Source organism: Rhynchophorus ferrugineus, unplaced genomic scaffold (genome assembly GCF_030347505.1).
Source record: "Rhynchophorus ferrugineus isolate W39M unplaced genomic scaffold, kcgeb_rfMv2 rfM8, whole genome shotgun sequence".
Classification (NCBI taxonomy): domain Eukaryota; kingdom Metazoa; phylum Arthropoda; class Insecta; order Coleoptera; family Curculionidae; genus Rhynchophorus; species Rhynchophorus ferrugineus.
The window spans coordinates 32,885,310-34,038,742 of NW_027472587.1; the positions used below are offsets into that span (position 1 = coordinate 32,885,310).

The following is a 1,153,433-nucleotide window of genomic DNA, read 5'->3' on the forward strand; positions in this document are numbered from 1 at the left end:
TGTTTTTCATCTTGAATATAAATCAGCAATAAGTATTTTTACATCTGCATTGGTTATTAATTATCAACTATTATATACTACCAATAGGGTTCTTACATCCAAACTCCCAAAAACTGCTATCCAAACACTCAAAATATCTTCACTTCGAGTTATTAAGGGTTGCTTATTATAAAATACTAATTTAAAAATATTCAGTTTTAAATACTTGGTCTTCAAATAAGTTAAGAGTAAGAAAAAAAAAACATGTATTACTGCAGATATTTATTTCACATTAATTTAAAAATATATCAAAATACAAATAAAAATGCTTTTAATTGCCACCTCTGAGTCTTAGCACTAAATGCAATGTGGACTCCTTTTGAATATTGTAATCAGATAGGGTACGACCATCTTCCAATTGTTTACCAGCAAAGATCAATCGCTGTTGATCTGGAGGAATACCTTCTTTATCTCGAATTTTAGCTTTTACATTTTCAATCGTGTCTGATGGTTCAACTTCAAGGGTGATCGTTTTACCAGTTAAAGTTTTGACAAAAATCTGCATGCCTCCTCTCAATCTCAATACCAGGTGAAGTGTAGATTCCTTCTGGATATTGTAATCAGAAAGAGTACGTCCATCTTCTAGTTGTTTACCAGCAAAGATCAATCGCTGTTGGTCTGGGGCAATGCCTTCTTTATCTTGAATCTTGGCTTTCGCATTTTCAATAGTGTCAGAGGCTTCAACCTCCAGAGTAATGGTTTTGCCAGTTAAAGTCTTGACAATAATTTGCATGCCTCCCCTCAATCTCAACACTAAGTGAAGAGTTGATTCCTTTTGGATGTTGTAATCAGACAATGTACGTCCATCTTCTAGTTGTTTACCAGCAAAGATCAATCGCTGCTGGTCTGGTGGAATGCCTTCTTTATCTTGAATCTTGGCTTTAACATTTTCGATTGTGTCAGATGCCTCAGCCTCCAGGGTGATGGTTTTGCCAGTCAAAGTCTTCACGAAAATCTGCATGCTGCAATAAAAAAATATACTAATGAAAAATATAAATTGAACATAAGAAAGTAAACAACATGTAGTATAGGATTGGTTTGCTATCCACATACACTTTAGAATAATCTACATTAGGTCTAGTTATGTGTCTATTGTGTATTATGTGTCTACATTATGTCTAGCATTTGCCAGTTGTATGGTTTGCTTTTACTTGCTTGTCAATTTCTTATACATGGTTGTAAAATTAATATAAATGTAATCAAATTTTATAAATTTCAGAAACAAATAAATTTAAAAGTGAATAAAAATTATATTAAACTCTACATGTAAGAATATCAAGAAAATTATCAGAATAGCCAGCTAATTTTCGAAGATCACAGGTATGTTAAATTTGTACATATCAATATTATTTTTATAGTTCGTAGTGCTTGTACAAGAAAAAAATCCATACATGCAAGGAACAACAGATTGGTGGTGTAAAAAGGTGTAAAACAAAAGCAAAGCAAATACTATATGAATATACATAACTGAATATATATCGATGCTATTACTATGATATTGCAATATACCATATTTGACGTCTACTTTGTTTTGTTTTTTTCGTTTTCATTAATGTTCTCAATGTTTCAGTTAAAACAATCTAATTATATTATTTTAAGGTATTTAGTGGTAGTAAAAAGAAAGGCATATTAGTAAATCTGAGGAACATATACAAACTCGATTTTATTATGAGTGCTTTTTCAACTTTTAATTCGACTAGGTATTTTAAAATATTGATACATTTAATCGCATTGCAATGAATTATGTATTAAAGAGAATTAATATCGTTAAATTTATAACTTCCTATTAAAAAGTTAATACATAACCAAACTAAATTATAATACTGCGAAATAAGTATACTGATATATGATATATCAGTAATCTGGTAAAAATAACATTGCCAACACTAATGAACATAACAATTCACGAACTATTCTATAACAAAGACCTAATACGTATTGAGACATTTAAAACAAACATTGAAAACATTTTCAGTAATACGTAATACATAAAACACATTAACAAATAATAAATTGAAACATAATGATGCTAACCTTAGATTTCCTGAATAATCTTTATCTAAATAACGTTAAAGGAACACACAAATATTATAATTTTTGTTGGAAAGAAATTTAAAAATTGCTAAGAAACCCTTAAACAAAGCAAAATCTGCATTGTCATGAATACAAAGAAAATTGTTTCAAAGTTATACTTACTTATAGCTTTCTTATAAACACGGATAACTATAATTTCCTATCACAACTACGTTTACACAATAGAGCACGATATACAACAAAGCCCACTTTTCGCTTATTGCTTTAAACTGTTCAGCAACTTCTAGATTCAGACCTTATAAGGCCTTTTTTGAGGTTTAAACGTCAATACCCCCTCCAACTAAAATACATTTCCAAATATTAATTGTAGGGATGTGCAGAATTAACGAGAGAAGGGTATATCGATATTTCTAGCCTATATATCGATATTTTTGTAAGTCGATAATTTCGATATTTCAAAAATGTTAAAGATATTTCTTAAACTTTATAAAAACCATTTTGAAACTTCTAATAAACCTTTTAAATTGGTACTAAATTTTATATGTTAATGCATTTTAGTACTTATTATTAAAATCTTATTAATAGTCAGTTTTTCTTTGTTAAGAAATACAGTATACAAATATTTTTATTTTTTCTTAAAAGTCTGGCTATATCTCCTGTAAAATATCGCAATCTTTTTCTCCGATATATCGATATTTTTTTAATAATATTGAAATATTTCAAATATCGTTAGAACGTTCTATCGATATTTTCCATGGCGGCTGACAGCCAAGTTTCTTGTTATTGGATCGCTAGATAATACATTCTATGAGCATAAAATTATCGATATTTGAAAGTACATATACAAAATATATTAATTATTGGAAATCATGAACAACAATTAATTTTTATTTTCCAATACAATTCTTTTAGTCAATATCGATGTTTATTCACTTTAACCCTACTTTTTCTGAGAACATTCTTTTGTGTAAAAAGGGTGGGAGGTAAAGAATTGTCAAAAAAGTTCGATACTCTATATTATAACTGTCAATATATATTTGAAAAAGTATTGGAAAATATCGAAATTTTTTATTTGGATATTACTCATATGTCAAAACTCTTTATTTATTTTATTATTATTTATTAGAAAATATTTTTTTAATGATTTTAATATAAAATTAGCATTGTTACTGTATATCTATTTCTTTTGATACTTTATAGTGGGCTACATGACGATAATAAAGAATAACAAAAATATCGATTCAAAATAGTATACAATAAACAGATTATTAAAAATAAATTTATTTTAAAATGCATGTATCATTTTTCCTAACCTGGTGAAGTATAGCCCATGGAACTATTATTTCAATCACAAGACACCAGATATTTTATATTGGCCTTTTATAATTTATAATAAGTATATTATTTGGTTACTGAAAAGAAAACAATTATTGGGGACTCATATACACAGTAAACAAAACAATTGAGGCTTAACCCTAAAATATTAACAACAGTGTTATTTACCTCAATATTAAGTTAAATACACTTTAGACATTATTAAAGTTACTTAAAATACTAAACAGCTACATTAGAATGATATTATTATTATGAAAATACTATACTTATTTGGATTTTTTCGAGATGTATAAATACATTAGGGGCCCAGACACCATTGATGCACGATATAGTATCTAATTAGAACATAGGACTTAAAAATAATGTATAAATAAACCTATACCCATAAAAACCGTCCAGTAGTTTTAATTCAGAACTGTTAAATATCTTGTTGACAACTTGTTTACATTGTTGTTACGTGAGTATAAAAGAAGTGTGCATTTGCGAGAGACGATTTTAGATGCACCTAGTTTAATTCTTTCTGTTTTACCCTAAGACGCGTGAAAGCGACTTTTCATCAACAACATCAGATCAGTGTTGCTAGTCATCGAGCCGTACCTCTCATCCTACAACATTTTTGTATGGTTTTTTGTAACGAACATTTTTGTACAACTTGAATGATGTAAATAGTCACAATCAAGTTTTACATATAGACCGATTTTCTTACATGTTCTGGCACATCAGACTTCTTTCTGTCTCTTTTTAACTAGAGTAATGCTAATTAGTAAAATCAGAAAGAAAAATGCCTTGAGTTTAAAAAGGATTTTGCGTTTTTATAAACTGAATATATCAATATGTTCGATGGTCTTAATGACGTGCATTGGCTGTTTGATTGGAAGAACTAAAAGTGTAATGTGGTGAAAGCATAATGGCATGGTGAAGCATTAATAGGTGTTGAAACACGAGAGAGTAACATGTTACAATGATACAATGCAAGTGTTCAATAAATTCTTTATATAGTATATACAATAAAACAGCCCAGTGCGACATCAAAAATAATTACGTCACAACGTTGCCGTATCAAATTAGACTTATAACATCTAATTATCACTAACATTTTGGAGAATCTTGTAGACATTTGGCATCAGGGTCGAGCAGTGCCAACACAAATCTAATTTTATAGATTGATTCGGTTATATGTTCGACCCATCAGACAGCATTTTGTCTCTTTTTAATTAGGTTAAAATGATGATAATGACTATTTTTGACACCTGTGACTGAACACTGTAACTGTCCTCAGAAACAATAAAATCATGATATTCTTTACTAGTACTGCTGTTCCTGTTACTCTTATGCGTTATTTCATGTTTTTTTTTAATATACCTTTAGGGCATGAATTAAAAGTTTGGAATTATTTGCCTCTCACGTATTGTGATGCCTCTGACAACCAAAGCATTTTGTAAAGTAAAATCCTATCAAATATTCTTTTTAATCTCTCTTTTAGTTGCAAACATAAATATAACAGTAAAATTCCTTAAATTAGAAACCTGCAGACAATCTAACCTGATTAGGACAGACGTTAAAGTAAGCAGAAGTTTGCTATAGTAACACTTGTTGCCCTGAATCTAATCTAAAACTGCAGCAATTATGTTCTAGTTTCTAGTAAGTTTCTAGGAAAGTAGGATCTATTGCCCTTTTCTAACATCCGATTCCTTAATATTTATGGAAAGAGAAAAATGCCTAAATGTGGCTTTCTTACATGAAGACGTGAGCTAGTAAATAAAATTCTCATGATATTCAAATGCAGCCACATTAACGTTCGAGAAGAACCAGTGTTTATGTTTATCCAAGTTAATTTCTATGTATTAAATAAATCGTAAATATAACTTTTATGTGAGTTAAAAGATTATACTCGTATACTGCCGTAGACTAATATAAAGGTACATATTTAGACATGTAAATATTCAAACAACCAAGAAACCATTGACATTTAACAAGCACACCAGCGTCAGGTACTTGAAATATGTATAACAAATTATATTTTCAAGATGTAATTAAAATACAAAACATGTATTTGTATTTTAATTACAATTTCTAAATACAAGTAATTCAAATACTACCCAACCCTGGCGTTTTATTGCTTATTACCCCAATTAAGAATTTCCAGCTTTATAAGTAGGTATATAAATTGATAAGAAAACCAAACATCAAAAATACCTGACTAGCTATACAATATGCTATTGACAATACCGCAGTTTCTCTAAAACGAAATAAATACATAAAATACTACTAATACGAATAAAAATATAAAATATCCCAATATAATACAGTCGCAACAAAAGCCATTAATATGATTTGCTGTTGGTTGATTGGCCGTATCGGATTACTAAAAAATCAACACATCAATACTAGAAAGGTTACACGTTGAATTAAATAGTTTTTTCTCTCTTGCGCAATTTAATGATTATAAAAGTGACTTTTAAATAAGCTAAGAAAGTATGTTCATAAACAGTCTTAAATTGATCTTAACTACATTCTCAGAAAGTTCTAATTAGGGAAGAAAACAATAAAATTTAACAATGAACAAATAACCTTATAGGAAAACAACCAGTATTACTAAAATACAAAATATGTACTTAAATTGATCCAATAAATGGATCCTAGAAGTTCCTCAAAAGTGAATAATTTCATTTAATAGTATAGGACAGGAATACAGATATAAAATTCTTAATGGTTCAAAAATGTTAAAGATATTTCTTAAACTTTATAAAAAACCTTTTGAAATTTCTAATAAACCTTTTAAATTGGTACTAAATTTTATATGTTAGTGCATTTTAGTACTTATTATTAAAATTGTATTAATAGTCAGTTTTTCTTTGTTAAGAAAATGTCGATATTTCTCTGGGGGGGTATACAAATATTTTTATATTTTCTTAAATGTATGGCTATATCTCCTGTAAGATATCGCAATTTTTTCTCCGATATATCGATACAGAATATTGAATATATATATCGAATAGAGCTAAAAACAACTAATAACTTAATATCTTTTAATTCTATTTCCTGTTTTTCATCTTGAATATAAATCAGCTATAAGTATTTTTACATCTGCATTGGTTATTAATTATCAACTATTATATACTACCAATAGGGTTCTTACATCCAAACTCCCAAAAACTGCTATCCAAACACTCAAAATATCTTCACTTCGAGTTATTAAGGGTTGCTTATTATAAAATACTAATTTAAAAATATTCAGTTTTAAATACATGGTCTTCAAATAAGTTAAGAGTAAGAAAAAAAAAATGTATTACTGCAGATATTTATTTCACATTAATTTAAAAATATATCAAAATACAAATAAAAATGCTTTTAATTGCCACCTCTGAGTCTTAGCACTAAATGCAATGTGGACTCCTTTTGAATATTGTAATCAGATAGGGTACGACCATCTTCCAATTGTTTACCAGCAAAGATCAATCGCTGTTGATCTGGAGGAATACCTTCTTTATCTCGAATTTTAGCTTTTACATTTTCAATCGTGTCTGATGGTTCAACTTCAAGGGTGATCGTTTTACCAGTTAAAGTTTTGACAAAAATCTGCATGCCTCCTCTCAATCTCAATACCAGGTGAAGTGTAGATTCCTTCTGGATATTGTAATCAGAAAGAGTACGTCCATCTTCTAGTTGTTTACCAGCAAAGATCAATCGCTGTTGGTCTGGGGCAATGCCTTCTTTATCTTGAATCTTGGCTTTCGCATTTTCAATAGTGTCAGAGGCTTCAACCTCCAGAGTAATGGTTTTGCCAGTTAAAGTCTTGACAATAATTTGCATGCCTCCCCTCAATCTCAACACTAAGTGAAGAGTTGATTCCTTCTGGATGTTGTAATCAGACAATGTACGTCCATCTTCTAGTTGTTTACCAGCAAAGATCAATCGCTGTTGGTCTGGGGCAATGCCTTCTTTATCTTGAATCTTGGCTTTCGCATTTTCAATAGTGTCAGAGGCTTCAACCTCCAGAGTAATGGTTTTGCCAGTTAAAGTCTTGACAATAATTTGCATGCCTCCCCTCAATCTCAACACTAAGTGAAGAGTTGATTCCTTTTGGATGTTGTAATCAGACACTGTACGTCCATCTTCTAGTTGTTTACCAGCAAAGATCAATCGCTGCTGGTCTGGTGGAATGCCTTCTTTATCTTGAATCTTGGCTTTAACATTTTCGATTGTGTCAGATGCCTCAGCCTCCAGGGTGATGGTTTTGCCAGTCAAAGTCTTCACGAAAATCTGCATGCTGCAATAAAAAAATATACTAATGAAAAATATAAATTGAACATAAGAAAGTAAACAACATGTAGTATAGGATTGGTTTGCTATCCACATACACTTTAGAATAATCTACATTAGGTCTAGTTATGTGTCTATTGTGTATTATGTGTCTACATTATGTCTAGCATTTGCCAGTTGTATGGTTTGCTTTTACTTGCTTGTCAATTTCTTATACATGGTTGTAAAATTAATATAAATGTAATCAAATTTTATAAATTTCAGAAACAAATAAACTTAAAAGTGAATAAAAATTATATTAAACTCTACATGTAAGAATATCAAGAAAATTATCAGAATAGCCAGCTAATTTTCGAAGATCACAGGTATGTTAAATTTGTACATATCAATATTATTTTTATAGTTCCTAGTGCTTGTACAAGAAAAAAATCCATACATGCAAGGAACAACAGATTGGTGGTGTAAAAAGGTGTAAAACAAAAGCAAAGCAAATACTATATGAATATACATAACTGAATATATATCGATGCTATTACTATGATATTGCAGTATACCATATTTGACGTCTACTTTGTTTTGTTTTTTTCGTTTTCATTAATGTTCTCAATGTTTCAGTTAAAACAATCTAATTATATTATTTTAAGGTATTTAGTGGTAGTAAAAAGAAAGGCATATTAGTAAATCTGAGGAACATATACAAACTCGATTTTATTATGAGTGCTTTTTCAACTTTTAATTCGAGTAGGTATATTAAAATATTGATACATTTAATCGCATTGCAATGAATTATGTATGAAAGAGAATTAATATCGTTAAATTTATAACTTCCTATTAAAAAGTTAATACATAACCAAACTAAATTATAATACTGCGAAATAAGTACACTGATATATGATATATCAGTAATCTGGTAAAAATAACATTGCCAACACTAATGAACATAACAATTCACGAACTATTCTATAACAAAGACCTAATACGTATTGAAACATTTAAAACAAACATTGAAAACATTTTCAGTAATACGTAATACATAAAACACATTAACAAATAATAAATTGAAACATAATGATGCTAACCTTAGATTTCCTGAATAATCTTTATCTAAATAACGTTAAAGGAACACACAAATATTATAATTTTTGTTGGAAAGAAATTTAAAAATTGCTAAGAAACCCTTAAACAAAGCAAAATCTGCATTGTCATGAATACAAAGAAAATTGTTTCAAAGTTATACTTACTTATAGCTTTCTTATAAACACGGATAACTATAACTTCCTATCACAACTACGTTTACACAATAGAGCACGATATACAACAAAGCCCACTTTTCGCTTATTGCTTTAAACTGTTCAGCAACTTCTAGATTCAGACCTTATAACGCCTTTTTTGAGGTTTAAACGTCAATACCCCCTCCAACTAAAATACATTTCCAAATATTAATTGTAGGGATGTGCAGAATTAACGAGAGAAGGGTATATCGATATTTCTAGCCTATATATCGATATTTTTGTAAGTCGATAATTTCGATATTTCAAAAATGTTAAAGATATTTCTTAAACTTTATAAAAACCATTTTGAAACTTCTAATAAACCTTTTAAATTGGTACTAAATTTTATATGTTAATGCATTTTAGTACTTATTATTAAAATCTTATTAATAGTCAGTTTTTCTTTGTTAAGAAATACAGTATACAAATATTTTTATTTTTTCTTAAAAGTCTGGCTATATCTCCTGTAAAATATCGCAATCTTTTTCTCCGATATATCGATATTTTTTTAATAATATTGAAATATTTCAAATATCGTTAGAACGTTCTATCGATATTTTCCATGGCGGCTGACAGCCAAGTTTCTTGTTATTGGATCGCTAGATAATACATTCTATGAGCATAAAATTATCGATATTTGAAAGTACATATACAAAATATATTAATTATTGGAAATCATGAACAACAATTAATTTTTATTTTCCAATACAATTCTTTTAGTCAATATCGATGTTTATTCACTTTAACCCTACTTTTTCTGAGAACATTCTTTTGTGTAAAAAGGGTGGGAGGTAAAGAATTGTCAAAAAAGTTCGATACTCTATATTATAACTGTCAATATATATTTGAAAAAGTATTGGAAAATATCGAAATTTTTTATTTGGATATTACTCATATGTCAAAACTCTTTATTTATTTTATTATTATTTATTAGAAAATATTTTTTTAATGATTTTAATATAAAATTAGCATTGTTACTGTATATCTATTTCTTTTGATACTTTATAGTGGGCTACATGACGATAATAAAGAATAACAAAAATATCGATTCAAAATAGTATACAATAAACAGATTATTAAAAATAAATTTATTTTAAAATGCATGTATCATTTTTCCTAACCTGGTGAAGTATAGCCCATGGAACTATTATTTCATTCACAAGACACCAGATATTTTATATTGGCCTTTTATAATTTATAATAAGTATATTATTTGGTTACTGAAAAAAAAACAATTATTGGGGACTCATATACACAGTAAACAAAACAATTGAGGCTTAACCCTAAAATATTAACAACAGTGTTATTTACCTCAATATTAAGTTAAATACACTTTAGACATTATTAAAATTACTTAAAATACTAAACAGCTACATTAGAATGATATTATTATTATGAAAATACTATACTTATTTGGATTTTTTCGAGATGTATAAATACATTAGGGGCCCAGACACCATTGATGCACGATAGAGTATCTAATTAGAACATAGGACTTAAAAATAATGTATAAATAAACCTATACCCATAAAAACCGTCCAGTAGTTTTAATTCAGAACTGTTAAATATCTTGTTGACAACTTGTTTACATTGTTGTTACGTGAGTATAAAAGAAGTGTGCATTTGCGAGAGACGATTTTAAATGCACCTAGTTTAATTCTTTCTGTTTTACGGTAAGACGCGTGAAAGCGACTTTTCATCAACAACATCAGATCAGTGTTGCTAGCCATCGAGCCGTACCTCTCATCCTACTACATTTTTGTATGGTTTTTTGTAACAAACATTTTTGTACAACTTGAATGATGTAAATATACAATTCGTAACTGTTTAAAATAAAATATTGATCCTCGTGAGTTGATTTCAATGACTATGATATTTAAAACTTGTATACAATTATGAATAAAATTCATATCTTATTATTTAGATGTGTTTGATTGTTAGTAGTAGACTTGATCCTGAAAATATGCACTAGAAAATCATTCCTAACAAAATTTATAATACAACGTTGCCGCACCAAATTTAAGTTTTAGCTTCTATTGACTCTATCAACAAAATTTAAATAAAATAACGAAATAAAAATAACGTTACAAAATATAATTTATTTTTACTTTATAGTACATCTAATGCATATTTATTGAATAGTCACAATAGCTCGTAGATTAGAGTTGTTCTATTATGTGCCCATTGACATATGACAACGGTGTCGACCAGTATCAACACAAATCGGGTTTTATATATAGACCGATTTTCTTACATGTTCTGGGACATCAGACTTCTTTCTGTATCTTTTTAACTAGAGTAATGCTAATTAGTAAAATCAGAAAAAAAAATGCCTTGAGTTTAAAAAGGATTTTGCGTTTTTATAAACTGAATATATCAATATGTTCGATGGTCTTAATGACGTGCATTGGCTGTTTGATTGGAAGAACTAAAAGTGTAATGTGGCGAAAGCATAATGGCATGGTGAAGCATTAATAGGTGTTGAAACACGAGAGAGTAACATGTTACAATGATACAATGCAAGTGTTCAATAAATTCTTTATATAGCATATACAATAAAACAGCCCAGTGCGCCATCAAAAATTATTACGTCACAACGTTGCCGTATCAAATTGGACTTATAACATCTAATTATCACCAACATTTTGGAGAATCTTGTAGACATTTGGCATCAGGGTCGAGCAGTGCCAACACAAATCTAATTTTATAGATTGATTCGGTTATATGTTCGACCCATCGGACAGCATTTTGTCTCTTTTTAATTAGGTTAAAATGATGATAATGACTATTTTTGACACCTGTGACTGAACACTGTAACTGTCCTCAGAAACAATAAAATCATGATATTCTTTACTAGTACTGCTGTTCCTGTTACTCTTATGCGTTATTTCATGTTTTTTTTTAATATACCTTTAGGGCATGAATTAAAAGTTTGGAATTATTTGCCTGTCACGTATTGTGATGCCTCTGACAACCAAAGCATTTTGTAAAGTAAAATCCTATCAAATATTCTTTTTAATCTCTCTTTGCTTTGCAAACATAAATATAACAGTAAAATTCCTTAAATTAGAAACCTGCAGACAATCTAACCTGATTAGGACAGACGTTAAAGTAAGCAGAAGTTTGCTATAGTAACACTTGTTGCCCTGAATCTAATCTAAAACTGCAGCAATTATGTTCTAGTTTCTAGTAAGTTTCTAGGAAAGTAGGATCTATTGCCCTTTTCTAACATCCGATTCCTTAATATTTATGGAAAGAGAAAATTGCCTAAATGTGGCTTTCTTACATGAAGACGTGAGCTAGTAAATAAAATTCTCATGATATTCAAATGCAGCCACATTAACGTTCGAGAAGAACCAGTGTTTATGTTTATCCAAGTTAATTTCTATGTATTAAATAAATCGTAAATATAACTTTTATGTGAGTTAAAAGATTATACTCGTATACTGCCGTAGACTAATATAAAGGTACATATTTAGACATGTAAATATTCAAACAACCAAGAATCCATTGACATTTAACAAGCACACCAGCGTCAGGTACTTGAAATATGTATAACAAATTATATTTTCAAGATGTAATTAAAATACAAAACATGTATTTGTATTTTAATTACAATTTCTAAATACAAGTAATTCAAATACTACCCAACCCTGGCGTTTTATTGCTTATTACCCCAATTAAGACTTTACAGCTTTATAAGTAGGTATATAAATTGATAAGAAAACCAAACATCAAAAATACCTGACTAGCTATACAATATGCTATTGACAATACCGCAGTTTCTCTAAAACGAAATAAATACATAAAATACTACTAATACGAATAAATATATAAAATATCCCAATATAATACAGTCGCAACAAAAGCCATTAATATGATTTGCTGTTGGTTGATTGGCCGTATCGGATTACTAAAAAATCAACACATCAATACTAGAAAGGTTACACGTTGAATTAAATAGTTTTTTCTCTCTTGCGCAATTTAATGGTTATAAAAGTGACTTTTAAATAAGCTAAGAAAGTATGTTCATAAACAGTCTTAAATTGATCTTAACTACATTCTCAGAAAGTTCTAATTAGGGAAGAAAACAATAAAATTTAACAATGAACAAATAACCTTATAGGAAAACAACCAGTATTACTAAAATACAAAATATGTACTTAAATTGATCCAATAAATGGATCCTAGAAGTTCCTCAAAAGTGAATAATTTCATTTAATAGTATAGGACAGGAATACAGATATAAAATTCTTAATGGTTCAAAAATGTTAAAGATATTTCTTAAACTTTATAAAAAACCTTTTGAAATTTCTAATAAACCTTTTAAATTGGTACTAAATTTTATATGTTAGTGCATTTTAGTACTTATTATTAAAATTGTATTAATAGTCAGTTTTTCTTTGTTAAGAAAATGTCGATATTTCTCTGGGCTGGTATACAAATATTTTTATATTTTCTTAAATGTATGGCTATATCTCCTGTAAAATATCGCAATTTTTTCTCCGATATATCGATATAGAATATCGAATATATATATCGAATAGAGCTAAAAACAACTAATAACTTAATATCTTTTAATTCTATTTCCTGTTTTTCATCTTGAATATAAATCAGCAATAAGTATTTTTACATCTGCATTGGTTATTAATTATCAACTATTATATACTACCAATAGGGTTCTTACATCCAAACTCCCAAAAACTGCTATCCAAACACTCAAAATATCTTCACTTCGAGTTATTAAGGGTTGCTTATTATAAAATACTAATTTAAAAATATTCAGTTTTAAATACTTGGTCTTCAAATAAGTTAAGAGTAAGAAAAAAAAAACATGTATTACTGCAGATATTTATTTCACATTAATTTAAAAATATATCAAAATACAAATAAAAATGCTTTTAATTGCCACCTCTGAGTCTTAGCACTAAATGCAATGTGGACTCCTTTTGAATATTGTAATCAGATAGGGTACGACCATCTTCCAATTGTTTACCAGCAAAGATCAATCGCTGTTGATCTGGAGGAATACCTTCTTTATCTCGAATTTTAGCTTTTACATTTTCAATCGTGTCTGATGGTTCAACTTCAAGGGTGATCGTTTTACCAGTTAAAGTTTTGACAAAAATCTGCATGCCTCCTCTCAATCTCAATACCAGGTGAAGTGTAGATTCCTTCTGGATATTGTAATCAGAAAGAGTACGTCCATCTTCTAGTTGTTTACCAGCAAAGATCAATCGCTGTTGGTCTGGGGCAATGCCTTCTTTATCTTGAATCTTGGCTTTCGCATTTTCAATAGTGTCAGAGGCTTCAACCTCCAGAGTAATGGTTTTGCCAGTTAAAGTCTTGACAATAATTTGCATGCCTCCCCTCAATCTCAACACTAAGTGAAGAGTTGATTCCTTTTGGATGTTGTAATCAGACAATGTACGTCCATCTTCTAGTTGTTTACCAGCAAAGATCAATCGCTGCTGGTCTGGTGGAATGCCTTCTTTATCTTGAATCTTGGCTTTAACATTTTCGATTGTGTCAGATGCCTCAGCCTCCAGGGTGATGGTTTTGCCAGTCAAAGTCTTCACGAAAATCTGCATGCTGCAATAAAAAAATATACTAATGAAAAATATAAATTGAACATAAGAAAGTAAACAACATGTAGTATAGGATTGGTTTGCTATCCACATACACTTTAGAATAATCTACATTAGGTCTAGTTATGTGTCTATTGTGTATTATGTGTCTACATTATGTCTAGCATTTGCCAGTTGTATGGTTTGCTTTTACTTGCTTGTCAATTTCTTATACATGGTTGTAAAATTAATATAAATGTAATCAAATTTTATAAATTTCAGAAACAAATAAATTTAAAAGTGAATAAAAATTATATTAAACTCTACATGTAAGAATATCAAGAAAATTATCAGAATAGCCAGCTAATTTTCGAAGATCACAGGTATGTTAAATTTGTACATATCAATATTATTTTTATAGTTCGTAGTGCTTGTACAAGAAAAAAATCCATACATGCAAGGAACAACAGATTGGTGGTGTAAAAAGGTGTAAAACAAAAGCAAAGCAAATACTATATGAATATACATAACTGAATATATATCGATGCTATTACTATGATATTGCAATATACCATATTTGACGTCTACTTTGTTTTGTTTTTTTCGTTTTCATTAATGTTCTCAATGTTTCAGTTAAAACAATCTAATTATATTATTTTAAGGTATTTAGTGGTAGTAAAAAGAAAGGCATATTAGTAAATCTGAGGAACATATACAAACTCGATTTTATTATGAGTGCTTTTTCAACTTTTAATTCGACTAGGTATATTAAAATATTGATACATTTAATCGCATTGCAATGAATTATGTATTAAAGAGAATTAATATCGTTAAATTTATAACTTCCTATTAAAAAGTTAATACATAACCAAACTAAATTATAATACTGCGAAATAAGTATACAGATATATGATATATCAGTAATCTGGTAAAAATAATATTGCCGACACTAATGAACATAACAATTCACGAACTATTCTATAACAAAGACCTAATAGGTATTGAAACATTTAAAACAAACATTGAAAACATTTTCGGTAATACGTAATACATAAAACGCATTAACAAATAATAAATTGAAACATAATGATGCTAACCTTAGATTTCCTGAATAATCTTTATCTAAATAACGTTAAAGGAACACACAAATATTATAATTTTTGTTGGAAAGAAATTTAAAAATTGCTAAGAAACCCTTAAACAAAGCAAAATCTGCATTGTCATGAATACAAAGTTTCAAAGTTATACTTACTTATAGCTTTCTTATAAACACGGATAACTATAACTTCCTATCACAACTACGTTTACACAATAGAGCACGATATACAACAAAGCCCACTTTTCGCTTATTGCTTTAAACTGTTCAGCAACTTCTAGATTCAGACCTTATAACGCCTTTTTTGAGGTTTAAACGTCAATACCCCCTCCAACTAAAATACATTTCCAAATATTAATTGTAGGGATGTGCAGAATTAACGAGAGAAGGGTATATCGATATTTCTAGCCTATATATCGATATTTTTGTAAGTCGATAATTTCGATATTTCAAAAATGTTAAAGATATTTCTTAAACTTTATAAAAACCATTTTGAAACTTCTAATAAACCTTTTAAATTGGTACTAAATTTTATATGTTAATGCATTTTAGTACTTATTATTAAAATCTTATTAATAGTCAGTTTTTCTTTGTTAAGAAATACAGTATACAAATATTTTTATTTTTTCTTAAAAGTCTGGCTATATCTCCTGTAAAATATCGCAATCTTTTTCTCCGATATATCGATATTTTTTTAATAATATTGAAATATTTCAAATATCGTTAGAACGTTCTATCGATATTTTCCATGGCGGCTGACAGCCAAGTTTCTTGTTATTGGATCGCTAGATAATACATTCTATGAGCATAAAATTATCGATATTTGAAAGTACATATACAAAATATATTAATTATTGGAAATCATGAACAACAATTAATTTTTATTTTCCAATACAATTCTTTTAGTCAATATCGATGTTTATTCACTTTAACCCTACTTTTTCTGAGAACATTCTTTTGTGTAAAAAGGGTGGGAGGTAAAGAATTGTCAAAAAAGTTCGATACTCTATATTATAACTGTCAATATATCTTTGAAAAAGTATTGGAAAATATCGAAATTTTTTATTTGGATATTACTCATATGTCAAAACTGTTTATTTATTTTATTATTATTTATTAGAAAATATTTTTTTAATGATTTTAATATAAAATAAGCATTGTTACTGTATATCTATTTCTTTTGATACTTTATAATGGGCTACATGACGATAATAAAGAATAACAAAAATATCGATTCAAAATTGTATACAATAAACAGATTATTAAAAATAAATTTATTTTAAAATGCATGTATCATTTTTCCTAACCTGGTGAAGTATAGCCCATGGAACTATTATTTCAATCACAAGACACCAGATATTTTATATTGGCCTTTTATAATTTATAATAAGTATATTATTTGGTTACTGAAAAGAAAACAATTATTGGGGACTCATATACACAGTAAACAAAACAATTGAGGCTTAACCCTAAAATATTAACAACAGTGTTATTTACCTCAATATTAAGTTAAATACACTTTAGACATTATTAAAGTTACTTAAAATACTAAACAGCTACATTAGAATGATATTATTATTATGAAAATACTATACTTATTTGGATTTTTTCGAGATGTATAAATACATTAGGGGCCCAGACACCATTGATGCACGATATAGTATCTAATTAGAACATAGGACTTAAAAATAATGTATAAATAAACCTATACCCATAAAAACCGTCCAGTAGTTTTAATTCAGAACTGTTAAATATCTTGTTGACAACTTGTTTACATTGTTGTTACGTGAGTATAAAAGAAGTGTGCATTTGCGAGAGACGATTTTAGATGCACCTAGTTTAATTCTTTCTGTTTTACCCTAAGACGCGTGAAAGCGACTTTTCATCAACAACATCAGATCAGTGTTGCTAGTCATCGAGCCGTACCTCTCATCCTACAACATTTTTGTATGGTTTTTTGTAACGAACATTTTTGTACAACTTGAATGATGTAAATAGTCACAATCAAGTTTTACATATAGACCGATTTTCTTACATGTTCTGGCACATCAGACTTCTTTCTGTCTCTTTTTAACTAGAGTAATGCTAATTAGTAAAATCAGAAAGAAAAATGCCTTGAGTTTAAAAAGGATTTTGCGTTTTTATAAACTGAATATATCAATATGTTCGATGGTCTTAATGACGTGCATTGGCTGTTTGATTGGAAGAACTAAAAGTGTAATGTGCTGAAAGCATAATGGCATGGTGAAGCATTAATAGGTGTTGAAACACGAGAGAGTAACATGTTACAATGATACAATGCAAGTGTTCAATAAATTCTTTATATAGTATATACAATAAAACAGCCCAGTGCGACATCAAAAATAATTACGTCACAACGTTGCCGTATCAAATTAGACTTATAACATCTAATTATCACTAACATTTTGGAGAATCTTGTAGACATTTGGCATCAGGGTCGAGCAGTGCCAACACAAATCTAATTTTATAGATTGATTCGGTTATATGTTCGACCCATCAGACAGCATTTTGTCTCTTTTTAATTAGGTTAAAATGATGATAATGACTATTTTTGACACCTGTGACTGAACACTGTAACTGTCCTCAGAAACAATAAAATCATGATATTCTTTACTAGTACTGCTGTTCCTGTTACTCTTATGCGTTATTTCATGTTTTTTTTTAATATACCTTTAGGGCATGAATTAAAAGTTTGGAATTATTTGCCTCTCACGTATTGTGATGCCTCTGACAACCAAAGCATTTTGTAAAGTAAAATCCTATCAAATATTCTTTTTAATCTCTCTTTTAGTTGCAAACATAAATATAACAGTAAAATTCCTTAAATTAGAAACCTGCAGACAATCTAACCTGATTAGGACAGACGTTAAAGTAAGCAGAAGTTTGCTATAGTAACACTTGTTGCCCTGAATCTAATCTAAAACTGCAGCAATTATGTTCTAGTTTCTAGTAAGTTTCTAGGAAAGTAGGATCTATTGCCCTTTTCTAACATCCGATTCCTTAATATTTATGGAAAGAGAAAAATGCCTAAATGTGGCTTTCTTACATGAAGACGTGAGCTAGTAAATAAAATTCTCATGATATTCAAATGCAGCCACATTAACGTTCGAGAAGAACCAGTGTTTATGTTTATCCAAGTTAATTTCTATGTATTAAATAAATCGTAAATATAACTTTTATGTGAGTTAAAAGATTATACTCGTATACTGCCGTAGACTAATATAAAGGTACATATTTAGACATGTAAATATTCAAACAACCAAGAAACCATTGACATTTAACAAGCACACCAGCGTCAGGTACTTGAAATATGTATAACAAATTATATTTTCAAGATGTAATTAAAATACAAAACATGTATTTGTATTTTAATTACAATTTCTAAATACAAGTAATTCAAATACTACCCAACCCTGGCGTTTTATTGCTTATTACCCCAATTAAGAATTTCCAGCTTTATAAGTAGGTATATAAATTGATAAGAAAACCAAACATCAAAAATACCTGACTAGCTATACAATATGCTATTGACAATACCGCAGTTTCTCTAAAACGAAATAAATACATAAAATACTACTAATACGAATAAAAATATAAAATATCCCAATATAATACAGTCGCAACAAAAGCCATTAATATGATTTGCTGTTGGTTGATTGGCCGTATCGGATTACTAAAAAATCAACACATCAATACTAGAAACGTTACACGTTGAATTAAATAGTTTTTTCTCTCTTGCGCAATTTAATGATTATAAAAGTGACTTTTAAATAAGCTAAGAAAGTATGTTCATAAACAGTCTTAAATTGATCTTAACTACATTCTCAGAAAGTTCTAATTAGGGAAGAAAACAATAAAATTTAACAATGAACAAATAACCTTATAGGAAAACAACCAGTATTACTAAAATACAAAATATGTACTTAAATTGATCCAATAAATGGATCCTAGAAGTTCCTCAAAAGTGAATAATTTCATTTAATAGTATAGGACAGGAATACAGATATAAAATTCTTAATGGTTCAAAAATGTTAAAGATATTTCTTAAACTTTATAAAAAACCTTTTGAAATTTCTAATAAACCTTTTAAATTGGTACTAAATTTTATATGTTAGTGCATTTTAGTACTTATTATTAAAATTGTATTAATAGTCAGTTTTTCTTTGTTAAGAAAATGTCGATATTTCTCTGGGGGGGTATACAAATATTTTTATATTTTCTTAAATGTATGGCTATATCTCCTGTAAGATATCGCAATTTTTTCTCCGATATATCGATACAGAATATTGAATATATATATCGAATAGAGCTAAAAACAACTAATAACTTAATATCTTTTAATTCTATTTCCTGTTTTTCATCTTGAATATAAATCAGCTATAAGTATTTTTACATCTGCATTGGTTATTAATTATCAACTATTATATACTACCAATAGGGTTCTTACATCCAAACTCCCAAAAACTGCTATCCAAACACTCAAAATATCTTCACTTCGAGTTATTAAGGGTTGCTTATTATAAAATACTAATTTAAAAATATTCAGTTTTAAATACATGGTCTTCAAATAAGTTAAGAGTAAGAAAAAAAAAATGTATTACTGCAGATATTTATTTCACATTAATTTAAAAATATATCAAAATACAAATAAAAATGCTTTTAATTGCCACCTCTGAGTCTTAGCACTAAATGCAATGTGGACTCCTTTTGAATATTGTAATCAGATAGGGTACGACCATCTTCCAATTGTTTACCAGCAAAGATCAATCGCTGTTGATCTGGAGGAATACCTTCTTTATCTCGAATTTTAGCTTTTACATTTTCAATCGTGTCTGATGGTTCAACTTCAAGGGTGATCGTTTTACCAGTTAAAGTTTTGACAAAAATCTGCATGCCTCCTCTCAATCTCAATACCAGGTGAAGTGTAGATTCCTTCTGGATATTGTAATCAGAAAGAGTACGTCCATCTTCTAGTTGTTTACCAGCAAAGATCAATCGCTGTTGGTCTGGGGCAATGCCTTCTTTATCTTGAATCTTGGCTTTCGCATTTTCAATAGTGTCAGAGGCTTCAACCTCCAGAGTAATGGTTTTGCCAGTTAAAGTCTTGACAATAATTTGCATGCCTCCCCTCAATCTCAACACTAAGTGAAGAGTTGATTCCTTCTGGATGTTGTAATCAGACAATGTACGTCCATCTTCTAGTTGTTTACCAGCAAAGATCAATCGCTGTTGGTCTGGGGCAATGCTTTCTTTATCTTGAATCTTGGCTTTCGCATTTTCAATAGTGTCAGAGGCTTCAACCTCCAGAGTAATGGTTTTGCCAGTTAAAGTCTTGACAATAATTTGCATGCCTCCCCTCAATCTCAACACTAAGTGAAGAGTTGATTCCTTTTGGATGTTGTAATCAGACACTGTACGTCCATCTTCTAGTTGTTTACCAGCAGAGATCAATCGCTGCTGGTCTGGTGGAATGCCTTCTTTATCTTGAATCTTGGCTTTAACATTTTCGATTGTGTCAGATGCCTCAGCCTCCAGGGTGATGGTTTTGCCAGTCAAAGTCTTCACGAAAATCTGCATGCTGCAATAAAAAAATATACTAATGAAAAATATAAATTGAACATAAGAAAGTAAACAACATGTAGTATAGGATTGGTTTGCTATCCACATACACTTTAGAATAATCTACATTAGGTCTAGTTATGTGTCTATTGTGTATTATGTGTCTACATTATGTCTAGCATTTGCCTGTTGTATGGTTTGCTTTTACTTGCTTGTCAATTTCTTATACATGGTTGTAAAATTAATATAAATGTAATCAAATTTTATAAATTTCAGAAACAAATAAACTTAAAAGTGAATAAAAATTATATTAAACTCTACATGTAAGAATATCAAGAAAATTATCAGAATAGCCAGCTAATTTTCGAAGATCACAGGTATGTTAAATTTGTACATATCAATATTATTTTTATAGTTCCTAGTTCTTGTACAAGAAAAAAATCCATACATGCAAGGAACAACAGATTGGTGGTGTAAAAAGGTGTAAAACAAAAGCAAAGCAAATACTATATGAATATACATAACTGAATATATATCGATGCTATTACTATGATATTGCAGTATACCATATTTGACGTCTACTTTGTTTTGTTTTTTTCGTTTTCATTAATGTTCTCAATGTTTCAGTTAAAACAATCTAATTATATTATTTTAAGGTATTTAGTGGTAGTAAAAAGAAAGGCATATTAGTAAATCTGAGGAACATATACAAACTCGATTTTATTATGAGTGCTTTTTCAACTTTTAATTCGAGTAGGTATATTAAAATATTGATACATTTAATCGCATTGCAATGAATTATGTATGAAAGAGAATTAATATCGTTAAATTTATAACTTCCTATTAAAAAGTTAATACATAACCAAACTAAATTATAATACTGCGAAATAAGTACACTGATATATGATATATCAGTAATCTGGTAAAAATAACATTGCCAACACTAATGAACATAACAATTCACGAACTATTCTATAACAAAGACCTAATACGTATTGAAACATTTAAAACAAACATTGAAAACATTTTCAGTAATACGTAATACATAAAACACATTAACAAATAATAAATTGAAACATAATGATGCTAACCTTAGATTTCCTGAATAATCTTTATCTAAATAACGTTAAAGGAACACACAAATATTATAATTTTTGTTGGAAAGAAATTTAAAAATTGCTAAGAAACCCTTAAACAAAGCAAAATCTGCATTGTCATGAATACAAAGAAAATTGTTTCAAAGTTATACTTACTTATAGCTTTCTTATAAACACGGATAACTATAACTTCCTATCACAACTACGTTTACACAATAGAGCACGATATACAACAAAGCCCACTTTTCGCTTATTGCTTTAAACTGTTCAGCAACTTCTAGATTCAGACCTTATAACGCCTTTTTTGAGGTTTAAACGTCAATACCCCCTCCAACTAAAATACATTTCCAAATATTAATTGTAGGGATGTGCAGAATTAACGAGAGAAGGGTATATCGATATTTCTAGCCTATATATCGATATTTTTGTAAGTCGATATTTTCGATATTTCAAAAATGTTAAAGATATTTCTTAAACTTTATAAAAACCATTTTGAAACTTCTAATAAACCTTTTAAATTGGTACTAAATTTTATATGTTAGTGCATTTTAGTACTTATTATTAAAATCTTATTAATAGTCAGTTTTTCTTTGTTAAGAAATACAGTATACAAATATTTTTATTTTTTCTTAAAAGTCTGGCTATATCTCCTGTAAAATATCGCAATCTTTTTCTCCGATATATCGATATTTTTTTAATAATATTGAAATATTTCAAATATCGTTAGAACGTTCTATCGATATTTTCCATGGCGGCTGACAGCCATAGTTTCTTGTTATTGGATCGCTAGATAATATATTCTATGAGCATAAAATTATCGATATTTGAAAGTACATATACAAAATATATTAATTATTGGAAATCATGAACAACAATTAATTTTTATTTTCCAATACAATTCTTTTAGTCAATATCGATGTTTATTCACTTTAACCCTACTTTTTCTGAGAACATTCTTTTGTGTAAAAAGGGTGGGAGGTAAAGAATTGTCAAAAAAGTTCGATACTCTATATTATAACTGTCAATATATCTTTGAAAAAGTATTGGAAAATATCGAAATTTTTTATTTGGATATTACTCATATGTCAAAACTGTTTATTTATTTTATTATTATTTATTAGAAAATATTTTTTTAATGATTTTAATATAAAATAAGCATTGTTACTGTATATCTATTTCTTTTGATACTTTATAATGGGCTACATGACGATAATAAAGAATAACAAAAATATCGATTCAAAATTGTATACAATAAACAGATTATTAAAAATAAATTTATTTTAAAATGCATGTATCATTTTTCCTAACCTGGTGAAGTATAGCCCATGGAACTATTATTTCAATCACAAGACACCAGATATTTTATATTGGCCTTTTATAATTTATAATAAGTATATTATTTGGTTACTGAAAAAAAAACAATTATTGGGGACTCATATACACAGTAAATAAAACAATTGAGGCTTAACCCTAAAATATTAACAACAGTGTTATTTACCTCAATATTAAGTTAAATACACTTTAGACATTATTAAAGTTACTTAAAATACTAAACAGCTACATTAGAATGATATTATTATTATGAAAATACTATACTTATTTGGATTTTTTCGAGATGTATAAATACATTAGGGGCCCAGACACCATTGATGCACGATAGAGTATCTAATTAGAACATAGGACTTAAAAATAATGTATAAATAAACCTATACCCATAAAAACCGTCCAGTAGTTTTAATTCAGAACTGTTAAATATCTTGTTGACAACTTGTTTACATTGTTGTTACGTGAGTATAAAAGAAGTGTGCATTTGCGAGAGACGATTTTAGATGCACCTAGTTTAATTCTTTCTGTTTTACCCTAAGACGCGTGAAAGCGACTTTTCATCAACAACATCAGATCAGTGTTGCTAGTCATCGAGCCGTACCTCTCATCCTACTACATTTTTGTATGGTTTTTTGTAACAAACATTTTTGTACAACTTGAATGATGTAAATATACAATTCGTAACTGTTTAAAATAAAATATTGATCCTCGTGAGTTGATTTCAATGACTATGATATTTAAAACTTGTATACAATTATGAATAAAATTCATATCTTATTATTTAGATGTGTTTGATTGTTAGTAGTAGCCTTGATCCTGAAAATATGCACTAGAAAATCATTCCTAACAAAATTTATAATACAACGTTGCCGCACCAAATTTAAGTTTTAGCTTCTATTGACTCTATCAACAAAATTTAAATAAAATAACGAAATAAAAATAACGTTACAAAATATAATTTATTTTTACTTTATAGTACATCTAATGCATATTTATTGAATAGTCACAATAGCTCGTAGATTAGAGTTGTTCTATTATATGCCCATTGACATATGACAACGGTGTCGACCAGTATCAACACAAATCGAGTTTTATATATAGACCGATTTTCTTACATGTTCTGGCACATCAGACTTCTTTCTGTATCTTTTTAACTAGAGTAATGCTAATTAGTAAAATCAGAAAAAAAAATGCCTTGAGTTTAAAAAGGATTTTGCGTTTTTATATACTGAATATATCAATATGTTCGATGGTCTTAATGACTTGCATTGGCTGTTTGATTGGAAGAACTAAAAGTGTAATGTGGCGAAAGCATAATGGCATGGTGAAGCATTAATAGGTGTTGAAACACGAGAGAGTAACATGTTACAATGATACAATGCAAGTGTTCAATAAATTCTTTATATAGTATATACAATAAAACAGCCCAGTGCGCCATCAAAAATTATTACGTCACAACGTTGCCGTATCAAATTGGACTTATAACATCTAATTATCACCAACATTTTGGAGAATCTTGTAGATATTTGGCATCAGGGTCGAGCAGTGCCAACACAAATCTAATTTTATAGATTGATTCGGTTATATGTTCGACCCATCAGACAGCATTTTGTCTCTTTTTAATTAGGTTAAAATGATGATAATGACTATTTTTGACACCTGTGACTGAACACTGTAACTGTCCTCAGAAACAATAAAATCATGATATTCTTTACTAGTACTGCTGTTCCTGTTACTCTTATGCGTTATTTCATGTTTTTTTTTTTAATATACCTTTAGGGCATGAATTAAAAGTTTGGAATTATTTGCCTGTCACGTATTGTGATGCCTCTGACAACCAAAGCATTTTGTAAAGTAAAATCCTATCAAATATTCTTTTTAATCTCTCTTTTAGTTGCAAACATAAATATAACAGTAAAATTCCTTAAATTAGAAACCTGCAGACAATCTAACCTGATTGGGACAGACGTTAAAGTAAGCAGAAGTTTGCTATAGTAACACTTGTTGCCCTGAATCTAATCTAAAACTGCAGCAATTATGTTCTAGTTTCTAGTAAGTTTCTAGGAAAGTAGGATCTATTGCCCTTTTCTAACATCCGATTCCTTAATATTTATGGAAAGAGAAAAATGCCTAAATGTGGCTTTCTTACATGAAGACGTGAGCTAGTAAATAAAATTCTCATGATATTCAAATGCAGCCACATTAACGTTCGAGAAGAACCAGTGTTTATGTTTATCCAAGTTAATTTCTATGTATTAAATAAATCGTAAATATAACTTTTATGTGAGTTAAAAGATTATACTCGTATACTGCCGTAGACTAATATAAAGGTACATATTTAGACATGTAAATATTCAAACAACCAAGAAACCATTGACATTTAACAAGCACACCAGCGTCAGGTACTTGAAATATGTATAACAAATTATATTTTCAAGATGTAATTAAAATACAAAACATGTATTTGTATTTTAATTACAATTTCTAAATACAAGTAATTCAAATACTACCCAACCCTGGCGTTTTATTGCTTATTACCCCAATTAAGAATTTCCAGCTTTATAAGTAGGTATATAAATTGATAAGAAAACCAAACATCAAAAATACCTGACTAGCTATACAATATGCTATTGACAATACCGCAGTTTCTCTAAAACGAAATAAATACATAAAATACTACTAATACGAATAAAAATATAAAATATCCCAATATAATACAGTCGCAACAAAAGCCATTAATATGATTTGCTGTTGGTTGATTGGCCGTATCGGATTACTAAAAAATCAACACATCAATACTAGAAAGGTTACACGTTGAATTAAATAGTTTTTTCTCTCTTGCGCAATTTAATGGTTATAAAAGTGACTTTTAAATAAGCTAAGAAAGTATGTTCATAAACAGTCTTAAATTGATCTTAACTACATTCTCAGAAAGTTCTAATTAGGGAAGAAAACAATAAAATTTAACAATGAACAAATAACCTTATAGGAAAACAACCAGTATTACTAAAATACAAAATATGTACTTAAATTGATCCAATAAATGGATCCTAGAAGTTCCTCAAAAGTGAATAATTTCATTTAATAGTATAGGACAGGAATACAGATATAAAATTCTTAATGGTTCAAAAATGTTAAAGATATTTCTTAAACTTTATAAAAAACCTTTTGAAATTTCTAATAAACCTTTTAAATTGGTACTAAATTTTATATGTTAGTGCATTTTAGTACTCATTATTAAAATTGTATTAATAGTCAGTTTTTCTTTGTTAAGAAAATGTCGATATTTCTCTGGGCTGGTATACAAATATTTTTATATTTTCTTAAATGTATGGCTATATCTCCTGTAAAATATCGCAATTTTTTCTCCGATATATCGATATAGAATATCGAATATATATATCGAATAGAGCTAAAAACAACTAATAACTTAATATCTTTTAATTCTATTTCCTGTTTTTCATCTTGAATATAAATCAGCTATAAGTATTTTTACATCTGCATTGGTTATTAATTATCAACTATTATATACTACCAATAGGGTTCTTACATCCAAACTCCCAAAAACTGCTATCCAAACACTCAAAATATCTTCACTTCGAGTTATTAAGGGTTGCTTATTATAAAATACTAATTTAAAAATATTCAGTTTTAAATACATGGTCTTCAAATAAGTTAAGAGTAAGAAAAAAAACATGTATTACTGCAGATATTTATTTCACATTAATTTAAAAATATATCAAAATACAAATAAAAATGCTTTTAATTGCCACCTCTGAGTCTTAGCACTAAATGCAATGTGGACTCCTTTTGAATATTGTAATCAGATAGGGTACGACCATCTTCCAATTGTTTACCAGCAAAGATCAATCGCTGTTGATCTGGAGGAATACCTTCTTTATCTCGAATTTTAGCTTTTACATTTTCAATCGTGTCTGATGGTTCAACTTCAAGGGTGATCGTTTTACCAGTTAAAGTTTTGACAAAAATCTGCATGCCTCCTCTCAATCTCAATACCAGGTGAAGTGTAGATTCCTTCTGGATATTGTAATCAGAAAGAGTACGTCCATCTTCTAGTTGTTTACCAGCAAAGATCAATCGCTGTTGGTCTGGGGCAATGCCTTCTTTATCTTGAATCTTGGCTTTCGCAATTTCAATAGTGTCAGAGGCTTCAACCTCCAGAGTAATGGTTTTGCCAGTTAAAGTCTTGACAATAATTTGCATGCCTCCCCTCAATCTCAACACTAAGTGAAGAGTTGATTCCTTTTGGATGTTGTAATCAGACAATGTACGTCCATCTTCTAGTTGTTTACCAGCAAAGATCAATCGCTGCTGGTCTGGTGGAATGCCTTCTTTATCTTGAATCTTGGCTTTAACATTTTCGATTGTGTCAGATGCCTCAGCCTCCAGGGTGATGGTTTTGCCAGTCAAAGTCTTCACGAAAATCTGCATGCTGCAATAAAAAAATATACTAATGAAAAATATAAATTGAACATAAGAAAGTAAACAACATGTAGTATAGGATTGGTTTGCTATCCACATACACTTTAGAATAATCTACATTAGGTCTAGTTATGTGTCTATTGTGTATTATGTGTCTACATTATGTCTAGCATTTGCCAGTTGTATGGTTTGCTTTTACTTGCTTGTCAATTTCTTATACATGGTTGTAAAATTAATATAAATGTAATCAAATTTTATAAATTTCAGAAACAAATAAATTTAAAAGTGAATAAAAATTATATTAAACTCTACATGTAAGAATATCAAGAAAATTATCAGAATAGCCAGCTAATTTTCGAAGGTCACAGGTATGTTAAATTTGTACATATCAATATTATTTTTATAGTTCCTAGTGCTTGTACAAGAAAAAAATCCATACATGCAAGGAACAACAGATTGGTGGTGTAAAAAGGTGTAAAACAAAAGCAAAGCAAATACTATATGAATATACATAACTGAATATATATCGATGCTATTACTATGATATTGCAATATACCATATTTGACGTCTACTTTGTTTTGTTTTTTTCGTTTTCATTAATGTTCTCAATGTTTCAGTTAAAACAATCTAATTATATTATTTTAAGGTATTTAGTGGTAGTAAAAAGAAAGGCATATTAGTAAATCTGAGGAACATATACAAACTCGATTTTATTATGAGTGCTTTTTCAACTTTTTATTCGACTAGGTATATTAAAATATTGATACATTTAATCGCATTGCAATGAATTATGTATTAAAGAGAATTAATATCGTTAAATTTATAACTTCCTATTAAAAAGTTAATACATAACCAAACTAAATTATAATACTGCGAAATAAGTATACTGATATATGATATATCAGTAATCTGGTAAAAATAACATTGCCAACACTAATGAACATAACAATTCACGAACTATTCTATAACAAAGACCTAATACGTATTGAGACATTTAAAACAAACATTGAAAATATTTTCAGTAATACGTAATACATAAAACACATTAACAAATAATAAATTGAAACATAATGATGCTAACCTTAGATTTCCTGAATAATCTTTATCTAAATAACGTTAAAGGAACACACAAATATTATAATTTTTGTTGGAAAGAAATTTAAAAATTGCTAAGAAACCCTTAAACAAAGCAAAATCTGCATTGTCATGAATACAAAGAAAATTGTTTCAAAGTTATACTTACTTATAGCTTTCTTATAAACACGGATAACTATAACTTCCTATCACAACTACGTTTACACAATAGAGCACGATATACAACAAAGCCCACTTTTCGCTTATTGCTTTAAACTGTTCAGCAACTTCTAGATTCAGACCTTATAAGGCCTTTTTTGAGGTTTAAACGTCAATACCCCCTCCAACTAAAATACATTTCCAAATATTAATTGTAGGGATGTGCAGAATTAACGAGAGAAGGGTATATCGATATTTCTAGCCTATATATCGATATTTTTGTAAGTCGATTTTTTCGATATTTCAAAAATGTTAAAGATATTTCTTAAACTTTATAAAAACCATTTTGAAACTTCTAATAAACCTTTTAAATTGGTACTAAATTTTATATGTTAGTGCATTTTAGTACTTATTATTAAAATCTTATTAATAGTCAGTTTTTCTTTGTTAAGAAATACAGTATACAAATATTTTTATTTTTTCTTAAAAGTCTGGCTATATCTCCTGTAAAATATCGCAATCTTTTTCTCCGATATATCGATATTTTTTTAATAATATTGAAATATTTCAAATATCGTTAGAACGTTCTATCGATATTTTCCATGGCGGCTGACAGCCATAGTTTCTTGTTATTGGATCGCTAGATAATATATTCTATGAGCATAAAATTATCGATATTTGAAAGTACATATACAAAATATATTAATTATTGGAAATCATGAACAACAATTAATTTTTATTTTCCAATACAATTCTTTTAGTCAATATCGATGTTTATTCACTTTAACCCTACTTTTTCTGAGAACATTCTTTTGTGTAAAAAGGGTGGGAGGTAAAGAATTGTCAAAAAAGTTCGATACTCTATATTATAACTGTCAATATATATTTGAAAAAGTATTGGAAAATATCGAAATTTTTTATTTGGATATTACTCATATGTCAAAACTGTTTATTTATTTTATTATTATTTTTTAGAAAATATTTTTTTAATGATTTTAATATAAAATTAGCATTGTTACTGTATATCTATTTCTTTTGATACTTTATAGTGGGCTACATGACGATAATAAAGAATAACAAAAATATCGATTCAAAATAGTATACAATAAACAGATTATTAAAAATAAATTTATTTTAAAATGCATGTATCATTTTTCCTAACCTGGTGAAGTATAGCCCATGGAACTATTATTTCATTCACAAGACACCAGATATTTTATATTGGCCTTTTATAATTTATAATAAGTATATTATTTGGTTACTGAAAAAAAACAATTATTGGGGACTCATATACACAGTAAACAAAACAATTGAGGCTTAACCCTAAAATATTAACAACAGTGTTATTTACCTCAATATTAAGTTAAATACACTTTAGACATTATTAAAATTACTTAAAATACTAAACAGCTACATTAGAATGATATTATTATTATGAAAATACTATACTTATTTGGATTTTTTCGAGATGTATAAATACATTAGGGGCCCAGACACCATTGATGCACGATAGAGTATCTAATTAGAACATAGGACTTAAAAATAATGTATAAATAAACCTATACCCATAAAAACCGTCCAGTAGTTTTAATTCAGAACTGTTAAATATCTTGTTGACAACTTGTTTACATTGTTGTTACGTGAGTATAAAAGATGTTTGCATTTGCGAGAGACGATTTTAGATGCACCTAGTTTAATTCTTTCTGTTTTACGGTAAGACGCGTGAAAGCGACTTTTCATCAACAACATCAGATCAGTGTTGCTAGTCATCGAGCCGTACCTCTCATCCTACTACATTTTTGTATGGTTTTTTGTAACAAACATTTTTGTACAACTTGAATGATGTAAATATACAATTCGTAACTGTTTAAAATAAAATATTGATCCTCGTGAGTTGATTTCAATGACTATGATATTTAAAACTTGTATACAATTATGAATAAAATTCATATCTTATTATTTAGATGTGTTTGATTGTTAGTAGTAGCCTTGATCCTGAAAATATGCACTAGAAAATCATTCCTAACAAAATTTATAATACAACGTTGCCGCACCAAATTTAAGTTTTAGCTTCTATTGACTCTATCAACAAAATTTAAATAAAATAACGAAATAAAAATAACGTTACAAAATATAATTTATTTTTACTTTATAGTACATCTAATGCATATTTATTGAATAGTCACAATAGCTCGTAGATTAGAGTTGTTCTATTATATGCCCATTGACATATGACAACGGTGTCGACCAGTATCAACACAAATCGAGTTTTATATATAGACCGATTTTCTTACATGTTCTGGCACATCAGACTTCTTTCTGTATCTTTTTAACTAGAGTAATGCTAGTTAGTAAAATCAGAAAAAAAAATGCCTTGAGTTTAAAAAGGATTTTGCGTTTTTATAAACTGAATATATCAATATGTTCGATGGTCTTAATGACGTGCATTGGCTGTTTGATTGGAAGAACTAAAAGTGTAATGTGGCGAAAGCATAATGGCATGGTGAAGCATTAATAGGTGTTGAAACACGAGAGAGTAACATGTTACAATGATACAATGCAAGTGTTCAATAAATTCTTTATATAGTATATACAATAAAACAGCCCAGTGCGCCATCAAAAATTATTACGTCACAACGTTGCCGTATCAAATTGGACTTATAACATCTAATTATCACCAACATTTTGGAGAATCTTGTAGACATTTGGCATCAGGGTCGAGCAGTGCCAACACAAATCTAATTTTATAGATTGATTCGGTTATATGTTCGACCCATCGGACAGCATTTTGTCTCTTTTTAATTAGGTTAAAATGATGATAATGACTATTTTTGACACCTGTGACTGAACATGTAACTGTCCTCAGAAACAATAAAATCATGATATTCTTTACTAGTACTGCTGTTCCTGTTACTCTTATGCGTTATTTCATGTTTTTTTTTTAATATACCTTTAGGGCATGAATTAAAAGTTTGGAATTATTTGCCTGTCACGTATTGTGATGCCTCTGACAACCAAAGCATTTTGTAAAGTAAAATCCTATCAAATATTCTTTTTAATCTCTCTTTGCTTTGCAAACATAAATATAACAGTAAAATTCCTTAAATTAGAAACCTGCAGACAATCTAACCTGATTAGGACAGACGTTAAAGTAAGCAGAAGTTTGCTATAGTAACACTTGTTGCCCTGAATCTAATCTAAAACTGCAGCAATTATGTTCTAGTTTCTAGTAAGTTTCTAGGAAAGTAGGATCTATTGCCCTTTTCTAACATCCGATTCCTTAATATTTATGGAAAGAGAAAATTGCCTAAATGTGGCTTTCTTACATGAAGACGTGAGCTAGTAAATAAAATTCTCATGATATTCAAATGCAGCCACATTAACGTTCGAGAAGAACCAGTGTTTATGTTTATCCAAGTTAATTTCTGTGTATTAAATAAATCGTAAATATAACTTTTATGTGAGTTAAAAGATTATACTCGTATACTGCCGTAGACTAATATAAAGGTACATATTTAGACATGTAAATATTCAAACAACCAAGAAACCATTGACATTTAACAAGCACACCAGCGTCAGGTACTTGAAATATGTATAACAAATTATATTTTCAAGATGTAATTAAAATACAAAACATGTATTTGTATTTTAATTACAATTTCTAAATACAAGTAATTCAAATACTACCCAACCCTGGCGTTTTATTGCTTATTACCCCAATTAAGAATTTCCAGCTTTATAAGTAGGTATATAAATTGATAAGAAAACCAAACATCAAAAATACCTGACTAGCTATACAATATGCTATTGACAATACCGCAGTTTCTCTAAAACGAAATAAATACATAAAATACTACTAATACGAATAAAAATATAAAATATCCCAATATAATACAGTCGCAACAAAAGCCATTAATATGATTTGCTGTTGGTTGATTGGCCGTATCGGATTACTAAAAAATCAACACATCAATACTAGAAAGGTTACACGTTGAATTAAATAGTTTTTTCTCTCTTGCGCAATTTAATGGTTATAAAAGTGACTTTTAAATAAGCTAAGAAAGTATGTTCATAAGCAGTCTTAAATTGATCTTAACTACATCCTCAGAAAGTTCTAATTAGGGAAGAAAACAATAAAATTTAACAATGAACAAATAACCTTATAGGAAAACAACCAGTATTACTAAAATACAAAATATGTACTTAAATTGATCCAATAAATGGATCCTAGAAGTTCCTCAAAAGTGAATAATTTCATTTAATAGTATAGGACAGGAATACAGATATAAAATTCTTAATGGTTCAAAAATGTTAAAGATATTTCTTAAACTTTATAAAAAACCTTTTGAAATTTCTAATAAACCTTTTAAATTGGTACTAAATTTTATATGTTAGTGCATTTTAGTACTTATTATTAAAATTGTATTAATAGTCAGTTTTTCTTTGTTAAGAAAATGTCGATATTTCTCTGGGCTGGTATACAAATATTTTTATATTATCTTAAATGTATGGCTATATCTCCTGTAAAATATCGCAATTTTTTCTCCGATATATCGATACAGAATATCGAATATATATATCGAATAGAGCTAAAAACAACTAATAACTTAATATCTTTTAATTCTATTTCCTGTTTTTCATCTTGAATATAAATCAGCTATAAGTATTTTTACATCTGCATTGGTTATTAATTATCAACTATTATATTCTACCAATAGGGTTCTTACATCCAAACTCCCAAAAACTGCTATCCAAACACTCAAAATATCTTCACTTCGAGTTATTAAGGGTTGCTTATTATAAAATACTAATTTAAAAATATTCAGTTTTAAATACATGGTCTTCAAATAAGTTAAGAGTAAGAAAAAAAAAACATGTATTACTGCAGATATTTATTTCACATTAATTTAAAAATATATCAAAATACAAATAAAAATGCTTTTAATTGCCACCTCTGAGTCTTAGCACTAAATGCAATGTGGACTCCTTTTGAATATTGTAATCAGATAGGGTACGACCATCTTCCAATTGTTTACCAGCAAAGATCAATCGCTGTTGATCTGGAGGAATACCTTCTTTATCTCGAATTTTAGCTTTTACATTTTCAATCGTGTCTGATGGTTCAACTTCAAGGGTGATCGTTTTACCAGTTAAAGTTTTGACAAAAATCTGCATGCCTCCTCTCAATCTCAATACCAGGTGAAGTGTAGATTCCTTCTGGATATTGTAATCAGAAAGAGTACGTCCATCTTCTAGTTGTTTACCAGCAAAGATCAATCGCTGTTGGTCTGGGGCAATGCCTTCTTTATCTTGAATCTTGGCTTTCGCATTTTCAATAGTGTCAGAGGCTTCAACCTCCAGAGTAATGGTTTTGCCAGTTAAAGTCTTGACAATAATTTGCATGCCTCCCCTCAATCTCAACACTAAGTGAAGAGTTGATTCCTTTTGGATGTTGTAATCAGACAATGTACGTCCATCTTCTAGTTGTTTACCAGCAAAGATCAATCGCTGTTGGTCTGGGGCAATGCCTTCTTTATCTTGAATCTTGGCTTTCGCATTTTCAATAGTGTCAGAGGCTTCAACCTCCAGAGTAATGGTTTTGCCAGTTAAAGTCTTGACAATAATTTGCATGCCTCCCCTCAATCTCAACACTAAGTGAAGAGTTGATTCCTTTTGGATGTTGTAATCAGACAATGTACGTCCATCTTCTAGTTGTTTACCAGCAAAGATCAATCGCTGCTGGTCTGGTGGAATGCCTTCTTTATCTTGAATCTTGGCTTTAACATTTTCGATTGTGTCAGATGCCTCAGCCTCCAGGGTGATGGTTTTGCCAGTCAAAGTCTTCACGAAAATCTGCATGCTGCAATAAAAAAATATACTAATGAAAAATATAAATTGAACATAAGAAAGTAAACAACATGTAGTATAGGATTGGTTTGCTATCCACATACACTTTAGAATAATCTACATTAGGTCTAGTTATGTGTCTATTGTGTATTATGTGTCTACATTATGTCTAGCATTTGCCAGTTGTATGGTTTGCTTTTACTTGCTTGTCAATTTCTTATACATGGTTGTAAAATTAATATAAATGTAATCAAATTTTATAAATTTCAGAAACAAATAAATTTAAAAGTGAATAAAAATTATATTAAACTCTACATGTAAGAATATCAAGAAAATTATCAGAATAGCCAGCTAATTTTCGAAGATCACAGGTATGTTAAATTTGTACATATCAATATTATTTTTATAGTTCCTAGTGCTTGTACAAGAAAAAAATCCATACATGCAAGGAACAAAAGATTGGTGGTGTAAAAAGGTGTAAAACAAAAGCAAAGCAAATACTATATGAATATACATAACTGAATATATATCGATGCTATTACTATGATATTGCAATATACCATATTTGACGTCTACTTTGTTTTGTTTTTTTCGTTTTCATTAATGTTCTCAATGTTTCAGTTAAAACAATCTAATTATATTATTTTAAGGTATTTAGTGGTAGTAAAAAGAAAGGCATATTAGTAAATCTGAGGAACATATACAAACTCGATTTTATTATGAGTGCTTTTTCAACTTTTAATTCGACTAGGTATATTAAAATATTGATACATTTAATCGCATTGCAATGAATTATGTATTAAAGAGAATTAATATCGTTAAATTTATAACTTCCTATTAAAAAGTTAATACATAACCAAACTAAATTATAATACTGCGAAATAAGTATACTGATATATGATATATCAGTAATCTGGTAAAAATAACATTGCCAACACTAATGAACATAACAATTCACGAACTATTCTATAACAAAGACCTAATACGTATTGAGACATTTAAAACAAACATTGAAAACATTTTCAGTAATACGTAATACATAAAACACATTAACAAATAATAAATTGAAACATAATGATGCTAACCTTAGATTTCCTGAATAATCTTTATCTAAATAACGTTAAAGGAACACACAAATATTATAATTTTTGTTGGAAAGAAATTTAAAAATTGCTAAGAAACCCTTAAACAAAGCAAAATCTGCATTGTCATGAATACAAAGAAAATTGTTTCAAAGTTATACTTACTTATAGCTTTCTTATAAACACGGATAACTATCCAACTACGTTTACACAATAGAGCACGATATACAACAAAGCCCACTTTTCGCTTATTGCTTTAAACTGTTCAGCAACTTCTAGATTCAGACCTTATAAGGCCTTTTTTGAGGTTTAAACGTCAATACCCCCTCCAACTAAAATACATTTCCAAATATTAATTGTAGGGATGTGCAGAATTAACGAGAGAAGGGTATATCGATATTTCTAGCCTATATATCGATATTTTTGTAAGTCGATATTTTTGATATTTCAAAAATGTTAAAGATATTTCTTAAACTTTATAAAAACCATTTTGAAACTTCTAATAAACCTTTTAAATTGGTACTAAATTTTATATGTTAGTGCATTTTAGTACTTATTATTAAAATCTTATTAATAGTCAGTTTTTCTTTGTTAAGAAATACAGTATACAAATATTTTTATTTTTTCTTAAAAGTCTGGCTATATCTCCTGTAAAATATCGCAATCTTTTTCTCCGATATATCGATATTTTTTTAATAATATTGAAATATTTCAAATATCGTTAGAACGTTCTATCGATATTTTCCATGGCGGCTGACAGCCATAGTTTCTTTTTATTGGATCGCTAGATAATATATTCTATGAGCATAAAATTATCGATATTTGAAAGTACATATACAAAATATATTAATTATTGGAAATCATGAACAACAATTAATTTTTATTTTCCAATACAATTCTTTTAGTCAATATCGATGTTTATTCACTTTAACCCTACTTTTTCTGAGAACATTCTTTTGTGTAAAAAGGGTGGGAGGTAAAGAATTGTCAAAAAAGTTCGATACTCTATATTATAACTGTCAATATATATTTGAAAAAGTATTGGAAAATATCGAAATTTTTTATTTGGATATTACTCATATGTCAAAACTGTTTATTTATTTTATTATTATTTTTTAGAAAATATTTTTTTAATGATTTTAATATAAAATTAGCATTGTTACTGTATATCTATTTCTTTTGATACTTTATAGTGGGCTACATGACGATAATAAAGAATAACAAAAATATCGATTCAAAATAGTATACAATAAACAGATTATTAAAAATAAATTTATTTTAAAATGCATGTATCATTTTTCCTAACCTGGTGAAGTATAGCCCATGGAACTATTATTTCATTCACAAGACACCAGATATTTTATATTGGCCTTTTATAATTTATAATAAGTATATTATTTGGTTACTGAAAAAAAACAATTATTGGGGACTCATATACACAGTAAACAAAACAATTGAGGCTTAACCCTAAAATATTAACAACAGTGTTATTTACCTCAATATTAAGTTAAATACACTTTAGACATTATTAAAATTACTTAAAATACTAAACAGCTACATTAGAATGATATTATTATTATGAAAATACTATACTTATTTGGATTTTTTCGAGATGTATAAATACATTAGGGGCCCAGACACCATTGATGCACGATAGAGTATCTAATTAGAACATAGGACTTAAAAATAATGTATAAATAAACCTATACCCATAAAAACCGTCCAGTAGTTTTAATTCAGAACTGTTAAATATCTTGTTGACAACTTGTTTACATTGTTGTTACGTGAGTATAAAAGATGTTTGCATTTGCGAGAGACGATTTTAGATGCACCTAGTTTAATTCTTTCTGTTTTACGGTAAGACGCGTGAAAGCGACTTTTCATCAACAACATCAGATCAGTGTTGCTAGTCATCGAGCCGTACCTCTCATCCTACTACATTTTTGTATGGTTTTTTGTAACAAACATTTTTGTACAACTTGAATGATGTAAATATACAATTCGTAACTGTTTAAAATAAAATATTGATCCTCGTGAGTTGATTTCAATGACTATGATATTTAAAACTTGTATACAATTATGAATAAAATTCATATCTTATTATTTAGATGTGTTTGATTGTTAGTAGTAGCCTTGATCCTGAAAATATGCACTAGAAAATCATTCCTAACAAAATTTATAATACAACGTTGCCGCACCAAATTTAAGTTTTAGCTTCTATTGACTCTATCAACAAAATTTAAATAAAATAACGAAATAAAAATAACGTTACAAAATATAATTTATTTTTACTTTATAGTACATCTAATGCATATTTATTGAATAGTCACAATAGCTCGTAGATTAGAGTTGTTCTATTATATGCCCATTGACATATGACAACGGTGTCGACCAGTATCAACACAAATCGAGTTTTATATATAGACCGATTTTCTTACATGTTCTGGCACATCAGACTTCTTTCTGTATCTTTTTAACTAGAGTAATGCTAGTTAGTAAAATCAGAAAAAAAAATGCCTTGAGTTTAAAAAGGATTTTGCGTTTTTATAAACTGAATATATCAATATGTTCGATGGTCTTAATGACGTGCATTGGCTGTTTGATTGGAAGAACTAAAAGTGTAATGTGGCGAAAGCATAATGGCATGGTGAAGCATTAATAGGTGTTGAAACACGAGAGAGTAACATGTTACAATGATACAATGCAAGTGTTCAATAAATTCTTTATATAGTATATACAATAAAACAGCCCAGTGCGCCATCAAAAATTATTACGTCACAACGTTGCCGTATCAAATTGGACTTATAACATCTAATTATCACCAACATTTTGGAGAATCTTGTAGACATTTGGCATCAGGGTCGAGCAGTGCCAACACAAATCTAATTTTATAGATTGATTCGGTTATATGTTCGACCCATCGGACAGCATTTTGTCTCTTTTTAATTAGGTTAAAATGATGATAATGACTATTTTTGACACCTGTGACTGAACATGTAACTGTCCTCAGAAACAATAAAATCATGATATTCTTTACTAGTACTGCTGTTCCTGTTACTCTTATGCGTTATTTCATGTTTTTTTTTTAATATACCTTTAGGGCATGAATTAAAAGTTTGGAATTATTTGCCTGTCACGTATTGTGATGCCTCTGACAACCAAAGCATTTTGTAAAGTAAAATCCTATCAAATATTCTTTTTAATCTCTCTTTGCTTTGCAAACATAAATATAACAGTAAAATTCCTTAAATTAGAAACCTGCAGACAATCTAACCTGATTAGGACAGACGTTAAAGTAAGCAGAAGTTTGCTATAGTAACACTTGTTGCCCTGAATCTAATCTAAAACTGCAGCAATTATGTTCTAGTTTCTAGTAAGTTTCTAGGAAAGTAGGATCTATTGCCCTTTTCTAACATCCGATTCCTTAATATTTATGGAAAGAGAAAATTGCCTAAATGTGGCTTTCTTACATGAAGACGTGAGCTAGTAAATAAAATTCTCATGATATTCAAATGCAGCCACATTAACGTTCGAGAAGAACCAGTGTTTATGTTTATCCAAGTTAATTTCTGTGTATTAAATAAATCGTAAATATAACTTTTATGTGAGTTAAAAGATTATACTCGTATACTGCCGTAGACTAATATAAAGGTACATATTTAGACATGTAAATATTCAAACAACCAAGAAACCATTGACATTTAACAAGCACACCAGCGTCAGGTACTTGAAATATGTATAACAAATTATATTTTCAAGATGTAATTAAAATACAAAACATGTATTTGTATTTTAATTACAATTTCTAAATACAAGTAATTCAAATACTACCCAACCCTGGCGTTTTATTGCTTATTACCCCAATTAAGAATTTCCAGCTTTATAAGTAGGTATATAAATTGATAAGAAAACCAAACATCAAAAATACCTGACTAGCTATACAATATGCTATTGACAATACCGCAGTTTCTCTAAAACGAAATAAATACATAAAATACTACTAATACGAATAAAAATATAAAATATCCCAATATAATACAGTCGCAACAAAAGCCATTAATATGATTTGCTGTTGGTTGATTGGCCGTATCGGATTACTAAAAAATCAACACATCAATACTAGAAAGGTTACACGTTGAATTAAATAGTTTTTTCTCTCTTGCGCAATTTAATGGTTATAAAAGTGACTTTTAAATAAGCTAAGAAAGTATGTTCATAAACAGTCTTAAATTGATCTTAACTACATCCTCAGAAAGTTCTAATTAGGGAAGAAAACAATAAAATTTAACAATGAACAAATAACCTTATAGGAAAACAACCAGTATTACTAAAATACAAAATATGTACTTAAATTGATCCAATAAATGGATCCTAGAAGTTCCTCAAAAGTGAATAATTTCATTTAATAGTATAGGACAGGAATACAGATATAAAATTCTTAATGGTTCAAAAATGTTAAAGATATTTCTTAAACTTTATAAAAAACCTTTTGAAATTTCTAATAAACCTTTTAAATTGGTACTAAATTTTATATGTTAGTGCATTTTAGTACTTATTATTAAAATCTTATTAATAGTCAGTTTTTCTTTGTTAAGAAATACAGTATACAAATATTTTTATTTTTTCTTAAAAGTCTGGCTATATCTCCTGTAAAATATCGCAATCTTTTTCTCCGATATATCGATATTTTTTTAATAATATTGAAATATTTCAAATATCGTTAGAACGTTCTATCGATATTTTCCATGGCGGCTGACAGCCATAGTTTCTTTTTATTGGATCGCTAGATAATATATTCTATGAGCATAAAATTATCGATATTTGAAAGTACATATACAAAATATATTAATTATTGGAAATCATGAACAACAATTAATTTTTATTTTCCAATACAATTCTTTTAGTCAATATCGATGTTTATTCACTTTAACCCTACTTTTTCTGAGAACATTCTTTTGTGTAAAAAGGGTGGGAGGTAAAGAATTGTCAAAAAAGTTCGATACTCTATATTATAACTGTCAATATATATTTGAAAAAGTATTGGAAAATATCGAAATTTTTTATTTGGATATTACTCATATGTCAAAACTGTTTATTTATTTTATTATTATTTTTTAGAAAATATTTTTTTAATGATTTTAATATAAAATTAGCATTGTTACTGTATATCTATTTCTTTTGATACTTTATAGTGGGCTACATGACGATAATAAAGAATAACAAAAATATCGATTCAAAATAGTATACAATAAACAGATTATTAAAAATAAATTTATTTTAAAATGCATGTATCATTTTTCCTAACCTGGTGAAGTATAGCCCATGGAACTATTATTTCATTCACAAGACACCAGATATTTTATATTGGCCTTTTATAATTTATAATAAGTATATTATTTGGTTACTGAAAAAAAACAATTATTGGGGACTCATATACACAGTAAACAAAACAATTGAGGCTTAACCCTAAAATATTAACAACAGTGTTATTTACCTCAATATTAAGTTAAATACACTTTAGACATTATTAAAATTACTTAAAATACTAAACAGCTACATTAGAATGATATTATTATTATGAAAATACTATACTTATTTGGATTTTTTCGAGATGTATAAATACATTAGGGGCCCAGACACCATTGATGCACGATAGAGTATCTAATTAGAACATAGGACTTAAAAATAATGTATAAATAAACCTATACCCATAAAAACCGTCCAGTAGTTTTAATTCAGAACTGTTAAATATCTTGTTGACAACTTGTTTACATTGTTGTTACGTGAGTATAAAAGATGTTTGCATTTGCGAGAGACGATTTTAGATGCACCTAGTTTAATTCTTTCTGTTTTACGGTAAGACGCGTGAAAGCGACTTTTCATCAACAACATCAGATCAGTGTTGCTAGTCATCGAGCCGTACCTCTCATCCTACTACATTTTTGTATGGTTTTTTGTAACAAACATTTTTGTACAACTTGAATGATGTAAATATACAATTCGTAACTGTTTAAAATAAAATATTGATCCTCGTGAGTTGATTTCAATGACTATGATATTTAAAACTTGTATACAATTATGAATAAAATTCATATCTTATTATTTAGATGTGTTTGATTGTTAGTAGTAGCCTTGATCCTGAAAATATGCACTAGAAAATCATTCCTAACAAAATTTATAATACAACGTTGCCGCACCAAATTTAAGTTTTAGCTTCTATTGACTCTATCAACAAAATTTAAATAAAATAACGAAATAAAAATAACGTTACAAAATATAATTTATTTTTACTTTATAGTACATCTAATGCATATTTATTGAATAGTCACAATAGCTCGTAGATTAGAGTTGTTCTATTATATGCCCATTGACATATGACAACGGTGTCGACCAGTATCAACACAAATCGAGTTTTATATATAGACCGATTTTCTTACATGTTCTGGCACATCAGACTTCTTTCTGTATCTTTTTAACTAGAGTAATGCTAGTTAGTAAAATCAGAAAAAAAAATGCCTTGAGTTTAAAAAGGATTTTGCGTTTTTATAAACTGAATATATCAATATGTTCGATGGTCTTAATGACGTGCATTGGCTGTTTGATTGGAAGAACTAAAAGTGTAATGTGGCGAAAGCATAATGGCATGGTGAAGCATTAATAGGTGTTGAAACACGAGAGAGTAACATGTTACAATGATACAATGCAAGTGTTCAATAAATTCTTTATATAGTATATACAATAAAACAGCCCAGTGCGCCATCAAAAATTATTACGTCACAACGTTGCCGTATCAAATTGGACTTATAACATCTAATTATCACCAACATTTTGGAGAATCTTGTAGACATTTGGCATCAGGGTCGAGCAGTGCCAACACAAATCTAATTTTATAGATTGATTCGGTTATATGTTCGACCCATCGGACAGCATTTTGTCTCTTTTTAATTAGGTTAAAATGATGATAATGACTATTTTTGACACCTGTGACTGAACATGTAACTGTCCTCAGAAACAATAAAATCATGATATTCTTTACTAGTACTGCTGTTCCTGTTACTCTTATGCGTTATTTCATGTTTTTTTTTTAATATACCTTTAGGGCATGAATTAAAAGTTTGGAATTATTTGCCTGTCACGTATTGTGATGCCTCTGACAACCAAAGCATTTTGTAAAGTAAAATCCTATCAAATATTCTTTTTAATCTCTCTTTGCTTTGCAAACATAAATATAACAGTAAAATTCCTTAAATTAGAAACCTGCAGACAATCTAACCTGATTAGGACAGACGTTAAAGTAAGCAGAAGTTTGCTATAGTAACACTTGTTGCCCTGAATCTAATCTAAAACTGCAGCAATTATGTTCTAGTTTCTAGTAAGTTTCTAGGAAAGTAGGATCTATTGCCCTTTTCTAACATCCGATTCCTTAATATTTATGGAAAGAGAAAATTGCCTAAATGTGGCTTTCTTACATGAAGACGTGAGCTAGTAAATAAAATTCTCATGATATTCAAATGCAGCCACATTAACGTTCGAGAAGAACCAGTGTTTATGTTTATCCAAGTTAATTTCTGTGTATTAAATAAATCGTAAATATAACTTTTATGTGAGTTAAAAGATTATACTCGTATACTGCCGTAGACTAATATAAAGGTACATATTTAGACATGTAAATATTCAAACAACCAAGAAACCATTGACATTTAACAAGCACACCAGCGTCAGGTACTTGAAATATGTATAACAAATTATATTTTCAAGATGTAATTAAAATACAAAACATGTATTTGTATTTTAATTACAATTTCTAAATACAAGTAATTCAAATACTACCCAACCCTGGCGTTTTATTGCTTATTACCCCAATTAAGAATTTCCAGCTTTATAAGTAGGTATATAAATTGATAAGAAAACCAAACATCAAAAATACCTGACTAGCTATACAATATGCTATTGACAATACCGCAGTTTCTCTAAAACGAAATAAATACATAAAATACTACTAATACGAATAAAAATATAAAATATCCCAATATAATACAGTCGCAACAAAAGCCATTAATATGATTTGCTGTTGGTTGATTGGCCGTATCGGATTACTAAAAAATCAACACATCAATACTAGAAAGGTTACACGTTGAATTAAATAGTTTTTTCTCTCTTGCGCAATTTAATGGTTATAAAAGTGACTTTTAAATAAGCTAAGAAAGTATGTTCATAAACAGTCTTAAATTGATCTTAACTACATCCTCAGAAAGTTCTAATTAGGGAAGAAAACAATAAAATTTAACAATGAACAAATAACCTTATAGGAAAACAACCAGTATTACTAAAATACAAAATATGTACTTAAATTGATCCAATAAATGGATCCTAGAAGTTCCTCAAAAGTGAATAATTTCATTTAATAGTATAGGACAGGAATACAGATATAAAATTCTTAATGGTTCAAAAATGTTAAAGATATTTCTTAAACTTTATAAAAAACCTTTTGAAATTTCTAATAAACCTTTTAAATTGGTACTAAATTTTATATGTTAGTGCATTTTAGTACTTATTATTAAAATTGTATTAATAGTCAGTTTTTCTTTGTTAAGAAAATGTCGATATTTCTCTGGGCTGGTATACAAATATTTTTATATTTTCTTAAATGTATGGCTATATCTCCTGTAAAATATCGCAATTTTTTCTCCGATATATCGATACAGAATATCGAATATATATATCGAATAGAGCTAAAAACAACTAATAACTTAATATCTTTTAATTCTATTTCCTGTTTTTCATCTTGAATATAAATCAGCTATAAGTATTTTTACATCTGCATTGTTTATTAATTATCAACTATTATATTCTACCAATAGGGTTCTTACATCCAAACTCCCAAAAACTGCTATCCAAACACTCAAAATATCTTCACTTCGAGTTATTAAGGGTTGCTTATTATAAAATACTAATTTAAAAATATTCAGTTTTAAATACATGGTCTTCAAATAAGTTAAGAGTAAGAAAAAAAAAACATGTATTAATGCAGATATTTATTTCACATTAATTTAAAAATATATCAAAATACAAATAAAAATGCTTTTAATTGCCACCTCTGAGTCTTAGCACTAAATGCAATGTGGACTCCTTTTGAATATTGTAATCAGATAGGGTACGACCATCTTCCAATTGTTTACCAGCAAAGATCAATCGCTGTTGATCTGGAGGAATACCTTCTTTATCTCGAATTTTAGATTTTACATTTTCAATCGGGTCTGATGGTTCAACTTCAAGGGTGATCGTTTTACCAGTTAAAGTTTTGACAAAAATCTGCATGCCTCCTCTCAATCTCAATACCAGGTGAAGTGTAGATTCCTTCTGGATATTGTAATCAGAAAGAGTACGTCCATCTTCTAGTTGTTTACCAGCAAAGATCAATCGCTGTTGGTCTGGGGCAATGCCTTCTTTATCTTGAATCTTGGCTTTCGCATTTTCAATAGTGTCAGAGGCTTCAACCTCCAGAGTAATGGTTTTGCCAGTTAAAGTCTTGACAATAATTTGCATGCCTCCCCTCAATCTCAACACTAAGTGAAGAGTTGATTCCTTTTGGATGTTGTAATCAGACAATGTACGTCCATCTTCTAGTTGTTTACCAGCAAAGATCAATCGCTGTTGGTCTGGGGCAATGCCTTCTTTATCTTGAATCTTGGCTTTCGCATTTTCAATAGTGTCAGAGGCTTCAACCTCCAGAGTAATGGTTTTGCCAGTTAAAGTCTTGACAATAATTTGCATGCCTCCCCTCAATCTCAACACTAAGTGAAGAGTTGATTCCTTTTGGATGTTGTAATCAGACAATGTACGTCCATCTTCTAGTTGTTTACCAGCAAAGATCAATCGCTGCTGGTCTGGTGGAATGCCTTCTTTATCTTGAATCTTGGCTTTAACATTTTCGATTGTGTCAGATGCCTCAGCCTCCAGGGTGATGGTTTTGCCAGTCAAAGTCTTCACGAAAATCTGCATGCTGCAATAAAAAAATATACTAATGAAAAATATAAATTGAACATAAGAAAGTAAACAACATGTAGTATAGGATTGGTTTGCTATCCACATACACTTTAGAATAATCTACATTAGGTCTAGTTATGTGTCTATTGTGTATTATGTGTCTACATTATGTCTAGCATTTGCCAGTTGTATGGTTTGCTTTTACTTGCTTGTCAATTTCTTATACATGGTTGTAAAATTAATATAAATGTAATCAAATTTTATAAATTTCAGAAACAAATAAATTTAAAAGTGAATAAAAATTATATTAAACTCTACATGTAAGAATATCAAGAAAATTATCAGCTAATTTTCGAAGATCACAGGTATGTTAAATTTGTACATATCAATATTATTTTTATAGTTCCTAGTGCTTGTACAAGAAAAAAATCCATACATGCAAGGAACAAAAGATTGGTGGTGTAAAAAGGTGTAAAACAAAAGCAAAGCAAATACTATATGAATATACATAACTGAATATATATCGATGCTATTACTATGATATTGCAATATACCATATTTGACGTCTACTTTGTTTTGTTTTTTTCGTTTTCATTAATGTTCTCAATGTTTCAGTTAAAACAATCTAATTATATTATTTTAAGGTATTTAGTGGTAGTAAAAAGAAAGGCATATTAGTAAATCTGAGGAACATATACAAACTCGATTTTATTATGAGTGCTTTTTCAACTTTTAATTCGACTAGGTATATTAAAATATTGATACATTTAATCGCATTGCAATGAATTATGTATTAAAGAGAATTAATATCGTTAAATTTATAACTTCCTATTAAAAAGTTAATACATAACCAAACTAAATTATAATACTGCGAAATAAGTATACTGATATATGATATATCAGTAATCTGGTAAAAATAACATTGCCAACACTAATGAACATAACAATTCACGAACTATTCTATAACAAAGACCTAATACGTATTGAGACATTTAAAACAAACATTGAAAACATTTTCAGTAATACGTAATACATAAAACACATTAACAAATAATAAATTGAAACATAATGATGCTAACCTTAGATTTCCTGAATAATCTTTAACTAAATAACGTTAAAGGAACACACAAATATTATAATTTTTGTTGGAAAGAAATTTAAAAATTGCTAAGAAACCCTTAAACAAAGCAAAATCTGCATTGTCATGAATACAAAGAAAATTGTTTCAAAGTTATACTTACTTATAGCTTTCTTATAAACACGGATAACTATCCAACTACGTTTACACAATAGAGCACGATATACAACAAAGCCCACTTTTCGCTTATTGCTTTAAACTGTTCAGCAACTTCTAGATTCAGACCTTATAAGGCCTTTTTTGAGGTTTAAACGTCAATACCCCCTCCAACTAAAATACATTTCCAAATATTAATTGTATAGATGTGCAGAATTAACGAGAGAAGGGTATATCGATATTTCTAGCCTATATATCGATATTTTTGTAAGTCGATATTTTTGATATTTCAAAAATGTTAAAGATATTTCTTAAACTTTATAAAAACCATTTTGAAACTTCTAATAAACCTTTTAAATTGGTACTAAATTTTATATGTTAGTGCATTTTAGTACTTATTATTAAAATCTTATTAATAGTCAGTTTTTCTTTGTTAAGAAATACAGTATACAAATATTTTTATTTTTTCTTAAAAGTCTGGCTATATCTCCTGTAAAATATCGCAATCTTTTTCTCCGATATATCGATATTTTTTTAATAATATTGAAATATTTCAAATATCGTTAGAACGTTCTATCGATATTTTCCATGGCGGCTGACAGCCATAGTTTCTTGTTATTGGATCGCTAGATAATATATTCTATGAGCATAAAATTATCGATATTTGAAAGTACATATACAAAATATATTAATTATTGGAAATCATGAACAACAATTAATTTTTATTTTCCAATACAATTCTTTTAGTCAATATCGATGTTTATTCACTTTAACCCTACTTTTTCTGAGAACATTCTTTTGTGTAAAAAGGGTGGGAGGTAAAGAATTGTCAAAAAAGTTCGATACTCTATATTATAACTGTCAATATATATTTGAAAAAGTATTGGAAAATATCGAAATTTTTTATTTGGATATTACTCATATGTCAAAACTGTTTATTTATTTTATTATTATTTATTAGAAAATATTTTTTTAATGATTTTAATATAAAATTAGCATTGTTACTGTATATCTATTTCTTTTGATACTTTATAATGGGCTACATGACGATAATAAAGAATAACAAAAATATCGATTCAAAATTGTATACAATAAACAGATTATTAAAAATAAATTTATTTTAAAATGCATGTATCATTTTTCCTAACCTGGTGAAGTATAGCCCATGGAACTATTATTTCATTCACAAGACACCAGATATTTTATATTGGCCTTTTATAATTTATAATAAGTATATTATTTGGTTACTGAAAAAAAACAATTATTGGGGACTCATATACACAGTAAACAAAACAATTGAGGCTTAACCCTAAAATATTAACAACAGTGTTATTTACCTCAATATTAAGTTAAATACACTTTAGACATTATTAAAGTTACTTAAAATACTAAACAGCTACATTAGAATGATATTATTATTATGAAAATACTATACTTATTTGGATTTTTTCGAGATGTATAAATACATTAGGGGCCCAGACACCATTGATGCACGATATAGTATCTAATTAGAACATAGGACTTAAAAATAATGTATAAATAAACCTATACCCATAAAAACCGTCCAGTAGTTTTAATTCAGAACTGTTAAATATCTTGTTGACAACTTGTTTACATTGTTGTTACGTGAGTATAAAAGATGTTTGCATTTGCGAGAGACGATTTTAGATGCACCTAGTTTAATTCTTTCTGTTTTACCCTAAGACGCGTGAAAGCGACTTTTCATCAACAACATCAGATCAGTGTTGCTAGTCATCGAGCCGTACCTCTCATCCTACTACATTTTTGTATGGTTTTTTGTAACAAACATTTTTGTACAACTTGAATGATGTAAATATACAATTCGTAACTGTTTAAAATAAAATATTGATCCTCGTGAGTTGATTTCAATGACTATGATATTTAAAACTTGTATACAATTATGAATAAAATTCATATCTTATTATTTAGATGTGTTTGATTGTTAGTAGTAGCCTTGATCCTGAAAATATGCACTAGAAAATCATTCCTAACAAAATTTATAATACAACGTTGCCGCACCAAATTTAAGTTTTAGCTTCTATTGACTCTATCAACAAAATTTAAATAAAATAACGAAATAAAAATAACGTTACAAAATATAATTTATTTTTACTTTATAGTACATCTAATGCATATTTATTGAATAGTCACAATAGCTCGTAGATTAGAGTTGTTCTATTATATGCCCATTGACATATGACAACGGTGTCGACCAGTATCAACACAAATCGAGTTTTATATATAGACCGATTTTCTTACATGTTCTGGCACATCAGACTTCTTTCTGTATCTTTTTAACTAGAGTAATGCTAATTAGTAAAATCAGAAAAAAAAATACCTTGAGTTTAAAAAGGATTTTGCGTTTTTATAAACTGAATATATCAATATGTTCGATGGTCTTAATGACGTGCATTGGCTGTTTGATTGGAAGAACTAAAAGTGTAATGTGGCGAAAGCATAATGGCATGGTGAAGCATTAATAGGTGTTGAAACACGAGAGAGTAACATGTTACAATGATACAATGCAAGTGTTCAATAAATTCTTTATATAGTATATACAATAAAACAGCCCAGTGCGCCATCAAAAATTATTACGTCACAACGTTGCCGTATCAAATTGGACTTATAACATCTAATTATCACCAACATTTTGGAGAATCTTGTAGACATTTGGCATCAGGGTCGAGCAGTGCCAACACAAATCTAATTTTATAGATTGATTCGGTTATATGTTCGACCCATCGGACAGCATTTTGTCTCTTTTTAATTAGGTTAAAATGATGATAATGACTATTTTTGACACCTGTGACTGAACACTGTAACTGTCCTCAGAAACAATAAAATCATGATATTCTTTACTAGTACTGCTGTTCCTGTTACTCTTATGCGTTATTTCATGTTTTTTTTTTTAATATACCTTTAGGGCATGAATTAAAAGTTTGGAATTATTTGCCTGTCACGTATTGTGATGCCTCTGACAACCAAAGCATTTTGTAATTTAAAAATCCTATCAAATATTCTTTTTAATCTCTCTTTGCTTTGCAAACATAAATATAACAGTAAAATTCCTTAAATTAGAAACCTGCAGACAATCTAACCTGATTAGGACAGACGTTAAAGTAAGCAGAAGTTTGCTATAGTAACACTTGTTGCCCTGAATCTAATCTAAAACTGCAGCAATTATGTTCTAGTTTCTAGTAAGTTTCTAGGAAAGTAGGATCTATTGCCCTTTTCTAACATCCGATTCCTTAATATTTATGGAAAGAGAAAAATGCCTAAATGTGGCTTTCTTACATGAAGACGTGAGCTAGTAAATAAAATTCTCATGATATTCAAATGCAGCCACATTAACGTTCGAGAAGAACCAGTGTTTATGTTTATCCAAGTTAATTTCTATGTATTAAATAAATCGTAAATATAACTTTTATGTGAGTTAAAAGATTATACTCGTATACTGCCGTAGACTAATATAAAGGTACATATTTAGACATGTAAATATTCAAACAACCAAGAAACCATTGACATTTAACAAGCACACCAGCGTCAGGTACTTGAAATATGTATAACAAATTATATTTTCAAGATGTAATTAAAATACAAAACATGTATTTGTATTTTAATTACAATTTCTAAATACTAAAAGTAATTCAAATACTACCCAACCCTGGCGTTTTATTGCTTATTACCCCAATTAAGACTTTACAGCTTTATAAGTAGGTATATAAATTGATAAGAAAACCAAACATCAAAAACACCTGACTAGCTATACAATATGCTATTGACAATATCGCAGTTTCTCTAAAACGAAATAAATACATAAAATACTACTAATACGAATAAAAATATAAAATATCCCAATATAATACAGTCGCAACAAAAGCCATTAACATGATTTGCTGTTGGTTGATTGGCCGTATCGGATTACTAAAAAATCAACACATCAATACTAGAAAGGTTACACGTTGAATTAAATAGTTTTTTCTCTCTTGCGCAATTTAATGGTTATAAAAGTGACTTTTAAATAAGCTAAGAAAGTATGTTCATAAACAGTCTTAAATTGATCTTAACTACATTCTCAGAAAGTTCTAATTAGGGAAGAAAACAATAAAATTTAACAATGAACAAATAACCTTATAGGAAAACAACCAGTATTACTAAAATACAAAATATGTACTTAAATTGATCCAATAAATGGATCCTAGAAGTTCCTCAAAAGTGAATAATTTCATTTAATAGTATAGGACAGGAATACAGATATAAAATTCTTAATGGTTCAAAAATGTTAAAGATATTTCTTAAACTTTATAAAAAACCTTTTGAAATTTCTAATAAACCTTTTAAATTGGTACTAAATTTTATATGTTAGTGCATTTTAGTACTCATTATTAAAATTGTATTAATAGTCAGTTTTTCTTTGTTAAGAAAATGTCGATATTTCTCTGGGCTGGTATACAAATATTTTTATATTTTCTTAAATGTATGGCTATATCTCCTGTAAAATATCGCAATTTTTTCTCCGATATATCGATATAGAATATCGAATATATATATCGAATAGAGCTAAAAACAACTAATAACTTAAAATCTTTTAATTCTATTTCCTGTTTTTCATCTTGAATATAAATCAGCTATAAGTATTTTTACATCTGCATTGGTTATTAATTATCAACTATTATATACTACCAATAGGGTTCTTACATCCAAACTCCCAAAAACTGCTATCCAAACACTCAAAATATCTTCACTTCGAGTTATTAAGGGTTGCTTATTATAAAATACTAATTTAAAAATATTCAGTTTTAAATACATGGTCTTCAAATAAGTTAAGAGTAAGAAAAAAAAACATGTATTACTGCAGATATTTATTTCACATTAATTTAAAAATATATCAAAATACAAATAAAAATGCTTTTAATTGCCACCTCTGAGTCTTAGCACTAAATGCAATGTGGACTCCTTTTGAATATTGTAATCAGATAGGGTACGACCATCTTCCAATTGTTTACGAGCAAAGATCAATCGCTGTTGATCTGGAGGAATACCTTCTTTATCTCGAATTTTAGCTTTTACATTTTCAATCGTGTCTGATGGTTCAACTTCAAGGGTGATCGTTTTACCAGTTAAAGTTTTGACAAAAATCTGCATGCCTCCTCTCAATCTCAATACCAGGTGAAGTGTAGATTCCTTCTGGATATTGTAATCAGAAAGAGTACGTCCATCTTCTAGTTGTTTACCAGCAAAGATCAATCGCTGTTGGTCTGGGGCAATGCCTTCTTTATCTTGAATCTTGGCTTTCGCATTTTCAATAGTGTCAGAGGCTTCAACCTCCAGAGTAATGGTTTTGCCAGTTAAAGTCTTGACAATAATTTGCATGCCTCCCCTCAATCTCAACACTAAGTGAAGAGTTGATTCCTTTTGGATGTTGTAATCAGACAATGTACGTCCATCTTCTAGTTGTTTACCAGCAAAGATCAATCGCTGTTGGTCTGGGGCAATGCCTTCTTTATCTTGAATCTTGGCTTTCGCATTTTCAATAGTGTCAGAGGCTTCAACCTCCAGAGTAATGGTTTTGTCAGTTAAAGTCTTGACAATAATTTGCATGCCTCCCCTCAATCTCAACACTAAGTGAAGAGTTGATTCCTTTTGGATGTTGTAATCAGACAATGTACGTCCATCTTCTAGTTGTTTACCAGCAAAGATCAATCGCTGCTGGTCTGGTGGAATGCCTTCTTTATCTTGAATCTTGGCTTTAACATTTTCGATTGTGGCAGATGCCTCAGCCTCCAGGGTGATGGTTTTGCCAGTCAAAGTCTTCACGAAAATCTGCATGCTGCAATAAAAAAATATACTAATGAAAAATATAAATTGAACATAAGAAAGTAAACAACATGTAGTATAGGATTGCTTTGCTATCCACATACACTTTAGAATAATCTACATTAGGTCTAGTTATGTGTCTATTGTGTATTATGTGTCTACATTATGTCTAGCATTTGCCAGTTGTATGGTTTGCTTTTACTTGCTTGTCAATTTCTTATACATGGTTGTAAAATTAATATAAATGTAATCAAATTTTATAAATTTCAGAAACAAATAAATTTAAAAGTGAATAAAAATTATATTAAACTCTACATGTAAGAATATCAAGAAAATTATCAGAATAGCCAGCTAATTTTCGAAGATCACAGGTATGTTAAATTTGTACATATCAATATTATTTTTATAGTTCCTAGTGCTTGTACAAGAAAAAAATCCATACATGCAAGGAACAACAGATTGGTGGTGTAAAAAGGTGTAAAACAAAAGCAAAGCAAATACTATATGAATATACATAACTGAATATATATCGATGCTATTACTATGATATTGCAATATACCATATTTGACGTCTACTTTGTTTTGTTTTTTTCGTTTTCATTAATGTTCTCAATGTTTCAGTTAAAACAATCTAATTATATTATTTTAAGGTATTTAGTGGTAGTAAAAAGAAAGGCATATTAGTAAATCTGAGGAACATATACAAACTCGATTTTATTATGAGTACTTTTTCAACTTTTAATTCGACTAGGTATATTAAAATATTGATACATTTAATCGCATTGCAATGAATTATGTATTAAAGAGAATTAATATCGTTAAATTTATAACTTCCTATTAAAAAGTTAATACATAACCAAACTAAATTATAATACTGCGAAATAAGTATACTGATATATGATATATCAGTAATCTGGTAAAAATAACATTGCCAACACTAATGAACATAACAATTCACGAACTATTCTATAACAAAGACCTAATACGTATTGAAACATTTAAAACAAACATTGAAAACATTTTCAGTAATACGTAATACATAAAACACATTAACAAATAATAAATTGAAACATAATGATGCTAACCTTAGATATCCTGAATAATCTTTATCTAAATAACGTTAAAGGAACACACAAATATTATAATTTTTGTTGGAAAGAAATTTAAAAATTGCTAAGAAACCCTTAAACAAAGCAAAATCTGCATTGTCATGAATACAAAGAAAATTGTTTCAAAGTTATACTTACTTATAGCTTTCTTATAAACACGGATAACTATAACTTCCTATCACAACTACGTTTACACAATAGAGCACGATATACAACAAAGCCCACTTTTTGCTTATTGCTTTAAACTGTTCAGCAACTTCTAGATTCAGACCTTATAAGGCCTTTTTTGAGGTCTGAACGTCAATACCCCCTCCAACTAAAATACATTTCGAAATATTAATTGTAGGGATGTGGAAAATAAACGGGAGAGAAGATTATATCGATATTTCTAGCCTATATATCGATATTTTTGTAAGTCGATATTTTCGATATTTCAAAAATGTTAAAGATATTTCTTAAACTTTGTAAAAACCATTTTGAAACTTCTAATAAACCTTTTAAAATGGTACTAAATTTTATATGTTAGTGCATTTTAGTACTTATTATTAAAATCTTATTAATAGTCAGTTTTTCTTTGTTAAGAAAATGTCGATATTTCTCTAGGCTGGTACACAAATATTTTCATTTTTTCTTAAAAGTCTGGCTATATCTCCTGTAAAATATCGCAATCTTTTTCTCCGATATATCGATATTTTTTAATAATATTGAAATATTTCAAATATCGTTAGAACTTTCTATCGATATTTTCCATGGCGGCTGACAGCCAAGTTTCTTGTTATTGGATCGCTAGATAATACATTCTATGAGCATAAAATTATCGATATTTGAAAGTACATATACAAAATATATTAATTATTGGAAATCATGAACAACAATTAATTTTTATTTTCCAATACAATTCTTTTAGTCAATATCGATGTTTATTCACTTTAACCCTACTTTTTCTGAGAACATTCTTTTGTGTAAAAAGGGTGGGAGGTAAAGAATTGTCAAAAAATTTCGATACTCTATATTATAACTGTCAATATATATTTGAAAAAGTATTGGAAAATATCGAAATTTTTTATTTGGATATTACTCATATGTCAAAACTGTTTATTTATTTTATTATTATTTATTAGAAAATATTTTTTTAATGATTTTAATATAAAATTAGCATTGTTACTGTATATCTATTTCTTTTGATACTTTATAATGGGCTACATGACGATAATAAAGAATAACAAAAATATCGATTCAAAATAGTATACAATAAACAGATTATTAAAAATAAATTTATTTTAAAACGCATGTATCATTTTTCCTAACCTGGTGAAGTATGGCCCATGGAACTATTATTTCATTCACAAGACACCAGATATTTTATATTGGCCTTTTATAATTTATAATAAGTATATTATTTGGTTACTGAAAAAAAAACAATTATTGGGGACTCATATACACAGTAAACAAAACAATTGAGGCTTAACCCTAAAATATTAACAACAGTGTTATTTACCTCAATATTAAGTTAAATACACTTTAGACATTATTAAAGTTACTTAAAATACTAAACAGCTACATTAGAATGATATTATTATTATGAAAATACTATACTTATTTGGATTTTTTCGAGATGTATAAATACATTAGGGGCCCAGACACCATTGATGCACGATATAGTATCTAATTAGAACATAGGACTTAAAAATAATGTATAAATAAACCTATACCCATAAAAACCGTCCAGTAGTTTTAATTCAGAACTGTTAAATATCTTGTTGACAACTTGTTTACATTGTTGTTACGTGAGTATAAAAGATGTTTGCATTTGCGAGAGACGATTTTAGATGCACCTAGTTTAATTCTTTCTGTTTTACCCTAAGACGCGTGAAAGCGACTTTTCATCAACAACATCAGATCAGTGTTGCTAGTCATCGAGCCGTACCTCTCATCCTACAACATTTTTGTATGGTTTTTTGTAACGAACATTTTTGTACAACTTGAATGATGTAAATATACAATTCGTAACTGTTTAAAATAAAATATTGATCCTCGTGACTTGATTTCAATGACTATGATATCTAAAACTTGTATACAATTATGAATAAAATTCATATCTTATTATTTAGATGTGTTTGATTGTTAGTAGTAGCCTTGATCCTGAAAATATGCACTAGAAAATCATTCCTAACAAAATTTATAATACAACGTTGCCGCACCAAATTTAAGTTTTAGCTTCTATTGACTCTATCAACAAAATTTAAATAAAATAACGAAATAAAAATAACGTTACAAAATATAATTTATTTTTACTTTATAGTACATCTAATGCATATTTATTGAATAGTCACAATAGCTCGTAGATTAGAGTTGTTCTATTATATGCCCATTGACATATGACAACGGTGTCGACCAGTATCAACACAAATCGAGTTTTATATATAGACCGATTTTCTTACATGTTCTGGCACATCAGACTTCTTTCTGTCTCTTTTTAACTAGAGTAATGCTAATTAGTAAAATCAGAAAGAAAAATGCCTTGAGTTTAAAAAGGATTTTGCGCTTTTATAAACTGAATATATCAATATGTTCGATGGTCTTAATGACGTGCATTGGCTGTTTGATTGGAAGAACTAAAAGTGTAATGTGGTGAAAGCATAATGGCATGGTGAAGCATTAATAGGTGTTGAAACACGAGAGAGTAACATGTTACAATGATACAATGCAAGTGTTCAATAAATTCTTTATATAGTATATACAATAAAACAGCCCAGTGCGCCATCAAAAATTATTACGTCACAACGTTGCCGTATCAAATTGGACTTATAACATCTAATTATCACTAACATTTTGGAGAATCTTGTAGACATTTGGCATCAGGGTCGAGCAGTGCCAACACAAATCTAATTTTATAGATTGATTCGGTTATATGTTCGACCCATCGGACAGCATTTTGTCTCTTTTTAATTAGGTTAAAATGATGATAATGACTATTTTTGACACCTGTGACTGAACACTGTAACTGTCCTCAGAAACAATAAAATCATGATATTCTTTACTAGTACTGCTGTTCCTGTTACTCTTATGCGTTATTTGATGTTTTTTTTAAATATACCTTTAGGGCATGAATTAAAAGCTTGGAATTATTTGCCTGTCACGTATTGTGATGCCTCTGACAACCAAAGCATGTAAGTTGTAAAGTAAAATCCTATCAAATATTCTTTTTAATCTCTCTTTTAGTTGCAAACATAAATATAACAGTAAAATTCCTTAAATTAGAAACCTGCAGACAATCTAACCTGATTAGGACAGACGTTAAAGTAAGCAGAAGTTTGCTATAGTAACACTTGTTGCCCTGAATCTAATCTAAAACTGCAGCAATTATGTTCTAGTTTCTAGTAAGTTTCTAGGAAAGTAGGATCTATTGCCCTTTTCTAACATCCGATTCCTTAATATTTATGGAAAGAGAAAAATGCCTAAATGTGGCTTTCTTACATGAAGACGTGAGCTAGTAAATAATATTCTCATGATATTCAAATGCAGCCACATTAACGTTCGAGAAGAACCAGTGTTTATGTTTATCCAAGTTAATTTCTATGTATTAAATAAATCGTATATATAACTTTTATGTGAGTTAAAAGATTATACTCGTATACTGCCGTAGACTAATATAAAGGTACATACATTTTACATGTAAATATTCAAACAACCAAGAAACCATTGACATTTAACAAGCACACCAGCGTCAGGTACTTGAAATATGTATAACAAATTATATTTTCAAGATGTAATTAAAATACAAAACATGTATTTGTATTTCAATTACAATTTCTAAATACAAGTAATTCAAATACTACCCAACCCTGGCGTTTTATTGCTTATTACCCCAATTAAGAATTTCCAGCTTTATAAGTAGGTATATAAATTGATAAGAAAACCAAACATCAAAAATACCTGACTAGCTATACAATATGCTATTGACAATACCGCAGTTTCTCTAAAACGAAATAAATACATAAAATACTACTAATACGAATAAAAATATAAAATATCCCAATATAATACAGTCGCAACAAAAGCCATTAATATGATTTGCTGTTGGTTGATTGGCCGTATCGGATTACTAAAAAATCAACACATCAATACTAGAAAGGTTACACGTTGAATTAAATAGTTTTTTCTCTCTTGCGCAATTTAATGGTTATAAAAGTGACTTTTAAATAAGCTAAGAAAGTATGTTCATAAACAGTCTTAAATTGATCTTAACTACATCCTCAGAAAGTTCTAATTAGGGAAGAAAACAATAAAATTTAACAATGAACAAATAACCTTATAGGAAAACAACCAGTATTACTAAAATACAAAATATGTACTTAAATTGATCCAATAAATGGATCCTAGAAGTTCCTCAAAAGTGAATAATTTCATTTAATAGTATAGGACAGGAATACAGATATAAAATTCTTAATGGTTCAAAAATGTTAAAGATATTTCTTAAACTTTATAAAAAACCTTTTGAAATTTCTAATAAACCTTTTAAATTGGTACTAAATTTTATATGTTAGTGCATTATAGTACTTATTATTAAAATTGTATTAATAGTCAGTTTTTCTTTGTTAAGAAAATGTCGATATTTCTCTGGGCTGGTATACAAATATTTTTATATTTTCTTAAATGTATGGCTATATCTCTTGTAAAATATCGCAATTTTTTCTCCGATATATCGATACAGAATATCGAATATATATATCGAATAGAGCTAAAAACAACTAATAACTTAAAATCTTTTAATTCTATTTCCTGTTTTTCATCTTGAATATAAATCAGCTATAAGTATTTTTACATCTGCATTGGTTATTAATTATCAACTATTATATACTACCAATAGGGTTCTTACATCCAAACTCCCAAAAACTGCTATCCAAACACTCAAAATATCTTCACTTCGAGTTATTAAGAGTTGCTTATTATAAAATACTAATTTAAAAATATTCAGTTTTAAATACATGGTCTTCAAATAAGTTAAGAGTAAGAAAAAAAAACATGTATTACTGCAGATATTTATTTCACATTAATTTAAAAATATATCAAAATACAAATAAAAATGCTTTTAATTGCCACCTCTGAGTCTTAGCACTAAATGCAATGTGGACTCCTTTTGAATATTGTAATCAGATAGGGTACGACCATCTTCCAATTGTTTACCAGCAAAGATCAATCGCTGTTGATCTGGAGGAATACCTTCTTTATCTCGAATTTTAGCTTTTACATTTTCAATCGTGTCTGATGGTTCAACTTCAAGGGTGATCGTTTTACCAGTTAAAGTTTTGACAAAAATCTGCATGCCTCCTCTCAATCTCAATACCAGGTGAAGTGTAGATTCTTTCTGGATATTGTAATCAAAAAGAGTACGTCCATCTTCTAGTTGTTTACCAGCAAAGATCAATCGCTGTTGGTCTGGGGCAATGCCTTCTTTATCTTGAATCTTGGCTTTCGCATTTTCAATAGTGTCAGAGGCTTCAACCTCCAGAGTAATGGTTTTGCCAGTTAAAGTCTTGACAATAATTTGCATGCCTCCCCTCAATCTCAACACTAAGTGAAGAGTTGATTCCTTTTGGATGTTGTAATCAGACAATGTACGTCCATCTTCTAGTTGTTTACCAGCAAAGATCAATCGCTGCTGGTCTGGTGGAATGCCTTCTTTATCTTGAATCTTGGCTTTAACATTTTCGATTGTGTCAGATGCCTCAGCCTCCAGGGTGATGGTTTTGCCAGTCAAAGTCTTCACGAAAATCTGCATGCTGCAATAAAAAAATATACTAATGAAAAATATAAATTGAACATAAGAAAGTAAACAACATGTAGTATAGGATTGGTTTGCTATCCACATACACTTTAGAATAATCTACATTAGGTCTAGTTATGTGTCTATTGTGTATTATGTGTCTACATTATGTCTAGCATTTGCCAGTTGTATGGTTTGCTTTTACTTGCTTGTCAATTTCTTATACATGGTTGTAAAATTAATATAAATGTAATCAAATTTTATAAATTTCAGAAACAAATAAATTTAAAAGTGAATAAAAATTATATTAAACTCTACATGTAAGAATATCAAGAAAATTATCAGAATAGCCAGCTAATTTTCGAAGATCACAGGTATGTTAAATTTGTACATATCAATATTATTTTTATAGTTCCTAGTGCTTGTACAAGAAAAAAATCCATACATGCAAGGAACAACAGATTGGTGGTGTAAAAAGGTGTAAAACAAAAGCAAAGCAAATACTATATGAATATACATAACTGAATATATATCGATGCTATTACTATGATATTGCAATATACCATATTTGACGTCTACTTTGTTTTGTTTTTTTCGTTTTCATTAATGTTCTCAATGTTTCAGTTAAAACAATCTAATTATATTATTTTAAGGTATTTAGTGGTAGTAAAAAGAAAGGCATATTAGTAAATCTGAGGAACATATACAAACTCGATTTTATTATGAGTGCTTTTTCAACTTTTAATTCGACTAGGTATATTAAAATATTGATACATTTAATCGCATTGCAATGAATTATGTATTAAAGAGAATTAATATCGTTAAATTTATAACTTCCTATTAAAAAGTTAATACATAACCAAACTAAATTATAATACTGCGAAATAAGTATACTGATATATGATATATCAGTAATCTGGTAAAAATAACATTGCCAACACTAATGAACATAACAATTCACGAACTATTCTATAACAAAGACCTAATACGTATTGAAACATTTAAAACAAACATTGAAAACATTTTCAGTAATACGTAATACATAAAACGCATTAACAAATAATAAATTGAAACATAATGATGCTAACCTTAGATTTCCTGAATAATCTTTATCTAAATAACGTTAAAGGAACACACAAATATTATAATTTTTGTTGGAAAGAAATTTAAAAATTGCTAAGAAACCCTTAAACAAAGCAAAATCTGCATTGTCATGAATACAAAGAAAATTGTTTCAAAGTTATACTTACTTATAGCTTTCTTATAAACACGGATAACTATAACTTCCTATCACAACTACGTTTACACAATAGAGCACGATATACAACAAAGCCCACTTTTTGCTTATTGCTTTAAACTGTTCAGCAACTTCTAGATTCAGACCTTATAAGGCCTTTTTTGAGGTCTGAACGTCAATACCCCCTCCAACTAAAATACATTTCGAAATATTAATTGTAGGGATGTGGAAAATTAACGAGGGAAGGTTATATCGATATTTCTAGCCTATATATCGATATTTTTGTAAGTCGATATTTTCGATATTTCAAAAATGTTAAAGATATTTCTTAAACTTTATAAAAACCATTTTGAAACTTCTAATAAACCTTTTAAAATGGTACTAAATTTTATATGTTAGTGCATTTTAGTACTTATTATTAAAATCTTATTAATATTCAGTTTTTCTTTGTTAAGAAAATGTCGATATTTCTCTAGGCTGGTACACAAATATTTTTATTTTTTCTTAAAAGTCTGGCTATATCTCCTGTAAAATATCGCAATCTTTTTCTCCGATATATCGATATTTTTTTAATAATATTGAAATATTTCAAATATCGTTAGAACGTTCTATCGATATTTTCCATGGCGGCTGACAGCCAAGTTTCTTGTTATTGGATCGCTAGATAATACATTCTATGAGCATAAAATTATCGATATTTGAAAGTACATATACAAAATATATTAATTATTGGAAATCATGAACAACAATTAATTTTTATTTTCCAATACAATTCTTTTAGTTAATATCGATTTTTATTCACTTTAACCCTACTTTTTCTGAGAACATTCTTTTGTGTAAAAAGGGTGGGAGGTAAAGAATTGTCAAAAAAGTTCGATACTCTATATTATAACTGTCAATATATATTTGAAAAAGTATTGGAAAATATCGAAATTTTTTATTTGGATATTACTCATATGTCAAAACTGTTTATTTATTTTATTATTATTTATTAGAAAATATTTTTTTAATGATTTTAATATAAAATTAGCATTGTTACTGTATATCTATTTCTTTTGATACTTTATAATGGGCTACATGACGATAATAAAGAATAACAAAAATATCGATTCAAAATTGTATACAATAAACAGATTATTAAAAATAAATTTATTTTAAAATGCATGTATCATTTTTCCTAACCTGGTGAAGTATAGCCCATGGAACTATTATTTCAATCACAAGACACCAGATATTTTATATTGGCCTTTTATAATTTATAATAAGTATATTATTTGGTTACTGAAAAGAAAACAATTATTGGGGACTCATATACACAGTAAACAAAACAATTGAGGCTTAACCCTAAAATATTAACAACAGTGTTATTTACCTCAATATTAAGTTAAATACACTTTAGACATTATTAAAGTTACTTAAAATACTAAACAGCTACATTAGAATGATATTATTATTATGAAAATACTATACTTATTTGGATTTTTTCGAGATGTATAAATACATTAGGGGCCCAGACACCATTGATGCACGATATAGTATCTAATTAGAACATAGGACTTAAAAATAATGTATAAATAAACCTATACCCATAAAAACCGTCCAGTAGTTTTAATTCAGAACTGTTAAATATCTTGTTGACAACTTGTTTACATTGTTGTTACGTGAGTATAAAAGATGTTTGCATTTGCGAGAGACGATTTTAGATGCACCTAGTTTAATTCTTTCTGTTTTACCCTAAGACGCGTGAAAGCGACTTTTCATCAACAACATCAGATCAGTGTTGCTAGTCATCGAGCCGTACCTCTCACCCTACAACATTTTTGTATGGTTTTTTGTAACGAACATTTTTGTACAACTTGAATGATGTAAATATACAATTCGTAACTGTTTAAAATAAAATATTGATCCTCGTGAGTTGATTTCAATGACTATGATATCTAAAACTTGTATACAATTATGAATAAAATTCATATCTTATTATTTAGATGTGTTTGATTGTTAGTAGTAGCCTTGATCCTGAAAATATGCACTAGAAAATCATTCCTAACAAAATGCATATTTATTGAATAGTCACAGTAGCTCGTAGATTAGAGTAGTTCTATTATGTGCCCATTGACATATGACAACGGTGTCGACCAGTATCAACACAAATCGAGTTTTATATATAGACCGATTTTCTTACATGTTCTGGCACATCAGACTTCTTTCTGTCTCTTTTTAACTAGAGTAATGCTAATTAGTAAAATCAGAAAGAAAAATGCCTTGAGTTTAAAAAGGATTTTGCGTTTTTATAAACTGAATATATCAATATGTTCGATGGTCTTAATGACGTGCATTGGCTGTTTGATTGGAAGAACTAAAAGTGTAATGTGGTGAAAGCATAATGGCATGGTGAAGCATTAATAGGTGTTGAAACACGAGAGAGTAACATGTTACAATGATACAATGCAAGTGTTCAATAAATTCTTTATATAGTATATACAATAAAACAGCCCAGTGCGCCATCAAAAATTATTACGTCACAACGTTGCCGTATCAAATTGGACTTATAACATCTAATTATCACCAACATTTTGGAGAATCTTGTAGACATTTGGCATCAGGGTCGAGCAGTGCCAACACAAATCTAATTTTATAGATTGATTCGGTTATATGTTCGACCCATCGGACAGCATTTTGTCTCTTTTTAATTAGGTTAAAATGATGATAATGACTATTTTTGACACCTGTGACTGAACACTGTAACTGTCCTCAGAAACAATAAAATCATGATATTCTTTACTAGTACTGCTGTTCCTGTTACTCTTATGCGTTATTTCATGTTTTTTTTTTAATATACCTTTAGGGCATGAATTAAAAGTTTGGAATTATTTGCCTGTCACGTATTGTGATGCCTCTGACAACCAAAGCATTTTGTAAAGTAAAATCCTATCAAATATTCTTTTTAATCTCTCTTTTAGTTGCAAACATAAATATAACAGTAAAATTCCTTAAATTAGAAACCTGCAGACAATCTAACCTGATTGGGACAGACGTTAAAGTAAGCAGAAGTTTGCTATAGTAACACTTGTTGCCCTGAATCTAATCTAAAACTGCAGCAATTATGTTCTAGTTTCTAGTAAGTTTCTAGGAAAGTAGGATCTATTGCCCTTTTCTAACATCCGATTCCTTAATATTTATGGAAAGAGAAAAATGCCTAAATGTGGCTTTCTTACATGAAGACGTGAGCTAGTAAATAAAATTCTCATGATATTCAAATGCAGCCACATTAACGTTCGAGAAGAACCAGTGTTTATGTTTATCCAAGTTAATTTCTATGTATTAAATAAATCGTAAATATAACTTTTATGTGAGTTAAAAGATTATACTCGTATACTGCCGTAGACTAATATAAAGGTACATATTTAGACATGTAAATATTCAAACAACCAAGAAACCATTGACATTTAACAAGCACACCAGCGTCAGGTACTTGAAATATGTATAACAAATTATATTTTCAAGATGTAATTAAAATACAAAACATGTATTTGTATTTTAATTACAATTTCTAAATACAAGTAATTCAAATACTACCCAACCCTGGCGTTTTATTGCTTATTACCCCAATTAAGACTTTACAGCTTTATAAGTAGGTATATAAATTGATAAGAAAACCAAACATCAAAAATACCTGACTAGCTATACAATATGCTATTGACAATACCGCAGTTTCTCTAAAACGAAATAAATACATAAAATACTACTAATACGAATAAAAATATAAAATATCCCAATATAATACAGTCGCAACAAAAGCCATTAATATGATTTGCTGTTGGTTGATTGGCCGTATCGGATTACTAAAAAATCAACACATCAATACTAGAAAGGTTACACGTTGAATTAAATAGTTTTTTCTCTCTTGCGCAATTTAATGGTTATAAAAGTGACTTTTAAATAAGCTAAGAAAGTATGTTCATAAACAGTCTTAAATTGATCTTAACTACATTCTCAGAAAGTTCTAATTAGGGAAGAAAACAATAAAATTTAACAGTGAACAAATAACCTTATAGGAAAACAACCAGTATTACTAAAATACAAAATATGTACTTAAATTGATCCAATAAATGGATCCTAGAAGTTCCTCAAAAGTGAATAATTTCATTTAATAGTATAGGACAGGAATACAGATATAAAATTCTTAATGGTTCAAAAATGTTAAAGATATTTCTTAAACTTTATAAAAAACCTTTTGAAATTTCTAATAAACCTTTTAAATTGGTACTAAATTTTATATGTTAGTGCATTTTAGTACTTATTATTAAAATTGTATTAATAGTCAGTTTTTCTTTGTTAAGAAAATGTCGATATTTCTCTGGGCTGGTATACAAATATTTTTATATTTTCTTAAATGTATGGCTATATCTCCTGTAAAATATCGCAATTTTTTCTCCGATATATCGATATAGAATATCGAATATATATATCGAATAGAGCTAAAAACAACTAATAACTTAATATCTTTTAATTCTATTTCCTGTTTTTCATCTTGAATATAAATCAGCTATAAGTATTTTTACATCTGCATTGGTTATTAATTATCAACTATTATATACTACCAATAGGGTTCTTACATCCAAACTCCCAAAAACTGCTATCCAAACACTCAAAATATCTTCACTTCGAGTTATTAAGGGTTGCTTATTATAAAATACTAATTTAAAAATATTCAGTTTTAAATACATGGTCTTCAAATAAGTTAAGAGTAAGAAAAAAAAACATGTATTACTGCAGATATTTATTTCACATTAATTTAAAAATATATCAAAATACAAATAAAAATGCTTTTAATTGCCACCTCTGAGTCTTAGCACTAAATGCAATGTGGACTCCTTTTGAATATTGTAATCAGATAGGGTACGACCATCTTCCAATTGTTTACCAGCAAAGATCAATCGCTGTTGATCTGGAGGAATACCTTCTTTATCTCGAATTTTAGCTTTTACATTTTCAATCGTGTCTGATGGTTCAACTTCAAGGGTGATCGTTTTACCAGTTAAAGTTTTGATAAAAATCTGCATGCCTCCTCTCAATCTCAATACCAGGTGAAGTGTAGATTCCTTCTGGATATTGTAATCAGAAAGAGTACGTCCATCTTCTAGTTGTTTACCAGCAAAGATCAATCGCTGTTGGTCTGGGGCAATGCCTTCTTTATCTTGAATCTTGGCTTTCGCATTTTCAATAGTGTCAGAGGCTTCAACCTCCAGAGTAATGGTTTTGCCAGTTAAAGTCTTGACAATAATTTGCATGCCTCCCCTCAATCTCAACACTAAGTGAAGAGTTGATTCCTTTTGGATGTTGTAATCAGACAATGTACGTCCATCTTCTAGTTGTTTACCAGCAAAGATCAATCGCTGCTGGTCTGGTGGAATGCCTTCTTTATCTTGAATCTTGGCTTTAACATTTTCGATTGTGTCAGATGCCTCAGCCTCCAGGGTGATGGTTTTGCCAGTCAAAGTCTTCACGAAAATCTGCATGCTGCAATAAAAAAATATACTAATGAAAAATATAAATTGAACATAAGAAAGTAAACAACATGTAGTATAGGATTGGTTTGCTATCCACATACACTTTAGAATAATCTACATTAGGTCTAGTTATGTGTCTATTGTGTATTATGTGTCTACATTATGTCTAGCATTTGCCAGTTGTATGGTTTGCTTTTACTTGCTTGTCAATTTCTTATACATGGTTGTAAAATTAATATAAATGTAATCAAATTTTATAAATTTCAGAAACAAATAAATTTAAAAGTGAATAAAAATTATATTAAACTCTACATGTAAGAATATCAAGAAAATTATCAGAATAGCCAGCTAATTTTCGAAGATCACAGGTATGTTAAATTTGTACATATCAATATTATTTTTATAGTTCCTAGTGCTTGTACAAGAAAAAAATCCATACATGCAAGGAACAACAGATTGGTGGTGTAAAAAGGTGTAAAACAAAAGCAAAGCAAATACTATATGAATATACATAACTGAATATATATCGATGCTATTACTATGATATTGCAATATACCATATTTGACGTCTACTTTGTTTTGTTTTTTTCGTTTTCATTAATGTTCTCAATGTTTCAGTTAAAACAATCTAATTATATTATTTTAAGGTATTTAGTGGTAGTAAAAAGAAAGGCATATTAGTAAATCTGAGGAACATATACAAACTCGATTTTATTATGAGTGCTTTTTCAACTTTTAATTCGACTAGGTATATTAAAATATTGATACATTTAATCGCATTGCAATGAATTATGTATTAAAGAGAATTAATATCGTTAAATTTATAACTTCCTATTAAAAAGTTAATACATAACCAAACTAAATTATAATACTGCGAAATAAGTATACTGATATATGATATATCAGTAATCTGGTAAAAATAACATTGCCAACACTAATGAACATAACAATTCACGAACTATTCTATAACAAAGACCTAATACGTATTGAAACATTTAAAACAAACATTGAAAATATTTTCAGTAATACGTAATACATAAAACACATTAACAAATAATAAATTGAAACATAATGATGCTAACCTTAGATTTCCTGAATAATCTTTATCTAAATAACGTTAAAGGAACACACAAATATTATAATTTTTGTTGGAAAGAAATTTAAAAATTGCTAAGAAACCCTTAAACAAAGCAAAATCTGCATTGTCATGAATACAAAGAAAATTGTTTCAAAGTTATACTTACTTATAGCTTTCTTATAAACACGGATAACTATAACTTCCTATCACAACTACGTTTACACAATAGAGCACGATATAAAACAAAGCCCACTTTTTGCTTATTGCTTTAAACTGTTCAGCAACTTCTAGATTCAGACCTTATAAGGCCTTTTTTGAGGTCTGAACGTCATTACCCCCTCCAACTAAAATACATTTCGAAATATTAATTGTAGGGATGTGGAAAATAAACGGGAGAGAAGATTATATCGATATTTCTAGCCTATATATCGATATTTTCGATATTTCAAAAATGTTAAAGATATTTCTTAAACTTTATAAAAACCATTTTGAAACTTCTAATAAACCTTTTAAAATGGTACTAAATTTTATATGTTAGTGCATTTTAGTACTTATTATTAAAATCTTATTAATAGTCAGTTTTTCTTTGTTAAGAAAATGTCGATATTTCTCTAGGCTGGTACACAAATATTTTTATTTTTTCTTAAAAGTCTGGCTATATCTCCTGTAAAATATCGCAATCTTTTTCTCCGATATATCGATATTTTTTAATAATATTGAAATATTTCAAATATCGTTAGAACGTTCTATCGATATTTTCCATGGCGGCTGACAGCCAAGTTTCTTGTTATTGGATCGCTAGATAATACATTCTATGAGCATAAAATTATCGATATTTGAAAGTACATATACAAAATATATTTATTATTGGAAATCATGAACAACAATTAATTTTTATTTTCCAATACAATTCTTTTAGTCAATATCGATGTTTATTCACTTTAACCCTACTTTTTCTGAGAACATTCTTTTGTGTAAAAAGGGTGGGAGGTAAAGAATTGTCAAAAAAGTTCGATACTCTATATTATAACTGTCAATATATATTTGAAAAAGTATTGGAAAATATCGAAATTTTTTATTTGGATATTACTCATATGTCAAAACTGTTTATTTATTTTATTATTATTTATTAGAAAATATTTTTTTAATGATTTTAATATAAAATTAGCATTGTTACTGTATATCTATTTCTTTTGATACTTTATAATGGGCTACATGACGATAATAAAGAATAACAAAAATATCGATTCAAAATTGTATACAATAAACAGATTATTAAAAATAAATTTATTTTAAAATGCATGTATCATTTTTCCTAACCTGGTGAAGTATAGCCCATGGAACTATTATTTCAATCACAAGACACCAGATATTTTATATTGGCCTTTTATAATTTATAATAAGTATATTATTTGGTTACTGAAAAGAAAACAATTATTGGGGACTCATATACACAGTAAACAAAACAATTGAGGCTTAACCCTAAAATATTAACAACAGTGTTATTTACCTCAATATTAAGTTAAATACACTTTAGACATTATTAAAGTTACTTAAAATACTAAACAGCTACATTAGAATGATATTATTATTATGAAAATACTATACTTATTTGGATTTTTTCGAGATGTATAAATACATTAGGGGCCCAGACACCATTGATGCACGATATAGTATCTAATTAGAACATAGGACTTAAAAATAATGTATAAATAAACCTATACCCATAAAAACCGTCCAGTAGTTTTAATTCAGAACTGTTAAATATCTTGTTGACAACTTGTTTACATTGTTGTTACGTGAGTATAAAAGAAGTGTGCATTTGCGAGAGACGATTTTAGATGCACCTAGTTTAATTCTTTCTGTTTTACCCTAAGACGCGTGAAAGCGACTTTTCATCAACAACATCAGATCAGTGTTGCTAGTCATCGAGCCGTACCTCTCATCCTACAACATTTTTGTATGGTTTTTTGTAACGAACATTTTTGTACAACTTGAATGATGTAAATATACAATTCGTAACTGTTTAAAATAAAATATTGATCCTCGTGAGTTGATTTCAATGACTATGATATTTAAAACTTGTATACAATTATGAATAAAATTCATATCTTATTATTTAGATGTGTTTGATTGTTAGTAGTAGCCTTGATCCTGAAAATATGCACTAGAAAATCATTCCTAACAAAATTTATAATGCAACGTTGCCGCACCAAATGCATATTTATTGAATAGTCACAATAGCTCGTAGATTAGAGTAGTTCTATTATGTGCCCATTGACATATGACAACGGTGTCGACCAGTATCAACACAAATCGAGTTTTATATATAGACCGATTTTCTTACATGTTCTGGCACATCAGACTTCTTTCTGTCTCTTTTTAACTAGAGTAATGCTAATTAGTAAAATCAGAAAGAAAAATGCCTTAAGTTTAAAAAGGATTTTGCGTTTTTATAAACTGAATATATCAATATGTTCGATGGTCTTAATGACGTGCATTGGCTGTTTGATTGGAAGAACTAAAAGTGTAATGTTGCGAAAGCATAATGGCATGGTGAAGCATTAATAGGTGTTGAAACACGAGAGAGTAACATGTTACAATGATACAATGCAAGTGTTCAATAAATTCTTTATATAGTATATACAATAAAACAGCCTAGTGCGCCATCAAAAATTATTACGTCACAACGTTGCCGTGTCAAATTGGACTTATAACATCTAATTATCACTAACATTTTGGAGAATCTTGTAGACATTTGGCATCAGGGTCGAGCAGTGATACACAAATCTAATTTTATAGATTGATTCGGTTAATGTTCGACCCATCGGACAGCATTTTGTCTCTTTTTAATTAAGTTAAAATGATGATAATGACTATTTTTGACACCTGTGACTGAACACTGTAACTGTCCTCAGAAACAATAAAATCATGATATTCTTTACTAGTACTGCTGTTCCCGTTACTCTTATGCGTTATTTCATGTTTTTTTTTTAATATAACTTTAGGGCATAAATTAAAATTTGGAATTATTTGCCTGTCACGTATTGTGATGCCTCTGACAACCAAAGCATTTTGTAAAGTAAAATCCTATCAAATATTCTTTTTAATCTCTCTTTGCTTTGCAAACATAAATATAACAGTAAAATTCCTTAAATTAGAAACCTGCAGACAATCTAACCTGATTAGGACAGACGTTAAAGTAAGCAGAAGTTTGCTATAGTAACACTTGTTGCCCTGAATCTAATCTAAAACTGCAGCAATTATGTTCTAGTTTCTAGTAAGTTTCTAGGAAAGTAGGATCTATTGCCCTTTTCTAACATCCGATTCCTTAATATTTATGGAAAGAGAAAATTGCCTAAATGTGGCTTTCTTACATGAAGACGTGAGCTAGTAAATAAAATTCTCATGATATTCAAATGCAGCCACATTAACGTTCGAGAAGAACCAGTGTTTATGTTTATCCAAGTTAATTTCTATGTATTAAATAAATCGTAAATATAACTTTTATGTGAGTTAAAAGATTATACTCGTATACTGCCGTAGACTAATATAAAGGTACATATTTAGACATGTAAATATTCAAACAACCAAGAAACCATTGACATTTAACAAGCACACCAGCGTCAGGTACTTGAAATATGTATAACAAATTATATTTTCAAGATGTAATTAAAATACAAAACATGTATTTGTATTTTAATTACAATTTCTAAATACAAGTAATTCAAATACTACCCAACCCTGGCGTTTTATTGCTTATTACCCCAATTAAGACTTTACAGCTTTATAAGTAGGTATATAAATTGATAAGAAAACCAAACATCAAAAATAATTGACTAGCTATACAATATGCTATTGACAATACCGCAGTTTCTCTAAAACGAAATAAATACATAAAATACTAATAATACGAATAAAAATATAAAATATCCCAATATAATACAGTCGCAACAAAAGCCATTAATATGATTTGCTGTTGGTTGATTGGCCGTATCGGATTACTAAAAAATCAACACATCAATACTAGAAAGGTTACACGTTGAATTAAATAGTTTTTTCTCTCTTGCGCAATTTAATGGTTATAAAAGTGACTTTTAAATAAGCTAAGAAAGTATGTTCATAAACAGTCTTAAATTGATCTTAACTACATTCTCAGAAAGTTCTAATTAGGGAAGAAAACATTAAAATTTAACAATGAACAAATAACCTTATAGGAAAACAACCAGTATTACTAAAATACAAAATATGTACTTAAATTGATCCAATAAATGGATCCTAGAAGTTCCTCAAAAGTGAATAATTTCATTTAATAGTATAGGACAGGAATACAGATATAAAATTCTTAATGGTTCAAAAATGTTAAAGATATTTCTTAAACTTTATAAAAAACCTTTTGAAATTTCTAATAAACCTTTTAAATTGGTACTAAATTTTATATGTTAGTGCATTTTAGTACTTATTATTAAAATTGTATTAATAGTCAGTTTTTCTTTGTTAAGAAAATGTCGATATTTCTCTGGGCTGGTATACAAATATTTTTATATTTTCTTAAATGTATGGCTATATCTCCTGTAAAATATCGCAATTTTTTCTCCGATATATCGATATAGAATATAGAATATATATATCGAATAGAGCTAAAAACAACTAATAACTTAATATCTTTTAATTCTATTTCCTGTTTTTCATCTTGAATATAAATCAGCTATAAGTATTTTTACATCTGCATTGGTTATTAATTATCAACTATTATATACTACCAATAGGGTTCTTACATCCAAACTCCCAAAAACTGCTATCCAAACACTCAAAATATCTTCACTTCGAGTTATTAAGGGTTGCTTATTATAAAATACTAATTTAAAAATATTCAGTTTTAAATACATGGTCTTCAAATAAGTTAAGAGTAAGAAAAAAAAAACATGTATTACTGCAGATATTTATTTCACATTAATTTAAAAATATATCAAAATACAAATAAAAATGCTTTTAATTGCCACCTCTGAGTCTTAGCACTAAATGCAATGTGGACTCCTTTTGAATATTGTAATCAGATAGGGTACGACCATCTTCCAATTGTTTACCAGCAAAGATCAATCGCTGTTGATCTGGAGGAATACCTTCTTTATCTCGAATTTTAGCTTTTACATTTTCAATCGTGTCTGATGGTTCAACTTCAAGGGTGATCGTTTTACCAGTTAAAGTTTTGACAAAAATCTGCATGCCTCCTCTCAATCTCAATACCAGGTGAAGTGTAGATTCCTTCTGGATATTGTAATCAGAAAGAGTACGTCCATCTTCTAGTTGTTTACCAGCAAAGATCAATCGCTGTTGGTCTGGGGCAATGCCTTCTTTATCTTGAATCTTGGCTTTCGCATTTTCAATAGTGTCAGAGGCTTCAACCTCCAGAGTAATGGTTTTGCCAGTTAAAGTCTTGACAATAATTTGCATGCCTCCCCTCAATCTCAACACTAAGTGAAGAGTTGATTCCTTCTGGATGTTGTAATCAGACAATGTACGTCCATCTTCTAGTTGTTTACCAGCAAAGATCAATCGCTGTTGGTCTGGGGCAATGCCTTCTTTATCTTGAATCTTGGCTTTCGCATTTTCAATAGTGTCAGAGGCTTCAACCTCCAGAGTAATGGTTTTGCCAGTTAAAGTCTTGACAATAATTTGCATGCCTCCCCTCAATCTCAACACTAAGTGAAGAGTTGATTCCTTTTGGATGTTGTAATCAGACAATGTACGTCCATCTTCTAGTTGTTTACCAGCAAAGATCAATCGCTGCTGGTCTGGTGGAATGCCTTCTTTATCTTGAATCTTGGCTTTAACATTTTCGATTGTGTCAGATGCCTCAGCCTCCAGGGTGATGGTTTTGCCAGTCAAAGTCTTCACGAAAATCTGCATGCTGCAATAAAAAAATATACTAATGAAAAATATAAATTGAACATAAGAAAGTAAACAACATGTAGTATAGGATTGGTTTGCTATCCACATACACTTTAGAATAATCTACATTAGGTCTAGTTATGTGTCTATTGTGTATTATGTGTCTACATTATGTCTAGCATTTGCCAGTTGTATGGTTTGCTTTTACTTGCTTGTCAATTTCTTATACATGGTTGTAAAATTAATATAAATGTAATCAAATTTTATAAATATCAGAAACAAATAAATTTAAAAGTGAATAAAAATTATATTAAACTCTACATGTAAGAATATCAAGAAAATTATCAGAATAGCCAGCTAATTTTCGAAGATCACAGGTATGTTAAATTTGTACATATCAATATTATTTTTATAGTTCCTAGTTCTTGTACAAGAAAAAAATCCATACATGCAAGGAACAACAGATTGGTGGTGTAAAAAGGTGTAAAACAAAAGCAAAGCAAATACTATATGAATATACATAACCGAATATATATCGATGCTATTACTATGATATTGCAATATACCATATTTGACGTCTACTTTGTTTTGTTTTTTTCGTTTTCATTAATGTTCTCAATGTTTCAGTTAAAACAATCTAATTATATTATTTTAAGGTATTTAGTGGTAGTAAAAAGAAAGGCATATTAGTAAATCTGAGGAACATATACAAACTCGATTTTATTATGAGTGCTTTTTCAACTTTTAATTCGACTAGGTATTTTAAAATATTGATACATTTAATCGCATTGCAATGAATTATGTATTAAAGAGAATTAATATCGTTAAATTTATAACTTCCTATTAAAAAGTTAATACATAACCAAACTAAATTATAATACTGCGAAATAAGTATACTGATATATGATATATCAGTAATCTGGTAAAAATAACATTGCCAACACTAATGAACATAACAATTCACGAACTATTCTATAACAAATACGTAATACGTAATACATAAAACACATTAACAAATAATAAATTGAAACATAATGATGCTAACCTTAGATTTCCTGAATAATATTTATCTAAATAACGTTAAAGGAACACACAAATATTATAATTTTTGTTGGAAAGAAATTTAAAAATTGCTAAGAAACCCTTAAACAAAGCAAAATCTGCATTGTCATGAATACAAAGAAAATTGTTTCAAAGTTATACTTACTTATAGCTTTCTTATAAACACGGATAACTATAACTTCCTATCACAACTACGTTTACACAATAGAGCACGATATACAACAAAGCCCACTTTTCGCTTATTGCTTTAAACTGTTCAGCAACTTCTAGATTCAGACCTTATAAGGCCTTTTTTGAGGTTTAAACGTCAATACCCCCTCCAACTAAAATACATTTCCAAATATTAATTGTAGGGATGTGCAGAATTAACGAGAGAAGGTTATATCGATATTTCTAGCCTATATATCGATATTTTTGTAAGTCGATAATTTCGATATTTCAAAAATGTTAAAGATATTTCTTAAACTTTATAAAAACCATTTTGAAACTTCTAATAAACCTTTTAAAATGGTACTAAATTTTATATGTTAGTGCATTTTAGTACTTATTATTAAAATCTTATTAATATTCAGTTTTTCTTTGTTAAGAAAATGTCGATATTTCTCTAGGCTGGTACACAAATATTTTTATTTTTTCTTAAAAGTCTGGCTATATCTCCTGTAAAATATCGCAATCTTTTTCTCCGATATATCGATATTTTTTTAATAATATTGAAATATTTCAAATATCGTTAGAACGTTCTATCGATATTTTCCATGGCGGCTGACAGCCAAGTTTCTTGTTATTGGATCGCTAGATAATACATTCTATGAGCATAAAATTATCGATATTTGAAAGTACATATACAAAATATATTAATTATTGGAAATCATGAACAACAATTAATTTTTATTTTCCAATACAATTCTTTTAGTTAATATCGATTTTTATTCACTTTAACCCTACTTTTTCTGAGAACATTCTTTTGTGTAAAAAGGGTGGGAGGTAAAGAATTGTCAAAAAAGTTCGATACTCTATATTATAACTGTCAATATATATTTGAAAAAGTATTGGAAAATATCGAAATTTTTTATTTGGATATTACTCATATGTCAAAACTGTTTATTTATTTTATTATTATTTATTAGAAAATATTTTTTTAATGATTTTAATATAAAATTAGCATTGTTACTGTATATCTATTTCTTTTGATACTTTATAATGGGCTACATGACGATAATAAAGAATAACAAAAATATCGATTCAAAATAGTATACAATAAACAGATTATTAAAAATAAATTTATTTTAAAACGCATGTATCATTTTTCCTAACCTGGTGAAGTATGGCCCATGGAACTATTATTTCATTCACAAGACACCAGATACTTTATATTGGCCTTTTATAATTTATAATAAGTATATTATTTGGTTACTGAAAAAAAAACAATTATTGGGGACTCATATACACAGTAAACAAAACAATTGAGGCTTAACCCTAAAATATTAACAAAAGTGTTATTTACCTCAATATTAAGTTAAATACACTTTAGACATTATTAAAGTTACTTAAAATACTAAACAGCTACATTAGAATGATATTATTATTATGAAAATACTATACTTATTTGGATTTTTTCGAGATGTATAAATACATTAGGGGCCCAGACACCATTGATGCACGATATAGTATCTAATTAGAACATAGGACTTAATAATAATGTATAAATAAACCTATACCCATAAAAACCGTCCAGTAGTTTTAATTCAGAACTGTTAAATATCTTGTTGACAACTTGTTTACATTGTTGTTACGTGAGTATAAAAGAAGTGTGCATTTGCGAGAGACGATTTTAGATGCACCTAGTTTAATTCTTTCTGTTTTACGGTAAGACGCGTGAAAGCGACTTTTCATCAACAACATCAGATCAGTGTTGCTAGTCATCGAGCCGTACCTCTCACCCTACAACATTTTTGTATGGTTTTTTGTAACGAACATTTTTGTACAACTTGAATGATGTAAATATACAATTCGTAACTGTTTAAAATAAAATATTGATCCTCGTGAGTTGATTTCAATGACTATGATATCTAAGACTTGTATACAATTATGAATAAAATTCATATCTTATTATTTAGATGTGTTTGATTGTTAGTAGTAGCCTTGATCCTGAAAATATGCACTAGAAAATCATTCATAACAAAATTTATAATGCAACGTTGCCGCACCAAATTTAAGTTTTAGCTTCTATTGACTCTATCAACAAAATTTAAATAAAATAACGAAATAAAAATAACGTTACAAAATATAATTTATTTTTACTTTATAGTACATCTAATGCATATTTATTGAGTAGTCATAATAGATCGTAGATTAGTGTTGTTCTATTATATGCCCATTGACATATGACAACGGTGTCGACCAGTATCAACACAAATCGAGTTTTACATATAGACCGATTTTCTTACATGTTCTGGCACATCAGACTTCTTTCTGTCTCTTTTTAACTAGAGTAATGCTAATTAGTAAAATCAGAAAGAAAAATGCCTTGAGTTTAAAAAGGATTTTGCGCTTTTTTAAACTGAATATATCAATATGTTCTATGGTCTTAATGACGTGCATTGGCTGTTTGATTGGAAGAACTAAAAGTGTAATGTGGTGAAAGCATAACGAGAGAGTAACATGTTACAAAGATACAATGCAAGTGTTCAATAAATTCTTTATATAGCATATACAATAAAACAGCCCAGTGCGCCATCAAAAATTATTACGTCACAACGTTGCCGTATCAAATTGGACTTATAACATCTAATTATCACCAACATTTTGGAGAACCTTGTAGACATTTGGCATCAGGGTCGAGCAGTGCCAACACAAATCTAATTTTATAGATTTCATGTTTTTTTTTAATATACCTTTAGGGCATGAATTAAAAGTTTGGAATTATTTGCCTGTCACGTATTGTGATGCCTCTGACAACCAAAGCATTTTGTAAAGTAAAATCCTATCAAATATTCTTTTTAATCTCTCTTTTAGTTGCAAACATAAATATAACAGTAAAATTCCTTAAATTAGAAACCTGCAGACAATCTAACCTGATTAGGACAGACGTTAAAGTAAGCAGAAGTTTGCTATAGTAACACTTGTTGCCCTGAATCTAATCTAAAACTGCAGCAATTATGTTCTAGTTTCTAGTAAGTTTCTAGGAAAGTAGGATCTATTGCCCTTTTCTAACATCCGATTCCTTAATATTTATGGAAAGAGAAAAATGCCTAAATGTGGCTTTCTTACATGAAGACGTGAGCTAGTAAATAAAATTCTCATGATATTCAAATGCAGCCACATTAACGTTCGAGAAGAACCAGTGTTTATGTTTATCCAAGTTAATTTCTATGTATTAAATAAATCGTAAATATAACTTTTATGTGAGTTAAAAGATTATACTCGTATACTGCCGTAGACTAATATAAAGGTACATATTTAGACATGTAAATATTCAAACAACCAAGAAACCATTGACATTTAACAAGCACACCAGCGTCAGGTACTTGAAATATGTATAACAAATTATATTTTCAAGATGTAATTAAAATACAAAACATGTATTTGTATTTTAATTACAATTTCTAAATACTAAAAGTAATTCAAATACTACCCAACCCTGGCGTTTTATTGCTTATTACCCCAATTAAGACTTTACAGCTTTATAAGTAGGTATATAAATTGATAAGAAAACCAAACATCAAAAAAACCTGACTAGCTATACAATATGCTATTGACAATATCGCAGTTTCTCTAAAACGAAATAAATACATAAAATACTACTAATACGAATAAAAATATAAAATATCCCAATATAATACAGTCGCAACAAAAGCCATTAATATGATTTGCTGTTGGTTGATTGGCCGTATCGGATTACTAAAAAATCAACACATCAATACTAGAAAGGTTACACGTTGAATTAAATAGTTTTTTCTCTCTTGCGCAATTTAATGGTTATAAAAGTGACTTTTAAATAAGCTAAGAAAGTATGTTCATAAACAGTCTTAAATTGATCTTAACTACATTCTCAGAAAGTTCTAATTAGGGAAGAAAACAATAAAATTTAACAATGAACAAATAACCTTATAGGAAAACAACCAGTATTACTAAAATACAAAATATGTACTTAAATTGATCCAATAAATGGATCCTAGAAGTTCCTCAAAAGTGAATAATTTCATTTAATAGTATAGGACAGGAATACAGATATAAAATTCTTAATGGTTCAAAAATGTTAAAGATATTTCTTAAACTTTATAAAAAACCTTTTGAAATTTCTAATAAACCTTTTAAATTGGTACTAAATTTTATATGTTAGTGCATTTTAGTACTCATTATTAAAATTGTATTAATAGTCAGTTTTTTTTGTTAAGAAAATGTCGATATTTCTCTGGGCTGGTATACAAATATTTTTATATTTTCTTAAATGTATGGCTATATCTCCTGTAAAATATCGCAATTTTTTCTCCGATATATCGATATAGAATATCGAATATATATATCGAATAGAGCTAAAAACAACTAATAACTTAAAATCTTTTAATTCTATTTCCTGTTTTTCATCTTGAATATAAATCAGCTATAAGTATTTTTACATCTGCATTGGTTATTAATTATCAACTATTATATACTACCAATAGGGTTCTTACATCCAAACTCCCAAAAACTGCTATCCAAACACTCAAAATATCTTCACTTCGAGTTATTAAGGGTTGCTTATTATAAAATACTAATTTAAAAATATTCAGTTTTAAATACATGGTCTTCAAATAAGTTAAGAGTAAGAAAAAAAAACATGTATTACTGCAGATATTTATTTCACATTAATTTAAAAATATATCAAAATACAAATAAAAATGCTTTTAATTGCCACCTCTGAGTCTTAGCACTAAATGCAATGTGGACTCCTTTTGAATATTGTAATCAGATAGGGTACGACCATCTTCCAATTGTTTACCAGCAAAGATCAATCGCTGTTGATCTGGAGGAATACCTTCTTTATCTCGAATTTTAGCTTTTACATTTTCAATCGTGTCTGATGGTTCAACTTCAAGGGTGATCGTTTTACCAGTTAAAGTTTTGACAAAAATCTGCATGCCTCCTCTCAATCTCAATACCAGGTGAAGTGTAGATTCCTTCTGGATATTGTAATCAGAAAGAGTACGTCCATCTTCTAGTTGTTTACCAGCAAAGATCAATCGCTGTTGGTCTGGGGCAATGCCTTCTTTATCTTGAATCTTGGCTTTCGCATTTTCAATAGTGTCAGAGGCTTCAACCTCCAGAGTAATGGTTTTGCCAGTTAAAGTCTTGACAATAATTTGCATGCCTCCCCTCAATCTCAACACTAAGTGAAGAGTTGATTCCTTTTGGATGTTGTAATCAGACAATGTACGTCCATCTTCTAGTTGTTTACCAGCAAAGATCAATCGCTGTTGGTCTGGGGCAATGCCTTCTTTATCTTGAATCTTGGCTTTCGCATTTTCAATAGTGTCAGAGGCTTCAACCTCCAGAGTAATGGTTTTGCCAGTTAAAGTCTTGACAATAATTTGCATGCCTCCCCTCAATCTCAACACTAAGTGAAGAGTTGATTCCTTTTGGATGTTGTAATCAGACAATGTACGTCCATCTTCTAGTTGTTTACCAGCAAAGATCAATCGCTGCTGGTCTGGTGGAATGCCTTCTTTATCTTGAATCTTGGCTTTAACATTTTCGATTGTGTCAGATGCCTCAGCCTCCAGGGTGATGGTTTTGCCAGTCAAAGTCTTCACGAAAATCTGCATGCTGCAATAAAAAAATATACTAATGAAAAATATAAATTGAACATAAGAAAGTAAACAACATGTAGTATAGGATTGCTTTGCTATCCACATACACTTTAGAATAATCTACATTAGGTCTAGTTATGTGTCTATTGTGTATTATGTGTCTACATTATGTCTAGCATTTGCCAGTTGTATGGTTTGCTTTTACTTGCTTGTCAATTTCTTATACATGGTTGTAAAATTAATATAAATGTAATCAAATTTTATAAATTTCAGAAACAAATAAATTTAAAAGTGAATAAAAATTATATTAAACTCTACATGTAAGAATATCAAGAAAATTATCAGAATAGCCAGCTAATTTTCGAAGATCACAGGTATGTTAAATTTGTACATATCAATATTATTTTTATTGTTCCTAGTGCTTGTACAAGAAAAAAATCCATACATGCAAGGAACAACAGATTGGTGGTGTAAAAAGGTGTAAAACAAAAGCAAAGCAAATACTATATGAATATACATAACTGAATATATATCGATGCTATTACTATGATATTGCAGTATACCATATTTGACGTCTACTTTGTTTTGTTTTTTTCGTTTTCATTAATGTTCTCAATGTTTCAGTTAAAACAATCTAATTATATTATTTTAAGGTATTTAGTGGTAGTAAAAAGAAAGGCATATTAGTAAATCTGAGGAACATATACAAACTCGATTTTATTATGAGTGCTTTTTCAACTTTTAATTCGACTAGGTATATTAAAATATTGATACATTTAATCGCATTGCAATGAATTATGTATTAAAGAGAATTAATATCGTTAAATTTATAACTTCCTATTAAAAAGTTAATACATAACCAAACTAAATTATAATACTGCGAAATAAGTATACTGATATATGATATATCAGTAATCTGGTAAAAATAACATTGCCAACACTAATGAACATAACAATTCACGAACTATTCTATAACAAAGACCTAATACGTATTGAAACATTTAAAACAAACATTGAAAACATTTTCAGTAATACGTAATACATAAAACACATTAACAAATAATAAATTGAAACATAATGATGCTAACCTTAGATTTCCTGAATAATATTTATCTAAATAACGTTAAAGGAACACACAAATATTATAATTTTTGTTGGAAAGAAATTTAAAAATTGCTAAGAAACCCTTAAACAAAGCAAAATCTGCATTGTCATGAATACAAAGAAAATTGTTTCAAAGTTATACTTACTTATAGCTTTCTTATAAACACGGATAACTATAACTTCCTATCACAACTACGTTTACACAATAGAGCACGATATACAACAAAGCCCACTTTTTGCTTATTGCTTTAAACTGTTCAGCAACTTCTAGATTCAGACCTTATAAGGCCTTTTTTGAGGTCTGAACGTCAATACCCCCTCCAACTAAAATACATTTCGAAATATTAATTGTAGGGATGTGGAAAATAAACGGGAGAGAAGATTATAAGTCGATATTTTCGATATTTCAAAAATGTTAAAGATATTTCTTAAACTTTATAAAAACCATTTTGAAACTTCTAATAAACCTTTTAAAATGGTACTAAATTTTATATGTTAGTGCATTTTAGTACTTATTATTAAAATCTTATTAATAGTCAGTTTTTCTTTGTTAAGAAAATGTCGATATTTCTCTAGGCTGGTACACAAATATTTTTATTTTTTCTTAAAAGTCTGGCTATATCTCCTGTAAAATATCGCAATCTTTTTCTCCGATATATCGATATTTTTTAATAATATTGAAATATTTCAAATATCGTTAGAACGTTCTATCGATATTTTCCATGGCGGCTGACAGCCAAGTTTCTTGTTATTGGATCGCTAGATAATACATTCTATGAGCATAAAATTATCGATATTTGAAAGTACATATACAAAATATATTAATTATTGGAAATCATGAACAACAATTAATTTTTATTTTCCAATACAATTCTTTTAGTCAATATCGATGTTTATTCACTTTAACCCTACTTTTTCTGAGAACATTCTTTTGTGTAAAAAGGGTGGGAGGTAAAGAATTGTCAAAAAATTTCGATACTCTATATTATAACTGTCAATATATATTTGAAAAAGTATTGGAAAATATCGAAATTTTTTATTTGGATATTACTCATATGTCAAAACTGTTTATTTATTTTATTATTATTTATTAGAAAATATTTTTTTAATGATTTTAATATAAAATTAGCATTGTTACTGTATATCTATTTCTTTTGATACTTTATAATGGGCTACATGACGATAATAAAGAATAACAAAAATATCGATTCAAAATTGTATACAATAAACAGATTATTAAAAATAAATTTATTTTAAAATGCATGTATCATTTTTCCTAACCTGGTGAAGTATAGCCCATGGAACTATTATTTCAATCACAAGACACCAGATATTTTATATTGGCCTTTTATAATTTATAATAAGTATATTATTTGGTTACTGAAAAGAAAACAATTATTGGGGACTCATATACACAGTAAACAAAACAATTGAGGCTTAACCCTAAAATATTAACAACAGTGTTATTTACCTCAATATTAAGTTAAATACACTTTAGACATTATTAAAGTTACTTAAAATACTAAACAGCTACATTAGAATGATATTATTATTATGAAAATACTATACTTATTTGGATTTTTTCGAGATGTATAAATACATTAGGGGCCCAGACACCATTGATGCACGATATAGTATCTAATTAGAACATAGGACTTAAAAATAATGTATAAATAAACCTATACCCATAAAAACCGTCCAGTAGTTTTAATTCAGAACTGTTAAATATCTTGTTGACAACTTGTTTACATTGTTGTTACGTGAGTATAAAAGAAGTGTGCATTTGCGAGAGACGATTTTAGATGCACCTAGTTTAATTCTTTCTGTTTTACCCTAAGACGCGTGAAAGCGACTTTTCATCAACAACATCAGATCAGTGTTGCTAGTCATCGAGCCGTACCTCTCATCCTACAACATTTTTGTATGGTTTTTTGTAACGAACATTTTTGTACAACTTGAATGATGTAAATATACAATTCGTAACTGTTTAAAATAAAATATTGATCCTCGTGACTTGATTTCAATGACTATGATATCTAAAACTTGTATACAATTATGAATAAAATTCATATCTTATTATTTAGATGTGTTTGATTGTTAGTAGTAGCCTTGATCCTGAAAATATGCACTAGAAAATCATTCCTAACAAAATTTATAATGCAACGTTGCCGCACCAAATGCATATTTATTGAATAGTCACAATAGCTCGTAGATTAGAGTAGTTCTATTATGTGCCCATTGACATATGACAACGGTGTCGACCAGTATCAACACAAATCGAGTTTTATATATAGACCGATTTTCTTACATGTTCTGGCACATCAGACTTCTTTCTGTCTCTTTTTAACTAGAGTAATGCTAATTAGTAAAATCAGAAATAAAAATGCCTTGAGTTTAAAAAGGATTTTGCGCTTTTATAAACTGAATATATCAATATGTTCGATGGTCTTAATGACGTGCATTGGCTGTTTGATTGGAAGAACTAAAAGTGTAATGTGGTGAAAGCATAATGGCATGGTGAAGCATTAATAGGTGTTGAAACACGAGAGAGTAACATGTTACAATGATACAATGCAAGTGTTCAATAAATTCTTTATATAGTATATACAATAAAACAGCCCAGTGCGCCATCAAAAATTATTACGTCACAACGTTGCCGTATCAAATTGGACTTATAACATCTAATTATCACTAACATTTTGGAGAATCTTGTAGACATTTGGCATCAGGGTCGAGCAGTGCCAACACAAATCTAATTTTATAGATTGATTCGGTTATATGTTCGACCCATCGGACAGCATTTTGTCTCTTTTTAATTAGGTTAAAATGATGATAATGACTATTTTTGACACCTGTGACTGAACACTGTAACTGTCCTCAGAAACAATAAAATCATGATATTCTTTACTAGTACTGCTGTTCCTGTTACTCTTATGCGTTATTTCATGTTTTTTTTAAATATACCTTTAGGGCATGAATTAAAAGCTTGGAATTATTTGCCTGTCACGTATTGTGATGCCTCTGACAACCAAAGCATGTAAGTTGTAAAGTAAAATCCTATCAAATATTCTTTTTAATCTCTCTTTTAGTTGCAAACATAAATATAACAGTAAAATTCCTTAAATTAGAAACCTGCAGACAATCTAACCTGATTGGGACAGACGTTAAAGTAAGCAGAAGTTTGCTATAGTAACACTTGTTGCCCTGAATCTAATCTAAAACTGCAGCAATTATGTTCTAGTTTCTAGTAAGTTTCTAGGAAAGTAGGATCTATTGCCCTTTTCTAACATCCGATTCCTTAATATTTATGGAAAGAGAAAAATGCCTAAATGTGGCTTTCTTACATGAAGACGTGAGCTAGTAAATAATATTCTCATGATATTCAAATGCAGCCACATTAACGTTCGAGAAGAACCAGTGTTTATGTTTATCCAAGTTAATTTCTATGTATTAAATAAATCGTATATATAACTTTTATGTGAGTTAAAAGATTATACTCGTATACTGCCGTAGACTAATATAAAGGTACATACATTTTACATGTAAATATTCAAACAACCAAGAAACCATTGACATTTAACAAGCACACCAGCGTCAGGTACTTGAAATATGTATAACAAATTATATTTTCAAGATGTAATTAAAATACAAAACATGTATTTGTATTTCAATTACAATTTCTAAATACAAGTAATTCAAATACTACCCAACCCTGGCGTTTTATTGCTTATTACCCCAATTAAGAATTTCCAGCTTTATAAGTAGGTATATAAATTGATAAGAAAACCAAACATCAAAAATACCTGACTAGCTATACAATATGCCATTGACAATACCGCAGTTTCTCTAAAACGAAATAAATACATAAAATACTACTAATACGAATAAAAATATAAAATATCCCAATATAATACAGTCGCAACAAAAGCCATTAATATGATTTGCTGTTGGTTGATTGGCCGTATCGGATTACTAAAAAATCAACACATTAATACTAGAAAGGTTACACGTTGAATTAAATAGTTTTTTCTCTCTTGCGCAATTTAATGGTTATAAAAGTGACTTTTAAATAAGCTAAGAAAGTATGTTCATAAACAGTCTTAAATTGATCTTAACTACATCCTCAGAAAGTTCTAATTAGGGAAGAAAACAATAAAATTTAACAATGAACAAATAACCTTATAGGAAAACAACCAGTATTACTAAAATACAAAATATGTACTTAAATTGATCCAATAAATGGATCCTAGAAGTTCCTCAAAAGTGAATAATTTCATTTAATAGTATAGGACAGGAATACAGATATAAAATTCTTAATGGTTCAAAAATGTTAAAGATATTTCTTAAACTTTATAAAAAACCTTTTGAAATTTCTAATAAACCTTTTAAATTGGTACTAAATTTTATATGTTAGTGCATTTTAGTACTTATTATTAAAATTGTATTAATAGTCAGTTTTTCTTTGTTAAGAAAATGTCGATATTTCTCTGGGCTGGTATACAAATATTTTTATATTTTCTTAAATGTATGGCTATATCTCCTGTAAAATATCGCAATTTTTTCTCCGATATATCGATACAGAATATCGAATATATATATCGAATAGAGCTAAAAACAACTAATAACTTAAAATCTTTTAATTCTATTTCCTGTTTTTCATCTTGAATATAAATCAGCTATAAGTATTTTTACATCTGCATTGGTTATTAATTATCAACTATTATATACTACCAATAGGGTTCTTACATCCAAACTCCCAAAAACTGCTATCCAAACACTCAAAATATCTTCACTTCGAGTTATTAAGGGTTGCTTATTATAAAATACTAATTTAAAAATATTCAGTTTTAAATACATGGTCTTCAAATAAGTTAAGAGTAAGAAAAAAAAACATGTATTACTGCAGATATTTATTTCACATTAATTTAAAAATATATCAAAATACAAATAAAAATGCTTTTAATTGCCACCTCTGAGTCTTAGCACTAAATGCAATGTGGACTCCTTTTGAATATTGTAATCAGATAGGGTACGACCATCTTCCAATTGTTTACCAGCAAAGATCAATCGCTGTTGATCTGGAGGAATACCTTCTTTATCTCGAATTTTAGCTTTTACATTTTCAATCGTGTCTGATGGTTCAACTTCAAGGGTGATCGTTTTACCAGTTAAAGTTTTGACAAAAATCTGCATGCCTCCTCTCAATCTCAATACCAGGTGAAGTGTAGATTCTTTCTGGATATTGTAATCAAAAAGAGTACGTCCATCTTCTAGTTGTTTACCAGCAAAGATCAATCGCTGTTGGTCTGGGGCAATGCCTTCTTTATCTTGAATCTTGGCTTTCGCATTTTCAATAGTGTCAGAGGCTTCAACCTCCAGAGTAATGGTTTTGCCAGTTAAAGTCTTGACAATAATTTGCATGCCTCCCCTCAATCTCAACACTAAGTGAAGAGTTGATTCCTTTTGGATGTTGTAATCAGACAATGTACGTCCATCTTCTAGTTGTTTACCAGCAAAGATCAATCGCTGCTGGTCTGGTGGAATGCCTTCTTTATCTTGAATCTTGGCTTTAACATTTTCGATTGTGTCAGATGCCTCAGCCTCCAGGGTGATGGTTTTGCCAGTCAAAGTCTTCACGAAAATCTGCATGCTGCAATAAAAAAATATACTAATGAAAAATATAAATTGAACATAAGAAAGTAAACAACATGTAGTATAGGATTGGTTTGCTATCCACATACACTTTAGAATAATCTACATTAGGTCTAGTTATGTGTCTATTGTGTATTATGTGTCTACATTATGTCTAGCATTTGCCAGTTGTATGGTTTGCTTTTACTTGCTTGTCAATTTCTTATACATGGTTGTAAAATTAATATAAATGTAATCAAATTTTATAAATTTCAGAAACAAATAAATTTAAAAGTGAATAAAAATTATATTAAACTCTACATGTAAGAATATCAAGAAAATTATCAGAATAGCCAGCTAATTTTCGAAGATCACAGGTATGTTAAATTTGTACATATCAATATTATTTTTATAGTTCCTAGTGCTTGTACAAGAAAAAAATCCATACATGCAAGGAACAACAGATTGGTGGTGTAAAAAGGTGTAAAACAAAAGCAAAGCAAATACTATATGAATATACATAACTGAATATATATCGATGCTATTACTATGATATTGCAATATACCATATTTGACGTCTACTTTGTTTTGTTTTTTTCGTTTTCATTAATGTTCTCAATGTTTCAGTTAAAACAATCTAATTATATTATTTTAACGTATTTAGTGGTAGTAAAAAGAAAGGCATATTAGTAAATCTGAGGAACATATACAAACTCGATTTTATTATGAGTGCTTTTTCAACTTTTAATTCGACTAGGTATATTAAAATATTGATACATTTAATCGCATTGCAATGAATTATGTATTAAAGAGAATTAATATCGTTAAATTTATAACTTCCTATTAAAAAGTTAATACATAACCAAACTAAATTATAATACTGCGAAATAAGTATACTGATATATGATATATCAGTAATCTGGTAAAAATAACATTGCCAACACTAATGAACATAACAATTCACGAACTATTCTATAACAAAGACCTAATACGTATTGAAATATTTAAAACAAACATTGAAAACATTTTCAGTAATACGTAATACATAAAACGCATTAACAAATAATAAATTGAAACATAATGATGCTAACCTTAGATTTCCTGAATAATCTTTATCTAAATAACGTTAAAGGAACACACAAATATTATAATTTTTGTTGGAAAGAAATTTAAAAATTGCTAAGAAACCCTTAAACAAAGCAAAATCTGCATTGTCATGAATACAAAGAAAATTGTTTCAAAGTTATACTTACTTATAGCTTTCTTATAAACACGGATAACTATAACTTCCTATCACAACTACGTTTACACAATAGAGCACGATATACAACAAAGCCCACTTTTTGCTTATTGCTTTAAACTGTTCAGCAACTTCTAGATTCAGACCTTATAAGGCCTTTTTTGAGGTCTGAACGTCAATACCCCCTCCAACTAAAATACATTTCGAAATATTAATTGTAGGGATGTGGAAAATTAACGAGGGAAGGTTATATCGATATTTCTAGCCTATATATCGATATTTTTGTAAGTCGATATTTTCGATATTTCAAAAATGTTAAAGATATTTCTTAAACTTTATAAAAACCATTTTGAAACTTCTAATAAACCTTTTAAAATGGTACTAAATTTTATATGTTAGTGCATTTTAGTACTTATTATTAAAATCTTATTAATATTCAGTTTTTCTTTGTTAAGAAAATGTCGATATTTCTCTAGGCTGGTACACAAATATTTTTATTTTTTCTTAAAAGTCTGGCTATATCTCCTGTAAAATATCGCAATCTTTTTCTCCGATATATCGATATTTTTTTAATAATATTGAAATATTTCAAATATCGTTAGAACGTTCTATCGATATTTTCCATGGCGGCTGACAGCCAAGTTTCTTGTTATTGGATCGCTAGATAATACATTCTATGAGCATAAAATTATCGATATTTGAAAGTACATATACAAAATATATTAATTATTGGAAATCATGAACAACAATTAATTTTTATTTTCCAATACAATTCTTTTAGTTAATATCGATTTTTATTCACTTTAACCCTACTTTTTCTGAGAACATTCTTTTGTGTAAAAAGGGTGGGAGGTAAAGAATTGTCAAAAAAGTTCGATACTCTATATTATAACTGTCAATATATATTTGAAAAAGTATTGGAAAATATCGAAATTTTTTATTTGGATATTACTCATATGTCAAAACTGTTTATTTATTTTATTATTATTTATTAGAAAATATTTTTTTAATGATTTTAATATAAAATTAGCATTGTTACTGTATATCTATTTCTTTTGATACTTTATAATGGGCTACATGACGATAATAAAGAATAACAAAAATATCGATTCAAAATAGTATACAATAAACAGATTATTAAAAATAAATTTATTTTAAAACGCATGTATCATTTTTCCTAACCTGGTGAAGTATGGCCCATGGAACTATTATTTCATTCACAAGACACCAGATATTTTATATTGGCCTTTTATAATTTATAATAAGTATATTATTTGGTTACTGAAAAAAAAACAATTATTGGGGACTCATATACACAGTAAACAAAACAATTGAGGCTTAACCCTAAAATATTAACAAAAGTGTTATTTACCTCAATATTAAGTTAAATACACTTTAGACATTATTAAAGTTACTTAAAATACTGAACAGCTACATTAGAATGATATTATTATTATGAAAATACTATACTTATTTGGATTTTTTCGAGATGTATAAATACATTAGGGGCCCAGACACCATTGATGCACGATATAGTATCTAATTAGAACATAGGACTTAAAAATAATGTATAAATAAACCTATACCCATAAAAACCGTCCAGTAGTTTTAATTCAGAACTGTTAAATATCTTGTTGACAACTTGTTTACATTGTTGTTACGTGAGTATAAAAGAAGTGTGCATTTGCGAGAGACGATTTTAGATGCACCTAGTTTAATTCTTTCTGTTTTACCCTAAGACGCGTGAAAGCGACTTTTCATCAACAACATCAGATCAGTGTTGCTAGTCATCGAGCCGTACCTCTCACCCTACAACATTTTTGTATGGTTTTTTGTAACGAACATTTTTGTACAACTTGAATGATGTAAATATACAATTCGTAACTGTTTAAAATAAAATATTGATCCTCGTGAGTTGATTTCAATGACTATGATATCTAAAACTTGTATACAATTATGAATAAAATTCATATCTTATTATTTAGATGTGTTTGATTGTTAGTAGTAGCCTTGATCCTGAAAATATGCACTAGAAAATCATTCCTAACAAAATGCATATTTATTGAATAGTCACAGTAGCTCGTAGATTAGAGTAGTTCTATTATGTGCCCATTGACATATGACAACGGTGTCGACCAGTATCAACACAAATCGAGTTTTATATATAGACCGATTTTCTTACATGTTCTGGCACATCAGACTTCTTTCTGTCTCTTTTTAACTAGAGTAATGCTAATTAGTAAAATCAGAAAGAAAAATGCCTTGAGTTTAAAAAGGATTTTGCGTTTTTATAAACTGAATATATCAATATGTTCGATGGTCTTAATGACGTGCATTGGCTGTTTGATTGGAAGAACTAAAAGTGTAATGTGGTGAAAGCATAATGGCATGGTGAAGCATTAATAGGTGTTGAAACACGAGAGAGTAACATGTTACAATGATACAATGCAAGTGTTCAATAAATTCTTTATATAGTATATACAATAAAACAGCCCAGTGCGCCATCAAAAATTATTACGTCACAACGTTGCCGTATCAAATTGGACTTATAACATCTAATTATCACCAACATTTTGGAGAATCTTGTAGACATTTGGCATCAGGGTCGAGCAGTGCCAACACAAATCTAATTTTATAGATTGATTCGGTTATATGTTCGACCCATCGGACAGCATTTTGTCTCTTTTTAATTAGGTTAAATTGATGATAATGACTATTTTTGACACCTGTGACTGAACACTGTAACTGTCCTCAGAAACAATAAAATCATGATATTCTTTACTAGTACTGCTGTTCCTGTTACTCTTATGCGTTATTTCATGTTTTTTTTTTAATATACCTTTAGGGCATGAATTAAAAGTTTGGAATTATTTGCCTGTCACGTATTGTGATGCCTCTGACAACCAAAGCATTTTGTAAAGTAAAATCCTATCAAATATTCTTTTTAATCTCTCTTTTAGTTGCAAACATAAATATAACAGTAAAATTCCTTAAATTAGAAACCTGCAGACAATCTAACCTGATTGGGACAGACGTTAAAGTAAGCAGAAGTTTGCTATAGTAACACTTGTTGCCCTGAATCTAATCTAAAACTGCAGCAATTATGTTCTAGTTTCTAGTAAGTTTCTAGGAAAGTAGGATCTATTGCCCTTTTCTAACATCCGATTCCTTAATATTTATGGAAAGAGAAAAATGCCTAAATGTGGCTTTCTTACATGAAGACGTGAGCTAGTAAATAAAATTCTCATGATATTCAAATGCAGCCACATTAACGTTCGAGAAGAACCAGTGTTTATGTTTATCCAAGTTAATTTCTATGTATTAAATAAATCGTAAATATAACTTTTATGTGAGTTAAAAGATTATACTCGTATACTGCCGTAGACTAATATAAAGGTACATATTTAGACATGTAAATATTCAAACAACCAAGAAACCATTGACATTTAACAAGCACACCAGCGTCAGGTACTTGAAATATGTATAACAAATTATATTTTCAAGATGTAATTAAAATACAAAACATGTATTTGTATTTTAATTACAATTTCTAAATACAAGTAATTCAAATACTACCCAACCCTGGCGTTTTATTGCTTATTACCCCAATTAAGACTTTACAGCTTTATAAGTAGGTATATAAATTGATAAGAAAACCAAACATCAAAAATACCTGACTAGCTATACAATATGCTATTGACAATACCGCAGTTTCTCTAAAACGAAATAAATACATAAAATACTACTAATACGAATAAAAATATAAAATATCCCAATATAATACAGTCGCAACAAAAGCCATTAATATGATTTGCTGTTGGTTGATTGGCCGTATCGGATTACTAAAAAATCAACACATCAATACTAGAAAGGTTACACGTTGAATTAAATAGTTTTTTCTCTCTTGCGCAATTTAATGGTTATAAAAGTGACTTTTAAATAAGCTAAGAAAGTATGTTCATAAACAGTCTTAAATTGATCTTAACTACATTCTCAGAAAGTTCTAATTAGGGAAGAAAACAATAAAATTTAACAGTGAACAAATAACCTTATAGGAAAACAACCAGTATTACTAAAATACAAAATATGTACTTAAATTGATCCAATAAATGGATCCTAGAAGTTCCTCAAAAGTGAATAATTTCATTTAATAGTATAGGACAGGAATACAGATATAAAATTCTTAATGGTTCAAAAATGTTAAAGATATTTCTTAAACTTTATAAAAAACCTTTTGAAATTTCTAATAAACCTTTTAAATTGGTACTAAATTTTATATGTTAGTGCATTTTAGTACTTATTATTAAAATTGTATTAATAGTCAGTTTTTCTTTGTTAAGAAAATGTCGATATTTCTCTGGGCTGGTATACAAATATTTTTATATTTTCTTAAATGTATGGCTATATCTCCTGTAAAATATCGCAATTTTTTCTCCGATATATCGATATAGAATATCGAATATATATATCGGATAGAGCTAAAAACAACTAATAACTTAATATCTTTTAATTCTATTTCCTGTTTTTCATCTTGAATATAAATCAGCTATAAGTATTTTTACATCTGCATTGGTTATTAATTATCAACTATTATATACTACCAATAGGGTTCTTACATCCAAACTCCCAAAAACTGCTATCCAAACACTCAAAATATCTTCACTTCGAGTTATTAAGGGTTGCTTATTATAAAATACTAATTTAAAAATATTCAGTTTTAAATACATGGTCTTCAAATAAGTTAAGAGTAAGAAAAAAAAACATGTATTACTGCAGATATTTATTTCACATTAATTTAAAAATATATCAAAATACAAATAAAAATGCTTTTAATTGCCACCTCTGAGTCTTAGCACTAAATGCAATGTGGACTCCTTTTGAATATTGTAATCAGATAGGGTACGACCATCTTCCAATTGTTTACCAGCAAAGATCAATCGCTGTTGATCTGGAGGAATACCTTCTTTATCTCGAATTTTAACTTTTACATTTTCAATCGTGTCTGATGGTTCAACTTCAAGGGTGATCGTTTTACCAGTTAAAGTTTTGACAAAAATCTGCATGCCTCCTCTCAATCTCAATACCAGGTGAAGTGTAGATTCCTTCTGGATATTGTAATCAGAAAGAGTACGTCCATCTTCTAGTTGTTTACCAGCAAAGATCAATCGCTGTTGGTCTGGGGCAATGCCTTCTTTATCTTGAATCTTGGCTTTCGCATTTTCAATAGTGTCAGAGGCTTCAACCTCCAGAGTAATGGTTTTGCCAGTTAAAGTCTTGACAATAATTTGCATGCCTCCCCTCAATCTCAACACTAAGTGAAGAGTTGATTCCTTTTGGATGTTGTAATCAGACAATGTACGTCCATCTTCTAGTTGTTTACCAGCAAAGATCAATCGCTGCTGGTCTGGTGGAATGCCTTCTTTATCTTGAATCTTGGCTTTAACATTTTCGATTGTGTCAGATGCCTCAGCCTCCAGGGTGATGGTTTTGCCAGTCAAAGTCTTCACGAAAATCTGCATGCTGCAATAAAAAAATATACTAATGAAAAATATAAATTGAACATAAGAAAGTAAACAACATGTAGTATAGGATTGGTTTGCTATCCACATACACTTTAGAATAATCTACATTAGGTCTAGTTATGTGTCTATTGTGTATTATGTGTCTACATTATGTCTAGCATTTGCCAGTTGTATGGTTTGCTTTTACTTGCTTGTCAATTTCTTATACATGGTTGTAAAATTAATATAAATGTAATCAAATTTTATAAATTTCAGAAACAAATAAATTTAAAAGTGAATAAAAATTATATTAAACTCTACATGTAAGAATATCAAGAAAATTATCAGAATAGCCAGCTAATTTTCGAAGATCACAGGTATGTTAAATTTGTACATATCAATATTATTTTTATAGTTCCTAGTGCTTGTACAAGAAAAAAATCCATACATGCAAGGAACAACAGATTGGTGGTGTAAAAAGGTGTAAAACAAAAGCAAAGCAAATACTATATGAATATACATAACTGAATATATATCGATGCTATTACTATGATATTGCAATATACCATATTTGACGTCTACTTTGTTTTGTTTTTTTCGTTTTCATTAATGTTCTCAATGTTTCAGTTAAAACAATCTAATTATATTATTTTAAGGTATTTAGTGGTAGTAAAAAGAAAGGCATATTAGTAAATCTGAGGAACATATACAAACTCGATTTTATTATGAGTGCTTTTTCAACTTTTAATTCGACTAGGTATATTAAAATATTGATACATTTAATCGCATTGCAATGAATTATGTATTAAAGAGAATTAATATCGTTAAATTTATAACTTCCTATTAAAAAGTTAATACATAACCAAACTAAATTATAATACTGCGAAATAAGTATACTGATATATGATATATCAGTAATCTGGTAAAAATAACATTGCCAACACTAATGAACATAACAATTCACGAACTATTCTATAACAAAGACCTAATACGTATTGAAACATTTAAAACAAACATTGAAAACATTTTCAGTAATACGTAATACATAAAACACATTAACAAATAATAAATTGAAACATAATGATGCTAACCTTAGATTTCCTGAATAATCTTTATCTAAATAACGTTAAAGGAACACACAAATATTATAATTTTTGTTGGAAAGAAATTTAAAAATTGCTAAGAAACCCTTAAACAAAGCAAAATCTGCATTGTCATGAATACAAAGAAAATTGTTTCAAAGTTATACTTACTTATAGCTTTCTTATAAACACGGATAACTATAACTTCCTATCACAACTACGTTTACACAATAGAGCACGATATAAAACAAAGCCCACTTTTTGCTTATTGCTTTAAACTGTTCAGCAACTTCTAGATTCAGACCTTATAAGGCCTTTTTTGAGGTCTGAACGTCATTACCCCCTCCAACTAAAATACATTTCGAAATATTAATTGTAGGGATGTGGAAAATAAACGGGAGAGAAGATTATATCGATATTTCTAGCCTATATATCGATATTTTCGATATTTCAAAAATGTTAAAGATATTTCTTAAACTTTATAAAAACCATTTTGAAACTTCTAATAAACCTTTTAAAATGGTACTAAATTTTATATGTTAGTGCATTTTAGTACTTATTATTAAAATCTTATTAATAGTCAGTTTTTCTTTGTTAAGAAAATGTCGATATTTCTCTAGGCTGGTACACAAATATTTTTATTTTTTCTTAAAAGTCTGGCTATATCTCCTGTAAAATATCGCAATCTTTTTCTCCGATATATCGATATTTTTTAATAATATTGAAATATTTCAAATATCGTTAGAACGTTCTATCGATATTTTCCATGGCGGCTGACAGCCAAGTTTCTTGTTATTGGATCGCTAGATAATACATTCTATGAGCATAAAATTATCGATATTTGAAAGTACATATACAAAATATATTAATTATTGGAAATCATGAACAACAATTAATTTTTATTTTCCAATACAATTCTTTTAGTCAATATCGATGTTTATTCACTTTAACCCTACTTTTTCTGAGAACATTCTTTTGTGTAAAAAGGGTGGGAGGTAAAGAATTGTCAAAAAAGTTCGATACTCTATATTATAACTGTCAATATATATTTGAAAAAGTATTGGAAAATATCGAAATTTTTTATTTGGATATTACTCATATGTCAAAACTCTTTATTTATTTTATTATTATTTATTAGAAAATATTTTTTTAATGATTTTAATATAAAATTAGCATTGTTACTGTATATCTATTTCTTTTGATACTTTATAATGGGCTACATGACGATAATAAAGAATAACAAAAATATCGATTCAAAATTGTATACAATAAACAGATTATTAAAAATAAATTTATTTTAAAATGCATGTATCATTTTTCCTAACCTGGTGAAGTATAGCCCATGGAACTATTATTTCAATCACAAGACACCAGATATTTTATATTGGCCTTTTATAATTTATAATAAGTATATTATTTGGTTACTGAAAAGAAAACAATTATTGGGGACTCATATACACAGTAAACAAAACAATTGAGGCTTAACCCTAAAATATTAACAACAGTGTTATTTACCTCAATATTAAGTTAAATACACTTTAGACATTATTAAAGTTACTTAAAATACTAAAAGGCTACATTAGAATGATATTATTATTATGAAAATACTATACTTATTTGGATTTTTTCGAGATGTATAAATACATTAGGGGCCCAGACACCATTGATGCACGATATAGTATCTAATTAGAACATAGGACTTAAAAATAATGTATAAATAAACCTCTACCCATAAAAACCGTCCAGTAGTTTTAATTCAGAACTGTTAAATATCTTGTTGACAACTTGTTTACATTGTTGTTACGTGAGTATAAAAGAAGTGTGCATTTGCGAGAGACGATTTTAGATGCACCTAGTTTAATTCTTTCTGTTTTACCCTAAGACGCGTGAAAGCGACTTTTCATCAACAACATCAGATCAGTGTTGCTAGTCATCGAGCCGTACCTCTCATCCTACAACATTTTTGTATGGTTTTTTGTAACGAACATTTTTGTACAACTTGAATGATGTAAATATACAATTCTTAACTGTTTAAAATAAAATATTGATCCTCGTGAGTTGATTTCAATGACTATGATATTTAAAACTTGTATACAATTATGAATAAAATTCATATCTTATTATTTAGATGTGTTTGATTGTTAGTAGTAGCCTTGATCCTGAAAATATGCACTAGAAAATCATTCCTAACAAAATTTATAATGCAACGTTGCCGCACCAAATGCATATTTATTGAATAGTCACAATAGCTCGTAGATTAGAGTAGTTCTATTATGTGTCCATTGACATATGACAACGGTGTCGACCAGTATCAACACAAATCGAGTTTTATATATAGACCGATTTTCTTACATATTCTGGCACATCAGACTTCTTTCTGTCTCTTTTTAACTAGAGTAATGCTAATTAGTAAAATCAGAAAGAAAAATGCCTTAAGTTTAAAAAGGATTTTGCGTTTTTATAAACTGAATATATCAATATGTTCGATGGTCTTAATGACGTGCATTGGCTGTTTGATTGGAAGAACTAAAAGTGTAATGTGGCGAAAGCATAATGGCATGGTGAAGCATTAATAGGTGTTGAAACACGAGAGAGTAACATGTTACAATGATACAATGCAAGTGTTCAATAAATTCTTTATATAGTATATACAATAAAACAGCCTAGTGCGCCATCAAAAATTATTACGTCACAACGTTGCCGTATCAAATTGGACTTATAACATCTAATTATCACTAACATTTTGGAGAATCTTGTAGACATTTGGCATCAGGGTCGAGCAGTGATACACAAATCTAATTTTATAGATTGATTCGGTTAATGTTCGACCCATCGGACAGCATTTTGTCTCTTTTTAATTAAGTTAAAATGATGATAATGACTATTTTTGACACCTGTGACTGAACACTGTAACTGTCCTCAGAAACAATAAAATCATGATATTCTTTACTAGTACTGCTGTTCCCGTTACTCTTATGCGTTATTTCATGTTTTTTTTTTAATATACCTTTAGGGCATGAATTAAAAGTTTGGAATTATTTGCCTGTCACGTATTGTGATGCCTCTGACAACCAAAGCATTTTGTAAAGTAAAATCCTATCAAATATTCTTTTTAATCTCTCTTTGCTTTGCAAACATAAATATAACAGTAAAATTCCTTAAATTAGAAACCTGCAGACAATCTAACCTGATTAGGACAGACGTTAAAGTAAGCAGAAGTTTGCTATAGTAACACTTGTTGCCCTGAATCTAATCTAAAACTGCAGCAATTATGTTCTAGTTTCTAGTAAGTTTCTAGGAAAGTAGGATCTATTGCCCTTTTCTAACATCCGATTCCTTAATATTTATGGAAAGAGAAAATTGCCTAAATGTGGCTTTCTTACATGAAGACGTGAGCTAGTAAATAAAATTCTCATGATATTCAAATGCAGCCACATTAACGTTCGAGAAGAACCAGTGTTTATGTTTATCCAAGTTAATTTCTATGTATTAAATAAATCGTAAATATAACTTTTATGTGAGTTAAAAATTATACTCGTATACTGCCGTAGACTAATATAAAGGTACATATTTAGACATGTAAATATTCAAACAACCAAGAAACCATTGACATTTAACAAGCACACCAGCGTCAGGTACTTGAAATATGTATAACAAATTATATTTTCAAGATGTAATTAAAATACAAAACATGTATTTGTATTTTAATTACAATTTCTAAATACAAGTAATTCAAATACTACCCAACCCTGGCGTTTTATTGCTTATTACCCCAATTAAGACTTTACAGCTTTATAAGTAGGTATATAAATTGATAAGAAAACCAAACATCAAAAATAATTGACTAGCTATACAATATGCTATTGACAATACCGCAGTTTCTCTAAAACGAAATAAATACATAAAATACTAATAATACGAATAAAAATATAAAATATCCCAATATAATACAGTCGCAACAAAAGCCATTAATATGATTTGCTGTTGGTTGATTGGCCGTATCGGATTACTAAAAAATCAACACATCAATACTAGAAAGGTTACACGTTGAATTAAATAGTTTTTTCTCTCTTGCGCAATTTAATGGTTATAAAAGTGACTTTTAAATAAGCTAAGAAAGTATGTTCATAAACAGTCTTAAATTGATCTTAACTACATTCTCAGAAAGTTCTAATTAGGGAAGAAAACATTAAAATTTAACAATGAACAAATAACCTTATAGGAAAACAACCAGTATTACTAAAATACAAAATATGTACTTAAATTGATCCAATAAATGGATCCTAGAAGTTCCTCAAAAGTGAATAATTTCATTTAATAGTATAGGACAGGAATACAGATATAAAATTCTTAATGGTTCAAAAATGTTAAAGATATTTCTTAAACTTTATAAAAAACCTTTTGAAATTTCTAATAAACCTTTTAAATTGGTACTAAATTTTATATGTTAGTGCATTTTAGTACTTATTATTAAAATTGTATTAATAGTCAGTTTTTCTTTGTTAAGAAAATGTCGATATTTCTCTGGGCTGGTATACAAATATTTTTATATTTTCTTAAATGTATGGCTATATCTCCTGTAAAATATCGCAATTTTTTCTCCGATATATCGATATAGAATATAGAATATATATATCGAATAGAGCTAAACAACTAATAACTTAATATCTTTTAATTCTATTTCCTGTTTTTCATCTTGAATATAAATCAGCTATAAGTATTTTTACATCTGCATTAGTTATTAATTATCAACTGTTATATACTACCAATAGGGTTCTTACAACCAAACTCCCAAAAACTGCTATCCAAACACTCAAAATATCTTCACTTCGAGTTATTAAGGGTTGCTTATTATAAAATACTAATTTAAAAATATTCAGTTTTAAATACACGGTCTTCAAATAAGTTAAGAGTAAGAAAAATAAACATGTATTACTGCAGATATTTATTTCACATTAATTTAAAAATATATCAAAATACAAATAAAAATGCTTTTAATTGCCACCTCTGAGTCTTAGCACTAAATGCAATGTGGACTCCTTTTGAATATTGTAATCAGACAGGGTACGACCATCTTCCAATTGTTTACCAGCAAAGATCAATCGCTGTTGATCTGGAGGAATACCTTCTTTATCTCGAATTTTAGCTTTTACATTTTCAATCGTGTCTGATGGTTCAACTTCAAGGGTGATCGTTTTACCAGTTAAAGTTTTGACAAAAATCTGCATGCCTCCTCTCAATCTCAATACCAGGTGAAGCGTAGATTCCTTCTGGATATTGTAATCAGAAAGAGTACGTCCATCTTCTAGTTGTTTACCAGCAAAGATCAATCGCTGTTGGTCTGGGGCAATGCCTTCTTTATCTTGAATCTTGGCTTTCGCATTTTCAATAGTGTCAGAGGCTTCAACCTCCAGAGTAATGGTTTTGCCAGTTAAAGTCTGGACAATAATTTGCATGCCTCCCCTCAATCTCAACACTAAGTGAAGAGTTGATTCCTTCTGGATGTTGTAATCAGACAATGTACGTCCATCTTCTAGTTGTTTACCAGCAAAGATCAATCGCTGTTGATCTGGAGGAATACCTTCTTTATCTCGAATTTTAGCTTTTACATTTTCAATCGTGTCTGATGGTTCAACTTCAAGGGTGATCGTTTTACCAGTTAAAGTTTTGACAAAAATCTGCATGCCTCCTCTCAATCTCAATACCAGGTGAAGTGTAGATTCCTTCTGGATATTGTAATCAGAAAGAGTACGTCCATCTTCTAGTTGTTTACCAGCAAAGATCAATCGCTGTTGGTCTGGGGCAATGCCTTCTTTATCTTGAATCTTGGCTTTCGCATTTTCAATAGTGTCAGAGGCTTCAACCTCCAGAGTAATGGTTTTGCCAGTTAAAGTCTTGACAATAATTTGCATGCCTCCCCTCAATCTCAACACTAAGTGAAGAGTTGATTCCTTTTGGATGTTGTAATCAGACAATGTACGTCCATCTTCTAGTTGTTTACCAGCAAAGATCAATCGCTGCTGGTCTGGTGGAATGCCTTCTTTATCTTGAATCTTGGCTTTAACATTTTCGATTGTGTCAGATGCCTCAGCCTCCAGGGTGATGGTTTTGCCAGTCAAAGTCTTCACGAAAATCTGCATGCTGCAATAAAAAAATATACTAATGAAAAATATAAATTGAACATAAGAAAGTAAACAACATGTAGTATAGGATTGGTTTGCTATCCACATACACTTTAGAATAATCTACATTAGGTCTAGTTATGTGTCTATTGTGTATTATGTGTCTACATTATGTCTAGCATTTGCCAGTTGTATGGTTTGCTTTTACTTGCTTGTCAATTTCTTATACATGGTTGTAAAATTAATATAAATGTAATCAAATTTTATAAATTTCAGAAACAAATAAATTTAAAAGTGAATAAAAATTATATTAAACTCTACATGTAAGAATATCAAGAAAATTATCAGAATAGCCAGCTAATTTTCGAAGATCACAGGTATGTTAAATTTGTACATATCAATATTATTTTTATAGTTCCTAGTGCTTGTACAAGAAAAAAATCCATACATGCAAGGAACAACAGATTGGTGGTGTAAAAAGGTGTAAAACAAAAGCAAAGCAAATACTATATGAATATACATAACTGAATATATATCGATGCTATTACTATGATATTGCAATATACCATATTTGACGTCTACTTTGTTTTGTTTTTTTCGTTTTCATTAATGTTCTCAATGTTTCAGTTAAAACAATCTAATTATATTATTTTAAGGTATTTAGTGGTAGTAAAAAGAAAGGCATATTAGTAAATCTGAGGAACATATACAAACTCGATTTTATTATGAGTGCTTTTTCAACTTTTAATTCGACTAGGTATATTAAAATATTGATACATTTAATCGCATTGCAATGAATTATGTATTAAAGAGAATTAATATCGTTAAATTTATAACTTCCTATTAAAAAGTTAATACATAACCAAACTAAATTATAATACTGCGAAATAAGTATACAGATATATGATATATCAGTAATCTGGTAAAAATAATATTGCCAACACTAATGAACATAACAATTCACGAACTATTCTATAACAAAGACCTAATACGTATTGAAACATGTAAAACAAACATTGAAAACATTTTCAGTAATACGTAATACATAAAACGCATTAACAAATAATAAATTGAAACATAATGATGCTAACCTTAGATTTCCTGAATAATCTTTATCTAAATAACGTTAAAGGAACACACAAATATTATAATTTTTGTTGGAAAGAAATTTAAAAATTGCTAAGAAACCCTTAAACAAAGCAAAATCTGCATTGTCATGAATACAAAGAAAATTGTTTCAAAGTTATACTTACTTATAGCTTTCTTATAAACACGGATAACTATAACTTCCTATCACAACTACGTTTACACAATAGAGCACGATATACAACAAAGCCCACTTTTTGCTTATTGCTTTAAACTGTTCAGCAACTTCTAGATTCAGACCTTATAAGGCCTTTTTTGAGGTCTGAACGTCAATACCCCCTCCAACTAAAATACATTTCGAAATATTAATTGTAGGGATGTGGAGAATTAACGAGAGAAGGTTATATCGATATTTCTAGCCTATATATCGATATTTTTGTAAGTCGATATTTTCGATATTTCAAAAATGTTAAAGATATTTCTTAAACTTTATAAAAACCATTTTGAAACTTCTAATAAACCTTTTAAAATGGTACTAAATTTTATATGTTAGTGCATTTTAGTACTTATTATTAAAATCTTATTAATAGTCAGTTTTTCTTTGTTAAGAAATACAGTATACAAATATTTTTATTTTTTCTTAAAAGTCTGGCTATATCTCCTGTAAAATATCGCAATCTTTTTCTCCGATATATCGATATTTTTTTAATAATATTGAAATATTTCAAATATCGTTAGAACGTTCTATCGATATATTCCATGGCGGCTGACAGCCATAGTTTCTTGTTATTGGATCGCTAGATAATACATTCTATGAGCATAAAATTATCGATATTTGAAAGTACATATACAAAATATATTAATTATTGGAAATCATGAACAACAATTAATTTTTATTTTCCAATACAATTCTTTTAGTCAATATCGATGTTTATTCACTTTAACCCTACTTTTTCTGAGAACATTCTTTTGTGTAAAAAGGGTGGGAGGTAAAGAATTGTCAAAAAAGTTCGATACTCTATATTATAACTGTCAATATATATTTGAAAAAGTATTGGAAAATATCGAAATTTTTTATTTGGATATTACTCATATGTCAAAACTGTTTATTTATTTTATTATTATTTATTAGAAAATATTTTTTTAATGATTTTAATATAAAATTAGAATTGTTACTGTATATCTATTTCTTTTGATACTTTATAGTGGGCTACATGACGATAATAAAGAATAACAAAAATATCGATTCAAAATAGTATACAATAAAAAGATTATTAAAAATAAATTTATTTTAAAATGCATGTATCATTTTTCCTAACCTGGTGAAGTATAGCCCATGGAACTATTATTTCAATCACAAGACACCAGATATTTTATATTGGCCTTTTATAATTTATAATAAGTATATTATTTGGTTACTGAAAAGAAAACAATTATTGAGGACTCATATACACAGTAAACAAAACAATTGAGGCTTAACCCTAAAATATTAACAACAGTGTTATTTACCTCAATATTAAGTTAAATACACTTTAGACATTATTAAAGTTACTTAAAATACTAAACAGCTACATTAGAATGATATTATTATTATGAAAATACTATACTTATTTGGATTTTTTCGAGATGTATAAATACATTAGGGGCCCAGACACCATTGATGCACGATATAGTATCTAATTAGAACATAGGACTTAAAAATAATGTATAAATAAACCTATACCCATAAAAACCGTCCAGTAGTTTTAATTCAGAACTGTTAAATATCTTGTTGACAACTTGTTTACATTGTTGTTACGTGAGTATAAAAGAAGTGTGCATTTGCGAGAGACGATTTTAGATGCACCTAGTTTAATTCTTTCTGTTTTACCCTAAGACGCGTGAAAGCGACTTTTCATCAACAACATCAGATCAGTGTTGCTAGTCATCGAGCCGTACCTCTCATCCTACAACATTTTTGTATGGTTTTTTGTAACGAACATTTTTGTACAACTTGAATGATGTAAATATACAATTCGTAACTGTTTAAAATAAAATATTGATCCTCGTGACTTGATTTCAATGACTATGATATCTAAAACTTGTATACAATTATGAATAAAATTCATATCTTATTATTTAGATGTGTTTGATTGTTAGTAGTAGCCTTGATCCTGAAAATATGCACTAGAAAATCATTCCTAACAAAATTTATAATGCAACGTTGCCGCACCAAATGCATATTTATTGAATAGTCACAATAGCTCGTAGATTAGAGTAGTTCTATTATGTGCCCATTGACATATGACAACGGTGTCGACCAGTATCAACACAAATCGAGTTTTATATATAGACCGATTTTCTTACATGTTCTGGCACATCAGACTTCTTTCTGTCTCTTTTTAACTAGAGTAATGCTAATTAGTAAAATCAGAAAGAAAAATGCCTTGAGTTTAAAAAGGATTTTGCGCTTTTATAAACTGAATATATCAATATGTTCGATGGTCTTAATGACGTGCATTGGCTGTTTGATTGGAAGAACTAAAAGTGTAATGTGGTGAAAGCATAATGGCATGGTGAAGCATTAATAGGTGTTGAAACACGAGAGAGTAACATGTTACAATGATACAATGCAAGTGTTCAATAAATTCTTTATAAAGTATATACAATAAAACAGCCCAGTGCGCCATCAAAAATTATTACGTCACAACGTTGCCGTATCAAATTGGACTTATAACATCTAATTATCACTAACATTTTGGAGAATCTTGTAGACATTTGGCATCAGGGTCGAGCAGTGCCAACACAAATCTAATTTTATAGATTGATTCGGTTATATGTTCGACCCATCGGACAGCATTTTGTCTCTTTTTAATTAGGTTAAAATGATGATAATGACTATTTTTGACACCTGTGACTGAACACTGTAACTGTCCTCAGAAACAATAAAATCATGATATTCTTTACAAGTACTGCTGTTCCTGTTACTCTTATGCGTTATTTCATGTTTTTTTTTAATATACCTTTAGGGCATGAATTAAAAGTTTGGAATTATTTGCCTGTCACGTATTGTGATGCCTCTGACAACCAAAGCATGTAAGTTGTAAAGTAATATCCTATCAAATATTCTTTTTAATCTCTCTTTTAGTTGCAAACATAAATATAACAGTAAAATTCCTTAAATTAGAAACCTGCAGACAATCTAACCTGATTAGGACAGACGTTAAAGTAAGCAGAAGTTTGCTATAGTAACACTTGTTGCCCTGAATCTAATCTAAAACTGCAGCAATTATGTTCTAGTTTCTAGTAAGTTTCTAGGAAAGTAGGATCTATTGCCCTTTTCTAACATCCGATTCCTTAATATTTATGGAAAGAGAAAAATGCCTAAATGTGGCTTTCTTACATGAAGACGTGAGCTAGTAAATAAAATTCTCATGATATTCAAATGCAGCCACATTAACGTTCGAGAAGAACCAGTGTTTATGTTTATCCAAGTTAATTTCTATGTATTAAATAAATCGTAAATATAACTTTTATGTGAGTTAAAAGATTATACTCGTATACTGCCGTAGACTAATATAAAGGTACATATTTAGACATGTAAATATTCATTCAACCAAGAAACCATTGACATTTAACAAGCACACCAGCGTCAGGTACTTGAAATATGTATAACAAATTATATTTTCAAGATGTAATTAAAATACAAAACATGTATTTGTATTTTAATTACAATTTCTAAATACAAGTAATTCAAATACTACCCAACCCTGGCGTTTTATTGCTTATTACCCCAATTAAGACTTTACAGCTTTATAAGTAGGTATATAAATTGATAAGAAAACCAAACATCAAAAATACCTGACTAGCTATACAATATGCTATTGACAATACCGCAGTTTCTCTAAAACGAAATAAATACATAAAATACTAATAATACGAATAAAAATATAAAATATCCCAATATAATACAGTCGCAACAAAAGCCATTAATATGATTTGCTGTTGGTTGATTGGCCGTATCGGATTACTAAAAAATCAACACATCAATACTAGAAAGGTTACACGTTGAATTAAATAGTTTTTTCTCTCTTGCGCAATTTAATGGTTATAAAAGTGACTTTTAAATAAGCTAAGAAAGTATGTTCATAAACAGTCTTAAATTGATCTTAACTACATTCTCAGAAAGTTCTAATTAGGGAAGAAAACAATAAAATTTAACAATGAACAAATAACCTTATAGGAAAACAACCAGTATTACTAAAATACAAAATATGTACTTAAATTGATCCAATAAATGGATCCTAGAAGTTCCTCAAAAGTGAATAATTTCATTTAATAGTATAGGACAGGAATACAGATATAAAATTCTTAATGGTTCAAAAATGTTAAAGATATTTCTTAAACTTTATAAAAAACCTTTTGAAATTTCTAATAAACCTTTTAAATTGGTACTAAATTTTATATGTTAGTGCATTTTAGTACTTATTATTAAAATTGTATTAATAGTCAGTTTTTCTTTGTTAAGAAAATGTCGATAATTCTCTGGGCTGGTATACAAATATTTTTATATTTTCTTAAATGTATGGCTATATCTCCTGTAAAATATCGCAATTTTTTCTCCGATATATCGATACAGAATATTGAATATATATATCGAATAGAGCTAAAAACAACTAATAACTTAATATCTTTTAATTCTATTTCCTGTTTTTCATCTTGAATATAAATCAGCTATAAGTATTTTTACATCTGCATTGGTTATTAATTATCAACTATTATATACTACCAATAGGGTTCTTACATCCAAACTCCCAAAAACTGCTATCCAAACACTCAAAATATCTTCACTTCGAGTTATTAAGGGTTGCTTATTATAAAATACTAATTTAAAAATATTCAGTTTTAAATACATGGTCTTCAAATAAGTTAAGAGTAAGTTACTGCAGATATTTATTTCACATTAATTTAAAAATATATCAAAATACAAATAAAAATGCTTTTAATTGCCACCTCTGAGTCTTAGCACTAAATGCAATGTGGACTCCTTTTGAATATTGTAATCAGATAGGGTACGACCATCTTCCAATTGTTTACCAGCAAAGATCAATCGCTGTTGATCTGGAGGAATACCTTCTTTATCTCGAATTTTAGCTTTTACATTTTCAATCGTGTCTGATGGTTCAACTTCAAGGGTGATCGTTTTACCAGTTAAAGTTTTGACAAAAATCTGCATGCCTCCTCTCAATCTCAATACCAGGTGAAGTGTAGATTCCTTCTGGATATTGTAATCAGAAAGAGTACGTCCATCTTCTAGTTGTTTACCAGCAAAGATCAATCGCTGTTGGTCTGGGGCAATGCCTTCTTTATCTTGAATCTTGGCTTTCGCATTTTCAATAGTGTCAGAGGCTTCAACCTCCAGAGTAATGGTTTTGCCAGTTAAAGTCTTGACAATAATTTGCATGCCTCCCCTCAATCTCAACACCAAGTGAAGAGTTGATTCCTTCTGGATGTTGTAATCAGACAATGTACGTCCATCTTCTAGTTGTTTACCAGCAAAGATCAATCGCTGTTGGTCTGGGGCAATGCCTTCTTTATCTTGAATCTTGGCTTTCGCATTTTCAATAGTGTCAGAGGCTTCAACCTCCAGAGTAATGGTTTTGCCAGTTAAAGTCTTGACAATAATTTGCATGCCTCCCCTCTATCTCAACACTAAGTGAAGAGTTGATTCCTTTTGGATGTTGTAATCAGACAATGTACGTCCATCTTCTAGTTGTTTACCAGCAAAGATCAATCGCTGCTGGTCTGGTGGAATGCCTTCTTTATCTTGAATCTTGGCTTTAACATTTTCGATTGTGTCAGATGCCTCAGCCTCCAGGGTGATGGTTTTGCCAGTCAAAGTCTTCACGAAAATCTGCATGCTGCAATAAAAAAATATACTAATGAAAAATATAAATTGAACATAAGAAAGTAAACAACATGTAGTATAGGATTGGTTTGCTATCCACATACACTTTAGAATAATCTACATTAGGTCTAGTTATGTGTCTATTGTGTATTATGTGTCTACATTATGTCTAGCATTTGCCAGTTGTATGGTTTGCTTTTACTTGCTTGTCAATTTCTTATACATGGTTGTAAAATTAATATAAATGTAATCAAATTTTATAAATTTCAGAAACAAATAAACTTAAAAGTGAATAAAAATTATATTAAACTCTACATGTAAGAATATCAAGAAAATTATCAGAATAGCCAGCTAATTTTCGAAGATCACAGGTATGTTAAATTTGTACATATCAATATTATTTTTATAGTTCCTAGTGCTTGTACAAGAAAAAAATCCATACATGCAAGGAACAACAGATTGGTGGTGTAAAAAGGTGTAAAACAAAAGCAAAGCAAATACTATATGAATATACATAACTGAATATATATCGATGCTATTACTATGATATTGCAGTATACCATATTTGACGTCTACTTTGTTTTGTTTTTTTCGTTTTCATTAATGTTCTCAATGTTTCAGTTAAAACAATCTAATTATATTATTTTAAGGTACTTAGTGGTAGTAAAAAGAAAGGCATATTAGTAAATCTGAGGAACATATACAAACTCGATTTTATTATGAGTGCTTTTTCAACTTTTAATTCGAGTAGGTATATTAAAATATTGATACATTTAATCGCATTGCAATGAATTATGTATGAAAGAGAATTAATATCGTTAAATTTATAACTTCCTATTAAAAAGTTAATACATAACCAAACTAAATTATAATACTGCGAAATAAGTACACTGATATATGATATATCAGTAATCTGGTAAAAATAACATTGCCAACACTAATGAACATAACAATTCACGAACTATCCTATAACAAAGACCTAATACGTATTGAAACATTTAAAACAAACATTGAAAACATTTTCAGTAATACGTAATACATAAAACACATTAACAAATAATAAATTGAAACATAATGATGCTAACCTTAGATTTCCTGAATAATCTTTATCTAAATAACGTTAAAGGAACACACAAATATTATAATTTTTGTTGGAAAGAAATTTAAAAATTGCTAAGAAACCCTTAAACAAAGCAAAATCTGCATTGTCATGAATACAAAGAAAATTGTTTCAAAGTTATACTTACTTATAGCTTTCTTATAAACACGGATAACTATAACTTCCTATCACAACTACGTTTACACAATAGAGCACGATATACAACAAAGCCCACTTTTCGCTTATTGCTTTAAACTGTTCAGCAACTTCTAGATTCAGACCTTATAACGCCTTTTTTGAGGTTTAAACGTCAATACCCCCTCCAACTAAAATACATTTCCAAATATTAATTGTAGGGATGTGCAGAATTAACGAGAGAAGGGTATATCGATATTTCTAGCCTATATATCGATATTTTTGTAAGTCGATATTTTCGATATTTCAAAAATGTTAAAGATATTTCTTAAACTTTATAAAAACCATTTTGAAACTTCTAATAAACCTTTTAAATTGGTACTAAATTTTATATGTTAGTGCATTTTAGTACTTATTATTAAAATCTTATTAATAGTCAGTTTTTCTTTGTTAAGAAATACAGTATACAAATAATTTTATTTTTTCTTAAAAGTCTGGCTATATCTCCTGTAAAATATCGCAATCTTTTTCTCCGATATATCGATATTTTTTTAATAATATTGAAATATTTCAAATATCGTTAGAACGTTCTATCGATATTTTCCATGGCGGCTGACAGCCATAGTTTCTTGTTATTGGATCGCTAGATAATATATTCTATGAGCATAAAATTATCGATATTTGAAAGTACATATACAAAATATATTAATTATTGGAAATCATGAACAACAATTAATTTTTATTTTCCAATACAATTCTTTTAGTCAATATCGATGTTTATTCACTTTAACCCTACTTTTTCTGAGAACATTCTTTTGTGTAAAAAGGGTGGGAGGTAAAGAATTGTCAAAAAAGTTCGATACTCTATATTATAACTGTCAATATATATTTGAAAAAGTATTGGAAAATATCGAAATTTTTTATTTGGATATTACTCATATGTCAAAACTGTTTATTTATTTTATTATTATTTATTAGAAAATATTTTTTTATTGATTTTAATATAAAATTAGCATTGTTACTGTATATCTATTTCTTTTGATACTTTATAGTGGGCTACATGACGATAATAAAGAATAACAAAAATATCGATTCAAAATAGTATACAATAAACAGATTATTAAAAATAAATTTATTTTAAAATGCATGTATCATTTTTCCTAACCTGGTGAAGTATAGCCCATGGAACTATTATTTCATTCACAAGACACCAGATATTTTATATTGGCCTTTTATAATTTATAATAAGTATATTATTTGGTTACTGAAAAAAAAACAATTATTGGGGACTCATATACACAGTAAACAAAACAATTGAGGCTTAACCCTAAAATATTAACAACAGTGTTATTTACCTCAATATTAAGTTAAATACACTTTAGACATTATTAAAGTTACTTAAAATACTAAACAGCTACATTAGAATGATATTATTATTATGAAAATACTAGAGACGATTTTAGATGCACCTAGTTTAATTCTTTCTGTTTTACGGTAAGACGCGTGAAAGCGACTTTTCATCAACAACATCAGATCAGTGTTGCTAGTCATCGAGCCGTACCTCTCATCCTACTACATTTTTGTATGGTTTTTTGTAACAAACATTTTTGTACAACTTGAATGATGTAAATATACAATTCGTAACTGTTTAAAATAAAATATTGATCCTCTTGAGTTGATTTCAATGACTATGATATTTAAAACTTGTATACAATTATGAATAAAATTCATATCTTATTATTTAGATGTGTTTGATTGTTAGTAGTAGCCTTGATCCTGAAAATATGCACTAGAAAATCATTCCTAACAAAATTTATAATACAACGTTGCCGCACCAAATTTAAGTTTTAGCTTCTATTGACTCTATCAACAAAATTTAAATAAAATAACGAAATAAAAATAACGTTACAAAATATAATTTATTTTTACTTTATAGTACATCTAATGCATATTTATTGAATAGTCACAATAGCTCGTAGATTAGAGTTGTTCTATTATATGCCCATTGACATATGACAACGGTGTCGACCAGTATCAACACAAATCGAGTTTTATATATAGACCGATTTTCTTACATGTTCTGGCACATCAGACTTCTTTCTGTATCTTTTTAACTAGAGTAATGCTAATTAGTAAAATCAGAAAAAAAAATGCCTTGAGTTTAAAAAGGATTTTGCGTTTTTATATACTGAATATATCAATATGTTCGATGGTCTTAATGACGTGCATTGGCTGTTTGATTGGAAGAACTAAAAGTGTAATGTGGCGAAAGCATAATGGCATGGTGAAGCATTAATAGGTGTTGAAACACGAGAGAGTAACATGTTACAATGATACAATGCAAGTGTTCAATAAATTCTTTATATAGTATATACAATAAAACAGCCCAGTGCGCCATCAAAAATTATTACGTCACAACGTTGCCGTATCAAATTGGACTTATAACATCTAATTATCACCAACATTTTGGAGAATCTTGTAGACATTTGGCATCAGGGTCGAGCAGTGCCAACACAAATCTAATTTTATAGATTGATTCGGTTATATGTTCGACCCATCGGACAGCATTTTGTCTCTTTTTAATTAGGTTAAAATGATGATAATGACTATTTTTGACACCTGTGACTGAACACTGTAACTGTCCTCAGAAACAATAAAATCATGATATTCTTTACTAGTACTGCTGTTCCCGTTACTCTTATGCGTTATTTCATGTTTTTTTTTTTAATATACCTTTAGGGCATGAATTAAAAGTTTGGAATTATTTGCCTGTCACGTATTGTGATGCCTCTGACAACCAAAGCATTTTGTAAAGTAAAATCCTATCAAATATTCTTTTTAATCTCTCTTTTAGTTGCAAACATAAATATAACAGTAAAATTCCTTAAATTAGAAACCTGCAGACAATCTAACCTGATTGGGACAGACGTTAAAGTAAGCAGAAGTTTGCTATAGTAACACTTGTTGCCCTGAATCTAATCTAAAACATGTATTTGTATTTTAATTACAATTTCTAAATACAAGTAATTCAAATACTACCCAACCCTGGCGTTTTATTGCTTATTACCCCAATTAAGAATTTCCAGCTTTATAAGTAGGTATATAAATTGATAAGAAAACCAAACATCAAAAATACCTGACTAGCTCTACAATATGCTATTGACAATACCGCAGTTTCTCTAAAACGAAATAAATACATAAAATACTACTAATACGAATAAAAATATAAAATATCCCAATATAATACAGTCGCAACAAAAGCCATTAATATGATTTGCTGTTGGTTGATTGGCCGTATCGGATTACTAAAAAATCAACACATCAATACTAGAAAGGTTACACGTTGAATTAAATAGTTTTTTCTCTCTTGCGCAATTTAATGATTATAAAAGTGACTTTTAAATAAGCTAAGAAAGTATGTTCATAAACAGTCTTAAATTGATCTTAACTACATTCTCAGAAAGTTCTAATTAGGGAAGAAAACAATAAAATTTAACAATGAACAAATAACCTTATAGGAAAACAACCAGTATTACTAAAATACAAAATATGTACTTAAATTGATCCAATAAATGGATCCTAGAAGTTCCTCAAAAGTGAATAATTTCATTTAATAGTATAGGACAGGAATACAGATATAAAATTCTTAATGGTTCAAAAATGTTAAAGATATTTCTTAAACTTTATAAAAAACCTTTTGAAATTTCTAATAAACCTTTTAAATTGGTATTAAATTTTATATGTTAGTGCATTTTAGTACTTATTATTAAAATTGTATTAATAGTCAGTTTTTCTTTGTTAAGAAAATGTCGATAATTCTCTGGGCTGGTATACAAATATTTTTATATTTTCTTAAATGTATGGCTATATCTCCTGTAAAATATCGCAATTTTTTCTCCGATATATCGATACAGAATATTGAATATATATATCGAATAGAGCTAAAAACAACTAATAACTTAATATCTTTTAATTCTATTTCCTGTTTTTCATCTTGAATATAAATCAGCTATAAGTATTTTTACATCTGCATTGGTTATTAATTATCAACTATTATATACTACCAATAGGGTTCTTACATCCAAACTCCCAAAAACTGCTATCCAAACACTCAAAATATCTTCACTTCGAGTTATTAAGGGTTGCTTATTATAAAATACTAATTTAAAAATATTCAGTTTTAAATACATGGTCTTCAAATAAGTTAAGAGTAAGAAAAAAAAAATGTATTACTGCAGATATTTATTTCACATTAATTTAAAAATATATCAAAATACAAATAAAAATGCTTTTAATTGCCACCTCTGAGTCTTAGCACTAAATGCAATGTGGACTCCTTTTGAATATTGTAATCAGATAGGGTACGACCATCTTCCAATTGTTTACCAGCAAAGATCAATCGCTGTTGATCTGGAGGAATACCTTCTTTATCTCGAATTTTAGCTTTTACATTTTCAATCGTGTCTGATGGTTCAACTTCAAGGGTGATCGTTTTACCAGTTAAAGTTTTGACAAAAATCTGCATGCCTCCTCTCAATCTCAATACCAGGTGAAGTGTAGATTCCTTCTGGATATTGTAATCAGAAAGAGTACGTCCATCTTCTAGTTGTTTACCAGCAAAGATCAATCGCTGCTGGTCTGGGGCAATGCCTTCTTTATCTTGAATCTTGGCTTTCGCATTTTCAATAGTGTCAGAGGCTTCAACCTCCAGAGTAATGGTTTTGCCAGTTAAAGTCTTGACAATAATTTGCATGCCTCCCCTCAATCTCAACACTAAGTGAAGAGTTGATTCCTTTTGGATGTTGTAATCAGACAATGTACGTCCATCTTCTAGTTGTTTACCAGCAAAGATCAATCGCTGCTGGTCTGGTGGAATGCCTTCTTTATCTTGAATCTTGGCTTTAACATTTTCGATTATGTCAGATGCCTCAGCCTCCAGGGTGATGGTTTTGCCAGTCAAAGTCTTCACGAAAATCTGCATGCTGCAATAAAAAAATATACTAATGAAAAATATAAATTGAACATAAGAAAGTAAACAACATGTAGTATAGGATTGGTTTGCTATCCACATACACTTTAGAATAATCTACATTAGGTCTAGTTATGTGTCTATTGTGTATTATGTGTCTACATTATGTCTAGCATTTGCCAGTTGTATGGTTTGCTTTTACTTGCTTGTCAATTTCTTATACATGGTTGTAAAATTAATATAAATGTAATCAAATTTTATAAATTTCAGAAACAAATAAACTTAAAAGTGAATAAAAATTATATTAAACTCTACATGTAAGAATATCAAGAAAATTATCAGAATAGCCAGCTAATTTTCGAAGATCACAGGTATGTTAAATTTGTACATATCAATATTATTTTTATAGTTCCTAGTGCTTGTACAAGAAAAAAATCCATACATGCAAGGAACAACAGATTGGTGGTGTAAAAAGGTGTAAAACAAAAGCAAAGCAAATACTATATGAATATACATAACTGAATATATATCGATGCTATTACTATGATATTGCAGTATACCATATTTGACGTCTACTTTGTTTTGTTTTTTTCGTTTTCATTAATGTTCTCAATGTTTCAGTTAAAACAATCTAATTATATTATTTTAAGGTATTTAGTGGTAGTAAAAAGAAAGGCATATTAGTAAATCTGAGGAACATATACAAACTCGATTTAATTATGAGTGCTTTTTCAACTTTTAATTCGAGTAGGTATATTAAAATATTGATACATTTAATCGCATTGCAATGAATTATGTATGAAAGAGAATTAATATCGTTAAATTTATAACTTCCTATTAAAAAGTTAATACATAACCAAACTAAATTATAATACTGCGAAATAAGTACACTGATATATGATATATCAGTAATCTGGTAAAAATAACATTGCCAACACTAATGAACATAACAATTCACGAACTATTCTATAACAAAGACCTAATACGTATTGAAACATTTAAAACAAACATTGAAAACATTTTCAGTAATACGTAATACATAAAACACATTAACAAATAATAAATTGAAACATATTGATGCTAACCTTAGATTTCCTGAAGAATCTTTATCTAAATAACGTTAAAGGAACACACAAATATTATAATTTTTGTTGGAAAGAAATTTAAAAATTGCTAAGAAACCCTTAAACAAAGCAAAATCTGCATTGTCATGAATACAAAGAAAATTGTTTCAAAGTTATACTTACTTATAGCTTTCTTATAAACACGGATAACTATAACTTCCTATCACAACTACGTTTACACAATAGAGCACGATATACAACAAAGCCCACTTTTCGCTTATTGCTTTAAACTGTTCAGCAACTTCTAGATTCAGACCTTATAACGCCTTTTTTGAGGTTTAAACGTCAATACCCCCTCCAACTAAAATACATTTCCAAATATTAATTGTAGGGATGTGCAGAATTAACGAGAGAAGGGTATATCGATATTTCTAGCCTATATATCGATATTTTTGTAAGTCGATATTTTCGATATTTCAAAAATGTTAAAGATATTTCTTAAACTTTATAAAAACCATTTTGAAACTTCTAATAAACCTTTTAAATTGGTACTAAATTTTATATGTTAGTGCATTTTAGTACTTATTATTAAAATCTTATTAATAGTCAGTTTTTCTTTGTTAAGAAATACAGTATACAAATAATTTTATTTTTTCTTAAAAGTCTGGCTATATCTCCTGTAAAATATCGCAATCTTTTTCTCCGATATATCGATATTTTTTTAATAATATTGAAATATTTCAAATATCGTTAGAACGTTCTATCGATATTTTCCATGGCGGCTGACAGCCATAGTTTCTTGTTATTGGATCGCTAGATAATATATTCTATGAGCATAAAATTATCGATATTTGAAAGTACATATACAAAATATATTAATTATTGGAAATCATGAACAACAATTAATTTTTATTTTCCAATACAATTCTTTTAGTCAATATCGATGTTTATTCACTTTAACCCTACTTTTTCTGAGAACATTCTTTTGTGTAAAAAGGGTGGGAGGTAAAGAATTGTCAAAAAAGTTCGATACTCTATATTATAACTGTCAATATATATTTGAAAAAGTATTGGAAAATATCGAAATTTTTTATTTGGATATTACTCATATGTCAAAACTGTTTATTTATTTTATTATTATTTATTAGAAAATATTTTTTTATTGATTTTAATATAAAATTAGCATTGTTACTGTATATCTATTTCTTTTGATACTTTATAGTGGGCTACATGACGATAATAAAGAATAACAAAAATATCGATTCAAAATAGTATACAATAAACAGATTATTAAAAATAAATTTATTTTAAAATGCATATATCATTTTTCCTAACCTGGTGAAGTATAGCCCATGGAACTATTATTTCATTCACAAGACACCAGATATTTTATATTGGCCTTTTATAATTTATAATAAGTATATTATTTGGTTACTGAAAAAAAAACAATTATTGGGGACTCATATACACAGTAAACAAAACAATTGAGGCTTAACCCTAAAATATTAACAACAGTGTTATTTACCTCAATATTAAGTTAAATACACTTTAGACATTATTAAAGTTACTTAAAATACTAAACAGCTACATTAGAATGATATTATTATTATGAAAATACTAGAGACGATTTTAGATGCACCTAGTTTAATTCTTTCTGTTTTACGGTAAGACGCGTGAAAGCGACTTTTCATCAACAACATCAGATCAGTGTTGCTAGTCATCGAGCCGTACCTCTCATCCTACTACATTTTTGTATGGTTTTTTGTAACAAACATTTTTGTACAACTTGAATGATGTAAATATACAATTCGTAACTGTTTAAAATAAAATATTGATCCTCGTGAGTTGATTTCAATGACTATGATATTTAAAACTTGTATACAATTATGAATAAAATTCATATCTTATTATTTAGATGTGTTTGATTGTTAGTAGTAGCCTTGATCCTGAAAATATGCACTAGAAAATCATTCCTAACAAAATTTATAATACAACGTTGCCGCACCAAATTTAAGTTTTAGCTTCTATTGACTCTATCAACAAAATTTAAATAAAATAACGAAATAAAAATAACGTTACAAAATATAATTTATTTTTACTTTATAGTACATCTAATGCATATTTATTGAATAGTCACAATAGCTCGTAGATTAGAGTTGTTCTATTATATGCCCATTGACATATGACAACGGTGTCGACCAGTATCAACACAAATCGAGTTTTATATATAGACCGATTTTCTTACATGTTCTGGCACATCAGACTTCTTTCTGTATCTTTTTAACTAGAGTAATGCTAATTAGTAAAATCAGAAAAAAAAATGCCTTGAGTTTAAAAAGGATTTTGCGTTTTTATATACTGAATATATCAATATGTTCGATGGTCTTAATGACGTGCATTGGCTGTTTGATTGGAAGAACTAAAAGTGTAATGTGGCGAAAGCATAATGGCATGGTGAAGCATTAATAGGTGTTGAAACACGAGAGAGTAACATGTTACAATGATACAATGCAAGTGTTCAATAAATTCTTTATATAGTATATACAATAAAACAGCCCAGTGCGCCATCAAAAATTATTACGTCACAACGTTGCCGTATCAAATTGGACTTATAACATCTAATTATCACCAACATTTTGGAGAATCTTGTAGACATTTGGCATCAGGGTCGAGCAGTGCCAACACAAATCTAATTTTATAGATTGATTCGGTTATATGTTCGACCCATCGGACAGCATTTTGTCTCTTTTTAATTAGGTTAAAATGATGATAATGACTATTTTTGACACCTGTGACTGAACACTGTAACTGTCCTCAGAAACAATAAAATCATGATATTCTTTACTAGTACTGCTGTTCCTGTTACTCTTATGCGTTATTTCATGTTTTTTTTTTTTAATATACCTTTAGGGCATGAATTAAAAGTTTGGAATTATTTGCCTGTCACGTATTGTGATGCCTCTGACAACCAAAGCATTTTGTAAAGTAAAATCCTATCAAATATTCTTTTTAATCTCTCTTTTAGTTGCAAACATAAATATAACAGTAAAATTCCTTAAATTAGAAACCTGCAGACAATCTAACCTGATTGGGACAGACGTTAAAGTAAGCAGAAGTTTGCTATAGTAACACTTGTTGCCCTGAATCTAATCTAAAACTGCAGCAATTATGTTCTAGTTTCTAGTAAGTTTCTAGGAAAGTAGGATCTATTGCCCTTTTCTAACATCCGATTCCTTAATATTTATGGAAAGAGAAAAATGCCTAAATGTGGCTTTCTTACATGAAGACGTGAGCTAGTAAATAAAATTCTCATGATATTCAAATGCAGCCACATTAACGTTCGAGAAGAACCAGTGTTTATGTTTATCCAAGTTAATTTCTATGTATTAAATAAATCGTAAATATAACTTTTATGTGAGTTAAAAGATTATACTCGTATACTGCCGTAGACTAATATAAAGGTACATATTTAGACATGTAAATATTCATTCAACCAAGAAACCATTGACATTTAACAAGCACACCAGCGTCAGGTACTTGAAATATGTATAACAAATTATATTTTCAAGATGTAATTAAAATACAAAACATGTATTTGTATTTCAATTACAATTTCTAAATACAAGTAATTCAAATACTACCCAACCCTGGCGTTTTATTGCTTATTACCCCAATTAAGACTTTACAGCTTTATAAGTAGGTATATAAATTGATAAGAAAACCAAACATCAAAAATACCTGACTAGCTATACAATATGCTATTGACAATACCGCAGTTTCTCTAAAACGAAATAAATACATAAAATACTAATAATACGAATAAAAATATAAAATATCCCAATATAATACAGTCGCAACAAAAGCCATTAATATGATTTGCTGTTGGTTGATTGGCCGTATCGGATTACTAAAAAATCAACACATCAATACTAGAAAGGTTACACGTTGAATTAAATAGTTTTTTCTCTCTTGCGCAATTTAATGGTTATAAAAGTGACTTTTAAATAAGCTAAGAAAGTATGTTCATAAACAGTCTTAAATTGATCTTAACTACATTCTCAGAAAGTTCTAATTAGGGAAGAAAACAATAAAATTTAACAATGAACAAATAACCTTTTAGGAAAACAACCAGTATTACTAAAATACAAAATATGTACTTAAATTGATCCAATAAATGGATCCTAGAAGTTCCTCAAAAGTGAATAATTTCATTTAATAGTATAGGACAGGAATACAGATATAAAATTCTTAATGGTTCAAAAATGTTAAAGATATTTCTTAAACTTTATAAAAAACCTTTTGAAATTTCTAATAAACCTTTTAAATTGGTACTAAATTTTATATGTTAGTGCATTTTAGTACTCATTATTAAAATTGTATTAATAGTCAGTTTTTCTTTGTTAAGAAAATGTCGATATTTCTCTGGGCTGGTATACAAATATTTTTATATTTTCTTAAATGTATGGCTATATCTCCTGTAAAATATCGCAATTTTTTCTCCGATATATCGATATAGAATATCGAATATATATATCGAATAGAGCTAAAAACAACTAATAACTTAATATCTTTTAATTCTATTTCCTGTTTTTCATCTTGAATATAAATCAGCTATAAGTATTTTTACATCTGCATTGGTTATTAATTATCAACTATTATATACTACCAATAGGGTTCTTACATCCAAACTCCCAAAAACTGCTATCCAAACACTCAAAATATCTTCACTTCGAGTTATTAAGGGTTGCTTATTATAAAATACTAATTTAAAAATATTCAGTTTTAAATACATGGTCTTCAAATAAGTTAAGAGTAAGAAAAAAAACATGTATTACTGCAGATATTTATTTCACATTAATTTAAAAATATATCAAAATACAAATAAAAATGCTTTTAATTGCCACCTCTGAGTCTTAGCACTAAATGCAATGTGGACTCCTTTTGAATATTGTAATCAGATAGGGTACGACCATCTTCCAATTGTTTACCAGCAAAGATCAATCGCTGTTGATCTGGAGGAATACCTTCTTTATCTCGAATTTTAGCTTTTACATTTTCAATCGTGTCTGATGGTTCAACTTCAAGGGTGATCGTTTTACCAGTTAAAGTTTTGACAAAAATCTGCATGCCTCCTCTCAATCTCAATACCAGGTGAAGTGTAGATTCCTTCTGGATATTGTAATCAGAAAGAGTACGTCCATCTTCTAGTTGTTTACCAGCAAAGATCAATCGCTGTTGGTCTGGGGCAATGCCTTCTTTATCTTGAATCTTGGCTTTCGCATTTTCAATAGTGTCAGAGGCTTCAACCTCCAGAATAATGGTTTTGCCAGTTAAAGTCTTGACAATAATTTGCATGCCTCCCCTCAATCTCAACACTAAGTGAAGAGTTGATTCCTTTTGGATGTTGTAACCAGACAATGTACGTCCATCTTCTAGTTGTTTACCAGCAAAGATCAATCGCTGCTGGTCTGGTGGAATGCCTTCTTTATCTTGAATCTTGGCTTTAACATTTTCGATTGTGTCAGATGCCTCAGCCTCCAGGGTGATGGTTTTGCCAGTCAAAGTCTTCACGAAAATCTGCATGCTGCAATAAAAAAATATACTAATGAAAAATATAAATTGAACATAAGAAAGTAAACAACATGTAGTATAGGATTGGTTTGCTATCCACATACACTTTAGAATAATCTACATTAGGTCTAGTTATGTGTCTATTGTGTATTATGTGTCTACATTATGTCTAGCATTTGCCAGTTGTATGGTTTGCTTTCACTTGCTTGTCAATTTCTTATACATGGTTGTAAAATTAATATAAATGTAATCAAATTTTATAAATTTCAGAAACAAATAAATTTAAAAGTGAATAAAAATTATATTAAACTCTACATGTAAGAATATCAAGAAAATTATCAGAATAGCCAGCTAATTTTCGAAGATCACAGGTATGTTAAATTTGTACATATCAATATTATTTTTATAGTTCCTAGTGCTTGTACAAGAAAAAAATCCATACATGCAAGGAACAACAGATTGGAGGTGTAAAAAGGTGTAAAACAAAAGCAAAGCAAATACTATATGAATATACATAACTGAATATATATCGATGCTATTACTATGATATTGCAATATACCATATTTGACGTCTACTTTGTTTTGTTTTTTTCGTTTTCATTAATGTTCTCAATGTTTCAGTTAAAACAATCTAATTATATTATTTTAAGGTATTTAGTGGTAGTAAAAAGAAAGGCATATTAGTAAATCTGAGGAACATATACAAACTCGATTTTATTATGAGTGCTTTTTCAACTTTTAATTCGACTAGGTATATTAAAATATTGATACATTTAATCGCATTGCAATGAATTATGTATTAAAGAGAATTAATATCGTTAAATTTATAACTTCCTATTAAAAAGTTAATACATAACCAAACTAAATTATAATACTGCGAAATAAGTATACTGATATATGATATATCAGTAATCTGGTAAAAATAACATTGCCAACACTAATGAACATAACAATTCACGAACTATTCTATAACAAAGACCTAATACGTATTGAGACATTTAAAACAAACATTGAAAACATTTTCAGTAATACGTAATACATAAAACACATTAACAAATAATAAATTGAAACATAATGATGCTAACCTTAGATTTCCTGAATAATCTTTATCTAAATAACGTTAAAGGAACACACAAATATTATAATTTTTGTTGGAAAGAAATTTAAAAATTGCTAAGAAACCCTTAAACAAAGCAAAATCTGCATTGTCATGAATACAAAGAAAATTGTTTCAAAGTTATACTTACTTATAGCTTTCTTATAAACACGGATAACTATAACTTCCTATCACAACTACGTTTACACAATAGAGCACGATATACAACAAAGCCCACTTTTCGCTTATTGCTTTAAACTGTTCAGCAACTTCTAGATTCAGACCTTATAAGGCCTTTTTTGAGGTTTAAACGTCAATACCCCCTCCAACTAAAATACATTTCCAAATATTAATTGTAGGGATGTGCAGAATTAACGAGAGAAGGGTATATCGATATTTCTAGCCTATATATCGATATTTTTGTAAGTCGATATTTTCGATATTTCAAAAATGTTAAAGATATTTCTTAAACTTTATAAAAACCATTTTGAAACTTCTAATAAACCTTTTAAATTGGTACTAAATTTTATATGTTAGTGCATTTTAGTACTTATTATTAAAATCTTATTAATAGTCAGTTTTTCTTTGTTAAGAAATACAGTATACAAATATTTTTATTTTTTCTTAAAAGTCTGGCTATATCTCCTGTAAAATATCGCAATCTTTTTCTCCGATATATCGATATTTTTTAATAATATTGAAATATTTCAAATATCGTTAGAACGTTCTATCGATATTTTCCATGGCGGCTGACAGCCAAGTTTCTTGTTATTGGATCGCTAGATAATACATTCTATGAGCATAAAATTATCGATATTTGAAAGTACATATACAAAATATATTAATTATTGGAAATCATGAACAACAATTAATTTTTATTTTCCAATACAATTCTTTTAGTCAATATCGATGTTTATTCACTTTAACCCTACTTTTTCTGAGAACATTCTTTTGTGTAAAAAGGGTGGGAGGTAAAGAATTGTCAAAAAAGTTCGATACTCTATATTATAACTGTCAATATATATTTGAAAAAGTATTGGAAAATATCGAAATTTTTTATTTGGATATTACTCATATGTCAAAACTGTTTATTTATTTTATTATTATTTATTAGAAAATATTTTTTTAATGATTTTAATATAAAATTAGCATTGTTACTGTATATCTATTTCTTTTGATACTTTATAATGGGCTACATGACGATAATAAAGAATAACAAAAATATCGATTCAAAATTGTATACAATAAACAGATTATTAAAAATAAATTTATTTTAAAATGCATGTATCATTTTTCCTAACCTGGTGAAGTATAGCCCATGGAACTATTATTTCAATCACAAGACACCAGATATTTTATATTGGCCTTTTATAATTTATAATAAGTATATTATTTGGTTACTGAAAAGAAAACAATTATTGGGGACTCATATACACAGTAAACAAAACAATTGAGGCTTAACCCTAAAATATTAACAACAGTGTTATTTACCTCAATATTAAGTTAAATACACTTTAGACATTATTAAAGTTACTTAAAATACTAAACAGCTACATTAGAATGATATTATTATTATGAAAATACTAGAGACGATTTTAGATGCACCTAGTTTAATTCTTTCTGTTTTACGGTAAGACGCGTGAAAGCGACTTTTCATCAACAACATCAGATCAGTGTTGCTAGTCATCGAGCCGTACCTCTCATCCTACTACATTTTTGTATGGTTTTTTGTAACAAACATTTTTGTACAACTTGAATGATGTAAATATACAATTCGTAACTGTTTAAAATAAAATATTGATCCTCGTGAGTTGATTTCAATGACTATGATATTTAAAACTTGTATACAATTATGAATAAAATTCATATCTTATTATTTAGATGTGTTTGATTGTTAGTAGTAGCCTTGATCCTGAAAATATGCACTAGAAAATCATTCCTAACAAAATTTATAATGCAACGTTGCCGCACCAAATGCATATTTATTGAATAGTCACAATAGCTCGTAGATTAGAGTAGTTCTATTATGTGCCCATTGACATATGACAACGGTGTCGACCAGTATCAACACAAATCGAGTTTTATATATAGACCGATTTTCTTACATGTTCTGGCACATCAGACTTCTTTCTGTCTCTTTTTAACTAGAGTAATGCTAATTAGTAAAATCAGAAAGAAAAATGCCTTGAGTTTAAAAAGGATTTTGCGCTTTTATAAACTGAATATATCAATATGTTCGATGGTCTTAATGACGTGCATTGGCTGTTTGATTGGAAGAACTAAAAGTGTAATGTGGTGAAAGCATAATGGCATGGTGAAGCATTAATAGGTGTTGAAACACGAGAGAGTAACATGTTACAATGATACAATGCAAGTGTTCAATAAATTCTTTATATAGTATATACAATAAAACAGCCCAGTGCGCCATCAAAAATTATTACGTCACAACGTTGCCGTATCAAATTGGACTTATAACATCTAATTATCACTAACATTTTGGAGAATCTTGTAGACATTTGGCATCAGGGTCGAGCAGTGCCAACACAAATCTAATTTTATAGATTGATTCGGTTATATGTTCGACCCATCGGACAGCATTTTGTCTCTTTTTAATTAGGTTAAAATGATGATAATGACTATTTTTGACACCTGTGACTGAACACTGTAACTGTCCTCAGAAACAATAAAATCATGATATTCTTTACAAGTACTGCTGTTCCTGTTACTCTTATGCGTTATTTCATGTTTTTTTTTAATATACCTTTAGGGCATGAATTAAAAGTTTGGAATTATTTGCCTGTCACGTATTGTGATGCCTCTGACAACCAAAGCATGTAAGTTGTAAAGTAAAATCCTATCAAATATTCTTTTTAATCTCTCTTTTAGTTGCAAACATAAATATAACAGTAAAATTCCTTAAATTAGAAACCTGCAGACAATCTAACCTGATTGGGACAGACGTTAAAATAAGCAGAAGTTTGCTATAGTAACACTTGTTGCCCTGAATCTAATCTAAAACTGCAGCAATTATGTTCTAGTTTCTAGTAAGTTTCTAGGAAAGTAGGATCTATTGCCCTTTTCTAACATCCGATTCCTTAATATTTATGGAAAGAGAAAAATGCCTAAATGTGGCTTTCTTACATGAAGACGTGAGCTAGTAAATAAAATTCTCATGATATTCAAATGCAGCCACATTAACGTTCGAGAAGAACCAGTGTTTATGTTTATCCAAGTTAATTTCTGTGTATTAAATAAATCGTAAATATAACTTTTATGTGAGTTAAAAGATTATACTCGTATACTGCCGTAGACTAATATAAAGGTACATATTTAGACATGTAAATATTCAAACAACCAAGAAACCATTGACATTTAACAAGCACACCAGCGTCAGGTACTTGAAATATGTATAACAAATTATATTTTCAAGATGTAATTAAAATACAAAACATGTATTTGTATTTTAATTACAATTTCTAAATACAAGTAATTCAAATACTACCCAACCCTGGCGTTTTATTGCTTATTACCCCAATTAAGAATTTCCAGCTTTATAAGTAGGTATATAAATTGATAAGAAAACCAAACATCAAAAATACCTGACTAGCTATACAATATGCTATTGACAATACCGCAGTTTCTCTAAAACGAAATAAATACATAAAATACTACTAATACGAATAAAAATATAAAATATCCCAATATAATACAGTCGCAACAAAAGCCATTAATATGATTTGCTGTTGGTTGATTGGCCGTATCGGATTACTAAAAAATCAACACATCAATACTAGAAAGGTTACACGTTGAATTAAATAGTTTTTTCTCTCTTGCGCAATTTAATGGTTATAAAAGTGACTTTTAAATAAGCTAAGAAAGTATGTTCATAAACAGTCTTAAATTGATCTTAACTACATCCTCAGAAAGTTCTAATTAGGGAAGAAAACAATAAAATTTAACAATGAACAAATAACCTTATAGGAAAACAACCAGTATTACTAAAATACAAAATATGTACTTAAATTGATCCAATAAATGGATCCTAGAAGTTCCTCAAAAGTGAATAATTTCATTTAATAGTATAGGACAGGAATACAGATATAAAATTCTTAATGGTTCAAAAATGTTAAAGATATTTCTTAAACTTTATAAAAAACCTTTTGAAATTTCTAATAAACCTTTTAAATTGGTACTAAATTTTATATGTTAGTGCATTTTAGTACTTATTATTAAAATTGTATTAATAGTCAGTTTTTCTTTGTTAAGAAAATGTCGATATTTCTCTGGGCTGGTATACAAATATTTTTATATTTTCTTAAATGTATGGCTATATCTCCTGTAAAATATCGCAATTTTTTCTCCGATATATCGATACAGAATATCGAATATATATATCGAATAGAGCTAAAAACAACTAATAACTTAATATCTTTTAATTCTATTTCCTGTTTTTCATCTTGAATATAAATCAGCTATAAGTATTTTTACATCTGCATTGGTTATTAATTATCAACTATTATATACTACCAATAGGGTTCTTACATCCAAACTCCCAAAAACTGCTATCCAAACACTCAAAATATCTTCACTTCGAGTTATTAAGGGTTGCTTATTATAAAATACTAATTTAAAAATATTCAGTTTTAAATACATGGTCTTCAAATAAGTTAAGAGTAAGAAAAAAAAACATGTATTACTGCAGATATTTATTTCACATTAATTTAAAAATATATCAAAATACAAATAAAAATGCTTTTAATTGCCACCTCTGAGTCTTAGCACTAAATGCAATGTGGACTCCTTTTGAATATTGTAATCAGATAGGGTACGACCATCTTCCAATTGTTTACCAGCAAAGATCAATCGCTGTTGATCTGGAGGAATACCTTCTTTATCTCGAATTTTAGCTTTTACATTTTCAATCGTGTCTGATGGTTCAACTTCAAGGGTGATCGTTTTACCAGTTAAAGTTTTGACAAAAATCTGCATGCCTCCTCTCAATCTCAATACCAGGTGAAGTGTAGATTCTTTCTGGATATTGTAATCAAAAAGAGTACGTCCATCTTCTAGTTGTTTACCAGCAAAGATCAATCGCTGTTGGTCTGGGGCAATGCCTTCTTTATCTTGAATCTTGGCTTTCGCATTTTCAATAGTGTCAGAGGCTTCAACCTCCAGAGTAATGGTTTTGCCAGTTAAAGTCTTGACAATAATTTGCATGCCTCCCCTCAATCTCAACACTAAGTGAAGAGTTGATTCCTTTTGGATGTTGTAATCAGACAATGTACGTCCATCTTCTAGTTGTTTACCAGCAAAGATCAATCGCTGCTGGTCTGGTGGAATGCCTTCTTTATCTTGAATCTTGGCTTTAACATTTTCGATTGTGTCAGATGCCTCAGCCTCCAGGGTGATGGTTTTGCCAGTCAAAGTCTTCACGAAAATCTGCATGCTGCAATAAAAAAATATACTAATGAAAAATATAAATTGAACATAAGAAAGTAAACAACTTGTAGTATAGGATTGGTTTGCTATCCACATACACTTTAGAATAATCTACATTAGGTCTAGTTATGTGTCTATTGTGTATTATGTGTCTACATTATGTCTAGCATTTGCCAGTTGTATGGTTTGCTTTTACTTGCTTGTCAATTTCTTATACATGGTTGTAAAATTAATATAAATGTAATCAAATTTTATAAATTTCAGAAACAAATAAATTTAAAAGTGAATAAAAATTATATTAAACTCTACATGTAAGAATATCAAGAAAATTATCAGAATAGCCAGCTAATTTTCGAAGATCACAGGTATGTTAAATTTGTACATATCAATATTATTTTTATAGTTCCTAGTGCTTGTACAAGAAAAAAATCCATACATGCAAGGAACAACAGATTGGTGGTGTAAAAAGGTGTAAAACAAAAGCAAAGCAAATACTATATGAATATACATAACTGAATATATATCGATGCTATTACTATGATATTGCAATATACCATATTTGACGTCTACTTTGTTTTGTTTTTTTCGTTTTCATTAATGTTCTCAATGTTTCAGTTAAAACAATCTAATTATATTATTTTAAGGTATTTAGTGGTAGTAAAAAGAAAGGCATATTAGTAAATCTGAGGAACATATACAAACTCGATTTTATTATGAGTGCTTTTTCAACTTTTAATTCGACTAGGTATATTAAAATATTGATACATTTAATCGCATTGCAATGAATTATGTATTAAAGAGAATTAATATCGTTAAATTTATAACTTCCTATTAAAAAGTTAATACATAACCAAACTAAATTATAATACTGCGAAATAAGTATACTGATATATGATATATCAGTAATCTGGTAAAAATAACATTGCCAACACTAATGAACATAACAATTCACGAACTATTCTATAACAAAGACCTAATACGTATTGAGACATTTAAAACAAACATTGAAAACATTTTCAGTAATACGTAATACATAAAACACATTAACAAATAATAAATTGAAACATAATGATGCTAACCTTAGATTTCCTGAATAATCTTTATCTAAATAACGTTAAAGGAACACACAAATATTATAATTTTTGTTGGAAAGAAATATAAAATTGCTAAGAAACCCTTAAACAAAGCAAAATCTGCATTGTCATGAATACAAAGAAAATTGTTTCAAAGTTATACTTACTTATAGCTTTCTTATAAACACGGATAACTATAACTTCCTATCACAACTACGTTTACACAATAGAGCACGATATACAACAAAGCCCACTTTTCGCTTATTGCTTTAAACTGTTCAGCAACTTCTAGATTCAGACCTTATAAGGCCTTTTTTGAGGTTTAAACGTCAATACCCCCTCCAACTAAAATACATTTCCAAATATTAATTGTAGGGATGTGCAGAATTAACGAGAGAAGGGTATATCGATATTTCTAGCCTATATATCGATATTTTTGTAAGTCGATATTTTCGATATTTCAAAAATGTTAAAGATATTTCTTAAACTTTATAAAAACCATTTTGAAACTTCTAATAAACCTTTTAAATTGGTACTAAATTTTATATGTTAGTGCATTTTAGTACTTATTATTAAAATCTTATTAATAGTCAGTTTTTCTTTGTTAAGAAAATGTCGATATTTCTCTAGGCTGGTACACAAATATTTTTATTTTTTCTTAAAAGTCTGGCTATATCTCCTGTAAAATATCGCAATCTTTTTCTCCGATATATCGATATTTTTTTAATAATATTGAAATATTTCAAATATCGTTAGAACGTTCTATCGATATTTTCCATGGCGGCTGACAGCCATAGTTTCTTGTTATTGGATCGCTAGATAATATATTCTATGAGCATAAAATTATCGATATTTGAAAGTACATATACAAAATATATTAATTATTGGAAATCATGAACAACAATTAATTTTTATTTTCCAATACAATTCTTTTAGTCAATATCGATGTTTATTCACTTTAACCCTACTTTTTCTGAGAACATTCTTTTGTGTAAAAAGGGTGGGAGGTAAAGAATTGTCAAAAAAGTTCGATACTCTATATTATAACTGTCAATATATATTTGAAAAAGTATTGGAAAATATCGAAATTTTTTATTTGGATATTACTCATATGTCAAAACTGTTTATTTATTTTATTATTATTTATTAGAAAATATTTTTTTAATGATTTTAATATAAAATTAGCATTGTTACTGTATATCTATTTCTTTTGATACTTTATAGTGGGCTACATGACGATAATAAAGAATAACAAAAATATCGATTCAAAATAGTATACAATAAACAGATTATTAAAAATAAATTTATTTTAAAATACATGTATCATTTTTCCTAACCTGGTGAAGTATAGCCCATGGAACTATTATTTCATTCACAAGACACCAGATATTTTATATTGGCCTTTTATAATTTATAATAAGTATATTATTTGGTTACTGAAAAAAAACAATTATTGGGGACTCATATACACAGTAAACAAAACAATTGAGGCTTAACCCTAAAATATTAACAACAGTGTTATTTACCTCAATATTAAGTTAAATACACTTTAGACATTATTAAAATTACTTAAAATACTAAACAGCTACATTAGAATGATATTATTATTATGAAAATACTATACTTATTTGGATTTTTTCGAGATGTATAAATACATTAGGGGCCCAGACACCATTGATGCACGATAGAGTATCTAATTAGAACATAGGACTTAAAAATAATGTATAAATAAACCTATACCCATAAAAACCGTCCAGTAGTTTTAATTCAGAACTGTTAAATATCTTGTTGACAACTTGTTTACATTGTTGTTACGTGAGTATAAAAGATGTTTGCATTTGCGAGAGACGATTTTAGATGCACCTAGTTTAATTCTTTCTGTTTTACGGTAAGACGCGTGAAAGCGACTTTTCATCAACAACATCAGATCAGTGTTGCTAGTCATCGAGCCGTACCTCTCATCCTACAACATTTTTGTATGGTTTTTTGTAACGAACATTTTTGTACAACTTGAATGATGTAAATATACAATTCGTAACTGTTTAAAATAAAATATTGATCCTCGTGACTTGATTTCAATGACTATGATATCTAAAACTTGTATACAATTATGAATAAAATTCATATCTTATTATTTAGATGTGTTTGATTGTTAGTAGTAGCCTTGATCCTGAAAATATGCACTAGAAAATCATTCCTAACAAAATTTATAATGCAACGTTGCCGCACCAAATGCATATTTATTGAATAGTCACAATAGCTCGTAGATTAGAGTAGTTCTATTATGTGCCCATTGACATATGACAACGGTGTCGACCAGTATCAACACAAATCGAGTTTTATATATAGACCGATTTTCTTACATGTTCTGGCACATCAGACTTCTTTCTGTATCTTTTTAACTAGAGTAATGCTAATTAGTAAAATCAGAAAAAAAAATACCTTGAGTTTAAAAAGGATTTTGCGTTTTTATAAACTGAATATATCAATATGTTCGATGGTCTTAATGACGTGCATTGGCTGTTTGATTGGAAGAACTAAAAGTGTAATGTGGCGAAAGCATAATGGCATGGTGAAGCATTAATAGGTGTTGAAACACGAGAGAGTAACATGTTACAATGATACAATGCAAGTGTTCAATAAATTCTTTATATAGTATATACAATAAAACAGCCCAGTGCGCCATCAAAAATTATTACGTCACAACGTTGCCGTATCAAATTGGACTTATAACATCTAATTATCACCAACATTTTGGAGAATCTTGTAGACATTTGGCATCAGGGTCGAGCAGTGCCAACACAAATCTAATTTTATAGATTGATTCGGTTATATGTTCGACCCATCGGACAGCATTTTGTCTCTTTTTAATTAGGTTAAAATGATGATAATGACTATTTTTGACACCTGTGACTGAACACTGTAACTGTCCTCAGAAACAATAAAATCATGATATTCTTTACTAGTACTGCTGTTCCTGTTACTCTTATGCGTTATTTCATGTTTTTTTTTTAATATACCTTTAGGGCATGAATTAAAAGTTTGGAATTATTTGCCTGTCACGTATTGTGATGCCTCTGACAACCAAAGCATTTTGTAAAGTAAAATCCTATCAAATATTCTTTTTAATCTCTCTTTGCTTTGCAAACATAAATATAACAGTAAAATTCCTTAAATTAGAAACCTGCAGACAATCTAACCTGATTAGGACAGACGTTAAAGTAAGCAGAAGTTTGCTATAGTAACACTTGTTGCCCTGAATCTAATCTAAAACTGCAGCAATTATGTTCTAGTTTCTAGTAAGTTTCTAGGAAAGTAGGATCTATTGCCCTTTTCTAACATCCGATTCCTTAATATTTATGGAAAGAGAAAATTGCCTAAATGTGGCTTTCTTACATGAAGACGTGAGCTAGTAAATAAAATTCTCATGATATTCAAATGCAGCCACATTAACGTTCGAGAAGAACCAGTGTTTATGTTTATCCAAGTTAATTTCTATGTATTAAATAAATCGTAAATATAACTTTTATGTGAGTTAAAAGATTATACTCGTATACTGCCGTAGACTAATATAAAGGTACATATTTAGACATGTAAATATTCAAACAACCAAGAAACCATTGACATTTAACAAGCACACCAGCGTCAGGTACTTGAAATATGTATAACAAATTATATTTTCAAGATGTAATTAAAATACAAAACATGTATTTGTATTTTAATTACAATTTCTAAATACTAAAAGTAATTCAAATACTACCCAACCCTGGCGTTTTATTGCTTATTACCCCAATTAAGACTTTACAGCTTTATAAGTAGGTATATAAATTGATAAGAAAACCAAACATCAAAAAAACCTGACTAGCTATACAATATGCTATTGACAATATCGCAGTTTCTCTAAAACGAAATAAATACATAAAATACTACTAATACGAATAAAAATATAAAATATCCCAATATAATACAGTCGCAACAAAAGCCATTAATATGATTTGCTGTTGGTTGATTGGCCGTATCGGATTACTAAAAAATCAACACATCAATACTAGAAAGGTTACACGTTGAATTAAATAGTTTTTTCTCTCTTGCGCAATTTAATGGTTATAAAAGTGACTTTTAAATAAGCTAAGAAAGTATGTTCATAAACAGTCTTAAATTGATCTTAACTACATTCTCAGAAAGTTCTAATTAGGGAAGAAAACAATAAAATTTAACAATGAACAAATAACCTTATAGGAAAACAACCAGTATTACTAAAATACAAAATATGTACTTAAATTGATCCAATAAATGGATCCTAGAAGTTCCTCAAAAGTGAATAATTTCATTTAATAGTATAGGACAGGAATACAGATATAAAATTCTTAATGGTTCAAAAATGTTAAAGATATTTCTTAAACTTTATAAAAAACCTTTTGAAATTTCTAATAAACCTTTTAAATTGGTACTAAATTTTATATGTTAGTGCATTTTAGTACTCATTATTAAAATTGTATTAATAGTCAGTTTTTCTTTGTTAAGAAAATGTCGATATTTCTCTGGGCTGGTATACAAATATTTTTATATTTTCTTAAATGTATGGCTATATCTCCTGTAAAATATCGCAATTTTTTCTCCGATATATCGATATAGAATATCGAATATATATATCGAATAGAGCTAAAAACAACTAATAACTTAATATCTTTTAATTCTATTTCCTGTTTTTCATCTTGAATATAAATCAGCTATAAGTATTTTTACATCTGCATTGGTTATTAATTATCAACTATTATATACTACCAATAGGGTTCTTACATCCAAACTCCCAAAAACTGCTATCCAAACACTCAAAATATCTTCACTTCGAGTTATTAAGGGTTGCTTATTATAAAATACTAATTTAAAAATATTCAGTTTTAAATACATGGTCTTCAAATAAGTTAAGAGTAAGAAAAAAAAACATGTATTACTGCAGATATTTATTTCACATTAATTTAAAAATATATCAAAATACAAATAAAAATGCTTTTAATTGCCACCTCTGAGTCTTAGCACTAAATGCAATGTGGACTCCTTTTGAATATTGTAATCAGATAGGGTACGACCATCTTCCAATTGTTTACCAGCAAAGATCAATCGCTGTTGATCTGGAGGAATACCTTCTTTATCTCGAATTTTAGCTTTTACATTTTCAATCGTGTCTGATGGTTCAACTTCAAGGGTGATCGTTTTACCAGTTAAAGTTTTGACAAAAATCTGCATGCCTCCTCTCAATCTCAATACCAGGTGAAGTGTAGATTCCTTCTGGATATTGTAATCAGAAAGAGTACGTCCATCTTCTAGTTGTTTACCAGCAAAGATCAATCGCTGTTGGTCTGGGGCAATGCCTTCTTTATCTTGAATCTTGGCTTTCGCATTTTCAATAGTGTCAGAGGCTTCAACCTCCAGAGTAATGGTTTTGCCAGTTAAAGTCTTGACAATAATTTGCATGCCTCCCCTCAATCTCAACACTAAGTGAAGAGTTGATTCCTTTTGGATGTTGTAATCAGACAATGTACGTCCATCTTCTAGTTGTTTACCAGCAAAGATCAATCGCTGCTGGTCTGGTGGAATGCCTTCTTTATCTTGAATCTTGGCTTTAACATTTTCGATTGTGTCAGATGCCTCAGCCTCCAGGGTGATGGTTTTGCCAGTCAAAGTCTTCACGAAAATCTGCATGCTGCAATAAAAAAATATACTAATGAAAAATATAAATTGAACATAAGAAAGTAAACAACTTGTAGTATAGGATTGGTTTGCTATCCACATACACTTTAGAATAATCTACATTAGGTCTAGTTATGTGTCTATTGTGTATTATGTGTCTACATTATGTCTAGCATTTGCCAGTTGTATGGTTTGCTTTTACTTGCTTGTCAATTTCTTATACATGGTTGTAAAATTAATATAAATGTAATCAAATTTTATAAATTTCAGAAACAAATAAATTTAAAAGTGAATAAAAATTATATTAAACTCTACATGTAAGAATATCAAGAAAATTATCAGAATAGCCAGCTAATTTTCGAAGATCACAGGTATGTTAAATTTGTACATATCAATATTATTTTTATAGTTCCTAGTGCTTGTACAAGAAAAAAATCCATACATGCAAGGAACAACAGATTGGTGGTGTAAAAAGGTGTAAAACAAAAGCAAAGCAAATACTATATGAATATACATAACTGAATATATATCGATGCTATTACTATGATATTGCAATATACCATATTTGACGTCTACTTTGTTTTGTTTTTTTCGTTTTCATTAATGTTCTCAATGTTTCAGTTAAAACAATCTAATTATATTATTTTAAGGTATTTAGTGGTAGTAAAAAGAAAGGCATATTAGTAAATCTGAGGAACATATACAAACTCGATTTTATTATGAGTGCTTTTTCAACTTTTAATTCGACTAGGTATATTAAAATATTGATACATTTAATCGCATTGCAATGAATTATGTATTAAAGAGAATTAATATCGTTAAATTTATAACTTCCTATTAAAAAGTTAATACATAACCAAACTAAATTATAATACTGCGAAATAAGTATACTGATATATGATATATCAGTAATCTGGTAAAAATAACATTGCCAACACTAATGAACATAACAATTCACGAACTATTCTATAACAAAGACCTAATACGTATTGAAACATTTAAAACAAACATTGAAAACATTTTCAGTAATACGTAATACATAAAACACATTAACAAATAATAAATTGAAACATAATGATGCTAACCTTAGATTTCCTGAATAATCTTTATCTAAATAACGTTAAAGGAACACACAAATATTATAATTTTTGTTGGAAAGAAATTTAAAAATTGCTAAGAAACCCTTAAACAAAGCAAAATCTGCATTGTCATGAATACAAAGAAAATTGTTTCAAAGTTATACTTACTTATAGCTTTCTTATAAACACGGATAACTATAACTTCCTATCACAACTACGTTTACACAATAGAGCACGATATACAACAAAGCCCACTTTTTGCTTATTGCTTTAAACTGTTCAGCAACTTCTAGATTCAGACCTTATAAGGCCTTTTTTGAGGTCTGAACGTCAATACCCCCTCCAACTAAAATACATTTCGAAATATTAATTGTAGGGATGTGGAAAATAAACGGGAGAGAAGATTATAAGTCGATATTTTCGATATTTCAAAAATGTTAAAGATATTTCTTAAACTTTATAAAAACCATTTTGAAACTTCTAATAAACCTTTTAAAATGGTACTAAATTTTATATGTTAGTGCATTTTAGTACTTATTATTAAAATCTTATTAATAGTCAGTTTTTCTTTGTTAAGAAAATGTCGATATTTCTCTAGGCTGGTACACAAATATTTTTATTTTTTCTTAAAAGTCTGGCTATATCTCCTGTAAAATATCGCAATCTTTTTCTCCGATATATCGATATTTTTTAATAATATTGAAATATTTCAAATATCGTTAGAACGTTCTATCGATATTTTCCATGGCGGCTGACAGCCAAGTTTCTTGTTATTGGATCGCTAGATAATACATTCTATGAGCATAAAATTATCGATATTTGAAAGTACATATACAAAATATATTAATTATTGGAAATCATGAACAACAATTAATTTTTATTTTCCAATACAATTCTTTTAGTCAATATCGATGTTTATTCACTTTAACCCTACTTTTTCTGAGAACATTCTTTTGTGTAAAAAGGGTGGGAGGTAAAGAATTGTCAAAAAATTTCGATACTCTATATTATAACTGTCAATATATATTTGAAAAAGTATTGGAAAATATCGAAATTTTTTATTTGGATATTACTCATATGTCAAAACTGTTTATTTATTTTATTATTATTTATTAGAAAATATTTTTTTAATGATTTTAATATAAAATTAGCATTGTTACTGTATATCTATTTCTTTTGATACTTTATAATGGGCTACATGACGATAATAAAGAATAACAAAAATATCGATTCAAAATTGTATACAATAAACAAATTATTAAAAATAAATTTATTTTAAAATGCATGTATCATTTTTCCTAACCTGGTGAAGTATAGCCCATGGAACTATTATTTCAATCACAAGACACCAGATATTTTATATTGGCCTTTTATAATTTATAATAAGTATATTATTTGGTTACTGAAAAGAAAACAATTATTGGGGACTCATATACACAGTAAAGAAAACAATTGAGGCTTAACCCTAAAATATTAACAACAGTGTTATTTACCTCAATATTAAGTTAAATACACTTTAGACATTATTAAAGTTACTTAAAATACTAAACAGCTACATTAGAATGATATTATTATTATGAAAATACTATACTTATTTGGATTTTTTCGAGATGTATAAATACATTAGGGGCCCAGACACCATTGATGCACGATATAGTATCTAATTAGAACATAGGACTTAAAAATAATGTATAAATAAACCTATACCCATAAAAACCGTCCAGTAGTTTTAATTCAGAACTGTTAAATATCTTGTTGACAACTTGTTTACATTGTTGTTACGTGAGTATAAAAGAAGTGTGCATTTGCGAGAGACGATTTTAGATGCACCTAGTTTAATTCTTTCTGTTTTACCCTAAGACGCGTGAAAGCGACTTTTCATCAACAACATCAGATCAGTGTTGCTAGTCATCGAGCCGTACCTCTCATCCTACAACATTTTTGTATGGTTTTTTGTAACGAACATTTTTGTACAACTTGAATGATGTAAATATACAATTCGTAACTGTTTAAAATAAAATATTGATCCTCGTGACTTGATTTCAATGACTATGATATCTAAAACTTGTATACAATTATGAATAAAATTCATATCTTATTATTTAGATGTGTTTGATTGTTAGTAGTAGCCTTGATCCTGAAAATATCCACTAGAAAATCATTCCTAACAAAATTTATAATGCAACGTTGCCGCACCAAATGCATATTTATTGAATAGTCACAATAGCTCGTAGATTAGAGTAGTTCTATTATGTGCCCATTGACATATGACAACGGTGTCGACCAGTATCAACACAAATCGAGTTTTATATATAGACCGATTTTCTTACATGTTCTGGCACATCAGACTTCTTTCTGTATCTTTTTAACTAGAGTAATGCTAATTAGTAAAATCAGAAAGAAAAATGCCTTGAGTTTAAAAAGGATTTTGCGCTTTTATAAACTGAATATATCAATATGTTCGATGGTCTTAATGACGTGCATTGGCTGTTTGATTGGAAGAACTAAAAGTGTAATGTGGTGAAAGCATAATGGCATGGTGAAGCATTAATAGGTGTTGAAACACGAGAGAGTAACATGTTACAATGATACAATGCAAGTGTTCAATAAATTCTTTATATAGTATATACAATAAAACAGCCCAGTGCGCCATCAAAAATTATTACGTCACAACGTTGCCGTATCAAATTGGACTTATAACATCTAATTATCACCAACATTTTGGAGAATCTTGTAGACATTTGGCATCAGGGTCGAGCAGTGCCAACACAAATCTAATTTTATAGATTGATTCGGTTATATGTTCGACCCATCGGACAGCATTTTGTCTCTTTTTAATTAGGTTAAAATGATGATAATGACTATTTTTGACACCTGTGACTGAACACTGTAACTGTCCTCAGAAACAATAAAATCATGATATTCTTTACTAGTACTGCTGTTCCTGTTACTCTTATGCGTTATTTCATGTTTTTTTTAAATATACCTTTAGGGCATGAATTAAAAGCTTGGAATTATTTGCCTGTCACGTATTGTGATGCCTCTGACAACCAAAGCATGTAAGTTGTAAAGTAAAATCCTATCAAATATTCTTTTTAATCTCTCTTTTAGTTGCAAACATAAATATAACAGTAAAATTCCTTAAATTAGAAACCTGCAGACAATCTAACCTGATTAGGACAGACGTTAAAGTAAGCAGAAGTTTGCTATAGTAACACTTGTTGCCCTGAATCTAATCTAAAACTGCAGCAATTATGTTCTAGTTTCTAGTAAGTTTCTAGGAAAGTAGGATCTATTGCCCTTTTCTAACATCCGATTCCTTAATATTTATGGAAAGAGAAAATTGCCTAAATGTGGCTTTCTTACATGAAGACGTGAGCTAGTAAATAAAATTCTCATGATATTCAAATGCAGCCACATTAACGTTCGAGAAGAACCAGTGTTTATGTTTATCCAAGTTAATTTCTATGTATTAAATAAATCGTAAATATAACTTTTATGTGAGTTAAAAGATTATACTCGTATACTGCCGTAGACTAATATAAAGGTACATATTTAGACATGTAAATATTCAAACAACCAAGAAACCATTGACATTTAACAAGCACACCAGCGTCAGGTACTTGAAATATGTATAACAAATTATATTTTCAAGATGTAATTAAAATACAAAACATGTATTTGTATTTTAATTACAATTTCTAAATACTAAAAGTAATTCAAATACTACCCAACCCTGGCGTTTTATTGCTTATTACCCCAATTAAGACTTTACAGCTTTATAAGTAGGTATATAAATTGATAAGAAAACCAAACATCAAAAAAACCTGACTAGCTATACAATATGCTATTGACAATATCGCAGTTTCTCTAAAACGAAATAAATACATAAAATACTACTAATACGAATAAAAATATAAAATATCCCAATATAATACAGTCGCAACAAAAGCCATTAATATGATTTGCTGTTGGTTGATTGGCCGTATCGGATTACTAAAAAATCAACACATCAATACTAGAAAGGTTACACGTTGAATTAAATAGTTTTTTCTCTCTTGCGCAATTTAATGGTTATAAAAGTGACTTTTAAATAAGCTAAGAAAGTATGTTCATAAACAGTCTTAAATTGATCTTAACTACATTCTCAGAAAGTTCTAATTAGGGAAGAAAACAATAAAATTTAACAATGAACAAATAACCTTATAGGAAAACAACCAGTATTACTAAAATACAAAATATGTACTTAAATTGATCCAATAAATGGATCCTAGAAGTTCCTCAAAAGTGAATAATTTCATTTAATAGTATAGGACAGGAATACAGATATAAAATTCTTAATGGTTCAAAAATGTTAAAGATATTTCTTAAACTTTATAAAAAACCTTTTGAAATTTCTAATAAACCTTTTAAATTGGTACTAAATTTTATATGTTAGTGCATTTTAGTACTCATTATTAAAATTGTATTAATAGTCAGTTTTTCTTTGTTAAGAAAATGTCGATATTTCTCTGGGCTGGTATACAAATATTTTTATATTTTCTTAAATGTATGGCTATATCTCCTGTAAAATATCGCAATTTTTTCTCCGATATATCGATATAGAATATCGAATATATATATCGAATAGAGCTAAAAACAACTAATAACTTAAAATCTTTTAATTCTATTTCCTGTTTTTCATCTTGAATATAAATCAGCTATAAGTATTTTTACATCTGCATTGGTTATTAATTATCAACTATTATATACTACCAATAGGGTTCTTACATCCAAACTCCCAAAAACTGCTATCCAAACACTCAAAATATCTTCACTTCGAGTTATTAAGGGTTGCTTATTATAAAATACTAATTTAAAAATATTCAGTTTTAAATACATGGTCTTCAAATAAGTTAAGAGTAAGAAAAAAAAAACATGTATTACTGCAGATATTTATTTCACATTAATTTAAAAATATATCAAAATACAAATAAAAATGCTTTTAATTGCCACCTCTGAGTCTTAGCACTAAATGCAATGTGGACTCCTTTTGAATATTGTAATCAGATAGGGTACGACCATCTTCCAATTGTTTACCAGCAAAGATCAATCGCTGTTGATCTGGAGGAATACCTTCTTTATCTCGAATTTTAGCTTTTACATTTTCAATCGTGTCTGATGGTTCAACTTCAAGGGTGATCGTTTTACCAGTTAAAGTTTTGACAAAAATCTGCATGCCTCCTCTCAATCTCAATACCAGGTGAAGTGTAGATTCCTTCTGGATATTGTAATCAGAAAGAGTACGTCCATCTTCTAGTTGTTTACCAGCAAAGATCAATCGCTGTTGGTCTGGGGCAATGCCTTCTTTATCTTGAATCTTGGCTTTCGCATTTTCAATAGTGTCAGAGGCTTCAACCTCCAGAGTAATGGTTTTGCCAGTTAAAGTCTTGACAATAATTTGCATGCCTCCCCTCAATCTCAACACTAAGTGAAGAGTTGATTACTTTTGGATGTTGTAATCAGACAATGTACGTCCATCTTCTAGTTGTTTACCAGCAAAGATCAATCGCTGCTGGTCTGGTGGAATGCCTTCTTTATCTTGAATCTTGGCTTTAACATTTTCGATTGTGTCAGATGCCTCAGCCTCCAGGGTGATGGTTTTGCCAGTCAAAGTCTTCACGAAAATCTGCATGCTGCAATAAAAAAATATACTAATGAAAAATATAAATTGAACATAAGAAAGTAAACAACATGTAGTATAGGATTGCTTTGCTATCCACATACACTTTAGAATAATCTACATTAGGTCTAGTTATGTGTCTATTGTGTATTATGTGTCTACATTATGTCTAGCATTTGCCAGTTGTATGGTTTGCTTTTACTTGCTTGTCAATTTCTTATACATGGTTGTAAAATTAATATAAATGTAATCAAATTTTATAAATTTCAGAAACAAATAAATTTAAAAGTGAATAAAAATTATATTAAACTCTACATGTAAGAATATCAAGAAAATTATCAGAATAGCCAGCTAATTTTCGAAGATCACAGGTATGTTAAATTTGTACATATCAATATTATTTTTATAGTTCCTAGTGCTTGTACAAGAAAAAAATCCATACATGCAAGGAACAACAGATTGGTGGTGTAAATAGGTGTAAAATAAAAGCAAAGCAAATACTATATGAATATACATAACTGAATATATATCGATGCTATTACTATGATATTGCAATATACCATATTTGACGTCTACTTTGTTTTGTTTTTTTCGTTTTCATTAATGTTCTCAATGTTTCAGTTAAAACAATCTAATTATATTATTTTAAGGTATTTAGTGGTAGTAAAAAGAAAGGCATATTAGTAAATCTGAGGAACATATACAAACTCGATTTTATTATGAGTGCTTTTTCAACTTTTAATTCGACTAGGTATATTAAAATATTGATACATTTAATCGCATTGCAATGAATTATGTATTAAAGAGAATTAATATCGTTAAATTTATAACTTCCTATTAAAAAGTTAATACATAACCAAACTAAATTATAATACTGCGAAATAAGTATACTGATATATGATATATCAGTAATCTGGTAAAAATAACATTGCCAACACTAATGAACATAACAATTCACGAACTATTCTATAACAAAGACCTAATACGTATTGAAACATTTAAAACAAACATTGAAAACATTTTCAGTAATACGTAATACATAAAACACATTAACAAATAATAAATTGAAACATAATGATGCTAACCTTAGATTTCCTGAATAATCTTTATCTAAATAACGTTAAAGGAACACACAAATATTATAATTTTTGTTGGAAAGAAATTTAAAAATTGCTAAGAAACCCTTAAACAAAGCAAAATCTGCATTGTCATGAATACAAAGAAAATTGTTTCAAAGTTATACTTACTTATAGCTTTCTTATAAACACGGATAACTATAACTTCCTATCACAACTACGTTTACACAATAGAGCACGATATACAACAAAGCCCACTTTTTGCTTATTGCTTTAAACTGTTCAGCAACTTCTAGATTCAGACCTTATAAGGCCTTTTTTGAGGTCTGAACGTCAATACCCCCTCCAACTAAAATACATTTCGAAATATTAATTGTAGGGATGTGGAAAATAAACGGGAGAGAAGATTATAAGTCGATATTTTCGATATTTCAAAAATGTTAAAGATATTTCTTAAACTTTATAAAAACCATTTTGAAACTTCTAATAAACCTTTTAAAATGGTACTAAATTTTATATGTTAGTGCATTTTAGTACTTATTATTAAAATCTTATTAATAGTCAGTTTTTCTTTGTTAAGAAAATGTCGATATTTCTCTAGGCTGGTACACAAATATTTTTATTTTTTCTTAAAAGTCTGGCTATATCTCCTGTAAAATATCGCAATCTTTTTCTCCGATATATCGATATTTTTTAATAATATTGAAATATTTCAAATATCGTTAGAATGTTCTATCGATATTTTCCATGGCGGCTGACAGCCAAGTTTCTTGTTATTGGATCGCTAGATAATACATTCTATGAGCATAAAATTATCGATATTTGAAAGTACATATACAAAATATATTAATTATTGGAAATCATGAACAACAATTAATTTTTATTTTCCAATACAATTCTTTTAGTCAATATCGATGTTTATTCACTTTAACCCTACTTTTTCTGAGAACATTCTTTTGTGTAAAAAGGGTGGGAGGTAAAGAATTGTCAAAAAATTTCGATACTCTATGTTATAACTGTCAATATATATTTGAAAAAGTATTGGAAAATATCGAAATTTTTTATTTGGATATTACTCATATGTCAAAACTGTTTATTTATTTTATTATTATTTATTAGAAAATATTTTTTTAATGATTTTAATATAAAATTAGCATTGTTACTGTATATCTATTTCTTTTGATACTTTATAATGGGCTACATGACGATAATAAAGAATAACAAAAATATCGATTCAAAATTGTATACAATAAACAGATTATTAAAAATAAATTTATTTTAAAATGCATGTATCATTTTTCCTAACCTGGTGAAGTATAGCCCATGGAACTATTATTTCAATCACAAGACACCAGATATTTTATATTGGCCTTTTATAATTTATAATAAGTATATTATTTGGTTACTGAAAAGAAAACAATTATTGGGGACTCATATACACAGTAAACAAAACAATTGAGGCTTAACCCCAAAATATTAACAACAGTGTTATTTACCTCAATATTAAGTTAAATACACTTTAGACATTATTAAAGTTACTTAAAATACTAAACAGCTACATTAGAATGATATTATTATTATGAAAATACTATACTTATTTGGATTTTTTCGAGATGTATAAATACATTAGGGGCCCAGACACCATTGATGCACGATATAGTATCTAATTAGAACATAGGACTTAAAAATAATGTATAAATAAACCTATACCCATAAAAACCGTCCAGTAGTTTTAATTCAGAACTGTTAAATATCTTGTTGACAACTTGTTTACATTGTTGTTACGTGAGTATAAAAGAAGTGTGCATTTGCGAGAGACGATTTTAGATGCACCTAGTTTAATTCTTTCTGTTTTACCCTAAGACGCGTGAAAGCGACTTTTCATCAACAACATCAGATCAGTGTTGCTAGTCATCGAGCCGTACCTCTCATCCTACAACATTTTTGTATGGTTTTTTGTAACGAACATTTTTGTACAACTTGAATGATGTAAATATACAATTCGTAACTGTTTAAAATAAAATATTGATCCTCGTGACTTGATTTCAATGACTATGATATCTAAAACTTGTATACAATTATGAATAAAATTCATATCTTATTATTTAGATGTGTTTGATTGTTAGTAGTAGCCTTGATCCTGAAAATATGCACTAGAAAATCATTCCTAACAAAATTTATAATGCAACGTTGCCGCACCAAATGCATATTTATTGAATAGTCACAATAGCTCGTAGATTAGAGTAGTTCTATTATGTGCCCATTGACATATGACAACGGTGTCGACCAGTATCAACACAAATCGAGTTTTATATATAGACCGATTTTCTTACATGTTCTGGCACATCAGACTTCTTTCTGTCTCTTTTTAACTAGAGTAATGCTAATTAGTAAAATCAGAAAGAAAAATGCCTTGAGTTTAAAAAGGATTTTGCGCTTTTATAAACTGAATATATCAATATGTTCGATGGTCTTAATGACGTGCATTGGCTGTTTGATTGGAAGAACTAAAAGTGTAATGTGGTGAAAGCATAATGGCATGGTGAAGCATTAATAGGTGTTGAAACACGAGAGAGTAACATGTTACAATGATACAATGCAAGTGTTCAATAAATTCTTTATATAGTATATACAATAAAACAGCCCAGTGCGCCATCAAAAATTATTACGTCACAACGTTGCCGTATCAAATTGGACTTATAACATCTAATTATCACTAACATTTTGGAGAATCTTGTAGACATTTGGCATCAGGGTCGAGCAGTGCCAACACAAATCTAATTTTATAGATTGATTCGGTTATATGTTCGACCCATCGGACAGCATTTTGTCTCTTTTTAATTAGGTTAAAATGATGATAATGACTATTTTTGACACCTGTGACTGAACACTGTAACTGTCCTCAGAAACAATAAAATCATGATATTCTTTACTAGTACTGCTGTTCCTGTTACTCTTATGCGTTATTTCATGTTTTTTTTTAATATACCTTTAGGGCATGAATTAAAAGCTTGGAATTATTTACCTGTCACGTATTGTGATGCCTCTGACAACCAAAGCATGTAAGTTGTAAAGTAAAATCCTATCAAATATTCTTTTTAATCTCTCTTTTAGTTGCAAACATAAATATAACAGTAAAATTCCTTAAATTAGAAACCTGCAGACCATCTAACCTGATTAGGACAGACGTTAAAGTAAACAGAAGTTTGCTATAGTAACACTTGTTGCCCTGAATCTAATCTAAAACTGCAGCAATTATGTTCTAGTTTCTAGTAAGTTTCTAGGAAAGTAGGATCTATTGCCCTTTTCTAACATCCGATTCCTTAATATTTATGGAAAGAGAAAAATGCCTAAATGTGGCTTTCTTACATGAAGACGTGAGCTAGTAAATAAAATTCTCATGATATTCAAATGCAGCCACATTAACGTTCGAGAAGAACCAGTGTTTATGTTTATCCAAGTTAATTTCTATGTATTAAATAAATCGTATATATAACTTTTATGTGAGTTAAAAGATTATACTCGTATACTGCCGTAGACTAATATAAAGGTACATACATTTTACATGTAAATATTCAAACAACCAAGAAACCATTGACATTTAACAAGCACACCAGCGTCAGGTACTTGAAATATGTATAACAAATTATATTTTCAAGATGTAATTAAAATACAAAACATGTATTTGTATTTCAATTACAATTTCTAAATACAAGTAATTCAAATACTACCCAACCCTGGCGTTTTATTGCTTATTACCCCAATTAAGACTTTACAGCTTTATAAGTAGATATATAAATTGATAAGAAAACCAAACATCAAAAATACCTGACTAGCTATACAATATGCTATTGACAATACCGCAGTTTCTCTAAAACGAAATAAATACATAAAATACTACTAATACGAATAAAAATATAAAATATCCCAATATAATACAGTCGCAACAAAAGCCATTAATATGATTTGCTGTTGGTTGATTGGCCGTATCGGATTACTAAAAAATCAACACATCAATACTAGAAAGGTTACACGTTGAATTAAATAGTTTTTTCTCTCTTGCGCAATTTAATGGTTATAAAAGTGACTTTTAAATAAGCTAAGAAAGTATGTTCATAAACAGTCTTAAATTGATCTTAACTACATCCTCAGAAAGTTCTAATTAGGGAAGAAAACAATAAAATTTAACAATGAACAAATAACCTTATAGGAAAACAACCAGTATTACTAAAATACAAAATATGTACTTAAATTGATCCAATAAATGGATCCTAGAAGTTCCTCAAAAGTGAATAATTTCATTTAATAGTATAGGACAGGAATACAGATATAAAATTCTTAATGGTTCAAAAATGTTAAAGATATTTCTTAAACTTTATAAAAAACCTTTTGAAATTTCTAATAAACCTTTTAAATTGGTACTAAATTTTATATGTTAGTGCATTTTAGTACTTATTATTAAAATTGTATTAATAGTCAGTTTTTCTTTGTTAAGAAAATGTCGATATTTCTCTGGGCTGGTATACAAATATTTTTATATTTTCTTAAATGTATGGCTATATCTCCTGTAAAATATCGCAATTTTTTCTCCGATATATCGATACAGAATATCGAATATATATATCGAATAGAGCTAAAAACAACTAATAACTTAATATCTTTTAATTCTATTTCCTGTTTTTCATCTTGAATATAAATCAGCTATAAGTATTTTTACATCTGCATTGGTTATTAATTATCAACTATTATATACTACCAATAGGGTTCTTACATCCAAACTCCCAAAAACTGCTATCCAAACACTCAAAATATCTTCACTTCGAGTTATTAAGGGTTGCTTATTATAAAATACTAATTTAAAAATATTCAGTTTTAAATACATGGTCTTCAAATAAGTTAAGAGTAAGAAAAAAAAACATGTATTACTGCAGATATTTATTTCACATTAATTTAAAAATATATCAAAATACAAATAAAAATGCTTTTAATTGCCACCTCTGAGTCTTAGCACTAAATGCAATGTGGACTCCTTTTGAATATTGTAATCAGATAGGGTACGACCATCTTCCAATTGTTTACCAGCAAAGATCAATCGCTGTTGATCTGGAGGAATACCTTCTTTATCTCGAATTTTAGCTTTTACATTTTCAATCGTGTCTGATGGTTCAACTTCAAGGGTGATCGTTTTACCAGTTAAAGTTTTGACAAAAATCTGCATGCCTCCTCTCAATCTCAATACCAGGTGAAGTGTAGATTCTTTCTGGATATTGTAATCAAAAAGAGTACGTCCATCTTCTAGTTGTTTACCAGCAAAGATCAATCGCTGTTGGTCTGGGGCAATGCCTTCTTTATCTTGAATCTTGGCTTTCGCATTTTCAATAGTGTCAGAGGCTTCAACCTCCAGAGTAATGGTTTTGCCAGTTAAAGTCTTGACAATAATTTGCATGCCTCCCCTCAATCTCAACACTAAGTGAAGAGTTGATTCCTTCTGGATGTTGTAATCAGACAATGTACGTCCATCTTCTAGTTGTTTACCAGCAAAGATCAATCGCTGTTGGTCTGGGGCAATGCCTTCTTTATCTTGAATCTTGGCTTTCGCATTTTCAATAGTGTCAGAGGCTTCAACCTCCAGAGTAATGGTTTTGCCAGTTAAAGTCTTGACAATAATTTGCATGCCTCCCCTCAATCTCAACACTAAGTGAAGAGTTGATTCCTTTTGGATGTTGTAATCAGACAATGTACGTCCATCTTCTAGTTGTTTACCAGCAAAGATCAATCGCTGCTGGTCTGGTGGAATGCCTTCTTTATCTTGAATCTTGGCTTTAACATTTTCGATTGTGTCAGATGCCTCAGCCTCCAGGGTGATGGTTTTGCCAGTCAAAGTCTTCACGAAAATCTGCATGCTGCAATAAAAATATATACTAATGAAAAATATAAATTGAACATAAGAAAGTAAACAACATGTAGTATAGGATTGGTTTGCTATCCACATACACTTTAGAATAATCTACATTAGGTCTAGTTATGTGTCTATTGTGTATTATGTGTCTACACTATGTCTAGCATTTGCCAGTTGTATGGTTTGCTTTTACTTGCTTGTCAATTTCTTATACATGGTTGTAAAATTAATATAAATGTAATCAAATTTTATAAATTTCAGAAACAAATAAATTTAAAAGTGAATAAAAATTATATTAAACTCTACATGTAAGAATATCAAGAAAATTATCAGAATAGCCAGCTAATTTTCGAAGATCACAGGTATGTTAAATTTGTACATATCAATATTATTTTTATAGTTCCTAGTGCTTGTACAAGAAAAAAATCCATACATGCAAGGAACAACAGATTGGTGGTGTAAAAAGGTGTAAAACAAAAGCAAAGCAAATACTATATGAATATACATAACTGAATATATATCGATGCTATTACTATGATATTGCAATATACCATATTTGACGTCTACTTTGTTTTGTTTTTTTCGTTTTCATTAATGTTCTCAATGTTTCAGTTAAAACAATCTAATTATATTATTTTAAGGTATTTAGTGGTAGTAAAAAGAAAGGCATATTAGTAAATCTGAGGAACATATACAAACTCGATTTTATTATGAGTGCTTTTTCAACTTTTAATTCGACTAGGTATATTAAAATATTGATACATTTAATCGCATTGCAATGAATTATGTATTAAAGAGAATTAATATCGTTAAATTTATAACTTCCTATTAAAAAGTTAATACATAACCAAACTAAATTATAATACTGCGAAATAAGTATACTGATATATGATATATCAGTAATCTGGTAAAAATAACATTGCCAACACTAATGAACATAACAATTCACGAACTATTCTATAACAAAGACCTAATACGTATTGAGACATTTAAAACAAACATTGAAATCATTTTCAGTAATACGTAATACATAAAACACATTAACAAATAATAAATTGAAACATAATGATGCTAACCTTAGATTTCCTGAATAATCTTTATCTAAATAACGTTAAAGGAACACACAAATATTATAATTTTTGTTGGAAAGAAATTTAAAAATTGCTAAGAAACCCTTAAACAAAGCAAAATCTGCATTGTCATGAATACAAAGAAAATTGTTTCAAAGTTATACTTACTTATAGCTTTCTTATAAACACGGATAACTATAACTTCCTATCACAACTACGTTTACACAATAGAGCACGATATACAACAAAGCCCACTTTTCGCTTATTGCTTTAAACTGTTCAGCAACTTCTAGATTCAGACCTTATAAGGCCTTTTTTGAGGTTTAAACGTCAATACCCCCTCCAACTAAAATACATTTCCAAATATTAATTGTAGGGATGTGCAGAATTAACGAGAGAAGGGTATATCGATATTTCTAGCCTATATATCGATATTTTTGTAAGTCGATATTTTCGATATTTCAAAAATGTTAAAGATATTTCTTAAACTTTATAAAAACCATTTTGAAACTTCTAATAAACCTTTTAAATTGGTACTAAATTTTATATGTTAGTGCATTTTAGTACTTATTATTAAAATCTTATTAATAGTCAGTTTTTCTTTGTTAAGAAATACAGTATACAAATAATTTTATTTTTTCTTAAAAGTCTGGCTATATCTCCTGTAAAATATCGCAATCTTTTTCTCCGATATATCGATATTTTTTTAATAATATTGAAATATTTCAAATATCGTTAGAACGTTCTATCGATATTTTCCATGGCGGCTGACAGCCATAGTTTCTTGTTATTGGATCGCTAGATAATATATTCTATGAGCATAAAATTATCGATATTTGAAAGTACATATACAAAATATATTAATTATTGGAAATCATGAACAACAATTAATTTTTATTTTCCAATACAATTCTTTTAGTCAATATCGATGTTTATTCACTTTAACCCTACTTTTTCTGAGAACATTCTTTTGTGTAAAAAGGGTGGGAGGTAAAGAATTGTCAAAAAAGTTCGATACTCTATATTATAACTGTCAATATATATTTGAAAAAGTATTGGAAAATATCGAAATTTTTTATTTGGATATTACTCATATGTCAAAACTGTTTATTTATTTTATTATTATTTATTAGAAAATATTTTTTTATTGATTTTAATATAAAATTAGCATTGTTACTGTATATCTATTTCTTTTGATACTTTATAGTGGGCTACATGACGATAATAAAGAATAACAAAAATATCGATTCAAAATAGTATACAATAAACAGATTATTAAAAATAAATTTATTTTAAAATGCATGTATCATTTTTCCTAACCTGGTGAAGTATAGCCCATGGAACTATTATTTCATTCACAAGACACCAGATATTTTATATTGGCCTTTTATAATTTATAATAAGTATATTATTTGGTTACTGAAAAAAAAACAATTATTGGGGACTCATATACACAGTAAACAAAACAATTGAGGCTTAACCCTAAAATATTAACAACAGTGTTATTTACCTCAATATTAAGTTAAATACACTTTAGACATTATTAAAGTTACTTAAAATACTAAACAGCTACATTAGAATGATATTATTATTATGAAAATACTAGAGACGATTTTAGATGCACCTAGTTTAATTCTTTCTGTTTTACGGTAAGACGCGTGAAAGCGACTTTTCATCAACAACATCAGATCAGTGTTGCTAGTCATCGAGCCGTACCTCTCATCCTACTACATTTTTGTATGGTTTTTTGTAACAAACATTTTTGTACAACTTGAATGATGTAAATATACAATTCGTAACTGTTTAAAATAAAATATTGATCCTCGTGAGTTGATTTCAATGACTATGATATTTAAAACTTGTATACAATTATGAATAAAATTCATATCTTATTATTTAGATGTGTTTGATTGTTAGTAGTAGCCTTGATCCTGAAAATATGCACTAGAAAATCATTCCTAACAAAATTTATAATACAACGTTGCCGCACCAAATTTAAGTTTTAGCTTCTATTGACTCTATCAACAAAATTTAAATAAAATAACGAAATAAAAATAACGTTACAAAATATAATTTATTTTTACTTTATAGTACATCTAATGCATATTTATTGAATAGTCACAATAGCTCGTAGATTAGAGTTGTTCTATTATATGCCCATTGACATATGACAACGGTGTCGACCAGTATCAACACAAATCGAGTTTTATATATAGACCGATTTTCTTACATGTTCTGGCACATCAGACTTCTTTCTGTATCTTTTTAACTAGAGTAATGCTAATTAGTAAAATCAGAAAAAAAATGCCTTGAGTTTAAAAAGGATTTTGCGTTTTTATATACTGAATATATCAATATGTTCGATGGTCTTAATGACGTGCATTGGCTGTTTGATTGGAAGAACTAAAAGTGTAATGTGGCGAAAGCATAATGGCATGGTGAAGCATTAATAGGTGTTGAAACACGAGAGAGTAACATGTTACAATGATACAATGCAAGTGTTCAATAAATTCTTTATATAGTATATACAATAAAACAGCCCAGTGCGCCATCAAAAATTATTACGTCACAACGTTGCCGTATCAAATTGGACTTATAACATCTAATTATCACCAACATTTTGGAGAATCTTGTAGACATTTGGCATCAGGGTCGAGCAGTGCCAACACAAATCTAATTTTATAGATTGATTCGGTTATATGTTCGACCCATCGGACAGCATTTTGTCTCTTTTTAATTAGGTTAAAATGATGATAATGACTATTTTTGACACCTGTGACTGAACACTGTAACTGTCCTCAGAAACAATAAAATCATGATATTCTTTACTAGTACTGCTGTTCCTGTTACTCTTATGCGTTATTTCATGTTTTTTTTTTTTTTAATATACCTTTAGGGCATGAATTAAAAGTTTGGAATTATTTGCCTGTCACGTATTGTGATGCCTCTGACAACCAAAGCATTTTGTAAAGTAAAATCCTATCAAATATTCTTTTTAATCTCTCTTTTAGTTGCAAACATAAATATAACAGTAAAATTCCTTAAATTAGAAACCTGCAGACAATCTAACCTGATTGGGACAGACGTTAAAGTAAGCAGAAGTTTGCTATAGTAACACTTGTTGCCCTGAATCTAATCTAAAACTGCAGCAATTATGTTCTAGTTTCTAGTAAGTTTCTAGGAAAGTAGGATCTATTGCCCTTTTCTAACATCCGATTCCTTAATATTTATGGAAAGAGAAAAATGCCTAAATGTGGCTTTCTTACATGAAGACGTGAGCTAGTAAATAAAATTCTCATGATATTCAAATGCAGCCACATTAACGTTCGAGAAGAACCAGTGTTTATGTTTATCCAAGTTAATTTCTATGTATTAAATAAATCGTAAATATAACTTTTATGTGAGTTAAAAGATTATACTCGTATACTGCCGTAGACTAATATAAAGGTACATATTTAGACATGTAAATATTCAAACAACCAAGAAACCATTGACATTTAACAAGCACACCAGCGTCAGGTACTTGAAATATGTATAACAAATTATATTTTCAAGATGTAATTAAAATACAAAACATGTATTTGTATTTCAATTACAATTTCTAAATACAAGTAATTCAAATACTACCCAACCCTGGCGTTTTATTGCTTATTACCCCAATTAAGACTTTACAGCTTTATAAGTAGGTATATAAATTGATAAGAAAACCAAACATCAAAAATACCTGACTAGCTATACAATATGCTATTGACAATACCGCAGTTTCTCTAAAACGAAATAAATACATAAAATACTAATAATACGAATAAAAATATAAAATATCCCAATATAATACAGTCGCAACAAAAGCCATTAATATGATTTGCTGTTGGTTGATTGGCCGTATCGGATTACTAAAAAATCAACACATCAATACTAGAAAGGTTACACGTTGAATTAAATAGTTTTTTCTCTCTTGCGCAATTTAATGGTTATAAAAGTGACTTTTAAATAAGCTAAGAAAGTATGTTCATAAACAGTCTTAAATTGATCTTAACTACATTCTCAGAAAGTTCTAATTAGGGAAGAAAACAATAAAATTTAACAATGAACAAATAACCTTATAGGAAAACAACCAGTATTACTAAAATACAAAATATGTACTTAAATTGATCCAATAAATGGATCCTAGAAGTTCCTCAAAAGTGAATAATTTCATTTAATAGTATAGGACAGGAATACAGATATAAAATTCTTAATGGTTCAAAAATGTTAAAGATATTTCTTAAACTTTATAAAAAACCTTTTGAAATTTCTAATAAACCTTTTAAATTGGTACTAAATTTTATATGTTAGTGCATTTTAGTACTTATTATTAAAATCTTATTAATAGTCAGTTTTTCTTTGTTAAGAAAATGTCGATATTTCTCTGGGCTGGTATACAAATATTTTTATATTTTCTTAAATGTATGGCTATATCTCCTGTAAAATATCGCAATTTTTTCTCCGATATATCGATACAGAATATCGAATATATATATCGAATAGAGCTAAAAACAACTAATAACTTAATATCTTTTAATTCTATTTCCTGTTTTTCATCTTGAATATAAATCAGCTATAAGTATTTTTACATCTGCATTGGTTATTAATTATCAACTATTATATACTACCAATAGGGTTCTTACATCCAAACTCCCAAAAACTGCTATCCAAACACTCAAAATATCTTCACTTCGAGTTATTAAGGGTTGCTTATTATAAAATACTAATTTAAAAATATTCAGTTTTAAATACATGGTCTTCAAATAAGTTAAGAGTAAGAAAAAAAAACATGTATTACTGCAGATATTTATTTCACATTAATTTAAAAATATATCAAAATACAAATAAAAATGCTTTTAATTGCCACCTCTGAGTCTTAGCACTAAATGCAATGTGGACTCCTTTTGAATATTGTAATCAGATAGGGTACGACCATCTTCCAATTGTTTACCAGCAAAGATCAATCGCTGTTGATCTGGAGGAATACCTTCTTTATCTCGAATTTTAGCTTTTACATTTTCAATCGTGTCTGATGGTTCAACTTCAAGGGTGATCGTTTTACCAGTTAAAGTTTTGACAAAAATCTGCATGCCTCCTCTCAATCTCAATACCAGGTGAAGTGTAGATTCCTTCTGGATATTGTAATCAGAAAGAGTACGTCCATCTTCTAGTTGTTTACCAGCAAAGATCAATCGCTGTTGGTCTGGGGCAATGCCTTCTTTATCTTGAATCTTGGCTTTCGCATTTTCAATAGTGTCAGAGGCTTCAACCTCCAGAATAATGGTTTTGCCAGTTAAAGTCTTGACAATAATTTGCATGCCTCCCCTCAATCTCAACACTAAGTGAAGAGTTGATTCCTTTTGGATGTTGTAATCAGACAATGTACGTCCATCTTCTAGTTGTTTACCAGCAAAGATCAATCGCTGCTGGTCTGGTGGAATGCCTTCTTTATCTTGAATCTTGGCTTTAACATTTTCGATTGTGTCAGATGCCTCAGCCTCCAGGGTGATGGTTTTGCCAGTCAAAGTCTTCACGAAAATCTGCATGCTGCAATAAAAAAATATACTAATGAAAAATATAAATTGAACATAAGAAAGTAAACAACATGTAGTATAGGATTGGTTTGCTATCCACATACACTTTAGAATAATCTACATTAGGTCTAGTTATGTGTCTATTGTGTATTATGTGTCTACATTATGTCTAGCATTTGCCAGTTGTATGGTTTGCTTTCACTTGCTTGTCAATTTCTTATACATGGTTGTAAAATTAATATAAATGTAATCAAATTTTATAAATTTCAGAAACAAATAAATTTAAAAGTGAATAAAAATTATATTAAACTCTACATGTAAGAATATCAAGAAAATTATCAGAATAGCCAGCTAATTTTCGAAGATCACAGGTATGTTAAATTTGTACATATCAATATTATTTTTATAGTTCCTAGTGCTTGTACAAGAAAAAAATCCATACATGCAAGGAACAACAGATTGGAGGTGTAAAAAGGTGTAAAACAAAAGCAAAGCAAATACTATATGAATATACATAACTGAATATATATCGATGCTATTACTATGATATTGCAATATACCATATTTGACGTCTACTTTGTTTTGTTTTTTTCGTTTTCATTAATGTTCTCAATGTTTCAGTTAAAACAATCTAATTATATTATTTTAAGGTATTTAGTGGTAGTAAAAAGAAAGGCATATTAGTAAATCTGAGGAACATATACAAACTCGATTTTATTATGAGTGCTTTTTCAACTTTTAATTCGACTAGGTATATTAAAATATTGATACATTTAATCGCATTGCAATGAATTATGTATTAAAGAGAATTAATATCGTTAAATTTATAACTTCCTATTAAAAAGTTAATACATAACCAAACTAAATTATAATACTGCGAAATAAGTATACTGATATATGATATATCAGTAATCTGGTAAAAATAACATTGCCAACACTAATGAACATAACAATTCACGAACTATTCTATAACAAAGACCTAATACGTATTGAGACATTTAAAACAAACATTGAAAACATTTTCAGTAATACGTAATACATAAAACACATTAACAAATAATAAATTGAAACATAATGATGCTAACCTTAGATTTCCTGAATAATCTTTATCTAAATAACGTTAAAGGAACACACAAATATTATAATTTTTGTTGGAAAGAAATTTAAAAATTGCTAAGAAACCCTTAAACAAAGCAAAATCTGCATTGTCATGAATACAAAGAAAATTGTTTCAAAGTTATACTTACTTATAGCTTTCTTATAAACACGGATAACTATAACTTCCTATCACAACTACGTTTACACAATAGAGCACGATATACAACAAAGCCCACTTTTCGCTTATTGCTTTAAACTGTTCAGCAACTTCTAAATTCAGACCTTATAAGGCCTTTTTTGAGGTTTAAACGTCAATACCCCCTCCAACTAAAATACATTTCCAAATATTAATTGTAGGGATGTGCAGAATTAACGAGAGAAGGGTATATCGATATTTCTAGCCTATATATCGATATTTTTGTAAGTCGATATTTTCGATATTTCAAAAATGTTAAAGATATTTCTTAAACTTTATAAAAACCATTTTGAAACTTCTAATAAACCTTTTAAATTGGTACTAAATTTTATATGTTAGTGCATTTTAGTACTTATTATTAAAATCTTATTAATAGTCAGTTTTTCTTTGTTAAGAAATACAGTATACAAATAATTTTATTTTTTCTTAAAAGTCTGGCTATATCTCCTGTAAAATATCGCAATCTTTTTCTCCGATATATCGATATTTTTTTAATAATATTGAAATATTTCAAATATCGTTAGAACGTTCTATCGATATTTTCCATGGCGGCTGACAGCCATAGTTTCTTGTTATTGGATCGCTAGATAATATATTCTATGAGCATAAAATTATCGATATTTGAAAGTACATATACAAAATATATTAATTATTGGAAATCATGAACAACAATTAATTTTTATTTTCCAATACAATTCTTTTAGTCAATATCGATGTTTATTCACTTTAACCCTACTTTTTCTGAGAACATTCTTTTGTGTAAAAAGGGTGGGAGGTAAAGAATTGTCAAAAAATTTCGATACTCTATATTATAACTGTCAATATATATTTGAAAAAGTATTGGAAAATATCGAAATTTTTTATTTGGATATTACTCATATGTCAAAACTGTTTATTTATTTTATTATTATTTATTAGAAAATATTTTTTTAATGATTTTAATATAAAATTAGCATTGTTACTGTATATCTATTTCTTTTGATACTTTATAGTGGGCTACATGACGATAATAAAGAATAACAAAAATATCGATTCAAAATAGTATACAATAAACAGATTATTAAAAATAAATTTATTTTAAAATACATGTATCATTTTTCCTAACCTGGTGAAGTATAGCCCATGGAACTATTATTTCATTCACAAGACACCAGATATTTTATATTGGCCTTTTATAATTTATAATAAGTATATTATTTGGTTACTGAAAAAAAAACAATTATTGGGGACTCATATACACAGTAAACAAAACAATTGAGGCTTAACCCTAAAATATTAACAACAGTGTTATTTACCTCAATATTAAGTTAAATACACTTTAGACATTATTAAAATTACTTAAAATACTAAACAGCTACATTAGAATGATATTATTATTATGAAAATACTATACTTATTTGGATTTTTTCGAGATGTATAAATACATTAGGGGCCCAGACACCATTGATGCACGATAGAGTATCTAATTAGAACATAGGACTTAAAAATAATGTATAAATAAACCTATACCCATAAAAACCGTCCAGTAGTTTTAATTCAGAACTGTTAAATATCTTGTTGACAACTTGTTTACATTGTTGTTACGTGAGTATAAAAGATGTTTGCATTTGCGAGAGACGATTTTAGATGCACCTAGTTTAATTCTTTCTGTTTTACGGTAAGACGCGTGAAAGCGACTTTTCATCAACAACATCAGATCAGTGTTGCTAGTCATCGAGCCGTACCTCTCATCCTACTACATTTTTGTATGGTTTTTTGTAACAAACATTTTTGTACAACTTGAATGATGTAAATATACAATTCGTAACTGTTTAAAATAAAATATTGATCCTCGTGAGTTGATTTCAATGACTATGATATTTAAAACTTGTATACAATTATGAATAAAATTCATATCTTATTATTTAGATGTGTTTGATTGTTAGTAGTAGCCTTGATCCTGAAAATATGCACTAGAAAATCATTCCTAACAAAATTTATAATACAACGTTGCCGCACCAAATTTAAGTTTTAGCTTCTATTGACTCTATCAACAAAATTTAAATAAAATAACGAAATAAAAATAACGTTACAAAATATAATTTATTTTTACTTTATAGTACATCTAATGCATATTTATTGAATAGTCACAATAGCTCGTAGATTAGAGTTGTTCTATTATATGCCCATTGACATATGACAACGGTGTCGACCAGTATCAACACAAATCGAGTTTTATATATAGACCGATTTTCTTACATGTTCTGGCACATCAGACTTCTTTCTGTATCTTTTTAACTAGAGTAATGCTAATTAGTAAAATCAGAAAAAAAATGCCTTGAGTTTAAAAAGGATTTTGCGTTTTTATAAACTGAATATATCAATATGTTCGATGGTCTTAATGACGTGCATTGGCTGTTTGATTGGAAGAACTAAAAGTGTAATGTGGCGAAAGCATAATGGCATGGTGAAGCATTAATAGGTGTTGAAACACGAGAGAGTAACATGTTACAATGATACAATGCAAGTGTTCAATAAATTCTTTATATAGTATATACAATAAAACAGCCCAGTGCGCCATCAAAAATTATTACGTCACAACGTTGCCGTATCAAATTGGACTTATAACATCTAATTATCACCAACATTTTGGAGAATCTTGTAGACATTTGGCATCAGGGTCGAGCAGTGCCAACACAAATCTAATTTTATAGATTGATTCGGTTATATGTTCGACCCATCGGACAGCATTTTGTCTCTTTTTAATTAGGTTAAAATGATGATAATGACTATTTTTGACACCTGTGACTGAACACTGTAACTGTCCTCAGAAACAATAAAATCATGATATTCTTTACTAGTACTGCTGTTCCTGTTACTCTTATGCGTTATTTCATGTTTTTTTTTTAATATACCTTTAGGGCATGAATTAAAAGTTTGGAATTATTTGCCTGTCACGTATTGTGATGCCTCTGACAACCAAAGCATTTTGTAAAGTAAAATCCTATCAAATATTCTTTTTAATCTCTCTTTGCTTTGCAAACATAAATATAACAGTAAAATTCCTTAAATTAGAAACCTGCAGACAATCTAACCTGATTAGGACAGACGTTAAAGTAAGCAGAAGTTTGCTATAGTAACACTTGTTGCCCTGAATCTAATCTAAAACTGCAGCAATTATGTTCTAGTTTCTAGTAAGTTTCTAGGAAAGTAGGATCTATTGCCCTTTTCTAACATCCGATTCCTTAATATTTATGGAAAGAGAAAATTGCCTAAATGTGGCTTTCTTACATGAAGACGTGAGCTAGTAAATAAAATTCTCATGATATTCAAATGCAGCCACATTAACGTTCGAGAAGAACCAGTGTTTATGTTTATCCAAGTTAATTTCTATGTATTAAATAAATCGTAAATATAACTTTTATGTGAGTTAAAAGATTATACTCGTATACTGCCGTAGACTAATATAAAGGTACATATTTAGACATGTAAATATTCAAACAACCAAGAAACCATTGACATTTAACAAGCACACCAGCGTCAGGTACTTGAAATATGTATAACAAATTATATTTTCAAGATGTAATTAAAATACAAAACATGTATTTGTATTTTAATTACAATTTCTAAATACTAAAAGTAATTCAAATACTACCCAACCCTGGCGTTTTATTGCTTATTACCCCAATTAAGACTTTACAGCTTTATAAGTAGGTATATAAATTGATAAGAAAACCAAACATCAAAAAAACCTGACTAGCTATACAATATGCTATTGACAATATCGCAGTTTCTCTAAAACGAAATAAATACATAAAATACTACTAATACGAATAAAAATATAAAATATCCCAATATAATACAGTCGCAACAAAAGCCATTAATATGATTTGCTGTTGGTTGATTGGCCGTATCGGATTACTAAAAAATCAACACATCAATACTAGAAAGGTTACACGTTGAATTAAATAGTTTTTTCTCTCTTGCGCAATTTAATGGTTATAAAAGTGACTTTTAAATAAGCTAAGAAAGTATGTTCATAAACAGTCTTAAATTGATCTTAACTACATTCTCAGAAAGTTCTAATTAGGGAAGAAAACAATAAAATTTAACAATGAACAAATAACCTTATAGGAAAACAACCAGTATTACTAAAATACAAAATATGTACTTAAATTGATCCAATAAATGGATCCTAGAAGTTCCTCAAAAGTGAATAATTTCATTTAATAGTATAGGACAGGAATACAGATATAAAATTTTTAATGGTTCAAAAATGTTAAAGATATTTCTTAAACTTTATAAAAAACCTTTTGAAATTTCTAATAAACCTTTTAAATTGGTACTAAATTTTATATGTTAGTGCATTTTAGTACTCATTATTAAAATTGTATTAATAGTCAGTTTTTCTTTGTTAAGAAAATGTCGATATTTCTCTGGGCTGGTATACAAATATTTTTATATTTTCTTAAATGTATGGCTATATCTCCTGTAAAATATCGCAATTTTTTCTCCGATATATCGATATAGAATATCGAATATATATATCGAATAGAGCTAAAAACAACTAATAACTTAATATCTTTTAATTCTATTTCCTGTTTTTCATCTTGAATATAAATCAGCTATAAGTATTTTTACATCTGCATTGGTTATTAATTATCAACTATTATATACTACCAATAGGGTTCTTACATCCAAACTCCCAAAAACTGCTATCCAAACACTCAAAATATCTTCACTTCGAGTTATTAAGGGTTGCTTATTATAAAATACTAATTTAAAAATATTCAGTTTTAAATACATGGTCTTCAAATAAGTTAAGAGTAAGAAAAAAAAACATGTATTACTGCAGATATTTATTTCACATTAATTTAAAAATATATCAAAATACAAATAAAAATGCTTTTAATTGCCACCTCTGAGTCTTAGCACTAAATGCAATGTGGACTCCTTTTGAATATTGTAATCAGATAGGGTACGACCATCTTCCAATTGTTTACCAGCAAAGATCAATCGCTGTTGATCTGGAGGAATACCTTCTTTATCTCGAATTTTAGCTTTTACATTTTCAATCGTGTCTGATGGTTCAACTTCAAGGGTGATCGTTTTACCAGTTAAAGTTTTGACAAAAATCTGCATGCCTCCTCTCAATCTCAATACCAGGTGAAGTGTAGATTCCTTCTGGATATTGTAATCAGAAAGAGTACGTCCATCTTCTAGTTGTTTACCAGCAAAGATCAATCGCTGTTGGTCTGGGGCAATGCCTTCTTTATCTTGAATCTTGGCTTTCGCATTTTCAATAGTGTCAGAGGCTTCAACCTCCAGAGTAATGGTTTTGCCAGTTAAAGTCTTGACAATAATTTGCATGCCTCCCCTCAATCTCAACACTAAGTGAAGAGTTGATTCCTTTTGGATGTTGTAATCAGACAATGTACGTCCATCTTCTAGTTGTTTACCAGCAAAGATCAATCGCTGCTGGTCTGGTGGAATGCCTTCTTTATCTTGAATCTTGGCTTTAACATTTTCGATTGTGTCAGATGCCTCAGCCTCCAGGGTGATGGTTTTGCCAGTCAAAGTCTTCACGAAAATCTGCATGCTGCAATAAAAAAATATACTAATGAAAAATATAAATTGAACATAAGAAAGTAAACAACATGTAGTATAGGATTGCTTTGCTATCCACATACACTTTAGAATAATCTACATTAGGTCTAGTTATGTGTCTATTGTGTATTATGTGTCTACATTATGTCTAGCATTTGCCAGTTGTATGGTTTGCTTTTACTTGCTTGTCAATTTCTTATACATGGTTGTAAAATTAATATAAATGTAATCAAATTTTATAAATTTCAGAAACAAATAAATTTAAAAGTGAATAAAAATTATATTAAACTCTACATGTAAGAATATCAAGAAAATTATCAGAATAGCCAGCTAATTTTCGAAGATCACAGGTATGTTAAATTTGTACATATCAATATTATTTTTATAGTTCCTAGTGCTTGTACAAGAAAAAAATCCATACATGCAAGGAACAACAGATTGGTGGTGTAAAAAGGTGTAAAACAAAAGCAAAGCAAATACTATATGAATATACATAACTGAATATATATCGATGCTATTACTATGATATTGCAATATACCAAATTTGACGTCTACTTTGTTTTGTTTTTTTCGTTTTCATTAATGTTCTCAATGTTTCAGTTAAAACAATCTAATTATATTATTTTAAGGTATTTAGTGGTAGTAAAAAGAAAGGCATATTAGTAAATCTGAGGAACATATACAAACTCGATTTTATTATGAGTGCTTTTTCAACTTTTAATTCGACTAGGTATATTAAAATATTGATACATTTAATCGCATTGCAATGAATTATGTATTAAAGAGAATTAATATCGTTAAATTTATAACTTCCTATTAAAAAGTTAATACATAACCAAACTAAATTATAATACTGCGAAATAAGTATACTGATATATGATATATCAGTAATCTGGTAAAAATAACATTGCCAACACTAATGAACATAACAATTCACGAACTATTCTATAACAAAGACCTAATACGTATTGAAACATTTAAAACAAACATTGAAAACATTTTCAGTAATACGTAATACATAAAACACATTAACAAATAATAAATTGAAACATAATGATGCTAACCTTAGATTTCCTGAATAATCTTTATCTAAATAACGTTAAAGGAACACACAAATATTATAATTTTTGTTGGAAAGAAATTTAAAAATTGCTAAGAAACCCTTAAACAAAGCAAAATCTGCATTGTCATGTATACAAAGAAAATTGTTTCAAAGTTATACTTACTTATAGCTTTCTTATAAACACGGATAACTATAACTTCCTATCACAACTACGTTTACACAATAGAGCACGATATACAACAAAGCCCACTTTTTGCTTATTGCTTTAAACTGTTCAGCAACTTCTAGATTCAGACCTTATAAGGCCTTTTTTGAGGTCTGAACGTCAATACCCCCTCCAACTAAAATACATTTCGAAATATTAATTGTAGGGATGTGGAAAATAAACGGGAGAGAAGATTATAAGTCGATATTTTCGATATTTCAAAAATGTTAAAGATATTTCTTAAACTTTATAAAAACCATTTTGAAACTTCTAATAAACCTTTTAAAATGGTACTAAATTTTATATGTTAGTGCATTTTAGTACTTATTATTAAAATCTTATTAATAGTCAGTTTTTCTTTGTTAAGAAAATGTCGATATTTCTCTAGGCTGGTACACAAATATTTTTATTTTTTCTTAAAAGTCTGGCTATATCTCCTGTAAAATATCGCAATCTTTTTCTCCGATATATCGATATTTTTTAATAATATTGAAATATTTCAAATATCGTTAGAACGTTCTATCGATATTTTCCATGGCGGCTGACAGCCAAGTTTCTTGTTATTGGATCGCTAGATAATACATTCTATGAGCATAAAATTATCGATATTTGAAAGTACATATACAAAATATATTAATTGTTGGAAATCATGAACAACAATTAATTTTTATTTTCCAATACAATTCTTTTAGTCAATATCGATGTTTATTCACTTTAACCCTACTTTTTCTGAGAACATTCTTTTGTGTAAAAAGGGTGGGAGGTAAAGAATTGTCAAAAAATTTCGATACTCTATATTATAACTGTCAATATATATTTGAAAAAGTATTGGAAAATATCGAAATTTTTTATTTGGATATTACTCATATGTCAAAACTGTTTATTTATTTTATTATTATTTATTAGAAAATATTTTTTTAATGATTTTAATATAAAATTAGCATTGTTACTGTATATCTATTTCTTTTGATACTTTATAATGGGCTACATGACGATAATAAAGAATAACAAAAATATCGATTCAAAATTGTATACAATAAACAAATTATTAAAAATAAATTTATTTTAAAATGCATGTATCATTTTTCCTAACCTGGTGAAGTATAGCCCATGGAACTATTATTTCAATCACAAGACACCAGATATTTTATATTGGCCTTTTATAATTTATAATAAGTATATTATTTGGTTACTGAAAAGAAAACAATTATTGGGGACTCATATACACAGTAAACAAAACAATTGAGGCTTAACCCTAAAATATTAACAACAGTGTTATTTACCTCAATATTAAGTTAAATACACTTTAGACATTATTAAAGTTACTTAAAATACTAAACAGCTACATTAGAATGATATTATTATTATGAAAATACTATACTTATTTGGATTTTTTCGAGATGTATAAATACATTAGGGGCCCAGACACCATTGATGCACGATATAGTATCTAATTAGAACATAGGACTTAAAAATAATGTATAAATAAACCTATACCCATAAAAACCGTCCAGTAGTTTTAATTCAGAACTGTTAAATATCTTGTTGACAACTTGTTTACATTGTTGTTACGTGAGTATAAAAGAAGTGTGCATTTGCGAGAGACGATTTTAGATGCACCTAGTTTAATTCTTTCTGTTTTACCCTAAGACGCGTGAAAGCGACTTTTCATCAACAACATCAGATCAGTGTTGCTAGTCATCGAGCCGTACCTCTCATCCTACAACATTTTTGTATGGTTTTTTGTAACGAACATTTTTGTACAACTTGAATGATGTAAATATACAATTCGTAACTGTTTAAAATAAAATATTGATCCTCGTGACTTGATTTCAATGACTATGATATCTAAAACTTGTATACAATTATGAATAAAATTCATATCTTATTATTTAGATGTGTTTGATTGTTAGTAGTAGCCTTGATCCTGAAAATATCCACTAGAAAATCATTCCTAACAAAATTTATAATGCAACGTTGCCGCACCAAATGCATATTTATTGAATAGTCACAATAGCTCGTAGATTAGAGTAGTTCTATTATGTGCCCATTGACATATGACAACGGTGTCGACCAGTATCAACACAAATCGAGTTTTATATATAGACCGATTTTCTTACATGTTCTGGCACATCAGACTTCTTTCTGTATCTTTTTAACTAGAGTAATGCTAATTAGTAAAATCAGAAAGAAAAATGCCTTGAGTTTAAAAAGGATTTTGCGCTTTTATAAACTGAATATATCAATATGTTCGATGGTCTTAATGACGTGCATTGGCTGTTTGATTGGAAGAACTAAAAGTGTAATGTGGTGAAAGCATAATGGCATGGTGAAGCATTAATAGGTGTTGAAACACGAGAGAGTAACATGTTACAATGATACAATGCAAGTGTTCAATAAATTCTTTATATAGTATATACAATAAAACAGCCCAGTGCGCCATCAAAAATTATTACGTCACAACGTTGCCGTATCAAATTGGACTTATAACATCTAATTATCACTAACATTTTGGAGAATCTTGTAGACATTTGGCATCAGGGTCGAGCAGTGCCAACACAAATCTAATTTTATAGATTGATTCGGTTATATGTTCGACCCATCGGACAGCATTTTGTCTCTTTTTAATTAGGTTAAAATGATGATAATGACTATTTTTGACACCTGTGACTGAACACTGTAACTGTCCTCAGAAACAATAAAATCATGATATTCTTTACTAGTACTGCTGTTCCTGTTACTCTTATGCGTTATTTCATGTTTTTTTTAAATATACCTTTAGGGCATGAATTAAAAGCTTGGAATTATTTGCCTGTCACGTATTGTGATGCCTCTGACAACCAAAGCATGTAAGTTGTAAAGTAAAATCCTATCAAATATTCTTTTTAATCTCTCTTTTAGTTGCAAACATAAATATAACAGTAAAATTCCTTAAATTAGAAACCTGTAGACAATCTAACCTGATTAGGACAGACGTTAAAGTAAGCAGAAGTTTGCTATAGTAACACTTGTTGCCCTGAATCTAATCTAAAACTGCAGCAATTATGTTCTAGTTTCTAGTAAGTTTCTAGGAAAGTAGGATCTATTGCCCTTTTCTAACATCCGATTCCTTAATATTTATGGAAAGAGAAAAATGACTAAATGTGGCTTTCTTACATGAAGACGTGAGCTAGTAAATAAAATTCTCATGATATTCAAATGCAGCCACATTAACGTTCGAGAAGAACCAGTGTTTATGTTTATCCAAGTTAATTTCTATGTATTAAATAAATCGTATATATAACTTTTATGTGAGTTAAAAGATTATACTCGTATACTGCCGTAGACTAATATAAAGGTACATACATTTTACATGTAAATATTCAAACAACCAAGAAACCATTGACATTTAACAAGCACACCAGCGTCAGGTACTTGAAATATGTATAACAAATTATATTTTCAAGATGTAATTAAAATACAAAACATGTATTTGTATTTCAATTACAATTTCTAAATACAAGTAATTCAAATACTACCCAACCCTGGCGTTTTATTGCTTATTACCCCAATTAAGAATTTCCAGCTTTATAAGTAGGTATATAAATTGATAAGAAAACCAAACATCAAAAATACCTGACTAGCTATACAATATGCTATTGACAATACCGCAGTTTCTCTAAAACGAAATAAATACATAAAATACTACTAATACGAATAAAAATATAAAATATCCCAATATAATACAGTCGCAACAAAAGCCATTAATATGATTTGCTGTTGGTTGATTGGCCGTATCGGATTACTAAAAAATCAACACATCAATACTAGAAAGGTTACACGTTGAATTAAATAGTTTTTTCTCTCTTGCGCAATTTAATGGTTATAAAAGTGACTTTTAAATAAGCTAAGAAAGTATGTTCATAAACAGTCTTAAATTGATCTTAACTACATCCTCAGAAAGTTCTAATTAGGGAAGAAAACAATAAAATTTAACAATGAACAAATAACCTTATAGGAAAACAACCAGTATTACTAAAATACAAAATATGTACTTAAATTGATCCAATAAATGGATCCTAGAAGTTCCTCAAAAGTGAATAATTTCATTTAATAGTATAGGACAAGAATACAGATATAAAATTCTTAATGGTTCAAAAATGTTAAAGATATTTCTTAAACTTTATAAAAAACCTTTCGAAATTTCTAATAAACCTTTTAAATTGGTACTAAATTTTATATGTTAGTGCATTTTAGTACTTATTATTAAAATTGTATTAATAGTCAGTTTTTCTTTGTTAAGAAAATGTCGATATTTCTCTGGGCTGGTATACAAATATTTTTATATTTTCTTAAATGTATGGCTATATCTCCTGTAAAATATCGCAATTTTTTCTCCGATATATCGATACAGAATATCGAATATATATATCGAATAGAGCTAAAAACAACTAATAACTTAATATCTTTTAATTCTATTTCCTGTTTTTCATCTTGAATATAAATCAGCTATAAGTATTTTTACATCTGCATTGGTTATTAATTATCAACTATTATATACTACCAATAGGGTTCTTACATCCAAACTCCCAAAAACTGCTATCCAAACACTCAAAATATCTTCACTTCGAGTTATTAAGGGTTGCTTATTATAAAATACTAATTTAAAAATATTCAGTTTTAAATACATGGTCTTCAAATAAGTTAAGAGTAAGAAAAAAAAACATGTATTACTGCAGATATTTATTTCACATTAATTTAAAAATATATCAAAATACAAATAAAAATGCTTTTAATTGCCACCTCTGAGTCTTAGCACTAAATGCAATGTGGACTCCTTTTGAATATTGTAATCAGATAGGGTACGACCATCTTCCAATTGTTTACCAGCAAAGATCAATCGCTGTTGATCTGGAGGAATACCTTCTTTATCTCGAATTTTAGCTTTTACATTTTCAATCGTGTCTGATGGTTCAACTTCAAGGGTGATCGTTTTACCAGTTAAAGTTTTGACAAAAATCTGCATGCCTCCTCTCAATCTCAATACCAGGTGAAGTGTAGATTCTTTCTGGATATTGTAATCAAAAAGAGTACGTCCATCTTCTAGTTGTTTACCAGCAAAGATCAATCGCTGTTGGTCTGGGGCAATGCCTTCTTTATCTTGAATCTTGGCTTTCGCATTTTCAATAGTGTCAGAGGCTTCAACCTCCAGAGTAATGGTTTTGCCAGTTAAAGTCTTGACAATAATTTGCATGCCTCCCCTCAATCTCAACACTAAGTGAAGAGTTGATTCCTTCTGGATGTTGTAATCAGACAATGTACGTCCATCTTCTAGTTGTTTACCAGCAAAGATCAATCGCTGTTGGTCTGGGGCAATGCCTTCTTTATCTTGAATCTTGGCTTTCGCATTTTCAATAGTGTCAGAGGCTTCAACCTCCAGAGTAATGGTTTTGCCAGTTAAAGTCTTGACAATAATTTGCATGCCTCCCCTCAATCTCAACACTAAGTGAAGAGTTGATTCCTTTTGGATGTTGTAATCAGACAATGTACGTCCATCTTCTAGTTGTTTACCAGCAAAGATCAATCGCTGCTGGTCTGGTGGAATGCCTTCTTTATCTTGAATCTTGGCTTTAACATTTTCGATTGTGTCAGATGCCTCAGCCTCCAGGGTGATGGTTTTGCCAGTCAAAGTCTTCACGAAAATCTGCATGCTGCAATAAAAAAATATACTAATGAAAAATATAAATTGAACATAAGAAAGTAAACAACATGTAGTATAGGATTGGTTTGCTATCCACATACACTTTAGAATAATCTACATTAGGTCTAGTTATGTGTCTATTGTGTATTATGTGTCTACACTATGTCTAGCATTTGCCAGTTGTATGGTTTGCTTTTACTTGCTTGTCAATTTCTTATACATGGTTGTAAAATTAATATAAATGTAATCAAATTTTATAAATTTCAGAAACAAATAAATTTAAAAGTGAATAAAAATTATATTAAACTCTACATGTAAGAATATCAAGAAAATTATCAGAATAGCCAGCTAATTTTCGAAGATCACAGGTATGTTAAATTTGTACATATCAATATTATTTTTATAGTTCCTAGTGCTTGTACAAGAAAAAAATCCATACATGCAAGGAACAACAGATTGGTGGTGTAAAAAGGTGTAAAACAAAAGCAAAGCAAATACTATATGAATATACATAACTGAATATATATCGATGCTATTACTATGATATTGCAATATACCATATTTGACGTCTACTTTGTTTTGTTTTTTTCGTTTTCATTAATGTTCTCAATGTTTCAGTTAAAACAATCTAATTATATTATTTTAAGGTATTTAGTGGTAGTAAAAAGAAAGGCATATTAGTAAATCTGAGGAACATATACAAACTCGATTTTATTATGAGTGCTTTTTCAACTTTTAATTCGACTAGGTATATTAAAATATTGATACATTTAATCGCATTGCAATGAATTATGTATTAAAGAGAATTAATATCGTTAAATTTATAACTTCCTATTAAAAAGTTAATACATAACCAAACTAAATTATAATACTGCGAAATAAGTATACTGATATATGATATATCAGTAATCTGGTAAAAATAACAGTGCCAATACTAATGAACATAACAATTCACGAACTATTCTATAACAAAGACCTAATACGTATTGAGACATTTAAAACAAACATTGAAAACATTTTCAGTAATACGTAATACATAAAACACATTAACAAATAATAAATTGAAACATAATGATGCTAACCTTAGATTTCCTGAATAATCTTTATCTAAATAACGTTAAAGGAACACACAAATATTATAATTTTTGTTGGAAAGAAATTTAAAAATTGCTAAGAAACCCTTAAACAAAGCAAAATCTGCATTGTCATGAATACAAAGAAAATTGTTTCAAAGTTATACTTACTTATAGCTTTCTTATAAACACGGATAACTATAACTTCCTATCACAACTACGTTTACACAATAGAGCACGATATACAACAAAGCCCACTTTTCGCTTATTGCTTTAAACTGTTCAGCAACTTCTAGATTCAGACCTTATAAGGCCTTTTTTGAGGTTTAAACGTCAATACCCCCTCCAACTAAAATACATTTCCAAATATTAATTGTAGGGATGTGCAGAATTAACGAGAGAAGGGTATATCGATATTTCTAGCCTATATATCGATATTTTTGTAAGTCGATATTTTCGATATTTCAAAAATGTTAAAGATATTTCTTAAACTTTATAAAAACCATTTTGAAACTTCTAATAAACCTTTTAAATTGGTACTAAATTTTATATGTTAGTGCATTTTAGTACTTATTATTAAAATCTTATTAATAGTCAGTTTTTCTTTGTTAAGAAAATGTCGATATTTCTCTAGGCTGGTACACAAATATTTTTATTTTTTCTTAAAAGTCTGGCTATATCTCCTGTAAAATATCGCAATCTTTTTCTCCGATATATCGATATTTTTTTAATAATATTGAAATATTTCAAATATCGTTAGAACGTTCTATCGATATTTTCCATGGCGGCTGACAGCCATAGTTTCTTGTTATTGGATCGCTAGATAATATATTCTATGAGCATAAAATTATCGATATTTGAAAGTACATATACAAAATATATTAATTATTGGAAATCATGAACAACAATTAATTTTTATTTTCCAATACAATTCTTTTAGTCAATATCGATGTTTATTCACTTTAACCCTACTTTTTCTGAGAACATTCTTTTGTGTAAAAAGGGTGGGAGGTAAAGAATTGTCAAAAAAGTTCGATACTCTATATTATAACTGTCAATATATATTTGAAAAAGTATTGGAAAATATCGAAATTTTTTATTTGGATATTACTCATATGTCAAAACTGTTTATTTATTTTATTATTATTTATTAGAAAATATTTTTTTAATGATTTTAATATAAAATTAGCACTGTTACTGTATATCTATTTCTTTTGATACTTTATAGTGGGCTACATGACGATAATAAAGAATAACAAAAATATCGATTCAAAATAGTATACAATAAACAGATTATTAAAAATAAATTTATTTTAAAATACATGTATCATTTTTCCTAACCTGGTGAAGTATAGCCCATGGAACTATTATTTCATTCACAAGACACCAGATATTTTATATTGGCCTTTTATAATTTATAATAAGTATATTATTTGGTTACTGAAAAAAAACAATTATTGGGGACTCATATACACAGTAAACAAAACAATTGAGGCTTAACCCTAAAATATTAACAACAGTGTTATTTACCTCAATATTAAGTTAAATACACTTTAGACATTATTAAAATTACTTAAAATACTAAACAGCTACATTAGAATGATATTATTATTATGAAAATACTATACTTATTTGGATTTTTTCGAGATGTATAAATACATTAGGGGCCCAGACACCATTGATGCACGATAGAGTATCTAATTAGAACATAGGACTTAAAAATAATGTATAAATAAACCTATACCCATAAAAACCGTCCAGTAGTTTTAATTCAGAACTGTTAAATATCTTGTTGACAACTTGTTTACATTGTTGTTACGTGAGTATAAAAGATGTTTGCATTTGCGAGAGACGATTTTAGATGCACCTAGTTTAATTCTTTCTGTTTTACGGTAAGACGCGTGAAAGCGACTTTTCATCAACAACATCAGATCAGTGTTGCTAGTCATCGAGCCGTACCTCTCATCCTACTACATTTTTATATGGTTTTTTGTAACAAACATTTTTGTACAACTTGAATGATGTAAATATACAATTCGTAACTGTTTAAAATAAAATATTGATCCTCGTGAGTTGATTTCAATGACTATGATATTTAAAACTTGTATACAATTATGAATAAAATTCATATCTTATTATTTAGATGTGTTTGATTGTTAGTAGTAGCCTTGATCCTGAAAATATGCACTAGAAAATCATTCCTAACAAAATTTATAATACAACGTTGCCGCACCAAATTTAAGTTTTAGCTTCTATTGACTCTATCAACAAAATTTAAATAAAATAACGAATTAAAAATAACGTTACAAAATATAATTTATTTTTACTTTATAGTACATCTAATGCATATTTATTGAATAGTCACAATAGCTCGTAGATTAGAGTTGTTCTATTATATGCCCATTGACATATGACAACGGTGTCGACCAGTATCAACACAAATCGAGTTTTATATATAGACCGATTTTCTTACATGTTCTGGCACATCAGACTTCTTTCTGTATCTTTTTAACTAGAGTAATGCTAATTAGTAAAATCAGAAAAAAAAATACCTTGAGTTTAAAAAGGATTTTGCGTTTTTATAAACTGAATATATCAATATGTTCGATGGTCTTAATGACGTGCATTGGCTGTTTGATTGGAAGAACTAAAAGTGTAATGTGGCGAAAGCATAATGGCATGGTGAAGCATTAATAGGTGTTGAAACACGAGAGAGTAACATGTTACAATGATACAATGCAAGTGTTCAATAAATTCTTTATATAGTATATACAATAAAACAGCCCAGTGCGCCATCAAAAATTATTACGTCACAACGTTGCCGTATCAAATTGGACTTATAACATCTAATTATCACCAACATTTTGGAGAATCTTGTAGACATTTGGCATCAGGGTCGAGCAGTGCCAACACAAATCTAATTTTATAGATTGATTCGGTTATATTTTCGACCCATCGGACAGCATTTTGTCTCTTTTTAATTAGGTTAAAATGATGATAATGACTATTTTTGACACCTGTGACTGAACACTGTAACTGTCCTCAGAAACAATAAAATCATGATATTCTTTACTAGTACTGCTGTTCCTGTTACTCTTATGCGTTATTTCATGTTTTTTTTTAATATACCTTTAGGGCATGAATTAAAAGTTTGGAATTATTTGCCTGTCACGTATTGTGATGCCTCTGACAACCAAAGCATTTTGTAAAGTAAAATCCTATCAAATATTCTTTTTAATCTCTCTTTGCTTTGCAAACATAAATATAACAGTAAAATTCCTTAAATTAGAAACCTGCAGACAATCTAACCTGATTAGGACAGACGTTAAAGTAAGCAGAAGTTTGCTATAGTAACACTTGTTGCCCTGAATCTAATCTAAAACTGCAGCAATTATGTTCTAGTTTCTAGTAAGTTTCTAGGAAAGTAGGATCTATTGCCCTTTTCTAACATCCGATTCCTTAATATTTATGGAAAGAGAAAATTGCCTAAATGTGGCTTTCTTACATGAAGACGTGAGCTAGTAAATAAAATTCTCATGATATTCAAATGCAGCCACATTAACGTTCGAGAAGAACCAGTGTTTATGTTTATCCAAGTTAATTTCTATGTATTAAATAAATCGTAAATATAACTTTTATGTGAGTTAAAAGATTATACTCGTATACTGCCGTAGACTAATATAAAGGTACATATTTAGACATGTAAATATTCAAACAACCAAGAAACCATTGACATTTAACAAGCACACCAGCGTCAGGTACTTGAAATATGTATAACAAATTATATTTTCAAGATGTAATTAAAATACAAAACATGTATTTGTATTTTAATTACAATTTCTAAATACTAAAAGTAATTCAAATACTACCCAACCCTGGCGTTTTATTGCTTATTACCCCAATTAAGACTTTACAGCTTTATAAGTAGGTATATAAATTGATAAGAAAACCAAACATCAAAAAAACCTGACTAGCTATACAATATGCTATTGACAATATCGCAGTTTCTCTAAAACGAAATAAATACATAAAATACTACTAATACGAATAAAAATATAAAATATCCCAATATAATACAGTCGCAACAAAAGCCATTAATATGATTTGCTGTTGGTTGATTGGCCGTATCGGATTACTAAAAAATCAACACATCAATACTAGAAAGGTTACACGTTGAATTAAATAGTTTTTTCTCTCTTGCGCAATTTAATGGTTATAAAAGTGACTTTTAAATAAGCTAAGAAAGTATGTTCATAAACAGTCTTAAATTGATCTTAACTACATTCTCAGAAAGTTCTAATTAGGGAAGAAAACAATAAAATTTAACAATGAACAAATAACCTTATAGGAAAACAACCAGTATTACTAAAATACAAAATATGTACTTAAATTGACCCAATAAATGGATCCTAGAAGTTCCTCAAAAGTGAATAATTTCATTTAATAGTATAGGACAGGAATACAGATATAAAATTCTTAATGGTTCAAAAATGTTAAAGATATTTCTTAAACTTTATAAAAAACCTTTTGAAATTTCTAATAAACCTTTTAAATTGGTACTAAATTTTATATGTTAGTGCATTTTAGTACTCATTATTAAAATTGTATTAATAGTCAGTTTTTCTTTGTTAAGAAAATGTCGATATTTCTCTGGGCTGGTATACAAATATTTTTATATTTTCTTAAATGTATGGCTATATCTCCTGTAAAATATCGCAATTTTTTCTCCGATATATCGATATAGAATATCGAATATATATATCGAATAGAGCTAAAAACAACTAATAACTTAAAATCTTTTAATTCTATTTCCTGTTTTTCATCTTGAATATAAATCAGCTATAAGTATTTTTACATCTGCATTGGTTATTAATTATCAACTATTATATACTACCAATAGGGTTCTTACATCCAAACTCCCAAAAACTGCTATCCAAACACTCAAAATATCTTCACTTCGAGTTATTAAGGGTTGCTTATTATAAAATACTAATTTAAAAATATTCAGTTTTAAATACATGGTCTTCAAATAAGTTAAGAGTAAGAAAAAAAAAACATGTATTACTGCAGATATTTATTTCACATTAATTTAAAAATATATCAAAATACAAATAAAAATGCTTTTAATTGCCACCTCTGAGTCTTAGCACTAAATGCAATGTGGACTCCTTTTGAATATTGTAATCAGATAGGGTACGACCATCTTCCAATTGTTTACCAGCAAAGATCAATCGCTGTTGATCTGGAGGAATACCTTCTTTATCTCGAATTTTAGCTTTTACATTTTCAATCGTGTCTGATGGTTCAACTTCAAGGGTGATCGTTTTACCAGTTAAAGTTTTGACAAAAATCTGCATGCCTCCTCTCAATCTCAATACCAGGTGAAGTGTAGATTCTTTCTGGATATTGTAATCAAAAAGAGTACGTCCATCTTCTAGTTGTTTACCAGCAAAGATCAATCGCTGTTGGTCTGGGGCAATGCCTTCTTTATCTTGAATCTTGGCTTTCGCATTTTCAATAGTGTCAGAGGCTTCAACCTCCAGAGTAATGGTTTTGCCAGTTAAAGTCTTGACAATAATTTGCATGCCTCCCCTCAATCTCAACACTAAGTGAAGAGTTGATTCCTTCTGGATGTTGTAATCAGACAATGTACGTCCATCTTCTAGTTGTTTACCAGCAAAGATCAATCGCTGTTGGTCTGGGGCAATGCCTTCTTTATCTTGAATCTTGGCTTTCGCATTTTCAATAGTGTCAGAGGCTTCAACCTCCAGAGTAATGGTTTTGCCAGTTAAAGTCTTGACAATAATTTGCATGCCTCCCCTCAATCTCAACACTAAGTGAAGAGTTGATTCCTTTTGGATGTTGTAATCAGACAATGTACGTCCATCTTCTAGTTGTTTACCAGCAAAGATCAATCGCTGCTGGTCTGGTGGAATGCCTTCTTTATCTTGAATCTTGGCTTTAACATTTTCGATTGTGTCAGATGCCTCAGCCTCCAGGGTGATGGTTTTGCCAGTCAAAGTCTTCACGAAAATCTGCATGCTGCAATAAAAATATATACTAATGAAAAATATAAATTGAACATAAGAAAGTAAACAACATGTAGTATAGGATTGGTTTGCTATCCACATACACTTTAGAATAATCTACATTAGGTCTAGTTATGTGTCTATTGTGTATTATGTGTCTACACTATGTCTAGCATTTGCCAGTTGTATGGTTTGCTTTTACTTGCTTGTCAATTTCTTATACATGGTTGTAAAATTAATATAAATGTAATCAAATTTTATAAATTTCAGAAACAAATAAATTTAAAAGTGAATAAAAATTATATTAAACTCTACATGTAAGAATATCAAGAAAATTATCAGAATAGCCAGCTAATTTTCGAAGATCACAGGTATGTTAAATTTGTACATATCAATATTATTTTTATAGTTCCTAGTGCTTGTACAAGAAAAAAATCCATACATGCAAGGAACAACAGATTGGTGGTGTAAAAAGGTGTAAAACAAAAGCAAAGCAAATACTATATGAATATACATAACTGAATATATATCGATGCTATTACTATGATATTGCAATATACCATATTTGACGTCTACTTTGTTTTGTTTTTTTCGTTTTCATTAATGTTCTCAATGTTTCAGTTAAAACAATCTAATTATATTATTTTAAGGTATTTAGTGGTAGTAAAAAGAAAGGCATATTAGTAAATCTGAGGAACATATACAAACTCGATTTTATTATGAGTGCTTTTTCAACTTTTAATTCGACTAGGTATATTAAAATATTGATACATTTAATCGCATTGCAATGAATTATGTATTAAAGAGAATTAATATCGTTAAATTTATAACTTCCTATTAAAATGTTAATACATAACCAAACTAAATTATAATACTGCGAAATAAGTATACTGATATATGATATATCAGTAATCTGGTAAAAATAACATTGCCAACACTAATGAACATAACAATTCACGAACTATTCTATAACAAAGACCTAATACGTATTGAGACATTTAAAACAAACATTGAAAACATTTTCAGTAATACGTAATACATAAAACACATTAACAAATAATAAATTGAAACATAATGATGCTAACCTTAGATTTTCTGAATAATCTTTATCTAAATAACGTTAAAGGAACACACAAATATTATAATTTTTGTTGGAAAGAAATTTAAAAATTGCTAAGAAACCCTTAAACAAAGCAAAATCTGCATTGTCATGAATACAAAGAAAATTGTTTCAAAGTTATACTTACTTATAGCTTTCTTATAAACACGGATAACTATAACTTCCTATCACAACTACGTTTACACAATAGAGCACGATATACAACAAAGCCCACTTTTCGCTTATTGCTTTAAACTGTTCAGCAACTTCTAGATTCAGACCTTATAAGGCCTTTTTTGAGGTTTAAACGTCAATACCCCCTCCAACTAAAATACATTTCCAAATATTAATTGTAGGGATGTGCAGAATTAACGAGAGAAGGGTATATCGATATTTCTAGCCTATATATCGATATTTTTGTAAGTCGATATTTTCGATATTTCAAAAATGTTAAAGATATTTCTTAAACTTTATAAAAACCATTTTGAAACTTCTAATAAACCTTTTAAATTGGTACTAAATTTTATATGTTAGTGCATTTTAGTACTTATTATTAAAATCTTATTAATAGTCAGTTTTTCTTTGTTAAGAAAATGTCGATATTTCTCTAGGCTGGTACACAAATATTTTTATTTTTTCTTAAAAGTCTGGCTATATCTCCTGTAAAATATCGCAATCTTTTTCTCCGATATATCGATATTTTTTTAATAATATTGAAATATTTCAAATATCGTTAGAACGTTCTATCGATATTTTCCATGGCGGCTGACAGCCATAGTTTCTTGTTATTGGATCGCTAGATAATATATTCTATGAGCATAAAATTATCGATATTTGAAAGTACATATACAAAATATATTAATTATTGGAAATCATGAACAACAATTAATTTTTATTTTCCAATACAATTCTTTTAGTCAATATCGATGTTTATTCACTTTAACCCTACTTTTTCTGAGAACATTCTTTTGTGTAAAAAGGGTGGGAGGTAAAGAATTGTCAAAAAAGTTCGATACTCTATATTATAACTGTCAATATATATTTGAAAAAGTATTGGAAAATATCGAAATTTTTTATTTGGATATTACTCATATGTCAAAACTGTTTATTTATTTTATTATTATTTATTAGAAAATATTTTTTTAATGATTTTAATATAAAATTAGCACTGTTACTGTATATCTATTTCTTTTGATACTTTATAGTGGGCTACATGACGATAATAAAGAATAACAAAAATATCGATTCAAAATAGTATACAATAAACAGATTATTAAAAATAAATTTATTTTAAAATACATGTATCATTTTTCCTAACCTGGTGAAGTATAGCCCATGGAACTATTATTTCATTCACAAGACACCAGATATTTTATATTGGCCTTTTATAATTTATAATAAGTATATTATTTGGTTACTGAAAAAAAAACAATTATTGGGGACTCATATACACAGTAAACAAAACAATTGAGGCTTAACCCTAAAATATTAACAACAGTGTTATTTACCTCAATATTAAGTTAAATACACTTTAGACATTATTAAAATTACTTAAAATACTAAACAGCTACATTAGAATGATATTATTATTATGAAAATACTATACTTATTTGGATTTTTTCGAGATGTATAAATACATTAGGGGCCCAGACACCATTGATGCACGATAGAGTATCTAATTAGAACATAGGACTTAAAAATAATGTATAAATAAACCTATACCCATAAAAACCGTCCAGTAGTTTTAATTCAGAACTGTTAAATATCTTGTTGACAACTTGTTTACATTGTTGTTACGTGAGTATAAAAGATGTTTGCATTTGCGAGAGACGATTTTAGATGCACCTAGTTTAATTCTTTCTGTTTTACGGTAAGACGCGTGAAAGCGACTTTTCATCAACAACATCAGATCAGTGTTGCTAGTCATCGAGCCGTACCTCTCATCCTACTACATTTTTATATGGTTTTTTGTAACAAACATTTTTGTACAACTTGAATGATGTAAATATACAATTCGTAACTGTTTAAAATAAAATATTGATCCTCGTGAGTTGATTTCAATGACTATGATATTTAAAACTTGTATACAATTATGAATAAAATTCATATCTTATTATTTAGATGTGTTTGATTGTTAGTAGTAGCCTTGATCCTGAAAATATGCACTAGAAAATCATTCCTAACAAAATTTATAATACAACGTTGCCGCACCAAATTTAAGTTTTAGCTTCTATTGACTCTATCAACAAAATTTAAATAAAATAACGAATTAAAAATAACGTTACAAAATATAATTTATTTTTACTTTATAGTACATCTAATGCATATTTATTGAATAGTCACAATAGCTCGTAGATTAGAGTTGTTCTATTATATGCCCATTGACATATGACAACGGTGTCGACCAGTATCAACACAAATCGAGTTTTATATATAGACCGATTTTCTTACATGTTCTGGCACATCAGACTTCTTTCTGTATCTTTTTAACTAGAGTAATGCTAATTAGTAAAATCAGAAAAAAAAATACCTTGAGTTTAAAAAGGATTTTGCGTTTTTATAAACTGAATATATCAATATGTTCGATGGTCTTAATGACGTGCATTGGCTGTTTGATTGGAAGAACTAAAAGTGTAATGTGGCGAAAGCATAATGGCATGGTGAAGCATTAATAGGTGTTGAAACACGAGAGAGTAACATGTTACAATGATACAATGCAAGTGTTCAATAAATTCTTTATATAGTATATACAATAAAACAGCCCAGTGCGCCATCAAAAATTATTACGTCACAACGTTGCCGTATCAAATTGGACTTATAACATCTAATTATCACCAACATTTTGGAGAATCTTGTAGACATTTGGCATCAGGGTCGAGCAGTGCCAACACAAATCTAATTTTATAGATTGATTCGGTTATATGTTCGACCCATCGGACAGCATTTTGTCTCTTTTTAATTAGGTTAAAATGATGATAATGACTATTTTTGACACCTGTGACTGAACACTGTAACTGTCCTCAGAAACAATAAAATCATGATATTCTTTACTAGTACTGCTGTTCCTGTTACTCTTATGCGTTATTTCATGTTTTTTTTTTAATATACCTTTAGGGCATGAATTAAAAGTTTGGAATTATTTGCCTGTCACGTATTGTGATGCCTCTGACAACCAAAGCATTTTGTAAAGTAAAATCCTATCAAATATTCTTTTTAATCTCTCTTTGCTTTGCAAACATAAATATAACAGTAAAATTCCTTAAATTAGAAACCTGCAGACAATCTAACCTGATTAGGACAGACGTTAAAGTAAGCAGAAGTTTGCTATAGTAACACTTGTTGCCCTGAATCTAATCTAAAACTGCAGCAATTATGTTCTAGTTTCTAGTAAGTTTCTAGGAAAGTAGGATCTATTGCCCTTTTCTAACATCCGATTCCTTAATATTTATGGAAAGAGAAAATTGCCTAAATGTGGCTTTCTTACATGAAGACGTGAGCTAGTAAATAAAATTCTCATGATATTCAAATGCAGCCACATTAACGTTCGAGAAGAACCAGTGTTTATGTTTATCCAAGTTAATTTCTATGTATTAAATAAATCGTAAATATAACTTTTATGTGAGTTAAAAGATTATACTCGTATACTGCCGTAGACTAATATAAAGGTACATATTTAGACATGTAAATATTCAAACAACCAAGAAACCATTGACATTTAACAAGCACACCAGCGTCAGGTACTTGAAATATGTATAACAAATTATATTTTCAAGATGTAATTAAAATACAAAACATGTATTTGTATTTTAATTACAATTTCTAAATACTAAAAGTAATTCAAATACTACCCAACCCTGGCGTTTTATTGCTTATTACCCCAATTAAGACTTTACAGCTTTATAAGTAGGTATATAAATTGATAAGAAAACCAAACATCAAAAAAACCTGACTAGCTATACAATATGCTATTGACAATATCGCAGTTTCTCTAAAACGAAATAAATACATAAAATACTACTAATACGAATAAAAATATAAAATATCCCAATATAATACAGTCGCAACAAAAGCCATTAATATGATTTGCTGTTGGTTGATTGGCCGTATCGGATTACTAAAAAATCAACACATCAATACTAGAAAGGTTACACGTTGAATTAAATAGTTTTTTCTCTCTTGCGCAATTTAATGGTTATAAAAGTGACTTTTAAATAAGCTAAGAAAGTATGTTCATAAACAGTCTTAAATTGATCTTAACTACATTCTCAGAAAGTTCTAATTAGGGAAGAAAACAATAAAATTTAACAATGAACAAATAACCTTATAGGAAAACAACCAGTATTACTAAAATACAAAATATGTACTTAAATGGATCCTAGAAGTTCCTCAAAAGTGAATAATTTCATTTAATAGTATAGGACAGGAATACAGATATAAAATTCTTAATGGTTCAAAAATGTTAAAGATATTTCTTAAACTTTATAAAAAACCTTTTGAAATTTCTAATAAACCTTTTAAATTGGTACTAAATTTTATATGTTAGTGCATTTTAGTACTCATTATTAAAATTGTATTAATAGTCAGTTTTTCTTTGTTAAGAAAATGTCGATATTTCTCTGGGCTGGTATACAAATATTTTTATATTTTCTTAAATGTATGGCTATATCTCCTGTAAAATATCGCAATTTTTTCTCCGATATATCGATATAGAATATCGAATATATATATATATCGAATAGAGCTAAAAACAACTAATAACTTAATATCTTTTAATTCTATTTCCTGTTTTTCATCTTGAATATAAATCAGCTATAAGTATTTTTACATCTGCATTGGTTATTAATTATCAACTATTATATACTACCAATAGGGTTCTTACATCCAAACTCCCAAAAACTGCTATCCAAACACTCAAAATATCTTCACTTCGAGTTATTAAGGGTTGCTTATTATAAAATACTAATTTAAAAATATTCAGTTTTAAATACATGGTCTTCAAATAAGTTAAGAGTAAGAAAAAAAAACATGTATTACTGCAGATATTTATTTCACATTAATTTAAAAATATATCAAAATACAAATAAAAATGCTTTTAATTGCCACCTCTGAGTCTTAGCACTAAATGCAATGTGGACTCCTTTTGAATATTGTAATCAGATAGGGTACGACCATCTTCCAATTGTTTACCAGCAAAGATCAATCGCTGTTGATCTGGAGGAATACCTTCTTTATCTCGAATTTTAGCTTTTACATTTTCAATCGTGTCTGATGGTTCAACTTCAAGGGTGATCGTTTTACCAGTTAAAGTTTTGACAAAAATCTGCATGCCTCCTCTCAATCTCAATACCAGGTGAAGTGTAGATTCCTTCTGGATATTGTAATCAGAAAGAGTACGTCCATCTTCTAGTTGTTTACCAGCAAAGATCAATCGCTGTTGGTCTGGGGCAATGCCTTCTTTATCTTGAATCTTGGCTTTCGCATTTTCAATAGTGTCAGAGGCTTCAACCTCCAGAGTAATGGTTTTGCCAGTTAAAGTCTTGACAATAATTTGCATGCCTCCCCTCAATCTCAACACTAAGTGAAGAGTTGATTCCTTTTGGATGTTGTAATCAGACAATGTACGTCCATCTTCTAGTTGTTTACCAGCAAAGATCAATCGCTGCTGGTCTGGTGGAATGCCTTCTTTATCTTGAATCTTGGCTTTAACATTTTCGATTGTGTCAGATGCCTCAGCCTCCAGGGTGATGGTTTTGCCAGTCAAAGTCTTCACGAAAATCTGCATGCTGCAATAAAAAAATATACTAATGAAAAATATAAATTGAACATAAGAAAGTAAACAACATGTAGTATAGGATTGCTTTGCTATCCACATACACTTTAGAATAATCTACATTAGGTCTAGTTATGTGTCTATTGTGTATTATGTGTCTACATTATGTCTAGCATTTGCCAGTTGTATGGTTTGCTTTTACTTGCTTGTCAATTTCTTATACATGGTTGTAAAATTAATATAAATGTAATCAAATTTTATAAATTTCAGAAACAAATAAATTTAAAAGTGAATAAAAATTATATTAAACTCTACATGTAAGAATATCAAGAAAATTATCAGAATAGCCAGCTAATTTTCGAAGATCACAGGTATGTTAAATTTGTACATATCAATATTATTTTTATAGTTCCTAGTGCTTGTACAAGAAAAAAATCCATACATGCAAGGAACAACAGATTGGTGGTGTAAAAAGGTGTAAAACAAAAGCAAAGCAAATACTATATGAATATACATAACTGAATATATATCGATGCTATTACTATGATATTGCAATATACCAAATTTGACGTCTACTTTGTTTTGTTTTTTTCGTTTTCATTAATGTTCTCAATGTTTCAGTTAAAACAATCTAATTATATTATTTTAAGGTATTTAGTGGTAGTAAAAAGAAAGGCATATTAGTAAATCTGAGGAACATATACAAACTCGATTTTATTATGAGTGCTTTTTCAACTTTTAATTCGACTAGGTATATTAAAATATTGATACATTTAATCGCATTGCAATGAATTATGTATTAAAGAGAATTAATATCGTTAAATTTATAACTTCCTATTAAAAAGTTAATACATAACCAAACTAAATTATAATACTGCGAAATAAGTATACTGATATATGATATATCAGTAATCTGGTAAAAATAACATTGCCAACACTAATGAACATAACAATTCACGAACTATTCTATAACAAAGACCTAATACGTATTGAAACATTTAAAACAAACATTGAAAACATTTTCAGTAATACGTAATACATAAAACACATTAACAAATAATAAATTGAAACATAATGATGCTAACCTTAGATTTCCTGAATAATCTTTATCTAAATAACGTTAAAGGAACACACAAATATTATAATTTTTGTTGGAAAGAAATTTAAAAATTGCTAAGAAACCCTTAAACAAAGCAAAATCTGCATTGTCATGTATACAAAGAAAATTGTTTCAAAGTTATACTTACTTATAGCTTTCTTATAAACACGGATAACTATAACTTCCTATCACAACTACGTTTACACAATAGAGCACGATATACAACAAAGCCCACTTTTTGCTTATTGCTTTAAACTGTTCAGCAACTTCTAGATTCAGACCTTATAAGGCCTTTTTTGAGGTCTGAACGTCAATACCCCCTCCAACTAAAATACATTTCGAAATATTAATTGTAGGGATGTGGAAAATAAACGGGAGAGAAGATTATAAGTCGATATTTTCGATATTTCAAAAATGTTAAAGATATTTCTTAAACTTTATAAAAACCATTTTGAAACTTCTAATAAACCTTTTAAATTGGTACTAAATTTTATATGTTAGTGCATTTTAGTACTTATTATTAAAATCTTATTAATAGTCAGTTTTTCTTTGTTAAGAAATACAGTATACAAATATTTTTATTTTTTCTTAAAAGTCTGGCTATATCTCCTGTAAAATATCGCAATCTTTTTCTCCGATATATCGATATTTTTTAATAATATTGAAATATTTCAAATATCGTTAGAACGTTCTATCGATATTTTCCATGGCGGCTGACAGCCAAGTTTCTTGTTATTGGATCGCTAGATAATACATTCTATGAGCATAAAATTATCGATATTTGAAAGTACATATACAAAATATATTAATTATTGGAAATCATGAACAACAATTAATTTTTATTTTCCAATACAATTCTTTTAGTCAATATCGATGTTTATTCACTTTAACCCTACTTTTTCTGAGAACATTCTTTTGTGTAAAAAGGGTGGGAGGTAAAGAATTGTCAAAAAAGTTCGATACTCTATATTATAACTGTCAATATATATTTGAAAAAGTATTGGAAAATATCGAAATTTTTTATTTGGATATTACTCATATGTCAAAACTGTTTATTTATTTTATTATTATTTATTAGAAAATATTTTTTTAATGATTTTAATATAAAATTAGCATTGTTACTGTATATCTATTTCTTTTGATACTTTATAATGGGCTACATGACGATAATAAAGAATAACAAAAATATCGATTCAAAATTGTATACAATAAACAAATTATTAAAAATAAATTTATTTTAAAATGCATGTATCATTTTTCCTAACCTGGTGAAGTATAGCCCATGGAACTATTATTTCAATCACAAGACACCAGATATTTTATATTGGCCTTTTATAATTTATAATAAGTATATTATTTGGTTACTGAAAAGAAAACAATTATTGGGGACTCATATACACAGTAAACAAAACAATTGAGGCTTAACCCTAAAATATTAACAACAGTGTTATTTACCTCAATATTAAGTTAAATACACTTTAGACATTATTAAAGTTACTTAAAATACTAAACAGCTACATTAGAATGATATTATTATTATGAAAATACTATACTTATTTGGATTTTTTCGAGATGTATAAATACATTAGGGGCCCAGACACCATTGATGCACGATATAGTATCTAATTAGAACATAGGACTTAAAAATAATGTATAAATAAACCTATACCCATAAAAACCGTCCAGTAGTTTTAATTCAGAACTGTTAAATATCTTGTTGACAACTTGTTTACATTGTTGTTACGTGAGTATAAAAGATGTTTGCATTTGCGAGAGACGATTTTAGATGCACCTAGTTTAATTCTTTCTGTTTTACCCTAAGACGCGTGAAAGCGACTTTTCATCAACAACATCAGATCAGTGTTGCTAGTCATCGAGCCGTACCTCTCATCCTACAACATTTTTGTATGGTTTTTTGTAACGAACATTTTTGTACAACTTGAATGATGTAAATATACAATTCGTAACTGTTTAAAATAAAATATTGATCCTCGTGACTTGATTTCAATGACTATGATATCTAAAACTTGTATACAATTATGAATAAAATTCATATCTTATTATTTAGATGTGTTTGATTGTTAGTAGTAGCCTTGATCCTGAAAATATGCACTAGAAAATCATTCCTAACAAAATTTATAATGCAACGTTGCCGCACCAAATGCATATTTATTGAATAGTCACAATAGCTCGTAGATTAGAGTAGTTCTATTATGTGCCCATTGACATATGACAACGGTGTCGACCAGTATCAACACAAATCGAGTTTTATATATAGACCGATTTTCTTACATGTTCTGGCACATCAGACTTCTTTCTGTCTCTTTTTAACTAGAGTAATGCTAATTAGTAAAATCAGAAAGAAAAATGCCTTGAGTTTAAAAAGGATTTTGCGCTTTTATAAACTGAATATATCAATATGTTCGATGGTCTTAATGACGTGCATTGGCTGTTTGATTGGAAGAACTAAAAGTGTAATGTGGCGAAAGCATAATGGCATGGTGAAGCATTAATAGGTGTTGAAACACGAGAGAGTAACATGTTACAATGATACAATGCAAGTGTTCAATAAATTCTTTATATAGTATATACAATAAAACAGCCCAGTGCGCCATCAAAAATTATTACGTCACAACGTTGCCGTATCAAATTGGACTTATAACATCTAATTATCACTAACATTTTGGAGAATCTTGTAGACATTTGGCATCAGGGTCGAGCAGTGCCAACACAAATCTAATTTTATAGATTGATTCGGTTATATGTTCGACCCATCGGACAGCATTTTGTCTCTTTTTAATTAGGTTAAAATGATGATAATGACTATTTTTGACACCTGTGACTGAACACTGTAACTGTCCTCAGAAACAATAAAATCATGATATTCTTTACTAGTACTGCTGTTCCTGTTACTCTTATGCGTTATTTCATGTTTTTTTTAAATATACCTTTAGGGCATGAATTAAAAGCTTGGAATTATTTGCCTGTCACGTATTGTGATGCCTCTGACAACCAAAGCATGTAAGTTGTAAAGTAAAATCCTATCAAATATTCTTTTTAATCTCTCTTTTAGTTGCAAACATAAATATAACAGTAAAATTCCTTAAATTAGAAACCTGCAGACAATCTAACCTGATTAGGACAGACGTTAAAGTAAGCAGAAGTTTGCTATAGTAACACTTGTTGCCCTGAATCTAATCTAAAACTGCAGCAATTATGTTCTAGTTTCTAGTAAGTTTCTAGGAAAGTAGGATCTATTGCCCTTTTCTAACATCCGATTCCTTAATATTTATGGAAAGAGAAAAATGACTAAATGTGGCTTTCTTACATGAAGACGTGAGCTAGTAAATAAAATTCTCATGATATTCAAATGCAGCCACATTAACGTTCGAGAAGAACCAGTGTTTATGTTTATCCAAGTTAATTTCTATGTATTAAATAAATCGTATATATAACTTTTATGTGAGTTAAAAGATTATACTCGTATACTGCCGTAGACTAATATAAAGGTACATACATTTTACATGTAAATATTCAAACAACCAAGAAACCATTGACATTTAACAAGCACACCAGCGTCAGGTACTTGAAATATGTATAACAAATTATATTTTCAAGATGTAATTAAAATACAAAACATGTATTTGTATTTCAATTACAATTTCTAAATACAAGTAATTCAAATACTACCCAACCCTGGCGTTTTATTGCTTATTACCCCAATTAAGAATTTCCAGCTTTATAAGTAGGTATATAAATTGATAAGAAAACCAAACATCAAAAATACCTGACTAGCTATACAATATGCTATTGACAATACCGCAGTTTCTCTAAAACGAAATAAATACATAAAATACTACTAATACGAATAAAAATATAAAATATCCCAATATAATACAGTCGCAACAAAAGCCATTAATATGATTTGCTGTTGGTTGATTGGCCGTATCGGATTACTAAAAAATCAACACATCAATACTAGAAAGGTTACACGTTGAATTAAATAGTTTTTTCTCTCTTGCGCAATTTAATGGTTATAAAAGTGACTTTTAAATAAGCTAAGAAAGTATGTTCATAAACAGTCTTAAATTGATCTTAACTACATCCTCAGAAAGTTCTAATTAGGGAAGAAAACAATAAAATTTAACAATGAACAAATAACCTTATAGGAAAACAACCAGTATTACTAAAATACAAAATATGTACTTAAATTGATCCAATAAATGGATCCTAGAAGTTCCTCAAAAGTGAATAATTTCATTTAATAGTATAGGACAAGAATACAGATATAAAATTCTTAATGGTTCAAAAATGTTAAAGATATTTCTTAAACTTTATAAAAAACCTTTCGAAATTTCTAATAAACCTTTTAAATTGGTACTAAATTTTATATGTTAGTGCATTTTAGTACTTATTATTAAAATTGTATTAATAGTCAGTTTTTCTTTGTTAAGAAAATGTCGATATTTCTCTGGGCTGGTATACAAATATTTTTATATTTTCTTAAATGTATGGCTATATCTCCTGTAAAATATCGCAATTTTTTCTCCGATATATCGATACAGAATATCGAATATATATATCGAATAGAGCTAAAAACAACTAATAACTTAATATCTTTTAATTCTATTTCCTGTTTTTCATCTTGAATATAAATCAGCTATAAGTATTTTTACATCTGCATTGGTTATTAATTATCAACTATTATATACTACCAATAGGGTTCTTACATCCAAACTCCCAAAAACTGCTATCCAAACACTCAAAATATCTTCACTTCGAGTTATTAAGGGTTGCTTATTATAAAATACTAATTTAAAAATATTCAGTTTTAAATACATGGTCTTCAAATAAGTTAAGAGTAAGAAAAAAAAACATGTATTACTGCAGATATTTATTTCACATTAATTTAAAAATATATCAAAATACAAATAAAAATGCTTTTAATTGCCACCTCTGAGTCTTAGCACTAAATGCAATGTGGACTCCTTTTGAATATTGTAATCAGATAGGGTACGACCATCTTCCAATTGTTTACCAGCAAAGATCAATCGCTGTTGATCTGGAGGAATACCTTCTTTATCTCGAATTTTAGCTTTTACATTTTCAATCGTGTCTGATGGTTCAACTTCAAGGGTGATCGTTTTACCAGTTAAAGTTTTGACAAAAATCTGCATGCCTCCTCTCAATCTCAATACCAGGTGAAGTGTAGATTCTTTCTGGATATTGTAATCAAAAAGAGTACGTCCATCTTCTAGTTGTTTACCAGCAAAGATCAATCGCTGTTGGTCTGGGGCAATGCCTTCTTTATCTTGAATCTTGGCTTTCGCATTTTCAATAGTGTCAGAGGCTTCAACCTCCAGAGTAATGGTTTTGCCAGTTAAAGTCTTGACAATAATTTGCATGCCTCCCCTCAATCTCAACACTAAGTGAAGAGTTGATTCCTTCTGGATGTTGTAATCAGACAATGTACGTCCATCTTCTAGTTGTTTACCAGCAAAGATCAATCGCTGTTGGTCTGGGGCAATGCCTTCTTTATCTTGAATCTTGGCTTTCGCATTTTCAATAGTGTCAGAGGCTTCAACCTCCAGAGTAATGGTTTTGCCAGTTAAAGTCTTGACAATAATTTGCATGCCTCCCCTCAATCTCAACACTAAGTGAAGAGTTGATTCCTTTTGGATGTTGTAATCAGACAATGTACGTCCATCTTCTAGTTGTTTACCAGCAAAGATCAATCGCTGCTGGTCTGGTGGAATGCCTTCTTTATCTTGAATCTTGGCTTTAACATTTTCGATTGTGTCAGATGCCTCAGCCTCCAGGGTGATGGTTTTGCCAGTCAAAGTCTTCACGAAAATCTGCATGCTGCAATAAAAATATATACTAATGAAAAATATAAATTGAACATAAGAAAGTAAACAACATGTAGTATAGGATTGGTTTGCTATCCACATACACTTTAGAATAATCTACATTAGGTCTAGTTATGTGTCTATTGTGTATTATGTGTCTACACTATGTCTAGCATTTGCCAGTTGTATGGTTTGCTTTTACTTGCTTGTCAATTTCTTATACATGGTTGTAAAATTAATATAAATGTAATCAAATTTTATAAATTTCAGAAACAAATAAATTTAAAAGTGAATAAAAATTATATTAAACTCTACATGTAAGAATATCAAGAAAATTATCAGAATAGCCAGCTAATTTTCGAAGATCACAGGTATGTTAAATTTGTACATATCAATATTATTTTTATAGTTCCTAGTGCTTGTACAAGAAAAAAATCCATACATGCAAGGAACAACAGATTGGTGGTGTAAAAAGGTGTAAAACAAAAGCAAAGCAAATACTATATGAATATACATAACTGAATATATATCGATGCTATTACTATGATATTGCAATATACCATATTTGACGTCTACTTTGTTTTGTTTTTTTCGTTTTCATTAATGTTCTCAATGTTTCAGTTAAAACAATCTAATTATATTATTTTAAGGTATTTAGTGGTAGTAAAAAGAAAGGCATATTAGTAAATCTGAGGAACATATACAAACTCGATTTTATTATGAGTGCTTTTTCAACTTTTAATTCGACTAGGTATATTAAAATATTGATACATTTAATCGCATTGCAATGAATTATGTATTAAAGAGAATTAATATCGTTAAATTTATAACTTCCTATTAAAATGTTAATACATAACCAAACTAAATTATAATACTGCGAAATAAGTATACTGATATATGATATATCAGTAATCTGGTAAAAATAACATTGCCAACACTAATGAACATAACAATTCACGAACTATTCTATAACAAAGACCTAATACGTATTGAGACATTTAAAACAAACATTGAAAACATTTTCAGTAATACGTAATACATAAAACACATTAACAAATAATAAATTGAAACATAATGATGCTAACCTTAGATTTCCTGAATAATCTTTATCTAAATAACGTTAAAGGAACACACAAATATTATAATTTTTGTTGGAAAGAAATTTAAAAATTGCTAAGAAACCCTTAAACAAAGCAAAATCTGCATTGTCATGAATACAAAGAAAATTGTTTCAAAGTTATACTTACTTATAGCTTTCTTATAAACACGGATAACTATAACTTCCTATCACAACTACGTTTACACAATAGAGCACGATATACAACAAAGCCCACTTTTCGCTTATTGCTTTAAACTGTTCAGCAACTTCTAGATTCAGACCTTATAAGGCCTTTTTTGAGGTTTAAACGTCAATACCCCCTCCAACTAAAATACATTTCCAAATATTAATTGTAGGGATGTGCAGAATTAACGAGAGAAGGGTATATCGATATTTCTAGCCTATATATCGATATTTTTGTAAGTCGATATTTTCGATATTTCAAAAATGTTAAAGATATTTCTTAAACTTTATAAAAACCATTTTGAAACTTCTAATAAACCTTTTAAATTGGTACTAAATTTTATATGTTAGTGCATTTTAGTACTTATTATTAAAATCTTATTAATAGTCAGTTTTTCTTTGTTAAGAAATACAGTATACAAATATTTTTATTTTTTCTTAAAAGTCTGGCTATATCTCCTGTAAAATATCGCAATCTTTTTCTCCGATATATCGATATTTTTTAATAATATTGAAATATTTCAAATATCGTTAGAACGTTCTATCGATATTTTCCATGGCGGCTGACAGCCAAGTTTCTTGTTATTGGATCGCTAGATAATACATTCTATGAGCATAAAATTATCGATATTTGAAAGTACATATACAAAATATATTAATTATTGGAAATCATGAACAACAATTAATTTTTATTTTCCAATACAATTCTTTTAGTCAATATCGATGTTTATTCACTTTAACCCTACTTTTTCTGAGAACATTCTTTTGTGTAAAAAGGGTGGGAGGTAAAGAATTGTCAAAAAAGTTCGATACTCTATATTATAACTGTCAATATATATTTGAAAAAGTATTGGAAAATATCGAAATTTTTTATTTGGATATTACTCATATGTCAAAACTGTTTATTTATTTTATTATTATTTATTAGAAAATATTTTTTTAATGATTTTAATATAAAATTAGCATTGTTACTGTATATCTATTTCTTTTGATACTTTATAATGGGCTACATGACGATAATAAAGAATAACAAAAATATCGATTCAAAATTGTATACAATAAACAGATTATTAAAAATAAATTTATTTTAAAATGCATGTATCATTTTTCCTAACCTGGTGAAGTATAGCCCATGGAACTATTATTTCAATCACAAGACACCAGATATTTTATATTGGCCTTTTATAATTTATAATAAGTATATTATTTGGTTACTGAAAAGAAAACAATTATTGGGGACTCATATACACAGTAAACAAAACAATTGAGGCTTAACCCTAAAATATTAACAACAGTGTTATTTACCTCAATATTAAGTTAAATACACTTTAGACATTATTAAAGTTACTTAAAATACTAAACAGCTACATTAGAATGATATTATTATTATGAAAATACTATACTTATTTGGATTTTTTCGAGATGTATAAATACATTAGGGGCCCAGACACCATTGATGCACGATATAGTATCTAATTAGAACATAGGACTTAAAAATAATATATAAATAAACCTATACCCATAAAAACCGTCCAGTAGTTTTAATTCAGAACTGTTAAATATCTTGTTGACAACTTGTTTACATTGTTGTTACGTGAGTATAAAAGATGTTTGCATTTGCGAGAGACGATTTTAGATGCACCTAGTTTAATTCTTTCTGTTTTACCCTAAGACGCGTGAAAGCGACTTTTCATCAACAACATCAGATCAGTGTTGCTAGTCATCGAGCCGTACCTCTCACCCTACAACATTTTTGTATGGTTTTTTGTAACGAACATTTTTGTACAACTTGAATGATGTAAATATACAATTCGTAACTGTTTAAAATAAAATATTGATCCTCGTGACTTGATTTCAATGACTATGATATCTAAAACTTGTATACAATTATGAATAAAATTCATATCTTATTATTTAGATGTGTTTGATTGTTAGTAGTAGCCTTGATCCTGAAAATATGCACTAGAAAATCATTCCTAACAAAATTTATAATGCAACGTTGCCGCACCAAATGCATATTTATTGAATAGTCACAATAGCTCGTAGATTAGAGTAGTTCTATTATGTGCCCATTGACATATGACAACGGTGTCGACCAGTATCAACACAAATCGAGTTTTATATATAGACCGATTTTCTTACATGTTCTGGCACATCAGACTTCTTTCTGTCTCTTTTTAACTAGAGTAATGCTAATTAGTAAAATCAGAAAGAAAAATGCCTTGAGTTTAAAAAGGATTTTGCGCTTTTATAAACTGAATATATCAATATGTTCGATGGTCTTAATGACGTGCATTGGCTGTTTGATTGGAAGAACTAAAAGTGTAATGTGGTGAAAGCATAATGGCATGGTGAAGCATTAATAGGTGTTGAAACACGAGAGAGTAACATGTTACAATGATACAATGCAAGTGTTCAATAAATTCTTTATATAGTATATACAATAAAACAGCCCAGTGCGCCATCAAAAATTATTACGTCACAACGTTGCCGTATCAAATTGGACTTATAACATCTAATTATCACTAACATTTTGGAGAATCTTGTAGACATTTGGCATCAGGGTCGAGCAGTGCCAACACAAATCTAATTTTATAGATTGATTCGGTTATATGTTCGACCCATCGGACAGCATTTTGTCTCTTTTTAATTAGGTTAAAATGATGATAATGACTATTTTTGACACCTGTGACTGAACACTGTAACTGTCCTCAGAAACAATAAAATCATGATATTCTTTACAAGTACTGCTGTTCCTGTTACTCTTATGCGTTATTTCATGTTTTTTTTTAATATACCTTTAGGGCATGAATTAAAAGTTTGGAATTATTTGCCTGTCACGTATTGTGATGCCTCTGACAACCAAAGCATGTAAGTTGTAAAGTAAAATCCTATCAAATATTCTTTTTAATCCCTCTTTTAGTTGCAAACATAAATATAACAGTAAAATTCCTTAAATTAGAAACCTGCAGACAATCTAACCTGATTGGGACAGACGTTAAAATAAGCAGAAGTTTGCTATAGTAACACTTGTTGCCCTGAATCTAATCTAAAACTGCAGCAATTATGTTCTAGTTTCTAGTAAGTTTCTAGGAAAGTAGGATCTATTGCCCTTTTCTAACATCCGATTCCTTAATATTTATGGAAAGAGAAAAATGCCTAAATGTGGCTTTCTTACATGAAGACGTGAGCTAGTAAATAAAATTCTCATGATATTCAAATGCAGCCACATTAACGTTCGAGAAGAACCAGTGTTTATGTTTATCCAAGTTAATTTCTGTGTATTAAATAAATCGTAAATATAACTTTTATGTGAGTTAAAAGATTATACTCGTATACTGCCGTAGACTAATATAAAGGTACATATTTAGACATGTAAATATTCAAACAACCAAGAAACCATTGACATTTAACAAGCACACCAGCGTCAGGTACTTGAAATATGTATAACAAATTATATTTTCAAGATGTAATTAAAATACAAAACATGTATTTGTATTTTAATTACAATTTCTAAATACAAGTAATTCAAATACTACCCAACCCTGGCGTTTTATTGCTTATTACCCCAATTAAGAATTTCCAGCTTTATAAGTAGGTATATAAATTGATAAGAAAACCAAACATCAAAAATACCTGACTAGCTATACAATATGCTATTGACAATACCGCAGTTTCTCTAAAACGAAATAAATACATAAAATACTACTAATACGAATAAAAATATAAAATATCCCAATATAATACAGTCGCAACAAAAGCCATTAATATGATTTGCTGTTGGTTGATTGGCCGTATCGGATTACTAAAAAATCAACACATCAATACTAGAAAGGTTACACGTTGAATTAAATAGTTTTTTCTCTCTTGCGCAATTTAATGGTTATAAAAGTGACTTTTAAATAAGCTAAGAAAGTATGTTCATAAACAGTCTTAAATTGATCTTAACTACATCCTCAGAAAGTTCTAATTAGGGAAGAAAACAATAAAATTTAACAATGAACAAATAACCTTATAGGAAAACAACCAGTATTACTAAAATACAAAATATGTACTTAAATTGATCCAATAAATGGATCCTAGAAGTTCCTCAAAAGTGAATAATTTCATTTAATAGTATAGGACAGGAATACAGATATAAAATTCTTAATGGTTCAAAAATGTTAAAGATATTTCTTAAATTTTATAAAAAACCTTTTGAAATTTCTAATAAACCTTTTAAATTGGTACTAAATTTTATATGTTAGTGCATTTTAGTACTTATTATTAAAATTGTATTAATAGTCAGTTTTTCTTTGTTAAGAAAATGTCGATATTTCTCTGGGCTGGTATACAAATATTTTTATATTTTCTTAAATGTATGGCTATATCTCCTGTAAAATATCGCAATTTTTTCTCCGATATATCGATACAGAATATCGAATATATATATCGAATAGAGCTAAAAACAACTAATAACTTAATATCTTTTAATTCTATTTCCTGTTTTTCATCTTGAATATAAATCAGCTATAAGTATTTTTACATCTGCATTGGTTATTAATTATCAACTATTATATACTACCAATAGGGTTCTTACATCCAAACTCCCAAAAACTGCTATCCAAACACTCAAAATATCTTCACTTCGAGTTATTAAGGGTTGCTTATTATAAAATACTAATTTAAAAATATTCAGTTTTAAATACATGGTCTTCAAATAAGTTAAGAGTAAGAAAAAAAAACATGTATTACTGCAGATATTTATTTCACATTAATTTAAAAATATATCAAAATACAAATAAAAATGCTTTTAATTGCCACCTCTGAGTCTTAGCACTAAATGCAATGTGGACTCCTTTTGAATATTGTAATCAGATAGGGTACGACCATCTTCCAATTGTTTACCAGCAAAGATCAATCGCTGTTGATCTGGAGGAATACCTTCTTTATCTCGAATTTTAGCTTTTACATTTTCAATCGTGTCTGATGGTTCAACTTCAAGGGTGATCGTTTTACCAGTTAAAGTTTTGACAAAAATCTGCATGCCTCCTCTCAATCTCAATACCAGGTGAAGTGTAGATTCTTTCTGGATATTGTAATCAAAAAGAGTACGTCCATCTTCTAGTTGTTTACCAGCAAAGATCAATCGCTGTTGGTCTGGGGCAATGCCTTCTTTATCTTGAATCTTGGCTTTCGCATTTTCAATAGTGTCAGAGGCTTCAACCTCCAGAGTAATGGTTTTGCCAGTTAAAGTCTTGACAATAATTTGCATGCCTCCCCTCAATCTCAACACTAAGTGAAGAGTTGATTCCTTTTGGATGTTGTAATCAGACAATGTACGTCCATCTTCTAGTTGTTTACCAGCAAAGATCAATCGCTGCTGGTCTGGTGGAATGCCTTCTTTATCTTGAATCTTGGCTTTAACATTTTCGATTGTGTCAGATGCCTCAGCCTCCAGGGTGATGGTTTTGCCAGTCAAAGTCTTCACGAAAATCTGCATGCTGCAATAAAAAAATATACTAATGAAAAATATAAATTGAACATAAGAAAGTAAACAACTTGTAGTATAGGATTGGTTTGCTATCCACATACACTTTAGAATAATCTACATTAGGTCTAGTTATGTGTCTATTGTGTATTATGTGTCTACATTATGTCTAGCATTTGCCAGTTGTATGGTTTGCTTTTACTTGCTTGTCAATTTCTTATACATGGTTGTAAAATTAATATAAATGTAATCAAATTTTATAAATTTCAGAAACAAATAAATTTAAAAGTGAATAAAAATTATATTAAACTCTACATGTAAGAATATCAAGAAAATTATCAGAATAGCCAGCTAATTTTCGAAGATCACAGGTATGTTAAATTTGTACATATCAATATTATTTTTATAGTTCCTAGTGCTTGTACAAGAAAAAAATCCATACATGCAAGGAACAACAGATTGGTGGTGTAAAAAGGTGTAAAACAAAAGCAAAGCAAATACTATATGAATATACATAACTGAATATATATCGATGCTATTACTATGATATTGTATTACTATGATATATATATACCATATTTGACGTCTACTTTGTTTTGTTTTTTTCGTTTTCATTAATGTTCTCAATGTTTCAGTTAAAACAATCTAATTATATTATTTTAAGGTATTTAGTGGTAGTAAAAAGAAAGGCATATTAGTAAATCTGAGGAACATATACAAACTCGATTTTATTATGAGTGCTTTTTCAACTTTTAATTCGACTAGGTATATTAAAATATTGATACATTTAATCGCATTGCAATGAATTATGTATTAAAGAGAATTAATATCGTTAAATTTATAACTTCCTATTAAAAAGTTAATACATAACCAAACTAAATTATAATACTGCGAAATAAGTATACTGATATATGATATATCAGTAATCTGGTAAAAATAACATTGCCAACACTAATGAACATAACAATTCACGAACTATTCTATAACAAAGACCTAATACGTATTGAGACATTTAAAACAAACATTGAAAACATTTTCAGTAATACGTAATACATAAAACACATTAACAAATAATAAATTGAAACATAATGATGCTAACCTTAGATTTCCTGAATAATCTTTATCTAAATAACGTTAAAGGAACACACAAATATTATAATTTTTGTTGGAAAGAAATTTAAAAATTGCTAAGAAACCCTTTAACAAAGCAAAATCTGCATTGTCATGAATACAAAGAAAATTGTTTCAAAGTTATACTTACTTATAGCTTTCTTATAAACACGGATAACTATAACTTCCTATCACAACTACGTTTACACAATAGAGCACGATATACAACAAAGCCCACTTTTCGCTTATTGCTTTAAACTGTTCAGCAACTTCTAGATTCAGACCTTATAAGGCCTTTTTTGAGGTTTAAACGTCAATACCCCCTCCAACTAAAATACATTTCCAAATATTAATTGTAGGGATGTGCAGAATTAACGAGAGAAGGGTATATCGATATTTCTAGCCTATATATCGATATTTTTGTAAGTCGATATTTTCGATATTTCAAAAATGTTAAAGATATTTCTTAAACTTTATAAAAACCATTTTGAAACTTCTAATAAACCTTTTAAATTGGTACTAAATTTTATATGTTAGTGCATTTTAGTACTTATTATTAAAATCTTATTAATAGTCAGTTTTTCTTTGTTAAGAAAATGTCGATATTTCTCTAGGCTGGTACACAAATATTTTTATTTTTTCTTAAAAGTCTGGCTATATCTCCTGTAAAATATCGCAATCTTTTTCTCCGATATATCGATATTTTTTTAATAATATTGAAATATTTCAAATATCGTTAGAACGTTCTATCGATATTTTCCATGGCGGCTGACAGCCATAGTTTCTTGTTATTGGATCGCTAGATAATATATTCTATGAGCATAAAATTATCGATATTTGAAAGTACATATACAAAATATATTAATTATTGGAAATCATGAACAACAATTAATTTTTATTTTCCAATACAATTCTTTTAGTCAATATCGATGTTTATTCACTTTAACCCTACTTTTTCTGAGAACATTCTTTTGTGTAAAAAGGGTGGGAGGTAAAGAATTGTCAAAAAAGTTCGATACTCTATATTATAACTGTCAATATATATTTGAAAAAGTATTGGAAAATATCGAAATTTTTTATTTGGATATTACTCATATGTCAAAACTGTTTATTTATTTTATTATTATTTATTAGAAAATATTTTTTTAATGATTTTAATATAAAATTAGCATTGTTACTGTATATCTATTTCTTTTGATACTTTATAGTGGGCTACATGACGATAATAAAGAATAACAAAAATATCGATTCAAAATAGTATACAATAAACAGATTATTAAAAATAAATTTATTTTAAAATACATGTATCATTTTTCCTAACCTGGTGAAGTATAGCCCATGGAACTATTATTTCATTCACAAGACACCAGATATTTTATATTGGCCTTTTATAATTTATAATAAGTATATTATTTGGTTACTGAAAAAAAACAATTATTGGGGACTCATATACACAGTAAACAAAACAATTGAGGCTTAACCCTAAAATATTAACAACAGTGTTATTTACCTCAATATTACGTTAAATACACTTTAGACATTATTAAAGTTACTTAAAATACTAAACAGCTACATTAGAATGATATTATTATTATGAAAATACTATACTTATTTGGATTTTTTCGAGATGTATAAATACATTAGGGGCCCAGACACCATTGATGCACGATATAGTATCTAATTAGAATATAGGACTTAAAAAATAATGTATAAATAAACCTATACCCATAAAAACCGTCCAGTAGTTTTAATTCAGAACTGTTAAATATCTTGTTGACAACTTGTTTACATTGTTGTTACGTGAGTATAAAAGATGTTTGCATTTGCGAGAGACGATTTTAGATGCACCTAGTTTAATTCTTTCTGTTTTACGGTAAGACGCGTGAAAGCGACTTTTCATCAACAACATCAGATCAGTGTTGCTAGTCATCGAGCCGTACCTCTCATCCTACTACATTTTTATATGGTTTTTTGTAACAAACATTTTTGTACAACTTGAATGATGTAAATATACAATTCGTAACTGTTTAAAATAAAATATTGATCCTCGTGAGTTGATTTCAATGACTATGATATTTAAAACTTGTATACAATTATGAATAAAATTCATATCTTATTATTTAGATGTGTTTGATTGTTAGTAGTAGCCTTGATCCTGAAAATATGCACTAGAAAATCATTCCTAACAAAATTTATAATGCAACGTTGCCGCACCAAATTTAAGTTTTAGCTTCTATTGACTCTATCAACAAAATTTAAATAAAATAACGAATTAAAAATAACGTTACAAAATATAATTTATTTTTACTTTATAGTACATCTAATGCATATTTATTGAATAGTCACAATAGCTCGTAGATTAGAGTAGTTCTATTATGTGCCCATTGACATATGACAACGGTGTCGACCAGTATCAACACAAATCGAGTTTTATATATAGACCGATTTTCTTACATGTTCTGGCACATCAGACTTCTTTCTGTATCTTTTTAACTAGAGTAATGCTAATTAGTAAAATCAGAAAGAAAAATGCCTTGAGTTTAAAAAGGATTTTGCGCTTTTATAAACTGAATATATCAATATGTTCGATGGTCTTAATGACGTGCATTGGCTGTTTGATTGGAAGAACTAAAAGTGTAATGTGGTGAAAGCATAATGGCATGGTGAAGCATTAATAGGTGTTGAAACACGAGAGAGTAACATGTTACAATGATACAATGCAAGTGTTCAATAAATTCTTTATATAGTATATACAATAAAACAGCCCAGTGCGCCATCAAAAATTATTACGTCACAACGTTGCCGTATCAAATTGGACTTATAACATCTAATTATCACCAACATTTTGGAGAATCTTGTAGACATTTGGCATCAGGGTCGAGCAGTGCCAGCACAAATCTAATTTTATAGATTGATTCGGTTATATTTTCGACCCATCGGACAGCATTTTGTCTCTTTTTAATTAGGTTAAAATGATGATAATGACTATTTTTGACACCTGTGACTGAACACTGTAACTGTCCTCAGAAACAATAAAATCATGATATTCTTTACTAGTACTGCTGTTCCTGTTACTCTTATGCGTTATTTCATGTTTTTTTTTTTTAATATACCTTTAGGGCATGAATTAAAAGTTTGGAATTATTTGCCTGTCACGTATTGTGATGCCTCTGACAACCAAAGCATTTTGTAAAGTAAAATCCTATCAAATATTCTTTTTAATCTCTCTTTGCTTTGCAAACATAAATATAACAGTAAAATTCCTTAAATTAGAAACCTGCAGACAATCTAACCTGATTAGGACAGACGTTAAAGTAAGCAGAAGTTTGCTATAGCAACACTTGTTGCCCTGAATCTAATCTAAAACTGCAGCAATTATGTTCTAGTTTCTAGTAAGTTTCTAGGAAAGTAGGATCTATTGCCCTTTTCTAACATCCGATTCCTTAATATTTATGGAAAGAGAAAATTGCCTAAATGTGGCTTTCTTACATGAAGACGTGAGCTAGTAAATAAAATTCTCATGATATTCAAATGCAGCCACATTAACGTTCGAGAAGAACCAGTGTTTAAGTTTATCCAAGTTAATTTCTATGTATTAAATAAATCGTATATATAACTTTTATGTGAGTTAAAAGATTATACTCGTATACTGCCGTAGACTAATATAAAGGTACATACATTTTACATGTAAATATTCAAACAACCAAGAAACCATTGACATTTAACAAGCACACCAGCGTCAGGTACTTGAAATATGTATAACAAATTATATATTCAAGATGTAATTAAAATACAAAACATGTATTTGTATTTCAATTACAATTTCTAAATACAAGTAATTCAAATACTACCCAACCCTGGCGTTTTATTGCTTATTACCCCAATTAAGAATTTCCAGCTTTATAAGTAGGTATATAAATTGATAAGAAAACCAAACATCAAAAATACCTGACTAGCTATACAATATGCTATTGACAATACCGCAGTTTCTCTAAAACGAAATAAATACATAAAATACTACTAATACGAATAAAAATATAAAATATCCCAATATAATACAGTCGCAACAAAAGCCATTAATATGATTTGCTGTTGGTTGATTGGCCGTATCGGATTACTAAAAAATCAACACATCAATACTAGAAAGGTTACACGTTGAATTAAATAGTTTTTTCTCTCTTGCGCAATTTAATGGTTATAAAAGTGACTTTTAAATAAGCTAAGAAAGTATGTTCATAAACAGTCTTAAATTGATCTTAACTACATCCTCAGAAAGTTCTAATTAGGGAAGAAAACAATAAAATTTAACAATGAACAAATAACCTTATAGGAAAACAACCAGTATTACTAAAATACAAAATATGTACTTAAATTGATCCAATAAATGGATCCTAGAAGTTCCTCAAAAGTGAATAATTTCATTTAATAGTATAGGACAAGAATACAGATATAAAATTCTTAATGGTTCAAAAATGTTAAAGATATTTCTTAAACTTTATAAAAAACCTTTCGAAATTTCTAATAAACCTTTTAAATTGGTACTAAATTTTATATGTTAGTGCATTTTAGTACTTATTATTAAAATTGTATTAATAGTCAGTTTTTCTTTGTTAAGAAAATGTCGATATTTCTCTGGGCTGGTATACAAATATTTTTATATTTTCTTAAATGTATGGCTATATCTCCTGTAAAATATCGCAATTTTTTCTCCGATATATCGATACAGAATATCGAATATATATATCGAATAGAGCTAAAAACAACTAATAACTTAATATCTTTTAATTCTATTTCCTGTTTTTCATCTTGAATATAAATCAGCTATAAGTATTTTTACATCTGCATTGGTTATTAATTATCAACTATTATATACTACCAATAGGGTTCTTACATCCAAACTCCCAAAAACTGCTATCCAAACACTCAAAATATCTTCACTTCGAGTTATTAAGGGTTGCTTATTATAAAATACTAATTTAAAAATATTCAGTTTTAAATACATGGTCTTCAAATAAGTTAAGAGTAAGAAAAAAAAACATGTATTACTGCAGATATTTATTTCACATTAATTTAAAAATATATCAAAATACAAATAAAAATGCTTTTAATTGCCACCTCTGAGTCTTAGCACTAAATGCAATGTGGACTCCTTTTGAATATTGTAATCAGATAGGGTACGACCATCTTCCAATTGTTTACCAGCAAAGATCAATCGCTGTTGATCTGGAGGAATACCTTCTTTATCTCGAATTTTAGCTTTTACATTTTCAATCGTGTCTGATGGTTCAACTTCAAGGGTGATCGTTTTACCAGTTAAAGTTTTGACAAAAATCTGCATGCCTCCTCTCAATCTCAATACCAGGTGAAGTGTAGATTCTTTCTGGATATTGTAATCAAAAAGAGTACGTCCATCTTCTAGTTGTTTACCAGCAAAGATCAATCGCTGTTGGTCTGGGGCAATGCCTTCTTTATCTTGAATCTTGGCTTTCGCATTTTCAATAGTGTCAGAGGCTTCAACCTCCAGAGTAATGGTTTTGCCAGTTAAAGTCTTGACAATAATTTGCATGCCTCCCCTCAATCTCAACACTAAGTGAAGAGTTGATTCCTTCTGGATGTTGTAATCAGACAATGTACGTCCATCTTCTAGTTGTTTACCAGCAAAGATCAATCGCTGTTGGTCTGGGGCAATGCCTTCTTTATCTTGAATCTTGGCTTTCGCATTTTCAATAGTGTCAGAGGCTTCAACCTCCAGAGTAATGGTTTTGCCAGTTAAAGTCTTGACAATAATTTGCATGCCTCCCCTCAATCTCAACACTAAGTGAAGAGTTGATTCCTTTTGGATGTTGTAATCAGACAATGTACGTCCATCTTCTAGTTGTTTACCAGCAAAGATCAATCGCTGCTGGTCTGGTGGAATGCCTTCTTTATCTTGAATCTTGGCTTTAACATTTTCGATTGTGTCAGATGCCTCAGCCTCCAGGGTGATGGTTTTGCCAGTCAAAGTCTTCACGAAAATCTGCATGCTGCAATAAAAAAATATACTAATGAAAAATATAAATTGACATAAGAAAGTAAACAACATGTAGTATAGGATTGGTTTGCTATCCACATACACTTTAGAATAATCTACATTAGGTCTAGTTATGTGTCTATTGTGTATTATGTGTCTACACTATGTCTAGCATTTGCCAGTTGTATGGTTTGCTTTTACTTGCTTGTCAATTTCTTATACATGGTTGTAAAATTAATATAAATGTAATCAAATTTTATAAATTTCAGAAACAAATAAATTTAAAAGTGAATAAAAATTATATTAAACTCTACATGTAAGAATATCAAGAAAATTATCAGAATAGCCAGCTAATTTTCGAAGATCACAGGTATGTTAAATTTGTACATATCAATATTATTTTTATAGTTCCTAGTGCTTGTACAAGAAAAAAATCCATACATGCAAGGAACAACAGATTGGTGGTGTAAAAAGGTGTAAAACAAAAGCAAAGCAAATACTATATGAATATACATAACTGAATATATATCGATGCTATTACTATGATATTGCAATATACCATATTTGACGTCTACTTTGTTTTGTTTTTTTCGTTTTCATTAATGTTCTCAATGTTTCAGTTAAAACAATCTAATTATATTATTTTAAGGTATTTAGTGGTAGTAAAAAGAAAGGCATATTAGTAAATCTGAGGAACATATACAAACTCGATTTTATTATGAGTGCTTTTTCAACTTTTAATTCGACTAGGTATATTAAAATATTGATACATTTAATCGCATTGCAATGAATTATGTATTAAAGAGAATTAATATCGTTAAATTTATAACTTCCTATTAAAAAGTTAATACATAACCAAACTAAATTATAATACTGCGAAATAAGTATACTGATATATGATATATCAGTAATCTGGTAAAAATAACATTGCCAACACTAATGAACATAACAATTCACGAACTATTCTATAACAAAGACCTAATACGTATTGAGACATTTAAAACAAACATTGAAAACATTTTCAGTAATACGTAATACATAAAACACATTAACAAATAATAAATTGAAACATAATGATGCTAACCTTAGATTTCCTGAATAATCTTTATCTAAATAACGTTAAAGGAACACACAAATATTATAATTTTTGTTGGAAAGAAATTTAAAAATTGCTAAGAAACCCTTAAACAAAGCAAAATCTGCATTGTCATGAATACAAAGAAAATTGTTTCAAAGTTATACTTACTTATAGCTTTCTTATAAACACGGATAACTATAACTTCCTATCACAACTACGTTTACACAATAGAGCACGATATACAACAAAGCCCACTTTTCGCTTATTGCTTTAAACTGTTCAGCAACTTCTAGATTCAGACCTTATAAGGCCTTTTTTGAGGTTTAAACGTCAATACCCCCTCCAACTAAAATACATTTCCAAATATTAATTGTAGGGATGTGCAGAATTAACGAGAGAAGGGTATATCGATATTTCTAGCCTATATATCGATATTTTTGTAAGTCGATATTTTCGATATTTCAAAAATGTTAAAGATATTTCTTAAACTTTATAAAAACCATTTTGAAACTTCTAATAAACCTTTTAAATTGGTACTAAATTTTATATGTTAGTGCATTTTAGTACTTATTATTAAAATCTTATTAATAGTCAGTTTTTCTTTGTTAAGAAAATGTCGATATTTCTCTAGGCTGGTACACAAATATTTTTATTTTTTCTTAAAAGTCTGGCTATATCTCCTGTAAAATATCGCAATCTTTTTCTCCGATATATCGATATTTTTTTAATAATATTGAAATATTTCAAATATCGTTAGAACGTTCTATCGATATTTTCCATGGCGGCTGACAGCCATAGTTTCTTGTTATTGGATCGCTAGATAATATATTCTATGAGCATAAAATTATCGATATTTGAAAGTACATATACAAAATATATTAATTATTGGAAATCATGAACAACAATTAATTTTTATTTTCCAATACAATTCTTTTAGTCAATATCGATGTTTATTCACTTTAACCCTACTTTTTCTGAGAACATTCTTTTGTGTAAAAAGGGTGGGAGGTAAAGAATTGTCAAAAAAGTTCGATACTCTATATTATAACTGTCAATATATATTTGAAAAAGTATTGGAAAATATCGAAATTTTTTATTTGGATATTACTCATATGTCAAAACTGTTTATTTATTTTATTATTATTTATTAGAAAATATTTTTTTAATGATTTTAATATAAAATTAGCATTGTTACTGTATATCTATTTCTTTTGATACTTTATAGTGGGCTACATGACGATAATAAAGAATAACAAAAATATCGATTCAAAATAGTATACAATAAACAGATTATTAAAAATAAATTTATTTTAAAATACATGTATCATTTTTCCTAACCTGGTGAAGTATAGCCCATGGAACTATTATTTCATTCACAAGACACCAGATATTTTATATTGGCCTTTTATAATTTATAATAAGTATATTATTTGGTTACTGAAAAAAAACAATTATTGGGGACTCATATACACAGTAAACAAAACAATTGAGGCTTAACCCTAAAATATTAACAACAGTGTTATTTACCTCAATATTAAGTTAAATACACTTTAGACATTATTAAAATTACTTAAAATACTAAACAGCTACATTAGAATGATATTATTATTATGAAAATACTATACTTATTTGGATTTTTTCGAGATGTATAAATACATTAGGGGCCCAGACACCATTGATGCACGATAGAGTATCTAATTAGAACATAGGACTTAAAAATAATGTATAAATAAACCTATACCCATAAAAACCGTCCAGTAGTTTTAATTCAGAACTGTTAAATATCTTGTTGACAACTTGTTTACATTGTTGTTACGTGAGTATAAAAGATGTTTGCATTTGCGAGAGACGATTTTAGATGCACCTAGTTTAATTCTTTCTGTTTTACGGTAAGACGCGTGAAAGCGACTTTTCATCAACAACATCAGATCAGTGTTGCTAGTCATCGAGCCGTACCTCTCATCCTACTACATTTTTATATGGTTTTTTGTAACAAACATTTTTGTACAACTTGAATGATGTAAATATACAATTCGTAACTGTTTAAAATAAAATATTGATCCTCGTGAGTTGATTTCAATGACTATGATATTTAAAACTTGTATACAATTATGAATAAAATTCATATCTTATTATTTAGATGTGTTTGATTGTTAGTAGTAGCCTTGATCCTGAAAATATGCACTAGAAAATCATTCCTAACAAAATTTATAATACAACGTTGCCGCACCAAATTTAAGTTTTAGCTTCTATTGACTCTATCAACAAAATTTAAATAAAATAACGAAATAAAAATAACGTTACAAAATATAATTTAATTTTACTTTATAGTACATCTAATGCATATTTATTGAATAGTCACAATAGCTCGTAGATTAGAGTTGTTCTATTATATGCCCATTGACATATGACAACGGTGTCGACCAGTATCAACACAAATCGAGTTTTATATATAGACCGATTTTCTTACATGTTCTGGCACATCAGACTTCTTTCTGTATCTTTTTAACTAGAGTAATGCTAATTAGTAAAATCAGAAAAAAAAATACCTTGAGTTTAAAAAGGATTTTGCGTTTTTATAAACTGAATATATCAATATGTTCGATGGTCTTAATGACGTGCATTGGCTGTTTGATTGGAAGAACTAAAAGTGTAATGTGGCGAAAGCATAATGGCATGGTGAAGCATTAATAGGTGTTGAAACACGAGAGAGTAACATGTTACAATGATACAATGCAAGTGTTCAATAAATTCTTTATATAGTATATACAATAAAACAGCCCAGTGCGCCATCAAAAATTATTACGTCACAACGTTGCCGTATCAAATTGGACTTATAACATCTAATTATCACCAACATTTTGGAGAATCTTGTAGACATTTGGCATCAGGGTCGAGCAGTGCCAGCACAAATCTAATTTTATAGATTGATTCGGTTATATTTTCGACCCATCGGACAGCATTTTGTCTCTTTTTAATTAGGTTAAAATGATGATAATGACTATTTTTGACACCTGTGACTGAACACTGTAACTGTCCTCAGAAACAATAAAATCATGATATTCTTTACTAGTACTGCTGTTCCTGTTACTCTTATGCGTTATTTCATGTTTTTTTTTTTTAATATACCTTTAGGGCATGAATTAAAAGTTTGGAATTATTTGCCTGTCACGTATTGTGATGCCTCTGACAACCAAAGCATTTTGTAAAGTAAAATCCTATCAAATATTCTTTTTAATCTCTCTTTGCTTTGCAAACATAAATATAACAGTAAAATTCCTTAAATTAGAAACCTGCAGACAATCTAACCTGATTAGGACAGACGTTAAAGTAAGCAGAAGTTTGCTATAGCAACACTTGTTGCCCTGAATCTAATCTAAAACTGCAGCAATTATGTTCTAGTTTCTAGTAAGTTTCTAGGAAAGTAGGATCTATTGCCCTTTTCTAACATCCGATTCCTTAATATTTATGGAAAGAGAAAATTGCCTAAATGTGGCTTTCTTACATGAAGACGTGAGCTAGTAAATAAAATTCTCATGATATTCAAATGCAGCCACATTAACGTTCGAGAAGAACCAGTGTTTATGTTTATCCAAGTTAATTTCTATGTATTAAATAAATCGTAAATATAACTTTTATGTGAGTTAAAAGATTATACTCGTATACTGCCGTAGACTAATATAAAGGTACATATTTAGACATGTAAATATTCAAACAACCAAGAAACCATTGACATTTAACAAGCACACCAGCGTCAGGTACTTGAAATATGTATAACAAATTATATTTTCAAGATGTAATTAAAATACAAAACATGTATTTGTATTTTAATTACAATTTCTAAATACTAAAAGTAATTCAAATACTACCCAACCCTGGCGTTTTATTGCTTATTACCCCAATTAAGACTTTACAGCTTTATAAGTAGGTATATAAATTGATAAGAAAACCAAACATCAAAAAAACCTGACTAGCTATACAATATGCTATTGACAATATCGCAGTTTCTCTAAAACGAAATAAATACATAAAATACTACTAATACGAATAAAAATATAAAATATCCCAATATAATACAGTCGCAACAAAAGCCATTAATATGATTTGCTGTTGGTTGATTGGCCGTATCGGATTACTAAAAAATCAACACATCAATACTAGAAAGGTTACACGTTGAATTAAATAGTTTTTTCTCTCTTGCGCAATTTAATGGTTATAAAAGTGACTTTTAAATAAGCTAAGAAAGTATGTTCATAAACAGTCTTAAATTGATCTTAACTACATTCTCAGAAAGTTCTAATTAGGGAAGAAAACAATAAAATTTAACAATGAACAAATAACCTTATAGGAAAACAACCAGTATTACTAAAATACAAAATATGTACTTAAATTGATCCAATAAATGGATCCTAGAAGTTCCTCAAAAGTGAATAATTTCATTTAATAGTATAGGACAGGAATACAGATATAAAATTCTTAATGGTTCAAAAATGTTAAAGATATTTCTTAAACTTTATAAAAAACCTTTTGAAATTTCTAATAAACCTTTTAAATTGGTACTAAATTTTATATGTTAGTGCATTTTAGTACTCATTATTAAAATTGTATTAATAGTCAGTTTTTCTTTGTTAAGAAAATGTCGATATTTCTCTGGGCTGGTATACAAATATTTTTATATTTTCTTAAATGTATGGCTATATCTCCTGTAAAATATCGCAATTTTTTCTCCGATATATCGATATAGAATATCGAATATATATATCGAATAGAGCTAAAAACAACTAATAACTTAAAATCTTTTAATTCTATTTCCTGTTTTTCATCTTGAATATAAATCAGCTATAAGTATTTTTACATCTGCATTGGTTATTAATTATCAACTATTATATACTACCAATAGGGTTCTTACATCCAAACTCCCAAAAACTGCTATCCAAACACTCAAAATATCTTCACTTCGAGTTATTAAGGGTTGCTTATTATAAAATACTAATTTAAAAATATTCAGTTTTAAATACATGGTCTTCAAATAAGTTAAGAGTAAGAAAAAAAAAACATGTATTACTGCAGATATTTATTTCACATTAATTTAAAAATATATCAAAATACAAATAAAAATGCTTTTAATTGCCACCTCTGAGTCTTAGCACTAAATGCAATGTGGACTCCTTTTGAATATTGTAATCAGATAGGGTACGACCATCTTCCAATTGTTTACCAGCAAAGATCAATCGCTGTTGATCTGGAGGAATACCTTCTTTATCTCGAATTTTAGCTTTTACATTTTCAATCGTGTCTGATGGTTCAACTTCAAGGGTGATCGTTTTACCAGTTAAAGTTTTGACAAAAATCTGCATGCCTCCTCTCAATCTCAATACCAGGTGAAGTGTAGATTCCTTCTGGATATTGTAATCAGAAAGAGTACGTCCATCTTCTAGTTGTTTACCAGCAAAGATCAATCGCTGTTGGTCTGGGGCAATGCCTTCTTTATCTTGAATCTTGGCTTTCGCATTTTCAATAGTGTCAGAGGCTTCAACCTCCAGAGTAATGGTTTTGCCAGTTAAAGTCTTGACAATAATTTGCATGCCTCCCCTCAATCTCAACACTAAGTGAAGAGTTGATTACTTTTGGATGTTGTAATCAGACAATGTACGTCCATCTTCTAGTTGTTTACCAGCAAAGATCAATCGCTGCTGGTCTGGTGGAATGCCTTCTTTATCTTGAATCTTGGCTTTAACATTTTCGATTGTGTCAGATGCCTCAGCCTCCAGGGTGATGGTTTTGCCAGTCAAAGTCTTCACGAAAATCTGCATGCTGCAATAAAAAAATATACTAATGAAAAATATAAATTGAACATAAGAAAGTAAACAACATGTAGTATAGGATTGCTTTGCTATCCACATACACTTTAGAATAATCTACATTAGGTCTAGTTATGTGTCTATTGTGTATTATGTGTCTACATTATGTCTAGCATTTGCCAGTTGTATGGTTTGCTTTTACTTGCTTGTCAATTTCTTATACATGGTTGTAAAATTAATATAAATGTAATCAAATTTTATAAATTTCAGAAACAAATAAATTTAAAAGTGAATAAAAATTATATTAAACTCTACATGTAAGAATATCAAGAAAATTATCAGAATAGCCAGCTAATTTTCGAAGATCACAGGTATGTTAAATTTGTACATATCAATATTATTTTTATAGTTCCTAGTGCTTGTACAAGAAAAAAATCCATACATGCAAGGAACAACAGATTGGTGGTGTAAATAGGTGTAAAACAAAAGCAAAGCAAATACTATATGAATATACATAACTGAATATATATCGATGCTATTACTATGATATTGCAATATACCATATTTGACGTCTACTTTGTTTTGTTTTTTTCGTTTTCATTAATGTTCTCAATGTTTCAGTTAAAACAATCTAATTATATTATTTTAAGGTATTTAGTGGTAGTAAAAAGAAAGGCATATTAGTAAATCTGAGGAACATATACAAACTCGATTTTATTATGAGTGCTTTTTCAACTTTTAATTCGACTAGGTATATTAAAATATTGATACATTTAATCGCATTGCAATGAATTATGTATTAAAGAGAATTAATATCGTTAAATTTATAACTTCCTATTAAAAAGTTAATACATAACCAAACTAAATTATAATACTGCGAAATAAGTATACTGATATATGATATATCAGTAATCTGGTAAAAATAACATATTCTATAACAAAGACCTAATACGTATTGAAACATTTAAAACAAACATTGAAAACATTTTCAGTAATACGTAATACATAAAACACATTAACAAATAATAAATTGAAACATAATGATGCTAACCTTAGATTTCCTGAATAATCTTTATCTAAATAACGTTAAAGGAACACACAAATATTATAATTTTTGTTGGAAAGAAATTTAAAAATTGCTAAGAAACCCTTAAACAAAGCAAAATCTGCATTGTCATGAATACAAAGAAAATTGTTTCAAAGTTATACTTACTTATAGCTTTCTTATAAACACGGATAACTATAACTTCCTATCACAACTACGTTTACACAATAGAGCACGATATACAACAAAGCCCACTTTTTGCTTATTGCTTTAAACTGTTCAGCAACTTCTAGATTCAGACCTTATAAGGCCTTTTTTGAGGTCTGAACGTCAATACCCCCTCCAACTAAAATACATTTCGAAATATTAATTGTAGGGATGTGGAAAATAAACGGGAGAGAAGATTATAAGTCGATATTTTCGATATTTCAAAAATGTTAAAGATATTTCTTAAACTTTATAAAAACCATTTTGAAACTTCTAATAAACCTTTTAAAATGGTACTAAATTTTATATGTTAGTGCATTTTAGTACTTATTATTAAAATCTTATTAATAGTCAGTTTTTCTTTGTTAAGAAAATGTCGATATTTCTCTAGGCTGGTACACAAATATTTTTATTTTTTCTTAAAAGTCTGGCTATATCTCCTGTAAAATATCGCAATCTTTTTCTCCGATATATCGATATTTTTTAATAATATTGAAATATTTCAAATATCGTTAGAATGTTCTATCGATATTTTCCATGGCGGCTGACAGCCAAGTTTCTTGTTATTGGATCGCTAGATAATACATTCTATGAGCATAAAATTATCGATATTTGAAAGTACATATACAAAATATATTAATTATTGGAAATCATGAACAACAATTAATTTTTATTTTCCAATACAATTCTTTTAGTCAATATCGATGTTTATTCACTTTAACCCTACTTTTTCTGAGAACATTCTTTTGTGTAAAAAGGGTGGGAGGTAAAGAATTGTCAAAAAATTTCGATACTCTATGTTATAACTGTCAATATATATTTGAAAAAGTATTGGAAAATATCGAAATTTTTTATTTGGATATTACTCATATGTCAAAACTGTTTATTTATTTTATTATTATTTATTAGAAAATATTTTTTTAATGATTTTAATATAAAATTAGCATTGTTACTGTATATCTATTTCTTTTGATACTTTATAATGGGCTACATGACGATAATAAAGAATAACAAAAATATCGATTCAAAATTGTATACAATAAACAGATTATTAAAAATAAATTTATTTTAAAATGCATGTATCATTTTTCCTAACCTGGTGAAGTATAGCCCATGGAACTATTATTTCAATCACAAGACACCAGATATTTTATATTGGCCTTTTATAATTTATAATAAGTATATTATTTGGTTACTGAAAAGAAAACAATTATTGGGGACTCATATACACAGTAAACAAAACAATTGAGGCTTAACCCCAAAATATTAACAACAGTGTTATTTACCTCAATATTAAGTTAAATACACTTTAGACATTATTAAAATTACTTAAAATACTAAACAGCTACATTAGAATGATATTATTATTATGAAAATACTATACTTATTTGGATTTTTTCGAGATGTATAAATACATTAGGGGCCCAGACACCATTGATGCACGATAGAGTATCTAATTAGAACATAGGACTTAAAAATAATGTATAAATAAACCTATACCCATAAAAACCGTCCAGTAGTTTTAATTCAGAACTGTTAAATATCTTGTTGACAACTTGTTTACATTGTTGTTACGTGAGTATAAAAGATGTTTGCATTTGCGAGAGACGATTTTAGATGCACCTAGTTTAATTCTTTCTGTTTTACGGTAAGACGCGTGAAAGCGACTTTTCATCAACAACATCAGATCAGTGTTGCTAGTCATCGAGCCGTACCTCTCATCCTACTACATTTTTATATGGTTTTTTGTAACAAACATTTTTGTACAACTTGAATGATGTAAATATACAATTCGTAACTGTTTAAAATAAAATATTGATCCTCGTGAGTTGATTTCAATGACTATGATATTTAAAACTTGTATACAATTATGAATAAAATTCATATCTTATTATTTAGATGTGTTTGATTGTTAGTAGTAGCCTTGATCCTGAAAATATGCACTAGAAAATCATTCCTAACAAAATTTATAATACAACGTTGCCGCACCAAATTTAAGTTTTAGCTTCTATTGACTCTATCAACAAAATTTAAATAAAATAACGAAATAAAAATAACGTTACAAAATATAATTTAATTTTACTTTATAGTACATCTAATGCATATTTATTGAATAGTCACAATAGCTCGTAGATTAGAGTTGTTCTATTATATGCCCATTGACATATGACAACGGTGTCGACCAGTATCAACACAAATCGAGTTTTATATATAGACCGATTTTCTTACATGTTCTGGCACATCAGACTTCTTTCTGTCTCTTTTTAACTAGAGTAATGCTAATTAGTAAAATCAGAAAGAAAAATGCCTTGAGTTTAAAAAGGATTTTGCGCTTTTATAAACTGAATATATCAATATGTTCGATGGTCTTAATGACGTGCATTGGCTGTTTGATTGGAAGAACTAAAAGTGTAATGTGGTGAAAGCATAATGGCATGGTGAAGCATTAATAGGTGTTGAAACACGAGAGAGTAACATGTTACAATGATACAATGCAAGTGTTCAATAAATTCTTTATATAGTATATACAATAAAACAGCCCAGTGCGCCATCAAAAATTATTACGTCACAACGTTGCCGTATCAAATTGGACTTATAACATCTAATTATCACTAACATTTTGGAGAATCTTGTAGACATTTGGCATCAGGGTCGAGCAGTGCCAACACAAATCTAATTTTATAGATTGATTCGGTTATATGTTCGACCCATCGGACAGCATTTTGTCTCTTTTTAATTAGGTTAAAATGATGATAATGACTATTTTTGACACCTGTGACTGAACACTGTAACTGTCCTCAGAAACAATAAAATCATGATATTCTTTACTAGTACTGCTGTTCCTGTTACTCTTATGCGTTATTTCATGTTTTTTTTTAATATACCTTTAGGGCATGAATTAAAAGCTTGGAATTATTTACCTGTCACGTATTGTGATGCCTCTGACAACCAAAGCATGTAAGTTGTAAAGTAAAATCCTATCAAATATTCTTTTTAATCTCTCTTTTAGTTGCAAACATAAATATAACAGTAAAATTCCTTAAATTAGAAACCTGCAGACCATCTAACCTGATTAGGACAGACGTTAAAGTAAACAGAAGTTTGCTATAGTAACACTTGTTGCCCTGAATCTAATCTAAAACTGCAGCAATTATGTTCTAGTTTCTAGTAAGTTTCTAGGAAAGTAGGATCTATTGCCCTTTTCTAACATCCGATTCCTTAATATTTATGGAAAGAGAAAAATGCCTAAATGTGGCTTTCTTACATGAAGACTTCAAATGCAGCCACATTAACGTTCGAGAAGAACCAGTGTTTATGTTTATCCAAGTTAATTTCTATGTATTAAATAAATCGTAAATATAACTTTTATGTGAGTTAAAAGATTATACTCGTATACTGCCGTAGACTAATATAAAGGTACATACATTTTACATGTAAATATTCAAACAACCAAGAAACCATTGACATTTAACAAGCACACCAGCGTCAGGTACTTGAAATATGTATAACAAATTATATTTTCAAGATGTAATTAAAATACAAAACATGTATTTGTATTTCAATTACAATTTCTAAATACAAGTAATTCAAATACTACCCAACCCTGGCGTTTTATTGCTTATTACCCCAATTAAGACTTTACAGCTTTATAAGTAGATATATAAATTGATAAGAAAACCAAACATCAAAAATACCTGACTAGCTATACAATATGCTATTGACAATACCGCAGTTTCTCTAAAACGAAATAAATACATAAAATACTACTAATACGAATAAAAATATAAAATATCCCAATATAATACAGTCGCAACAAAAGCCATTAATATGATTTGCTGTTGGTTGATTGGCCGTATCGGATTACTAAAAAATCAACACATCAATACTAGAAAGGTTACACGTTGAATTAAATAGTTTTTTCTCTCTTGCGCAATTTAATGGTTATAAAAGTGACTTTTAAATAAGCTAAGAAAGTATGTTCATAAACAGTCTTAAATTGATCTTAACTACATCCTCAGAAAGTTCTAATTAGGGAAGAAAACAATAAAATTTAACAATGAACAAATAACCTTATAGGAAAACAACCAGTATTACTAAAATACAAAATATGTACTTAAATTGATCCAATAAATGGATCCTAGAAGTTCCTCAAAAGTGAATAATTTCATTTAATAGTATAGGACAGGAATACAGATATAAAATTCTTAATGGTTCAAAAATGTTAAAGATATTTCTTAAACTTTATAAAAAACCTTTTGAAATTTCTAATAAACCTTTTAAATTGGTACTAAATTTTATATGTTAGTGCATTTTAGTACTTATTATTAAAATTGTATTAATAGTCAGTTTTTCTTTGTTAAGAAAATGTCGATATTTCTCTGGGCTGGTATACAAATATTTTTATATTTTCTTAAATGTATGGCTATATCTCCTGTAAAATATCGCAATTTTTTCTCCGATATATCGATACAGAATATCGAATATATATATCGAATAGAGCTAAAAACAACTAATAACTTAATATCTTTTAATTCTATTTCCTGTTTTTCATCTTGAATATAAATCAGCTATAAGTATTTTTACATCTGCATTGGTTATTAATTATCAACTATTATATACTACCAATAGGGTTCTTACATCCAAACTCCCAAAAACTGCTATCCAAACACTCAAAATATCTTCACTTCGAGTTATTAAGGGTTGCTTATTATAAAATACTAATTTAAAAATATTCAGTTTTAAATACATGGTCTTCAAATAAGTTAAGAGTAAGAAAAAAAAACATGTATTACTGCAGATATTTATTTCACATTAATTTAAAAATATATCAAAATACAAATAAAAATGCTTTTAATTGCCACCTCTGAGTCTTAGCACTAAATGCAATGTGGACTCCTTTTGAATATTGTAATCAGATAGGGTACGACCATCTTCCAATTGTTTACCAGCAAAGATCAATCGCTGTTGATCTGGAGGAATACCTTCTTTATCTCGAATTTTAGCTTTTACATTTTCAATCGTGTCTGATGGTTCAACTTCAAGGGTGATCGTTTTACCAGTTAAAGTTTTGACAAAAATCTGCATGCCTCCTCTCAATCTCAATACCAGGTGAAGTGTAGATTCTTTCTGGATATTGTAATCAAAAAGAGTACGTCCATCTTCTAGTTGTTTACCAGCAAAGATCAATCGCTGTTGGTCTGGGGCAATGCCTTCTTTATCTTGAATCTTGGCTTTCGCATTTTCAATAGTGTCAGAGGCTTCAACCTCCAGAGTAATGGTTTTGCCAGTTAAAGTCTTGACAATAATTTGCATGCCTCCCCTCAATCTCAACACTAAGTGAAGAGTTGATTCCTTCTGGATGTTGTAATCAGACAATGTACGTCCATCTTCTAGTTGTTTACCAGCAAAGATCAATCGCTGTTGGTCTGGGGCAATGCCTTCTTTATCTTGAATCTTGGCTTTCGCATTTTCAATAGTGTCAGAGGCTTCAACCTCCAGAGCAATGGTTTTGCCAGTTAAAGTCTTGACAATAATTTGCATGCCTCCCCTCAATCTCAACACTAAGTGAAGAGTTGATTCCTTTTGGATGTTGTAATCAGACAATGTACGTCCATCTTCTAGTTGTTTACCAGCAAAGATCAATCGCTGCTGGTCTGGTGGAATGCCTTCTTTATCTTGAATCTTGGCTTTAACATTTTCGATTGTGTCAGATGCCTCAGCCTCCAGGGTGATGGTTTTGCCAGTCAAAGTCTTCACGAAAATCTGCATGCTGCAATAAAAATATATACTAATGAAAAATATAAATTGAACATAAGAAAGTAAACAACATGTAGTATAGGATTGGTTTGCTATCCACATACACTTTAGAATAATCTTCATTAGGTCTAGTTATGTGTCTATTGTGTATTATGTGTCTACACTATGTCTAGCATTTGCCAGTTGTATGGTTTGCTTTTACTTGCTTGTCAATTTCTTATACATGGTTGTAAAATTAATATAAATGTAATCAAATTTTATAAATTTCAGAAACAAATAAATTTAAAAGTGAATAAAAATTATATTAAACTCTACATGTAAGAATATCAAGAAAATTATCAGAATAGCCAGCTAATTTTCGAAGATCACAGGTATGTTAAATTTGTACATATCAATATTATTTTTATAGTTCCTAGTGCTTGTACAAGAAAAAAATCCATACATGCAAGGAACAACAGATTGGTGGTGTAAAAAGGTGTAAAACAAAAGCAAAGCAAATACTATATGAATATACATAACTGAATATATATCGATGCTATTACTATGATATTGCAATATACCATATTTGACGTCTACTTTGTTTTGTTTTTTTCGTTTTCATTAATGTTCTCAATGTTTCAGTTAAAACAATCTAATTATATTATTTTAAGGTATTTAGTGGTAGTAAAAAGAAAGGCATATTAGTAAATCTGAGGAACATATACAAACTCGATTTTATTATGAGTGCTTTTTCAACTTTTAATTCGACTAGGTATATTAAAATATTGATACATTTAATCGCATTGCAATGAATTATGTATTAAAGAGAATTAATATCGTTAAATTTATAACTTCCTATTAAAAAGTTAATACATAACCAAACTAAATTATAATACTGCGAAATAAGTATACTGATATATGATATATCAGTAATCTGGTAAAAATAAGATTGCCAACACTAATGAACATAACAATTCACGAACTATTCTATAACAAAGACCTAATACGTATTGAGACATTTAAAACAAACATTGAAAACATTTTCAGTAATACGTAATACATAAAACACATTAACAAATAATAAATTGAAACATAATGATGCTAACCTTAGATTTCCTGAATAATCTTTATCTAAATAACGTTAAAGGAACACACAAATATTATAATTTTTGTTGGAAAGAAATTTAAAAATTGCTAAGAAACCCTTAAACAAAGCAAAATCTGCATTGTCATGAATACAAAGAAAATTGTTTCAAAGTTATACTTACTTATAGCTTTCTTATAAACACGGATAACTATAACTTCCTATCACAACTACGTTTACACAATAGAGCACGATATACAACAAAGCCCACTTTTCGCTTATTGCTTTAAACTGTTCAGCAACTTCTAGATTCAGACCTTATAAGGCCTTTTTTGAGGTTTAAACGTCAATACCCCCTCCAACTAAAATACATTTCCAAATATTAATTGTAGGGATGTGCAGAATTAACGAGAGAAGGGTATATCGATATTTCTAGCCTATATATCGATATTTTTGTAAGTCGATATTTTCGATATTTCAAAAATGTTAAAGATATTTCTTAAACTTTATAAAAACCATTTTGAAACTTCTAATAAACCTTTTAAATTGGTACTAAATTTTATATGTTAGTGCATTTTAGTACTTATTATTAAAATCTTATTAATAGTCAGTTTTTCTTTGTTAAGAAAATGTCGATATTTCTCTAGGCTGGTACACAAATATTTTTATTTTTTCTTAAAAGTCTGGCTATATCTCCTGTAAAATATCGCAATCTTTTTCTCCGATATATCGATATTTTTTTAATAATATTGAAATATTTCAAATATCGTTAGAACGTTCTATCGATATTTTCCATGGCGGCTGACAGCCATAGTTTCTTGTTATTGGATCGCTAGATAATATATTCTATGAGCATAAAATTATCGATATTTGAAAGTACATATACAAAATATATTAATTATTGGAAATCATGAACAACAATTAATTTTTATTTTCCAATACAATTCTTTTAGTCAATATCGATGTTTATTCACTTTAACCCTACTTTTTCTGAGAACATTCTTTTGTGTAAAAAGGGTGGGAGGTAAAGAATTGTCAAAAAAGTTCGATACTCTATATTATAACTGTCAATATATATTTGAAAAAGTATTGGAAAATATCGAAATTTTTTATTTGGATATTACTCATATGTCAAAACTGTTTATTTATTTTATTATTATTTATTAGAAAATATTTTTTTAATGATTTTAATATAAAATTAGCATTGTTACTGTATATCTATTTCTTTTGATACTTTATAGTGGGCTACATGACGATAATAAAGAATAACAAAAATATCGATTCAAAATAGTATACAATAAACAGATTATTAAAAATAAATTTATTTTAAAATACATGTATCATTTTTCCTAACCTGGTGAAGTATAGCCCATGGAACTATTATTTCATTCACAAGACACCAGATATTTTATATTGGCCTTTTATAATTTATAATAAGTATATTATTTGGTTACTGAAAAAAAACAATTATTGGGGACTCATATACACAGTAAACAAAACAATTGAGGCTTAACCCTAAAATATTAACAACAGTGTTATTTACCTCAATATTAAGTTAAATACACTTTAGACATTATTAAAATTACTTAAAATACTAAACAGCTACATTAGAATGATATTATTATTATGAAAATACTATACTTATTTGGATTTTTTCGAGATGTATAAATACATTAGGGGCCCAGACACCATTGATGCACGATAGAGTATCTAATTAGAACATAGGACTTAAAAATAATGTATAAATAAACCTATACCCATAAAAACCGTCCAGTAGTTTTAATTCAGAACTGTTAAATATCTTGTTGACAACTTGTTTACATTGTTGTTACGTGAGTATAAAAGATGTTTGCATTTGCGAGAGACGATTTTAGATGCACCTAGTTTAATTCTTTCTGTTTTACGGTAAGACGCGTGAAAGCGACTTTTCATCAACAACATCAGATCAGTGTTGCTAGTCATCGAGCCGTACCTCTCATCCTACTACATTTTTATATGGTTTTTTGTAACAAACATTTTTGTACAACTTGAATGATGTAAATATACAATTCGTAACTGTTTAAAATAAAATATTGATCCTCGTGAGTTGATTTCAATGACTATGATATTTAAAACTTGTATACAATTATGAATAAAATTCATATCTTATTATTTAGATGTGTTTGATTGTTAGTAGTAGCCTTGATCCTGAAAATATGCACTAGAAAATCATTCCTAACAAAATTTATAATACAACGTTGCCGCACCAAATTTAAGTTTTAGCTTTTATTGACTCTATCAACAAAATTTAAATAAAATAACGAAATAAAAATAACGTTACAAAATATAATTTATTTTTACTTTATAGTACATCTAATGCATATTTATTGAATAGTCACAATAGCTCGTAGATTAGAGTTGTTCTATTATATGCCCATTGACATATGACAACGGTGTCGACCAGTATCAACACAAATCGAGTTTTATATATAGACCGATTTTCTTACATGTTCTGGCACATCAGACTTCTTTCTGTATCTTTTTAACTAGAGTAATGCTAATTAGTAAAATCAGAAAAAAAAATACCTTGAGTTTAAAAAGGATTTTGCGTTTTTATAAACTGAATATATCAATATGTTCGATGGTCTTAATGACGTGCATTGGCTGTTTGATTGGAAGAACTAAAAGTGTAATGTGGCGAAAGCATAATGGCATGGTGAAGCATTAATAGGTGTTGAAACACGAGAGAGTAACATGTTACAATGATACAATGCAAGTGTTCAATAAATTCTTTATATAGTATATACAATAAAACAGCCCAGTGCGCCATCAAAAATTATTACGTCACAACGTTGCCGTATCAAATTGGACTTATAACATCTAATTATCACCAACATTTTGGAGAATCTTGTAGACATTTGGCATCAGGGTCGAGCAGTGCCAACACAAATCTAATTTTATAGATTGATTCGGTTATATGTTCGACCCATCGGACAGCATTTTGTCTCTTTTTAATTAGGTTAAAATGATGATAATGACTATTTTTGACACTTGTGACTGAACACTGTAACTGTCCTCAGAAACAATAAAATCATGATATTCTTTACTAGTACTGCTGTTCCTGTTACTCTTATGCGTTATTTCATGTTTTTTTTTAATATACCTTTAGGGCATGAATTAAAAGTTTGGAATTATTTGCCTGTCACGTATTGTGATGCCTCTGACAACCAAAGCATTTTGTAAAGTAAAATCCTATCAAATATTCTTTTTAATCTCTCTTTGCTTTGCAAACATAAATATAACAGTAAAATTCCTTAAATTAGAAACCTGCAGACAATCTAACCTGATTAGGACAGACGTTAAAGTAAGCAGAAGTTTGCTATAGTAACACTTGTTGCCCTGAATCTAATCTAAAACTGCAGCAATTATGTTCTAGTTTCTAGTAAGTTTCTAGGAAAGTAGGATCTATTGCCCTTTTCTAACATCCGATTCCTTAATATTTATGGAAAGAGAAAATTGCCTAAATGTGGCTTTCTTACATGAAGACGTGAGCTAGTAAATAAAATTCTCATGATATTCAAATGCAGCCACATTAACGTTCGAGAAGAACCAGTGTTTATGTTTATCCAAGTTAATTTCTATGTATTAAATAAATCGTAAATATAACTTTTATGTGAGTTAAAAGATTATACTCGTATACTGCCGTAGACTAATATAAAGGTACATATTTAGACATGTAAATATTCAAACAACCAAGAAACCATTGACATTTAACAAGCACACCAGCGTCAGGTACTTGAAATATGTATAACAAATTATATTTTCAAGATGTAATTAAAATACAAAACATGTATTTGTATTTTAATTACAATTTATAAATACAAGTAATTCAAATACTACCCAACCCTGGCGTTTTATTGCTTATTACCCCAATTAAGACTTTACAGCTTTATAAGTAGGTATATAAATTGATAAGAAAACCAAACATCAAAAATACCTGACTAGCTATACAATATGCTATTGACAATACCGCAGTTTCTCTAAAACGAAATAAATACATAAAATACTAATAATACGAATAAAAATATAAAATATCCCAATATAATACAGTCGCAACAAAAGCCATTAATATGATTTGCTGTTGGTTGATTGGCCGTATCGGATTACTAAAAAATCAACACATCAATACTAGAAATGTTACACGTTGAATTAAATAGTTTTTTCTCTCTTGCGCAATTTAATGGTTATAAAAGTGACTTTTAAATAAGCTAAGAAAGTATGTTCATAAACAGTCTTAAATTGATCTTAACTACATTCTCAGAAAGTTCTAATTAGGGAAGAAAACAATAAAATTTAACAATGAACAAATAACCTTATAGGAAAACAACCAGTATTACTAAAATACAAAATATGTACTTAAATTGATCCAATAAATGGATCCTAGAAGTTCCTCAAAAGTGAATAATTTCATTTAATAGTATAGGACAGGAATACAGATATAAAATTCTTAATGGTTCAAAAATGTTAAAGATATTTCTTAAACTTTATAAAAAACCTTTTGAAATTTCTAATAAACCTTTTAAATTGGTACTAAATTTTATATGTTAGTGCATTTTAGTACTTATTATTAAAATTGTATTAATAGTCAGTTTTTCTTTGTTAAGAAAATGTCGATATTTCTCTGGGCTGGTATACAAATATTTTTATATTTTCTTAAATGTATGGCTATATCTCCTGTAAAATATCGCAATTTTTTCTCCGATATATCGATATAGAATATCGAATATATATATCGAATAGAGCTAAAAACAACTAATAACTTAATATCTTTTAATTCTATTTCCTGTTTTTCATCTTGAATATAAATCAGCTATAAGTATTTTTACATCTGCATTGGTTATTAATTATCAACTATTATATACTACCAATAGGGTTCTTACATCCAAACTCCCAAAAACTGCTATCCAAACACTCAAAATATCTTCACTTCGAGTTATTAAGGGTTGCTTATTATAAAATACTAATTTAAAAATATTCAGTTTTAAATACATGGTCTTCAAATAAGTTAAGAGTAAGAAAAAAAAACATGTATTACTGCAGATATTTATTTCACATTAATTTAAAAATATATCAAAATACAAATAAAAATGCTTTTAATTGCCACCTCTGAGTCTTAGCACTAAATGCAATGTGGACTCCTTTTGAATATTGTAATCAGATAGGGTACGACCATCTTCCAATTGTTTACCAGCAAAGATCAATCGCTGTTGATCTGGAGGAATACCTTCTTTATCTCGAATTTTAGCTTTTACATTTTCAATCGTGTCTGATGGTTCAACTTCAAGGGTGATCGTTTTACCAGTTAAAGTTTTGACAAAAATCTGCATGCCTCCTCTCAATCTCAATACCAGGTGAAGTGTAGATTCCTTCTGGATATTGTAATCAGAAAGAGTACGTCCATCTTCTAGTTGTTTACCAGCAAAGATCAATCGCTGTTGGTCTGGGGCAATGCCTTCTTTATCTTGAATCTTGGCTTTCGCATTTTCAATAGTGTCAGAGGCTTCAACCTCCAGAGTAATGGTTTTGCCAGTTAAAGTCTTGACAATAATTTGCATGCCTCCCCTCAATCTCAACACTAAGTGAAGAGTTGATTCCTTTTGGATGTTGTAATCAGACAATGTACGTCCATCTTCTAGTTGTTTACCAGCAAAGATCAATCGCTGTTGGTCTGGGGCAATGCCTTCTTTATCTTGAATCTTGGCTTTCGCATTTTCAATAGTGTCAGAGGCTTCAACCTCCAGAGTAATGGTTTTGCCAGTTAAAGTCTTGACAATAATTTGCATGCCTCCCCTCAATCTCAACACTAAGTGAAGAGTTGATTCCTTTTGGATGTTGTAATCAGACAATGTACGTCCATCTTCTAGTTGTTTACCAGCAAAGATCAATCGCTGCTGGTCTGGTGGAATGCCTTCTTTATCTTGAATCTTGGCTTTAACATTTTCGATTGTGTCAGATGCCTCAGCCTCCAGGGTGATGGTTTTGCCAGTCAAAGTCTTCACGAAAATCTGCATGCTGCAATAAAAAAATATACTAATGAAAAATATAAATTGAACATAAGAAAGTAAACAACATGTAGTATAGGATTGCTTTGCTATCCACATACACTTTAGAATAATCTACATTAGGTCTAGTTATGTGTCTATTGTGTATTATGTGTCTACATTATGTCTAGCATTTGCCAGTTGTATGGTTTGCTTTTACTTGCTTGTCAATTTCTTATACATGGTTGTAAAATTAATATAAATGTAATCAAATTTTATAAATTTCAGAAACAAATAAATTGAAAAGTGAATAAAAATTATATTAAACTCTACATGTAAGAATATCAAGAAAATTATCAGAATAGCCAGCTAATTTTCGAAGATCACAGGTATGTTAAATTTGTACATATCAATATTATTTTTATAGTTCCTAGTGCTTGTACAAGAAAAAAATCCATACATGCAAGGAACAACAGATTGGTGGTGTAAAAAGGTGTAAAACAAAAGCAAAGCAAATACTATATGAATATACATAACTGAATATATATCGATGCTATTACTATGATATTGCAATATACCATATTTGACGTCTACTTTGTTTTGTTCTTTTCGTTTTCATTAATGTTCTCAATGTTTCAGTTAAAACAATCTAATTATATTATTTTAAGGTATTTAGTGGTAGTAAAAAGAAAGGCATATTAGTAAATCTGAGGAACATATACAAACTCGATTTTATTATGAGTACTTTTTCAACTTTTAATTCGACTAGGTATATTAAAATATTGATACATTTAATCGCATTGCAATGAATTATGTATTAAAGAGAATTAATATCGTTAAATTTATAACTTCCTATTAAAAAGTTAATACATAACCAAACTAAATTATAATACTGCGAAATAAGTATACTGATATATGATATATCAGTAATCTGGTAAAAATAAGATTGCCAACACTAATGAACATAACAATTCACGAACTATTCTATAACAAAGACCTAATACGTATTGAGACATTTAAAACAAACATTGAAAACATTTTCAGTAATACGTAATACATAAAACACATTAACAAATAATAAATTGAAACATAATGATGCTAACCTTAGATTTCCTGAATAATCTTTATCTAAATAACGTTAAAGGAACACACAAATATTATAATTTTTGTTGGAAAGAAATTTAAAAATTGCTAAGAAACCCTTAAACAAAGCAAAATCTGCATTGTCATGAATACAAAGAAAATTGTTTCAAAGTTATACTTACTTATAGCTTTCTTATAAACACGGATAACTATAACTTCCTATCACAACTACGTTTACACAATAGAGCACGATATACAACAAAGCCCACTTTTCGCTTATTGCTTTAAACTGTTCAGCAACTTCTAGATTCAGATCTTATAAGGCCTTTTTTGAGGTTTAAACGTCAATACCCCCTCCAACTAAAATACATTTCCAAATATTAATTGTAGGGATGTGCAGAATTAACGAGAGAAGGGTATATCGATATTTCTAGCCTATATATCGATATTTTTGTAAGTCGATATTTTCGATATTTCAAAAATGTTAAAGATATTTCTTAAACTTTATAAAAACCATTTTGAAACTTCTAATAAACCTTTTAAATTGGTACTAAATTTTATATGTTAGTGCATTTTAGTACTTATTATTAAAATCTTATTAATAGTCAGTTTTTCTTTGTTAAGAAATACAGTATACAAATATTTTTATTTTTTCTTAAAAGTCTGGCTATATCTCCTGTAAAATATCGCAATCTTTTTCTCCGATATATCGATATTTTTTTAATAATATTGAAATATTTCAAATATCGTTAGAACGTTCTATCGATATTTTCCATGGCGGCTGACAGCCATAGTTTCTTGTTATTGGATCGCTAGATAATATATTCTATGAGCATAAAATTATCGATATTTGAAAGTACATATACAAAATATATTAATTATTGGAAATCATGAACAACAATTAATTTTTATTTTCCAATACAATTCTTTTAGTCAATATCGATGTTTATTCACTTTAACCCTACTTTTTCTGAGAACATTCTTTTGTGTAAAAAGGGTGGGAGGTAAAGAATTGTCAAAAAGTTCGATACTCTATATTATAACTGTCAATATATATTTGAAAAAGTATTGGAAAATATCGAAATTTTTTATTTGGATATTACTCATATGTCAAAACTGTTTATTTATTTTATTATTATTTATTAGAAAATATTTTTTTAATGATTTTAATATAAAATTAGCATTGTTACTGTATATCTATTTCTTTTGATACTTTATAGTGGGCTACATGACGATAATAAAGAATAACAAAAATATCGATTCAAAATAGTATACAATAAACAGATTATTAAAAATAAATTTATTTTAAAATGCATGTATCATTTTTCCTAACCTGGTGAAGTATAGCCCATGGAACTATTATTTCATTCACAAGACACCAGATATTTTATATTGGCCTTTTATAATTTATAATAAGTATATTATTTGGTTACTGAAAAAAAAAACAATTATTGGGGACTCATATACACAGTAAACAAAACAATTGAGGCTTAACCCTAAAATATTAACAACAGTGTTATTTACCTCAATATTAAGTTAAATACACTTTAGACATTATTAAAATTACTTAAAATACTAAACAGCTACATTAGAATGATATTATTATTATGAAAATACTATACTTATTTGGATTTTTTCGAGATGTATAAATACATTAGGGGCCCAGACACCATTGATGCACGATAGAGTATCTAATTAGAACATAGGACTTAAAAATAATGTATAAATAAACCTATACCCATAAAAACCGTCCAGTAGTTTTAATTCAGAACTGTTAAATATCTTGTTGACAACTTGTTTACATTGTTGTTACGTGCATTTGCGAGAGACGATTTTAGATGCACCTAGTTTAATTCTTTCTGTTTTACGGTAAGACGCGTGAAAGCGACTTCTCATCAACAACATCAGATCAGTGTTGCTAGTCATCGAGCCGTACCTCTCATCCTACTACATTTTTGTATGGTTTTTTGTAACAAACATTTTTGTACAACTTGAATGATGTAAATATACAATTCGTAACTGTTTAAAATAAAATATTGATCCTCGTGAGTTGATTTAAATGACTATGATATTTAAAACTTGTATACAATTATGAATAAAATTCATATCTTATTATTTAGATGTGTTTGATTGTTAGTAGTAGCCTTGATCCTGAAAATATGCACTAGAAAATCATTCCTAACAAAATTTATAATACAACGTTGCCGCACCAAATGCATATTTATTGAATAGTCACAATAGCTCGTAGATTAGAGTAGTTCTATTATGTGCCCATTGACATATGACAACGGTGTCGACCAGTATCAACACAAATCGAGTTTTATATATAGACCGATTTTCTTACATGTTCTGGCACATCAGACTTCTTTCTGTCTCTTTTTAACTAGAGTAATGCTAATTAGTAAAATCAGAAAGAAAAATGCCTTGAGTTTAAAAAGGATTTTGCGTTTTTATAAACTGAATATATCAATATGTTCGATGGTCTTAATGACGTGCATTGGCTGTTTGATTGGAAGAACTAAAAGTGTAATGTGGTGAAAGCATAATGGCATGGTGAAGCATTAATAGGTGTTGAAACACGAGAGAGTAACATGTTACAATGATACAATGCAAGTGTTCAATAAATTCTTTATATAGTATATACAATAAAACAGCCCAGTGCGCCATCAAAAATTATTACGTCACAACGTTGCCGTATCAAATTGGACTTATAACATCTAATTATCACTAACATTTTGGAGAATCTTGTAGACATTTGGCATCAGGGTCGAGCAGTGCCAACACAAATCTAATTTTATAGATTGATTCGGTTATATGTTCGACCCATCGGACAGCATTTTGTCTCTTTTTAATTAGGTTAAAATGATGATAATGACTATTTTTGACACCTGTGACTGAACACTGTAACTGTCCTCAGAAACAATAAAATCATGATATTCTTTACTAGTACTGCTGTTCCTGTTACTCTTATGCGTTATTTCATGTTTTTTTTTAATATACCTTTAGGGCATGAATTAAAAGTTTGGAATTATTTGCCTGTCACGTATTGTGATGCCTCTGACAACCAAAGCATGTAAGTTGTAAAGTAAAATCCTATCAAATATTCTTTTTAATCTCTGTTTTAGTTGCAAACATAAATATAACAGTAAAATTCCTTAAATTAGAAACCTGCAGACAATCTAACCTGATTAGGACAGACGTTAAAGTAAGCAGAAGTTTGCTATAGTAACACTTGTTGCCCTGAATCTAATCTAAAACTGCAGCAATTATGTTCTAGTTTCTAGTAAGTTTCTAGGAAAGTAGGATCTATTGCCCTTTTCTAACATCCGATTCGTTAATATTTATGGAAAGAGAAAATTGCCTAAATGTGGCTTTCTTACATGAAGACGTGAGCTAGTAAATAAAATTCTCATGATATTCAAATGCAGCCACATTAACGTTCGAGAAGAACCAGTGTTTATGTTTATCCAAGTTAATTTCTATGTATTAAATAAATCGTAAATATAACTTTTATGTGAGTTAAAAGATTATACTCGTATACTGCCGTAGACTAATATAAAGGTACATATTTAGACATGTAAATATTCAAACAACCAAGAAACCATTGACATTTAACAAGCACACCAGCGTCAGGTACTTGAAATATGTATAACAAATTATATTTTCAAGATGTAATTAAAATACAAAACATGTATTTGTATTTTAATTACAATTTCTAAATACTAAAAGTAATTCAAATACTACCCAACCCTGGCGTTTTATTGCTTATTACCCCAATTAAGACTTTACAGCTTTATAAGTAGGTATATAAATTGATAAGAAAACCAAACATCAAAAAAACCTGACTAGCTATACAATATGCTATTGACAATATCGCAGTTTCTCTAAAACGAAATAAATACATAAAATACTACTAATACGAATAAAAATATAAAATATCCCAATATAATACAGTCGCAACAAAAGCCATTAATATGATTTGCTGTTGGTTGATTGGCCGTATCGGATTACTAAAAAATCAACACATCAATACTAGAAAGGTTACACGTTGAATTAAATAGTTTTTTCTCTCTTGCGCAATTTAATGGTTATAAAAGTGACTTTTAAATAAGCTAAGAAAGTATGTTCATAAACAGTCTTAAATTGATCTTAACTACATTCTCAGAAAGTTCTAATTAGGGAAGAAAACAATAAAATTTAACAATGAACAAATAACCTTATAGGAAAACAACCAGTATTACTAAAATACAAAATATGTACTTAAATTGATCCAATAAATGGATCCTAGAAGTTCCTCAAAAGTGAATAATTTCATTTAATAGTATAGGACAGGAATACAGATATAAAATTCTTAATGGTTCAAAAATGTTAAAGATATTTCTTAAACTTTATAAAAAACCTTTTGAAATTTCTAATAAACCTTTTAAATTGGTACTAAATTTTATATGTTAGTGCATTTTAGTACTCATTATTAAAATTGTATTAATAGTCAGTTTTTCTTTGTTAAGAAAATGTCGATATTTCTCTGGGCTGGTATACAAATATTTTTATATTTTCTTAAATGTATGGCTATATCTCCTGTAAAATATCGCAATTTTTTCTCCGATATATCGATATAGAATATCGAATATATATATCGAATAGAGCTAAAAACAACTAATAACTTAAAATCTTTTAATTCTATTTCCTGTTTTTCATCTTGAATATAAATCAGCTATAAGTATTTTTACATCTGCATTGGTTATTAATTATCAACTATTATATACTACCAATAGGGTTCTTACATCCAAACTCCCAAAAACTGCTATCCAAACACTCAAAATATCTTCACTTCGAGTTATTAAGGGTTGCTTATTATAAAATACTAATTTAAAAATATTCAGTTTTAAATACATGGTCTTCAAATAAGTTAAGAGTAAGAAAAAAAAAACATGTATTACTGCAGATATTTATTTCACATTAATTTAAAAATATATCAAAATACAAATAAAAATGCTTTTAATTGCCACCTCTGAGTCTTAGCACTAAATGCAATGTGGACTCCTTTTGAATATTGTAATCAGATAGGGTACGACCATCTTCCAATTGTTTACCAGCAAAGATCAATCGCTGTTGATCTGGAGGAATACCTTCTTTATCTCGAATTTTAGCTTTTACATTTTCAATCGTGTCTGATGGTTCAACTTCAAGGGTGATCGTTTTACCAGTTAAAGTTTTGACAAAAATCTGCATGCCTCCTCTCAATCTCAATACCAGGTGAAGTGTAGATTCCTTCTGGATATTGTAATCAGAAAGAGTACGTCCATCTTCTAGTTGTTTACCAGCAAAGATCAATCGCTGTTGGTCTGGGGCAATGCCTTCTTTATCTTGAATCTTGGCTTTCGCATTTTCAATAGTGTCAGAGGCTTCAACCTCCAGAGTAATGGTTTTGCCAGTTAAAGTCTTGACAATAATTTGCATGCCTCCCCTCAATCTCAACACTAAGTGAAGAGTTGATTACTTTTGGATGTTGTAATCAGACAATGTACGTCCATCTTCTAGTTGTTTACCAGCAAAGATCAATCGCTGCTGGTCTGGTGGAATGCCTTCTTTATCTTGAATCTTGGCTTTAACATTTTCGATTGTGTCAGATGCCTCAGCCTCCAGGGTGATGGTTTTGCCAGTCAAAGTCTTCACGAAAATCTGCATGCTGCAATAAAAAAATATACTAATGAAAAATATAAATTGAACATAAGAAAGTAAACAACATGTAGTATAGGATTGCTTTGCTATCCACATACACTTTAGAATAATCTACATTAGGTCTAGTTATGTGTCTATTGTGTATTATGTGTCTACATTATGTCTAGCATTTGCCAGTTGTATGGTTTGCTTTTACTTGCTTGTCAATTTCTTATACATGGTTGTAAAATTAATATAAATGTAATCAAATTTTATAAATTTCAGAAACAAATAAATTTAAAAGTGAATAAAAATTATATTAAACTCTACATGTAAGAATATCAAGAAAATTATCAGAATAGCCAGCTAATTTTCGAAGATCACAGGTATGTTAAATTTGTACATATCAATATTATTTTTATAGTTCCTAGTGCTTGTACAAGAAAAAAATCCATACATGCAAGGAACAACAGATTGGTGGTGTAAATAGGTGTAAAACAAAAGCAAAGCAAATACTATATGAATATACATAACTGAATATATATCGATGCTATTACTATGATATTGCAATATACCATATTTGACGTCTACTTTGTTTTGTTTTTTTCGTTTTCATTAATGTTCTCAATGTTTCAGTTAAAACAATCTAATTATATTATTTTAAGGTATTTAGTGGTAGTAAAAAGAAAGGCATATTAGTAAATCTGAGGAACATATACAAACTCGATTTTATTATGAGTGCTTTTTCAACTTTTAATTCGACTAGGTATATTAAAATATTGATACATTTAATCGCATTGCAATGAATTATGTATTAAAGAGAATTAATATCGTTAAATTTATAACTTCCTATTAAAAAGTTAATACATAACCAAACTAAATTATAATACTGCGAAATAAGTATACTGATATATGATATATCAGTAATCTGGTAAAAATAACATTGCCAACACTAATGAACATAACAATTCACGAACTATTCTATAACAAAGACCTAATACGTATTGAAACATTTAAAACAAACATTGAAAACATTTTCAGTAATACGTAATACATAAAACACATTAACAAATAATAAATTGAAACATAATGATGCTAACCTTAGATTTCCTGAATAATCTTTATCTAAATAACGTTAAAGGAACACACAAATATTATAATTTTTGTTGGAAAGAAATTTAAAAATTGCTAAGAAACCCTTAAACAAAGCAAAATCTGCATTGTCATGAATACAAAGAAAATTGTTTCAAAGTTATACTTACTTATAGCTTTCTTATAAACACGGATAACTATAACTTCCTATCACAACTACGTTTACACAATAGAGCACGATATACAACAAAGCCCACTTTTTGCTTATTGCTTTAAACTGTTCAGCAACTTCTAGATTCAGACCTTATAAGGCCTTTTTTGAGGTCTGAACGTCAATACCCCCTCCAACTAAAATACATTTCGAAATATTAATTGTAGGGATGTGGAAAATAAACGGGAGAGAAGATTATAAGTCGATATTTTCGATATTTCAAAAATGTTAAAGATATTTCTTAAACTTTATAAAAACCATTTTGAAACTTCTAATAAACCTTTTAAAATGGTACTAAATTTTATATGTTAGTGCATTTTAGTACTTATTATTAAAATCTTATTAATAGTCAGTTTTTCTTTGTTAAGAAAATGTCGATATTTCTCTAGGCTGGTACACAAATATTTTTATTTTTTCTTAAAAGTCTGGCTATATCTCCTGTAAAATATCGCAATCTTTTTCTCCGATATATCGATATTTTTTAATAATATTGAAATATTTCAAATATCGTTAGAATGTTCTATCGATATTTTCCATGGCGGCTGACAGCCAAGTTTCTTGTTATTGGATCGCTAGATAATACATTCTATGAGCATAAAATTATCGATATTTGAAAGTACATATACAAAATATATTAATTATTGGAAATCATGAACAACAATTAATTTTTATTTTCCAATACAATTCTTTTAGTCAATATCGATGTTTATTCACTTTAACCCTACTTTTTCTGAGAACATTCTTTTGTGTAAAAAGGGTGGGAGGTAAAGAATTGTCAAAAAATTTCGATACTCTATGTTATAACTGTCAATATATATTTGAAAAAGTATTGGAAAATATCGAAATTTTTTATTTGGATATTACTCATATGTCAAAACTGTTTATTTATTTTATTATTATTTATTAGAAAATATTTTTTTAATGATTTTAATATAAAATTAGCATTGTTACTGTATATCTATTTCTTTTGATACTTTATAATGGGCTACATGACGATAATAAAGAATAACAAAAATATCGATTCAAAATTGTATACAATAAACAGATTATTAAAAATAAATTTATTTTAAAATGCATGTATCATTTTTCCTAACCTGGTGAAGTATAGCCCATGGAACTATTATTTCAATCACAAGACACCAGATATTTTATATTGGCCTTTTATAATTTATAATAAGTATATTATTTGGTTACTGAAAAGAAAACAATTATTGGGGACTCATATACACAGTAAACAAAACAATTGAGGCTTAACCCCAAAATATTAACAACAGTGTTATTTACCTCAATATTAAGTTAAATACACTTTAGACATTATTAAAGTTACTTAAAATACTAAACAGCTACATTAGAATGATATTATTATTATGAAAATACTATACTTATTTGGATTTTTTCGAGATGTATAAATACATTAGGGGCCCAGACACCATTGATGCACGATATAGTATCTAATTAGAACATAGGACTTAAAAATAATGTATAAATAAACCTATACCCATAAAAACCGTCCAGTAGTTTTAATTCAGAACTGTTAAATATCTTGTTGACAACTTGTTTACATTGTTGTTACGTGAGTATAAAAGAAGTGTGCATTTGCGAGAGACGATTTTAGATGCACCTAGTTTAATTCTTTCTGTTTTACCCTAAGACGTGTGAAAGCGACTTTTCATCAACAACATCAGATCAGTGTTGCTAGTCATCGAGCCGTACCTCTCATCCTACAACATTTTTGTATGGTTCTTTGTAACGAACATTTTTGTACAACTTGAATGATGTAAATATACAATTCGTAACTGTTTAAAATAAAATATTGATCCTCGTGACTTGATTTCAATGACTATGATATCTAAAACTTGTATACAATTATGAATAAAATTCATATCTTATTATTTAGATGTGTTTGATTGTTAGTAGTAGCCTTGATCCTGAAAATATGCACTAGAAAATCATTCCTAACAAAATTTATAATGCAACGTTGCCGCACCAAATGCATATTTATTGAATAGTCACAATAGCTCGTAGATTAGAGTAGTTCTATTATGTGCCCATTGACATATGACAACGGTGTCGACCAGTATCAACACAAATCGAGTTTTATATATAGACCGATTTTCTTACATGTTCTGGCACATCAGACTTCTTTCTGTCTCTTTTTAACTAGAGTAATGCTAATTAGTAAAATCAGAAAGAAAAATGCCTTGAGTTTAAAAAGGATTTTGCGCTTTTATAAACTGAATATATCAATATGTTCGATGGTCTTAATGACGTGCATTGGCTGTTTGATTGGAAGAACTAAAAGTGTAATGTGGTGAAAGCATAATGGCATGGTGAAGCATTAATAGGTGTTGAAACACGAGAGAGTAACATGTTACAATGATACAATGCAAGTGTTCAATAAATTCTTTATATAGTATATACAATAAAACAGCCCAGTGCGCCATCAAAAATTATTACGTCACAACGTTGCCGTATCAAATTGGACTTATAACATCTAATTATCACTAACATTTTGGAGAATCTTGTAGACATTTGGCATCAGGGTCGAGCAGTGCCAACACAAATCTAATTTTATAGATTGATTCGGTTATATGTTCGACCCATCGGACAGCATTTTGTCTCTTTTTAATTAGGTTAAAATGATGATAATGACTATTTTTGACACCTGTGACTGAACACTGTAACTGTCCTCAGAAACAATAAAATCATGATATTCTTTACTAGTACTGCTGTTCCTGTTACTCTTATGCGTTATTTCATGTTTTTTTTTAATATACCTTTAGGGCATGAATTAAAAGCTTGGAATTATTTACCTGTCACGTATTGTGATGCCTCTGACAACCAAAGCATGTAAGTTGTAAAGTAAAATCCTATCAAATATTCTTTTTAATCTCTCTTTTAGTTGCAAACATAAATATAACAGTAAAATTCCTTAAATTAGAAACCTGCAGACCATCTAACCTGATTAGGACAGACGTTAAAGTAAACAGAAGTTTGCTATAGTAACACTTGTTGCCCTGAATCTAATCTAAAACTGCAGCAATTATGTTCTAGTTTCTAGTAAGTTTCTAGGAAAGTAGGATCTATTGCCCTTTTCTAACATCCGATTCCTTAATATTTATGGAAAGAGAAAAATGCCTAAATGTGGCTTTCTTACATGAAGACTTCAAATGCAGCCACATTAACGTTCGAGAAGAACCAGTGTTTATGTTTATCCAAGTTAATTTCTATGTATTAAATAAATCGTAAATATAACTTTTATGTGAGTTAAAAGATTATACTCGTATACTGCCGTAGACTAATATAAAGGTACATACATTTTACATGTAAATATTCAAACAACCAAGAAACCATTGACATTTAACAAGCACACCAGCGTCAGGTACTTGAAATATGTATAACAAATTATATTTTCAAGATGTAATTAAAATACAAAACATGTATTTGTATTTCAATTACAATTTCTAAATACAAGTAATTCAAATACTACCCAACCCTGGCGTTTTATTGCTTATTACCCCAATTAAGACTTTACAGCTTTATAAGTAGATATATAAATTGATAAGAAAACCAAACATCAAAAATACCTGACTAGCTATACAATATGCTATTGACAATACCGCAGTTTCTCTAAAACGAAATAAATACATAAAATACTACTAATACGAATAAAAATATAAAATATCCCAATATAATACAGTCGCAACAAAAGCCATTAATATGATTTGCTGTTGGTTGATTGGCCGTATCGGATTACTAAAAAATCAACACATCAATACTAGAAAGGTTACACGTTGAATTAAATAGTTTTTTCTCTCTTGCGCAATTTAATGGTTATAAAAGTGACTTTTAAATAAGCTAAGAAAGTATGTTCATAAACAGTCTTAAATTGATCTTAACTACATCCTCAGAAAGTTCTAATTAGGGAAGAAAACAATAAAATTTAACAATGAACAAATAACCTTATAGGAAAACAACCAGTATTACTAAAATACAAAATATGTACTTAAATTGATCCAATAAATGGATCCTAGAAGTTCCTCAAAAGTGAATAATTTCATTTAATAGTATAGGACAGGAATACAGATATAAAATTCTTAATGGTTCAAAAATGTTAAAGATATTTCTTAAACTTTATAAAAAACCTTTTGAAATTTCTAATAAACCTTTTAAATTGGTACTAAATTTTATATGTTAGTGCATTTTAGTACTTATTATTAAAATTGTATTAATAGTCAGTTTTTCTTTGTTAAGAAAATGTCGATATTTCTCTGGGCTGGTATACAAATATTTTTATATTTTCTTAAATGTATGGCTATATCTCCTGTAAAATATCGCAATTTTTTCTCCGATATATCGATACAGAATATCGAATATATATATCGAATAGAGCTAAAAACAACTAATAACTTAATATCTTTTAATTCTATTTCCTGTTTTTCATCTTGAATATAAATCAGCTATAAGTATTTTTACATCTGCATTGGTTATTAATTATCAACTATTATATACTACCAATAGGGTTCTTACATCCAAACTCCCAAAAACTGCTATCCAAACACTCAAAATATCTTCACTTCGAGTTATTAAGGGTTGCTTATTATAAAATACTAATTTAAAAATATTCAGTTTTAAATACATGGTCTTCAAATAAGTTAAGAGTAAGAAAAAAAAACATGTATTACTGCAGATATTTATTTCACATTAATTTAAAAATATATCAAAATACAAATAAAAATGCTTTTAATTGCCACCTCTGAGTCTTAGCACTAAATGCAATGTGGACTCCTTTTGAATATTGTAATCAGATAGGGTACGACCATCTTCCAATTGTTTACCAGCAAAGATCAATCGCTGTTGATCTGGAGGAATACCTTCTTTATCTCGAATTTTAGCTTTTACATTTTCAATCGTGTCTGATGGTTCAACTTCAAGGGTGATCGTTTTACCAGTTAAAGTTTTGACAAAAATCTGCATGCCTCCTCTCAATCTCAATACCAGGTGAAGTGTAGATTCTTTCTGGATATTGTAATCAAAAAGAGTACGTCCATCTTCTAGTTGTTTACCAGCAAAGATCAATCGCTGTTGGTCTGGGGCAATGCCTTCTTTATCTTGAATCTTGGCTTTCGCATTTTCAATAGTGTCAGAGGCTTCAACCTCCAGAGTAATGGTTTTGCCAGTTAAAGTCTTGACAATAATTTGCATGCCTCCCCTCAATCTCAACACTAAGTGAAGAGTTGATTCCTTCTGGATGTTGTAATCAGACAATGTACGTCCATCTTCTAGTTGTTTACCAGCAAAGATCAATCGCTGTTGGTCTGGGGCAATGCCTTCTTTATCTTGAATCTTGGCTTTCGCATTTTCAATAGTGTCAGAGGCTTCAACCTCCAGAGCAATGGTTTTGCCAGTTAAAGTCTTGACAATAATTTGCATGCCTCCCCTCAATCTCAACACTAAGTGAAGAGTTGATTCCTTTTGGATGTTGTAATCAGACAATGTACGTCCATCTTCTAGTTGTTTACCAGCAAAGATCAATCGCTGCTGGTCTGGTGGAATGCCTTCTTTATCTTGAATCTTGGCTTTAACATTTTCGATTGTGTCAGATGCCTCAGCCTCCAGGGTGATGGTTTTGCCAGTCAAAGTCTTCACGAAAATCTGCATGCTGCAATAAAAATATATACTAATGAAAAATATAAATTGAACATAAGAAAGTAAACAACATGTAGTATAGGATTGGTTTGCTATCCACATACACTTTAGAATAATCTTCATTAGGTCTAGTTATGTGTCTATTGTGTATTATGTGTCTACACTATGTCTAGCATTTGCCAGTTGTATGGTTTGCTTTTACTTGCTTGTCAATTTCTTATACATGGTTGTAAAATTAATATAAATGTAATCAAATTTTATAAATTTCAGAAACAAATAAATTTAAAAGTGAATAAAAATTATATTAAACTCTACATGTAAGAATATCAAGAAAATTATCAGAATAGCCAGCTAATTTTCGAAGATCACAGGTATGTTAAATTTGTACATATCAATATTATTTTTATAGTTCCTAGTGCTTGTACAAGAAAAAAATCCATACATGCAAGGAACAACAGATTGGTGGTGTAAAAAGGTGTAAAACAAAAGCAAAGCAAATACTATATGAATATACATAACTGAATATATATCGATGCTATTACTATGATATTGCAATATACCATATTTGACGTCTACTTTGTTTTGTTTTTTTCGTTTTCATTAATGTTCTCAATGTTTCAGTTAAAACAATCTAATTATATTATTTTAAGGTATTTAGTGGTAGTAAAAAGAAAAGCATATTAATAAATCTGAGGAACATATACAAACTCGATTTTATTATGAGTGCTTTTTCAACTTTTAATTCGACTAGGTATATTAAAATATTGATACATTTAATCGCATTGCAATGAATTATGTATTAAAGAGAATTAATATCGTTAAATTTATAACTTCCTATTAAAATGTTAATACATAACCAAACTAAATTATAATACTGCGAAATAAGTATACTGATATATGATATATCAGTAATCTGGTAAAAATAACATTGCCAACACTAATGAACATAACAATTCACGAACTATTCTATAACAAAGACCTAATACGTATTGAGACATTTAAAACAAACATTGAAAACATTTTCAGTAATACGTAATACATAAAACACATTAACAAATAATAAATTGAAACATAATGATGCTAACCTTAGATTTCCTGAATAATCTTTATCTAAATAACGTTAAAGGAACACACAAATATTATAATTTTTGTTGGAAAGAAATTTAAAAATTGCTAAGAAACCCTTAAACAAAGCAAAATCTGCATTGTCATGAATACAAAGAAAATTGTTTCAAAGTTATACTTACTTATAGCTTTCTTATAAACACGGATAACTATAACTTCCTATCACAACTACGTTTACACAATAGAGCACGATATACAACAAAGCCCACTTTTCGCTTATTGCTTTAAACTGTTCAGCAACTTCTAGATTCAGACCTTATAAGGCCTTTTTTGAGGTTTAAACGTCAATACCCCCTCCAACTAAAATACATTTCCAAATATTAATTGTAGGGATGTGCAGAATTAACGAGAGAAGGGTATATCGATATTTCTAGCCTATATATCGATATTTTTGTAAGTCGATATTTTCGATATTTCAAAAATGTTAAAGATATTTCTTAAACTTTATAAAAACCATTTTGAAACTTCTAATAAACCTTTTAAATTGGTACTAAATTTTATATGTTAGTGCATTTTAGTACTTATTATTAAAATCTTATTAATAGTCAGTTTTTCTTTGTTAAGAAAATGTCGATATTTCTCTAGGCTGGTACACAAATATTTTTATTTTTTCTTAAAAGTCTGGCTATATCTCCTGTAAAATATCGCAATCTTTTTCTCCGATATATCGATATTTTTTTAATAATATTGAAATATTTCAAATATCGTTAGAACGTTCTATCGATATTTTCCATGGCGGCTGACAGCCATAGTTTCTTGTTATTGGATCGCTAGATAATATATTCTATGAGCATAAAATTATCGATATTTGAAAGTACATATACAAAATATATTAATTATTGGAAATCATGAACAACAATTAATTTTTATTTTCCAATACAATTCTTTTAGTCAATATCGATGTTTATTCACTTTAACCCTACTTTTTCTGAGAACATTCTTTTGTGTAAAAAGGGTGGGAGGTAAAGAATTGTCAAAAAAGTTCGATACTCTATATTATAACTGTCAATATATATTTGAAAAAGTATTGGAAAATATCGAAATTTTTTATTTGGATATTACTCATATGTCAAAACTGTTTATTTATTTTATTATTATTTATTAGAAAATATTTTTTTAATGATTTTAATATAAAATTAGCATTGTTACTGTATATCTATTTCTTTTGATACTTTATAGTGGGCTACATGACGATAATAAAGAATAACAAAAATATCGATTCAAAATAGTATACAATAAACAGATTATTAAAAATAAATTTATTTTAAAATACATGTATCATTTTTCCTAACCTGGTGAAGTATAGCCCATGGAACTATTATTTCATTCACAAGACACCAGATATTTTATATTGGCCTTTTATAATTTATAATAAGTATATTATTTGGTTACTGAAAAAAAACAATTATTGGGGACTCATATACACAGTAAACAAAACAATTGAGGCTTAACCCTAAAATATTAACAACAGTGTTATTTACCTCAATATTAAGTTAAATACACTTTAGACATTATTAAAATTACTTAAAATACTAAACAGCTACATTAGAATGATATTATTATTATGAAAATACTATACTTATTTGGATTTTTTCGAGATGTATAAATACATTAGGGGCCCAGACACCATTGATGCACGATAGAGTATCTAATTAGAACATAGGACTTAAAAATAATGTATAAATAAACCTATACCCATAAAAACCGTCCAGTAGTTTTAATTCAGAACTGTTAAATATCTTGTTGACAACTTGTTTACATTGTTGTTACGTGAGTATAAAAGATGTTTGCATTTGCGAGAGACGATTTTAGATGCACCTAGTTTAATTCTTTCTGTTTTACGGTAAGACGCGTGAAAGCGACTTTTCATCAACAACATCAGATCAGTGTTGCTAGTCATCGAGCCGTACCTCTCATCCTACTACATTTTTATATGGTTTTTTGTAACAAACATTTTTGTACAACTTGAATGATGTAAATATACAATTCGTAACTGTTTAAAATAAAATATTGATCCTCGTGAGTTGATTTCAATGACTATGATATTTAAAACTTGTATACAATTATGAATAAAATTCATATCTTATTATTTAGATGTGTTTGATTGTTAGTAGTAGCCTTGATCCTGAAAATATGCACTAGAAAATCATTCCTAACAAAATTTATAATACAACGTTGCCGCACCAAATTTAAGTTTTAGCTTTTATTGACTCTATCAACAAAATTTAAATAAAATAACGAAATAAAAATAACGTTACAAAATATAATTTATTTTTACTTTATAGTACATCTAATGCATATTTATTGAATAGTCACAATAGCTCGTAGATTAGAGTTGTTCTATTATATGCCCATTGACATATGACAACGGTGTCGACCAGTATCAACACAAATCGAGTTTTATATATAGACCGATTTTCTTACATGTTCTGGCACATCAGACTTCTTTCTGTATCTTTTTAACTAGAGTAATGCTAATTAGTAAAATCAGAAAAAAAAATACCTTGAGTTTAAAAAGGATTTTGCGTTTTTATAAACTGAATATATCAATATGTTCGATGGTCTTAATGACGTGCATTGGCTGTTTGATTGGAAGAACTAAAAGTGTAATGTGGCGAAAGCATAATGGCATGGTGAAGCATTAATAGGTGTTGAAACACGAGAGAGTAACATGTTACAATGATACAATGCAAGTGTTCAATAAATTCTTTATATAGTATATACAATAAAACAGCCCAGTGCGCCATCAAAAATTATTACGTCACAACGTTGCCGTATCAAATTGGACTTATAACATCTAATTATCACCAACATTTTGGAGAATCTTGTAGACATTTGGCATCAGGGTCGAGCAGTGCCAACACAAATCTAATTTTATAGATTGATTCGGTTATATGTTCGACCCATCGGACAGCATTTTGTCTCTTTTTAATTAGGTTAAAATGATGATAATGACTATTTTTGACACTTGTGACTGAACACTGTAACTGTCCTCAGAAACAATAAAATCATGATATTCTTTACTAGTACTGCTGTTCCTGTTACTCTTATGCGTTATTTCATGTTTTTTTTTAATATACCTTTAGGGCATGAATTAAAAGTTTGGAATTATTTGCCTGTCACGTATTGTGATGCCTCTGACAACCAAAGCATTTTGTAAAGTAAAATCCTATCAAATATTCTTTTTAATCTCTCTTTGCTTTGCAAACATAAATATAACAGTAAAATTCCTTAAATTAGAAACCTGCAGACAATCTAACCTGATTAGGACAGACGTTAAAGTAAGCAGAAGTTTGCTATAGTAACACTTGTTGCCCTGAATCTAATCTAAAACTGCAGCAATTATGTTCTAGTTTCTAGTAAGTTTCTAGGAAAGTAGGATCTATTGCCCTTTTCTAACATCCGATTCCTTAATATTTATGGAAAGAGAAAATTGCCTAAATGTGGCTTTCTTACATGAAGACGTGAGCTAGTAAATAAAATTCTCATGATATTCAAATGCAGCCACATTAACGTTCGAGAAGAACCAGTGTTTATGTTTATCCAAGTTAATTTCTATGTATTAAATAAATCGTAAATATAACTTTTATGTGAGTTAAAAGATTATACTCGTATACTGCCGTAGACTAATATAAAGGTACATATTTAGACATGTAAATATTCAAACAACCAAGAAACCATTGACATTTAACAAGCACACCAGCGTCAGGTACTTGAAATATGTATAACAAATTATATTTTCAAGATGTAATTAAAATACAAAACATGTATTTGTATTTTAATTACAATTTATAAATACAAGTAATTCAAATACTACCCAACCCTGGCGTTTTATTGCTTATTACCCCAATTAAGACTTTACAGCTTTATAAGTAGGTATATAAATTGATAAGAAAACCAAACATCAAAAATACCTGACTAGCTATACAATATGCTATTGACAATACCGCAGTTTCTCTAAAACGAAATAAATACATAAAATACTAATAATACGAATAAAAATATAAAATATCCCAATATAATACAGTCGCAACAAAAGCCATTAATATGATTTGCTGTTGGTTGATTGGCCGTATCGGATTACTAAAAAATCAACACATCAATACTAGAAATGTTACACGTTGAATTAAATAGTTTTTTCTCTCTTGCGCAATTTAATGGTTATAAAAGTGACTTTTAAATAAGCTAAGAAAGTATGTTCATAAACAGTCTTAAATTGATCTTAACTACATTCTCAGAAAGTTCTAATTAGGGAAGAAAACAATAAAATTTAACAATGAACAAATAACCTTATAGGAAAACAACCAGTATTACTAAAATACAAAATATGTACTTAAATTGATCCAATAAATGGATCCTAGAAGTTCCTCAAAAGTGAATAATTTCATTTAATAGTATAGGACAGGAATACAGATATAAAATTCTTAATGGTTCAAAAATGTTAAAGATATTTCTTAAACTTTATAAAAAACCTTTTGAAATTTCTAATAAACCTTTTAAATTGGTACTAAATTTTATATGTTAGTGCATTTTAGTACTTATTATTAAAATTGTATTAATAGTCAGTTTTTCTTTGTTAAGAAAATGTCGATATTTCTCTGGGCTGGTATACAAATATTTTTATATTTTCTTAAATGTATGGCTATATCTCCTGTAAAATATCGCAATTTTTTCTCCGATATATCGATATAGAATATCGAATATATATATCGAATAGAGCTAAAAACAACTAATAACTTAATATCTTTTAATTCTATTTCCTGTTTTTCATCTTGAATATAAATCAGCTATAAGTATTTTTACATCTGCATTGGTTATTAATTATCAACTATTATATACTACCAATAGGGTTCTTACATCCAAACTCCCAAAAACTGCTATCCAAACACTCAAAATATCTTCACTTCGAGTTATTAAGGGTTGCTTATTATAAAATACTAATTTAAAAATATTCAGTTTTAAATACATGGTCTTCAAATAAGTTAAGAGTAAGAAAAAAAAACATGTATTACTGCAGATATTTATTTCACATTAATTTAAAAATATATCAAAATACAAATAAAAATGCTTTTAATTGCCACCTCTGAGTCTTAGCACTAAATGCAATGTGGACTCCTTTTGAATATTGTAATCAGATAGGGTACGACCATCTTCCAATTGTTTACCAGCAAAGATCAATCGCTGTTGATCTGGAGGAATACCTTCTTTATCTCGAATTTTAGCTTTTACATTTTCAATCGTGTCTGATGGTTCAACTTCAAGGGTGATCGTTTTACCAGTTAAAGTTTTGACAAAAATCTGCATGCCTCCTCTCAATCTCAATACCAGGTGAAGTGTAGATTCCTTCTGGATATTGTAATCAGAAAGAGTACGTCCATCTTCTAGTTGTTTACCAGCAAAGATCAATCGCTGTTGGTCTGGGGCAATGCCTTCTTTATCTTGAATCTTGGCTTTCGCATTTTCAATAGTGTCAGAGGCTTCAACCTCCAGAGTAATGGTTTTGCCAGTTAAAGTCTTGACAATAATTTGCATGCCTCCCCTCAATCTCAACACTAAGTGAAGAGTTGATTCCTTTTGGATGTTGTAATCAGACAATGTACGTCCATCTTCTAGTTGTTTACCAGCAAAGATCAATCGCTGTTGGTCTGGGGCAATGCCTTCTTTATCTTGAATCTTGGCTTTCGCATTTTCAATAGTGTCAGAGGCTTCAACCTCCAGAGTAATGGTTTTGCCAGTTAAAGTCTTGACAATAATTTGCATGCCTCCCCTCAATCTCAACACTAAGTGAAGAGTTGATTCCTTTTGGATGTTGTAATCAGACAATGTACGTCCATCTTCTAGTTGTTTACCAGCAAAGATCAATCGCTGCTGGTCTGGTGGAATGCCTTCTTTATCTTGAATCTTGGCTTTAACATTTTCGATTGTGTCAGATGCCTCAGCCTCCAGGGTGATGGTTTTGCCAGTCAAAGTCTTCACGAAAATCTGCATGCTGCAATAAAAAAATATACTAATGAAAAATATAAATTGAACATAAGAAAGTAAACAACATGTAGTATAGGATTGCTTTGCTATCCACATACACTTTAGAATAATCTACATTAGGTCTAGTTATGTGTCTATTGTGTATTATGTGTCTACATTATGTCTAGCATTTGCCAGTTGTATGGTTTGCTTTTACTTGCTTGTCAATTTCTTATACATGGTTGTAAAATTAATATAAATGTAATCAAATTTTATAAATTTCAGAAACAAATAAATTGAAAAGTGAATAAAAATTATATTAAACTCTACATGTAAGAATATCAAGAAAATTATCAGAATAGCCAGCTAATTTTCGAAGATCACAGGTATGTTAAATTTGTACATATCAATATTATTTTTATAGTTCCTAGTGCTTGTACAAGAAAAAAATCCATACATGCAAGGAACAACAGATTGGTGGTGTAAAAAGGTGTAAAACAAAAGCAAAGCAAATACTATATGAATATACATAACTGAATATATATCGATGCTATTACTATGATATTGCAATATACCATATTTGACGTCTACTTTGTTTTGTTCTTTTCGTTTTCATTAATGTTCTCAATGTTTCAGTTAAAACAATCTAATTATATTATTTTAAGGTATTTAGTGGTAGTAAAAAGAAAGGCATATTAGTAAATCTGAGGAACATATACAAACTCGATTTTATTATGAGTACTTTTTCAACTTTTAATTCGACTAGGTATATTAAAATATTGATACATTTAATCGCATTGCAATGAATTATGTATTAAAGAGAATTAATATCGTTAAATTTATAACTTCCTATTAAAAAGTTAATACATAACCAAACTAAATTATAATACTGCGAAATAAGTATACTGATATATGATATATCAGTAATCTGGTAAAAATAAGATTGCCAACACTAATGAACATAACAATTCACGAACTATTCTATAACAAAGACCTAATACGTATTGAGACATTTAAAACAAACATTGAAAACATTTTCAGTAATACGTAATACATAAAACACATTAACAAATAATAAATTGAAACATAATGATGCTAACCTTAGATTTCCTGAATAATCTTTATCTAAATAACGTTAAAGGAACACACAAATATTATAATTTTTGTTGGAAAGAAATTTAAAAATTGCTAAGAAACCCTTAAACAAAGCAAAATCTGCATTGTCATGAATACAAAGAAAATTGTTTCAAAGTTATACTTACTTATAGCTTTCTTATAAACACGGATAACTATAACTTCCTATCACAACTACGTTTACACAATAGAGCACGATATACAACAAAGCCCACTTTTCGCTTATTGCTTTAAACTGTTCAGCAACTTCTAGATTCAGATCTTATAAGGCCTTTTTTGAGGTTTAAACGTCAATACCCCCTCCAACTAAAATACATTTCCAAATATTAATTGTAGGGATGTGCAGAATTAACGAGAGAAGGGTATATCGATATTTCTAGCCTATATATCGATATTTTTGTAAGTCGATATTTTCGATATTTCAAAAATGTTAAAGATATTTCTTAAACTTTATAAAAACCATTTTGAAACTTCTAATAAACCTTTTAAATTGGTACTAAATTTTATATGTTAGTGCATTTTAGTACTTATTATTAAAATCTTATTAATAGTCAGTTTTTCTTTGTTAAGAAATACAGTATACAAATATTTTTATTTTTTCTTAAAAGTCTGGCTATATCTCCTGTAAAATATCGCAATCTTTTTCTCCGATATATCGATATTTTTTTAATAATATTGAAATATTTCAAATATCGTTAGAACGTTCTATCGATATTTTCCATGGCGGCTGACAGCCATAGTTTCTTGTTATTGGATCGCTAGATAATATATTCTATGAGCATAAAATTATCGATATTTGAAAGTACATATACAAAATATATTAATTATTGGAAATCATGAACAACAATTAATTTTTATTTTCCAATACAATTCTTTTAGTCAATATCGATATTTATTCACTTTAACCCTACTTTTTCTGAGAACATTCTTTTGTGTAAAAAGGGTGGGAGGTAAAGAATTGTCAAAAAGTTCGATACTCTATATTATAACTGTCAATATATATTTGAAAAAGTATTGGAAAATATCGAAATTTTTTATTTGGATATTACTCATATGTCAAAACTGTTTATTTATTTTATTATTATTTATTAGAAAATATTTTTTTAATGATTTTAATATAAAATTAGCATTGTTACTGTATATCTATTTCTTTTGATACTTTATAGTGGGCTACATGACGATAATAAAGAATAACAAAAATATCGATTCAAAATAGTATACAATAAACAGATTATTAAAAATAAATTTATTTTAAAATGCATGTATCATTTTTCCTAACCTGGTGAAGTATAGCCCATGGAACTATTATTTCATTCACAAGACACCAGATATTTTATATTGGCCTTTTATAATTTATAATAAGTATATTATTTGGTTACTGAAAAAAAAACAATTATTGGGGACTCATATACACAGTAAACAAAACAATTGAGGCTTAACCCTAAAATATTAACAACAGTGTTATTTACCTCAATATTAAGTTAAATACACTTTAGACATTATTAAAATTACTTAAAATACTAAACAGCTACATTAGAATGATATTATTATTATGAAAATACTATACTTATTTGGATTTTTTCGAGATGTATAAATACATTAGGGGCCCAGACACCATTGATGCACGATAGAGTATCTAATTAGAACATAGGACTTAAAAATAATGTATAAATAAACCTATACCCATAAAAACCGTCCAGTAGTTTTAATTCAGAACTGTTAAATATCTTGTTGACAACTTGTTTACATTGTTGTTACGTGAGTATAAAAGATGTTTGCATTTGCGAGAGACGATTTTAGATGCACCTAGTTTAATTCTTTCTGTTTTACGGTAAGACGCGTGAAAGCGACTTCTCATCAACAACATCAGATCAGTGTTGCTAGTCATCGAGCCGTACCTCTCATCCTACTACATTTTTGTATGGTTTTTTGTAACAAACATTTTTGTACAACTTGAATGATGTAAATATACAATTCGTAACTGTTTAAAATAAAATATTGATCCTCGTGAGTTGATTTAAATGACTATGATATTTAAAACTTGTATACAATTATGAATAAAATTCATATCTTATTATTTAGATGTGTTTGATTGTTAGTAGTAGCCTTGATCCTGAAAATATGCACTAGAAAATCATTCCTAACAAAATTTATAATACAACGTTGCCGCACCAAATTTAAGTTTTAGCTTCTATTGACTCTATCAACAAAATTTAAATAAAATAACGAAATAAAAATAACGTTACAAAATATAATTTATTTTTACTTTATAGTACATCTAATGCATATTTATTGAATAGTCACAATAGCTCGTAGATTAGAGTAGTTCTATTATGTGCCCATTGACATATGACAACGGTGTCGACCAGTATCAACACAAATCGAGTTTTATATATAGACCGATTTTCTTACATGTTCTGGCACATCAGACTTCTTTCTGTCTCTTTTTAACTAGAGTAATGCTAATTAGTAAAATCAGAAAGAAAAATGCCTTGAGTTTAAAAAGGATTTTGCGTTTTTATAAACTGAATATATCAATATGTTCGATGGTCTTAATGACGTGCATTGGCTGTTTGATTGGAAGAACTAAAAGTGTAATGTGGTGAAAGCATAATGGCATGGTGAAGCATTAATAGGTGTTGAAACACGAGAGAGTAACATGTTACAATGATACAATGCAAGTGTTCAATAAATTCTTTATATAGTATATACAATAAAACAGCCCAGTGCGCCATCAAAAATTATTACGTCACAACGTTGCCGTATCAAATTGGACTTATAACATCTAATTATCACTAACATTTTGGAGAATCTTGTAGACATTTGGCATCAGGGTCGAGCAGTGCCAACACAAATCTAATTTTATAGATTGATTCGGTTATATGTTCGACCCATCGGACAGCATTTTGTCTCTTTTTAATTAGGTTAAAATGATGATAATGACTATTTTTGACACCTGTGACTGAACACTGTAACTGTCCTCAGAAACAATAAAATCATGATATTCTTTACTAGTACTGCTGTTCCTGTTACTCTTATGCGTTATTTCATGTTTTTTTTTAATATACCTTTAGGGCATGAATTAAAAGTTTGGAATTATTTGCCTGTCACGTATTGTGATGCCTCTGACAACCAAAGCATGTAAGTTGTAAAGTAAAATCCTATCAAATATTCTTTTTAATCTCTGTTTTAGTTGCAAACATAAATATAACAGTAAAATTCCTTAAATTAGAAACCTGCAGACAATCTAACCTGATTAGGACAGACGTTAAAGTAAGCAGAAGTTTGCTATAGTAACACTTGTTGCCCTGAATCTAATCTAAAACTGCAGCAATTATGTTCTAGTTTCTAGTAAGTTTCTAGGAAAGTAGGATCTATTGCCCTTTTCTAACATCCGATTCCTTAATATTTATGGAAAGAGAAAATTGCCTAAATGTGGCTTTCTTACATGAAGACGTGAGCTAGTAAATAAAATTCTCATGATATTCAAATGCAGCCACATTAACGTTCGAGAAGAACCAGTGTTTATGTTTATCCAAGTTAATTTCTATGTATTAAATAAATCGTAAATATAACTTTTATGTGAGTTAAAAGATTATACTCGTATACTGCCGTAGACTAATATAAAGGTACATATTTAGACATGTAAATATTCAAACAACCAAGAAACCATTGACATTTAACAAGCACACCAGCGTCAGGTACTTGAAATATGTATAACAAATTATATTTTCAAGATGTAATTAAAATACAAAACATGTATTTGTATTTTAATTACAATTTCTAAATACAAGTAATTCAAATACTACCCAACCCTGGCGTTTTATTGCTTATTACCCCAATTAAGAATTTCCAGCTTTATAAGTAGGTATATAAATTGATAAGAAAACCAAACATCAAAAATACCTGACTTGCTATACAATATGCTATTAACAATACCACAGTTTCTCTAAAACGAAATAAATACATAAAATACTAATAATACGAATAAAAATATAAAATATCCCAATATAATACAGTCGCAACAAAAGCCATTAATATGATTTGCTGTTGGTTGATTGGCCGTATCGGATTACTAAAAAATCAACACATCAATACTAGAAAGGTTACACGTTGAATTAAATAGTTTTTTCTCTCTTGCGCAATTTAATGGTTATAAAAGTGACTTTTAAATAAGCTAAGAAAGTATGTTCATAAACAGTCTTAAATTGATCTTAACTACATTCTCAGAAAGTTCTAATTAGGGAAGAAAACAATAAAATTTAACAATGAACAAATAACCTTATAGGAAAACAACCAGTATTACTAAAATACAAAATATGTACTTAAATTGATCCAATAAATGGATCCTAGAAGTTCCTCAAAAGTGAATAATTTCATTTAATAGTATAGGACAGGAATACAGATATAAAATTCTTAATGGTTCAAAAATGTTAAAGATATTTCTTAAACTTTATAAAAAACCTTTTGAAATTTCTAATAAACCTTTTGAATTGGTACTAAATTTTATATGTTAGTGCATTTTAGTACTTATTATTAAAATTGTATTAATAGTCAGTTTTTCTTTGTTAAGAAACTGTCGATATTTCTCTGGGCTGGTATACAAATATTTTTATATTTTCTTAAATGTATGGCTATATCTCCTGTAAAATATCGCAATTTTTTCTCCGATATATCGATACAGAATATCGAATATATATATCGAATAGAGCTAAAAACAACTAATAACTTAATATCTTTTAATTCTATTTCCTGTTTTTCATCTTGAATATAAATCAGCTATAAGTATTTTTACATCTGCATTGGTTATTAATTATCAACTATTATATACTACCAATAGGGTTCTTACATCCAAACTCCCAAAAACTGCTATCCAAACACTCAAAATATCTTCACTTCGAGTTATTAAGGGTTGCTTATTATAAAATACTAATTTAAAAATATTCAGTTTTAAATACATGGTCTTCAAATAAGTTAAGAGTAAGAAAAAAAAACATGTATTACTGCAGATATTTATTTCACATTAATTTAAAAATATATCAAAATACAAATAAAAATGCTTTTAATTGCCACCTCTGAGTCTTAGCACTAAATGCAATGTGGACTCCTTTTGAATATTGTAATCAGATAGGGTACGACCATCTTCCAATTGTTTACCAGCAAAGATCAATCGCTGTTGATCTGGAGGAATACCTTCTTTATCTCGAATTTTAGCTTTTACATTTTCAATCGTGTCTGATGGTTCAACTTCAAGGGTGATCGTTTTACCAGTTAAAGTTTTGGCAAAAATCTGCATGCCTCCTCTCAATCTCAATACCAGGTGAAGTGTAGATTCCTTCTGGATATTGTAATCAGAAAGAGTACGTCCATCTTCTAGTTGTTTACCAGCAAAGATCAATCGCTGTTGGTCTGGGGCAATGCCTTCTTTATCTTGAATCTTGGCTTTCGCATTTTCAATAGTGTCAGAGGCTTCAACCTCCAGAGTAATGGTTTTGCCAGTTAAAGTCTTGACAATAATTTGCATGCCTCCCCTCAATCTCAACACTAAGTGAAGAGTTGATTCCTTCTGGATGTTGTAATCAGACAATGTACGTCCATCTTCTAGTTGTTTACCAGCAAAGATCAATCGCTGTTGGTCTGGGGCAATGCCTTCTTTATCTTGAATCTTGGCTTTCGCATTTTCAATAGTGTCAGAGGCTTCAACCTCCAGAGTAATGGTTTTGCCAGTTAAAGTCTTGACAATAATTTGCATGCCTCCCCTCAATCTCAACACTAAGTGAAGAGTTGATTCCTTTTGGATGTTGTAATCAGACAATGTACGTCCATCTTCTAGTTGTTTACCAGCAAAGATCAATCGCTGCTGGTCTGGTGGAATGCCTTCTTTATCTTGAATCTTGGCTTTAACATTTTCGATTGTGTCAGATGCCTCAGCCTCCAGGGTGATGGTTTTGCCAGTCAAAGTCTTCACGAAAATCTGCATGCTGCAATAAAAAAATATACTAATGCAAAATATAAATTGAACATAAGAAAGTAAACAACATGTAGTATAGGATTGGTTTGCTATCCACATACACTTTAGAATAATCTACATTAGGTCTAGTTATGTGTCTATTGTGTATTATGTGTCTACATTATGTCTAGCATTTGCCAGTTGTATGGTTTGCTTTTACTTGCTTGTCAATTTCTTATACATGGTTGTAAAATTAATATAAATGTAATCAAATTTTATAAATTTCAGAAACAAATAAATTTAAAAGTGAATAAAAATTATATTAAACTCTACATGTAAGAATATCAAGAAAATTATCAGAATAGCCAGCTAATTTTCGAAGATCACAGGTATGTTAAATTTGTACATATCAATATTATTTTTATAGTTCCTAGTGCTTGTACAAGAAAAAAATCCATACATGCAAGGAACAACAGATTGGTGGTGTAAAAAGGTGTAAAACAAAAGCAAAGCAAATACTATATGAATATACATAACTGAATATATATCGATGCTATTACTATGATATTGCAATATACCATATTTGACGTCTACTTTGTTTTGTTTTTTTCGTTTTCATTAATGTTCTCAATGTTTCAGTTAAAACAATCTAATTATATTATTTTAAGGTATTTAGTGGTAGTAAAAAGAAAGGCATATTAGTAAATCTGAGGAACATATACAAACTCGATTTTATTATGAGTGCTTTTTCAACTTTTAATTCGACTAGGTATATTAAAATATTGATACATTTAATGCATTGCGCATTGCAATGAATTATGTATTAAAGAGAATTAATATCGTTAAATTTGTAACTTCCTATTAAAAAGTTAATACATAACCAAACTAAATTATAATACTGCGAAATAAGTATATTGATATATGATATATCAGTAATCTGGTAAAAATAACATTGCCAACACTAATGAACATAACAATTCACGAACTATTCTATAACAAAGACCTAATACGTATTGAAACATTGAAAACATTTTCAGTAATACGTAATACATAAAACACATTAACAAATAATAAATTGAAACATAATGATGCTAACCTTAGCCTTCCTGAATAATTTTTATCTAAATAACATTAAAGGAACACACAAATATTATAATTTTTGTTGGAAAGAAATTTAAAATTTGCTAAGAAACCCTTAAACAAAGCAAAATCTGCATTGTCATGAATACAAAGAAATTTATTTCAAAGTTATACTTACTTATAGCTTTTTTATAAACACTGATAACTATAACTTCCTATCACAACTACGTTTACACAATAGAGCACGATATACAACAAAGCCCACTTTTTGCTTATTGCTTTAAACTGTTCAGCAACTTCTAGATTCAGACCTTATAAGGCCTTTTTTGAGGTCTGAAAGTCAATACCCCCTCCAAATAAAATACATTTCGAAATATTAATTGTAGGGATGTGGAAAATTAACGAGAGAAGGTTATATCGATATTTTTAGCCTATATATCGATATTTTTGTAAGTCGATATTTTCGATATTTCAAAAATGTTAAAGATATTTCTTAAACTTTATAAAAAACCTTTTGAAATTTCTAATAAACCTTTTAAATTCGTACTAAATTTTATATGTTAGTTCATTTTAGTACTTATTATTAAAATTTTATTAATAGTCAGTTTTTCTTTGTTAAGAAAATGTCGATATTTCTCTGGGCTGGTACACAAATATTTTTATTTTTTCTTAAAAGTATGGCTATATCTCCTGTAAAATATCGCAATCTTTTTCTCCGATATATCGATATTTTTTTAATAATATTGAAATATTTCAAATATCGTTAGAACGTTCTATCGATATTTTCCATGGCGGCTGATAGCCAAGTTTCTTGTTATTGGATCGCTAGATAATACATTCTATGAGCATAAAATTATCGATATTTGAAAGTACATATACAAAATATATTAATTATTGGAAATCATGAACAACAATTAATTTTTATTTTCCAATACAATTCTTTTGGTCAATATCGATGTTTATTCACTTTAACCCTACTTTTTCTGAGAACATTCTTTTGTGTAAAAAGGGTGGGAGGTAAAGAATTGTCAAAAAAGTTCGATACTCTATATTATAACTGTCAATATATATTTGAAAAAGTATTGGAAAATATCGAAATTTTTTATTTGGATATTACTTATATGTCAAAACTGTTTATTTATTTTATTATTATTTATTAGAAAATATTTTTTAATGATTTTAATATAAAATTAGCATTGTTACTGTATATCTATTTCTTTTGATACTTTGTAGTGGGCTACATGACCATAATAAAGAATAACAAAAATATCGATTCAAAATTGTATACAATAAACAGATTATTAAAAATAAATTTATTTTAAAACGCATGTATCATTTTTCCTAACCTGGTGAAGTATAGCCCATGGAACTATTATTTCATTCACAAGACACCAGATATTTTATATTGGCCTTTTATAATTTATAATAAGTATATTATTTGGTTACTGAAAAAAAAACAATTATTGGGGACTCATATACACAGTAAACAAAACAATTGAGGCTTAACCCTAAAATATTAACAAAAGTGTTATTTACCTCAATATTAAGTTAAATACACTTTAGACATTATTAAAGTTACTTAAAATACTAAACAGCTACATTAGAATGATATTATTATTATGAAAATACTATACTTATTTGGATTTTTTCGAGATGTATAAATACATTAGGGGCCCAGACACCATTGATGCACGATAGAGTATCTAATTAGAACATAGGACTTAAAAATAATGTATAAATAAACCTATACCCATAAAAACCGTCCAGTAGTTTTAATTCAGAACTGTTAAATATCTTGTTGACAACTTGTTTACATTGTTGTTACGTGAGTATAAAAGATGTTTGCATTTGCGAGAGACGATTTTAGATGCACCTAGTTTAATTCTTTCTGTTTTACGGTAAGACGCGTGAAAGCGACTTTTCATCAACAACATCAGTGCAGTGTTGCTAGTCATCGAGCCGTACCTCTCACCCTACAACATTTTTGTATGGTTTTTTGTAACGAACATTTTTGTACAACTTGAATGATGTAAATATACAATTCGTAACTGTTTAAAATAAAATATTGATCCTCGTGAGTTGATTTCAATGACTATGATATCTAAAACTTGTATACAATTATGAATAAAATTCATATCTTATTATTTAGATGTGTTTGATTGTTAGTAGTAGCCTTGATCCTAAAAATATGCACCAGAAAATCATTCCTAACAAAATTTATAATGCAACGTTGCCGCACCAAATTTAAGTTTTAGTTTCTATTGACTCTATCAACAAAATTTAAATAAAATAACGAAATAAAAATAACGTTACAAAATATAATTTATTTTTACTTTATAGTCCATCTAATGCATATTTATTGAATAGTCACAATCAAGTTTTACATATAGACCGATTTTCTTACATGTTCTGGCACATCAGACTTCTTTCTGTCTCTTTTTAACTAGAGTAATGCTAATTAGTAAAATCAGAAAGAAAAATGCCTTGAGTTTAAAAAGGATTTTGCGCTTTTTTAAACTGAATATATCAATATGTTCGATGGTCTTAATGACGTGCATTGGCTGTTTGATTGGAAGAACTAAAAGTGTAATGTGGTGAAAGCATAATGGCATGGTGAAGCATTAATAGGTGTTGAAACACGAGAGAGTAACATGTTACAATGATACAATGCAAGTGTTCAATAAATTCTTTATATAGTATATACAATAAAACAGCCCAGTGCGACATCAAAAATAATTACGTCACAACGTTGCCGTATCAAATTGGACTTATAACATCTAATTATCACTAACATTTTGGAGAATCTTGTAGACATTTGGCATCAGGGTCGAGCAGTGCCAACACAAATCTAATTTTATAGATTGATTCGGTTATATGTTCGACCCATCGGACAGCATTTTGTCTCTTTTTAATTAGGTTAAAATGATGATAATGACTATTTTTGACACTTGTGACTGAACACTGTAACTGTCCTCAGAAACAATAAAATCATGATATTCTTTACTAGTACTGCTGTTCCTGTTACTCTTATGCGTTATTTCATGTTTTTTTTTTTTTTTAATATACCTTTAGGGCATGAATTAAAAGTTTGGAATTATTTGCCTGCCACGTATTGTGATGCCTCTGACAACCAAAGCATTTTGTAAAGTAAAATCCTATCAAATATTCTTTTTAATCTCTCTTTTAGTTGCAAACATAAATATAACAGTAAAATTCCTTAAATTATAAACCTGCAGACAATCTAACCTGATTAGGACAGACGTTAAAGTAAGCAGAAGTTTGCTATAGTAACACTTGTTGCCCTGAATCTAATCTAAAACTGCAGCAATTATGTTCTAGTTTCTAGTAAGTTTCTAGGAAAGTAGGATCTATTGCCCTTTTCTAACATCCGATTCCTTAATATTTATGGAAAGAGAAAAATGCCTAAATGTGGCTTTCTTACATGAAGACGTGAGCTAGTAAATAAAATTCTCATGATATTCAAATGCAGCCACATTAACGTTCGAGAAGAACCAGTGTTTATGTTTATCCAAGTTAATTTCTATGTATTAAATAAATCGTAAATATAACTTTTATGTGAGTTAAAAGATTATACTCGTATACTGCCGTAGACTAATATAAAGGTACATATTTAGACATGTAAATATTCAAACAACCAAGAAACCATTGACATTTAACAAGCACACCAGCGTCAGGTACTTGAAATATGTATAACAAATTATATTTTCAAGATGTAATTAAAATACAAAACTTGTATTTGTATTTTAATTACAATTTCTAAATACAAGTAATTCAAATACTACCCAACCCTGGCGTTTTATTGCTTATTACCCCAATTAAGACTTTACAGCTTTATAAGTAGATATATAAATTGATAAGAAAACCAAACATCAAAAATACCTGACTAGCTATACAATATGCTATTGACAATACCGCAGTTTCTCTAAAACGAAATAAATACATAAAATACTACTAATACGAATAAAAATATAAAATATCCCAATATAATACAGTCGCAACAAAAGCCATTAATATGATTTGCTGTTGGTTGATTGGCCGTATCGGATTACTAAAAAATCAACACATCAATACTAGAAAGGTTACACGTTGAATTAAATAGTTTTTTCTCTCTTGCGCAATTTAATGGTTATAAAAGTGACTTTTAAATAAGCTAAGAAAGTATGTTCATAAACAGTCTTAAATTGATCTTAACTACATTCTCAGAAAGTTCTAATTAGGGAAGAAAACAATAAAATTTAACAATGAACAAATAACCTTATAGGAAAACAACCAGTATTACTAAAATACAAAATATGTACTTAAATTGATCCAATAAATGGATCCTAGAAGTTCCTCAAAAGTGAATAATTTCATTTAATAGTATAGGACAGGAATACAGATATAAAATTCTTAATGGTTCAAAAATGTTAAAGATAGTTCTTAAACTTTATAAAAAACCTTTTGAAATTTCTAATAAACCTTTTAAATTGGTACTAAATTTTATATGTTAGTGCATTTTGTACTTATTATTAAAATTGTATTAATAGTCAGTTTTTCTTTGTTAAGAAAATGTCGATATTTCTCTGGGCTGGTACACAAATATTTTTATTTTTTCTTAAAAGTATGGCTATATCTCCTGTAAAATATCGCAATCTTTTTCTCCGATATATCGATATTTTTTTAATAATATTGAAATATTTCAAATATCGTTAAAATGTTCTATTAATATTTTCCATGGCGGCTGACAGCCATAGTTTCTTGTTATGGGATCGCTAGATAATACTTTATATGGGCATAAAATTATCGATACTTGAAAGTACATATACAAAATATATTAATTATTGAAAATCATGAACAACAATTAATTTTTATTTTCCAATACAATTCTTTTAGTCAATATCGATGTTTATTCACTTAAACCCTACATTTTCTGAGAACATTCTTTTCTGTAGAAAGGGTGGGAGGTAAAGAATTGTTAAAAAAGTTCGATACTCTATGTTATAACGGTCGATATATATTTGAAAAAGTATTGGAAAATATCGACATTTTTTATTTGGATATTATTTATATGTCAAAATTGTTTATTTATTTTATTATTATTTATTAGAAAATATTTTTTAATGATTTTAATATAAAATTATATTGCATTGCTATTGTATATCTATTTCTATTGATACTTCATAGTGGGCTACATGACGATAATAAAGAATAACAAAAATATTGATTCAAAATAGTATACTATAAACAGATTATTAAAAATAAATTTATTTTAAAATGCATGTATCATTTTTCCAAACCTGGTGAAGTATAGCCCATGGAACTATTATTTCATTTACAACACACCAGATATTTTATATTGGCCTTTTATAATTTATAATAGGTATATTATTTGGTTACTGAAAAAAAACAATTTTTAAGGACTCCTATACACCATAAACAAAACAATTGAGGCTCAACCCTAAAATATTATATAAATAAGAGTGTTAAACAACAGTGTTATTTACCTCAATATTAAGTTAAGTACACTTTAGACATTATTAAATTTACTTAAAATACTAAATAGCTATATTAGAATTATATTATTATTAAGAAAATCCCCTTCTTATTTGGGTTTTTTAGAGATGTATAAATACATTAGGGGCCCAGACACCATTGATGCACGATATAGTATCTAATTAGAACATAAGACTTAAAAATAATATATAAATAAACCTATACTCATAAAAACCGTCCAGTACGACCACAGTATAAAAAAGACCAAAACAACTACGTCACTGGCACATTTTGAGTGTTTTAGGGCGCATTTAAAATTTCATTATTTCCGACGACAATTTTTCTTATAATAATTTTTGTTGTGGTTAAAATAAATACGTAGAATTGTCATAAAGTGGTTTTTAAAAATAGTCACCTAGGCTATAGTTATAATTCAATTATTTCATTATGTTAGTAAACTACGTTTTTCCGAATAGAAGATAAAATTAAGAATGATATTTTACTGATTACTCTATGATGAAAGAAAAATACCCACAGCCTCTCCCATTCTCTATAAAACTAGCCTGGCGACAAAAATATTTTGTATGCATGTACTACGAATTAAAATATAATAAAGGAAGGCAAAGGTCTAGTAAATTTTTTACGTTCACTTGATATTAACATATATATATATATTTAGTTATTAGTTGAATGATATGAGAAATGTTAAAAATATTTTGAGTGATTAATTTTTAACCACACTTAATTCCTATTTTATCTTAGTAAAATGTTTTTATACAAATTTCCGTGTAGAGAATGTGTTTCTAGTAGTACTTTATAATAAAAATAATAGAGTTAAAAACAACTAATAACCTGATATCTTTTAATTCTATTTCCTGTTTTTCAACTTGAATATAAATCAGCTATAAGTATTTTTACATCTGCATTGGTTATTAATTATCAACTATTATATACTACCAATAGGGTTCTTACATCCAAACTCCCAAAAACTGCTATCCAAACACTCAAAATATCTTCACTTCGAGTTATTAAGGGTTGCTTATTATAAAATACTAATTTAAAAATATTCAGTTTTAAATACATGGTCTTCAAATAAGTTAAGAGTAAGAAAAAAAAACATGTATTACTGCAGATATTTATTTCACATTAGTTTAAAAATATATCAAAGTAAAAATAAAAATGTTTTTAATTGCCACCTCTGAGCCTTAGCACTAAATGCAATGTGGACTCCTTTTGAATATTGTAATCAGATAGGGTACGACCATCTTCCAATTGTTTACCAGCAAAGATCAATCGCTGTTGATCTGGAGGAATACCTTCTTTATCTTGAATTTTAGCTTTTACATTTTCAATCGTGTCTGATGGTTCAACTTCAAGGGTGATCGTTTTACCAGTTAAAGTTTTGACAAAAATCTGCATGCCTCCTCTCAATCTCAATACCAGGTGAAGTGTAGATTCCTTCTGGATATTGTAGTCAGAAAGAGTGCGTCCGTCTTCCAATTGTTTGCCAGCGAAGATCAAACGCTGTTGGTCTGGAGGAATGCCTTCTTTGTCTTGAATCTTAGCTTTTACATTTTCAATGGTGTCTGATGGCTCAACTTCTAAGGTGATTGTTTTGCCAGTTAAAGTCTTGACAAAAATTTGCATGCCTCCTCTCAATCTCAATACCAGATGAAGTGTAGATTCCTTCTGGATATTGTAATCAGAAAGAGTACGTCCATCTTCGAGTTGTTTGCCAGCAAAGATCAATCGCTGTTGGTCTGGGGGAATGCCTTCTTTATCTTGAATCTTGGCTTTGACGTTTTCAATAGTGTCAGAGGCTTCAACCTCCAGAGTAATGGTTTTGCCAGTTAAAGTCTTGACAAAAATCTGCATGCCTCCTCTCAATCTCAACACTAAGTGAAGTGTAGATTCCTTTTGGATGTTGTAGTCTGAAAGTGTACGTCCATCTTCTAGTTGTTTACCAGCAAAGATCAATCGCTGTTGGTCTGGAGGAATGCCTTCTTTATCTTGAATCTTGGCTTTAACGTTTTCAATAGTGTCAGATGCCTCAACCTCCAGAGTAATGGTTTTGCCAGTTAAAGTCTTGACAAAAATCTGCATGCCTCCTCTCAATCTCAACACTAAGTGAAGTGTAGATTCCTTTTGGATGTTGTAATCAGAAAGAGTACGTCCATCTTCTAGTTGTTTGCCAGCAAAGATCAATCGCTGTTGGTCTGGAGGAATGCCTTCTTTATCTTGAATCTTGGCTTTAACGTTTTCAATAGTGTCAGATGCCTCAACCTCCAGAGTAATGGTTTTGCCGGTTAAAGTCTTCACAAAAATCTGCATGCCTCCTCTCAATCTCAACACTAAGTGAAGAGTAGATTCCTTTTGGATGTTGTAGTCTGAAAGTGTACGTCCATCTTCTAGTTGTTTACCAGCAAAGATCAATCGCTGTTGGTCTGGAGGAATGCCTTCTTTATCTTGAATCTTGGCTTTAACGTTTTCAATAGTGTCAGATGCCTCAACCTCCAGAGTAATGGTTTTGCCAGTTAAAGTCTTGACAAAAATCTGCATGCCTCCTCTCAATCTCAACACTAAGTGAAGAGTAGATTCCTTTTGGATGTTGTAGTCTGAAAGTGTACGTCCATCTTCTAGTTGTTTGCCAGCAAAGATCAATCGCTGTTGGTCTGGAGGAATGCCTTCTTTATCTTGAATCTTGGCTTTAACGTTTTCAATAGTGTCAGATGCCTCAACCTCCAGAGTAATGGTTTTGCCAGTTAAAGTCTTGACAAAAATCTGCATGCCTCCTCTCAATCTCAACACTAAGTGAAGTGTAGATTCCTTTTGGATGTTGTAATCAGAAAGAGTACGTCCATCTTCTAGTTGTTTGCCAGCAAAGATCAATCGCTGTTGGTCTGGTGGAATGCCTTCTTTATCTTGAATCTTGGCTTTGACGTTTTCAATGGTATCGGATGGCTCAACTTCAAGAGTGATAGTTTTACCAGTTAAAGTCTTTACAAAAATCTGCATGCCTCCTCTCAATCTCAACACTAAGTGAAGTGTAGATTCCTTTTGGATGTTGTAATCAGAAAGAGTACGTCCATCTTCTAGTTGTTTGCCAGCAAAGATCAATCGCTGTTGGTCTGGTGGAATGCCTTCTTTATCTTGAATCTTGGCTTTGACGTTTTCAATGGTATCGGATGGCTCAACTTCAAGAGTGATAGTTTTACCAGTTAAAGTCTTTACAAAAATCTGCATGCCTCCTCTCAATCTCAACACTAAGTGAAGTGTAGATTCCTTTTGGATGTTGTAATCAGAAAGAGTACGTCCATCTTCTAGTTGTTTGCCAGCAAAGATCAATCGCTGTTGGTCTGGAGGAATGCCTTCTTTATCTTGAATCTTGGCTTTTACATTTTCAATGGTGTCTGATGGCTCAACTTCTAAGGTGATTGTTTTGCCAGTTAAAGTCTTGACAAAAATTTGCATGCCTCCTCTCAATCTCAATACCAGATGAAGTGTAGATTCCTTCTGGATATTGTAATCAGAAAGAGTACGTCCATCTTCTAGTTGTTTGCCAGCAAAGATCAATCGCTGTTGGTCTGGTGGAATGCCTTCTTTATCTTGAATCTTGGCTTTGACGTTTTCAATGGTATCGGATGGCTCAACTTCAAGAGTGATAGTTTTACCAGTTAAAGTCTTTACAAAAATCTGCATGCCTCCTCTCAATCTCAACACTAAGTGAAGTGTAGATTCCTTTTGGATGTTGTAATCAGAAAGAGTACGTCCATCTTCTAGTTGTTTGCCAGCAAAGATCAATCGCTGTTGGTCTGGTGGAATGCCTTCTTTATCTTGAATCTTGGCTTTGACGTTTTCAATGGTATCGGATGGCTCAACTTCAAGAGTGATAGTTTTACCAGTTAAAGTCTTTACAAAAATCTGCATGCCTCCTCTCAATCTCAACACTAAGTGAAGTGTAGATTCCTTTTGGATGTTGTAATCAGAAAGAGTACGTCCATCTTCTAGTTGTTTGCCAGCAAAGATCAATCGCTGTTGGTCTGGAGGAATGCCTTCTTTATCTTGAATCTTAGCTTTTACATTTTCAATGGTGTCTGATGGCTCAACTTCTAAGGTGATTGTTTTGCCAGTTAAAGTCTTGACAAAAATTTGCATGCCTCCTCTCAATCTCAATACCAGATGAAGTGTAGATTCCTTCTGGATATTGTAATCAGAAAGAGTACGTCCATCTTCTAGTTGTTTGCCAGCAAAGATCAATCGCTGTTGGTCTGGTGGAATGCCTTCTTTATCTTGAATCTTGGCTTTGACGTTTTCAATGGTATCGGATGGCTCAACTTCAAGAGTGATAGTTTTACCAGTTAAAGTCTTTACAAAAATCTGCATGCCTCCTCTCAATCTCAACACTAAGTGAAGTGTAGATTCCTTTTGGATGTTGTAATCAGAAAGAGTACGTCCATCTTCTAGTTGTTTGCCAGCAAAGATCAATCGCTGTTGGTCTGGAGGAATGCCTTCTTTATCTTGAATCTTGGCTTTAACGTTTTCAATAGTGTCAGATGCCTCAACCTCCAGAGTAATGGTTTTGCCAGTTAAAGTCTTGACAAAAATCTGCATGCCTCCTCTCAATCTCAACACTAAGTGAAGTGTAGATTCCTTTTGGATGTTGTAGTCTGAAAGTGTACGTCCATCTTCTAGTTGTTTACCAGCAAAGATCAATCGCTGTTGGTCTGGAGGAATGCCTTCTTTATCTTGAATCTTGGCTTTAACGTTTTCAATAGTGTCAGATGCCTCAACCTCCAGAGTAATGGTTTTGCCAGTTAAAGTCTTGACAAAAATCTGCATGCCTCCTCTCAATCTCAACACTAAGTGAAGTGTAGATTCCTTTTGGATGTTGTAGTCTGAAAGTGTACGTCCATCTTCTAGTTGTTTACCAGCAAAGATCAATCGCTGTTGGTCTGGAGGAATGCCTTCTTTATCTTGAATCTTGGCTTTAACGTTTTCAATAGTGTCAGATGCCTCAACCTCCAGAGTAATGGTTTTGCCAGTTAAAGTCTTGACAAAAATCTGCATGCCTCCTCTCAATCTCAACACTAAGTGAAGTGTAGATTCCTTTTGGATGTTGTAATCAGAAAGAGTACGTCCATCTTCTAGTTGTTTGCCAGCAAAGATCAATCGCTGTTGGTCTGGAGGAATGCCTTCTTTATCTTGAATCTTGGCTTTAACGTTTTCAATAGTGTCAGATGCCTCAACCTCCAGAGTAATGGTTTTGCCAGTTAAAGTCTTGACAAAAATCTGCATGCCTCCTCTCAATCTCAACACTAAGTGAAGTGTAGATTCCTTTTGGATGTTGTAGTCTGAAAGTGTACGTCCATCTTCTAGTTGTTTACCAGCAAAGATCAATCGCTGTTGGTCTGGAGGAATGCCTTCTTTATCTTGAATCTTGGCTTTAACGTTTTCAATAGTGTCAGATGCCTCAACCTCCAGAGTAATGGTTTTGCCAGTTAAAGTCTTGACAAAAATCTGCATGCCTCCTCTCAATCTCAACACTAAGTGAAGTGTAGATTCCTTTTGGATGTTGTAGTCTGAAAGTGTACGTCCATCTTCTAGTTGTTTACCAGCAAAGATCAATCGCTGTTGGTCTGGAGGAATGCCTTCTTTATCTTGAATCTTGGCTTTAACGTTTTCAATAGTGTCAGATGCCTCAACCTCCAGAGTAATGGTTTTGCCAGTTAAAGTCTTGACAAAAATCTGCATGCCTCCTCTCAATCTCAACACTAAGTGAAGTGTAGATTCCTTTTGGATGTTGTAGTCTGAAAGTGTACGTCCATCTTCTAGTTGTTTACCAGCAAAGATCAATCGCTGTTGGTCTGGAGGAATGCCTTCTTTATCTTGAATCTTGGCTTTAACGTTTTCAATAGTGTCAGATGCCTCAACCTCCAGAGTAATGGTTTTGCCAGTTAAAGTCTTGACAAAAATCTGCATGCCTCCTCTCAATCTCAACACTAAGTGAAGTGTAGATTCCTTTTGGATGTTGTAATCAGAAAGAGTACGTCCATCTTCTAGTTGTTTGCCAGCAAAGATCAATCGCTGTTGGTCTGGAGGAATGCCTTCTTTATCTTGAATCTTGGCTTTAACGTTTTCAATAGTGTCAGATGCCTCAACCTCCAGAGTAATGGTTTTGCCAGTTAAAGTCTTGACAAAAATCTGCATGCCTCCTCTCAATCTCAACACTAAGTGAAGTGTAGATTCCTTTTGGATGTTGTAGTCTGAAAGTGTACGTCCATCTTCTAGTTGTTTACCAGCAAAGATCAATCGCTGTTGGTCTGGAGGAATGCCTTCTTTATCTTGAATCTTGGCTTTAACGTTTTCAATAGTGTCAGATGCCTCAACCTCCAGAGTAATGGTTTTGCCAGTTAAAGTCTTGACAAAAATCTGCATGCCTCCTCTCAATCTCAACACTAAGTGAAGTGTAGATTCCTTTTGGATGTTGTAATCAGAAAGAGTACGTCCATCTTCTAGTTGTTTGCCAGCAAAGATCAATCGCTGTTGGTCTGGAGGAATGCCTTCTTTATCTTGAATCTTGGCTTTAACGTTTTCAATAGTGTCAGATGCCTCAACCTCCAGAGTAATGGTTTTGCCAGTTAAAGTCTTGACAAAAATCTGCATGCCTCCTCTCAATCTCAACACTAAGTGAAGTGTAGATTCCTTTTGGATGTTGTAGTCTGAAAGTGTACGTCCATCTTCTAGTTGTTTACCAGCAAAGATCAATCGCTGTTGGTCTGGAGGAATGCCTTCTTTATCTTGAATCTTGGCTTTAACGTTTTCAATAGTGTCAGATGCCTCAACCTCCAGAGTAATGGTTTTGCCAGTTAAAGTCTTGACAAAAATCTGCATGCCTCCTCTCAATCTCAACACTAAGTGAAGTGTAGATTCCTTTTGGATGTTGTAATCAGAAAGAGTACGTCCATCTTCTAGTTGTTTGCCAGCAAAGATCAATCGCTGTTGGTCTGGTGGAATGCCTTCTTTATCTTGAATCTTGGCTTTGACGTTTTCAATGGTATCGGATGGCTCAACTTCAAGAGTGATAGTTTTACCAGTTAAAGTCTTTACAAAAATCTGCATGCCTCCTCTCAATCTCAACACTAAGTGAAGTGTAGATTCCTTTTGGATGTTGTAATCAGAAAGAGTACGTCCATCTTCTAGTTGTTTGCCAGCAAAGATCAATCGCTGTTGGTCTGGTGGAATGCCTTCTTTATCTTGAATCTTGGCTTTGACGTTTTCAATGGTATCGGATGGCTCAACTTCAAGAGTGATAGTTTTACCAGTTAAAGTCTTTACAAAAATCTGCATGCCTCCTCTCAATCTCAACACTAAGTGAAGTGTAGATTCCTTTTGGATGTTGTAATCAGAAAGAGTACGTCCATCTTCTAGTTGTTTGCCAGCAAAGATCAATCGCTGTTGGTCTGGAGGAATGCCTTCTTTATCTTGAATCTTGGCTTTTACATTTTCAATGGTGTCTGATGGCTCAACTTCTAAGGTGATTGTTTTGCCAGTTAAAGTCTTGACAAAAATTTGCATGCCTCCTCTCAATCTCAATACCAGATGAAGTGTAGATTCCTTCTGGATATTGTAATCAGAAAGAGTACGTCCATCTTCTAGTTGTTTGCCAGCAAAGATCAATCGCTGTTGGTCTGGTGGAATGCCTTCTTTATCTTGAATCTTGGCTTTGACGTTTTCAATGGTATCGGATGGCTCAACTTCAAGAGTGATAGTTTTACCAGTTAAAGTCTTTACAAAAATCTGCATGCCTCCTCTCAATCTCAACACTAAGTGAAGTGTAGATTCCTTTTGGATGTTGTAATCAGAAAGAGTACGTCCATCTTCTAGTTGTTTGCCAGCAAAGATCAATCGCTGTTGGTCTGGTGGAATGCCTTCTTTATCTTGAATCTTGGCTTTGACGTTTTCAATGGTATCGGATGGCTCAACTTCAAGAGTGATAGTTTTACCAGTTAAAGTCTTTACAAAAATCTGCATGCCTCCTCTCAATCTCAACACTAAGTGAAGTGTAGATTCCTTTTGGATGTTGTAATCAGAAAGAGTACGTCCATCTTCTAGTTGTTTGCCAGCAAAGATCAATCGCTGTTGGTCTGGAGGAATGCCTTCTTTATCTTGAATCTTAGCTTTTACATTTTCAATGGTGTCTGATGGCTCAACTTCTAAGGTGATTGTTTTGCCAGTTAAAGTCTTGACAAAAATTTGCATGCCTCCTCTCAATCTCAATACCAGATGAAGTGTAGATTCCTTCTGGATATTGTAATCAGAAAGAGTACGTCCATCTTCTAGTTGTTTGCCAGCAAAGATCAATCGCTGTTGGTCTGGTGGAATGCCTTCTTTATCTTGAATCTTGGCTTTGACGTTTTCAATGGTATCGGATGGCTCAACTTCAAGAGTGATAGTTTTACCAGTTAAAGTCTTTACAAAAATCTGCATGCCTCCTCTCAATCTCAACACTAAGTGAAGTGTAGATTCCTTTTGGATGTTGTAATCAGAAAGAGTACGTCCATCTTCTAGTTGTTTGCCAGCAAAGATCAATCGCTGTTGGTCTGGTGGAATGCCTTCTTTATCTTGAATCTTGGCTTTGACGTTTTCAATGGTATCGGATGGCTCAACTTCAAGAGTGATAGTTTTACCAGTTAAAGTCTTTACAAAAATCTGCATGCCTCCTCTCAATCTCAACACTAAGTGAAGTGTAGATTCCTTTTGGATGTTGTAATCAGAAAGAGTACGTCCATCTTCTAGTTGTTTGCCAGCAAAGATCAATCGCTGTTGGTCTGGAGGAATGCCTTCTTTATCTTGAATCTTGGCTTTAACGTTTTCAATAGTGTCAGATGCCTCAACCTCCAGAGTAATGGTTTTGCCAGTTAAAGTCTTGACAAAAATCTGCATGCCTCCTCTCAATCTCAACACTAAGTGAAGTGTAGATTCCTTTTGGATGTTGTAATCAGAAAGAGTACGTCCATCTTCTAGTTGTTTGCCAGCAAAGATCAATCGCTGTTGGTCTGGAGGAATGCCTTCTTTATCTTGAATCTTGGCTTTGACATTTTCAATTGTGTCAGATGCCTCAACCTCCAGGGTGATTGTTTTGCCAGTCAAAGTCTTCACGAAAATCTGCATGCTGCAATAAAAAAATATACTAATGAAAAATATAAATTGAACATAAGAAAGTAAACAACATGTAGTATAGGATTGGTTTGCTATGCACATACACGTTAGAATAATCTACATTATGTCTAGTTATGAGTCTATTGTGTATTATGTGTCTACGTTATGTCTAGCATTTGCCAGTTGTATGGTTTGCTTTTACTTGCTTGTCAATTTCTTATACATGGTTGTAAAATTAATATAAATTTAATAAAATTTTATAAATTTCAGAAACAAATAAAATTAAAAGTGAATAAAAATTATATTAAACTCTACATGTAAGGATATCAAGAAAATTGTCAGAATAGCCAGCTAATTTTCGAAGATCACAGGTATGTTAAATTTGTACATATCAATATTAATTTTATAGTTCCTAGTGGTTGTGCAAGAGAAAAATCCATACATGCAAAGAACACATTGGTGGTGTAAAAAGGTGTAAAACAAAAGCAAAGCAAATACTATATGAATAAACATAATTGAATATATATCGATGCTATTACTATGATATTGCAATATACCATATTTGACGTCTACTTTGTTTTGTTTTTTTTCGTTTTCATTAATGTTCTCAATATTTCAGTTAAAATAATCTAATTATAGTATTTTAAGGTATTTAGTGGTAGTAAAAAGAAAGGCATATTAGTAAATCTGAGGAACATATACAAACTCGATTTTATTATGAGTGCTTTTTCAACTTTTAATTCGACTAGGTATATTAAAATATTGATACATTTAATCGCATTGCAATGAATTATGTATTAAAGAGAATTAATATCGTTAAATTTGTAACTTACTATTAAAAAGTTAATACATAAAAAAACTCAATTATAATACTGCGAAATATGTATACTGATATATGATATATCAGTAATCTGGTAAAAATAACATTGCCAACACTAATGAACATAATTCACGAACTATTCTATAACAAAGACCTAATACGTATATTCTACAATCATGCCAAGCCGCCATTTTGTTTGACGATCATTGAAAACATTTTCAGTAATACGTAATACATAGCACACATTAACAAAAAATAAATTGAAACATAATGATGCTAACCTTAGCCTTCCTGAATAATCTTTATCTAAATAACGTTAGAGGAACCCACAAACATAATTTTTGTTGGAAAGAAATTTAAAAATTGCTAAGAAACCCATAAACAAAGCAAAATCTGCAATGTCATGAATACAAAGAAAATTGTTTCAAAGTTATACTTACTTATAGCTTTTTTATAAACACTGATACTATAACTTCCTCTCACAACTACGTTTAGACGATAGAGCACGATATACAACAAAGCCAACTTTTTGATTATTGCTTTGAACTGTCCAGCAACTTCTAGATCATAGAAAAAATAGAAATTTCACGGTATAGGCGACCTTGGGGAAATGTTTTGTTTAGTCCAATCAACCTTAGCGCTGCGATCGCAAATTGTGATTGGCTAGTTTTTAAATTGTTGGAACCGCCACTAAAACGGAATGTGATTGGTTCGGTCAAATTGTGCGAGGCCATCATTTTCGGGCATCCATTGTTGTTTGAAGTTTAGGTGTTTGTTAAAGTCAAGATAACTTCGTTTCACGTTGTTTATATATTCTGTTTTACATTAATTGTTATTGAGTAATATAAAAATTTATTACTATGCATCCGTGTAGTAAAAGATGCAGTGTACCTGGGTGTAAATCTACTACCGAAATCAGACATCGGTTCCCGAAGAATGATCCCGCTCTTTTCCAAAAATGGATCGATCAAGTTAATAGTAGTAAACTATCTGGATTAACCACAATGCAAATATACCACCGGCATCGTGTGTGTCACAGACATTTTAGTGAAGAATTTAGGGTAACCCTTCCTTCACGAACAGGTATTAGGGCAAATGCATATCCAACATTGTTTTTATCAGGTACATATAAAATTATCTATATATCTATTATATGTTTGTTTATTTATTGTTTGTTTACAGAAAGTCAACTTATTTATAAAGACGTTAATGGTAACAATGAGAACATTAATTTAAATAATCTTCCAAGTTGTTCGAGTGCTGTCAATGTGATATCTCCAAATAAAGAAGTCTTGCCAGAAGGTACTAATAAAAACCATTTAATTTTAGAATATCTTTAAAATATTTGTAGTTCTTATACACATCTTTAACTTTTTAGAACAACAATCGCAATGTTCAATAAAAGAAACTCCACGAAAAGGTAATACTTTTGATACATAATTTGTATAGTTAATACTAGGGCTTTTTTTTAGCACGTAAAAGCTACAGTGGCATTATAAGGAAATTTGGTTCCTCTCGTCAAACATATTTGTCAGATGAAGTTAAAGATATTTATAACAAAGTAGTAACGTCTTATAAACATGTCACAAGAAATAAGAGATTAGTTGCCTCATTCAAAAGCAGATTTGCAAATATTAGTTCAAGTTTGCGTGCAGAATTACTAAAAAACTTATTTGAACATGTTAATAAGCCAACAGTAGATTTCTTTTTTTCTCAATTGGCAAATCAACCGAAGACACCTAAATCTAGACGTTTCACAATTCAGGAAAAAGTTTTTGCTATTGCTCTTTTAAAATCAAGCGGCAAGACCTATAAATTATTGTCAAAAATATTTGCTTTTCCCTCAAAGAGTACTTGTTTAGCATTGCTTAGGCAAATCCCAATGCGAGCAGGGCTAAATGAGCAAATAGATCCTGTATTGTGATGTTTGACGAGATGAGCCTGGCTCCCAATTTGCAATATAATATTAAAGAAGACTGTATCGATGGCTTGGAGAATACAGGGAGCTATAAAAGGGCAGCCATAGCAGACTATGTAAATGTGTTTATGGTGAAAGGATTATTTAGAAAATGGAAACAACCTATCTCCTTCACATATTCAAAAGGACCAATTAAATCGACATTATTAAAACATTTGATTGTTAAAGTTATTGGAAAATGTCGGGAGATAGGTTTAAAGGTCCTTTGCACAGTTTGCGACCAAGGGTCTGCTAATCAGGCTGCCATTAATAGTTTGCTGACCCAGTCAAGAAGTTGTTCTGAATTTCAAGTAAATGGGGAAAAGATAATTCCACTTTACGATATCCCTCATTTATTTAAAGGAATTCGGAACAATTTGTTAAAAAAAAATTTATACATTAAACTTGATAACAAACTAAACATTGCAAAATGGGAGCATATTATAGATCTGTACTACATCGATAGAGATGCGCCTATGAGGATATGCCCAAGATTAACAGAACAACATGTAATTCCAGGCAAAATAAACAAGATGAAAGTCAAGATTTGTACACAAGTGTTCAGCTATACAGTGGCCTCACATTTGGTGACTTTCTCAAAGTGGAGTAAGTATGCTGAAATATATCATGTATTAATAATAATTATAATTTTGTCTTGTTTTCAGAAGATAATCTTCCGAACGATGCTGAACAAACAGGTGCTGTTATAGCCTTTTTGGATAGTTTATTCGATAGTTGCAATTCCAGCAGCAAAACAGCGCCAGAATTCAAGCCTCTCCTTGAAGCCTTATCCTTAAGCTCACCACATGAGGAATTTTGGAGTAGAGCTATTATGTGTTTAAACAGTGCCAAATTTTATTGCCCTGTTAAGAAAGTATTTGTTACTGTGCCATCAATCAAAAACTTAATTGCTACTTTAAGGGGATTTATTTCCTTAAAGAAATCAGTTTTGTCTAAATTTAAAAATAATCACATTTGTTTAAGGAATCTTAACCAAGATTCCTTAGAAAATTTTTTTGGATCTATTAGAAGTCATGGAGTTAGAAACATACATCCTTCGCCTAGTATGTTTGAGAAATCTTTTAAAGCACTTATCATCACTTCATTTTTTTCACATCATTCGCCCGGAGCAAATTGTGAAGAAGATGAACATGTTGGCGCTTTAGATAACTTACATTATTTTTTAACTGGAGATGTAGCATCACCAGAGGTTGTAGAATCACCAGTTGAGTCTATATTTTCAGTTCCAGAGAACTTTGCTCTGAGGAAAACAAGAGTGGAACGTTGCACGTTAGTCTATATTTCAGGCTATTTGATAAAACTTCTGAGAAAAAAGACAACGTGCAATATCTGTCTACATTCTACATTAAGTAGTTCCACAGATCAAAAACTCGATACTGATTTTATAGAAGCGATGCAGCCGCGTAGACCCAAATTAACAACTCCATCAAGACTGTTTTACTATACTGTTTGTAGATCTTTAAGCTATCTCTTTTATTTAATACCTAGATTTTGTCATAAAAATAGCATATCTGTTATTCTGAGAGATGTCTTAAAAAAACACATAAATTTTAAACGTTTCAACTGCCCAGTCCATAGCGATTTTGAAGACCACATTTTAAATCTTATTGTCAAATGTTCATTGTATTTTTGGGTTAAACAAGTTAATTCAATATTAACAGGGAAGGACTTAAAGTTTACCTTCAGTATAGCACAAATACAAGATAGAACTCTAATAGATCCTATAAAATTGATGGCACTAAACAAATACGAAAAAGGGAGCAGGCGTTATAGAAGAGTATTTTAATTATTTTGTCTGGAGTATGGGGCTTTTAATTTTTTTTATTTACATTTTTGTAGTTTATTTATTTTTGCTTTTTGCAATTATGTATATTTCTGTTGTTTTTTATTATTATTTATATTATTTACATTTATGTATATTTGTATAGGATTTTATTTTAATAAATTAGTTTTTTAAATTAAATTCGATTTTCATTCAAATATTATTGGCCAGCGAATGTGACGTCATAAAATAGTCACGTGAAATGGCTGACCAATCAAAGCATATTATTTTCCTTACAGGATTCTATATAATATTTTTAAACTAACCAATCAAATTCACGTTGTCAGCGCCACCAATGATTGGACTAAACAAGATTTTGCCCCACCACTTAGCATTGTAGTTGCACACCCCTGTTCTAGATTCAGACCTTATAAGACCTTTTTTGACGTTTAAACGTCAATACCCCCTCCAACTAAAATAGATTTCAAAATATTAATTGTAGGGATGTGGAAAATTATCAAGAGAAAAATTTATCAATATTTTTAGCCAATATATCGATATTTTTGTAAGTCGATATTTCCGATATTCCAAAAAAGTTAAAGATATTTCTTAAACTTTATAAAAACCTTTTTGAAATTTCTAATAAACCTTTTAAATTGGTAATAAATTTTATATGTTAGTGCATTTTAGTACATATTATTAAAATTTTATTAATAATCAGTTTTTCTTTGTTAAGAAAATGTCGATATTTCTCTGTTCTGTTACACAAATATTTTTATTTTTTCTTAAAAGTATGGCTATATCTCCTGTAAAATATCGCAATCTTTTTCTCCGATATATCAATAGTTTTTTAATAATATTGAAATATTTCAAATATCGTTAGAACGTTCTATCGATATTTTCCATGGCGGCTGACAGCCATAGTTTCTTGTTATGGGATTGCTAGATAATACATTCTATGAGCATAAAATTATCGATATTTGAAAGTACATATACAAAATATATTAATTATTGAAAATCATAAACAACAATTAATATTTATTTTCCAATACAATTCTTTTAGTCAATATCGATGTTTATCACTTAAACCCTACTTTTTCTGAGAACATTCTTTTGTGTAGAAAGGGTGTCAGGGTAAAAAAATTGACAAAAAAGTTCGATACTCTATATTATAACTGTCAATATATATTTGAAAAAGTATTATTAAAAATAAATTTATTTTAAAATGCATGTATCATTTTTCCTAACCTGGTGAAGTATAGCCCATGGAACTATTATTTCATTTACAAGACACCAGGTATTTTATATTGGCCTTTTATAATTTATAATAAGTATATTATTTGGTTACTGAAAAAAAAACAATTATTGGGGACTCATATACACAATAAACAAAACAATTGAGGCTTAACCCTAAAATATTAACAACAGTGTTATTTACCTCAATATTAAGTTAAGTACACTTTAGACATTATTAAAGTTACTTAAAGTACTAAATAGCTACATTAGAATAATATTATTATTACGAAAATACCCTACTTATTTGGATTTTTTCGAGATGTATAAATACATTAGGGGCCCAGACACCATTGATGCACGATATACTATCTAATTAGAACATAAGACTTAAAAATAATGTATAAATAAACCTATACCCATAAATACCGTCCAGTAGTTTTAGGGCGCATTTAAAATTTCATTATTTCCGACGACAATTTTTCTAGAATTTATTGTCAATTTTCGTAGAATTGTCATAAAGTGGTTTTTAAAAATAGTCACCTAGACTATAGTTATAATTCAATTATTTCATTATGTTCGTAAACTACGTTTTTCCGAATAGAAGATAAAATTAAGAATGATATTTTAATGATGACTCTATGATGAAAGAAAAATACCCACAGCCTCTCCCTTTCTCTCTAAAAATAGCCTCGCGACAAAAATATTTTGTATGCATGTACTACGAATTAAAATATAATAAAGGAAGGCAAAGGTGTAGTAAAATTTTTATATTTACTTGGGATTAACATATATATTTAGTTATTAGTTGAATGATATGAAAAATGTTTAAAACATTTTAAGTGATTAATTTTTAACCACCCTTAATTCCTATTTTACCTTAGTAAAATGTTTTTATACAAATTTCCGTGTAGAGAATGTGTTTCTAGTAGTACTTTATAATAAAAATAATAGACCTAAAAACAACTAATAACTTAATATCTTTTAATTCTATTTCCTGTTTTTTAACTTGAATATAAATCAGCTATAAGTATTTTTACATCTACATTGGTTATTAATTATCAGCTATTGTATACTACCAATAGGGTTCTTACATCCAAACACTCAATATCTTCACCTCGAGTTATTAAGGGTTGCTTATTATAAAATACTAATTTAAAAATATTCAGTTTTAAATACATGGTCTTCAAATAAGTTAAGAGTAAGAAAAAAAAAACATGTATTACTGCAGATATTTATTTCACATTAATTTAAAAATATATCAAAATACAAATAAAAATGCTTTTAATTGCCACCTCTGAGTCTTAGCACTAAATGCAATGTGGACTCCTTTTGAATATTGTAATCAGATAGGGTACGACCATCTTCCAATTGTTTACCAGCAAAGATCAATCGCTGTTGATCTGGAGGAATACCTTCTTTATCTTGAATCTTAGCTTTTACGTTTTCAATCGTATCTGATGGTTCAACTTCAAGGGTGATCGTTTTACCAGTTAAAGTTTTGACAAAAATCTGCATGCCTCCTCTCAATCTCAATACCAGGTGAAGTGTAGATTCCTTTTGGATATTGTAATCAGAAAGAGTACGTCCATCTTCCAGTTGTTTACCAGCAAAAATCAATCGCTGTTGGTCTGGGGGAATACCTTCTTTATCTTGAATTTTAGCTTTTACGTTTTCAATCGTATCTGATGGTTCAACTTCAAGGGTGATCGTTTTACCAGTTAAAGTTTTGACAAAAATCTGCATGCCTCCTCTCAATCTCAATACCAGGTGAAGTGTAGATTCCTTCTGAATATTGTAATCAGAGAGAGTGCGTCCATCTTCCAATTGTTTGCCAGCAAAGATCAAACGCTGCTGGTCTGGGGGAATGCCTTCTTTGTCTTGAATTTTGGCCTTTACATTTTCAATGGTATCAGATGGTTCAACTTCAAGGGTAATTGTTTTACCAGTTAAAGTTTTGACGAAAATTTGCATGCCTCCTCTCAATCTCAACACTAAGTGAAGAGTAGATTCCTTCTGGATGTTGTAATCTGAAAGCGTACGTCCATCCTCTAGTTGTTTACCAGCGAAGATCAATCTCTGTTGGTCTGGGGGAATACCTTCTTTATCTTGAATTTTAGCTTTTACATTTTCAATGGTGTCTGATGGTTCAACTTCAAGGGTGATTGTTTTACCAGTTAAAGTTTTGACAAAAATCTGCATGCCTCCTCTCAATCTCAATACCAGGTGAAGTGTAGATTCCTTCTGAATATTGTAATCAGAAAGAGTGCGTCCATCTTCCAATTGTTTGCCAGCAAAGATCAAACGCTGCTGGTCTGGGGGAATGCCTTCTTTGTCTTGAATTTTGGCCTTTACATTTTCAATGGTATCAGATGGTTCAACTTCAAGGGTGATCGTTTTACCAGTTAGAGTCTTGACGAAAATTTGCATGCCTCCTCTCAACCTCAAGACCAGGTGAAGGGTTGATTCCTTTTGAATATTATAATCTGACAGAGTACGTCCGTCTTCCAGCTGTTTTCCTGCGAAAATCAACCGTTGTTGATCTGGAGGAATACCTTCTTTGTCCTGGATTTTCGCTTTGACGTTTTCGATCGTATCAGAGGGCTCAACCTCTAAGGTGATGGTTTTACCAGTCAATGTTTTCACAAAAATCTGCATCCTGTAATAAAATGATAATCAGATAAGTTCATAGAAAGGCCAGTTGATAATTCAAGAACTTTAGAAAAACTACGCATTGACAATACTGAATCACGCCCAGTCGCCATCTTGTTTTAATTAATGGAAAACGTTCAACAAGATGCTTGTAACACTTATAGTAACAAAAATACAAATATAATGACTGGGGCAGTTTTTTGTTAAAATAAAAAAGAAATCAATAAATATCAGCAATAGCCCTAAATTTAATTTTGCTTATTTATACTGCTAAAGCAAACTATTTAATGAAATACAAATAATAGCCGTTAAAAAAATAATTAATATAATATTTTAGCACAATAGTACTTACTTGTAGATTAGATTGAATAAAAGCTCACAAATATAATAAATATTTTCTGTCACAACACGCCCAATACAAGTAGACTGATAGAAGGTTTTCTTGATCAAGCATTTATAAACTTCGTTATCCCCTCCACTCGATTTAATCACGTTCTAGAATGTTAAATCTCGTTGAGTTGGAAATTTATTAACAAAAAATAAGAAATTCTAGCCAAAATAACAACAGTGTTTTACTTAACATTTACAATGTATGCTAGTATAATGTAAATGCTAAAATATGGGTGCTTTAGTTATTAAAACATAACTTTTTTCTATAGGGATTTTTGTCTGAACTAAAAATACCTTGGCAGACCTGCTGTCGTATTCTAGGAAACAAAATTCTTTGTTTGCTTAGTTATTGATCAGCTGATATTTTTGTTCTAGATTATTATTGTTTGAAAATATCGAATCTATTTACAATTTAATTAATATCTTAAGTATCAGGAAATTTACCAAGTTATTGCGCAATATGATTCTCTGATGCGGAGCTATCGCTTTAATAGGCTTTAGAAAGTACGTCGATTGTAATAAATATGAAAAATAATTTTATTTATAAGAAATTTAACAGAAAATAGGCAGCACTGATAAAAATAACTCAGTGACATCATTAAGCTAATGCTTTTTTACGAATTAATATACTGCGATTCCCTTAATATAAAAGTTCTGTGAATTATTGTTGAATTCATTGATAGAATAATTTGTTTTTGTATTTTTAGTTTATTTTTTAGTCCTCGAAGGACTTTATAGTAAACAAAAAATATTTTTTTTGCGATTGATTAAATTTGAATGCCAAAATTTATTGTTTAAATTACAGGCGTATTTATGAAATAGGGGGTAATAATACTCTGATGACAGATAATAAATAAAGCTTCGTTTATTCGTTCCTTATAGGTACATTACAATAATCTTAAGGCACATAGATATGAGTGAGAAACACCAAAATAATACATTAACATATCACAATGTCATCGTTTATACTCAGTGAAAAAATAAATATATATATATGTATATCAATTATCTCTTTGTCGATATATAAATATGTATATATTGGATATAAAAATATTTTAATTTGAACAAAAAACATATAGTATAAAAGGCAAGCAAAATACATAAACATAATAACTTTGAATCGATCATCAGTTCTCAATAAACTATGTTCCCTATTCTTTATACATATATGACTCTAAATCATCTAATGTTTAACATTAAAGTGATTTTCCATTGTATGCAGACTGAAAATATGAATCTTAATTATCTAGATGAGCAATATAATTAGGGACACAATTCTGAACATTGTTTACCTCATTTACACAATTAATTACAGAAAACCTCAAAATAGTACATTTAAAATAAATTAGGACTTTTATCTGGAGCATATTTATCAGATATGTCCAAACATCATTTCATTCCCAATACCCACATTATAATTTCTTAACAAAGCCAGATGGTCAACCACTAAGTAATCAACACATTAATCAAATTTTCTCTGGCATAACAAAATGTATTCCACCCAAGACCATTAAGAGAGCCCAAATAGTTTCATTGCGTTGAAGGACGTAGCCAGAGCAACATCTTCTGGTTTTTTATTCATGAAAGCAGCAATCATTTCAACAATAGCTGGCAATGAGCATGGTTCATTCCTTTGAAAGGTACAGTAACGATGTAGGAAGGTCATAGATCTAGAAAAAAAAAAAAAGATGTATTACTTACGGTATTTAACCATAAAACTACCTTTCAGTTAAGCCTTCCTTAACATGAACAGGCAATTTAGAGGCTCTTGTATTTGGGTACATGAATGGAGCATCTGTTTCAACTAGGAGCCTCTCCAGTGGTATTAAATTGTCAACTAGAAGCTTTCTTACTCCGGTATCTGATTTATCTTTACACAGGTATCCTGAAAAATAACAATACATTCAATAAAAGTAAAGTAAATCAAAAAACTAACCTGTTAGTCCTATGTAAAAGCCCTTGTTAAGATAATCCAGAGCATTTTCAACACTTCCAGTGAAACAATGAATCACAACAGGTGGTAACTTATTCTGGTACTTGTCTAAAATTTCTACCAAATCCTTGAAGGCATCCCTTTCGTGGACAAAAAGAGGTTTATTGAGCTTTATTGCTAAGTTTATCTGAAAACAATCATGTTCATAAATGTTGGCTTACAGTCAATGTCAAAATTACATGTTTTTCAAAAACAGCCTTCTGATCCTCAGGGTCTGAAAAGTTTCTATTGTAATCTAAGCCACATTCACCAACAGCTACACACTCAGGATTTTCCACTATTCGAGAAAGTTCTTCCCAAGATTCATCATCATAAGATTTAGCATCATGTGGATGAATTCCTAATAAATCCACCAATAAATACTAATCTCACTTAACAAAAAAACAATTAATAATAATACCTGCAGTTGAATATAAAGTTCCTGGATATATTCGAGTAAGTCTCAGGGCTTCCTTACTAGCTTTCACTGATGTTCCAGTAACCATGATTTTTTGAACTCCTAAGCCAATTAATCTTCATTTGAAGTGTTACGCAATAAAATTACTTACCAGAATCTTTAGCTCTTTGTACGACGCTGTCGAGATCCCTACCATATTTTTTGTTGGTTAAATTAGCCCCAATATCGATTAATATGTAGTTTTCGTAACATTTCTCCATAGCAGCTGCTTTTAATAAATCTTGAGAAAAACTTTCTACACTTTGTCCAGCCATGTAAGGTTTTTAAAACTGAAAAATTTTGATTTTTGGGCTAAAATATTTTCAGAATGAGTAAAAGCTCCAAGATAACCTCTATTTGTCAACTGTCAAAACTTCTTAAGTTTACACATAGCGTTAAAAAATTGATCCTCTTGGTTAATGATTTAAAAGAATTTTTTAGACTATAGCTATAAAATTAGTTATTATTATCATATGAATGAGATACGGAATCGGAGATTATTTTCTATGTGGAATATTTTTAACGGCTATTGAGTTGGCGACATCGTAAAAAACTTCTTAACCTATGAAACTAATGTCAGATAAGTTGAACATTTACAAAGTTGTTCCAAAAATCTGACTCTATGTAAGTGATAAATATTTGCAATGGGATGAAGTTCGTAAATTGAAAATCATGTATTAAAGTTTCATATAATGTTATCTTGTCAAATGAACCATAGTTTAGATATGGCAAGAGCCGACACTTTGTGTAATCAGTCATTGCTGGAAGCTGGAGAAAGACCTCTGGAACGAGCTATTGGTGAACCTGGTGATGTCAAGACAAATTTTATCACCAGAGAAGGTATATATCGTTTAATGACGTTAAGTGAATATTCTAGACCAAACCGGGTAACATACCAACCACAGGGTCAAACTCCACCCCAAGTAAAAGTGTCGCTAGTAAGTTTAGGAGAGCAGGGCGAACGGATCTGCTTCAACCATGCCAAAGAGCTATTTGTTTACGTATATAAAGGTATAAAAAAAGCAGCAGATCTAAACAAACCCCTAGAGAAGAAGGTATATAAAGGAACTAATCCTACATGTCATGATTTTAATACAGCATCAATTAATGGAGAAAGTGTTAGCTTGTTAATAGGTAAGAAATGGTTGAAAAGTCTTGTGACTTTGTCGGTTTACTAGGAGCTTATATTAGGTTTTAGTACTGGACAAATACAATTAATAGACCCCTTTAAAAAGGAACTTAGCAAATTGTTTAATGAAGAAAGACTAATAGATAAAAGTAAGGTGACATGCTTAAGATGGGTTCCTGGGAGTCGATCTTTATTTTTGTCAGCACATGCTTCAGGTGAATTCTAGATTTATATCCTTTGTTGAGTATTTGGTTAACTTGATTGTATATCATTTTCAGGTCAGTTTTATGTATACAATGAGGAATTGCCTTGTGGCAATACAGCACCCCACTATCAACCATTCAAAGCTGGTGAGAATTTCACAGTTAACACCTGCAAAACTAAGTCAACGCGGAATCCTCTATTTCGGTGGTATTTAGGAAGCGGAGCTGCAATAAACGAATTGGCTTTTAGCCCGAATGGGTCTCAGTTAGCTGTAGTCACTCAAGATGGGCTTTTGCGAGTATTTCAGTATGATAGTATGGAGCTGTTAGGCGTCGCTCGTTCCTATTTCGGTGGTTTATTGTGCGTGGCGTGGTCAGGTGATGGACGGCTAATCGCAGTAGGTGGCGAAGACGATCTTGTAACAGTGTACTCGAACGAACAGAAAAGAGTGATAGCGCGCGCTCAAGGACACAGATCATGGATTGGAGCTGTTGCTTTTGACTGGTACTTAGAAGGTGAAGCGTGTTATCGTATAGGATCAGTCGGTCATGACACTCAGATATGCTTGTGGGAATTGCCTGAAGATGACTTGGTACCTCCTAGGTGAGTATAGTATAAATTCTTAGATATCTTGGTGAATTATTTGAGAATTTATTTGATTAGTGAGACAGAGCCTCTCAAAAAATCGAAAAATCAGATTAAAATCCTGGGTTTAGATTGACATTCAGCTGTGACGTTAACTATGACTTAAAACAAACAGATTTATAGTGCCATAAAGTTTTTTTTCTGTAGACGGATCTATTTTGATGAAAAAATCATATTTGCCATTTATAAATTCGACCTCCAGCTTGAGCAATTTCTACGGTTCTAGTTTAGATTTGCATGAATTTTTAATTTTTCATCAAAAACAGGCTGTTTTTACCATTGTGTCAATTTATATGGCTTCAGTTTCAATCTTTCTTCTTGGTCTCCGGGCTGTAATAAGTTGAAATAGCCTTCCTCAAGGGTGACATAGAGCATCAAATCTTAATTTTTTTCTTACAGTAGTTTTTTCGATATAATAATTTGAAAATAAATAGATTTAAGAATTAGGGTAATTAATAGAATTGGCAGTTGTAAAACTTAACTCAAAATAAAATCAAACATGCATCAATAGATACTCTTAATGTTGCTCAAATTTACTAATATACCTTTCTTCACTGAATAGGAAAGATTGTTGATATATCTATATATATCTCCATATCTAACTAACATCATCATCGATACATATGTTAATGTACTTCCTTTGCTTTTGATTTTTTTACACCAGCTGCTTTAAATGTAACTCTATATATTAATGTAACTATTATAATGTAATTCTCTTGTAACCTTATATTTTTCATCTAGCAGTATCTATATTCTCTATATGTACTTTTTATACACCAAACATATATAATATTGTCTGTATAATAATCTGTCATAATAACTACAGTGGCATGTGGGTTGACCAGATCATCAGATATTAACAGATAATCACGGATTAATATAACAGGTCAATTGAAAAGTCCCCGGCCTACCATAGTAAAACACATTTTTTTGCCAAAATTAGTTTTTTTTTTTACTCGACATAATTCCCTTCAAGGGTGATACACTGATTATAGCAACCCTCCAACTTTTCGATACCATTTTTGTAGTACGATTTGCCCTTTGCTTCAAAATAGGCATCAGATTTGGCGATCACCTCATCATTCGACGAAAATTTCTTCCCAACGAGTATTCTTTGGAGATCTGAGAACAGGAAATAGTCGCTTGGGGCCGCAGACCTGGAGAATACGGTGGATGAGAAAGCAACTCGAAGACCAATTCATGGATTTTTGTCATCGTTTTTACTGACTTGTAACACGGTGCATTGTCATGATGAAGCAGCACTTTCTTTTTCTTCAAATGCGGCCGTTTTTCGGCGATTTCGCCCTTTAAACAATCCAATAACTCTATGTAATAGTCGCTGTTGATGGTCTTTCCTTTTTCAAGGTAGACAATGAAAATTATTCCATGCGCATCTCAAAATACAGACGCCATAACCTTGCCAGCCGACTGTCGCGTTTTCCCACGCTTTGGAGCGGGTTCATCGTGTGCAGTCCACTCGGATGATTGTCGATTGGACTTCGGACTGAAATGATGGAGTCATGTTTCATCCGTTGTCACATATTAACGCAAAAACTCATCATCAACTCGTCGTTGTTTTTGATCAAAAGTGAGCTCGCGCGGCACCCACTTTGCACAGAGCTTTCTCATAGCCAAATTTCAGTCCAGTTAATATCTTTAGAGTGTCTGCTATTTCATTCAATTTCATTTTAATTGTGGATTTTTTAATATGTTTGTCGGTAACAACCTCTTTTGAGCGTCCATTTCGTTCAGCCTCTTCGGTGTTCATTTCACCATGTCTAAACTTAGCATACCAATCCTTGATGGTTGATTTTCTTGGGGCAGTATCCGGACACTCGGTATCAAGCCAAGTTTTTGCTTCAAATGTATTTTTTCCGTTCAAAAAGCAATATTTTATTAACACGCGAAATTTCTTTTTATCCATTTTTTTTTCACAATAACAAAAGTTGCTTCAGTCAAAATGCTATAATTCACAAAATAATGATCCGACAGCTGTCAAATTTATACACACATCTTTTAAGGGTTAGGGATAACTAAAAAACATATCGATTTAATTCTAGTAGCGTCATCTATGTGTTAGGCCAGGGATTTTTCAATTGACCTGTTATAAACTGAATTTGTAGTGTCCGTTTCGCTATAATTTTTTAAATTATTAATTTTTTCCTCTATTAGTAGTGACTTGAATTTTTCTGGATATCATAAAATTCACAACTATATAGCTTATTAACAAGTCGCTAAACCAGTAAAAACCATAAAAATAGCAAATAAACACAACCTAATGTACCGGCTTGGGCGATAGTCGCGGGTTCGAATCCTGCTGGTGCATGGTCGTAAATTTATGTTTGTGATTTTCCTTAGACAAGAGTGCAAAATCCAACAAGGAAAATGATCCCAGTCACTCCAGTAACCAGGCTGGGTAAGCTCGGATGTCTTCTGGGATGATCCCAACGTTGGTCACTCTCCAGTAGGTAGGCTTAATGCCAAGGACCGTGGTTAAATCCACGTTAAACTGTAGGTCCAATCCAGATAAACCCTCGTTGGTAAAAAGGAGACTTTAAAATATAAAAAAAACCTAATGTAGAGTCGTTGTTCACTTCCCAATAGTCTCTTATATCACTTATTCAAGTCGATAAAGTTTTTGTATAGGCTGGTTGATTTGCTCATTAACACAAAATTTAATTTGAAGAAAGAAATATGAATTAGAGAGAAATCGAGCAAAAGTAAATGAACTGAATCCAAATTGAAGGTTTTGATGTGAAATTAGTTTGATTTTGGCGTTAAAGGGGTTAAAGTTGTTCATTCGTTAATGCAAATTCTGATGTTATTATTCATAATTAATATTATAATAATATTATTCATAATTATATTAAAAAATTATTCATAATTGTGTTTTCCTATAAAGATGACTTGTTGGAATACAGATTACAGTGTTCAATTTTTTTTTCTAGTCAATATAGTACTTAGAAAAAAACACACAAAACATTACATTTTAGTCTGTGTACTATATTTAAACTTATCCAACGTTTATTATTTGGTAGACCTCGAGTAAAGCGACGGTCCGACCCGCTGCAGTTGGTAGGAACTCCAGCCTGCCCTCGACTGGATGAGTGCCCCATCCTCGAGCCTTTGGTCTGCAAGAAGATCGCACACGAACGACTCACTTGTCTCATATTCCGGCCCGATTGTTTCATCACAGCCTGTCAGGATGGATACGTGTATACCTGGGCAAGGCCTTCTAGACCTCCCACATAGCCTGAGAGCAACGAGGACACCGATAGCTAGTGACGTCTTACTATGATCTGGTGTTTAACTGTTCCTAAAAGGTTATCTAGTGTGCGAATTCATTTTTTCTTATTTCGGCGTGATCATGGTTTGAGTCAACTAGTAGGCAAGTCCATCGGAATATATTATCCTATAATTGACTAAGGTATGACTAACCTCAAATAGTTAACCTAGTAAAATTGTTGATGGATTGGCACGGTACCTGTTCGTGTTTTAATTCAGAACTGTTAAATATCTTGTTGACAACTTGTTTACATTGTTGTTACGTGAGTATAAAAGAAGTGTGCATTTGCGAGACACGATTTTACATGCACCTAGTTTAATTCTTTCTGTTTTACCCTAAGACGCGTGAAAGCGACTTTTCATCAACAACATCAGTGCAGTGTTGCTAGTCATCGAGCCGTACCTCTCACCCTACAACATTTTTGTATGGTTTTTTGTAATGAACATTTTTGTACAACTTGAATGATGTAAATATACAATTCGTAACTGTTTAAAATAAAATATTGATCCTCGTGAGTTAATTTCAATGTCTATGATATATAAAACTTGTATACAATTATGAATAAAATTCATATCTTATTATTTAGATGTGTTTGATTGTTAGTCGTAGCCTTGATCTTGAAAATATGCGCTAGAAAATATAATCATTCCAATAAAACAGCCAATGTCCGTCAACAAAATGTATAATGCAACGTTGCCGCACCAAATTTAAGTTTTAATATCTATTGACTATCAACAAAATTTAAATAAAATAATGAAATAAAAATAACGTTACAAAATATAATTTATTTTTACTTTATAGTACATCTAATGCATATTTATTGAATAGTCACAATAGCTTGTAGATTAGAGTTGTTCTATTATATGCCCATTGACATATGACAACGGTGTCGACCAGTATCAACACAAATCGAGTTTTATATATAGACCGATTTTCTTACATGTTCTGGCACGTCAGACTTCATTCTGTCTCCTTTTAACTAGAGTAATGCTAATTAGTAAAATGAGAAAGAAAAATGCCTTAAGTTTAAAAAAGATCTTGCGTTTTTATAAACTGAATATGGCAATATGTTCGATGGTCTTGATGAGAACTAAAAGTGTAATGTGGTGAAAGCATCTTAATAGGTGTTGAAACACGAGAGAGTAACATGTTACAATGATACAATGCAAGTGTTCAATAAATTCTTTATAATAGTATATACAATAAAACAGCCCAGCGCGCCATCAAAAATTATTACGTCACAACCTTGCCGCATCAAATTGGACTCAAATCGAATTTTATAGATTGATTCGGTTATATGTTCCGACTCATCAGACAGCATTTTGTCTCTTTTTAATTAGGTTAAAATGATGATAATGACAATTTTTGACACCTGTATTTGAACACTATCCCTGTCCTCAAAAACAGTAAAATCATGATATTCTTTACTAGTACTGCTGTTCCTGTTACTCTCATGAGTTATTTCATGTTTTTTTTAATATACCTTTAGGGCATGAATTAAAAGTTTGGAATTATTTACCTCTCACGTATTGTGATGCTTCTGACAACCAAAGCATTTTGTAAAGTAAAATCCTATCAAATATTCTTTTTAATCTCTCTTTTAGTTGCAAACATAAATATAACAGTACAATTCCTTAAATTAGAAACCTGCAAACAATCTAATCTGATTCGTACAGACATTAAAGTAAGCAAAAGTTTGCTATAGCAACACTTGTTGCCCTGAATGTAATCTAAAACTGCAGCAATTATGTTCTAGTTTCTAGGAAAGTAGGATATATTGCCCTTTTCTAACATCCGATTCCTTAATATTTATGGAAAGAGAAAAATGCCTAAATGTGGCTTTCTTAGATGGAGACGTGAGCTAGTAAATAAAATTCTCATGATATTCAAATGCAGCCACATTAACGTTCGAGAAGAACCAGTGTTTATGTTTATCCAAATTAATTTCCTAATAGTCCTTTTCTGTGATGTATTATTTATGTAAGTTAATAGATTATACTCGTATACTGCCGTAGACTAATATAAAGGTACATATTTAGACATGTAAATATTCAAACAATCAAGAAACCATTGACATTTAACAAGCACACCAGCGTCAGGTACTTGAAATATATATAACAAATTATATTTTTAAGATGTAATTAAAATACAAAACATGTATTTGTATTTTAATTACATATTTTAAATACAAATAATTCAAATACTACTCAACCCTGGCGTTTTATTGCTTATTACCCTAATTAAGATTTTCCAGCTTTATAAGTAGGTATATAAATTGATAAGTAAACTAAACATCAAAAATACCTGACTAGCTGTACAATATAGTATTGACAATATCGCAGTTTCTCTAAAACGAAATAAATACATAAAATACTACTAACACGAACAAAAATATAAAATATTGCAATATAATACAGTCGCAACAAAAGCCTTTAATTTGCTGTTGGTTGATTGGCCGTATCGTATTATTAAGAAATCAACACATCAATACTAGAGAGGTTACACGTTGAATTAGATAGTTTTTTCTCTCTTGCGCAATTTAATGGGTTATAAAAGTGACTTTTAAATAAGCTAAGAAAGTATGCTCATAAACAGTCTTAAATTGATCTTAACTATATTCTCAGAAACTTCTAATTACGGAAGAAAACAATAAAATTTAATAATCAAGAAATGACGTTATAGAAAAATAACCAGTACTATTAAAATACAAAATATGTATTAGTTTTAAAATATGTACTTAAATTGATCCAATGAATGGATCCTAGATGTTCCTCAAAAGAATTATTCATTTAATAGTATAGGACAGAAATACAAATATAAAAGTCTTAATGGTTGGTTTCTTTATAATATCTTTATTAATAAAGTCAGTTTTTCCAGAGTGTTAAAATGTACATTAAAATATTGCTAGTTTAAAATCAAAATATGTTTTATTCGTTATAAAAATCATATTATTTGAATTAAAATCATTTAAAAAACCTAATTGTACTAAATAAATATACAATTATTTTATTTCATTACATATTTCCATCCCGAACATCAAGCTAAGGATGGGAACGTTTTTGACTTTTGCATTGTACATTAACGTTCGAGACGAACCAGTGTTTATGTTTATCTAAGTTAATTTCCTAATAGTCCTTTTCTGTGATGTACTAAATAAAGCGTAAATATAACTTTTATGTAAGTTAATAGATTATACTCGTATATTGCCGTAGACTAATATAAAGGTATATATTTAGACATGTACATATTCAAACAATCATGAAACCATTGATGTTTAACAAGCACACCAGCGTCAGGTATATTTTTAAGATGTAATTAAAATACAAATCATCTGTTTGTATTTTATTTACATATTTTATATACAAGTAATTCAAATACTGAACAACCCTGGCGTTATATTGCTTATTATCCCAATTAAGAATTTCCAGCTTTATAAATAGGCATATAAATTGATAAGAAAACCAAACATCAAAAATACCTGACTAGCTGTACAATATGCTATTGACAATATCGCAGTTTCTCTAAAACGAAATAAATACATAAAATACTACTAATACGAATAAAAATATAAAATATCGCAATATAATACCGTCCCAACAAAAGCCTTTAATATGATTTTCTGTTGGTTGATTGGCCGTATCGGATTAATAAGTAATCAACACATTAATACTAGAGGGGTTACACGTTGAATTAAATAGTTTTTTCTCTCTTGCGCAATTTAATGGGTTATAAAAGTGACTTTTAAATAAGCTAAGAAAGTATGCTCATAAACAGTCTTAAATTGATCTTAACTATATTCTCAGAAACTTCTAATTACGGAAGAAAACAATAAAATTTAATAATCAAGAAATGACGTTATAGAAAAATAACCAGTACTATTAAAATACAAAATATGTATTAGTTTTAAAATATGTACTTAAATTGATCCAATGAATGGATCCTAGATGTTCCTCAAAAGAATTATTCATTTAATAGTATAGGACAGAAATACAAATATAAAAGTCTTAATGGTTGGTTTCTTTATAATATCTTTATTAATAAAGTCAGTTTTTCCAGAGTGTTAAAATGTACATTAAAATATTGCTAGTTTAAAATCAAAATATGTTTTATTCGTTATAAAAATCATATTATTTGAATTAAAATAATTTAAAAAACCTAATTGTACTAAATAAATATACAATTATTTTATTTCATTACATATTTCCATCCCGAACATCAAGCTAAGGATGGCAACGTTTTTGACTTTTGCATTTTACATTAACGTTCGAGACGAACCAGTGTTTATGTTTATCTAAGTTAATTTCCTAATAGTCCTTTTCTGTGATGTACTAAATAAAGCGTAAATATAACTTTTATGTAAGTTAATAGATTATACTCGTATACTGCCATAGACTAATATAAAGGTACATATTTAGACATGTACATATTCAAACAATCATGAAACCATTGACATTTAACAAGCACACCAGCGTCAGGTATATTTTTAAGATGTAATTAAAATACAAATCATCTGTTTGTATTTTATTTACATATTTTATATACAAGTAATTCAAATACTACCCAACCCTGGCGTTTTATTGCTTATTACCCCAATTAAGAATTTCCAGCTTTATAAGTAGGTATATAAATTGATAAGAAAACCAAACATCAAAAATACCTGACTAGCTATACAATATGCTATTGACAATACCGCAGTTTCTCTAAAACGAAATAAATACATAAAATACTACTAATACGAATAAAAATATAAAATATCACAATATAATACCGTCCCAACAAAAGCCTTTAATATGATTTTCTGTTGGTTGATTGGCCGTATCGGATTAATAAGTAATCAACACATTAATACTAGAGGGGTTACACGTTGAATTAAATAGTTTTTTCTCTCTTGCGCAATTTAATGGGTTATAAAAGTGACTTTTAAATAAGCTAAGAAAGTATGCTCATAAACAGTCTTAAATTGATCTTAACTACATTCTCAGAAAGTTCTAATTAGGGAAGAAAACAATAAAATTTAACAATGAACAAATAACCTTATAGGAAAACAACCAGTATTACTAAAATACAAAATATGTACTTCAATTGATCCAATAAATGGATCCTAGAAGTTCCTCAAAAGAATTATTCATTTAATAGTATGGGACAGGAATACAGATATAAAAGTCTTAATGGTTGGTTTCTTTATAATATCTTTATTAATAAAGACAGTTTTTCCAGAGTGTTAAAATGTACATTTATATATTGCTAGTTTACAATCAAAATATGTTTTATTCATTCTAAAAATCATATTATTTGAATTAAAATAATTTAAAAACCTAATTGTACTAAATAAATATACAATTATTTTATTTCATTACATATTTCCATCCCGAACATCAAGCTAAGGATGGGAACGTTTTTGACTTTTGCATTGTACTATGGTTGATTTGTTCTTTAAAAAAAAACTGTAATAAAATAAAGACCACATAAAACGTATATTTACACGTTACAATGTTACGCACATTCACGTTGGTGTGTATACAAATAAAGTAAAATATTGCTATTCATATTTTGAGCTCCAAAAATTGAGCACTATCTCTGTAAAAATCACGAAACAATACAAATATCATCAAATGGACGATTTGTTTATACAAAGAAAAACAGATGGTAGTGAATTATCTTATTAGTTCGTTTCTTTCGAGAGAGATTTGATAATTTTCTTTTAAAAACAAATTCAATAACTTAATGAAATAAAATATCAGGTTTCTACACTTTCCAAGGATTAATCGACTAAATATGGGGGGTAATTCAACGAAAGTGTTCAGAAATTGTAAAATTGTTACCGGTATTACAGATTACAGATATGGTGGGTTTATTAGGTCTTGAATCACCCTCGTGATGGTCCAAGATCTCGAGAACGCATATATTTGTTCTGTGGAAGTACATTACTACAGGTAAGAACAAATAGATATTATGAAGAGTCGCCTGCTGTAGCTTTGACACATAAGACACAACCAATGTCAAAATAAAAATCATATTGTATTTTTGACATTAATAGTCATTTGTTCTTAGCTGTAAGAGTGTACATCCATAGAAAAACTTTCAGCTTTTATAAAATAATGTTAGACTAGCGTTCACGGGACCTTGGTCTACAAGAAAAATTGTGCTATATCATTTTAATATCACATAATGCAGGATTGAATAAAGACTAATGACGACTTGTGTTTTTTTCTACAACAGTGAGAACAAAAAGACATTTTCAACGGCTTCGATGTATAAACTATCGAGGTAGATTCACTACCGTTCAGTAAATGTCTTCGCAATTTTCTTTTTACTAATAATTATTGTCATTGAACAAAAGTTGAGTATATAAATCACCAATAGTGAAAGAATGAAGCAGCGTTACCGTTAAATTAAATGTGGAAGACAAATTAGTAACTGTACATGAAAAGGATATGTATAAGACTAGATATATATTATATACATACATATACACATTATGTATATGTGTGTATATTTAAATATAGAGGGAGTGGGGTGGGGTTTCTTGCGGTAAGTTCTAAATTCTGCCATATCTAGCACATGGTCTCTGATTGCATGTGAAGGCTTGCATCTGATTCGGCCCTTTGGATATCTGGCGGTGTCATTGTGGGCAGCTGGCTGGAATCGATAATGATGGAAGGCCGTTTCAGTGTTGGCTGACCGCTTGAGGTCGCGCTGGATCTAGACTCGGAAGAATCCTGTCGCTCTGTCGACGAGCTGCTCGTTGAATCTGCGTGGTTAAAGGAGTTAGTGACAAATGATGTTAGTTTTTAAAGAGATGACGATCTAAAATGTCCACAGGTAATACGTCATAAAGATTTAAATGAAATCGTGACGAAATATTAGTTATGAAAGTTAGTAGACACGTAAGTTATTAGTGTTGTTCGATTATAAGTTATATAATCGAAATATATCGACTCTGGTAAAATATGTATGTTTATGATATGTGGAATCAAATGTATATGTCATACAAGTCACTTATTCTCTTTTTCTTCTCTTCGATCGTTGCGCTAACATAATCGAACTAAACGAATAATAATTCGATTATATGGATAACTGAAATATATTGATTATACCCAGCACTAATAATTATAGCATAAAATGTTAAAGAACGAAAAGCATTAGAACATATATAATATTTTTAAATTCGCATAATTAACAAACTATTTACTTTCTATAGTATTAACAAATGTTCATGAATAACTTTTTGAAAATAAAACAGTACAAAAAAAATAAATAAAGCAGAAATTAATTTTTAGCGCAGAATAAGGAAATTCAAACTATAGGGCCTATTTTTTCTTTTCCTTTTCTGTTAAAAACTAGACGAGTATTACAACAGGCATGAACAATTTAAATATCTTCAGTATCCTCATTCTTGGAGAAATAATAAACTGTACCTAGTCCTGGAGGTTCACCATCCACCGCTTGGGATCTTTTCAAGGTTTGCTGTCTAGCTGGCCATGAGTTCACTCTGAAACAATGACGCAAATATTTAAAACAAAATATAAACTTATTTTATATTATGTATCAGGTGGTTTAATAAATGTCGATCAATGTTGAAATGGAATGAAAGAAGTTGTGTGTGAGGTAGTAACGGTATTAATTTTTTATTTGAGAGACCCATGTAAGCTATTATTATTATACTATAATTCCAATTTTCAAGATATCCTGGGTTATGTTCATTTTAAGAGCATCAGTTCATTGTTTTTTTATTTAAAAAACGTGCCTCATCGCTACTTATTTTTTAACCAACATGATTTTTACGAGATATTTAAATAAACGTATCGACATTTTAAGTGAATGTACATTTTAATAAAGTTTATAAATTCGTTTATTTTACCTATACTCCCTTGTTTCCGCTACAACACTAAGTAGTGCAGGATTCTTTCCGGTAAGTGCACTGGCGCCTTCGCCCAAATCCTCGTCTTTCTCGTCGCCAGAATCTTCCAATCCTTGTTGGTATCTTCTCTGGATCAAATTCTCCATAACCATATAGTCGCACTCCTCAGCGCTTCGCAGATGCTCCTTTTCGAAATTGATCGCGATTTCCGGATTAGACATTTCTGATGGGTTGCGCTTACGGACACCTACAATAACAGTACGGAATTTTAAGACCTGTTCTCAAACAAGCGCTTATTTCAGACGTCTATTTAACAAAAACAATAATAATACAATGAGGCAGCCACAGAATGAGGTCTTCCCACACAAAACCTAGATATTAACAAAATAAAATAACTAAAAGAAGCAAAGGTGATAATATTTTCAAATAAAACTTCAGATTTCCCCAGTGTTAAAAAATTACTGTTTGGTTTATATTGGGTTAAGATAAAACTTGCAGTTTTATGTACAGGTATTATTAATTTGATTATCAATAAGATCACAATTAATATTTTAATAACTAAGTGGGCGCATTCGATTAAAAGGTGTTTTACTTACGAACTATTTGAAAATTATACATACATTGCTAAGGATTTAAGATGCTTGCTAGGTTTTTACAGTGGACTCTTCATGGACGTCAGAGTCATTTAATATAGATTGTTTTAGTTGTCCGTTAAAAAGTTTGCAATGATAAATTTAGATATTGTACCACTAGTGAAATTATATTAAAATTGTAGTAATCAAAGATATATGGACGCATTATGATATATTATGTCACATATCTCAGACAATTTTCAGGAAAGTGCTGATAACTCAATTTTTGACCATTTAATTTACAAATTTACAAATTTAATTCTTTTCATGGCAATGACCAAACATTCTGTGAACACTAATTGGAGAAAATATTATTCTGCAACCAGTAATAATTTTTTTATTTTGATGTAATATCATTTTGAATCCTTACTCTCATATTACTTAATACCAATTTTCTATCGTTCAAAAAGTTTTCCTTCAGTGAATGAACTTATGGGAAAGTTGAAGCTTTCCCTTTCTAACTCTAACTATACAACTTTTTTTGCTAAAAAATATACCTAATATTAACCAAAACCACCTCTCTTGTTAAATCTCAACAATATATTTTTTTAATTTTGATATATTTTTTAAATATTAATAATCTAGTAAAATCTGACTTTTCATTTGGTGATAACATCTATATGGAAATATGTACAAAAAAGATCTATAAGTAGCATTTTACACTAAACATCTAGGAGGCCCACTACCGCCATCTACGCACTTACTTGGCGGCGATTGTTCGGGTCTTGGAGGACTTAACAGTCCCGGACTCTTCGGCGGACTCAGTAAGCCGCAGACGCTCTCTAGCTCGTCTGTAATGCTAGCGTATTCAGTATGCATGTGCATCAATAAACCACCTCTGCTGCTGGGTGGTATAACCTTGATTTTGGGTTCGGTAAAGGTTACGCTACGATCTAACGTTGATGGTCCAACGTGACCGGATGCCGAAGCTGGAATGTCGGTTGTTTCGGGTTCCGACTGGGTCTGGGAGAACTGTCGGCGACCCAGCGTCACTTTGCTGGCGGATGACGACGTATCCTCGCCTGGATGAAGCACGATTCAAAATAGTGACATTACGCTAAGACTTTCAATTAACATTTACAACACAAATAGTTATATTACAGTGACTTGTTTATATTCGTCAAAATCTCTTCAGTAATTCAGTTTAACATATTGTTTTTAATTACAAATCGAATTGTGTGAATTTCCTTAACATGTAAAATTAAAAGTTGGGGTTACTTTTATTAATGTCGCTATAAATCAGCTAAAATCAATCAATGTAGGACATTGAATTAAGGTTGAATCTCGGGAAAAGTTCATGGTTTTTATAAAAGTAACAAGTAAAATTCAACTGTTTTTTATACTATTTACTTTTTATTTATATTATGAAATTTAGAGTAATCTGTGCCATGAAGAACTTCTATGGTTTTTGGTTGAAAAAATGAATCGAGTGATTCTCACAGGCTTTCTTAAAAACAAATTTAATTCCATTGAAATATTTCTATAAAGGTCAGAAGAAGTGGTAATCAGAAGACGCTATGTTTGGACTATACTGTGGAGATCCATCAAAACCAGTTCCAAACCAAGCTTTTGTGGTTGGTCGTTGTCATCATATAGAAAGCAACACCTTTCCCAATATTTGAGCAATTTTCTTTCAATTGTCTGACGTTATCTCTGATGTTGTCCACTTCTTCGAATTTATTTTTTGTTGTCAGCTTTATGTCAATGATTCAAAACCGCTTTGTGACCTGTATTAATATTGATACTATTGATATGCCCTTCCAGCTGGACCTTTCAAATCAACATTTCGTTACCTTTTGTACTAACAGATCTCGATGTTTATGCAGTCAAAATATCATTTTTTCAAACAGCGCTTAATAATGTTGCTAGAATTTGCGCTTCTTGAGTTATTTACAATTAATTCTAACAAAATACAACGAACTTTTCCTAGACTCAATTTAATTAAAGGAAGATAATAATTATACGTAATATGAAAAAACAGTCATATTAAAAAAAACTTATCTGAAAAATTTGAATGCTTAAAAGAAGCAAATTTAATTTAGCAGAAAAAAATTAACAATAAAATAATCAATACAATTAAACATAAAAATTAAAATCTTCTGGGTGACTGTGAATTAATCTTAAAGCATTTGAGTTCGATATCAAACGAGATAGTTTCAGGTATATTTACAAAAATAAGTGAGAGTGTCAGATCATATGATAATTGGAAGAGGAAGGGGTTACCCAATATGGTGGGCGAAGTAGCTTGATGTTTAAGTGTCTCCATGACGATTTTTATATATGCTGTGATATGTGGCAATGTAGTACGTCTTGAATGCAGTATGATTCTCGTGAGATTTTGACAGCAGGCCAAGACGTACAGCGACATTTTCAGTGGACTTAATAGAATCTTATGCAAATGGTGTTTAGTTTGCTTAGTTATTTACGCTTTAGCAGCAAAATCACATATAATAAAAAATAAAGTTGTATATCAGAACTTCGATATAAATACAGCCACAGAAGTGTCTGAAGCAATACATCATAAGCTACGTCAAATATCGAAAATCATTCAAAATTAATTCACAGGCTCACTAAATTAAACATGTGTGACACTACTAATTTCGTTGGAATAATAAACGTAAATAAAAACATTTAAAACGTTTCAAAGCTAGAAAAGAAAACAAAATTACTCTACACGGCTAATCAAAAATTTCTTAAACCCAACTTATAACATTTGTTCAGTACAATGACTAGGATCATTCACTAAGTTCACGGAAGTATTTGTTTCTTGGGATTCTAAAGGAATTGTTGAATACTTCCTCCCAAACTAGTCAAAGAATAAACTTATTGTAACTTTTTGGGCCAAAAGACCTTGATTTAGCTTCCTCAAATTTCTGAATTTTTTTGCAGAAGCTAACACTGTTGAAGTAATTAAAGTAATTGAAATTGGAGAAAATAAAGAGGTTTGACAAAATAATATGAATACCTCTCTCTTGTGGTGTTGAACCACAATTTGCTTTTAAAACTGCTGTAATTCTTTTTAGAACGACTGAATAGTTTCCAACAGAATGCCACCCCATTCTTGTATCAAAACATCCGCCAATGTTATTGGAGATAGACTCCTTACTCTGTGCTCTAAGCCTCCCTATAATGGTTCAATTATGTTGAGGTCTGAACGATTGTGCTGACCAGGAAAGAGGTTTGATCATATTTTGATGGTCGTCAAACTAAGACTGAACTTTTTTGTAGTGTTTGCAGTGTTTAGTAGCAATGTGATTGACATAGTAAGTAATTCATCATTGAGGATGTTGAGATATTCATTCTCAATAATCCTGCCAGGGATGTGAATGAGAGAATCACTTGAATCTACAATATTGCGGCTTAAATAATAATGGAACTTCTCCATATCTGACTGTAGGAAGCAGGCTGACCAGATCGTAGACTTCTTTTGAGGTTCTTCATATATCAACCTTGACGTTTGTAGAAAATAATATAAACGATCGGACCATACTACTACATGTAAACTGAGCAATACATGCAACAAGATGTACTATATTGCATGGTATTCATATTATTTTGTCTATACCTATATGTTCGTGAACTTACAAAACAACCAATAGTATTAATTGTATTCAAGCCTTATTTTATAAATCTGCAAATTTCTAACTAAATATAATTTATCAAAAAAAATTTATAACGTACAAGTTACTGAAATATAATCTTGTATTAGATTCCTATCGAAAAATACTGACTACTGATCATTCTAAGACACAGATGCAGAAGGTATTCGTGATGCTGTTGCATATAATTGCAATTGTATATATACACATGGGCACAACATTAAAGCTGGAAGTCTGGTTCGGTTTAGAGTTCGGAAACGATCGTTTAGAGTTCGGTGAGATAAGGCCAACCTAACGGATGATTATATAACTAAATGGGACATTTAACCATGCTTGACAGTCGAGTGAATAGTTGAACGCGTTCAATGACGAGTCACAGAATAAAGAAAAATTTATTTATTCTATGATGACGGGTATACATTTATTACGCGATACTTCTTCAACTATTCACTTATCGCGAACTGTTGTATGAGGGATTCACGAATTCTGAAAGGTCACACAACCTACCTACTCTCCGGAATATGTGGCAGAAAGAAAGGCTTTTTGGTGTTAGAAAGGTCCGAAATTCACATGCTAGCAGCGTTAAGAGAAAGTACGTTATAGTCGTTAGTGAATCTGGTTTCGAAAGAGTCTTATGTACAACAGATATGGGCTTACGCCTTCCTACATACGTCGTCAAAACCACGGTCTAAATTTTTTTCGTTCGTTTTATTATAACATGTTTTTGGATTTTCAACTTTTAACGGTAGGATTGTTTAATAGATTGTTTTGCTCGATACAACAAGAATAAGGTATTTAAAATTAATAAAAATTATTAAAAAATAATATATACAATGTTAAAAATGTTATTGCCAATTGCAGTTTGTAAATTAATTTTAAACTCAGACCGTATTTTACCTTTTATTTTATTCTAGTTAAAAAGAGACAAAAATCTGTCTGATTTGTTTGAACATGTAACCGAATCAGCTTATAAAATTTGCCCGGTTGTCAGATAATTGCAAAATTCTCTTAAACCGCTAGTTAAATGTAAATCGTCCACATGCGAAATGGGTAACGAATCAAGATCAGCTTAATGTTACGATACATTACTTCACAACCATCCCCGGAATTGGCGCATGCACACTCTCCTGCATAGAATAAACCATAGAAAAGAATAAACTTTTCTAATCTTCCTTTTCTAATGGCGGTGCATTCTTTTCGGGTCGATTTTTATTTATAGTGGGAATGTTAGCTGCCAAATTTATAACACATCATTTCCAACAACATGGAATAGGTATCAATATATGCCAAAATTTAATGATAACAAGAACGGAGAAGAAAATGATTCTTGTTGTGTTAGAAGCTGTCAAGTCATTAATGAGGTTTGTCTATCAAGAATAATAGCAAAAATTCTAGTAACCGATAATAATTGGACATTTATTTTAAACATAATATATTTCAGTAATGATTTAAATTAATAATATTTTATAGCTAAGATGTAGCTAGAATTTGTTAAGAGTGAAAGTCGAAGTTTTTATAAAAATAGAATAGCTGGACATATATTAATTATATTTTTTATTATTTCGTTTTATTCAATAAAAATAAAATGTGTTATTTCCAAAATTTTACCATTTTTATTTATCTCCTGAACCTATTTACCTGATTATATATATTCGACATTAAATCTTATAATCATCATAAAAAAATGTAAGTAAATAAAGCGGTATGTACGCATGCGCCAAACTTGGATTATTCTGTTTTAAAATAAAATTTAGCTCAATATGCGGATGCGCCAAATCCGGAGATAAATGTGAAGTAACGTATCCTCCTTGATGTTGGTTGTATTCGGAATCAAATATATGAAATGTATGAAGAAGGTGAGTAATTCTTTTCGACATTGTGTTGTTGATATAATCGTAATTTAATACAATTTTTTCAGAATAAACCGTTAATCTAGGGAGTATTCTCAGAAAACTCGGGGATATACAGTTCTTTGAGGAAGAACTACTTTAAATTGCCACTTGGTAAATATAAATAAAACGTTTGTGCTTTATGTAATTTTCGTTTTATTAGAAAAAGACCTGAAAAAAGATATACTGTAGATCATATGGCAGAAAAACATGGTCAGAGTATTAAACCTTCTTCCCTATCATTGCATATTTAATTCTATCAAGTTGATATGTGATGCGGCAAGGAATGATTATAGTGGACATGCTGACAGAGAGGGATATATAGTGAACTGTTTGGATTAACATTAACTTTAAAGGATTAACAACAGATGATATTACTGTGTATTAATAGCATTGGGTACATTTTTAACCAACTTCATGTTCAAGACCTGACAGGTTGAACTGTAAGCCCAAAATGTTTTTAGTGCGTTGAAAATGTCTGAATTTGTACCGAGTAAATCGCATTTGCGGGAAGGTTACGTTTTTACTTTAATTTGAAGATCAAGATGAAGAAAAAGTGGTGGTTGAAGGTCATTTAACACTGTGTGAACTTTATGGGAACCATACTCCAACGATTTCAACATGTGAATATTTGTTTGGATGTTTTGAAAGTGGTGATTTTGACATTGAATGCAAAGAGCTTTCTGGATATCCAATAAGTACAATTAAAATTTTAAGACGACGATTTGAAGGCATTATACAATGACACCATCAATGAGGATCGCTATCGACTACAGTTGATGCCTTTGATAGGAACACTGCGCGAAAAACGGCCAGAATACGAGCAGATACAACAATGTTATTCTTCAGCATGACAACGCTCACATGACAATTAAAATGGAGAGTGCTACCTCACCCTCTAGAACTTTTTCTTACAAAATATGTTCTTTCGAGATAAAATCCGTAAATTGTCTGAAAGATGGGAAGAAGTAGCGTCTAACAATGGACAATAATGAATTTCACAATAATATTTTAAATTAAAAAGTCCTTTAAAACTAATTTATAGGACTAATACTACAATATTTAAATTATGTATATTATAGTATATCAAAGCCAAAATAAGCTAAAAATCAAAGCTGATCCGGCAACACTGTAACGTCATACATTTTCATAACGTGAGTCGTTATTTTGTGCTGACTACAGAATAGTACTTAACGATAGACAGTACTTTTTACGATATTTCTTAATTTGTATCCCTGCAAAAATTCACTTTCTATTGAACAATCCTCTTACGCGATTTCACAGGTCGAAAGATCAAAGTATATGTACGCGAATGATAGAAGAACGTATAAAATAACGTCACTCGTCTGAAGCGATCCAGTCTACGTTTCGATCCTGCATGCAAGCAAATTGACTAAGTCGTATTTTACTACTCTCCATAATACCACTCCTCTGATTCAATGCTGTATAGTCGGAAAGAATAAACCAAACTAGGGTTAAGAACGTGCTCGGAGGTCTCACCTGTGCCACTCTCGGAGCCGCGCCTAGTGGTCTCGCTGTCCCTGCGTTTCTGAGCGGCCCTGCTTCTGAGTATGTCCAGGCTCAGGGCTGCCACATCGTCCGCCGAGATGTCGGCCGAGTTCCGGTCACTATTAATCGATGTCTTGGAATCAGTGCTCTTGGTCCTTTGTCTCATCAAGTTCAATTTGGATTTGCTGCCTGAAATAATAGTTATGACGTATAAAAAATGTTATTGAATATTTCAGATCAATCGGAAATCTTGGTTCTTTTTCTCATCAAGTTCAATTTGGATTTTCTGTCTGAAATTATAGTTATGATGTTTAAAAAATGTTATAGAATAGTTCAGATCAATCGAGGCTCCTGGTTTTTTGTCTCATTCAGTTTAATTTGGATTTGCTGCCTGAAATAATAGTGATGATGTATAAAAATGTTATATTATATATAGTTGATATCAATTAATCCAAATTAAAGTTAAGATAAAATACACTATATTTTTCTATGTAATACACTTTTCACTAGATCGAACGAGCATATCAAAAAGAAAACAAAATAACCCGAATTAGAATACAAAAAAAATTGGTTATTTGGAAGTACATAACAAGTTGCTGCTGTACAAGGAAACACTAAAACTTTTATGGTATTATGGAGAGGTTCTGCGAGAAGTAATATCAACATAATACAATTATTTTAGAATAAATAAATCCTGGAAAATACTGTGGATGTACACAGATACTATCAGAACAATTACTTACACCAAGACCTTCAGATTTCAAATGCCATAGAGGAAATTAAAAGGTTCGCAACAAGACATGAGAAAAGACTCCATTCCCATGTTAACACCAAAGTGCTGCAATTCTTGAATAGACAACCAAATTTCTGTAGTTTCGTGAAATATACTAAATGGTAAAAACATTGACTAACTGTACTACTAACTTTGATTTTATTAGAGACTAAGTAAAAGCCAATTGATCTTCCAAGATAAATACCTAGTTTCAAGTCATTATAGAGACAAATTGTAAGTAATGATATATTAATAAATTAAAACAAACTATTTCGAACCATTTTTGCAAATCTGAAACAAAAAATAGGAAACATTGCGATATAAATGGTCTAGGTTTTCTTTTTGATTAATTTTTTTTTTGGTATCTTGGTAATTAGAATATTTTAGATATATTAAATATATTTTGAGGGTTTGGCAGTATTTATGCATCAACTGCCACTGATTACAGTAGAACAAATTAGGATCTGGAACATTAATTACCTACCAGCTATTGAAATGTTGTCTAACTGTTCTTTCTTGTCTAAATCATCCTCCTCATCTGCGAACCGATACTCGATATGTTGTCCATTATCAAATATGTACGCATCTGGTCTGACCTCTGTTAAAGACCGAACGATCGTTTTTTTCTTTATTGTGGGTCCAGCGGATAACAGCTGACTAATAACTATGGATTCATCTTCAGACAGCACCTCTGATTTTTCGCTAGCTGTGCGTTCTCGAGAATCTTGAGCTGTGAAGATAAATATAGAGTGACGACTTGGCAATACCTTAAAAGCTTCGCTATTTACCTATGAGGGTGGCTTGCGGGGTGATGAGATTTACTGATTGCTGACGATGCACTATTTGCTTGAACAGTTCGAATTCGTTGGTGATGTCGGTCAGTTGCTCGGTGAATTTCCTGCACCTCAATTCCAAGTTCTGTAGCACGGTGGTTTGCATGTTCTCCTTGGTGTGTATATCCTCGACCTTCTGCGTCAGGTGTTCGATCCTCTCTGTGGTGACTTTTATCCGTTCTTCAGTAGATTGTTGCAGTCGATTCTCTTGTTCAGCGAAATAGCCCTCGACACAGTCTTCTTCGAAGTCGTATAACCTTAAAATAATTGTTATTATAAAAAAGTGTAGTCTATATTGTAAGATGTGACATAATTTGTACAATTTTTTTAGTAAATTCATATCATATAAAAAAACAGGACATAACTTTATGATATTTCTGCGGTGGAAAATGTTTAAAAGATACAAAAAACCCTCGAACACTATCGCAGTATCACCTATCGGATCTGGTGAATATAAACCATTTTCGAATCCACATAAACACACATACATAAAATGTCATCAAAATCGGTTAAATCATTTAGGAGCAGTTGGACCGATTCAGTGACATCACGTTCATGACAGTAGAGTACAGTAGAATATAAAAATAAAAATCAGAGATAACACCAAAGTTTTAAAAATTGGGAAACTATATTACCTTTCCATCTCATCACGATCCAGGAACAGCTTCAATCCGTTGTCGTAACTTTCTTCCTTGCCTTCCATTTTTCTCCTTATATACTTGATAAGCAGAAAAATATGCGAAAACAGAATGAAAGGTGGAGGCAGAATCGGTTTCTGTTCATACTCCATGACCACAGTGAAGCGTTGAAACATCCATACTTGGTGAGCTATAGCATTGACCTAGACAGAGACAGTCTTCAACTCTACTATGTTGTTTTATTAACACAAGAGATGCTTTAATACATTAAACATGTTTTACAGGTACTACTTCATACTGGTTCAAAAACAAGGATATTAGATACTGTAGGAGTTAACGTAATATAGTTTCAAATTTAAAATTCTAATGAATTATAATTGATCGTAAAAATTAAAGGTATTTATATAGACGAAATAATGTTAGTTTAAAATGAGTTAAGAGCAAACTGAAATTAATATACAGGGTGGACCAAATACCCTCTAAAAGGTCAATCGGTCTTAAAAGACAGACCCTACAACAAGTGTTGCATTTTAATTCCTCTAATCTGGAATGGATATCTTACATCATTATCAGGTTCATAAAATGTTACAGCTAGTAATGACACAGCCTTTTTATATTCATAAAAATATGGATTAATGCTTTAGCCACTCTAAGGTGTCATCAATATTGAGTTCAATTTGTTTTGTTCAAGTGTGTTCAATTCTATTTGTTAACCTAATTCCTCTAATCAAACTGCATCTCATCACAAAAAAAACATCTTATTACAGATTGTAAATCTCTCCAGCATCTTTGAAATTTCTCAGCTTTTGTAGTATATGAATCCGAGACGTTTAGGGTACATCTAGAACATTGACAAGATTGCTTTCAGTAGTAGATATATCAGGTAGCTTTTTGTTGTTTTTCTGTATTACTGGCTCTCTCTCGATGTTCTCTCAAATTTATTTATCCAATTTTTAATTGTTCAAATCTCTAAGTATTATATGAATCCGAGACGTTTAGGGTACATCTAGAACATTGACAAGATTGCTTTCAGTAGTAGATTTATCAGGTAGCTTTTTGTTGTTTTTCTGTATTACTGGCTCTCTCTCGATGTTCTCTCAAATTTATTTATCCAATTTTTAATTGTTCAAATCTCTAAGTATTATTATTATAGCCCATCCTGTACTTTAACACTAATGGCAATCCAATTTTAACTGACTAACTTGTAAGATATACTCACCTCGTTGAATATGTTGTTGAAAACGGCAATCAAAAGATTAATAAGAAGTATATTAGCTACCAATAGGTAAATGGACATGATAGTTGGTGATATCCATCGCCCTGTTACGCATTGGTCCTCGTACTGGTCTCCACAGGGCGGGTCGATTTTGTCCGCATATACTTCTCCGTAAAGCATAAAATAAGGTTCCATAAAGACCTAATGAGATCGATGTCAGTGGCAAAAAAATCAATATTTATGGGATAAGTTAAACTTACATCTCTGGCTATTGTCCAGTTCGGCGCCGCGTTTGGATTGAGAATGGCCTGTCGACAGACGCCGAAACTCATTAACACAATCAGTAAAAGGACGACGAAGTATATCATGTTTTTCACCATCTTGCCCATCATCGTCACCAGAGGGCCTGCAAAAACCTATCTTAGAACAGAGTTTAGTGAAAGTGCAACGTTCGTACCGAGATACTTGTTGACGCTCAGTATATTCAGGATCCTCAAGTACCAGTATATGCTGTTTATACAATAAACAACTCTTCCTTCGTGAAATGTCTCACGGTTGAACCTAAAGAACATTAAGATATAAAAAATAAAAATGGCAAGAACTAATTAAATGCTATGATGATTCTATTATGTGGCATGCTCTTTGTGTCTTTGTCTCAATTTCACCACTGGCTGAAAATTATTTAGAACATTTTTGATGATTAAGAAAGGTAACGTCCAGTAAGTAAAGAAGGACATTTAAACATTTTCAAGAAGGTTTTGAACGGAAGATAGTGGTAAGCATAGTTATTATGAGATATTATGTAATTGACGTAGATTTGTTTGGTGTTAAATTGGCGAATATATTTCTTTTTTAAATATAATTTCAAGTTTAAAGATAAAATCTGCATTATATATTAACTTAAAAAACATTCCGTCATAAAACAATCTCAATGAGTCTGTAACCTGACGTATAGGTCACGCCACAGCTAAACGTTTCTAGACATAACTAAGCAACATACGTCAAAACTTCATAACAATTTGGTGTTTAGATTAAAAGTTTCAAAGTTTAGTGAAACAATAAAGAGTGCCCTGTATTACAAGTTGATGAAAATGAAAAATTAATTAACAGTTTTTATAAATTGATAAGCATTACATTAACAATAAGAATTAATTAAAAGGCATGAAAATATTATGCAAAATTAACTACATTCTAATAAACGGAGAGGGAAAATATGTATAAATATGAAATTATATAAAATTTCTCTTATGAAAATCGTCCAAGAAGTGACTAAGCTTCGAGAAACTCCACTATAATCTCACCTAAACGTCATTCCTACCAAGAACAAGCACACTGCTCCCATGTCGCAAGGATTCCACATGTTCCAGGTCCAGACGGCCAGTTTCTGGGTCAGTCCCACTGGTTCAGAGTTGAACAACTCCCGAAGCTTTTCGCACCCGAGGGAGCAGATGAAAGCGATCGACATCCACTCCTGCCAGGAGGGCATCTCGTTCATCTTTACCAGTACCGTGTAACTGAATATCACCAAGAATGTCAAATACGCTATCTGAAAGTGAGAAAGTTACTTTAAAGACAGAGGATGAGTTTTTAGTTCCAAATAAAAAGTAAGACTTCCTGAGACAGAGAAGGAGATCGAGGAAGTCTTAAATTCTCACGTTATTACGTACTGAGTTGGACCAAAACTTCGTAATAGGTGCGGTGTAGAACTCGTAGAGTTTCTTCTTGATCCTCAGCTGTCGTTGCCTGGGCGTCTTATCCGGCACATCCGTGAAAAATATCTGGTACTTGCTGTCGTCAAACTCTGAAAATACTTTACCGTTCTCCTGGATCATCGTGTCTCTAGCAAGGAAGTTCTCGGCTAGCAACGCCTATAAAGGAAAGAACCACAACCATCAACTCGAAATTTTGTCTTGTATTCAGTTGAAATACTGACAAACATCTCGTAAAGGTGTTTGTCAGTATTTCTTTTGGCTTGTTTTAAGATGTTAACCAAAAAGCTTTTTAAAATAATCAGTTACAGGAACGATGTGCTAAAAGGCTTTAATGCAATTAGTGCAAAACTATAAAAATCAAATTGTCACGTTAAATTAAATCGTCTACAGCAAAAACAGGAAAATACATATGCAACCCCACATATATAAGTTATAAAATAGATAAGAATAATGAAATGAAGGTTAATTAAAGTTTATGCACATTACAGACACATTTAAAGCTTAATAATTTAAAAAAAATAGTAGGGATGAATATAGATACGAATTAAAGCATAGGATTTAATTTTAAAGGATTCTTCGTCGCCTTCCAAACATTTTAAAAAATTTCAATCAATTTCAAATCACGTCAAGAAGAAACGACAAGTTATTTCGTAACATGCGGTTGAGTATTATGATACAACATATTCCGAAGATTATTACTTTGTGATCCGAATATTTATTCAGCATCTGAGTGTTATAGTTTTATCAGGTTTCAAAGCTCATGAAACATTTCTATTAACGATGAAGTTAATAGTAGTCGTTTGCTATTTTTTATTTGTGATTACTAAATAGTACTATTTTCATTATTGGTCACAGTTCCATTTAAAAAGTACTTATTTTATATTAGCAAGGTTTTTAGCAAGTTATAGCACTTTAACTTCATATCGACTACATTAAGCTTTAGTGGCGTCATTAGAAATCCTTTATCATTAAATATCATACCTAATACTTGAGTAATTTGTGTAACATTAATTTAAATAATTATATATCTTTAAATATATTTAATTAAAATGATATAAAGCTATAAAATTTAAAAATAAATAAACATGATTATATAACAATATTTAAATAAAGTTAATTATAATGAATGGAAATATATTTTGATTATTAATTAAATTACTCGTCCAGTGCAAATATTTGATGCCTCAAGTTCAAATTAAAATTGGTGTAGCTTAATTATATTAAGCATAGCAAAAGCTAATGAAAATGAGTGTTCATTGAGATAAAGCTTTTGTCCCATTAATGCTACTACGATAAAATACAATACAAGACAAAGGCCATAAACAAAAGTAAGCCGGACAACATAAAAACTCTTAAAGGAGAGAACAAGCTTTGTGAAAACTTTTTCATTATATGCAGAAATCTGCTTGTTAAAAGTTGTTTAGTGTTTTTTTGTTAGTTTCTTTTATTGTCGGAGTTTAGTTTTATGACTGACAATTACTTTTCCTATATTTTTTGTAATTATTTAGTTTTGTGAACTTCTTCATAATTTGAAAAATTGATTTTATTCAAGTATTGTCCAGCTACGACTTTTGTCATCTTTTAACCAGTTCCAAGCTGAAAAAGGTTTCAAAATCTGTTTATCTTCGCAGCGTGTTACCTATGTGTCGCAGATAGTAATTGATGATCGTCAGCTCCATATTTCATGAAACTATACATTTAAAAAAGTAGACTTCTTGTAAATTGGGATTTGTTGGCACAAAAGTTGGCAAAAACGAATTACAAATTATGTTAGTTGTTGACTATTATAAATATAAATTTTTAATATAAATATAATTATATGACGCAGATGCGATTTAAAACCAATTTCCACATCTTTTGTAAATTTTTCAAAAAAACTTATTTACACATTTCATAATAAAGCCCCAAATGTGTTACACACATATTTTTATCGGAAAACTAAAAATTATAATATTGTCAATTAAAAACTAATTTTTAAGAAAAAGCAAATAAAACTCATGGCAATTAGTGTTGAATAATTCATTTATGTTATTTTGGTTAGGGTTAAAAAGCTTTACAATTATTATTAAGTTAAAAACAAATTTAATTAAAAAATATTATCTTGTTAAAAAAATCTTGTTATTAAAACCAGTTAAAACAAAGCAAGGACATTTAGAATATATTAAATCTATTTATTTATTACTGAACTAACTAATTATAAAAATAATTTTGATATATGTACATCATCTGTTAATTATTTATTTGATGGTCAAAAAAATGTTGTCGCCTTTTAAATTTCCAGAATAACTGAATCATGAGTATAATTCAAAAATGTTCATATAGGTTTTAACCAGTATGCTTGCTTTTTCATTAATAATCATCTCAAAATTATCAGAACAACTTTCAACAAGTTGAGAGATGCCTTGTGATCATTAAACATATACTGTGATCTAAAACGTTTGGAACCATTTTATGATAAATCTAATCCAGTTTTTTACTCAAACAATTTTGTTTCAAAATTATATGGTGCTTCTTTCGAAGAAACATAACAATACATGGATTCACTGTAATATTTATTAGATCACTTAATATGGTCCCAAATACCATAACAGAAACAGATGCAAGTAAAAAAGGAGAAGAAGATACGTAACAAATTATTCTCAAGCCCTCTCTACCTTAACACCTGTCGGATTTGGAGCCTTGCTTCTCAAGCTCAAGGTCCTACTTCTTTTCTAGAATCAACAATAATACGTTAAGCATATATAAAGAGTTTGAGATATGTAGGCGTTGACTTATAGTTTATCGACAACGCTCAATATGCTTAAATATCTCTAATTTGCATTTTATAAGTATATTTTTCATTGTTTTGAGACATTAAGCTATTAAACGTTGTTACTTTTAAAAGGTGAACTTTATTTGAGAGATGATACTTTTTATAAGTCAATATAGATGAAATAAGTTGCAATGGTGGTGGTGGTGGTGATGGTGCAATATAAGTGATAAAAGTGTTGGATAATTAAAAAAAAAGTTGGTTTACGTTTGGCTTCTGTCAATACAGGGTATCATAAAAGTCGTTTCAGTAACTCGAAATTAATTTTCGAGTTTCTTGTATTTTTAATTATTTATTTTGTTTAAAGAATCTTATTTCTTGGGATCAAAATATATCATAATTATATACTGACATATCTGATAGGTATATTTACAACTAGGTTTTGATTCCTTCCATTTAATTTGGCAATGAAAACATGGAAGATAATTTATGTGTTTGTTTTGATGATCAAATTTGGTCTGCATGTTACCATTATGAATATTACGATTGAATGTACATGTTTGAATACAATACTGAGGCTTAAAATTCCATGAAGAAATATCACCACTTTTAAGGAAGTTGTTTAAATCTTTTAGACTGAATCTTTGGTCCTGTTATTATTTTAATTGTTCTAATCCTAATCTTCAATTAGTAATGTTTCATTTCATCTAAAATATCTTGATATTGATCTTCCTTACTTACTTTTTCCTGCTAGCATAGCTCACTCTGTTATGTCCCAGCCACTTTATTCTTTGTTATATGTCTTATTTCATTCATGAGTTGAGCTGTGTCAAGTGTATTAATGCTTTCTCTATTTTATAATTCATTCTTATTCAGAATTCATTATAGGTTATTTTTATTGGTTCTAGTATTTCTATTTTTTTATTACTTTTAATTCTCCTTCATTTTGTTTCGTCATTAACATGCACTATAGGCTGGTCTTGTAATTATTATTTGCTGTTGTTAGGTGATTCTGTTCGTTTTTGACCTCTATCTCCTGACTATTTCAATGTTTATGCTTCTTCTTATCTTTAGTTTCCAATTTTTTGTTTTTGTATTGTGTTGGTATTTCCAACACTAATAACGTTTGTTTTCCCTTTGTTTATTCTCAGTCTAAGTTTTTGTATCTTTTGGCTGTTATAATTAGGTCATCTACACACACTAACAGTTGCCCATCTCCTTGATACTTAGATAACCTTTATTTCACGTTTTTTTTAAAAATTTTACGTTGTGATGTTACTTGCTTTTTAGGGATCAAAAGCTTATAGTTTATGGACCTTTAATACCCATAACAAGTCGTTAATCCCGTTTTCAAACTTCTATCACACCCCGTACATAGAAAATCGACAGATCACATCGAATACCAAACCGAGACCAAATATTAAAGGTGTGTGCTCTGTGATTGGTGATAAATCGAAATAGAAAACAAGTGGAAACTACACGAAACAAAAGGCGTACTTATCATGGCTTACTTTGGTCGGATAGAATTCTATATAATGATTTCGTATTGGTTTTTTACGCTACAGTCCGAAAAAAGAAAACATCAAGTTAGTCGATTAATACACCACTTCTGTACAGTGTTATCATGATTTATTTGTTATTAGTAACCATTGATTTAGTGTTAATATTATTAGACCATCTAAGTTGGAGCACAACTTCAATTTAACAAAATTAGGTCAGTTCCAATAGATGGTATTTTTTATTAAAAGGCCTAGTTGTTACTATAAAGATACGCACCTCTCCATCGGGGTTCTTATCCGAGTCTGACTTGTCATCGTCGTCGTTTTCCAACTCCATATGTTCTTCGGTGGTTTGAGGCATCAACTGGAGTTCCTCCTTGGACTTAAATTCCAGTTTCAATATATAAGGGGGGAATATTAAGCCCATGATAACCTAGTAATCAAAAATAGTTTTAAAAGAGAGTTAATGCATAAGGTGAAAAGTCTTCGACCTAATTTACATTTCGTATTTCAACTTATCGAGGACAATTACGGATTATTTTAGAAGAAAAGCGCTGGTGATTGTTATGTGAGTTTACAACCCTTTGTCCGACAAACAAATTATTATTACCTTGATATGAATACCTTGATCTCTGAATATCTTCATGAATTCATTTTCAACAAGTGAATCATTAGTGGTATGGAGAAAAGTGGTTTCACCTTTGGTTATAGCCACTTTGATTTTACATTGATTCTGATTAAATAAAACCGACTTTATTTATCAGATATCCTTTAAAATGAGATGACTCTTGTAAACTATACGGGACCTGGGACTTTTAACTGACTACAACTGAATTGGATTATCTAAATTCAAAAAACTCACTTTCCTCGTAAAAGATCAGGTCAATTGTATCAATAATAAATCATTTAATAATCTGATAACTGTCGCTTCCAGATAATTATATACAGTAATTGTTGTAACAGGTGGCGTAAAAGTCCCGCTACTATTTTGATTGTGGGCCATCTTGGTTATGAGGAGTTTTGGTTACTTTCGTTTTAACTATTGTGTTGTGTAGACGTCCCAATTTTATTATGGATAAATATACGCCACAAGATCGGTAAGAAATAGTGACAATATGTATTGAATAATCTTTCCATTATTGCCACTCAGCGAAAATTGCGTCAAAAATATCTTAATCGTCTGGTGCCTTATAAAACCACTTTTTATCATTTATATGCGAGTTTTCGACAGTTCGGTCCGACAGCAGGCCTCGTTCTAGAACACAACGGAATTCGGAGACGTGGTTCCCAGTTACACATTTCTGCAAGCAGTTTAAGGTGAATTTCGAAAACTGATTTGAAAATGTTCTCGTACAAAATTTAGTCCAAAAATTGCTACCGAGAGATCTTGGTCAACGAGTTCAGTACAGTAATGCAATCCTAAAACTGTCTGGTGAAATTGAAGATTTTTCGTCTAAAGTGATAATGAGCGATGAAGCCTATTTTCTTCTCAGTGGCCATGCCAATGTACAGAATAGTCGGTTTTGAACACAGAAGCCTCAATTAATTCATGAAACATCATTGCATCCACTAAAAACAACTGTATGGTGTGGTATTCATGCTGGAAACATCATTGGTCCCTATTTTTTTTGAAAATAACCAAGGTGTTGCAATTAGTGTTACTGCTGAACGATACCAAGACGTGATTCGAAATTTTTTGTGCCTGAAATGGAAGAGCAAGGACTAGACAACATGTGGTTGCAGCAAGATGAGGCCACAGCACACATAGCTCGTTCAACAATTCAATTATTGAATGACGTTTTTCCACGAAGTGGCGATTTAGCATGGCCAGCTAGATCGATTAAACATCTTAAAGACAATATTCGTCACTAAATTGAGGAAATTCAGCCTCAGATGTTGCAGGATGTCATGAACAATGCCTTAAAAAGCCAAAAGTTGCACAGCGAATCGCGATCACCATTTAGCCGATATAATTTTTCAATCATTACAAAAAAAAAAAATCAAACTTACTTATCTTTTGTTTGAGCAAAGTTATAGGCAATAAAAATGGTAGCTGGACTTTTGCCCCACATTGTATAAATTATCAATTGATTTTAATTAATTAAAATGATTTAATCCATTAATCTAACATTTCTAATAACGAACTGACTAGAACTAATTGCATGCATGTATGTGAATGTAACTGTAATAAGTGTCCAATATGTTACATTAATTGAGTTAATTGTTAAAATTAACTAGTTTAATTACCATATTTCAATTAAATGTATTTGTTTTAATTAAATTCCACCAATTTATACCGGAATTTTTCTGAATAATTATTTGAAATACACTTCCAACTTTATTGTAAATGTACTAGTGTGTTCAATAAGTTTGTACTTAGATGTCTTCAGGAAAGCCTGCAAAATACTTCTCTATCGTCTCGATGAAATCGATAAAATCTTATGAAAATAATTTTTGATATATGAGAAGAGACAGAAGTCAGAGGGAGCTAGGTCTGGATGTCTGTTAAAACAACTCATTTACCGATTTTGGCGATGATTGTATTGTATTATATCTTGATGTACTTTTTTCTGTGTCCAGATTATTTCACTAAATTTTCCATCACATTGGTCTAAAAGGTTACAATACTGCTCTGAGTTAATTATTTTACCAATTTGGAGGTAATCAATAGACAATATTTTTTTGCTTTCAAATAAGATCTGCCTTTAATAATTAACTAAGGTAGGATATTTGATTACGAACTCACTTTGGAGTCTAACAGTCGGGTTCACACCACTTTTTAGCCTTTTGTTTTAATTCAATACAACATATTCATGGTACTAGACTTAGGACTAACGTATATTGAAAGAATACACACAATTTTTTATATCCAAATGTTGACTTGAAATTGCATTCGGATATGTTTTTGCTGCATTGTTAGTAAATGTGGCACCCATTTTCCTCATAACTTTTATAAACCAAAAACATTTAAAATATTGCTCAAATTATCTAGTAAAATGTCTAGAGCTGCTACTAAATCTCCCATGCTCAATTGACGATCTTCTAATACTATATCTGTGTATTTTTGCTACGATTTTTGCTGTTGGTGCAGTTTGGTGGGATGTGGGGTTCATATATTCTCTTAAACAAACCAGCCTAATTAAAAACTGTTGTCTTTAAAGGACCACATTCACCATTTCAGTGTACATTTACAGAGCCTCCCTTAATTTTTTATTGTTAAGTTAATTTTCTTTTGTTATTGTTAAATATTATATTATATCAATATATTAAATGTAAGACGTACTGTCCTCTACAGGCCAAGATAAAAACTGAATTCAATTCTCATAACAATACGGTATTTTTGTTGGCCTTGCAGATATATGGTGACTGAGCCCCTTCGCGGGACGTAGTGTGTATTAATTTAGGGTAATATATTGAATAATAAAACTAATATTGCCAGGATTCGTTCAACAATGAGTGCATTGACAAATTGAAATTAATTTTTGTTCAATTTACTGAACAATCTGGTAAGAATTCAAGTTTGTTGTATAAAGAATGAAAAAGATTCCTTAAAAACAATTCAGTCCATGTTTGCTAAATTCTTATTACTTTTTATTCTAAATCGATTGATTAGTATCTTATAGTTCTATTAATAAAAAGTTACGGCAATTATTTACCTTGATGTTGGTATTTTTTCTAGTTCTCAAACCGCCCATCCACAAATCGGCTAAGATTATCTGGGAACAGGGATGCGCCAGCAGAGCTCGATGATTCGCGGCGACAGCCAAACTGAGGCAGGTCTGTCCTGACCAGTTCTGAAGCTCGCAAGTCAACAGTTGTTGCGTCTGGTCGTCGTCTTGCCGATAACAGTAATCCAAGACCTCCAGAGCTAAAAGCGGGTATGGTCTTGGGTCTAATTCGCGGTAAATAACGATAGCGGTTACCTATGTTTTCGAATTCCTTGCCGTAGGCTCGCAGCTCTTCGTATATTTCCGTTTCCATGTCGTCCTCGGCAGCTTCGTGGGCCATGGCCTTGTACAGCTTGCAGGCGACCAGCGCCTTTGCCAGGGCCTCTTCGCCGTGCTGCCACATCAACAGGGCCATCTTGTGGCGCTTCATCAATACTGCCCAAATCTACAAACAATATATATGCATCAATAACAACAGTATTAATGATTCCAACAAAAAAAAAACTAACAAGCAGTTCGTTGAAAGGATAATCAAATAAGCAGGGATTGGCGCTGGAAGGTAGAGCGCCGGCAAGTAGGCTCATAGCTCCAAATTGTCGCGCTGATGCCGCATTCGTTGTCATGTTGAGGCCTTTGTTCATTACTTTGGCATAAATAGGCCTGAATTTTCTTCTGGTATAGAATGCCCTATAAAATAAATAATACAGATAACGGTTTATAGTAATGTTAAACATAATTGATATAATCGTGTATGGAGGGTTGCATAGTATTAGAATTTTATATTAGATAATATAAGGTTGGAGAAAAATTAATTTCAGTTGTACTTTAGAGTTGCATATCTCTAATAATACTAATTCGACTATAAAAAAAGGTAACTAAAAAAAGGTTTAGAATTGATAAATCGGAAAGGCGTAAAAATAGAAAGGAAATATAAAAAGCTAAAGATGGAAAGTATATGAAAAGACACAATGAGTTGCCTAAACTCACCTGTAAGCTCCCCCCATGAGTTTGTTTATAACTAACCCAATGTCATGCAGAGTATATACGTATCCAGAAGGAATATGAGGCCGTACATCTCTTAAAATATATCTCAAAGTATTGCTAGGTCCCTGTTTGGAGTTATACAGGTTCTCCAGTCGTGGTATTGTCAAGAACTTTCTCATACTGACACCGTTCTCCAAAAGGAGTTTCACGAAATCACACCTATCGTGTTCCAGAGCCTTCATCATGGCGTCTTCCAGTGCCCCAGGTGGCCACTCCTGCCCGTATATGAAAATCTCTGAGCGAGCTATGTCCGCTCTGTTCCAAGTCAGCGCCAGACTGAGCTGTTCCGTGGGCGACAGATGTTGGGACTTGAACAGAGCGGTCAATACCGTCTGGTCCAGTTCTTGGGGTTTTTGATCGTACTTGTCCGCTATCCTGAATATAGTTATCTGGAACCGTTTGAAGTCTAGCGGGGTGTGTATTAGGGAGTGGAATAATACTTACCAAATGCTTGTTTTCGACGCACATCATTAATTCGTTAAACAAACCATCGGCAAGTTCCGCAGCCACTTCAAAGGCCCTCTGAATGGTTGCTATAATATACTCTTTCATCGTTTTCAACATGGAACATTCGTATCTAAATAAAAGTGATATCATGATGTAATAAAGTTGATGAATTTTGTTTTAGTTCTATTAAATATCTACGTGGGCTTAGAAAGTCATTTTTTTTAATTGACTGCATTTGACAATTAAACTTATAAATAAGCATTAATTTGATTCGAGTTTATTCGAAATTATTTGACATTTGTCCTATTTTGACTTATGATATTTTAAACAAAAGTTTGATATTGACATGTCAGTTTATTTGTCATTTAGGATCTTTTGGCATATTATTTTTATGTATGATAATACTTTATATAATTAAGTGATATTATTTTAGAAAGTAAGTTTTCTTACTTGCACATGAAAGCAATCAGATCAGCTGCTCGTCCAGAACCATCGCATACCACTACCGGTACCGGTGGATCGTCCGTGACGTATTCTAAAACCGCTCTTATGGTATTGGTACCCCCCTCTATCACCAAACATACGATTGGTATTGGGCTTTGTGTAACTAGAAATATTTATACGTACGAATAAAACTTTTTAATCAACCAAGTTTAATGTTACTCACAAGGATATAATCTTTGTTTGGATATGTATTTTTCTAATCTTCTACGCAAAATTATTTCCGCTCCGTATTTCCCCACAGTTCCGTTGTCTACCAGCAAAAAGTAGGCGTGTCTGTTGTTCAGTGCTGCATTTTTTGATCTGTAATTAAACAAATGTATTATATCAATTTCTTAATAAGTTGTAATTTCGTTTGATTTCGAGAGGTTTTTTTTTAATTTTAAATTTAAATGCAAAAGATATATAATGACATACCACGTTGTATTTGATATTTAGATTTGTATGTATGTATTTATATTTGTATACAAATATATTTAGTATAATCCATTTGCCTTTAAAATTGTAAAAATAGAGCAATTACAGCTACTTATATAAATGTTGTAAAATATGATAAACAGAATTTTTGTGCTTATTAATATTTATCAGCTTTTTTGACATTTTTTTATTTGATATTAATTGGGATGACAGGAAGTACATTATTTCAACTTAAAATTATATAGATGTGGAATAGATACTACATCAAACTTATTCGTAATTTTATCGACATTTAAACTATTTTGGCATTGAAATAAAGCTACTGAATTTATAATTCATTTTATTCATTCCGTTATTTAACTGAGTTGACATGACATTTTCTTTGACTTTAAAATTATTATTGGAACGTTACGTATTATTAGATATTTAAAGCCTTGCGCGGCTGGATTAACATTGTATGAATTATTTATGTTAAGCAATTATGAAAGTTGGATGGAGAAAGAAACATTTATTTACCATGGCTTTTTGATATTGGCGTTAATACGAGTAGATGACATTTTATTTGATATTTCAATTATGATAGCTTGGGAAAAAAGTAATTTCGTTTTTTTTAGGTTTCAGGTTTATGATTTTTACAAGCTTTTTTGAACTAAAAGAAGCTTTTTTATTGAAGTCTAATTTTAACACCATTAAGAGACTTTTGCGGACAAAGAAAGAAATGGTAATCGGAAGAGGTTAAGGCTGGGCTATATGGTGGATATATAAAAGTATCTCAAGTAGAGATGCCGAAAAATATCGATACAAATTTCTTGGAAAAAATATCGATATTTTTGGGACAAAATAGTAAAATATCGATAGGTTGTAAATGAAAGAATGAGTTGAAAATTAAAATATCGATATTAAAAATCTAGAGTTTTTGAAGGAGAGTATCGAACTTTTGCTTCGATATTTTTCATCTCATCCAAGTGGGAAAGTAGGGTAGGACGTAGGTACTGAAGAAATATCGATATTGGTAAAATGAGTCTCGATATTTTGTTTTGGGTTAAGCAAAGATGACCAAAACTACCCTTTGGAATCTTAATTTGGAATATCCTAAGCGCGCTAACTTTTTAATGTTCTACAGTAAACAAAATAGAATCAGATAGAATGGAAAATAAAATAGGCGTAATCGTAACCATGTTCTTACTGTGTGTTTTGGTGACCAGATTGTCGAAAGTATAAAAGCAAGGAAAGGATGGATTGATCTTGATCTAGCCTGTAACTGGCTTTCAAAATATAGTTAAATTTAAGAGAATCTCTTATGAATCAAATATAGGGTGCTTTTGATTGCGCGCTATCTTGGTTATGTGACGTTTAGCTCAGTTTAGCTTTAACCATAGAGAAACAGAGATTTAACTTTATAGGAAATTTTGTTAACAGTTAAATGTGCGCGATGACAGTGTAATGTATAGGCTCAAACGCAAACTTCCATACGAACTGATTAATAGACACATAGAGTGAGATTTAATAATCTCTAGAATAAGTTAGAATAGTCTTTAGAATAAATTAGGATAGACTTTAAAATAAGTTAGAATAGTATCCAGAATAAGATTTAGATTATAAGTGTATAGTAAGTGATTTACATGTAGGATATTTATATTATATAATGGAAATCATATAATTATACTTATTGCCCACGGGCAGATTGTTGACGTTCTAAGATATTAATAAAAAAAATGTTCTTTGGCTAATTCTGAAATAATTTTACTGTTTTTTTAAAAATTATTTGGCAACTTCTGATTCTCATTCTCGCATCATCGTGCATCGTGTTTTATCGCTGAAGCTCCTCTCTCGGGTTCTTCGTGGTGGCTGAGAAAGCTAGTTCAGGAAACCCTTTTTTGCATCCCGATTCGTTCAGACTTTCGGAGATGAAAATATTCTTCCAACTAGGAACTTCTCACGCCGATGGAACGCGTGCGTTACGGACTTTTAAGAAGAATTGCTCGAAATTCTTGCTTCTTGAAGTTTAAGGGGTCCTCTACCAGGTCTAACTTTTAACGCGCTTCGTTTGGTCCTGTTACCTGAACCCCCATTATCTGGAACACTCGACAACGAGCTGATAAGTCTCCCTTTTTGCTAGCCACGTGTTCATTTAGATTATAAGTTGTACAGTAGATCACTTACTGAAGTGACCTACTACATGTCAGGATAGTTAGATTATATAACTGAAATCATATAATAATACTTATTGCCCACGGTCAGATTGTTGACGTTCTAAGATATTAATAAAAAAATATTCTTTGACTAATTCTGTAATTATTTTACTGTTCTTATTTTTTAAATTATTTGGCAACTTCTGATTCTCATTCTCGCATCATCGTGCATCGCGTTTTATCGCTGAACCCTCGGATTCTTGGTGGTGGCTGGGAAATCTAGTTCAGGAAACCCTTTTTTGCATCCCTATTCGTTCAGACTTTCGGAGATGAAAAGATTCTTCCAACTAGGAACTCCTCACGCCGATGGAACGCGTGCGTTACGGACTCTTAACAAGAAATGCTCGAAATTCTTGCTTCTTGAAGTTTATAAGGGGTCCTCTACGAGGTCTAACTTTTAACGCGCTTCATTTAGTCCTGGTACCTGAACCCCCATTATCCGAAACACTCGACAACGAGCCGATGGGACATCCTTTTTGTTGACCCGTTAACTATACAACCGAAATAATTCTACAATTACGGTAAACTTAAATTTACACGACTGCTCTAAATATAATTAATTAAAAATACGTCCCAACACCATCTATTAAGAGAAACCGAAATTACCTTTACCCCAGTCTTATATTTTACAGGTTGTCACCAAAAATATATGAGAAGAAGAATAACTACTCGTATATGTCATTTAATTTACGTTGACGAATGAGTTTTCATTATATTTCAACCTCATTCGACTTTGGCACTTCAAAAAAGATCACTGCGTCTATATTGACGTTTGATCGGCACATCAACACTATGCCTATCTAAATTATTCGTGTTTCAACAGCAACATCATGACTCCATCAAGATATTTCGTCAAAACCGTCGGGTGTTCCTTGTTCGGCAAGACCGTGTCGTCACCAGCAGCGATGGTGAGTGGCCATCATCTTCACACTATAAAAAAACGGCTGCCGAAAACGCCAGACCTAATATACGTGCCACGGGTATTGAAGTGGATCAAGAACAAGATCAAGTTCAAATTGCTGAAACGGACATGGGATACCGAGTTCTCCGAAGGCGCCTTCATCTACGGATCCACCAGGTACACGGGAGCCTTACTTGCACACAGAGCTGGGCAAAATACACGCTTTGTTTCAATAAAATACAAATTACAAAATACTATCTCGAATGTATTTAAAATACGAAATATATTCAGGTATTAAGGTTATGTACCAGGTGTACCGGAAAGTCACTTTAAGTTCAAAAAACTTATAAAATCTTTTCAAGCTCTCTTTTAGTTGCGATACAATAAGAGTGAAATGTGAAAAGTGCCTTGAATTGAAATCCTGCAACCGATATATGTTAATCTGGTTCGTACAGATATTAAAATAGGCAGTTTTCCATGTAACAATTGTTGACGTAAATGTAACCTAAAGATGCAGCACTTAGTTCCAATACTTCAACAAATTCCTTCAAGTATTCTAACAGGTGGGGCAAAAGTCTAGCTACCAATTTGATCGCGCGCCATCTTGATTTTGTAACATTTAGCTCAGTTTCGCTTTAACCTCTATGTTGTGTAGACGTCCAAAGAAAAAGAAAGACAGAAAAAATAGAAATTTTATTATGGATAAACAAGAACGAGAAGAAATAGTGTGACAATATTTATCGAAAATAAACGCTCCATTATTCCTACTTAGTGGAAATTGCCTCAAAAACATCCTAATCGTTCAGTGCCTCAAAAAACCACAATTGCGCGGTTACATGTGAATTTTCGGTACGACAGCAGACAAGCTTCATTCTGGACGACAATGGACGTCTCGTAACGCTAAAAATGTGTCTCTGGTGCGCGATAGTGTTGCAGAGTCTTCAGAATCATCAATTCGGAGACGTGGTTCCTAGTTTCACATTTCTGCACTCAATGTAAGGCGAATTTTCAAAATTGATTTGAAAATATTCCTGTACAAAATTCAGTTAGTCCAAAAATTGCTATCGAGAGATCTTAATCAACGAGTTGAGTACAGTAATGCAATTCTAAGGATGTCTGGTGAAATTGAAGATTTTTCGTCTAAATTGCAATTGAGCGATGAAGCCCATTTTCTTCTCTTTTCTTCTCAGTGGCCACGTCAATAAACAGAACAGTCGGTTTTGAGGAACACAGAATCCTCAATTAATTCATGAAACATCATTGCATCCACTAAAAAACAACTGTATGGTGTGGTATTCATGTTGGAAACATACTGGTCCCTATTTATTTGAAAATGACCAAGGTGTCGCAAGGGCAAGCACTAGAGGACATGTGGTTTCAGCAAGATGGGCTCCACAGCACACATAGCTCGTTCAAGAATTCAATTATTGAATGACGTTTTTCCATGAAGTGGTGATTTAGCATGGCCAGCCAGATCTCCAGATTTAACCGCACCAGACTTTTTTTAGGGTTTTTTTTAATTCAAAAGTTTATGTGAATAAGCCCCAAAGAATTAAATATCTTAAAGACAATACTTGTCACGAAATTGAAGAAATTCAGCTTTAGATGTTGCAGGATGTCATGAAAAATTCCTTAAAAAGAGTCGAAAGTTGCATGGCGAATGGCAGTTACCATTTAGCCGATATAATTTTTCAATCATAACGAAAAAAAAAAGAAATGTAAAGAACAAATACATATTTTATGAAAACCAAACTTACTTATCTTTTCTTTGAGTAAAGTTATAGGAAATAAAAATGCTAGCGGGACTTTTGCCCCACGTTGTAGTTATATGGCCGAGAAGGTCTTAGTTTTATCTAAGGCCTGATAGTTCAGAAGCTTGGATCTATTACCGTTTTCTATTACTATCCGATGTGTTAATATTTCTGGAGAGGGAAAGACAGCTTTGGTTTTCTTTCTTATATGGAGACATGCGTTAGTAAATAAAAATGTGTCACTTAACTTTAGTTAAGAGTGTTATTAATCGAACTAGAACGATATTCAACGTTTTCTATTTTCTCCTAATTGAGCGAGGATGTTGACTACGAGATGATCAAGTTCTTATGATGATTTTCTACAAGTAATTTTATGTGATTTACTAAATAGGCCCTAAATATAACATTTATGTTGAAGTTAATGCAATATATCCTTAAATAGAGCATTGATATTTGATAAATGTTAAAATACTGTTGCATCGTCACAAAGATTGACATATATACCGGGCACTATTCTGCTATCTGCTTCTGCTATAGAGCCTTATTTTCTGAAGAACGCACACATTAATAAGATTGTCAAATATCCTTTGAAGTCATAACTATTTGAATAATTATAAAATACATCAGAATCAGGTATTTGAAATACAAATTACAAATTTTATGTTTAAGAAGTAATTAAAATACATGTAAGAGGGTGATTCCGGTAAATCTGGACTGTGGATGGGGTGTTGCAGTGATATTGCATCGAGCGTGAGACTCGCGGTATGAAGGCGCGCGTTATCCTGGAGAAGAATCACGTTGGAATGCTCTGCCGTTTCGAGCGATAAGTTGGTTTCACGTGTGTTTTCAGAAGGTTAGAGTAGTTTGTTGCATTGATGGTATATTGGGTGCGCAGGAAATCGACGTACAGCATGCACCGCTCGTCCCAGAACACAGAACCTTACCCCCTTCACGTTCACTCATGGTCGCAGCACGCGTGTGAAACATGTGTTCCCGATAAAAACTATGCCACACTGTTCGTAAGGGACCCAGCTATCACATACTTAAGCTACGACGTTCAAAACATACATGCGCGCCATCTACAGTGTGTATATCTATCATAATTGAACCACCCTCGTATATGTATTTGTATTTCCATTGCGTATATTATCTATAAGTAATTCAAACACTGCCCAGCCCTGTTTATAGAGTCGTTTATCCCTATGGGTTCATTTTAGGGCTGTCTGTCGTATAACTGAGATTATACACAACGATAAGCCGCAGGAGTTGGAGAATTTGCTCACGTTCTCCGCAAAAATGAAGTTGATCGACTACATGGGTCGACTGACGAAGACCCAGAAGGAAATCATATTATTAACACCGGAAGATATCAAGATCTTGGTGCCTCTGAACGTGGCTCTCGAGAAGAACGGCGATAAAAGACACTGTCGTGTGATAATGAGGATCTTGGGACTAAAATGGTAAATGTATGAAAAATAATTATTTATAAATTTATGGTTCTTTACAAATGTCGCAAAAAATTATTAGTCCTTAAAATTGTTTATTTCGATAAATTCGATCTTTTGCATAATTTATACGTATATGATACACCTCTAAATAACAGGATACGTTACTCCACAACATCTCCGGTTTTTGCGCATGCGCATATCGACTCCATTTAATTTTAAAACAGATAATAATCCGAGTTTGGCGCATGCGTATATGCAGCTTTATTTACTAATTTTTTTAACTGACTTCGAAAAAGGAGGAGGTTCTATATTCGGCTGTATATTTTTTTATCGTGATTATTATATTTAATGTCAAATATATTAAGCAGGTAAATAGGTTCAGGAGGTATATAAAAATGGTACAATTTTGGAAATAATACATTTTATTTAATGAAGTATTGAATAAAACGACATAATAAAAATATAATTAATATATGTCCAGCTGTTCTATTTTTATAAAAACATCATATTACACATCATCATTATTTTTTATAAATAAAAATACACAAATGTGATAAATAATTGATTTAATGTTGAAACTATATATAAGGAAGGAAACTAAGCATTGAATTTTTTTTAAATAACGTATTTTATTTAAAAAATTATTGAATAAAATGAAATAATAAAAATAATTTCTAACTGCCTTTCTATTTTTATAAAAACACTATATTTGAACAATTAATAAGAACTCCAAGAATCATTTAAATAAACATTACCATAAAAAAGATCAAAATCGTTAATATCAAACACAGCAAACAGTTAATATAGTTAAAACACAACAAAAAAGCCACCACTATATATGAAAGCAGTAAAATTCTTTTAAAAATCTCCAAATATTATCGCAAGTATTCTTGATCCACAAACCCCATTAATAAATTGACTACCTCGAGCTTTCGATTAACATATTGTACATTTACTAGTCTAAAACGAATGGTCGTACTTTTAAGCTGAAAGACATCTCAGTCAAGACATCACTATTGTACAAAACAATAATTTATTTACCTATACTCTTATATAATAATGCATTGTATTTTCCTTGTCATTAGATCATTAGGGTGTCGTTGATAGTTTTATATTTTGTTTATTTGATCCAGGTCTACTTTTGTTAGCAAATTTAATTATTTCATAGGCACACTGTTCTTACATCCTAGCAAAATTCTGTCTAATTTCTTCTTCTCTGAATTTCACATTCTTCGATTTACAATCAAATTTCTGATTCTGATTTACAATCAAATTTCTAAGCACATCTTAGCTATAAAATAAAATTTAAATCATTACTAAAATATATTATGTTTAAAATAAATGTCTAATTATTACCAGCTATTACAGTTTTTGCTACTATTCATGATTATCAAACCTCATTAATGACTTGACTACTTCCAACACGACAACAATTATTTTCTTCTCTATTCTTGTTATCATTAAATTTTGGCATATGTTGATACCTATTTCAGGTCGTTGAAAATGAGGTGTTATAAATTTGGCAGCTAAAATTCCCACTATAAATAAAATTGATGCTGTTAGGATTTTGTAACTTTTAAAAATTTAACCTTACATTCTGCACTTACCCTTGTTCTTCCATATTTTAAAAGTAATGTATGTTAGACCACCAAGAATAACACAACAATTTCATTATTATTACCAGAGAATTATTAATGTAACACAAAATCTAAATATTCTAGATTTTTTTCTATTTTTTTTTCAGCAATAACATTATTTTTTTTTTTTTTTTTATTACTCTTCGTGAGTCCACAATCTGCCCTATTGGCAATAAGTATTTCTTCTATTTATATTATATATACATGGCATGTAGAAAATCACTTCATTAAGCAATCTTCTGTACAAAATATTATCTTAATTAATTAGACTTATTCTAATGCTTATTCTAAACTCTACATATGTCCAGTAATCAGATCAGGTGGTGTTAAACGTTTTAGTCTACACACTTCACTATCACGTCGCATATTTAGCTGATTAGCGAGTACATTGGGATGCACTGACACTCTTTCGAAGTACTTCACACAAACACGTTGGATTACACTCGTTATAGGTTCTAGAGGAATATCGCGTTGTATCACTTTATTTGAAATATAGTACGGAGCATCAGCAATAACATTATAAACAAATATCTGATTATTTTAGTTAAAAAATATGTGAAAATTTTGTGCGAGCGTTTGGAATTTGAGCGTTTCCCTCGATTTACCCCCTCCCCCCCAAGAGATTCTGATTAGGTTCCAATGGGACCACCTCGGAAGTACACTCTTTCGAATAAAAAAAGAATTTTGAAAATCGGCCAACAATTGACGGAGAAATCGGCGAACATACATTGAGAAAATATATATACAGTCGAACATAGAACCTCCTTCTTTTTCGAAGTCGGTTAAAAACAGACAGCGACGTTTCAGAATTCCCGTTATTTTTGAACACATAATAATATTTAATTATTCTGATATCTACTCTTCATATTACAGGCATGACCATTCTAATATGCTGAGACTAGCTCTAGTGGCATTACAAACCGAATTTCTCAGAGATTATAGTCAAGGTCACTCGAATTCGGACTGGATCATCAGCGCGTTCGAGATATTGGAGTGCGGGACTTTAACTCAAACGCCTGGATGATGCTCGACACTCCTTGACCAGTAAAATGTGAAATAATATGTTGCTTCTTTATTTAATATATTTATAACAAAAAACGCCCCCGTGACAGAGGATTTCTTTTAGACCCAAACGGCTTTAACACTTACCTAGGCGAAGATATGGAATGATATGGGACCTCAGTGTTATGGCCGATGAGGTCTTGGTTGTTTTCAACTATTCCCCATGGCGCGATGCCCAGGGTATTGACCCGTCCGGTCCTCTGGGAACGCTCCAACAGTAAGGCATCCCCCACATGTTTCGTCACACCTAAAAAAAAAAAATAAAGGAATTATAATATAACTAAAGCGTGGTTTTGTTTCAGTATCATATGTTACGACACTACATAAAATAATTTAAACTGATATTATTAAATAATAAATATTGAGTTTTTTAATGTTTAAACCTTTTTTGTTTCTTTTCTTTAATATAAAATAAACTTGCAACATAATATACATCTATGGTAAGTAGCAGCTACAGAGAAATAGAGAAACATCAATAAAGAAGGAGTATAGGCATAAGAAACGGAAATAAACAGACATAAACGAAATACAGATAGTAAAAACAATGAGAAACACATGGCTATATCGTTTCACTCCGAAGTCCAATGGACAGTCATCCGAGTGGACTGCATACGATAAACTCGCTCCAAAGCGTGGGAAAACGCAACAGTCAGCTGGCAGGGTTATGGCGTCTGTATTTTGGGACGCGCATGGAATAATCTTCACTGACTACCTTGAAAAAGAATCAACATAGCGTTATTGGACCGTTTGAAGGATAAAATCGCCGCAAAAACGGCCGCATTTGAAGAAAAAGTAAATGCTTCTTCACCAACACAATGCACCGTGTCACAAGTCAGTGAAAACGATGGTAAAAATCCATGAATTGGGCCTAGAATTGCTTCCTCATCCACCATATTCCCCAGATATGGTCCCCAGCGACTATTTCCTGTTCTCAGATCTCAAAAGAATGCTCGCTGGGAAGAAATTCTCGTCGAATGAAGAGGTGATCGCCGAAACTGAGGCCTATTTTGAAGCAAAGGACAAATCGTACTACAAAAATGGTATCGAAAAGATGGAGGGTCACCCTTGAAGCGAATTATGTTGAATAAAAAAAACTAATTTTGTCAAAAATATGTATTTTACTATGGTAGGCCGGAGACATATATATGTCATTTTGATCGATGATCTTCTGCCACTTTGCGATTGTCGATCAAAAGAGGGTCTAATACGACAATCCCAAGGGCAAAAAATTTTGGGTCAGTCCAGGACCATCCGCATCGTCACCAAAGAGCAATATTCAAGGCTACAAAGGTACGCTGTCTGTATGATGGGATCTGCAATTTATAGTATTTTACCAGCTGTCAGAACCGAATGAAACTGTCACTGCACCTGTTTATTGACGTAAATTACAAATTGAATGATGTATTGTTATAAAAACGACCAACAAGAGCGACTTCTTTTCTTCCATACTGTATGGGAAACACAAACAGTCTATTCAAAGTTATTTTGTACAAATGTCATCTAAATTTGTGACGTCAAAACGTCGCAATATTGCCGCATCAACTCCGAGTTTTAGTTAAGTTTGGATTTGACACATAATAACAAACTTCTAATGTAAATAAAATAATTGAACAAAAATGAAATATAATTTATTTTAAAATTATAGTGCATCTAAAAACTACAGTTAATTATACAGTGATGATAGTTGATATGTTAGAGTTATAACCTCTTATTACTATTGCTTTCAAGAATTTGTATGGGCCTGACAACCGGGCGACTTTGACAGAATCATTTGTTTACGCGTTCGAACTAATCAGACAACACTGTGTCTCTTTTTAACTAGAATAAAATGAGAAGGAAAATACTGTCTGATTGTGAAACGAATTTACAAATTGCGACAGGCAAGACATTAAACATCTTGATGGCGTAAAACTGCCAAAGTAAAAATTATTTTCTGTATTCACATCCTGATTTTTTCCACAAAATTTGGACAACACAAGCGACGAGCAAGCAGAGCGGCTACATCAAGATACAGCGAAAATCGAAAGATAATACCAATGATTTTCAGAAGAAGGCATGATCAGTGATTACTGTTGGCTAGTAATCCAGTATAGTACGGTTAGTAATCAGTAATCCCAGGCTATATAAAAGAATCAATTCAAACTCTACTTTATTGAGTACTAGCGACCCGCCCCGGCTTCGCACGGGTGCAATGCTGATACTAAATTAAATACACTACAGAAAAAATATGAACGTTGTATATAAAAACATAGCGGCCCGCTCCGACTTTGCACGGGCATAAAATATATATGCCTATGTCACTCAATGAAAACATGATTAAAATCGATCCAGTATTTTTGGTTCATTCATTACTGCCCTTGGCCTGCACGCATTAAATTTGGAGTAAAACAATTCCTCTTCCCCTATACTTACTATGAAGATTTCCTGCTATCTTTGGAATATCTAAATTCATACAATTTTTATTACATTACACATTTTTAAACGCAAATTTTAAATTTGTAATATCTCCGAAAATATTTGTTTAATTTACATGCTGTAAGGAACCATATTGATCTATATTAATTGCACACTGTATTTAAGGTACTTAATTCGATAAGGATTAATGCCGTATTGCTTAAAATAGCTTCGTAAATAAGCCATTTTCTCACGTAAAAAGTAAACAATAAAAATGGTTAATGTGGGTTATCCCTAAAAGATAAACATATACCATCGCGGACTTTTTTGTAGACCTTTTTATGGTGTACAATACTGTAGTACATTAATTTGATCTAACTCGTAGGGTTAGGCAGCGTTTTTGCTAATTGCTAAATAAGCCTAAAAAAATAGGTTAATTTACGACATCACGTTAGAAACCTCTAAAATTAGCAATGTTGCCTTAGTATATTATGCATGTATTATACATATAAACCTTCCTCTTGAATCACTCTATCTATTGAAAAAAACCGCATCAAAATCCGTTGCGTAGTTTTAAAGATTTAAGCGCACATAGGGATATAGGGACAGAAAAGGCGACTTTGTTTTATACTATGTAGTGACTTAGAAAACTATAACGAATTTTACAAAAACGGGCCTTGTTTTAGCTTATTATCTCTTCTGCAGAGAAGATACTCAAGGTCTCAAAGCAAGAGCGGCAAACAAATTATGTCGTAAAAAAAATCCGTTGCAATAAATCTTAATAACCAATATGACTGGCGTCAATCAATAGCACCTTTTTAATAGCAAATTACGTCCAATTTTACGAGATTTCCATCTATTTTTCGTAAACACATTAAACACATAAATACGTTTCTTTTCTTCGATAGTGTATCGGAAGCATGTAGGGGCTGTCGACGGATGCTTAAACATTTCCACGGTAAAAATCACCAGCCGCCCGCGATCCGCTCGGAGTATGTTTAAAGTATTCCCGAAATGCGGATCACTAATTAGCCGCGAACGATTTAGTTTAATTTCCAGGCGCTAAAAGCTGCCAGTTTAAATTACATAAATACACTTAGAGAGGAGAGATACGGCGAATCTGACAAAGTTTACGTTAATGAATGCTAGTTCGGAGATGGTCCTGAGGAAATTGTTAATTACCGTCATTAATTGCGATCATTGTTACGCATTTATATAGTATATTCAAAGTTTTTTTAGTAATGCATCGTAGATATTTGTGACGTTAAAACATTACAATGTTACCAAATATAATTTATTTTAACATTATACTATATCTAAAATTTACAGTTAATTATACAGTCGCAATAATCTATAGGTAAGAGTCAAAACCTCTTATAACTATTGCTTTAACGAATTTTATATACGTCTGACAGCTAAACTTAATATATATATACTATACGCTAAATTATTCAAAATATTAGTCATAATTATTTCAGGTGATAAACCGACAAACATTATTTTAGCCCTTTATTTTAATAAATTTTAAGTAGCTCCGTTATATATCATATTACTTTGTTTGAAAATGCCGAAAACAATAGATATTCAGGGTCACAAATTGATTGCGACTTTAATAGGTTATTTCGAAAAGGAACGAGATAACGGAGGCCCCCTTTTGTCGGTAAATTGCGTTAGAGAGGTAATTATTGATGATATTAAATAATATAAGTCCCTACAGTTTTATTAAAATTGTTTTTAGGGGGTTGCTGCCGTGCTAAATATTACTGTGGGTACTGTGAATAACATCGCTTACGAAATGAAGAATAATACGTTAGATTTACCCAAGAAAACCCATCTACATACAAAGTGGGTGACGAAGCTTGACCATCTTAATATTGGCTCTATTCGAAACCAAATATAAGAAATGTATAAGAACAGTAAGTACACAAACTATTGTATCGATATAAACATAATTTAATAAAATTATTTTAGAGAAAATTGTCTCTCTGGAAAGTATACATAAAAGAATTAGGGACATGCAGCTTTTTGAGGGATGTAAGACATCCTTTCATACACTCTTACAGGGCATAGGGTTTAAACGGAGTAAAGATTACCCTCAGAGAGGTTTAGTGACACTTCCACACATTACCTTAAAAAGAATGCAATTAAAGGCATAAAATAATATAAGAAACTTGAATACTTCAAAATGGTTCATTGTGGCACTCTTGGCAGGAAAGTAACAAAAAAGTGTAAAGACGAAAAGAAAAGAAAAATAGAAAAAAAGTAATAAAAATTGATGGAAAAACTTATAATACAAAAACACTTTGGATATGTGGAAGGAAGCATTGTCAACCATAACACCTTCGGTTTGGATGAACTCGATAAGACATACAGAGGAAGTAATTGATATATAGTGGAATCGTGAACATGTTTTAGACAGATTAGAAATTAACAGTTTAGTTATTGAATTGGACAGTGAGTCGTAAAGTGAAAGTGACTGAAGAAAACTTTCAGGATATGTGATAATGCTGTGCAATGCTGAAAATTTCTGAGACAGGGTGATGAGAGTGGTAACAACTGAAGGTATGCATATAATTAATTGAATATAACTATAGAAAATAGTATTGTAGGGCGTGAATGACTTGTGTGCACAGATATGATTGTAACTGTTCAAAATTAAACATCGGCATTAGGTTAGAACATAAGAGTAGAGAATGGATACTGTTTTGTAGATATGGTAAAGGCAGTAGACATAATTCAGTGATTAATTTTATCAAGAATGATATACACAGGTAGTAACAGAAGAAATAAAAATACAGTGATACCAAGATGACTTGCCAAGTAAACACACTATCGAAGAAAACAACAACTAAACTTAAAAAGTAAATATGCTCTCGAATGAAAGTAAAATTGTTTTCTCAGATCTACAATTGTCAATTAGGTGGATTAGGCCTCCGGGGGGATAACACTACATAAAATAAAGAAGAAAAGAGTTAAATGTAAACAAAACAAATCTAACCTTCAAACTATTATACCTGTGTTCTTAATTCTAGTGTTCTATTATAGTGTCAAAGCCAAACTGAACTAAAACTCAGAGTTAATTCGGCAACATTGCAATATTTCGACGTCACATATCCACTATGCATTACTAAAAAAACTTTGAATAGACTATATAACGCATTGGTTCAGCTGAATTAAAAAATGAACATCTTCTTGATAAATATAGGTAGGTGTACTCGTCAAGATTTGTGCACGGATGAAAATGCACTTTCATTTTAATTAAATAATTTTATGTCAAGAATAAATAGTAGCGACTTGTTGGATCCATCCAGACACTAACAATACTAGCAATTCAAACAATTAGAGATGATAAAATATTTTTAATTAAAGACGTGAACCGACTTATAAAATAAATAAGGAACTCTCTAAAAAGTAAAAAATAATACTCGTTCTGTCTCTCTTTTTGGATATTCTGCATCGCATGTAAACGCCTGGAAATAGTTATTGATGTTGTTTCACCAAGATGCTGTCGCAAAGTAAAACAAAAGAATATCGTCATATAGCGTATCAATTTTTTTAAAATTTAACTTAAAAACGTTTTTGTCTTTAAACTTTTTTTGATCATCCAGGTCGTTCCCTGGCATTAAAATTATCACCTTTAAACAGTTGAAACTAAAACCAACAAATGGAATATGAAGGAGCAGCATTAACATATGTCTCTTAAAGCGTTCGATGAACTTCGGCAAGATATTTTTTACATCAAAGAAATAAAGTAGCGAATATCGAAAATGCAATTTTGAACGTTCCATGATTAGCGTCTGTATACATTGAACAACTGAATAATATTAAATGGAAATATGTTATTTTATGTAGAAAACTTTTTCACCAAGTAGATACGCGTTTTCACCAATTGACATCGTTGGTCAAAATTCATACAGATACCTAGCACTTAGATATCATACAAGTTATAAATGTTAAATAAAAGAGGAAATGTAATTGATGGATTGATTTAATGCAATTAAAATTGTTCGTAAATTATCAAAAACTAACGTTTTAAATCATATTGTTGTTACAATGTATTGATAACCAAAACTACGAAATAATTGTCATCATCATTATAAAAGAGAAATTTGAATGTTAAATCAATTTAATTGTTGAAGTCATTTTTTTTTCTTTATTGGATTTGGTGCGATCTTTTCCTATGATATCTGAATAAACAAGGTTGGGTATTTATTATTAAAAAATAACGGAAATGTCAAAAATGGTAAAGAAATTCTCTTGCTTTCGAACAGCCGTACTCTGACAAAAAATTGTTTGATATGCATCGAGAACAGATTTCTTCGAATTAAACAACAAAAATAATGAATGTCGCAAACGTAATAATTAAATAAGACTAAATGGGAAAAAGTTACTTTATACAAAGAAATGTTAAAGCTGTAGCGACCGCTACGACCTTCTAGACAACCACGTATTCACCTACATCAAGTTCAATGGTTGGCAAAGCTGGTGGATTGGTACTATGCGGTTCCATAGCGGTTTTGTACTTTCTTTACCTAACCTAACACCCTGTCGATCATCCCGTCGAGCACATGTATCATTTAACATCGAAATAAACAAGTTTTTATTCAATCATTGTTTTCAGTTCGCGTGTAAATTCCTTCCACAAAATAGTAGTGAGTGCTCGGACAAACAATCGCATTGACAGCCACACATTCCGCCCGAGCAGTCGAATATTCCTACAAAACCATTGAATAGTTAGGTTAGGCTGTTTACCAGACCAACCTAACCAGACGAATATTACTACAATTGGTGACCCTGACGTGGTCGAAGTTCTTGACAGAGAAACCAGCTCAACAGATGCCTCTCGAGGGGTGCTCGACACGTGCATGGAAGAATAGCACGAGAAACCCATCAACATTACATGGTCGACGTTATCCCACGAGACTAACGTGATGGACGAAGACCACAGAAGCCCATCATGCATGACATCAACGCATGAACACCCTTGTACTACGAAACGGGACAAGTAAGGCATCACATTTATAGGTACCCTCAAACAAATTGGAATGCACCAAGACGAACGACGTCCTGCTACTCCTTCGATGACAGCTGATCTCGTAAAACTCCTGACTAACGATGGATCCTCGTCTTATAAGTAGTCATTGGGAGATTGATTGCGTGATTGCGGGTGCACTGCGGGAACCTGCACCACACGGAGGTACGTTCCACGGCAGCTTCACTAGGAGGGGAGTAATGTAGCGACCGCTATAACCCTTTAGGCCACCACGTATTCACCTACATCAAGTTCAAAGGTTGGCAACGATGGTGGATTGGTATCATGCGATCATAGATAAATAGAGATTTAACTTTATAGGAAATTTTGGGGAAATGTTTCGCAACGTTCAACATCTAGATGTCTAGACATTTAACTTATTACTTGCTTCAATCGCTACGCTATAAGTTGTGACGGGATCTGATTGGTTCACTTCCTTCCTATGGTTCGTTTGATGTTTATTTATTTTGAACTACATTTTCAGTATGGCTGATATAAGGAATAGTGCGTTTAGAGATTATATTATTAGTTCATTAGTATATACAAGTTGGTAATATAAAAAGTAAAGTGAATTATCGATCTAGGAGGTGTTATGTACCCGGATGCACATATAGTAAAGAAATTCGAAAACGTTTTTGTTCGAAGAAATATTTAGCTGTCATTAAAAAATAGTTGAATGATGGACGATTGTATATAGCGTCAAAAAAGTTTATGATCGTTGCAGTATGTTTTGTTGTTGTAAGTTTATTCATAAAATAATAGCTCTCGAATGCGAATCTATTAATAGAGAATTAACCGTTCAATGCACGAGGAATTTAGGTGTAAAATTTATTGCCCAAGTAAGTGTCATCAATTTAATAACTAGAAACTAACTAGAAAAAAGTGTGATTATCCAAATAAATATATTGGCTTAAAGCTACTTAACCAAGATAGTTTATTTTGGATCCAGTTCATGGATTTAGGAATAAACATCCTAGGATAGTATGTTTTAGAAATCATTTGATGCGCTCAACATAAGTTAATTTTTTCACCTCGTTGGCCTTTAGGAAATTGTGAAGAAGAAGAACATGAGGGCTTAAATAATTTACATTCTATACTAACGGGGGATGACCCTATAACTTCAATTTCAGATGTTTCTATTGGAATAAATGAGTCAAGGCATTATCTTATGATCCAGAAAATCGTTTTATTATACTGTCAGTAGGTCTTTATATTTTAAACTCTTTTGCTATTATATCCCGCGATAAACTACTTAATTGCACACTACAGAATGATTTTCCAGATAGAATATAATAATAGATTAAATTGATGGCACCAAACAAATATAGAAAAGGGAAAAGATTGAAGAAATAATTTTTATTTGTTCCAAAGTTCTTTGTTTGTGACTTTATATGTATAATATTTATATTATATACATATATTTATTTTTATAGATTATATTTATTGTATTCGTTGAATTAATAAATTTATTTCAGAAATTAAATTGTTTTTATTTAAATTTTATTGGTCTATTAAACGCGAAGTGGGGGCTGTCACGTGCCGCACCTGCATGGCAAACTTTATCAAAGAACCAATCAAATGAACTAGCGAAATGATTTTTTATAGGTGCCTATAAAGTAGATTTAAATTGGTCAATCAAATTACTGGAGTAGCCAATAAAACGCCATCTGGATGCTGGGCAAAGCAAATCTTTTCGCCAGAGATCCCTATTGAGTTGACTCGCTATTACTCTATGCACGCGGTTCCCGGCTATAAAAGACCACCACGGCGACGTCTCGCTCTCTTTTCTCTTTTTATCTACCCATTGTAACAGTACCACTTCCATATCGCTTCCGTACTTCCTTTACTTAACCGAACACCCTGTCCATCATCCCGTCGACCTCATGTATCATTTAACATCGAAATAAACAAGTTTTTATTTAATCAATGTGAATTACTTCCGCAAAAATAATAGTGAGTGCTCGGACAAACAATCCCATCGACAACTACACATTCTGACCGACCAGACGAACATTCCTACAAAACCATCGAATAGTTAGGTTAGGCTGTTTCCAAACTTGCCGAAAAAGCGATGTTAAACGCCTTAAACGATTTCACAGACACACATCACATAATCCCGAACGAACAATTCGGTTTCCGTGCTAAACATTCATGCCTTCATCAAGCTGCCCGCGTCGCAGCAACTATCCGCCAGGCAATGATAAAAGGTCGAAAAACAGGAGCCGTGTTCTTAGATGTCTCCAAAGCTTTCGAGCAAGTATGGCACCACGGTCTAATATTTAAAGCTAAACAACTAGGTCTACCGAGTGACCCAATATCCCTGATAGATTCATACTTGGATGGTAGGTCCTTTCAAGTGAGGATATGTCTCCTCTCGTAAACAAATCTCCGCAGGAGTCCCGCAAGGCGCTCCATTAGCCTCAGCCCTATTCAACCTCTATATGGCTGATTTCCCGCTCTACAAACTTTCCTACACAGCATTTTATGCAGATGATACCGCTTTCTTCACAACCGGATACTGTCCCGAGGCAATACGCAATAGAGTCCAAGTACAACTGAATCAAGCGATAGCGTGGTAGAAATTCTGGCGGCTTCAGATTAACCCGAGCAAAACTCAGGCTATTCTGTTCCACCGCAAGAAGGAGTTTGGAGGGAAAGGAAGTCCCTATCCCTTGGCTCCAGAAGGTCTCATACCTCGGTCTCCGATTCGACCGCAGATTTCAATGGTCTGCCCAAATGCAGCACTCCATTTGCAAAGGAAATGTCGTGTACAGCCTATTATTTCCCCTACTCTGCAGAAAAAGCAAACTTCTAATCCCACAGAAAACGACTCTGTATAAAATGCTAGTCCGTCCAATCTGCCTCAATGGAGCACAGGTGTGGTACAAGTATGTCTCGGAGAGACACCTTGAACTACTCCAAGTGTTCCAATCGTGTGTTAGAGCCCCATGGTTTATGAGGAACGTCAATACACATCTCGAATCAGGTATCCCATTTGTGAAAATTTCATAAACATGCTCAGTGTGAGGTTCTCCATAGGAACCTTAGAACACGATAACACCTTAATAAAATCCTTACCCGTCCACAAACCCCGGTAGTAAACAAAATACGACAGTCCCAGTCGTAAGTCAGGGTCTCTGACGTCCGCAAAATAATCATATCCCGAACCTGAAGCGACATCAGCCGAAGACCATTTGGTTCCAGCCGGTCAATCTAGTAATCGAAAAAAAAAAGGTTAGGCTGTTTAACAGTTATATTCATACTTCGCATTTTCGCCAATAAACTTCGCTGATGAATACCAGCAACCATTTAATATACTGGACAAAAATTTAATCATCTAATTCAAACCCTATGGAACTAATAACGGTAAAAAATTTTGTAGAGTTCGACAGCCCACGCTAAAATCCGACAATAGCCTTTAAGCCTGGAGCAAGAAAGAATCCCGTCCGTCCATTATTCGATTGTGCGCGTTTCCCCGGGACACCTATCCGATTCAAAACAATTTTTTACGGTAGATTTGGCAAAAATCTCCACTGCTAAAAGATATAATCAAACAATTACGCTACCTCTCTCATAAAATTACAAACGGCTCGGATCGTGGAAAAGGGATTTTCGTTGCCCGAAAATAGACAGGGGGCAAATTGTGCGTAAAATTGTCAGATTTATTCCCAAATCGATTCTTATTTCGATCAGAAGCTTTTACAGTCCGGTTAAACGCCGGCTAGTTTCTACCTCGAGTTCTCTATATTTGACTTGATCAATATCTCAACAAGAAATAGCTCGGTTTTTGCTTCAGAGGATTTCGTTTAGATGATTTATAATTACTTTTAAGAGGATGCCATCCAACTGTTTAAGAAAGAAATGGAAAAAATAAAAATTGAACCCATTTTCATAGAAGCAACTCAGTCGGGAATGTCACTAACAAAGAGAAGAAACTAACAAGCGCTATTAGAATTAAATCCATACGTTTTTTAGTTAGCCCTAAGCCTCAAAAGATACGTGTATAAATTTGATAGCTGTCGGATCGTTAGTTTGTGAATTATAGCTTTTTGAGTGAAGCAACTTTTGTTATTGCGAAAAAAATGGATAAAAGAGTTTCGCGTGTGTGTAAAAACTTGGCTTGATGTCGAGTTGCCCCAGGAAAATCAACCATCAAGGATTGATATACTAAGTTTAGACGTGGTGAAATGAGCACCGAAGACGGTGAACGCAGTGGACGCCCAAAGGAGATTGTTACCGACGAAAACATTTAAAAAATCCACACAATGATTTGGAACGACCGTAAATTGAAACTGAATGAAATAGCGGACACTCTAAAGATATCAACTGAACGTGTACATCAAGTGGGTTCCGCGCGAGATCACTTCTGACCAAAAACAACGACAACAACAAACGAGTGTTTGAAGATGATCAAGACAAATAAACCCGAGTTTTTTCGTCGATATGTGACAATGGATGAAATATGGCTCCATCATTTCACTCCGAAGTGATGAACCCTCTCCAAAGTGTGGGAAAACGCAACAGTCGGCTGGCAAGGTTATGGCGTCTGTATTTTGGGATGCGCATGGAATAATTTTCATTGGCTACCTTGAAAAAGGAAGAACCATCAAGAGCGACTATTACATAGCGTTATTGGACCGTTTGAATGACGAAATCGCCGAAAAACGGTCGCATTTGAAGAAATAGAAAGTGCTGCTTCACCAAGACAATGCATCGTGTCAAAAATCCATGTACTGGGCTTCGAATTGCTTCCTCATCCACCGCATTCTCCAGATCTGGCCACTAGCGACTATTTCTTATTGGTGTGTGCTCAAAAGAATGCTCGACGAAACTGAGGCCTATTTTGAAGCAAAGGTAGCACAAAAATGGTATCGAAAAGTTGGGAAAGAAAATAATTTTTTCCAAAAAAATCTTTCATTTTATCACTATATTTTTAGTTGCATTATCTCAGAAAACTGTTGAAAAGTAACTGCAGTTATCTCATATAAAAATAAAATAGTATTTAATGTCTATTTGTATGGGGTATGCAATAAGACATCAAACCAACTAGTAATCCAACGTACCTAAAACAAAGTTCTACGATTAATTGCCAATGTCTATCGCTATATAACCAACGAAGAGCTGTACGATGACCTCGAAATCAAATGGATACACGAAATCAGAAGAGTGAAGCGAACCAAGCCACACGAACTTTAGTGTATAAGTATATTCTTAACATTAGCTTAAGCAGAATATTTTTATTTTAATTTGGGAAATACATACTCATGTATAATCCCGTACTCCCCTTGCTTATGCATTAATACAAGTACAACAGAACAAGTAGTGTAATAATTAATAAAAAAAATCTCGTTCTGTTTGATTATAGCTAACGATTTCAGTTATTATTTTCGCTATAATATAATCGAAAAAAAAAATGATTTCAAAATATATAAGTCTCAACACTTGATAGACATTCGGATATTAAAATTAACCATGATTTATCAGTATAAACAAAAATAAAACGAAAAATAAAAATTAGTTGATATAAAGTTTCATACATTCGATTATGTCAAACCAATCAGGGGCTAATCATTCGCATGTTTCAGATTAAATTATCAATTTACACATTAAGCATTTTCATTATTTTAATGATGCTCATTTAATACGGAGACTCAGTAGATTTTTGCTAGTTAAGTGGCAATATCTACGTAATGACATAACATTTTACATTAAAAACCCTTCTCACCTGTATTTGTTCCACCTGTAAATATCCATGCTCCAGTGGATCTCGCGGCTTTCAACAAGCCCTTGCGTAAAACTTTCTTTAGCTTTGGTGGTAGCTCGAAGTTAGCTTTACCTCCTTGTATCGAAATCAACAATTTCGGCAGTTCTAGGCCCCATTCTTTGGTGATTAGTTGCATCAAATGATCCGGTTTGGTGTCATGGGCCACACGAATGTACTGAAACGAAAACACTTCATTATAAAATTGACTTAAATTAATGAATTTAAGCAGTTTTATTAAATACATTGCGCTGCATATTATTATTAGTCGACTTCAAAAAAGGAGGAAGTTCTATGTTCGACTGTATTTCCAAAGCACGTACAATGTTTTCACATATCTAAAACATGTTATCCAAAATAATCAAATATTTGTGTAAAATGTTATTGCTGAGCTGATGCGACGGAAAACACAACACCTCAACGGTTAGGAGTGAGATGATATTTTTTAAATATTATGGGGGCGCACAGATAACTACTTTTACGAAGATATTTAGGTAAGCTGATGAAGAAAGTAGGGACCGGACCGCTATATCCTTCAGGGTTTTTAGTAAGGGTTTTCTGACCAAAGTCGTTCAGTTCGCTTTTTAAGCACTAACCATATCATATGAGAAGCCGTAGAAATATTGCAGACAACTGCCTGCATGGTGTAGTAGTTAGAGCGTTCAAATCACACGCGGAGGTTGCTGGTTCGATTCCCGACGGGGGCAACGATTTTTTGTTATTGTTCTAGTTTGTTTAGAACATTCGTCAAATCACCTAGACTAGGTAGCGGACCCCGGGGCCTGAAGCGTTCCTTATTTTCAATCACTGTTTCTTAATCCTATTTTTCCTTATAAAGACTGCACCTTTACTTGCCCACCCATTGTTATACTTAACAAAGTAACTGCGTAATTTGTTGAGTAAATATCTAACACTAAAAGGAGAAAAATAAAATATTTAAAAAAATTAAACGACTTCAAAAAATAAATAAGGAACTCACTAACTTAACTTAACTGAAATTTTTAATATAAAAAATACGTTTTCAAATAAAATATGTACATAATAATCGTTGTAATAACTAAATAAAAATGAACAAAAATCTTATTTAACCTATCTACTACACGTATTTTATATTTTACTATATACACACAATTTAGCTTAATACCTACCTAAACCTATTTATCTATTTACAATATTATTTAAACTATTACCAACTAACTTTTAGTGAGTTCGTTATTTATTTTTTAAAGTCGGTTAAATTTTTTTAATATATATCTTTTTCATAGGTCGTTTGCTAGGTCTGACAGAAATCACAAAATATCTGACCGTATTAAAGACGGACTTATAAATGGATTGAATGTTTTTGATATGTATAAGATCAAGCTTTTTAATATTTTTTATATTATTAAAGACGTAAAATACGATGAAAATAATTTGTAATTTTTATTTTCAAACTACACTAACTGTTAACTGACTATTTGAAATAATATCTTGTATTATTTGTTCAGAAAGTAAATGTTTTGCGGATTTTTAAAATTATTTATTATAGCAATCTAGAAAATTTATACTAAGTTATTTGTCTTTATTCTATTTTCGTACTGTTTAAAATTACAAAGTACTTATTCTAGTATAAATACTTTAGGCTTAACATCTATGTCATTGTTTTTAATGTACACTAGAGTGTTACTAGCAACTTCACTAAACTAAATCAAATTATTTTACTTTCTAATCCAATATCTTCTGACTAAGTCATCATTATTTCAGAGTTGGAAAATCTCAACATTGATGTACAATATTGATATAGCAACAAAAATATTTGGCAGTACCTTGTCTTGGAATTTTTGTAGATATTTCTGTTTTTTCATTCTGTACACTCCCGAGTTGAACACTATAAATCCACACTGGATTCAAGACTTGTTGTTAATTTAGGTCAAAAACTTATTATATATTAACAAGGCTGAATATTTACCCAATAACCAGTACATTTGTTCGTACTTCAGTACTGTATTTATTACACGGGACTGCTAATATTGTTAGCAATATTGTATAGCAGTATTGTTTTAGTTCTAATTAAAAATAACATAATCATGTCAATCATAAGTGTTCTTTACCTGTTATATCAATGTAAGAAGTATACGTATAACAACTTTGTAACCTGTAAAAAACGTAATATTGATGATTGTTATTAACGATATTAAATTCTTTGAATCGCGGGCTTGGCACCCATTTCAAAGTGATAACATACAGCTGGTACTAGTTAAAATAATATTGTAATATTGTAATTTGTTCATAAATAGGTTTAGGTAGGTATTAAGCTAAATTGTGTGTATATAGTAGAATATTAAATACGTGTAGTAAATAGCTTTTTTTTAAATTTTTATTTAGTTTTTTTTTGTTCTACAACGATTATTATGTACATATTTTATTTTAAAACGTTTCTTTTTGTGTTAAAAATTTAAGTTTGATTATTTTTTTGCTTTTTAGTGAGTTCCTTATCTTTACGTTTTCAAGTCGCTTTAATTTTTTTGTTAAAAATATTTTTTGATATAAAACGCCAGCAGGTGTAATAAAAGAAAATGTTATGATGGATATTTTTCTTTATGTCATCCACTCACACACTTTCACTCAAATTACACTTCATTATTCATCATTTGTTTACACAATTTCTGTTTTTTACCATAAAACTTGGCCATACGAAGAGGAATTTGTAATTTCGACGTTATAATGTACTATGCGACCTTCCTGGAAGCCCGGTTAATTGAATCGGTCATCATTTTGCGACAAGGGGTAAAATACAGCGACTTCCTCTTTGTCCGGGGATGCAGCAATTTAATTTCTGTTTAAATTCGGTCTAGGAACACGGCAATTTTTCTTTTCGGTCCTCCCATAAAGAAACGAAGACGTCAGCATCAGCGGCTCTAACTAGATTGCCGTTAGAAAATTTGCCTTCGGTCTTTATTTATCAGGTGGTTGAATGTATTCGTATTATCTTCTGATCGAGAACGTGTTGTTATTTGGACACAACTTGCGTTGTTTACAGTGACTTGAAAACTGTGGTCTCAGTGAAAAAATTAAATGATCGAAATGAATGGATTCGACGCAACGATCAAAAATAAATTATTCGCACTAACTAACATAATAAAATACTAAATGTTTAGCTAATATATTCCAAACGAATGATATAGAATCTAAAATGGATACAACTCCTGCTTATCAGCCTGATGTAGCTGTAAATCTGATTTCCCCAATGAAAGTTGCCACAGAAATTGATAACCTCAATCCTAAAAAGGCTTCTGGAATTGATGATATTTCATCTGGGTTATTGAAAGAACTGTCACTAAAGGTATTCATCATATTGACATATATATTTAATGCCTGTTTGAGACTAAAACATGTTCCGGAATGTTTTAAAGTTGCTCAAATAATTATCCTGTTATTTCGCTGCTACCTGCGACATCAAAATTATTTGAGAAACTCCTGTTAAAACGTATTAAACCATTTATAGAAATACTATAGGTTTCCAGTTTGGATTTCGAAATGACTACTCAACAATCGACCAAGTGCACGGGGTAACAGCTGTTGTTGAAAAGGCATTCGAATAAAAGAAATACCGCCCTGTAATATACCTGGAACTCTCGCACCTTTTACAAAATGAGCAAATTGCTATCGCGGTATGATATCATTTAGAAAAAACACTTTAGAATTTAGTACGAAGGGACATTCCCGCACTTTAAACCTTCCGATCGAAGTTGCCAGGATAATGACTTGGACCACTCCTGTATCTGTTCTATACTTCTGTTATTTTCGATACCATTTTTGTAGTACGATTTGTCCTTTGCTTCAAAATAGACCTCAGTTTCGGCAATCACCTCTTCATTCGATGAACATTTCTTACCAACAAGCATTCCTTTGAAATCTGAGAACTGTAATAGTCGCTGGGGGCCAGATCTGGAGAATACGACGGATGAGAAAGCAACTCGAAGCACAATTCATGGATTTTTGCCACGGTTTTCACTGACTTGTGACACCGTGCATTGTCTTGGTGAAGCAACACTTTCTTTTTCTTGAAGAATGCGGTCGTTTTTCGGCGATTTCGTACTTCAAACGGTCGAATAATGCTATGTAATAGTCGCTGTTGATGGTCCTTCCTTTTCATGGTAATCAATGAAAATTATTCCATGCGCATCCCAAAATACAGATATATAACACAGCCATAACCTTGCCAGCCGACTGTTGCGTTCTCCCACGCTTTGGAGGGGTTCATCGTGTACAGTCCACTCGGATGACTGTCGATGGACTTCGGATTGAAATGATGGAGCCATGTTTTATCCATTGTCACATTAAAAACGCGGGTTTATTACGCTTGATTATCTTCAAACACTGCTCCGAATCATCAACTCGTGGTTGTTTTTGGTCAAAAGTGAGCCCGCGACACCCACTTTGCAGAGAGCTTTCTCATACCCAAATATTCGTGAATGATATAAATATACGTGAAAATACAGTACACATTCAATTGATATCTTTAGAGTGTCTACTACTTCATTTAATTTCAATTTACGGTCATTCAAAATCATCTTGTGGATTTTTTTATGTTTTCGTCGGTAATAACCTCTTTTGGGCGTCGACTGTGTTCACCGTCTTTGGTGCTCATTTCACCTTATCTAAACTTAGCATAGATGGTTGATTTTCCTGGGACAGTGTCCGGAAACTCGGTATCAAAGCCAAGTCTTTGCTTCAACTGTATTTTTTCCCTTCAGAATATTTTATCAACACGCGAAATTAATTTTTATTGATTTTTTTCACAATAACAATAGTTGCTTCACTCAAAATGCTATAATTCACAAACTAATGATCCGACAGCTGTCAAATTTATACAGGCATCTCCTGAGGGTTGACCTGTTATATCTCTACCTAAGGCTATAAAAAAACTACAAGTAGCAGTCACCAAAATCTACAAATGGACTAGAGAAATATGGAAAATACAGCTTAATAGCTTCAAATCTTCCATAACTTCCATAACTCCTTTCGTCCCATAGACAGTTTTTTGTCATAAACACAAAAATTTCTGTTTTGTTACGGCGTTTGCTTCCGATTATAAGAGAAAAACTGCAAAAGTTAAAAAAACCTTATTTACAATAAAACTTATTGATTACAAATATTAGATGGACATAAACGATTAGTGACGACAACCTTTACACTGTCAAAGTGGCACCAAATGTGTGCTGTCTTTGACTAATAATTGAAATGTTCTGTTTAATGACGACTGTGATGACGACGACTTTTATTTTTCATAATCTAATAGAGTATTGCTTCAATTAAGTGCTCTATTTAATTTTTCAACATTAGTTAATTCCTTCCTCCATTCGTCTAACGACAGGGTCAATACGACCCGTTCTTGCATTGATTTTAATTCAAATTTTCGTTACAGCATCCAATCAGTCCATTTTCATTATCGACCCTTGTTTAATCTTGAAGGGATAAAAAATTCATCGCTCTGTAAAAGTGGCAGAATGAAGGGGGCAGTCCTGGCCTAGGGGTCGGATTTCAATAATCGTTCTCACCTTTAAAACGCCAACGTTGACGTTTTATCGATTTCCATTAGCGCTGCAGCGGCAGTGTTTCATTCGAATATATATGCCTTTTGTGGTTTTGCACATAACATTTTGCAAAATTACAGCAAAATTTATGATACTGATCTATTTATTATTCAAGTACTCGTTGAGTTTTATAATTTTTGTTCTTTTTTAAATGTTGAGGCGTTGTTTTCTTCTTTTATTACCAAAAAGAATAATAATCGCAGTGTGCCGGCTCGGTTGGCGCAGTGGTAAAGGCGATAGGACGATAGTCGGAGTTTCGAATTCTGCTGGGGCATTTGTGATTGTCCTAGGCAAGAGTGCAAAATCCGACAAGGAAAATGATCCCAGTTACGCCAGTAACCAGGCTGGGTAAAACCGGATGCCTTCTCGGATGACTTCTAAGTTGGTCACTCGCCAGTCGGTAGGCTTAATACTGAGAACCGTGGATTGTTGAACTGTAGGTCCAGTCCAGATAAACCCATAGTTGGTAAAAGGAGATTTATATATATATATATATATATATATATATATATATATATATATATATAAATTATTGCAGCGTGAAAATATATGAGTTTTGATATGTGTAAGGAGGGAAACATTTCTATTCTACTTGAAGAATAAGAATCCTCAAGAAGAAAATCTACTACGGTGCTAACTACAATGGTGCTTTGTATTTTAAATTAAACTAAAGCTGTAAATACCTGCTACCACTTCGAAGCATCTGTCTTATTAAGAAAACGACTAAAGGGTTATCCGTCCGTCCGTAAAGGATTTCTCTGAGATATTCATCCCAATTTCGCTTAGGGTACCATTTGATTTTTATCCTTTCCGACCTTGCATTCCATTTGTTTTTCCTGTCTTGTGTCCTCTATGCACTGTAAGTGTTGGTCCCCACCAAATGAGTTGTCTCCATTCTAAATACTCTGCTACTGATTCAATAGTGAGGTATTTTCTTATTTCTTTACTTCTTATACGGTCCATATTTGTTATACTCCTGACTCTTTGATCTTTCTTTGACAATACCCACGTCTTGCAACTGAATGTTTGGAGACTTCCATTTTAGGTTTGAGTGATATATCCTTTAATTAGTTTGAAAATTTATATCTTTCCGAATTCTGACATTCAAACATGTTCTTTCAGCAACTTCAGTCTGCAAAATTCTTCAAAACGTTTGTGATAATAAGGGGGTTATAAACGTTGTTTTAGCCCTTTGCTTGTTTTGATAAATTTTAAATCGTTTCTTAATTTATTATTTGTAATTACACTGGCTGAAAATGCCGAGGCTAAATAAATAGTCAGTCACAAACAGATAACGTCTCTAGTCAATAACTTCGAAAAGGAACAAGGTAATGGGGGCCCGATCTTACCAGTAAAATGCGTTAGAGAGTTAAGTATTGATACTAGTAAATATTAAGCTGCTGGGGTTTTAATGGAAATATTTTTATTCTATTGCAGCTGCACTGAATATTAGTATGACTACAATCTCTCAAAAAAAGAAAAACAATATAATTTTGGACTGACCGAAATGAAAGTGTTTTATATATACTTATATCTTGATGTTAGTTTTATTCAAGATTACATTAATGAAATATAAAAAACGGTGAGTAGTTTTTTTAATATAAACATAATTTAATATAAGTATTTTAGAGATAACTGTTAGTACGGAAAGAATCCATGGAAAACTTATGGATGTACAGTTCTTTGAGGGATATAAATTATCACGTTAAACACTGTTGGGAAACTTCTCCCTCATCCGGACTATCAGTTACTAAAATCGTATCTTACTGATCGACATTTTATTGTAAATCAAGACGATGAACATACCGAATTACATCCCGAATATATATGTTCCGCAAGGTTCTGTATACGGTCGATCTGCCCACCACAAAAATAGCTACTATGCCCACATACGTAGACGACACAGCAATCTTAGCATCTCATGAATATCCAGTCACAGCATCAATAAACCTACAAACCCACCTGGAGCAAATACAATTATGGTTGAAGACATGACGAATTAAAGCCAATGAAATAAAATCCACCCACGTAACATTTACCCTGCGTAGAAGAACATGTTCACCAGTGAATATTAATCATCGTCAACTCCCCCAAGCAGAGCATGTTAAATATCTTGGTATGCACTTAGATCGACGCCTAAACTGGAAGAAGCACATCCTTTCTAAATGAAAACAACTTGGACTTAAATTATATCAAATGTACCAAGTTATCATTAGATAACAAGGTATTGCTGTAGGAGCCTATACTCAAGCCCATTTGGTCATATGGAATCCAACTATGGGGTGCCGCTAGCAAATCTAATATATCCACCATTTAACGGTTCCAAAATAAAGTGTTGCGTGTCACTGTTGATGCTTCGTACTATATTTCAAATATAAAGTGATACAACGCGATATTCCTCTAGAACCTATAACGAGTGTAATCAACGTGTTTGTGTGAAGTACTTCGAGAGAGTATCAGTGCGTCCCAACGTACTAGCTAAGCAGCTAAATATGCGCCCTGATAGTGAAGTACGTAGACTAAAACGTTTAAGACCACCTGACCTGATTACTGGACACACATAGACTTTAGAATAAGCTTTAGAATAAGACTAATTAATTAAGATAATATTTAATACTCCAGTCACAGCATCAATAAACCTACAAACCCACCTGGAGCAAATACAATTATGGTTGAAGACATGGCGCATTAAAGCCAATGAATCAAAATCCACGCATATAACGTTTACCCTGCGTAGAAAAACATGTCCACCAGTAAATATCAATCATCGTCAACTCCCCCAAGCAGAGCATGTTAAATATCTTGGTATGCATTTAGATCGACGCCTAACCTGGAAAAAGCACATACTCTCTAAACGGAAACAACTAGGACCAAAATTATATCAAATGTATTGGCTCATTGGGCGCAAATCCAAGTTATCATTAGATAACAAGGTATTGCTGTATGAGTCTATACTGAAGCCCATTTGGATATATGGAATTCAACTATGGGGTACCGCTAGCAAATCTAATATATCCACCATTTAACGGTTCCAAAATAAGGTGTTGCGTGCCATTGTTGATGCTTCGTACTATATTTCAAATAAAGTGATACAACGCGATATTCCTCTAGAACCTATAACGAGTGTAATCCAACGTGTTTGTGTGAAGTACTTCGAGAGAGTATCAGTGCGTCCCAACGTACTAGCTAAGCTGCTAAATATGCGACGTGATAGTGAAGTGCGTAGACTAAAACGTTTAATACCACCTGATCTGATTACTGGACATATGTAGAGTTTAGAATAAGCATTAGAATAAGTTTAATTAATTAAGATAATATTTTATACAGAAGATTGCTTAATGAAGTGATTTTCTACATGCCATGTATATATAATATAAACAGAAGAAATACTTATTGCCAATAGGGCAGATTGTGGACTCACGAAGAGTAATAAAAAAGATATATTTAATACAGGAGATCGCATGTACATATAATAGAGACATAAGGAATACTTATTGCCTATAGGGCAGATTGTGGAATCACAAAGAGTAAAAAAAATATTTGTTGAATGTCAATTGTTAGATCAGATAGTATTTTAAGCCGGGGCGGGTTGTTAATATCTAATATTGAAATGTTAACTAGTACTAACAGGTACTTAACATATTATATTGTTACTATAATACAAATATTTTCATAAATAAAAATTTTAATTAAATTTAATTAAATTTAAATAAATTAAATTTATTTAATTAAATTTAATAATTGGATTAAAATATATTTTATATATTTAACGCTAAATGTTGCCGCTTGTGGTATGTTTCGTAATGATACATCAGACAATTTGGAAAGACATCACAACTGGTGGTGTCTTTCCATGTATATTCTTGTATAGTCGAACATAGATGATTGAATTTTAATTGTAAAACTGATATAATCTAGAAATATGATTATTGAATACAGAAGAACTATCTACCTGTGCCTTTGAGGGATGGGGACCTCCTTGAAACTCCAATGTTCCATAGGCGTCTGTTGGATAAGCTATCGTACATCGACTTGGGTACCATATCTCGCCCTGGGCTATCGGGTTCGAATCAGTTAGAAACTTATGTTGTTCCAAAGTCCTTCCGCAGCAACATCTGCAAAAAGAAACACAACTTTTATTCACTAACTTTTAACTGATTTATAGAGTATTAAATTAAAAAGTTGGGGGGGCCCTGAAATAATACTTCGAACATTAATTAAAATATCTAGACATCAATTTTTCGCCAGACGCAAAATCTGGGGATAAAATCGAAGTCCTTTTGAACTTTCTTCGACGAAAAATGCATATTAAATCAACTAGGTAAAAAGGCACTGCAGCAGATGGTGCTTACAATCGATCCTGCCGATATGAAGCATATAAAATTTTCATTTGAGTATAAAAATATTCATAAAAATAGTTCTTGTTCGACGAACATTCAAATATTTATAACAGATACATGAATGATTAAAAACTAGCTTCATATCACTACATAGCATAAAACAAAGTCGCCTTTTCTGTCCCTATATCCCTATGTGCGCTTAAATCATTAAAACTACGCAACGGATTTTGATGCGGTTTTTTTCAATAGATAGAGTGATTCAAGAGGAAGGTTTATATATATAATACATGCATAATATACTAAGGCAACATTGCTAATTTTAGAGGTTTCTAACGTGATGTCGTAAATTAACCTATTTTTTAGGCTTATTTAGCAATTAGCAAAAACGCTGCCTAACCCTACGAGTTAGATCAAATTAATGTACTACAGTATTGTACACCATAAAAAGGTCTACAAAAAAGTCCGCGATGGTATATGTTTATCTTTTAGGGATAACCCACATTAACCATTTTTATTGTTTACTTTTTACGTGAGAAAATGGCTTATTTACGAAGCTATTTTAAGCAATACGGCATTAATCCTTATCGAATTAAGTACCTTAAATACAGTGTGCAATTAATATAGATCAATATGGTTCCTTACAGCATGTAAATTAAACAAATATTTTCGGAGATATTACAAATTTAAAATTTTTTAAAATGTGTAATGTAATAAAAATTGTATGAATTTAGATATTCCAAAGATAGCAGGAAATCTTCATAGTAAGTATAGGGGAAGAGGAATTGTTTTACTCCAAATTTAATGCGTGCAGGCCAAGGGCAGTAATGAATGAACCAAAAATATTGGATCGATTTTAATCATGTTTTCATTGAGTGACATAGGCATATATATTTTATGCCCGTGCAAAGTCGGAGCGGGCCGCTATGTTTTTATATACAACGTTCATATTTTTTCTGTAGTGTATTTAATTTAGTATCAGCATTGCACCCGTGCGAAGCCGGGGCGGGTCGCTAGTTAACTTATATAAATCCAATAATAATATGAGAACATCTAATTAAACTGAATTAAGTTTGAATAGTATTCACTAAAACTTATAGATAAATAAAAATATTAGGCCTATAAATGTATTTTATTGAAAGTATTGTCCATCGATAGCCCTTTTTTCCATCTTTTAGGGAATTTACGGATTCTATCTCAAACGAACTTTAGGGTAAATAATATGGCTCGGTGAATGGAGGTAAAATGAAATGAAACAGTGAACTAAAGAAATTAACTAACAGATTTTCGCAATATCCACTTTACTGGCCAGATTCTAGAGTTTCTTTTTAGGATTGAAAGCCACTAGAAGTATATTGATATATATGTTCAGTCCACAATGATTCTATTAAACAATAAAATCTAGTTGTAATGTATTTAAATATTTATTTCAACCATAAAACCTTGCTTTTCGTACAAGACAATAAAACTTACAGAAGAACCTAGTAAAACTATTTACAGGCCATTTAGTAGTTTGCAGGCTCATGAATTATGTTGAAACAAATAAAAAAGTAAGCTACAAGTTGTAGATAATGTACCTTAAAAGAGTTCAGCAAATAACAAGGTGGGTAATAAAAATAAAAGGACCTAAGAATACACTGACATAGAGAAGGGAAACTTTTATTTAAGAATTTTATTCTTATTAGTTATTTTCTTTTAAGTTCCTGTTTTGACATAATACTATTAAATTATTTTCCGTAGGTTTCACTACATACTTATAGGTACAAATTAACTAAAATAATTTATGACAAGAATGACAAAAAAATCTTTTGTCTAATTACATTCCGGTTTTTCACAATCACAAGTATGCATTGTTATGATTCGACACATATGCCACTTTATTCTATTTATATTAGCATCAAAACTATGCAAGTTACGTTCCGCCAAAATAACAGCATTACAGATTTATAATTTTTGAAAATGTCGAATTGTTTTGTATCTGAAAACGCTCATTTGCGGTACATATTACTTTTCTTGATTAATCAAAAGAAAAACCTGCTGAAAGTCGATGCTGTTCAAGCTAATGATCTACTCTGAGCATTCTCCAACCATAAGAACATGTAAAATGTGGTTTAGACTAAGAATTTAAATGTGGCGTTCTCAACGTTCAAGACAAAAAACGTATCGGTAGGTCGAAAACGTTTGAAGATGCGGAATTCCAGGAGTTCATTGGATGATGACCTAATACAAATTCACCAGCAATTGGCAGAAAATTTGAATGTGTCACAATTTGTGAACAATTACAACTGATGGGAAACATTTAAAGTATGACAAGATCGGTGCAAAGTTAATTGATTGAGCGGTACTTAGAAAAATCGTCAGCGAAATGCTGCTTCAAAGGTTTGAAAAGAAACCATTTCTGTCATTTTGCTGCTAATAACATACATAAATTGCCTAGAGATGGGAAAATTGTAACTATATCTATTGTAAATAACGTATTTTCAGAATATTTACTGGTTAGTCGGACGATACTCCGAACTTGATCTAAAATCAAAGAGGTTGATTTATAAGACAATTATAAAGCCAATTTGGACGTATGGGGTGTAAATATGGGCTTGCACTACAAATTCAAATCAACTAGTCATACAACGCTGTCAAAACAAGGTTCTTCGAATGATTACCAATGCCTATCGCTACGTAACCAACGAAGAACTGCACGGTGACCTGGAAATCAAATGGATTTGCGAAGTTATCCAAGATTTCGCCTTGAAACACGAAAGAAGATTACTAAATCATACTAACGTGGGAGCAATACAACTGCAGGACAGCGCGCAGGATTTCAGGAGATTGAAGCGAACCAAACCATACATACTTATATAAAGTGTATACCTTTAGTGTAAACTATATCTATAAGTTATTATAATGTTATAATCGAGGAATACATAGTGATGTATTTTCTCGCACTCGTCTTGCTTGTGAATTAATCCAAGTACAAATGAAAAGTAGTAATCAATTAATTGTAAATTACGATTGTATTAATCGTATCTAATAAAGATCTTATAAAAAAATATTAATGTTAAATAGGCATAACTTCAAAATTATAGAGTTATTTGACAGACAGTATGTTTATGAAAAAAAGACGAAAAATATTAAGCAGTGTTATTTTCGGCGTAGCCCAGATACTTATTTATCTACATCCCTCTTATTTAAATTTTAAATGGTAATGTCGCTGGATATAAAGAAGCGTTGTTCAATATTTTAATTTTTATGCTATATAATTTCATGCTTTATTATTTTCGAAATTATCTTTTGACATAAAAGTTTCTCTTTTGTTTCGTGAGTTTGAACGTGAAATGTTTAATTTAATTAAATATTAAAATTTTCCCTCACATCAAAATGTGCAATACTGAAATAAAAAGAATCAAAGAATCAGGACTACTTAAATATTATTTACAGAAATACGTAAAGAATATGGAGATACTTTTATAGTTGTCTATAAAAAACACATGATATAGAAATATATTATAAAACTTGTATGGAAAAATTCAAATGAAATCAAACTCAACATCGATTGTACTAAAATAAAGTTATAAGAAAGAGTGATCTTTTAATTAGAAATTCACAAAGGATAACAACTAGGGGAAAAGGTGTACAGAAATCACTGAACCTAATCTGAAAACCCTCTGCTACTCAACAGAAGACGCTTTTGTAAGTCCGTTTAACTGAATTATAAAGAAAAACCAGTATTTTCATTGTATCAAATTTAAATTAATACAAATTTTGAACAAAAATGCTGGAACTGTTTCCTAGGTAGTCTTGGCTAAATAATATAATCTTTCGTGTCCAAACCCATTTTCATTTAGAATATTATGTAAACAAGCAAAACATCGGATATTGGGTCGCTACTAACCCAAAAGAGAGCCAACAAAGCCAACAAAGATTATTGCACAGTCCATCTGTTTGCCGCGTTTTACGTTTTTTTGTTGTCGGCCAGAGAGAGAGGTTTAAAGGGTTATTTTATACAAACAATGAAGCCTGCTGAAATTATGAATATTTTGATGTATACATATTTTGAATTTTAGAGAGAATTTATTCATATTAATTTGAAGCCTTAATTAATATGCCATTTCAATGACACATTTCGACATTTCTAGAATTTTTATGAAGAGTTTTGCAAAAAAACTGGAATAAATGGTAGTCGGATGGACCGAGGTTTGGATTATACGATGGACTCATCAAGTCTTCCAGTTTGCTGTGAAGGAAGATAGGGCCCTTTACATACATTCAATTTGAGTCATCTTATAAATGTTGACAGTAGAGTACATCAAACATTTAGCACTAATATTACTGGTGCTATATTGCAGCCCTTTGTGAAGCTTCTCCCGGCTTCGACCACGACCTTTTTCGCTTATTATTGTCGTATGAAATTCACTTTTCATTGTTCGTAATCATTCGCTGCAAATAAGTCAGCAACAAAATATGACGAAAAATACTTTGTGGAACCCCCATTTCCAACACGCAGTAACTTTTAATTGGGTAAACCAATGAGGCTTGTTTTATATCCTGAATGCTTTAGGAATGTTTATCTTCCAAACAGCGTTGCCAACTTAGTGGGGAACTCTCCAATTTGCAGGAAATCTCATGTTGATTGGAGGTTTATAGGGAATTGATATTGTTCTATAGGACATGGCAAGAATTTTATATTACAATGCCGTCAGATATTACCAAGCGATTTGATTTCAGTGATCCTTTATTTTCTTTTATATCCACTATAAATCCATCAGAAGCTCAAAAGCCACAAATTAAATCACTGACGCCAGTGCTGATGCGACTTTCAGTGCCTTGCTTAAAAATTTAGTGTCCTTAAACATTTGAAAACAGAGAACCGGAATAGAGTAAATGCAGGTACTGTAGTACCTTTAATGGCAATAAGAAAAATATAGAAAAAGGGATATATTATTTATAATTATATGCGTTATAATTCATAACTATTTATGATATTTTAATAATATTTAAACTTTTGTGACTATTTATTTTCAGAGTTACCCTGTTTAAAATAATTTTGAAAGAAATTTATGGAGAATCAACAAATTTGTCTCCTGAATTTGGGGAATTTGACCTAGATTATTGGGGAATTTAAAAAATTGCCATTGGCAACCCTGCCTTCAATCGCCCTATAATATGGCTCGTTGATTAAATATTATTAGGGGCTTTAGAATAAAATAGTGTTAATTATATTTTAAAGTAACAGAAAAAGACGAAATCACTTTTTCTTGAACTTTATACAACGTAGGGCAAAAGTCCCGCTACCATTGAAGCAATATCCGCTGAGTGGCAATAATGAAACGATTATTTTCAATAAATATTGTCACTATTTCAACTCGTTCTTGTAGCGTAAATTTAGACGTCTACACAACACAATGGTTAAAGCTAAACCGAGCTAAACGTCACATAACCAAGATCAAAATCAATCAAAATGGTAGCGGGACTTTTATGATGATAATACAATTACTTGTTATTCTAATTCATAAATTCGTTTTAGAATCAGACAATATTTTCCTTCTCATTTCGTTCTAGTTAAAAAGAGACGCAATGCTGTCTGATTAGTTAGAACACAATTGACACAATTGTTGATTGCAAAATTCTTGAAAGCAATAGTGATAAGATAACCTCTTATCTAACTCTAACCTATAAACTATTGTGGATGGAGTTTTTAATAACTGTAGTTTTTATATATACTATAATGTTAAAATAAATTATATTTGATTAAAATTATATACATTTAGATTTATTACTTTGTTCCAAATTAAAACTTTAGTTTAATTAGTAAATGCAAGAAATTTAATGTGATGAATGATAACAGGTCAATTGAAAAGTCCCCGGCTTGACACATAGATAGCGAAACGATTATTTTCAATAAATATTGTCACTATTTCAGCTCGTTCTTGTGGCGTATATTTATCCATAATAAAATTTAGACGTCTACACAACACAATGGTTAAAGCTAAACCGAGCTAAACGTCACATAACCAAGATCAAAATCAATCAAAATGGTAGCGGGACTTTTATGATGATAATACAATTACTTGTTATTCTAATTCATAAAATTATATTATATTAAAAGAGATATCTAAACGGTCCATATTTAATTCATTTTTTTCGCATTGATACCTGATGTTTTCGTTTCCCTTTTGCCCTCGTGCCGTTTATTTAGGGCGAAAACAGTCGGATTTTAACCAAAGGGGTCGACTAATTTTTTGAATCACTTATCCGTGAAACGGCCTCAAACGCGGGACCGAAAATGCTTTTATGAAGCCGCCGGCGTAAAAACACACGACCCGCGCGACTTTTCGACCGTCAAAAAAATACGAGAAAATATGGGAATGCTCCTCGATATGACGGTGGATTATATATAATGTAGGCGTGTGTGAAAAATTGAAAGAGCACTATTTCAAAGTACTTTTTTTCCGGCTGTATGTAATAAAATACAGATTCGGCTTAGTATAAAATATCTATTTTTCTGAAGAATGTATACTATATAGCGTTCTTTCAGTTGGGATGGGCCAATGTTGGTATCTTGTAGTAGTTTGTTTTGATATACAAATAAGGTTATATGGATTGATATATATATATATATATATATATATATATATATATATATATATATATATATATATATATATATATATATATAGTATACATATCTTTAACTAGCTGTTTATAAACATATATAACTATAATGTTAAAATGAGTGGTTACAGAATCCTAGTTTAGTTATGAAAATCATATTTACGCAATTTTTTCCTTTTTCCAGGATGACCAGCTAGAACCAAATTGTATTTTGCTGATGTCGCTTTGGGGTCGGGATAGAAAAGTTTTGGGGGCGATAGAGACCCCGGGATACGATTGGGTTTGTCGTATTTGGTTTAACTAACTGGGTTTGTGGATGGGTAGGGATTTGATCAGATTGTTCTCATGTTGTAAGGCGTCAAGGTAGAAGCTCACACTGAGCATGTTCATGAAGCTTTTCACGAATGGGATGCCAGATTTTAGATGGGTATTCGTGTTCCTCATAAACCATGGGGCACTGAATAACGCGCGGACTTTTTTGGATTGAACCCTTGGAATAGTGCAAGTTGTATCTCGGAGACGTACCTGTATTGTACTTATCATTTTGTACAGAGTCGCTTTCCAAGGAATTTCCAAGTTTGCTTTTTCTGCAGAGGAGTAGAAATAGTCGGCAGTACACGATATTGCCTTTGAAAATAGCGTGCTCAATTTGGACTGACCATTGGAACCTGCGGTTGAATTGGAGACCGAGGTATGATACCTTCTGAAGCCAGGGCATAGGGACATTTTGAATTTGGAGGCGGTATACGCGGAACTCCTTCTTGCGATGGAAGAGAATAGTCTGAGTTTTGCTCGGTTTAATCTGTAATCGCTAGAATTTATACTATGCAAACGCTTGGTTGAGGGACCTGAAGTGTGTCGCGGATGGCGTCGGGACTGTAACCGGTGGTGAAGAAAGCTGTATCTTCTGCATAAAATGCTGTATGTGATTGCTTGGGAAGTGGAAAATCAGCCATGTACACATTGCACAGGACTGGGGCTAGTGGAGCATCTTGCGGGACTCCTGCAGAGATTTGTTTCCGAGAGGATACTGCAACCCCGATCGTTACTTGAAAGGATCTATCTTCCAAGTATGAGTATTTAGACACGAGGTGAATTTATTAAAATATTTGTTTACATTGCATTATTCTACAAGCTAAAATTGTAAAAAACAGACTTACTTGGTTTATTATTTTGTACTAATTTACTTATTGTATAAACCTTTCAGATTAATTGATGGATCCAAGAAATTTAATATGATGAATTACATATTCTTGAAATATATATAAAATTTACAAGAGCTGGCAATACGGAAAAATAAAAACCTACTCATCAACAATTGTATTGTGGTCACCAGATGATAATACATTCACAAAAAAATACTGCTTGGCGTGGATTTTGGGCTAGTGGTATCTACTTTTCATATCGTCAACAGTAAATATTAGAGAACGAGCTTGGGCAGTACCCGGTTAACTTCGGTACTTTTCGCACCATTTTGCAACGTTGCCGTTTTCAGAGCGACCGAGAAAGTGATCAGGCGAATCCCGCAATAGTTGTTTTGGTGAAAAATAGTAGGGCGTCTAATATGTGCAATTCGTTTATGTAGTCTATTCAAAGTTTATTTGTATATGCGTCATCAAGATGTTTAATGTACTGCCTGCCACAATTTCTAAATTCGTTTTAGAATCAGACAATATTTTCCTTCTCATTTTGTTCTAGTTAAAAAGAGACGCAATGCTGTCTGATTAGTTCGAACACAAGTGACACAATTGTTGATTGCAAAATTCTTGAAAGCAATAGTGATAAGATAAACTCTTATCTAACTCTAACTTATAACCTATTGTGGCTGTATAAATAAGTGTAGTTTTTAGATATACTATAATGTGAAAAAAATTATATTCCAAATTAAAACTTTAGTTTAAATAGCAAATGCAAGAAATTTAATGTGATGAATGATAACATGTCAATTGAAAAGTCCCCGACCTGACACATAGATGGCGCTACTAGAATTAAATCCATATATTTTTTAGTTAGCCCCAAGCCTCAAAAGATGCGTGTATACATTTGACAACTGTCGGATCATTAGTTTGTGAATTATAGCATTTTGAGTGAAGCAACTTTTGTTATTGTTAAAAAAATGGATAAAAATAATTTTCGCGTGTTGATAAAATATTGCTTTTTGAAGAGAATAAATACAGTTGAAGCAAATACTTGGAATTGGTATGCTAAGTTTAGACGTGGTGAAATGAGCACCGAAGACGGTGAACGCAGTGGGCGCCGAAAGAGGTTGGTACCGACGAAAACATTAAAAAAATCCACAAAATGATTTTGAATGACCATAAATTGAAACTGAATGAAATAGCAGATACTCTAAATATATCGACTGAACGTGTACATCATATCATTCACGAATATTTGGGTATGAGAAAGCTCTAAAAGCTATGAGAAAAAAATGACACTGAAAAAAAAAGAAAAGAAAAAGTAGTTACCATACTAACACCAAAGAATGATAGATGTATATGTATATGTACAATAGGTGATACAGGAAATAAAAGCAGAAGTTGAAGCAAAACGACTAAAAACCAAATAAAATAAGAAAACACAAAGGGATGCATGATGACGAAGACGAAAACTGAAAAAAGAAAAAGGGTCAAAATAAGCAGAGCAATATTTCTAGAGTTTCTAACGTTAAGGACAATACAAGAAAGTGATCTGCTGCAAATAAACTAGAAAATACTCAAGATCTAAAAATCTCAAAAAATTGACACGTGTCGCTTAAAAGTCTATAAATCTAATGAAGAAAGTCACAATTGTCAGCTATCGACTTAAAATATAAGTTAAGCTACTATTTTTTTATGATAGTAGTGTATATATTGAGTAGATTGGATGTTTTAAAGCTTATCTCGAAAAATAAAACATCCTTAAAGCTGTCTTTATCTCTACAATTCCCACCAAGCCTAAATAAATGAAAGGCCATAATAATTTCGACCCAATATCATCAGAAAGTATCTTTTTGTATTCGCGGTGGTGGAGTTGCTACCCTAAATCTGGTCCTAAGTAAATTACATAACCATTTGCATCCGATTTTTAAATACATTTAACAGCTTTGATGTGTTTAAAGGTTTGTTTAGTTAGATTAAATTTTAACCTCATCGATAGTATCCAATCTGATCTAAATAAATGAAGCGCCATAGTTTCGCCTCAATAGCGTCAGAGAGTATCTTTTTGTGTATCCAGTCGTTGAATGACTACCTTAAATCTGATTCTAAGTAAATTACATTTGCGTATGACTTCTAAATATTCAATATGAGAACAGTGAAGTAGGAAATAAGTCAGCATATCATCAAAATGCTATGAAAAGCTATGAAAAAAAAATGACAATGAAAAAAAGAAAAGAAAAAGTAGTTACCGTACTAACACCAAAGAATGATAGATGTATATGTATATGTACAATAGGTGATACAGTAAATAAAAGCAGACGTTGAAGCAAAACGACCAATATACTAGACTAAAAACCAAATAAAATAAGAAAATACAAAGCGATGCATGATGACGAAGACAAAAACTGAATAAAGAAAAAGGATCAAAATATAAATAAAGGGTTATAAACTAGTCTTAAGTATTGTCAAATAAGTCGAATTTTTAAAATATTGTCAAAATATTCAAAGCATTGTTGTTATTAACATCTCGAAAGAACGATGCATCTGTTGAGACTATCCATCCACGAATGTACTCAATTTTTTGTGTTTTCACAAAACATCTCAAACAGGTCACGACTCATATATGCCGAAGCAAGTAGTAATCAGGGGGAGCAAGGTCTGGAGAATATCGCGGGTGGGCTAATACCTCTTAAACGACTTCGAAAAAGGAGGGGACTATAGGTTCGGCTGTATATATATTTTTTAATGTATGTTCGCCGATTTCTCCGTAAAATGTGAGCCAATTCTCAAAATTTTTTTATTCGAAATAGTGCACTTCCAAGGTGGTTCCACTGGAACGAAATAGGGATCTATTGGGGGAAAGGGATGGTAATCGAGAGAAGCGCTCAAATTTTAAACGAATATACAAAGTTTTCACATGTTTTTTTTATCTAAAATAATCAGATATTTGTGTATAATGTAACTCTGAGCTGATGTGATGAAAGCACTAACTGTAGCATATAAGAGCTCGTAGAAAATGATTAAAACGTTTAGCTCCCAAACGGAGGTCGCGGGTTTGATTCCCGGTGGGGACGATACATTATTTGTTATTGTTTAGGTAGAACATTTGTCAAATCACCTAGACAAGTTAGCTAGGAACCCGGGGCCTGAACCCCTCCTTATTTGCAATCATTGTTTCTTTATTCCTATTTTTCCTCATACGGGCTGCACCTTTATTTGGGCTACCCATTGTAACATTAAATAAAATAACTGTGTAATTTATTGAACAAATATCTAACACGAAAAAGAGAAAAATAAAATATTTTTAACAAAAAAATTGAACCGACTTCAAGACATAAATAAAGAACTCATCAAAAATTAAAAAATAATCAAACATAGCTTTTTAATATAAAAAAAACATTTTAAAATAAAAAATTACAATAATCATTGTAATAACTAAATAAAAATAACCAAAAATCCTATTTAACCTATCTACTACACGTATTTTATGTTCTACTATATACACACAATTTAGCTTAATACCTACCTGAACATATTCATCTATCTACAATATTATTTTACCTACTACCAACTGATTAACAAAATAAATATAAATTAATATAACCATTTTTTTTCAACCTTGTCATAGGTGAGGCGGATATGAACATATTTGTTATCGAACTTTCTTTGGACAAGAAAATGAAATAGATAGTTACTGTAATTTATTACGAATGATGTAATTTTTTAAAAATATTTTATATATTTGATTTGATTGTAAAGAAGAATGGAGTAATTAATAAAAACTAAATATTTGTATCTTATTTTCTCAATCATTCTTTATCAACTAGTTAACCACCGCACCGCACATTTTTCAATACACTTCTAAATTTTATTATCGCTAATAAGGAATATTTTATTATTAGGAATATTATTATTCGTTGAAACTTGAATGAAAATATACCCTATTTCAAAGATTCAAAATGCTTGAGCAAATATCGAGAGACTTATTAATATGTAGTCAAAATTATTTTACTATTTATCACTGAAAATGTTGTTCTTATTGTCTCAATATGTCTGTGTTATTGTCTACCTTATTACATCAATAAATAATCATAAAAAATAGAGTTCCAAAATGCTGCCATTTTAATGTACAATTTATTGTTATTTACAATCATACTACGAACAAAACGTAAAAATATATATATTATATAAAAACCTATGTAAAGATAAATTCAGCACAGTACTGTCGGTATTAAGGTTGTGGCTAGGACGTCAAAGCCGGAAAGTTGAATATCAGTCGAATGAAACTGGTAGTTCCGAAAATAGTAACTGAAAATACACGACTGAAACAGTCGATAGTAAAAAGTAGTAAAAGCAGTCTGACTGAAAATAGTAACTAAAACAATCGATAGTAGAAAATAGTCAATTACTAAACAGTCAATAGTCGTTTTCAGACGGTAGTTCCCAATGCTAATTGGAACCGCAAGTGTCCTCTAGTGTTGTCAACCTTTGAATCCAGCTTGAATGTATTTTTGGTGGACTAAAGGTTTGTAGCTGTCGCTATAATTTAATACACAGTAACACCATCTGCTGTAAATCCTAAATAAAATTTAAACTATCCTTATCGATACCATTAAATCAGATCTAGATAAATTAAGGGCCATAACTTCGCCCCAATGGCGTCAGAAAGTTCCCTTTTGTACACCCTCGCCGTCGAATGAATAATTATTAAGCTCGGTCCTGAGTAAATTATACAATCTTTCGCATCGGATATTCGGCCGCCGAACAATTAAACGAAAATAACGGTTTTCGACTTCCAGTCAAAGACAACAATCGTCTTGCCGAACGGATGGATGGATGGTGGTGGAGATTCATCGCCAGAAATTAATTTTCATATTCAAATTCGGACGCAGAGCCTCCGATTTTCTATTTTAAACGTTAATATCGCTTAAGCCGTCCGCAGAATAAACGGCAAAGTGTTTCTTTTAAGGTGCTTGGATATTTTAGAGGTTGTTTATCAAGCCGCACCGCAAAGACGAGGTATCTGACTGGATAAATAATCAATAATTCGGTACATTTTTACGTGTTGATGCATAAGCAACGATGGGATTATTTATTTTCAAAATTATGGTTGCATTTAATTTTGTTATATTGAGTTAGAAAATAATGGATTAGAGAAAATGTTATTTCGATTTTTCGCACTAATAAGTGATAGTCTATCGCAAGTTGCTGTGAACATACGACATCAATGTTTGATGTATTGCCTGTCGCAATTTGTAAATTCGTTTCAGAATCAGACAATATTTTTCTTCTCATTTTATTTTAGTTAAAAAGGGACACGATACTGTCTGATTAGTTCGAACACGTAAACTAATGAGCCTGTCAAAGGTGTAAGACTTGGTTGGTTGTCAGACGTATGCAAAATTCTTGAAACTAATAGTGATAAGATATTATAACTCTAACCTATAAATTATTGTGGCTTTATAATTAACTGTAGTTTTTAGATGTACTATAATGTTAAAATAAATTATATTTGATAATATTTTTGTTCAATTACTTTATATAGATTAAAATTTTGTTGTATGTCAAAGTCAAACCACAAATCATTGAAATATAGAATGGGAACTTATATGAGCATATCCGTAGCCATGATTTCAGTGTACTGCCACACCGCCAGAGGGCCGCCGATAAAAATATTACAGATTTCTTTCTTTCGATTATATGAATTATAAATGTCATAAAATATAATGTGAGCGTTGTTTAGTGAGGGTGTAGGAATATTCGTCTGGTCGGTAGGTCGAATTGTGTGGCTGTCGATGCGATTGTTCGTCCGAACACTCACTACTATTTTTGGAAGGAATTTGCACGAGAACTAAAATCACTCATTGAAGAAATACTTGTTTATTACGATTTAATCTGATACATGTGGTCGACGGGAGAATGGACAGGATATTAGGTTAGATAGAGGAATCACCACAGATCACCAGGAGGCAACTGTGAAGGGGATGTTCAGAAGGATTTAAATAAAATATTTTATTAAAATTGTATTTTTTAATTTACCCCTGTAATATAAATAAATTGTTTATTATTTTTTAACCAGCTAATATATATATATATATATATATATATATATATATATATATATATATATATATATATATAAATCTATACAAAGTTATTCTGTACATACACTTTCTAAATGTGAATGGACTCACAAAATATACAGACTTAGAATACGATCTCGCCTGTGTAAGACGGTGGCCAAATTATGCTCTGCCACGCCACCAGAGGTCGCGCAAAGCTGGTTTATTATTAGCTGGTTAAAAAATAATAAACAATTTATTCATATTACAGGGGTAAATTAAAAAATACAATATCAATTATATATATATATATATATATATATATATATATATATATATATATATATATATATATATATATATATATATATATATATATATATATATTATATATAAAATCACTCATTGAAGAAATACTTGTTTATTACGATTTAATCTGATACATGTGGTCGACGGGAGAATGGACAGGATATTAGGTTAGATAGAGGAATCACCACAGATCACCAGGAGGCAACTGTGAAGGGGATGTTCAGAAGGATTTAAATAAAATATTTTATTAAAATTGTATTTTTTAATTTACGCCTGTAATATAAATAAATTGTTTATTATTTTTTAACCAGCTAATAATAAACCAGCTTTGCGCGACCTCTGGTGGCATATATATATATATATATATATATATAAATCTATACAAAGTTATTCTGTACATATACTTTCTAAATGTGAATGGACTCAAAATATACAGACTTAGAATACGATCTCGCCTGTGTAAGACGGTGGCCAAATTATGCTCTGCCACGCCACCAGAGGTCGCGCAAAGCTGGTTTATTATTAGCTGGTTAAAAAATAATAAACAATTTATTCATATTACAGGGGTAAATTAAAAAATACAATATCAATTATATATATATATATATATATATATATATATATATATATATATATATATATATATATATATTATATATAAAATCACTCATTGAAGAAATACTTGTTTATTACGATTTAATCTGATACATGTGGTCGACGGGAGAATGGACAGGATATTAGGTTAGATAGAGGAATCACCACAGATCACCAGGAGGCAACTGTGAAGAGGATGTTCAGAAGGATTTAAATAAAATATTTTATTAAAATTGTACTTTTTAATTTACGCCTGTAATATAAATAAATTGTTTATTATTTTTTAACCAGCTAATAATAAACCAGCTTTGCGCGACCTCTGGTGGCATATATATATATATATATATATATATATATAAATCTATACAAAGTTATTCTGTACATATACTTTCTAAATGTGAATGGACTCAAAATATACAGACTTAGAATACGATCTCGCCTGTGTAAGACGGTGGCCAAATTATGCTCTGCCACGCCACCAGAGGTCGCGCAAAGCTGGTTTATTATTAGCTGGTTAAAAAATAATAAACAATTTATTCATATTACAGGGGTAAATTAAAAAATACAATATTAATAATATATATATATATATATATATATATATATATATCCCAATGTTTTTTTTATTTATTACCCAGGTAGTGGTATTTCTAAGACCGAATTCTCAGTCAAAAGTCAGGAAAGATTAATTGGTAAACGTGGGAAATAGGCAGGAAAGGGAATTGAAATGGCCTAAATTGAATTTATTGGGGTAGTTTGTGTAAAAGGGATTTTTTTTGGTCTGGCAAAAAAAAAGAAACACTACTAGCGTACGAGGACAAATGATCCCCATAATTCAAAACGATTTGCTCCTTGAGAGTTTGATAAAACTTTATTTATTTCGTCGTTAATGCGGTTTCATTTAATCGTATTGATTTCGTTTTGTTATCACTTTCAAATATAGTGGACACTTTCTTATAGTATATGAATGTTACCCTTCATATAACAAGTGTATAGTCATTATGATGAAACATATTTCAATTTTGTATTACTTTTTTATTTTAATGCAAATGTTATTACGTTGGCGTTGATATTTATCGGTATTAGGAATTTTTAGTTAAATTAAATGTTCCACTGCACTCGCTTCGGCGGTACATATATTAAAATTGGAACGATACAGAGAAGATTAGTTTGGCCCCTGCACAAGGATGACACGTAAAATCGTGAAGCGTTCCACATTTTTAGTACTTGAGTGCATGTCTGTCATAGGTTGATATATGTGATTGAAAAGCAGAGACTACTAACTAACCGTCAGAAAGGCTTCATTATAGGATACTCTACACTCGATAGGGTTTCAGGAGGACCTTTGTGAGGTCTTTAATACAGGACAACATGTGACTGCAGTTCTTCTACAAAAGGCCTTTGACTATCTAACTGGGAAATAGAGGCCAGAATGTTCGACTTCATTGCATCCTTCTTAACTGACAGAAGCTTTGGGGTCAGGGTAAATTGAGTAATATCAACAACATATTATCAAACCAACGGTGTACCTCAGGGCTTATGTATTAGCCCATTAATATTCATAATTGCCATGAACTCCATTAACGAAGTCATTCCCACTTATGTCAACGCTCGAATCTATGCTGATGATGTGGTTATTTACCATAAATATACAAACCATAACTAGCCAATCCCTATTACAGAATTGCCTCCATGAACTGCCTGCGTGGGCCGGGCGGACTGGCTTGAAGTTCTTAACAGAGAAGACCGTGAGTGTTCATTTTTGTAGATGGAGAACTGCTTGCGAATAGCAACACTAATGATGGAGGGTAAGAATCTGATAAATAAACCAGAACACAAATTACTTGGCTTGCTGTTTGATCGCAGGCTCAACTGGCTCTCACACATAAATTATATCAAGGATAAATATTTGGCAGACATAGGTCTACTCAAGACCCTCTCCAACATTAATTGGGGAGCACATAAAACATTGTTGAGCAATATATATCAGGCGCTGATATGAAGCAAATTAGACTATGAAAGCCAGTGCTGTATTACCGCGCCCCCTTCATACGTAAAGAAACTAGATCCCATCCAAAACGCCGCTATGAGAATCATATTGGAAGCATTCCGCACCAGCCCAGTTGAAAGCTTACAGAATGTAACAGAGATTTCATCACTCGAGTTACGGCGGGAGCTCCTGCTACTAAACTATGCAAGTTCCCTCAAATTCCGTCCAGAATTGGACCAGTTCACTACCTTTTCCCCACCGAAGACAGACTGGACCAATATAAGGAAGAGGCACTTAAGCCCTTCATTAGTCTTCCAGAGGATATGCAAACGAATAATGATTGTGATCCCAGATGCGAATAGTAGAATCACTACATGGCAGTTCTCAATAATACACACAGACTTCTCTATGAAGGCTCTACACAAGGAAACAAATAGTCCTACAATAAAAAGTTTTTTTAGACAGATAATTGTAGAGAACTATTCGAATCATCTTGTCATCTACACAGATGGTTCAAAACGAGAGAACTTTGTGGGAACTTCCATCACTGACTAGCCTTTCCACTGAGGGGCTGCTGGCTATCTATATAGCCCTATCTGCCCTGGAAGAATAACATATTAGCGAATCGATACTAATAGTATCGAATTCAATAAGTTCCCTAGAGAGCCTAAGATCGGTAAGGACAGTCCACCCTCTGGTCACATCCGTCAGAGAGATACAGACAAAGCTACAATTTAGAGGTGTAAGAATAACATACCTTTGGGTCCCCTCCCATAAGGGAATATCTGGTAATGAAAGAGCCGACCACCTGGCAAGTAGGGAAGAGGAGTTAATCAGGTTAAATGAACTGTTCAGTAAAAAAGATGCCAAAGTTTATATGAAGAGCCTAAATAGGCAGTTGACCCAATTAGAATGGGACCTTCTCATAAAAAACAATAAATTGTGGGAAATTAAGAGGATCTTCTATCAATCCATAGATTATAATAACATCAGTAGAAATAAGTCAAGCATTCTTGCACGACTACGAATTGGACACTGTAGATTGACACATGAATATTTGCTGAAGGGACAGAGCCCACCCGTATGTGATTTGTGCCAGATTTAACTTATCGTCAGACACATCCTACTGGACTGTCAAAAGAGACCGCAAACCTATTTCAACACTTGTAACAAATCATTTATTATTATGTAATTGATATATTTTATAGTGTATATATTCTATTATTTATCATTTGCTATGAAATATTGTATGCTGTTGATGTTCTCTAGCACCTAATGTTTCATAACGCATTGTAACTCACCCTAAATGGCCCAAGAGGCTGATGGATCTAAATAAATAAATAAATAAATGTTTCACTATATTACTAGCAGTTACCTTCGTCCATTTTCTGGCCGTATTTAAATTTCTCATTGGAAGAAATAATGAAATAAATGTCTTCTGTTGTGTGAAGAGTAATAAAACATATTGGATCAATTCATCTAAGACTAATACAGGTCTGCAAGAGCAGTTTTGTGACGTAATCTTTATGTTTTTGGGTGTGCTGAATCGAAAAATGACTCCCCTCTTCTCATAACACGACAACGTTCTTTACCTTTACTACAAGACAAGGAACATATTCCCCCAATGGCAGTATTAAATCACATAGCATTTTTGAGGCTGATAGATTTATAGGAGATTCTTCTAACCCAACAAGACCCAGAAGTAAGTATATAATAAGAAACTTATGTTTATTATTAGAGAATGGAGGTTTTAACTTGAAATTTATATGTTCATTTACAGATATCTCAGCCTGTCCCATCAGTTTCGTTTCAGATTGGATGAAAAACTAGTGACTTTATCCTTATTGAAATTCAGTGGCAGAGGATATAAACTGTTATCGAAGATATTCTGCTTGCATACTAGAAGAACATTAATGCAGATACTGAATAAGGTTCCTATTTGCTGCTGGAGTAGTAACCTCTAATTTTGGTCGTTATTTCAGAAACTTGACTGTATAGACCGAACTGCAGTTGTCATAGTTGATAAAATGTACCTCAATTTAGGTAGGTTGTTAATTTAGTTGATTCTAAAAAATAATAAATAACAAATTTTAGGTTTGTTTTAAATATTAGAGAGATTATGTAGTGGATATATAGTGGATTACGTGTTTTGGGTAGTGGAGATATCTCTGTGATTATATCAATGTCTTTATGGACAAAGAAAAATAATGTAATTGTAATATATCAATAAAATATATTTACTTTTTTATTTTCCCGGTAAAATTAAATGAATTTTTTTTAATTTCCCGTTAAAATTTTTTACTATACATTTTTAAATTTCCCGCTTAAAATTTTTAAAATTCCCGCTAAACATTTTAAAATTTCCCGCCGTAACTAATTGTCATACGGCGCATGCGTAAGCGCCCTCACACGGGGATTCCGAGCGTAACTTAGAACCAATTTTAACATAGGAGATGCGCTTCTAAGTTTCTTATTCTATGATAATAATATATAAAGTGTTATTATTTTAGCGGAACGTAATTTGAATAATTTTGAGGTTAATGTCAGTATAATAAAATGACATATGTATCAAATCGTAATATTAAATAATTACGGCTAGTATTAATTGTAATTAATTATCGACACACTTGGTATTTATAAAACCATTTAGATGAACATTAAGAAGTCAAAATTTATTTAAATGAAATAAACGATTTCTGAGAGAAATTCTCAGAAAAGTGTAATTTTTCCCAGGGCATAGCACTTAAATTAATAGCCCTACTATAAGTAAAAATTGCAATAATTGATTCCAGATTGCCATATTATTAAAAGTATAATTACAAAGATAAATTACCATTATAAAAACCATTACGGTCCTGTGAACTCCCTTGGCAATTTCCGGCTGCATTTCCTAATCTAGAACTTCCATCTTTCTTTTAATCTATTTTATGGGAGTTTACCTGAATTCCAGAAATCCATTTCAGGGCTGTTCTATACCCATCTATCATCAATTATCGATTTTTGTCTACGAAGTTCTAACTGACATTCGTATACATCAATGAATACAAATTTGGGTAACTTGATTATAGATAAACAGACGAAATAATTTTATATGAAGGAAATAATTACAAGTAAATGACCGAAAGAAGAATTATTATCACTCTGAATTAAAAAAGAAAACAAATGTTACAGTTATAGAGTTTATTGAAATAACGTCAACTTATGTTAGAATATTCTCGTCGAAATATATGCAAACATTCTGGAAGTTTCCATTTTAAATTGGGAATAATGCAGAATGAACAAGTTTGATGTGTCTTTTTTCCTTTAATGGCAATGAGAGATACTTAAAGTCAAATATCGCCCTATTGAAGTAAAATAACCCTCTTGATAGTTGTTTTTTGTTAAATACGGGAATAATTATTTTTCTATAAAGTCTCTTTATTCTTTTTACAAAGATACATGAGAAAATCTACTTTTACTGATGACATTTATCTCTAGATCATTGTAAAGAGATAAATAGTTAATGCCTTCAAATTTAAATTCATCAGTGTCAATAAACCTGAATACTATTAATGTGTTTATTTTACAGGAGATAGACAAAATATAATGAATATCAAGTAATAGAGTACATCTTGTTGCATGTTGGCAACACTGCTTTCGTGTAAATAACGCGACGCATATATATTGTTCAGTTTATATGCAAAGTCTTGTTTATTGTATATTTTAGTGACTTAATTTGAATGATATATAAGTATCTGTGATAATCATTGTATATAAAAAAAAACATAATCGACGAGGTGGAATAGTGTGAGAAATCCAAATTAACTGGTCAATTGAATAGTCCCGTGCCTACCATAATAAAACACATTTTTTTGGCAAAATTACTTTTTTTAATTCAACATAATTCCCTTCAAGAGTGATACACTTATTATAGCGACTCTCCAACTTATCGATACTTTTTCTTTGAGATGGTATCCAAATGGCCAATACTTTGTAAAGGTAATAAATATATTTTCCATTTTCCTGAAAATGATGTAGTTTTTGTCTGAAAAAACCGGTAATTACTTTCCGGTACACCTGGTAAATAGATAATATATATCGTTGATTAAAATATATACAAGCTACGAGTAACAATATAATGGCAAAACCACTATATTAAATATAATATTAATTATTTTCTGTAACCTTAGTTGAATCATTGAAATGAATCCTGTTATTGCAAAGAGTCTCATTAAGGTGTCCACATTTTCTCTGCGCTAATGATCGGAAGATCGAGAGGCACCCTTGTATACTGACGCGAGAATAAAAGTGCCTCTCGCTCTGACTCAGGTGTCATTTGAAATTATTCCTCGAATCCGCTTACAGTCGAGGGTTTCACAGTGAAAGAAGCGCCCGTTATAATAACATCGAAAGTTTCTAAGAGGATTTCCTTAATCTTGCCGAATAATATTTACATTTCCATTGGTTTAGTGCGCCAGATCCTATAATGGAGTAACGTGGAGTCTCCACAAGTGGTATACATTTACTGAAAAAAAAAATGGTTCCTTCTAAAGTCAGGCGTAGTAAGCAGGAATGATTGAGGACTTTTTTGTTCGTGTGTCTCACCCACTTAAGTGTTTTTTCCCTTCTACTATTATGTAGGTAGGTTTTCCGTAGAACATTCAAAACATATTTTAATAATCATTCAATTCAATGTATGTTTTTTTATATTTTTCAAAATTAATTTATTAGTTTATAATTTTTTACACTTAAAAACAGCATTTATGGAGAAAAATTGGTACAATGCATATTAGTCCCACATTTTTATATCATTTTCTGTTGCTTGTTCTCATCTTTCTGGTTATACAGCGATACCGTATGGATCGAAATAACAATGTTGGTTTGGCAGCGAATCAATCATCGATTCATTTTCACACTTTTTCAGCATTTCTGTGTTCCAGTCAAGCCATGAGGCAGCGATTTAAGCAAGTGGGAATCAAAAGGTGCTATGTATAGTGAGTACGCAGCAGTAGCATATTTTTCACCACCCTTGTAACGTATGGCAGAGCATTGTCATGCAAGAGGATAACTTTACATATGTCACTCGTTATTGCTAATTTTTTTTTGCAATAATACGTCGTTAAATTTGCACAGTTGACCTCGGTAGACATCTGCAGAAATAGTTTCAGCAGCCCGTAATAAGATATTCCTTGGTGATTCCACCATATACACAACAAGACTTATGACTGTGGACATACCGCTTTAGTGTACATGTGGATATCGCTTTCCTGGACTAACTCACGACTCTTGTGCTTCAGGTTGTCGTAGTAGATCCATTTTTCATCGCTAGTCGGAGCACACCAAAAAACTCTTTCTATTCTTGTGTGGTAAACATTTTTCTTTATAACTATTTAGTAATTTAATTATTGACAACTCTTTCTATTCTAGCTCACAGTATCATCAGCAAATGTGACCATTGTTATTGTCTGACTTTTAGGGATATTATTTGTATAAAGTAAATACAATATCAGTCCAATGACACCATCTCGTGGTAGATCAGTTTGCATTAAGCCAAACTATGCTGCATCCTCTGAACTAAAGGAAGAAGAACTAGAATCAGAAGGCGCTACGTCTACAAGAGGATGACTTTCTATCTGTTAATCGTTATTTCTAGTCGTTTTTGTAACAATATCTCTTAGACTTTGTTTAAATGGTGTCAATAAACATCTGCAGTAGCAGTTTCATTTAGTTATAACAGCCCGTAATACACTACACATGCAGAGCACAGACTGATCGTGAACATTTTGCTTTGGTGTTGATGTTGATATGGCCCTTCTGGACCAAGCCATAACTTTTTGAGGTTGGGATTATCGTAGTTGATCAACTTTTCATCACCAGTTATAATAGGTTACAGAAAGCCCTTTCTACTTTGGTGGTAAACTATTTACTACTATCTACAAGTATTTAATAACGTTGGATAGCAATTTAATACTGTTATTGACAGCTGTTTACAATTCTAATATTATGACTTTTAGCAAGTAGTATATGATATCACTGGTATTAAATAAAAATAATATCAGTCCAAGGACACTACTTTGCGGTCCAAGGTCAACTTGTATTTCAGGCTTCCTGCCCTACTCTATCAATCTACATCCGTAATATAATGTGGCTGATTAATTGACGAGTGTTTATTTCTAAATCCAAATTATTGAGCTGAGATGAGTTGCTTTTCTTCAATAATTAGTTTGAAGCATTTAAGAACACTTTTTCAATATGACTGGTGACTAGTGATATTGTTTGATTTGATGTTTTATCATTGGGTAATTTACCAATGCAATACTATAATATTAGATAATTTTTTGGTTGGAGATTTTTTGGTATCGAAATTTTTCTGAACCTTGACGACAATTTCTTTTAGAGTTATTTGATTTATAACTCTACTTCATTTCTATTTGAACGAGATATGGTTTTACATCCATCATTTGATTGGAAAATATTTGCTAAGTACTTAGCAAATAATTCCGCTTGTTTGGCTTCTTTCTTCGTTTACCCATTCTACATATTCTTTACGAACTGACTTTTAAAGAGAATAATCAGTATCTTGATCGTCTGCCAAGTTTTTTAGAAAGTCAGTAATCATTTCAATTTTCGCAATACAAATTTTCAGTTTCGTGTTGTTTACTCTTGAGTTATTATTGGTCCAGTTTATTTAGTACAATATTATAATCTGGTACTTTGTTTTGTTGTCTTGTTTTACGCTTCGTTTCTTCGAGCTTTCTAACATCTCTTGAGTAGTTTATACTTGATATTTTGTTTTTTTAGTATTGGGGAATTGTTTAATGCCGTTTTTTTTTGGTAAAATTACCACCAGCAATAGTTTCGAGCTGAACAGCGGCCTGGAAAATTTCAGTCAACTTGTGTGGTAGCAAGTTTTCTAAACGCCTTTAAATAATTCATTCATCAACGGTTCAGATGTCTGAACATTCTTTGAGCTAGAATTTCGTCCCATAAGTATTGCAATTAATTGTCATCGATCTTTTTGAATCTCAAAACTGATATTTATCACTGATATCAAAATCGTTAAAATAAAAACCGACAATTGAAAGTTCTTGAAGGTGTCTAATGAATCTCGGAATCAGATTAATTCCTCAAATCAACCAATAAATGTAATGGATATGGAAAATGCTATTTTAAACATTCCATGACATTTTCCCTAACCTTATATAACGACGATTCGACCAAAAAATGAAGTCATTAACGATTTAAACGGTTACGTTTACTATGTGTAGCGTATGATGTATTGCATCATCGTCTCTTGGCTTGGTTATTACTCTTAATTAACTCGTTCATCGGCGAGACAGTGTTGTACCAATTACAAGCGATAGAGTGCCATAAATCACGAGCCATACGACTGACAAAACAAGAATATTCCCGGTTTGATTGGTATCTATTTTAGGCGCTAAGTTGAATGGGATTTTGTGGAGAAATGTATGGAGCTGTCGAAAATATTCATGCGTTCTGATTTCGCGAAGTAAATTAAATTCATCTTGTAAAATTGATGAACAGTAGTTCTTAATTGTTTTCAATAAGAAGACGTATAGAAATTTGTCAAGGTTCAATAAAAGTAATAGTTCAATAGTGTAATATAGTATTCACAAGGTTTGATTTCAGAATTCACAAATCACTAACGTTCAAAGTGGTAAACTAATGGTAATCGAGATTAAATAAAAACTTGATTATTTCGATTTTAAATACTACATGTGTTCGACGGGAGGATGGACAGGATATTAGGTTATGTTAAGGAAGTACGGAAGCGTTGTGGAAGTGGCACTGTTACAAGGGGTAGAGAAAAGAGAAAGAGTCATTTTTTTCCTTATTCAATGATGACCAGCTAGAACCAAATGGACTTTTGCTGGGTTACGACTGGGATTGTTGTAGTTGGTTTGCTACCGAGGGTTTAATTAAGGTGTTTTCGTGTTCTAAGGCGCCTATAGAGAACATTACACTGAGCATGTTCGTGAAATTCTTCACAAACGGGATGCCTGATTTGAGGTGAGTGTTGACGTTCCTCATAAACCAAGGGGCATTGAGTAATCTGCGAACTTTTTTGGATTGGAACACTTGCAGTAGTTCAAGTTGTCTCTCAGAAACATACCTATATCACACCTGTACTCCGTAGATGCAGATTGGATGGACTAACATTTTGTAAAGAGTCACTTTCTGGGGGATTGGGTATACTTTTTCTACAGAGGAGTGGAAATAGTAGGCTGTACATGCCATTGCCTTTACAAATAGCGTGCTGTATTTGAACTGATCATTGGAATCTGTGGTTGAACTGGAGACCAAGGTATGAAACTTTCTGGAGCCAGGGGATAGGGACGCCAGGATTTGTACCACGCAACTGCCTGGTTCAGCTGGTCTTGAAGTCTGTTGCGAGTAATGCCGGGACTATAGCAGGTTATGAAAAAAGCGGTATCATTTGCATAAAATGCTGTGTGGGAATGTTTGTGAACTGAGAAATCAGCCATAGAAAGGTTGAATAGAGCTGGGGCTACTGGAGCACCTTACGGGACTCCTGCGGAAATGTTTACGAGAGGAGATTGCGTCAACGATCCTCACTTGAAGGGATCTACTGTCTAAGCATAGGAAGATTAGGTCATTCGGTAGATCAAGCTGTTGTGCTTTGAATATTAGACCTTGGTATCATACTTGATCGAAAGCCTTGGAGACATCTAAAAAGATGTTTTTTCGACCTTTTCTTAATGCCTGGTGGATTGTTGCTGCGACGAGGGCAGCTTGACGAAGGCTTGAATATTTGGCACGAAAACCGAATTGTTCGTTCGGGATTATGTGGTGTGCGTCTGTGAAGTTGTTTTAAAGCATGTAATATTGCTTTTTCGGCAAGTTTGGAGCAAGAGACGTCGTCGTGGTGGTCTTTTATAGCCGGGAACCGCGTGGTACCAATCTACCAGCGTTGTTAAAGTTTGAACTTAATGTAGGTGAATACGTGATGGCCTAAAGGGTCGTAGCGGTCGCTATATACTATATTAATTAAAATAAAACTAGCCAATAATGTAATAATTAATATATACACTCTCATCAAAAGTTTGAGAGCAACCAATTTTTAGTTGTCATCAGAAATACCGCAATATATTATTAAATAAACCTATTAATATTGAAGTTAATTATTGTTACAGTAGTGCTTATAACAACAACCAAAAAAATTGTTAGTTGCTTATCAATTGTCTCTTACTTTGAAAAAATTGAAAAAAGAGCAGTACACATCTTTTGATAACAAAGGTTACCGCACCACCAATTGTTGATTTCTTAGAATTGGTGGTTTTAGTAATTGATTTTTGTATTGAATATAATCTAATCTATTAATTATGCTTTAAATATATGTAGTTTAGAATTCAGTGTAATTTCAGTGTGCTCATAAGAGCATAAAATGCCAAAAAGGAAACATGTCTCTTGAACAGCTTAGTGTTATCCGTGTTTTGTGACAAATACGAGTATTATAAGTATCAAATTGCACTGTTGGAGGAAATTAAGATCGGAAGAGATTTGGACATCGCAAATCTATAACAAAGCAGGACGGTAAGTTTGCTGCAGTGTTATCAAAACGAAATCGACTTTTAACTGTGTTTCACGTTATCCCTGTTGGCATGAGAGGATATGTAGCAGCTAAAAAAACGAGAGTAACTAGTACTCATAGGAGAAATGGATTTAAGTGGACTAAAAAATATATAAACGGAAAAATGTGGGTGAGCTCAGTTTAAGATATCTGGATCTAATCGGCTAGTGATTTTGTACTTGGATCAAAAGTTAAATGGGCTTCCAAAACATGCCCTGTGTGGACTGTAAGGCATGGTGATGGTAGCGTAATGGTTTGGAAATGCCTCGATCATAATAAGCCAAATCAAATCTGGTCAAATGTTTAGAATATATGGAAAAATGAAAGTGAAAAAGAAGGTTATCTTAAAATAGTTAAAGAAAGTGCTATTCCTTCTGACGGAAATCTAATTGGTTGAAGGTTTGTTCTTTTTCGTCAAAATTGTACCAAAGGTTCATAAAACAAAAAAGAAACGAAATAATTAATTTTGCAAATAAATAAATGGCCATTACAATTGCTACACCTCTCCAATATCGAACTTGTTACTATCGCACAGTTGTGAAAATACTTACAAGTTGCAAGACACTGCACTTTCAATACTTAAATAATTTAATAAAAAGAATGAGTAAATTTGAGAAGAAGTAATTAAAAATAAGGGATACTATTTTGACGGGGCCGCAATTTAATGAAACATGTATTAATTTTTTTTGTATTAAATGGTTTCATTCCAAACGTACTAAAACCTTGAATTATCTGTCATGGATTATCACTAAATTACTAAATAAATTTCCATTAATTGCTACAAAATACGAAAATCGAAACAAAAATAACGTTATTTTTGTTATTATCGCATAATTTTCTTGAGTATATATTCGGTGTTTATTAAACTTGCCTTTCTTGGTATTGGCGTGGATTATTGTCACTTACAGCCACTGAGGGGTGGTTCCAAACATTCAAATTGATGAATATAATCAACTCTAGCATACTAACTAACTTAAATCAAATATTAAGATTAATAGGGGCATGAGGATTAACCCTTACGCCTCAGCCAGTTGCCAAAAGCGTTGGGCCAATTTGCCCATAAATCCGATTGTTTCCTATAAGTCGGTGGTTGCATGTTAATAAACTATTATAAGTAACAAGTATCAGGCGAGTCTGCAGGCTTAAATCCTCTACAAGTTGTTAAAATATCTATTAATTAATTATAAAAGTAGTACAGGGAATAAATAAAATAATATGAACACCATGCAATTGACACATGGGCTGAAAAGCCCCGGGCGTAGCAAAGGAAATGCGTTTGTTTTTTGTTCAAAATTGGCTTTATTCATCAACGTAATCTCCATCAAGAGCCACACAATCATTTCAGCGTCGCTCAAAAAGAACGTGCTCCTTTGATATCTCTACTCTGTTAGCTAACTCACGCAATTACATTTTTCGATTATTCAAAAAAAAATTGTGGATATTTTGATGTTTTCTGATGTTATCCCCTAATTTGGATGTCCACTGCGTTTTGCATCATCGGTGTCTCTATGACCACGTTTGAAGTCAGAAAAACAACGTTTTATTGTTATTTCTAAAGGAGCGGGATCCTTATAACACTTTTCAAGCCATTGCTTCGCTTAAACGGTATTTTTTTCATCAAGAAGCTGTGTAAAATAAAATCACGAAATTGTTTTTGATAGACTGTTTTGAAAATAACAATAGTAGTGTCACTCTTAGCACAATCTTTCTTTTTTCATCTTGTTCCATGTTGGGAACACTACCTCCGTATAAATAATGCGACTCGGATTTAACATAATATTCAGTTTACATGTCGAGTCTTGTAGCTTACACGTCAGTACTGTAAGCTTTCTTGTACGACAGATTTGTGATCTTTCAGATTTGAGATGAAAACAAATGAATTGTTTAATGCTTTACGAGCGACAATATACATGATAATGATAGCAAAACATGGTAAAACATCATGAACGAAGAGCAATAGTGACCGAAACCTAAAGTTTACTGACAGGCAAAATAAAAATACTGCGGTTAAAGTGACCTCGACACTCAATGCAACCCTATTTCGACAAGAATAGTACAGTTGGAGTTTAACAAAGCTAACTTTAATGGAATTTGGTTGCGATTTCGAAACCCCTTATAATGGAAGCCAACACCAAGCTGAGAAAGAAGTATTACAACGATAATAAAACCTCCACAATTGATGATTGTAAGAATGTGGTCCAATGAATCATCGTTTACATTTTTTCTTCAAACGACTAGGTTTAGGTATGGAGAAACACAAAAAGAAGCCTGTGATACGGACTGACTGCTTCCTACAGTAAAGCATGTAGGACATTCCGTCATGATTTGGACGTCAACATTGTGATAGTCAGTTGGTTCTCTGGTCCACTGGCCAGATTACTGTGGATGAATGTTTCGACACCCTCAATTATGAATTTGTTACTATGATTGAGCCTCCAGAATTACGACAATATGGAACCATCCATATTTCTGTAGATGTATAATGTCATTAGACGTCTTAAACGAAAAAAATTGATCTCATTAGAAACTAATATCTGGACAATAAGTGACTGGACGGAAGGTATCTTAGTTGTAATTATTTACTAATGTATTAAAACAAAAAAACATCGTTGTTTAGTACACTAGTTTTAATAAATTAAAACATTTACTTTGAGAATATTTTATCCGTATTGCCGATAAAATATATATAATTATATAAAATAAATATATTTCGGATATAATATTTAAAAAATATTATATCCGAAAAGTTAAATTGATTTTTAATTTTTAACGGAGAAAGTAATTAAAGTTTCCTAACGTCTAACGACACATTGCAGAGTTAACTCGAAAAATTAGAATAACAAAATACCGAGGTCAAGATCTTTTCGACAGCATTCATAAACTTTTGAAGTCGAGTTAGACAAACTAGAACATTAATTAAACCACACAATGCACTCACTGCTGTACAGCTCACAGTAAAACTAATGAAATAGCGTCTAAATACACTGTGTTCAATGGGAAAAAAATCAAATTTTAAAGCATTACAGTTAAAACAAAAGTAATTCTAGAAAAGTATCTATTTTATAAACCTTCGCTGGGTTTTATTTTTAAATAAAATACCCTCCGAGTGTTTTCAATCAAATCTTACACGCTCTACCAAATATTAATTTTTTTATTTAAGTAAGAATTTGATGATCATCAATCAGTGAATATATGATCTGCAGATATTACATTTATTTCCTATGTAGCAGAACAAGCAAATTACGGCTTAACATGTATTATATATAGTCTAATAATTATTGACAAATTATTACTAAAGAAATAAAAGAATTTTATGGACAAATAAAGCAAATATGAAAAAAGATAATAAATAGTGGCAACAAGTGGAAAAACAGAGGAAAAACAATTGTTAAAGAGAAAACGCGATAACGAGTACTATTTTTTTTATAATTTAGAGTCTCATTTTTATCAACTAGGGTTTATCTGGACTGGACCTACTGTTTAACGTTGGTTCTGAATCACAGTCCTCTGTATTGAGATACCGACTGCGAGTGATCAACAACTTATAACATAACACTCAACTGAGAAAACGTAACAATGAATAAAGAAGAGATGATACAAGTAATATAAAGACAATAAGACAGGATGCTAGAACTAAATACAGAGAAACAACAAAACTAGAAGGAATGAAAAATAAAGAAAACAAAAAGTTACAGAGTACACTGATAGCAAAATAAAAGATATTGTAAATAAAACAAAGGACCCAGAGAACAGTAATAGTAAAGATCTTAACACAAAACCATACAAGCATGAATTTACAAAATTAGTACAACAAAAGAACAGAAACAAGAATCAAAGGATAAGAAGTCAACGTGGACGAAGACGGTCAATATGAAAAAACAGTATGTCAATATTAAGGGAAAGTGATTAAAACACCAAATAAGAACTGAACAGAAGGATATACAGAAAACAAAACAGGGTGTTATATATTTCATGAGATATTATATTAATCATTAAATATGTAACTGATGTAAAAGGTGCCAAGTATTTGACACAATTATACTCCTGAAATAAAATTCTCAGTGGTGTCAGTCATTAAAATTAATGATCCACTTTTCATAGATTTTTTCTCAGCTTATGCTAGATTTTTCTTTTTTTGCAAAATTAAAGAATCAAAATATGACATGGAATGTTATATGGATCTGTATGGACCGTTCAAATTCGCTACAATATGGCTTCATTAATTAAGTATTATTAAAAGCAATAATCAACGCCAACATTATTTTTTTCCAAATATATGATAATACCAACAATGAATCACACAATCTGTAACAGGCTTTAATGTAACAGGTCAATTGAAAAGTCCCCCGCCTTACACATAGATGTCGCTACTAGAATTAAATCCATATGTATTTTAATTAGTCCTAACTCTCAAAAGATGCGTGTATAAATTTGACAGCCATCGGATCATTAGTTTGTGGATTACAGCATTTTCAGTGAAGCAACTTCTATTATTGTGAAAAAAATGGATAAAAAGGTATTTCGCGTGTTAATAAAATATTGCTTTTTGAAGGAAAAAAATACAGCTGAAGCAAAAACTTGGCTTGATGCCGAGTTTCCGGATACTGCCCCAGGAAAATCAACCATCAAGGATTGGTATGCTATGTTTAGACGTGGTGAAATGAGCACCGAAGACGGTGAACGCAGTGGACACCCAAAAGAGGTTGTTACCGACGAAAATATTTAAAAAATCAACAAAATGATTTTGAATGACCGTAAATTGAAACTGAATGAAATAGCAGACACTCTAAAGATATCAACTGAACGTGTACATCATATCATTCACGAATATTTGGGTAGGAGAAAACTCTGTGCAAAGTGGATGCCGCGCGAGCTCTCTTTGAACCAAAAAAAAATGACGAACTGATGATGATATGTGACAATGGATGAAATATGGCTCCATCATTTCACTGCGAAGTCCAATCGACAGTCATCTGAGTGGACTGCCTACGATGAACCCGCTCCTAAGCGTGGAAAAACGAACTGGAAACAGTCGGCTGGCAAGGTTTTGTATTTTAGGATGCGCATGGAATAATTTTCATTGACTACCTTGAAAAAGGAAGGAGCATCAACAGCGAATATTACATAGCGTTATTGGATCGCTTAAGGGACGAAATCGACGAAAAACCGCCGCATTTGAAGAAAAAGAAAGTGCTGCTTCACCAAGACAATGCACCGTGTCACAAGTCAATGAAAATGATGGCAAAAATCCATGAATTGGGCTTCGAATTGCTTCTTCACCCAAAGTATTCTCCAGATCTGGCCGCCAGCGACTATTTTCTGTTCTTAGATCTCAAAACAATGCTCGCTGGGAAGCCATTTTCGTCGAATGAAGAGGTGATCGTCGAAACTGAGGGCTATTTTGAAGCAATGGTATCGAAAAGCCGGAAGGTCGCTATAATCAGTGTATCACCCTTGAAGGGAATTATGTTGAATAAAAAAAACTAATTTTGCCAAAAAAAGTATTTTACTATGGTAAGCCGGAGACTTTTCAATTGACTTGTTATAATGAAATTCTAAACAACATCTAGTATACTAGTACAATGGATATCTAGTAAACTACAGCTATCTAATTAACTAAATTACATTGAAATAATTGTGTAACACGTATAATGTTAGCCCTACGAGTGAATGACCATTTAATTAACTCAAAAGGATTTAGTCAATCTTAGTGCGTAAGAAATAAAATAACTACAACATAGATCTTTAATGAATTAATTTTCAATGAACAAAATTATTAAATTAATAATGAATGCGATTATATTATTTACTTATTTAGAGTACCTCTTTTGGCCCGTGGATATTTTAAGACCACTAATGGGTTATATTATATATTAATTCCTTTGATAATAAAGCATGAATGGAACTAAACACGTTAATTTTATTATAAGTGAAAGTTACTGCTAAACTTCCAAAAGCAAGTTATGAAATGACAGTAAATATAATTAGAGCATACATTAGTGCCCCTTATTAAAATTTAGCTCTTAATAGAACTTGCGACATCATAAAGATTATGGATTTTGTAAGCCAGTCAAAAAGATCAGGAACTCTCTTTTATTACATTCTTACATTAGATATGCTTGATATAATCTTAATTTACAAACTAACTTGTTACTATAGTTACACTTGTATAACTATAAGAGCAAGAAGAGTGCAGGAAAAATTAAATTAGACTACTTAAACTAAGGTTAAGGGTAACTTTGTATAGTTCGGTTCGCTTCAATCTTTAGAGTTCTTTGTATTGTCCTGTAGCTGTATTGCTTCCATGTTGCTATTATTTAGTAAACTTCTTTCATATTTTAAGGCGAAATCTTGGATAAATTCGTACATTAATTTGATATAGTGGTCATCATGCAGTTCGTCCCTTCGTTCATCATGCTTACGTAGCGATAAGCATTGGTAATTAATCGAAAAACTTTGGTTTTGTAGCGTTGGATTACTAATAGGTTTGGTGTCTTGGATGCATCCTCATATTTGCACCAAATAAGTTCAAACGGGCTTTTATAAGTGTTTTAGTGTACTGAAATTATCAGAGATTTAGGTGTAACAGTGGGCAGACTTCAGTCTTTTAATATTTCAACCAAACAAATTAGGTTGCAATCCAAACAGGAATTATTCACCCAGCAAATTGTAATAGAGGTCTATTATTTATTAAAAACATGCTTTTAAAAATTTATGCGAAAAATATATGGTTAATATTCTTTTTGTAAACTAAAAAATCATCATGTGGGTGCTAGAAGATCTTTTCAATATGCTTAAAGATTGTGACTGATATTTTCAGTACGAAACGTCCAGTATTCGAAAATTTTGAGAAATCATCAACAGCAAATGCCTAAAGACATGCTTTCCTAAGATGTTTTGTATCAGTCAACAGTGGATTAATGCAATATGTAAACAATTGTCTTAGTAGTGGATCAGATTTATAGAAAAAAAAAACTGAGAACGAGAAACACGAAATTGAGAAAAATGCAAAGGATTTAACAAAACCAAAAAATATACCCAGAAGAAGACATATGACAGAACGAAGATATTCACGAAGATGAGTGATTTGGTATGCTAAATATGCATTATATGGGGAAGTGTATTCTTGCGAGGCAAATTTGTTAGTGAATGCAGTTACGCTAATTGTAGAATTCTTTCGGTTCTATTGTTAGAGGGTCTAATTTATTAAACCTTTTAACTGAAGTTTTTAATACATATAACATGGAAAATAATTATGACCTGATAAAAAACATTACGTTCGCAGTATATTGAACGTCTGGTAAATATAGACAGGCAAAAAGATACCAAGAACAGAGGTGTTCAACAAGGATGATTCCCATCGGCTAGTTGTCGAGTGTTTACGATAACGAGGGTTTAAGTACCGAGGCTAGACGAAACGTGTCGGATGTTAGACTTGGTAGAGGACTCTTTATGGCGCCTAACCATAAATATACCAAGAAGACCCGAAATCGTGGAATTTTTGGGAATTCCTTAAGAGTTCGAAACGCACATGTTTTATCAGTATGAGAAGTTCCTAGCTGGAGGAGTGTTTCCCACCCCGATATTCTCGGAGAATCAGGGTACAGAAAAAGGTTCCTTGGACCAGCCTTGTCCACCACCACCAAGAAGCCGAGGGAGGAGCTTCAGCGATAAAATACTGTGTATCCTCAACGAGAAGACAGTCTGACAGTAATTTGCATGAACACCGAAGAAAAGGGTGTTATTGAAAAATGAGAAGAATTAAGTATTCCTGAGAGAAAGTATTGAATTGTTTGAAGAAGAAAGTATTGAATTGAATGAAGAAGAAACAATTGAATGAGCATTAATTGAAGAAACATTGAAGAAATCATTGTATTAATTGAATTAGTATTGAAAGCATAGAATTCCTGTCTATATTAGCCAATCTACACCTTTCGTTACTAGTAAGTACATGCGATTAGAATCATAATTCTTTTCCCATGACGTCTTAAGTAATATCATGCATAGAGGTTCGTATTATATAGCAGAGACAATAAAACCGCTGAATCACGTCATAAATGACGTCGAATATACGCTAAATACGCTATTGACAATATGTCAATTTCACACATACTCAATCATACACAATTTCACAGTCACAAGTTTGTAAAAACGTAAAATGTGTTCGTTTTGGACTTAGAGCGGATTGTGCTTTCATTTTATCCTAGTTAAAAAGATATAGAATGCTACCTGATGCCTCAGAACATGTAACCGAATCAGTCTATAAAATTTGATTTCGATTGATATTGGTCAGCCATGTTGCCAAATGTCCGCAAGATTCTTCAAAACATTGGTAATAATAATTAGAAGTTATAAAGTGGAAAACTTTGTAAACCAAAAGTCAAATTTGATGCAGTAACATTATGACGATTAATATCATACATTTTACAGAGTATTAGTATGTATAGAGTACAGAGTATGTTGTTTATATAATATGTATTACAGAGTCTATGCAAAATAGAAGGGAACCCACATCATCAAGATGTATAATGTATTACCTTTTGCATTTTGTAAATTCGTTTCAATATCAGAAACTTACTGGATGTGGGATTTTGATTCAATGCAGGCGATTACTAAGACAGGGCGATGGGAGTGGAAATAACGAAAGTTCAATATATAATTAGTATAGGATAACTGTAGAAAATCGTATTGTAGAGCGTGAAAGACATGTGTGTAATTGTTCAGAATATACATGAGCATTGGGTTAAAATGATTGTAGAGATAATTAATATCAACTGTTTTGAAGATATGGAAAATGCATTAGGGAAGATGCAGTTTAATCAAGAAAAATATACACAGGTAGTAAGTGAAGAAACTAAGGAGAAATACGAAGAATGAAGGAAACAAGAACTAAACATAAAAATGTAGATATGTTCTCTAATGAAAGTGAAATACAATTACTTGGATATATAATTGTTAATAAGGTAGATTAGGTCTCCAGGGGATACCATTAAATGGTTTGGAAAAGAGTTTAATGGAAATATAATAGAACAAGTCGATCCTATAAACCATTGTTTCATTATTTTATTTGCATATTTATTTTATTATTATTTTACATTTTATTTACAGAATTTCGTTATATATCAAAGCCAAAATAAACTTAAAGTTAAAGTTAATGTGGCAACATTGCTACATTTTGACGGTTTAAATTTATATGACGTGAGCTCACTGTTTTATTGGATATTTTATATATGGTAACTACAACTTGTGGAAAAGTGGCACTTTTAGTTGTTTTTTTTTTTGAGATTGTCCTTAATAAAAATGGACTATTGAAAAAATATGTGAAAAAAAATGTAATATTATTACGACAAAATGAAGAATATTGCACAAGTGTTATTCAATATTTCTATTATTTATTGAACTATACATCTATAGTCTATTCAACATTTTTTTGTACATACGTCATCAAGATGTTTAATGTATTGCCTGCCGCAATTTGTAAATTCGTTTCAGAATCAGACAATATTTTATTCTAGTTAAAAAGGGACACAATGTTGTATGGACAGTTCGAACACGTAAACGAATGAGCCTGTCAAAGTCGTCCAATTGTCAGACGTATACAAGATTCTTGAAAGAATAGTGATAAAAGACTCTAACATATAAACTATTCTGGCTGTATGATTAACTGTAGTTTTTAGATGCACTATAATGTTAAAATTATATTTGATAACATTTTTGCTTAATTATTTTATTTAGTTTAGAATTGTGTTGTTCTATCAAAGCCCAACTGAACTAAAATACAGAGTTGATGCGGCAACATTGCGACGTATTGACGTCACAAATTTAGATGACGTATATACAAAATAACTTTGAATAGACTATATTTTCATATAGCTGGGACGTATACAGTTGTTTTAAGATTATTATTAGATCAATTTTTTAAGTTACTGTAAATAGCATAAATCGCCTTAAAGTTACTAAATATTCCGAAGGAGGTTATGTTGGACAACATAAAGTTTCAATAATAAAAAAGTCAGATTACATCTGATAACAGTTAGTGCTGCGAAAGCTAGAAATATAAACAGCAATCCCCGTGACCGTAAATGTAGGTAGTATTAAGCATTTGTATAAATCCTTGTGACATTAGAATATAGTTAATAAACCATTATCTACTACATTTAAACAGGATTTATCGCTAACCTCTCCGACTCCATGTTACAAACTACTCTAGGGATAATGAATATTTAATTAAGACAACAGAGCGCACCCGTCAAAAAAACGAAACAAATAGAAATATTATAGCTTGAGATATGCCCAATTTCGTTAGTTAGCATTCCCTCGATGAACTTTAATGATATTCGGAAGGTTTATTGCTAAATTAACCAACCTACATCTCCACGCTAAAGTACGCGCGAGGGTTTTATGCTTTGGAGTAGACTAACAAAGAAAGTTTCTTGATAGAACCGAGAGAAAGTTATTCGGTTAATTAAAATGCAAACGTATTTAATCGCTGGTACGGTCTGATAATCCTAAAATAGAATATAGATACAGAAATTTTGCTCAAATATTAAAATATAGTGGGTAGTATTTGATGGGTTCATAGATTTTGATAGTAATAAAGAATCCTATATATAGTCAATTCAAAACAGTAGTGACACGTGTGTAAATATGTGTCTGTTTAAAGTTGTAAATTCGTTTTACAGTCAGACAATATTATCCTTCTCATTTTCTGCTATTTAAAAAGAGATAGAATGCTGTTAGAGAAGTTCGATAATGTAACCTAAAGACGCTGCAAAATTTGTCCGTTTGTCAAACGTCTGCAAAATTCTTCAAAATATTATAATTACGGGTTATAGACCGGCAAGCGCAAGAATTATTATATCAATTTATATATTTAGATGAGACTAAAATGGTAATAAAGGCAAGATGGTAATAAATGCAGTGTAAAAACAATGAAAGTTGATGGAAAAAGGTAAACGTTGGAATAACTATCGATTAGGTTTTGTTAGTCATAAGATTTATTATTTATTATTATTCATTGCAGACATATAGTTCTTCATGCTGGAAACAGGATTGGTTTTATTCCTGATGCAGAATTAGTGTTTTCCTCTAAGTCCAAGGGTGACCGTCATGAAGATATGAACCATAACTTGTTTTTAAATTGGTTTGAAAATCAGCTCTTAAAGAATTTGGAGGAACCATCGGTTATTGTTATGGACAATGCACTATATCATAGTAAACTGGAGGAGCAGATCCCAACATGTGCATCAACAAAGGCTGCGATTAAGGAATGGCTTAAAGTGCATAATATAAGTTTTGAAGAAACCATAGTAAAGAATGAACTATTTCAAATTGTTAATCGGTAAATATAAATGAAATATTTAATTGTATTTTATGTTATTAACTATTTTAGAAATAAGCCTGAGAAAAGATATATGGTAGATCAGATTGCTGAACTTTATGGCTACAGAGTATTACGTCTTCCTCCTTATCACTGCATATTTAATCCAATTGAGTTGATATGGCGCATTGTGAAGAATTATTATAATAGACAGGTCGAGAAGGATATTTAAACCAGAACTATCTAGATTTATGGAAAGAATCATTGTCGACAATAACAGCTTCGGTTTGGATGAGCTCGATAAAACACATTGAAGAATAAATTAACAAATGGTGGAATCGTGAGCAAGTTATTGATATATTGGAAATAAGCCGCTTAGTTATTCACTTGAGTAGATTCCGAAAGTGATAGTGATTAAATAAAACTTTATAAACAAGTAGTAAAAGAACAAACTAAGGAGAAATACAGGAATATTAAAATGACTTTACAATGAAACATTGCATCGAAGGACTAAACGTAAAAGGTAAATATGTTCTCTAATGAAAGTAAAATACATTACTCAGATATACAATTGTTAAATAGGTGGATTAGGCCTTCGGGGGATACCACTACATAAAAAAGGTGCCTAAAACTCTAACTCATAAGTGATGTGGAAAAGAGTATAATGTAAATATAATAAAACAGCTCTATCCTATAAATTATGGTGGCTGTATAATTAATTGTAGTTTTAAGTTCTTTAATAATATATTCAATAGATGTACTATAATGTTAAAATAAATTATATTTAATAACATTCATGTTTTTTTATTTTATTTAGATTAGAATTTTGTTATCTGTCAACGAAAAAAATGTATTAAAGATACTCAGAGTTGATGCGGCAACATTGCGTCATAAATTTAGGTCACGTGTGTCATAACCGTTTTAAATTGACTATATATTGATTTATTGTAATATACAATAGTTTATATAATATTATAATATATAGTGTATTCAAAACAGTAGAGACGCACGTCATCAATATTTAATTTAATATTTCTTTAATTTTTAATATTTCCTTCTCATTTTACTGTTGTAAGAAAAAGATAGAATGTCGTTTGGTAAGTTCGAACATGTAACCGAATGAGACAGTAGAAGTCGTCCGTTTGTCAAACGTCTGCAAAATTCTTCAAAATGTTATAATTACGGGTTATAAACCGGCAAACGTTGTTTTAACTATTTGTTTTAAAAAAATTGAAATCGCCGCTTATTATTACATTAGTTTAAAATGCCGAAGCCGTTATACAGTCAGAGTCAAAACCTGATTGCGTCAGTAATCAGTTATTTCGAAAAGGAACGAGATAATGTGGGTCCCCTTTTGGCAGTACAATGTGTTAGAGAGGTAAACATTTTTACAGTTAAATATTAATTGCTACGGTTTTTATTGAAAATATTATTTGGCGTGTTGCAGCTGCACAAGTACGGGCACGGCCACTAAAATATATCAAAAATAAAAAAACAATATAACCTTAAGTTCACCAAAAAGAAACTGAAAGAGAATCAAACAAAACATGTATATAATAACACGACTCTACGAAAAAATTTTCGTTCTTTGTCTTAAAGTTTATTTTATGATTTTCCGATTTAGTTATGAAAAAAAAACGAAAATAAAATACCTTTTTTTGGTATAAAGTTTGCTTTTGTAATAGCTATAGTAATAATACTCATATTTGAATTTTTTATAAATACTAATTATTTTTAATAAGTTTAAAAATAGCACGCGATCATAGTGGGGTTTAAACGTTCACACAGCGCTGATAGATGATACTAGAGTGATAAACAACGATCAGGTGTTTTGTACAAATCTAGAATACCTTAAAATGTCATCGAGAAATTATAACTGATGCTGGTGCATTTTGTTATATATGTGGGTAATTTATTAAAGTTCGAGACGTAAAATACGAATTAAATACATCTCAAGTTCTCTGTGAAGCCTACGAAGCTTATTTTAACTGCCCTAAAAAGTTCATATGTTGCAAGCTCATTTAGATAAATTGAAAAACAACATGGGAGCGTATTCAGAAGAGCAAGGAGAACGTTTTCACTACGACATTATGAGCTTCGAACAACGTTATCAAGGCCAATACAATGAAAACATGATGGGAGACTATATTTGGGGTTTATTAAGAGATAGCACATAAGAGAAAAAGTAAAAGTGTGCACTTTTAAATTATTTTCTACTTTTTTGTAAGTAGTGTAAATGTTCATTTAAATGGTTTCATTTTCAGAACACCACAGATTTTGAAAAATATCGTTCAAGCGATTTCCTAAATAAAAAAGTAAACTTCTTCATGCCATATATTTTTTTTTCGCCTAATTACGGCCTAAAGAATTGGAATATAATGTTTTAAAGTCGTTTAATGTTTTAAGTCAAATGTTGTGTTGACCCGTGTAATCGCTGTAATAACTAAATAAAAATAATCAAAAACAAAAAGTTTGATTATTAACTGATTCTGAACGATTTATTTATTTGTTGTCTCTATCATTCTGTAATCATTGCCTCCTAATCAGTACCCATATATTCGTAATGAAGCACCTTAAACTGTGCAAGTCTGAAAGCTTACGTAACTCAGGAAAAATGTCATTCGATGCGATTTAATGGCTTTGGATTAAAAAAAAAGAATGCAAAAATCTTTATAATTTATATAATTTTAAATCACAAGAAAAAATGTGTATAAATTAAATCACTTTGAGATTATGCATTCCAGTAAGCATGCTTTTTCTAATTATTTAGCTACATTAACTTGGCTAGCTCTAACCGATCTCTATTAGGGGCAAACATTTAATCGATACGCTACGATATCGCAAGTGGAGATAATTATATTCATTTTCATTATCTCTGGTTTAGTACGTAACATAGTTTAAGAAATTTGCTAATTTATCCCCTTTAATTATAATGGATATGTTCTTTAGTTTCTATAATTTATTTCTTTTCAAACGACATTATATGAATAATATATAACAAATATAATTATAACAAATTATTGAATATATATTTAACTTTTTTTATCATCTCTCGTCATCTTTTTCTCGACCTGAATAGTTCATTTAAAGTAATTTTAAACAGATGCTTGATGTAATTAGTCTTTACAAAGCTATAAATAACACGAAATACTTTATAAGTTATATAAATGTTTTTGATTCCGAAGTACAAACAAACTTAACGAAACACCATTCGTTAAATTTGTACGAAATTTATTGCCCAAATTGCTAAAACCAAGTTACAAACTGAGTCAGGAAAGACGAATACAAATTTAATTAGCATTACAACAGAGTGCATTCGTTAAATATTAACTCGCTAGAGATAGAGAACTTAGTCTAGTTCCAAACGTACGTAAAAAGCGAAATTGCTCTAGGAAATCGATGATTATTTCTCTAACAATATACAGGATTTTCCAATAAGAGCGGGAACGATGTCGAAATTGAATAAAATGAGGTGTGTGTGTTATTATATATTTGCTCAAGGATCAAGATTTGAAATGTTATGTAGTGCTATATTTCTGATTTCGAGTGTACATACGAGATAGCATACAATGTAGGCAGCATAGGGGAGTGTTCTTGGTCCATTGTTATACATATTGTATAGAGCTGACCTTCCGACCTCAAGAAATACTATTGTTGCAACATATTCTGACGATACAGCGGTTTTAACATCACACGAGGATCCAATATCAGCTACAAGAAACCTCCAACTTCATCTTATCAAAGTCTAATTGTGGTTGAAAACGTGGCGTATCAAAGCAAATGAGATAAAATCTACCCACGTAACGTTCATCCTTTGTAGAAGAACTTGACTTGGTTGACGTATGACACGGAAAAATATATAGTGACAAAACGCAAACAGCTTGGACCTAGATTAAACCAAATGTATTGGTTGATAGGACGTAAATCTAAATTATCATTATATAACAAGGTTTTGCTGTATAAGTCAATACTTAGGCCCATTTGGACCTATGGTATTGAAATGTGGAGTACTATTAGCAACACAGATATTCTCCAAAGGTTCCAGAATAAAGTGTTGCGTCATATTACTTGTCCAACAAACTGATTCAGCGCGATATCCCCGTAGAACCCATAACGAGTGTGATTCAGAGTGTTAGTGCGAAGACTATTAGTGCATCCCAATGCACTCGCCAAACAGTTGAATGTGTGCGATAACAGTGTAGTGCGTAGGCTCAAACGCAAACTATCATACGGACTGATTAACAGACACATAGAATGAGATTTAATAATCTCTAGAATAAGTTTTTAGATTAAGTTAGGATAGACTTTGAAATAAGTTAGAATAGTATCTATAATAAGAATTAGACTATAATTTGTACAGCAGATCACTTACTGAAGTGATTTTCTACATGTCAGGATAGTTATATGTTATTTAATATTTGTTTGATTGCTGAGGTTCCAAGAGATTAATAAAAAAATGAAGTTTATGTGTTCAATATTTACAAATTCCTGGAATTCATTGATCTTCAATTAGTTTGTTGAGATAACAGAACTATTTGTTACTTAATAGAGAAAATCGATGCAAAAGTTCCGGTTTGTTACGTTTAAACATGGCCAAACACTGCTCAGAATCGTCAACCCGTTCTTGTTTTTGGTCAGCGGTGAGCAAACGCGGCGCCCACTTTGAACAGAGCTTAATAAAGTTAATAAGTGGGGTAAAAACAAAGAAACCAGACCAACACAATATTTATGGCAATTAATTTTAAAAAATATTTTATGAAATGCTTAGATACATGTTAGTATTATAGTAATATGTTTGTTAGTTATTAAGATCCATAACTACTACTAGACCAACTACTGTGCTAGCATATTAATAATTACTTTTCCGTATAGTGTTATAAATAGATTAAAAACGAGTACATAAACAAAGTTTATTGTCAAACAACTAAAAATGTCAATATAATTTATGAATACATAGGGATACTTTAATCAATATTTAGTATAATGAATAATGAACTATACATTAAATATTAACCGACTAGATATGGTGTATAAATGTAAAGATCGAAACACACATGAAAAAGAAATTACCACCGAATATCAATGACTACACTTTTAACAATATTATCTATATAGTGTCTTTTGTATATAGGGATTTTCAAAAAAGACGGGTCAATGTTTTGACGTCATCTTGACATTTGACGGCTTTAATCTGTAGTTAATTATTTAATCGCTGTAGTTAGATCACAAATGACATGTTATAGAATTCAGCAATATGTCCAACTAGTAAACTTTTATTATCACAAGAGTGTTTCGTTAGTATTCCAAGAAAAAATGTGAAAAAGTGTTTTTCCTGATTTTCGGCCGAAGAATGAAGGTACGTGTGGTGGTTGAGGCTGTAAGCACTTCAGCTGAGAGATGTACAGAATATAGACAGCAATTTCAAGATATATATATATATATATATATATATATATATATATATATATATATATATATATATATATATATATATATATATATATATTCAATTTTATACATGAAATTGATTTTCAACATTATATTTAATCCAGACTATTTTATCATTACATTATATTTTATATACTAAGTTTGTCTGTATTTGTCTAAATATTATATGTCGTGGACTATATTTTTTAGAATATTATTATTTTATACCTATATTTGTATTTTAATTTTCTTATTTTGTATACATGTCCATTATGCTATATATTACACTTTAATTTTAAATTTATAACGTTTATTTATATTTTATCTTATGTTATATATTGCTTGGTTATTATTTTATCTAGAGAATTTGTGTTATATTTATTTTACTGTATATTTATTGTATACCTAAAGACATGGATATTTTAAAATGGAACATGTCCTTGCTCATGACAAACAAAGACAACAAAAGTTGATAGAAAAAAGTAAAAGCTAGAATCAAATTTGATTAGGTTTTCTTAGTTTAAATAATCTTTTTTTATAATTCATTCATTCATTCGTCTGAAGATAAGTTATTGAAGAACTTGGAGAAACTATCAGTTATTGATATGTTATGTTTAATTGCGTTTACGTAATTTATTTATTTAGAAATAGGCCGATAATAAGTAAGATTTGTCTTGTATTTTTCTCTTGTATTTGCTTCAAGTACTATTTTTTTTGCTATATTAGATATGTAAAGCAGATACAGGAATAGTCCAGTTTCCCAAATATGGCCAACATTATTAATAGAAGTGTCTATCATTTATAACATAATCTCAATAACAGGAATAACAAATTTACAAGTGTTGTTTGTAGTAAAAAAAGGCAACAGCAAAATTGTGGTAGTTAATTCCATTACTTCAGAGAAACCTATACGTTTGGGAAATGTCCACAGAAAATATAGGTATTTGCAGCCCTTTGAGAGATGTAGGACATACAATGTTAGGAAATATAGGATTTAAATAGTGTAAAGAAATTCCACGATGAAGTCTCACGGAACTTCCAGATATTATTTTCAAAAGAATATAATTTTTAAAAGGATATAACAATATTAAATATTATTAAATAGTTTATTATACTATATTATTGTATACCTAAAGACACAGATATTGTAAAATGGAACATGTACCTGCTCATGGCAAACAAAGACAACAAAAGTTGTTAGAAAATAGTAAAAGCTAGAATGAAATTTGATTGGGTTTTGTTAGTTTAAATAATCTTCTTCAATAATTCATTGCAAATATATTGTTCCTTATGGTGGAAAAAGTGTACTTTTATTTCTGGAATAACTTAGTGTTTTCCTCTAAGATCAAGAGCGACTACCACAAAAAGATGAAGAGATGATGATGTTTTTGCTCTTGTTTGCAGACAAGTTATTAAAGAACTTGGAGAAACTATCAGTTATTGTTATATTATGTTTAAGTGCGTTTACGTAATTTATTTATTTAGAAATAGGCAGATAATAAGTAAGATTCGTCTCGTAGTTTTAGAGGTAGAGGTAAAAATCTGTCTTAATAACTCTGTTGCCAGCAAATGCTTCAAGTACTATTTCCTTTGCGATATCGCATGTGTAAAGCAGATACAGGAATAGTCCAGTTTCCCAAATATGACCAACATTATTAATAGAAGTGTCTATCATTTATAACATAATCTCAATAACAGGAATAACAAATTCACAAGGGTTTTTTTATAGTAAAAAACGACACCAGCAAAATTGTGCAACCATTAATATCTGAAAACTCACTCAAATATCTATCTTAGATAGTATTATATCCCACAATTAATGTTTAAAAGCCCGAAATATTATATAAACACTTAATGAGTTGGATAAATGACTTTGATATTGAAACATAAATAAAGTTAATGAAACATTCCCCGTTACATTTAAACATAATTTATTGCCAAACTTCTAAAACTACGTTACAAACCAGTCTAGGATTAATTAAAATAAATTTTATCGAGACCACGTAATGTATTTATTAAATATTAACCAAATAGAGACACGTGAATTTTGACTACTTGCAAAGAGCACATAAAAGAAAAACACACAAATTATTCGAATACAGATAGACATATATTTAATTTCGACAATGAGTATTACTTGAACAATATTGCTGGGGTATGTTGTTGAATTAACCAACAGAAACCTCAATGTTAACCTAAACGTAAAGGTTTTACGCCTTGGAGTAGACTAACAAGAAAAGTTTCTTAATAGAAATAGGAAAGAGAGAGAGAGTTATTCGGTTGATTAAAATGTACGTGTATTTAGTAGTTGGTTTAGTCTGGAAATAGAATACTGAGACCGACATTTTGCTAGAAAAATAAAGACAGTAGGTAGTTAAAGGGTTGAATATAAAATATCGAGAATATTTTCATTCATAAAGGACCCATTTTCATTAAAATAGGAATAATTAACTTATGGTAATAAGTTTTAGTTTTTGTTAAACTAATAACTTTAGACATATTTTATTATTACTATATTACTTTATAGTAATTGTTTTAGCGTCATCAGTTTATTCAGTTCGATAAAAAAAATCAAATTATTGAGCTTTGAAAATGGGAAATTGAATAATCAACTCTACTGATAATTTAGCTGGCTTGGTTGGCGCAGTGCTGAAGGCGGCATGAAGGTCCACCTACTGTTGGGGCATGGTCGTAAATTTATGTTTGTGATTGTTTAATATTTGTGATTGTCCTAGGTAAGAGTGAAAAATCTGAGAAGGAAAATGATCCCTGTCACGCCAGTATCCAGGCTGGGTAAGACCGCATATCTTCTGGGATGATTTCTAAGGTCGCCATTCGTCAATCGGTAGGCTTAATGCCAAGTACCGTGATTCGGAGCCCACGTCAAACTGTAGGTTCAGTCCCGATGAACCCTTGTAGGTAAAAAGGAGACTTTCAAATTTATAAAAGTCGGCTTGATTGTCGCAGTGGTAAAAGCGACAGGACGGCCCTCATACTGTTGCGATAGTCCCGGGTTCGAATCCTGCTGGGGCATGGTCGTAAATTTATGTTTGTGATTGTTAAATATTTGTGATTGTCCTAGGCAAGAGTGCAAAATACGAGAAAGAAAATGATACCTATCACGCCTGTATCCAGGTTGGGTAAGACCGGATGTCTTCTGGGATGATTTCTAAGTTCGCCATTCGTCAGTCGGTAGGCTTAATGCCGAAGACCATGGTTCGGAGCCCACGTTAAATTGTAAGTTCAGTCCAGACTAACCCTCGTTCGTAAAAAGGAGACTTTAAAATATATATAAAAAAATTGTTTTATTTGAATAGAATAAACACTATTTTCTGAAACTGAATCTTGTATCGATTAACTTAATAGATCAATTTCGTAAATTGATCTGTAAAATAGATAGATTCGTCTATTAACCTATGTCAAATCTAAATTAGGCCTTCAAGTAGTTTATAATAAAATGGACAAAACAAATGGTTTTTACGTTTATCATTCTTCTTGTTTTTCAAATAAATAGGTCCAGCCGTTCTCTAAATTTAAGTTTGGTAACAAATTTAGTTATTCATTTTAATTTATATAGATTTAAACTAAAAACTGTAAATATTAAGTCTGATAATGAAATATAAATGATATAAAAGAACATTATCCGTTATAATTAAAGAGGATTTACTAGCAAACTTTTCAAACCAAGTTACGAACTAGACCAGGAATAACGACAGTGAATATAATTAACACCACAGGGCACATCAATTAAATGTTTGTCCTAAATAGAACTCTGGAATGAATTTAAGCATAAAGTCATTAGAAAGTAAAAAGAGCAAAAATGACATTAGTGAAGGCAATAGGACTCTTAAAATGACATTTTACATTCAGAAATAGATTAGTAGAAGTGATTTGTCCAAGATATAATGGCATGTAACAAAATACTATAAAAGAACATCTAATATTTGTATTTTAGTAATAATTGCAAGTAAAAAGTATAGTTTAAAATAGAATGCTTTTTAATTCCTATAAATTAAATTTTCTTTATTTTTTAAAATTTATAATCAATGTCATATAATTGCGGTTGATTTAAAAATACTGATATACCCAAAAATAGATAGGTTTCAGGTATAATAATGTCTCGTTGTCATTATCGTTGTCAAGAACTGATTTGGGATGTAAATGGAGTGATTTTGTTTCAGAAAGTTGATATATATATATATATATATAAGCATCACGTTAGACAAAAAGCAAAACACATTAGAACCAAAATAAAACAACTATACTGGTTAGTCGGAAGATACTCTCAACTTGATCTAAAATCAAAGAGGTTGATCTATAATACAATTATAAAGCCAATTTGGACCTATGGGGTTGCACTAAAAATTCAAATCAGTTAGTCATACAGCGCTGTCAAAACAAGGTTCTTCGATTGATTACCAATGCCTATCGCTATGTAACCAATGAAGAACTGCACGATGACCTGGAAATCAAATGGATTTGCGAAGTTGTGCGGGATTTCACCTTGAAACACGAAAGAAGATTACTAAATCATACTAACGTGGAAGCAATACAACTGCTGGGCAGCGCGCAGGATGTCAGGAGATTGAAACGAACAAAACCATGCGAACTTGTGTGAACATTTAGTGTGTATTATTAGTGTAAACTATAGCTATAAGTTAATAATTAATAAATAATTATAATTTTATAATTGAGGAATATATTCTGATATATTAGGTAGTACATAGGAAAAGTAGTAATAAATTAATCGTAAATTAAGATTGTATATATATATATATATATATATATATATATATATATATATATATATATATATATATATATACACTGGCGAATACTGTGGTTGTGGGAGCAATTCGAAGTGCAATTCATGTAGTTTTGCGATTGTTTTGATTGACTTGTTGTCTCGATGAAACAAATCTTTTTTCTTTGCCACATGCGGTCGTTTCTTTGAAGTTTAGGCCTTCAAACGCTTCAAGAACTCTATATAATATTCACTATTGATGGTATTTCCCTTCTCAATATAGTCGATAAATATTACAACACTGAATATTACTGCACATCTCAAAATACCGAGGTGATGGCCTTCCAGCCGATTTTTGTGCTTTCGGGCGTTTTGGCCGCTAACCAGTTTCTGTTCACTCAGATGACAATCGTTTTTATTCCAGAGTGAAGTGATGGATACATGTTTCATCCACTGGCACACATCGACGTAAAAATTATGGTTTGTTACGTTTCAACATGACCAAACACCGCTCAGAAACATTAACACGTTCTTGTTTTAGGTCAACAGTGAGAAAGTGCGGCAACCACTTTGAATAGAGCTTTCTCTTCTATTTTTCTCTTCTATTTTTTTGTTATTTTCTTGTATTACCACCTCATTTGGACGTCCACTGCGTTCTACATTATTAGTGTCTCTACCACCAAGTTAGAAGTCAGAAAACCGACGTTTTATTGTTGTTTCTGACGGAGTCATCATAACACTTTTCAAGCTATTGCTTCGCTTGAACGATATTTTGCCTATCAAGAAGCAGTGTACAATTAAAACACAAAATTGTTTTTGATTCATTGTTTTGAAAATAACAAAAGTAGTGTCACCCTTAGCACAATAACTCACAAACTTATGAATAGAATATCGTGAAAACGGAAATTTTAACGGCTTTCTTTTGAAGGTTAATAGGTTAATTCTAACTGAAAATAAAAATGAATTATTAATCGTTTTTGATATCCTAAATTTGATATTGTGATACATCGAAAATGTGCAGTATGAGTTAAGAAAATGGACTACTGCCACCAAAGCTATTTAACCGAAAATGTTAATAAACAGAGAAAAAAACCAGCATGTAACCCATCCTCTAAAAGTAAATTTCGTTACATTTTGAACTATTAAAAGTATTCGACAGTTTTGTGGTCATGATATTTAATCAAAATTAACAGTATACCGCAGTTTGGAGATAATGAAATTAAAAAGTAGTACATAGTAATCGACCGACTATGAAAATTGCTGATGGAAATTTTTAATAATTTTCCTATAGAATATTATTATATATACCAAGACTCAAAATATTATAAAGTTAATTGAAGAAACGGGATGACTTGTGGAGAAAATTTTGGTCTTTTTTTATTTTTCTTACACAGTATTTTTACGGCTGAGTAATACGGTCCGATCTTGACATACCAACATAAAAATAAGCAGCCAGCATAACAGGTCAATTGGAAAGGCCCCGGCCTGACACATAGATGGCGCTACTAGAATTAAATCCATATGTTTTTTAGTTAGCCCTAACCCTCAAAAGATGCGCTAGTTTGTGAATTATAGCATATTGAGTGAAGCAACTTTTGTTATCGTGAAAAAATGGATAAAAAGGAATTTCGCGTGTTGATAAAATATTGCTTTTTGAAGGGAAAAAATACAGTTGAAGCAAAAACTTGTCTTGATGCTGACAGGAAAATCAACCATCAAGGATTGGTAGGTTAAGTTTAAATTGAAGATGGTAAACGCAGTGGACGCCCAAAAGAGATTATTACCGACAAAAATATTTAAAAAATCGACTGAATGTGAAACTGTGAAATAGCGGACACTGTAAAGATTTTAACTGAACGTGTACATCATATCATTCACGAATATTTGGGTATGAGAAAGCCCTGGGCAAAGTGCCAAAAACAACGACGAGTTGATGATTCGGAGCAGTAGAAGAAGATGATCAAGCGTAGTAAATCCGAGTTTTTGCGTCGATATGTGACAATGGATGAAACATGACTCCATTATTTTATTCCGAGGTCCAATCGATAGTCATCCGAGTGGACTACACACGATGTCCCCGGTCTACAGTCGGCTGGCAAGGTTATGGCGTCTGTATTTTGGGATGCACAAGTTATAATTTTCATTGACCACCTCGAAAAAGGAAGGACGATCAACAGCGACTATTACATAGTACTATTGGACCGTTTGAAGGACGAAATCGCCGAAAACGGTCGCATTTGAAGAAAAAGAAAGTGCTGCTTCGCCAGGACTATGTACCGTGTCAAAAATCCATGAATTGGGTTTCGAATTCCTTCCTCATCCACCGTATTCTCCAGATCTGGCCCCCAGCGACTATTTCCTGTTCTCAGATCACAAAATAATGCTCGCTGGGAAGAAATTTTGGACGAATGAAGAGGTAATCGCCAAAACTGAGGCCTATTTTAAAGCAAAGGAAAAATCTACTCTGGTATTTCTCTGGTGTTACTCTGGTATGCCGGGGAATTTTCAATTGACCTGTTATTACCGTTTATAAGGATATTAATTGTAAAGCTATTTTTTTTATTAATAATTTTATACACTGGTTGATAATATGACGGTCCTCGACCCCCTTGGAGCAAATTTGCACCCGGATTGATAAAATTACAGTCATTAGAGACATCCCCTGTTAAGAAAGCCCCGACCGGACTAGAATCTAGTCGCGTTATCGCCAACCGAAGAGGAAAACAGCAAGCAGCTGCGTATAATCGAGACTCGAACATCCCGCCGCCTCCGGGCATTTTTATCAGCGGAATGTCGACGTTCTTCGTTTAATCGTTGCGCGGAAAGATTCGTAATTTCTCCAGGTATTGAATTAGGAACCGTTTTGGTATGCCCGGAATATTAATCAGGATGGGTCTTGGTCTTATCGCTGCGGCGGCATTCGGTTTTAGAGGGCGGGGGTGAGGGGATGTCAGTGGCAAGCTGTGGCAGACATTAGGCTTACGCCTGAGTTCCGAGGTTTTAATTGAAATTAATGTAAAGAAAAACAAATTTGCTTGAATTTTTTAATATATTATTTTTACTTTCTCTGCTCTGCGGCATGGTAATCTGTTTAATAGTTGTTAAGAACAATAAGCCACTATATTGTCCATCTTCTAACAGGTCAATTAAAAAGTCCCCGGCCTACCATAGTAAAGCACATTTTTTTGCGAGAATTAGTCTTTTTTATTCAACATAATTCCCTTCAAGGGTGGTACACTCATTATAGCGACCTTCCAACTTTTCGATACCATTTTTGTAGTACGATTTGTCCTTTGCTTCAAAATAGGCATCAATTTCGTCGATCACCTCTTCATTCGACGAAAATTTCTTCCCAGCCATAGTCGCTGGGGGCCAGATCTAGAGAATACGGTGGATGAGGATGCAATTTAAAGCCCAATCCATGGATTTTTGTCACGGTGCATTGTCTTGGTGAAGCAGCACTTTCTTTTTCTCCAAATGCGGCTGCTTTCGGTGATTTCCTCCTTCAAACAGTCCAATAACGCTATGTAATAGTCGCTGTTGATCGTTCTTCCTTTTTCAAGGTAGTTAATGAAAATAATTCCATGCGCATCTTAAAATGCAGACGCCATAACCTTGCCAGCCGATTATTGCGTTTTCCCACGCTTTGGATCGGGTTCATCGTGTGCAGTCCACTCGGTCGATTGGACTTCGGAGTGAAATGATGGAGCCATGTTTCATCCTTTGTCACACATCAATGCAAAAACTCGGGTTTATTACGCTTGATCATCTTCAAACAATGCTCTGAATCATCAACTCGTCGTTGTTTTTGGGCAAAAGTGAGCTTGCGGCAAAAGTGCTTCACTTAAAATGCTATAATTCACAAACTAATTATCCGACAGCTGTCAAATTTATACACGCATCTTTTGAGGGTTAGGGCTAACTTAAAAAACATATGGATTTATTTCTAGTAGCGCCATCTATGTGTCAGACCGGTGACTTTTCAATTGACATGTTAAATTGTTTGTTACTGTCCTTCTTAAGGAGAGAGCTGTAATAAATTTGTGGGTGTACCTCATATCCTACAAGAATTTGTTACTAAGAATGGAGCTGTCGCATGTCTTGATCCTCACGTGCTGTTATCCTCCTGTTGCTCATGCTTTAAGGAATTTTGAGCGCGTCCCTCAAAAATTTGCTCTGAAGTATTTCCGATATTTCAATATTGTTTTTGCTTGCGGTATCCCATAGTTGAATGTTGAATGTCTAGGTTGGCTTGATTAAATGCAATTGGATTTGTATACCATTATTTTGATCTAATTGCTTAAATGGGAATAGCGACCTGTTAATCAATTTACATTACGGAGTCTGAAGTAGAGTTGTTTACGCTCGGTCCAGTTGTGCGACTGCCAAATTAATCTATGCATATTCTTCTTGTTGGATATTTTCATTATAAAATTGTACTGACGGGCAGGTTTCTCTTCTCAGAATCTAAGTAGCATGAGTGAATTTGGTTAATATATTATACTAACAGAAAATATAACGTTAGTCAAAATCATCAGAGCAGATAAGACTCAAAATCAAAGAATTGATTAACCGAAAGATACTCTCGACTTGATCTAAGATTGGTATCAGTCAATCATAAAGCCTATTTAGGCTAATGGGGTGCCACTATTGGGCTGCACTAAGACATCAAACTGACTAGTAATCCAACGGTGTCAAAACAAACATTAGTCGATTAATTACCAATGTTTACCGCTACATAGCTAATGTATGAACTTCATGATGATTTCGAAACTAAATGATTATACAAATTTATCGAAGACCACCCTAAAAATATGAAGTAAGACTGTTAAATCACAGCAATGTGGAAACAACAACGCTGCTGGGTAACGCGCAGAAAATTAAAAGATTGAAGCGAAGAAAATCATACCAACTTGTATAGTGTATAAATGCTAATACCGAAGATACATACAGGTGCAAGTACAACAGGACAATACTCACATACCTGTCACAGAATTAGTTAATCGGATACTCTCAACTTGGTCTAAGATTAAAAAGATTGGTTTATCAATCAATCAGAGATATCAAACTGACTAGTATTCCAGCGCTATCAAAACAAATATTAGTCGATTAATCACGAATGTTTATCGCTACGTAACTGATATAGAAACCGCACGATGACTTCGAAATTAAATGGTTGTAAAATCTAAAATCTAAAAGATGTAGTAAGTGTGCTAAATCCCAGTAATGTGGAAGCAATACAGCTATTGGACAACGCGCAGAAAATTAAAAGATTGAAGCGAACAAAATCATACGAACTTATATAGTGTATAAATCTTAATATCGATGCAAGTATAACAGGACAATACTCACAGACAATAGATTTGAAAGTTTTTCGAATTCTTGATTCGGTTCGAAGAACCAAAAATGCATATGAACTTTGTTCTCTTACTCATATTAGAGAACCTCCTTGGTAATAGTTAACAATCGCTATACTTTACTTGTTTTATTTATACAATGCATAATCAAGTGAACCAATGCTAGTTTAAACTTGAGTCTTTCTAAATCGACCATTCGAACGTAATTCTTCAACAACTTCGAAAAGGCGAGAACTTTTGTTATTTTCAAAACATGTCCGTGCATTCATCACCCAGATCTGGCTTCCGTTGACTACTATTTGCTAACATTTGCGACTATACTTGGGCTTAGTTCAATTGAAGAAGTGATTATCAAAATTGAAATCTATTATGAAGGAAATGACAAGTTTATATTTCTCAGAAAAAGAAATATAAACAATCAAAGGAATGCTGAACTGCACGTATCATTCTTGAAGGACAATATTTTGATGAATATGATGAAATGATGAAATTTGTATTTTGTCTAAAATCTGTTGATTGATAAGTTGAGCTTGGAACTTATTGAGTACGCAAAATAACACTATTCGTTTGACTATTTCATTATGTAATACTTCTCTAGGCTATACTTGTTGAATCATACTGTAATAATTAACATTTATAAGTTGTTTGTTAAAAAATGTTATCCTAACGATTTATAATGAATCGATTTTTAAACAAATAATAAGAGTAAGGAAATGTCATGGAAGGATCTGACCTTAGGTAGTAATGGGATTTCTAACAGAAGTATAGCTGAAAGTAACTAAAATTTCCATAAACCCTTTTAATTGCATATTCTTATAGGTTTGGACATCGAAGATATGCAAATAAAGGGATTGAGTGAAGAATCGAAAGACAAATCTAAATCTAACGAGTAGATTTTAAATAATCTATCAAAAACCATAGTCATTATAACTATATATCAAAATGCTAAACTAAACTTTTGCACCACGGCCTCTAAATGGTAGATACACTGATTTTGGTGAACGTATATCGACTATCGACGTTTTAGTTTTTGAAGTGATGTCAGGACTCATAGCGTAAATCTGCAACCAATGCAATTTTATATGAAACATATAAAAGAAACGTAAGTGATTAATTTTCAATATGGTTTATATTTTTGTATTATTTTTGATTATTTTATTATTATTGGAACAATAAAAAAAGAAATTTCAGTTCAGAGATAAAGTTATTATAAATAGTATAAGATCATAGAGAGTTAAAACATTTTGCAATTTTGGTACTGACAATGTGGCTACTACTACAAAGTTCATCGTCAGTTAACATTTTATTCCACAATAGGATAATTTTTTCAGTCATTTCGATGTACTTCTGAATCTGTTCTACACTGCTGATATCTCAACAACAATAAAAACAGTATTTGGAACATTTACCTACGACACGATTATCATGGGAAATGATGTATCTCTGTATAAGGCTCTAAAAAAAGTACAAGTTGCCGTCAGCAAGATCTAAAAATGGATTAGAAACTGGAAAATATAGATTCATAGCTTCAAATCTGTCCATGTTAATTTTGCGTTGCGGCGAAATGACAAAAACCTAATTATATCACTTGATGGGTGCTGGATTCTTCAAGCGTAATCATTTAAATACCTCGTAACATATCTCGATGGTAGGTTAAACTGGAAACATTATGTTGGACAAAAAACAGAGCAGATTAGAGTCAAAGTCAAGCAATTGTACTGGTTAGTCGGAAGATACTCTTAACTTGACCTAAAATTAAAGAAATTGGTTTATCAGTCAATCATAAAGCCAATTTGGACCTATGCACTTTGGAGTTGCACTAAAAATTCAAACCAACCAGTCATTCAACAATTCAACGAATCCAAAACAAAGTTCTACGAGTAATTATCAATGTCTATCGTTACGTAACCAACGAAGAGCTGCATGATGATGTCGAAATCAAATGGATATACGAAAAGATCGAAGATTTCGCATTAAAACATGAAATAAGGTTGCTAAATCACAGCAACGTGGAAGCAATACAGCAACTGGACAACACGCAAGAAATTAGAAGATTGAAGCAAACAAAATCATACGAACTTGTTTAGTTTATAAGTGTATTCTTCATTTTAGCTTAAGTGGATTAGTTTTATTTTAATTTAAGAAATACATACTGATGTATTAATCATTGTAATTTGATGCACGTACAACAGAAGAGTGGTGATAAATTAATTTGTAAATTAAGATTGAAAGAAGGTATATTGCCGTAGTTCTAAACATATGAACATAGTAGAAAACAGAATCAGTATGGTTCTTTTTTGACGAAGACGTTCCTTTTTTTTTCAAAAATACCGGTTAAATTACCATCCTGACATATTGCATCCAACAGTGATATTTTTCAGCAGTAAAATGTTTTGTTCACAAGTGATTGGTCACAAGTTTTCGCAGATACGTTAACCGAAGTGAAAAAAGTCCTCCGGAAATCGATTTCAACGCATGACAAACTGCACTGATTTTGACAGAGGATATTTCGTAAAACAATAAATTCAATTTCGATCATCCATATTTATTATTTCATTATCAAACCAGAAATATAAATATCAACCCTCGCGCAACATACGGTTTTTCCATATTAACTATCCACTCCAATGGGTCCAATTTAACCAGTTACAATCCCACGTGGCCGTTCGAAGTAATCGATGTTTTTTATGGATGGACGGGGTGGCTTTGTGTGATTTTAATTTAATTTCGTAAACAAGTTAATAACAAAACGGAGATCTCGAGTTTTGTGTTTGATAAAACTCGTCGAAACTTTAAATTGTCTTGTGTTATTATTAGGAAACGCTTCTTCGAGGTTCTCATATTTGAATACAGTGAAGGTAAATGATGGGTGATGTTTTTTTCGTATAGAAATTAGATATTGAGTTGATAATAGTTATTTCATATAATAGTAGTAATAACTGATAAGTTCTTTAAGTTGATGAATGGCCTTAGATACAAATATAAATACTACAAAATAATATGAACATTGTTTCATTAATTACATCTTACATTCGATATGCTTACGATAAGTACAATCTTAATTCACCAATTAATTAATTACTACTGTTGTTGTACTTGCATTGATATGCAATCAAGGCATGTACGGGATTAATACATCAGTATGTATTTCCCAAATTAGGATAAATCTAATCTGCTTAAGCTAAACTTAAAAATACTATATATACAAACCAGTTCGTGTCATTTGGTTTGCTTCAATCTTCTGATTTCTTGCATGTTGTCCAGTATTGCTGTATTACTTTTACGTTGCTGTGATCTAGCAACCTTGTTTCATGTTTTAGGGCGAAATCTTGGATCATCTCATGTATCCATTTGATTCCGAGATCATGGTGCAGCTTTTCGTTGGTTACGTAGCTATAAGCATTGGTAATTAATCGTAGAACTTTGTTTTGGGTGCGTTGGATTACTAGTTGGTTTGATGTTTTAGTGTAACCCCATATTTGCACCCCATAGGTCTAAATAAGCTTTAAGATTGACTGATAAACCAATCTCATTTTGATCTTAGATCAAGTTGAGAGTATCTTCCGATTAACCAGTGAAGTTGCTTGACTTTGAGTCTAATTTTCTCTGCTTTTGGTCCCACATGATGTTTCCAGTTTAATCTACCATCAAGATATATTCCGAGGTATTTAGCTGATTCTGCTTGAGGAATCGGACATCCGTCAAATGATATAATTAGGTTTTTGTCAATTCGCCACAACGCAAATGTAACATGAACAGATCTGAAGCTATTAAGTTGTATTTTCCAGTCTCTAGTCCATTTGTAGATCTTGTTGACTGCTACTTGGACTTGTTCTATAGTCTTAGACATAGATACATCTTTTGCCATTATAACTATGCCGTCAGCAAATATTCCAAGTACTGTTTCATATGTTGTTGAGATATCAGCAGTATAATTAGAGCAGATATAGGAGTGGTCACAAGACATTATCTTATGGAACTCCAGCCAAAATAGGTTTAAGTGCTGAGAATGCCCCTTCATGCGAGACTTTTCTATTGAAAAGATATGATTCCAGCGGTAGACAGTAATTCCGCGGTAGCAATTTGCTCATTTGTAGATTAATCCCAAATGTAATACTCGGTCAAAAGCTTGTGAGACATCCAGGAATATTGGGCAGTATTTCTTTACTTCGAATGCCTTTTCAACAATCGCTATTACTTGGTGCTCTTGGTCGATTGTCTAATGGTAATTCCGAAATCCAAACTGGAAATCTGGTATTTCTATAAATGGTTTAATGCGTTTTAACAGCAGTTTCTCAAATAATTTTGATATCGTAGGTAGCAGCGAAATATGCCTGTCAGATTCAACTTGTTCTGTTGGTTTGTCAGGTTTTTTTAAGCATAATTTTACGAGCAACCTTTAGACATTCCGGAACATGGTTTACTGTCAAACAGGTACTGAATATATATGACAACATAATTATTGCTTTTCGTGGCAGCTCTTTTAATAACCCAGGTGTAATATCATCAATACCAGGAGCCTTTTTAGGATTGAGGTTGTTGTCAATTTCTGTGGAAACTTCCATCGGAGAAATCAGATTTACAGCTACATCGGGCTGATAAACAGGATTTATATCTATTGTAGATTCTACATCATTCGGTTGAAATACGTTAGCAAAATGATCTGCGAATACTTTAGATTTTTTTTTTGATTTGTCTGATTATTGATTATATTAAGTATTGTTTTGTCTACAACATTTGCAGTTCTGTGCCATACTCTTCTAGCTTTTCGTCTTTCTTTTACCAATCGCCATTTCTTTGGCAGCACACCGAGTTTGTTCAATTATATTTCGTGTTTGCAGCTCAAGATCGTCTATACTTTTGAGTCTATACTTACGTGTAAACTGATTTGTTCCTATATTATAAGTGTAAACGTGTCCCAGTTAGTAAATTTATTAGTAAGATTAGGCTTCTTTGATTTTTTTCAGAATTATCGCGCCTAGTATTAACAATATTGGAGTGTGATAAGATGATGGTTCATACAAGCTCTCGATTTGTATTTTATTTGATGAGATGCCTTTCGAAATGTAAAACTCCAGTAGGTCTGGTATTTTATTACTGTCGGTGGGCTAGTAAGTGGGTTCGCGCCCTGGACGATAGTTACAATTAGTTATATATACTACTGTGAGTAATTCGTTTCCTTGCGAGGTGTTATTAATCATCAACCCCCGAATAATTTTCATTGACTACCTTAAAAAAAGAAGGGCCATCAACAGCGACTATTAGCTAGCGTTATGGGGCCATTTCAAGGACGAAATCACCGAAAACGGCAGCATTTGAAGAAAAAGAAAGTGCTGCTTCCCAAGACAATGCATCCTGTCACAAGTCAGTGAAAACGATGGCAAAAATCCATGAATTGGGCTTCGAATCATCCACCGTATTCTCCAGATCTGGCCCCCAGCGACTATTTCCTGTTATCAGACCTCAAAAGAATGCTCGCTGGGAAGAAATTTCGTCGAATAAAGAGGCGATCGCCGAAACTGAGGCCTATTTTGAAGCAAAGGACAAATCGTATTACAAAAATGGTATCGAAAAGTTGTAAGGACGCTATTATCAGTGCATCACTCTTGAATGGAATTATGTTGAATAAAAAAGCTAATTTTGGTAAAAAAATGTGTTTTAGTATGGTAGGTCGGAGACTTTTCAATTGACCTGTTAGCACCTATGTTTAGTATGAACAATTGATATAATATTATTTTATTAATAAGGTGTTGAGCTACTGTTAGTTTTTGGAACAGAAAATTATTCGCGAAAGAGATTTGTGAAATTCTTGAACAGTTTCCAACAGAATGTATCCCATTCTTGTACTAAACATTAATTATAAACTACATTCGTCTCATTCGTCTCATTTCAATGAATTATTGAACATCATTGCATTTCCAATATTAATACATTGCTCTGTAGGGACCTTGAGGCATATCGAATTTTACATCGTGGAATAACTGTCTACAAAATTTATCTGGGATGTTATTGAAGAGTACTTTTATCATTCAGTATCTGACCAACGTTGAGTTCAGACGTGCCACCATCGACTACCCAAGCCTCGTCAATAGGTAAACCTAACGCCAATCCTTCTTATCACTAGTATTTTCTACATTTTATTTTATATCGTCAATAAATAACGGTCACTAATGTAAACACCACTGTTTCATTTCGTTTTACCTGTATTCAGTGAGCCATATCATTAACCCTAAAGCTCTATTATCAAACCTAATCGGGCTTGAAATATTTGATATTTCATCATGGAACTTATCGATGCGTTAGAAAACAATCAGGTCCTCAGTAGATCGGTTATCGAAACAGCCGAATGATAAACAGAATCCTTCTCCCCGCATCAGAAACGAAAAATCCAAATTGGCAAGAGACGGCCATCTGGCTCATAATGTCTCGGAAACAGCCGTCTCACGACGGAAATCGGCAAAATTTCGAGCTTTTAAAACTTTTCTACTATATTCAGACGTCGTAAACTTTCCAGGCCGTCGCATACACAAATACATTAATTTGCCGAGATTGAATGTAAACGAATAACTCAGTTTATTTAAGAAATGGCTCTAATTTTTACAAAATAAATGATGTCTAAGAAAAATAGAAATACATTAAGAACTTCAAAACCTTTTTATTCATTAACTAATGATAAAATATACATGAAAACGTAACTTACCGCTAAGTTTGTCTATTACGTTGTTCATCGTTGGCATACCCTTATTTTGTTTTTAGAGCAAATTAAAAAAAATAGGGTCTGAAATAACTGAAAGCAGTCGATAATGTCACAAAACAGCCGAATTAGTCGATTGTCAAAAGACAAGAAACTCAAAATAGTGATTACTAACAGGTCAATTGAAGAGTTCCCGGCTTGACACATAGATTGCGCTACTAGAATTAAATCCATATGATTTTTAGTTAACCCTGACTCTTAAAAGATGCGTGTATAAATTTGACAGCTGTCGGATCACTAGTTTAGACGTGGTGATCACTTTAGACGTGGTGAAATGAGCACCGAAGACGGTGATCGCAGTGGACTCCGAAAAGAGGTTATTAGCGACGAAAACATTATAAAAATCCACAAAATGATTTTGATAAAGATATCAACTGAACGTGTATATCATATCATTCTTGAATATTTGGGTATAAGAAAGCTCTGTGCAAAGTGGGTGCCGCGCGAGCTCACTTTTGATCAAAAATAACGAGTTGATGATTCGGAGCAGTGTTTGAAGATGATCAAGTGTAATAAACCCGAGTTTTTGCGTCGATATGTGACAATGGATGAAACATGGTTCCATCATTTCACTTCGAAGTCCAATCAACAGTCATCCGAGTAGATTGCACAAGATGAATCCGCTCCAAAGTGTGGGAAAACGAAACAGTCGGCTGGCAAGGTTATGGCGTCTGTATTTTGGAATGCGCATGGAATAATTTTGAAGTCCTTCCTTGAAAAAGGAAGGTCCATCAACGGCGACTATTACATAGCGTTATTGGGCCGTACGAATTGAAGGACGAAATCGCCGAAAAATGGTCGCATTTGAAGAAAAATAAAGTGCTGCTTCACTAAGACAATGCACCGGGCACACGTCAGTGAAAACGATGGCAAAAATCGATACATCCATGAAATCCACCGTATTCTCCAAATCTGGCTTCCAGTGACTATTTCCTGTTATCAGATCTCAAAAGAATGCTCGCTGAGCCTATTTTGAAGCAAACAACAAACGTACTACAGAAATGGTATCGAAAAGTTGGAGGGTCGCTATAATCAGTGTATTACCCACGAAGGGAATTATGTTGAATAAAAAAAAAATTTTGCCAAAAAAATGTGTTTTATTTTAGTAGGCCTGGGAAATTTCAATTGATCTGTTATTTCAGTAAAATGACTGTTTCTATTGACATTCCAGATTATATATATATATATATATATATATATATATATATATATATATATATATATATATATATATATATATATATATATATATATATATACATCAGTGTACTGCTGGCTTTAATTTCAATTTAATTGGTTGAAAAAAAATTATTCGGTACATTTCATAACTAGTCTGATTATTTTTCCCATCATTGATATTCCCCATGCTAATCGATTTTTAAATATATATTAAGAATAAGGAGGTTTTCATGGGGCAAACTGACCTCAGCTGGTCGGAAAATCTCTATCGCTTATTGTTCGTTTTACCCTGGGGAAACCAGTTTAGATGCCGGCTCGCTAAAATAGATATATTACCGAAAATAGTTGGAATTTCAAGAAATCATATTAAAAACAATTTCTTAAAGGTTTTAAGGTCTTGAAGGAATTAAAATGCGAGGATGTTCGAGACCCCCTTAAGAATATACTTCATTACTCTTTAGCATACTCTTAATTCAGTTGGTCATTTATTATAATTGATTTTAAATATTTAAATATAAACTTACAAAACATATGATACATAACATGTGATAGCTAGATGCAAGAACAGCAAAAATCAATGATGTTCAGTCAATATATGATATGAAGTTCTTACTATTTCTTGATCACTGTTATCAAAAATCAATAATCACAAATCAATTATGTTCAATCAATATATGATATGAATCAAAAATCATAAAAATGGACGGATAGCTCTTTTTAACTTTTCACTACGATAATGTAAAATGTCACATTTCTTTTCTTCGCCAGTTTTTCATAAAAAAATCCAACAGATCAATCTATTGTAGAAAAGCCGTATTCCCCTGACTGAACTCTGTCAATTTTATTTCTAAGGTCTTACTATTTCTTGATCACTGTATCATCTATACAATATGACCTATACTGCTCAATTATATTTTTAATTATATTACAGTTAAAAGTAAAAAATGAACCTAGTTTTGAATAAAAAACAAATTATATAAAAATTATTTAATTCTTAAAAACTTTCCTCATCTGTAAAAAACACATAAATATTGATAAACACTGTTTCATTAAGAGTAATATCCATATTTCATGTCATTTGCACGGAACATAACTAGTGTATTAATTAAATATATAATGGCTAAATGTAGGACATATTTCTAAGCTTCAATAAATTTACTAAATTAGTATATAGTTATATATATATATATATATATATATATATATATATATATATATATATATATATATATATTTGTTAGCAGTTTCATTTTGCAGACCTAGTTGGGAGGTACAAAGAATCAGTAGTTTTTAAAATTTTAAAATTATATCTATAAATGTTTTTAAATGTGTTCACTGCAATTAAAAAACATGGTTTAATAACTGACGGTACATGATTACTAAACATATGATGAAAGAATAATAGCTTTTAATTGTTTAAATATCTTTTTTACGTAGACATATTTTTGCTAACTACAGTTTTCAAAATTTTATTACAAAAATGTCCAATAATGATTTTGACGGTTTTGATGACTCTTGTAATATTATATACTACAGTGCTTCTGAAAGGCTACAGTCCATAGTACATTCTAGATATAAACATAGTATTATTTGTTAGTAAAGGAGTACGCATATGGGGTTTGTTATTTATATGTCGAGTTTATGAATGAAAAGACAGTAATCACTACATAGTATAAAACAAAGTCGCCTTTTCTGTCCCTATATCCCTATGTGCGCTTAAATCTTTAAAACTACGCAACGGATTTTGATGCGGTTTTTTTCAATAGATAGGGTGATTCAAGAGGAAGGTTTATATGTATAATACATGCATAATATACTAAGGCAACATTGCTAATTTTAGAGGTTTCTAACGTGATGTCGTAAATTAACCTATTTTTTTAGGCTTATTTAGCAATTAGCAAAAACGCTGCCTAACCCTACGAGTTAGATCAAATTAATGTACTACAGTATTGTACACCATAAAAAGGTCTACAAAAAAGTCCACGATGGTATATGTTTATCTTTTAGGGATAACCCACATAAACCATTTTTATTGTTTACTTTTTACGTGAGAAAATGGCTTATTTACGAAGCTATTTTAAGCAATATGGCATTAATCCTTATCGAATTAAGTACCTTAAATACAGTGTGCAATTAATATAGATCAGTATGGTTCCTTACAGCATGTAAATTAAACAAATATTTTCGGAGATATTACAAATTTAAAATTTGCGTTTGCGGCGGGCGGTACCGGCCGGACACGCATGGCAAATTATTTTTTAGGTGTTTTTAATTTCATTAAAATCGTATTTTAAGTTGATTTTATTAAAATCGTAGTTTAAGTTATTCCAGTAAAAAAAAGAACTGAATAGAATAGATATCTTTTGTTTTTTATGATTGTTGATTATCATTTGTATCTAAATGGTAAGTATTTAGATGTTTTTTACTGCGGCACATAGGTACCAATAATATGGCAATTTGTTCATAGGTAGGTAATCATACATAAGTCTAGAACTGAGTCAACTTTGTTCAGAAATTATAAAGTTATGTCTGGAAGACGTCGTCGTTCGAACATAGTACACAAAGAGATGAAGAATCGTCAACAGAACGTGAAGCTCGACTCAGTCAGCTTAGGGATAGATATAGAGCTGAGAGAGAGAGAGAGAGAGAGAGAGAGAGAGAGAGAGAGAGAGAGAGAGAGAATCTTCAATAGGTTCAATCGTGAGGTTCGCGGCAGCCGGGATCGAGATAGGCATTCGGTTCAGAGAGATAGAGAATCGTCAGTAGAGCGTGAGGCTCAACTCAGTCAGCTTAGGGATAGACATAGAGCTGATAGAGAGAGAGAATCTTCAGTAGAGCGTGAGGTTCGCCGCAGACGAGATAGGGATAGACATCGAGTACAGAGAGCCAGAGAATCATCAGCACGAGTTACTAATTCATGGGTAAATAAAGAAAATTCTGCCATGAATTACGATCCTTCGATTTCTTACAAGGACGATCGTATAGTATCAATAGGTACTATGTCAGTAGTATGTGAATATTGCTTGGCATTGAAATTCAAGGACGAATCAAAAGACATGTGTTGCTTACAAGGAAAAGTAAGGTAAAAAGAAAGCTGAAACGTTGTGTATAAAGAAATCCTGTAATATATTAATTGTTGTAAAAATAAAATAAATACATAGGTGAAAATGTAAAAAGTAAATAAGTAAAAATGTGTAATGTAATAAAAATTGTATGAATTTAGATATTCCAAAGATAGCAGGAAATCTTCATAGTAAGTATAGGGGAAGAGGAATTGTTTTACTCCAAATTTAATGCGTGCAGGCCAAGGGCAGTAATGAATGAACCAAAAATACTGGATCGATTTTAATCATGTTTTCATTGAGTGACATAGGCATATATATTTTATGCCCGTGCAAAGTCGGAGCGGGCCGCTATGTTTTTATATACAACGTTCATATTTTTTCTGTAGTGTATTTAATTTAGTATCAGCATTGCACCCGTGCGAAGCCGGGGCGGGTCGCTAGTTTATTAATAAAAATGGCTTATTAATAATTTTTTTTGGTCATTGTTTTGGTGGTTGTTTCAGCCGATATGTAAGAGTTTGCATTGTCATGATGGTTCTGAATGGCAATGGCTGTTGAATTTGGCTCTTCTTGGATGAGCACATACATTTGGTGCTCAGATGCATTGATCCAAATTTCGTAACCTATGCAGATGTTATACACAGCTTTTGGTGCACCGCGATTGTATTCTAGATCACTTCTTTGTACCAATTGATACGAGCATCCTCGTGAGCGTTTGTCAAATTATGCAGAATCCAATGTGAAGAAATAAGTTAAACATTTATGCAACATCTTTTTGATGCTCGTCATATTGATATAACGCCCAAGAATAGCTCAGCCTCCGGCGACCTTGCAATATTATTTCCCAGGGAGCATCAATGTTTTCTGACACAACAACTCATCAGCACGACATTCGTCCCTAAGTTAACTACGACCATAACTAAATTCGTTACACAAACGGTCCACAGTAGCCAAAGATGAGGCTCTCGTGATACTCCACATCGGAAATCGTCGCACATATTCACGAGTTAACTTAATTTTTGGACTGAGACAAAATTTTCAGTTCATTATAAACGCGGACCAGCATTCTAAGAAAGGTTGCAGTTAAAAAGGTCAAACTTCCAATTGAATATGTCTGATGGAGCCTGCCAATATTTAATCTTACCAAAGCTCAACATATACAAACTTCATTTCACAACATTTTTAACATCTCTTTTCGATACGAATAAACTAAAAATACCCATTTATAATTAAACAAATAAATATTAAGAGAAAACAAACTCGCTAACAGTTATATTCATAACATTTAAGCTCAAAAACTTCGCAATGCAGGTACCTGTATCCAACCATAACAGAAGATAATTTAAAGTTTCGATGAGTTGTTCGCAAAAGTAATTCAAAACCTTACTCTGAACCCCGCTGATACATAAAAAACTTATTAGCAATATCCCTTAGCTTAAACAACTACGTGGCATTGTAAAAGGAATAAAAACCGACGAAGAGAACGCCAGCTAAAACCTTATTTATTAGTCTGTTCGTGGTGGATTGGATTTACAGAATGGGCAGTTAATATGAAAAATACGATATTCGTCTGAGACTTGTAATGCTTCAGATTTACCTTTATCGATAAAAAACGTAATAGAAATCTATAAATAATTATTATTCGATTGAAACTATTTACGGATCATCTCCTGGGCTGAATTTTTATAGACAATAATGATGGATTTTTGACATAAATTTTTCCTAACAGCTTTTTAATTATGTTAAAAATATCCAGTTTAATTTCAACGATGTAATCTTTACGAATAATGTTATTTTTATGTTCTAATTGAAGGGAAAATACCTTATAGGTCATTGAAGTGTCGAAATCGTCTGAAGATTATGGTATTTTCATGTTTGGCAAAAGAAGAACTTTAGGATTTTTTTAACCACCGTCCGTTTTTGCTAGTAACAGGTCAATTGAAAAGTCCCCGCCCTGACATATAGATGGCGCTACTATATTTAAATATATATCTTTTTTAGTTAGCCCTAACGCTCGTAAGATTCGTGTATAAATTTGACAGCTGTCGGATCATTAGTTTGTGAATTATAGCATTTTGAGTGAAGCAACATTTGTTATTGTAAGAAAATGGATAAAAAGGAATTTCGCGTGTTGATAAAATATAGCTTTTTGAAGGGAAAACATACAGTTGAAACAAAAACTTGGATTGATGCCTAGTTTCCGGACACTGCCCCAGGAAAATCAATCATCAAGGATTGGTATGCTATGTTTAGACGTGGTGAAATGAGCACCGAAGACGGTGAACGCAGTGTACGACCAGAAGAGGTTGTTACCGACGAAAACATTTAAAAAATCCACAAAATGATTTTAAATGACCGTAAATTGAAATGGAACAAAATAGCAGACACTCTAAAGATATCAACTGAACGTGTACATCATATCATTCACGAATATTTGGGTATGAGAAAGCTCCGTGCAAAGTCGATGCCGCGCGAGCTCACATTTGACCAAAAACAACCAGTTGATGATTCGGAGCAATGTTTGAAGATGATCAAGCGTAATAAATCCGAGTTTTTGCATCGATGCGTGACAATGGATGAAACATGGCTCCATCATTTCACTCTGAAGTCCAATCGGGTGTCATTCGAGTGGACTGCACACGATGAACCCACTCCAAGGCATGGGAAAATGCAACGGTCGGCTGGCAAGGTTATGGCGTCTGTATTTTGGGATGCGCATGGAATAATTTTCATTGACTACCTTGAAAAAGGAAGGACCACCAACAGCGACTACCACATAGCGTTATTGGACCGCTTGAAGAAAAAGAAAATTGTGCTTCACTAAGACAATGCACAGTGTCAGTCAGTGAAAACGACGACAAAAATCCATGAATTGGGCTTCGAAATGCTTCCTCATCTACCGTAATCTACAGATCTAGCCCCCAGTGACTATTTCCTGTTCTCAGATCTCAAAAGAGTGCTCGGTGAGAAGAAATTTTCGTCAAATGAAGAGGTGATCGCCGAAACTGAGGCCTATTTTGAAGCAAACGATGTTTTATTCACCTATTATTATAAACTACACCAATATGTTAAAACCAAAGTTAATGCTAGTCTATAGAAATTAATAGCGAACAAAAAAGTTTAACAAGTTTCTGAGATGCATTCCCTTTAGAATATAACGGCCTTCTACCTCCATCAAATTCGCTAATTCTGTTTATATACGTAAACTACAAACTAAAAATGACAAAATAAACTCCTTTTGTCTGCGGAGATCTAAAATAAAGATTAAGGAAAGTTGATGTAACTATCGGGCGGTTAAAGTCGTCCAAAACCAACACGCAAAGACCCTTTGGGATTTCTAAGTCCGGGGATACAGATAGATCGAGACCAATACCCCAGATATCGCTGTGTATCACGAAGAGACAGGTTCGACATTGATGTGACGATACCCAGAAATGCCGTAACCACAAGAAAAGACCGATAACAATAAAATGAATGACAATAATATGCTACTAAAAGAAAGAACCAATTAATTATGTAATTATATAATGAAAATATAATTAAGTATTTAAATTAACGATAAACAAAGTCTGTAAAACGTGACAGTATAATTTAGAGACGTAATCAAAAAATAGTAAGATTTTCCTGAATATTAATGCGGGATAGAACGTCATCTGCCATTTAGTGTCAGTTTTTACTGTTCAATTTTGTCTGTTCACAAGATTTTACAAGCAAGATTTTACCATTTTTACAGTGAACAAAAACATTGCATTTTAAATTGCAAGAACATTTTCGAGTGACTAATCGTTGAAAATATTATATTAATTATCTTAAAAAAAAACATATGACATATATGAGTGCTACAGTTCATTAAAAGTGGTCCACACGTTATGGAAAATTAGTCTCGCTTTGGTTGGTCATCAAAGTCTTCAACTGTTAAGTTAATGTGCAGTGTCAAAAATGTGAAAATTGTCATTTAAGTATTTGAAAATATTGTATTTATGGAAAAAAAAACCGTTGGATTTTATCATATCATTATAGTAATCTCTCATAGCCCATAATTGTGAACAATTTTTCGCCAAAAATTCAACAAATACCACCGAAGGTCCTCATTCCTAAACTCAAAATACTATTTCAATTTCTTCACATTGGATCCTACATAATTTGACAAACGCTTGCAAGGATGCTCGTGTCAATTGGTGCAAAGAAATGGTCTAGCAATACAATCGCGGTGCACCAAAAGCTGTGTATAACATCTGCATAGGTTACGAAATTTGGATCTATGCATGTGAGCACCAAATATATGCCATTGCCATTGCCATTCAAAGCCATCATGGCAATGCTCTCACATATCGGCTGAAACAATCACCTAATTAGCTGACCAAAAGAAATTGATGGGTTACCCTCCGCACAGCCTTGGTTGAGTATTAAATAGCTATTTTATATATATATATATATATATATATATATATATATATAATATATATAATATTATATATATAATATATATATATATATATATATTATATATATATATATATATATATATATATATATATAAATATATATATAATTAGCATTTTTAACCTGCTTCAAGAAAGGAGGAAGTTCTATGTTCGGTATATATATTTTCTTCTTATATATATTTTTTAACGTATATTCGCCGATTTCTCCGTCAGTTGTGGGCCGATTTTCAAAATTATTTTTTTATTCGAAAGGGTATGCTCTTCCGAAGTGGTCCCATTGAAACCAAGTTAGGATTTGATAGGGGAAAGGGGGGAGATCGAGGGAACACCTCAAATTTCAAAGGCATGTACAATGTTTTCACATATTTTTTATTTAAAATAATCAGATATTGGCGTATAATGTTATGCTGAATTGATATGAAGTAAAATGGGAAGTAGTTCAGTGTAAAATAAGTCAGTTTGAAGACTTCTATGTGATTTTGAAAGTTCTGTGGTCTACCAATTGATCGCCTAAGTAATACAAAAATTAAATTACAGACAAAACAAATCTAATTTTTTGCTAGGCACTGACTTCAAAGTGATCACATCATCAGTAGTAGTTAAAATAATATTGTAAAAAGATAAATAAGTTTAGGTAGGTATTAAGCTAAATTGTATGTATATAGTAGAATATAAAATACATGTAGTATATAGGTTAAACAAGTTTTTTGTTTATATTTATTTAGTTATTGCAATGATTATTATGTACATATTTTATTTGAAAACTTTTTTTGTGTTAAAAATCTAAGTTTGATTATTTTTTTACTTTTTAGTGAGTTCCTTATTTATATTTTGAAGTCGGTTTAATTTTTATGTGAAAAATATTTTATTGAAATGAATGGATTATTTGTAAGCATAAGCGTATTATTTCAGAAGGGTCATTGAAGGTTTTGAAACAAGTTTGGATACATTATAAACAATACAGTTCGTATTGTGTGGAAAACTTACTGGAAAAGGTACATTTGCAGCATTTATCTCAAACGGAAATTATAGTATATCTTACCTTCTACCCTTATCTCCATACTAACTATCTACTTTAACGGCCCAATCTACCCCAAGCGACTTATACATAAAATTTTAGTTGTCGTTTTTTGGATATTTATTTGACTTTTTTTACAATCTACCGTGGTGGTTTAGTTTAATGGATATTGCCGATTGGTTTCATGTATCAGTAAGCTAGAAGGGTGATTTTTTGACTATATTTTCCGAAGAAATTAATTTTATAGGATATACCTTGTAATAACAGACAGAATTTGCCTCGATAAAACTTATCAAAGTTTTAATTATGTTTTGTTGTCATTAAATAACGATTTCTGGATAATAAACTTTATAAGCCTAAGCAAATCGAAAATGTTATAAGGTTTATTTTTTCTTGGGCGAGTTAGTATATTGTGGGTGTTACACGAAAACTTGCTCAGTTTTGACTGTAAAATGTAAGAATTTTTAATAATATGGAAACGGTTATTTATTTTTCCAAATTTATATCACCTTTTTTAAGATTAAAGAAATTTTTACGACAATACTTAACTTATTAAGCATTAGCTAATTTTGTATTTATGTTGCTTTTGTGAATATTTACAGATGTATAACTATAATGGAGTACAGACTGAAATAATTCAACGAAAGGGTATAATATAATATAAATATATATAAGTATAATTTAATATATAAACTAATATATATGAAGGATGTATAAATAAAATTGTATATTAGACAAAAAGGTAAAATAAACGAAAACACAGAAGATAAACAAAAAGAAAGATTGGAGATAAACTAAATTAGTAAAATAAGAAACAACATGAAATACTGTAGGTTTATTTCTCCCATATAGTAAAAAAATTATCTGTGTTTAGTTGTGAATATATTCTCTAAAGAGTTGGGGGTATAATAGTTGACCCTGATTTTGCTTCGTTACCTCTGAAAAATTTTATATATTTGGTGATTTTTTAGATTTGGTTTGATCTTGTTTTCGTTCTGGTTAACGGACCAAGTTTCATCATTTGTTAATCTATGTTGATGCGAAACAAAATCGAGGCATTTTTAAAACGAATGAAGAACGGTAAAGCCGTGTTTGATTGGATTGGAAAGAAATTAATGTTTCTAACTGATGTGAAGGTTAGATCACACACAGTTTTACCGTATTTCTCTAACAGCAAACATTGAGAGAGATAAGCTGAGGAATTTTGAAGCACCAGCTTATAGCCTGGACCTTGCCCTCTGCTCTTGGTTTCTGCAAAACTATCTTGATGATGTAAAGCTAGCTTTAACAAAAGGTATGAAAATCACTGGGTACAGTTAAAAACGACCAAAATGACGCATATGTTATTGAGTGCTAGAAAGTTATATGAATAAATTCAGTGTGAAAGATATGAATTAAAAAACGAAATTACTTTTCCGCCAACACATTCCAATCAAATAAGGATAAAAATCAAAGTCTGATAAAATTAAAATTAATATAATATGCACAGAGACCTTAAAACTTTAGTTTGAAATAACATTACAAAATTATAAACGCAACGTTTTTTGTTTGCAAAACATAAATAGTAAAAATCACCGAATTTATTACCTAAAAGGTTCTGTTTTTTTTTCTGGAAAAGGTATATTTGCAGCATTTAGCTCTAACGGAGGTTATAGTATACCTTACCTTATACCCTTATCTCCATACTAACTATCTACTTTATCGGCCCAATCTACCCCAAGAGACTTATAAATAAAGTTTTAGTTGTCGTTTTTTCGATATCTATTTGACTTTTTTTTACAATCTACCGTGGTAGTTTAGTTTAATGGATATTGCCGATTGGTTTCATGCATGAATAAGGTAAAAGGGTGATTTTTTGACTATATTTCCCGAAAAAATTAATTTTATAGGATATACCCTGTAATAACAAACAGAACTTGCCTCGATAAAACTTATCGAAGTTTTAATTATGTTTTGTTGTCATTAAATAACGATTTCTGGATAATAAACTTATAAGCCTAAGCAAATCGAAAATGTTATAAGGTTAATTTTTTCTTGGGCGAGTTAGTAGAATGTGGGTGTTTCAGGATAACTTGCTCAGTTTTGACATAAAATGTAAGAATTTTTAATAATATGGAAACGGTTTTTTTTTCCAAATTTATATCACCTTTTTTAAGATCAAAAAAATTGTCACGACAAAACTTATTAAACGTTAGCATATTTTGTATTTATGTTGTTTTTGTGAATATTTACGGATGTATAAGTCTAATGGAGTACAGACTGAAATAATTCAACGAAAGGTAGAAATGGAATAAGTATAATATAATATATAGTCTAATATATATGAAGGATGTATCGATAAAATTGTATATTAGACAAAAAGGTAAAATAAATGAAAACACAGAAGACAAACAAAAAGAAAGATTGGAGATAAACTATATTAGTAAAATAAGAAACAACATGAAATATTGTAGGTTTATTTCACCCGTGTAGTAAAAAAATTATCTGTGTTTAGTTGTGAATATATTCTCTAAAGAGTTGGGGGTATAATAGTTGACTCTGAGAGGTCTAAGGATTTCAGATATGAGGAAAATACATTAGACAGTACGTTACAGATAATGCATCACTGAAGATAGTCACACGTTTATTATATTATACAGCTTCTGTATTGTGTGTTATTCTCAGTTTATCGTTATTTGACGTGATGGTTATGTTAACCGAGTTTATTTTATGTAGTTTATTACATTTTAGAAGTAGAGCTAATTAATGAGTTTATTGATTTCATTAACTTATTTTACTTATAGAGCTAAGTGTTATATTGTTATATGTCCTTGTACCATTCAAAATTTAGTTTTAAATAAATAAAAGTCATTTAGCTGTGAATATTGTTAAACCATCGACCATATATTTGGGGAAATTTCATCTAGGTGAGTATCTATTCGATAGTATCAATTCTATAATTCATTCATCATATTTTAGACAAGTCCGTGCAAAGCCACCAAAGGCGTATTGTAATTGCTGTGACCTAACATAATCTACTGGAATTTGGACAAAAGTTTACGGATTCCAGAGGCTCTGATTCTCAGTCGTAGACTATTGGAGTTTGGAGCCATGAAAACTTGAGAAATCAGGGTATACCATGAAAATTTTAGTAGAAACTCTGCTATTCAGAATATCATTAAAGGCAAACTGGAGCGAGAAGCTACAGGCGATAACCAGAAATAATTTAATTACAACTATAGGCTCTTCAGACGGGACAATGGTAAGTTCTTTGGTCGTTTTTTTTGGGAGGGAGGTATTATATTGCGCGACTGATACGGTTCTGGTTATAAAGACTGTGTATTCGGCGTGTGTTAAAACTAAATGGTGTTTAAAATGGCGACTAAAAGATGACTGACACAGTATAGTTTTTCGCCATTCAACAGTTGCTATTTCTTTCTGTAAAACAAGTAGTTCGAATATGTCAAATAGTTGAGAAAATCAATGTCTGGTATGATATTCCAGTTATCTCTTTCAAGAATATCCGTAATTAGGTACCGTACTTAATCTGCATTTTCGTTACACACGAATTAAACCTGATTTATTTTTTAGAATATTAAAATATTATATCGTTTTTTAAAATGTTTTTCATCAAGCCTAAATGTTTACCTACATAAATAAATAAAAATAACCCATTAAATTTACGTTATAGGTGTTCAAAATGTCATTTGACCGAACGTATTTTTAAATGCTCGTATTGTGATATACCCGGCAGATATTGATCCATTTTGCACGTCATAGATAAGGTTGGAGAAAAAGTAATTTCGGATTTTCTTAGCAGACGGCAGAAATTCTTACATCCTGATATTATTAAACGAAACCATGCTATGCTGTGTCAGAAAGGTATTTATAAAATATTGTAGATACAATATAACATCATTTGATTATTCATTCAAACTTGTTGCTTTGCAGTTCTGGTTTTTATGAAGTGCGTGTTTAAGTGTACACCAGTGTGAAATAATCAATCTCGCTCTAGTTGAAGAATTGTTGAAAAAGCAGATTTCTTTTTTATTAATCTCTTAGCACGTAAATAATCTGTCCATGTGCAATAAGTATTATTGTATGATTTCCATTATATAATATAACCATCCTAACATATAGATACTATTTTAACTTATTCTAAAGACTATTCTAACTTATTTTAGAGATTATTGTCTAACTAAAACTATATCTCTCTAGCCCACGCACTACATTGTCATCGCGCACATTTAACTGTTTGGCGGGTGGATTGAGATCTCTCAGAGTACTTGACATTAGCACTTTGAATCACACTCGTTATAGGTTCTAAAAGGATATCGTGTTGAATCAGTTTCTTGGACACGTAATATGGGGTATCGACGATGACTCGCAACACTTTATTCTGGAACCTCTGGAGGATATCTATGTTAGGTTTATTAGTAGTAACCCACAGTTCAATACCATAAGTATTGACCTTGTGATCTAATGATAACTTCGATTTACGCCCTATCAGCCAATATATTTGGTTTAATTTAAGCCCAAGTTGTTTATGTTTTGTCACTATATGTTTTTCCCATGTTAAACGTCAATCAAAATGCAGAAAAAGCAGATGAAATTCATAATCATATCGAGTTAGTGTGCCATATTTTTCTATATCTGGACCAACAACTAATTTGGAAAAACAGTATATTTTAAAATATAAACAACTTATGTATACGGCAAGCCCAATATACCATAGGTTTAAGAGGTCTAAATATAAAGTACAGTACTACCACCGTACAGTCCCTAATTAAATCATTCGAGAGCTTACAGAAAAATAGCCTACACACTTAACGTCAAGTGCCAATCGGTTGAAATCTGCGTGATAACAAACGAACATAGATTTATACGAAAAATACCATCTAATCGGATTAATAGACCTATAGACTACAGATATTTTTTACGTGTCATTTATATAACTTATTGCCTATTGGGCAGATCGTTGAATCAGTAAGGCTAGCAATAAAAATACACAAAATAATTATTTCGATCATAGAGAAATGTCCTATTTCAAATACTAAGTATAAATAATTTATCACTTCTCGTAAGTGATAAATCACGAAAACTATATTTTTGAAGTTATTGCTACATTATACCATCAATGCCATTAAAATGAAACATCATTGTTAATGTCAGCAATTTTTTATAGTCAATAATCAGAACGGAATAATTATTTTTGCTTGTCATCAGTAAAATATTCGTTAAACTAATGAGAATAGAGAACGTACGATTTGTTAATTTAAATTTGATTTATATCAACTATCGCGAATTAATTTCTGAAACTCAGTGAATGCAAAGCCCGAATTAGCTTCTTCCTCATTACACGCTTCATTGCGTGTTAAAATTTTGAAAGCACAGAGTTAATGTTTAATGTAGTCGAATGAAGGACAGTCAGGTGGTAAATTATCTGTCAAATATATGAAAAAAATATGGCACATGATCTGAATTAATACAATACAGGATACCATAAAATATTTATAGGAGTGGGGGAAATATTATATTCATATATCAAGTTAATGGTTTGAAATATTAGGTGTATCATTTGATGTTTATTATCTTCGTTACTCTACAATAGTTTAAATGATGTAAGTAATGTATTTGCTATTTACAGCAGACATATATCGGAAGAAAATTCTTTTTTTTACTTCAAAAGTTTTGCCAATAACATCACAAGGGATGTTGCAAAATCCTCAACATTTTGTGTTTTATTGTGTTTCCATTGTATTATTTTATTAACAACTACAGGTGACTTATAAAGTCTATGAAAAGAACACATTCTTCTTGATAATAAAAGTCTGAAAATTGGCGATGGTAAGCTCCCTGGATGCGATGTAAGCTCGCAGACGAAACAGCTCCTTCGAAGCGTTCCCAACAAATGCGAAAACCCAAGCTATAAGAATTAAGTGATATATAACAGATCACTTGAAAAGTCCCCGGCCTACCATAGTAAAACACAATTTTTGGCAATTTTTTTTTATTCAACATAGTTCCCTTCAAGGGTGATACACTGATTATAGCGACCCTCCAACTTTTCGATACCATTTTTGTAGTACAATTTGTCCTTTGTTTCAAAATAGGCCTCAGTTTTGACGATCACCTCCTCATTGCCAGTCGACTATCGCGATTTTCTACGCTTTGGAGAGGGCTCGTCGTGTGCAGTCCACTCGGACGACTGTCGATGGACTTTGGAGTGAAATGATGGAACCATGATTCATCCATTATCACAAATCTACGCAAAAACTCGGGTTTATTACGCTTGATCATCTTCAAAGACTGTTCCGAATCATCAACCTGTCTTTTTTTTGGTCAAAAGTGAGCTCGCGCGGCACCTACTTTGGACAGAGCTTTCTCATACCCAAATATTCGTGAATGATATGATGTACACGTTCAGTTGATATCTTTAGAGTGTCTGCTATTTTGTTCCATTTCAATTTACGGTCATTTAAAATCATTTTGTGGATTTTTTAAATGTTTTCGTCGGTAACAACCTCTTTTACGTCGTACACTGCGTTCACCGTCTTCGGTGCTCATTTAACCACGTCTAAACTTAGCGTATCAATCCTTGATGGTTGCTTTTCCTGGGGTTGTTTCCGGAAACTCGGCATCAAGCCAAGTTTTTGCATCAACTGTATTTTTTCCCTACAAAAGCAATATTTTATCAACGCGCGAAATTCCTTTTTATCCATTTTTTTCACAATAACAAAAGTTGCTTCACTCAAAAGGTTATAATTCACAAACTAATAATCGGACAGCTGTCAAACTCATACACACATCTTTTGAGGGTTAGCGCTAAGTAAAAAACGTATGGGTTTAATTCTAGTTGCGCTATCTATGAGTCAGGCCGGGGATTTTTCAAGACTATTTATTTATCGTCTTGCAGTATGTTTGAGATGAAAATGAACAACAGGGCTAATTCATGTTGATGTCGATCTCCATCTTCCATGTTTGCTGTTCATGCTCCATGTTTGCACAGTGCGATGATGTATGGGTTTATCTGCTGCTCTTCTTCACTCATGAAGTAGATTTTTAAGAATTTTAGATCGAGACATTGAAAACAACCAATTCCATGACATATTTGGATCTCTATCTTCAATATTGATTGTTTTATTGTTATATGTGTTTATATTCGAATGATTTTAGACAAAATTTAAAAAAATCCTAGAACCCTATCGCGATGTCTGATTGTGAATCTAAACTACCAAGGAACCCAATCAAATACATACAAAACATCACTAAAATCGGTCCAGCGCTTGTTTATTTGATAGTTTTAGATTATAGCCGTTTCATAAAACCTTGTTAAATCAAAGTTATTTAACACACATAAAAAAACTAATCGCCTTTCCTCCTAGTTTTTCCCCCGTTTCGGTAAACTCTCGACCCATTAACATTCCGTTCAGCATTTAACGACTATTTTAATGTAGCTCCTTTTTGCTACTAACCGTACATGAGCATAAAACTAAATTTTTAAAAGGGGACATCTTATTAAAGTGGAACGTAGTCTACCCCCGTCCCTTCCTGTAATGTGAAAGTTTAACGAGGGTCAAACCCAACCCTTCAAGACCGTCTTCCGTGCCCCTCACCACTACACTCGGGGCCCTCGAACAACTTAAACTTACCAAAAGGTTTTGTCGTTCGTCAGAGTGTTTCGTATTTGTTTCAACTCCTCTTGTTCTTGACGGTATTGAAAATTGTCTAAAATGTTTGAAGCGATGTTTCGATATATATATATATATATATATATATATATATATATATATATATATATATATATATATATATATATATATATATATATATATATATATATATATATATATACACGTTTCATTTCAATTGCTACCCATTTATCAGTGCTGAAGCTAAACAAAAAAGATGCCGGTTTAACACAAAGCCGTTAAGAGCGTAATAATAGAACAATTAAGCTGGAACTTTTGATTGGAACTTAGGAGAAGTTGTATGAATTTGTCCGTTGCTATTTTGCTTATCAAATGAATAATGAGAAGGTTTTATTTAGGCTGAAATGTTATCTCATTATGATAACATTTATAAATATTTAAAAAGTAAATTATGTTTATAGATAATGTGTATATATAATATTAATGTTTATATTTCTTAAATATTTTATAAAACTGTGATAAGAATATAAAAAAAAGTTTTCGTTTGTAATATTTTCGTCTATTTTTTACTGGCAATCCTCTGTAATCTGAATCGGTCTTACTTGGGATTCTGAAGAGAGTCCTAGAGACCTTCCCAAAAGATATTATCAAAGCCTGATTACTGAGGTGACCGAGACGGTAGTTTCTTATGATCTCAGTCACGAGACTGGATGTGCAAAGCTTGCTCAAAAGTATAGCAATTTAGAAATTTCAAGAACTGTATTGATTGGACTGGTATAGTTCTTTGATGATGTGCTGGCAAGCATATTTACATAGTATCTATACATTTTCAGCCTTATTGGTTGTTTACATTTTTGTCATCTGGTGAAAGTTCATATCTACAATATAATAAAGAAACGTTTCTTGATATTGTATTAAACCATCTGGTATATAATATTATAGTATATTATTACTTTGCCTTGACATTTTAAATAATTAATTAATGTAGTTGATTAAATAAAATTATTAATTAAATATTATTTTTTAAACATTTTATTTTAAATTTATTGTAGATATACATTTATACCATTTATAACGTACGAATATTAACAATTAAACTATATGGAATACAATATTATAGAATATAATTGTTAATTTACCTAGGTGGTCCCATTAAAACCAAGTTAATATTTAAAGGGGGAAGGGGGGGGGTTATCTAGGGATACCATCAAATATCAAAGGCACGTAGAAAGTTTATATATATTTTTTTTTATCAAAAATAATTTGTGTATAATGTTATTCCTGAAATGATGTGACGAAAAATCGGAAGTAGTTCGGTATAGAAGCCATTCAGTTTGCTTTTTAAACACTAACCATATCATATGAGAAACTGTAGAAATATTGAAGGCAACTGTTTTAATGGTGTAACGGTTAAAACCTTAAGCGCACATGCGGGGTCGCGGATTCGATTAACAACGAGAGCAGAAATTGTTTTTGTTCTAGTTTGGTTGGAACATTTCTCAAATCACCTATAATATGTAGCGGACCCGGGGCCTCAAGCGCTCCTTATTTTCAATCATTGTTCCTTTATTCCTATTTATTTTATATATAACTTTAGCTTTATATTATATTAGCCTTATACGAGCTGCACTTTCACTTGGGCTATCTATTGTAATAATTAATAAAATGACTGCGTAATTTATTGAGTAAAAATCTAACACTAAAAAGAGAAAAACAAAATGTTCTTAACAAAAAAATTGAACCGACTTCAAAGTATAAATAAGGAACTCACAAAAAGTAAAAATTAAATTATCAAATATAATTTATTTTAACATTATAGTACATCGAAAAACTACAGTTAATTATACAGCCACAATAGTTCATAGTTTAGAGTTATAACCTCTTATCACTATTGCTTTCAAGAATTTTGCATACGTCTGATAACCTGACGACTTTGACAGTTCACGTGTACGAAATGATCAGACAATATAGTGTCTCTTTTTAACTAGAATAAAATGAGAAGGAAAATAGTGTCTTATTCTAAAACGAATTTTCAAATTGCGACTGGCAATATATTGAACATCTTGATGACGTATGTACAAAAAAACTTTGAATAGACTATGTAAGAAATAGGTCCTTAGTATCAAAGATGATTGATGCCCAGTTTTCGGCAGGATAGGTATTTAATTATATTAAAATCCTTAGTTGTTTTAGATTTAAGGCCTTGGACATGCTCTTTCTTTCCATGAGAAATAGTAGTGCATCCTGAGCCCCAATATTTTAGCCATTGATTTTGTTGGTATGAATTTATTACCCAAAATGAGGGAATGATACCTTAGAAAGTCTTAATTCTATAGAAATGGATGACAGATTATTTTGACGCTGATATTTTAAAACCTAAAAAGGTAGGCCACTGAGTGGTGGTATCCAGACAATTCTGCATTGTACTGGATGCAGCGTTCAAACTTGGCGAAGAACAAAAAGAGTTATATATCTTCAGAAAAAAAAAGACTGGTGTGGTGTTATTAGGTTTTTTCTTTTAATATATAATATTCTTTAAGATGAGGCTGATATTTACGAAGACATAAAAGTCCCACGTCAAGTATGTTTTTGTAATTTATCAAGTAGGCATTAACGCGGCTTAACTCAAATTACAACAAAACAGTACGTACCTAACCTAAAAATGTCAATCTCCTTCGCTACGTTAATAAAAAATGAACGTTAATACCGATATAAAGCGAAAAAAAGAGAGGTTTGTTTTGTGTTGGTGGAGATATTTCTTAATCAGTTTGCTGAGGCCGCTTTTTAATAAAGGGGAATTTTTAAATCGCCCGACGTGAAAACGGAAAATTTGCCTCCAGTACAGTGCACGTGGCTGAATACTCGAGCAATTTCGGGGAGGCATGGCCGAGCTCTGGGCTGATTATATTAAGATAATATTCGGCAGGAAAAAACGAACATTATATCCCTGTTATTAAGATCTCGGTCACGTCGAAAAATCCATTCAAGTAGTTTTCTCTCGGGCTATTATATTATGCTGTTTTAATTTACTGTGTACAGAGCGGTTATCAGATTTCGCGCTTTTTATTTGCGCGGAATCCTTGGAGGGAGGCGTTTCGAGATTAATTAAATAAATATATTCGCTTTTATAAAGCTTAAAACAACAATAACACTCCAGCTTGACGTTTACTGTTCTAAACCAGACGATGGTCGGTTGCTCAAAGTACCCTTCAATTACATCCCAGAAAATCGTTGGCGTTGCTAGCACCCCGCCCGTGTTCAACATCTGAGATTATTTTCTAAGAAGTCAATTGAAAAGCCTCGGCTTACCATAGTAAAACACATTTTTGGCAATTCGTTTTTTTATTCAACATAATTCCTTTAAAGGGTAATACACTGATTATAGTGACCCTCCAACTTTTCGATAATAATTTTTGTAGTACGATTTGTCCTTTGCTTCAAAATAGGCCTCAGTTTCGTCGATCCCCTCTTCATTCGACGAACATTTTCAACAATACGAGCCGGGGCCAGATCTGGCGAATATGGTGAATGAGGAAGCAATAGGAAGACCAATTCATATATTTTTGCCATCGTTTTCACTAACTTGTGACACAGTGTATTGTCTTAGTGAAGCAGCACTTTCCTTTTCCTCAAATGCGGCATCCCAAAATCCAGACGCCATCATCTTGCCAGCCGATTGTTGCGTTTTCCCACGTTTTGGAGCGGCTTCATCGTGTGTAGTCCACTCGGATGACTATCGATTGGACTTTGAAGCGAAATGATGGAGTTTCATCCATTGTCACATATCGACGCAAAAACTCGGGTTTATCACGCTTGATCATCTTCAAACACTGCTCCGAATCATCAACTTGTCGTTGTTTATGGTTAAAAGTGAGCTCGAGCAGCACCCACTTTGCACAGAGAAGAGCTTTCTCATACCCAAATATTCGTGAATGATACGATGCACACGTTCAGTTATTATCTTTAGAGTGTCTGCTATTTCATTCAGCTTCAATTTACGGTCATTCAAAATCATTTTGCGGATTTTAATGTTTGCATTTGCATTTTAATGGAGTTTAATGTTTGCGTCAGTAACAACGTCTTTTGAGCGACCATTGCGTTCACCATCTTCGGTGCTCATTTCACCACGTCTAAACTAAGCATACCAACATTCCTGGGACAGCGTCCGGAAATTCGGCATCAAGCCAAGTGTTTACTTCAACTGTATTTTTTCTCTTCAAAAAGCAATATTTTATCAACACGCGAAATTCCTTTTTATCTATTTTTTTCACAATAACAAAAATTGCTTCACTCAAAATGCTATAATTCACAAACTAATGATCCGACAGCTGTAAAATTTATACACGCATCTTTTGAGTGTTAGGGCTAAGTCAAAAACATATGGATTTAATTCTAGTAGCGACATCTAGTGTCAGACCGGGGACTTTTCAATTGACCTGTTATATCTTCTTGGCGAAAAGGTCAAAAGGAAAAGGGGAAATCATAACGTGGACACCCACATCCAACTTTTTATATTTATATTTCAATTAAAAAGATTGAACATTCGTATTTCAACACCAATAAGGTTACTCATCATGCATAAAGTAGCCGAAACCAGTTAAAAATATTCCAAATGATCTTGATTATAAGCCTAAATAGATTGTAAAAAGAGTCCGGTTCGAAACTATTATAAATCCATCACCGGCCGGTAAGTGATCTGGTTCGCATTTACCGTAAATACGTACCAGGACCGGTAATAAAATTCGAGATACTTTAATGGACGACAAAAAATTGACTAACGCTCGAAAGATAAACGTCCCGGACGCGAATCGGGATCGTTAACGGAAAATAGTTAAATTCTAAAATCAATAAACTGGAACTTTTATGATTTAACTTTTATACAGACCGTTCCGTGAAATATATTAATACAGCATTAACGATAACACCTCGTTTCCTGTGGAGAAATAACCTAAAAAATATATTACATAAAGTAACTCAAAAAGTTTTGAAGTTCTTAAGTTATTTTACTAATATCAAGACAATAAAAATATGGTCACGACAAAGAGGTATATAACAAAACAATCAATAATATGAAACACTTTGATTTTGATAATTTAGTAAAGGCCTTTGCCAAAATGCCTCGTTTTCGTGAATGTCGTTTATTTTATTTTGTTTAAATATGAAGTGTGGTGATAGATTCTTATTATGTTCAAGAAATAAATCCTTAGTAACCAATAAAACATCATTTAGATAAACTACTCATTTTAAAAGTGATCTAATCATATAAATATACCAACTATATATACATAATACTTTTATGCTATATATTAATAATATTAAGTACCTTGCGATAAATGTTGATGCAAAAGTTCGTGGAAAGAGTATATCAAAAAGAAAATGAATTTGAATTAAAATACAAAAAATGTATTGTTTTTTGTTGAAATGTGACGATCAAACACTCTTATAAAACATATCATGATATCCGTTATATATCAGTTATCGGTTTTGGTTTCAATAACTTAAGGTGGCGACTGTAATGTTAAAGATCGGGAACGACCTGGAGGACCAAAGAAGTTCCAAGACAATGACTTATTGGAAGAAAGCTCAGTCTAAACTCTCAAATAATTTTCAAACAGCTTAGTAGTTGATCAATCAAGTATTTTCAGATGTTTATATGTAAAACGAAAGATCCAAAAGAGAGGAAAATGGCTACTATACGAATATACTGAAAATTAATGACGTATTCTTACAAAACAGATCTCTTGCATAAAAGAATTCGGACATATGTTGAAAGTTATTTTACTAATATCAAGACAATAAAAATATGGTCACGACAAAGAGGTATATAACACAACAACCAATAATATGAAACACTTTGATTTTGATAATTTATTAAAGGCCTTTGCCAAAATGCCTTGTTTTCATGAATGTCGTTTATTTTATTTTGTTTAAATATGAGGGGTGGTGATAGATTCTCATTATGTTCAAGAAATAAATCCATCAATAAAACATCAACTAGATAAACTACTCATTTTAAAAGTGATTTAATCATATAAACTTACCAACCATATATACATAATACTTTTATGCCATATATTAATAATATTAAGTACCTTGGGATAAATGTTGATGCAAAAGTTCGTGGAAAGAGTATATCAAAAAGAAAACAAATTATGAATTAAAATACAAAAATTGTATTTTTTTTTGTTGAAATGTGACGATCAAACACTCTTATAAAACATATCATGATATCCGTTACATATCAGTTATCGCTTTTGGTTTTAATAACTTGTGTAATAAGTGGCGACTGTAATGTTAATCATCGGGAACAACCTGGAGGACCAAAGAAGTTCCAAGACAATGACTTATTGGAAGAAAGCTCAGTCTAAACTCTCAAATAATTTTCAAACAGCTTAGTAGTTGATTAATCAAGTATTTTCAGATGTTTATATGTAAAACGAAAGATCCAAAAGAGAGGAAAATGGCTACTATACGAATATACTGAAAATTAATGATGTATTCTTACAAAACAGATCTCTTGCATAAAAGAATTCGGACATATGTTGAAAGTTATTTTACTAATATCAAGACAATAAAAATATGGTCACGACAAAGAGGTATATAACACAACAACCAATATTATGAAACACTTTGATTTTGATAATTTATTAAAGGCCTTTGCCAAAATGCCTTGTTTTCATGAATGTCGTTTATTTTATTTTGTTTAAATATGAGGGGTGGTGATAGATTCTCATTATGTTCAAGAAATAAATCCAGCAATAAAACATCAACTAGATAAACTACTCATTTTAAAAGTGATTTAATCACATAAACTTACCAACCATATATACATAATACTTTTATGCCATATATTAATAATATTAAGTACCTTGCGATAAATGTTGATGCAAAAGTTCGTGGAAAGAGTATATCAAAAAGAAAATGAATTTGAATTAAAATACAAAAAATGTATTGTTTTTTGTTGAAATGTGACGATCAAACACTTATAAAACATATCATGATATCCGTTGCATATCAGTTATGGCTTTTGGTTTCAATAACTTGTGTAATAAGTGGCGACTGTAATGTTAATGATCGGGAACGACCTGGAGGACCAAAGAAGTTCCAAGACAATGACTTATTGGAAGAAAGCTCAGTCTAAACTCTCAAAGAATTTTCAAACAGCTTAGTAGTTGATTAATCAAGTATTTCCCGATGTTTAGGGGAAAATGGCTACTACACGAAAATACTGAAAATGAATGATCTATTCTTACAAAACAGATCTTTTGCATAAGAGAATTCGGACATACGTTGCAAGAGTTGTGAACAATACACTGTCACGGTTCCGGGAAGTTCTGCTGTTATACAAAATGTTTTCTTAACATTATATGTGTTTTTCCTTCTTCCACACAAGCTAGAACCAAAACAATTGTTGAAGAATATAGAAGAAACATTTATAAAATACATCATGAGTCACAAGGAAGCACGCAAAGGCTTCCAAGGTTGTTTTTGATAACGGAAATGATGTCTGGAACAGTGTATATGTAGAGAAAATATATACTGAGGGGAATACTAATTAAATATGTAGACATTAAGTCCAGAATTAGTACCGCCTGGGGCTTTCCAAATACACAATGTTTTCTTAGGGTGTTATTTGTTTTTAATATATTCATATATGTTCCCAGAAACTAATCATATCCAGGTAATCTTTTGGAAAGTATAAACGTTTACATTTAATCATTCTATTTATGCTAAAGAATCTTTCGAATCTTAACAAGGACTGTTTATTATATTTCGCACAGTTTCTGGCGCAACGTTCATAATTTCTAACAGCAATGAAACCGGCATTCGGTTTTTGGTGTTTCATAAACATATTTTATGTCTACTCCTCATGAGGTCGTTCCAACAAAATGCTGTTCAAGCAACAAAGAATTTTTAGAAAATGTTTGGAAAATTTTAATATATTGGTGGTAGTTTCTCTCAGTGACGTTATCGTCTTCCTCATAACTTAATAATTCATTCTTTTATTTCCATATACCGTAACATTTAAAAGAATAACTTCATTATAGATAAATCAAGTCAAGTACTGAATATATCAGAAATCCCGTCCAATTTTAAATATTCTCTTTGAAACATTTTATTCATTATTTTTACCGTTGGGAACTATCGACTGAAAACAGTATCAATGAAAATCACACATAGGCAGGCAACCAGCCATCCAGTCAATCCTTTTGTGTTACTTTTGATTATATAATGAATAAATATAATATAGATTATATAATAATACATAGAATGAAGTATTGTTGAGAATATGGAAGAACAAAGGTAAGTTGTGACAAAAATATAACATAATAAACAGTTTTTAACAAAAAAATTGAACCGACTTCAAAAAATAAATAAGGAGCTCTCTAAAAATTACAAGATAATCAACTAACCGACCACTTTATAGTCGGTGCCGAACCCAAACAGTTATATTAGTTTAGATTTGTTTTGTTGGTAATTTAATTTTGTGTATATTCACAAAATTATATTATTCTTTTTTGTATAGTTTGTTGCTCGACACTGACTTCAAAGTCATCAGTTGGTAGTTGTTAAAATAATATTGTAAATAGACAAACAGGTTTAGGGAGGTATTAAGCTAAATTGCGTGTATATAGTGGAATATAAAAATATGTGATAGGCTATATAAGGTTTTTGTTTACTTTTATATAGTTATTACAACGATTATTATGTACATAGTTTATATTAAAATGTTTTCTTTTTATGTAGATTGGATTATTGAGTTTGATTGTTTATTAATTTTTAGTGAGCTCCTTATTTATTTTTTGAAGTCGGTTGAATTTTTTTGTTAAAAGTAATTTTTTTTTCTATTTTTAGTGTTAGATATTTATTAAATAAATTACGCAGTTATTTTATTTAATATTACAATAGCAGGCGAAGTACAGGTGCAGCCCATATGAAAAAAAAATAGGAATCAGGCTCCGAGGTCTGCTACCTAGCCTAGGTGATTTGGCAAATGTTTTAACTAAACAACAACAAAAAATTATTGTACTCGCCGGGAATCGAACCCGCAACCTCCGTTTGGGAGCTAAACGCTTTAAGTACTACACCATAGAAGCAGTTGTCTACAATACTTTTCCGAGGCCTTATATGCTACAGTTAGTGCTTAAAAAACAAACTGAATGGCTTTTGCACTGAACGACTTCCGATTTTCTGTCGCATCAACGGAGCAATAACATTATACCCAAATATCTGGTTATTTTAGATAAAAAATATGTGAATACTTTGTACGTGCCTTTGAAATTTCAGCGTTTCTATCGATTTCCCCTCCCTCCCCACAACAGATCCTGATTTAGTTCCAATAGTACCACCTCGGAAGTGCTCTTTTTCGCGCATGAATCTTTTCGAAAAATATTGCTGAACAATATATCTATATAGAATAAGTTGAAGAAAATTTTCACCCAAGCTCACAGGATTCAACAGTGATCCTGTCAACCTGCTTGAAGTAATATCAAAGGAAATAAAATCAAAGGATTCGATTATTCCAAAGAATATTAAATTTACATATAAACAAACTGTTAATATACCAATAAAAGTGAATAACCCTATCATACTATACAGCAACCAAGCTAAGTACCTTGGAATGAATCTTGCAAATGCAAAACTTCGTTGAAAAGAACATATTAAAAAGAAAAGAAAATTACTTATATTAAAATACAAAAATTGTGTTGGTTACTGTAAGTAACTTTAGTTGTTTAGTTACGGTAGTTGTAAATTGTAATTAGCGAAGGTGTAATAATCAAAATGCAATACGCATTTATAATAATTGATATGTTAGTAATTTAGTTGTGTTGTTAAACATGTTAATATTTAAATGATTTGTAAAAAAATATTATCACTGGACACTCACTAGTATCTGTAAATATACCCTATTAAAATGTGTAATGCCTTTAATGATATTTTTATAGTAGAACACTCGTTACATAATAAATTATTAAAACCTATATTCAAAATACGCCTATGTGATGTTTTTTGCCACCTGTAAATCACGTTGTTCCTTTTAAAATTAAATTGTAATTAATTACTCCCATACAGAGTTAATATTCAGCGATATATCAGCAATTACAACGACAATAAACAAAAACTCTTTGTCCCATTCAGTATGGCAATCGGCTTCAAACTTGCTTTATACACTTCCTCAATTTCAATGAACGACCTGTTTTATAACGGTATAATTTGTAAAACGCTTTATTAATACGTATAAATCTGTTTTTATGTCGTTTTGTTTTGTTAAATATATGGGTTTAATTAATTATTAATTAATTAATTAATAATTAATTCATGATATGTTGTAATTGGTAATGGCTAGTACAATAATAATAATAATAATAACAATAATAATAATAATAATACAGAATATATATAAGAAGTAATATAGAAAACTTACTTTGATTCATCTTTTGCTGTTGGTTTATATCTTGAACATTCTCTCTTGTGGAAGGTAGCCTCAATCCAACTTCGTGCTGGTGCCTGTGAAAGATGATCGATAATTTATAAGTTAATCACGACAAATCACAATTCTAAGTATTTAACAATTATATACATTATAATAATACACAACCTGACATTTGAGCAATAAACTAATAGTTTATATATTTATATACAGTTAATAATTACAAATAAAGACCCAAAAATTAAAATCAATCAGGCAATAAATGAAATCAACATAAAAAGTAGAAAATTATATATTAATTCTCAAAAAATAAAGCAAAATAGAACAAAAATTACCATATACTGAACAAAACACTTAATAAAGGGGGTAATTAGTGATATATTGAAATGTTGAAATAAAAATGACATGCAAAAATATGAAACGAAGTCGGTTTAATTTTTATGTTAAAAGTAATTTATTTTTGTGTTTTTAGTGTTAGATATTTACTTAATAAATTACGCAGTCATTTTATTTAATATTGCAATGGGTAGGCCAGGTAAAGGTACAGCCCGTATGAGAAAAAATAGGAATCAGGAAACAATGATTAATTATATATATTAATTATATATGATTGATGAGAAAATTATATAATAATTCTCAAATAATAAAGCAAAATAGAACAAAAATTACCATATACTGAACAAAACACTTAATAAAGGGGGTAATTACTGATATATTGAAATGTTGAAATAAAAATAACATGCAAAAACATGAAACAAAGTTAAAACATGCATTGTAAATTTGAGTGTGTATGTGTTAAGAGAGCATCAGAAAGTAAAGCAAATTAATAATAAAAATAATAAAACAGGAACAGACAATGTAAGTTATCAGCGAAATTCAATAAAATAAGTAAACGATGTAAGCCAAGTAATAAAAGCAAAGTAAATATAGTTAATAAATTTTGCAATTATTTTTTATTTAATTTTCAAGTACAACTTACTTTAATCCATATCATTAATGCAATTAGTAATGCTTAGTCGTTATATGTTATATAGCGTGGCCCATTCGAACCCGATGGTTCGAAAATCAGTGGTTTTGGCTGTTAAATATTTAGAAATAGGTGCTGCATTTGTATTAAAATAGGTTTGAATCGACCGTATTTTATGTACAGTTGATCCTTCTTTCCGTTGATATAAAATAGTTTGAAAGCAAATTAAAAGTTTTTGTTTCGTTTATTTATAATTAATTCAATTTATTGGAACAAACTTGGACTAGAAATCTTTCGCAGTTATTAAAATAATTCTTCAACATAGTTTAGTAGAGTTTGTGGAAAATTATCGCAGTTTAGGTAGATTAAAAGTGTTCAAAGGCCCCTAGCCAAAAAACTACTCCAATTTGGAAACACTCAAGCTTTGAAAAACACTTATAATCTGTGGATGCCTAGCACAAGAATTGTGAAGATGTAAAGTCACCAAAGATGGGCTGAAGTTTAGGAAACTACCCTAGTTCACTGGTATTTATACAAAAGCTTGTAATTTAATTATTAGTGAATCAATTATTTAATTTATTAGCTTCAGCTGACTGATTGGCGCAGTGGTTACGGCGACAGGGCGGTCCTCCTATTGTTGCGATAGTTAGGGGTTCGAATCGTGCTGGGATATGGATACTGTATGTACTGGCACTTTATGTTTACGATTATAATTGTAAATGTTTTTATAGACAATGGTGGAAAATCCGACAAGGAATAACCATCCCAGTTACCATCAGTAACAAGATCATGTCTTCTGGGATGCTATGTAAATTGGTCACTGGCCAGTCGGTAGACTTAATGCTGAGGGCAGTGGTTCGGAGCCCACGTTAAACCATAAGTCCTGTCCAGATAAACCCTCGTTGGTACAATACAGTTGAAGCAAAAATTTGCCTTGATGCCGAGTTTCCGGGCACTGCTCCACGAAAATCAACCATCAAGGATTGGTATGTGAAGTTCAGACGTGGTGAAATGAGCACCGAAGACGGTGAACGTAGTGGACACCCAAAAGAGGTTGTTAAACATTAAAAAAATCCACAAAATGATTTTGAATGGCCGTAAATGGAAATTGAATGAAATAGCAGACACTAAAGATATCCATTTTCGCAGTTCTTCAGTATTTTGAAACCATATACCAGCCAAGCTATGCTGTATCGATCTGAACAAGTGGTAGTCAGAAGTCTATATCTGGTGAGGTACTCTGGGTACGGCGATAGTTTCAGTTCGCTCAAACTCTTGCAATGAGGGACCCAGCGCTGTCATGAAAGAGGGCGACTTTGTGTCTGTTACGCGCTGTTACTAATTTTTTTACTATAATATGTGGCTTAATTTGTTCAATTGCCATCGTTAGATATTTACCGTGACAGCTGTATTCGGTTTCAGCCTTACTGATTCGACCACATGTAGAGCAATACATTATAGTCATCAATAAGTCATCGATATGGATGGATTCCCTGGATCGACTCATGATGTTTTTCACTTGGTAATGTCGTAGTATATCCAGTATTCACCAACAGTCACAATTCTTTACAGAAAACTCTCATTTTTTGCCTGCAAATCACAGAAACTATGCTGTAAAAAACAGTTCTAAATTACGTTTTCTGTTAATTCGTTTGCCATTTGACATTTTTACTCATTTCGGATCCGTCCCATCGCATATGAATGTTTGGAAATAGTAATTATTATCTATCAAATATGACCTGTTGAACGTAATTTCAGTGTTGTCTGGTTTACCGCTATTCCCACTATCAAATTCGATAATTTTGACATTTGTATTGCACGACTTGCGCTTTATCTACATTCGCTATTATTCCATTAATAGTAAATTTATTATAAATGATACTTACAAAAAATGGGTAATACAAAATTGCATTTTTACCATTAATTACTTTTTCTGTTTGACTGCTGAAGGAATACGAGGTTTAAGTAAACAGTGTTGAACCAGTTCCATTATATAACATTCGAGAAGAACGAATTTTAACTATCATTGGATACAAACACATCAGAACACGTAAAGATTCATTACCATGACATCAGGTTCTACCAACACAACCTCGCCATGTTGGCAGAAATATGACAAAAGATGATGTTTGGAGATGATTCTAGCAATTGATATTAAAATGACTACTTTTCAAATAGTCAAACCAAAACCAAGAGTTAGTATATGACGGTGCTGCATCACCATAAGTATATAAAGAGTCTGTAGGGGAATTTTGGGTACTTCATGATATTTGATTTTGAATTTGTATACATTGAATAACTCAATAATGCTGATTGAAAAACTATTATTTTATCTATAGAAATGTCAAGAATATCGATTTTAAAACATTTTTACATTTACACTTCGCATTTTTAACAACAGATATCGTTGATCAAAATACATGCAAGCACTTAACAGTGCGAAAATGTATTTTATTCTTTATGTGTAGGAATTAAAACTCTTTGACAACTTAGTCTTGTACAGGCCTCCTTCCTAATATAACGGAGTTGCCGAAATGGAAACGGCACTTGTATCATTCAAAAGGAGACATTCCTAAATCCAATTACAGCCAATTAGGACTCTGAAAGAGTATTAAAAAAAGTTTCACCCAGTGGACATCACCAATCCAATTATATCGACAAAAGGGCTTTCGGCAAAGCAAGAGCGTTAATATCTGAAAATATGGTTATCGCTCAGAAAGTTTTTTAGTTAAAGCGTTCTTTTGACTGTCATTTAATTACTCTTTTTAATTGCTCGTAAGTGAACGCATCATATTTTTTTTAATAAAAAGCCAAAGACCAATGTTCACAGGTTGCTAAATATAGTCACACTAAATATTCCAACATATTTGTTGGTCTTGAATATTGTAATAAGTAAGGTGTTGTCTCAAATATTATTGGTGAAAACTAAATAATTATTTAAATTTTAAAAGCTTTAAAATTGTAAACGTTTGTCAAATAATTAATGTCGGTTAGGACGGTTTTATTTTTCCACTAATTGTTTCTAATCTAAGCTATAAAAATATAAGCTATATATTTAACACCTTTTTTATATTCTAACAGCTACAGTAAATAATCTAAGCATTTTACAAAAGTAACGTTAACTACTGTATTATTTATTATATACATTCAACTTTGCTACGTCTGATCAAACGTGTTAACTACTGACTTAAGAAATATATAGTGATATTCTTCAATAATCAACATGTACTTGTAGATTCTCTCTTCTTGTACTGGAACTTTCTTTCAACAAGGACATCTTGAAATTATATCGTCATTATTGATTACTAGCCATAGAGGTGTAATATATGTGTAAAAGAAATATCAATATTCTTGTTTATACACAACAGACAACAAGTATGTTTCTAACTGAGTTTAATTTAGAGGTTTAATATTATATTATAATTTACGTTGAAAGAACATTGTTGAATATATGTTAAAGTAAGTATTGTGACAAGGAAATGATTACATGCAAATTGATTAAGCTTCTATACAAAGTTTTATTCCTTCTTGGGCAATATAACATATTAAGGTATTGATATTTACGAATTATCTATACGATAGGCTTCGAAAAAAATCTTTTCTTCAGTTCTGCAAGTTAAATATCACAGCAGTTCAGATTCAGCATTGACAACATTGTTATAGCCGAGCAAACACCTGACAGTTAAGCCGATTACTATTTGGAGAAGAGGGTCTGATAAGGATTAGTTCTCAACATAGTCTCTTTTTAGCTCGATGTACTGGACCCAGCAATGCCACAACTTTTTTAGCCCTTCTGAAAAATGTGTTTTTCTCGAGGTGTGCAAAGTGGGCCTCCGTGGCGGTGATGACCTCGACTTTTTCCTGATCGAAAACAAAAATAAATCGCACGGGGCTAAATCTGGAGAATACGGTGGATGGGGCAGCAGTTCGTAGCTTAACTCGACCAATTAGGTCGTGGTGAGTGCGGAGATGCGAGTCGGCTCGTCATGGTGGGAGAGCACTTCTTGAGGTAGTTGATGTAGATCAAACGTTGTGAATTCCAGAAAACGGTGGCTATCATCTTTCCGCCCGATAGGGCAGTCTTCGCAATGTCAGTTTTTGCAAAGATTTAGGCACGAGAGAAGCAATATTTTGCCTAAACGCTGCAATGATTATCAGTAAAACGTATCTGCCTGCTTCATCAATTATAACAAAGCCTTTGATTCAGTGAAACACGATATTGAAATACTGATTGAACAATTCTTGAAAATCGGGCTTAGAAGCATATATTTCAGTATTATGACAACTTTCTAAGAACTATACATAGTGTTATCAACAGGACTCTAAGCACTATGAAGTATACTTAATGAAATTGACACTGAAAACCAAAACTGGGGGTTAAAATTAAGCAAAAAGAAGATAAAAGTGAGGAAAGTACTCTAATAATAAACTAACTAGTATGTTTCAAAATATTTAAGTTGCTTCTTCATCTGTATACATATTTTGAAATAAAATTTATTATTATCTTAACACATATTATCTTAAAATGATGTTGTCTGTTGATGGCATCTTTGTGTGGTCAAGAAAGTTATCTTCTTTGACTTTGTTTAATATCGGAAAATTTAGTTTATAAATAGTTCTTTGTTCTTTATGCAATGTGGTAAATTCGTGTTTTTTTTGGGTAGTACATCGATCAGAAATCGCTCGTCTTCATGTTGCTCGCACAATTCAGAATACCGTTTTGATTTTCGGAAGGAAAATGGCCTAACTTGGGTACTTATTGGGTATTTACATGATAAACTTATGGCAATGTTGCTGCGTCATTGTTAGTATTGAGTTCAATTATTTAAAAGTAGTTATTTTGATATAAAAGGCCTGCAATACCAGACCAGGTGGAAGACAATAAATTGTAAGATTTACTAGACAAAAAACCAGCTGATATTCTCAAAGAAACAGCTTAGCAGTTGATTAATAAACTACTTTCAAGCATTTACATGCGATCTATTCCATCGCAAAGGAGGGAAAATGGTTGGCACACAACTTGACTGATTGCGGATTCATTGCAAAAAAAAATTCCAAGCATTCCAAAAAGTGATGGAGTGGCGTATTGTGATTGGTTATGAAAAGTGGATCTAGTACGACAACCCAAAATGCAAAAGGTCATAAGTTAGTCAAGGATAATCATCCATATGAATAATGAAAGCGATTGAAATAATTCATAAAATTTTGTTATCTATATGATGGGATCAACAAGTAGATTTCCAGATTCTGACACCAAATAAAATTGTTACTACAGAAGTTTACCGACGTCAGTTGAACAAATTGAGTTACGTACTACGTGCAAAATATACCAATAATAGCGAGTAACAGACGCAAGATCATCTTCTTGTATGATAGCCCTCTACCACATGTTGCAAGGGTTTTAAAAGATACCCTATTAATGTTGAAAAGGAAAGTTTTGCCGTATCCAGCGTATATTTTTTACCTATTTTTCCCAATAAATGCCATTTCGAAGTGAATATATAATAACAAGTTAATTGAAAAGTCCCCGGTCCGACACATAGATGGCGCTACTAGAATTATATCCATATGTTATTTAGTTAGACCTAACCCTCAAAAGATGCGTGTTTAAATTTGACAGCTGTCGGATCATTAGTTTGTGAATTATAGCATTTTGAGCAACTTTGGTTATTGTGAAAAAAAATGGATAAAAAGGAATTTCGCGTGTTGATAAAATATTGCTATTTGAAAGGAAAATATACAGTTGAAGCAAAAATTTCGCTTGATACCGGGTTTCCGGACACTGCGCCAGGAAAATCAACCATCAAGGATTTGTATGCCAAGTTTAGACGTGGTGAAATGAGCACCGAAGACGGTGAACGCAGTGGACGCCCAAAAGAGGTTGTTACAGAAGAAAATATTTTTAAAATCCACAAAATGATTTTGAATGACCGTAAATTGAAATTGAATGAAATAGCAGACACTCTAAAGATATTAACTGAACATGTACATCATAACATTCATGAATATTTGGGTATGAGAAAGCTCTGCGCAAAGTGGGTGCCGCGCGAGCTCACTTTTGACAAAAAACGACGACGAGTTGATGATTCAGAGCAGTGTCTGAAGATGATGAAGCGTAATAAACCCGAGTTTTTGCGTCGATATGTGACAATGGATGAAACATGGCTCCATCATTTCACTCTGAAGTGCAATAGACAATCATTCGAGCGGACTGCACACGATGAACCAGCTCCAAAACGTGGGAAAAGGCAACAGTCGGCTATCAAGGTTACGGCGTCTGTATTTTGGAATGCGCATGGAATAATTTTCATTGACTACCTTGAAAAAGGAAGGACCATCAACAGCGACTATTACATAACGTGATTGGACCGTTTGAAGGACGAAATCGCTAAAAAACGGCCGCATTTTAAGAAAAAGAAAGTGCTGCTTCACCAAGTACAAGCACCGTGTCACAAGTCAGTGAAAACAATGGCAAAAATCCATTAATTAGGCTTAGAATTGCTTCCTCATCTACCGTATTCTAAAGATCTGGCCTCCAGCGACTATTTCCTGTTCTCAGATCTCAAAAGAATGTTCGCCAAAACTGAGGCTTATTTTGAAGCAAAAGATAAAAAAGGTATCGACAAATTGTGAGGTCGCTATAATCAGTGTATCATCCTTGAAGGGAATAATAATAATAAAAAACTAATTTTGCCAAAAAAATGTGCTTTACTGTGGTAGGCCGGGGACTTTTCCATTGACCTGTTACATATTTTCTGAAAAAATCTATATATAAAATAAAATAATATACCAAATAGATATAGACAAAATAAGCCATGCGGCAAGGATGGTTTAATTTGATACACTTATAATACATTCACTGTATTTCCACCAGTTAAAAGCATACATTGTTTATATTCCAACTCGACACACCAACTACGTTAAAAGTATAATAAATTCGACATTATTATTCAAGACTAGTAGCAGAAAACGCATTTTTATATGATTTAACGCATTTTACTGTCCAATATATTTTGCCAGGTTAGAATGGTAGACTCCTCGGGTCCCCTGGGGACCCTGAACATCTATACGCCAACGCTAGCTGTAAAATAAAACTACATTATAATGTAAAATCGTCCCCCCTCTATACCCACTTCGTTCATACGCCAGGAGATTTATAGCGCTACTGGAAAAGTGTTTACAATTTTTTACGATACGTATTCTTTAGATGACACAAAAATATATTACCGTATACCATTTTTTCTTTGGAGAAATTAAATACAATGAAAAAGAAGTCGGTGTTGGGCTGTGCAAGGGTGCCGTAAAGCTCTGTTTTGAAGCAATTTTGATGTTGACATTGTGATTTTTTATTACTTTTATTAAATCGTTGTATTCTTTGTGTAATTTTCGTCTATAGAGTTACTAATATGTTTTGAGTTGCTGAAAAAAACACTGGAATCAATATCCAGTCCTCCGCCTACCATAGTAAAACACATTTTTTTGGCAAAATTAGTTTTTTTTATTCAACATAATTCCCTTCAAGGGTGATACACTTATTATAGCGACCCTGCAACTTTTCGATACCATTTTTGTAATACGATTTGTCCTTTGCTTCAAAATAGGACTCAGTTTCGGCGACAACCTCTTCATTGGACGAAAAAGTCTTCTCCGTGACCATTTTTTTGAGATTCGAGAACAGGAAATAGTCGCTGCGGGCCAGATCTGGAGAGTACTATGGAGGAGAAAGCAATTCGAAGCCCAATTCATGGATTTTTGCCATCGTTTTAACTGACTTGTGATACGGTGCATTGTCTTGGTGAAGCAGCACTTTCTGTTTCTTCAAATAAGGCCGCTTCTCGGCTATTTCGTCCTTCAAACGACTCAATAACGATAATAGTCAATGAAAATTATTCCATGTGCATGCCAAAATACAGACGCCATAACCTCTGTTGCGTTTTCCCACGATTTGGAGCGGGTTCATCGTGTGCAGTCTACTCGGATGACTGTCGATTGAACTTCGGAATGAAATGATGGAGCCGTGTTTCATCCATTGTCATATATAGATGCAAAAACTCGGGTTTATTACGCTTGATCATCTTCAAACACTGCTCCGAATCATCAACTCGTCATAGTTTTTGGTCAAAAGTGAGCTCGCACGGCATCCACTTTGCACAGAGCTTTCTCATACCCAAATATTCGTGAATGATATGATGTACACGTTCAATTGATATCTTTAGTGTGTCTGCTATTTCATTCAATTTAAATTTAGGGTCATTCAAAATCATTTTGAGGATGTTATTAATGTTTTCGTCGGTAACAGCCTCTTTTGGAAGTCCACTGCGTTCACCGCGTTCGGTGTCTATATGGTTGATTTTTCTGGGGTAGTGTCCGGAAACTCGGTAGCAAGCCAAGTTTTTGCTTCAGCTGTATTTTTCCTTTCGAAAAGCAGTATTTTATTAACACGCAAATTTCCTTTTTATCTACTTTTTCACAATAACAAAAGTTGGTTCACTCAAAATGTTATAATTCACAAACTAATGATCCGACAGATGTCAATACACGCATCTTTTGAGGGTTAGGGCATAACATTTTCTTGATTACTTACCAGTAAATACTATACATTTCGCCGTTATTTTCTTGTATGACAAGATCAACTTTGAATTCAAATTTATTCGTACAAGTGTGATAACATATTGATTCATTCTTTTTTTACCACCTTGTATATATCCATCACCTTGTTCTATAATAAGTTTGTACTCGTAATTTTCTTTTGATCACACCAACTGATCATAATACATAAAAAGCACACAAAAGTTCAAGTTACACAAAGCTTCTGAGTTAGTAGGACAACGACTAGATCACAGGGGGGTTAGTTGTAAACTCCAGCACCATCTACGACGTAAAACGGGTAGTGAAAAACTTACAGCTGTGAAATCGTTTGCAACAGGCCACAAGAATGTCGTCAACGACTTGACCAGCGAGTCGAACAAGCCATGTTGGTGCTGAAAAAACGTGTAATATTGGACAAAATCACATTGGTTAAAACGGGACAAACGAATGATGATGATGATGATGATGATGATATCTTTACATATCATGACATCATATAGTAAGACATAGCAAAACAGTACACCTCCATTGCGTTTTGATTATTATTAGTTCGATATTAATTAAAACATGTTTATTAGGTGCTAGGAAATTATAAATACAGGATAAAATTAATTAATTATTAAAAGAGTGGAAAAAAATCAATTTGATATAAGAATTAGGTATGATACTTAGTTTTAAAGGATTTAATAAACTGTTCAAATCAGAACAGAAGTAGGCCCCGAACTTTGGTTCTGGTCACTGTTTACAAACGATCAAACCATTAGGAGATATTAATCTGTAATAACCTAGGTAAGCAGTAAAAAAAATTCCGTCAGCATTTTTCTAAACAGGTCCCTCAAAAGCTTTAAAGAATTAAAACAGTTCTGCTTCATAATGGTGGTTCTTATACTTCCATTCCTACAGTTATTTTATACACCTCAAAGAAACCTACAAGAACTTCGAATTGATTCTTCGCAGATTAAAATTTGAAGATGTTTGGAAGGTGATTTCAATTTTTTAGAAAAGAAGCTGGATGAACTAAATTTATGATGATTTTTGTGTCTTTTTATGTCGATGAGATAGCGGAAACCGAGCAAATCAGTGAACCAAGACAAGTTGGCCACAGAAGGAGCATACATATGGTTAAAGGAACATCCTCCAAGGAACATTGGTACTTCCGTATAAGGTACTTTTACTACCTAAAGATGGATATTGTTTGACATATCACAATCAAATGTGAAGGAAGGTGTTTTCGTTAAACCAGACATTATAGAGGTTATAACTGACCTACAATACATGACGATCATGGCGGATCCTCAAAATGAAAGCTAGATTGATTTTAAGAAGATCATGGAGAAAATGTTACGCACTCATAAAGACCCTAACTATAAACAAGACGTCAAATAATTCTAAAAGCAGTTCAAGCTTTAGGTTGCCTAAAGAGCCTAAAAGTACATTTTCCTCATTTGCCCATCGACTACTTTTTGGAAAATTTGACAAATGTGAATGCAAAGCAAGGTAAACGATTTGTAAAATGGGCCGTATCAACATTATCAGTCTACTGTTAGACCCATCAGAGAGACCTTTCAGTCTTGTCTCACAAGCTGTTCAAAGAGGATCCCCATTGAGAAAAAGAAAAATAACTAAAGGTTTTAATGTGTGCTAGTGAACGTTATTAAGAACAAAGATAAGAAACTTTATTCGCTAACATAGTTACCCAAAATTGTCAAGAAACGTGTTATCCAATAACAAAAAGGAAGCCATTTTACGCCACAAAACCCCAACAGCTCTTAGAATGTAACAGCTCCTTTTAGCGGAGATGAACAGCTCTTTTTTTTGAAGACTTGTGTGGTATAATTTATTAAACTTACTGATTCGCAACTAAATTACTTAAATATAGAACTATAGCTTAGATATATATAGCTACAGAAAGTATCCAACTCTGATTTCCAGCATCATATAAAAGATTACTTCAAGATAATTTTTAGATTCTCCTTTCATTAGGAAACAAAAAAAGTGTGTGTTAATGAACATTATTAAGAAACTAAAGAATATCCAATAAAGGATTACTTCTTGATAATAAAATAAATAATATATGAGGAAATGAATTCGAAGTTGATAAAACATTACGAAGATTATGGTCCTTCCATTTTAAACATTAAAAAGTGAACAATGGAATTTAAACGTGCTCAAGCGTCCGTTTAAGATGACTCACGTGAAGATGATCCAAAAACTGGAAACCAACGAAAATGTGCCTGATACCGTGTTGGATAATAGGTGAATGAACGTGAATGAGGCAGCTGATGCTGTAGGGATATCGGAAGAAAGATTGCGAAACATTTTACGCAAATAATTATGGATTTTATGGAAAACTCTGCGCATGGTGGTATGGCTTTTATTGAAGGTCGATCAAATGTTTATGCACAAACGAAGTTTTATGGCAATTTCTCACGGTTGATGACATATAGATCTACTAGTACACGCTAGAAAAAAGACAAAAGACAAAGTCAAAGGAAAAAAAATCCAGTTCAAACTGTTAAAAGGGCTTTCAATCAGCTTAGCGGGTAATGAATTAACTGTTAGAGAATAGAAATATTTATATGCAATGAACAAGATTCAAATGAATTGACTGATAACATTGTTTCGAATTGTTTCAACATCTCGGTTTCAATGCATGTCAGGCAAAAAATAATCGTTTTCTGTGGTACACTGTGTGCTTGGCAATGAAAAATGAATCTACTATGACCAACTACTTCAACCACCAGTGCAGAAAGTGAGACCTAGGAGAACCATTTATATTTACACCGAAACGGTATATTCATGGTCATAAAGTTTTCCTGGGCTTATGTTCGGATCAGCAAGGTGCGGTGTATTACATGCTGCTAAAACCGAATGAAACTGTTACTGCACTTATAGGTATTTATCGTCGTTAGTTAAACAAATTGAACATATTTCTGCAAAAAATCATACTTTTGCTTGGCTATATGCTATAAGAGTTGGGAATGATATACTGTAGTTCGAATGGGAAGTTTTGCAGCATCTAGAGTACCCATCAGACAAAGCGCCTTGTGATTACCATTTGTTTAGATCCATACAGAACAGAAAAAGTGCGAATATAGCTTAATGGTTGCATTGATGCTAAGCCACCATCGCTATTCAACACGGCATCGTCATGTCACTAAAAGCGTGAGAAAAAATACAGAATATAATGGAAAATATTTGGATCAATATATATTGTACTAATCTTTCTCAATAAATGCCCTTTTAAAGTGAAATGATCGGAATACATGCAAGCTCTTAATAACAGGTCATAGACTGCATATACCAAAATGTTAATAAGCATTAATAATCTCAATCCTATTAAATATCCTTTACAATTAAGTATCACATCTAATAGATATATTAATAATTAAAAATATGATATAAAAAACAGTAAAGAACATAAGAAAGGCTTTGATTTAACAGTTTCTAGTAATTTAGATTTTTTAGACTTTTAATGACCAAATTAAATCTTAATGATAGTAAAACGTAAGTTAAAAAAAATCAAACTTAATATCAAAAGAAGGAAAAACATATTATTATCATTAGTTCAATAGTATTAGTGGAATAATATGGGAAAATTATTATGTTTTTCATCGATTATTTTATAGATTCTAACAAGATTAAAACGATTTGTTTAAAATAAATACGAGTCAATTTAAACGTCTGTATAAATCACCGGCATAGTTTACAACAGTTTCACGTAAAAACGATAAAATCTCGGAAAAACTATCGACGTTCGTATTAATTGTACGGTTAGGATAAAGCTCTATACTTAGTAGGCTAGTGGTCTGGCAGCGTTCTACCGTTCGTTTGTTTTTCGCATCGAGCAGGCGTACCTGAAAAACAAAAAAAGAAAAAGGAAATTAACAAAAAGGAAATAATAGTAATAATAATAATCAACTAAACAGTATAATTAGAAATTAATCGACGTTTTTTTAAAAATAATGTTGTAGGAGAAGTAATTTCAATTGTGATAATAGATACGATAGAATACGAATGACCAGATGGATAATTTGGCGAGCATTAGAATCGGATCTATGGACACCAAGTATCGGCCTTAGTATGATGGGTGTTACGTGTGTTCCGTCAGATGAGATACTGCCGTCAAAATATTATTCAATATTCGTCGAAATAATTATTTATACTATGTGAAAGGCTATAACATAATATATTATTTAATGGAAAGAAGAAGCGACTTGTTGAGCGGTAACACAAAATAAAAGATCACCATTCCGATAAAAATAAAAAAAGATGGCTGGATAGTCTGAGCCGTATTACATAACACCACCATCTTAAAGAAACGACCGCAGGGATATGACGTAGTCGTTATTCCGTCTGAACAGCTTATAGTTGTTGAATTGTGTTTGAGTATCGTAAAATTTTAAATGGCAGTATTTCTACCCAAATTTCCATGGCATCCCTCTATGGAACAGTTTCCCAACTTTGGTAACTCCATATTCTAAATTTTTACGACTAAGAAGTAAGCTACTGAAATCCGCCTTTGCTGACCGTTCATCCTGAACAGTAACTCCAGTAGAATATGTTAATTCACAGATTCAAGATGAAATATTTTTAACAAAAAAAAAATGACCCGACTTCAAAAAATAAATAAGGAACTGACTAAAAATTAAAAAATAACTAAACTTTTTTGATTTGTAACACAAAAAATATTTTAAAATAAAATAGGTACAGCCAAGCATAGAACCTCCTCCTTTTTTGGAGCCGGTTAAAGAGAGTTCAATGTAAATATAATAAAATAACCCCAACCTACAAACTATTGTGGCTATATAATTAATGGTAGTTTAAATCCTTCGATACTATATTCATTAGATAATATTAATGTTGTTAATGTTACAATAAATTATATTTTATAAAATTCTGGTCTCATAATTTTATTTACATTAGAAATGTCAAAGTTAAACGCGGTAACATTGCAACGTTTTGACGTCATAAATTGGAGTCCAACATTTCGGATACACTATAAGTTAATTGTTATTTCAGGTGACCTTATTATTTATTATAAAGAAGAAAGTCCTCACACGTTATTCTACTCAGTATGTCATAAAATATAACAAAACAGTAATAAATAATTCTTTACAGCAAAATGGACCAATTTCAAAATATATCTGCAATTTATTACGGTGAAAAGGATGGAGAACATCATTCAGGAGGAACAAAAAAAAACAATTACATTTTCCAGGCTTTTCGAGTTGTTTATATGGCTTCCGTATCGGTATATTCGCTTGATCTTTCGCAAGGCGCTCTGCGGCTCCAGATAGAGCTGATTTATTGAAAGGAGATTTTCACCCTTATTATCTTTGCATCTCGCCCTCATGTATTCGGGAAATACGCACTCATTTGCAGGAAACTGTCCTTATGGAGTTGTTTATTTTGGATTTGTGTCGGTCGTTGTTAGACTGAACCATTGAAGTTAACGCAATTACGATAATATGAAAGGGAAAAAGAAGAAATAAACGCCCCTTGTATAGGACTTTTGTTTTGTTCCTTGCTTATTCTATTCTATTAACCTAATTCTTCTATTATATATATATATATATATATATATATATATATATATATATATATATATATATATATATATATATATATATATATATATATAACAGATCAATTGAAAAGTCCCCGGCCTTTTTGAGATCTGAGAACAGGAAATAGTCGCTGGGGGCCAGATCTGGAGAATACGGTGGATTAGGAAGCAATTCGAAGCTCAATTCATGGATTTTTGTCAACGTTTTCACTAACTTGTGATACGGTGCATTGTCTTGGTGAAGCAGCACTTCCTTTTTCTTCAAATGCGGCCGTTTTGCGGCGATTTCGTCCTTAAAACGGTCCAATAACGCTATGTGATAGTCGCTGTTCCCAAAATACAGACGCCGTAGACCAAAATATAGACCCTGCCGACTGTTTCGTTTTCCCGAGCTTTGGAGCGGGTTGATCGTGTGCAGTCCACTCGGATGATTGGGATGATTGGACTTCGGAGTGAAATGGTGGAGACGTGTTTCATTTATTGTCACATATCGACGCAAAAGCTTGGGTTTATTACGCTTGATCATCTTCAAACACTGTTCCGAATCAACTCGTCGTTGTTTTTGGCCAACAGTGAGCTCCCGCGGCGCCCAGTTTGCACACAGCTTTCTCATACCCAAATATTCGTGAATAATATGATATGCACGTTCAGTTGATATCTTTAGACTGTCACTCAAAATCATTTTGTGGATTTTTTAAATGTTTTCGTCGGTAACAACCTCTTTTGGGAGTCTCGTTTGGGTTCTCATCACCTCTAAACTTAGCATACCAATACTTGATGGTTGATTTTCCTGGGGCAGTGATGCAAGATGATGGCAAAATGCTATAACTCACAAACTAATGATCTGACAGCTTTCAAATTTATACACGCATCTTTTGAGGGTTAGGGCTAACTAAAAAACTTATGGATTTAATTCTAGTAACGCCACCTATGTGTCAGGAGGGGAACTTTTCAATTGACCTTTTATAATTATATTACGAGTACATTTTAACAAAAGGATATCTTAAACGTCAAAAGACAAGAAGGGGCTAAAATACTTTCGAAACGACAAAAGTAATTCGCGAGTGAAAATTAAATTTATCAGGAATCAGTGAATTAAAACGGAAGTATTCATCTCCTCCGTCCCGTTGTTGCTAAAAATGATTTGAATGGAGAGGACGGCGTGCTCAGAGGGTTAAAGGAAGGCGACAATTAAAAAGGATCGTTTCGACAGACGAACGCGATGAAAGCGGGGGGGCGCTACCGGCGAGTGCTGCAACAGGCAGCAGGTGGTTACGATCGACCCAGATACGGCAGGTCCCACTGTTGCTCGATATCCCGACTGCCGCACTACTATTTTTCTATTATAGCAAGCTAATTTATCAAACAGACGCTAATGTAGTGGCTTAAAATACGCAGAACAATCGTTCATAGCAATAGAATGATGTTTATTTCTCTTTTTAGATGTTATTAATATATAGTCTGTATATATAATATATAGATGATGCTCGTGCTTTTGTAGAAAAAAAACTAACTAGGCTAATTAACTGACTAGTTCGCTTCGTTAGCCCCCTATTCGGTAGCTATCTTACTGGATTGCCGTTGGAGTCCTTTTATTTGTAGCTAATTTACTTTGCGCCTTAGTTGCTCACAGCTAGATTTTCCTGTGAGCTAATGACACTACTTAATTTATTTGCACTTCCTATCTGGACTTCTCGACCCTGATCTCACGAATTAACGCGAATTATAAGTTTTAACTCTATTTGACTATAAGTTAACTTCATTGAAAGATTGAAGAAGTGAAGGAGTATTAGAACATCTCAGTTGGAACTATTTAAGGTGGTATATATTACGCCTACTCCCAAAGTATGCTGCATTCGTTAATCGCCTTCTCTCCTAGTCGATTTTTAATTATAAAGGTTTTTCATTATCACAAATTGGCTGGTGGCCAGATAGCGGAGACAAAACATGATTAAATACTGATCGACAATATGTCGGAGACACTAACAAAGCTATAATAAAATATTGTTTAGCAAAAAATTGAACGGATTTCAAAAAATAAATAAGGAACGCACTAAAAATGAAAAAATACTCAAAATTAGATTTTTAACACAAAAAAAAATTAAAATAATACATACATAATAGTCGTTGTAATAACTAAATAAAAATAAACAAAAACCTTATTCAACCTATCTACTACAAGTATTTATATGCAACTATATACACACAATTTAGCTTAATACCTACCTAAGCCTATTTATCTATTTACAATATTATTTTAACTACTACAAACTGACTACTTTGAAGTCAGTGCCGAACCCAAACTGTAATATTAATTAATACTTTTTGTAGGTTATATATATAGGGAAAAGGGGAGTATATATATATGTATATATGTGTATTAAGATACAATGTGGATATTTTAAATAATAATGAAATTAGGGGCCAAAATAACTACAGTAATTAAAACAATTCTCAATTTCAGGTCTTTTCCTTTTGTCTCAAGAACAATGTAAGTGAAAGCGAGCAAAACAAAGAAATACCGAAAAAACTTCTTTTAACTAAGTACGATGAATTGTTTATTCTATTTTCCAACAAACAAGATAGCCTTCAATTAACAAAATACAATAAAAGAGAATAAAGCATCATAAAACTTGTTTTTGGAATTTTAATAAAATGTTATTTTGGTAATATATATTTAATCGCTAAGAAAATAACTTAGATTTTGTATAACTCCGTTAAATAAAATCATGTTTCAGAAAACTGATGTTATGTTTTTCTTTGTTTTTTTAGTATATCAGTTACATTTTAACAGCAGATTAAAAGATTAAAAAGTTTTGCGTAACTTAGTTCTGTATTTAGACATCCTTGGTGATGAAAAATTAAAGTGTTAATTAAATTACAATTGTAATACAAAGTGTCTCGGAAGAAAATTTATATTATATTTATATTTATCCTCCTCAAAATTGATAAAGCCTGGATACAAATGAATATATAGTCTATTCAAAACATTAATAACGCACGTCATCAATATGTGCCTCACCATGTAAATTCGTTTTACAGTCGGAGAATATTTTCCTTCTCATTTTGGTCTATCTAAAAAGAAATAGAATTCTGTTTGAGAAGTTAGAACATGTAACCGAATGAGCCTGTAAAAGTTGTCGGTTTGTCAAACGTCTACAAAGTTCTTCAAAATATAATTACAACCGTGTTATAAACCGGCAAATGTTGTTTGAACGCTTTATTTTAATTTCAAATCGCCGCGATTTTTATTGAAAATCTTTTTTGTACATTGCAGCTGTATACAGTATACCCTTAAATTCACTAGTCGTCTTTATGCGAAACAGGTGACGAATCAAGATCAGCTTGAGGTTAGCTGTATCAGAGATCAAATATACGAAATGTATAAAAACATTAAGATTTTCAATCGAAACATAAATACAATTATTTTTGAGAAAATGGTTAGTTCGAAAAGTATACATAAAAGCCAAAAGATATGCGCTAATTTGAGGGATGTAGAACATTCCTTTATACACTGTTGGGTAATATGGGATTTAAGTGGTGTAAAGATAACCCACGAAGGGGTCTAATGGAACTTCCAGACAAAATCAAGGACTAACTATTATATCAATTTGTATGTTTAGATGAGGCATTGATAATTCAGAATGGTGCGTTGGGTCACTCATAGCAAGATGATAATAAATATGGTGAATAGACAACAAAAGTCGATGAAAGAAGGTAAACATTGGAATAACTAAAAGTGCAAGTGGCAGTCAACAAAATCTACAAATGGACGAAAGATTGGAAAAATCAACTTAATAGCTCCAAATCTGTCCACGTTAAATTTGCAACGGATGCCCGATTCCTCAATCAGATTCAGCTAAATACCTTGGAATCCATCTTGACGGTAGATTAAATTGGAACCATCACGTTAGACAAAAAACAAAATACATTAGAACCAAAATAAAACAACTATAGTGGTTAGTCAGAAGATACTCTCAACTTGATCTAAAATTAAAGAGGTTGATCTATAATACAATTATAAAGCCAATTTGGACCTGAGGGGTGCAAATATGGGGTTGCACTAAAAATTCAAATCAACTAGACATACAACGCTGTCAAAACAAGGTTCTTTGATTGATTACCAATGCCTATCGCTATGTAAACGAAGAACTGCACGATGACCTGGAAATCAAATGGATTTGCGAAGTTATCCAAGATTTCGCCTTGAAACACGAAAGAAGATTACTAAATCATACTAAAGTGATTGAAGTGAACAAAACCATACGAACTTATATAAAGAGTATATATTTAGTGTCAATTATAGTTATAAGTTAATAATTAATAAATAATTATAATTTTATAACTGAGGAATACATATTGATGTATTTTCTCGCACTCGTCTTGCTTGTTAATTAATCCAAGTACATAGGAAAAGTAGTAATAAATTAATTGTAAATTAAGAGTGTATTAAGTGTATCTAATAAAAATGTTATAAAAATTGGAATAACTATCGATTAGGTTTTGTTAGTCATAAGAATTTAGCTATTAATAATGCATTGCAGACATGTAGTTCTTCATGCTGGAAACAGGAATTGTTTAATTCCTGGTGCAGAATTAGTGTTTTTCTATCCAAGTCCAAGGGTGACTACCATGGAGACGTGAACCATAACTTGTTTTTTGCAGTGGTTTGAAAATAATCTTTTAAAGAACTTGGAGGAACCATCAGTTACTGTTATGTTCAATGTATATAGTACACTGGTGGTGATAAAATCCCAACAAGTGCATCAACAAAGACTGCAATTAAGGAACCGCTTAGAGTACTTAGCATAAGTATTCAAGAAACCATTTTAAAGAATGAACTATTTCAAATGGTTACTACTTGTAAATATAAATGAAATATTTAATTACATTTTATGTCATTTTCATCATTAGAAATAACCTTAAGAAAAGAGACATGGTAGATCAGATTGCTTAATGATATGGCCACAGAGTACTACGTCTTCCTCCCTATCACTGCATATTTAATCCAATTGAGTTGATACGGGGTATTGCAAAGAATTAGTACAATAGACGTTCAGGTCGAGGAGGATATTCAAACCAAAACTGTCTGGATTTATGGAAAGAGGCATTGTCGACAATAACACCTTCGGTTTGGATGAGCTTGATCAGACACATTGAAGAAGAAATTAACAAATGGTAAAATCTTGAGCAAGTTTTTGATAGATTGGAAATAAACAGCTTAGTTATTATATTAGTGGTTGAATAAAACCTTATGAATGTTGGTTTATGACTTAATGCTGACAATTGCCAAGACAGAGAGGCCAAAAGAAAACAACTAAAGGTCGTTATATAATAAATATACTTAACTGTAGTAGGAAATTATATTATAGGGCCTGAAAGTTTTATGAGCATGTGTGTTACTGTTAACTTATGGTTTGGTTAAAATGTATGAGGGGAGAAATAATACTAACTGTTTTGCAGATATGGCAAATGCATTAAAGAGAATGCAGTGATTAAATGTAGTTTTATCAAGAAAGATGTATACAGGACTAAGGTTGTTGAAGATCATAACAACTATGGCAAGATTTAATAATGATTATTCCAAGTCTTGCGGTATCAATACTAGCATATTGGTTAATAATTAGATGATGACGATGACGAATTAAACATAATATCAAAGATCACGCACTCAAACCGCGTAGAAAGAGTCTCAGGCATGCCTTAGTTCCAGAGTTAAAAAGGGATCCGTCACAGATAACAGGGTGAGCACAAGGTCCTCTATGAATATGGATGAATGTATATAGGACAGATTTTTCAGATTTATAAAAACCGAAATAATCCCAATAAAGATAAGGCCAAACGGTGATTGATGAATAAATACTGTGTTATATTGCTAACAAATCTATGTAAAATCACGGAAAGAGCAGACAAAATAATTCATAAAGTTTTCTAAAATATCGCAGAGCATTACATCTTCAGTGGGGTGCCTATCATTCTTCTACGAAATATTAACTCAATAGTTTCAGACTTTCAGTGAATAATATTGTAAACAACATCCTCAAAGTTACAACTAAAATAAAAACTGAAGGAGCCGGTTTGATGGCATAGTGGCGAAGGAGAGAGGGCGGCACTCCTACTGTTGCGATAATTCGAATCCTGCTTGGGCATGGATGTAGTTTATGCTTGTGATTGAAACTGTTAAGTGTTTTTATAGGCAATAGTGTAAAACCTCACAAGTAATAACCATCCCGGTAAAGACAGTAACCAGGCTGGATAAGATCGGATGTTCTTCTTAGATGATCTTTAAACTGGTCATTGGCCAGTCAGGAAGCTTAATGCCGAGGACCGTGGTTACCGGAGCCAACGTTAAACAGTAGGTCCAATCCAGATAAACCCTCGTTGGTAAAAAAGAGGCTTTAAAATGTATATAAAAAAACTGAAGGAGCAGCATTTAACATAATTCATGTTAAAATATCTGCAGTTTCTGGCGTGACTCATATTTGCGTCCAACAAAAAGACCAAGAGAGAATTACATCAAATGTGTACACTAATTTTGGAAAATTCAACCTTCTCACATGGACAATTGTAGGAGGATTTCCCAATCGACGGGAAACGTGCAAAATATTTAAAAATATTTCAATAAATGTATTATACAACCAAACATTCTTATTTTACGAGGCATCGCAATACATGTCGGGTACATCTAGCAGATAATAAACATTATATCGATAGACGGTTTACATTTTCTTAAAATCGATTCACTAAACGTAAACTTCCTTTAGAGACACTCTATAAAATATTATATAACAAATGAAAGTTCGGTTAAATTTTTGTTTAGCTAATTGGAAACAGTCTTGTTTACTATTAAATCGAATAGTTTTCAAAAAAGATTTGCGTTTAATTGATTGAATTGGTTTGTGCTTTTTGCGATACTGTTATTTTATACCGTTCTAGTAACCATATAGGTCAGTTTTGGTGGTTCACTATGATTTTATTTAAAGAGAAACAAAATAGCGGAATGTCGAAAATTATAATTATTTATGTAAAACAAATGTTAGCGTTTATTGAATTCGTTTAATAATAAAACAGATAAGAACAATACAATATAATATTTTTTTTGTTCCTGTTTGTCATACAAACGGTTTTTGTATAATATAATCAATTTTGTATAATATATAATTATAATCAGCTGGGATATTAAATTTATTTATTACATTGTTACTCGAAGTGTTAGTGCAAAGTACTCTGTAAGATTGTTAGTGCATCCCAATGCACTCGCAAAACAGTTAAATGTGCGCGATGACAGTGAAGTGCGTAGGTTTAAACGTAAACTACCATACGAACTGATTAACAGACACATAGAGCCAGATATAATAGTCTCTAAAATAAGTTAGGAATAAGCTAGAGTAGTATCTAGAATAAGATTTAGATTATAAGTTTGTACAGCAGATCACTTACTGAAGCGATACTTCTACATGTCAATAGTTATACTGTATAACGGAAATCATATTATAATATTTATTGCCCACAGGCAGATTGTTGAAGTTCTAAGATATTAATTAAAAAAAACATTGCTACCAGCCAGTGCTGACTAGCCAACAATTTGTCTTTACGGTAACATCAGTCTAGTACGTATATATCTATGTTAGAAGTAAAAATGTAATAATGTGTATGTGTTAATATTGCTGTTTTTCTATTAAATGCGCCTCATTACACTACACACACAAGATCAACTGGTTTGATTCTTTTGAGTCTATATCCTGTTTTGATGTTATTCAAGAGTTGTATACATATTGATATGAGAATGGATAATTGCGATATTCTTCCAATTAACCAATACATATTCCTATAGTTCAACTCCAGTTCTATCCTTTTTTTTACATGTTCCTTCCAGCGAAGTTTTGTATCAAGATTCATTCCGAGATATCTAGCTTTGTTGCTGTATGGAATGATAACATTATTTATTGTTAGTGATGCTTGTGCGGTCTGATTATACGTGAATTGCATATGCACAGATTTACTTTCGTTAATTTTAATTTTGCAGGTTAAAATGAGCGTGGATTTTTTATATTCCTACTATCAACGGATTCATTTTGTGTGAGCTTTTAGCATTAGTACAAGCGAGAAAAGTTATTCGGTGTTTTTCTTCTTTTTTAAATGATATCTTTTTTATTCTCTTTAGAATTTTCCAATAAATACCTATGTCGTCTATAAAAGTCTATCTCGTGAATTGTTTTCATCAAATTTTCTACACTTAAACCTATTTCGGCTGGAGTTCCACATGGTAGTGTCTTGGGGCCATTTTTATATCTGCTCTATACTGCTGATTTCCCAACAACAAAAGAAATAATACTTGGAACATTTGCTGACGACACAGTTATAATAGCAAAATATGTATCTCTGTCTACGGTTATAGAGAATATACAAATGCGGCCAACAAGATGTACAAATGGACTAGAGACTGGAAAATACAGCTTAATAGCTCCATATCTGTCCATGTTAATTTGGCGTTGCGGCGAATTCACAAGAACTTAATTATATCACTTGACGAATGTCCGATTACTCAAGCAACATCAGCTAAAGACCTCGGAATCAAATGAACACACGAAGTATATCTACAATATTTACAATCAATACATCTAATAAACAAGACGCAGGAAGTGAGAAGATTGATAAGTGTATTTTTCAGTTTAGTTTAAACTAATCTACGTTTTATTCTAAATTGGGAAATAGACACTGAGGTATTAATCCCGTACACACCTTGCTTGTTTATTAATGTAAGTACAACAGAATAGTAGTAATAAATTAATTTATAAATTAAGATTGTACTAAGCATATCGAATGTAAGATCTATATAATAAAATATTTTCTTTGATTGTGTTCAGCCATCACTAGCTACGAAATTTTCAGTTTTTCATTTAACAGTTTAATGGTTTCTTTAAATATTCCGCCGCTAACTAGGACAGGGTTTTCCCATTGTTTTAAAAAACACGTATAAAGGGAATTCTTCATTTTAGGTGCCTTTGCATTATCAAAAGTATTCCTGTTTCTGGGACCTCCAAATGTTTTGTAAGTTCTTTGTAAAGTTTGCCTTTTCAAAAGTTTAATTTTACACATTGATGCCTTCATATTTTTGCCAACTGTGTCACTCTCGGACTCATTGCAACTTCGTCTATGATTTGCCCTTCCTAACTTAATTTGAAACACTTTCCTTATAACATGTCAATTGAAAAGTCCCCGGCCTAACACATAGATGGCGCTACTATAATTAAATCCATATGTTTTTTAGTTAGCCCTAATCCTCAGAAGATGCGTGTATACATTTGATAGCTGTCGGATCATTAGTATGTAAATTTTAGCATTTTGAGTGAAGCAACTTTTGTTGTTGTGTATAACAGACTTTTATAAATATTGCTTTTTGAAGGGAACAAATACAGTTTAAGAAAAAATTTGCCTTGATGCCGAGTTTCCGGACACTGCCCCAGGAAAATCAACCATCAAGATTGGTATGTTAAGTCTATACGTGTTGAAATGAGCACCGAAGACGGTGAACCCAGTGGACGCCCAAAAGAGGTTGTTATTGACGAAAACATTAGAAAAATCCACAAAATGATTTTGAATCGCCGTAAATTGAAACTGAATGAAATATCAGACACTCTAAAGATATCGACTGAACGAGTAAATTATATCATTCACGAATATTTGGGTATGAGAAAGCTCTGTGCAAAGTAAGTGCCACGCGAGCTCACTTTTGACCAAAAACAACGACGAGGTGATGATTCGGAGCAGTGCTTGAATATGATCAAGCAAGAGTGGACTGCACACGATGAACCCGCTCCAAAGTGTGGGAAAATGCAACAGTCGGCTGGCAAGGTTATGGCGTCTGTATTTTGGGATGCACATGGAATAATTTTCAATGACTACCTTGAAAAAGAAAGGACCATCAACAGCAACTATAACATAGTGTTATTGGACCATTTGAAGGACGGAATCGCCGAAAAACGGTCGCAGTTGAAGAAAAAGAAAGTGCTGCTTCACCAAGACAATGTACCGTGTCACAAAACGATGGCAAAAACTCATGAATTGGGTTTAGAATTGTTGCCTCATCCAGCGTATTCTCCAGATCTGGAATTAAATAAAGAATGCTCGCTGGTAAGAAATTTTCGTCGAATGAAGAGGTGATCGTCGAAACTGAGGCCTATTTTGAAGCAAAGGACAAATCGTATTACAAAGATGGTATCGAAAAATTGGAGGGTCGCTATAATCAGTGTATCATCCTTGAAGGGAATTATGTTGAATAAAAAAAACTAATTTTGCCAAAATAATTTGTTTTACTATGGTAGGCCGGGGAATTTTCAATTTACCTGTTAGAATATGGATAGTATAGGTGTTGGCAAAAACTTGTTACACCATCGAGTATAGGAATTGTTTATGTTACCGCACGCGGCATCTGAACCTCATTACATATTAACGCAATGTTTTAATTATTGAGTGTTTAGGCTATTAAGTATTTGCTGTACTATCAAAATAGAAAAAAATATGTTTCTATAAAGACTAAACCTCTTACTACGACTATAAATGAATATTCATTTAAATATTCACATGAATATAATATCTTTCCATACGAAAGCAATCACATGCTTATTAACCAATTTAGAAACGAAATACAGTTCAAATTGGCCTGTCTACACTTTTTTGCCGACTGAATTCGGTCAACAGAACGAAACACAAAGGTTTGTCTTCATCCCGGCATACTTTTACAACCCTCGATTTAAATTAGATTTATCGCAACAATTTGAGTAATGTGTACCCTCCGGAGGGAACATTTGAAGACGTTTCGGCGTAATAATGATGTTACCGAGGACGTACGGACGTAAAAGAGAACGAAATTTATTTAACGAAACGGAAGGAGCTTCTAAGGATGCCACTGCGTCGAGTATAAGCGAGAATAGTGGCGTGAATCATCTAAATATCATAGATCCATCGGTAATGGAAGTTTAATGGCACATTGTAACTGAAGATGGCGAGTTTTACTAGCTATAAACGTCGATATTAGCTCTAAACGTAATAAAACCCATAACTACTACGCATTAATAGAATTTTATGAATATTTCGGTGGCTTATTAAAGGGAAACGAAAACAAATTAGATGAAGGGACGAAGTTTCGAATAATCCGAGGTCTTCGTAGGCTCGGGACATAAAAAAAACAACAAACTTCAGCCGCTTGTCTCCTTATTTTCAGTTAGGTTAATTTAACTTTATATACTTCGGGCTAATTTCAAACGATCTACCCTTGGCAATATCGGACAGATGATAAGAAGTTACTTTTAAATAATTGTTAAGGAGACAGATAATTTTTTTTATCTTGTACAACCTGTAAAAGTTTTAGAAAAGCTATTTGTAATTCGGCAATATTGAACAACGCACAGAACACAAAAAATACATTTGCGTTTTTTAAGTAATTTCGGTTTTCCTTAATAAATGGCTATAAAGTTGCAGTGTATAGAACATTTTGATATAAAGATAGCGCCGTACGTTTATTCTGTCAAAGGTTATTGGGTTTGCATAAGGCTCGATACTAGGATGCCATATTAATCACGTGTAGTAGTATTTGAATACGCAAATACATATTTGGTATTTGCCATTCAATTATTTCTTAAACATTAAATTTGTAGTTGGTCTTTGAAACACCCGACGCTGACGTATTGTGTAGTTAGTATTTAAAATGGCTTCAAAATATATTGCGACACTACAAGTGATCATATACCTGCAATAAATGGCGCCATATTGGCGTCATGCTGTCACCCTAGTTATAAAATACGCTGGTTATCAGAAAGTCAATAGTTAATATATGAGAAGAAAATAATTCAGAATTTTGTAATCCATGCTTTAGAGACAAATTACAAAAAAATAACATGAAGTAGTACCTAGGAGTAACAAGAGTGGCAATATTAGTAAACAAAATGATGATTTTATTGTTTTTAACGAACAGGGTCAGTGATCTACCATATATATATCAAAAATGGAGTTAGAGCTAATCCTAAACGATAAAAGTATATTTGACAAAAAAAATTGAACCGACTTGAATATAAATAAGGAACTCACTCATTCAAATTAGGAAGTAATCAAACTTGTCTCAAATCTGGTGGTGCTAAACGTTTTAGTGTACGCACTTCACTATCAGGTCGCATATTTACCTGATTAGCGAGTACATCGGGATGCATTCTTTCGAAGTACTTACACAAATACATTGAATTACACTCGTTATTGGTTCTAGAGGAATATCGCGTTGTATCACTTTATTTGAAATATAGTACGGAGCATCAACAATGGCATGCAACACTTTATTTTTGAACCGTTGAATGATTGATATATTAGATTTGCTAGCGGTACCCCATAGATCGATTCCATATTACAAAATAGGCTTGAGTATAGACTCATACAGCAACATCTTGTTATCTAATGATAACTTGGATTTGCGCCCGATGAGCCAATACATTTGATGTAATTTCAGTCGAAGTTGTTTTCGTTTAGAGAGTATGGGCTTCTTCCCGGTTGGGCGTCGATCTAAGTGCATACCAAGATATTTAACTTGCTCTGCTTGGGGGAGTTGACGATGATTGATATTCACTGGTGGACATGTTCTTCTACGCAGTGTAAACGTTACATGGGTGGATTTTGTTTCATTGACTTTAATGCGTCTTCTATAATGTCCTCAACTATAATTGTATTTGATCTAGGTGGGTTTGTAGGTTATTGATGCTGTGGCTGGATCTTCATGGGATACCAAGATTGCTGTGTCGTCTGCGTATGTCGCCACAGTAGTTATTTTTGTGGTGGGCAGATCGGCCGATATAGAAGATACAGTACTGGACCCAGTACACTACCTTGCGGAACTCCTGAATATATGGGATTTAATTCGGTATGTTCATCGCCTTCATTTACAATAAAATGTCTATGATTAAGATACAATTTTAGTAACTGATAGTCCGGATGAGAGAGAAGTTTCTTTAGTTTAACCTACAAGCCCGTGTGCCATACTTTGTCAAAAGCCTGAGATATATCTAGAAAAGCAGCCGAACAATATCTTTTGGCATTTAGGTCAGTGTTTATTTTGTTTACGAGTCTGTGCACTTGTTCTATAATCCCATGCTTATTGCAAAACCCAAATGTTCCAATGTTCTGGAATAATTATGTATGTGTTTTATATTCTGCTATATACACACAATTTAGCTTAATACCTAACCTATTTATCTATTTACAATATTGTTTTAACTTCTACCAACTCACTACTTTGAAGTTGATGCTGAAACCAAACAGCTATATTAATTTAGATTTGTTTTGTTGGTAATTCAATTTTTTTGTAGGTTACAAAATTATATTATTAATACACGACTTAAACATGCTTTACCAACATATTATTAACATATTATTTAATATTTATGTGTTCATTATAACATACTATTATAAACATATTATTTCAAATACATGCGAGGTAGTATTTATATTATGTATGCAATTTATATTTTAATAAAAGCAAATAATGTATATTGCCCAGCTCTAATATACATTAACAGCGAAAAATTAAATTAACCGAGTTCCCATTTGTGAATAACTACTAGAATGAAATAAAATCAAACCATTTTGACACGAATTATTATGGAGGATGAAAAGTGAATCACGTAAGACAATAATGTGTGAAAAATATGATCCCGGAGAAACATCACAAACGGTTTCACGAGTATGTTAGTCTGATGATGTTAAATACTTGGTGGGATTAGAAAGTAATTGACGTATTTCATAGGCTGATATTAGCTTCAATTCTATTCAACGTATATCGATTTAGAGGTGGTAGTTTTACAACATCGCTCGAGCGAGATAATATTGTTTTATCTTTGCTCGTATTTCGGTCGTTTCTCGCGAGGTGCTTGGTTCAAACGCAGCATTGTACTCGTTGGTATTCTTGGTTTTAATAGGTTTTAGAAGCTCATAGTTGCAACATCATAACCCACCAAATATGATGTTAATGCATGGCCAGGTGGTCCGAAGATTATTTCGCTTTGGGTTATCATAATGAACCCACTTGTCATCACCAATAACAATACTATGCAAAAAACCATTCCACTATTGCCATTCTAGCAGCATTACACACATGACGTCTTTCAAAGTGTTTTAGTTTCAACACATGCACTCAGTATTCGATCACCTTCAGCCCCGTATTTAGTCAAATTAAAGTAAAAAATAAAAGTTCAAGCAAATGCTGATTTCTCTACGGATATTGCCTGCACAAATCTAGAAAAAGCCGAGCTCCTCGCAAACGCGTTCGAGAATCAAATGAAATGCATTCCATCTCTGAGCCCACCTCAACAGACATTATCCATCATAAAGGACACTATTCCCTCTCTAAAGAGGGAATATTTCCAGTCAGTTCATCTTCTGAAGAGTATAGTCCCTCCCAGAGACCTTCAGCTCTCCATAAAACGTCTGTCCTCTAAAAAAGCTCCTGGTCCAGATGGTATAACAATAAACTATTTAAAAAACCTCACCAGCAAGCAACTATCTGAACTTGCCAATATTATCAACTCCATCCTGAGTTTAAAGCATTTCCTAAAGTCCTGGAAACATGCGCTTGTCGCTGTTATTCCTAAAAAAATGCCAAGTCTAACCCTTTTGACAAAAGGCCTATCAGCCTGATTAGTTCACTCTCCAAACATGTCGAAAAAGCGATATTAAACGTCTTAAACGATTTCACAGACGCACATCACATAATCTGAGCTATCCACAGCAACTATCCACCAACTAATGATAAAAGGTCGAAAAACAGGAGCCATATTCTTAGATGACTCCAAAGCTTTTGACAAAGTAAGGCACCGCGGTCTAATATTTAATATTTAATTGGACGGTAGGTCCTTTCAAGTGAGGATATGTCTCCTCTCGTAAACAAATCTCCGCAGGAGTCCCGCAAGGCGCTCCATTAGCCCCAGCCCTATTCAACCTCTATATGGCTGATTTGCCGCTCTACAAACTTTCCCACACAGCATTTTATGCAGATGATACCGCTTTCTTCACAACTGGTTACTGTCTCGACGCATTACGCAATATACTCCAAGAACAACTGAACCAAGCGATAGCGTGGTACAAATTCTGGCGGCTTCAGATTAACCCGAGCAAGACTCAGGCTATTCTGTTCCACCGCAAGAAAGAGTTTCGCGTCTATCGCCTTAAAATGGATAAAGTCCCTATCCCTTGGCTCCAGAAAGTCTCATACCTCGGTCTCCAGTTCGACCGTAGATTTGAATGGTCTGCCCAAATCCAGCACGCCATTTGCAAAGGAAATGGCGTGTACAGCCTATTGTTTCCTCTACTCTGCAGAAAAAGTAAACTCCCAATCCCACAGAAAGCGACTCTGTATAAAATGCTAGTCCGTCCAATCTGCCTCAATGGAGCACAGGTGTGGTACAAGTATGTCTCAGAGACAACTTGAAATGTATGTTCACCGATGTATTGTGAGCCGATTTTCAAAATTATTTTTTTGATTCGAAGTAGTGCACTTCCGAGGTGGTCCTATTGGAACCAAATTAGGATCTGTCGTACAAAGTTTTCACATACTTTTATCTCAAACAATCAGATATTTGTGTATAATGTTATTACTGAGCTGATGTGACAGAAAATCAGAAGTCGTTCAGTGCAAAAGCCATTCAGCTTGTTTCTTAAGCACTAACTATAACATATAAGACCCCGTATAAATATTATGGACAGTTGCTTCTATGATGTAATGATTAAAGCATTTAGGTCCCAAACGGAGGTCGCGGGTTCGATTCCCGGCGGGGACAACTTTTTGTTGTTGCTTAGAACATTTGTCAAATTACCTAGGTACCCGGGGCCTGAAACTCTCCTTATTTTCGATGATTGTTTCTTTATTCCTATTTTTAATATAATTTTGTGACATATACAAAAATTAAATTACCAAAAAAACAAATCTAAATTAATATAACTGTTTGGGTTTGGCACCGACCTCAGAATGATCAGTTGGCGTAGTTAAAATAATGTTGTAAATGATAAGTAGATTTAGGTAGGTATAAAGCTAAATTGTGTGTATATTGTAGAATATAAAATATGTGTAGTAGATGGGTTAAATAAGGTTTTGATTATTTTTGTTTGGTTATTACAACGATTATTATGTGTATATTTCGTATTATTTAAGTTTGATTATTTTTTCTTATTTATTTTTTAAAGTCGGTTAAACTTATTGTTAAAAATATTTTTTAGTACATTTATTATTTGATAACAGGGATTACATATTATTTATAGTTAACTTTAAGGTATGATAATTGCAATTATAAAAGTACCTCATATGTTTAACTGATACAGCTGGTAAAATATTCGATATTTCTGGTTTTCATCGCGGGCAAATAGCGAAATGTTTCACCGAAGATATGCGAGACTGGATAGCATTTTTTATGATTGCTTATTCGAAACCGTTGAAATGCACATAACATCCGTACAAAATGGTTTTAAAAGCACCGATGAAAGTGAGATAAATACGCTGTCGTGTGCAGTACAGTTTAAATTCGAATGTGTGCTGTATCATTGCCGTAAATCTGTTAAAAATGGCATATGTCGCGTGTTTAAACCCTTTTATGTGGGCGTAATCGAGACTAACAAAGGTCAAGGTTTAACGAACAACAGTATCCGACATATTGGCGTGTTTTATATTTTATTTAATGTTCAAAGTTACGTCCCAGTTTCACCAAATTCCCGTAGTTTTGATGCCGATCCTGTTTATTGTCGCTGCGATTATAGTTAATCGATCCATACTATCAAAAAAGTCTCATTACAATTCTTGCAGTTAAATCTCTTACAAAACGGGACGTCAAATCAACCGTTAAAATTATTCTATAATATGGTTTCAATGGCAAGGCACCCTCAGAAGGAATTCAACGGGCATGATGACCAATTTTGAGGAACTACTTCATGACAATTCTACTATTTACCACAAAATTTACACTCATTACACTCGTAATCACGTTTTCACTCTGCGTAAAATCATTAGCCTTTGACTGGAGGTATAAAAGCAAAAACAATTGATCGATTTTTGTAGGAGATCAGGGGCTATATTTGTTTTTCTCTATTTTTGTGTATAATTTTAAAGATACTTGTTGTAACATCATTTTTATGACATTGAAAGTTACAATGATAATTTTAAGGAACTTTTTATGAGTTCTACATCAAGTTATCAGATGGGAAGGTTTGTTCTTTACTTTTCAGACCAGATGATTATGGATCCAAATGTGGAAGAGCATTGCTTAACCAAGACACTATTTTTAACTGTGATTTATATATTAAGTCTTTCATTAACGTCTATATTGATAATTTAATTGAAATACTTTACGAATTGATTGAAAGGCGACAACGAATAGATATAGCTTCAATATCTATAACTTTTTTTTATGAAGACCATTTTGATCTAATTATTTACTATTTTAATTGCCTTTATAACATTTTGTTTATTATATATATGATCCCCTAATTACTTTGTTGTTGTTTCAATTACCAAATAACATGGAAAATTATATTTAATATTATATAGTGGATTTAGTTTTACACATGTGCATGAAGTAAGCATATTTCTGCAAGATTGGATAGCAAATGAAACAAATGAACTTCTAACACTACTGAATGATCATATGTAATAAAAAAGAAACAAAAAACTTTAATTAATAAGCCTTCGAAATGTGTCAACCTAATAAACTGAATATTTGGTTTGTTGTAGATTAAATAGTTTGACGAATTGTTTTCCATCCAACTGTAGCGTTCTGATACATGTTTGGTTGAACAATGCGATGTTAACAAGATATTTACAGTGTAACATATTACGATAAATAGAAGTTTCAAACTTTATTAACGATATTTATGTATAGATAGTGTATTAGCACGAGTGTCTCTGAAGTCAAATAAAGTAAAAGAAACTAAGCAGACTTATAATATTATTTCCAAGAAGAAATAAAATTGGTGAAATATTAGCCTAAAAATATATTTTTTTCTGAATATTCCAAAGAGTAGTAATCTTTTTGAAAAATTAAGTACCAATTTTAAAGGTTTATTAAAAATTACATTTAATTTAATTTGAAGAAATATTGACTAAAAAATATCGATATATCGACCAAAATTATCCATATTTTTTTCAGAAAACATCGATATATCAATATTTTTTTCTGCATCTACTACTACTACTCTCACAATTCACTTAAAACCTCCGAATTTATTAATTATCTTGCCAAGTGTTATCTGAAACTATTTTGTACTTAATTTTCTTCAATATTCTACCATACTCCATGGCTAATATGCCTGGAATATTGGAAAGGTAATTATCAATGCCATACGATTTAATATTTGAAAAGAATACCTTTTAAATTATTGGTTATTAATATTAAATAAGCTATGAACATATGGGCGCAAAGATCCGTAATCTGAAAATTAGTAATAATAGTATTTATGGTTATTGTACATCTTTAGTTTTTAGGTTTTGTTTAAGTTCTATAGTATTGTCAATATTTATTATAGTATATTATTTAAAAATAACAAATAACATGCTAAAATACGACAAACCATTTGTGAGGAATTATTACATTCCATAGAAAAATTCCATTCGTTTTTCACAGATTCACAGAACATTCAAATATAAAAGTAATTCTACTTCGTTTAAAATTAAATTATAATTTGCATATTATGTATTATTATTATTATTATATTATTCAGTAATTATTTTGTTCCTTTTCTTTTTTAAAGTTAGTTCGTGAAGGAATGTACACATCTCCGTCTCGCTTATACTATCGTTGGAAAATATAACCACATATAAAATTAACTGGCCCAAGCAATTATCTTCGTCCTTTTCTCTGTCACAATTTATATAGGAAAGCATTCATACTGATCTTCGTCTGACATCACGAATTGAAAAAAACAGTCGAACCGTTATCGCTAGTTTGTTTCGACTGTTTTCAGTCGATAGTTCCCAACGCTAGTAATTACAGTTGTAATTAAAAATAAATATTTTCTAGAAACTCTATATTTTGTGTTATTATGACAAACATTCACGCCCATTATTCGAACCTTTCGTAGACTTTATTTTCAATTGACGAACAAAAATAAGGGGTTTGGATACAAGATAATTTGTAAAAATCACTGGAACTGGTCAGAATTCCTGTAATTAATATCATGATAAATTAAGTGTTTGGTTAAGAAATTTGCTATCATAACTGTTGTTTCATGTCACGTCCTGTTGAGACATGCGAATTTAAATAAGTTGTCAAGTCCGGGTAAAGACCTATTACTTATAGCGTTTTCCCCCTTTGATAATTTGATTTATCATTTTTTTGTTTTGGCGTCTTACCATAACTCGTTCATCAATATGGACAGGATATCAAAATAGTTTCGGCTATAAAATAAACTTTGCCATTGAGAAATTCGTATATCTTACTGCCGTCTATGCTGATTTGTTTGGGTGGCTGAATTATCCATGTAATATATTTTTATTATAGGTTTTGATTCCTGCTATCTCAAGTATATTGCTTATAAATTAATTTAAAGGTTTTATGAAACTGAAACTCGATTGTTAAAAAAAAAATTGTCCATAGATAGCCGCTACTCTTCCCTATCTTTCGGCCAATTTACGGATTTCATATCGAAAGCACGACGTATCTTTTAATGCTATATACGACTCTTATATCTGAATAAGTCTGCATAAGAATATAAGGAAAAGGAGCAAGGTCTGGATAATAAGGCAGATGGGGTAGCTTAAGAGTGTGCGTATCACAATATATAACCGACGAAGTACGTGTAATGAGCAGTAACTACATTAGCGGCATTGTATTAGTCAGTAAATATAGTACTTGATAGAATAAATACGTCGGGATGCCAGATACTGTTAAGAAGTACTAAAGCTTAGGGACGGTTTGAAATTTCATATGTGTGATGTCATTAACATCCCAAGCTCTACGCATATGAAATCAACACAATTGTTTTGAAATAAATTGAATTGAAGTTAACAGAAAAATTGAATTGAATAACAATTGATTACGTGAACGAATCAAACTTAACCCACCATTATTTACGGACATAAATTAACAAGTTTTTAATGCAATTACATTGCATATCACTCAAACGCATAATTTTATAATTAAAGATATCCGGTATATTACCGCAATTATTTAATATTATATAAGGCACTTTTATCGGCAAGAATCTTAGTTGAAAAGAAAAAAAGGCGGGGCAAGGCCTAGAGGGTACGACGGGTGCGATAATACGTTCCATCAAAGTACTTCCGACGCTCTCTTGACCGGATTTGTTTTATAAGACCGCGCGTTATCATGTTATAAATCACTTTACTGTGTCTTCGGGTCCATTTTGGACCTTTATCGATCAAATACAAATCATGGTTCAAATTGGTCATTTGTTGTCGGTAGCTATCACTATAAACTATTTCACCAGGTTTCAACAGTTCGTAATACACCACGCCACTCTGGTCCCACCAAACACGGGGCACTGTCTTGCAACCAAAACGATTTGGCCTTGGAGTCTTTTCAAAATATATCCACTATTCATCAACTGTCACTATTCGGTGCAGAAATGGTTTCCCATCAAGGTATACAGACGATTTTCCATTTGCCTGTCATTCAATTGATGTGGCACCTATCTTCCCATATTTTGGATATCCCCATTGCCTGTGATGGGTGGCTAATGGTTTCTTTGGTTACATTTAACGCTTCTGCTAATTGTTTTTGAGATTGGGTTAGGCATTCATCCAATAACGATTGCAGTTTCGCATGTTCAAACTTTTTGATCTACCAGAACGTTCTTTGACTTGCACATCGAAATCACCACTTTCAAATTATCGAAATCATAAGCATTTCTACCCTCAAACGATGATTTTCAGCGGTTTTTTCTTTTGATTAAATAACAAAAGTAATGCGTGTCGCAAATGCGCGCTTTCAGACAGGCTTTCAAAGAGGTATAGATCTATGGCGGTGTTATTTTTGCAAAATATATATAATGACCTGAATAAAATGACATGACGTGTCAAAACATAACATTGTATACTCAAGGCGGTGATCCCATAAAGCTAACATTCATGGAAGGGCTGCAATTTCGAAACCCTTTATAACGGAATCCAACGCTAAGCTGCGAAAGAACTGGTGCGGCGATAAAAAAAATGGACACTGGATGATTGGAAGAATGTCGCATGGTCTAATGAATTATGATAATTACATTATTGCATACTGCTACCAAATATTGCCATATTCCAAGAAGGTATTGTGCCCATATATACAGCCAAAAAGATTCAATATTGGTTTGAGAAACATCAGAATATTATGAAATATCTTCACTAGTCAGCACAATCACGAGACCCCAACATTTCAGAACAGAGCAGAGGGTGAGGAGTATTTCCATTTCCAACATCATTGATGGACATTTGGTCCGATGTTTTGGTAGAATGGGAGCACAGTCCGATGGACACTCTACAAATATAGTCTGCGAAGAACAGCAGCTGATTTCAAAGAAAATAGTGGCTCAACACATTATTTCGCTCGCCCCCTGTACATTTGCCAAAAATCCATTTTTGTTTTTCATCTTATCTATTTTTTATAAGCACGTTAATCCTGACGACTCTCTCTATGTCAAAATAAAATCGTCAGCATTGGTCCTTGGTTTCAATCTTCATTCTGTAGTCAACGAAATAGCCCGTTAAAAGAAAAGAAGTATATATATACAAATTGTCGTCATTTTATTTGGCTTTTATCGATAGAAGCTGCGCGAACCCTTTTCTATTTCCGATGACGTGAAAAATCGAAACCTTCCCCATACGCCGATATCTTTCGAAGGGTTATACGGCTCGGAATTTCGGCGCGTAATACTTATTTATGATATGTTCGTAATCTTGTCTCGGAGGGAATAACAAAGAATTTGTCGTAAAGGGGCATTAAGGATCGGTAATAATGCCGAGGTCCAAGTGTTTTAAAGACAGACGTTATATTCGTTTATACGGTGTATTACCATCGGGTGTAAATATAAATAATAAATATTTATAGCTTCCCTTGTTAAGCTACGGGGACAAGTTCATAGGTTAGAACACTGTGAGCTATGAATATCTGGAGATGGGATAGTCAAAAGTAAAATATTTTCTTGATACTTTGGTGAATGATAATATAACATCTTTTGCTGTCAATATACTTAGTACAATTTTATTTATAAATTAATTTATTACTATTGTTGTAATTACCTCAATATACCAGCAGGACGGGTGTGCAATAAATAATAAGTCAATTGAAAATTCCCCGGCCTGACACATAGATGGAGCTACTAAAATTAAATCCATATATTTTTTAGTTAGCCCTAATCCTCAAAAGATGCGTGTGTAAATTTGACAACTGTTGGATCATTAGTTTGTGAATTATAGCATTTTGAGTGAAGCAACTTTTGTTATTGTGAAAAAAATGGATTTTTCAATTGATTATTGGCAAGTCTTAAAACAAGTGTGGATACTTGTGGTGTTCAACTCTGGGGTTGTACCAGCCAAAGCAATAGAAATATCACAGAAAGGTTCCAAAACTGGGAATACTGCGAATATTGCGAATTATTGTTGATGCTCTATGGTATATTCGTAATGGCAATCTGCATAAGGACCTGAAGGCAGAAACTGTCGATAACGTTATCAATGACATCAGCACATCAATGTTGAGGTTCTCTAACTTCTAGTCATAAGATAATTCATAAGGAAGTAAAGCCATTTTGATCTAATTCAGTGAAGTTATATGCAAAACTCAGCGCACATTAAAAATAGTGACTTAGACGTTAAATCCAAAGTATCTATCGTAGAATAAGTACTTCTAATTTTAAAACCGTAGCATATTGACATTAAAACAAATAGTTTACTACTGTTGCATTACTAGGCTACTATAAAAAATAATAAAAAATATAAATATAGTATTAACAACTATCAATATAAATACATTCACAAAACAAAATGCTGACACAATTTTACTGATTTCCACAACGTTTCGAAATTCCCCGTATTCCCGTTCGATTCGCTTTTCAATAGGAGATAAAAATAAAATCTGGGTCCGAGGACTGAACGTATTCCTTTTGAGAGGGCCTTCCTCTAATTGAATGTCGGCAATTGAAAAAAAAGAGGAAGGAACCCGAGCATTATCTTTCGGCCTTCAGACGATGTATAATTCATTAAACTCCAAGCCGGGAACCATCCAACCGACACCGGCCGAGTTTCTTTTCATCCTCTATCACTCGGGATGCCGACAAGACTTTATAATTTTTCCTTGTATTATTTACGAGACCGATATCCGAAGCTCTAGCCAAGTCCGCATTTGTCCCGCACACATCAACCCCATCTGTTATCTGAAAAAGCGCGCGAGAATTGCGAATAATTAATCCGTCCTGGGCAAAAATAACCGTGAATTTTACTGGTCGGTGTATTAGCGTCGACGTTGGAACCTGCGAAACGTGGGAGACCGTTTATCCGACCCTCTCTGCTCTAAATTATTTAGGATATAAACTGAGCAGCTTCAAAATGTTTCCATAAAGAAACTACGAGAGAAAATATATAAATTATCACGGTGTAGCGCGTTAGGAAGGAAAAATATGGAGCCGATAACTTATTCTAGGGATTTAGAAGATTTCGTTAGAGTAAAATTTAATACGAACGTGTAGAGGTAATGAAAAAGAAACTCAGTTATTGATAAATTTATATCAGGCTCTCTATTATGTTTATTACCCGCGTTGTTCACACTCAGATTTTGATAAAATTCTTTCTAGAAAAATATCGTGTATGTATATGAAGATGATGATGTACCGAAGCTACATTTCCTTCCCCTCTTTTCATTCTTTTGCGATTTATTTGTCCATTTACATTATTGATATTTTCATTTTGTAATCTAAATATATCAAAATAGTTCTTTGATTAAATAACTAAGTAACGAACGAAGAACAGCACAACTAGATATATGGGGGTTGGTTATTATAAAACTACTTGTACAAAGTGCATTAGTACTAATATTAATTTAAACTTAAGTAATTCTAATTTAATTTTAATTTAGAAAATGAATACTGATATATTTATATGTTTATGCAACCCTCTCTCCTCTAAATTATTTAAGATATAAACCAGACAGCTTCAAAATGTTTCCATAAATAAACTACGAGAGAAAATATATAAATTATCACGGTGTAGAGCGTTAGATAGGAAAAATATGGAACCGATAACTTATTCTAGGGATTTAGAAGATTTCGTTAGAGAAAAATTTAATACAAACGTGTAGAGGTAATGAAAAAGAGGCTTAGTTATTGATATATTTATAACAAGCTCTCTATTATGTTTATTATTCACATAGCTCACACAGAGATTTTAATAAAACCCTAGAAATATATCATGTATGTAAATATCATGATGTACTGAAGCTATGAATACCGAAATGAATACTGACATATTTACATGTTTATGCAACCCCCTCTCCTCTAAATTATTTAAGATATAAACCAGACAGCTTCAAAATGTTTCCATAAAGAAACTACGAGAGAAAATATATAAATTATCACGGTGTAGCGCGTTAGAGAGGAAAAATATGGAGACGATAACTTCTTCTAGGGATTTAGAAGATTTCGTTAGAGTAAAATTTAATACGAACGTGTAGAGGTAATGAAAAAGAAATTCAGTTATTGATAAATTTATATCAGGCTCTCTATTATGTTTATTACCCGCGTTGTTCACACTCAGATTTTGATAAAATTTTCTCTAGAAAAATATCATGTATGTATATGAAGATGATGATGTACCGAAATTAAATTTCCTTCCCCTCTTTTCATTCTTTTGTGATTTATTTGTCCATTTACATTATTGATATTATAATCTTGTAATCTCAATATATCAAAATAAAGTTCCTTGATTAAATGACCATGTAACGAGCGAAGGACAGCACAACTAGATATATGGAGGTTGGTTATTATAAAACTACTTGTACAAAGTGTATAAGTATTAATATTCATTTTAGCTTAAGTAATTCCAATTTAATTTTAATTTAGGAAATGAATACTGATATATTTATATGTTTATGCAAGCCCCTCTTCTCTAAATTATTTAAGATATAAACCAGACAGCTTCAAAATGTTTCCATAAAGAAACTACGAGAGAAAATATATAAATCATTACGGTGTAGCGCGTTAGGAAGGAAAAATATGGAGCCGATAAGTTATTCTAGGGATTTAGAAGATTTCGTTAGAGTAAAATTTAATACAAACGTGTAGAGGTAATGAAAAAGAGGCTTAGTTATTGATACATTTATAACAACTTCTCTATTATGTTTATTATTCACATAGCTCACACAGAGATTTTAATTAAACTCTAGAAAAATATCATGTATGTAAATATCATGATGTACCGAAGTTACATCTTCCCCTCTTTTCGTTCGTTTGCGTTTTTATTTGTTCATTTACATTATTGATATTAAACTAAAGTCCCTTGATTAATTAACTATGTAACTAACGAAGAACAGCACAAATAGATACATGAAGATTGGTTATTAAATCACACCAACGCGGAAGAAATAGAGCTACTGGACAACATACAGGAAAACAAAAGATTGAGGCGAACCAAACCACACGGACTTGTACAATGTGTATAAGTACTACTATTAATTTTACCTTAACGTATTCTAATCTAATTTCAATTTGGGAAATGTATACTGATGTATTTAAATGATTATGCAACCCCTTTTCCTCTAAATTATTTAAATGATAAACTGGGCAACTTAGTTAGCATACCAGAGAGTTCGAAGGAAAAAATATAGAACCTATAACTTATTTAGTGATTTAGGAGTTAGTTAGTTACTGATAAATTTATAACAGGCTCTCTATTATGTTTATTATTTACATAACTCACACACAGATTTTAAAAAAAATCTCTTTATAAAATTATGTTTGTATATGAAGATTTCGAAGTACAGAAGCTACATTTCGCCCAAAGATTTTTCTATTATAAATAGTGCTTCTCCTTTAAGTATTTCTTATTTTAATATGACCTTGTTCGAGACTCTCCAGTCTGTTCAGGTCGAGATGTAAGTAATATAATTTAGTTCATAAACATATAATACTTTATGAGTCATCTACCTGAAGATGGAATATTCGTGCTAGTCTAAAAATCTACTATTCTGATCAATTGAAGTCATTAGAGATGCAACATTTCAAATCAAATGCTTTTTAGATAATAACATTTTTTTATAAACCAATTTATCAAATTGATATCAATACAACATATCCACAGTTTGATAACTTTTAGCTAAATATTAGTGTGGTTTTGAGACCTATCACAGACTTAAATAAATTTGACGCAAATCTGACATGTGACGTATTTGTGGACTTTTACCCTCTTTTCGTTTGTGTTTGGTTCGCTTCCTCATCGTGTAACATACAGAAACATGAGCCGTTAAATATTTTATGACAGAGCGCATCAGTTTAGTGAAGCAGCAGACAAATACCGAAATTCTTTTAAATTAAGAAATTTAACTTTGTGATGTACACACGTAGATTTCATTTAAAGTTAAGAAATCAAAATTATGACTGTTTATAATATTAGAAAACGAAACGAAAAAGTGCAAATCATCTTTATTGCAGGTTTTGTCAAAATACCAGACAAAAACCCATATTTTTAGCAAGACCAAATTAAATTAACACCATGACTAAGAAATAGTAATCTTTATACCATTTATAGTATATATAAGAAAATAAAAAATTAGAAGCTCAGTCCATCTTGCTATATTTGGAATCAATTTTTTCATGCAAAATATTATACAAAACACACAAGACTTCTAATAGACCATAATTACCAAGACACAAAAATACTATTTGCTTACAAACATTTAAATAAATACTTCTTAAATAAATAAGTTACTTTTTCGCTAGATAAATTAGAAGTGTAGATGAAATGGTTAAGAGCAATAGACAAAAACTATTGGCAGATAAAATGGTTATATATGTACTGGATTTTATTTTCCAAATGACTTGTGGACGAGTTTGCTACCATTATTAAATTAACTCTAAAATATATTACCAAACATTAGGTTAATTAAATTAATTTTCAAATAATCAAAACAGACAAATGGGCTATGATGGAGTAGCACGATCACACGTTTTTAATGTGTTTAATGGGATTCGGTAGCAGATTTCTTGAAATCAAACAACAAAATTCATGATCCAGGGTTAGTATCTGTACTAACAGGTCAACTGAAAAGATCCCGGCCAGAAATATAGATGGCGGTACTAGAATTAGATCCATGTTTTTTAGTTAGCACTAACCCTCAAAAGATTAGTGTATAAATTTAGTTGCAGCAACTTTTGTTATTGTGAAAAAAATAGATAAAAAGGAATTTCGCGTGTTGATAAAATATTGCTTTTTGAAGGGACAACATACAGTTGAAGCAAAAACTTGGCTTGATGCCGAGTTTCCGGACACTGTCCCAGGAAAATCAATCATTAAGGATTTATATGCTAAGCTTAGACGTGGTGAGATTAGCACCGAAGACGGTGAACGCAGTGGACCCCAAAAGAGGTTGTTACCGACGAAAACTTTTAAAAAATCCACAAATGATTTTGAATTACCGTAAATTGAAATTGAGTGAAATAGCAGACACTCTAAAGATATCAACTGAACGTGTATATCATATCATTCAAGAATATTTGTGTATGAGAAAGCTCTGTGCAAAGTGAGTGCCGCGCGAGCTCACAAGTTTTGTGTCGATATGTAACAATGGATGAAACATGGCTTCATCATTTCACTCCGAAGTCCAATCGACAGTCATCCGAGTGGACTGTGCACGATGAACCGGCTCCAAAGCATGGGAAAACACAACAGTCGGTTAGCAAGGTTTTGGCGTCTGTATTTTGGGATGCGCATGGAATAATTTTCATCGACTACCTTGAAAAGGGAAGGACCATCAACAGCGACTATTACATAGCGTTATTGAACCATTTGAAGGACGAAATCGGCGAAAAACGGCCGCATTTGAAGAAAAAGAAAGTGCTGCATCACCAAGACAATGCACCGTGTCACAAGTCAATGAAAACGATGGCAAAACTCCATGAATTGGGCTTCGAATTGCTTCCTTATCCACCGTATTCTCCAGATCTGGCCCCCAGCAACTACTTCCTGTTCTCAGATCTCAAAAAAATACTCGCTGGGAAGAAATTCTCGTCGAATGAAGAGGTGATTGCCGAAACTGAGGCCTATTTTGAAGCAAAGGGCAAATCGTACTACAAAAATGGTATCGGAGGGTCGCTATAATCAGTGTATCACCCTTGAAGGGAATTATGTTGAATAAAAAAAATTGCCAAAAAATGTGTTTTACTATGGTAGGCCAAGGAATTTCAATTGAGGTGTTATTTATTATATATTTAATAAACGTAATGTAATGAATATTACTAGACAAAAAACACTACTTGTATTAATGTATAAGTCTGTGAGAATAATCCTCATCTAAAATATTGTAATTAGTATTAATCGGTGTCATTTATAATAGCAGACATGGCGCAGTAATCGTGCTAATGATAGTAGTGTATACTCAATGGAAAACATGATAGGGAGGCTCGAGACAACCAAATCATCTTTCTTATAAATAATTTAAATGCTACCATAAAGACACTGTGAGACAAAATAGGCCATTTTCGTAAAACACCGAGGTAAAACATATATAGAGACTATTTCATATTTAAAATGTTAGAAATAAGTGGTTAAGGAAAAGGGACTATCGATTTAAAATTTCATGTTTTTTAAAACAAATTTATTCATATATGTTTATTACCATCTGTTTTCTGAGTTTCTGAGAATTTCTGTACATTTTTGCATCACATTATCACACTTTTTATCGGTCTGTAATCATTTGTGTAAAAACGAAATGTTCAAATTAAAATATCTCGTATCTCATATTTATCTCACTATACTTAGTGGTAGTTTTATTTGCTCTTTGGTTATAACACTCTTAATGGAAATTGACTGTTTATGAACTTTTCTTTATCACTCATCTGACTGACTGTCCTAGTCTAGTCTTCATACATTTAAATAAGTTTTATTTAATTTAACTCTGTCATACGTCAATTGTTGGTTTTGGTCAATTATACGCTCGACACCGACTACAATCGTGATCAGTTGGTGGTAGTTAAAATAATGTTGTAAACAGATAAATAGGTTTAGGTACTTATTAAGTTAAATTGTGTGTATATATGAGAATATAAAATAAACCTAGTAGAGAGATTAAATAAGGTTTTGGTTTAGTTTTAATTAGTTACTACAACGATTATTATGTAGATACTTTATTTTAAAATGTTTTTTTTTGTGTTAATAATCTAAGTTTGATTATTTTTTAATTTTTAGTGAGTTTCTTATTTGTTTTTGAATGTTTTTATTAAAAATAATTTATTTTTCTCTTTTTAGTGTTAGATTTTGAATCAATAAATTACGAAGTTATTTTATTTAATATTACAATGGGTAGGCCAAGTAAAGGTGCAGCTTGTATGAGGAAAAATAGAAATAAAGAAACAAGGAGACCTGCTACCTAGTCTAGGTGATTTGACGAATATTTGAATTAAACATCAACAAAATATTATTGTCCCCGTCGGGAATCGAACCCACGACGTCCGTTTAGGAGCTGAGTTATTACACCATAGAAGCAGTTGTATATAATATTGCTACATCATATATGTTATAGTTTGTGCTTAAAAAGCAAACTAAACGGCTTTTGCACCGAACAACTTCAGATTTTCCATCACATCAGCTCAAAAATAACATCATACATCTGATTATTATAGATAAAAATACCTGAAAATATTGTACATTCCTTTGAAAATTGAGCGTTTCCTTCGATTTAACCCCGCCCATCCCTCTACAAAACAGATCCAGATTTGGTTCCAACGGGACCACCTCGGAGGTGCAGTGTTTCGAATAAAAAAATAATTTTGAAAATCGTCCCACAATTGACGAAGATATGAATGAACATACATTAAAAAAATATATACAGCCGAACATAAAACCTCCTCCTTTCTCAAAGTCGTCGGTTAAAGAACTAGACTAAAAAGTCACATACTACAAAAACTCATAGAGTGAAAATGAGATCGCTAATTGCATCTAGAAGCTGAACATAATCTGATTATACTAGTTTATTCTACCGAAGTGAACATGTACTTATTTATGTTAAACCATAAACAAACAAACCGATTAATATGACTCAACTTGTGAAAGCTTTTAACGACGATAAGTAAGTGAATCATTCACTAATGAAATATATAATGGCGAAGTGTTGATTAGATAGTTATACAACCAAACAAAAGTCCACTTAAAATAATAAATATTTATTAGTTATAGACCAAAACATTAAACAAAAGAAGCATATTCTATCCTGACCATACCGGTTAATATTAAAACAAATATCGCGACTTCTTCCTGTAAGATTTGGAAATACTTCCTTTTGGAAAGTATTTACCCTAAATCTGTTCGAGTCTCGCAATCCATACATGGATTCATACTGCAAATATTTCGCTTGAATCTATCTCTTGATGATAACAAGACTCCATGGCTGACGACAACGTAGTAAAAGATAAGGATCTTTTATAAACAAATCTTACTAGCGTTAAGTAGTCATTTACTATATTTGAATAAATTTCGTGAAAATATGTACTGATAATAAATTAAAATGTAAATCAAATCTCAGCACTTAATATCGATCCTACGTAAACAGCAACGTCAAACCTGCACTGCGAATGAACACGAGATTTAGTAAATTAAACAAGAGATAAGTGTTGAGTCTGAATATGTGTTATGAAACATACGCAGATAGTACATGAAAGTAGTAATAATAGTGTCAACTGTATATAACTATCATCGAAAAATGTTATTTATGTATTAAACATTCTTAAGTATATTGTTAATATTACTACCCGTAAAAACACAAACAAATTTGTTTTAAAATGTTTTCAATTTATTTATTACATTGTTACGAGTCGTTGCCGACTAACTTCAATTTGTCTTTACAGTAACTGAAATCTAGGAGGACCCATCGGCCTTATCTAGTCTGATAATGTTTATATATTAATATTGCTGTTGTTATATTGAAAACTTCTCATTAAACTACACTATACAAGATCAAATGGTTTGATTCTTTTGGGTCGGTGAGCTGCTTTCGATTCCTTTATTGTAGGGTAGACATCCTTTTGTTTGATTCTAAACATTCTAGCTATAATGTAAGTTTTTAATAGTTCAGTGTGTTGTTTCGGTAACAATTTCTGTAGATTATGAACGAGGCCGTAATGTCATACCTTATCGAAGGCTTGCACTATATCTAAGAATATAGCTGAATATTCCTAATTACCTTCATAGGTTGTTATTCTATGTATCTCTCAATACTAGAATGTTTGTCAATAAACTGGTGAGTAGATCTTAGATTATCTTTTTTCTCTCTATAATCGGTTTTAATCTTTTCAACAGGAATTCTTCAAATACCTTAGATATTTAATAGCAGTGAGATAGGTCTATAAGCTATTATTTCATTTGGTAATTTTCTAGATTTTAGGAACATGATAATTTTATTTTCCATTCAAAGTAGTTTTTTCATGTGATACATATGTGATTTATTATTTCTAGCTCGAGCAAATGATAAGAAAAAGTGTTATTATACATCAATTTCTGGCATTATATAACAATTTCAATATCAAGACAAGTTTAAAACGTACACTACAATATAATGGGTACGCATATGTTTCATTGCTTGTCGCTCGTTTAGACCGTGTGAAGAAAATTTAGGAAAATCTTAATATAATTGAACAAAAAATTAATAAAATTTGATGAAAGAGTTTATAAAATCTGGTGATTCTTTTAAATTTCTTCATATATCTGAACCCAAACTCAGAAACAATGTATTTTGAACTATAAACTCGTCGTGGCTAATATAGAGGCAAGTTACATAATTATCCTAACTATGAGTGAAGAGCGAGGGAAACAGTTTCATTGGGCCATAAAAAAGAAGAAGAAACTATATTAAGGACGATGGGATATCAACACTGGTGGTTAATAATAGAAAATTGGAACAACTAAATAACAACATTTGAAAAGTAACACACCCTCCTGTCTCGAATCTGTAGTTATTAGCAAAAATACTGCGAACTGAAATTTTCTTCTTCAAGAACACATATTCTGGTGGTCTGAATCATCGGTTAAAAGCAACCGGAAGAGACAAAAAGGGAAGCTCTGAAGGTAGCTCATACAGGATTCAGATGAAATCACTTAAAAATTGTTTAAACTTTTATGATGAGAATAATAAAGAGCACTCGACATTTAAAGAAATATGATTACGTGATCGTTAGGTAGGAAAAAAAGTATTTTCCGGGAACTGTAGAAAATATTAGCGGTGATCTTAATAAGATATAATAAATTTGGTACTAGAAGAGTTATACAGAGAAGACCATAGTTTCAACTTTAAATAATAGCCGAGGTTTTTCTAGTATATATACAGTTCTCCGGCATATAGTCGGTCAGTATCTGATCATGTTTTCTGACTGAGACCTGACCTCCGGCTTATTTGGGGTTTAAACCTTTATATTTGACCATTGGCTAGGAGAGGAGGTGATTGGCAAATGTAGTATACTTTGGTGTATTCTAATGGGGTTTGACTTATTCAATCCTTCAATTAAGTTCGCTAAACTCACAATTCGCGATAATTCGAAAGGTCAGGGTCGAGAAGTCTATATAGAAAGACCCATACGAAAGATCGCCTTGGTTTACTGGTAAATAGTGCAAATAAATTAAGTAGTGTAAAGTGTTTCATTAATTCGCAAAAGAGTCCAGCTGAAATCGTCAGCTGTACGCAACCAGGAAACAAAATGAATTAGCAACAAATAAAAGGACTCCAACGGCAGTTCACTAAGAAATCTATCAAAGAGTTACTAAGTCCAGCTAGTTTTTTCTTATTAACTCTTAGCATTATATATATATATATATATATATATATATATATATATATATATATATATATATATAGCTTCAGGGAGTGCTGAGAATGTGTATAAAAACTTTTTATAGCTGTTAAAGTTGTTTTATCGAGTTTGAGACTTGGAAGTATGTTTCATTTAAGGTTTTTATAGGCTCCGAGCATTTTTTCGTGAAAGTGCTAAAGGCCGAAAAGGAACTGGGGAATACCATTATTTAGAATACAAAACACAGAAACGTCCCACACGCGAAATGTCGTTACGCTTTACGATTATACTATCTTGAAATTCGTAATTTTAATTAAACGCTGTTCATTTTTAAAGTCACCTTTCGAATTTCAATATAAAAAAAAACGCTTGATACGAACGTTTTTATATACTCTGTGATAGACCAGACTAAATGAAAAAAAAAACATTATCAGTGGAGAGGTTGTTATTAAGTTACCAAAATACGTATAACGTATAATATATAAAGCCTATAAATTAATTTTAAAGGATTTACAACAGACGGTACTATTTTGTATTAAATCGCATCGTCTACCATTGTAACCAACTTCATGTTGAAGCCTTACCGACAGGCGTCACTTTTCAGTAAGTCATTTCGTCGAAGTGTCAACAAAAAAATCGGTGCGTTGAAGATGTCTGAATTTGTACAAAGTTTTTACTTCCATTTCAAGAAAAAATACGACTGAAGGTTATCGAATGCCGTATGAAGCTTACCATGCCATCCATTTTAACATGTGAATACTGGTCTCGATGTCTTAAAAGTGGCGATTTTGATACCAAAGTTAAAGGACGTTCCGAACATTCAAAACATCTAAAGACGAGGATTTGAAGGCATTAGGGATCGCTATCGATTAAAATCATTGCGTTTGAACCGAGCACTGCGCGAAAATATTACTAGCTCACGTATACTCCTTGATCCTTGTGATTACTACCTGTTTCGACATAATTGTCGAGACCTGTCTGAAAAGATACATTGTTTTCTCGACCTGGAATCCATAAATTGACTGAAAGATGAAAAAACCTAGTGGCTAGCCATGGACAATATATTGAATAAATTGCATTGTACCGATTTTAAAACGAAATACCGTACAGAATACCGTTTGTACCGAAATAAAAAATCTTTAAAATTAATTTATAGGTCTTATATAATATATAACATATAGTCCCAAAGTTATTTTGTATATACGTCATTAAGATGTTTAATATATTGCCTGCCACAATTTGTAAATTCGTTTCAGAATCAGACAACGTTTTTCTTCTCATTTATCGTTAGTTAAAAAGAGACACAATGCTGTATGATTAGTGCGAACGCTTAAACGAATTAGCCTGTCAAAGTCTTCCAGTTGTCAGACGTATGCAAAATTCTTGAAAGCAATAGTGACATGAGGTTATAACTAACCTATAAACTGTTGTGGCTGTATAATTAACTGTAGTTTTTAGATGTACTACAATGTAAAACAAATTATATTTGATAACATTTTTGTTCAATTGTTTTATTTAGATTAGATTTCTGTTGTATATCAAAGCCCAACTGAACTAAAACTCAGAGTAAAATTACTTTGAATAGACTAATAATAATACAGTAATATAGTAATGTAGTCCTAATTTTGTACCCTGAAACACATCTCATTCCAAACTTGAAAAAATTGGTCCCAGATTGTCACCTTCAGGAAGTGCAAATTGGAAATCAAAGATTATATAGAAAAAAAATTAAAATTAACTGAACAAAATTATTTGGGTTATCTATTGGAAACATTTCTTCAAATTTAAAACGATTTTCTATTATGTTATTGGAAATGTTACCCATATTATACCTCTTGAAATGATTGACTTAATTATATACTTTTTATTTTTAAAGTCACCTTTCTAATTTCAATTAAACCTCTTGACATAATCAATATACTTAATCAAAAAAATTGTTAAAAAAAATGTACGTGTTTTTGTATCTACAATATTAAATTATCAAGTTCAGTAATATTTCTCAGAAACATTATCGTTCTACAATTTTTGTAAACTTATTATCAAATTTACTGTCCAATGAACATTGCTTATGAACATCTTGAATATCCTTAAATTAGTTACATCTTGCGATTAAATTCTTTCTTTCCTACTAGAAAATGTTTGATTTAAAAATTGATTTATTGTAGACAAATATAATCAATGCTTTAACAATTTTCAAGTGATGAAATTGTCCGAAAAATGTGAAATTCTATACGATTGAAAAAACAACGAATGATTTTCCTAGGAGTATTCTTTTGATGCCTGTAAATAGACCCTAGTCACTGGAGTTGCCTTAAACAAAAAACACTGTGTAGCAATTTACAGCAGCTACAGTAAAAACTTGTTCTAAATGTATATCACATAATTTTATGAAAACGCTCGTAGTTATTTCTTTTTGTTCTTTACTCTGTTCCATGGCAATCTATCTCAAGACAAAAATTGTTCCAGTGTCCAGCTTCTAAACTGTTCCGATCTCGCTACGTGAATCTGTTTCTGAAATAGGGGTTGTCATCCCTTCAGCCACGCGTGCTGCTGTCCTTAGTTGACTTAGCGCCAGTGCCAGCTCATTTTTATGTTATGCAAGTCTCCTCTGATATATTATGCTATGCAGACTTATTTCCTGCTTCACTATTTTCATACTAAGATGTAGATACATGTACCTGTTGCTCATGCATTGAACTAATGCTCGGTTAATACTTTGTTCTGAAATCTTTCTAATATTTCAATATTACTGTTGTTTGCTGTATTCATATCCATTTTCTTCGTATGTGTATGCCGTATGTTCAGACTGGACACTACTCGTATATACTGACGTAAGAACTACAAAAGAGTGTCTTGAAAAAAACGAGAGCATAATAAAATTAAAAAATGGGTTTACATACTACATTCAAGCGCCAAAGCGTACCGGTATCCGAAAATGTTCACACACGTCAGTATATTCCGTTTTTTCAACCGTCTATTCAAACTTATAAATCAATTTTGGTTTCCTCATAAGCGTGTTTTAAAGCTATAGCATATGTAGTATATTTATATTTTTTGGAATATCAGTATTTTGTATTTTATCTCCATACGATTTTTTGTAAATACATTTATATAAAGTTCTAGCAGGAGAGTTTTGTAGCCACCTTGAGGCATGTCGAATTTTATATATTCGAATAACGGCCTACAAAATACCCAGAAAATATTATCCCGGACGTTGGACACGTGCAGGATGCCAGCAACGACGTCCAGTAAACGGTAACAAAGATCTGGCAACCCCGAGACGTTTATCTAACTATTCTTATTATCTTATGGAAGGGTACTTTGAAATCATTAAGTCACTGACCATCGTTCAGTTCAGACGTGCCACCATCGACTGCCCAAGTATCTCGTCTTGAGGTAAACCTGCGCTGTTCTCTTGAATCTATTTTATTTTCCGTATTTATATAACAATCACTTCACAGACAGATATTTTATCGTCAAAAAAGATGACGAATACACTGACTTACCCCCAATATATTCGGATGTTCCGCAGGGCAGTGTTCTTGGCCCATTCTTATACTTATTGTATACCGCTGACCTACCGACCTCAAGAAACACTTCTGTTGCAACATATGCTGACGATACAGTGGTTTTATCATCACACGAGGATGCAATATCAGCCACAAGAAACTTCCAACTTCGTCTTAATAAAGTCGAATTTTGGTTGAAAACGTGGCGTATCAAAGCAAATGAATCAAAATAAAATGATGTGACTTGTAGAAGAATATGTCCGTCAGTAAAATTGAATAATTATGAACTTCCGCAAACAGACGACGTTAAATATCTGGGAATGCACTTCGATCGACGTTTCACATGGAAAAAACGTATAGTGGCAAAACGCAAACAACTTGAGCTCAAATTAAACCAAATGTATTGGCTAATAGGGCGTAAAACTAAATTATCATTATATAACAAGGTTTTGCTGTATAAGTCAATACTTAGGCCCATTTGGACTTATGGTATTGAACCGTGGGGTACTACTAGCAAATCTAACCTAGATACCCCCCAGAAGTTCCAGAATACAGTGTTGCGAATCATCGTTGATGCCCTATATTATGTCTCCAACAAACTAATTCAACGCGATATCCTCTCAGAAACCACAACGAGTGTGATTCGGATTGTTAGGGCGAAGAACTGTGAAAGGCGAGTGCATCCCAATGCACTCGCCAAACAGTTAAATTTGCGCGATGATAATGTAGTGAATAGTATCTAGAATAAGATTTAGATTATAAGTTGTACAGTAGATCACTTACTGAAGTGATCTCCTACATGTCAGGATCACAACGGTCACACAATGGAACTACCACCGTTTTATTTCATCTTACCTCCTTTCAACGATCTGTATAATTCCTAAACCATATATGAAGCGGTCGATTAGTAACATTATTGACTCCAAATCATCATATCAAAATAGAACTGTTTTATTTGTACATAATCATAACCATAAAAGGCTTTTAACATTAACTGCTTTTTTTGTTTATATTACATCTCCAACAAGAGGTTAAAAGCACGACAACGTGCATGTTGCGGAAAAACAGAACTGTACATATTTGCTATAAAAACGACTCATTCCCGATGCAAATATTAGAAAAATTATGGTAAAATATTCCGGTTTTTTTCTCCCCTTCCTACCTTCTCGAGATATATTGAACAGATCGAAAGATTATTCGAGTATATCGCGTTTTCTTGAAATATTTATTTTATTTTGAGTTAGATTAGTAGGGGATCGTATATAGATTGAGAATTTCGTTCGAAACGTCAGATATCGGTGAGATCGGTCTTCGATCAACAACGTTTACATATTGTTAGGTTATGTCAATGAAACTTGTTTGAGAAAAACGGAAATGTGTATCGTTATTAGTCGATAAATTTTAAAGTTTGAAAGAGTTGTGTATTACAAAGCCGCGAACGCTATTTAAAAAAGATAAAAAGTGTTAAGTTATTATCCTATAAATCAATTTTAAATGATACAACATATGTACTGTATATGGTGTTTTTTCGAAAAAAAAAACACATGATTTTCAAGAATTTTTTTTATAACATCTTTATTAGATACGCTTAGTACAATCTTAATTTACAATTAATTTATTACTATTTTTCCTATGTACCTAGATTAATTAACAAGCAAGACGAGTGCGAGAAAATACATCAATATGTATTCCTCAATTATAAAATTATAATTATTTATTAATTATTAACTTATAGCTTTAGTTTACACTAAATGTATACACTTTATATAGGTTCGTATGGTTTGGTTCGCTTCAATCTCCTGACATCCTGCGCGCTGTTCAGCACTTGTATTGCTTCCACGTTAGTATGATTTAGTAATCTCCTGGATAACTTGGCAAATCAATTTGATTTCCAGGTCATCGTGCAGTTCTTCGTTGGTTACATAGCGATAGGCATTGGTAATCAATCGAAGAACCTTGTTTTGACAGCGATCTACGACTAGTTGATCTGAATTTTTAGTGCAACCCCATATCTGCACCCCATAGGTCCAAATAGGCTTTATAATTGTATTATAGATCAACCTCTTTGATTTTAGATCAAGTTGAGAGTATATTCCGACTAACCAGTATAGTTGTTTTATTTTGGTTCTAATGTATTTTGCTTTTTGTCTAACGTGATGTTTCCAATTTAATCTACCATCAAGATGGATTCCAAGGTATTTATCTGATTCTGCTTGAGGAATCGGCCATCCATTGAGTGATATAATTAAATTTTTATTATTTCGCTTCAATACAAAATTAACGTGGACAGATTTGGAGCTATTAAGTTGAATTTTCCAATCTTCCATCCATTTGTAGATTTTGTTGACTGCTACTTGCACTTTTTCTATTGGCCTAGGAAGAGATATATCTTTTGCCATGATAATTGTGTCATCAGCAAAGGTTCCAAGTAGTGTTTCTTTTGTTGTTGGAATGTCAGCAGTGTAGAGCAGATACAGGATGGGTCCTAAGACGCTACCTTGTGGAACTCCAGCCCAAATTGTTTTAAATGTCGAAAACACCATTTCGTGCGATACTCTCGATATTTTCTTCCGAATAAATATGAAACAATTTTCTCATCTTATAGATTAATCCCAAATGCCAAACCCGATCAAAAGCTTGTGAGACATCCAGGAATATTGCAGGGCAGTATTTCTTTTCCTCAAACGCTCTTTCAATAGCCGCAGTTACTTCGCCGATCGATTGTTGAATAGTGATTTCGAAAACCAAACTGGAAATTTGGTATTGTTACCAAATGTTTATATAGGAAAATGTACTGGCTAATTGGAAGAAAATCACAATTATTAGTGCATAATAAATTTCTATTATATAAGCAAATATTGAAACCTATATGGATATACGGAGTTCAATTATGGGGATGTTCTGTAAAGAGTAATATTAATAAAATACAAATTTTTCAGAACAAAGTCCTGAGAGGTATTGTGGGTGCACCCAAATACTATAGGTCTGATTACCTACATCGAGACCTTTAGATATCCACAGTCAGTCAAGAAATCAAAAGAATTGCAAGGGGGCATGAGGAAAGACTCCATTCTCATACGAATATTGAAATATTGCAACTTTTGGATATCACTAGAACAGGACACAGACACAAAATAATCAAACCATCTGATCTAATGTGTAGTGTTGTGTAGTGAGGTGCATATATTAAAAAATTCAGCACTGACATGTATAAACATTATTTCACCAGAGACTGAGTTAGGGCCGGTGGGTCCTCCTAGTTATATACCTAGATTTAAGTTAGCATAAAGACAAATTGTAGGTTAGACGGAAATGACTAGTAACAATGTATTAATTAAATAATAATAGAAAAACCCATCCGCCATATTATCCAGACCTTGCTTCTTCTGATTATTACTGGTTCCAACATATGAATCGAGCAGCACTTCACTTCATCTGGAGATACCAAAAAATTAGTCGATTCGTGGATATCCTCAAAAAATACATCGTTCTATCGAGATGAAATCCGTAATTTGCCGGAGAAACGAGAAACGTTGCGGCTTTCGATGGTCAATACTTTGAATAAAATACATTGAACCGATTTTTAACAATAAAGCTTCAAATTTAAAAATAAATGCATTAAAATTAAATTATGAGCATGATAGATAAACAAATCAGTCTCTTTGCTTCAACAAAAGAAGGTGTCAACAGTCCTGAATCCTTGGAATGTGGAGAATAGTCTTAAGTAAAGATGGATAATATTTTGAGCGATAGTATGTTATTTGCGCCTATTGTCTCTTGCTCCATATATAAATTACGTCCATTTTTTTCTGTTTCTGCTCAATCTTGTTGCTTCGGCCGAGATTTTACCTCCTTTCAAAAGAATTTCTCTGATACATTCATCCCAAATTCGTTTAGCAATTATTATTATATAATAATATATTAACAATGTACCTACGTGTCGAACTGATTAGAGTTTAATTAAAATATAACCTGCGTGATAATCTATTTATAAATATATGTAAATATAGATATAAAAAACTAAATCGTCAGGATGGACACAAATAAAACATCAATATACACTAAAACTACAAAATATTAATTTACTCAATAAATTACGCAGTTATTTTATTAAGTATTAAAATGGGTAAGCCAAGTAAAGGTGCAGCCAGGCAAAATAGGAATAAAAAAACAATAATTGAAAATAAGGAACGCTTCGGGCTACGGCGTCCGCTACCTAGCCTAAGATATTTGAGAAATGTTCTAACCAAACTAGAACAACAACAAAAAGTTCTTGTCCCCATTGGGACTCGAACCCGCGACCTCCGCGTGAGAAGCGGTTGCCTACAATATATCTACGGCACCTCATATGATATGGTTACTGCTTAAAAAGCAAACAATGGCTTTTGCACTGAACATCTTCCGATTTTCCGTCAACACGCGTCCAGACGAGAATATCGCCTTAAAAGAATGACACTTCTATTCTCAATCAGCAATACCATCCACAGACGATCTAAACCACTTGTTCGATCTTACTAACCTGGCAACAAACAACCACAGCGGGGTTCCTGACGTCTCGGGTGATGTCCAGCCACTTTTTTAGTCCAACAACGAACGATGACTGCAAAGATACTTCCAACATTACCTCACCGCCTCTCAGAACGATCTGCTGCCAGCGACCCAACAACAAGACGATACACAGAGACCTCGCGGACTCGAATGCGAACGCACGCGGATGGCAAATAAAACATATAGCAACAGATTCTTGGATCTCTCGACCTGTTCTAATTAGAAACGGGTTTATCTAAAGTACCTTTGAAGAAACATTACGATATCTGATAAGCGTATCGATTGTAGTAGAGAAAAAATACCGATACCGAATGTTGTCATACGGTCGAGTTTGCGAATTTGTAAACAAAGGACTAAATAGAGACCAGCAGGGTGTCCTGATAATAATTTATATAATAGATTCAAATTTCTTTTTTCTATTGTTGACGAGAATTCGTAATTTTAATTATCAATATACGTTTTTAGATCAATGATAAAAAAGATAGTTTTTGATATTTTCCTCACTTCCTCTTTTATTCAGCATCTATAACTAGTACCAGGTCAATTGAAAACTCCCTGGCCTACAATAGTAAAACACATTTTTTTGGCAAATTTAGTTATTTTATTCAACATAATTCCCTTCAAGGGTGATACACTGATTATAGCGACCCTCCAACTTTTCAATACAATTTTTGTAGTACGATTTGTCCTTTGCTTCAAAATAGCCCTCAGTTTCGGCGATCACCTCTTCATTCGACGAACATTTCTTCCAGGAATAGTCCCTGGGGTTAAATCTGGAGAATACGGTGGATGAGGAAGCAATTCGAAGCCCAATTCATGGATTTTTGCTATCGTTTTCACTGATTTGTGACGTCATAACCTTGCCAGCCGATTGTTGCATATTCCCACGCTTTGGATCGGGTTCATCGTGTGTAGTCCACTCCATAAGACTGTCGATTGGACTTCGGAGTGAAATGATGGAGCCATGTTTCATCCATTGTCACATATGTCGTTATCAAGAAACTCGGGTTTGTTACGCTTGATCATCTTCAAACACTGCTCCGAATCATCAACTCGTCGTTGTTTTTGGTCAAAAGTGAGCTCGCGCGGCACCCACTTTGCACAGAGCTTTCTCATACCCAAATATTCATGAATCATATGATGTACACGTTCAGTTGATATCTTTAGAGTGTCTGTTATTTCATTCAATTTCATTTTAAGGCCATTCAAAATCATTTCGCGGATTTCTTTAATGTTTTCGACGGTAACAACCTCTTTTCACCACGTCTAAGCAACAAACGTTGCTTCATTCAAAATCCTATAATTTACAAACTGATCTGACACAAACCGACAGCGGTCAAATTTATACACGCATCTTTTAAGGGTTGGGGCTAACTAAAAATATATGGATATAATTCTAGTAGCGCCACCTATGTGTCAGACTGGGGACTTTTCAATTGACCTGTTAAAATAACTAAACGAACTTGGGAATAAGTTAATATTGAAATAGAGGACGGTCCTGGAATGGCCGATTAACCAAACTGAGTACTTCAATCTAATCAACATCTCAATAAATGTAGTGAAACATTTTTGTATAACCCTTCGTATCCGGGAGAATGGCTTTTATTGACAGCTAAAAAAAAAAAGAAATATGTTTAGAAAAGCCACCAAGTATATCCCTGAATAGGGGATAACACGCAGAATATAAGAAGATTGAAGTGGAGCAAACCTCATGAACTTGTTTAATTGTATTCTTAACTTTAGCTTAAGTAGTTTAGTTTTATTTTAATTTGGGAAATACATACTGATGAATTAATCATTGTAATTTGATGCAAGTACAACAGAACAGTGGTGATAAATTAATTTGTAAATTAAGATTGTATTAAGCATATCTAATGTAAGTGGTAATTAAATAAAGAAATATCTATGCCATTGTATACGATTGTATATTAAATGGGTTTTTAAAAAATTTTTAATGAGCTAAATTTTATTTTGTAATCACATAATATAGTACCGACACAGTAAAAAATAAAGAATTATTGTTATTCTATTCCAGTTATAAGCATTATAGTTCATGGCATAGTTATTATTTAGATCATATCTAATCGTCGTACTACGTACTACCTGAATAAAAATCGTAAATCTGCTTCCAAAGCATTGTTTTATTGTGATTTGATTTACAGCTGCTATAAAATTAATTAATTATTATAATACCATGTTAATAAATTCTCATGAGCACTAAAATTAACATTAAACGATTATAAACGAAAGAATTACAACTGATAATAGTGATGTACTTATAGAACAAAAACGATTGGCATTTTTATACCATTCAAATCTTACTTAAGTGTATCAATAATGTTAGTAAGTCAATGCCAGTATTGTTTGGTATTAGTTGTGCTACTAACATTTGTGAAAATATTTGCAGTGGCTGTTTATTGATTAAAAAATTATTACTATCTAAACAGAATACGAAAAGTAATAATTAAAGTAGAACAAGCAATATATTTCAAACTCATAATAATATAAATAATTTTTAATACACTTGCAAAACTAATGTGAGAAAAATTAATACTAATATACACTTTATAATAATAGTAATTATAGTATATCAACATCACTGTTATATAATGCTTTCTATTTTTATTAGTATTTAGAGTTAATAAAATATTAGGAAAAAGATAATTACATTATGAAACCAGTAATTATTATTGACAAAAAGAATGAGACATGAATTGGAGTAACGTCATTAAACTCAAAATCAAATAAATGGTTTTAACTGGACTAGTCAGTCGGAAGATTTTCCAATTTTACCTAAAATAAGAGACTGGAAGCAATATATCTACTGAATAACGTGCATGAAGTCAAAAGATGGAAGCAAACCTGTGTATGTGTAACATTTGTTTAAGTTGTACAGAGAAATACATGCATCTGTATATTGATGAAAGTACAACAGAACCATAGCAATAAATTAGTTTGTAAATTAAAATTTTACTAAGCATATATAATGTAAGGTGTAATAAAGTCAATAAACGCATGTTCAGTGATTGGTAAGGAAGAAAACCCCTTTCTCAGCTATAAAATGTTAGCCAGCAGAATTTTATCATGACTACATATGCGTTGTACGAGATTAAGATCATTTAAACAAAATTATTTGAATGATTTATGAGAGAGGGTTCAAGTCATCTCAATTGAATGGAATAAAAGTACTTGAATAGCCTATTTGAATATGAAAACGTCTTCTGTGCGTGAACTTCAAAAGAATGTTTATTGGGATTAAAGCGCAATATATTAATTTTGCTGTCATTTTCAATACAAAGAGACAAAACTGCGCCGAAGTAACATAAAAAAGTTATGCCATATGAAAAACTCTCGTTATATAGGCATTTTGGCATGAAAGAAAATATGTTTTACGATAATTCAGGCATTACACCGATTTTTCAAAAATACCCTTTGCATTGTATATAATTTAAAAATAAAAGTTTGTATAAAATGCGTTTAATTCTTAGAGTTATTCTTTATAGTTGCTATAATTTTCATCATTTTGCGAATTTGAAAGGAAATTACAACAAAAAACATAGAAATTGAAAAAAATGCAAATTTTCACGATTATATGAGGCAATTTTCTTTACCTCTCAGATAGTAGTAGAACCTAAAACGGGTGGTGTTTTTTTGTAGATATAGATCAAATCCATATACAGAAATCCACCCATTTGTGGACAATATATGCTGCATTGCATATATATATATATATATATATATATATATATATATATATATATATATATATATATATATATATATATATATATATACTAGCGACCCGCCCCGGTTTCGCACGGGTGCAATGCTGATACTAAATTAAATACACTGCAGAAAAAATATGAACGTTGTATATAAAAACATAGCGGCCCGCTCCGACTTTGCACGGGCATAAAATATATATGCCTATGTCACTCAATGAAAACATGATTAAAATCGATCCAGTATTTTTGGTTCATTCATTACTGCCCTTGGCCTGCACGCATTAAATTTGGAGTAAAACAATTCCTCTTCCCCTATACTTACTATGAAGATTTCCTGCTATCTTTGGAATATCTAAATTCATACAATTTTTATTACATTACACATTTTTAAACGCAAATTTTAAATTTGTAATATCTCCGAAAATATTTGTTTAATTTACATGCTGTAAGGAACCATATTGATCTATATTAATTGCACACTGTATTTAAGGTACTTAATTCGATAAGGATTAATGCCGTATTGCTTAAAATAGCTTCGTAAATAAGCCATTTTCTCACGTAAAAAGTAAACAATAAAAATCGTTAATGTGGGTTATCCCTAAAAGATAAACATATACCATCGCGGACTTTTTTGTAGACCTTTTTATGGTGTACAATACTGTAGTACATTAATTTGATCTAACTCGTAGGATTAGGCAGCGTTTTTGCTAATTGCTAAATAAGCCTAAAAAATAGGTTAATTTACGACATCACGTTAGAAACCTATAAAATTAGCAATGTTGCCTTAGTATATTATGCATGTATTATACATATAAACCTTCCTCTTGAGTCACTCTATCTATTGAAAAAAACCGCGTCAAAATCCGTTGCGTAGTTTTAAAGATTTAAGCGCACATAGGGATATAGGGACAGAAAAGGCGACTTTGTTTTATACTATATATATATATATATATATATATATATATATATATATATATATATATATATATATATAACTATATAATTAAGATGTATTAGACTACCATTCAACTCAACATATTTTTTTAATGATTTAAAGGAAATAGACAGAATACATATATATTATAGAAATATAGTATATATCAAATTATATTTCAGTTAGTTAGTTCAGTCCATATTTGAATTATTACGGAAAACAAACGAATGGTGAAATGTGTGACCACTCAAACGTCAAAAGGGGCTTGCCTCCCCCTTGATCAGACCCCTTGCTTGCAAAAGAGTGAAATCAAAATCAATCATGAATCAAAAAAACATCGACGAAAGGAAACAGTGGGAGAAACCCAAAGTTAGCACCTTATTAATAAATAATTATTTTGCGTATGTCAGGAGTTTATATTATTTTGTCCATTATTTGTATATTCGTAAGATGATGCTGATATAATTCATATATATTAGTAATAATTAACCCACAGCAAGAAGGTCACAAAAATTGAATAAATAAACACAATTATTATAAAGCAAAATTTAACTTATTTGCCGACATTTTCGTCCTTGTGAAAAGTCAACGATACACCCTTGTTCCTGAATGAATGCAAACAAATTTTAATGAGTCCACTAAATATTGATGCTATTGTCTTGCATTCTGACATAAACACCATTTAGGATTTTGCCAACTTAACGAAAAAAAACAGAGCGAAAATATACGACACATACAGTCATAGATACGGTAGACAGTTTAAACTAATTATTAAATTCTATTCTAAACAATTTTAAATCACCTCCTCCTTGTTGGTTTTATTCTTCTTGCTCCATAACTGCTTGGTATGTATATCCATGAAGCTGCCTCCCAGTTTGGAAGCGAAACCGAAACATTCTCCTTTGGACACCGTCATTTTTGCCGCGCTAAGATTGAAGTAGTCACACAGCACGTAACACATGACATGGAAGTTTTCCGACTGCACGAAAATATAGGAACTGCTAAGAATACTAGTGCGAAAATGTAAATTAAATGATAAAATTATGTCAACACACAGAGGCTATTGTCAAACAATTCAGACGGAGGTTATCTTACGATAAGCTAAAGGTGTTTGTTATACAACCGCTGATACAATATGAGTGAAAAGACGGAATAACGATTCGTTTGATTATTAGTCTCAAGTTAACAGATGTCGATACTTGGCAAAAAGAAGATTATATAAAAAAATCTTGAAATAATCGGCCAATGGTTATGTTGATGGAACTATGATAATACAAATAATAATATATCTTAGTAGCGACCCGTTCCGGCTTCGCACGGGTGCAATGCTGATACTAAATTAAATACACTACAGAAAAAATATGAACGTTGTATATAAAAACATAGCGGCCCGCTCCGACTTTGCACGGGCATAAAATATATATGCCTATGTCACTCAATGAAAACATGATTAAAATCGATCCAGTATTTTTGGTTCATTCATTACTGCCCTTGGCCTGCACGCATTAAATTTGGAGTAAAACAATTCCTCTTCCCCTATACTTACTATGAAGATTTCCTGCTATCTTTGGAATATCTAAATTCATACAATTTTTATTACATTACACATTTTTAAACGCAAATTTTAAATTTGTAATATCTCCGAAAATATTTGTTTAATTTACATGCTGTAAGAAACCATATTGATCTATATTAATTGCACACTGTATTTAAGGTACTTAATTCGATAAGGATTAATGCCGTATTGCTTAAAATAGCTTCGTAAATAAGCCATTTTCTCACGTAAAAAGTAAACAATAAAAATGGTTAATGTGGGTTATCCCTAAAAGATAAACATATACCATCGCGGACTTTTTTGTAGACCTTTTTATGGTGTACAATACTGTAGTACATTAATTTGATCTAACTCGTAGGGTTAGGCAGCGTTTTTGCTAATTGCTAAATAAGCCTAAAAAAATAGGTTAATTTACGACATCACGTTAGAAACCTCTAAAATTAGCAATGTTGCCTTAGTATATTATGCATGTATTATACATATAAACCTTCCTCTTGAACCACTCTATCTATTGAAAAAAAACCGCATCAAAATCCGTTGCGTAGTTTTAAAGATTTAAGCGCACATAGGGATATAGGGACAGAAAAGGCGACTTTGTTTTATACTATGTATTGAAGAGGTCCCAACGGTATAACCTGCCTATTAAAAATGACAGTGACTGGACAAGAAGCAATAAAAAGGTTGGCATTTTCACAAATCTCTTCAAAAACGTATTTAAGCCTTTCCAGTCTGATTTATCTAATGATAAAATTCATAAATTCACCATTAAAAATGAACCTTCCACCTGAACAATTACAGTGATAGAAGTTAAACAAACAATAATGAGAAAGATAAATTGTAAAAAAGCTCACGGAATAATTTCAGAAGAACTATCAGAGTCAGTCTCATTTAAATATTACGAATTAATTGATTTCCCAGCATACGAAAAGTAGCAAAAATAATAATGATCCTCAAACTATCTGCCTATAAGTTTAGTACCAATAATCTCGAAGTTTTTGAGTTGGAAGATAAACCTCAAGAGATTTCATAACATAACAGAAGCAAGAAATATTATTCCAGAGCATCAATTTGGGTTTCGTAGTAAGCACGGGACTATAGAAGAAGTAGATTTGTAAAATAAATATGGACTTAAATATTAAAATATATTGTTTAGCTACATTCCATTACTCCATTCCTGGACATATCTCAGGTTTTTGATAGAACATGGCTCAGAGGGTTGCAGGTTAAATTAAAGAAATTCCTCACTCATCCACATTTTCAGGTACTAAAATCTTATCTGACAGATAGACATTCCACTGTAAATCAAGACTATGAACTCACTGTTTTATATCCAATATATTCAGAAGTTCCACAAGACAGTGTACTGGATCCGATAGTTTATCCACTAGTTCAGCAATATCGCCTAAGATAGTGAAACTGTGTGTATGTGATGATACTGGATATATATAATTCCATAGCAACTTAAACATAGATAATTCCCAACACAGACATATTTGCTCATAGATCATTATATTCCAGTACCATCACATACACACAGCGTCACTATGTTTGGCGATATTCCTGATTTAGAGATGGTTGTTGAAAAACAATGTTCTGAAAAAGATTCTTCTTCCACATATAGCATATCCCAAAAGTTGGTTGATGAAGCCATTTGTAAATTGACTATCAGCAACAACCTGTTGATCAAACAAATGATTTTCATGACGTGATGTGAATAATAAAAAGGTGTGACATGACACTGCTAAACCACATACTTGTTTGATAAGCCATCACAAATTGCGGTAGATTGGTTGAGAAAACATGATGTATTCATTTTATTGTCCAAAGACATCACTCACAGTTTTCTTCAAAAAAAAAAATTCTCAATAAAAAACTGCAAAAGTTGTGAAGGCATCACGACTCCATCTGAAAACTGAACAATCAGTTTAGTTTGGTTTTGGTTAAATTAAATTTAAGAATGCGCTCTGAGAATAATTTTTCAAAATTTAAATTATTTTCTAATACGTAGCTGTTTTAATAACGAGGTATCTAAAAACGGCACTTTAAAGGGTTTTTCTCGAAACTATTTTTTTCGGACACAATCGACATCTCAAGTTATCCTGAATATATTTAATTGAGATTTGGCGTGAGCCTTCTCTATATATCCTTTTAATAAATTAAAACTAACTCACAAATCATTCACATAATTTTGTTTAGATGATCTTAATCTTGTACAACGCTTATACAGTCATGATAAAATTCTGCTGTCTAATATTTTGTAGCTGAGAAAGAAGGTGTTTTCTTCCTTACCAATCTTAATACCATCAATATACAGATGTCTGTATTTCTTAAATTAAAAAACTGTACAACATAAGCAAAAGTTATGCATATACAGGTTCGCTTCAATCTCCTGACTTCATGCACGTTATTCAATAGTTGTATTGCTTCCATTTGCTATGATTTAGTAACCTTCTTGCACGACTAATAAACTGATCCTTAGTTCTTCTTAGTTTAAGTCAAGTTGGAATATCTTCCCACTAACTAGTCCAATTAAGAGCAGTTATTTGATATTGAGCTTAATGACGTCACTCCAATTCATATCTCATACATCAAAGCATTATATAATGCTGATATAGATGTACTATAATTACCATTATTAGGAAATGTATATTAGTATTTATTACACTCATAGTAGTTTTACACATATATTAAAGTTATTTACATTATTATGAGTATGAAATATTTTGCTTGTTTAACTTTAATTATAACTTTTATCATTTCGTGTTCTTTTTAGATAGTAATAATTTATTAATCAATAAACGGTCACTGCAAATATTTTCACAAATGTAAGTAGCATAACTAATACCAAACAATACTGGCATTGACTTACTAATATTGTTGATGCACCTAAGTAAGATTTGAGTGGTATAAAAATGCCAATCGTTTTCGTTCTATAAGCACATCACTATTATCAATTGAAATTCTTTCGTTTAAAATCGTTTAATGTTAATTTTAGCGCTCATGAGAATGTCTTAACATTGTATTATAAGAATTAATTAATTTTATAGCTGCTGTAAATCAAATCACAATAAAACAATGCTTTGGAAGCAGATTTACGATTTTTATTCAGGTAGTACGTAGTACGACGATTAGATATAATGTACTGTGTCGGTACTATAATATGTGGTTACAAAATAAAATCCAGCTCATAACAAAGCTTCTAAAAACCCAGTTAGTATGCAATCGCATATCATGGCATGGATATTTCTTCAAATAATCTTACATTAGATATGCTCAGTACAATCCTAATTTACAAATTAATTTAGCACTATTGTTTTGTTGTACTTGCATTAATACACGAGTAAGGCGAGTATGTATTTCACAAATTAAAATAAAACTTAACTATTTAAGCTAAAGTTAAGAATACAATTATCGACTAAACAAGTTCATGTGGTTTGGTTCACTTGAATCTTCTGATTTCCTGCGTGTTATTCAGTAGCTGTATTGGTTCCACGTTGCTGCGATTTAGCAACATATTATTATGTTTTAATGCGAAATCTTGGATCACTTCGTGTATCCATTTGATTCCGAGGTCATCGTGCAGCTCTTCGTTGGTTACGTAGCGATAAGTATTGCTAATTAATCGTAAAATTTAAATTTTTTGAAGGCAAAGCTCAAGAAATATATAAAAAATCGATTTTTTCAAGTTTTTATGCGACATTAACCCTCTTAAGAAATGTAAAACAACAATGCCCTGTACGGATCCTCAGACGTGTAATCAGTAACACATTTGATGAGCTCAAAGGAACAGAGCGTCAAAGGAAGGAGAATCCTACAATCACAACATTTAAAAAAATTATTTAATCTATACTCTATTCAAAGTTTATTTGTATATGCGTCATCGAGATTTCTGAGGTTTAGTTCAGTTTGGCTTTGACATGCAACAAAATTATAATCTAAATAAATGAACAAAAATGTTATCAAACATAATTTATTTTAACATTATAGTACATCTAAAAACTATAGTTAATTATACAGCCACAATAGTTTATAGATTAGAGTTATAACCCCTTTCAAGAATTTACGTCTGAGAACCGGGCCACTCTGACATCATTCGTTTACGTGTTCGAACTAATCAGACAGCATTGTGTCTCTTTTTAACTAGAATAAAATGAGAAGGAAATACATTAAGCATCTTGATGGCGCATACACAAATAAACTTTGAAAGACTATAGTTATACAATCTTTTTAACTAATATAACCCGTTGAAGAATAATGGATCGTATAAAAACTCAATGAATGGAAAGAAATAAACATCTACTTTTCATTAACAAACACGAAAATAAATATCATCAATATTTATCAATCGATTTACAAAACAACGTGAGTAAGAAGCGAAATTGGCTTAAATAAAAAAAAGCGTATTAGGCTTCGAACTGTTGAACGGTTGCTGCTCGTATTTGTTGTTCGCTCAATTTAGTACACGCTGTCAAATAAAAAAAAACAACGCTCTCTCGCCAACGCTAACTAATCGAACTGAATGAAGACGCAATGTCATTGCTCCACGATTATTAATAGATGCCCAACGCAGATCGAAAGAAACAGTTCTTTCATCTCTTAATAACGCAGTCAATTATACAATTTAATTGCGGTTTTAGCGAAGTGGTGTATTGTTGTCTCGTTATATTACTATTCGATATGTATGATGACCTAAATGACATAAAATATATGAATACTAGCAGACTCGGCAGATCCAGGTCAAACGGCTTCAAGTTTTCCAAAATAAGCTCCTCAGGAGAATATTAAACGCTCCATGGTTTGTCAGAAATAATCAAATTCATAGGGAAACTGACACTCCAGAAATCAAGCACTTCATATCTCAATCATTCTACAAACAACAACTCAGCTCAAGTTCTTCTGAAAACGAGCTTGTTCGCGAGCTGGTCGACATGCTGGGAGCTTAGCACCGCGTCACCGCCAAGCTCCCCCCTTTTCCAGGCTGAAACGACCTCATCCGTTGCTACAGTCATAACTTTTGCCCTCATACAACAGTACCCAGTTGTGTGTTAACTCAGGTTCGCGAATCAATAGCCGGGCCCTCGTGCCCAATAACGGCTGCCCGATCAGCGGGTGCCATATCCCCAAATTTAATGCAGTAGCAGTAGTGATTCACAGGGGTCAACTGTGAGGCGGTTTCGGTTTAGTGTGTTGGTCCCACATAACCCGGTCCAACTTGTCACTCCAGGGCAAGACTCGGCAGACGTCCTGTTCAAACGTCATTTTTCATATCCGTAATGTGTAAACTAGTTTATCAACGGTTTTAACTGATGTTTGAACACATGTGTAGTAATATCATGGCGATGTATGTTAAATATATGCTTTATATCGATACAAAAACCAGTGTAGAAAAGAAGAAGCAGAATAAGCGGAAGGCGTTGTAGTTTGTATCGAGGCTGTTCAAAATTGTATAAAAGACCAGAGATGTAAATAAAGTTTCTCTTTTGTTCCAAAGCCATAAGTGATGCTCTCAATTCCGTCAAAATTTTAATGTCATCTCACTTTGGATTGCACGTAAATGTGACGAACAGATCTGGTCGACTATTTACACGCACAAAAGTCATTATGAAAGTAAATATATTAAAATATTACCATATGTTGGCAAAGTAATTTGTATTATTAAATATATTACTGTAAATTAACACCCATTGTATAACATAACACATGCTATATCCCATGATAGGTGAAATCAGCCAATATCTAGGAGACCGGATGAACCCATTACTGTTATCGATATTTTAAAAAATATCGCTATATCTTCACACCAACCTTATTTTTCAACGAAAATTTCACTTGAAGAGGATATCTCAGAATAAAAATTTAATATTCTCCTTCAATAATCCTATTATCGATATTTTTTTGAAAATAAAAACAATATAAAGGCCATAAAAATCGATATTGTTTAGGCAACCCTGTTTTTTTTAATATTACAAATAATACATCAATTATAATATAATATCTAATATATTGCTGGATATACAGCAAACGCCTTGTGGTGCAACTTTAAGAATTTCTTCCATGTCTTAATTATTTTTTTTATTTGTCAATCTGTTATATTGAGAGCCTTATATTTTTATCAGTAATACTTAGTGGTAAAAATGGCTCAACAACTTAACCAAACTGTTAAACTGGATGGTTTTGACATTTATCTACATAAAATAACATTTTTCCATTTAGTGAGGCCAACAAAGACGTCGGCACTTTTGGTGATGTTATTCCGCCTTATACCAACTGTGGTTTTCGGTCTGAAAAACTGAATAGCAGTTGTAAATACAATGAGAAAGATCCAAGAGAAATTGACTGGAAATTATATTTCGAAAAATTTCAACATGGCCCTTTTATTGCTTGCCACAAAAAAAAAAGTAACGGCAAAAAGTCCAGAAAAGCCATCCACATATTCTTTCAAATTAAACAATAAAATTATAAACAATTTGGACGTTTATAGATCAGCGTTTGCATTCGATAAATAACTCAATAATAAAATCTAATAACTCAAACTAGGGATGAGAGAAATATCGAAACATAGGAGAAAACAAAATATCGATAATTCATTGCAACATATATCGATATTTTTAACAAACGCTTATAATTAAGTATCAAAACAATTGGTATATTAAAAATAATGTAATGGTTTTTATAATATTGAAAAAATATCGAAAAATATCTGTTTACAAAAATATCGATATTTTTCGGCATCCCTAACTCAAACTATTGAATTTAACAGTTAGGTTATGTTGTTTAACAGTTGTTCACCTTAATACCATATGTTTTGATCAATGCATATCGCTAATCAAAATATATGCAAGTATATAATAATTTAATTAATGAATTCATCCATCATCACTACTTTAAACTAAAACATTTGATCACTAATTAGAAACATCATTACTAATTAGGAATGAAGGACCTATCAACCAGCTTCGCTGTAGAGGTAAAAACAAGACATAAATATATATTGTCAAAAAAAAATCAATGATAACAAATTCTAGAATAACAGTCCCTAAAATACACAACCTAATAGTAATTTTAGTTGCCTAAAGTTGCCTCACTACGCCACCACTTAACATTTTCGGCGATTTCGTGCGTTCTCGTCGTTTTCGAAAAAAAAAACGCTATTCTAAGTGACCTAGATACTGCTAGGAGCACATTCAAATAAACGGAAAAAATACTTTACCCTACGCATATAATTTATGTACATAATAACACTTTATACGTATGAAACATGCCACTATTGATGTTATACAACCTACAATACTTACAGACAATTCCTGAATAAATATAGACATGAAAACAAAACTCTGTCAATGTTGGCCGCGCCAAAAAAAAAACAACAAAAACATGATCCTGTCAAAGTCGCCTAACCTACAAAAACGAACGAGACGCACAAGAAGTCTTTGCATTGTCTTAAGAAAAACTTCTCATGTCGTGCCGAAATGAATGTCAACAGGAACCAAATAAAATATGATGAATGTAACGTTAGCGCAGAATCGTATAAGGTATTTATATAGCGAAGAAACAAAAAAAAACAGAATATATGAAGAATTAAGCTGGCCATGTATGTAGAAGAAGGCATAAAACAGGAGCGAGAGTAAAACAAAAGCTATCACTAAAGATCAAGTTGGCTAATAGTCGCATATCACTTACTTTCGCTCTGGGCTTCTCCAGATACTGATAGGAGTGCTGAAAAATAAGCCAGGTCAGTATCATAAAAATATATGGGGGTTTTATTTGTGTCCCCTCATTACTTATATGCTCTAGTAACTATGGTTCATACATTTTATTATAAAACAACACTCCTTACAAAAACCTTACACATAAAACGAAGCACCAGGTTCCTGAAATGTAGAAGTAACGGAAAATGAGAATATTTTATGATTTTGAAGTCAAAAAGGCTAATAGAATCAACCATCGACTAAATTGGCGAAGGTTTATCCCTGTAAGTTTACTGCTGGCTGAAATATATTCTATTTTACTAAATAATTTATATATTTTATTATGCGGTTTATGTTTTAATAAAAACAAATTATTAAGAAAGAAAAGAGAGAGAAAAGCCTATACCTACACTGTAGATCGAAATATAATACCGTTAGAAGTACAAATTAGATCTGTCTTTTTATATTACATAGTGATTTTGGTCATTTCAGAGAGCTCGGACGTTCACTTGTCATTAGCACTTAGTTTATATGATGGAGTTCATACAAAACCTCTGTTTTTCCTGTAGTCTATTTATAACAGGTCAAGTGAAAAGTCCCCAGCCTACCATAGTATAACACATTTTTTTCACAAAATTAGTTTTTTTTATTCAACATAATTCCCTTCAAGGGTGATACAATGATTATAGCGACCCTCCAACCTTTCGGTACCATTTTTGTAGTTCGATTTGTCCTTTGCTTCAAAATAGGTCTCAGTTTCAGCGATCACCTCTTCATTCGACAAAAATTTCTTCCCAGCGAGCATTCTTTTGAGACCTGAGAACAAAAAATAGTCGCTGGGGGCCAGATCTGGAGAATACGGTAGATGAACAAGCAATTCGAAGCCCAATTCATAGATTTTTGCCATCGTTTTCACTGTAGTGACACGGTGCGTTGTCTTGGTGAAGCAGCACTTTCTTTTTCTTCAAATGCGGCCGTTTTTCGGCGATTTAGTCCTTCAAACGGCCCAATAACGCTATGTAATAGTCGCTGTTGATGGTCCTTCCTTTTTCAAGGTAGTTAATGAAAATTATTCCATGCGCATCCCAAAATACAGATGCCATAACCTTGCCAGCCGACTGTTGCGTTTTCCCACGCTTTGTAGTGGGTTTATCGTGTGCGGACCACTCGGATGACTCTCTATTGGACTTCGGAGTGAAATGATGGAACCATGTTTCATCCATTGTCACATATCTCGGGTATATTACGCTTCATTATCTTCAAACACTGCTCCGAATCATCAACTCGTCGTCTTTTATGATCAAAAGTGAGCTCGCGCGGCACCCACTTTGCACAGAGCTTTCTCATACCCAAATATTCGTCAATGTATCAGGCTGGTGACTTTTCAATTGATTATATTAAATTGTCTATTAATTAAATACCATTTGTAGCAGCTTTTCTGATTTAATTGGAAGAAAGTATACCTGAAATGCATCGAATTTCTGTAGAAGTTATGGCAACGGTACTACTAATAAAAAGGTATTTACGAAATTGTTAAAAACAGTTAATTCAAAAAACTATGAGTAGGTATGAAACATTTATCTGACAAAAAGTATGCTTATCGATCAGTCTATTCCTATCAATGTTATCAAAAAAAGACTAAAAAAACCTACCGACCATCTACTGAGCTAGATAAAAATCCCTAGGGTCAAATGCTGCGTACAGACCGAACCAACGAAGGGCAACGAATGAGATTCGGCGTTGGAGACCAAACATTCGGTGGCCTTGGATGAAACACAAAATATTGAGAATTCAGAAGGGTATATTATATGGGCGTATGTGAAACGGTGTTTTAGTTTGTTCATTTGCGACTAGGTGGCTTGAAGTTTAAATTTGGCAGCAAAGCTAAATTTGACATATTCAGCTTTCAGGAGACTGTTCTAGAAGATAAGAAATCATAGAGTGCGTGTGTTTATATTTGATGGAGTTACTGGATATTTGAACTTCGGTTAAATTTTTTTCAACAAAGCTTTTGTTGAAAGCGTTTCTTTCAACAAACTTAAAAAATTTATAAACTTACGTGTTAAATATTCTTATTTTGTTAACTGTGTTTTTATGGTTCTTTTGTTAAAATGATTTGTTTAAGTCTGAAGACATCTTCATTCGACGTTCGTTGGGCGTGAATCCGTATTTCTCAATGGCGGCGGCGATTATCATTACCTACCGTCCGCACCGCATTCGTTGATTCCTTTAATTTCTTTTGGTGTTACCGACCCTCTACAGATTGCAAGCGAATGCCAATAAACTTTCGTTGGCCGTCGTCAAACCGTCCAAACAGAACTAGAAATATCCCAACAAACTCATGCGTTGGCTTTCGTTGGCTCGGTCTGTAGGCAGCCAAAGAATCATCCCAAATGGACTACACAAACTTGGAAAACTTTGGAAACTTCCGTAATAGTGAGCGGATATATGGGTGCATAGTGAAAAACAGAACCACAAGTTATCGTTCGCCTTAAAAATATTTGTAAAGGCCTAATATAATTTTTTATATAATACTACCCAGACTATCCGGCTATCTATTTTTTTTTGACTACTTAAATGGTGAACAAGTGAGACGGGTTGGTTTGTTTTTACCCTCAGTGACACTTTGTATCGCCGTTCAGCTAGTCGTTTTTTCTTTCTGTTAAATAACATAATACTTTTGTAGCGACCTTGAGGCATGTCGAATTTTACATCGTGGAATAACGGTCTACAAAATACCTAGATTCTAATCCCAGATGTTGAACACGGGCGGGGTGCCAGCAGCGCCAACTAGAACCCGACAACGAATAGCTGGCGGCAACCCCGAGACGTATATCTTGGATGTTATTGAAGGGTATTTCGGCCGTTCAGTGCTGAACCTTCGTTTGGTTTAGACGTGCCACCATCGACTGCCCAAGCCTCGTCTCCAGGTAACACCGCTGCCATCCGTTTTATCATTTGTATTTTTCACATTTTTATATAGCCAATAAATAACGGTCACATAATGTAAACACCTAAACCCTAAACTTTCAACTAAATTAATAGTTTTGTTTTCTAAACCCTTTCATATATTTCATATTATCTACCCACTATCCCACACCGCTGTATCCACCAGATATTGCTCATTCTGATTACTACCAACAGATCGAATTAATTTGTACTCCCAACGTGAGGAATGAAACAGACAAGATCTGATTAAATTCACTACTAAATAAAACAATTAATTTTTCATCAACAGGAAATAATATTCACCAGAAAATACTATACTCTTAATTGACGCAGCTTACTAGGCCAAGAAATGATGGTCCCTTGTGCTGTTATTTGGTTAATTTATCTCGAGCAGTGAAACAAAAAAGCGTCGGCATTCGTCACCGCCTACTAATTTAGTTCATTGAGAACACAATGTAATTGTTCCATGTAGTATTAACAACCAGCTACTTTTCAGAGTATATTAGAACGCGAAAATAATAAGCCCGTTATAATGAGAAATCTTTTATTAATTGGTTCGAAACAAACAACAAAACGCATAAAAAACTCGGAGAAAAACCAAAATGATCATCTATCATGATTGGATACAATAGAACAAATTTGAATTAAATTTTGAAAAACTGTACATTTGGCACAACTTAATACTTAAATACTGGATATTCTGGTAATGACAATAAGTAAAAATTCTAGCGATTGAAAAGAAAATTCAGAAAAAATATATGCTAAATTCGTTAATAAGTTCTGAAGATTCAAATGAGAAAATATTGTTGATCTCCAGTCTTGATAATTCTTGACAAGATGTTAGATCTGTCTGATCATTAATAATTCAGATAAGATAGCGTTGATACTCTAGAACTCTTGTTAATAATATCTATAATTAGAATAAAATCAAATATCTGACTAACGATAATTAGTTATCATCATCAATCCATATCACCCACTAAAAAGTTTCCACACCAAATACATTCCTCCATAAAATGTTGAAGTGTAAAAATATAATTGACATTACCAATTTGCTATTAATCGATGCTACTACAACTTTTGAATATAAACAGTTCTGGCTATCTAGTGAACGAGGAATTCTGAAAATTAAATTATTTATATTATGAATGATAATATATATCAATGGAAACAGTCGCAACTATAGTCAAATATTCAGATCGGTTAATAAAACATCTGAAATATCTCAATACAATAAAAAACAAGAAAAAACTGTCAATAAATGATTTATTTTCATCTAAATCCATCTGAATCCACACTGAACACAGCCAATTTGAAATCATAAATAGAAATTTGTGTTTTTAATCGTTGATTGTTTAAATATTTGTAAGAAAGCTCTCTAGAAGTGTCGCATGGTGTCTCCAGACACTTTTTGCAGCTTAATAATGTTCCTGACTCTTCTTGCGGTCTCTAAACTTAATGATACGCCAAACTCCACTTCGTCAAATGTACTTCAATCAATTTCAAATCACACAAACAGCTTTTTGACTTCTGTACAAATACGGAAAGCTACAGCCGTCAAATGAACAAATCGAGCGTAGAAAAAGAAAAATAAACAACATGGCCCGAAGAAATTTGAGAAGTTTGCAGACCAGAAGAATCTTGTAACTAATAGACAGATAAAAAAGAGATTGGAGATGGAATTTGACAATAGGATATGGAAAGAAGAATCACTCGCACCAAATTGGAAAATAGTACTTGTTCTGTTGCATAAAAAAGGGACATAAAAGGGACAGTAATAATTAAATTAAAGAAGAGTCACTCTGTTGTTCAAAGCCTTGTAGATATACGAAGAAATCATAGAATATCGCCTGAAATCAACAGTATCGCAGAGCGAATTCCTATTTTCTTACTTATTCGTATATTTCTCCTTACGTGTGGCTCCTTACTTTTTCCCTTGTGCACATTGTACGGTCATCATAGCTGGGGCTGGAGAAGTGAGTGCGTAATAGCAAAAGTGCATTGCTTATTTATATATATATTTGAGATTTCGACATTACCCTCGCGATGCCTATTAACTTTAGAGGTAGGATCTGCTCATCTCGCGCATCTGCTTTTCTTAATCTCATTACACGTCCGTTATTGTTAGTGTTTGGGTATAAGCTGATATCTCATGCATTACCATCCCTTCGTACCGTGTGCACATGTCAAGCTACATCTTAGCATAGTTTATGATTTCCATCAATTAACGTAATTATTAATTAAACTGTTTGTTGGGTAATTGTGATTTATTGACAATCTGAAGTATACATAAACGCCGCCAAAGGCGGTTCCTGGCGGCTCTTGGTGATATATAGCGTATCTAGCGTGTTTACTTTTGGCTTTTTTCCTTGTACACGCTGTATTTTTATCATATTCGGAGTATCACATTCATATTTATTTATTTAGTTATTTATAAGTTATATATTAGATAGTTTGGCTTTACCCTAACGAGTACTACTAACCCTAGTGGCACGATATCGTGCTCCTGTTTCCATTGATCTCATTGCACGTCCATTATTATTAGTGTTAGGATAGAAGCTGGTACCCTCTCGTGTGCACATATTATACGTCATCCTAGCAGGGCATAACAGATCAATTGAAAAGTCCCCGGCCTACTATAGTAAAACACATTTTTTGGCAAAATTACTTTTTTCTTATTCAACATAATTCCCGTCAAGGGTGATACACTGATTATAGGGACTATCCAATTTTTTGATACCATTTTTGTAGTACGATATGCCCTTTGCTTCAAAATAGGCCTCAGTTTCGGTCATCGCCTCTTCATTCGATGAAAATGTCTTCCCAGCGACAATTATTTTGAGATCTGAGAACAGGAAATAGTCGCCGGGGGCCAGGTCTGGAGAATACAATCGATAAAGAAGAAATTCGAAGCCCAATCCATGGATTTTTGCCATCGTTTTAACTGACTTGTGACATGGTGCATTGTCTTGGTGAAGCAGCACTTTCTTTTTCTTCAAATGCAGCCGTTTTTCGGCGATTTCGTCCTTCAAACGGTCCAATAACGCTATGTAATAGTCGCTGTTCCTTTTACAAGGTAGACAATGAAAATTATTCCAGGCGCATCCCAAAATACAGACCGCCATAACCTTGCCAGCTTGACTGTTGCATTTTCCCACGCTTTGGAGCTTGTTCATCATGTGCAGTCCACTCGGATGACTGTCAACTGGACTTCGGAGTGAAATGATAGAGCCATATTTCTACCATTGTCACATATCGACACAAAAACTCGGGTTTATTCCGCTTGATCATCTTAAAACACTGTTCTGAATCATCAACAAGTCGTTGTTTTTGGTCAAAAGTAAGCTCGCGCGGCACAAATTTTGCACAGAGCTCTCTCATATCCAAATATTCATGAATGATATGATGTACACGTTCAGTTGATATCTTTAGAGTATCTGCAATTTCATTCAATTTCAATTTACGGTCATTCAAAATCATTTTGTGGATATTTTTAATGTTTTCGTCAGTAACAACCTGTTTTGGGCGTCCACCTGCGTTCACCGTCTTCGTTGCTCATTTCACCATGTCTAAACTTAGCATACCAATCATTGATGGTTGATTTTCTTGGGGAAGTGTCCGCACACTCGGCATCAAGCCAAGTTTTTGCTTCAACTGTATTTTTTCCCTTCAAAAAGCAATATTTTATCAACACAACGAAATTCCTTTTTATCCATTTTTTAACAATAACAAAAGTTGCTTCACTCAAAATGCTATAATTCACAAACTAATGATCCGATAGCTGTCAAATTTATACACGCATCTTTTGAGGGTTAGGGCTAACTAAAAAACATGGATTTAATTCTAGTAGCACCATCTATGTGCCAGGCCGGGGACTTTTCAGTTGACGTGTTATCACTGTTATCAGTTATTGTTCTTGTCTGTTACCTGTTTTGATTTTCCGTCAATGTTATTGACTACTATGGACTAACATTGTCATTCTTTGTTACTGATGTTACTATTACCATCCATTATTAGTAGTTGTCGGTACATTTATTTATTCATACTATTATTAACCGGTGCTATGATCTGCCATCATAATTAATTATCTGTACTTTTAACTGCCACTATATAACTGTCAATACCGTTATATTTCAATATTACTTGATATTAGAGGTATCTGTCGTGACAAACTTCGATCCCTATTATATTTCATGTATATCTTGAATTTAATTTCTTTGAAAATTGTTTGCTAGGGTAGGTTTTCATTATGTTTTCAGACCTGCCAATTTGCAATATAACAATTTGCCTTATTTATTTTGTGCCTTTTGGATATTTTCATTTATTCTGATCTCCGTTTTTATTTATTTGAGATGTCAAATTGTTTTATTACATATCCTTTTTATTTTACGCCCTGGGTTTAAAATTAGCCCTACACAAAAACACTTTTCCCCAACCTATTAACTTATAAACAAAATAGGCGAACGAAATTTACAATGTTAATGAACCAGACAAAATTGAAACAATACAACACCACCGTCGAAATGTAAATGTACATTTAACGGCATCTTTTTACGGCCGATAATAAACAGGAAAATCCTCCAAAGAACCATCGACATTTACTGCAGCTTCGTACGGGGTCCGAAATGGCGCCGGCACCTTCACCGGAAGATTTGCGGATGCCATTATTGTTCTTAAAAGTTTCCTTGCAACGAATTTACCGGTTTTTGGAGGGCGCGATATAATCCGTAAACTTTTTCGATTTATTGCGGCCGCCGTTGTCGCGTTGGAAATTAGCTTCGTACGGATTTCTTTGCGAGAAATAGCCGCGATGAAATGATTAAACCACAAAAAAATCGAATTGTTCGCGAGCGACAACGTCGTCGCGTAATTTACGATGACTGTGCGTTAAAGAAAATGGCTGATTGTACGTTGTCAACCTTAGATAATAGCAACGACCTTACCATGGCGCCTACGAAAGTTACAACAACAATATATTACGAATATAATACTGGAAAAACTCCTTGTGCAGCGACGGCTTAAATTTATCGCTGAATAGAATCAGCTAATCCTGTCTCGCTATCTTGTAGATGGTGTAGCGGCCGCTATAACCCTTTAGGCCACCACGCATTCACCTACATCAAAGTTAGAGGTTGGCAACGCTGATGGATTGTAACCATGCGGTTCCCGGCTATAACAGGTCAATTGAAAAGCCTCCGGCCTGACACATAGATGGAGCTACTAGAATTAAATCCAAATGTTTTTTAGTTAGTCTTAACACTTAAAAGATGCGTGTATAAATTTGACAGCTGTCGGATCATTAGTTTGTGAATTATAGCATTTTGAGTGAAGCAACTTTTGTTATTGTAAAAAAAATGGATAAAAAGGAATTTCGCGTGTTGATAAAATATTGCTTTTTGAAGGGAAACTATACAGTTGAAGCAAAAACTTGGCTTGATACCGAGTTTCCGGATACTGCCCCCGGAAAATCAACCATCAGGGATTAGTATGCTAAGTTTAGATGTGGGGAAATGACCACCGAAGACGGTGAAGGCAGTGGACGCCCAAAAGAGGTTGTTACCGACGAAAACATTCAAAAAATCCACAAAATGATTTTGAATGACCGTAAATTAAAATTGAATGAAATAGGAGACACTAAAGATATCAACTGAACGTGTACATCATATCAATCACGAATATTTGGCTCTGCACAAAGTAGTTGCCGCGCGAGCTCACTTTTGACCACAAACCACGTCAAAGTGCTGCTTGACCAAGACAATGCACCGTGTCACAAGTCAGTGAAAACGACGGCAAAAATCCATGAATTAGGCTTCGAATGGCTTCCTCATCCAACGTATTCTCCAGATATGCCCCCCAGCGACTATTTCCTGCTCTGAGATTTCAAAAGAATGCCCACTGGGAAGAAATTTTCGTCGAATGAAGAGGTGATCGACTAAACTGAGACCCATTTTAAAGCAAAGGACAAATCATACTACAAAAATGCTATCGAAAAGTTGGAGGGTCGCTATAATCAGTGTATCACCCTTGAAGGGAGTTATGTTGAACAAAAAAAATTTTTTCTCAAAAAATGTGTTTTACTATGGTAGGCCGAGGACTCTTCAATTGACCTGTTATGTTGTGATAAATATTTAAAAATTCTGGAACACTATCGCAGCGCCCCTACCAGGTTCGGTTGTGAATCTAAACCATTATCAAATCCACATAAATACACGAAAAAAAATCCATCAATATCGGTCTAATAGGGTAGGAGGAGTTTAGTTTTATGAACAGGGATGAAAGAATTATTTTACCTTTACCTAATAACTAATTAGTTTATTAAACTAGCTATAACTTGTTAGGAATAAAATAATGGTTGGTCTAGGAGACCTGTTTTATAATTTAAACAAAAACTCTATCTCTCTACAAAAGCTATTAATATTTTCTGGGCTCAGACATCATATAGTAGCGGATTCAGTGTCCAGGTTGGATCATAAAGTGATTGTTGGGTCTAAAGGTGGGTTTACACCAGTTATCACTAAAATATAAATACTAAAAGAGCTTTTATAATAGAGCTTACACCAAAGATTAACTGGCGGACTAAAATATTGTCAAGTTTATTTGTTGTCAGTTTGAGCCTCTTAACATCTGGATCCGCTACTAGCATAAAATGAAGTTTTATAGAAAACACCAATAATATTGCTTACCGTTTTGTTGTGTAGCTTGGACTTCTTCATGTTGACTACGTGTAACCTCACAGGATAATATCGTTGCTACCATTGTTTCAGTAACCAACCTCTTGTTGTGGCTCTAAAAAGATTATAGAGTCAGCTCATAATTAAGTCGCACACTGTGATTTATAGATAAAATATTAGGTTAGGGACATCAAAACCACATATCCCTAGTAATATTTAGTCAGTAAAGATACGTGTGTTTGAAAGGTAACAGTTCATACATATAATATTGGAAATATAAGCGTTGGAAACTATCGACTGAAAACGACTATCGACTTTTGGGAATTGTCTACTTTTTATTATCGACTGTTTCAGTCGTGTACTTTTAGTTACAATTTTAGGTTCTATTAGATTTATTCAACTGATTTTTAACGTTCTGGCTTTGGCGTCCTAACCACGACCTTTAAAATAATGTGCCCAATTTTTGCTTACATAGATTTACATGTAGTAATATTTAAACACTGGAAGATTATTTATTAATTTAATAAGGTTAAAAAAACATTTCGACTGATAAATAGAAAAATAATTTAGACTGCATTTATGTTATGCTATCTTGGCAATATTTCGTCTTTTTGTGATCGACTTTATCGCTTTTCTACGTCTCTTGATGTTTGTTCATGACTGTTAAAATTTCTTTAATTGAAGTTCCAACGATAAACAAAATCCTTATTTTATTTAGAAATGGCGATGGTTGACTAGTTGATAAAAATTGACTGAGAAAATAGGATACAAATATTTAGTGATCATTACTCCATTCCTTCTTACGATGAAGTCAATTTTGTTTCAATTTTGGAATGAAATAGAAATAAACCAATTGTTTTTATGATATTGTGTCAGTGTTACTTTCCGAATAATAAAACACGATTTATATATTCATTATTCCGTTCCTTTTTTCACATTGCTACTTCGATATTTCCAATCCAGCCTCTTTGAAAATGGAGATTCCAAAAGGTCGTTTTTGTTATATTTTGCTTGTTTATTTATGAAAAGGGAAATTTCAGCGCAGACATATTGAAAATTTTATGGTATTTACGGTGATGAATGTGCTTAAGTGGACACATGTGTCAGAATTCGATGAAATGTTCGAATTTGAATGTTAAAGATGCAAAACGCTCCTCATTCGCATGCGATTGTCGCATCTTAAACAAATGATTTCATTTCCGACACTATCTCGATGTAGAGTTTGCATTGATGTTGAAAGACCTTAAGCTTGCAGATGCCAGACTGTAACGGTGTTCCAGTTTCGAAACCAAAACGAAGCGAAGTATTAGTAAGGAAGAGGCAGATTTCAGTTTTGATTGTAACATTTGCACATTATTAATACTATGAAACTATATTTTTGTACAATCCAGCCCAAGTGTTTATATTGAGTGTATTCAACATATCCAAATCACTCCCTTTCTTGTCAATGACTCCAGTATTCCATCTATTGCATTAAAATAGTTAAATCATAAAAAAACAGAAAATGTATTATAATGGTGCTTACAGATAACATTTGTTGTTAAATATTTTATGTCTTGAAGGATGATGAAATAGCAAATATTGATAGGCAGAAAGATTGTTCTTTGTTTGTGATGTGTATTTAATAAAACAATGCTTAGAAATACGTATTTATTTCATACACAATTTTTAAATCTTTTCATAGAAACTAGGATTATACATGTAATACATTTTCCAGGGAACTGTAGTAATGTTATGTTATATTATTGTATTGTTTGACGAAAAGAAATACTGCCCTGCAATATTCCTAGATGTTTCACAAGCTTTTGATCGGGTTTGGCATTTGGGATTATTTAGGACCCGGGGTCGGCTACCTATGTTAGTCTAGGTGATTTGACAAATGTTCTAACTAAACAACAACAAAAAATAATTGCCCCCGACGAGAATCGAACCCGCGAGCTCCATTTGGAAGCTAAACTCTTTAACCATCACACCATAGAAGCAGTTGTTAACAATATTTCTACGAGCTCTTATATGCTATAGTTAGTGGTTAAAAAGCAAACTGAATGGCTCTTGCACTGAACGACTTCCGATTTTCCGTTACATCAGCACAGCAATAACATTATACAGAAATATCTGATTGTTTTAGATAAAGAAATGTGTGAGAACTATGTATGTGCCTTTGAAATTTGAGCGTTTCCCTTGAAACCCCCCGCCCCTCACCGCAACGGATTCTGATTTGCTTCCAATGGGACCACCTCGGAAGTAAACTTTTTCTAATAAAAAAATAATTTTGAAAATTGGCCTACAATTGACGCAGAAATCGGCGAACATACATTAAAAAATATATATGTACAGCCGAACATAGAACCTCCTCCTTTTTCGAAGTCGGTTAAAAATATATGAAGAGGTTTAATATTTTTTAGGGGAACATATTCAGCTTCTAAAGCTGGCCAAAATGCGACACAGTATATATAGTCAAAAATTGCACGCTTTCCATATCTAATACATTCTTCCATAATCTGACACAGTGCGAGAATCTTATCTACATAATCGCTATTCGGTCTAAATTCTGCCTGCTCTTCTCTGTTTGTTTCTTCGCGAACTCTTTGAAGTGTTATTTGTACAATTTTCATAAACACTTTCTCGACAATTGACGGGAGACTTATTCCTTGAAAGTTGTTTTAAAATAAATGAAATATTTAAAATATAAACACGTATTTAAAGATACTATCGTATCAAACCTTCTATAATATATGAAGTTATTTTTTTTAATTATAAAGCAAGTGAAAAAAGCTTTTAATATACTTGACATAAAAATATGAATTGGATATTATTATAGCGATAATGGCGTCACTTAAGTGTTGAATAATTAACGAAACAGTAAAAAACAACCACTAATTCGAATATATACGATATACATTTAACAAAACATTATAAAAGAATCGGGAAGCTTTTTTGGATTAAAGTAAATAAAATGAAAATAATAATTATAAAAATTAGCATCTAAATATAAAAATGAATATTTCAATAATGATAATGAAAACTATCACCAGGATAATCTAAAATAATTACCGATACAATACAAAAATACAGAATTTTTTTGTTTAAATGAATATAGAAAAGGAATATCTCAGCTGTCTGAAAGTTCTTTGAGAGTTTGATTTAAGTTCTCGTCCAATAGCTCTTAGGACAATAGCACATTCTGTGATATTATTGCTATCAGTAGCATACCAGAAGTTTTTAAAGTATTACACAGGTTCGATAGTAGATTTTTTTTTAATGAAACAACCAAAGTAATGAATGTACAAAATGTAATTTTTGCCGTTGTATGGTTAGCGTGTGACTACACTCAATAATACTAAATGTAAAACTATTATTTTATATAGAAAAATCTTAAAACCATTGGATTAACAGTAACATTAGATTATTTAACATATTTTTACATTGATATTTGGAGTTTTAGTCAATAAATATCTCTAATAAAAACACCTGATATTTAATAAATTCAATATATAACAAAATTAAATACACAATGAATGAAATTAAGAACCCAACTACAACATCAATTATAAGGAAACAATAAAGAAACTCTAAAGCGTATACAGTACATTCGACAACATTTTTACCGCTTGTAAAAATTATATCTGCAACAATGGCGAACAAAGATCAAAAGCCTCCATAAAAAATCCTTTCGGAGTAATAATAAAAAAATAACAAACAGCCGTGGGGAGGATTTTTTGTTCGATGGAGTAAGAAGCCTCAACAATGGAATATAAAGACCTTTTGAATCTATCCCATCATACGATATCGAGGAATCCACCTTATTGAACTTTTCGATCCTCCAAAGAGCCTCAGTCAATAATTGTGTCCTGAATAAGTTATTTTGGAGCAATATGTCGGAAATTCGAAAAATACTTTCGGAAATGATTTGGGGTCGGTGGATTCTTTTGTTAATATCAGCTTGTTAAAAAGTGATTTCGCTTTGTAATCTTAAATTATCTTTTATATATATATATATATATATATATATATATATATATGTAGATACGCAAATTTGAATATTATATTATTATTTAATTATTACATTGTTAATAGTCGTTTTCGATTAACCTACAATTTGTCTTTATGCTAACTTAAATCTAGGTATATAACTAGGAGGACCCATTGGCCTTATCTCAGTCTCTGTTGAAATAATGTTTATACATGTCTCTGCTGTATTTTTTATTAACTGCACCTTACTACACAACACTACACAAAATCAGATGGTTTGATTCTTTTGAGTCTCGTGTCCTGCTCTGGTAGTATCCAAAAGTAGCAGTACTTCAATATTCTCATGAGAATGGAGTCTTTCCTCATACCCCTAGAGAATTCTCTTGATTTCTGGATTAACTGTGGGTATCTGAAGGTCTCGATGTAAGTAGTCAGTCCTATAGTATTTGGGTGCGCCCACAATACTTTTCAGGACTTTCTTCTAAAAATTTGTATTTTGTTTATGTTACTCTTTGCAGAACATCCCCATAATTGTACTCGGTATATCCATATAGGTTTCAGTATTTGCTTATATAATAGCAATTCATTATGTACTGATAATTGTGATTTTCTTCCAATTAGCCAGTACATTTTCCTATATTTCAATTTCAGTTCTTTTCTTTACTTCTTTATATGTTCCTTCCGGCGAAGTTTTGCATCAAGATTCATTCCGAGATATTTAGCATTGTTGCTATATGGAATGATGGTATTATTTAATGTTATTGGTGGCAGTACGGTCTGATTGTAAGTGAACTGCACATGCACATATTTACTTTCGTTAATTTTTATTTTCCAAGCTTGTGTCCAATTAATTATATTGTCACTTGCCTGTTGTAATTTTCGTGTGGCTTCTTCATTATTGTATCCGACAGCTATACTCGCAGTATCATCAGAAAATGTAGCCATCGTAATAGTCTCCTTTTGTGATATATCAGAAGTGTAGAGTAAATAAAGCATTGGCCCGAATACACTTTGTTGTGGTACACCTGCTTTAGCTTCTTTTATTGTAGAATCATTTAAATATGACTGGTTACTAAGGGAAGCCCTATATTGTTCCACATGATTTAGTGAAAGGTATTTTTGAATAGAATAGTTATAAGGGATGAAAATCAGACCACGTACGACAAAAATGCGCAAAAAGATGTTCGTCATCGAACATGGGAGAAGTCCACACTGAAGCCAAGAAAAAAGGAGAATAACATGAACAAATTCCCTTCATTAAACATGAAAAAATTAAAATTACTTTTCTCTGATTTACAATTAGTCAACACACCATACATACAGTATCTGATATTAGTCAATGAAAACAGGAATCAGTACAAATTATTGTTGTCATAACTTAAAAATGTTGTTCAGAGAGTTGGAAATAAATGGTAATCGAACGGTGTCAGATCAGAGCTTTACGCGGATATGACATCACCAAACTACTATAATTTCCCACGAGTTACGACATTTATATGAGACAGCGCCTTGTCATAATGAATTAGCTAATCAATTTCATCAGCTTCTAGCAAGATTCAATTATTCGATTCTTTAACATAATGTTCCGTTTAACAATATACAATTTAGTTCTTTATCTAATGCATATATTTATTAATCGTTTCTTTTATTAAAACATATTCATTATTTAATTCACTTAATTCACTTCGCTAATGTGAATGACTCGATAATGTAAATATTTTGGCTCTTGGTGTGAATTAGTTAATGTTAACAAGCGTCTACTGTATTAGTTTTTTTATGACTAAGAATAACAATAAGTAGTGTTTATCGAAAGTGAACAAATACATTGGTTACCGAATCTTTATTAAAAGTCCATCAATATGTTAGACAGAGGGTTGTGACGTGATAATTCGGATTGTCTTCTGAGTAACCCCCACATTTCTTTGAGACTCATAGAAGCACGTTCAAACAATAAAACTTCATTATCAAAATAAGAAGAAAATCAAAGTATAACTGTGTTCGTAACATCTGAAGGTAACCCTGCCACGTGCATTTCTTTATTTTTATATTCATATAGTGTGATCTTGTTTAGTGTATAATATCTGGTTTAGTGTTTAATATCTGGTTTATTGTTTAATATCTGCTCGCCAAAAATTAATATTTCTTCTGCATATAATTATATTCCATTTATACGGAAACAAATTATCGAAGATATTGTCTTTATCTAACAGCACCTGTACCCTAAATTGGTGACCCCGACGTGATCAAAGTGCCTAACAGGTAAATCAACTCAACATAAGCCACTCGACAGGTGCTTGACACGTGCATGGAAGGATAGCACGAGGAACGGATCTCATCAACAACACGTGGTCGACGACATCCCACGAGACTAGCCTGATGGACGAAAACCACAGAAGCCCATCATGTATACCAGCAACACATGAGCACCCTCGCATCACGAAACGGGACACGTAACACATTTACAGGTACCCTCAAACAAAACTAAACGCCTCAAGACGAACGACGTCCTGCTACAGCTCCGATGGCAGCTGATCCCGGAAAACTCCTCGCTCAGGTTGGGATCCCCATCTCATCAGCAGTCCCCGGGCGTTTGTTTGCGTGATTGCGGGTGCATTCCGGAACTTGCACCACATATAGGTACGTTCCACGGCTGTTCCACTAGGAGGGGAGTTATGTGGCGACCGCCACGACCCTTTAGGCCACCACCAATTCACCATCAACAACTACAAAGGTTGGCAACGCCGGTGGATTGGTACCATGCAGTTCCAGGGTATAAAAGACCATCAGGACGACGTCTCGCTCTCTTTTCTTATCACCGTCCCCCTGTAACAGTACCACTTCCACAGCGCTACCGTACTTCCTTCACCTTAACCTAATAACCTGTCAATTCTCCCATCAACCACATGTATCAATCATAAGTAAGAAAAAACAACTTTGATTCAACCAGTGTTTTTAGTTCTCGTGTAAATTCCTTCCAAAAATAGTAGTGAGTGTTCTGATAAATCATCGCAGCGGCAGCCACACATTTCGACCGATTGACCGACCCGACGAACATTCCTACAACTGATATAATAAATAAAAAATCTTGGTTACAATGAGGGAAATTCAAGAATAAATTAACAAGGTGAACAGGGTGAACCTTAAATACTGACAAATGCTTCACCAAAAACCAAACGAATTAATTTTCTTATCAACCTAATATGATGATGATGGGTTATTAACCCGTTCCGCATCCTTTTGCGGATTCCGTGCAGCCATTACAGCGTCCTAATCAATATTTACCCACTAACCGAGTTTTGGCCTTTTATCGGATCAATTTTGAGCAACTAAAACAAACGAAATTCCTGTCAATCGTTCGTGCAGCTTCGTTCTTTTGTACCTCGTAAATATTTATGTTAGTTTCGATGTCAACAAGTGTTTTTGTAGTTGTGCGAATAAACTAAGGATATCATTAACAATGCGCGGAAATTGCTTACGGATCTTGCATCGACTTGTTACCGATGGATAAAAATGATAAACAGTAACGAACAATGCGTCGTGTTAAATGTATTCAAACGCTGTAATTTTTAATTAACTAGTGATACGGGGGCATTTTGATAAGTCGCTGGTTCTTTGAATTTTATGCGTATTAATTTCAAATGTATCACTACTGCCCTTAACTGTCGAGATACTACTGTGATATTTTGAGTAAGTTGTCATTCAGTTTGTGTCTGACAGCCAGTGATATCACACGACTTCTCGAATTTTAACAAAAATGGGAAAAGTGATTTTCGTCTGCTCATTAAGAATTATATTTTACATAATATAATTAAGAACGTCACCAAAACCAAGGAAAAGCTTGATAAATAATTTGCACCATCAACTTCAATGGTTAAAAAGTAGTTTACTAAGTTCCATTCTTGTCAGATCAGCACAAGTAACGACGGACGTTTAGGTCATCCAAAAGAGGTCGTCCCGCCAGAAATCGTCCATAAAATCCATGAAATAATATGAGCGACCAAAGAATGAAAGTATGTTGGATAGCTGATACTGTAAGCATCTCAACTGAGTGGGTACATTAAATTTTACATGAATATGTAGATAAAGCTATGCGCGAGATGCATTCTGCAATTGCTAGCACTCAACCATAAGTGTAACCGTTTCTACTCTACAAAGGAATGCTTGGCTATGTTCAGCCGCAATATTAAATTTTTGGACCATTTCGTAACGGCTGACGAAAAATCATAACAAAATATCAGAGACTAAGGGATTAGACGATTGTAAAACGCAAATACAAGACATTATTGTATAAATCCATACTCAAACCTATCCGGTCATGTGCTATTCAACTACGGGGAACCACTAGGAAATCTAATATATCCATGATACAACCGTTCCAAAATAAAGTGTTGTCGATGCTCCGTACTATATTTCAAATGAAGTGATACAACGCGATATTCCTCTAGAACCAATAACGAGTGTAATTCAACGTGTTTGTGTGAAGTGTAGACTAAAACGTCTAACACCATCTGATCTGATTATTGGACATATATAAACTTTAGAATAAGCTTTAAAATAAAACTAATTAATTAAAACACTATTTTGTACAGGAGATCACTTAATGAAGTGACTTTTTGCATGCCATGTATATATATATATATATATATATATATATATATATATATATATATATATATATATATATATATATATATATATATATATATACTAGTGACCCGCCCCGGCTTTGCACGGGTGCAATGCTGATACTAAATTAAATACACTACAGAAAAAATATGAACGTTGTATATAAAAACATAGCGGCCCGCTCCGACTTTGCACGGGCATAAAATATATATGCCTATGTCACTCAATGAAAACATGATTAAAATCGATCCAGTATTTTTGGTTCATTCATTACTGCCCTTGGCCTGCACGCATTAAATTTGGAGTAAAACAATTCCTCTTCCCCTATACTTACTATGAAGATTTCCTGCTATCTTTGGAATATCTAAATTCATACAATTTTTATTACATTACACATTTTTAAACGCAAATTTTAAATTTGTAATATCTCCGAATATATTTGTTTAATTTACATGCTGTAAGGAACCATATTGATCTATATTAATTGCACACTGTATTTAAGGTACTTAATTCGATAAGGATTAATGCCGTATTGTTTAAAATAGCTTCGTAAATAAGCCATTTTCTTACGTAAAAAGTAAACAATAAAAATGGTTAATGTGGGTTATCCCTAAAAGATAAACATATACCATCGCAGACTTTTTTGTAGACCTTTTTATGGTGTACAATACTGTAGTACATTAATTTGATCTAACTCGTAGGGTTAGGCAGCGTTTTTGCTAATTGCTAAATAAGCCTAAAAAAATAGGTTAATTTACGACATCACGTTAGAAACCTCTAAAATTAGCAATGTTGCCTTAGTATATTATGCATGTATTATACATATAAACCTTCCTCTTGAATCACTCTATCCATTGAAAAAAACCGCATCAAAATCCGTTGCGTAGTTTTAAAGATTTAAGCGCACATAGGGACAGAAAAGGCGATATATATATATATATTTAGATATATATATATATATATACATATATATACATATATATATATATATATATATATATATATATATATATATATATATATATATATATATATATATTACAAATACTTATTTATTTAGATTGTGGAACTACTAAGAGTAATAAAAATTTATTTTATTGTTATTATCTTATATTATTTAATTAACGAAAAAGATTTCATATTTGTTAAATATAATAATTTTCGGATTACATAATGCATTTTCGTAGCTTGTAATGTGTTTTGAAAATGTTTCTTTCAAGTGTCACCTATAGGTTAGATAGAAGACTGTCGCAGACGTATTGTATCTAAACAAACTCGTAAAAAACCTGTAATCGATTGATGGAAATTGTAACTAAGGGAATATTTTGCTTCGTTGGACAAATATAAGAAAAATATAGGGTAAGTTAAATATGGGTTTGAGGAGACAGTGTTATATGAAATGAATAATTTATTATACCCAAGGAAAACCGTAATCAATTATATATTTTCTATTTTCAGCGATGAAATTTAATCGCCTTTATAGATAATAATGTTATTATCGCAATCACTAAACTTTATCTAGCTCTGGATGAAGGGTTTCTGAAAAAATAATACATTTTGAATCCACCAATTATAATACGTCAATTAGTCATGTGACTGATTCATATTGAGAGGTTCCTTAGGCTTTTTAAGGGTTAAAATGGGTCGATCAAAGTTTTTCTTAATATATAGGGTAGTGCAAACGTTAAAAAAATCCCATCTTGGTTATGTAACGTTCAGCTCAGTTCAGCTGCAACCATTGTGTTATGTAGATGTCCAAATTTTATTATGGATATGCCACAAGAACGAGCAGAAATAGTGACAATATTTATTGAAAATAATCGTTCCATTGTTGCCACACGTTGTATATTAATATTTAATTTTCCTCAAAACAGAAACAAAAAGAAAGCATTTGAGTAAGTTAAATTCAGTAAGTGATTAAGTTTGATTTCTTGTCATAAAAATACATAAATATTACTTCTTAGTATTGAACAGTGATGAACACCCTACATTTTTAAAATACTACACTGTTGCAGTTATTTATTTTAAAGTCGTACTGAATACATAAAAGCTGATTAAGACAGTCTTAATTATATGGATGGAACACATTAAAAAAAATTAAACAAAAAATAGTTAAGAAAAAACTCCCAATTCAAAAAGAAAATCTCAATTATATCTTGATATAATAATTTGCTGTTGTATATAAGAAAAATCTAAAACCTATAAAATACAGCTGTGGGGAATATTTTCATGGCGAAGTTCTAAAAAGTGCCATAGATGTACCCAAATACTATAGGAATGATTATTTACAGCCAAATCTTCAGATACCAATTGTTACTCAAGAAATGAATGAAGTTGCAACTCATGAAATATTTGAGTAAGACACATGCTCAAAATAAAAAAGCCATTTGATCTTGTAGTACACTGAACAGTACCTAACAAAAAACAGCAGTGTTAATTAATACAATATTACTATAGAGGTTAAATAAGGACTAATGGCTTCTCCTAGATATAATTATGTGGGTCTTCAAACGTATAAAATCGCATTCCGGATCTGTCCAAAAGGTACACACTAATGAACCCAATCTAACGCCGTTGTCAGATGGTGATTATTTTTACGCAGCAGCTTTTCTGTGAGTGGAAACTATTCCTCAGGGTTGGTTTGTTAGCAATATTCTGATTGGCGTGCTTGTACATATTTAATAAACAGTTACAGTCATTTCACATGAGCTTTGATAATATATAAATTGAGTCCTACATTGCCAAAGTAAAATGTGATTAATGGTGGATCAATGTCAAACCAAATAATTGAGAATATCATTTAAGATTATTTCTTTATGCAATTTAGGAGTTAATATAATTTTTCTTTTTCTCAAGACATTTTTCAGATTATGTTGCCATAGGTTATAGGCTAAAAAGTGTTTTAATAGTTAAGTCATTCATTATAAATATTAGGTTTGTTTATTGTGCATTATGGAAGTGTTAGACACATATATTTCTTGTTTTTAGAGCAAAGACTTTGGAAAAGATTTCCATCTCCAACAACAATGGAGCAATTGGAATATGCCTTGATACAAGAATTGAACAATACTCGCAAATCAATATGGAAACTATTCAGATACTTTACGAATCTATTCAGTGAAGAATTGCAGCTGTTTTCAAAGCAAATAGTGGTTCGGCACATCATTAATAAAAAAATGTTGTATATACGGCAATACCTAGTTTATATTTGTAAATTTCTGCTGAAGTCAAACGAAATCTAGTCATTTTAAAAAAGGAATGGTCATGGTGCTACCCTGGCCAAAACATTAATTAGACTCTTTAGGGTCAACAACTAATTGCGACTGAAGCGGATAACCAAAATAAGGCCAGAATTATACAATAGAAAATGCGTTTATGTGCATATATTTTATGACATTACTCATCCTTTTTCTTAAGCCTTGTTAAAAATTTCTTCCAGAAATCTCTGAATTTTTATAATAACGGACTTTACCAAAAAGTAACAATAAATCTTCTATCAAAATGATATTGGTTACCGATTAAAATTTATATGAATAAATTTTATTTAAAAAACACAAAATTACTCCTTCTCTAGCGCATTAATAGACAAACCTTGAATCATTAAAATGAACAACTGTCTTATAATTAAAAAAATATACTTTATTAGCATTCTAAAATAGGCGACAACTTTTTGAGTCATATTATAAACGTAAAAAATAAACAGTATAATTGGTGTGAAATACTAAAAGCGATAATTATCTCACCAGTATTATATAATTAGCAAAATAACCAGAAATAAATGTTGCTCGTAAAGAATACACAAAAAAATGAGGACATAGTAATAAAGTCAACGGACTGCAACAAAAAATAGTATGTCACATAATAATGTTGAAAAAAACACAACTTATATAGTCTATGTAAAGAGATATATTTCCCTTGAATATAACTGTATCATTGTTGTGTTCATCAGTGACGGGTTCTGATTTTTAGAAGTCAATTATAAAGTCTATTTAATCTTAAAGGGCTAACATTAGTACCAAAACAAAAAAAATTCTTCGAATAATTACCAATGGTTATACATAATCAACGAAAAACTGTATGATTACCGTCAAATTAAATGGATCTTCGATGTAATCCAATATTGAGACTTAAAACATGAAGCAAAACAGTTACCGACCAAAGCGCAAGATATTAGAAGATTGGGAAAACCAAACCACACGAACTAGCATAGGGTATAACCACTTAACTTTGCGTGAGTAGTCTAATTTCATTTTAATTTCAACTCGCACTCGTCTTGCTTTTGTATTGATACAAGTAGAATAGAACAATAGTAATAAATTACATTGTAAATTAAAATTGTACTAATGCGTATTGTAAGATGTAATAAAAAAATATGATTCATCAATTTTTCATTTATTTTTCGTTAAACTGGATTAACTATCGTAAAATCGGAATTTTCGCCCAAGAAATGAAACCAGTAATTTTCCGAGATCTTTTTAGGTCTTAACTTTAATCCGTTAAGACTAAAATAAATGATAATTTTGAGGGTGTAATCCGGATATCAGTACTTCCCAGATAAGTTTTCCCGGTTTCGGTCATCAAAAATGTGTGTGATTTAGAATTAATGGGGTAGGGAAAATATTTCAGGTTTCTTTTTTTATGATTTTAAATTAAATTTATTCATATCAATTTCAAACTTTGGGAGTTATATCGCTCAGAACTCGATGAATACAGGTAGGATAAAATATAAAACGGTGCTTGTTATATGCGGTGACCGTTATTTATGGACGTTAAATAAAAACATAAAAATACAACTGCAGCGACCGCTACGACCCTTTAGGCCAGCACGCAGTCACCTACGACAAGTTCAAAGGTTGGGAAAGCCGGTGGATTGGTACCATGTGGTTCTCGTCTATAAAAGACCACCACGACGACGTCTCGCTTTCTTTTCTTTTCTCTACCCCCTTGTAACAGTACCACTACCATACTGTTACCGTATTTCCTCTACCTAACCTAATATCCTGTCCATTCTCCCGTTGACCACACGTATCATTTAATATCGCAATAAACAAGTTTTTATTCAACCAGTGTTTTCAGTTCTTGTGCAAATTCCTTCCACAAATTAGTAGTGAGTGTTCCTATAAACGACCGCATCGACAGCCACACATTCCGACCGACAAGGCGAATATTCCTACACAACAGACAAAAGGGAGCGGCGCTGTGTTAACTGAAGAGGCGCTTGCACAGTCGATGGTGGCACGTTTGAAATGAACGGTGGTCAGTTACTGAATGATACAGAGTACTCTTTAGTTATATCTCAGATCAACGTCTTGGGGTTGTCAGATCTTCGTTATAATCTACTGGACGTCGCTGCTGGCACAAAATCTGGGATAATATTGTTAGGGTATATTGTAGTCTGCTATTCTAAGATATAAAATTCGATACATTGAGGCATAGGTTGTTATAAAACATTAATATATTTGTCGTTATCATCAATGATCTCTTGCCCCTTTTCTGGTAAAACCACAATTTCGTCTATATAGAAATTTCTGGGCAACTGTTTCCTTCCAAGCAGACTGTAATATGGCTTCGTTGAATAAGCATTATAGGAGATATGTAACCTTAAAGCCATCTATTTGGAAAAACATACATTATTTTCCCCCAATCCTATATTATAAATTATGATAATCAAGACTAAAATCATTCAGATTGATTGCAAAGGCTTCTAAGAGAAAGCAAAGGCTTAATCGCTATTGCAATGGGTATGCCTATTGAATGGAAAATAATTGGTAATTGAAGGATTGTCAACAGTGGCTAGAGATAGTAAAGAATATTCAAAGTCCTGCGGCAACAACAGCATTGGTTAATCAATGAACACTGTCTCCAAGCACCGACTATGGATTCGTAATAATGACGGTATCAAAAATATATCAATCTCCTTACTTAACCTAAATCATCAATTGGAAATCCTTAAAAATCTATCAAGAACAACCAGGAATCTATTAAAATTTTAATGCTAACGAACATAAAGATTTCTCAACATCAGCACTATAAGCCTGTTAAAGGTAGTTACATAAATCGTTATATAAACATGTTGGCGTTGGAGTTTATTATGTTTACGATCCTGCTTATAACAATAATCAGCAACATTACTAGTTTCTTATTAATTGTCCCTTATATATATATATATATATATATATATATATATTCTATGAGTCAAAATGAAAAAGGGACGGAGTTTCATCAGAACTCTGCAATAAATCAGAACGCTAAGTTTGTTTTAATGTTACTCGAACGGAATCAATGTTTTACTACACATCAAATTACTCAAACTCAAATTACTTTAAATGGATTACATGACAAATGGAATTTTCAACTACAACTATAAAGACGTTTATTTTATATTAGTCCGAAAGGATACGACGTAGCAAAATACCCAGTCTAACTAATCATCATCCTAGGAGAAACATATACTAGAGTGGGGTAAAACATATAAAAAAACTTTGAAGTGGAATTCAACAAAGTCAAAGGATGGCTTTCGCACTCTTTTCTTTTCTCTACCCCCTTGTGACAGTACCACTTCCACAGCGCTACCGTACTTCCTTTATCTAACCTAATATCCTGTCCATTCTCCCGTCGACCACATGTATCACTCAATATCGAAATAAACAAGTATTGATTCAACCAGTGTTTTCAGTTCTCGTGTGAATTCCTCCCAAAAAATAGTAGTGAGTGTTCGGACAAATAATCGCATCGACAGCCACACATTCCGACCGACCAGAGGAACATTCGTACACGTTTAATCGAAAAACAGCAATGTTAATACATAAACACTATTACACCAGAGACTAAGATAAAGGTAAGGTAAGGTAAAATATAGGTACTTAACTTTAAAGTTATTGCTCAGACTAGTACAATAACTTAAAGGTAAATATGTAATAAAAAGTAGTATAAATAAGAAACAAAATAGATAAGGATTAGAACATAGCAAAATATACAATAAAAATGTGAAAGAACTTATTGTACAGACTAGTAACAATGTAATAAAAAGTAGCAAAAATAACAAACAAAATAGATAAAGATTAGAACATAGCAAAGTATACAATAAAAATGTGAAAGAAATTATTGTACAGACTAGTAACAATGTAATAAAAAGTAATATAAATAACAAATAAAATAGAAAAAGATTAGAACATCGCAAAATACACAATAAAAATGTAAATTATCTAAAACATTTCAAAATAAAAATAAGTAAATGATTATGTAAAATATTTAGCATATCACACTGAACATTCACACACAAAAAACTGGAAATTATTATGAATTATTGGGAATTGGATCATAATGAAACGATAATCAAGAAAAGACTAAGATAAAAACCGTTGACTTGACAAAAATACTCTGGACAGTTTACGGAAATTGGCTGGTAATCTACTGCGACCAACCACCAAACGACTGACGTTTAAATGTTTAAATGCAAAGGGGAACGATAACAATCGACGATAGCGTGTCGATTTTAACGCAACAAAGGCGGGAAGAAAACGAAATAATCGATCTATCGATTAATGGAAACGGCAAGAAATTCAACGAGCCTACGTATTCAAGGTTCGCAGTTTAAAAAACGCGAACCATAGACATTCATTAGATTTATTTAAATTATCGTTAAAGATAATCATTTTTGGCGTTCGATAAGATTTTACGTTAGTTATTAGATTCACAATATTATTTTTATAAATCTGAAAAGTCAAAACAAATTGGACTTACATTAAACTAGATGTAATGGATGATCCGACGCAAATCGAAATTATCGATAACACGATATTGCTGTACAAGTCAATATAGGACCATTTGGAGTTATCTGATCCAACTATGAGATAACAAGTCAATTGAAAAGTCCCCAGCCTGACACATAGATGGCGCTACTAGAGTTAAATCCATATGTTTTAAGTTAGTCCTAATCCTCAACAGATGCGTGTATAAATTTGACACTTGTCGGATCATTAGTTTGTGAATTATAGCATTTTGAATGAAGCAACTTTTGTTATTCTGAAAAGAAATGGATAAAAAGGAATTTCACGTATTGATAAAACATTGCTTTTTGAAGGGAAAAAATACAGTTGAAGCAAAAACTTGGCTTGATGCCAAGTTTCCGGAGTATGTCTCAGGAAAATCAACCATTAAGGATTGGTATGCTAAGTTTTGATGTGGTGAAATGAGTACCGAAGATGGTAAACGCAGTGGACGCCCAAAAGGGGTTGTTACCGATAAAAACATTAAAAAAATCCACAAAATGATTTTGAATGACCGTAAATTGAAATTGAATGAAATAGCAGACACTCTAAAGATATCAACTGAAAGTGTACATAATATCATTCAGGAATATTTGGGTTGACCAAAAACAACGGCGAGTTGCTGATTCAGAGCAGTGTTTGAAGATGATCGAGCGTAATAAACCCGAGTTTTTGCGTAGATATGTGACAATAGATGAAACAGGGCTCCATCATTTCACTCGGCAAGTCCAATCGGCAGTCATCCGAGTGGAATGCACATGATGAACCCGCTCCAAAGCGTGGTGATGTTGTTTTACAGTTGTTTACATCGACATCCATGTCTATTTCGGAGGTATTCGCTGCATCTTCCATCGAAATGGTCGATATCGCCGTAGAAGCCTGTGAGAAATTTGTTTACCTTTCTTTCGACAGACATGTTCAATTTTCATATTTTTACCACAAATATTATTGATCAAAATATCTAATTACTTATTAATAGCTTATAGATTGATCGTTTAAACCTATACACAAGCAACAACCAATTTTAGTAAGAACTGCACATTCTGTCTTATAAAATAGGCAATTGTCGGTACAAATATTACGTAGTACAGCACAGTACAGTAATCTTCAACGTTTTAATATTTTTGCAAATTTTTAAATATTCCCAAATCGCCCAAAAAACAGTCGATAGTCGTAGAACAGTCGATAATCAAAAACTGTCTGCCTATCATTTCAGCGCCTAGTGCTCACACGTTGTTATTTAGGTGAGGCGTTAGTTAAGTGGTATTTTTTTGTTAATTTTATGTTTACATTTTTGCTGAAGTAGTTTATATAATTATTTTGATATAATAGGGAAAATTAGCAGCAGGCAATAAGCATGTACAGTGTGAATTATAGGTAAAATATTACTATTTTGTAACACTAATTTTGTATAAGCGTATCGCTAAGGAAAAAAGTTTATTTCTGTTAAATGATATGGAAACACTGAGCAATATGACGTAGTTTTGGTAAGTATGATACACGAAAAGTATACTACCGAGTAGGGTACCGCTACAAATGAAAAATATGTTTAAATTTATATAATTGCCAGTTCCCTGAAAATAATATCAAAGGTATAGTGTGTAAATATATTCACGGTCTCTGTTTTTTTATATGACAAGCTCTATCACACCTATAACAGTAAACATGTTAGCGGAATTGGTGAAGATTACTGTATGCTTTAGAGATCATAACGTTTGAAGATTTCGTCCTTCAAACGGTCCAATACCACTATGTAATACTATGTGATAATCGCTGTTGATAGTCCTTCCTTTTATTCCATGCCCATCCCAAAATACACACGCCATAACCTTGCCAGCCGACTGTTTTTCTACGCTTTGGAGCGGGTTCATCGTGTGCAATCCGCTTGGATGACTGTCGATTGGACTTCGGACTGAAATGATGGAGCCATGTTTCATCCATTGTAACATATCGATGCAAAAACTCGAGTTAATTATACTTGATCATCTTCAAACACTGCTCTGAATCAGCAACTCGCCGTTGTTTTTGGTCAACCCAAATATTCGTGAATGATATTATGTATACTTTCAGTTGATATCTTTAGAGTGTCTGTTATTTCAATCAATTTCAATTTACGGTCATTCAAAATCATTTTGTGGATTTTTTTAATGTTTTGATCGGTAACAACCCCTTTTGGGCGTCTACTGCGCTCACCGTTAACTCGTCGCTGTTTTTGGTCAAAAGTGAGCTCGCGCAGCACCCACTTTGCATAGAGCTTTCTCATACCGAAATATACGTGAATGATATGATGTACACGTTCAATTGATATCTTTAGAATGTCTGCTATTTCATTCAATTTCAATTTCCGGTTATTAAAATCATTTTGTGGATTTTTAAAATATTTTCGTCGGTAACAACCTCTTTTGGGCGTCCACTGCGTTCACCGTCTTCGGTACTCATTTCACCACATCAAAACTTAGCATACCAATCCTTGATGGTTGATTTTCCTTAGACATAGTCCGGAAACTCGGCATGAAGCCAAGTTTTTGCTTCAACTGTATTTTTTCCCTTCAAAAAGCAATATTTTATCAATACGCGAAATTTTTTTTTATCCATTTCTTTTCAGAATAACAAAATTTGCTTCATTCAAAATGCCATAATTCACAAACTAATGATCCGACAGCTGTCAAATTTATACACGCATCTTTTAAGGGTTGGGGATAACTAAAAAACATATGGATTTAATTATAGTAGCGCCACCTATGTGTCAACTCGGGGACTTTTCAATTGACCTGTTAATATGAAATGTATTATGAAAAAGTTCTCCATCCGACGGTTTATTCACCACCGTTCGACCACATAGTTCGAAAAGATCCCTATTTAAAATAAACTAGCTCAAAAATCTGCCAAAAGCCATATATTTTGATCAAGTTCGTTATTTTTTTAACAAACTTTTTTGTCGCAGCACTAAATTTAAATTATTCCCGCATCAACTCGATAGAGGGGGCAGTGATAAAAACTAATAACTTATCATCACATGAAAAATCACCCAGTGAATATTTTACATAGCGAAGCTGCACTGGACACTGTACGGAATGGAAACAAAAAATGGCTCAAACCCGAAATGATTCACGTCACCCTGGGAGGCTATAAAACGTGAAAAATGGGGCTCCACAGGTGGATATATATCCCTTTTTGTGTGTCTCTGACACCGAGAATATCTCCAGCTCGAAAAAAAAACCCGACATCGACAGGTCCGTCGCCTATCAATATAGGCGAGAAAAGGTAAACTGGAAAAAGATTCCCATCAGTTTGCGAGAAAATGGAAATTTATGTCGCGGAATATCAGCGCGTCGTGTCTACGTACTATTTCATTAATGCGCAAACAACATGGATGAAAATGTTAATGAAATAAATCAACGAGCTCGGAGAACATCAAACAAATGAATCCCGACGAACAAACCGAATTTATTTGCTCCAATTTATTAGCTCAGTACCTCGACGGTCAAAGAAAGCTACCCATAAAGCCAACAAAGCCCTTTGTAGTCTTAGAAACCTCGAACCATTCGATTAAAATCGAAAATGCAACAGTGTCTGAAAACAAAACAACAAACCCAATCTACTGGTCCAACGTGTTGATATTAAAGAGCTGGTAAATAAAAGAAACAAATCCCATGACTTACCTTTTAACATTTCCGCAACAACGTCAATAGATAACAAAATAAACTAGATTTGTAAATCGGTAAATAATCGAAAAGTTGATATTACAGAGGTTTTAACTATATTCAAAAGATAAATAAAACCGCTAAAATTCATTAAATTTTGAAAGAAAAAGTATTCGTTAACAAATGATTCACAGAATAACCCATTAATGATGTTGTTAATATCAATTTGATACAGCATTATAAAAATTAACGTATTCATTTATGTATAAATAATACGAGTCAATCGCAAACAATCTTATTAACCTCAAATTCCACATTTATAAAATTCTAAAAATCCTCTAAGCCACACAACAACTCTATAACCTAACTGACAAATATTTCAAAATTACTAATCACATCGAGTTTAACACAAAATAATATTACCTATGCATTCAACACTAGAGCGTAAAAGTTTTTACGGAAACTTATACATCGAAAAGTTACAGTCTACCGCACACACACAGAGATGTATACAAACTGAATGGGTTCGTAAGTTTTCGTGCCGGGTCCCGCGCGCTCGGCTTCTTCCGAACGTTGAGACCGTAGGATATCAGCAGCGACGGTGCCACATCAGACAATCATTACGCTAATTCCTCGTCAACTTTCATATAGCCAATTATACTAATATCTTATAAAATGTTAACACCAATTAATACTTCACGAAAGATAATATTTATTTTTGTATAAAACAAATGTGAAAAATAGTATGGCTATATATGGGAATGAAATAAATATTCATAACCAACGCGGGGAAACTTCTATCAAGATGGCAACACCGAAACTGCAATTGTTTTCCACGTGAGACTGTTTTCCGCCGGATTTTGCTTGGCCAGTTTTTTTAAGTATAAATGTTGCAATAGTGATACAAAATGGTTTTAATTTTGATTTGGTGTATTGTTTCTGGTATAAATATTGTTAAGCGTCGGTTTAAAAAAAATAATCTTGGAGATTAGATATAGTCGTGTTTTTTTCATCGAATTATTTGATTGATTAGACCAAACGGATTTATTTATTGTATTTAATATAATTGATTGGGTTGTAGACTGCTTTAAGGATCAAGTAATGAAAGCTATATATTATCATTATGGATGTTTTTTAAATTTTAAAACTTTTATATAAGTGCTTTTGAGGTAAGGATTTAAATATATATAGTAGATTGACACAATTTATAGCCATAATGGTTTAATTTATGGTAACGTCCTTTTGTCTGTTTTATTATTTTGTTAGGGAGTCAGTTTCGCTAGACATCAACAATCGTACGTTGTTATATTTGGTAAGAGTTCCAATTACTGTTGTTAACAACGGACATCTTTTAAACAGCCCTCTAAAAATACGTGAGCGACACCATCTGTGTACGAATCTATAACTAACATACAGGGACCTGTATAATACGATTACAGTACTAGTTAGTGGCTCTATCGCTAGATGTCCCATTAACCTCTAACCCTTTTACTAAGAAATAGTGGGATAATATTTCAACACGTTTAATACGAAATACTTCTTATCAACTCACATGACTAAAATCGAATTAAATCTTATATCGTCCATGTAAAAGATGACCATGTAAATATTTTGAAGTATTTATTACTCCACTGTCGATGTTAATGTTCATTAACAGAATGGCAGCGAAAGAAGCTAAAAGCGCGCTACGAGTAAAGATCGCTGATGCACTCGCTGTGCTTACCACAGAGGAAAAAAAGCGACAATCAAAAATAGTTTTTGACAAGGTAATTTGGAAGCGGTTGTGTTATAGTACGTGTGATATGTCATTTGGTCAATTTTTAGCTGTTAAACTTACCGATATTCGCATCTAGCAAGCGCATATCGATATTTCTTAGTATGGATGGTGAAATAGACACTGAACCGATGGTCCGTAAGATATTCGAACAAGAACAGGAATGTTTTATTCCCAGGTACAGCAAGGCGGGTATGCAAATGGTTAAACTAAAATCGATGGAGGATTGGGAGACGTTACCGTTAACCAAGTGGAACATCAAGCAGCCTCTTCTCAAGGACCAAAGGGAGGATGCTATTGAAACCGGTAGTTATTACATGTTTTTGCATATATACTAACTTTTTTGAATTATTAATAACTATAATTAACTCAATTTAACAATTATAATTAAACCAATTGATTGATAATTTAATTCAATTTGGTGCAATTTCTTTTAAAATTATTTAATTATTCGAATTTACAATTTTATTTATTTTTAATTTGATTTAATTTTTGAGATATTCTTTTGTATATTTAATGGAATGTTTATATTCTCGATTTTATTGCGTTGTGTTCTTATTTAGTTCAAATGCCATCCAGTGCAACTTGAACATACAATAGTAAAACAAATTATATCACCACGACATTTTCAAATCGGATTTTCGGTTGTTTAGACTTTAATTGCCATATAGTCTGTTCAATGTTATGTCGCAACGTTGCCATCATCTCTGAGTTTTAGTTCAGTTTGGCTTTGAGATACAACAACATTCTAATCTAAATAAAATAATTGAACCTACGGTAGCTTTTTCAACGTTCCAAATGATGATTAACTTGTAGTGATGATATACTCGTTCAAGAGTAATAAATTCAGTCCGGCTGCTTTATTCTTTTTATATATTTTACGTAGATAGAAAAATCTACCTAGATTTTATTCAATTTAGCCATTCAAAGATATTTTTTCTTTTAATTTTTTCTTCTAAACTAAACGACAGACTTTCATAAAATGTTGACATTTAGTTATTTAGAGGTTAATTTTTTCTAGGTTAGATTTAGGGAGGTTGGAAAGTCAAACCCGCGACTTGTTGAGTCATTTATTACGTTCTATATAATCACGTTGGCATTGACTTATGACTATGGTCCATGAAATTTTGAATTCAATTTTAATCGTATTCGATTTAATATTAATTTATTGCATTTAAATGAATATCGACTATTCATAAAATCGATGTAATTTAATTATATTTAATTTATTTGATAATTTAAACACATTTATAAGATTAATTGAACTTTATTTAGTCAACTACCTATTTTCATATAACATTATTTCCCTTTAATTCATGATATCGCATATATTTTATTGAACTTAAACTTTAATTTAACTTAATTATATTTATTTTAATCAAAATTGAAGTCTAAATGTGTTTTTTTTTTCATTTATTTATTTAGCGACTTGTAGATAGTGTTTTATTTTGTGGAATTTCACTTCACTATTTTAATATAAAAAAGTTCTGGCTTATCTTGAAGTCGAAGTCATGCCTTGAGATGAACATTAGAGGAATTAGTCGATGAAAAATTTTAAACATTTGAAGGAATATCTAAATGTTTGAGAGTTGACTTACTAGATAGTAGGCAAACATTTAACAGCATTGTGAATAATAAGCAAGGTAGAAAATACATTCATTATATTATTGTAAACTAGGTGACCTGGTCAACTTTGTGTCATTTACTCCTTGCATGCTCATTGACAGGTGGTTTGTCAGGTCTGATGACGACATTATAGTTGTCAGATGGCATCCGATCCAGTGTTAAGTTTGCAGTTTTAAACAATACTTCGGTTCACTGTTGGATTGTTAGCACAACTTGAACAATAATTTATGATTTCCATAAATTTGTCCTTCTGCTAAGTCAGTACCTAGGTCAAGTTGTCGTGTCCTTGATATTGTTAATAATAAAAGTAAAGAAGCATTTTTAGCGCACTAAATTTGTGACTAAGTAATATTGTTATTACATTTATTATAAATATTACATTATGTACATACACATTAATACATTTACAAAGTATGCTTTGTACTCGTAACGGTAAAGTCACTACATATTTCTACTTTATACTTGTATAAATGTTTACTCGACCCACAAATTCAATACGATTCGAGACTACAGTTAGAACATAGTTGTATCATATTTGACATATATGTCTTTATTTTCACTTGATTTTTACGTTATCTAATGAATATATCTATAAAAAGATATCTATAATCTATTTAAAGTTAATTTATACACACGTCATATAAACTTGTGGCGTCAAAACGTCGCAATGTTGCCGCATCAACTCTGAGTTTTAATTCAGTTTGGCTTTGACATACAACAAAATTCTAATTTAAATAAAATAACTGAAAAAAACTGTTATCAAATATAATTTATTTTAACATTGTAGTACATCTAAAAACTACAGTTAATTATACAGCCACAATAGTTGATAGGTTAGAGTTATAACCTCTTTTTTATCACTATTACCTTCAAAAATTTTACATACGTCTGACAACCGGACGACTTTGACAGACTCATTCGTTTACGCATTCGAACTAATCAAACAACATGCTGTCTCTTTTTAACTAGAATAAAATGAGAAGGAAAATATTGTCTGATTCTAAAACGAATTTACAAATTGCGGCAGGCAATACATTAAACATCTTGATGATATATACATACTTATTGAACCTGTATATACCTGACCTATTGAATGGATTATACATTTGTTTTGAATATTAATCGTGGTAAAGTATTTACACAAATGTGGTCAATAAATTATCTTTACTGTTAAACACATTATATATTCTAATGAGTATTTGATTATAGTGGCCGGTAGTTTTCGATATTTTTAGTCACAAAATATATTTCCGTACGTTCGTTCCATAAATATTTCACAAACAACAAAAATGTCAGTCTTTTGCGACAGTTAAAATGACACTATTCCAAAATTCGCCAAATCTGTCAAACTGTTCTCGAGTTTTAATGAAACCAACGTCTAGCAATTCAATTTATATACATATCAGCGGCGGTTCCTCAATAAGTGCACATGTGCACGTGCACTCTAAAATGTAGTGGCTCCTCTTGATAAGAAAACTAATTAAATTCTGACTTGTCTTTATTTTAATAATTCTTTTTATTTAAAAAACGATTTCTTAATTTTTAGTGAGTCTCTTATTTATTTTTTGAAGTCGGTTCAATTTCTCTGTTAAAAAAATATTTTTTGATAATACATTTTTTATTTCAGGTGGTTTGGATCTGATAATTTGCCCAGGTGTTGCTTTCACGAAGGAAGGATATCGTTTAGGACACGGAGGCGGGTATTATGATAGGTTCATTCGCAAATTACAACAAATACAAGCAACACCTCCGGTCACCATAGCCGTAGCGTTCAAAGAGCAAATCCTAGACGAGATTCCCGTGGAAGACACCGACACGACAATAGACCGGGTACTTTTCGACGACGATTAAATAAAACCAGCGCCATCTACTTTTTCATATTTCAATACATCTTTATTACATTACATATTGAACTACTACACCAAAAAGGACAATTTTCAAACGCAGAAACATCAGAAATAGAAAAAGTAACGTCTACAAATGATTGTCTTATAAAGTTCTGAGAAAATATATCGTTATTATTGTTATTGTTACAAATATAGATCGCTTAAACCTAGATCAGATACTTTAAAGAGTTTTACATCCGAAATGGTTAAATCTGTTAAAGCTTTATGCCTTTTTAATGATACTATATGAACAATCTATGACTTAGCTCCTTATTGTTTATTATATTATTATAGTTAGTTAAATGTTAGAGTACGTTTATTTTATATATATGTACAAGGTCTTAGTAATATATATATGTTCGGGAAATATATAAAATAAAATTAATTTTTTTAATATCTTCTATTTTTTTTAACATCTATTTATTTAGTAATCATTAATGGGTGCAATAAAAGTTTCTGGACTCTTTTTGGGGGATGTTTCTATTGATTGTGTCTCCATTCAGTTCTGATAAATGAATCTGTTTTAAAAGAATGAACCACAGGGTTCAACATTCAATTGCAATAATAATCGAAGTACATACGGATTACTAAGCTTTGCTGTAAGAAAATGACATAGTAATTTATTTATTAAAAGTGTTCAGTTGTGTTAATGAACAGTTTTTTCTAATAAAACTGCTTCTGGTCAAACAGTGCCCAGTTTAACATTATATTAAAAAATATAATTAAGTGGTTTATATCAAACTTAAAACACGATTTAGATTGTTTCTAAATATTCAAAAACATTATTATATTGATAATATGTTGTGGTATGTGGAGAAATGGCAATGAACCTGTTTGAAAAAGATCTCTCAGTTGATGCTGAAAGATAATCAGCGTTGCCAACTTGTCAGGAATTTCTCAATCTGCGGTGAATCGCATGTTGATCAGTAAATCACTGGCACTAGGGGATTGGCATTGCGCGGTGAAAATATGTCATAGTGATGTGATAGTCCGCGTTGTAATACTTCTACAAGAACTCCAAATAACATAAATAAGTTCTTTTAAGTGAAAATTTACAAAATTCTTGCTTAGATTTAGACGAAATATATATTGGATTGGAAGCTGCAGGAAATATGGATAATTTAGTGTTGTAGTGGTTCTATTGCAGATTTCTTTAGGCCATTTCAGGATTATTATATTACATTGACGTGATATATTACTAAGTTATTTTATGTTAGTGACGTTTTACTTTATTTTATATCCGAAGTAAATCTGTCACTAGTGACTGTACTGAAGTGATTTTCAATGCTTCATAAATCTGTGATATCAAAAAAATTGGTCTTCCGGTTGTCAAACGTATGCCAAATTTTTCAAAACTATATTATTACTCTGAAATAATATGTTGAACTGCTGTATTGCTATTTGCAACACTGATGATAATATATAATTGTGAAAACTGAGACGATTTGCTCGGATTTTCAAAAGAGCTAAATATTTTTCGACACCAAGGATATTCGGGACAGCAAAACTAGTAGAAAAAAGAAGTGGTGCCACCATTATATGAACAAATTGTTAATTGTTGTTTATTTGTTTATTTGCCTCCATAATATCTTGTGGTTTGCGTTTTAAATATATAAATAATATAAGGTGAAATATTTTTATATTTTTGTTGTAACTTCTATATTTTTTATTGCATAAAATGACTTAATTTTAAAAAATCCAAAAACTTTTATTACACGCTGTATACTTGTCCGGAAATTATACAGTCACTCATATGTATTATTTTAGTTTGGCTTTTGTTTCAACATAATGATTCTATTTCTATTTAAAAGTCTTAATATTTTGTGGACGAGTTTTGAGCAAAATTATTAACAACTAAAATTCTACAGTTCCTTTATATTTTATTCTCATTTTTAATGGTATATATTTTTGATTTGGTTAATCGCGAATATTACATGATTTTACTGAATAGAAAATATATATATTTATCGTTAGCTTCTATCTATCACATAGAATTAGTATTTTGCCGAAAAAGTATGTCTCCCAACAATAAAATATTTACAATTTGTCGGTTATTTATGACCCTTATTGTATTCCCTTAGGTTCGCTGCTGATCAGTCGAACCGTTGGCTGGAATTCTTTCAGGATATTTTATTTAACGCTAAATAGGACATATGCTTAGGCCATCACCTACAATTTATGTTTCTATATACAAAGAACTTTTTCGATTCTGCCATTTTATCTAATTCTTATGAATTATTTGGTTTAATTATCAACATATAATATGTTCAAAGCCAATATATATGAGAACTTATACCTCTAGTAATTCAGGAAATGTACAGAGAAAATAAAAACCGAAAGAAGATTTTTATTTTTTGATTAAATTTTCCTTAGAATCGATTTATACACATTTATTTCTAAATAAAGTTAAAGAGGCAACGATCGATTATTCGAATATGTTAAATTTCTGGAATGTATTGGAGGATATAGACTGAAAAGAGAGCTACTTCTTTAACCTGTCATTTTGTCATCTATCTTGGTTTTCAGTATTCCACCATTGTGTCTTCGTCAAATGACTAAAGTGATGACGTGTTGCTGTTAAAACGACTAAGTATTTCCTTGATTGCTGGATATTTTGTGAACACTGTAAGCGTTACAATATTACATTGACATTGTTATTACCAAAAGTTACGGAAAATTGCTCAATTCTGCGTCAATAATCCGTAATAATGTTATAAAACGAATAACAACGATTTTACTTGATGTATCATCATCAGGTTTTAATAAACATATATAAGAAGACATTCTGACTTAGTTGATTATTCTTCAACCCCTTCATTCTTTACTTTTTTCTTTTATAATGTTTCCTAGAGCTAATACCTACCGACCAGAAAACTCAACAATGTCGTGATACCATAAAAATAGTAAAAAATGGTCCAAGTCCTACTCTAAAAGTTGGAAAAGTTGAATGATAGACTATATAAAATAATATGTAAAAAGAAGACCGAAGAATTATTAGAAATTAGGAGACCAGAAAAAGCAATCGAGATCAAATCTTCTAATTGGAATGTAATGTTAATGTTAAGGAAATCCCTGAATCAAAAGTGTTCTCTTTTAGAAAAATTGTTCATAGCAGAAAAAATATTTTTCTTATACTTAATATACTATAATATTTGTAAAAGGCTGTAGATCTATACATGACAATTTAATGGAGATTTCAAAATGTTTGTTAACAAGCCTATAGTTACCGAAATATTGTACATCATATATATCTTCGAAATATAAACAAGAAGGTTCAAAGGATATATCAAAAAGTATTGCATACACCAAAGTTTGATCAGATATGTGCTGTAATGGACCGACTTAACGGTTAGGTTTACAAAACGTGGAGGTTCTCGCAGCTCTTAGATTTGCTGATGTCGTTCAGACAAATCTTCTGCAAGATCTCTTTGGCGAAATGCAGTCTCAAACTTGTCTTGGACCCCTTCATCTTGCTCTTCTCCTTGGTCATCGATTTCTTTTTCTCCAGCGTCTCCCTGAGCCGGATCTGCTTCAGTATACCGACCAGAAGCTCGTCGACGTTGTGCTGGATACCGCTGGAAGTCTCGATGAATTTGCAGTCTTTAGCGACAGCTAGACCTTTTCCTTCTGTAAAAAAATTAATATGTTAATTATATAATAATATGAGGTAAATTAACCACTTGAAATTGATAAATTGATAAATGAAAGGCGAGAAGCTAGAAGAGTATGGCAAAGAACCAGGAATGCTATAGAGTAGAGCAGAGTTGGTAACCACACAAATCAAAAGATTAAAGAATATAAACAGAGGTGCTTCGAAAAATATATAAGTTAACTAAGCCCGAAAGCAGACAAAGATTATTCGGAGAGTTATAGGAGCAATTATTAGAATACCCCCTATTAAAAATGATTGAAATGAATAGGTTTGACGCAACTATGAAAAGCTAAATTATTGACACAACATTTAGTTAACATATCCAAGCAAATCCTGTTCATATAGCTGTAAACTTGATTTCTCTAATGGAACCAGGAATTGACAACAACCTCAATCCTAAAAAGGTTCTTGGAATTGATGATATTTCATCTGGGTTATTGAAGGAGCTGCCACGAAAAGCAATAACCATGTTGACATATTTACTCAATGCCTGTTTGAGACTGAAGCGTGTTCCGGAATATGTTAAAGTTGCTCGAAAACATATGCTTATGCTAAAATCCTGAGAAACCAGCAGAGCAAGTTGGATCTTACAGGCCTATTTCGTTGTTACAGGCGATATCAAAATTATTTGAAAAACTGCTGTTAAAAATTAAACCATTGAAATAGTATTTCATTTTGGATTTCGAAATCACCAGTTGAAAATGAATTAAGTACACAGAGTAGCAGCAGTTGTTGAAAAAACATTAAAAAATATTCCTGGATGTCACAAGCTTTTGACCGGGTATGGCATTTTTAATTAATCTACAAAATTTATACCGCAGAATTACTGTCAACTGCTGGCATCATATCTTTTCGAAAGAAAATTTAGAGTATCATATGAAGGGACATTCTCAACACTTAATACTGTTTCGGCTGGTGTTCCGCAGTATAGTATATTGTGATCTGTATTTGCTCTAAACTGCTGATATCCCAACAATAAAAGAAACACTACATGGAACATTTGCCAACGATACAGATATCATGGCAAAAGATATATCTCTGCTTAATACTGCAGAAAAAGTACAAGTAGCAGTCAACAAGATCTACAAATGAACTAGAGATTGGAAAATACAGCTAAATAACTCCAAATCTGTTCATGTTAATTTTGAGTTCCGGCGACATAACAAGATGCTAATTATATCACTTGACGGATGCCCGATTCCTCAAGAAAAATCAGTTAAATACCTCGGCATACATCTCGATGGTAGGTTATATTGTAAACATCATCAAACCTCGACAAAAAGCAGAGCAGATTAAGCCTAAGGTTAAGCAACTGTACTGGTTAGTCAGACGATACCCTTAAATTGGCCTAATATCAAAGAGATTTGTTAATTAGACAATCATACAGCCAATTTGGACGTATAGGGTGCAAATCTGGAGCAACAAACATTAAACCATCTAGTAATCCAACGCAGCTAAATCAAAGTTCTACGATTAATTACCAATGCCTATCGCTACGTAACCAACGAGGAACTGCACTATGACCTGCAAATCAAATGGATATACGAAGTGGTCCAAGATTTCGGCCTAAGACATGAAATAAGGTTGTTAAATCACAGCAATACGGAAGCAATACAGCTACTGGACAACACGCGAAGATTGACAATCAGAAGATTGGCGCGAAACAAACCAAGAGAACTTCTTGAAAGTATAACTGTATTTTTAACTTTAGCTTAAGTAGTTAGTTTATATTTTAAATTGGGAAATACATACTGATGTATTAATGCAAGTACAGCAGGACAGTAGTAATAAATTAATTTGTAATTGTAGATAGGATTTTACTAAGTATATCTAATGTAAGATATAATTAATTAAAAAAAAATATATGTATGGGAGTTATATATACTATACCATTTTGACTAATTACTCTCGACCGTGCCAAATCTGCCTTATTTCCAACAACGATGACGCTTTTATCTTTAGTACAACCTTCTTGCCATAAATAGTTTAGTATTTCTTCTGCTGTTTGAAATGTAGATCTGGAAGTGATGGAGTAGACCACAATACAGGCATGAGGTTCATAAGTGCTGAGGGAATTTTCAACCTAAAATCCAACAAATGCATTTATTAAAACCAGTGTATAAATAACTATTAATTTTTCGCTGTCTTAACATACTAACAAATAACTACAACTAAATTATTTTCCAGCGAATCACTTAGTGTTCTGACATTATTAAAATCAGATTTTTTCCATTTCAGACGTCTAGATTCTTCAATATTGACGTGGTTCTGGAGTCTTCTTTGATGGCAATCGGCATATCTTCTGAGAGTGCCCGAGATCATCTCATCTAGGTCGCAATGGAGGCCACAAACACGTACATACCAAGGTTTATTTATAATCAACTTGTGCACTTTATGAACACGGAGTTTCGGCTAAGCAAGCAATACATTTTCCTGGACTTGATGTTGAGTTCGTCGCGTTTCTTTTTTAGCTCCATCTGAGCTTGGCATTCAGGTTCATGACAAGCCTTTGGCTGTGTTGGCATATGGAATTTGCATGTCGTTGATAAAGACACGTTGTGGCATTATCCCCTTATTTGAAAAATCTACGTGTGTCGATTTTGATTCATCTAACTTAGTTCGTAATTTATGAGGTTGAGCTTTCTGAAGTGTCTGCTAATATAATACTGATAAATATGAAAAAAAAACTATTATCCCGTACAGTAGCAATGATAAGTATTTTGTGGTGACCTTTGATATGAAACTTCGTCGAAAGGAGCACATCAAAAAGAAAAGAAAGTAACTTAAATTAAAATTTATAAAAATTAATTGGTTATTTGGAAGAAGACTTAAATTATCTGTACAAAATAAGTTATTGCCTATGTAACAAGATACTAAAAGCTATTTGGACCTAGAATAGGATGAAATTCAGTTATAGAGATATTCTAAGAGAAGTAATATCAACATGATGGAAGTACTGAGAAGTATTATGAAAGCACTCAAACGCTAAGGGGATATATATATATATATATATATATATATATATATATACACCGAGACCTTCAGATTCCGAAGACGAAATTAAGAGATTTGCAACAAGACATGAGGAAAGATTCCATTACCATGTAAACATTGATGTGTTGGAGCCCTTGGACAGATCTTGTATAGTTGCGTAGTGATGTTGTCTGATCATTAATCAAACAATATTTTAAGAGAAGGTAAAAATGCTAAGGGATATTTGATATTATTTTAAATAGCTGTCCTTTATACTACAATCTGTACAATAAAGACATCATCCCGTACATTATCAAGAAAGATGGCAAAAACACGCATGCTTATTTTCCTGAGTTTTCAGCTTTTCTTCTTAGTAGCTAAATGGCAATTCCTTTAATTAAACTGGTGAGGTAGTATCAGCTTCCTTGGCTCAAAATTAGGTTTGAGGCGTTTCAAAATCAATTTCTGAAAGACTTTAGCCATAACTGCCAATAATAATATATGGCGGTATAATTTCACTTCACTTAGGTTTTGTTATCATTATAACTTTAGCAGTTCTCTATGCATCTGGGACCTAGATTTAAAAAAACATAAGCTTTAAACAATATTTATATGCCTCTGAATCTTTGGAACCAAAATATTTAGAACATTGAACATATAAGGAGGATGATTCGTCATAAGTTTGTAAAAATATTTCATAGGATTCGGCTGCAGATTCCTTCAAGTTAAACAACAAAAGTAATAAATATTGAAAGTGGAATTTTGGAGTGAAATATATAAATTACATAATTCAATAACACTAATTGAAAAATTATTATGTTATGTAGAGAAATAAAAGTAGCTAATAATAAAGCAACAATAAAATGCCTGTAGGCACTCACCTATTAGTATATTTTAAAATAATGGTTTTAAGTTTAGTTATTGTAAAATTTCGTTAAATAATATGTTATAAATTATGGTTGAGCAACAATCAGTTTATTTTAGTACTAATTAGGGTTAATATTGTTCAATTTCATGCATACATTTCAAACAGTATTCAATTTTAATTTAATCGCAAGCAATTAACAAACTAAATTCTATTAATAATACAAAATAGAACATTATTAACCGTAATTTGTTAACATTACGTGTAATTAAATTTTGTAATTTACAATATAGTTGTTATTAGTAGGTGTATTTATCAAATCAACCTTTTAAATAAATTAAATTCTATTAACGATATATAGCTTTGTATGAAAATATGAATTTGAAGAATTAAGTAGTTGAGTGGAGAAAAAGTAACTTCGGGTATTCATGTTTTGTTTTATAGTGAATGTATTCACATACATTTAAAACACTGATTCATTATATAAATTTTGCGTTTTGATAAATTATCTTCTTCACAAGTTTGCAAACTCGAGTCCAAACGCTAGCGGACCAAACGCTGGATGGTCCTTCAACTTTCTGGCGACTCTCTAAAAGCCTAGCGTGGAAGGCGCAAAACGTCATACCCCCTAAAGTCAGTGGAGTCAGGAACTTTCGCAGTCACCTACCACGTAAAGGCCGAGCTCGTCGCTAAAACCTATGAGGTCCAAATGGAACGCCTCACTCCTGCTACAAATATAAATGGTGCCAAGAACGACGAAATAATTAGGAAGGCCAACTCCGTTCATTCTCAAATGCCTCCAAATTATCTTTTAGACTACCTAGTTACTCTTAAAATACTCACGCAAATGATCAACAAGATTCGAACAAGAAAGCCCCGAGTTTTGATAATATTTCGATAGCCCAACACAAAAAACTTCCCTACAAGCAGCTTACCCAACTAACTAATATTATCAACACCATTCTGAGGCCGCCACACTTCCCTTCTACATGTAGTCACCTTCTGACTACAGACCTATCAGAAAAGTTCCATTTCCAAGCTTTCTGAAAGATCAATACTTTATGCTCTTAATAATTTTACAAAGACAAACAATATCATTCCAGATGAGCAATTCAGGGTCCGCACCAAACACTCAGCCGTTCATCAGGCCCATCAGCCGGCCGCAAAAATCAACTGTACTTTTAACCAACGTGAAAGACTTGGAGCGGTCTTGGACCTAACCAAATTCTTTGACAAGGTTTGGCACGAAGGTTTAGTGGCGAAATTCATCCGATTAGGTCTACCCGATGACTTAACCGCTCTTATCAAATCATTTGTCAGGACGATCGTTCCAGGTGAAGATTAAGATATTCTCACTAGCCGGAAAACCATTGGCTTTTTTCTTTCAGATATGAGGAGGAGACCACAAGTTGAGGCAGCTTTTTACGCAGACGACACTGCTTACTTTGCTTCTTTAAGAGTAGCACCGCAAATCCAAAGCTGACTCCAAAAACAACTCGATGAGACGGTCCAGTGGTTACATTTCTGGAGAAAACCCAGGTCATCTTCTTCCACAAGAAGCGTTTTGCACCGAGCATTTCGCATCTTAAAGTCGAGAACGCCAAAATCCCATGGTCAGAAGAAGCCTGGATCAGATCTTGGGTCTTGTCGTCGATCGCAAGTTTAGGTGGAATTCCCACTTTCAAAGGTCCCTCCATAAAAGTCAAGGTATTGTCAATTTGCTGTTCCTGCTCATCAACTTATATATCGATAACGACGCCATGTCCTTGCCTGGCCCTTGTGCTTCTTAAGGGTGTTACCGGTTACAGGTACCCTCCTTACTAACAATAAGAAGTACCAGTTAGGGTCATAGGATTAGCTGATAGGGTGGGGTTTAGTGGGTAACACAGAGGCAGTCTCTACATAACCAATCCAACTCGCTTATTCCTGCGGGTCTCCCCGACCAGGTATCCGTAACAGGATCCCCCTCCCGGTTTTAGGCCAAAAAAATCAGATCTTCCATTTGCGTGTCATGATTGGTTCTGGTTTTCGTTTAGTTTACGCCGATGAAATTTTGCGCTCTTATAACGGCTGTCAGATGACAGCGTTGCATCAAATATCATTTAGAATTTATTTTTGTGCTGCGATTGTGCTTCAGAAAATATGAAAATGCGAGAATATATAAATATGAATATGAAAATATGAATGTGATAATGTCGTATGGGGGCAAAAGTTATGACTGCAGTGACGGATGACGTCGTTTTAGCCTGGAAAAGGGTGAGGTTAGCGGTGACGTGGTGCTAAGCTGGCAGCATATCGACCAGCTCGCGAATAAGCGCGTTTTCAGAAGAACTTGAGCTGAGTTGTTGTTTGTGGAATGATTGAGATATGATGTGCTTGATTTCTGAAGTGTCAGTTTCATGGATTTCATTATTTCTTATGGAGACCATGAAGCGTTTAAGATTCTCCTGAGGAGCTTATTTTGGAAAATTTCAAGCCGTTTTACCTGATTGGGTGTGACAAACTTGAAGAAGACATACTAGTAGAGGTAGAGGTAGTAGAGGAGTACTGACAGAATTAACATCTTGTAAAACAAGCTTTTGATGGAGATGTGAAGTCTGCTAGAAGGTCAGATCCAATGACTTCTAATTATACCTCTGAAGCAGCCATTCAGAGACGATTTTTTGATTTTGTATTTTTCTGTCATTCAATTAATATGGCATCCATCTTCCTATCTTTTGGATTTTCCCCAGTGCTCGTAATCGGTCGCTAGCGTTCTTTATCTCGCATATCGAAATCACCACTTTTGAATTTTCGAAACCGCGCCTCATCAGTTTTAGTAGTAAAAATCAGTAAAAGTAATGCGTGCCGCAAATGCACGTTTTCAGGTACGAAATTTGGCATTTTCAAAAAGGTTGTTACTTTCGCAAAATTTAACATGCATAGCTTTGTAGCTTGATGTCAGTAGAATAAAATGACATATGTGTCAAATAATTATATCGCATATTTAAACCTAATGACATGTGTTAGGAAAATTGAAAATAACTTTCCGGTACACCTGTCAATATAATGCATATTTTGGATATTTGGAAAACTATAACCAATTCTAAATAGTTTTTAGTTGCTTACGGTCATATTTTTGTATATTTGTTATATTAGAAGGATAAAAATAATATAAAAGCAACAATAATACATACCGACATTTCTGATGATGGATGGTCTATGAATACCATCTCCGATTCTTGTCCATCCAGCAATACTGACACCGTTCGTTCACCAAATTCATCATCTATATTCCACAAATATATATTAATCATACAACGGAATGCACATAATGTTATCCGACTTACCCAAACTGGCATCATACGTATTCATATACTCGGAAGTCATGAACTGTGACACCAGGGCGGTTTTACCCACCCCAGCGTCACCGAGCATAACCACACGATACTTGGGAATCTCAACTTCGTTCACGGAATCGATGGAGGACGAACCGACACTGTGATACCCGGATCCGCAGCAGGATCCATCGAAAGGTGAGCGTTCACCCGAAACATTCGACCTGAAAATAATATTCAGTTCATTTCGAGCGACTAAAAATAGACGGAAACTTTTAGTTTCTGTTGTTGTGTGCCCTGTGGCGATAAATAAATCGAGAGAGGGGGAGAAAAAAAAAGAGAGAAAACGTCGAAGATCGGGCCAATTTTATCAGGAGGAAACAACTCAAGACACTTCCACGCGGGAAAAGTTGCCCTGGAGAATGTCAGCTATTTACTACACGTTTGGTCGCTCGATCTCACCTACGTTCCCCCTCGTGTCACTACGATATAATAAAAAAAAGAACCCATCTATTTTCGCACTTTTTTTTCAACTTTAAACGCGATAGAAATTTGATATAGAACTTTTTTGTTTGGAATTGAATTATCGGCGGTTTTTTTTGCGTGTCGCCTAATAAATAATATATTTCATATGACAAGACAATACAAACTATTCCGAGTCGGATATTTCTCGAGGTTTAATTGTAATTCGGTTTTGCAATGTAGGTTTTTTTTGTTCTGGCCTAAAAACCAGGCGATGGAATGCATGACCCATACCTGGTCGCGGAGACTTGCCCTGGAGTGACAAGTTGGACCGGGTTATGTGGGACTGCCTCTGGGCTTACCAACACACTAAACCGAAACCGCCTCACGGTTGACCCTTGTGGATCGCTACTGCTACTGCATTAAATTTCCTCGCGCTTTCCATCCGCGGATTGGGCAGCCGTTATTGGGCACGAGGGTCCGGCGATTCTATTGATTCGCGAACCTGAGTTAACACACAACTAGATACTGTTGTATGGGGGCAAAAGTTATGAATGTAGCGACGGACGAGGCTGTTTCAGCCTGCAAAAGGGGGGGAGCTTAGCGGTGACGCGGTGTTAAGCTCCCAGCATGTCGACCAGGTTGCGAACAAGCGCCTTTTCAGAAGAACTTGAGCTGAGTTGTTGTTTGTGGAATGATTGAGATATGAAGTGCTTGATTTATAGAGTGTCAGTTTTCCTATGAATTTGATTATTTTTGACAAACCACGGAGCGTTTAATATTCTCCTGAGGAGCTTATTTTGGAAAACTTGAAGCCGTTTGTCCTGGTTGGGTGTAAGAAACTTGAAGTAGACATTAGACCCGTAGAGGAATACGGACCGAATTAACATGTTGTAAAATAAGCATTTGATGGAGATGGGAAGTCTGCTAAAAGGGCAGATCAGAGAAGATAGCAGGTTTACTATCCCCGAACCTTTCTGGATTGCTTTCTGGATTTGGGAATGCCAACCGAACCGCCGGTCGAAGTGGAGACCTAGGTACGTGACGTTATCCAGCCATGGAATTATTGCGGTGTCGATCTTAAGTTGCGAGACGCGCAGTGCGTAACGCTTCTTATGGAAAATGATGGCCTGGGTTTTCAGGGGGTTGATTTGCAACCTCCAGAATTTGAACCACTTGACCGCATGATCGAGCTGCTTCTGTAAACGTTCATGAATTGTAACTTCGAATCTGGCGGCCGTGAAGAAAGCAGTGTCGTCAGCGTAAGATGATTCGGATAGTTCTCTTCAATTATCTGTCGGAAGAACATTTTTACTGTAGAGGGACCAGTTGTTTCATTATGCAGAGCCTTTATGGAGAGTCTGTATGTATTTTTGTGAGCTGCCATGGTGGTATAGTAGTGATGCTGCTGTCAATTCTGGATGGAATTTGAGGGAGCTTGCATAATTCAGGAGCAGGAGCTCTCGCTATGAGTTGAGTAAGGAAATTTCTGCTTCGCATTGTAGGCTTTCAACTGGACTAGTGCGGAATGCTTCCGATTTGATTGTCAAAGCGACATTTTGGACGGGGTCCAGTTTCTTTACTTATGAAGGGGGTGTGGTGATATATTGCTTAGTGATGTTCGGTATAAAGTACTTATTCTACGATAAAAACTTTGGGCTTTACATCTATATTATTGTTTTTATTGTGCACTGAGTTTTACTAATAAACACTAATAAGCTATTTGTTTTTATCCCAACTTGCTACGGTTTAAATATTATAAAGTACTTATTCTACGATAGAATTGGGCTTTACATAGACAATAATAAACCATTCGTTTTCATCCTAATTTGCTACGGTTTAAAGATTATAAAGTACTTTTAGTTTTACATGTTTACAAAGCAGTGCAGTTATAACTTTGCTCAATATTTTCCCAAGATATTTCGTTTGATCTGGTAATATTTAAATTAAAATGAACAGGCAACCAATTTTCTATTCGGAAATAAATGTTTCCGTATTTCTTATGCACATAAACAAAGCAAAATATTGCTCAAAGCTTTACAGTAATTTGAATAGTTACGTGAGTTGTCTTCTTATAAATTTATAATAAGTAGTCTCCGTCGTTATTCATTTAATTGCAAGTTTTAACAATGTAATTATATTACGGTCTTTCAATATTATAAAACTCGCAACAAAGCGTTCGTAGCTTCTTTGTTTCGAATCTTGTATAACAGGTGGTTTTCGCTACAATTTATTGAGATGTATATTTTACGATTATGAATATGCAACAAAGGCGGTTATTTATTAAAAGAGTCTTCACTGTAATAGGAAATCATAATAAATGTATACTATAGGGCATATTATAAATCTGTTGCTGCTGAAATTTATTAATCTGTGAATTTAATAGCACAGGTGATGATTAACAAATTCTACTCATTTGTTTGCTGATATATCTGTGGTAGGGCTGTTTTTCTTATAAAAAAACAGACAACATGAATGTGTTGCACACTATACCTTTGATATTATTTTCAGGCCACTGGGAATTCTATAAATTTAAACATATATTTCATTTGTAGTAGTACCCTAATCGACAGTCCTTTTCGCATATCCTATATTTATTCAATATTTAACATAAATAAACTTTAGAAATCTACAAAATTAGCTTTCCTAAATTATAACATTTTACCTATAACAGGTCAATTGAAGAGTCCCTGGCCTGACACATAGATGGCGCTACTAGAATTAAATTCATATGCTTTTTACTTAGCCCTAACCTTTAAAAGATGCGTGTATAAATTTGACAGCTGTCTGATCATTAGTTTGTGAAGTATAGCATTTTGAGTGAAGCATCTTTTGTTATTCTGAAAAAATGGATGAAAAGGAATTTGGCGTATTGATAAAATATTGCTTTTTGAAGGGAAAAAATACAGTTAAAGCCCCAGGAAAATCAACCATCAAGGATTAGTATGCTACGTTCAGACGTGGTGAAATGAGCACCGAAGACGGTGAACGCAGTGGACGCCCAAAAGAGGTTGTTACCGACGAAAACATTTAAAAAATCAACAAAATGATTTTGAATGACCGTAAATTGAAATTTAATGAAATAGCAGACACTCTAAAGATAGCAACTGAACGTGTACATCATATCATTCAAGAATATTTGGGTATGAGAAAGATCTATGCAAAGTGCTCACTTTTGACCAAAAACAACGACGAGTTGATGATTCGGAGTAGGGTTTGAAGATGACCAAGCGTAATAAACCCGAGTATTTGCATCGATATGTGACAATGGTTGAAACATGGCTCCATCATTTCATAATTTATAATGGATAGAAATTGCGGTAAAATAAAAATAATATTTTTATGTATAATATAAAATCTCATAATAATGGATTGAGGAAAAAATTTTTATTTTCGTATTTTCCAATTTCTTTTCATTTTTCCTACATTTCTGATAAAATCGCAATTCTATAACTACAAAATGAAATTTAGTTTGAGTAATCTAATTCAATTTTAATCTAGGAAGTGCATATTGAGGCTTTTAGGTTGTACTCATTAATGCAAATGCTGCCAAAATAAAAATGATTAATACCCTTATCTCATACAGTAATAATGGTAATAAGTACTCCTTTTGTATCGAATATATTTTACAACAAAGCGGTCGTGTTCTATTTTATTTATTTGCTTTAACGATGCACTGTATTTGTAACGTTGTATATAACGACTTTTCAATATTATAAAGCCCATAACAAAGCGTCGGTTCTTCTTCGTTCGCAATTTCACAACAAAAAGAATTAATATGATTATGTGCTTTAACATTGGCCTAAAATAATATTTTATTACGATATAACAACTAGAAAACATAGATAAAAACTAGCAACACGTCTGCTCTAACAGTTCCATCTTATTCACCTGATTTAATTCCGTCAGACTTCTGGTTATTATTTAAATTGAAAGCTTTGCTTTGAAGTTAAAGGTTGGAAGATTAAAATCAAATCCAAGATGGTCACAAAAGCCAATCCGGGTATCCAAGAATTGTTTTTAAGTATGGAAAACTTTAACATAAATACATTTATTGGAGTAGTTTTTTTAGAATGTTTTTGCTATGGTTTGAAAATAAAGTGTTGAAGAAAGGCTGTAATTAACGATTGGCTTGCAAAACATAAATCGAAATTAAAGAATGAACTATTTCCAATTGTTTTCGGTAAATATAAATGAAATTATGTTTTATGTAATTTGCTCTTTTAGAAATGAGCTTGGAAAAATAAACACTGTAAAAAAGCTTACATGGCGGAACGTTATGGCTACAGAGTATTAGTCTATCATTGAATATTAAATCCAATAGAATTAGTACGAGGTATGGTCAAAAGTATTAATATTAATCGGCATGCAGGCCGAGAATGATATACAAACAAGAACTGTTTGAACGTCTACAATAACACCTTTTAAAAGCGAATTATTTTTTAAGATAATTTTTCAAATTCATCTATAAAAAAACGAACGAAAAGAAACACTTGTGGTTCGAAAAGTTGGAAATCCCAGAATCGACCGTTAGAAAGTTTACGTTAACGGTAAAACATCTAACATATTTTAAAGGTAATTTAATATTTTATTGGTGCGTTGACGGCAAAGAAACTAAAAGAGTGCGGTTATCACCTCTGCTCGATTGGGATCTGCTACCCTTGCAGACATCTAGCACCAAGAACAATTGCGATAATTGGCAACATGTCTAACCCCCTCCTCGAACTGCATTTGCGAAATCTGATAACTTACTATATAACATAACATGATAACATACTCAAGGTCCTTTCGAGCTCTATGAAAGTTCATTTATACAGCCACAACCGTCAAAGTAACTACGTTTTTTGATCATGCCGATTATACAGTGTTTTATGCTTCAAAACAGTGAGTTTTTCAGGAGTATTCCAGTTTTCTTTTTATTTTAAATTATATTCATTTACTTGTTTATTTACCCATTCATTTATCTATTGATTTAACTATTTATTTATCTATTCATTTATCTATTCATTTATCTACTCATTTATCTATTCAGTTATCAATTTATTCTAAATATTCTCCGCTATTAATTTATTTAATTATTATAACTCATAATCACTATAAATCAAAGGTAATAGGTTTATGGTTGCCACTGTAAATATAAATTGTAGCTATCTTATAAACCTGAGGCTAATGCCATAGTGGCTGAAGTTTCTGATGTATAGTTATGATCTATGGATAATTTGAAGCAAACATAAACGCCACCGAAAGTAGCGTGTGGCTTTTAGCTTTCTCCCTTGTACGCATTGCACACACTATCATAGCTGACGCTGGAGAAGTAAGTGCACTAGTAACAGTACTGTTTATTTGTTAATTTGTTTATTTATTTTAAAAATTCAGCTTTATCCTAGTGAGGACTATTAACCTTAGTGACAGTAGATCTCGCGCGTTATCCCTTGATCTCATTACATGTCATTATTGTTAGTGTTGGGATATAAGTTGGTTCGTCGCGTACTATTCCTTCGTATTGTGTGCATATGTCATACTTCATCGAAGCATAGTTTATCAGTGCTATCAGATATCGCTATTGCCTTTCGTCATTATTCTCCAATGACACGTTTAGGCATTGTTATCACTATCGGCATTTTAGGCATTGTTATCACTATCGGCATTGAAAACTCAACAGACCGACCGTAATTATCAGTACCATCTCCGTTATTAATCAACATGGCCAATAATTCCTTTAATAATTATACGGCTGATTTAAAGTTCTTTGTACCTTACTCTTATTCTCGAAAATTGGTTGTTCAGGTACTTTTTTTATCTATTTCAGAATTGTCACCCGACTATTTTCTCTATCGAAGTTTTCTTGTTTACTTTAGTTTAATCGATTTATTGTTGTTTTTAAGTACTTTAAATGAGGTTTGTTTTTATTGTGTATTTATATTTTTTTGTAAATAAAATAAAGAAATGTCCTTTAAAAATAATGTATATATCTTATTTACGCCAAAATAGCAAAATTCGTTCTAGAATCTTTAGTGGGAATGAATTCCATCAAACTCACAGAAGAAGAAGTTACATATCTGGATGTTAACAGTTTAGTTCTTTATTTGAATAGTGACTTAGAAAGTGACAGTGACTGAATAAAGTTTTCTGAAACTGAACTGAGAAAAAGTGGAAACAACTAAACTAAAGCTGATTGAGCTAACTGCAGAAAATATTATGATAGAATGTGAAGTGTGAATATTTTTGTGCATAGATATGTGTGTATTTGTCCAAAATATGCATGCGCATTTGGTTAGAATATATGAGGACAATACTAATTCTTGTGCAGATATGGCAAATGCATTAGAGACAATGCAATGGTTAAATCTAATTTTATCAAGAAAAATGTAAACAGGTGGTAGCAGGAGAAATACAATGATACTAAAATGACTTGACAAAGAAGGACAGAGGAACAAAGGAAACAAGAGCTAAAGAAAGTGGCGTGGAAAAACCTACCTACAAACGTCTGTGACTGTATAAGTAACTGTAATTTAAGACGTTTAATAATGTATGCATTTAATATACTATAATGTAACAATAAATAATATTTTATAACATTATATTGGTTTCTTTATTTTATTTACATTAATATTTTGTTGTCAAGTCAAAATATATCAAGAGTCAAAACTGATGCGGCAACATTGCGACGTGCTGATGTCATAAATTTTAATGACATGTATTGGCTGTTTTATTGTATGGATTAATATGGTATTTTAATTAAGAATATTCAGAAATATATCACTATATCAGTGTTGAATATAGTTGAATGTTTATTACATTCTTGTTATTTTGAACAGAACATAAAAAAATCAAAATAAAATATACCAACTGGATTCCAGACTTTATTATATTTTTCAAAACAACTGAAGGTGCTTTATGCATTATCCCAATAAAGTTAATAATGGGCTTGGAGTATCTCTTGCCCGCCGACTTTACGAGATTTTCTTTAATAAAATTTTAATTATAAGCTTTCCCGAGAAAATCCACTAAAAAACTTGCAGATAATTTAATTTCGAACAAAAAAGCTTGTTATGAAACCTTTGTCATATTTACGATTATCAAGGTGGAAACAAAAATAAACCCCTTTCAAGATGGCGACCCGATGGGGCTCGAATACAAATCAATAACGATTGTTACTCACCGACTGGTGATCGAGTTGACGCTAGTATTGGACCTGGATCGTCTGTTGATGATGGAGTCTCCGCAGTTCACCACTCCCTTGTTGGTGATGCTGAAGGTCCTCAACCTGTAAAGGTCGTCACTTAATCGGGGATTGATGGTCTTCTCTGGAAGCGAACAAACTCGGGGTCTTATATGATCTGGAACTGAACATTAATGGTTTAATTTCTATTCATCCGCAACGCAATATAAACTATATAGGAAGCAGTTGTCGCTGAAGAATGAAAAACTATAATATGGAGACTTTAGGAAAGTATTAAACATGGTAACATTGTTTATAACAATATTGTATTTAAAGTAATTGATTTTTTTATTATTTATTAAAATATCAAATATGGAAACATGCTGGATAGTCAAGCATTATTCTGAGCTATATATATGCAACAAGCTAATTAAGCCGCATTGGTGATATTCTATGTAATACGAGAGGCGTTTGATAAGTTAGTGACTTTTTGTAAGAATTTTTTTTAGTCAAAACAACGTTTAATTTCTGAACTAACTCAATTCAGTTTCAGCGGTTTTCTAACTCAATCCATTTAGACCAGCGTTTATCCATTTTTTGACCCGAAATGAGAAATTTATGGCGTGGAGTCCCCATAGCATTTATCAAGTCTGTCCTAGGTTACGATGATGATTTTTTACGCAAATTATGATACTTTGACTGCACACGAAAATCAATTTTTCCATTTTCGTTAAAATTAGTCTGCTGGCAGTTTTCCCCCAACGCAGCAGCAAAATTGTTACGCCGGATATTAAAAAGTCACTAACTTATCAATGTTCCCTCGTAGTTATTCATATATTTCAAAAATTGATTAGTTATAGGACATAGTATAACAGAAATAAAGTTATACATCGTAATTGGGTTAAAATATTTTTTATAATCAACCATCAGAAGTGGCTGGAAAGCTAATAGCATTACAGTCCAAAAACAGTTAATAAAAATTATGAATGATCATAAAACTAAACAGAAATTATTCAAGAAAATTAAAAAAACCTTAACAGAAAAAACGACAATAAAGTAGAATGTCTTAAATAAACTATATCAATAGAATTAGAGGATACTTAATACTATTTTACATACTTTGAATTCTCAGAATTAACATAAATAACCTCTTGATGGTGGTTATGAAAAAAGTAGAGATGGAGGCAAATAAATTAAAAGACAATAATTCTAAATTAAGTGGCCAAGGGCAAATAACTCACGAATAAACCTAGTTAATGCACTCTTGCTGACTGATAAAGTAACTCATCTGTCATCTATCTCATAAGCAATGGTCTTGTTACTGATATTACTGATATTGTTAGCGTCGAATTTGATCGAAAGTTTAAATTTTACATCTGTAATGCGGCGTATATTCAGAACTAAATTATATATCGGTGCAGATGTAAAATAAAGTAGTGTTCATGAACTAATGTTGTACTTGCTCTATACCAGTGATAACCTTGATGACACTTCCTTACTCCCTATAAGCAGTAGCACTGAATTAACCACAAATAAGTTAAAATGAGCTGTCAACAAAGTAGCTTTGGTTAATTGGACCAATAAATGGTGAGTCAACGCTTCGTAGTATCTCCAAAAAGGAGGACACCAACGATATTATAAGGGTACTTATAGTCACAGAGGGTATTAAAGTAATAAGACGATAACAACAGGTTTTGTACAAAGAGTGAAAGTATGAGAATTGCTACAATGACTTGACAATATTACGGATGTATAAAAAACAAAAATATTTCGCAATCAATACATTTGAAAAGCAGTGTCAATTTTTTAAATAATATATTATTATGTACGTTATATCGGGCGGATGATACAGCTCTGACTACGAATTTATGATTGACTTAATGGCCTGATCAGAGATTTTTAGGCATAGGTCTTTGATTTATATTATAATCTAACTTACATTTTTAATACAAAAAACGAACTAAACATATTTATCTATTTAAAATATTATTTTAACTACTACAAACTGGCCATTTTGAAGTCGATGTCGAACAACAAATTAGACAGATTTATTTTGTTCGTGATTTAATTTTGTGTATATGCCACCAAATTATATTATTATTTTTGTATTGTTTGAGCTCGGCTTGCAACTGATCAGTTGGTCTATTTAAATTGTTGTTCGGCACCGACATCAAACTGATTAGTTCGTAGTAGTTAAAATAATATTGTAAATAGATAATTAGGTTTGGGTAGGTATTAAGCTAAATTGTGTGTATATAGTAGAATATAAAATACGTTTAGTAGATAGATTAAATAAAGTTTCTGATTATTTTTATTTAGTTATTACAACGATTATTATTTACATATTCTTTTTTCTTTTAAAAATATAAGTTTGATTACTTTTTACTTTTTAGTGAGTTCCTTATTTATTTTTTGAAGTCGGTTCAATTTTTGCTACAAATATTTGATTTTTCTCTTCTTAATATTGGATATTTACTCAATAAATTATTACGCAGTTATTTTGTTAAGTATCACAATTGATAGTCGAAGTAAAAGTACAGCCCGAATGAGAAAAAATAAGAATAAAGAAACAATGATTGAAAATAAGGAACGTTTCAGGCTCTGGTGTCCGCTAACTAGTCTAGGTGATTTGACAAATGCTTCAGTAAAATCAGAACAAGGAAGTTACTGCCCTGTTGAGAATTGAATCATCGACTTCCGCGTGTGAGCTCAACGTTCCAACCATTACACCATATAAATACTTGCCTACAGCGTTTCTACGATGTCTTATATGATATGGTTATTATTTAAAAACAAATTGACCTATTTTTACAATGAACTACTTCCGATTTTTCGCCATATCAGTTCAGCAATAACATTATACACAAATAGCTGACTATTTTAGATAACAAATACGTGAAAACATTGTGCGTACCTTTGAAATTTAAGGTTTTTTTTCAATTGTTCATTATAATATTTAAATAGTCATAACAGTTCTTGTTATTTTGAACCTTTCTCATATCATAACTCATATAAATGTTGTATGATGTATTTTTGACATGCAAAATGAAAAAAAAGTGAGAAAACCTAGTGGTCAAAATAATGGCGTAAGTAAAATGATCATCATGGCGTGAAATATAAGATAGAACGCTTATCTACTAAATTCTAAAATAACTTTAACCTAATTGCCCTGGAGACCGAGATCAGGTTCTTATGGAGCTCTGAAGAAGTATGTAAATTAAGTAACAATTACAAGTGAATAAAAATTTGAAATTTAATTTTTAATGAAATATTCTTCTTGATTATTATTATTAAGTATTTATTTACCGCCACTTTTCATCTAATATTGTTATTTAATGTCATTTGCTGGTATCTTTTTGTTTAAGTTCTACATATTTCACACCTAAGTCATTTATTAAGAGTGCTGTTGGTTATAATGTCATATAGATTTGTGATATTATCACAACATTTGGTCAATTAATACTATAGTTCATATCTTCAGCAAAAAATTTCATTATCGATAAATGAATAATAAAATAGAAATATCTGCATAACATAATTTATCTGAAGACCATGGCAGATCAATTTTAAATCCAGTTCTAGATTTTCATGCAGTTAGTATGATATGTTATACTTATTATATGTTATTAACACAATTTCCATAGTCAATGCCCTTATAACATTTTTACGAAAGTTATAATCAGTTTCTAATCTGAAAATAAACTTTTTAAAAAATATTATAATCTTAGAGAACAACAAATTTCAAATAAAATAATAAAATTACTCTCGTTTATTATGGTTTAATCAGCCGTGCAGTAGAAACAGTAGAAATGTGTCGTCATTTGCAACCTAACATAAATAACATTTTAATTATCCTACTGCCATAACAAAAAGATAACAAAACGTTATTGCGATGTTGATTTGTTTTACAGAGATTACGAACAAAATACAAACAAAACAGAATTCCATTAGATTTCTCAAGCGGACACAGAGCCTATTAAAATAATGGATAAATATCTCTAAACTATAATTATAGTTCGTCAATAGTCGTAAATTTGTTACAACACAACTATAAAAAGTTTATTTCAATTTCATTCATATTTCAGTTAGCTGGGGTTTATTGATAGTCATATAGTATAAACATTTAGTTATATTTTAAAAACACAACGACTAGAGATAACATGTTCTGAGATTAGTTGGTGTACGTAATGTTGACCTTTATGATGAACCAAAAAAAATTACAAATATTATCGATCTTTAAATACCACAAGTTAACGATTATTCCAGATGATTTCAGACCCAAACTCAATTAATGCTTGATTGATGCTTGATACTACTATTGGTGCAGGATTTTTATCTCAGCCTCAGAGTAGGTCCACTGCAGTACTTTGGCGTATTGATGTTATATATCAACCCCATTGAATGTAATCAACACAATTCTGATATGGTTCTGATACTTGAACTTCGGATACATTCCGTCCCAATAGTAGAATTTCTGCTTATTTACAGGCCCATTAAGATGAAAATGAGCTTCGCCTGAGAACAAAAATTTACTAACCGTCGAAAAGCGCTCAATTGCCTGGTTTACGTAATCGAGCCTCTGACTCGCATTCCGGGGCTTTAACTACTGCACCAATTAAATTTTGTAGCGTGTGCAGCTTTAGACCGAATCGCGATGTAATGACGGTGTATGCATATTTAAAGCGCAGACCGATTAACGCTTTACCAGGATTAGCTAGAACCGAACACTGTTATGGGAACTAACGCCACTTGTGAGCGCACGTTCGAAGAAAAATCTTTTAGTTTCGCAGGTGAAAACTATTTAAACTCGCAAAATCTAACACCGACAACCCATTTGAAAGACTTTAAATAGATAGTAGACATATTCAGTTAGATATAGGTGGTGGAAGTTTCATCGATTTGTACAGTAGCTTCGGTTCAGTAATGTTTGACCTGATAATTTATTATTTTCAGTATCTTAGACTTTTACTGAATATTATTTCTTCAGTATGATCGTTATCGATTGCTAGTAATCTATAATTTTTGAGGAAAACTAATACATACCAGATCAAAATTATGTTGGTACATAACAGGTCAATTGAAAAGTCCCAGCCTGATAGATAGGTGGCGCTACTAGAATTAAATCCATATGTTTTTCAGTTAGCACTAACCCTCAAAAGATGCATGTATAAATTTGACAGCTGTCGGATCATTAGTTTGTGATTTATAGCATTTTGGGTGCAGGAAATTCGCGTGTTGATAAAATGTTGCTTTTTGAAGGGAAAAAATACAGTTGAAGCAAAAACTTGGCTTGATGCCGAGTTTCCAGACACTGGCCCAGGAAAATCAATCATCAAGGATTGGTATGCTAAGTTTAGACGAAAAGAAAAAGAACGAAAGAAGAAAGAAGCGTATAATTTCTGAACAGTAACAACTTGGACTTACATTAAATCAATATCATTTTTATTTTGAAATTGCTCTGTCGACAAATATAAAGCAACTGTCCAAATGTTAGATGTCAATAAATAGGTGGTTTTAAGATATATATTTTTCATTGATAATAAAAAGTAGTAATACAAATGAGCGTCTAATAGAATTTTTCAATACAATTCCTAAGGCGCCCTATTTTCTCGAATGAAGCAAATAAATGGCCACGTTATATATGATATATTTAGTTCTTCGCGATATTTTATCCCATTTTCTTATTTCCTTTATCTCTTAAAAACGAACGGAGATATCTCATAATGGATAATTTCCATCCAAACTCACCGGATGATTCATGAATTTGGTTACTTATATCGGTTTATATACTCAACTTTAAAAAGTTGTAAATGTTTTTGTTTTCTTCATCATCGCGCTCAGCTCAAACGCGGGGGTTCTTTTCTGTTTTCACGAAACAAACAATGAATCAATAAATTTGCTTTATGTAGGATTTTTCTCGTACAAACGAAATAGACAATGAAACTTAAAAAGAACGCACAGCAGAGCAGTTTTAAAATTTAGTAAAATAATTTTCTATATTCTATTGTTTCATTGTTAAGGATAAAACTTGGTTCTATTGAGGACGATTTTATGATCTCGAATTATAAAAATATAAAATTGATGACACCAGTTTTTTATATAAATTAATTTTACCAGGTTTACAGATAAAATATCTTCCACTAAATTAAAATTCTTACTTGTTCAGCCTAAAAAACCAAAGTCAGGATAATAAAGTACAAATTTTTTCAAGCACTCTGTTTATTCACCAGATTTATTCCACCTGATTTGTGACTCATCTCTAAGAATTCTCTAATTGAATCAGTTTATTCAAGTAAATTGATAGTTTTTGTGATTAAAACCCTTTCCCATATTTTAACTGACTGTAGCGGGATTCCGGGGAGATCATAATTATGTTCTCCTTTGCATTTGTTCAATTAACTGGAATCAAATTAATTGTCAAGAAATCGGAGGATGGGCAATCGTTCCGTAGTTACTCAAAGCGTTTCTTGTTCTTCAAAATTAATAACATTCATATTTAATGCCACGCTAAGACTTAATTACTTTCCTAGCACTTGGAAAGTGGTTCAAATCATTATAATTCTTAAACTTGGGACAAAATCAGAAGACGTCTCCTCTTATCGTCCTATAAACCTGTTACCTGTCATCTCTAAACTATTCGACAAACTATATATTAAGAGACTCAGAATAATCGCAGAGCAGAGAAATATTATTCCAGACCATCAATTTGGCTTCCGTGTGTTTGTTTCCTAAATACGGACCAATGGAACAAATGCATAGATTAATCAACCAAATTAAGAAAAACTTAAACGATAAAAAATATTACTCCGCTGCATTTCTCGATATTTCTCAGGCCTTCGACAAGGTGTGGCACACTGGACTGCATGTTAAATTGAAAAAACTTTTGCCGCATACGCATTTTTAACTGCTGAAATCGTACCTCACAGACAGACAGTTTATTATCACCCTGATGAATACACTGATCTACACCCAATATATTCGGGTGTTCCGCATAGTAGTGTTCTTGGCCCATTGTTATATCTATTGTATATAGCTGACCTACCGACCTGAAGAAACACCACTGTTGCAACATATGTTGATACAGCGGTTTTATCATCACACGAGGATCCAATATCAGCCACAAAAAACATCCAAGTTCATCTTAACAAAGTCGAATTGTGTTTTTGAAGACATCTACCCATATGACATTCACCCTTTGTAGAAGAACATGCCCATCAGTAAAATTAAATAATTATACACCGCAAGCAGACAATGTTAAATATCTGGGAATGCACTTCGATCGACGTCTGACATGGAAAAACATATAGTGACAAAACGCAAACATCTTGGGGTTAAACTAAACCATATGTACTTGCTGATATGGCATAAATGGTATTGAACTGTGGGGTACTACTAGAAAATCTAAAATAGATCCTCCAGAGGTTTCAGAATAAAGTGTTGCGAGTCATCGTCGATTCCCCATATTACGTGTCCAACAAAGTGATTCAGGGCGATATCCCCTTAGAACCCATAACGAGTGTGATTCGGTGTGTTAATGCGAAGTACTCTGAAAGACTATTAGTACATCCCATCTCAGCCCCACTCGCCAGCATCCCAATTCCACTGCCAAACAGTTAAATGTGCGCGATGACAGGGAAGTGCATAGGCTCAAATGCAAACTGCCATATGAACTGATTAATAGACACATAGAGTGAGATTTAATAATCCCTAGAATAAGCTAGAATAGTATCTAAAATAAGATTAAAAGTTGTAAATGGTATAGTAGATCACTTACTGAAGTGATCTACTACATGTCAGGATAGTCATATTATATTATATAATTGAAAACATATAATACTTAATTGCCCAAGAGCAGATTGTTGACGTTCTAGGAGATTAATAAAATTATTGTGATAATCTTATAGTGTTTTTTTTTATTGTTGAAATAAATTACTCCATACAAACAAAGAGCTAATGTTCGGACAGGACAACAAAATATTCGTCTATTCATTTCAGTTTCAAAAATCGAAAAACCTAGTACACCTAGGAATATAGGTAAAAAAAAATACTTCAAAATAACAGTGAGGATGAAGTAAGAAAATTACTTAAACACTGACTTATTATTTTGAATATGTTGAAGCTCGACCGAGTCCAGGTGATTTATTAAGGAAAAGGAATATATGGAAGTCAAATAGGGTCAGTTTGCCTTTTCTGCGGGATTTCTGGCAATTTTATTGACCCTCATCAATCCTCGACAGGTCTGCGTAAATCCGAATGATGGATAAACATCACGAAAATATATGCGCACGTTTTATTTTTGACGTATCCGTTTTTGTGTCATTAACAAAGCGAAGAATAATTATTATGATTGGTGATGTGTTACCGGGGAGTTCCAGAAAGTTGGAAGTTCTTCTCTGGCGGTTGCGGGGGTGTTGAAAGTTTAATGGTCCCAGTCCCTCGTTGGAAGCGTTGCTCAACACCGACGAGATCGATTCTCTGGAGCCTCTGGAGCTTTTCCGGCTAGCTAGATAGGCCAAACCACCCTTGGAACCTGTAACAGATATAGTATTTATTAAAATGATGATCAACTGGTGTTCAAAGTTCAAGTTAAGTATGTTTCTCTTCTACTATGTATAATATGTATGTCTGAATATATGAATATACGTAATGTATATAAATATTAATGTTAGGAAATATCGACTGAAATCGACTATCGCTTGTTTAGTAATTGACTACTTTTTACTATCGACTGTTTCAGTCGCTATTTTCGGTCCGAATGATCTTCTTACTTTTTACTATCGTCTGTTTCAGTCGTGTACTTTTAGTTACTATTTTTGGTTCTACTAGTTTCATTCGACTAATTTTTAACGTTCTGGCTTTTTCATCCTAGCCGCCACCTTGACAAAAATGTACCCAATTTATACTTACATAGATTTATATGTAATATATATAGTTTTATAATTTTATTGGTAGTTTGCTTGTAAATAACAATATATTGCATATTAATATAGCAGCATTTTGGAACGATATTTTCCAAGATTGTTAATGTAATAGGGTAAAAAGATTAAAATTGTGAATGATGAATTGTAAAAGTAGTGTAAGTTCTAGTAGTTATTGTGCGATCATTTTTAATTATGTCATCAATTAGTTTCTTTCTACGATTAGGTATATGTTTATTATTTAGTACTTACGGTTATTGTACATCTTTAGCTTTTAGGTCTTGTTTAAGTTCTATTGTATTATCTATATTGTTGGATATATAAATAATTGGGCGGATGCGCCTTCATGCAATGTATATATGGTTGCATAAGTCGATATTAAAGTAGTTTCCTGTAAATTATACGACGATTATATAAGACAGGATGAAGATCCCGCCATCTTGATTCATTCTGTGTTGGGGCTTTGACCGAAATATTTGTCGAAATAAATAGAGAGCGACTGAGTCGAATCCTGTGTTTTAATTGCCCAAACACCTTCACCAAATCGATTCTACAAAATCGGTTCTAACAATATTTATTATAGTATATTATTTGAAAATAGCAAGTAACATATTAAAAAAAGACAATAATTAGACGGTAGTTTTTTTTTTGACTATCGACTCTTTCGACTGTTTTGCGACTATCGACTGTATCGACTGTTTTCAGACGATAGTTCCCAACGCTAATAAATATGTATATATATATTGTGTCTATCCAGTATATGTAAACGTTTGTTTACTTCTCGTTTTATTCTATTTAAAAAGAGATAGAATGATGCTTAACAATTTCGAACATGTAACCGAATGAGCCAGCAAAAGTCGTTCGTTTGTCAAATGTCTGCAAAATTCTTCAAAATATTATAATTACCGGTTATAAACCGACAAAGGTTGTTTTATGCTTTGTTCTAATTAATTTCAAATCGTCGCGGTTTTTATTGAAAATATATTTTGCGTGTTGCAGCTCCACTTACGCATTACGGACACGGTCACTAAAATATCTCAAAAAAAAACCTTAAATTCACCATAAAGGAACTGTCTTTATGGGAAACGGGTGATGAATCAAGATTAGCTTGATATTAGCTGTATCACAAGACAAATATACGAAATATATAGAGAAGCAGTAAGTAGTTTTTTCAATCGAAAAATAGTTTAATACAATTATTTCAGAGAAAATTGTTAGTCTGGAAAGTATCCATAAAAATCTGAAAGATATGTGACTCTTTGAGTTTTGTAAAACATTCCTTCATATACTGTTGGGTAATATAGGATTTAAGTGGTGTAAAGATAACCCACGAAGGGGTTTAATGGAACTTCCAGACACTGCTTTTAAAAGATTAGAGTTTTGTTATATGTCGCAGTCAAAATATAAAGTATTAGAACTCAGAGTTGATGCGGCAACATTGAATCATTAATTCTGATGACATAAGCTCACTGCTGTTTTGAATACACTTTTGTTTCCCAATGAAAATAATTTAATTTTTTTAGAAGCTACATTATGTATAATTCGGCGACTTACGACGATACTACCACTACAATACTAATAAATAGTTAGTAATACAGTACAACTTCAGCGACTACAACTTTAAGAAAAATGCAGCTGAAGGTCATTAAATGGTATGTGAAGTTTATGGAAACTGTACTAAATAATTTAAAATAATGGGTGGCCACCTTGACGAGGACAAAAATATATTTATCGAATATTAAAGACATTTTTTTAGAAATTTTGATTAAGGTGTAAGTATAATAAATCATAACTTATTTGTTTTATTGTAGTTTTTTTAATTACACTAATCTATACATTCTTTTAACTGGTGGTGTATATACAAATAAAGCAAAACCCAGAATGAATAAATTAAAAGAAACGTACAATAGAGAAAATGGCAAAAGGCAAACAAAAAGTGTATATAGATAAAATTATATATTTGTTAATATTAATAATAATAAATACAAAAAGGATAAATAATAAATAGATATATCTTCACACTTTAAAGAACTAAGTAAGGTTTTAAGTACAATAATTGAATAATAATGGAATATTGATGAATAAAAACAATTTTTTATTTTTATATTTTAACTGTTTTACTTGCATACCGTACTCTAAAATCATTATGACAAGAATTTGAACCGAAAAGTAACTGTAATTTTAATTTATCAAGTAAATTTGTTTTTTTTCTGACTAATGGTTTTATTTTTCTCCCAAAGTCTTTTGGGGAAGTTGGACCACCGAACTTTTCAAGTAACAATATAAGTTTAAACGAACGAAAGTGTGTTTCAATTTTATTTTTTAATGGAAAAGTTTATAATAAAATAAAATGGATAAAGTAGAGTTTTTCTGGTCTAAAAAAGTGTATTAAGCGTAGAAATAAGATATCACAAAGTAAGCATCAATAAATTGTGTTAAAATTACAAGATGCAATGTTGTAAAATAAAACATCTGTCAATAACAAAATAAAATATTTTTAACCAAAAAATTATCGACTTCAAACTAATCAGTTGGTAGTAGTTAAAATAATATTATAAATAAATAAATAGATTTAGGTAGGTATTAAGCTAAATTGTGTGTATATAGTAGAATATAAAATACGTGTAGTAGTTAGATGAAATAAGTTTTCTGTTAATTTGTAATTAGTTATTACAAATATTATTATGCGCGTATTTTGTTTTAAACCTTTTTTTGTATCAAAAATCTAAGTTTGATTATTTTTTATTTTTTGATGAGTTCCTCATTTATTTTTTGAAAAATATTTAATACATTAAAAATTAAAATTATTATAATATTTAATTAAAAATATTTTATTTTTCTCTTTTTGGTGGTAGATATTTAACTAATAAATTAGGCAGTTATTTCATTAAGTTTTTCAATGGGTACAGTGAACAAACAATGATTGAAAATAACGAATGCTTCAAGCCCTGGGGTTCGCTACCTAGTCTAGGTGATTTGACAAATATTATAATCAATCTAGAGCAACCAAAAGTTATTGCCACCGTTGGAAATCCAACCAGCGACCTTCGCATGTGAACTGAACGCTCTACCCATTATACAATAGATTCAGCTACCTGTGGTATTTCTACGATTTCTCATAAGATTAGTGCTTAAAATAACAAAATGAATGGATTTTACACTGAACTACTTCTGATTTTCCGTCACATCAGTTCAGCAATAACATTATATCCAAATATCTGATTGTTTCAGATAAGAAATATGTGAAAAGTTTGTACATGCATTTGAAATTTCAGGTTTTCCTTCAATTTGCTCCCTTACTCCCATCAGATCCTGACTTGGTTCGAATGAGAAGATACTTCACTCCACGAGAAGAGCACTCTTTCGAAAAAAAAAAAGAATATTGAAAATCGGTCTATAATTGACGGAGAAATCGGCGGTCATCTATTAAAAAAATATATACAGCCGAATATAGAACCTCCTCCTTTTTTTGAAATCGCTTATTAATGTTAGTATAAAAGGTTTTCCACTTTGTACGGGTCGTTATGTTATTTTTTATTATTCGATTGGTGATGGTGATCGCACAACTGAGAAGCCCATCTGAAAGATAAAATTTTATTATCAAAATGAGAGGTCCTTAGTGAAAACATTGCGTGCTCTGTATCCATTTTATGGGTGTTGTGATGGCCTTCCGAACTTCGACTGTCCATCGTCAGGCACGTAACCATCAGTTTTATTTAAAAAGAAAATGTCTTAATTTTTAAAAAGAAATACGAGATGCATTTATTTTGATCAGCGTTATTTATTAGTGAAAATGCGAAATATCAAGATAAGCAACTAGTACACACCCTAGCCTAATTTTTAAACGGCTGGCTTCAACAATTCCCTATTATAAAAAACTATTTTCCGTTTACTATTATTGAGTTATATAATTTATTATATAATTATTTGTTGTTTGATTTGGACGCTTAAATACTAATAGTAATGCTGCTCCTCCGTATCACAATCGTTACTTAAAAATGGCCATACTGACGTCAATTACTAAAAACCAATTGGATAACCAAATAAGTTCGAAGACAACGAATTGCAAAACTTTGGACGAAATCTCCGCTTAAACAAGCTCAAAGAACTTTCAGATAGATTAAGATTTTGTTAAGCAACAGTTTTCAGGCGTTTACGGACTATGAAACGACTGAAAATATTACTTCAAATAGGTTCAACATCACGCTTTCATAACATGCTTCCGATTAGGTCTACCTGATGACCTAACAGCTCTTATCAAATCATTTCTGTCAGGACGATCGTTCCAGGTGGAAAATCATCGACGCAGGAGTTCCACAAGGCTCCCCCACTGCCACCCCCTTTATTTAATATTTTTCTTTCAGATATCCCTAGGAGACCACAAGTTGAGGCTGCTTTTTACGCAGACGACACTGCTTACTTTGCTTCTTCAAGAGTAGCACCGCACATCCGAAGCAGACTCCAAAAACAACTCGATGAGACGGTCCAGTGGTTACATTTCTGGAGGTTACAGATCAACCCACAGAAAATCCACGCCATCTTCTTCCACAAGAAGCGTTTTGCTCCGAGCATTTCGTGTCCTAAAATCGAGAACGCCGAAATCCCATGGTCAGAAGAAGCCACCTATCTCGGTGTCTTGTCTTCGATCGCAAATTTAGGTGGAATTCCCACATTCAAAAGTCCCCCCGTAAAGGTCAAGGTATTGTTAATTTGCTGTTCCCGCTTATCAACCCTGGCCAGCAGGCTTCCTCTATCTATAAAATCTCTCCTGTACAAGATGCTGGTTCGATCAGTCGTTCTATACGGCTCCAGTGTCTATCTAAAATACGTCTCACCTAGCCAGGTGGAACGTCTTCAAGTCTTCCAAAACAAAATTCTCAGGAGAATAATCAATATCCTCTGGTTCGTCAGGAACAATCAAATTCATAGAAAATCAGACGTCCCCCAAGTTCACGATTTTATATCCGAAGTTTACTCGAGATATTTCCCCACTCTTCGTCTCTCGGACAATAGATATATTACCGAGCTGGTCGATATTTTAGGCCAATAACTCATTCGGCTCTTCGTAGCCTTATTCCTGCGGGTCTTCCCGACCAGGTATCCGTAATAGGATTCCCCTACCCGGTTCCAGGCCAGAAAGAAAAAAAATTTCACAACATGCTGTCAGGCAAAACAGAGCGATTTTTGTAGCGTATTGTATCTGACAATAAGTGGATATACAATGACTATCTGAAGTGCAAAAACTGATTAGTTAGTCCAAGAGAGCCCACTACATCGATACCAAAGGAGAATATTGAAATTAATGACGAATTGTCGTAAAATAGACCAGTAATAGCGGCAGATTCAGATTTATTCAAAGGATACAATATTGAAGCTCGATTATTTCAGTTGTATCCAGCATATTCACCAAACATAGTGCAATCTGATTACCGCTTGCTCAGATCAAGCCTTGACTGACATAAAATTTAGAAATAATGAAGAAGCAGTTAGATTAATATCTATTGTGTACATTTTTGTCAATAAATGCCTTTTTAAAGTGAAAAATGGTATAAATACATGCAAGTACCTTTACCTTATCTCACTTAGCCATGTCATGTCATGCCATAATGATCTGAATGTCATATTTCTGATACCGCATCGAACTAATGTCTTACATTTTTAAACTAATTTTCGAAATCAAAGATTTAATAAAAATCAACCACTCGTTTATTGCATTACATAACTGCAATTTCTGTTAAGTACATTTTCTTCCATTTCAATCATACTAAGTGCATTTAAAAGTTTGGTAACTGTTGTACGATCAATACACAACTACTCAACTAACGCTCAGGAATGTTGGTCTAGTAAATATTCTTGTTCGCAACTTTATACAAGGTCAATATTGATGTTGTACTATACGTTCGGAAAGTTATTTATTAGTTATGATACTTATATATTACACATTTATGTTAATATAATAGATTATGGAAAAGTACATTCTTTTTTAATGAGTCTCAAAGCAAAAGAAATTCTGAAATATCTGGACGAACAACTGAACCAAATGATTTTTTGATTAAAAGTGGTTAAAATAGGCTTATAAGGTGGAAGAATCTGCTTCAACATTAGCCGAATCTCCAAAGAAGTGTGGTAGTATCGATTTATTGAGATGCCTTCAAATTAATGGCTTTGGCTGTTCTGAGAAACCCATCATGAATAAATCCTTACTATATAGGAAGTCTACCTATGAATGGGTTATAAAGCCGGCGGTCCTGTATGGAGCAGAGATATGAGGAAGTAATGCCAACGAGACAAGAATCAAGAAAGATTTTTCCAGTGCGCAGAGACCGCTCCTAATAGCCATAACGGGGGCTTATAGAACTACATCAACCGAAGCCTTGAGGATTGTAGCGGGCATTCCACTTTTACCCACTGAAGCACTGATGCAGACCACTTTGAGCAAACGATATGGTTACCGTATGGGCTCCAAAGCAATTGATCCAAAATCCGAACCGTGGCCATGGGAGACTGCCTGGACAAACATGGAATTGGCAATATCAGACACATCAATATGGGCTTGGATGGAGTAGATGTGGAAAGACCAAAGAATGGAGAGGAAACCGCATGTAGCATTAGGATAAATGGCAACCATAACGCGGGGCTGACGTAACTAGTCGCCTTGACGCTAGCGTTGAACATTGTTAACAAAAATAAATTAATTCGCAAACACATTATCAGAACTGGTAAAACAAGGTAGACAGATTGGTAAAGAAGGAAATAAGAAAGGCGATAGGAGACATGGATAAACAGAGATGGATAAGTAAGGGACAGATTAGGTGCGAAAAAAAAGCGAAACAATCGACAGATGGCAGCTAGCATGGAACAACTGAAGCGATGGCAGAACTCTCCATGACTTCTGCGAGAGGGTGCGATGCGAAAGATTAGGCTTAAGTAGAAAGGCGGTACAACCAACAACAGGATACGGAAATATGGCTGCATATATCAGCAGATTTTTATTAAGGAACAGTGAAAGTCTGTGCGAATGTGGTAATGGTGTGGAGGACACCAAGCACATAATGGTCGAATGTACCCTTGATGAAAGAACAGGAGCTAGAATCCTTTACGGTGGGGGGTGGGGACACTGAGGGACTGAAAACTGTACAGTATCCCGACAGAATTTACATAGCTGAGCCAAGTCCAAAGCATGAAAGCACGTTAGGACCACCGGGAAAAAGGCCAAAAAAAAAACAAAATCTATAGCGAAACAAACAAGATGTAGTGTATAATTCGTTCGTTAATATATTCGCTTAACATAAAACTAAAGCCGCAAAAGTAACAGCGAACTCAACACTCGCTTAACTTTCTGCAAAACAGTACCGCAGTTGCAAAACGCTTTATAACAGAGGTCAACGCTTAGCTGCGAAAGAGGTGATGAAACGACCGGGTTTTTGGTATTCAACTGGTTCCATCACTTTCTGGATTACTGCGAATAAATATAGTATATTAAAAGTTTATTTGTATATGCGTCATCAAAGTTTGTGACGTCTAAACGTTGCAATGTTGCTGCATCAACTTTGACTTTTAGTTCAATATGGCTTCGACATACAACAAAATTTTAATCTAAATAATGTAGTAATCGCTACGGCCCTTTCATCGAGCATTCACCTACAGCAAGTTCAAAGTTTGGAAATGCTGGTGGATTGGTACCATGCGGTTCCTGGCTATAAAAGACTACCATGACAACGTCTCACTCTCTTTTCTTTTCTCTACCCCTTTGTAACAGTACCACTTCCACAGCGCTACCGTACTTCCTTTACCTAACCTAGTATCCTGTCTATTCTTCCGTCGACCACATTCATCACTCAATATCAAAATAAACAAGTTGTTATTCAACCAGTGTTTTCAGTTTCCGTTCGAATTTCTCCCACAAAATTGTCGTGAGTGTTCGAACAAACAATCGCGTCGACAGCCACATATTCCGACCAACCAATAAAAATATTATCAACTAAAATTTATTTTAACATTATAATACATTTAAAAAGTACAGTTTATTATTCAACTACAATAGGTTAGGGTTAAAGGTTAAAGTTATAACCTCTTATCACTATTGCTTTCAAGAATTTTGTATAACGTGTTCGAACTAGTCAGACACCACTGTGTCTTTTTTTAACTAGAATAAAATCTGAAGATAATTAGATTAAACATCTTGAGAATTCATCTACAAATAAACTTTGAATAGACTATATCTCGACATCCTCAGTCATGAAGTTCTTACTATTACTAGCATATTGCGTTAGAACACAACCATATTCCAAGATTATAATGCGTCCATATACACAGCCCAAAAAAGTTCAATATTAGTTTGGGAAGAACAAAATATCATAGCTAGTTAGCATAATAACCGGACCTCAACATAATTAAACCTTTATGAGGAGATTTAGAACAAATAGTGAGAAACTTTAATACAAACATAGGAGAACATTCCATTTCAGACTATTCAGGCATTCTATAAAAGCCACTAGTAGCTAATACTAGTATAATATGTTAGATGTTTATATTATTTTCTTCATCCCCTGTATATTGTACCAATTTATTAACATTAAAGAACTTGGGAGGAATTTAACAAAATTCGCTTTTTTTTAACAAAGATCCAATGACAAACGAGATGAACTGTTACCGGAACCTCCATGAATGCCTATGATTAAACCTAAATAATTTATAGCCCACTAATTGCCCAATTAACTTAATCAGTAATACCGAAACACCACGAAACCTCCGTCGTAATTGAAATTTTAACAACCCTTCACTCGAATTACACGGTAATCGAATCCGGGCGAAGCCTTTTCCAAGATTCGTTCCTTCGCCTGGCGTTTCCATTAATAATATCAGCGTCTCATCGATATCATTGTTCTCGTTAAGGCGATTAGAATGCGTCCCGTGCCGATTAAAAGGCCTACAGCCGAAAGCATACGATATCGCGTTTGTATTCATTCATTGCGATATCCAGAATTAATTATAAATAGAGTTTTAGTCTCACGCGACTTTCCTCGCCGTTGGACACGTTAGGCATAAACAGAATAGCAATGAACAACTCCAAAAAATAGTTTGTAGTTGAGTTCGTCTCATCGTACTATCGATATATCACCATCGACACTATTTTTAACCGATTTCAAAAAAGAAGGAGGTTTTATGTTCGGCTGTTTCATCAAAGAGTGAACTTCCGAGGTGGTTCCACTGGAACCAAGTCAGGATATGACGGGGTAAAGGGTGGAAATCGAAATCGAAAGTCACGTACAAAGTTTTCAGATATTTTTTATCTAAAATAACCAGATATATGTGTATAATGTTATTCCTGCTTTAGTGTAAAAACCAATTAGTTTGCTTTTTAAGCATATACCTTATCTATGGTTAGATTGTTAAGCTCACAACGCGGAGGTCGCGGGTTCGATTTCCAACGGGAGCAGGAATCTTTTTTATTCTAGATTGGTTGAAACATTTGTCCAACTAACTAGACTAGACTCTCTCAATAAAATTGAATAACCATGAACTTTTGCAAGCAGACAAAGTTAAATATGTGGGAATGCATGTCGATCGACGCTTGACATGGAAAAGCATATAGTGACAAAACGCAAATAGCTTGGGGTTAAACTAAACCAAATGTACTATACTTATATTTAGGTCAATTTGGACCTATGGTATTGAACTGTGGGGTACTACTAGCAAGTCTAACATAGATATTCTCCAGAGGTTCCAGAATAAAGCGTTGCTAGTCATCGTCGATACCTCATATTACGTGTCCAATAAACTGATTCAGCGCGATATCCTCTTAGAACCCATATCAAGTGTGATTCGGAGTGTTAGTGTGAAGTACTCTGAAAGACTATTAGTGAATCCCAATGCACTCTCCAAACCGTTAGATGAGCGCTATGACAGTGTAGTACATATACTCAAACGCCAACTACCATACGAACTAATTAATAGACACATAGAGTGAGATTTAATAATCTCTAGAATAAGCTAGAATAGTTTTTAGAATAAGTTAGGATAGACTTTAAAATAAGTTAGAATAGTATCTAGAATAAGATTTAGATTTTCAGTCGTACAGCAGATAACTTACTGAAGTGATCTTCTATTTGTCAGGATTGTTATATTATATAACTGAAATCATATAATAATACTTATTGCTCACGGGCAAATTGTTGACGTTCTAAGAGATTAATAAAAAAACCAAGACCAGGTAGCGGAGCCCAGGGCCTGAAGCGTTCCTTGTTTTCAATCATTGTTTCTTTGTTCCTATTTTTCCTCATACGGGCTGCACTTTTATTTGGACTATTCATTGTAATACTTAATAAAATAACTGCGTCATTTATTGAGTAAAAACTTCAAAAACAAGTAAGGAACTCACTAAAAAGTAAAAAATAATCAAGCTTAAAATTTTAATGCAAAAAAAGAGTTAAAATAAAATATGTACATCAGTTAAACATCATATATCAGTTAAACCATTATCGTTTTTAAACTCGGAAAAACTCTTGAATTAAAAAATGAAAAGAACAAAGAAAATGATGAAAAATATCAAGTTTCCTACATTTTTTTTTAAATTTGGAAATGCATGGCATATATATTACAACTAGTTATTAGTTACCACTATATAGTAATTTATCCTTAATTCGTTTAATATTATTCTTAAAGTTCAGAGATTTCACACCTAAACTTGATTAGCATTTGAAGGATATACTCCCACTATCAGATGTACCCCACATAGTTAAAATATTCCACAATTTTCATATAAACTATGTTAATTCAAAAGGTTTTTGTGTCTTCATCCTTCGGGTAAGCCTACTATTGTCCATCAGTTCTAGTAGTTCGACTTTTTTGTGTTCACGCAATCTCTTGCAGTTGCATCCTTGTGGAAAATACGTTTCTTGTTTATTTAAAATTAGGCTTTATTCATCAACGTAATCACCATCAAGAGCCACACAATCATTTCAGCGCACTTCTTCAGAATGATTTATCTTTTGCTTCAAAATAGGTCTGTCGCAAGTTGCTGTCCACTCAGATGACGTTCGTTTTGATTCCGGAGTGAAGTGATGGATCCACGGTTTAAACAGGACCAAACACTGCTCAGAATCATAAGCATGTGTCCAAACAGTGAGCAAACAGGTACCCACTTTGATCAGAGCTTTCTCAAAGTCAAATGCTCATGCAATCCCAAAGCAACACGCTCTTTTGATATCTTTAGAATGTTATCTAATTTACGCAATTTCACTTTTTGATCATTCAAAACGATTTTGTGGATTTTTTTATGTTTTCTAGTGTTACCCCCTCATTTGGAGGTCCACTGCTTCCTGCATTATCGGTGTCTCTACGATCACGTTTGAAGTCAGCAAACCATCGTTTTATTATTGATTTTGAGAAAGCGGAGACTCTACACTTTTCAAGCCATTAATGCGTTTGAACAATACTTTGCCCATCAAGAAGCAGTGTAAAATTAAAACATGAAATTGTTTTTGATTCATTGTTTTGAATATAATAAAATTAGTGTCACTCTTAGCACAAAAACTCACAAACGTATGAGTAGAATATCATGAAATTTTAACGGCTTTATAGTGAATGTTAGTACTAATTGATAAAGCGGTGAATGCAAAAAAACTAGCGCCACCTAGCGAAAACTTGTCAACAATTAGCAAAGAATATTATTTGAGCATTATGTAGCGTTTCCACGGAGGCCATTCATCTTATAAAACAGGAATTATAGGCAGATAATTAATTTAACAGGCACATTTATATGGCAATACAATATAGTAAAGCAAAAATACAGTACAGTAAAAAGGAACACCTGTAATATATATAGAATCATTGTTAATGCTCTACCACTTTAACATGTTCGATATTAAAATATCACAAATTGCGTGGAGATATATACGAATAAATGTATACGAAAATTTTTTTGTATTCGTGAGCATTCTTGAAAAAGATTAATTACAAAAAATAAAAAATGGAAAACATGTCAAAATGCTATTCGAAACAAACAAACACAATTGATTGCTTATTCTTCTCTCATATGTACTTCAAAAAATGTGGTCTAACCGTTACACCATGGATGCATTAGTTGCCTACAATAATTCTACGGCTTCTCATATCATATAGTTAAATCTTAAAAAGCAAACAATGGCTTTTACATTGATCAATTTCGGACTTTCCGTCACATCAGCTCAGCATTAACATTATACCCAAATATCTGATTATTTTAGATAAAAAATATGTAAACTTTGTACATGCCGTTGAAATTTGAGGATTTCCCTCGATTTCCCCCCTTTCCCTCATTCGATGATACTGACTTGGTTACGATGGCATCTCGGAAATATACTATTTCGAATAAAAAAAGAATTTTAAAAATCGGTCGGTCTATAATTCGGAGAAATCGGCGAAAACATTAATTGAAATATATTTAGTCGAACATAGAACCTCCTCCTTTTTTGAATTCTCTTTTTATTTTCAGTATTCTCTTTTTAATTCCTATTTATTATTTTTAAAATCTCCATTCATTATTTTCTGTTTAGTATTCTCTATTTATTATTTTCTATTTGTCATTCGCTACTTATTTATTTATATATCTATTTACCCATTTAGCCTTGTCTATTTTATTTTCCTCTTTTTTATCATTTATTCGTATTTTTTTCATAATTCTAATATTAGTGTAAATTAAAATAATAATGATATGATAGTTGCAACTATAAAGTGTAAATTATAATCCTATTGTAAACCAGAATCTTATGCCAAAGTACTAATTATATTATTAAGTTATTAAAATGTAAATAGTAACATGTATTATTTTAAAATGTTTTTTTTTGTTAAAAATCTAAGATTTATTATTTTTTAATTTTTAGTGAGTTCCTTATTTATTTTTTGAAGTCGGTTCAATTTTTTGTTAAAATTACTTTTTACATAGCGTGTATATAGACTAACCAACTATCTCAACCGGATTAATTCCGTTCATGGTCAACTACGACGTACCTTTTCTCGATCCGGAACGGCTTAGAGCTGTAGTGGTGGTGTTGTGGGTGTCGTCGCTCATATCGGTCAAGTCGGACGTGGATTTTCTGCATCGATGGATCTTCGGCTTTTCCGTCGGGGTGGACGTGTTGGAGTCGTTGGGCGACGGGAGGTGGCGTCGTCTTCCCCTGGAAAATAAGTCTCCGTAAATCTTATTTCGCGAGGACGCGGCGGGATAGTTAGAGAGAAACTCGGTGGGAAACCGCGATCCGACGATGCGACATTAGCATTTTCCGCGAGCTTTTCACTGGAAATGCCCCCGATACGTGTGCAGTCTGTGCACCAGAGATATTCGAAATAAGCTCCGTCTAGGTCGGAAATAAACGCTAATGGGTGTGTGTGTGTTTTAGACACGTTATTCGTATAACCTGCAGAATAATAAAGATATAAATAAATATTACTCAGTCTGATTGTTTTTATGAATATTTATCATTTTACCAGGTACGGTTTTATTTTTAATTAAGGTATTCTCTGCGCGAAACGCTCACTGTATCTGTGACTTAATTTTGATGAAATTTATTTATAAATTCAGTGAAGACATTTGAATTTTACGCTTATATTCATTTATTTATTTATTACCCATAAGACTCTTGGGCTATTTAGGGTATATTTGCAATTTTACAGAATAGTACAACATTGAAATAAAATAAAAGTAGCGATCCATGACTCTATGACCATTCCATTACGGTAGAGACTCCCTCTTCAGTAGATATTCGTGAGTACAGTGGCTATTTCGAAGACGGGTATAGGTATAAAACTGTGGTTGTCTACATAGTTGGTTAGCCACATAAATGTAGAGGTTTTACCGCTGCTTTTCAGATTTTTAGTCAATTCGAAGATAAGTGATCCCAATGGACAATGGAGTTCTGCCGAAATAAGGCTTTCCATATAACTTATCGGTTCGGAAGCCGTCACTATAAGATATTTCTTTGTATATTCTGTAAAAACTTCTGAAGATGGCTAGTAATTTGGCTGTTAATATGCTCAATGAGGAACGAAGCTTGAGGTGCTTTTCCGATAAGCACTGATGTAAAAGCTGAATTCACATAACAGTTACTTTTGGATTCATCGGTGTAAATAAAAATGTTCAGGGTATCTATCAGTTTTATCAGTTATCAGAAGAAGCCTCTGCTGGGGAAGCTACTAATTGCTCTTAGGGAGGTTCCTCATGGAGAGATCAATAGTTACAGGTATGCCATTACAGACAGCATGACATTTATAGACAGGAGCCTTGGTTCTGCTCTGGAGAAATTGATATTAGTAGTAAAGTTATGGCGATGCTGCTCTATCCTAACTCATTTGTTGATTTTGATTTTGATGTCAATGACAAAGAACAACTTGGAGAATCAAAAAAGTTGGAAGACAATAAATTGCAAGATTTATTACATGTGAACTCATATCAAGTCCTTAAAGAAATTTAAAAAAAAGCTTAGCAGTTGTGAGTCAACCATTTCCACACGATTACATGCATTGTAAAAGATCTAATTGAACGGATTATGGTAGTATTTTGTTTTTAATTTTATTTTCCATATTTATTTTCTAGAGTGTTCTAGCCTAGAAATTTGAATAAAACCAGTTGTAATTTTCAAAAAACATGTCCTTTTTTTCAATATTTAAATTATTTTTGGACAAATAACTGTTTTAGTTTCAAAAACCCAAATTTGAATGCTTTTTTTTAACTATTTTTTTGTGACGGTTGAGATATGATACATTCTCCATACATTTTTATCGCATATTTTTTATCGCATATTTTTATCATTGTTTTTAAATAATAGTGAAAATCTATATATTTTTTTAAAATCCTAGACTAGAAAATTCCTTCAGTTTTAGTACAGCATGATATTTAAAATAGTACCTTTTCATTTCATCAACTGTAGAATTAAAATATCGACGGCATTTTAATGTTCCTCTTTTGAAAAGAACAATCTAAGTTTCATTGTCAAATTCAGTTTTTTTAGGAAGTCAAGAGAAGTTTGTTCATAGATTATCTTCAAATTTGTAAAATATTTAACTCATATTATTACTATAATTTTTTGAATAAAATGGATGAAAACAATTATTAACTATTTATAGATAAAGAATATTATATTATATCAAGATAATGTACCTGCTCAGAGAGATCAAAAGACCATCTTTCAAACTGAATATGGAAGGAGAGGATAATTAATACAATTCATATTTATGAGTATATAAATATCGAAACTTTATTAGATTTCTCTTTTTATTAAATATCAGTTTGCTGTAATATGAACAAGATATTTTTTCCTAAGGGATCAAAATACAAGACAGCTGACTTTCAGTTACAAGAAGTTTTATTTTTCCGGTTTAGTTAAAAAAGTCATCACGTACATCAGGTAATTCAAGCTGTATGTAAAAAATACGATACAAGCCTGGAAGTTTTAGTTGTAGAGATATCGATACACTTGGAGAAAGTATTTCGCCAATAGCTATTTTATTAATAATTTCGGAAAACAAACCCATTTTTTAAAGGTGTTTGAAAAACGACATGAAAAATAAAATAAAAAAGGTTCCAAATAATGAGAATTGTACATTTTGAAAACAATTGTACAGTTTAATAGAAAAATGCCTTCAATTTTCATAGTCATAGTCTAGGACCCCTTTTTCTGGTTGTAATAGTCAATTGGTTTGAAGAATCTAATTTTGCAGAATTTCTTTACTTTCTTACACGAAATAATATCGTTAACACTTATTTCATTTAAATAAAATAATTGTTAACTGTTTAAAAATATACTTGAACACCACCAAGAATTTACAATAAATTACGAATTTAAAAGCATAAGTTACTTTACAACAAAGAAGAACCTTACATTTTAATTTAATCATTCAAATGATGAAAATCCTTATTGTTAAGGAATCACACACGTTCGACACATCCACTCACTGTTTTATGAGAAGCGTGAAAATATATTGTTAAACAATTTGTATTCTATGAACATCATCTCTAGTAAACTGTGTCTCGAGTCATTCTTCAAAAAACTGTAAAAATTTGATAAACGCTAGTTGAAACGCGTGATCCTTGAAAAATATTTACTCGAATGGAATACGATAATAATAATAATAACAATATTTTAAAAGATATAAAGCGAAAGTCTAAATTTACTGTATGATAATAAAGTTATTTTTGGCCTCTCATACAGATTCTTTCTATTCATTAAATGGAAACCACGATACAAAAAAGAATCAACAAAAGCGAAACGATTTTGTATATGAAAATATCTTAAAATAACAAGAATATGTTATTTATTTCCATTATAATTCGCATTATTGTTATAACTGTGTCTAAAAAAAAATTTAATGAAAATCCCATTGTCGGAAAAGTTTCTCTAAATATGAAATGTTTGCTGTAAACCGAACCACGGTCCTCAGCATTAAGCCTACCGACTGGCGGGTGGCCAACTTTGAAATCATCCCAGAAGACATCCGGTCTTACCCAGTCTGATTACTGGCGTGACTGGGATCATTTCTCTTGTCGGATTTTGCACTCTTTTCTAAGGACAATCACAAATGTTAAACAATCACAAAAATGAATTTACGAACATGCCCCAGCAGGATTCCGACCCGCGACCTTCGCAATAGAAGGAGGACTGTCCTGTCGCCTTTACAACTGCGTCATTCAAGCCGGCTAACAATATTTTTATTCTTTATTAGATGACCAGTTGAATAAGTTGTATATTTTCTCAGAAAATGAAGACAAAAATTGAATTTCACAGTACTTTTTGTAAAATAAAACTGAATTAGACACTGACTATGTGTCGGGTGAGTGTTTAGCACATGATTTACAATCAACAATCACTATTTATATCAAGTCCATTCTTAGTAAACCTTTATTCGATTTCTATTAGAATAACAGTTCAATTGAAAAGTCCCCGGCCTGTCACATAGATGGCGCTACTAGAATAAAATCCATATGTTATTTAGTTAGAACTAAGCCTCAAAAGATGCGTGTATAAATTTCACAGCTGTCGTTGAGCTTTTGAACTTTTGTTGAGCACTTTTGAGTGAGCACTGAAGACGGCGAACGCAGGGGACGTCCAAAAGAGGTTGTTACCGACGAAAACATTAAAACAATCCACAAAATGATTTTGAATGATCATAAATTGAAACTGAATGAAATAGCAGATACTCTAAAGATATCAACTGAACGTGTACATCATATCATTCACGAATATTTGGGTATGCTCTGTGTAAAGTGGGTGCTGCGCGAGCTCACTTTTGACCAAAAACAACGACGAGTTGATGATTCGGAGCAGTGTTTGAAGATGGTCAAGCGTAATAAACCCGAGTTTTTGCGTCGATATTTCACTCCGAAGTCCGATCGACAGTCATCCGAGTGGACTGCACACAACGAACCCGCTCCAAAGCGTAAGAAAAGGCAACAGACGGCTGGCAAGGTTTGGGACGCACATGGAATAATTTTAGTCAATGAACCTTGAAAAAGTAAGAACCATCAACAGCGACTATTATTGGACCGTTTGAAGGACGAAATCGCCGAAAAGCGACCGCATTTGAAAAAAAAGATAGTGCTGCTTCACCAAGACAATGCACCGTGTCAAAAATCCATGAATTTCTTCCTCGTCCACTGTATTCTCTAGATCTGGCCCTCAGCGACTATTCCCTGTTCTCAGATCTCAAAAAATGCTCGCTGGGAAGATATTATCGCCGAAATTGAGGCATATTTTGAAGCAAAGGACAAATCATACTACAAAAATGGTATTGAATAGTTGGAGGGTCGCTATAATCAATTATAATTATAATCGCTATAATTATGTTGAAAAAAAAACTAATTTTGTCTAAAAAATTTGTTTTTCTATGGTAGGCCGGGTAGGTAGGACTTTTCAATTGACCTGTTAGGATTTGTTGTCGAGTCGATATACCTATCAAAAAAATACTGACTTTTTCATGAAATATCAATCTTGGTAAAGTATTAAACAGTCAGTTCGGAGAAATTATCCTCAATGTTTAAGAAAAATATGTCAATCGTGGTTTGGCCGATAGTACAACGATTTTAGTCAGAAAATAAGTATTTGAAAACTAACAAAAATGTCGATGCTTTGTGACGATGAAACTGCTGATGAAGGTGACACTGTAATGAACACTATGCATTTAAACCTTCTCTGAATTTCCACAATTAGTTCAAAACCAAAATTAGTTAAACCGGTCCAGCCGTTCTTGAGTTTTAACGAGATTAATAAACAGAGTTTCATTTATAAAGTTAGTGTCAGTAATTTAATATATACTTTTATATATTTTTTATATCGCACTCCGAGCAATATTTATGTTTACAGTAGTTCGAAAATGACTCATTTTGAAGTTGAACAAACTCATTTCTTATTAGCCCAAGTATTTTTTTATAAATTGGGAGTATCCATAGCTAGTATTACATCTTTTCATCTTTCTGAAAGCATATGAATTCCATCACAAAGAGAAAACGAGATGTACATTTAGACTATTCAAGCGTTGATTTATTTTTGAGTGTCTTCGTAAAAACTGTAGTGCCGTTCAGTTCAATCGTTCTCAATTTATAGAATATTTAACATTTAAACGAACTATACAATTTTGTTTGTTTGTAGATAGTATTACTTTCAATTGCATTATTTTTTTCAAGCTTACAGAGCATTTTATTTGTTAATGTTTTTACTGTGATGATTTTTTTGTTATGTTTTTATTATATTTGTTATTATACATGATTATCTCAATGAATAAAATGACAAAATATAGAGGCATGGACTGGAAATTAGAAAGTCCAATAGTAAACATATTCTTGTTATGCATTTGAGTCAGTAAAGGAGATACATCATATTTTATATAGTATGTTCAAAGTTATTTTGTACATACGTCATTTAAATTGGTGACATCAATACGTCGCAATGTTGCCGCATCAACTCTGAGTTTTAATTCAGTTTGGGATTGACATACAACAAAATCCTAATGCAAATAAAATAATTGAACAAAAATGTTATCAAATATAATTTATTTTAACATTATAGTACATCTAAAAACTACAGTTAATTATACAGCCACAATAGTTTATAGGTTAGAGTTACAATCTTTTATCACTATTGCTTTCAAAAATTTTGCATACGTCTGACAATCGCTCGAACTGATCAGACAACATTGTGCCTCTTTCTAACTAGAACAAAATGAGACGGAAAATATTGTCTTATTCTAAAACGAATTTACAAATTGCAGCAGGCAATCCATTAAACATCTTGATGACGTATGTACTTGGAAAAAAAACTTTGAATAAACTTTATGGATAATTTGTGCAAAATGACTGATATGTCGTTATTTTTGTAGCATTTTAAGTAATGTTGATTTGTTTGATCTAAAAAACAGAACAAAAGTGTTTCTTCTCCAGGATGCGACGGTTCAAATAGAATGAATTATTTTCCAAACGATTCGACTCTAACTCAAAAATTATTTTAGAAATCAAACAATGATAAATTTAAGATAATATTTTATGAGCTCCTACATCAAGCTTTCGGAAGGGAAGGTCTGTTCATTGCATTTTACACCACACTGTAATAGACCCAAATGTAGAAGAGCATTGCTTAACCAAGATCCAATTTCCAAATGTATTTTAAATATAATTTGAATTGTATTTATGATAGATCTTTCACTAAGGTCTATATTGACAATTGTAACCCTGTCAGTGCTACACCAAAAACGCTAAGTGTAAATATTACAAGCAAGAACTGTTTAATTATTCTAGTATTGATATATTATGTTATCTAAATGATGCCTAACGATGCCAGAAATTCATTTTAATTCGTTAATATTAAGTAAGTAGTAATTAAGTAAGTAATTCATTTTATTTTGATTTTTTCAGTAATGTTGAATGATTTACATGTATTATATTTAATTTAATAAGTTAAATAATAAAACAATATATTCCCATGTAAACTATGTTATTGCGTTAATTAGTTTTTCATATTTATTAAACCTAAAAATCATTAGATTAGATAACAATTTTTTGTGTTTGAAACTTATTTATTCAAGTATTAACTAATATTTAAATCAAATATTTTATTAAGATCCTTCTTTCAATTTTCCGCTATAAATATTTTCGCTTACTTTATCTCTTGTGATTCACAGAACTTATTTACAACTTTATATATGGGAGATCGTATTCTATGTCTCTTTATTTTATCAAAATGAATTTTTAATATATAAATAAAATAGCATATACCAAAAAATGGTTTTTAGAGCTTGTAAAATTGAGATGTATACCAAAAATATTGTATATAACAGGTGGGGCAAAGGTCCTGCTACCATTTTAATTGGGTGCCATCTCGGTTATGTGACGTTTAGCTCACCATTATGCTTTAACCATTATGTTCTGCAGACGTTCAAATTTTATTATGGATAAATATACGGTACAAGAAATAGTGACGATATCTACATATATATATATATATATATATATATATATATATATATATATATATATATATATATATATATATATATATATATATATATATATATATATATTAAAGTATCCTTTTACCAACTATGGGTTTATCTGGATTGGCCTAAAGTTTAACAGGGGCTGCGAACCACGGTCCTCAAGCCTACCGACTGGCGAGTGACCAACTTTAGAAACCACTCTAGAAGACATCCGGTCTTACCCTGCCTGATTATTGGCGTGACTGGGATCATTTTCCTTGTCGAATTTTAAGCTCTTGCTTAAAGAATATTCACAAATATTAAACAATTATGAACATAAATTTACGACCATGCAGCAGCAGTATTCGAACCCGCAGTTATCGCAACAGTAGGTGAACCGTCCCATCGTCTTTACCACTGCGCCACCAAGCCGGCTATATATTCTTTTATTTCACCTATATTTCTCAATATTAGCCCCGGTCAAAATTATCCATACTAAAATTATTACTTCTTTTACTAGACTGGAATAGTGTACAGTCAGTACAATTGCCAAGTTATTGGCTGGCTAAAGATCGAAAGATTTCAATATCTTTCTAGATCTAAAAATGTTGAATATTTCCATTGAATTTATATTCCATAATACGTAGTATGCCAAGATGGGGCCACAGCAAACATAGCTCATTCAACAATTCAATTATTGAATGACGTTTTTCCACGAAGACTAGTTTCAAGAAACGGTGATTTAGCATGGCCAGATCTACGGATTTAACAGTACCAGACTTTTTCTTATGGGTTTTTTTTAAATCAAAATTTATGTAGATAAGCCCCAAAAGATTTAAAATTTTAAAGACAATATTCGTCACGGAATTGAAGACATTCAGCCCCAGATGTTGCAGGATGTCATGAATGCTGAAATGCCTTAAAAAGAGCCGAAAGTTGCATAGCAAATCGCGGTCACCATTTAGCCGACATAATTTTTCAATCATAACGAAAAAAAAATGTAAAAACTAAATAAACTTTATATAAAAATCAAATTTGGTGATCTATTCTTTGACCACAGATCTAGGCAATCAAAAGGGTAGCGGGAGTTTTGCCGCACGTTGTTTTTAAAAGTATATATTGCTTTATAATAAAGTAATTATCACTTTTTAGATTTTTAATTTGTTCGCTTTTTTATGGATTTATTACATTTATTGTTTGTTTAAACTTCAAACCCAAAGAAATGTAGAAATGAAGAAGGAGCAAATAATAATATTATTAATGTAAAACTTATATTGTTAAAATTTAATGCTATTTACATTATTAAGTTTAACCAACAAATAAGTTGATTTTCATCAAAATATATTGAGAGATAAAATAGTGACTTCTCATACATTATATATTGTCAATCTGTAGTATGTTACGGATGACTGACTGACTGGATTATCTGGAATAATTGAGACAAGTGTTGGAATTTTTTCTCTATATTTTTGTTATATTTCTTTTATTTCACGTATATCTCTTGATATTAGCCTTTCTTGATATTATCCATATTAAACTTATTACTTCTTTTAGTGGACTGGAATAGTGGCAAAAATGTACAGTCAGTATAATTGCCAAGAAATTGGATAAAGATCGGAAGATATCAATATCTTTCTAGATTTGAATATATTGAATATTTCCGTTGAATTTATATTCTGATACTGAGAAGCTGAAGCGGGCACTAATTATTGCAAAAAAACTATAGCGTAATTCCGAAGATAATTTATTTAAAAATTAATTCTCTGTAATAAAATTAGTTATAAATGGTGTAATTAAAGCAACTTTGTTATAGTTATGTTAATAGTATGATGACTAATATTATTTACGTATAAGAAAAACACAAGTAAAATACCGAAAGCAATTCAATTTTCAGATTTTATTTGAATTATTATCCACAATATAGCCATTAAAGATCTAAGAGTTTTTCTACACGATATTCTGATTCACTAAAAGCATACTTACCATAATTTGAACCACCCGCACGACATAGAAACTCGAGATTATCAACGACTCTATTCTTACGCTTTCCGAAACTAAAATGCCGTTCCTATCGATTGATGATGTTGGGAAAACAAACCATCGGGGCTAGAGAGAGGGACTGGCCTCATTCTCGATTAAAACTATATATATGTATGGTTTAGGGGCATTTTTGGCCGAAATTCAACTTCCGTTCGCGGCCATCTCCTTTCGAAAGTCATCGGTACGAGGCGCCCGATCGTTCTTCCTCGCCGTCTTACCTTTTCTCCTTCAGCGACGAGTGTCTGGAACTCAGGCTGGTGGTGGTCGTCGAGCACAGCGATGTGGAAACGGTTTGCGAGTCGGAATCCAGAGAATGATATGTTTTGTTGTCGTTGACGCAGTTCTGCCGGGCCTGAAATAGTTCGAACGTATAGCGTTAGTTTCAGGTAACTGTATTTCGGCTCATAAATTAATTTTGAAGGATTTACAATACATGGTTTTACTCGTATCAAGTACATTTACGAGGGTGGTTCAAATATGATGGAGACAAACACTGTAAATGGCGCGCATGTATGTTTTCAAGGTCGTGACTTGACTATGTGATATATGGGTCTCTTACGAACAGTGTGGCATAGTTTTCGTCGGCAGCGCATGTTTCACGCGCGTACTACGACCATTAGTGAACGTTAAGTGCTGACCGCCGTAGCACAACGTATTGTTATTCGTCCTTTAGTGTGGGAAAAAGATGGAAATTTTTCTGCGTTTGCGAAATCAGTTCGATAGTGAGCGCCTGAGTACAGCTGCCGTGTCTGAATGTGTCAAAGCATTCAAGGATGGACGCGAAACTGTCGAGAATGAGCCGCACGCGAAGCTTCCCTGCAGACGAGACGTGGGTACACTATTACTCTTCTGAAAGCAAGATGTCATCTAAAGAGTGGAGGAAGAAGGAGGAAGGGGCGCCAGTCCAAGTGAAGACAACGTGGTCCGCGGGTAAGGATCTGTGTACGGTGTTCTGGTACCGGCGAGTCATACTGTCGTCGATTTCCTGGGCACCCAACGTACCATTAATGCTGCTATAACTACTCTAACCGTCTAAAAATGCTCGTGAAACCCGCTAATCACTCGAAACAGAGGAGAATTCCAGCACGAAATGGGATTCTTCTCCAGCACAACGCGCGCCCTTATACCGCGCGTCTAACGTTCGATAAAATATCGGAATTAGGGTGGAAGATACTGGAACACCCCCCTACAGTCTGGATTTAGCATCCTGCAACTATCATATGTTTGGACCACCGAAAAAAATTTTACAACCCAATGTTTGTAAATGTTTTAAATAGTAAATAAACGTGTCAGATTATTGGTCTCGATTGAATTTGAACAACCCTCGTATAATCAACTTCATGTTGAAGCCTAAGTCGAATTGTGGTTGAAAACGTGGCGTATCAAAGCAAATGAGACAAAATCTACCAATGTGACATTCACCCTTTGTAGAAGAACATGTCCCTCAGTAAAATTGAATAATCACGAACTTCCGCAAGCAGATAACGTTAGATATCTGGGAATGCATTTCAATCGACGTTTGACATGGAGAAAACCTATAGTGACAAAACGTAAACAGCTTGGGGTTCAACTAAACCAAATGTACTGGCTGATAGGGCGTAAATCTAAATTATCTTTATATAACAAGGTTTTGCTGTATAAGTCAATACTTAAGCCCATTTGGATCTATGGTATTGAACTATGGTACACTACTAGCAAATCTAACATAGATATTCTCCAGAGGTTTCAGAATAAAGTGTTGCGAGTTATCACCGATTCAGCGCTATATCCCCTTAGAACACATAACGAGTGTGATTCGGAGTGTTAGTACGAAGTACTCTGAAAGACTATTAGTGCATTCCAATGCATTCGCCAAACAGTTAAATGTGCGCGATGACAGTGTAGTGCATGGCTTCAAACGCAAACTAGCATACGAGCTAATTAGTAGACACATAGAGTGAGATTTAATAATCTCTAGAATAAGCTCGAATAGATTTTAGAATAAGTTAGGATAAACTTTAAAATAAGTTAGAACAGTATCTAGAATAAGATTTCGATTATAAGTTGTACAGCAGATCACAGTGAAGTGATCTTCTACATGTCAGAATGATTATATTATAAAACTGAAATCATATAATAATACTTATTGTCCATGGGCAGATTGTTGACGTTCTAGGAGTTTAGTCAGTGCGCTATATCTGAATTTGTACGAAATAAATTGAATTTGCGGGGATTTTTACTATTTCATTCTATTTATTTTAATTTAAAAAAAAGCAGCTAAAGCTCATCGAATTGACTGCTGCGTGAAGCTCCATTGATTTCAACATGTACAATACCGGTTTCAACATTTTAAGGGTGAAGATTTTAACAGTAAAGCCAAGAACGTTCCGGATAGGCAAAGAAATTCGAAGACGAATATTTGAAAACAGTACCCGATGATTATCTGTGTAAAAGGCAAGGAGAATATGCAGAATTGTTGTAAGTAACATAAGAACACGGACTCCATGCTCCAGGATACCATTCAAGGACGTTTACAGAAGTAGTTCGATCATGCAGGCAAGTCATTCAAATTCTGGGGGTTGAAAATCAATCCTTTGAAAATCCAGGTCGCCATTTTCCATAAGAGACGTCTCCCAACTCAAAATTATTCGAGACTTCCAGTCCAGAAATGTTCGGGGATGGCAATCTTCCCTGATCGGCTCTTCTAGAAGACTTCCCATCTCCATCAAATGGTTATTTTAAAAGATGTTAATCCGGTCCTTACACTTCTACGGATCTAATGTCTAATTCAAGTTTATACCCAACCAGGTGACACGGTTTCAAACGTTCCAAAATAAGCTGTTTAGCAGAATCTTAAACGCTCCATGGTTTGTCAGAAATAATCAAATTCGTAGAGAAACACTCCAGATATCAAGCACATATTTCAATCCTTCACCAAACAACAACTCAGCTCATGTACTTTTGAAAACGTGCTTGTTCGCGAGCGAGTCGACATTCTGGAAGTTTAGCATCACCCATCAATAGTTAGTTTCATTATATGTTCTTTCGCCGGGTCCTTGTGCCCTATAACGGCTACCCGGTTATTGGTAACCCCAGAGGCAATCCCACATAACCCGGTCGAGTATGCGACATGATATTAACCGCCTACAACAGTAACACAAGAAGCTATTTCCAATCACCTAAAAAACATGAGAATTATTCAAAAGCTTGCCGACTTGTCGACATTTTGTGCCATAGAAAATGAAGCCAAGAGACATTGAAAGGCGTTTGGTTTTGTGTGAAATGCCGATTCAGTGTGCTTCAAAGATTTTCAAAGTTTTTTTAATCGTATTGTTACTAGTGATGAAAAATGAATCCATTACGATAATCCAAAGCAGAAAAATAATGGAGACCACATGGTCAGGCATCAGCATAAATGGAAAAACCAACATCTGAATCCAAACTGAATGAAGAATGTCAATTCTCAGGTTTTATACTATGAGGATGGACGTTGTAAAACCGGTGGAAACATTACAATGGGATCAGCTACCCGACCCGCCATTTTTCCCAGACCTTGTTCTTTCTGATTAATACTAGTTCCGACATATAAGTAGTGACCTGTCTAAACAGCTCTTCAGTTCTTATAAAAATACCAAAAAAATTGGCCGAAAGATGGAAAAAATTAACGGCTATCGATGGACAATATTTTGAATAAAATACATTGTACCGTACCGATTTTTCACTATAAAGCTTTAAATGAAAAAATCCTTTAAAAGTAATTTATATGCCACATCTATATGTCACATACATTGATCCTGTGATAAGTACGAGGTAGATTGGTGCTTTTCAAGGGTGTTGTATCCATGGCAAAGTCATCGTGGTCGTCGTGGTCGCTTATGGGGCTCGGCGGACCAAAGTGGAAGATTGTTGGCGATTTGGGCGAAGCATTGTTGAAGGCTGAAGGGGAACGAGGTGACCGAGGTGTTCTAGGAGATCTGGGAACTGAAATTATAAGAACAGGGATTATTATTAATAATTAGCGTAAAGTAAGAAGAGTAGCTAACAATCATTCTAAATACTAATTGTTTCAAGAGCATCAATTAGTAAGAACTGAAATAAAATATAATTTAATATTTCATAATTAATATAACCAAAATCTCACAATTATATTAAATTCGAAAATGTTAAAGGCAGAGCAAATTTTGTGCTCAACGGATGTCTTTCCAATTTTTGTTCATATACATCTCTACATTCGTTGAAGTTCCATATTGCTGCGATTTAGTAACCTTAATTCATGTTCTAATGCAAAATCTCTAATAATTTCATAGATACATTTAATTTTAAGGTCAATATATAGTTATTTCTTGGCACACTTACGTTATGATAAGCTTCGGTAAATAATCGAAGAAGTTTGTTATGGCAACGTTGGATTAATAATCTGTTTAATGTTTTAATACCATATTTGTTATACTATAACCCCATATTCGCATTTCAAGATCCAAGTGGGCTTAATAATTGACTGATAAAATAGTCCTCAGACCAAGTTGGAAATCTGAAGATTTGATTTTGAGCTATATTTTCCAATATTTAGTGCATTTGTGGATCTTGTTGATTGCCACTTGTACATTCGTTATATTCATGAGTAGAGATATTCAAAAAACACATCTGAGTTCAACTTTTAAAGGGTTTTAAAAGATTTTTATGCTCATTTCATTAATGTGTATATTTAGGCCCATCACTCTTGGCGAATTAGCACCAAATAATAAAAAATTGGGTATATAGTTATGTGAATCCGATTCAAAACAGAAATCGACCAAAAAGTTGTCGTCAGTTTTTTGTTTACAATTAACTTACAATATTACAACCTTTTGTACGAAATAAATATATACAATAGTGGAAAAAAATGATTAATAGAAAAAAAAACATGAAAATTAAAATGCGAACTCTTTCTACAACCCACTTATTCGCCTGATTTATTATTTATTTTGCAAGATGTGATTCGGAAATCTACCACAACTTTAGGAAACAATCTATTAAACTCATAGGAGTAAGTGCGGAAAGTTGAGGAAAAATATTGAAAAACAATTAAATTATTAAACAAATTACAAATTATCGAACATAAACCTTTGTTGTTTTGCAATCGAATGTTAACTGTATTTAAGGAAAACAACTTGAATGAATATGATCAATAATAGGGTAAATAAATTATAAACTACCAATCAGTAACAAACAAATTTAATTACATATTGAAGTGAAATAGAGAACAGTACAGTAAAATCTAACCAAACATAACCTAAATATTTTGTACGAATCAAAAAATAACATTACCGTAAGCAACCAGAAATACAAATTGTGATGTGTCATATGTCAATTTCATTTTTAGAAACTATAACAGAATTCCATATTAAAACTCAAATAAAGAAAATAATTCGAAAACTAATTATGTCTAATATGCTAAAGGCAAGGAATTATTTAGGTAGGATTACATAAAACCTTGTGATTCGCTGATTTTAAATGAGGTTAAGTGTATGATGTCATACTTGTGTCAACTTGATTTGAAGTTATTTAAACACTTTTCTTAAATGTACAGTTAATCAAAACATTGAATTTAAATGTTCTGAATAAATCTGATTTCAAATATTATACTAAACTTATAAATATTTTTAATAAAACAAGGTAAAAATATTGAAAAAATTAGGAGTTTTTTAAAATATACATAAACTGATTAATAAAAAAAATATTAGTAAATAGACAACCAAATATACGATCTATGATGCTTAACGGGTCGTTAGTTTTTTACTAATTGAAGGTTTTTTTTTAAATTATACTAAAAGTGTAGGAAAAAATCACTAACCGGTCAGATTTTTGACAGATAGTCTAATTTTATATGAGAAAAAGCCTAAAAAAACTTACGATACTTAGAGCGAACACTTTGAACTGCTTGAAATAAATAGGACATGTTCGTTAGGGATCAGACATTCCGTTTTTAACGCGCCTTGGCCTGACTGTACACTACTAATTTCCTTAATATGGGTATCGATCTCGGTGACATTGTATTAAATTGCCACGGGCTTTTATTAATGGCAATTAGTGGACACATATCCCGGCCGTGTTCAGTGGGTTTTATATTAACTCAGCTGGCAGTTTCATAACAACGATATTAAATTCGTTTATCGGGCGAACAGGCTCTACTGAAAAGTAATAATTTCTAACCGATTTAGGACTCCCAAAGCGTTTCTAACTTTATATAGATCTAATTTTGATCGGATTCTACAGGTGTTTGATTTAGAATAGAGCGTAAGAACTCCATCTAAAACTTATTAAGAGCTCAAAGTAAACTATCTATTTTATGGGTATAAAATACTATTAATTACGTTGATAATTATATACTGAAGCTTGACAGAAGCGTTGAAATGTTGTTGAGTAGGAACGCAGAAAAAATATCGACATTTTCTGAAAAAATATCGATATTTTTGGTGTTTCTGTGGTGAATTTTGGTATTTAATTTGAAAGTCCATTAAAATATCACTACTTTTTAAAATATTCTAAATATGCATATTTCTTAAGCTAATATTTGACTAGTTTTATTTTTTCTTAAAAATATCGATACATTTTTTGTAAAATATCGACATTTTTTATATTTATAGCAAAATGTTTTTTCTCCGATGTATCGATATATCGATATTTTTTTCTGTGACCAAGATCCCTATTGGTGAGTGCCATTTGATATTTCTAGTTAAAAGTTCAACCTTTATAAGCATAAAATTATTTATGATTTAAATACAACTTGTGTTCCTTCAGTTACTTTGAGCATTTTGTCTCGGCGAAAAAGGTGGTTGGACTGAATGTATTCCTTTATTATGTATTGCATGAAATGTATAAGATGTATTCCCTCTTAACGGAGAATATCTCGATAAATAAAGTCGAATTTTGCCCAAGAGGTGTTGTTTTGTAAGTTATTAGGATTTTTTTTTTGAAAAAAAAAAATACATGATTATCAAGAAACTGCAAAAATTTATTTATTCTAAGTAATGGTCATTTGATACATCTTGCCCATCTTTCAGGCAACTTATGGATGCCATCCCAAAAACACTGATTGCCCTTTGAGCAAAACCATTTATCGAGCAGTTTTCTAACTTTTTCGAAATTGGCGAAGAGCTGCTGTGCAAGCGCGTGTCCCATTCATGCGAAATGTTGATAGTTGGACGGGACAATGTCTGGAGAGTACGGTGGGCGCGATAACATGTCCAATCCAAGTGCTTTGAATGCTTCCTTGACTTGTTTTCGGGCCTATTCTGAGTTCAACTTTTAAAGGGTTTTAAAAGATTTTTATGCTCATTTCTTTAATGTGTATATTTAGGCCCATGACTCTTGACGAATTAGCACCAAATAATAAAAAAGGGTATATAGTTATGTGAATCCGATTCAAAACAGACATCGACCAAAAAGTTATCGTCAGTTTTTTGTTTACAATTAACTTACAATATTACAACCTTTTGTACGAAATAAATATATACATTAGTGGATAAAAATGATTAATAGAAAAAAAACATGAAAATTAAAATGCGAACTCTTTCTAAAACCCACTTATTCGCCGGATTTATTATTTATTTTGCAAGATGTGTTTCGGAAATCTACTACAACTTTTGGAAACAATCTATTAAACTCATAGGAGTAAGTGCGCAAAGTTGAGGGAAAATATTGAAAAACTACAAGTGTTTGATTTAGAATATAGCGCAAAAACTCCATCTAAAACTTATTAAGAGAGCATAGTAAACTATCTATTTTATGGGAATAAAATAATTTTTAATTACCAATGAATTACGTTGATAATTATATCTTGAGGCTTGGCAGAAGCGTTGAAATGTTATTGAGTAGTAATGCAGAAAAAGTATCGATATTTTCTTTAAAAAAACATCGACATTTTTGGTGTTTTTGTGATGAATTTTGGCAGTTAATTTGAAAAGTTCATTAAAATATCACTACTTTTTAAAATATTCTAAATATATATATTTTTTAAGTTAATATTTCACTAGTTTTATTTTTTCTTAAAAATATTTATATATTTTTTGTAAAATATCGACATTTTTTATATTTATAGTAAAATGTTTTTTCTCCGATGTATCGATATATCGATATTTTTTTCTGTGACCAAGACCCCTATTGTTGAGTGCCATTTGATATTTCTAGTTAGAATTTCAATCTTTATAAGCATAAAATTATTTATTACTTAAATGCAACTTGTGTTCCTTCAGTTACTTGAACATTTTGTCCCGGTGAAAAAAGTGGTTGGACTGAATGTATACCTTTATTATGTATTGCATGAAATGTATAAGATGTATTCCCTCTTAAAGAAGAACATCTCGATAAATAAAGTCGAATTTTGCCCAAGAGGTGTTGTTTTGTAAGTTATTAGGATTTTTTTAATATATACGACATTTATAATTATAGTAAAACATTTTTTTCTCCGATGTATCGATATATCGATATTTTTTTCTGTGGCCAAGACACCTATTGTTGAGTGCCATTTGATATTTCTAGTTAGAAGTTCAATCTTTATAAGCATAAAATTATTTATTACTTAAATGCAACTTGTGTTCCTTCAGTTACTTGAACATTTTGTCCCGGTGAAAAAAGTGGTTGGACTGAATGTATTCCTTTATTATGTATTGCATGAAATGTATAAGATGTATTCCCTCTTAAAGAAGAACATCTCGATAAATAAAGTCGAATTTTGCCCAAGAGGTGTTGTTTTGTAAGTTATTAGGATTTTTTTAATATATACGACATTTATAATTATGGTAAAACATTTTTTTCTCCGATGTATCGATATATCGATATTTTTTTCTGTGGCCAAGACACCTATTGTTGAGTGCCATTTGATATTTCTAGTTAGAATTTCAATCTTTATAAGCATAAAATTATTTATTACTTAAATACAACTTGTGTTCCTTCAGTTACTTGAACATTTTGTCCCGGTGAAAAAGGTGGTTGGACTGAATGTATTCCTTTATTATGTATTGCATGAAATGTATAAGATGTATTCTCTCTTAAAGAAGAACATCTCGATAAATAAAGTCGAATTTTGCCCAAGAGGTGTTGTTTTGTAAGTTATTAGGATTTTTTTAATATATACGACATTTATAATTATAGTAAAACATTTTTTTCTCCGATGTATCGATATATCGATATTTTTTTCTGTGGCCAAGACACCTATTGTTGAGTGCCATTTGATATTTCTAGTTAGAAGTTCAATCTTTATAAGCATAAAATTATTTATTATTTTAAATACAACTTGTGTTCCTTCAGTTACTTGAACATTTTGTCCCGGTGAAAAAGGTGGTTGGACTGAATGTATTCCTTTATTATGTATTGCATGAAATGTATAAGATGTATTCCCTCTTAACGGAGAATATCTCGATAAATAAAGTCGAATTTTGCCCAAGAGGTGTTGTTTTGTAAGTTATTAGGATTTTTTTTTCGAAAAAAAACTACATGATTATCAAGAAACTGCAAAAATTTATTTATTCTAAGTAATGGTCGTTTGATACATCTTGCCCATCTTTCAGGCAACTTATGGATGCCATCCCAAAAACACTGATTGCCCTTTGAGCAAAACCATTTATCGAGCAGTTTTCTAACTTTTTCGAAATTGGCGAAGAGCTGCTGTGCAAGCGCGTCTCCCATTCATGCGAAATGTTGATAGTTGGACGGGACAATGTCTGGAGAGTACGGTGGGCGCGATAACATGTCCAATCCAAGTGCTTTGGATGCTTCCTTGACTTGTTTTCGGGCCTATTCTGAGTTCAACTTTTAAAGGGTTTTAAAAGATTTTTATGCTCATTTCTTTAATGTGTATATTTAGGCCCATCACTCTTGACGAATTAGCACCAAATAATAAAAAAAGGGTATATAGTTATGTGAATCCGATTCAAAACAGACATCGACCAAAAAGTTATCGTCAGTTTTTTGTTTACAATTAACTTACAATATTACAACCTTTTGTACGAAATAAATATATACATTAGTGGATAAAAATGATTAATAGAAAAAAAACATGAAAATTAAAATGCGAACTCTTTCTACAACCCACTTATTCGCCGGATTTATTATTTATTTTGCAAGATGTGTTTCGGAAATTTACTACAACTTTTGGAAACAATCTATTAAACTCATAGGAGTAAGTGCGCAAAGTTGAGGGAAAATATTGAAAAACTACCGGTGTTTGATTTAGAATATAGCGGAAAAACTCCATCTAAAACTTATTAAGAGCGCAGAGTAAACTATCTATTTTATGGGAATAAAATAATTTTTAATTACCAATCAATTACGTTGTAATTATATCTTGAGGCTTGGCAGAAGCGTTGAAATGTTGTTGAGTAGTAATGCAGAAAAAATATCGATATTTTCTTTAAAAAAACATCGATATTTTTGGTGTTTTTGTGATGAATTTTGGCAGTTAATTTGAAAAGTTCATTAAAAATATCACTACTTTTTAAAATATTCTAAATATATATTTTTTTTAAGCTAATATTTCATTAGTTTTATTTTTTCTTAAAAATATCGATACATTTTTTGTAAAATATCCACATTTTTTATATTTATAGCAAAATGTTTTTTCTCCGATGTATCGATATATCGATATTTTTTCTGTGACCAAGACCCCTATTGTTGAGTACCATTTGATATTTCTAGTTAGAAGTTCAATCTTCATAAGCATAAAATTATTTATTATTTAAATACAACTTGTGTTACTTCAGTTACGTGAACATTTTGTCTCGGTGAAAAAGGTGGTTGGACTGAATATTCCTTTATTATGTATTGTATGAAATGTATAAGATGTATTCCCTCTTAACGGAGAATATCTCGATAAATAAAGTCGAATTTTGCCCAAGAGGTGTTGTATTGTAAGTTATTAGGATTTTTTTTTCGAACAAAAAACTACACGATTATCAAGAAACTGCAAAAATTTATTTATTCTAAGTAATGGTCATTTGATACATCTTGCCCATCTTTCAGGCAACTTATGGATGCCATCCCAAAAACACTGATTGCCCTTTGAGCAAAACCATTTATCGAGCAGTTTTCTAACTTTTTCGAAATTGGCGAAGAGCTGCTCTACAAGCGCGTTTCCTATTCATGCGAAATGTTGATAGTCGATCGGAACAATGTTTGGAGAGTACGGTGGATGCGATAATATGTCCAATCCAAGTACTTTGAATGCTTCCTTGATTTGTTTTCGGGCCTATTCTGGACTTTTTCGATCAATACATGGTTTATATTCATCATTTGTTGTCGGTAGCGATCAATATTAATTGCTTCATCAGGTAACAGTTCGTAAAATACCACGTCACTCTGATCCCACCAAACATTCCCTTGCGGCCAAAATATTAACATACTACACATTTATCATTACAACTCTTAATAAAAATAAGTTTGTAGCTTTTATATTGTACCATTAGAGTCGGTTAGTTGGGGTATTAATGTAATCATTACAAAAAGATCGCTATTGTTTACTTCATGACACCCGAACCACGCGACAGAACTATAGCACACGTGTAATTTAGTTACCTAGCAAACAGTGAATAAATGTTGTTTTTGTATTGTGTAATATCAGTTCACTTTCAAAATCATATGTGTCATCATGAGAAGTGAAATTCGTATTATCGATAATCTAAAAAACTGAAAATTTAATATGTCAGAAATAGAAAATAAAATAAATAGATCTAGTCAAGTCACTATGACTCATTTTAAAGATCCAGAGAAATATGGAAAAAATAACAGGAGGTCAGCCGATGGCCATGAATGATAAAGATAGATAACAATTTTGCGAGCTACTTCAAATTCTATAAAACTAAATTCTGCAGCTGGCGCAAAGACAAATATAAGAACTTTTTAACGTCTCGTACATGATGCTAGGTATTTAAAAAGAAAGAACGTTTTACACAAACTACTTTTAAATGAAAAACATAAAAAAGCGCTTTCAATTTGCCGAATAACATAGCTCATGCAACAAAGTGGAGTCATGTAATATTTTCGACATAATTATTATTATCATTATTTAAGGAAAGATCAGATGATTTTAAGTCGCCGACAGTGGGATGGAGGAAGTGTTATGTGTTGATTTACTATAGACTTTGAAAAAAAGACAGAAATATAAGTTATATTAAATTTATCAAAGAACACACAGCCAAATATAAAATACAAATTGCCGGTCAGAATTATACATTTTTAGCACCCTAATGGTGCTACTGTGAAACTCGTTAAAGACTATTTTTCGAAACACAATATTCAAATTTCAATTTTAAAGTGGCCCTGATTTGAATATTATTGAAAATATAGTCAGCACGTGCTGTGTACTTAAATAGTAATACAATTTAACAATATTGAACATCTAAAAAATACTATAAAAATGAGTGGAAAGAGTTACATCAAGATTGTGTTAAAACCGGCTTGGTGGCGCAGTGGTAAAAGCGACAGGACTGTTCTCCTACTGTTGCAATAGCCGCGGGTTCGAATCCTGCTGGGGCATGGTCGTAAATTTATGTTTGTGATTGTTTAATAATGATTGTCGTAGAAAAGAGTGTAAAATCCGACAAGAAAATGATCCCAGTCACGCCGGGAACCAGGCTGGGTAAGACCGGATGTTCTCTAAAGTTGGTCACTCCATCATCAGCCAAATTATTATTATCATTGGATTGACAATTATTATTGGATTTCTGTAAGACATTATTTTTATCTGTAATCTGTTTGGATCATAAAAACTACAAAAAAATGCGAAACAGTTCTATAATCTTCGTTTTAGTAATTTTAATGTTATTAACAATATAATAGATGTTTTTAAAAATATATTTTAAAGTCTCCTTTCAGCAACTGTGGGTTTATCTGGACTGGGCCTAAAGTTTAACGTGGGCTCCTAACCACGGTCCTCAACATTAAGCCTATCGACTGGCGAGTGACTAACTTTAAAAAGCATCCCAGATGACATCCGGTCTTACCCAGCCTGGTTACTAGCGTGATTGGGATCATTTTCCTTGTCGAATTTTAAACAATCACAAACATAAGGGAGGACTGTCCCATCAGCTTTACCACAGCGCTACCAGCAGATAAAATAATAGAATTAATTTTAATATTTAGTGATGCCCTTTTGCTGCAATAAAAGCTTCTATACGCCGGGGTATGCTCTCAATACATGTTTATTCATCTTCCTGGAGTTTGGATTGGTAATGAGAGTTTTAATTAACTTCCATTTGGTGGTAATCACTCCTTTTGTAATGACCAGTTTGGTGAGTTGCCACATATTTTCTATAGGATACATGTCTAAATAATTCCCTGGCCAAGGCAAGAAAGATGTAGTTGTCATCACCGGGGGCCATTTATTGATCTGCGGTAGTAAAAGGAATTTCTACTTCTCGCCCTCTACATTTTTTTTTGGAGACATGTTCAAAACCTTACCCATCCTAAAAGTTGAAAATTTGAAGTAATCGTGTCGAACTATATAATATAATATAAATGCATTGATGAAACATAGCCAAAAGTATTATTATACACAACGTATGTCACAAAAACAATATACTAATACCTATTTAAGATAAAATAATCGTTTAAAATAACATCATCTATTCAAACAAAAGTAAATACTTACAAATTACATAAATACGAGCACTGTCTCCACTAATTTGGTTACCTAACAGAACAATTGAAAAGTGCCCGGCCTACCATAGTAAAACACATTTTTTGGCACAATTAGTTTTCTTTATTCAACATAATTCCCTTTAAGGGTGATACACTGATTATAGCGACCATCCAATTTTTCGATACCATTTTTGTTATAATTTGTCCTTTGCTTCAAAATAAGCCTCAGTTTCGGCGATCACCTTCTCATTCGACGAAAATTTCTTCCCAGCGAGCATTCTCTTCAGATCTGAGAACAGGAAATAGTCGCTGAGGGCCAAATCTGGAAAATACGGTCGATGAGGAAGCAATTCGATGCCCAATTCATGGATTTTTGCCATCAGTTTCACTGACTTGTGACTCGGTGCATTGTCTCTTGATGATGCAGATCTTTCTTTTTCTTCAAATGCAGCCGTTTTTCGACGATTTTGTCCTTCAAGTGGTCCAATAATGCTATGTAATAGTTGCTGTTGATGGTCCTTCCTTTCTCAAGGTAGTCAATGAAAATTATTCTATGCGCATCGCAAAATAGAGACGCCATAACCTTGCCAGCCGACAGTTGCGTCTTCCCACGCTTTGGAGCCGGTTCATCGTATGCAGTCCACCGGATGACTGTCGATTGGACTTCGGAGTGTAATGATGGAGCCATGTTTCATCCATTGTCACATATCGAGGCAAAAACTCGGGTTTATTACGCTTGATTATTTTCGAACACTGCTCCGAATCATCAACTCGTCGTTGTTTTTTGGTCAGTCACTTTGCACAGAAATTTCTCATACCCAAATATTCGTAAATGATGTGACGTACGCGTTAAATTGATATCTTTAAAGTGTCTGCTATTTCATTCAGTTTCAATTTACGGTCATTCATAATCATTTTTTTGGATTTTTGTAATGTTTTCGTCGGTAAAAAAACTCTTTTGGGCGTCCACTGCGTTCACCGTCTTCGGTGCTCATTTGACCACGTCTAAACTTAGCATCCCAATCATTGATGGTTGATTTTCCTGGAGCAGTGTCCGGAAACTCGGCACCAAGCCAAGTTTTTTGCTTCAACTGTATTTTTTCACTTCAAAAAGCAATATTTTATCAACACGCGAAATTCCCTTTTATCCATTTTTTCACATTAACAAAAGTTGCTTCACTCAAAATGCTATAATTCACAAACTAATGATCCGACAGCCGTCAAATTTATACATGCATCTTTTGAGGGTCAGGGCTAACAAAAAAACGTATAAATTTAATTCTAGTAGGGCCATCTATGTGTCATGCCGGGGACTTTGATCTGTTACGACAACTGTGTGTACATACAGATATCTAATAACCTAACATTAAGCTTATATATATATATATATATATATATATATATATAAGTTATAATTAATTTATAATCTTAATACATGGTTTTAAAGTAATATAGACACCACATGATATAAATCGCTAATTAATTAATGTCATAAAAAACAACATTACGGCGCTCTACGTGCAATATTTAATATCGCGATGGTGTTTGAAATCGTCCCAGCTCGATGATGAGAGAGAACGTCTCGAATTTCGATACGAAACTTTCCTAATTAAATCCGAATCCCGCCCTTCTTAAACGTTTATCGGAATGTTTATAAGGGCATTATTATCTAATGAAGATTAATTCGCCAAATATACACAAAGGCGTTTTATTACGCCCGAGGGGGGGAAAATGATTTCGTTCGAATTAAAAGTTTGAATTAGGGATGTCGAAAAAATATCGATATATGGATATATCGATATATTATTCGAAAATATCGATATTTCTTGCTCTATATATCGATATTTTTGTTGAATGTTGTTACTTAAATTTAAAGGTTCTCATTTTATTCCAATTAAAAAGAGACATAATGTTGTCTGATTAGCTCGAACGCTTAAACGAATGTGCCTCTAAAAGTCGTCCGATTGTCAGACGTATGCAAATTTCTTGAAAGCGATAGTGATACGAGGCTTTAACTCTAACCTATAAACTGTTGTGACTGTATAATTAACTGTAGTTTTTAGATGTACTATAAAATTAAAATAAATTATATTTGATAACATTTCTGTTCAATTATTTTATTTAGATTAGAATTTTGTTGTATGTCAAAGTCAAACTGAACTAAAACTCAGAGTTGATGCGGAAATATTGCGACGTTCTAACGTCAAAAATTTAGATGACGTTATACAAAATAACTTTGAATAGACTATATTTAATGTTAATATGTTAATGTATAATGTTTAATGTTAGATATGTTAAAAAATCAATATTATTTGCCGATATATAAATATTATTAATTAGTTTGTTGAGTTTGGTAGCTCATTTTAAAGGTTTATTAAAAATATCTTTAATATTAGAGATTTTAACAAATATCGATATTTTTTGCCGATATATATTGATATATCGATAGGTTTGTTAAGTATTGGTAATGCATTTTAAGATGTATTAAAAATATCTTGAATATTAGGGATGTGAACAAATATGGATGATAGGTTTGTTGAGTTTTGGTAGAGAATTTAAAAGATTTATTAAAAATAACTTTAATATTAGGGATTTTAAAAAATATTAATGTTTTTGCGAATATATCGATCTTTACGTTTTACACCTTTCAAAATGTTTAAAAACCTTCTTTCTTCTTTAATATAAGGTATATCGAAAAAATATCGATATTTCGAATAATATATTCATTTACCAGTGGATTTACGTTGTAGATACCGAGCGAGCAAGAGCGGCAAGTAATCTACAGCGTATATCCACTGGTAAATGAACATATTATCAGTCAGATACAAACAAAATCCCCAACACTGTTGATTTCGTGGCACAAAACATACTTATATCAAAAAGTCTAAATATGAATCATGTATTCTGATCTGATCATTATCTGATCACTCGCCAGTAATCTTAACAGTTAATATAAATATTAGCGGTAACTAATCCGCCTTCTCTGCACAATATTAAAACGAACTGGATATTATTTAGAGAAGAACTAGACAATTTACTACAATTTCCCCTCAAAACAAGAGACAGATAGAGAAACAGCAACAATAATTATATCAAAAAACATAACCATATTTGCAGCGTGGCAAGCAACTCTTGATAGTGCAGCATATCAAGACAAGATTGGTTCTAGTTTTCGAGTTCGCGCATGGTGGCAGCAGCATATGCGCTCTCATAACAGCTGTCAGCCCATGACGTTCCATTAAACATAATTTCGAACAAGTTTTTGTGCTGAGATTATGCTTCGGAATGTTTAAACCTGGGGACACAATGTTGCAAAGTCGACTCAAAGTATTTTTTTAGAGTTGTGGATGGTATATGAGCGGTAAATGTGAAAAAAATCATGACAAACGCACTCAAAGATGCGAATTTGTTTTAGTTTGGTTTTGATGCAATAAACACTGATAAACAATGGGTATTGAAATTGTTTCTACAATATATTTTATATTACTTTATAATATAAATCCCATTAAATACTAATTGCCTATTGGACAGAGTGGAATAATTAGAAATAATATATTAAAATATTGTCATATGGACATAAATCATAGAGAGAAAAAGCCAACACCAACACACCAGTTTAGGTTTATTAACAAGCATTCAACAATTGACCAGGTTCACAGAATAACAGATGTTATTGAAAAAGCTTATGAAAATAAAAAAGTATGCTCAGCTATATTTTTAGATGAAGTACAAGTCTTCGATAAGGTTTGTTATGAAGTTCTTGTTCATAAACTACAGAAAATGTTACCAAAACAATACACCGAACTATTAAAATCATACATTACAACCAGAATGTTTAGAGTCAAACAAGAAGAAGCTTACTCTACAATAAAAGAAGCTAAAGCTGGTGCACCACAAGGCAGTGCAATGGGGCCCATGCTTTACTACTATACACTTGTGATATACCACAAATGGAGAATATTATGATGGCTACATTTGCTGATGATACTGCGATTATAGCTGTTGGAGACAATAGCGAAGAAACGTCACGAAAATAACAGGCAAGTGACAATATAAACAAAAATAAATATGTGCATGTGCTGTTCACCTACAATCAGACCGTACAAGCAGCAATAGCATTAAATAATACTATCATTCCATATAGCAACAACGCTAAATATCTCGGAATGAATATTGATGCAAAACTTCACTGGAACGAACATATATTAAAAAAAAACAAAAGAACTCGAATTGAAATAAGGGAAAATGTACTGGCTAATTGGAAGAAAATCACAATTATCAGTACATAATAACTTGCTACTATATAAGTAAATACTGAAACCTATATGGACATATGGAGTTCAATTATGGAGATGTTCTGCAAATAGTAACATAAATAAAATACAAATTTTTCAGAACAAAGTCCTGAGAGGTATTGTGGGCGCACCCAAATTCTATAGGACTAATTACCTACATCGAAACCTTCAGTTACCCACAGGCAGTCAAGAAATCAAGAGAATTGCAAGGAGGCATGAGGAAAGACTCCATTTTCATGAGAATATTGAAGTATTGCAGATTTTGTATACTACCAGAAGAGGACACAGACTCAAAAGAATCAAACCATCTGATTTTGCGTAGTATTGTGTAGTGAGGTGCATATAATAAAAAATACAGCAGTGACATGTATAAACATTATTTCACCAGAGGCTGAAATAGGGCCGATGAGTCCTCCTATTTATATACCTAGATTTAAGTTATCATAAAGACAAATTGTAGGTAAGTCGGAAACGACTAGTAACAATGTAATAATTAAATAATAATTAAAAAAATATATCGACATATCTCTCCACGGCCGACCTGCCTAGTCGGAATAATTCGATTTCTTCGAAGATTTCGATTTCCCCGCAATCGAATAGAGGTTCGGACATCGTAACTCGGGGACCTTTCACTGGCGAACCTACAAAGACCAGCAAATTGGACATGTTAAAGTTTTCTTCGAAAAAGGTCCGACCCTTGTTCCTCCAACTCTGTTTCCCCGAGATTGGCCCGGTAATTCCTTTATAAATAGATGTTATCTTTCTGCACGGCGTTCTCCTAATGCCTCTCCACCTCCACATTTCCATTTCGACGTAATGTCTTTTAAGCTCGATATTATCTGGATTTTACTGGCATAATATAATCTGGAATGGTATACCGTTTTAAGTTTGATGTATTACGGTCTTTCGAGAGTGTGTCCGATACTACTACAGGGGTTTTCAATAAGGGTGTATAAGGAAAATCTCTTTTTATCTGAAAACCCCGGAGAATATCATTGTTTGATCATTACCCAAGTCTGCAAAAAAAAATCTAAGAGCTGTTTAGGTTTTGTGATGTAATCTTTATGTCTTTGGGTGATCTGAATCCGAAAAGGACTTTGTCATAAGATGACACTGTTCTTGAAAATTTTCTTAACTGTGTTGTGTTGAGTTGAGTGTGTTGTGTTTCTTAACAAACCATTAATGATACATTTTTATATCTATTATTTTTATTTTTATATCTTGTTTTTAATATACCTTCATTAGCGAACACTAAAACCTATTCCTTCCCCTAGTCAGTCTCTTCTGTACATTTTCTGTTTTGTGAACAAACTGAAGTCTATCTCTGAAGCGTCCAGCTAACAGTAATTGGATTATTAGACGCTTATTTTCCTTGGTATCTTCTCTAAATCTTTTTAAAGTCCTAGTGAAATCGTTCATCTTGTTTCGTTACTCACATCTCCGAAATTTTCCGAAAAGTAGTTAAGGTAGGAATGAAGAATATGTACTTGTAAACTGATTGGGCAACCTAAACTTGAAATGCTCTTAGAATTCTTTTGACAATTTGTTTATAGTTAAAATATTTGTGAGTGCCTAAACATTTTTCTGTGATGTCCTTGAAAGTTTGTATCGGTCATGAACTATGTAACCAAATGCAATGTCATGTAAATCTAAGGTAATGTCTGGTCCGACGCAAACACCTTCCTTCACCTTTGATTCTGTAAGGTCTTTGAAACTTTTTATCTGAGGCAATCTCTATCTTTATTTAAAATTAATTTACAAATTGCTTCATGAATATCACCTTTATATATGGTGAGCTTTATGTGAATGTTTCTTGGAGGACGATCATTTCCCGGTAAGCTAACATGAGAAAGGATCCACAGTAAAGATATCTTGTAGTCATTCAGTTGGAGGATACAGATGATTGGCAGTGAGTTGGTAACTATTCGAAGTTCTGTTTCAGGAAACATTCGAGAGAATTTCGGGAATCAGTAATTATAATTCTTTGAAAGATTTTATTGCAATGTCGGAGAAAGTTTTGACTATCATAGAGAGTGTATATTGTTTTCGATATTTAAAAAAAATATCGATATATCGATATATTGGAGGAAAAAATATCTATATATCGACATATCGGGGGAAAAAATAGGGATATATCGATATATCGGAGAAAAAAAATATCGATATTTTTTTAATAAGTATAAAAAAATATAGATCGGTATTTTTAACAAAAAATAAAATTAGTGAAATGCTGGCTTAAATTTTTTTTAGAATTCTTAAAAAGTTGGTATATTTTTAATACCTTAATATATATATATATATATATATATATATATATATATATATATATATATATATATATATATATATATATATAGCAGCAAACCTACTCCAGCACTGGAAAGAAAACCAGCAATTATATGGGAGTTTCGAGTGGAGTAGTTAAGGATAAGGTAACCCAGGATAGGAGGACAACCCCAAATGTAGGTCAGATCTAAGAAGAATGGTAAAGCAAGCGATCTCACAGCGAACTTCAGTAAAAGGAAATTCCTACGATAAGAGTCATAGTATAGCTTGGAAAGGATCATAGAGGAATACGCTTTAAGTAAAGTTTCTTGATCTGCACCTGGGCTCGACAATCAACACAGCATTTGCATGTATCTGGAGCAGGAAGTTTTAAGTCTTTCATCTGATGTTTCCAGGACAGTCCACTGTCGAAAATAATCCTTATACGGTTAACAGTTACGATTGTAGTGTTATCAAGAAAGATAAAATTGACGCGGGTACAGTTACATCTCCGGCAGAAGTAGATTAGAGAAGACTTTGAAGGAAAGATAAAGAATCCGGTAGAGGAGAACCAGGAAAAGAGGTGACTAAGTGCTCCTTGAAGGAGCCTTTCTCCAAGGTTTGGTAACCGAAAAATAAGTAAGTATATTGTCCGCAAAAAATCGGTAGGTGAGGCCTAAATCGAGAAATTTGGTTATTGAATCTAGGGCAATTATAAATAAAGTGGGACTTAAACCTGAACCCTGAGGGCCTCCTGTCTAGACCCGGTTGGTGGATAAGAGAGAACCTCCCAAATGGACTCGAATTTATCTGTTGCGTTAGTCCGAAGCAGCGTATATTGTTGGTGATTAAATACCTATTAACTCTCTCAAATGTATTTGGTAAATCCAATGATAGTGCTAGCAGATATTTTCTGTCCATCTCTTATATCATTCTCTGAGCCCACCATCTAGTTAAATGTGGACCAATCAGAGGGAAAGCCGCACTAAAAGTCAAATATTAACGAAAGGGTTTCCGGGTACCGAGATAGGCGGTTAAAAATTAAACGCTCAAATACCTTTCGTGAATGAACTGTGAGGGAAATTGACGGCAACAAAAGAGATGTCCGGACCCTTCTTCCATATTGGGATCAGGATAAAGTTGGATCAAGAGGGCGGAAAGGAGTCAAGTGGGCTTCAGAAAAATGATTCCTTATCAGGGAAAAGGGAATGTTGTCAGGTCCAGGAGTACAGGGACTGTGACGACGGAAGACAGGGGACTGTTCTGCGAAAGAGAATGGTAGATTGATGGGTTCCACATTAGAGTTTCTCAAAGGGTCGGATATGGGTTCGGTAAAGCCAGGGGAGGGTTGCGAGGTACTATGAATGTTATAATTTGGGATAACAGATGGATCTGATGGGATGGTGTCTTCAAAGTACAGGTCAGCGATAGAGTTAGAGGATTGACCTTAGAGTTTTCCAGCCCTGTTCAAAAATTATATTGAAAATGAACGACAATTGAGGCTTTTAGCAAATGTGGACCAGGATGACGATAGTGCTATGACGATTGTGATACAAAGCGTGTAGTGCCCGTTTCCTCTGTCTGATCACTTGAGAACAATATTCATTCCTCCAAAGGATTATGTAAAGGCTGAGACTGATGTAGTGGAATTGAGAGGGAAGCTGAATGCTTATAGCAGTAATGAATTTTATTAAGTTTAAGGAACTTGGAACCATGATATGTGATGTGAACCATGATCTGAATTGTGTTGTACTTTGTATATTATGTTACTCATAAAAATGAAACTAGATAACTGAAAAAAAAACAAAATTAACTAAAATAAAAGTCGACAAAACACCAAATAGCAACCGGATAAATATACATCTAAAACGTGTATTCGTTTAAATGCAAAGCTTTCTCTAAAAATCTAATGTTGGAACAGAATTTCTTCGGCTTCCCATTTAAACTTTTTATCAATATTCAATTGTCGATTCTGCTCAAACAGCTCGACCCTTTTTACCTCCCTCAAAAGTCCTCTCCCTAAATTTGAAGTAAAAAACGTTCAATTAAAATGCCGATTGGATTAATCATTTGGATTGATGATGTTTGACTTTCGAATGTCTGAGCTGAAAAAAAATCCTTCCAATTTAATTTAAAAGCATGAACTATTTGAGAAGATCAGAATCAATACAGATCTGAAATAAAATATTCCTTCAAAAGAAGATGATACGAATATGAAGATTTTAACGCAGTGATGTATAACGGTTTTACGTTTTCTGTTATCATATTAAATTAATTAATTATAGAACTGTATGTACGCGCTACACTAAATTCGATACATTCGATTTGTACAAAAATAAATAAAAACCCACGCAAGTTTTTTACGTTTCCATCTCATAGAATGAAGAAAATAACACAGAAAACATTTTTTTATAACATCCTTATTAGATACGCTTAGTACAATCTTAATTTACAATTAATTTATTACTACTTTTCCTATATACTTCGATTAATTAACAAGCAAGACGAGTGCGAGAAAATATATCAATATGTATTCCTCACTTATAAAATTATAATTATTTATTAACTATTAACTTATAGCTATAGTTTACACTAAATTTATAAACTTTATATAAGTTCGAATGGTTGTCTTCGCTTCAATCTCCTGACATCCTGCGCGCTGCCCAGCAGTTGTATTGCTTCCACATTACTATGATTTAGTAATCTTCTTTCGTATTTCAAGGCGAAATCTTTGCAAATCCATTTGATTTCCTGGTCATCGTGCAGTTCTCCTTTGGTTACATAGCGATAGGCGTTGGTAATCAATCAAAGAACCTTGTTTTGACAGCGTTGTATGACTAGTTGATTTGAATTTTTAGTGCAACCCCATATTTGCACCCAATAATCCAAATTGGCTTTATAATTGTATTGTGGATCAATCTCTTTGATTCTAGATCAAGTTGAGAGTATCTTCCGACTAACCAGTACAGTTGTTTTATTTTGGTTTTAATGTGTTTTGCTATTTACCTAACGTGATGTTACACAGAAAACATATGACAAAACATTGACAGGACTTTGTCAAGAATTTTCTCAGCCACAGATCTTTCCGAGTCTGTTCGGAGAAACGTTTTCTCTCCTTCACCTACCCGCTCTCGACTGGAGTTCCTCAGGGTTTAGTTCTAAGTCTTACTTTAACAGGTCACTTGAAAATTCCCCGGTCTGATACATAGATGGCCCTACTAGAATTAAATCCATGTTTTTTTACTTAGCCATAACCCTCAAAAGATGCGTGTATAAATTTGACAGCTGTCGGAACATTAGTTTGTGAATTATATCATTTTGAGTGAAGCAACTTTTGTTATTGTGAAAAAAATGGATAAAAAAGAATTTCAGAAGAACTTGAAGCAAAAACTTGCCTTGATAACGAGTTTCCTGACACTGCCCCGGGAAAATCAACCATTAAGGATTGGTATGCTAAGTTTAGACGTGGAAGATGGTGAACGTAATGGAAAACATTAATCAAATCCATAAAATGGTTTTGAATGACTTGAATGAAATAGCAGACACTCTAAAGATATCAACTGAACATGTACATCATATAATTCACGTATATTTGGATATGAGAAAGCTCTCTGTAAAGTGGGTGCCGCCAGAGCTCATTTAAACCCGGGTTTTTGCGCCGATATGTGACAATGGATGAAACATATCTCGATCATTTCACTCCGAAGTCCAACCGACAGTTATCCGACTGGACTGCACACGATGAACCCGCTCTAAAGCGTGGGAAATCGCGACAGTCGCTATAATCAGTGTATCACCCTTGGAGGGAATTATGTTGAATAAAAAAACTAATTTTACAAAAGAATGTGTTTTGCTATGAAAGGTCGGGGACTTTTCAGTTGACCTCTTATAACAATATTATAAAAAATACCGATTAATTTCTCTAATAAACAACTCTTATATCCGCTATACTGTTTTAATTAGACAAGCGTCGTAGACATCTGGTAATGCGATGACAGTTACTAAAGCCCAAAACAAATGACTTACCCTTGTTGTAATCGACCAGACATCTTTCCGTTTCGGTGGGACTGCTGAGGCTCAACTTCGGCGATCCCACTCGGACCGAGTCAAAAGATTCCTGAAAACCAGCTACACCTTCCCATAATGGGCTTCGGTGTGGAGGTGGGGTTGGAGAGGAGTAACTCGACTTCGGAAGATTGACGACGGGCTTGGTGGTTGACCTGAAACGTATTAATCAGTGCTCTGAACTCAGTTGTATAAGGAAAGTTTAATGAGATATATTATTAGGTGTTTGCGCGCATTTTGCATAGCGATATCTATTGGAGAAAATAGGATATATCAATAAAATCAAACTTAACCGTTACATTCACTGGTTGTGATATTTTTCTACATAAAATAAAAGTTTTATTTTGGTATTATAATTATGAACTCCCGCAAGAAGACAATGTTAAATATCTTGGAATACAATTTAACGGACGCTTAACATTGAAAAACATTTAGTAACATAACGGAAACGGCTTGGGATTAAACTGAACCAAATATATTGGCTGATAGGGCGTAAATCGAACTTATTCTTAGATAACAAGGTCTTGATGTATAAGTCAATTCTTGGGCCCATTTGAATCTACAACATTGATATCCTCCAGAGGTTCCAGAATAAAGTGTTGCGAGTCATCGTCGATTCCCCATATTACGTCTCCAATAAACTGACTCAGCGTGACGTCCCTTTAGAACCCATAACGAGTGTGATTCATAGTGTTAACGCATAATACACTAAAAGAATGTTGTTGAAGCTCTAAGAGATTAATAAAAGAATATTTAGTATTATTAAGTTATTCGTGATAGTTTCCATTTGTACAATACAATACTTCCTTTTGGTATAGCTACTTTAGCTTCTTTTATTGTAGAGTAGACTGTTTCTCCTTTGACTCTAAATATAACTTATCAAAGGCTTATACTATATCACTACATAGTATAAAACAAAGTCGCCTTTTCTGTCCCTATGTGCGCTTAAATCTTTAAAACTACGCAACGGATTTTGATGCGGTTTATTTCAATAGATAGAGTGATTCAAGAGGAAGGTTTATATGTATCATACATGCATAATATACTAAGGCAACATTGCCAATTTTAGAGGTTTCTAACGTGATGTCGTAAATTAACCTATTTTTTTAGGCTTATTTAGCAATTAGCAAAAACGCTGCTTAACCCTACGAGTTAGATCAAATTAATGTACTACAGTATTGTACACCATAAAAAGGTCTACAAAAAAGTCCGCGATGGTATATGTTTATCTTTTAGGGATAACCCACATTAACCATTTTTATTGTTTACTTTTTACGTGAGAAAATGGCTTATTTACGAAGCTATTTTAAGCAATACGGCATTAATCCTTATCGAATTAAGTACCCTAAATACAGTGTGCAATTAATATAGATCAATATGGTTCCTTACAGCATGTAAATTAAGCAAATATTTTCGGAGATATTACAAATTTAAAATTTGCGTTTAAAAATGTGTAATGTAATAAAAATTGTATGAATTTACATATTCCAAAGATAGCAGGAAATCTTCATAGTAAGTATAGGGGAAGAGGAATTGTTTTACTCCAAATTTAATGCGTGCAGGCCAAGGGCAGTAATGAATGAACCAAAAATACTGGATCGATTTTAATCATGTTTTCATTGAGTGACATAGGCATATATATTTTATGCCTGTGCAAAGTCGGAGCGGGCCGCTATGTTTTTATATACAACGTTCATATTTTTTCTGTAGTGTATTTAATTTAGTATCAGCATTGCACCCGTGCGAAGCCGGGACGGGTCGCTAGTCTAAGAATATAGTTGAACATACCTTTTTACCTTCATAGGCTTTTTCAACTACACCTGTTATTCTAAACCTGATCAATTGTTGAAGGTTTGTTCATAAACGTAAACTTGTGTGCCAATATTAAGTTTTTTCTCTCTATAATTTATTATTCTTCAATACGCGTTTTTTAAATACCTTAGATATGGTGACTGGTAGCAGATATATCTATAGATGTTTATTTCATTTGGTCATTTTTCAGGTTTTGGCATCATGATAATTTCTGCATTTTAACAAAAGTTTCTGCATCAAAATTTAATTGTTCGGCGGTCTTAGGGATACATTTACTTGAATTCAATTTTTCAGTACATCGATTTCATTCTTTTGTTATATATTATATATTTTCACTTAGTGTCAGATATATTGGTGTGTCATCTGAACTTAGGTCAAAGTTTTCTTCGACAATTACTACTATAAACAAACAATTGAGCATACAGTAAACAGTTTTTTCTTTCAAATATTTTTACATCGTTTTTGTACCAACATATTATTTAATGAAAGCGTAAAGTGTCGAATATAAATAAAGGCCGGCTGACTTTTCGCTTCGATATATACACGAGTCAGGCAAATACAACTGACAAAAGAATCCCTCTATAATGCAACACAAACGGTATACCCACGCTGTTACCGAAGCCATTTCACAAAAGCCTCCAAACCTGTAATACATCATTTATGCTTGCAGACCTCTATACACAGGTAATAACAACAACAGCAAATATAGCTATCTATTTTCAGATTTACCCTATGAAAACGGACATTTCGTTCACTTAAAGATGATACATTTAATAGAAATTTTGTTATATATGAGCTTGATGGAAAAATAATTACTTTTCTTTAATATACAGGTTTAAAGTAACATATTTTTAAAAATACGTATTCAATAAACTCATACTATATATCTTTCGGCCATTAGATATGAGTACAATAGGTTTTATCGATTTCTTCAACTATATCTATATTGAAGACATTTATTATCAATATATATATATATATATATATATATATATATATATATATACATATATATATATATATATATATATATATATATATATATATATATATATATATATATTATTAGGCTCCCGATCAGATACTAAACAGGGGTCTTGATATCATCTATAAAGCTATACTGATACTTTATACTGTATGGACGTCTGGCCTATAGCTATAGGGTACAACCAAACACAATAACATCGAAATGCTAGAAAGATTTCATAGTAAAATGATGAGAAATGTGTTCAATATTCCACCGTATATAAACAGTAAATATGTGTACCTAGATTTGAATCTGCGAACAGTGAAAGAAGAAACTAAGTCATCTAGCAAGAACTGTCAAGCCAAACCAGACCAGCCACATTAACCACTTAGCTGCTGAACTGCAGGGAGTGGGCAGTCTAATATACTCTCGCTCCAAGACAAATAGCATACTAGTCTAGTATCAAGATTTGCAAACAGAAAACCCTCATCTTGGCATGGCAGCAATGGCTAGAAATGAATAATTATATGCGACATGTCTGCAATGTGCTTAAAAAAGGGTTTCAAAGATACTAGTCCATAGAACATTTTAGGCATAAAGGTAGTACTATGCATGCTTTGAATGTATACTTATATGTGGTATTACATCGTATTTTGTTTATTTACTTACAAATATACAAATATACTTACAAATATAGTTATCTATTTTCAGATTTACTCTATGAAAACGGACATTTCGTTCACCTAAAGATGATACATTTAATAGAAATTTTGTTATATATGAGCTTGATGGAAATATAACTTCTATTCTTTAATATACAGGTTTAAAGTAGCATATTTTTAAATATACGTATCCAATAAACTCATACTATACATGTTTCGCCCATTAGATATGAGAGTAAAAGAATAGGTTTTATCGATTTCTTCAACTATATCTATATTGAAGACATTTATTATCAATATTCAGATCAATTTCCTACTTTGACGATAAGCTAGACAATATATATATATATATAAGCTAGACAATATATACCTGAAAAATGACCAAATGAAATAAACATCTATAGATATATCTGCTACCAGTCACCATATCTACGGTATTTAAAAAAACGCGTATTGAAGACATTTATTATCAATATTCAGATCAATTTCCTACTTTGACGATAAGCTAGACAATATATATATATATATATATATATATATATATATATATATATATATATATATATATATATATATATATATATATAAGCTAGACAATATATATATATATATATATATATATATATATATATATAAGCTAGACAATATATATATATATATATATATATATATATATATATATATATATATATATATATATATATACCTTTTACCGTCACCAACCAAGAAATGAACAGGTTGAAATTTATTCACAAAGGATGTAGATGAAAATATTAACCTGCTGGTTTCATTGAAAATAACTGAAAAGTTGAATTGTTTTTGGTCACTTTACTAATTATTAGGCTCCAGATCAGGTACTAAACAGACGCAAGTTACAGTTCGTCACCAGGTCTTGATACCATTTAAATAGCCATCTAAAAAGCTATACTGATTCTACTATATTATACTGATACTTTATACTGTATGGACATCTGGCATACAGCTATTGAGTACAACCAAACACAATAACATCGAAATGCTAGAAAGATTTCATAGTAAAATGATGAGAAATGTATTCAATATTCCACCGTATATAAACAGTAAATATGTGTACCTAGATTTGAATCTGCGAACAGTGAAAGAAGAAACTCAGTCATCCAGCAAGAACTGTCAAGCTAAACCAGACCAGCCACATTAACCACTTGGCTGCTGAACTGCAGGGAGTGGGCAGTCATATACTCTCGCTCCAAGACAAATAGCATACTAGTCTAGTATCAAGATTTGCAAACAGAAAACCCTCATCTTGGCATGGCAGCAATGGCTAGAAATGAGTAATTATATGCGACATGTCTGCAATGTGCTTAAAAAAGGGTTTCAAAGATACTAGTCCATAGAACATTTTAGGCATAAAGGTAGTACTATGCATGCTTTGAATATATACTTATATGTGGTATTACATCGTATTTTGTTTATTTACTTACAAATATAGCTATCTGTTTTCAGATTTACCCTATGAAAACGGACATTTCGTTCACTTAAAGATGATACATTTAATAGAAATTTTGTTATATATAAGCTTGATGGAAAAATAACTTCTTTTCTTTAATATACAGGTTTAAAGTTGCATATTTTTAAATATACGTATTCAATAAACTCATACTATACATGTTTCGGCCATAAGATATGAGTAAAAGAATAGGTTTTATCGATTTCTTGAACTATATCTATATTGAAGACATTTATTATCAATATTCAGATCAATTTCCTACTTCGACGATAAGCTAGACAATATATATATATATATATATATATATATATATAAGCTAGACAATATATACCTGTAAAAAAAGGGTTTCAAAGATACTAGTCCATAGAACATTTTAGGCATAAAGGTAGTACTATGCATGCTTTGAATGTATACTTATATGTGGTAGTACATGGTATTTTGTTTATTTACTTCTGACAAAAAAGTATTGAAGACACCGAAAAATATACTTGATACATATGTTCTAACATAAAATTAAAAATTTTATGGATCACGATTTCCTTTGCTATTATTAGCCGTGAACGGTAATGTAGATGTGAGATCGTAAGACCTAATATCAATAAACAATGCTCATGTAATACAAATGAACCACATACGAGACATGCCTTAATCGTTTATGAACTAATTCTGCGGTAGAGTTATTGGATATTCTAACCATTTGACTGATTATTCCATATAAAATGATAACGAGTGTTAATATTCTGGGTTGCTTATTATTAAGTAACAAGGAAAGGGTAAAGAAAATCAAATATAAAAAATATAAACGGGAAAATTTTTGTTACACTCATAAAAATTTATGACAAAATTTTCCATATTCAACGCAAAAACCCTTTTTCCAACAATTTTCCAATATACGGATCTTATAAATACAGTGAGTCTACGGAAGGTCTCCTATGATGAAAATTGTTTTTCATGGAAATATCGTGTTATTGACATTACAACAAAGGCTTCATTACATTGTCTAACGACTCAATGAAACAAATGCTTCGAGAAATGCTTAAAGCTTAATAAAAATATTAAATATGAATTCAGAAAGAATATCAAATCATTAAACTTTTAAAATAAATTAACATTAGAATTCCTACTTAGAGTCCAGTAAAACATATATCCAATAAAACAGCTTATGCACTTTATCAAAATATTTAATATCAATAACTTGGTTTGTTTTTTTTTGTAATTATTATCACTCTAAATGTTTTGAAGAATTTGTAAGCATTTGACATAGAATTTGAATAAGAAGCAGAATGCTGTCTGATGCTTTAGAATATGTAGCGGACTATCTATAAGTCTATAAAATTTGGTTTGTGTTACTACTAATATATACAATATACATAAACTAAATAATAAAGTTTACTAACTACTTTGAATCAAAAGGGGAAATATGACGACAAATTAGTAATAAGGATTTTGAAAATTTTTATTTTCATGAAAAATAATGCGAAAAAAATCTACGAAGGAAGATCCTGTTTCCTAGCTAAAAATGGACCCTAATATTTTCTGACGCTTTCGGAGTCTGTGTATTTTTAAAATTTCCAAAACTAAATTCATCTACGATAGCTTAACTTCTGCTTTTGGCTATTCTACTAAATAGTTAGTGATTAGAGAACTTACTGACCAACCTAGTTGTAATGTTCTAGTAAAGCGATACTCTTAGATGAAGTGAAAAACAATTTTAAAGAATAACTCAAAAGAAGGGAAATTAATAAACTATAACATATTGTGAATGCAGCAAAACTTAGTAATAAGCAAACTAATAAAAATGTAGGTAAATAAAAAGCTATGGTCTTTACTTAGTCTCTATACAAATAATGTTCATATATTAATTGTCATTATGCATTAAATACACTTCATTGCACTGTAAGATTAAATACTTTGATTCATTTGAGTCTCCGACGTGTTCAAGTGTTATCCAAAAAATACAACATTTACATATTAACATCAAGATGATGTTCCTCATATTCTGCACAATACGTTGTTGTGAGAAGCCGATAATGGCGGCAAATAATAGATTATGGGGAACAGAATTATGAGGTGGTTTAAAATGTTCAATTTTAGAGTCATTATTAACATCGTAATTCAACGACAAATTGTCCATATTTTTTGAAAGGGGTGTATTCCGGCTTGTCAAACGTGAAAAGGGTCAGTAAAATTGCCATGTATCTCAGATAAAATAACGGTAATGCTATTTGTAACTTTTCACATACCTTTTTTCTATAATACATCATTCTGTTTGGGCTCAGTCACAATATAGTCTCTCAGTCACATCTAGACTACATTTTATATATATACGGACATCTTTTTTATTTTATTTTTTTAATAATTCTATTAAAACTACACCTATAAACATTTTTTAAATTATTATTTTATTGGAAAAGAAGAAATTCCCATTATTTACGAAATTAGTCAACGTTAAATGACTGCCGCAAATGGATTGTGCATGTTAAACCGATATTACAGCACTGTTGCTATTTTCAATCTGAATTAACTTGGGACCTGTTTCGACGCAACAATATTTCAGTCTTTGTTATATTTCATATTTCCATCCATAGTTTTAACCCGTAACAGTATGTATCTACATTGTATCTAGAAAATATATATTTAAACTAATATCCATAAAATATAGTTTGTAAAGAGAGATGACTTACAAAATCTAAATATACTCTAGTATTGATAATATACATATTGTATGTATAACCTTAATTTAATTGGGATAATAAGCATTAGAGCCCTCGTGAAGAACTTCCACCCTTGAAGTCTCCCAGAAGAAACTGGAAGACCAAACTGCTTTTGTATACAATCCACTGAGGAATCTGGAGGAGAAGCATCAAGAAAGCGTAAAAGCTACTGAAAGATAAAATAGCAGTGGAACACCCAAATGGTGGGTGAACTCACGAATTTTCTGGCAGATATACTCTTCTTTCCATCAAGCACAATTAGCAACCCGTCAAGATCATCAGTCATATATGGAGCAAAACAGAAACAAAAAGATTCTCGTCATAAAGTTTACAAGTTAGCATTAAGACAAGTACCACTAGGAAACATATAGTGTGTGTGCGAATTTGGACGAAATCCACAATTTATAATGTCAGTTTCAGTTTTGACCGAAATAAGAAAACGCAACGGACAGTTAAAAAAAATATTGGATGGTTAATAACTTGGAAACTATAAGAGGTAATTCAATTTGACTAGTGACTTTGTAAACAGCTTCCCTCTTGAAACATTCGTAATCCTAGACATAAAAGCTTCACCTTTATGTACCATTCCATCTGTATTTTTAAGTTAGGTTATTTCATTAGAATTATGTAATTTAATTTAAATTGTTTCGTTAATAAGAAAAGAGAAATACACTTACTTTTTCAAAACAATGTGTGTTACTCTTCTATGTTTCAACACTCAAGTCGAACAATTATTCTTCACAAATCTACTTAATTGGTATAGGTACCGGCAATAAAGAAATAACCAAAATTAACCTAATTCGTCAACTTCTTAACAAGGCTAGTCATCAATATAAATTAACTAGCCCTTAGACATTTCCGCATAGCAACATTTTCCTTCTCCTTTCCTTCCTCCCATCAGATTATACCTTAAGCCAAAAACACCGATGGATTAAAGAGCTTTAGAGAATTTTCTAGTTTTCAGCCTGCCCAAACAATCCATAGTTTTACTGTTGAGCTGTTTGCAATTTGGAAATCACTTGAATGATTCTTGAAAATAAGAGCCTGGTAAACGGCAGATCTCCACAAACTCTTCTAACCTGTTGAGTACAATTGAATCATACTCATGTGATCATCCATTAGATATAAACGAATAGCTTTACATGCTTTAAGAATTTACCATGGGAAACAAATTTGCACACAATGATTTAAATGCATTACTTGAAGAAATCGTCAATGAGAATCGCTATCGACTACAAAATATGCGTCTAAGCCTAGCACTACGCGAATTGGCCTGAATACGAGTAAAGACATAATAATCTTACTTTTCAGCATGACGACGCTCGGCCAGATATGATAAAATTGGTGAAAACATACTTGGAAACATTAAAATGGGAAATACTACTCCATCCGTCGTATTCTTCAGACCTTGCTCCTTCTGATTATTGATTGTTTCGACATATAAGTCGTGACCTGTCTGAGAAACGCTTCATCTCTCATGAAGACACCAAAAAATGGGTCGATTCATATATAGCCTCAAAATATACAGAATCCTTTCGAAGCGGAAGATGCGAAAGATGTGAAAAGTAGCAGCTATCGAAGGAAAATAATTGTAATAAAATACGTAATACCGATTTTTCATAATAAAGTTTTCCAGCTTATCAGAAGGCAAAAAGGAGACATTTCAGAAGCGTATTATAACTAACGATGAAAATTAGATTTGCTACTACAATTCCAATAGCGAAAATATCTTGGGTTCTGCATCGACACCGAAAAGAAACACTCATGTGCTATGCTTATGCGATTCGATTGATTGATGTACTGAAGTATCATTTTTTTGTCAATTGTATAAAGTAAAACTAGTACATTTGACAAGACTGCATGATATAAATTTAACAAAAACCATAGTAATATTTGTGAATGTAAGACCCAATGAATAGCAAAAAAACAAATCGTCTATATGTACTAAGCGGGATTTATTCCGGCTTGTCAAATGCGAGAACGGTCAGTAAAATTGCCAGCCATCTTGGGCGAAGTAAAACTAATGTTATTTGACTTCTCATATTTCCTTTTTCCGTAAAACATCGGCCCGTCTAGCCCCAGCGACAATGTAAAGAAAATCGGACATTATATAAATCATGATATATACTCTACATAGAAAATATCAGACGATATAAATTACGCTACTTTATATGCCATCATAGGATGGTGAATTCGCTTTAACGAATTTAAAACTCAGGATAAAGTTTTTCGGATTGTCAGAAATTAAAATAAAAAATATTTCTAGAAATTTAACTTTATTAATGAATAGGTTAAATCAATAAACTATGGATTGTCCTAAGCGTGGGAAAACGCAATAGCCTGCTGGCAACGGTATGGCCTCTGTATTTTGGGATGCGCTTGGAATAATTTTTATTGACTACCTTGAAAACGGAAGGACCATCAACAGCGACTATTACATAGCGTTATTGAACCGTTTGAAGGACGAAATCGCCGAAAAACGGCCGCATTTGAAGAAAAAGAAAGTGCTCCTTCACCAAGAAAATGCACCGTGTCAATCCATGAACTGGGCTTCGAATTGCTTCCTCATCCACCGCATTCCCCAGATCTGGCCCCCAGTGACTATTTCCTGATCTCAAATCTCAAGTGTTGATCTCAATTGAAGCAAAGGACAAATCGTACTATAAAAATAGTACCGAAAAGGTGGAGGGTTGCTATAATCAGTGTATCACCCTTGAAGGGAATTATGTTAAATAAGAAACATAATTTTGGCAAAAAAATGTTTTTTTTTTTGGTATTTACTACTACTTTTATACTAGGTAGGCCGGGGACTTTTCAATTGACCTGTTATTAATTAGACTTTCTACTATCAATAACTAATACGATTGAAACAAAACGAATAAACACGGCAACTAGACTCCCATCATGATAAGACTAAACCACACACTTCACAATGATTGAGAGAGATTGGCTTGAATATTTTGATGGGCGTATAGCCTGGATCTTGCTCCACTCGACTACCATTTTATCTGGACTCCCTACAAATATAGTCTAAATCTGGCTTCAAAGATTTTAAATTATTCGGTTTAATTTTCCGCAGAAATTTTAGAAGCTCTAAAGTGACGGAATTATACCATCGATCAGAATCTTATCAAATAAACGAACAAAATAAAATGAAAATCTCAACAATAAAATTCAGCGAAACGTGCCCTTAAAACTACCGAACAATTAGATTTAGAACCAAAGAAAACTTGTCCTAGATATTTAGAAATCTGTCTCTAATAGTTCGACAGGAATTCAGTTTAAAGGAGTTAATAATTCCAGAGAAATTAAGAAAATGGTAGCGGAAAAAGGAAATACGAAAAGAACATCTTTAATTAAAAATAACTTAAAAACCGTCAACTGTATTGAAATCTTAGAGCTTAATTGCTATTGTATAAGCAAATTTTATGAAAATATTATTACAAAAAATAAAAGTAATATAAATAAAATCCATATTCTCAAGAAAGAATTCCTAAGAGATACTTTAAATGCACCCAGGTATTATAACAACAATTATTTGCACCAATACCTTCAGATAGGAAATTAATAAAATCGCAAAGGCTGTTATAAAAGAAAATTGTAGGTTAATCAGCAACGTCTAGTAACAATTAATGTTGGAAACTATCGACTGAAATTGACTATCGACTATTTAGTAATTGACTACTTTTTACTATCGACTGTTTCAGTCGCTATTTCTGGTTCGACTGATATTGCTACTTTTTACCAGTGACTGTTTCAGTAGACTGCTTTCAGTCGCTATTTTCGATCCGACTGATTTTGGTACCATTTACTATAAACTGTTTCAGTGATACGTTTAGTTAGCATTTTTGGTTCTACTTGTTTGATTCGATTGAATTTTAACGTTCTGGCTCTATCGTCCTAGCCGCGACTTTAACAAAAATGTACCCTATTTATACTTACATAGATTTATATATAATATATGTAGATGCTTTTTTCGGTAGTTTGCTTGTAAGTAACAATATATTATATATTAATATAGCAGCATTTTGGTACGATATTTTTCAAGATTGTTAATCATTTAAAAATAGCCACAAATGTTTTATTGTATTTTAATGTGTTAATTACTATTTTTAAATAATATAGTAATAATATAAATAATATAAATAATATAATACTATAATAAATATAGGCAATACAATAGAACTTAAACAAAACCTAAAAACTAAAGATGTACAACAACCATAAATACTATATAACAATTAAACATATACCTTATTATACCTTTTTTTTACCTATACATAGAAACAAAAACTAATCCATAGCATAATTACAAAATTATCTGAAAATAGTAAATACTATTTTCAGTCGCTAGTTGTTTGACTATCGACTGTTTTGACTGTTTTCTGTCAATAATTCCCGACGTTATTAGCAATGTTTTAATAAAAATGTATATATCACTCGTTAGTGTTGAAAACTTATGTGAAAATGCTTGCGTAAGGAAAACATGAAAAATCCCTTTACTTTATTCTTATTTTGAGATATCATTTTGAGGCGCAAGCCTCAAAATGATATCATTAATCCTACAAATCATAAATCTCACAAAAGTCTCCAAAAATCTATATGATGTCATTATTAGAGTCGCATAAGGATGTTTCCACTCTAATAATTCTGTTATTATAATAATTAATCCTACTTGTAAATTGTTTTACATTAAAAAAAATTATAAATGTTTTTAGTTTTTTCAGGAGTTTTTTAGTATATCTCACATATCGTACTTTTTCAACTCATATTTTAATTTAAATGCTTAATCTTAAGAACGTATTCTTTTCAATTTAGCAACAACAAGATAACATTTTATATGTACGGCTTAATTTGAGTTATTATGTGGACATTGTTTTACTCTTTGTATTCATATATATTTTTCCTTCCATTTCATATATACTACATTAATTTGTCTTAATCGAACAAGAACTAACGCAGCACTAACTAAGTCCCAGACCAAACTAATAAATCATTTCAAAGCTTATTCGTTCAATTTTATCATTATTTTCATCAACTTTTTCCATGATGCATTGGTTTAAAAATAAAAAGAGTTCTTCCACTAAAACCATTATAACTTTTAAATTAACCGCTCAATTATTATGCAATTTTGATACGTGTCAGTATTTGAAGGTAGTACTAAATTAGGACTAGGAAGATTAACAGGGGCATCCATATATTTAGAAGGCCCAAGAATCATTGAGTAATATGTGACGTGTATGAATTCTTCTTTTTGCTTCAGACTTTTTTTTCTGTGGATTATTGTACCATTTTCATTGTCATTGCCAATAACACTTTCAAAATTAAACATCTTTAAATCTTATTTTTAAACATCATTAATCATCAATAATGAAATATTAAATAGAAATAATAGGACTACAGGTATAAAATATGGAAAAAATAGCAATGACGGTAGGAATTTTTATGGATAATGTACTAATAACACCTAATTAATCAGACCGGCTACAGAAGATCTTAAAAAGATGTAGTGATTCAGTAAGAAAATACTGAATAATAATCAAAACAAAATGAAAGTGATGGTGGTAACAGAACTGGAATAATTAAATATTCAAACTGAAGATGTAAAAATAGAACAACTAAATATATTTAAGTATCCAGATATAGAAATAGACGGAATGTTGGAAACAAAGATGGAGTAGAGAAAAATGTCAGTGTTCGATCTAAGAGAACCTAGGATGAATGTATTAGGGAAGATGCAGAAGAAATGAAAAACCTCTATCAAAACAATATCAACAAGACAGCAGAGACAGCAAAAAATTAACAGAGCTAGAGGGAACAGACACTAATCACAACATATCTAGACCACTTAGTGATGGAAAAGCTGCTTGTTTTATTGTGATGGATATAAGAATAAGTTCGAAGTTTCTTAGTCTCCATAATTAACTATTACAATGATTCCCAAAACTCTGGAATAGCTCATCCGCTTAACATGTATCATTATCCAGACACTCCTCAAATTTATCAGCAAAATTTTGTTGGATTTGATAAACCAGTTATTTATAGCAACAAAAGGAAACAAAATCAGGACAGTATGAATTCATCTAGTATAAACAGTTTTGAAAAGTTATAATATTTCCTAAATAAGATTTATTTAGACTGACCAAATGAGAAAGGAGAGCCAGCTGACACTTTTAAGAAACAAAACGAACGTTATTTCAATTTTATACTTCTTTTTTTATATTCCTAATACTTTACCATATCTGGTCCCAGCTATAACGCTAAGATCAGACAAGATATAAATCACCATACGTAATCTACATGTAATATATTATAATACATAAATTACCTCCGTTACGCCATATATAATTTTATTTTAAATATCTTCTGACGTGAAACCGTTTAATTTGCGAGCTAGACGACAAAAAATGACACTTTATACATTACCTGGTAGAGCAGCTGCGATAAAACTTTCTCGCGCCATTTATCTCCATATTTCCGCCAAGCCTCAGAGCTGAATCTCTTTATTCGATAACATTATTACGCCATATCTGCAAAGAAAACAAAAAGCAACTTTAAACAGCAATCGGCCGGGCAACTACGTCGAAAAAATGGCAATATCGAGTTGGAAACTTTTGATGAGACGAAATTCGTTTACTCTCGAAGGTTTCCTATTCCCCCGCTCGAGAGGAAACTTTACGAAATGGGACGGATTGCAGAAATTCATCTACATTTCAAATTTATAACTCGTAATTTGTGACTTTTCATTGGAACAACTTTTAATTATCTAAAACAAAGTCGATAAAAATAAAACTAGCGGTTTTCAAACTATTTCCCGAGATTCTTGACGCAAAGACGTAAAATATTGGTTTAAAATGGGTAAAATTTAAGAAAAATACACGTGACAACATCGGTATAAGTTTTAACACGGTTGCCGTTGATATCGTTTTCTCATGAAATTTACATATTCATTAAAAAGGTGCATTTAACATATTTAAATATTGGTTTCGTCGCTCCTTAACAGTGACTGTAACACTGATGATCCGTAATATGTTAAAATTAACTAAAAATCAAATAAAAGTTGATGCGACAACATTGAGAAGTTGTAACATCATAAAATATAATGACATAAGTTCACAGTTATTTTGGGCCGACTATCCTTAAGGTGGGTCATCCACTGACATAGATCCACTGAATGTATTGATTATAACTAAGATACGCTGATGTCCTCAATTATAACTTTGAGCGTTTGATTGTTATTCTATAGTAATTTCATTAAAATAATGCAATTGTTTTAATTGGCATACAAAAATTGTTGTTTCATCGACTTCATCAACCATTAACAGCGACTGTACGCCATTGAAATTTATAGCTTGTAAATTTTAATTTTTCACAACTTTTAACACTTTATCTACAACAAAGACGATTAAAATAAAACTAGCGGTTTTCAAACTATTTCCCGAGATTCTTGTCGCAAAGACTTGTAAAATATTGGTTTAAAATGGGTAAAATTTAAGAAAAATACACGTGACAACATCGGTATAAGTTTTAACACGGTTGCCGTTGATATCGTTTTCTCATGAAATTTACATATTCAATAAAAAGGTGCCAATTAACATATTTAAATGTTGGTTTCATAGCTCCTTAACAGTGACTGTAACACAGATGATCCGTAATATGTTAAAATCAACTAGAAATCAAATAAAAGTTGATGCGACAACATTGAGAAGTTGTAACATCATACAATATAATGACATAAGTTCACTGTTATTTTGGGCCGACTATCCTTAAGGTGGGTGATCCACTGACATAGATCCACTGAATTTATTGATTATGACTATGATACGCTGGTGTCCTCAATTATAACTTTGAGCGTTTGATTGATAATCTATAGTAATTCCATTAAAATAATGCAATTGTTTTAATTGGCATATAAGACTGTTGTTTCATCGACTTCATCAACCATTAACAGCGACTGTACGCCATTGAAATTTATAGCTTGTAAATTTTAATTTTTCACAACTTTTAACACTTTATATAAAATAAAGTCTATTAAATAAAACTACTGGTTTTCAAAAAATTTATTGTCACAGTCAAAAAAATATTTGTTAAAATTACGTAGAGTTCAAGAAATATATACGTGACAACATCGCAACAAATATTAACATCGTTGCCGTCAAAATGATTTTTTCACGAAATTTACGTAATCGTTATTTTTTTCTTTTTAATAGAATTACACAGGCTCTTAAAAGGGTGGTATGTGCTTACGCGCAATATTTATCCCCGGGAGATTAAAACACGATCCCGTCGGGCGTAAATCGAGACGGAGATGTGGAATTATTACTTTACGGACCTGCGGGGTCCATGCAAATTCAATAAGTGCGTCTAGAAATGGGGAGAGCGCGGGACGAAAGTATACCTCCCCCGTGGACAGAGCGATTACGACTTTTCCAACTCCATTACAAGTAATTTATTTAAGTGGTGTGTATATAGACACGAAGAAAGAGAGAGAATCATAACACACAGCTCGTATTTGTAGGAACACCGAACTAATTAATTAAATTTTGTTTATTTGCTTTATCCCCTGTTGCTATTTCATCAATGTAGATACTCCGTATAGCATGGAAAATATAAAATTAAATTTATATGAACCTTCTTACCTGTCATTAGCGCTTTATAATATTTTTCTATCTGCGTACACTATACGAATAATATTTTCTCTCCGTCTCTATTTCTTACATTATTATTTACCTCTATTCGCTTTCATAGACAGCAGTGCCGAGACGGTAATATCTGCAGTAACAGGTCAATTCAAAAGTCCCCAGTGTACCATAGTAAAACACATTTCTTTGGCAATTTTTTTTATTCAACATAATTCCATTCAAGGGTGATTATAGCGACCCTCCAACCATGCCATTTTTGTAGTACGATTTGTGCTTTGCTTCAAAGTAGGCCTCAGTTTCGGCGATCACCTTTTCATTACACGAAAATTTATTACCAGCGAGCATACGGTGGATGAGGAAGCAATTCGAAGTCCAATTCATGGATTTTTGACACGGTGCATTGTCTTGGTCAAGCAGCACTTTCTTTTTCTCCAAATGCGGCCGTTTTCGACGATTTCGTCCTTCAAACGGTCCAATAACGCTATGTAATAGTCGCTGTTCATGGTCCTTCCTTTTTAAAGGTAGTCAATGAAAATTATTCCATGCGCATCTCAAAATACAGACTTCATAATCTTGCCAGCCGACTGTTGCGTTTTCCCACGCTTTGGAATGGGTTCATCGTATGCAGTCCAATTGGATGACTGCCGATTGGACTTTGGAGGGAAATGATGGAGTCATGCTTCATCCATTGTCACATAGCGACGCAAAACCTCAGGTTGATCGCTTGGGCATCTTCAAACACTGCTCCGAATCATCAACTCGTCGTTGTTTTTATGATGTAGTTATGAGCTTTCTCACACCCAAATATTCGTGAATGATATGATGTACACATTCAGTTGATATCTTTAGAGTAACTGATGATTTGTTCAATTTCAATTTACGGTCATTCAAAATCATTTTGTGGATATTTTTAATGATATCGTCGGTAACTCTTTTGGGCGTCCACTACGTTCACCGTCTTCGGTGCTCATATCACGACGTCAAAACTTAGCATACCAATCCTTGATGGTTGATTTTCCTGGGGCAGTTTCCGGAAGCCCGACATCAAGCCAGGTTTTTGCTTCGACTGTATGTATTCCCTTCAAAAAGCAATATTTTATCAACACGCGAAATTCCTTTTTATCCATTTTTTTCACAATAACAAAAGTTGCTTCACTCAAAATGTTATAATTCACAAGATAGCAATCCGACAGCTGTTAAATTTATACACGCATCTTTTGAGGGTTAGGGCTAAATATAAAAAATATGGATTTAATAATAACAGCGCCATCTATGTGTCAGGCCGGGGACTTGGCTTGTTAGGCCTCATCCTGGATAACTATTATTACTCTTATCATTATTTTTAATAATCAATAAAAAAACTCAGTGAAACTTCTTTACAATACTTTTATACCTACCTAAAATATAATAAAATGTATCTGCCCGCTGTGGAGAGAGTCGGAGGGATAAAAAAAGGGAGAACGAGCCGTAATAATTTGTTTGCCTTGTATTTTATAATCAAGTACCCGCGACATGAAAAGGGAAGAGCAGAAGAAATTCGCTAGTAAGTTAATTCCATGGGTCCGTGAGGGGAAGGTCACTGGATGATACTCGAGCAACAAAGGCAGGTCCGTTATTTTTTTTATTTTAAGCGTCAGGGAAGTTAGAAGTACACTTGAAAAAATTCGAGCTATGGCGATTTTTAATGGCCGAATTTAGAAAAAGAATTGTCTGTCCCTGAAAATCGATAAAGTTGAGGAAAGTAACTTATAATAAATATATTCGTCTTAATATTTCGCACAATAGTAATGAAATGGCTGTTCAACAATTTAGAGAAAATTACATGGATTAAAATAATTATAATTTTCATTTTCATTAATATTTTTTGACTTGAAGTTTTACTGTGAAAAATCTGTAAAATGTTTTCTATAATATTATATTATTCTATTCGGGCTTTCCATCTCGATTGGCGTGTCCTTTCATAAGAAGTGAAGTGCTATTCAGACATGTTACGACTCACATGTCAACAAAAGTAGTAACCGAAGGATGAGAAGGAAGGTCTGAAGTATATGGTGGATAAGGTAGTTTCTACATATCTTTTCACCGGTTTTGCAACATGTGGTCGACGGTTGTCATGCTAAAGAATAACATATTGTGCCTTTAATTTGTGAATTCTCATTTTATTCTAGTTAAAAAAAGACACAATGCTGTCTGATTAGTTCGAACGTGAAACCGAACTGGCCCGTCAATGTCGTACGGTTGTCAAACGTACGCAAAATTCTTCAAAATATTATAATCATGACAATGCGTCAGTGTAGTAAAAGATGTATGTAAATCGTTTCCCAAAGAATGATCTCGCTCCTTTCCAAAAATGGGTTGATCAAGTAAATAGTAGTAAGTTACCAGGATAAACCAAAATGCAAATATATCAACGTCATAGTGTCTGTCACGGACATTTTAGTGAAAAATTTAGAATTACCCTTCCTTCACGAACAGATATTAGGGTATATCCAACATTGTTTTTATCAGGTACATATAAAATTATCTATCTACTATATGTCCGTTTATATATTGTTTGTTTACTGAAAATCAAAACCTACTTATGAAGATGTTAGTAGTAATAAAATTCATTTAATATACCAAGTTGTTCGCATGCTGTCAGTGTGATGTCCCTACATAAAGAAGTCTTACAAGAAGGTAATAATTAAGATAACTGGATAATTAGTAGTTATAAATACTACTTTTAATTGTAAAATATCCCTAAAATATTTGTAATACTTTAACTTTTCAGAACAATCAATGTTAATAATTTTATATTAGAGCTATTGTATATTTAAATTTTATTGCCTTGTTAAGAAAATATTTGTTACGGTGCCATCAATTAAATATGTAATTGCTACTTTTAGGGGATTTATTACCTTAAAGAAATCTATTTTGTCTAAACTTACTAATAACTACATTTGTTTAATAAATCTTAACCAGGATTACTTAAAGAATTTTGTTGGATCTACTAAAGGTCATGGAGGTAGAAACAGCATCCTTCACCTAGTATGTTCGAGAAATCTTTAAAAGGGCATCACTTTTTTTCACATCATTCTCCCGGAGAAAATTGTGAAGAAGTAGTTCCACATATTAAATACCGTAAAATCTAAATATCTTTAAAAAAACACATAAATTTTTAGTGTTTCAACTGTCCAATCCATAATATTTTCAAGACCAAATTTTAAAAGTTATTATGAGGTGTGATTTTATTTTTGATTTAATGAAGTTAATGCAATATCAACAGGGAAGGATTTAAAGTTTACCTTAAATATATGAAGATAAGTTCTTAAGAATAATAATAAGATAAGTATTACGACTTCCTCCCTATCACTGTATATTTAATCCAATCGAGTTGATATGGGGGTAGCAAAGACTTATTATAATAGACAAGCTGATCAAGAACTATATTCCATCAAGAACTGTCATTGTCGACCATAACACATTCGGTTTGGATGAATTCGAGAAGACATATAGAGGAAGTAATTGATAAGTGGTGAAATCGCGAACATATTTGAGACAGTTTAGTGATTGAATTGGACAGTGTCTCGAAAAATGAAAGTGACTAAAGGAAACTTTCATGATATGTGATAATGCTGGAAATTCCCGAGACAGAGTGATGAGAGTGGAAACCATTAAAGGTATGCACATAATTAATAGAATATAAATCTATAAAATGAGCGCGAAAGATTTGTGTTGATTGCAGTTGTTCAGAGTTAAACATGAGCATTGGGTTAGAGTTTGTGAGGGAGAACAAATACTAACTGTTTTGTAGATATGGTAATTGCATTAAAATGAATTCAGTAATTCACTGTATCAAGAATGGTGTACACAATTAGCCAGTAGAAGAAATAAAAAATACAGTGATATCAAGCCGACTTAACAGGTAAACACACCATCAAAACACCATAAAAATACATTACTTTGATATATGATTGTTAATTAAGTGGATCAAGCCTCCCGGGGGGTACCACTACATAAAAAACACTCCTAGAAACTCTACCTCATGGGTAGTGTGGAAAATAGTTCAATGTAAATATAATCAAATATTTATATTGTACCTGTGTTCTTAATAGTAGTTTGAAGTCCGATAATATATGCATTAGATGTACTATAATGTTAAAATAAATTATATTTGATAACATTTTTGTTCAATTATTTCATTTAGATTAGAATTTTGTTGTATCTCAAAGCCAAACTGAACTAAAACTCAGAGTTGATGCGGCAACATTGCGACGTTTTGACCTCACAAATTTCGATGACGCATATACAAATAAACTTAGAATATATATTGTATAGACTATATATAGTCTGGTGCTCATATTATTTTGTTTGTCCCGTGTAAATAATAAAGAAATTCTGTACCAACTGTGTTGATACCAACGGAGATTAAAACACCAGTAATTCATTACTGATAGAACTTTTCACTTCACCCCCGTAACTACCTAAATTCAATAAAAATTCTACAAATAAAAGGAAAAGTTGATCAATATCGCAACGTTGCATACCTAAACAATTAATGCACGCTGTTGCCGGATTACGTCTAATCAAGCCTCCAATTTGTATAAAAATATCGCCTTTAAAACTTTAAATATTGCGAATGAGAAAAGCGACGGACGCTTTTAATTAAATTTTTCCGAGACCCCACACAATACCCCCCCGTTAATTAACTTGCGTAAAAATAAGCAAGCGAGCAGTAATTTTCCTAAAAACTAAAGAAATATCATTACCGAGAGCTGTCACGAGAAAAATAATACCATATCGATAATTAAAATAACATGTTTAGTAATGTAGGAAGAGATATAAAACTTGACGGCGACATGACGGTCCTCCTACTGTTGCGATAGTCGCAGGTTAGAATCCTGCTGGGGCATGCTCGTAAATTTATGTTTGTGATTGTTTAACATATATAATTGTCCTTAGGCAAGAGTACAAAATCCAACAAAGTAAATTATCCCAGTCACGCCAGTAACCAAGCTGGGTAAGGCCGGAAGCTTTTTGAGATGATTTCTAAGTTGGTCACTCACCAGTCGGTAGGCTTAATGCCGAGGACCGTCGTTCGGAGCCCACGTTGGTAAAAAGGAGACTGTAAAATATTTTAAAAAAATTAACTAATAACATTTTCGTAATTGCGTTTACAGGCAATTTTGGAGAAATGTTTCGCGACTTCCAATAATTAGATGCCACTACTTATTACTTGTTTTAATCACTATGTTAAGAGACGCGACGACCTTTAATTGATTCATTTCATTTCTATGGTAGGTTTGTTTATATTTTGACCACCATTTTATTAATGCGTTTTTGTATATATATATACATATGTGGTATCTGACTCAACATTGTTTTACCTGCTATGTATACAATTAAATACATAGGGCTTTTGCATGTATATAAACATATACGGTCCCGTAGAAGTGTAACCTATTTTCCGCCTTGTTAACTTATATTTCGCGATAACAAATATGCGATAGTAAAATATGTTCAATTGAAACAATGTCAAAATTGTGAAGGTGAATATGACTATTTCAGTATCAAATTGAATTGCCTTCAAAAGCTATGCCTATTAAAGTAGCATCAATTTTTTTAACAAGTTAATTTATTTAAAGAAATATATTTTAACTAACTAACTTCAACAATTATCTTAACAAAATAAATTAAATCCAATTTTTGTTTATAATCTGCTTGTTTTATCTAAATCTGTAGACCAAGATAAGGTAAAGTTTATAGAGACTAGGCAATATCACATGCTACACTTGGGCCATATTATGTGTACATCTTTGACGTTATCTACTTAATTTTATTCCTAGAATCTGCCATCTGAATAACCTCACAGTAAGTCCTAGACCTACGTTTTTGGATATAAATTTTAAACCTTATCACTAAATAATACGTAATAGTTTTCGAGATAAATTATTACAATTATTATGTTAAGAATATTAAATAAGTTATGATTTACTGCATTTACGACTATGTCCTAGCAGGATTCGAAGCAGCGACTATCGCAACAGTATATTTTTTAGTCGATTTTTTAAATCGATATAATAACTTTTTTAAGGAATTAAATTTAGTTTTTTAATAAAATTTTATTTATAAATTAAATATGTCGTCAGGGGTCTCATGATCACAGTGCCACTTGAGACATCTGCGTAGCAAAATTTTTTAGGAGCTAAACAAATTCCTTCACAATAAAATATTTTATTTACACGTGTATATTAATGAATATTTAATCTAAACAATCAAATTACAAGAATGGCGATCGCAGCCATCTGCATATTGAAGTAAAATTTTAAGTCCAGACATATAATGAATTTTCTCTTTAACATATTACTACTCTATGGCCAATCCTCTCGCATCACAATCAAATGTCTCTGTGTATGAACAGTTTCACTGTGTAATTTGAATACTCAGACATTTGATATAAGAAAACACTGAATATTTGTGTAAATTAGTTTGATAAATAATAAACTTAGCGTACCAATCCTTGATGGTTGATTTTCCTGGGACAGTGTCCGGAAACTCGGCATCAAGCCAAGTTTTTGCTTCAACTATATTTTTTCCCTTCAAAAGCAATATTTTATCAACACGCGAAATTTCTTTTTATCCATTTTTTTCACAATAACAAAAGTTGCTTCACTCAAAATGTTACAATTCACAAACTAATGAACCGACAGCTGTCAAATTTATACACGCATCTTTTGAGGGTTGGAGGTAACTAAAAAACATATGGATTTGTGGCGATCGCCACGACCCTTTAGGCCACCACGTTTTCATCAACAAGTACAAAGGTTGGCAACGCCGGTGGATTGGCACCATGCAGTTCCGGGGTATAAAAGACTATGAAGACGACGTCTCGCTCTCCTTTCTTTTCTCCGTCCCTTTGTAATAGTACCACTTCCACAGCGCTACCGTACTTCCACTACCTAACCTAATATCCTGTCAATTCTCCCGTTGACCACATGTATCACTCAATATCGAAATAAACAAGTGATTATTAAACCAGTGTTTTTCAGTTCTGGTGCAAATTCCTTCCAAAAATAGTAGTGAGTGTTCTGACAAATAATCGCAGCGGCAGCCACACATTTCGACCGACTAACCGACCCGACGAACATTCCTACAATTGGTGACCCCGACGTGATCAAAGTGCCTAACAGGTAAATCAACTCAACATAAGCCACTTGACAGGTGCTTGACACGTGCATGGAAGGATAGCACGAGGAACGGAACCCATCAACATCACATGGTCGACGACATCCCACGAGACTAGCCTGATGGACGAAAACCACAGAAGCCGATCATGTATACCATCAACACATGTACACCCTCGCATCACGAGACGGGACACGTAACATACTTATAGGTACCCTCAAACAAAGCTAAGCGCCCCAAGACGAACGACGTCCTGCTACAACTCCGATGGCAGCTGATCCCGTAAAACTCCTCGCTCAGGTTGGGATCCCCATCTCATCAGCAGTCCCCGGGCGTTTGTTTGCGTGATTGCGGGTGCACTCCGGAACTTGCACCACATAGAGGTACGTTCCACGGCAGTTCCACTAGGAGGGGAGTTATGTGGCGATCGCCACGACCCTTTAGGCCACCACGTTTTCATCAACAAGTACAAAGGTTGGCAACGCCGGTGGATTGGTACCATGCAGTTCCGGGGTATAAAAGACCATGAAGACGACGTCTCGCTCTCTTTTGCTTTCTCCGTCCCTTTATAATAGTACCACTTCCACAGCGCTACCGTACTTCCTCTACCTAACCTAATATCCTGTCAATTCTCCCGTCGACCACATGTATCACTCAATATCGAAATAAACAAGTGATTATTAAACCAGTGTTTTTCAGTTCTCGTGCAAATTCCTTCCAAAAATAGTAGTGAGTGTTCTGATAAATAATCGCAGCGGCAGCCACACATTTCGACCGACTAACCGACCCGACGAACATTCCTACAGATTTAATTCTAGTAGTGCCATCTATGTGTCAGGCCGGGGACTTTTTAATTGACTTGTTACACTGCTGTAGCTCGAATGTCAATATCTGTGTTACTGTTAAATGATTCAAATTTTGTTTTAGAGTAATTTTATCGTTAGATCTATTATTCCTCATACATTTCTCGATTTTCCCTGCAGCTGAATTCAGTCCAATTAAATCAGACCATATTTCATTGCCATCTAAATCAATCAAACGGCGTAACATCGATTTCGACACGTGAGAAACGAGTGCTGTTAAACCGACGACGTGTCGGATGAAGTATGAGCCCTCGAATTTATCGCAGTTCCCCATTTTTACATAGTCCGCGAGATAAATAGACGTAGCAAACGCTCTTAGCCGATATTCTATAGCGCCGATATCGACCGAGAAACAGTGTGCAAGTCGAATATCAATAAGGTACGGAACAAACGGAACCCGTATCGGGTTTTAGCGAGCCTGATTTCGAATCCGTCATAACCAGACGCCATTTATCGCAAACGCCTCGCGATCACGACTGCAGACGAACTTTGAGACGAATCGAAATGCGCTAGATGTGTAAATTTTAACAAGATATATGACCCTTTCGGTATATTTGGATAAACCCACACGAGATCCGTATTGAAAAAACCCTGATATATAGATACGATACGTTTTATATCGAGTTTTTATTCCCCATATCGACAACAAGTCATATATCTTGATATCGGGATCATTTTTCAACAGTCCCAAATACTTTATTACCTTCTACTTTTCGTAGCTGTTTTTTATATATAACTAGCGACCCGCCCCGGCTTCGCAGGGGTGCAATGCTGATACTAAATTAAATACACTACAGAAAAAATATGAACGTTGTATATAAAAACATAGCGGCCCGCTCCGACTTTGCACGGGCATAAAATATATATGCCTATGTCACTCAATGAAAACATGATTAAAATCGATCCAGTATTTTTGGTTCATTCATTACTGCCCTTGGCCTATACTTACTATGAAGATTTCCTGCTATCTTTGGAATATCTAAATTCATACAATTTTTATTACATTACACATTTTTAAACGCAAATTTTAAATTTGTAATATCTCCGAAAATATTTGTTTAATTTACATGCTGTAAGGAACCATATTGATCTATATTAATTGCACACTGTATTTAAGGTACTTAATTCGATAAGGATTAATGCCGTATTGCTTAAAATAGCTTCGTAAATAAGCCATTTTCTCACGTAAAAAGTAAACAATAAAAATGGTTAATGTGGGTTATCCCTAAAAGATAAACATATACCATCGCGGACTTTTTTGTAGACCTTTTTATGGTGTACAATACTGTAGACATTAATTTGATCTAACTCGTAGGGTTAGGCAGCGTTTTTGCTAATTGCTAAATAAGCCTAAAAAAATAGGTTAATTTACGACATCACGTTAGAAACCTCTAAAATTAGCAATGTTGCCTTAGTATATTATGCATGTATTATACATATGAACCTTCCTCTTGAATCACTCTATCTATTGAAAAAAACCGCATCAAAATCCGTTGCGTAGTTTTAAAGATTTAAGCGCACATAGGGATATAGGGACAGAAAAGGCGACTTTGTTTTATATTATGTAGTGATATTAGATCATCATAGAATTTATATCTGTTAATTATGCCAATGGGATTATATGTATCCTTTCCGGAACAGTCTACAAAAATTACGTTTGCCGGCTTGGTGGCGCAGTGATAAAGGCGACAGGATGGTCCTCCTACTGTTGCGTCGCGGGTTCAAATCCTGCTTGGACATTTTAACGTACGTAAAATTTATGTTTGCGATTGTTCTAGACAAGAGTGTAAAATTCGATAATAACAACGATACCAGTCACGCCAGTAACCAAGCGGGGTAAGACCGGATGGCTTTTGGGATGATTTCTACAGTTAATCACTCGCCAATCGGTAGGCTTAATACCGAGGACCATGGTTCGGAGACCACATTAAACAGTAGGCCCAGTCCAGATAAACCATCGTTAGTAAAAGGAGATTAAAAAAACAATATATATATATATATATATATATATATATATATATATATATATATATATATATATATACATATATATACATATAGATGATATCCCACTGTAATACTTCTATAACTTATGTAAATTATGCATAATTTTTTGTAAAGTTATAAAATAAAACTCTTATATTTTGAACAGTTTATTTATTGTTAAAAATATTTTTATTTTGTCATTAAATTATACGTTGCGGTTAAATCAATATTTTAACAGTCAGGACATAATTATGTTTTAGTTTCGTCTCGGTGGACATCGCAAATGGGATTTTCACACGTGCTGCACGATATTTTAATCTTTCTATCCCATATCTGATACAAAAGCTGCATCCTTGATTTGCAAGATGCTGAATCTCTCTAGCAGGATTTTCTTAAAACGTTACATTGCTGTTAGCAAGAAAGAAACCTATTGCAGTTGTTACAGTTCTGTGAAATTTATTGCTATTTTGTTTCCTGTTTATAACGTTGTACGTAGGAGTGTACGTTCCCATGCCAAGTTTTGTAAAAAAATCTTCGTCTACTTCGGTCATTACATTTAATTGGAAAAATTTTAGTGTATATGATATAAGCTTTGAGTGCAGCCATATGTACAATTTCCATAAAAATAATTTCCTAAATGATCATCTTATAGTAGAACGACCACATGATTATTCTATGACTCACGAAACGAAGGTACTTCACGTAACTAAATTCAGTTTTCGTCGCAAATTTCAACTTAATAATATAGAATGCTTAAAAATGGGCTTAGTTATATATTTTCTAGGATTACCTGGAAGGAAAAAATTATCGAAATAAATTTGGAACGTTATTAAAAAGAAACCGTATCTGGGGTACCTAAAATACCTAGCATTACTCACCGTCGTCGTTACCAAGCTAGCCTAATGACTGATAACCATTACAGCAAATACAAAGTAGCCGTTTGGAATTGTAATGGACTCGACAAACATACATGCCAGGGAACTTAAGATGTTCTTAGTTAAAAAATATTGATATCATGATGGTATCCGAGACACATTTCACTGATAGAAATTATTTACGGATTACGAAATACAAGTTATAATTATCCGTAAAAACATAAAACACTTTGAAAAAGATAAATGCAGCGAGGTATATTTACAAGCCACCAGCGTTACCATTGAAGAAGTGCACGGGCCATTAACAATGATTGTCCACCTAAACACAACAACAAGGCGGAACAAAACCATGGTTTCTTTAACACTCTGTGTAATAAATTCATTGCCGGAGGAGACTACAATGCAAAACATATAATGTGGGGTTCTAGATTAATAACAGCAAAAAGCAGAAAATTGGTTAAAGCAAAGAAGGCACATAAGTTACAGCATATCTTTACTAGTGAGCGAACATATTGGCCATCAGATAAAAATAAAATTATAGATGCCATAGACTTTTTATTACCAAAATTATTGACACCAAAACGTGCAAAACTGACTCGATTTTAGGTCCTAAATTGAACGATGTAGCATAACAATAAGCCCTATATTGTCAATTATATTTTAAATTACATCTCCATATTGGAGATAAATGTCACCATATAAACCATCGATATTAAACTAATGTAATAAAGGCAAATATAGAGGTATACATAAAATTAATAATAAACGAATAACATTTTAAACCATTTCAAATTATTATGGTAATAAGTTATGGTCATGGTGATTATGGCATTATGGGTAATAATGTAGCTTCATGCTTCCTTGAGCTATATTTGATGTCGTCAGTACTTATATAGGTCTATATGTACTAGGTTTAGGTGTCTGTAATTAACAGCTCAATTGAAAAATCCCCTGCCTGACACATAGATGGCGCTACTAGAATTAAATCCATATGTTTTTTTGTTAGTCTTAACCCTCAAAAGATGCTTGTATAAATTATACAGATGTCGGATCATTAGTTTGTGAATTATAGAATTTTAAGTGAAGCAACTTTTGTTATTGTGAAAAAATCGATGAAAAGGAATTTGGCGTGTTGATAAAATATTGTTATTTGAAGGGAAAAAAGACAGTTGAAACAAAAACTTGGCTTGATGCTGAGTTTCCGGACACTGCCCCAGGAGAATCAACCATCAAGCATTGGTATGCTAAGTTTAGACGTTGTGAAATGAGCACCGAAGACGATGAACGCAGTGGACGCCCAAAAGAGATTGTTACCGAGTGATTTTGAATGACCGTAAATTGAAATTAAGTGAAATAGCAGACACTCTAAAGATATCAACTGAATGTGTACATCATATCATTCACGAATATTTGGGTATGAGCAAGCTCTGTGCAAAGTTGTTGCCGCGCAAGGTCACTTTTGACCAAAACAACGACGAGTTAATAATTCGGAACAGTGTTTGGAGATGATCAATCGTAATTAACCCGAGTTTTTATGTCGATATGTGATAATGGATGAAACATGGCTCCATCATTTCTCTACGAAGTCCAATAGACAGTCATCCGAGTGGACGAGCGCACGCTTTCGAGCGAGAAAGCGTGGGAAAACGCAACAGTCGGCTGGCAAGATTATGGCGTCTGTATTTTGGGATGCGCATTGAATAATTTTCATTGACTATTTTAAAAAAGGAAAGACCATCAACAGCGATTATTACATAGTATTATTGGACCGTTTGAACAACGAAATCGCCGAAAAACGACCGCATTTGAAGAAAAAGTAGTGCTGCTTCTCCAAGACAATGTATCGTGTCACAAGTCAGTGAAAACGATGGCAAAAATCCATGAATCGGTGTTCGAATTGCTTCCTCATCCACTATATTCTCCAGATCTGGCTCCTAGTGACTATTTCCTGGTCTCAGATCTCAAGAGGATTCTCGTTGGGAAGAAATCTTCGTCGAATGAAGAGGTCATCGACGAAACTGAGGCCTATTTTGAAGCAAAGGACAAATCGTACTACAAAAATGGTATCGAAAAGTTGGAGGGTCGTTATAATCAGTGTATCACCCTTGAAGGGAATTATGTTGAATAAAAAAACACTAATTTTGCCAAAAAAATGTGTTTTACTATGGTAGGCCGGGGACTTTTCAATTGAACTGTTAATACCAACAATTATGACATGCCGGAACAGCATCACCATATCGTTCTAAAAGTGTTTTATGGACTTCAGCAGAAAAGTACGCCAATTCAAGCAACAAACGTAATGAATATCGAAATTTCAATATAAAGATTTCAATCAGTTGTGTCTGTATACACTGAATAATTCGATATTACTATAAGAAAAAGTGTCATTTGCAGAAAAAAGTTAAAAGAATCGAGTTTAACAGTTAGATCGCTTAAGAGTTATTTATATTGATACTCCGAATTTTCACCAATAGATATCACTGATCAAAATAAACTCAAGCGCATAATAAGTAATAGTGTAATGGTTACCTTTATACCTTCAACTAAGTTACAGCACCAAATATTACATGAAATTGTGTTAAAAAGGCCAGCTGAGATATTAATTTAACATTATCATTAAAGCGTAGATCATTGAATTCGCGCTGAACTTTTATTGCGGTCTCATTTTAGGCATTTAATTATACACATAAAACATGACGCCGACGAAAGAACACGAAAAGTTCAATAAATATTTTACGTGCGCTTCTTTATGGCCCTTTTGCAATATGAGAGAACTCACAAAATTCGATTTTACCCCATAAATACTACAAAAAAAGTAAATTGGAAAAATAATACGCCGTATTCCTATATTGCCCGTACACATTTTACTCCCTCAATGTTAATTAATTCCTCGATCACATCGGTTACGACGTTGCCAAGTCGATTTCGAAAATTGATTTTCATTGAAATCGAAAAATTAGCAATATATATATATATATATATATATATATATATATATATGTATATATATATATGTATATAGAGATATATATATATATATATATATATATATAGAGAGAGAGAGAGAGAGAGAGAGAGAGAGAGAGAGAGGTAAACGAATGAACCTGTCAAAGTCGTCCATTTATAAGGCGTATGCTAAGTATTAAAGTAAACAACTGTTAAAAACCAATTTAACTGAATATTCCGATGGTTTCAACATTTCTCTACCTTAAAATCAATTAATAACTGTCCATTCAGTATTATGGAGTGATCCAATAATTACAGATACTAATCATGGAACCCCTGTATACTTATTTTCAATATTCTCTAGTTTTGCTGTTTGATCTTAAATAATCCACTGCCAAAACCCAACAAATACTTTTGGGAACTTATGGTGACACTTCTCTGTGAAATCTTAATTGTCAGTTTTGGTTCCAAAGGTTTCAAAATTGTGATCTTAATGTCAGTGACAACGAACAGCCTGAAGAATAGAAAAACACAAAAACAACGAATTGCGAGATATATTCAACGAAAACCCATCCCATACTCTGAAAGAAATTTCAGTCATTTTAGCAAAAAGATGTTTGATAAACAAACTGTTTCGAGAGTTCATATTTGATGGAGAAGACCCAAGAGACAAGAGTTTTCTGCAGTATATTATGACTGGCGATGGAAAATGGATCTACTACAACAATCTCGAAAGCAAAACGTTATTGGTTAATCTAGGAGAGCCATATGGTGAAATCAAGAAGGTTTAGTGTATGATGAGCTGCTAAAATTGAACGAAACTGTAACTGGAACATTTTCTGAATATTCATTTTCTTGTTTCGTAAAAAAAATACTGCTGAACGTTTCTAGTCCTGATTTATATTATTTTTGCCTTGAATGCATGGTTCCCATACCTTTTAACAGGTCAATTAAAAAGTCCCCGGCCTACCATAGTAAAACACATTTTTTTGGCAAAATTAGTGCTTTTTATTCAACATAATTCCCTCCAAGGGTGATACACTGATTATATTAACGACCGTCCAACTTTTCGATAGCATTTTTGTAGTACGATTTGTCCGTTGCTTCAAAATAGGCCTCAGATCTGGCGATAACCTCTTCATTCGACGAAAATTTCTTCCCAGCGAGCATTCTTTTGAAATCTGAGAACAGGAGAACAGTAGTCGCTGGGGGCCAGATCTGGAGAATACGGTGAATGAGGAAGCAATTCGAAGCTCAATGCATGGATTTTTGCCATCGTTTTAACTGACTTGTGACACGGTGCATTGTCTTGGTTAAGCAGCACTTTCTTTTTCTTCAAATGCGGCCGTTTTTCGGCGATTTCGTCCTTCAAACGGTCCAATAACGCTATGTAATGGCTGTTGATGGTCCTTCCTTTTTTAAGGTAGTCAATGAAAGTTATTTCATGCGCATCCCAAAATACAGACGCCATAATCTTACCAGCCCGATGTTGCGTTTTCCCACGCTTTGGGGCGGGTTCATCGTGCGCAGTCCACTCGGATGACTGTCGATTGGACTTCGGAGTGAAATGATGGAGCCATGTTTCACCCATTGTCACATATCGAAGCAAAATCTCGGGTTTATTACGCTTGATCATGTTCAAACACTGCTCCGAATCATCAATTCGTCGTTGTTTTTGGACAAAGTTTCATTCAAAATCATTTTGTGGATTGTTTTAATGTTTTCGTCGGTAACAACCTCTTTTGGGCGTCCGCTGCGTTCACCATCTTCGGTACTCATTTCACCACGTCTAAACTTAGCATACCAATCCTTGATGGTTGGTTTTCCTAGAGCAGTGTCCGGAAACAGTGTCGGCATCCAGCCAAGCTTTCGCTTCAACTGTATTTTTTCCCTCCAAAACGCAATATTTTATCAACACACGAAATTCCTTTTTATCCACTTTTTTCACAATAACAAAATTTGCTTCACTCAAAATGCAAGCATCAAAATCAAGCATCTTTTGAGGGTTAGAGCAAACTAAAAAACATATGGATTTAATTCTGGTAGCGCCATCTATGTGTCAGGCTGGAGAATTTTAAATTGACCTGTTGAAAAAATAAATTATTGTTTATAAAACATTTTATATAAAAAAGCATAACCAAACGTTAACGTATATTCATGTCAATATATAATATTATAAAATTCATTGTTGTTTCTCTATTTTAACAGCTGTTGATGGACGAGAATAATAAGAGAGCTTTATAAATATTTGACGCAGGCCTCTCTGAAGGCCTCTTGTAATATAAGAGAACGCACAAAATTCGATTTTAGCTCATAAATTGTACGAAAAAAGCATAAAATGGAAAAACCTATTGCCCCATACTGTCTTGGATAACAATATTAAACAATATACGCTCGCCTGCCATTAGATCCATAAAGTACAAAGTTCAAGAACTAGCGTCTCCTCTATAAACCATCAAAACTCAAATAAGAAAATCGATATAGATATTTTAATATTCTGCGGAGTAAATATTAACGTACAAAAAATTCCGTATTAATAATTCCGTTAAGTTTACCAAGACTGCGAATTAATTTTGAGGAACAATAAATAATAACTTATACCCTGTTCAATAAAACGCCTGTACAAGTCATAGTGACGTGAACTATATTAGCAACTGCAGTTTGTAAAAATGCAAAATTCGTTTTAAACTCGGAATGGATTTTTTTTCAGGTATCGGCGGGCCAAGTTGGCAAATTTATGCAAAATTCTTCAAAACGTTAGTGATTAAGATTAGAGGTCATTAACTGGCAAACGTTGTAAACCAAAAGTCCAATTTGATGCGTCAACATGGCGACGTGCTGACGTCACAAATTTTGATAACGTGCATTGACTGTTTGATTGGACGGGATATATGTTATAATTCATCAGATAGTTATTTAATTATATGACACTTAGAGCTGCCATTCAGCTTACTATCATAACTTTTTTCAACTGTAAAGTTGTTGAATTACGCGACAATAAAACATTATTTACAAAGATCATTGCTATACGATAATATGCGTCGTGTATGTACCATCAATCTCTCAACTTAAGATCGACACCGCAAAAATTCCAGGGCTGGATAACGTCACGTACCACGTACCTAGGTCTCCACTTCGACTGACGGTTCGGTTGGCATTCCCAAATCCAGAAAGCAATCCATAAAGGTTCGGGGATAGCAAACTTGATACCTCCTCTGATCTGCCGTTCTAGCAGACTTCCCATCTCCTTCAAATGCTTATTTTACAAGTCCGTCCGTACTCCTCTACTGATCTAATGTCTACTTCAAGTTTGTTACACCCAACCAAATGAAACGGCTTCAAGTTTTCCAAAATAAGCTCTTCAGGAGAATCTTACACGCTCCATGGTTTGTCAGAAATAATCAAATTCACAGGGAAACTGACACTCCAAAATACTTCCACAAACAAACATTCAGATCAAATTCTTCTGAAGACGCGCTTCTTCGCGTGCTGGTGGACATGATGGGAGCTCAACACCGCCTTACCGCTAACCTCCCCTTTTCCATGCTAAAACGACCTCATCCGTCTCTACAGTCATAACGTTTGCCCCCATACAACAGTATCCAGTTGGGTGTTAACTCAGGTTTGCGAATCAATAGAATCGCCGGGTCCTAGTGCCCAATAACGGCTGTCCGGTTGCAGGGAGCCATATCCACAAATTTAATGCAATATCAGTAGTGACCCACAGAGGTCGACTGTGAGGTGGTTCCGGTTTAGTGTATTGCTAAGCCCAGAGAGAGTCCCACATAACCCGGTCCAACTTGTCACTCCAGGGCAAGTCTCCGCGACTAGGTATGCGTCATGTTTTCATTCGTCACCGCCTGGTTTTAGGCCAGAACAAAAAAAATGTACCATCAATTGAAATATATTAGTCAAATTACTTCAATGTTTTAGAATGCCCAATGAATATTCCTCCTAGATGTCAACGTATTCTCACGGACTAACCCATAACTATAACTATATCACGTTTATATAACAATAACCTCTATATCAGGTACACAAAATTAGCGTCATAAACAAACTGTAACAAACAATCGCGTTATAGAAACGAAAATTTTTAAGTTAAACATCTATATAGCACTCTGTGGTAGTAATAGATTCACTTTTCATCGCCACTAGAGTACGCCACAGAAAACTCATCTTGCCTGATAACCAATGAAATCACGTTTACGAAACTGTACGAAATGGCATTTTTGGTCAATTCTTTGATGGACTGCGGAAGCAGATTTTTTCAAATTATTTTTTTTATTAATCTCTTAGAACTTCAACAATCTGCCCATGGGCAATAAGTATTATCATATTATTTCCGTTATACAATATAACTATCCTGATATTCTAGATATTATTTTAACATATTTTAAAGTCTATCCTAACTTATTCTAAAGGCTGTTCTAACTTATTCCAGAGATTACTAAATATCACTCTATGTGTCTATTAATCAAATCGTTTGGTAGTTTGTATTTGAGCCTACGCGCTTCACTGTCATCGCGCACATTTAACTGTTTGGCGACTGCATTGGAATGCACTAATAATCTTTCAGTTTAGAATCAGTTTATTGGAGACGTAATATGGGGCATCGTCGATGACTCGCAACACGTTATTCTTGAACCTCTGGAGGATGGCTATGTTAGATTTGCTAGTTATACACCATAGTCTAAATGGGCTTAAGTATTGACTTATAAAACAAAACCTTGTTATCTAATGATAATTCATATCAGCCAATACATTTGGTTTAATTTGAGCCCAAGCTGTTGGTGACAATTTTGTCACTACATGTTTTTTTGCAATTCTACATGTCAAACGTCGATCAAAATGCATCAAATCCTCAAATTAAGTAACAAAAAAAATTAGTGTTGAAAAAGTAATTCAACAAAAAATAGCTATTTTATGTATCCTTTTAATAGTTGTTTACATCGATAACTTTATTTATATCTAACAGTAGTGTTTATTTTTCCTAAATCATCCCTTACGGTGATGAGAATAATAAGAAAGTATTTCTAAACCTCCCTAGTAGTATATATAAAGCACGAAATTCGATTTCAGCTCATAAATTGGAGGAAAAAGAAAATATAAAATGAAAAAACCATATGGTTTATATCGTCCTTGATAATTACATTAGATAATACATGTTCGCCCTCTCAGATATATAAAGAACAAAGTTCAACAACTAGCAAGGGAATTCACTCAATATACCATCGGCTTTTCGATAAGAAAAGGGCCTAAATATAACACCTGCTTTAGAACATTGACATTCAATCGATAACAATCTTGTCGGTCTGAAACACCATCTAGTATTAATAATAGGATAAAACGTCACTGTTAAATTAATTTGAAGAAAACATAAATTCGATTTTTCCCAATAAATGGCTTTAAAATGATATAACACATGCGCTGAAAAGTCCAGGGCGTAACCAAGGAAACACGTTTTTTTTTTGTTCAATATTGGATTTATTCATCAACGTAATCTCCGTCAAGAGCAACACAATCATTCCACAATAGTCGTATATTCAGTTGCTGTCCAATCAGATGACGATCGTTTTGATTCTGGAGTGAAGTTGTGGATCCATGTCTCATCTATTGTCACATATCAACGCAAAACTCAGGAAACCTCATTTTTCGATCATTCAAAATAATTTTCTTAATCTTTAATAATCTTGATGTTTTCTGGTGTTACCACCTCATATGGACGTCCACTGCGTTCTGCATCATCGGTGTCTCTACGACCACATCTGAAGTCGGCAAACTAATGTTTTATTTTTGTTCCTGATGGAGCGAAGTCCTTATAACACTTTTCAAACCATTGCTTCTTCGAGAGGTATTTTTCCCATCAAGTAGCAGTGTATAATTAAAACACAAAATTGTTTTTGATCCATTGTTCCGGCCGATCAGACGAATATTTCCACAATTGGTGACCCCGACGTGATCAAAGTGCTTAACAGGTAAACCAGCTCAACATAAGCCACTCGACAGGTGCTTGACACGTGCATCCCGTAAAACTCCTCACTCAGGTTGGGATCCCTATCTCATAAGCAGTCCTTAGGCGATTCATTGTGTAATTGCGATGCACTCCGGAACCTGCACCACATAGAGGTACGTTCCACGGCAGCTCCACTAGGAGGGGAGTGAGACCACCAGGATGACATCTTGCTCTCTTTTCTTTTCTCTACCCCCTTGTAACAGTACCACTTGCATAGCGCTACCGTACTTCCTTTACCTAACCTAATATTCTATCCATTCTCCCGTCAATCACATGTATCATTCAATAACGAAATAAACAAGTTTTTATTCAGCCAGTGTTTTCAGTTCTGGTTCAAATTCCTTCCACAAAATAGCAGTGAGTGTTCGGACAAACAATCGCATCGACAGCCATACATTACGATTGACTGTACGAACATTCTACAAATGCAATAAAACTAGCGCCATCTATGTGTTAGACCCGGGACTTTTCAGACCATGTGCTATCTTTAGCTTAATCCAACGAAGTAGTACTATAGTGCGTTTGACGGGTGACAGTTTACTGAACAATTTAGTGAAAAGGTTGTTGCGCTTGGCAAGTGGAGTTTCCGGAATATTATCTTCACCTACTTCTACTTTTACTTTCGAATCGACTCGGTTGTAAAACCCTTCGTACTACAAATTACATAGTTTGTGAGCTGTTTGGGTATGTGACCTAATATCTACTAAGCTACTAGTTACATCGACTATCTGTCTACAACTCATCAAGCTAACGATTAAATAATGTGTGGGACATTTAGAGGTGTGGCTAAAATACTAAGCGATTAATTGCTTCGATTGTTCGTCCAATCTGTAGTAAAACTTGTCGGCTTGGGGTGCAATAATAAAGGCTCTTGTAAGAAAAATATTTTACTGTGAAGACATTTGATTGGGTCATTAGTAATGCTTGGCACGTGGCACTTGAGGTTAATGACGTTTGAATTGACCAATGAAATTTAAATAAAAAACAATTTTTTTTGAAATAAATTTATTAAATAAAATTCAATTAAATATAAGTATATGTAAATATAAATATAATCGATAACAATAAATATATCTATAAGACATAAGTATTATATATATATATATATATATATATATATATATATATATATATATATATATATATATATATATATATATATATAAATGACCAAAAAACTTATAGCACACCTTATTACTTGGAATCATTTATTTATCTATATGGAAAATCATTTTGTAGTGTACAATTAAAATAAAAGGTTTTGAATTTACATTTTTTAAAGATATTTCACAAAAATATGTTATATTATCGACGTGGCAATATCACAGGATAAAATAAGAGTTTAAAAATTAAAAATTAATTAAAAGAAGAGGTTAAAAGAGCTCTACTGACAGTATAATGAAACAATATTCTGGGACATAAGATATTGGCTCGTCTATTCATATACGAACATCTGGAAGTTATAGAGTCATACCCCGATATATAATTATTTAAGGAGCCCTCATGTTCTTCCTCTTCACAATTTCCTGAATGGCAATGAGATAAAAAAAATAACCTATGTTAAACGATTCAAACGACTTGTAAAACATACTAGCCGAGGATATGTATTCCTGAATCCTTTCGCTAGTTCCAAAAAAAACTATCTTGGTTAAATATCCTTAAGCCAATATATTTATATGGATAATTAAACTTTATTTCTTTAATGAAAATAATCTCTCAAGGTATTTATTAAATTGATATCACTTTAACAAATTTGTTCTTACTTGAGCAACCAATTTTACAGCAATATTTCTCGTGTATTGAATATTGGTTGACCTACTCTTAATAGATGTGCATTCAGGAACTACTATTTATTTTATTGGAGCTGCAACTATTAATCCAAGAAGAAAAGTATATACCCGTTTGCATAGCTTCTTTCGGAAGGGGATTCATTTCTACAATTTAAAAAAATCAATATTTGATGTTTGAATATATATGAATAAACTTACCCCAACTTACAACAACAAAACATGATGTAACGATCATAAATTTCTTTGATACTGAATTCATTCGGTTTGGGATTTTTAACATTATCAACCATTGCTTAATGACATCCAAATACTTCTTCCACCGGAAACGATTCTGCATTTCTTTACTATCTGTGCATCCGGATACACAACAATTCCTAGGTCAATATTTCACTTTACTTTTTGTACTACCGACTTATATATACGAATAAACTAATAATTTAATCTCTAAACGCACTATCTCTTATGACAGCCATACTGAAAATGGCGCTCAAAATAAATAAATAACAAACGTACCATAGAGACGAAGTGAGCCAATCAGATTCCGTCGCGGCTTATAGCGTAGCGATTAAAGCAAGTAATAGTTAAAAGTAGCGACATCTATATGTTGGACGTCGCGAAACATTTCTCCAAAATTTCCTATTAAGTTAAATCTCTATTTCACTATGATATACACAAAATTAAATCACGAACAAAACAAATCTGTCTAATTCGTTGCTCGGCACCGACATCAAAGTGATTAGTTGGTAGAGGTTAAAAATATATTGTAAATAGATAAATATATATAGGTAGGTATTAAGCTAAATTGTGTGTATATAGTAGAATATAAAAAACGTAAAGTAGATAGGTTAAATAATGTTTCGTTTATTTTTATTTATTTATTACATCGATTTTTAAGTACATATATTATTTTAAATAGTTTTTTTTGCATTTTTGTATCAGATAATGTGATATTCACTCACTGAAACGGCATTTTATTAGGCCGCGAGCTTTCCAGACGTTATACGAGCGTTGATAACGTAACTAAGCAAATAATAACATAAACAAATTCCCACTATTACGAATTTAATAACGGGGACTTCAATACGGCCCAGGTACGTTTAGCGTTTAGCGAAATTAATTATATAAAGGGGGTTTTATATAAAACGGGACGGACAAAAACGGCCCTAATGGAAAACGTTATTTTAGACGCGATAAAAAATTAAAACTCGGGGTACTCGTGAGCTCGGGTGCTTTCTTGGCGGCCGCAATATTAAAAATTAATATTCCAACGTTGCTGAAAAGTTTCTCGTAATAAAGGAGACTTGAGGGAGGAGCGACGTTCATCATCCGAGAAGAAATAATCGAAATTATATGATCCCCGCGTTATATGTCGTCGGATTTGAGATGATTTTTTTTGCGCAGATCCGTTTATATTTATTATTTAGGTCAAATATAATTAATTCAATTAATTTAGTACTAGTTATCGCTCAGTGGATGAAATTCGATCGTGATTCATTTTATTTAATTTTGTTTCGTTCGGAAAGCTCTCGTACTAATTAAGTAATCAAAAATAAATTGAAATTGTGTGTTGGTATATTAAAATTTGTTCTTGTTATCTTAAAATAACTTTTGTAGACTTTAATTTAAATGCAGTCTAAAGTAAAAATTATATTTAAATAAAACAATTTACCATATTAGAGAAATAAAGATAGTGATGAAAACAAATGATGTAGCATCATCTACGTAAGTAGTGCGAGATCTTGATGTCGATATGCTAGGGTTACGTTTCTGGAAACGAATTCATAATGATGAAATAAAAAATACATATCAAATATAACAAGACAATCTATATATTAATCGGCTTAGTGAAAATTTTGCCTCCCTTTTTGAAGGAAATTGGGGCACCAGGAAGAGTGACATTTGACAGAGTTAACGGTTAAATTGATATTCCTTAAAAATCATCGTGGTCCGGAGATTCGGCTACTTTCGGAACTATTCGTATATTCGTCGGCGCAATCTACTCGCCGCAAGCCAAAATGCTAAAAGTCGCTGTAGCCAAATTTACAGCTAAGCTATTTGTTTTATGGATGTATTTTATTTTAGAAAAATACTATATTTAAGAAGACTTTCTGAGATTAACTTTCTTGAAACAAACAATAATTATAGAAGAGATACGTTTTTTTAGTATTTAGTACAATATGTAGTTTTTGCCTTTAGATTTGTCAACACTGCATGGTATTGCGAGCCAAGCGTTCCTCAATAGAAATGGCTACGTACCGTATTGCTCTGATTAAACGTTGGGTATTTATTTGTTTAACAATTAAATCTTTTGCTATGACTTTTGATAAAGTTATATTTTGACGTTCCCTTTTATTTAAAAAGAAGGCCTTTTTAAGGTCACTAAAAGAAGAAAGAATTATAAGGTGCTAATTTAAGTTTTCAAACAAAGTAATCTAAATGAAGCAAAGTTCTTCCTAATGTATACAGGAAGTTGAAAATGACTTTGCAGTAAAATATGAAAAAAGGTAATTAAATGACAGTGACATGAAGCAATAAAACTACTAGACAAGGCGTAAAAAATCAGATATCGAAGTGCGTATATAAACCCTATAATAAAACTTCTGCTAAGTGTAAATCTAATAAAAATGGGTATACAAATGCCTTCAACTTCTAACCTAATAAAATAAACATAAATACGACCCAATAATTTTAAAATAGTAATCTATAGTATTTTGAAAATATAGATATTGATAGGGGGGTATGACGGTTATATTTTGAGCTATTAAAACAACTTATGAAACAAACTTGGTAAAGCTTTAATAACGCATTAGAAAAATAAATCTAAATTATTATTGTGATATTATTAAGTAAAGTTTTTGAAAATGATGGTGAAGAAACTATTGGTAACATATATCAATATACACAAGATAGACAAGAATGTGTTACAAGTTAACATAAAACAGGTCAATTGAAAAATCCCCTGCCTGACACATAAATGGCGCTAATAGAATTAAATCAATATGTTTTTTAGTTAGCGCTAACCCCCAAAAGATGCGTGTATAAATTTGACAGCTGTCGGATCATTAGTTTGTGAATTATAGTATTTTAAGTGAAGCAAATTTTGTTATTGGGGAAAAAATGGATAAAAAGGATTTTCTCGTCTTGATAAAATATTGCTTTTTAAAGGGAAAAAATAGAGTTGAAGCAAAAACTTGGCTTAATGCCGAGTTTCTGGACACTGCCCCAGGAAAGTCAACCATCAAAGATTGGTATGCTTGAAGTTTAGACGTGGCGAAATGAGCACCGAAGACGTTGAACGTAGTGGACACCCAAAAGAGGTTGTTACTGCCGAAAATATTTAAAAAATCCACAAAATGGTTTTGAATGACCGTAAATTGAAACAAATTGAAATAGCAGACACTCTAAAGATATTAACTGAACGTCTACATCATATTATTCACGAATATTTGGGTATAGGAAAGCTCTGTGCAAAGTGGGTGCTGCGCGAGCTCACTTTTGACCAAAAACAATGACGAGTTGATGATTCGGAGCAATGTTTGAAGATGATCAAGAGTAATAAATCTGAGTTTTTGCGACGATATGTGACAATGGATGAAACATGGCTCTATCATTTCACTCCGAAGTCCAATCAACAGTCATCCGAGTGTACTGTACACGATGAACCCGCTCCAAAGCGTGGGAAAACGCAACAATCGGCTGGCAAGATTATGGCGTCTGTATTTTGGGATGTGCATGGAACAATTTTCATTGACTACCTTGAAAAGGGAAGGACCATCAACAGCGACTTTTACATAGCGTTATTGGATCGTTTGAAGGACGAAGTCGCCGAAAACGGCCACATTTGAAGAAAGAAAAAGCGCTGATTCACCAAGACAATACACGGTGTCAAAAATCCATAAATTGGACTTGGAATTGCTTCTTTATCCACCCTATACTTCAGATCTGGCCCACAGCGACTATTTCCGGTTCTTAGATCTCAAAACAATGCTCGCTAGGAAGAAATTTTCGTCAAATGAAGAGGTGATCGCCGAAACTGAGGCCTATTTTGAACCAAAAGACAAATCGTACTAAAAATGGTATCGAAAAGTTGGAGGGTCGCTATAATCAGTGTATCATCTTTTAAAGGAATTATGTTGAATAAAAAAAACTAAATTTTGCCAAAAAAAATATGTTTTAATATGGTAAACCTGAGACTTTTCAATTAACCTGTTAATCGTACTCACTAATAATTATTTTCATTCGGCGATTATTTAACCGAACTAAATTCATTCAATTGACTAAGTTCTCCTGACTATCAATCCCATTTTAGAATGTAGTGGTAAATCCTTAATGATACAAGAATCCGTGTTTATTTCCCTTAAAGAGGAACAAACAGAACTTCGAATAATCAACCCGTTGCTTTAGTCGAATACAAACAAACGTGATATACATTGCTAGCTCAGCTTTTTCACGCCCTAATTGTTATATAAAATATTATCAAACACGTCCCATTGGTGTTTTTAGAAAGTTTGTAAAACAGTTTGAATGCTTATACTTTTACGCTGGTTTAAATTCGCATTTAGTCCAATTTGTTGCAGTTCTGAACCAAAACTTTCAGGCGTATGTTCATAAAGCTGCCAGAAAGTTTACTCAAAGGTTATTGCGTTAAAACGAAAACTATACAAACAGTTTTGTTCTTATTTGTTCTCGCTTATTATTATATAAACGTCTGTAAAATTAGTCGTTCTATTTTTTAATATTATTACTCTTTTATGAATTAATGTTGACCACAACATCTTGGCAACTATTAGGTCTCTTTTTCAGTGACTTATTTGATTTTTTAAGCTTCTCGGTTTTTGTTAAAACCTTCTTTCACTGAAGTATCAGGGAATAATAATTTTAAAATATTGCTGATTAACTATAAATGCATTTATTATTTTATTTAAAAAGGGCGAAATAGTTAAATACTTAATATAGATGAGATTGAGAAATGATTGAGAAAATAACATAAAAATATTTGGGGGTCATTTTTTTATATATATTTTAAAGTCTCCTTTTACCAACTATGGCTTTTTCTGGCTGGACCTACAGTTAAACTTGGGCTCTGAACTGCGGTCCTGGACATTAACGCTACCGACTGGTGAGTGACTAACTTAGAAATCATCCCAGAGGACATCCGGTCTTACCCAGCCTGGTTACTGGCGTGCGATCATTTTCCTTGTCGGATTTTGCAATGTTGCCTAGGAGAATCACAAATATTAAACAATCACAACCATAATTTTACGACCATGCCCCAGCAGGATTCGAACCCGCGGCTATCGCAACAGTAGTTGGACCGTCCTGTCGCCTTTACCACTGTGATGCAAGCCGGCTGGGTCATTATTTTATTCCTGTTTAAGTTTTTATGGCAATAATAGGTAATATTTCGATTACGCTCTCGATTTTTGTTAAAAAATATTTCCGTTAAATAATAAATAAAGTATTTACTTAATTTAAAAAAGCTCTAGTAGTTATTGTGCGATCATTTTTAAATATGTCGCGCATTACTTTTTTTTATGATTAGGTATATATTTGATTTTTATTTAGTATTTATGGTTATTGTACATCTTTAGATTTTAGGTCTAGTGTAAGTTCTAATGTATTGTCTATATTTATTATAGTATATTATTTGAAAATAGCAATTAACATCTTAAAATACGATAAAACATTTGTAGGGTATTATTCCATTCCATGAAAACAAACCATTCCTTTTTACAGATCTACAGAACATTCAAATATAAAACTAATTCTACTTCCTTTAAAATGAAATTATTAATTGCATGTTAACACTATTCGGTAATTATTTTTTTTCTTTCTTTTTTAAAGTTAGTACGTGAAGGGATGTGTACATCTCCGACTCGCTTATACTACCGTTGGAAACTACAATTCTTATTCTTGCGGGTCTTCCCGACCAGGTATCCGTAACAGGATTCCCCTACCCGGTTCCAGGCCAAAAAAAAAATGGAAACTACAAGCACATATCAAATTAAGTAATTATAATAAAGTAATTATCTCCAAGTAATTATCTCCGTCCTTTCCTTTCCCACAATTTACACAGAAAGAGTTCGTACATCTTCATCTGACATCACGAAAAAAAAAACAGTCGAACCGTGCGTTTCACTGAAAATAGTAATTACTATTTTTAGTCGCTAGTTTTTTACTATCGACTGTTTCGACTGTTTTTGTTTTCAGTTTTCAGATAGTTCCCAACGCTAATATATATATATATATATATTAGTAGTAGTATATAGTGCTTGTATATAGGATTGACAATTTTTCATTCACAAACCTACAACAATATTATCCTGTTTTGACCTCTGCTTTGTGCTAGTAGGATTCAATTTATTTCAACTGAAATGACAGCTCCTACTATGCGTGATGGCGTTACGTACACACGGCATGGTTATTTTCCATTATCCTGAAAAGCAGAACGCTCTCCACCGTGCCATAGGTTCACAACGAGATGCTCAATAATGTCATAAGCAGAACAATAAACGGATAAAATCCAATCGGATCGAATTGGAAATCCACTCGGAAACAAATCTGCCTAATTGGTTTCGAATCGACGCCGGTGGACAGGCAGGGAAGCCGACCAGTTGCGCCGTCTCGCCGCGTTCAATCTCCTGCTGTATCCCAGTCCAGGGCCGCCGCGATCGCTTCGCGCTTCCGAAAGTCGATGAATCCGATTAGGTTCCGAACATAGAGTAATATATAGAGTGTTAACTTAATACAAATAATTTCAGAATTGTTATGCGTGGTCTCAGCAGGAAGGCGCTGAGACCGTCATTTCGCTGAATTTCATTGGTTAGTTTAAATTACCATTACAAGCACCTGTAATGAAAATATTTTATAAGGGGAACATTTCGTTGGTCGACGATCTCATACCTATCACATGACTAACCTCTGACGTCACATTCTACTGACCAATTAAATTTTAAATAAAACCAAAATATAATTTTTCAAAACCATTTATTAATATAAAATTCTGTACAAATAGACATATTATATAATATCAAAAAGCTAAAACATAAATATATATATATATATATATATATATATAAATAAAATAATTAAATGTGGATATAAAAATTGCCTGCAATCTAATTGAAAACATAACATATCTCATAGCAAATATAATCCAAATTGTCTATAGCTCTTTCCCCTTTTTTTATATTTTTAGTGCTATCAACTCAAGTAAGATGTATTAAAATTTCTATCTTATTGTTCGCTCATACTGAAAGCAAAGCAGCACAGCTGAAAGTCTGTGTCTGTTAATATTTTATCTACTTGTTCAACACAAAAATGTATAGAGGCAAGTTATTATTATTTTTACAATGTTATTGCGAAAGTAATGGAATGGATAATTAAAACTGTTAAATCGTATGATATACACCAGAATGGAAAAAACATACCAAAAAGTAATACTTTAAAGAACAGGTACAAAAAATAAAACATGATACATTTCAAAATTACTGCTGTGCTCTTATTATGGTAAAATCGACGAATTAGACAGCTTAGGCATCTATTAACAATATAATAAAACGAGCATGATAATCTCTTGTCTATAAAATCAAGCTCACCTTGTTGAAAAAGTTATCTTGGTTAAGGAGCCTGAAGCCAAAATAATAATTATAAGTATGTTGACCAATATACATTTTTTTAAAGTAAATGAACCCCTTCAAATTAATTAAGTTTTAAATTGATGGCACTTTACAAACAACTTTTTAAAGGGTAACAAAAACTTTTCATTTTACCATTGCCTCATTTGGACACATTTTGGATTTAGAGTGTGGGTAATATGTTCATAATTTCTTCTGTTATATTGCTGTAAATGTCAACGCCGGTGAATTGGTACCATGCAGTTCCAGGGTATAAAAGACCATCACGACGATATCTCGCTCTCTTCTCTTTTCTCCATCCCCCTGTAATAGTACCACTTCCACAGCGCTACCGTACTTCCTCTACCTAACCTAATATCCTGTCAATTCTCCCGTCGACCACATGTCTCACTCAATATCGAAATAAACAAGTGATAATTAAACCAGTGTTTTTCAGTTCTCGTGGAAATTCCTTCCAAAAATAGTAGTGAGTGTTCTGACAAATAATCGCAGCGGCAGCCACACATTTCGACCGACTGACTTACCCGACGAACATTCCTACAATATATATGAACACAAATGCTTTATATAAAAAATTGTATACGTACCAGGTAAAAGCAATGCAAAGTCACAGAAATCCTTAGTCTTGCTAACTTGGGGTGTTTCTTCCGAGGAAAACTACGTCCGGTTTTTATTTCCGCACAAACACTGGATACACAACACTTTTGAGAATGAAGATACATTAAAATCGAATAATAGTGATTATATTTAAGACACAAGAACGCTAATCGTATTATATATTAGATACACAAAAATGTCGTCGTAAACAAACTGAAACAAACAATGGCGTTATAGAAATGAACCAATCAAATGCCTTCGTAGGCCAATTCAAATGAATCAATTCAATGGACCACGCAAAACATTTCCTCGATTGTGCCTATTTAAGTTAAACCTCCATATTTACTCTATGGTTCCGGATCATCATCGGTTTTAAGAATCGGTCTCGTGATTTTACAAATTATGCACATTTTATCTTAATACGAAACGTTCAGTATATGTTACACCACATATAATTATAATTTAAACATACATAAACACGAAAAAATTTAATGTTTGCTAATTGCGTCTTTCGCCGATGACAGTAACTGCATAGCATATTTATAAGGAAAAAATTAAGAATGGTAAAACATGTAGATAATGCTAATTCAGTTATTCACAATTTTGACTTTCTAATTTAGAAAGCAAGTGCTTTAACTGTGTATAGATAGTGTTTTGCATAAAGAACTAAAGCTGTCCCTCTAATTGCTGGCTGGCATTAGAATTAATACCCCAAGATACTGAAGATGGATTATTGGTATATATAAGAAATCGAAATTAGAAGCACGAAAAAATCTCTACATTCGCCTAAATTTACATAAATTTAACAATAAATTGACAAATTGTATAAATTTACCTAAACATCATTTCATTAGAAAGAAACTCTCTTTACAGATATCTTGTAATTTTCTAAAGCTTTTGCTTTAATTCTTAATATAAATCATCCAAACATTAAAGGTTGTTAGAAACCATTGAGGATTATTGTCACTATATCTTAAAGTGAATATTTTTGTAAATTTCCTTTATACTTTGCAGTAATAACAGCAAAATATAAAAATATGTTCTTAAAGATGTTCAGATTAACATGTTCCTGTTATAAACTATTATTCAGTTTTCTTTTCCTATTATCACTGCAAAAAATAGGTAGTTCTATCTAATAAATCGCATAGGGATTCTAGTAAATATCTTTTATCGTATTCTTGCCAACATTTCTTGCATTAATATACCTTTGGAATCACTAGAAATTCTTCTCGCAGAAAGTCAAGTTTTCTATTCTTCTAATTCATATTGCAGAGTCCTGCGAACTCTCAATAATTGTTCATGAATCATAATTAGGTACATCTTCGTCTCGACTAGTGTTGAACTATCGACTGAAAATAGTCGCAAAGCAGTCGAACTAATCGATGGTCAAAAACGTAGCTGATTGAAAATAGTAATTACTGTTTCAGTCAAAGAAACGCTTCGACTGCTTTTTGTCCACTCGTGATAACAAGCACAAATGTACGAATTCCTTTTAGTATTAGTTTTGAGAGCTTTTGAGTTTTTATTGCCTCTAAAAGTTGACAAATCCGATTGGGTTGAAAATTAAGGGGAAAAACATAAGAAGAACGCTTATAATTTGCTGAATGACCTATTTTGTGAAAAATAATGGTATCGTGTAATATTTTTAGACATAACGAAATTTAATTTGGATGACATGTGAGAATATCAGTGTTACTATCATGATTTAATAAAGATCAGATGATTTTAACAGTTGCGTGGAAAAGATGCTGGGATATCAAAGATTTTGAAGGAAAGACAGAAATAAAATTAATTTCTTGAAAAATTAATAGTATAAGTTATATATAACTTGACAGACGAACACATGAAACTCAAATTGTAGAATTATATTTTTCAACAAGACAATAATACCGCTCATTCTGCAAAACTCGTTAAAGACCGGATATATTGCTTAACAAATATATCCGGATTTAGCACATGCGCACTATCTCGAATAGAAAACCATAGAAGAGAATAAACTATATTGTCTTCCTGGCGGTACATTCTTTTGGAGTCGATAGGCAAAGTCAATCAAGTCAAAACAACAAAACATTAATAATTTTACAGTAATAATAATTAAATTGTGTTATTTTTGGTGGTTTAACATGCATACATTTTCCTATATTTCAATTGCAGTTCTTTTCTTTTCTTCTTTATATGTTCCTTCCAGCAAAGTTTTGCATCGAGATTCATTCCAAGATATTTAGCGTTGTTGCTAAATGGAATGTTATTGGTGCTTGTACGGTCTGTTTATAGGCGAACTGCACATGTACAGATTTACTTTCATTAATTCTTATTTTCCAAGCTTGTGTCCAATTATTTATATTGTCACTTGCTTGTTGTAATTTTCGTGAGGCTTCTTCACTATTACCTCCGACAGTTATAATTGCAGTATCATCAGCAAATGTAGCCATTATAATATTTTCCGTTTGTGGTATATCACAAGTGTAGAGTAGATAAAGCATTGGACTCAGTACACTTCCTTGTGATACACCTACTTTAGCTTCTTTTATTGTAGAGTCATCTTCTTCTTGCTTGACTCTAAACATTCATGGTTATAATGTATGATTTTAATAGTTCGGTGTATTTTTTTGGTAGCATTTTCTGTAGTTTATAAACAAGGCCTTCATGCCAAACCTTATCGAAGGTTTGTGCTATGTGCTATCTAAGAATATAGCTGAGCATGCTTTTTGACTTTCGTAGGCTTTTTCAATAACATCTGTTATTCTGTGGACCTAGTCAATTGTTGAGTGTTTGTTAATAAACCCAAACTGGTGTGTTGGTATTAGGTTTTTTCTCTCTATATTACTGGCAGCAGTGATATAAGTCTATAGGATTTTATTTCGTTTGGTGACTTCCCAGGTTTTGGGATCATTATAATTTTCGCCATCTTCCAAATGTCTGGCACATGTTTTAATCTAAATGCTGTATTGATCAAGTTGGTGAGTTTTATAATTCCCTTTCTTGGTAGTTCTTGCAGTAATTCTCCTGTTATAAGTATATAAGAGACCATGAAATCAGGTTTGCTGTCATTTCTACTATATCATAGCCTTAATATTATTCCTATTCATTCTTTCGTTAACAAATATATATCTGTAACGTTTGCCAATCAGTGAATTATCCAGTTTAGCATTAAGATATTCACTTAAAATCCACTTACTCGAAGATAAAGCCACGGCAGGTCAATTTAATTTGATTTCAGACCCGGTCAGCTTTCAAATGCTCATTAATACAAGTAATATCATAAAATAAAACAAAAAAAACTGAATGAAGTTATTAGACTATTCATTCCACGCCAAATCTTAACAAGCTTCTGTTTATAAACACCAATTAACTGACTCTAGTGCCTCGATATAATTCTCGCCTGTTTTATTTTATGCCCCGACGATGACCGTGGATAATACGTGGTAAACAATGGATGTTTTTCCACCAAAAACCACTAATCGTGTTTGAATCGATGCCAGGGGTCGGTGACCGGAACGGTTCGTTTTCCAGACCGTCTGGATTATTTCTACGCTATTATTTTGCGGCTTCTTCCTGTCAATTCCACCGGCGAGGCATTTATGCGCGCGGGGTTTTGATTGTTTTCGTATTGTATAAGGTTGAAAACCCATGGTAAAGGAATCTACGTTCTTTTGATCTTGACAAGAGATATTTAAACATAATTAAAAAGTTAATTACTCTGATAATGAGGAGAGCTGTTACATGTATCACAAGTAAATTCGCCCTTTATTTAAAAATATTAACCAATAATCTCCAGGTTTCTAATAAAGAAAGTATTAGGTATAGAAATTAATCTCGAAGAAAAAATTGACAAATGGTGGAATTATGAAGAAGTTTTAGATGGAAAATAGCAATTACTATTTTCAGTCAAATGCACGGTACGACTGTTTTTTTTTCCTGTAGTAATGTCAAACGAATTCTTGTCTGTATAAAATGTGAGATAGGAAAGGACGGAGATAAATGCTTTGAGCAGTTATATATATATATATATATATATATATATATATATATTCATTCACTTGATAACTTTATAAAAGAAAAGGAAAAAAAATTAGTAATTTTTATTATCATGTAATAAATAATATGATTTTAAAGGAAGTAGGATTATTTTTACACTGAATGTTCTGTGGATGTGTAAAAAGGAATGAAATAATAACACAACAAATGTTCTATCGTGTTTTAATTGTAATATATTAATTATCCAAGGAATCATATTCGATGCACAGTGGAGAACTTCTTCCCTTAATGAGAAACTCTTGGGTCAGTGTGCAGTGGCCAATTCTGAGTCGCGAGAATAAGCTTAAATTGCGCCTGCTGACGTTAGTGGTGTTAGGGCCCTGATAATACTCTTTTTTCACCTCCCAAAGCTTGTTGTTTTCTGTTAGATCCCATCTGAGATGTCTAAAGATTCTAATAAAGTAATGCTTCATATCTCTACTCCAAAAGAGGAAATATACAGCAAGTGACTCCTCCCCCTTCTTGGCTAAGTAATCCGCTCTTTCATTTTCAATTATCCCAGAGTCAGAAGAAAGCCATATAAAGGTGATCGTTTTGCAGCTCCTTTCCATTTCGGAGGTTAATTCATGGATAAGCTCTCCTAGCGAGTGTAGAGGTAGATATGGTTGGAGGCACTTTAAGGAGCTCATTGAATCGGAGGCGATAAATAATCGTTTATCTTGTAGTGAGGTTAGAGCTCTATACATGACAAACAGTTCAGCCGTCAATACACCCGATGAAACGAGGAGCCTGAAGTGTACTTTATATATATATATATATATATATATATATATATATATATATATATATATATATATGTTCATTCACTTGATAACTTTATAAAAGAAAAGGAAGAAAAATTAGTAATTTTTATTATCATGTAATAAATAATATGATTTTAAAGGAAGTAGGATTATTTTTATACTGAATGTTCTGTGGATGTGTAAAAAGGAATGGAATAATAACACAACAAATGTTCTATCGTGTTTTAATTGTAATATATTAATTGCTATTTTTAAATAATATAGCATAATAAATATAAATAGTACAATACAACTTAAATAAAATCTAAAAACTAAAGATTTTCGATAACCATAACTACTAAATAAAATGTAAACGTATACCTAATCATTGAAAAACCATGATGAACCTAAAAATGATCGTACAATAACTACCAAAGCCTTTTTAAATAAAAGTCTTATTTATTTTTGAACGAAAATATATTTAAATTACTGTGAATATTATCATGTTCAAGTTTTCTCCTGTGAGGCTATTTCTTCGATCGTTAATTATTTGCCCACATTTTGAAAAAACTCGTTCCCAGGGGATAGATGTTGAGGATATAGAGGAATATTTTACGTGTAACTGATATAATTCAGGTAGTTTAATTTTATGGGTTTGCCAAAATCCAATGGGTTTTCTAAACGCCCAATAAATGGAATTTCCAAATACTGCTAAATCTGTAAAGTTGCTGCAGTACTTGGAGTAATTACTTCTTTCATTCTAGCCATTTTTTAATCAAAATATCTCCAGATGTCAATACAATCTTGGTCAGTAGTTTTGTCTTGAATTTCGAGTTGTGGAACTATATTTGTATTTTTTTAAGTTAGAATAGAAGATACCTCTTTTGTGATAACATTTTGTATTGCCTCAGCATTATTTGCAATACCAAATCCTGGTTTTTTATATCTAGGATCTAAAAATGTGGATTTCTCGCATATCGTATTTATTTCTAAAATTGCCAGTCTTTTATTGGTGACATTTAATAGACAATTTTGTAATTTTTTCCCCATTCACTTGTTAAAATCCTGGATTTGATGGAATATTGCAGTCCTCTTATTAACCGTATAATTGAAGACATCGTTGGGATATCTTTCTCCAAATAATTCGGTGGTCATTATTTCAATGGACTTTAAAAGTTGAACACATTCTATTAAGATAGTCCATTCGTTAACAAATAAAATCTGTGCTGCTATTTTTAATAGCCAACAAAATAAATTGTTGAATATTAAAGTAGAGTTTTCCTATCATAAAATGTATTTATTACAAATATTTAATATAGTTTATTCACCTCTTTACGGTTAATATTTTTAAAAGAAATTTAACAACTGCTACTGTAAAAAATTCTTCAAATCTTTTTCTGAAATTTCAGAAAAATTTCATTTTCAGAAAAATTTCTGAAAACTTTGGAACCTAATTTTAGTTTTCAAGATTTTGGGAAAAAAGTTTCGACAATAAAGAGGCTTGGGCAAAAATCGTGAAAATGTATTGAGAAGTATTACCTATTATACCAGTCCAAAGTATTACCTACTATGTCACTCAAAAATATCTTACTATTTATCATTTACAATTTAATTTTTTTGCCCTCGAAAACTAGCGTTCCAAAATGCTGCTATATTAATTTACAATATATAGTTATTCACAAGCAAACTACAAAAAAAAACATAAAACCACATATATTACATAGAAATCTATATAAGCATAAATTCAGCGCATTACTTTCAAGGTCGCGGCTAAGACGGAAGGCCAGAACGTTGAAAATCAGTCGAATGAACTAGTAGAACCGAAAATAGTAACTAAAAGTAAACGACTGAAACAGTCGATAGTAAATAGTAATAAAATCAGTCGGACCGAAAATAGCGACTGAAAACAGTTACTAGTAAAAACAGTCGAACCAAAAATAGCGACTGAAATAGTCGATAGTAAAAAGTAGTCAATTACTGAACAGTCGATAGTCGATTTCAGTCGATTGTTCCCAACACTAGTTATTTACTTGAATTGCGGTCCTGAAAGTGACAGTGATAGAATGGAACTTTATGAATGAGAGATTATGACTCAACGCTGACAATTACCAGGGTGATAATAGTGGAAACAACTGAATGTGAGTATATAAGTAATATAATTTCACTACAGGAAATCGTACTGTAGAGTGTCAAAGATTTATGTGCATAGAGATATGTGGAATTGTTAGAATATACATGAGCATTTGGTTAAAATGTAAAAGGAGAGAAATAATGCTAACTGTTCTTCACATATGGTAAACGCAGGGGCAATGCAGCGATTAAATCTAGTTATTGATTTTATGGAGAATTTATGAAGAAATATGTAGTAACAGAACAAACTAAGGGGAGATACAATGATATCAAAATGACTTCAAAAGGAAACCCTTCACCGAAGGAAACAAGAACTAAATGTAAAAGGTAAATATGCTAGCTAATGAAAGTAAAATACATTGCTTGGTTATATAATTGTTAACTAAGAGGATTATGTCTCCAGGGATACCACCACATAACAAAACTCTACCTCATAGGTGGTGTGAAAAAGAGTTAAATGTAAATATAATATATATAATATATAGTATAATGTATATATAAATATAACACAACTCTAACCTACATTCGTTAATATAAATATAATATAATACATAATATTATATGTATATAACAATATAATACATATGAATATATGTAATATAATACATAATATTATATGTTGAAACAAATTTTGATCATCAGAATTAAACAGTTTGCTGAAACAAGAGGTAAATTACCGATGAAAAACAAACACTTGTTAGTGTAAACAAAGAGGAATAAAGTTTATTCTCCAGACAGTAACGTACAAGCGAAGTAAGCACAAAAAATTTAAATATTTCGGCATATTTATCCATAATTTTACGCAAATGAAGCTATTTAATCGTATAAGTTACACCAAGGACGAAGGGCAAATATTTACCTTTCGTGTCGGGAACATATCCCTGAGATAGCAGACTTTAATTACATTTTTTCTCCTTCAATTGCTTCATTCAATAAAACCAAGTCGAGCATTTACCACTTTATTTTTAAACTAGTTTTGTAAAGTTTTATATCAGCTCGTTTTCAATTAATTCAAATAAAATGAACGTAAAATCGTATAAGTTCGATTGTATTTCGTAGTCAGACCGGAAATATAAATGTTTTTCTCTTCAATTAATTCATTCAACAAAATAAAGACGAACACACACCATTGAATTTGAAAACTAGTTTTGTAACCATTTTTATTGAACTTGTTTTTTGTATTTAGATTAACGGATTGAAATCGGGTTAGTTACTCCAGTTATAACACAAGATTTGACGATTTTTTTTCACCCTGAAGAGCTGGAAAAATTTAATTATTAAATAAATTGGAACACCGCCATCTTCTGTAATTGACAGCCCTCGATACGCACGCTTATAGCTTAATTATAATAATTAACGCAAATCAGTGAGATAGTATTATAATATTATAATAAGAATAGATTTATTTATTTGTATATTATAGATTAAAGTATAAAATGTCATTACAAGTATGTTGCAAGATGACAAGCAAAATATGTAAAAGCATACAGATAGATGAATATATGACTGCTACTGCATAATGGTCGCATAACCCATGACAGTGATAAGGATTCAAGTTACACAAAATTCAAACGAACATGCATGATATTACATAGATGTCAGATAGATACCAGCCTAAGGCACTGGTCCATCGTCCCTCTCAGGTTGACCAACCGTCTTTGGGAGTTATATCTTCGGCGTCCGGCTAGTACGTGTTTGATAGACAGTGAAGAACCACATTCGACGCACAGTGATGGCCTTCTTCCATTAATAAGAAACTCATGGGTCAGTTTGCAGTGACCAATTCTGAGACGCAGGAATAAACTTAATTTGCACCTGCTGAGGTTAGTGGTGCTAACGCCCAGATTGTTTCTTTTCTTTTTTCACATCCCAAAGCTTGTTGTTTTCTGTTAGATCCCATCTGAGTTGATCTGAGTAAAGTTCATAGTAGAGCGGTGATTCATATCTCTACTCGTGATCCTTCTCTCTTCTTGGCTAAGTAATCCGCTCTTTCATTTTCAATGATCCCAAAGTGCTATTTAATGAAAGCAAAATATTGCTTGGATATGTAATTGTTAATTAGGTGGATTATGTCTCAAGGGCATACCACCATATAAAAAACTCTACCTTATAGGTGGTGTGAAAAAGAGTTAAATGTAAATATAATATATATATATAATATATAGTATAATGTATATGTAAATATAACACTAAACAACATTCGCTAATATAAATATAATATAATACATAATATTATATGTATATAATAATATAATACATATGAATATATATATAATATAATACATAATATTATATTTTGAAACAATTTTTGATCATCAGAGTTAAACTATTTGCTGAAACAAGACATAAATTACTGATGAAAAACAAACACCTGTTAGTGTAAACGAAGAGGCATAAAGTTTATTCTCCAGACAGTAACGTACAATTGATGTAAGCACAAAAAATTAAAATATTTCGGCATATTTATACATAATTTTACGCAAAGGAAGCTATTTAATCGTATAAGTTACTCCAACGACGAAGCGCACATATTTACCTTTTATTTACCACTATTTCTCTTACTAATAAATGCATCACAACTTCTTCTATCATGTCTATATTTCCCAAGTATTTGATAACTCAAACCATTAATTAAAAATTATGCTGCCTTTCAGAGGAAGCCAAGCTCTTACAAAAGTTTGCTCGGTTATCTTGGTGCAAAGTTTTGCTAAACTTTCACACAATGGAAGCTTTTAGTTGAAAAATACCATTGTATCAAAAGCTCTATTCTATATGCTCTATACAAGATACATGAATATAATATATACGAATAACATTTCATTTCACAAAATCATAGATACCCAAAACTCTACGATGTATTTTTTAATCAGTTTATTTTGATCATATTTAGTCATATAAAATTAATCAAGCTTTTGAAGATTGTAATATGAGACAAACCCCCTTAAAGGTTATCAACATATAACTCTTAAATGACACTAGTTTCCCCATTTAATTCCGTTTCTATAAAAAGTAATGACATATGTATCAACAGCCTAAAGAAATAAATGTTAACATATTATTTAAAATTGTATTGGCCCTTAACCAACATGAAGTCATTAGAGACAAAGAGAACCAAACCGATGTTTGGGAATATTCACCAGTCAGTTTTTAAACTAGTTTCAAACGTTTTCTTTAAACTCGTTTTCAATAAATTCAAATAAAATTAACATAGACTAGAATAAAAATGATTGTATTTCGTAATCAGAGTGGAAATACGCCTCTTGCTTTCCGAACTTTGTTTTTTCAAGAGCCCTCCCGTCTTTTGGACGGAGATATCGAACGATATTCGACAAGCTTTAATTATCGCTGTCTCTAATTAAGACTTCTGACCGGAAGATGGCGTGCAATAAGCCATCTGAAGTATCGTCACGGGGGGATTCGGCAAAGTTTGACGGATCAAATTCGTTTCGCAGTTTCCGCAGAGCGTGATTCGGTTTCGTTGATGTCAAGGTCCTCGCAGATTAAAGGACAGGGAATAATTTGCGGTACAACAAAGGCCTTTTCCGTCCGGAAAGTTTGTCGGTGGACGGTTTTTCTTTTGACGGGCTTATCTGTTGCCTGTAATTTTGATCTGTACGGAAATTCCAACTCTGTCGTAATATGAGCGGTGCATTGCTATTAATTTGTCGTGGTTTTTTAACATAAGTTCATTAGTTTTAAGGGATTTTTTTTAAAAACCGAAAAGATTTTCCTCAATTCTATATATAATTCAAAAATATCATCTGCCGGCTTGGTTGGTGCAATGGCGACAGGATGACCCTCCTACCGTTGCGATAGTCGCCGAAATCCTGCTGAGACATGGTCCTAATTTCATGTTTGTGATTGTCCTAGAAAAGAGTGTAAAAACCGACATGGAAAATGATCCAAGTGACGCTAGTAAGCAGGCTGGGTAAGACCGGATGTCTTCTGGGATGATTTCTAAGTGGGTCAGTCACCACTTGGTAGGCTTAATGCCGAGGACCGTGGCTCGGAGCCCACGTTAAACTGTAGATCCCGTCCAGATAAACCTTCGTTGGTAAAATGTAACTCGTCAAATATATCATATACAAGATTCAAAACTTTTCGAAAACTGAACAGTTACTAATAACGAACTTGCTTGATTAAACATTATTATACTATTCTGATCTGATATCAAAACATATTTTGTGATAAATTAAAAAGTGATTAATAAATTAATTTAAAAAGAAATAAACCTAAATTAACGGGATTGCTTACTCAATAAACGAATTAATTCACCGATCCATCTTCAGAACTCGATTACTATTAATCTACTTAGTAATGAATTAACGAAATTAAAAGGGGAGAGATGTAATTTAAACATCGATATAGCACAAGACTAATAGACATCCAATAGCGTCCATATTACTATAGATCTCTGGCTATATAAAGTCAATTCATCCAATTACTTGACGAATTTATCAAAATCAATTAACGTTAGACATAAAAATAGGAATAGTATATCATGTAACTCATCAAAAAACTATTAAGGAAACAAAAGAATATTGGAAGTTGCATTTCATCGTAAAATAAGATTATTAAAAAATAACAGAGACTTAGACAATTACAAGACAATTGCCACATTTTTTTCTGTAGATCAACGAAGCCCTTCAATAAGTCATCGCCTTAAAGGTTAAAATCCCAACTTATTTTAAATTATCATTCAATACATGGTAGACCAAACCAATATAACAACAGTTTCTATGCAAAATTCAACTTTATTCATCAAAATATTCTTACTCAGGAGTGATGTATATTTTTGTAGAACAATTTGTCTTTGCTTTCAAAATACGCTTCAACTGAGTCAACCACTCAGTCGGCTTTGAGTAAAATTTCTTGAGGTCTGTCTATAGTCAGAAGTCACGGGGGGCTAGATCTAGACTATACGCTAGATATCAAGGCAAACCAAAGCGTGATTTATTGAATTTGACCATCGTATTTATCGACACGGTACACTATTTTGGAAAACACAAAATATCCCCCATATATAATTTAATTATTTAACTTTTCTTGTTTCACAATCCAGATAATATTAAATATGTACATGAATTCTAATTTATATTTTAAAAACTTCCAAATGTTGCTTGTTTTCTTTCATTTAAAACTGTTTTTTTAAACCAATGAAACAAATCCGATACATAATTTGCTTTCAGTCAAGTTCAAGTTTACTTGTTATCACAATATTATTTTCGCTCTCCGAACTGCTTGCGACGTTGTTACATCTTGCTTATTTTTGTTGCTTTAATTTATATTTCTCAATCGATAACCAGGGACAAAGCATCGAAAGCGAATCGTTCTGGGTCATTCGTTTTTCTTGGCAGTTTTAAAGATGTTACTTCCACGGACGATTTTCTTTATCTGTGTTCGTGTGGTTCTTCCAATAGTTCATCGTTTTTTATTCTACCGAAAATGACGAGAACCTTGTAGTACAAAAAGAATGCCTTTCATTTTTATAACTAGACCTTAAATATTTTAATTAACTGTAGGATGATATTAAAAATAGCCAATATTCCATAATTTATTCGTATTAATTTGATTTATTATTAATCTCTAGGGGCGGTAAATAACAGGCTTTAAGTATTATATGCTTGCAATGTATTCTACTAATAGTTTCATTTTAAAAGCTTTTATTAAGAAAAGTTGACATAATATATATTAAACGAAATATTGTCCATTGTTAAATCATCTTTTACCTAATTTTTTCGAATTTTATGCCAGTCATTTTCCTTCTTTTGGATCATTCCATCCTGGTTCCCAAAAATAACTCTTGAATATACGAGAGGTGTAAAATTCTAAAAAATATAAAAAATAACCCTATAGAGTAGCCTGCATTCTATTTAGTGCGGCTGCGGAACTCAGAATCCTCAACTAATTCGGGAAACATCATTGCATCCACTAGAAACAACTGTATGGGATGGTATTCATGCTGGAAACTTTATTGGTCCCAATTTTTTGAAAATAACCAAGGTCTTGCAGTTACTGCTCAACGGTACCAAGACATGATTCGAAATTTTCTTGTGCCTGAAATGGAAGAGCAAGGACTAGAGGACATGTTGCTTCAGCAATATGGGGCATCAGTACGCACAGCTCGTTCAGCAATTCAATTATTGAATGACGTTTTTCCAGGAAGACTAATTTACGAAAAGTAACCAAACTGATAAAACAATAATTCATTTTAATATCTAGCAGAGAGATATGCAGAAAAATAAAAACACTCAAAAGTAAAATATCAAGAAAATCATTGGAATTGAAAATATTAATAGAAAATATTTATTTCTACATTCCAACTAATTACGTAAAAATAGCGAAATTGCTTTTTTATTTCTTGGGTTGTTCTCTGTCTCCATCCATCCATCCATTGCTCTTCTAGATATTCTAGATATTAAAATTGTATAAAGAATACTTCACAAAACAATAAAATATCTCCCAGACATTTCGAAGATGGTGGAAATTATAATGATCCCAAAACCTGGGAAGTCAGCAAAGGAAATAAAAACCTATAGACCTATATCACTGCTGCCAGAAATATCTAAGGTTTTCGAAAAACTTCTGTTGAAAAGAATAAAACCGATCATAGAGAAAAAAAACCTAATACCAACACACCAGTTTGGGTTTATTAACAAGCACTCAACAATTGACCAGGTCCACAGAATAACAGATGTTATTGAAAAAACCTACGAATGTAAAAAAGTATGCTCAGCTCTATTTTTGGGTGTAGCACAAGCTTTCGATAAGGTTTGGCATGAAGGCCTTATTCATAAACTACAGAAAATGCTACCAAAACAACACACCGAACTATTAAAATCATACATTACAACCAAAATTTTTCGAGTCAAACAAGAAGAAGCTTACTCTACAATAAAATAATCTAAATCAGGTGTACCACAAAGAAGTATACTGAGACCAATGCTTTATCTACTCTACACTTATGATATACCACAAACGGAAAATATTATGATGGCTACATTTGCTGATGATACTGCAATTATAGCTGTCGGAGACAATAGTGAAGAAGCCTCACGAAAATTACAACAGGCAAGTGACAATATAAATAATTGGACACAAGCTTGGAAAATAAGAATTAATGAAAGTAAATCTGTACATGTGCATACATATAACAATAACGCTAAATATCTCGGAATGAATATCGATGCAAAACTTCGGAGGGAACATATAAAGAAGACAAGAAAATCACAGTTATCAGTAATAAATTGCTATTATATTAGCAAATATAAATCTATATGGACATACGGAGTTCAATTATGGGGATGTTCTGCAAAGAGTAACATAAATAAAATACAAATTTTTCAGAACAAAGTCCTGAGAGGTACTGTGGGTGCACCCAAATACTATAGGACTGATTACCTACATCGAGACCTTCAGATACCCACAGTCAGTCAAGATAATTCCAAGGGGGCATGAGGGAAGACTCCATTCTCACACGAATATTGAAATATTACAACTATTGGATACCCCCAGAACAGGACACAGACTCAAAAGAATAAAACCATCTGATCTTGTGTAGTGTTGTGTAGTGAGGTGCATATATTAAAAAATTCCGACATTGAGATAGGGCCGCAGTTATATACCTAGATTTAAGTTATCATAAAGACAAGTTGTAGGTTAGACCGAAACGACTTGTAACAATGTATTAATTAAATAATAGTTTAAAAAATCTTCCTTGTTACGTAAGAGGGAACTTCTTGCTATTTTTTACAGTTTACACATTGTATAGTATAGTTTCCTTAATCTCATTGTTATTACTACATAGTTCCAATGGTCTATCATTTATTATTTTCTATAGTACATAATATTATTATAAATATTTTTATTAATAAATTCGTTTAGAATTCATTAATTCCTTTTATACAATAGAAAGCATAACACTATATTTGGAAAGGAATTTTATTTCATAAAAAGGGTTAAAATTACGGTATTTAGATAAAATTAAAAATGAAAGATAAACTCTTAACGAAATTAGGGGATGGGGGATAGAAAAAATTACCGAAAAAATATTTCTCTTAATTCCTTTTGACGTTGCCACGTCGTACTGTGTTATTCTTTACTTAGTTTAATTGTGATCCTTTTAATTTAAGTAAGTACTCTGTATTTTCAAACACAATAATAACAAATAAAAACCCAGAAATTGGGGACAAACGGATGGGTCCTCCTAGATATATAACTAAAAGGTCAATTGAAAAGTCCCCGGCCTACCGTAGTAAAACACATTTTATTCGCAAAATTAGTTTATTTTATTCAACATAATTCCCTTAAGGGTGATACACTGATTATAACGGCCCTCCAACTTTTCGATACCTTTTTTTACTTTATGTAGTATGATTTGTATTTTGCTTAAAAATAGGCTTCATTTTCGGCGATCACCTCGTCATTCGACGAAAATTTCTTCCCGGCGAGCATTCTTTTGAGATCTGAGGACAGGGAATAGTCGCTGGTGGCTGGATCTGGAGAATACCGTGGATAAGGACGCAATTCGAAGCCCAATTCATGGATTTTTGCCATCGTTTTCACTGACTTGTAACACGGTGCATTGTCTTGGTGAAACAGCACTATCTTTTTCTCCAAATGCGGCCGTTTCTCGGCGATTTCGTCGTTCAAATGTTCCAATAACGCTATGTAATAGTCGCTGTTGATGGTCCTTCCTTTTTCAAGGTAGTCAATATCTTGCCAGCCGACTGTTGCGTTTTACCACGCTTTGGAACGGTTTCATCGTGTACAGTCCACTCGGATGACTGTCAATTAGACTTCGGAGTGAAATGGTGGAGCCATGTTTCATTCATTGTCACATATCGACGTAAAAACTTCAAACAGTGCTCCGAATCATCAACTCGTCGGTGTTTTTGGTCAAAAGTGAGCTCGCGCGACACCCACTTTGCACAGAGCTTTTTCATATCCAAATATTCGCGAATGATATGATGTATATGTTCAGTTGATATCTTTAGAGTGTCTGCTATTTCATTCAATTTCAATTTAAGGTCATTAAAAATCATTTTGTGAATTTTTTTAATGTTTTCGTCAGTAACAATCTCTTTTGGGCGTCCACTGCTTTCATCGCCTTCGGTGCTCATTTCACCACGTTTAAACTTAGCATACAAATCCTTGATGGTTGATTTTCCTGGGGCAGTGTCCGAAAACTCGGCATCAAGTCAGGTTTTTGCATCAACTGTATTTTTTCCCTTCAAAAAGCAATATTTTATCAACACGCGAAATATTTTGTTATCCATTTTTTTTCATAATAACAAAAGTTACTTCACTCAAAATGCTATAAATTCATAAACTAATGATCCGACAGGTGTCAAATTAATACACGCATATTTTGAGGGTTAGGACTAACTAAAAAACATATGGATTTATTTCTAGTAGTGCCATTTATGTGTCGGAGACTTTTCAATTGACTTGTTACATCTAAGTTAATGTAAAATCAAATTAGTTAGTCGACGACGACTAGTAATAGTAATTAATTTAAAAAATTGCTTGTATTCCAGCTGACTGAATAATAATAAGGGGCTATTCATTTATTACGTAAGACGGTTTAAGGGGAAGAAGGTGGATTATGCCTAATTTTTTTCTTATAAGGGGGTAGATAGTGGTCTTGGCACTAGAAATTAAAACACACCAAATATATTTTTATTTCCTTTAGATTCTTACATTATAAATGTCAAACAGGGGTAGGTCAACCTATTCTTATTTATTCTTACATAGGGTGGTAAAAAGTGTCCTACTTAATAAATAAATGGCACCTACGGAGGAAGATATGGACAGTAAGGACGTTTCTGCTGACATTAGAAAGGTAGCGGCTGATGTGCTAGCTATACAAGTTTTTAAGCAAGTTTTAGGTCTCTGATCTGCCCTTCTAGCAGGCTTCCCATCTCCATCAAATGCTTATTTTACAAGATGTTAATTCGGTCCGTACTCCTCTACGGATCTAATGTCTACTTCAAGTTTGTTACACCCAACCAGGCGAAAGGGCTTCAAGTTTTCCAAAATAAGCTCCTCAGGTGAATATTAAACGCTCCATGGTTTGTCAGAAATAATCAAATTCATAGGGAAACTGACACTCCAGAAATCAAGCACTTCATATCTCAATCATTCCACAAACAACAACTCAGCTCAAGTTCTTCTGAAAACACCCTTGTTCGCGAGCTGGTCGACATGCTGGGAGCTTAGCACCGCGTCACCACCAAGCTTCCCCCTTTTCCAGGCTGAAACGACCTCATCCGTCACTACAGTCATAACTTTTGCCCCCATACAACAGTACCCAGTTGTGTGTTAACTCAGGTTCGCGAATCAATAGAATCGCCGGGCCCTCGCGCCCAATAACGGCTGCCCGATCAGCGGGTGCCATATCCCCAAATTTAATGCAGTAGCAGTAGTAATCCACAGGAGTCAACTGTGAGGCGGTTTCGGTTTAGTGTATTGGTAAGCCCAGAGGCAGTCCCACATAACCCGGTCCAATTTGTCACTCCAGAGCAAGTCTCCGCGACCAGGTATGCGTCATGCATTCCACCGCCTGGTTTTTAGGCCAAAACAAAAAAAAACAAAAAAAAGTTTTAGGTTCGACTGAAAAAAAAATAGTAGGATGACAAAAAATAATTATCACTGTTGAAATATTTGCTCAGTTTATTATAAATATATTACATATTTTTATTAGTTAAATCACTTAATGTATAATGTGACGTACATTTAATACGTAATTACATAGCACGTTATTTTACACAAAATAACGAGATAATATATGTTTTACTTGCATTAAGAAAATTAGATTTCCTCAAATTTTCAACAACGATTAAAAAAAATTGTTAATCCCGAATTTATCAGATCTAATCCCAAGTTCTCGGGTCTGGAATACAACCGGGATCCTAGTAATAACAGTGAAAACGTAGCGATATCATATATTCGCGCCTGTTGAATGTTTTGTTACAAAACGGGCAGTATACACGTAATGCAAGAAAATAAACTGTAATTTAAAGTCCACCTCCATTGGAATGCGTGAAAACTCTCAGGAGAAGTAGGAAAATTAAACAGAAATCCATTAATCGAATGTACAGCCCGCTACTTAATGTTTTCCATTTTAAATCGGCTAAATTCGCCCCGGGTAAGAACGGTCCCTGCATATCCAACGAGGTATTTGGAGGGAGGGTACCGGAACAAATTGCCCAAACCATACTAGCAGGAGAAATATCGCACAACAACGAAAAAAATTGATTAGAACGGTTTGTGCTTAAAGCCTGGTTTATTTGTTATATGTGCTTGAAAATACGGAGTATTTAGTTAGATTAAAATGATATCAATTAGCGTTAACTAGACTGAAAACAGTCGAAACAGTTGATAGTCCAAAAACTAGCGAATTCAGTCAAGTGCACGGTTCGACTGTTTTGTTCAATTAATGGTGTCAGACGAAGTGTCGTTCAAACGGTCCAATAACGCTATGTAATAGTAACTGTTGATGGTTCTTCCTGTTTCAAGCTAGTCAATGTCTTGCCAGCCGACTGTTGTGTTTTCCCACGCTTTGGAGCGGTTTCATCGTGTACAGTCCACTCAGATGACTGTCAATTAGACTTCGGGTGGAGCCACGTTTCATCCATAGTCACATATCGATGCAAAAACTCGGGTTTCTTACGCTTCATCACTCTTTTTTTACAAAATTTACAAATTCTTTCCTGTATAAATTGTGAGAGAGGAAAGGACGGAGATAATAGCTTGGAGCAGTTAATTTTAAATGTGCTTATATTTTCCAACGATAGTATAAGCGAGACGAAGATGTACATATTCCTTCACGTACTAACTTTAAAAAAGAAAAGGAAAAAATATACTGAATACTATTAACATGTAATTAATAATTTCATTTTGAACGAAGTAAAATTACTTTTATATCTGGATGTTCTGTGGACCTGTAAAAAGGGATGTAATTTTTCTATGGAATGGAATAATACCCCACAAATATTTTATCGTATTTTAATATGTTAATAGCTATTTTTAAATAATATACTATAATAAATATAGACAATATAGAGAATAACAATAGAACCTAAAAAATAATGATGTACAATAAAGATACATACTAAATAAAAATTAAACACATGAAAAAACAATCATAGAAAAAATGATAAAAGACTCTTTAAATAAAGTAAATGCTTTATTTATGATTGAACGGAAATATTTTTTAACAAAAATCAAGAGAGTAATCGAAATATCATTCACAATTTTAATCTTTTTACACTAACAATCACACTACCCTCTTACATTAACCATCTTGAAAAATATCTTTCCAAAATGCTAATATATTAATATACAATATATTTTTATTTACAAACAAACTACCAAAAAAATTATAAAACTAAAAACTAAAACTCCTGTTGAGATTTGAAGGAGCGACCTCCGTGTGTGAGAATGATACTGTAATCGTTACACCGTATTGATATTAGTTTCCCACTTTGCTTCTACGACGTCTCATATCATAAGGTTAGTGCTTAAATAGTAAACTAAATGATTTTTACACTAAATTACTTTCCATTCTTCGTCACATCAGAAATCTCAACAAATATCTGATTATTTTAGATAGAAATTATCTGAAAACTTTGTACGTGCCTTTTAAATTTGAGCTTTTCTCTCGATTTAATTTAGTCATATTATATGGTGTTCATAATATTTCATTAATTCTCTGTATACTTGATGGAATCCAAAACCAATAAATATTAACTTTCTTTTAACAGGTGCATTAAAAGTCTCCAGCCTGACACATAGATGGCGCTAGTAGAATTAAATCCATATGTTTTTTAGTTAGCTCTGGCCCTCATGAGATGCGTGTATAAATCTGACAGCTGTTGGATCAATAGTTTGTGAATTATAGCATTTGTGAGTGAAGTAACTTTTGTAATTGTGAAAAAAAAATTATAAAAAGGAATTTCGTGTGTTGATAAATTAAGCAATATTTGAAGGAAAAAAATACAGTTGAAGAAAAAACTTGGCTTGATGCCGAGTATCCGCACACTGCCCCAGTAAAATTAACCATCAAGCTAAGGTTTGCTAAGTTTAGACATAGTGAAATGAGCACCGAAGATGGTGAACGCAGTGGACGCTCAAAAGAGGTTGTTACTGATGAAAACATTAAAAAAATCCACAAAATGATTTTGAATGACCGTAAATTGAAACTGAATGAAATAGCAGACACTCTAAAGATATCAACTGAACGTGTACATCATGTCATTCACCAATATTTGGGTATAAGAAGGCTCTGTGCGAAATGAGTGCCGCGCGAGCTCACTTATGGCCAAAACAACGATGAGTTGATGATTCGGAGCAGTATTTGAAGATGATCAAGCATAATAAAACCGAGTTTTTGCATCGATATGTGGCAATGGTTGAAACATGGTTCCATCATTTCACTCCGAAGTCCAATCGACAGTCATCCGAGTGGACTGCATACGATGAAGCAGCCCCAAAGCGTGGGAGAACGCAACAGTCGGCTGGCAAGGTTATGGCATCTGTATTTTGGGATGTGCATGGAATAATTTTCATTGGCTACCTTGAAAAAGGAAGGACCATCAACAACGACTATTACATAGCGTTATTGGACCGTTTGAAGGACGAAATCGCCGAAAAACGGCCGCATATGAAGAAAAAGAAAGTGCTGCTTCACCAAGACAATGCACCGTATCACAAGTCAGTGAAAACGATGACAAAAATCCATGAATTGGGATTCGAATTGCTTCCTCATCCACCGTATTCTCCAGCTCTGGCCCCCAGCGACTATTTCCTGTTCTCAGATCTCAAAAGAATGCTCGCTGAGAAGAAATTTTCGTCGAATGAAAATATGATTGCCGAAACTGAAGCCTATTTTGAAGCAAAGGACAAATCGTACTACAAAAATGGTATCGAAAAGTTGCAGGGTCGCTATAGTCAGTGTATCACCCTCGAATGGAATTATGTTAAATAAAAAAACTAATTTTGCCAAAAAATATGTTTTACTACAGTTGGCCGGGAACTTTTCAATTGCCCTGTTAAGAAACCTTATATTAAGTTTAGGAATAGATTAATTAAACTTATTATTATTACAATATTGTATCACTTAAATATAATAGATTTCCAATAGAAGCATTATTTTATCGATTGCTATGTAAGGAAGACCCAAAAGTTGTGAGTTCATCCTCCGAACGGTTGGAAGTTGGGGGAAGCCGTTTTCTTGGTAATCTAATATTAGTGTGTTAATTGCTGCGAAAGTTCTGGGAGGGCATCATTTCCCTACGGGTTCAGAATATCCATCTTGACCACTTTAAATAGTTAGTTTAGACGTACCGAAGCCGTAGGCAAATGGAAATCTATTCATAACATATAAAAATGAAGCCCTATTTCACCCTATAACTTAACAACTTTACATATTTAACTCATATTTTTTAAGCTCTCCAATATTGCATTACTGAAAGAAAAAAAAGGATAAAAGAAAGAAAAAATTGTACAAAAAATTATAAAATGTAAGAAAAATAAAAAACAAAAACAAATGTTTGACAAATGTCGTTTAACAGCTGCGTCGATTCGCTGGATATATAAGAAAATATTAAAATATAGAACGGGAAATTAATAGGCAAAAAAATACAGATTTCTTTACTTTCTTTTAATTTAAGATTTTATGACATCTTCGTGACAGGTTATATTTGTTTTTTTCTATTTTTATGTTCTATTTTTTATTTTAATTTCAATAGGCGAAAGCAAAGAAATGTTTTGCATTGAAGCATTTTGATTAGTTGGTTTGAATTTGCCTACAAAGGTATTTGTTGTGGTTTATTATATATATATATATATATATATATATATATATATATATATATATATATATATATTGTTTTTTGCAGAACTCACAATAGTTTAAACCTAAAATGTGTCCATTTATCCTCATTTGGGCCGATGGTAAAACTATATTTAAGGCAAATTTGATTATACTACATGAAAAGTTTTAGTGCGAAACCATTGAATATGTACAGAACCAAATTTTGTTGACCTTTAAAAAGATATTTGTGTGGGGAATCAATTAAAAATTTAATAATTTTGAAGGAGCCCCTTTACTTAAACAAATGTATATTGGTTGAGATACTTTCAATTAATATTTTGGCTACTTAACCAAGATAAGTGGGATTTTCTAGGTCTACGATCAAATAATAGAAATTAATTCTCTAACAAGTATGTCTTCCAAAAATATATTAATACGAAATAAAATAATACAATTCGTAGACCAACAAATTAAGACTGATTTTATAGACAAAATAGCAACTCGTGATTGTTTTATTATTATGTTAATAGACCTTTATGCTGTCCTTTTAGCTTCTATATTTTACTATAATAAGAGCAAAACAGTAATTTATGATATATATATATATATATATATATATATATATATATATATATATATATATATATATATATATATATATATATCATTTTAATATGTTGTTGCTGTTCTTTAAAATATTACCTTTTGGTATGTTTTCTTCATTCTGACGTATATCATACAATTTAACCATTTTAATTATCCAATCCACAATTTTCTCAGTAACATTGTAAAAATAATTATAACTTGCCTCAACACATTTTGATGTTGAAAAAGTAAATAAAATATTAACACACACAGACTTAGTCTGCTTTCAGTATGAAAGAACAAAACGATAGGAACTTATTTAAAATGATAATAATAAAGAAATAGGAAAAAGGGTATATAAATGCGCTATACACAATTTTGATTATATTGTCATGAGACATGTTGTATTCTCAATTAAGTTGCAGCCTTTTATATATTGACATTTAAATATTTTTATTTACATATTTATATTTCATTACTTTTTATTTATACATTATTTACATTATACGTGATATATATTATATATATATATCTATTATATATTATATTATATATATTATATAAATTGGTCAGTAGAATGTGACGTCAGGGTTAGTCACGTGATACGTATGAAATCCTCAACTGATGAGATGCTTTCTTAATAAATAGTAAAATATCTCCTTTATAGTTATCTGTAATGGTAATTTAAACTCACCAATGAAATGCAGCGAAAATAATTTGAGAAACCTCTGTTGAAACTATTGTATCAATCTATTTATAAAAACCCCAAATTTTCAAGTAGAATCGGCTATACATCTCGGCATCCATATCAATGGTAGGTTAAACTAGAAACATCATATTAGCCATAAAACGGAACATATCAAATTCAAAATCAAGCAACTGTACTGGTTAGATGGAAGATATTTTCAACTTTACCCAAAATCAAAGAGACTAGTTTTAGTCAATCAAAAAGTCAATTTAAACCAATGGGGTAGCACTAAATATCAAACCACCCAGTAATCCAGAATGAAGTTCTACGATTAATTTCCAATGTTTGTGGCCACGTAACAAACGAAGAACTAGCCGACGACCTGAAAATCGAATTGATTTACGAAATTACCCAAGATTTCGTCTTAAAACATGAAATAAAATTGCTAAAGACAGCAACGTGAAAGCTGTACTCCTACTGGACAACACAAGGAAATCAGAAGATTGAGGAGAACCAAACCATGCGAACTTGTATAGTCAGTAAATGTTATTCTTAACTTTAGACTAAGTAGTTTAGTTTAATTTTAATTTGGGATAAACGTACTGATATATTAATCCCGTCCTCGTCTTGCTTGTATATTAATACAAGTACAACAGAACAGTGGTAATAAATTAATTTGTAAACTAGAGTATTGTACTAAGAATATCTACTGTAAGATGTAATTATATTAGTAAGATGCAATATGATTGAATTAAATTGTACGATATTTGTCAAAAAAATGTATTTCAACACCAGAAAACAAATCTAATAATGTCGTGCATCAAAAAGCATTACAATAAACACATGTTTGTGAAATATATTTTTTAATTATTTATCGCAGTCTGAATTGAATATTCATAGCTCAGACAGAACAATGTCTGTCGGGTCAGCTAGCTGAAAATAAAACAAACGCGATGCCGAAAAGTGGCAAAAACCAAATAAACGAAATCTCGACAAAGACTTATTCGAATTTCGGCAGCGAACTGATGAAACGCCCTCGTCTGGAAGAAGATGGCAATCAAATAAAAATAATTCGTAAGATTTGGTTAATGTAAATACTTGGGATGGTTTTTCCATTTCCAGGGAAATTACGTTCCGCCCGGTTTTTTTCCTTTTCAGTGGAATATTTTATTGCTATGAACGTCGAGATGAATACAAACAATTATCAAGCAGATGTACAAGTACCGAACAGACATTTTTTATATAAAATATACATTAAATAAATCGAATTAAAAAATGTACACCTAGATCTTTAGGAGATCCTCAATGTATTCTCGCGTAAATCTCTATAAGTATTAGGGGCATGTACGTAACTTGGCCTACAATTATTATTTATTGGCAAAAATTCGAGGTATGAATAAAGGATCTAACCTTTAGTTTATTCAAAGTTTTTTTGTTACATACGTTATCAAGATGTTTAATATATTGCCGGCCGCAATTTGTAAATTCGTTTAAGAAACAGACAATGTTTTAGTTCTCATTTTATTCTAGTTAAAAAGAGACACAATGCTGTCTGATTAGTGCGAACGCTTAAACGAATGAGCCTGTCAAAGCCGTCCGGTTGTCAGACCTATGCAAAATTCTTGAATGCAATAGTGATAAGAGTTTATAACTCTAACCTATAAACTATTATGGCTGTATAGTTAACTGTAGTTTTTAGATGTACCATAATGTTAAAATAAATTATATTTGATAACATTTTTGTCCAATTATTTTATTTAGATTAGAATATAGTTGTATGTCAAAGCCAAACTGAACTAAAACTCAGAGTTGATATGGAAACATTGCGAAGTTTTGATGTCACAAATCTAGATGTCGTATGTACAAAATAACCTTGAAAAGACTATATATCAAATACTATGAGGATAAGTGATCCTATATATAATAAATATAAAATATCATTTTATCTTAAGTCACCTATCTCACATTCTTCCAAAACTTAACCTACTTGTCATAACATTCAACGTTTAAATCCAAAGTTTAATGTATAGTTTAAAAACTAACTTCATCTTAATGAAACAGCTTAAAAAAAAGGAAATAATTTCAAATTGATCGACAAGTAATAAGTTCATGTATTAAATATTATTATTAATTATAAAAAATACTGTTACTATTAAATACTGATAAGTGGCATTCGGAATCAACTCCATTGACAACTATAGTTCAACAAAATGTAATCCCAAACAACAGCTGACCTCTGTATTGAAGGATGCACACTAAAAAAGGGCTAAATTATTATTACTAAATAATTCATGGTTTTATTGGATCATCTGTGACAAAAAGAAGAAGAAAAGGCGTCCTCAAACTCACAATAAATATGCACTAGTCGTCTAAATTTATTAAAACAATATTAAAGTTCAATCGTTTGAACGGATGACTCTGGGAACTGTTTTACCACACACTGTATAGTCCAGATCTGGCCCCTAGAATCTACTGGTTTTTCTGACAATCCTCAGAAAAGTGTTCCAAGGAAAGAGATTTGGCTCAAATAAAAAACACAAATCTTGCTACAAAAAAAACTATAACAAACTTAGAACAGCGCTGAGTTGAATATATTACTTCCTTGAAGGAATGTATCTTAATGATTAAAGTTCAGTATGTCTAAAAGTTGTTGTTTTATGAGTTAGATCTGGGATTCATAATGATGCAATTCTCTTTACGTGAGTATATATTTGTACATTATATATGATTAAGAATCAACACCCTGTTCAAACAACAACAATAATATTTGTTATATTTAGATCAACCACTGCAAGAAAAACAGTTGTTATATAGCGAAAAACAAGAAAAAACAAGTTTGCAATTTAAAAACCTTAAATACCTGAAAATCTACATAAAAAATCTTAAACAGGAATACTTAAAATTTAGGTCGCAATTTAAATTCTGGCAAAAACGTTTCCGTAAAGATATACAAAAGCACCTGCGCTTACAACTTAAAAGAAAACATCTCACTTTTAACTAGTATTTTAGCTGATTAAAATATTAAAAAATATGAGAATTATTTATTTATTATATCGACAAATGACCTTAAACTTTTCATGTGATCTAAGGCACTGGGTAAATTTATTTCTAAAACTATTTCTAACCACATTCATGTACTTTTGCTTCATAATTGTTTTCAATCAACCTAACTATTTCTATGAGACGAATTTCTTTGTCTTGTAATGGTTATGTTAGTTGTTCCGAAAGGTCAACATATTTGAAATGTTACGTTAATATTTTTATAGAAAACTGTTGCGCTAGTCTCAATATTTGCCTCTTTAATGTGCAACATGTTTTTGTCCCACTGCGATGTACTTATCCTTGACTTTCGTTATTTTTACAGTCAAGGTTTAGTAAAATTAGCTTTCCTGGTGGTCTATTAACGAGGCGTCTTCTATGACAAGGATGGTAATTTAGCATTTTATTTTTCTTATTCCTATATAATGGTATAAAAACAATAATATTAAAATAAACTGATAAATATAGCATTGGACTCCTACATTCTAAAAAATCTTACCATTTACAGCAAACAGCATCATATTATAATGGGCTAGAATTAAAGTAATTTCGTTTCCTTTTCATTTGTTTTATTCGCATATGATATAATGATATCTGTACTGATTCAACCAAATGTTAAATCTTTTTTTTTTAATATATTATAAAGTTTCCTTTTGCCAACTAGGGGTTTTTCTGGACAAGACCTACAGTTTAACGTGGGTTCCGAACCACTGTTCTCGGCATTAAGCCCGACTGGCGAGTGACCAACTTAGAAATCATCCCAGAAGACATCCGGTCTTACCCAGCCTGGCTACTAGCGTGACTGGGATCATTATTGCTTGTTGGATTTTGCACTCTTGCCTAGTACAATCACAAACATATTTATTGATCTCCTAGGCTGTCAGCAATTTGCCCGTGGGCAATAAGTATTATTATGTGATTTCCGTTATATAATATAACTATCCTGACATGTAGTAGATCACTTCAGTAAGTGATCTACTGTACAACTTATTTACTTATTACTTTACTTATCTTATCTTATTACTTTATAACTTATCTAAATCTTATTCTAGATACTATTCTAACTTATTTCAAAGTCTACCCTAACTTCTAAAAACTATTCTAATTTATTCTAAGGATTATTAAATCTCACTCTTTGTGACTATTAATCAGTTCGTATGGCAGTTTGCGTTTGACCCTACGCATTTCACTATCATCGAGCATATTTAACTGTTTGGCTAGTACATTGGGATGCACTAATAGTCTTTTAGGGTGCTTCGCACTAACACTCCGAATCACACTCGTTATGGGTTCTATGGAGATATCGCGCTGAATCAGTATGTTGAACACGTAATATGAGGCATCGACGATGACTAGCAACGCTTTATTCTCCCACAGTTCAATACCATAGGTCCAAATGGGCCTAAGTATTGACTTATACAGCAAAACCTTGTTATCTAATGATAATTTAGATTTACGCCCTATGAGCCAATACATTTGGTTTAGTTTAAGCACCAGCTGTTTACGTTTTGTAACTATATGTTTTTTACATGTCATACGTCAATCGAAATACATTCCCAGATATTTAACGTAGTCTGCTTGCGGAAGTTCATAATTATTCAGTTTTACTGAGTGACATGTTCTTCTACAAAAGGTGAATGTCACATGGGTAGATGTTGTCCCATCTGCTTTGATACGCCACGTTTTCAATTACAATTCGACTTTATTTGAATACGCATAATGTTTATTATACAAGCGATTAAGCCATGCTAATATCTAGGACAGTTTTACCAACTTAGAGACAAAAAAAGCCAATCTCTTTAAGTGGGCTTTTTGAATGATTAGTTGCTTTTTGATTGATTAGTTGAATATTTATTGCTATGATTAGTTAGTTATTATGGTCCGGTACTTTTTTATGAATAAAGCATACTTTTTTTAATTGAGTAGTTAATATTCAATTTTTCATTTTTATAAAAAATACATAGAACGTTTTCTATATTTATTTGCAAAACAACTGTGTTCCAAACAGACAAGAAGCATATTTAATTTTTTACCAAATTAATTTTTAAACGGTATTCTTCCATCATATTTTTTATTATTTGTACCCCAACATTTAGAAGATTATCTTTTAAGGAAACCCACAGTTAGCCAATAAATTGGTCAGTTTTCTAAAGCATCTTCTTTTATTGAGACGATTTCTGGGCTCATTTTACGGGACTCTTGTAGTATCCGTAAATTCGGATTCATAGAAATGGAAAAACATCGTATTATCTGCTAGTTAGATTTTATACTCAATTGCTCTTAGCGTTTTTTTTTTATTGTAAAGCAGCGAACAATGTTTTATCTTGATATTGTTGAATTCGAAGACCATATTAAAGAAATTGACTATAGGTGATCACTGTAATAATGAAATATGTTAAATAAGAAGTATTAATCAATTAATGTTATTTAACTATTTAAATCGCACGTATATTTTAGAGTTAATGTCAACACACTATATATGACTTCTAGCATCCTTCATGACATAGTTTTCACTTCAGAGCAATATGACTCAAGAATTAATGAAGAAAAAGTATGTACTATAGGTATTTCTTTGAACCATGTATCGAATATTTTGATGATTTACTTTATAGACCTAAGTTCGTAAAAATCACTAGTCCATCTAATATGTAAGTATGTTCCTTTAATATACATTTCTTAATTGTCAAATATGTTATATATTATCCATAGAGTAATAGAGATGCAACTCAATAGGGGACTCTGGCGCAAAGTTTTGCTTTGCCCAACATCCAGAGGGAGCCACAATGGGCCAATCAAGTAATTTGATTGGTTAATTTAAATCTCCATTATTGGCACCTGTAAGAAAAATATTTTACTGTGAAGACATTTGATTGGGTCATTAGTAATGTTTGGCACGTGACAGCCTTGACGTCATGTTTAATTGACCAATGAAATTTAAATAAAACAGTTTTTTTCTGAAATAAATTTATTAAATTAAATTCAATTAAATATACATATAAATATAATTTATAAAAATAAATATAAATTTATAATGTAAATTTATCTACAAAATATAAATCACTACATAGTATAAAACAAAGTCGCCTTTTCTGTCCCTATATCCTTATGTGCGCTTAAATCTTTAAAACTACGCAACGGATTTTGATGCGGTTTTTTTCAATAGATAGAGTGATTCAAGAGGAAGGTTTGTATGTATAATACATGCATAATATACTAAGGCAACATTGCTAATTTTAGAGGTTTCTAACGTGATGTCGTAAATTAACCTATTTTTTTAGGCTTATTTAGCAATAAGCAAAAACGCTGCCTAACCCTACGAGTTAGATCAAATTAATGTACTACAGTATTGTACACCATAAAAAGGTCTACAAAAAAGTCCGCGATGGTATATTATATCTTTTAGGGATAACCCACATTAACAATTTTTATTATTTACTTTTTACGTGAGAAAATGGCTTATTTACGAAGCTATTTTAAGCAATACGGCATTAATCCTTATCGAATTAAGTACCTTAAATACAGTGTGCAATTAATATAGATCAATATGGTTCCCTACAGCATGTAAATTAAACAAATATTTTCGGAGATATTACAAATTTAAAATTTGCGTTTAAAAATGTGTAATGTAATAAAAATTGTATGAATTTAGATATTCCAAAGATAGCAGGAAATCTTCATAGTAAGTATAGGGGAAGAGGAATTGTTTTACTCCAAATTTAATGCGTGCAGGCCAAGGGCAGTAATGAATGAACCAAAAATACTGGATCGATTTTAATCATGTTTTCATTGAGTGACATAGGCATATATATTTTATGCCCGTGCAAAGTCGGAGCGGGCCGCTATGTTTTTATATACAACGTTCATATTTTTTCTGTAGTGTATTTAATTTAGTATCAGCATTGCACCCGTGCGAAGCCGGGGCAGGTCGCTAGTATTATATAAAAGTAAATATATCAAAAACTTTGGTGCATTGCAAATCAAAATTATCTCTCCCATCTCTCCCTCAGTACTTATCGCTGAATAAAATAAGATATAGCTCAAAGACCTACTGACAGTATATTAAAACAATTTTGTTAGAGTCTGGGGCATGAGATATTGTATAAAATCAGTCTCAATTTGTGGGTCTACTGATTTATTCATAATTGTATGTAAACAAAAATCACACTTCATATAAAAAGTTTTACTAAATAACCTGAGATATACACTACGGTACAACGTAAAACTTTGTTTGCTTTTATAGGAACATCTGGACAGAAGTTATAGAGTCAAGTAATTAACAGTAAGAAGGCCGGCTTGGTGGCGCAGTGGTAAAGGCGATGGGACAGTCCCCCTACTGTTGCGATAGCCGCGGATTCGAATCCTGCTGGGGCATGGTCGTAAATTTATGTTTGTAATTGTTTAAAATTTGTAAATGTTCTAGGCAAGAGTGTAAAATCCGACAAGGAAAATGATCCCAGTCACGCCAGTAATCAGGCTGGATAAGACCGGTTGTCTTCTGGGATGATTTCTAAAGTTGGTCACCCGCCAGTCGGTAGGCTTTAATGCTGAAGACCGTGGTTCGGAGCCCACGTTAAACTGTAGGTCCAGTCCAGATAAACCCATAGTTGGTAAAAGGAGACTTTAAAATATATTAAAAAAAACAGTAAGAATGAGCAGAAAGGGGCATATTGGCTGAATGAATAGAAACTTTACCATTACTTTCTGGAGTTTGTTCAAATGTCGATGATACTTGCTTCGAACACCCTGGTTGTGGCCCTGGAACGATAGAAATGGGCACTACAAAAATGAATGGTAACGATTATGAACAGAAATGTCACTAACTCCTTCAATTTACCTTCTATATAATTTTGATTTTGATCCACTTCCATTTGTACATGTTCTGGGCTCGTGGCATTATTTTCACCATCACTAAATTGTTCATAAGTACTTAAAGGATAGTTTAAATGTATCACAAAAATGTCTCACTTGGTAACGATAATGAATCTGTTTCATATTTAACCCAACCAGTTTAGGATTTTTAATGTTTTCTACTCATTTCTTAAAGATAGCTTTTTTAACGGAAAACGATGATGCATTTCCTCACTATCTGTGCATCCGGGCACACAACACTTCCTAGAACGAGAATGCATTTCAACTATCGACTTGTATATAGTAATAAAATAAAATAATAATTTAATGTATAAACGTTATAAAAAGCTAACCACACTGTTCTCTACATAGGGCACATTGAAAATGGCGTACAAAATAAACAAACCATAGAACGAAATGAACCAATCTGACTCCGTCGCGGCTCTTAGCGTAGTGAATAAAACAAGTAATGTATTAAAGGTAGCGACATCTACATGCTGGACGTCGCGAAACATTTCACCAAAATTTCCTATGAAATTAAATCTATATTTCTCTATAATAATATTATCTAAATGTGTTCGTTATTGTTTTAACTAATATACATGTTAAAGTAAAATATCTATTTCAAAATTAATTGATTCATACATTCTCTGCTTTGATATACAAGTACATACATGTATAGGGTCGGGCAAAAGTCCCGCTACCATTTTGATTGCCCGCTATCTTGGTTATATGACGTTTAGCTCAATTTCGCTTTAACCATTGTACTGTGTAGACGTCCAAGTTTTATTATGGATAAATATACGCCACAATGACGAGTAGAAATATTTATAGAAAATAATTGTTCCATTATTGCCACTCAGCGGATATTGCGTCAATGGTAGCGGGACTTTTACCCCATATTATCTTACTTAATTTATTACTTCATATTTATGTTCATTTAAAATATTTTAGTGAGTGTTAGTTCTTGAGATAGTTTACATATATTTCAACATGTCTTAATATGGCACTTATTATTTTAATTAATAAGAGGTTGATGGAAAAGACCCCGGCCTGACATAGTTGGCGTTACTAGAATTAAATCCATATGTTTTTTCGTTAGCCCTAACCCTCAAAAGATGCGTGTGTAAATTTGACAGCTTTCGGATCATTAGTTTGTGAATTATAGGATTTTGAGAGAAGTAACTTATTGTGAAAAAAATAGATCAACAGGAATTTCGCGTATTGATAAAATATTGCTTTTTGAAGGGAAACAAATAGAGTTGGAGCAAAAACTTGGCTTGATGCCGAGTTTTCGAACACTGCCCCAGGAAAATCAACCATCAAAGATTGGTATGCTAAGTTTAGACGTGGTAAAATGACCACCGAAGACGGTAAACATAGTGGACGCCTAAAATAAGATTTTACCGACGAAAACATTTAAAAAATTCACAAAATGGTTTTGAATAACCGTAAATTGAAATTGAATGAAATAACAGACACTAAAGATATCAACTGAAGGTGTACATCATATCATTTAGGAATATTTGGGTATTTGAAAGCTCTGTGCAAAGTGGGTGCCGCGCAAGATTACTTTTGGCCAAAAACAACGACGAGTTGATGATTCGGAGCAGTGTTTGAAGATGATCAAGCGTAGTTTGATGCGAGTTTTTGCGTCGATATGTGACAATGGATGAAATATCGGGCCATCATTTCACTCCGAAGTCCAATCGACAGACATTCGAGTGAACTGCATACGACGAACCCGCTCCAAAGCGTGGGAAAACACAACAGTCGGCTGGTAAGGCTAGGGCGTCTGTATTTTGGGATGCGCATGGAATAATTTTCATTCGCTACCTTGAAAAAAGAAAGTCCATCAACAGCAACTATTACATGGCATTTTTGGACCGTTCGAAGGACGAAATCGCTGAAAAACGGCAGTATTTGAAGAAAAAAAAAGGGCTGCTTCACCAAAATAATACACCGTGTTACAAGTAAGTGAAAACGATGGCAAAAATCCATGAATTGGGCTTCGAATTGCTTCCTCATCCACCGTATTCTCCAGCTCTGGCCCCCAGCGACTATTCCCTGTTCTCAGATAAAAAATAATGCTCGCTGGGAAGACATTTTCGACGAATGAAGAGGTGATCGCCAAAACTGAGACCTATTTTGAAGCAAAGGACAAATCGTACTACAAAAATGGTATCGAAAAGTTGGAGGGTCGCTGTAATCAGTGTATCACACTTGAAGGGAATTATGTTGAATAAAAAAAATAATTTTGCCAAAAAATGTGTTTTACTATGGTAAGACGGGGACTTTTCAATTGACCTGTTATTATATGTTAAATACCTTTTTGATAAACAAATACATTATATTGAAAACACTGTGAAAACAAGTTTTAGTACTATATCATTTTTAAATTATTCCCTTTACTTTATTATAAAAAAGACATAATTATCTTAATAAATTGTGATCGAATTTCGACTATAGGGCGATCACTAGTTATTATAAATCAATATTTTTGTAATTCTTTGTAAAGTGAACAAGCTCGTTGGATTTTTAAAAAGAAACCTCGTTAATTAACTGCACAATACCACGAAATTAGTTTCTTATCAACTCAATAGATATAATACAGATGGACTTACAAAAATCTAATTTGTCCGGTGACTAAAAAGAAGCCCTATTCGAATGTATTTAATTACTTTTCTTTTTGTTGTCGGATTATTTATTGTCAGGTATCTCATTCGACGTAATGAAAGAGTTGAAAGGAGTGAGTGGTCGGTGGAAAGGCCTCGCCGCAGCCTTAAATAATGAAGGATGATGGTGTATGGGGCCGATAATAAATGGGGGTTTGGGGAGAGGGTATCATTTAACGTAACTATTTCTGTGCGGTGGATACCTGTTCATCCTTGCGGTCGTTATATTTGTTGTTCGTGTCGTAAAAGGTCCAGTTTTATTATTTCGACATACAACTTTCTCAATTATGTCGAGTTCGTTACACAAAGGCACTGTCTCTGCGCTATAAATTCGACCGCGGAGCGCCGACGAAAGCTAATTATTAGAACTGTTGGCTCCACAACAAAGACCGTACGGTTTGGCGTCAGTATTTTTTTTATCGCGAAAATTGTTATTCTTCCTTATATTAGCTAAGGAAATAGGGTAATTCTCATAACATTAATTCATATAATAAGTGTACTGGAAAGTTATTAACGGCTTTTTCGAGAAAAAAAAATCTACATGGTTTTCAAGAAAATAGAAAACTGTTTTTATTCAAACTATTGGCCATTTGATTTTACATACCTTGCCCATCTTTCTGTTAATTAACCAGGTTTCGAGAGTTCGTTGATTTCAACATACACCACGCCATTCTGATCCCACCAAACACAGAGCATTGTCTTGCTTCGGCAGGCGATAATTTTTTTTTTCGCTTCGGATTTTCAAAACAAATCCACTTTTCATCACCCATCACTATTTTCGGTCTACCAAAATGTTCTTTTTCTTGCACATCGGAATCGCCACTTTTGAATTTTTGACATCACGTCTTTCAAATCATAACATTGCTTACCTTAGCGATATGCGTTAAGAAATGGGAACACTTTCCGGTACATCTGGCATGTAATAGGTCATTTCAAAAGTCGCCGGCCTGACACATAGATGGCGCTACTAAAATTAAATCCATATGTTTTTTTGTTAGTCCTATTTCTCAAAAGATGCGTGTATAAATTTGACAGCTGTCGGATCATTTTGTGTTCAGTGTGTGAATTATAGCATTTTGAGTGAAGCAACTTTTGTTATTGTGAAAAAAATGCATAAAAAGGAATTTCGCGTGTTGATAAAATATTGGTTTTCGAAGGGAAAAAACAGTTGAAGCAAAAACTTTGCTTTATGTCGAGTTTCCGGACACTGACCCAGGAAAATCAACCATCAAGGATTGGTTCGCTAAGTTTAGACTTGGTGAAATGAGCACCGAAGGCGGTGAACGCAATGGACGCACAAAATAGGTTGTTACCGATAAAAACATTTAAAAAATCTACAAAATGATCTTGAATGACCATAAATTGAAATTGAATGAAATAGCTGATACTCTAAAGATATCAACAGAATATGTAGATATCATATCATTCACGAATATTTGGGTATGAGAAAGCTCTGTGCAAAGTGGGTGCCACGCGAGCTCACTTTTGACCAAAAACAACGACGAGTTGATGATTCGGAGCAGTTTCTGAAGATGATCAAGCGTAATAAATCCGAGTTTTTGCCTCGATATGTGACAATGGATGAATGGCTCCATCATTTCACTTCAAAGAAAGTGCTGGTTCACCAAGACAATGCACCGTGTCACAAGTGAAACGATGGCAAAAATCCATGAATTGGGCTTTGAATTGCTTCCACATCCACCGTATTCTCCAGATCTGGCCCCCAGCGACTATTTCTTTCAGTTCTCAGATATCAAAAGAATGCTCGCTGGGAAGAAATTTTTGTCGAATGAAGAGGTGATCGCCGAAACTGGGGCCTATTTTGAAGCCAAGGACAAATGGTACTACAAAAATAGTATCGAAATTTTGGAGGGTCGCTATAAGTGTATCACCCTTGAAGGGAATTATGTTAAACAAAAAAACTAATTTTGCCAAAAAAAAATGTGTTTTACTATGGTAGGCCGTGGACTTTTCAATTGATCTGTTACAGAGTACTACAGTGGTGATTACAATAACATTCGTCTATCAACTACATCGACAAGAGACCATCTCGTAGTTCTTTTGTGAACTATTAGTTCAACTTCTGCAAAGTTGTGCTTATTTGTGTTGCTTATTTACTTGTTTGAGAGTTTGGCTTTGCTCTAGCGAGGTTTACTAACCCTAGTGGTAGGATCATGTGTGTCTGCAATCACTTGATATCATTGCACGTCTATTACTGTTCGTATTAGGATAGAAGCTGATACGTCATGTTACATCCTAGCATGGCTTGTGATTGCTATCAGTTATCGTTATTATCCGCTGTCCGTTTTGATTGTCCATCGTTATTATTGGCTACTATGGGCTAAGATTATTGTTAACCGTCATGGTTATCTGCTATTTCTATTGACTACTATTGTTATTGTCTGTTATTCATGTTATCAGTACTATTAACAGTACCATAATTTGCCTGTACATTTATTTATCAATATTATAATTTTTTAGTACTTTGGTCCGCCAGTCGAACTAATTTCTCATATTTTTAACAACCAGTGTATTAATAATATTCTCGCAGAATTGTTATTGGTATTAAAATTGATAATAAAAAGTCACCTTGCATGACTGTCGTTTTAAACCTTTGTTTTTCAACTAACGACAATAACAATAATGAACTTTTACTGTATATAATATTGAAAAAAAATTGAAGTTACAAGTAACACTTATTCCTTAAAACAGACTAGAACACATTTCAAAGATAACAGTCAACAGGACATTGTTTCCTTCCAGAAAAACAATCATTCCAACAAGCGACTTCTTTTCATTAAAATAATTCCATTGAAATTGCTTTCATGACTTTTAGAATGTTTTCGACATCCATTACGCAATATCAATTTACAAAGAAACCCCAAATTACTTTCTTACGAGCCTAATCTTGCGAGAGAGATAGTTTTCCATTAGAGAAAAAAACTGCGACAGTTACAATGCAATCTCATCAATCGATAAGCGTGCTGTAGTTTTAATATCTCTTTCATATAAAGTTTCCACCGCTCGTTATTGTTTCAGACCCATCTTGACGTCGAGCTGCACGATACATCCATTAATCCTTTGGATCCCTTTTAATGGATAATGGAAAGTTTCTTGTTCCCTTTCCCGTTCTGGGTGTCAACTATTCGGATCCTCAGTCGCTCCGCGGTGATGTTTAAACGCAAAAAGTACGCCTCCCCGATCAGATTCGTCTATCTTTATCTCGTTTTCGCCCCCGACGAACATTCCAACGTTGCCAGACATCGCCGTTTTTCCCCGCCGTTTACATAACTTAAATATGTAAACATAATAATTAAGTTGAAGACGAAATATTTAAATATAATTAGCAGTAAAGCACAAAGACTTGATGAAATTAGAAGGGGTAATGACGGAGAAAGGTGAGCGGCGGGGAGAGGGTGCTCTAAAAGAACAAAGATGAGAATGTTTAAAGGCATAATTTATTCCCTTTATTTCGCGGCAAAAGGGCGAAATATAACGTCTCCATTCGTTTGTTTCGGACCATTATGAAAATAATGGGCGATAAGCAACAACAAAATTAAACAACGAGGGTTAGCACACTTCGTGAGATCGAGTCGGTTGCCTTTTTTGCCACGTGTTGCTTAGTTAACCGTTTTTTTTTTGTTTAGACCGGCAAAATATCAGTTTGGTTTAAGATTGACCTTACAATTAATACCAAAATATACTAATCCTTTAAAATTAAGTGACAAAGTACTAATTTTTTTTTATAACATCTTTATTAGATACGCTTAGTACAATCTTAATTATTATTATTACAATTAATTTATTACTACTTTTCCTATGTGCTTGGATTAATTAACAAGCAAGACGAGTACGAGAAAATACATCAGTATGTATTCTTCAATTATAAAATTATAATTATCTATTAATTATTAACTTATAGCTATAGTTTACACTAATAATACACACTAAATGTTCACACAAGTTCGTATGGTTTTGTTCGTTTCAGTCTCCTGACATCCTGCGCGCTGTTCAGCAGTTGTATTGCTTCCACGTTAGAATTATTTAGTAATCTTCTTTCGTGTTTCAAGGCGAAATCCTGCACAACTTCGCAAATCCATTTGATTTCCAGGTCATCGTACAGTTCTTCATTGGATACATAGCGACAGGCATTGGTAATCAATCGAAGAATCTTGTTTTGACAGCGCTGTATGACTAACTGATTTGAATATTTAGTGCAACCCCATATTTGCACCATAGGTCCAAATTGGCTTTATAATTGTATTATAGATCAACCTCTTTGATTTTAGATCAAGTTGAGAGTATCTTCCGACTAACCAGTATAGTTGTTTTATTTTGGTTCTAATGTGTTTTGCTTTTTGTCTAACGTGATGCTTCCAATTTAATCTACCGTCAAGAGGGATTCCAAGGTATTTTGCTGATTCTGCTTGAGGAATCGGGCATCCATTGAGTGATATAATTAAGTTGTTATTATTTCGCCTTAATACAAAATTAACGTGGACAGATTTATAGCTATTAAGTTGAATTTTCCAATCTTTTGTCCATTTGTAGATTTTGTTGACTGCCACTTGCACTTTTTCTATTGCCCTAGGCAGAGATATATCTTTTGCCATAATAACTGTGTCATCAGCAAAGGTTCCAAGAAGTGTTTCTTTTGTTGCTGGAATGTCAGCAGTGTAGAGCAGATAGAGGAGAGGTCCTAAGACGCTACCTTGTGGAACTCCAGCCGAGATATTTTTAAATGTCGAGAACGCCTTTTCGTGCGATAAAGTACTAATAATAATAAATAATTTGAAAAAATATCGAAAAATTTCGACTGAAAAAAATATCGATATTGTTCTCGGCATCCCTATAGTAAAAATATCGAAAAGTTTTATGAAAGAACTCTCAAATTTGTATAAAGAGGAAAACTTTAACACTATTAAGATCAGGGTTACCTCAAATTTATTTTAAGAAAAGAAACAAGTGTGAAGCATTTAAATTATAATTATTTTTTATCTTTTCATAAGATGGAACAAAGTGTGATGTTACGAATTATAAAGTTAATTTTTTTCCATATTTATCTGGCGACCATTTTGCTCGATGGGTTAAAGTTGATACTGTCGGCCAATTTCATCAATTAATCTTCATGAAGCTCAAACCCATGTTCACCAAAATCTACTATAGCATGAGTTAGTCACTTGTTATCTAATGTTTATGCTACCACGGATTTATGAAGCCATGAGAATCAATTCAGCACTGATACAGTAATTCAGTTAATTGTTTTGTAAAAAAAAATTATAATTAATATAATTAATTAAGTAATTTGATATAAAAGTGTTCCTGTGTATCAATTAGATGATCAGAAATGATTACGAGTATTAACAATTAGAGAAAGTCAAAATCTCCGCATTTTCGATGAGTAAAGCCAGTCACCAATAAACATGATCCCCCTCGCAGATTGGGGAGTTACCCATAAGTTGGAAACGCTGATTAGGATAGTCCTAACTGAACAAAATCATAACATAGTTAATGTAACACGGAAAGTAACACCGTCATAGATTTGTACCACTTTGAAAAGATCAAGTTGGGTGCCTGAAAACGAGCCTGAGGAGGGGTTTCGAAAATGTAAAAATAGCGATTGCGATGTGAAAGACAAAAAACGTTCTGGTAGACCGAAAATTTTGAAGATGTGAAACTGCAATGAATTATGAGCAACAATCGATTATGAGCAATGGGGAAAATCGAAAAAATGGGAATGACAGGCAAATGGAAAACCGAAAGATCGTCTGTGAAATGCTGCATCAAACGCAAGATCGGAAGTAATTTTTGCATCGAATAGTGACGGATGATGAAAAGTTGATTTATATTTATTATACAAAAAAGCCATGGTCAAAATCACCTGACGAAGCCGGCCGATCGACTCCAAAGCCAAATCGTTCTGGTCACGAGACAAAGCTCTGTGTTTGGTGGGACCAGAGTGACTTGGAGTATTACGAACTGTTGAAAACTAGTGAAACAATTAATAGTGATCGCTGCCGACAACAAGCGATCATTTTGAACTATGTATTGATCAAAAAACGTCCAATACGGTAAAGTGATCTTACAGCAACATAACGCGCCGTCTCATAAAGAAAAAAAAACGGTCAAGGAAGCATTAAAAGCACTTGGACGGGACATATTACCCTACCCGCCGTATTCTACAGATCTTGCCCCATCCGATTATCAATTTTTCGCATCAATGGTACACGATCTTGCAGAGCAGCACTTCGCCAATTTCGACGAATCAAATAAAACAATACATATAAATCAAAAACAAAAAAATTATGTTGCTTTTTTTTTCGGAAAACCGGCAATGACTTTCCGGTACAACTGGTACTTAAGATTGGTAAATTGATTTAAGACGTGTTTACAATTACGATTTCTAATATAACAAAGAACGCACTCAGAATTTCGAAACCGAAATTACTCACTCGACAAGCCGCAGTAATCGACGTTTTAAGTCATTTTTCTTCGAGGGCCCTTTTCCAGCGGCCGTGACAAAGTTTGCGCGAGAACGGATGCGGAACAGCGGCGTTACCACGTGTTGCGTGGGTGTTTTTTTCCTTTTCCGTCTCGGCCCACAAAGCTCCTTTCCGTCCCTTAACAACATTAACAAACGCGGATTAAATCGGATTGGATTCGGGAGAAGAGCAGCTAACTACCCCCCTCTACCGCCACCCCACCGATTCCAGCGGAATTTTACGCGTATGATTATCTTTAATAAATGCTGTTCGGACGTTTCGAGCAACTGTTCCGTTTATATTTATATGGAATCGTCCGATATCGGATATTAATTACTGATTTTTAAACGACTTCGAAAAAGGAGGAGGTTCTATGTTCGGCTGTATATATTCTCTATTGAGATGTGGGAGAGATAACAAGGTTGTAAATTAAATACACTTTATTTTCTCTCTTCTTTGAGTAAATTAATACTCAAAGACGAGTTGTTTAATTAATATATATATATATATATATATATATATATATATATATATATATATATATTATTAATAATAATAATAATAATATATATAATAATATATATATATAATATATATAATATATATATATAATATATATATATATATATATATAGATGTTTGTATATTAAAACACTAACGAACTGACTTAAGTAATTTTGTACAATTTAGAAATGTATATTAAAGGAATGTATTTACTGTCAACAAAATTGCAAAAGGCACGAATGAGACATTTTTTATTGCATACTTACAATAAATGTATCACAAAGAAAATGTTTAAAAATAAATAATCTTCAACATAATATATATCGTACTGTGTTGTGTATGCTCAATTGTATTAATGATAATAAAAATGTTTCATATTCAGAGTGTAAATTGTTTTGTCTATTTTTTTTATATCATGCGTTAAATTTTAACATAGCATCATTCATCCCCTTTTAAAATAATATTATTATTGTAATGAAGAATATAAATACATTTTTATATTTTTTAATTTTGCTGTATAAGTGATTTGGGCCACTTGAATTGTATTGAACTGTGGGCTACTACTAGCAAATATAACATAGTTATATTTCAGAGGTTCCAGAATAAAGTGTTGCGAATCTCCAACGAACTGTTTAAGCGCATTATCCCCTCAGAACCCATAACGAGTGTGGTTTGAAATGTTAGTGCGAAGTACTCTGAAAGACTATTAGTGCAACCCAATGCACTCGCCAAAGAGTTAAATATGCGCTATGACAGTGAAATGCGTAAGCTCAAACGCAAACTGCCATACGAACTGATTAATAGATACATAGAGTGAGATTTAAGAATCTCTCTCTAGAATAAGTTAAAATAGTATCTAGAATAAGATTTAGATTATAAGTGTGTACAGCAGATCACTTACTGAAGCAATCTTCTACATGTCAGGATAGTTATATTGTATAACGGAAATTATATAATAATACGTATTGTCCACGGGCAGATTATTGTCTAACGTGATGCTTCCAATTTAATCTACCGTCAAGAGGGATTCCAAGGTATTTTGCTGATTCTGCTAGAGGAATCGGGCATCCATTGAGTGATATAATTAAGTTTTTATTATTTCGCCTTAATGCAAAATTAACGTGGACAGATTTGGAGCTATTAAGTTGAATTTTCCAATCTTTTGTCCATTTGTAAATTTTGTCGACTGCCACTTGCACTTTTTCTATTGCCCTAGGCAGAGATATATCTTTTGCCATAATAACTGTGTCATCAGCAAAGGTTCCAAGAAGTGTTTCTTTTGTTGTTGGAATGTCAGCAGTGTAGAGCAAATACAGGAGAGGTCCTAAGACGCTACCTTGTGGAACTCCAGCCGAGATATTTTTAAATGTCGAGAACGCCTTTTCGTGCGATAAAGTACTAATAATAATAAATAATTTGAATAAATATCGATATTTTTCTCGGCATCCCTATAGTTAAAATATCGAGAAGTTTTATGAAAGAACTCTCAAATTTGTATAAATGTAATTTGTAATAATGTAATGCACTCGCCAAAGAGTTAAATATGCGCTATGACAGTGAAATACGTAAGCTCAAACGCAAACTGCCATACGAACTGATTAATAGATACATAGAGTGAGATTTAAGAATCTCTCTCTAGAATAAGTTAAAATAGTATCTAGAATAAGATTTAGATTATAAGTTTGTACAGCAGATCACTTACTGAAGCAATCTTCTACATGTCAGGATAGTTATATTGTATAACGGAAATTATATAATAATACGTATTGCCCACGGGCAGATTATTGAAGTTATAAGAGATTAATAAAAAAAAATGTTTTAAGGTCTCCTTTTTACCAACGAGGGTATATATGGACTGAACCTACTGTTTAATGTAGGCTTCGAACCGCAGTCCTCGGCATTAAGCCTATTGGCTGGCGAGTGACCAGCTAAGACATCAACAAAAGACATCCAGTCTTATCCAGCCCAGTTACTGGCGTGACTGGGATCATTTCCTTATCGGATTTCACACTCTTGTTTAGGACAATAACAAGTATTAATATAAATCACAAACATAAATTTACGACCATGACCCAGCAGGGCTCGAACCTGCGACTACCGAAACAGTAGGTGGACCGTCCTGTCGCCTTTACCACTGCGCCTACCAAACCGGCAAACATATAAAAAAAATTATAAAATAAAAATTGTTAAGTTATATAGTACTAGCGACCCGCCCCGGCTTCGCACGGGTGCAATGCTGATACTAAATTAAATACACTACAGAAAAAATATGAACGTTGTATATAAAAACATAGCGGCCCGCTCCGACTTTGCACGGGCATAAAATATATATGCCTATGTCACTCAATGAAAACATGATTAAAATCGATCCAGTATTTTTGGTTCATTCATTACTGCCCTTGGCCTGCACGCATTAAATTTGGAGTAAAACAATTCCTCTTCCCCTATACTTACTATGAAGATTTCCTGCTATCTTTGGAATATCTAAATTCATACAATTTTTATTACATTACACATTTTTAAACGCAAATTTTAAATTTGTAATATCTCCGAAAATATTTGTTTAATTTACATGCTGTAAGGAACCATATTGATCTATATTAATTGCACACTGTATTTAAGGTACTTAATTCGATAAGGATTAATGCCGTATTGCTTAAAATAGCTTCGTAAATAAGCCATTTTCTCACGTAAAAAGTAAACAATAAAAATGGTTAATGTGGGTTATCCCTAAAAGATAAACATATACCATCGCGGACTTTTTTGCAGACCTTTTTATGGTGTACAATACTGTAGTACATTAATTTGATCTAACTCGTAGGGTTAGGCAGCGTTTTTGCTAATTGCTAAATAAGCCTAAAAAATAGGTTAATTTACGACATCACTTTAGAAACCTCTAAAATTAGCAATGTTGCCTTAGTATATTATGCATGTATGATAATTAAGATTTAAGCGCACATAGGGTTATAGAGACAGAAAAGGCGACTTTGTTTTATACTATGTAGTGATATTTCATGTATTTTCCAAGTATTTACTTCAAGTGTTAGACATACTTAAATAAAATGTATTAAAAATTTAAACTTTTATTGTATTTTACTTGTATTCTTATTTTTACTTTTCTTATTATTATTATATTTTAAATTTGCCGGTGCTTATATTGGCACTGTCCCTCCGGTGCGAAAATAATGCAAACATTTTTCACACCTGAAACATACGAGATTCCCTTCTATACTCTCTATATTTTGTGAATGTAGTTCTGTATAATATATCGGGCCCAGCAATTGAGCGCATGCACCAAGTCTGATTTCTAAATAACATATGCTCATTATCTTGATATCAATCAACTAACTGAAGCAATGAATTGTTGCGTTGAATCGTTAATACCGGATATTGATTGACGCGTGTTTCATTTGTTTGTCACGAAATTTGACGTTTTTAAATTATACGTTCTTATTTATCTATATTACGAAGCGTTCTTCCTTGGTGAATTGTTCGCTTGGCGGGTACAAATCGTGTTCTCCCTCTCCCTCGTCGCGATAAAGAAAAACACGGCCATCAACACCTTTTCTTCTGTTTTCGAATGCGATACGGCAGAAATATGTCGAGCGAAAAAGGTCAGAGCGAGAGGCGACAGAGCGAGAACCCACGCCCATTTTAAAAAAGAAATTTCGTTTTTTTAGGCGGAAAGAATGACAATTTATCATGATTTAATGCGTTTTGTATTCGCCGTACAATGAGTTTTAAATTTCAGAGATACACGTGTAGGGTTTTTTGCTCTATTTATGTGATAGTATTAAAAAATTTCTAATACGGGCACTAATTACTGCACTTATACTAATTAGTGGTGATACAAGGATTGAAATTCGACGGTAATCTATTAAGGTAATAATATAAATTAATAATGTTATGGAATACAACTTGCAAATTATTCTAAAATTCCCTATAACGATTCAATTATATTGAGATCTGGCGATTGTGTTGATCCAGGAAAATATTTTATGATATTCTGTTCAGTTCAAACCAAGATTGTACTTTTTTGGCTGTATGTGCGCATTTTCATATTAAAATAAAGCAGTGTTAGATAGATTAAACATAATAAGATCTTCATCATTGAGGATGTCGAGATATTCATCTGCAGTATATACACGTGTAGAGTTTTTTGCTCTATTTATATGCTAATATTAAAAAATGTCTAATACAGCACCAATCTAATACAGCACCAATTGTATTTATATTAACTAACACTAATTAATAGTGGTGACACAAGGATTGAAATTCGACCTTAATCTATTAAGGTAATAATGTAAATTAATAATGTTGTGGAATACAACTTGCAAATTATTCTAAAGTTCCCTATAACGATTCAATTATATTGAGATCTGGCGATTGTGTTGACCCAGGAAAATATTTTATGATATTCTGTTCAGTTCAAACCAAGATTGTACTTTTTTGGCTGTATGTGCGCATTTTCATATTTAAATAAAGCAGTGTTAGATAGATAAAACATAATAAGATCTTCATCATTGAGAATGTGGAGATATTCATCTGCCGTATATACACGTGTAGAGTTTTTTGCTCTATTTATATGCTAATATTAAAAAATGTCTAATACAGCACCAATCTAATACAGCACCAATTGTATTTATATTAACTAACACTAATTAATAGTGGTGACATAAAAATTGAAATTCGACCTTAATCTATTAAGGTAATAATGTAAATTAATAATGTTGTGGAATACAACTTACAAATTATTCTAAAGTTCCTAATAACGATTCAATTATATTGACGTCTAGCGATTGTGTTGGCCATAGAAGATATTTTATGATATTCCGTACACTACAATCCAAGACAGAACCTTTTTGGCTGTTTGTATGCACGCATTTTGATCTTTACATAAAGCAGTGTTTGACAATAATATTCTAAGTAGTCATAATAAGATCTTCATCATTGAGAATGTTGAGATATTCATCCGAAGTATATACACGTTTAGAGTGTTCTGCTCTATTTATGTGCTAGTATTAAACAATGTCTAATACAGGCACCAATTGTTGTGTTTATATTAATTAGTGATATCTGAAGGATTGAAATTCAACCATATTCTAAAAGGGTAATAATGTAAATTAATAATGTTATGGAATAAAACTTGCAAATTATTCCTGTAAGTCTCTCATTTTAATTTGCGATATTCCTCAACAAGTTTTACCTGTTTTCGTTCTTCTATCGTGTCCAAACATTCATCAGATAACCAGGACTACATTCCATATCAACACGCAGAAAATTAACAAAACAATGGAAATGGAAATACACTACTGACTCCATGCACTACAATTCCCCATAACGATTCAATTACACTTAGGTCTGGACATTGTGCTGACCAGAAAAGATGTCTTTGATATTCTGTACACCTCAAACCAAGTTTGGCAGCAATATCCTAGTCGTAGTAAGAACTTCATCATTGAGGATGTCGAGATAATCATTCATAGTAATCTAACCAATGATGTAAATGAGAGAACCAACTGTATACCACAATATTGCCGTCCAAATCATAACGGAACCTTCAACTTGCTTAATCCTAGAAAGTAAGCAGTCTGGATAGAAATATTTTTGAATAGGAAATAATTCATCAGACCATAGCATATGTTTCCAATCATCAAGTATCTAAGTTTTATAATATTTGCACAACTACTTTCACAGCTTAACTTTGGATCATCACAGACCTCACATGAATGTTATCTTTGTGGAACTTTCGCTGTCGTTTGTCTCCGTTTGTTTCCGTCGAAACAGAATTACTCAGGTCAGTGTTGAGCTTTGCTTCCACTTATGTCGTGGTAGATTTATGCTCTCTGGTTACAATCCTTTTTAATGTTCGTTAAATAACTTTTAATGCAACAAAATGTACCATATTGTATAATTTTCGTATTATGTTGTCTACCTTTTGTACTTTAACAGCACACTCAACTATCGTTTTAAATATTTCTTTTCTTATTACTCTAATATTGGTCCATACTGACAATTGATATGTTCAACATGCCCACAATTTATTTGTTCAATTTGGATTTAATGCTTCCCTGATTCCACATGTAGCTGAGGTCGCATTTTATTAAAGTGGATTTTTTGTATTTTACCCATTATTATCGCATCTGCACTGTTACACATATAAGAGAGTGAATCCACAGTCAAGTCCTAGTAATCATTGCTTCCTGGTTTTCTCGATGTAAACTAAATATCAAATTTGTCAATAAAGCAAGTGGTAATTGGTGTAAACCATTATCTTTTTTTGTCACTGACCGCTATATTCTCCTAAGCTTTCACGTTCGTTGAAATTTGCAATCATAATGTACAAATCATTTGCTAGCATAAGATCAAATACTTTCTGAAGTTTATTAAAACAGCCGATGTTAACCACACCTGAAGTGTTATCATTATTAATTGCATATTTAAATGCCTATTTTAATAAATAATTCCAAATTTATAAGACCCAAATTTACATAATATATTTGGCAATAAATATTTCATAAATACTACAGAAAAATTGAAAATATATTCTTTTAAAACTTACCAAAATATTAACAAGAAAATCGCACAAAAACTTTGATATGATGGTGATTATGAAGCCGTCTCCACCACAGTATAGCTCGGACATCCTTGTATGCCTTATAAAAGTCATTCATCATTTTAACCTTGATCCGTTAAAAAACTCCTTTAATGAATCAAACTGACGTTAAAACGGCCATTAACTTGTCTCGATTATTCGCCCAAAAGACCAAGAAGCTTTTTGCTGATAGGATAATGGCTTTACAGAATATAACAAAAGGTCGCGGTAACAAAAGAAGGTACATACATGATTTAATAAAGTGTCAAATTAGATTCAGAAAAGAATGACCAAATTTACGTTTGAAAAATATAATATTTTCTTAAACTTGAAAAGTCTCTGTCACTAAATTCAAAGTTATTTTGTACATACGTCATTTAAATGTCTGAGATCGAAACGTCGCAATATTGCTGCATCAACATTGAGTTTTAGTTCAGTTTGGTTTTGACATACAACAAAATTCTAACCTAAATAAAATAATTGAACTAAAATGCTATGAAATCAAATTTATTTTAACATTATAGTACGTCCAAAAACTACAGTTAATTATACGGCCACAGTAGTTTATAGGTTAGAGTTATAACCTCTTATCACTATTGCATTCAACAATTTTGCATACGTCTGACAACCGGACGACTATGACAGGCTCATTCGTTTACGTTTTCGAACTAATCACACAGTATTGTATCTATTTTTAACTAGAATAAAATGAGAACGAAAATATTGTCTGATTCTAAAACGAATGTACAAATAGCGGCAGGCAATTCATCAAATATCTTGATGACATATGTACAAAAAAACTTCGATCTGAACAAATGATTGTACAATGGGCAATATTGTTTAATTCTAAATTACTACCTATGGAACTAAAACTAAATATTATGTCACTAAAATCTCTTAAGTACTAGGATGTTCCGATGCTTCAAAGGGGTCTATGGTACAATGAGAAGGAGAAATCATCTCTGAGTTTAAAACGAATTTTAGATTTTTACAAGCTTATTTGACAGTACATTCGACGTCATAGATGACGTGTATTGGCTATTTTACTGAAAGAACGGATTTTAAGAAAGGATTTAATATAGTATATGCTTTTTGTTGCTGAAGATCATTGTTTTCCAGATCATTACGTTTTCTTTTGGGCAATACAACAAAAGACTAGAGTCATATTTAACAATTGCAGATCTATTACATATTACTCCAAGAGTTAAATCATACAGATTGATATATTTGATATTTATAACAAGTCAATTAAAATGTCCCCGGTCTGACACATAGATGGCGCTACTAGAATTAAATTAATATGTTTTTTAGTTAGCTCTAACTCTCAAAATATGCGTGTATAAATTTGACAGCTGTCGGATCATTAAATTGTGAATTATAGCATTCTGAGTGAAGCAACTTTTGTAATTGTGAAAAAAATGGATAAAAAGAAATTTCGCGTGTTCATAAAATATTGCTTTTTGTAGGGAAAAAATACAGTTGAAACAAAAATTTTGCTTTATCCGAGTTTTCGGACACTGCTCCAGAAAAATCAACCATCAAGGATTGGTATGCTAAGTTTAGACGTGGTGAAATGAGCACCGAAGACGATGAACGCAGTGGACGCACAAAATAGGTTGTTACCGACGAAAACATTTAAAAAATCTACTAAATGATTTTGAATGAACGTAAATTGTATAATGAATGAAAGATATCAACGGAACGTATACTGAGTGAGCTCTGTGAAAAGTGGGTGCCGCGCGAGCTCATTTTTGACCAAAAACAACTCCGAGTTGATGATTCGAAGCAGTGTTTGAAGATAATCAAGCGTAATAAACAATCGATATGTGACAATGGATGAATGGCTCCATCATTTCACTCCGAAGAAAGTGCAAAGTGAAAGACAATGCACCGTGTCACAAGTCAGCGAATACGATGGCAAAATGACAAATCCATGAATTGGGCTTCGAATTGATTCCTCATCCACCGTATTCTCCAAATCTGGCCCCCAGTCACTATTTCCTATTCTAATATCTCAGAAATCGAAAAGTTGGAGGGTCACTATAATCAGTGAATCACCCTTGAAGGGAATTATATTGAATAAATAAAAAATTGCCAAAAAATGTGTTTTCCTATGGTAGGCCGGGGACTTTTCAATTGAACTATTATATCTATACGTAACATATAAACAAACCTACATTCGTGATTCATCATTACATGATCGTCAATACAGGTTTTACACCTTTTTCTTCGCACAATAATGTCGTATTTGGTACACTTTTCATCTTTCGTAATAATTCACAACAACGATTCACAAATGAAGTTTATTTTAATATTCAGTCTTATGTAAATGGCTCGACACTATTTTATATGGTCAGTGTTTAGTTTCATAGTAACATCGATGTGTAAATTTCCTGAGAGATGGGAAAAACTATTAATTATTAACTATCAAATTGTTACTTTGCAATGAAATTTTTAATTATGTTTTATGCCTGAAAATATATTAAATGGAACAATATGGTTGCAGTATATATCGTCCTCCCCCCTATCACTGCATTTTCAATCAAATTTAATTGTTATAGGATGTCACAAAGAATGACTACAATAAACATGCAGGTTGAGAAAGATATACAAGAACCGTTTGGATATGTAGAAAGAAGGAATGTCTACAATAAGATCCTTCGATTTAGATGAACCGCATCAGACATACAGAAAAAGAACTTGACAAATGGTATGGTAAATGAAAATCTCTGGATGTGGGATTATGATTCAACTGGCAATCGCCAAGAGAGAGTAATGATAGGGGAAACAACCAAAGCTCGATATATAATTAATATAGGATAACTGTAGAAAATCGTATCGTAAAGAGTGAATTTATGTGAAAAGATATGTGTGTAATTGTTCAGAATATGCATGAGCATTTGCATATATGGCAAATGCATTATGGAGAATGCAGTGACTACGTTTAATGTTATCAAGAAAAATATACACAAATAGTAATAGAAGAAATTGAGAAGAAATGCAGTAATATTAAAATTACTCAACAAGGAAACATTGCAATGAAGGAAACGAGGACAACATATAAAAAGGTTAATAAGCTCTGTAATGAAACTAAAATGCATTACTTGTATATATAATCGTTAATTAGGTAGATTAGGCTTCCAAGATGGACAACATGTTGGAAAACTGGTGAAAACATACTTGGAAACATTAAAATGAGACACATGAGAGTTATGAGGGTACCAAAAAATGGCTCGATTCGTGAAAAGTCTCAAAAAGTACATCGTTCTTTCGAGATGGAATCCGTAAATTGCCTGGAAGATAGGAAAATGTAGCAGCTATCTATATTTATATTTAATAAAATCCGTTAAACTAATATAGCGGCCTATACAAAAAGAACCCTAAAATTATTTCACAGTTTTTCTAACAAGCATCACGTTAGACATAAAGCAAAACACATTAGAACCAAAATAAAACAACTATACTGGTTAGTCGGAAGATACTCTCTACTTGATCTAAAATCAAAGAGGTTGATCTATAATACAATTATAAAGCCAATTTGGACCTATGGGGTGCAAATATGGGGTTGCACTAAAAATTCAAATCAGTTAGTCATACAGCGCTGTCAAAACAAGGTTCTTCGATTGATTACCAATGCCTATCGCTATGTAACCAATGAAGAACTGCACGATGACCTAGAAATCAAATGGATTTGCGAAGTTATCCAAGATTTCGCCTTGAAACACGAAAGAAAATTACTAAATCATACTAACGTGGAAGCAATACAACCGCTGGACAGTGCGCAGGATGTGAGGAGATTGAAATGAACAAAACCATACGAACTTGTGTGAACATTTAGTGTGTATTATTAGTGTAAACTATAGCTATAAGTTAATAATTAATAAATAATTATAATTTTATAATTGAGGAATACATATTGATGTATTTTCTCGCACTCGTCTTGCTCGTTAATTAATCCAAGCACATAGGAAAAGTAGTAATAAATTAATTGTAATCATAATAATAATTAAGATTGCACTAAGCGTATCTAATACAGATATTGAACAGAAAAAAAAACGTAAAAATGTAAAGATGTAAAACAAATAGTAATAGAAGAAACTGAGAAGAAATGCAGTAATATCAAAATTACTCAACAAGGAAACATTCCAATGAAGGAAACAAGAACTACATATGAAAAGTTAAATAAGCTCTGTAATGAAACTAAAATGCATTACTTGTATATACAATCGTTAATTAGGTAGATTAGGCTTCCAAGACGGACAACATGTTGGAAAACTGGTGAAAACATACTTGGAAAGATTAAAATGAGACACATGAGTGTTATGAGGGTACCAAAAAATGGCTCGATTCGTGAAGAGTCTCAAAAAGAACATCGTTCTTTCGAGATGGAATCCGTAAATTGCCTGAAAGATAGGAAAATGTAGCAGCTATCTATATTTATATTTAATAAAATCCGTTAAACTAATATAGCGGCCTATACAAAAAGAACCCTAAAATTATTTCACAGTTTTTCTAACAAGCATCACGTTAGACAAAAAGCAAAACACATTAGAACCAAAATAAAACAACTATACTGGTTAGTCGGAAGATACTCTCAACTTGATCTAAAATCAAAGAGGTTGATCTATAATACAATTATAAAGCCAATTTGGACCTATGGGGTGCAAATATGGGGTTGCACTAAAAATTCAAATCAGTTAGTCATACAGCGCTGTCAAAACAAGGTTCTTCGATTGATTACCAATGCCTATCGCTATGTAACCAATGAAGAACTGCACGATGACCTGGAAATCAAATGGATTTGCGAAGTTGTGCAGGATTTCGCCTTGAAACACGAAAGAAGATTACTAAATCATACTAACGTGGAAGCAATACAACTGCTGGACAGCGCGCAGGATGTCAGGAGATTGAAACGAACAAAACCATACGAACTTGTGTGAACATTTAGTGTGTATTATTAGTGTAAACTATAGCTATAAGTTAATAATTAATAAATAATTATAATTTTATAATTGAGGAATACATACTGATGTATTTTCTCGCACTCGTCTTGCTTGTTAATTAATCCAAGCACATAGGAAAAGTAGTAATAAATTAATTGTAATAATAATAATAATTAAGATTGTACTAAGCGTACCTAATAAAGATGTTATAAAAAAAAAGTTCTTCTAACAGTTTTTTAAATGAAAAATTCAAAGCGAGAAATCGTTTAACACGAATACTAAAACATTAAAACAAATGTTAACACAGCATGGCCTGTACGAAACGAGAAATTAACCGGTTAATATCGTGAGTGTTCGTAAAAGACAACCCTTGTTTAAATTCGCCGAAAAAAAATACAAAGCATTATTAAAGATAATCCTACGCCTGAAATCATTATGAACCGAGTGGAGGGGGACTGTTCCTGAATCCGGTCCAATTTAATCCACGTTTGTTAATATTGTTAAGCGGTAGGATTTGGTAGATAGAAACTAAAAAGGAAAAAACGCCCACGCTATCCGTGGAAACGGTATTGCTCCTGCGGAATAACGTTTTACGTCAGACACTGAAATCGCAAATTTTAGACACTGTCTTTAAAATCGATCTGAGCCTACGCTGAAGAAAGAGAGAAAGTTCTATTTTAGTTTGAAAAAGTTACCTGATATAACAGGTCAATTGAAAAGTCCCCGGCTTACCATAGTAAAACACACATAAATCCCTTCAAGGGTGATACATACACTGATTATAGCGACCCTCCTTTTTTTCGGTACCATTTTTGTAGTACGATTTGTCGTTTTCGGCGATCAACTCTTTATTCGACGAAAATTTCTTCCCAGCGAAAATTTTTTTTGAAATGTGAGAACAGGAAATAGTGGCTGGGGGCCAGATCTGGAGAATACGGTGGATGAGGAAGCAATTCGAAGCCCAATTCATGGATTTTTGTCATCGTTTTCACTGACACCGCATTGTCTTGGTGAAGTAGTACTTTCTTTTTCTTCAAGTACGGCCGTTTTTCGCCGATTAAGTCCTTCAAACGGTCCAATAACGCTATGTAATAGTCGCTGTTGATGGTCCTTCTTTTTCAAGGTGGTTAATGAAAATTATTCCATGCGCATCTCAAAACACACACGCCATAATCTTGCCAGCCTACTGTTGCGTTTTCCCTCGCTTTGGAGCGGGTTCATCGTGTGCAGTACATTTGAATGACTGTCGATTGGACTTCGAAGTGAAATGATGGAACCATATTTCATTCCATTGTCATATATGGACGCAAAAACTCGGGTTTATTACGCTTGATCATCTTCAAACACTGCTCCGAATCATCAACTCGTCGTTGTTTATGGTCAAAAGTGACCGTGACCAATCCTTGATGATTGATTTCCCTGGGGCAGTGTCCGGAAACTCGACATCAAGCCAAATTTTTGCTTCAACTGTATTTTTTGCCTTCAAAAAGCAATATTTTATCAACAGGCGAAATTCCTTTTTATATATTTTTTTCACAATAACAAGAGTTGCTTCACTCAAAATGCTATAATTGACAAACTAATGAGTTGTCAAATATACACACGCATCTTTTGAGATTTAGGGCTAACTAAAAAACACATGGATTTAGTTCTCGTAGCGCCATCTATGTGTCAGGCTAGGAACTTTTCAATTGATCTGTTTATATAATATCTGTATATTAATACTTATATTTTCTCAAAAATATTATTAAAACTACATCTGTAAATATATTTAGATTGCTATTGATTTAATCAAGGTACCATAATATATACAATTTCAAACAAATGCAGCAATCATGCCCAATTTTAGCGCAGATTATCAGTTGATTGTGGTTGTATTTCACATTTCACAAACATATCAATGTATATCACCATCATACACCTTACATCAGTCATCGAAGCAATGTTTAATCTTAATATATTCCAATATATAAAATTTAAACCAAAGTCCACCAAAATCACGTCTTTTCTTCTTTATATTAGGTCGGGCCATGTATTTTGATCAGCGATATGTATTATCAATCAGTTTGTGTGGATATAAATGCATATACATACCTGAAAACAGTTTCTTTGACGGACCTTTGACAGTTTGAGAGAGTTTCCGTTCAATAAATCTTATGATTAATTAATTGTCTTCAAACTTTTTCGTTCTCCATGGCATCAAAATAAATACTTTTCAATCATTGAAACTCAAACTGGCAATTAGGATATAACACAGCAGTATCGTTATAAGTTTTTGAAAGTGTCTAATAGGCAAAATCAATGGATATCGAGAATGCAATTTTAAGCGTTCCATGATGAGCGTCTATATATTGGATATCTCAATGACACTAAATGAAAAACTTTCATTTTATGCACAGAAATGTCAAAACAGTCGAATTTAACAGTTAGTGTTAAGTTATTAAGGAGAAGAAACAATGGTGTTAATAAAATACAATTTATTTTATCCCTTCTTTGCGTAATGCACAAAGACGAGTTTGTTTATTTAAATGAAAAATGTTAATGATATACGAAATGAAGGCAGTAAAATAGAAATAATACGAAATCGATACGTAATGGTGAAAACAATTAGGAATTGAATGGAAATTAATTACTAAATCGTATCTATGATTTGGCTAATGTTGGTTACGTCATCGGACCCAACTGGTAACTATACACACTACATATAGTCTATTCAAAGTCATTTTGTACATACGTCATCAAAATTTATGACGTCAAGTCGTCAAAATCATACAACAAAATTCTAATCTAAATAAAATAATTTAACAAAAATGTTATCAAATAAAATTTAGTTCAACATTATATTACTTCTAAAAAATACAGATACAGCCCATAGAAAAAATAGAAATTTCACGGTATAGGCGACCTTGGGGAAATGTTTTGTTTAGTTCAATCAACTGTAGCGCTGCGATCGCAAATTGTGATTGGCAGTTTAAATTCCAGGTGCCGCCACTAACATGAAATGTCATTGGTCGATCAAATTGTGTGAAATCAGCATTTTCTATCGGCGTCCATTTTTATGTTTGTTGTTTGTAGGTTATGGTTTTTGTTTAGATCACGAAATTTTCGTTTTACGTTGTGCATATTTTCTGTTTTACGTTAATTATTATGGGGTAATAATATAAAAATTGGTGACAATACGTCAGTGTAGTAAAAGATGTAGTGTACCGGGGTAAAATTCTACTACGAAAATTAGACATCGTTTCCCAAAGAATGATCTCGCTCCTTTCCAAAAATGGGTTGATCAAGTAAATAGTAGTAAGTTACCTGGATAAACCACAATGCAAATATATCAACGTCATGGTGTTTGTTATGGACATATTAGTGAAAAATTTAGAATTATCCTTCCTTCACGAACAGGTATTTGGGTAAATGCATATCCATCATTGGTTTTATCAGGTATATATAAAATTATCTACCTACTACATGTCTGTTTATATATTGTTTGTTTACAAAAATTCAAAAACTTATGAAGATGTTAGTAGTAATAAAATTCAATTAATCTACCAAGTTGTGCGTATGTTGTCAGTGTGATGTCTCTACATAAAGAAGTCATACAAGAAGGTAATAATTAATATAACTGGATAATTAGTAGTAATAAATACTACTTTTAATTGTAAAATATCCCTAAAATATTTGCAATACTTTAACTTTTTAGAACAATCAGTATTCAATCATTTTATAGTAGAGGAATTATATATTTAAATTTGATTGCCTTGTTAAGAAAATATTTGTTATGGTGCCATCAATTATAAATTTAACTGCTACTTTTAGGGGATTTATTAACTTAAAGAAATCTATTTTTTTCTAAATTTACAAATTACTACATTTGTTTAACAAATCTTAACCAAGATTGCTTAAAGATTTTTGTTGGATCTATTAGAGGTCATAAAGGTAGAAACAGCATCCTTCCCCTAGTATGTTCGAGAAATTTTTAAAAGGGCTCATCATTTCAATTTTTTCACATCATTCTCCCAGAGAAAATTGTGAAGAAGATGAACATGTTAGATAACTTATATTCTTTTTAACGGGAGATCTAGTACCACTTGAGGTTGTTAAATCACCAGTTGAGTCTATATTTTCAATTCCAGAGAATTTTGCTCTGAGGAAAACAAAAGTCTAATATTGTATTTTAGTCTTATTTCAGGCTATTTAACAAAACTTCTGAAAAAGAGACAACATGCAATATTTGTCTATATTCTATATTAAGTAGTTCCACAAATTAAATACTCTAAAATCTAAATATTTTTAAAAAACACATACATTTTTAGTGTTTCGACTGTCCAATCCATAATGATTTTCAAGACAAAATTTTAAGTTATTCTGAGGTTTGATTGTATTTTTGGTTTAATGAAGTTAATGTAATATCAACAGGAAAGGATTTAAAGTTTACCTTCAATATATCAAGATAAGTTAGAACTCTAATAGATCCCATAAAATTGATGGCACTAAACATATATGGGAAGGCCTTAGAGAAGAATTATAGATATTTTAATATTGCCTAGAATAGAGTTCATAATTGTTTTTTTTTTGCTTTTTGTTTATATATATTTATATTATTTACACTTATGTATATTTGTATAGGATTTTATTTTAATAAATTAATTTTAAAATTTAAATTTGATTTTTATTTAAATACTATTGGCCAATAAATGTGACGTCACAAAATAATCAGGGGAAATGGCAGACCAATCAAAGCAAAGTATTTTCCTTACAGGTTTCTACATAACTATTTTAAACTAACCAATCAAATTCGCGTTGTCAGCGCCGCCAATGATTGGACTAAGCGAAACTTTGCCCCACTACTTACCATTGCAGTTGCATACCCCTGATACAGCCACAATAGTTTATGGGTTAGGGTTATAACCTCTTATCACTATTACTTTCACCAATTTTGCATACGTGTGACAACCGAACGACTTTGACAGGCTCATTCGTTTACCTGATCGAACTAATCAGAGAGTATTGTCTCTTTTTAACTAGAATAAAATAAGAAGGAAAATATTGTCTGATTCTGAAACGAATTTACAAATAGCGGGGGCAATATGTTAAACAACTTAATGACGTATGTAATTTGAATATTGAAAGAATTCTACTGTTCGTTACAATTCAACTATTCTGTTTCTGTTCTTTGATTATTGTTGTCTTTTTTTCTTCTTAATTATGATGCTTGTTTCTATTCTGATTGTTCTTTTTCTAATTCTGCTTTTCTGCTCTTGATTCTTTTTGCTAATTCTGTTTCTCACTCTCTGATCTGGCTAAATCCCTCTTGAAGCTCCTCCCTAGGGTTCTTGGTAGTAGCTGGTTCAAGACCAGCTTTTCTGCATCCCGATTCGTTTTATTATCGTAAATTATCGTGGAGGAAAATACTCTTCCGGCTAGACCTTCTCACGCTGATGGAATACGTGCATTACAGACTCTTAAGAAATGTTCCGGTATTCCACGATCGCGGGCCTTTTGGAATTTTATGGTTATGGCCACAATAAGGGGTTTTTAACCAGGACTTCTTACAATTGTTGTTTACCCCTGATATCTATACCTCGAAACGAACTGATGCGACATGCCTTGTGTTTTCTATGTTCTGCGGCACCTTTCTCACAATAACCTGACCTGACTATATTGCCTCAAGTCATAATTGTTTCCCATGTCACAAATACTACGAAAAACAGGTAAATGGTCCAATAAATTAGACCCCTAAACTATATAGACACAAGAAACATTATAATTGTTCTAAATTTAAAATGACACATTTTTATTAAATATAGATAAACGTAATCATATCGCAACAGTTAGGTTAGGTTATTTAACAGGTTCTTTAATCGATACTTCGCCTGTTTACAATTATATAATATATTCCCACATAAACATGTAATTATCTAATATGGCAACACTACAAATTAAAATACAGACCTTCAATTATCCAGAAAACGTCTTCTTGAGATCTTAACCAAAATTTAAACTTGTCGGTTTAAAATTTAAACAATAATTGAAAGTTTTAGAGTGTAGTAGTGTAAATGCAGCACTATTTGTAACAAACTTCTGATTAACACAAAATGTACTGACAAAACTCTCATTTTATAGGTACAAAAAGCTAGAATCAGGAAATGAAAGCGTCTTCGTAATATTCCTGCGAATAATATGATGACGCAGATACCGGAAAGCAATTTGCGAAACCATGGTCGTTTTCCTAACAACAGCTCGAATCCTAAACAAAAAAAATCCACATTACGAGAAAAAACTTTGTACAGCGTCGTGTGACCTAATTTAACGATTCCCTCTGGTGGTTGAAAATTATTTACGACAAATTTCCGACGGAGCGGTACAATCCCGTCCGCAGATAGCCGGAGCCTAGCAACATTCGATTTCGGACTACCATTATTGTTCTCGTCCACCTTGAACCAGTTTAAATTCGAAATAAATTGAAGAATGGAATATCGACCTTGTATATTTCAGCGCGAACATCGAAGTTATCTGGCTGCATCTGATAAATGTGATGGATTATTCGACGTATTAATAATGGCGCGATATCAGTGACGATAATGAAAACAGAAACATCGAAAACAAAAAAACATTGTATTTCTCCAATACTTCTTGTTGAATATTGGCATCACAGCTTCCGTATATTGTTTTTTTATTTATTAATATATTATTACCGATGGCTGCCGACTAACTTACAATTCTTCTCTACAATAAATTTTAGGGTAGATTTTATATGGCTGGGTGAATGGAGGTAAAACGAAATGAAACAGTGGTGTTTACATTCTGTGACCGTTATTTATTGAAGTAATATAAAATATAAAAATACAAATGATAAAACGGATGGCAGCGAAGTTACCTGTTGACGAGGCTTGGGTAGTGGATGGTGGCACGTTTAAACCAAACGATAGTCGAGTACTGAATGAATCGAAATACCCTTCAATCACATCCCAGATATACGTCCCGGGGTTGCTAGCTATTCGTTAATTCGTTCGCCCGTGTTCAACATCTGGGATTAGATTTCTGGGTATTTGTGTAGACCGTTATTCCACGATGTAAAATTTGACATACCTCAAGGTCGCTACAAACTTAAGAGTAGGTAGTTATCTAGGAAGACACTGTAGAGACCGTGAGGGATATCGAATTTTACATCGTGGAATAACGGTCTGCACAAATACCCAGATATATTGTCCCAGATGTGGAACACGGGCGCGGTGCCAGCAGCGCCAACTAGCACACGATAACGAATATCTGGCAACCCGAGACGTTTATCTGGGAGATTATTGAAGGGTACTTTGAATCATTGAGTCACTGACCAGAGTTCAGTTCAGACGTGCCACCATCGACTGTCCAAGCCTCGTCATCAGGTAAACCCAGCGCCTCTTCTTTTTATCACCTGTATTTTCCACATTTTTTATTATATTAATAAATAACGATCACAACATGTAAACAACGACTGTTCATTTCATCTTACCTCCATTCAATGGGCTATAATTTACCCTAAAACCCCATTGGTGTTTCTTTAGTCTTTAATTAAATTAAAAAAAAAACTAGTAGCACTTTTTAGTGTTTTTGCCATTTAGTGCCCTTTACTGCAAAACTACACAATATGACACGATTTGATTATCTTGCCTCTGCATCCTAGATCAATGTTGTCCAAGATTCTCAGCACTTCGGTGTTTACATGGAAGTAGTGTTTTTCCTCATGTCTTATTGGAAGTTGGTACAAGTAACTATTCTTGTAGTATTTGGGGGCATCCATAACACTTCTCAACACTTTACTCTGAAACATTTGCATCATGTTGATACTGCTTCTTGCAAACCATCCTCATGACTTACAGGTTTTACTATCTACTTGTATAGCAGCAACTTATTATTTACGGATAATTTTAATATTTTTCCAATTTCAATTTTAATCCAAATTTCTTTCTTTTTAATGTGCGCCTTCCAACGCAAAGTTTTGCTCCAAGATTCTTGATAATTAACACCCTTGAAAGATAATTAGTAACGTTACTGTACGATATAATAGTGTTGTTTATATTTATTGGTATCCAATAGCAAGTGTCGGAGTGTCGTCAGCAAATGTAGTTATAGTAAGATTCATACCAAGATTCTTAAAAGCTAAGTTACTATATGTATTTTTTATTATTATTGGTGCTTGTGCGGTTTCCATTTATATTGTCACTTGCCTGTTGTAATTTTCGTGAGGTTTCTTCGCTATTGTCTCTGACAGCAAGAATCGTAGTAACGTCAGCAAATATTAGCTTCATGATATATTCATGAAGGTTACTTCATATATTGGGTATATCATTGAATTACGAAGGGTTATAATATAAAAAAAACTGTATAGTAATAGATGCAACTATGCGAGGAGACTTTACCAACAGACTTCAGTCAGTGTGATGTGGACCCAACTGATAACTATACACACTACATATAGTTTATATAAACATAGTCTATATAACAAACATATAGTCTATTCAAACGTCAACAAATGTTAGCTTCATGATATATTCATGAAGGTTACTTCATATATTGGGTATATCATTGAATTACGAAGGGTTATAATATAAAAAAACTGTATAGTAATAGATGCAACTATGCGAGGAGACTTTACCAACAGACTTCAGTCAGTGTGATGTGGACCCAACTGATAACTATACACACTACATATAGTTTATATAAACATAGTCTATATAACAAACATATAGTCTATTCAAACGTCAACAAATGTTAGCTTCATGATATATTCATGAAGGTTACTTCATATATTGGGTATATCATTGAATTACGAAGGGTTACAATATAAAAAAACTGTATAGTAATAGATACAACTATGCGAGGAGACTTTACCAACAGACTTCAGTCAGTGTGATGCTACCAAATCCTTGACTGGCATGTCGAATTTTACATCGTGGAATAACGGTCTACAAAATACCCAGAAATATAATCCCAGATGTTGAACACGGGCGGGGTGCCAGCAGCGCCAACTAGAACCCGATAACGAATAGCTGGCGGCAACCCCGAGACGTTTATCTGGGCTCATTCAGTGCTCAACCATCGTTTGGTTTAGACTTGCCACCATCGACTGCCCAAGCCTCGTCTCCAGGTAACACCGCTGCCATCCGTTTTATCCTTTGTTGTTTTTTTTCACATTTTTTATATAGCCAATAAATAACGGTCACATAATGTAAAAAAGGCCACCACGAATTCACCAACAAATACAAAGGTTGGCAACGCCGGTGGATTGGTACCATGCAGTTCCAGGCTATAAAAGACCATCACGACGACGTCTCGCTCTCTTTTCTTTTCTCCATCCCCTTGTAATAGTACCACTTCCACAGCGCTACCGTACTTCCTCTACCTAACCTAATATCCTGTCAATTCTCCCGTCGACCACATGTATAATATTAAAATAAACAGTATTTCTTCAACCAGTGTTTTCAGTTCTCGTACAATGTTCATGTTTAGTTTCATCACGTTCATGTTCACTCAGAAAAACATATATAAAAACCTTAGATTAAAACAAAATCCCCAATATATTTAATAGAATTATAGCTAACGAAACAATCATCGATGAGAGCTGAGTTGACGTACGCAAGTGGAAATTAAGTGAGAAAAATCGGACGCCTTCACAGACGGTCGAATCCATCTCGATAAAGCACAAGTAGCAGAACAAACCGCCGCAGTATTGGTGGTTGTGTTTGATCGTTTTATTGCATTTGGGCATTTTATTGTGCAGTTACCCGTGAAGCACACCGCTCTCTAATATAAAACGTGGGTTATGGTCCGGATTGGATTTTATTATTTCGGCTCGAAATAAGAGAAAAAAATTACGTCAGATTTTTATTGGTATTTTTATTGAATATCGTCGATATTTTCTATCGCGATTGTTATTAAATTTTTAGATATATAGATAATAAAAGCATTACACTCAATAAGTGGCGGTTTTATCAGATGACTGAATACGCTGGAACCTAGGGCAGTAGATTTAGGGAGGCAAGTGTGAAAAAATATATTATGTAAGGAACAACACCTGATCCATCCAGATGATGGAGCCGCATAGCCGTCCCTATGCTACTCTATGAATATTTCACTGTTTTCGGGACTACGTTATAAGAATGCAGCACTTAGTTATAAGCCTAATTTATGATTTGTTTGCATGCTTTGAGTATCGCCGCCACGGGAGGAATAACTATATTCGGGCGGTAAAACAGGTTAATTGAAAAGTCCCCGGCCAACCATAGTAAAACATATTTTTATTAAAAAAAAAATTTATTCAACATAATTCCTTTCAAGGGTGTCACACTGCACATACACTTACGGCGATCACCTTTTCATTCGACGAAAATTTCTACCCAGCCAGCATTCTTTTGAGATGTAAAAACAGGAAATAGTCGCTGGGAGCCAGATCTGGAGAATACGATAGATGAGGAAGCAGTTCGAAGCTCAAATCATGGATTTTTGACAAGGACCATTGTCTTGGTGAAGCAGTACTTTCTTTTTCTTCAAATACGGCCGTTTTTCGGCGATTTCGTCCTTCAAACGGTCCAATAACGCTATGTAATAGTCGCTATTGATGATCCTTTATTTTTCAAGGTAGTCAATGAAAATTATTCCATGCGCATCCCAACATACAGACGCCATAACCTTGCCAGCCGACTGTTGCGTTTTCCCACGCTTTGGAGCCGGTTCATCTTGTGCAGTCCACTCGGATGACTGTCAATTGGACTTCGGAGTGAAATGATGGAGCCATATTTCATCCATTGTCACATATCGACGCAAAAACTCGGGTTTATTACGCTTGATCATCTTCAAACACTGCTCCGAATCATCAACTCGTCGTTGTTTTTGGTCAAAAGTGAGCTGGTGCAGCACCCACTTTGCACAGAGCTTTCTCAAACTAAAATATTCGTGAATGATGTGATGGACACGTTCAGTTCATATCTTTAGAGTGTCTGATTTTTATTCAGTTTCAATTTACGGTCATTCAAAATCATTTTGTTGACTTCTTTAATGTTTTCTTCGGTAACAACCTCTTTTGGGCGTCCACTGCGTTCACCGTCTTCGATGCTCATTTTACCATGTCTCAAATTAGCATACCAATCCTTGATGGTTGATTTTCCTGGGGCAGTGTCCGAAAACTCGGCATCAAGCTGCTTGATGCTTGATGCTTCAACTGTATTTTGTTTGCTTCAACTGAATTTTTTCCCTTCAAAAAGCAATATTTTATCAACACGCGAAATTCCTTTTTATACATTTTTTTCACAATAACAAAAGTTGCTTCACCCAAAATGTTATAAATCACAAACTAATGCTGCGAAATCTGTCAAATTTATACACGCAACTTTTGAGGGTTAGGGCTAACTAAAGAACATATTGATTTAATTATGGTAGCGCCATTTATGGGTCAATTTCAATGGACTTTTCAATTGACCTTTTACTCGCTAATCAGCTAAAAATGCGAAGTGACAGTGAAGTGTGTACAATAAAACGTCTAACACCATCCGATCTTATTATTGGACAAATATAGACTTTAGAATAAGACTAATTAATTAAAATAGTATTTTATACAGGAGATCACTTATTGAAGTGATCTCTGGGCAGATTGTGGAACTACTAAGAGTAATAAAAAACACAATTGACCCAAAAACAAAATGGTAGTCCATATTAAGTTACTTTCCTCTATTTTTTTTATTTAAATAAAAGTACAAAGCAAGCCGGTTACATCTAATTTACCATAAATATATTCCATTTAGTTAGACCGGAATTTTTTCAGCCCTGCTGTTACATCCATATCGATTGCCGGCGATAATTTGTTATCATACACGAGAATTAGTACACAATTATCCTAGTAATTCCCCTTATCCGATACTGTTCTCGTTGTGTCCCCGGAAGATCGAGTGTATCAAGCCTTGTTCGGTCCGTGTCGTTATCGTACGGCGTTCAGCCGAGTTCCAATCTCATAATTTATACCGATGAACCGTCTCAAACGGAATTTCGACGCGCCCGTATCCGTTTCCTCGAAGGTGGCGAGAAAGAAAAACAACTCAATTAAAAACGGGAAGGGGGCCCCCGAGAGTTCCCCGACTTTTTATCATTACGCCCTATTATTAATTCAAATTAAAAAGTGAATTTACTCCGGCCTAATGGAAACGTCTCTTCGTTTTTCGTCGCTCCTCGACGAGATACCTGACGACGGTGTTACGAACGTAATTTCGTTATCATAAACCTATCGGAAGTTTTTACTTACGGTTTTTTTTATATGGAATCTCGGGGGTGTCCCAAATTTCACCAGAGATTTGAATTTACTGCCATTAGTGCGGTAGTATGTCCAAAATCACAACCTTAGAAAAAATAGAAATTTCACGGTATAGGTGACCTTGGGGAAATGTTTTGTTAAGTTCAATCAACGGTAGCGCTGCGATCGCAAATTGTGATTGGCTAGTTTAAATTCCTGGTGCCGCCACTAACATGAAATGTGATTGGTCGATCAAATTGTGTGAAGTCACCATTTTCTATGGGCGTCCATTTTTAAGTTTGTTGTTTGTGTAGGTTTTGGTTTTTGTTTAGATCGAGAAATTTTCGTTTTACGTTGTGCATATTTTCTGTTTTACAATAATTACTATGGAGTAATAATATAAAAATTGATGACAATGCGTCAGTATAGTAAAAGATGTAGTGTACCGGGGTAAAAATCTACTACGGAAATTAGACATCCTTTCCCAAAGAATGATCTCGCTCCTTTCCAAAAATGGGTTGATCAAGTATATAGTAGTAAGTTACCAGGATAAACCAAAATGCAAAAATGCACGGACATTTTAGTAAAAAATTTAGAATTATCCTTCCTTCACGAACAGGTATTAGGGTAAATGCATATCCAACATTGTTTTTATCAGATACATATAAAATTATCTATCTACTACATGTCTGTTTATATATTGTTTGTTTACAGAAAATCAAAACCTACTTATGAAGATCTTAGTAGTAATAAAATTCAATAAATCTACCAAGTTGTTCGTATGCTGTCAGTGTGATGTCTCTACATAAAAAAGTCTTACAAGAAGGTAATAATTAATATAACTGGATAATTAGTAGTAATAAATACTACTTTTAATTGTAAAATATCCCTAAAATATTTGTAATACTTTAACTTTTTAGAACAATCAGCGTTCAATAATTTTATAGTAGAGCTATTGTATATTTAAATTTGATTGCCTTGTTAAGAAAATATTTGTTACGGTGCCATCAATTAAAAATTTAATTGCTACTTTTAGTGGATTTATTACCTTAAAGAAATCTATTTTGTCTAAATTTACAAATAACTACATTTGTTTAACAAATGTTAACCAGGATTGCTTAAAGAATTTTGTTGGATCTTTTAGAGGTCATGGAGGTAGAAACAGCATCCTTTACCTAGTATGTCCGAGAAATCTTTAAAAGGGCACATCAACACGCACAATTTTTTCACATCATTCTCCCGGAGAAAATTGTAAAGAAGATGAACATGTTAGATAACTTATATTCTTTTTAACGGGAGATCTAGTACCACTTGAGGTTGTTAAATCACCAGTCGAGTCTATTTTTTCAGTTCCAGAGAACATTGCTCTGAGAAAAACAAGAGTCTAATATTGTATTTTTGTCTTGTTTCAGCCTATTTAACAAAACTTCTGAAAAAGAGACAACATGCAATATTTGTCTATATTCTATATTAAGTAGTTCCACAAATTAAATACTCTAAAATCTAAATATTTTTAAAAAACACATACATTTTTAGTGTTTCGACTGTCCAATCCATAATGATTTTCAAGACAAAATTTTAAGTTATTCTGAGGTTTGATTGTATTTTTGGTTTAATGAAGTTAATGTAATATCAACAGGAAAGGATTTAAAGTTTACCTTCAATATATCAAGATAAGTTAGAACTCTAATAGATCCCATAAAATTGATGGCACTAAACAAATATGGAAAGGCGTTATAGAAGAATTATAGATATTTTAATTTTGCGTAGAATAGAGTTCATAATTTTTTTTTGCTTTTTGGATATATATTTATATTATTTACACGTATGTACATTTGTATAGGATTTTATTTTAATAAATTAATTTTAAAAATTAAATTTGATATCCTTTAAATACTATTGGCCAATAAATGTAACGTCACCAAATAAACAGGCGAAATGGCAGACCAATCAAAGCAAAGTATTTTCCTTACAGGTTTCTACATAACTATTTTAAACTAACTAATCAAATTCACGTTGTCAGCGCCGTCAATGATTGAACTAAGCAAGACTTTGCCCCACTACTTACCTTGGAGTTGCACACCCCTGATCACAACTGACAATTCAAGGTTAGTAAAAACTAGAGTTTGGAACTATCGACTGTTTAGTAATTGACTAGTTTTTACTATCGCCTTTTTCAGTCTCTATTTTTAATTCGACTGATTGAAACTGAATGAAATAGCAGACACTCTAAAGATATCTACTGAACGTGTACATCATATCATTCACGAATATTTGGGTACGAGAAAGCTTTGTGCGAAGTGGGTGCCGCACGAGCTTACTTTTAACCAAAAACAACGACGAGTTGATTATGCGGAGCAGCGTTTGAAGATGAGTCCGAGTGGACTGCACATGATGAAGCAGCTCCAAAGCGTGGGAAAACGCAACAGTCGGCTGGCAAGATTATGGCGTCTGTACTTTGAGATGCGCATGGAATAATTTTCATTGACTACCTTGAAAAAGGAAGGACCATCAACAGCGACTATTATATAGCGTTAATGGACTGTTTGATGGACGAAATCGCCGAAAAATGGACGCATTTTAAGAAAAAGAAAGCTTTGCTTCACCAAGACAAGTCAGTGTCACAAGTCAGTGGAAACGATGAGAAAAGTCCATGAAATGGGCTTCGAATTGCTTCCTCATCCCCCGTATTCACCAGATCTGGCCCCTTGCGACTATTTCCTGTTCTCAGATATCAAAAGAATGCTCGCTGGGAAGAAATTTTCGCTGAATGAAGAGGTGATCGACGAAACTGAGGCCTATTTTGAAGCAAAGAACAAATCATACTACAAAAATGGCACCGAAAAGTTGGAGGGTCGCTATAATCAATGTTTCATCCGTTAAGGGAATTATGTTGAATAAAAAAAACTAATTTTGCCAAAAAATGTGTGTTACTATGGTAGGTCGGGGACTTTTTAATTGACCTGTTACATTTCCGATCCAGTCAATTTATTATTAACATAATATCTGCTAAGTAGGATAGATACCCCGAAAACTAAGTTTGTGGCTTATACAACACACTTTCTGTATTTTCGACCTCATTTGGTCGTGCTTCAACACTTGTAGCGTCACTCTTACGTTTTGTAACTGTCTAATTCAATTACTTTGCTTGCTGAATATTATACAAATCTTTATCAATAAAACTAGTCTTTTCAAATTACTACTGTTTAAATTAGCTCGGATTTCATCCAATATAGCATCCATTGGTATTTTAGCAGCTAATTTGGCTCATATTTCCAATCGTATTTTTATCTGATTTTAATAACTCTCACCTCTCACCCTTTCATACAGTCTTATGAATTACTGATCGACTATACTGAAACTTAGAATTAGTAATAATTATAATAATTACCAAAAGAGGAACCAAGCTTAACCAACGTTAGCTTAACTTGTCCATGCACAACGAAAAAGCATAAAAATATGTGCCAGCAAAGCCATGGTAAATATCTTCATCAAGTTACATCGCCTATATCCCATCCTAAAGGTTAGTAAAACTTACTGTTTTTAGAACATCCTATATAAAGATAGTGAATTAATTTTTACTTAAAAACTTGGAAAAATATTTTCAACCTTTGTCAAACTGCGCAACGTTAATAATAAAAATCAAAGTCCTGGACATTGAAACAAAATGCAATTGATTGGAACAAGTGAAATCGGAAGAGGCTTACTGCAGGTTTTCAGGGATTATGTTGGCGTTATCATGATGCAGAATCACGTTTAGGCTTACGTAGCGACTATTTTTGTCCAATACGCATCAATTACGATAGATCAATTCCCATGATGGTTTTGTTAACTAGGGTGCTCTTTGTCAGCTGCCTCTGCATTTCGCTTCGGCTTATATTTAATTATTTGCAATTTAAGTATATTTATTTGCAGTTAAATATTCGGCGGTAACATGATACACAAATATCTGATTATTTTTAGCTAAAAAACATGCGAAAACTTTATACATGCCTTTAAATTTTGAACGTTTCCCTCGCTACAGGAATTTTCCTTAATGGTGCGTGTAAAAACAAAAAGACCTAAAGAGATAAAACTGATAATATTTATAAAGACAAATGGAAATGCTATGTGGCTATACAGAGATACGTCATTAAAAAAGATATTGATGAATGAATTTAAAAAAGAGCTAGAGACTTTCATAAAACAACAATTGGACAACGTACCACTAAAAAAAGACGAAATTTAAGATAAAAAACAGATCGATGGGAAACAAGGAAAAGGTAGAAAAAGAAATGAAAAGAATAAAAGGTAACAACAGGAGCATTCATTCATAAACAGTTGATGCGAACAATTGACAATGACAATTGATGACGACGAAGGGTAAGGATATGCAGAATGAAAAAGGTAAAACACAAGAAAAATAAGTTCAGCAGGGAGAAAAGGGGACAGGAGGGAGAACATTATAAATAACAAATTCATACTTATATAATTATTACTGACGTGGATATTATCACGAAATATGACCTCAGAAGAATAGGGATGTGACATCGACGGACAGGATCAATAGTAAAGAAATAAGAAAAGGTATCAATGTTGAATCATTGGAAGAGTACATAGAAAGGAATTGTAGGAATGTTCGTCTGGTCGGTCGGAATGTGTAGCTGTCGATGCGATTGTTTGTCCGAACACTCACTACTATTTTGTGGAAGGAATTCGCACGGGAACTGAAAATACTGATTGAATAAAAACTTGTTTATTGCGATATCAAATGATACATGTGGTCGACGGGAGAATGGACAGGATATTTGGTTAGGTGAAGGAAGTACGGTAGCGCTGTGCAAGTGATACTGTTACAAGGGGGTAGAGGGAATAAAAGAGGGCGAGACGTCGTCGTGATGGTCTTTGATAGCTGGGAACCGCATGATACCAATCCACCAGCGTTACCAACCCTTGAACTTGGTGTACAGAAACAACTTAATTAACAACTTATTGTCTCCTTGCAGAGAAAATAATACAACTAAGAGAATCTGTTAAACAAGGACGGAGAGTGTCCAAAATATATTTTAGAAGAGAGCAAAAATACCGACCGAGACAAGAAGTCTGAGAGAGATAGAAAAAATGGAAGAAATGGAATCATATGTTAGAATCAAAAGCAATATCTCAATCAAATGCAACAAGGCAAAATTCAACTTTATCAAGATGCTCTCCTTTAAGGGAACTACACACAGTCCAGCCTTCTAATTTTTTATACATTTTTGGTAGTATGATGTGTCGTTACTACCAAAATAAGCTTCAACTTCAGCAATTAGTTCTTCATTTGAGACAAACCGCTTTCCTTGGAGCACTCTTTGAAGTCTGCCAACAGTCACTGAGGCCTAGATATAGATTATACAGACTTGTGACGTGCTACATTGTTTTGAAAATGCAAGGGTGTTTTCACTAGTGCTACTATAACTTATAAACGATAGAATATACATAGAGATTTTACTTCAATAAGCAATGTATTGCGTGGGCCAACTAATGCTGGCTCTGAGACCACTTTTTTGATTGGTTCATTTGAATTGGCCTACAAAGGCATTTGATTGGCTCATTACTATAACGCCATTGTTTGTTTCTGTTATTTACACAATTATTTGATCATAATCTGTCTTCATTCTCAAAAATGTTGTATATCCAGTGTATGTACGGTAATTAAAAAAACCAAAAGTCGTTTTCCTTCTAACATACAGCCCATGTTAGCTAGATTAAGGATGTATGTGTGACTTAGCATTCCTTTTACCTGGTACGTATATAATTATTTATATAGAGAATTTGTATGTTAATAGATCCTTAAGCTATCACTTTAACTAATCGATTTTACAATAATAAGAGCTCAGTAACTTTGATATAACATATATAATACATTTTAAATATTCAATATATAAATATATTAATTATACACTTATATTTTAATATTTTATAATATTTGTATTCATATAGAATTTTATTTTGCGAAATAACGAAATGCCTTCCTGATAAAATATTTTCTTTACAGGTGCCTGTAATGGTAATTTAAACTAACAAATGAAATGCAACGAAATGACGTTCTCAGCGCCTTCTTGCTAAGTCCACGCAAAACAATTCTGAAAATATATGTATTAAGTTAACGCCCTATATATTACCTTATTAAATTTTGACACGTATAATTTGAAGGCTACTAGTGATTTCGGGATATTAAGAGGTGCGTCATCTATATGTCAGACCCGGAACTTATCGAGTGACCTATTAGTATCATAGTTTGATTCCACTACTTCGAAAAACAAAATTTATTAACAAAAAAATCTTAAAGGAAATCAGGCATCTATAATAAATTAAATATATATTATTTTTATATCAATGTCGTGAAGAATTATAATTAGTCGTTCGTTCTGTATAGATAGATAAAATAAATTATTCCCAAAGACAAATAAAGGTAATACAAGGATCAAGTATAATTAAATAGTATGAAAATAAAATACTGTCAATGTATAGTATCATTGTTTACGTACAAAATAAACATTACTCCAATTACGTTATATTAATAGATAAATATTGACATATGGATCAATTTTAATTAAATACTAATAGATAGGTAAATAAAGGTAACAGGAATAAAACAATTTATATGTGAAAAAATATGAAAATGTCATTTTATTAAATAGTTATAGACAGATAAATAAAGTTAATGTTATTAATAAAATTTAGATATGAAAAAAATAGGGAAATGTCAGATTATATATTAAAATTATTGTAATAATTAATTATATATATTAAAAATAGTAACGTTTTCTATTTTTGTCTTCATATTTTTCCTTCTACTATTCTCAGTTTATCTTCAATTTGTTTTAATATTGACATCCTCTCTGCAGAATGATTTATTATCACTATATTATTATTTTTGAGATATGTTTCTTTTTGAATGACTCTTGTTTGTATATAAGGCGATGCTTGTTATAAATGTAGTTTTTAGCTCTATTTATCTGTCTCCATCATCTAACCTCTTCCTGTCCATTTTCACTTTCATTATTGGTTCTTCAAGCATATTTTCTGTTATATAGTCTTTTTTGCTGTTATAGATTTTATCAAAAAAATACACTATAACACACTACAATACACTATAAACACTGGTCATTGGAAAAGCCCGCCCTCGAGAGATTGCCAAAATTATTTCATTCTGTCACCCTTATAATAGTAGTGGCTAGTTTCAGTGACGCTGATTATAAAAAAACACCTAATACCACCACACCAGTTTGGGTTTATTAACAAGCATTCAACAATTAACCAGGTTCACAGAATAACAGATGTTTTTGAAAAAGCCTACGAAAGTAACAAAGTATACTCAGCTATATTCTTAGGTCTAGCACAAGCCTTCGATAAGGTTTGGTATGAAGGCATTGTTCATAAACTGCAGAAAATGTTACCAAAACAATTCACCGAACTACTAAAATCAGAGCTGTCGGAGACAATAGTAAAGAAGCCACTCGAAAATTACAACAGGCAAGTGACAATATAAATAATTGGACACAAGCTTGGAAAATAAAAATTAACGAAAGTAAATCTGTGCATGTGCAGTTCACCTACAATCAGGCCGTACAAACACCAATAACATTAAATAATACTATCATTCCATATAGCAACAACGCTAAATATCTCGGAATGAATATTGATGCAAAACTTCGCTGGAAGGAACATATAAAGAAGAAAAGAAAAGAACTGGAATTAAAATATAGGAAAATGTCTGGCTAATTGGAAGAAAATCACAATTATCAGCACATAATAAATTGCTACTATATAAGCAAATACTGAAACCTATATGGACATACAGAGTTCAATTATGCGGATGTTCTGCAAAGAGTAACATAAATAAAATACAATTTTTTCAGAACAAAGTCCTGAGAAGTATTGTGGACGCACCTAAATACTACAGGACTGACTACCTACATCGAGACCTTCAGATACCCACAGGCAGTCAAGAAATCAAGAGAATTGCAAGGGGGCATGAGGAAAGACACCATTGTCATGAGAATATTGAAGTATTGCAACTTTTGGATACCATCAGAGCAGGACACATACTCAAAAGAATCAAACCATCTGATCTTGTTCAGTGTTGTGTAGTGAGGTGCATATAATAAAAAATACAGTGACATGTACAAACATTATTTCACCAAAAACTGAGATAGGGCCGATGGGTCCTCTTAGTTATATACCTAGATTTAAGTTATCATGAAGACAAATTATAGGTTAGTCGAAAACGACTAGTAACAACGTAATAATTAAATAATAAAAAAAATGTTTGTAAATTTCTAATAGTCATTTCCCAAAATACCGTTTTTATAATATCTGCGCTTTTATAGCTTTATGGTGGTATTTTGATCTCTCCGGCATATTGTCTTCGTGTAGTTCACCTACAATCAGGCCGTACAAACACCAATAACATTAAATAATACTATCATTCCATACAGCAACAACGCTAAATATCTCAGAATGAATTATTGATGCAAAACTTCGCTGGAAGGAACATTCGCCAAACTTCGCTAAAGAAGAAAAGAAAAGAACTGGAATTAAAATATAGGAAAACGTATTGGCTAATTGGAAGAAAATCACGATTATCAGCACATAATAAATTGCTACTATATAAGCAAATACTGAAACCTATATGGACATACAGAGTTCAATTATGGGGATGTTCTGCAAAGAGTAACATAAATAAAATACAATTTTTTCAGGGCAAAGTCCTGAGAAGTATTGTGGGCGCACCTAAATACTACAGGACTGCCTACCTACATCGAGACCTTCAGATACCCACAGGCAGTCAAGAAATCAAGAGAATTGCAAGGGGGCATGAGGAAAGACACCAATGTCATGAGAATATTGAAGTATTGCAACTTTTGGATACCATCAGAGCAGGATACATACTCAAAAGAATCAAACCATCTGATCTTGTTCAGTGTTGTGTAGTGAGGTGCATATAATAAAAAATACAGTGACATGTACAAACATTATTTCACCAAAAACTGAGATAGGGCCGATGGGTCCTCTTAGTTATATACCTAGATTTAAGTTATCATGAAGACAAATTATAGGTTAGTCGAAAACGACTAGTAACAACGTAATAATTAAATAATAAAAAAAATGTTTGTAAATTTCTAATAGTCATTTCCCAAAATACCGTTTTTATAATATCTGCGTTTTTATAGCTTTATGGTGGTATTTTGATCTCTCCGGCATATTGTCGGTCAGTATTTGATCATGTTTTGTGATCACTACCTATCATTTGGCTAATTCTTTGGCAGTATACTTTGGGAGTAGGCGTGACATATATGCCACCTTAAATAGTTCGAATAGAGTCTTCTCTTTTACTTTTTCACTCTTTCACTTTCAATTGGTTAAAACTCACAATTCGCGATAATTTGTGAGGTCAGAGTCGACAAGTCCAGATAGAACGACCCATATGACAGATCGTTTTGGTTCACTTAAATTATAATTAGCGCAAATAAATTAAGTAGTGCAAAGTAAAACGTTTCATTAATTCACAAGAAGGTCTACCCGAAAGCGTCAGCGGTGAGCAACCAAGGCGCAAACTAAAACAGTAATAAACTATTTTTAACAAAAAAAATTGAACCGACTTGAAACCCACTAAAAAGTAAAAAATAATCGAACATATATTTTTAACACAAAAAAAAAGTTTTAAAATAAAATATATACATAATAATCGTTATAATAACTAAATAAAAATAAACAAAAACCTTATTTAACCTCTCTACTAAACGTATTTTACATTCTACTATATACACACAATTTAGCTTAATACCTACCTAAACCTATTTATCTATTTACAATATTATTTTAACTACTACCAGCTAATCACTTTGAAGTTGGTTTCGAGCAACAAATTAGATTTGTTTTGTTCGTAATTTAATTTTGGTTATATGTTTGGTGTTTTGATGGTATATTTTTTGTTTATGTATATTTTGTTGTAAATTATATTATTATTATTTTATTGTTTTAGGCTAGGCACCGAGTTCAAAGTAATCAGTTGGTAGTAGTTAAAATAATAATATAGTAATAATAGACATATAGTAATAATAGTAAATAGACAAATAGATTTAGTGAGGTATTAAGCTAAGTAGTGTGTATATAGTAAAATAAAGATACGTGTAGTAGATAATATAAATAAGCTTTTTTGTTTATTTTTATTTAGTTATTATAACGATTATTTTGTACAGATTTTATTTTTTTTTTGTTTATTGTCAAGATTGATTATTTGGATGATTTGACAAATGTTCCAATCAAACTAGAACAAAAAAAGTTGTTGTTCTAACCATTACACTATAGAAGCAAAGCAGTTTCTACGACGTCTCATATGATATGGTGAGTGCTTAAAACGCAAACTGACTGACCTTTACACTGAACTACTTTCGATTTTTCGTCACATCAGTTCAGCAATAAAATTATACACCAATATCAGATTATTTTAGATAAAAAATATACGAAAATATTGTACGTGTTTTTGAAATGTGAGGTTTTCGCTCGATTTCCCCCTTCCCCTCATCAGACCCTAACTTGGGTTCCAACGGGGCCACCTCGGAAGTGCGCTCTTCAAATTTTGAAAATGAAAATAAAAAAATATACAGCCGAACATAGAACCTCCTGCTTTTTCGAAATCAGGTAACAAATAAAGGAGCTCCAACTGCAGTTCGCAATGCCAGCTATCGAAGAAATGGCAGACAAAAAGAGAACTAGTTAGCTTAAATATCTAGTTTTTCTGTTAATAAACATCGTTTAAATTTTTATACTCCAAAGCTTTGCTTAAATTGTGTTAACACTGCATACGGGCGTACATAGAATTCGAAATCGATTTTGTGTCGATACAATTTTTTCAAGTAGTTCTTCAAAATAAACTTGGTGCTAGACCATCGGAAGAAGCGATAATAAAGCGATTACATGTGCAAATTCATATTATTACAATTGTAATTAAATTTATAAAATCAAAGGGATTGGAATTGATCTTCTCATTCCAATTCCAGTTCCTAGCTTCGTACTTTTCGACTAAATCGTGCATTTCATCTCAATTGTATCGAAATAACTACTTTGATGGAAACTAAAATCAATACTCACACGTTTATATGTTTATATGTTGCGGCAGCATTGAAAGCACAGCGAAAATAAAGCTATCCACAAATAGTGTTGTGTTGACTTACAGTTACGAGGGCAGTTTAATAAATCAGTGAAATTTTAACGAAAGATATTCTTTCCTGCAGAAAAGGGTTTAATTTCTGACAACATAATCTCCTTTTTCATTGCTGCCTAATAATATAATAAGGTTTCTCAAAGCCCTCAGGATAGGCTCTTGTTTCAGTGATGACCTCTTCATTCGACACAAATATCTTACCACGCATCCATTTCTTCAGGTTTAGGAATAGCAAATAGCCACAGTGCGCCAAGTCTGCAGAATATTCTGGATGGGGTAGCAGTTCCTAGACTAATCTATAAATTTTTTGACATTGGCACTACATACATGTAAACCGATGTATTACCTTGATGAAACAACACTCTATCTTAGCCTAAAGCGATTGGTTTTTATTTCAAATTATTATCAAACCTGTCCAAAATCTCCGAATAATATTCACCGACGACAAACAGCATCAGCCACCTCGCGTACTTTCATTCTCCGATCTTCTTATGCTAGTACCACTACAATGGAACTCAATAAACCACCTCCATCTTAACCATTGACGTTGATATCGAACCAAACCAAACCTTTCCTTGGCTTGGGTGACGTTTCTTTTGCACAAAAATATGCGTCATTTACACACGAAAATCACTTTTTCCCATTTTTGTAAAAAATTACTGTAGTTGTCTGCTATCAATGGCTGTCAGACATAAACTAAATGACGCAACTTACTCAAAATAGCACAGTAATCTGTCAATAAATGGCATTCGAGAGCTGCAGCTATGCATTTAAAGTTACTGCGCGAGAAATTCAAATTGTCGTAAACTTATCAAACTGTCCTCGTATATATTATACACAAATATACTCCAGACTGAAAAAAGGGACTATCGTATATCCCGAAAGATTAATTTACACCTCTAGTCATTTAATTATCATAAAATAAGTAATGGGTGGGCTATGAAAGGAAGTAAATTTTACGAAACAACTAAATTCCATAAAATTAAATTACCGAATATTTGGTGGTATTTTATAGAGTTATATAATAATTTATTATAGGCATTCAGGGGTTTGTGATTCTATATATTTAATATCGCTTAAGCTTTAGAAATAAATAACAATGTTAGACAACATTAGTATCATTTAAATACCCAAAGTGATGAGTTTTTTTGTAAATGCTTCAGAGACGTCAGCACCATTTTTATTATATAAAGTTTTGTTAGTCGAATTTTCTTCCTATTTCAGACAGCATCCTTTTAGAATTGGAAAATGTCGGCTTGGTGGCGCAGTGGTAAAGGCGACAGGACGGACCACCTGGGGTTGCGATAGTCGCGGGTTCGAATCCTGCTGGGGCATGGTCGTAAATTTATGTTTGTAATTGTTTAATATTTGTCATTATCCTAGGCAAGAGTCTAAATAAGAGAATGAAAATGATCCCAATCACGCCGGTAACCAGGCTGGGCAAGACCGGATGTCTTCTGGGATGGTCTCTAAATTGGTCACTCGGTAGTCGGCAGGCTTAATGCCGAGGACCGTGATTCGTAGCCCAGGTTAAACTGTAGATCCAGTTCAGATAAACCCCTAGTTGGTAAAGGGAGACACTTATTCATTTATTTCATCAGTCAACCCATGGATGCCATGTCAAAAAGAACAGTTTGTCTTTTGGAATAGGCAAAGTGCTGCTAAAAGATGGTAATCGGATGGAGCCAGGTCTGGAAAGTGCGACGGGTTCGACAAAACTTCGAATCGAACTGATTTTTCAACACATCTTTGACCGGTTTTGCTGTATGGGACGGTGTCCATCTTATCACGTCTTTGAGGGTATTGTGGACGTTAGTGATCAGTATTAATTGTTTATCCCGGTTATAACAGTTTATAATATACGACACCAACTTGATCCCGCTAGAAACAGAGCATGTTCTTGCAACCGAAGCTGTTTGGCCGACTTCTCCATGATTCTTTTCGCTTGGATTTTTTTAAATAAATCGTTTTATCATAATCTATTACTATTCGGTGCGGAAATGACTTCATACCATTGAAGCAACATTTCGCTAACGCTTTTTCGATTTTCTAATAATCCGTTGTTCGGTTCATGTGGCAACCATCTTCCAACCTTTTGGATCTTTCGCTGCACTTGAATCGTTCACAAATTGCCCTTCGGTTCACATTCAACTTTTTTTTGTGTTCTGGCCTAAAACCAGGCGGTGGAATGCATGACGCATTCCTGGTCGTGGAGACTTGCCCTGGAGTGACAAGTTGGACCGGGTTATGTGGGACTACCCTGTGGGTCGCTACTGCTATTGCATTAATTTTGGGGATGTGGCACCCGCTAACCGAGCAGCCGTGATTGGGCAACGACCCGGAGAAAACACTGATAGTGAAACTAGCTATAGATTCGCAAACTTAAGTTAGCACACGACTGGACGCCTGTCGAATGAGGGCAAAAGTTATGACTGCAACGACGTATAATGTCTTTTCAGCCTGGAAAAGGGAGTAGGTTAGCGGTGAGACGGTGCTAAGCTCCCAACATGTCGACCAGCTATCGAACAAGCGCGTTTTCAGAACAACGTGAGCTGATTTGATGTTTGTGTAATGATTGAGATATGAAGTGCTTGATTTCTGGAGTGTCAGTTTCCCTATGAATTTGATTATTTCTGACAAATCATGGAATGTTTAAAATTATTCTGAGGAGCTTATTTTGGAAAATTTGAAGCCGTTTTCTAGATTGCTAAACTGAGAAGTCTGCTAGAAGGACAGATCAGAGAAGATAGCTGGTTTGCTATCCCCGAACCTTTCTGGATTGCTTTCTAGATTTGGGAATGACAACCGAACCGTCGGTTGAAGTGGAGCCCTAGGTACGTGACGTTATCCAGCCATGGAATTGTTGTACACATTTAACTTTCATCTTCAAAAGTTTTCGGCCTACCAAGTTCTTTGTCTTAAACGTTGAAATTGCCACATTTGGATTAACTATCCAAATAGTATTGAAAAGTACTGCAAGTGCACATTTTCAAGAAATTATAAATCTATAATGCTGTTAATTTATCAAAACGTAACTTGTGTATTTCTGAGGTGAATGTCGGTGGAATAAAATGACATAATCTGTTCGAAGTTATTTTGTATATACGTCATTTAAATTTGCATATTTATGGGTAGTTAAAACTGTTACAAAAACCGGAAAGTAATTACCGAAATCTCGTACATTATGACAAAAAACATTAACTTTAAATATTAAACATATCAGAGGCTTGAAATAAATTAATATTATTGTAATATTTCTGTAATTTAAAATGTTAAAAAACATAAATTAATACTGTCTTGTTTATTAACAATATTTAGCCTTAATTATCAAGTACACTTAAACAAATAAAGTAAACCGCAAACAAAAGATTGCCTAAAAAAAACTAAAATGTTCAGTAAATTAGTATTTTTTGTTACATATCGATATATTTCCTCAACTTTATCGATATTTTAACGCGAAAACAACGGAATAAAATCCGACTAGTTTTCCCGTTTACGATTCCGTGGCTTGTATCATTCAACAAGTTGCAAATGCTTTCTAGCCTGCGGCACACACCACCCTTACGAATGGAAATACGCGATAATGCGAAAATCGTCGCGTTCCGAAGATGGAATTAAACAATGCCTGAATTTTTATTTATTTATCGTTCGATGGACCGTACCGGAAACAGTCGAAAATCGAATCTGACAGATCCGGTCCGCGATTTCGATCGTAAAAAAGCTGATGTGATTTTTTGTACTCACCCCCATCCCTTTATCTTCTTGTCGGTCGGATTGGAATTATTAGCAGGCCACCAATGACGGATGGTTTCGGGAACGACGTCCTCGACGTGCCGTCGGTCGTCGCGACGCTGGTACACTGACGGCCACGGCTCGCGTATCCCGAAGAGAACGAGATCGGCACAGACGCGAACAGAACGGTTATCCAGACTTCCCAGGACGTAACGACCCACCTGTTCGCAGGCCGATCCTCTTTCGCCTAACCGGGTCCCATCAGCTGGGCCTCAAAACGCCACACCACATCGACCATTTCGCTGATTAGAGACGCGTGGCGACGTCCGCCTATCAACCATAAAGTAAAAATGCAAATATTTCGATTCCGTCAACATTTCTGGCAATAAAACCATAAAATACGTTAAAATAATTCAAGAAGTTACCGTCTTTTACCATTTAACAACCCTAAAATAACTGATATAATTCAAACAGATATTTATAAATTAAATCTTAGAGAAAATTTAAAAAATCCACAAATTTACACTATTAAATCATCATTGTACATAAAAATATTCGATACCATTCGATAAATGTCAATACAAAAACTCTCCTTTTCACAAAATACATTAATTTAAATCATAATTTCATTTAATGACGTAAAAATATATCTACAACAAAAGGTTTATTCTAATAATAATATTTAATCAAGGATAAGAAGAAGAACAGAGAAAACGTAAAACTAATTTGTAAAATTGTCAATGAGAACTGTCACGTCAAATTTGATTGATACCCGATAAATGTCAAATATCGCAATTACCATCGATGCAAAATAATCCTATTTCAATTCGTTCGGAAGAAAAACGACCACGACGACAGGATGACTTTCCTCGAAAAAATATGCCCTTTGACCTTATTGCTCGTCTATCTGACCGGCGATAGATGAAGGGTCCGGAATTACGGTTGAAATTAGCATAATCCCAAAAATGTGCGCGGGTCGGTTTAGAATGCCTGCTGATGAATAGTTTAGATTAGACGAGAAAAAAATGACGGGTAGGTTTCGGGGGATCGGGATTCTGCGGGCATGTCGAGGTTTAAACAGTTTTTTTTTCCGTCCCGAGCGTAGGTAAACGGCGAAAACTGATAAATCTTAATTAACCGGTATTGTTTGGTCGGGAAATTTCGTATTAAATTATCGATAGATGGTCAAAACAATAACGAACAAGAAATATAGCCTGCTATGTTTAGGATAGAGATGATAAAAAATGCCAGTACTCTGTGAGATTGCAAAATGCCTCTCGTTTGAACACTACCTCTTTAAAAGGTAATTTATAATACGGAGTCGCCCATATAACAATTTGCTTTTTTTAATAATAATCGGCATTTTCATAAAAAGCAAAAAAATATTCAGAATAATAAATTAAACCCCAAATGTAACAAAAATATAATATTATTAACACCAATTAATAATAATCACAACCAGCAAAACACTTTTAAATTTTATTAGTTGCCTATATTTACTTATATTTAAATGTTTCTGTCTACTAATAGATTTAATCTATAGTCTATCCAAAATAGTAATGAACGTCATTTCAATTTATGACGAAAAACCGTCGCAATGTTGCCGCATTTAACTTTGACATTTTACAGATTTTAGTTTATTTAACGTAATCTGATTCCGACTGACTATTTATTTGGCATTTTCAACAGAGTAAACATAGATATTAAACAGCAATTTAAAATGTATCAAAAAAAGCAACGCTCGAAAACAATGTTGGCCGGTTTATAACCTCTCATTATCACTAATTTTTTGAAGAATTTTGCCTACATTTGACAACCGAACGATTTTTGCGAGCTAATTCGGTTACATGTTCGAACGTATCAGACAGCATTGTATCTCTTTTTAACTGGAATAAAATGAGAAGGAAAATATTATCTGGTCTTAAAACGGATTTACGAACTGCAATAGGCAATCCATTATACATCTTGATGAGGTGGTTCACCGCTACTTTGGATGGACTATATATAGTCTATTCCAAGTTATTTTGTACATACATCACCTAAATTTGTGACGTCAAAACATCGCAATGTTGCCGCATCAACTCTGAATTTTAGTTTAGTTTGGCTTTGACATACAACAAAATTCTAATCTAAATAAAATAATTGAACAAATATGTTCAATCAAATATAATATATTTTAACATTATAGGTACATCTAAAAATTACAGTTAATTATACACCACAATGTTACAGTTATAATCCTCTTATCACTATTGCTTTCAAGAATTTTGCATACGTCTGACAACCGGACGACTTTGACAGGCTCATTCGTTTACGTGTTCGAACTAATCAGTCAACATTGTGCCTCGTTTTAACTAGAATAAAATGAGAGGAAAAATATTGTCTGACTTTAAAGGAATTTACAAATTGCGACAGGCAATACATTAAACATTTTGATGACGTATGTAGAAAAACCTTTGAATGGACTACACACGCTTCCAACAAAACCAAGCAAAACCATAATATTTAATTGGAGTAAAAATAAAAAGCTACGATATTAATAATTAAAAATATTTAATGAAAAAATTATTCATGTCTATAAAATCGCAAACTGATCGTACAGAAGTTCCTTTACTCGGTAATAATCGTCAGATATACAGCCCTCGAAAACAATTTTCCCTGTGTCCATCTAAAATAAAAGGCGAAAGTTGAAATTAATATTAATACCATTAAACGCTATTCAATACATACCTTACGAATAGCTATTGTTCCATTACAACACCACAAAACGCCTCCTGAGAATTCAGAGCTTACGTTGGCTTTGGCCAATACTTGTTTGAAATCTGACAACTTCAGTTCGTTAATGAAAGCCGGCTCGTGCTCACATTCTATCGCGTTAGGTTCCAGAGTTAAAATCTTTGTTTCATCGTCGTCCACTTAGATATAAAAATGTATTATAAAACCGCTAATTTTAAAGTTATGATTTAACTACCTTCCATCAGTTCATTATCTGTTGTCATTCGCCTGGCGTCCGCTTGTTTTTCCCTTAAAGCTATCTGCGCATTAACAAATGCCACTTCAGCGTCACGCGCTGCTTTCTGGAAATCTAATTGCGACACCAAGGAATCCGTCAGTCGAACCTAAAACATTTATATGGTCATCATATATGGTAACAGCGGGCGCAAAGGTGCAAATAAATTGATAAAAGTTTGTAGATTATTTCTTAAATTAAAAAAAAAAGTATGTGGTAATGTGTTTTATCATTATGGCCTAGAGTTATTTGACGTATAACACATATTAATCTGTATTTGACAGCAAAGCAAATCAATTTTAAAATATTACTTTGAAGAAGACACAACACTGCAGTTGAGATTTTTAAGATGGGATTGTTTGAACATTTTCATCGAATGGCCTTCAGTGGTAAGATGCTCAGCGTTCCAACCAGCATTTTTTCTCCTTTGATTTTTTTTAATCCTGATGATCGATATTACGATATTTTTAGCAATATTTAATATATGGATATATCGATTTAATCCGAATATCAAAATATAAAAATCAAAGTATGTTACGTTGTGTGGTTTGTTACCGTCCAATTTAGTGATATTTGAAAACATGGCTGCAACTTCAGCAAGCTCTAGGTCAAGCTTCTGTAGTTTCAAGCTCCGCCAGTGGTTGTATGTTTAATAATCTGAAGCATCGTCTAGACCAACCCATTTTCCCATAAATTATAAAATTTTCATAATTTTGTTTCATTCAAAAATAGTTTTAAATTATTTGTCGCCGGCTTGGTGGCGCAGTGGTAAAGGCGATAGGACGGTCCTCCTACTGTTGCGAGAGCCACGGGTTAGAATCCTACTTGGGCATTGTCGTAAATTTATGTTTGTGGTTGTTTGTTCTAGGCAAGAGTGTAAAATCCGACAAGGAAAATGATCCCAGTCACGCCAGTAACCAGGCTGGGTAAGACCGGATGTCTTCTGGGATGATTTTTAAAGTTGGGTCACTCGCCAGTCGGTAGGCTTGAGCTGAGGACCGTGGTTCGGAACCCACGTTAAACTTTAGGTCAAGTCTAGATGAACCAATAGTTGTTAAAAGGAGACTTTAAAATATATATATATAAAAATTATTTGTCAGAAAAATATTACTTCGATTCTTATATTCTTTACCAGGCCCACAGCAAGGGAAGACAAGCGTTTTACAAATAGATCAAATGATGACAAAAGTCCTTACTAACATAACGTTTTACTTTACTTCATTCAAACAAGGTATAGTGATTGATGATAGATATTCAAAAAATGTCTTTTATGATTTTGTCACCTCAATAGTAAAAAGATATCTAAATGTTCAATACCACTTTGCAAAACAACTATCTTTTAAGAGAATAAAGATCACCCCTTTACAGTGTCAGACATAACATATAAAAAGTGTCCTACACTTTTTAGCAACAATATCGAAAAACATTTAAAATCTGACAACTAGATTGACTGATGAATCTGATGCTTAACTCATCAATGCTTGCTATTTCTAAAGGAATCTGTATGCCAACATCCTTGGATTTAGATAAATCTGCAGCAAAAATATCCGAACGGTTTCTCAAATTCGTGGTTCTACTTTTATTCAAACACGTTTAAAGCTGAAATTTATATATACTTGTACAAACTATCAAGTTATTACCTTAAATATTTTAGCAGCTCTGATGAAAGAAAATTTTAAAACGCGCTTTGGTATACCAACGATGAATTAAATGAGATAAAATTATTCAAAAAAATAAATCAAATTAGTGAGTTCATTAAACTTTACTATTACCCACAGTTTATTCCAGATCTGGCGCTCAGTTACTGCTTGCTTCTGACAGAACTTAAACGAATACTCCACAGAAGAAGGACTTCAATAAAGTTCAGACTATTTTAAAACTAAAGATATTGTATCTCCAAAGTTGTTTTATTAGTTAGAACTGGGACTTCTTGAAGTAGTGTTACTTTATTGACAAATGCGTCAAATCATGGCTCAGTAAAACAATTATCATTTCTTATTCACTATTTTTTTCTTAATACGATACAAATCAACGTGTAAGTCCCATGAGTAACTAAGCAAAACATTAGACAAATATTTAGAAGTAGAATTGTAACATTATAACAAGACTGACATAAACAAATCAATGTAATCAGCTTCATTCCTACTAAAAAACTATATATATTCCATATTTTGAAATCGATTTGCTGTCGACAAATATGAAACAACTGACTGAATCTTATATGTCATAGTATATTTATTAGACCTACCCATAATTCATTAACCATAAAATCTAGAAGTCTAGTAACCAAACAACTTCATAAATCAGTTGCGATTATTTTGGTTTATGGTTAAGGTTACAGTTTTAAAATAAATTCTATATTTTTAGTGCAAATAATAAGTTTCCTTGAGAGTTCGTTTGTTAACATGAAAAAGTATCTTTTTATTGTGATTAAAGTTTGTGTAAAGTATTGAAGTTATTCTCAGTTATATGCCGAATTTGAAAAATGTGTTTCATTAGTCATCTAAATAAATACAAGAACATTAATTCCATTTTTACCTGATAAATGTGCGTTTCACTAGTAGCATCCACAATCTCCCCCCTTTGAGGCGTGAAGACTCTGGCACGAATATTTTCGCTGCAATGCTTTGCAATGACCTGCGTATTTTCTTCTGAACCCTGCACTACAATCACCCGCCTCGGCCTCAGTTGGGACAAGATTTTCATCATTGACTCGCCATCAGAACGTCCCTCAAAATCTATATATTGTACGTGACAGTTTACTTGAATGGTACGTTCTAAAGCTATACATTTCGATGGGGTTTCTTCAATCTCAACTGGGAAAGAAATAATATCATCTTAAACTAATATGTCTACCATTTACTGCTTTATAAAATAAAATAAATGCGTACGTATTATATAAGCGAAATACCATACAGTGACTGATTCTATCCAAAGCAAATTTTTAACCTATCAACTTTATATATAAAAAATCAGCTTATGCAAAATTGGAAATGTAATCAATGGCTTGACTTAAATTTTTACGTAGCATCTTAACAGAAGACTGTTGTTCCTATGGTAACCATCATTTTGGAAGAAATTATAATGACTATTTCAAATGAATTTTAACAAAATGTTATTTTTTATATATAATTTCATATTGTCTATTTGTGTTACAAACTTGAAATTAAATGGATGAATTAACTTTTTTTTAACAGCAAATTATTTTCTGTGCTCGATAGAGTTGCAAAGTTATTGTAATTTGTTTTTGCAAAAATAATGGTGAGTTTTCACATAGCATACTGCTTTCAATGATTTGTTTTCTTTTTAAGGCAATTTAAATATCTCAGTGTGTTTTCCCAGACAATGTATGTTCACTTAAATACTATTTACTTCCTTAATAAGTTTGAGCCACAGCAAAAAGGTTCATCCGGTTATAAATAAAATAAATCAATGACTTACTAATTTCGTCCTCCTCTTCTTCATTCTTCACCTCATGATTTTCCTTATTATCTTCTGCTTCTGGATTAATATCTGCCAGTCTATAGTCCTCTATTTTCACAATTTCACCATATTCATCACACTGAAATCAAATATTTAAAAAATATATACAGAAATAATATTATTTTCATTTAAAGTACTTTTATTTTCTCTTCATGGAATGGATACATGGGGTACTGCTTTTTCGTAACCTTGAAGAAACCCCCGCTCATTTTGCCTTCCTGCTTAATAACTATATCATGTCTTCCCTTGGATATTACTGACATTTCTATATCACTGTCTGAATCACTGTCTCCATCTCTGTAAAGATTTATTATAGGTTCAATTATTATAGCTGTCCACCAGCTGAATATCACTCACTCCTTCATGCTCTTGTCCATGCTTCTTTGATGCTGTCTTCTTTCAAAGTCCTCCAATTCGCTTCCCTCCAGTTTAACTCGTCTTTCTACTATAACATCTATTGTTCTACCCTTTTCGTTGTTGTCTATTAAATCTCTGGCTAAAGTACCTGGACAAGTTCTACAATATAAGTTTTTATACGGTTCATATAATACAAGTTTCAAATGATGTTTATGTGTAAGTACCTTGTTGTTATAATTACACTGTTATTAGGATTTGAACACCACTGTAAAAACAGTTCTCTGGAAAATCCACTTTCTAAATCAGGACTACTAGCCAAAACTACTTTAGGGCTCGCTACCTTATTCAGTTCTTGCAAACTGTGACACAAATAGAGATGTTTGAATTGGAAAGGGTTATTACGGGCACCCTCAAAACTCCTCATTAGTTTATCACTCATCCATTCTATAAAAGTGCATTAAAAGATGTATTCATACAAACATAGCTTTAGAAATATACCTATCTGAGATTTTGCAAACTCAACAACATTATAGGCAACATTACTTATCAGAGCTAAGGAGTATGTTAACAAACCAGACTCTTTATTCCTCCATAACTGATCCAACATATGTGCTAGCTCAAGAACTCTCCCAGCTGTATCAACAGCTATTAAGACATTACCATTGTTTCTTAAAGTTTGTAATATATTGGCTAAAATATATAACTGATTACTAATTTACTTTATAAAGCCATTAATTTCTAATTTACTCATAAGTTTCTCATCTCTCGCTCTTCTTCTGGCTTGTTGATAAGTTGCATTAAAAGCATCAATAATTAACAATGAAGGTCTTTGTAATTTTTCTAGTTCACATCCATTCAAATGTCTCTCTTTCTTGTGATTAAAGGAATTGGCATAAATAATATCTTCTTCTCCAGCCTTCATAATTTTCCAAATTGTACCACCAATCATATGACCAGCGGGAAGAGGTGTTATTGTTAAACCATATCCCTTTCCTAAATCATATACCTACATTATTTAGTCTATAAAATCAAATTTCAGAGTTACCTTTCAGATGAACACTTTGGTTAAACTTCAGCTGTATGATTTTTTCAAAGGTGGCATCAACATCATCCAAATTATATAGAACAAAATCCTTCATGTTATGTTGTGATTGGTATAAATCATACATAAACATCTGACCCATTTTATAAACTGGAATAGTTGAATATATGGGACAATTTAAACCTAATTTCCCTACAAGATATGGCAGAGCTCCCAAATGAACTATATCGGGATAAGATATCAACACTGCATCAATCTGATGAATATGCCTAAATCAAATAAATATATATGCCAATATTAAATAATATTATGTACGATATATATGTACGTATGATAACTTTGAAATAAAAATGTACCGTTTTATTTCTTTTATAAATTCCATGTTAAACTTTTCATCCCATCCACAGTCCAATAAAATTTTAACATCGTCAACTTGAAGCAGATATGCTGGAGGCGATTCATCCATAGCTCCCGAAAGAACTTGCAGCTTAATAATAGACGTCATAATTAAAGGAAAACTTTTACTAGTTTCAATACATTAAGACAAAAATAATGATTTATTTAACATTTTATCGCTAATCATAAATTACAAACATTAATACCAGGTTATTAATAAAACCTCTTCTTCTCTAATCAAACATCTAAAATTGACAGAATATTTTAAAATTGTAAATATTTTATTCCGTAGCACCTCATTATGGCAATAAAAAAAAAACAGAAATTGCGATGTTGCCAATATTTTTTCTAATTCATAATTGAACACGTGCCAAGTAGTTTCTTTTTCCTTTTCATTCCTGTTCTTTCAGGGGACGATCAGTATACGCTTCGTCTTCTCAAGAATCCTTCCGTCTCAAAACTTACATCCTCCACATAATTTACAGCTGTAAACCAGCCATTTATTTTTGTTTAGTTTTAACGCAGACGGCTCGCGTCAAGCTACATTGCCATTTTTTTGTTTGAATTTGAACGTGACAGATTTTTCGAAAATACATTTTTACGATATTTTTGTTAAGAAAAATCTTTTGAGTGATACTTAATGAATTATCAAGAAAGTTTCTAAAAAGTTTTTTGAATTGCCCGCCATCAAGTTTATCGATTTGCCTGATTTAGAATTGTAGCAACGCCGCAGACAAGGACAAAACATATTTCATATTCCTTTCTTTTAAAGGAGAGTCTGAAAATTCTTCGTAGTCTTGAGAAGGTGCTTTTTAAAACTCAGTAAAAACGTAAGTAAAACTCATTTTAATTATTCTTATTAATTAGTGGGTATTTTGATTGGGATTTAGTTTGTCATTTACAATAGTATGTTACAAGAATTTTTTACAGATATTTCACGTAATGGTGGATATTTATGACATGCTTTGTAAAATGTGATGCAAAATTAAACTTATGCTCTGCTTTTATAACATCGTTTGTAATTTATTCTTGAAAGAAACCTGTGAGATTTTCTCTACTTAAATTAATAGAATAGGAGTTCAATTCAAAACCATTCACTCATGTCGTTGACCTGCTTTGGTGCTTCGTATTCCGTTATTTTCGACAAATACTCATTTTTTAAGCATGTACCAATGCAATACCAATTGTATCGATATTCTAATTGATTTTTAGTTCATTTTTAATGTTTAAACATTTCTAAATGTCCTGACCTTGTGTATTGCGCTTTCATTTTGAAATTAGGACGTCTGATTCATGATTCGCCTTTGAATATTCTGTATTTACTTACCTCGCAGATGCTATGTAATTTATATATTTCCCTTTACCCTACGTTGAATTGTACCGTTACCCATGTTAATGTATACTCAAGGTTGGTACATCCATTTTGATTTTAGCCCTTGATTATTAATAGCTTGTTTTACCCAAATACTTAAACAATGAAGAGCATGCATCTTCGGTCGCTTTAGCTCACGACATTTATGAACGGCTCTGATTAGAAAGTTGAAGGAGAGTGCATAATTAATTTTTATTGTTGCAGAAATTTTTGTATGAGTCAAAAAGTAGAAAAACCAGTCCTATCCGGTCAACGCATCAAGACCAGAAAAAGAGGTAAGTGTTCTGTTATATTTATGTCTATATTACTTTATTTTATCCATTAATGTAAACAGACGTAACAAAACACTGTATTTGTAATGTCTAGTAATATTAACATTTTCTTATTGGCATTTCCTACCTGCCTTAAAAAAGGCCAGCTGACTCTTTTGTGATTCAATAGTCAGGTGTAGAATTAGCGATAATAGAGTGCAACATTCAATGGTGTTTTTAACTGTCTGAAATTGAGAAACCGTCCCTCCCTAAAATATGGAGAAAGCTAAGCCCCGTGTATCATCAGTCGGCCTTTCATTAAAAAAAAAAACAATATAGGGATATATTTTGTGCCATACGGCTGGAATTTCTTTGTTTATTCGGTCTATTTCGAGCGTAGCAAATTAACAGATATAATCCTCATAGGGGAGAAATCCACCTACGATACTCTTCATCTATCAGGGGTTATTTTAACACCCGCCATCAAGAAGGCGTCGATAGGACAATGTTGTCGGTTCGTGCACTGTTGTCGTTTGTTTATTGGACCAGAGTTACAATTTATTTATTTCCCCTTTTATAATTATTTAGGATTGTAGTAAAAATAAATTAATGTCTAAATGTATTTTCCATATGTTTTAATGCATACGGTATAAATACGTATTTCTCTTATAAAAACATAAACAATAACAAAATTATAACAAAGAAAATACTACAGGCTCTTGATTTTAAATTTTTTGTTTGTTCATTATTAACTAACATTAGTACACCTTTGTTACTTCTCAGTATTAAATAAAGTATGAGAAAATTTCATATAATCTTATAAGTTTAATAAACATTAAACTATGTTATGGATATTTCATTATAATAATCCAATGTGTAATTATTAAATCGGTTAACGGTCTATGTGTAAGATATCAGTAAATGTAAAGATTATTCAAGAATTACGCCAACTAAACCACTAAAAATTAATCAGAGCTAATCAGCGGTTAATACAAGATATAGATTGACGACGGTACAGGCTCCCCGTATCATACGGGATAAAAAACAATAGTAACCACACCTATATTTTATTATATGTTTTCATAGATACCTCGAATAAATATTGAGTTCTTAAAAAAATAAACTCGACTTTAAACAAGCTGTGATATCATCGGCGCTCGGCTGAAATATTTATCAACTTCGGACCGTTAACAAAAACAGTTAGGATTACAAGCTTTTTTGTGATGTGGGGTTGTTCCGAAACTATTTTCGCGTTCGCGTGATTTTTCACGTGTTTGTTCCAGTTTGCTTGATTAACAACCGATTGGGCTCGTGTTTATTGGTTTGTTATTGGAGCAACGTGTCACCGTTTGACATTGAATTAATTTAATATTATTTCAGGAGGATTATTTGACAAAAGCAATAGCCTTCGTGACATATAAAATGTGATTCAACTGATGACGCGGATTACACTATTTGTTGCTGTCAGTTAATTAATTGATTTTTTTATGATCTTGAATAATGTGTTTATTTTATCAACACAACGCAACATCACACAGGACTCGTTTTCAGCGTCAGCGTTTATCTCTTTTTTCCCATTTTTTAACAATTTTTCCGAAGACAATTAGGCTCAAAGATTTTTCAACTGAATTATTATCGCCCCTTAAATTAATCTTGAACTTTTCCAGATGAAAGAGAGAGGAATGATCCAATTGGGTTTCGGGATGCTATAATATCAGGACTAGACAAGTGCGCAAACGATTTTGAAGCAATATCACGCTATTTGGACGGTGCAGGAAACAAACTAGATTATCGCCGATATGGGGAGTGTCTCTTTGACATACTTATCGCCGGTGGTATTCTCGGTAAGTACTTGTTCGTCGTCTGTGCGCCTGGATGGGGTTTTTAACGAGTTGCTATCATCTGTTATAGTCCCGGGAGGTAGTCTATCGCAGGAAGGCGATGGCCCGCATAAGACGGACGCCTGTATTTTTAACGCCTCGGACGAGATCAATATGGATGAGATGAAAAACTGGGAACAGGTCTTCATTAAGCTAATGCGACGATACAAATACCTCGAGAAAATTTTTCAGGTAAGTTTGTCTAGATCAGGAGTTCCCAACATTTTCTTAGTCAAGGACCACTATATAGTTTATGAATTATGAATAGGAAGAGTATTATAGGAAGTTACATAAAAAGAAATAATTTTTTAGTATAAACTTCTCTAATTTAGTATTAATGTGATATCTGAGCTTGCATCTTCTGCATGAGTTTGGCTATTTTACGACTAATATAGTTACTCCAAACTACACGCAAATAATCACTTACTTTCAAACGATTCTTCGCCTTGTTTTTAATCACCCACAAAGTAGAAAATAAATAGACATAGATAAGTTGTTGAGAAACCCATAAAATAACACAAGGCCATTTCTCTAAGTTTAATATAAGAAATTGTTTATTTACGCCAAAACGACTCAAAGGCATCCTTGCGGTTTGCCATTTTGGAATTCACTTAGTCTTTCCTGTATTCCTTCAGTAACTTCACCAGCGTTTGTGCTAAAAGGGCTACGAATTAGTTTTTGATCAACATTAATTTCTTCAGTATATTCTGGGAAGTAACGATTGAATGATTCTAATCAACAATTCTAAATGAGTAAATGATGTTTCCTTGTATATTTGCTTTATTACCGTCATCCTTTTTGTATTCTACGAGTGATTTTAATGTCACAAACGCAGAATAATTCTTTTCTTCAATTTTATGTAACCACAACTCACAACAAAAGTGAATATATTTGCGATGTTTTCTAATTGTTTATTTCCGGAACCTTGCAGTTGCATATTCAATTTATTTAAGTGTGTGAAAAACACAAGGTGAGCCAAATTGATCTGACATTGCCGGATTAGTAAACTGTTTTAACAAACCGTTCATTTTTTTTGTCAACTACAAAAATCCCAACCTCAGCTCTTAATTCATATAATCTTCCCAACATATTCGATAGCTATCGAACTTCTGTGTGAAAGAGAAGTGCCTCATGGTCACAGTCTATTTCAGTGCACCTTTTTTTTTAAGCGTGTATTTAAGGCGTTGCTTTTAGTAACATTTACAACTTTTACGGCCATTTACAGTGTATGATTAATGCATCCAGGAAGAGTCTTTAAGCTAACTCCTAGTGATGTATGATCCAGTGCGTTGTTATTACCTTAGGGTTTTTCTGTTTTATTAACGTAACCGGAACATGATCTCAACGTTGCCGGAACACCATCAGTACAGAGGGCAACGAGTTTATCCCACATAAGATCATGTTTCACAAAATATATCAATATGATTCTATATATCTTCTTTGATTATGTTGTCGTCGTCTAAAAAGCGAACAAATACAAGTAGGTGAAATGGAGAGTTTTTAACAAGTTCCTCTATATAATTTGACTAACTTCAATTCAAGCTTTAACCGTGTTATTGGGCAGAGGGTCTCTGTTTTATTGGCCTCTCAACACAAAACTTCTTCGACGGCTTTGATCAAACACTGAAACATCGGTTTCACGAGTGTTTCTCCGACTGTGTGGGGTTTCTTAGATTGTGCTATTAATTAAGAATCCCAAACGACGCTAGACCACCGACCGCCGGTACCACTAGACCCGAGTTTCATTGTTTTAGGTTCTCTAATTTTATTTTGAAGAATTCTAGCGAACGATCAGACAAATTTAGATGCACCGTTTCTAAGGCGTTTTAATTTCACTGGTTTCTACTAAATCATCTGAAAATTTTCAAATTTTATATAATTATTGTCGTATTTCTCTCTTAAAATGAGATACAAAAAATAAAACCGAATACAAGCCAACAAATTAAAAAATTATACTATAATCGTGTAAGCTAGCTTCAATAAAAATAGTTATTGTATAGTATTTTGGCATCTGCGGACCACTGGTCTAGATGCTGATGCTATTAAGATTACAACTATTCAATTATCTCTTTAAAATTTATAACTTGCTGTTATTTGCATATAAGCTGTACGAGATTGTTTAGATTGATTGTTCAATTTTTTCAGGATGAGATAAAGAAGATTTTGATGTTTGTTAAGTATTTTAAACAGACGGAACGTAAAAAACTCGCGGCCATGCTGGCGCTGTGGATCTCAAATGGGAGCGTGCTTTTTACTGCTGTGCTCGTGCTCAATAATTCTCACCTTGTTAAGGTATTTATTTTCTCACCCTTTCCGGTGTTAAAACCGTCCCACTGACGCCGTTATCTTGCAGGATCACTTAGCACTGGACTTTCTCATTGACATTTTTAATAATTGGCGCACCGAGAGAGGCGTGAACTCTCTGTATTCCGCCATTCGCAAAGTCAACTTGGAGCAGCATTTCTCGACGTTCATACCTGACACGAAACAGTCCCAGGTGAGTTGATTTGATTTTTATTGGTATTCGACAAGATCCAGGACACCCTTTGTTATGCCAAAACTGCTTTCATAGTTTCGGCTAGGGGAGGTCTCTGGGAAATTAAATTTAACACCAGTACTGGCATTCTGTGACCTCCAGTTCGTAGAATGTTATCGTAGTTTGTTACAGTCCCCAACTACACCAACACTATTCGGTTCTACAATGTTCTTCTTTCAGGTATACTTTAGGAATGCCTTCCAGAAAAGTGGCCTGGACGAGATCCTCAAGCTCTACGAGGACCAGCACCAACAAGCTGCCAAGAAAGTACGTCGCGCACGAAATCGTGGAGGATTGTCTGTATTGAATGAGATTGTTTTGTTTTCAGGAGTTACAGTCGACTTTGGCAGACGCCTTGGCCGAAAACAAACCCCTGCGCGATATTATATCAGACATCAAAGAAATTGCCGCTAGAGACAACATCCAGGAGCACGAAACTGCCTGCATAATCTGGACGACTGTTATGGATATTCCTGAATGGTCCAAAAAAGAGGTAAGATTTTCTTTTTCTGGTGATCTTAGTAATCAAAGATTAATGTATAAATAATAAGCTAGGGAAAATGTAATTTCGCTTTTTATTTTTATTTTTTATTTTTTTCAAAGTGAATGTGTTGATATCAATTTCTAACACTAGTCGATTATGTATATGTCATTTTATTGATAACTTTTTACCACTTTTCTGGTAATACCATAATTTCGTCGCTTCTAAGATTTCTGAGTGAAAAACTTAAAGGGTCTATTTTCACAAGTATCCTTTTGAGTTAACTGTACACTACTAAGAGAGTTTTGCAGAGTCCGGTTACAGGGTCCGCTATATGGTGGGTATTCACGGTATCAAAATTTCAGCCAATCTTACTCAATTTTAACAGAGCCGCTAAAGATATCTATGGTCTAATGTTGTCGTGTTGGAAGCTTCAATCTTAATGGCTGTGGCAGTCGAATTAATGATTTCGTAAAGTTTGAGCATTTCATAGGCAACAATTCTCTTCCCCAATCACCTTCCTTAAACTCTTCTCCAGGCTTCGACCTGCATTTCGTGTTAATTATTGTCCTACCTGATCCACTTTTCACTGTCCATAATCGTTCGTTTAAAAAGTGGCTCAATTGCATTCGTCAGATAAATTATGTCGTTCTATCTCGATAGTTCGAAGAATTTCATGGAATTTCTTAACAATTGGCCGGTCAGGACGAGGTTCCCCTTTAACTTCGAAATTTTAACCATGCACCATGCAATTTTAGATCAGCCTGCGCTGCATCTTTCTCTTTTCGGCAGTATAAAGTTCTTCTGGGTTTACTAATTCCAAAGCGCAATAACTGTTGATTAAGTAAAGGAATGACGCTACCTTATCGGATATAAACGAAAGAGATGCATTTATCCTGATATTTTATATCATCAGACCAATCTTTATGAACTAAAGCCATCGTAAAAAATTACTTTTCCCCAATATACTATTCGAATACCATGTCTAATTATGCATTGAGTGCTAGTCTAAAAAATACATTTTGTTCCCAGGAACTGGTAACTGACCAAGCTGTGCGCCACCTGAAGGTGTTCACGGTCCTGTTTTCTGCGTTTACGCAGTCAGCCAAAGCCGAACTCTCATTATTGCTCAAAGTGCAGGAGTACTGTTACTCGAACATGACGTTCATGCGGGCCTTCCACAAGATCGTCATGCTGTTCTATAAGACCGACGTGATTTCCGAACAGGCCATTCTGAAATGGTACACTCAGGATTACAACGTCAAGGGCAAGATGATGTTCGTCGACCAAATGAAGCAGTTCGTCGAATGGCTGCAGAACGCGGAGGAAGAGAGCGATTCCGAGGGAGAGAGCGAATAAGTGAGTCGGGTTGCATAAATCAGGCTCGAATATAACGGGCTCTCGTTCTAAAGATGAGTTTCTTTTCCAGACCACCCAAACCATCAGTAAACCAAATAAATAACAAAACAATCTCTTTAAAATGATGAAAAAAAATAGTGCCACCGGTAATCGACCCATATGAAGCGGTAACATTTTTTCCAATGTATATAATATATCATTTTTTTTTAACTAATATATATATAACTAATACATACGTGTAAAATTCTGGTGCCTTACTGTGATGTTGTGCGTTCTGCAGGTAATAGTGACCAGGGGAAAATTGTTAAAATAAATGAAAAAATGACCCGTGTAATTTTATTGGAAAATTAACGAAACAAAAAACAAGTGCATCGGAAAAAATGATATTTGTATCAAATTGTAAACGCCAATATGTTAAGATGGAAAATTATACTGTTATATATATAATGATTTATTGTCAATTTTTTTAATATACAGAAGAAATTTTAAGTAATTTTTCTTGTTTTTCTTATTATTTTGACTTTGTACACTGAACGGAATAAAGTATTTTTACAAGCTAAAAATATATCCAGTTCTGTCTTTTCGTTATCATCTTCCTTCCTGCTTGCACGTACCGTTAGTCGTTGTAAAAAAAAACCTTCGGCAAATTCGCGGTAATCGTTGATATTAGTTGCTTATCAATGTTTGCCCTTTAATAATTTCTGGAAAATTAAATCTCTGATAATAAAACGTACTTTGCATATGCTTTAAAATTTCTGATAAAAACATTTATCAAACTACATTATTCAAAAGTAAATTCATTTCTATTTAGTCGATTTGATTTTGCATTCGAGCAATTTTTAATGAGAACCAAATACAAAATTAATAAATGGTTCGAGGAGAGACAAAACAATGCCGACAATCAATCCGTTGGGTCACAAAAAAAGATCCGGATCGAATAAAAACGGCGGCGGTTAACCCAAGAAAAACCGTTGTCTTTGTGCTTAGCCATCTTAAAGTAGAATAAATAATTCTACTGTTCATTAGGTTATGAAGATATACACTTCAATCATTACAAAATTAATGTTGGACAAGAGATGAACCTATCATACGATTTTAGTTCTGTAGAAGCATTAAAGCTGCATTGGACACCACTATATTTACCCAAAGTAGTCGTTTGGGCTGCAATATCAAGTCAAGATATTTGGCTCTTATTTTTAGCACATTGTAAAACGAAAGGGGTTTGACACAAAATCTTGCAGAGGAAATCAACATAGTTCTACTGGCAATGCTTTTCATTTAAAAATAATTGTTTTCTAGGGAAATTATTGGTAAAAATGAAAAGCTGGTATTCCTACGACACCCTTTACATCCCATATATGCAACATTGCAGATTTTGATTCAAGGTCTTCGTTAAGCCTTTCGGAAAATTTCTCGTTATTTAATTCAGCGTTTTTAAATGATTTCAAGCCAGTGATCAATTGATGATAGAGCTTCTTAAACTTGTCAAAGCCAGTGCACTATTCAAACGAATTTTAACCAATGCGCTTCTGGGGGATATATCGTATAGTTTAATCGCTCGCTGCGATATCAACAATGTTGCAGGCTCGAATCCCCTTTTGAGCATTGAGGTTGTGATTGTGTACGAGTTAAACTGTAAAATATTACATGAAATAATAATTTCAAACACACCAATTATGAGGTTGGATTCGACTGGCTTCATGAACATGAAAAATCTATACTGGATGAGATATTATTTAGAAAATGGAAAAATGTATTTATTCAAAGTATTGGTCATTTCATTCTATAGCAGCTTCTATGGCGTCGTCTTCTGGCCCATTCTGGACGTTTTACGATCATTTGTTGTGGGTAGCGGTCACCATTAACTGCTTGTTAATTAATTATTGTCTTGCGAGCAAAACGATTTAGCCTTGAAGTCGAACGGCCGGCTTCGCCAGGAGACCTGTCACTATTCGATGCAGAAATGACTTCCAACAATACCTTTGAAGTAGCATTTCACAGACCATTTTTCCATTTGCCTGTCATTCAATTGATGTTTCACCCATCTGCCAATCTTTTGGGTTTTCCTCATTGCTCGTAATCGGCTGCTAATCGTTTCATGGGCCACATTTAACGCTTCTGAAAATTATTTTGAGTGGATTGGATCTTCATCCAACAACTCTTGCAGTTTCACATCTTCAAACTTTAAGGGTCTTCTGAGCTGGGTCAGTGTAATTGGTAAGATCATAATTTCGAACGCACTTTAAGCTACAGATTCAGTTTCAGGTAACCATCTTTCCCTTTAGAGGAGATTTATAACAAACAAAATGTTTATAAAAAATAAGACAATAAAAGATCATCAAATTCATTTTATTGAAAAATAATAATTATACACCATAGACCGTATCATGTTAATCGCTAACGCAACAGATTAATCTATTTAACAAAATTACTCTAATATACAAAATAAATAGCCTTTTGATGCCTTAAAATCTACAATCTTATATCACATTGCTTTTTTTGTTTTCAAAGATGTATCAGTGGATTTTAAACCAGGTAACATCTGAATTGCACCAACAAGTTCATTTTCTTTATTCATTTTTAACAACAAGCACTAGCCGCTTTTTGTTATAATAATTAAGCACTGAAAAATTAGAAAACAAAGAATAGAACAAATAAATAAATAAACGTTATAAAAAGACGTACTACTTTAAAATAAAGAGGTAAAATTCTGAGTAAAACTGGCAAGAGTTTTTTTAGAAATACGCTAAGAACGGAACGGAAGATATCCAACAATCAGTGATGTTTCTTGGCGCTAAACTTAAAAATACTTTTTTCTATGAGGTAACTAGGGAACAGTAACAATTGTTATAGTTATTATCCAGCACCGGCTCCAAAGAGCAACGCGATATATCCAACTTTGTTGTATGTCAATTCGAAATGATTTAAGAGAAATAGTCACCCAACAAAATCAAATACATCCGCTAAGTACCTAACCGAGCTAAACATCATGATGTCCCATATTTTCCGTTCTCGAACACGCCTTTCCTAAAGAACGGAGAGAAACTGATCAAGGCCTGCTTGGTGATGGGGCCTCCATATGCCAACGGACAAGCCGGATTCGTCCTACAAGTGTCGATCAGCCTACGAAGGTAGGTCTCCAACTGACGTTTTCTCGTCTGGGCCACCGATTCCGTGTTAGCAAATAAGGTTTTTGACGGAAATGGTATTTTGGACACCTTGATGAAAACCGTTGGTTATAAACTATCTTATAGAAACGGCGATCCGCACATCTACTTACCTCGGTTTTATATCGGGCTTTCATTGCTATATGCAAGTCCCTAAATCGACTGTATCTCCGTAGAACGGACCACCTCTCATCAACGGTGCACACTCTTACCTCGTATTCATAATGCGTTTTGGTGCCAGCACCTCTTAGACAATAACTAGTAATACTGATTACAGAATCACAATCAGTCTCTGAAAATTGAAATAACAGCAAAATTAGAGTTGAGACGTACACGGTCGCTTATTTTTGAACTATTGGAACTATCCGGATCGGTGCTGCGTTTATTAAGTAAAATTAGCCAATTTTCGTAATCGTTACAGATTGCATCTTCAAACTAGAAGCTCTAGTAATAAGTCCTAATAGTAGGACTAGTTTGACTTGAAACTAGGACGAAAAACGAATAATGCATATCCAGCTACATATAGGGTAAGAGTCCTACATAATCCAGTAAGCTGAACCTATGATTCCTGCTGATATTGCATCGGCGGCTAAAGCTAGAAGTATATTCTCTTGTCGAGCCCGTTCAATAAAATAATGAACTAACGTAATCTAAAACGTGGTTCACTGTTATTTTGAATAGACTATAGTTAGAATCCCACCAAACATTACTAAGAAAACTGAAGAACTGGGGCTAATAGTGCCTAATTTTGGAGAATCATAGTCGAAATTCGGACAACTTCAATGGTTTCCGCCTGACTTTGATACGTTGCCATTTACAAGCAGTCGGAGGTAGAATCCAACGAACCACAGCGGCTATTTTGGGCCCTGGCACTGGCAAGAGGACTGTTTTGTTGTAAAGTTAAGAATTTTGTGTTACTATTCATATTTTGATTATAAACTGTCCGTAGTAACAGATAATCATCGATTGTTTGAAGAGACATAGGGAGGTCATTCAATTTTGTATTTTTTCTGCAAAGCGAAATTTCGAAACTGCGAAAGAAGAGATAACGACATTCAATAATTAAGTACTACATATCATAAAGGTATAAATCACCCAGTAACTCCATAGTCCGAAGTCACAACATTATAATTCATCTAACTAGTATCATAGGTTCGGCTTACGAAAACCAAAACATGTCTCTAATCAAAACATGGCAGTTTCTCATACCAAATGAAATTATTGAAACTGTATGCATTCACACCAACTAAAAACTTAAAGAATAATTATAGACTATAAAATAAAAGCAATCTACACATTCCTCTCCAAGTGAACCACGAGAAGAGGTAGATGCTATTTGTGTGGTCCCAAAACTGAAAATAAACAATCGCAGAAGATGCAGAGAGATTTAGACGACATTTAGAAAGAAAACTGTTGGGTACCAAGTGCCATGCATAGTACAAAGAGTAAAACTGATAATAATAATTTTTGATAATACTTTTAGATAAGCATGTCATTTTCTTTGCTTTTAATGAATCTCATAAAGAATTTTTTATTTTGTTAAGGAGAAGAGATATCTAAAATCCTGTGATATCTATTTTTTTATTTAATTTTAGTTTTTTTTTCATTATATAGCATGCCAAAGTTAGTTAATAATTAAAATTGAAAAATAATGTTTCATTACACTTTCTTTAAAAAAAGTTGATTTACATCATACATAAAACTTATTTTAACACAGTATTGATTCATTTATATGTTAATTTTATCTTTATTATAAACGATCTATTCTATAATAGATAACCATCTATTAATATTAGCTCCATATCGGCCCGCGACTAAAGTTACGTTAGTCGAAAGAACGATTCCAGTTAAGGGTTAAGCAAATACCCGTTACGGCTGATTAATCAACCGATTAGAACCCCGTTTTTTATGATTTGTTAGTTAAAAAAACGCTCTAAAGATACAATCTGTAATTATTTAGGTCTTGGTTTAATATTAGTCAACAAAAGCGGCCACAGAGAGATATTTCATAGTGAATATAATAAATTATACTGACCAGTCGCTATGGAAGGCATTGATCTGTACATCAGTTGGTTACAAAAAGGCAGTCTGTTGTTCTGCATGGAAGTTGAATATAAAACACTGGTCGAACCCGTATGCAATGGCTTCACAGGACTGGGGCTCTCCAGATCCTGAAGTGGGTGCTCCACCGTCGGAGATAGAGCCGAGGAGTGTCCGTACTGTAAGGCCATGTATTGTCGTTGGAGTTGTTGAAGGGCCTACCCAAAACAAAAATGTAAAGATAGAAAGATTTACGTCAAACAAAAAACAAGCAGACTTACAGCTATTTGATTGTCGAGACATTCTTTAGGCACTTGACTATCCAAATTCCGAACGATAAATTGTTTCTGTTGAGATATCTTCTGAGACAGGCGACGTAACGAATCTGCCTCTCTCCTTTTATTCTTCCTGTTCACCGGTGAATGATTCTCCACGGAACTGGTCGATTGGGAATCACTGATCACACCCTGAAACGGATACTCCACCGTAAACAAACATAATACCTCGGGCTCCGCAACGGTTACCTCGTTACTTGACATATCGTCGCTCAAGCTCTCCTCGTGGTTGTTTTTACCCGAATTGGGCATAATTTCTACGCCGCTATCGCTCATCAACTGATCTAAAGAGTTTGTTATCATGGTCCCGCCATTTTCCACAGAGGAACCGCAACTGTCAGCGGCGGTATGGTACGTATCGCTGCTTAAAGACGTCGGTGGGTTACTAACCACCACTGCCTCCACGGAGTTGATCCTTTTCAGGTTTAGCGTTAATCTATACAGACAATAAAATAAGGAATTAGTTAAACAAACTTTAAAATATAAAAAAACCCATATATATTAATATTTTTAAAAATGTCCATATATTTTTCTCATGGCCGACATCCTTATTGTAGTATATTTATGTAGACTTTATGTAAGAATTTAATGTAAATCAAATAATAATCAAATCGATAAAATCCTGCTAAATAATAGAATTACAATATTATATCTTAAAATACCTCAGTGACATAATCCATATACCATAGATTTTATCATAATTCAACAACACTAGAAATTTAGTAAAAAAAGTGCTTTTCGTAAAATAACGGTTTAAATTTATTAGTTAACGAAATCTATAAAAACTAGCGATGGGAACAGTTTCAGTTGATAGAAAACGACTATTGATTGTGGAGTAATTGATTACTTTGTACTATCAGCTTTTTTATATTTTCGGCCCGACTGGTTTAACTACTTTTAATGACCACTACTTAATAATGTGCCCAATACATGCTTGTATTTAATTATGTAAGTCAATTAAAGCTTTAGTGCTATACCTAACACCAAGTATTTATTAAAAATACAATTAAATCTTTCAAAAATGTCACATAATCCATATATGACATATTTTATCATAATTCAACACTAAAAATGTGGTAAAAAATAGCTTTTCATAAAATGACGTTTTCGACGGCTTTAACCCTCCATATCACAACATTATAAACCACAATAGCATCTGAATCAAAGCTATTAATGTAGGAAATCTATAAAAACTAACAAAAACATTACACATCGCTTACCCCAACTTTTTCTGTTCAATTTGTTTTCGTTCTTCGTCAGTTCTCTTAGCCAGTTGATCCTTCAAATCGTGGAGCTCCATACTCGTGGCATTCTCGTTGTGATCAAGTTCTACCTGTTCATTCACCAAGCCAATAAGTTTCTGGTCCAGAATTTCCACGCTCTTCTGACGCTCACATAACATTTGTACTCTTCTGTTAAGTTCCGCCTGCAGCTCTGCCAGCTCCTTGCGCTGAAAGATTTGCATATAAGGTACCGCTCAACAAAATGATCATACGTACGTGTTCGTTAACTAATCTTTGAATGGTATCAGGAGCCCGTATCGTATTCAAGATATCCACTATGCTATCGGATTCGGCATCGGACAGAGGCGTATTCTGTACTTTAGCCGATAATTCCTAAAAGACAGATATCGATTATTATAACGATTTAATCTAACCCGTCAACCCAAGGTGCAACAGCGAACGAGGGTTATGACAAACAAACAAAACATCCCAGAAAAAACAAAACGAAAACGGGGTGGTTATGATTTGTGCGGACCGAAACCAAAATTACAAACTAATAATAAAATACCTGGAATAAAAGTTTGGATTGGGTATCGGGAAAACTAATTTCGTTGGCATGTGTCGAGACTAATTGGCAGATATTGGTAAATTTGGACAAAAAATCACAGCGCATTTGTCGTAAGGTATCACAGTCTCCATTAATCTACATATAAAAATAAAAAGGTTTAGAAACAAAATTAAAAACGTCCATCGAAATAACTGCCGATCGAAATCGGACGACAGAGATCGCCTACGTACCTCTCCTACGAGCTTCATCCTCTCCTTTTCCAGTTCCTGCCGTTGCAACACCAATTCAGTCTCTCTTTGTTTCAGTTCCATTTCCCTTTCTCTCTGTTGTTGGTTTAACGTTCTCCAGTCTTCGTGTAGTTGTCTGGTCTAAAAACCAACCAATCTGGGTTAGTGTTGGGTTGGGGAGAAGGTAATTGCGAGTTTTGTAAAATTTTGTAATTCGTTTGTCATTTTGATCGATGAATTATAGTCACTTTTCTGATAAAATCTTCTTTTGAAGCCTATTTAATACTATTGGGAAATTTTCGCAGAAACCCGAATAAATGGTAATAAGGTTTTCTGCGGAACCCCTAGTTTGGTCTCAACCTTCATAAAGTCAAGACGTTTTTCGATCCTCGAGTTCCCAGGTAAGAATACGGCGATAAGAATAACGTTCCAAGTTTTGCCCTTATAATAATCGTAGTTGGGAAACAAGAATTAAAAATATACAAAATAGATCGAATTGCACTTAAACAAGAAAACAACGAGTTGAAAGCGACTTATTAGCAATTAAACCGAAAACTGTTGAAATTAACTAATGATCTTGCAGCTATGCGATTGAATTTGCAAAGCCAGTTACAAAACATCGAAGAGACACCCAGAAAACTATATAGAAGAGTGTTTTTCGCCGACGAGGACGAACTAGAATGAGAGGTAGACGAGCAGCCCGAATGGAGAGAAGAATAATAAGAAGTCCGAGTTGACACCTTCCCCGCTAATAAGAAAATATCAAGGAAACATTGTACACAACATCAAATAAAAAAAGAAGCAAGAAAATAAAATTTCTCTGCCTCCCCCTATCAAGGTAAGCAATATTGGTAATTTTAGTCTATTCAGAAGACAGATAAAAAGAGTAATCACTAACCGAGTATAGTTCAAAGATCCGTCAAATAATGACATTAACATTACCAACGAAATAGATTATAGAAATATTGGAGAATCATCTCATTCAGATGAAAAAAATAAAGAGATGACAAATAATATATTTAGTGAACTTGAATTCCATACATATCAAGTAAAAAGTGACAAGTTGTATGGAGTCGTTATTAGAGGATTAAAATCAATAACAAGTCCGGATATTAAAATCGAATTAAAATAGAATTATTACTCCTATAGTGAAAATGACAAATTTATATTGCGAAAAACTTTTAGTTACTTAGCTTACCTCTCCGCTGTTTATCGTAGATTCAATACAAAACGAAAACAGCAAAACCATTTATGACGTAAAATATCTAGTAGACTGTAATAAAAATCGAACCCCTGAAGAAAAAAAATGGTATTCCGCAACGCACAAACTGCCAACAGCTTAGGCATACTAAACATTTCTACACTAGGGAACCTATAATAAATGTGTGAAGTGTGCTGGTAAACATCACACGAATCAGTGCTATGAAAAAGGTCACTACCAATTATAGAAGGTGTGTAGTATACCAAAAGAACAACGATCAAGAAAGATTGATAGACCTCAAAACTCTGCAAAGATATCTGCCATTGAAAATAAAAAATCGGAAAGAAATACAACCAAAATTTAAAATGCGACAATCAATGCACAGGAACGAACCCATAGAACTAGGTACAATTATATGGACATGTTTATCGAATGAAAGTAATATAATAAGCATTGCTATAGCAAAATCCGCCGTTTAGTTGGAAGAACATAAAGAATGATCTGAAAAATAGGGCGCTATCAATATCAAAGACCAGAATGGTCGTAGCCGATCGTCAACAGTGGCCAGATTTGAAAAGGAATAATGCAAAACCCTGCGGCACTATTGCATTGGTTAAGAAGTAAAAACTCCTATTGACAGGGAAAGAGAGAATGACACACTATATTAACTCAAATTACCTGTTCAGCGTGTTCTCTTTCTACCAATCGCTTTTCCAATTCCAATTTCGCCTGGGCCTCCTCCAGATGTTTTTCCCTCTTCTCCAGACTTTCTTTGTTCTTCTCTAGTAGCTCTTGTTTCTTCTCGAGCAACTCTCGTTCCTTTTCCAGGTTGATTCTTTGCTGATCCATGTCGCATTTATCATCATCTCCTCCTCTATACATTGCAAAAATTAATTGTCATAATTGTTGATGGTTTTAGAACTTACCCGCCCAAATTCTCCATGGACACAGCCAAATCAGGGGTAGACCAACTGAGCAGGCTCAATCTGGAGAGGTTGTACTGTTTTTCACCTTTTCTTAATTCGGCAGCTTCAGCAGGATCGTTAAACCTGAAGACGTGAGCCTTCCCGAGGAATATAATACAGCCCTGAGACAATTTCGCCGGAGACTCTAGTATTTGATTGTTGAGCATAACATAGGCACCGGATTTAGGCGACAAAATGGCAACGCCGTTCAAAAATGTTATTGTGCAATGTTCAGTTTCCATGCCAGATCCCTTCAACTCAATATCCTGTCGAATATTCATGTCACCTGTGCCGATAGTAGTAGTACCTTCCTAAATCATTAAAAAATAGTTATTAATGGAATGTGTAAAAAAAGACCAAAAACATGACAAAGTACCTTCAGGTGATACAAAGTAACGCCAGTACTTAAAGGATCGTCATCGATGGCAACCAAGTGAGGTCTGTCGGAGTCTAAAACCACACCAGCACCGGATTTCCTTAAACCCAAAGCAGTTTGCTCCCTTAAAATTGCTTGAGCTTCACGCCATTTTCCAGTCCATTCTTCAGTTAGTTCCTAAGGCACAAAAAATATATTATTTTTAACGACCAAAAACAAATCCACAACATACCTTTTCTCTGGTCTCTTTCTCATGTATCTGTTGAGCCAACATGTCGGACCTTTGCTCGCAAAACATGAGTGCCTTCAATTTGCTGATCTCATTTCTCAACTCCCTTATTAGCTTAACATTAGGATCTTCGTTAACGGTCGGTTTATTAATGATGTTCTTAGCTCGGTTGGCGTAACGCAAGGTACTGAGTGTTTCCCCATAATTGCAATCTGTGAATTAAGATTGTCAGACGTAATATATAGAATACGCTATATATACAATACGCTATATATACAATAACTATAAGAATGCGGAGTGAAGTGGACATTAAAAAAAGCGGTTCTGAAACATGTTTATGTTGGGCTTAAAAGCAAGCAAGCGCTTTGTCTGTCACTGTTTTCCTCTGACCAAAGAAAAGTGACATACACAGACTAGATTCAAATGTAATCGTAAACGTAGGTTTTTGCTGCGTATACATACAATACGCCCATCGAATGTATAGTATTTCTGCTAAAATTATGTATCTTACTTAGGCAGAAAATATAAATTTAACTTAATGGTAATTTTGAAGCAATGTCACGAGATGTCGCGACACCGAAAATCTAGACGTCACTACTTTGAACCTATTGTTTTAATCATGGAAAAAAGTTTTAATCGCTATGCTATAAGACGGAAAGACAATTGATTGGTTGATTTCGTTTCTGTAGTGCTTTTGTTGTTTAATTGTTTTGGGCACCATTTTCAGTGTGTCTTACGTTGGGGAAGCTGTGCTTAGTTTTTTATACGGTTTAGTGATCAAATTATTAGTCATTAAATCGTTAGTATAATATTAGTCGGTAGTACGACATAATGTGTCCGTGATCTAGGAAGGGTTGTGTCTAAAAAATGGGTTGATAATATTGAAAATCCCAAACTGACAGAATTAAATATGAAAGAAATGTATAATCGTTATAACGTGTTTTTTTCTTGTAAATTGTGGTAAGTTTATTCATATTATTATAATCATTCAAAGATTTGTTTTTTAATTTCAAAAAAAATCCCCTTCCGAAAGCAGTTATGCAAACAAGAGATAATAATTTATTCTTAGATCAACTATTTGATAATTGCAATTCCACTAAAAGAGTAACTCCTGAATACAAACCTTTTAAGAGAGGGTTAATCAATACACGGAGAATTTTGGTCCAAAGCGATTCAATGTTTAAATAATGTGATATTTTATTGCCCAACTAAAAACAAATGTGTTAAAGTGCCTTGAATTAAAAATGTAATAACTATTTTGAGGGGCTTTATTTTTTAAGAAAAAATATTTTATATAAGTATCCAAATAAATATATTGACTTAAAGCTACTTAACCAAGATTATTTGGAATTTTTTTGAGATGTACTACTGTTCATGGATTCAAAAATATACATCGCTCGCAATATAAATAAAGCTTAAGATACACACAATTTGCAATAAAAATTGTATAGCGGTCTGAATTAGTTTAGGAGATGGATATATTACAATCTACATACCTGTTGAACTGGGCAAAGTTCTCCATGTTTCTAAGTCAATACGGTCAATTTAAGCAATAAAATATGACAATACATAAAAAATTTAGAAACACACATAACCCTTATTTATCCATAAATGACTGAAATATAAGGAGTGAAGTGTTTACAAGCGATTGATTTATATTAAATAGGATTGAAAGGCATTGTTATCTGTACAGTAAACCTGATAAGTCGCCACTTATTCCCCATAAAAAAAAATAGTTTTGAAATAAACTAAACAATTTTGTTTTTACAAAATTACACAATATCAAATTGTCACTTCTTCACAGATTAATATTAGATGTTATATAAATATTATTTTTATTGACTACAGCAGATGCTTATATTTTTATTTGTTTATTAGTGAACCTCCAGGCTATCTTATCATCACTTAACTCTCATTGTCTTACTGTGCGTGATGTAAACAAATATTTGTATGTTGTTTGATGCATAATCGCGTTGTGGAACTGCACACCACTAACTAAAGTGGACAAACAAATAAGCAAACCATTTTTATCTATTAGTTGACATTCTATCACATAGGACAAATATCAAAAAGCTTTTTAAATGTCTTTATTTTCATAATGAAAGTACAAACTAAAAATATATGTTAAATATAGATTTTTTGAATGTACAAAGTTCAACTCACCAAAGTTTTATTACAATTGTGTCAACAGTTTAGGAACGCATAGAAGACAAACCAACAGACATGCATTTTCATATATTAGATTTTCATTATTAGAATCTCAACAATTTGACACCAACAATAAAAAAAAATACACTTCCATATTCACCAAATTATGAATGAATTTCAGAATGTCGCTTCACGTACAACTCAAATATAAAATCTTACCTGCGGGACTGATAGCTGCTATCATGATTGTTTTTGAATTCCCTCCCAGACTGTCCTTCAAAAGCCAAGTTAAAACCGAATCTCTGTATGGTATGAATGAAGCCTTTTTCTGTCCATTCTGTTCTTTTTGATCACTGGAAGAGAGCTCTGCCAACGCGGATATAACCGAGCCTAGAAAAATTTGATGTCTGTCACTTAAAGTCAGCTCTACTCAACTTTATTTAATTACCTAAGGTAACCAAGGATTTATTAATATGAGCACCTTCTTTTAATCTTTGTCCTGTAGCACCAGTCGAGTCAGCGCGTTCACTTCCTGCCAGATCAACCAAGTGTATCTAAAGAAATCATAAATGCTAGTGTCTTTTCTAAAGACATTGACAATAACAACTTACTTTGGAAACGGTTTCACTGGGAACTCCATCACAATAACCAGCTTGTACAAATGTTATGGTAAAAATTGCATGGCTACGACTGCTTACATCATTCATATTTGTTGAAGCAGTTGTTCTGTGAGAATTACCCCTACAAATTGAATACATGCACTGTTTTCTGTTTATTAAATGAACTTCACTATATTTTACCTATTCATGCAATCTTCTATGTGCCCATAGTTTGTTACCCAACAAGTAGTCAGACCTTGAACATATGGGCCTTTCTTAGGATGTTCTCTCACCTTCAAGCTGCTGTTTTCCTTCAGTCTTCTATCCATTAGCAGATCTGCAACCCTTTCTTGGTAAATTTCTAAATAACTAACTTGAACACGATGGGTTGTTCCTCGCTTTGAGTTTTCTGACATTCTATCAAATAATGCTTTACATATTCTGGGAATCAACCCTTGATTATCCTTAAAATTATAAGAAATTAGTTATATAAAACACAGCTATAAGTCTGCATACTTTTGAACCCATCATGGTAAATGTTTTTCCACTACCGGTCTGCCCATAGGCAAATACACAAGCATTGTAACCTTCAAAAGCACAATCCACCACTTCAGTTCCTAAATCATTATAAACCATCTCCTGGGAGGCATAGTTTTCAGACTCGTTACTGTGTGACCAATAGGAATGATCAAAAGTAAACTCTTTATATCGAATATTTTCATCTCTAGTATTTGCCTAGAAGAGGAAAAATTTGAATACCAGAATACCTAATTATAACAATTTCAGTTAAATTAAAACTACAATGTATCTAATATAAAAATAGAACACAATATGAAACAGTGCCAAGTATTCCAAAAAACTTTTGTCTGTTGTATTTGCTGCGTAAATAATATTAAAAATACCTTGCAATTTAAAATCCCCGTCGTTTTTCCACTCATTTGTATAATTAATTGTGCGTCCATGTCCTTTTCCCTAAAAAAAAATATTTATCATTATGGTAAATCATTCATGCGTGCAATTTTTACCTTTGGTTAAAGGGTCTAACCCGAACGGCAACTTTTACTGAAGCCATTATTTAGTTAAAACTTCTACAGTTCTAATGTTTAATCCTTTAATCACATTATTATTAAATACCTATTTTTGTTTTGTTTTGGTAAAGTCGTATCAAAAATTGTAAAATGTCATTGAATGTCAACACAGAAACATGAGTCACAAAATTCTTCTTTTATCTTGTCTCCTAATGTCAGCGATAACATAACCCACAAAATGTAAAAAATCTCAATGTTTTGAACATAACCTAACTCAATTTTTGGCATTAATTGTGTATTGACAAAGATTTCTAGTTGAAACTTTTATAATTGTATGCAACTATTATCATGGCCTTATCTGCAGAACAATGCAATACTTTATTAGAGTATGTTCTCTTCTTAATATTTTTTGTCCTATGCAATAATTTTTAATTTACAGCATCATAGAAAAAAACAATGTTAGAAATCTTACTTTAGAAGCTTTAACAAATGAACTTCATAAAAAGTTCGAGTCTACCGAACACTTTAAGGGTAAATTTTATTTATTATTTATGTAGTAAATTTAACTGTTTATTTTAGTTGGTTCATGTTTAGTCATGCTGCTTCAAAATGATATGCTACCAGAAATTGATCAAAGATTAGCTGCTATAACGCTTCTGTATGAATTGTATCGGGGCGAACCACTAGGAAATACGCCATTTGCTAGTGTTTTTATTCATTTCCTGGTAAACACTATTTATTGAATTATATTGTTAATTATATGATAATAATCAAATTTATAGTATCCTCCTGAGCAACAGAGTAGTGTTGGTGCTCCAAAGTTAGTTTATCCTGGGCAGTTGCCTAAGCTTACACCACCAGAAAAGTATTTTTTGGCCCAACTATTGTCAGAGTCTTCTAAAGAAAGTGTAAGTATTTTTATTTCATCCTTTACACTAGATTGCAACCAATAAATATTTCAGCTTCTTAAAAAAACTGCATCCCAAATAATCAGCAATGATGCTCCAGTTACTATAGACATAGACTTAAGCTCCATCCAATTATCTGTTGCTGAAAAGCAGTCTGAATTGCCACAAATTGCTAAAACAGGAATTTCAGTATTGTTGCCTTTTCCTGAGAAAGCATCTCAAAATGAGTGAGCATATGTTATATTTACATATACATGTTAATGTCAGAGCTTTATTATTAAGCTTTACTTTTTATTAAGTTATTTTGCTGAATATATCGGAGAAGCTCCTGATGTTTTAGATCATCAGAAGGGCTAAATCGAAACATTGTCAAAGTATTAGCTACAGGAGAAAACGCTGCAATGAATAAGATCTATAGTCCAGAATTTGTAACTTTGGCCCCACCTCTACTCAACTGCCAAGATGAGGTTAGTAAAACTTGTTGATGTTCTAATTAATACCAGTGATAGTTCGTTAACGGTTAAGTATGGGTGGTTGCTTGTGTATTTGTATTGTATGTGTATTTTGTATCTTATTAATTTTTTTTTATTTGTACTATTTTGGGAAATGCATAGACATTTCTTCTCCATAAAAGATTTAATTATGCCACTGCATTAATTTAATTATGCCATTGCTTGCTTGTTTATCATGAATCTTGCTAATGATACTATATTTATTCATTATTAAATATGTCAAGTCTCCTCTTATTACAACTAAAGTTTGTTTGATTGTTAACAGTCTTTGCACACCCCTTTTGCTCTTGATATACAAAACCATATTAATGTATTTATTACTTACATTTTATTGGCACTTATCATTAATTTGAAATTAATGTCAGCAGAACTCACAGAAAAATCATAGAATCCATCGCAATAGCTTCAAATATTTTTTCTAAATAATGTACAAAATTCTTAAGCATGAGTATTTTTCCTCTGTCCTGAAACTTCCAAATTTCAAGCTCATCATAAAAACTGTTTTGTAGTGTCTTATACTATTTATAATATACTTTTACCTGAATATTTCTATCTATAGTTTAAACAACATTGGAATAATAAATATTGATGTAAAGGCATATAGCTTAAACTATTGACAACTCAATTTTCCTTTTTGCTTTTATTTATTGAAGGTGGCTAGATTTAAAACAAATTAGTAGTCTTATGTGCTTTTTATTTTATATAGTTTAATAGATTTGCAATTCAAGTTGTATATAAATTTTAATTATATGCACTTCTCCATGTTATCTTTAACTAGGCTAAATAATTTTGGTTTAGTATATTAATACATAGATGATTTTAGCTCATTTGGTTAAACCCAACTACGCCTAAAGAACATTTGGTGTGTTATGATACTACAATGTGTGTACCGGACATGGCTGGTTTTGAGGCCAGACAGTTAATGAACAAGGCCTACATATCAGCCCTGTCTATTCCACAACAACACCAACTACTAGACGAATTAGAAAAAGACCCGAAACTGGTATACCACGTGGGATTGACTCCATCAAAAGTGATTTTCGAAAACATTAAAACACAAACCAACAGTTTGATAAAATCTTTTCCAGCTTCCCGAGCTTGTAGAAAATAATCCACTTATAGCCATCGAAGTTCTCTTAAAGTTGATGCAATCCAAACAGATAACTGAGTATTTTAATGTGCTCGTTAATATGGAGATGTCACTACACTCCATGGAAGTTGTTAATAGGTAAAACACATGGAAAGTGCCCACGGATCACCATAATGTACGGGTTTTACAGACTTACGACGACCGTAGATCTGCCAACAGAATTTGTTCACCTCTATATCGCTAACTGTATTTCCACCTGTGAAACGATAAAAGATCGATATATGCAAAACCGACTGGTTCGTTTGGTATGCGTCTTCCTGCAGTCGCTGATACGAAACAAAATCATAAATGTTCAAGTAAGCAGCGGACCGTCACAATATAACAAATTATAAACATCATACGTCTATTTTAGGAATTGTTTATTGAGGTTCAAGCGTTTTGCATCGAGTTTAGTAGAATTCGAGAAGCCGCGGCTTTATTTCGGTTATTAAAACAGTTGGAGTCAGGAGAATTGGGACTACTAGCATCACCAAATACCGGCAGCCGAACAAAACTAGATGGTTGATTTAAAGCTATTGTGATTTCTTATTATGTATATAAAAGCATTATATTAATGTATATTTTTGTATAAAAGCCTTTTTAGTTTCATAGCCTCAATTACGGAAATAAACAAAATAAGGAAAAACAACGAATTTTTTGATATCTAATCCCATATATATACTATTTACTCTCATCACTAGTAGATAGTTAACCGGTAATACAATTAAATGTTTCCAATGTATGGCCGGCCAGAACAATTTCGATATATCGATAGTTTAAAAATATCAATATATCCGAGGAAAAAAATATCTATTTTTTTGCAATAACGAATATTTTTAAAATTAAGTGCTAATTTTATAATGTTTAAGAAATATCGATATTGTTTCAACATCCCTAATCGGGATTATTTTCCTAATTATAGAGATTACCAAAATATATCGAATATACCCAACACTAATACAATACTCTTCAAATCTAAATAAATATAGCAATACAAAATCACTATGAATTAGAGTAGTTATTATGTGTAAAATATAAAAATAATTTTACATCGTTCATAACAGAACCCAGCAACTATCTCGTTTCTTTCCTGTCACAATAAAAGAAACATTCGACTGAAATAGTAATTACTATTTTTATTCGACAATTTTTTAAAATAATTGCCTGTTTCAGTCGATAGTTCACACTAACCTTATTTTTATTTCCTGTTTACTAATTAAAAAAAAATTTTAATGTTATTTTAAGATGCCTCTTTTAAATATATTTTCGTTGGATGATGTTGATTTTAGAAATATTATTGTTTCTTTATCAAATGGAAGTCATATAATTGGAAGGGGAGAATTACTAAATGTATGTATACGTATATACTACTAGTAAACTCCCTATTTGTTGTTTAATGTTTTTAAGGTAAACGACAAAAGAGTATCGCGGAAACATGCCCAGATTGATATTACAGATGATGCGGTGACATTAACATCGGTAAGTCCTATATGGGTTTAAAGTTGAATGCTAAAATGAAGACTTTTAGACACATCAAAACCCATGTTTTATAAAAGCATCACAAAGCAGCAATCTAACCATTTTGAAACAAAATGAGCGACATGAATTGAGCAGTGGAGATCAGTTTGCCCTTTTGCCAGACAATTACTGGTTTAAGGTAAAAATTAATAACACAAATGTTCAAAATAATGAACCAGAGAATATCAACGGAAAGAGATTTTTTGAAGATAACACTGAACCAGATTTAGATGTATTTTCAAAGAAAATTAGGACAAAACCACTAAGTATTGATCAAGAGCACAAGTTTGTACCTGCAGACACGAGCACTACTCCAGTGCAATTTGATCTTGTCTCAGACTCTGAAATAATTGGGAATGTTAAGTCAGAACCTGTGGAAACTACATCAGACAATACAAGTGTCATGGAATCCATTGATGTTTTAAAAAGTGAAACAGACAATACTAATGCAAACGGATATTTGGAAACAAACAATGAACCATCATATCCATCAGAGTTAGTGGTAAAGAATGAAATAAATCAGGATATTAATCTGAAAACCGCAGATGTGAAGCTTGAAAATATAGAAGAGTCTACAGACAATGGAGAAACAGAACAGGATAGCAATATGAGTTTAAATAATAGTACTGAAGAGGCATCCACAAATGTAGCTTCAAATAGTCAGCCCAAAGTAAGAGAAAAATGTTGGTATGGTGAAAACTGTTTTAGGTACAGAATAATACTTTTGGAAGTATTTCTTTTGACAACTAAATTTTTAGGAAAAATCCGGCACACAAAGAATTATATAGTCATCCAGGAGATGATGATTACATGTTAAAAGCAGATGATAACATTCCAGATTGCCCTTACGGAGCTTCTTGCTATCGCACAAACATTACACATAGGCAACAGTTCAGACATCCAACAAAAGCAACAAGTAATAATAATATGGGTTGTCCACTTTGTGATCATTGTAATAAAAAAAATAATTAATAAAATTTATAACACTGTAAAACAGTACATAATTTATCCTATATGACAACCAGAACATTTTTCTAGATAATGGACAAACACAGAGGAAAAGAAGACCAAATCGAGAGCCAGCAAGCGATCATGTTTCTGATGATGATTATGACTATAACGATCCATTTATTAACGACAACTCCAGCGATGATTTTGAACCATCAGATGATGACTATACTGATAGTGACTGGGAAGATTCTGGAGAATTGGTTGAGGAACTTGAAGAGAGGAAACGGTTATTAAGGGAAGCAAAAAGATATACAAAACCACATTAAAGTTTTTGTTACTCATTAAAATTATGCAACTTTACAAGAATATATTAAACAGTATTTTACAAAATTGATTTTCACTCGTCAAATGTAACATTGCACTGTTTCATATCGTTTCGAAGAGTGTCTAGAATTTTTACACGTTCCTTCACATATGGCAGTCCAAATATAATAAGTGTTCTTAGTTTCTTTAAGTTAACTAAATGTAATAAACCTGTTTCAGTAATATTACCACATTTTGAAACTTGTAAAAATAGCAATGTTTCCTTCACATAATGCAGTTCCTTGAGAGCATCGTTTTCTAAATGGGAACAATTGTGTAAAATAATTTTACTAATTTTATTGCAATTTTTTAAGTGCTCAAAACCCATTGCCATTATGGAACTATTACTTGCATCTATTTCCTGAATTTGAAACTGAACTTCTTCCTTTGGCAGGTGATTGTAATCAGCTTCAAATTCGTCACTGCTCACAAATTTTACCTTACCACCATTTCTTAGGATCCATTCAGCACACGATCGATTTGGACCCACTTTTTTTCTACGATCTTCATCTAAGACATTGAATTGTTGATTGACCCAATAGAAGAGTGGCCTTTTTTGAATAGCATAATTGATATTTTTACAAGTTTGAAAGATAAATGACATTATAAATAATTTAAAAAGAATAGGTGTACATATCCTGTTATTTTCATGTAAGAGTTTCTCCCTTTGTTACCTAAACACATAAATTATACGTCCATATATAAAAAAAAAATAAAAAGTAAAACTTACACAAGCCTCCAAATAATCGATTTTCCTTTCCAATGTTGTTAATTTTTCATTTAAAACAGCAAGTTTAGAGCGACAAGACAAATCTAAAATTCCTATTAAATGACGTACTAATCAAAATATATTAATAGTCAACTTACCGAAGGAATTCAAAAAATCCGTAATTTTTTTAATACTGATTGTTATTATTTCAATGTATTCACGATTTATCCAATCCTGTTGGATTTGTTTTTGTATAGTTTCGCCCCTTGCTGACGGTGCAGCCATTTTTATTGTAGTAAATGAGTGATACAGATATATATATGACTCAAATTTAATGACAGTTGGAGTTGATTTAATTGTGTATTCTATTAAGAGTTTAAATAAATATGTCTTAGAATTGTGAAGACTGAATCTTTTACAAAAATGTTCGAATTCCACTACTAAAAATAATAATAGCTCGGTGGAAAGCCAATATTTATAAAAGAAGATCATGGGAATTATAGAGGTTAAGGACTTATCAAATCAAATAACTTTAAATTAAGAGAAATTATATTATTCTAAGATATTATAATATCATAATTCTAATATATTATAGTTATTGTTTATCTAAAAGTAATTTAAAAAAGTTTTTGTAAAGCATGTTTACTGTAAAATTTTCCGTTAAAAATTATTCATCAGGACCTGTCATGGTTAGAAGCAGAGTAAAGAAAGAATATGCTGTTTTAAATACCTAAAAATAAGAAGGTAAATCCTACAATTTTGTTTGTTTGTTTGTTGTATTGTATTGCTTAAAATAAAAAGTATAGTGTAATCATTATTAACACCATTGTTACATTATTTTGAAAACTGATAACATTTTTGTTGTTTAAGGAATAAAAGTGAAATAACTTACATTAACAGATAATGGTAAGGTAAATATACCAACCCATTCTGCTTTCAATCGTAAAGGTTTGATAGTTCTAAGCATAATTATTAAAACATATTTTCTAAGTCTTACTGGCAAGTTATACCAGTTGCTGTTATATATTGCTTCTGATACAGATCTAGACTGTAAATAACAACTATATTTATGGATACTAACTTAATAATAAACTATTGTATCTTATAAATCTGTATTTGGTGTGTTTACCTTATCAGTTATTTCTTGTCCACTGAGGCATATCATGAAGAACATAGCTATCCACCCTAAAAGCAATATAAAAAATCTTATTTTATCTTCCAACTTATCATTTAGTATAATAATTTGGTAAGTTAAGGCGGCCATTGTAAATGAAGCCATTAAAATGTAGACAATAAGCATGTGGCTGAATGTGTCGAATACTCTTGTTGCATACCTAAAAGGAAATTGTTTTCGGTATTGTCATAATGGTAAACAATGTTAATGACATACCATAGAATAGATTGGTGATATAAAACGCATTGTCTTAAACCAGCTTCTATTATTTTCTCATCTTTTTGATCTTCACATTTGTTAATAACATTTGCAAAAACATACTTAAAATTGTCTAATTGCGACATAATATGTAATATAAACCCTATAAAGTATGTAAGTTGTTAGTATTTAAAATATATCATATTTAAGTATCTTTATTTCTTAAAAAAATGATATACTTATAGCCATCTCTGTTTGTGTTATAGAAAATGAATCAACTTACCTTGAAGATGAAATGGGTATACATACCTCCAATAGTCATTGGCAAGAAGACAAAGCCCATGATACCAGTAACAATTGCAAAATTATCTACTGTATAAATAAGTAAATATACGCCAATTCTGTTTGAATTAATAGGAATCCAATGATGCGTGGGCAATCCACAAGGATCGTGTTTTTGGTAAGACTCGCTTCTTGTAGATAAGCAACTCTCCTTTGTGATTATTGGCCATAATGCATTGAAAGTTATTCCTGTCGTTCCATATAACAATAATCCTGAAAAGTAATCTCTATATTACAACATTGCCAGATTGTGCTGCTGTATTAGTGAACAATTTCTTTTTGTGAATGCAATAACCTTTAGCATATCTGGTTATTTTACTTTCCACATTTCTACTGATTGATTCATCACAGAAAGCCTTGAATACATCAAAATCTTTTATAAGTTTCTTTGTGGACTCGCGGCTCTGTATATTACAGTAGAATACATAAGCAAAACCCCAGTAATTGATGAAGTGTATGAGAGATTCACCAAAGATGCTTGCATCATCAATACCATTAAATACCTGAAATAGATATTGCTAAAAGTGCCTTCTTTCTTTCTTAGTGATTTCTCTCCTACTTTTTTTGACTGTTATTTTCGTATTTCATCTCTAAATACTTTACCTGGTGTAAAAATGGCGTTGACGTACAAAAACCACCGCAAGTTGAAATCAGATAGGAAAGGAACTGAATTATATTGTTTTGAAGTGGAGAGAGTGTATCTAGAGGCCAAAAAAATAAACATTTTAAAACTTTGATGTTGAAAGCCAATATTTCCATTTTACACTGCTGTAGTTATGTGAAACGTCGCCTTTTACATCGTATTTATCAACCTTTGAAGGAATGTTAATAATAGACTATAGCGAGATCAAAGAAGGCCGTTAAATGAAACTTTTTTAATTTCAGCTTCCTACTGTTTTAAAATTAAAGAGTATCAAAATCAATCATTTTGCAAATAGTTGTTTGTCAGTATCTTTAACATTGATTGATTGATTCGAAAATAGTACTTATTATACCCTGGATATGTTTGCTACATCTATCAGTTATTATGGAGAATGTAAAATTAAATAGTTATATTATTAAACGGTACTATCATCGTTGTAGCCATTTATAAAAGAAAATGAAAGATTATCCAGGTCATTAGGAACAGTACTTTGCCATTGCAAAAAAACAACGGAAGTATTTTCGTTATGATAGTTTTAAACAGCATTTCTGATGAACCGAATTAATTATATTTTAGTGACTAATATAATTAATTAATAAATACTAAGGGATATATTTCTTGTTATCGTTTTATTAAGCTTACTTGGATGGTTTTGCTTTATGAAAATTGTAATATTATACGTTACAAAAATGAATTAAAAGTTCATAATAATTTCAGTAAAATTAATTTACCTCTTTACCTCGTTTCTTTTTAAAAATGAAGCCCAACATAGAATTAAAAAGAAATTATCTGAAGTCTATAAAGACCTTTATATATACATAACGATTATTTTTAATGGTTGGTAATAACGATAAGAGTGACTAAGTACTAAGCTGGACTCACATACGAGTTCCTATATTCTCGTAGAATAATAAATACGCAGCATGAGTGATAAATAAAATTGTTTGTTATATATTATTTATTTTAAACGCCTTTACAATGATTTTAAACATAAAACTTAATTTAATGACCTAATTTAATATAAACTCTTATATTACTCTCTGTATTTATTGTTATTATTGTCGATTATAGCTGAAGACCTAGGTGCAAGTCCGTTGATGATGGTACCGTTGAAGAGGAACATGTCTGAAACAGCTTTATTTCAGATTGGGATATTAAATTGAAACTAGGTAAGAACCGTAAAACATAAGTGGCGAGCAATGCAGTAACTGATGAATCAGATGGACTATTATCTATATATAACTCGTATAAAGTATCGCTTTGACCTCGTTTTCATCTAGACAAGGCAAGTGTTCCATTTGGCGCAGCTCCTCTAATATGGTATTATACGTTTCGTTCTCTGAAAGGTTTTCTTCAGTTGTACTTAGAATGCGATCTATAAATTGGTTGGTTGGTGTTCAAGATATGGAGATTTTTTGATTAACGAAAGTGTTTTCGGTTTCACGCTAGTTTGATTTTCAATTTTGTGTAATTTATGAATTTACATTACTTTTCTATAAAGTTCGAAGAAAATGAATTGCAAGACTAGTAGATTAGGCGAAAACCCCGCTCAATCTGTCATATAACTTAGCAGCTGATAGATTAAGTGTTTCCAGACATTTAGGTGCAATGAGAAAGATCCAAAAGGACGAACACGAAATTCGAAAATTTTGAGGTTTTCTGTGGTATATTGTGACTAGCGATGAAAACAGATTCTAGTAAGATAAAGACTGTAAAGTCATTTGATTTTTCATGTGGAGAGGTCAGTGTGTAGTGTATTATGAGTTGCTTCTATACCGATCTCAGTTGAGCCAATTGAACGACGAATTGTTGCAAAAAAATATGAGCAACTAGTAACAGAAGGAAATTCATTCTTATGCAGGAAAACGCTCGACCACACATTGCAAAAGTTGGGAAGGATACAATTTTGTCACGTGCTCATTTATTACAACGCCTTCTAGTTACCACTTGTTCAGATCGATGCAGCTGAGTTTGACTTAATATTTTGATTAATTTGATAATATTTTGATTAATACATAGTGTACTAATTTTTTAAGAGAAAAAATATCAAGATTAGTAAGCAACTAATAGGACACAAAATTAAAATACGTCGAAAATTATCTTTGTTTAACAGAAAACCGAAAACACTTTATCAGCGCTGTGCTCCTTACCTAAATATTCGGAGGACCATTCCTGCTCCGATGAATGATGATCGCCGCTTATGATATCGCTTTTGGGCACCTCCTTAATCTTCGAAAACAAGTACCACGATCTAAATTTGGACGATCTTTTCTCGGGCAATTTTTTAGATGCTGTCATCGTCTTAACGTTGTTACATTCACGTAGATCCTCACACTGAAGTAGAACTTACAGTCATGATACATTATCTTGTAAAGTAGAACGAAATATACTTACGTCCGATGAAACACTACCCGTCACATCAACGAAAGTTTCTTGATCGGAATCCATGTTTCCTTATTTCAAGATCTAGCTATCAATTATAAATTAAACAAAGAAACCAACTTGGAAGCAAAGATAGCGGGAAATAAATGTACCATCAAAGGAATCTATATTGCCAAATATTTTTTTGGTTTATATTTTCTAATAATCTATTTATTCACTTAAGGCGGTACCCTTTGATTCCTTTTTAATTAATTTTCATTTCACCAAAAAAAAACTGTTACTATTTGTTATTATGGACTGTCACATAAAACAGTCGACTGACATCGTAGACAACCTTAAGTATATTGTTAATTCTGGTTTGTAAAAATGTTAATTTCATTTTAAATTGGGAGCACATTTTTCCTTCTCATTTTCTCCGAGTTCAAACGAGATAGGATGCTGTCTGATGCGTGGGAACATGTAACCGAATTAGTTTATAAAAATCGATTGGGATTGGTTGCCAAATGTTCACAAAATTATTCAAAACATTAGTGGTAATAATTAGATGTTCTAAATCTACAAATTTAAACCAAGAGACACATTTGAAACGGCAACGTTGCGACGTGCTGACATAAATTTTGATGTGAGTCGGTTGTTTTATTGAACGGACCATATAACATCAAACGGTCTCAATATTGCCGAATCAACTTTAAGTTTTTGTTTATTTTCAATGTTCTAGTCTAAATTATATAACGAAACAAAAATGTTATCAAATATAATTTGTTTTAACATATAGTAAATCTAATGCACATATTATCGATTAATTTAAACTATAGCTAATTATACAGCCATAATAGTTTATCGGTTAGAGTTGTTTTATTATATTTACATTAGACTCTTTTCACAACCCATGAGCTAGACTTCTAGGCGTATTTGTTTATGTAGTGATATCTCCTGGAGGCCTAATCCATCTAATTAACAATTGCATATCGAAGTAATGTATTTTACTTTCATTAGCGAGCATATTTACCTTTTTTTATATTTAATTCTTGTTTCCTTCGATGGTGTATTTCCTTGTCAACTGACTTTGTTTGTTTTTGTCACTGTGTTTTTTTGTTTCTTCTGTTACTATCTGTGTACACCATTCTTCATAAAATTAATCACTGAATTCTGTCTGATGCATTTACCATATCTACAAAACAGTTGGTATTCATCCTCTCCTCATACATTCTAATGCTGATGTATAATTCTGAACAATTACACACATCTTTATGCGCGTAAATCATTCACACTTTAGAATACAACTTCTACAAAATGTTACACCTTTAGTTGTTTCCACTCTCATCATCTTGTTTTGGAACACCCTGGAAAATTTCGGCATTTAATCATAATTCCACAATTAAAAAGTTTAATTCAAGTGAATAACTAAGTTGTTAATTTCCAATCTATCTAACATTTGTTCACAATTTTATCTTTTGTCAATTTCTTCGTCTATGTGTCTGGTCGAGTTCATCCAAATCAAACGTGTTCTTAAGCATTCCACCTCAACAATTCTTAGAAGAACAAGAACAAATGTACTTAATACAAAGAACTTAATACATTTTATTATCATCTTGCCAATGAGTGACCCAATGCCCTATTCTGAAATATCCATGTGTCATCTAAATACATAAACTGAAATAATAAATCTTCCTTGATTTTATTATATGGTTTTATTGAAAATTGTATATCTTTTAAAAGCAATGTCTGGAAGTTCCATTAGACCTCTTCGTGGGTTATCTTTACACCACTTAAATCCTACATTACGAATTTTACATGCAAGAGGGTCGCCATTCTCCCGTTTCTGTCCGAAGTAACCAATTAAAGACGCAATCTGTTCTGTCTGGCTTGGGCATTTTCAATCAAAGTAATAATAAGCAGCGATTTGAAATTTATCAAAACAAACGAGCAAGTTTGCAGTTTGTCGCAATGTTGCTGAAGCAACTCTGGTTTTACTACATTTTGGCTCTGACATAACAAAATTTTTATATAAATAAACTAATTTAACAAATATTCTATTAAATATAATTTACTTTAACATTATAGTACATCAAATGCATTTATTATCGAAGAACAATTAATTTTACAGCCGCAATAATTAGAGTTGTTTTGTTATATATCAGGCACATATAAAATTATCTATCTACTATATGTCTGTTTATATATAGTTTGTTTACAGAAAAATCAAAACCTACTTATGAAGATGTTAGTTGTAATAAAATTCAAATAATCTACCAAGTTGTTCATATGCTGTCAATGTGATGTCTCCATATAAAGAAGTCTTGCAAGGAGGTAGTAATTAAGATAACTGGATAATTAGTACTAGTAAATTTTTAATTGTAAAACATCCCTAAAATATTTGTAATACTTGAACTTTTTAAAACAATCAGTATTCAATAATTTTATAGTAGAGCTATTGTATATTTAAATATTGTCAAATTTGAATGCCTTGCTAAGAAAATATTTGTTATGGTGCCATCCATTGAAAATTTAATTTTTAATATTAGGAGGATTTATTTCCTTAAAGAAATCTATTTTGTCTAAATTTACAAATAACTACATTTGTTTAGGAAATCTTAACCAAGATCGCTTAGAGAATTTTGTTGGATTATCCTTCACCTAGTATGTTCAAGAAATCTTTAAAAGGGTTCATCATCACTTCAATTTTTTCACATCATTAGCTGGAGCAAATTGTGAAGAAGATTGAACATGTTAGATAACTTATAGTCTTTTTAATCACTAGTTGAGTCTATATTTTCAGTTCCAGAGAACTTTCAGCTCTGAGGAAAACAAAAGTCTAATATTGTATGTTAGTCTTATTTCAGGCTATTTAACAAAACTTCTGAAAAAAGAGACAACATGCAATATTTGTCTTCATTCTATATTAAGTGGTTCCACAGAATTAATACTGTAAAATCTAAATATCTTTAAAAAACACATAAATTTTTAGTGTTTCAACTGTCCAATCCATAATGATTTTCAAGACCAAATTTTAAAAGTTATTATGAGGTGTGATTGTATATTTGGTTTAATGAAGTTAATGCAATATTAACAGGGAAGGATTTAAAGTTTACCTTCAATATATCAAGAGAAGTTAGAACTCTAATAGATCCCATAAAATTGATGGCACTAAACAAATATGAGAAGGCGTTATAGAAGAATATTTTAATTTTTCCTAGAATAGAGTTCATAATTGTTTATTTGTACTTATATAGTTTGTTTTTTTGCCTTTTTTATATATTTATTTTTATATATTTTATATATATATTTATATTATTTACATTTATGTATATTTGTATAAGATTTTATTTTAATAAATTAATTTTAAAAATTAAATTTGATTTTCATTTAAATACTATTGGCCAATAAATGTGACGTCATAAAGTAATCAGGTGAAATGGCAGTCCAATAAAAGCAAAGTATTTTCGTTACAGGTTTCTACATAACTATTTTAAACTAACCAATCAAATTCACGTTGTCAGCGCCACCAATGATTGGATTATGCGAAACATTGCCCCACTACTTACCGTTGAAGTTGCACTCCCCTGATGCAGTATCAGAGTTGGTTTTGTTCGTTTTCGTTTTTGGAAATTTCGTTATTAAAGGTCAACTACTCCTGTCCGGCCAGGTAACTATATCAGCAGCTCAAGCCAGTTGTTGAAACGAGACGAAATCGAATTAATTTTGAAACAAATGATTACGAGTAATGAAAATTGGATCTCATATGAGAATAATGTAGGAAAAAATCGTGGTTGAAGTCCGGAAAAGCTTCACAAACCGTGTTTGGTGGGATTGAAAAAAAATTGTTTATCATGAACCACTCGAACTTGGCTAAACTATTAATTTGTTTTTGGTTTTATGATGCCTGCTGAGTACTATATACAGCATTTCCAACATGACGCGATTAAAAAAAAAAAGAAATATGAGTTATTAAACTCTGCAAAGAACAGCGCTGAAATAAACATTTGCGCTATATACTGTCCAAAAAGACGAAATGATACGATACAGAGATTTATTTTCAAAATTAGGCCCGTTCACGATTAATAACACCTGCAAAATGAAATAAATTACTCAATAAAAAGGGGAAAAGGGTTATTTAAGAGAAATCCTGTTATGTGGAGGCTGTCTCCAAATGTAAAAGTAATTATGGTAATTTTCAGTAATTAACAGTAATTTTGGTACTTATTTTTAAATGTTTATCAAAATATCGTTATATTTTTTTGTAAAATATTTATGAAAAAAATATATTTTGTAATTATTATGCAAATCACGCGAAATTCGTTTTTATCCTTTTTTTTTTCACAATAACAAAAGTTGCTTCACTCAAAATGCTATAATTCACAAGCTAATGATCCGAGAGTTGTCAAATTTATACACGCATCTTGTGGGTTAGGGCTAACTAAAAAAACATATGGATTTAATTCTAGTAGCCCCATCTATGTGTCAGGTCGAAGACTTTTCAATTGACCTGTTACATCGACATACATCTTGATGGTAGATTAAATGGAAACATCATGTTAGACAAAAAGCAGAGCAAAGTAAACGAAGTAATCATATTTGCCTGGTTATCAAAGGTTTGCAAAATTCTTCAAAACAGTAGTGACAATAATTAAAGGTTATAAACATTATATTTTATAACATGAATTTTGTTATTTTATTTAGAAACGAATTTTGGTATCAAGCCAAAATGAACTAAAACCCAAAGTTGCTTCGGTAACACTGCAACGTTTTAACGTCATAAATTTAGATGACGTAGGTTAACTGTTTTAATAAACGGGCTATATGTATAGTCCGTCCAATAAAGGTCAATATATGACACCTCGCACCTCATATATGACGACTAATATAATCCTAGTTGCAGTTTGTAAAAGTGTAAAATTCGTTTTAAACTCGGAGCTCGTTTTTCCTTCTTTGTATGTTGCCAAATATCATCAAAATTATTGAAAACATTAGTGATAATAATTAGTCCTTATAAATCGGCAAACGTTGTAAACTTAGTCATAGTGCATCGGTTAATTATTATTATTATTACAAGTAATCCAAATACTGTCCAGCCTTCCACATAAAATGTATAGATATGCTAAATAAGATGACATTACCGTAATATGATATGGTACTAAGAAGACAGAAGTTGTACAAACCCAACATATGATGTATAATTAATTTACATGGTTTAATTATATTGTTAACGATAATGAGTTTTTAGAAACTATATTTATACCGAGTTTAAAAGAATAATAAGGGAAATTAACGGTCTTCATTAGATTGATCATCTACATTATATTTTTCTATTAGTTTACTAAGTGGAATTTAATATAGAAATATTACAATTAGATTTTAAAGATCTTTAGTTGGTTTGTTGAGCCTATAGAAGAAGTTGTACAGACTATTTCTCAAATAAAATGTTCACTAATTGCTGCAAAATATGGCTTGAATTTATTTATAAGTTATGGTTTAAAGTTTCTGTTGGTAAGAGAATGACGAAAACTAGTACAAGAACATTTTTTATCCAAATCTATTTTAGTTAACAATGTCCCCACCAACGACCAATACGTTTTCGATATATCAGAACCGATTTTTTTATTCATCTTATATAAAACGTTTGTGGTTAAATTAATATTCTTTTTAATCCTAACTAAAATTATCGTAGACGGCCTTGTTTGTAATATTATCAACGAACATCAAACTAAAAAATTCCTTATAAATGTATTATTTAACTATTGTGTGAGTTAGCAAATAATAAAACAGCCAATGCACGCTATAGATGACGTGAAATGTGTATGGAAAATTGCAGTTTGTAAACATAAGTTCGTTTTAAACATTGAGCAGATTTTTCATTCTCATTTTATCCTACTTAATGCGTCAGAACATGTAATCGAAGGAGTCTAGAAAATTGTATTTGAATTGGTATTGATAGGCCATGTTGTCAAACGTCTGCAAAATGCTTACATTAGTAATAATAACATCAATATATACGGTTTTGGAACATAAGCAATCAAATGCTGTTTATAAGGAGGGTGGGGCGTATTGTTAATTAATTATTTCACTATTTTTGAGAATTAACGGCTATTTATTGAATTAAATAGTATGAATCAGAAATGGACAGAGGTTAAACTGAGCCTTTTAAACTGCTTGGATTGGTTCACTTTTTTTTCGCTATATCTTGGTGTGGCCTCTCCTCGTTAGTCGCTCTTGTTGCCCAAGTTTTTTGGAAAAAAATCAAGATGTGAATGGAGAGAATGTGTTTTGAGAGATGTTCGAGCTCCAATCTTTTTGATTTTGCAAAAAATTGTCGATTACGTGCTTGTAATCCAGTGATTTTCCTATGCTGCTTTATAATCAAGCGTCAAACATTTTATAAACTTTACGTCAGCCATTAATGAAATCACTCAGTTCACTTTGCCAAATTATATGCTATTCTTCTACAACGAAATCACTTGAAACACGAAAACAAATTGGCAATAGATCACTGTCCGTACGTATAACTTTCTTCGACACTGCTGATATGTCAGGATATTTATACTGTAACACTCGACTGGATACTGTCGTATGGGGGCAAAGACATTAAATCCGTAAAGGAGTATGGACCGAATTAACATCTTGTAAAATAAACATTTGATGGAGATGGGAAGTCTGCTAGAAGGGCAGAGATCAGAGAAGATAGCAGGTTTGCTATCTCCGAACCTTTCTGGATTTAGGAATGCCAATCGAACCGTCGGTCGAAGTGGACACCCAGGTACGTGACGTTAACCAGCCATGGAATTATTGCGGTATCGATCTTAAGTTGCGAGACGCGCAGTGCGTAACGCTTCTTATGGAAAACTATGGCCTGAGTGTTCAGGGGGTTAATTTGCAACTTCCAGAATTTGAACCACTTGACCGCATGATCGAGCTTCTGTAAACGTTCATGAATTGTAACTTCGAATCAGGCGGCCGCGAAGAAAGCAGTGTCGTCAACGTAAAACGCGACGTCAACGTGCTCTTTTCTCGGCAGGTCTGAAATAAAGAGGTTAAATAAGGCTGGGGCCAGCGGGGTACCTTGAGGTACGCCAATATCGATTTGTTTTCGACTGGAAAGTCTTTTTCTGATCTTGAACTGGAAAGATCTGTCCGATAGATAGGACTTGATGAGCGGTTAGGTCTTCTGGGAGTCTTAACCGCACGCATTTTGCGATCAAACCGTCGTGCCCGACTTTGTCGAAGGCTTGCAAGAATGACCTGCACTTAGAGCTACGATGGCTTTACCTGCGGGATTCGCTCTGCAACACCCTCAGTTGGGGTGGTGGCCGTTGAAGTCGCCACCTATTATTTTTGGAAATTTTCGTTCGACGAGTGATCAGTACTCGGTATAGTTGAATGCAGAAGATTTCCTATACAGGGATGTAATCACGAAGCGAAATTCTTGGATATCGATTTTAATGGAGGTTGTTTCGAAGTTGTTTGTTGATAACGAGGGTAGGAGCTCGTGTTTGACTTCTTTTTTGGCGAGAATGGCAGTTCCATCGGCTCGACCTGGGGTTCTATCCTTTCTGTAGACAAAAAAGTGTTAGAAAGTATTTATAAGGACATTTACGTGATTTTTCTATTCTCTCCATAATGTTGGCACAGAAAATGAAAAGTATACATTTTCACCAAGTGACTACTTTGCGGCTTTGTCCTGCACGCGTTACAAAACAATTTTGATGCTCATGGCTATCAGTGTTAACTACAGCAAAACCAAAGTACTGCAAATGCGCGTCTTTGTGTATAACAGGTCAGTTGAAAGTCCCTGGCCTGACACATAGATGGCGCTACTTGAATTAAATCCATATATTTTTTAGTTAGCCCTAACCCGCAAAAGATGCATATATACATTTGACAGCTGTCGGATCATTAGTTTGTGAATTATAACATTTTGAGTGAAGCAACTTTTGTTATTGTGAAAAAAATAGATAAAATGGAATTTCGCGTGTTAAAATATTGCTTTTTGAAGGGAAAAAATACAGTTGAAGCAAAAACTTGGCTTGATGCCGAGTGCCCGGACACTGCCCCAGGAAAATCAACAATCAAGGATTGGTATGCTAAGTTTAAACGTGGTGAAATGAGCACCGAAGATGATGAACGCGGTGGACGCCCAAAAGAGGTTGTTACCGACGAAAATATTTAAAAAAACCACAAAATGGTTTTGAATGACCGTAAATCGAATGAAATAGCAGACACTCTAAAGCTATCAACGATATCTACATCAGATCAATCACGAATATTTGGGTATGAGAAAGGTCTGTGCAAAGTGGGTGCCGTGTGAGCTCACTTTTGACCAAAAACAACGACGAGTTGATGATTCGGAGCAGTGTTTGAAGATGATCAAGCGTAATAAACTTGAGTTTTGGCGTCAATGTGTGCCAATGGATGAAACATGGCTCCATAATTTCACTCCGAAATCCAATCAACAGTCATCCTAGTGGACTGCACACGATGAACCGGTTCCAAAGCGTGGGAAAACGCAATAGTCGGCTGGCAAGGTTATGGCGGCTGTATTTTGTGATGCGCATGGAATAATTTTCATTGACTACCTTGAAAAAGGAAGGACCATCAACCGACCGTTTATAGGACCGTTTATAGGACTTTATATATATTGGACCGTTTATAGGACGAAATAGCCGAAAAATGACCGCATTTGAAGAAAAAGAAAATGCTGCTTCACCAAGACAATGCACCGTGTCACAAGTGAGTGAAAACGATGACAAAATTCCGTGAATTGGGCTTGGAATTGCTTCCTCATCCACCGTATTCTCCAGATCTCGCCCCCAGCGACTATTTCCTGTTCTCAGATCTCAAAAGAATGCTCGTTGGGAAGAAATTTTCGTCGAATGAAGAGGTGATTGCCGAAACTGAGGCCTATTTTGAAGCAAAGGACAAATCGTACCACAAAAATGGTATCGAAAAGTTGGAGGGTTGCTATAATAAGTGTATCACCCTTGAAGGGAATTATGTTGAATAAAAAAAAACTAATTTTGCCAAAAAATATGTTTTAGTATGGTAGACCGGGGACTTTTCAAATGACCTGTTATTTGTCATGATTTTTTACGAAACAAAAACACTTTGAATCGACTTTACAACATTCCGTTTGTATTTTCACACTTTCCAAAGCACAAAAACAAGTTCCAAATGATGTTTTAAGCAATGTCGCCAGCTGACAGCCGTTATAAAAGCGCAGGGCTGCCATCATGTACGAACTCGAAAACTAGAAACGATTTTGACACATGGCATTCTCATCATCTCGGGCCCAAAAGTTGATCCGAATTTGTAAACTTGTGTAGTTAAAAACGTTGTAAACTGAAAGTCATATCCGATGCGGCAACATTGCGACGTACTGACGCCATAAATTTTGATGATGTGCGTTGGCTGTTTTATCGTTATATACATTTCAACAGGGTGTTATATACTTTTCATTACTTTATTATATCTTATATTTTCAGTTGTTATTCTTAATAGCAATTACTATATTGATACGATCGAAGAGCAAATATTTTTACGATTTAGTCAACAATCTCTTTTATTCCTCGTATAAGATAAATCGCCAGGGGCGATTTTTTCCCCACACAAAATATATCGATACCTGTATACTTTTTTTGTACGTTACTACTTTCATTGTTAACATAACATGGCATATTCAAAGTAAGGTTTTTCGAGATTATATGACGACGATCTTAATCCCTAATGATATTTTAATATTTCAGCTGGTAAACTTCAGTCACCAATCTTATTTTATGTACGGACGTATCATCCATATTTTTTCCATATAACTTTGCTTGCTTACATCTGTGTGATGCAAGCTGGTGTAATTGTAACAATATATCTGTTACAATTGGTACCGGTAGTGATATATAAATTCATATTAAAGGCACTTTTATTGATGTCCCACCCGTTTCCTTTCTTTTAGTTTAAAATTTTTCGTAGGTCGATTGGTTCCTGGAGCTTATGGGAGAGGATTACTATTTAAATTTTGAGATGGATGACGAAGGTATATCCACATACGATCATATGTACCAAGCGCATATATATTCTAATTTAGTTGATATCTATCATTACCAGTTCGAAATGCTACGGTAAAAATAATTCGTACCATCTTAATAATGTTGGTTTAAATTTCCCGTTATTTTACAGAATTGTCAGAGAATGTACTGAAAGCCTAACACTTAAGATCGTAGGTGGACTTATTTTATTATTTGGGGTATGGTTTATGTCATTACTGGTTATATTAATGTATTTTTCAACCGTAAGTTGCTTATACGATATACATTTATTATATTCGTTTAATTGGGTAATGATATTGATTTCTAGCGTTTGTTTTTAATGAAAAATTAGAAAGATTGTTTGTCGTTAGATATTGCAACACCTAATAGAAACCTTAATATAATTTTTTTTTTGTTAATCTCTCAGAACTTCAACAATCTGCCTGTGGACAATAAGTATATGATTTCCGTTTTATAATATAACTATCCTGACATGTAGAAGATCGCTTCAGTAAGTGATCTGCTGTACAACTTATAATCTAAATCTTATTCTGGATACTATTCTAACTTATTTTAAAGTCTATCCTAACTTATTCTAAAGACTATTCCAACTTATTCTAGATGTTATTAAATCTCACTCTATGCGTCTATTAATCAGTTCGTATGGTAGTTTACGTTTGAGCCTACGCCCTACACTGTCATCGCGCACATTTAACTATTTGGCGAGTGCATTGGGATACACTAATAGCCTTTCAGAGTATTTCGTACTAAGACTTCGAGTTACATTTGTTATGGGTTCTATGGGGATATCACGCTGAATCAGTTTTTTTGGACACGTAATATGGGGCATCGACGATGACTCGCGACACTTTATTCTGGAACCTCTCGAGGATAGTTATGTTGCATTTGCTAGTGGTATCCCACAGTTCAATACCATAGGATCAAATGGGCTAATGATAATTTAGATTTACGTCCTATCAGCCAATATATTTGGTTTAGTATCAAAATGTATTCTCAGATATTTAACGTTATCGGCTTGCGGAAATTCGTGATTATTAAATTTTACTGAGGGACAAGTTTTTCTACAAAGAGTGAATGTCACGTGGGTAGATTTTGTCTCATTTGCTAAAATGAACTCACTTTGTTAAGATGAATTTCGAGGTTTCTTGTGGCTGATATCCATCGTGTGATGATAAATCCGCTGTATAGTCAGCATATGTTGCAACAGTAGTGTTTCTTGAGGTCGGTGGGTCAAATGTATGCAATAGACATAAAAATGAGCCAAGAACACTGCCCCCGGAACACCCGAATATATTGGGCGTAGGTACGTCGTGTACGTAGTATATTTGAGGTATGATTTTAGCAGTTGAAAGTGCGTATGTGCACAAATCAGGAGCTCTTTTAGAAGTTCTTTAACTATTATTTGTTTTACTTCCTTAGCAGTAAATTTCTCAAGTGACAGATCCATTTGAAACGGTGTGTTAAGAAAGTCAACTATAGTCTATTCAAACTTTTTTAGTAATGCATCATGGATATTTGTGACGTCGAAAAATTGCAATGTTGCCGTATCAACTCTGAGTTTTGACGTACAAGAAAATTCTAATCTAAATAAAATAATTGAACAAAAATGTTATCAAATATAATTTATTTTAACATTATAGTATCTCTAATACATATATTATGGAAGGACTTAAAACTACAATTAAGAGCACAAGTATAATAATTTGTAGATTAGATTTGTTTTGTTTACATTAAACTCTTTTCCACACCACTTCTGAGATAGAGTTTCTAGGCACGTTTTTTATCTAGCGTTATCCCCCTGGAGGCCTAATTCACCTAAAACAATTATATATCCGAAAAACGTATTTTACTTTCATTGGAGAGTATATTTACCTTTTTACGTTTAGTTCTTGTTTCCTTCGATGGTATGTTTACTTGTCAAGTCATCTTGGTATCACCGTATATTTTATATTTTCTGCCACTATCTGTGTACACCATTCTTCATAAAATTAATCACTGAATTCTGTCTAATGCATTTTCCATATCTACAGAATAGTTAGTACTCATTCTCTTCTCATACATCGTAACCCAATGCTCATGTTTAATTTTGAACAATTACAGTCATATCTGTGCACACAAATATTTCAGTCTTCGGTTATATTCAATTATGTGCATACTTTTAATTGTTTCCACTCTCATCACTCTGTCTCAGGAATTTTCAGCATTGTACAGTATTATCAGGTCCTGAAAGTTTCCTTCAGTGCCACAACGAACTATTTTGAAATATTCAAGCTTCATCAAGATACACAAATTCAAACAGCTTATATTCCTTGGTCTTATTTTCCTTTAAAAATTTAATTATTTTTAGAGCAACGTCTGGAAATTCAATTAAACCACTCTTATCACTCTGTCTTAGGAATTTCCAGCATTGTACAGTATTATCACGTCCTGAAAATTTCCTTCAGTGCCACAATGAACTATTTTGAAACATTTAAGTTTCATCAAGATACACAAATTCAAACAGCTTATCTTCCTTGGTCTTATTTTCCTTTAAAAATTGAATTATTTTTAAGGCAACGTCTGGAAATTCAATTAAACATCTCCGAGGGTTATATTTCCACTATTGAAACCCTATGCCATGTAAGAGTGTATGAAAGGATGTCTTACATCCCTCAAAAAGCTGCATGTTCCTAACTCTTTTATGTATACTTTCCAGACAGGCAATTTTCTCTAAAATAATTTTATTAAATTATGTTTATATCGATAAAATAGTTTGTGTACTTACTGTTCTTATACGTATATATGTATATTTGGTCTCGAATAGAGCCAATATCAAGATGATGAAGATTCGTCACCCACTTTATAGGTAGACGGATTTTATTGGGTGAATCTAACGTATTATTCTTCAATTCGTAACCGATGTTATTCACAGTACTCATACTAACATTTAGCACGGCAGCAACCACCTAAGAAACATTTTCAATAAAATTGTAGGGACTTCTATTATTTAATATCATCAATAATTACCTGTCTAACGAAATTTACCAACAAAAGGGGGCCTCCATTATCTCGTTCCTTTTCGAAATAACCTATTAAAGCCGCAATCAATTTGTGATCCTGAATATCTATTGTTTTTTGCCATTTTCGAACAAAGTGATATGATATATTACGCAGCGACTTATCGAAATAATCAAAAGGCAAAAATAATGTCTGCCGGTCTATAATCTGTTGTAATTATAACCAATATTTTAAATAATTTAGCGTACATCTGACAACCGGACGGCGACCAGTTGCGAAACGTATGCAAAAATATTGAAAGCAATTGATAAGAGGTTTTAACTCTTACCTATAAATTATTGTGGCTGTATAATTAACTGTAGTTTTTAGATGTACTATAATGTTAAAATAAATTTTCTTCTGTTGCGGATATTTCAGACGGGTACGGATTAAATTATCTTTATCATTCTTAGCCCAGGTATTGTTGTTTTGGTTTTAATGGGTGGATTATCTTGTTGAGGTTTTTTATTATTTTTTTGTTACTTTTCAGAGAGAATATTCCGTTGCATCAGTTGGCGTTAAGTTTTCTAAATAGTTTTGTATTCTTTCATTTTGTTCGTTATTTGTTAGCTTTTTCAGCTCTTTTGTTGCTATTAAATTTTCTCTTGTTTTCTTCTGTTTTGATTTGTTACCAGGTTTTTTGCCGTTTTCTCTTTTCAGCAATTTTTTGTTTAATTGTAAATGATATATGATAAACTTTTGATTTGCGCTATTAGGAGTTACGTACCATGCGGCCTCTTGTATTGTTTTTGTTATATTTTTTGTTGCTATTTCTGTATCTCTTTCTGTTTTGACATGTAAATTTAGGAATATTACACCGTCTAATTTCTCTCTAAATAATGGCCAGTTAGTTTTGGTGTTATACAAAGAATGTTTTGTCGATAATGTTTGAGTTGATTGTTATAATAACTGGTGAGTGATTAGATGATAGATCAAAGCATGATTCAGCTTTACACGTTTTGGTGTCAATACTTTTTATAACACAAAAATCTGTGGTATCAGGAATTTTATTTCTATCTGATAATATGTTGGCTCATCAGTAAATATATGCTGTAAATTATCTGCCTTCATTACTATGATTAATTCTCTGCCTTTTAGTGTTATTAATCTAGAATATAAATATTATGAAATACCTTATGATACATTAAAATATAATAACATTCTTTTTAGGGAGATATATGGCTGATTTGTATAGCTATAATATTCATATATGCTTTATCCGTTACTGTTCTATTCAACTCTTGTGAGATATGCGAAAATTTGGTGAAATATTTTTAAAATTTCTACCTATTTCTTTATTTCATATAAATTTCAGCAAACAGAATTTTACAACTCCCTGTGTAACATGACGTGGTTTTTTTGGAACCAACAGAACAAAAGAATATACCTATTTATGTTGATGAACAGCCAACAAGCAATTCATCTTTATATAAGCTTCAATGTACCGGTTAATAGAAAGTCTTTATTGCTTGTGAGTATACGAAGGTAAAACTGTTTTATCAATTATGCTGATATTCGATTTTTTTTTAGTATATACGAAATACTTACGGTTTTTTGAATTTTCTCTACCAACTGAATATTTCTGGAGGACCATTTTGAAATAAAATGTGAAAGTATATTAACAAATAGTTTTTAAAATACCAATGTTCTTAAGGTATCCTAACATAGGTACCATAACAGCTAGCTACTGGTATTACTTGTCAATAGCCGCTAGTAAATATAAAGTTATATTGCTAAAATAATTTTTAAACACAAAAAAAGTTTTAAAATTTTGCTGCAGCCTTCGCCATTTTCTCTACATCGGCTTACTTATTAAAAGAATAGTTAAATTTGCATATAAATATATTTGTAACATTGTTTATTATTTTATACTTATTATATTAAGTTCCTATATATAATTGTAGAATATCAATAATAATCATTAGATAACAATAAAACAATTTAAACTATTGTGGTCACTTTTTTATATGTATACTTTGGTTTAAGTAACAACTAGCAAAATATTGTTATATTTAAATTTTTTAAATAAATATCATTTTGAAATTGATATAAAAATATAAAAATATTTTCCTAAAACATTTAGTTAAATTTATGTAAATTTATTACATATTTTAAAAATACCGTCATCATTTTGTCCTCATCTAATTTTCCAGGAATATTTATTAGAATTTACATATAAATAAAAAATATTTTTCCAAATATCTATCATTTTATTCTACGCATACAGATATCCGATTACATACAAATTAATTTACCCATAATTTATTTTAATTTCTCATTAATTTTATATATGAGTACAAATTCAGTGAGAATTATTAGAAATTAAAATAATTCTGTCTATGGCAATATTTTAAAAGCAAGTTTAAGATACTTTTAAAATTTAGGATATATAGTATGATTATTAAAAACGATAAAAGTTAATCGAAAAATAATACTATTTATTTTTAAATGTTAGACATGCGTGTAAGTACAACTACATCAGTTAAGTTGTATAATATTGTTGTTTTATGGGTAATGTTAGTTAATATCTGCAATAATTAATAGGTTTATTAAAATATTTTAAAAATTAACCTTCACCATTTTATCTACAATATTATTTTAAAAAAATGGACTCGTTAATAGATATGTGATTTACTTATTAGTTAAAATAATAGGATTAGGAAAAATCGAAGTTAATTTTCCTCCAACCCTATATGAGGATTGATTTAGGCTATGTATACTATTGTATATAATTAGATTTTGTAATCAATAGTAATAAATCACTGTCATTATACTATGACTGCCATACAATAAACATTTAGTAATGAGTATTAAAAGGAAATTTAGATTTGTCATTATATAATTATAAATCAATTATCGTTATACAACGAAACATTCTAAATTCCACTTAAATTGTTATTGCAGCTCGATTTAAGTGCTATTTGAACTAGAAGGTATAGTAAAAGGCGATATGTACCAACGTTTTCAAATTTGTAATAGGACACATTTACCCTTTAAGTTACTTTATGTATTTCCTCTACTATTATATTTGTACACAATGGTTACAGTCATACTGATAATACTGGAAATATATGCATATATGAGCCAACATTATGAAATAAAAACTATTATCTATACCATCTTAAAATTAATAATGGTAAGCATTACTTTTATTATTTTTTACAAGGGTTTTTTTTTGTCATCATCATGACAATATGGCTATACCGTGTTGGCCGAATGATGATTGTTTGGTGGCGATAAAACACGTCATATAAAAATGTTCTTTTTTACCTGACAAGCAATGAAACCAATCAATTCTTGCGGTAGCCATTTCCCCTACTTTTGAATATACTTTTGGACTACTGCTAAGCTGTCTGAAAGTTCTTTGACAATTTGAGCTGAGTCTTCATCCAATTTGATCCTACATCCTGTTATTGAATTGAATTATGTTTTCATTTCTCCGTTTTTTTAATAATACATATTGTAGACAAAATAATAAAGGTGTATCCACGATATTTCAAATTTTTGAAAATATTGAGTTTTTTTAAGTATTTTAATACTGATGCTTTAAAACTAATATAATTTTTTTGTTATAATTTATTTAAAAGGTCTTTGATTGTAGCATTTAATCTATTAAGTATTGGGGCAATTCGGTTCTAGATAAAAAATTTTACCCCCATTAGCTGTAACAAACTTATTTACGTTGTAAAATTCGCGAAAACCTCAAAGGTTTTACTCGACCTACCATAGTCACCATACATTACATTTTCCGGTTATCGCTTGTTCCAATACATAGTCTTAAAATGAATTCACAGTTATATGTTTGTAGTAATTTAAACTTTGGTTTTAGATGATCATGTCTATAATAGTAGCTTTATTCAATTTTAAATTATTGAGGGGAGTTGTTCGAAAAATTAATCTGTATTTTTGGATGAACAGGCATCACAACAAACTGCAACAAATGTTCACTAATCGTTCGAACACAATAGAATATATTTATATTATAACAACACTTGTCAACCTAGCTTGTTATTGTTTATGGCCAATTATAGGTAGGTATAGATTTAATAGGTAAACGTACAAATAATTGAACTGATGTTTTCAGAAGATATCAAGGCCAGTACTATGTTCACAATGTACTTGTATGAGAATTATCCTACACTAACTTTATTCGTACGTCTGTTGTATATAGGAGTGTACCAATGTATTCTTGTTATATACTCACTAATAGTTCAAAATTTCTATTATTTTACTAGAAACATAGCCTATCAGGTACTTACTGTATACAAAGTATTTTTTTCAGTTTTCCTAGTAGATGACTTTAAGTAAAATGATTTCTGGTAATACTCATTCTTTGAAGCTATTATATGTGTTAATAAATACTTTCCGTTTTTTTTACAACATATTTCATTAGTCATAAGTATGCAATGTTAGGATTTGATTTTTTTGAAAATCAACGGTATAAAATGAAAGCCGATGAATCGTTTGCCTGTATTGATATGTTCCAACCATAAGAACATGTGAAATATTTGGTTTTTATAATTCAAACATGACGATTTCAACGTTTAAGACAAAGGAAGTCGTAGTAACGTTTGAAGATGCAGAATTGCAGTAGATTAAACCGAGACGCATTTTATGAATAAATTACAAACGATGGGAAAGATCCAAAAGATGCGAAAATGGGTACCATATGATTTTATTTTTTTTTTTAAATTTATCCAATCTTTTATTACATCTTTTTTTAAATTTATTACATTAGACATGCTTAATACAATCTTAATTTACAAATTAATTTATTACTACTGTTTTGTTGTATTTGCATTAATGCACAAGCAAGCAAACTACCGGAAGACCGAGAAACCGTTTTCGGACCCGAGAGTCCTATGCGGGTTTTTCTCTGCCGTGTACATAGCGGTGCAAAGTTTCACATTTTTGAAAGACCGATTGTCGTAAAAGAGAGGTCATAAGAACATACCTGTGATGGTGGTCATAAACCGAAAATTACCTCAAATTGGAAGGTGACTGTAAAAATTAATTTGAGAGAGGCCATAAACCTTTTTTCCCATAAAGGAAAATTACTATAATGTAGGGTTTGCATAACGGGGGGGTTTCCGATGGAACAATCTACCTGGGGTAATATATTTCACCGTCGCCACACTGGCAACCGGCCTGTTGGAAAATGTTATATAGGAGGTCGGATTTTGAAGTACGAAAAATTGGACGTGGGTTCTTGAATTATCGTTTTGCTCGGGATGAATCTAACCGATGAGGCAAGATATTTTTTTGGCGAGATATTTTTTTGGCGTTGCTGGTGGTGCTAGCTAGCTGGCTATTCTTTTTCCTTCTTAATTTGCCCAGGTGGATGACTGGGAAACTGAAGTTTCAGTCCGTGACTCTTTGGCGGTGATCGTTTTTCGCCTCTATAAAGTTGGCAGGATGCTCCTTTCCGCAGCTGGATCACTTGGCTGGCGTTTTTCTCGGGGCTCGACAGTTCCTGGAGGAGTGTCCGTACAGCTGACGATTTGGTGCAAAATCATTGTGCCGGCTGCCCGATGCTTCTTTGGGTTTCAACTGTTACTCTCTGGTTCAATTTAGAATATGTGGTCTCTGGGCACTATGACCTGAGTGAGTAGAATGGCGATTCCGACTTTTGCCCGCCATCTCTTTACCAGGGTTAGAATCGCTTTTCCTGGAGTGCTTCTCTAATTTGTTTGTCTGTTATGCCCTTGAGTTGCCTCTCCTGTAAGGATGTGAAGGAGTGGAAAGGATACTTCCTCTCCTCGGGCCTTGTCCTTGTATTGCCTAATTCAATTGTACTGTTTTTAAATATACGGACGATAGCCATATATTTTGTTTGTCCCGGAATACCATAGGCGAGATTTTTCCTTCCTTTTGTCGATTTGAGTTGGCCTGGTTTGATGTGATTGTAGTTTCGGCATTTTGTTGCTTTTCCAAATCCTCCTCACTACACGAGGAAACAGTAAAGTTTACCTCCATTTTCCTCTTCTGTGGTGCCTGTATGATTTGAATGGCATGAAATTGAGAAATTGTGTATGGAAGTACTTCATTTGTGCATCCAACAGTAACGATTGATGAAAATTGGGTTTATCTCGAAAATACAACAGGAAAAAATCATGGTTATCACCTGGCAAAGCCGACCAATCGGCTGCAAGGCCAAATCTCTCTCTGTTAGGACTAGGTTGGAACATAGGACTTAACTGTTGAAACCTCCACAATACGCAATACAAAGTTATGATACGGTGATTTTGCAGCATGACCAACATATAGCAAAACCAAAGTACTTGGATGGAGAGTTTTATCGCACCTGCCGTATTCTCCAGACCTAGCTCCATTCAATTACTGTAGTGTACAGTTTTAACTAGTGCCCATTAAATTAAATCATATTTAATCATTTTGTTTTAAGTTTTAGGTATTACTGAAAAATTATTTTCAAAATCTTCATAAGAAATAAAATTCACATTCAGATTCATTTTTTTTCTGTAAAATCGTAAAATGGTAATTGGTTATTGGTTAGTTATATAAAACAAGAAAATATGAAAGATGGCTGCTTAAAATGAACGTATTTGAATGTTTGAAGGTTTTAAACCGAATTCTGTAATACTTCTATTTAATTTTTTATATGAAAAAAGAGGAATTAGTTTATTAATGGTCCTATTTATAATATGTACATTTTCAGTTCAATTTGTTAAAAGAAGATGTATCTGCCAACTCTGATTTGAATTTAAATAATAATGTATACAGCACTGAATTATATAATCATCGTGGTTATCAGGAGAGGGTAGGTCAAACTTTAATAGAAATAATTAGCCGTTACAACAAATTGATATGGTGAGTTTCAAACTTCTGTCTCTTCTTCTTCTTATAATTCAATATTTAAATTTTTTTGACTATTCGCACAAGGATGCCGAAAAATATCGATACATTGATATTTTTGGCCGGTTTAGTGAATTTTAAATGTTCATTACAATTATCACTACACTCATTTAAAAAAAAATATATTTTTAGCCTAATATTTCACTCTTTCTATTTTATCTTAGAAATATCGATATATTTTTGGTAAAATATTAATATTTTTTATAAATGTTGAAAAAAATATATCAGCATTTTTTTCTCCGATATATCTTTTTTTTTTAATATCGAAAACGATATATCCTTATTTTTTAAAATATCAAAAGTAATTTTAAAATTTCACTATTTCTATTTTTTCTTAAAAAGGTCGATATAATTTTGGTAAAATATTAAATTTTTTTATAATTGTTGCAAAAAATATATCGGTATTTTTTTCTACGATTTTTTAAATATCGAAAACGATATATCGAAATATTTTTTTTTAAATTTCGGTGAAAAGAATTTTTTCTGAAAAGACTGACTGGTATAAAAAGAATTAAAAAATTCTCTAAATAAAATAGAATATTGTTTGCCATACACATGTTAGTCGAGAACAAAATAGCGTGTTCGCAATTATTATGTATATATATATATATATATATATATATATATATATATATATATATATATATATATATATATATATAAATTTCACTGAAATAATACAAAAAAAACACATCTATAACACAATTAATGAAATTGGGTTACAAATTAATGTTCCTTTATTTTAAATATTTTCCACTAAATAGATATTTGGAAGTAAATTACTGGAATCATGTAATTTGTATGAGATATATAATTAGTAATGCTGTAATAAGTCTTTAGACTGCTAATTACTAATTATTTTATTAATATTTTTAGGCTATTTCACATCACCAAGAAAAGAATGAATTTAATCGTATTTGGTCCAATATATCAATTAATGGCAATTACATATGCTTTAAATATATATGCTCAACCCGTCACAGGTGTAAGAAATAATATATAATATATATGTATGTATTCATCTAATTCATCTCCATTTTAGACGGTATCTTTAATATATAAAACAAATGGATTCCTTATATTCTATATGTGGACTTTGGGGGCATATGAATCAGGACAAATTTGTGGATCCATGGTTAAATATACGTATATACTTTGTGATATCCAGTCATAAAAATGTATTTTTCAGAGTGAGGATGTGTACGAGGCTATACTGCAGGTGTGCTGGCCCGTGTGGAGCATAGAAAACAAAAAATTATATTTGAATATTTTAGCCTTCTTTCAAAAAAAGCGATATATAAATATCGGCTTTGGAGATATTATTGACAGACATTCAGAAATAAGGGTAATTATTTTTGATAGTAGTTTATTGATATAATTTCTTTATTTTACAGTTTCTCCGACTTGTATACAGTTTTTTGAACTTATTCTACATAAATAAACAATAACTCAAACAAATAATAATTAATACTCCTCTAATCGACTATATTAATTAAGATAAATAATCAAAATCATCTTTTGTTAAGAGGGCATCTTAAATTTTTAAATTGTAAATAATTAAGAATATCAATAAATTTTACCGAAGCAATTTATTTTTGATTATAATCATCATTTAAAAGAAGCCGTAGTGGAAAGAAGAAGATAATGTTACAATAGTGAAACAACCGCCTAATTACGGAAAAGAAGAAAAGTCTGGTATAACCATAAGATGTAAATAGTAAATAATATAAGGAAAATAGTTTGATTTGAAAGAAACGAAAAACAATTAAAAGTGAAAATGCCAACAGTTATTCTCTTAGATGTTTCGTTGTCCATGACAAGACCTGTTCAATTGCTGGAAGGAATTGAAACTACAAGAAAACAACTAGCCATAACAGGAATAAATGCATTTTTAGATCACCTCAGTATTCATTCGAAGTTGGAATTTATTGCTTTGGTACGTAAAATGAGAAAATCTCACAATTAAAAAATCGTCAAGTTCTTTTTTTATATACTAGATATATTTCTTATGAACTAATAAAATAAAATTTTTTTTTTCTATACTGAATAACCTCTAGCGGTTGGCTAACCTGCTTGGTTGGTTCTAGTGACATATTGATTTTGGTTTTTACTTATTGTCAATTTGATATTCTGTCAGTTTCAAATGTCCTTTTTTGACGTCGGTTAAATACCATGCTAAACATTTGTTTAGTTACTTTTTAGTCTTCATCTGATTGATTTCGATTTGTTCTCAAAAAACGTGCTTTATACATTTGCCTACATCGTGAATAAATTGTGGAGTTCTTTTTGTCATTGATAAAAGTGTTAGGTTATGCTTTAGAACATCATGGGAGAAAAACCCGTTTCAAATAATTGCCGAACAGTTGCAATTCGTTACCGATTTGTTTATGAGAAAAATGGAGGAGGTGACTATAAAATCCAATTTTTGCCTCATGTTGTTCAAGAAATCGAAGTTGAAAGTGTGCAAGCAGAAGAAGAAGAACCAGTCCTAAAGCCTGAAGACGTTGAATATATTGACGATGTGGGATACTTACGTAGTTTAGACCCAAAAGAGTGGAAATCTCAAGATCACTATAAGGTACTTGGAATAGAGAAACTTAGGATTAATGCTACTGAAGATGTAATTAAGACAGCCTATCGTAAGAAAGTTTTAAAACATCACCCAGATAAAAGAAAAGCTTTAGGAGAAGAAATTAAACCAGATGACGATTATTTTACAAATATCACAATGGCTTATGAGATTTTAGGCAATGTACAAAAAAGAAGGTCATACGATTCTGTTGATCCAGAATTTGATAATAGTATACCCACAAATTCAGAACTAAAGAAAGATTTTTTTAAGGTATTTTCATATTATTTTAAAATCAATTCACGGTGGTCAGAAAAATCTAAAGTTCCTTTGCTTGGTGATAAAAATTCTACCAGAGAACATGTTGACAAATTCTATTCTTTTTGGTATGACTTCAAATCATGGAGAGAGTTTTCATATGAAGATGAAGAAGATAAGGAGAAATGTCAAGACAGGGATGAACGTAGATATGTAGATAAATTAAATAAAGCAGAACGTCAAAGAAAAAAAAAAGAAGAAATGTCCAGAATTAGAACACTTGTTGACTTAGCATATAATAATGATCCAAGAATAGCAAGATTTAAGCAAGAAGAAAAAGAGAAAAAATTGGCTGCTAAAAGGGCAAAACAAACAGCCGCTCAACAAAAGAAAGAAGAAGAAGAAAGAATACTCAAAGAGGTTCAGTTGGCTAAAGAAAAAGCGGATGCTGCAGAAAGAGCTCGAATTGAGACAAAGAGACAGGAGAGAGAAGCAATTAAGAAGGTCTTAAAAAAAGAGAGGAAATTATTGAGGGATACATGCAAAGCAAATAATTATTTTTCTGATGATAATACCAAAAATCTTCACCATATTTCCGCGGTAGAATACATATGTGAAAATTACAACACTGAGGAACTTGAAGCTGTGAACAAAAATATTAAAAACAACGGTAAGCAAGCTTTTCTTAAAATAGTGCATGAATATGAGGAAAAAAAAGAGAAAGAGAGGAAAGATGTACTAAAAGTGACTAAACAAAAGAATTCAGAGGATATTCAAAATGACAAAGTACTTAAAGTCGCCCCTGAATGGAATGAAGAAAATTTACAATTGTTAGTGAAAGCAGTAAATTTATTCCCAGCTGGTACAAATCAAAGATGGGAAGTTATAGCAAATTTCATTAACCAACATGGTGTTTTCCAAAAAGACTCTTCAAAGTTTTCAGCAAAATTGGTGTTGGCCAAGGCGAAGGATCTCCAAAATACCGATTTCTCCAAAAACAATCTTAAGGAGCAAGCGAACAAAAAAGCCTTTGATACATTTAAAAAAGATAAAAAAAATGTTTTAAATGTAGATGAAAAAGAGATTTCTAAGAAATTGGAAGAGGTTTCATTAAATGGGAACAAAAAGGTATCAAGCGAAGAAGTAAAAGTTCAAAAAGATAACCAAGAAGAAGTCAACGGGAAGTCGGAGAAAGCTGTGAAACCGGAACAGCCATGGACAGCTATAGAGCAACAACTTTTAGAACAAGCTTTAAAAACGTATCCCGCATCAACAGCTGAAAGATGGGATAAAATTGCACAATGTATACCAAGTAGAAGTAAAAAGGAGTGTATGAAACGTTACAAGGAACTAGTCGAGACAGTCAAAGCAAAGAAAGCTGCCCAGGCGTCTGTGTGTGTAAAGTAATTGCAGACAACCATTAATTGTCTCAGTAACTTCAATTTATTTTGTAAACAATATCTTTACAAATCATGTAAATTATTAAACTATTATTTTTGTTTTGTATAAAAAATAAATCAATTCGCTCCAATTTTTGTTTCAATTAATAAGAAAAACTTTTAAATCCTTACCTATGTTCCATATTTATTTGTAAAGTACTCCACGTAGTATATTTAAATTAAATTGTATGAGAGAAATTATTTATTTTAGTGATTATACAATTTTATTAGTGTTCTTTTGTTTATATACTTATATTGGTTTGGTTCTAATCTGTTAAAGTATAGAACGTTATAGCAAATGAAAATATACTAGGTAATTAATATTATGGTATGTTATAACTAATTTCCATATATCCAAATTATTTTTAGATGGCTTTCTCTTCGTTGTACGAGGAAAAATGCTCCTTTACACGTGATTATAACGCTATTAAGTCTGAATTAAAAAACATCGATGATTATGATAAAACTTGTATAGAAACTGCCTTGCATGGAGTGAATCATATGATATTGACCGAATGGGGAAACAATACAGCGTGTCAGGTAAATATTTTATGCAAGATGTTAATATGTGGGTATTATACTAATATGTTTTTGTATAGATAATACTTATCACCGATGGAAGTACCGGCATAGGATCGAAATCTCTCAAAGAATCGTTATCAACATTAAATCAAAGAAATGGCGGACTTCCTTTTCCCTTACCTTTCCCGTTCCCAGCAAAAATCCATGTAGTATGTATATCCGCAGCAAACGAACCTAATTTCATTAAATGTAAGTACATAAAATTGCCGTTGAACTTGAGTTAAGATTACTAATCGGTTTTTAGCAAAGTCACTGTATCAGCGTCTAATAGATTTAAGTGGATATGATGGATCGATACATGTACCGGATAATTTGCAAAGCGAATCGAACATAGTCAATTTGTTTCAAAAATTAGCCGAGGAAATGTATACTTCGTTCAAGGGTGTTTTGAAATGTGGAAATTTAGAATCCAAGATTATTTTATCGCCAACACCTGTAGTAAGTTAAATGTGTAACTGTTTGGTTGACGTTTAAATCAAGTTTTGTGAATTGCAACTGGTTCAGTTTTCTATTCAGTTATGGTATTAGAATCAAATCTTTCATGGCTATGTGTGAAATGACTGCATCCAAATCTATTTTTAATCCAGTATTCGCACAGCCTACTATGTTTTTATAATGTTCAAAGTGAATTTGACTTAATCGTGAAATTTTGGTAATGTTTTTATCAACATAGATGAAGTATTAAGATGACGTTTCCGTTGCCCAATAGATGACACTGTCACATTTTCAATAACTCAATGAACTGTATACTTAGCAGAGTTTTGTTTTAGGCTTACACAAAAGTAACCGATTTTAACACACAAACGTACAATGTTTCAAATCTGATCGACGTGTGCGGTTTTATATCCGTAGCGGATATAGGATCACCGATGGCGGTAAGTCGACATCTTATATTGCCCGCTGGCATTCTCCAGAAACCAGACGCCAGTTCGAACGAGATTGATCTCACCGATGAAAATTCAGTAGACGAGGGCAGCACACCCTCGTTCTGTGTATTGTTGCACGGTGCTTTAAAAGTCGAAAATATGGCCGCTTTAGTTAGTGTGGGCGACAACTGGTTCGGATTTGTGTATTCCTGGGCCGATTCTAAGAAGAAAAGTAATTTGATGCTGACTATATTGACTCCCGGTTCAGACGTGATACCATGGTGTGTTCCTAATATTTTCTATTCATTACATATCGGTAAAATGTCATCTCTATCATAGGTTGGGAGATTTAAATGAACTTGGTACGGCAGACATGTTTCCTGCTGATCAGTTAGGCACTTTTCCACTTAGACCGAACGAAAAAAGGAGTTACTCACAGAATGGTGTGGTGTGGATAAGACAAGCCGGGTTACAATCTGATATTCAAAAGATCTTAAGACATGCCCGAAAACTACCAGAAAAAACCCAACAGTTTTATAAGGTACATATGTTTTCGACACTCCGACAATAATTAAGTTGTCACATTCAAATGAAATGGAACTGACTGACCTATTTGATTAAAATACTTTAATCCAAGAACCCTTGAACGCAAAACTTCCATAATTTTATGGAAGTTGATTTTTTAGTGAAAATACACCATTATAGTGAAGAATAGTTAACTATTATAAAGAGTGGATCTAGGTGGCTTTGATAGTGGTTTTTGACATTTAACAAAGGTACCAAATGTCAAACCAAAAATGTATGTATAATATATTACGTGACCAACTATTGTAAACTGTTTTCTTTGAATGAATCAGGCAGTTTTGAAGATTCCTCTCGACTTTACCCCCTACCACACATAGTTGAAGGTCAATCAAGTAACATATATACAATTAAGCAAGTCAAGTAAATGAATTGTCATACGATCCTATAAACAATATCAAAAACTTACGCTTTCATTGAGTAGGATAGTTTTTGCTTTTGACATTTGGTAACTCTTATATGTCCAAGCCACTTCGATCAATATTTCTTTATAGTTAATTGTTTTTACCGAGAGTAATGTACTTATTTGTGTTTTATAAACATTTTATTATGAACATTGTTGTTATGAACAGTGTTTCTAATTGTAGGAATTGAATCGTCTCCGAAAGGCTGCCATCTCCTTAGGTTTTCAGGATTTACTCAGCGGTTTAGCTCGAATATTCGAAAGGGAATGTTTGCAATTGCCTGAAACAGCTCATCCAGACTGTTCTGTACAACTGCAACATGCAGCGGACATGTTGAGGAAGCCGCAAAACAGAGATATCAAATCCATGTTGATGCCATTGCAGACAAATTACAATTCTGCTTGAACGGTTGTGTTTATGTAACTAACCATATGGCTAATTATAAGAACATTGAAATAGTATTATGATTTACTGTTAAATATATATTAGATTTTTGTAAATGAATGTTTTACTGATTTAAAATGATATTAAATTGAAAATAAAGTGCGTTGGACAGAATCTTACGTTGAAATTCTTTTAGACATAAGGTTGATTATAGAGTATATATATATATATATATATATATATATATATATATATATATATATATATATATATATATATATATATATATATATATATATATATATACAGTTGACTCTTAAAATAAAAACTTAGATAATTCATTTTTTCGCAATTTAGATTGCGAATTGATTGTAATCAAATTTATGCTTAATAAGATGCCTCGAATAAATAAATGAACCTCATACTACATGTTAAATTAATAATAATATAATTTAATTGCCTAACTGATGAATTGAATAGTATTCACTGAATTTTAATTTAGCCGAGTTACAAGATATACTTTTCACTTCTATTGGTTTTTTTTCTATAACTTGTTATCAACCTATTTTAGTCACAATATTTATGCAATTGCTAGAAATTCCTAAGGGAAATCATACATATTGTCTACTGAGCAATGTAAATATATATTGTGGTATATAAAACTTTATACCAGTTTGTCATAAAGGTGACTAGATAGAGTAATAATAAATGTTTCAATGGATAAATGCTAAAGGTTCAGTTGAATGCTTGGTGGAGATGTATGTTTGCTAGTTTAGTTTTTTTTTAGAAGGATATCTGATATTATTTCGTTCTGTTACAGGGTGTAAAAATAAGTTTTGACAATACAATGTATTTTATTTGAAATATCCCACGGTAGCTATGATTGTACCTCAATTTTCTTGCCTTTTAAGGTGATCGAGGATCAAACCAATTTTCCACATCCCATTGAAGAATCTCCAGAGTTTCCCTCACGACATTTTGCAACATGATGCTTAAATGGGATTTTAAAGGTTTTATGCGAATGAAAGAGTATTTTTTATCTTCAGGATTCTGATTTATATTATTTCTTTATGATTAGAATACTTTACAAATAATATAATACTTTTGTTAGTATTAATAGAAAAAGGCTTGTTTCATCAGCTAATATTGAATAGGTATTTCCACTTAGTTCTCATACTTTCACAATTTGGCAGTACAAATAGGAAGTTAACCTACTTAAACTCATTTTCGTTAGCAAAAAATAACTGGAAGAAAATAAGATATATTTGATTTAAATAAAACCAAGCATTAGCTATATAAATGGTACATATATATGTAGAAAAAGACATAAACAGTATTACAGTAATTGAATAGCTATAAAATGTTTAAAAGTTCATATATAAATTATCATAAAATAATATTTAAATATAAAGCATACAGTATTTTTATGATGTTGGTATATTACTTATTAGTTTTTACACAGAATAACATATTTTTTGCTCTTTTTCGTAGGTTGGGTAAAATATAAAAACATATAATACCTCGAAATGTACTCCCACTGTAATGCAATATCAGCTGATAGGTATTGAAATAATTGTTATAATAACTATTATTTTTTATAAAATAGTTATTAAATATCTGAATACATTCAAATATGTGTCTCTGAAACGAAGTGAGCATATACAGTACAGATATAACTATGCTCAATTTAACGAGCCGACGAATTTCGTAGAATTTGATATGCAAGATATTGTCTATATCATTTTCTGAAGGTTTACAAAGTTTACTTGACAATATAAATAAGGAAAATATTAGTAAAGAACACGGAATTACGAAAGCGAACATTACCAGGAGTAAATGTAAAGCTTGTGCGTATACATTCTCAACAATGACGCATAGCATAGTTCCCTGTTTCTCCACGGTGGAGGAAAACAAAAGACTAGGCAAGCTCATCGAAGCGCAGATGGTCCAAACAAAAATCAACGGAAATATTACAGAAATGTCACTTTGTTTTTTCCGATAATCGATAGTAAGGGAACGTCCCTCAGGTCTACCTACGAGACATTCATTGCTGGATCCATCGCTGAAATTCGTTAAGGGATTTTTATTATTTTTCTTCAATTCGTACTGGTGCAAATTGCAATAAGTTATAATGTGTAAATTAAAACTAACTAACATATACAAGATTATGGCGTTGAAGAACACATTGCTGCTGTTATAAAACATACACATTTGATTCGAGAAACTCCAGGATTTGTCCAGAGACATAAACGTCTCAAAAACTCCAACAAAAAACAACAGTATGTCTATCAGTGATACCTGATGAAGAATTAAGTAAACACCTGTAACAAAAATATATCAATAATAATGGTTAAAATAAAATTAATGGATCAATTTATGTTTTTAAAGATAATTTACTACATTTTCATACATTATTACAAAAATATACGTTTTGTGTCTAAATTTCTAGTAAAATATATTAAATGTTATAATTTTAGAATATTCATAATAAATGAAATAATATATACTCTATACGTGAAATAACACTAGTGATAATATATTTTACTAGTTTGGAGTTGAAATATTTATAAATATAATACTTTTATTTGTACATACCCTTTTTATCATATCTCCATAATGTCAAATGTTCTATTAAATTCACCACACAACCGCAGAGTTGAACGGTGAGAAGAATATAAATTGACCACATCGGACCGTCGACTTGTTCCTCCAGGTGATACTTCGAACTAAAATTAAAATCCTTATATTCCAGAACCGAGGATCTTCGAGAAACTGTCCAGTTATCCATTTAATGACGAAGTAGTGACTGCGTGTTTATTTAGCTTGCTTTGTTACACGACTGAAGGGTCCTAAACATATATTCGAAATTGGTAGAAATATGATCTTTAGAATGTCATTAAAAATATATGTTTAGACACTTGAACGATTAAATTTCAGATGAAAGAGGCTGGATAAAAACAGGGGACAAAAAATCAAACGCGCGTATTTCCTACATATGTGCGATAAATATAGAGGCTCGAGACTCAACAGTCTTCTACACAACCTACTATCGTCTTGCTTAATGCCATCGGTTCTTTTACTCTTAAGTGATGTGACGTCCTTAAATTACCAGTGTGACGTACGGAATGCATTATAAATAACAGCTTCTGAAATAAACTGCAGCGCTTTATTGAGAGAAAACTTAATATATAACTGCGTTTATATATTATTAAATGCTTTTCATATGGTTCAATTATAGGTTAATTAAAAACATAATTTCAATTTAATAAATATGTAAATACATAGTATGTATATAAACAATATGTTTAGTGTTTATGTTGATATATTGAGAATTATTAAGCTTACTGGTAAATAATTTAAATTTAAAACTTATTACACCATGAGCTGATAGGATAGAATATTTTTATGAAAAAGTAAATAATAACAATTAATGATTCCAATAAAGACGAATAATATAATTTCTTTCAATAAAAATAACAGTAAAGGGTATAATTCAATATTCAATGACAATATAGTAATTAATTATACAAGAATATAATGTTGTTTATAACCTGCAACACTCAATACACACGATGACGTTAATTTAATCAATTTTTTTATGTCATTTCTAACCTAATTTTTTGTACTTGGTAGAAATTGATTTGAAAACTTAAATTTAATTCATATTTTTAATAAAATCTCGAACTGTTTTACTTGAAATTGGATTACCTCAAAGATACTTAGCCTATGTGTATATTTAAAATAGGTTCAGTTATAAATATTATTGTTCACATAGTCATATTTAATCAAAATGTGGATAAATGAGGTGGACGAAATTTTCAAAGCCTATTTGCCATACTATGTATTAGTTTTTTTGCCAATATTTATTATTGTTTCGCCCACGAGTCCGGTTACAGCATCGTATGAATTTCCAGCATATCGTATGCAACATTATGATTTGCATGGGACATCTTACGGTAAGATTTGTATCATTATGTAATTGATAACTATTAACCGAAGTATTATATTTAAGGAAGCAGAGCCGCTTCAGTGAATTTGGAAGCAAGGGCTTTATCTACATGGAGTTCATCTAGACACTGCTTAGTAACAAGACTGAAAGATTTATCTATTGATACTTTCCGGAATATTAAGGGAAAAGTTGGTGCACTTGTTATTGTGCTTCCAGCAAGTTATACAAATTTAACTAGGGATGAAAAGCAGGTATATAATTTTAACATGAAATATTAAAAATAGCTTGTTAAAATTTTGTTTTTTTAGCAAATGCTATTACTGGAAAATAAAATGCTCTTTGAAGAAGAAACCACCATTCCTGTTTATTTTGTTAAGCACTCAAAAGAAATGAATAATGTTGTCGATGACTTATCTAAAAGTGTTGATATAAATGATAAAAGAAAATCAGCAGGAGAAAATTTGTATGCTTCTGTTGCTGCTAATGGATATCAGATAACAATTTCAACAGGAACACCTAGCATCCGATCCGATAATAAGATTGCAACAATTCATGGTCATTTAGCTGGTTATAGATCAGATGGAAAAGTACCCACTATTGTTCTTGTTACACATTATGATAGCTTTGGAGTTGCTCCAGTAAGTAATATATAATCAGCTATTTACTAATATTTAATCAGTGTGGCTTAATTCCAAGGCTAATGTGTTTTGATATGTTAATAAACTTTCTACCTATCTAAACATTTTATTTTGCATTCAGATAAGAAACATCGTGATACAACTACACTTACCTTTATGCTATTTATTTTTGAGTTAAATGCATGTTATGTTATATTCTATATATTGTTCAATTAATATAGTTGGTCATTATGCATTTAAACACACTTTTTAGGATCTTTCTTATGGAGTTGACTCAAATGGTTCTGGGGTAATAATAATGTTGGAATTAATCAGGACTTTATCTACTTTATATGCAGATACAAAAACAAGGGGTAAATTTAATTTGGTGTTTTTACTTAGCGGCGGAGGAAAGTTCAATTTTCAGGGTAGCAAAAAATGGCTTGAAGATCAGTTAGATGCAACTGAGACCACATTACTGCAGGTATGATATATACAGTGCATATATATATATATATATATATATATATATATATATATATATATATATATATATATATATATATATATATATATATATGGATAATTTATAGGAAGCTTCATTTGTAACCTGTCTTGATACATTGGTAACATCTGATACAATTTTCATGCATGTTTCTAAACCCCCTAAAGAAGGTTCACCTGCTGCTGTCTTTCATAAATATCTGAAAACAGCTGCCGAACAATATGCTTCTGTATCAGTTGAAGGTGTTCATAAGAAAATTAACTTGGCAGAAGACTTGTTAGCTTGGGAACATGAAAGATATAGTATTAGAAGGTAATTTTGTTATAAATTGTTAATTCTGTGTAATAATTTTTTTGTTCAGGTTACCTGCATTTACATTATCATCCATCAAAAGTCATAAAGACCCTTGGAAGTCTACAATTTTGGATAATAGGGAAAACCTTAAGTATGAGCGCTTAATTACAAATGCTAAAGTTATTGTGGAGGCTCTTGGCAAATATATATTAAATGTTACAGAGGGTGATGCATTTAACGGAAGTTTGGTAATTTTAAAGGAATTAATGTATATATCATCTTACCTCACATATTAATTGCAGGACATAAATAAAGCAAATCTTGACAATTGGTTAAGGATATTGTCGTCACAGCCGAGATCAGCACAGCTGTTAAATACTAAAGATGCCACCCTTGTTACTCAAATTCAGAGTTATCTTTCGAAGCATTTAAGCGATGTTAAAATTACCTATGCTATTCCAGATAAAAGAGATCCAGACTATCAGTTTTATAGTATTACTAAAGGAACAATGAATATTTACAGGTATATATGGTACTTTTTACTTAATATCATATCTGTAAATGACGCAATAATATATTTTAGGGTGAAGCCAGCTGTTTTTGATCTAATACTAACCCTAGCAATAATAACATATCTAACATTAGTGTACTATACAATTCATTATGTTCCTGCATTGTATTCCGTATGCAGCAATTTAATGAAGAACAAAAAAGTGAGATCAAGTTAAGAGTTGATATTGCATATTAAACTAAATTGATAGCAATGTAAAATAGTATTTTTTACTGCAAGGTAGGTATATAAAAATCATGTGTATTGTGTCACATCGATTAAATTATAAATTCATTTAACTGCATGGAAAAGTATTGATATTTATTTTAATTATTTTGATCGAAATATATATTTGAAAGTTGATTGCTGTTCTCTGATTTAATATTAGTCACGTTATCTTAGTTGTCACAATAAATATTAAAGTATTAGTATTTGTTTTGTTAAATTAAATTCTGTGAAATAAAAATTTCCATATACATATTTGTTTTATTACGAAATATATATATATATATATATATATATATATATATATATATATATATATATAATGAAATAAAACTACTTACTGTGATAGAGAAAATAAACTATAATCATTAAAGATCTACAATTGATGTTATACTGTATTGTGGGTATTTTTGCGTTTATCCCTGTAACAACTATACTTCTCTTTTATTGCTGTTAGTTGGTCTTCAAAATTTGTACCTTTTATTTTGGGATGGTGGCATTGTAATATATCACAGATCTAAAAAATGTTATGTTAACATTCCTATTGAATAAGAATATTATATTATAAGATACTCACTTGTCGAATAAATGGCATGAACAATGGTTTATTGTATCTTTCTATAAAAATAATAAGCAGATTTGTTAATACATCCCAGTCTCGCTTTAGTAAACTGTCAATTATCGTTTTCCTAATATAATGACATGTAGTAAAATGAAAATTTTCGGATCGGCGGCTTTGCATTCTATTTAAACACTTTTTAATCTTCACAGTTTGAGGATCCATATCCTCATTAAATAATTTTGTATTAAATGCTTTCCAATTGGATTTTGTTATGTGAGGAAACGGGACTTTATTACCAGATTCTGTTGAACGTTTTAAATTCGGTTCTTCAAGAAACTGAATTTCCTCGTTATTTGTTTCTGTAACTTCTGGACTAAGTCTATTTTTGTTTTTATATCCATGATCTTTTCTTCTCCTTTTAGCTGGTGGTTTTTTGGTAGAACTAATTTTTCGATCTATTTTATACTTTTTACATTCTTGAGTTAGTAATGAATCTATTACCTTTATTTGAGACATATTTTCACTATGTTTTAAGTGTTAAGCGTTATCTTATGTTTATAAAGTGTACCAGAAAACATAACCCTAATATTATTTCACAAAATATTGAGAATATCATTATTATGCAACTTATAATACCATTTCATATAGATATGCAACTAAAATTATCTTTCATTAAAATTTTAAATACAGAATATAATTATTTAAACCTAATTTGTATGACATTTATTTGACAAATTACTTTCACTGTATATTTTTTGCCTTCTTAGTGATATAGTATATTTATATCTTTTTAAAATACACTTTATAGGCATAATTTAATACTAAAAATGACGGAGGGTAGTCAAGGGAGCGACTCCACACTAAAGAATAAGTTTAGGATGTATGCCAGCGGTATGAAACTTCAGCCAACTGTATCTGTATCCGAAAAAGAATCATTCATCATAGATGAGTGCGATAGCACACATTTGTTAAATAGAAACACCGAATCCTTCCAGTGTTTAGCACAACTATTAATTTCCAGTAGTTCTTTGATGAAAAATCGGTTGTTTTTATTTCCACCACTGGAAGATCCAGGGATTACTGCAACTTTTAATTTTGTAGGTGGGTTATTCAATTTAACATAACTCTTTTGTTAATCTAATGTATTTTAGCGCACCTCTTGTCTAAAAACAAATCAGCTTATTATTTTTAACATAATAATTTCACCTAAATAGGTAATTTGCTATAATGATGATTTCCTATCAATGTTTGTTAGGCAACAGGTTAAACAGACGTCCTAAAATCCGCTCTTAGTGTAGAACGATGTATTGTAATAATGTCTTGTTATATTTATTTTACAGAACCACCATCAGAAATTGATGATGTGGGTGTTGGAAAATATCGAGAAATGTGTCATGACATGGAAATTGTACCGATATCTAGAATAATAAAATCTTTACCAACTGATACGTTGGATTTGAAGGTAGTCTGGATACAGTTATACATTATACATAGTTAATAAAGCATACATATATAGATATAACTAAAATACCTATAATTGATAAATTTTAAAGTAAAGTAATTGAATAAATGTCTGGAAGTATGTCCCTGTATTAGGTCCTGAAACAAAATGTTAGTTATATTTTAAATTCATTCGCATTATTTTAAAGAAATATGTGTTATCTCAGAATAATTATTCTATTCATTTGTATTGATGTGGGTAAAACTGACAATACAAATTTAGGTTATTTGAAAGCTTCTAGCGTTTTTTTTAAATTCAATTGATATTCTAATAAAATGTTTTTCATTAGAGCTTTGTGTCATGTCAGATGACTCCACCTCCTAATTTTTCTAAACTTAATATAATAGTCCTAACCTACAAATGTCATGTGTCAAAATTTCATGACAATCTGGCGTTTCATTTAAAGTTACTGTAGTTTTAGGGAAACAAAAAATACACCACTTTGCCATGAGCCCAGAGTGTCGTCATTTAGATAATTCTATTAAAGAGACCGTAACATCTGAATCTCTGATGAATTTTAGTATTACGGGCTTACAGTTAAACAGATCAAGGCTTTAACCGAAGCTTTAAAACCAAATACCCATGTACAAACCTTGATACTTCAAGACAATTGGTTGGATGTAGAAATGGCCTCCCTTATAAGCGATTTGCTAGTAGAAAACACAATTTTGCAGGATTTGTCACTGCAAGAATGCCGAATAGGAGCAGAAGGTTGATGATGTGAATTTATGACGCTTTATATGACGTTTTTTATTTTACTCCATTTTTAATTAGGTGCGGAAAAATTAGGGAATGCTCTGTCAGGGACCCAGTCTATTTTATCGTTAAATTTGAGCTTCAACGATCTTGGCGATCAAGGCCTACTGGCTTTACAGAAAGGATTATGCGAGAATTCTTCATTGAAAAAGCTTAACATCAGCCACAATAATCTGACCGAAAATTCCGGTGAAATTTTGGAAAAGATTTTATTAGAGAACAAATACATAGATGATCTGGACTTGTCGTGGAATGGATTTTTCACGGTTCAATGTAATGGTTTGGCGTGATATCATCGCGGTACACAGTTTACTTTGTTTTTCAGGCAACAGGAAAATATTCACAGCCCTGACGAACAGCGACAGGATAAAAACTCTAAATCTGTCGTGGAATGGTATTAATCTTCCTCAAGCAGCGAGTCCGATTTCTCGATATGTGAAAAAAAGCGAAACGCTAGAACATCTTGATATCAGCAGCAACAGGTATATAATAGTTTTGTCAACTTTAATTTGTTGTAAGAATTATCACGGTCCTTTTATAGTTAGAAACATGTTGACAGCTAATGTACAAGATGTTTTAAAAGAAAGTTTATATAGAATCTCCAATAAAACTGCCGACGCAGGTCATGAAAGTTTATGACGTCTGCACGTCGCAATATTAACGCATCAACTTTGACTTTTGTTTGCTTCTTCAACGTTGTCGGATCATTATTAATTATTGTCATTACTTCTAATTATTATTACTAATGTTCTGAAAAATTTTACAGACATTTGGCAACATGTAAGGTTGTAAACCAAATTTCTAAGGCGATGTGGTTAAGTTGCGACGTGCTGACGTCATAAATTTTGATGACGTACATTGGCTATTTAATTAAACGAGCCATATTTGTTTAATTTACTCGGTGAACAAAGCATAATCCGACAGGCACACAAAAGGCTAGGGTGCTATTGTTAATAAGTGACCTGGCCTTCGGAATTTTATTTTTCTTTGTGAAGTGTTTTCCCGTCCAGAGAGTTCTTGATTCGGTTGAGTTTGAATTTGCGACGTTGCCATTTCTTGTAAGTTATACGTGTATTTGAAGAATATAATATAAATTGAATCTCCAACTAAATCGCAGCAACTAAAGTCGATTTTTGATGAAACTGCCAATAAGTCAACAAAACCCAGACTACTATTTTGCTAATATCGCACACACAACATTTTTTCAAATTTATTTTAATATAAGTATTGTCCATCGATAGCCGCCTGTTTTCCTTATTTTTTAAGCAGTTTACGTATTCCGTCTCGAAAGAACGGTTTATCTTTTGAGGTTATTCATGAATCGATTCATTTTGTTATCTTCATAAGACGTGAAACGCTGTTCAGACGGGTCACGACTCATATGTCGGAACAAGCAATAATCAGAAGGAGTAAGGTCTGGAGAATATGGCGGGTAGGGTAGCACTTCCTATTTTAATGTTTTTACCGGTTTTGCAATATGTGGTTGAGCGTTGTTATGCTGAGGAATAACATTGTTGTGTTATTGCTCGTTTTACGGCCTTTTTAGTATTGCCTTCGTGGTATTCAGTTCAAACGCATCAATTATAGTAGAAAACTTTTAAAACGTTGAGAATAGTTACCATAAGCTTCACACAGTATTGGATGACCTTCAACCGTTTTTTTTTTAATTCTTGTAATAAGAATAAAACTTGCCGCAAATGCGATATTTTAACGCACTGAAAAGTGTTTTGTTCTCACTTCAACGAGATGGCGCATACTGAAAAGTCTGTCATTAAGGCTTTAACATGAAGTTGGATACAAATGTACCCGATGCGATTTAATACGCAGTAAAGCCAACTGATGTTAAATAAATAAATAAAATAAATTTAAAATTAATTTATAAACCCATGGATATATCAATATTAGATTTACTATAGGACAATTATTCGTAGTTAATTCACATTCTTAATATATTTCGCATTATTACTTATATTTTTTGTCGACGTCAAGTACTAATTTGCTTTTTAAAGAAAACTTTCAAAATTAGTTCGCAGTTTTTATATATTCCAATGTTACATATTCTCTTTGGATTTTATCTGGTTAAAATATTTTTTCATTCAACACCATGTTCGACTAATAGCCGAAATAACGCAAGTGATGCTATGGTCTATCCAATAAAACAGCCAATGTACGTCGTCAGGTTGCAATGTTGCCTCATTAACTAAGAATTTTGGTTTGAAGTGTTTGCCGGGTTGTAACCTCTCATTATTATCATTTCATATATTCATTATCATTCATATATATGTCATATATGTCATTTGTGCAATGCACGTTATCATTGGCTGTTTTATTGAAAGATTGCAGATTTGTCTTCACCTTAAAATAACTTAATTCAACTGTTTCAACTTGTAGATTAGTTGGACAATCGTTGAGAATGATAAGGGGATCGATTTTGAAAAATACTTCATTAAAAAGCGTTAAAATCGGGAACAATATTTACCCACCAGAGGAGAGTCATCTTCTGCTAACAGCTTTAGCTGGCAAGACGAAAGATCCTCTGAATTATTTGGACATGGAGAATATGTACATAAATAAAGAGTCTAAAGTAGTTAAGTATTGTGTATAAATGGTATAAACGGTATTGTTTTTAGTCAACAGTTATTGGGTACTACTTTTTAAAACGTCTATGTACAATTCTTATTTTATTTTTTGAGTCATTTTCCTACTCTATTGACACACTTCGTATTCATCCACTCCACTTTGTGTGCATTTTTCTTCTTATGCTTCATACTATATTCTACACGCTTAAGTATATATTGTTTTTTTTTGTTCTGACCTAAAACCAGGCGGTTCCAGGTTTGTGGAATAATTGAGATATGAAGTGTTTGACTTCTGAAGTGTCTTTTGTCATGAGTTTCCCTATGAATTTGATTATTTCTGACAAACCATGGAGCGTTTAAGATTCTCCTGAGGAGCTTATTTTGGAAAACTTGAAGCCCTTTTGCCTGGTTGGGTGTAACAAACTTGAAGTAGACATTAGATCCGTAGAGGAGTACGGACCGAATTAACATCTTGTAAAATAAGCATTTGATGGAGATTGGAAGTCTGCTAGAAGGGCAGATCTGAGAAGATTGCAGGTTTGCTATCCCCGAACCTTTCTGGGTTTGGGAATGCCAATCGAACCGTCGGTCGAAGTGGAGACCTAGGTACGTGACGTTATCCGGCCATGGAATTATTGCGGTGTCGATCTTAAGTTGCGAGACGCGTAGTGGGTAACGCTTCTTATGGAAAATGATGGACTGGGTTTTTAGGGGGTTGATTTGCTACCTCCAGAATTTGAACCACTTGTCCGCATGATAGAGCTGCTTCTGTAAACGTTCTTGAATTGTAACCACGAACCTGGAGGCTGTGAAGAAAAGAGCGTTGTCAGCGTAAAACGCGACGTCAATATGCTCTTTTCTCGACAGATCTGAAATAAAGAGGTTAAATAAGTCTGGGGCTAGTGGGGTACCTTGACAGGAAAGTATTTTCTTGATCTTGACCTGGAAAGACCTGTGCGGTAGGTAGGGCTTGATGAGATCGGTTAGGTTTTCTGGGAGGCCTAACTGCACGAACTTTGCGATCAAACCGTTAGGTTCAGAAGGACTGCTCCAAGCTTTTTATGTTGGTCAAGAGCGTGATAGATGTGTGAGGCCTGACGGGTAGCCTGATGGACGGTCTATACTTATATCTCAACCTTTGTTTCTTGCTTTTCTTTTATTAATTTCTTGAGTTCATTGTTATATTTTTTATTCTTATGTTTAAATCTTTGCTATTAGTGATATCTTTTATTTTATTTACTGTTTTTTTGGTATTGTACTCTGCCAAAACTTTATGTTTACTTTGTTTCATATTCCTATTTATTTTCGGTTCTTGTTTTCTACGTTCTTGTTCTTATCTTCCCTTTCTTGGAAATAGTGGAAACACTATTACACAAGTAAGCGTTAAGTGCTGATAGTTTTATATTATCCGACAACAATCCATTTTAATGTTCGTCGGTCTATGTCAGTTAATTTTCATATTATTTCTTGTTCATATTATTTTGTCGATCACTTGTACGTATTTGGTTTAGTGAGATTAACGTCTTCCCTTCTTTTAGGTTTTAAATAATATAAAAAAAATTGGAAAGACAGTAAAAATTGGAGGTATACTAAGCGACTATGAGATAAAAGGTCCGAATTCTAAGAAACTAATATACGATCGTTGTAGATATATTCTGAATAAACCGAAGAAGCAAAAAGCGAAAAAAGATTTTGGGTAACTATAAAAATATAACGCGTGTCAAGTTGATTTTCATGGATTATAGCAAAATAAAATTGAAATTGACGTCAACATTTAATAGGAATTATATTATTTCCTTAGCCATTTTATCTTATCTCTACCAGACCGACCAATGGCACCCGATGAATTTCTCAAGGAGATCAAGAAGCAAAAAATCAAAAAACTGGACAAAGATCTCTTGCAAGCCGTTATGAACTTGTTTCAAACGAAAAAGAAAGAAATAGATTGTCCCGAGTTGGTTAAAGATTACATGTCCTACTTTCCCGATACAGTGTTGCCACCTCCGAAGCCGAAGAAGGGGAAGAAAGGCAAGAAAGGTCGCAAAGGAAAGAAAGAAGGTACTTTAATATATTTGCCATTCCAATTACAACAGTCTACTCATAGGGACGCTTGGCGTTCGCATTTAAATTAAATTTTGCCACGTTGCTAGTTCTTGTAAATTTAATGTATATCTCAAAAATGTAATTTATACAACTTTTTTAACAACAATCCTCCAACATTTTCAATTCATCAACAGTTCAATTTTTATTAAGAAAAATAACATCAAAAAATATTTATAAAAATATTTAATTTTAAAATAATTTTTATTCTATGAAAAAATAAAATACAGCAATAATACAGGTCAATTGAAAAGTCCCCGGCCAGACATATAGATGGCGCTACTAAAATTAAATCCATATGTTTTTGAGTTAGCCCTAATTCTCAAAAGATAAAATAGATATAAATTTGACAGCCAATTTGTGAATTATAGCATTTTGAGTGAAGCAATTTTTGTTATTGTGAAAAAAATTGATAAAAAGGAATTTCGGAATTCGCGTTGATTGATGATATGCTAGGTTTAGATGTGGTGAAATGAGCACAGAGGACGGTGAACGCGGTGAACGCCGGTCCGAAAAGAGGTCGTTACCGACAAAAACATTAAACAAATCCACAAAGTGATTTTGAATGATCGTAAATTGAAATTGAATGAAATAGCAGACACTTTAAAGATACCAGCTGAACGTGTACATCATATCATTCATGAAAATTTGGGTATGAGAAAGCTCTGTGCAAAGTGGGTGCTGCATGAGCTCACTTTTAACCAAAAACAACGACGAGTTGATGATTCGGAGCAGTGTTTGAAGATGATCAAGCGTAGTAAACCCGAGTTTTTGCGTCGATATGTGACAATGGGTGAAACATGGCTCCATTATTGCACTCTGAAGTCCAATCGACAGTTATCCGAGTGGACTGCACACGATGAGCCCGGTCCAAATCGTGCGAAAACGCAACAGTCGGCTGGCAAGATTCTGGCGTCTGTATTTTGGGATGTGCATGGAATAATTTTGATTGACTACTTTGAAAAAGGAAGGACCATCAACAGCGACTATTACATAATGTTATTGGACCATTTGAAGGACGAAATCGTCGAAAAACGGCCGCACTGGAAGAAAAAGAAAGTGCTGCTTCACCAAGACAATGCACCGTGTGACAAGTGAGTGAAAACGATGACAAAAATCCGTAAATTGGGCTTCGAATTGTTTCCTCATCCACCGTATTCTCCAGATTTGGCCCCCAGCGAGAATGCCCGCTAGGAAGAAATTTTCGTCGAATGAAGAGGTGATCGCCGAAACTGAGGCCTATTTTGAAGCAAAGGACAAATCGTACTACAAAAATGTTATCGAGAAGTTGGAGGGTCGCTATAATCAGTGTATTACCCTTGAAGAGAATTATGTTGAATAAAAAAAACTAATTTTGCAAAAAAATGTGTTTTACTATGGTAGGCCGGGGACTTTTCAATTGATCTGTTATATGATAACAAATATAATTTATTTATCTATATATAAATATTACAATAATTAACCAAAGTTACTCTTTATATAACGTGTTGGAGTAGTATTCGGAGTTTTTATCCGCGTTTGCTGCTGAAAAGGGCTTTCAATTTGATGACGTTTCGGCAGAATCCCATCTGCCATCTTCAGGCCTTGTTTTCTCTGGCGGTAAAAATGAAGGCACGCCGCTGATTGGATCTTTCGATGGCTTGTAAATGGCAACGTCGCAAAACGCGGCTGAGGCTTCCGAAGTTCGCCGTTTGCCAGCTGAGCGTCATTCGGAATGGCCACTACTTTACAATTCGTACAACAACAATGATTATTTAATAGTTTTGTCCCGGTAATCATAGATATTTTGGGGATGAATTGTTATTAAGACCCTGATATTTTATAATTCATTTATTCATTTTATGATTTTCAAGAGCAAGTAATAAAGGTTCACGATTTGGAAACAGACACGCAAGCGGAAGAGAAGAAGGATGACGCTGACCAAACAAAACCAATCAATAATGAGGCTTCACAGCCTGCTCTCACCAATGTAGCTGCTAGTAAGGCCAGTTTAAAACCAACTGAAGAAAACACTGAGGATAAAAATACATAAATGTAGATTTTTAAATAAATTGTTTGTATAACTAGACTCGTTATCATCGAAAGTGTAAATACTAGACTGTTTGAAGTGTTTTTATAATTTGAAATAAATTATATTATTCAAAATAATTTTTCCGAATCTCGGTCTAGTTAAAATTCCTTTTCTCAATGTTTCATATATAATACATGGATGGAAAAGTCTCGGGCCTGACAAAGAAAAGTCGTTGTTTTGTTCAAAATTGTGTTAATTCATCAACGTAATCGCCATCAAGAGGCACACAATCATTTCAGCGCCGGTCTAACATTTTATTACTACTTTTGAACAACAGTTTCAGCACTAACCTCCTCATTCGAGTGAAATTTCTTGCTTGATTAATCTTCCATATCAAACGCGGTTATATAACATTTTGACCGGTGAAATTTCGAAATGATCCGACAGTGTCGTACGATTTGTATAACGACTCGGGTTGTACAACTTATCGTACTACAGATTGCATAGCGTGCTACCCGTTTTCCAGCGTCGTACGATTTGTTGAATTACTCTGGTTGGCCAACACGTTGTAGTACAGATTACATAGGGTGTGGGTAGTTTAAGGTTGCTTCTTTGTTGACTCAACAAAGTCGGATCGACTACGTTTGTGCAACTTATCGTACTACAGGTTGCATAGCGTGCTATCAGTTTTCCAGCGTCGTATGATTTGTTGAATGACTCTGGTTGTACAACAGGTTGTAGTACAGATTACATAGTGTGTGGGTAGTTTAAGGTTGCTTCTATGTTGACTCAACAAAGTCGAATCGACTACGTTTGTACAACTTGTCGTACTACAGATTGCATAGCGTGCTATCAGTTTTCCAGCGTCGTACGATTTGTTGAATGACTCTGGTTGTACAACAGGTTGTAGTACAGATTACATAGTGTGTGGGTAGTTTAAGGTTGCTTCTATGTTGACTCAACAAAGTCGAATCGACTACGTTTGTACAACTTGTCGTACTACAGATAGCATAGCGTGCTATCAGTTTTCCAGCGTCGTACGATTTGTTGAATGACTCTGGTTGTACAACAGGTTGTAGTACAGATTACATAGTGTGTGGGTAGTTTAAGGTTGCTTCTATGTTGACTCAACAAAGTCGAATCGACTACGTTTGTACAACTTGTCGTACTACAGGTTGCATAGCGTGCTATCAGTTTTCCAGCGTCGTATGATTTGTTGAATAACTCTGGTTGTACAACAGGTTGTAGTACAGATTACATAGTGTGTGGGTAGTTTAAGGTTGCTTCTATGTTGACTCAACAAAGTCGAATCGACTACGTTTGTACAACTTGTCGTACTACAGGTTGCATAGCGTGCTATCAGTTTTCCAGCGTCGTATGATTTGTTGAATGACTCTGGTTGTACAACAGGTTGTAGTACAGATTACATAGTGTGTGGGTAGTTTAAGGTTGCTTCTATGTTGACTCAACAAAGTCGAATCGACTACGTTTGTACAACTTGTCGTACTACAGGTTGCATAGCGTGCTATCAGTTTTCCAGCGTCGTATGATTTGTTGAATGACTCTGGTTGTACAACAGGTTGTAGTACAGATTACATAGTGTGTGGGTAGTTTAAGGTTGCTTCTATGTTGACTCAACAAAGTCGAATCGACTACGTTTGTACAACTTGTCGTACTACAGGTTGCATAGCGTGCTATCAGTTTTCCAGCGTCGTATGATTTGTTGAATGACTCTGGTTGTACAACAGGTTGTAGTACAGATTACATAGTGTGTGGGTAGTTTAAGGTTGCTTCTATGTTGACTCAACAAAGTCGAATCGACTACGTTTGTACAACTTGTCGTACTACAGGTTGCATAGCGTGCTATCAGTTTTCCAGCGTCGTATGATTTGTTGAATGACTCTGGTTGTACAACAGGTTGTAGTACAGATTACATAGTGTGTGGGTAGTTTAAGGTTGCTTCTATGTTGACTCAACAAAGTCGAATCGACTACGTTTGTACAACTTGTCGTACTACAGGTTGCATAGCGTGCTATCAGTTTTCCAGCGTCGTATGATTTGTTGAATGACTCTGGTTGTACAACAGGTTGTAGTACAGATTACATAGTGTGTGGGTAGTTTAAGGTTGCTTCTATGTTGACTCAACAAAGTCGAATCGACTACGTTTGTACAACTTGTCGTACTACAGATAGCATAGCGTGCTATTCGTTTTCCAGCGTCGTACGATTTGTTGAATGACTCTGGTTGTACAACAGGTTGTAGTACAGATTACATAGGGTGTGGGTAGTTTAAGGTTGCTTCTTTGTTGACTCAACAAAGTCGAATCGATTACGTTTGTACAACTTATCGTACTACAGGTTGCATAGCGTGCTGTCCGTTTTCCAGCGTCGTACAATTTGTTGAATGACTCGGGTTGTACAACACGTTGTAGTACAGATTAAATAGTGTGTGGGTCGTTTAACATTGGCTGTTTGTTGCCATAACAAACGTTGTTTAACTAAAACCACTGTAACTTTTAAAATAAACGCCAGAATGTCAGGACATTTTGAAATGGGTCATTTGCAAGTTCGGATTACTAGGTTAGGTTTAGGAAGATTACGTGGTGCTTCCATCTAGTTTAGGTGGCTATTCGGTGATAAGCTATTTGTTCTGTCCTAATTTTCTACGGTTTTAAAATTACAAAGTACTTACTCTACGATAGATACTTTGGGCTTAACATCTATGTTTGTTTTTAACGCGCACTGAGTTTTATTTATAACTTCATTGAATTATGTTAAATGGAATTATCTGGAAACTGGAGAACCTGAACATTAACGTACTTATGGAGCCTCTGTTCATGTCTACCATGGATCATCAACAATCCCTCGCAGTACCTTGTTTTGTAATGTTTGTAAGATATTTTTATTAATTTGGCTGATACAACACCATAAGTCCATATTAGTTTTAAGACTTGGGGCTTAAGGCGAAAGCTTACTACTGACAAGGCTGAATATCTACCCAATAACCAATATATATTTTTGGTATTTCAAATTTTTTTAACATGTGGCTTCCACCTGAAAATGTTTGGCAGTATTTCCATATGGGACTACTTGCTTCTTTATATAAACTTTTTTGTGCTTGATTCTTTTTCTGGTGAGATCAAAATGCTTTGATTTATTTTGATTCATGATTCCAATTGTGATTCCTAAATCAGCAAAGCTAACTCACGAAACAGCTTCATAGCGGCCAATATCACTATAAGGATAAAACCAATCAATCATTTAGGAAAATTATTTTGTTCCATTATTATTAATTTGGCTTCAGGAAACAACATTTCACGATTGATTAGGTTCACAGACAAAAACAGTCAAAAAGAAGTATAAGCTTTGGTTTTTGGACAATTTAACATCTTAATGGTTATCAGATCAGATCAGATTTTCTCATCATATTCAGAGAATTTATTTACCTCATAGTATATGAATATTTCAGGATTGAACAAAGTATAAATAAAATAAACTTGATAATCATACAATTTTTATTATACAGGCATCCAAACAATAATATGCAGTAGCTTAACACATCAGTCTTACATATACATATAATTTTAAGCAATATTTAACATACTTTAGCTTAATCAATATCTATAATTTCAAAACAGAACATAGCCTTTTCTATTATGACAATTAATTCGATACTTATCCGTTTAAGAAAATATATTTGCACAGAGTTATTTGTAGATATATATCAAGTTTACACATGAGCAGTATGAAATATAAAAGCGCAAAAATATGTTTCTCCTTAAAATACTAAACTCATTGGTCACTAAAATTCTAAAAGTACAAAACTTCATTTCAGTGTAATCAAAAACACCTTGTGATATGGCTAAAAATGGCGATTTTAGCAAAAATATACCGACAATAGTAAAAATTTGAAAATTCGTTTGTTGTTCTCTTTTTTTCGCTAATCTTGGAAAAATATTTATATCAAATGCTAACTACATGTTGGTCAGAATTCGTATTTTAAGATATGTGACTCTAAATGAAAAAACCACAAAACATATCAAGGTATAGTGTGACTCAAATGAAACATGTGAAAATCCCTCCAAGAATATTTCAATAGAAATATCTAAAAGGGTTCAACTATTGTATTATCATTAAAAAAAGTGTGTTGTTATTTGTAGTGATATTCGGCAAACCGTCATCTGATCGGTTTACACTAGCAAATATAACTTTCTTATTTTGTCTATATTTTTATTAGTCAAATACACATAATACGAATTACACAATTGTTTTGTTTTTGATTATCTACACCAATTTATCAAATATTTATAAGGTTGAATTGATGATTATTCACATTATCATATTGAAGATCTGATAAAACACAAACTTATCTCCGAATACGAACTATAAATATTACAGTTATAACATAAAAAAATATTACAAACAAAAATAAAGCAATTGAGAGTTTTAAATATTTTTTGGCTTCTTTTTTTTAAATTATTAACACAGCTGATTTGGACTTACAATTTGAGATCTCCGCTACTAAACCAAATAAATCTTCAGAGTTAAAATATAAAATATTCAGTTAAATACCTAAAGACATAAAAGTATTTTTTTGCGAATGTTCTTACAATAAGATGTTTTGAAGAGGTGGAGACGTTAGAATTACTTAACTGGAACTTTCTTTTTCTTTGGCATCTGCAAGAAAATTGGCATTAATGTCGGTAGTAGTAGTAACATAGTAAGGGTAGTAATCTTGGAGAATCATAGCTGGCGTTCTCATCTCAATCATAGTCATAGTTTTCGATTAATCATAGTTTTCGAGAGGTAGAACGAACTACAGCGAGAATTTTGGGTTTGACTGGTGAGATGTCTGTTTTGTAAGGTTGATAATGTTGTTGTTTATAGTTTATTTGTTCTTGTACTATTCATATTTTAATTATAAATAGTAGGTAGTAATGCATAAATCATCGATTTGTCCATTATGTGAGCATATCTCATCAAAATCACAGATTTTGAGTGTAATTGATCAGAAATTCAATTCATTCAACACATAAGAGTGTTTTAAAAGATGAAAGGTATTGAAAACTCCAGGAAAATTTTGAATAAATTCTTGTTGTTGGGCTGGTATAAAATTGAAAGAAAACGGAAATGAATATGAAATAGAATACATTAAAATACATACAAATGATTAATATAATGACTGGATGGTAATATATTTCCATTAAAATCAGATAAAAATACGATTGCAGTCAAACTAGCTGCTAAAATTCGATGCTGATATTGGATGCTATATTGCTATTGCTATATTGGATGAAATCCGAAATAATTTAAGCAGTGACGATTTGGAAAGGCTAGATTTATTGACAATGACTTTATCGAAGAAGAAGATTTTATGTTGATCACAATGAATAAAGGACAATATGAAATCTTAAAAAGATTATAGCCATAATTGTATATATTGGTGGATATATAAATAATTAGGTGGGTGCGCCTACATCTGACGTCCTCTGACGATGTATATATGGTTGCATAGCCGATTAGTAGTTTCCTGTAAATTATAATAAACGCCACGGCGCATGCTCGTACTAATGCCATCCGGACAGGATGAAGATCCCGCCATCTTGATTCATTCTGTGTTGGGGCTTTGACCGAAATGTTTGTCGAAATAAATAGAGAGTGACTCAGTTGAATCCAGTGTTTTAATGGCCCAAACACCTTCACCAAATCGATTCTACAGAATCAGTTCTAATAATATATAAAAAATACAATAATTTTCTCCCTTTCTTTTTACAATTAAATATGTTTATAAAAGGTTCTTCATATTATATTTATTATATTATAGAATTGTACCAAAAAATTTAAGTAAAATTAAACTTGATTTTCAAGGAACATTTTAGGTTAATTTATGAATTTAAGAATGTATGTATGTTCTTTCAACTTGAGAACTAAACATAATTTATTTATATTATATTCTTCAAATATATGTATATTTTGCAAAAACTGATAACGTTGCAAATTCAAATCCTTGTGCGCATGCCGTGATTCTCCAGAATTAGACTCTTGTCTTAGTTTCCGTTAATACACATTCTATTTTTTTTCTGTCTTACCAGCTTCCTCTGCAGCAGGTTCACCAGCACCGTTAGTTGCAGCTGCGGCTGGGGCTTCAGGCTTTTTCTCCTCCTTCTCCTTCTTTTCTTCTTTCTTTTCCTCCTCCTTCTCCTTTTTCTCTTCCTTCTTCTCCTCCTTTTTCTCATCGTTGTCTTTCTTTTCTTCAGACGATTGTTTCTTCTTGTCCTTGCCCTTGGCAGGAGTAGCGGGTTTTGGCTTGGGTTCCATGCTAGGATCTAGAATGATTTTACCAACGTTCTTGCGATCGTGCATCTTTTGCATGGCCTCAGCAACCTGCAAAAATATTTATTGATTAGTAGAAATGTCTTTAGTTCAACGCTCTAACGCTTACATCTTCTAACGCCCATGTGGAATCCAAAAGGGGTTTGATCTTGCCCTCCTGGAAAAGCTGGAAGACTTTATCGACGGTCCGTTTGACATGACCAGCGCCATTTTGCAGGTACATGAAATGACGTAGGTTGAATCCAGCCAGGCTCTTATTCTCGTCGAATAATTTAAGCGGAGAAACTTTGTCTACTTGCCACCACTACAAATACAATCAAAGGTTAAGGTACTAACGTTAAGATGGTAAAGTAGGTTTATACACTATAGGTCATAGATAGTGAAACAAATACGTTTTCTTTTTTTTAACTGATGCAGCTATACTACATGTTAAAAATTCAGACTCTCAAAAATAAGAAAAGTTAACAAACCTGTGCGTTACGCTGTTTTTTTTTGTTGATATACGTATAACAAAAGCTGTTTCATTAAAATTATCGTAACGTTTAAAATAAATGACGACTTTTCATAAAATTTAGCAGGTGGCGTCATCTATATGTCAGATCTGGGACTTACAGTGATACAATCAGATGACAGCATGGGTATGAAGTCCCAAAAAAAAAGTTTTATTCTAAATAAGTAGAGTCTTAAAGTTTTTATATCAAGTATAATATTAAAGATAACTTGGTTTTGTTTTCAAAATATTAAATTTAGTTTTGGAATTTAGTCTTTCAATTGCTGACTTTTTACTCTGGCCAGAATAAATTGATTGATTGGACCGTTACTGCATCTATTTAATCGTAATTATTTATAATACAATAAAAATAATAAAGAATTAATATATAATTACTCGGAAATCTATACATAAAAGATACGTTATCCATTTAAGTTAATTATAATTAATCTGATTTTAAGCTTTTTTGGTTTCCCATTCTGGCTAAATCTTTCCTCTTGTAAATTAAATAAAATTATAATACCGGGGAATAAACCGAAATCCATTATATGTAAATTGACTTACGCATCTGGCTGCGCTGAAGAATCCCTTGGTTTCACCGGTAACAACGTTGGATGTTCCATATAGGAGATATTTTCCCATGGGCTTAAGTAAGTTATAGCCTTTATTGCATTCCTCTCCGCAGAGACAGTCCAGGACGATGTCAACTCCTTCAGGAGAAATCTGAAATACATTTTTCATTGAGTTACTTGAAGATATATTATGTTGAGAGAATACTTTTTTATGAAATAATTAGCCTTGAGTACAAATTAGGTTGGTACATTTTAAAAAGATGGCGTTGTGTGTCTTAATGACACCGGATGTCAGTAGTTTCAAAGAGGTTACACACCTGTCAATAATATTTAGATTGTATTCTAACAATTCTTACTAAACCCCATTTTTAATGTTTTAAATATGTTAAATATTATATGCTAATTTTGAGTATAATTTATTTCAGTCTATTTGAAAAAGATGGCTCTGGCTTAAATGAATGTTGCATAGTGAGAGCTGATATCAGTGGTCTCAAAAAGTTAGACATCTGTCAATAATATTTAGCTTGTATTTTAAAGTTTCATATCAAAACTCTAAACAGTTTTTTTACTGTAATGAATATGTTAAATATTAGGTGCTAATTTTAAGTGTCATTTATTTCAGTCTATTTGAAAAAGATGGCTCGGGCTTAAATGAATGTTGCATAGTGAGAGCTGATATCAGTGGTCTCAAAAAGTTAGACATCTGTCAATAATATTTAGCTTGTATTTTAAAGTTTCATATCAAAACTCTAAACAGTTTTTTTACTGTAATGAATATTTTAAATATTGTCTTAACTATGCATTACAAGGGGAGGTTTTAGTTTCTAATTTTAATTGAAATTATCGATGTTGGTAAAAATTTTGGTGTTTGGCTTTGAATAGTTTTGTCGGTCCAAGAGTGCTGGTTTTAATGTTGGAAACAAAAGAAAAACTTTGCTCTGGATAAACGAAAAAGGGACTTAGCGATTCATTGTGCAATAATAGTCAAGGCAATTAAGTGAATAATGAGCTAAACAGAGAGACTATAGATTGTATTCTGCAGGGTTATTAGACATTATTATTGAGATCAACAGCAATGTCAAAGAATAAATATTTAATGTTTGAAGGTCATGTTGAGTAATTTATGGAATCAAAAGAGTAGTATATCAAAAAAGTATAGTTGATTCGTGTGGGTTGTGTATTTGTTGAGAAAAATAGAGAAAGAAATACAAAATGCAAACAAAGACATCACATGAAAGTTAGTCTTTGCTTGGTAATCCTTGGTTTAATGCCGTAATAGTTCTAAAACATTATTTGGAGTTCAAAATAGTTATTTTTTCATATACACTGTATTCATCGAATAGTTCTGTATTCGAAGTAGAATAAATGCTTGAGAGGCAGGAAGAAATATTGCTCCGCAATGATTTTTATTAAGGGAATATTCTGATCTAGAATCTTTGAATGAAGACATTTTCGCAATTTTGAAATAAAATTCAATTTTGAAGTAGAAAAAGGACCAGTGTATTAGGGGTTGTGGATTAACCAAATTACGAATTAACCGAGTTACGCTGCCTGGGGCTTTATTTTAAACTTTAAACGCCTTTTTCTCCAAACTACTTTTGTTCGACCTGATATTTCAAGTTCTACTTAAACATTTGCTGGTAATTTAGTGGAAATCGTCTTTATATTTTTTTATTTAAAACAATTGTTAAAGACTCCGAAAAGTAAAAAAAGGGGCAATTTTATTTCAAAACGTTGCTATATTTTAGAACTATTTTCTTTCCAAATCTCACACCATAGTGACGTTTTAACTAATCAAGATTTTTTTGTATATTTTATATCAGGATTGAAAATATGCCGAGAGAACTGCATGCTACTTTATTTTTAACACTTCACTAGATATAACGGAATTTATTTTTTAAATATTCTTGGAACATTTATAGACACTTTGTAAATTCAGGGAATAGCCAGTCAGGAAATAACGTACTAAGATCGAATCTTCTTGGAACAAAGTGTAATATAAAATAATAGGATAGTGTTCGAGAAAAACAATAAGTGAAAGTTTGAAATTTCTAAAGAAATATAGCTCTGTGGAGGCAACTATAAATAAAAAAAATTGTACTAAAAAAATTTCGAATTCTACTTTTGTTATTTTTACTTATTCTATTCTGTTCATTCACTTTGTTCTGAAATAAAGGCAACTATAGCCTGAAATAAAAGTAATTTTAATATTTTTGTTACCAATCTAGGACTATCTTAAGACAAAATTAGCCTTTATCATATTAATAGTAGTATCATATTAATCAAAACAGTTGATTTACTCTTATGTTAGATATAAATTTACAGTTGAACAAATTAAATAAGAATGTAGGAGTTTAGTTGAGAGACTATTCACTATTCCGACCGAATATGTTAATTCTTTAAATATGTTGAACTTATAAGAGATCAATTGAAAAGTCCCCGGCCTACCATAGTAAAACACATGTTCTTTGGCAAAATTAGTTTTCCTTATTCAACATAATTCCCTTCAAGGCTGATACACTGATTATAGCGACCTTTAAACTTTTCAATACCATTTTTGTAGTGCGATTTGTCCTTTGCTTCAAAATAGGCCCCAGTTTCGGCGATCACCTCTTCATTCGACGAAAATTTCTTTTGAGATTTGAGAACAGAAAATAGTCGCTGGGGGCTAGATCTGGAGAATACAGTGGATGAGGAAGCAATTTGAAGCCCAATTCATAGATTTTTGTCATCGTTTTCACTGACTTGTGACACGATGGATTGTCTTGGTGAAGCAGCACTTCCTTTTTCTTCAAATGCTGCCGTTTCTCGACGATTTCGTCCCTCAAACGGTCCAATAACGCTATGTAATAGTCGTTGTTGATGGTCCTTTCCCACGCTTTGGAGTGGGTTCATCGTGTGCAGTCCACTCGGATGGCTGTCGATTGAACTTCGGAGTGAAATGATGGAGCCATGTTTTATCCATTGTCACATATCGACGCAAAAACTCGGGTTTACTACGCTTGATCATCTTCAAATACTGCTCAAAATCATCAACTAGTCGTTGTTTTTGGTCAAAAGTGAGTTTGCGCGGTAACCACTTTGTACAGAGCTTTCTCATACCCAAATATTTGTGAATGATAGTTGTGCACGTTCGGTTGATATCTTTAGAGTGTCTGATATTTCATTCATTTTCAATTTACGATAATTTAAAATCATTTTGTTGATTTTTTAAATATTTTCACGTTCACCGTCTTGGGTGCTCATTTCACCACGTCTAAACTTAGCATACCAATCCTTATGGTTGATTTTCTTGGAGCAGTGTCCGGAAACTCGGCATCAAGCCAAGTTTTTGCTTCAACTGTATTTTTTCTACTAAAACTAGTTTTAACTTTTACTATTTTTTAACTAAAAAACATATGGATTTAATTCTAATAGCGCCATCTATGTGTCAGGCCGGGGACTTTCCAATTAACCTGTTAATATGCAGATTTGTTGGAAGTAACAGAATAAACCATTTCCAATCCTTGAAAAATATGGGAATTATCTAAAAGCTTGAATATTTTGTGCGGTACAAACTGAATCCAAGAGAGTCACAAGGCGTTTGGTCACGTGTAAAATGCTACTTCAACGGCAAACTTGAAAAGGTCTTTAGCATTGTATTGTTATTGGCGATGAAAAATGGATCCATTACGATAACTGAAAGTGAAAAAATGATGGGGAACGCCTGGTCATGCATCAATATGAATGGCAAATCTAATGCTCTGTATTTGGTGGGACCAGCTTGGTATGGTATAGTACGAGCTGCTAAAACTTAATGAAACCATCAATGGTGATAAACATCGACTAGAATTGATACGTTCGAGCTGCACACATAGCAATGTTATACTTCAGCAACGACAACGCCCAACCACATATTGAAAAACCGGTAAAAAAGTACTTGGAAACATTAAAATAGGAAGTGCTACCCCGCGCGCCATATTCTTAAAACCTTGCTCCTTCTGATTAGTCGTGACCTGTCCGAACAGCACTTCACTACTTATGAAGACAACAAAGGATGGGTCAGTTCGTGGATATCCTCAAAAGATACATCGTTATTTCGAGATGGAACATGTAAATTGCCCGAAAGATGGGGAAAAGTAGCAGCTATTGATGGACAATCCTTTGAATAAAATACATTGTACTGATTTTTCACAATAAAGCTTTAAATTAAATAAATAATTTAAAAGTAATTTATAGGCTTATATAATAAAGAATATAGATTTAGATATATTATATAAATGACGGTATTTATAAATACGTTACCTTCCGGATTTCGCTAACATAATCGGAACCTTTCTCTAGCAGATGATCGACTGGGGCATTGGCTTCTTTTAAAGCTTCGTGTTTTCCTTTTGAGCAGATTCCAAAAATAGTTACGTCTTTGACAGTTTTGGCTAGTTGAACCACCGCTTGTCCCTAAAACAATTGATTGTATTTAGTATGGTTGATAGCAGTTAATCACAATAGTTAAGATAATTAGAATATTTTTTTTACCAATTAATATATAAAGAAGATATATATTAGAAAATACTTATATATTAGGAAATAATTAGGATTTATTCAAATCAAACAATCAATTCTTCCAATATTAGCGTTTGTATATATTGAATAACTTAATAATGATAAATAGAAAACTTATTCTTTGTAGAGAAGTGTCAAAACCATCGAATCAGTTAGGTTAGGTTGGCCGTTCAAGTAATTTGATTGGTCAATTTAAATCTCCATTTATTCTTCGCGTTTTTACCAATAATATCACTATTGCTACGGTAATTTTACTATATGCAAGTAGTAAAACTTTTCGCAATGTTGCCGTATTCACTTAGAATTTTGGTTCACAGCATTTGTTGGTTTGTAACCTCTAATTATTATCACTAATGTTTTGAAGAATTTTGTAGATATTTGACAATATTATCTACCATTCTGATTCTAAAACTAATTTACAAATTGCGACAGGCAATACATTAAACATCTGACGAAGATGACGTGTGTATAAAAAACTTTGAATAGACTATATACGAGATGTACCTTATCTTTATATTTTAGATTATTTATTTGCCATAAATTAGCACTTTATTTAAATAAAACCCCTATGAGATAGTTATAAGTTTTTTGTTGATCTATAATTAGAGAATGTAAAAAAAATATATTTGAGTATATGTAATTAACAGTTTTTTTATTATTATTTAATTATTACAGTCTCTGGTGAAATAATGTTTATACATGTTACTGTTGTATTTTTTATTATATGCACCTCACTACACAACACTACACGAGATAAGATGGTTTGATTCTTTGGAGTCTGTATCCTGTTCTGGTGGTATCCAAGAGCTGCAATACTTCAATATTCTCATGGAGAATGGAGTCTTTCCTCATGCCCCCCTGCAGTTCTCTTAGTTTCTTGACTGACTGTGGGCATCTGAAGGTCTCGATGTAGGTAATCAGTCCTATAGTATTTGGGTGCGTCCACAATACTTGTCAGGACTTTGTTCTAAAAAAATTATATTGTATTTATGTTATTCTTTGCAGAACATCCCCATAATTGAACTCCGTGTGTCCATATAGGTTCCAGCATTTGCTTATATAACAGCAATTTATTATGTATTGATAATTGTGATTTTCTTCCAATTAGCCAGTAAATTTTCCTATATTTCAATTCCATTTCTTTTCTTTTTTTCTTTATAAATTCCTTCCAGAGAAGTTTCGCATCAATATTCATTCCGATATATTTAGCGTTGTTAATATATGGAATGAGAGTATTATTTAATGTTATTGGTGCTTGTACGGACTGTTTATAGGTGAACTGCATATGTACAGATTAACTTTCATTAATGTAATTAATAGTGATATAAAATAAGACCCATATCTTTCAATGTCTAATTGATCGAGCTATAATTAGTAACAAGTAAAATTATATAAATTAAATCAGAACTAATTTATAGTATTTCCTCGATTTACATATGGAATTTGATTTAGAAAATATTGTAAGTAACGTCTAGAATTGATTTTAAAATAAATACGCATTTATTATTCGTTATTGTTGCAAATCAACGTCGTGTACGCACTCTATAAATCCTTAAATGATCTCTAAGTATCTGGGCACCCTAACCAGTTAACTCGCAATATTAGGGCGCTTTAGCCGTTGCGTAAAAGTTTGTAGACATGTCGGCGCCAACTATTACGTCATCTGGCATGACTAAGTGGACTTTCCTTTGTCTAAATTATTCAGTCGGGAAGGGTTTTGACGCCGGGGTGGGTTCGATAACTTGATATCGATCTACACGAGTTCCTTTGGTAGTAAATTTTATTAGTTCTCCCGGCCTTTACGGCTCATTCGTCGATAAAAAAGCAATGAGTCAAGGTTTGTCCTTTTTTCCGGGTGAAAGTTTATTTTATTCATTTGGACAATATCTTATCGCTACAGGGTCAATGCGAGTTGATATATCGGGTAGTATAAATAATCATTTTGAGGGCGAAGACAATAAAATTAAGTGGGGAATAGATGTAGTATTTTTTAAAAAATATTTTCTATATATTAAAAGTCTTCTTTTACCAACTATGGGTTTATCTGGACTGGGCCTAAAGTTTAACGTGGGCTTCGAACCACGCTCCCCAGCATTAAGCCTACCGACTGGCGAGTGACCAACTTTAGAAATCATCCCAGAAGACCTTACCAGATTCTTATACAGCCTGATTACTGGCGTGACTGAGATCATTTCCCTTGTCGGATTTTACACTCTTGCCTATGCCGACCATGCCCTAGCAGGATTCGAACACGCGGCTATCACAACAGTAGAAGGACCGTCCTATCGTCTTTACCACTGCGCCACCAAGCAGGCTAGATGTAACTGAGAATATATAAAGAATTTTTTGATAAGTTTTGTGGATTACTTTTCTAATTAATTAATTAATTGTAGATGTATTATATGTTTTTTAAATTCGATTTATTATGTTATATTTTATGTATTTTTATTGTAATTGTTGAATTAAATAATTTCTTTTTAAATATAATGTTAGTTTATATACAAAAATACAAACATTATTAAAATATTGGTACAAAAATACTATAGTGTTCTTATGATTAAATGAACTATTAATTATTAATTTTAATTCAATTTTTAATTGATTAATTTTAATGTATTATTAATTTTACTGATATAAAACATATTTTGTACCCCTTAGTGATTTAGATGTGTTATGTTTATTAGTGTCTGTTCTCTCTAGCTCCGTGTATACATTTTTTCAATTTTTTTCTGCCTTTGGTCAGTCTTATTGCTTCAGTTGAGGTTTTCCTCTCTTCTGAAGTATTTCTCCGATAGATTCAGCGTAGGTTCGCTTAAGTAGCCTTCTGATATTTCTCCTCTCGGTCCTTGCTTCGTATATTCTCTTTACCTTGCTTTCTATGTACTCTTCCATTGATTTAATATGGATATCTTCTCTTATGTCTATATTTCTCATCCTGTTCATCTTTGTTACATCTCTGAGTCTTCATACCCATGACTCGCAACTGGATGTCAGGGTTGGTCTGTAAATTGCTTTGTAGATTTCCATTTTAGATTTGCTTGGTATTTCCTTCTTATTAATGAATTTGCTATTTATAGCGAAGTACTTATTTACGGTTTTTTCCAATAATGACATTCATTTTCATCTCCTGTTTTCCATTACTTTCGATTTATATACCCTCATAATTAAAATTATTTACTTCTTCTATTTTTACATCCTCAATTTGTATATTTATTGCTCCTGCCGCTCCCATTATCATGACATTCTTTTTACTTTCATTTATTATCATTCCATATTCTTTTAGCATCATATCCCATCTGTTTAAGATTTATAGCAACATCTGCAAAAGTTTCTACTGACATTTTCCTTCTTTCTATATATTTATACTATATATATAGTGCCGTTTTGTCTATTTGACATTTCTATATTATTTAATTCATTAATATTATGAACAGAGTTGGGCTTAAAATTCAGTCTTGCCCTAGTTCTGCTTGGGTTTTGAAGGTTTTTGATTTCATATTGCCTTGGTATTTATCCTTTATATTTCTTGAATTATTCTTACAATTTTATTACCTACACTTTTACGTTCTAATATAACCCATAGTGTTTCACAATATTAACTAAATGTAATGCAGTATAGGTTTTTTATATTGATTTATTATATTTTATATATTTTTATTAATATAAGGTACTTTTTCCAAATATAATATTAATATTTGTAAAATACAAATATTACTGAAAATATTAGTAATAAAACACTATAATATCTCTATTATTAATCATTAATAATTTAACTATAAAATGTTAAATGTTATATTGTTTTAGTCACGTCAACTTCTTGGGTTTTTTAGTGACTGGACTTACAGCTTAATGTGGGCTCCGAACCACGGACCTCGGACTATCACAAATATTAAACAATCACAAACATAGATTTTACAATCATGCCCCAGAAGGATTCGAACTCCCGACTATCACAACAGAAGGTGGACCGTCCTGTCGCCTTTATCACTACGCCAGCAAGCCAGCTAATCTAACTACACGTTTGTTACTTAAATATTTTAATATAATTTTACTGATACATCATTATTGGATAACATAATAAAAATTAAGAGAGTTTTTAGTATGTGATTTATCCTACAGATTGATTTTAATTGCAGTGTACATTTTTTTCATATTAATTAATTATATTATATTTATTTTTATTCAGTTTTATTCCACCCTGAGAAGGAAATTATTGTCTGATTCTAAAACGAATTTAGAAATTGCAGCTGGCAATATATTAAGCATCTTGATGACATAATTACAAAAACACTATAGTGTTTGTATTTTTGTTTCAACGATTGGTACAAAGATAAACGTTATCTTAACAAATTTGTACATATATATATATATATATATATATATATATATATATATATATATATATTTGAAAATAAGAAAAAATTTCATTTTCAATTGCTTTGTCAACCACCGTATAGTCCAGATTTTGCACCGAGTGATTACCGGTTGTGTACAGGCATCAATACCATGCTGCAAGAAAAGAGATTTGGCACAAATTTAGTTTAGTATCAAAACTTTAATAGATACAAAAACATAAAGTAAAATCTGTTTAATTTATTAGTTAAATTCAACGTTATAATCTTATTTTTTTCACTGGGATTTATATGAGTTCTAATCTGCTGCTCAATTAAGATTCTTGGCATTAAATCTAATGACTTAGACAAGTATCAACGTTCATATAATAGCAAAAAATATCCATTGTTATTTAGCCTGGTTACTAACCTTTTGCTTGACGAATTTTACATTATTATCTATCTAAACACTAAACATACACAACGGACACTAGACAATCACAAAAATAAACTAAAAACATTCTTGCTTTTGTCTCTTGTCTCTGTAAAATTTAACAAAATAAATTAATACAAAATAATGTAAAATACATCAAATTCAACAATACAAATTAGAAACTTTCACTTTGCTATTCAATAAGTAATTTTAACAAAAAAAAAGGTTCGATATACTTGTTTAGACTTTGACACCGTCTCATAAATCTTATTGGCCGAATAGGCTCGAATAAGTCCCGCACAATCTCCATTTTCAATTATTGACACTCAATTACAATATGAACTGGGACTTAATTCATTTCGTAGTAATTAAACGTAACCCATGTAATCATATTAGCCAACTTAAATTAGTTTAGGCTAATTCAACTGCTTTAAATCGAATTTTCTCGTTGGGAGATAATTAAATAATGAATATTTTCACTGTTCTCCTTTTATTTACTAAATATTCAAGAAAGATATTTTGTAACGTGTATCTTAACATTAGCAGATTTAACTTACAAAAGTTTTTTTTGATAGAGTGTAAAGAAAATACTTTGTTTCTGTTTTATCAAACCCTCAAGAATTGAATTAAGGCCAGTAAGAGAGAGATCATCAAGTACAGACTTAATTGAAGGTATCTAAGGAAGGAATATAATGAATATTTTCACTGTTCTCCTTTTATTTACAAATATTCAAGAAAGATATTTTGTAACGTGTATCTTAACATTAGCAGATTTGACTTACGAAAGTTTTTTTTGAGAGAATGTAAAGAAAATACTTTGTTTCTGTTTTATCAAACGCTCAAGAATTGAATTAAGGCCAGTAAGAGAGAGATCATCAAGTACAGACTTAATTGAAGGTATCTAAGGAAGGAATATAATGAATATTTTCACTGTTCTCCTTTTATTTACAAATATTCAAGAAAGATATTTTGTAACGTGTATCTTAACATTAGCAGATTTGACTTACGAAAGTTTTTTTTGATAGAATGTAAAGAAAATACTTTGTTTCTGTTTTATCAAACGCTCAAGAATTGAATTAAGGCCAGTAAGAGAGAGATCATCAAGTACAGACTTAATTGAAGGTATCTAAGGAAGGAATATAATGAATATTTTCACTGTTCTCCTTTTAATTACTAAATATTCAAGAAAGATATTTTGTAACGTGTATCTTAACATTAGCAGATTTGACTTACGAAAGTTTTTTTTGATAGAGTGTAAAGAAAATACTTTGTTTCTGTTTTATCAAACGCTCAAGAATTGAATTAAGGCCAGTAAGAGAGAGATCATTAAGTACAGACTTAATTGAAGGTATCTAAGGAAGGAGATTAATGTTTAATGTTTAGTTTAACTTTCAAAAACTTCAGAAAATATTAGCAAAGTAATGGACTTTAGAGTTGAATGAAGAAGGGTTATCCAACGATAAAATAATCTAATGCAAGATACTACATTGATCAATTATAACAAAATAATATTCCACTGCATAGGTCTTCCAAGACGAACCAAATGATCCCCTGTGTATTCGGAATAACTGGACATTTGGTAACCGTGCCATTTGAGCAACGTAGAGCGGTGAATTCTGAATGGGCCTCAATTATTTGTCAACCAAAAATGCTTTGTGAAATACGAAAAAAGAAGCGGTAACAAAGGATCATTCTTCATCATGACGGTCGCATCACCTTCATCAAGCTCTGACATACTGGTTCAGATACAAAAATATATTATCATGGAGAATATTTAAAGAAAAATTATAAAGTCTTTTTACGTTTAAGCTCAAAATATAAATAGCAATCTTAGTACCTCTGCGATATTTGTTACAGAAGAGAGTAGAGCAAGAGCAAGAAAGTACCAATGTAAGAACCATCATAATTAATACATCATAAATTTTAGTCTAAGAAATATTTTAAAATACTGGAACAAAATCCTGAAATAACACGCAATGACTCCTCCGATTATATCGACGTATTCTTAAATTCTGATACATCATTATACGAAATTTTGGACGAGAGAGGGCAACAGCTTTATATTTTTAGTAGCCGACGGACAAAACAACAGGGGAGGGGATATTTCCTGTATGTAATTTATAAGATCTGAAAATCAGGAGGGATGAATCATTGACGGTTGATATACAAGCAATTTATTTCTAAATGATGATGCGTCATTTCAGAATATTCTAAATGAAGAGGGCAAAAACACGACATGTAATCAGTTCTTATGAAGTAATGATAATTACTAAATATCACACGACATGCTTGGTCAATCTTTATAACAGATTAGTAATATTAACAGAAGTTGAATTATATTACTACTATTATTATATTCCAATAAAACAGCCAATGCACGTCATAGGTAAAGTCAAATGTACTGCCAAATGCAGTTTGTAAAAATTCGTTTAAAATCCGGAGCACATTTTTCCTTCTCATTTTACTAATTAACAAGGTTATGCTGTATAAGTCAATCCTTAGACCCATTTGGACCTATACCATTGAACTGTGGGGTATTACTAGCAAATATAATATAATTATCCCCATAGGTTCCAGAACAATGTGTTGCTAGTCATCACTGATGTCCCATATTACGTCTACAACAAACTGATTCAGCGCGATATCCTCTTAGAACCCATAACGAGTGTGATTTAAAGTGTTATTGCGAAGTATTCTGAAAGACTATTAGTGCATCCCAATGCACTCGCCAAACAGTTAAATATGCGCGATGACAGGGTAGTGTGTAGGATCAAAGGCAAACTACCCTACGAACTGATTAATAGACCCATAGAGTGAGATATAATAATCTATAGAATAAGTTAGAATAATCTTTAGAATAAGTTAGGACAGACTTTAGAATAAGTTAGAGTAGTATCTAGAATAAGATTTAGATTATAGAACTTTTGTTATTGTGAAAAAAATGGGTAAAAAGGAATTTCGCCTGTTGATAAAATATTGCTTTTTGAAGGGAAAAAATACAGTTCAAGCAAAAACTTGGCTTGATGTCGAGTTTTCGAACACTGCCCCAGGAAAATGTACCATTAAAGATTGATATGTCAAGTTTAGACGTGGTGAAATGAGCACCGAAAACGGTGAACGCAGTGGACTCCCAAAATAGGTTGTTACCGACGAAAACATTTAAAAAATCCACAAAATGATTTTGAATGACTGTAAATTGAAATAGAATGAAATAGCAGACACTCTAAAGATCACAACAGAACGTGTATATCATATCATTCACGAATATTTGGGATTTGGGTATAAGAATATATATATATATATATATATATATATATATATATATATATATATAATAGCTAACTCTTCCGGTGTAGCAAAACTTGGCACTTGACGACAAAAGCAATAAAACTTTCCCTCCACCCTTCCAGCCAGATACGCGGTCTTTCACCCCCGACAGTCTGGCTGGGACGAAGGGGGGCAACAGGTAGTGCGGCGCCACGGGTGCTGCCCAATGGGCGTCGCGGGGTCGCAGCGACGACGAGGCGGGGGCAGGGAGGCGGAGGGTGAGGATTCCAGACGACGATCGATTCGGGCGAGAGTGATTTCGGCAATGGACTTGGCAATCGCATACCCGATCGTCCGAAAGTGAGAATGAAATATCTCTCTGGTACGGAAAAATGGATCGTATTGTCATTCTTATAATTAGCAGGTCGTAATTACGGAATACGCCGACTAAAATGATTTATGGATATGGCCGAGCTCTTCCCAACTTTGGTTAAAGATTCGTGGACAATTTGTATTGCGATAGGTGTCAGGAGAATATTGTGTTTTACAAATATATTTCTATCGTGCATGTATTTGTGCAAAAGTAGGTAAGTGGTAGTCAACAAAATCTACAAATGGACGAAATATTGGAAAATTCAACTTAATAGCTCCAAATCTGTTCATGTTAATTATGCATTGCGGCGAAATAATAAAAACTTAATTATATCACTCAAGGGATGCCCGATTCCTCAAGCAGAATCAGCTAAATACCTTGGAATCCATCTTGACGGTAGATTAAATTGGAAACATCACTTTAGACAAAAATGGAAACACATTAGAACCAAAATAAAACAACTATACTGGTTAGTCGGACGATACTCTCAACTTGATCTAAAATCAAAGAGGTTGATCTATAATACAATTATAAAGCCAATTTGGACCTATGGGGTGCAAATATGGGGTTTCACTAAAAATTCAAATCATCTAGTCATACAACGCTGTCAAAACAAGGTTCTTCGATTGATCACCAGTGTTTATCGCTATGCAACCAACGAATAATTGTACGATGACCTGGAAATCAAATGGATTTGCGAAGTCATCCAAGAATTCGCCTGGAAACACCAAAGAAGATTACAAAATCATACTAACGTGGAAGCAATACAACTGCTGGACAGCGCGCAGGATGTCAGGAGATCGAAGCGAACAAAACCATACGAATTTATATAAAATGTATACCTTTAGTGTAAACTATAGCTATAAGTTATTATAATTTTATAATTGAAGAATACATATTGATGTATTTTCTCGCACTCGTCTTGCTTGTGAATTAATCCAAGTACATAGGAAAAGTAGTAATAGATTAATTGTAAATTAAGATTGTAATAAGCATATCTAATAAAGATGCTATAAAAATGTATTTGTGCAAGTATCAATGCAAACAACTGCTAAATAACCTAACCTAAACTGTTAATTTCTATGGTTTAAACATTTCCTTACTCAAAGAAATATTTGCTAAGTTGAGATATCCATTATATACAAACACTGATCACGGAAGGCTTAAAATTGCATTTTCCATAGTCACTATTTACATTTTTTCCTTGATTTGAAGAAATCTGCTGTGGAAATCGCTATTGGTTTTACAATTTAAAAGTGGTGATTTTTACGTCAATAACAAAGAATGGTCTGGATGTCCAAAACACTTCGAAGATAGTGAATATCGAGACTTATTGTACGAAAACTCAACCTCAAACTCTTATAGTACTTTGAGAAAGCTTAATAGTTAATAATTCATCTGTTTCCAGACTTTTACATTCGATGGGAAAGATCCAAAATGAAGGAAAATGGCTAAAACAAGAATTTATTGGAAATGCTACTATTGGTTTTATAATTTAAAAGTAGCGGTTTTGACGTCAATAACAAAGAACGGTTTGGACGATTAAAACACTTCGAAGATAGTGAATATCGAGACTTATTGTACGAAAACTCAACCTCAAACTCTTAAAGTACTTTGAGAAAGTTTAATAGTTAATAATTCAACTGTCTCCAGACCTTTACATGCGATGGGAAAGATCCAAAAGGAAGGAAAATGGCTAAAACAAGAATTTACTGGAAATGCCTCTTCAAACCGTTTCTATATCGTAGTTTCATTGCTTACCAAATAAAAAAGAGTTCTCTATGCCGCAATGTGACAATATCAAGTGCAAAATGTCATTATTTAGTTCAGGAAAATCATGTACAGGAAAGTCTTGTTGTGTATATGGAACATAGAGAAATAGAGATTTAACTTTATAGGAAACTTTGGGTAAATTTTTCGGAAATGTCGGGCTCGCCACCGACTTCAATACGTTCATCAGTTGGCAATAGTTAAAATAATATTGTAAATAACCGTCCGTTCAGGAGTTAAACGCTTTAACCATTACACCATAGAAGCAGCTGTCTGCAATATTTCTACGAGGTCTTATTTGCTATATGTTAGTGCTTAAATAGTAAACAGAATGGCATTTGCAGTAAACAACTTCCGATATTCCGTCACATCAGCTCAGCAATAACATTATACACAAATATCTGATTATTTTAGATAAAAGAAACTATGTGGCAACTTTAGATTCTAATTTGGCTCCAATGGAATCAACTCGGTCAAAGAAACAAAAAATGAACGTTCTATTTGTAGGTTTCGATCGATTAATTGTAAACTAAACAAGCAACATAGGCAATAATAGTGCCTGAATATTTAAAATTCTTTAGCGTAATACACATTAGCCAAAAACCATTCGTTACGAGACCAATCCATCAGAAACTTTTCCAATTGCGATTCTTATTGCTTCGAAATAGGTTTAAGACCCATTCGATCAAACAAGAATTATGACGTTTGAACAGAAATCAGTTTTACTTTTCCGCTACAAGTCGAATTAAAGGAATGGCCGACGGCGTTTCTGACTTCCCGACGCTTTTGATTAATTAATACGATCGATCGAAATCCATTATCTAGATTTCGCTCGTAATATCGAGACATTATTAATAGGGAGGGTCGAGGGGGAGACTTGGTCCGCGATCATAAAGAAAAACCGTAAAATATTGTACGTGGGGGTAAAATTAGACGGAGAGTTTGTTCACCCCGCATAAATAATTCGGTATCGCACTGTCGGGGTGCTTTTTTATGACGTTTGCGTTTGCCAAAAGATTCCCCCGAGAGAAGAGCTTTTTATTTTTAAGGCGGTTAGAAAAATCTGTGACAACAAACATAACAAGTTAATTGAAAAGTCCCCGGCCTGACACATAGATGGCGCTAGTAGAATTAAATTGTGGCGACCGCCACGACCGTTTAGGCCACCAAGAATTCACCAACAAGTACAAAGGTTAGCAACGCCGGTGGATTGGCACCATGCAGTTCCAGGCTATAAAAGACCATCACGACGACGTCTCGCTCCCTTTTCTTTTCTCCATCCCCTTGTAATAGTCACCTCCACAGCGCTACCGTACTTCCTCTACCTATCCTAATATCCTTTCAATTCTCCCGTCTACCACATGTATCATTTAACATTGAAATAAATAATATTTCCTCAAATAATCGCAGCGGCAGCCACACATTTCGACCGACTGACCGACCTGACGAACATTATTACAAAATCCATATGTTTTTTAGTTAGCCCTAACTCTCAAAAGATGCGTGTATAAATTTGACAGCTGTCGGATCATTAGTTTGTGAATTATAGCATTTTGGGTGAAGCAACCTTTGTTATTCTGAAAAAAAAAATGGATAAAAAGGAATTTCACGTGTTGATAAAATATTGCTTTTTGAAGGGACAAAATACAGTTGAAGTAAAAACTTGTTTTGATGCTGAGTTTCCGGACACAGCCCCAGGAAAATCAACCATCAAGGATTGGTATGCTAAGTTTAGACGTGGTGAAATGAGCACCGAAGACGGTGAACGCAGTGGACGCCCAAAAGGGGTTGTTACCGAAGAAAACATTTAAAAAATCAACAAAATTATTGTGAATTAATGTAAATTGAAATTGAATGAAATAGCAGACACTCTAAAGATATCAACTGAACGTGTAGATCATATCATTCACGAATATTTGGGCATGAGAACTCTGTGCTCTGTACAAAGTGGGTGCCGTGCGAGTTCACTTTTGACTAAAAACAACGATGAGTTGATGATTCGGAGCAGTGTTTGAAGATGGTCAAGCGTAATAAACCCGAGTTTTTTTATCGATGTCTGACAATGGATGAACATTGCTCCATCATTTCACTCCGAAGTCCAATCAGCAGTCAAAGCCTGGGAATACGCAACAGTTGGCTGGCAAGGTTATGGAGTCTGTATTTTGGGATGCGCATGGAATAATAATCATCAACAGCGACTATTACATAACGTTATTGGACTATTTGAAGGACGAAATCGCCGAAAAGCAGCAGCATCTGAAGAAAAAGAAAGTGCTGTTTCACCAAGACAATTCACCGTGTCACAAGTCAGTAAACACGATGGCAAAAATCCATGAATTGGGCTTTGAATTGCTTCCTCATCTACCGTATTCTCTAGATTTGGTCCCCAGCAGAAGGAGAAATACAGTGACATCAAAATGGCTTTACAAGGAAGCAAGAACTAAGCGTATTAATTAAATATTATGCTCTCTAATGAAAGTAAAAAACATTACTCAGATATACAATTGTTAACTAGGTCGATTAGGCTTTGGGGGGATACCACTACATAAAAAAACTGAAACGAACTGAACTAAAACTCAGAGTTGATGCGACAACACAGATAACGTGGGTTCACTGCTGTTTTGAATAGAGTATAAGTACTTTGCAACATAACAACAGTTAACCAATTTTGCCAAAACATAACTGTAAAATATTTAGGAAACAAATAATATCCTGTTCTTTGGATGGTGAAATTCATTAGTTGTTAAAGGGATTGACTTTTTCTGATTTCACAAGAAGTAAGTTATTACTTTGAATAATACTATTATATAAATAGAGTTTTATGAGGTATTTTAATTGTAAAAATGCTTCCTTAACAAATACTCAACCTAATCAACTCTACGAATTTTAATTAGGAATAAATTTAACATTATCTATTATTATTAAACATTATGATATATAAGTATTTTGCAAGATAACAAGAGCTAAACAATTTTGCCCCAACACAGCTGCAAAATATTCAGGAAATATATAAATAATGAACTAAATGACGAAATATAATTTAGAAAAAGTCTATTTTCTCAAAAATGCCATCCCCAACATAAAGTCCATTTTGGTGGTGAATAATAATAAGTTCGTCCTTTATGCGTACAAATGTACATTCCTCCCAAGAGGTTGTTCGTGCGAAGTAGAGGAATTTGTTCACGGTCTGCCGCCTCTCCTGAAAGGATCTAAGCAATATTATACCCATATTTTCATAGGGGGCTCTTTCCTTATGATGTATGCGACGGAATATTCAAAACATCGTCAGCAGAAACAATAACAAAGAGAATATGAAAATTGCCCTTTTTGAATTTACTATTTATTTAAAAATCACTGAAAATTGTTGAAAAAACAACAACAAATTCAACAAGGTAGCAAAATAATTGACAAAAATAAATAATAATGACCAAATCGAGGAGCAATATTCAAAAAACCTAACGTCAACTGATAACCGACTTCAAAAAATAAATAAGGAACTCATTTAACCAATCTACTACACGTATTTTATATTCTACTACATACACACAATTTAGCTTAATACCTACTTAAACCTATTTATCTATTTACAATATTATTTTAACTACTACCAACTGATCACGTCGCCAGTCGTGTCGGTAAAGAGTAAGTCGGTGCCAACAATAACAAATTAAATTTGCTTCATTCGTAATTTAATTTTGTAGGAATAGGAGTAAAGCAACAATGATTGAAAATAAGGAACGCTTCAGGCCCCGGTGTCCGTTACCTATTCTAGGTTATTTGTTGAATGTTCCAACCAAACTAGTAAAAAAAGAGTTACTGCCCTCGTCGAGAATCGAACCCGCGACCTTCGTGTCTGAGCTTAACGCTGTAACCGTTATATCATAGAAACAGTTGGTTAAATTACTTCTATGACCTTTTATATGATATGGATAGTGTCAAAAGCAAACTGAATGGCTCTTACAGTGAACTACTTCTAAAAATATGTGAAAACTTTGTACGTGCGTTTGAAATTTGAGTGTTTCCTTCGATTTCCCCCTTTCCCCCCCATCAGATTCTGACTTGGATCCAATGGGACCACCTCGGAAGTGTACCCTTTCGAATAAAAAATAATTTTGAAAATCGGTGCATAATTGACGGAGAAATCGGTAAATAAGTCTGTTACCTGTGATATACAAAACGAACAAAACGTTTTCGATAAACTATATATATAGTATAGCCTCTTAATGGGCTTAAAGCAATCAGAGAAGAAAGAAATGTTATTCCAGAGCATCAGTTTGGTTTCCCTAACAAACACAGAACAATAGAGCAAGTTCACACATTGGGGTCAATCAAATAAATCAAAACTTAAACGAAAAAAATATTGCTCGACTGTATTTCTCAATATATCTCAAGCTTTCGACAAGGTGTGGCATGCTAGACTTCACATTAAGATATTTCACTGTGAAATAAAGTGACGAATACACTGAATTCTATAAACTACTTCACTTCGAAAGAGGCCAACAATTATTATAATTATTATCATCTCCCATAAGTTTTTGAGAAACTAGGGACTCAAAATAAAGACAGAAGAATACAGAATGAATAGTTCAGAGATTGATCAACCAAAATATGTTGTTTGGCTGTATTTCTCGATATATCTCAAGCTTTTGATAAGGTGTCGTAAAAGATACTTTTATTATTATCATTATATTTCAGTACATATCCACGTCTTTTATTACGAATTTTATGACATTATAACCGTTTTGACTATATATGTAATTGAGAAAATTGTATAGCAATAAATAAGTAATCGATCAATTTTGTGAAAGGTCAAAGGGAAGACATAAATTAAGTTTTACTCTTGCCGTTGAACAATGTGTGTACAGTCAACATCAATTTTCTGGATAAAATAGCGTTTTTTTATCAATTATTTACGAGACGAAAACCCATTAGTTGATGTGAAAGGAATGTGGGTGTCTTCTAAGGTTCGTTAATGATAATATGTTAAAGTTTATTGTAACTTAACGCTGTGAAAACAATGTAAAATGATGAAACTTGATAATATTGTCTTTAATTTATTTTATCTTAATTTATCACGGTATATATTAATAATACATATGTTTTTGGCAATTTTTTTTTATTCAATATAATTCCCTTCAAGGGTGATAAACTGATCATAGCGACCCTCCAACTTTTCGATACCATTTTTGTAGTACGGTTTGTCCTTTGCTTCAAAATAGGCCTCAGTTTCGTCGATCACCTCCTCATTCGACGAAAATTTCTTCCCAGCGAGCATTCTTTTGAGATCCGAGAACAGGAAATAGTCGCTGGGGGCCAGATCTGGAGAATACGGTGGATGAGGAAGCAATTCGAAGCCCAATTCATGGATTTTTGACACGGTGCATTGTCTTGGTAAAGTAGCACTTTACCAAGACAATGCACCTTTTTCTTTTTCTACAAATCCGCCTTTGTAGAACAATGGACAACGTATTTAGATATAATATTACTAATAAAGATGAAAAAGACAATGAAACAAAAAGAAAAATAAGTATATGTCCCAGACCAAGACGATACGATTGTTAACAAAGAAGTTCTGGGAGGATCTAACACACATAACAGGTCAATTGAAAAGACCCCGGCCTGACACATAGATGGCGCTACCAGAATTAAATCCATAAGTTTTATCCAAAGATGCGTGTATAAATTTGACAGCTGTCGGATCATTAGATCATGAATTATAGCATTTTGAGTGAAGTAACTTTTATTATTGTGAAAAAATTGATAAAAAGGAATTTCGCGTGTTGATAGAATATTGCTTTCTGAACGGAAAAAATACAGTTGAGGCAAAAACTAGGTTTGATGCCGAGTGACACTGCCCAGAAAAAGCAACCATCAACGATTGGTATGCTAAGTTTAGACGTGGTGAAATGAGCACCGAAGACGGCGAAAGCAGTGGACGTCCAAAAGAGATTGTTACCGACGAAAACATTAAAAAAATTCACAAAATAATTTTGAATGACCGTAAATTGAAATTGAATGAAATAGCAGACACTTTAAAGATATCAACTGAACATGTACATACTATCATTCACGAATACTTGGGTATGAGAAAGCTTTGTGCAAAGTGGGTGCCGCGCCAGCTCACTTTTGACCAAAAACGACGAGTTGGTGATTCTGAGCAGTGTTTGAAGATGATCAAGCATAATAAACCCGAGTTTTTGCGTCGATATGTGACAATGGATGAAATATAGCTCCATCATTTCCTCCGAAGTCATCCGAGTGGACTGCACACGATGAACCCGCTCCAAAGCGTGGGAAAACGCAACAGTCGGCCGGCAAGATTATGGCGTCTGTATTTTGGGATGCGCATGGAATAATGAAACATAGTTTACACGAAATAATATGAAAACAATGTTGCGAAATGTTAAAGAAAGTTACGAAATGACACCAGCGCAGAGGAAATACAACTACTGGACAAAACTTTGGAAATCAGTTGAAGAAAAAAGGAATGTTAGCAGAACTTTGCAGATGAAGAAGTTGATTTTGATATTGCACCTTTAATGACATTCAAATTAACAATTAACATTACGTTGCTCAACATCACTGAACCATTATAAATGTATAAAAACAATATTAAAAAGCGAAAGTCTGTGAATGTTATAATATATAGAACAACTATTTCGAAAATTTCGTTGTTGCACTTTATTAATACAATATAACACGATTTCGTTTAACAATACATGTTACATTCTTCTGCACACATTTTATTTTTTTAATGCTGAACAATATCCTGTAAAAATTCTGGTAGTTAATTAATTTACCATTCTAAACAGTTTAAATCCCAAGGATCATTTTCTATTGTTTCAAGTTTGATATTATCAATTATCCTCTTAGATTTGATAGTATTAATTATAATTTTATTTGGAAACTAGTGTTAATTAAGTAATTAAAAAAGTACATGTATTCATTGCAGTAATTTTTATATTTTTAAGAAATTTTATCACACAAGAAGCTTTACGAGAATTACATGAAAGTTTAGATAAAATGCTAATATAAATAAAAACCGTCCAATATAGGGTAATATCATGGAAATTTGGACGGACACAGTCATTTAGAGCAACAAAGACAAACTGGCGGACGGCGGTACAGGCGTTTTTGTTCTAGTTAAAATGAGACACAATGTTGTCTGATTAGTTTGAACACATAAACCTGAGCCTGTCAAAGTCGTCCAGTGAGACGTATGCAAAATTCTTGAAAGCAATAGTGATAAGGGATTAGAACTCTAACCTATAAACTATTGTAGCTGTATAATTAAATGTAGTTTTTAGATATACTATAATGTTAAAATAAATTATATTTGATAACATTTTTGTTCGACGATTTTATTTAGATTAGAATTCTGTTGTATGTCAAAGCCAAACTGAACTAAATTTATATATATACAAACTGAATTTATATATATATATATATATATATATATATATATATATATATATATATATATATATACATATATATATAAATTGTTTCCTTATTGATATCAAATAACGTTACATATATTAAAAGTATACTAATTAATTTGTGATACAAAAACCAATGTTTATTTAGTTATCAGGATAATTCTGCCGCAAAATATTTGTCTAAAAATAGTAACTTATTATTATACATACATTTTCATATTAGACTCGTATGATTAACTTGCGTGATACTATAGGAAAAAGCATAAAAATAATCGAAATATTATATAGAAATAATTGACTATAATTCCAGACCATTTTAGTTTGAATTAGTAATATCCTTTATTGGCTGAAAATTATTATATAGTGGTATAATGATATTGGTTCCAGTTTATCGAGATATAGATATTACTAGTTTGTAGTTACTACTATCAATCATCATATATCAAGTGATATCACACTTTTTGTAAAAACTCTAATACAGAAAATAATTCAAGATTTACTTACCACTCCTCCTCCAACAGAATGGACCAAAATTGATTTTCCTTGGCTTAAGCTTGAGATTTCGAAGAGAAGAATGTAGGCCACAGTGTAGTTCATGGTTATAGTAACAGCATCTAAATAAGAAAGACCTTTTGGCAGCTTGTAGACATATTTGGCAGGAACAGCTACTAGTTCGGCCCAGGCTCGGTATTCAGGAAGAGCAACGACTTGGTCTCCAACCTGAAATACAATTACATCTATACATATAAAGGTTCATCAAAACTTTGCAGTAATATAATGATTTCAATCAAAATAAACATTAATTAAAGTTAACTCATCTAAATGTTATTTTAAGCATAATTTTTACTAATATACGTATGACTTAATTTTTGTAGATACTAATTTTCGATATGCGAGGGTCGCTATTTATATTTCTGGCCTTGGTAGCACTAAGCACTTCGGAACATTTGTAGTTCAAGTGCGATATGCCTAGTTTACAGTAACTTTAAAAAGTCATCCCAGATAAAATATAAAATTAACTCGCCAGTACAATCGGCAGACCTCAACATAACTGAATCGTTAAAGAGACTTTTAGAGCAATGAGCAATGAGTAGATTACCATCTCTAACATCATGGAAGCAATTGGTCCATATCTTGGAACAAGAATGGGCAACATTCCGTTTGGAACTATTTCATTAGACATTTTATAAATCAATTTAGCAAATAAATGCAGGTTTAAAAGAACATTTTGGTTTGTTTTGGCTAATTCATGGAAAAAAGCTTTGATTTCATTGAGAGTATTTCTAAATAAATAAATTAAATCATCAATATTGGTTTTTTGTTTAAATTTTAGACCAGAAACGTAAATATGAACTCTCAATCGATACATTAACATAGTAATATATTATCAATAAATTGGATTTTATTCTAAAATCTGTAAAAATAAAGCTATACAACGTAATAAATTAAATAATAATAATTCCTACGTCCGAAAAAATATATAATTGTTGGTAAGCCATGGATAAGTAGGAGCTTAACAGCTTAAATATTAACACACCTTTAAAGTTTAAGCATTCTGTCTGTATCTAAGTAAATCAACGAATACACATGAATTTATAAATCCAATGTGGTATTATAGATGAACTGAATTTTCTCACGGTTATATGATAGAAATATTGTATTTAAGTAATCAATAAATAAATATCTTATATTTAACAAACGTAAGTCAGAGAATAATAAGAATTTACCGTAAGAAAAAATTGATATCAGTAAATTAATTTCTCTATTTGCAGTATAACAGAAAAACATACTGGGTTTTATATTACTTACTTACTCATACGTGAAATACTTGAGAAAGTGAGTATATTTATTGGGAATTGTTTGTCATAGAAGATTCATATTTTGATTCAAAATTGAGGTTGTTTAACACCGTGACATATTATGATTGTTACAAAACAAAACTTGATAAAACAAAATTAACTATTTACAATTTCAAGTATTCACTATTTAAACTGCTATTACATGCGTACAGATTGGCTTAAAATATTGAAATCTCATTGAAGATATTCTCCTTCGAAAGTAGTACATTCAGTACAGTGTTTCTCTATTTTTTAAAACCATTTTTATAGAATGATTTGTCTTTTCCTTTAAAATAGGTTTCAGCTTTGGTAATAACTGCTATATTTGCAGAATCGCTGATAACACTGTTTAAACTAAACGTTAAATTGTTGTGAATTTTTGACACGTGTCTTTTGATGATTATGACTGTTATAACAGGTCAATTGAAAAGTACCCGACCTAACACATAGATGGCACTACTAGGATTAAATCCATATGTTTTTAGTTAGCCCTAACCCTCATAAGATGCGTGTATAAATTTGGCAGCTGTCGGATCATTAGTTTGTGAATTATAGCATTTTGAGTGAAGCAACTTTTGTTATTGTGAAAAAAATAGATAAAAAGGAATTTCGCGTGTTGATAAAATATTGCTTTTTAAAGGGAAAAAATACAGTTGAAACAAAAACTTAGCTTGATGGCGAGTTTCCGGACACTGCTCCAGGAAAATCAATCACCAAGGATTGATTAAAAGGACAAAATGAGCACCGATGACGGTGAACGCAGTGGACGTCCAAAAGAGGTTGTTACCGACGAAAACATCAAAAATATTAATTGAACGTGTACTTTATATCATTCACGAATATTTGGGTATGAGAAACTTCTGTGCAAAGTAGGTGTCGCACGAGCTCACTTTTGACCAAAAACAACGACAAGATGATGATTCAGAGCAGTGTTTGAAGATTATCAAACGTAATAAACCCGAGTTTTTGCGTCGATATGTGACAATGGATGAAACGTAGGTCCATCATTTCACTCCGAAGTCTAATCGACAGTCATCCGAGTAGACTGCACACGATGAATCTGCTCCAAAGCGTGGCAGAACGCAACAGTCGGCTGGCAAGGTTATGGCTTCTGTATTTTGGGATGTGCATGGAATAATTTTCATTGACTACCTTGAAAAAGGAAGGACCATCAAGAGCGAAGGACGAAATCGCCGAAAAACGGACGCATTTGAAGGAAAAGAAAGTGCTGCTTCACCAAGACAATGCACCGTGTCACAAGTCAGTGAAAACGATGGCAAAAATCCATGGATTGGGCTTCGAATTGCTTCCTCATCCACCGTATTCTCCAGATCTGGTACCCAGCGACTATTTCCTGTTCTCAGACCTCAAAAGAACGCTCGCTGGGAAGAAATTTTCGTTGAATGAGTGGGTGATCGCCAAAACTGAGGCCTATTTTGAAGCAAAGGACAAATCGTACTACAAAGATGGTATCGAAAAGTTGGAGGGTCGTTATAATCAGTGTATCTCCCTTGAAGGGATTTATGTTGAATAAAAAAAACTAATTTTGACAATGTGTTTTACTATGATAGGCCGGAGACTTTTCAATTGACCTGTTACAACAGATGTACGACTCTAGAGCATTATATTAAGAAAAACCGAAATTAATTTTTCCCCAACCTTATTCAAGGAATCCTTCATTATTAACTAGCACACCCACTCACAGAAAACTTTCTTTTTTACCAAAGAAATCTAACCTTTAATTAAAAAATAATTGATTTTAATTAATAAACAAGCTACTATTTAATATAAAATATTTAATTGTTATTATTTTACGTTACTCATTAAATTCTGAATTATTCTACATCAGATAGCTTATGATTAATTGATTTTAATTAATAAATCAATTGATTGTTTTATTAAAATTAGTACCCCGGCATTATTTCAGTTGAAAAAGGTATAAATCATTGTTTAATTATAATAATTATAACATAAATTTAATAAGGTAATTTATCTTTATTACTTTGTGATATTTTGCAAAAGTGTATATTTAATAATAAATATACCAACATTTCTCTCATATTTTATACTCATAATTATAGCGGAAGTATATAGCATTAATAAAAAATAATAATTGTTTTATAGAATGTAAGTAACTGGGACTTGTGGTTACTGGTAACGATTAAATATTTTAAAGTGCGTTTCATAGAGAGGGACGATGTTGCAGTTGTATTGATCCAACAATTTAATGGTGACTCATAGGCACCGCTTGCATTAGCTGTTCTAGCGGCTTTATTTTTTTCGTTTAACATATGTGCGTTATACATTTGTTTTTGAATATTATATAGCGTTTAGAATAGTGTATTTTATTGGATACAAATATTAGTAAATCATTTTGGCCCTACCATAGTTTTGTATATTTCAAAGTCTCCTTTTTATCAAGAAGCGTTTATCTGGAAACCAATAAAACCAATAAAACTAAAGATTTAAGTCCGAAAATACAGTAAATTATAAGGAAGGACTTTATTAATTAAGTAGTAGCAGAGATGAATTAAGTAGATCCTAAAATGAATTAAAGGTGGTGAAAGAAGGTTACCATTAAAAAAACTCTGTGAAGATCACACAATAATTTTGAATGCTAATGGTTTCAATTTCAAAAACTTTATTCAGCCATATAGACGATTATGAATATATAATATCTTCATACACTTATATCGTTTTTAAGATATATCCAAAATAATAAAGAAAATATTTGAGCAAAGTAGCAACATCGCGTACTATTCATTTGTACCTAAATGTTCAAGTTTATTGAATCACACGTATAATATTGAATATTTATTTCGGCCACTACTTATCGCTAAAACTGTTTTGCTGAAAACGATGTTGTTTACCTATTATTTCATTATTCACGATCCAATTGATATCCTACTAAGAATGTACTTCCTGCTAATTAATTAATGTTCCTACTAATAAGTAAGATTATAAGAACTTAATACAACGTATAACGTAATTCACCTTCATGCCATACTATCTCAAAAAGACTACATCTACTTCCTCTCTATCTAGGGAGGAATATATCTCTATCAGAGACTCTTTTTATTTGCCTATTTTTTCGAATTTACCTCGCAGTAACTTTAGATCTATTACAGGTGCCCTCAACTGCAATCTAGAAAGAGATTATTGTGATATCGAGCAATCTGTGACATTTTATTGACATTCATTCGTTATTTGGATGTTTATTGTAACATAATGTGAAATATTTACTATCTATGCTTCACCATAAACAGTCACCACATATTTCCACTCTACTCTTTGTAAATGTTTACTTTATCGCAATTAGAATACGATTCAAACTTACTGTTAGTGCATATATGTCATTATTTTATGACATTTTGTCATTTCATTGTTCTTTACGTTACAAAACGTATTAAAGATACCTACATTGGTATGAAATATGAATTGTGGTAAAGTATTAAATCATCAGTGTCGAGAAATTATCTTCAATATTTAACGCATTATATATTCTAATTGCGGTTAGATAATAGAGTATTCGTTAAACTGTAAACCCTGTCCGTTCGGATAAAATCGGAAATAATCGCAGGACGATCGCCATTTTTGATGTTGCCTGCGAGTGGGGTAGATCCCTGAGAGCATATTTTTAATAATAAAAGCAAAAATTAACATAGCATAAGCAATTGGTTTTAAAAAAGTCCAAAAGTAAACGTCCTTTGATTTTTTGATTGATTTTATTTAAATTATTTTGAATAACTTTATTAAAATAAATATTACATTTACAGAGAAAATTTAGACTGTCAATTCTGCAAAAAACACTCCTGGATATAATCCATTATTTGAACTAACATTATGAAAACACATCTACAGTACGTCAGCCACCAGCTACAGGTGCCAATTGATGAATTGGAGCTTGTCCGTCAAGAATAATAACAAATTGCATTGACTGGTAACAATTAGAAGTATATTTTAGTCGTTATGTGTTTTAGTAATAACATCTATGTTAGGTGAAGTATCCCTTGAATGTATCGAGACACATGCGGGGTATAAATATGAGATTCGTTACAAAAATGGACAAAAGCCGAAGAAAATAAACACAAAGATCAATTGACTGCAGGTCTAACTATTGATAGGATTTTGCAAAATAATAGAGTGGTAGAGAATAATACTCTAAGAATAAATGTGCTGACAAGAGTTGATAAATCGTTTCATAAAAACACATAATATTAACGACACCCTAATTATCTAACAGCTACTAGTCTAAAGGTAGAAAAATGGAACAAAGAGTCTTTCTATTTAAAATAAAATCGGTAATGAGTTCATGTTTTGTACAGTGATGTCTTGACTAATAATTTTATTACTTTTATAGATTAGATACAACTAAAAAGATTCATATAGTCATTCTAAAAAGCAAACACACAAATACAGTTCCATTCATGTTTACAATTTGACAAATTTATTGGTGTTCATGCCAATGCCTAAATCAAAAACATATTTAAATAAAATCAGATTAAGATGTTACTTTTGTCATCATATTCAAATTCACTGTTTTGATTTTATATAGCATGCATTTACTTATATTTTATTCTATCAATTTAGTCAGTATCAACAAGTTATTTTTACAACTAAATTAGTTCATAACTGATATAAAGAAAAGGTTAACCTCAAATTGTTCATCAACATTCTTATAAAATAAAAATTATAAAAATAAAATTGTCATACTTTTTAATTAAAAATGAACTAACCAAGCAGTTAATTAAAAATGTCCTTCTTTCCTTCTTCAAACATGATTAATATTCAATCACTAATCTAACACCCACCAGTAAACACGCAATATCCAATAATGAACATAGAACAAATTATGAAACAGCAGACAACTTTTATTATCAGAAGTCTAACCTCAACCATCTACTCCTCTTGGATGCTGCTATAGAATACAGAGACTATTGTTTATAGACTTATTATACGATATTATACTACTGACTATAATATCGTAAATGCCGACCATATGGCAAAAAAATTGATCGACCATGAGTACACGATTATACTCGAAGGGCAATTACGATTATACCCGAACGCATAGGGTCTGCAGACTAACGATTGCTACATAATAGTGGCAGGTAGTTTTAATCAATATTGAGCATTTTTCAACAACATGGATCCTTTGTGATTCTAGAAACTATTGATGACAGTGACAGTGATACTACGTATGGGAAAACAAAATTGTTGTCCTCATTATGTACCTTGCAACTATTGCATATTTACTCTTTATCGTTATTTACTTTCTTTCGATTTTGTTAGCGAGAGTAATGAACATCAATTCCTCTATATATATGGATAATTAATATAAATTTCTCTAATAGTAAAATAATTTGAATTTGAACTAATCGACTATTAGAACCATAAATAATCTCGAATCCTTAATGACAATGTACTACTTACATTGTACTACGTAAACATCTGCGAATTCCTTATTAATTTTCCCATTTTAATGCTCATTTTATGATTTCATTTCGCTAGTCAGGATGCACATTTTTACCATCTGATATGAGCGATAAATTTAGAATTATTTATGGCCATTTATAAGCCCGTTCTTTGGTCGCTGCATGAGATATGGTTTTGCGATTATATGATAACGGATAACATATATAGGTAAGTTATATTGCTCTTATATCTCTTCGAATTAACTTTTTCCAAATCAATTTGTTTGATATTAGGTGTAACCCGATATCAGCATGTCCTAATATTGGATTAATTGCTTTGTTTCTGATTAAATGTGTTCTATATTGATTGGTGATTAGCAAGGGAGAAATTTGTGATAAATTAGAACCGATATCAGGTGGTACTAACAGGCCAATGGAAAAATCGCCGGCCTACCATAGTAAAACACATATTTTTGGCAAAATTAGTTTGTTTTATTCAACATAATTCCCTTCAAGGGTGATACACTGATTATAGCGACCCTACAACTTTTCGATACCATTTTTGTAGTACGATTTGCCCTTTGCTTCAAAATAGGCTTCAGTTTCGGCGATCACCTCTTCATTTGACGAAAATTTCTTCCCAGCGAGTATTCTTTTGAGACCAGAGAACAGGAAATAGTCGCTGGCGACCAGATCTGGAGAATAGGGTGGATGAGGAAGCAATTCGAAGTCCAATTCATGGATTTTCGCCATTGTTTTCATTGTCTTGGTGAAGCAGCTCTTTCTTTTCATCAAATGCTGCCGTTTTTCGGCGATCTCGTCCTCCAAACGGTTCAATAACGCTATGTAATAGTCGCTGTTGATGGTCCTTCATTTTATAAGGTAGTCAATGAAAATTATTCCATGTGCATCCCAAAATACCGACGCCATAACCTTGCCAGCAGACTTTGAGTCTTCATACGATTTGGAGCGGGTTCATCGTCGGCAGTCCATTCGAATGACTGTCAATTGGACTTCTTAATGTTTTCGTTGGTAACAACCTCTTTTGGGCGTCCAGTGCGTTCACCATCTTCGGTGCTAATTTCACTAAGTCTAAACTTAGCGTACCAATCCTTGACGGTTGATTTTCCTGAGGCAGCATCCTGAAACTCGGTATCAAGGCAAGGTTTTGCTTCAACCGTATTTTTTTCCTTCAAAAAGCAATATTTTATCAACACACGAGATTCCTTTTTATCCATTTTCTTCACAATAACAAAAGTTGCTTCACTCAAAATGCTATAATTCACAAACTAGTGATCCGACAGCTATCAAATTTATACACGCATCTTTTGGGGCTAACTAAGACGTATGGATTTAATTCTAGTAGCGTAAATGTTTTCTATACTGATTGGTAATTTGATGATAAATTAATGCCGATATCAGCTGGTACTAACTCAGAAGAACAAAGTCAAAATGAATTATTGTTTAACATACTTTAGTTTATATCAGGTGTGGCCGTAATTACTTTCCGATTTTTGAAACCAGCCATTCTGAAAGATGGGTAAAATTTATGGAATAAAATGGTCAACACTTTGAATTAGTCTATCCGAAACAGCAGTGAACTCACGTCATCAATATGTGCCTGCCGAAAGTTGTAAATTGGTTTTACACTCAGACAATATTTTCCTTTTCATTTTATTCTATTTAAAAAGAGATAGAAGGTTATTTGACAAGTTGCAAAGCAAAGTTCTTCAAGATATTATAATTACGGATTATAAACCGGCAAACGTTGTTTTAAGGCTTTGTTTTAATAAATTTCAAATAGCCGCGGTTTTTATTGAAAATATATTTTAGTGTGTTGCAGCTACACTAAATATTAATACGCGCACGGTAACTAAATTATCTCAAAAAATAAAAAATAATATAAGCTTAAATTCACCAAAAAGAAACAGTCTTTATGCGAAACGGGTGACGAATCAAGATCAGCTTGATGTTACCTGTATCAAAGATCAATATACAAAATGTGTAAAAACAGTAAGTAGTTTTTTTAATCAAAACATAATTTATTACAACTATTTCCGAGAAAATTGTTAGTCTGGAAAGTATCCATAAAGAGCTGAAAGATATGCAGGTATTTGGGGGTTGCAGAACATCCCTTTATACACTGTTGGGTAATATAGGATTTAGTGGTGTAAAGATAAACCACGAAGGGGTTTAACTTCCAGACATCGCTTTTAAAAGAATAACATTTTTAAAAACATATAATAAAATCAAGGAATTATTATTATATCTATTTGTATATTTAGATGAGACATAGATATTTCAGAATGGTACAATGGGTCACTCAAAGACAACAAAAGCAGATGGAAAAAGATAAATGTTGGAATAACTATCGATTAGGTTTTGTTAGTCATAAAATTTATTAATAATTCATTGCAGACATATAGTTCTTCATGCTGGATAATGATATTATTCTTGGAGCGGAATTCTTAATGTTTCCCTTTCCCGTAAATTCAAGGGTGACTAACACGGAGAAATGAACCATAACTTGTTTTTATAGTGGCTTGAAAATCAGCTTTTAAAGAACTTGGAGGAACCATCACTTATTGTTATAGACAATGCACCACTGGTGGAGAAGATCCCAACAAGTGCATCAACAAAGGCTGCAATTCAGGAATGGCTTAAAGTACATCAAATAAGTTTTGAAGAAACCTTGTTAAAGAATGAACTATTTCAAATTGTTACTCGGTAAATATAAATGAAATATTTAATTGCATTTTATGCAATTTACTTTGTTAGAAATAAGCCTGAGAAAAGGTACATGGTAGATCAGATTGCTAAACGTTATGGCTACATAGTATTATGTCTTCCCCCCTCTCACTGCATATTTAATCCAATTGAGTTGATATGGGCTATTGCAAAGAATTATTACAATAGACATTCAGGTCGAGAATAATATTCAAACCAGAACTGTTTGGGTTTTTCCATAAATTTTTCAAAAAGCATGAAGAGAAGAAGCATGAAGAGAAAGAAGCATTTCAAAAAATCATGACTAAGACAGGGTAATGAAAGAGGAAACAACCAAAGGCCAGTATATAATTAATGTACATTATCTGCAGGAAATTGTATTCTAGAGTTTGTATGTATTATTGTTCAAAATATACATGAACGTTAAAATGTATGAGGAGAGAAAAATAATACTAACTGTTTTGCAAATACGGCAAATGCAGTGATTAACAACTATATACATTATTGTGGCTGTACAATTAATTGCAGTTTTAAGTTCTTCGATAATATATGCATTAGATGTACCATAATGTTAAAATAAATTCTATTAGATATCATTTTTGTTCAATTATTTTATATATATTAGAATTGTATTGTATCTCAAAGTCAAACTGAACTAAAACTCACAGTTGATGCGGCAACATTTCGACATTTTGACGTCATCAATTCAGATTACGAGGATTCACTGCTCTTTTGAATAGACTATATCAATTGTATTGTATCATTGGGCACTTTGGTAATAACATTAATTATTCATTTATATTAATATTCATTTAAAATAACTATATTCTACAGTAAAATAAATTAAAATAAAAACAAGCACTAACATAATTTTAACTAAGGGTTAAAATGGTAAAATCATATCATCTCCACAACTTACTTCCATTGCATGGGAACTTTTTTATTGCAAACGCTTTACATCTGTTGTAAATAATCCAATCATAACTGGATATTTTCCAGAGATTCTCTACATTTTAGGGGACACATTTTCCATATATTTGCTTAGCTAGAGCAATGTTTTTGCAACTTCTAATTTGATATTAATAGCAAGCAAAATCGTTCGAAATAACATTTTAATTGACATATTGTCCGATATATTTGAGAATGTATAATTTTGTGCTTATATTTTATAGTGTCCTTTTTACTAACTAAGGTTTACTTGTACTCGACTACTACTTAACGTGGGTTTCAAACCATGGTCCTCGCCATTTGGCCTACCGACTGGCGAGTGACCAACTTAGAAATCACCCCAGAAGACATCCGGTCTTACCCAGCCTTGTTACTCGCGTGATTAGGATCATTCGGGTCGGGTTTGTGCACTCTTGCCCCATGAACAATCAAAAATATAAATTTACAACCATGCCCCAGGAGGATTCGAACCCGGGACTATCGCAATTGAAGGAGGATCATCCTGTCACTTTGATCATTGCGCCAACCAAACCGACACTGTGTATAAATTATTGTTATCTACGTTTTAATTAAATAAATTGTATTGAAAAAACAATTGCCTTAACAATAGTGGTTTTATGGAGAATAAATAGTTGGAGCGAACAACGGAATGATGTATTACCTAGACCGTTTTTTGTAATAGTTAACATTAATGTTTATATATCTACCAATTTATTCATAAACAAAATGGTTCAAAGCAATTTAACTAATCCTCAGCGTACCTACTTAACTCTTGGTATAAATAATTACGTCTTGAGACATAATGTGTCAACGAACTCGCTTGTTCGATAAATTATATGCAACTTAAATCGTAGCCAACTATCTTGACGTCATCCGCGTAGTGTTGTATCCTTTGACGAGCTGATTGTTTTCGAGCTTATCACTGGCAAAAATTGTGCCAACTAAATAGGATATAAATTACCGTAATAATGAATGCTAATTAGTGATTGCGAAAACCACATCAGTCTACGAAAAAAAACTACATATTTTACGGAGTATAGCGTTAGGTTGATGAATTTCGGGATTGTGTAAACAATGTTTTGTAAAACGTCCCTTTAAATATATATTTCTGTAGACTTTTCAGGTTCTAATGGGACGGATTTATTATATAGGAAGTTTTTAGTTTTGATATGAGATAAAGTTATATGGGAAGGTTCATAAACATGTTCCTGATGCACTTGGGAACTACCAGAGTGCCAAGAAAAAATAGATATAGTCTGTTCTCGTAAATTCGTTTTAGAATCAGACTATATTTTCCTTCTCATTTGTTATAGTTAAAAAGAGACACAATGCTGTCTGATTAGTTCGAACACGTAAACGAATGAGCCTCTCAAACTCGTCCGGTTGTCAGAACGATGCAAAATTATTGAAAGCAATAGTGATAAGAAGTTATAACTCTAACCTATAAACTATTGTGGCTGTATAATTAACTGTAGATTTTAGATGTACTATAATGTTAAAATAAATTATATTTGATAACATTTTTATTCAATTATTTTATTTAGATTAGAATTTTGTTGTCAAACTGAACTAAAACTCAGAGTTGATGCGGCAACATTGCGACGTTTTGACGTCACAAATTTCGATGACGCATACACAAATAAACTTTGAATAGACTATATTTATTGTTTTTGACTTTATGCCTTGGTATGAAATTTTATACAATATTTTTGGTTAAGTTTGTTTAATTATATCTATTTCAATTTATTGTTTTAACGAACTTTGTTTTATAACATCATTTTTATAGTATTTACAGTAAAAATTATATGTTGAATGTCAAAACGAAACAAAAGTGTTGTATTCCGTCGTGTGAAGGTTAAAGGTTACGCTCCTTCGTACATACAGGAAGGTTTGTTTTTTGTATTTCAGGCCGGATGATTGTAGATCAAAATGTGAAAGAGTAATGCTTAACCAAGATTTTTCTCCTCCCAATTGCAATTTAAATAGAAAGCTTTCTTGTAATTATGTAATATAAAGTAATATAATGTAATTATGCTTGATGTACATAACTGAATGGCAGTTATTCAGTCTGCATTAGGATCCTCAAAAAGAATTAAAAGTATATATATTTTTTAGATGAATTAAGCTGATGATTTTTAAGTCTGTTTGATTCTTTCTATTTCAATTTATTGTTTTAACGAAATTTGTTTTATAGCATCATTTTTATAGTATTCACAGTAGAAATTATATGTTAAATGTCAAATGAAACAAAATGTTGTATTCCGTCGTGTGAAGGTTAAAGGTTACGCTCCTTCGTACATACAGGAAGGTTTGTTCTTTGTATTTCAGGCCGGATAATTATAGATGCAAATGTGAAAGAGTAATGCTTAACCAAGATTTTTCTTCTCCCAATTGCAATTTAAATAGAAAGCTTTCTTGTAATTATGTAATATAAAGTAATATAATGTAATTATGCTCGATGTACATAACTGAATGGCAGTTATTCAGTCTGCATTAGGATCTTCAAAAAGAATTAAAAGTATATATTTTTTTTAGACGAATTAAGCTGATTATTTTTAAGTCTGTTTGATTCTTTCATTTCAATTTATTGTTTTAACGAAATTTGTTTTATAACATCATTTTTATAGTATTTACAGTAAAAATTATATGTTGAATGTCAAAACGAAACAAAAGTGTTGTATTCCGTCGTGTGAAGGTTAAAGGTTACGCTCCTTCGTACATACAGGAAGGTTTGTTTTTTGTATTTCAGGCCGGATGATTGTAGATCAAAATGTGAAAGAGTAATGCTTAACCAAGATTTTTCTCCTCCCAATTGCAATTTAAATAGAAAGCTTTCTTGTAATTATGTAATATAAAGTAATATAATGTAATTATGCTCGATGTACATAACTGAATGGCAGTTATTCAGTCTGCATTAGGATCTTCAAAAAGAATTAAAACTATATATTTTTTTTAGACGAATTAAGCTGATTATTTTTAAGTCTGTTTGATTCTTTCTATTTCAATTTATTGTTTTAACGAAATTTGTTTTATAGCATCATTTTTATAGTATTCACAGTAAAAATTATATGTTGAATGTCAAAACGAAACAAAAGTGTTGTATTACGTCGTGTGAAGGTTAAAGGTTACGCTCCTTCGTACATACAGGAAGGTTTGTTCTTTGTATCTCAGGCCGGATGATTATAGATCAAAATGTGAAAGAGTAATGCTTAACCAAGATTTTTCTTCTCCCAATTGCAATTTAAATAGAAAGCTTTTTTGTAATTATGTAATATAATGTAATATCATGTAATTATGCTCGATGTACATAACTGAATGGCAGTTATTCAGTCTGCATTAGGATCTTCAAAAAGAATTAAAAGTATATATATTTTTTAGACGAATTAAGCTGATGATTTTTAAGTCTGTTTGATTCTTTCTATTTCAATTTATTGTTTTAACGAAATTTGTTTTATAGCATCATTTTTATAGTATTCACAGTAAAAATTATATGTTGAATGTCAAAACGAAACAAAAGTGTTGTATTCCGTCGTGTGAAGGTTAAAGGTTACGCTCCTTCGTACATACAGGAAGGTTTGTTTTTTGTATCTCAGGCCGGATGATTGTAGATCAAAATGTGAAAGAGTAATGCTTAACCAAGATTTTTCTCCTCCCAATTGCAATTTAAATAGAAAGCTTTCTTGTAATTATGTAATATAAAGTAATATAATGTAATTATGCTCGATGTACATAACTGAATGGCAGTTATTCAGTCTGCATTAGGATCTTCAAAAAGAATTAAAACTATATATTTTTTTTAGACGAATTAAGCTGATTATTTTTAAGTCTGTTTGATTCTTTCTATTTCAATTTATTGTTTTAACGAAATTTGTTTTATAGCATCATTTTTATAGTATTCACAGTAGAAATTATATGTTAAATGTCAAAATGAAACAAAATGTTGTATTCCGTCGTGTGAAGGTTAAAGATTACGCTCCTTCGTACATACAGGAAGGTTTGTCCTTTGTATTTCAGGCCAGGTGATTATAGATCAAAATGTGAAAGAGTAATGCTTAACCAAGATTTTTCTTCTCCCAATTGCAATTTAAATAGAAAGCTTTCTTGTAATTATGTAATATAATGTAATATCATGTAATTATGCTCGATGTACATAACTGAATGGCAGTTATTCAGTCTGCATTAGGATCTTCAAAAAGAATTAAAAGTATATATATTTTTTAGACGAATTAAGCTGATTATTTTTAAGTCTGTTTGATTCTTTTTATTTCAATTTATTGTTTTAACGAAATTTGTTTTATAGCATCATTTTTATAGTATTCACAGTAGAAATTATATGTTAAATGTCAAAATGAAACAAAATGTTGTATTCCGTCGTGTGAAGGTTAAAGGTTACGCTCCTTCGTACATACAGGAAGGTTTGTTCTTTGTATTTCAGGCCGGGTGATTATAGATCAAAATGTGAAAAAGTAATGCTTAACCAAGATTTTTCTTCTCCCAATTGCAATTTAAATAGAAAGCTTGCTTGTAATTATGTAATATAATGTAATATTATGTAATTATGCTTGATGTACATAACTGAATGGCAGTTATTCAGTCTGCATTAGGATCTTCAAAAAGAATAAAAAGTATATACTTTTTTTAGACGAATTAAGCTGATTATTTTTCAGTCTGTTTGATTCTTTCTATTTCAATTTATTGTTTTAACGAACTTTGTTTTATAACATCATTTTTATGGTATTCACAGTAAAAATTATATGTTGAATGTCAAAATGAAACAAAAGTGTTGTATTCCGTCGTGTGAAGGTTAAAGGTTACGCTTCTTCGTACATACAGGAAGGTTTGTTCTTTGTATTTCAGGCCAGATGATTATAGATCAAAATGTGAAAGAGTAATGCTTAACCAAGATTTTTCTTCTCCCAATTGCAATTTAAATAGAAAGCTTTCTTGTAATTATGTAATATAAAGTAATATAATGTAATTATGCTCGATGTACATAACTGAATGGCAGTTATTCAGTCTGCATTAGGATCCTCAAAAAGAATTAAAAGTATATATATTTTTTAGATGAATTAAGCTGATGATTTTTAAGTCTGTTTGATTCTTTCTATTTCAATTTATTGTTTTAACGAAATTTGTTTTATAACATCATTTTTATAGTATTCACAGTAAAAATTATATCTTAAATGTCAAAATGAAACAAAATGTTGTATTCCGTCGTGTGAAGGTTAAAGGTTACGCTCCCTCGTACATACAGGAAGGTTGGTTCTTTGTATTTCAGACCGGATAATTATAGATGCAAATGTGAAAGAGTAATGCTTAATCAAAATTTTTCTAATCCCAATTTTAATTTAAATAGAAAGCTTGCTTGTAATTATGTAATATAATGTAATATTATGTAATTATGCTTGATGTACATAACTGAATGGCAGTTATTCAGTCTGCATTAGGATCTTCAAAAAGAATAAAAAGTATATACTTTTTTTTAGACGAATTAAGCTGATGCTAATGTTTCGCAACAGCTTATTTTAAAACAAGCGAATCTGCACCTCCAATATTATAGTAACCAACAAATAGAAACCAGGCATCAATCCAATCACTAGAACTTCAACCGGAACATTTTACATGTATCTTCATATTAAATATTGTTGTAGAAATCGATAATTTTCATATATGTTTAAACATCACAATTTTCAAATTGGATAGAGGTATTTTGAATGAATTTAGTATTCAAATGTTGAATAATTAACCGACTTCGAAAAAGGAATAGGTTCTATGTTCGGCTGTATATATTTTATATAAAAAATCGATCTACAATTAACGGAGAAATCTGCGAATATACATTAGAAAAATATACAGCCGAACATAGAATCTCTTTAAAATAATATTGTAAATAGATAAATAGGTTTAGGTAGGTATTAAGCTAAATTGTGTGTACATAATAGAATATAAAATACGTGTAGTAGATAGGTTAAATAACGTTTTTGTTTATTTTTATTTAGTTGTTACAACGATTATTATGTACATATTTTATTTTAAAATATTTTTTTGTGTTAAAAATCTAAGTGTGATTGATTTTTAATTTTTAGTGAGTTCCTTATTTATTTTTGAAGTCGGTTAAATTTTTTTGTTAAAGATATTTTGTAATGTATATATTATTATAAATAAAAAATGGGAATCGCCTTCTATGTGTCTTTATGTTATGGATATTAATCACATCTGGATTAATGTACAATGCAAGTGTTTGAAATTTTGTCGTTGCACATGTTATATAAAACATTTCCGGTATATGTAACTACTTCCGTAAAAGAGACGCTTGTCAGAGTTATAAGACATGTAAAATTTGTGATCTTCAATGCATAACACAGCTGATTTGTTTTTTTTTACAAATATTTTTCATACTTTTCATTTTAGAATAATCACATTGGTGCTGATAGAAGAAGAATAAGTTGAAAGTATTTTAGATTTAATTTTTTATAAATTAATTTTAAAGCATTGACGATGGTAATGTCTATTAAATCGCATCGGGTATATTTTTCAGTGTGAAAAATATTTTTCAAGGTGTTGGAAATGTCTGAATTTGTATCGAGTGAATCGCAATAAGGGAACTTACTTTTTTACCTCAGTTGGAAGAAAAGGCGGCTGAATGTCTTCGAATACTGTGTGAAGATTATGGTAACCATGCTCCATCGATTTGAACGTGCGAATACTGGATTCGACGTTTTAAAAGTGATTATTTTGACACCGAAGATAAAGAGCACTCTGGATAGCCAAACAAAAATTGAAGATTGGAATTTGAAAGTATTACTTGTAAAATGCAGGAATAATATGCAAAAATGTTGGGAGTAACACAATAAACCATTTCTAATCGGTTGAAAAACGTGGAAATGATAGCGTGGATATTTTGTGCCGTATGAATTGAACCCAAGAGACACTGAAAGACATTTGGTCAGGTTTGAAATGCGGCTTTAACGGCACAATCCGAATTTTTTAAGTTGCGTTGTTACTGGTGATGAACGTGGATCTATTACGACAATCCAAGGCCTAAAATCACTTGGTGTAGTTGGTAGTATACTATGAGCTACAAAAATCTATTGAAACCATCAGTGCGAATCACTATCGACGATAATTGATACGTCTGAGTCAGTGTTATTCTTCAAAATGACAGAGCTCGATCACATGTTGCAAAACCGAATGGTGACCGACCGGTGAAAGCATATTTAGTATTCTCCAGACACTACTCCTTGTGATTAACAATTCAAAAGTCTCCAGCCTGGCACATAGATGGAACTACTAGAATTAAATCCACCTGTTTTTAGTTAGCCTGAATCCTCAAAAGATGCGTGTATAAATTTGACAGCTGTCGGATCATTAGTTAGTGAACTATAGCATTCTGAGTGAAGCAACTTTTGTTACTGTGAAAAAAATGGATAAAAAGGAATTTCGCGTGTTGATAAAATATTGCTTTTTAAAGGGAAAAATTACAGTTGAACCAAAAACTTGGGTTGATGCCGAGTTTCCGGCCGCTGCCCAAGGAAAATCAATCATCAAGTGGAAGTTTAGACGTGGTGAAATGAGAATCGAAGACGGTGAACGCATTGGACGCGCAAAAGAGATTCTTACATTTAAAAAATCTACAAAATGATTTTGAATAACCGTAAATTGAAACTGAATGAAATAGCAGACACTCTAAAGATATCAACTGAACGTGTACATATCATTCACGAATATTTGGTTATGAGAAAGCTCTGTGCAAAGTGTGCCGCGTGAGCTCACTTTTAACCAAAAACAACGACGACAACAGCGTTCATATGTAACAATGAATGAAACATGGCTCCATCATTTCACTCAAGTTCAATCGACAGTCATTCGAGTGGACTGCACATGATGAACCCGCTCCAAAGCGTGGGTAAACGCAATAGTCGGCTGGTAATGTTATGGCGTCTGTATTTTGGAATGCGCATGGAATAATTTTCATTGACTACCTTGAAAAAAGAAGAACCATCAACAGCGACTATTACATAGCGTTATTGGACCGTTTGATGCACGAAATCGCCGAAAAACGGCCGCATTTGAGGAAAAAGAAAGTGCTGCTTCACTAAGACAATACACCGTGTGAAAAATCCATGAATTGGGCTTCGAAATGTTTTATTGTTGCTTTAGATGCCCCCCAGCGACTATTTCCTGTTTTCAGGTCTTAAAAGAATGCTCACTGGGAAGAAATTTTGTCGTTTGTTGTTTGTTGAATTTTGTCGAATGAAGAGGTGATCGACGAAAGTGAGGTTTATTTTGAAGCAAAGGACAAATCCTACTACAAAAATGGTATCGAAAAGTTGGAGGGTCTCTATAATCAGTGTATCACCCTTGAAGGGAATTATGTTGAATAAAAAAAAATTGCCAAAAAAAGTGTTTTACTATGGTATTCTTGGGACTTTTCAATTCGCTTGTTACTACTTGTTCTGTCATATGAATCGTGACCTGTCTGAAAAGCTTTTCACTTCATATAAAGATACAATAAAATAGTTTTAACAAGAAAAAATTGAAGCGACTTCAAAGAATAAATAATGAGCTCACTAAAAATTAAAAAATAATCAAACTTAGTTTTTTTAACACAAAAAAACCATTTTGGTATAAAATATGTACATAATAATTGTTGTAATAACTGTATAAAAATTAACAAAAACCTTATACACGTATTTAATATTCTATTATACACAAATTAGCTTAATACCTACCGAAACATATTTAGGACATATTTGAAAATTAAAAATCGAAATTACCGTATTTTTGAGAGAAAAATATACACAAACAAAATCTGTTAAAGCCATATATTTCACAGTGACGGCCAGGAGACCGATAGAATTTGTTCTGGAGAGCCTAATGTTAGTTTTGTGGTAACGAACAGCATATATTGGCAGTTAAAAGGGTGTTGCCGCCCTTACTGTGAAACGTTCTAGGGGTAACGAACGTTCTGCCTAGCTCGTAGCACACACGCATCTGGAAAATTGAATCTTGTCGTGTCGTCCTCCTCGGGTTACTGGTGCGACAAAGGCGAAATGTCTGGGACGTGGAATACATTATGCCTATGAAGCGGGCGCCGTTACGACTCTGGCTCTACCCTTATGGGGGGCTTGGTAAGGGGATTACACACATTTCGACTCTATGAAAGCCTTGAAGACTATTAAACGTCAACCAGTTACGGAAGACTCGGAAATACGAAATACTCCGGATACGAAAAATGTATTCTTAAAATTCCCGAAGTTTTATTTTAACGAATCTAACGCGTTCGATATATTCTTGATACGGTTTGCAGATAACCATTAACAATAGACATTTTTCTTTGTTTATATTTTTGTTATACAAAAACTGTTATACTGGTCAGTCGGAAGATACTCTTAACTTGACCTAAATCTAATGAGATTGGTTTATCTGGCAATTAAAAGCCTACTTGGACTTGTGGGTTTCAAATATGGGGTTGCACTAAAACATCAAACTAACTAGTAATCCAACGTTATCTAAATAAAGTCCTATACTAATGTTCATTGTTACGTAACTAACGAAGAATTATATAATTACCTCGAAATTAAATGGTTTACGAAATTATTCAAGATTTCGCCAGAAAAATAAGAAATAAGGTTACTTTATCACAGCAATGTGGAAGCGATACAGCTACTGGAGATAAGATTAAAGAGAACCGAACCACACGAACTTGTATAGTGTCTAAGTGTTACTTTTAACTTTTACTTAAGTAGTCTAATTTTAATTTGTGAATTACATACTGATGTATAAATCCCGTAATAGCCTTTCTTGTGTATTAAGGCAAGTACAACAAAACAGTATTACTACTCTTTTTTAATTACATTAATTACATTAATTACAAATTAGTTTGTAAATTAAGGTTGTAATAAAAAATAGGGTGCTTTGTATTAGATAGATTCTTGATGTCATTTGCGGATAACAATTACTAAACTTTTCTTTGTTTATTTAAGCTTTTAGTCTTGCTTGATATGATCTAAAGCGTTATTTTCTGTTTTAACATTGGAATTAACATAAGAAATTAAATTGTTTATATATTTCTATTCGGATTAATATAAATAATTTTTTTTCTAGATATTTCTAGTACTATCTATTCATGTTTTATTCGTACCGAAGGTAACGTCACCGCGTAATTATTTTTAAAAACAGTTTAAGTCATTATTGGTGATCCCTCAATGTGTCATAATAATAGTGTTCCTTTGACTACAACTCAAATAAAAAATATATAGTCTATCCAAAGTTGTCGTGAATATACGCCATCTCAATTTATGACGTTAAAACGGTACAATGTTGACACATCAATTCTGAGTTTTAGTTTATTTTGTCTTTGACCTATAACAAAAATCTACTCTAAATAAAATAATGAAATAAACATGTTACTAAATACAATTTATTTAAACATTATAGTTAGATTATAGTTTATAGTGGTAAGAAGTTATTTATCACTATTGTTTTCAAGAATTTTGCATACGTTTGACAACCGGACGACTTTGACAGACTCATTCGTTTACGTGTTCGAACATCTCAGATAGTACTGTGTCTCTTTTTAACTAGAATAAAATGAGAAGGAAAATATTGTCTGATTCTAAAACGAATTTACAAATTCCGACAGGCAATACATTAAAAATTTTAATGACGTATTTTGACAGCAACTTTGGATAGACTATAACTTATAGTCTATCTAGTACAACAGCCAATGGACGTCATCAAAATTTATGACGTCGGTACATCACAATGTTGTCATATTAACTTAGAATTTTGATGTTTACAATGTTTGCCGGTTTGTAAACCTCTCATTATTATCACTGTTGTTTTGAAGAATTTTTATGACATTTGACAACAGGGTCGACCAGGAGCAATACAAATAGAATTGTATAGACTGATTCAGTTTTATATTCCGGGGCATCAGACCGCATTCTGTCACTTTTAAATAAGGTAAAATGAAAAGGAAATATCCGCTCCGAGTTTCAAACGAATTTAACGTTTTTACAAACTGCATTTTGGCAGTATATTCGACGTCATCTATGACAATGTAGGAATTATACCATCGATATAATTTCAAGGTCACATCTTATGTTTCGTTGAAAATTTTGATTAAAAAATGGACAAAATAAAATGTATTAATTATAAATATTAATGATATACTATATATTTACTTGAATAATGTTTTTTATAAAAATCGATTTTAACTATAATAACATACACATTTTGTACTAATCATAATTTACTAATTTACTAATATTGTACTAATAATAAATAAAAAAATCTAAGTTTATTATTTTTTAATTTTTAGTGAGTTCCTTATTTATTTTTTGATGTCGGTTCAATTTTTTTGTTAAAAATATTTTATTTTTCTCTTTTTAGTGTTAGATATTTACTCAATAAATACGCAGTTATTTTATTGAGTATTACAACGGATAGCCCAAGTAAAAGTGCAGCTCGTATGAGGAAAATTACGAATAAATAATGATTGAAAATAAGGAACGTTTCAGGCCCCGGTGTCCGCTACCTAGTCTAGGTGATTTGACAAATTTTCCAACCAAACTGGAACAAAACAATTGCTGCCCTCATTGGCAATCGAACTCCGCGTGGGGGCTTAATGTTCTAACCGTTACACCATAGAAAAAAAAACAAACATGTGCTTACAATGTTTCTTCCACTTCTCATATGATATGGTTAGGGCTTAAAAAGCAAACTGAACGGCTTTTACACTGAACTACTTCTGATTTTTCGTCACAACAATAAGATTATACCCAAATATCTGATTATTTTAGATAAAAAATCTGTGGAAACTTTGTATGTGCCTTTGAAATTTGAGGATTTCTCTCGATTTCACCCCTTCCCCCATTAGATCCTGACTTGGTTCCAACGGGACCACCTCGGAAGTGTACTCTTTCGAATAAAAAAAGAACCTTGAAAATCGGTCTATAATTGACGGAGAAATAGGTGAAATTACATTTTAAAAAAATACAGGCGAACATAAAAGTCAGTTAAAAATATGTTTAAATAATAATTAGAATTGTAATATAAATTTGGCTTCAGTAGGTTACGTACTAAAATGGAAAAGTATGTTTTAAATATTTGAGAATTTTTCAATTTGCAATTCGACTTTCATATACTTTTACTTAAAAAATGTAACATTTTATCGGCTAATAACTCCAATTCGCTAATTTACCGCTATGATGGATATTTGGGTTACTTTTTCTTTTTATTGATACATGTTGGAATTAACGGCCAATTTGTTGGCAATTCTGTAGCTCTGCTAAAAGATATCGCCCCTATTCCTGAACGATAATTGATTAATGGCGGATGTAATAGTGGCATGGCTGTTTCGTTTTTATTGTTTTATTTGTTCATTGTTTACGGAAAGACAAACGAGCACTTTTTTATCAAAATAAAAAATATACTGGCTCGATTTATTTATTTTAAACATATAGACATGCTTAGATATTTTTAATTAGAAATTACTATTGTTCTGTTGTTATTGTATTTTTTCCCATATTAAAATTAAATTTGATTACTTAAATTAATATTAATATAACAGGTGAAAGTCTCCGGCCTGACTCATAGATGGCGCTACTAGAATTAAATCCATAGGTTTTTTCTTTAGCCCTAACCCTCAAAAGATGCGTGTATAAATTTGACAACTGTCGAATCATTAGTATGTGAATTATAGCATTTTGAGTGAAGCAACTTTTGTAATTGTGAATAAAAAAATGGATAAAAAGAAATTTCGCGTGTTGATAAAGTATTGGTTTTTGAAGGGAAAAATACATTCGAAACAAAAACTTGACTTGATGCCGAGTTTCTGGACACTGCCCCAGGAAAATCATCCATCAAGGATTGGCAAGTTGAGACGTGGTGAAATGAGGACCGAAGACGGTAAACGCAGTGGACGCCCAGGTTGTTACCGACGAAAACATTTAAAAAATCCACAAAATGATTTTGAATGACCGTAAATTGAAATAGCAGACACTCTAAAGATATCAACTGAACGTGTACATCATATCATTCACGAATATTTGGATATGAGAAAGCTCTGTGCAAAGTGGGTTCCGCGCGAGCTTACTTATGACCAAAAGCAACGAGTCGATGATTCGGAGCAGTGTTTGAAGATGATCAAGCGTAATAAACCCGAGTTTTTGCGTCGATATGTGATAATAAATGAAATATGGTTCCATCGTAGTGGGAAAACGCAACAGTCGACTGGCAAGGTTATGGCGTCTGTATTTTGGGATGCGCATGGAATAATTTTCATTGACTAGCTAGAAAAAGGAAGCATCATCAACAATGAATATTACATAGCGTTTATTGGACCATTTGAATGACGAAATCGCCACCTTTGAAGAAAAAGAAAGTGCTGCTTCACCAAGGCAATGCACCGTGTCACAAGTCAGTTGTTAAATAAAAAGTAATTTGAATAAAAAAACTAATTTTGACAAAAAATGTGTTTTACTATGGTAGGCCAGGGACTTTTCAATTGACCTGCAGAGCTTCAAAAACCACGTAATAAATATGTAAAAAGTCTTTTTCATCTGCTTGTATATAGCTGCGACTTAAATTTTAGTAGTTATATTACTAAACATTGTTTTAAATTATTCTCATCAAAACCATCTTATTGTCTTGATTTCTGTTATAATATACAATTAATATGTTATCTAAATTAATTATGAAAAATATGGAGAACATTTCGACAAAAAATTACACAACGAAAAGAATTATTTTTCTTATAATATATACATAAATGTACAATTAAAATTAATATACAATAATACTGTCGACCTATATCACTTCTTCCGGTAAATAGACTGCATTAAGTAATTTTATTCAGTCCCCTAAGTAAACACAAATCATAGCTGATTTAAATAAATTTGATATTCTAATTGTACTTAGCTTATATATAGAAAAAAGATTATTTATATACTCATAAATATCATGGTATCTTATTAATATTAATAACAACAAATTAATAATAAAGTATCAAAATTCTTTAGTTAAATAATATATAAATAACGTATAACTATTCAACTAATATACAGAAATTAATTAAGATCCATTATCAAGCTCAATTTAACAGGTTGTAATAAATACGTGCTACAATTTACAATATATATATCTGGTGTCGGATATTTCATTACGCATTTCTATAGTTTTAACCGGAAATTATCTATAATCCACTATCAGAATGATGTTAAAGAATGAACAAACTGGGAGATATATGATAATTGAAAGGAATATCGAATAATATGGAAAATATAGTCAGTTTTTAAATACAGTTCAAATAAAATATATGAAGGTTTGGTTAGTTCCGCTATATTTAACGCAAAAGAAGTTCGTATTAATAATGTGCTTATCAGAACAACATTCTCCGAATGCTACTGCTATTTTTTCTCTCAAGATAGTCTCACATGACAATGTATTGAAATTCATTTTATACGTTTTGTATATTTTTAAATAAATATATTTATTCTAGAGAATATTTTCTTTCTTTTGAACTATGGGTTTATCTGGGCTGGGCCTAAAGTTTAACGTGGGCTCCGAACCACAGTCCTCAGCATTAAATCTACCGACTGCCAAGTGACCAACATTAGATATCATCCCAGAAGACATCCGGTCTTACCCAGCCTGGTTACTGGCGTGACTAGGTTCACTTTCCTTGTCTGATTTTATACTCTAGCCTAGATCACAAATATTAAACAATAACAAACATAAATGTATGACCATGCCCCAGCAGGACTCGCGAACTATCGCAACAGTAGGAGAACCGTCCTGTCGCCTTTACAACTGCGCCAACTAACGTTGAAATAAAAATTGCTGGCATATCAATAAGAAAAAATCTTTTGACGACTACAATCAAAGTTTTGTATTTAATAAATTATAGCAGTGAACTCAAACACCTATTTTTTGCAAATTATTGATGCCAAAAATCATTTAACAAATAAAGTTTTGGTTTCTCGAATATTTAAAATTAATTATCGATAAGTATTATTTCAGGGCCAAACGTAAAAAGGCTAGTATAATTGTTAAAAAGTAAATTGTGTTTATGATTTAAAAGCCTACACGCCTTTATTTGATTATTTCCCTAGCAAGCGAGAATTGTTAATGAAGAAAGGGGAAACTACCCAAATATTCTGTTAGCTGTTCGGTCTATTTCGCATTCAGATTGTTTACCACTTTCAAAATTGCACCCCAAAAACTGTTAATTTGAAGTAAACGATAAAAAGGCTTCAGAGGAATTTAGAGATTCCTCTAGAAACTGTAACATTTAATTTGAGGTAAAAGACTGAAAATTTACACTGATTCGAACCCTCAAAGAAAGGTCTTAAGCAAAAAAAAAATGGATGTGCATCAATGAAAAATATAAATATGCTCCATCTTTATTAGCATTAAAACAATTGCGAATACAATTTGGTCATTCAATCTATGCCAATAGACTCATTTGTAACCCAAGGATTGATAGTAGTTCTAGACTTACTACAAGACAACGGCGTATAGATCATTTCTCAGTCCCATTTTTTTTTAAGGTATATCATGTTAAATTCGAGAAATACAGCAAAGGTGACAGGGTTTTTATAATTTGAAATAAATAAAGATATAGAAAACACATACATATCAAGCTGCCAACAAGGGAACAATATTTAGAATTCCTAAGTTATTAAGACTATATATTTTTTTATATTTTAAAGTCTCCTTTTTACCAACGAGGGTTTATCTGGACTGAACGTTAAACAATAGTAACGTGAACTCTGAACCACGGTCCTCGGCATTAAGCCTACCGATTGGCGAGTCACCCTCAAATAATCATCCCAGAAGACAATCCGATCTTACCCAGCCTGGCTACTGGCGTGTCTGAAATTGTTTTCCTTGTCAGATTTTGCACTCTTGTCTAGGACTATATATATATATATATATATATATATATATATATATATATATATATATATATATATATATATATATATATATATATATATATATATATATATATTATTGGATGATATTTCAATGCTAAGCACGTCCAATAGCAATCCAGATCAATGACTACAAGTGAAAACAATCTCTGCAAGCAATAAACTAACACAAATGCATAATATTACCAACTGGTAAGTCATCATATTAGCCTACAGATATCCAGAAATAAAATCACGGATTTATTCGATTTCTTCACAGTACGAGATGTGTCTGTAAATTAAAATAACTTAGAGGAGCCTTGGGATATGAATTAACCCATCCACTTCTTTCTGAGCGAGTATTATACAAAAAGTAATGTCTCAACCGAGCAAAGCCTTAACGATCAACTTTGGTCAACGACTATATTGTTATGTTTGTCAAGAAATGAATATCAGTTAGATCGTTAAGCAGAGACATTTGTTAACAAGATTAAACAAACTGAATGAGGTAATATCTTCTTAATATTACCTCTTTGGACTAAAGTAGTAATTATCCTGGAGAAAATAAAAGGTTATATTGGCAAAAAATAAACTCACAAGAATATGGTATCAAACTACATAGCCAGGAGATAAAATTAGGTTAAACTACGCAATAGGGTACTATATTCGCAACTATTTGATCTTATGTATGAGTATTTAATTAAAAAACACATTTAATGATAATACATTTATCTTCCTAGTTTAGATAACAAGGTTTTGCTGTATTAGTCAATACTTAGGCCTATTTGGACCTACGGTATTGAACTGTGGGGTACTACTAGCAAATCTTACATAGATATTCTCCAGAGGTTCCAGAATAAAGTGTTGCGAATCATCGTCGATGTCCTATGTTACGTGTCCAACAAACTGATTCAGCGCGATATCCCCATAGAACCCATAACGAGTGTGACTCGGAGTGTTAGTGCGAAGTACTCTGAAAGACTATTAGTGCATCCAATGCACTCGCCAAACAGCAAAATGTGCGCGATGACAGTGAAGTGCGTAGGCTCAAAGGGAAACTGCCATACGAACTGATTAATGGACACATAGAGTGAGATTTAATAATCTCTAGAATAAGCTAGAATAGTTTTTAGAATAAGTTAGGATAGACTTTAAAATAAGTTAGAATAGTATCTAGAATAAGATTTAGATTATAAGTTGTACAGTAGATCACTTACTGAAGTGATACGTATTGCCCACAGGCAGATTGTTAATAAATAAAATAAAAATAATTAATAAAATTTTAAAAAATCTTCCTAGTTATAAGTGATTGTAAAAATAAATTGTAGTTAGCTATCAAGGATTAGTAACAATGTATTAACACATATATTTTAAAAAATATTATTATTACCTGGAAATCTTCAACGCCTTCTCCGATTTGTTCCACATCACCGGCACACTCGAAGCCCAAAATGAATGGGCATTTTGGGGGAGAATCGATTGCACCTTGACGCACCATTAAGTCTTGGAAGTTAAGTCCGCTGTAACAAAAGTTTACGATCAAATATCCCATAAATGTCACTCCATTTATCATTAAAATTATGTATATATATATATATATATATATATATATATATATATATATATATATATATATATATATCAATAATGTTTTTCTAGAGCACTATATAAAATCAGCATGTTCCAGCTTTGACATTTGTCGTTATCTACGCTGACAGCAAATAAAAACACGACTTGTTTTAGTCAGAGAACAGTGAGGGTATTATCTCGTCAGAAGCTTTTATTCAGGAAATTTTTCCCGTGGCTGTAAATTGAAAATAAATTACTTTCTTTTCTTGAATAGAAATTGCCTTATTTTCTGTGGTCGTCACTAATTTAGTTGTCGTGTTTTACGATGATAAATATGTAAAGCACAAAGATTCTCGGTTATAGTTGGAATTCTTATTTTTTCAACTGTTATTATCGGAAAAATATGAGATGCATATTAAAAAAGTAGTCTAAGATTTAATTAAAAAAGCATTTGGTAGAATTGTATAGGGTGAACTAATATCGGACAGAAGCTAGAATCCTGAAGATGTTCCTCGAAAAATTACACAGTGTGACACAATTTTTCTGACATAAATAAGATTATGTGTTTTGAACTCCTTATTTCATTGTTAAAAACATTATCTATTGATATGGTTGTCTAGTAATAGTAGTAATAGTTGCACGTTCACTAGTAATAGTGTGAATTCTATTTGCGTGTAAAAACTGCATTACTCCACCATGACAGGCAATATTCTTCCATACCTATTACATATTCAGTGCTTTTAAAAGAAACGTATGAAAACATGAAACTAATTTTAAACGTAATAGACAATTTAGACAAATACAAAGAATACAACTAAAAACTTTGTGTTAATTTAAAAGTTGTTTTTATATTGTTCGGACTGGAAGGAGGTTTCACGAAATATTCTTGTTTTCTCTGTGGGGCAGTAAGGACACCAAAAACCACTATGAAGTTAAAGATTGGCCAAAAAGAACTGACCTTTATTGTGGTAAATCAAACGTTAACCTCTTATTCCACAAGAAAATGTGATTCTTGTACTACTATAAATAAAGTTTGGTTTAATGAAAAAATTTGTCAAGGCCGTGGATTAAAACGGTAAAGGATTTTTGTATTTGAAAACTGTTCTCTCTAAATCAAGTGAATCTAAACTAAAAAAAGGCATTTTTGTTGGTCCAGTAATAAGAAAGCTTATAAGAAACAACAAGGGGCGTGATTGTGATTGTTTAAAATTTTTGAATGTTCTAGGCAAGAGTGTAAAATCCGACAAGGAAAATGATCCCAGTCACGCCAGTAACCAGGCTAGGTAAGACCGGATGTCTTCTGGGATGATTCCTAAAGTTAGTCACTCGCCAGTCGGTAGGCTTAACGCTGAGGGCCGTGGTTCGGAGCCCACGTTAAACTTTAGGCCCAGTCCAGATAAACCCACAGTTGGTAAAAGGAGACTTTAAAATATATATAAACAAAAATAAATGCAAAATTACTAGTTTCTTATCAATTATCCCTTGAAAAAGACCATCACATGTGTTTTATGACTACAACGCTTAATTAAATGTTTAGCTAAGTTTGTTTAGGTGTTAGTGGCTTTGGTAACGTTAAACAATGTGAAAACAGGCTATTGGTTAAAAATAATATTTGAAATTACGTACGTTAGTAAAAAATTTATTTTAATCAAAAATAAGCAAGCCCAAGTAGTGTAAACAATCCTTAACCAAAACCCGTCGTTATTATTTTTGATACGGTACTAAAATTAAGAAGGATATTTACCTATAAAATTGTTTATGCCGAAAATAGCGGGAGGGTTATTTCTCCAGAAGCTTTTAGATTGTATCCAGGGATATCCCCCCGCCGTTATAAATTGAAAATAAATTACTTTCCTGAATACAAGTTGCCCTGTTTTGTTTTGTCGCTACAAATTTAGTTGTCCTGTTTATTGTAATTAACATGGGTAGAAATGTTGTTCATTATAACTGAGATACGTGTTTTAATTGTAATTTTCGTAAAAAAGTAGGAATAATATCTTTAAAAGGTACCTTGCTTTGGTTTCGTTTATAAAGTAACAACACTTCAATTTTTCGTTATAATCGACTTTATCAAAATCAGTTGTATATACATGGTGCACCCCATTGAAATTAAAATTAACGTGGACAGATTTGAAGCTATTAAGTTGAGTTTTCCAATCGTTCGTCCATTTGTAGATTTTGTTAACTGCCATAATAATTGTGTCGTCAGCAAAGGTTCCAAGTCGTGTTTCTTTTGTTGTTGGAATGTCAGCAGTGTAAAGCAGATACAGGAGAGGTTCTAAGACGAATCATTTATTTAAAATTAAATAAGACCTAAGAGATTTGGACACGAAGACTAAGACCTAAAAAGATTTGTAAAGATTACCCACCAAAAACTCAACAAATGTCAAAGAATAATGACCATAACCACCTATGACACAGCTTCTAATGGCTTTTAATGTATTTATTAGTATGATTTATTACTGTATTGGTTAGTGATCTAATTGATTTATGATTTACATATTTCATCGATCATATCTCAATCCTTTTTTGGCATAGTGCATTTTCTGTTGAATTTGACTCACTTATTATTTTTATTTGTCTATTTTTTAATATTAAAAAAAGCTATGAAGAGAAAAAAATTGTTCAATTGTATTTTTGGACATAGATCAAGGCTTAGATAAAGTCTAGAATAAATAATAAACTAAAAATAACAGATAAAATGTCTCCATAAAAAAGACAAACCAAACCTTGTTATTTTCTGTAGTTGTGTAGTGAAATGTAGTAAATAGTAAAGACACTGAAAAGTACTACTAATTTTTATTTTATGTTATTTTATTAGAGACTAAGTAAGACTAAGTAGGTACCAGTAGGAGTACCTAGACATGTTCCTAGTTTTAAGTCACTATTGTGATAAATAATAAGTTAGTTGGCAGCGCCAGGTAATAATATATTAACAAATAAATAATAAATATTTTTGTTATATTTTAAAGTTTCCTCGTTATCGCAAAGATTTATCTGGATTGCACTTTCGGAGACCATCCGGTTTTACGTAGCTTGGTTACTGGCATGACAGAGATGATCACTATTGCTTAGACACATTTACAATTACATCATAAAGTAATATCATAAAGTATATAACAAAAATATTATTATTAATTTAAACCCATATTTATACATACGTCATAAAGATGTTTAATGTATTGCCTTCCGCAATTTGTAAATTCGTCTCAGAATAAGACAATATTTTCTTTCTCATTTTATTCTAGTTAAAAAGAGACACAATGCTGTCTGATTAGTTCGAACACTTAAACGAATGAGCCTGTCAAAGTCGTCCGATTGTCAGGCGTATGCAAAATTTTTGAAAGCAATAGTGATAAATAGGTTATAACTCTAACTTATAAACTATTGTGGCTGTATAATTAACTCTAGTCTTTAGATGATCTATAATGTTAGAATAAATTATATTTGATAAAATTTTTGTTCAATTATTTTTTTTAGATTAGAATTTTGTTGTATGTCGAAGCCAAACTGAACTAAGAGTTGATACGGCAACATTGCGACGTTTTAACGTAACAAATTTAGATGACCTAGGTACAGAATAACTTTGAATAGACTATATATACATAATATTGTACAGGTCTTATGTTATAATGACACTCAAAAATTAATCCTAATAAAATATCTATCTATATCATCAATAAATTGCCCCTATATCAAGGTGGTTTCATCAACTTCAATTTATATTTACCATTAATAATCATATATACTAATACCGCTATTCAAGAGATAATTTGATAAATTACAAAACCTATTATTCAATTATCGACGATAACTTATATGAATTATTGATATTCCATTGGTTTTATGGATTTCACAGCACTGTCAAATAGAACATTGTTAATTAAATGTTAATACTTGTAATTACAGTACGTATGTGGGAGTTAAAATTTAATAAAAACAATAATATAAGCATATAAATATCAGTCCCTTTTCCCATGGGAACCACAGTTTGTCATCAGAGAAAGCTCACATGTTGTTGCAGTAAATCTATAGAGACAACAGGCTGTAAATATTGGAATATTATAAGTGTATGCTAATTGTTGTAGTGGGTGATCTAATCTGATTAGTTGAATTTATTATACAGATAATTATCTTACCGCAAAATATTTCATTTAGCAAACTTGTCTAAATCAATTTAATCTGATGTTTTTAACTTATTTCTTGACTAGTTGCAGTATTGTAGCACTATAAAAGTTAGGTAATCGCTTTTAGTAACTATTGCAAGGGATTTTTTATTGAAATTCCTCCATAAGTTCATGTGATTTGGTAATAATGTTATGCTGTCAAAAACAGTCTTCGTTTGGTACCAGATATGTTAAGAATAAGTTAATATAATATACATTTATATTATATCAAAGCATTATTTCATATTCTTACATAACTGGTTAACTACTGAAAATCGACTCAGCAACCAAAGTTCCTCTAACTGCAGGTCGGTGAATATAGTCAATGGACATCTTAAAATGGCAAAAACTACAAGTATTCGTTTCTCCTTTTGTTCCTAACATTCCCTTATATTAGTCTTCATATATTTAAAAACATATTTCCCAAATTAAAATTAAATTTCACGAATTTGAAGTTAATATTAACAATTTTATAACAGTGTTATCCAGTAGTTGTATTGGTTTCATGTTGCTATAGCCATGCTGCCACCGGCGAAATCTTGGATAACTTTCTGGATCCGTTTGATTTTGAAGTCATCTTGTAGTTCTTCGTCGATTACGAACATTGGTAATTTATTAAAGAACGTTCTTTTGCCAGCCCTGGATTATTAGCCGGTTTTACAATCTTGTGGATGCCATATTTGTACAGAATAAGTCTAAACAGGCTTTTTTAAGACTGCTCCATTACACGTTTACATTCCATGTTATAGTTGAGAATTGTTGAAATTACTATTCCCATACAAAATTCAGATGACATTTCTATGACCTTTCATTATAAATCAGAATGTCGAGCCAGACAATCATCCTTGATTTATATCATGGCTTAATATTATTATTCCACACTTCCTCATTCAATATTTGATTTTATTCGTCAAATTAGCATTATGCTATTTTAATTATCATACTTATTGATGATTGAAAAGTCATTAGTTATTGTACAGTATGGGGAAATTACATAATCAAGTTGATATTTAATAATTAATCAGGATTTTCGAACTAATTATATGTTTTTTCGAATTAACTATATCTAGTTTCTTCTATCTGAAGAATAGAAAGTTAACAGTATCTAAAGTTAGAACGGATGTGGTCGATCATCAGTAATGAATAAATTTGATGAAGAATGCTCGAAGTACTGCAGTAGGACTTGCAGTACATATCTATGGTTATGGGTTGATGGTCAAATATGAGAAAAGTAACAACTTCTTAAATTATATATGGTGATTTTAGTTAATTTTATTATGAATATCGAATGCATTTACCATTCTTCATACAATTTGTTTAGATGGCACTGATTTTTTCCTGAAATTCTCTATTATTTTTTCCTCTACCAATAATAAAACTAAGTACTAACTAAATTAGTGCTAATGAACAGACAGCACAAAAGCGTTTAATGAATTTTACTCTTCAACATATCTATTAATATGAAAATCCAAAAGTTACATTTTTAAAAATTGAAAATGTAGTATAAATATAATAATATAAATAGCCCGGCTTGGTTAGCGCAGTGGTAAAGGCGACAGGACGGTCCTCCTACTATTACTATAGTCGTGGGTTCGTATCCTGATGGAGCATGGTCGTAAATTTATGTTTGTGATTGTTTAACAATTGTGCTTGTCCTTAGGCAAGAGTGTAAAATCCGACAAGGAAAATGATCCCAGTCACGCCAGTAACCAGGCGTAAGACCGGATGTCTTTTGTGATGATTTCTAAGTTGGACACTCGCCATTCAGTAGGCTTAATGCCGAGGACCGTGGTTCCGACACCACGTTAAACTATAGGTCCAGTCCAGATAAATACCCGTTGGTAAAGGAGACTTAAAAATATATTTTAAAAACATTATAATAAAATTGAAATAAATGAATATTAATTTAAATAATGATAATGAAATATGCTATTGCTTTTGCTAAAAAAAATTGGCAAAGAAATAAAATGTAAAAAAAATGATGAAAAATGTGTCAATGTATATTCTATCTCTATATATTTGAAATATATAAAAAAATAACATAAATAAAATAACAATATAAAACGGTGACTTTTTCTCCAAAATACAAAATCAAATTACTAGTATAAAAAACTATAATTTCTTGGTAGTTAAATAGAGAACTATTAATATGGGAATATTGAACTAATTATAAAATAATTGAATTGGAGAAGATAAATGACCATTTAATTATTAGAGCGATCTATCAGGGCTCCCTAACTTGGTCTTGTAAAAGGAATGACGTTGGTAATGACTTGCCAGGGACTTGATTAAATATGTTACGCCACCTAAATTAGCGTGTGTTTTATATTACTAATGTCTGCCTAGCTACGACATAGTGACAAAGGATTGATAGATAAAATACGAAAAATGAGGAAAAAACTCTATTTCCCATATCCTTCTTTTACTTTGATATTTTCTATTAGCTAGGTTCATTAGTTTTCATATATTATTTGTATTTGGGACTGTTATCATGCTGTTTAAAATAATCATCTTAAAATATAAATTTATTTCTTTGTTTGTTTTCTAATCAATCATCAATCTATAGCTGGTATACTTCATGAAAGTGTCGATTTTTTAACCGATACTGTTTTTGGTGCATCAGAACTTTCAATAGTTATTACCAAATTTCGCCACTGTTAACTCATGATTTTGATTCATATCTTTTTGAGACTGCTTGTTATGTTTTGCATCCAAAAGCTCGATTTTGTCACAGAAATATTTGAGGTTTGTTGATACTCATTCGACCAATATTTCTAAATCATTGTAATCTGCATCTCTGGATATGTTCCTCAACTGTGCACTGATTATCGCATCTTAATCGAATAACTTCATTTTAATATAATTTCTGGGAGAATTATGCAGAACTTGGGTAAAGTATAGCTTGAAATACATCAAGCTTACAGACTGTAAGTATCGAATTCTCAGAGTTATACAAAAAAACTGGCAAGTCTTAGTAATATTTCCCCTTCTCTGTACAGACCAGCTTGCGAAGTGTGAAAGCTTTTTCAGCCTGGTCCATTAGTCAAGGGATGTGAAAAAGGTGAAACTTCTCGAGCTCCTCCACTTTCTCTAGTCGTTATATATGCCGTAAATATTTATTTTATTTACAGTATTGGATGATCAGTCAGTTGTCAAGCCTTTAGTTTTGTCTTCACTTCATGTTCCTTCTTTTTTCAATTCAATTGTTTCTCTTTTATGGCAAAGAGATGTCGAAAGCCTTAAGGTCTATATGAGTAGCTATAGCGCTTGAAGGAAAAAGCCATAAAACGTCTTCAAGCTTCGAAATTTCCTTGTAACTTTCGGTTATAACTTTTTCAATCAAGACGCCATTTCGGACACTTAGAAATAAGCAACTGAAATCACTGTAATTAGATAGACGGATACTCTTAAAGTTAAATCTTTAAAAACAGCGAGTAATTGTCTGAAAAATTCATGGAAACCCTTAACAATAATTGAACCGTGCGTCATCAATTTGCCTTTACAATGAGCCGGCTCATTAGACAACTAAGGAATGTGGAACTGTATGATTAAGCTTGGAACCATTAAGCTGAATGAACGAATAAAAAGAGCAAGAAGATAATACTCAATAAAGACGATAATTATATAATATCTTTTAAATTATGCATTGGATGACAGACATAGGACGCTACTATTTGATATTCATGTGACAGGTAAAAATTTCATGACAATCTGGACTTAATTTAATTTAATATACGAGATATAGAAACATAGAATTGGATGTTAAATAGGCGCACTCATAACCATGTTCTCATTGTACATCTGAATCACTAGAGGGCAGTAGTTATAAAAGTAAGAAAATTATTTAAAAATAAGAAATAAGAGTAAGAAAATATTCGGCATCCCTATTATAGCCTGTAAATAACTCTACATTTATTGACCGATAATTATGAAGCAGATGGTATTAAAATTAAATAATTCCGGCAACTATATTTAAGATGTTAAGTGATCCTAAAATGTTATGCAAGCTTTACGATGGTGGTGATGATACATCGACTCTGCTAATGAATATTGTCTAATTAAAGACACTTATACGTGTATTGTATATCTCAAAATTAAACATCTAAGTTATGAGAACAACTATGTTGTGTTTAAAAGGATAATATAAATAATTCAATGATTGTATTATTATATTTTATATTTATTATATATTATATAATATTACACGTAAAATAATTTGAATTTTAAACATATATTTCTTCAAAGCTATTAAATTAAGAACTTTGGCATAGTCTTTTTTATATTTTTTTCATTTTTATGTTACGAATTAAAGACCCTATTTGTTTAAACAAAATACGTTTATCGGACAAAAATACTGGTTTATTCGTTCGACAGGTGAAACAAGACAATGTGTTGTCAATCAATACCAAGGGAGAAAGTTCAGTAGGGATGCCGAAAAAACATAGATTTTTTTTGACCAATATATCGATATTTTTCGATATTTTGTCAAAAAATTAGATATATTTTTTAAATATTATAAAAATTTATTTAATTATATTTAATAACCTTCTTAAGTTGGTAGTTAATTTTAAAGATTTATTAAATATATCAATATATATTGCAAAAAATATCAATACAATTTTTTCTCCGATATATCGATGTATTTTTAAAAATATCGAAATCGATATATCGATATTTTTATCGGCGGCCGAAAGCCCTACTGTTCTGGAACCATTCCGTGGTTCTGACATCGCTCATTTATGCTGACTTAGTACATGGTTGTTGCACAGGGCCGTATCTTGGACTTAAATGCTAACATATATCCTCCTTTTCACCAAGTAGGGTTTATCTTGGCTGGACCTACTGTTTCATGGGGGCTCCGAATAATGGGCTCCGTCATTGGCGAGTGACCAACTCAGAAATCATCCCAGAAGACATCCGGTCTTACCCAGCCTGGTTACTGGCGTGACTGGGATCATTTTCCTTGTTGGTTTTTAGACTCTACCTACGACAATCACAAATGCTAAACAATCACAAACATAAATTTATGACCATGCCCCAGCCGGATTCTAACCCGCGACTATAACAACAGCACTGCTGCTGTCCTGTCGCCGTTAGCATTTCGCCAACAAAGCCGGCATTAAAAAAGTTTAAAATAAATTAAATTAAATTAAATTAAATGCAGTGTGTTTTATGACTTTTGAGTTAATTTAGTTATACTCAAATAAATTGAAAATTCTTAAAAAGTTACTTAGAATAAGACAAAATACCACATCCAGGGTCTATCGCATGAATATCTATGTTAGAACATCACTAAAGTATATTTTAATCTTCTATTGATTTATGAAGAGTCTTGTTAAGTAATAATTAAATGAAATATTAGTAAAGAGTATTTTCTGTTATAAAAATAATTGAGTCAGGAATGTATACATGGTAAATAATGGAATAATTATATCTTACATTAGATATGTTTATTACAATCTTAATTATAAATTAAAGTTTAATAGTGTCCTATTGTACCTGCATCAATATATTTGCAAGGAGCATGAGTATGGGATAATATATCAGTATGTATTCCAAAAATTAAAATTAAATCAGTAACACTATCATTAATTTGCTCTGTCAAAAGTTATTGCATTGCAGTGCGAAAAATGTCGAGATTCCTAAAAGTGATTTTAGTAATATTTTGATTCTTTTATTTTGATAATGGCAAAGAAATATATTTTGACTCATTGATATGTGATGCATCACGTTAGACAAAAAGAACACATTCGAACCAAAATAAAACAACTATACTGGTTAGTCGGCAGATACTCTCAACTTGATCTAAAATCAAAGAGGTTGATCTATAATATAATTATAAAGCCAATTTGGACCTGTGGGGTGCAAATATGGGGTTGCACTAAAAATTCAAATTAACTAGTCATATAACGCAGTCAAAACAAGGTTCTTCGATTGATTGATTACCAATGCCTATAGCAATATAACCAGTGAAGAACCGCACGATGACCTGGACATCAAATGGATTTGCGAAGTTATTCAAGATTTCGCCTTGAAACACAAAAGAAGATTACTAAATCATACTAACGTGGAAGTAACTGCTGGACAGCGCGCAGGATGTCAGGAGATTGAAGATAACAAAACCATACGAACTTATATAAAGTGTATATATAGTGTAAACTATAGCTATAAGTTAATAGTTAATAAATAATTATAATTTTATAATTGAAGAATACATACTGATGTATTTTCTCGCACTCGTCTTGCTTGTTAATTAATCCAAGTACATATGAAAAGTAGTAATAAATTAATTGTAAATTAAGATTGTACTAAGCGTATCTAATAAAGATGTTATAAAAAAAATTGACATGTGATGGTTTATATTAGTTCATTTCCGTTTCAGAAATATCAATATTAACCATTAATTCGACTCTTTGCTGTCAACAACTAATGCGACTGAAGTAGGCGTTATGTTAGTACCACTACAACTATGTCAAAGAACACTCGACAAAAATGTCACCGTATAGACCAGACTTTGCCCCTCGTCCGATTGATATTTGTACCAGTCTCTGAAAAACTTTAAGTCTTGTGAACATTACTTGTTTCGGCTATTCGCCCAGAAGAAAAGTGACAAAAAATTATGCATCAAATTCCCTCAAATTATTATGATTGACAAAAATAAGATTAATTAACAAATTATTATAAACATTTTTAAAGCATCTTGAAAATATTCAAGACAGTAATTTAGTCATGTGTCATCGTTTTCTCCTAATAATGTGCTGCAAATTGACAGCCTCGTTAAATGATTCACCATTCTCGTTATATGATTAAGTTTAGAAATATTGTTAATTAAAATTAGTTAGAATTAACTTAAGGGGTATTCTAGTAGAGAAATTTGAAAACATAGATTTTTTCTCATGTTTTCAAAAGTTTGGCTTTCGCAATAATATAGAACAAGTGCATAGATTTGTAAATAAAATAAACACTGACCTAAATGCCAAAAGATATTGTTCGACTGCTTTTCTAGACATATATCGACTATCAGTTAATAAAATCGTATCTCACTGATAGAAATTTTATTGTGAATGAAGATGATGAACATACCGAATTAAATCCTATATATTCAGGAGTTCCGCAAGGTAGTGTACTGGGTTCAGTACTGTATCTTCTGTATACGGCCGAACTGCCCACCACCAAAATAACTACTGTGGAAACATACGCAGATGACCCTAAATCTACAAACCCACCTGGAGCAAATACAATTATGGTTGAAGACATGGTGCATTAAAGCCAATGAAACAAAATCCATGCATGTAACGTTTACCCTGCGTAGAAGAACACGTCCACTAGTGAATATCAATCATCGTTAACCCCCCCAAGCAGAGCGTGTTAAATATCTTGGTATGCACTTAGATCGACGCCTAAACTCGAGGAAGCACATACTCTCTAAACGGAAACAACTTGGAGTTTAAATTATATCAAATGTATTGGCTCATCGGACGCAAATCCAAGTTATCATTAGATACTCAAGCCTATTTGGTCATATGGAATCCAACTATAAGGTGCCGCTAGCAAATCTAATATATCCATCATTCAACGGTTCCAAAATAAGGTGTTGCGTGGCATTGTTGATGCTCCGTACTATATTTCAAATAAAGTGATACAACGCGATATTCCTCTAGAACCTATAACGAGTGTAATCTAACGTGTTTGTGTGAAATACTCCGAAAGAGTATCAGTGCATCCCAACGTACTCCCTAAGCAGCTAAATATGCGACGTGATAGTGAAGTGCGTAGACTAAAACGTTTAACACCACCTGATCTGATTACTGGACATATGTAGACTTTAGAATAAGACTAATTAATTAAGATAATATTTTATACAGAAGAGTGCTTAATGAAGTGATTTTCTACATTTTTGCCAAATTACGACTGATCGAAAAGAAAGACATTTTGAAAGAAAATAGAAATGTACTATTAAATTTTGTTATAGTTTTAATACAGTATAATACAAAAATGTATAAAGAAGACTCGTGCGAAACTTAAATAAATCGGTGCAATCGAACTTAAGATATCATGACAACAATCAAGTTTCATTTTGATATGCCGCGTCCATAATTAGTTATATCTCCGAAATTAATTATATCCTTATCCAGGCATATACTTTAAAGGTAAAACCCCATAAAAAAGGAACGAAGGAAAAACTAACCAAAAGAAATTTATGAAAAACATAAGTATAGTATATATCGCTAAACGTGAATGACTAAGAGGATACATTAAATGAAACAATTAATACCGCAATTATTATCGACTGTTTGCTTTTGAATGGCTCCCTTAAATACAACGAAATAAGGTCGTATCAACAAGCCATGTTTATACGGCCGACCGTGCATTATTCTATTTTCGGCTTTCCTGTTGAGGCCCGAACAATGGCGACCTGCGAGGGGTAAATGCACTTCCGTGCGTCACGGCGCCATATCGTTCCGCGGCCAACTTCAGATCGTTTTACGAGCGCGCACATAACATCTTACATGTGTCTCCATCACCATTTTACTTGATGGTTTCGAATGTGGTGTTGGTTTTTATTGTTCACGGAACATCATCTAGAAATCGTTAAATCGTTATGCCATCCCGTAATTTCTTTAATTTTGTTGAAAGATGGTTGACAATCGATATAATTGAGTGATCATTTGTTTATATTAAAATAAATGCACGATATACGATGGTCACTATTTATATTTCGGAAATTGGCAACACTGTTGTCATGTGAGTCCCTCTGACGGTTCCATCGTAAAGGTTGACATTTTTGACGATATAAGTACTCAGAACATATTGTCGCATAGGCGCTATTGGTTTATTTTATATTTAGTTGAAAGTTCCCTCTTGGTAAAAAATGAAACTGAATCGTGAACATTTTCATGCGATGATTTTTTACGATTTTCGACGTGGATTATCACAACAAAAGTGCATCAATTAACTTAATTTGACTTTTGGCGATAAAGCTCCATCAAAAACCAACGTGTATCGCTGGTTTAGTGAATACAATCGTGGCCGCAGTTCGCTGTCCGACGAGTTTTGTGAAAGTTTTGGTCGTCCAAAATCGGCTCTTGTGCCAGAAATCATCGATGCTGTGTGCGAAATGATTAAGCAAGATCGTATTGTGAGATTGAGGCATCCCTAAGCATTAGTTCCACCGGCATATATGCGATTTTACATGAATCATATGTTGAAGATACCTCATAAATGCTTTGGAAATTGGTTTAAGCGTATGCAAAAGTGTATCGATCATCGTGGCGAGTACTAATAAATAATGATCCTCATATAACATAAAGGAGCATTGGGAACTACCGATTGAAAATAGTTAAAACAGTCGAACTAGTCGATAGTAAAACAATTAACGATCGAAAATAACAGGCGGGGTCTACTTCTATCTTCTCATCTTGCAATTCTGAACTAAGAATATTTAGTGATCATTACTCCATTCCTCTTTACAATCAAGCCAAATATATAAAATATAAAAATAATTTTACATCATCCAATATGAAACTATATTTTTTTAAAGGTAATACATTACTGCAATTATCTTTTTCCTTTTCTTTCCCAAAGTCCGAAAAGAAGTTGCCAATACCAATTTCGAATTATTTTAAATGATCTTATTTATACGGCACAGAGAATCCTTAGTGTGGCCAAAGTCCAGCTACCATTTTGATTGCCTATAACTTTGCTCAAAGAAAAGATAAGTAAGTTTAGTTTTCATAAAAGATTTATTTGGTTTTTAAATTTGTTTTTAATAATGATTGAAAAATTATATCGGCTAAATGGTGACCGCGATTCGCTATGAAACTTTCGGCTCTTTTTAAGGCATTTTTCATGACATCCTGTAACATCTGAGGCTGAATTTCTTCAACTTCGTGACAAATATTGTCTTTAAGATGTTGAATCGTTTGTAACTTATTCAGATATACTTTTGATATTAAAAAACCCCATAAGAAAAAGTCTGGTGCTGTTAAATCCGAAGATCTGGCTGGCTGTGCCAAATCGCCACATCGCGAGTTGGGTGTGGTGTGACCCCATCTTGCTGAAACCACATGTCATCTAGTCCTTGCCCTTCCATTTCAAGCACAAACAAATTTCGAATCATGTCTTGGTAATATATCCATCATTTAACGGTTCCAAAATAAGGTGTTGTGTGCCATTGTTGATGCTCCGCACTATATTTCAAATAAAGTGATACAACGCGATATTCCTCTAGAACCTATAACGAGTGTAATCTAACGTGTTTGTGTGAAATACTCCGAAAGAGTATCAGTGCATCCCAACGTACTCCCTAAGCAGCTAAATATGCGACGTGATAGTGAAGTGCGTAGACTAAAACGTTTAACACCACCTGATCTGATTACTGGACATATGTAGAGTTTAGAATAAGCATTAGAATAAGACTAATTAATTAAGATAATATTTTATACAGAAGATTGCTTAATGAAGTGATTTTCTACATGCCATGTATATATAATATAAACAGAAGAAATACTTATTGCCAATAGGGCAGATTGTGGACTCACGAAGAGTAATAAAAAAAAATGTCTTGGTACCGTTCAGTAATAACAGTAACTGCAACACCTTGGTCATTTTCAAAAAAATAGGACCAATGAATTTTCCAGCATAAATACCACATCATATAGTTGCTTTTAGTGGATACAATGATGTTTCATGAATTAATTGAGGATTCTGTGTACCCCAAAACCGACTATTCTGTTTATTGACGTTATTGTCGTCGCTAATTCGCATGTAAACGATAAATTGTGGTTTTGTGAGGCACTGGACGATTTCACAACGCAATTTTCGGTGATTGGCAATAATGGAAGAACTATTTTCAATAAATAATGTCACTATCTCTGCTCGTTCTAGTAGCGTATGTTTGTCCTTAATAAAATTTGGACGTCAACACAACACAATGGTTAAAGCAAAACTGACCTAAACGTCACATAATCAAGATGGCGCTCGATGAAAATGGTAGCGGGACTTTTACCCCACCTTTTATCATATATCAGTTTGTCAACCGTGGACTATAGGAAACTAGACTCACCAAAACTTGGTAAACTATTCCATAGATTTGGAAGATCAACAAAGGCAAACTGGCGGGCGAAGGTACAGGCGTACTCAAACATAATTTTACAATAACTATAAGCTGTCCAGAAAGGATAACGAACACCTACATCCTTGGGGTCGTTACTTTAGGTGAGAGATGTTATATAATAATATAATATTATATAATAGGGGCTTTAAAGGCAGTTTACTACGGAAGCTATCGAAGAAGTTCTCCAATATCGACAAGAGAACAAGTTTTATTAACAACAGTGCCATCTGGATATTGGGAGTACCTATTGTTGAAGATATGATTTGAGTCGATACAAGAGCCAGTGTAGAAAAGAGGAAGAAGAGTAGAGGGCGCTGAAACTTCTATCGAATCTGTATAAAATATCAGGTTTCTAAATAAAAAGTTTCTCTTTTCTTTCAAGGCCATAAGTGGTGTTATTAGTGGTGATTAACCAGGCTTAATCAATCATCATGACTGCGCTCTATATCGAAACGCGCGACGTACGAGACAAATTATAATGATGCGGCAGACAACGGTACGGTAAGAACGATCAATCTATCCGATGGCGGCGGCAAGTGCCTGCATCCGTGGAAACCATCACACAGACAGCTCCGCGCCTCGGTATGGGGTTATTGCGACATTTTCCGCCCGCTTTTTTTTTCGATTAAATTATCGTTGACCTCTGCACTCTGTTGTCGCCTTATTGCCGTCTTGAGCTCTTAATAAATCGCCTTGATCGGTCGTGACTGAACTCCCTCCCGGCCTTCGTCGTTGTCGTCGCCGTCGTCGGCGGCATGATAAAGCGAGTAGTCGGACGGGAGCTTATATACGCGGGATCCGTGGACTCGAGAGGACGCTGCCGGGAATGTCTAATGAGTTCGGTGGAATAGAATTTTTCTGTGGGGACGACCGGCTTAAGTTCAATAAAAAAAGGCGCTTCCAGTATTCTGAATTGGTTTTATTACCGTGAGAGTATGGTGTTGCTGAATGTGCTTTTTTAAGGAAGCACTTTAGTATAGAAATGTGTAAAAAGTCGTTTTTTTTTGTTCATATACTCTTAACCCTCTAAGAATATGTTTTTTTTTCAAGATTTAAATATTTCTTTGAGATATAGCTGTTGTGGTGAGGCGGTATTCAAAACCGAAACTTCCACGCATTTGACATCATATCTCAAGTTCTACTGAACCACCTTCTCTATATATTCTAATCATATATCGTATCAAAGTAATACAATTGTAGCGACTTTCAGATATTTCGAATTTTCCCTCAATTCTCAGCAGCCCACAGATCTACTCGAGGCGTTGCACATACCTGAAGTTAGCACCCACGGTGAGGTGGCAACAAGTGGTACTGACAGAGGGTACGACGTGGCAACCTCGGGTGGTGAAGCTAGGGGATGACGCGACGCCTTGAGGTTCTTTTCCGTTCCTGACTCTGAGAGTGATCAGATGTGTCTACCGTTCGTAACACGGAAAGTGGTGACCCCTTTACCTTTTTTTACGTAGCCGTTATATTTTTTGTTTAACAATTTCCAATATTTTTAATTCGATTCCTTTTCGTTTTACCTCCATTCACCGAGCCACATCATTTACCCTAAAAACACTATAACAAAATTTGGATTCTTTTATTATTAAAAAAAAGATTAAATTCTCATTTTTCGAACAGCCATAATTTAACAAAAAACATTTGTCTGCCTTTCTTTAAATGGGTATCTAGATACTATAGGACTGATTACTTACACCGAGGCCTTCAGATGCCGACTGTCACTCAGAAAATCAAGAAAATCACAAGAAGGCATGGGAAAAGACTCTATTCTCATCTTAATCTTGAGGTATTGGATAACATCAGAATAGGATACAGCCTCAAAAGAATCAAACCATTTGATTTTGCGTAAGTTAGTGAGGTGCATTTAATCGAAAAAACAGTAGTGTTAATACAAAAAAAATTAGACAAGAGACTAAGATATTATAAAGACAAATTGTAGGTTATTCGGCAACGACTAGTAAAAGTATAATAAATAATTGAAAATTTTATTCTACTGCTTTTATTAGTGAAAATATAAACAAAAAAAAATGAAAATGTGAAAAAAATTGGTGAAAAAACCGTTACTGTTAAACAACCTAATTTAACTCTTAAATTAGATGTTTTTTGACATTTATCCACTTAAAATAACTGTCTTCCACTTAATTATTACTGATTCATTCAGTATAAATAGACGCTAATCATGGAAAACACAAAATTTCATTTGCAATGTTCATTACTTTTGTTGTTTACATTACATTAACATTTTTTTATTAATTATATCTTACATTCGGTATGCTTAGTACAATCTTCATTCACTAATTAATTTATTACCACTGCTCTGTTCTACTTGCATTAATATACAAGCAAGTCGTGTACGGGATTAACACAGTATGTATTTCCCAAATTAGAATAAAACTAATCTACTTAAGCTAAAGTTAAACTTATACACTAACTAGTTCGTGTGGTTTGGTTCACTTCAATCTTCTGATTTCCTGCGTGTTGTTCAGTAGTGGTATTGCTTCTACGTTGCTATGATTTAGCAACCTTATTTCATGTTTTAGGGCGAAATCTTGGATTCTTTCGTGTATCCATTTAATTCCGAGGTCATGGTGCAGCTTCTCGTTGGTTACGTAGCGATAAGCATAGGTAATTAATCGTAGAACATTGTCTGGGTTCGTTGGATTACTAGTTGGTTTGATATTTTACTGTAACCCCACATTTGCACCCCATAGGTCCAAATAGAGTGTTTCGAACTGGCGATAACAAGTGAGATCAGCAATATGTAGTATATTACGAGCTGTTAAAACCAAATGAAACTGTTATTACTAATATCAATCGATATTAATTGAACAAATTTTACAGCATATTGGTGTAGAAAAGCGATAAAAATAACAAGCCAACAATAGCGAGTAACGTTACAAGAATTGTAGAGGAATGCATCTCCTGATTCTAACCACTTGTTAAGATCGATGCAGAATGGCTTGGCTGACATACAGCTTCGAAATTCTGGAGAATTGAGAAAAATGATTGATTGAATCGTTGAAGAAGTTGTAGAAAGTTATGGAAAATATTTTGATTAATATATACTAGCGACCCGCCCCGGCTTCGCACGGGTGCAATGCTGATACTAAATTAAATACAGAAAAAATTACTACAGAAAAAATATGAACGTTGTATATAAAAACATAGCGGCCCGCTCCGACTTTGCACGGGCATAAAATATATATGCCTATGTCACTCAATGAAAACATGATTAAAATCGATCCAGTATTTTTGGTTCATTCATTACTGCCCTTGGCCTGCACGCATTAAATTTGGAGTAAAACAATTCCTCTTCCCCTATACTTACTATGAAGATTTCCCGCTATCTTTGGAATATCTAAATTCATACAATTTTTATTACATTACACATTTTTAAACGCAAATGTTAAATTTGTAATATCTCCGAAAATATTTGTTTAATTTACATGCTGTAAGGAACCATATTGATCTATATTAATTGCACACTGTATTTAAGGTACTTAATTCGATAAGGATTAATGCTTAAAATAGTTTAAAATAGCTTTGGTATTTAAGGTACTTAATTCGATAAGGATTAATGCTTAAAATAGCTTAAAATAGCTTTGTAAATACGCCATTTTCTCACGTAAAAAGTAAACAATAAAAATGGTTAATGTGGGTTATCCCTAAAAGATAAACATATACCATCGCGGACTTTTTTGTAGACCTTTTTATGGTGTACAATACTGTAGTACATTAATTTGATCTAACTCGTAGGGTTAGGCAGCGTTTTTGCTAATTGCTAAATAAGCCTAAAAAAATAGGTTAATTTACGACATCACGTTAGAAACCTCTAAAATTAGCAATGTTGCCTTAGTATATTATGCATGTATTATACATATAAACCTTCCTCTTGAATCACTCTATCTATTGAAAAAAACCGCATCAAAATCCGTTGCGTAGTTTTAAAGATTTAAGCGCACATAGGGATATAAGGACAGAAAAGGCGACTTTGTTTTATACTATGTAGTGATTGTACACGTTTTTCTCAATAATCTCTACACATGATCACACAGTTTAGCTCTCTTAATTCTGCACCCTAGTTCAGAGTTCCAGCACTTCGGTTTTAACATATCAGTGGATTTTTTCGGCATATATTATTGGGAATCTTTTAATTTCTTATATAACAGTTAGAATGCGACTTTCCTATTCTTATTTAACACCAATTCAAAATTATGCAGATTATGCCATCGGGTAGACCTTACTGCTTTGATATACACTATAAAATTCATAAAATATTTTAAATTAAAATATTCTTTGATTTTTTATACATTTCGTGGAAGTATTTTTGATTCTTTTTACTTTTAAGATAGCCTGCAAGTTCATTTGAGCCAAATCTCGTTCCCTTATCGGTGAAAAATATGTTCATACTATTTGGATGAAATTAAGTTTCCTAGAGTAAAGTAACTGTTTATATTATGAAAATACCAGGATATTTTGAAATGTTAGCAACCTTTAAATAATATCTTAAAGAGGGCAACTCCCTGTGTGTTCCTGTGTAGTAACGATGGCAAAATCCGGCATATTCCCTAGCGCCTATTCCCTGTTTCCAACTCCCAATAAATGGCTACAGATTTGGGTCAAATGAAGAGACGATTACTGAATCAAACGCATAGTCTGAAGGACTTCAGAAAATCTATTAATTGGAAGAAATAAAAAATTAGAAAAACGCAGGATTAAATATATTGAGTTAAAAGGAGATTATAATGAGAAATAATATGCTCTTTGCCGAAACATTCATTCAAAAAGTCGCTGATCTATTAAACTGTCCTCGTAGGTCTTGTTTGAGGTTAAGAAAAATCATGACTAACTGAAAAATACCTCCAACAGAAACCAAATGTTCGATATCAAACCGTTGGATAGATTCAAAATGACATTGAACTATACATTCCATGTACAAACTGCTTTATACAGACACAATTGTTCTATGTTAAATTTTTCGCTATTCATTATAATTATGATTGACATGCCTTAACGCTGATGAAAGAAATATTAATCGTACTCGAGACATATATCGTTTATTCATAATATATATCTAAGAATTTGTACTTAGTAACGGAAGTGTTTGTGATACTTGCAATGCCTTCAAGGAATATTTATTCACAGATATCTTACGACTGGGGAATACTAAGGAGATGCCAATAATGATATTGGTTATATAAGTTATTGTTAAGTGCTTCTCATTACGTAATTATTAACCTAGGAGTAATTATAAATAGATTTTCTTATTCTTTAGCAAAGAAGAAATTTAGATTTTACTACTTATCAGGTCAATTGAAAAGCCCCTGGCCTACCATAGTAAAACACATTTTTTTGGCAAAATTAGTTTTTTTTATTCAACATAATTTCCTTCAATGGTGATACACTAATTATAGCGACCATCCAACTTTTCGATACCATTTTGGTAGTACGATTTGTCCTTTGTTTCAAAATAGACCTCAGTTTCGGTGATCACCTCTTCATTCGACGAAAATTTCTTCCCAGCGAGCATTCTGCTGAGATCTGAGAACAGGAAATAGTCGCTGGGAGTCAGATCTGGAGAATACGGTGAATGAGGAAGCAATTTGAAGCCCACTTTGCACAGAGCTTTCTCATACCCAAAAATTTCTGAATGATATGATGTACACTTTCAGTTGATTCAGTTTCAATTTACGGTCATTGAAGCAAAAACTTGACCTGATTGACATGAACACAGTGGACGCCCAAAAGAGGTTGTTACCGATGAAAACATCTAAAAAAAGAAAATCAACCATCAAGGATTGGTATGCTAAGTTTAGACGTGGTCAAATGAGCACCGAAGACGGTGAACACAATGGCAAAAGAGGTTGTTACCGATGAAAACATCTAAAAAAAGAAAATCAACCATCAAGGATTGGTATGCTAAGTTTAGACGTGGTCAAATGAGCACCGAAGACGGTGAACACAATGGACGCCCAAAAGAGGTTGTTACCGATGAAAACATTTAAAAAATTCACAAAATGATTTTGAATGACCATAAATTGAAAGTAAATCAAATAGCAGACACTCTAAAGATATCAACTGAACGTGTACATCATATCATTTAGAAATATTTGGGTATGGGAAAGCTCTGTGCAAAGTGAGTGCCGCGCGAGCTCACTTTTGACCAGAAACAACGACGAGTTGATGATTCGGAGCAGTGTTTGAATATCATCAACCGTAATAAATTCGAGTTTTTGCGTCGATATGTGACAACGGATGAAACATGGCTCCATCATTTCACTCCGAAGTCCAATCGACAGTCATCCGAGTTGACTGCACACCATGAACCTGGCAAAGCTATGGCGTCTGTATTTTGGGATGCGCATAGAATAATTTTCGTTGACTACCTTGAAAAAGGAAGCACCATCAACAGCGACTATTACATAGCGTTATTGGACCGTTTAAAAGGCGAAATCGGTGAAAAACAGCCGCATTAGAAGTAAAAGAAAGTTCTGCTTTACCAAGACAATGCACCGTGTCACAAGCCAGTGAAAACGATGTCAAAAATCCATGAATTGGCCTTCGAATTGCTTCCTCATCGACCGTATTTTCCAGATCTGGCCCCCAGCGACTATTTCCTGTTCTCAAATCTCAAGAGGTGATCGTCGAAACTGAGGCCTATTTTGAAGCAAAGGACAAATCGTACTACAAAAATGGTATTAAAAAGTTGGAGGGTCGCTATAATCAGTGTATCACCCTTGTAGGGAATTATGTAGAATGAAAAAAACTAATATTGTCAAAAAAATGCGATTTACTATGATAGGCCGGGGACTTTTCAATTGAGCTGTTAATTGTAATAACAATATAATAATCTTTTTGATGAATTGTCGGTTTTATAAATAAACTGCTACATAAAGATTAATAATCTCGGGAATAAAAGTTTCAGTAACAGCATCATCATAAGTTAACTACTGTAGAGAAACTGTTTTAAATTATCAGTTTTTAACTGAAACTTTTAATGAAGTGCTCAGGGGTAAAGTTTGTATGGAGTTCACGTTTTTCAACGCAATAATGGTCGGGTTTAAAGAAAAATTAAAAGCCCTCTCCCCACTCGAGTGGTATTTCAGGAAAGTTAGGCAGTTTTTGACGCCCTCGGAATTGATGTAATGTATTTTCTGATTTATTTTAAAGCACCCTTTTAAATGTTACAAGATTTTTTCATTCGATACATGCTTTACCGTGAAAAAACGTTACGTTAAAAAAATGTTAATGTTAAAAGTATTGGGCACTATTCTCTCTATATAGTGGAGCTGAGTTTGAACGTGATATGTTGTTTAGTTTGTATACAGCGTTATATTTATCAGTTCATTTAAATTGTTTTCTTTTACGTGGACGAAAATAATGGAAAAATAAGGTATCAAATTCTTACAGTAGGAAGAAAATAAAGTATTTAATTTATACTATTCAAGATACATATTTCCGTATATGCTAACAATTATTTGTGTTCGTTTAAGGTTTTAAAGCTTTGAAGTCTTTCAATCATAACAATTTTTTTATTTAGAAACAATTATTATTATGTACATCAATTTATTTAAGACACAGGACTTCACAAACATTTTTCAACAACCTTTCATTCAGGTAACTGTGTAGAAGGTGGCATCTGTGAAAGATCAGTTAAATTCTATGGTTTTGAAATTTCTCTTCATAAAATAACAGTTTTCTATTTAAAATTAACAGGTGGAGCAAAAGTCCCGCTACCAATTTGACGTTTAGCTCAGTTTCGTTTTAACCATTGTGTTGTGTAGATGTCCAACTTTTATTATAAACAAACACACGCCACAGGAACGGGCGGAAATAGTGACAATATTTATTGAAAATAGTCGTTCCATTATTGCCACTCAGCGGAAATTGCGTCAAAAATATCGCAATCATCCAGTGTATCACAATTTGTCGTTTACATGCGAATTTTCGACAGTACAGTACGACAGTAGACAGGTCTCGTTCTGGAAAACAACGGACATCTCGTAACGCTGAAAATGTGGCCCTGGTGCGCGATAGTGTTCCAGGTGCACATCAATTCGTAGACGTGGTTCCCACGTACACATTTCTGCACGCAGTTTAAGGCGAATTTTGAAAACTGATTTGAAAATGTTCCCGTACAATATTCAACTAGTCCAGAAATTATCACTGAGAGATCGTGATCAACGAGTTGAGTACAGTAATGCAATCCTAAGGCTGTCTGGTGAAATTGAAGATTTTTGGCCACGTCAATAAACAGAACAGTCGGTTTTGAGAAACACAGAATCCTCAATTAATTCATGAAACATAATTGTATCCACCAAAAGCGACTGTATGGTGTGGTATTCCTGCTGGAAATATCATTGGTCCCTATATATCCCTAAAAATGAGATGGAGGACCAAAAACGCTCGAAGGCAATAGATAACAAAGATCAATGGATGATCTGAAATTATCCACAATCAGGCAGTTTATCAGTTGATGGTTCAACTATTTGCAGATGTTTACGAGTAATGCCAAATATTCAAAAGCAGGGAAAATTACTACCACATGAATTTACTGAAAATATCGTTTTCAACTGTTTCAACATCACGGTTTCATTGCTTGTCAGACCGGTAGGCGAGTTTTTTTAATTCTACGACCGTATTATGACTGGCCATAAAAAGTGAATATGCTATGACAAGTCCAGGAGAACTATCCACATTGGCATCGAAGTAGAAAACGCATGGCCATAGAGTTTTGAGGTGTGTATATATCAGTCTCCAATTAGAACAGTTCTTTCGACATGTATCGCTATGCTGCTAGAATGCTTGAAAAATGTTATAAAATCATAAAAATGCTTTGATTAACATTTATTATACCTGTAATATATATTGCAAATTGAAAAAATATCAAAACACATGAACATAACTAATATATTAAGATGCTGCAGTGGCAACTAACCAGCAAATAATTTCCACACTAAAAAAACGCAGAATAAAGTAGAAACCGATACATAAAATGAAAAACTCAGGATTATATTTACTGTTAGAGTTTATTAACATAAAATAAACTATTATTTCTTCTTGCTTTTGGATGTATCTTAACTTTGTGTGCGTCTGATGAGAAAATCAAACACCAGTCAATGAAGTAAAACCAATGTCCCAAAACTAACGTGGAATACAATAAGACTCCTTTACTGGACACTAGAATTAACAAAATATTAAGAAACCATCTTATCTTATATATGTTCGATCTAGTATCATGAACATCCATGAGGCTTCTATATAAAAACAATGTAATTGGTTACCATCATAATTTTCAACATATCGTTGGGAAAAATATCTTATTTGCTGTCTAATTAACTCATTAATAACATTTGGAAACAATCATTAATCACGATTATGAAATATAATATTAGATTGTATGTCAAATATTTTATCATATATTATCGACAGTTATGATAAACATTTAAAGCTCGCTAGTTGTGAGATAGGTTAAGATCATCACCAGTATATGTAGTGTAAAGATATTTTACTTTCGTTTTACGTCCCTTTATCTTGAATTAAATAGATATAATTTAAACGTAGCGATATCGTGTAGCAGAATAATAATCTTTGTCCCATCTTTACTCTAATATCCATTCTTGGCTGTGACAATGGCATTATTATTTGCTGAAATGACAAGAGATAATGGGCGAATGAAAACTAACGTTAGGTTATCATGATTTCTCAGACGAACAGAATTATAATTCATTATAGAAGGTCTTGTATAACTGATATAATATAGGCTTAAATAAATATCAGTGACATAATATATACACAAAATATTATAAAATAACTAATACTATATACTAGCTACAGTTTATTCAAAGTTTTTTATACGTACATACGTCATCAAGGTCTGTTTAATGTATTGCCTGTCACAATTTGTAATTTTTATTTCTATTATATATTTTCCTTCTCATTTTATTTTAGCTAAAAAGAGACATTTTTGAATGAGAAACTGAGTTTAGAACGATTTTTTTAATTATCATACACACAGACATATACACAAAATAATGTTTAATGTTAAAGTTAAATAATGTTTTTGTTTATTTTTATTTAGTTATTACAACGATTGTAATGTACATACTTTGTTTTAAAATGTTTTTTTTGTGTTAAAAGTTTAAGTTTGATTATTTTTTACTTTTTAGTGAGTTCCTTATTAATTTTTTGAAGTCGGTTCAATTTTTTAGTAAAAATATTTTATGTGTAACGTATTTTTTCTAATTTACTACCATCGAAATGGGTGGTGTGGAGATAGTCCGCTGATTCATGCAATCAAGATGAGAACATCAGATCTATTAAATTAGTAATGTTTTAAAAAATTAATAAAATAATGAACATGGTCCCTATATTCAATGTCACTATGATGCTTCCATAAAAAAATCTTAAACACAACCAACAGAGAACAAATAATCTATCAAGATGCATTTATCCGTTGAATATTTTTATAACAGAACTCCACCTCTGGTCCTGGGTATTAAATTGCATTATTATCTCATTAATATCAATCCAAACTTATTACTCATCACTACAGATAATATTTCGTTTAATCGTCCGGATTGCTATATATGATTCACTTTATATCACCATAAATAAAATCTTTTAATCCATCGTTAATCTAACAAAGTATACGTAAACTCAACCTTGAAAGATGTCACGTCCTCTCACGTACTATAACGAAGAATTAAAACAATACTACACACAAAAAAGGGTCAAGTGTAAAATAGATTTTCCGTAGTGATAAAACGAAATAATTAATTAATAAAAATTCCTTGTCGTAAATATCGAAATTGATAGATTAGCTTGTTTTATGATGTCGAAGTAAAATCAATTTTGTTAGTTCAATAAACCAGAACGGTTTAATGGAGTACATAAAAACTCAAACAGTATTAAGACCGGGGACCTTGAGAAAAATATCCGTTGGAAATAAGCTACTGTAAGTTCATTTGTCGACGTATATAAGCCCCCAAAAAAACCACATAATTTTCATGATCAATATTTATTATTTAGGAAATAATATCGAATCAGTATGTTATTTATTACAAGATAATGATTTCTTGGCTTTGTAATCACCATTTCTAGTAATTATTCTATTTGGATTCGTTCAATTGTCAATGAATGTGTTTATACATTATTCCAACGACTGAAGCTGGGCAATATACATGATTTGCTTTAATTTAAATATAAATAAGAAAATATTATCCCACATTTATGCGAAATTAAAAACACCTTTAAGTTTTTAATTAAAAATAAAATATTTTGATTAAAATACAATCAGGCGTTAGGTTATGTAAATAGAACAGAATTAATCCATTACAGTTCGTGCGTTCATGAAAACTAAATTTTTAAATATACTGTCAAACTACTTCTTGTTGAGACATGGAAAAAAAATCTTTTAAAAATCTAATCCTTAAACAAAAAAGTCTCTCTGTAGATCCTGATGAGCGTTAGGCATTTGTCGTTTAGGAAGCTGATTAGCTCTAAGTCCATTTTTGGTATCTATGGTTCATCAATGTCCCTGTCCAAAAAACACAATAAAATCATTATCTTCTTTACTAGTGACAGATCAATTGAAAAGTCCCCAGGCGATGGGGTGGAGATGGAGCCGAGATGGTACTACTAGAATTAAATCCATATGTTTTTTAGTTAGCTCTAACCCTCAAAAGATGCATGTATAAATTTGACAGCTACCGGATCATTAGTTTGTGAATTATAGCGTTTTGAGTAATGCAAAGTAAAGCTTATGTTATTGTGGAAAAAATGGATATATAAGAAATTTCGCGTATTGATAAAATATTGCTTTTTGAAGGGAAAAAAATACAGTTGAAGCAAAAACTTGGCTTGGTTCCGAGTTTCCGGACACTGCCCAACGAAAATCAACCATTAAGGATTGGTATGTTAAGTTTGGACGTGGTGAAATGAGCACAGAAGACGGTGAACGCAGTGGACGCCCAAAAAAGTTGTTACCGACGAAAACATTAAAAAAATCCATGATCGTAAATTGACATTGAATGAAATATGAGACACGCTAAAGATATCAACTGGACGTGTACATCATATCATTCACGAATATTTGGATATGAGAAAGCTCTGTGCAAAGTGGGTGCCGCGGGAGTTCACTTTTGACCAAAAACAACGACGAGCTGATGATTCGGAGCAGTGTTTGAAGATAATCAAGCGTAATAAACCCGAGCTTTTGCGTCGATATGTGACAATGGATGAAACATGGCTCCATCATTTCACTCCGAAGTCCAATTGACAGTCATCCGAGTGGACTGCATACGATGAACTCGCTCCAAAACGTGGGAAAACGCGACAGTCGGTTAACAAGGTTATGGCATCTGTATTTTGGGATGCGCATGGAATAATTTTCAATGACTACCTTGAAAAAGGAAGGATCTTCAACAGCGATTATTATATAGCGTTATTGGCCCGGTTGAAGGACGAAATCGCCGAAAAGCGGCCACATTTGAAGAAAAAGAAAGTGCTGCTTCACCAAGACAATGCACCGTGTCACAAGTTAGCGAAAACGATGGCAAAAACCTGTGAATTGACCTGTTACTAATGCCTCAATCTACATATACGCCAAATATAACACTGTGTTATTTTATCTTGTGTTGAAATAAATTTTAAAAATCTTGAATGTCCATCGCTTTTCAAGGATAAATGAGAGAAGAAAGATTAACAGACGTCGTATTTTTGGCATGATAACACACTCTCATGTTGGTAATATATATATATATATATATATATATATATATATATATATATATATATATATATATATATATATATATATATATATATATATATATATATATATATATATATATATATATATATATATATATATATATATATATATATATATTATTTTCGGTTCTACTAGTTCATTCGACTTATTTTTAACGTTCTGGCTTTCCGTCCTAGCCGCGACCTTGAAAGTAATGCGCCGAATTTATGTTTATATAGATTTATATATAGTATATGTGGTTTTATGTTTTTTTTGTAGTTTGCTTGTGAATAACTATATATTGTAAATTAATATAGCAGCATTTTGAAACGCTAGTTTTCGAGGGCAAAAAAATTAAATTGTAAATGATAAATAGGAAGATACTTTTGACTTTCATAATAGGTAATAGTTTGGAATTGTATAATAGGTAATACTTTTTTGATAAACTTATTTAAACTTATTATAACTTATATTAACTAAACTTATTATAAATCTTGAAAACTCAAATTAGGTTCCAAGGGTTTCAGAAATTGCATAGATCCAAAAGATTTGAAGAGTTTTTTACAGTAGCAGTTGTTAAATTTCTATATTAATATAATATTAACGATAAAGAGGTGAATAAAGTATGATAGGAAAACTCTACTTTCATATTTTGTTGGCTATTAAGAAGAGCACCATAGTTTTTATTTGTTAACGAATGGACTATTTTAACAGAATGTGTTCAACTTTTAAAACCCATTGAAATAATGACCACCGACTTATCTGGTGAAAGATATCTCAACGATGTCTTTAATTATATGGTTAATAAGAGGACTGCAACATTCCGTCAAATCCAGGATTTTAACAAGTGAATGGGGAAAAAACGACAAAATTGTCTATTAGATATCATCAATAAAAGACTGGCAATTTTAGAAATGAATACGATATGCGGAAATCCACATTTTTAGATCCTAGATTTAAAAAAGCAGGATTTGGTATTGCAAATAATGCAGGCGATACAAAAAGTTATCACAAAAGAGGTATCTTCCATTCTAACTTCAAAAAATACAAATATAGTTCCACAATTCGAAATTCAAGACAAAACTACTGACCAAGGATGTAGTGACATCTGGAGATATTTTGATAAAAAAAATGGCTAGAATGAAAGAAATAATTACTCCAAGTACTGAAGCAACTTTACAGATTTAGCAGTATTTGGAAATTCTGTTTATTGGGCGTTTAGAAAACCCATTGGATTTTTGGCAAGCCCCTAAATTAAACTACTTGAATTATATCAGTTACACGTAAAATATTCCTCAATACCCGCAACATCTGTCCCCCGAGAAGGAGTTCTTTCACAATCTGGACAAATAATTAACGATCGAAGAAATCGCGTCAAGGGAGAAAAGTTGAACATGATAATATTCACAGTACTTTAAAAATATTTCTATTCAAAAATAAATAAAACTATTTAAAAAGGGTCTGGTAGTTATTGTACGATCATTTTTAGGTTCATCATGGATTATATTTTTCAATGATTAGGTATACGTTCACATTTTATTTAATAGTCATGGTTATTGAAAATATTTAGTTTTTAGGTTTTATTTAAGTTGTATTGTACTATTTATATTTATTATGCTATATTATTTACAAATAGCAATTAATATTTTAGGGTAAAAATGATGTGGCTCGGTGAATGGAGGTAAAACGAAATGAAACAGTGGTGTTTACATAATGTGACCGTTATTTATTGGCAAAATAAAAAATGTGAAAATACAAATAAATAAAATGGATGGCAGCGGAGTTACCTGTTGACGAGGCTTGGGCAGTCGATGGTGGCACGTCTAAACCAAACGAGGGTTGAGCACTGAATGACCGAAATACCCTTCAGTAATATCCCAGATCAACGTCTCGGGGTTGCCGCCAGCTATTCGGTGTCGGGTTCCAATTGGCACCCCGCCCGTGTTCAACATCTGGGATTATATTTCTGGGTATTTTGTAGACCGTTATTCCACAATGTAAAATTCGACATGCCTCAATTCGCTACAATATATTAAAACGCGATAAAACATTTGTGGTGTTATTATTCCATTCCTTTTTACACATCCACAGAACATTCAGTATAAAAGTAATCCTACTTCCTTTAAAATTATTTTATTTATTACGTGATAATAGAATTTTTTTTTTCCTTTTCTTTTTTAAAGTTATCACCTGAATGAATATATATACATCTCTGTCTCGCTTATACTACCATTGGAAATATAAAGACAATTAAAATTAACTCCAAACAATTATCTCCGTCCTTCCCTATCTCACATTTTATACAGACAAGAATTCGTACATCTTCGTCTGACATTACGAATGGGAAAAAAAAACAGTCGAACCGTGCATTTGACTGAAAATAGTAATTACTATTTTCAGTCGCTATTTTTTTGACTATCAACTGTTTCGACTGTTTTCAGTCGATAGTTCTTAACGCTAATAGATATATATATATATATATATATATATATATATATATATATATATATATATATATATATATATATATATATTTAAATTTGTTAGAAAAAAAAACAAAGAAAGGAATGTATAGCATATCCTGTAATATAATTCCTGCAACGCTGGAATGTCGTATTTTCTCTGTTCCCACATATCCACAAAGTAATTATATCTTCGGATCCTCTTAATTACTCTTAATTTGAAGATATCAATATCATGTAGGGCATTAACTTTATGAACTAAATATTTTATTAAATTAATAAACTTAATGGAGGTTCCTTTTAACAAATAACCGCAGTATTTATTACAAAATAGTTTTAGATATATTATACAAGGAGTACGTGTAACAAATAGCATCGTGTACATTTGTTGAGCTTTGAAAATGTTTGAATTTGTACCGAGTCGTACCGTTTGTGGGAAGTTTTACTTTTTTACTTCATTTTGTAGAAAAAGGCGGCGAATTGAATCAAATAGAATCATCGATTTCAACATGTGAATACTGGTTTCGACGTCTTAAAAGTGGCTATTTAGACACCGAAGACAAAGTGAAAAAAATCACGAGGACATCAACATCAACGGTATAGCCGAATATCCATCTAACACCCTGCATTTTTTAGGATGAGTTTAATCAGGATATATCTCCTGATGAAGCCATAATTGCTCTCGACTACGAATGATGCTTTTGAGCCAAGCGCTGTGCGAAGAATAATACCAGCAAAGACACAACAATATAACTCTTTAGCATGACAACGCTCGACCATATGTTGCAAACACGGCAAGAACATACTCGAAAATATTATAATGGGAAGTGCTATACAACCCCTCGCATTCCCCAGACCTCGTTCCTTCTGATTGACCTGTAAGAGCTTGACTTCTTACGGAGATACCAAAAAATGGGTCGATGCGTAGGTAACCTCAAAATTCAATTTAAAAAAATAAAACAACATGCTTTAAAACTAATTTATAAGCTTAATAACAGTCCACCGTATAGCCCGAACCTTGCCCCGTCCAGTTATCTTTGTTCCTGGCGCTGTACAAACTTACAGGTGTAATATTGGATTAAAAAGAATCTTGTGAAAATCACTTGGTTTAGTTCTTAGTTAGAATTATTAAATTATCAAAATTACGGCTTTATCAAAAAAAAAACTGATAAATACTCTGTAAAAATATAAAAAAAAACACGAAATTACTTTTTCCCCGACCTGTTATGACGAAACAAAAGAATCCGGTGATTCATCATAAAAAAAAGAGACAGCGATCTTTATTTAAGTCAGGCGGTGAACCCTAGGTAAATAACTCCATAATAGTACCATAAAATCAACAATAAAAAGAAACCGCGGTAGCTAAACCTTACGAAATGGCCGTAAACCAGACATTTGACACCCGTAGAGTTAAATTTATTGATAGCGGGGATCGATACGAGTACCCTTGTCACATAACATTAAGTACTTCCGCTTGTGTCAGTCAGTCAAGACAGTTATTTCGTTGTAGTGAAATTAAATAGCCCAGGAAATGTTATTAGATACATTGTTGCGTTTCTTTATGCGATTATCTGTAGCTTATCTTTTGTTTTATCCGAACATATAAGACATATCAAGTTAGGATTGATCAGTCTATTTAAATTTAACAACATAATTACAGATTAATAATTAGATTTATAACAGGATATTAAAAATAACTTTCTACGTAAGTTATTTTCGTAAAAAATGTAATTAAAAAAAAACTGACGTCTGATATAATGTAATTTTAAATACCAAAAAGGTTCCCAAGGTTTCTTGGGGTATAGGTCTTACTTATATATTAGTTTAATAATTTTGTAAAGGTTCCTAATATAATTATACACAGGTAAAAACTACAAGTTGTATATTTTCGTTCCAAAATAGAAAAAAAAAAGAAATATAGTTAAATATCGCAAGACGTTAACCAGTCAGTAGAGTTTGACCACTGATAATATTATTCTAATGTAAGGATTTACTATTTTAAGAACCTTTAATTGTGTCTAAAGTTAAATTAACGTGATATCGAGTTAAATAACACGGTTGATAATATTTGTGGTTAGGCTTCAGTTGTTCTGTTTATTCAAGAAATTTTAAGCACTTTTCAACGATCAATAAGTATATGCACAGAGTACATAAGCCCAAATGTTGTCACTGAAGTCAAGTCAAGAACAATAACTAAGCAGAGATACAGTTCAAGAATTCATAGGAGAACTTAATAGGTTAAAGCATGTCTAAGGACACATTTTGTGAAGAACTTGATGAAGTATCGTAGTGCAAGTGCAAGTTTGTAAAATTATTAATAAAATAAACTTCAAAATCACATTCTGTGCATTTTATTTACTCAGATATTACAAGGTAATTTGATATAATACCGAATACGTAAACATCCATCCAATGTATATAATTTAATCCTGTTTTGTGTTTGTAGTTACTATCAACTAGTTATATAAAATTAACATTTTGCTAGTCCTGTTAAATACATTTCCATCTGTATCTTCAAATTATCATTCATAACATTTTTCAATAGATTTAGAAATATGGGACACTTGATTTCAATAATACTATTCTCACAGTCCCTAACTAGCAATTGTACTGTTATTGGGTACTTTTTAGAGTTACTATATTTATCAATTGCACTTATTAGTATCCTTGCCAATTGTTATACTGATAGTATTGTTACTTAATATTCTTCAAAACTCTACTACATTTCATGATTCAATTCAAATTCTGTAAAATTTCTAGTATTGTTTTTTTTTAAATACGTTCGCTGCCGATCTGGGATCAAATACTTACCCTAGAAGCCCACTACGTTTTTTTTCTGATTACAACAATAAAATATTCCTAACAACGTTTTTTAACGTGTGTCCAATTTTACTATTTTTTTAAATTAATTTTTTTTTGTCGCCAGAGCGTGATCTTCAAATTGTATTGCCGATGGCTGCATAACGCGCTAGCGCGTGGCGTATTAAAATGGACGTAAGATAAGACTTAATATACCATAACAAAATTATATATAATGAGAATGAAACAACTACTAAATAAATAAGGTAAAAAAAAATATTGAACAGAAAATCGAGAAAAAAATAACTAAGTAAATGTTACTACAAACAAAATATCTATTCAAGTAAATTGAGAAGTCAATAGAAATAAATGAACGATCATAAACTAATAAAAAATTTCACTAAAACTCAAAAAATAAATAAAATCCCTATTCAGATAAATCATAAGAGGTCAGTCAAGACTAATTTTTAACAGTAACCAGGATATCCCGGACATACAGTACATACGTAAATAGCATCTTTTCTTTCTTTTTTTGTAAACAACAATTCTTCAACGCTTTCTTATTACCTATCCTGCTTTCTTCCCCTCTCGTATTTTCAAAACATGTTCGCGGATGACCGCTCTAGAATTAGATTTGGTCGGAGCCTTTAATAACTTTTTAATGACAAACAAACGAAAGTCGTAAATTGGAAGACGATTGCTTGAACATTTATTGTAAAGTTAGGACACGTTTCATATCTATTTTTCCGCTTTTAGAACGAGAGGGCCCTGACATCGACATTTTTTCCGGCCATATGTAATTCTATAATATATATGAATCAAAATCACCTATAGTCTTTAGATAATGCCGATATAACTGTATGGGCACACTGCTAATGGTGAACTAAATACAAGGTTTAGAAAGACCACCACATATATAACGCGCTGGAGCGTAATTGGCGTCCAATGAAAGCTAGCGCGTTATTGGCAGCGAACGTGTTAATATATTTTAAAGTATCCTTTTTACCAACGAGGGTGTATTTGGACTGGACCTACAGTTTAACGTGGTGTCGGAACCACGGTCCTCAGCATTAAACCTACCGATTGGCGAGTGACCAACTTAGAAATTATCCCAGAAGACATCCGGTCTTACACAGCCTGGTTACTGGCGTGACTGGGATCATGTTCCTTGTCGAATTTTACACTCTTGCCTAGGACAATCTCAAATATTAAACAACCACAAACATACATTTACAACCAAGCCCCAGCAGGATTCGAACCCGCGACTATCGCAACAGTAGGTGGGACGTCTTGTCGCCTTTACCACTGTGCCAACCAAGCCGGCTGTACAACAATTTAAAAGCAGTTTATCACATCTAGTTACAATCGTACAGAAATCAATATTGACAGAGAATGTTTATCTTTGACCCCGCTATATTTTTGCTGTTCGTAAAATGGTCACATAAACATTCATCCAGTCCGTTGTGAATTCACCATAAACACGCGCATAATGCGATGCTTGTAATTGTTTTATTATCGGTTTAAAAATAAACCTGTTTTGTAGCAAAAACCGATAACGCGAACTAGATAAATTCGTTGTGGCAGCTACCATCGCACGACACGACTCATCATTATTCATGAATACGACGGGACGTGTATTATATAGTGACAAAGCGCCGTGTTTATTATTATTGTTATTGTTACGATTTTGTTGGATATAATGAGCGCAAATATGGCGTAGCCGGTTCGCCGTTACTAAATCATCATTATCTATCAACGGATGACTAATGAACGTTGGGTTTGGAATATTAAAGTCCTGAATTTCGTTTCCGGAAATACGTGTCGCATAAATCATTGCGCTTTGTTTTATTTTCTTGTACCTTTCTATGTAAATAATACGATGGATCAAAATGCAGAATAAAAACAGGAAATTTACAATAATATTTCTTTATATCACTAAAACACAAAGACATATGCTATTTAAAGAAACGTCTTTCGAAGCACCGCGATTGAATTTCTTAAGCATTATTTGCACCAATCGACACGAGCCTTTCGCACAGCTAAGTGTTCATGTAAAATCGTATATATGCTGGTAGAACTGATGCTTAGGGATGCCTCAATCTCACAATAGGTGATATGACGATCTTGCTTAATCATTTCGCACACACCATCGATGTTTTCTGGCACAACAGCCGATTTTGGATGACCTTCACGAAACTCATCGGACTGCGAACTACGACCACGATTAAATTCACTAAATCAGCGATACACGGTGGTTTTTGATGGAGCTTCATCGCCAAAAGTCAAATTAAGTCGATTGATGCACTCTTGTTGTGAAAATCCACGTCGAAAATCGTAAAAAATCATCGCACGAAAATGTTGCGCTGAGACGAAACATTCAACTAAATATAAAACAAATAGCGCCTGTGTCAAATGTCAAACTTTACTATGGAACCGTCAGATGGACTCACATGACAACAGTGTTGCCAATTTCCGAAATATAAATAGTGACCCTCGTATTTATGGTACCTATTTTAATAGGGCTGTTATTACCACATGTGATATCTTAACATGTCCAAAGGACGGTAAAAATTCATAAGCGCCCATTTGTGAAGACGCGACGCTCAAAGTCCCCAACTTTTTAAATCTGTTACTTATTTTACTAGCGTTGGGAACTATCGACTATCGCCTGTTTCAGTCGCTATTTTTGGTTCGACTGATTTTACTACAATTTACACTATCGACTGTTTCAGTCGTGTACTTTTAGTTACTATTTTCGGGTGTAGTAGTTTCATTCGACTGATTTTTAACATTCTGGCTCTGTCGTCCTAGCCGCGACCTTGACAAAAATGTACCCGATTTATGCTTACATAGATTTATATGTAATATATATAATTTTATGATTTTTTTGGTAGTTTGCTTGTATAGCAGCATTTTGGAACATAATTTTTCAAGATTATTAATGTATAACAGGACAAAAATATGACAATTATGAATGATAAATACCAAAATACCTTTGACTGTTTTTATGGCAATAACAGGTAATTTTTTTGGGTGAATTATTCGTTTCGTTCTAACTCTAGATTTTTGTTCAGGCCTTTTGATTGTTAAAACTTCTTTCCTAAAAATCTTGAAAACTAAATTTAGAATCGAAAGGTTCCATACACATAGAACTACTTACTCTATGGTTCCAGAAACTGTATCGATTTCAAACGATTAGATATAGAATTATTAACGGTAAAGAGGTGATAAACTATATTCAAGATTTATATTATATATTTCTAATAAGTACATTTTCTGATAGGAAAACTACTTTCTTGGTTTCTTGGTTCTATGGTTTGACAATATTTTGAAAGAAAATCCGTAACTTCTGCTATTTGCAATTAGATGTTATCGATAAAATCAAATAATGCTGAGGTGATACAAGAAATTATCAGAAAAGAGTCATATTCCATTCTAACTTCAAAAAACACCAATACAGTTCTTCAACTCGACACATATACTGCTGAAGAATGTATTACATCTGAAGATATTTTGATAAAAACTAGCTAGAATGACAGAAATAATTACACCAGGTACTACAACTTTACAAATTAATCAGTATTAGGAGATGGTCAGGCCCGCTTAAATTATATTGCTTGAATTATATCAGTTACATTTAAAATATTCTGCTATATATCCCCTTGGAGAGAGTTTTTTCAAAATCTGGCCAAATTCAATAATAAAATAATAAATGAAACATTTATTTTATTTATATTATTAAAATACGATAAAATATTTGGGGGTCATTATTTCATTTTTACTCTTTTTAAATTTATATTATACTTATTTAATTTCATAATTACTCTATTTTAAAATTAGTACAAGAAGGAAATTATACATCTCCATCTCGGATATAATACGGTTGGATAAAATACAATTAAAATAAACTACTCCAAGCAATTATATCTGTCCTTTCCTCTTTCACAATTTATACAGGAAGGAATTCGTACATCTTCGTCTGATATCACGAATTAAAAAAAAAAACAGTGGAACCGTGCATTAGTCTGAAAATAGTAATTACTGTTTTGGGTTATTTTCAGTCGATAGTTCCCAACGCTAGTAAAAACACATTGGCGTGCTGGCTGATTGGCCAGAACTGCTCATGCACATTTATTCTAAACCAACTTGACAGATTTCACAGTCCCGCGCTATTGCTAACAAAAGTTGTTGTTAGGAAGACATTGTTAGGTTAATTATTTACTATTTCTTAGAGAAAATTAGCAGCAGATAGTATGAAAATAAAGCATTAATAAAATGTTATGTTTTAATTAAATTGTAGTCTAAGCTAGATAAAAGTTATGCGAGCCAGAAAAATTCCAAATACTTGAATAATAGATTTCATAATTCATTTCAAATTCAACGCACAGTTTATATAATAAATAATATAATCAATTATAACAGTATATTAGATGTCATCATGTTATATATCGATTAACTTTAATATATAGCTACCTCAATAAATACACGCTATCTTGCAAATGGAGACAGGCAGGAAATATTAATCATATATTCAATTAAATATTTTTTGAAGCACTGATATTACTGAATGCGTTTCGCTATATAAATGTAGAAACGTTTAAACTTATATGTATTGAATGAGTGAAATTAAGTCAAGATTTTCATTACCCACAATATTCGTAGTTAAAATATATTTAAGGCATAATATAACTGTAATTCTGTGTTATAATAGTTTGGGGATGAAGTAATTTCGGTTTATTCTTGTTGTTCAAAGTCGGATCAATTAATATTTTGCCACGCCAAACTTTTGACAAATTTTGAGAAGACTGGAACAAGTGGTAGTCGAACGGGACAAGATATCTAGATTATACAGTAATAATTCCTTTCCAATCCAAAGTTTACAACCATTTGTGAAGATTCGTACCTATAAGCTCTTCTCGTCGCAAAACTATTTCTTTAAAATTTCTGTTAATTTATGTGGAACCGGAGTATCGAGCTTATTTTGGATTGGATTGGTTTGGTTTGGTCACACAGCCTTCTGGAAATGGTTCAAGCCTCAAATAAATACTTAGCTATGCATCATCATAAACACCATATGAGCCTGTGCTCTGTTTTTAAAGAGCCTGTTCCCTTTTTAAAGTCTAAAAAATCGAAACATGACGAAAATCATCTTCCCGGAGCATACATTTTCATATTTTTTCCCCGACCGCATTGATATATCCATTAAACTTTTTCAAAAGCATTGCAATATTTAGGCAACAGAAATCTCCCTACCAGATGAATTATATTTTATAAACTAATCAGTCAGTATCAATATTTATTATATATCAAAGATCAAAGGCTCTAAATCAATGAACTGTACTGGTCAATCGGAAGATACTTCCAACTGGACTTAAAATAGAGATAAAAGAGAGATAAAATGATATTGGTTTATCAGCCTGTTATAAACCCTATTTAGGGTTCAAATACTACACTTCTATAATACAATAGTAATTCAAGGATGCCAAAACAAAGTTCTATAATTAATTATCAATGCTCATAGCTATGTTAACAAAGAAGATCTGCAGAATTACCTATATATATATATATATATATATATATATATATATATATATATATATATATATATATATATATATATATATATATATATATATAATATAAGATGTAAATTTTGAAAAAAATTTAATATTTTGGCGATTTGCATAATATTCTCTATGAATATAAGTATATTTTTAACTAGAGTTTTTCAATAAAGGCGGTTTAATATTATAAGACGGATCATCCATCTAATCTAGGATTTAAGGGTTCAAAAAGCATTGTTTGAGCTCATATTATTACGGTGGAGAATGATCTATATTCCGAAAAATAATTACGCAAATAAAGGATTTAGAAACAAGGAATCTTTGGAGCACTATTAAGTTAAATCATATTAAAATTTGTAAAGAAACAACTAGTGTTAAAAATTATAATTAATAAACCAAAAAGGTCTGCAAAATGTTTCCAAGAGCTGTTTATGTCTTGTAACGTAATCTTTATGTATGTTAAATCCATAACGACTTTATTTTAGTCAAAAGACGACAGGTTTCTTGACAATTTGGGAAAGTATGTGGAGTTATTATGGTAATTATTTAGAAAACAATTAAAGATATATATTTTTTATCTAATATACGTTTACTAGAATACACTAAAAACTCGTTCTTCCCACTGAGACTCCTCTTTGTATATTTGCTTGTGGGAAGAATCTAGAAAGTATCTCTGAAGCGTACAACAAAGCGTCTGAATGATATCAGTGATATGATATCTTCTTGAAGCTTACGTAATTAGTTACAGCAATGGAAGCATAGAAAAGCATGTTGTGAATCTGAATTGGTGTAAGGTTATTTTTATGAATCTATGAAAAGATTCCATTCTGCTGTATCTTAAATGAATTTCAAAAAATACTGACGTCCTCGAACATTTTCCAGATTATTTTAGTTTTTATTATTCCAAAAAAATATAAAAATCACTTGACAATACACAACCTATGTTTAGGATTATATAAAATCGCTGAAAATATAATATAATTAACATTAATGTGTCAAAAATAATATTAAAATTTATAACAAAAACACCGATTGACAAAAACCTATACCGTTGCCGTCAATCCCTTAACACTGTATAAGAACTAAGAAGCTTTCAGAACAAGGGAGAGAAGGAGAGGCAACACGAATTATAGTTATATTGTTATATGTCTTCGTAAATCTAGCGAATTACCCCTTAAATGTAGCACTAGTCTTATGTGTGTGCACTTAAACAATCTGATGCAATAAAAGGGAAAATTTTCTCTCAAAGGAAATGCCCATAAAGATTAGAATGACGAGGAAAATAGAGAAGCTTTATATAAATCGATATCATTTGAGGGTCTTTCACTAATGTCTAAAATACTTTGATTTTGGCAAATTATATGTCTTATTTAAAGTATTTTTAAAGTTGCATATTAAGGAATTTACAGTTTTAGAATATGTAGAATATAATCTTATATAACTTCCATATAATGAAATAATTGTGTAATTTAAAAAATAGCAATTAATTCTTAACATGATTGTCTATTATTTACTACCTATTATCTAAATTTACTTATTATACATAGATAAGAAATGTATTTAAAAACAGCATGGGTCATAAATTGTTTTCGCAGGAAATAACTCCCACGCTATTCTTAAATTAATTGTATTAAAGCGTTTATTATTAAATACTAACCCAGTGAAATAAATATTAAGTAATAACATAATTGCAACAGTAGAATTAGATTTTTTATTTGTATTAGAAAGAAATCTGTAAAAGTATATCAACAGATATTCGTTGATTTTTTACGCCACTAATGAATCATTGATTTATTAAACCAATGTTAAGGAAATCAAAATAAATGGAAGCAAAAATCAGAGCAGGCTATGTTAGGAACTAAAACCCTGTATGATCCACTAGCGAATGAAACAGTTTGTATAACAGACTAGAAGATATAACCAATAACCAAACCAAACCAATGTTATTATAGTTTTACTTTGATACGATAGAATAATGTATGGATAAGGCTCACACTAAATTTTTAGTAAATGTGTTCAGTAGAACTTCAGATATCATGTCAATCGTATCGAAAAAAGCACTTTCAAATTTCCATATTAGAATAAACTAAATATATATATATATATATATATATATATATATATATATACTTTTAATCAGGTTCGTCTTGCAACTTGACGCAATATCTTCATTTTCAAATCTTCCTATACGAACAAACAAAATTTTAACTTATACCGTAGTATATATTTATATATCACGTTATTTATATAATTAAATATACGTTTACAGATATTACTCAATATTTAAAAATAAAATTGTTTAACAATGAATGAAAATAATAAACCTTATTGACCGTGCTCTGTAAATATACGATATTCAATTAAAAACGAACAAATAATGAAACAGTTTCAGCATTCAAATAATCATTCCCATATTGGTTTAATGTTACTTAACCAAGGTAGTTTGAACATCTATTTCTCATGGATTCAAGAATAAGCCTCAACAAGCATATTTCAATAATCATTTAAAACAATCATGAGAATTTAATTTTTTTATCAGATTTGCCTTTAGGATGAACAAACTCGAGCGCGCTTTAGATCATTTATTTCTTTACTAACTAGAGATCTATTATTAAGAGTTGAGACATTGCAATTTAACTCTATACCTTTATGTTATACCGCAGTATATATTTCAAGTTATTTATGAGATTTCTATTTGTTACTCGATATTTAAAAATAAAGTTCTTAAAAAATCATTGCAAAAATGAGTGTATAAAAAACCTTATCGACCAAGCTCCGTAATTATATGACTTCCAGTTAAAAAACGAACAAATACTAGAATAAATCCGAATAAATAAAGGTTACTGAACACGAACAAATGAAAGTTTCTTAACCAAAATATTTATGAATTTTCATTTGGATCTGTTAAAGTTCATATACATCCTTCAACAAGTATATTTGAAGATTAAATTTAAAGCACTTAGCCTTTAGGAAATTGTGAAAAGGATGAACATGAGAGCACCTCAGATCATTTACTTCTTTACTAGGAGTTGAGAAGTTGCAATTTGATTCTATACCTTCAGTTTCAGATGCTCCAACATGAACAAATACAATTTTACGTTATGCCCTAGTATATATTTCAAGTTATTTATGTGATTTATGTTTATTACTCGATATTTAAAAATAAAATTCTTGAATTTTGATTGAAAATGAATGAAAACATTGGTATATACTAAACCTTATTGACCAAGCCCTGTAATTATATGACATCCTATTAAAAAACTAACGAATAACGGAATACTTTGAGTATCCGAATAAATATATTGGCTGAAAGTAATTTAACTAAAATAGTTATGAATTTCTTTTGGATCTATTAAAGTTCATATTCATCCTTCAACAAGTATATTTGAAGATTAAATTTTAAGCGCTTAGCCTTTAGGAAATTGTGAAGAGGATGAACATGAGAATACCTCAGATCATTTACTTCTTTACTAGGAGTTGAGAAGTTGCAATTTGATTCTATACCTTCAGTTTCAGATGCTCCAACACGAACAAATACAATTTTACGTTATGCCCTAGTATATATTTCAAGTTATTTATGTGATTTATGTTTATTACTCGATATTTAAAAATAAAATTCTTGAATTTTGATTGAAAATGAATGAAAACATTGGTATATACTAAACCTTATTGACCAAGCCCTGTAATTATATGACATCCTATTAAAAAACTAACGAATAACGGAATACTTTGAGTATCCGAATAAATATATTGGCTGAAAGTAATTTAACTAAAATAGTTATGAATTTCTTTTGGATCTATTAAAGTTCATATTCATCCTTCAACAAGTATATTTGAAGATTAAATTTTAAGCGCTTAGCCTTTAGGAAATTGTGAAGAGGATGAACATGAGAATACCTCAGATCATTTACTTCTTTACTAGGAGTTGAGAAGTTGCAATTTGATTCTATACCTTCAGTTTCAGATGCTCCAACACGAACAAATACAATTTTACGTTATGCCCTAGTATATATTTCAAGTTATTTATGTGATTTATGTTTATTACTCGATATTTAAAAATAAAATTCTTGAATTTTGATTGAAAATGAATGAAAACATTGGTATATACTAAACCTTATTGACCAAGCCCTGTAATTATATGACATCCTATTAAAAAACTAACGAATAACGGAATACTTTGAGTATCCGAATAAATATATTGGCTGAAAGTAATTTAACTAAAATAGTTATGAATTTCTTTTGGATCTATTAAAGTTCATATTCATCCTTCAACAAGTATATTTGAAGATTAAATTTAAAGCACTTAGCCTTTAGGAAATTGTGAAGAGGATGAACATGAGAATACCTCAGATCATTTACTTCTTTACTAGGAGTTGAGAAGTTGCAATTTGATTCTATACCTTCAGTTTCAGATGCTCCAACACGAACAAATACAATTTTACGTTATGCCCTAGTATATATTTCAAGTTATTTATGTGATTTATGTTTATTACTCGATATTTAAAAATAAAATTCTTGAATTTTGATTGAAAATGAATGAAAACATTGGTATATACTAAACCTTATTGACCAAGCCCTGTAATTATATGACATCCTATTAAAAAACTAACGAATAACGGAATACTTTGAGTATCCGAATAAATATATTGGCTGAAAGTAATTTAACTAAAATAGTTATGAATTTCTTTTGGATCTATTAAAGTTCATATTCATCCTTCAACAAGTATATTTGAAGATTAAATTTTAAGCGCTTAGCCTTTAGGAAATTGTGAAGAGGATGAACATGAGAGCACCTTAGATCATTTACTTCTTTACTAGGAGTTGAGAAGTTGCAATTTGATTCTATACCTTCAGTTTCAGATGCTCCAACACGAACAAATACAATTTTACGTTATGCCCTAGTATATATTTCAAGTTATTTATGTGATTTATGTTTATTACTCGATATTTAAAAATAAAATTCTTGAATTTTGATTGAAAATGAATGAAAACATTGGTATATACTAAACCTTATTGACCAAGCCCTGTAATTATATGACATCCTATTAAAAAACTAACGAATAACGGAATACTTTGAGTATCCGAATAAATATATTGGCTGAAAGTAATTTAACTAAAATAGTTATGAATTTCTTTTGGATCTATTAAAGTTCATATTCATCCTTCAACAAGTATATTTGAAGATTAAATTTAAAGCACTTAGCCTTTAGGAAATTGTGAAGAGGATGAACATGAGAATACCTCAGATCATTTACTTCTTTACTAGGAGTTGAGAAGTTGCAATTTGATTCTATACCTTCAGTTTCAGATGCTCCAACACGAACAAATACAATTTTACGTTATGCCCTAGTATATATTTCAAGTTATTTATGTGATTTATGTTTATTACTCGATATTTAAAAATAAAATTCTTGAATTTTGATTGAAAATGAATGAAAACATTGGTATATACTAAACCTTATTGACCAAGCCCTGTAATTATATGACATCCTATTAAAAAACTAACGAATAACGGAATACTTTGAGTATCCGAATAAATATATTGGCTGAAAGTAATTTAACTAAAATAGTTATGAATTTCTTTTGGATCTATTAAAGTTCATATTCATCCTTCAACAAGTATATTTGAAGATTAAATTTTAAGCGCTTAGCCTTTAGGAAATTGTGAAGAGGATGAACATGAGAGCACCTTAGATCATTTACTTCTTTACTAGGAGTTGAGAAGTTGCAATTTGATTCTATACCTTCAGTTTCAGATGCTCCAACACGAACAAATACAATTTTATGTTATGCCCTAGTATATATTTCAAGTTATTTATGTGATTTATGTTTATTACTCGATATTTAAAAATAAAATTCTTGAATTTTTATTGAAAATGAATGAAAACATTGGTATATACTAAACCTTATTGACCAAGCCGTGTAATTATATGATATCCTATAAAAAAACTAACGAATAACGGAATACTTTGAGTATCCGAATAAATATATTGGCTGAAAGTAATTTAACCAAAATAGTTATGATTTTTTTTTGGATCTATTAAAGTTCATATTCATCCTTCAATAAGTATATTTGAAGATTAAATTTAAAGCGCTTAGAGATAAGTTTTTCATTTCATTCGCCGTTAGGAAATTGTAAAGAGGATGAACATGAGAGCACCTCAGATCATTTACTTCTTTACTAGGAGTTGAGAAGTTGCAATTTGATTCTATACCTTCAGTTTCAGATGCTCCAACACGAACAAACAAAACGTATCTTATACCATAGTACATATTTCAGATTATTTATATTATTTGTATTTATTAATCGATATTTAAAAATAAAACTCTCTGAAAATTATAGCAAAAATATGCTAAACCTTATTGACCACGCCCTGTAAATATATGATATTCAATTAAAAAACGAACGAATAATGGGATGTTCCTGACGCGTTATTACAAAAAAATATATTCCGGTAGTCATTACTTGATAAATTCATGGATATTATTACAACAGCTGTTCTAGATCGATACGCCGATAAAAAAACCGACAGTTTTTAATTAAACTTGTTGACCACACCCCGTAGGGAAGTGTCGGCGAAATGAAGTGATAAGGGTTTATTCCGTTCGATCGATCGCACTTCTTGCCATATGTTCAAAAAAAACCGATCGGAAAAACAAGTTCTTTCCGACATATTCGCCGGCCAGAAAACGAGAACTCGCCCCAACGGCGTCAAGGAATATCGATGGAACTTACCATGCCTTAACCCTGATCAGGATCTCGCCTTCGTTGAGGGCCGGTTCGGGTTTCTTCAGGATCTTGACGGACTTGAGGCCCCCGAATCCGGTGAGGACGACGGCCCTCATCTCTTTCTTGGGAGCCTCGTTCTCGGCTTCCGCAACAGGTTCCGCCGATTCCCCCGTGGTGCCGTTCTCGGTGACTTCTTTCTCTTTGTTGTTATCGGCGCCGTTCTGTTGTTGCTGCTGATCGCCATTGGAGACGGCTGCCGCTGCGGCGTTCTCTTGCTGTTGTTGTTCGGACATGGTCGTTTTTCTCGGGTTCTGATAGATGTGTGTGAGTAGAGAGAGTTCGCACGTAGTAGGTTTAGCGTGGAGCTGAGAGCGTAACGAAACGGTTTCACCGGCCGGCAAACGAACAATGAAGAAGCCGGAGACGACAGACAGAGTACGAGTAACAGGTGCTCTCGGTCGCTTGGGGCGGGCGAGTCGCGATATCCGCGCTTGCGCGCTCTGAGGCAATAAGAATATGACAACCCTTCGTCTGGTAGAGTTACGAGACGTAGAGGGGGAACTGCAATGGGCGCGCGCGTAACCGAGCTCTCTCCGGGCGCCTTAACCACCAGAGGGCGCGTAAGGATGTGTAAAAGTAAGAATTGGCAGACTTCCTATTTCCGAATAATTTCATGAAAGTTTGTGGTTTTGAAACAAAAGAGAAACTGTATTCTGTATTTATTTTTCCAAGATGACCAGCTAGAATAAAATGGTATTTTGCTGTTGTCGGTTCGGGTTCAGGATAGTAAGGTTTTGCCGGCGACAGAGATCGTGGATTGCGAGTGGGATTGTCGTATTTGGTTTAACTATCGGGGTTTATGGATGGACAGGGATTTGATCAGATTGTTGTCGTGTTCTAAGGCGCCCAGGGAGAAGCTCACGCTGAGCATGTTCGTGAAGCTTTTCACCAACTAGGTGGTTATTCCAGTTCCTCATAAACCATGGGGCATTGAGAAACGCGCGTAATGCAAGTTGTCTCTCAGAGACGTACCTGTACCACACCTGTACTCTGTAGAGGCAGACTGGGCGGACCATCATTTTGTACAGAGTCTCTTTCTGGAGGATTGGAAGTGTGTTTTTTTATGCAGAGAATAGCATTAACAATTTGGAAGCGGTATGCGCGGATCTCTTTATTGTAGTGGAACAGAATAATCTGAGTATTGCTCGGGTTATTCTGCAGTCGTCAGAATTTATATCACGTAATCGCCTGGTTCAGTTGGACCTGGAGTCTGTCGCGGATGGCGTCGGGACTGTAACCGGTAGTGAAGAAAGCTGGGAAGTGGGAAATCAGCCATGTACAAGTTGAATAGGGCTGGGGCTAGTGGAGCACCTTGCGGGACTCCTGCAGATATTTTGCGAGAGAGAATTGCAAGAGACTGAAGAGACTGAATCGCCGATCTTTACTAGAAAGTATTTATCTTCCAAGTATTCCTAGTAGATCAGGGAAATTAGGTTTTGCTTTAAATATTAGACCGTTGTGCCATACTTGATTGAAAGCTTTGGATACATCTAGTTGAACTTTAAACTCTTCTAATTTTACATGGTGAGAATTTAATTTTATTGCGATTAATTTAATTGACAGTCTATACAATTATTATGTACGTCTTAACCACAAGAGGGCGTATAAAAGTAATAATTGGCATGCATCATATATTTAACAATTTGTTGTTATAAATTATTATATATTTAATTGTAAAAATATAATAAGAGTGTTGTTTTTCGAGATGTGAATTTTCGAATAAAACTAATTATTTTTCAAAGTATTCAAGCCAAGAGAAAATCTAGTTTTGACTTTATAGACAATTTTGGGAAAATCTCTCCAGAAGTATGACCACTTTGGACTTATCATTTGTTTTAATCGCATATTTACAGTCTAATTTTGGAGAATAATAGCCGATAACATGCGAGCATGTCATTAGATCATTTATGCTTTAGATAATTTACTTTACTAACGGGGGATATATTACCAGGAGTTGAGATATTTCAGCTTGACTTTACACCTTCAAATTCGGATTTTCCTATACGAACAAATAAAATTTTACGTTGTACCGTAGTATATATTTTAGATTATTTGGTAAAACTTTTGAAAAAAAATTAATTGTAACTTTTCTTTGACGAGTAGGTCGGACCTTAATAGGTCGACAAGTTCGGACTGATTTAATAGAGGCAAGACAATATCTCATGCCAATGGCGGCATAAGCGCTGCATAGCTCCCAAAAAATAATTATATAATCTCACTAAAATAATGAAGTATTGTCTATTACTTATCGAAAAACAAATTCCGCTTATCATTCGCGAATTCTTGTTGTAATAAGTAATACAAAATTGTAATGGAAGTGCGAGCCACGGAAGTGAACGTGGACCAGTGGAATAACCCATCAAGTAATTTACTCACGCTATCGCAATTATTTATCTGGGCCACACGATTGAGCTCTGCGAGCTCCTTTAAACACCACCGCGGCACTCCACAGTTCCCGAATCATTTAAGCAGAGATTTCACTGCATTTAGTCCAACGTCGTTTGGCCCGTACGTGATATCGGTTATTTGTATCGGAATTTTACATCCGTTTCTGCCCGTTAATAATAAACGTATTAATAACTAATAACCATTACCAAATATTATTATTGAAAAATCTGATGCAAGTAGAGGGAAAATTACCAAAAATTGCGTTGTATTGTTTTCTCCGTTTACTTTTTGGTGGTTTTTTGGAAGCTTGGACGGAAATAGGGTTCGCCGATCTAGAACACTTAAGTTTGAAAATAAAAAGACATGAAAGCTCTAAAATCAATTTTCATAATTGTATGGAATTTGCACTACTAGGGTCAATTAATATTATGGCTCAATTAGATTCTGCTTATTGGATATATATACAGAGACATAATGAAAACGTGTCAAAGATATGTTTTATCAAAAATTATAAAATGCATTAAATTTTGTGGAGCATTTGAATTAACTCTTCAGGGATATGATGAGAGCGATACTTCCCAGAATCCGAGAATATTTCGTGGACTTGGAAATTTTTTGGCTGAACTAGATGCAACTCTAAGTGATCAATTAAAAATGCTTCAATATTTAAAGGCATCTCCAAAGAAATACAGAACTATCTGTTACAGTGTAAGATTATCATGAACAAATAATTGAAGAAATGAATAATTCTTCATTTTTGGCGATCATGGCGGACGAAACAACTGATATTGCTGAAATCTGAAAATCTCAACTGGTAGTTATCCTCAGATATGTTAGCGGTGGTGGGCCAATTGAGCGCTTTTAGAACTTACTTAATTCCTGAAAAATGTGATACCGAAATATTTTTAAGCGTTACAGATTGGTAAATTTCCTAAGAATAAACTCACTTCCTTATGTTACTTTTATCACTCACATGATAAAGAACGATTACGAACTGAACTGTCTGTAATTTATTCAACAAATGATTCCAGAACATTAATTGGTGCACTTCTAAAATTTTTAACAGCAAGCAATCTAGGGAACATAGTGAAGGAGACTAGACAATTATTAGAAATCGTGGAACTCCCATGAGAACACCAGAGGCCGAAAGGTGTTTCTCAACACTAAAACGCTTCAAAAAGTTCCTGAGAAATTCAATGGCCGAATGCCATCTGTTGAAAAATAGTTTATCTCCAAAATAGACAATTTTAATGACAAAGTGATGGACTTTGCAGAATTTGCAGAACACCTTAAATGTTTTTATCAGGAACCGTCACTGTCTCAAATACATATATACCCAAAATACATACATACTGAAAAGTAAATAGAATTTTAACAGCGATATACTCGCAACTTAGCAATAAAGAATTTAACACTTCAGGCCCTCGGGTCCGCTACCTAGCCTAGGTGATTTGATAATTGTTTTAACTAAACTAGAACAACAAAAAGTCGATGCCCGCGCCGGGAATCGAACCCGCGCCCTCCGTGTGTGAGCTGAACGCTCTAACCCACTACATCATAGAAGCAGTGGCCTCCAATTATTTCTACGGCTTCAATTATTATATGGTAAAAAGCAAACTGAACGCCTTTTGCACTGAACGACTTCGCGTCTTCAGTCACATCAGTTCAGCAATAAAATTATACACAAATATCTGATTATTTTAGATAAAAAAATATGTGAAAACTTTGTACGTGTCTTTGAAATTTGAGGTTTACCCTCAATTTTCCCGCATTTCTCTACTATATTCTGACTTGGTTCCAATGGACTTGCACCACCTCGAAAGTGTCTCTCAAATAAAAAAAAAATTGAAAATCGGTCCATAATTAACGGAGAAATCGGTGAACATGCATTGAAAAAAAGATATACTGTCAAACATAGAACCTCCTCCTTTTTTTGAAGCCTATTAAAAAAGAAAGCAAGATTTCCTAATTTGTTCTTATATTCAGTAAATTTAAATATATTTTGAATTCTTTTTTTTTAATTTATAATTTTATTTTAAATAATAATTTTTAAAATGTTTTATACAAATGTTGAGCATTATTTAAATAAAATATTTTGGTAAAGTCCTATTTTTTAATTTCCCCCTGTAATAAATATTGGGACTGGACGCGCCCTCATGCGGTTAAGACGAACATAAACTAACTACTGCTCGATACACGAGAAATCGGCATTCTATGCCTTTTTATTTCATGGGCAGAACTGCCGGCTGATGGCTATAAAACGTATTTATTTTATGGATTATTAATCAAGACCTCAAAATCGTTAAATATATATGGGGGATTGAAAAAAAGCCCTACATTTAAAAATATTCCTAAATTATATTCCATTAATGTAATTAAATCAAAGTACAATCAACAAGACATAATATATTTTTAATATTGATCAACCAATTTCTATAATTATTAGTACTTTTTTTATTTCTGTAACAAACTATAAATAACACATAATTAAAGAATAAATAAAAACTATAACCAATTAGAATATATAATTATCCATTTATTTTCGTTTTATCAGGCGGTGGTTGAACACTTGATAACTAACAGAATATTTTAGATCCAATCAATACAAAACCGAAAACTTTTGGTAATCTTGACCGGATGTTTCTCGATCTCGGGTTGCTGATATACCCATCCATAATGTCTTAGTATCAAGGGCTAGATTCACCCTCACCCTTTCACGGTTCACAATTTTCTTTATGCCCTCGCTTTGATATCTTTATTGTTAAATATGTCGTATAAAAATTAAATTTTCCTAGTGCTCTGAACAGTAAATATGTAAGCTTGATATCGATTAATTTCATTGTGCTGTTTTGCCTAACATTATCTGTCCCAGACGTCTGATAGTATTTCTTTTTGGGCGACATGCCAAGTCTAGTTTCTTACAAAGTTTTTTGGTTTATCGGATATAATATCTGTATAAATATTAATGAATTTTACGTAATAATAATCGAACTGAAATATATTACAATACAATTATTGTATGTAAATATTAATACACATTTAATTCATTGTGGTTAGCTTGAGTGAAGTCCGCTATTCGTTATAATATGCATGATTCATGAAAAAAATGTAAGGAATGATAAAAAGTGTTATGAATAGTATAAAAAATTGTTAAAATAAAACATTCTATTACATTTCATTATATAATCATATATTACGAGGTGGCCTTTGGCGAGATCTATGTAATTAAAAAAATTGGTTAATTTGCATTTATTTTAAAGAATAAAAGTCAAACCAATTCATCTTATTATTGAATCAAGATTAATCAATTATTTTTTGAATGGTAGGAATAATTTTATTCCTATAACATAATACCAAATTAAATAAATCACATTAAACTGATGGAGTAGATTATCTTTGCAAAGTTACTCAGTTTTCTATTAATGATTGAACTTTTCTCTTTATGTCTTTCTCAAAAGTTGAATGGCTTACTACAGTGTGTTGGCAATGTTGACATTTAGTATGTTACGTAACAATAATACATATAAACATTATTAATAACACCAGAATATCTAAAAGTTTATTATATTAAATATTTTCAAATTATGATTTTTTTTTCTAGTATAATTAATTTTAATTAATACAAATTTTACACCAATAAACACATTTAAATATTAATTAAAAAATACATAAACCGGCTTTGTTGACGCAATGGTTAAGGTGACAGGGCGGTCCTCCCACTATTGCGATAGTCGCGGGTTCGAATCCTGTTGGAACATAGATGTTCGTGATTGTAATTGTCTGTAGGCAGCAATGGGAAATCCGACAATGAATAACCATCCCAGTTATGCCAGTAACCAGACTGGGTAAGGCCGGATGTCTTGTAGGATTGCCTTGTAACTTGGTCCCCCTCACCCCATTGCTATTTACAATCTTCTTTACGCAATGGTATTAATATGTTTATTGCTAAAAATCTTCAAATACCTCATCTCCTTTATAAATTTATAAACGTTTTAACAAATAGTAGTTTAGGTTTGATATCGATTGAGGTCGTTGTGCTGGTTCTCTTAATATTATCTCTTCCGGGCGTCTGTTTTGTCTATTTCTTTTGTATTTCTCTGGACGACATGCCAAATCCAGCTTCTTGCAAAGTTTTCGGCTTTATTTAATATGCTGCCTGAATAAATATTGAAGAATATTACGTAATAATAATCAATGACAAATCTCTATTCATTATATGAATGCTCGATAAATTAATTTTTTTTATGTCGAGAGAAATATATAAGCAACAAGGCAGCTTTATTTTTTAAAATTTTATTCATAACTTGTTACTCATAATGAAACGATTTAATTTTATTTAAAATATTCGCCAAATACACGCTCTTAATTGTTTTATAAGTTACTTAAAATCATAACAATCTAGTGGTTAGAAGTTAATTTTATTAAAATTAAAAGTATATTGAGTGTATTGCAAGTTGATAAATAAAACACTAACAGTTTAAATATAACCTATAAAAAAGGAAATTGTATGCAGTAAGCATTAAAAAGGAAAACAAATTCTCGAAAAGATATTTTATATACGTTGATGGGATAATGTAAGGAAGTTGTTATTTCCTAAGATGGCCTTGATTAAGAATTCTACAAATGTGAAAAAAATTAATAATCTCGATTGGTAAATTTGTTTTAAAAAAATCATAGTTAACTTGTAACTAATAATATGTATATATAATTCTTGGTATTATAAGCAATATCTTTATGATTTGCAATATATTTTGATACAATTTTTACTAAAAAAATTGAGTTCCTTAAATATTGACATAAAATATTTCATGTTTGACATTGATTAAATCCATTGTGCTCACTTTTTTTTTGTTCCGTTTCTGGACGACAGATCACTTAGAAAGTTTTTGTTTTGTACGCTGCCTAGATAAATATTTAAAATTTTTGCGTATATTGATTAGAAACAAACTTTGGAAAAAATATTTTATATATATGGGATAATGTAAGGAAGTTGTTGATATTTCCTAAGATGGCCTTGATTAAGAATTCTACAAATGCGAAAAAAATTAATAATTTCGATTGGTAAATTTGTTTTAAAGAAATCATAGTTAACTTGTAACTAATAATATGTATATATAATTCTTGGTATTATATGCAATATCTTTATGATTTGCAATATATTTTGATACAATTTTTATTAAAAAAATTGAGTTCCTTAAATATTGACATAAAATATTTCATGTTTGACATTGATTAAATCCATTGTGCTCACTTTTTTTTTTGTTCTGTTTCTGGACGACAGATCACTTAGAAAGTTTTTGTTTTGTACGCTGCCTAGATAAATATTTAAAATTTTTGCGTATATTGATTAGAAACAAACTTTGGAAAAAATATTTTACATATATGGGATAATGTAAGGAAGTTGTTGATATTTCCTAAGGTGGCCTCGATTAAGAATTCTACAGATGTCAAAAAACAATTGGAATTAAAATGGATTAATTTGTAGTTATTTTCAAAAATACAGATTATACCAACATATTCATAATTCTTGGTATTATAAGCATTTTTAAAAGTATTCATTTTAGTACAACAAAGTTTGTCTGACAATAATTCAATTGTGTTGGTTCTTCTTTTATTGTACCTTTTCTGGGTGACAGTGTCGCAATTTTTGTTTCGTACGCTATCTAGATTAATATTGAAGTATTTTTGGTAAATCTATTAGAAACATATCAGTGCTTATAGAAACATTATTATTTCCAGAAAAAAAAACTTAAGAAATAAAACAGGTTATATTTTTACACTTTATCAAGTAAAATTTCCTAATAGTTAAAATAACAATGAAACATACTAATTACACACAATTAAACGTTTTAATGTACATGAAACAGCTAATTAAAATTTTGACCAATCCCCACCTGTTAGTTGGGTTTTGGGGGCTTCATAAATAAATTATTTAAAATTATAACATGCTGCTGATTAGAAGTGATAGAGAGTGTGTGGTCCGGAAAACCAGATTCATTTTATAAGCAGCTCCCATTAAAATAATTCTTGATCATATTGCAAGTTAATAAATAGAAAGGTATCAATTTAAAATAACAAAAACAAAAAAGAGGAGAAATAAAAAGGAATTCATATACAGAAAGTACTAAAAAGGAAAACAAATTCTCAAATTAATTCTACTACAAATCTCATATCTCAATATATACAAATATACGATATCATAAGGCAGCTAGTACTCCCACGGTACGTTTGGATTGAGAGATTTATGTAATGTACACTTAATTTAAACCGTCTAATTTCGATTACTACACCACTGGAGTCAGTTGATTTGTAGCGATTTCCGAGAATATAAAATAAAGTAATAAATATTTTTAATGGAAATAAGATTATTGAAATGTTTCGACGGTACAGTCTTGTCAATAAAACAACATAATTATATAATAATTAATCTACGGTCCTTCCAATAAAACAGCCAATGCACATCACAGATCAAATCGAATATACTGCCAAACGCAATTTGTAAGAATGTAAAATTCATTTTACTCATTTTATGAACAGTATATTTCCTTCTCATTTTACCCAAAATTTACAAGAGTCAGAATGTTGTCTATCTACAAATATCTACAAATTCTTTAAAACATTACTTTAAACGCGGCAACATTGCAACGAACCGACGTCATACATTTTGATGACGTGCATTGGATGTTTTATTGAATAGACTCCATATAATGTTGACTCAATCCAAAAACACCTAAATAAGATTGGACCTTTGAATAGATTCAAACCACTTAAAAATTAACTTATACAATGTTAACATACTCCAGAGTGATGTTAACCTTGTGTAGACGTAATTTTTTACTCCGTATTTTGTCTTAGTCTGTCTTCGACTAACGACTGAATCTTTCTGTTGCATATTTTTTTGGAGGCTGGCTGACTTTCTGTATCCTCTTCAGTGAGCAACCTTTTCCCCTGTACGCCGTTGTTGTTGATAGCCCTATTGATATTCTTTAAATCCTAAAATTACAAAAACCATAATTAATGATAATTCAGACGACGATAGCGCTAAATAGTGGCTATTTCTGGAGAATCCCAACCGTATTCGGTAAACTTCGGTTCGAGTTTCTGTCCGATTATACTCCGATATTTTGGATTCAACCCTGGAGTCGGTAGGTGCTCTGTTTTGTGAGGTTAAGAATAGTTTATACTTTATTTGTTCTCGTACTGTTCATATTTTGATTATAAATGGTAGACAGTAATGGATAAATCATCGATTTGTGAATATCGTCAAAAAGCTATTACAACACTTTTAATCTGAATAAACATCCAGGTGCGTATCCGTTAAATTTTTATTTTAATTTTGTAAATTGGATTCAATTATATACCGAATTATTTATATTTTAGGCATAGTGGACCCTGCGAAAGTATAAGTATAGATAAATATGACTCGATGCCCTTCATGTGAGTATATCTCATTAGAATCAAAGCTCGTTGATTATATAGTCAATTCATAGTGTTAAAGTTGAACACGAAATACAAGTTTGGCTAGCTTGAAGATTTATAAGTTTCCTATATTGGTATAAACATTACTATTTTTAAATTTGAGAGTAATCGATAAAAAATTCATAAGAGTGTATCAAAAAGTAAGAGGTGAATGTTATTAAAATCAGATAAAAAAATAATTGTAGCTAAACTAGCTGCTAAAATTCTAATGGATGCTATATTGGATGAAACACGGGCTAATTTAAGTAGTGGCAATTTGAAAAAACTAGATTTATTGGCTCATAAAGATCTATATAATATTCAGCAAGCAAATTAACTGAGTTCAAAACATAAAAGTGGCGCTACGAGTGTTGAAGCATGGGTAAATGAGGTCAAAAATATAAAATGTGTGTTATATATCCCACAGTCTTAGTTCCTGAGTACCTACCCCACTTTAAATAAAGAACGATTAAGTTTTGTACTGTTCTTCATGCTAGAAACAAAAGGATCTCAACAAGTGGCCAGCCAAGGCTCTAATTAAGGATTCGCTTGCGAAGCCTACATACACGTTTTGAAGATAACATGTTAAAGAATAAAGTGTTTCATATTGACACTTAGTAAATATAAAGGAAATGTTTAATTGTGGTTTATATAATTTATTTTGTTAGAAATAGGTCTGAAAAAAAAAAGATACATTGTACATCAGACGGCTGAATAATATGGCCACAGAGGAGATAATTAATATTAACTGCTTTGCAGATATGGCAAATGCATTATGAAAAATTTATTAAACATAATTTTATGATGAAAAATGTACATAGTAACAAAACAGAATAAAGGAAACAAGAATTAAATACAAAAAGGTAAATATGTTCCCTAATTAAAATGAAATACATTACTTGGACGTACAATTATTAATTATGAGGATTAACTTTCCAGGGGATAAGATAGATGGTTAAAGAGAGTTCTATGTAAATATAATAAAACAACTCTAACCTATAAACTATTGTTGTCGTTTAATTAACTGCAATTTAAGTCCTTCAATAAATATGCATTAGATACAAACCAAAAATATAATATTAGATAAATTATATTATATATTGTTGTTTCATTATTTAATTTATGTTAGATAAAGCTGTTGGTATAAATCGAAGCTAAAATAAAGGAAAATGGGTAAAATGTTAACGTTCAATGTGGCAACATTGCACCGTTTTGATGTCATAAATTGGAGATGACGTAAATTTAGTACTATTTCGGATATATAACCAAAACGTAGTCTATTTAAAGTTTTTATTTTATTTAAGATGTTATTAGTTTCAGAATCAGACGATATTTTCCTTCTCATTTTATTCTAGTAAAAAAGAGACACAATGCTGTCCGATTAGTTTGAACACGTAAATGATTGAGCCTGTCGAAGTCGCCCGGTTGTCAGGTGTGTGCAAAATAATTGAAAACAATAGTGATGAGGTTATAACTCTAACGTATAAACTGTAGCGGGTGTATAATTAACTGTAGTTTTTAGATGTACTATAATGTTAAAATTAATTAAATTTGATAACATTCTTGTTCAATTATTTTATTTAGATTAGAATTTTGTTGTATGTCAAAGCCAAACTGAACTAAAACTCGTTGACGCGGCAACACTGCGACATGCCACAAAGTTAGATGACGTATGTATAAAATAACTTTGAACAGACTATATACTACAAAAAAAACCTTGATAAAAAGACACTTATTGCCCGCTGTCGTCGACAGTTAACAGTCGACCTGTTGAATCAATAATGGTAATGAATATTTCAAAAAAATTATCACTTACTTTCGATGGACTGCGGCTAAAGTAGTAGTTGTAAATAGCCTCCGAAGGACTATTTGTTATTTCCAGTGGTTTAATGAACACGTTATCGATAACCGCCTGTGATGGGGAGACCGAATTTCTTATCTTAGCCAGTAAAGGACTTAAGATGATGTTGCTCTAAAACATTCATAAGACATAAATCGTGAACAAGACATTAAAATAATTCTGCTTACCCTTGAATTACTATTTGGCTGCAACCTGACCACATATGACTGCAATACTTTAACATACACAGAGTTGTAAAAATTAATCAGATCACCCCTTTCCTCTGATATTGTCTCTCCTTTAAAAAAAGGTATTAAAAGAAGAAAAAACAACGTGTAAATTTGTTTACCATCGATCCTTCGTTCAATGAAAACATCCCTGTACACCGAACTAGAAGCTTGAGGCTGATACCTGTAGTATTTCATGATGGAGGCAAAAGTGATGTTAACATTGCACGCTTTGCAAATCACGTATATCGCGCACATTAATAATTGATCCAAATGTCTATCTTTTATTAGGTCGGTTTCCCGTATGGAGTACTCAAATATCGTCCAGATTTTTCGTTTCAATTCGAAATTGACGAAATCTAAATGCGAATACAGTTCTTCGAGTCGTAGACTGGCTAGGTAATAAAACTGAAAAATAGAGAAAACAAATTAATGGCAGCGTAACGATCTGACTTAAATGCGATATGACCGGCGTGACGTCACTATTTTAGACATTGCTGGGCAAAACTATTTTCTTTTAATAAATATTGGGAGCCTTGCGGCTTCGAACCACGGTCCTCGGTAATAAATTTACAGACTTAGGGTGTAGGCCGCTCAGACAAATATCGACATTTTCTAAATATTGTAAAAAGTAGTGATGTTTTTTAAAAAAAAATTCTGAATAAATATCGAATGATATCGACTTATCGGTGAAGAAATATTGATATATAGATATTTTTTCGACATCTCTACTTTAAACTATCCAATGAGACTATTCCCGGGCCTATTGACCAGAGTAACGTGTATTACGAACTGTTGAAATCTGGTAAAACAGTGGATAGTGATCGCTAACGACATTAAACCATACAGTGATTGAAAAACGTCCAGAATAGACCCAAAGACACGGCAAAGTGATTTTACAGTACGGTAATAGACCGTCTCATAAATCAAAACCGGTCAAGGAAGCGTTGAAAAAACTTGGATGAAACATACTACCGCACCCACCGTACTATCTCCAGACTTTGCCCCGTCCGACTATCAACTTTACGCACCAAAGGGTCACACTCTTGCAGAGATTGTTGACATTAAAGAAAGTAATGAGTTTGGTGGAATTTGAAATTGGACTCCCTATAACCGACTGAAAAACGACTAGGGGAAATAAAAATTAACTAAACTGTCTTCCATACACATTTTTAGTAGGTAAAAAATCAGAGAGACTGGCTGAGAAGTTTTGATGCATCCGTCAAATAGCCCGAACCTTGTCCCGTTCGACTGCTATTTGTTTCGGCCTCTGTAAAATTCCCTTAATGGTATGAAGCTGTGGCTGCAGCTATGGAATTGTTCTAATATTAACATGAAAACATTGTAATTACTCTATTCTCAACCCATTAAATATGTACTAATAGATATTAAAACTCAGAAACTTTTCACAGATTTTATAGACTGACTGGGTAGCAATTTCTAATTAAACTCCTATTTGTAGGACGCAACTTATCTCCTAATTTGGAAAAATATAATTAATTTCTATCAGATAACATAAATATTATCTTTATGATGGGTTGTCCGATAAGTAAGTACCATCTATTTGTCACATGTTTGTACAAATAAAAATTCTGCGTCCTTTAATTTTTGTAATTTAAAAATACTATAATAATTAATAATAAGCAAACATCGTCATCAAATGAAATATTTCTTACAGCAATTAATCATTCAAGGCGCGAACCCACTTACTGGCTCACCGACTGTAATAAGGCCATACCAGATACTGTGCCAGACCTACTGGATTTTTACATTTGGAAAAGCATCTCATCAAATGAAATAAAAATAAAGAGCTTGTGCGAATTACCATCTGATTATGCTCCAGTATTGTTAACACTGAGTGCGACAAACAAAGAATCCTAATATTACTAAGAAATTTACTAATTGGGCCACGTTTAGACTTAAAATATAGGAACAAATCAGTTTAAATGTAAGATTCAAAAGTATAGACAATCTTCAACATCAAGAGAGAAATGGGAATATGAGGTAGAATGCCTCCTTGAAATTAGGGAATCGACAAAAGAAAGACGAAAAGCCAGAAGAGTATGGCACAAAACCAAAAATACTGTAGACAAAACAATATTTAATTAAATTTTAACCAAAGAGATCAAAAGATTGAAGAATACAAAAAGTTGTTTCCAAACATATGTAAACGAATTAAGCCCAGAAACAGACAAATATTACTCGCTATGGAAAGCAACTCGGATATTTAAAAGACCAATTATTAGAGACCTATTAAAAATGATGGGTTCGACGCAACGATGTCAAAGCAGTTATTCGCAGAACATTTAGATAAGGTATTCCAAACTAATGATATAGAACCTAGGATAAATACAAATCCTGTTTATCATCCCGATGTAGCTGTAAATCCGATTTCTCCGACGAAAGTTGCCACAGAAATTGACAACAACCCCAATCCTTAAAAGGCTCCTGGAATTGATGATATTTCACCTGAGCTGCCACGAAAAGCAATCAACTTGTTGACATGCCTGTTTGAGACTGAAGCATATTACGGGATGTCTTAAAGTTGCTCGAAAAATTATAATTAAAAAACTGACAAATCGGCAAAACAAGTTGGATTTTACAGGCTTATTTCGCTCATACCTGCGGTATCAAAATTATTTGATAAACTACTGTTAAAACGTATTAAACCATTTATAAGAACACCAGATTTCGGTGATCTGATGAATATAGCCTCGGTTTCTAAGTTGAGCGTGCATTAATGTGGATAAAGGGATGATCCTGAATCAAAACAAGGGGCTATGAGAGTAGCACAAAAACCCCGCTCTTCAGTTTCGTGCTTAGAAATATTCCATGAAAAAGAAGCTTGTTAGTGTATTACCACCAAGCATGTAAAAAATAATAAACTCTATTTGTTATTGTAACCTCTCGGACTAACTGATTAAAAAATACAAGGAAAAGATGTCGGTCTTACGGTAGAAAAAAATTAATTTCCATAATTTTCCTCAAATAAAGAAGTAATAGTTGCATTTCGAAAAATCACACGGACTGTACTGAAGAGTTGTATTCCCGGCTTTATTTCTGTGAAGTTATCAAACATCCTAGCCTTTTCCATTAAGTGTCGCAATAAAAATACATTAGTTCATTCAATAAACCAGATCATGTGGTATCTTAATCTATAAGACTGTAAGGACAAACTTAAAATAATATTTGCCAGCAGTGTACTTATATCCTTTAAATTTCAGAAGGTAATTTACCTTTCTATAGATAATAGCTATGCTGCCTGTACGTTTAGGTTTGACTGTAGCAGGGGACTGGTCCGGTTGTAATCCTGGACTTCCTCCTCTATTATTACCATTCCTTTTATCGGAATCTGTAAGTTGTATTAATTTAATATTCTTGTCTTTTCCTAGTATAACTGAAATATTTTAAAATTAATTATCAACGAGTATCACAATGAATTTGCATGAACATATTTAATAATACATAGGTTCATTTACTTAGGACCATAGGTTTATAGTTATATGTTTCTATTCGAGCATTCACGCAGTAAAAAATTGGGATTGCTAACGATCCAAAAAAATAAAAATTTTCATTTGCCTCTAAGAATTTATTTGAGTTTTCAAACTTCATATTAAATCTCAAATCAAGATTCATTCAAGATAAAATTAATGTAAACAATAACGAAATTTAAAAAATTAAAATCACACAACCCCATATGGTATTAAGATATTTTAAAGTTAATTATTTCTGTCTTGGAATTATTAATAATTGGTTATCGACTGTAAAATTTCGATACGTATATACAAAAATGTTAAAATTAATGTTTGATATAAACGTCAAAATTACTTAATGGAATTTGTTAATATATATTCACTACGAAATGTGTTCATTTTTTCGCGTTTAAAATTCCCAAAGAAAATAAATATTCCCTTGATTTAATATTACACAAAAATATATAAAACAAACATACCGAACGCTTGGTTTCGTTTGAGACTCTCACAAAAATCTAAATTCTAATTACCCATCCTAATAGTGCAAATATTATGTACATATGACAAAAAAGCAAAAAAACAATTGGCTATGTTGATAGCGCCCCCTACTTAAACCGTATTTGAACGCAATCTGTCATTTAGTACATGAATTTGCTGGTTCATTTCAACTGTTTCGCGATTTTTTGCAACGGATAAAATCATTGAACAATTTGTATTAGTTTGTTCGACAAACGGAATTTCGTGTGTGATGTCCCTGAAAATGCTGCTTACAAAGTAAATTAGTGAACTTTATCAAAAACAGATAAAAGGCTATACGGTGGCTTCAAAAATGGCCGAGATAATATTTTCAAGCGAAGTAAAGAAAATGATTACTGAAAATTTTGTGGAAAAGGACATTATTTATGAAAAAAAACCTGTTAAGATTTTTGTTGATGTTTTGGCAATTGGATTATTCATTGGTATAAGTGTATTAATCAGGAAGGAGCGTATTTAGGCAAATAGTAAAAATGCTTCGTTTTCGACCCATTCCTCATACTTCTTTTGATAAAATGTATATTGTTTACTTGAGATATGTGTTCTGTATGACACATATTTGAATAACTCACCATAGTACCTCAAGAAATCACCCAGTAAACGAACCTATTGATTATTTCTAGTTACTAATTTGTTGAATTACTTACTGGCATGGGCATGCTTTGGAATATGTTGGACGGACGACTGGCCTGGAGATGGGAATAAGTTCTTACAAATCTGGGGCGAAGGTGATTGGAAAACATCATTTGCTGATGGACTTGCTGGGCACTGGATATCTAAATATTGTAACGTTAATATAGACAAAATTGTTAAATAACTTATAGACTTACTTTGTTTTTCTGTTGCATCAGTATAAAGCAGTTGTCCAGGTAATGCCACATCTTCATTTTTAGGTATAGGTTGGCCAGATCTTTCTATAGCTAACCAGATGGGGCTGTCCGATTTCCATGCCAACGACTCTATTATAGTTTCTTCTATCTAATTGAAAATCAAGGTAATTCCTACATAAAATAATTATATTTGTACTTACCCATTTTAAGTGTTTTATTAGCTCTCTAAATAAATTGTCTTTGCACCTAACAATCAGCTCGATGACCTTTACAAACTGCACTGATTCTATCTGTAGTGCATCAATAATCCAAGGAAATTTCTTTGGGAAATTATAACAATAGAGAACAATTTCAGCACAACATGCCAGTACCCCCTGGTAAAATATCTCTTTATCTACAACAGCCTAAATAGGGGGATATATAAATGATTTATGGAGAAAAAAGTTTATCTATTACTTACAGAAATATCTATTGAAATCTTCTGTTCTTTTTCAAAAATGAACTCTATGTATTTGTAGAATAAAGTGATTGCAATATTTAATTTACTCTGGGCGTCATCATTTGAGGAGTTTATTATTGTATATTCCCCTATGAACCTTTCACTGATCGTTGAAATAACACTTTCAATGGTCTCGGTTGGGTCTTTTCCACAGGACCTGAACATGCAATTATCTTAATTTATCGATTAATTGTTAATCAAAGACAAATACTTACTCAAATATTCTTTTCAGACTATCACTAGGTGCTGCTGTCCTATTATTTACAAGAGCATGCAATCTCGACATCTTTTCAGCGACCGAGGTGCTGGAAACGACATTTTCTCTAGGACCTAAATATTTCCGACAAGTAAGGGGTGTCCCTGGAGTTAGCTGCAAACATAAATGATGAAAAGGTGAAGGAGATAGGGAATTACGCAACTTACAGGGTCCGCATTGTTTCTTGGCGATTCAATAATAGATGTGTCATCTGAAATATTAAATTACAATAAATAATTGAAAATTATGTAAAACACACTAATAAAAAAATACTTACTTCCTTTCTAGTTTCAGTAGTTCAGTTCCAACCTTCGTAGGGTGAAGACGTATTTTCAATACGGTCCAAGCTATAAAAAGATACCGTTCTTTAAAAAAACCCAGTATTTTATTACGGTTATTTAATTGAGTGTTAAAAACCCATAACAGATGCGGCTATCCGTCTCTCAGTGGACCTAAAGTGTAGTGAATACGTGTTTACGTGACCAGACAAAAGGACTGCATCTCATTTTTATTAGTGTTTAAAATTATTTCATCTTATTTTACAACACTCCTTTTGAAATTCATTTATAGTATTTATAGTAAAAAACTAGTGCTAAAATAACGTAAGTGAAAAATGAAGTGCGTGAAATAAACAATGTCTTTATTTTATTTTTTTTTATCCTCTGGAAGTAAATTAAATAAAATATTAAAATATTAAAAAATGGCAAAATATAGCGATTCAACCAAATCACCTGCACACTTTGATATAAGATTAGAACAAACAGCAATAACGCAAACTCCACCATCAGAATGGACTACAGTCATTAACAAAAAACGATTGAGAAGTCCAGAAGAAGAAATCGCGAGGAAACAAACAAGAATCAGTGACTATTGGTTGCAGAAACCGATAGAGACAAAAAACAGTTTTAGCAACCTGTCGGAAGAAATTGAAGAGAACATACAACCAAGCCCTGAAAAAGTTGTTCCCAAACCACCACCAATAACAGTCTATAAGGTAGGAATAATAAAAAACATCCATGACTTATTGAAAACCATTACTACGAACTACACAATTAAAACAGTGAGCTATGAAACAATTAAAATCCAATTGTTCGAAGCGGATCACTTTAAAGTTCTTATAAAAGAATTAGATGAAAGAAACACCCAATACCATACATTCAGGCCAAAATCCGAGAGAACATTTAAATTCGTATTAAAAGGATTACATCACGGGACGGACTTTAACACCATCAAGGTAGCACTAGCTGAAAAAGGCCACGAGGTCGTAAATATTCACAATATACGACATCACACGACAAAAAAACCTCTGCCTATGTTTTATATAGACATAAAACCTAATGGAAATAATAAGGCGGTGTATGAAATCACCAAACTGGAAAATAATATTATTAAATGCGAACCACCACATATAAAAAGAATTATACCACAATGCACAAGGTGTCAAGCACACGGGCACACAAAGACTTACTGTCGCAAATCATATAGATGCGTAAAATGTGCAGGAGAACATAAGACAGGAGATTGTACTCGTAAAGTTCGCGATGAAAAAGTGAAATGTGTTAACTGTAACGGAAATCATCCAGCAAACTACAAGGGTTGCGCAGTTCACAAGCAACTACAGCAGAAACTCTATCCTGCCTTAAGGGAAAAAAGGCATCAACAAAAACAATCCACTACTACCAATCTACCACTACCTACCGGAACAAGTCAACCAGACATAACTTATGCCCAAATAGTTGAAAATGGTTCAGCACAAAAACGAGAGACAATATCTCAACCTACTGAAACTAGCAACATCTCAAGATTAGAAAATATGATGGCCAAACTAATGGATCAAATGAGTACGATGCTTGGTCTACTCACAACCGTCGTAAGCAAACTTGCCTAATGCCTGAAACCAATAGTTACAAAATCGCCGTCTGGAATGCCAATGGGCTCCAACAACACGCCAGGGAACTAAAAATGTTCGTAAATGAACAAAATATTGACATTATGATGGTTTCCGAAACACACTTTACGGACAAGAATTATCTGAAAGTTCCTAAATATAAGCTTTATCATACAAATCACCCTTATGATAAAGCACATGGAGGTACAGCCATAATAATTCGAGATGATATAAAGCATTTCGAAAAAGAAAAATTCCGCAAAGACTACCTGCAAGCCACCAGTATAACCATAGAGGAAGCCCATGGACCATTAACAATTTCTGCGATTTATTGCCCACCCAAACATAACAACAAGACAGAACAATTTCAAGAATTCTTCAGTACGCTAGGTAATAGATTTATAGCAGGAGGAGATTATAATGCAAAACATTTAATGTGGGGTTCAAGAATAATAACCTCAAAAGGTAGAGAACTGCTCAAAGCCATAAGGAAAGATAACTTACAACATATCTCTACTGGTGAACCAACATATTGGCCTTCAGACAGAAATAAAAAACCAGATACAATAGATTTCTGTATTACAAAAAATATTGATCCAAAAAAGTGTCAGGCAGAATCATGTTTCGACCTGTCTTCTGATCATTCACCAATAATAGTAACAATTTCTTCAAAAATTACCATCAAAGATAAACCCCCTTCTCTGTGCAATAATAGAACTAACTGGCCCTCATTTAGAGAAAACTTAGACCAAAATATCTCTCTAAACTTACCGTTACAAACTGAAATGGATATAGAAATAGCAGCAATAAATCTTACAAAAAATATACAGGAGGCAGCATATTCCGCGACTCCCAACAGTGAAACATTTCCAAGAAAAAATACACATATATCATGTACAATACAGAAAAAGATAGCAGAAAAAAGAAAGTTACGACGAAATTGGCAACAGCAAAGGACTGAAGAGAATAAAAGAAAATTTAATAGGGCCATAAAAGAGCTGAGAGATCTAATTCAAATTGAACAAAACCAAGGCATTCAAGAATACCTAGAAAACTTGACATCAACTGAGGCTACAGACTATTCGTTGTGGAAAGCAACAAAAAAGCTTAGGAGATCCCAGCAGCATAATCCACCTATTAAAACAAGCGAAAATAATTGGGCGAGAAGCAATAAAGAGAAGGCCGACGTTTTCTCAAAACACTTAAAAAATGTTTTTAAACCTTTCCAGTCTCAGCTACATAAAGATGACGAAAATAAAATTACTAGCTTTCTAGATTCGCCATTTCAAATGGATTTACCGCACGAGAAATTAACGGTCAAAAAAGTTAAACATACAATAATGAGAGAGATTAATATTAAAAAAGCTCCTGGTTATGACTTAATTACTGGCAAAATTTTAAAAGAATTATCAGAAAAGGCTATAAAACTATTAACATATATATTTAATGCTATGCTACGAATTAATTACTTCCCTAGTATCTGGAAAGTAGCTAAAATATTAATGATACTTAAACCAGGAAAAATACCAGAAGATGTGACCTCCTACCGACCTATAAGTTTATTACCAATAATCTCGAAAGTTTTCGAGAAATTATACATAAAAAAACTAAACTATATAATAGAAAAAAGAAAAATTATTCCAGAACATCAGTTTGGCTTTCGCAATAAGCATGGGACTATAGAACAAGTGCATAGACTTGTAAACCAAATAAACGCTGACCTAAATGCCAAAAGATATTGTTCGGCTGCTTTCCTAGACATATCTCAGGCTTTTGACAAAGTATGGCATACGGGCTTGCAGGTTAAACTAAAGAAACTTCTCCCTCATCCGGACTATCAGCTACTGAAATCGTATCTCACTGACAGACATTTTATTGTAAATCAAGGCGATGAACATACCGAATTAAATCCCATATATTCAGGAGTTCCGCAAGGTAGTGTACTGGGTCCAGTACTGTATCTTCTGTATACGGCTGATCTGCCCACCACAAAAATAACTACTGTGGCAACATATGCAGATGATACAGCAATCTTAGCATCCCATGAAGATCCAGTCACAGCATCAATAAACCTACAAACCCACCTGGAGCAAATACAATTATGGTTGAAGACATGGCGCATTAAAGCCAATGAATCAAAATCCACGCATATAACGTTTACCCTGCGTAGAAGAACATGTCCACCAGTAAATATCAATCATCGTCAACTCCCCCAAGCAGAGCATGTTAAATATCTTGGTATGCATTTAGATCGACGCCTAACCTGGAAGAAGCACATACTCTCTAAACGGAAACAACTGGGACTAAAATTATATCAAATGTATTGGCTCATTGGGCGCAAATCCAAGTTATCATTAGATAACAAGGTATTGCTGTATGAGTCTATACTCAAGCCCATTTGGACATATGGAATTCAACTATGGGGTACCGCTAGCAAATCTAATATATCCATCATTCAACGGTTCCAAAATAAGGTGTTGCGTGCCATTGTTGATGCTCCGTACTATATTTCAAATAAAGTGATACAACGCGATATTCCTCTAGAACCTATAACGAGTGTAATTCAACGTGTTTGTGTGAAGTACTTCGAAAGAGTGTCAGTGCATCCCAATGTACTCGCTAATCAGCTAAATATGCGACGTGATAGTGAAGTGCGTAGACTAAAACTTTTAACACCACCTGATCTGATTACTGGACATATGTAGAGTTTAGAATAAGCATTAGAATAAGACTAATTAATTAAGATAATATTTTATACAGAAGATTGCTTAATGAAGTGATTTTCTACATGCCATGTATATATAATATAAACAGAAGAAATACTTATTGCCAATAGGGCAGATTGTGGACTCACGAAGAGTAATAAAAAAAAAAAAAAAAAAAAAAAAAAACTTCCTTTCTCTAACAGTACCCTTTTGTGTTCAGCTAAAGAAAATAAAACAATAAATTATCTCGCACTTCATGTTTATCTATTTTTCATACCTAAAAATATTTTTTCATCAATTTCTCCATGGCTTAAAACATACGTATCGTAAACATTAGTGACATTTCTAAAGTTCTGGTCGAAATTTTCATAACTTAATATACCAAGATGATTTTTGTCAGCAATTATGGAATTATCTTCAACAAATTTGCTAATAAGTGGTCCAAATACATATACTTTCATGTGCAAAGCTTCTTTGATCATAGTATCGTTTTTACAAAAATGCTCAACTAAGCATGGTACCCTTAAATCACTGTTGGAATTGTATGGCAAATATTCTTCAGCATATGCTGTGTTTAATAATTCTTTTCTATTTGCCGCAATAACGTTTTGAAAAGCTAAATCTATACAGCAATAAAGTAGGTGATATGATTTTATCAACTCTATGCTACAAGATGGTTCTTGTGTTTTTAGCACAATGAATAAATTCCATATAAATTCAAAAATCTTATGTGGGGTACAAGGTATTGACCTAAAAGTAAGTCATCAAGTTATTTGATGTTGTAGTGTATCAGAAGTGTTTACATACCTGTTTTTACGGTTTCGGTGCTTATTAGCTTCCATATCAGTATTATTGGGTGCAGGTGATACAAATATCTCTGTAAACATTCTTGAACTAAACGTTTTAAATACGTTATAAGTAATACTAAATTTTGTTCTTAAATTAATAACTTTTTCAGTAAATTCATCCGGTAACTGTGCCATTTTTGCCCATGTTGTTATGTTGTCAAAAAATTGTGAAAAACTAAAATTAGTATTATTGAGATATATAATAGTTTATTAATTTTTCTTTTACCTTAAATTGCTATGCCTTAAAAGAGTTGTTAGGTTGAGACCCACTCCACGAACTACACTACTAGTATCAACTGTAGATGTTTCTACATTTCGGGAAGCAGCATAAATAGAACATCCAATCCAATTGAGCTTTTCACCCTTTAAAATAAAAAAAAATATGTGTTATGCAGTATAGACTACCGCTAAAATTACATCTGTATGAAAACAAGAATCAGTTCTAGTTTCACAGGAGCTTTACCAACAACAAAATCATATTTATTTGTTACAAAAGTATCAAAAACTTACCTCCAATCCAAAGTTTTTGTGGATACTTTGAAATGTCTCCCATGATGCTGTAATTATATTGCTATCTAGATTTAATTTACCACATAAATCTAGGTGGATCTTATAGAGTTTATCCTCTGTCGTGCTTGAAAGTACCATGGTTTGTAAGTTGATGTATCGCTTTTTCCTAGAGAAAGATTGAAGACTGAAAGAATTGCACTGAAACGCCCTCCTGTCTACGCCTACAAAAGGCGGGAGATTGCACCTGTTATTTTCGCCATTCTGGATGTTTTTCCGACAGAAATGGCGCGAAAATACACTATTTCAACACTATTTATAGACCTACTTCGGGATTTATTTATAAAAATTCGCGGGCTTATTTTTTTCCGATGTATTCTTTTTTCCTTTATATCCTTTCTGTCATAACATAACCTTATTTCAGAACGAAACTACAACGTAGACTAGACATCACATCTCACGCTATTCTTATTATTATGGAACAAATATAAATGCTTCCTCACTTGAAAAAACTTTATATCACACACAGATTAAAATTAATGCCACAAACCATTTTACCGCCAAAAACTTAACCTACTGCTCTGGCGAATTGACATCATCAAGGTTGCCACGTTTCGTTCCTTCGTTCTTTTACGAATAACGCTATTGTTTCCTTTCGTGTCAGGTGACACGTTATTTTATTTGTATATGTACAAATATTTATCATTTATGTTGCTCTTTACAGCTTATTATATGTAATGCCAATAAATTAAAATTAATATTAAAACTACTTTTATATATAATTCCTAAATATATAACAGATCAGACATTGGATAATTTGATCGTGTGTGTAAATATTTAGTGTTTTAGTTTTAGTGCTCCTTGGCTACTACTATAATATCTTATTATTGACATTTTAAATTTACTTACATTACGTTTTTCTTTAATACAAGCTTTTGCATTTTAAATTATTAAATACAAAGTATAATAACGCATTTACAATCAGTGATAACAGAAACTTTTCTGACAGGAAACGGAATTAGATAAATACATATATAAAGATACGTATCAAGTTCATTTAGCATAAGAATATATTTCATTAAACATTAATTTGCAATGATTCGCCTTTTATGTCTCATATTTGCGATAGTGACATTAAGTGACGGGGTGTTTTACAAATCCAATTCAACAGGTAAAAATGGATTACATTTCATAGCAACTTTTTTTCATATTTAAATATATAATAACGTATTTTTATATTTAACTTCAAATGGTTATTTTTTAGATTTAACAAAGTGCACCTCTATATCGTACTCAAGGACTGGTTCTAAATATAAGGAATTTCATCCAATATCCTTTAAAAATGACGTAAAAAATGGCTCTCTAATATTTGATTTTCATTTTGCCGTTTTAGCTTCTAGTGACGCGCATATTTTATTAACACAGACAGGTTGGTATTATTTATCCCATGTTGCATTAAAATCATAGTATACTAATTCTTGTACACTGATATTTTGTTGCAAGTTTTATTTTAAATCATGCAATATTTAAAAATATTAATTCCTACTTACTTAGTCATAAATATGGTCTACTTAGATGTATTACTCTTATAGTTTATTAACCTGATCTTCCAGATATGATTTGAAGTGTTATAACTAGACATTTTACTGCTGGCCATAATCTGTATATATCGATAATCGAGATAATCTATAAAAATCGATATCAGTCATAGCGATTTAAACAATATCTTTTAAATATTTCAGGGAGCATATATAACCCGTGCAATAAAACAACCAACGCTCGTCATCAGAATTTATGACGTCAGCGCGTCGCTATATGGCTGCATCAATTTTTGACTTTTTATTTTGACTTTGACATAACAAAAAACTAATATTTTCACTTTGCAGACATACTACCAACCTAAATCGAATTTTAGAGCCTGATTCGGTTACATGTTTCGAAGAATCAGACAGCACTCTATATCTTTTTATCTATTATATTTACATGTTACAAATTAGAACTGGCAATGTATTCGACGTCGTTTATAATAGGTATGTCGAACAATATCGGTATTAGTAGCCCAATATTTTTCGATAGTTTTTTCAAAGAAGTATTGATAGTTGTTAATGAGAATATCGAACTTTTAGTTGCCAGGTAAAATATCGATATTAAATATCTATTTATTGAAGGGAAGTATCGAAGTTTTAGGCCCCCGGACATCAAGTGAATTTTCCGTGGTTTGGTATCGATATTTTATGCTTATCGATATATCGTTATTTTTTAGTGTATATCGTAAGATTGTTTTTTTTTCTTGGGGGCTGATACACTTAACCTATGACGCGACTATGACTTGATTGTTTATTTTTCCAACAAAACATTAAATTACAGCATGTCTAACTTTGTTGTATGATAATGAGAGTTTTGACGGAAACGTCAACGAGTTTGTTGAATATTAGGGTTTTCTTTAAATTAAAATACATCAACAATTATTCAGAGTTAGTAGAGTTTATATGTTTTCTGATATATAAGGCTTAAATAGTTCAGCCTAAGCGCGAGCGTATAGCTTATGAAATTAAAATTTGTACGAAATAAAAATGAAAAATTGGGATTTTTCTGATATTGTATCTCTTTTATAACCACCAACTCGGTATCAAAATTATGTTTTGTTATATATAATGTATAATATAGACATAATGCATTGTTAAAACAGTTGGGTATATTATATTTTTGTGAATTAAATTTGCTTTAATATATTTTTTAGAACGTGTGGAAAGTGGAAAAATTCTATGCGTATGAGAGATAGATAGAAAGAGAGAGAGAGAGAGAGAGAACACAGAGAGACGAACACATCTGTCAGTTAATTGACAAATATAGTTATTATATTTTTATACAGAATCATACTTTCGTCAGATTTTAGACAGCTAAAAGAATATGTAATGGGTGCTTGCATGTATTTTGATCGGCAATATCTATTGGTCAAAATGTGAACTGTCAATATAAACAACCTAATCTATATGGCGAATCTGGCGTTTTTGACAATTTTCTACATAAAAGAACAGAATTTTTGACATTCGTTACTTCTACTGTTGTTGGATTCTGTTGTAAGAAAGACGTATTTCTCTGAAAGACGTATTAGATGGAAAGACGCATTATTGGAAATAGAACAGTAACAGTGAGTGGCAGATGCAAAATAAAAGATGCGCTGTTGCTACCCGAATGGAGATGTTTTGCCACGTTCAGCGGACTCACCAGACATTGTGCCTTCTGATTATCACTTGTTAAGTCTTGTCAAAGAAGACTATACCGTTGCGAAACGCTGAAAAACTGCTAGTAACCTCGTTCTTTTGATACGATATCGCTATATTGTCAAAATGATAACTAAAAGTTGAAAATGAAGAAACGTAATTTGTTTGTTCTTCTCAATGAAAGCCTCTTTAATGCGAAAAACTGATCAGGACACATGCGAGCACTTATCAGAAGACAAGAAGTACCAAGTGTTTTTTGTGTTACAGAAAATGTTACAAAACAAGATCCAGCATACGAAATCGTCATCGGAGCCGGAGGAAATACCTTCTCAGACATCAGAAGGATGCAAAAATCTGATGTGAAGGCATCGGTTAATATCAAGGGATTATTGTCGGCTTTAGATCCGCGGTTCTTTTGGATTCATTTTACGAAAAGTACCACACCGCGCTCGTAATTATAACGATATATTAATACTGTTTTTTTGTTCTAGTTGGTACTCAAGGTTTATTGGAAATCGGAAGAGAAGGGAACAGCACTTCTTTCATATCGTGGCTAGATCCCAAGCCGTTGTCCATAAATTTCATCAGTTTTAGTACGTGGACCGCCATAGAGGCAAAGTGGTACTTCGACTGCGACCGATCAGGCAACGAAGAAGTATTCAAAATCAACACCAGAATATAATATTTTATTTATAATGTTTTTTGTTCAAACAGGAAATTGAGAAAAGACTAACGACGTTGGAGAAACTGAGAAGAAACCTGTTATCTCAGTACGATCCGATGGTACGTCCCGTCGAGAAACCCGACGATGAAATTAAAGTGTTGGTAACATTGAAATTAGATAGTTTAAAAATGGTACGTATAGTCCATCCAATAAAACAGTCGATGTACGTCATAGGCGACGTCGAATATATTGCCAGATGCAGTTTGTAAAAATGTAAAATTAATTATTCACTCGGATCGGATTTTTCCTTCTAGTTTTACCCTAGTTAAAAAGAGGCAGAATGCCCTCCGATGCGTCGGATCATGTAACCGAATCAGCCTATATAATTCGAAATGTCTACAAAATTATTGCATTAGTGTTAACAATCAGAGGTTAGAAACCGGCAAACGTCGTAAACCAAAGTTAACGTGGCAACATTGCGAAGTGACGACGTCTTAAATTTTGACGTACATTGGCTGTTTTATTGGATAGAGTATAGTTTTGTTATCGTTTATAGTAAGTTTTCTTATATTCATTCGTTTTAGGATGAAAGGAACTTTGTTTTAAATGTTAGAGGTACCTTTAAGTTTGTAAGTATAACTTGTATTATTTTTTAATTAGACTGTGATTTATTGGGGAAAAGTAGTTTTGTTTTTTTGTTCGTGGTTTTTTGACTCAAAAAGCAAATGGCACGTCTATTAATAGGTTAATTGAAAAGTCCCCGGCCTACCATAGTAAAACACATTTTTTTGGCAAAATTAGTTTTTTTATTCAACATAATCCCCTTGAAGAGTGATACACTAGTTATAGAGACCCTTCAACTTTTCGATACCATTTTTGAAGTACGATTTGTCCTTTGCTTCAAAATAGGCCTCAGTTTAGGCGATTACCTTTTCATTCGACGAAAATTTCTTCCCAGCGAGCATTCTTTTGAGATCTGATAAAAGGAAATAATCGCTGAGAGCCAGATTTGGAGAATACGGTGGATGAGGTAGTAATTCAAAGCCCAATTCATGGATTTTTGCCTTCGTTTTCACTGACTTGTGACACTGTGCATTGTCTTGGTGCAGCGGCACTTTCTTTTTCTTTTCAACGCTATGTAATAGTCGCTGTTGATGGTCCTTCCTTTTTCCATTCGCATCCCAAAATACAGACGCTATAACTTTGACAGCCCACTGTTTTTAGTCAAAAGTGAAGTCGCGCGGCACCCACTTTGCACAGAGCTTTCTTATACCCTAATTTCGTGAATAATATGATGTACAAGTTCAGCTGATATCTTTAGAGTGTCTGCTATTTCATTCAATTTTAATTTACGGTCATTCAAAATCAATTTGTTGATTTTTTAAATATTTTCGTCGGTAACAACCTCTTTTGGGCGTTCACCGTTTTCGGTGCTCATTTCACCACGTCTAAACTTAGCATACTAATCCTTGATGGTTGATTTTCCTGGGGTAGTGTCCGGAAATTCGGAGTCAAGCCAAGTTTTTGCTTCAACTGTATTTTTTCCTTCAAAAAGCAATATTTTATCAACACGCGAAATTCATTTTTAATTCATTATTAGTTATTGGGTTTATACAATACAATATACAATTTATATTTGGACTAGTGCGGTTGGAAATTATTCGGTAAGCCTTCAGCAGATTAGCGAGTTTTGATATTTTTGATCGATCTAAGTTATTAACTTATTAACCCAAAGAGAACAACCAGCCTTTTGATCGTCTGTTAAGTTATTTAGGAAGTTCAGAGAGTACGTACCCAGTTTATTTAGCTTGTTTTTCTATTTAATTTCTTGCTACGAACACTCAAATTTGTCTTGAGTAGTTTATCCCTGGTGTTGCGTTTTTCAACGTGCCATTTTGCCATCCATAATATTTTGACACTTTTGTGGTAAAACCCATAAAATTCCGTCACTGTAGTCTGCGTGTTGAAACCAGCCTTTTCTACACCACCAAGAAAGTTTAACAGAGATTGAAAAAAGTGGTAGTTGGACAGGGCAAGGCCTGGACTATAGGGTGGATGTATCAAATCGTACGAGACAATCTATGTCAATTTTTAACCAGTCACTGACGACATGTTTAGTGTTATTGTGTTATGAATCGCTTTAGTTGTTGACAGTAGAGAGTTGAGTTAACTATTTAGCCAGGTTCGAGACAAAATTAATGGCTTGACCAGCTCATAACGAACAATTTCTTTCTACTTCTACCTAACACGTGTCATCACCTTCTTTGGTGTGAATGATGATTTTGCACCTTTTGTGAAGCGTCAACCACGAGCTTGTTCATACATACTTATCCTACGCTAATTACTTTTGGTCTCCGGTAATCATTTTTTTTTAAATAATGGCGTGTTAGCATCGATTCATAATCATCACAATCCATCGGAAATTCAAATTTCACACTGGGGCTGATCTAAACACTCATCACCATGAATACTATTAATAGAAACATGTCATTTTAAAGCCATCTATTAAAAAAAGCAAAACTACTTTTTCTCCAATGTGATTTTAAATATATTTTGGATTATTCTTTATCATATTTTGTACAATTTCTCACTTTTCAATTTCAATACACGGCGGACTTCTCAATTTTTTAAAAATATATTTTAAAGTCTCCTTTTACCAACTATGGGTTTATCTGGACTGGACTTACAGTTTAACGTGGGCCAGCCACGGTCCAAACCACGGTCCTCAGCATTAAACCTGACGACTGGCGAGTGATCAACTTTAGAAATCATCCCAAAAGACATCCGGTCTTACCCAGCCTGGTTACTGGCGTGACTGGGATCATTTTCCTTGTCGCATTTCTTTTTCCAGTCTTGCCTAGGAAAATCACAAATTTTAAACAATCACAAACATAAATTTACTTAATTTAAACATAATTACGCGACTATCGTAACAGTAGGAGGTCCGTCCTATCGCCTTTACCACTGCTCCACCAAGCCGGCAGACTCCTCAATTGTTCTTTTATAATTTTTTTATGTTGTTCCCTGAGCGTCATCGTGGAAAAGCCCATGATACAACGAAATAGGGAAACATTTTCCGACTTTCCAGTTAGACGAGTGAAAACCCATAGAAAGCGAAATGATATTAAAAGAATATAATGTTATGTTTTCGTTTTTTTTTAATATTCGATTGAGTTTACCGAATTGAAGGTGATTAACGTTGAAAAAGAAAACATTTTTTACTTGATATGCTTAGTACAAACTTAATTTACAAATTAATTTACTACTATTGTTCTGTTGTACTTGCATCGATAAACAAATATGAGTGTGAGGTGAATAAGTCAGTATGTATTTATCAAGTAAAATAAAATTAGACTACTTTTGCTAAAATTAAGAGTAACACTTATATATACTATAGAAGTTCGTGTGGTTTGGTTCGTCTCAAACTTTTGCGCCCTATATGATAATTAAAATCTGTAATATTAATTGCTGTGAATAATTATTACCAGTTATGCGTGTTTAACATTAAACCCCTTTAATATAATATACATTATAACCACTAATTTCTTTATTATTGTTGTGTTATTATTTACATTGGTGGGTAGGATATTTATTATGTTTATTTCAGCGCCGATTTTTTTTTAAATACTATCTTATAATATGAAATAAGGTTGCGAAATCACAGCAACGTGGAAGCAACACCGCTACTGGAAAACAAACCACATGAACTGTTTAGTGTATAAGTGCATTTTTAACTTTAGCTTAAGTACTTTAGTTTTATTTTAATATGGGAAATACACAAAAGGCAGACAAAATATTCGCTAAGCCGATTAATATTTAACAGGTGAATTGAAAAGTCCCCGGCCTGACACATAGATGGCGCTACTATAATTAAATCCATACGTTTTTTAGTTAGTTTTAGTTTTTTAGTTTTTTAGTTGAGGGTTACTCAAACGATGCATGTATAAATTTGACAGCTGTCGGATCATTAGTTTGTGAATTATAGCATTTTGAGTGAAGCGCGAGCTCACTTTTGACCAAAAACAACGACGAGTTGATGATTCGGAGCAGTGTTTGAAGATGATCAAGCGTAATAAACCCGAGTTTTTGCGTCGACACGTGACAATGGATGAAACATGGCTCTGTCATTTCACTCCAAAGTCCAATCGACAGTCATCTGAGTGGACTGCACACAATGAACTCGCTCCAAAGCGTTGGAAAACGCAACAGTCGGCTGGCAAAGTTATGGCATCTGTATTTTGGGATCCGTATGGAATAATTTTCATTGACTACCTTAAAAAAGGATGTACCATCAACAGCGACTATTACATAGCGTTATTGGACCGTTCGAAGGACGAAATTGCCGAAAAACAGCCACATCTGAAGAAAAAGAAAGTGCTGCTTCACCAAGGTAATTCACCGTGTCACAAGTCAATGAAAACGATGTCAAAAGTCCATGAATTGGGCTTCAAATTGCTTCCTCATCCACGGTATTCGCCAGATCTGGGTCCCAGCGATATTTCTTGTTCTCAGATCTCAACAGAATGCTCGCTGGGAAAAAATTTTCATGTATCAAGGTCCTTGGATACCAACAACAACGTTTAGATGAAATGAAGATGCTTACATTTTATTTATTACTTAATGGAAATGGGTTAAGATAATACAACTGTCGGTTGTTCTTGCTTTTATTATATTCCTCCGCACACCAGGTGCGAGAGGATATTACTAGGGGTTGGTGAGGTTACAAGTACGTTTATTTAGGCTCTCATTCTATGTATGTATATTTTATGAATAATTAGCAACCTTCGTATTTCGATTAAATCGCAGATATTTAGAGAATTTTAGAATGTATTGTCAATAAATGGGTTCCAAGTAGTTTAGCGGCATTTTAATTAAACAAGCACAAATTCTCAAATGCTAAAAATTATAGTGGCCAAGCTACAGAAGCGTACTTGATAATTCTCTATGAGGATGGTGTGTATGGAGGAAGGGTGTAGTTTGATCTAGGGTCAAGATTTTGCGTACTTGAATTTATCAAACTTATCGCCAACTTATCGTCAACTTTATGATCAGTAGCTGCGACTGATTGTTGGCACTACCCGCCCCGGCTTCGCACGGGTGCAATGCTGATACTAAATTAAATACACTACAGAAAAAATATGAACGTTGTATATAAAAACATAGCGGCCCGCTCCGACTTTGCACGGGCATAAAATATATATGCCTATGTCACTCAATGAAAACATGATTAAAATCGATCCAGTATTTTTGGTTCATTCATTACTGCCCTTGGCCTGCACGCATTAAATTTAGGGTAAAACAATTCCTCTTCCCCTATACTTACTATGAAGATTTCCTGCTATCTTTGGAATATCTAAATTCATACAATTTTTATTACATTACACATTTTTAAACGCAAATTTTAAATTTGTAATATCTCCGAAAATATTTGTTTAATTTACATGCTGTAAGGAACCATATTGATCTATATTAATTGCACACTGTATTTAAGGTACTTAATTCGATAAGGATTAATGCCGTATTGCTTAAAATAGCTTCGTAAATAAGCCATTTTCTCACGTAAAAAGTAAACAATAAAAATGGTTAATGTGGGTTATCCCTAAAAGATAAACATATACCATCGCGGACTTTTTTGCAGACCTTTTTATGGTGTACAATACTGTAGTACATTAATTTGATCTAACTCGTAGGGTTAGGCAGCGTTTTTGCTAATTGCTAAATAAGCCTAAAAAAATAGGTTAATTTACGACATCACGTTAGAAACCTCTAAAATTAGCAATGTTGCCTTAGTATATTATGCATGTATGATACATATAAACCTTCCTCTTGAATCACTCTATCTATTGAAAAAACTACCGCATCAAAATCCGTTGCGTAGTTTTAAAGATTTAAGCGCACATAGGGATATACGGACAGAAAAGGCGACTTTGTTTTATACTATGTAGTGAAGCTTCTATGTTTTTAAAGACACTTATTATTTTTAGACTTGGAATGATGCGAAACTAAAATGGTCACCTCAACAGTACGGCGATATTAAAAATTTGCATATATTTAGGAGAGAAATATGGCGTCCAGAATTGTATTGCTTAAGGTAATATACGTTTATTTCCATTTTTTTTTGTTATACTGAACATGAGCGGGTTGAAGAACCGGTTTTCATTTCAGTGCCACTGCTAATTCGGCTAGTATTTTTGACGATTCGATGATGATCGTGAATAACCGAGGAGAGGTGACGTGGAACACTCATTTTGAGGTCGACGTGTTCTGCGACGCTATGGATTTGAGGAAATGGCCTCAAGGAAACTATGAGTGTTCGATATTGTTATCTAGTGTGGAAAACTCGTTCGCTACTTTACTGAAGCTGAACGCAAAAGAAAGCTCTATGAAGGTAAGTTAGGTTTTTATTTTAAATAAATATTTAATCATAATATCGTTTCTTTCCCCATATCGGTCCACATAAATGTTATATTATGTACAACGGTATTTGATATAGTATTCGGTGAGTTCTTCTATTGGGTAAGAGTACTCATAGTCAATGTTATACTGAGCAGTTCAAAGTTGCTCCATTGGTCTAAATAATGCTTCAGTATTTAAAAGCACCTCCAAAGAAATATCGGACGATCTATTATAGTGTAGGCCTGAAGCCTGTAATTAACAACTAATTGTGGAAATTAATAATTATTCATTTTTGGCGATCATTGCGGACGAAACAACTGATGCTGCTGCAAAATCTCAATGGCTAGTTATTTTTATATAGGTTCGTGACGACTTCTTTTCGGCATCCATTGCGTTCACTCTCTTCGGTGTTCATTTCACCATGTCTAAACTTAGCATACCAATCCTTGATGGTTGATTTCCCTGGGGCAGTGTCCGGAAACGCGGCATCAAGCCAAGTTTTTGCTTCAACTGTATTTTCGCCCTTCAAGAGGCAATATTTTATCAACACGCGAAATTATTTTTTATCAATTTTTTTCACAATAACAAAAGTCGCTTTACTCATAATGCTATAATTCACAAACTAATGATCCGACAGCTGTCAAATTTATTCACGCATCTTCTAAGGGTTAGGGCTAACTAAAAAGCATACGGATTTAATTCTAATGGTGCCATCTATGTGCCACGCCGGAAACTTTTCAATTCACCTGTTACTGATATCCCAACAACAAAAGAAACAATATTTCGAATATTTGCTGACGATACAGTTATCATGGCAAAATATAGATCTCTGTAGTCAGTCAAGGTCTATAAATAGGCTAGAGACTGACAAATACAGCTTAATAGCTCCAAATCTGTCCATGTTAATTTTGTGTTGCGGTAAAATGACAAAAAAACTAATTATATCGTTTGACGGATGCCCGAATGATGGTAGGTTAAATTGGAAACATCATGTGAAGAGAAAAAGGAAAACAGATTAGACCCAAAGTGAAGCAAATGTACTGGTTGGTCGGCAGATACTCTCAACTAGATCTAAAATCAAAGAGATTGGTTTATAAGTTAACCACAAAGCTTGTGGCTTGTACCAAAACATCAAAACAACTGGTAATCCAACGCAGCCAAAACACATTTTTACGATTAACTACTAATGCTTATCGCTACGTAACCAACGCAGAGCTGCACGAGGATCTCGAAATCAAATGTATATAAAAAGTAATCCAAGATTTAGCCTTAAAACATGAAATAAGATTGCTAAATCACAGAAACATGGAAGTAATACAGCTACTGGACAACACGAAGGAAATCAGAAGAGTGAAGCGAACGAAACCATACGACCAGACAGAGTATGGTTTGGCTGGCGCACGGTTTTAAAATGCTGAAGAAGTGCAAAATTGGATCAATGATTGGACCAAAGGGTTGTAGAAAATCATGGAATATATTTCCATCAATATGTATTTTGTATTTTTATTTCACTAAATGCTTTTCTAAAGTGAAGAAATGATAAGATTACAAAAATGACTTAATACAACGTGTGGCAAAAGTCCCGTTACCATTTGACGCAATTTCTGCTGAGTGGCAATAATGGAACGATTAATTTCAATAAATATTATCACTATTTCTGCTCGTTCTTGTGGCGTATATTTATCCACAATAAAATTGGACGTCCACACAACATAACGGTTAAAGCGAAAATGTGCTAAACGTCACATAAACAAGATGGCTCGTAATCAAAATGGTAGCGGTGCTTTTGCCCCACACTATATGCTTTATAGCTCAGTAATTTATCATTAGAATTCATATATTATTATTGGAACACATATCATTCATATTCTTCTATTTCACAAAATATAATTTTGATATTTTTCTATTAATTCATATTCTCACATTTAGAGAGAGAGAAAGAAATAACGAATGTGAAGTGAAGAAAGAGAGGGACAAATAAAGAAAGTTAGAGAGGGGGATAGGTCTAGATATCACCATGATATCGCTAATTTGTATTGTCATTAATATTCCACTAAATTTTATTTTTACAGTATTATTGTTTATTTTATTTTACACTACTTTCTATTCATTTATTTTTGATGTTTATCTAACTGCGCAAAATTATTGTTTAATCAATATACTATATATTTTGCAATAATCAATGTATAGTCTGTTCAAAGTTATTTTGTACATACGTCATTTAAATTTGGGACATCAAAACGTCGCAATGTTGCCGCATCAACTCTGAATTTTAGTCCAGTTTGGCTTTGACATACAACAAAATTCTAATCTAAATAACGTAATTGAACTAAAATATAATTTATTTTAACATTATAGTAGATCTAAAAACTTCAGTTAATTATACAGCCACAATAGTTTATAGGTTAGAGTTCTAACCCCTTATATTGCTTACTATTGCTTTCAAGAATTTTGCATACGTCTGACAACTGGACGACTTTGACAGGCTCATTCGTTTATGTATTCGAACTAATCAGACAGCATTGTGTCTCTTTTTAACTAAAATAAAATGAGAAGGAACATATTGTCTGGTTCTAAAATGAATTTACTAATGGTGGCATGCAAAACATTAAATGTTTTGATTAAATACTATTTTTTTGTAACTAAATTAATTTTAATTTAAAACCAACATTTATTGTTTCAGATATTGGGATCGTCACAGTGGATTGTTACAATCATGGAAAGCATTGATAATTTTGAGTCTTCGCTGCCAATCAATTTTAATATAACGAGTTCCACAGTAATCCACAGTGATATATTCTTCTCTCCTCTTCTAGGTATATTTTGAAAATGCTCGAGTAAAATATATAATATTTTGTTTTTAGTTACCTCTTGTTTCTTGCTTCTTTCATTTTGGGTGAGTTTCAAGGGACTTGTTAAAATATCCATGGGATGCGTACAGTTGGTCATCGAGACCTTAATGGTTATAACGTTGGGGAATCTGGCGCCCATTAGATCCGATATAGTGCCTTTGATGAGTAAGTTACATCAGTTTCTTAATTTTATAACGCTATTTCTTTAATATCATATAACGTATAATTAACGATATATCCCTAATATTAGGGATAATATGTATGTAATAGACTGACCATTATAGCAGAATTAGCAAATTTTGTTGGAAAATTAATTAAGTGGTCGTAAAATTATCAATCAAATGAACCGAATTAGAAACAGAATAAAACGCAAACAGTAAATAGGCGAATTTTAAGTAGATATCTTGAATTTATTGCGTCTGTATGCGTGGCGCCATCTTTTAAGTTACTATGTGGACTATTCTACAATATTAATATTCAAATTAACTATGTCACTAAAAATATGATTATTTCATTTCTTAATACTGAAATCTTCAACGGACCTTAAAAAAAGTTAATTTTATGATCAATGTATAAAGTAATTGACAAAAAAACTGATGTTGACAGAGTTTTATAGTAGAATTTTTATTTACGGCTTTTTCTTATTATTAGAATATAGAAAGAGAAAAAATTATGACTTTGTGTCAAATTAAAATATGTAATCACTGCCGGTTCCTCCTTATTTTTATGATAATTTTTAATGATAATTTTTCGAATGAGTTACCATCACTTAATCTTGAAGTTTGGCTCATTTTTCACGCCCTGCAAAAGTAATATGTTACTAAACAATGCCAGAAACTGATTATTTTAAATTAAATGCACTTAAATGTGCTCATTGATGATATATTGGTGAAGGTTTTTAAGTTCTCAGTTGTTTAGTTAACGAAATCAAGTCATCTTGGGGCCTTACTTCTTGACCAATTGAATTTTAAGGGGGTGCAGCTTTAGGTGTTAGTGCAAATGATGTTTATCTCAGCATTAAACTAAAGAAATTTGAAGCTTTAAATGAGGCTTTGTATTTAATGTTGTTTAAATATTATTTTCTGTATTACTCTCAGTATCTCGTGTCTTCTAAACTAAAAGGCATTTAATTTTTTTCTAGTTTTGATGTACAGTTGGAGTATGGTTGCCACAGCAATATCACTAATGATATCAGTAATGGTAATAAACGTGTCCAGAGTGAAACGTTATTATCCCTTATCTCATGTAATCTCCAATATACTAACAACAAGATTCGTAAAAACAGTATTGTTTCTACCTGATGTTGTGGTAAGATATATTTTTATATTTAATCAAATAATATACAGGGTGGAAATAAAATCCTAACCTTTTTTGAGACTACATGACCATTTAATATCCTTTTTTTCTATTTGAATTTGAATTAATGAGTGGTGAGATGACTAAAATGTCTAGTCGGAAAAGTTTGGCTTATGTTAGAATATATTTAAATCTACAGTATTATTTTGTGCTAGTTGTTCAACAGCCAATACAATTAAATAGAAGTTTTCGTTATTTTAAAGGTTTCATATATCATAATTTCATATATAATAATAATTTTGGCACATCTCTGCTCAGTCTTATTGCTTAAGCTGGAGTTTTTTCAACTTTTCTGAAGTATTTCTCTGATATATCTCTGGCTTTTCTGTTCTTCGTCCATGCTGCCTTTATAGATAAAGAGAGTCTGTCTTGTGTCATCATCATATGGATTGTCTCTTTTCTATGTACTCTACCATTGTTTCAACGTACAGGCTTTTTGTTTCACTACTTCATTCATTTGACAATACCCACGTCTCACAACTGAATAAGGGTTAGAGTTGGAGTTGGTTTGTAAATTGCTGTATATTTGACATTTATAGCGAAGTACAATAATGGTTTTTTCAATTCAGGCTTTCATTTCTTCTCCAAGTTTCAATTACCTTCGGTTGCTATACCCAGATATTAAACGTAATTACTTGTTCCATTTTTTCAACTTCAGATCATATTTATTACTTTTATTATTAGAGATATAAGTCTTTAAAAACATGTGCTATATTTGGAAAATTGAAAATAACTTTTATCCCAACTTTGTTTTTCATTGACAACATGGGTGCCGACTAATTTACAAGAGTCTAGTTCAGGAGAATCCTCGCGTGCATACGAGCATTTTAATTTGCAACGTTGTCAGTTGTTGAAAATTGTACGTACATTTGAAGAATATAGTACCACGTGGGGCAAAAGTCCCGCTACCATTTTGATTGCCTTTAACTTTGTTCAAAGAAAAGATAAGTAAGTTTGGTGTTCATAAAAAGTTTACTTGGTCTTTACATTTTTTTTCGTTATGATTGAAAACTTATATCGGTTAAATGGTGACCGCGATTCGCTATGCAACTTTCGGCTATTTTTAAGGCATTTTTCATGACGTCGTGCAACATCTGAGGCTAAATTTCTTAAATTTCGTGATGAATATTATGTTTAAGGTGTTGAATCGTTTGGGGCTTATTCACATAAACTTTTGATTCAAAAAAACCCATAAGAAAAAGTCTGGTGCTGTTAAATCCGGAGATCTGGCTGGCCATGGTAAATCGCCACCTTGCAAAATTAGTCTACGTGGAAAAATGTCATTCAATAATTGAATTGTTGAACGAGCTGTGTGTGGTGTGGTCCCATCTTGCCGAAGCCATATGTCCTCTAGTCCTTGCTCTTGGTACTTGGTACTCTTGTTTGTCTTGACCTTGGTCATTAAAAAAAAATACCATACAGTTGTTTTTAGTGGATGCAATGACAGCCTTAGGATTGCATTACTGTACTCAACTTGTTGATCAGGGTGTCTTGGTAGCAATTTTTAGACTAATTGAATTTTGTACGTAAACTGCGTGCAGAAATGTATAACTGGAAAACACGAATTGATGTTTCTGGAGACTCCGCAACACTGGTCTGGTCTTTGACGCTGGTCCGCACACCAGCGTCAAATTTGTAGCGCTACGAGACTTTCATTGTCTTCCAGAATGAGGTCTGTCTGCTGTCGTACTATGCTGTGGAAAATTCCCATATTAGTGAGGTGGTTTTATGAGACACTGGACGATTAGGATATTCTGGCAATAATGGAAACATTATTTTCAATAAATATTGTCACTATATTTGCTTGTTTTTGTAGCGTATATTTACCCATAATAAAATTTGGACGACTACACAGCACAATGGTTAAAGTGAAACTGAGCTAAAACTAAAAAAATAGTAGCGCGACTTTTGCCCCACCTGTTATAAATGGAATAAATTATCTTGATTTTACAAGTTAACCTAATTTTTCTGTTGAGACCTAATTTAAAATGCTTTGCTAGAATGCGAAACATTGATTTCGTTCCATAAAGAATGTAATAAACATATTTAATTTTTAATGAAAAAAATAAAATAAAATAACATTTAACGTAACAAATATAATTTATTTATCAACATACAAAAACAGATGCATCCATTTATCTTTAAAATTACTCAATAATATATCTTACACGGCATTAAAAAATACCTTCATTGATTCCTCATCGAATCTGTTACATATGCGAAACAGGAAACCACTTTATTTAAAACATCTTCAGACCGAAGGTCCTAGAAGAATCAAAATAGAATAAAGTGCAAAATTCTTTAACTTCTTAACAAAATTCCATCCTGTATATAAAGAGGGTTACACAAAACCTCGTTTAATGGGGATGACTAATAATGTGGTTTTTTAGATGCCAGAGGAATATGGTTATCTAGGTCGGAATTCGCTACCGAAAATGGAGGATAAAGATCAGTTATTTTGGTTATTGTTAGGTGTGGCTATTGATCGAATATCTTTTATAGTTTATTCCATAATAGTGTGCTACATGATTGTTCTGTATATTATCACGTATAAATAGGTTTTTGTTATTCTATATCGCATAAAACTATAATATTTTATAAATATTTGTACTTTTATTGATATTATTCATTTGGATTTATGAAATACTCATTTTTATAATTACGTATACGTAAAACAGTTCGCGAAATATATAATAAAACATAAAAACAGTCTGTAGTTTTATTTTGACAATAATACTGGGACCTTGAATAATAGTTATAGAAATCTGTATCTGAAACCCATCTAATTTTTTATTAAACTAATAGAGATTATACTGGGTTGGAAACAAAATGTTTGTTTATAACGATGATATAAAGAATTGTAAAATAAGTCCATCACGGATTAATATGTATCAACCAACAATAGTTGGAAAATATTCCAAATTTCTATTTTGGGTTGATGATTGGTCAGTCTGAGAGTAGTAGCAGCTGGTGCACAAACGCCGTAGTGTTAAACGAGACACAAACAATAAAAAACTCTAAAATATAATTATATATTTAATTTTCTATTACCAACAAGCATATCACCACCACATACACCGATATCTATTGGCGAAAATGCGAACTAGTACAGAAAACAACTGTTAAAAAATCTAACCTAACTGTTAAATTCAATAATTCTGACAGCCGGCTAGGTGGCGCAGTGGTAAAGGCGATGGGACGGTCCTCCTACTGTTGCGATAGGCGCGGGTTCGAATCCTGCTGGGGCATGGTCGTAAATTTATGTTTGTAATTGTTTAAAATTTGTGAATATTCTAGGCAAGAGTGTAAAATCCGACAAGGAAAATGATCCCAGTCACGCCAGTAATCACGCTGCGTAAGACCGGATGTCTTCTGGGATGATTTATAAAGTTGGTCACTCGCCAGTCGGTGGGTTTAATGCTGAGGACCGTCGTTCGGAGCCCACGTCAAACTTTAGGCCCAGTCCAGATAAACCTATAGTTGGTAATAGGAGACTTTAAAATATATCCAAAAAAAAAAAATAGTTTTGACATTACTGTAGATAAAATAAGTTTTTCATTTAATATTATTGTATCATTCAGTGTAATTGCATTTTCTACATTAACTAATTTTGTTATATATTTTGAAGTAATCTGCTGTCGAAGCCGAAACCAAGTCAATCTTTTAGAGCCTTATGGTGCTACTTTTAACACTTTTAAGTGGTGATTTTGATGTCAATACCAAACAATGACCTGGAGGATCAAGATAGTTCGAAAATAATGTATTGTAAGACTTATTAGACGAAAATTTTCAGACAGCTTAGCAGTTGATGAATCTTGAGCTGTTACCAGACATTTGCATGTGACGACGGAAGTCATCCAAACGGAGCCATATTGGCTACCACTTGAATTGATAGAAAATATCATTGTGAATGGTTTCAACCTCATGGATTCATTACTACCTAGACAAAAAAGATCTTTCTGTGAGGGATTGTGACTGCTGATTAATAGATCCAGGACCATAATCCCAAATACAAAAAGTTATTTGTTGGGCTAGGAGAATCATCATAATGAATATACAATGACATATTGGTACAAAAAAGATCAGCAATGTCGTGTAAGGGACTCAAAGTTATTATCTTGCATGACAACTCTTGGCCGTACATTGCAAGTTTGTGAGGGATACTGTTACAGCTCGAATGAGAAGTTCTGTCGCACCCAACATACTCACCAGACATAATACCTTCTGACTACTACCTGTTCAAATCGATGCACCATGGTTTTCCTCACCCAATGTTTCGAAATACTGAATAATTGCGAAAATGAATCGATGATTGTATTTCTGCCAAACTAAAATTGTCGACATACTTTCAACGCCATGTTGTCATGGTGAAATGAGTGTGTTCACCTTAAACTAGTCTTTACGAATGTTCGTATCGCCTCTTGCTTCATACTCTTCGCTAATGATTCTTCTTCGCAAATTATTCTTAGGCAGAATCGTTGGTTACTGAAATCTAACCCATACAGATTTTTATGGGGTCATCTTAAAGGTAAAGTCTTCTAAGTATATTAACGCAAAATTTTTCTTAAATGAAATGGATAATACGAAGACAACAAAATCGTTGATAAACACTTAATTTTCGCCCTATGATTTAATGATATCGTCTATTCAAAGTTTTTTATATACGTCATTAAGATGTTTAATGTATTGCCTGACGCAATTTGTAAATTCGTTTTAGAATCAGACAATATGTTCCTTCTCACTTATTTAGGTTAAAAAGAGATACAATGCCTGTTAAAGTCGTCCATTTGTCAGACTTATGCAAAATTCTTGAAAGCAATAGTTATAGGAGTTTGTAACTCTAACCTATAAACTATTGTGGCTGTATAATTAACTGTAGTTTTTAGATGTACTGTAATGTAAAAATGAATTATATTTAATAACATTTTTGTTGAATTATTTTATTTAGATTATAATTTTGTTGTATATCAAAGCCCCACTGAACTAAAACTCAGAGTTGATTGCAACATTGCAATGTTTTGACGAGGTACAAAATAACTTTGAAGAGACTATATATTAAACTTATTATAATTAAGCAAATTTTTTATATTTTAATTTTTACATTACAAGTTAAAAGATACCTTTTATTACAATTTAGCATGTTTAAGTTTAATACTACGATTTCGTTGCTACAATAAAATTTGTGATTGTTTAATCAATATATTTTGATATTGCCTTACTAGAATGAATATGTGTATTATACGTTTAAGTAGTGAATTGATATTTATATTATATAATTTACTTTCTGTTTTTATTGTACTTTAATGTAAAGGATACTGCGAAAACAAGAAGAAAATTTGCAATTATTAAGGTAAGTAATGAGTAATACGATAGGGCTATTAGTATATTTACGATATTTACTCACATTAAAAAAAAAGTGACAAGACTAAAGAATATCTTAAATGTAGAAAGGTAAATCTAAAATTACCGTTTCTTTGTTTATAGCTATTACAGAAAGATCTAAATATAAAAATTTACTTTCATAGTGTTTTTGTTCGTAGAGTAGAAGTTTCAACAGAAACGGAATATTTGAAGCATTTTGGGTTGCCTTATTATTTGTTATAGTTACGTTGTCATGGTAACCGCTGTAATCGTCGTTATGGAGGAAACTGTAGTTACGATACTAATTTAATTTTAAAGAAAACTTCTTGCTTTTTTATTTATAAATTCAGTTTACGTCCGAAACAGAAAATACAAAGAATGCCAAAGAACAAAAGGATATTCTATTTCCTATGCTACACATTTGAAGGAATTTTTTTTTTAAATATTTAATTGAATTAAAAATTAAAATACATATCTGAGAAAGTATTATATATAACATGTCATGTCTTGTTATATTCACATATTATCAGTTTTACTCATTTGTTGATTTGTTTGTTTCGTTATAAAGCGAGTTAATTTTATATATTATAATATAGAATAAAATTTAATTGTTTATTTTCGAAAATTAAAATACTTCTGGATTATTGGTGGTAAATTTGTTTAATTGCTTTTATTTAATTGGATTTAGCTATTTATATATATATATATATATATATATATAGTTATTTATATAATAATAATAGAATTGTATAATATGAATGAACTTACTAATTTCAAAACAATAATTAAAATTCATTTGTGCAAAATGGCTATATTCTCATGGTCAAATTTACAAATACAGTTGATATGCCATATACTTTAGAAACTAGGAAAACGGATTCAAATCCATAAATACTAACTATATATATATATATATATATATATATATATATATATATTTAATTGGCAGCAAATTAAATTTGCAGGCCATATTAAATTACCAAACCAAACCATATGGATGAGAAACCTGGGAAAACGACCTGGCGTAGCCTTATTCAGAATTTCACCGGTTCCGATTTGGAAAAGCTGAGGGCGATTTTTAAAAGCCGAATAGATGAGGACAAAAGAGAAATCGGGTTGGATAGAGATGAGTTTCTTAATGCAATTTCGACGTTATACGGTAAGTTTTTAGGTTTCGAAGTTATGTAGGAAACAATATTAATTAAAAAATAACTGCTTCTTCTCGCAAGGTGTATGATTGTATTTGAATTTTCATTAAGTTTTTGGAACGTGGAAGGATTGGTCTGGCTTAAGACGCTAAAAGTGGCTTTTTACTAGTTTGATGGTGGTAGGACTAATATGACCAAATGTGATCGCTCTTTTGTTACAATGACATAATTTGTGGACATTGAAGATACTGATGTATGTTACGAAAATTATGTATTTATGTTCTACTTTTTGGTGTCTTGAGTGGGACATCTAGATATAGGGGTTTGATTTATATTAGAACAGGTTTAAACTCTCAGTATAGTTTTGTGCACGCTGTTCAACAGTTGCCACTTCTTTCAGTAAAATAAAACAGTTTTTTAAACCCTTCATCATAAGATCATAAGTCAGCTCTCATTTCAATTCATTCAATCAACTACAGTTTTTTTTTATTGGTCAACATTATGTGAGGAAGGTTTTTTTCAATTAATCTCTTAGAACTTCAACAGTCTGCCGGTGGGCAATAAGTATTGTTATATGATTTCCGTTATATAATATAATTATCTTGATATGTAGAAGATCTCTTCAGTTAGTGATCTGCTGTACACCTTATAATCTAAATCTTATTCTATATACTATTCTAACTTCTTCTAAAATCTATCATAACTTATTCTAAAGACTATTCTATCTTATTCTAGAGATTCTTAAATCTCGCTCTATGTGTCTATTAATCAGTTCATATCGTATTTTGCGTTGGAGCCTACGCACTACGCTGACATCGCGTACCTTTAACTGTTCGGCGAGTGCATTGGGATGCACTAATAGTCTTTCAGAGTACTTCCCACTAACACTCCGAATCACACTCGTTATGGGTCCTAAGGGGAATATTGCGCTGAATCAGTAGGTTGGAGACGTAATATGGGACATTGACGATCACTCGCAACACTTTATTCTGGAAGCTGTGGAGGATATCTATGTTAGATTTGCTAGTAGTACCCCACAGTTCAATACCATAGGTCCAAATGGGCTTAAATATTGACTTATACTGCAAAATATTGTTATCTAATGATAATTTAGATTTACGCTCTATTAGTCATTTCAATTTAACATGCAGTCCAGTGTGCCACACCTTGTCGAAGGCTTAAAATATATCGAGAAATACAGCGAAGCAACATTTTTTATTATTTAGGTTTTTATTAATTTTCTTGACTAATCTATGTATTTGTCCCGTTATTCCGTGTTTATTACTGAAGCCAAATTGATGGTTCGGAATAATATTTCCATCTTCAGTGATTATTTTATTTCTGTGATTACAAGGAATATATGTCGGACGTGGTATTCCAAAAGTAATGGTTGATGCAAAGTATACAAAATATTCAACGCCTGATGAAGCAGCAGCATGGGCATCGTTTCAAAGTGTTGTTCATAACTTTCTCGGTAAACATAAATTATTGGATTACAAGCACGTAATCGACAATTTGTTGCAAAACTACCACAAGATTGGAGCTGAAAATACTTTTTGTGCATTTAAATCTTGATTTTTTTCGATAAAACTTGGAACGACGACACGAGCGAGCGAATCGAAAGGCGATACGAAGAATTTTGTGACGAAGACATGATGAGCGAATGCTGTTGGACCCTAGTGTAACAGATCCCAAATAGTATAAAAGGCTGTGTTCAACCTCTGCTAGTTTCTGATTTATACTTTTTAATTCAATAAATAGTCATTAATGGTCAAACATAGTAACGGACTGCTGATGTCGTTTCAACCTTTCAATTTACCTTATAAGCTTTTAGTTACTCAGGTCCAAAACCATGTGTATTTGTCTTGTTGTTTCTAAATATTGATTTTGTAGATGATTCGACATCTTTGTTGGAGAGTGAGGCTTTGTATAATGAAGTTAATGAAACTACCAATGAAGCCTTAACCTGGAACACCTTTTTGGATTTCCTTATCATCAAATTATATCCGAACCAAATGAACAAAATGAAGCTCGATTTAATTTCAATTGAAAATGTAGCTCATACAAAAGTAAGTAACGTTTCATTTGATTAACATAGTAATATTAACTGTGAATTTCTTTTAAATAGAATGAATCAGTAGCTAAAATAGTTTTAATCGAGACCGAGAAGTATTTCTGTTATGCAATCATTTTGAAATATGGTAGAGTTGGATTATACGACGGCAATCTAAATTTCCTTACTTCTTATCATGCCATTTTTACTAGAGAAGATATATCACGACCTGAAGGCGAAAGAAGAAGACGAAACAGGTGACAATACATTTTCTTTTCTAATTTGCTGATTTCTTCTGTTAGATATTTTGTTAATGCGGTCCAAAAAATATGTATCATGTTTTAGATGGATAACTGATGCGTTATTTTGTCCTGATACCTTGTTATTTATCATAACAAACACTGCAAGGACTATTATGGTATATGAGGCATCGGGATTAAAACATGTTCCACTCTGGTTACTCATAAGTACTCCCAATATTATACAAGTAAATATAGGAGTTGGTTCATATTTTATTTTGACGTTTTTCTTAAAATTTAATTAAATATAAGATTGGCGAAGAAGTAATTTTGATTTTTTTTCTAATGCATTTCTTCAAAGTTGCATATTTCTAGCAAATCTCGTTCAATCATGAACTTTCCTTGTGAAGATGATGATGAAAGGTGGCTAAAGATCATTGATCAAGACGTGGCGTCAGTACTTAAATTTTAATAATGTTAAGATAAACTTGTTGTTGAAAAACTTCGAAAAGAATAGAAATTACTTTTCTCCTAACCCAATATATTTATATATAATATTTTTTATAAAATAATTTTCATTAAATCTCTTGGTTTGTGACATGTTTACTTTTAGGCATTAGATTATAAGCCGTACAAAAGATGTGAGCCCGATTCGCAAAGTATATTATTTGCTGGAGACTGCTTCGGCAATATTACAAGTTTTACATTTCTGCAAGCAAGAACTAGTTTGCTTCGCAAGAAAAGAAATGATGAATTGACATTGTTCTACTGGGAGGTAAGTTTTGCAAGCAAATGTGTTGCGTAAGCATCACTCAATATGTTCCCTGACATAACTAATAATTTTTTTGACTAAAGTTGACTTTGATTGTTCTCCACTAGTGATACATTCATTCGAACTTTTTCTATGATTCGAACAAATGATTCGTTTTTGGTCTATTGGTTGGCTTTCCACTCAGATGATGATTTTTTAAAAATTAATTGATAGTTTATTTATTAGAAACATATGGTGATGTTGCTTCGTCATGTCCCAATCCTTGGTTATCGTTTTAACGATTTAAAAGCCACGATTTTGATGTCAATGGCAAAGAACGGTCTGTAGTATCAAAACAAGACTTATTTGGTGAAAACTCAGCTGAAACATTCAAAGATGTTTACGTTGTGAATGAATTGGCTGAGAAGGCCATTTCGAACCATTTCAACAACGCGATTTAATTGTTTATCAGTCAAAAAGAGAGAATTTTCTGTGATGTAGTACTATTGGCGATGAAGAGTGGATATATTATTGTAAATCTAAGTGTAAAATGTCATAGGTTAGTCCAGAAGACTAACTAATAATTTTTACCAGCTGCTAAAATTGAACTGCAAACTGGTACTGCAGATAAAACTGCTTACCTATATCAGTTAAAAAAATTGAACGACATGTTGTTGCAAAAGATCAGAAATAATGAGAAGTCACCATCTCGCTCGTCAACACGTGTTAGGTAGGATAGTTGTGAAGGATACACTATCGCAGCTAGAATGGGAATTTCTATTCCTGCCAGCATACTCAGCAGATACAGCGTCTTCTGATTATACGGTTTTAAAATACCGAAGTAGTGCGAAAATGGATTACTTGATATTTCCCTTTTGTTCATGAATTTGTTATTTATAGCGAAGTACAAGTTCGTAATTCTTGTGAATTCTTCCATTAATTTCCTTCTCCTGGCTCCTAGTACCTTTGATTTCTATACGCTGACATTGAAATGTGTTTTCTTATTCTATTTTTATCCATATCGATGGTAGGTTTATTCAGAATATATTTGACAGCAATATATTGAAGACAACTTGACTTAAAATCATATATATATTGGTTTGGTCAATCAGTCAATCTGCATTAGTCAATCGATATGAGGTTGCATTAAAAAATCAAAAAACTAGTAATCCAACACTACCAAAACAAAGTTCTATCATTAATTACTAGTGGTATCATAGAGAGCAAAAACCTAATACCAACACATCAGTTTGGGGTTATTAACAAGCATTCCACAATTGGCCAGGCTCACAGAATAACAGATATTATTCAAAAAGCCTACGAAAGTAAAAAAGTTCTCAGCTATATTCAGATGTAGCACAAGCTTTCGATAAGATTCGGTATAAAGGCCTTGTTCATAAACGACAGAAAATGCTACCAAAACAACACACCGAACTACCAAAATCGTACATTACGACCGGAATGTTTACAGTTAAACAAGAAAAAGCTTACCCTACAGTAAAAGAAGCTAAAATCGGTGTATCACAAGGAAGTGTGCTGGGGACAATGCTTTATCTACTCTACACTTATGATATACCACAAATGGAAAATATTACGATGGCTACATTTGCTGATGATACAGTGATTATAGCTGTCGTAGACAATAGTGAAGAAGCCACACGAAAATTACAATAGGCAAGTGACAATATAGGTAATTGGGCACAAGCTTTGAAAATACCTACAATCAGACCGTACAAGCACCAATAACATTAAATAACACTATCATTCCATATAGCAACAACGATAAATATCTCCGAATAAATCTTAATGAAAATCTTCGCTGGAAAGGACATATAAAGAAAAGAATAGAACGGGAATTGAAATATAATAAAACGTATTGGCTAATTGGAAGAACATCATAATAATTAGTACATAATAAATTGCTATTATATAAGCAAATACTGAAACCTATGGGGACATACGGAGTTCAATTATGGGGATGTTCTGCAAAGAGTAACATAAACAAAATACATATTTTTCAGAGCAAAGTCCTGAGAAGTATTTTGGGCGCATCTAAATACTACAGGACTGACTATCTATATTGAGACCTTTAGATACCCAATCAGTCAAGAAATTAATAGAAAGGGGCATGAGGTAGGACTCCATTCTCATGAGAATATTGAAGTATGTTAACTTATTAATAAACCCAAACTGGTGTGTTGGTATTAGGTTTTTTCTCTCTATGATCGGTTTTATTCTTTTCAACAGGAGTTTTTCAAAAACCTTAGATATTACTGGCAGCAGTGATATAGGTCTATAGGCTTTTATTTCGTTTGCTGACTTCCCAGGTTTTGGGATCAATATACTTTCCGCCATCTTCAAAATGCCTGGGACATGTTTTAATCTAAATGCTGTATTGATCAAGTTGGTGAGTTTTATAATTCCCTTTCTTGGTAGTTTTTACAGTAATTCTCCTGTTATAAAATCATAGCCTGATGATTTCCTGGATTTAATGTAAATTTTTATAACTTTGGTTAGCTCCTTTAACGTCTCCTAATTCAATAAACAAATTTTCAGATTCTGTCCGGCAAATTATATTCAATATTAGTTTGGTTTGGTTTGAAGGTTTTTTCTAGATATTCGGCAAATGCTTCTGTTTTTTGGTGATTGTCACGTGCCCAATTCCCACACAGGTCTCTTATAGGTGCCTTAAAATATGAAATAAGATCGCTAAATCACAGCAGCATGGAAGCAATACTGGACAACATGCAGGAAATCAGAGGATTGAAGCTAACCAGACCACACGAACTTGTATACTGTATAATATTAACTTAAGTATTTTAGTGTTATTCTAATTTGAAAACATACTGATGTATTCATATCGTACTCGACCTTGCCTGTATATTAATGCAAGTACAACAGAACAGTGGCGATAAATTAGTTGTACTAAGCATATTCATTTAATCCATTTCATTTTCATATTCATTCATTTTCATCGTTATCTCGAAATGTTTTAGGATTTTTTGAAAGAAAAAGATTACGTTAGTGTCAAAACGTACGAAAAAGTCCACGAATCAGCCGTGAAGCGCGTCGAATACATCCGAGAATACAACGTACTAATTACCTGCAGCGAAGATCAGAATTCCGCCATTGTAGTGAAGCACTTAAATAACAAACGGAAATCCGTTTATTATAAAATCCCCAAGGCAAGTAATTTTCTTTTCCAGCCAGAACGCAGACGAACTTTAATTGTATTTACGTAATTGACTTTCTGTCGCTTGGAGATGTTGAAGGAAGTTTTAACACTTCGCGTCACTATTAAATTTAATAACGTTTCTGTCGTGTTTTTTTCATATCGTTTTGATATATAAAAGTTAAAAATATACAGTAACTTTATGTATAGTTAAATAAATACTATGATTTCACTGGCTACCATTACTGACTCAAGCCTTCTAAATCGTTGAGAGTTGGTCTATTTCACATTTTAACCTCTTCTTATTGTTATTCTTTTTTTATTCTATTTCTTATTGTTATTCTATTTTTATTTTTTATTTTATTGTTATTCTTTTTTTATTCTTATTGTTATTCTACCGACTGGCGAGTGACCAACTTTGGAGATCATCCCAGAATACATCCGGTCTTACCCAGCCTTGTCGGATTTTGCACTCTTGCCCAAGGACAATCACAAATGTTAAACAATCACAAACATAAATTTACGACCACGCTCCAGTAGGATTCGAACACGCGTCTATCGCAACGGCAGGAGGACCGTCCTGTCGCCTTTACCACTGCGCCAATCAAGCCGGTCCCTGTTGATACTTGTGAATATTTCATCTTTGTTTTTGCGCTTTTATATTTTTATTTTCATTCGCTTTATATTTTATTTTCTACGCTCTTCGGCTTTTCTAGGTTTTGCAACTTTACTTGTTTTCCTTTAATTATTAATTGAGTTTCTACAGTTATTCGATTTCCTTGTTTTCCGCCACTATTGGAATTTCTATTGTTATTTATGACCTTTAACTTTTTAATTAATATTTTTCTCATTTCAAATATTATTAGGTTTCTATTCTAGTTTCGCTATCTAGTTCTGACATCCTTTCCTCTTGCCACAGACACACATGAGGACACATTTCAATTAAATTAAAACAGCATTTTACAATTTCTGATCAGAAGATGTCGCTTTTGTAATTCATTGGAAATTATGTTCTTGTCCAAAAACCTACCTACAAGCCGTTAAGACTTATTGACCTTTTTACCATTCAGTATACTTCACTATACACTATTTGGATGGCAACATTTGTTATCAGATCTGATGTTGTAGATTAAAGATCTAAGAAACCTAAAGATTTTGGTTAGGTTTTCCAAGGTGAACAAGTCCGATAGACAGTGAGGGAAATTAAGTTCGGTTCTCAATGTGGTCAAGGAGTTACATTAGAGTAAATAATATACTGAGTACCTGTCTTTTTGCGAATTTATTAATTTCCTCTATGACAGTTGCAATCCAAAGGTCTTGGTGTAGTAATTGTTCCTGTAATATCCAAGTCCTTCCACAATACCTCTTAGAACTTTATTACATAGAGGTTTTGTACTGTTTTATATTACTACTCACATACCCATAACTGAATTACATTTCAGGTATTCCATATGGTATTGGCTTGCATATCAGCAATTTATTATGTAGGGATAATTTAGATTTTCTTTCAAATAATCAATTCAAGTTTCTTCTTCTTGACATGCTCCTTATAATGAAGTTTTGCATGAAGATGTATACCAAGGCAAGCCTTACATGCTGTAGATGCTTTCATCTATACAGTTCTATACAGTTTTATTTGATTATTTATTGATTGATTGTTTATTAAGGTCTTATTACTGAAAATAATTAAGAACAGTATTTAAAGTTGTTATTTTAATAGAAATTTTAAATTTAAAAAATTAAAGTAATCAGATGTATACTAAATAGTGAATTGCACATTAGAATACAACTGGTCCTGGCTATATATATGAATATACTTATTGAAGATTTAATTTTAGGGCGCTAGTTGTTTCAGCTTGAGCGTGCCCCATAACACTTTAATAACTGGCAGTCGGAATGGAGTTATTAGGTTGTGGAATTTTTTAATATCCAAACCAATTTCTGTTATAGCACATAGCCAGACGAATATTGTCGACTTGATGGTTTTAGATAAGCAGGCACTTTTCATAAGTTGTTCATATGAAGGGGTGAGTATCCTCTAGTAAATTTAATAACGAGTTGATGCTGTAATGTTAATGTTAATTAAGTTATTTTGTGGTATTCAGCAAATTTGAGTGATATCCGGTTTTTATGTGTGTATTAAAATGTATCTCAGTCTGTTTATTTGTAACAATGTTTCTGTTTATCCTACCGATAATTCTGTTGGATCCCATGTATCTAGTTTTTCTAATGCTTCGCTGATCCTTGTAGTTGATTGACACTTGGTTGATTTTCTAAACTATTCTGCATGACTTCGTGGATTATAATGTTTCTAATAAGTTTCTAATTTTCTGGTGTTTCTTTGATACTTGAGTGTTCTAGTGCACTCGCAATTAATTTACGTCTCTTTCACAGCCATCTTTCCACTTTCCCTCATATTGTTATTCCTCTCTCTCTCTCTCTCTCTCTCTCTCTCTCTCTCTCTCTCTCTCTCTCTATATATATATATATATATATATATATATATATATATATATATATATATATATATATTTACCTAAAATCCATTTCCTTGCATTCTCCAAGAGATCCAAGACAAGGATTTGAAGGCATTACTCTAAAAACGACCAGAATACCAACAATGTTCTTCCTCGGCATGATAACGCTCGACCACATGTCGCAAAATTGGTGAAAACATATTTGGAAGCATTAAAACGGGAAGTGCTACCTAACCCGCCGTATTCTCCAGACCTTGCTCCTTCTTATTACTACTTGTTCCGACATATGAGTCGTCACCTGTTTGAGTAGCGCTTCCTTTCTTCTAAAGATACCTATATATGGATCGATTCTTAGATAGCCTCAAAAATACATCGTTCTTTCGACATGGAATCCACAAATTGCCTGAACAGTGAGAAATGAGTAGCAGTTATCGATGCACAATCACTCGAATAATTATAGGCTTTATAATATACTTAATTTACCGATATCCATATACCTTTTATGTGTTAATCTATCGACGATCTTTCTCCAACAAATATTTTTTCAGGACCTGAATGTTTGGGACTTAAAGGAATATTCCTGCCTGCAAACTATAAAGCTTACCTTCCCGTCCTTTCGTATTCATGGCAAACTTATAGAGTGGGGAATAAATTCTATTTATCCAGGACCCAAAAGACAGCCGCCAGAAATGCAGCGCGACAACGGGGGTAAGAAGGAATGTTTCGGAATAAACGATATCGATGAAAAGAAAATTGAAAATTTAAATAAGACCCCGAGGTACAACATCTGGCGTAAAGAAAAAAACTTAAATAAAGGCCGTTTTACATGTTTTTTTCAGCGAATGTTTTAGCGTATGGGAAAGGTCCTGTTTGCTGGTGGCTTGTTGTAATCATCTAGCAAAGCTAAGGATGAACTTTGACGACGCATCTGTGGAATATTCGTTTACTTATCCCGTCTTACCGCCTCCACCACTGCAAAATAGTGTTCTGATTCCCACAAATTGGGGTCTTCAAAATTATTCATCTGATGTGAAACAGTGAGATGAAACAAAAAATCACTTATTCATTTTAAATTAAGAGGTACTTGCTTGTTAATAAAGGTGTTACCTTTTACATTTATATTACATCATATTACACTATTATTCACATACATATTACAATTTACAATTAATTTAACTGTATAACATATATATTGAAACAATTCATTTGTGTATATCTCTTGAGAAATCGATAGGACAAGTTGGATCTCACAGGCCTATTTTGCTGTTACCTGCGATATCAAAATTATTTGAGAGACTACTGTAAAAACGTATCAAACCATTTATAGAAATACCATATTTCCAGTTTGAACATCGAAATCATTAACACATATTTCGGCTGGAGTTCCCCAAAGAAGTGTCTTGGCACCAATCCTATCTATATCTGCTCTACAATGCTGATATCCCAACAACAAAAGAAACAGCAATTGTAACATTTGGCAATGAGACAGTAATGATAACAAAAGGTATATCTCTGCCTAAGGCTGTAGAAAAAGTACAAATAGCAGTTAACAAGATTTACAAATAGACTAGAGACTGGAAAATACAACTTGATAGCTCCAAATCTGTCCATGTTAATTTTGCGTTGCGGCGAAATGACAAAAACCTAATTATATCACTTGACTGATAACCAATTCCTCAAGCAGAATAAGCTAAATACCTCGACATACATCTCGATGTTAGGTCAAATGTGAAAGATAATGTTAGACAAAAAGCAGAGCACATTAGACTCAAAGTAAAGCAACATTATTGTCAATCAACCATAAAACCAATTTGGAGCTATGGCGTACAAATATGGAGTTGCACTAGAACATCAAACTAACTAGTAATCCAAGGCATTCAAGAAAATTTGTGCGATTTATTACCAATGCTTATCGCTATGTAACCATCGAAGGGGTGTACGATGACCTCGCAATCAAATGAATATACGAAGTGATCCAAGATTTCGATTTAAAACATGAAAAAAAATTAGTAAATCACAACAACGTGAACACAATATACCTATTGAACAGGACAGAAAATCAGAAGACTGAAGCCAACTAAACCATAGTAAAAAAAACAAAGTACAACAGAACAGTAGTAATAAATTAATTTATACATTAAGATTGTATTTAACATATCTAGTGTAAGATATATTTAACATAAATTGTACTGAAAGGTGGCCAGTTGATTTTTCAATTTTATCTTTTTTTACAAAAGATCAGGGGAGACACTCAATAAAGGGTAGGTTGTCCAGGGTAGGATACTTTATGACCAGGGGAAGGATCTTAAAGTTGCTTCATTAAAAAAAAACGGACTATTTTAGGGAATTAATGAACATAATTTATTTATTCATTATATAATCATTAATTATTAGATTTTTCACTTTTAGGCAGCCCTTAGTAATACAGTAATAATACTGTTAAATTTCAAAACTTTGAATAATCCAAGATACTCATTTTAAAATAAACCCAATTGTCAAGATCGCAGAAATAGTGTAAACTTTGCACTACCAAGCGAATGGGAAACTTTGGTTAACTTTTGGTGAGCCTGAAAATATTGTTATATTTTTTGTTTTTTTTTTAATTATTTAATTATTACATTGGTGAAATCTCAGTCTCTGGTGAAATTATGTTTATACATGTCACTGCTGCATTTTTTATTATATGCACCTCACTACACAACACTGCACAAGATCAGATGAGATGGTTTGATGGTTGATTCTTTTGAGTCTGTGCACTGTTCTGGTGGTATTCAAAAGCTGCAATATTTCAATATTCTCATGAGAATGGAGTCTTTCCTCATGTCCGCTTGCAATTCACTTGATTTCTTGACTGACTGTGGGTATCTGAAGGTCTCGATGTAGGTAATCAGTCCTGTAGTATTTGGGTGCGCCCACAACACCTCTCTATACCACTTTTATTTATGTTACTCTTTGCAGAACATCTCCATAATTGAACTCCGTATGTCCATATAGGTTTCAGTATTTGCTTATATAATAGCAATTTATTATGTACTGATAATTGCAATGTTCTTCCAATTAGCCAGTATATTTTTCCATATTTCAATTCCAGTTCTTTTCTTTTCTTCTTTATATGTTCCTTCCTGCGAAGTTTTGCACCGAGATTCATTCAGAGATATTTAGCGCTGTTGCTATATGGAATGATAGTACTATTTAATGTTATTGCTGCTTGTACGACCTGTTTTATAGGTGAACTACATATGTACAGATTTACTTTCATTCATTCTTATTTTACAAGCTTGTGTCCAATTATTTATTTTGTCACTTGCCTGTACATCCTACACTCTGTCTGTCACTGTACCTCTAGACGAATAATCAGAAAATAAAACTTACTAGTGGAGATTCATAACTGCAGTCGCAGAATTAATTTAAATGACATGACTTCCTGCGACAATATAATCAAGCGTTGTTTTTAAAGGAATATAAAAAGGAAGGAAATGAGACACAAAATATGTGGGACAGATGTAGATGTAAATATTTTTTATCAAAACTAAATATTATGTTATTTTATTTGTTTTATTCTTTAAATGTACTAATACACGAACATAATCTGTTAGGAGACCGGCCAGGGGAGATACGTTTTTCATGTTTAAGATACTATAGTGGCTAAACTAAGTAAATTTAAATAATGATTTAAGAGATCTTAACGAAAGTTATAAATATTGAGGGATAGTTGTTTTATTTATTACGGCTATCTAGTAAATTAACACTAATAATTTGCTATTATCATAATTTGCTACTGCTTAAAATTACAAAATACTTTTTCTATGATAGGCACTTTTGGCATAACTTTTATGTGTTTTTAATGTGCTCTGAGTTTTACTTATAACTTCATTATATTAAAGTAAATGGTTTTATTCTTTTTAATCTTCTGACCAAACTATCATTGTCTAAGAACTGGAGAACCTTAACATTGATGTACTAATGACACCTCTGTTCGTGTCTTTGGGCATGGTCTTTGACAACTTTATCGACAGTTTATACCTTCATTTCCTTATGCAAGTCGTCGTTACAAATGTACTGTGAAGCATCAACAATATCTCACAGCATCTTATTTTGGAATCTTTGTATGATATTTCTATTGCTTTCGCTGGTATAACCTCAGAGTTGAACACCATAAGTCCACACTGGTTTAAAGATTTGTTGGTATGTTGAGAGATAATAACGTTATCGTCGAAGAAGTTTTCGAAAAAAATGTGATTTTTCCTTATCGTTGACGTGGAAAGTACCTCTTAACTTAGAATGAAGACATATATATGTATATAGTAAATATTCAGTTTTAGTTTAGAAGATGAACTTAATATCAACGTAAATAAGCAGTTGGAAGAGCTTAGTTTCATTTTAGACAAAAATATACTCGAAGAAGAAGGCCGAAAAAATAACATAAATTACAAGATAGCTATTTTGGAGTCTAAAAAGGAACAGGTACGGCTTTTTATATGATTAATAGCTTCGGCGGTCATTTATTTTTTCCGTCCCTGACAGAAACAAATATTTAACGTAAAGTTTCTCATCCGTTTTGCATGTTGTGCCTGTTTTTAAGCCCCCGTTGACACTTGACGAATCTTCTTCATTCCAGATGAGACTAAACGTCGCCCTGGGAGCTCCCTATTTAGCTCTCGACGTGTACGAGATAGAAGAGTTGCGTTTGTCGGACAATGTGCTTAAATCAAATAGGAAAAAAAGGAATTTTTATATGAATCGAATTCAGGAGCTCTTGGACAACGCTTCTGCCAAAGATGAAATATTCTCTGCCAGTAGTCCTACTAGCAGTCGATCTAAATCGAACAAAAGCAGCATTGTAGAATTTCCTTTATGAAAATTTGACTTTATGAAATTAAAATATTTAAGAATATTAAAGATTTAAAATACTTGAAATGTTTTATTTTATATAATGGCCTGTGAAAAAAAAATTAAAGCGAATTTTTATGAATAACCTGTTTGTAACAGGTGGGGCAGAAGTTCCGCTATCATTTTGATTGCGCGTTCAGTTTCGCTTTAACCATTGTGTTGTGTAGACGTCCAAATTTTATTATGGATAAATATAGGCCACAAGAACGAGCAGAAATAGCGACAATATCTATTGAAACTTATCGTTCAATTATTGTCATTCAGCGAAAATTGCGTCAAAAATATCCTTATCGTCCAGCGCCTCACAAAACTACAATTTATCCTTCACAGTCTCGTAACGCTGTAAATGTGACTCTGGTGCCCGATAGTGTTGCAGAGTCTTCAGAAACATTAATTCGGAGACGTGGTGTCCAGTTATACATTTCTGTACAGTAATGCAATCCTAAGGCTGTCTGGTAAAATTGAAGATTTTTCGTCTAAATTGATAATGAGCGATGAAGCCCATTTTCTTCTCAGTGGCCACGTCAATAAACAGAACAGTCGCTGTTGGGGAACACAGAATAGTCAATTAATTCATTAAACATCATTGCATCCACTAAAAACAATTGTATGATATTCATGCTGGAAACATCATTGGTCTCCATATTTTTGAAAATGACCAAGGTGTTGCTGTTACTGTTACTGCTGAACGGTACCAAGACATGATTCGAAATTCTCTTGTGCCTGAAATGGACCACCAAGAACTAGAGGACATGTAGTTTCAGCAAGATCACACACACATAGCTCGTTCAATTCAATTATTGAATGACGTTTTTCCACGAAGACTAATTTCGCGAAGTTGCGGATTTAACAGTACCAGATTTTTTCTTATGAGGTTTTTTAAAATCAGAAGTTTATGTGAATAGGTCCCAAGCGATCCAACATCTTAAAGACTCTCCAGATGTTGCAGGATGTCATGAAAAATGCTTGAAAAATACGTCACCATTTAGCCGACAAAATTTTTTAATCATAACGAAAAAAAAATGTAAAGACCAAATAAACTTTTTATGGAAACCAAACTTACTTATCTTTGCAAAGGTATAGGTGGACTTTTCCTCCACCTTGTAGAAATTTGGAGATTCCTGACCGAAAAAAACGGAATCAAGTAATGTTCATAAGTCAGCTTTACATCATTACGACAGCTTTGCAGAGGCCAATAAAATGTTACTCAGAGGAGACAAGTTTCAGGCTATAGAGCCGATACACCAAAACTCATCAGTCAATCTTTCTAAATTTTACCTAGTTGCTAAACATATGTTTGGCCTAGCGTTGTCTTGATGGTAGGCAACGCCTTCCCTGTGGATTAATTTTTGTAGTTTCTTTTAAACACCTGCTATAACCGCATTAGTTGTTGATAGTTGAGAGTGGAATTAATATTTTGATCAGATTTGAGCAGCTTTTGATTAACAATTTCTTTCTAATCTCATGAAATACATTCACGAATCACCTTTCTTGGCTCCAATGAAGGTTTTCAAAGTGTTTGGGAAGGTTGATTGACACAAAAGATAGCTTGAAAGTGCTCAAAGGCCTTTAGTCATGAACTGATGGAATTAGGAACATCTATACATTGAAAAACGTCACTAATCTGTGGATTCCTATTTTATAAGTAACGCAGTTCATGGTGTAATGACGTCAAAAGCGAACTGTAATTGTTGTGAGCTAAAGTCTTCTGGAAATTGGATAGAAGTTTGCAGATATTGATGTCGAGCCACCAAAGGCGGACTATAGCTACCGTAACTTGCTCCTCAGCCGTATACTATCGGAATTTAGGACACTGAAACTTGGGAAACCACCCAGAGACTATACAATACATTTGTTACAATATCCATGGAGAACTTTTGAGAATTAGACTTTGAATTAATGTTGCGACTTAAATGTATTTGTATTTTTTAACAGATCAATTGAAAAGTCCCCGGCCTGACACATAGATGGCGCTACTAGAATTAAATCCATATATTTTTTAGTTAGCCCTAACCCTCATAAGATGCGTGTACAAATTTGACAGCTGTCGGATTATTAGTTTGTGAATTATATCATTTTGACTGAAGCAACTTTTGTTATTGAGAAAAAAATGGATAAAAAGGAATTTCGCGTGTTAATAAAATATTTCTTTTGAAAAAATACAGCTGAACTGAAAACTTAATGGTGAGTTTCCGGACACTGCCCCAGGAAAATAAACACCACAAAATAATAAACCCGAGTTTTTGCATCGACATATGACAATGTATGATACATGGCTCCATCATTTTGCTCCGAAATCCAATCGAGAGTCGTCCGAGTGGACTGCACACGATGAATCCGCTCCAAAGCGTGGGGAAACGCAACAGTCGGCTGGCAAGGTTATGGCGTCTATATTTTGGGATGCGCATGGAATAATTTTCAATAAATACCATGAAAAAGGAAGGACTATCAACAGCGACTATTTTATAGCGCTATTGGACCGTTTGAAGGACGAAATCGCCGAAAAACGGTCGCATTTGAAGAAAAAGAAAGTGATGCTTCACCAAGTCAATGGACCGTGTCACAAGTCAGTGGAAACGATGGCAAAAATACATGAATTGGGCTTCGAATTGCTTCCTCATCCACCGTATTATCCTGATCTCGCCCCTAGCGACTATTTCCTGTTCTCAGATCTCAAAAGAATGCTGGTCGGGAAGAAATTCTCGTCGATGAAGAGGTAATCGCCGAAACTGAGCCCCATTTTAAAGCAAAGGATAAATCGTACTACAAAAATGGTACCGAAAAGTTGAAAGGTCGCTATAACCCTTGAAGGCAAATACGTTGAATAAAAAAATTCGATTCGATTCTGTTAGGAGTAAATCATTTTGCCAGAAAAATGTGTTTTACTAAGGTAGGCTGGGGACTCAATGACCTATTGATTCAACATGTGTTCCTTCGCTACGCTTCAACAAGTAGGATAATTGGGTTTTATTTGGATAATGAATAAATATAACAGTGATAGTTGGCAAGATATTTTTTAATATTTATTTTACAAGGCGGTATACATAAATCTAACAACAACTTTTAACAAAAAACAAGCATTAGTGTGAACCTGACTGTATCTACAATTTACAAACTAAAGTTAATCAGTTCCGTTAATACTTAATACGTTTAAAAATAGGTAATAAAACTGCAGAACAAACACGAGGCGAATGGAGTTTGCAAAGATTTAAGGGGATTTCGAGTTGTATTTACACAAATAAATAATTATCAGTTAATTATTTGCTGATATTAAACGTAACAGTTAGAGTTCGTGAATATTTAGTTATATTTCGTCTTATTTACACTTCTGCTGTCGCTCAAATAGATTTTTAATAATACTAGGTTTGTTGAAGAAGTAACTTTTAACTGAATATCGACATTATTTTAATTATATTTATTATCGTGGGCGTCCCCAGGTTTATTTTCAGGGAAGTACATGTATCTATAGATTTTTCCATGTTTATCATGTAGATAAATGTAATATCAAAAAGAAATCGAGCAATTATTTGATTCCTGTATATCTATCTCATCGAAAACATACTTAATCTCTGTGATATATTTACTAAATGACGTTAACCTTGATATTAAACTAGTTTTACAATGTGAATGAAAATTCCAATATAACATATTCTCTTTCAGCCTATTTGGCTCCAGCAAAGAGATCTCTTTAGAGGACATGAGTTTTATTTAGGCTTTCAGAGCAACGTAGTCCACAAGGATAGTTTATGATTTCTCTTTGTCTCAAATATCAAAAGTTTCATGAAGCTTCACAAGTAAGTGGTATTATAATGCACTGGCTTTGTCAACTACATTTGAAAAGATCATGGATAGAAGGGGAGAGGACTAGCAGAAGATATAGAGAATGTTTGAGTAGATCTAGATCATTTATTGCCGAGGCTATCTTTTGCTAGGAGATGCTAATGACGAATAAAGCGGGTTTAAATGAAACTGTTGAGTGAGACCATAAAAATTAGTTGTCAGATTATGGAATGGATATGTTCAATGTTCGCAGGAAAATAGTAGAGGAGAGTGTTAAACTTATTGATAAGGCGATGAATACATTTGTATAGCAACATAGACGCTTTCTGTTTTTAATCAAACAGTAATCTAATAAAAACATATTACTGATAGGAGTGTTCAAAAAATTAGTTTTCTAGGTTACTTCTTCAACGTACGAGTGTTAACAAAAGTTCCAAAATTATCCACGATTTTTTAAATAGTTTCTTACAGTCAATTTTCACCAAAAACAAATCGGCAGTCGAATCAATCAAGAAATCGTCATTCTCGTTAAACTTAAGTCATAATTCCGCAACTAATTATTAAAGCTAACACACTATCTTTAAATTAGTAACATTTATTGCAATTATTTACTAAAATAACGTGTAGTTCCTTCAAGCACTCTCATTTTATAATAGCATCTATGGCACTTCTTTCGACATATATACGTTTCTGTTTAGGTACGACTTGTTTCAGAGTTTCGTGGTGGCCTGCAGTTTCACGTAACGATTGTGCTGCACGTTCTCGTCGCATTCGGGCGGCAGGAAGCATTGGTGCGTTTGCAGTTTCGGTTTCAGGAGTATCTTTCTCACCCCCCATATCAAGGCGATGACCATCAGGCACAATACGAGGAATATAGTGACGAAGGCGATATCGAGACCGGTGAAATGATGATACTCCTTCTTGAACACGGTCACGCATCTGGGTTTGGTCATGTCGACGATGGGATCCGGGGGATCTAGGTTGACGCAGACCTTGTACGGTCCCTCGTTTAGTCCCACGAAGGTGTATATTGGTTTGGCACAGAATACTTTCCTCTGTGTCAGCAAAGTGCTCTGGTCCAAAATGGCTATGTTTATGTCACAGACGGCTGCGTGCGGATACAGTATCACCTCGATGGACAAGCTCCCATAGCTCGATAAGTTGGCTTGAATCGATAGTATCTTCGGAATAGGGGAAATATAATTATCTTGATGGATTATCGGGTTTTTGATTAACGGTATCATGTCCGAGCACCCGAGAATCAGGGAGACATCATCGGATTTCTCGGATCCGAACAAGGCTACGCAGTAGCGATATTTATGTTCCTGCTGCAAGCTGGTGGGTACCGTAACGTGAAGAGACCTGGCGTCTGGCATCTCGGAGGAGTTACATTTTATCGGATATGACTCGAGGAGAATCTCGTTCGGACCCTCCTCCTCGTAGATGAAGATGGCGTCGCAGGAATACGGACTGGCTTCTTCCTCCACGTCCCACACCAGGTTGATGTTTTTCCCATCGTAATCCAGATTCTGTAGACTCACTTTGGCTCTGTACGGTGTCGATAGTGGTGCCATGATGGTTTCCTGTTCGTCTTCGCCGCATAACAACGAATCCGAGGGAACCTCGATGAGTAAACCATTTTCTAATGATGGCGGCGTCGTACAAACCGCCGTGGCCTTATCCTCGTTCGGTAAACTCGAGTTTACCAGCCAGTTAGTGAACTCGATGAGACTACAGTCACAATTCAACGGATTCTCCAACAACGTCAGGTGTTTAAACATCGTGTTTGGTTTCAAAGCATCGCTAGCGATGATTGATATATCGTTCTCGTCCAGTTTAAGCACCTTCAACGATTTTAAAGGCTGTATTAAATCGGCGGTCAGAGCTCTGAGGAAATTATGTCTTAAATCTAAATCGGTCAAGCTGTTTAGGTGAGCCAGCGAGGCTCCGGATACAGCAACGATTCTGTTATGAGCTAAGTCCAGGCTTAACAACGTCGTCAGGTGTATGAAAGCGTGATCCTCGATGACGTCTATCAGATTATGCTGGAGTCTTAGTGTGGTTAAGTTGCTCAGTCCTTGAAGAGCTCCCATCTTGATGCTGCTCAGAGAATTATGCGACAATTGTAGGTCGTTAATGGAGGACATCTTTGGGAAGGTTTTCGGACCCAAAGGTCCCACCAGCAGGTTCTCCGACAAGTCCAGGTCCTCGATGGTGGCCTGAGAGTTCAGTTTGGTGATTACTTGCAGTGTTATCTTGTTGCCTCGCAGTCGAAGGATTCTCAACTCCGGTGAGTCCTCGAAAGCGTCCGGGGATATCTTCGCGATCTGGTTGTTGCTGACGTCAATGAAAGATAAATTTCGTAGGCCCTGAAACGGAAATAAAATTCGTGTAAATCTTCAATATTTAATCTCGTGATTATTTATTAAAGGATACTTGGAGAGGGGAAAGCGATAAAATGGAAAAGCTGTAAAAAAGGGGTTTTTCGAATTTCAATTTGTAAATGTTTTGAATAATTAATTCAGACGGTGTCAGGCAAGATTAAGTGTCAATACAGCGGATAAAACATTGTTTTAACACTTTTTTTCAAATTATATTTTTATTCCTGATGATAAAATGTATTAAATAAATGAAAGAATGGTATAAAAATATGTTATTTTGTAGTGATGTTATTTACCATAAGGGTTAACATCTGATCGGCTGTATATATGTATTGAAAAGGAAAATCCTGAAATTAAATGAAAAAAAAATGAAATTAAATTACCAACAAAACAAATCTAAATTAATATAACTGTTTGGGTTCGACACAGATTTCAAAGTAATCAGATGGAAGTAGTTAAAATAATATTGTAAATAGATAAATAGGTTTAGGTGGGTATTAAGCTAAATTGTATGCATATAGTAGAATATAAAATACGTGTAGTAATAAGGGTTTTGTTTCTTTTTATTTAGTTATTACAACGATTATTATGTACATATTTTATTTTGTGTGTTTTTTTTTTGTGTTAAAAATCTAAGTTTGATAATTTTTAAATTTTTGAGTGAGTTCTTTATTAATTTTTTGAAGTCGGTTAAAAATATTCTATGTTTAATTTATTTTAAATCTAATTTATATATACAAATAAGTCTTCTATTTGTTTTTATTATAATATAGGTAATGAAGAAACGTGGTAAGCTTTAGGGAAGTAGGATGGAAGTTTGAGAATAGCTAATTTGAGGTTGAATATACAAAATATAGTTTTTAAATATACAAAATTGAAAGCTCAATCAGAACCAAATCATAGAAATTAAATAAGCCTCAGTCAATAATAAAAGAAAAGGTCGTGATAGAGATGAAAATGCAGACAAGGTATATTACAATTGATAATTGTCAATTTTTTCTTCTAAAATACGAAAAAAAATGTATAAACTTTTAAATGTGAAGCCATATTACAACCTCTATATTTAGGAAACATTGAATCTTTTATTATTACTTAGTTTTGATCGATGAGGCTTGTAAAAATCTCAATTAAGCTCTATATTGTCGGAATTATTGTTTTCTAGTGTAAAATTATTACGGCACGACATATACAGTACCTTTCAAAAGTTTGAAAATAATAACCCAATTTGAAAAAGCGACAATAAAACAGATAAGTTATGATTTATTACACTCAAATATTACAATTTCATATGGATTCGTCGTGACCTCCATGACCTTTAGGTCACCATGCATTCATCGACAACAAGTTCAAAGGTTGGCAACACCGATGGATTGGTACCATGCAGTTCCAGGCTATAAAAGACCATCACGACGACGTCTCGCTCTCTTCTCTTTTCTTTTCTCCACCCCCTTGTAACAGTACCACTTCCACATCGCTACCGTACTTCCTCTACCTAACCTAATATCCTGTCAAATCTCTCATCGACCAGATGTATCAATTATAAGTCGAAATAAACAAGTATTTCTTCAACCAGTGTTTTTAGTTCTTGTTCTCTAGTTTAGTTTTTAATTCCTTCCAAAAATAGTAGTGAGTGTTCAGACAAGCAATCGCGTCAACAGCCATTCATTTCAAGCGACCGACAAGACGAACATTCCTACAGATTGTATTCTAATAGCGCCATCTATGTGTCAGGCCGAGGACTTTTCAATTGACCTATTACATTAATAAGTAATTTTAAAATCGTGGCAAATCAGGATACAAGCAAATGACTCATTACTGTTAATTTACTGGAGTGCTATATATATATATATATATATATATATATATATATATATATATATATATACATAATTTTGAATTTTTAGATGTCACGGCACTAACACTGTCATATTTCCAAAACTAATTAAAATTTGTAATATTGTCTTAAATGCATGTTCCTAAAAGGTGAAGCCAGAAAATATTTTTAATAAAAAAATTGAACCGACTTCAAAAAATAAAAGTCACTGAAAGGTAAAATATAATCAAACTTTAATTTAAAAAAAACGTTTCAATATGAAATATGTACATAATAATTGTAAAAATGAAATAAAAATAAACAAACACCTTATTTAACCCATTTATTACACATATTTTATTTTATATTCTACTATATACACACAATTTAGCTTAATACCTACCTAAACGTATTTATCCATTTACAATATTATTTTAACTACTACTATCTGATCACTTTGAAGTTGGTGCCGGGCAAGAAGTTGTTTTGTTCGTAATTCAATTTTGTGTATAAGTCACAAATTTATATTATTATTTTAATATTGTTTGGGCTATGGATTATTGCAGCAGTTATCTGCGGTATTTCTACACCTTTCCATATGCTTAAAAAGCAAACTGAATGACTTTAACACTGAACTACTTCAGATTTTTCATCACATCAGTTCAGCAATAACATTATACCCAAATATTTGATTATTTCAGATAAAGAAATATGTGAAAACTTTTTGCTTTTGAAATTTGAGGTTTTCCCTGGATTCTCCCCTTCCCCCATCTGATCCCAACTTGGTTCCAAGGGGACCACCACGGAAGTGCACTCTTTCGAATAAAAAAATAATTTTGAAAATCTGTCTATAATTGACGGAAAAATCGGCGAGTGTATATTAAAAAACATATATATACAGCCGGCATAGACCATCCCAGTTTTTTGAAGTCGTTTAATAAATAGAATTTTTCAAATTTATAAGATGGATTACCCTTTTGGTTAGATACGAAAACAACTATGTGTCCGAAAATAATTTGGATATAAAAAAGAGCATTTTTAAGAGAAGCGGTTCAGCCTTAAAATTCTACGAAAGAAAATCGTGTTTTTTTTTAATTTCTAGAGTAAAACACCCCCTTAAACCCCACTAGCCCGTTCTTATCTTATTTACGGAGTCGAAGTTCACAAAGTAAATGAAATTACTACTTACTTTAAAGGATTGGCCATCCAGCATTTTCAATTTATTACCGGATAAATCTAACCTGTCCAGTTCCGGCAGCGATTTGAGGGCTTGGGTCGGCACGGCGTACAGCTGATTATTCGGTAATCCCAAGGCCTGCAGGGGTGAGGCGAGGCCCCGGAAGGCAACAGGGTTGACCTCCCTGATTTCGCCCGAAGAAATGACTAGTCCGTGGAGGGAGATACCTTCGAGTAGAGTCCCCGATATTACCGAGACGTTCTGTACGGTACAGTCGAGGAGGGATATCGAAGCGGTGGAATGGGATCGCAACGTCTGACCTGAAAATAAAACGTGTTTTAAGCAACCGGTCTCTGAGGGATGTTTAGCGTTAAAGAAGGTCGGAACGAAACAGTGTACGTTTGTTCCGGACATAAATTATCCGGAAATAGGTCAAATTTATTCTAGTTAATGTTGAATTATTGCCAATTGTACTGTCCTCTCGGAAAAGTATCGATTGTTGCTTTTTCGTATTAGTATCTCTTGTTTATGTATTAATACTGCCTATAAAGGTAAAAAGTAGTGTTGGGAGCTATCGACTGTTTAGTAGTTGACTAGTTTGAACTATCGACTGTTTCAGTCGCTATTTTTGGTTCGACTCATTTTACTATTTTCGGTCTCACTGATTTTGTTACTATTTACTCTCGACTATTTCAGTCGTGTACTTTTAGTTACTATTTTTGATTCGAACTAGTAACTTTCATTAGATTTATATGTAATATATATAGTTTTATGATTTTTTTGGTAGTTTGCTTGTAAATAACAGTGTATTTAATGTTGATATATAGCAGCGTTTTGGAATGATATTTTTCAAGATTGTTAATGTAATAGCGTAAAAAGATTAAATTTGTGATTAAAATGATAAATATTAATGTATATTTGACTGTTTTTATGACAATATTAGGTAATATTTCGATTACTCTCTCGATTTTTGTTAAAAAACATTTCTGTTCAATAATAAATAAAGCATTTACTTTGTTTAAAAAAGCTCTAGTAGTTATTGTGCGATCATTTTTAATTGTCATGATTTTTTTTTCTATTATAAGGTATATGTTTAATTTTTATTTAGTATTTATAGGTTTTGTCTAAGTTCTATTGTAATGTCTATATTTATTATAGTATATTATTTGAAAATAGCAATTAATATATTAAAATACATTAAAACATTTGTGGGATATTATTCCATTCCATAGAAAAATTCCATTCCTTTTTAGAGATCCACAGAACATTCAAATATAAAAGTAATTCTACTTCGTTTAAAATAAAATTATTAATTGCATGTTAATAGTATTCAGGAATTCACGCCTCTCACCTCTCGCCATTCACGGTAGCAAAAGACCATTTGGTACTTTACCACCATAGTTTTTCACAATTTTGTGTTTTAATGTTACGCTTTCTCTTGATGGAAAAAAATAACGTTCAAGCGAAGCAATGGCTTGAAAAATGTTGAAAGGATTTCGCTCCATCGGAAATAATAATAAAAGGTTAGTTTGCTGACTTCAAACGTGGTTGTAGAGACACTAATGATGGAGAACGCAGTGGACGTCCAAATGAGGTGGTAATACCAAAAAACTTCGTTCTGAATGGTCGAAAAATGAAGTTGCGTGTGTTAGCTAACATGATAAAGATATCAAAATAACGTGTTGGTTTAATATTGCATGAGCATTTCACTATGAGAAAGCTCTGTTAAGTGGGTGCCGCAAACGCACACTGTTGATAAAAAAAAAAACATGTTAATGAATCTGAGCAGTGTTTGGCCATGTTTAAACGTAAAGAACACGGATCACACCATGGATCCATCACTCCAGAATCAAAACGATCGTCATTTGAGTGAACAGCAACTGTCGAATCTCGTCCGAAGCACCCGAAAGAACAACAATCGGCTGGAAAGGTTATGTCCTCGGTATTTTGGGATGTGCGTCGTGTAATATTCACAGACTTCCAATACCATCAATATCAACATCAAAATTTTGTTTTATCCAGACAACGCACCATGTCACCAGTCAATCCAAACAATGGCAAAACTATATGAATTGAAGTTCGAATTGCTCCCACATCCACCGTATTCGCCAGATTTAACTATTAGCGACTACTGGCTGTTCGCTAACATCAAGAAATACTATCCGGCAGGAAACTTAGCCTAAGTTAGTAGGTAGTCTCAGTTTCGTCGATCACACCTTCATTCGACGAAAATTTCTTCCCAGCGAGCATTCTTTTGAAATCTGAGAACAGGAAGTAGTCGCTGGAGTCCAGATTTGGAGAATACGGTGGATGAGGAAGCAATTTGAAGTCCAATTCATGGATTTTTGTTATCGCTTTCACTGACTTGTGACACGGTGCATTGTCTTGATGAAGCAGCACTTTGTTTTTCTTCAAATGCGGCCGTTTTTCGGCGATTTCGTCCTTCAAACGGTCCATTAACGCTATGTAATAGTCGCTGTTGATGGTCCTTCCTTTTTCAGGGTAGTCAATGAAAATTATTCCATGCGCATCCCAAAATATAGAACGCCATAACCTTGCGTTGCGTTTTCCTACGCTTTGGAGAGGGTTTATCGTGTGCAGTTTACTCGAGTGACTGTCGATTGGACTTCGGAGTGAAATGATGGAGCCATGTTTCCTGCATTCAAAAACTCGGATTTACTACACTTTTTTCCCTTCAGAAAGCAATATTTTATCAACACGCGAAATTTCTTTTTATCAATTTTTTTCACAATAACAAAAGTTGCTTCACTCAAAATGCTATAATTCACAAACTAATGATCAGCTGTCAAATTTATACATGCATCTTTTGAGGGTTAGGGCTAACTAAAAAACATATGGATTTAATCTAGTAGTGCCATCTATGTGTCAGACCGGGGACTTTTCAATTGACTTGTTATATCCAAAAAATAATCTCTTCTATTAACAACGGACAATTCATAAGGCACAAATTAAAAGAAGAAAATTCGTTCGTACATCATTTCGGTATTCTGTTGAAAAGCGATGAAATCTTTGAACTAGTTTTCAATCGTTAATGATTGCGTTCAAAAGTAATATATGAGAGAGCAGCGGAAGCTGCGCCAAAAGTAATTAAAACTGGGGTTCACTCTGCACTAACGGCGGCAATATTAAAATTTCGTTTTCATAGTTGGTATTTTTGCCCTTCTGCAATTGCAGCAAGAACGAGCGGTAGCTTTGACATGCTATTTAAATTTTTTTGTTCCATTCCAGAACAGTAATTAAAAAATTGGTGCAAAAAAAAACGGTACTAATTAATAGTTAGATTTTGTTATGTCACCATATTTTTTATAAATACACGTACAGGGGATAGATAAAATAACATGAAAACCTGACATAAACACAGTATTTATTTATTAATAAAGTATTGAGCTACTATTTGATTTAAAAAAAAAAATTTTAACAAAAAAACTGAACCGACTTCAAACTGATCAGTTGGTAGTTGTTAAAATAATTTTTTAAATAGATAAATAGGTGTAGGTAGGTATTAAGCTAAATTGTGTGTATACAGTAGAATATTAAATACGTGTAGTAGATATGGTAAATAAGGTTTTGTTTATTTTTATTTAGTTATTACAACGACTATTATGTACATATTTTGTTTTAAAATGTTTTTTTTTTGTGTTAACAATCTAAGTTTGATTATTTTTTACTTTTTAGTGAGTTTCTTAATTATTTTTTTGAACGCGTTTTAATTTTTTGTTAAAAATATTTTACTTTTCTCTTATTAGTGTTAGATATTTAGTCAATAAATTACGCAGTTATTTTATTAAATATTACAATGGGTAGGCCAAGTAAAGGTGTAGCCCCTATGAGGAAAAATAGGAATAAAGAAACAATGATTAAAAATTAAGAACGCTTCAGGCCCTGGTGTCCGCTACCTAGTCTAGATGATTTCACAAATGTTCTAATCAAATTAGAACAACAAAAAGTTGTTGCCTCCGTTGGGAATCGAACCCACGACCCCCGCATATGAGCTAAACGCTCTATCCATTACTCTATGCTTCTATAGAGTAATGGATAAATCCACTACTCTATTGCCTCATCTCAGATGCCGATCGTTTTGATTCCAAAGTGAAGCTATGAATCCATGTTTCACCCATTGTCACATATCAATGAAAATATTTCGGTTTGTTTCGTTTAAATCCATATGTTTTTCCGGACACTACCCCAGGAAAATCAACCATCAAGGATTGGTATGCAAAGTTTAGACGTGGTGAAATAAGAACATATGAGTGATGAACGCAGTGGATGCTCAAAAGAGGTTATTACCGACGAGAACATTAAAAAAATCCACAAAATTGTTTTAAATGACCGTAAGTTGAAATTGAATGAAATAGCAGACACTCTAAATATATCAACTGACCGTGTATATCATATTATTTACGAATATTTGGGTATGAGAAAACTCTATGCAAAGTGGGTGCCGCGCGAGCTCACAAAAACAATGATCAAAACGTTTTTGACCAAAAACAACGACGAGTTGATGATTCGGAACAGTGTTTGAAGATGACCAAGCGTAATAAACCCGAGTTTTTGCGTCGCTATGTGCAATGTATGAAACATGGTTCCATCATTTCACTCCGAAGTCCAATCGACAGTCATCCCAGTCGACGGCACACGATGAACCCACTCCAAAGTGTGGTAAAACGTAACAGTCAGCTGGCTAGGTTATGGTGTCTGTATTTTGGGGGTGAGTATGGAATAATTTTCATTGACTACCTTGAATAAGGAAGGACCATTTGAAGTTTTTGGACCATTTGAAGAACGAAATCGCCGAAAAACGGCCGTATTTGAAGAAAAAGAAAGTGCTGCTTCACCAAGATAATGCACCGTGCCACAAGTCACTGAAAACGATGGTAAAAATCAATGAATTGGGCTTCGAATTGCTTCCTCATTCACCGTATTCTCCAGATATGGCTCCCAGCGACTATTTCCTGTTCTCAGATCTCAAAAGAATGCTCGCTGTGAAGCAATTTTCGTCGAATGAAGAGGTGATCGCCGAAGGAGGCCTATTTTGAAGCAAATGACAAATTGTACTATAAAAATGGTATCGAAAAGTAATATTTTTTAAAAGCTTGATAACAGGTTTTGCTTTTATCCAAATCGAAAATTCTTATTAAACATTATTTAAGCGACCAAAAACAGTACTTATATTAAATAGATAATAACATAAACATTTCTTGAATAAATGTAATAAACCTTACCAATGATGGTCATTGCAGTTTTGTCTCCCGTACATCTTAGTGTATGTGGCATATCGCAACTGCATTCCACCACTGGCTGTTGTGATATTTCTGGACAGCGCCATTCTTCCGGCGTCGAAGTTGAGGGAGTAATATGGCCAGGAGAAGGAATTGCTGCGGTACCGCACCACCACAACAGCGATAACGCCAACCACCACATTCTAAGAAAGAAAATAAAATAACGTATAAATAATAAATATGGTTATTAATTAAATGATTAAGGAAACTGAATTTGTCATAAAATTTTTTGGTAGAAATTGTGCTATTGCAGGCAGGACGGTCCTCCTATTATTGCGATGTCGCGGGTTCGAATCCTGCCGGGATATGGTCGTAAAATTATGTTTGTTTATGTAAAATCCGACAATCCGACGATCCGATCTTACAATTAATGCTAATCACGCCGGTTACCATGCTGGATAAGACCGGATGTCTACTGGAATGATCTGCCAGTTGGTCACTCGCCAGTCGGTAATGTCGGCCGCCATAACACTCTTTAGTGTTTTCTTTTTAACCATTACATGTGTGTAATTATTCAGAATATAGATGAATGTTTGGTTAAAATATATGGGGGAGAAATAATACTAATTATTTTGAAGATATGATTAATAAATTAAGGGAAATGCAGTGATTAAATCTAGTTTTATTAAGAAAGAAGTATACAGGTAGCAACAGAACAAACTAAGGAGAAATACAGTAATATCAAAATGACTTTAAAAAATAAAAAAAAACAACTAAATTGTTAAAGATAAATATTTCTCTAATAAAAATTAATTTTCTATTTTCTTAATTAATTTCTCTATGAAAAATAATTTGGGAAATACATACTGATATATTAATGGCGGAATCGCCATGCTTGTATATTAGTGTAAATACAATAGAATAGTAGTAATAAATCAATTTGTAAATTAATATTGTATTGAGCATATCTAATGTAAGATGTAATTAATAAAAAAAAATGTTTTTTTGTATGCATATCATGTTGTTCTGAATCTCAACAGTTAGAATAAGCGTAGAAGATTCCCAAAAGTTAGAGCAAGTGCAAAAGTACTTTTATCAGTAATTAAAAAAAACATGAATTAAGGATATAGAGATAATGAAAATAGTTATCACCAGTGGCAAAATTTGGTGCATATTATTCGATGTCTTAGACATATTTCTCGAGCGCTCTCTATGAAATGATGATTATTTAATATCAGTTCAAAACTTGTCAAATTTATATTATTGTTTTACTCGATTCTTTTATAACAATAATCAATATAATTAACTATAATAGTAATATTACTGAAAGGGGAAATCAAACGTAGATAAATTGACTATGGTTTTATTTAGTGTTGATATTTATTAAATAAATAATATTAAAATATGAAATTGATTTATCATGTTTTCTAGTAGTAAACAATTTAGTGACCACTTAAATATTGTTCCTCATCATTCACGTTGAAGTTATTTAATTACCACATATTATATTAGGTAAATAGAAATATAATTAATTAATTGAATAAACACTGACATTTTAAACATTAATAGTTAATTAATAAGATAATATAAGATGTGAATGAATAATAAGATGTAATTGCTGAAAGAAAAGTATTTTCGAATGCATATCGTGCTCTCCAGAATCTCAACAGTTGGAACAAGTGTAGAAGGACAGTTAGAGGAAGTACGATAGTATTTTTGTCAGTAATTGAAAAAAAAAAATGGACTGAGGTCATAGAGAGAACGAAAATAGTCATCATCAGTGGCGAAATTTGGTGCATATTGTTCGATGTCTTAGACACATTTCTCAAGCGCCCTCCATGGACTGATGATTATTTAATATCAGTTCAAAACAATAATCAATATAATTAATTATAGTAATAACATAACTAAAAGAGGAAATCAAACGTAGATAAAGTGACTGTGGCTTTATTTAGTGTTCATATTTATTAAACAACTAATATTATAATATGAAATTGATTTATCATGTTTTCTAGTAATAAACAATTTAGTGACCTCTTAGATATTGTTCCTCATCATTCACGTTAAAATTATTTAATTATCACATCTTATATTTGGTAAATAGAAATATAATTAATTAAATAAACACTGACATTTTAAAGATTAACTTTAACTTAAGTAGTTTACTTTTATTTTAATTTAGCAAATACATACTGATATATTAATCCCGTACTCGCCGTGTTTGTGTGTGAATACAAGTACAACAGAACAGTAGTAATAAATTAATTTGTAAATTAAGATTGTATTAAGCATATATAATGTAAGATGTAATTGCCGAAAGAAAAGTATTTTCGAATGCATATCATGCTCTCCTGAATCTCAACAGTTGGAACAAGCGTAAAAGAACAGTTAGAGCAAGTACGATAGTATTTTTGCCAGTAATTGAAAAAAAATAGACTGAGGTCATAGGGAGAACGAAAATAGTCATCACCAGTGGCGAAATTTGGTGCATATTGTTCGATGTCTTAGACACACTTCTCGAGCGCCCTCTATGGACTGATGATTATTTAATATCAGTTCAAAACTTGTCAAATTTATATTATTGTTTTACTCGATTCTTTTGTAACAATAATTAATATAAATAACTATAGTAATAACATAACTAAAAGAGGAAATCAAACGTAGATAAAGTGACTATGGTTTTATTTAGTGTTGATATTTATAAATAAATAACATTAAAAAATTAAATTGATTTACCATGTTTTCTAGTAATAAACAATTTAGTGACCTCTTAGATATTGTTCCTCATCATTCACGTTAAAATTATTTAATTACCACATCTTATATTTGGTAAATAGAAATATAATTAATTAAATAAACACTGACATTTTAAAGATTAACTTTAACTTAAGTAGTTTACTTTTATTTTAATTTAGCAAATACATACTGATATATTAATCCCGTACTCGCCGTGTTTGTGTGTGAATACAAGTACAACAGAACAGTAGTAATAAATTAATTTGTAAATTAAGATTGTATTAAGCATGTCTAATGTAAGATATAATTGCTTAAAGAAAAGTATTTTCGAATGCATATCATGCTCTCCTGAATCTCAACAGTTGGAACAAGCGTAGAAGAACAGTTAGAGCAAGTACGATAGTATTTTTGCCAGTAATTGAAAAAAATAGACTGAGGTCATAGGGAGAACGAAAATAGTCATCACCAGTGGCGAAATTTGGTGCATATTGTTCGATGTCTTAGACACACTTCTCGAGCGCCCTCTATGGACTGATGATTATTTAATATCAGTTCAAAACTTGTCAAATTTATGTTATTGTTTTACTCGATTCTTTTGTAACAATAATCAATATAATTAACTATAGTAATAACATAACTAAAAGAGGAAATCAAACGTAGATAAAGTGACTATGGTTTTATTTAGTGTTGATATTTATAAATAAATAACATTAAAAAATTAAATTAATTTAACATGTTTTCTAGTAATAAACAATTTAGTTACTTAATACATCATTCACGTTAAAGTTACTTAATTACCTTATCTTATGTTAGCTATAATGAAATACAAATAATTAAATAAACACTATTACTTACACATTAATTCAGTTTGTGATAAGGCTTTCGGCACTAATTAATCCATTCCAACCCAACAAAAACACGCGTATACGTCTCATCTGCATGGCTAATTCTATTTTTCATCGACCAGGTAGATAAACTCATAAACAATGATAAGAGGTTTTTGTTTAAACATACGCCGCGGGTGTCTTTGTTCAATATTTAACAATAAGGCCTTATCGGCGCCGCGTTCATAGCGATGCAAATATAGCGTCGATTATAGTCGATCTTTGTTAATTGGAAATAGTTGTGCGCACTACGTTACTAATATGTAGGTGTTGCATAATGTAACACCTTGTGCAATTTTAAGTGGAAATCGAATGGATTTAAGCCCATTTGAAACTTCGTCGTTCATGGCTTGGCGGATTGGTGCATTAAAATTATAATTTGGCACGACGTGAAAGTAAATTCATCCATTCATTCGTATAAAAACGAATGGTACGACGTGTAGCTTAATGCTGGTTGATGATTAATTATAAGAAAATATTATAATGATTGCTTTAGTGAAGGTATCAGATTCATAATAATAATGGGTTGATGAAAAAGTAATTTCGGTAAAAATTGAAATATCACTAATCGATGATAATACAAGAGTAATAAAGAAAACGCGTCTTTTTTGTTCAAAATTGGCTTCATTCATCAACGTAATCGCTATCAAGGGCCACACAATCATTCTAGAGCCGCTCTAACATACCACTTTTGTAGAAAGATTTACCTTTACCTCAAAATAGGCCTGTCACCAGTTGGTGTCCACTCAGATGACGATAATTTTGGTTTCGGAGCTAAGTGATGGGTCTATAACAACAGGTTTAAATATGACCAAACACTGTTCAAAATCATTAACACTTTCTTGTTTTTGGTGAACAGTGAGCAAACGCGGCACCCACCTTGGAAAGAGCTCTCTCATAGTCAAATGCTTATGCAATATAAAACCAACACGTTCTTTTGATATCTTTAGGATATCAGCTAACTAACACCACTTCAATTTCCGATATTTCAAAACGAATTTTGTGGATTTTTTTTATGTTTTCTGGTGTTACCACCTTATTTCGACGTCCACTGCGTTCTGCATCATCGGCGTCCCTACGACCACGTCTGAAGTCAGAAAATTAACGTTTTATAATACGAGTCCTTATAATACTTTTAAAGCTATTGCTCGCTTGAACGGTATTTTCTCCTATCAAGAAACAGTGTGAAATTAAAACACGAAATTGTTTTTGATCTATTGTTTTGAAAATAACAAAAGTAGTGCCATTTTTAGCACAATAACTCATACAGTTATGAGTAGAATATAATGAAATTTTGACAGTTAGTACTAACTGAAAAAGTCTATCTGTGTTAGGCCTGGGACTTCAGGATGTCTTTGGGGTCAGTTCAGGATGTTTTATATATATCGATATAGTCGAATTCAGAGCGAAAAACAATATAAAAACGACAATCGCCGAAAGTCCTTCGCTAATCTTATCTCCACAACCTCTACAATTGGTAGGAGGCATACCCCCATAGATTATCCTGCGGGGTGGTCTTCATATGGAGTGAATAAGCGATAGGTCGTTTCTCCAAAGTTACCATACTTAAATGATTGATTGTATTTTTGATTAACTTTGAAATTACTATTACTAAATATTAAAATCTGAGACATCAGCAGCATACCAAATCACACAAGAATTATTGTAAAACATGTAGAGTTTTATTTGTTTATAAATCCTCGATATTATGTTCCCTAAAACAGAGAGAAAGGCACGTATCACTCAAGAAGATCATAAATCGTTCCGTATATCTGTGGTACTTAGAATTTCAATGGATAGTTCGATATTTTAGATCTTTTAGTTTTGGGTCGTTTATGTTTCTTTTGAAGTGTATTATAGTCTTATATTACCATATTCCATTCCATTCCATTCCATTATAAATTATCCATATTTTTCTCGGTGGCCAACACCCCTATTCTGCTCTAAAAAATTCATTGTTTACATTAGCGCAGTGTTATTTCCAACTGCCTACGTTATCGAGGGGCTGCCGTATTTCTTATTTATTTGTTATTTATTATTGAAATCTCTTATGGAATAATTAACGTAATCATTCGTAATCATTCGGAAGCCATCGAACGAAATAAAAACCTATGAACCTATATCACTGCTGCCAGTAATATCTAAGGTTTTTGAAAAATTCCTGTTGAGAAGAATAAAACCGATCATAGAGAGAAAAAAAACCTAATACCAACACGCCAGTTTCGATTTATTAACAAACACTCAACAATTGACCAGGTCCATAGAATAACAGATGTTATTGAAAAAGCATACGAAAGTAAAAAATTATGCTCAGCTATATATTTAGATGTAGCACAAGCCTTTGATAAGGTTTAGCATGAAGGCTTTGTTATAAACTACGAAAAATGTTACCAAAACAACACACCGAACCATTAAAATCATACATTAAAACCAGAATGTTTAGAGTCACACAAGAAGAAGCTTACTTTACAATAAAAAAAGCTAAAGCAGGTGTACCACAAGGAAGTGTACTACTAATGTTTTATCTACTCTACACTTGTGATATACTACAAATGGAAAATATTACGATGACTACATTTCCTGATGATGCTGCAATTATAGCTGTCGGAGACAATAGTGAAGAAGCCTCACGAAAATTACAACAGGCAAGTCACAATATAAATAATTGGACACAAGGTTGGAAAATAAGAATTAATGAAAGTAAATCTGTACATGTGCACTTCATCTATAAACAGACCGTAAGCACCAATAACATTAAATAATACTATGATTCTATATAGCAACAACGCTAAATATCTCGGAATGAATCTCAATGCAAAAGGTCGCTGGAAGGAACATATAAAGAAGAAAAGAAAAGAACTGGAATTAAAATGTAGGAAAATGTACTGGCTAATTGAAAGAAAATCACAATTATCAGTACATAATAAATTGCTATTATATAAGCAAATACTGAAACCTATATGGACATATGGAGTTCAATTATGGGGATGTTCTGTAAAGAGTAACATAAATAAAATACAAATTTCTCAGAACAAAGTCCTGAGAGGTATTATGAGCGCACCCAAATACTATAGGACTGATTACTTACATCCAGACCTTCTGATACCCACAGTCAACAAATCAAGAGAACTGCAAAGGGCATGAGGAAGGACTCCATTCTAATACGAATATTGAAATATTGCAACTATTGGATACCACCAGAACACGACACAGACTCAAAAGAATGAAACCATCTGATCTTGTGTAGTGTTGTGTCGTGGGGCGCATATAATAAAAAATACAGCAGTGACATGTATAAACATTATTTCAGCAGAGACTGAGATAGGGCCGATGGGTGCTCTTAGTTATATAACTAGGTATATACCTAGATTTAAGTTACCATAAAGACAAATTGTAGGTTAGACGGAAACGACTAGTAACAATATATTAATTAGTTAATAATAATAAAAAAAAATCAGCAAAGGAATGCATCTGAAAAATGCGCGCGTAGGAAAAACTACGGATATAATAAAAATAAAAATGCTAATATAGTTTCAAGTATATGAGAATAATTAATTGGAACCTGTCCGTGTATTACGATTTACCGTTTCGGTTTCGGAATTATTCCCGTAAAAATATTTTCACTCGTGTGGTGTGCCCACACGTATAAAAAACGATTTTAAATCACAGCTGGGATACATTACTGGCCGAATGAGAGGTGAAGTCGACGGAATTGAACGAAAAAGTGTCCGAAGTTGTGTGTGTGCTACAGATAAAACCTAAATTAGGAGACCTTTTAAATTTATGCCGTGCTCGTTAGCCCACGATTTCCGCTTCGCGCTCACCTCTGCTTCAAGCCGTGGTGAAATTGATGATGGTTGCACAAGAATACTTAAATAGCTTAATTGTTTATGTTAATTGTGTAACAGAAATTATGCAGCGTTGATTTCAAGAATGTTACAAAATCACTTGCGTTCGAGAAATTGTCACCTTCTTGTACTTCGATTACTATTTTATACCACAATTATTATATCAATTACACATCATCCTGACTGACTATAGAAAAATTCTATAGTTTTAAATGATTTATGGTTATTTTTAAACCCATGGCATAAAATAAATATTATATTTAATAGAACAATAACAAGCAATTAAACATTTTAAATAAATAAAAACAGAGGTCAAAATAAGTGATATAACAACTTACTCAATAAATGACAAAATAAATAAAGCGAATAAGCGTGCGAGATCTTGTCCAAGTGGTCGTGGTTCTGAAAACATAGAAAACGTACCTGAATAACCAATTTGACAAGAGTGAAATTAAAATATTTGAAATAGAGTAGGATCGGTGATTATTACGATAAGTACTCAGGTAATGTTAAAATTTAACGGTACTGACCTTTGAAATACTGTCAGCTATAATGGTATCGATAAATAAATGTATCGATAAATACTGGTAATGAGTGGTATCAATAATCTCAATTAAACACGATTACAATGATAGGTAATAACAAAGATGGAATAACCACGATGATTAATAATAAACTTTGTCTATAGTAGTCAGTAACATTGATGGACAATTACTATAAAACAGACAATATTGGTAACTGATAGCAATGATAAACTTTGGTAGAATGAATTATGACATGTGTACACGGTATGAAGGGTAAGTAACGCACGACGTACCAGCTTATGTCCTAACAGTAACAATAATGGTTACACTAAAGTTAGTAGGCCTCGCTAGGATTAAGCTAAATTCTCAAATAAATAAATGAACAGTAGTGTTGTTATTGTGTACTTACTTCTCCAGCTCCAGCTATGATGGACATGCGTGCGTAACGGAGAAAACCAAAGGTCACACGCTAAGTATGCTGCCAGCAAGAGCCAGCAGAAAGCACTCTCAGTGGCGTTTACGTATGCTTCATAAACGTATGATATTCATAAATCATAAATAAACATCAGTAACACTGACCACTTTGGCGTTCCTCGTTTATAAAATAGTTATCACTACATAGTATAAAACAAAGTCGCCTTTTCTGTCCCTATATCCCTATGTGCGCTTAAATCTTTAAAACTACGCAACGGATTTTGATGCGGTTTTTTTCAATAGATAGAGTGATTCAAGAGGAAGGTTTATATGTATAATACATGCATAATATACTAAGGCAACATTGCTAATTTTAGAGGTTTCTAACGTGATGTCGTAAATTAACCTATTTTTTTAGGCTTATTTAGCAATTAGCAAAAACGCTGCCTAACCCTACGAGTTAGATCAAATTAATGTACTACAGTATTGTACACCATAAAAAGGTCTACAAAAAAGTCCGCGATGGTATATGTTTATCTTTTAGGGATAACCCACATTAACCATTTTTATTGTTTACTTTTTACGTGAGAAAATGGCTTATTTACGAAGGTATTTTAAGCAATACGGCATTAATCCTTATCGAATTAAGTACCTTAAATACAGTGTGCAATTAATATAGATCAATATGGTTCCTTACAGCATGTAAATTAAACAAATATTTTCGGAGATATTACAAATTTAAAATTTGCGTTTAAAAATGTGTAATGTAATAAAAATTGTATGAATTTTGATATTCCAAAGATAGCAGGAAATCTTAGTATCAGCATTGCACCCGTGCGAAGCCGGGGCGGGTCGCTAGTAATTTATATTTAGAGTTGCAACCATAAAACTATTATATTTAATTTATCATAGATTAAGAATTATGGAGAATATACGACAGTTCGAAGAAATAATAAAATAGAGTATAATAAAGATAAATAATAATTAACCAATACATTTTTCTATATTTCAAATATAGAGTTTTTCTTTTTAATGGTCTAAACTCTTCAGAAATTGAACAATGAATGTTCAAGGGCAATTTTGTTCGCTTATTACCTTCAAACATTCAAACAACAAACTAAAATATTGTTATTGTATCTCTTTCAACCGATAAGGTGCGAAAATAATTTCAATCATGTTTTTAAAACTTTTATTAAAAAATTTTTATAACAATAAAATTTTGGGATTGGAAATAACTTATTGGTATTTTTAATAAAAATATTTAACTATTACTTTAGAAAATACATATATTCGTAGCAACCATAGTCAAGCAATGGCTGATATTTCTATTACGTAGCTTCTGGTTCTTTCTCCGAAGCCATAATAAATATCAATTATCGTATTTACATAAGTACAGTAATTATCATAGATACTACAGACTAAGTTTAGCTTTCATATTTTTTCATTCACTATTTAATTTAGTGATTTCCCAAATATATTAAAAATTTCAAGATGAATGAATTTTCACTCCCATTGAAGATGATTAAGCGTAATAAACCCGAGTTTTTGCTATGTGGCAATGGATGAAACATGGCTCAATCATTTTACTCCGAAGTCCAATCGACAGTCATCCAAGTGGACTGTACACGATGAACCCGCTCCAAAGCGTGGGAAAACGCAACAATCGGCTGGCAAGGTTATGGCGTCTATATTTTGGGATGCGCATGGAATAATTTTCATTGACAACCTTGAAAAAGGAAGGACCATCGACATTACATGGACCGTTTGAAGGACCAAATCGTCGAAAAACGGCCGCATTTGAAGAAAAAGAAAGTGCTGCTTCACCAAGACAGTGCACCGTGTCACAAGTCAGTAAAAACGATGGCAAACATTTATGAATTGGGCTTTGAATTGCTTCCTCATCCACCGCATTCTCCAGATCTGGCTCTCAGCGACTATTTCCTATTCTCAAATCTCAAAAGAATGCTCGCTGGGAAGAAATTTTCGACGATCGACGAAACTGAGGCCTATTTTGAACAAAAGGAGAAATCGTACTACAAAAATGGTATAGAAAAGTAGGAGGGGCGCTATAATCAGTGTATCATCCTTGAAGGGAATTATGTTGAATAAAAAAACTAATTTTGCCAAAAAAATGTGTTTTACTATGGTAGGCTGAGGACTTTTCAATTGACCTCTTATAACCTATCTGTTTAAGAAAGCTTTTATATTTATATGAAATATCTGTGCTTATTTCATTGACTTTATTCATTCATCTTATAGGTTAATGTTTTAATTGAATTGGTTATTAATAATATTATGTTAACATAGTGAATTATTTAAAATTATTAATGATTTTGTATGAAATATGGAAACCGAGTTAACCAGTGGTTTCTTGGAATAATTTGTTTATCACTAATAGATAAATGTTTTATCTTACCGTATTATTCTTGAAAATAGAAACGTTTCTGGAAATCACATTACATCATGCGGTATATATTTATATAAAATTTGCTGTAATCTTATTTCCAGTTATATGTACTGGTGGTTATTTATATGCAGTTTTCCAATTAAATTTACCACAATATCGGAATATTTCGCTGCGTATCTATTGCTTTTTGGAAACTGTATTAACATTTATATTTTTTTATTAATGATAACTGTTGGTATTATTTGAAAATATATATTGTTTAAACAAGAGTATCGTCAATTGATATACTACTACATATAATTTTTTGAATCTAATTTTTTATATTATTCTCTGAAATACCTTCAAAATTTAAAGTTACTTGATCAATTTGCAATAAGCACTTCATAACTGAAGACGAGTTGAACATGAATTAAGAGTGAAAAATTTCTTCATAGAAGTCTGGGGAAGCTTCAGATATAGCTGTATATCAAGTATTTAAAAAGAAATGTTCATCACGAGCTAAAATTACCAATGAATTAATTGGATTCTTTACTACCATTAACTAAAGCGATTGAAGAAAGCAATTTAACTAGAATTGATCAATAGAAAAACATTGTGTCACATCAAGACAAACTTAGATCATGCGAATCTTTAATACTTGGAAATTTGAGATAGATTGGCTGGAAAATATTAATGTATTCAACGTATAGCCTATGCTATAATAAATTATATATATATATATATATATATATATATATATATATATATATATATATATAAACCTTGCTCTGTTGGACTATATTTTCTTGTCTTTGTGAAACCCTCTAATGATGTAAAGCTGAGCGGCAAATCTCAGAATTTTTACAGTAACGGAATAATGGTTTAGCGAAGAAAGTAGTAAAAGGTCATCGAAGAAACGGACACAGATTTTACTGACAAGTGTTTACTGACATTTTATTGACAAGTGGAATTTATACAAATAAATTTGCTCCATATAAACTATTTTTGTGGGAATAGGCTTACATTAACATCTCTATCAAGCAAATAGAAAATAAAGTTATTATGAACAGCTGGAACTATCTGAAAAGTAGATTTGAACTATAGAAACAATAAAAAAATATATTTAATTTAGTTTTATAAGAATACTTTATAGAGATGTTGCGTAGACAATTTCAAATCCTAAATTTCTAAATTATTTATTTGCAATAGATAGAAACTTTAATTTAAAATCTTTAAACTATTAATTATACTATTTATAGACATACTTAATGCCAATGTGAATATTAATATAATAACTGAAAGAGGACACGAGAATGATATTTGGAAAAATATTTACTGTTGGATGATAAATCACTTTGTTAATAAGAGAACTAAACACGACAGCGTTTGTTCGTAACAAATTATAAAGACAAAAATAATTCTCTGCTGAGTTCCCTAATAAAGAATATGGCATAAAGTAGAAATGCCCATACAAGCCCACAAAATTAACAGCGGGTGAAGAGGTGAAATCACAGTCTTATAATTTGTCTTGTAAAGCCTACGTATAATGAAGTATTCATTTAATATTTATTAGTTTATTTCAGAACACCAATTTAGGTTTCGCAATAAGTACGGAACAATAGAACAAGTGCATAGACTTGTTAACAATATGGGCTTAAATGCCAAAAGGTATTGTTCAGCTACATTCCTAGAGATATCTCAGGCCTTTGACAAAGAATCATCCGAATTATGAGCTACAAAAATCTGATCTCACAGATCGTCATTTTAATGTAAAACAAAGCGATGAACATACCGAATTATATGCAAGACATTCAGGAGTTCTGCAAGGCAGTGTACTGGGGCCAGTACTATATCTTCTATACAGACCCGATTTACCTACAGCAAAAATAATCATTGTGGTAACATACGTAGAAGACACGGCAGTCTTAGTCTCTCATGAAGATCCAGCCGTAGCAGCCTACAAACACACCTAACTCAAATCCAAATGTGATTGAAAAGATGGCGTATAAAAGCCAACGAACAAAATCCAGTCATATAACTTTTACGTTCCGTAGAAGAACATGTCCACTAGTCTATATCAATAATTGTTAACTCTCACAAGCAGATGATGTTAAATATTTTGGTATGCATTTACATCGACACCTAACCTGGAAGAAGCGCATACTCGCCAAACGGAAATAACTTGGATTTAAACTCTACTACTAAATCTATAGGCTTATCGGGCGCAAATCCAAGTTGTCATCAGATAACAAGATATTATTTTATAAATCTATACTCAAGCCTATTCGGTCATATGAAATCATATAATATGTATATATATATATATATATATATATATATATATATATATATATATATATATATATATATATATATATATATAAACCTTGCTCTGTTGGACTATATTTTCTTGTCTTTGTGAAACCCTCTAATGATGTAAAGCTGAGCGGCAAATCTCAGAATTTTTACAGTAACGGAATAATGGTTTAGCGAAGAAAGTAGTAAAAGGTCATCGAAGAAACGGACACAGATTTTACTGACAAGTGTTTACTGACATTTTATTGACAAGTGGAATTTAGCCGAATAAATTCGCTCTATATAAACTATTTTTGTGGGAATAGGCTTACATTAACATCTCTATCAAGCAAATAGAAAATAAAGTTATTATGAACAGCTGGAACTATCTGAAAAGTAGATTTGAACTATAGAAACAATAAAAAAATATATTTAATTTAGTTTTATAAGAATACTTTATAGAGATGTTGCGTAGACAATTTCAAATCCTAAATTTCTAAATTATTTATTTGCAATAGATAGAAACTTTAATTTAAAATCTTTAAACTATTAATTATACTATTTATAGACATACTTAATGCCAATGTGAATATTAATATAATAACTGAAAGAGGACACGAGAATGATATTTGGAAAAATATTTACTGTTGGATGATAAATCACTTTGTTAATAAGAGAACTAAACACGACAGCGTTTGTTCGTAACAAATTATAAAGACAAAAATAATTCTCTGCTGAGTTCCCTAATAAAGAATACAGCATAAAGAAGAAATGCCCATACAAGCCCACAAAATTAACAGCGGGTGAAGAGGTGAAATCACAGTCTTATAATTTGTCTTGTAAAGCCTACGTATAATGAAGTATTCATTTAATATTTATTAGTTTATTTCAGAACACCAATTTAGGTTTCGCAATAAGTATGGAACAATAGAACAAGTGCATAGACTTGTTAACAATATGGGCTTAAATGCCAAAAGGTATTGTTCAGCTACATTCCTAGAGATATCTCAGGCCTTTGACAAAGAATCATCCGAATTATGAGCTACAAAAATCTTATCTCACAGATCGTCATTTTAATGTAAAACAAAGCGATGAACATACCGAATTATATGCAAGATATTCAGGAGTTCTGCAAGGCAGTGTACTGGGGCCAGTACTATATCTTCTATACAGACCCGATTTACCTACAGCAAAAATAATAATTGTGGTAACATACGTAGACGACACGGCAGTCTTAGTCTCTCATGAGGATCCAGCCGTAGCAGACTACAAACGCACCTAACTTAAATACAAATGTGATTGAAAAGATGGCGTATAAAAGCCAACGAACAAAATCTAGTCATATAACTTTTACGTTCCGTAGAAGAACATGTCCACCAGTCTATATCAATAATTGTTAACTCCCACAAGCAGATGATGTTAAATATTTTGCTATGCATTTACATGGACACCTAACCTGGAAGAAGCGCATACTCGCCAAACGGAAATAACTTAGATTTAAACTCAACTACTAAATCTTTGGCTTATCGGACGCAAATCCAAGTTGTCATCAGATAACAAGATATTATCTTATAAATCTATACTCAAGTCTATTTGGTCATATGAAATCCAACTATGGGCAACCGCTAGCAAGTCTAATATAATATATCATACAACGGTTCCAAAATAAAGTGATGCGTGCTATTGTCGATGCTTTCTTTCTAATGAAGTGATATAACGCGATATTACTCTACAACCAATAACGAGTGTAATTTAACGTGTTTGTGTGAAGTGCTTCGAAAAAGTGTTTGTCAATGTACTCGCTAATCAGCTAAATATGCGACGTGCCAGTGAAGTGCGTAGACTAAAACGTCTAACAACATCCGATCTGATTATTGGACATATATAGACTTTTGAATAAGCTTTAGAACAAATCTAATGAACTAGAATACTATTTTATACAGGAGATTACTTAATGAAGTGATTTTCTATATGCCATGTTTATCACTACATAGTATAAAATAAAGTCGCCTTTTCTGTCCCTATATCCCTATGTGCGCTTAAATCTTTAAAACTACGCAACGGATTTTGATGCGGTTTTTTTCAATAGATAGAGTGATTCAAGAGGAAGGTTTATATGTATAATACATGCATAATATACTAAGGCAACATTGCTAATTTTAGAGGTTTCTAACGTGATGTCGTAAATTAACCTATTTTTTTAGGCTTATTTAGAAATTAGCAAAAACGCTGCCTAACCCTACGAGTTAGATCAAATTAATGTACTACAGTATTGTACACCATAAAAAGGTCTACAAAAAAGTCCGCGATGGTATATGTTTATCTTTTAGGGATAACCCACATTAACCATTTTTATTGTTTACTTTTTACGTGAGAAAATGGCTTATTTACGAAGCTATTTTAAGCAATACGGCATTAATCCTTATCGAATTAAGTACCTTAAATACAGTGTGCAATTAATATAGATCAATATGGTTCCTTACAGCATGTAAAATAAACAAATATTTTCGGAGATATTACAAATTTAAAATTTGCGTTTAAAAATGTGTAATGTAATAAAAATTGTATGAATTTAGATATTCCAAAGATAGCAGGAAATCTTCATAGTAAGTATAGGGAAAGAGGAATTGTTTTACCCCAAATTTAATGCGTGCAGGCCAAGGGCAGTAATGAATGAACCAAAAATACTGGATCGATTTTAATCATGTTTTCTTTGAGTGACATAGGCATATATATTTTATGCCCGTGCAAAGTCGGAGCGGGCCGCTATGTTTTTCCATACAACGTTCATATTTTTTCTGTAGTGTATTTAATTTAGTATCAGCATTGCACCCGTGCGAAGCCGGGGCGGGTCGCTAGTATAATATAAACATAACAAATACTTGATACATTGTGGAACTACTAAGAGCAATGAAAATTGTGTCACCTATAAATGAATTCTAAAGGATTACAACAGGTGTTACTGCGTACTGAATCACATCAGGTACATTTATAATCAACTTCATCTACACTAACCGCTAACAGGCTTTACTTTTCAGTATGTGCCATTTCGTCAAAGTGTAAATAAAAGGGAAAGTAAATAAAAAGCGAATAAAAATAAAAGCGAAGTGTATAAAAGTTTTAATATTTTATTTTAATTTAACAAAAAAAGACGTCTAAAGGTCTGGGAAGAAGGTTCTGGGTAGCCAAAAAAAAAAAAATTAAAACGGAGATTTGAAGACGTTACTTGATGAATTCATCAATGAGGTTCGCAGTCGATTACAATTGATTCGGTTGGGCCAAGCACTGCGCAAAAACTGCTATACTAGCAGACACACAAGGCTCGACAACGTGTTGCAAAACCGGTGAAAACATACTTGGAAAATGGAGAGTGCTCCCACCCATCGTATTCTCCAGAACTTACTCTTTCTGATTACCAATTGTTTCGACATATGAGTTTGTCACCTGTATATTATTCTTTCGAGAAATAATCCGTAAATCGTTCGAAAAATAGGAAAAAGTAGCGGCTATCGCTGCACAATATCGATTTTTCACAATAAAATCTTCAAATTAAAGGAAGAACTCCTTTGAAACAAATGTATAGGCCATATACAAATAACATAGCATTACGCAAATATATTTATAAAGACAAAACAAATGAAGCAGGCACATTTGATTTCATATTTTTGGGGTAGAAATTATTGTAAATATATATGAGATGTATCATCTTCTCAACACTTTTTTAGGCGACCTTAGCGCCAGTTAGATTCCATTCTTGTACTCGTACTTTACTGTCGACGAGTTAAACTCTATTTTCTTAGTCTTTGGATAATATTTTTTTTACAACTTTGATTCTTTATTCATATTCTATTCATCACCTCACATACTGACAGAATAGCTAGTTTATCTTAGGTTTCTGAAATAAATGTGGATGATAAAAAATATGATGTAGAGCTACATACTGACAATACGACTGATGAATGATACTGAGTTTTAAGTTTATATAAGCTTGAAAAATTTTATATTGTTTTAAAAATTGTGGATAATGTTCATCTTTTTTCTTATAACCTAAGAAGTTGGACACATTTTAGTAGGAGACAGTTCTTTGAATATATTTTTTCAGCGTATATGTGTTTTCCTCTTAATAATAGTCAATATATCAATCAAGTTCGGCGTACTAATAAACTTAATATTGTACATCACATTTATATTCATAAACTGTGTACTATAACCACTGAATAAAACTAAATTTTATTAATAATTTAAACTAGTTATTGATCCTTTAACATGAAACTAAACATACTTACACCAAGTAATGTTAAAAAATATGAATAATAAATGTATGACATAAGAACGTTTATCATAAATAATCGATATATAATAATTTCCCAATGGCTTAATTTTTTATAAAAACTTGTTTACACGACCAGATACTACTGTAATATAAACAGTTCGTATAAATTTATTGTTGAATAACTTCATAATAACATTTCAGTTTATTTATAACATATATCATAATTGATATCTATTTATAGATTTAGTAGTCATTTATTTAATTAATTTCAAAAATAACTTTTATTATTCAAAATTATAATAAATTTTATTGATATAATATCAAAACTAAATAACTGTTTATTATATCAAATAATATTTTTACTTATATAGTACCCACAAAGATGGTGAATTAACATTTTTATCATAAATTCTAAATGTGTGTAAAGTTATTATGTATATACCACTAATTATAATTTGTTCATGATCCTGACTGATATTTTTAGTTACCCGTAGTGGCATAATGATTATATATCTGACATGTAGAAGATCACTTCGGCAGTTTTGATCTAAAGTGTATATATGTTCGGGTTGTTAATCAGACCGGGTGGTAGTAAATATTTTAGTCTATAAACCTCTCTATTACTAATCATATTTAGATCCTATCGAACAGGTCAATTAAAAAGTCCCCCGCCTACCATAGTAAAACACATTTATTTGGCAATATTAGTTTTTTTATTCAACATAATTCTTTTCAAGTATGATACACTGATTATAGCGACCCTCCAACTTTTCGATAGCATTTTTGTAGTACGATTTGTCCTTTGCGTCAAAATAGGCCTCACTTTCGTCGATAACCTCTTCATTCGACGAACATTTCTACTCAGCGAGCATTCTTTTGAGATCTGAGAACAGGAAATAGTCGCTGAGGACCAGATCTGGAGAATACGGTGGATAAGGAAGCAATTCGAAGTCCAATTAATGGATTTTTGATACGATGCATTGTCTTGGTGAAACAGAACTTTCTTTTTCTTCAAATGCAGCCGTTTTTCAGTGATTTCGTCCTTCAAACGGTCCAATAACGCTATGTAATCGTCCCTCTTAATGGTCCTTCCTTTTTCAAGGTAGTCAATGAAAATTATTCCATGCACATCTACAAATTTAGATGCAATAACATTGCCAGCAGACTGTTGCGTTTTCCCACGCTTTGGGGCGGGTTCATCGTGTGCAGTCCACTCGGATGGAGCCATGTTTCATCCATTGTTACATATCGACGCAAAAACTCGGGTTTATTATGCTTGATCATCTTCAAACACTGCTCCGAATCATTAACTCGTTGTTTTTGGTCGTGAGCTCGCGCGGAAAGTTTTATACACAAATCAAATGTATTATTATTATTATCATTATGTTACGTTAATAAACACGGAATAATAGAACAAATATACAGATTAGTCAACCAAATTAACAAAAACTTATCATTTAAGTTGCAAAAATATTCCTCCGCTGTATTTCTCGGTATATCTAAAGCCTTCGACATGATGTGTTACACTGGAGTGCAGTTAAATTAAAAAAGTTTTTGCCCCATACCCACTTACAACTACTGTAATCATACGTCACAGACAGAAATTTTATTGTGAAGCAGAATGACGGATGAATGGCAGTCTTCTTGGACCATTGTTATATCAATTGTACCAACCTCAGGAAACACTACTGTTGCAACATATGCTGACGATACAGTAGTTTTATCATCACAAGAGAATCCAACATCAGCCACAAAAAACCTCAAACTTGTCTCAAAGTCGAATTGTGGTTGGAAACGTGGCGTATCAAATTGATTGATCGACGTTTAAGATGAAAAAAATATAGTGACAAAACGCAAACTACTTGGGCTTAAACTAAACCAAATGTATTGGCTGATGTATCAGACAATACGTAGGCCCATTTGGAGCTATAGTATTGAACTGTAGGGTACTACTAGCAAATCTAACATAAGTATCCTTCAGAGGTTCCGGAATAAAATGTTGCGAGTCGCACGCAAACTGCCATACGAACTGATTAATAGACACATAGAGTGACACAATTAATAGACATATATATATATATATATATATATATATATATATATATACATATATATATATATATATATATATATATATATATATATATATACATATATATATATATATATATATATATATATATATATACATATATATATATATATATACATATATATATATATATATATATATATATATATATATAAATAATAATCTCTAGAATAAGTTAGTATAGTCTTTAGTATAAGTTAAGATAGACTTTAGAATAAGTTAGAATAGTCATCTCGACAATTAAAAAATAAAAATTTATTTGATTTGAATTAAAATTATTTAAATCTCGATCACTTACTGTGATCTTCTAGATTTTAGTATAGTTATATTGTATAAATAATACTTATTGCCTACGGGCAGATTGTTGAAGTTATAGGAGATGAATAAAAAAACAAACTGAACGGCTTTTGCATGGAACGACTTTGTTAAACAAACCCTTACTAAAAATTCCTCAAAAACCCTTGAAAGGTATATTGGTCCGGTCCCTGCCTTCATCATTAGCTTACCTAAATAACTTCAAAGTATACAATTAGTTGTCTGTACGTCCTCGCGATATTTAAATAATTATCCTCTATCTCCTAACCATTGAGAAGTTGTGTCACATTAGCTCAGCAATAACATTATACCGAAATATCTGATTATTTTATCTAAAAATATGCGAAAACGTGCCTTTGAAATTTGAGGGTTCCCTCAATTTCGCAGGATTTTATCATTAGATCCTGACTCGCTTCCAGTGGGACCAACTTGGAAGTGCACTCTTTCGACTTCCACAATTGACAGAGAAATCGGTGAAGATACATTTAAAAAAATACAGTCGGTTGGAAATTGAATTTGAAAAATGATACCTAATGTACGAAAATTAACTCAATATTTTAAGAAATATTTTTAACGATAGAAACTATTAGCTCATGATCAATATAGTTTCTTAGCCGGCTTGGTGGCGCAGAGGTAAAGGCGATAGGACGGTCCTCCTACTGTTGCGATAGCCGCTGGTTCGAATCCTGCTGGGGCATGGTCGTAAATTTATGTTTGTGATTGTTTAAAATGTGTGACTGTTCTACGCAAGAGTGTGAAATCCGACCAGGAAAATAATCCCAGTCACGCCAGTAACCAGGCTGGGTAAGACCGGATATCTTCTGGGATGATCTCCAAAGTTGGTCACTCGCCAGTCGGTAGACTTAATGCCGAGGACCATGGTTCGGAGCCCACGTTAAACTGTAGGTCCAGTCCAGATAAACCCATAGTTGGTAAAAGGAGACTTTAAAATATACTTAAAATTATATAATTCCTTGTTCGCATAGTAGTTAGCGAGTTTACGATAACAATTAACCGAATTAACAGAACCGTCAGTACTAAAAAATCATTTTCTTAACCACAACGAACGATTGTCTTCATAATGGGTTCGTTACGTAACGTTCAACCGCGACCTCTCAACGCGGAATAAATAATAAGGAAAAAAAACTATCATCAGTCCCTATCTTTCGTTCTGCCACGCTAGTTGTGCGATTCGTGTCAAGTTCTCTCGCAACAATTAATTTAAAGCCTGCAAATGTAATTTAAACAGGCACCGGAATACGAATTTGTTTTAGCGGAGAAAGAACGAGGAAAAAGAAGACATTGAAACTAAAAGGTAATTTTATTAGTATCATTTGTTTACTGAGTGTTCTTTTTTCCGAAATGAAAGTTGGGGTATTGTTAATTCCTTTTTATATAGACTTGAATATTTATTTTAATATTAATATTAGTATTTATACTTGCTTGTATTTTTAATACAAATTATACTATTACTAGCGACCCGCCCCGGCTTCGCACGGGTGCAATGCTGATACTAAATTAAATACACTACAGAAAAAATATGAACGTTGTATATAAAAACATAGCGGCCCGCTCCGACTTTGCACGGGCATAAAATATATATGCCTATGTCACTCAATGAAAACATGATTAAAATCGATCCAGTATTTTTGGTTCATTCATTACTGCCCTTGGCCTGCACGCATTAAATTTGGAGTAAAACAATTCCTCTTCCCCTATACTTACTATGAAGATTTCCTGCTATCTTTGGAATATCTAAATTCATACAATTTTTATTACATTACACATTTTTAAACGCAAATTTTAAATTTGTAATATCTCCGGAAATATTTGTTTAATTTACATGCTGTAAGGAACCATAGTGATCTATATTAATTGCACACTGTATTTAAGGTACTTAATTCGATAAGGATTAATGCCGTATTGCTTAAAATAGCTTCGTAAATAAGCCATTTTCTCACGTAAAAAGTAAACAATAAAAATGGTTAATGTGGGTTATCCCTAAAAGATAAACATATAACATCGCGGACTTTTTTGTAGACCTTTTTATGGTGTCCAATACTGTAGTACATTAATTTGATCTAACTCGTAGGGTTAGGCAGAGTTTTTGCTAATTGCTAAATAAGCCTAAAAAAATAGGTTAATTTACGACATCACGTTAGAAACCTCTAAAATTAGCAATGTTGCCTTAGTATATTATGCATGTATTATACATATAAACCTTCCTCTTGATTCACTCTATCTATTGAAAAAAACCGCATCAAAATCCGTTGCGTAGTTTTAAAGATTTAAGCGCACATAGGGATATAGGGACAGAAAAGGCGACTTTGTTTTATACTATGTAGTGATACGTTCAATACAATAGCCAACACACGTCATTAACATCATTAGTATTAGTAACTCGTATCAATTTTCTTTCTCATTTTATTAATTGGCATTACTCTAGTTAAAAAGAGACAGAATGTAGTCTGATGTGCCCAAACATGTAGCCAAATCGGTCTATAAAATTCAATTTGTGCTGGTACTGGCCGGCAATGTTGTTATATGTGAATGTAAATATAATTAAAAAACTCTAACCTACAAATTTTGTGGCTGATTAACTGTAGTTTAAGTCATTCAATCAATATGAATTAGGTGTACTATAATGTCAAAATAAGTAATTTTTTAAAACATTATTTTTGTTTCATTATTTTATTTACATTATTATTTTTTGTCAGAGTCAAAATAAACCAAATCCTAAATTTGGTTCGGCAACGTTGCATTATAAATTTCGATGACATGCATTGGTTGTTTTATTAGAAGTACTATTTTGCGTAATTGATGTAAACTAGTGATCGCCCTGTGATCGAAATTTTATAAAATTTTATTAAGTTAATGATGTTTCTCTACTTTACTGAAGATTGCAACAAATTATCATATGTAAGACTATTTTAAAAACTGTAACAACTTCAGAGCATCAAATATAAGTATATATAATCTTTTTTACTTTTATGTTATAAACGTAAATATGGGATAATAAATGAAATAAAACATGTTTGTATATTAAAATGGAGAATATACGAACGAAACAATTTTGAAATAGTTTTTTTTAACTTTCCTATGTATATGAACGCAATGACGAACACAATGAGCTAAATTAATTTTTACAATTTAGAAATTAATTTACAATTATTAAACGAATGATTGAGTTTCCGAAACTTGGGTCTACAAAGTAAATATTTAAATTAAATGAGTTTCAAAGAATAAAACGTCATACATAGGCTAAGTTTTTTTATACATAAGTCATCAAGATGTTTAATTTATTCCCTGTCGTAATTTGTAAATTCGTTTTAGAAGCAGACAATAGTTTTCGTCTCATTTTATTCTAGTTAAAAAGAGACACAATGCTATTTGATTAGTTCGTACACGTAAACAAATGAGCCTGTCAAACTCGTCCGGTTGTCATACTCTTGAAAGCTATAGTGATAAGAGGTCATAACTCTAACCTATAAACTATTGTGGTTGTATAATTAACTGTTGTTTTTAGATATATCATAATGTTAAAATAAATTATATTTGATAACATTTTTGTTCAATTATTTTATTTAGATTAGAATTTTGTTGTATGTTAAAGCCAAACTGAACTAAAACTCAGAGTTGACGCGGCAACATTGTGACTTTTTGACGTCACAAATTTAGATCACGTATGTACAAAATAACTTTGAATAGTCTATAGTTTATCTTATTGCAATGATCGTTAAGCACCTTAATATACGTCACAGCATTAAAATGCCATATGTTAAGTTTTAAAATTACAGTTAATAATTCATGATTTCTTCTATTTGTATATACAAAAAATTTTACACAATACAAACTATTTTTATTTCAAATATATTTTGAAAGATAACAAAAACACCAGGCTGATTAAAATAATTATTTCTTTATCCAAATTAAAAAAATGCATCATTATTGGCTTTTTCATTCCAGTATTCGATCTCTAAAACAGTAGTTGTAATTTTTGTCCTTACGTCCCACGTGGGAACTCACCAACAAATAAGGAATTAATATTCTATAAATCTATTTTATAATTGCTAATATTCCTTGCGACATTCATTTTAACTTTTGATGCACATATTATCGCATTTATTAGTTGCAACATTCGGTTAGCACTTTGTAACCAATTGGATTTACTGATGAAACCTAAAATTATTTAGAGGTTAATATCACTAAAATTTACATAAAAATCTTAATAATCTTTAGAATTATCTCTAGTACAATGAATGATTTCTGAAGATAGTATCTTCAAAATCAATCATTATTATCAATTACTAACAGTTCTTAAGTAAAAATAGTTTTTCTTAGCAGTTCCCTCTTACCATACGTCAAATTAAATAAAAAGTTGCTTGCAAATATCGAAATGTCTTGTAAACACAGACAACAGGCGATTATTGATATTCTCGAACTTTGTTAATCTGTATTCCGATGAAAATTTCGCATATGTCCGGTTTTTATTTCACAGATGTACCTCCCGATAAAGCGGGCACATTAATTTATTTTCTCTACAAAATGTAACTAACTTGTCATAACGCTTTAATAGTTTCAACAATGCCGGTATTTTCCGGTACAGTACAGTCAGATCTTAATTTTAAATATTATATATACTCAATAGTTAATTATGGACAGTAAAGAGTCATGTTAACTGGCTGGTCATGGGACATGGCTGAACGGTCTGGAAGATTTAAGCAGCTCAACAACAATGAATTCGATGAATATTTACTGGACCAAATCTTAGCTCAAACTCGCAAGAACTTTAAGAGAGCTTAAGAGTTGATGATTCATGTTTTACAAGAAGTTTACATGAGATTGGAACGAACCAAAAGGAAGGAAAACGGTCTAAAATGTCATTACAACATAGCGCTTTAATTATTGACTAATTCTTAATGTTAATAGCCAATTTGGAGTAGTGCACGATGAAAGTTCCTTTCTAATTCCTCTAAATGCTTAACATTACTTTCCCTGGCATCAATGTGGTTTTTCATCATGCGTCAATCGCGATTCACATATGAAAAATTCATTAATTTTTTCTCTGTTTCTTTGTAGTATTGAACTTATTTTGGTGTCCAATATTTGGTCTTATTTTATGGGTCGAAATGTCAGTCTAAGTCGACATTTTTTAAGAATTTCATTAAAATTTCAACGATTCACCAACTGGGACGAAGTTCATCTTTGTTTAAGGCCTTATCACTATAAATACCATCCAATATCAAATGAGTCTGTTTTACATTTTTCTTTTTTCGTTAGTAAAAATTATTCTACCGTTAAATCTAGAATGTTCTGTGGATTGTTACCTTTTAAAGACTCTATAGTGAATAAATATTTAATTCATTCATTCAGTAAATATTACTAAAGCCGGCTTGGTTGGCGCAGCGGTAAAGGCGACAGGACGGCCCTCCTGCTGTTACGATAGTTGCGGGTTCGAATCCTGCTGTGGCATGATCGTAAATATATGTTTATGATTGTTTAACATTTGTGATGGTCCTTACGCAAGAGTACAAAAACTGACAGGGAAAATGATCCCAGTCACGCCAGTAACCAGGCTGGATAAGACCGAATGTCTGGTGAGATGATTTCTTAGTAGGTTACTTGCAGTCGGTAGGCTTAATGCCGAGGACCATGGTTCGGAGTAGGGATGCCAAAAAATATCTATATTTTTGCCCGATATATCGATATATTTCAAAATATTTTCATAAAAATTAAATATATTTCTTAAACATAATAAAAAAACCACTAAATTATTTTTTACAAACTGTTTAAATTGGTATTTAAGTTTTAGGGTAGTTCGGTAGTTAATTGTAAGGGCTTATTCCCCTTGTTACCCTACCTAATACATGAATAAAAATCGTGTTACTAATTATTAATAATTTAATACGTATTATTAGCTTGTTCAGGTAATATAGCACAAAAAATCATTATATAACCAATTCTTGGTAAATATGTGTTGATATATTTAAGCAAATTTTTAGAAAGATTCAATTAAAAATAGTCTTGTGTCAATAAAATAAAATACTAGCTGGTAGTATTTGTAATATATCGGTGTTAATGATATGATCAAATTGTTAAATTAAATAGAAACCCCTTATTATACCCGAGTTTTAAAAACAGTGGTAACTTTAGTTGCCTATATCTTGAAATTAACGTAAGTAATATTGTAATTATTTCTAGTATTGGCAGTTATTATTTAATCACGATAAGAAACGTTATTAAATACAATTTTTTGCTTTCTTTTTTCGTTCAGTTAGTTTTAATTTCATTAAAACGGGTGATTAGTATTTTGTTATTTTGTTTTCGAGGCCACCGCACAAACAAGGTTTGTTTTTTAGTTGATATTGTTTGTTAGCTGACCAGAGAAATGTTTGTATACCTATTGTAAAAATACATTATTTCAGTTTATAAATAATATGAGTCGTTAGTTTACGGTTATGACACCGCTTCATTAAAAATTATGTGTGTTACGGAAATATATTAGATATGCTATGAGTTTTAATGAATTTTATTAACAATATGGTGGTTTGTGATCAAAATATGCATGTTGTTTCCGTGAAAGTGTTATTTATTGCCGTCTATTACTGGTTTTCGGGCAACATATGGATTGCGCTGTGAATAATATAATGTTTTTTGAGGCTCGATAATCTCTCATTATGTTTTTATATATAATATAGTATTCTTGTGATGACTCCTGTTAAACGTTTTAAATTGTTCTGAAATGTTTGTCACAAGCGCCTTACCGATTTCTATAAATTTTCTTCTTTTTCAGTTCGAGATTATTATAAAATTAAAACGGCCTGTTTGGGAAATATAACTGTTTTTGCTTCATTTTATTTAATAGATTTTTTGTTATTAAAGCCATCATATTATTTTTTTTTAATGAATAACATATAGTTCTTGTTTGTGATCATTATTTATGGAATATGGGATCAAAGGAACACAGGGTGAGTTTATCCTTACAAAGTATTCTGAAAAAGAAAATGAGGCTTCTACGGTGAGGTTCTGAAAAGAACATTTTTGAATTTGGTCAGGGTTAATCTTATACTTCCAATCCTCATGCCAAACTTTATCGAGAGTTTGAGCATTATTTAAAAATATTGCAGAACGAACTTAAGTTTCTTCTAGTGATTTTTTACGATATATGATGATTCTGTGAATCCTGATCTATCAATGGAATGTTGGAATGTTGTTTGCCGAACGAAATTGTTGATCCGGAATAAGATGATTTTACTTAATGATTGGTTGTATCTTTTTCAATAAATGTTTGCAAATAATTTGGATATAGTCGGCAATAGTGATATTGACCGATGACCCTCTTTCATGAGGTGGTTTCCCTGGTTTAGGCATGGCTTTTGTTCGTGATCATTATTTATGGAGTGTGGGATAAAAAGAACATACAGGGTGAGTTTATCCTTAGGAAACTTGTCTTCCAAAGTATTCTGAAATGGAAAGTGTGGCAAGCTCTAAAATTTCTTTAAAATTAAGTTACATAGCTTTAAAGCATTTCCGTCGTTTAAATATACGTTTGAGTGAATTGTGCTGAACGTCCTGGAAGATGTAATAGCTCGAAAACAATACATTTGAAGATTTACTGGGTACAATCTCATATCAAACTTGCAAAAACTATAGGACAGCTTAACAGTTGATGATTTCAATTTTGTGATGATTCACGTTTTTCAAGAAGTTTACATGAGATTGGAAAGAACCAAAAGGAAGAAAAATGGACTAAAAATGTCACTACAACATCGTGCTTTCATTGCTTCAATATCAAGCAGAGTAAAAAGGATTTGAGTTACTTCAGGAGATCTATTTACATGAATATCGAGGAGGAATATTCAGGGACATAATGTCTTGCTGCGCATATGATAGAATCAACAAGGTGAACCACGAGTTGCTAAAAATACACGAAAACTGTTACAATAAATGTCTACCCACGCTAATTAAACAAGTTGATCGACGTATTGAAAATGGGGGTAACAGAAGCAAAGCAATCCTCTAGCATGACGACACTGGATCGCCAATTGTAAGAGATGTAAAGGATACATAGTTGGAGTTCCACTGTCCACACTCGGAGAATAATCCGAGTTTGGAGTACATACAGCTTTATTTACTTACATGTTTTTTATTGTGATTATTATATTTAATATCGAAAAAATATATAATCCGGTATAAATATAAATAAAATTTTGGAAATAAAACATCTTATTCAAAAAAGCATTGAATGAAATTGAAATAATTTATGTCTATTTTATGTATTTTTTTATAAATAAATACATACAATTTTCATAAATAATCGATTTAATGTTGAAACTATATCTAAGGAGGGAAATAAACATTAAATATGGTTTTAAATAAAACATTTTATTCAAAAAATTATTGAATAAAATAAAATAATAAAAATAATTTTTATATGACTTTCTATTTTTATAAAAACAATCCATATCTAAATTAATTTACATATTTGAAGAATTAAGAAGAACTCTAAGAACCATAAAAATAAACATTACCGTAAAAAAGACCAAAGTCCTTTAGATCAAAACCAGCCAATATAGTTAAAACCAAACGAAAAAGCCACCACTATATATGAAAGCAGTGAAATTCTAAAAATCTCCAAAAATGATCAACTATGATCGCTACTATTCTCGATCTGCAAACCCCATTAAGGAATTGACTACCTCGAGCTTTCGATTAACATATTGCACATTTACTAGCCTAAAATGAATGGATTATCGTACTTTTAAGCTCAAAGAAATCTCAGACAATACATCATTATTTTTACAAAACAATAATTTATTTACCTATACTTTTATATCATCATCATCATTTCAATCATTTAATTATTTCAAAGTATCACTGTAGACTGTTCTTACATCTTAGCGAAATGCTGTCTAATTTCACCTTCTCTGATTCTCTGAATTTCACATTCTTCGACTTTTACTCTCAACAATTCTAGCTACATCCTAGCTATCAAATAAAATTTATATATGTCTAATTATTACCAGTTACTACATTTTTTGCTACTATTCTTGATGGACAAACCTCATTAATGACTTGACTACTTCCAACACAACAAGAATCATTTTCTTCTCTGTTCTTGTTATTATTAAAATTTGGCACATGTTGATACCTATTGGATGTCGTTGAAAATTATTTGTTGTAAGTTTGGCATCTAATGTTCCCAGTATAAATAACATTGATGCTGTTTGGATCTTATAACTTCTAAAGATTTACCAAGTATGTTAAACCACCAAGAGTAACACACACAGTACTATAGAATTATTAATATAACACAAAATCTAAATATTCTAGATTTTTTATTGTTTTAACTCGATCGACTGCAAAATTATGCAAATCCTTTTGATTAATGTTAATTATCTTACTGATTTTTCTCAATAAATGTCTATCCAAGTGAAAAAATAATTAGAATACATGCAGAAACCTAATATTTATTTATACATCTTCGAATCTTTAATTCTTTTGTATGTATTGTTTATCATTGCATAATTTTTGGGTTTTTTAGGCGGTACTTAACATTTTTATTTATATTAAAAGTGCATTAAAATAGCTATAAAAAATTATATGCAAGATAACTAACCGATTATTTTCAAAATATTTCCTTTAGCGACTAAGCCAGTTCTAGTTAAGGTATATTAACAACGAGTTTATTAATTTTCGTAAAAATTGGATTGCATACAATGGATTTCCGAATAAAAAGATATAATGGAATAAATCAACGCGTCCTACTGTATAATTTAATTAAAAACAATATGTTATTCAGGAGTCAAGGTCTAGTAAATGTCGATTATAAACCGATTTTGGGTATTGTAATTATAGAATTTCACTTAAGTTTCAGTGTTATTCGTGATTTTAATCAAATACGTAAGTTAAATACGATTAGAAAAAAGTTTAAACTCTTTTGATACTATATGTTAGTAGTAAGTATATCTAGTTGCATACATTATAGACTTTACTCTAATTTCATCGCATTGTTATGAAAAATGTGTTATAAATTCTTATCCGTATATTGACTCGGACTGTGAATTTCCAAATTTACCGCACATATGGCCGTCTGAACAATAAATATATTTTCACCCACTCAAATCCTGTTACGTGAAATAATTTTGAATTGAATCATCGTTAAACCAAGTTCAAATGGGACATTCTTGAATCAGATCGTTGTAATATTTCTGGACTTTCACATTCTCTCGGCTTATACATAATTAATTAGCCGCTCGATTTTGATATAAAAATAAATATAGATGAATGGATGAAAGGATGAAATAAAAATACCTAGAAATCCGGTACAACCTTCATATATGCTCCAGTATGGGTTAGTCAATGAGTTGTTTAAATAATAAATATATGGTATCCTCGACCCACTCAAATCCTGACCGATTCTCTCACATATGAAATGATTTTGATTTAAATTACCAACATATATCAAAACAAGTCGTATGTTACTGTTGTATGACATAGAATATGTCAAAAAATATTGAACATGATTTTGGAGATGGTCACGGTAATTGTTCTATGGTTTTGTCACGTTTATTTTAATCTAACGAAGTTAACTTCAGTTAAAGAATTTGATGGTTGACGTTATAATTAAATGTTATATTAATAAAATTACAGCCGGCTTCGACGACGCAGTGGTCAAGCGGATAGGGCGTTCTTTCTACTGTTGCGATAGTCGCGTGTTTGAATCCTGCTGGGATTTGTGATTATAATTGTTAATGTCTTTATAGGCAATAGTGGGAAATCCGACGAGGAATAACCATTCCAGTCACGTCAGTAACCAGGCTGGCTAAGGCCAGATGTCTCCTGGTATGGTCTCTAAGTTAGTTACTGGCCAGCCGGTAGGCTTAAAGCCGAGCACCGTAGTTCGGAGCCCACATTAAATTTAGGTCCATCCCAGATAAACCCTCGTTGGTAAAAAGGAGACTTTAAAATATATTTAAAAAAAAATACCGTTCAAACTATGTGTCAAAATAAAGGGCAGTTGGGCCAATTTAACAACAAAAAGTATTTGACAATTCTGCAGCATTGTCATGTTAATTGTTTATATAGGATCTTTCTTATAACATTGCTATGTGAGGTCAAAAAGCATTCGTCATTGTACTAACCCAAATTCAGTTGATAATATGTTGAAATACATAATAAAATTTGGCTATACTGTCCACCATAATCAATATATTTTAATAATCAATACAATTGAATAAAAACCGTTTTAAAACATCGAAATCTAATTAATTTACTTAGATTATGTTAAAACAAATTAATCCAATATCCAAAAACAAGAAGAAAAATAATTGGTGTATGTGACAAATTCAATTACTTACGAGTATATCACAAAATATTTCTGTCACCATATATACAGTATACACTATTTATTTTCATGTATTATATAATGTGAATGTTTAAAAATATTTTTACATTAACAGTTTTATTGTTATTTACGAATTATTTTAACATTTTTTTGATTGTTTATGTTTGTTTTTTGAATGCTTATAACGTTATCGACAGTTTCTACCTTCAGGTCCTTATGTAGATTGTCGTTACGAATGTACCATGGGGCATCAACAATACTTTGCACTACCTTGTTTTGAATCTTTATATGTTATTCTTATTGGTTTGACTTCTACAACCCTAGAGTTGATCACCATATATCTACAGTGGTTTCAGTACTTGTTGGTAAAGCAAAAGCTTATTACATACTGAGAAGTCTGAATATCCCGTCCACCAGTACATTTTAACAGGTCAATTGAAAAGTCCCCGGCCTACCATAGTAAAACACATTTTCTTGGCAAATTTTGTTTTATTCAACATAATTTCTTTCAAGAGTGATACACCGATTATAGAGACTCTCCAACTTTTCGATACCATTTTTGTAGTACTATTTGTCCTTTGCTTCAAAATAGGCTTCAGTTTCGGCAATCACCTCTTCATACGACGAAAATTTCTTCCCAACGAACATTTTTTTGAGATCTAAGAACAGGAAATAGTCGCTAGGGGCCAGATCTGGAGAATACGGTGGATGAGGAAGCAATTCGAAGCCCAATTCATGGATTTTTAGCTATGTTTTTCACTGACTTGTGATACGGTTCATTGTCTTGGTGAATTAGAACTTTCTTTCTCTTCAAATGCGGCCGTTTTTCGGCGATTTCGTCCTTCAAACGGTCCAATAACGCTCTTTAATAGTTGCTGTTGATGGTCTTTCCTTTTTCAAGGTAGTCAATGAAAATTATTCCGTGCGCATCTCAAAATAAAGACGCCATAAACTTGCCAGTCGACTGTTGCGTTTTCCCGCGCTTTGGAGCGTATTCATCTTGTACAGTCCACTCAAATGACTGTCGATTTGACTTCGGAGTGAAATGATGGAGCTATGTTTCATCCGTTGTCACATATCAATGAAAAAACTCGTGTTTATTTCGCTTGATCATCTCCAAACACTGCTCCGAATCATCAATTCGTCGTTGTTTTTATTCAAAAGTCAGCTCGCGCTGCACCCACTTTGCACAAAGCTTTCTCATACCCAAATATTCGTGAATGATATGATGTACATGTTCAGTTGATATCTCTAGAGTGTCTGCTATTTCATTAAATTTCAATTTACGGTCATTCAAAATCATTTTGTGGATTTTTTAAATGTTTTCGTCGGTAACAACCGCTTTTGGGCGTCCACTGCGTTCAGAGTCTTCGGTGCTCATTTCGCCACGTCTAAATTTAGCATACAAATCCTTGATGGTTGATTTTCCTGGAGCAGTGTCCGAAAACTCGGCATCAAGCCAAGGTTTTGCTTCAACTGTATATTTTCCGTTCAAATAGCAATATTTTATCAACACGCGAAATTCCTTTTTATCCATTTTTTCACAATAACAAAAGTTGCTTTACTCGAAATGCTATAATTCACAAACTAATGATCCGACAGCTGTCAAAATTATACGTGCATCTTTTGAGGATTAGGGCTAACTAAGAAACATTTGTATTTAGTTTTAGTAGCGCCATCTACATGTCAGGCCGGGGACTTTTCAATTGTGTTCTCCATGTGTTTTCGGAATATGTGGCCTCCTGGGTTAAACATCAAGGACCGTGCCAAGATATTTGTTTGTATTTCCATACGACTACTTGATGATTTATATATACTAGTTTGTGCTTGATTGTTTTGTTGGTGAAATCGATATGCACTGATTTGTTTTGATTCATTTTGACCCCAGCATTATATTTCGACAATAGCTGTTTGTAACTTTTCAGTTGATTCAGTGTTGTTAGCTTTAATGGCTAGGATTTTAGTAGTATAGTCAAATCTAGCAACAACATTCTCTTACAGTTTTTTTTCGTTATGATTGAAAAATTATGTCGGCTAAATGGTGGCCGCGATTCGTTATGCAACTTTCGGCTCTTTTTAAGGCACTTTTCATGTCATCCTACAACATATGAGGCTGAATTTCTTCAATTTCTTGACAAATATTGTCTTTAAGATGTTGAATCGTTTGGGGCTTAATCACATAAATTTTTGAGTTTAAAAAAACCCATAAGAAAAAGTCTGGTGCTGTTAAATCCGGAGATCTTGCTGGCCATGCTAAATCGCCACTTCGCGAAATTAGTCTTCGTGGGAAAACGTCATTAAATAATGGAAATGTTCAACGAGCTGTGAGTGCTGTGGCCTCATCTTGCTGAAACTATATGTCCTCCAATCTTTGCTCTTCCATTTCAGCCCCAAGAAAATTTGGATTCATGTCTTGCCACCGTTTAGCAGTAATAGTAACTGCAACACCTTGGTCATTTTCAAAAAGGAGGGACCAATTATGCTTCCAACATGAATACCCACACCATACAGTTGTATTTAGTGGATGCTATGTTTCATGAATTTATTGAGGATTCGGTGTACCCCAAAACCGACATTTCTATTTATTGACGTGGCCACTGAGAAGAAATTGGGCTTCATCGCTCATTATCAATTTAGACGAAATATCTTCAATTTCACCAGATAGCCTTGGCATTGTATTAGTGTCCTCAACTCATTGATCAGAGTCTGTCGGTACGGGAACATTTTCGAATCAGTTTTCAAAATTCGCCTTAAACTGCGTGTAGAAATGTGTAACTGGGAACCGCGTGTAAGAATTGATGTTTCTGGAGACTCTGCAACACTATCGCGCACCAGAGACATATTTTTAGCGTTACGAGAGGTCCGTTGTCTTCCAGAACGAGGCCTGTCTGATGTCGTACCGTTCCGTCGAACATTCGCATGTAAACGATAAATTGTGGTTTTGTGAGACACTGGAGGATTAGGATATTTTTTATGCAATTTCCGCTGAGTGGCAATAATGGAACGATTATTTTCAACAAATATTGTCCCTATATCTGCTCGTTCTTGTGGCGCATATTTACCCGCAATAAAATTTGGACATCTACACAATGAAATGGTTAAAACGAAACTGAGCTAAACGTCACATAACCAGGATAGGGCGCAATCAAAATGGTAACCCCACCTGTTACATCTAACTTAAACTACATCTTTTTAAACTAACTGGGGGGTTACTTTCATTATTGCAGTTGAAGGAAATGTTGGTAACCATGAAAGATTTGATTAATTCCTTTATTTCAACGGCTCACCGTTTTTTTTCACCAAAATAGTGGGTGTTTAGGAAGTCGTACCATATATTTCGATCTCAGGATGTCAATTAGGATTATAAAAAATTAATATATACATACAAACAAAAAAGTAGAACATATATTTTAATTTCAACAAGCAAGTCTATAAATATTGTTCGCATATCAAGGTCCGATACACATCCGTAAATGTTAAATAATAAAGCGTTTTATACGTCAAATATTACTAGTCTATTAGTGACGGAGTCAACAGTCGCCCGATTTATAAATTTGCATCGTTTAACAAAGGTGGAATTTATTGAGGGGTATTATCTTCGTTATGTAGCGCGAAATCAATACACACACACACTTAACGCGGATATAAACATCTGAAAAACGTAGTTGGTGAGATAAGGTGCTGCGAAGTAAATGAGTTTTAAAACGGTAATTTGAATAATTGAAAGGTCAAAATAAAAGGTCAGTATGGACTGCGAAAACGCTTTTATTTGTAGGCAAAGTGAAGCTGTTTTGTTGTTGTTTGTGTTGGTTGGTGTAGTTTTGTCTTGATATATGTTTGTAATCATTTAAAGTTGAATCTTGCTGCTAAAAATTTTAACTACATGGTTACCTGTTGGTATTAGTAAAATATTTAAAAACATGATTTAATTATTCTCGCGTTCAACCAATATAAACAAACTTATAAATTTGATTTTCTTGATCAAGATACTATTCGTAAATCTATTTAGTTCAGATATGTAGTAGTGAGTATTTGTTTCATCTATTTTGAAATACAAAGGGAAGTTGTTTTGTAGTTGATAGTGTTATCTACAGTTCATCTGCGATCAAGTGACTTTAATCCTGCTGCTAGAAATTTAACTACATGGTTACCTGTTGATATTAGTTAAATACTTAAAAACATTATTTAATTATTCTCGCGTTCAACCAATATAAACAAACTTATAAATTTGATTTTCTTGATCAAGATACTATTCGTAAATCTATTTAGTTCAGATATGTAGTAGTGAGTATTTGTTTCATCTATTTTGAAATACAAAGGGAAGTTGTTTTGTAGTTGATAGTGTTATCTACAGTTCATCTGCGATCAAGTGACTTTAATCCTGCTGCTAGAAATTTAACTACATGGTTACCTGTTGATATTAGTTAAATACTTAAAAACATTATTTAATTATTCTCGCGTTCAACCAATATAAACAAACTTATAAATTTGATTTTCTTTATCAAGATACTATTCGTAAATCTATTTAGTTCAGATATGTAGTAGTGAGTATTTGTTTCATCTATTTTGAAATACAAAGGGAAGTTGTTTTGTAGTTGATAGTGTTATCTACAGTTCATCTGCGATCAAGTGACTTTAATCTTGCTGATAGAAATTTAACTACATGGTTACCTGTTGATATTAGTTAAATACTTAAAAACATTATTTAATTATTCTCGCGTTCAACCAATATAAACAAACTTATAAATTTGATTTTCTTGATCAAGATACTATTCGTAAATCTATTTAGTTCAGATATGTAGTAGTGAGTATTTGTTTCATCTATTTTGAAATACAAAGGGAAGTTGTTTTGTAGTTGATAGTGTTATCTACAGTTCATCTGCGATCAAGTGACTTTAATCCTGCTGCTAGAAATTTAACTACATGGTTACCTGTTGATATTAGTTAAATACTTAAAAACATTATTTAATTATTCTCGCGTTCAACCAATATAAACACACTTATAAATTTGATTTTCTTGATCAAGATACTATTCGTAAATCTATTTAGTTCAGATATGTAGTAGTGAGTATTTGTTTCATCTATTTTGAAATACAAAGGGAAGTTGTTTTGTAGTTGATAGTGTTATCTACAGTTCATCTGCGATCAAGTGGCTTTAATCCTGCTGCTAGAAATTTAACTACATGGTTACCTGTTGATATTAGTTAAATACTTAAAAACATTATTTAATTATTCTCGCGTTCAACCAATATAAACAAACTTATAAATTTGATTTTCTTGATCAAGATACTATTCGTAAATCTATTTAGTTCAGATATGTAGTAGTGAGTATTTGTTTCATCTATTTTGAAATACAAAGGGAAGTTGTTTTGTAGTTGATAGTGTTATCTACAGTTCATCTGCGATCAAGTGACTTTAATCCTGCTGCTAGAAATTTAACTACATGGTTACCTGTTGATATTAGTTAAATACTTAAAAACATTATTTAATTATTCTCGCGTTCAACCAATATAAACAAAGTTACAAATTTTGAATGGGAAGCTGTTTTGTAGTTGCTAGTGTTCGTTGCTAACATATTTGATATATATTTGTAATTATTAACAGTTCATCTTCGATCAAGTGATTTTAATCTTTAATTAGTTAGATATCTAAAAACATGATTTAATTATTCTTCTATTTCACCAAGAAAAATAAATTTTCATCTAGATACTCTTATTCAGAAACATTCTTAAATCTTTTTAGTTCAGATCTATAGTAGTCGATATTTGTTCCATCCATTGTGACATATAAAATGAAGCTGTTTTGTGGTTGCTAGTGTCTGTATGTGCAATTTTGTTTTGACATATGTTTGTAATTATCGGCAGTTCATCTTCCATCAAATAATTTTAATTGATCTTCTTGATTTAATTGATCTGATGCTTTAACTACATTAACCACTTAATTTTCACTATTTTTTTGGTACTAAGAGAAACACATTTATACATTTTAATTTTTCATGAATATATATTTCTCCAAAAAATTTAACCAATCTTTTTTGTTTTGATGTGTACTAATGGATATATGTTTCATATATTGTGGTATATAAAATATATTAAAATTCCTCTGTGAGGAAGTGATATTAATCTTGCTTCCAGCACTTACCGGTTGATGTATGACTGTGTTACTTTCGCAAAACATAACATGAATAGCTTTGATGCTATGATGAAAATAAAATTATATATAACCCAAATCATAAAACTGAACACTTAAGCCTGACGATATTTGTTGTGTTAGATAAACCAGTAACGACTTTTCGGTACACCTGCTACATACATCTTAAACTAGACTTTAAAGGAGGTCTAAAAAACTAAATCAGTATTTTTATGGCTTCATACACTAAAATTGACCTTTTTAATTGAAACGAATGTACTGTGTTTGTTTATAAACCGTGCTGTTTATCAAGTTCTGTGTAAACCACACGTTATCAAGCCATTATTGCGACTATATTATATTATACATTCGACCTCACACTGGCCGATGAAGTGTATCTCCACCTCAGTGGCTCTCGTTCCGTGTAACGAACTAATTCGATTTTCTTTAGCAGCGTGCAGCGGCAGTGCCGAAAAAATTCCGAAGCGTATCGCCGAGTACCTTTGGCCCGCTACCCGCAGCTGATCAGACTCCGAGTTTTGCCAAGCCGTTTAATTAGGGGCCCCATCATGAAGACGGTTGCGGTTTTTGCGGCATTCGTGCTGATCGGGTTGGGGAACGTGCACGAGACCGAGTCCAAAGTGTTCACCAAATGCGGCCTGACGAAAGAACTGTTGAATAATGGATTCGAGAGGACTTACGTGGGACATTGTAAGTTGCATTTTAGGCGATGATTGAAATCTGGCCGGGCGAGATAACCCGCTCCCGGTTCTCTCGTTAGGGTTAAGGAGAAGACATGTATTGGTTTTTTCCGCAGTTTGCGCTGGATATGGTCACATAACTCGAATTTTTAGAGATGTACCGTTCGCTTGCTTGAAACGTGACAAATCCTGAATATTATTGATCGTTTCTTCGCTTTACTGTTACTGAGTACCATTATACAGTTATTGCCAACAAAACTTGCCTCTCTTATTATTTGGCATTTCGGGTAAATCCAACTAGTAATAGTGAATTGAAAAGTCCACAGCCTACCAGAGTAAAACACATTTTTTTGGCAAAATTAGTTTTTTTATTCAACATAATTAACTTCAAGGGTGATACACTGATTATAGTGACCCTCCAACTTTTTAATACCATTTTTGTAGTACGATTTGTCTTAAAATTTCGTCCCAGCGAGCATACTTTTGAGATCTAAGAACAGGAAATAGTCGCTGGGGGCCAGATCTGGAGAATATGGTGGATGAGGAAGCAATTCGAAGCCCAATTCATGGATTTTTGCCATTGTTTTCATAGCTTGTGACACGGAGCATTACCTTGGTGAAGCACTACTTTTTTTTTCTTCAAATGCGGCCATTCTTTCCTCAAGGTAGTCATTGAAAATTATTCCATGCGCATCCCAAAATACAGACGCCATAACTTTGCCAGCCGCCTGTTGCGTTTTCCCACGCTTTGGAATGTGTTCATCGTGTGCAGTCCATTTGGATGACTGGCGATTGGACTTCGGAATGAAATGATAGAGCCATGTTTCATCCATTGTCACATATCGACGCAAAAACTCGGGTTTATTACGCTTGATCATCTTCAAACACTGCTCCGAATCATCAACTCGTTGTTTTTAGTCAAAAATGAGCTCTCTTGGCACCCACTTTCCGCAGAGCTTTCGCATATATTCGTGAATGATATGATGTACACGTTTAATTGATATCTTTAGGGTGTCTGCTATTTAATTCAATTTCAATTTACGGTCACTTAAAATCATTTTGTGGATCATTTGTGCTCATTTCACCACGTCTAAACTTAGCATGCCAATCATTGATGGTTGATTTTCCTGGAGCAGCATCCGGAAACTCGGCATCAACTTGGCGTTGTTTCAACTGTATTTTTCCCTTCAAAAAACAATATTTTATCAACACGTGAAATTACTTTTTAATAATTTTTTTCACAATAACAAAAGTTGTTTCGCTCAAAATGCTATAATTCACAAACTAATGATCCGACAGCTGTCAAATTTATACATCTTTTGAGTGTTAGGGCTAACTAAAAACATATGGATTTAATTATTTCAGTGCCATCTATGTGTCAGGCTGGGGACTTTTCAATTGGCTTGTTATTTGTTTACGAACATTATTAGGCCTACAAATTAGTTTTTTAGCTTGAGTTTTTATTGCGAAAAAATGGTACAATATATTAATATAGTGTATGTAATAATGTCCATCCTTAGTCAGTACTTTTTCCCGTCTTTCAGACAATTTACGGATTCCATCTTGAAAGAACGATATATCTTTTGGGGCATACACGAATCGACCTAATTTCTGTATCTTCATATGAAGTGACCCATACGTTCGAATAAGTAGTAATCAGAGGGAGCAAGATCTGGATAATACGGCAGGTGTTCTATTACTTGTTTATGACTTGTGGTCGAGCATTGTCATGATGAAGAAAAACAATGTTGTGTCTTTCCACATATTCTGGTTGCGTTTCTTGCAGTGTTCGGCACAAACGCATTAATTGTAGTCGATAGCAATCAAATTCAAATCCTTGTACTCAATATTGTTCGGCTTTCTAGACTGCTCTTTGTCCATACGTAAGTTCCATACAGCACTAGAGGGTCTTCAGCCCCCATTTTCCTGGTACAAATTCAGATATTTTGAGCGCACTGAAAAGATTTTTGTTCATACTTTGACGAAATGAAACACACTGAAAAATGAAACCTGTCAATGGAGCTTCAACATGAAGTTGGACTTTTGTAATGCCCGATGCGATTTAATACACAGTAACAGAATCTGCTGTAAATCCTTTAAAATTAATTCATTGGACTGATATAGTTTGATTGTATAACACAAATAGTTTAAATGTATTATATGCTTTCGTTACTGTTTCAGTTTGAGATAAAAATGTATTAGCTACATAATATTTCGATACATTTATTAGTGAGGGATTAGTGTAGGTTAAAATAAAAGAAGTGTATGGACTAATAAAACGCTTTTGTTGGTAGTAAATGTGAAGCTGTTCTATCGTTGTCAGTATTTATTCGTGTAGTTTTGTCTTCATATAACATATGTTTGCATTCATTTAAAGGTCACCCGTGATAAAATGATATTAATCTTGCTTCTAGAATTCTACTGATTTCTGCTGTGTACTGATTTCAGCAAGATACTCTTCCTCTAAAAAAAATAAATCTTTTTAGCTCAGATATGTGGAAATGGGTGCTAATGTCTGTTGGTGCAGTTTTGTCTTAATATATATTTGTGATGTGACTTATTTTAATCTAGCATTTAGGATTTTAACACCAGGCTATGAAGTAGTGGATATTTGTTTCATCCATTATGACTTATAAATTGAAGCTGTTTTATAATTGCTAGTGCAGTTTTGTCTTGAAATGTATTAGTGATGTGAATTATTTTAAACTTTCCTTTAGAATTTTAACTCCGAAGTTGATGCTAAATATTATTTATTTCTGGAGATTAGTTATTGAATAGAATTATAAAGTTATTAACAACAAAACATGCTTCTTGATTAGTTTACATTTATACTAAATACAACTAGCGAGTGTTTACGGAAACTAGAATGTGATTATGTAACTCAAATTTATTTAATTATATTATTTACTAAAATGACTCCATGGAATTTGAGATAAATCTCAATAAACTATATTTTTTTAAATGATATAATATGTTCATACATTGGAATTAATATGAATATTTTGTTTATGTTAGTGCTTATTAAGATGTTTTTGCTTACATAATATTCTCTGCGGAGTAATTAAAGGAAATGTAGTTTAAGTACAGTTAGTTAGAGTTTTTATTAATATCTTGAGCATAACGATGAGAAAAAACAGTAATATAGTAAGTAAATTGGCTTTATTGTGTTTCGAAATATTGTTCATGATGATCAATACTTTCTGGTGTTCTTCGTAAGGCATCTTTCATCCCGACTGAAGTAACTATTTTCAAATTATACAGCTTCTAACCTTAACAAATATTTTCTCAGATACATATTCATACTAATGCCCAAGCAATATTTAATCTTACGTCATGTCATGTCACATAATCGAGCTTGCAGTATCATTTCGCGCACAGCATCAAAAGTTTTTGGCACAGCAACTGATTTTGGACGATTTTCACGGCTTTTGTACCTGAGCCTAATAATTCAAAAGTTATTTTGTTATAAATAACAGAAATAGGTCTGGATGATCAAAAAATTCGAAGACGACGAATTGGAAAGATTTACTGGACGCAATTGAAAGATTCTAGATATCGGGTAGTTATGCAGTTGTTTCTTCAGTAATTAGTTCGAATGCAAGTTATATCTTTGGATTTATATTTAATTTTATATCCCTGATTAGTTCTTTTGGGGTAACTGGTGGGATATTTTAGGAATTTAAGTTATTTCGATTAATTATAGCGTATTCGCCTTTGGTTGGAAGTATGTACTTCAGCCAATTGTTCGGTAAAGAGCTCTGTTTTTTACTTATTATCTCCTATTTGTTGTCCCTTATTTTTTATTATAAGAGCCTATATATATTGCCTCTTCTTTCTTAGACTTTCGGACTTTACATACTGATAGCTCCTGAAGGGTAAATGGAAACATCATCATCAGAATTAAACCAGCATCGTTCTTTCTATACGGCACTGCTATGTTACCAGAAAGATGAAAGGGAAAATGTATTGATATTTCTCAATAAATGTTTTTGAAAGTGAACAAATGATGATAAATATTTTCATATGTAACAGGTAATAGATGTGTGTATAAATTTCACAGCTGTCGGATCAATAGTTTGTGAATTATAACATTTTGAGTGAAGCGAATTTTGTTATTGTGAAAAAAAAATGGATAAAAAGGAATTTCGCGTGTTGATAAAATATTGATATTTGAAGGGAAAAATATAGTTGATGCAAAAATTTGGCTTGATGCCGAGTTTCCGGATACTGGCCCGGAAAATCAACCGTCAAGTATAGGAATGCTAAGTTTAGACGTGGTGAAATGAGCATCGAAGACGGTGAACGCAGTGGACGCTTAAAAGAGGATGTTGCCACCGAAAACATTAAAAAAATCCGCAAAATGATTTTGAATTACTGTAAATTGAAATTGAATGGAATAGCAGACACTCTAAAGATATCAACCGAACGTGTACATCAGATCGTTCACGAATATTTGGGTATGAGAAAGCCCTGTGCAAATTGGGTGCCGCGCGAGCTTACTTTTGATCAAAAACAACGACGAGTTGATGATTTGGAGCAGTGTTTGAAGAAGATCAAGCGTAGTAAACCCGAGTTTTTGAGTCGATGTGTGACAATGGATGAAACATGGCTCCATTATTGCACTCCGAAGTCAGACCGATAGTTATCCGAGTGGACTGCACACAATGAACCCACTCCAAAGCATGGGAAAACGCAACAGTTTGCGGGCAAGATTATGGCGTCTATATTTTGGGATGCGCATGGAATAATTTTCATTGGCTACCTTGAAAAAGGAAGAATCATCAACAGCGACTATTACATAGCGTTATCCGATCAATTTAAGGACGAAATCGCCGGAAAACGGCCGCTATTGAAGAAAAAGAAAGTGCTGCTTCACCAAGATAATATACCGTGTCACAAGTCAGTGAAAACGATGGCAAAAATCCATGAATTGTGCTTCGAATTGCTTCCTTATCCATCGTATTCTCCAGATCTGGCCTCGAACGACTGTTTCCTGTTCTCAAATCTCAAAAGAATGCGCACTAGGAAGAAATTTTCATCGAATGAAGAGGTGATCGCCGAAACTGAGGCCTATTTTGAAGCAAAGGGCAAATCGTACTACAAAAATGATACGGAAAAGTTGGAGGGTCGCTATAATCAGGGTGTCACTCTTAAAGGGAATTATGTTGAATAAAAAAACTAATTTTGCCAAAAAAATGTGTTTTACGATGGTAGGTCGGGGACTTCAATTCAACTTTTCAATATTTAAAGTAAACTCCATAGAATTTCAGGTCGACCACACATATCATTTATCTTGACGAATCAGGAAAAGTAATGAGTGCCGCAATTGCCCGTTTTCAGGCACAAATCATTTTTAAAAAATTATGAATCTATAACGATGATATTTTGGCACTCGGTTGGCGGTAAACAAGTAGGATAAAGTCGGATGCTTTCTGAAATCATCATTACGTAGGACCTCAGTTCAGAAAAAAAAAGTTTAAAAATTTAAAGAAAACTAAACATTAAAACTCTAAAATATATCAATTAGTCTAAACAGGTGGTAGAAGCAGAAGGAAAAACGTATATATACTTGCTAGGTACTTTTAATTTAACAAATAATACTGTTCGTTAAAATTATACTTGTATGGCAATAAATAATGCAAATTATTTCGACATTGACATATAAAATTAGAATTATACGCTGTAAGATCTTGATATATAGGGCTGTGAATAAGAGCAATTTATTTATCAATAATTTAAAAAATACAAAAGTTAATGGAATAGTTATATATTAAAACATGTTCTGTTTTTATTGTATAAATAAATACCTTTAGTTATTATATGTAAATATGATCGATATTTAATATAAAGGTAATAGCTATAAGTCTAAGAAAAACTTATTATTTATTAACATATTCGTTAAACAATTAAATCGGTTAATATTTATTAATGTAAAATTTGCCTATACGTATTCTTAATTCGAATTAACCTGTAAGTCTCTCCACCAAAACAACTCTCTTCTTCCTATGTACTCTTCCATCGATTCAATATTGAGTTATTATCTTAGTTGAGTACTTCTCAGTCTTCCCGTTTTTGTTAGACTACTGACTCTTCTGAGGTATTTCATTTCTGTTGCTTGTATCTCAGTTTCATCTCTTTTTGACAATGTCCATATCTAGCAACACCGAGTGTCAGAATGTTGGGTTTGTATATTAATGTACATTAATATTATAAACAGAGTTGGACTTAAACTTTTCCCTTGTCTTAGACTTGCATCATCATCTTGCATTGATAATCTCCATAAGTTTATTACTTACTCCTGTTCTTTTTTTAAACAACCCGCAGTAATTCTCTTCTTATTCTGTCAAATACCTTTTGCAAATCAATGCTTAAATGGTATATCTATATCTGTTTTTCTATAATATCTATCTGACGAGCTACTTACGGTTTTTAAACTTGTGATCACACGCCTAATTTAATAAATAAATAATATCTAGAAACTTAGCACTATTAAGATAGTAAATTAATACATAATTTGTACCAGGAAAACATAATACAGTTATATATAGCTTGGAATAAAAACATTTATGCTTAATTATAGTCCTTTCTCTAAGCTGATATGGTAATGAGAAATATTTATAAAAAATATATCAATATTTGCAAAATAAATATCCTTGACTGTGACAGTAAATCGCGATGACCCATGTAATTTAGTATTTTTAAATAACAAAAATTCGCCTCTAATAAATTAAAAAAGTTTAAAATTGATTCTGTACAAATTAACGCATAGGATGCGTTTATTGTTCATTTTTAAAACGTATTTTTCCTTTTGTATATTTACCCAGATATTTAAATACATTTACATGTTCTATTGCAATGTCTTCTTTACGTTCTTTTACGTCTTCAATTTAGATTGAAAGACATTATTTCTGGTTCCCTGACTACAATAGCTTTTGGTTTACTTTTATACATTATCATTCTCTATTCTCTTACTATCATATTTCGTTTGTTTAAGATTTTCTCTAGGTGGTCAGATCTATCAGTTGTTGTTACTAACATCATCTGTACAAACTCCAACCGACATTTCTATTTTCAATTTAACATTTTTGCAATTCAATTGACTATTGGTATTTATCTTTTATGTTTCGTGATTTATTCTTACAATTTTATTACTTACTTTTCTTTACTCTGGGCTTACCCGTAGTATTTCTCTTCTTATTCTGCTAAATATATTTTCCAAATCAATCTTTGAATGGAATATCTATTTTCTGTAGTTTTTTGGTTTTGTGTTTTACTGAAAATTTGAATACATTTTAACTAATTATGATTTTGGTAAATCTAATTTAAACCGTTAATATTAAGGTTGATGACTAACTTTCTATACTTTTAAACATGTGAGATTTATATATAAGTAATATCCAGGAACTGAACTCTATTAATATAACTAATTAATACGTAACATACTGTATACCAGGAAAATATAATGTAGTTATATAGAGCTCGAATTAAAAATATGTATTCTTAATTATACTTCTTGCTCTTAAGCTGATATGGTAATAAGAAATGTTTGTATTAATATTTGCAAAATAAATATCCTTGACAGTGGCAGTAAATCGCGTTGACCCATGTAATTTAGTATCTTTAAATAACCAAAATTCGCTTCTAATAAATCTAAACTTTTAAAATTTATTCCGCATAAGATAAAGCATAGAGTGCGAGACTGTTTTCATTTTTAAATCACCTTCATTCTTTTTTAAATTTACACAAATATTTAAATAGATTTACTTGCTCTATTGCGATGTTTTCTTTATGTTCTCTATTACGTCTTCAACTTGGATATTTATTATTTTTGGTTCTCCCATCACCGTGGATTTTGGTTTACTTTTATCCATTATCATTCTCTATTCTCTTTTTATCATATTTCATTTGTTTAAGATTTTCTCTAGGTGGTCAGGTATGTCAGTTGTTGTTACTAACATTATCTGTACAAACTCCCACCGGCATTTCTATTTTCAATTTGACATTTTTGCAATTCAGTTGATTACTGGAATTTATTTTTTATGTTTCGTGATTTATTCTTACAATTTTATTACTTACTTTTCTTTACTCTGGGCTTACCCGTAGTATTTCTCTTCTTATTCTGTTAAATATCTTTTCCAAATCAATCTTTGAATGGAATATCTATTTTTTGTAGTTTTTTGGATTTGTGTTTTACTGAACATTTGGACACTTTTTAACTAGTTATGATTTTGGTAAATCTAATTTAGAACATTAATATTAAGGTTGATGACTAACTTCCTCTAGTTTTCCAAAAATCTGACCATACTTTATTTATAAGTAATATGCAGAAACTGAACACTATTAATATAACTAGTTAATACGTGACATACTGTATACCAGGAAAATATAATGTAGTTATATAGAGCTCGAATTAAAAATATGTATTCTTAATTATACTTCTTACTGTTAAGCTGATATGGTAATAAGAGATGTTTGTATTAATATTTGCAAAATAAATATCCTTGACAGTGGCAGTAAATCGCGTTGACCCATGTAATTTAGTATCTTTAAATAACCAAAATTCGCTTCTAATAAATCTAAACATTTAAAATTTATTCCGCATAAGATAAGGCATAGAGTGTGAGACTGTTTTCATTTTTAAATTACCTTCTTTCTTTTTTAAGTTTACACAAATATTTAAATAGATTTACTTACTCTATTGCAATGTTTTCTTTATGTTCTCTATTACGTCTTCAACTTGGATATTTATTATTTTTGGTTCTCCCATCACCATGGCTTTTGGTTTACTTTTATCCATTATCATTCTCTATTTTCTTTTTATCATATTTCATTTGTTTAAGTTTTTCTCTAGGTGGTCAGGTCTGTCAGTTGTTGTTATTGACATCATCTGTACAAACTCCCACCGACATTTCTATTTTCAATTTGACATTTTTGCAATTCAGTTGATTACTGGTATTTATCTTTTATGTTTCGTGATTTATTCTTACAATTTTACTACTTACTTTTCTTTACTCTGGGCTTACCCGTAGCATTTCTCTTCTTATTCTGTTAAATATCTTTTCCAAATCAATCTTTGAATGGAATATCTATTTTCTGTAGTATTTTGGTTTTGTGTTTTACTGAATATTTGGATACTTTTTAACTAATTATGATTTTGGTAAATCTAATTTAAACTGTTAATATTAAGGTTGATGACTAACTTTCTATACTTTTAAACATGTGACCATACTTTATATATAAGTAATATCCAGGAACTGAACTCTATTAATATAACTAATTAATACGTAACATACTGTATACCAGGAAAATATAATGTAGTTATATAGAGCTCGAAATAAAAACATTCATTCCTAATTATACTTCTTGCTCTTAAGCTGATATGGTAATGAGAAATATTTATATCAATATTTGCAAAATAAATATCCTTGACTGTGGCAGTAAATCGCGATGACCCATGTAATTTAGTATCTTTAAATAAGGAAAATCCGCCTCTAATAAATCTAAAAGTTTAAAATTGATTCCGAACAAGATAACGCCTAGAGTGTGCGAGTTTTTTCATTTTTAAATCACCTTTTTTCTCTTGTAGGGGTTTGTCTTGTGGAAAGCGAGAGTGCAAAAAATACATCGAAAGTTACGGACAAGGCCGACCGTAGCAAATCTTTGGGGCTCTTCCAGGTGAAATATTTTTTCTGCTTTATAAAAAAACCTCCGCAAAATGCGGGGGAAAGAATCTTAAGCTAATGGATGTTTCTGTTTTAGATTAACAGTAAGGAATGGTGTAAATTCTCCACTGCTGGAGGGAAATGCTCGATGAAATGCGAAGGTAAACATTAATTACATTATTAATTAATTTTCTTTTTTATTTAATGTTAATTACACATTAATATTTATCAAAAAAAAAAAGCACGGAAAAGTAAATATTTAGGGATTATTTACAATTCTAATTAATTTGTAGTAATTATATATTTTTTATTAATATTTATGTCGTTTCCATTAACATAATGTGTTGGACCAAGGTGATATTCGGCTCTACCGTAATCAAGAGGTCTCCATGATTTTCTTCGAATGGATTATCCCAATAGATCCACTTTTTATCACTAGTGACAGTACGATGCAAAGAATCTTTCTAATCTTTCAATGTCACTTAGCTTCAGTTCATACGGCACAAAATATCCATGCTCTTAAATCATTCGCATGTTCTTCAAACGGTTGGAAATGGTTTCTTGTGTTACTCCCAACAATTTTGCATATTCTTCTTGCGTTTTACATGAATCATCATCGAATAATGCCTTCAAATTGTCAACTTCAAATATATTTGTCTGTCCAGAAGGCCTTTGGTGTCAGAATCAACATTTTTAAATAGTCAAAACCAATAGTCACATATAAAAATCGAAGAATGGTTACCATAAGCTTCACAAAGTTCGATTCTTTGATCTTCAGCAGTCTTTTGGTGAAATTTAAATAAATAGTAAAACTTCCGGCAAATGCGATTTACTCGGTATAACTGTAATGCTATTTAATATGCAGTAATACCATCTGTTGTCGCAAAAGCATTCATTCACAATTTCAAATATACATGATAGTGAAATACTGGCCTATCACAATGAAGTAGATCCAAGCTATCAAATGAATGACCATCAAATATATATTAATAGGTATTTTGGGGTACTCTGGTACCACTAAACTAACCTACTAATAATATCTTGAATTCTTTGGATAATTACTCATGACGATGATTATATTTATATTATTATAAGTAAATAAATAAAATATTTTATTGAGAACAGAAAATATAACAATGCAGATATGATAATGAATTTCATAACAAAATTAATATCTTTGGGTTTTCCATGTTCATTACTAATTAAATGTTTGATATAACAAAAATTATTTTTATTCCCGCTTAAGTAATATCCTTAAGAAAACCTGGAAAGGTTAACTTGTAGATAAAAAAAAGTTGAATGCTTTTTTGTCGCCGAATCGTACTTTTTAACGTCCGAACTTAGATAGCTTTTTGTCTTTTATTATTCGACTAATTAGTTTAATGTTTGCAACAACAATTCCAACTTTGGGGAGGTAGTAAAGTGACAAAAATCTTGAAATACTTATACCAATTGAAGTACTTACGACTGTACAACGGTGTAGTGTTCTCTTGAGAACTTACGGCGCCATCCCTTCGCTTTCGACTTGAAAGTTTCGAAGAGAACACTAATGGTCATATTTAATATTTAAATGTAGCTTAGCTGGTGTATAATGATCATATATCAGTTAAGTTGGAAACTAAGACAGTTACACAGTTCTAATTACGATGTGTAATTCTATAACTATTTGATTTGGAAATATATAGGGTTGGTTAAAAAGCAATTTCGGTTTATCCATGATTTTTGAGGTAATTTGTTATAGTACGTTTTATTTCATGTCGGCAACGTTACCATTGTTGTTAACATTATTAACGTTATTAACGTTAACATTTATAAATGGGTTGTTATTGCGAAACGCTTTTTAATGGAGATGTTTTAGTACCAGAATAGGACAATAATCTGTTGGAAACTATTCAGACATTGTACGGATATATTCCGCAAAAAAACTGCAGATGTTTTAAGAGCAAATCATCTCAACACTAGTGTGTGTGGAGTTCTAGATGAGAAACTAAACCAAGTGCATTACATTAATATGAAAGTTTTACAGATACTGGAATATATGGTAGTAGAGTGAAGCGAGATCAGGGCTGTACTGTGGATGCCCCAAAATTTCTCAGCCAATCTCTCTCAATTTATGTATAGCCATTAAAGATTCTTGGTGCATAATGTTACCATGATGAAAGGTACTTCTCTGGACGTCACCTATGATATTTTCTGTACACATACAGCCCTATATTTTTTTACTCCTAAGATTTATCTTAAAAATCGGTACAATGTATTATATTCAAAATATTGTCCATCAATAGCCCCTACTTTTCACAATCTTTCAGGACACATATGTGGGAACAAATAGTCAGAAAGAGCAAGGTCTTAAAATACGTTGTGTGATATGATTTTCGCTGTTTTTGCAACATGTTATCGAACGTTGTCACGCTAAAGACTAGCATTGTGGTGTCTGCTCGTATTCTGGCAATTTTTCGCACAGTACTTGGCTCGAATGCATCAACTGTGGTCGTTAGCGATTCCCGTTGACGGTTTCATCAAGCAATAGCTCAAATCATTTACATATCTTTGGCTCTTCAGGGCCCAGCAAAAAGAGCCTTGGGTGTCAATATAGGCACTATTAAAACGTTGAAACCAGTATCGACAAGTTGAGATCTATGGAGTTATGTTATGGTTACCATAAATTACATAATAACATAAAAAGGTAAAACTTCCCGCAAATGCGATTTACTCAGTACAAATTCAGGCATTTTCAACGCGCTGAAGAAATGTTTTGTTCACACTTCGATAAAATGGCTCATATTGAAAAGTGTGTGGATTCAATATGAAGTTGATTACAAATGTACCCGATGCGATTTAATACATAGACACCATCTGCTGTAAATCCTTTAAAATTAATTTATGGACCTGATGTATATACATAGTAAAACAGATATTTCAACAAACTAAACAAATATTTCCTCAGTGATAATTATTTTCTAACCGACTTATTAGATAAATAGGTTTAGGTAGGTATTAAGCTAAATGTGTGTGTGTATATAGTTGAATATAAAATACGTGTAGTAGATAGGTTAAATAAGGATTTTGGTTACTTGTATTTAGTTATTACAACGATCAATACGTAAATATATTATTTTAAAATGTTTTTTTTGTGTTCAAAATCTAAGTTTGATTATTTTTTATTATTTTTATTTAGTTATTAAAACGGTTATTATGTACATATATTATTTTAAAATGTTTTTTTTGTGTTCAAAATCTAAGTTTATTATTTTTTAATTTTAGTTCCTTATTAACTTTTGAAGTCGAATCAATGATTTTATTAAATTGGATGGATGAATGATTATATTTTTCTTCCATTTGAGTGATTAAAAGAACGAGAAAATATTTTATTTAGTTACACCTAATTCGCTTTACTATTTTTACTATTTCTGTTTTGTTTTAGATCTACTGGATGAAGACATTCGCGACGACTCCGTCTGCGCCAAGAAGATACAGCGTGCTCTTGGATTCCGTGCTTGGGACGGTTGGTTTCGGAGTTGCTATCGGCGGAACCTATCCATTCCACCTTGCTAATGTCTGTATGACTCCAATATAGTACCCTAGGGACGCTTTATTATCGACTTAATCAATCCATACTTAATCAGGTAGTCGGTACAGTTTTATGGACCGAAATAACTTTATTAAAAGCATTTATATAATTTAATTCTTATGAAATATATTATGCATTGGGAGGTGTACTGTGTAGTATATCAATAAAATACTTACTATTTAATGTTGTTTGGCATTTCACAATATAAATGTGTCTAAGTACTGCATTATCTGTCTTTCAACTTGTCTTCTGAAACAAAATGAAACAAGAAATAAGTAACAGGTATGACTTTAAAATGGATACTATGAAAGTAAAAAAATCAAAAAAATATTGACTTAAAATAATAACAGTAACACAAAAATTCAATAAATAATTGTATTTGTAAATTAGTTGCAATTAGTATGTGATTACTAAAATTATCGTGGAAATAAAATAAATAAATAATTGGCATAAAAATCCGGGTTAAGTTAAACACCAATCGATCTCATCTGTATTATTTAGTTGATATTTCATTGTTATATAACATATGTTAGATAGGAATATAAAAAAGCATTTTTGCAAAAAAATAACTAAAAACATGTCTACAGAAAAATATGTATCTTATATTTATTAGCTTGTTACATATAAATTGTTAATCTATACTGAAATAAACAATTAGTACTGTTAGTGTTCCTTATCAATATATATTTTAGATCTTCGTGGCCTTCCTATGTTCATAATAATAGGTGGTCCCGCTACCATTTTAATTGAGCGCCATCTTGGTTATGTGACGTTTAGCTCAGCTTTGCTTTAACCATTGTGTTGCCATTTAACCATTTAACCATAATTTTATTTTGGATAAATATACGCCACAAGAACGAGCAGAAATAGTGACAATATATATTGAAAATAATCGTTCCATTATTGTCACTTAGCGGAAATTGCGTCAAAAATATATAAATCATCCAGTTCCTCACAAAACCACAAGTTATCGTTTACATGCGAATTTTCGACAGTATGCTACGGCAGCAGACGGCCCTTGTTCAGGCAATAAAACTATTAACATTTGTATTTAATGCTATGCTACGAATTAATTACTTCCCTTGTATCTAGAAAGTAGCTAAAATAATAATCATTCTTAAACCAGGAAAAATACCAGAAGATGTGACTTTCTACCGACCTATAAGTTTCTTACCGATAATCTCGAAAGTTTTCTAGAAATTATACATAAAGAAGCTAAATTATATAATAGAAAAAAGAAAAATTATCCCAGAACATCAGTTTGGCTTTCGCAATAAGCATGGGGCTATAGAACAAGTGCATTGACTTGTAAACAAAATAAACACTGACCTAAATGCCAAAAGATCTTCGGCTGATTTTCTAGACATATTTCAGGCTTTTGACAAAGTATGGCATACGGGGTTGCAGGTTAAACTAAAGAAACTTCCCTCTCATCCGGACTATCAGTTACTAAAATCGTATCTCACCGATTTTTATCTTATCTATTTGTATCTCACAGAAATTTTATTGTAAATCAAAGCGATGAACATACCGAATTAAATCCCATATATTCAGAAGTTCCTCAACGTAGTGTACTGGGTCCAGTACTGTATATTCTTTATATGGTCGATCTGCCCACCACAAAAATAACTACTGTGGCAACATACGCAGACGACACAGCAATCTTGGCATCCCATGAAAACAAACAAACCCACCTGGAGCAAATACAATTATGGTTGAAGACATGGCGCATTAAAGCCAATGAAACAAAATCCACGCATGTAACGTTTACTCTGCGTAGAAGAACATGCCCACCAGTCAATATCAATCATCGTCAACTCCCCCAAGCAGAGCATGTTAAATATCTTGGTATGCACTTAGATCGACGCCTAACCTGTAAGAAGCACATGCTCTCTAAATGGAAACAACTTGGATTTAAACTATATCAAATGTATTGGCTCATCGGGCGCAAATCCAAGTTGTCATTACATAACAAGGTATTGCTGTATGAGTCTATACTCAAGCCCATTTGGGCATATGGAATCCAACTATGGTGTACCGCTAGCAAATCTAATATATCCATCATCCAACGGTTCCAAAATAAAGTCTTGCGTGCCATTGTTGATGCTCCGTATTATATTTCAAATAAAGTAATGCAACGCGATACTCCTCTAGAACCTATAACGAGTGTAATTCATCGTGTTTGTGTGAAATACATCGAAAGGGTGTCAGTGTATCCCAATGTACTCGCTAATCGGCTAAATATGCGACGTGATAGTGAAGTGCGTAGACTAAAACGTTTAACACCACCTGATCTGATTACTGGACATATGTAGACTTTAAAATAAGCTTTAGAATAAGATTAATTAATTAAGATAATATTTTATACAGAAGATTGCTTAATGAAGTGATTTTCTACATGCCATGTATATATAATATATACATAAGAAATACTTATTGCCAATAGGGCAGATTGTGGACTCACGAAGAGTAATAAAAAATGCATTATCGTCCAACAAATATTTTTTTAATGTATAGATTGGAATACACCTTAATTAACAAAATATTACGTCAAAAGTGACGTGGATTGAGTACATTACATTACATAAAAGACAAGAAAAATGAAGGTATAGTGCCTAGAAACTTAATATAATGGATATACCTAACAGGAAAAGTGTTCCATCACTGTATCCTGCTTGTCCTGAACTATAATAGAGAAATATATTATTTTTAAATCTAATATTAAATTTTTGATAAAATACATTACTGATATATTATTCATAACATAATATCTATGATACAGAAAGAAGTATGCTCAATATAAAATATAAAGTTATAAATAAAGTATTTTTGTTTTTTTTTATTTCAGTCTGTAACACCCTGATAAATGGTTTAGTATTATAAAGGGAAAGCCCTCGTTAATAGCCTCTCATAAAAACTCCTTGGTGGTTTTTGCGCGATAAATATATTTCTGTGTCGTTAACGTGATATAAATTAATAAATATGACAAATTGCAAATTTTTGTTACGCATATATACTATAAATCTCTAATTAGGAGCGTACATATAATATATGATTTAAAATTTTACAAAAACCGTACGAATTATAATGTAGTAAATGAACACAACATAATTCTTTTCAGTATTTATTGTATACTATACTAATACTAAGATAAAATTGCATAATTTTAAAACAGTAACTTAGTAACATATGACTAAAGGGAAATGAACACGACGTGGTATATGCACTCTTAAATATTTTTATTATTCTTAGTAGTACCAGAATCTGCCAATAACTAAGTATTCAATTCAAGGTCAATAAAAGTTCCTGGTCTGACACACAGATGGCGCTACTAGAATTAAATCTATATGTTTTTAGTCGACCTTAACCCTCAAAAGATACGTGTATAAATTTGACAGCTGTCAGATCATTAGTTTGTCAATTAAAGCATTTTGAGTGAAGCAAGTTTTGTTAATGTGACAAAAAATGGATAAAAAGGAATTTCGCGTGTTGATAAAATATTGCTTTTTGAAGGGAAAAAATACAGTTGAAGCAAAAACTTGGCTTGATGCCGAGTTTCCGGACGCTGCCCCAAGAAAATCAACTGACATGCTAAGTTTAGACGTGGTGAAATTAGCACCGAAGTCGGTGAAAGCAGTGGACGCCCAAAAGAGATTGTTACCGACGAAAACATTTTAAAAATCCACAAAATGGTTTTGAATGATACTAACTTCAAATTCAATTAAATAGCAGACACTCTATAGATATCAACTGAACGTGTAGATCATATCATTCACGAATAATTGCGTATGAGAAAGCTCTGTGTAAAGTGTGTGTTGCGCGAGCTCTCTTTTGACCAAAAACAACGACTTGTTGATGATTCGGAGTAGTGTTTGGAGCTGATCAAGCGTAGTAAACCCGGGTTTTTGCGTCGATAGGTGACAATGGATGAAACGTGGCTCCATCATTTCACTTCGATGTTCAATCGACAGTCATTCGAGTGGACTGCACACGATAAACCCGCGCTAAAGCGTGGGAAAACGCCTAATTTTCAATGACTACGGCCGGAAAAACGGCCGGATTTGAAGAAAAGGAAAGTGCTGTATCTCCAAGACAACGCACCGTGTCACAAGTCCGTGAAAACAATGGAAAAAATCCATGAATTTAGCTTCGAATTGCTTCCTTATCCACTGTATTCTCCAGATCCGGCTCCCAGCGACTATTTCCTGTTCTCACATATTAAAAGCTCCCTGGGAAGCCTATTTGGAGGCAAAGGACATATGATGCTACAAAAATGGTATCGAGAAGTTGGAGAGTCTCTATGACGGTCCACCTACTGTTACGAGAGTGCGATATTGTTAAAAAAAATCGATATATCGATTTCGACATTTTAAAAATAATATCGATATATCAATATATCGGAGAAAAAGAAATATATTTGTTACAAGATGCATAAAAATATCGATATTTTAAAGAACAAATGAAAATAATGAAATATTAGCGTAAAAAATATATATATTTAAATATATTATAAATTTATTAAATATTATATTAAATATCGAATAAATATATATCTAACTAAATTTTATGAAAGATATATCGATATTCTTTCTGCATCTCTAGTCGTGGGTTAGAATTCTGCTAGGGCATGGTCGTAAGTTTATGTTTGTGATTATTTAAAATTTGTGACTGTTCTAGGCAAGAGTGTAAAATCCGAAAAGGAAAATGATCCCAGTCCCGCCAGTAACCACGCTGGGGAAGACCACATGTCTTCTGGGATGATCTCTAAGTTGGTCACTCGCCATTCGGTAGGCTTAATTAATTACCGCTTTATTAATTAGCACGTGCAAGTATCTAATATTCTAAAGATAAAATATTAACTTTATAATTAATTAATTTTAAAAATTGGCCACATTTTTTAAATCAATCTTTCATTATTGATAATCATTTTCATACGCTTTAGAAACAAATTTTCATATATCATTTTATTTATAGTAGCAATATTATACTATTAAAAGCAATATATTTAAAAAAAGACGAATTGCCCCCTCGACACCGAACTTTCCACGGGAACAACATTTTTTTATTACCCCACTTATAAAGCTGTTACCCGGAGAGACCCTTTTTATATTTGGATATCATTGTCAATTCAAAAGGAGCATTCGGGCGTAATAAGTAGCCCCTTTCGAGAGAAATTATATATCGCGGTGTTTATTTGCGTGACCCCAATCCATTTTTGTTTCAATTTTCTTTCGGCCGAAATTGAAATTCGCACGGAAATGCGACGAAAGAAAAAAAGAAGGTAATCGTAAAAATGAATATATATCTAAGTAAGTATAAATTTGAATTTATGGTTACATGGCAATATTTGGTATGTAAAATAGCTTAGGGGAGTTAAAAATTATCTATATTATTACACACAAGGGTGTTTTATATGTTGATTTACATTGTATATTAAAAAAAACTGAAATTTGTCTATGCGAAAAGTACGTTTTCTATCACTAGAATGCTAGACAATATTCATCTTTAGTCATTTGACCAAAATTGAGAATGATAGGCTAATAATCACTGAATATTGTTCTTACCAACAATAGAATCTACAGTAAATTAAGAAGTAGCGGAAATATAGCCAAATATCTTGGCATCACCTTTGATGTTGAACTCTATGTAGTACCTAAATGTTAAGAAATGTTAACATGTTTAGGTAACGAAAAATGTACTAGCTATTGAGTGGATATTTAGTTCTATGATATCTTGAAGCTCTTTCAATTTGCCTATATTTATAAGGTCTATTTAACTATTTTTAGTTGTTTGTTTATCAAATTTACAGTTTTACTATTATAAATTATAAAACAATAACTTTTATAAGATTATAAGGAAGGGACTTTTAAAAAGAAAGGATACGTTTCTCTAAATTGAGTGATTGTAAAAATTAGTTAATTAAGCTTATAAACAAACTACAAAATGTATATTTTTATTACTTTTATGATGTCTGTCTGTCTTTTGATAGTACAGATACTATTTCTAGAAAATCATCTAGAAATTCATCTAGAAATAAGCTTTTACTTCACCAACAAGTCTTCGAACCAGTGGTGTTCAACCTCAAAACCCTTGGTGTTCAATTCTGGGGTTGTACTATCGAAAGTAATAGAAATATTATACAGAGATTCCAAAACAATAAAGTGGGGGGTGTTGTTGATGCTCCATGAAACATTCGTACTGACAATTTGCATCAGAATCTGAAGTTAAAAACTGTCGATAACGTTATCAAGGACTATGCCCAATCCATTAATATTGATCATAGATAATTCATTAGATTACAAACTAGAACCTTTTGATTTTGTTAAGTGATGTTATTGAAGCAAATTGGGATAAAAAATATAGATATATAGATTAAAAAAAAATAAATTATAATAAATTTGATCTTATAAATGTCATATTCTATAAGGGTGTAATTTTAAAATAATTATTGTTATAGAAAATAAAACAATTCATACGAGGACAAATAAAATTTATGTGTGCATTACAATAACAAATTAAAGCTACTTTCTGTTGAAATACGTATGCATATGAGAAGCAAATCTAGATTTGCTGCAATTTTTGTCAACATAGTTGGCCGTAGCATTGTTCTTTAAATATTATCTTTCCGCGTTTCAAAATCTTATATCTAGTAAATTTTTCATGTTTTTTATTCAATTATCTCACTCAAACCATATCGAGTGATATTTCTTAGATAAAAAGCAATCGATCAAAATGACACATATGTCATTGACTAGTTTTTACTGGAAATTTACATGATAAAATTTTATAAGAAAAAGAAAACGAAATTCCGTTTTCCCCAACCATTTAAATTTAATTATTATATTCTCATTATATACATGTTCATACAGTTATAGGTTACGGGATTTGTGAAAATTGATATTCTGGAGTAGTCTTATCTAATAAAAGGATTATATTATGTAATTTAATTAAATACTGGCGAAATAGTGTAGAGATGAAAATTAGATTTAAATTAGCCTCATATCTCCAGTTCCTTACAAGAGATGGGACTTAATTTAATATCAGCTTCAGACTATAATTTTATTAAGGTTAATTTAATTATTTTGTAAAATTATTGCATTTTTTACCAATATTATCTATATTATTAGATGCTTGCGTCTATTCTGATCATAGGTTCACTTTAAAAATGCATTTGTTGTGAAAAATTAGTACAATATAAAAGCAATAAGAAAATATATTTCATGTTTTTTGTTTTATGTTGTATATATGTATATATATATATATATATATATATATATATAAATATATATAAATATATATATATATATATATATATATATATATATATATATATATATATATATATATATATATAAATATATATAAATATATATATATATATATATATATATATATATATATATATATATATATATATAAATATATATAAATATATATATATATATATATATATATATATATATATATATATATATATATATATATATCATTACTTCCATGAATTAAACTAAAAGATAACACAACAAAATATTATAGAAATTATGATTTCTTCTTAAGATATCTAACAAATTCTATCAATATTTTCACTTCAATCAAATTTTCATTGTTTGCTTTTGTTTTGTTAAATGCTTCTATCAAATGATAATTTTTTATTAATGCTACAAAAATTGCTTTTATGACTAATGATGAACTTGTATGCTACATAATATGAAGTGTGAGTTTTATATTTCGGGATTTGGAATAAATTATTTACGAATATTACTTATTTATGTAATATAATATTATTGTCAACACATTTTTCTATTTTTAGGTAACTCGAAAACATTTGTAGCATTTTGAACTCTACATTTGTTTTTTATATACCGGAATGAAAAACCACTGAGTGAATAATATACAGATATATGCTATTTGTGAAATAGGCACTTTTTTTTAGGCAATAGTGCTTAAAAAATTCTTTGTTTGAGACAATTTGGGTCAACATTAGTTTATCCATATTTATTGATATTTATGGCTTCTTATAGTACAATGATCGCGATTAACGTTGACATACTACATCACTCTTTAACAGTGATCCATTGAAAAAACTAAAATTATAGCTTCATTGATACACAGTTACTGGATTAATATGTCCCAATCCGTCCATATATAATATATCTAAATTTATTAAGTATGGTAAAAAAGTGCAGGTGCGTCTGTTACATTTTTTTTCCTGCTCAGTCTTCTTGTTCGCTACGGTTTTCTATCTCTTTTTTATAGTAACCGCCATCTCAGGTTTTCTTAGATTGCCCTCTGATCTCTCCCTTACACTCTTATTTATTTCTTTCTTTCCTTTCTTTCCGTCCTTATTTCCCAAATTTCCTTTACCTGACTTGTGTCTTTCATGAGCTGTAACTGTCTCCATCTGGAGTTGTCTTTTTCTATGGACTCTAACACTAGTTTAATATTGAAATACTTTCTTATTTCTTTCTTCTCATCCTGTCCATCTTTGTTAAACTTCTGCCCTTTATCACAGTGTTAGAGTTAGACTAAAAATGGCTCTTACACTTCTATTTTCGTTTTGATTAATTTTTTATTGTGATAATGAATATAATATTTATAGAAAAGTACAAATTAATGGTGTGCCGGCTTCATTGGCGCAGTGGTCAAGGCGACAGGACCGTTCTCCTACTGCCGTGATAGTCGCGTGGTCAAATCCCCGAATCCACGAATATTTGGGTATGAGAAAGCTCTGTGCAAAGTGAGCTCACTTTTGACCAAAAACAACGACGAGTTGATGATTCGCAGCAGTATTTGAAGATGATCAAGCGTAATAAACCCGAGTTTTTGCATTGATATGTGATAAGAAATGAAACACGGCTCCATCATTTAACTCCGAAGTCCAATTGACAGTCATCCGAGTGGACTGTACATGATGAACCCGCTCCAAAGCAACAGTCGGCTGGCAAGTTTATGGAGTCTGTATTTTGGAATGCACATGAAATCATTATCATTTACTACCTTGAAAAATGAAGGACCATCAACAGCGACTACTACATAGCGTTATTAGACTATTTGGAAGGCGAAATCGCCGAAAAACGGCCGCAATTGAAGAAAAAGGAAGTGCTGCTTCACCAAGACAATGCACAGTGTCACAAGTCAGTGAAAACCATCCATCGTATTCTCCAGATCTGGCTCCAGAGACTATTTCCTGTTCTCGGATCTCAGAAGAACGCTCGCTGGGAAGAAATTTTCGTCGAATGAAGAGGTGATCGCCGAAACTCAGGCCTATTTTGAAGTAAAGGGCAAATCGTACTACAAAAATGGTATCGAAAAGTTGGAGGGTCGCTATAATCAGTGTATCACCCTTGAAGGGAATTATGTTGAATAAAAAAATATTGCCAAAAATATGTGTTTTACTTCGATAGGCCGGGGAGTTTTCAATTGGCCTGTTATATTCTTATATAGCTCCATATATAGCTCCAGCCTATATGTTTATGTTTCCAAATCCGGCATTAATTTTCTTTTTCTGGGTTCTTACACCCTGATATTTAATTTACATCCAAACTTATTGTGACTGTGACCAATATAAGCGGATGATAACATTGGTTTTTTAATAATACCGAAATATAAAAGACAACCCTCGTTTAAGGTTAATCAGAAGAGCAGTTATGAAACTACTGAAAAACAAACCTGAGGAAGGTCTTTCAGTGTGGAAAGCGCAGTTTAGAATCATGACAAAAGGCTTCCAACATATCTCCTCTCTCCTCCCTTTCATTGCAATTACGTTACTACATTAATTGACGTAATTTAGAGTTGTTATTCCTATTTAGATTAGGCGAGACTGGAGAGCTATAATAATGAACTTAATTTAAACTATAACTTAGTTTATCTTGGCCCACTTTTAACTCTGATGCAGCCTGAACTGTATAATGGGCCTTGTAGTATTATGTAATGTATGAGAACACGAGATAAATCGGGGGAGACATGTTAATTTATCCTGCAGAGATATGTTGTGCTTAATAGTCGTTGGTAATATAATACACCTAGTTCATGTACACTTTTATGAATTACGTCAACTCTTTAATAACAATCGTAACGATGATGACGTAGTTTTATTGTTACGGTTAATTTTTGACGTTTTCAATAACTTATATTCCCTATCCTGTGGTAGAATGTTTGAGTTAAGTGTACGCCAGGGAATTCGGACGGTCCCAACACGCATAACATTTTAATGGCGAGCTTTAGTATTCCTGAAATTGAGAGTGTTAAATATAGAATGTGTATTGTACGTTTTCCCTTTGTCAGCTAACAATTATATTTGTTTGTTCTGTCAAATATAATAAAAAATTATGAATGAAAGTATCATGAAATAATTACCAAATATTCAAAAAATATTCTACAAGATATGTATAATGAAATTTGTTAAGTAGAGAATACCAGAAAGCTTAGGGTATAATATGAGGTGATGTATGTATTTTGATCAGCGATATATATTGATGAAACTGGAAAATATCAATGCAAACAATTGTTAGCACTCGTTTGTTTTTAACCGACTTCAAGAAAGGAGGTTGTATGTTCGACTGCATTTTTAATGTATGTTCAAAATTCTTTTTTTATTCGAAAGAGTGCACTTCTGAGGTGGTCCCATTGGAACCATCAGGGTCTGTTGGGGGAAGTGAGGAAATCGAGGGAAAACCTTAAATTTCAAAGGTACGTACAAAGTTTTCACATATTTTTTATCTCAAATAATCAGATATTTGTGTATAATGTTATTGCTGAACTGATGTGACGGAAAATCAGAAGTGATTCAGTGCAAAGTCATTGTTTGCTTTTTAAGCACAAACTATATCATATGAGAAGTCCTAGAAACACTATAGGCAACTGCTTCTACGGTGTAACGGTTAGAGCGTTCATCTCATACGCGAAAGTCGCGGGTTCGATTCCCGGCGGGGACAACAGCTTTTGTTGTTGTTCTAGTTTGGCTAGAACATTCCTCAAATCTCTTAGGCTAGGTAGCGGACCCCGGCGTTTGAAGCGTTCCATATATTAGAAAAGTAAATTTTATTTTTAATTAATTTATTTAATGGATTTATTTCTAGTAGCGCCATCTATGTGTCATGCCGGGGACTTTTCTATTGACCTGTTACTCATAGTACTCATAATGATAATTAATATAGACAGATCAGTAGGACTTCTTCCACATATAGATTAATATTTTATGAAGTTATTTCAGCTAAGTGAGTTGTTCTAGCTTTGCTATAAATAGCAGAATGTTACTGTTCAAGTCATTTCGAACGTTGTTGCATCTGACATCAAATATATGAATTTTAGCGTTAATTCTATGCAATAAGTTTCAATATTGGGTAAAAAGTTTTCGTTATAAATGCAAAAAGCCAGTTTTTAATTTAAATGCCGAGGTAGTTGAGTAAGTTCTAGCGTCTATTCTTCGATGAATTTTGAAGAACCTTGTTTTGAATGACTTGTTCTTGAGGACCTAAGCTTCGAAAATATGTAAAAAAAAATTCAAATCTCTAGACCTTAGTATATTCGAACGAAGTTATTAAAGGAAAAACCATACAACAGACAGACCTTATGTTGCTTTATCGGTTACTAATATGAATAAATTCTTAGAATGGCTTGAGAGGAACGTGGGAAGTCCTATTCACCAGATTTTGTACCTTTAAACTATTATTTGACTCAATGTACTCAGCTCTTTCGAATGAACGGAACTATTGAAAATTGGTTATTAACATTTTTAAACTCAAAATCTTCGTAAAAACTGTAGAGATGGTCAAATTTTGTGGGTTCTTAAGGTGATAGATGAATAAGAAAGTCTTTTTAGATATGTGAAGAATATTTGATTAAATATATGTTGATGGGAGCTTACAATAATTATATTAATGTAATCAAAAGAGCTATTCTAGATAACGTTGTTTTTTTCGTAATAAAATATAGGTAACTAGAAAATCAAACAAACAACCCCGAGAGTGTTATAACCTAAATAAATAAAAGAAGGTGATAAAAAGAAGAAAAAAATATACTTTTCGTTTTTAGAAACAATATTTAATTTAATTTGAGATACTCAAACATTCTAAACGAATTTACGAGGTGTGCTCAAAATATAACGTGATTTTTGAATTATTTCAACATGTCTGTGAAGTATTTACAATCATTTAACAATGTCACCTCTAATTTTTTTGCTAACTATTGAAAGAATAACTCATACCTTTTCATGTTTATTTTGTATAAACAATGGATCATAAAATTTGCATAAAATTGTACTATAATAAATGATATAAACTAAACAGTGTTTAAATTGAGGTGACAGTGAAATATTAGGATATTAGAATGCTGGTTTTGAACAGTTGCATTTTTTAAATCTTGGTTGCTTTGTGGAAACGGAAACTATACTTTCGAACTATATAGAAAGCCGGAATGCACCAATGCCTGATATACAAGGATTTAATTGATATCTAAAATAAAACATTTTCATCTTCATTTGCAAATAATCATGAAGATCTTCATATTAAATTTGTTATGTAATAGGAATTTTTTTTCCCAAATTTAAATTATTTTCGGACATATATCTGCTTTAGTGACGTGGGATCCAAAAACAAAACTGGTAACATGATATTTGAAGTTTGACTGAACTATTGACTTCTATTGTATCAAAGTAAAACTATAACAAAACCTTTCCTAATTATCAAAAAGGTTAAAAAATATCTCGTGTTTAAACATCCATAATTTAGCGAAAAAAATATATTTGTTTTTTTGTATGTAGATGAATAAACAATATGGATGCAGCTCAATAATTACAGTCAAGCATATACTGACATCATGCAGGAAATACTCACAACTAAGACAAGAAAATGGTATTGGGGACTTATCTAGTTGGCATCCTTAATATCGGTAATCTGTATAAAATGTATATCTGTATAACTATATATAAAAATATCGCCCAAGCAATACAAAAATAATAATATAATTTTGTGACATATACAAAAACTTAAATTACGAACAAAACAAATCTAAATTAATATAATTGTTTGGGTTCGGCACCGACTTCAAAATGATCAATTGGTGATCAAAAAGTAGTTAAAATAATACTATAAAAAGATAAATAGGTTTAAGCCAAATTGAGTGTATATAGTAGAATATAAAATACGTGTAGCAGATAAATTAAATAAGGTTTCTGTTTATTTTTATTGAGTTATTACAAGGATTATTATTCACATATTGTATTTTAAAATGTTTTTTTTTATGTTAAAAATCTAAGTTTGATTATTTTTTAATTTTTACTTGGTTCCTTATTTATTTTTTGATGTCGGTTCAATTTTTTTGTTAAAAATGTTTTATTTTTAGTTATATATGTTACCTGGAATTATAAATACTACTATTTTGACTAATTAATGTAGCTTCTCTTAATTTATAAATGTTAATATTAAATTATATATGCTAAAAAACATGTACCAACGATTCTAAAAAGTCCAAGAGGCAGGACAGGTCTTTAATTAATAGATATGTATAAATTAAACAATATAATTTCAGAAAAAGAAACATTCATGTTTTTTTAACACACCTTGTGCCTTTCTGTTAATTTATCTTTTGATGTCGGTTCAATTTTTTTGTTAAAAATGTTTTATGTTTAGTTATATATGTTACCTAGAATTATAAATACTACTATTTCGACTATTTAATGTAGCTTCTCTTAATTTATAAATGTTATTATTAAATTATATATGCTAAAAAACATGTACCAACGATTCTAAAAAGTCAAAGAGTCAGGACAGGTCTTTAATTAATAAATATGTATAAATTAAACAACATAATTTCAGAAAAAGAAACATTCATGTTTTTTTAACACACCTTGTGCCTTTCTGTTAATTTATCTTTTGATGTCGGTTCAATTTTTTTGTTAAAAATGTTTTATTTTTAGTTATATATGTTACCTGGAATTATAAATACTACTATTTCGACTATTTAATATAACTTCTCTTAATTTATAAATGTTATTATTAAATTATATATGCTAAAAAACATGTACCAACGATTCTAAAAAGTCCAAGAGGCAGGACAGGTCTTTAATTAATAAATATGTATAAATTAAACAACATAATTTCAGAAGAAAAAACATTCATGTTTTTTTAACACACCTTGTACCTTTCTGTTAACCTATTAAATTGTTAACAATAAAATTATAAAACAAGATGTTCACTTCACGCTGACGTCAATTAAATTCAAGCAATTTTCAGACAACAAGCAAGAAAATTCCTGATTCGGCCAAACCGACGGGGTTGAGTTTCCTTTATTTTCTATTTAAATATAAAATTAGTGGAAAGCATTAATATATTTTCTCTGGTTGTTCGCTGAGTATATTTAGAAAATATAGCCAGCGAGCATTTGTCACAGTCACGTTTATCTGGCAAAATATCCTTTCGTTCTGTACCGAGTTGTTTTGTTTCATATTTAATTTGGTTATTTTGAAAATGTCGAAACTGTATACTCGCGTAATTATACGCGGTTCTGTTTATTTCGGTTTGGATGACGGACCGGCCTTGAATTGGAAATCTACTATTGATTTAGGGCTAAATCTAATATTTAATTGAGTGAAAAAGTGATAAATATAGCATTTTAATTATAGATTTACACTTGGCGAATGTAATTTTGCAATTAAGTTGCATAATTCTAATATAATATAAAATAATTGCAATAATATTAATGATGTTAAAATATATTAGGTGTATGTATTTATCATCGATATCTATTGGTAAAAATACGAGGTATTAATGAATTTAAATAAGTAATAAATAATCTCATCCATCTTGTAAATTCTTCAATTTGATGGTTTTGACATTTTTCATCATAAAATATATTTTTTAGTAATCTCTTGGAACTTCAACAATGAATCAATTTCCGTTATATAATTTAAATCTTATTCTAGATACTATTCTAACTTATTCTAAAGACTATTCTAACTTGTTCTAGAGATGATTCAATCTCACTCTGTGTGTCTATTAATCAGTTCGTTTGGTAGTTTGGGTTTGAGCCTATAGCACTGCACTCTCATCGCGCACATTTAGCTGTTTGGCGAGTGCATTGGTATGCACTAATAGTCTTTCAGAATACTTCGCACTAACACTAAGAATCACACTAGTTATGGGTTCTAAAGGGATATTGCGCTGAATCAGTTTATTGGAGTCATAATATAGGACATCGGCAATGACTCGCAACATATTATTCTGGAACCTCTGGAGGATAGATGTGTTAGAATTGCTAGTTGTACCCCATAGTTCAATACCATAGGTTCAAATGGGTCTAAGTATTGACTTATTCAACAAAATATTGTTATCTAATAATAAGTTAGATTTACGACCTATGAGCCAATACAAAAGTTCATGATTATTCAATTTTACTGAGGGAAATTGTTCTTCAAAGGGTGTCACATGGGTTAATTTTGTCTCATTTGGTTTGATACGCCACGTTTTCAACCACAATTCGACTTTGTTAAGATGAAGTTGGAGGTTTCTTGTGGTTGATATTCGTGTGATGATAAAACGCCTGTATTGCCAGCATATGTTACAACAGTAGTGTTTCTTGAGGTCGGTAGGTCAGCTGTATACATTGCTTCAGCATATTTAAATAAACTAATTTCTAAGATATCGATCCTATAAAAGCGTAAAAATTATGTTTGTAACCAGGCATATTCGAAACCGTCAAAAGCCAGATCGAATACGTTAACATTTAACCCCCTTCAAAGACATTCAATTGACTTTGGAATCCCGCGGGAAAAATGAATTTCAGGGAATTTTTTGGAGTACATTTTCTACCGAAACGAGAGAATCATCATTGGATAGATCTCTCCATCCCTAAAAATATCTGCTAATCGGTTGCGAGAAGATCAGTTAACCCAACCTAAATTATCGGTATAAGGTATCCAAAGGAGAACCAGTAGGGGACAAGATACGATGTATCCGCCTAATTGGACACTCTTCATACGCAGCCTTTAAACAATCTTCGCATAATTAAACACGACTTTACATACAGCTTTTACATAACCTAAACAATATTTACGCACAATCTTAAAAATCATGCAGTCTTCGTTAACACATAATGTTTAAATAATCGATCAAAGGGGCGCATAGTTGGTGCCACTTTGACAGTGTGATTGTTATCATTACTAATCGTTATAACCGTCTATCTCGTAATTAAGTTAGTGTTAATAAGGTATGTTTAAGTTTGTCAGTTTTTTTCCTTTATAATCTGGAAGAAAAATACACACAACAGTCTTTTATAATTTTATATTAACAAAATTATTAAGTTATTTAAAAAAAAATTCATGTGACAGAGCTCTCAACATCAGTATGGTGATCAATTTTTGTAAATTTAACGATTAAATATTTTCAAAAACGAAATTCTAATATAACGGATTGGAAAAAAGTAATTTCTTTAAATTTTTTTTCAAAACCAATTTACTAATATAAATTTCAAGCACTAATAAAAGATATGCGTGATTTTTGATCAATGACATTCTGTCACTTTTCTGGTAAAACCATGATCCCATTGCCGCAGGGCCTCGTAATTTTGTGGACTACTACCGCGCAATTACTGTCGACTGCTGGAATCATATGTTTTCCAAAAAAATTCGACTGGAATTCAACATGGTAGTGGACCAATCTTATGTACCGCTGCTCTATACCGCTGATATCCTAACAACAAAATAAAGCTCTTTAAATATTTGCCGATGACACAGTTATCATGGCAGAAGATGTATCTCGGTCTAAGGCTATAGAAAAAGTACAAGTAGCGGTCAATAAGACCTACAAAGGGACTAGAGACTGGAAAATTCAGCTTAAAGGCTCTATCTAAAATCTGTCCATGTTAATTTTTCGTTGCAGTGAAATGACAAGAACCTAATTATATCACTTGACGGTTGCCCGATGCCTTAAGCAGAATCAGTTAAATACCTCGTAATACATCTCGATGGTAGGTTAGATTGCTGCACTGGTTAGTCGGAAGATAATCTAAACCTAAAATCAAAGGGGTTGGTTTACCAGTCATTCACAAAGCCAATTTGAACCGATGGGGTTTCATTAAAACATCAAACCAACTAGTAATTCAACGCGCCCAAAACAAAGTTCTACGATTAATTACAAATGCTTATCGCTACGCAACCAACAAATAGTTGCACCATAATATTGAAATCAAATGGATACACGAAGTGATCCAAGATTTCGCCCCAAAACATGTAACAAGGTTGTTAAATCACAGCGACGGGGAAGCAATACAGCTACTGGACAACACGCAGGAATTCAGAAAATTGAAGCGAACCAAACCACAGGAGTGTCTCTGTTGTCTAGTGTATAAGTGTATTCTTAACTTAACTTAAGTAGAGTGGTAGATTTTCATCTAAATATCATTGAAATTGGCGAATATATTGGTACAATAATAGCGCAACAGTCCACTCGAAATTTGGAAATGGTGGTTATTAGTTACTTAACCATATAACCTACTTTCTAATACTAATAACCTAATATCCCATATACTTTCCTACTATTAAATTTACTTAGCAAAAAAATTAATAAATATAGTCGCATATTTAAATGTTAATTGTCACTTTTTCTTCTTATCATTTAAGCATAAGAATATTAAATTGATTATTCCCACAATGATACAAGAAAAATCATCTCAGTTATGTCGATAACCAGATTCGTAAGTAACAAAATGTTATTAAGAAGTATTTAAGAATATTTGATATAAACCACTTACAAAGTTTTACTAAATAACAATACGTGTAGTAATTACGAAACTATTATATTGATATATTTGGGTGCATTCATAGCACAAAGAGGGTCCGTATTAAAATTATTTATTCGGAACACTCACGACATAAATTGAAATGCATTGCATAATATATAACCGTTATGGTATGGTAAATGTACAATCTGAATCGGTGATGACCATTTAATTATTATAATTATTCTAAATTATGAATAGAAGATTAAAGCCACATAGGCATCACAATACGATATATGTAAATTGACGTTATTCAGTTATGGGAACGTAAAACGTTATGAAATATGTCGAAAGCTTGGTCTTGTATTTAATCTGACATATTAATATTTAAAATCGTTTCAGTATATCTAAGTGATATAGTTTATTAAGATATAAGCTACTTCATATTATATCAAAAAGTATGGGAAATCGTTAATTAAACACTAAAATAGAAATATAACAACAGAGCAATTTTAGTTTCCAGCGACGTTAAATATCTGAATATCACTTCTTTGTACTTATTATTTGTTTGAATAGCTGTACTAAGGGTTCCGAAGATATTTTGATTGGTTAATTTTATTTATATGATGCGTTTGTTTTTATTTTATATAAAATTTATTTTATTTTATTTTATGTATAAGTCAATACTTGGCGCATTTGAAACTATGGTATTGAACTTTGGGGTACAACTAGCAAATCTAACATAGCCATCCTCCAGAGGTTCCAGAATAAAGTGTTGCGAGTCATCGTCGATGCCCATATTACGTGTCCAACAAATTGATTCAGCGCGATATCCCCTTAGAACCCATAACATATACTAGCTACATAGGATGGGAACAAAATAGGCTCTTGTTTGTTTTCCTTATGTCACCGAAGACCTCTGGCAAACAAATGGTAAAAATCAGATTTTACTGTTCTAGGATCCTCTAGAGGCACTGTTGAAGTTTTCTTTGAAGTGCTTCGTGCGCCAATAAATTTTGTTGGATTTGGTTCATCTTGGAACACCCATACAGTCGACTGCTGCTTACTTTCGGGCTCATACGAATATATACATGATTCGTCACCTATCAGGATTTTATAAACGTCTTTCGAAGCACCGGGGTTGAATTTCTTAAGCATGTCTTTGCACCAATGGACACGGGCCTTTTTTTGAGAGATTGTCAAATTGTGTGGGATCCAACTTTCGTACAGCTTCACAATAGGTGACATGACGGTCTTGCTTAATCATTTCGCACACACCATCGATGTTTTCTGGCACAACAGCCGACTTTGGACGACCTTCACGAAACTCGTCGGACAGCGGACTACGACCACTATTGAATTCACTAAACTAAAGATACACGGTGATTTTTGGTAGAGCTTCATCGCCAAAAGTCAAATTAAGTTGATTGACACACTCTTGTTGTGCTAATCTACGTCGAAAATCGTAAAAAATCATCGCACGAAAATGTTCACGATTCAATTCCATTTTTTGCCGAGACGAAACTTTCAACTGTATATAAAATAAACAAATAGCATACGTGCGATAAAATGTTCTGAGTACGTATATGGTTAAGGATGTCAAACTTTATACTGGAACCATGTTGCCAATTCCCGAAATATAAATAGTAGTCCTCATAGTTAATAGTAACCAACTCAATCGGACCGAAAATAGCGACTGAAAACAGTCACTGTTAAAAAGTAATAAAGTCAGTCGAACCAACATTAGCGATTAAAACAGTCGATAGTAAAAAGTAGTCAATTACTAAATAGTCGATAGTTGAAATCGACTATCGACTCGTCGATAGTTCCCAACACTAATATATACCAAATACGCAAATAAATTAGACGCCTAAGCTAATTTCTACAATTAACATTTATTCAATTTCATTTCTATTGAAGTTATTTACGAAACCGTTCATTTTAAAATATCGTAACGACTGATTGAAAAGAAAAGGGAAATAAACAAAATATAAAATACAACAAATTAAATGTCAGTAGATCCCTACGACATCGAAATATTTAATTCCGCGATGTCGACGGACGGCCCACCAGCTTTTTACGAGATCGGTGTCGCTTCCACGAACCTCCTCACCCGTCAACTCTAATACCGACACGAGGAACAACAGCACCACCAACGCGACAGTCGCGGTATTGACTCGGGGCCGCCGTTCGTGTTTTTTTTGTTTTTCTCGGGTCCTACATGCATGTAAAGTCTCTGCTCCTTCGCGGAATCCGATTTAGGGACAAGGCTGACTTGATGGAGTATTGAATAAATCATGGAGGAAGAAAATTGGCAAATTTATTCGCGAATAAAACGGACTGTCAAAGGAGTGGATTCTGCGAATTGCAAACCGGGCGAAAAAAAACATGTACCCCATAGGAGATGGTGCGTTAAATTATACGGTCTCTTTTTCTGGGGTTGTCTCGAAAATATCTGTATTGGAAGCGATAGAACAATAAGCAATTTCCTTATGTCAGAATTATTGATAACATATATTTGAACTATTGTAAGAGCGAGTTTTATTTGTTTATATTTTCTCCATATTTTTTCTCCCTAAAACACAGACCAAAAATCATTTTCGAATATCTATGGTACTTAGAATTCCATATGGCAGTTCAATATTTTAGACCTTTTAATTTTTGGTCGTTGATGTATTTCTGTAAAGGAATTAGGAGAGATTGCAGCTACAATTCATGAACGTTTACAGAAGCAGCTCGATCATGCGGTCAAGTGGTTCAAATTCTGGAGGTTGCAAATCAACCCCCTGAAAACCCAGGCCATCATTTTCCATAAGAAGCATTACGCACTGCGCGTCTCGCAACTTAAGATCGACACCGCGATAATTCCATGGCTGGATAACGTCACGTACCTAGGTCTCCACTTCGACCGGCGGTTCGGTTGGCATTCCCAAATCCAGAAAGCAATCCAAAAAGGTTCGGGGATAGCAAACCTGCTATCTTCTCTGATCTGCCCTTCTAACAGACTTCCCATCTCCATCAAATGCTTATTTTACAAGATGTTAATCCGTACCGTCCGTACTCCTCTACGGATCTAATGTCTACTTCAAGTTTGTTATACCCAACCAGGTCAAGCGGCTTCAAGTTTTCCAAAATAAGCTCCTCAGGAGAATATTAAACGCTCCATGGTTTGTCAGAAATAATCAAATTCATAGGGAAACTGACACTCCAGAAATCAAGCACTTCATATCTCAATCATTCCACAAACAACAACTCAGCTCAAGTTCTTCTGAAAACGCGCTTGTTCGCGAGCTGGGAGCTTAGCACCGCGTCACCGCTAAGCTCCCCCCCTTTTCCTGTCTGAAACGACCTCATCCGTCGCTACAGTCATAACTTTTGCCCCCATATAACAATACCCAGTTGTGTGATAACTCAGGTTTGCGAATCAATAGAATCGCCGGTCCCTCGTGCCCAATAACGGCTGCCAGATCAGCGGGTGCCATATCCCCAAATTTAATGCAGTAGCAGTAGCGATCCACAGGGGTCAACTGTGAGGCGGTTTCGGTTTAGTGTATTGGTAAGCCCAGAGGCAGTCCCACATAACCCGGTCCAACTTGTCATTCCAGGGCAAGTTTCCGCGACCAGGTATGCGTCATGCATTCCACCGCCTGGTTTTTAGGCCAGAAAAAAAAGGGATTGCAGCTTCTTTTTAATTGTAGAGTAACATAGTTGATGGTTAATCGAGGGCTGTATTTGCCAGTCTCATCACGCCCTAGGGACGTTAGAATATCATAAGAGTTTATTTCTACAGATCCGTTCCTCGTATTCAGTTTACTTTATTGCGTTCTGTGCCTCCCAAGCTGAGTTTCATCAAATGGTGAGTTTGTTGATGGAGTATTCCAGTTTTCTCTTTTCAATTCACATATATTATTTATTAAATCTCCATTTATTGTTTTTCTATTAATTATTATATATTTATTAGTCTTCATTTATTTTATTCACTTTATTTCCCAATTATTATTCATCGTTTATTATTCTCTATACATTGTCCTCTACTGATTTATTTGTTTATCCATTTATCGCTCTTCTATCTTTCGTATATTCCCCATAACTCTTAAATTATGATAAATCAAAGATAATAGTTTTATGGTTGCAGCTGTAAATATAAACTATAACTATTAAATTATAACTACTTATTCTATAAATAGGTTTAGGTAGGTATTAAGCTAAATTGTGTGTATATAGTAGAATATAAAATACGTGTAGTAGATAGGTGAAATAAGGTTTTTGTTTATTTTTTTTAGTTTTTACAACGACTTTTATGTACATATTTTCTTTTAAAATATATTTTTCTGTGTTAAAAATCTAAGCTTGACTATTTTTTAATTTTTAGTGAGTTCCTTATTTATTTTTTCAAGTCTGTTTAATTTTATTATTAAAATATTTCATCTTTCTCTTTTTAGTGTTAGATATTTACTTAATAAACCAGGAAGTTGTTTTATTTATTATTGCAATGTGTAGACCAAGTAAAGGTGAAGCCCGTATGACGAAAAAGAGTGCGCTACCTAGCCTAGGTGATTTGACAAATGGTGATCTCCATAGAAGCAGTTGCTTACAATATTTATACGAGGTCTTATATGCTATGGTTAGCGCTTAAGAAGCAAACTGAATGACTTTTGCACTGAACGACTTCCGATTTTCCGTCACATCAGATAATGAACGAAAACTTTGTACGGACCTTTGAAATTTGAGCATTTCCATCGATTCGTATTCTACCAATAATTATAACTTTTATAATAGACAATTGAGGTTATTTTCGTGCCTTAGAAACATCTTGTTTTCAATGTATTTCGCATAGAATATTCTGTTTATCGTCGCATATTCTGTTTGTCAGATAATATCGTAAATTTTGCTATTTTGGGACGAAAATGGGTACAAAATCACAACTACTTTGGATGTGATATTATTAATATTAAGATAAGAGTTCGGTTTGTTGTGGTAGATCAACTGGAAGTGCCATATTTCTAATAATGTAATACTTATCCAATGACCCAGACTGTTTCTACTTGAAATAAATGATACATTTGTAGTGAGAAGTTGTTCAAACTTGACCAAACTATGTTACTCTCAACAACAAATGCGACTAAATCAGGTAATTAAACAAGTAATCAATCGAAAAGGCATTGACAGAAAACATCAAGAAAATCCACAAAATCGTCTTGAGTGATCGAAAAGTAGCAAAGATATCAAAAAACGTGTTGGTTTTATATTGTATAAGCATTTAGTCATGAGAAAGCTCTGTTCAAAGTGGGTGACGCGTTTGCTCACTATTAACTGAAAATAAGAATGTGTTGATGATTCTAAGTAGTGTTTGGTCATGTTTAAACGTAATAAACCGGAATTTTGAGTCGATATGTGACAGTGGACGAAACATGGATCCATCGCTTCACTCCGGAATCAAAATGATCGTCATCTAAGTGGACAGCAACTGGTGATAGGCCTATTTTGATGCAAAAGTTAAATCTTTCTACGAAAGTAATACTGAAGTGTTAGAGCGACCATTATGACCATTACGACAATACTAGACCACACATAAATTTCGCAAAATTCGGCAAAATTGGTCGAATTTTAATAGTTCTCTTTCATCAACTGTGTAGCCCCTAACTTATGCTATAAAATTGGCTTTAAAGGGGCGTTATAAAAATTACTCGTCCTGTTACTTCCGTAAAAAATCTCAGATATTCTGCACTGACAGAGTTACGGTTTTACCAGAAAAGCATTCATATATTTTTGAAATTCATATAAAAACACTCACTTGAAATGAATTTTCCCACAACCTATTATATTATAATGACATTTACGTATCTGAAGTACATTATGCCATAACAATATACATGCCTGTTTATTGTTAAACAATAATAGAAGTATTCAAGTGTGTTTATGGAAAATCTTATACAAGAAAGTCGTATACGTAAGAGGATTTTCAAGTTTCAATTATGGACACGAACGACTGACTGTACATAAAAACATATTTATGTCACGACTGCGACACAGAACAGATGTTCTCAAATAAAAATATATTGCCGGTAAAGAGCCTTATAAGGTTAAGGTGTTAGTATTCCAGCAACGTTTTTAAATTTCACAAAGAGTCTGGGGACAGATTGATGTGGCTTACAATAATTAATATATAAAACCTCTATTTCTTTAAAGAAAGTAGAACTAATTTATTAATAGTAATATTTATTGGGTTACGAATTAGTTGATTAAAAATGAATAAATGAAGCAGATTGACTCGAAAACTTTGGAATACAGTTTTTTTTTAAATCTTTTAGATAGTGTCACCATTCCCTTATTGTAGAATATTGCTTTACGAAAAAGTGAAATAAATACTAAAGCAATAAGATCATTTAAGACTGTTTATTACAAGATGGCCTTGTTCATAAATTACAAAAAATGTTACCGGAACAATGCACTGAAATATTGAAATCTTACATTATAGGAAGAATGTTTAGAGTCAAACAAGAGGAAGCCAACTCTACAATAAAAGAAGGTAAAACAGGTGTACAACAAGGAAGTGTATTGGGCCAATCTACATACCTCTACACACATGTGATATACCACAAATTGAACATATCACGGTGGCTACATTTGGTTATATTATATAGGTATATATACATATATGGTATATTCTATATATGTATTGGTATATTCGTAACTGAAACAAGAACGCAATTTTTAAGTATACAGACACAATAAACAAGACAAATGAAGCCCTCCAATTATATTATGTTATTTACCTATATCTTACGTTTATAAGATACTTCAGACAAAATCGAAGGTAATTAAAATAATAACTATATACATTAGAAGGGTCTTTACAATAATAAATTACCGATGTTCAAGCCATATCGGAGAGCGGAATTTTTCTTCTTCAAAATTGGCTCTATTCATCAACGTAATCTCAATCAAGAGCCACACAGTAATTCCAGCGCCGCTCTAACATTTCAGTACTATCTTCGTGAACGATTGATCTTTTGCCTCGAAATAGGCCTATCACCAGTTGCTGTCCATTTAGATGACAATCCTTTTGATTCCGGAGTGAAGTTATGAATCCGTGTTTCGCCCATTGTCACATATCGATCGCAAATCCATTTGATTTCCAGGTCATCGTGCAGTCCTTCGTTGGTTACGCAGCGATAGGCAATGGTAATCAATCGAAGAAGTTGATTTGAATATTTAGTGCAACCCCATATTTGCACCCCATAGGTCCAAATTGGCTTTATGATTGTCTTATAAATCACCTCTTTGATTTTAGATCAAGTTCAGAGTATCTTTCGACTAACCAGTATAGTTGTTTTTTTGGATCTAATGTATTTTGCCTTTTGTCTAACATGATTTTTCTAATTTAATCTACTGTAAAGATGGATTCCGAGGTATTTAGCTGATTTTGCTTGAGGAATCGAGCAGCCATTGAGTAATATAATTAAGTAGTTATTATTTCGACGCAATACAAAATTAACATGAATAGATTTGGAGCTATTAAGTTGAATTTTCCAATCTTTCGTCCATTTGTAGATTTTGTTGACTGCCACTTATACCTTTTCTATACCCCTATATAGAGATATGTCGTTTGCCATAATAATTGTGTCATCAGCAAAGGTTCCAAGTGGTGTTGCCTTTTGTTGTTGGGATGTCAGCAGTGTAGAGCAGATACAGGAGAGGTCCCAAGACGCTACCTTGTGGAACACTAGTCGAAATAGTTTTAAACGTAGAGAACGCCATTTCATGCGAAACTCAGTTACGCGGTAACAATTTGCTCATCATACAGATTAATCCCAAATACCAAACCCGATCAAAAGCTTGGATCGGGTTTGGCAGGAATATTGCAGGAAAGTATTTCTTTTCCTCAAACGCTTTTTCAATAGCCGTAGTTACTCTGTGCCTTTGATCAATTGTTGAGTGGTGATTCCGAAAACCAAACCGGAAATCTGGTATTATTACAAAATTTTTAACACGTTTAAATATTAGTTTCTCAAATAGCTTTGATATTGCAGTTAGCAGTGAAATAGGACTGTAAGATTCGACTTACCGCAAAATTGTCTATATTTAAAAATAAAATAATAGATTTTTCCGTTTGCATGAAAATTATGTAGTTTTTTTTACGGAAAAGACGATAATGACTTTCCGTTACATCTCATATTAGGGATGCCGAAAAGATATCGATATTTAAATAGTTTCTGAAAAAAATATCGATATTTTTGAGCGATATATCGATATTTTTTAAAAATAAAGATATTTCAAAAACATTATAAAATCGGTATTTTTAAGGTTTATTGAAAATATCGTAATTATTGCAAGAAAAATCGAAGTGAAAGCGAAAAGTGAAGTTGAGTGAGTTAGCTAATGTAGCAAAGATATCAAAAAACGTGTTGGTTTTATATTGTATAAGCATTCAGCCATGAGAAAGCTCTGTTCAAAGTGGGTGACGCGTTTGCTCACTGTTAACCGAAAATAAGAATGTGTTGATGATTCTAAGTAGTGTTTGGCCATGTTTAAACGTAATAAACCGGAATTTTGAGTCGATATGTGACAGTGGACGAAACATGGATCCATAGCTTCACTCCGGAATCAAAACGACCGTCATCTAAGTGGACAGCAACTGGTGAAATAGGACTGTAAGATTCGACTTGTTCCGTAAAATGGCCTATATTTAAAAGTAAAATAATAGATTTTTCCGTTTGCATGAAAATTATGTAGTTTTTTTTACGAAAAAGACGATAATGACTTTCCGTTATATCTAATATTAGGGATGCCGAAAAGATATCGATATTTAAATAGTTTCTGAAAAAAATATCGATATTTTGAGCGATATATTGATATTTTTTAAAAATAATTAAAGATATTTCAAAAACATTATAAAATCGGTATTTTTAAGGTTTATTGAAAATATCGTAATTATTGCAAGAAAAATCGATATTTTTAAAAATATATCTAAAAATATATATCGATATTTTTTAAGATATCTATGCCTCTACCTAAAAAATCTGTGGTTAGAGGGCTATATTATTTGTGTTCCAAGAAGACGCATTATGAAACTATTTGTATGAATGCCGATAGGTTTCTTTAATTAAATCGTTTTCATTCCAATGATCGATAATGTGGTAATTCCATCCTCGTACCCGACATGCTGTTGACATCGACACCGTTTCACCAATCGGAAACCTGTTTTACCAACGTTATCCCGAATATCGTGCTTTAGTTCTCGGAAAACAGATCTGCGATAATATCGTGTAGGTTTAAAAATACAATCAATTAATATTAATGTGCATTAAAAAATTAAACACCTTCCAAATTATACCGCACAGGTGTGTTAAGTTTTACGCCGATCGCTTCCTAACGATTGTCGACGCGCCAACACCGAACTCTATACCTTGAAGATGTCGAAAAAAAACCGTCCCGCAATACCTCCTAGTATTTTTCTGTTTTGAATTCGAAACGTTCGGTTTTTCTCGTCGAGACGACATAGCGGAGACGCCGAGATTTTTTCTCGCTCGAAAATAATCAACGAGAAAATGTTTTTGAAATTTATGCCCTATTGTTTTTAAAGTAGGACCGACATGTGTCCCCGAAACGTATTAACATATGTTTTGTCAGAATGGAATTCAAACAATTGTAGGAGTTGATTTATGCGAAAAAATATACGCGTTCGATAGATGCCTCGGATCCGTTGGTTAAATGTCTTTAATCGGCCCGCGCTCGGTCAAAGGAATTCGGAACTATTTGAACATACGCAGACGTTATTCAAATTGTAACGCGAGTATTATGTGATTTAACAGGTCAATTGAAAAGTCTCCGGCCTACCATAGTAAAACACATTTTTTTGGCAAAATTAGTTTTTTTTTATTCAACATAATCCCCTTCGAGGGTGATACACTGATTATAGCGACCCTCCAACTTTTCGATACCATTTTTGTAGTACGGACAAATCGTACTTTGCATCAAAATAGGCATCAGTTTCGGCGATCACCTCTTTATTCGACGAAAATTTCTTCCCAGCGAGCATTCTTTTTGAGATCCGAGAACAGGAAATAGTCGCTGGGGCCCAGATCTGGAGAATGCGGTGGATGAGGAAGCAATTCGAAGCAATTCATGGATTTTTGACACGGTGCATTATCTTGGTGAAGCACTTTCTTCTTCCTCAAATGCAGCCATTTTTCGGCGATTTCGTCCTTGAAACGGTTCAATAACGCTATGTAATGTCGCTGTTTATGGTCTTTCCTTTTTCAAGGTAGTTAATGAAAATTATTCCATGCACATCCCAAAATACAGACGCCATAATCTTGCCAGCCGACTGTTGCCTTTTCCGACGCTTTCGAGCGGCTTCATCGTGTGCAGTCCTCTCGGATGACTGTCGATTGGAATTCGGAGTGAAACGCAAAAACTTGGGTTTACTACGCTTGATCATCTTCAAACACTGCTCCGAATCATCAACTCGTCGTTGATTTTGGTCAAAAGTGAGCTCGCGTGGCACCCACTTTGCACAGAGCTTTCTCATACCCAAATATTCGTGAATGATATGATGTACACGTTCAGTTGATATCTTTAGAGTATCTGCTATTTCATTCAATTACAATTTACGGTCACTTAAAATTATTTTGTAGATTTTTTAAATGTTTTCGTCGGAAATAACCTCTTTTGGGCGGCCACTGCGTTCACAATTCAGCATCAAACAAAGTTTTTGCTTCAACTGTATTTTTTCCCTTCAAAAAGCAATATTTTATCAACACGCGAAATTCCTTTTTATCCATTTTTTTCACAATAACAAAAGTTGCTTCTTTCAAAATGCTATAATTCATAACCTAATGATCCGACAACTGTCAAATGTATACACGCATCTTTTGAGGGTTAAGGCTAACTAAAAACATACGGATCCAATTCTAGTAGCACCATGTATGTGTCAGGCCGGAGACTTTTCAGTTGACGTGTTACATAAACGGGACTTGTTGCCTGTTGATGTAGTTTCGAGCGACGTAGAATATTTGAAGTAGAACGCAACATTTATTTATATTATTTGTATGTTTTAGAGTCTCGTTTAACTAACTAGGGGTTAATCTGGACTGGACCTACTGTTTAACGTGGGCTCCGAACCACGGTCCTCGGTACTAATCCTACCACGCACAATGTCATCCCCGTGATGTCAAATCAATAAATGATAGCAAAAATCCATGAAATAGGTTTCGAATTACTCCTCATGCACCGTATTCTCCAGATTTGGCCCTGTCTATTTCCTGTTCCCAGATCTCAAAAGAATGCTCGCCGAGAAGAAATTTTAGTCGAAAGAAGAGGTGATCGCCAAATCTGAGGCCTATTTTTAAGTAAAGGACAAATCGTACTACAAAAATGGGATCGAAAAGTTGTAGGGTTTATGTTGAATAAAAAAAATAATTTTGCCAAAAAAATGTGTTTTACTATAGTAGTCCGAGGACTTTTCAATTGATCTGTTATATCATTTTTTAAAGTATATATCTTTGTTTTTAAGGTATATTTATAAAAAAATTTCACCTTGTTTAATATTGCTTGAAAATTAATTTTTATATAAAGAACTTACGTAAGAATGGAAATTAGCATGAGCATATACTTAAACATTCTCACTTTCTTTAATTCACAGAAAAAAAAATACGTTGAATTGTTCTTGCACCCACTATAAAGACCTACTCCGGCATTTTTTCTTCATCTAAAATGTTAAAAATAAAATGTGCGTAGTAGTTGATTGTTAGAGGCCACTAATAGGTTGGTGATAGATCTCTGTTTCTATTAGTAATGCATCAAATCGTGGACATTCTTCACCATTGTCGTTACCCTGTTATATTAAAACTGTAGAGTGAAATGAAAGACTAATTTAACATTCTTAACATGATTAGTTTATAGAGCTATAAATTAATTTTTAATGATTTACAACATATGAGGTTACTGTATATTATATTGGGTACGTTTCTAACTACATGTTGAAGTCTCACTGTTCTGGTTTTGTCATTTCGTCGAAGTGTGAACAAAACATATTTTTACTGCGAGTAAATCGTATTTGTACTTTAATTTGACGAAAAAAGTAGCTGAAGGTTATCACCCTGCTCCATCCATTTGAATACGTGAATACTGATTTCGGCGTTTTAGAAGTGGTCGTTTTAACATCGAAGAGAAATACAAGCAAGACAGAGACACAACGACGTTATCAGCATCAGCATGACAAAGCTCGTCCACATGTTGCAAAACCGGCGAAAAAAATATTTGGAAACAATAAAATGAGAAGTGATACCTCTTCCGCCGTATTCGCCAGACCATGTTCCTTTTGATTACTACTAGTTCCAGTAAATAAGTTGTGATTGGTCTGAGCAGCGCTTCATTTTTTATAAAGATACGTTTCTAGATTTCAGAGAGTTCTGAGAGAGACATGGGCGATGGTTGTAAAAATATTGGCCAGAGTATTAACTCAAAATGTGTTCAAATGTAACCATGTCATCATTCTGAATCCATCATTAAGTTTTATAGCGCAAAATCAATCGATATAGGAATAGTGTAAAAGTCTATTGCTTTTCAAAAAGATGGTTATTACTATAAGTACTATATAGTATTATTAAGTACTATACATTTTTAAATAAATATATCGTGGCTTGAGGCTACATTCTGTCACACTTTTGCTAATTCCCTATACTCAAGAATCACCTCGCGGAGATAAAAGATCATTCAAGAAATTTAACCACTGTGTCAGGGACTTCTGATAACCTTTTTTTCCTTCTGTCCTAAAATCAGGTGGTAAAATGCATGACGCATACTTGGTCACGGAGACTTGCCCTGGAGTGACAAGTTGAACCGGGTTATGTGAGACTGCCTCTGATCTTACCAATGCACTAAACCGAAACCGCCTCATAATTGACCCCTGTGGATCGCTACTGCTACTGCATTACATTTGGGGATATGGCACCCGCTAATCGGGCAGCCGTTATGGGCACGAGCTTATTTTGGAAAACTTGAAGTCGTTTTACCTTGTTGGATGTAGCAAACTTGAAGTAGACATTAGATCCATAGAGGAGTACGGACCGAATTAACATCTTGTAAAATAAGCATTTGATGGAGATGTGAAGTCTACTAGAAGGGCAGATCAGAGAAGATATCAGGTTTGTTATCCCTGAACCTTTCTGGGTTTGGGAATGCTAATAGAACCGTCGCTCGAAGTGGAGACCTAGGTACGTGACTTTATGTGTGATTTTAGTGAAACAGCTTTTGTTATATTCAAAACAATCCATCGCGTCATAAAATAATTGTTTCATCACCCTCCGTATAATCCATATCTGGCTTTCAGTGGCTAACGGTTTCTTGTAGACCCAAAATTAATAAGTCATTGTTAAAGCTGAAGACGATAAAATTACTGCGCTGGGCAGAATCACTTTTGATGGACAAAATAGAATTATTATAACTATAAACATACATAATGATATACAACTAAGAACTTCCTGGATATGTGAAAAGAAACATGGTCTTCAATAACATCTTTGGTTTGGAATGACTCCATCAGACATACTGAACAAAAAATTGGCAAATGATGGAATCACGTTACATAGAATGGACATCAAGCGGTAGATAGATTGCTTAGTTAAATTAACGGCATAGTTATGGGCATGAATAGTGACACAAAAAGTGACAGTGACTAGATGAAAGTTTCCAGACGTGAAATTATGATCTAATTCATGATGAGAGTGGAAATAATTATTGATAATTATATAATTAATATAAATCTGTAATTGTTCAAAAAATACACGAATATTTGGTTGAAATGTATGGGGGGAAAGAAGGAACACATATGTTAACTGTTTTGCAGACGTAACTAATGTATTGGGGAGAATGCAATGGTTATATATAATTTTATCAAGGAAGATGTATACAGACATTAGCAGAAGAAACTAAAAATAAACATAGTGATATCAAAATGACTTTACAAGGAAACACTCAACAGTATGCCCTGTAATGAAAGTAGAATACATTACATTGATAAAAAATTGTTAATTAGGTAGATTAGGCCTCTTGAAGACACCTTACGCTACATTAAAATAAGCATCTAGTACTCTATCTAATAGGTAGTATGTAAAAGAGTTCAATGGTTGTAAATATAATAAATCTCAGAATACTATAGGCATTAGATTTACTATAATGTTAAAATAAATTATACTTGATAATATTATTTTTCTGTCATTATTTTAATTAGATTAGAATGTTATTATACGTCAAAGTTAAAATGAACTAAAACTCAAATTTAATGAGGCAACATTAGACGTCATATATTTAAATGAGGTAAGTTCGCTGTTTCACTGAATAGGCTACATGCCTATCTGAAGTCTTGAATGAGCCTTGCAATAAAACAACATGATATCAATACTGAATTATTCATTTTCAATAAAGAAAACTGACTATTACAAATAAGGACAACATATTGCTCATATTATGTGTCACTTTTTCAATTACAATAAAGAAATATTTGTAATGACGTATAGGTTTCCATTAATGTTGGTTTTCTTTTAAGCAACCGTTAAAAATGTTACAAAGATATAGGAAAGAAAAGATTGGTATGAGGTAAAACACACGCTGAAAATTGTTTTTGATGTTCGCTTATGTATCGAACGGCTGCAGTTGGTAAATAAAATAAATAAAGAGCGATTGAAACTGGAACGTGAACAGAAAAAATAGTACGTGGGAAGGGCTAATGGTAATCACTACATAGTATAAAGCAAAGTCGCCTTTTCTGTCCCTATATCCCTATGTGCGCTTAAATCTTTAAAACTACGCAACGGATTTTGATGCGGTTTTTTTCAATAGATAGAGTGATTCAAGAGGAAGGTTTATATGTATAATACATGCATAATATACTAAGGCAACATTGCTAATTTTAGAGGTTTCTAACGTGATGTCGTAAATTAACCTATTTTTTAGGCTTATTTAGCAATTAGCAAAAACGCTGCCTAACCCTACGAGTTAGATCAAATTAATGTACTACAGTATTGTACACCATAAAAAGGTCTACAAAAAGGTCCGCGATGGTATATGTTTATCTTTTAGGGATAACCCACATTAACCATTTTTATTGTTTACTTTTTACGTGAGAAAATGGCTTATTTACGAAGCTATTTTAAGCAATACGGCATTAATCCTTATCGAATTAAGTACCTTAAATACAGTGTGCAATTAATATAGATCAATATGGTTCCTTACAGCATGTAAATTAAACAAATATTTTCGGAGATATTACAAATTTAAAATTTGCGTTTAAAAATGTGTAATGTAATAAAAATTGTATGAATTTAGATATTCCAAAGATAGCAGGAAATCTTCATAGTAAGTATAGGGGAAGAGGAATTGTTTTACTCCAAATTTAATGCGTGCAGGCCAAGGGCAGTAATGAATGAACCAAAAATACTGGATCGATTTTAATCATGTTTTCATTGAGTGACATAGGCATATATATTTTATGCCCGTGCAAAGTCGGAGCGGGCCGCTATGTTTTTATATACAACGTTCATATTTTTTCTGTAGTGTATTTAATTTAGTATCAGCATTGCACCCGTGCGAAGCCGGGGCGGGTCGCTAGTGATTTCTAAACGAGCAAACCTTTTTCCAAACTCATCGGGTAGTCGATATCTTATTTTAATGATAAAACAATATTTTACATATGTCGGTAGTTGCTTTATGTAAATTTGAATGCTTGCTTTATTTTTCATATTTTATTGTTATATTTCCTAACGTACCGACCTCAAACACCACTACTGTAGCAATATATGCTAACTTTACGGCGATTTTATCATTTCACAAGGATCCGACATCAGCTGCTCCAAGAAAATTCCAATTTTGTCTCAACAAAATTCATTTGTGATTGAAAACGAGGCGTATCAAGGCGATTGAACCAAAATCTACTCATCTGACGCTGACCCTGCGTCGAGAGACTTGTCGTCCGGTAAATCTTAATAATTATGAATCAAGCAGACCATGTTGAATATAAGAATGCATATATATCGGCGCTTAAATTAGAAGAAACATGTACTACTAAAGCATAAACAAGTTGGGATTAAATTAAATTAGATTTATTGAATTAAATAATCTCTGAATAATAAGGTATTGCTATACAAGACAATACTTAGACCCATATGGATGTACAGTATTGAACCGTGGAGTAGTGCTAGCAAATCCAACATCAACAATCATCCGTCAAAGATTCCAAAATAAAGCACTATGTGCCGTCCTTGACTTGACCTTGACACCCCATATTATGCCAGTAATAAGATCATTCAGCGCGATATCCCCCTGGAAACTATTACGAATATGTTTGTTCCTTTTTCCAAGATGACCAGTAAGAACAAAATTGTTTTTGGTGATGTCGCTTTGGGTTCGGGATAGTAAGTTCACGAATGGGATGAGTGATTCTAGGTGGGTATTCCCGTTCGCCATAAACCATGGGGCATTGAGTAACGCGCCTACTTTTTTGGATTGGAACAATTGGAATAAAGCAAGCTATCTCTCGGATATGTAACTGTACCACACCTGCGCTCCATAAAGACTTCAAACGTAGTCGTAGACATCGATGATGCAGAACGTAGTGGACGTCCAAATGGTGTGGTAATACCAGAAAATATTTTAAAAATCCACAAAATCGTTTTTAGTGATCGAAAAGTGAAGTTGCGTGAGTTAGCTAACATACTAAAAATATTAAAACTACGTGTTGGATTTGTATTGCGTGAGTTATGTGTTTAAACGTAACAACAGCAACTGGTAACAGCCTATTTTGAAACAGAAGATAAATCGTTCCACAAAAGTGTTATTGAAATATCAAAGCTTTGCTAGAATGATTGTGTGGCTCTTGAGGAGATTACCTTGATGAATAATGCTAATTTTTAACAAAAAAACGCATTTTCTTTCATACCAAGTTTTATCCCTAAAAATTTCTACTTTCTCTTAAATTTTATTTATTTAATTAATATTTACATGTTAAACATAAAGGAACATACTCAAAGACGACAAGAAAGGGTACACAAGGAAGAGTATTGGGTCCAGTGCTCTACCTTCTTAAGATCAGTGTTCCATCACATTCAAATGCCACTTTTGCTGATAATACTTCAAGAGCAGACTTTGCAATCTAGACTAAAAAATATCGAAATAAATTAAATAAAACAACATATATTTCGCAAATTGGAGGATAACACAACAAAGTGTCTTCATTAAGAGTATGCAACGAGATGAAAGGTGTGTTAGTTATTTAGCTTAAACACCGACTTCATCAAATAATTAAAAGAAAGAAAATCCCATCAAAGAATACTTCATATCCAAGACAACGCGGAGAAATATGAAAACAAAATTTCGATACATGTATCGAACTTTTTCAGGTCCAGTCCTACTTCTCCTAAGAAAGAAGAAAAATGGGAATAAAGAAACAATGATTGGAAAGCTTTAGGCCCCGGAGTCGGCTATACATATATAATGTTACTAACCCTCTTTCCTACTTTCGATTTTTCATCAGATCAGTTCGGCAATAACATTATACACAAATATATGTTTATTTTAGATAAAAAAATATGTGAAAACTTTATAAGTGCTTTGGAAATTTGAGTGTTTCCCTCGACAACCACCTCGAAGTCGTTTTGAAAATCGGTCCATAATTGACGGAGAAATCGGCGAACAAACATTTAAAAAAATATACAGCCGAACATAGAACCTCCTCATTACCTGAAGTCGGTTAGATGATCCTAAAAGGAAATTTCGATACTCTACTTCGAAACCCCTAGGTTTTTACTATATTTTATTTAACAACCACAAGTTCGATACTCTCAATTACAAATGAGATTAGAATGATGAAAGAATGGATGAGATTTAAAGATATCGGCTCAAATAATACCGATATATCGAGAAAAACAAAATATCGGCAAAAAATATCGATATTAGCGTTGGGAACTATCGATTGAAGACAGTTGAACCAGTCGATAGTCAGAAAACCAGCGACTGAAAATAGTACTACTATTTTACATATTTACAGTACTACTATTTTCAGTCAAATGCACGGTTCGACTGTTTTTTTTTGCAATTCGTGATGTCAGACGAACATGTATGAATCCTTGCCTCCAAAAATGGTGCGAAAGGAAAGTACGGAGAAAATTGCTTGGAACAGTTAAGTTTATATGTCCTTATATTTTCCAACGGTAGAATACGGTGGCGAGACGAACATGTATATGTTCCCTCTCGTAACAACTTACTGAAAAAATACTGAATACTATTAACATGCAATTAATAATTTTGTCTTAAACGAGCTAGAAATACCTTTATATTTGATTGTTCTGTGGATCTGTAGAAAGGAAAGGAATTTTTCTATGGAATGCACTAATACCTTACAAAGGTTTTATCGTATTTTAATATGTTAATTGCTATTTTCAAATAATATATTATAATAAATATAGACAATACAATAGAATTTAAACAAAACCTAAGAGCTAAAGATGTATAATAACCAGAAATACTAAATAAAAATTAAAAAACATATACCCAATCATAGAAAAAAATCTATGACATAATTAAAAATGATCCCATAATAATTACTAGACCTTTTTTAAAAAATTGTAAATTGTAAATGCTTTATTTATTATTGAACGAAAATATTTTTTAATAAAAATCGAGCGAGTAATCGAAATGTTACCAAAAACAATCAAAAGTATTTTATTATTTATCATTCACAATTTTAATCTTTTTACCCTATTACATTAACAATCTTGAAAAATATCGTTCCAAAATGCTGCTATATTTATATATAATATATTGTTATTTACAAGCAAACTACTAAAATAATCATAAAACTATATATATTACATATGTAAGCATAAATTGGCTACATTTTTGTCACGGCTAGGATGACAGAGCCAGAACGTTAACAAACAGTCAAATGAAACTAGTTGAACCAAAAATAGTAAACAGTCGATAGTAAATAGTAACAAAATCAGTCGGGCCCAAAACAGCGACTGAAACAGTCACTGGTAAAAAGTAGTAAAATCAGTCGAACCAAAAATAGCGACTAAAACAGTCGATAGTAAACATTTTACTATACTCAATTACTAAACAGTTGATAGTCGATTTCAGTCGTTAGTTCCCAACCCTAATCCATATCCATATATATTTTCGGCATATAACATATAGCGCCAGTAAAATGTGGTCCGTTTTAATTGATACCATCGAAATGTTATTCCTACCCAATGGGTGGCCTGAGTCATCCTAACATCCAACCAATCAGGAAAAAAACTGTTTAATGTTAATAGAAATCCCAAATTACAAATGTTGATTGTAGTTTTTGCGGAATCCGCCCGTTATGATGTATAACTGGGACGGACGGAGGATGGCGTTGGCTCTGTCCAACGCATAAAACCAAACGAGGGAAACAGACGAGAACAATATATTTTTTTCATTAATGCCGATTCTGTCAGCATCTGTCCGTTACCGAGAAACATATACAGTTTTTTGCTTATGGGTATGGTTTCAAAAAAGTGATTTTGAACAGTGGGTGGTCAACGCGTCTGAACAAGCCCCGACACTTAAAATGGAAATGGAAACGTTCATTATTTGCTTTTTTTGTGTAATTAAAGATCTTAGAGATACAACTTTGCGGAATGTTCTAATGGGTTTCGCCATTTCCGATGTAGAATTTTAAACATCTTACCTGAAGAAATCGTTTTCTATCGCTCCATTTGCTAACATGTATTTACAATTTATTTAGGACAGATTTTTGTTGCCTTCAGTAATCATCGCTTGTGAAACATACTTTTTATTCATAATGTTTTCTTACAATACAACTATATTGACATGTAGGAGATCGCTTCAGTAAGTAGTTGGCTATACAAAATTATAATATAAATCTTATTCTAAAAACTATTCCAAAGACCATCCTAACTTATTCTAAAGATTAATCAGTTCGTTTACGTTTTGCGTTTGGGCCTACGCACTTCACTGTCATCGTGCACATTTAACTGTTTGGCGAGATCAATGGAATGCACTTTTCAGCAGTCTTTCAGAGTACTTTACAATAACGCTTTCAACCACACTAATTATGGGTTCTAAGGGGATTATCGCGCTGAATTAGTTTGTTGAAGACGTAATATGGTCATCGACGATGGCTCGCAACACTTTATTCTGGAACCTCTGAAGCATGGCTATGTTTGATTTGCTAGTAGTACAACTACCCCAGTTGCCCACATTTCAATATCTCAGGTCTAAATGGGCCTAAGTATTAACTTATAGAGCAAAACCTTGTTATCTAAGGATAATATAGATTTACGCCCTATCCAGCCAATACATTTGGTTTAGTTTAAGCCCAAGCTGTCTGCGTTTTGCAGTTATTTCATGTCTGCGTTTATTCATTTTTACTCAGGGATAAGTCCTTTTACAAAGGGTAAATGTCACATGGGTAAATTTGGGTCAGATAGTTCAGAAACTTTGAGACCATAGATTATATCCTTATACAACGATAGAACGAGAACCCATAATGATGATGTTTTAATCAATCAGCTTTTAAATTGTTTGTTCAAATAGAATTATTAAATTTTTAACCTTCAAGTGGCATCGCCATCTCTACTTATTGTACGATAGATTTGTACGGTAGATTCACTGTCTCTGTGAGACGTATATTAAGCTACTTCCTACACTTTTTAAAACTTTTAAAGTATCAAATGTAAAGTAAATTATTAATCGCTTTTGAAACTTTTCAAGTGAAATTTTAAGCGCGTTTATCATGAATCTGCTTTTCTTGGGGCGGTTGTCATGATATCTCAGGTTCTACTGAATCGATTTACTTTAAACTTGATGTGAGTCTTGCTATACAGTCCGAACCACGGTCCTCTTCATTTAGCCTACCAACTAGCTAGTAACCAACTTAGATACCATCCCAGAAGACATCCGGTCTTCCCCAGCCTGGTTACTGGCGTCACTGAGATCATTTTCTTAATTGGACTTTACACTCTTGTCTCAGGAAGATTACAAATGTTAAACAATCATAAACACAAATTTACGACCACGCTACAGCAAGATTCGAACCAGCGACTACCGTAACATCAGGAGGACCGTCCACTCGCCTTTACCACTGCGTCAACCAAACCGGCTCCCTTTAGTTTTTGTATTACTTCTGAAGTTCAGGTATTGTTGGAATGTGAAAATATGAAAGAACGAAGATAAAACATTATAAATTGTGTCAAACCGTAGAAAATGAAAATATTTTATATTATTTGAAAGGCAACAAAAGAATGTAGCCAATTTGAAATGTGAAAGGGAAATCGTCCGCCCTGCCCATTAAAATTTGTGATGAATTTACAAATTGATGGAAATTGAAATTGAAGGATTTTTCAGCAAAAACTCATTGAAGGCTTCTTAAGTGAAGGTACAATCAAATGTAGTAAGGAATTGGTTTTATTGTAGGTAATTGTGTGGTTCTGTACGTTAAGAGTAAAAGTGATATAAACACAATAAACACCAAAGCTCAAATTCCAAATATACTATAAAATTAACATGATAGTGAAAATGTTATCATAACAAAAGTTTTCAGATTACAATGTTAAAAAATCTGTTTCAAACAAAATTTGCTCAAGATTTGTTGAGTCAAAACTCAGTAGGCGCGTAAGTCAATAAAGGAATAACTATGACCATTTCTCACATTTAGCCTCTTTAGAAAAACTAGAACTCGTAGAATAGAGGCACACGCTTAGAAGTAGAAGTTGTAACACTAGATTACACTTTAATTGTAATATATAATACTACACTTTCAATTATACAAGTTTCTAAATGTATTTTAAGGGCCTCGCCAGCTGATTTCCTTGAATGAAATCAATGAATATCGCAAATATATTTTAAGTGTTTGATGATTAGTGTCTGTGTACATTATAGAACACAGTAAGAGTAAACGGAGCCAATGTTCTATTTTTGGTCGGACTAGAGTGGCGTGGTGTATTACGAACTGTTCAAACACGGTGAAACAGTTAACAATGATCAATTTGTACGATGCATTGATCGAACAACGTCCAGAATGTGTCCAAAGATATGGTAAAGTGGTTTTACAACACGATAACACGCCATCTCATAAAGCAAAATCGGTCGAGGAAGCACTTGGATGTGACATATTACTCTCCAGACCTTGCCGCGCCCGACTACCAACCTTTCGCATCCATGGGATACGTGCTTGCAGAGCAGAATACTTCGCCAATTTCGAAGAAGTTAGAAAATGTCTCGACGAACGGTTTTGCTAAAGGTATAAACAGTTGTTTTATACCTATATATATATATATATATATATATATATATATATATATATATATATATATATATATATATATATATATATATATATATATATATATATATATATATTGTTGTGTTTTAATAGCCACTGATAGTCTGAAAGATGGACAAGATATACAGAATCAAATTACTAATACGTTGAATAAATACATTTTCCAAAATAATCAAAATTATATAGTTTTTTTTTCAAAAAAACGAATAATGACTATCCAGTACAGCTGGTACATTGATACTCAGCATTTTCATCAAAAGATACTGTTGATCAAAATGCATGCTAGCACCAAACATATTAATGTTTATCATCACTACATAGTATAAAACGAAGTCGCCTTTTCTGTCCCTATATCCCTATGTGCGCTTAAATCTTTAAAACTACGCAACGGATTTTGATGCGGTTTTTTTCAATAGATAGAGTGATTCAAGAGGAAGGTTTATATGTATAATACATGCATAATATACTAAGGCAATATTGCTAATTTTAGAGGTTTCTAACGTGATGTCGTAAATTAACCTATTTTTTTAGGCTTATTTAGCAATTAGCAAAAACGCTGCCTAACCCTACGAGTTAGATCAAATTAATGTACTACAGTATTGTACACCATAAAAAGGTCTACAAAAAAGTCCGCGATGATATATGTTTATCTTTTAGGGATAACCCACATTAACCATTTTTATTGTTTAAAAATGTGTAATGTAATAAAAATTGTATGAATTTAGATATTCCAAAGATAGCAGGAAATCTTCATAGTAAGTATAGGGGAAGAGGAATTGTTTTACTCCAAATTTAATGCGTGCAGGCCAAGGGCAGTAATGAATGAACCAAAACTACTGGATCGATTTTAATCATGTTTTCATTGAGTGGCATAGGCATATATATTTTATGCCCGTGCAAAGTCGGAGCGGGCCGCTATGTTTTTATATACAACGTTCATATTTTTTCTGTTGTGTATTTAATTTAGTATCAGCATTGCACCCGTGCGAAGCCGGGGCGGGTCGCTAGTATATATATATATATATATATATATATATATATATATATATATATATATATATATATATATATATATATATATATATATATAGTTGTGTATGAATAGCCACCATAAATTGTCTGAAAGATGGACAAGATATACAGAATCAAATTACTAATACCTTGAATAAATACATTTTTCCAAAATTATCAAAATTATATAGTTTTTTTTTTTAAACGAATAATAACTTTCCAGTCAGCTGGTACATTGATACTTAACATTTTTATCAAGAGATACCGCTGATCAAAATGCATGCTAGCACCAAACATATTAATGTTTATATTACAATATCACAAATCTTGTAAAACCCCTACACGTTAATTAAATACTTTTTATATATAGAACACTTGTCGATATTTATTAGCGAACTATATAAATAGTACATTAACAAAAAAACTATATTTAATTATAACTTGATATAGCAACCTGAATATGATTGTGAAATCAATTAAAACCAATTAAAATGTCCCATTACTCGGAACAGTATGTTCAAATAATTTCTAGGAATATCCTTTCTACTGATTTATCGTTTTTTGTCGTTGAAATTTTCTTGAACACGAAATGCAGTAGTATTTTCGATACGAGCGTGTAGGTAGCCATAACCTCAGCAGCGCCACGGAACATGGAAAAGCTGCTTTGTTGTGGGCAGAGCGTAATTATCGGTCTAGAAATAAAAACCGCGGATTTAAACGGGCAACACCTGACACATTTGCAATTGCAATTGAGTCAGTATTGCTTACTTTGTATTCCTTTCTGATGGTTATCGATAATTGATAATGATCTTAGGTACTTAACGCGTGGGATGAGATACTGGCCGATGTAGAGAATACTCCGGACTGAATTTGAATAATCATATCAGATCTGTAATTAACGTAGTCTTATTAATAACGGTAATTAATAATAGTATTATGTTGAAAAATAGGTTGGGGAATAAAAAACGATGATTCCGTTTTGTACAAGGGGCCTCAAAAGAAAATTTATATTTTCGCATACACGCGAGTTTTAGCCTCGCATGAAGATAAAGCCATAACATCAATTAACTTACAAACACACCTAAATCAAATACAAATGTGGCTAAAAAGATGACGAAAGACATGAAAGACGTATAAAAGCTAACGAAACAAAATCCAGTCATATAGCTTTTACGCTCAGTTGAATAAAATGTCCGCCAGTCTATATCAATCCCACAACCAGAGGATGTTAAATGTCTTGATATGTATGTAACGTCGACGCCTAACTTGGAAGAAACACATACTCGCCAAACGGAAACAACTTGGACTTAAACTCTACCTAATGCATTGGCTTATCTGGCGCAAATCCAAGTTATCATTAGATAATAAGATAATGTTGTATAAATCTATACTCAAGCCTATTTGGTCATATGAAATCCAACTATGGGGAACCGCTAGCAAGTCTAATATATCCATCATAAAATGGTTCCAAAATAAAGTGTTACATGCTATTGTCGATGTTTCGTACTATGTTTCAAATGAAGCGATATTCCTCTAGAATCAATAGCGAGTGTAATTCAATGTGTTTGTGTGAAGTACTTCGAAAGAGTGTCGGTGCATCTCAATGTACTCGATAATCAACTAAATATGCGAAGTGACAGTGAACTGCGTAGACTAAAACGTCTAACACCATCGGATCTGATTATTGGACATATATAGACTTTAGAACAAACTTTAGAATAAGACTAATTAATTAAAATAGTATTTTATACAGGAGATCACTTAACGAAGTGGTTCTCTCCATGTTATGTATATAGAGCATAAACATAACAAATACTTATTTCCCTATAGGCAGATTTTAGAACTATTTTGACAGACTCAAATTTAATTGTGACAATTAATTCAATCGTAGCATTTCGATTATTTTATGTTCACTCAACTTCACTTGTTGTTTTTTAGCAAGCCCTTTAATTTTTTCGCTGGCTGTTGGTACCCTTGATGGTGTCCTCGTTGCTAATATACCATGGAGCGTTGACAACGCTCTGAATAATTTTTAATTGATAAGTTTTGCTCACATTGCTATTGTGTTTCCTTCTGCAACTCCATAGTTGTTTATCAATCGGTTTAATATATAATTCTTCAAAATCTGTGTAATTTGCATTAATCTGTGAATATTGGAATGCATGTGATGTCAAAGAACTTGAAAATGGCTAAAAATCACAAACTTTTATGAGATGGAAAATGTGCCAACATCGTTTGTTAGAAAAAGATAAAACAATCAAAAAATGTATATTAGGGTGAAAGAAAAGGTGTAGTCGTTCGAAGAGATATTAGATATAAACAGAAATACACTCACTTCTTCACCCACATCACTTAAAATCAATAAGAAAGTGATCTGCACAAATACTCAAAACATTCACCAAGGCAAAACTTTTACAGATTGTTTTATTAAGCCTAACTTAAGGTAACAGGTCAATTGAAAAGTCCCCGGCCTACCATAGTAAAACAAATTTTTTTGGCAAAATTAGTTTTTTTATTCAATATAATTCCCTTCAAGCGTAATACACTGATTCTAGCGACCCTTCAGCTTTTCGATACCACTTTTGTAGTACGATTTGTCTTTTGCTTCAAAATAGGCCTCGGTTTCGGCGATCACCTCTTCATTCGACGAAAATTTCTGAGAAAAATTCTTGAGAGATCTGAGAACAGGAAATAGTCGCTGGGGCCAGATCGGGAGAATATGGTGGATGAGGAAGCAATTCGAAGCCCAATTCATATATTTTTGCCATCGTTTTCACTGACTTGTTACACGGTGCATTGTCTTGGTGAAACAGCTCTTTATTTATTTTCAAACGCGGCCGTTTTTGGGCGATTTCATCCCTCAAACGGTCCAATAACGCTATGTAATAGTCGCTGTTGATGGTCCTTCCTTTTTCAAGGTAGTCAATGGAAATTATTCCATGCGCATTCTAAACTACAGACGCCATAACCTTGCCAGCCGACTGTTGCGTTTTTCCATGCTTTGGAGCGGGTTCATCGTGTGCAGTCCACTCGGATAATTGGACTTTGGAGTGAAATGATGGAGCTATGCGAAATTCCACAAAACTTTATCCATTGTTACATATCGACGCAAAAACTCGGGTTTATTAGGCTTGATCATTTTCAAACACTGCTCCCAATCATCAACTCATTGTTTTTGGTCAAAAGTGAGCTCGCGCGGCACCCACTTTGCACTCAGCTTTCTCATACCCAAATATTCGTGAATGATATGATATACACGTTCAGTTGATATCTTTAGACTGTCTGCTATTTCATTCAATTTCGATGTACGGTCATTCAAAATTATTTTGTGGATTTTTTAATATTTTCGTATAAAAACCTCTTTTGGGCGTCCACTGCGTTCGCCGTCTTCGGTGCTCATTTCACCAAGTCTAAACATACCAATCCTTGATGGTTGATTTTGCTGTGGCAGTGTCCGGAAACTCGGCATTAAGCCAAGTTTTTTCTTCGACTGTATTTTTCCCTTCAAAAAGCAATATTTTATCAGTACGCGTAATTCCTTTTTATCCATTTTTTTTTTCACGATAACAAAAGTTGCTTCACTCAAAATGCTATAATTCACAAACTAATGATCCGACAGCTGTCAAATTGATACACGCATCTTTTGAGGGTTAGGGCTATCTAAAAAAGATATGGATTCAATTCTAGTAGCGCCATCTATGTGTCAGGCCGGGGACTTTTCCATTGATCTGTTACAGTGATGGTAAAATAATATTTTGGTGTCTACCAAAGCTTAATACAGAAATTTTTTCTTACGGGCCAATGTTAATCCCTTGCCCTAATAACCTACCCACTACAAAACAAGGGGGCTTCGTAAATATTTCTCTTTGATCGAGGAACATGGCGGCAACTTTTAAATTTCCAGACATTATCCAATCATAAAATTGTACCTAAAAGAAATTTGGTGACAATTAAAATTCAAGAATCATTGAACAAAATCTATCAAACTATCAAAGAACCTACATACAACTTAGAAGTTGATGAATCAATTCGCTTCAGACTTTTATTTAATACGAACACTAAATAATTCAGGGATTAGTTAAAATTATTAGCAGAAAAAAAAAAGATAAAGAAAGATATAAAAATAAAATATAAGTTAAAATTATAAGAAACAAAATCTTAATATAAAGTACAGCTATAAAAATATTAAATTTGATATTAACAAGAACAAGTAATAGGGAATGTAAAAAAATGGTTCCATATATCATATTGCTGAAATATAACACAAGCACCTGATACTTTAACAGACAATATAACAAACCCTCACGGAAATTTGATTTACCATTACAAATAACCCAAAGATAAGGGAGGTAATTATATTAATACGTTCCTTCTATCTTATTGGTTAGTTCTTTTCACAAAAGTGAGCCTAACACCATTATAGATTAAGACCAGAGAGGGAACAGTCACCTGGGCGTCGAGAAATCCATTCTCCGATTATACGGTGTGTTTTTACTTCTTATCTAGACGTTTTTGACTACCTATTAAGAAATAAATAAAATAGGGAGACATCCGTGATCAGGTACCTCAACGGAAAGAGGGCGAAGTGGTAGGCGATCGACATGAAAATTGGGTCTTAATTTACAGAATTATCTACGAGGGACGTTAAAATAATATATGTAACGCTCGTTAAAATATTATATAAATGGAATGATTATTTTAAGATTTAACAATATATTTGAAATACTATATATAATTAAATTTTCCGAAATACTAATGGTACTAATTAATATAGTATTAATAAGTATTAATACATAAGTATAGGTACAGGTATTTGTACACAAGTAATAAGTAACATATATAATAAAACAACTCTAATCTACAAACTATTATAGCTGTTTAATTATTTGTAATTTAAGTCCTTCAATAATATATGCATTAGATGTACTATAAAGTTAAAATAAATTATATTTTATAATATTTTTGTTTCATTATTATATTGTGACTTCTTGACGTCATAAAGTTCAACGTGAGTTCACTGCTATTTCGAATAGGCTATACTACTTGTTCATACCTCTAAAACATTGTGAGAAATTCAGAAATTTTTAATTACTAACATCCGGTTCTATTCCTGCTAGCCGTTGTTATAATGTAAGAATGGTGGATGCTCACATACAGTATGTAATAAAATACGAAACAGTGTTCTTGAATTACGTAGAAGGCATCTAATGATCCTAATTAAGGTGTCGGGACTGGGCGATGGTAATGCTGAGATGTACACTTTTTGGATACGAAGGCAGGCGCCTTGGCTGGAAATCATATACTTTCTTAGAGTCTCTCGAAGAGTACCTTGCTGACGTAGTTTATAGAGGAATGTTATTGTAATCACTATTATAGTATCTTGTATAATGTCATGATAGTAACCATTATAATGTTTTTACAAGTGTACGTCACACATAACATTACATGTACATGTGATAACTGAAGCGATCGAAATTTTCGGGATCATTGATAATTTATCCGAGTGACTTATAATTTACAGTTGACGACAGAGCTACCCGAGCAGGCCCAGAGAAAGAAGAGGCCGTCGAATTTTTTTTTGTTCTAGAATGGCCGGCTAAAATCAAATGGTCTTTTGCTGATGTCGCACTTCGGGTTCGGGATAGTTCAGTGTTTTGTGGGCGACAGAGACCCTGGGTTACGACTGGGATTATCCTAGTAGGTTATCTACTAAGGTTTGTGGATGGGTAGGGATTTAATCAAGATGCTGTCGTGTTCTAAGGCGCATAGGAAAAACCTTTCACTGAGCATGTTCGTGAAACTCTTCACGAACGGGATGTCCGATACGAATTGATGTTGACATTCCTCATAAATCATGGGGCATTGAGGAACACTCGGGCTTTTTCAGATTGGAAAATTTGAAGTAGTGTAAGTTGTCTCTCAGAGACGTATCTGTACTACACCTGTGCTCCGAAGAGACAGACTGAATGGACTAGCATTTTATACAGAGTCGCTTTCCGGGGGATGGGGAGTTCTTTTTCTACAGACGAGTGAGTGGAGTAGATTGTACACGTCATTGCCTTTGCAGATAGTGTACTGGATTTGGGCTGACCATTGGAACCTGCGGTCGAATTGGAGACCGAGGTATGATACCCTCTGGAGCCTGGGAATAGGAACTTTATCGATTTGGAGGCGATAGGCGCAGAACTCCTTCTTACAGTGGAACAGAATAGCCTGAGTTTTGCTCGGGTTTATCTACAGTCGCCATAATTTATACCAGGCAATCGCATGATTTTATTGGACTTGGAGTCTGTCGCGAATAGCGTTGGAATTGTAGCCGGTTGTGAAGAAAGCTGTTTCATCTGCATAAAATGTTCTGTGGGAATGTTTGTAGAGTGGGAAATCAGGCATGTAAAGGTTGAACAGGGTAGAGGCTAGTGTAGCACCATGCGGGACTACTGCGGAAATTTGTTTTTCATAGGAGACTGCGTCACCTATTCTCGCTTAAAAGGACCTACCGTTAAGTATGAATCTATCAGGCAGATTAGGTCATTCGGTAGACCAAGATGTTTCGACTTGAATATTAAACCGTCGTGCCAAACTTAACTGTTTGAAGTTGCTTGCCAGCGAGGTTTTTCGGATGGTTTACTGTTACACCATCTGGGCCTGGAGCTTTTTCAGAAGGTTTTTTCGAGAGCTGAAAGTCTCTGGGAGAGACTATACTCTCAAAAACTGTACTGATTGGAATTTTATTCTCTTCAGAGAAGGCATAGTGTCGTTTATGATGGACAACGTCTATTGAGGTGGGCCAAGAGATGGATTGCATATACCGTCGAATATATGTATCGGGGTTTTTATAGGTTCAGGTCTATCCTTGGGTCGTTGACTGAGGGCGGGTCTTGGGTGTTTTCTCTTTTAGTGTTGGGAATTTCATAATTCTGTAAAAATCTTTTGTCTTCCGGGGAATACCATACTATTTATAAAGATCAATTCAGATTGTTGTTATCGCTTTTTGTTCTGATACAGGATACATGCTCACATATGGTTTTATTATTAATAAAACTCTGTTTAAATTTTCCGTTGCACCTCGTATGTCCAGATTTTAGGTTATCCGTTTTTATCGACTCGAAATGCATTATAAGCAACATATTTGAATTAGGTGTGCCTTAACGCGCTTCCTACGCAAACTCCCACGTCTTTCGTTCGAAAGGCTACCTTAAAACCCATCGCCGTAAGAGCCCGAATCGACCGGCCCGATCTCCGCAAGGGACACGAGTCAATGAATACTTAATTATGTTTTTAATTTTCCGACGCTGTTGTGAAACGGCCGGTGCGTGAGTACGAGCATTGGTCAAACTTTCTGGTACGTTCCCTTTCGGATTATCAGTTGATTCATTCGGACGCAATAGGTCAGATGGCTTTAATTATTCAACATTGAGAATTTTAATATGTTTATTTGGCTATTTAGGACAGTTATTTTTAGCGTTGGGAATAATCAACTGAAAACAGTCGAAACAGTCGATAGTCGCAAAACATTCCAAATAGTGGTTAGTCAAAAAACTAGTAATAGTAATTACTATTTTCAGTCAAATGCACGATTCGACTGTTTATACTAGTTCGTGATGTCAGACAAAGATTTCAGAAGAGAAGAATGCTTTTCTGTATAAATTGTGACAGAGGAAAGGACGGAGATAATTGCTTGGAGCAGTGTATTGTAAATAACAATATATTGTGTATTAATATTATAGCATTTTGGTACGATATTTGTCAAGATTGTTAATGTAATAGGGAAAAAAGACTCAAATCAGCAATGATAAATAATAAAATATTTTGACTGTTTTTATAGCAATAACAGGTAATATTTCGATTACTCTCTCGATTTTTGTTAAAAAATATTTCCGTTCAATAATAAATAAAGTATTTACTTTATTTAAAAAAGCTCTAGTAGTTATTCGGCAATCATTTTTAATATCACGAATTAGTTTTTTTCTATGATTAGGTATAATTTGTATTTAGTATTTATGGTTATTGTACTTCTTTAGTTTTTAGGTTTTGTTTAAGTTGTGTTGTGTTATCTATATTTACTATATACAATGAGAAATTGTAAGTTAGTCGGCAAAAAGAGAAAAATGTCAACAAAAAATGTGTGTATATGCGATTATACAATAAATTGTACAAAGCAGACAAACATGTATTTCATTATACTGTTCTATATAGCCATAAAAAGAGAAGAGTACTTAACCGGATGATGCAGATGCTTCGAATTCCAATATGTTAAAATAATTCATTACTGTTTATTTTTAATGTCAAAACGCGACTGTCTTTCAAGCGACATTCCATATCGGAAATTGTAATACTCGTTAGAGCATTGTAAAGGAAGTTGGCCCAATTAAAATGGTTCGCATAAAATTATACGCTATAATCAAGTATAGAATTACTGTCGATGATACGTTAATAGACCAGATTAATTTTAGCGTATTTTAGATTAGAATGTTACAATTAGGTGCTATATATACTAATCGTTTTTGAACGACATCAAAAAAGCAGGAGGTTCTATGTTCGGCTGTATATATAAATTATTTTAACGTATTCTTTTTTTATTCGAAAGAGATCACCTCCGAGGTGGTTCCATTACATCCATATTGGTATCTGATGGTGGAAGAGGAGAAAATCGACAGAAAACCTCAAATTTCAAACCTCTAACCATATCATATGAGACGTCGTAGACACAGTGGAAAATCCGACAAGGAATAACCATCCGAGTTACGCCGGTAACCAAGTAGGGTAAGACCGGATGCCTTCTGGGATGGTCTCTAAGTTGGCCACTGGCCAGTCGGTAGGCTTAATGCCTAGGACTGAGATTCAGGGCCCACGTTAAACAGTTGGTCAAGTCCAGATAAACCCTCGTTAGTAAAAAGGAAACTTTAACATATTTTATGATAGAACTGGCTTAGAACCTGTACGCAACATTAAATTTTAATAAGAAAGAATATATAAAATAACTCAAGAAAAGCTGATTGCAGAATAACTATTGAAATATGTGAATAATTCTCATTTCAATGACAATAATTGTCAAGCCCATTGGTCTCAATCATTCCATACCATTCGTCATGATTATTAAAAAATTACCAATCCCCAAACATTGAGTGTTTTTCTTACGGTTTACTGTATATGTCATGTTTACCTGTCGGCCAACCATCCACATCCATCCACGAAAAATGTCGTGTATCACAAGATGCTACACCGAAGATAATCAACGTCGGTGTAACCCATGCAGCAAAATACATAGATTAAATAAAGCTCAAATATTGCTGACTTTCTATTGCTATTTTTACTTATTTGTTCTCAAATATGTAATTTTTAATTTAAAAAAGTGATTAAATATATTACCTATATAGACAAATCTATATTCGCTATAACACCTTTCTTAAGGAACGTAATAATGTACAACAACCAAAAATCATCGGTTTTTATGAGGTTCAAACTTAAACATTTCGCGATATTGATATCAATTGATTGATGATCCAATAATCAATCAATGTACAAAACGACAATCAAATATCGTTATCGCTTATACGATAAATGCGCAGGACTTATACGGAGAGATCAAATGTGTCCTGTATCGATTAAAAATTAAAAAACAGATCACATACTGTGAATCAACAAACCACGCCAGTTTGGCACGCATTCTCTCTATTTAATTTGCTGGCAATCTGTATCGAACAAATCGTCGAAACAGGAACGCAGAGGGGCTATATCTTATTAGAGTCAGAGGCTGAATACAGATTTTTTATCTTCCATCGTATTTGTTTAATCAAATGCGGGCGTTTTAACATTAAAATTTTGAATGTTTTAAAGAATATATTATTTCAGTTACTTATGTCAGATTGCTTCTATATCTTTTCTATGGACATTTATTTTTGTAATAATTTTATAAACAATCATTACCAGAGTAATCTTGAGCAAATACCAAACTGAGGATTATTTAATAATTCTGAATACTTTTTTTAATTACACCTTTCATTAGATACGCATATTTAAGAAAATATCAATTGAAAAGTCCCCGGTCTGGCACATAGATGGCGCTACTAGAATTAACCTAATATGTTTTTTAATTAGCATTATTAAATATGTTTTTTATTATTTACCATATTATTTTAACTAATACCAACAGATCACTTCGAAGTCGGTGTCGAGCTCAGATAATACAAAAATTATAATATAATTTTGTGACATATACAAAAAATTAAATTACTAACAAAACAAATTTTAATTAACATAACTGTTTGGGTTCGGCACCGACTTCAAAGTAGTCAGTTGGTAGTAGTTAAAATAATATTATAAATAGATAAATAGGTGTAGGTAGGTATTAAGCTAAATTGTGTGTATATAATAGAATATGAAATACGCGTAGTAAATAGGTTAAGTAAGGTTTTTAATTATTTTTATTTAGTTATTACAACGATTATTATACACATATTTTATTTCCAAGTAAAATATTTTTTGAAGATTTTATATTGACGATTTTTCTTTCCCATTATTAATTATTGTCACTATATAGCCTAGAAAATACTATAAATGTTCTCATAGTGATAACATTAGCAGAAAATCAAAGTACTATATTGATTGATTGAAACATTGTGGCTTAAAGTCCATCCAAAGTTTTACGTGGGTATTTACTTAAAATAAGAAATGCAAACACAAACTAAGAGGCTAATGCCTCTGTATCTGGCTCCAGATAAAAATTAACTTTCAAAATAATCAGATTTCCTTAATTAATCACAATGTATTGAGATACAAAAAATAAAATATACAGTATTAAATAAAAAAGAAACAATTCAATATAAAATAAGTATATTAAAATATGAAACTAAATGTACATGCACATGGTATAAAGCCAGTATAAAAAGAATGCAAGACGAAATTATATTTCAATATAAAGAATTGATTTCTTTAAAGGAATCAAACAATTTAGGCAAATTTTGTGGTAAAGAAAGATATACAGTCAGCAAGTAAATTTCTCCTAATACCCAATAATTTGCTTTATTTAGTTAAAATGCAGGAGACAGATATACATTTCTCAAAGTCGGGATATAAAGATCAGTTGAATCTATAAGAAAAGGAGTAAACTGTCGGTGTTCAACCAGCCATATGTTAAAGCTTTGATTACATTTAAGTTTTTTATATAGACAACAGAAGTAAGTTATTGGACTGTTGAAAATTTATATAAATTAATTATAATAAACTACCAAGAAAATACGTTGGTCAATAAAACATTTAAAAAAATATGAAGCTAATTGTATAATTTGTCTGATGAAGAGCACACCGCCCGTAACCCTAAATGAAAAGTCATCGCAGCTTATCCCGCACAAATCTAAACAAGGTTTTGAAAAGCATTCGGACAGGAACTGTTTCTCATTCTTGGCGGGAAACTTTCTCCCGAGTTTTTGTTATCGACGCAACTTCGAGCCACTACGACACAGAAATTCACGAAAATGTAATTTTGGCAAATTACCTTGTTTAACGAAAGGAGACAGGCCAGAAGTTAAGATAAATTGCCTTTGGGATATTAAGATTTTTTCGGTACGAAACGGAGCAACAGAGCAACCATTAAATCGTTTTTCTTGCAGGCGAGGCCTTTTATTTAGGAGTAATATGGAAAGATGACGGTTTTATAAAGAATGACAGTTTGTTGGTGTATAGTTTAACAGAAATAACAATAAGAATGTACGTAAAGAAGTATATTTACTTTCTTGTTGGTTTATCGATATAATTCTCACTATTTATCATAATATTAGATGCTTGGATGTATTTAGCTTCTTTTTCACAAAATCAAACAATAATTTTTTTATTACTCTTTGTAGTTCTACAACCTCCTCAGAGGGTATTTCAGTAAGTATTTCTTATGTTTATATTATGTATACATCTCATGCATAAAATCGCAAATGAATGTTTCTGCTTTTAAAATACCGTCTTTCAATTTGCCTTGACCTCTCCAATTGAAAATCTATAGCGATAAATAAAAGAAAAACACTCCGAACCTTTGCTGTCAACCCTATATACGAATTAAAACCGAAAATTTTAAATAATTCTCAATCAGGATAGTCTAGAGTATTATTTGACGCTATGTCGAAGTCGATATTATATTAAAACGAGAATCTCTATAACGGAGTGTATAATTTTTTGAAAGCCTTTTTTGTGATTCTATATTATAATTAAATTAATAATTTTTATATTTATTTATATATATATATATATATATATATATATATATATATATATATATATATATATATTAGTGTTGCTATCGACTGAAAATTGTCGAAACCGTCGATAGTCGCAAAAAAGCCGGATAGTTAAAAATCCAACGACTGGTTTACTATTTTCAGTATGTGGTTCTGTTTTAATTAGGATTTGATCGATGTCAGACGAAGATGTTACAAACCCTTTCCTATATAAGTAGCGAGAGAGGAAAGGACCGAGATAATTGCTTGGAGCAGTTAATTTTATGTGGTTATTTTTTCAGCCATAACGGTAAAATAAGCGAGACGGAGATGTAGATATACTTTATACGTAGTAACTTTAAAAAAGAAAAAGAGAAAAATGATTACTAAATACTATTAACATGCAATTAACACTTAATTCCATTTTTGGAAACAAACTCGATTTATTTTTATATTTGAGTGTTCAGTGGATCTGTAAAAAGAAATGGAATAAATTTTCTATGGAATGGAATAATTCCCCGTGAATATTACATCGTATTTTAATATGTTAATTGCTCTTTTTATATAACATACTATAATAAAAATAAACAATACAATAGAACTTAAACAAAACCTAAAAATTAAAGATCTACAATAACCATAAATATTAAATAAAAATTACAAAATTCCTAATCATAGAAAAAAACTAATTTATGACATAATTAAAAATGATCGCACAATTACTACTAGAGCTTTTTTAAATAAAGTAAATGCTTTATTTATTATTGAACAGAAATAGGTTTTAACAAAAATTGAGAAAGTAATCGAAATATCACCTATTATGCTATAAAATCAGTCAAAAGTATTTCACTATTTCATCATTCACAATTTTAACGTTAAAAATCGAATGAAACTAGTAGAACCAAAAATAGTAACTAAAAGTACAGGACTGAATCAGTCCTGACAGTCGATAGTTCCCAATACTAATATACTAATATATATATATATATATATATATATATATATATATATATATATATATATATATATATATATATATATACAAACGATCAAAATTCAAGCAGGACTAAGACAATATTAAATAATAGATAAATATTAAATAAATGAAACAGGACTTAAAATAAGCTAAAAAAAAATATGAAAAAAAAAACAGAAATGTCGATAGGAGCTTAGTTAAACGATACAATAATATTAACTGATACGCCAAAATACTTACAGAAAATCTTAAACAGATGGAATGTGATACTGAGAGATTATTCAACGATAATGAATAAAAGAGAAACTGATAGTCATGGTGAGGGCAGAGCCAGAAGTAATAAATAGCTGAACAGAATGTGTAAAGATGGAAATAATAGTACAGAAATCAAAATTAATGGAAGCTAGGAGATAGACGTGCTACAATTGGAAAATCATAAATTTGTACTATTTGCTATAAATATCAAATTCATTAATAAAAAGAAGTATCAAGTAAAATTAAATTGGAATTTTAAAGATACAAACAGCAGAAATTAAATACCTTAGAAAAGTCAGTCCTGTAACATAGATGGACAGGCTGAGAAATAATTAAATAAGGAAAGGAAGGAATATATAGTAAAGAAACGACTCAGTTGATGGGGGCAATTACATGATAAGAAGAACTCGTCAGCATCATACATAATAACAGGTGGGGCAAAAGTTACGTTACCATTTTGATTGCACGTCATCTTAGTTATGTGACGTTTAGCTCAGTTTCGCTTTAACCATTGTGTTGTGTAGACGTCCAAATTTTATTATGGATAAATATACGCCAGAAGAACCAGCAGATATAGTGATAATATGTATTGAAAATAATTGTTCCACTATTCGTCCTCGTTTTGGAAGACAATGGACGTCCTGTAATGGTGAAAATGTGGTTTTGGGGAACACAGAATCCTCAAATAATTCGTGAAACATCATTGCATCCACTAAAGACAATTCTATGGTGTGGTATTCATGCTGGAGACATCATTGGTCCCTATATTTTTGAAAATGATCAAGGTGTTGCAGTTACTGTTACTGCTGAACGGTACCAAGACATGATTCGAAATTTTCTTATATCTGAAATAGAAGAGCAAAGTCTAGAGGACCTGTGGTTTCAGCAAGATGGGGTCACAGCACACACAGCTCGTCCGACAATTCAACTATTGATTGACGTTTTTCCACGTAGACTAATTTCAAGAAGTGGCGATTTAACATGGCCAGCCAGATCTCCGTATTTAACAGCACTGGACATGTTCTTATGGGGTTTTTTTAAAATAAAAAGTTTAGGTGAATAAGCCCCAAACGATTCAACATCTTACAGACAATACTCGTCACGAAATTGAAGAAATTCAGACTCAGTTTTGCAGATGTCCTGAAAATTGCCTTAAAAAAAGCCGAAAGTCTGATAGCGAATCGCGGTCACCATTTAGCCGGTATAATTTTTCAATCATAACAAAAAAAATGTAAAGATCAAATAAAGCTTTTATGAAAACCAAACTTACTTTACTTTTAGCAAAGTTATTTTAAGGTTTGTTAATGAAGGAAGCCCAGAAAAACATTATGCTATTGCAATTATTTTTTCAATTCATAATCAAAGCTTCTAAGATCAAGTAATATTCGATTTTAATAGATTAAATCTATTGTCGATCCAATATGTAGAAGAAATGTTAATGAGCAATAGACAAGATATAAAAATAAATTAAATTCGTGGTTCAGACAGAAAACCCTCCTGCCATCCAATCAAAATAAGGCAGAGGAGTTGTTTCTGGGGATTTAGCAATCTAATTTCGACGACAGTCGCTGGACTTATTTTTCTATTTACGGAAAGCAGTATAGACGATGTTTGTACTGATATATTGGAGGTTTATTTCGTAAATAACTGGAAATTATTTCACAATCTTACAATGAAGTTTATCAAAAATTGTCTTATTGTTACGAATTATTACTGTAGTACTGAATTTTGCCATGATTATGAATTAATTTTGGATAATTTTTGAAAAGTTTAAGGCTTCATGCCTGCTTGCATTATTTTTGGATGTTTATTAACGACAAAAATTTAATTAAACGAATCTTTGAAATGTTTTCTGTACAAATGTTATACATTAAATTACTTTGCCTCAATTAAGACCATGCAAAATTGATTGAGGTAAGTGGTAGTAAGTTTTGCCATGAGTCTTCATCGATAATCATCATCATCATTCACCACTGAATCTTGTGGGCTATAAGGGACGTACTTGCCTTCCAAATCAGAACCTTCACTATTAAAAGAGAACTAAGTTCTTTCTTTGGTAAATTAGAGCATAAATTCAATTGAAATACGATAAATTTAAAGAAATAAAATATATATTATAACCGCGAATTAAAATTTCTGCTAGCGGTCGTGGTTAAGGCCATATAACGATCCTCCTGCTGGTGTGATAGTCCATAGTGGGATCCATCTCTCCTGGCCATACTCGTAAATGTATATTTGTGATTGTCCATTGTTTAGGGCTACAGTTCAAAATCCGATGAGGAATAAGCTTAAACCCAATCACACCAGTAACCAGGCTGAGTAAGACCGGCTAACTTCTGGGATGGTCTCTGAGATCACTTGTCAGTCGGTGAGCCTAGTGCCTAGGAATCTGGTTCGAAGCCCATGTTAAGTATAGCGGTCTAGGCGAACGTTCGTAAAAAATATTTTTAAGAAAAAAATTGAACCGACTTCAAAAAATAAATAAGGAACTCACTAAAAATTAAAAAATAATCAAACTTAGATTTTTAACACAAAAAAGCATTTTAAAATAAAATTCACCACTTCAAAGTTTTGATAGTAGTTAAGATAATATTGTAAATAAATAAATAGGTTTGGGTAGGTATTAAGCTAGATTGAGTGTATATAGTAGAATATAAAACGCGTGTACTAGATAGGTTCAATAAGGTTTTTGATTATTTTTATTTAGTTATTACAACGATTATTAAGTACATATTTTATTATAAATTGCTTTTTTGTGTTAAAAGAGTTAGTGCTTTTCAATGCTAGATATTTACACAATAAATTACGCAGATATTTTATATAATATTACTATGAGTAGGCCAAATAAAGGTGCAGCCTAGGTGACTTGACAAATGTTGTAACTAAACAACAAAAACTCATTTTCTCCGCCGGGTGTTGAACTCGCGACCTCCGTTTGGGTGTTAAACGCTTTAATTATCATCCCATATAGGCATTAATCCACGATATTTCTACGAGGTATTCTATGCTACGGTTAGTGCTTAAAAAGCAAACTGAGTAGCTCTTGCACTGAACGACTTCCGATTTTCATCACATCAACTCGTCAATAAGATTATACCCAAGTATATATTTTTTATTTGTTTTAATTATTTTATTCAGATTATAATTTAGAAAAAATATAAAATATAAAACACAGAGTTCATACAGCAATATTGTTGTATACGTTGGATAGACTGCACACTATTTTGATATAACAGATCAACTGAAAGGTCCTCGGCCTTACACATAGATGGCCCTACTAGAATTAAATCCATATATTTTTTAGTTAGCCCTAACACTCGAAGGATGCGTGTATAAATTTGACAGCTGTCGGATCATTAGTTTGTTGATAAAATATTGCTTTTTGGAGAGCAAAAATACAGTTGATGCAAATAATTGGCTTGATTCCGAGTTTCCGGATACTGCCCCAGGAAAATCAACCATCAAGGATTGGTATGCTAAGTGTAGACGTGGTGAAATGAGCACCGAAAACGGTGAACGCAGTGGACGCCTAATAGAGGTTGTTACCGACGGAAACATTTAAAAAATTTACAAAATGATTTTGAATGACCGTAAATTGAAAATGAATGAAAATGTAGACACTCTAAAGATATCAAGTGAACGTGTACATCATATCATTCATGAATATTTGGGTATGACAAAGCTCTATGCAAAGTGGGTGCTGTGCGAGCTCATTTTTGACCAAAAACAATGACGAGTTGATGATTCGGAGCAGATATGTGCCAATGGATGAAATGTGGCTCCATCATTTCACTCCGAAGTCCACTCGACAGTCATCCGAGTAGACAGCACACGATGAACCCGCTCCAAAGCGTGGGAAAACGCAACAGTCGGCTGGTAAGGTTATGGCGTATATTGGGATGCGCATGCAATCATTTTCATTGATTATTTCATGACATGATTTGACAAATGTTATAACAAAACAACAAAAATTCATTTTCTCCGCCGGGAGTTGAACCCGCGACCTCCGTTTGGGGGCTAAACGCTTGAATTATCACCCCATAGCGGCATTAATCTACAATATTTCTAAGAGGTCTTCTATGCGACAGTTAGTGCTTAAAAATCAAACTGAGTAGCTCTTGCACTGAACGACTTCCGATTTTCATCACATCAACTCAGCAATAAGATTATACCCAAGTATATATATTTTTTTAGAGATTATTTTAGCTAAAAAAATTGTGAAAACCTTGTACGTGCCTAAAAATTTGAGCATTTCACTGGTTTAAAAATAAAATGTCTTTTAAAATGGTTAGTTTTTTTTAACTCTGTTAAAATTGAAACTCACGTTATTCGGTACTAAATCCCATATATTTAATAACAAATTTAGTTATTTACTGTTCAAACTTAATATGTATTCAAATAAATGCTGTGGGAGCAACGAAATGTTATGTTACCTGCATCAACTTCTGTAAATTATTTTGAATTAATTCCTATACCTAATGTTCTTCGAAATGTTGTCGTTAGTCAGTATTTATAAGCTTTCTGGCAATATTTAAACAAATTCTTCTGCCTCAAGAATGTTACGTTTGAATGTTATAATGCAAAATTTCTTTTAAACTAGGAACGAATTTTTCCTTCTGATTTTATCCGGGTATCCAATTAAGAAGATATAGAACGATGTTTGATGCGTCGGAACATGATTGAACATGATGAACGGCAACCGAATCAGTCTATGAACGTTGCCAAATATCTGTAAAATTCTTCAAAACATTAGAGATTATTATTAAAGTATATGAAACGGCCATCCCTTCGGAATAGTCGGTAAATTAGTTTCCTTTTACACTCCAATGTGAAATAAGTGTATTTAGGAGAAATTGTATCAAAAACTTCCGTCTCATTTCCACAAACTCAATGAACCATCCAGTATATGTTTAAAAAAGAGTATATTTATAAATGGCTTAATCTTATTTAACGTAAAACCTTTTATTTTAAACATATGCGTTTCATAATGAGTGACATCCTATTTACAAAAATAAGAATAAAATTGCCACTCTTTGTTTGACGAAAATAAAATCATTTGGAATATTTACAGGGGAACTAATTAACTTGATGGCCGGACTTAAACACTTAGATCTCTTTTAAATTAAAACCGGATATTTTAGATTATTTTTCATGTATACGTCGATTGAATCATTGGTTAATTGCCATGGGATGTTTAATTTTTATGTCAGTTCCTGGAAATCGTTTCTATGCTTATTTTAACTTCCTATCCTATTATTTAGATAATTGCGTAGGTGCAACTTTTTTACGTTGAATTGATTTATTTTGGTAGTTATATTGTGCTTCATGCTGGAAACAGGAATGGTTAATAACACCTTCGGTTTGGATGAACTCGATAAGGCACATTGAAGAAGAAATTGACAAATGATGGAATTGCGAGCAAATGCTAGATAGATTGTAAATTAACAGCTGACTATTCACTTGAATGAAACTTTCTGAATATGATATGATTCAATGCTATTAATTTCTAAGAGAAGGTGGTGAGAATGGAACCTAATAAAGATGTATATATAATTAATATAAGTTAAGGAAATCTTATTGTAGAGTATAAAATATGGATGTGCACAAATACGTATGTACTTTTTCAAAATATACATGAGCATTTGGTTAAAATGTGTCAGGAAAAAAAATAGTAGCTGTTTTGCGGGTATGGCAAATGCATTAAGGGGAATATAGTGTTTATATCTAGTTTAACAAGAAAGATGTATACAAGTATTAACAGAATAAACGAAGGAGAAATGCAGTGATATTAAAATGTCTTTAAAAGGAAACCTGTACTGTACCGAAGGACACAAGAAACTAAACATAAAAGATTAATATGCCCTTTAATGAAAGTAGGAAAGTAAAATATATTGCTTGGATATACAATTGTTAATTAGGTGGATAAGGTCTCCAGGGGATACAACTACAAATGGTCCTAGAACTCTATATAACTGTGTATTTAATTGTAGTTTTAAAACCTTTAATAATATATCTACCATATTTAGTATAATGTTAAAATATATCATATTTCATAAAAATATATTTGTTTAATTATTTTATTCAGATTATAATTTAGAAAAAATAGAAAATATAAAATTCAGAGTTGATACAGTAATATTCCGACGTTTTGACGCACACATTTTGATGACGTATGTACAAAATAACGTTGGATAGACTGCACACTATTTTGATATAACAAATGAATTGAAAAGTGTCCGGCCTTACACATAGATGGCGCTACTAGAATTAAACCCATATATTTTTAGTTAGCTCTAACACTCGAAGGATGCGTGTATAAATTTGACAGCTGTCGGATCATTAGTTTGTGAATTATAACATTTTGGGTGAGGCAACTTTTGTTATTGTGAAAAAATGGACAAAAAGGAATTTGGCGTGTTGATAAATTATTGCTTTTTGAAGAGAAAAAATACAGTTGATGCAAATAATTGGCTTGATTCCGAGTTTCCGGATACTGCCCCAGGAAAATCAACCATCAAGTATTGGTATGCTACGTGTAGACGTGGTGAAATGAGCACCGAAAACGGTGAACGCAGTGGACGCCCAAAAGAGGTTGTTACCGACGGAAACATTTAAAAAATTCACAAAATGATTTTGAATGACCGTAAATTGAAATTGAATGAAATTGTAGACACTCTAAAGATATCAAGTGAACGTGTACATCATATCATTCATTAATGTTAGGGCATGAGAAAGCTCTATGCAAAGTGGCTGCTGTGCGAGCTCATTTTTGACCAAAAACAACGACGAGTTGGTAATTCGGAGCAGTATTTGTAGATGATCAAGCATAATAAACCCGAGAATCTGCATCGATATGTGACAATGGATGAAACATGGCTCCATAATTTCACTCCGAAGTCCACTCGACAGTCATCCGAGTTGACTGCACACGATGAACCCGCTCCAAAGCGTAGGAAAACGCAACAGTCGGCTGGCAAGATTATGGCGTCTGTATATTGTGATACGCATGGAATCATTTTCATTGACTACCTTGAAACAGGAAGGACCATCAAGAGAGACTATCACATAGCGTTATTGGATTGTTTAAAGGACGAAATCGCCGGAAAACGGCCACATAGTAAAAAAAGAAAGTGCTGCTTCACCAAGACAATGCACCGTGTCACAAGTGAGGGAAAACAATGGCAAAAATCCATCTATCTGCCGTATTCTCTAGATCTGTCCCCAGCGACTATTTCCTGTTCTCACATCTTGAAAGAATGCTCGCTGGGAAGAAATTTTCGTCGAATAAAGAGTTGATCGTCGAAACTGTGGCCTATTTTGAAGCAAAGGACAAATCGTACTACAAATATGGTATCAAATAGTTGGAGGGTCACTATAATCAGTTTATCACCCTTGAAGGGAATTATGATGAATAAAAAAAAATTTTGGCAAAAAAATGTGTTTTACTGTGGTAGGCCGGGGACTTTGCAATTGACCTTTATTGAGTGGCTTAGAAAGTAGTTCAATGTAAAATAACTCTAACCTAGAAACTATTGCGGCTGTTTAATTAACTAATAATTTATTATTTAGCTATTAACTAATTATTGTTTAATTTAGTCAAAGTGCAATGCGGCATCATAGTGACCTATTGATGTCATAAATTGAAATGACGTGAGTTCTCTGCTATTTTGAATAGACTCTATGATATGTAGACCCATCTACGATATAACTATAGTCTAATAAATTGATTTGACGACAAATAATCTAAAATACACCGGTTTCCATTGGTAGAAAAAATCCCTATTGTTATCGCCGACTATTCAATTAATTAGTCGACATTGTAAAAGAATCGAAATGTAAATCTCATTCGGCATCGCCGATTTAACCCCGTTCGAATATCTGTCTCCGATCTGCAAAGATTAAATCGATTTCCAATCCGAAGATCGGCGGATGCCATAAATACGACTCAACCATCGAGAGGAAATAAAAATAAATTAAACCCGTGGCCCCCTCGCGCAAAAAACCCTCCTCTTCTTCTTCGGGCCTAATCAAATAAAAGCGGCGGACTTCTTGCGGCCGAGGAGAAAAAAGAGCAGGCCGATTGTATTTAGGCGGCAGTTACCTTGTCTTTCTTAATTTCCTTCAGTTCGGCCGCAGAACCGAGCCTCTTCATCTTCCTTTTATACGCAATAAGTGAAGAGAAGCGATATAAATCGCGAGGTAACAAGCCGACGGCTATGAACATGTTGGTTTTTGCGGCGGAACCAAGAAGGACCGCGTATGAATTATAGATTATGTATTGTATTCGGGAAAATTTATTTTATTTGCGTTGGACGGCAGCTAAATTGAATTAAAAAGATATTTATTGCGTTCTTTAAAGTGGATTTACAAGCGATGAACGTAAATTAAGACAGTGGGACGGCGGTCAGGTAGGGGTAGGGGGGAGAAACCTCTTCAATCAGGCCGGATACGTTATTTGGAACAATGATTTTGGTCCCTACGCATACTATGCGCACTATATTGCATAGAATAATCTAAAGTCTATCCAAAGAACATTATGATAAACATACGTCAATAATGGAAGCCATCTCTTGCCAGTAAAATTCGTTAGTGTTGAGCATTTTTACTGTTAAGTATTAATATGCTGCTATTTTTATTGAAAATACTTTTAGCGTGTTGCAAATACCTCAAAATACTGTTATGACAACAAGGTGATGGAAAAAGGTAAGTGTTTAAAAACAATTGATTAGGTTTATTAGTCATAACATTTATTAATATTTCATTGCAGATATATTGTGCTTCATGCTGGAAACAGGAATGGTTAATAACACCTTCGGTTTCGATGTACTCGATAAGAACCATTGAAGACGAAATCGACAAATGATGGAATTGTGACCAATTGTTAGATAGATTGGAACTTAACACCTTAGTTATTTATTTGAACAAAACTCTCTGAATATGATATGGTTCAATGCTGCCAATTTCTAAGACAGGGTGATGAGAGTGGAAACAACTAAAGGATAATTAATATATAATAAGTGTAGGAAATATTAATGTAGATTATAAAACATGTATGTTCACAGATATGTGTATAATTTTCCAGAATATTCTTGAGCATTTGATTAAAATGTGTCAGGAGAGAAAAAATAGTAAGTATTTTGCAGATATGACAAATACAGTAAAGGGAATACAGTGATTAAATCTAGTTTCATCAAGAAAGATGTACACAAGTGTGAACAGGACAAACTAAGGAGACAAAAAGTTATATCAAAATATCTTTACAAAGAAATGCTGTAACGAAGGATACAATAATTAAGCGTAAAAGTGGTATAGAAAAGAGTTTAATGTATATATAATCAAACACAACCCCAACCTACAAATTATTATAACTGTGTACTTAATTGTAGTTTTAAGTCCTTCGATAATATATGCAACGGATTTACGATAAGGTTAGATTAGAATTGTATTCAATGTCAAAGCCTAAATGAACTAAAACTCATAGTTTATAAGGCAACATTACGACATTTTGACGTCACACAATCTTCATTTTCTTATGACCGTTAATTCAGACAACAGTAGAAGGACCCTCGCATGCGTGCAGATTGGCCAAGTCTGCTCACGAGTATTTATTCTAGGCTAATTTGACATATTTCCGTATACACAAATTTTCACCAATTCCTGTTCTCTTTTGCGCACTTGGCATGCTCAAATATTTCGGTGCTCCTGTCAACATTTGGATGAATATTTCGATTTTGTGCTCCATCAATAATTTTGTAGGAATAATAATTAAATTTCTGTTTTATTATTGGTTGTTTGGTAAAATATATTATTCTTGGATACATTGGTAAAATATGGAAGAACAAAGATAAATACAGATTGAAAGGCTGAATATTTAAAACTTATAAAATCCAAACAGCATCAACCTTATTTATAGTGGGAATGTTACCTGCTAAATTTATAAGAAATCACTTTCAACGACATACTAGCAGATTTCAAAACAATAACAAGAACAGAGAAGAAAATTATTGTTGTTTTGTTGGAAGTAAACAATTCATTAATGTGGTTTGTCCATCAAGAATAGTAGCAAAAATTGTAGTAACTGGTAATAATTAAACATTTATCTTAATCATGGTTTCATTTTTATTTTATAGATAAGGTGTAGCTAGAATTTAATGAGAATGAAAGTTGAAGAAAGTGAAATGAAATAAAACAAGAAAACAAGAATTTCGACAGGATTTTGCAGGATGCAAGGACAGTGGGGAGTGATACGTAGAAAGGATTAAATTAAATATTCTAACAAGAGTGGACCTGGATCAAATAAACAAAACACCTTTCAGCTGAAAAGTGCGATGATCCATTCATTTTAGGCTAGAAAATGCACAATATGTCAAACAAACTGAAGGTAGAGAACTCATTAATGGGGTTTGTCGATCAATAATAGCAGTAAAAATTGCAGTAGGGATCATATTTGATCATATTTAGAAATTTTTGGGACATTTTGACTGCATTAGTATATTAGGGAGCTGGTGAATTTTTGTTTCGTTTTACAATTGGCTTTGTTTTAAAATCATTGGCTGGATTTATATATATATATATATATATATATATATATATATATATATATATATATATATATATTGTGAAAATCTCCTAAAAATCTCCATATTTTGCTTGGCCTTATGTAATATTGATGTATACGGCTCGTGAAGTTTTCAACCATTTTATATGTAACTAGCGACCCGCCCCGGCTTTGCACGGGTGCAATGCTGATACTAAATTAAATATACTACAGAAAAAATATGAACGTTGTATATAAAAACATAGCGGCCCGCTCCGACTTTATGCACGGGCATAAAATATATATGCCTATGTCACTCAATGAAAACATGATTAAAATCGATCCAGTATTTTTGGTTCATTCATTACTGCCCTTGGCCTACACGCATTAAATTTGGAGTAAAACAATTCCTCTTCCCCTATACTTACTATGAAGATTTCCTGCTATCTTTGGAATATCTAAATTCATACAATTTTTATTACATTACACATTTTTAAACGCAAATTTTAAATTTGTAATATCTCCGAAAATATTTGTTTAATTTACATGCTGTAAGGAACCATATTGATCTATATTAATTGCACACTGTATTTAAGGTACTTAATTCGATAAGGATTAATGCCGTATTGCTTAAAATAGCTTCGTAAATAAGCCATTTTCTCACGTAAAAAGTAAACAATAAAAATGGTTAATGTGGGTTATCCCTAAAAGATAAACATATACCATCGCGGACTTTTTTGTAGACCTTTTTATGGTGTACAATACTGTAGTACATTAATTTGATCTAACTCGTAGGGTTAGGCAGCGTTTTTGCTAATTGCTAAATAAGCCTAAAAATAGGTTAATTTACGACATCACGTTAGAAACCTCTAAAATTAGCAATGTTGCCTTAGTATATTATGCATGTATTATATATATAAACCTTCCTCTTGAATCACTCTATCTATTGAAAAAAACCGCATCAAAATCCGTTGCGTAGTTTTAAAGATTTAAGCGCACATAGGGATATAGGGACAGAAAAGGCGACTTTGTTTTATACTATGTAGTGATTTACATTGATTTAAATATGGTGTTTTTATAAATATAGAAAGGCTGGATTATATTCTTATTAGTTAATATTTTTCAATTGATTTTTTTAATGTGCTTTTCCATTATTTATTTATCTCCTTGAGTATAAGTTCAACCCAAACAAAATCAAATAAAATATAAATAATTTTAAAGTAAATGAATCCGTATATACGCATGCGCCAAATCCGAATTCGTTTTTCTAAATAACGCATCGTCAGTAAGACAGTCAGTCAGACCGATGGAAATTGGGTCTTTAGGTTTTCATTACGCACCTATCAATTTTCCCTAATGGCCTAATTTATAATAAAGGTTCGGATTATTTGTTCATTTCCCGTGTCGTTCTTTTGCTTCTCTAAAATGTTTCGATTTCTTTCCGTTGATACCGCGATATTTCATCGGATCAAAGGCTGATTTTTCGTGTCTCGATTCATTCGTCGTGATTTTCATTTAAATATATTTCAGAGAATTCTGTAATGAATATTTCTCCTTTAGATAGCAAAAATACGTAGTGTTAAATTGCTAGAAATGGTTAACAATGTTAAAACAACACATTACTTATTGAGTCATGAGATCGACGTAGATAACGCCAACTTCTAAGCTACCTAAACCTTTGAAGATTAGTAGTGCTAACCGTTATACAAGTGTGAAAATTTCATAACAATCTGAGTTAGGTTTAAAAATTACAGAGATATTAGTCAAAAACTTTAATTAAAATACATTTACCATCTTACCTGTATTTGGAATATAAAATACGAAATAAATATTTTAACTAATTCAATGCAAAATATTATAGAAAATAAAAATTAGAAAATATAGTCAGGTGTTAGGTTATCTAAATAAAATAGAACTAATCCAGCACAGACTATATATTTAAGGAAATAATATAACCTGCTAACGGTTTTACTACAGGGCCTGATGAGCACAAACTTGTATTATATTATACGAACACATAGATACTATCTCAGTCCTTGATTTACGTTAACATAAAATAGTACTTTCTTCTCAGTTTTATATAGATATTGCTTGAATGCAATGTGAGTAACAATACACCATTATTCCCCAGATCTTTTTATGTAGAGTTATGTTTTATTTATATTCTTTTGAATATGACTTGTAACTTTATTCTTACTATATGTTATTATCTGTTTTACGTTGTTCGAAATTTCCTCTTTATACTGTTTAACTAATAATGCTGGTGAATAGGCTGTAAGTCACACACAGTATAAAATATAATTGAAACTAATTTATCGGGCAAATCAGCAGCCTCCTCTCCCCTCCCCATCACGGATGTTTGTGTCCATCTGACTTTATCCCATTCGTTTGTTGTTTCATAAATAGCGAGGTACAACGTCGTTGGTCCCAGGAGGATCTTTAAAGCTAAAGCTGATTTTTCTCCTCTCTTCGCATTCCTTCCCTTCGTCACAATGCCGTAGCTTAGAATCGACTAAGATTGGGTCACTGTCGTTCCTCGCACGGTCACTTAATGGCTTCGAGCCCGCTTGCTCAGTGTGAGTTTTGTCAACCTGCCCCTATTTCAGTCTACCACATATTGAATGACTATCCATGGCTCACCTAGATTAGAACTAAATATGGGCTACAAACTACTCGGATTTCTACGAGTAATCGATTTTCACCATAGAATATAGCCTATGCTAAGTTTAGTGTTACTGACCAAATAACCATTACCCCTTCGGTATGGGTGCTCAGTTGTGCTGTCTGGATATAACCTCTGCTTGCTTATGGTTGTGTTTGTAGTCCTATATTAGTGTTCATTTTTAAATTGTATGTACACTATTTCTATGTATTATTAATTTTGTTTATTTATTAATTTATTAATTTATATATACACTTTATGTCTGTAGCCGTTCTTTCTATATAATCACCGTACTAACAAGTCAATTGAAAAGTCCCCGGCCTGACACATAGATGGCGCTACTAGAATTAAATCCATATGTCCTTTAGTTAGCCTTAGCCCTCAAAAGATGCGTGTATAAAATTGACTGCTGTGGGATCATTAGTTTGTGAATTATAGCGTCTTGAATGAAGCAACTTTTGTTATTGTGAAAAAATGAATAGAAAGGAATTCACTGGGAACTCACTGGAAAGAAATTTTCGTCGAATGAAGAGGTGATCGCCGAAACTGAGGCCTATTTTGAAGCAAAGGACAAATCGTACTAGAAAAATGGTATCGAAAAGTTGGAGGGTGGCTATAATCAGTGTATCACCCTTGAAGGGAATTATGTTGAATAAACAAAACTAATTTTGCCAAAAAAATTTGTTTTACTTTGGTAAGCCGGGGACGTTTCAATTGACCTCTTATTGTATAGTCGCGAAATGACGACACCCGCCCAACCGACAAAAAAAACTAATTTATATAACATTTGAAAAATACTTGCAAGCAAAAATCGAGCATCAGTCTTGTTTTAGGAATAACACCTTCTGTTTATTTTTAGCGATAACAAAACGAGGCGAAGCCAAACCATCCTCTTTCTTATAAAATATTAGTCGCGCACCCTTCTGTGTAATTACTTACTTCTAATGTATTGAATTGCCCGGAAAATTCTAAACGCTTTCAATATAACTTATACTGCGAGCGGTTTACGATGTTCCAACCGGAGATAATAAATAAAAGATAAGTTTAAGTTACATTACTTTGGTTTTATATTTAACAGTAGTTGTTCGTTTATTGTGGACGCTCTAACGCTATTGTATTGAGATTATTAACAGCAAATTTGTTTCAAATTATTACCGAAGCAATAAAAAGATAGTTGTATAACCACATATTTTCAGTAACTAAATTCCTAACTTGGGTTTTTGTGATCGCTGCAGATTTTGCTCCTCGAACAGCTCAGACGTCCCTGTAACAATACATGATTACTATTCTATTAGGTTAAATATTTCTCATTCTTCCAGAATTCTACCTATCTTTGTATGGGTCCAAATTATATTATGCATAAATATACATCAAAATAACAAGCAGAAATAGTGATAATATTTATTGAAAATAATCGTTCCATTATTGCTACTCAGCGGAAATTGCGTCAATAATATCCTAATAGTCCAGTCCTCACAAAACCAAAATGTATCGTTTACATACGAATTTTTGTGGAACAGAGAATCCTCAATTAATTCATGAAATATTATTGTATCTACTAAAAGAACTGTATGGTGTGGTATTCATGTTAGAAATATCATTGGTGTCTATTTTATTGAAAATGGCCAATGTGTTGCACTTACTGTTACTGCTGAAGGGTACCAAGACATGATTCGAAATTTTCTTGTGCCTGAAATGGAAGGGCAGCGACTACAAGACATGTGATTTCAGCAAGATGGGTCCACAGCACACACAGCTCGTTCAACAATTCAATTATTGAATAGCGTTTTTCCACGAAAACTAATTTCACGAAATGGCGATTTAACATGGCAAGCCAGATCTCCGAATTTAACAGCACCAGACTTTTTCTTATGGGATTTTTTAAAATCAAAAGATTATGTGAATAAGCCCCAACATCTTAAAGACAGATGTTGCAGGATGTCGTGAAAAGCGCCGAAAGTTGTATAGCGTAAAAAAAACTTTTAATGAAAACCAAACTTACTTATCCTTTCTTGAGCAAAATTATAGGCAATCAAAATGGTAGTAGGAATTTTGTCCCACGTTGCAGCATTCATTTATCTACACATTTCAAACTCTTTCCAACCACGTAGAAAAAAACAAAAATTTAATGTTTCTCTTGCTCATGAGGCAAGTCTTACTAATTTTGGTTCTATTTTTAGTTTTTTTTTTCATCTCAAGATATGAAGGGTCATCTTATCGACGTTGTCTATACTAGGAGACTTTGCCATTATTTGTTTTTTTTCATCTTATCGATGCTGTCTATACTAGGAGACTTTGCCATTACTTTGTGGAATAAACCATTCTAACCTTCAAGATATGAAGGCTCATCTTATCGACGTTGTCTATACTAGGAGACTTTGCCATTACTTTGTGGAACAAACCATTCTAACCTTCACTCTAGAAAGTCTGAAACCTATTTTAGTCTAACTAGGCTCATCTTATCGATGCTGTCTATACTAGGAGACTTTGCCATTACTTTGTGGAATAAACCATTCTAACCTTCACTCTAGAAAGTCTGAAACCTATTTCAGCCTAACTAGGCTCATCTTATCGACGTTGTCTATACTAGGAGAATTTGCCATTACTTTGTGGACTAAACCATTCTAACCTTCACTCTAGAAAGTCTGAAGCCTATTTCAGCCTAACTAGGACTATTAGTCTCATATTTCCTATATTATTCCTAAGCTCTAGCACTGACAGTAGTTATTAGTTGGTATTGTAACAAATTATGAAAAATATGAACCTCATAGATTGATACTTCACACATATGACGTTGCACTAAGACGACTTGTTATCCAACGATGACAAATCGAAGTTCTTTGATTAATTAAAAATGCTTATTGCTACGTAACCAACGTGAAATAAGTTTGCTAAATTACAGCAATATGTAAGTGATACTGCCATTGGAGAGCACGCAGGAAATCAGAACTCTGAAGCGAACCAAACCACACGAGCTAGTGTATTCTTAACTTTAGCTCAAGTAGTTTAGTTTTATTTTAATTTAAGAAATACATATTGATGTATTAATATCGCACTCGCCTTGTTTGTATATTAATCAGACCATGTAGTACAACAAAACAGCAGTAATAAACTCATTTGTATTTTAAAATTGTATTAAGCATATTTAATGTAAGATGTAATTAATAAAAAATGAGATGTATGTGATCAAAACACATGCAAAAACGTATTATTATTTACGCAACTGCTTCAAACTGTTTTCCAATCAACCTAAGTACTCGCCACGATGGTTGATACACTTTTGCACACGCTTAAACCAATTTTCAAAGCATTTATTCCATTTAGAATGAGGTATCTTCAAAACATGATTTTTGAACACTTCAATAGGTTCTTCGGGAGATGAAAATCGTTGACCACGCAGTTTATTCTTCACGGATGGGAACAAAAAGAAGTCATTTTGTGCCAAATCAGGGCTATACGGCGGATGACCCATCAATTTGATGTTTTGAGTGCTGAAATAGTCTCTTGTTTGGGAACTCGAATTGTCATGATGAAGAACGATCCGGCGTCTCTTGTTTGTTTTCCTTATTTCACCGAAGACTTCTGGAAAACAAATGGTTGTGTACCAATCAGAATTTACTGTTCTATGATCCTCTAGAGGTACTGTTGTAATATGGCCAGTTTTCCCGAAGAATTTTCTTTGAGGTGCTTCGTGCGCGAACAACTTTTGTTGGATTTGGTTCATCTTGGAACAGCCACTGCTGCATACGAATGTATCCATGTTTCGTCACCTATCACGATTTTATAAACCTCTTTCGAAGCACCGCGATTGAATTTCTCAAGCATTTTTGCACCAATCGACACGAGCCTGTTTGAGCGATTGTTAAGTTATGTGGGATCCAACGCGAACATAACTTTCGCACAGCTGAGTGTTCATGTAAAATCGTATATATGCTGGTGGAACTAATGCTTAGGGATGCCCCAATTTCACAATAGGTGACATGAAGATCTTGCTTAATCATTTCGCACACAGCATCGATGTCTTCTGGTACAACAGCCGATTTTGGACGACCTTCACGAAATTCGTCGAACAGCGAACTACAGCCACGATTGAATTGCCAGTTACCCTCATACTAGCTCCTATAGGTAACCCTCTACTTTTTCTCACTAGATTTTTCTGACTATTAGAAGCAGTAACATTTCAACTGTAAAAAGTTAACTCATTCACCTGAGATAGAACAATCAGCGTAAATCATTTTAAGGTTTTTTCACCTGCCACCGTGTCAACGTACCTCTTTCGAAGTCCAAAATTGAAAAATATAATTTAAATGAATAAAATATATCGTCGTATGCTTTACCGGCTTCAAAAGCGACTTAACTAGACAGGTCACCGACTCAGCAATAACTCTCCACCGAATCAATTAGCTTTTTTTAAAATTTAATGTCGACATTCCTAAATCTGGATATCGTATCTGCGCAGATAATCGGACAGATATCAGACGTAATCTCGATGGAGAAACAGCCCTCTTATTTTTTCAGAATTTCATTAGACACGATGCTTACTATATATGGTCCAAATTTATATACCGGATCGATATTCGGAATGACCATTGTACGTTGATTTATTAGCATCATAAAATTTTAGTGGTTTAACAAAACTTCCATCAAAACTTACCGCAGCGTGATATAGTGTCGTTCGTCAAGAACCGGCGGTTTTCGAGAAATTCTATATTCTGCATTCGTTTTATTACATATTACTTTATCAGATAACAAATTCGGTTGGAAAAAATTAGTCTCAATGCTACTGAATTAATTACACGGGTACTATAACAATACGTACTGAAATAGTTTCCAGTCTAATCTACAAATAACGCCTTAAATGGAAAAATTCACTTTAGTAACCGTTGTACCCAATTAAAGTTTGGTCATATTTATATTTGAATGCACTAATTATAAGCCACCAGTATAAACCAAAGCCGAAAGTGCGTATATATATAGAGAAATAGAAAAAGTAAAAATAAACTTTTAAATTTATTTGTTATCCGACTTCGAAAAAGCAGAAGGTTATATCTATTTTTTACTGAGACAATACATTTTTGTTGTCTAGTTAGAACATTTGTCAAATCACCTAGGCTAGTTAGTGGACACCGGAGCCTGAAGAGCCCCTTATCTTCAATTATTGTTTCTTTATTCCTATATTTCCTCATAGTTGTCCGCAGCTTCATTTGGCCTACCCATTATAATATTAAATAAAATATCTGCGTAATGTATTGAGTAAATATCTAACACCAAAAAAGAAAAACATACATTTTTTAAAATTGAACCGGCTTAAAATGTAAATAAGGAATTCCCTAAAAATTAAAAAACAATCAAACTTAGATTTTTAACCCAAAAAAAAACATTTTAAAATAAAATATATACATAAGAATCGTTATAATAACTAAATAAAAATAACCAATAACTTTATTTAATCTATCTTCTACACGTATTTTATATTCTACTATATACACACAATTTAGCTTAATACTTACCTAAACCTATTTATCTCTTTACAATATTATTTTAAGTACTACCAACTGATTGATGAGTTAATACCAACATGTACAAAAAAATAAATTACCAAGAAAACAAATCTAAATTAATTTAACCGTTTAAGTTCGGCACCGAAATCAGAGTAGTAAAAATAACATTGTAAATGGATATATAGGTTTAGATAGGTATTAAGCTAATTAATGTGTATATAGTAGAATATAAACTATGTGAAGTAGATAGCTCAAATAAGGTTTATGATTATTACATTTAGTTATTTTATATAGCATGTTTGTTTGATTTTATCAATAATGTGTAAAGTGCGATTATGATTTTCATCTGGGGGATATTCTTTGCCTTCTTTAAACTGTTTGTACCAATCAAAAGGACACCAACAAATTATTTCTGTACCATTTCAAATGTCGAATGTTTTGCTCTTGGTAGAAATCGTTTTGTTGGACAAATGTAAGTGAATATCATTGACTACCGAACGCTATTTTGAGGCAGTTTATAAAGCAATTTTAGTTTTATTGCCAAAATCGTTGACCCGTTTGATGTTATTGGTCGTAAGATTAGATGCACATATTTTATAATCCCACGAGCACGTGTATTTGTGGATTTAATATTCGACATCCAATGAAAATAGACAAACTGAATACTAGGCGGTACATTCGTTGCTTTCTGTTACTTTCACCAATTTATTTTCAGACTTGGTAGATCGGGTTTATAAATTATTGCCGCTGTACAGAATGTTACAATTTATGCAACTATTACAGACATGCACTGAACATATATATTCAGATTTAGCATAATGTAACATGTAGTATTTATTACAATGGGAATAAATAAATCTCCGGGAGGCCTATTTAATTTTCTCTGTTTATTTTGCTTGGGGTAGATTTGAGTAATTTAAACATAAACTTCAGCATAATATTATAATAACTCTTGCATAATTACATATTTAGAAGATGTACAAAATAATATGGCACCTGATTTTTTTTTATTATTTAATTATTACATTGCTACTAGCCGTTTCCGTCTATATAATTTGTCTTTATGATAACTTAAATCTAGGTATATAACTAGGACCCATCGGCCCTATCTCGGTCTCTTGTGAAATAATGTTTATACATGTCACTGCTGTATTTTTTATTATATGTACCTCACTACATAAGATCAGATGGTTTGATTCTTTTGAGTCTGTGTCCTGTTCTGGTGGTATCCAAAAGCTACAATACTTCAATATTCTCATGAGAATGGAGTCTTTCCTCATGCCCCTTGCACTTTTCTTGATTTCTTGACTGACTGTGGCTATCTGAAAGTCTCGATGTAGGCAATCAGTCCTATAGTATTTGGGTATACCCACAATACCTCTCGGGACTCTCTAAAAAATTTGTATTTTGTTTATCTTACTCGTTGCAGAACATATCCATAATTGAACTCTGTATGGCCATATAGGTTTCAGTATTTACGTATATAATAGCAATTTATTATGTACTGATAATTACGATTTTCTTCCAATTAGCCAGCAAATTTTCCTATATTTCAATTGCAGTTCTTTTCTTTTCTTCTTTGTATGTTCCTCCGCGAAGTTTTGCATCAAGATTCATTCCGAGATATTTAGCGTTGTTGCTATATGGAATAATACAATTATTTAACGTTATTGGTGCTTGTACAGTCTCATTGTAGGTGAACTGCTCATGCAAAGATTTACTTTCGTTAATTTTTATTTTTCAAGCTTGTGTCTAATTATTTATATTGTCACTTGCCTGTTGTAATTTTCATGTGTTCGTGAATCTTTTCACTATTGTCTCCGACAGCTATAATTGCAATATCATCAGCAAATGTAGCCATCGTAATATTCTCCCTTTGTGGTATATTACAAGTGTAGAGTAGATAAAACATTGGCACTAGTACACTTTCTTGTGGTACACCTGCTTTAGCTTCTTTTATTGTAGAGTAAGTTTCTTCTTTTTTAACATTCTGGCTGTAATGTACGATTTTAGTAGTTGGGTGTGTTGTTTTGGTAACATTTTCTGTAGTTTATGAACAAGGCCTTCATGCCAAACCTTATCGAAGGCTTGTGCTTCATCTAAGAATTCAGCTGAGCGTACTTTTTTACTATCGTAGGCTTTTTCAATAACATCTGTTATTCTGTGAAACTGGTCAATTGTTGAATAGTTGCTAATAAACCCAAACTGGTGTGTTGGTATTAGGCTTTTTCTCTCGATAATCGCTTTTATTCTTTTCAACAGGAGTTTTTCAAAAACTTTAGATATTACTGGCAGTAGTGATATATATCTATAGGTTTTTATTTCGTTTGGTGACTTCCCAGGTTTTGGTATCATTATAATTTTCGCCGTCTTCCTAATGTCTGGGACATGTTTAAATCTAAATTGATCAAGTTGGCGAGTTTTATAATTCTCTTTCTTGGTAGTTTTTACAGTGATTCTCCTGTTATTAAGTCGTAGCCTGGTGTTTTTCTAGGTGTAATGTCAGTTTTAATAACTTTGGTTAGCTCTTTCGGAGTGATACCTGACATAAACACAATATTTTTTTATAAATAATAATTGTAATAACTCAATTCAACATGTAACTCAATATGTATTAACATGACTACATTAGAGTCTCCAGAAAGAATTAGAAGTAAGTACAAATATAATATTATTTCAATAAGACTGAAACTTGTAATGTTTCTCCATACATTCCTTTGAAACAGTCGAATCTATGCCTCAAGAAAACACTGAAATGAGAAAAGCAATAATTTAGTGTTATTTTTTTTTTGGTAGTTTAGAGTAAACCTAAATACAATGTGGATAATACTCCGCGTGTGATTAGCACACCAATGAAGATTTTTTCATACTTGTTAGATATAAAAAGCATAGTTGCAGTATAAAGAGCAAATTGCATTTTTTAATATATTGAAAATATTTTATCAGAATGTTAGTATTATTAATTATTTTTTAATTTATGGCCACTTGTGGTGTATTTTAATATTAAAATTAATTGTAGAAATAGAAAATTTTTCATATTGGTTATGAAAATATGAATAGAGTTGTCTGCGTTGCTTCATAAAGAGGCTATAAATATGCTATAGCATTTAAATTAAACCAGCTAAGTTCAGATTATCTGAAGTATGATGAAAAAGTATTCGTTAGTAGTTTTTGTTGACGTATTATTTTTACGATCCATAAAAGTTGGGAAGAACGTTTAAAACAATTTATAGTTTCATAAAAACTTAACGTCAATGTTTAAAATTATCGCATAAATTATTTAAAATTATTATTATTTTATTTTAATAAATACGCAGTAATAATTCAATATAATTATACAATAATAATAAGTAATGTAATTTAATTCTATATCTAAACGATTTTATTTCTTATCTATGGTAAGGTATATATATAATGATTTAAAATAGTTCGTTCTCTTTAAAATCAATAAACTTTGAGAAGAATATTTGGAACAATAAATAGTCTTTAATAACTTGTGAAACAATAACAAATAATATGTAATATATGACACGATAGGTACCGTACTATATATAAAATATAATAATTTTATAAAACCTATTACTAATTATTAATTATTGTATCCATTATTTTATTTGACTTTGTGAAACTAATCAAAACTCACGTCATAATCATACTCAGAAAGCGCTGCCTACCCGTATTAATCATTATAAGGGAGTTTTTAAAATAAGGAATAGGAATATATCTGGAAGATGGGATATATGGCAAATAATATATCAAGTTCCCAGAAGCCATTACATTGATGTCGCTTGGAGTGCCGTTTTTCGGCAGTATGAATTATGCTTTCTATAAAATGTTCACAATGTGCCTTTCTGGGTGTACCTTATGCTTTCGTAAGTATACTTCCGAATTTGCTCTGCGTTTTTTTGCATATTGGGCTTATGTTATTGTAAAATGATGTTAAATATTTTATAGATATTAATCTAGCATAAAACTTGGCCGAAGTTGGTAATATAGTTCCGAAATATTTTCTATAATAAACTAAATATATATTTCAATTTAATAAAATCGTACGTGAAGGAGTCGGAATAAAATGAATTCAGTTTTTTTACCACTCAAGAGAATTTCATATACCGGACAGGGCAAGATCTTGAGTATAGAGTGCATCGAAACGTCGTCCATTAAAATTTTCACTGTTATGTGATCACGATCAACATCATACAATATTCGATTAACCTGCGTTTCAATTGTTTCTTTTAGGAAGTAAAAAAAAACAAAACATGACCTGGAATCTCTCTTTTTAAAACGCAATGATTTGTGATGGAGTAAAAGAATAACTCCATCGTTAGGTCTAGTTCTGTGTTCTATGGTATGTTTCATTAGTTTTTTAACCCAAACTGTTATACTAATTTAGATTATTTGTTGGTAATTTAATTTTTTTGTATATGTCACAAAATTATAATATTTTTGTATTGCTCGGTTTCTGCATCGACTTCAAACTGTTCAGTTGGTAAATAAAATAGTATCGTAAATAGATATATAGGTTTAGGTAGGTATTAAGCTAAATTGTGTGTATATAGTAGAGTCAAATATACATGTACGGTATAGGTTAAATAAGGTTTCTGTTAATTTTAATTTAGTTATAACAACGATTATTATATTCACATTTTATTATAATATGGTTTTTTTGTGTTAAAAATCTAAGTTTGATTATTTTATAATGTTCAGTGAGTTCCTTATTTGTTTTTTGAAGTCGGTTCGATTTTTTTTCTCTTTTTAGTGTTAGATATTGACTCAATAAATTACGCAGTTATTTTATTTAATATTATAACATGTAAGCCAAGTAAAGGTGCGACCCGTATGAGGAAAAATAGGTATATAGAAACAATAATTGTAAATAAGGAGCGCTTTAGGCCCCCTGGTCCTCTACCTAGCCTGGGTAATTTGACAAATGTTCTAACTAAACCAGAACAAAGCGATAACATTATACACAAATATCTGATTATTTTACATGCCTTTGAAATTTGCGGGTTTCCTTCGATTTCCCCCCTTCCCCCAATAAAATCCTGACTTGGTTTGAATGGGATCACCTCGGAAGTGCACTGTTTCGAATAAAACAAGGAAAACAACAATGAAAATCGGACCACAATTGACGGAGAAATTGGCGAACATACATCAAACAAATATATATAACAAACTGAATGGTTTTTGCGCTGAACGACTTCCGATTTTCCGTCACATCAGTACAGCAATAACATTATACCCAAATATCTGATTATTTTCCGTCACATCGGTACAGCAATAACATTATATCCAAATATTTGATTATTTTAGATAAAAAATATGTGAAAATGTACGCGCCTTTGAAATTTTAACATTTCCCTCGATTTCCCCCCTTCTCCCCATCAGATCCTGATTTGGTTCCAATGGGACCACCTCGGAAGTGTATTCTTTCGAATAAAATTTAGAAAATGGACCCACAACAGACGGAGAAATCGGCGGACATTCATTAAAAAATATATAGAGCGGTACATATTACCTCCTCCTTTTTCGAAAGTTAAAAAATAAGTTAGTTGATCCATTAGAATAGAGAAAAAACTATTTCATTATAGATTTAACAATAACATAATCAAACTGCACTCTGCCTTTATTAATATCTCAACGGGCAACAAAGGAGAATTTACAGCTTATTATACATAAGTTGCCGTTCTAAAACCTGGCTTATGCACATCCTTTATCTTTATGCACAAATCTAAGGCAACTTTAATCACTAATTATCTGAGAAGCAGGCAAAATGTATAGAATCAAATGATCAATAATTTTTTTTTTATTATTATTACTCTTCGTGAGTCCACAATCTGCCCTATTGGCAATAAGTATTTCTTCTGTTTATATTATATATACATGGCATGTAGAAAATCACTTCATTAAGCAATCTTCTGTATAAAATATTATCTTAATTAATTAGTCTTATTCTGATGCTTATTCTAAACTCTACATATGTCCAGTAATCAGATCAGATGGTGTTAAACGTTTTAGTCTACGCACTTCACTATCACGTCGCATATTTAGCTGATTAGCGAGTACATTGGGATGCACTGACACTCTTGCGAAGTACTTCACACAAACACGTTGGATTACACTCGTTATAGGTTCTAGAGGAATATCGCGTTGTATCACTTTATTTGAAATATAGTACGGAGCATCAACAATGGCACGCAACACCTTATTTTGGAACCGTTGAATGATGGATATATTAGATTTGCTAGCGGTACCCCATAGTTGAATTCCATATGTCCAAATGGGCTTGAGTATAGACTCATACAGCAATACCTTGTTATCTAATGATAACTTGGATTTGCGCCCAATGAGCCAATACATTTGATATAATTTTAGTCCTAGTTGTTTCCGTTTAGAGAGTATGTGCTTCTTCCAGGTTAGGCGTCGATCTAAATGCATACCAAGATATTTAACATGGTCTGCTTGGGGGAGTTGACGATGATTGATATTTACTGGTGGACATGTTCTTCTACGCAGGGTAAACGTTATATGCGTGGATTTTGATTCATTGGCTTTAATGCGCCATGTCTTCAACCATAATTGTATTTGCTCCAGGTGGGTTTGTAGGTTTATTGATGCTGTGACTGGATCTTCATGGGATGCTAAGATTGCTCTATCGTCTGCATATGTTGCCACAGTAGTTATTTTTGTGGTGGGAAGATCAGCCGTATACAGAAGATACAGTACTGGACCCAGTACACTACCTTGCGGAACTCCTGAATATATGGGATTTAATTCGGTATGTTCATCGCCTTGATTTACAATAAAATGTCTGTCAGTGAGATACGATTTTAGTAGCTGATAGTCCGGATGAGGGAGAAGTTTCTTTAGTTTAACCTGCAAGCCCGTATGCCATACTTTGTCAAAAGCCTGAGATATGTCTAGGAAAGCAGCCAAACAATATCTTTTGGCATTTAGGTCAGCGTTTATTTGGTTTACAAGTCTATGCACTTGTTCTATAGTCCTATGCTTATTGCGAAAGTCAAACTGATGTTCTGGAATAATTTTTCTTTTTTCTATTATATAGTTTAGTTTTTTTATGTATAATTTCTCGAAAACTTTCGAGATTATTGGTAATAAACTTATAGGTCGGTAGGAGGTCACATCTCCTGGTATTTTTCCTGGTTTAAGTATCATTAATATTTTAGCTACTTTCCAGATACTAGGGAAGTAATTAATTCGTAGCATAGCATTAAATATATATGTTAATAGTTTTATAGCCTTTTCTGATAGTTCTTTTAAAATTTTGCCAGTAATTAAGTCATAACCAGGAGCTTTTTTAATATTAATCTCTTCAATAATTTAAATAAATACATTTTAACTAACATGTCTCCTTCTGCTAAAAAACCGAAAGAAATTACCGACACACCTGGTAGATAGTTTTGAGAAATGATAACCAATTGAGTAGATTTTAAATTCTAAAATGAATAAATCAATAAATCAGAAACCCTATATATACAGTTTACTTTCTACACACTGTAATATAGTTATCAATTTTCAGTATTATAGCCAAACCAACGCCAAGCAATAAATGGTAAATATGTTCGGTTGGCTCTTAAAACAACGCTAAAGTTGCCAACTTTAAGCACCAGACATATTCACAGACGAGAGTGAGAGACGAGTTTCTTTTTGTTCTTTTGGTTGTTTGTCGATTCTACATTGGGTATTACAGCTAATATAAACAGAAAACCAATAAAACCAGAGAAAAGCAAACACTCGACAGTGCGCGCTATTCCTTCGCTTGCTTTCTTATCGGATTGATTTCTTGTTCGAAGATGCTTTGCCAAATACAGATCTGGACAGTTTTTCTTAAGCCTATATACAGTGAGCGCATTATTTTCGAGTGCATTGAATTTCGTGAGACAATAACCTCGGCGAGACTAGAAGCACTAACAGTCACATATGTAGTTTAAAATAACTTAATAGTCGTTTATTATTAATGCATGAAAAGCTGAACAGTAGAGGGACATGAAATTCGCGTTTAATGATAAAGTATAAATAAATTAAACCATCCTCCTTTTATAGATATCATATATCTATAACATATTTCAAGTATTGTGTTAATAAAAATAAGTTGCCCTTTGTGACTTTGTTTTTATATTTAATATGTTAATTTTTATTATTTTTTTATTATTTAATTAATATATTGTTACTAGTCGTTTCCGTCTAACCTACAATTTGTCTTTATGATAACTTAAATCTAGGTATATAACTAGGAGGACCCATCGGCCCTATCTCAGTCTCTGGTGAAATAATGTTTATACATGTCACTGTTGAATTTTTTAATATATGCACCTCACTACACAACACTACACAAGATCAGATGGTTTGATTCTTTTGAGTCTGTGTCCTGTTCTGGTGGTATCCAATAGTTGTAATATTTCAATATTCGTGTGAGAATGGAGTCTTTCCTCATGCCCCCTTGTAATTCTCTTGATTTCTTGTCTGACTGTGGGTATCTGAAGGTCTCGATGTAGATAACCAGTCCTATAGTATTTGCACCCACAATACCTCTCAGGACTTTGTTCTGAAAAATTTGTATTTTATTTATGTTACTCTGGAACATCCCCATAATTAAACTCCGTATGTCCATATAGGTTTCAATATTTGCTTATATAATAATATTTTATTATGTACTGATAATTGTGATTTTCTTCCAATTAGACAGTACATTTTCTTATATTTCAATTGCAATTCTTTTCTTTTCTTCTTTATATGTTCCTTCCAAAGAAGTTTTGCATCGAGATTCATTCCGAGATATTTAGCATTGTTATTATTATTATTAGTATTATTTAATGTTATGGGTGTCTGTACGGTCTGTTTATAGGTGAACTGTACATATACAGATTTACTTTCGTTAATTAATATGTTAATAACACAGGCCAAGAAAAAAATATTTCCAAAAATATTTCAGATAAATGAGAAAAATATGATATACAAAAATCTTTTTTTAAATTAAGTTAGAGTTTTTGATATCATTTGTCCATATCTTTTAAGTTAATATGGAAAAAATCGCCTATTTCTTCAAAGACATCATACAAGTTAAGATAGTTGTGCAAAAAGTAGACTTTTAATTAGATAATTTACACTTTTTAAATTGTTTCATTAAGCTTAAGTTTTCCTGTAGTGATAGAAGAAAATATAGATGTTATTGCTGGTTGTCTGGGTTTTTCTCTTTTTTGACCAATGTTGATTTTTTCGTCGCCCATTCTTTATCCTAGTAAGGTATATAGAAATAACTTTTAAATATTCATATAGCTTCCAATATAAAATTGAATAATCATGAACTTTCACAAGCAGGCAATGTTAAATATGCATCTGGACCTATGGTATTGAAGTGTGGGGTACTACTAGCAAATCTAACATAAATATCCTGCAGAGGTACCAGAATAAAGTGTTGCGAGTGATTACGTGTCCAATAAACTGATTCAGCGCGATATCCCCATAGAACCCATAACGAGTGTGATTCGGAGTGTTAGTGCGAAGTAGTCTGAAGGACTGTTAGTGCATCCCAATGCACTCGCCAAACAGTTGAATCAACGCCATTCTGAGACTGCAACACTTCCATTCACATGGAAACATCGCATTCATCGCAGTTATCCCCAAAAAAAGGAGCTAAGTCATCACCTTCTGACTACAGTCCTATCAGGCTACTAAGTTCCATTCCAAGCTTGCTGGAAGAGCAATTCTTTATGCTCTAAATTATTTTACGAAGACAAACAATATCATTCCAGATAACCAATTCGGGTTCCGCGCCACTCAGCCGTTCATCAGGCCCATCGACTGGCCGCAACAATCAACTATGCTTTCAACCGACGTGAAAAACTTGGAGCGGTCTTCTTGAACCTAACCAAAGCCTTTGACAAGGTTTGGCACGAAGGCTTAGTGGCGAAAGGCATCCCATTAGATCTACCCGATAACCTAACAGCTCTTATCAAATCATTTCTGTTAAGACGATCGTTCCAGGTGAAGATTAAAGATATTCTCTCTAGCCGGAAAACCATCGATGACTGAGTTCCACAAGGCTGCCCCCTGGCACCCGCTTTATTTAATATTTTTCTTTCAGATATCAGATAGCCACAAGTTGAGACAGCTTTTTACGCAGACGACACTGCTTACTTTGCTGCTTCAAGAGTAGCACCAAACATCCAAAGTAGACTCCAAAACAACTCGAGCACCAAGAATTTCGCGTCTTAAAAAAGAAGCCACCTATCTCGGTCTTGTAATCGATCGGTAGTTTAGGAGGAACTTCCAGATTTAAAGGTCCTTCCAGAAAGGTCAAGGTATTATAACCGGGTCAGTAGTCTTCCTCTCACCTAGCCAGTTGGAACGTGTTCAAGTCTTTTAAAACAAAATTATTTCAAAACACCCTATTTTTAGTTGATACAATCAACACAATTACTAGTTTTTTTATTAGTTCTCCCTTATAAAAAAAACATTTTAGAAACACAAAGGTTAGCCCAATAATAATAATTAGCTAAATGTTGATTTTGTAGAATTGGCGTTTTTAGTCTTTTATATTGAATACACTGCAATTTCTTTAATATGGGATTATAATTAGAGTTATAACAGTTCATAAGTTTCGCAAAATAGCAATTTACCTAAGTCTTATGCAACATGACATCGATTATATGATGAATAAACATAGAATTACTAAAGTATGAACATTAGTTGCTTTTTTGTATTTCCTTTTCACTTTCCTGTAAATTTTCAGGTTTACTTTTTTACAATGAACTGTCTGAAGCAACCAATACTAATCACCTATTATATTGATATTCCGTCACTACTGGTATAATTTTTCCATCTCTTTTATATTCTGATAAACCTGTTCGTTTTGCTCTTCACTTACATTAATAAGTTTTAAAAAGGAAACATGGTTGCGTGAAGAAATGAACTTTCTAGATCATCAGACCATCAAGAGTCACTTAACAACATTTGAAAATACATATACAATATAAAAATATAAAAACATTAGAATACATATATAAAACATTTAGAAAATACTAATTGAGGCTTACCTTGGATTGGCACTGGGTATATGTATAAAAATTGCATTTACTACCTGATTAATAGGTACCGTTAATCTTCTACTTTTTGATGCTCACCTGTAAAAAGAAAAAAAATATTAACATACAAATTAGGTGTTCTGAAATTATTGTAATAGTAATAAACTAGAGTAAATTAATACTGAGTAATAAATAAGTTTGAATCCTTAGTTAACATTTAAAAGAACTATTAATAAAACATAGATTTACAATATTAATAATAATTCCAAACACAATTCGTTAGTTGCTTTGATATGTTACACTAAGTCGTATTAAATATATGACTATTTATCTAAATAATAAATAATATATTCTACGTTGACCATTCTAAATATTGGCACTCTTGTTTTATTGTATTGCATGATAATTCTGCAGTATTATCTGTCAAAATGGGGCTATTTGAATCTTTTTTAGATGTACTTTAATGTTAAAATAAATTGTATTTGATAACATTTTCGGTCAATTATTTTATTTAAATTAGAATTTTGTTGTATGTCAAAACCAATCTGAAACAAACTTCAGAGTTGATGCGGCAACATTGCGACATTCTGCCGTCACAAATTTAGATGACGTATGTAATAAATAACTTTGATTAGACTATAGTTGGTCTGAAGGTTGCCCTTATCTTATATAAGAACATGAAAATAAGAAAACAATACAGTTTTATAAGTAGGTTACACATACACACAGAAAACTAAAACATTAGTTGTTTTAAAAAAATATTTTAAATATAAGTATAAATGTTATATGGAATGCAAGAATATTATGCGTAATATATAGAGGTTTCTAAAATAATAATGAATTCATGAGCATTGCCCCTTGGGAACATATATGGTCAAAATAAATAATGGCTTAATGGCGCAAAATCTAATGAAAATCGATTTTTATACTGTAACTATGCCAAAAGATATTATGTAACTGTTCTAAACTTTGCTTTCAGAAGGTCATAAGTAATCGAATGGAAAGAACAGATTCTAGAATAATATGAAGAATCGGCTTTAAATTATCTATATTGATTATGTACAACTTGTATAAAACTAAAGAAAATATATATAAAATAGAAACTATTGGAAAACTAACGGATGTCCTGAAAACAAATTGATATAAATTGAATAACTAAATTACATCAATAACGCATTAGTCCAGGAGACAAACATATAATAGCACTTTTATTAGTAAATGGAGATTAAAAGTTATTTGGCACTCTTTTTGGTGTATATTAAGAAAAGAGGATATTGAAATTATTATTAGAAACCGAAAATATGTCTTTCTCAGCCAATATTCTGCTCTAGGTGCTGTAGAACTTCGAATATTCTTCACTAAATCTCACCACTATTGGAGACCACTATTGCAGTAGCAGCTGTTCTGGTTTTGGACACTATTATCCTCCTATCTTTCAGATCATTTTCTATGATCTTGAGCAATTCATTCACTTTTCATTCGATAGCCATGTTCAAACCATGAATTTGGCCCTTCATTTTACATTGATAACATGTTAAACGAATGACTTAATTGTATTCTCAGAGAGGAATGTGTAGAATTTGTCTTAAGCATCACAATTGAGGAAGGACTGTCCATATAAGTATTCGAAAATTTTTAGCAAGTACTCGAACTTTTGCATATGCTATAGAGCAAAAAATTAAATTACCAACAAAATAAATATAAATTAATATAACTGTTTGGGTTCGGCATCGACATCAATGTATTCGTTGGTAGTAGTTAAAATTTAATATTTATTTTTTTGAAGTCGGTTCAATTTTTTCCTGGGTTTAAATGTAGCCGTACACCTAATATATAGTTACCGATCACCTAGCAAATATAATTTCTTCTGTAATAGCTCGATGTACAAGCTAAATTCAAATAACCAACCAGACAAATCCGACGTCGAATAATAAATAAAAGAGACGCGTTAAAGAAAAGCTAATAGTCTCTTCCTGTATCTTCTAATCTGACCCACCTTTTAGGCAGTCACGTGCCGTCTCCTCCGGTTTTACCGATGCTCTCGGAGAGTGCCTCGACGCTTCGAAGAACTGTAAATTATAATCTGTCAAGACCATACAGATAAGGTGGCATTAGAGGAAGCCGACCGTTCGCATACGACATCCGTTTTTTACGTTTTCAGACGAGTGGGCATTTATTGTTTCCACGGCCATTGTCTCTGGCACCATAAAAAAAAAGACCGGCCATATACGTGACGCCGAAACCGTAATCAACACCAAATTGTCATTGAAATAAAATATTTGAATATGAGGTTTATGAATGGAATTATCCGTCACAGCTTCTAATCGTTATTTATAACCAGCTCCGCTGATACCCATAACCCATTATGTTAGAAAAACCAAAATATATATTAATTGCATATAATATAATATTATTACAAAATATAATTGCCTATAATTTAACATATAACATTTATAATAATATTTATATAATATAACTCGAAACATAACTCGGACAATTAAGAAAGAAGAATTATTTACTTTAACACTTTCCCCTGTTAAGTACAATAATCAAATTAAGAAAAAGAATTCAATCCTACAGCAACTCTAAATTCCGTTGTCCTTCACTGTAGAACAGATCTAGTCTGGTCCCAAGCATTAGAGACATTAATGCTCCGACTGCTTCTCTGTTTGGAAACTTCTGCGCTGTATTATCTTCTTTCCCTGATTGCAAAGAATATAATCATTCAAAGACTGAGGCTTTTTTAAAGTTGACTGATCTCGTAGCCTGAAACACTTCATCAAATCTTCCTTTGAACTGTTTCTCTCACAATCTTGTGACTCATCATTAACAGTTTCCTCTTCTGGTTTCATTTCTTCAAATGTTAGCTTAATATGTGCATTTCAACAAGTTTTCCCTGCAAATTGTACATCTCTAGGCAAAATAACGCTTTGATCCTTTTCAATCCAAATTCTAAGCCGTTCATCACCATCATATCCTATAAAACGGTTTTTCTATCAATTTTTCTTCTCTTTTGGCTAGGAATATGGGCATAACATGTTGAACCAATGATCCTTAGATATTTGGTTCGCGGCTTCTTTCCATTCCACAATTCCTAAAGACTAGCACCATTTACAGATGATTTCCCCGTTCTGTTCAGAATATATACTGCGGTGTTAACTAACTCAGCCCATAATCCTGCTGGATAGGACACTTCTGGATTTGAATATTTCAAGGTACTGGCCATTTCAGCTACTACCACAGAACAATAGAATTCCATTCTGCTCAGGAGTGTCAACCTTTGTATAATTTCGTTTTTTCGTAAGATAGTAAGATAGATCTAACTTCTCCATTGTCAAACTCCTTACAGTATCTCTTTTACTGAATGCCCCAATGACTTTGTATGCCTTAGAAAGTCCTTCAGTGCTTCAATTACCTCTGACTTCTGTCCTATAAAATAACCATGCCTAAATTCAAATTAATCAATTGTTATCGATAACGATCACTATTAACTGTTTCGCCTAGTTTTAATAGTTTGTAATACGCCAAGCCATCCTGGTCCCACTAAATATAAAGTATTGTCTTGTGACCAAAACGATTTAACCGCGGAGTCGATAGTAACAAGGGATGGCCTGAAAGACCAAAATAGTTCGAAGATACTGGATTGCAGAACTTATTAGAGGAAAATTCAGATCAAGCCTTCAAATAACTTTCAAGACGGCTACGGAAATGGTGAAGAAGAGAATATTATTATTATATTGGTGAGACCAAGAATAGCTAATAACACACACAAGGATGTTGCCTTGCATAAAAAGGCTCGGCCATACGTTGAAAGATTTGTGAAGGATACACTTTTGCAGCTGGAATTGGAAGTAAAAGACGTACGTGTGAGAAGTGAAAGCGGTATCGCCATGTTGCCAGAAGGATGAAAAGTGATCTTATAATATTATTGTAAATTATTGTATATAAAGTATTGTATATCGGAAACTATTACATTTATCTCATCTTCCAAATTATTTATAAATGCTTTTCATATTAGTCGTTTTGTTCGTTTTAACAACTTGAATCTTAGTATATTATACAACAAATCAGAACAAAAGAAAACAAGAGAAAATTTAACAACCCTACAAAAGGGCTGAAACAGCTAATAAATAACGAACAAAATCAGTGAATTCAAAACTATTTAGAAAACTTAACGCCAACTGATGCAACGGAATATTCTCTCTGGAAAGTAACAAAAAATATTAAAAAGCCTCAACAACATAATCCACCCCTTAGAATAGACAACAATACCTGGGATAGGAATGATAAAGATAAAGCGGAAGTTTTATCATTAACATTTAAAAACAGTATTTAATCCGTACGCGTCTGAAATATCCTCAACAAAAGAAGTCTTTAGAATAAGTTAGAGTAGACTTTAAAATAAGTTAGAATGATATCTAGAATACGCTTTAGATTATAAATTGTACAGCAGATAACTTACTGAAGTGATCTTCTACATGTCAGGATCGTTATATTTTATTTTTTGATTTTCAAAAATATTGAAAAGAGTCGAAAACAAACTGTACTACTCTAGTTTCAGATTGAGCATGTTTCCTATAAACCTTTACAATAATATATTGAAATTCTGTAGCAATTTCCTATAGGAACGCCGAAAAAATATTTAAGAATGTCTTTAAAAATACATAAGTCAATAATAATTTAATAAGTGTAGATAATATTCATTCAAGTAAATAAAAATGCTGCAGCTATAATAAAACCTTAAATAAAAAAATGGGTATCAGATATTGTAATAAACATAATTCATTATAATATTTTTATTGCTGATATAAAGCGTACGATTCTCTTATTCAAAATTTAATAGTGCCTAAAAATACGTTTAATTTAGTGTGTGGTCTTGGCTTTAATGGTTGTTTTTACCAGTTTAGTTTATGATGTCTTAAACATAATTCAACGTGTAATGTAACGGTTATCAGTTATAAATTTATAATTATATTCGTAGCTATTAATCAGTATATTTACAGAACGGATGTTCACAGACATTTGCAACAGGTAATACTTAACTTATGATGTGAAATCTACAACGTAGAAGTACTTTTAACATAATTTATTACGCAGGTATATTGGAGCTGAAAGTTATATTTAAAATATAAGCTGTCTTTATTTTGAAAAATGTCATTTTGAATTGTCAAAATATATCATAATCAGTCATGAAGTCTTGAATTCCCTACGAGTTCTTCAACCATTTATATAAAATAATATTTATTCTACACCGTTCAAAATATGAGCCTACAATAACATTAAAATTATAAAGTCCTTGATTTTTTTCTTATTTGTTGATGATGAATTAAGAAAATTGACGTATTAGTAGACGTATTACATCCAAAATTTAAATCAAATTAAGCACTAAGTACTATTAATTATTAGTATTAGTACTCCATTATAATTATATAATATTATACCATATAAACCACAATGGTTGATTTATTTGAAAAACTTATTTCTACCTACCTTCTTAATAGCTACCAAGATGACTGTTTAAAATGTATGTGTAGTCTATTCAAAGTTTTTTTTGTGCATACGTCAAGATGTTTAATGTATTGCCTGCCGCACTATTTAAAATCGTTTTAGAATCAGACAATATTTTCCTTCTCATTTTATTCAAACTAAAAGGAGACACAATGCTGTCTGATTAGTTCGAACACGTAAACGAATGAGCCTGTCAAAGTCGTCCGGTTATTAGGCGTATGCCAAATTCTTGAAAGCAATAGTGATAAGAGGTTATAACTATAATCTATAAACTGTTGTGGCTGTATAATTAACTGTAGTTTTTAGATGTACTATAACGTTAAAATAAATTATGTTTGATAACATTTTTGTTGATTTATTTTATTTAGATTAGAATTTTGTTGTATTTCAAAGCCAAACTGAACTAAAACTAAGAGTTAATTCGGCAACATTGCAATATTTCGACGTCACAAATATCCATGATGCATTACTAAAAAAACTTTTAATAGACTATATATAAGCGCTGGTATAGTGGGGGGTTTATACATTTACCTCCAGTTGCATATTAAGATTTTGCATATACCAAAATATCCCAATATTAAATAAAATTGATGCGACAACATTGCGACGTTTTGATGTCACACATTTTAGATGACGTATGTACAAAATAACTTTGAACAGACAATTAGTTGCGTTATAGGCACTTCAATGTACTGGACGTTTATATAAAAAATATCCATAAAGTATCTCATTCATTGAAAAATGACAAGTGACGTTGTTTAGAAATAACTTGGTATGAAAGAATAACTTATGCGCAAATTAGATTAATTCCATATTTATATATTGTGGATTCCCCAACATGCCTCAATTTTTTTTTAAATATAACAATATACACAAAACTTCAATATTTACATCTTGTTGCTGTCTCTGGGTAACTGCAATATTCATAATTTTTCATAACAAGGAAATTAACAATATATGAACAGAAATTTTCAAAAAAAAATTGTGTTTTTATATATTTGTGCTGACACAATAATGTATTTGTTAAGATAAGAATGAAGCTAAAAAAATATGGCTGAATATATGTAGTTTGTCCTAACCTAAAACGAAATTTTAAAGTCAATCGCACTTTTATCCGGATTATAGAAGCTTTTCGGCAATATATCACCGCAAAGTATTTTGAAATATCGTTCCCTAGAGCGACGTCGAATTATATTTACCGAAAGACTCAAGAAACTGATTTTTCACTCGGTAGGCTCTCACAGGTTTGTAATATAGATAGAAGAATATATGACTATGTATTTTTCACAATTTTCTCATAAAATTTAAGTACATATATATATATATATATATATATATATATATATATATATATATATATATATATATATATATATATATATATATAGTTACTTTAGATAGACTATACACTATTTCAACCAAATATTCCATTGCCGTCTCTTATTGTACCTTTTAAAGAATGTTTGAATGATAATATAATGGTCCAAAACTACAGAATTTTAATTTTAATCATGCTAATTTATAATCTGACCAACAAGAACCTTTGATAAATTCAGAACGTTAGTTATATGTAAAAGGAATTAGAAATCATATTGTAGATTGTTTATGTTTCCTGGTGTAGTCAGAAATGGATTTTAATTTTAATCATGCTAATGTATAATCTGACCAACAAGAACCTTTGATAAATTCAGAACGTTAGTTATATGTAAAAGGAATTAAAAATCATATTGTAGATTGTTTATGGTTCCTGGTGTAGTCAGAAAAGGATAAAACTACATATTACATTCAAAAAGGAGGGATTTATATTTTATGACAACTTTAGTAGTCTTATAAATCGCGAGAAGGTTTATTTCACTTCAATAACAAAGAATTATTGAAAAACTACGAATAAAGTTAAGCCATTTCGAACATTTATTACCATTGAGAATGTTCATGGAAATGGATAATTTTCCCTCTCTTGAAAATTTATGGAGTTCCCAACCCTAATCTATTTAAACAGTTTAAGTAAAAATATAAGTGACTTGTAACATATCGCAGCTGATATTACAAATATATTTCATAATTTCATATAAACAAGCGAAATCCGTTTAGTTTTTCTTTTTGATTTTTTAAAATATTAATTCTGCATAATGGCAGATGTCCTGGACCAACAATTAGTTTACTTTTAGTAATCTTAAAACCTAGTACCATTCATACTTCGTCCTAAGGGTACCAATGATCGTCTCGTATAGTGCCATTTCTTTTTTTTTTTTTTAATTAATTACATCATACATTAGATCTGCTTAGTATACTCTATAATATATACACTTATATTTATAAACTAAGCTATTACTACTGTTCTGTTGTACTTGCGTTAGTAGACAAACAAGACGAGTAAGGGATTCATGCTCATTCAGTATGTATTTCCCAAATTAAAATGAAACTAAAGTACTTGAGCCAAAATTAAGAATACCCTTATACATTATTCCAGTTCGTGTGGTTTGGTTCGTCTAGTAGCTGTATTGCTTCCACGTTGCTGTGATTTAGCAACTTTTAACAACATGTTTTAATGCGAAATCTTGACTCACTTCGTATATCCATTTGATTTTGAGGTCATCGTGCAGCTTTCGTTGATAGCGATAGCAATAAGCACTGGTAAATAATCGTAGAACTTTGTTTTAGCTGAACAAAAAACTGAACAAGTACTTGATGCTTTCAAAATACATATTTACGTATATTTACAGTTATACGTATAGTATAAATATATCGTTCATAGTACATATTTTTTATAACATCCTTATTAGATACTCTTAGTGCAATCTTAATTATAAATTAATTTATTACTACTTTTCATTTGGATTAATTACAAGCAAGACGAGTGCGAGAAAATACATCAATATGTATTCATCAACTACAAAATTATAATAACTTATAGCTATAGTTTACTCTAAAGGTATACACTTTATATAAGTTCGTATGATTTGGTTCGCTTCAATCTCTTGACATCTTCCGCGCTGTCCACCTGTTGTATTGCTTCCACGTTAGTATGATTTAGTAATCTTCTGTCGTATTTCAAGGCGAAATCTTGGATAACTTCGCAAATCCATTTGATTTCCAGGTCATCGTTCAGTTCTTCATTGGTTGGGTAGCGATAGGCATTGGTAATCAATCGAAGAACCTTGTTTCGCACAGAGTTGTATGAGTAGTTGGTCCAAATTGGCTTTATGATTGTCTTATAGATCAACCTCTTTGATTTTAGATCAAATTGAGAGTATTTTCCGACTAACCAGTAAAGTTGTATTATTTTAGTTCTAATGTAATTTGCTTTTTGTTTAACATGACGTTTCCAATTTAATCACCGCCATGATAGATTCAAAGGTATTTAGCTGATACTGCTATATACCCGAGGAATCGGGAATCCATTGAGTTATATAATTAAATTTTTATTATTTAGCCGCAATGCAAAATTAACGTGGATAGATTTGGAGCTATTAAGTTGAATTTTCCAATATTTCGTCTATTTGTAGATTTTTTTGACTGCCACTTGAACTTTTTCTATTGCCCTGGGCCGTTTGCCATAATAATTGTGTCGTCAGCAAAGGTTCCAAGTAATGCTTCTTTTGTTGTTGGAATGTTAACAGTGTAGGAGAGGTGACCTTGTGGAACTCCAGCTGAAATAGTTTTAAATGTCGAGAACGCCATTTCGTGAGATATTCTAAATTTTTTTTCCGAAAAGGTATGGCTCCAGCAATTAACAATAGTTACGCGGTAACAATTTGTTCATCTTACAGATTAATCCCAAATGCCAAACCCAATCAAAAGCTTGTGAGACATCCAGGAATACTGCAGGGCAGCATAGTGCATTGGTTTATAATATAAAAGTTAACCTTCATATAACATTACATATATAAAATTATAAGATTATATTTTATTAAAATAGTTATATATTATACGTATCGCTTCTTATTAAACAAACTGAAAATATAAAACATATTTTTCGGTTTAAATTAGTTCCATTTCGAACTTTCCAAATGGAAGAAATATAAAATCCTCCTCCAAGGAAAGAAAAATGATAAAACTTTATAAAGTTTTAGTTGGACAGCATCAATCCCGCTGCTTAGGGTTAAATTGTAATAAATAGCGCTAAAATACTCCGAAAAGAACCTAAATAAAAGTATAAAACGAGTAGTGGATTTTGTATATCTTTATTATTTAATATTATCTTTAAAATAAGGAAACGATTGTTAAAATAATGATAAAATTTAACAAAAATATTAAGATTGATGTAATTGTTATGAATGATAATACGTTAGACAAAAAGCAAAGCAAAACAGACTCAAAATCAAAAACTCTACTGCTTAATTGGAATATATTCACAACTTGACCTAAAATCAAAGATAATCAGTCTATTACAAAGCTTCTTTGGGCATATGGGCTTCAAATATGGGGTTGCACTAAAACATTGACCCAAATTGTAATCCAAAGATGGCAAAAAACATATTCGATTAATTATCAATTCTTATAGTTACGCAACCAACAAAGAACTTAACAATATCCTCGACGGATTTACGAAATTATCCATGATTTCGCCTTAAAACAAAAGAAAATATTTTTAACAAAAAAATTGAACCGACTTCAAAAACTAAATAAGGAACTCACTTGTTGGTAAATTATTTTTTTTGTATATTTTACCAAATTATATTAATATTTTTGTATCGTTTGGGTTCGGCACCGACTTCAAAGTAATCAGTTGGTAGTAGTTCAATTAATATTGTAAATAGATAAATAGGTTTAGGTAGGTATTAAGCTAGATTATGTGTATATAGTAGAATATATGTATAGTAGATATGCTAGTCAAATGTATCTTACTATTTATCATTTACAATTTAATTTTTTTGCCCTCGAAAACTAGCATTCCAAAATGTTGCTATATTAACTTACAATATATAGTTATTCACAAGAAAACTACAGAAAACATAAAACCACATATATTGCATATAAATCTATACAACGGACGGAGGGCCAGAACGTTAAAAATCAGTCGAATGAACTAGTAGAACCGAAAATAGTAACTAAAAGCAAACGACTGAAACAGTCGATAGTAAATAGTAATAAAATCAGTCGGACCGAAAATAGCGACTGAAAACAGTGACTAGTAAAAACAGTCAAACCAAAAATACCGACTGAAATAGTCGATAGTAAAAAGTAGTCAGTTACCGAACAGTCGATAGTCGATTTTAGTCAATTGTTCCCAACACTAATTAATATTATACTAAGCATAACTAATGTAAGATTAAAAAATTTGAATTTGATATCAAGATTATTCTCCTTTTTCTTTTAAACTTTTTGCCTAAACTTTTCCAACATAGTAAATATCTTGCGAAGTTGGCTGCGATAAAAATATGCCGGTTGGGTGTGAACTTAATGGCGAGGTCGTGAAAATAGAGAGATTAGTGAGCTAAACTGTAAAATTTTATTCCAAACTTTTTAGAAACTTGAATCGTATTTTACGATTAATTCTGTAATATTCGCACAGTATACGTAAAATATAAACAACGTTAAAACTATCTTTTTACTTAGAGATAATTTATTAGACGCTTGAATGTTTTTTGATAGCGGTTTCAGTTTAATTGAGAAAAATTATTACAATATATACTAATCAAGATTTTTTTCATCATTCTCTACAACGTTTTACCAACTTTCTGGCAACATGGCGATACGATGTTGAACAAACAATCTTGGTTTGACAGCGATCCAATAATCGACCATTTTCGCAATTCTTCAGCATTTTAAGACCGTTTGACAGTAAAACCTTTCACTGGAACTGCACATGCGCACTTGTTCCGGTCTAGCCCTGAGAGTTTTCACAACGTGTCCTCTTCTATATACAACTTTTTGGTTACCATAGTTGTGGTTAGAAGTAATTTTTAGGTTATTTTTGTATTTACATTTTGTTGAGGTAATGTAATTATTTCATAACCAAAATTAGCTGCAGATAATGCGAAAATAAGTGTATAAGGTATGAATTATTGATAAAATATTATCATTTTATAACTTTTGTAGATTTTTATGGAACAAAGGATATCTTAAATAATATTGAAACAGAACTTATTTGAAGATTATAGTAAAGGTAAGAATGAAAGATCATCATATTTGTATACGTTTTCTGTCTATTTGTTATTATACTTATATCTTTCTGAAACGAAATGTCACAAGTTTCATATCATCAGCATAGTGTAAATATAAGGTGTATTTAATAGAAAGTGGTTGGAATAAATTGATAACATAGTACTTGAAGCTTTGTGATTTATTACTCCTTTTGGTTTATATAACTCCTCGGAGCAGATAAATAATGACAAAATATTACAAAAGGAAGAATATATATTACAGGAACCATAGCAAAAGAGACAGCAGGTTATTTCTATAATCCTTTATTATATTTAGATTGAACTCTTCTCTACACCACTTATGAGGTAGAATTCCTGGCACGTTATTTTTTTATTTTGTGGTGGTCTTCCATGTAGGCCTAATCCACCTTTCCTATGTATTCATTAATATTCCTGACTGACATTTACTGCTAAAAGTAAGAAAAACATTTGTTTAATTAATCTCTTGGAAAGTCAACAACATCCTTACGCATAGAAGATCACTTCAGTAAGTCATCTGCTGTACAATTTATAATCTAAATCTTATTCTAGATACTATTCTAAATTATTTTAAAGTCTATCTTAACATATTCTAATGACTATTCTAACTTATTCTAGAAATTGTTAAATTTCACTCTATATATCTTTTAATCAGTTCGTTTGATAGTTTGCGTTTTAGTCTACGCACTTTACTGCCATCGCGCATACTTCGCACTAGCACTTCGTACAAAAACAATGAAATAATACATTGCACTGTTTCATAGGCAAAATTATAGGCAGATAATGCGAAAATAAAGGCATAGTAAGTGTAAGAATGAAATATGGTTATGTCTGTATACCTTTTCTGTCTATTTGTTATTATTGTTATATTTTTCTGATTTTACAGATATTCCAAAAGAAGAAAAAAGTTACAGGATCTAAAGCTTTGAGATTTATTTTTTATTTCGGTTTATATAACTCCTAGAGGCAGTTAAATAATGTCGAAATATTACGTCATTTAACAAATTTTATTGCAACAAATGGAATAAAATAAACAAAAAAAGGTAGTCTAAGCAATATACATTTAGAGGCATACACACAAACTATATAAATAATAAGTACTATATTATTATAATTTTATAATTTATAAGCACCACCTCTATGTAATGATTTCAATTTAAGATTCTTGATTGACTGATCTCGAATCTGTAGATATATTATCTATTCTGTTATCGATGCCATATTCCTTATTTGCTCCTGCTTCTCACTGTGTACTTTTTTGGTATGACTTTTTCTAATTTTTTGTCTTGCAATTTAATCTGTGTCTTATCCCCCCGAGCTACATTATCTGCAAAATAACTAGCGCCCCTTATCTTTTCATACATAACATATATACCAAATGCACATACTTACACAGAGTATTCTTTATCGTATACTCTCGACATCTACAGACATACCTATATACACAAATTTTACACACTCTACAATACAAAATTTTACAAATATTCTCGCAGATTTTATTGATATTTACATTGTATATTTTATTGTAATATTTGACTTCAAATTTGCCCGAATTTTGTTAAACTGTATGTATTTTATACTTATTTTTTGTACATTCTTTTATGGGCCCTAATAATTATACGATCCTGATAGATACTAGCGTTTGATTTTTCAGTGTTCAAAATCCTTTTCCAAATTGTCAAATCTACCAGATCATCTAACGAATCTAATAGTTTTTCAACTGACACCATAGCGCATTCCATCTTAATGTACTTGTTTTAATACATTTTTCAAAGATTCTATTGCCATATCTGTATTGATTCGAAATATCTTTTAAAATATCTGTAATATCAGAAAGATATAAGTATAATAATAAATAGACAGAAACCGTATACAAACCTGACCATTTTTCATTCTTACCATTACTATAATCTTCAAATAAGTTCTGTGTCCATATTATTTAATATAAAAATATATTCTTTGTTTCATAACAATCTACAAAATTAGTGTTATAAAATGATAACATTTTACTAATAATTCATGCTTTATATACTTTGTTAAGGTAATATAATTATTTATTATTTAATTAGCAACAAACAATGAGAAAATGAGTGTATAAGGTATGAATTATTAGTGAAATGTTATAATCTTGTAACGCATTTTGTAGATTGCTATCGAAAAAGCATTTTACTATAAATCAGACCAGATCTGAAAATCCTAGAATCAACAATCTATAGCAATGGAGTCTAAATAAACCTCTAAAAACAAAAAAAAACAAAGAAGAATGCTAGAGTAATAAGTGAAAACCTATTAGATTCGTTAGATGGCCTGAATGACCAAATGCTAATAACTATCCAGATAGAATAATTATGAGAGCCTATAAGACTGCAGAACTTATAAAAAGTAACAACAAAATCTATACAGTTCTACAACATTCAGACAAATTTGAAATGAAATGAGTACAACAAAAAAAAGAATCTAAATGTCAGACAAATTTGTGAATATATTGTAGTGTGTAAGATTTGTATGCATTTGGTAATATATACACGAGGAGAGAATTCTTTTGCGGGTAATGTAGCAAGTGCTGGTAGAAGAGAAAGAATCACAAGACAAGGAAGAAATTAGAAGAATCTTATTTGGCAACAGAGTGGACAATAATATAAAGTTTTGTAATAAGTAAGTTAAAAATTTCAAATAGAATCATTAATAACATATATAATAGTCAAACTATAAATGATTTTTCAGAGATTTCATAAAAAAAAACTGATTCAATAGGAAAAAGTAACATAAATTATATTGATTCTAATCTATGTTTTAATATTTTATTTATATAGTTTCGGTATGTGTTTTTAGTTGTATACTGCTTTAATAGTTCTTACGTTAGATAACAAAATTGCGCAAGATTAAAATAATATCTTGAAAAGGCGATAGCATAGGTATAGGGTTCGGACGTGTATATAGTCTGTACAGCAACATATAGATTTATACCTCGCAATTTCACCAATAGATATCGCTGCTCAAAATACATGCGTTAAAGATGAATTATGCAAATAACGTATTTCTTATATCTGGATAAAATTTTGACATATGTTAAAACTTGGGGTTGTTTACATACAGATACTGTATGTTATTATTTATGGTATCACATCTATATGCGTATGTTTATATACATTTAATATTTTTATGGAAATAAAGCGTAAACCACATATCTTTATTAGTATATTCCGAAAATAACGATGAGATTTTCCGATGTTTAAGAACAATATATATTCCGAAGTTATACCGAACCCGATAAAAATATCTCGGGACGACGGGGAACCTTCGGGGAGGTCGCGAAAATATGGAGATTAGTGGGGCGAACTATAAGATTTTATTTTGAAACTTTTTATAAACTTAAATTTCCTCTCGCAGCTATGAATTGCTAAGTGGTATCATAAATATTTTAGGACGGAGAAAGCATTTACAATAAATTGAAATTAATTAACTGCCTTGAATATAAATAGATGATATTTAAAATCTTGCTGAAAAGGGTTGTCAATATTTTTTGTCGCTATATATAGTTATTTTGTATATACGTCATCTAAATTTGTGACGTCAAAACATCGCAATGCCGCATAAAGTCTGAGTTTTAGTTCAGTAGGGTTTTGATATACAACAAAATTCTAATCTAAATCAAATAACTGAACAAAAATATTATCAAATATAATATCTTAAACTACAGTAAATGCTACCAAAACAACACACCGAACTATTAAAATCACACATTACAACCAGAATGTTTAGAGTCAAGCAAGAAGAAGCTTACTCTACAATAAAAGAAGCTAAATCAGGATTATAGCTGTCGTAGACAATAGTGAAGAAGCCTCACGAAAATTACAACAGGCAAGTGAAAATATAAATAACTGGACACAAGCTTGGAAAATAAGAATTAATGAAGGTAAATCTATACATGGCAACAACGCTAAATATCTCGGAATGAATCCTGATGTAAAACTTCGCTGGAAGGAACATATAAAGAAGAAAAGAAAAGAAAAGAACTGAAATTGAAATATAAGAAAATGTACTGGCTAATTGGAAGAAAATCACAATTATCAGTACATAATAAATTGCTACTATATAAGCAAATACTAAAACCTTTATGGACATACAGTTCCAATTATGGGGATGTTCTGCAAAGAGTAATATAAATAAACTAAAAAAATTTCAGAACAATGTCCTGAGAGGTATTATGAGCGCACCCAAATATTATAGGACTGATTACCTATATCGAGATCTTCAGATACCTACAGTCAGTCAAGAAATCAAGAGAATTACAAGGGAGCATGAGAAAAGACTCCATTATCATGAGAATATTCAAGTATTATAGCTTTCGGATATCACCAGAAGTAGTATTTATTACTACTAATTATCCAGTTATCGTAATTATTACCTTCTTGTAAGACTTCTTTATGTAGAGACATCACACTGAGAGCATACGAACAACTTGGTAGATTAATTGAATTTTATTACTACTAACATCTTCATAAGTAGGTTTTGACATTCTGTAAACAAACAATATAAGCAGACATGTAGTAGATAGATAATTTTATATATACCTGATAAGAACAATGTTGGATATGCATTTACCCTAATACCTGTTCGTGAAGGAAGGGTAATTCGAAATTTTTCACTAAAATGTCCGTGACAGGCACCATGACGTTGATATATTTGCATTGTGGGTTATCCAGGTAACTTATTACTATTTACTTGATCAACCCATTTTTGGAAAGGAGCGAGATCATTTTTTGGGAAACGATGTCTAATTTCTGTAGTAGATTTTTACACCGGTACACTACATCTTTTACTACACTGACGCATTGTCATCAATTTTCATATTATTACTCTACAATAATTAATGTAAAACAGAAAATCACGGATCAATCAACAATCAACAGAAAAAACGAAAATGTTTTGATCTAAACAAAAACCAAAGCCTACAAACAACAAACTTAAAAACGGACGCCCATAGAAAATGTTGACTTCACACAATATGATCGACCCGTCACGTTCCATGTTAGTGGCGGCACTAGGAATTTAAACTAGCCAATCACAATTTGCGATCGCAGCGCTACCGTCGATTGAACTAAACAAAACATTTCCCCAATTCCTACCGTGAAATTTCTATTTTTTCTATGTTTACGCGTTCGAACTAATGAGAGAGCATATTTATCGGTGGAATGAAACATTCTAGACACTTAAGTCATGAAACATGGTAAAATAATCTCCCCTGGTACAAAAATTAGTAAGTATGGGCTCATACTCACTAAAATGCGATTCAATTCATCATCACATAAGTGTTAAAATAATATTAGAATTCGTTAAAGAAATATAGAAACCATAAAATGCCCTTGAATATTCACGTTGCACAAATAGTGAAGATATATATAGAAAAATCAGTAATGACACGGAAATTACGGAGCAATGACATTACTGAATGCGGTATATAAGGTATTAACGATAATAACACAAAGAGATAAGACAGAAAATAGGTTATCAATGTGGATTCATCAAAGGATGATGTATAACATGTACGCTAAACCAAATAACGAAAAATATGCCATAGCATTAAATACATTTGAAATTAATATTCGTTGATTTCAGACAAAATGTATAATCAGCAAGATGACAAAAGAAGTCAGAACAAGTTTAAATATCTAGTGTTGTAATGTAAAACCATAGTAGACCAATAAAAACATTTGAATAGAATATGAAATCTAATAATCTATATATCTAAAAATATGTTTAAATATAGTAAAACAACAAATTTTGAAAAGTAAACATATATGAAAACAGACAGAATAAAAACATATAAGAATAGTAATAATAATAACTTATCTACAGAAACAATAACAACTACAAACCTTATAAAAAACAAGAATAGAAGAAAAACTTGGTTGTGCAAGAAGTGCACTTTAGGGGTCACCGAATAACCAAGAGTTTTGAACTTGTATATCAGTTAGGGACTTTCATATTCCAAAGTTTTTTGGTCCAACTTCTTTAAATTATATCCAAGCCTCATTTTCTTTTGTGCTCATCGTTGTTTCGAAGTTATATAAAATGTTTTGTCTACAGGATATTTTTCTTGGGGGCCATTATTTTTTAGACCAATGTTGATACATATATAACTTTTTAGTCCATTTCACATAACTTTGCAGTTTTGCAATTCACTTCGTTGGTAAAGTCTCAAAATATATCATCCAATCATAAATTATAGCGTTAATTCCAAAAAATTTTACTGCAAGCAAAGAAAATATATAAAGAAAATGGTTATCATATAATTTAACTGTAAATTGCCAGGTAAAATAGAATTCTCTGTGGCGTATGGTGAATGACAATAAAACGTTGATCTACCACAACAATCCCAAGGACAAAAAGACATCGGTTAGCCCGAGAGAACCACCCACATTAACACCAAAGAAGCGATTCATGATCATAAAGTATTACTGCACATGTGGTGAGATCAGCAAGCGATAGTATATTATGAGGTGTTAAAATGGAATGAAACTGTTACTGCAGATGTCTGCCAACATCAATTGAACAAATTGAATTAAGTACTGTTACAAAAAAGACCAGAAATAACGAGTAACAAATGCAAAGTAGCCCTCTTGTATGACAGCATGCTAACATAAGCATGTTGAATAGGAAGAGTTGTTGATAGATCTTGATTCTTGGTAGATAAGATTCTGGCGAAACGTTGTCAAAATAAAAACGGTCTTTTTCAGTAAACCCAAAATGTGTTCAAATGGTACAATGTCTAAAATATTAAGGTAAATGTGACAATACTA

At 31.8% G+C, this 1,153,433-nt stretch overlaps 32 protein-coding genes, 1 long non-coding RNA gene, 1 other non-coding gene and 9 pseudogenes across 75 annotated transcripts in view; 17 read left to right on the plus strand and 26 right to left on the minus strand.

Moving 5' to 3' along the window:
* Positions 1 to 246: 246 nt before the first annotated feature.
* Positions 247 to 15,891, minus strand: LOC143201092 (polyubiquitin-C-like; annotated as a pseudogene). The gene is made up of 4 exons (XR_013006877.1): positions 15,762 to 15,891; positions 13,830 to 14,534; positions 6,746 to 7,678; positions 247 to 1,001 (listed from the first exon to the last, which is right to left on the minus strand). The product of XR_013006877.1 is annotated as a polyubiquitin-C-like (transcript).
* A 4,330-nt stretch (positions 15,892 to 20,221) lies between these two features.
* On the minus strand, positions 20,222 to 36,332 carry LOC143201091 (polyubiquitin-A-like; annotated as a pseudogene). The gene is made up of 4 exons (XR_013006876.1): positions 36,218 to 36,332; positions 34,213 to 35,145; positions 27,357 to 28,061; positions 20,222 to 21,204 (listed from the first exon to the last, which is right to left on the minus strand). The product of XR_013006876.1 is annotated as a polyubiquitin-A-like (transcript).
* Positions 36,333 to 45,239: 8,907 nt separating this feature from the next.
* LOC143201086 (polyubiquitin-A-like) lies at positions 45,240 to 68,249 on the minus strand (annotated as a pseudogene). Its single transcript, XR_013006872.1, has 5 exons — positions 68,141 to 68,249; positions 66,202 to 66,906; positions 59,461 to 60,165; positions 52,354 to 53,286; positions 45,240 to 46,217 (listed from the first exon to the last, which is right to left on the minus strand). The product of XR_013006872.1 is annotated as a polyubiquitin-A-like (transcript).
* Positions 68,250 to 72,902: 4,653 nt separating this feature from the next.
* On the minus strand, positions 72,903 to 75,203 carry LOC143201083 (polyubiquitin-B). The gene is made up of 2 exons (XM_076411937.1): positions 75,074 to 75,203; positions 72,903 to 73,885 (listed from the first exon to the last, which is right to left on the minus strand). Exon 2 carries the CDS (start codon positions 73,882 to 73,884, stop codon positions 72,967 to 72,969), a length of 918 nt encoding a protein of 305 aa, XP_076268052.1. The 5' UTR covers position 73,885; positions 75,074 to 75,203; the 3' UTR covers positions 72,903 to 72,966.
* A 4,547-nt stretch (positions 75,204 to 79,750) lies between these two features.
* On the minus strand, positions 79,751 to 82,099 carry LOC143201082 (polyubiquitin-B). The gene is made up of 2 exons (XM_076411936.1): positions 81,968 to 82,099; positions 79,751 to 80,733 (listed from the first exon to the last, which is right to left on the minus strand). Exon 2 carries the CDS (start codon positions 80,730 to 80,732, stop codon positions 79,815 to 79,817), a length of 918 nt encoding a protein of 305 aa, XP_076268051.1. The 5' UTR covers position 80,733; positions 81,968 to 82,099; the 3' UTR covers positions 79,751 to 79,814.
* Positions 82,100 to 86,716: 4,617 nt separating this feature from the next.
* Positions 86,717 to 115,950, minus strand: LOC143201084 (polyubiquitin-A-like; annotated as a pseudogene). The gene is made up of 6 exons (XR_013006870.1): positions 115,821 to 115,950; positions 113,904 to 114,586; positions 107,451 to 108,156; positions 100,256 to 101,416; positions 93,508 to 94,212; positions 86,717 to 87,471 (listed from the first exon to the last, which is right to left on the minus strand). The product of XR_013006870.1 is annotated as a polyubiquitin-A-like (transcript).
* Positions 115,951 to 120,466: 4,516 nt separating this feature from the next.
* LOC143201093 (polyubiquitin-A-like) lies at positions 120,467 to 149,591 on the minus strand (annotated as a pseudogene). Its single transcript, XR_013006878.1, has 6 exons — positions 149,462 to 149,591; positions 147,295 to 148,227; positions 140,557 to 141,261; positions 133,816 to 134,520; positions 127,246 to 127,750; positions 120,467 to 121,172 (listed from the first exon to the last, which is right to left on the minus strand). The product of XR_013006878.1 is annotated as a polyubiquitin-A-like (transcript).
* A 4,518-nt stretch (positions 149,592 to 154,109) lies between these two features.
* On the minus strand, positions 154,110 to 170,053 carry LOC143201096 (polyubiquitin-C-like; annotated as a pseudogene). Its single transcript, XR_013006881.1, has 4 exons — positions 169,924 to 170,053; positions 167,757 to 168,689; positions 161,019 to 161,723; positions 154,110 to 154,864 (listed from the first exon to the last, which is right to left on the minus strand). The product of XR_013006881.1 is annotated as a polyubiquitin-C-like (transcript).
* A 4,758-nt stretch (positions 170,054 to 174,811) lies between these two features.
* LOC143201095 (polyubiquitin-A-like) lies at positions 174,812 to 190,975 on the minus strand (annotated as a pseudogene). The gene is made up of 4 exons (XR_013006880.1): positions 190,846 to 190,975; positions 188,679 to 189,611; positions 181,959 to 182,663; positions 174,812 to 175,794 (listed from the first exon to the last, which is right to left on the minus strand). The product of XR_013006880.1 is annotated as a polyubiquitin-A-like (transcript).
* Positions 190,976 to 195,608: 4,633 nt separating this feature from the next.
* Positions 195,609 to 211,694, minus strand: LOC143201094 (polyubiquitin-C-like; annotated as a pseudogene). The gene is made up of 4 exons (XR_013006879.1): positions 211,563 to 211,694; positions 209,658 to 210,362; positions 202,551 to 203,483; positions 195,609 to 196,363 (listed from the first exon to the last, which is right to left on the minus strand). The product of XR_013006879.1 is annotated as a polyubiquitin-C-like (transcript).
* Positions 211,695 to 216,388: 4,694 nt separating this feature from the next.
* LOC143201090 (polyubiquitin-A-like) lies at positions 216,389 to 232,579 on the minus strand (annotated as a pseudogene). Its single transcript, XR_013006875.1, has 4 exons — positions 232,448 to 232,579; positions 230,509 to 231,213; positions 223,540 to 224,472; positions 216,389 to 217,371 (listed from the first exon to the last, which is right to left on the minus strand). The product of XR_013006875.1 is annotated as a polyubiquitin-A-like (transcript).
* Positions 232,580 to 237,167: 4,588 nt separating this feature from the next.
* LOC143201077 (polyubiquitin-A-like) lies at positions 237,168 to 269,425 on the minus strand. The gene is made up of 4 exons (XM_076411931.1): positions 269,300 to 269,425; positions 251,606 to 252,338; positions 244,519 to 245,202; positions 237,168 to 238,101 (listed from the first exon to the last, which is right to left on the minus strand). The coding sequence occupies exons 2-4, from the start codon at positions 252,335 to 252,337 to the stop codon at positions 237,232 to 237,234; spliced, it is 2,286 nt and encodes a 761-aa protein (XP_076268046.1). The 5' UTR covers position 252,338; positions 269,300 to 269,425; the 3' UTR covers positions 237,168 to 237,231.
* LOC143201076 (polyubiquitin-A) lies at positions 260,002 to 263,404 on the minus strand. Its single transcript, XM_076411930.1, has one exon. It carries the CDS (start codon positions 263,261 to 263,263, stop codon positions 260,066 to 260,068), a length of 3,198 nt encoding a protein of 1,065 aa, XP_076268045.1. The 5' UTR covers positions 263,264 to 263,404; the 3' UTR covers positions 260,002 to 260,065.
* LOC143201555 (polyubiquitin-C) lies at positions 265,108 to 276,965 on the minus strand. The gene is made up of 4 exons (XM_076412678.1): positions 276,837 to 276,965; positions 275,303 to 276,491; positions 265,469 to 268,003; positions 265,108 to 265,143 (listed from the first exon to the last, which is right to left on the minus strand). Exons 2-4 carry the CDS (start codon positions 276,488 to 276,490, stop codon positions 265,108 to 265,110), a joined length of 3,759 nt encoding a protein of 1,252 aa, XP_076268793.1. The 5' UTR covers position 276,491; positions 276,837 to 276,965.
* Positions 276,966 to 277,716: 751 nt separating this feature from the next.
* Positions 277,717 to 279,671, minus strand: LOC143201081 (3'-5' ssDNA/RNA exonuclease TatD). The gene is made up of 6 exons (XM_076411935.1): positions 279,416 to 279,671; positions 279,268 to 279,366; positions 279,047 to 279,207; positions 278,811 to 278,994; positions 278,597 to 278,759; positions 277,717 to 278,544 (listed from the first exon to the last, which is right to left on the minus strand). Exons 1-6 carry the CDS (start codon positions 279,576 to 279,578, stop codon positions 278,385 to 278,387), a joined length of 930 nt encoding a protein of 309 aa, XP_076268050.1. The 5' UTR covers positions 279,579 to 279,671; the 3' UTR covers positions 277,717 to 278,384.
* A 17-nt stretch (positions 279,672 to 279,688) lies between these two features.
* Positions 279,689 to 285,148, plus strand: LOC143201080 (WD repeat-containing protein 20). Its single transcript, XM_076411934.1, has 4 exons — positions 279,689 to 280,437; positions 280,495 to 280,647; positions 280,711 to 281,239; positions 284,320 to 285,148. The coding sequence occupies exons 1-4, from the start codon at positions 279,996 to 279,998 to the stop codon at positions 284,531 to 284,533; spliced, it is 1,338 nt and encodes a 445-aa protein (XP_076268049.1). The 5' UTR covers positions 279,689 to 279,995; the 3' UTR covers positions 284,534 to 285,148.
* A 4,591-nt stretch (positions 285,149 to 289,739) lies between these two features.
* Trpm (Transient receptor potential cation channel, subfamily M) lies at positions 289,740 to 535,584 on the minus strand. Of its 4 annotated transcripts, XM_076411942.1 has the most exons (31): positions 535,450 to 535,539; positions 515,028 to 515,130; positions 505,388 to 505,423; positions 445,182 to 445,259; positions 435,306 to 435,388; positions 347,260 to 347,422; positions 337,696 to 337,909; positions 324,632 to 324,791; positions 315,303 to 315,439; positions 315,086 to 315,242; positions 314,633 to 314,765; positions 314,132 to 314,577; positions 313,654 to 313,831; positions 313,400 to 313,589; positions 313,133 to 313,344; positions 309,754 to 309,909; positions 309,489 to 309,536; positions 307,883 to 307,939; positions 305,184 to 305,384; positions 304,818 to 305,062; positions 303,974 to 304,077; positions 303,777 to 303,922; positions 303,520 to 303,717; positions 302,298 to 302,503; positions 301,618 to 301,919; positions 301,314 to 301,559; positions 300,049 to 300,246; positions 293,765 to 294,082; positions 292,429 to 292,675; positions 291,986 to 292,059; positions 289,740 to 291,318 (listed from the first exon to the last, which is right to left on the minus strand). In XM_076411942.1, exons 2-31 carry the CDS (start codon positions 515,055 to 515,057, stop codon positions 291,122 to 291,124), a joined length of 5,160 nt encoding a protein of 1,719 aa, XP_076268057.1. In that variant the 5' UTR covers positions 515,058 to 515,130; positions 535,450 to 535,539; the 3' UTR covers positions 289,740 to 291,121. The 4 variants fall into 4 exon arrangements, with proteins under 4 accessions (XP_076268057.1, XP_076268059.1, XP_076268056.1 ...); XM_076411944.1 differs by lacking the exons at positions 445,182 to 445,259; positions 505,388 to 505,423 and having other exon boundaries at positions 535,450 to 535,584; XM_076411941.1 differs by lacking the exons at positions 445,182 to 445,259; positions 505,388 to 505,423; positions 515,028 to 515,130; positions 535,450 to 535,539 and adding an exon at positions 496,955 to 497,128.
* Positions 318,477 to 324,733, plus strand: LOC143201101 (uncharacterized). 2 transcript variants are annotated; one of them, XM_076411948.1, is made up of 4 exons: positions 318,477 to 318,823; positions 321,615 to 321,857; positions 324,356 to 324,533; positions 324,609 to 324,733. In XM_076411948.1, the coding sequence occupies exons 1-3, from the start codon at positions 318,576 to 318,578 to the stop codon at positions 324,504 to 324,506; spliced, it is 642 nt and encodes a 213-aa protein (XP_076268063.1). In that variant the 5' UTR covers positions 318,477 to 318,575; the 3' UTR covers positions 324,507 to 324,533; positions 324,609 to 324,733. The 2 variants fall into 2 exon arrangements, with proteins under 2 accessions (XP_076268063.1, XP_076268062.1); XM_076411947.1 differs by having other exon boundaries at positions 324,356 to 324,627.
* Positions 363,473 to 363,579, plus strand: LOC143201815 (U6 spliceosomal RNA). Its single transcript, XR_013007022.1, has one exon. It is a non-coding gene; the product is annotated as a U6 spliceosomal RNA (small nuclear RNA).
* A 956-nt stretch (positions 535,585 to 536,540) lies between the features above and the next one.
* On the plus strand, positions 536,541 to 540,708 carry Mthfs (Methenyltetrahydrofolate synthetase). The gene is made up of 3 exons (XM_076411949.1): positions 536,541 to 536,792; positions 536,851 to 537,106; positions 540,054 to 540,708. Exons 1-3 carry the CDS (start codon positions 536,664 to 536,666, stop codon positions 540,275 to 540,277), a joined length of 609 nt encoding a protein of 202 aa, XP_076268064.1. The 5' UTR covers positions 536,541 to 536,663; the 3' UTR covers positions 540,278 to 540,708.
* A 2,773-nt stretch (positions 540,709 to 543,481) lies between these two features.
* LOC143201100 (uncharacterized) lies at positions 543,482 to 739,879 on the minus strand. 2 transcript variants are annotated; one of them, XM_076411945.1, is made up of 12 exons: positions 739,774 to 739,879; positions 628,426 to 628,529; positions 614,320 to 614,513; positions 593,907 to 594,100; positions 590,359 to 590,492; positions 580,652 to 580,818; positions 567,106 to 567,273; positions 558,744 to 558,927; positions 551,132 to 551,343; positions 550,979 to 551,070; positions 545,855 to 546,047; positions 543,482 to 543,939 (listed from the first exon to the last, which is right to left on the minus strand). In XM_076411945.1, exons 2-12 carry the CDS (start codon positions 628,470 to 628,472, stop codon positions 543,668 to 543,670), a joined length of 1,857 nt encoding a protein of 618 aa, XP_076268060.1. In that variant the 5' UTR covers positions 628,473 to 628,529; positions 739,774 to 739,879; the 3' UTR covers positions 543,482 to 543,667. The 2 variants fall into 2 exon arrangements, with proteins under 2 accessions (XP_076268060.1, XP_076268061.1); XM_076411946.1 differs by lacking the exons at positions 614,320 to 614,513; positions 628,426 to 628,529; positions 739,774 to 739,879 and adding an exon at positions 596,012 to 596,144.
* Positions 739,880 to 742,297: 2,418 nt separating this feature from the next.
* CPSF2 (cleavage and polyadenylation specificity factor subunit 2) lies at positions 742,298 to 748,306 on the minus strand. The gene is made up of 12 exons (XM_076411950.1): positions 748,010 to 748,306; positions 747,657 to 747,922; positions 747,359 to 747,604; positions 747,110 to 747,301; positions 746,836 to 747,055; positions 746,612 to 746,770; positions 746,392 to 746,551; positions 746,213 to 746,333; positions 745,310 to 745,587; positions 742,733 to 742,880; positions 742,492 to 742,676; positions 742,298 to 742,429 (listed from the first exon to the last, which is right to left on the minus strand). Exons 1-12 carry the CDS (start codon positions 748,156 to 748,158, stop codon positions 742,337 to 742,339), a joined length of 2,217 nt encoding a protein of 738 aa, XP_076268065.1. The 5' UTR covers positions 748,159 to 748,306; the 3' UTR covers positions 742,298 to 742,336.
* Positions 748,307 to 748,436: 130 nt separating this feature from the next.
* Positions 748,437 to 756,491, plus strand: kra (basic leucine zipper and W2 domain-containing protein kra). The gene is made up of 10 exons (XM_076411951.1): positions 748,437 to 748,879; positions 749,626 to 749,696; positions 751,340 to 751,516; positions 751,584 to 751,744; positions 753,698 to 753,844; positions 753,906 to 754,049; positions 754,269 to 754,355; positions 754,417 to 754,581; positions 755,602 to 755,928; positions 755,999 to 756,491. Exons 2-9 carry the CDS (start codon positions 749,636 to 749,638, stop codon positions 755,926 to 755,928), a joined length of 1,269 nt encoding a protein of 422 aa, XP_076268066.1. The 5' UTR covers positions 748,437 to 748,879; positions 749,626 to 749,635; the 3' UTR covers positions 755,999 to 756,491.
* A 1,770-nt stretch (positions 756,492 to 758,261) lies between these two features.
* Positions 758,262 to 770,245, minus strand: Klp98A (kinesin-like protein 98A). Its single transcript, XM_076411952.1, is given in 21 exon segments — positions 758,262 to 758,948; positions 758,951 to 759,146; positions 759,209 to 759,387; positions 761,131 to 761,353; positions 761,417 to 761,602; positions 761,660 to 761,906; positions 762,691 to 762,920; positions 762,970 to 763,086; positions 763,262 to 763,396; positions 763,492 to 763,629; positions 765,368 to 765,563; positions 765,616 to 765,965; positions 766,031 to 766,207; positions 766,263 to 766,471; positions 768,627 to 768,797; positions 768,856 to 768,961; positions 769,019 to 769,148; positions 769,208 to 769,470; positions 769,523 to 769,741; positions 769,909 to 769,978; positions 770,032 to 770,245. Coding segments are annotated over 21 exon segments (3,672 nt in total). The 5' UTR covers positions 770,079 to 770,245; the 3' UTR covers positions 758,262 to 758,865.
* Not11 (CCR4-NOT transcription complex subunit 11) lies at positions 767,107 to 773,232 on the plus strand. Of its 2 annotated transcripts, XM_076411954.1 has the most exons (10): positions 770,282 to 770,420; positions 770,474 to 770,565; positions 770,614 to 770,759; positions 770,817 to 770,942; positions 770,997 to 771,169; positions 771,283 to 771,409; positions 772,278 to 772,487; positions 772,543 to 772,682; positions 772,735 to 772,900; positions 772,957 to 773,232. In XM_076411954.1, the coding sequence occupies exons 1-10, from the start codon at positions 770,383 to 770,385 to the stop codon at positions 773,107 to 773,109; spliced, it is 1,371 nt and encodes a 456-aa protein (XP_076268069.1). In that variant the 5' UTR covers positions 770,282 to 770,382; the 3' UTR covers positions 773,110 to 773,232. The 2 variants fall into 2 exon arrangements, with proteins under 2 accessions (XP_076268070.1, XP_076268069.1); XM_076411955.1 differs by lacking the exons at positions 770,282 to 770,420; positions 770,474 to 770,565 and adding an exon at positions 767,107 to 767,219.
* A 515-nt stretch (positions 773,233 to 773,747) lies between these two features.
* Positions 773,748 to 775,442, plus strand: LOC143201112 (uncharacterized). Of its 2 annotated transcripts, none has more exons than XM_076411961.1 (5): positions 773,748 to 773,933; positions 773,991 to 774,062; positions 774,112 to 774,809; positions 774,860 to 775,053; positions 775,140 to 775,442. In XM_076411961.1, the coding sequence occupies exons 1-5, from the start codon at positions 773,829 to 773,831 to the stop codon at positions 775,376 to 775,378; spliced, it is 1,308 nt and encodes a 435-aa protein (XP_076268076.1). In that variant the 5' UTR covers positions 773,748 to 773,828; the 3' UTR covers positions 775,379 to 775,442. The 2 variants fall into 2 exon arrangements, with proteins under 2 accessions (XP_076268076.1, XP_076268077.1); XM_076411962.1 differs by having other exon boundaries at positions 773,751 to 773,933; positions 774,860 to 775,017.
* Positions 775,371 to 776,542, minus strand: LOC143201118 (hematopoietic stem/progenitor cell protein 300). 2 transcript variants are annotated; one of them, XM_076411969.1, is made up of 3 exons: positions 776,283 to 776,542; positions 776,146 to 776,228; positions 775,371 to 776,089 (listed from the first exon to the last, which is right to left on the minus strand). In XM_076411969.1, the coding sequence occupies exons 1-3, from the start codon at positions 776,407 to 776,409 to the stop codon at positions 776,063 to 776,065; spliced, it is 237 nt and encodes a 78-aa protein (XP_076268084.1). In that variant the 5' UTR covers positions 776,410 to 776,542; the 3' UTR covers positions 775,371 to 776,062. The 2 variants fall into 2 exon arrangements, with proteins under 2 accessions (XP_076268084.1, XP_076268083.1); XM_076411968.1 differs by lacking the exon at positions 776,283 to 776,542.
* Positions 776,543 to 776,717: 175 nt separating this feature from the next.
* On the minus strand, positions 776,718 to 778,708 carry LOC143201114 (putative odorant receptor 85d). The gene is made up of 7 exons (XM_076411963.1): positions 778,442 to 778,708; positions 778,134 to 778,341; positions 777,806 to 778,051; positions 777,515 to 777,659; positions 777,254 to 777,458; positions 777,017 to 777,172; positions 776,718 to 776,854 (listed from the first exon to the last, which is right to left on the minus strand). The coding sequence occupies exons 1-7, from the start codon at positions 778,595 to 778,597 to the stop codon at positions 776,792 to 776,794; spliced, it is 1,179 nt and encodes a 392-aa protein (XP_076268078.1). The 5' UTR covers positions 778,598 to 778,708; the 3' UTR covers positions 776,718 to 776,791.
* LOC143201119 (uncharacterized) lies at positions 776,729 to 795,654 on the plus strand. 2 transcript variants are annotated; one of them, XM_076411970.1, is made up of 7 exons: positions 776,729 to 776,868; positions 779,553 to 779,650; positions 790,821 to 790,969; positions 791,028 to 791,139; positions 795,104 to 795,196; positions 795,249 to 795,404; positions 795,464 to 795,654. In XM_076411970.1, the coding sequence occupies exons 3-7, from the start codon at positions 790,842 to 790,844 to the stop codon at positions 795,530 to 795,532; spliced, it is 558 nt and encodes a 185-aa protein (XP_076268085.1). In that variant the 5' UTR covers positions 776,729 to 776,868; positions 779,553 to 779,650; positions 790,821 to 790,841; the 3' UTR covers positions 795,533 to 795,654. The 2 variants fall into 2 exon arrangements, with proteins under 2 accessions (XP_076268085.1, XP_076268086.1); XM_076411971.1 differs by lacking the exons at positions 776,729 to 776,868; positions 779,553 to 779,650 and having other exon boundaries at positions 790,802 to 790,969.
* LOC143201120 (uncharacterized) lies at positions 787,573 to 820,269 on the plus strand. The gene is made up of 2 exons (XR_013006884.1): positions 787,573 to 787,839; positions 820,259 to 820,269. It is a non-coding gene; the product is annotated as an uncharacterized LOC143201120 (long non-coding RNA).
* Positions 796,868 to 802,385, plus strand: LOC143201115 (uncharacterized). The gene is made up of 8 exons (XM_076411964.1): positions 796,868 to 797,069; positions 797,763 to 797,964; positions 798,018 to 798,184; positions 800,610 to 800,761; positions 801,683 to 801,791; positions 801,849 to 801,941; positions 801,996 to 802,151; positions 802,201 to 802,385. Exons 1-8 carry the CDS (start codon positions 796,884 to 796,886, stop codon positions 802,252 to 802,254), a joined length of 1,119 nt encoding a protein of 372 aa, XP_076268079.1. The 5' UTR covers positions 796,868 to 796,883; the 3' UTR covers positions 802,255 to 802,385.
* IntS14 (integrator complex subunit 14) lies at positions 802,486 to 808,064 on the plus strand. The gene is made up of 7 exons (XM_076411960.1): positions 802,486 to 802,742; positions 805,442 to 805,612; positions 805,672 to 805,843; positions 805,899 to 806,092; positions 806,425 to 806,801; positions 806,860 to 807,061; positions 807,690 to 808,064. The coding sequence occupies exons 1-7, from the start codon at positions 802,584 to 802,586 to the stop codon at positions 807,909 to 807,911; spliced, it is 1,497 nt and encodes a 498-aa protein (XP_076268075.1). The 5' UTR covers positions 802,486 to 802,583; the 3' UTR covers positions 807,912 to 808,064.
* Positions 802,926 to 805,164, plus strand: LOC143201108 (dnaJ homolog subfamily C member 2). The gene has a single exon (XM_076411956.1). It carries the CDS (start codon positions 803,133 to 803,135, stop codon positions 805,038 to 805,040), a length of 1,908 nt encoding a protein of 635 aa, XP_076268071.1. The 5' UTR covers positions 802,926 to 803,132; the 3' UTR covers positions 805,041 to 805,164.
* Positions 808,921 to 814,504, minus strand: LOC143201116 (uncharacterized). The gene is made up of 3 exons (XM_076411965.1): positions 814,372 to 814,504; positions 810,486 to 810,739; positions 808,921 to 810,211 (listed from the first exon to the last, which is right to left on the minus strand). Exons 2-3 carry the CDS (start codon positions 810,676 to 810,678, stop codon positions 809,331 to 809,333), a joined length of 1,074 nt encoding a protein of 357 aa, XP_076268080.1. The 5' UTR covers positions 810,679 to 810,739; positions 814,372 to 814,504; the 3' UTR covers positions 808,921 to 809,330.
* Positions 810,917 to 814,281, plus strand: LOC143201110 (BOS complex subunit NCLN). The gene is made up of 8 exons (XM_076411959.1): positions 810,917 to 811,846; positions 811,903 to 812,090; positions 812,148 to 812,477; positions 812,731 to 812,940; positions 813,050 to 813,273; positions 813,323 to 813,503; positions 813,558 to 813,778; positions 813,839 to 814,281. Exons 1-8 carry the CDS (start codon positions 811,681 to 811,683, stop codon positions 813,981 to 813,983), a joined length of 1,665 nt encoding a protein of 554 aa, XP_076268074.1. The 5' UTR covers positions 810,917 to 811,680; the 3' UTR covers positions 813,984 to 814,281.
* LOC143201117 (uncharacterized) lies at positions 814,372 to 815,196 on the minus strand. Its single transcript, XM_076411967.1, has 2 exons — positions 814,608 to 815,196; positions 814,372 to 814,547 (listed from the first exon to the last, which is right to left on the minus strand). Exons 1-2 carry the CDS (start codon positions 815,106 to 815,108, stop codon positions 814,419 to 814,421), a joined length of 630 nt encoding a protein of 209 aa, XP_076268082.1. The 5' UTR covers positions 815,109 to 815,196; the 3' UTR covers positions 814,372 to 814,418.
* On the plus strand, positions 815,350 to 823,676 carry LOC143201109 (uncharacterized). The gene is made up of 9 exons (XM_076411957.1): positions 815,350 to 815,693; positions 815,933 to 816,054; positions 816,615 to 816,804; positions 816,868 to 817,122; positions 817,175 to 817,331; positions 819,241 to 819,436; positions 820,967 to 821,124; positions 821,230 to 821,486; positions 823,382 to 823,676. The coding sequence occupies exons 1-9, from the start codon at positions 815,420 to 815,422 to the stop codon at positions 823,558 to 823,560; spliced, it is 1,788 nt and encodes a 595-aa protein (XP_076268072.1). The 5' UTR covers positions 815,350 to 815,419; the 3' UTR covers positions 823,561 to 823,676.
* A 3,363-nt stretch (positions 823,677 to 827,039) lies between these two features.
* On the minus strand, positions 827,040 to 927,608 carry LOC143201124 (synaptic vesicle membrane protein VAT-1 homolog-like). Of its 2 annotated transcripts, none has more exons than XR_013006885.1 (8): positions 927,111 to 927,608; positions 881,329 to 881,458; positions 853,593 to 853,808; positions 835,218 to 835,370; positions 830,926 to 831,084; positions 829,981 to 830,175; positions 829,274 to 829,922; positions 827,040 to 828,981 (listed from the first exon to the last, which is right to left on the minus strand). XR_013006885.1 is itself a non-coding variant. In XM_076411979.1 (8 exons), the coding sequence occupies exons 1-8, from the start codon at positions 927,395 to 927,397 to the stop codon at positions 828,187 to 828,189; spliced, it is 1,464 nt and encodes a 487-aa protein (XP_076268094.1). In that variant the 5' UTR covers positions 927,398 to 927,608; the 3' UTR covers positions 827,040 to 828,186. The 2 variants fall into 2 exon arrangements, 1 of the variants encoding a protein (XP_076268094.1); XM_076411979.1 differs by having other exon boundaries at positions 827,040 to 828,215; positions 829,628 to 829,922.
* Positions 927,609 to 935,318: 7,710 nt separating this feature from the next.
* Positions 935,319 to 951,600, minus strand: LOC143201121 (retinoblastoma-like protein 1). 4 transcript variants are annotated; one of them, XM_076411975.1, is made up of 17 exons: positions 951,176 to 951,243; positions 950,621 to 951,119; positions 950,337 to 950,473; positions 950,070 to 950,285; positions 949,540 to 950,012; positions 949,450 to 949,482; positions 944,837 to 944,880; positions 944,629 to 944,783; positions 944,375 to 944,570; positions 944,115 to 944,318; positions 943,915 to 944,062; positions 943,732 to 943,860; positions 942,314 to 942,429; positions 939,200 to 939,485; positions 939,039 to 939,148; positions 938,827 to 938,982; positions 935,319 to 936,545 (listed from the first exon to the last, which is right to left on the minus strand). In XM_076411975.1, the coding sequence occupies exons 2-17, from the start codon at positions 950,756 to 950,758 to the stop codon at positions 936,387 to 936,389; spliced, it is 2,700 nt and encodes an 899-aa protein (XP_076268090.1). In that variant the 5' UTR covers positions 950,759 to 951,119; positions 951,176 to 951,243; the 3' UTR covers positions 935,319 to 936,386. The 4 variants fall into 4 exon arrangements, with proteins under 4 accessions (XP_076268090.1, XP_076268088.1, XP_076268089.1 ...); XM_076411973.1 differs by having other exon boundaries at positions 942,314 to 942,474; XM_076411974.1 differs by having other exon boundaries at positions 950,621 to 951,600.
* Positions 951,574 to 967,818, plus strand: LOC143201123 (neuronal acetylcholine receptor subunit beta-3). 2 transcript variants are annotated; one of them, XM_076411976.1, is made up of 12 exons: positions 951,574 to 951,788; positions 951,882 to 952,046; positions 954,109 to 954,276; positions 954,333 to 954,496; positions 954,556 to 954,696; positions 955,090 to 955,134; positions 960,490 to 960,596; positions 960,671 to 960,893; positions 963,585 to 963,717; positions 963,766 to 963,918; positions 964,895 to 965,061; positions 967,500 to 967,818. In XM_076411976.1, the coding sequence occupies exons 1-12, from the start codon at positions 951,713 to 951,715 to the stop codon at positions 967,665 to 967,667; spliced, it is 1,710 nt and encodes a 569-aa protein (XP_076268091.1). In that variant the 5' UTR covers positions 951,574 to 951,712; the 3' UTR covers positions 967,668 to 967,818. The 2 variants fall into 2 exon arrangements, with proteins under 2 accessions (XP_076268091.1, XP_076268092.1); XM_076411977.1 differs by lacking the exon at positions 951,882 to 952,046 and having other exon boundaries at positions 951,691 to 951,788.
* Positions 967,819 to 979,683: 11,865 nt separating this feature from the next.
* LOC143201125 (uncharacterized) lies at positions 979,684 to 985,171 on the plus strand. Its single transcript, XM_076411980.1, has 5 exons — positions 979,684 to 979,860; positions 980,859 to 981,088; positions 981,150 to 981,347; positions 984,633 to 984,774; positions 984,929 to 985,171. Exons 1-5 carry the CDS (start codon positions 979,813 to 979,815, stop codon positions 985,166 to 985,168), a joined length of 858 nt encoding a protein of 285 aa, XP_076268095.1. The 5' UTR covers positions 979,684 to 979,812; the 3' UTR covers positions 985,169 to 985,171.
* Positions 985,172 to 988,198: 3,027 nt separating this feature from the next.
* Positions 988,199 to 1,153,433, minus strand: part of LOC143201126 (uncharacterized) — a 176,110-nt gene continuing 10,875 nt past the window's right edge. Inside the window, exons 2-7 of one of the 5 annotated variants that reach the window (XM_076411984.1) lie at positions 1,120,095 to 1,120,141; positions 1,050,945 to 1,051,017; positions 1,007,398 to 1,007,461; positions 999,595 to 999,794; positions 994,364 to 994,671; positions 989,540 to 991,349 (exon numbers count right to left, since the gene is read on the minus strand). In XM_076411984.1, coding sequence (XP_076268099.1) covers positions 989,691 to 991,349; positions 994,364 to 994,671; positions 999,595 to 999,793 — 2,166 coding nt within the window. In that variant the 5' untranslated portion in view covers position 999,794; positions 1,007,398 to 1,007,461; positions 1,050,945 to 1,051,017; positions 1,120,095 to 1,120,141 and the 3' untranslated portion in view covers positions 989,540 to 989,690. Of the gene's footprint in view, positions 991,350 to 994,363; positions 994,672 to 999,594; positions 999,795 to 1,003,182; positions 1,003,311 to 1,007,397; positions 1,007,462 to 1,050,944; positions 1,051,018 to 1,120,094; positions 1,120,142 to 1,153,433 lie in introns of those variants that run through there. The other 4 variants (XM_076411983.1, XM_076411982.1, XM_076411981.1 and 1 more) reach the window with 4 other exon arrangements.
* On the plus strand, positions 1,020,513 to 1,050,951 carry LOC143201127 (lysozyme). 15 transcript variants are annotated; one of them, XM_076411988.1, is made up of 5 exons: positions 1,020,513 to 1,020,673; positions 1,037,289 to 1,037,545; positions 1,047,122 to 1,047,210; positions 1,047,295 to 1,047,358; positions 1,050,622 to 1,050,951. In XM_076411988.1, the coding sequence occupies exons 2-5, from the start codon at positions 1,037,404 to 1,037,406 to the stop codon at positions 1,050,750 to 1,050,752; spliced, it is 426 nt and encodes a 141-aa protein (XP_076268103.1). In that variant the 5' UTR covers positions 1,020,513 to 1,020,673; positions 1,037,289 to 1,037,403; the 3' UTR covers positions 1,050,753 to 1,050,951. The 15 variants fall into 15 exon arrangements, with proteins under 15 accessions (XP_076268103.1, XP_076268104.1, XP_076268115.1 ...); XM_076411989.1 differs by having other exon boundaries at positions 1,020,531 to 1,020,673; positions 1,037,286 to 1,037,545; XM_076412000.1 differs by lacking the exon at positions 1,020,513 to 1,020,673 and adding an exon at positions 1,025,433 to 1,025,533.

Coding starts and splice junctions, on each gene's coding strand:
- LOC143201083 (XM_076411937.1), bottom strand. CDS start 73,884: ATGCAGATTTTCGTGAAGACTTTGACTGGCAAAACCATCACCCTGGAG.
- LOC143201082 (XM_076411936.1), bottom strand. CDS start 80,732: ATGCAGATTTTCGTGAAGACTTTGACTGGCAAAACCATCACCCTGGAG.
- LOC143201077 (XM_076411931.1), bottom strand. CDS start 252,337: ATGCAGATTTTCGTGAAGACTTTGACTGGCAAAACCATCACCCTGGAG. Junction 245,203..251,605: donor GTAAAACGATCACCCTTGAA/GTTGAACCATCA, acceptor ATCACCCTGGAG/GCTGAGGCATCTGACACAAT. Junction 238,102..244,518: donor GTAAAACGATCACCCTTGAA/GTTGAACCATCA, acceptor ATCACCCTGGAG/GCTGAGGCATCTGACACAAT.
- LOC143201076 (XM_076411930.1), bottom strand. CDS start 263,263: ATGCAGATTTTTGTAAAGACTTTAACTGGTAAAACTATCACTCTTGAA.
- LOC143201555 (XM_076412678.1), bottom strand. CDS start 276,490: ATGCAGATTTTTGTGAAAACATTGACTGGTAAAACCATCACCTTAGAG. Junction 268,004..275,302: donor GTAAAACGATCACCCTTGAA/GTTGAACCATCA, acceptor ATCACCCTGGAG/GTTGAGGCATCTGACACAAT. Junction 265,144..265,468: donor CATCTGACACTATTGAAAAC/GTTAAAGCCAAG, acceptor GTACACTTTCAG/ACTACAACATCCAAAAGGAA.
- LOC143201081 (XM_076411935.1), bottom strand. CDS start 279,578: ATGGCTGGACAAAGTGTAGAAAGTTTTTCTCAAGATTTATTAAAAGCA. Junction 279,367..279,415: donor ACAAAGAGCTAAAGATTCTG/GTAAGTAATTTT, acceptor TAATTGGCTTAG/GAGTTCAAAAAATCATGGTT. Junction 279,208..279,267: donor AACTTTATATTCAACTGCAG/GTATTATTATTA, acceptor TGGATTTATTAG/GAATTCATCCACATGATGCT.
- LOC143201080 (XM_076411934.1), top strand. CDS start 279,996: ATGTTATCTTGTCAAATGAACCATAGTTTAGATATGGCAAGAGCCGAC. Junction 280,438..280,494: donor AAGTGTTAGCTTGTTAATAG/GTAAGAAATGGT, acceptor AGCTTATATTAG/GTTTTAGTACTGGACAAATA. Junction 281,240..284,319: donor GATGACTTGGTACCTCCTAG/GTGAGTATAGTA, acceptor ATTATTTGGTAG/ACCTCGAGTAAAGCGACGGT.
- LOC143201101 (XM_076411948.1), top strand. CDS start 318,576: ATGACTCCATCAAGATATTTCGTCAAAACCGTCGGGTGTTCCTTGTTC. Junction 318,824..321,614: donor TTCATCTACGGATCCACCAG/GTACACGGGAGC, acceptor GGTTCATTTTAG/GGCTGTCTGTCGTATAACTG. Junction 321,858..324,355: donor AGGATCTTGGGACTAAAATG/GTAAATGTATGA, acceptor TTCATATTACAG/GCATGACCATTCTAATATGC.
- Trpm (XM_076411941.1), bottom strand. CDS start 497,113: ATGTGTTACGTGCTGTGTGACTACTTCAATCTTAGCGCGGCAAAAATG. Junction 314,766..315,085: donor CTGATTGCTTTCATGTGCAA/GTAAGAAAACTT, acceptor ACTTTTATTTAG/ATACGAATGTTCCATGTTGA. Junction 292,676..293,764: donor ACCCGAACAATCGCCGCCAA/GTAAGTGCGTAG, acceptor CTGTTATTGTAG/GTGTCCGTAAGCGCAACCCA.
- Mthfs (XM_076411949.1), top strand. CDS start 536,664: ATGTTAATGTTCATTAACAGAATGGCAGCGAAAGAAGCTAAAAGCGCG. Junction 536,793..536,850: donor CAAAAATAGTTTTTGACAAG/GTAATTTGGAAG, acceptor GTCAATTTTTAG/CTGTTAAACTTACCGATATT. Junction 537,107..540,053: donor GGAGGATGCTATTGAAACCG/GTAGTTATTACA, acceptor TTTTTATTTCAG/GTGGTTTGGATCTGATAATT.
- LOC143201100 (XM_076411945.1), bottom strand. CDS start 628,472: ATGGAGATAAATGGCGCGAGAAAGTTTTATCGCAGCTGCTCTACCAG. Junction 614,514..628,425: donor TATCGCAGCTGCTCTACCAG/GTAATGTATAAA, acceptor AATACGTTTCAG/GTCAACCACCAAGCCCGTCG. Junction 594,101..614,319: donor TCTGGTCGATTACAACAAGG/GTAAGTCATTTG, acceptor TTATAATTTCAG/TTCCCAGATCTCCTAGAACA.
- CPSF2 (XM_076411950.1), bottom strand. CDS start 748,158: ATGACGTCTATTATTAAGCTGCAAGTTCTTTCGGGAGCTATGGATGAA. Junction 745,588..746,212: donor AGAAGAGGAGGACGAAATTA/GTAAGTCATTGA, acceptor TTTCTTTCCCAG/TTGAGATTGAAGAAACCCCA. Junction 742,677..742,732: donor AGATAATGAACTGATGGAAG/GTAGTTAAATCA, acceptor TTTATATCTAAG/TGGACGACGATGAAACAAAG.
- kra (XM_076411951.1), top strand. CDS start 749,636: ATGAGTCAAAAAGTAGAAAAACCAGTCCTATCCGGTCAACGCATCAAG. Junction 751,517..751,583: donor TATCGCCGGTGGTATTCTCG/GTAAGTACTTGT, acceptor CATCTGTTATAG/TCCCGGGAGGTAGTCTATCG. Junction 753,845..753,905: donor ATAATTCTCACCTTGTTAAG/GTATTTATTTTC, acceptor GTTATCTTGCAG/GATCACTTAGCACTGGACTT.
- Not11 (XM_076411954.1), top strand. CDS start 770,383: ATGGCCTTATCTGCAGAACAATGCAATACTTTATTAGA. Junction 771,410..772,277: donor TACTCAACTGCCAAGATGAG/GTTAGTAAAACT, acceptor AGATGATTTTAG/CTCATTTGGTTAAACCCAAC. Junction 772,683..772,734: donor TCCATGGAAGTTGTTAATAG/GTAAAACACATG, acceptor CGGGTTTTACAG/ACTTACGACGACCGTAGATC.
- LOC143201112 (XM_076411961.1), top strand. CDS start 773,829: ATGCCTCTTTTAAATATATTTTCGTTGGATGATGTTGATTTTAGAAAT. Junction 774,063..774,111: donor ATGCGGTGACATTAACATCG/GTAAGTCCTATA, acceptor GAAGACTTTTAG/ACACATCAAAACCCATGTTT. Junction 774,810..774,859: donor TATGGTGAAAACTGTTTTAG/GTACAGAATAAT, acceptor CTAAATTTTTAG/GAAAAATCCGGCACACAAAG.
- LOC143201118 (XM_076411968.1), bottom strand. CDS start 776,019: ATGTCATTTATCTTTCAAACTTGTAAAAATATCAATTATGCTATTCAA.
- LOC143201114 (XM_076411963.1), bottom strand. CDS start 778,597: ATGGAAATATTGGCTTTCAACATCAAAGTTTTAAAATGTTTATTTTTT. Junction 778,342..778,441: donor CAACGCCATTTTTACACCAG/GTAAAGTATTTA, acceptor TATCTATTTCAG/GTATTTAATGGTATTGATGA. Junction 776,855..777,016: donor CCTTACCATTATCTGTTAAT/GTAAGTTATTTC, acceptor TCTTATTTTTAG/GTATTTAAAACAGCATATTC.
- LOC143201119 (XM_076411970.1), top strand. CDS start 790,842: ATGGGAGAGGATTACTATTTAAATTTTGAGATGGATGACGAAGGTATA. Junction 790,970..791,027: donor TACCAGTTCGAAATGCTACG/GTAAAAATAATT, acceptor GTTATTTTACAG/AATTGTCAGAGAATGTACTG. Junction 795,197..795,248: donor GTGAGATATGCGAAAATTTG/GTGAAATATTTT, acceptor TATAAATTTCAG/CAAACAGAATTTTACAACTC.
- LOC143201115 (XM_076411964.1), top strand. CDS start 796,884: ATGTACCAACGTTTTCAAATTTGTAATAGGACACATTTACCCTTTAAG. Junction 797,070..797,762: donor CCATCTTAAAATTAATAATG/GTAAGCATTACT, acceptor CTTTGGTTTTAG/ATGATCATGTCTATAATAGT. Junction 802,152..802,200: donor ACAGACATTCAGAAATAAGG/GTAATTATTTTT, acceptor TTTATTTTACAG/TTTCTCCGACTTGTATACAG.
- IntS14 (XM_076411960.1), top strand. CDS start 802,584: ATGCCAACAGTTATTCTCTTAGATGTTTCGTTGTCCATGACAAGACCT. Junction 806,802..806,859: donor GGTTCAGACGTGATACCATG/GTGTGTTCCTAA, acceptor TCTCTATCATAG/GTTGGGAGATTTAAATGAAC. Junction 807,062..807,689: donor AAACCCAACAGTTTTATAAG/GTACATATGTTT, acceptor TTCTAATTGTAG/GAATTGAATCGTCTCCGAAA.
- LOC143201108 (XM_076411956.1), top strand. CDS start 803,133: ATGGGAGAAAAACCCGTTTCAAATAATTGCCGAACAGTTGCAATTCGT.
- LOC143201116 (XM_076411965.1), bottom strand. CDS start 810,678: ATGGATAACTGGACAGTTTCTCGAAGATCCTCGGTTCTGGAATATAAG. Junction 810,212..810,485: donor ATGGAGATATGATAAAAAGG/GTATGTACAAAT, acceptor TTTTTGTTACAG/GTGTTTACTTAATTCTTCAT.
- LOC143201110 (XM_076411959.1), top strand. CDS start 811,681: ATGTGGATAAATGAGGTGGACGAAATTTTCAAAGCCTATTTGCCATAC. Junction 812,941..813,049: donor CTGAGACCACATTACTGCAG/GTATGATATATA, acceptor GATAATTTATAG/GAAGCTTCATTTGTAACCTG. Junction 813,274..813,322: donor GAAAGATATAGTATTAGAAG/GTAATTTTGTTA, acceptor TTTTTTGTTCAG/GTTACCTGCATTTACATTAT.
- LOC143201117 (XM_076411967.1), bottom strand. CDS start 815,108: ATGTCTCAAATAAAGGTAATAGATTCATTACTAACTCAAGAATGTAAA. Junction 814,548..814,607: donor TCATGCCATTTATTCGACAA/GTGAGTATCTTA, acceptor AACATTTTTTAG/ATCTGTGATATATTACAATG.
- LOC143201109 (XM_076411957.1), top strand. CDS start 815,420: ATGACGGAGGGTAGTCAAGGGAGCGACTCCACACTAAAGAATAAGTTT. Junction 816,055..816,614: donor CTGATACGTTGGATTTGAAG/GTAGTCTGGATA, acceptor GATGAATTTTAG/TATTACGGGCTTACAGTTAA. Junction 819,437..820,966: donor TAAATAAAGAGTCTAAAGTA/GTTAAGTATTGT, acceptor CCCTTCTTTTAG/GTTTTAAATAATATAAAAAA.
- LOC143201124 (XM_076411979.1), bottom strand. CDS start 927,397: ATGTCCGAACAACAACAGCAAGAGAACGCCGCAGCGGCAGCCGTCTCC. Junction 853,809..881,328: donor AAGGCGTTGAAGATTTCCAG/GTAATAATAATA, acceptor ATTGTATTTCAG/GTTGGAGACCAAGTCGTTGC. Junction 830,176..830,925: donor TCTTCAGCGCAGCCAGATGC/GTAAGTCAATTT, acceptor TTGTATTTGTAG/TGGTGGCAAGTAGACAAAGT.
- LOC143201121 (XM_076411972.1), bottom strand. CDS start 950,758: ATGGTACTTTCAAGCACGACAGAGGATAAACTCTATAAGATCCACCTA. Junction 949,483..949,539: donor TGATGAAAAAATATTTTTAG/GTATGAAAAATA, acceptor TATTTTCTTTAG/CTGAACACAAAAGGGTACTG. Junction 943,861..943,914: donor TGATGCAACAGAAAAACAAA/GTAAGTCTATAA, acceptor TACAATATTTAG/ATATCCAGTGCCCAGCAAGT.
- LOC143201123 (XM_076411976.1), top strand. CDS start 951,713: ATGATTCGCCTTTTATGTCTCATATTTGCGATAGTGACATTAAGTGAC. Junction 951,789..951,881: donor TTACAAATCCAATTCAACAG/GTAAAAATGGAT, acceptor GTTATTTTTTAG/ATTTAACAAAGTGCACCTCT. Junction 960,597..960,670: donor CCAGAATTGTATTGCTTAAG/GTAATATACGTT, acceptor TTTTCATTTCAG/TGCCACTGCTAATTCGGCTA.
- LOC143201125 (XM_076411980.1), top strand. CDS start 979,813: ATGGTTTTAGATAAGCAGGCACTTTTCATAAGTTGTTCATATGAAGGG. Junction 981,089..981,149: donor AATTTAAATAAGACCCCGAG/GTACAACATCTG, acceptor TGTTTTTTTCAG/CGAATGTTTTAGCGTATGGG. Junction 981,348..984,632: donor TATTCATCTGATGTGAAACA/GTGAGATGAAAC, acceptor ATTCAGTTTTAG/TTTAGAAGATGAACTTAATA.
- LOC143201127 (XM_076411986.1), top strand. CDS start 1,034,179: ATGTTAAATAATAAAGCGTTTTATACGTCAAATATTACTAGTCTATTA. Junction 1,047,211..1,047,294: donor AATCTTTGGGGCTCTTCCAG/GTGAAATATTTT, acceptor TTTCTGTTTTAG/ATTAACAGTAAGGAATGGTG. Junction 1,047,359..1,050,621: donor ATGCTCGATGAAATGCGAAG/GTAAACATTAAT, acceptor GTTTTGTTTTAG/ATCTACTGGATGAAGACATT.